The sequence below is a fragment of the Lutra lutra genome, chromosome 5 (assembly GCF_902655055.1).
Source record: "Lutra lutra chromosome 5, mLutLut1.2, whole genome shotgun sequence".
Classification (NCBI taxonomy): Eukaryota; Metazoa; Chordata; class Mammalia; order Carnivora; family Mustelidae; genus Lutra; species Lutra lutra.
In genome coordinates this window covers 15,292,212-16,445,644 of record NC_062282.1, presented here as the reverse complement: position 1 = coordinate 16,445,644, position 1,153,433 = coordinate 15,292,212, and the positions used below count along the sequence as shown (strand labels likewise).

General features: G+C 35.0%; 2 protein-coding genes, 1 long non-coding RNA gene and 3 pseudogenes across 3 annotated transcripts; 2 read left to right on the top strand and 4 right to left on the bottom strand.

The window, feature by feature from the left end:
• Window positions 1–61,787: 61,787 nt before the first annotated feature.
• On the top strand, window positions 61,788–73,752 carry LOC125101111 (F-actin-capping protein subunit alpha-1-like; annotated as a pseudogene).
• On the bottom strand, window positions 63,956–64,053 carry LOC125101333 (uncharacterized; annotated as a pseudogene).
• A 168,475-nt stretch (window positions 73,753–242,227) lies between the features above and the next one.
• Window positions 242,228–724,831, top strand: CDH18 (cadherin 18). Its single transcript, XM_047731353.1, is given in 14 exon segments — window positions 242,228–242,381; window positions 390,134–390,618; window positions 469,050–469,344; window positions 494,891–495,010; window positions 601,754–601,921; window positions 627,105–627,292; window positions 640,554–640,742; window positions 640,745–640,803; window positions 648,943–648,948; window positions 656,307–656,443; window positions 686,477–686,598; window positions 694,833–694,950; window positions 715,406–715,657; window positions 724,133–724,831. Coding segments are annotated over 13 exon segments (2,373 nt in total). The 5' UTR covers window positions 242,228–242,381; window positions 390,134–390,390; the 3' UTR covers window positions 724,624–724,831.
• Window positions 724,832–766,340: 41,509 nt separating this feature from the next.
• Window positions 766,341–795,530, bottom strand: LOC125100575 (uncharacterized). The gene is made up of 3 exons (XR_007127598.1): window positions 795,421–795,530; window positions 779,825–780,126; window positions 766,341–766,753 (listed from the first exon to the last, which is right to left on the bottom strand). It is a non-coding gene; the product is annotated as an uncharacterized LOC125100575 (long non-coding RNA).
• Window positions 795,531–909,395: 113,865 nt separating this feature from the next.
• Window positions 909,396–920,483, bottom strand: LOC125101110 (keratin, type II cytoskeletal 8-like; annotated as a pseudogene).
• Window positions 920,484–1,044,789: 124,306 nt separating this feature from the next.
• On the bottom strand, window positions 1,044,790–1,046,017 carry LOC125100267 (BCL2/adenovirus E1B 19 kDa protein-interacting protein 3-like). Its single transcript, XM_047730351.1, is given in 2 exon segments — window positions 1,044,790–1,045,872; window positions 1,045,875–1,046,017. Coding segments are annotated over 2 exon segments (651 nt in total). The 5' UTR covers window positions 1,045,978–1,046,017; the 3' UTR covers window positions 1,044,790–1,045,324.
• Window positions 1,046,018–1,153,433: the final 107,416 nt, after the last annotated feature.

The following is a 1,153,433-nucleotide window of genomic DNA, read 5'->3' as shown; positions in this document are numbered from 1 at the left end:
ACCATAGAGTTGAGGGTCTATTTCTGGGCTCTCTATTCTGTTCCATTGATCTATGTGTCTGTTTTTGTGCCAGTACCATGCTTTCTTGATGATGACAGCTTTGTAATAGAGCTTGAAGTCTGGAATTGTGATGCCACCATCTTTGGTTTTCTTTTTCAATATTCCTTTGGCTATTCGAGGTCTTTTCTGGTTCCATATAAATTTTAGGATTATTTGTTCCATTTCTTTGAAAAAAACGGATCGTACTTTGATAGGAATTGCATTAAATGTGTAGATTGCTTTAGGTAGCATAGACATTTTCACAATATTTATTCTTCCAATCTAGGAGCCTGGAACATTTTTCCATTTATTTGTGTCTTCCTCTATTTCTTTCATGAGTACTTTATAGTTTTCTGTGCATAGATTCTTAGTCTCTTTGGTTAGGTTTATTCCTAGGTATCTTATAGTTTTGGGTGCAATTGTAAATGGGATGGACTCCTTAATTTCTCTTTCTTCTGTCTTGTTGTTGGTGTAGAGAAATGCAACTGATTTCTGTGCATTGATTTTATATCCTGACACTTTACTAAACTCCTGTACAAGTTCTAGCAGTTTTGGAGTCTTTTGAGTTTTCCACATATAGTATCATATCATTTGCGAAGAGTGATAGTTTGACTTCTTCTTTGCCGATTTGGATGCCTTTAATTTCTTTTTGTTGTCTGATTGCTGAGGCTAGGACTTCTAGTACTATGTTGAATAGCAGTGGTGATAACGGACATCCCTGCCGTGTTCCTGACCTTAGCGGAAAAGCTTTCAGTTTTTCTCCATTGAGAATGATATTTGCGGTGGGTTTTTCATAGATGGCTTTGATAATATTGAGGTATGTGCCCTCTATCCCTACACTTTGAAGAGTTTTGATCAGGAAGGGATGCTGTACTTTGTCAAATGCTTTTTCAGCATCTATTGAGAATATCATATGTTTCTTGTTCTTTCTTTTATTAATGTGTTGTATCACATTGATTGATTTGCGGATGTTGAACCAACCTTGCAGTCCTGGAATAAATCCCACTTGGTCGTGGTGAATAATCCTTTTAATATGCTGTTGAATCCTATTGGCTAGTATTTTGGTGAGAATTTTCGCATCTGTGTTCATCGAGGATATTGGTCTGTAGTTCTCTTTTTGATGGGATCCTTGTCTGGTTTTGGGATCAAGGTGATGCTGGCCTCATAAAATGAGTTTGGAAGTTTTCCTTCCATTTCTATTTTTTGGAACAGTTTCAGGAGAATAGGAATTAGTTCTTCTTTAAATGTTTGGTAGCATTCCCCCGGGAAGCTGTCTGGCCCTGGGCTTTTGTTTGTTTGGAGATTTTTGATGACTATTTCATTCTCCTTACTGGTTATGGGTCTGTTAAGGCTTTCTATTTCTTCCTGGTTCAGTTGTGGTAGTTTATATGTCTCTAGGAATGCATCCATTTCTTCCAGATTGTCAAATTTGTTGGTGTAGAGTTGTTCATAGTATGTTCTTATAATTGTCTGTATTTCTTTGGTGTTCGTTGTGATCTCTCCTCTTTCATTCATGATTTTATTTATTTGGGTCCTTTCTCTTTTCTTTTTGATAAGTCTGGCCAGGGTTTTATCGATCTTATTAATTCTTTCAAAGAACCAGCTCCTAGTTTCGTTGATTTGTTCTATTGTTTTTTTGGTTTCTATTTCATTGATTTCTGCTATGATCTTTATGATTTCTCTTCTCCTGCTGGGTTTAGGCTTTCTTTCTTGTTCTTTCTCCAGCTCCTTTAGGTGTAGAGTTAGGTTGTGTACCTGAGACCTTTCTTGTTTCTTGAGAAAGGCTTGTACCGCTATATACTTTCCTCTCAGGACTGCCTTTGTTGTGTCCCACAGATTTTGAACCATTGTGTTTTCATTATCATTTGTTTCCATGAATTTTTTCAATTCTTTAATTTCCTGGTTGACTCATTCATTCTTTAGAAGGATGCTGTTTAGTCTCCATGTATTTGGGTTCTTTCCAAATTTCCTCTTGTGATTTAGTTCTAGCTTCAGAGCATTGTGGTCTGAAAATATGCAGGGAATGATCCCAATCTTTTGATACCAGTTGAGACCTGATTTAGGACCGAGGATGTGATCTATTCTGGAGAATGTTCCATGTGCACTAGAGAAGAATGTGTATTCTGTTGCTTTGGGATGAAATGTTCTAAATATATCTGTGATGTCCATCTGGTCCAGTGTGTCATTTAAGGCCTTTATTTCCTTGTTGATCTTTTGCTTGGATGATCTGTCCGTTTCAGTGAGGGGAGTATTAACATCCCCTACTATTATTGTATTATTGTTGATGTGTTTCTTTGATTTTGTTATTAATTGGTTTATATAGTTGGCTGCTCCCACTTTAGGGGCATAGATGTTTTAAATTGTTAGATCTTCTTGTTGGACAGATCCTTTGAGTATGATATAGTGTCCTTCCTCATCTCTTATTATAGTCTTTGGCTTAAAATCTAATTGATCTGATATAAGGATTGCCACTCCTGCTTTCTGCTGATGTCCATTAGCATGGTAAGTTCTTTTCCACCCCCTCACCTTAAATCTGGAGGTGTCTTCGGGTCTAAAATGGGTTTCTTGTAGGCAACATATAGATGGGTTTTGTTTTTTTATCCATTCTGATACCCTGTGTCTTTTGATTGGGGCATTTAGCCCATTAACATTCAGGGTAACTATTGAGAGATATGAATTTAGTGCCATTGTATTGCCAGTAAGGTGACTGTTACTGTATATTGTTTCTGTTCCTTTCTGATCTACTACTTTTAGGGTCTCTCTTTGCTTATAGGACCCCTTTCAATATTTCCTGTAGAGCTCGTTTGGTGTTTGCAAATTCTTTCAGTTTTTGTTTGTCCTGGAAGCTTTTAATCTCTCCTTCTATTTTCAATGATAGCCTAGCTGGATATAGTACTTTTGGCTGCATGTTTTTCTCGTTTAGTGCTCTGAATATATCATGCCAGCTCTTTCTGGCCTGCCAGGTCTCTGTGGATAAGTCTGCTGCCAATCTAATATTTTTACCATTATATGTTACAGACTTCTTTTCCCGGGCTGCTTTCAGGATTTTCTCTTTGTCGCTAAGACTTGTAAATTTTACTATTAGGTGACGGGGTGTGGACCTATTTTTATTGATTTTGAAGGGGGTTCTCTGAACCTCCTTGATTTTGATGCTTGTTCCCTTTGCCGTATTGGGGAAACTCTCTCCAATAATTCTCTCCAATATACCTTCTGCTCCCCTCTCTCTTTCTTCTTCTTCTGGAATCCCAATTATTCTAATGTTGTTTCGTCTTATGGTGTCACTTATCTCTCAAATTCTCCCCTCGTGGTTCATGGGCTGTTTGTCCCTCTTTTGCTCAGCTTCTTTGTCCTCTGTCATTTGGTCTTCTATATCGCTAATTCTTTCTTCTGCCTCATTTATCCTAGCAGTGAGAGCCTCCATTTTTGATTGCACCTCATTAATAGCTTTTTTGATTTCAACTTGGTTAGATTTTAGTTCTTTTATTTCTCCAGAAATGGCTTTTATATCTCCCGAGAGGGTTGCTTTAATAATTTCCATGCCTTTTTCAAGCCCGGCTAGAACCTTGAGAATCGTCATTCTGAACTCTAGATCTGACATATTACCAATGTCTGTATTGATTAGGTCCCTAGCCTTTGGTACTGCCTCTTGTTCTTTTTTTTGTGGTGAATTTTTCCGCCTTGTCATTTTGTCCAGATAAGAGTATATGAAGGAGCAAGTAAAATACTAAAGGGTGGCAACAACCCCAGGAAAATATGCTTTAGCCAAATCAGAAGAGATCCGAAATCGTGGGGGTGAGAAAGGCGATAAAAAGAGGTTCAGAAAAAAAAAAAAGGAAAAGAAACAATTAAAAAAAGAAAACCAATAAAGAAAAAATACAAAAAGGGGAAAAAAAAATATATATATATACATATATATATATATATATATATATATATATATTAGATAAACTAGTTAAAAAACGTTAAAAAAGAAAAGGGTAAAATTAAAAAAATTTAGCAGAAGAAGAGAAGAAAAATTGAAAAAGAAAAAAAAATTAAATTAACTGCAGGCTAAAAAATCATGGGGAGAAAGACATGAGTTCCGTGCTTTGCTTTCTCCTCTTCTGGAATTCCACAGCTCTCCTTGGTATTGAACCTGCACTCCTTGATAGGTGAACTTGGTCCTGGCTGGGTTTCTTGTTGATCTTCTGGGGGAGGGGCCTGTTGTAGTGATTCTCAAGTGTCTTTGCCCCCGGCGGAGTTGCACCGCCCTTACCCGGGGCCGGTCTGAGTAATCCTCTCGGGTTTGCTTTCGTGAGCTTTTGTTCCCTGAGCGCTTTCCGTAGAGTTCCGGAGGACGGGAATGAAGATGGCGGCCTCCTGGTCTCCGGCCCGGAGGAGCCGAAAGCCCGGGGCCCCACTCCTCAGTGCGCCCTCAGAGAACAGCGCCCAATTACTCCCGTCACCCTGCCTCCAGCCGCCCTCCGAGCTGACCGAGCCTGCAACTGGTTCAAGGTAACCCCGAGCTGAGAGCTCACTCCTCGGCTCTGTCTCGGTAGCCGGCTTCCCCATTCTAATACCTGTAAGCTCTGTGACACTCTGATACCCCTGATCCTTCTGTGACCCTGTGGGACCTGAGGCCACGCTGACCCCGTGTGGGCTTCACCCCGGTTAAGTCTCTGGAGTGATGTCCCTCAGAGGAACAGACTTTTAAAAGTCCCACTTTTGTGCTCCATTGCTCCGCCGCTTGCCGGGAGCCGGCCCCTCCCCCCGCGGTCTATCTTCCCGTCGCTTTGGATTCCCCTCTCTGCCAGTCCTACCTTTCAGATAGTGGTTGATTTTCTGTTTCTAGAGTTGCTGTTCTTCTTCTCTTCGATCTCCCGTTGGATTTGTAGGTGTTTGCAATCTTTAGATAAGCTATCTAGCTGATCTCTCGCTACCTGAAGTAGTCTGAGCCTGCTACTTCTCTGCCATCTTGACTCCCTCATCTCTACCTTTCTCTTTTAAGGCATCATTTGCAACTAAAAATTAGTTGCTGAATTGACCAAGTAATGATTATGTTAGTATTTATAATTTCTCATCCTTAAGATAATTTTGTTTTTCATTTTTATTTATTTACTTACTTTCTTGAAAGAGAGAGAGAGAGCGTGAACAAAGGGAGAGTAACAGGGAGAAGCAGACTCCCTAGTGAGCAAAGAGCCCAATGCAGGGCTTGATCCAAGGACCCTGAATTCATGACCTGAGGCAAAGGCAAATGCTTAACCAACTGAGCCATCCAGGCACCCCTACTCCCCATTCTTAAGATAATTTTAAAGCACTTTTTCATTAAGAAACTCTGAGGACTCAATGTGCCTACTAGTAAATTGGTCAAAGATATCAATATCCTCATTGGTAACATTCACTATTTCATTGACTACTGATGCTTTAGTTGTAGCATTTGAGCTCCAGGATTATTGTATCCATAATTAGGATTAAGTCTTTTAAATGGTCCAGAAACCTATCAAATCAAAATAATAATGAGACTTTTATAAAGCATTGTTTCAATTGATTGCATTCTAAGTATTTTTGCATTGCTATTCTTTTTTTTTAAATAAATATTTAGACTTAAAAAGATCTCTTTTAATTATTGCTTCTGAATCAGTAAGGTTCATATATAGTTGTTCCACATAATGTTATATGTTTATTTTTATGGTTAGCTAAAGAAAATTAAAAGAATCATGACCTTTCCCTCGGGCAGTAGTAAACAATGACAGAGCTCACTTCCAGTGAAAGTTATCACATCCCCTTCTCCAACATATGGACAAGCAGATGGATAGTTTTTTGATCCCAGTAGAAACATGAACAATGTCCAGAAAAATTATTAACATTCATAGCAAAACAGGGATTAAATTTCAAATCCAACTGGTATATTTACAAAATAACAGAGAATAAGAGAAAGTAATTGAGGGAATAAGGGGTACTTATAACTCTTTAAAATATTTATTTGGGAATAATTCTCTAGACAATTAAAATTTTAACTATAAAGATAACATCTTTATGTTAGGCAATTAATAGAACAAGAAAACAAATATATGAATTCTCTTCTTTGAGGTCATTTATTTTCTTTTTTTTTTTTTTTCCAGTAACAGAGTTCTCATACATGAGGTTCTATTATCTCTAAATGGCTAGGGAGAAAATGTGAACATTGCTTAAATGCGACAGAGAAGGGAAATTTAATGGAGTATTCCCATATTGCTTTCTATGTCCTTCTGTTAGATTCACACAAGAATGGAAAATTATATTAAAAAGTGAATGGTGTGAACATTTCTAGTCTATTTCTCTATGTAATGGCATAAGATATTTCTTATTTTCCCAGTCTTGAAGTTCATTATCTCAATTATCTTATCCCTCCACTGAAAACTGAGTTACTTTGACTGAACTATTTTGGAGTTATAATAGGTTTTAAGACGTGGGGAAATTTCCGCAGAGAACATTGTGAGCTGATTTTGTATACCTATGCCATCCTTCCTGATGATGCAAAAAAATATATGACTTCATGCGTGTTTCTTAGTAGATGGAATTTTGCCTTTATAGATTATAGAAACTCAGGGGAAACAATAGCAACAACAACAAAACAGAAAGGTCCTGGTTGTGCTGTTCTTCCAAGTAGAAAATGGAATCAATCCAGTGTTCTCTGCTAAAGAAGGAACATCCAATTCTGGGGACAAACAGTGGATCACTACAACCCATAATGGCTTGTTACCATTTCTGTGGCATCTTCTACCATCGAGCAAGAGAACTGTGAGCGTATCACATCTAGCGTCATTACACACTGTTCATGCAGAACATACATACCCATAATTAAACTAGATAATCCACTCACTCCTTTTTTTAAACTTTAAAATCTTTAATATCTACAAATGAATGCTTCTGAAAGTGTAATAATTCACTGACCAACTGAATCCCTATTGTTTCCCCTGATTTCATTTCCCGCCCTCTTCCACTGAGTAATCAGTCAGCTGAAATTTGTGCCAATAATTCCTTTACTTTTATTTACAGATTTCCAAAATTGTATCTGCAATCCACATTTTTAAAATTTATATAAGCAAATTGATATAGTATATTTTCTTTATTGATTTTCCCCCAGATCATTATAGTTGATGTATATAGCTGTAATTCATTCATCTTTACTGCTCTGTGGTATTAATTCTGTCACTATGCCACATTAAAACAAAATCAGCAACAGCAAAAACATTCCATGGCATGGACAAATGGGTAATTTCTACCTGACTCCTTCTTGTTCTCATTCTATCTGGACAAAATCATTGATTTTCCTTATGGTATACCAACAGTAATATGATTTTGATAAATTGCTTATATAATATAATTTGTATAATGTAATTTATTAATATCCTCCTTCTGTTCAATTTTTTCCAAAGTTTTTGTAAATATGTTGAGCATTAATTTAAAGCTATTTTTCTTAATTTATTTTAAAATAATTTTTAATTCAATTTAAAATATTGTAGATTGGTCTACTTCTGCCATTAAAGCAGGGTTTTTACAGCCAAATTTGAAGGGACATGTTAAATCACAGTCTTATTCCTACTAAGTGTTACCAACTTTCAGCAAAGAGGCAAATGCAATTTCTTCCATATTGCTAAATAATTACTATGTTTCTAATGACTCATGCCTTTCAGAATTGAACTTATTTAATTTTATGTTCATGTAGACTAAATCATATTTATAATATGCTATTTTACTTTTCAATATTTTTTCATCAAGCTATCAACATGTCTACTGACTTTCAATTATCATGGGCAATACTCCTTAAAGTCTTTTTTTTTTCCCTAACATTTATTCATTTATTTATTTTAGTGAGAGAGAAAGAGAGAGAGAAAGAGAGAGAGAGGAACTGTGTTTGTGTACAGGGGGAGGGATAAAGGGAGAGAATCTTCAAGCAGACTCCCTGCTGAGCATAGCGCTCCATGCAAGGCATGATCCTACCACACATGAGATCATGACCTGAGCTGAAACCAAGAGTCAAATGCCTCACTGACTAGCCACCCAGGCTCCCTTCCTTAAAGTCTTAAGATTGATGTCCCAAAGATCTTTTGTTTATGTGACTGATATAAGTCAATATCTAATATTTTTGAAATTTTTAAAATTAACAATAAATCTGGCATTGTTTGACTTTTTTTAATAAGCTATGTCTGGCTTAATAGAAGGAAGATTGATTATAATATCTGCTTCCTCATTCAATCTATTATGATATGTTGTTCAGTTGAAGTATATGGAAAAAAAACTGGCTTCACTCAGGTATGTGGTTGAGAATGGCATCATTTTATATTTTTTTCAGATAATTGTGACTTTTTGATACTACATCAAAACACAACAATTGAAAAATCCTTTACCTGTGGATTGTACATTATGCATTGGTCATTTGAGAAATTGATTTGCTGACATAGAGAGTTTCCAAATATTCCTTTTCCCTTCCTCCCTCCCTCCCTTCTTTCTTCCCCTTCCTTCCTTCCCTCCTTCCCTCCTTCTTCCTTTCTCTGTTTTTCCTGAAACGGTATAGGGTTGAAGAATATAATAAGTTTTAGTACAGTTGGAAGGTACTTTCCTGATTTATGTTTAGGAGTCATCATTTTTACCTACAATTGTTGTATTCCCACCGCCCCCCCCCCCACTGCCACATCTGTCAACACAGTAAAAACAGTAAATATATTACATTTAATTACTGTGGAAATTGTTAAAACCTCATATATCTCCTGATGGGGCCTCAGGGATCTCCAGGGGGTCTAGGAACCACACTTGAAGAAGTACATCTTTAATGCAATTTTCTCTGTCACATTTTCAGTATCCTAGATTTTATGCAAATAAATCATGGAAGAACAACATGAAGTCTAACATAACTTAGATAGACATTTTTAATGAATAATGTTATACATAACATAATTATGCCTCTTAGTTATGTCTCTTTCAGCATTGTGAAAACACATTGAAGGGGACTGGCCTGGTTACTGCTCTGTGAGCCCTCTTTGCCAGGGCTACTAAATCATTGTCATTTAAGAACATAATTAGCACATCTCATTAGCTAATGAAGATAATGACCATTAAAACTCTTTCCCAATTTATGGTTTCCCCTTTATCACAATTTAACAACAATGTCGTTTCAGGGTAATAACAAAATTGGCTTACAAATGACCCTTATACTAATGAAAGAGCAGCACCTTGTATCAAGGAGCAAAAGATTATTTATACATTGCACTCTTAATTATATTATGTAGTGGAGTCCTGTTGCTGATGACTTTCCAATGTGATTCAGTCAAAATGTTTGGTTTTATTGTTGTTATGTTGGAAGTACAAACTAAACCATACAGAATATGACTATTTTCCTTTAGCAATCTTTACGTATGGAGGAGAGTTAATTTCTCTAGTTAATTCCAAGTGTTAAAATAAGGGATAAGTTATAATGATCAACGTATATGGAGTATAAAAGCACTTCTAAGGAAAATGACCTTGTTTTTAAATACAGAATGCTCTATTTTTTTCAACTTACTTTGTTTTTCTAAACATTTGTTTTTCCTGTTTTTAATGTGAAAAGCACATTTGAAAATATCTGAAATTAAAAACAACATTTCAGTTTTAATTATTAACATTCTGAAAAGGTTAATATAGAAGGAAAAATCTTTTGGAGTTGCTAAAATAAATGCATTTACATTGAACTTTCCAAGTCAAAAAGCTGAATTAGAAATTTACTGATTCCTGTATCACTTTGCAGTAGTTTTTTTTTTTAATTTTATTTATTTATTTGACAAAGAGAGAGATCACAAGTAGGCAGAGAGGCAGGCAGAGAGAGAGGAGGAAGCAGGCTCCCTGTTGAGCAGAGAGCCCTATGCAGGGCTCGATCCCAAGACCCTGAGATCATGACCTGAGCCGAAGGCAAAGGCTTTAACCACTGAGCAACCCAGGTGCCCCCTTTGAAGTAGTTTTATTAGTTTTTCTATTGCCGTGAACAAATTACCACAGACTTAGTGTGTTAAAACATCTATATGTTATCTCATAGTTTCTCTAAGTCAGGCATCTGGGACTGGTTTGGCTGACTTTCACAAGGAGGAAGGAATTGGTTGGGGTTATGTACCATAATGATAATGGATGCATGTCAAACATTAATCCAAACCCATAGAATATATAATACCAAGTGTGAACCATACGCAAATTATGGACTTCGGGTGATTATGAGGTGCCAATGTAGGTTCATAAATTTCAGTAAATGTACCACTATGGTGGGGATGTTGATACTGGGGGAAAGCTATGGATTGTGTGTGGATGGGGGTATATGGGAAATCTCTGTACCTTCCCTTCAATTTTGTTGTGAACCTAAACTGTTCTAAAATAATTTTAACAAGATTTTTAACAAAATTGCATCAAAGGAATATAGTATTGTACTCTGCTGACATTTCTCTCTTTCTGTTATTTTTTGGACAACCTTCAGAGACTTTAGTTTTTGTGAGTATATACTATGCCTGTAATTTGGAGAATAAAGTGAAGTCAAATAGAATGTTACATAATATGAATAGCTTTGATACCATGGCATATATATATATATATATATATATATATATATATAGTGAAAATATATTTTTATGTGACTACATACATGTATTTTAAACATTTTTTAAAGTATACTTTGAAGTATATTTGGAGAGCTAGCAAGTACAAAGAATACTTACTGAAATTATCTTTAAAATGATCATTGCATTTAAAAATATTATTAGCAGGGCGCCTGGGTGGCTCAGTGGGTTAAAGCCTCTGCTTTCGGCTCAGGTCATGATCTCAGGGTCCTGGGATCGAGCCCCGCATCGGGCTCTCTGCACAGTGGGGAGCCTGCTTCCCTTCCTCTCTCTCTGCCTGCCTCTCTGCCTACTTGTGATCTCTGTCTGTCAAATAAATAAATAAAATCTTTAAATATATATATATTATTAGCACACAGGAATAACTAAGTAGAGACAAGACAGTGTGATTTAATTAAAAAGTGAAATATGTTTTTTAATTAAGAGAAAGTTTTATAAATCCTTTCCAGAAAGTATTAAAATAGATTGTTTCATTTTATTTGAATAAATGTATATGACTCAGAAGATGGGGTTGTTATTCACTGGTGAAATCTCCTGGTTGATATAGTAGTTCAGAAGATGCTAAGAACGATTATAAATTAATTTTCTTTTGCCAGATTTTGTTTTATTATTTTTGTTTGTTTCAAGTTTTTATTTAAATTCTAATGAGTTAACATGCAGTATAATATTGGTTTCAGAAGGAGAATTTAGTGATTCATCACTTACATACACCATCCAGTGCTCATCACAGGTGCCCTTCTTAATACTCTTCACCCGTTAAGGCAATCACCTCCCACGTCCACTCCAGCAACCATGTTTGTTCTCTGTAGTTAAGAGCCTCTTACGGTTTACCTCCCTCTTTTTTCTTTTTAATTTATTATCTTCCCCTATATTCATCTGTTTTGTTTCCTAAATTCCAAATATGAGTGAAATCACGTGATATTTGTCTTTGACTGACTGACTTCTCATAGCATAATTCGTTCTAGTTCCATCCACATTGTTGCAAATAGAAAGATCTCAATCTTTTTTATGGCTGAGTAATTTTCCATTATACATATAATTTTATTTATAAAATTTATATATAAATTATGTATAATGGAAATTATTGTATATATCATATATATGTGAAATCACACTACACACACACACACACAAGATACGTATCTTTATATATCTCACATATTCTTTAGCCATTCCTCAGTGGATAGAAATCTTTTGCCAGATTTTAAACAGTAAAATTAGGGGACTGTGTGACAGTGCCAGTGCTGTGCTCTAGGTCATACCCATGGAAGAGAATACTGCTTTTTCTATGCTAGCAATGGAGCTGAGATGAAATGATCAGCCATATGCAATGGGCCTCGTTTCCGACAGGCCTGTGTTAGCCTTAGGAAAACATGTCAGTTCTACATAAATAGGTCCCTGTGTGCTCATATATGAGTTTCTCTTTGGTACAATATTCAAATACCCCAGTTCTTAAAAACTGTTCCTTGGAAATCCTTCTTGCTCCTCTACTCAAATCATGCTCATGTGTGTCGAATGGAGCCATCCATGATGCACTGTTAATGAGTGATTCTAGTTCTTCGTAACAGGGCACCTGGACACTGTAACATAACTGGTTCCTAAAATCAAACCTAGAAATCAGTCACACTGGGTTCTCCTTACTCTTATTTTGGGAAAAGCCATATTGAAAAGTTCATAATTCCAAAATAAAACCATGACAGAATGCATGTGTAGGTAGCTTAGGGAGAATGAAGTTTCTGAGTACCATGTGTTCTATTTTTAAAAATATTTTGTTTATTTATTTGAGAGAGAGAGAGAGAGAGAGAGAAAATGAGAGATCAGGAACAGGGAGGAGGAGCAGAGGGAGAGAGAGAAGCACACTCCCCACTGAGCAGGGAGCCTGCCATGGGGTTCTAAAGAAATTTGAGACCTTCTGCTTTGGTAGAATAGAAGATCTTTATAACCATATTTCATAATCCCTTCCTGCTTATTTTTTAGCACTTCTGATGATAGGACATAGAATATATATTTTTTCATTTCAGTATATATTTTATTCTCCAAAGTATAAACACCGTGAGGTCAGGTGTTTTTGTCTCTTTTGTTTGCCGCTATAACCCCAATATGAATAATAATGTTTGGTACCTAATAGGTACTCAGAAATAATTGTTGAATGAATAATCTATTTCTGTTAACTTATTCCTAAAGTATTTATGGCTTCTGTTTAATCTTTATAAGTGTCATTTTCATCAGTTTTAGAAAATATGGATCATAGCAAACCACATTGATGCCTAAGTACATTGTTAAGTTGATTTTAACTAACTATAATAATAATTCTTAAGCCATTTGCTTTTAGGTTTTGAAAAGCCTCATTACCCTCTGAGATTACATACTCATCTTTTATTTTTCTTATATCAATAGTCTTTTCAAAGTTAATACTTCAGTACAACTGAAATGTTGTTCACCTTATAAAATATGAAAATAGTATCAATTCCATCTAATTGTCACAATTTTATAACAACATACTTCTTTGGACTTTACAAAGTCAAAGTCAAAGTCCGTTGTTAGAAATATTTTAGTTCATATTTGACTATTTTTTGCATTTCTATTCTGATCTATCATATTGTATTAGTTTCAAAGGACACCAATTACTGAATTTATAATACATATTAATAGTTACTATTAATAGAAATAGTATTTTATTGTTTTATTGTTATTTTAAATCACTACTAGTACTTTAAATTTGTAATGAATCATGGAACACTACATCAAAAACTAATCGGGTACTGTAAAGTGACTAACATTACATAATAAAAAATAAATACCACGTATTAAACAAAATGCTAGGTACTTCAAATGGATTATAACACTTAATACTCAGGCCCCTGCAAAGGGCGTGTTACATTTTTCTTAATCAGCTGAAATAATAATGGTTCAGAGAACATAGCTGAATTGTCCAAAATTGTACATCTAACAACTGAGACAGTTGAGATTCTAGCTGGGGTCACTGTCTCAAAGGCTATGCCTTTAAAAAAAAAAAATTAACACTTCAAGCCCTCAAAATTTTACCTTTTAAAAAGTGCATTGGCTATCTTTCCCTGTTCTCTTTTCATGAGTTGGATTCTTGAGTGGTATGGAAAAATGTATAATAACCATGTTTTGTATTATTTATAACTGTGCATGGATTTAGAGGATATGAATATTGAAAAGTTTTTCATATTTATTTTCCTTCAGGACCCAATCACAGCAGAATATAAGAAAATATATCACCACTCATGAAGTGAATTATAAGGTAAAGTTTTTGTATAATTTTTGTTATATTAAAGATGTTATAGAAATGTCAAAATTGTTGTCATACAGTTTCTCTGAAAGATCTTTAGAGCTATCCTGAGATAGTTGGAGGTTTGGCTTAGCAATTCTCTCTGTTTTAAAATCAGTCTTTAAAAAATATTATTTATCTACCCCCTTATTTTCTCCTAGGAATTTTGGAACTCTCTCTCATAGGCATGTTTTTCAAATGTCATAGAGTCAGCGAAGGTGAATTGGCATTAGGCTAACTTTTATTAAGTGTTTCTAAAGCTTCTTTTAAAAAAGTGGAAGTTCAAGAAAGAGCTCTCAATGAATATATTACTACATTTCCATATTTTAAGAAACTACTTTTAAAATGGAATTTCGTATATGTGTGTGCTTAAAATGCATACACATACAGAAATCAGATTAGTTATGTTTAATTATTTGAACTTGTCACTAGATGTAGACCTCTTTCCTAATGAACACTGAATTTGCATTTTTATAACATCTCTAAATGTTAGTTTCTTGAGATATAAATGTTCCTGACTATTAATCATCATTTATCTGTGTGAGTTTGCTTTATAGGTAGTGTTTACTAAAACGATACTTATATTTGAATAATAAGTATAATAGGTATAGCTATTGAAAGAGTTAATAAATAGTAGATAAAAATTCACCACCATTTGGGTGACTAGCTAACAACATCTGATCTGAAACTGTGTGACATTATGACAAACTTCTCTTTAAATACTTGAATTTCTTATGAAAAGATGAAATATAAGGATACAAGCCTTGAGATCAAAAGTATTATATCAATTAATTTTGTATAGAATATACTTCATTATGCATATTCTATACAATTGCCTGACTTGTTAGGTAAGTGTGCATATATCCTATTAAAACCTGTTCTTTTATAACAATAGAAAAGATCAGAAATGCTAAAATATCAAAATATTCAATATTTTCAAAGTCACATTCTATTGATTTATGTAATGTGCTTTTTACTTTGAAAATAAAACTCTAAATACAGATCTGATCTTGTGATAATACATTAAATATAAAAAAACAAGATAAAAACCAAATTGTGTTCCATTCAACTCAAACCAAGATATAAAGCAACACAATTTTCAAGTATCAGATCCCCTACCTCATGCATGTGGCCCCAGTCCTCTCTCAGGAGATCACTAAAACATTGATCATGTTAGAAATTTTACCAAGGGTGAGTTTTCTAATCACATAGATTTGGAATTTATTTGTGTTGCACACAATTTGTTTTTGAAAATGTCTTTTTGGAACCAAGAACATATGGGAATAAAAATAAACAAGATATAAAAGGAATGTTATGAAAGCTTAGTTATTTTAATAATAAATAAATTATTATAAATAAATAAGACTGCCTATCATCATAACTAGACTTCATCATCACAGGAAAAACGCAGTGGACTTGTGTGAGTGTGAGTGTGTAAGTAAAAGTTTACATCATCCATTCCCTAGGGTAGTTAATTAAATATAAATACCTTTGAAAATTGAAATATTATAGCAAAATTTATTAATAAATTATCTATTATGTTTAGATTTTATAATATGTTAAAATTGTAGATACTTGTGAACATAATATATTTATACTGAACCATTTGCATTTAATGTGAGAGCTAAGATCCATAGCACACCTTCAGAAAAGCTTATATATTACAGTGAGTAGGACCTCTTAAATTTTATCATCTTATAAGGTAACTGTTAATTAGATATTTAGTATTAGTCCAAATTTCCATAGCTTTAGGTCAAATTCAGGCACAGATCTGTGCAATGTAAAGAAGGGGAATGTGATTCTATTCACCAAGTGATTTTCACCTAAGTATATTTGTCGGATTCAAACATTTTTGCTACTTATATTTAAAAAAAAAATGAAAGGAGAAAAAAGAGCCAGAAGAAGAGATTTCACACTGATTTTCTGTGTCAATTAAACTCTAATCATGCCTTTATATTGATTCTATGTTAAATCTCAGTTAAACTTTGATTCTTATAAGTTATTCTGGAAACTCTATTGTAAAATATAAGACTTAAGGATTTAAATGTCAAGACAATATTTGTATTTAATGAATCAAGATAGACTTGAGATGAATATCCCTTAAAAAGGAAGTTTTTGCTACAACATAGGTTATGTTTGTAATTTTCTTCTTGAGATACACCTTTTTTTTTTTTTTTTAAATCTGTAGTTTCTAACCAGCAGTGTCCTTCATAAAAAGTTTACATTTTAGGAGATTGTTCATATTTTACTTCTCTCTTATAACTTATAATGAATGGTACATCTTTCCTCAAATTTTTCTGAGAAACAATTTTCAGGAAGGCTGTCCCACTTTAAATTAATGATTGAATTGTCTGTACAGTAGAATTAAAAATATACTTATTGAATGTTTAGTGGAGAAGAACCACAGACTACTTACTAAGTTATAAAATAGTTAATGGGGTGCCTGGGTGGCGCAGGCTGTTGTGCATCTGTCTTTGGGTCAGGTCCCTGGGATTGAGCCCTGTGTTGGTCTCTCTGCTCAGTGGAGGTCCTGCTTCTCCCTCTCCCTCTGATGCTTCCCCTGCTTGTTCTCTCTCACTCTCTCTTTGTCAAAAAAATAAATAAAATCTTGGGGTACCTAGGTGGCTCAGTGGGTTTATGCCTCTGCCTTTGGCTCCGGTCATGATCCCAGGGTCCTGGGATCAAGCCCTGTATCTTGTTCCCTGCTCCAAAAGGAGCCTGCTTCTCACTAACCAGCTCTGCCTGCCACTCACCTGCTTCAGCTCTCTCTCTCTCTCTCTGTCATATTAATAAATAAATCTTTTAAATAATAAATAAATAAATAAAATCTTAAAAACATAAAATAGTTAATAGCTGCTCATAATTTTGAAAAATTATTCACTTGGATAAACAATCAAACAATTTTTATGTTTTTAGGTGAAATAAATGTGAGTACATAATTTATACATATTGATACTCAACATTTACCTCATATGATTTTCAACAGATTATGGTTATTTTTTACAATTTTAGGAAAATTACCTAATACATGTTTACTGGATTAAATTATTTAATATTTACCCTTCCATTTTCTCATCTCAAAAATGTGAGTGCTATTATATTTCTTTCTTATAAATTCCAATAAATACTATTTTATACAATTTATTTTAGAAAAAAATATGGCCCATCTGCTGTACTTACCCAATATCAGTTTTTGCTTTTATATGTCTTTCTTAGTCTAATAAGTATTCTTTATATCGTTTATATAAAAAAATCTGGTAAGTTGTATAAATTTCTACATGACACCATGTATTGGATTATATGTCTTTACTTATTAATATGACTACATATGACATATGACAAATACTGAATGGACTTAGTAAATGTTTGGCATTTGTAAACTCATTTACTCCCCAAAACTGCCCTCTGATATAGATATGATTATTACTTTCCAGAAGAACTGTCAGAATGACATGGTTTTCATAGGACTCTAGGCAGTTATTTTAAAATGTTAACTAAAACAAATATTAAATGTGATTATATGAAGTTCAACATTTGCTTACACTTGTATTCTTTTTTTTTTTAAGATTTTTTATTTATTTATTTTACAGAGAGAGAGAGAGAGAGAGATCACAAGTAGGCAGGCAGGCAGAGAGAGCGGGGAGAAGCAGGCTCCCTGCTGAGCAGAGAGTCTGATGCGGGGCTTAATCCCAGGACCCTGAGATCATGACCTAAGCCCACCTGAGTGGGCTTAACCCACTGAGCCACCCAGGCACCCCTTACACTTGAATTCTTAAGTACAGAGGAGTAAAACATCATCAAAAGATCCCAGGCAATCAACGTGGGGTCTCCCCCTGAACAGGGTCACTGGGATCGACACTTGTCTGTGTTTGGTTTGAACCGGTAAAAACTCTGGTTTCTAGTTGCAATTGCTGAGATGTGTGTATTGTGTTACAAAACAAGTAATTCTGAAAAGGAACATCAGGGACTACGGGCGTTAGAAGAGTGGCCCTCAACAGTTTCATTGTTTCTGCTGCCACTGTTTGGTTATTATAGTTCCTGAGAAGGAACATTTGTGCTCAAGTTTCTAGGATAAACCTTTTCTTGTCCTGTGATTGTGGTAGATTTATTAAGCCTCTTCTGTCCTCTGGTAGAATAGAATCAAGCTGACAGTTTATGAGAAAGAGAATGATTGTGTACTTTCATTTTCTTGTACATTTGTTGATGAATAGCATTATTTATGTTACTTAAAGTCAAATATTTATCTCTTTTGTTACTCAATAATGTCAGCTATTTGAAACATGTCTCGTTGAAGAAATAATCTTCATAAAGTCAGAATTAAATCTATCACTTCAATATTTCAAATCTCACCCAAACCTTCAACTTAGGGGAAAAAGAAACTCATATACATTTTATAATTCCGTGATCATACACTTAAAGTTTACTTAAGTCAAAGAAAAAGTGTTTAATGGGTATTTCTAAATAAATAATTTTATTTTCTAGGAGGACAAAATAAAATAATTATCCACTCAGTAAAAATGAATGAGTCTTTTGAGGTATAATATCCTCTTTGAGTTAAGTGCAAATTTTCACAAACATTTTGTTGTTTTTTTTAAATTTTAATTCAAATTGTTTGTCATTTTTCCTAAGTATCTACCAAATTCTACCTATTATTGTGAAGTCATAATGCATAAATTCTTTGACTTAACTTACTAGAATTTTCCTTTTTCTCCAAAGTGTATCTCTGACCCACCTTTTGCAGAATGCCAATTTCTTCTTACACAGTCTGTTACCTTCACAACTATACTTAACTAACTGTATTGAGGAGCTTGCCCTTAACTTTTTGTAATTATATTCTACTCTGCAGCCTCCAAGATTCAAACTCTCTCCCCCCTTTGGTAAACATTCGCATATTGCTTCACATAAGACAGATTAGTAAGCACTAATTGAACTAAAAAATGAAAGTGAAGAAGAGCTCGTTTAATAGACTATATCTCCTAAAACATACAAAGGAGTATCAGAGAGCAGAAGTTTGATGAGTGGCTGAGAAAGCAACATTTGACTCAACTCATTAGTATGAACTAGTTCGTTGTATTAACAAAATGTTAGGCTGGGTGGTTGGGAAGGGATTGACTGTGGAGTGACTTGTGATTGACATGGCGCCAGTGGATGAGCAGAAAAGGAGTAAGCAGAAAGGGCGTCAGGGGCTCTGCTGAGCTCAGGAAAAAGAGTTAAGCTCCCAGCTCAGAGTTGGTTTGGTTAACCCACCATGGAAATTCCCAAATGTTGGATATTTTCACATTATGCATGTAAATTATTATATGCCTTCTCTAAGCCAGCTACTAAGTGATTGGGACACATAGTTTCATTTGGTATTTAGAATAATATAATTTTATTGTCTCATTATTATTGATGAGGAAGCTAAACCCGGATTGGTTTTGGGTCCTTCTAACACTAAGCCTCTGCTCTTAGCAATCAGGAATGCAGGGGTGTACAGTGTGTAGTTTTATTCACTCAGAGATGTGCCATGGTTGAGTTGGTTTGGTATTTAGCATTATTGGTTTCTTTCTAATTCTGGATTCATGATTATCGCCTTCACATTTTTTTTTAAAGATTTTATTCATTTATTTGACAAACAGAGATCACAAGTAGGCAGAGAGACAGGCAGAGAGAGGAGGAAGCAGGCTCCCTGCTGAGCAGGGAGCCCTATGCAGGGCTCCATCCCAGGACCCTAGAATCATGACCTGAGCCAAAGGCAGAGGCTTTAACCCACCGAGCCACCCAAGCGCCCCTCACCTTCACATTTTTACTTCTGTTTTCCTTCAATTAAAATACTAGAATTCTATTTCCAGTTTTTTTTCAAAAACGTGAACATTTTGTTTCTTTATACATTTTTTTCTGCCTAGAGTTTGCATACCTATCACCAAATTCTTAATAGATCTGTGACTAAGGGTTTTAAGTGAATAAAAACAACAAAGGGATAGTAATAAAATCATACAGAAATATGGATCATTTGGAAAGCACAGCTGTGTTTGTAACCGGTTTCCTAATTACAGTATGTGATAATTGGTATACAAAAATAATGAATGGTCTCCTGAACAAAGTTTGTGAAATGAAGCAGATTTTGAAAACATAATATGGCCTGTGTCCACATCTTCTGACCTAGTTGCTATGTGTTGAATTTGATACTTTATAGAATTAACTCAAGGCTAAAGTATGTGGTAAGCACCGTCCTTTGGCCCTACCACCTTTTATGTTTAGCACCACTGCTATGAATGTATGGATATTTTCCATAATTCCATATACTGCTGTTTCTGCCTTTCTTAAATTTTGTTAGTTATTCTCTGGTGCACCATCAGCTACCCACCCTGTCTTAAAACAACAATCACAGGGGCGCCTGGGTGGCTCAGTGGGTTAAGCCTCTGCCTTAGGCTCAGGTCATGATCTCAGGGTCCTGGGATCAAGCCCCCCATCGAGCCCCACATCGGGCTCTCTGCTCAGCACCGAGCTTGCTTCCCCCTCTCTTTCTGCCTGCCTCTATGCCTACTTGTGATCTCTCTGTCAAATAAATAAATAAAATCTTTAAAAAAAATTGCAAAGATCACATTTAAATATTACTCTGTCCCTTTTTTCTTAAGCTCTTGTCATCTGTGAATCAAAAGTGGTGATCACATTAGCTATTGTAACTTTAATGACCTATTACTCCCTTCTGAACTTTGATTCCATATTCCCATTAAGATGCAGAATCAAGGGACTATTCAAATACTGAGGATTTCTGTTCTACAATAGGCCCATCAGGTTTTCATTGTGCTTTATATGTGATTTTTTTTTTTTTTTAATGTGTGGTATGGCATGTTTAAATAAGGCCCCGTGACCTATCTCAAATCACATGTTTCAACTTCCTCAGTATTTTTTGCATATTTAGAATGTCAGGCATTTTCAACATTCTAAGATAGATAGTAATATCCCCACTTTCTTAAGAGAATAAATTAAACAACTCAATTTAGATCAAATGGACATTCGCAGTTAGGATTTCTGGCTAGAATTTTGGAACTTTCTCTTTTATCACAACTGACCTGTTAGACATCTATTTTTTTTTTTTTTTTTTTACCTTTCCCACTGCTGTGATTTCTGTTTTACCTCAGAAAAATAAATTGCTTTTGGTCACATTTGTTTTGGGATTCAAATCCAGGCATATTTATGGGGATATAAAAATGTTTTAGAACCTCTTTTGATATAGCTGCCCTTGTTTTAAGCTAGAATATACTACAATATAATGCCATCTATTTCAATATTATTGCAAAAATGGTGTATCCAGAATGTTTTGTAAGAAGGTAAAATAAAGTTTGGAACTGATTTTAGTGTGAGTACAGGGTTTATTTATTAAGTCTACTCTGCAAGGACAAGAAAAGCCATCGTGCAGGGCTGGAGACGTATCTTCTAACAAATGAGCATTTAGTTCTGATTTAATGTAACTCCTGGGCACCAGTAAATCAACCAATGCAATACCAAGGAAAAAACATTAAGATCTTTACATTTGAGGCTTCCTGTCAAACTGTTGCTTAACGCAGTTAGACTGAGACTTTAAATCTGTTGTTTAAAGGCTGAATAAATTAAAAAAAAAAAAAGATAAGTTATCTCTTTTTTGGCCTTGATTTGGGACATTAACTAGGTTCTTCATTTGTCCACACTGATGGATGATTTTAAAAGTTGGATGCATAAAAAAGAACCTCACAAGTGACAAGTTTATCTGATAATACCATAGAGCATTGTGTAAAGCCATTACAATTCAAAGAAATTGATTTTTCTTCTGTCAGAAGTTCCGAAAATAATAAAGTGTGAAGAGTCAACATTTGCATCTATTTATCAAAAACGAACTTGATTATTTTTGGTTTTACACATAAAAGCTTATCAAAATTGTATGCTTAATTTCATTTTCTGACTCTTAAAACTATCGATATTGAGATTTTCTGATCATTGTAGAAGTAGACAATTAATTTGACTATCTCCTGGACTGCTCTTCCCCGTAGTACAATATGGACTAGAAATTCTTCTAAGCTGTAAATTTCTTCATGTTTCTTGTAGTTGGTGTATATTAAGATTCTTCATCTGTGGTGTTACAATGTTTACAATGCTTATTAAATTTGCAACACCTCTATCTTTTTTCTTAAAATATTATTTTCTTCGATCCCTTCCTGATTCTATGGAAACAATAATTACATGTACAGTAAGCTGCTTAAAGTTGTTTTACAGTTACTCTTAAAAATTTTTGTTTTCCGGGGCGCCAGGGTGGCTCAGTTGGTTGAGCGACTGCCTTCGGCTCAGGTCATGATCCCGGACTTCCAGGATCGAGTCCCGCATCGGGCTCCCAGCTCCTTGGGGAGTCTGCTTCTCCCTCTGACCTTCTCCTCTCTCGTGCTCTCTCTCTCTCATTTAAAAAAAAAAAAAAAATTGTTTTCCTGTGGTGCCTCACTGACTCAGGTAAGCATCTGACTCTTGATTGCAGCTCAGATCTTGATCTCAGGGTTGTGAGCTCAAGCCTGGCATTTGGTTCCACACTTTTTTTGGTATTTGTTTACTTACTTATTTATTTAGATTTTACTTATTTCTCAGATAGAGGGAGGGAGAGTGAGCATAAGCAGGGCGAGGGGCAGGGAAAGGGTAAAGGAGGATCCCCACTGAGCAAGGAGTCCAATATGGGACTTGATCCCGGGACCCTGGGAACATGATCTGAGCTGAAGGCAGACACTTAACTGACTGGGCCACCCAGGCATCCCACAGTAAGCCTACCTAAAAAAAAAAAAAAAAAAAAAAGTTTCTGTATTTTGTTTAGATAATTTTTTATTACTATATTCTGCTTTTATTATGAAATTTACATTTCATAATAAATATGTATATATTTTTGAACATATAGGACTTTCATTATACTTTATTTTAATTTTTTTCTGCTAATTCTAATATTTGAAAGAGATATGACTCAGTTGATTTATGGCTTATGTTTTCCCGCCTCTTATATTCCTAGTAATCTTTGACTGGATTCCAGAGATTGGAAATTTTACTTTTTTCTGTGTTTAGTATTTTTGTATTCCCATAAATATTCTTGAGCTTTTTTGGTAATGCAGTTAAATTACATGAAAAGTATTTGATTTTTTTTTTTTTTTGGGGGGGGTCTGGTTTTCAAGATATGTTTTGTGGGTCCATACCAGCATTTAGTTGTAAAACTGTTACTTCCAACCACTAGGGCAGCATCTTCATAAGCTTTCAGCTCAATGTTCTTGAAATATGAGGATTTCTGGTGTGGTTGGTAGAAAACAAAAACACTGTTTGGTGTGAATGTCAATGACCATCTCTTCTAATCATAACTGCTGCTTCTGTTCCTGCCCTCTGATAGCTTTCTTATATGCACATGCTTATTAATAATCAAATGATTTTTCCAGGTTTGCCTGGGTGGGTTTCTGGAATTTTTTCTTAATTTTTTAAAAGGTTTTTTATTTATTTATTTGCGAGAAAGAGAGAGAGAGAGAGAGAGAGAGATAATGAGAGAGAGCAGGAGCAGGGAGGAAAGAGAGAAGCGGGTTCCTTGAGATCAGGGAGACCAACCAACGCAGGGTTCAATTGATCCCAGGACCCTGAAATCATGACCTGAGCTGAAGGCAGACATTCAACCAACTGAGCCATCCAGGTGCCCCCTGGAGTTCTGTTTTAGTGGGACTCTCTCTCTGCTAGTACTCTGGTCTGTGATCTTTAGCGGTTTATTCTCGTTGATTTCTCAGTTCTGTCTTCTCAATTGAGGGAGTCTTCCAGGCATCTTCTCGATTTCTACTCCTTGAACAGCTTCTTGGAAACTGTCTCAAGACAATTTTTGTGCTTACCTTATTTTCAGTACTTTAGGGATTGTTGTTGTTCCTTGGTGTTATCTAGTGTTTTGAAAAGTATTGTTTCATACGTTTTATCTATTTTCTGGTTCTTTCCAGGCAGAAGGAAAGTCCAATCCTTATTTCTCCATTTTTCCTGCATCTCAAATATATACATATACCCACACATACATAGTTGAGGAAACATGATAGAACTGAAATATTATGCAATAATGATAAGAAGGATTAGTGTCTTAGTCAACCTGGGCTGCCATAACAAAATACCATAGGCTGGGTGGTCTAAGCAACAGACATTTATTTTCTCACAGTTCTGGAGGCTGGAAGTCAAAATTACGGTGCCAAGATGGTTAGTTTCCAGTGGAGGCTCTCTTCTTGGATCTTTAGATGCCTATCTTTGTGCTGGGTCCTCACATGGCAGAAAAAAGAGAGAGCACGCTCTCTGGTGTAGCTTCTTAAAAAGCTATACTACTCTCATCAGGAAGGCCCCACCCTCATAACCTTACCTAAACCTAGCTCCCAAAGACCCTAGCTCCAAATTTCATCACATTAAGCAAATGAAATTTAGAACAGAGCTACTCATTAAGATGATTTGACATAGGGGTGCCTGGGTGGCTCAGTGGGTTAAGCCGCTGCCTTCGGCTCAGGTCATGATCTCAGGGTCTTGGGATTGAGTCCCGCATTGGGCTCTCTGCTCAGCAGGGAGCCTGCTTCTCTCTCTCATTGCCTGCCTCTCTGCTTATTTGTGATAAATAAATAAAATTCTTAAAAAAAATAAAAAGGTGATTTGACATAAATGCTCTAATTTTCTTAGAGAGGTAGAGATATTATTTAACTTCAGGATTTTTAAAATCTGGTTGGTGAATCCAATTTCATTTTTTTTAATTAAGGTTGGTATCTATAAGGTATATATTAATATCTACTAAGGAATCTGGTTGGTTATTTAATTATCCATAAAATATGGCTTTCCTAAAGTAAAATCAATACTATTTGTCAAAGTCAAAATTATAAATATAATAGTCTTATATTCCCTGACCAAAGTCTTTTGTTTTCCTCAGAGTGAATCTTTTAACTAATGTAGCATATATAGCTGAACACCACTTTTCAATGATTATATACATAAAACAAAACATCTTAAAATAATGGTTTTATTTTTATTAATTTTTTATTCTTAAAATATTTGTCTTTAAAGCCCTATAAAATATAGCAATGTAACATGTGTCATGTCTTGGTCTCAATATAGCACTTACAAATAGATCAGAAGCAAATTACATCCCATTTGGCATAGCGGTTGTTACAAAGGAAAAATAAAATGGAGTCTTGATTGTGAAAGCAGCAATAAGAGCAGAAGTGTTGAAATTGCCTAATGTATAGACAACTTCAAAATAGTTTTGGGTATACATGCTAAACTCACAAAATAAAATAACTTTAATGGCATTTCCACAAAACTCAATAACTGTAATTTAAAGTTAATTAGGTACAGATTCTGTTTCCTTTCTTTCAATATATCATAGTTATATAAAATAGCATAACATAGTTATGTTTATTTCAAATATTTAGGTTTATGTTGTACTCTCTTCATGAACCCATTGCCTGAGGATTTAAGTTCATAAAGTGATAATGAAACCTATAGATCATTTGTGACCGTAAGAAAAATCATCAAACTCAATTCTCAAATTGCCTTCTTCTCCTAGTCCCAGTCAACAAGCAAAAAGTAACAAGAGTTTTCTTTTTTAAATAAAAAAGAAAAAGAAATGAGAGTTGAAATACTCAAATATTTAATAAAATCATTTTAGAATTGCTTTGCTTATTTGACTTTTTTTTTTTGCCATTTAGTCTTAAGGACAGTGACATTTTTATATTCATGTTTGGGAAAACAAGGTCTTTTTTTTTTTTAAGATTTATTTGAGAGAGAGAGTACACTAGATTGAGGGGATGGGCACAGGGAGAAGGAGAGAAAATCTTCAAGCAAAATCCCTGCTGAGCATGGCATCTGACACAGGGCTCAGTCCCAGGATCTTGAGGTAATGATCTGAGCTGAAATCAAGAATCAGACACTTAATCAACTGAGCCACTCAGGCGCCCCAAGGAAAAACAAAATCTTAGAAGAATTCAGGCAAGTGTTTATTTTTATTAAGCTAGAATGTTATTATTTTACTCTTGACATTCCAGTACCCATTCTTTATTAGCAATTTACTTTATTACTTTATTTACTCTATTACTATAACTTTAATTTTTATAATAGAGTAATAAATATATTAAAATTATGATATGAAAACATGTCTTATTTGTTTAATCTGAAATAAATAAGCCAAAATATTTTTTATTTATTCTCAACAAGCATTATCTGAAAATAAGAACAATTCTTTCTGCTGTTATGCAAGTTTTTAATCTTCACAGACTATATGATGTCTCTAGGCCTTGTTTAACAATTTCTAAATTGATGGGGTTATTAAGCGATTCCTCAGGTGACTTGAACCTACTTTTTGAGGCCTTTATGAATTTTACTGAATTCTGATTATTTAGCTACCACTAGGGGGAACTAAACCCCCTAAAGTTCAATTTTGGAATTCTTTTTCATTTATTCAAAAATTTTTTAAAGATTTATTTATTTATTTATTTGACAGGGAGAAAGAGAGAGAGAGAGATTGAAGGAGAACAAGCAGGGGGAGCAGGAGAGGGGGAAGCTGGCTTTCCACTGAGCAGGGAGCCCAACATGGGCCTCGATCCCAGGACCCTGGGATCATGACCCGAGCCAAAGGCAGATGCTTAACAACTGAGCCACCCAGGCACCCCGAAGTTATTCAATTTTAAAATTTTGTACAATGGGGGCGCCTGGGTGGCTCAATTGGTTAAGCAACTGCCTTCAGCTCAGGTCATGATCCTGGAGTCCTGGGATCGAGTCCCACATCGGACTCCCTGCTTGGCAGGGAGTCTGCTTCTCCCGCTGATCTCTCTCTCCTCTCATGCTCTCTCTCTCTCTCTCTCTCTCTCTCTCTCAAATAAAAAATAAAATCATTAAAAAAAATTTTGTACAATGTTAATTATAACTTTTGTATACAGCTTACATTTTGCATATAAGAGGTTTAAACAAAAGACTGTAGTAGTCATGGATGAACAGAACTTACTATCATGCCTACCAATGCTAAGAAACAACCTGAAAAATAATCCAAGTAGTTGTTCTGCCCTGTGTTATGGATTTCTCGCTAAGTGCATTGAACAATCGTTTCACATGAATAAGAGTGTTTTAACACCCACACTTTTTTCACCTCCTTTTTCCTTCTCTGTAGATTTTTATCACATTTGTATCATCAATATAATTTATCAACAAAGCATTAGGCTGCTAGGAGTGTTTTTCTTTTCTGTTGAGAGAAAAGAGACGGATTTTGGAAATTTTGGAAACCTTTGGATTTCAGTTCACAGTGGAAAATAAAGCAACAAATCCCCAGAAGACTTGGAATGATGGAACTCACTTTGTTAAACTGAATAAACCTGAAGGATCATGTAGAACACAATGAAACCATGATCATCTTTTAACATCATCACCATCATAAATAATCCAGATGTATATTAGATGAAGGCATGTGTAGCACATGGGAGCATACCAAAAAAGATCTACTCATAGCTAAGCAGATCACAAGGTTAAACAAGATGGTTTTCAGTCATTAATGGAAAACTAGAGTTTACTTCTGCTTGTAACCAACAAGATGGTTTAGGCAGTAATAAATCCCTACATTAAGGAAGCCCAGCTACTCTAGCCCCTAAAGTAGAGATATCAAATCATTTTGGGTTAAGTGTCAAAGTAATAGGAAACATTGGCTTTGGGAATGTTTTAAAGTGTTGCCAGTATTTTATAGACCTAGAGTCATCAATTCCATTTCTCTAAGTCCTCAGTACCTGTACCTCAGTACCAATGCAGAACTATGATGCCCTGATTTCTAGTGTGATGGATTTCTCCTTGTCCCACACTTAACCACAAAGGGCTTCATGTTATGCACCTCCAATTATTAGCAGAGACTTGAATAGAAAGTATGATTCCTAATGAAGAAATATTGTATGACCTTAATCATAAAGAATTTTAGTGCCTGATGAATTTAGAAAACTCACCAGTTCTGTTTCACTTTCCTAAAAGACATAATTAGTATGACTGACATACTAAAGAAAAAAGAATAGATGCTTATAAGTGCAATGCCTAGAAACTAAACAAACTATATCCTTATTCGGAGTTAAGTACTGTGAATAATATACCTTAATGTGCTGGACACTAAAGAAAATAAATAATGGAAGTAACACTGTAATCATATTATTAATTTATAATGCTCCTCTCAAAACAGAATCTAGGACACTATGCAAGGAACAAACAAAAATTATACCAATCTGGGCTCCTTGCCCAGAAATACAACCACAAAAATATACACATAACTAAGGGAGGAAAACAAAACAAAACAAAACAAAAAAGAAAACAGTCCAAAAAAAGACAGTTGGCTAGAAAGAAGAAAAAGGTCACTAAATTAAAAAATGAAAATGCTATAATTGTAACTGTTGGTAAATCTGATGATCCCATCAGATTTATTAACAACTTTGAATATTATGGATAAGGAATAAGATATGGTTACTGAAACAGAAAAATGTTTTAATAATAAAGACTATTTCTAAGAAAATCTATTAATTGACCAAAATAAAGACATTTCTAGGGTATCAGAAAACATCAACCACGGAATAAACATTGTATAGTTCCTGGCACTGTCTCCCAGCTGAAATATCTCCTGGTCTTAAGTGAAAGAGCTTAGGGAGCAGATCTTCCAATATGCAAATTATAATTAGAATGTATCTTGAGGGTTGTAGGGCTTCATGGTGATTGAGATGATGATGATGATGATGATGATTTTGTGATTGAAAGTATGTAATGACACAAAATGTTAAATCGCCTAGGGGAGGTTTATGTAAAGTCCACAATGAGTTGTAATAAAAAGAACTTTTTTCTGTCTTCAGCAAACAATACATGATTATCTATTCTGGGTTGCCTTTTTAATCAGAAATCTGGTCTTGCATATTTATGCCCAAAATTAAAGCTTTGGGGTCTTGACAGACTTTTTAATATGTACCAGGCTTATTCTCTACCATATTCCCATTGGCATCCTCTTATGGCAAAGAAAATGAAGTATCAAAGGCTTCCATATTTGAGGAAAAAAAGGTTATTGTTCAATTATTCAACTGTCAATCAGACAATTTATCAAGCTATGCTTGGAATCCTACATAAATATGAAATGACCTAACTTAAGCTACTTTAAATATATGTTCTTCATTTATGCATATGTAGACATGTGGCTGCATGACTGATAAGAAAGACTAGGTTCTGCTAGAAGAGGATTTTGAAAGAACCCAAAGCCATTAAACCACCACTGGCCCCGCTGTACTTTTCTTCTATTTTGAAGACAAAAACTTCTAGCCAATTGAAAATGTTTAGGGAGAAGTGGGCAGGTAGTGTGACATTGCTAGAGCTGGAGACAGGGTTAGCAAACCGATGAATTGAAGAGCTCAATGAGAAATAACCAAAAGATAGGAGGAAAACAAGAGTTTTTGAGATTGAAGCCATGAACAGGTAATTTACAATATGAAGATCAGATCAATACTGTCAACTATTGTAGAAAGTAAAAAAACATGTCTTGATACTCCAGATTTAGTGTAAAGAAATTATTTGTTGATTTTAGAAAGGCAATGCCAGCTGAATGGTGAGGATTATTTAGCCCGACTGCAAAGGGTTGAGGACTGAACTGGAAGTAAAATGGAAGAAGTGATTCCTATGGCAAAGAAGGAAAGAAAAGGCTGGAGAGAACAATAGGACTAAAAATATTTTGTGTTTTCTTGTTTGGTTAGATGGAAGAAACCTGAATATGTTTCAAAACTCAGAAGAAGAGGATAGTGGAAGAGGGGTTGACATAGGAAAGGAAGGAAATAATTGTTCTTTCAGTTTTTTGAGATGTGAATGAAAAGGATTCAAAATATAGTAGAATGATCAATGACAGAGAGGACATAGAATGGAAGAAACTAGGTTAGAATAGACATTGCTAAATTTGTGTGAGTTGGGTGAGAATTGATTCTTGCAACCTAATGATTTTAATGTCATGAAATAGCTCAGTCATATGCTAGTCATGTGTGAATATACACTGGGTTAGGACATTGTGGAAAGTAAAATGCTGAAATAAACACTGGGAACAATTGAATTGGTTAGAATGCTGTCTAGAGAAATAAAAGATTTCAGTACAGCTTTAAGAGCTAACTTGATGCTGGAAAAGAGAACTTTGCAAGTGGACACTCTGAATTTGTGGGTTTTTTTTTGTTTGTTTGTTTTATTTTGTTTTGTTTCAGAATTATGATAGAAAGCTAAGATGTAGGAGCCACATAAATAAGACATTGGTTACATCAAGGGTCGTGCAAAGGAGGGGAAGGACAAAATAGAACCAGTAAGTTGACAGTATTGTCAAGAATGGGATTGGATCTTACCAATTATGGGTTTGATTTAGATGGAGACGGAGGACAACATGGGAGGAGCTGGTATATATGGAGAAAATAGTTGGGTCAAGAGAGTAGGAAACGAGTAAGAAAACAGTGGCACTGTGAAGAACACAGTGAGAGATACCATGAAAATTGTTTACATTTAGACAGTGATTCGAATAAAGAAGTTTAAAGATATTAGAGGAAGTTAATGAAGAGGGTGTGTTTGTGTGTGTGTATGGAGAAATGTGGTGGCTGTAATTCAGTGAACATCAGGAAAGTGACTGAGAGTAGATCCATCAGAGAACACTGAAGAGCCGTGGAACAGGGTGGGTGGGAATATGGAGACATCAAGTTTAAAGTGACAGGTTGGTAATTTATGTGGAATAATTTTAGTGGATTCCGAGGACAGGAGTCACAGCAGCTAAAGAGTAAGTGGGGAATTTGAGTTACATATATAAAAGTAAAATATTCTAAAAGAAAAGACAAGATAGATGGTGGTGCCTTTAAAGAAGATACATTCTTCCAAGGAGGTCTCAAGGAAAAGACAATGTTTGAGTGTATTAGAAATATTTACGCTATCTCTTCTTATGATGTATTCACAAATATAATGTCACTACCTTACTTTTGGGACTTCCATATTTTCATATGGCATTCATTGGTATTGTATATTTTTAATTGGTATATGAGTAACTTGTCTCTCTACTAATACTGTAAATTTATTGGAGAAACATCTCAGAATGAATCAATAATTTAATAATATCCAAAGTATTTATAAAGTATGTAGTCTTTACATGCTATCAATTGTAGTCTTTACATACTACTCACTTTATAAATTCATCCTAGATTAATTTATTATCAAAAATAAACATGAAAAATGCATATTCGCTTGGTGAATTTCACTTTGTGTGCATTGAGTATGGAAATTAAATGACTGGTTTAAAAAAATGAAAAAAATATGGAGTTCACTATGTTGGTTTCTTATTGAAATAATTGCCTAAGGACTAATACAATTTAGTATAAATTATGTGATGTTTCTCCTTTCTCATTACTATCAATAGAAGTAAAATCTAATAACAAATCATGAAATGGATAAAAGAATAAAATATATGTGAGGATAAAAAGGCATATAAATAATTTTCTAATAAGTAAACCTGCTAAATATATTCAACACATATTCTTAATATAGTCTAAAAGAAAAAATGTTCCAACTCCATAACATCAGTTTGGTAAAACTCATATTCAACATTTGTCTCCTCTATTGGCATGACCATAATAATCTAGATATTTTCAGTAGCTTTAATGCATTTTTAGATTATGATAGTAAGTAATCCTGCTGCTTTATAACAACATATAATTTGTTGCAGTTGTTTAAAGAGGTAGAAATGGTAATATGTTTGATATTGATTTCTTGGTTTACCAAAGAGTCTAATTTAAGCAATAAGAAAAGATCCATTTTTTAAGAACTGATTCTAGAAGGTCTGTTTTTAGATCTTCATTTTTATGTTTTTAAAATGAAAATTTCCCTTAAAATAATTACTTCACTTTTGAAAAATCTTCCATCAACTCTATCAAGAGCTAAATGTTCTAATTACAGTGTGTCTATGGCATAAGTCACATCAATATAGAAACGACTCATCTGAACAAACAATATATTAGCAAAGTTAACATATTGTTCATTTCCTTTAATTATAATAATCACCCAAGATCACTATGCAGCTAAAACAAGGATTGTGAAATACAATTTTGTTCGTATTCATGACAGTGACAGATAATTCCAACTGCTGTTTTATATACTTTCACTTAAAATAGTTCATTTATTAGTGTGAATAAATATAAAAATACTCTTTTGAGTATCAGATTTTAGCTTTCCAAAGGCCAGTGTATTTGTGTGTATGTATCAGAGGATCTTGCTGTTTTCTTTAACATTTGCTATTAGTTACTTTTTATAAACATATTTTAGACTCAAATGCCTTTTGATGCAAGATATGTAACATGTGTATAAAAAGAGTTTTTTGGGCACCTGGGTGGCTCAGTGGGTTAAAGCCTTGGCCTTTGGCTCAGGTCATGATCTCAGGGTCCTGGGACCGAGCCCCACATCGGGCTCTCTGCTCCTCGGGGAGCCTGCTTCCTCCTCTCTCTCTGCCTGCCTCTCTGCCTACTTGTGATCTCTGTCTGTCAAATAAATAAATAAAATCTTTTAAAAAAATAAAAATAAAAAGAGTTTTTTGAATTTGTTCAATCCAGAAGTTCTCAATGCCTTTATTTTTCTCCCGTCACTTTCTGCAAACATGTTCTGGCATATGATCTTCCTCCAGAGAGGACCATGGACTGATCCCACATTCTTCTCTTCATTTACAATTAAAATATCTCTTTATGGCAATAACAACTTTCAGGTATTTCCAAGTCAACTCTATTCCAATTTAAAACCTTCCACTTTGGGGGCTCCTGGGTGGCTCAGTGGGTTAAAGCCTCTGCCTTCAGCTCAGGTCATGGTCCCGGGGTCCTGGGATCGAGCCCCATATCGGGCTCTCTGCTTGGCAGGGAGCCTGCTTCCTCATCTCTCTCTGCCTGCCTCTCTACCTACTTGTGAACTCTGTCAAATAAGTAAAAACAAAACAAAACAAAAAAACCTTCCACTTTGCATCTAATTCAGACATTTTTGCCCAATTGAGCAAATTCCTTTCACAGTGGTTCATCCATGCCACCCTTTGTGGGTATCCATTTTGCCCACAGGAACTTCACTTACTCTTTCCACACCAAATTCATGCTGTCTTAGAGCTAGTGCTTCTCTGCTACTTGACATCACAGGCAAATCCAGTGAATCCCTATCGCCTCCATAATTCTCCGTGAAAGGAGAAAGGATTCTACTCTAAGTTTCTATCTGCTCACCATTCTGTAAGGAAGAGCCATGTCTTTCTAACATCTTGGCATTCACCACTATTAGGCCTCTAGTGAGTCTATGATTTTCTTCAGGTCAGCAAGTATTCAACGAGTCTTTCTGTGTATATTTGGAATGAGGTGTAGTGATGGTGGTGGTTGTGGAGGTGATATTAATGAATATAGCTGACATATTATATAAATCTTATCTCTTTCATCTACTACTCTCCTCACATACAAAGCACATTTCAGCCATGGATCCATTTATTCAACAAATATTTGTTGAGACAACTCTATACCAGGTATTTTTCCTCAACATGAGAATACAGCAGTGAACGGAACAAAGGCAGTATTATTCTCTTTCAATGGAGATTGTCTTCCAGTTGTGAAAAAGATTGTCAGAGGAGGCGATAAAGGCTGTGAAGGAAAAATAATATAAAGTAAGAAGGTAGACTATAAATTCTTGAGCATGCCTTATAATAGTACTTTCAGGGAAGATTTCACTGACGAGGTGATGTTTGAACAGTGACCTGAAGGAAATGACAAGGAACTATCCCAATAGAGAATTTCTTCTGAATATAAAGCTTTCTTGTCAATACAAAGGATTTACTTCACGTATTTATGAAATAGCTAGAAGGACAGTGTGGGGCTCAGGGCATCAAGCAAGGAGGAGAATGAGAGGCAGTGAAATCGGAAGGAGAGTGTATCACGTTTGAATGTATGTTTACATATTAGAATGGATGTTTGCAACACAACAGAGTATTGAGAAACATTGCCATTTTCCCAGTAAATGCTGTATAATCATTACAAAACAAACTCTTGCGAATTAGAAAAAATTAACTTACAATGGAAAATTTTTGGCAAGCTTTTATATCATAATTTGAAGCATTAATCAAAAAAAAGAAAGCACTGCTTGTTCTTTAATTAAAAAGAATGCTTTTCATTGTGTCAGCAAAGTTTTAACCAAAAGGCATGTGAGTAGAATATATTTAGCCGAAAAAAGCAAATCAATATTAATGATAGCTTATCCAGTACATATGGATTTTATAATAAATGAAAACTTAGAATAAAAAAAAGGGAAAAGAAATCCAGAGTTCTGCCTAGCCCAAATTGAATTTAGTGGTACACACTCTTATATCCATTAGCAACATATTCATGTTATGAATTTGGTTTAACATATAAAAATATTTTTTAAAAAGTGGTCAGATATCAAGGTCCCCTCTAAAACAAGAATTCAAATATTTTGAATACAATAACATGTTACAATAACTTAAACTAGAAATAATATAACCTGTTCTACTATAAAATAACCCTAGAGTTTTCTATTATCATGAAAATATGAGCCTATTAAATACCAGTGGTTGTTTGATCATTAAATACTTGACCTATATTTCTAGAAACAAAAGCGAGGGAACTATCTGCCAAAGTAATTTTATATGTTCAAAATCGGAACTAGATTTTAGAGAATCTGAAAGTCATAAGGACCTGGTTAAAAGACATCTTCATTTATCTCTTGTGATAGTCGAGCTTCTGCAATTTTGAAACAGAAGCAGATACAGAAAATGTGCATTATTTAATAATGACTTAATATAAAAGGAGAAGCAAATCCCTCTCTAGAATAATAATTTTTATCATTCAAATAAAATTTGGTTAACCTTGTAACTTTCTCATCCAGAAATCACAAAAGAAAGGTTTCTAATATTATATAATATATAGCTTTGATTAAATGACCATCAAAGGAGCATGACTAAAAGTTTTTTTTTTTTTTTCAGATGAATTACTTAAATAACTAGGACAAATCTATGGGAAATTATCATCATCATTATCATCATCATTTTGGCATAAGTGGAATCACATTTACTTTTTTATTTTTTATTTTTTTTAATTTGTGATATTTAAACAAAAGTCAGACTTGGGGATAAATGACTCCAGGGAAATCAGACTGGTGAAAGAGATGTCAAAAAAATGCACAATTCTAGTTACTTGTGGGGTACTTTATTAAAGGAATAAACCTGGAGGCTAAGTCATTTTTTTAAAAAAATCATACTCTTAATTATATAGTTGACAGGCTCACTATTGAAAAACAGACTGCCGTAATCCTTGGGAGCCAAGATGGGTAAATTAATCTCAGTTTTAGAAAATGCATTTTTTTATACTTATTCTCTTATAGTGTCTTGTTCCCTTTCCTTAAGTTTGTTTCTTGCTACGTTTCCTTATGTTTCCTTTCTTGCTACTCTATGCTCCAGTCAAATGAGGAAACAGGGATATACACTTCTTTTCTTCTAAGGCTTATTTCTAGAGACCATATTGCTTAGTTATTGCTAGAGAACCGCACTTGCTGAATGAAAATCCATGTATGACTTTGGCAAATTCTATTAAATTTTGCATTTCCATTTTCTCTGAACAATGAGGACAATAACTGTACCTATAGCACAGAGATGTTGTGAAGATTCAATGAATTTATGTAGACGTTATAATGATATCTGTTATCTAATATCTTTCCTTTCTGACGTGTAATTAAATTTTTTGCTTGAACAAAGAGTTCACTGATGTTCTCTTTAGCAAATTCTTGGCCTTGGATATACTCTCGTCCTTTCTTTTATCTTGTTAGCATCTATGTGGTCTAGATGTATCTTACAGACCCATGCTGAATTCATCTCCTGAGGTTTTTGAACTCCTCATCCTATCATGAGAAGTGCTGTCCAGCAGAGAGTCAGAGCTGGTCCCAAGGCAGGGGGTCCAGAGTGGGGCTACTATTGCCCAGTTACAAGGATGGTCCTGGTGACAGGACTTTGATTGGGAATTGATGGATAAGTGGAGCAAATTAGAAATAGCAAACAGTGGAAGTGGCAGTACCACAGAACAACTGAGGCTTGCTTGCATTGAAAAGACAGATACTTCAAGTTGATTTTCAGTTAAAGTTGTCTATATGGTAGACTTGTATAAAAATATATGGGGAAAAATGCTACCAGGGATGTTAGGGAAGACTGTAAAATAAAACTATTGATGTTTGTAATTATTTTATTTTTTATCACTGTTGACAGTTCTGCTATTATTTTTGTTTTCTCCGATGGCAGGAGGGAAAGGTATCTACAGAAAATCATTGCATATATTCTTTGGGAGAAACAGGAAACTCAAAGAGGAAAGTATTTTAAAATGTGATGGATAATCATTGTGAGAACCTGCATTTGGTTAGTCACTTACTAATGGAAATAAAGGGAAATAATGGGGACATATTTCTATACATTATAATGAAGAAGGAATATTTTTTTTTGAAATCTATTCTTGGTTTTTGAAAGGGTGACTGTTTATCCACACCTCCCTACTTTTATTTATGTGGACTTATTTAGAGTCTCTGATTTATCTTGGAATAAATGACTTTTTTTTTTTTTTAGATTTTAGAATTATTTAACCCATGAGATTTTTTAAAAGATGCATGGATCATAACCAAACACCTATTTATTATGTGTATGCTCATTATTAACATAGGAAATGTATTAGAGTTGACCCAGGAATCAAGTAGATCTGATAGTAATATGAAATATGTATATTATTAGAAAACAGTTAACCGGAAAAGTTAAAATACAAACGTAACAATGATACTATTAGAACTGGTCTTTACAAAATGCCAAAAAGACCTGATGGTAGTGAAATAAAATCCATAAAATTCATAAAATTTAGAGACGACTGAATTTGGGCAAAATGTCATTTCCCTAGTCTTCATCATCAAAAACACCAGAAAAAGAGAAAGAAAGAAAGAAAGAAAGAAAGAAAGAAAGAAAGAAAGAAAGAAAGAAAGAAAGACTAACTAGTTTGATACCAGGGCAGCATAAAATAATGGAGACTTACAATTAAAGATTTATTTATTTATTTGAGAGGAATATATATATATATAGAGAGAGAGAGAGACAGAGAGAGAGAGAGAGAGAGAGAGCAGGGGGAGGGACAGTGGGAGAGGACTCAGAAGAGAAGCAGACTCCCTGCTGAGTGTGGAGCTCAAGGTCTGGTTCTGGCTTAATCCCAAGACCCTGAGATCATGACCTGAGCTGAAATCAAGTCGGGCACTTAACCAACTAGCCACCCAGGTGCCCGGGACTTACAATGAAGAATAATCTATCTGAAGAAGCTAAGGAAGATATTGAAGAGTATATGAAATTTTACAGATTAAGAAGTACAGATCAAGAAGTAAGAATACATTTTTAAAAATTTAGTTAATATGCGGGGCGCCTGGGTGGCTCAGCGGGTTAAAGCCTCTGCCTTCGGCTCAGGTCGTGATCCCAGGGTCCTGGGATCGAGCCCCACATCAGGCTCTCTGTGAAGCAGGGAGCCTGCTTCCTTTCCTCTCTCTCTGCCTGCCTCTCTGTCTACTTGTGATCTCTGTCTAATAAATAAAATAAAATCTTAAAAAAAAATTTAGTTAATAGGCTATAGATTTCCAAACTATTGGGTTCATCGCTATATTAGTGTTTAAGTAAATATTTATAGCAGTCCTAAGCTAAAGCATCATAGCTCTGTTCATTAAAGAAATGGCACTATACATTTAAGTGTAGTAGATTGTTGGGTTCCTCTCACATGTCCCTGGGATGCTTCCCTCTGTGAATTCCAGGAAAGGTCAGCACAGAGTTTGCAGGTACCTGCTACCTGCTATCACTAGATAAATGCAGTAGCCTCCTTCTTCCACTTTCTGTGTCTGAGCCTTAACTTCTAACCCACTTATAACCGGGGCCCTCAAAAATATTTTTGCGTCACACTAATGCCCTGTAGTATCATCTCTAACTACTTCCCAAGTACTTTTGGAATCGAGTTCAAGCTTTTTCCCATTTCACTGGATTGTCCTTAACCTGCCTGAATATTCTTCCCAATGCTTGTTTTTAAATACCATCATGAGATATATTGAAGTCTTAATCCCTGAATCTGTGGATATGACCTTAGTTAAAAATAGAATTCTTCATGACACGATCAAATTAAGTTGAGGTCATTACAGCGGACCCTAATCCTTATAATATCCTTTTGAGAAGTGGAAAACACAGTGCAAAGGCACAGACACACAGGGAGAAGAGTGCCTTGTGAGGGCAGAGGCAGAGTCTGGGGTGAGGCCTGTATAAACCAAGAAGAGCCAAAGATTGAAATATCAGAAGCTACTAGAAGCAAAAAAGAATTCTCACCTGCAGGCTTCAGAGGGCATATGGCTCTCCTGACACCTAGATTTCAGATTCTTAGCTTCCAGAATTGTGAGACAATCAATTCTGCTTTTAAGCCACCCGGTTCACGGTATTTTGTTACAACAGCCTTGGAATCTAATACAATTAGGTAGAGGTAAATGATGGTAGTGAATGCACTCCATTTCAAATCATGAGAAAAACAGTGCTTTATAGTCTAATGAGCCCCTTGTACATGTGTATAATTTCATTTTAATATAAAATCCACAAATGGGGAATAATATTCACCTGCATCTGTATAGCACTTACTAGTTTACAAAGCACTTTCAATTACAGTATTTCCTGAGACACTAAATATTGCATGACATGTCCCATAAAGCGAGTATTATCATACCCTTCTGGAATGTGAACAGAGTGCCGGGGAAATTTTAATATCCAGTTGCTGATACATATCATCGAGTCACTTATTATTTCTGAAAATCATAGTTTGTAAGCAAAAGAGATGGCGATTATATTCTGAATGCTGACTCAAAGCTTTATGCTCAATTCATTATGCCTTAAAATCTGATGTTTTTAAAGGATAGATTACATTTTCTTGATTCTTATCATTAACTAAAAATAGGCAAAGGCTGATGTGTTTACATAACAACGGTCCAGAAGGTCTACATGTCTGAAGAAAGTTTTGTAATTGAATGAAATGTTTGGCATTATTTTATAAAAAGAAATTACATATTCTTTTAGATCTTATGAATAAATCATCTGGTTCTAGAATTCTGATGCTTTTCTAATCTTGCATTTAAATATCCCCTTTATACATTTATCCTACATGTGATACATTTTGCTCTCTAAACATTCATACAGTTTTCTGGCTTTAATAGTTGCCAGAGCTAAATGTCATGCCAAAATTCCAGGACTCAGCAATAGCAAATAACAAGCTTGGCTAGATAGATGCCTTAGGACAAAATCATGATCGTTGCCACTGTGAGTGGTATTTGCAGGAGGAGACTTTCTGTTTCTTCCAACTTTAACTTTTGGAGTCTTCATTTTCATGTCAAGGGTATTGGGGAATGTTGAGCTTCTTATGAGTGTTTGTATAACCCTTAAAATTTAAACCAGTGGACAATTCTATAATTTCCTACTTAATTATTTCCTTCAGGTATTTTGATTTATCACCTAGAAAGTTTTATTCATTTTCTGAAAATTCTAAATGTAAAAAGACTATGTAATGCAAGGGAAGTGAAGGAGGGGTAAGTGGATCTCACTTATCATTTTCACTTTGTGTCCAACCATCATTTGCATACACCAACACTGTTCACTTAAAATATACAAAGTGTGGTGCTGCAGAACACTTCTGTGGCTTTCGGGGATAAATTTGGTGAAACTTCAGATGACTTCAAAGTGCTGCAATTCAAGGGCCCCTGGGTGGCTCAGTCCATTGAGCATCTGCCTTTGGCTTGGGTCATGATCTCAGGATCCCGGGATGGAGCCCTGCATAGGATTCCCTGCTCAGTGTGGAGTCGGTTTCTATCTCTGCCCTTTCCTCCTGCTTGTATTCTCTCTCTCTCAAATAAATAAATGAAAATCTTTAGAAAAAAAAATTGAAATTAGTTTTAAAAAGTGCTGCAATTCAAGGATTTTGTGCATGAGGTACCTGTGAATTAAGGAAACAAGTAACCATTCTTTAAATCATGAAAGAATGTAGGATTCAAACCTGTGTTTACATTCAAGTGCTCCACACATATTCCAGCTGGAAATGTTCTTGTAGAAATATTCTCTTTTGTTCAAATTCTGTTTGAGTTGAAACATATAGAGTGTTGAAATCCACCTATTAGTATTTTATTGTTTTTAAGTATATAAAACTCTGATTTCAGTAGAAATTATTTTTCTCTGGGTTGGAACAATTGATGTATTTTTTCCAAAACTACAAATTTAATATCCGTTGAGAGAGTAACATAATGTCTGAGAACAAAGATCCCAGAATCAGATTATCTGTATTTAGTTTCTAGACCAACTCCTCCCCACCCCTTCACCTCCACATATTAGCTATGTGATTATGGGCACTAACTTCACATTTCTGTGCTTCAGTTTCTTGTATGTACAATAGAGACAAAGGCGGTTTCTGTTTAGTAGTTTTTTGTAATTATTGAAGAAATTAATATATGTAAAAAACTCAGAAAATTGTCTGACAAATTATTAAGCACTGTAAGTATGACCTGTTATGGACATATATTCTGGGATCTACCAAAATAATGTTGAAATAAATATTAGGAAGGAAAATTATATAACAAACAGAACAAACCTTAGAAACAACACCCTGCTTGCCTGTCACTTTGTATGTAAACAGATTTGTATTCATCTGTCACTCTGACTTAGAAAATAAACAGATGACCATATCTTCTAGGAAGGAAGCTAAATTTTCATGCTGTCCTATAACAGTATATTATTATGTACTATTTTAGCAGATTTCTAATCATCTGGTTTCAACTGGCTTTTGATTTTGTTTAATTATTGGAAGTTTGAAAACATCTATTTTTCAGTTTCAGGAGCCTCCAAATCTCCCTTTATGTGATTAAGTAAGAGTGATTCAATATTTACAAAAGCCCCATGATAAATTATACGTTAAATATCAAAGGCATAGCTTACATGTGAACTCCTTGAGAATATGTACTCTTTAACTTGTAAAATAATGAGAGTTAGAATATATATATATTTACATGTATATATGTAAATTTACAGTTTTCCTCTATCAGAATTTAAAAGTGTATAATATTTTGGCATTCTTAAGTTTTTGGAGAAAACAAATTATCCTGAAGATAACATATATCTATTTATTGACTAAAATATACTAAAATATGTTAATATATTCAACTATAGATGTTCCAAAGAGTGTATCTATATAGTCAAGGAATTTTGCCATATTCATAATTTTATGTATTTATTTTGCTTGCACTGATTAAATTTAATAAATTCTATTCCCAGGGATATAATGTGTAACTTTACAGATAATTTTCTGAGATCTTTATAGTTAACAAAAGGTTAGAATAGGCTGCAGCTAATTACTCTACAATGAAATTCATCATTGAGAAGAAGAAAAACAGAATCTTTATTAACTAGGTATAGACATCATAGAGATATATTGTAAAGAAATATGGGTAGTATAAATGCATTCCAATAATGCATGTATTTATGGACTCAAAATCTTAAAATGTCTTTTTTCTAATAAGAGTAAACAATGAGGGGTGTCTGGAGGGCTCAGTTGATTAAGTGCCCAACTCTTGATTTCAGTTTAGGTCATGACCTCAAGGCTGTGGGATTGAGCCCCACCCTGGGCTCCGTGCTCAGCACAGAATCTCCTGATCTTTCTCTCTTGGCTCCTCCCCTCCATTCACACTCTCTCTGTGTGTGTCTCTCTCACTATCTCTACAATAAATAAAATCTTAAAAAAAAAAAAAGAGTGAACACTGAATAATTTCAAATAACTGAATTATTTGGTAAACTGAATAGCAGGCTGCTTGCAAGATACAGTTCTCGGGATATAATGATAATTGTATACATGTAAAACTGGGTCCTTTTATATAAGATGTGGGCATCTGTACCCTTCTGTGTGCTATTTATTTTAGACTTTTCTTTCGACATTGCAGTTATACTTTCGTATCCCCTATTTTCTATTACAATATAGTACTTTAAAAATCACAACTATTTGATTTATTAAGCAGAGCAACTACAGACTTTGAAACCTGCCTGACAAAAGTAAACAGCTGAAATTGAATCTGACACTTTTAACTAGGATCACAAGCCTAGAGCGGAAAAAATTAAGTCGGGCTTAAAGTTATGGTGATGAAATGCAAACGTGAAATTGCCTTTTGGTCTCTTACGAGAACAAATCCAGGTAAGGATGGTGAGGGAAGAGGAAATTTCCTCCTAGAAACCCGCATCAGCTAAATCAACTCTGGTATTCAGGGAAGTGTTAAGTGTTGCAGAAAATTTGCTGTTTCATCTATACGGCCAAGAGGCAAACCACTCTTTTTCTTGTTTAACTTTGCTTCAAAGTTTCGGAATGGCATAAATAGAGTGCAAGTGGAAAATCCGACAAAGCATAATAGGTAATGAGTTCCATTCATAGATTTTGGTCACTCACTCTTCTGATCCGCAGCTCACTAATATTCATTATTTTATGTTATGCTCATATATCAGTTCAGAGTCTCTGTGTCTTTAACTAATATATGGACAGGCAACTTTACAGTGCAAATACTGGTTCTTTTTTTACAGACTTATTTCATCTACGGTATTTCATGCTTATAGGATCATTCTGTGAATTTTGACTATTAGTTAACATAATATAACCTACAATTCAAGACAGATAATAGTCACTGAAAAGACATAAAGATGAGAAAGATGTAACAAACCATGAAATTTTATTGGTGTCAGGGTCTTGTATTTATTGTGGCTAAAAGTGCCCCTGAAAGGGAAGCTGAGCTACCTAACGGAAAATATTAGATCAGGTAAAGTTTTGACATTCTCCAGGTATCAGTGGTTACCATTTTTGAGAATGTGTTTAGCTAGATTTAGGTGACTGCTGGAGTATATAAACCAAATCAATGTATTAGAGTTTTCCTCATTTATTCTTTATTTTTTTTTATCCCTGGTTGATTAATAAATAACCATTAGATGTCATTAGCTTATTCACTGAACACATTTTAGTATTTAAAATGTGCTGAAATTTCAGGCTTCCAAAGATTGAAGAACATGGGAGTTATCCCTGCCATAGACAGTAGTGAAATATGGATTAAAAAATACAAAAGTAAAAAGTGCAAAGGTAGACATATGGTTCTGTGGAAGCAGAGAGAATCTTGAAACTTACTCTTTTGATGGGACATTTCTGTTAGATCTCAAAGGATTAGTATATATGCTAGCCAAAAATAGGAGGAGATTTGAGAGAGAATCCTAGTACGGTTGGCATGTACAGTTAAAGGGATAGATATCAGATGCAGTTGGTGAAAGACCTCACATTCCCTATTAAGATTTAAATTTATGCTATGGATCAGGAGACATCAATGGTAATTATGGCTTTTTCATTTTTTCTTTTATTTAGTGATATGGAAGGAAGCATGAAGCATATTCTTAAGTGATATGATGATAATGGTTGAAAATCCTCCAGTTAAAAGATGGACAGAGTCTAGGTGATTGATCAGGTTCTATATGATCAATGATATAAACTAAGGCAGTGACTGAAAAAGTTAGGGGGTGGGGCAAATTGAAGAGATACCATCCAGGTAGAGTTGGTGGGACTTTGAGATCGTGCACAAGTGGGCAGCAGGAATGAGAATCATCCTGAGGCTGTGCCCCTGTTAAGGTGTCAGTCAGGGCTCAGTCAGGAATAGAGAAAACATACGAAACACTTTAAGCTAGAAGAAATTAAGACTTATCACTGGTTACTAGAGGTTGCTAGGCTATAAAAGTAAAAAGAATATGCTGAAATTAGTAATTGGAAGAAATAGTTTACACCTCAGTTGTTAAAGAGTAGAATAATCAGAACCTAGGATTTTGTTGACAAGCCCTACAGGGCTGGCATCCATTATTTTAGGGCAGGCCTCGGCACTATGTGTACTTGGACCTCTGAGGAGGGTTCTCCCTAGTTGTTGCTGGATCATCTGAGGGGACTCAGCAAAACTAATGCAGAGAACGTTCAAAGAAGGTAGGGGCAGAGTCTACTCTCTGATTCTGTTGAAGTGAAGCAAACAGGGACTGAAGGAAGAAGTCTGTCCTGCCTGTTTGACATATTCCACTCCGGCTTCCATTTGACCACACCTGAGAAGAAATCAGGGGATAAAGGAGTGTTAGGAATTCAGTCTTCAGAGGCGCAGGCCCAGCAACCAAGAGCAGTATATCAAGGACGGTTGTGGAGCTGAGAGACAGCAGATAATTAGTCATAGTTAATCATTGATCTTGGCATTTCAGGTAAAGGAAAGCACTGAGGTAAATACGAGAATTTCAGTCCTGGAATGGCTGATTTGAGGTGAAGGGATATGGCAGAAATTGGGTTTAGAACCAGGCAGTCTGTGTCCTTTCATTTGTTTTTGTTTTGTTTTGTTTATAAACCTCTTTGGCATCACCACCTACTAGTGGTGACTTTGCCGGAAACTTATACTCTCTATGCCTCAGATTTCTCATTTATAACATGGAGATAATAGTATCTCCCTTATGTTAAGTTCTACAGGAGAGTTAACTTTGTTATCATTGAGTATCTTCCATTGTATAGGATTATAAAAGTCATGAGAATGGATGAGAGGTCCATGTAGGGCATGCAGAGAATGAGTAGAAGTCCACACTGTCCACCAACATTTAAGCTGTAGATGTTTAAAAAAAGCTCCTATTTAAAATTTTTTTAAAGAAAAAATTAAAGGTAATTACATTAAGGAAAGCAAAGAAGTATTCTTTAAAAGGAGAAAGATGATCATTAAACTGCAATGGTCATGAATAGTGGTGACATACAGAAATAATAGAGATGACATTAAAAACCAGGCAAATGACTTGAAAATTAGGAATATATTTATGATACTTTTCTAAAGTTATTTGAGTGAAACTGAAAGGAAAGTCTTTGCAATGGGCTGTAGAAGAAATCCTGGCAGTGATATATTAATCAGGAAACCCTCTTGAATCCTCTGGAACCAAGGAAGAGACAATAGAGGTAAGCAGCCGAAGACACAAGAAAGAAGTCAAGTGGAGAAATGACCCAAAGGAGGTAGAAAGAAGGTGACTAAGAACTCAGTTCAGGAGATTAGCTTTCTGAAATTGGAAGTACATCTCTTTCATACACTGATTGTGTTTAGCATAGGAAGGAAAGAAATTGGGGCCTTTTTTTTTCCCCAAAAGAAAAAAAAATGTAGAGAAATAAAATGGCTGCAATAGCATCTATTGTAAATTGGTTTTGTAATTAGGTCACACCCATAAGCATGGAAATGAATGAATGGAAGTTTCTAAGGAGGACATTGTAATAAGTCAGTGAGAACTGGGTTTAAAATGTCAATCCTACTATTTACCATCTGCCTAACGTTGAACAAGCTGTTTCAGCTCTCCACAACAGCAAAGAGGAATGATAATTTCCTTCTCAGAGGAGTGTATAAAGTACTTAGTACAGTTCTTTACCCATAGAAAGTGGTTCATTTCGAAAATGAGGATGAGGATGAAGACGATGATGGTGATGATGATGAAAAAAGTGATGATTAAGAAATTGAAATGGTCAACCATGGTGCCAATGTGGCTAGGGAAAATGTAGTTCTGGAATGAGTGTGGTTAACATAAAGAATTGGGAGCAATCCATGGAATGAAGAAATCTTTGATATGTGAATTATCCTGTTACATTTATTTGCCTGGCTGAATTTGAGTCTGATGTTTCAAGTTTTCTAAAACCACATTGGCTCTCTATAGTTTCAACCTGGAGTTTCTGAATTTATTATGACTCCAGAAATGAAGAATATTGTTTGGCTAAGCATAATTACATTTAACTAAGTGGGGATTTTTTAAAAAGATCTATTTAGTTATGTTTTAGGGAGCATGAGAGTGTACATATGTATGCACGTGCTCATTGGAGAGGGGCAGAAAGAGTCTTAAGCACACTCCGTGCTGAACATGGAGCCTGACGCGGGGCTCAATCTCATCACCTAAGATCATGACTTGAGGGGAAACCAAGAGTCATGCACTAAGCCTACCTAGGCATCTGTAATTGGAGTTTTATAATATGCTATATATTATTAGAAAGTTTGAATTACAAAAAGAATAATAGGAATCAGAAAATATAGTACACAAAAGTAAATATTATAGATATTTGTGAGTTACTTCAATATGACATTTCTTAACAGTACATTCTTTCTTTAATGGTTCATGGAGGATTAATCCTTGGCATATCTGCTTTCTCTAACCAAATTGCAGTTCTTAGGACATAACATATCTATATTCTAATTATAGTATCTATTTATATGTTTTAATAAACTTTGGAACTTTTTTTGTGACAATTTTCATTAAAATAATCCCTAACATCTGAGACTGTATGCATTTTATTATAAACATGATTTGGGGTTAATATGAAAAAGTACAATACGCTCAAGTTTCCACTTCTCACACTCTTGATTATACATGTTAATAATTTGTGGTAACAAATTATATAACATTTTTGGGAAATCACTCAAAATTAAAGAAAAAGGTAATACTTCCTTTATTACTTTAAAATCATATAAGAACTGGCAAACACTAGATAGCTACAAAAAAAGAGCTTTCTTGCCTTTTTTTTTTTTTAATGTATTTGCTTACTTGCTCATTTCAGACAAGGAACATAGAATTTGGGGCCAAGATACATCTAGGATGGAATCAGCTTTTCATAACATAAGTGTAACCTGAGAAAATTGCATCTTAGTCCTATCTGTCTCATCCCTTGTCCTTAGGGTTCATCTGTGTTGTAGCAGGTTCCAGAATTCCCTTCCCTTGTAGAGCTGCAGTAGATTCTATTTTATGATTAACCATATTTTGTTTATCCATCTTTCCATTGATAAAACACTTGAATTGCTTTTACCTTTTGGCTATTGCCAATAATGTTGCTATAAAAATGGGGGTACACATATTTGCTTGAGTCCTTTATTTCATTTCTTTGAAATATATATCTAAAAGAGATATGTTAGATGATTTGGTTAAAATGTTTATTCATTAATTTTTTTGAGGAATTGTCTTATGGTTTTCCATCATTTACATTCCCACCAGCAATGCACAAGGATTCCACTTTGTACATCTTTGCCAATACTTGTTAATATCTTTATATATATTTCTTTAAATATGTGCATATTTAGTAATGGCCATTCTAATGGATACAGTGTGGTATCCCTTTGTGATTTTTATTTGTACTTCCTTAATGATTGGTGATATTGACTATCTTTTCATGTACTCTTTGGCCATTTTTCTATCTTCTTTTGAAAAATAACCATTCATGTTCTTCCCTCATTTTTTAAATTTAGTTTTCTGGTTTTCTTTGTTGTTATTGTTGAGCTACAGGAATTTTTTATATGCTCTGGGTAAAAATCCCTTACTAGATAGATTAGATTAGACAAATATTTTATCCATTCTGTAAGCTGTCTGTTTGTTCTGTCAGTAGGGTACTTTAATTTTTTTTTTTTTTTTGATGCACAAAAGCCTTTAATTTTGATGAAATCTATTGTCTATTTTCTCTTATGTTACTTGTTTTTGATCATATTCAAGAAGTCGTTATCAAATACTAATCATATTCTTTTTACCCTGTCTTCCTCTTAAAGTTTTATAGTTTTAACTCTTATTTTCATATCTCTGATCAATTTTTAGTTATTTCTTACATGGTGGAAGGTAAAGGCCCAACCTTATTTTTTTGCATATGGGGATCTAATTTCCCAGCACTGTCTGTTAATACAGATTTCCAACAGATGTGTCTTAGTCACTGAGTATAAAATAGACCAAAACAGATTCATTTACTGCTATAATGGGAGTGGAAGAGAGAGATGGTGACAGAAAACAAATGTGCGTGTAAATGTGTGTAGTATTAAGTCAATGCATGCAATTAAAAAAAAAAAATCTACAGTATAAAAGAATGGTGGGCATTGCTCTAGTTTACCTGAAGTGACAAAGGACATCTTGTCAGATTAAGTAATATTTGAGGGGAGACCTTAAAGAAGTAAAGAATAAACTCTGAGGATATCCACAGAAGCAACTGTTAAGAGTAAAGGTCCTCAAACAAGAATATGACTGAGTATTAATAAAAGGCCCAGTGTGGCTAAAACAAAGTGGACTCAGGCAGAATGATAGGGGATAAGGTAAAAGAGCTAGAGAATGGCATGACATGCAGGGCTTAGTAGTCACAGTATGGATTTTGAGTTCTACTGTGAATTGCAAGGAAAGGCCATGGCATGCTTTGAGCAGAGGAGTCCCATAATGTAATTTGCTTTTCTTTCTTTTTTTTTTTTAAGATTTATTTATTTATTATTTGAGAGAGATAGAGAGAAGTGGGAGAAACTTCAAGTGGACTCCCCTGTGAGCACAGAGCCCAGTACAGGCCCATCCCACAATCTATGAGATCATGACCTGAGCTGAAACCAAGAGCCCATGCTTAACCAACTGAGCCACCCAGGCCCCCTAGTTTGTTTTTTAAAGAACCAGTGTAATTGACCTTCTGTGAATACACTGGAGGGGGCAAGAGTGGATGTAAATTGACCATTTAAATGCCACTATCATACTGCACCCCATATGTTTGAGTGGCAATGGATAATAGGCAGTGGAAGTGGCAAGAGAGGATATGATTCAGTAGATATTTTGAAGATAGAGTTGACAACATTTTCTATTAAGTTGGATATGGAGTGGGAGATGGAGAGGATAATGAAGAGTAACTACAAGATTTTGAGCCTGAGAAGTTGATGAACATTTACCCATAACTGAGAATTTTTGAGTATCTTTCAGAAATTAAGTTGAGGGAGGACTGTAATAAATACATCAGTGATAGAGTAAATTGTGAGTAGTTCTTACTGGAACTATTTCATTGATGCAATTCAAATTCATAGAATTTAAATCTGGTGGTGAACTTGTGCTTTTAAGGTATAGTTCTTTGCTCTCAGGCAAGGGAGGTATTTATTAGTAAGGCGACTTAGGACCAGAAAGCCTAAGTAAGCTGTGTAAAGTCACACACCCAATAGAGAATTGGAAACAAACAAAAAAACCTCCTGATCTGAGACAGTGTCTCCTCCAGGAGAACACAGGGTCAGTCCCTTTTTCTAATTCAAATTACAGTGATTTTCTGATCTTGTGATTTCTCCAAAGAAAAATTATTTTACTGATTGTCTTCAATAAAGGGAAAGGGGAAATGTAAAACATCTTCATTAGACCAACTAATTATTAAGACATAAAATTCTTCAAGTTGTTTGCTGTATATTTAACCTCAGTTCAGTCCTAACAACATTACTCTGAGATGTGAGCTGCTCAGAGAATTAGAGAAAGCCAGACACATGGACTTCCACTCATTTTCATTATTATCACAGGAGGATATTATCTCTGATAATATATGAGATACTAATGACAGTAGTAGCTGCCATAAGCTTATATTAGAAATTTTTTTTTGATTGCTGAAAAAAAGATAAAAAAAACAGAAAAGAAAAGATTGACGGAGCTGCATTATATGAAGAAGATATCATGAATAAGACAAGTATTTGACTTCACATTCGTATCAGATACTTCTTAGAATAAGAATGGTATTGGTGACGGTCTGGATATAAATTAATAATCAAATCTTGACAATTACTTTCTTTGTTTTACCTTTTGTATCAGTGTCTATATACCAAAATTCCCTCATTAAAGCTGTCACATAGGATTGGGAAAATGTTGTACATCTGGATTTTGAAGACTCATGTTGTTAGATGAGTCTTCCCTCATGTTAAAACTATGTTAGAAAGTCAGTAACCTTGAGACCATTCCATCATTACAGTGCCCTGGATTTCTGTCATCATTTGTTCCCAAGGAATTAAGGAAAACTATTTCCAAAAGCCATTAAAAAAAAAAAAAAACAAAATACTTTAAGTTAGTGTATATATATTTATGTAAGTCCATCTTTTATTACCTCCTATAACAACTACTGAAACTGTAGGAAGATTCATTAGATAAAATCAATATTAACCAAAAGGGCCCTATGTTTAAGCAGGAATGAATCCAACAGTTTATAGTTTACTTATTCATTCCTTCAGCAAATAATTACTGAACAGAGACACCCGATGCTCAGGCAGCATCTCAGCACAGAAGTTACAGTATTGAGTAAGCCTTCTCTGGATTTAAAGAATAATTCGATAGTCAAGTTAGAGAGACAAGTGCATGCCAATGGTATATTAAAAGCTCAATTGTATATTAAAGGAAAGCAGAAGGCCTGGGAGAAACGTAGAAAAGGAAATGGCTACTCATGGTGGAAGATGGCTCAAAGTCATCAAAGCTGACTGCAGTCTTTTCTTTTCGTTTCCATTATTACTGTTTTCACTTTTTTATCTTCTTCCATTATGCCCTGGATTAGGATGGACATGAGAGAATGGAAGATAAATATTAATATCAGTTTATTAAATTCATTAAAATTAAATTTTCATTAAAATTATTCTTTTTAAATAAAATAACCCATTATTCTGCCAATCTGTTGTACTCGATACACACAATAGCTGTTCAGAAACTAAACTTCTCACAAAATTTTTAAGAGTGTTTTTGTATGGGGGTGCCTGGGTGGCTCGGTTGGTTCAGCAACTGCCTTTGGCTCAGGTCATGATCCTGGAGTCCTAGGACTAATGTGCAGATAACTAATGTGCATTAATTTTGCTCTCACAAATTGACAGGCCTAATGGCAACGTATGTTCTCATGTCCAGGGATCCTTTTGTAATTTGTAGCAGAGAATTAGGGAAAAGAATATACTTTGAAGCCCGGTAAACATGGATTCAGATTGTGAGTCTGAAAATTACTATGTGGCCTTAGGCTACTTAACCTCTCTGAGGTTCAATTATCCTCAGTTCCAGGATTAGGCGGCAATAGGTTATCTGGAGAACCAACTAAGAATGACACTAATGGTGCATTAAGCAAAGCAGGATCCGGGCAACTGGTGGTACTGTTGGAAGAAGCCTGTATGATTATCACTATTTTGGTGTTTTCTGTTTGAATCAAATGAAGTTCCCATTCCCACAGGTTAAAATTACATTATGTGTTTCTGTGTAACAAAACACAGGGAGTAGCTTGAAGTAAGGATGATTTCTTATATTTTATGATTCTGGAGATTGAGCAATTCTACTTTCCCCTGTCATGAGTTGGGATTGCATTCAGTTGGGATATCAACGGGGACACATTGTTTCTCCTCCTTGAACTCTCTGTCTCTAAATAGTGTCTCATCCCTTAAGGCCTCCCAATGGGTACCACCCCCAGCAAGATACTCTGTGATTTCTCCTAATTTGGCAGCTTGATACCAAGAAGAATTCTTTTAAAGAGACAGGCCCCAATATGAAAATGCTTATCAAGTATCTGTGCATTTGCTAGCTGATATCCATTGACTAAAGCAAATCATAGGGCCACCCCACAGAAAATGTGGAACAGTATAACCCAAGGTGTTTATTTGGGGGCCACCAGGAGAACAGACTGGTACATTTTGACTATTGACTATATATGGTTTGAGCCATTTGGGCTGGAGAAATTCTCTAGAACTCCTACTTTTAACTTAGGAAATTTGCACTGTTGTGGAATTTAAAATGCACCAGGAGAAATCTCCCGTTTCACCTCTATAACTGGCCTCATGATCACTGATACGTGAGTAGAGAAGTCAAGGTTTGGTATAAGTGAAGGAGGCCAGGAAACGAACTACAGATAAGCTCACATGCTTTATATAAAAGCATTAACAAATAATCACCTGAATAATAGGTGTGTCAGTGCTCTGCTCGCATCCTCAGAGTTAATATTTTCATGTCCATGTATATCAGTAACTGGCATCTGGTGACTTTTCCCTCCAATTGCCAACACCTGCATCATTTTTCAGAGATGCCCTCAGGCTGCTGAATCTTCTTGGTCTTCAGTCTAGGAGAACAGGACTCCCCTCTGCCTGCGTACTCTTGTTTTTAATCAGTGAATGAGGGACGCAGGGGAATAAATATTCTCTGATTGAAAAGTGTTGAGATATGACTAACATTTTCTCCAAATCCCTTCCATCAAACTCAGTCAAACTGATCCTTGCTGACCTTGCTAGACTTCCTTGGTTTCTTTCCTTCCTAATTCCATTTTTCATCTCCCTGAACAATTTTAAGCCTATTGGAAATCTTCCTAATAAGTAAACTTTTACATGAGCCCTTGTCTCAGGTTTGGAGAATATCTAAGACAACTAGTGATGGTAGCTCATCATTTAGTTAGTTCCTAATTTTTTTATTTGTTAAGCTCTAAATACTCCATTCATAATAAGTGAGAAAAGGAACTAAGTACTTTGCTATTTATCTAATAATTCTAGACTTCTCAAAAAAGTTTTGCTGGGGCATGCCTGTGTGGCTCAGTTGGTTATGCTTCTGACTCTTGATTTAAGCTCAGGTCATGTTCTCAGGGTCCTGGGAGCACTCTCCATGTCAGGCTTCCTGCTCCGTGGGGAGTCAGCTTGAGGATTTCTCTCCCTCTCCCTCTGTCGCTCCCTCCACCCTGTGTGCAGGCATGTGTGTGCCCCCCCAAATAAATAAATAGATAAATAAATAGATTTGCTGCTTTGTTTTCCTTTCATTTTAGGAATACTTCTTGGTTTTTATGATATCTATCTATCTCTATCTCTATATCTATCCATCTATCTAGTTTGTTTGAGGAGTAGAATTCAGTGATTCTGGTGTACCATATTCTTGATGTCACATTTAAGAGGTTATATAATCTCTCTGCCTCACTCTCACCAGCTATATTAAAATGAAAGAATAACATTTTTGTTGCTAAATCTTTTTTAGAACTACCAAAAATCCTTAGAATAGTCTTCAAATTCAATATGTATTTGGTAATGTTGGCTTTTGCTACCACTATTTTTAAATATTATTGTTTTTTCAATATACTTGCTTAAACTCCCCTTTCTTTATTTATAATATATGTGAGTACCTCTATGCAATGACCTACAATTCACCCTGCCATACATTGTTTTACATAGCCATTAGTTTCTCTAAGTTTAAATCATTACTCTTGCCTTGTGCAGCAGAAATCCACTGGGTCTTATTTGTCCTTTCTCTTTTGAATGACTGTCAACTCCCTCTTGGATGACATAATTAATGCAGACTCTGTCTATAAGCAGAGTCATTCAATTGTAAGAACACTTGATTTATTATCAGAAAATCCAGGTTGAAAATTTAGTTCTGCTGCTTACTTTTCTCTGCTATGCCTCCATTTTCTCATCTGTACAGAATGAAAATATTTACTCTCCCCACCCTCTAGTTATTTTGTGTGACTCAAGTCTATGTGGGAATGCTTTGGGAAATTACAATGCAGGGGAAGGTATTCCTAGTATTATCTGCACACTCCCATTATTTTTATATATTTTCCACTCACTATATTGCTACCTGATGTACAAGAAAAGTGAGATACATTTCTTTAGAGTAAGAGAGACAGAGAGACAGAGAGAGACTCTATTTGCACTGATCATTGAAGCAAGTTTTGTTCTAATGTGGACTACAGGTATTTTAGGACTTTTTTTCTTAATTAGAGCTTAAATGAAGTTACTTCATTTATCTTCAATCAGCTATCAGAGGAATGAAAAATAGGAAAGACTTTTGTGTTAGGGTTTTCCAAAGAAACAGAAACAAGAGGTCCATATATCTTTGGAGATACATCTCTAAAGAGATTTATTATAAAAGGTTGGCTCATGTAAGAATGGAGGCTAAGGAGCCCCAAAGTTTGCAGTAGGTAAACTGGAGACCCAAGAGAGGAAGTTCTAGTCTCAGATCAAAGGCTAAGAGCCAGGAAAAATAATGGTAGAAGTTCCAGTCTGAAAGTTCACAGGTCTATGACCAAAGAAGAACTGACTTTTCAGGGGCTGACTCTGAAGTCAGGAAAAAAAATCATTCCAGACTTCTGGTTTCCACATTAAGGAGCTTGGAATTGCCACTCCATCTTAACAACTGGTAAACAAATGAACAGACAGAAAATCAACTCTTCTTGGATCTCTAAGAAAGGGAAGTACACAAGGTAAGTCACTGCTCCCAAAATTTGAGAGACAGACAAGTGAAAACAGGGAGTCACAGTTTCTTTCAGCATAGACTCGCGCATGGAAAATGCCATGGGAACCAATGCCAGAGTAGTAGAAAAAATTACACATTGCTGGAGGCTCAATGAAAATAAATTTGAGAGTTAAAAATTCCAAGCGAACCCACTCATAAAGGAGCCCACACAGTATTGTGAAATTCACAGGGTTCATAGTATTGGAGAAAAATTCTCTCATGCTTCCAGCAGGGGGAGTGAAAAAGAAATGGTTTTGAGATGTGTCAGAGTACTTTATGCTTCTTTACAAGGCCTGCCCTCGGGGAAAACTAATTAACAAGGGTCTACATATAGGAAAGACCTGAAGCTAATATCCTCAATGGGGAAAACCTGAGGGCTTTTCCTCTACCGTCAGGAATAAGACAGATGTCTACTCTCACGTTTTTATACAACATAGTACTGGAACTTCTAGCCTCAGGAATCAGACAACAAAAAGAAATGAAAGGCATCCAGTTCAGCAAGGAAGAAATCAAACTTCACTATTTGCAGGTGACATGATACTCCATGTAGAAAACCTTCAAGATTCCGCCAAAAAATTGCTAATACTGATACACGATTTTGGTAAACTTGCAGGATACAAAATCAACATAGAGAAATCTCTGGCATTTCTATATATCAATAGAAGCAGCAGCAAGAGATATCAAGGAATTGATCCCATTTATAATTGCACCCCAAAACGTAAGATACACAGGAATAAACCTAACCAAGAAGAAGAAGATTGGTACTCTGAAAACTATAAAACACATATTATAGAACACAGTTTCAGACTTCAAATTACATTACAAATCTATGGTAATCAAGACAATTTGTATTGGCACAAAAACAGACACATAGATCAATGGAACAGGACAGAAAATCCAGAAATGGTCAACTAATCTTTGACAAAGCAGGTAAGAATATCCAATAGAAAAAAGACAGTCTCTTCAACAAATGGTGTTGAATAAACTTGACAGCCACTTGCAAAAGAATGGACCTGGACCACTTTTTAACACCATACACAAAACTAAATTCAAAATGAATGAAAGACCTAAATGTGTGACGGGAAATCATCAAAATCTTAGAGGTAAAGACAGGCAGCAACATTTTTAACATTGACCTTAGCAACTTCTTCCTTTTTTTAAAATTTAATTTAATTTATTTATTTGACAGAGAGAGAGAGAGAAACAGAGAGAGAGATAGCACAAGTAGGCAGAGTATCAGGCAGAGGGAGAATGATAAGCAGGCACCCCACTGAGCATAGAGCCCATGCAGGGCTACATCCTAGGGTGCTGGAATCTTGACCTGACCTGAGCTGAAGGCAGATGCTTAACCAGCTGAGTAACCCAGGCACCCCGGCTTTAGCAACGTCTTACTAGATATGCCTGTGGAAGCAAGGGAAACAAAAGCAAAAATAAACTGTAGGGACTTCATCAGGATAAAAAGTTTCTGCTCAGTGAAGGAAACAATCAACAAACCTGAAAGGCAACCTATAGAATGGGAGATATTTACAAATGACATATCTGATAAAGGGTTAGTATCCAAAATCTATAAAGAACTTATCAAACTAAACACCCAAAAAACAATTAATCCAGTTAAGAAATGGGCAGAAAACATAGACATTTTTTTTTTTCAAGGAAGACATACAGATGGCTGGCAGACCCATGAAAAGATGTTCAACATCACTGATCATCAGAGAAATACAAATCATAACTATAATAAGATAATACCTCATATCTCTCAGAATGGCTCAAATTAACAACACAAGAAATGATAGATGTAAGGGGGAATGTAGAGAAAGGGGAACTCTCTTACAGTTGGTGGGAAGGCAAACTGGTATACCCACTCTGGAAAATAGCATGGAGATTCCTCAATAAGTAAAAAATAGAACTACCCCATGATCCAGCAATTTCACTACTAGGTATTTACCCAAAGGATACAAAAATACTGATTCAAAGGGATGCATGCACCCTGATGTTTGAAGCAGCATTATCAATGATAGCTAAGTTATGGAAAGAGCCCAAATGCCCATTGACTACTGAATGGATAAAAAAAACTTTTCAGCCATAGAAAAGAATAAAATCTTATTATTTGCAATGACATGACGGGAGCCAGCATGTGTTATGCTAAGCAGAACAAGTCAGTCAGAGAAAGAAAAATACCATATGATTTCACTCATATGTGGAATTTAAGAAACAAAACAGATGAATATAAGGGAAGGGGGGAGAAAGAGAGGGTGGCAAACCATAAGAGACACTCAACTGTAGAGAACAAACTGAGGGTTCTTGGAGGGGAGGTGGGTGGAGGATGGGCTAAATGGGTAATGGGTATTAAGGAGGGCCCTCATTGTGATGAGCACTGTGTGTTATATATAATTAATGAATCACTAAATTCTATTCCTGAAACCAATATTACACTATACATTAACTAACTAGAGTTTAAATAAAAACTTGAAACAAACAAACAAACAAACAAACAAAAACAAGGGCCTAATTTGCTGGGGGAAAAACTGATCTGGGAAAGAAAATACCCAATTTTTGCTGGCTCTAGTCATCCTGTTCCACCTAAGGGGAGAGCAAAAGAAAACAAACAAACGAAACTAAGAAATATTTGTGAAGTTTGTACTACGGAGGCAAATTTTAACTGAAAAACAGAGACTGAATCATATGACTATAGAAAACATTGCTCACACTGTAAGGGCCTGCCCCTCCCAGAGGAACTTACTTGTAAATCCCGGATGTAGGAGCGGGGCAGGCTGGATGAAGACATCCAATCAGTGGGGTGCGTGAATATCCACTAGGGTGAATTGAAATTCAATTGGTCACCTGTGTGTGGGCGGGGCTCAACCACCCCCATAAAGGTTGGTCTGCGAGGCTGTCAGGAGCAGAAGAAGGAGAGCTGTCAGAGGAAGAAGAAGGCAGAAGAAGGAAGAAGAAGGAGAGTGGGTGGGAGCAGAAGAAGAAGAGTCGGTGAGAGCAGAAGAAGAGTCAGCGGGAGCAGAAGGAGAGTCGTGGGAGAGAGGAGGAGAGCTGTTAGAGCTGTAGGAGCTGTAAGAGCTCTTGTCAGAGCTGTAAGAGCTGTAACAGCTTTTGTCAGAGCTGTAAGAGCCACCAGCGGCCCTGATGTCAGCGGACCCAAGCCACCAGCGGCCCCTCCACCTGGAACTGCGGCCCTCGGCAGCGGCGCCACGGGGAATGCCTACAGCCTCGACGCCAGCAGCCTTGCCACCACAGAGGAGCAGCCCCGCCATGAATGGCCTCGCGGCCCCACCGCAAACAGCCTTGCAGCCCCAAGCCGTGAGGGGCCTCGCTGCCCCATGCCGCAGCTCCGCCGGAGTGGTGTCATTCCGGGGAGCGGCCTCGTCATCGAGCGGCCTCATCCAGAGCGGCCTTGTCCGGAGCGGTGGCCTCCTCTGGGGAGCAGCCTTGTCAGAGTGGCATCATGGGGAGCAGAGTCTGTGTCATCGGGGTTGTTGTCCTCCTTGTCATCGTCGCTGTCGTCATCGCCTCTTCGTCGTTAGGAGCGGCCTCGTCCTGGGAGTGGATTCCTCCAGAGTGGCCTCTTTCTGGGAGCAGCCTTGTCCGGGGAGCAGCCTTGCCAGAGCAGCCCCTGTCTGGGGAGCGGCCCTGTCTGGGGAGCGACCTCACCAGCAGCGGCCTCATCCTGGGAGCGGCCTCGTCCAGAGTGGCCTCTTCTTGGGAGCGGCTCTGACGAGGGAGCGGCCTCGTCAGGAGTGGCCTCATCTGCAGAGCAGCCTCATCCAGAGTGGCCTCATCCAGAGCGGCCTTCTTGGGAGTGACCTTGTCAGGGTCATCGTCGTCGTCTCTTCGTAAGAAATGGCCCCTACCAGTCAGTTTGATTTTTGATGCTTGGTGTGAAATTTTAAAGCTTTGTTTGATTTTTGCTTTATATCAGTCTTGTTCCTTTGATCACGGACCCTAACAACACTTTAGCATCCTATTACTGAAGGCCTATTCATGAGGAGAACATTTTACCAGGTACATCATGCCCTGCAATCAAGAATATAAATAACAGGGAGTACCAAAAGGCAAAAACTGAAACTAAAAATAAATTGAGGACTCAGAGCAAAAGAGAGAACTATAAATTAGGGATGTTGGAATTATCAGACCAAAAATTTAAAACCACTATGATTAATATCCTAAAGGCTCTAATGGATAAAGTAGAGAACATGCAACAACAGATGGTTGAATGTCTGCAGAGACATGGAGATCCAAAGAAATAACTGAGAAGAAATGCTAGAAATTAAAAACACTGTAACATAAGTGAAGAATGCACCTGGTAGGCTTATTTGCAGATTGTATATGGCTGAGGAAAGAATTCCTGAGCAAGAGAACAGAATAGTCTCCTCAAAAATCAAAAAGCAAAGAGAACAAACACTGAAAACAAAACAAACAAACAAACAAAACTAGAATATCCAAGCACTGTGGGAGGACTACAGAAGGTGTAGCATACAAACAATGTTGCTTTCCAACCAGAAGGAAAAGAAAGAGCGAAAAGAACAGAGGGATATTTGAAACAATAAAGAATAAAAATTTCCCCAGATGAATGTCAGATGCCAAACCATAGATTCAGGAAACTCAGAGAATACTAACTAAAATAAATACCCCCAAATTACTTTTAGGCATATTATATTGAAACTATAGAAAATCAAAGGTAAAAAAAAAAAAAATTCTGAAGAAAGCCAGAGGGAAAAAAACACTTTACCTAGAGAAGAAAGAAATTCTCAGCAAAATATTAATGATTCATATATGGGAATGTATAAAAAGAATTATCCACCATTACTCAGTAGAATTTATCCCAGGCTGGTTCAACATTTGAAAACTGATTAATATTATCCATCACAACAACAGGCTAAAAAAGAAAAATCACATGGTCATAAAATAGATGCTAAAAAAAAAAGTATTTGAGAAAATCTAGGACCCATTTGTGATGAAAACTCTTAACAAACTAGAAATAAAAGGGAACTACCTCCCCTTGATAAGGAATAACTATAGAAGCCCTGCAGGTAATATTGTGCTTGATGAGAAACAGGTATGCCCCCTCTAATCACTCCTTTTTAAGATTGTACTGCAATCTTGAGATAATGCAATAAGACAAGAAAGGGAAATAAAAGCATATAGACTAGGGAGGAAGAAATGAATCCATCTTTGTTCCTAGATGACATGATCATCCACATAGAAAATCCAAAAGAACTGACCATAAAATATCCTAGAACTAACATGAAATTATAATAAGAAGCAGGATACAAGCTTAATATTTAAAAGTCAATTGTTTCCCTATATACAATGACCAAGTGGACTGGAAATTAAAAGAAAAAACAAAAAACGCAGTATCATTTATATCAGTGTCCCCCAAAAATGAAATGTTTAGGTATAAATCTAGGAAAATATATTCAAGTTTATGTGAGGAAAACTACAAAATTCTGATGAACAAAACAAAGAACTAAATAAATGAAGAGGTGTTCCATGTTCATAAATAGGAATACTCAGTATTGTCAAGATACCAGTTCTTCTCAAATTAATCCACAATTTAAATGCACCCTTACTGCCAGTCCTAGCAAGCTATTTTGTGGGTATCAACAAACTGATTTCTAAAGTTTACTTGCAGAGTCAAAAGACCCATAATTCCTAATGAATACTGAAGTAGAACTACCAACCCATGAAAAGAAATGGAAGAACCTTAAATGCATTATTACTAAGTGAAAGAAATCAAACCAGGGACACCTGGGTGGCTCAGTCATTAAGCATCTGCCTTTGGCTCAGGTCTTGATCCCAGCGTCCTGGGATCTAGCTCTCCATTGGGCACCCTCCTCAGCAGGAAGCCTGCTTCTCCCTCTCCTGCTTCCCCTGCTTGTGTCCCCTCTCTCACTGTCTCTCTCTCTGTCAAGTAAATAAGTAAAATAAAACAAAAAAGAAGTCAAACAAAAATGTGTTATTCTGCATGGTACCAACTATATGATATTATGAATAAGGCAAAACTATGGAAGCAGTAAATAGGTCAGTGGTGGCCAAGGGTTGTAAGGAGGCAAGTCAAAACAATTAGGTAGAACCTGTAAGATCTTCAGGACAGTAAGAATACTCTGTATAATGCTTTAAGTATGGATACACATCATTATGGGTTTGTCCAAACCCACTGAATGTACAACACCAAGAGTCAACTGTAATGTAAACTATAATCTTTGGTTATTATTATGTATCAATGTAGGTTCATCAGTTTTATCAAACATACCATCTGATTGGAGATATTAATAATATGGGAAACTATGTATGTGAATGAATAGAAATGTAGAAATAGATTTTCTTGTCAATTCTGCTCTGAAACTAAAACTTCTTTAAAAAAGTCTTAAAAAGAAAAAAAAAAAAAGCAGTGCCAGAGCTGATCAACCAGGCAGAAAGAGTTCCCCTCTATTTGGGGGAAGGTCAGCCATTTTTTTCTATTCAAGTTTCAACTGACTGGATGAGAGTCACACATATTGAGCAAGCTAATCTACTTTACCCACTCTACCCATTTAAATGTTAATTCCATCCAAAAACATGCTCACAGATATACCTAGAGAAACGTTTGATGAAATATCTGGACACCTCAGAGCCCAGTCAAGTTGAAATATAAAATTAATCATCACAACTGGTGAGAAGAAAAAGAAAAACTAGCTATAGAAATTGACAGTTTTCTACATGGAATGGTAGGTGCATATATTTTCAAGTTAACAATTTGCTCTAAATTGAATTTATATAGAAACAAATTGCATGATGACCTCAAGATACAAACACAATTGCCTGGTTCTCCTCTCTTTCCCAGCAGTCTGTTACTCAGATACTGGGCTAATAGTTCTGTGGTCATAGCAGATGCGCTTTATAAATGTTTTTCTTGACCTATTAATATGGTCATTGTATTTCTACCAGTGCTGCCCTGTGAAGGAAAATTGTTTTGATATTAACAAAATTCTGAAACTGGTATAAATGTATTTTAATATTTTTAAGCAAATACAATTTCAGAGCAAAAGGAACTCAAATTATTTGATGCTTCTCACAAGTCCAATATTATCCATCACATGAGGATTTTTTTTTAAGTTCAAAGTGTGTTATTCATTAAAATAAGAAAGGGAGAGAAACCAAAAATTCAAAAACTGAAATATCAAAATAAGTTTATTGTAAAATAATTATTTGGAATGATTCTTGTTATGCTAGCAGAGAAAATACAATATTTATTTTGGTTTTTAATATAAATTGATATTTTCTTAGGACACTGCAAACACTTTGAAAATTAACTTGCCCTCCCTTCTTAGGCTGAAATGTTCATTTGTTTCCAAAAAAAAATAAGACAGTCATATTTAGTAAAAATTTTAGTAAATTTTAGTTATCAGTTCTTCAACTGAAGAACTTTTCAAACTACCATTTTAGTCTCTGAATTAAAATAACCACATGAAGCAAGTTAGCCAAATCTATCTTCTAAATTTATATGAAGCATAAACTATATTTAAATATCTTCCAACACCTTTAACTCAGTATTTTACCCTAGTCCCTTTAAGTTAGAGGTGAAGAATTCGTGCAGAATTTACTGAAAGACTCAAAGGTGCAAATTCACAGTTATATTGTAACCCTATGGGAGAGTAAGAAAAGTAACTTTGAGAAAATGATTTAATCCATGAAAATGTTGTGGAAACCAAACATATATTCTTTCCATTTTCTTTAAAGTATGCGCTACTTAGAAGCAAGTCTTATTAAGGTAAGATAATTAGCTCAATCAATGAAAAACAAATCATTGATTCACATCTTATGCCACTATAGGAATTCTTTTTTAATTAAATACAAGAAAAATGCAACCAGGTATCTGAAAGTGATTTTGAAGATAATATTCTTAATTATGTAGCAGACAAATTCCCAAAACTCAGTGATTTAGATAGTTGTTCTATCTTAGCATAGTCTAGTGAAGAAGCAGGTAGGATTAGCTTCATGGAGTCATTAAGAAATGTGTGTTATGCTGCATGAATACTGTGACTCTTTTATGTTCATCAGAAGACTTTGAGATAGATCCTGCATTAGGTAGGTGGCTGACCAGAAACAGAGCAGGAGGGAATGAGAGAGAGAGAGAAAGAGAGATTATAGAACTTGAGCTTGAACAAGTGACTTATGTTGTCTTCTTTCCCCCTCCTTTTCCGCCTCTTCTCCTTCTTACTCACAATAGGACTGAAATGTATCCGTAGGAAAATAATCCATTCTTGGACTGAAATGTATCCGTAGGAAAATAATCCATTCTTACATATATATTTTTTTATACTTGCTTTTTTTTTGGATACACTCTCTATGTTATCTTGGTCACACATTCATCCTACATAGTTTGTTAGATACGCAAAAGGAATTTTCACTGATTTTCCAATGTCCCTAATCTGTAAAAATAGAGCCTAATTTTAATCTTAAATGTAATGCTGCTTCATTGCAAACAAACAAACAAAAAGCTAGTCAACAAAAATAACAAAATGTTATAAAAACATAATAAAAGTATAAAAAGTCTAATCCCATAATTTAGAAATTATTATCTACTATTTTGGCAAATAGTCATCTTTATTTTCATCCATGTATTTGTTGTTGCTGTTGAAATGAAATCATTCATTATAGTTTTTGGTACAGATTTTGTTTTTCCTTAGAAAAACAGAGTTGACATATTTCTAAGTTAAGAAATCATATTTTATATTTTTATATTGGTTGCATAGTGTTTCATTTCTCTCAATTCTTTCAGTAAAAATTGTTGATATGTTAACTTTTATTCCACTCAAGAGGAGTTTGGCAATATAGCAGTTGGTCAATAATGAATATTACATTAAATTGAAGGCATCTTGGGCTGAGAATAAAGGACTTGTATACGATTTTTTACTAAAAGAAGACTAGCTGCAGAGCCTTACTTAAATGAGCTATTGCATTGCACTTAATTTAAAATTAAAACACTCTTTTAATAAGTTATTCTGGGGAGGCACTATTGATAGTGGTAGATATTGTTAATCTATTAGAATTTCACTTATTAAAAAAATTAGCAAGTAGAATAGCAGAATCAAGTAGGACAATAAGTAGGACAACTCCTGTGCCAAAACTAGGTGACCCATTTTCATTCTCATGCACCCCCAAATATGAATAAGTGGTTTGGAATAAACACCAATAGCTACAAAACACAACTGTTACCAAAAAATCATATGGAAGAAAATCATGTGATAGTTTGAGAAGCAGAGCATTGAAAATCATCATCATGTACATACTAGAAGACTCAGAGGGCAATCCTAACACAGCATGTGAAACTGGTGGTTGTGGAGGTTGGTGGCATTTGAGGTTTCTAACTCCAAATGAGCGCAGTGACGTAAAGGAAGGTCTGGTGCTCAAGTAGTGCAGCTGTTTGTGAGTATGAATCTTGTAGACTAACAAACCACAGTGCTCTCCCAAAGTCAACCTGAGGAGTAGAATATCCCCAAAGAACTGGACTGGATAATGAGCAAAGAATTAGAAGAGTTCAGATGAGAGGGCGGAGACCTCCAGTAGTTGAATCCTGCTGTTTTAATCTGCATGAAAAGAGAAGAAAGGGAGCCTTAGGATAGTGACACTAGAAAAGTGATATTGGTCCATTCCTTTCTCTTTAAAGTGCATGAAAATTCATCTCGCTTCATACTAAACCAGTGAAAAAGATTGTGGTTTTGTCCTCTAAAAGCTACAAAAGAAGAAGAAAGAAGAAAGAAGAAGAAGGGGAAGAGGAAGAAGAAGGAGAAGGTGAAAGAGAGGAAGAAGAGGGAGAAGAGGGAGAAGAAAGAGGAGATTAGCCTCCTACAGATGAAGAAAGTGTGTTGGAAATTTATGTTAGCAAAGCAAATGAAAAATACTGTTTAATATTTTGAAATAAATTAAGAGAAATAAAGGACATGACAGAAGTATAACCCAACAACATACTACACTTGATCTTAGCCAAAAGGCCGAGAAGCGATTAAGCCAACAACATAAATCAAGATTATAAAAGATCAGAAAGAAGTGGTTGGAGAAAAGAAAAATATGGAAACAAATTAATGAACTTCACTAAGAATTACAATGGGGACACATGGGTGGCTTAGTCAGTAGAGCATACCACTCTTGACCTTAGGTCTTGATCTCAGGATTGTGAGTTCAAGCCCTGCATTGGGTGTGGAGACTACTTAAAAAATAATAATAGGGGCACCTGTGTGGCTCAGTGGGTTAAGGCCTCTGCTCAGGTCATGATCCCAGGGTCCTGGGATCGAGCCCCGAATCAGGCTCTCTGCTCGGCAGGGAGCCTGCTTCCCTCTCTCTCTCTGCCTGCTTCTCTGCCTACTTGTGATCTCTGTCTGTCAAATAAATAAATAAAATCTTTAAATAAATAAATAAATAAAGATAAAATAAATGTAATAGACCCCTCTGAAAAAGAAAACCAAATAAATGGAATAGAAAAATACTATAAGTATAATCCCAGAAAATTTCCTGAGCTCAACAAAAATATGGTGTGAAACTACATAATGACAGAACGCTATGAGTTCCTTGGGAAGTTAAGCAAGTATTTCCAACACTAAAACATACTCTGGTAAAATAATTAGACTTGAAGTAAAAGTCCCTGTAAACATCTAGAATAGAATATGGAAGTTTAGGGTTCCAATTCAAACGAAGAGAGACTAACAAAGAAAAGGAACGTTTATGTTTCAACTAGAGATAGAACATGAACGCAACTGGACATGTAATATTACAACAAGGAATTCCTGGTTTGTTGTGTGTGTGTTTGAGCGGTTACGCTTCTATGCTACCTGTGTTGGAAAAGGAGGATTCTTGTAATTTAGAGACACACTGAAATATTCACACATAAATTAATATGCTGTTTGCATTTGCCTCAGATTTACCCAGGAGCATGTGTTGTGTAGAGACAATAATGTTGGTCGTGGTTTGAATATTATTAAAGCCGAGTGGTGGGTCCAGGGAGTTCATTATAGTCTCTTTTTTTCTTTTTGCCTACAGTTTGAAATATTCCATACAAAAAGTGTTCTTCAAAAACGGATTGTTTTTCTTTACTATTTTAAAATCGTTTTCCCATATGCTGTATTTTGATTTAGACTTTCTAATGTATTAAATTTAATTTCTCCACATCATGGGTTATTTTTGCCTGAGTCATGTTCTTAGTCATAATTCTCCACTTCAGTTCTGTTCCCAAAAGTTTTAGGCACTACTACCTAAAGTAATCTCCTTAAACAAAACTATTTTCTCTAAATTCAAACTATTCAAAAATGGATGGAAATATTCTTAAATTAGGTCTATCTATTTAATCCCATACCTCTAGTGAGGAAAATGTGTATTATTTTGAACTGATTGCCTACTTTAAGCACTAGAATCCCAGAAATAATGCCTTTATCTAGATTCCCAAACTGTGATTACAGGTTTTTGTAATAATCTACCATTTTTGTTCAACCTACAGTCACTTTTTTTTTGGTCCCCAGTAATCCGATCTACATCAGTGAGATTTCAAATCAGTGAGATTTCAAAATATAAATCTGACCATGTCACCTTCCTGCTGGAAACTCTTCTAGGGCTTCCGAATTTCCAGCTACCTCCTTTGCACATCCAGGCCCTCTGCCTAGACTGCTTCCTGTAGGCCTTCATTTACCTAATTCTATCAGTTTTATAAGAACTGAGTGCCAATATCACCTCCTAGGAAAATTACTTCTGAAACTCGCTTGATAGGTTCCTTGATGTATACGCTCATAACACCCCATAATTTTACTTTAGAGCAATTATCACAGCTTCTTGTTTTATACGTATTTTTCTACTTACTATTTACAAGTGTCTGTCACTTGCTTTAGGTGATAAACTCCATGAAGGCAGCAGCCATGGGGGTTTTAGAAAATTTAATAATTTTCTACTTTCTAGGACAATATACATATTAGACACTTGCACATTTGTTTATTGGAGAATTTGTGAGTGTTCCCGGTGTTTGTGGCTAGTACTTCCATCAGATAAGGAACATTTCTGAAGAAAATCATTGATATTCTCGCTCTCTATTCTATTTTTAACGTTATAGCATTCTGCTCTTCCTTCTCATTCCCTACCTCCCCTATATTTCCTTTAGAAAGAAGTGGCAAGTTCAGCAGAACTTAACCAAATGAGTGAGTTCATAAGAAAACCACTGTGGTCTCATATGTCAGTGACACCGAAAATTCTGTCATTTAAACTAAATGGATCCCAGGACTCTCTAGAAACATAATCTCAAAGACATTTTAAAATTGCAACCTGTAGAGCCCACAATGGATTTTTTAAGGGAATAATATAAAATCACAAGAGGAAGCAAAAAAAAAAGAATAGTGTAACAATGATAACAGAATAGGAAAAAAGCAAATGTTGAGAAGTATGTACTGCTAATTCAGCCTTTCTTGCAACTAGTAAAAATATGAAATGGCTTAGTGTCTAAGCTCAGAAAGCAGAGATTTGTACAATGTTATTGGTATAAAACCTTGCAGCATACTTAGTTGGCCTTAGGTGAAAGCATATGTAAAAATCTAATGATCACGGTGTGGTAATAAGCAATTGTTATTAAATATTTCAGTTCTCCTGAAAATTGAATCAAAATGTTCAAATAAGTATGAATGTTCCTGTATTTGTTTCTTTATCAAGTCAAGCCATTTTAACTGCATGCTTGATAATATTTTCCACCAAATTGTTAACATGCTATTAAAATATAATTTTGTACATTTATAATAATTCATTTCTTTTACATGTAGAAGTTTACTTTAATAGTTTAATTTGACCAAGATATAGTTTATTTTAAAGAGAAATAAATAAATATATAAGCAAAATTTGATTGAAATAGAATAAAATAATGTATTTTTAAAAATGTTAATTATCAGGGTGCCTGGGTGGCTAAGTAGGTTGAGTGTCTGCCTTTGGCTCAGGTCATGATCCCAGGCTTCTGGGTTGGAGCCACATGTTCAGGCGCTCTGTTCAGCGGTGAGCCTGCTTCTCCCTGTCCCTCTGCCTGCTGCTATAGCTACTTGTGCTCTCTCTACCTCTGTCAAATAAATAAATAAAATCTTTAAAAAAAGATAAAAAAATGTTCATTGTTTAATACTCATGATATCAAACTGTGGGATATAAGCAGCAGAGTATAAGAAATATGCTCTTTAGTTCTTTGGGGTATAAAATCTACTGGCCATTCTGATTTCCTTCGTGATGTATTTTTCTTCTGTAATTAAAAATTAATAAATCTGAAATTAGATATTTTGCCAACATTACTGAATCTGTTACTTAATTGACTTGTATAATATTTAATAATGGAGGATTACCTTTAGAATAGATAAAATGCATGAAGCTAAACAAAATTTGAAAAGGATCAGGAGCTCAATTAATTCAAAATATTCTGAGTAATTTAGAGTGACACTTAGAAAACCTTTCTGCTTTTACAATTGAAAGAATTGACCCATGAGGTAAGACCTGAAGAACAGTCATTATTATTATTATTGCTACTGAAGAAACTACTTCCTTGACTTTGAATGGAACAAACTTTATTGAAAAGTTTTGTTGCACTCCCCAGGCTATAACTCAAATTAATGTTCTCTCTTTGACTTGAGAATCTCTTGTAGATATTTTAAGAATACCTGCCTCTCCTAAGAAAAGTTAAAAAGTACAGTGCAATTTTTCATTTTATTTAATATTTGTGCCATTTAAAAGTAGTCCAGAATATGCTTCTCAAAACCAAAGTATGGTTATATACCATATACCAGACACATACCAGTTTAGTAATTCTATTTTATAATATCATTTCATTTTATATACTCTATCACTTCAGATTAGATGCCATATCTTAGAAAATCATCTGTAGGTATTTGATCATGCACATTAAATTCATCCAATGATATCCGCCTCTCACAAATAGATATGATTTATTTGATGGTGTAATTTACATAGACTTGATAATTTTGTATCGTTTGTAATAATAATTAATTTTTCCATTTTTCATTCAATTACAGTTTGCATTTATTTCCTTGACTGGTTTACCTTAAGCTTTGTTATGATTATAATTAGCTATATATTAAAGTGTGCTATACTTTGGCACGTTGGACCAATATTGACAGACTCAGCAAAAACAAATTGCTACAAATTTTATTTTATTTATTTTTATTTTATTTTTATTTTTTTAAAAGATTTTATTTATTTATTTATTTATTTGACAGAGAGAATATAAGTAGGGGAAGCAGCCGACAGAGGGAGAGGGAGAAGCAGGCTCCTCGCCCAGTAGGGAGCCCAATGCAGTGCTCTATTCCAGGACCCTGGGATCATGACCTGAGTCAAAGGCAGCTGCTTAACCGAATGAGCCACCCAGGTGCCCCTCCTACAAATTTTACACATGTGCAAAATAATTTATTGATTTTTTATTAACATATAATGTATTATTTGTTTCAGGGGTACAGGTCTGTGATTCATCAGTCTTACACGATTCACAGCACTCACTATAGCACATACCCTCCCCAGTGTCCATCACCCAGCCACAACATCCCTCCCACCTCCCTCCCCTCCATCAATCCTGTTTGTTTCCTGAGATTAAGAGCCTTTTATGGTTTGTCTCCCTCTGGTTTCATATTTTTTCATTTTTCCTTCCCCTCCCCTGATTCTCTGTTTTGTTTCTAAAATTCCTTATATCATAACTTATTGATTTTTAAAAAAGATTTATTTATTTGAGAGAGAGAGAGAGAGAACGCGCGTGCATTGGTGGGGGGAGGGGCAGAGAGAGGGAGGGAGAGAAGCAATCTCCTCAAAGAGGGGGGAGCCAGCCATGGGGCTCATCTCACAACCTTGAGATCATCACCTGAGCTAAAATCAAGACTTGGTTGCTTAACCAACTGAGCTACCAGGCACCCCTTCGTTGATTTTTAATGTCGGAAATCACATTGTTCATTGTTTGACATTTAAAAAAATATTATTCCTAATTAGCACTGCCATGATAAGCTTCCTTGTTTTGTGGAGCAGTTTTAGTGTTCGTATTATCTTAAAACAACAGGTGCAGGATCTTGCCAGTTTGTCAAAAGAAATAGAAACAAATATGAGATTAGCTTAGAACTTTAAGAAAATCAAATATATATGTGTGTGTATATACATATATCCCTAAATTTATAAATATAACATTTATTTATAATCCTAAAAATGCTTAAATGTTAATAGTGTTTTAATTCCACTAAAATATTTATCATGATTTCCTATATGAAAATAAAACATCTAATGCATTTATTTCCCTTGAGAGATAAAGGACTAGTTTCCCCACAATATTTGGTAACAAACCCTTAAGAAATGAGAACTTGTCATTTATTATTCATCCCTTATTTGTCCATTCAAAATACACATTTATATCCTGGACTAAGTATTTGTTGTTGGTTCTTCCAGATCCACACCCCACGTTTATGAGCTCAGCTTCCTGGCTCATGATGCTGACCTGTATGGACTATCCCCTTGCTCTGTTTCTGTTGGGCTGTCAGTCAGTGCCCTGGCAGAAGATAACAAGGAGAAAGCACAGTGTTCCTACCCAGCACCACTTGAGGTTGTTTCTTTGAGGCTCTGTTCTCGACTGATTTATCTAGCTCCACTCAAAGCGGGCTTCCTTGTGGGACTTTTTCTACATTATTCCCTTGGGCCTCAGAGCAGTGAAAACTTATTTGTCACACAGACACATGAATCTTTGTAAAAAGTCCTTTGTAAATACATTCTGCCCAAATGATCCCAACTTTGGGTGTCCCATCTGTTTCCTGCTGTGGTCAGCCTAAAACTATTGTCTACCACCCACCAAGTGTGGCGCTTGTTAATGTCAAGATTAACAAATAAATTATTTGTTTCTTTATTTACTCATTATGTATTTATTATTTATTTATTCATCCATTCACTTGTTTATTGTAATTTGAAGTGGAACAGAGACCTCTCAATTTCTTTTCTTGCATCTTTAAGTAAAATTAGTTCTAAAGGTCTCCCCTCTGCCCTTTTCCTGCACCAATCATACCAAACTTCAGAATCCCAATCTATGAAAGCAAAACTACAAGAAGATCCGAGGAGTTGTGAATTTAAAATGTGAGAAGATATTTTGTTAGTATTATCCTTTCCATGTGAGGACAGAACATGTCTTTTGTGTATGAACTCAGTGGTGAAATGCAGAATGTCTTCCCTCATTAAACCCTGTTCAGATATTTTGACTAGAAGTGTATTCTTGAAATGTATTCATTATAATATTAATTTTCTAATAATCAAATAACGTGAATTACCAACGGGGATTGTTAAAAAAAGTTTTTGTCTTTGTGTATGTGGTTCATAATTACAACAATGCAAAGAACATCATTCTTCAAGAATAGTAAAAGACACTATGATTCCATCTCCTTCTTTCTTACATATTTTTAAAAATTCATTTATTTGACAGTGAGAGATAGATCACAAGTAGGCAGAGAGGCAGGTGGAGAGAGAGGAGGAAGCAGGCAACCTGATGAGCAGAGAGCCCCATGCAAGTCTCGATCCCAGGACCCTGAGATCATGACCTGAGCTGATGAGAGAGGCTTAACCCACTGAACCACCCAGGTGCCCCGCATTATTTTTTAAAGTAGGTTATATAATATTTTTAAGGCAATTACAGGATACTTTTTGGATTAAGAAACATTAAAAGCATTTAAAAGCATTTAAACATAAATAACATTAAAGCATTTAAAACATTGGATATAAAAATTCAGTTTTGCTATTTTCAAAAAATTTCTTATTTATTCAGTTTTTTTAAAATAAGTTTTAAGATAACATATTGATTCTAATTCTTGAAACAGACAAATCCATTCACAATATAGGAGATGCTATGGCACAAATGGTTGTGCCATTTAATTGCAGTTTTGTCTGAAAATAGTATCTTATAAGACATTTATTTTCCCTGAAGGAATTCATACTGGGGCTTGCTTTGCTCAAAATGTTGCCTTTGTTATTCAGGGGCTCTTAATAGGCTTTTCCCCTCTCTCTGGATACAGTTGTCAAATATATGGAACTAATTAGTCAATCAACTTCTTTCTCTTTCTCTCTCTCTCACAGACACACACACACACACACACACACACACACACACACACACACGATATGTTTCAAATATAGGCCCGAAATATATTCTGGAAATTTCAGGAGAATGAGTAAAATTACAGTTAAGGAGAATGAGAATGATGAAAACTGAACACAAATATAATAACTGATGTTTTATAAAAGCCATTGGAGCAAATAAAATCAAGATTATTTTTGAGAAATATGTCTCTTCTTCCAAAAATCTGTTACACAAATAAAACTCCACTGCAAATACTAATATTCAACTTAACATTTTTCACTTATCCTTATGTCCTTCAAGCATTTAGTAAATGTTCAAGTAGCCTTCTGTTAAGTCATCGTTGTCCATAAAGTTTATGTGAATTTAAGTAAATTCTGCCATGCCAGACACTTATCTTTTACTCATCCCTCTATCCACAGAGTGGAGCATATTCTGGGGCAAATGTTAGATATTTAGTTAAATGTGTCTATAATTAACTATTGACACATACTATACAATAAGGATAACATTCTTAATCAAGGAGTAAGCAGGAATTCTAAAAGTAAGAAATTCGAGAGCAGCCCAATACCACCAATTTGGAGAATCCGGTGTCACATGAGACGAAGGTACGCAAAGCTGCTGAATTCATCACTCATGCACCCCCCAGGGAATTTAATGACTTGTTCAAGGATGTCTGGCTGCTACTTAATAATGACAGTCTCCTCAGGGAAGGGGCAGTACAGTCATTTGCCCAATTCATACCTGGAAAGATAGAAGGGTGTGAAGATCAGGTCTTAAGTACAGAACACAGTGATCTGGGTAATAGCAGATTTTTAGATCCAAAAATCAATATCTCCCTTAATTGTGATCACTTAGAGAAAGAAGCAAGTGACAGGCAGCCAGCCAGAGGACATGGACAGGATAAAGGTACAGAGAATTCTGTCATGGTGTTTTAAGGGTCTGAATGAAAGATCATTATTCCAACGACCTTTGTACTCTTTATGCTAAGACTGTAGATGGCAAAAGACCATTGTTGCATATATCAGAAGCCACTAGTTTCAGCCTAAAAGCTTCCGGAGTGGTCATTGGAGATGAGAACCACCACACCACCTACAGCCCAGGTTGTTGGAATACTCAAGATTCAGGTTTACTGGTGTGAAAATGGCAATGTTCAGTTGGTTAGTCATGAAGAGGTACAGCGTTCAGTAACTGTTTCAAATGAAGTCCAAACTGCCAAGGAGTTTATTAAAATCATAGAGCGTGCAGAAAATGAGTATCAGGGGGCACCTGGGTGGCTCATTGGGTTAAGCCTCTGCCTTCAGCTCGGGTCATGATCCCAGGGTCCTGGGATCGAGTCCCGCATCCGGCTCTCTGCTCGGCAGGGAGCCTGTTTCCTCCTCTCTCCCTCTACCTGCCTCTCTGCCTACTTGTGATCTCTCTGTCTGTCAAATAAATAAATAAAATCTTAAAAAAAAGAAAGAAAGAAAGAAAGAAAATGAATATCATGCAGCAATTAGTGACAACTATCACACAATGTCAGACACCACATTCAATGCTTTGTGCCAGCTATTGCCAGTTACCTGCACCAAAATTGACTGAAACAAGATCGACAAAAAAAATGCAGAATGCTTAAAGGCTGAACGTAAGAATTCTTCAGTATGTAGGAAGGAAGGATTCAACATGTGGTCATGTGATAAATAGTGATTTATTTATAAACGAGAGTGATGTTTTGTTCAGGCCTTAAAGGTTTTCTAGCCCTCATGGAATATTGTTGAACCTATAGCAACATCTTGATTCTCTTGTGTTATTTGCTTTGCAATTTTCTGTTTTCACTATATCTACTTGTTTGTTTTGTTGTTGTTGTTTGTTTGTTTTAATTCTGTCACATTTAGTGATGAAGAAAGCAATGTGTCCTGCAGTCATTTTCCTGTCAGGATAATTTTCCTAGCCATGAAGTCCTGTTATTAATATAGACAGGTAGTAATGCTCAGTACTTTTCTCCCCCTGACCTTCAAAGCACTTCTAGTACTTCCGTGATTCTTGCTGATCCACCAACAACTAAAGAGGCTATGCTATAAACTAGCTGAATGGAAGACGCATTCGTCCTTCCCACTTCAACTACTTTGATCAGCATTTATAACATCTCATAACTGGGGGCACCTTGGTGACTCAGTGGTTTAGATTCCAACTCTTGATTTCAGCTCAGGTCATGATCTCAGGGCTGTGAGTTGGAGCCTTATGTCAGGCTCCATGCTGGGCAGTGTGGAGCCTGCTTAACATTTTTTTTTTTCCCTCTCCCTTTGCCCCTCTCCTTAAGCATATTCCCTCTCTCTTTTTCTTTTACTCTCTCTCTCTCTTTAAAAAAAAAAAAAAAAAAGTAAACATGTCATAGCTATTGTTTCCAAAAGTTTGGAATTGGGCTTTTCAGGTGCCTTTGCGGAGGCAAAGGAAGTTGTCTGGAAATTCCATTATAGCCAATTCTCTGGGGAAGTTGTATTTTAACCCAGAGTCTTACACCACCGTTCCTGCACACGAATGTGCTTTCTCCTCTTCCCTCATTGTCTCCTTCCCATCTAGTAGCATTATAGTTGTAGACATCGGTCTGCATTTTTAGACGAGTTTTACCCATTTTTTATTATTTTTTATTACAAATGAACTACTGATGTATTAGGAATGCAGTAGAATATAAATTTTGAAAAACACAGAGGTTGAAGGCATAATAGGTATCTTGCGCTTTAATATTATGTGGTGGGATTGTACTATAAGCAAATGAATCTAAGCAACTATGTAAATCTCAAACAAAACCTAAAGATGAACCAGAGTGAAAAGGATACATTCCAGGCAGTATCTTTCTACTGTAACCTGTTATTTGAGGGAATATTGGTGATTTGTTCAAAATAGAATATACAACTTGTTCCAAATGACTCTTCTTCAGTCCTGCCTGCCAAGAACTCAAATGTAACTGTGATGTACCAACTCTTCCCCGGTATATTGGCAGGTATATGTGTGATCTCAGAACACACGGGTGACATAGATATGATATGACAACTGCTAATGGTGTATCCATTATATTGTTTACGCTTCTATGACCAGGCCTTAAGGGAGGGTCATTTTTTCAAAAAACAGGTAGTGTCCTCCTACTTATCTGTGGATTCATGTCAAAAGAGAAGGGGGTTTGTCTTTCAGTTTAATTTTGGCTCAGTAATCCAGTCAAGCTTGTTTGTTTCCAAGTGACCCACTGAGCTGTAGAAGCATTTTTGTTTATTTCAAATAAAATATATTTGCTTTAAAAATAAAAGTAAGAAATGCATTTAATAAGTCAGACTTACATAGAACAAACAATGGAGAGCAGGTCTTTCAAACATTTCTCATGTGCTTCCATTTTCATTGACCTTGATTTTTCCTAAAACAATTTCTCCCTAGTCAAATCACTTATCGAGGATAGATTTAAATTACATGTCAAAAACTCTTTATTCCTCAAATCACTTTTGGTTCAAAGGATGTAAAGGCAGTTACATTTCGAACAAGTTCATTGTTGTATTACATTTTCCTTTCACTGGGGAAGAAGTCAGTAGGAAGAAAGGCAGACCGTAATCGAAAGAATGGAACACATGAGGCTTACATTGAGTTCATAAAGTCATCAACAAAAAGAGATGGGAAGAACAAGGTTCTTATCTCTTAGTTCAATTCAGAAGAGAACTTTGGAAATAGCTAAATGATTCGGACTTAGTTTTTTGTGATATTTAAATTTAATGTTACTGAAGAATCACATCTAAACAAAAATTTTGGGGCATTCTCTCCTTGCTCTTTAAGAATGATTCCTCTCCCAGGCTAGTTTACTCAAATCTAACTAGTTTATTGTATCTGCCAGAATGCAGAGCTGATATCAGAAGATGAAAAACTTTTCTCTTCAGTAACCATTTAAGAAACACTGGCCAAATTAGAAAGGTATTTTGGAAATTAGCTCCTTTTCAAACAAGAAAAAAAAAAATCTATTCTATACTGCAAGGAATTTTTGGTATTTTCTTCTAATTAGAAAGGTTTTTACAAGCTAAATGTCCTCAAAAAGTAATAAGGACATGCTGCAATCCAGCCAGGGTTTAAACGCTCTCTCTTCCATTCAATGCTTGTGTAACCATCTATATATTCATTAACATTTTGACATTGGAAGGAGGAAATAGTTATTACACTGTTGGATTATTCATCAATATGAGTGAATCCATTAGTAGTTTTCAAAAAATGTGACTTCTGTTATCCTCAGTAACTCAGTATTATGTACATAATAAGCCTTTTATATATTGTACAAATAAATTAACCACTACCAATGCCTCACATTTATGTAATATGATATATTTCACACACATTTCACACAAAGTTAAAAAGGTGATTTTCTGAGAAGGTCAGACATATAAGATATGCTTTATTTCATGGGGTATTGTGTGTTTGCAAAGCATTATAGTTAGGTGAGAAAACTTTATTCCTTGTTTTCAATATATCTTCTGCTTTGTGATTTCTGATCTTTATACTCACATCTTGCTTTTCACTCAATATTAAATCACCCTCTGCTGGGGTGATTGTTGACCAGTCTCTACCTAAATGCACATTTGCTGTTGAGAGGTCAGGCAAGACGGGGACTTAAAAATCTCCATTGGATTAGCAAAATGTATTCCATGGTGATTTCTATATGAACAGATATGGAGACCCACAAATGCAGGATTAAAGTTTCTTAAAAGTGCATGAGGAAAAATATTAAAATTTTTATCGAAAAAAAATAACCTACCTTCAACAAGCAAAAGGGAATAAAAACAGAGGATGGAGGCTGTTTTAAATTAAAAGGGACAAAAAGAAATAAATTAAAAGGGACATAAGAGACATAGTACATATAAATGTGAACATTGATTCTGTTTCAAATAAGCTACAAAAAGTCTTTTTTTTTTTTGAGGTAAGGGGGGAAATTTGAAAATGAACATATTAGATGATGCCAAATAGTTAATTTCATATTGTGATGTATAGAAAGGACACTGTGGTCATGCAAGGAAAGATTCATAGTTTTATAAGATGCTTATAAAAATATGTAGGTAGGGATGCCTGGGTTACTCAGTTATGTGTCTGTCTTTAGCTTAGGTCATGATCCCAGGGTCCTGGGATCCAGTACCACATCAGGCTCCTTGCTCAACAGGGAGCCTGCTTCTCCCTCTGCCTGAAGCTCTCCCTGCTTGTGCTCTCCATTTCTCTCTTCCTGGAAAATTATATATATATGGGGAAAGTGATATAACGTCAAGAATTTTCTTTAACATACCACAGTATTGTGAATAGATGAAGTAATGTTGTAAATTCTTTATATAACAATTGAATCTAAGTAAATACTCTATAAAAATTGTATTTATCCTTTTATATAATCCCTTAAAATAAAATTTGATTTAGAAACATTTAAAATAAGTACTCTTAACCTATGTTTCCAGCATAAGGCTGGAATATATACATGGCTATCCTCCTGGTGAAAAGTATTAAAAACACTGTATAAAATTTTTTAAAATAAATAAATGAAAGTAAACCAACTTTGTAATTGCATTAAGAAGTTAGCAAGGAAATAAAGAGTCCTGAGACCGAAAACTAATTTAAAAGCAAGAAAGAAGAGAGGAGAACAAGCTACTTGCCCGGAGGACATTGTAAAATGAAACCTAAGGAAATTGAACTTTATTTCTTATGTATTTCTGGGACTGGCTCTAGGTAGTAAGCCTTTTGTAGAACTTCTAAATAGGTTTGGGACTTCAAATGACTATAACTTCAGGGTAGGCGTGCACTAAATATCAGGTCACTTCCTCTCTCACCCCATGCTAGATCCAAAAACATTATTTTTTTCTCAAAATGAAGAGCTAGATGGGTGAAAAACATTTCCCTGAGAATTAATAATGATGACTTAGCTTTAACAGTTCTTCATACTGAATTCAGATAATCTGGTTGATGGAAAAAATAATAAATCCAAAGTAAATATAAGATATTTGAAGGAAGTCTGCATGCTCAAAGAATTTGCATGAATAGAGTTCCATGGAAAATAAGCTCACAGTTAAAAATCCGAAAATGTACAGGGAAATAAGACATGGGGCTATGTATAATTTTAATTACAGAGCAAAGCATAATTTTACCCACCAATTAAAAAAAAAAAAGATAGTTGATTTACAGGTCCAGCCAATTCTACCATCTTCCTGTTTTCCTAAGAAAGCTATGTGAATCCATATATATCTCATGTTGGTTCAATTTTCCATCCTGGGTAGAATTTTCTTGGCTTAATCTTTGAACTATAGACAGACTTAGACAGATACTGTGCCATACTCTTGGTAGTAGCCATAAAAGTGCAAAATCCTAATCTGACCTTATTAGTAGAATAGTTTATTTTTGTGGAAATAACCAAGGATTTATATCTAAGTGAAAAGGAATAAAATATTTATGTTTGAACTCTATAGGCCTTATTTTATAATCTAAAATGAGAGTTTTCTTTCCATTTTTATATACCAATTTTTCTTTGAAAGATACCTGTGATTGGTTTGTTTGATAGACTTTTTCTTTTGTTGTGCTGTTCAGAATTGAGATCCTTCATGACAGAGCTTAAGGATTTTGTTTTTGGGTGTCTCATCTATAATGGGCTGAACCCTTACTGAAAACTCTCTATCTTGAAGTTATTTTTATCTGTTAATACAATAGGTACAGTTCAAAGGTTAATCTCCAGAGCTTTTCTTACGTTTTTAAATGTGTCTTCTTGTAAAAATTATAAAGCAGAACACTTCAGTTTAAGAGAAGACTTCTTTTTACCCTTTTAAGGTGTTTCCTTAATCAATTGTAACATGAAGGTTTGGTGGCAAATTTAAAAGGAGGAAAAGTATCAAACTTTTTTCCCATGCTGTTTTAGGTTTGCTGTTAAACATAGGTTTAGGGTTACGTCAATAAAACATGCATTTATTATTTCTCTATTTTTTTTAAAGTAAGCATTTCATGGGAAAAGCATAAATAATTTTAGTTGTCTCTACCACTAAGTGATTATGGTTCTTTATAAATGGTAATTAGAATACTGTTGTATTGTTTGACTATCAAATTGAAATAAATTCTTGTTGAGAGGTCAGAATTCAACTGTTATAAGGCTGTCATATAGATAATAGGCAGGGGAAGTGATTTGAGTTATAAATTGGTTTGCTTGACCATAACCAAGTTTTAGGATTTAGAGGCAAAGTGAAGTCATATTACTAGAAGATAACAAAACAACTTGCCAGTTAATAGGATTTGTGCCTATTAGTCCACAAAGTCCAGTAAACCTATCTTTATTACCTGGTTTTCAATCTCTTTAGGTAGAATTAACTTTCTCCACTAACTTGGATGTCAGAAGAAACACTCCTGAGGGATTTTACCTTGAATGATGGGGAACTTTTTTCATAATAACCTTGGTTATAACACAAGAGGATGAGATAATAAAATTACTGGCAGTTACTGTTAGTGAATTCCACATGGATGGAATCCAGAAAAACGACAAAAAACTTCTATTGGTGTGAATTACATTTTCTAATCCATAGATCTTCAAATTAGAGTTAGTGTATTATTAGATTGGTCCCCTGACTTAGTCCAATTTTTCCTGACTCCTGGGTAGGGATTTTTTTTCTCTAAGATTCTCCCTCTCAGGGGATGGCTCTTTCTTTTTTTATTTTTATATATATTTTATTATTATTTTTTTTTAATTTCTTTTCAGCATAACAGAATTCATTGTTTTTGCACCACACCCAGTGCTCCATGCAATCCGTGCCCTCCTTGATACCCACCACCAGGCTCGCCCAACCTCCCACCCCCCGCCCCTTCAAAACCCTCAGATTGTTTTTGAGAGTCCATAATCTCTCATGGTTCACCTCCCCTTCCAATTCCCCTCAACTCCCTTCTCCTCTCTATCTCCCTATGTCCTCCATGCTATTTGTTATGCTCCACAAATAAGTGAAACCATATGATAATTGACTCTCTCTGCTTGACTTATTTCACTCAGCATAATCTCTTATTGGTAGAACACCTATTTGTGTTTTTAGAACCCTGTCTTCTACCCAGTCCTTTAATTATCCTCAATATTTCAATTCTCTAGTATCCCTAGTCTCCTTCCTGGTATTTTTTCTTCAGTCTTTAGTGTGTATTATGTGTATTACCAGTTACTGTATTCTGTCAGGTTCACATTTCAGACAAGCAGTAAAGAGACAAAAAAAAAAAAAAGTTATGTGTGTATATATAAGAATATTATATATGCATATATATTCAGATATATTCCCTGATGTCAAGTAACTATAAGACAATAAAATCTTTTAAGTCTTCAAGATTGATTTCCTCTTGGCAGGTTTTCCATAAAAGATATTTCTATTACTTCATCTGCTTTGAGCTACAACACCAAAAGTTATTCCCCATCTGTTATCTAATCTTTTTTCAACTTTAGGCCCTAATGAGGGAAGGACATGCTACATAATTGTTAGGTGTTAGAGTAGGAAAAAAAATCAGACATAATAATCTGATTAATATAATATGTTCCTTTACTGCAGCTTTCAAAGTGCTATTGGATTAATCAGACATGCAAAATTTTATAGGAAAATTAGCATATAAGATTTTTAAAACTTATCAAAACTTTCAAAACTCATTAAAATGCTGAGCCATTTTCAGCAAACACTATGACATTATTTCCATAATATATATACCTTAATTGGGAAAAATTCATCTAATAGTAATTCTGATTTAATTTTTATAGTTGTTACCATTGTTAACAAGATCAGAATCATTTTCTTCTTTTCCTACCCAGAACTTCTTGCTAAAATGTAGGCTGTCAAATATTAATGGAAGTAATTTTTCATCAATGTTCCTATTCTATCCACTCTAATCCTCTTCTCTTGTACATTGCATAACTCTAAAATTTGGCAAAATCCAAGGTAATCAAAGTTAGTTATAAATAGTTACACAATCTAACATAGCATTCAAAACATATAAATAATAAACAGCAAGTTGGAAAATCCTCCTCCAGAAATCAACTTCCACATAGACATAATTATCTAAGATGCTGAACGGTGCTAAACACATTTGCGTATTGAACAATAACAAAACAAGTGATCAGAGATAAAAAATAGTTGTATTCAACAGACACAAACATGTAAGTGACACTCATTATTACTGGATTATTCAAAAGTCTCTCATACCCTATTGGACTTTCTAATGACAGGGGAATTGTGCTTAAATTCTTCAAGATAAAGATACCATTCTCCACATGCTTTTATCCAGTGAGTATTAGTATGTATGTTAGATTTATTGTCATTTGAGCTTCTATAGTCATGTTTTCCCACATCCTCCATCCCAAAGTTGTTTTATTGCTCATTTTAAGTGGGTTATATTGAAATCAATATATTTCATGACCCCCGTGTTAAAAATAGACGAAAATGTAAAGTAGGCCTAATGAACTTTATTTATTTTTATCGTGTTATGTTAATCACCATAAAATACATCATTAGTTTTTGATATAGTGTTCCAAGTTTCATTGTTTACGTATAACACCCAGAACTCCATGCAATATGTGCCCTCCTTAATAACCACCACCAGGCTCAACCATCCCTCCCCACTAAAATGCTCAGTTTGTTTCTCAGAGTCCACAGTCTCTCATGGTTCATTCCACCCCCCCTTCACTTTTCCTTTCCTTCTCCTAATGTCCTCCGTGTTTTTCCTTATTTTCCACAAGTAAGTGAAACTATATGGTAATTGACTTTCTCTGCTTGACTTATTTCACTCAGCATAATCTCCTCCAGTCCCATCCATGTTGATACAAAAACTGGGTATTCATCCTTTCTGATGACTGAGTAATATTCCATTGTATATATGGACCACATCTTTAGCCATTCATCTGTTGAAGGGCATCTCTGCTCTTTCCACAGTTTGGCTGTTGTGGACATTGCTTCTATGAACGTTGGGATACATATGGCCCTTCTTTTCACTACATCTGTATCTTTGAGTGAAATACCCAGTAGTGCAATTGCAGGGTCATAGGGAAGCTCTATTTTTAAACTTTTGAGTAACCTCCACACTGTTTTCCAAACTGGCTGTACCAACTTGCATTCCCACCAACATTGTAAGAGGGTTCCCCTTTCTCTACATCCTCTCCAACATTTGTTTTTTTCTTGCCTTGTTAATTTTTGCCATTCTAACTGGTGTAAGGTGGTCTCTCAATGTGGTTTTGATTTGAATTTCCCTCATGGCTAATTATGATGAAATTTTTTCATGTGTCTGCAATCATTTTTATGTCTTCATTGTACAAGTATCTGTTCATTTCTTCTGCCCATTTTTGGACTTATCTGTTTTTTTGGGTGTTGAGTTTGAGAAGTTCTTTATAGATTTGAATATCAGCCCTTTGTCTGTAGTGTCATTTGCAAATATCTTCTCCCATTTCATGGGTTGCCTCTTTGTTTTGTCGACTGTTTCCTTTACTGTGCAGAAGCTTTTTATCTTGATGAAGTCCCAAAATTTCATTTTCACTTTTGTATTCCTTGCCTTTAGAGATGTATCTTGAAAGAAGTTGGTCTGACTGATGTCAAAGAGGTTCTTGCCTATGTTTTTCTCTAGGATTTTGATGGATTCCTGTCTCACATTGAGGTCTTTCATCCATTTTGAGTTTATCTTTGTGTATGGTGTAAGAGAATGGTCTGGTTTTATTCTTCTGTACATAGCTGCCCAGCTTTCTCAGCACCATTTATTGAAGAGACTGTCTTTTCCCACTGGATATTCTTTCCTGCTTTGTTAAAGATTATTTGACCATAGAGTTGAGGGTCCATATCTGGGCTGTCTACTTTTGTAGGGCTCTACAAAAGTAGAGAGAGGGCTCTCTCACATTTGTCTATGTGTCTGCTTTTTTGTGAGTACCATGCTGTCTTGTCATCTAATGAACTTTAAAAGAAAAAAAAAAAAAGTAAAACCTTTAACCAAAAAACAAAATCTGAGCTTCATACATTTATGTCAGCTTAGCATAAAGTTATCTAGAAGATAAATGAAAAATAAGTACTAGTTTCCTTGCATAATATTTACTATAGAAACATAACATATTTTGTACAAATGTGGAAGAAAATTAGCATTCAAGTTATCATTTTAGTTATTTAGAATTTTACATAAACAAATGGAGGCAGAGGTATAAATGAACCATCTTAAATAACATTCAAATAATATAAATAATAAACAGGTTGTAAGGAAAATTTTCCTTATAGAATCATCTCTTCCTGGGACAAAGATTATTAAGGAATGATAGCTATTTTTTTAAAGATTTTATTTATTTATTGACAGACAGAGATCACAAGTAGGCAGAGAGACAGGCAGAGAGAGAGAGAGAGAGGAGGAAGCAGGCTCCCCGCCAAGCAGAGAGCCCGATGTGGGGCTCGATCCCCGGACCCTGGGATCATGACCTGAGCCGAAGACAGAGGCTTTAACCTACTGAGCCACCCAGGCGCCCCAGGAATGATAGCTTTTAAACAAAACCCGAAGAACATGAAGCTGCTAGTGAAGTAGATACCTCTAAGTAGTGGAATCAGCAAATGCAGTATCTGTGAGTTGTTTCTAGAAGAATAAGGAGACCTTGATGACTAGGTGGAATGAACAAAAGGTACAGGCAGTAAATCAGGCCGGAGTCGGGGTGTTAATGGGGCCACAGAGGGGAAGGCCTTGGAAAACACAGGAATATGAGTGAGAAAGGAAATTAATGTGGCATTTTTGGAAAGGTGTAACATGTTTGGACTTAATTTTAACAGAATTATTCTTGAAGAAGAAATTAGAAGAGAGCAAAAACGGAATCAGGAAGAGCTTTTTTGGAGGGTGTTATATTAATCAAAGAGAAGGGTATAGGGGCTTAAACAGGGTGGTGGAAATAGAAGTAGTTAGTAGTGATAAATTACAAATATATTTTCAAAGTAGAGCTAGCAAAATTCTCAGGTGGATTAAATGATACTCAAGTTTTGTTTTGTTTTGTCTCCAAAGGCAATTGGAAAGGAGGGATGAGATGTAGTTTGTGGACAGACTGTCAGGTTCTCAAACAAAAAGAAAGAGGCAATGTTAAATTTTGATATCGATCCCACAGGTGCCAATGATAAAAGTGAATCTAATATGATTACTTTATTTTTAAATATGTTGGTACTAAGATGTTGACAGATTATTAAAATGAAGAAAAAGCAAGGCAGCTCTTGAATGGTATGGAAGGAAAACAATTTACATAAGAAGATGAGGATTTTACAATCAATGTTAGCAAATATGTTTGAACATATATTCAATAGTAGGTGTTCTTCTAGGCATCAGAGATTATAGCAGTTGACCACGGAGAGAAAAATAACTATTTCTAATGTCAACGGTACTAACAACAATGACTGTCATTTACAGAAGACGATAAAATGATGGTAAGCGTTCTCTATTCTTGTACGTCTCAGGTTGAGAGAGAGTATGTGTGTGTGCTTAAAATACCATACAGTACCTACCCATGAAACTAATAATATACTATAGGTTAACTAACTTGAATTTAAATTAAAAACAAAACAAGCAAAACAAACAAGCAAAAAACCCTTTCCTTTATTTAGATATGTAGAGCTCCACTCTACATGTTAGATGAGATGCTTCCCAATTCATAAATCATTTAATAAAGACAATTAGGGGCGCCTGGGTGGCTCAGTGGGTTAAAGTCTCTGCCTTCGGCTCCAGTCATGATTCCAGGGTCCTGGGATCGAGCCCCACATGGCTCTCTGCTCAGCAGGGAGCCTGCTTCCCCCTTTCTCTTTCTGCCTGCCTCTCTGCCTACTTGTGATCTCTGTCTGTCAAGTAAATAAATAAAATCTTTAAAAAAAGACAATTAAATCTTCTAATTAAAAAATCATATGGTATATTATATGAAAGTAAGTGTTGAATTGTGCTTCTCCCCCCCAAAATTCATATATATTAAAGCCCTAATCTCCAATGTGACTGTATTTAAAAATAGGGCCTTTATGTTGGTAAATAAAATTCTAAGAAATCGTAAGATGAACCCTAATCTGAAAGTATTGATGTCCTTATAAGAAGAGGAAGAGACATCAGAAATCTCTTTCTACACATGCACAAAGGAAATGTGAGAATATAGATAAAAAGAAGGTTTTTTAAAAAATATTTTATTTACTTATTTATTTGAGAGGAAGAGAGAAAGCATGAGAAGGGGGAGGGATAGAAGAAGAAACAGGCTCCCTGCTAAGCAGAGAGCTGGACTCAGACCCATCCTAGGCCCCTGGGATCATGACCTGAGCCCAAGGTAGAGGATTAACTGCCTAAGTGATTGAGCCACCCAGGTGTCCCCCCAAAAAGGCAGTTTTGCAAGCCAGGAAAAATGTCTCACCAGAAACCAATCCTGCAAGCTCCTTGATCTTGGACTTCCAACTTTCAGAATTATGGGAAAATAAAATGATGTCTAAGCCATACAGTCTGTGGTATTCTGTTATAGCTGCCTGAGAAGACAACTATACAGCCTCAACATTCTGCATTACACTATCACTGGTGTATTTTCTTTTGCTTCTGTGTGATGTGTGTCAGTCAGAGTTTGATGCACATAAGAGAAAATAAACTGGCAAGTTTAGTGGATATGAAGTTAATACAGGGATATAGGTACTGAATGCCTGCATCCTGATTTCCTGATGTCAAGTGATATGAAGCATTTTTTTCATGTATCTGTTGGCCATTTGCATGCCTTCCTTGAAGAAATGTCTGCTCAGGTCTTCTGCCCATTTCTTGACTCCAATATTTTTATTTTTGGGGGGGGGTGTTGAGTTTGAAGAGTTCTTTATAGATCTTGGACACTAGTCCTTTATCTGCTATATCATTTACAAATATCTTCTCCCATTCCATAGGTTGCCTTTTAGTTTTATTAACTGTTTCCTTTGCTGTGCAGATTTTTATCTTGAATAATTCTCAATAGTTCATTGTTGATTTTGTTTCCCTTGCCTTTGGAGATGTGTCTAGCAAGAAGTTGGTTGCCAAGGCCAAAGAGGTTGCTGCTCCTCTAGGATTTTGATGGATTCCTGTCTCACAATTAGGTCTTTCATCCATTTTGAGTTTAATCTTTGTGTATGGTGAAATAAAAAGGTCAAGCTTCATTCTTCAACCCAGTTATGATTGTCCAATTTTCCCAACATGATTACTGAAGAGACTGCTCTTTTTCCATTGGATATTCTTTCCTGTTTTGTCAAAGATTAGTTGACCAAAGAGTTGAGGATCCATTTTTGAGTTCTCTATTCTGTTCCATTGATCTATATCTGTTTTTTGTGCTAGTACCAAACTGTCTTGATGATTAGCTTTGTAACAGAGCTTAAAGTCCAGAATTTTGATGCCACCAGCTTTGCTTTTCTTTTTCAACATTCTTCTGGCCATTCAGGTTCTTTTCTGGTTCCATAAAGACCTTAGAATCATTTGTTCCAGGTCTGTGGAAAATGTTGATGGTATTTTGATAGGGATTGCATTGAATGTTAGATTGTTCTGGGCAGCATATATGTTTTAACAATATTTATTCTTCCAATCCATGAGCATAAAATATTTTTCAACTTATTTGTGTCTTCCTCAATTTCTTTCATAAGTATTCTGTAGTTTTTTAGAGTGCAGATACTTTACCTCTTTGGTCAGGTTTATTCCTAGGTATCTTATGGTTTTGGGTGCAGTTGTAACTGGGATTGATTCCTTAATTTCTTTTTTCAGTCTTATTGTTAGTGTATAGAAGAGCAACTGATTTCTGTGCATTAATTTTATATCCTGTCACTTTACTGAATTCCTGTATGAGTTCTAGCAATTTTGGGGTGGAGTATTTTGGGTTTTCCACATAAAGTGTGATGTCATGTGCAAACAGTGGGAGTTTGACTTCTTTGCCAATTTGAATGCCTTTTATTTCTTTTTGTTGTCTGATTGCTATTTCTAGGACATCTAGTACTATGTTGAACAATAGTGGTGAGAGTGGGTAACCCTGTCATGTTCTTTACCTTCGGGGAAAAGCTCTCACTTTTTACCCATTGAAAATGATACTCACTGTGGGCCTTTTGTAGATGGTTTTTTATGATATAGAGGTATGGTCTCTCTATCCCTACATACACTGTGGAGAGCTTTAATCAAGAAAAGATGCTCTATTTTGTCAAATGTTTTGTCTACATCAATTGAGAGGATCATATGGTTGTTGTCCTTTCTTTTATTAATGCAATGTGTCACAGTGATTGATTTTCAATTGTTGAACCACCCTTACAGCCCAGGAATAAATCCCACTTGGTCCTGGTGAATAATCCTTGTAAAGTACTGTTAGATCCTATTGGCTAATATCTTGGTGAGAATTTTGGCATCCATGTTCATCAGGGATATTGGTCTCTAATTCTCCTTTTTGATCAGATCTTTGTCTAGTTTTGGGATCAAGGTAATGCCTCATACAATGAGATTGGAAGTTTTCCTTCCATTTCTATTTTTTGAAACAGCATCAGAAGAATAGGTATTGGTTCTTTAAATGTTTGGTAGAATTTCCCTAGGAAACCATCTGACCCTGGTTTCTGTAAGATTCTTAGTAGGAATCTGGAGTCCTAGGTGTAAAACACTCTTTAAAGTAGGTTCTAACTCAGAGGTCACACAAATTATCTTGATGGCCCAAATTCATCCAGAACCTGAGTTATAAAGAGGTCATCTAAACTCCAAGTGCAAGAAGGTTTGACAATGAAGCTTATGGATTTCTAGCCTTCATAGTCCATGAAGGTATATTTGGAAGGTGAAATAGATTTTGGTGTGCCATTCTACAATACCTACCTACTAATTAGGAAAGCGAAGTATTAATTATGAAACACAAAATCACTCTAGATTACTAGTTAATTTTATGATAGAATTTTTGCTAGATGACCAAAGGCAAGGTGATGTTTGGATAACAGAACAAATTGCAGACAGGCTTGTTTGTAATAATGCTCCTTATTTTTGTATTAAATACTCTCATGAGAGAAGCAACAGATAGGTCAGGATACTGCATTGTCTGAGGATAGTTGGAGGCTTCATATCACTACTTTGGTTCCAACTGTTTAATATTAAGAAAGTTATTTCTTATTAAAATCTGTTAAAGCCTAAGGGAAATTGCTGAATTAAATAAATCAAAATGAATAAATCACCACCTTGGGTAGCTTTTCAATTGATCTTTAAGAAAGTGTTGCAACTCTTCAACAACCTTTGTGATATTTTTAAAATAAATAATATGAATTAACATGCCCTTTTGTATATATGAAAATAAAACTACTCCAAACTTAATAGATGTTTTAATTTTGTTATCTTTTTTCCCCTCTATTGAGTGGATTTTTTTTCAGGGTATTTTTCTTTGAACCTTAGACATCAGGCAGCCTATGGATGGAATCCAGAGTTCTTTGGATTATATAAAATTGTATACATTATTTAGTGTAAGTTGAATTTCTAGGAAGAAGACCACAACATTTGTCAGATCATATTTTGACCTCTCTAACCCCAAAGACTTAAAAATCACTGACCTATACAAATCTATTAAAATATCTCACCTCTTATTTGCAGTAAATGAGTCATGTTTGTGCAACTATTGACTCTATTGAAGTCAGTTAAGAGGAAACAACTTTTCTCTGAGCAAAATTAATTAGCCTGTGGGGTGCTACAACTGTATGATCATGACCTCATAAATGACATTCTCCAACTGAGTTAACTGAGACATAGTGGTGATCTCAGTTCAGTACTAATCTCTTTAGAGCTATCTTGTATTTATTCGTGCATTTTTACCTTTAATTTAATTTACATGAGAATTTCACTAGAGTATTTTTTTTTTCTTCAGAAACTAAGAATTAGTCCTCACTGAGGTGATAACTTCTTATCTTCTTCTAACAAGCTTTTTATTTTTTCTGGGAATTAAGATTGGGCAATAGATTATAAGGATTAACCAGCTGAAAATGCAATACTCATTCTGCAGCCATAAGAGAGAAATTTAATCTTTAGGTCTACAAGGAAAGTGCTTCAGAATTCAACACAATTTACTTTATTTCTGATATTAGACTTGTAAACCAATGTGCAACATAATAAAGAGAATTATGAAGTTCAAGAAATACTGAAATTGGGAATAGACTGTATTAAAGCAATTTATCTTTTCATAGTGTCTTAATTTGCTTTTGAGCAAATATATAAAGTTCCTCATTTACTCAAAAGGGTCCTCAACATTAAGATTTGGATTGCATGGAGCACTGGGTGTGGTGCAAAAATAATGAATACTGTTATGCTGAAAAAATAAAAATTTAAAAAAAATGAAAAAAAAAAGATTTGATTCTAATTTCTTATTTAACTTCTAGTTTCACATGCAGTGTAATATTTCTTGAATAATTTTTAAGAGTAAATACACTTTAATTACTAGTCTGAATATGTCTCCTAGAGTCAATGACTATTAATAAATTTGCTCATTGCTGACATTTATAAGATATTTCTATTTACTGATATTGAACTCATGTGATAACATATTTCTACTGATGATTCTCCTTATACCATTTCCTTTATTGTTTTATAGATTTTAATGACTTAAAGTATTTTATTTTCATTCAGATATTCATAAATGATTGAAAATATGAAGAAACTTTTAAAATCTTTTTGAGTAGAACCTGTTGACCTTGAAGACAGAATGGGGTCATTAAAAAACAAAAACCTACATCTAAGAAAGTAAAATATATGAAATCACACCCTGACCAGAACTAAAAGCACAATGGAATAACAATTTCAGGGGACCTTCTCACTTTAGTCGATGTGGTTCTTTCAAAGTACAGTACAGGAAACTTTGAAGCATGCATTTTGAACATCAGGATTACAAGATTTGAGTTAGATGTTTTCTTAGAGATGCAGCATGTATCTCTCTACTATAGCTCTTACCAATGGTCATTCAGTCTTTATATAACTATTTTTAATATGCATGCAACCATATAAAACAAATATAAAACTTAAAGAATTATTATAGGGAAAAAGCAAAGATAATTACCCTTGCAACCACTACCTGATCAAGAAATAAAACTATGACAGACATCTCTAAATCTATGCCATGTGCTCCATCCTAATGACAGCCCCTCTGTTCTCTAAATGCAAACAGTGCTTTGATTATAACCACTTTCTTATGTTTCTTTATGTCCATCCTAATTTATTAGCGTTTAAATGTATCTCTATTTTTTAAAGAAACCAGCTTCAATGTTTTATGTCTCTGACCTTGGAAGTCTCTTTCTTATAATAATCTCAAAATATATCTTTCCATTACTACTAAGATTTGTTCCAATATCTGGAAATACATGGTTATACTATTCTTTTCCATATAACACAGTTTCAAGTAACTGAGAAGATATCACAGTGTTCCAATAATTTTCTTCAAGTTAAATGTAAACTTAAGCCCAGATCTTGAACTAGAGTCCTCAAACCATTTTCATAAAAATCACTCATTGAACTGTTTTAAAATATCTGTTCATAGACCTTGTTTCAAATCTGCTCTATAAAAAACTCTAAGACAGAATATAATCATCAACCAATTTTAACCATCCTGCCAGGTAACCGTATATTTACTTTTAGAACATCATGTATGGGCTACTCTGAATTCTAATAAAGATAGTAGAGATGAACGTGAAATCAATTAAGGGACTTAATTATCTTCTTTTTATCCTGAGGTTCTTTTCTCTAATAATGTTTTCTCTTCTTCCTTCCTCTATTCCTTGATTTCCACAGTGATTGCCTAGACAACTCATGCCCTTCTTTTCATTCTCATTTGTGAACATTATTTCACTTGGAATAGGAATGACTAAGAACTGATGCAGTATCAGCAATACCACAGGTCATATAACTTGGGAGTACATCTGCCCTCCCCACCCGCTATCTCTCTACAGAGACAGTCAAGTGAGGAGAAGAGGTAAAACCAATAGAGTAATACTATCAAACAAACCAAGTATTATTAGTGTTTCAAAAAGAAGAACTGCAATTTCAAATGCTGCTGAAAATCAAATAACATAAAAAAGATATGAAAGTCTGTTGGCTTTATTGACATGGACAATATATATACACTCACCAAGAGCTGAATTCATGCACGGATGAGGGAGGCAACCACTCAGGAGTGAGCACATGAAGGTATTTTGAAAAACTTCAGTTTAAACAAGTATCTTTAAAATTGGTCTGTGAAGGTGGAGGGAGATGATATTATTACTAAATGGAGAATAGATATACTAGCAATTTTTTTTACTGTTTTTGCTATTATTCTTACTGCATTTACACTAAGTATTTAATCCTGTTGAGGTTTTTATAGGTAATATCATGTAGCAAATAATCCCTAGAAGGTATGAGAAGGAGTAGTTGATTGTGTAAGGGTCTTTGTAGAAGTACGTGATGGGAAAAGTACATTTTCTTCATTGAAGCTGAAGGAAACTAAGAGAAAATGAATAAAAATTTATATACATATTCATTTGGAAAAACAAAAACAATATTTACACATGATGCTCTATTTTCTGTTAGGTAGAAGATGAAAATGTTAGCTTATAAAAGGATAGTTATAGGAAATGTACAGATATTGAGCAGGTTGGAAAAGTTTTGTAATTGTCATAGCAATGGATAAAACTTTCATACTTTATTTGGAACAGAGTTGAAATTCATAAATTCTTAGTAGCACTAATCTGCCTTTTTGTATGATTGCTATTTGGCAGCTTTACCATAGAGATAGTGGTTAAGTGGATTGATATAGGTTCACAGTTTGAATGGATTGAATAAATCACAAAATGATGAAAAACAATAATATATTAGGCCAGGAAATTTATGCATAAAATTACTATATTTATGTATGTGTGTGTGTGTACACACACACACACACATATACCATGCATATATACATGTATACATATATACTATATATGTATATATACACAATAAATATATGTATGTATAATTTTACATAGAAAGTAAAATTTTACATAGAAACACTCTTGAAGTTCACTGTTGCAAAAAATTGTATATATGTATACATATATACATATACGTACATATATATATAAAATTTTGTATGTATGTATATATACATATAAAAATTTTTTGCAACAGTGAACTCCAAGAGTGTTTTAAAAAAGATTGCTTTTAGGCCACTATACTGTGGGAGGAAAATGAAATGATTGATTGAATGACTTTGTAGGTAAGATGATTTTTTGCTTCAAGATGTATTGGATAAAGCATAAGGATACTTAAACTGAAATAGTCAGAAGAGGCAAAAACCTAGGTTCAAGATGTTAGTTGTAGGGAGTATAATTGAAAGGAAGAAGCCATGTTTTTATAAATTGGACATAGAAAAAATATGGAGAGGAAGATGAGCCAGGTGGTAAGATTCTGGTTAAAAAAAGGCTGCTTTTTCATTTATTGGTATACTATTTGCTCATTTATTGCTTCATTACTTTTACTTTATGCTTTGTTCATTTATTGCTCTCTATCTATAGATGTATATACATTTAGAGAGGTGTGTTTTATTTTATCTTTTGTTATGTTTTGTATTGAAATATAATTAACACAATGTTATACTGGTTTCAGATGTACAATATAACAATTCAACAAATTTATATATTTCTCAGTGCTCACCACAATTAGTGTACTCTTAATCCTATTTCATCTATCCCCGCATCCACCTCTCCTCTGGCAACCACTAGTTTGTTCTCTATTTAACAGTCCATTTTTGTTTGTCTTTTTAAAAATTTGTTTGTTTTGTTTCTTAAGTTCCACATATGTGTGAAAACATATATTTGCCCTTTTTTTTGCTTTATTATACTTAGCATTGTACCCTATAGGTCCATCCTTCTTGCTACAAATGGCAAGATCTCATTCTTTTTTTATGGCTGAGTAATATTCCAGTGCATAAATTTGCCGTATCTTCTTTAGCCATTCAACTGTCAATGAGACACACGGTTGCTTCCGTAGCTTGGCTATTGTAAGGAATGCTGGAATAAACATAGGGAAGCATTTATCTTTTGAAATTAGTGTTTCAATTTTCTTTGATAAATACCCAGTTGTGGAATTACTGGATTATATAAGAATTTTATTTTTAATCTTTTGAGGAAGCACCATAATATTTCCCATAGGGGCTGTACCAATTCGCATTCCCACCAAAAACTGCACGAAGGCTTCTTTTTCTCCACATCTTCACCAACATTTGTTCTTGCTTTTGTTTTTGATTTTAGACATTCTGACAGGTTTAAGGTCATATCTCATTGTGGTTTTAATTTTCATTTCTCTGATGATTGATGTAGAAGATCTTTTCATGTTTCTGTTGGCTATTGTTTTATGTATATTAAAAAAAACCAACTTGGATATGGAATGGGAGTGAGAGTAATATGTCCTTCCAGGCACAGCTTATGGCATTTCCTATGCTTATTTGTCCATGATTTTTTTTTTTCCCCTTTCTGGCAGTCTCAGTGGAGTAGAGGTATTGCCTAGGAAGACCTTACAATCCATATAGTGAACATGACAGCTTTTGTCAGACTGGATCCTTGAATCACTATGTGGAAGGACTACCCCACTGACTTATTTATGTACGCAATACTATTATATGGGCAACAAATAAACATTAGTTATATTATTGCTATTACAAAATTTAGAGTTACCACAGCTAACTTTACCATAAGAGATATGGGGAGCTTGGTTGTGTGTTTCCTTATTTAATAGATTGGTTAACCAGTTAGTTGCTTTCAATGAAGAGTTGATTCCAGATGACAAACCAGAGTGGTTTGGGTTTTAGGGAAGAGGGAAGGACCAGGTCAGAAAAAAAAAAAAAAAAAAAAAAAAAAGTACATACATCAGAGTAATTAGCTTCTATTATGGCTATTTTGTCTAAGTGTTGACTTTATATTGTCCATGTTAATTGGTCAAAATGGAACTAGAACAATAGATAAATTCAGGCACTCAATTTCTTTAAGCTTAGTGATGAAGGAGACATAGTGCTAATGATTTAGTTCGTGTAGTCTGAGCATACACAACCTGGTGAATACAAGGCCCCAAACCAGCTCTTTTACCCAGGGATGCTGTTGGTCCCAGCAACTGTTAGTCATTACATATTTTAGATTGAATTATTTATGATTTGAAAAGTGTTTTTCTCTCCCTTTCCTTTGTAATAATGATATTATTTTTAATAAAAATTAGACACAACCATCTACTTAAACAAGACAAAGTAAGAAGGAAAAAGCAAACACCAACATGTACACACAAAGTTTTTTAAAAATGTGTGTACACCAACACATACACAAACACATAACACTCACATATACCTTACTTTTGTTGCTGCTTTAGCTGATATATTTTAAGTATTATAGTTGGGTGTGGGTCTAAGGACCATAAAACCTCCTTTGCAAGTCCTATGTAGACAGTTAAGCAATCAATACTGGCAAGTAGGAGTTTTTGCCTATTTGTGTTTAGCTGTTATGGCAACAGTGAAAACAAACATAGTTTCCTCATTTTAATATTCTTTTACATCTATTTGCTAGAAAATCCTACTGGACCTTGTTCTAAATAGAGAGGAAAAGTTCTAAGAATAAATGACAAACACAGTTTCTACTCTGGTACTAAATGTAGGAAAAAAGTTTATATAAAGGAAGGGAAAATGAAAATAAAAACAAACAACAGCAAGTATTTTCATAACACACAGTTTTGGTTCTTTCCACAGTTTGGCTATTGTGGACATTGCTCCTATGAACATTGGGCTGCATGTGGCCCTTCTTTTCACTACACCTGTTTCTTTGGGGGAAATACCCAGTAGTGTAATTGCTGGGTCATAGGGAAGCTCTATTTTTAACTTTTTGAACAACCTCCACACTGTTTTCCAAACTGGCTGTGCCAACTTGCATTCCCACCAACAATGTAAGAGGGTTCCCCTTTCTCCACAACCTCTCCAACATTTGTTGTTTCTTGCTTTTTAAATTTTTGCCATTCTAACTGGTTTAAGGTGCTATCTCAATGTGGTTTTGATTTTAATTTCTCCGATGGCTAATGATGAAAGCATGGAGGACATTAGGAGAAGGAAGGGAAAAAAGAAGGGCGGGGGAGAGGAAGGGGAGATGAACCATGAGAGACTATGGACTCCAGGAAACAAACTGAGGATTTTAGAGGGGACGGGGGTGGGGGGATGGATTAGCCCAGTGATGGGTATTAAGGAGAGCACATATTGCATGGAGCACTGGGTGTTATATGCAAACAATGAATCATGGAACACTGCATCAAAAACTAATTATGTACTGAATGGTGACTAACATAATAAATAATAATAAAATAATAATAAAAATATGGTTTTGGAACATTTTGCGAAATGTTCCAAAATTTAAAATGCAAATTTATACATTGATATATCTGGGGCATTTCCAACCTTAGGCTGTTATAATACAGATTGGAAACAAAAAACAATTTACAGAGATCAAATGGTTTGCAATTTTTAAATTCTCTCTTATTCAGTGTTTTCTTCTTTTCTTTTTAAAATTAATCAATTTATCTCATCTTTAACTGCAATCTAATGATATTTCTGGTTGAGCTGGAGGGCATAAAAATGCAATCAATTTATTTCTGCTTAATAACTGTTGCTATGCCTTGGTGTAAACATTGCTTATATTTGTTTGTATACTTCTTTTAAAAATTCTAAGCAGAAAATAAGTAATCTTTGTAATACCAAATCCCTAAGTACTGTTTCTTTGAATCAACTTTATTAAATATAAAACATATGCAAATTAAATTCAAACAATAATAATTTGTAAATATAATGTAATCATTTATGTCTCTTAAAATTGAAAATGAATTAGAAGAATTCTCTCTTTAGCAGTGTTTTCAAAGTCATGATTTTCTTTAACTTGAAAGGTTTAAACTTTGTGACAAACTTCATTATCAGTAATTCTTAGAAGCAGGGCCTATAAAAATGTGTACATAATTTTAGAATTAAATGAATGAGTGAATGAATGAACAAAATGATATCTTTTATTTTTTCTTCAGAGTGGTAAAAAACTGTAGTAGAGCTCTGAAGTAATCAGAAATAATGTCTAAGATATAGAACTAAGAGTCTATATAAAAATTATGAAAAATCATTGCTTCTGATTATATAACTTTCAAAAGTAATGTTATCATTTGTTTGAAAAAAAAGTTAACAAGGAAACTTCTTTCAGAATATGGTATTGTTGGGACACCTGGGTGGCTCAGTGGGTTAAAGCCTCTGTCTTAGGCTCCGGTCATGATCCCAGGATCCTGGGACAGAGCCTGCATCAGGCTCTCTGCTCAGCAGGGAGTCTGCTTCCCTTCCCCTCTCTCTGCCTGCTTACTTGTGATCTCTGTCTGTCAAATAAGTAAGTAAAATCTTAAGTTAAAAAAAAAAAAAGAATATGGTATTAGTTTTTGAAAATTAACATTTTTAATAGCTGTAGTTTAGTGGATTACTTGTTATTTCTACCATTTACTAAAAGTGTATCTGCAGCATTTAAACTTTGGCTTTACTAAATAAAGTGGTAAGTAAAGCAATTTTTATTTGACTGTAATAAATGACATAAATTTTTTTGTTAGACATTCATTTACCTGTTCAACAAGATTTTTATTAAGTATTTAAGACATTCCAAGTGCTATTTAAAGTGTTGAAGACAAAGAAAAGAATATATATGAAGAAGTGTTTTCTTCATGGACTTAACTCCTAGTGATATACATAACAATAAATAAATGGGTCAAGAAATAATCAATATGATATAACACAATATAATAAATTTCAGGTAAGTAAGTAGATCAAGAGCTACTGAGTTGAGGGGAGGGAGTTACTATTTTAAGAAGGAAGTGAAGGAATGCTCTTCATTTGGCAAAATGCAAGCAGAATTCTCCATGGTGAAAAATTCAGTCTCATGAAGATCTGTGGGAGGACTGTTCCAGAGTAAGAGATCTGCTGACTAGATGCTATAAGGTGGTAATAAGGTTGTGAATGAGGAAATGTCAGAAGGTAAGTTTGAGTATAAAGAGTGAGGGAGAATGTGGTCAGATAGAGTTCAGAAGATTATGGAGAAGAATCCTTTATGTCCTTATAGCTCATTGCAAGGTTTTGAGATTTTGCTTTTTGGTGAAAAGAAACCCAAGTTTTAAGTATGAGAATGACATAACTACTTATAGCTAAAGTTTACAGATGATACATGGAGAATGAGTCTAGGGGGAGGGGAAGACAAAAGTGAAAATATGGCAATGAGTTTGAAGGTTACTGAATGGTCCAACTGAAAGATGGTGATCATTTGCACCACCATATTGGATGAGTTTTAGTAAATTGTACGTTATGATTAATACAATGTGTCAACTTGTTAAGGTTATGATGTCCAGTTGTTCAGTCAAACACCAGTCTAAAAGCTGATGTGAAGTATTTTTTAGCTATAAATAACATTTATATCAGCTGACTTTGAGTAAAGCAGATTGCTTTCTATGATGTTGGGGTGCCACATCCAATCAGTTGACAGTCTTAAGGGAAAAGACTGAAGGAAGGGGAGAGAAGGAAGAAGGAATTTTGCTTCCAGAGTGCCTTCAAACTCAGAACAGCACCATGAACTCTGGCTATTATTTACAGATGTTTATCTTCCCTGTAGCTATCAAATATGCGACCCCCACAACTGAATAGACAGTTTCCTAAAATTCCTCTCTCCCTCTCTCTCTATCTTCATCTTATTGATTCTGTTTCTTTTTTCTTATTAATACAAATGTTACTGATTGATATGTGTATAGTTGATGGGGTAAATGTGGACTTTGAGTGAAAGAAGGAAATCAAGGTTTTTTTCTTGATGTTTGAGTTCTGAAAAACACAGTGAATACTGATGCTATTAACTGATCCAGAAAACACCTAGGGGAACTGCTTTATATGGAGGAGAGATCAAGATTTTCATTTTGCACATGTTAAGAGGCCTGTTAGATTCCCATCTCCAACTATAGTCAGACATACACAGCTGGAATGAAAAGGAAAAAAAAAAAGAAGGAAAAAAATAAAAGTGTCAGACCTAGAGGTAGAAGTTCAGAGTCACCACTTTGTAGATTCTATTTAAAGCCATGGACCCAGACAAGTTCATCTAGAAAGACAGTTGATGGAGACCTTAGGACTGAGGTTTCAGTCAGAAATACAGAGAGAGCAAAAGACACTGGGTATAAGTGTCTGGATTGTAGGAAACAATACAAGAAGAAAAGGGTAGTCAGAACAAGGACAGAGAATGGGCCACTTGGGGAGCAAGAGATAAGTCAGATTTCAGATTTCAGAGTAGACCAATATAAAACCTCTAGTACAAATAGGGAAATGTAAGAAAGGATGGGTAGAAAGCAGAGATGGTGACAAAAGTCACCATTCAATATGTTAATATCAATGGTTAAAAGTAAGTTAATAATCTTATAAAATTCTGTTGAATCTACACTAGATTTTATCTTGGAATTTTTATGTGATTTTTAAAATAAACATGTTTAACAGTGACTAAGTTTACATTTTTTTCCTATAAAATTAAGTAAAAAAAAAAACAGACTAGAGAATTATAGTCCATTATTTTACTGTATGATTTAGTAGTTTTGTTTTGTTTTGGAGAAAGGGTCTAAATTGGCATAATTTACTTTTCCTTTTTTTTTTTTTTTAAAGATTTTATTTATTTATTTGACAGACAGAGATCACAAGTAGACAGAGAGGCAGGCAGAGAGAGAGAGGGAAGCAGGCTCCCTGCTGAGCAGAGAGCCCGACGCGGGACTCGATCCCAGGACCCTGAGATCATGACCTGAGCCGAAGGCAGCGGCTTAACCCACTGAGCCACCCAGGCGCCCCATAATTTACTTTTCTTATGGTTCCTATAGATTAGAACTAGCTTAATGCCATGTTCTCTTAAGTACATCAAATTATCAAGAGTGTCAGTGGACATTGGGAGCCATTCCATAATAATGTAGAAAATCAATACATAAAGAGTGTTAGTCTTTTTTTTTTTTAATATTTTATTTATTTGTTAGAGAGAGAGAGAGCAAGCGAGCGAGCTCAGGCAGAGTGGCAGGCAGAGGCAGAGGGAGAAGCAGGCTCCCTGCCAAGCAAGGAGCCCGATGTGGGACTCGATCCCAGGGCGCTGGGATCATGAACTGAGCTGAAGGCAGCTGCTTAACCAACTGAGCCACCCAGGTGTCTCAAGAGTGTTAGTTTTGACTAAGACTTCAGTTGACAATAAGGAACAAAATAAAACTAAGGTAGTATTCAGATAACCAGATGAAATTCTGTGGAAAAGGGGATTTATAACTCCTCTATTGCCTTTATAATAAAGTCAGACAGTTGTTTCAGGAATTAAAATATCTCTACTTTGAATATATTTTAATATTAAAAATAACACAGAGTAAGACGTAAACACATTAAGAATGTTCACTACTCAAATCAAATCAAATCTAATAGATGAGACATCTTCGCCCCCATCAGCCACATTATGATAGCATATAGTTTGTTGTTTTTACCACAAAAAAAAAAAAAAAAAAGAAATAGTAATTATGTGACTGTATGGAAATATTAGCTGACATTATGGTGATCATTTTGCAGTATATAGGCATGTCAAGTCAACTGTGTGGATGCTTTAAACTTAAAATATTTTATGTCAGTTATATCTCATACCAGGGGGAAATTCTTAGTTATAATTAATGGCCCATTTGTGGCCCATTCTCTGTGGTAACAGTCAAATGGGAGAAAGTTTTCAAAAAAACTCAAAACCATCCTTAGTCCAGAGATTGAGAAAAAAATCAATAAAGAAAACAAAAATAAAAGCAAAGTGAAATAAAAAATCTATATCAGTGCTCTTGAGATGTAATACTCTTCCTCATAATAAAAAGAATCACAAAATTTCTACAAAGATTGAAATATATTAGCAATAGTATTTACTATCGACAAATGAGAAAATTTCTCTGGTGAATATACAAAATATTTAATACAAAAATGTTAATAATCCATTTTAAGTGTTCTGAAACATTCATATTTTCACACATTAAAGAAGCACCTATATTTAAAAACAGTATGCCAATAAAATTTCATTAGGATATTTCATGAATTTATAACCATTTCAGATATATGAAAATAAATTAGAAATAAGAGTTAAATTTAATTGTTAAATGCAGATATATTTTTTTTTAATTCTTGAAGAAAGACAAGATTTTTCTTGTTTTGTTTTTCCATGACAATATATTAATTTGATAGGGTGGCTGTAACAGTTCCAATAAACTGAGTGGCTTAAACAACAGAAATATAATGTCTCAGAGTTCTGGAGGGTAGAAGTCCAAGAACAAGGTGTTAACAGAGTCAAACTTCTTCTGAAAACTGTGTGGAAGGATTTTTCCAAAAGGCTGCCTTATCTTCTGGTTGTTCACTGGCATCTTTGGTGTCCCTTGGCTCGTAGACCAACATCTTGATCTCTGTCTTCATATTCACATGGGATTATCCATTTGTTGTTATCTGTGTCCAAATTTCTACCTTTTATAAGAACATCAGTCATACCGGATTAGAGTTCACCTTAATTTTAACTGGATTTCCTCTCTAAAGAAACCATATCTGAATAAGGTCCAATCCTGAGGTACCTGAGGTTAGGACTTCAACATATGAATTTGTAAGGGGATGGGGCACAGTTCAACCCATAACAATCTGCTTTCTGGCTTCCCCAAATTCATGCCCTTCTCACATGCAAGATAAGTTCACCCCAACCTAATACCCCCAAGTTTCTTAACTCGTTCTAGTATCAACTTTAAGTTTAAAATCTAAGTATCATCTAAATCAGGTATGGGTGAATTGGGAGGTGTGGTTCATCCTGAAGCAAAATTGCTATTTATCTGTGAACCTATAAATCCAGAAAAATATGGTGATGTTTCAGGCATAGGTTAGCCCTTCTTCTTTGATAAGAGAGAAACTGGAAGGGGAAAAGAAAGAAAAAAAAAAAAAAGATTGCAGGTATCAAGCAAAACCTGGAAGGGCAGATTGCATTAGATTTTAAGGCTTGAGAATCATCTTTGGCTTTATGATGCCCTGGTTCTTGATCTTCCTGGTAAAGCAGCCCAGTCTTCTAGAAGCTGCATTGCCAACCACCTGTGTGAGTGGTGGTCCTGCTCTGTATACCATAGATGGCAGTTCTCCCTCTGAAACCCAAAGGAGGTGACTGTGTTCTCTGGATCCATGGCTCTACCGTCACAGTAATGTTACTTTAATGACTCTGCTGTCAAAGTCATTTTCTCTTCCTGTCCATATTGGCAGGGTTTCTGCTTTTATAAGGTTCTCAAAAATCTCATCGACCTCCCATGCAATTCACAGAATTCCAAGATGCCCTACAAAAGTATCCTCCACAGATCTTTTTTGAATAATTATATTTCTATTCCTGAATTCTGCTGAGATGGTTGATTGGATTATGTATCACACACCTAATATCTTCAGCTAACCATCATCTGGCTACACTCTGGACTCTGTTTCAAGAAACCCCTATCTGCATACGGAGAAACTTTCTACACCATCAAGTAAAATTTCTTTTCGCTGAGGAGTTCCTTCTTCAAATTGTTTTTCTCCTCTTGCATTTTACTATACACAACGAAGAGAAGCCACTCCATACCTTCAGCATGTTATTTAGAAATTGCATCAGCTAAATATCCAAGCTCATCACATGCAACTTTTACCTTCCAACCAACAGATCCCAATTAAAATAAATTCTCTACCATTTTATATCCAAAGTTTGTCTTTCCTCCAGTTTCTAATAACATGTTCTTCATTTCCTTCTGATATCTACCAGATCATATTTAATATTCATATTTCTAGAAATATTCTGTTCATAATGATAAATGTATTCTCTAAGATGATAGAAGTTTCTCTATAGCTCTCTGCTTTTCTTTTTGAGTTCTCACCAGAATCACTGTTAACATCCGTATTTCCACCAAAAGTCTGTTCAAGGCAATCTAGACCTCTTCAAATGACACCCCTCAAAACTCTTCTAATGTCTACTTATTTTCCAGTTCCACATTTTGTTACAGCAAAAACACCTCTTGGTATGAGTTTGCTAGGACTATCTTAACAACGTACCACAAACTAGGTGACATAAGCAACAGAAATATATTGTCTAATAGTTCACTTCAAGAGGCTAGAAATCCAAGATCAAAGTGTCACCAGGGTTGGTTCATTTTAAGAGCACTGTGGAAGAATCTGCTTCATGCCTTTACTAGTTTCCAGTGGTTTATTATCAATCCTTAGCATGCCCTTGTTGTATACTATGAACTCCAATGTCTGCCTTACTGGTCACATGGCATTCCCTTACTGTGCATGTCTATGTCCCATATTTCCCTTTTTATAAGGATATTAGTCAATTTAAATAAGATTCCAACGTAGTAACCCCATTTTGACTGTGTTACCTTATTTTAATTAGATTACAGTTTAGTCATCCATGAGATTAAAGGAGATAACTAAAATCTGAAGGAGATAGTTTTTCTCTGAAAAAATTTTTTTATTTCTGTAGCATTAAATATTATAATGGTAAAACAGTCCTTGATAACTAACAGAGTTATCCTTACTGCTTATGATGAGAACCCTAATCATTTACTTTCTCTTATCCTGTCCGAACAGAAATTCACCTCGAAAGGGAATTCTCCTTTTACCATATATATATACATGTGTCTATTCTATAGGTTTTTTTGTTTGTCTATTATATGATGCTTCCATATCAAATTTCTAATTGCCTACATAACATTTAAAAATTTACTTTTCACATTTTGCTAAATTTAATATTTAAATAATAATATTCTTTCCTGTAATACTCCCATTCAGAGACTTTAATGACATGAGACTGTATCTTTTTCCTAAGCCCTCTCTTTTCAGTTCCCTGTGTATATTTCAGATGTTGTCTCTCTTTTATTTTTATTATTTCATTTTCCACTATGTCATGTCCCGATATAATTTGTGTCCAATAAACCCTTTGCTGCAATTGCTTTCTAAACCCCAATCTATATTCCAATCTTCAGGCTTCAATAATTCAAAAAGTTGGCTGGATCTTTGTCACAGGATGGCCTCAAATCTATCATCTGCCACAAGCTGAACTTGCACATAACAATTCTTCCTGACCTCACTTTTACTGTTGATGGCACCTGGCTCAACCTTAGAGTCCTATAGACTCTTCCATCTACCATAAGCCGTCGCTTACATGCCATCAAGAATAATGAATTCTCCTTCATGTAGCATCTCGAATCTCAACTTCATTTCTACATCCATGAATAAAGTGCTTTTACAGGTGCCTCTTACTTAGGATTTTATAATATTCTACTCATTTCTCTTCCTTGCTGTGATGTCACTCCACTGAAATCTCTCCTAGCAGCACCATCAAGTCAACTTAATCAGATTTCATAAGCTGGTATTTCAAGATGTCTATTAGATACCCAGATCTAATTTCCTGTTTTCAAGAAACAAATTCTAGTTTGATGGCAGCTGCATAAAAATAGGTTTAATACTAATTATTAAGCGCTGAAATAGAAACATACATACTTAGATTATGAAGGCAGGTAATTCAGAATTTCTTCCTGGAGATTCAGAGTAAATTACATGGTGGTGATGGAAATGGAAGGTGAGTGGGAGTTCTGCTGGCTGATAAGCACATTCCCAGCACTAGAAACCTCAAGTGCAAATGCATTCTGACATCCGAATATGTGGAACTTTAATGAGAAGCAGGTGGTTGACAATGAGAAAAAGAAAGCAAAGCTTGAACTGGAAAATACTCAAAGTTCTCTGAAAGTTTAATGGAAATGTATGTCATAGTTCAAGGAGTGTAGTGGAGAGAAGCTGAAGGTAAAAAAAAAAAAAATGCATTTCAAATGGAGACTCCCAGTGTCAGCTAGGACATGCAAAGAGGCTAAAATTTGTCAGTCTCACTCTTGCAAGAAAAAGCCAAAGAAACTAAGAATTAATAACTTTTGTTGGACACATCAAAGATCTGAGGTTATAGATCACCATTCCTTCAATATCTGTAGAGCAAGTTATATTCAGAGAGACACAGTTGAGATCTACTTATCTGAAACTGAAACTCCTGGAGGTAGAAACTAGTTGGAGTACTTAAACAGTAATGTATTTAATTTGCCAGAAGCTAAATCTGGACAAGCAGGAGAGAAAAACACCTTGGGGCTCCATATTTAGGGAAACTTGGACTTTCATGACATGTACCCCAAGGAACCTCAACACATTTCCATAGTGAAGATGAGAGAACAAGACTCTAGTGGGTATGATGAGAGATAGGGAGAGTCATCATTTTGAAATAACACTTATGGCATTCACCAGGATAAAGGTATAGTCTCTGGGGTAAAAAAATTTTACCAGAAATTTATTCTTGCAGAAGTAAGAAGTTTCCTTTCACTCCAGCCCCTTATCACCTTTCTGTTGACTCAAAGGGGAAAAATAAACATAGTTAACAAGGGCATTGGTCTCAAAGAAATAGAGTGGAAGTGCTTTAGCCAGTGAAGGAGGTAGAAGTTAATGGAAGAAAAAATTAACCCACTGAAGAAACACTGGAGAAGGACACAGACCAAGACACAGGACCAATAAACTACTGAGGTATTACTGGAATATTATAGAACAGTCTCTCCCCTCCTCCACATCTGACTGGCACACCAACTTGGTTCTGCTATAAAAACCAGAGATTGTAGCTGGAAGACCTGTGAGATACAGTCTCTAAAGGAGAATTTTCAGGAAAGCCCACATTAAGAGGAGACAAGGACACTTAAAAAAAAAAAATGGACCTGGCGATTCACAGACCTGTACCCCTGGGGCTAATAATACATTATGTTTATAAAAAAATAAAATAAAATAAAAATAAATTAAAAAGTCAGGAAAAAAATGGAAACTTTGTGTATATATACTTAAACATTTCAACAAAAAAGTTGTCTCATAGCAAGAGGAAAGAAAAATGCAGTCTGAATAGACAAAGCCATCATCAAAAACAGACTCAAAGAGAAAACATCAGTTGGAATCATCAGATTGATCATTTGAAAATAATGGAGATTAACATCTTTAAAGGTTTTAATGGAAAAGTAGAAAAGAGGCAATAACATATGATAATAGAGATGGAAATTCTAAGAGTAAAGAAAGAAAGGCTAGAAATTAAAAACACCATAACAAAAATGAAGACTGCCTGATCAGTAGACCCGACATGACCAAGAAAGCAATCAAGGAGCTTGCCTTATGTCAGTAGAGACTTCAAAGTGAAATGTAATGAGATAAAAAGAATGGGGAAAAAAAAGGAAATTCAAGAAAAGTGAGTCAGTAATATAAGGTGTTACGTATATGTAATCAGAAGTGCAGAAGGAGAAGTAAGAGAGAATAGAAGAAATTGGGGAGGTAGTAATGACTTAGAACTTTCCAAAACTAATGGCAGTCAGGAAAAGGAGTGAAGTATTTAACATGGGAGAAGAAAACAGAAAGCAACAGCCAGAAACCTAAAACCTAGTTTCCATAGCTAGTGAGATTATCCTTCAAAAGTGAATGAGAAACAAGGAGTTTCTCAGACAAATACAATTGGTAGGAATGCATTGCCAGAAAATTCGCCTTACAGAAAATGTTAAAAGTCATTTTCCAGACAGAGGAAAATTATATAGAAAAGAAGATTGGATATACATAAAAGCAGAAGATTGTTAGAGAAGGAATAAATGCAGGTAGAATTTTTTTTTCCATTTTTTATTTAAAAGATAATTGTTAGGTTAAGGCAATAATAGTAACTGATTTTTTAGCATATAGATGAGGGAAATGACAGCAATATCACAATTGATGGGAGGGAAGAACTGGAAGGTCTCTGGTAGGAGGTAAATGTGTGATGCTTGAACATACATAGGGCTCTTCGAAAGTGAACTTAGTTAATTAATATGTATATTTAACATTTTTCAACAATGGATAAAGAACTGAAAACAAATGATCATTTATATGCCAAAATAATATTAAGAATATCATATTATAGCATCAATTTACATAAGAATATTAAGAATAAGAGAATATTGCAACTATAAGAGTTTGTTTAGGGAAGATATAAAATATAATTTATGCTGAAGTTAGACTAAGAAAGAAGATTGGAGGAAAAAGAAGCTAACTGAGGCTTTTTACTACAAATTTCTTGACATTTGCCAATTAATTATTTTTCCAGGATCTCTGAACATGGGCCTACCCATTAAAAAATATTCAGTAGCTCTCAATTATCAAATTGAGTAGAAGTACAGCACAATCTACTTTTGATGGTTAATTTCATGGTTCAGGGAGGCTAAGCCATGGTATACAGATATTTCATTTAGTTGCCACCATGAAGGTTATTTGTTAGATGAAATCAGTTATTTAAATCAGTAGACTTTGAGTAAAGCAGATTAACTTCCAGAATGTGGTGGGGCTATACTAATCAATTGAAAACCTTAAGTGAAACAAAAACGAAAACAACAAAACAACAATAAAAGCTGTGGTCCCTTGAGAAAGAGAAAATTCTGCTTGTAGACTGCCTTTGAACCCTCCCTGGAGTTTGCATCTTGTTAGGCTATCCTATAGATTTCAAACTGGTCATGATCAATTTGTGGTTCATGATCAATTTAATTTTGAATTGCATGATTCAATCCTTTAAAATAATTCTTTCTTTCTCATCCTCTTTCTCTCTCTCCACACACACACACACACACACACACACACACACACACACACATATCCAGACACACATACACTACTGCTTAATATCCAAGTATTTTCACGTGGAAAGCCTCAGATTTTGCCAAAATTTGTTACTTGCATTTTTCCAAACACACTCAATAATAGGAAGGTAATATCCACTGAATCTATTTCCCAATGCGCTTTCCACCGAGACTAGCTCTCTATATTTTTGTGGTTTCTCAAAACCCATCTAAAATATCATTTATTCCTTGGGTGCCTGGCTGAATCAGTCAGAAGAACATGTGATGCTTGATCTCAGGGTTGAGAGTTCAAGCCCCAGTTTTGGTGTGGAGATTACTTAAAAATAAAATCTTAAAAAAATAAAGTGTCATTTGTCCCTGACCTTTTGCAATTCATCCAAAAAAGCCTATATCCTTTACCTAGTATGTAATTATATGGTCCATTATCATTTTAAGGGCCATTATCATTTTAAGGCATTGTGTATTCTGTACGTTTTTATTATTATTTCTTTCTGTCATTATACTTTGGATATCTTGGGGCGCCTGGGTGGCTTAGTGGGTTGGGGCCTCTGCCTTTGGCTTGGGTCATGATCCCAGGATGCTGGGATCGAGCCCCTCGTCGCGCTCTCTGCTCTTCGGGGAGCCTGCCTTCTCCTCTCTCTCTGCCTGCCTCTCGGCCTGCTTGTGATCTCTGTCTGTCAAATAAATAAATAAAATCTTTAAAAAAAAAAACAACTTTGGATATCTTATGCTGCAATCAATAAAAGGATTACTTAAATTAGTGACTTGCATCAGCAGATCTTTTGTATGTTTGTTTAGTTCTCATTATATTTCCTTGAGTTGTCTAGGGCTCTCCTTCTCTGGAAATCAAAGTGGAAGGAGCCATACCCTTCGGGTATATTCTGGGCTTAAGGAAGATTTCAACCACACGATACCATTTCAAGCTTCTGCTCATAAGAGGCACATGTCACATCCACTCACTGTTTCTGACCTCTGACACTTATATGACTAAGCCTTTATTAAACCTCATCCAATATCTCTGGTATATAATGTATAGTTTCCTTATTAGTTTACTCAAATTGGATCAATGAGATTTATGTCAGTTGTTAGTAATAGAATATAATTTGGAACAAACAGTAGTGTGTGTGAAATTGTTGTATGTTTTTTTTGGTTCATAGAACCCAAGAGTAGAAATTAGACAGACCCTGGAAAGAAACTCGAAAGAGTAAATGAACGTCACTAGGTATATTAGTTTCTTGTGGTGACTGTAACAAATTCCCATAAGCATAGTGGCTTAAAATAACGGAAATGTACTCTCTTATAGTTCCAGAGATCAGAAGTCAAATTTTTATTAGTGCTTTGAAACCAAGGTGTTTGCAGAGTCATACTCCCTATGGAAAATCTAGAAAAGAATCTGTTCCTTGACTTGTCTGGCTTCTTGTTGCTGCTAGCATTCCTGGGTTTAGGATGCCCCAGTCTTTAAGCCAGTTTCTTCAAGTCTCTCTGTTGTCATTACCTTCTTCTCTGTAAGTTTATAATCTTGATATCGCTCGCTTTTCTATAGTGACATATGATCACATTTAGGTCCCAAAGAAATTATCCAGAATAATCGATCCCTCTCTATAGATTTAATAATCATACCTGCCAAAGATTTCCCCCTCTTTTTTTTTTTTTTTCCATATGAGATAGCTTTCATGATTTCTAGGGATAAGGATGTAGATGTATTTTGGGAAGAGTTTATTCAGTCTACCACATTGAGACCGTTTCTTTTCTTATTTGTTTGACCTATGCTTCTCTCTGTCCCTCACCATGTGTGTAAATTTGTGTGTAAACCAACCTTTTCTAGTCTTTTATCTATATATTGGAACAATATTGACTAACAGTATTTCGTTTCCATATCACATGCACTTCAAGACACATGCACGGACTGTTTCTGAATCCCAAATTCAGATATTCAGATTTTTAGGATTGAAGATCTTATTTCAGCATTTCATGAGTCCCCTCCTGGCCCAGTCAAATATGAACAAGGTGATTGTCTTCAAACATGACTGCTAGACCTCTTCCCTGATACAAGATCAGTTCTGGAAATAAGGTTAATGGTCATTCGTTGGAAGCATCCTGAAAAGTGCCTACTATATTTGCATTGAATATGGTGGTCCAGGGCAAAAATCCTACTGTGTCAAATCAATCTTTTAAAAAGCCTTAACATTTATTTTCCAAGACTTTATACCTTTTCTTAACTTCTCTTTAAGTCAATATATTGATGCAGTAGCCATCACTAAGAAAATTAGTACTACTATTTCTAATATATCACTACATGAAAACCTGCATTTTGTTTTTAAAAGTTAGTAAGGTGATAAGCTGACTGTAAGCAGAGTTCTGTTCCTGTAAGTAGAGCATTTTGATGTGTATCAGGGATAGAGAAGTGCATGGATTTCCCCTTTAGTTGTTTCACAAGACATGATTCATCAATATATGATGGTCTATATATTGATTCATATGAAGGAGACATGTCAGAGCATCACAGTACTGTAAAAATAAGCTCAGTGGTAGCACAAATTTGGGCGGTTGAAGACTGCAATATTTTACATATCACAGAGAAACTCTATTTTAAACTTCTACCATATATATATATATGCATATATATATCTGTTTTCTGATAGAAAAATTCCTTTGTAGTTCACAGACATTTTAGCCAGGTTTTCTTAAAAATAATAGCACTGTATCTTCATGTATTGTCTTCAGATAACTTTCTGTCATGTTGTATTTTATTTTATTTTATTTTATTTTTTTAGTTTTCACAACATCTTTGTAGATGAATAGGAGAGTTACTATCATTACTGACGAGAGTTATTAACATCAGGACTCAGAAAAATTAAAAGGCTGTTAGAAACAGACCGACAAGTGACTTTACTTGAAGAAGACTTTCATTAGGGTAAATGGAATGATGCTGGAGTGTCCTTCTAGGAATGCCCATTGGGAAGAGTGAGTTGATACTGATCTACAAGGAGCCTCTTGGAAAGTATGATCAGTCAGGGGAGGTGAGGACACTGACCATGGAGCCCTAGGTGGGGCTCGATCTCAAGACCCTGAAACTGTGATGTGAGCCGAAATCAGAAGTCAGACACTTAACTGAGCCATGCACACTCCTCAAATATTTCATTTTTAGTTACATTTACTCTTTGAATTCTTCCTGAACCACAAATTTTCTTCTTCATAGCAGACCGACTTTTCAAAACACCTGTCTGACACACTTCTGGGTTGTATGCCGTATGTTGGAGGCGGAGGATTCTCATTTCTTTTGTGTATAGTCTTTATTTTTATACTTGCTAACACTGATTTCCTAACATCTCCTTTAATAGAATGTAGGTAATAGATAATAGATTCCAAACCTTATTCCTATTTGGTAACCCAGTCTACGCCCCCGGTTTTTCTCTTGAAAACTCCCACAAGCCACCCCAATATGTGTACTAGCACCCATTAATCCAGAGAGTATCGCAAATAGAATTCCCTCTCTAAGATTTTAAAATGAAATAAAACCTTTTCTTTATGTTATGTGCCAGATATTATTAGGCTGGAGGTAGTTATCAACCACACGCTTTTGCTTCAAGGACATACACTTTTGTTTCAAGGACATCTCCTTCTCTTTCTATGAATCCAGTCCATATTTACTGAGCACCATTTCTGTGGCAGGCACTAGCCCCGGGGTCCTTGGGATAGATCAGTAGACAAAACTGACAGAAAACCCTGCCTCCACGAACTTACATTCTACCCCTTTTCACCAAAATACAACTTGAGTTTTCAATTTTTTTTTTCTACCAGACAAATCTACTTTAAATGAAACTTTTTTGTAGAATTGGGGGAGGATAGAAATAGAGCTTAGCAAAGAGTTAAGTGTACGTGTACATCTGAGAAGCTACATAAAAGAGGACAAGGATTGAGGAGTTTTTCTGGATATAATCTCTTTTAATCCTCACAGCAAATGGACTTTTCACTGAGGAGACTGCTATTCAAGGTGATTTTGTGCAGCTTGTCTTAGGGGTCCCTGAGTTAGAGCTCCTATTTTCTTGCTTTAAATTTGGTGTCTTTACATAGAAAGACTTGCTGTGCTCGTTTTAGCACGATTCTTTTCCTTGGAACACAAACAAACATCTGAAAGATATTGATCTACTTTTTTACTCCAATTTAAAACACTCTCTTTTACACATTCCCTACAGGTCAAGTAACAAAAATACAAATTGTCCCTCTCTACAACTAGAAGTTCTTCTTCTTTATCATAACTGGATCTCTTCACTCCTCCCTGCCTTCAAGTACGTTTCTACTACTTCTGTAGAACTGAAGGTTCGCCACACATTTCTTCCCAACACTGGTTTGCCCTCTCAGAAAGATGATATTCTTTATATATTGTATTTCTCCATAAAACAATATTTAAGTACACATTTATATTTAAATGGATGAATGCTATTAATTATGTGCAAATTTTTGTTTCTTCTAATAGTTATTATAAATGTAAGATTAAAGCTGACCTTTTTCTCATTTTCACTATTAGCTTGGAAACTCCATGAGGGAGCACACAGTTAGTATGCATGAAACACACTCACTTGCATGGACTGGGGATGAATGGGAACTCAACATATGACCTCATCATTTCGCCTTTGGAGAGTTCTTCCCATCACACCTGTGTCATCCTAGATTGCTAGATAGCAAAATGGGATTAGTTATGTAAAAGATCAGAAGAGTTTGGGGGAGCTGTAAATGCCTATGAAGGAAAATGCAAGTTGTGTGTGTCGGGGAAGTCATCAGTCTGGGAAATAAGGGGAAACTCTGTGAAAGAGAGAGGAAAGAAAAACCAGACTGTGTTTCATTTTGATGGTCAGGAACTGGAGGTCTCCCCAGGGACAGGTCCGCCTCAGTACTCCTGCTGTCCTCAAGAATTGACTGGAAGTAGCTTCAGGAAATACATCCTCTGGCATGATCATGGGGTGGATTTCAGAGCGTGGTAGCTGAAGTTTGGCCAATTATCTTCCTCACAGAGGACATCTGGGAGGCTCATTGTCCTGACTAATGCAAGGTCCTTGAATCATCTCTGTCCACTCTACCACACCATACATTTTCCTTATGTAAGTATATTCCTTATACGTATTCCATGTGTTATCCTTATACTCACCTATTTTGTGGTGGTACATAGGCTGTTGTATCTATATATTTTGTAAGATAAAATATTTCAAAATATTTAAATATATAAAAAATAAATGTTAAGGGGTGCCTGGGTGGCTCAGTGCGTTAAGCCTCTGCGTTTGGCTCAGGTCATGATCTCAGGGTCCTGGGATCGAGCACCACATCAGGTTCTCTGCTCATCAGGGACCCTGCTTCCCTTTCCCTCTCTCTGCTTGCCTCTCTGCCTACTTGTGATCTCTGTCCAATAAATAAAATCTTTTTTAAAAAATTAAATAAATAAATATTAATACAAAATATAATTTGTATATTTGAATACATAAGCACAGATATAGATTCTATCAAACTGAACTATAGTTAAATTTCAGTAGCTCATAATTTTAAAATATTAAAGAATATATAATACTCTATAATTATTAGACAGTAATATACATAATACTTCCCATAATTAAATACTTTATAGCGCAAGACTAAATCCCTTTCAGACATATTGTAGGAAATAAATACCTTCTATTCTTGTAGGATTGGAGAAATGTGCTAATATTCTCACAAGGTATAAGGTGCTTTTAAAATCATCTAACATTTGCATTTGGTGTATACTTTATATGCAGTACCATTTTATATGTTCAGTAGCATCACCTAGAAGGTGGCAATAAAGACGAATCCTTTATAGAAATTAATTTAGTAAAATTTAATAGAAATCAAGGCATTTAAATGGTAATTTATTATTAAGCAAAGAGCAATTCAGTATAAAGCAGCCACATAGAGAAACTAGCTGTCAAATAAACACATTTCTCAAATGCAAAAATTCTCTTGATTTTAGGAATTAATAGTCTCTCTGTATTTAGGTGAAGTATCTGTTCTCTTTTTTATTGAATACTTGATCATATTCAATGAAATATGACATTTTGTAGACCATTACTAAGGAATCCCTATTATTCCATGAATAGCATTTACATATTATTCTTCGAATTCTTCACAAAGAGCCACAGAGAAACAGCAAAGCAGGCTAAAGAAAAGTGATTTCCGGGGCGCCTGGGTGGCTCAGTGGGTTAAAGCCGCTGCCTTCGGCTCAGGTCATGATCCCAGGTCCTGGGTTCGAGCCCCACATCGGGCTTTCTGCTCAGCAGGGAGCCTGCTTCCTCCTCTCTCTCTGCCTGCCTCTCTGCTTACTTGTGATTTCTCTCTGTCAAATAAATAAATAAAATCTTAAAAAAAAAAAAAGAAAGAAAAGTGATTTCTTAGACTTTCAAAGACATACGTCTAATGACTCAGTTTAAATATAACAAATATATATGTTAAATATAACAAATATATATATATATATATATATATATATAACAAATATATAATGACTCAGTTTAAATATATCAAATATAACAACTCAGCAGAATGTAGTTGTTATATTTGCTGGTGACAAAGCTCCATATTTATGGAGAGTGTTCCCTGAAGCTATAAAACCAGGAACATGTGGAGCAGAATTGCTTAGAGATTCTTATACAATATGGAGAAGAATACAAAAAAAAAAAAATCTATCCCATTTGTACTTTTTCCTGAAGATTTTTTTTTCTTCCCTATGCTTTATTGTGGGAGGGGTAAGGAATAAACCATGATGTTTCTAAGCTTTTTGCTGAGAGTGAAGTTACAGAAATAGCTATGGACCCTCTTTTTGATGTGGATTTTAAGGCTTATAAAAATTAGAGTATACGTCATGATAGTACTGAACTTAGCAAAACATTTTTGAATATTCAGGTTTGTTGTTTTATTTTGAATTTTCAAGCTAATTTCACTTTCCAGAACATTCCACAGCAGCTTACTAGCAGGAGAAAAGTGGAAATTTAGCCTTGCTATTCAGCATGAACTATTCAATGATTTTGTTTTCTGTATGATCATCAAAATTTTTCTCTTTTAGCTAGAGACCTGCTGAGATGTGTATTTAAGTGCAGGAGTGCAATATTAGCCTCATGTAGCAGGAAGAGAAAACTGTAGCTTTTCATGTTTTTGAAGTCTTTTCTTCTAGTATGCTGATTGCAAGCTAATGGAAGATAATTTCCATCTGGTTGTGTCTTGCACCTGCTTAACTCCCCCATTCTCATCTTTCTGTTTGAGGAGGAAACATTTTGCTATTTCCTATAAGACTAGTTAATATCTACTGTACTAATACAAATAGTAACAAATATTGTGGGTTCACACAGTTATCAACAAAAACAACTTTTCATTAAAAAGCAGCTGAAGTTATCAATTTACACTTTAAATAGAAAACATATATGCAGAATTTATGAGTTAATTTTATTTTATTTAATCCCTCCTAAAGCATCAATGACTTTGAAACTCTTGAGAAAATTTCAAGATAGCTTACAAATTAAATCAAATTGTAGTTAATTTTCTTGCAAATAAATGCTTTTGGAAGTATTATAGAAACACCTGGGAGAATAATACAGAATTATCCAAATAAGTGATGTCCCCTTCTTGAATGCACACTGTGCTTTGCAGAAATAAAACATTAAAAATTCCCAATTGACTTTACATTTTAGACTAAATTAGGTTGTGGAGGTGGTGGGAAAATATTTTCAAATTCCCTTTCATGAATGCACAATGTTGCTGTTCAGAAAAATCTTATGGCGATATTCCAACTATTTATTTGTTTGATAGGCATTGACACTCAACAGTAATTCAAAATATTTTTCAAATTTTATGTGAAAATCTAAATTTGCTGTATCAATGGCAATTCAGGAACATAATCAGTATAGTAGGTAAACAATCATTATTGTTTCAATATTGAGTGGTGAAATCCATGGAAAAGCAAGAAGTAGTATTGCAAAAGTGTTAAATAATATTTGCTCTCTTCATTTGAAAACTCTATTTGTTTAAAGTTAGTTAGAGCATATCTAACCATTTTTCAAGAACAATTTACGATTTATTAATACCATCCAGGCTATTCTCTCTTATGGGGAATCATCAGGAGAAACAAACAAACAAACAAACCAAAACCAAAAACAAAAACAGGTCCCACCCAAGAAGACCTGAGTATATTGCATTGGTAGTATGACAATTAGATACTATTATGTTGTGGTAATGAAAAAAATATATTAAAAATACTAGGTATCTACCATATGTATGATTCCATAATCAATAACTATATTTTCCCACATTACATGAACTTCTTGTCCTGCTTTATCTCTGGCATTTGGCTCACTTCATAGCATAGAGGTCACTGTGAAATAAATGGTTAGAGAAGGAATGAATGTGCATTTAAAGAGCAAGCTTTGGCTTACTGCAAATTAACCTAAGTTTACAGATAGATAGATGTGTTAATGTACTTTGCCCTAGAAAATGTCAATATATGCCCCTCTCCTTAAATTTACTATATTTCTCTCTGGTTTTATACACCATTCATTCTTTAATTCATTTATTCTTTGGTTCTTTTAAGAAATGTTGATACATAACAGATAGATTAGGTAGATAGATATAGATATAGTTGGATGATAGATACATAGATAGATAGACAGACTGATTGATTTACTCCTTGAAATACTCGGGAGCTTTGTAAGAGCCCAAAGTAAGACAGATAAGACACACAGTCAGAGAGTTATATTGTAGTTAGAGTTAAAAATATTTTGACTACCTTAATGGTGAGGTCTTAAATTCAGTTGTTGAGTGGAAGGACAATGTGTACGAAAAGCTATCACAGAAGTGTTTAGGGTATGTTTAAGATGGGCCTGGATTTATATAAAGTACATATCTAGCTGTCAAAGGAAGCAGTGGAACAGGATACAAAAAACGTATCTTAAATTTTTTCCAGAGGGAAAAAGAGGTTAAAGTGAAGTGATTTCATCAAAGCAAAGTTCTTCCTAAAAATTAGATTGGTCCAGCAATATAAGCCAGTGCTTCAGATCTTCGTATTCTCTGCCAGAAATGCTTACAGGATCAGAAATGGGGAGCCACGTGTAGTGATGCCTCAGAAAGGGAGAGGATGTGTCTGATCATCTCCAACTTCAAACTGAAAGAGTATGATCTCATATGCAGAGCACAACTGTGAGAAATACTCTTAGATGATATTTTATTTTACTTTTTCTTAGGCAATATTTTATCGTCCTCTACTAATCATTTATTGACTTATTCATTCAAAAATATAAATAGCATGTTTAGTATATGAAAAGAGAAATTACTAATACAACTATCAGATGGTGTACTGGTGAACCTGGTATGTATATTCAGTCCGAGGTGGCACAATGGAGAGAAGAATGAATTCCTTCTGGAATGGCATAGACATATTTGCTCCCAGTATTGAAGGATGGGTCATTAGGCAGTCTGGGCCATTGGACAAAGGAGAACAGAGGAAAGGTCATTTCTGCCAGGGGAAACACATGTGTATAAAGATAGAAAAGCTTTCTATTTTTTTATTTATATTTTTAAACTTTACCTTATTCAATATAATGGTACTATTTGCAAATTGCAAAAGATACATTTTGAGAGACACACAGAGGCCTTGAATGATACACTAAATTATTTGGATTATATCCTAAAGTTGACATGGAATTAGCTTAGGTTTCCAAATATAGTTAAAACTATATAATTAAAACAGATATATTTAGTAAATATTTCACAACTACTATAAAAAGTAAGATTATAGTGAGCAAAAAATAATCTACCTGTGATCATCTTTTCTCTTTATAATTTGTAATAAATTACATTTGAAGAGTAGTTATGAATAGACACTTCTATAGGATTTGAATATAGGATTTGATGTGAACCTTACTGTTCACATCCTATAGATTCACATCCTATAGAATCCTTCTATAGGATTTGATGTGAACCTTTCTGTTCATATTTTTAAAAAGTTATCTCTGGACAAAAATCTGAATACCATCACATAATTGCTCTAGTCTCTTAACATTATTTAAAAAAAAATTACAGTTAAAAAAAAACTTACAAAAGTTTCCTATGACTCAATTTTTAATGTAGTATACTTTTTCAACTTGCTGACATACTACCCTACACTGGTGACATTCACTTATTCTAATTCTTCTTAATAAGTTGATCCTTTCTGGGAATTATTTGCATAAAATAATGAAGTAGGATTACAGAGGAATTATAGCAGTGCTATTAACATACCCCCCCAACATGCACACACATCTCCTGTGACCTCATACTTGACACCAGAGAAGGAACATTTATTTTCATTCACTTGTAATAGCAAATTAAAAAGTAAAAAGTAGCAGAGAAAAAAATGGTGATTTCTGCAGTTATTAAAAAAATTGAAAAACTTATATCTTAGGTATTATGATCTGTTAAACTAAAAATATTTTTATGAATTTCATGAAATACCCTAAAATTATTGTTTGATATATTATCTAGGGCATAATTGCCAATTAATAGAAAGATAGAAATATTTAAAAATCCTTAGTAGCATCCTGTCTTATATTTCTGTTCACTACATTTCTAAAATCTCTACCATTTAATTTGCATTCACTTTTTCTAAGTCAACATGTTTTGATCTTGTGGTAAATGTTGTTTATAACCTGAAGGTGATTATAAAACTGCATCCTACTTATTACTTAATAGATCTTCAATTTAGAATCAGTGCACTCAATTTATCTCCACTAAATCTAAACAAATACTGTATTATAGAGGTCAGATTTGACTTGCACAAGTAAATAAGTAATCTTAAAATCTCAATAAAAAGAAGTACATTTTCTACCTTCAGCTTTTTTTTTTTTTTAAAGATTTTATTTATCTGACAGAGAGAGATCACAAGTGGGCAGACAGGCAAGCAGAGAGAGAGAGAGGAGGAAGCAGGCTCCCCGCAGAGCAGAGAGCCCGATGTGGGACTCGATCCCAGGACCCTGAGATCATGACCTGAGCTGAAGGCAGAGGCTTAACCACTGAGCCACCCAGGTGCCCCCTATCTTCAGCTTTTAAGTGAAATTGCTGTTCAGAAATAATTGAAATTAGTCATATTTCAGTATTGTTGGTATAACATCTTTATCAATGTAAAATAATTTTTGTTTATTTTAAAATAAATAAATGTTTAAAATGAGGTCAAATCAGATTACAATTTTTCCTTCATGTATGGTATATGCATATATGCTTGCTTTGAATTAAGATTATTTGGAAGAAGCATGAACTGATCACTCTAAAGGTAGATAGGAGTATAAAAGAATTATTAGTTATGTTTAAACATTATGAATATAAACTTAAATGTAAAGCACAGTTGACTAAATGATAAAGTAGAAAATAAATCAAATCAAATACCCCTCAAATTTTCCATGCGAAGAAATCAGTCATTTTTTTTTTTTCCCTCCAAGTGAAAATACAACCCTAGTAAAATTTAGGTATGCTTAAAAGGTTTTATTTTCAGGTACAATTTAATGATGGCTAAAATATTCTTTGTCTAGTTTTATAAATTAATCCACAGTTATAAACTTTCACCTGCAAACAATGCTAATTTCTCTGCCAACTATGTTTAGTTTTTAGATCTATAGCAAAAACAGCTTATTCCCTCTACTAAATTTGTTTCCAACTGTAGTTTTTTGAACTGCAGTTTATTTTATTTTATTTTTATTTTTTAGTTTTTAAAATTAATTTTTAAAATTGAATACAGCTGATACACAATTTACATTCGTTTCAGATGTACAAATAATGATTCAACTTCTCTATATATTATGCTATGCTTAGCACAAGGGTAGCTATCATCCATCACCATACAATGCTGTAACAATATCTTTGACTATATTCCATATTCTATGTCTTTTATTCTCATGAATTACTCATTCCATAAGTGAAAGTTTGTATCTTCTGCTCTCCTTCACCCACTTGTCTAACACGCACCTCCCTTCCCTCCGGAAATCACCAGTTTATTCTCTGTATTTATAGTTTCAGACATCATTTTCTTCTTTCATTTGTCACATCATGATGAATATACAGTTTTGTTTTGTTTTTGCTACTTCTCTGCTAAGTTTCAGGCAATCATTAATTTCATGGGATATTAGAGCTGTATTTAGAAAGGTGAAATTGATTAAATGTGCTGCTATTGGCAAAATTCAAAGTCTTTTCCCATTTTCTTGGAAATTCCATTTCAAGTTAACAGTTTAACTGTGGTGCAGAAAGGATGAGAGATGAGGACTCCTGGACTAGCCATCAGGGCAAGGCATATTTCCTGAAATTTCTGGAAGAATTGACTGAGCAAGCTGAAAATGCTGGGTATCTTCACTGAGGCCCAGAATTTATGAAAATAAATCTGTAGTAATTTTTGAAATAGAATCTGTTATGTTCACTTGTAGGGAAGATAGAATAGTACTTAATGGAGTGGGTACTGGGATAGGATAGGAAGGATGGAGGAATTTCCCCACACCCAAGACTTTTTAGGGTTGGAAATCCCATTCCCAATCATTCCCCATAGAATCTATAATGGGATAAACAACATTTGGTCATGACTTAAATAAGAGTCAAGCACTTAATTCAGAACCATCACTTTTCCTGAGATCAACATAAGCATCAATGGAGGTTTCTGAGTGTATGAAGTCTCAACATTTACATATTTATACATTGTGTAACACCTAGATGATTCCTTAACTCTGACTCTGCAATACTCCTCGTTTCCTTTCAATTCTCAGACTCTATAACTTTCTTATTGTAGGGACCCCATAATTCTCCCAATATGTCCTTAACACACCTAGTGGATGTTTCATATTTTTAGGTTTCTGCAGGTTCTAAGATGGTAGGGGTTGGGGGTAGGATTCTGGTGCTGCATGTAAGGACAGGGAAGAAAAGTAGCTATGGATTGGGGCGCCTGGGTGGCTCAGTGGGTTAAAGCCTCTGCCTTCGGCTCAGGTCATGATCCCAGGGTCCTGGGATCGAGCCCCGCGTCGGGCTCTCTGCTCCGCGGGGAGCCTGCTTCCTCCCCTCTCTCTCTCTGCCTGCCTCTCTACCTGCTTGTGATCTCTCTCTGTCAAAAAATAAAAAAAAAAAAAAAAGCAGCTATGGATCCCAGCTTTCTGCTTGGATCCCAGTTCTCCTTCCCAGTGATGACTGCAGTTTCCTCCTGAGTTCCCTAAGGGCTGACACAGCTTACTATCTGGGATGTGAATTTGCTTTGGAAGAACTTAGAATCTATAATCACATGAGAAATCATACTTCACCTGTTAACATTACTTTTGTGCTACTCCTGAAAAGTATTTACTCAAACTTCTTAGGCCTAATCCATGGCATTTAATTTTTTTGTATCTTCCTGAAAAAAAGCAATAATGGCTTGCTTCATCTTTTTGGACCTTCCCATGCTTCCAGAACACAACTTGCTCCTGGTTACTTCTGTTACCTTTGTCAATCCTTCTAAAGGTTGTGTGGTGATTTTTTTTTTCCCCCAGTGTTCCAAAATTCATTGCGTATGCACCACACCAAGTGCTCCATACAATACATGCCCTCCTTAATACCCACCACCAGGCTAACCCATCCCCCTAGCCCCCTCCCCTCCAAAATCCTCAGTTTGTTTTTCAGAGTGTGCTGGTTCTTTTCTCATTTTCTCAGATGTGAACATTATGGGGTCTTGGGTTCAGGATTCTGAATTTGTCTTAATCTTTCACATTTTTGGTGATCTTACATAGACTTATGAAAGATATATATATATACTTTCTTTATTTTGATAATAGCAGATTCTCTTTCTAAAATTAGATTCTTTGTGACATTCCATCCAAACTCTCAAATATAGTGTAAAATAGGAATCTCAAATGTAAAGTGACTGCCTTATAAACACATACATCAGCAATGCTGTAGGCCCTAAAATCAAAACATATACAATCTCATTAACTAGTTGAGACTACCATCATCTCTCAACTTGACCCTTGAAATAGCTTCTACTTATCTCCTGCTTCCAGCTGCCTTCTTCCAGGCTGTTGTAGTCAGAACAGTCCTTCTAAAGTTTAACAACATTCACCTCATTCTTCTCTTTAAAACGCTGAGTCCCTAAGTATGAAAGCCCTGAGTCTGGTGTGTATGGTTTGCCTCCCTTTCCTCACCCTGCATCAGCCTCCCTTTGCTCTCTACAACCCAGTGACCCTGCCCTCCTTGATGTTCTCATCACAGTCTGCTTCTTGCTGTTACTTTCCTCTGCTATGGCCATGTTCTGTGTACCTGCATGGCTCCCTTTCGTATTTCTTTCACTTCTGTAAATTGCATCACTAACTCTGCTATCACTGTTTACCCAGCATCTTACCTCTTTATACCTGCAACATCCAACTCATAAGACACTAATTTATGCATTTGTTTATTGTGTATAATCCTCTAATTGGAAGGAAACATTCATGACAACAAAATTTGGTTTGTTTTATTATCTGCCAAATCCAAGCACCTACTGCATTGGCTGGTGCTCAGTAAACATCTTTATTCTTAATGTTAAATTTAAATGGTTCCCGAATGTTTTTTCTCTTCTTTAGTGGAAAATTCCTCTGGCTTTATCTTTGTCTGAACCTCTAATTGCACAAGGATTTTGCAATGAGTATCTAGTGATTTCAAATCACTAGTGATTTGTTCTTCAAATTCTGTTTTGATAGTGGATTAGGGTGAGAGTAGGGGGTAGAAGACTTGGTTAATCCCACTATAGTACTGTTAAATTATTTGGGCTGCAGGTACAACTCAGGATAATATTCCTTACTTCCAAAAATACTTCCAGGTTATTTTTCAGTTACAAATTTGTTGTCAGAATGGCCACTGCAACATCTATTTCCCCTTGATTTAAATAAGTTTGTTGACTATCTTCAGTATGCTTACACCATCTTGAACCAAAAGCCTTCCATTTAGAGACAGGTACAACCCACAAATGCCTCTAACACAATTAATAGCAACAAAAATTGAACAGCAACAACAAAATGAGAAAATACATTTTCATCATTTCATTTCATCAATGAATAATAATGTAGACTTTAACCAAAGACTCTGAGTGAAAAGAATAAAGATATTACATCATAAAACATGTGGGAAGAATTTATGAAAACCTTATCTACTTTTTTATTTATTTAGAGAGGGACCAATGAGAGAGGAAGAGCGAGAAAGAATCTTAGGCAGGCTCCACCCCTTGAAAATCCTCTTTAAAAATATTGTTTTACCTTAAAGTTAAGCCCATTTTCCATTACCATCTCTCTGCCTCACTGCATCTTCTCTCTCCACATGTTCTCAACTTCTCTCTGCACTGGCTACTCTAATGTCTACTCCATGCTCAATATTTCTCTGATAAATTAACGTTATGTTATTGATATCTTTGCATAAATCCTTACTTCTCTTACTGTATTGATAAGAAACCTTTAGGAAAACTTTAGCATTAAGTTTTCAATTTTTTGGCTAACTCATGAGGTTATCATTGCTCATAACATTTTTGAAATACCTTTAATTGAAATACATTGATCAAGAGCTACCTATGGAAACCATTTGCATTATGTCATTGTCATGCCATGTGTATCACAGCTAAATTCTGAAATCAGACTCTTGGCATCAGAATGCAATCAATCTGCCAGAGACTGAAGTGTGAAGTGGTTTGTTGTTCTTGTTTTTGGGCGGGGAGAGAGATATTACATGGTTTAAATTCAAAATTATTTAAGTAAAGTTGCAGATTGGGAGCACAGTTCATTATAGACCGAGAACAAGAAGAAAAAGACAAGGATTAATAAATTGGCAAAGAATAAGAGGGCCCCAGCTTGGGGAAGAGGAATCTAATTCCTCTTTCAGTAAAAATGACTACTGTGACATTACACCACTGAAAACATATGCCAGCAGTTGAATTCCTGAATGCTGCAGTATGGTGAATTTTAACTCAGTATTTCCCAGACGAAAATAAAATCTTTAAAAATATTATATTTATGGGCGCCTGGGTGGCTCAGTGGGTTAAGCCGCTGCCTTCGGCTCAGGTCATGATCTCAGGGTCCTGGGATCGAGCCCCGCATCGGGTTCTCTGCTCAGCATGGAGCCTGCTTCCTCCTCTCTCTCTGCCTGCCTCTCTGCCTGCTTGTGATCTCTGTCTGTCAAATAAATAAATAAAATCTTTTAAAAAAAATAAAAAAATAAAAAAATAAAAATATTATATTTACTAAAATAATGAATTTGTTAAAATATTATGAGCATATCAGACATGTTTGTGTTCACTTTTGCTGTTAGAACAACAACAACAAAAAAATTATTCTCCAAGAACAGGGAAGAACCAAGTCTTCAATGACTGTATTGTGTCTTATTAAAGCCAAAATACCAGCTTTTCATGTCAGTTGTTTTTTCTTTTTTTAAAGATTTTATTTGTTTATTTGATAGAGAGAGATCACAAGTGGGCAGAGAAGGAAGGCAGAGAGAAAGAGAGAGGGAAGCAGGCTCCCTGCTGAGCAGAGAGCCTGATGCGGGACTCGATCCCAGGACCTTGAGATCATGACCCGAGCCAAAGGCAGAGTCCTAACCCACTGAGCCACCCAGGCACCCTTCATGTCAGTTTTTACAAAAAAATCAGTAGGAAGATTCTAATCATGCTGGGCTCTCAGTTTCAGGGCAAAATTTCAAAGTATGTTGAAAATACTATTTCTAATACCTGCTCCACAATGCAGTTTGAAATTCTCTCGCTAATACAAGTTTATCTTATTAAAAATTTGGTCAAAAACAAAGGCTATACAAAGGCTATATACATGCATATGTACATGTTGGGAGAGAGAATGTGGATAATTTTCATTACGGAGAATGATTATGTTTTTAATATTAACTACTAGTGACATAATTAAACTACATTTATTTATTTACCAATTTACTGTAGATATACTTGTCAGGAAAGCGGTATTAATTCTTCATATATTTGGCTAATTATATGATAGTGTTTGACATATACTACCAAGTCAATAAATAACATCATGCCTTAATATTATAGTTGGGTCAAAATTATAACAAACATAAAAAGAGACTAAAGGCACATTTCTTAAAATTTCAGGTATACATTTCATGTAATATACATTTACTTAACTACAGCAATTTCTTTGTTCCAAATGTATATTTGAAGTCTTTGCTTGGCAGAGCAAGAACTCGGTGTTAGTTAATAATTATCCATGAAATCACAAGTAATCATCTCTTATGTTACATTGTAATGTGAGAAACATCTCTATGTTACAGTGTAATATAATGTAAAACTTTACTATGAAATTTACTATTAATAATTACTGGGAGAGAAAAAAAATCCTGTCTTATGAATCTGCTAGTTATTTACACGGGTTTCATATTTTTAGCAGGAGACAGTGTAGATTTCAGATTCATATATTAGATCACTCTTTGCCATGTATAAATGTAAAGTTCTAGAAAAAGAGCTGGCATACAGCAGGTTCTTTGTTAGAGGAATTCTCACTAGCTATTGAAAAATAATTCCCAATATATCCATACCACAGTGCATTTAAAATATATTCCTTGTTTACCTTGAAAGGTAGTATACATAAATATACATAAACCTACCTTCTGGGACTACTCTCCTCCACAGGGAGACCCAGGCATCCAGGCTTCTTCCATAGGGCTGTTTCTCCATCTTGAACTTCTTTGCCTTCAGTATTTGGATAGACACAGAATGTATAAAATGATTCTAAGAGTCAGAATTAGAAAAATTTTCTATCACTTCTATCACTTCCACAATGCTTTGGCTGTAGTAGTGACATACACCCACCCTAATGGCAAAGAAGGCATGCAAATGTCATTTCCCTATGCTCTTGAAGAAAGAGAACTAGATTGGCAAACATCTATCTAGTTCCATCTAAATAAAAGAAAAAAATTTTGGATAAATTTCACTACTGAGTCTGTTTCAATATAAAATGGCTATCAGGGTGCCTGGGTGGCTCAGTGGGTTAAAGCCTCTGCCTTTGGCTCAGGTCATGATCCCAGGGCCCTGGGATGGAGACTCACATCATCGGGCTCTCTGCTCAGCAGGGAGCCTGCTTTCTCCTCTCTCTCTCTCTCTCTCTCTGCCTGCCTCTCTGCCTACTTGTGATCTGTCTGTCAAATAAATAAATAAAATCTTTAAAAAAAAATAAAATGGCTATCAATTAGCTAGGATTTTCTTTGAAACTTTGATGCAGAGCAGACTTAGAAGGATAAATGATGTTATAAGTAAATAATGAATCATGGAACACAATATCCAAAACTAATGATGTACTGTATGGTGACTAACATAACATAATTTAAAAAAAGGAGGAGGAGAAATGAAAACTTTCTGTATAAAGGTAAAAAATTAGCTCTACTTTGCTGGTTCCCTCCCTTTACTCAAGAAAGGAAGAATGGTATACATGGGTTAATATAATAGAGGAAATTAAAGGGAAAAAATCACTATTGTATAAACTATAGTTGTATAGAAATTGTCTTACTTAACCATTTCCCTAGCATTTGAGTAGTTAAAAGCAATGACCAGAAAAGATTAAAAAAAAAACAAACTCAACTTACCTAGCCCAATTATTAATTGCTCATTAATAAAAATGTGTATCTTTTATCCTAATTATGAGACAGCAAAGTACTAGAAAAAATTGGAAGACAAATCTGCATGCGATTTAGGCTTTTATTCTAAAGGAGATAATTTTCTTTAAACCTCTTTTTGCTTTGCTGTGAACAAATAGATTTCATTAGGGAGAAGTACAAATGCATTTTCAATATTCCAGATTCTCAATTCTTTTTCATTATTCTGTCACTACCTTGGGTATGAAGTTGGTATAAATATTAGCTGCAGTAATTGGTCTTATATTTCACATTCCAAACTTAATCCCTAAGGGCCCTAGAAATAATCCTTGAAAAAAAAAATGGTGTCTTTAAAAGTATAAGTAACATGGTATAATCACCAAAATATAAGCTGAATGGCTGAAAGCATACATTTCTATCATTTGGTAGATTTTACAAAGTGGAAGTTCTGATTAGCAACTATATATCTATAGGTAATCTAAGGTTAACAACAGCAATAAAAAAAAAGCAAGCATTAATTTTGTGTACATTATAAACTCTGGTAGACAAGTATTCAAATGTGGGGTCCATGGAGAAGGAGGTCTGGCAGTTCTCAGGTTCAGTACTGGGAAACACAACATTTTTACATTTTCCAGAGGCATCTGTATGACAATCCCAGATGCAAAAGTCTGAAACTGAGGGATAATTTATATGAGTCTTGTCATGATCTCTCTTTCCTTCCTATCTCTCTCTCTCTTAATGATGACTCCAACCTAATGATCTACATAATTTATTAATAGATGTAAAAGAGGAGAAATAACTTTCCTTCTACCCTCCTAGGTTCTTGACTGACATCCCCTTGTAATCAAAGATCAAAGGAGAAAAAACAAACAGAAGTTTAATAACATGTATAACTCCTGTCTGCATGGGAGATACCCAAGAAAACTGAGTAACTGCCAGAAATGGTTCAGGTTACCACCTGAAATACCATCACCAGCTAAAGACAAAAGATATTGGTGGGAGGCAGTCATAGGAAGTTACAAGATGTTACAAGTTGTTACACAGATTTAAGTCAATGCCTTTCCCATTGATGACTTTCTCACTATTTAATCATCCTTCTCTTCATGGTACAGAAAACACAAGTGTTAATCTCTGCAATGTTACTAGGTTTATAGGGACACATAATGTTAACATTTCTGCACCATGAGGCAAACATTTATAAGGTGAGGGAATGAGAGTATATCACTGAGTTTCCAATGGTTTTCTCTTAAAATTTGAGTGTGCTCAAAATACACTAATAACTTCCCATCACTCTTAGAGTAAAAACAAAGCAAAATAAAAATAATTGTTTTTGGAATGTACTAGAGGTCCCATGTGATCTAGGTTCCTGTTATGTTTCAAACTTCAACACCTTTCCCTTTCAGCTCCAAGTAAATGGCCCTTTTTTATTTCCAGAGCCATTACAAGGGCTACTCCAACACATGGGATAAACTCTCTTCATCTGTTGCAGATCACTGATAGGACATGACCGCAGATCGACCCCAAGATAGATCTAAACAACTAGAGGCTCTTCAGTAGAGCAGGGATTACTACCTATATTTTCTGACTTTTGCTTATACATTATATCCCATATCATTATCACTCAGAGGAATTTGTGCATAGCAGGTGTTCAATAGAGGTGATTTTAATTACCACTATTCTAAGAAGTCAATGAAATTTAACATAGGAAACATGATATTTTAAAAATTTTATTTATTTATTTGACAGAGAGAGATCATAGGCAGAGAGGCAGGCAGAGAGAGGGGAGGAAGCAGACTCCCTGCTGAACAGACAGCCTGTGCGGGGCTCAATCCCAGTACCCCGAGAACATGACTTGAGCCGAAGGCAGAGGCTTAACCCACTGAGCCACCCAGGTGCTCCCGGAAACATGATTTTTACATACATCTATATCTATCCCTCTATCTATACAAATGCATGTGTTTGTACATGTTTATATATATAATGCACATACACATAGTATATATATGTACTTTTATATGCATATAGAATATATATATATATAAAGTTTAAATGCATTTATAGAAAAAATTTTTGGAGGTATGTTTAGTACAATATATTAACACCATATTGATATATATATGCATGTGTGTATTTATTATAGTTATAGACTTATCTGGATATACATTTATGAATTGTATCTAAAAATGCCCATACCCCCTAGGTCTTAGCTGAGACTAGTTGAATTGTAGTAACTGAAAGTAGAATCTAAGGGTTAAGTCTATTTTAGGGTGAGCCAAGTGATTCTAATTTGCCACCAAGTTTGATAAATACTCACTTAGGGGGCACACACAAGAAAGTCTTCAGTCATGTACACACACAGACTGAGGCTTTGGGAACCAAAAAAGGGGTAACTTCATACAACATAATTTCCAGGATACAAAGTAACATCTAATTATGTTAACATTTATTTGTCCAGGTTTTCTTTCTTTTGGTTCATATGTACATAGCTACTATAATAAATTCTGTATTAAAATATGGGAGGCATTTTTCCATAAATGTCTCCTTTGAAGGTGCTATCATTCATTTACTTCCTATTTGTGTGTGTTCTCCTTTCAAAATGCAATCACAAACGTTGCTTTTATAAATCCTTTGGGCCAATGATATGTGAGTCTGAATTACTTTTTAAGAGGATATTTGAAAGCCTTTCAAGCAAATTGTCCGTTTTGAAGAGTACTGTAATCAACTATTGCAAAAACAGAAGACTAAAAAGATAGACATGTTTCAATACATTGCTTAAAAGTCAACAATTTGACAAGAGCTGTTAACAGAGAACTCTTGTTTCTACTGAAAGGACTCATGACACAGCAAAATAGGCGTGGGATTTCTTCAAAAGGATTTGAGTTCCAAGAATGCTCAGTCTGGGCATTAGGATTTTGGCTGGAAATACTACTTTGTAACAATTGGATTGAGACAGTTTTTAGACACATGCTGGATTTTACACTTTTGAATTTATGTGTTTTATTCCAGAAAATTATAAAGCCAAAAAACAAAACAAAACAAAACAAAAGACCTTACTAGTTATGAACCAATGAACTCATGCCCTTCATAGGGAGGAAATATTTAAATTTCTTCTTATCCTAGTCACAGAGGGTTCATAATCTCTTCTTCCAGCTAACTTAAAGAATTTGGACCCTTGTGATTGCTCCCAAAACTTTCCTCATTTTCACTGCCCTCTCCAGGGCCACTCCTTCTCTCCCCTCCATACTCTACTTCTGGCTTTACTAGTTTCTGAACATCCACAAACCAGTGTTTACAGAAGAGTCAAAGGTGAGTGCCATTAAGTGGTTGATCAAAAGGTATGGGAGAGGCAGTCTCAACCTGAATGAAATCCAGGTGCTGGGCAGTTGGTGCCCACCCAAACCTCAGGTAATTAGTCCTGTTTCTTCGTGAGTCTGAAGCTAGTTCTAACTTGTGGAACTTCTGGTCCCCAGCCCCTCAGCTCATCAACCCTTCACTCAACCCATGGCAGACATTACATTTACTCCTGCTCAGCTCCCGTAGGTGATGGTGCCATAATTTCTGCTGAGGGCATCTGCTGGTTTCTGCCCGGAAGCCTCTTCAACACCGGAAAGAAGGTAAGGCTGTAGGAATCACAGGAGACTTTAAGGAGACTTTAGGGAGAAACAGAACACATATTCAGTGTCTTAAAGTACTGACACAAGTACATTCCTAATTAGTAAAAATGTGTTGTGCACGCACCAAAAAGGCCATTCATGGAACCAAAACATGGAATGAGATTCTGGGGCATATTCTTTAAAAGCAGCTTATACAGGGGCACCTGGGTGGCTCAGTGGGTTAAAGCCTCTGCCTTCGGCTCAGGTCATGATCTCAGGGTCCTGGGATCGAGCCCCACATCGGGCTCTCTGCTCAGCGGGGAGCCTGCTTCCTCCTCTTTCTCTCTGCCTGCCTCTCTGCCTACTTGTGATCTTTGTCTGTCAAATAAAAAAAAAAAAAGCAGCTTATACAGTAAGAAAGCAGTGACTTCTTCACCTTGATTGGTTATAATGTCAGAAATTTGTTAAGCCATAGAAAATTTGTCAGTGGTTACTTCATATCAGTTTTGGGAACCAGTTTAGTTTTGCTTGTGATTTCCAGAGGTATAAGCAAGAAATGACCCAGGCCAAGTCAGTCTTGCAAAATAAGCTAAATGAAGCTTTGCATGTATGATTAAGCTGATTTCGTATGCTCAGGGAACTCTCAAGTCTGGTGCCGGCTTTTGATTTAAATAACTTCTAATTCTTTACATTTAAGAAATTGATGTAAAACGTTGGCAGTACCAAATGGAGGTTTAGCTGTTCTGTTGGTAACCTAGCTCTTCTCTCATCCTCTTCGCTTGTTGTCTATCTCCTTCATCGGTCATTTGTGTTTTAAACTGGAGCTAGCTTTTAGATTTAATCTGTTTGGTCACAGGTATACAAACCAGAAACTTCTGAGTCTGTTTTCAGTGATTTAATTCCACATTTGTAATAGTCATTATTGCCTGTATTTCCACAGTTTCAGTTAATAATGTTGCTAGCTTGATGCTCTGAGGATGTTAGCAATAGTGGAAATCAGCAGCATCTCTAATGCCTTGTTCAAGTTGGCCTGTGCCAAATATACCTGAATATACTTGTGAACTCATTCCTTTTTAAAGTTTTAATCTGTTGGTGCTGTGGAAACTTTGTAAGAATTTACTAAATGAGAGTGTCTTTTACATCATACAAAGTAATTGTCCAGGAATCCTTCCGGAATCACTCTGGCAACAATTCTGTTGGTTTCAACAGGCTGAAATTTTATTCTTTAATGACACCAATTGGATCACAGGCAGAAAAAATTCTTAGACTATAGTCAGACTATAATAAGCTGTAATTACATGTGTATGTACTCAATTAGAATAATTGTTTCTAAATGTATTAAAGTATACAGTGAAATCTATACTAACAAGGAAGTAACAGATAAGCAAACTTTTTTTCTTTTAAATACCACTGGGGTATGAGCGGAGTAGAGGATCATGAAGTACATTAGGATGTTAAGTACCTTTGAAAGCTGGGGAGTAAATAGCAACTGGGGAGAAAAGATGAGAAAATGGAACCTGGATGTATGGAACCTAGGGTAAATTTTAGATGCTATGAAATTGCATTCTGACATAAACATCTAAACAAAACTCATTATGTCACATGAAGAAATGGTTTTTACCAAAATCAGTACGTACAATGATGACAAGTAATCAACTTCTAGAGGTAAAATCTTTTGTATGCAGGTTGCAAGAAGAGGAAACTAAGAATGTTGTACAGCTGGCCCTAATTGAACTTAAGAGTTTTAATGACAGCTCTGTAATAATTGGAACTCAATGTAGATTTCTCTTTGACCAAAAACTCTGAAACTCCGTCTCAGGGAAAACAGCAATTCTTAACATAAAAACATAGTATACTAAACAAAAGGCTATAAAGTGACTGAGTGTAAGCTTGTTCTTCTCATCATGCAACAAGCCAATAAGAAGCAAGATGTTGGGGTAAGGAATGCCAGCAAACCAGAGATGGCAGACTGCTGTCCTAAAGAACCCTCTTAACTCAGCATAGAATTTGAGTGTCTCTTAGGAAGAGGGAGAAGCAGGAGGAGATTGCACTCAGGAAATGACTAATGTTTGTAGCTATTCTAGTGCTTGCAAGGGTCCGAGGAAAGTTAGGGAACTTTCTGTCCTTGGCCAGTTGGTCTGTGTACAAAAATCTGGTCCTGTCATTCCAGTAAATCTTAAACATGACATTTGTTATTTCTGTAGGTACTTATCTCTTGGGGGGGGGGGGGGGGGGCAGTCCTGAGTCAAGAGCCGTTTTTACAAATCTTAACTGTAAGCAAAATTCCTTCAATGATTAACATGGCTTTGTGCAGAGCTAAGCAGAAGTTTCCAAACTAGAGGTTAGAGCCCAAGAGAAACTGAAGCATTGTGGAGTCAGACATGCTAACAGTTACACTAACAAACAATAGTTTCAAAATTCTATCCCACTCGTACTACCCAAGGAATATTTTCCTTCTTCATATATGCATTATATATTTAATAAAATTCTCTTTTTTGCGGATTGTGTGGGGGGAATATTTGTTAAGAAATAGACCTAGGAGCACTGGTGTTCTACGTGATGTGATGAATCACTAAACTGTACACCTGAAACTAATATACTAATATTACACTGTACGTTAACTAACTGGAATTTAAATAAAAACTTGAGACTAAAAACAAACAAACAAACAAACAAAACTACTATTTCTTATAAAACCTAAAATGATAATCAGACATCAGTGATAGGAAAGTGTATTTTTCCAGAAAATTAAGAAAAATGAGTCTAATAAATATATGCAAAGTATTCCCTTCTGTTTATGAAGACTTTTCTGTTATTTGATATGTAGTAATAATTGCTTCCATTAGAAAGCACAGAACAAAATTAGATGTCACTCTATAAACCATAATTTTCTCTGATATTAGAAAAAACTTGTCAAAATAAGGCTATTAATACTTCCAAGTAGATAAGTATATGATTTGCATTAATAGAAAAATAAAAATAAAAATAATAGAAAAATAAAAATTTCCTCCTGAAAATAACTTAATAGTAAATTGTAAAAGAGTACTTCCTTATCCGGAGTCAATAAGCCCTCAGTACATCTTGTCTTTATTTTGGGTCATATCAAAATGACAAAAGTGACATGCACAAAACTGCTGAAACTTTCACTGTCCCCAAATTCAGTCTTTGTTTAAATGGACCCCATTGATGGGGTCTGGGTGGCTCAGTATATTAAGTGTCAGACTCTTGATTTCAGTCCAGATCATGATTTCAGGGTCATGAAGATGGAACCCCGTGCCAGCTCGGTGCTTAGCGTGGAGTCTGCTTGAGATTCTCTCTCTCCTTCTACTTAGGCTCTCTCTCTCTAAAATAAATAAATCTAAATCTAAAATAAATAAAATCTTTAAGAAAAGTGGCATGAGCATTGAAATGATTAGTGAATACATTATATTAGTCTGTCCTTAGAAGCCAGGATTGTTAATCTCTACAAACACCGGATATGTGATTATGTTCTCCCTTAGAAAGAAAATTGGAAATTGGTGGAAAAATGGCATTTTGGAGTAATTGAGATTATGTTTATTCACAGAATGTCTTATTTTCCTCATGTGCTGCCAGACATCTGGATAAAGACTAAAAATTTTAGCAAAATATTAACATCTTTCCAAGCAGCTAAGTGTTGATTGCATTTTATGTTTCACTCTAAATATTTGATGAAATTTAGTTTTATCTATAAAATAATGTACTGTTGGGGCGCCTGGGTGGCTCAGTGGGTTAAGCCGCTGCCTTCGGCTCAGGTCATGATCTCGGGGTCCTGGGATGGAGTCCCGCGTCCGGCTCTCTGCTCAGCAGGGAGCCTGCTTCCCTCTCTCTCTCTCTCTCTCTCTCTGCCTGCCTCTCTATTTGTGATTTCTCTCTGTCAAGTAAATAAACTCTTAAAAAAAAAATTTAAAAAAAAATAAAATAAATAAAAATAAAAAAAATAATGTACTGTTGCCCCGTTATCTCTATAGTAATTTCTCTAGCATTCCAAAGTTAAGTTATTATCTGATTTGGGAAGAGACAAATAAATAAGCAATGAAATTTTAGAACTGAAAGAGATAAAATTGTTGACCAAACTTAATATTTGTGGTGAATAATTTTAATTATTTTTCTAAATACTATGTTGGTATTTGTGGCCAATTATAATAAGAATCTCTGGTTGAGCAGTAAATGCCCATTATTTTCCTCTCAATGAAATGACCCTGAGTGCTAAAATCATGGCAATTAAAACTAAGTGTACAAGAAACTACTTGTTAGTCTCATTACTATGAAGGACAGTCTTTGAGGTTCTACTGATTGGAATAATAAAGTAGTTAACTGTAAAATTTGAAAATAGGTGATAACTTTTTCACAAAAATAAGCTGTATCATTGATATCCAATAAAATATTTTAGAAGTATAGAAAAATCAAATGAATAAGCTATATAAAACAATTTTTTCTCTATTCTAACTTATAAATGAAATTGGGAAATATATCCCATTTCCTTTAATGCAGAAATAAAATAGAATTACTAGTTAACAGTTCAGCTTGGAACCCACTTAACTAAATTTTATGATGTAATGGAAAAGAGATAAAACTAGGTCAGCATAAAGGAAAAGTGACTTTAAAACATAAAAATAAAATGCAGTTCTTATTATCATAGAATTCTATCTATCCAAAATTTAATACAGAAGCTAAATACATTTTCAATAAGTTGACAGGAATTTTTGTCACTAGATAAAATCTAAAATATGTGTTAAGGAATAGGTACTTAAAAACAACCAAAAAAGCCTCAAAAAGAAGTGACTATCTAGAGTATTATTTCATTAGTCACTGGAACATACTATAAACTTTATCTTAGTGAAATCAGTACTACATTGGCAAAGAACATAAGCAGTGAAATAGAGGATGCACAAATTGATTACACCATACATAATTGTAGGGTGTGTGTAATCACCATTTTTTTGACAGTGAAAAAAATTATGGATTGTGTATGAGAGCTGGGAAAGGACTTTTGACCTAGAAGTTTGAAGACATACATACAAAAATTAATTGAAAGAAAATTTAGGAGAAACAGTTTGAGTATAATCAACAAGTGGATTAATCTTGAAAAATTAACATTTTCCTCATAGACAGTTTCCTCAAGAAAAAGAAAAAAAAGTGTAAACCTTAAAATTATCTGTATGACCAAATGAATCGAAATATCAATATTACAGCTGTAATATGACCTATTACATAGGACATAAGTATGACAAAGGACTGCTATCTGTACCATACAAAACCACTTCTTACATTTAAAGCAATTTTTATGAGCAGCATATGGTTGATTTTTTAAAAATTACCTGTTATGATGAATTTTGACTTGAACTAATGGACATATGCCATTACCTTGCAAAGTAATCACTGATATTTGAATTTGTGTGTTTTATTGTACTATTTGTCCCATTTGTTTCATTGTCTCGTGTAACATTTTTTTTTCTTATTGCCTCCTTTTGAAATCTATTTCCCCTTAGCATTTTAGTTATAGATCATTTTGAGTAAAAGGTAACATTTTTTCTTGATAGTTAAATTAGAGATTCCAAAATACATAATCAAATTCATATGAATATCATTTGCAAGAAAATGTTAAAACCTTTCTTAATTTAAATTTTATTTTATTTTTTCAGTATTCTAAGATTCGTTGTTTATGCACCACACCCAGTGCTACAGGCAATATGTGCCCTCCTTAATACCCACCCCTGGGCCCTCCCAACTTCCACCCCCTTCTCTCCAAAACTCTCAGTTTGTTTCTCAGAGTCCACAGTCTCTCATGGTTCATCTCCCCCTCTGATTTCCCCCAACTTACTTCTCTCCTCCTTCACCCAATGTCCTTTGTGTTGTTCCATATGCACCACAAGTAAGTGAAACCATATGATAATCGATCTCTGCTTGACTTATTTCACTCAGCATAATCTCCTCCAGTCCAGTCCATGTTGATAGAAAAGTTGGGTATTCATCCTTCCTGATAGAGGCATAATACTCCATTGTATATATGGACCATATCTTCTTTATCCATTCATCTGTTGAAGGGCATTTTGGCTCTTTCCACAGTTTGGCCTCTCAAAAAATAAGAGCCCAAGACCTGACAGATTCTCTGGGGAATACTACCAAACATTCAAAGAAGAAATAATACCTATTCTTCGGAAGGTGTTTCAAAAAATAGAAACAGAAGGAAAACTTCCAGACTCTTTTTATGAAGCCAGCATTACCCTGATCCCCAAACCAGGCAAAGACCCCACCAAAAAGGAGAATTTCAGACCTATGTCCTTGATGAATATGGATGTGATGATTCTCAACAAGATCCTAACTAATAGGATCCAACAGTACATTAGAAAGATTATCCACCATGACTGTGCGATTTATCCATGGGATGCAAGGGTGGTTCAACATTCACAAATCAATCAATGTGATAGAACAAATCAGTAAGAGAAGAGAGAGGAACCACATGGTCCTCTCAATTGATGCAGGAAAAGCATTTGACAAGATACAGGATCCGTTCCTGATTAAAATGCTTCAAAGTACAGGAATAGAGGGAATTTTCCTCAATGTCATAAAATTTATCTATGAAAAACCCACAGCAAATATCATTCTTAATGGAGAAAGTCTTCCCTTTGAGATCAGGAACACGACAAGGATGTCCACTCTGGCCACTGTTGTTCAACATAGGACTAGAAGTCCTAGCAACAGCAATAAAGGTAACAAAAAGAAATAAAAGGTATTCAAATTGGCAAAGAAGAAGTCAAACTCTCTCTCTTCACAGATGACATGATACTTTATATGGAAAACCTGAAATACTCATCCCTCAAATTACTAGAACTCATATAGCAATTCAGTAATGGGACAGGATACAAAATCAATGTATAGAAATCAGTTGCTTTCTTATACATTAACAATGAAAATATAGAAGGGGAAATTAGAGAATTGATTCCATTTACTACAGCATGAAGAACCACAAGATATATGGGAATAAACCTAACTAAAAGGTAAAGTATTTGTACTCGAGGAACTGCAAAACACTCATGAAAGAAATTGAAGAAGACACAAAAAGATGGAAAAGCATTCTATGTTCATGGATCAGAAGAATAAACATTATTGAAATGTCTATACTGCCTAGAGCAATCTATACTTTCAATGCCATCCTGATCAAAATTCCACTGGCATTTATCAAAGTGTTGAAACAAACAATCCTTAAATTTGTATGCAACGAGAAGAGACCCTGAATTGCTAAGGGAATGTTGAAAAAGAAAAACAAAACTGGGGGCATAATGTTGCCTGATTTCAAGCTTTACTACAAAACTGTGATCACCAAGACAGCATGATACTGGCACAAAAACAGACACATAGACCAGTGGAACAGAGTAGAGAGCCCAGATATGGACCTGCAACTCTATGGTCAAATAATCTTCGACAAAGCAGGAAAAAACATTCAGTGGAAAAAAGACAGTCACTTCAATAAATGGTACTGGGAAAATTGGACAGCTATGTATAGAAGAATGAAACTCGACCATTCTCTTACACCATACACAAAGATAAACTTGAAATGGATAAAAGACCTTCAATGTGAGGCAGGAATCTATCAAAATCCTAGAGGAGAACATAGGCAGTAACCTCTTCGACATTGGCCACAGCAACTTCTTTTAAGACATGTCTCCAAAGGCAAAGGAAACAAAAGCAAAAATGAACTTTTGGGACATCATCAAGATCAAAAGCTTCTGCACAGGAAAGGAAACAATCAACAAAACATATAGGCAACCCAGGGAATGGGAGAAGATATTTGCAAATGACACTACCAACAAAGGGCTGATATCCAAGATCTATAAAGAACTCCTCAAACTCAACACACACAAAACAGATAATCATGTCAAAAAATGGGCAGAGGACATGAACAAACACTTCTTCAAAGAAGACATACAAATGGCTAACAGACACATGAAAAAATGTTCATCATCATTAGCCACCAGGGAAATTCAAATCAAAACTTCATTAAGATATCACCTTACACCAGTTAGAATGGTCAAAATTAACTAGACAGTAAATGCTAACCTCTTAAAACTAGTTCTTTTCAGTGTCTTTCATGCTTCTTAATTCTCTCTACATGTTAAACCCATACATATTACTAAAAGTTTATATAATTAAAATTCACTTACATTCTTGAATGTATTTGTTTTCATTTTGTATTTGCACATCTCTCTTTACTTCTGGTATATTTTTTCTTGAGCTAAAGGAGTTCTTTTATAGTTTACATAATTTATATTAATGTATGGCTAATTTTATTTTGAAAAAAACTATATTTTATTTCATAATTAGTATTTGTGATGAGAACAAAAACCCTGGTTGACCATTTATTTTCTCTCAGCAATTTAAGAATATTTTGGTCTGGCATTTTAGTTATCTTGTTTAAAATAACCTTGGGGGGACACCTGGGTGGCTCAGTGGGTTAAGCCGCTGCCTTCGGCTCAGGTCATGATCTCAGGGTCCTGGGATCGAGTCCCACATCGGACTCTCTGCTCAGCAGGGAGCCTGCTTCCCTCTCTCTCTCTGCCTGCCTCTCTGTCTACTTGTGATCTCTGTCTGTCAAATAAATAAAATCTTTAAAAAAAAAAAAAAAAAAAAAAAAAACCTTGGGGGCGCCTGGGTGGCTCAGTGGGTTAAGCCTCTGCCTTCAGCTCAGGTCATGATCTCAGGGTCCTGGGATCAAGCCCCACATCGGGCTCTCTGCTCAGCAGGGAGCCTGCTTCCCTCTCTCTGTCTGCCTGCCTCTCTGCCCACTTGTGATCTCTCTGTCAAATAAATAAAATCTTTAATAAAATAAAATAAAATAACCTTAAAGGAGCAGAAACCTTTGAATATTTTATATTTATATATAAGTCTGTATATACAGATCAAACATATTGTGTACATTTAATAACTTAGATAAATATAAATAAAGATGGGCCAAATGAGGTTTTCTGAGTATCTATGCTTAAGTTTCAACTGTACAGTAAAGGTGTAGCTTGATGGCTTTCAAATTTTGATGACTTGCAGCCATTTTTCTCTTCGATAATTGTTTCCCATTCTCCTTGCCTCTTGGTTCCAATATAATAAGATCCCCTTCTTAAATAACCCTCTTAAAAGTTTTTACTTTTTGCTTTTGTTTTTCAGTGTATGTGTTTTCTAGTCATGTATTTTCAGTTCAGTAACCTTCTCATTCTAGTCTGTCATTAAATAATCCAGTTGTTAATTTAGATTACTTTTTTTTGTTCTAGGATTTTCCATGTAGTAGTTATTTTATATAGACACCAGTTTTCTGGTCAAATTCTACATCTTTTCAACCATTTTTGAACACATCATTCAACTGATTAAAATCTGTTACTGTTAACTTCAATATCAGAGTTATATATAGATCTGTTTCTACTGCCTCTTTTATTTTCTTGGAAATTTTGGAAAAAAAAATGGAAGTCCTAGAAATCATTAATATTTCTAGTGATGATTTATCACCCTATCCTCTAATCTGCTGCTAGACTGGAGACATCACTTTAATCCAATCAGGTATGGGCTAATTTATTTTTAAGATCTTATTTATTTATTTGAGAGAGATAGCAGAGAGGAAGAGAGAGAAAGAGAGAGCGAGCACACAAGTTGGGGGGTGGGGGGAAAGGAGAAAAAGCCTCCATGCCAAGCAGGATTCTAGGATCATGGACTGAGCCAAAGGCAGACACTTAACAAAAAGAGCCTCCCAAACACCCTAATCTTCTATTATTTTATATCTTATTTTGCTGTACGCTGCGGACCTCTGAGTCTGAGAGCATGGTGTATTTACTGAGTCTCTTCCTACTTAGAAAGTCCTGAATTTGTTTCCTTGGCACCGTGGTTTCTTTTTTGTCTCTTAGGCTCTCATCCTGCACAGGTGACACTTGGGTAAATGCCTCTAGGGGATTAGTTTCCTTTCTGTTTAAAATATGACCTCTTTAATCTGGAAGTTTTTACTGCTCTGAGCAAACCTTCTGTCCTAGGAGTTTGGGATGTAGGTGGGTGTATTTAATAAAACCCCTTGCCCTGAAAACTTTTGAGAACTTCACTAGCTTCTTTGCTCCTTCCTATTCTGGGTTTCCTAGTCTTAAGATCCATACCAAGAATTGGTAAGTGCCCTGAGGGGGCACAAAGTAGCTTATTGTATACTGGCTCATTTACATACTGCTAGAATCCTTATTACCTAGGCAGATTTCAGATACTTTCAATGAGATTTTCTTTGTTTTTCTGTGTGTTTCTTTTTTTTTTCTTTCTTCCCCCTTCACCTATTTCTATAATTTGAATAAGAAAATTAACAAGAAATAAAACAAGTAACCATCAGTGTTTGTATTTTGTGTAAAGAATCTGAATTTAATGCATGAACTTGTATAGTTTAACATAATGTCAATATGATCACTATGCCTTCTAAAGCAATGAATTCTATGTTGTGTTCTTTCCCATGTAAGGTAGTTCTAAGAATTTTATATGTTGACATTACTTGCCTACTCAAGTAACTAGAGATCATAAAAAAGAGCACATAGTGAGTTATTTAATGGGTACGGAGTTTCAATTTGGGAAGAAAAAGTTCTGGAAATGCATAATGATGATTGCACAACAATGTAGATGTCCTTATGTCACTAAATTCCATACTTAAAACTCATCATTTTAACTATTTCTGTGCTATATATTTTTATGACAGAAAGTGCAGATTTAAATCAGTAGTCAATAAATCTAAAATTATTTTAAAAACATAATCACTACTGAATTTTGCTTATGGGTTTTCCCACAGTTAATATAATCTCAACCAGGTGTATTCTTCAATATCTGTGAACACATTAAGCTAGACCTTCTTTTTTTTTTTCATTCAATGTCATAAATCTTCATTTACTTTCATTAATCATTTAGACTCTTAAATATTAAAAAGAAATGCTATATGATGCTGTGTGGAGGACCATAAAATCAAATTTTCTTATATATACACATTATATATGTTAAATATATTTATGTATATTTGCTAAAATATGGTAAGAAAAATAAAAATACAAAGTACCTATTATAAGTGCTTGAGAAGAAGGATCTGTGGAGGAGGTCATAGGTGAGGTGGGCCTTGAAAAATATACATAAATATTTCCACAATAATTCAAGTTTTTAATACCAATCAGAGAACAGTTTATCCTCAATAGTGGTATTAAAATGTGAATCATTTTATTAAGTACTCAAACATTTAAACATGTATTTATTAAACACATATATAATTTTTCTCTTTGGGACATTTTTGTCATTTCACAATTTTAGCCAAAATACTGTAAGATTTTCTTCATTTATTGGTCATGAATAGTGATGTCTGTTCTATTTTTCTGGTTCAGCAAGACACAAATTCCAAAATCTTTAATCAGTGTGGGAAACAGACTTTTACATCCATCCCTAGGAAAGTATTTTCTTTTCATTTTAGCAGAGTTTCATAGAATAACAGTCTACAATCCAAGGACAGTTGGGCCCTGTGTTTTTCACGTTGTTGAATTTTGCCAGATACTCTACCATGCCCCCATTGAAACTGAGGTAGGAAAGACGTTATCAGGGTTCAAACCTGATGCCAAGAAGGAGTTCTTGAGACATCTTTGGTGCAAAAAGGTGATTTTATTAAAGCACAGGGACAGGACCCATGGGTAGAAAGATCTGCAATGAGTTCATGAGGGGTGGCCCATTATATACTTTTAAGTTGGGAGGGGTTTAGGGATAGCCTTAACCCTCTAAGGAATTTTGGAAGAAAGGTTTTCAGGACTTCGAGGGAGCTAGCTCTTGTTGGGAAATTTATTAATTTTTAATTTATTAAAAAATAAATTTATTAATTTATTAATTAATTTTTAAATCTAATAAAACCTTAGTCATGGGACCCTTCAGATGTATATCGGTGGGCTTATGTGCTTGGGGGATGATTGCCAAAATGTATCTTTGGAAGAGGTTAGAGATAAAAGAAGTTTCCAAAGGAATTTTTATACATTAAAGTAGACTTACAGGATCCTGGTGTTGCGGGGTGGGGGGGGGACATGGTCAGGAGGCTAGGATTGCCTTTTGCTCTTAGCAAAGTATTAACATGGAGGCAATTGTGTCCCTAGAGGAATGTCACTCTGCCTGTTTCAAGGACTTGTGAATGGGCTGTAGGTAGTAAGGAAATTTAATAATTTTCTTCAGCCTTTGTTTCCCACATCAAAATCATTCTCTCATGTTTTACCTTACATTGGAGGAGAAATGCAGGCACCTTAATGAAATAAATCCCCTTGACCATATTTCAGTCAAGATTGATCAGCAGAAAGAATCAATATTCTACTTTCCTTAGGGTTCAAAATTACATGGTGAGGCAGCAAAATACAGACTCTTAAATTAGCTATATCCTTTCCCCTAATCTTTGTAACTTTACCTCTGGCTTTGCATAATCTGGGGGTCCTTTGCTTAATTTGTCAGGAAGGGACTGTGATACTTGAATGTTGTTTCTATTGAAAAGTTAATTTTTTAAAGTGTGACCATCTCTCTTCCTTTAAAGCAAAAGCAATGTACAAATTTTCCAAAAATAGAAAAGGAAAGATTATTATTGATTTATAAGATAATGTTTAAAAGATGAATCTAACACAAAAGGTAACTACCTGATTTTAATAAATGGATAAACTACCCATAGCCTGCTAATTCAAGGAAATTAACAGTTGTAAACTAAATAAGGAGACCCAGAATTAAGAAAAAAATTAGACTGTTACCTAGACTATAATTATTCTAAATAGTCAGACATAAGTCCTTACTTTAAGAGCTTTTTTTACATATTACAGTAGAACTCTAAAAAATTCAGTTTGCCCTCACTTTTGTATTTACCTTATGATTCCTGAATTATTAAAGATCATAAATATTTTTAATTTTCAATTTTGTAACTGGCTCTATGGCACAGATTCTCAAGTGAGGCAGAAAAGTACATTTATCCTTAGTTTACATATATCTTTTTTGAAGTTGCTTCTCTTAAACAATTTTAAATACTCATTTCTATTGATACACAGACAGTATTCTTTTCTATAACATACCACAATTTTTTGTATCTATGCTCCAAAGACAAGTAAATTAATAAACACAAATAGTTTTCCAAGATTTGAATGAAGTCCACCTTTCTGTTATCACAGATCCTTTTTTATGATCTTTTATTTCCTTTTTTCATTTTATACACCTTTTAAGTTGTCACATTCAGTCACCAACATATATAGTTGTACCAATGAATTATATTTAACCTATTGACACATCAAATACTTTGTGTATTTCAAAGGATTTTTAATCACCAGATACAACACCTTTGACACCATCAAGGTCACTTTGTGGAAATATGAATAGGAACTTTGAAAAAAAATGATCTTTTGGCGATAGTGCTCCAAGTCATGATGAAAATAGTACCAAGTGAACTAATTTTTTTAAGTGAAAATAAAATACTTTGCAGGCAGCAAAGTTTTATTAGTGTGAGTACTTATGATTCAACTAAAGATATTTGGATACTGCTCTAGGGAAGTTTTATAATAATAAAGTTGCCATAAAACAATAGTGAAATAATACTTTTTTGTATAACTTGTGCCAATATCTTGATAACTTTAAAAATAAGAACGAGATTGAAATGAGAAACTCTGGGGTTTTCATTTTTAACACTTTTCTGTGCAAATAGAAATTACCCAAATGTTAACATGAACTATTTAAATCAAATGCAACAATCACAACTAAGTACAATAATTTTCTGGTTTTTTACTATGTTGGTCTTATAAAACATCAGGATTATACAATTATAAATAAGAAATATTTGTAACTAACTTTTAGGATAAGAACCAAACTTAGAAGAAAATATGTAAGAAAATTTTCTAAATCTTCCCATTACAATTAGACTAAAGAATTTTGTTTCTTGCCATTAGATCATATAATTAACATATAGTTTAAAAAAACAGGAAAAGAAAGTCAGCAATATATACAAAGAAAATTAAGATGTTCTGTTTTACCAAGGTATCTATATTTTATTTTATGCCAGACTTAAAACAAACAGAAACTTAGTGTTGAGTTGGTTTTAGCTGACATATTCAGAATTAAATGATTATTTGGTCTCTGCTAAAGAATAGATGCAAAATTTTAGATAAAAAATAAGCATAATGGGTTGGGACTTGTGTTTCAAAACATCTTTATACTCTTTAGAAATATATGGTCTCCTCTTGCCCCCGTATTCTTACATTTCAAGGCTACCAGAAAAACAGCAACTTCAACTGGTTGTCAAGCATTTTTTATTCAAAAGCTAAGAGGGGTGCTGAATCATAAGCTGAATTTTTTTCAGTGTTGGATTCAAGACTCTTTTTAGATCCTTTTTAGAAAGGAATGAAGAGTAGTGAGTCATGCAAGACTGAGATTAAAGACAATAGAACAGCTAGGAGCTTTGTGATCAAGGGCAATTTAACTCACCATTTGAATTTGCTTTATTCATGTATAAAATTGGAATAATTCTATTTGTTAGCATGCTTTCAACTAAAAGTTATGGAAAAGCCAACTGAAAAAGGCCTTAACAATAAAGAACTGTATTAACTTTCAAAAGAAAGCGTTTGGGAATGTTTCAGACTCCTGGTATGAGCTACTCACTCTGTGTTCTGGCCGTATTTTGTTCCTATTGTCTTGTCTGGATGTTCTTCCATATGCTGGCGTGTCCGTGAAGGCCATTTTCCCTCACGGACAGAAAATGCCTGCCAGAAACCTCCAAGACCAAATGCTTCTTTAGTCACATCCAACAGGAAAGAAATAATCTTTATTCCTATGGTTTTTCTCTTTAAGATTGAGAAAACATTCCAAGAAATCTTTAGCAAAACTGTCCTTGGGTGTTCTTGGCTACAAGTGGGTCATATGAGCATTCTGCAAACAATTAGTAAAAAAGAATAGAATGTCATTACATCAATCATATCTTTTACTTTGTCAGTTTCAAATGGTTATTAGAGGGTCAGATGTTACATACTAATATATATTTATATATAGTATAAATATATTAATAAACAATAAATAATATATTAATATTATATAATAAGATATTAAATACTTATATGTATTTGATATATTTCAGAATTATTTCAAGTGAACTAGCATTTATAAATTACCATGTGTAATGCCAGCCATAGAATAGAAGCTCAATAACTGAGTGTTACTATGAATGACAGTAGTAACTGGTGATGATATTTCTTTAGTATTCCAATGTTCTACCTAATCCCTGGATTTTTGCCAACTCTCTTACTTCCTCGACTACATGTTAGGAAAATCTAGTGATATTTGTTACTTGGCTAAATGCAGACTTCACAGTTATTGTGGCAGATTATGAGAAGGAAAGAACATTTTTATATAATTAGGACACCTTGACTCTATGAACTTTATTGAAAAGGACCACCATCCCAGGTGAAGGTATCTGTTCTTCATTCTAAGGTATTCATGGCCTCTAAGGACTTTACTCTTCAGTTGCAGCTTAGTTGACCCTCACATCTATTAGTGATTTTCTCTCAGCGAGTCTATTCCTGCAAATCCCCACCCAAAACTGCAGCAGCATCTAAAATTGGGCCATTCTTTCTCCAAATGCCCATTTTTTTAAGCCCTCAGTCTAAGCCCTTGTTGACACAATGTATGCCATAGCTTTTTCTTCATTAATTGTTTTATAACTGTACTCTCCAGGTTGGAAATCCATGATGTATTTTTATAAGAACAATTCAACTTATTTACCAGATCCTGAGAAAGAAGTTTTATTAGCTTCCTAGAACTACTGCAACGAAGTACCAGAAACTGTGTGGCTTGTAACAACACAAATCTATGGTCTTACATGTCTAGTGGCTAATATATCTGAAAGCAAGGTATTCTTAGGGTTGGTTCCTTCTGAGAGCTGGCTGTGAGGAGAATCTGTTCCATGTTCTTAGCTTCTGGTGGCCTCAGGCATTCCTTGGTTCATAGATGGTGGTCTCCCTGTGTTTTTACATAGTCTGTTCTCTGTATGTATCGCCTTGTGTCCAAATCCTGCCCCCTTTTTTATAAGGCTACTAGTCAATTGGATTAAGGCCCAATTTTAATGACTTAATTTTAACTCAAATACCTCTATAAAGATTTTAATTCCCGATGATATCACACTCTGAGGTACTGGGAGTTAGGCTTCAATCTCTCTCTCTTTTTTTTTTTTTAACAGTTTTTTTTTTTTTTCCTTTAAGAATAGTTTTAGGTTCTCAGCAAAATTAAACAACAACAACAAAAGTACAGAGATTTCTCATATACCCCTGCCTTCATACTTGCATAATCTCCCCACTCCCAGAGTGGCATATTTGCTACCATTGATGAACCTATACTGACACATCATTATCACTCAAAATCCATAGTTTATATTACATTTCTCTCTTGGTGGACATTTTATGGGTTCGGACAAAATTATAATGATGTCTCTATCATTATAGTGTCACGCAGAACATTTCATTGTCAAGAACCAACACTGCCAATACCTTGCTTTCATTTCTAAATCATCCGTGCTCTGCCTATTTATTCCTCCTCCGCACTAGACATCTTTTTTAAAATTTTTAATTCCAGTATAGTTAACATACAGTGTTACATTAGTTTCAGGTATTCAATGTACTGCTTCAACAATTCTATACCGAGTGCTCATCACCACAAGTGTACTCTTAATTCCCTTCACCTAGTTCACCCATCCCCACCAACCAACCTCTGGTAACCTTCAGTTTGTTCTTTATACTTAAGAGTCTTTTTTTTTTTTTTTTTGTCTCTTTCTTTGTCCATTTGTTTTGTTTTTTAAAGTTGACATATGAATGACATTGTATGGTATTTGCCTTCCTCTGACTTATTTCACTTAGCATTATACTCTCTAGCTCTATCTATGTTGTGGCAAATGGCAAGGTTTCATTATTTTAATGGCTGAGTGCCACATCTTTATCCATTCATCTATCGAGGGACACTTGGGCTGCTTCCATGATTTGGCTGTTGTAAAAAAAATCTGTTGCAATAAACATAGGGATGCCTATATATTTTTGAATTAGTGTTTTCATATCCTTTGGGTAAATACCCATGGTGGAATTACTGGATCATAGGATAGTTGTATTTTTAACTTTTTGAGGAAATTCCGTAACATTTTCTACAGTGGCTAAACCAGTTTGCATTCTCACCAACAATACATGAGGATTCTTTTTTCTTGTGTTTTTGATTTTAGCCATTCTGACAGGTGTAAGGTAACATGTTATTGTGGTTTTGATTTGCCTTTCCCTGATGAAAAGAGATGTTGAGCATCTTTTCATGTGTCTATTCACCGTCTGTATGTCTTCTTTGGAAAAATGTCTATTCAGATTCTCTATCCAGTTGGTAATTGGATTATTATTTATTATTTTTGCTGTCAAACTGTATAAGTTCCTTATATATTTTGGACACTAACCCCTTATTGAATATATGATCTACATGTATTTTCTCCCATTCAATAGGTTGTCTTTTAGTTTTGCTGATTGTTTCCTTTGCTCTGCTCAAATACATCTTATTTGAGGAACACAATTCAACTCTTACTGGGGGAAAATATTCAAATCAATGATGAAAAAACTGAACTACTGAAATAGTCTCATAGACTGTTCTCTCATAACATAGGTTTATGCAACTTGCAGAAACGGGTAGCAACATATAGATAACTAGCCTTAAATTGGAGTCAAATATGGTGTTATAAACTGCTGAATATATTTCTTTGTAAAATTAAATTCCATCCTTGGAAAGTCATGTCCAAAATTATTTTTAATAGTATTTCATATAAATTATGAAGTATTAAGTAAATTGAAAGCAAAACCTCCTTTATATGGGGGATTTAGATCAGTTATTTTATGTTTTGTTTAATTCATAAAGCAGAAATCTATTTTCCAAAATTGTTATTTGTGTTCACAGTATACACTGTTTGTCTTGGCAAATACATTGTGCATAGATGGTCTATCAGTTGATTGAATCCAATGATGTCTTTCCCAGAATGCTTTTTGAATCATGGATCATAACTAGAACAAGTAAAATCCGAATGGTGACTTGATCTATCTTTGTAAACAAAAACCACATCTAATAATAAACTATTAATAGTATTAAATGGCTTGAAAACCACTGACCCTATGTCAAATTACAAATCATAGGAAACCTTTTACCATATGTAGGTTAAGATAAAAATCACTAATGTATTCTAAGAAATGAAATAAATGATTTATAAGGTAATTATGTTTCTAATTAGTAAATATTTACTGACCACCTACTTTATAGCAAGTGCAATTTTGGTACTTGTAATAGGAAATTCCTCTTAAATTCATATTCTGGCCTGAAATATTAACATAAATATATTTTAAATTCAGTGTAATCAGTGTAGCCAGTATAATATTAAGGAAGTAGATGTGGTTGAGTCCTATCAAAGAGAAGAAATCTGGTTTACCTGACCTGATTTAGGGAAGATTGCACAACTCTGGGTATTATAAATTTTATTGTTTTCATTATTTTGCATGCCATTACCACAGAAGTGGTGTCTTTGTTTTCTTTATTTTTTTTTTATTTCTCTTGTACCTCCCAGCCTTTTTCTCCTCTCTTCCTTTTCTTTTTATGAAATCTCCTTTCAGTTTATACCCCTGGCTTATATATGCAGTATATTGTTTTTTTTTTTATTTTATTTTACTCCAAAATGCATATGTAATAGGTTTAAGACAGTTTATATGTTGCTTTCAAAGATTTTGAAAACTTTATCGATAACCCGAAGTAGGTGAGATTGCGGCAGGATCACTGTACTCTCAGTGCTTTTGAGCAGTCCCTGTACAACACTTGAATACATGTTGGCATCCTAGTCATGTAATTCAGTCGATGATATCTGTTTATTCTCCAGAGTTATGCCAGTGCACCATTCCTAATGAGTTATCTTAATGGGATTCTGCACACTACTACTAAATCATTTTACTTCACAGTTAATCACATGGTGCTCTGATTACTTAATGAAAAAATACTTTCAATGCACTTTCAACTTTGCTATTTTAAGGAAGTTCAAGGTAATGAAGAGAATACAAGTGACCTGGGTGCCTGGGTGGATCTGTGGGTTAAAGCCTCTGCCTTCGGCTCAGGTCATCATATCACGGTCCTGGGATCAAGCCCCTCATTGGGCTCTCTGCTCGGCGGGGAGCCTGCTTCCTCCTCTCTCTCTGCCTGCCTCTCTGCCTACTTGGGATCTCTGTCAAATAAATAAATAAAATCTTAAAAAAAAAAAGAATATAAATGGCCTAAATATTCATAATGCTCTATGAATAGAATGCTTTATGAAAGAAAAGGAATAAAAACAATGATGCAGGGGAAGTTTTGATAGATGCCTATAATTGTCTCTTGTGTGTATGTGCTTTTTTTAACCATATTTTTTTGACAATATTCGTTCCCTTGCTTTCTTGTTGAACACAAACATTACAAAAGGTCAGACTTAAACATTTTCTAGTCTATTGGTTTCTTTTCCAACTGATAAGCTCCTTTCACATCAAAGTTCTTTATATGTACACAACTTGACTACACAGTCAGCAGCATTTCAGCACAAGGACACTAAATTGTAAATACACACATCAATCTGGCTGCTCTCTTGAATTCCTTCCCTCCTCACCTGCTGCCTTGCCTTTCCTATGGAAACTAGCGAAGCTGATTGAGTAGCAGCGGTAAGAGATCGGGTCAGTCTTTTATTTTTCAAAAGTTTCATAAAATACAAAAAGCAGAAAGGTTTTAAACCATGTTTCTCATAAAATTTTTTTTTTTTAAAAACTATGTACAACTAATAATTCAATCGGAAAAAGACAACTATCATATGATCTCCCTGATATGAGGGAGAGGAGATGCAACATGGGGGGTTAAGGGGGTAGGAGAAGAATAAATGAAACAAGATGGGATTGGGAGGGAGACAAACCATAAGTGACTCTTAATCTCACAAAACAAACTGAGGGTTGATGGGGGAAGGGGGGTTGGGTGAGGGGGGGTGGGGTTATGGACATTGGGGAGGGTATGTGCTATGGTGAGTGCTGTGAAGTGTGTAAACCTGGCGATTCACAAACCTGTACCCCTGGAGATAAAAATATATGTTTATAAAAAATTTTAAAAAAGAAAAAAGAAAACTATGTACAACTAAATCATAGAATAGACTATCATACTTTCTCCATTCACAGCTAACTTTTAATGATGGAGAATAAATCTCACCCTAATGAGCATATACTATTTTAGACTATTGATGCCATTGACATCCATTAAAAATGAAAAATTACTTAGTAGTATGTCATTGTAAGGGAACAGCATAGAACTGTTTATGGTTTTATTTTGGGAGAAGTTCTAAATAAGATATCCAAATGTTTGAAGCTATTAAGTAAAAAAATAAGTAAAATCAGAAGTATAGTGATAATCTCCATTCCCACTAACAAACAGTCACATAAACTATATTCGAAAGAAAAAGTTTATTTTAGACACAGTCTTTCGTGTTTGGAGTTGTATCTTTGGTGTTTCACAGCCCGTAAATCAAAATCCTTGAGGGACTGCTGCCGTCCCAGCCTAGGGAAGTGATTTGGAATGGCCTGAAGTTCTTGAAGGGGCGTATTCTCCTAAGCTCTCCTTTGGCAATTTGTTGTGTCATCAATCTTGTTCAGCTGAACAGCATGACAATTTGTCTGGACAACACTACATAAAGGATACCAAAAGGTTATTGTTGGGTTATGAAATTTTTCTGACAAGTGCAACATGCCAAGGTTTATATAAGTATAAAACAAACCTTAAGTTCCAAAACTGCTTTGTAAAGGAGCCTTCTAGTTCTATTTTGTAGAGAAATTTTGAAACCTAAGTTTATGTACTCTAAGTTTTAGAGATTCAACTTGAACCATAGTGGTTGCCACACAATCTCTTTTATAATTTCCTCTAATACTATTTTAATGGAGTAGTGAACACAAGAGTTAAAGTACTCAGCATCAAGGGCATAGGAACACAGTTTCATTATTCTTAGTGGTAAAGATCAACCACAATTCAAATTAGTTGGAATTTAATATATTTGACATTTTTTGCTCACCATTGCAAATGATTTTTACAAAGATGCATATTTGTCTAACTTATGAGTAAAGACATTTAATTTGTGCCTTTTGTTCTTTATCATAAATTGATACTGAAAAGGTGATAAAGACTTATTTAATATCCTCATCCCAAACTTTTGATATGTAAATATTTTAAATATATTTTCTTTTTTAAAAAATATTTTCTTAATGTGTACCTCTTCCAGAATGTATATAGAAGACAAAAGTGTGAATTTGAGAGGTTTATCGCAATACATTAAAAAAAAAATCAAATACTGAGTCATGTAGTTGAAGTAGTCTGAAACTATGTACAATATTCATACCTATTTTCTATCTTTAATCACAGTACTTAGTTACTGCACTTGCTTTCACAACTGGGTTCTGTTCCTTTTCTTTTGAAATCATTTTAAGTCATTGATTTGTTTTAATACCTATTTAATCTTAAAGAGGTGATTAAAGAGATATTCATCATGAAGTTTATGTTAACTTTTGTTTTTTTATAAACTTCTCAATTGATAAACATGAAAACACATAAAAATATACAACCTAGTGTAGTTTGCCTTTGTATGCTTTGAAACATCTCAATAAGGCAAGGTCAATTATATACAATTCTAACCCCCCCCCAACAACACACATGTGAGAATCCTTTTATAAGTCCTGATACACAAGTGCAAAAATATAATGTGATACAATAGTACATATAACAATATATGTGATATGTTATATGGTATATAATACGTATTAACAAATATGTAATTAATGTATGGCTTAATAATCTAATATAATGGGAAAGTAATAAAGTATGATCTGAGCCTTCTAGAACATGTTTTTGATTCCCCATTGAGAGGAAAAGTGTCAGATATTTTTAAAACATTCAATTATTTATGTCTCTGAAAATGGCACATTATATAATAGATTAATACTTCAATACAAAATAAAAGGATTTTTCCCATTGTGCTTTAACCCAAATTGTCATCCACATGAAGTACTTTTGCATTAGAGAGATCTCAGACTTTGGATGCAGAAACAGAACAGAGCTCTTATGCCGATTGTCTCACCTTTAATTTTGCAAAAAATACTTAGCCTTCTCTTGTGGATAATAAAAGATTGAAAGTACATTCTAATTTTTCTTTTAGTTTTTAAAAATCTGTTGTAACCTAAAATGCTTAGGTCCTACATCATGGTTGCACTGTGTCTCTATGGAGCTATACCAGGTTTTAATGTCCCTTCCAAGGAGTTAATGGGAAACTGGTCATATCTGTGCTTCCTTGGCATGGCCACACAATCCTAAATCATGATGAATATAGTCCTATAGAAACCAAAAAAATTATGTAGATTATGAATTGGTAAACATTGGCATTTGGATCTGGTGTCATTTAATGCATATTGTTATTAGTGTAAGACTTTTTAACTTTTTAGAGCATCCTGAAGTTGATAACTAATGATGAAGTTTTTTGATATATGTTTTTCCTAAAAGCATTAATGAGACAAGAACTGAAAAAATATGAAGAGCTAATGACTCAATTACTGTCATCCTTCTATTAACAAAAATATAAACATCATTTCCTGATTCATCATGTGTAAAACAAGCAGCTAGATGATCTCTAATGTCCTTTCAACCATAACAGTCTACAGATATCTGAAAATATGTTTAATCTTTCTGCCAGCATTTATGGAAATATGTATTATGGCAAAATACTAAATGAAGTTAACTTTTAATAATCATAGATTAACTTGTCAAATTTCTCATTTATCAGAAAATATACTATTCAAAATTTTTAAAATATTTTGATTTCTCTGGATTTGCAGATTTTCTCAAAACAATTGTAAACTGTTAAAATAGTATGTGTATTCTATCATCAGGGTGAAACTTAGGGGGAAAGTTTTCTTTTGGTTAAAGATCATTGATTTGTAGGGGTGCCTGGGTGGCTCAGTCAGTTAATCAATGGACTCTTCATTTAGGCTTAGGTCATGCTCTCTGGGTCATGAGATTGACCCCTGCCTCTGGCTCAACTTGGAAGAGAAATTCATAGAGTGGATCACTTACTGTGCCTGGGGCTTCTTTTCTTACAAGGGTTTCCCTAATACCTTGTAATACCTTCCCTAATACCTAATACCTTGTGTAACTTATCCCAAAGATCTTATTGAGGCTTCATGGTTCCCTGGTTTATATTAAGATCTAAGATGGGACATAGTACTTGAGACAGACAAGTGATTGAGACAACTGTTTGCAAATTGTGAGAATTTGGGAATTTGTTATTTCTTAAATTGTGTATCCTGCATTAGTTTGGTAGAATAGCTGTTTAATAAGGGGCCTATTAGCTGCCAGTTCATTTTCTGACACTCTCAACTACGTTGTAAGCCTCCAAGTTGGCAAATGATTTCTCTAGTTAATAAATACATCTAAATTCTGAGAGTGAGTGGATTGCAGACCTAAAATACTCAGAAGTCTGTTGCACAAGACAGTGTGTAATATTTTAAAATGTTAGTATGTATGAGAGAAAAATGTTAGAGAAATGTATGGCACATGGATATGTGTAATTTCCAAAATCCGTTTACAACAGTTCTATTTTTCAAATAATTAATGAAGATTATAGAAGGTTGACAGATTGTACCTACTTCCAGTTTCTCTATTGTTTAATAGCCACCAGGCTCTCACATTTACTATTTAGTATTAAGAAAGGCCAATACATTTTATTTGGTTGTCTTTCCATGTGCTTGTTGATAATGGAAAACAGCAATTCAGTCATATAGATACTGCTTCAGATTTAAAGAATTCCAGGGTCTGGATAAATAACTCATGGGGGTTATTTGCATTTCCCAGTGCTGTATCCACATACCCTAACTGATAGGCTGCTGAAAAGAATAGGGAGGAAGTTGCAATCATTTTGGGGAGTTGGAAGAACAGAAAGATTTCTGTCTTGATGTCCTTTGTTTAACTTATGTCGTTTTAACATTTCTCTTGCTAATTTGGGCAGAATTATAGTGCTCTCGACCAGCCTTAAGAAGGATATAGCATCACGTTTCTTGGGAATTAAATCTTTAGCTTCTAAATCTTTGTGGGAGTTTTTATTTCTGTAGCAACAGAGAAGAAAAGATAATACTACTGCATGAAGTTTAAAAATATTTTCCAGATCTGAAATTCAAATTTGTCTATAGCTCCTCTTTCTCTCTCAAAGGGCAAATCTCATCTGATATAGTCAAATGACTGAGATGAGTGACTTACATTTTAATTTCAAATCTTCATTTCATTTTGTATGTGTTTACATAGCTCTAAGAAATTATTACACCTTTTTTCTCTAGACAAACCAGGATAAGTGAGTCCATTAAACTTGTTCACCCAAGATTTTAGGGAAAGTGGGAGGAAAGGATCTCTTTAATAGCATTGCACAGCTAGTGATTGATGCTTTATTAGAAATTAGTATTAACTCTTATACCAACATTTGATAAGTTTTCAATTGTATTGTAATTATTATATTTTAATATGCTCTTGCTTGATCTTGTCTAAGGTATTAAATTATGGAATTTTAAAGGGTATCTGGAAATATAATAAAATTTTCCAGTTTATTACTGACTACATTTATTCTCTGCAAACGACTCATACTTCTGAATTTATTACATCAATTGGTGGAACAAGGACTTGGTCATCCATTTAAAAATCTTGGTAAAATCTTTTACTTCTTTATATCATGTCAGATACAATATCCTGACAAATCTTTGCCCATATCCTCATCATTTACTGTTTCATTTTTTAAGATTTTATTTATTCATTTGACAGAAAAAGAGAGAGAGGGCCCAAGCAGGGGGAGTGGCAGGCAGAGGGAGAGGGAGAAGTAGGCTCCCTACTGAACAAGGAGTCCCAACACAAGGCTTAGTCCCAGGACCTTGGGATCATGACCTGAGCTGAAGGCAGACTCTTAACTGGCTGAGCCACCCAGGCGTCCTACTGTTTCACTTTTACATTCACTGATATTACTCTGGTTAAGAGTCATTCAATATTGGGGGCACCTGGGTGGCTCTGTGGGTTAAGCCCCTGCCTTCAGTCCAGGTCATGATCCCAGGGTCCTGGGATCAAGCCCTGCATCGGGCTCTCTGCTCAGTGGGAAGCCTGCTTCCTCCTCTCTCTCTGCCTGCCTCTCTGCCTACTTGAGATCTTTCTCTGCCAAATAAATAAATAAAATCTTAAAAAAAAAAAAAAGAGTCATTCAATTTTCATTTGGTCACCAAAGATGATCTAATTAACTAATTCAACAGGCTCTTGTTAATTTTTCTCTAAGATGGCCAATGTCACATCTTTAAAATAGTCTTTAACTTTGACTACCAGAATGCCAACTTCTTACCTCTCTACTCATCATTTTGTCGTCCTCTCTTCTCATCTATCTAAAATCTCTGTCCTTAACCATCTTCTTTTCTTAGCCATATTCTCCCTGAGTGATCTCATTTATCCCATGACTCGCACTACCTTCTCTCTGTGAAGACTTCAAATGTTTTTATCCCTACTTAACTCCAGGAATACAAACCAATCGTTGTAAATAAATATTTTATAATTTTTCTATTTATTTCTCTGACCTCAAGTCCAGATAAAAACAGTACCTGTTTACCTCTCCAAAGCAGCTCTGGCTGAATACTTGGTATTTTGATGAATGGTATGACATACCCAAGCATTATCAGGAAGCCACATGCATACACAAATCTCTTCCTGACTTATTTCATCAAGATTACCTTTTTCTCAGGGAACTTGGGTAGCTCAGTTGATTAAGCATCTGACTCTTGGGTTCAGCTCAGGTCATGATCTCAAGGTCATGAGATAGAGCCCCATATATGTATCTATGCTCAGCATAGAGTCGACTTGAGAATCTCTGTCTTTACCCCTCCCTTCCATGTGCTTGCTCGTTCACTTTCTCATATAAATAAATCTAAAAAAAAAAAAAAAAGTTTTCCTTTTTTTTTTTTTCCTATGCTCTTTCCATTCTTAAAACAAACCTTGCTTAAAGTTAGTTATTCACATCATGGAACAGATCATTCTTTGAGTCACTGCTATGTCATACATAGATTTAGATGACTGTAATACTTTAGTAAACAAGGAAATTAAATTTCCCTCTCATTGATTTTATTTTCTAATGAGGGAGGTAAAAAGAACAAATATATGAACATATGCATTTCAAATAAAGTCTAGGAAGATGGTGAAACAAGGTAATGGGATAGAGTGTGAGTACGAAAGGGGTGAACTCATCATGAGTAAGAGGCTTTTCTGAGTGAGTGACATGTAAAGTTCAGGTATTAGGAGGAGAAAGCTAATCAAAGAATCTCAAAAAAAAGCTTCTTAGGTAAAAGACATAGCATATACAAAGGTCCTGGGGTGGAGGCAAGGTTGGCCTATGCGGGTAATGGAAATAATATTTTTCATGACCTATTTTTAAATAACAACCAATTAAGAAAGGATTGTCTTATAACCCCTTGCATCAGTGAAATTTTAAAACAATAATGAGCAATATTATGACTAGAACAAGGAAACAAAATTGCCTTTTGTTCTCCACTTACTAGCTCAATCTTATAGCTCAGGAGCTGTTGTGTGGTAAATGACTTTGGTAAGACAATTTGAGTCTAAGTTAATCAGAGTGATGAAATTATCTTAGTGAATTTGGGTTTATTTCTTATGTTTTAGCATGAAGCTATCAAATCAATGAACTACTACTTCTGAGTTACTATAATGACACACATAATCTGTTTGTGGCCTATATATTTTGATTGTTTTAATGATATACTCAATCAAAAATTTTCTGATTTGGGAGGTAATTTTCTAATCAACAATTTGATCAAAGTGAATTCCCTAATACTGTCTTACTTTTGATAATTTTTATTTGAAATATTTTAGTATTTTTTGTACTTTCATATGTTAACGTTGTAAGCATATGTAAAGTTTAAAAATAGCATAGCTAACAACACTTCTCAAAAAGAGGAGATATTAATTTTCTAGATGTCCTTTGGACTTTTCTTTTGAAAAAAATTAATAATACAAAGCTAAATCCTACTCCTTTTCTTTTTGTCTACTATTTTCCTCCTCAGAAGTCACCATTATATGAAAGTTGTGTTTCTTATTGCTGGGCATGCTTTCATATCTCAAAACAGTGTAGAGTTGTTTTTGATATTTGTTTCTTGGTCTTTGCCTTTCTCCATAGTCTTCAATTCCTCATCATTTGAAAAATCTGTATTCTGTTATATTTTACCCATAACTAGAATTAAAACTTTAAAGAAACATTGCTGTAAGGAATGATGCTTTGGGGTGCCTGGGTGGCTCAGTGGGTTAAGCCTCTGCCTTTGGCTTGAGTCATGATCTCAGGGTCCTGGGGTCAAGTCCCATATCAGGCTCTCTGCTTGGTGGGGAGCCTGCTTCCCCCTCTCTCTCTGCCTACTTATGATGTTTCTCTCTCTGTGTCAAGTAAATAAATAAAATCTTAAAAAAAAAATGATGCTTCAAGAAGTAACATTCTTTTAAAGATAAAAACAGTGTTTAGAATAAGGAGATGGGAACCCCGGCTGGCTCAGTTGGTAAAGCATGAGGCTTGTAATCTCAGGGTTGTGAATTCAAGCCCCATATAGAGTAGGGAGATTACTTAAAAATAAAATCCTAAAAAAGTGACTATGTAGGAAGCACTGGGAATATGTTGCCTCACCTAGACAATAGCTGTCCTGGTGGAATGTGTTTGATATAATTATTTTGGGATTCTAGAGTCTTTGAGTGCTTACAATTTCCAAAGGAAGGCTTGAACTCTTAGTTGCAGTTAATTTACATCAATTTCAGCTCTTGGCACACTAGCACCTACCCATCCCCTCACTCCCAGTCTATGGCAGAACAGCTGTGCACATGTTCTTAGAGCAGCTTGCACACAGCTTGTTGGACACAAGTGGATAAAAAGGATCCTGCCCTCCAAATATTGGGGATGAATGTTTCGATACCATAATACTGCTTTAGATCTCAGAGGCAAATGAGGCAGGCAGCCATTGTAGTTGTACCACCGTCCTCCCTCTTGGTTGCAAGCCTAGTACATGTCAGCTAAAGTGAATTCTAGGAGATTTAAAGGACAAACACTCTTTGCACTCCATTTTTCTTATTACTTTGGAAGCAGACAATAAAACATTGAACATTATGGGGGAACATGATGTGGTTAAGTTGGTTAAGCATCTGAGTCTTGATTTTGGCTCAGGGTCATAATCTCAGGGTTGTGAGATTGAGCCCCACCTCAGGCTCTGTGTTCAGCATAGAGTCTACTTGAGATTTTCTCTCTCTCTCTCAAATAAATAAGTAAAATGTTTAAAAACACCTTAAACTATCATGAACATTAAGATACCAAACATAAAACATATACATATGTAGAGGAAATCAGAAAGTCAACATTCGTGCCCAAGAAAACACACATGTTCAAGGAGACCTGAAAAGACTTCAAGTTTATACCTCAAGTTGCTCATCATCAGAGAAACAATCTACACAATAAAATAAAACAATATAAAATAAGATAAATAAAATATAATATAAAATAATGGACAAACCCGAGAGAAGCAGGAGAACCTGATTTCCAAGAGTCACCACATTATATTCAAATGTCCAGTTTTCAACAAAATAATCACACAACATACAAAGAAACAGGAGAACATGACACATTCAATGGAAAAAAATCAACAAAAACCTGTTTGGTAAAAAGACCTGATGGCAAATTTCCTAAGGTAAAGACTTTAAAACAGTTGTCTTAAAACTCATAGAACTAAAAAAAATGTGGAGAAAATTAGGAAAATTATACTCGAACAAATGGAAATATCAATAAAGATGTAAAACCCCCAAAAGGAAATAAAAATGAAATTCTGGAGTTGAACAGTACAATAGCTGAAGGGAAAAAAAAAAAATCAACAGAGGTATCCAAAAGGAAAATTGAACAAGCAGAAGAAATAATCAACAATTTTGAGGTAGGGACATGAGAATCATCATGTCTGAGGAACAAGAGAAAAAAAAATTGAATTAAAGTGAAAGAGAATCGAAGGAACTTGGGACACCATCCAGTGGAACAATACACGCATTGTGATGGTCTCAGAAGAAGAGAAGAAAGAAAGGCAGAAAGAATATCTGAGTAAATAAGGACTGAAAACTTCCCACATCTGATGAACGCTATGAACATAAACATTCAGGAAGCTCAGCAGACCCTGACTAAAGTGACTCAGACTTCCATCAGGACACATTATAATCAAATTTTGAAAAATAAAGCATCTTGAAAGAAGCAAGAGAGAAGCAATTCATTACCTATAAGAGATCCTCAAGAAGACTATAGTCCTGATGAGAAATCTGTAGTGGGTCTATATAATCAAAGTTCTAAAAGGAAAAAAAAATGGCAACCAAGAACTCTGAATCCTCTACTGTCCTTGAACTTTCTTTCAAAAATGAGGAGTATAATTAAGACACTCCTACATAAACAAATACTAAGGGAGTGCCCTTACTATCAGACATGCCCTGCAAGAAATGCAAAAGGGAGCCTTCAAGTTAGTGAGATATAATTTACAAAGCTCTAAGAACTTAAACTATACAATGTCATAATTTGATATACATATATGTTGTAAAATCATTTCCCCCATTGGGTTAATTAACACATCTATCACCTCACACATCTACATTCTTAATTTTCTGTGCCAGCATTGAAGTTCTACTCTTTTGAAATTTTCAACTATACAGTACAATGTTGTCAACTATAGTCATTGTTATACATTAGATTGTCAGAACGTACTCATCTTACAATGGGAAGTCTATTTCCTTTACCAACCTCTCCTTATTTTCCCTTAGCCTCTAGGCCCTGGTGACTACCTTTGTACTCTGTTTCTATAAACTCATTTTTTTTTTTAAAGAAAAAGTTTTCTTTTTTCACATGGAAGTGATACCATGTGATATTTTTCTTTCTCCATCTGGCTTATTTCACTTAGCATAATGTCCTCCAGTTTCATCTATGTTGTTGCAAATGACAGGACTTTTTTCATTTTTAAGGCAGAATAATATTCCTGTGTGTGTGTGTGTGTGTGTGTGTGTGACATTTTCTTTATCCATTCATCTGCCATCAGACACTTTGGTTGTTTCCACACCTTGGCTATTGTGAATAATGCTCCAATGAACATAAGAGTACAGCTATGTCTTTGAGGTACAATTTCATTCCCTTTGATATACACCCAGAAGTTGGATTGCTAGATCATATGGTAGCTCTACTTTTAAATTCTTGAGGAACCTCCATATTATTATTATTTTTTAAAGGTTTTATTTATTCATTTGAAGGAGAGAGAGAGTGAGAGAGAACATAAGAGGGGAGAAGGGCAGAGGGAGAAGCAGACTCCCCATGGAGCTGGGAGCCTGATGCAGGACTCGATCCTGGGACTCCAGGATCATGACCTGAGCCGAAGGCAGTCTCTTAACCAACCGAGCCACCCAGGTGCCCCCTCCATATTATTTTTTATAGTGGATGTACCAATTCATATTCCTACAACCAAGGATTCTATTTTCTCCACACCCTTGAAAACATTTATTTTCTGGGGTTTTTTTGCTTTGTTTTAATAATAGCTATACTAATTGATGTGAGGTGGTATCTCATTGTAGCTTTTTTTGTTTGTTTTCTGTTTGTTTGTTTGCCTTTCCCTGATGATGAATGACATTGAGGACCTTTTTGTGTACTTTGTATACCTGCATTTGCATGTATTTTGGGGAAAAAAATTTTGATTCAGGTCCTTTGCTCATTTTAATTAGGTTATTTATTTTCTGATAGAATATTATTCAGCCATAAAAAGGAAGGGAATTCAAACATATACTGGGACATTATGCTAAGTGAAATAAACAAGTCACTAAAAGGTAAACACCGTATGAAACCACTTATGAAAGTTAGTTAGAATAATCAGAATCATAGGGATAGTACAATAGTGGTTACCAGAAGCTAGAGAGAAGGAAGGAATGGAAGTTACTTCTTAATGGGTAAAGTTTCAGCTTTACAAAGTGATGAATTCTAGAGATGGATGGTAGCACATTATAAATGTACCCAATACCACTGAACTGTACACTTACAAGGGGTTAAGATGGTGATTATGTGTTTTACCTAAATACAAATATTGGGAGGGGTACCTGCGTGGCTCAGTTAGTTAAGTGTCTACGTTCTCCTCAGGTCATGATTCCAGGATCCTGGGATTGAGCCCTGTGTTGGGACCCCTGCTCAGTGAGGAGCCTACTTCTCCTTATCCCTTTGCCTGCTGTTCTCCCTGCTTGTTCTCTCTCTGTGTCAAATAAAAAATAAGTAAAATCTTAAAAAATAAATAAATGAAATAAAATTAAAATATTGGGAGGAGAAAACATTACTTTTATGTCATGGCAGCTTTTCTTGGTTATATTAATCAATAGTTTTTTTAAGTGAATGTAAACAATACTTGGCTTGTAATTCACTTTGAAAGTTTTCATAGGTCAGGGATTTATACTGTAATATATGGTTGTCAAACCAGATAACCAGATAAAAGGAGAGAGTTAAGGCTCCTATTTGGTTAGGACCACAAGGCAGTCCTCTAAATAACATACAATTTATTTTCTTTGGTTTCAAGTACTGGACAAAAGCAGAAGGGAACATAACAAAAAAGTGAGGAAAAAAAAAGAAAAAAAAAAAAAGAACCTGGCAAAATTGTGTTTAGCATCTTTAGTTCATTTCTTATTAGGATTAAATACATAATATAGACAAATATCTATATATTGGTAAAATACAGGATTATTCACAATTAATGAGCGACCTTTCTTTAATTTATAGTCAGACTAAAAATTAATTAGCCCTTGATCACTGGAAGACTTTCATTTAATTAAAATCAACTAATGACCTGAGCACCTACACTATAGTACACTGTGAGTCTGAATCTGTAATTAGTTTAATATTGAAAATAAGTAGATAGTAGTAATACTTTAGCAAGTTGGTTTAGGTGAGGGTTATTAGTAATTAGCTGACTCTTACTATAAAGGCCTCAGATAAGAATGTTCAATATATTACACATGGATATTGTTAGAGAATTGTTTCTGATGGTAAGATTTTTCCATTTTGTTTTTGTTTTTTTAAATAATACATCCAAAACTTAACCAAAAAAGCAAATGAAGACGACAATAAATGTCAGGGGAATTCTAAAATGTCTAAAAGCACCTATTAGTAATTCAGATATTTAGTTAGATATCATATTGCTGCTTTTCTTCTTAAGGAGTTAAAAATAATGTTCAAAATATATTGACATGTTACTGTAACTAAGAATGCTTTTGAATATGTTAGTGCACAATTACATGTAATTACATCATGTTTTCTGATGGCCAATGTTGGTATAACCTGCTGTTAGGAAAAAAAAAAAAGTATAAAGTGCCTGGATGGCTCAGTCAGTTAAGCATCCAACTCTTGATTTTGGCTGAAGTCATGATCTTAGGGTTGTGAGATTGAGTCCCACGTTGGGCTCCATGCTGGGTGGGGAGTCTCTGAAGATTCTCTCCCTCTTCCTCTGTCCTTCTATCCCCTCATCCCCCCCATCTCTCTTAAATAAATAAATAAGTGTCATTTTTTGGGGTAATGTCCAATTTATAATTGTTGTTCATATTTGACTGTTATTACATGTCATATATTCTGCTTCCAGTAAAATGAGAAACTTAAATTCGTTTGAAATATCATCTCTTTTCCTCTATTTGTCATGTTTATTTACTTAAGTTTTGTTGCTGTGGCTTTTAAATAAAAGAAAGCATAAAAATACATTTTCATATTTTCGTTACAAGGCATATTGCTGAAAAAAATTAGATCTTTTAGATCTTACCTTCCATAGAAGAGTGTTTCCTGATATTCTACTCTGAAAATCACCCTGAGTGGATGTGCTTACATAGGTTTGTCTCGGCTCACATCGGAACAGGAGTTGTAATTCTGAGATATAAGTCAGTAACGTTGTACAGAATAACAAATTGAAACTTTCGTATCAGGAATATTTTATTGAAGTAATTAGATAATTCTAAATTTTAAAATTTTCTCAGGTATCTAGATCAGTAGTACTCAAATGAGACAATACATAAGAATCATTGGTAATAGGAAAGAGGGAGACAGAGAGATCCCCAAAGCCCTTCTTCCAAACCTCTTTGAATCTGAGAAAGCAGCAATTCCGAGATTCAGATTTCTAAAAATTTATTCATGTGTTTCAAATCAAGACAGCCAGGATACTGACTCTGGACTCAAACAAAATTATAATTCATGTTCGAGTCTGATGTTATAGAATTTATTCCCACTTGATGCAGTTTTTGTTATTAGATCTATCCTGGCCAGATTTGTAATATTGGTTTTCCAGCATTAATCATCATAATTTTTATACAAGTTATAAAAATACATAAAACTCCTTTGAAAATGCAATCAGTAAAACAGCCCCATTTTAAGGTTGCCTCCAGTAAATTATATTCAGTAATTTGAATATAGTTTGAAAAATAAGTAAATTCATGTTAAGCACTACAGTTGCCTTTATGATATTAAATTTGTTCTTTTTAAAGACTCAAAGAAATTACAATATTATATTCTCTAATATATTTTATCTTTTTCATGTAATAAAATTTTAAGTGTCTAAATTACTATGAAACATGTTTTGGTTACTATGTTTAAGAAAATTACCAGGAAACTATGTATTTTTAATTTTTTAAATTTAAATTTAAATTTTTATTTTTAGTAAATCTCTATATCCAACATTGGGCTCAAACTTACAACCCCAAGATTAAGAGTTGCACATTCCACTGACTGAGCCAGCCAGGAAACTATTTTTAAATTATTGTTAAATTATTTATAATATTATCTTTAATTTTGTGTTTAAATTTCTAGACCTAGTCAATTGTATCTATTTAACATAAACCTCTGGAATGAAAGACCCCAAATAAATGATATGCCTCAAGTAAAATTTTATTATATATATTATTTCCTTATTTTTTTAATGAACAAAGGCCCTTTGGAAAATGTTTTCAAACTCTTTTTAAAATTAGTAGAAGACAAGTATGAAATCAACACAAAAATTAAAGAGGATAAGTTTCTCCAATATTCTGATAAAAATTTGGAGATCCATAGCCTACAGGAAGAGCATCATGGTTATAACTAGGACAATGAACTAATTTTTAGTCATTTTTATAATTTGTATCATTATCAATCATTTCCTTGATAATGGTCAAGATGTTAAAGCAAGGTATTATGATTTTAACAGAATTTCAGTGCAAGGGCATGGATTCAACATGGAGATGGGTTTCAGAATTAATCAGGGGAGCCCATATTTCAAAGTTGCCAAGTAAAATTTAATCGGAAGGACCAACAAATACACAACCATTACATGAAAAAATTATTCCCAGGCAAAAAGTTCAATACCAAAACTGCTAGACAAACATACAAATGTTTTAGTTGTAACAGAATCTATTATATATTATTACACCTTATATTTGAAGATTACATAATTCCTATGAAAGCTTCTGTAAATTATCTCAACTGGTTCTCACAACAATGCGGTACATTAAACTGAGCACATTGGTGTCTTTATTCTACAGAGTTTCTGCCAAAAACTGAGGCAAAGAGTTTAATTTTGTTATTATAAAGTCACATACCTATAGGTTTTGCTGGTCAGCAAAATCTTCACTTAAGTGCTTTTGTGTATATGGACCTAAAACACCAACAGCAGAACTGATATGTACACAATATACATATATATGTATAGTACATATATGTGTGAATATATATATCACTTCTCTTGTATTATATCAATTATATATGCATTATATATATTATCTACTGTATTATATATATTATATATGTATTTTATATATATCCTAGGGAAAATGTATCTGTAAACAGATCAAATCATACAGAAATTAAAAAGGAGATAAGACTTGATTCTGAATCATAACAAAATTGTGGTTGACTCATGTCATTCTGTAAAGAAACAAAAGCTTGGCTTCTAAAATAATAGCTCCCTGGGGGGCACCTGGGTGGCTCAGTGGGTTAAGCCTCTGCCTTCAGCTCAGGTCATGGTCCTGGGGTCCTCGGATCGAGCCCCGCATCGGGCTCTCTGCTCAGCGGGGAGCCTGCTTCCCCCCTCTCTCTGCCTGCTGCTCTGACTACTTGTGAGCTCTCTCTCTCTCTGTCAAATAAATAAATAAAATATAAAAAAAAAACAAAAAAACAAAAAAATAAATAAATAAAATAACAGCTCCCGATTAAGAGCAAAAGACACAAGAATCAAGATAAATAGCGGTGACGAGCCATTTTATTTGCCAATTCTTCTTGATAGAGTCAATTCATCATTTACTCTTCAGTTTGTCTATATATGAAATGGGAAAAAATGTCATCAGGCTTTTGTGTTACATTATAAATCAAATAGCTAACTTTCAACCATGGTGTTTTCGATTTATGAAGTCTAGAGATTATTTGTCACTGTCACCTTTGTGCGGTGCAGTTTCTGAAACTGTAGAAGTTTTCACTGATGGCACATAGTGTTTGTTTTCACAGTAACCCATTAAAGGAACATGTATGTTGTAAATACACTATTCTAGATTATTTTTTATGTACTATAAAACATAGTACATTAAAGTACAACATAAGAACTAGCCCAAACAAATTGTAAATACACTTAAAACATAATTTGTAATTCATGGCAAATATTCCTTTAACTTGTATCTTTGTGCTGGATGCTGGACTTTGTGCTGAATTATAGCCCTACCCACAAGGAGCACAGAATCTAGTTGTGGGGCAGACAGATTTCCAGACAGTTATCCAATGCTGACTCAGGGCAAGCTCCATGCTGGTAGTTAGACACACAGCGGGGCATCATGTAGTGCAAGATATTTAGGAGGCAAAATGTCTAGATCTAGTGTCTAAATCTCTGGAAAGGGAGATTTAGTGTTTTATTTAGTGTGTGACACCAGTACAGTGTCAGTACTCAGAATTAACCCAGGCAATTGCATTATTTGAAAGACAGTAAAAAAAAAAAAAAAAAAAAAAAAAAAAAAAAAAAAAAAAATATCTGAGGTTAAATTTCTTGCTAGGAAAATGTAATATTTGTCAGTGCCCACCATGTTTCTATCAAAATTTTTCCTTAATTGGGGCTCCTATTACAATTTTGGTTCTTTGGAATTGTTTTAATTTTACATTATAATAAGTAAGTGAAGATGAAGCAAATTAATGCTTATTCCATGAAAGCCTGCTACTATTTGTCAACATTGTAGCTAATTCTTTACATGTGGACCATATAAAGTTTACTATTGATAAAACATAGTATTTTTGGAATCTTTTTAAAAATATGAATAACATATAAAACAGTAAAGTACTATGGCTTCTGTTTTTATTTTTGTTAGTGTCATAGCACTGAGAATATTTCATTATGATATGATTGAATAAATATTTTATGAAAAGCTGGTCTACAGTATTAATAACCTGATTAAATGATAAGTTAGTAAAAAGTTCATAAGATAAAATTTAAAAAACTAATACTTTCAATAACTATTAATGAAAGAACATATTCTATTCAATTGTTGAAAACTGATCAAAGGCAAATTTTATTCTATGAAAACCATAAAATTTATTGTGCATTATGATACATAAGTATAAATTTAGAGTGAGATTTAAATAAGAAATAATTTAAAACAATAAATTAAGAACATTGATCAGTTGTGTATTCCACAAAATGTGCTTAGCTACTGGTTTTTTATTTGAAGGGTTTGACCTGAGCATTCTGACCTGATTTCAATCTATTTGAAGGGATTTTTGAATATGTGGATCTGTAAAATACAGTTGATCCTTGGACAGCATGGGGTTAGAGGTGTCGATCCATAGGTACAGTCAAAAATCCATGAATAATGTTTGACTTTCCCAGAACTTAACTACCAGTAACCTCCTGTTGACCAGTAAGCTTACCAATGACATAAACAGTTCATTAATATTTCATATATTTTCTTTGTTATAAACTGTATTCTTAAAAAAGTAAGCTAGAGAAAAGAAAATGTTAGTAAGAAATAATAAGAAAAAATAGGTTTATATTACTGTATTGTATTGAAAAAAAGTGGATATAAGCGAACCTGTACAGTTAAAAATCAGGTTGTTCAAGGGTCAACTGTATTTTTTTTCTGTGATAATTTATTTAAACTTTAATTTCTACTTTTAGTTGAAGTATAGTTGACATAGAAAATTACATTAGCTTTGGGGCACCTGGGTGGCTCAGTGGGTTAAAGCCTCTGCCTTCGGCTCAGGTCATGATCCCAGGGTCCTGGGATTGAGCCCTGCATCAGGCTCTCTGCTCAGTGAGGAGCCTGCTTCCTCCTCTCTCTCTGCCTGCCTCTCTGCCTACTTGTGATCTCTGTCTGTCAAATAAATAAATAAATCTTTAAAAAAAAAAGAAAAAAAGAAAAAAAATTACATCAGCTTCAGTTGTACAACATAGTGATTTCAAAATTACATACATTATGAAATGCTCACTGTGATACCTGTAGTTACCAACTGTCATTATACGAAGTTATTACAATCTTTTTGGCCATGTTTTCTGTGCTATACTTTTCATCTCCTTGACTTATTTTATAACTGGGAGTTTGTACCTCTTAATGTCCTTTACCTATAATACCTATTCCCTCACCCCACTCCCTTCTTCCAACCACCAGTTTGTTCTCTATGTTTGAATCTATTTCTTGTTTTGTTTTATTCATTTTTGTCTTTTAGATTCCACATATAAGTAAAATCATTGTATTTGTCTTTCTCTGATTTATTTCACTTAGCATAATACCCTCTAGATGTATTTATGTTGTCACAAATAGCCAAGATTTCTTTCTTTTTTATAGCCGAGTCATATTCCATTGTGTATATAATACACATATTCTTATCCATTCATATATTGATGGACACTTAGGTTGATTATATATCTTGGCTATCACAAACAATAAACCTAGGGATGCATAATATCTTTTCCAATTAGTGGTTTTCTTTTCTTCAGATAAATATCAAGGAGTGAAATTGATGGCTTGCATCATATTTCTATTTTTAAATTTTTGAGGAAACCCCATTTTGTTTTCTGTAGTGGTTGTACCAATTTACAGTCCCACTAACAGAGCATGAAAGTGACCTTTTCTCTATATCCTTGCCAACACTTATTTCTTGACTTTTTGATCTTAGCTATTCTGACTTGTTTGAGGTAATATCCCTATGTGATTTTGATTTGCATTTCCCTGTTGATTAGTGATGTGGAACATTTTTCACATATCTGTTGGATATCTCTATATCATCTTTGGAAAAATTTTTACTCAGGTGTTCTGCCCACTTTTAAATCAGAGTATTTTTTTGTTTGTTTGTTTTTCAGTTCTAGTTCTTTATATAGTTTGGATATTAAACCCTTATCAGATATATTTTTTGCAAATATCTTCTTCCATTCAGTAGGTTGCCTTTTTGTTGATGGTTTCTACCATTGTACAAAAGCATTGCAGTTTAATGTATTCTCAGTTGTTTATTTCTGACTTTATTTCCCTTGCCCAACAACAAATTTGCACAATAATACTGCTGAAGCTAATGTCCAAGAAATAATTGACCATGATTTCTCTCTCTTTTTTTTTCTTTAAAGATTTTATTTATTTATTTGAGAGTGAGAAAGTGAGAGAGCATGAGAGGGGAGAAGGTCAGAGGGAGAAGCTGACTCCCCATGGAGGTGGAAGCCGGATGCAAGATTTCATCCTGGGATGCCAGGATCATGACCCGAGCCAAAGGCAGTGGCTCAACCAACTGAGCCACCCAGGCACTGTGACCATGATTTCCTTTAGACATTTAATGGCTTCAGGTCTTAGATTGGGATCTTAAATTCATTTTGAGTTTATTTTTGTGTACAGTGTATAAAAGTGTTCCATGTTCCTTCTTTTGCATGTAAGCTGTCCAGTTTTGCCAAAACCATTCATTGAAGAGACTTTCTTTTCCTCACTGTATATTCTTGACTCCTTTGTAGGAGATTAAGTGACCATATAATTTGGGTTTACTACTTGGCTATCCTGTTGTATTGATCTATATGTTTATTTTTCTGTCTACTTCAATTACTATAGCTTTGTACTATACTTTAAAATCTAGACTGTGATACGTCCACCTTTGTTCTTCTTTCTCAAGATTGTTTTGGCTATTTGGGGTATTTTGTGATTTCATACACTTTTAGGATTTTTTTTTTAAGTTCTAGTTCTGTATAAAATGCTATTGGTATTTTTATAGAGATTGCATTGAATTTATAGATTATTTTATGTAGTTGGGACTTTAAACAATGTTCTTTCAATCCATGAGCATGGTATATCTTTCCATTTGTTTGTGTTCAGATTCTTTCATTAATGTCTCAACCATTTTCAGAGTACACTTGTTTCACCTTTGGTTAAATTTATTCCTAGATATTTTATTCTTTCAGTTGCAGTTGTAAATTGAAATGTTTTCTTAATTTCTCTTTCTACTACTTATTATTGTGTAGAAATGCAACAGATTTCTGTATATTGACTTCATATGCTGCAACTGTGGTGAATTTATTCTAATCGTTTTTTTGGTGGACTCTTTAGGGCTTTCTATTTATAGTATAAGGCCACCTGCAAATAGTGACAGTTTTACTCTTCCCTTAGTGCATGCTGGATACTTTTTCTTTTTCCTGTCTGATTACTATGGTTAGGAATGCCAGTACTGTGTAATAAAAGTGGTAAAAATGTGCATCCTTATTTTGTTCCTGATGTTATAAGAATAGCTTTCAGCCTTTTACAATTATGATTTTAACTATGAGTTTGCCATATAAGGCCTTTATTATTTTGAGATGTGTTCCCCTTTACCCACTTTGTTGAGAGATTTTATCATAAATGGATGTTGAATTTTGTCAAGTACTTTTTTCTGAGTCTATTGAGATAATCATATGATTTAATTATTGTTTGTTTTGTTATTGTGGTATATAACATTAGTTATTTGCAGATCCCTGGAATATATCACACTTTATTAGTGGTGAATGATTATTTTACTTTGGGTTTGCTAATATTTTGAGAATTTTTGCATTTATGTTTATCAGGGATGTTGGTGTGTACTGTTTTGTCTTTTGTGATGTTTTTCACCATTTTCTGTATTAGGGTAATTCTGGACTTGTAGAATGCATTTGGAAGCATATCTTCCTCTTCTATATTTTGAGGATACCTTGAAAAGGATAGATATTAACTTTTCTTTTAATGTTTGGTAAAATTCATTTGTGAAGCTATCTGGTGCTAGACTCTGGTTCTTGGGGAGTTTTTAGGGTTTTTGTTTTTGTTTTCTATTTCAATCTCATTACTAGCAATGGGTCTGTTCAGATTTTCTATTTCTTCCTGATTCAGTCTTAGAAGATTGTATGTTTCTTAAAGTTTATCCATTTTTTTTCCTAGGTTGTCTAATTTGTTGGCATAAAATTTTTTACAGTAGTCTCTTATAATCCTTTCTATTTCTGTGGTTTAGGTTGTAACTTCTTTTATTTGTAATTTTGAGTCCCCTCTCTTGATGTCTCAGCAAGGTTTATCAGTTTTGTTTATCTTCTCATAGAAGAGCTCTTAGTTTCCTTGTTTTTTTTTTTTCTATTTCTTTATGTTGATATTTTATTTTCACTGTGATCTTTCTTTCCTTCTGCTAACTTTGAGCTTTCTTTCTTTCACTTTTTCTTGTTTCTTTAGGTGTAAAGTGAGGGTTTTTTTTTTTTTTCTGAGATTTTTATTTTTTCTTGAGGTAGACCTGTATCACTACAAACTACCTTCTTAAAACTGCTTTTGTTGCATCAAAAGGCTTTGAACTATGGTGTTACCATTTTTATTTGTCTCTAGGCACTTTTTTAAAATTTCCTCTTCGATGTTTTTGAGTGACCCATTGGTTGTTTAATATCATGTTGTTTAGCCTCTACATGTTTGTGTGTTTCTCAATTTTTCTCTTATCTTGAGATAAGTTTCATACTGTTGTGGTCAGAAAAAAATGCTTGATATGATAAGTTCAATCTTAAATTTACTGAGACTTGTATTGTGGTCTGACATGTAATCTATCCTGGAGAATGTTTCATGTGCACTTAAGAAGAATGTGTATTTTGTCATTCTTGGATAGATTGTTTGGTTATATTTGTTAATGTCACATAGTCTAATGTTTTGGTCTAAGATCTTCTTCAAAGCTACCGTTTCCTTATTGACTTTCCTTCCAGATGATCTATCTATTGATGTAATTGAGGTGTTAAAATCCCCTACTGTTATTGTATTACTGTCAGTTTCTTCCATTATGTCTCTTAATGTTTGCTAGATACATGTAAGTGCTCCTAAATTGTCTGCATGTTTATAATTATTATAACTTCTTGTTGGATTAATCATTTTATCATGATGTAATACCCTTGTGTCTTGTCACAGTCTTTGTTTTAAAGTCTATTGTGCATGATATAAGTATTGCTGCCACAGATTTTTTCCACTTTCATTGTCATGGAATTTTTTTTTTCATCATTTCATTTTTATTCTGTATATTTTGGTCTGAAGTGGGTATCTTATAGGTAGCATATGAATTTTTTTTTCTTTTAATCTATTAAGTCATCCTAGGTTGTTTTTTGTTTTTGTTTCTGTTTCTGTTTTGTTTTGTTTTGTTTTTTTCCTTTTCTCCTGAAGGAAATTTCTTTAACATTTCTTTTAAGGCCAGTTTAGTTGTAATGAACACTTTCATTTGGGAAAATCTTTATTTCTCCATCAGTTCTTAATGATTACCTTGCCAAATAAAGTATTCTTGGTTCTAGATTTTTGTTTTGTTTTGTTTTTGTTTTTGTTTTTGTTTTTGTTTTTCCCCTCTCTGCACTTTACAGGCCAAAAGAGAGTTCCCTTGGTACGTAATGATTTGTTTTGGTCTCTTCTTTTTAATATTATATTTTTAATTTTTGTTATTCTAATTAGCATGTGTCTTGATATGGACCTTAGATTTATTATATTTGGGACTCTCTGTGCTACCTGGGTCTGGACAGGTTTTCCTTTCCCAGGTTAGGGATGTTTTCAGCTATTATTTCTTCAGATAATTTTCTGGCCTTATTCTGTGTCTTTTTCTCCTGAGGTCCCTATAATATGAATGTCATGCTTGATGTTGTTACAGAGGTCCCTTTACCCTATCCTCATTTAATTTTTTTTTTCTTCTTGTTGCTCAGCTTGGTTGCTTTCACTCTTATCTTCTAGATTGCCCATCTACTCTTTTGCATCCTCTTTTCTGCTATTGATTCCCTCTAATGTAATTTCCCTTTTTAGTTATTGAATCTTCAGCTCTGACTGGTTCTTTTTTCTGTTTTCTAACTCCCTGTCGCAGTACTAAGTATTTACCCAGTGTTCTTACAAGCCTCATGAGTATCCTTATGACTGTTACATTGAACGCTTTAGCAGATAGATTGCTTACCTCTGTTTCATTGAGCTCTTTCCCTTGGATTTTACCTTGTTCTTTCATTTGACTCATATTTCTCTGTCTCTGAATTTTGTTTGGCTCCCTGTGTTTATTAGTAAGTTTTAAGTAGATCAGCAGTATCTTTGGATCTTGAAAGTAGTGGTTTTATACAGAAGGCATCTTGTGCTGCCTGGTAGGGTAATCCCCCCGCCCCCGGTCACCACTAAGAGGTAATCCAGGACTTCTTTTTCTGTGGGCTGTGTGCTCTTTGGTTGCAGCTGGGTTGCAACTGTTGTGGATGTGCTGATGCACAGAGATGGCCCTCAGCCCAGCTATCAATGACTAAACATGACTACTGTGGTTGTGCTGGTGGGCCCGTCTTATCCTCGGTGGGGATGCCTGAGACTTCTGACTGTAAGTACTGTGGAGATACTTATGGGTGGGACTACCTTCCATTGCAGCTGAGTGAGAAGCATAGATGTAGTTACTGCAGGCATGCTGATGGGTTAGGTTGCCTACCTTCCTGGGGTAGGATTCACTCTGAAGCAGTGCTAGTCCCAGCTGGGCTTTCTTGCTGGTTGTGATTGGGTTGTAGGCACACTGGGTGACATCAGTCTAGGCTTAGGTAGCTCACTGGGTCCTGTAGTACAGGATATCATTTGGAGGGCAGGTGAGTTGGGTAGGGAAGGTCTGTAAGGAAACAAGTGGGCAGGGCAAGTGTGTTAGCAAAGTTGAAGAAGAGTGTCAAAATGACTCCTTCAAGTGATCTGTCAGCTACACTGCAGGAGGGCAAGAAAAATGCTACCCACCAAAACTTTTGTTCTCAGAAAAATTCCATGAAGGTCTCTTACCCTCAGGCATATGTTCTAAAATTAACCAAGACTTCATGTTTATTACAGGTCCTTTTTAAACTGCTGCTTCTGTGTTGGGTCTCAAGCAAAGTGATAGAGTCTCCTGGCCCTTTAAGAGTGGAGACATGGTTTTCTGTCTCTTCAGCTCTCCTAAAGTTAAGCCCTTTGATTTTCAAAGCTTCTGGAGCTAAGACCCACCAATTTTTAAAACTGAATATTATAGGTTCTTATTGTTCTCATTATAGGTCCCCAGGGCAATGAGTGCCCTGCGTATGGTTTGATCCTTTTACTCTTCTATGTCTGTGATATATCTCTTGTTTGTGGGTTACCTCACTGAGGGTAGGTTCCTGACCAATCTCTACCCTTCTTACTTTTCTTGATGTGACCTTCTTTTTCTCTATAAGTGTAGAAGGTTCATTCTGCCAGTGTTCAGGTTATGTTTAGAGTGGGTTTCATTATATGTAGCTATTGCCTTAGTGCCTCAATGGAAGATGAGCTCAGAATCCTCCTACTCTGCCATTTCCTCCCAACTGCTCTCTCATATTTATATTTTTAATCATAGCACGTGCCTGTCAACTTCATTCTCTATAATAAATGTATTAAAAATTAAAATAGTGTTAACTTTCTATCTCCCTTTTGATCATTGCTCCCACGTCAATAAAGGCTCATTTGGTTAAATCTTGATAGAAATCAATACTGTATCCATCAGCGTACAAACCAAGAAGCTAAAGACATTTCACATGCATTTATTATACATAATATTTTCATAACCACCCTATTGATATTGCTGTTGAAAGTTAATACTGTGCCATCACACTGATGTCTTGTAAGGCTATACCCAGGCTGCTGCTTTATTTGTATTGGATTGTAATTAAGAACTAGTTTTGTATCTCATTTCTGAGATCAGATGTTGGTTCCACCTCTTTCCAGTTGTATGATGTTGTGGAGTTTGCCTAGCCCCTCTGTTTTTGTTTTCTCATGTGTAGCAAGGAAAATAACATTACCTTCATCATTGGGTTGTGTGAGGATTAAGTTATTAAATCTAATAGATTTAGGACAGTGTTTGACATTATAATTGCCATGGAAGTATTGATAATTATTGTACTTTCCTGACCACCTACAGATCTAAATCTTGAAATAACCTCTCAGATACAGATTTTTCTATAGTTCACATCATACTAAAATCAGAGTAAATGGCATACTAATTCATAAAGCAATATTTTGTTTAGCATCCAGATGAGTATTTACTAAAGCATGCTAATTTACCATTTATATAAAATGGATATGAATAACTCATTTTACCATTTTAATTGCATGCTGATAGTTTTACTAATGTTCTCATTATTTGGTTTTAAGTATAAAATTATTATATATTATTTTTAACAATTTACAATAATATTGTAGCAAATAATTCTACCATTCCCACTCACCAAGTATGGATACTGGTAATATTTGGCAAATATATTTCAAAATATTTTGTTGTATGTACATCCAAATATTTACATGAGCTCATTTAAAAAAGACCATAATTATGGGCACTTTGGTAGTACAGCCAGTCATCTGGCTCTTGGTTTCAAGCTCAGATTGTGGTCTCAGGGTCATGAGATCAAGCTCTGCAATGAGTTCTGCACTCATCTGGAGTCTGCTTCAGGTTCTCTTTCTCCCTCTGCACCTCCTGCTCATGCTCTCTCTTTCTCTATCTCAAATAAATAAATAAATCTTAAAAATGAAGGGCCATAATCATTAATTTTATATTTTAATTATTAAATATAATTATTCATAAATCTAAAATTAAAATAAGCATGCCTTCACCTATGCCATTTTTAGATGGCAGGTTGAGTTGTCACTTTGATTCTTACCTTTGTCAATAGCTCCTCAATGAACATTTTGTAAGTTGAAAGAAATCTATTATTTATATTAATTTTTTACATTTTTAATAAGCTTTTGATATTTTCTTTTATATGGGTTTCTTCAGCTTTATTGAGTTACAATTGACATAACATTGTGTAAGTTTAAGGTGTATAATGTGTTAATTTGACATTTACATATTGCAGAGGGATTATCGCCATAACTTTAGTGAATATTGGCATCATGTCCCATTAATATAATGTGTGTGTGTGTAGTGAGAACATTTAAAAATTTATTTTTAGTAACTTTCCAGTATGTAATACAGTGTTATTAACTGTAATCACCATGCTACATGTTAGATCTCCAGAATTATTCATCTTATAGCTGAAAGTTTGTGATTTTTTGACCAACATATCTGCTTTTCTCCTACCTGCTCATCCCTGGTAACCATCACTCTACATCTGTTTCTAGAAATTTGGCTTATATAGCTTCCACAGAGAAAGTTATATCATACAGTATTTTTCTGTCTGACATATTTCACTTAGCACAAATCCTCAAGGTCTATTTATACTTTTACAAGTAAAAAGATGTCCTTTCTCATAGCTGAACAGAATTCCATTATTGTGCACATGAACATAAGCATACATGCACACACACCTTTCCTATCCATTCATCTGTTGACAGACACTTAGATTATTATCACATCTTGGTTATTGTGATAATGCCTCATTGAATATGGAACTACAGATATCTATTCCAGATCATGATATATTCTTTGGATATATATATTCAAAAGTGGGATTGCTGAAATATATGGTAGTCCTATTTTTAATATTTTGAAGAACCTCTATACTATTTTGAGTAGTGGCTGAACTCATTTCATTTACATTGCCATAAGTAGTACACAATGGTTCTTTTTATCCTACATCATCACCAAAACTTAAATCTTTTTCATAGTAGCCATTCGAAAAGTTGTGAAGTAATACCTCATTGTGGTTTTCATTTGCATTTCCCTGGTGATCAGTGATGTTGAGCATCTTTTCATGTACCTGTTGGCCATTTCTGTGTTGTCTTTGAAAACTTTTCTCTTCAGGTACTTTGCAAACTTTTAAATCAAAATGTTTGCTTTCTTTGCTCTTGAGTTGTAGAAGTATATTTGCATATTTTGGATATAAACCTTTTATCATATTTATGATTGCCAAATATTTTTGTCCATTTCATGAGTTGTCTTTCATTTTTTTGATGGTTTCCTTTGGTATGTAGAGGCTTTTATAAATTTGATGCCCCCCCTTTTTTCATTCTTTCTTGTGTTTCCTTTGTTTTTGATGTCTAATCTAAAATGTCATCACCAAGACCTATGTTAAAGAGCATGGCCCCTGTTTTTTCTAGGACTTTTATGGTTTTATGTCTTACATTCAAATCTTTAATCCATTTTCAGTTTATTTTTGTGTAAGATGTAAGGTAAGAGTCCATTCACCCTTTTGCATGTGGCAGTTTTGTTTATAAAATACCATTTTTTGATGAGACTATTGTTTCTACATTGTATATTCTTGACTCCTTTGGTATAAAGTATTAACCGTATATGGATAGGTTTATTTCTGAGGTTTCTATTCTGTTCATGCCAATATCGTACTATTTTATTTATTGAAGTCTTGAAATGTAGTTTCAAATCAGGGAGTGTGATGCCTCCAGCTTTGTTCCTTTTTCTCAGTTGCTTTGCATATTTGAGTTTTTTTGTGGTTCCACATAAATTTTAGAATATTTCTTCTATTTCTGTGAAAATGCCATTGGAATTTTGAAAGAGATTACATTGGATCTATAGATGACTTTGGGTGATCTTACATTCACAATATTCTTTCAATCCGTGAACATGGAATATCTTTCCATTTGTCTTCCATTTCTGTTATCAATGGTTTATAACTTTTAGTGTACAGATTTTTTATTTCCTTGGTTAAATTTGTTCATAAGCATTTTATACTTTTGATACTATTATAAATTGAATTTAAAAAATATATATATTTCTGATAGTTTATTAGCATATAGAAACAGCTGGTTTTTACATAATTTATATCCTGTACTTAACTAAAATTGCTTAACATTTTTTTATGGAGTCTTTAGGGTTTTCTATATACAATATTATCTGCAAATATAAAAATGTTACTGTTTCCTTTCTGATTTAGATGCTATTTATTTATGCATGCATGCCTAATTGTTCTGGCTAGGACTTCCAGTATGATATTGAGTAAAAATGTAAAGGGTGGGCACTCTTGTCTTTTTAACAATCTTGAGTTTGATGTTAGCTATGGCTTCTTACATATGGTTTTTATTATGTTGAGGAATATTCCCTTCATACATAGTTTGTTGAGACTTTTTATCATGAAATGATGTTGAATTTTGTAAAATGCTTATTCTCCATCTATTGAGACAATCAATGATCACATGGTTTTTGTTGTTAATATGCTGTATCACATTGCTTTATGGGCAAATTTTGTACCATACTTGCATCCCTGGAATAAATCCCATTTTATCATGGTGTATGGCATTTTAATATATTGAAATCAGTTTGCTAATATTTTGTTGAGGATTTTTCTATTTGTGTGCATCAGAGGCATTACTAACCTACAATTTTCTTTTCTTATTATGTCCTTGTCTGGCATGGGGTCTTGGTAATGCTGACCTCATAAGATGAGTTTGGAAGTATTCTCTCCTTTTCTATTTTTTTTTTTTTTTTTTTAGCTCTTCTAAAGGTTTATTTTTAAGGAACCAAATTCTAAATTTTATATCTTCATCCTTTGAACATATGTTTGCTTTATTTACTATATTACCTCTTTTTTTTTCTCCTTTTCTATTCTTGAGAAGACTTTGAGAAAGATTGGTATTCTTTAAATATTTGGTAAAGTCCACCAGTGAGTCATCTGGTCCTAGACTTTTGCTTGGGAGATTTTTGATTACTAATAAAGTCTGTTTAGATTTTTTTAATTTTTCATATTTCAGTCTTGGTAATTTCTCTGTTTCTAGGTATTTCTCTATTTATTCTAGATTGTTCAGGTTTTTTATAGCATATAATTATTCACTGTACTCTATTTTCATCCTTTGCGTTTGTGTGGTGTCAGTTTCATCTTTCATGTACAATTTTACTTGAGTTTTCTTTTTCTAGCTTAGTATAGCTATAGATTTCTCTTTCTCTCTTTTTTTTTTATTTTTTAAGTTTTTAAAAGTTATTTATTTATTTGAGAGAAATAGAGAGAGAGAGCATGAGCAGAGAGAGGGAAAAGCAGACTCCCTGGTGAGCAGAAAGCCTGATGTAGAGCTCAATTCCAGGACCCTGAGATCATGGCCTGAGCCACTCAGGAATCCCATCTCTTTATCTAAAACAAAACAAAACAAAACAAAAATCTCTGAATTGTATATTTTTTAGTCTTTTTAGTCTCTATTCCATTTATTTTCACTCTGATTCTTATTTCCTTCCTTCTCCTAACTGGCTTTAGTTTGTTTTTATTTAAATGGTTCTTTGAGGTATAAAGTTAAGTTGTTTTAAATCTATCCTTTTTACTTAATGTCTTTCTTATTTATCACTATAAACGTCCCTTTTAGAAGTGCTTTTATTGAGTCCCTTAAGCTGTGATATGTTTAGTTTCCGTTTGTCTCAAGATATTTTCACTTTTGATTTCTTCTTTGACCCACCAATTGTTTTACAGTGTATTGATTAATCTTTTTAATCTTTATGTATTTGTGAATTTTTTTAGTTTTCTTCTTGAAATTGATTTCTAATTTAATTAATGTGTGTTCAAAAAAGATGCTTGATGTGATTTAAATCTTTTTTTTTTAATTAAGACTTGTTTTGTGGCCTAACATATGACGAATGTTAGAGAATTATCCATGTGTGTTTAAGCAAAATATATATTCTGCCTCAGTTGGATAGAATGTTCTATAAATGTCTGTAAAGTTGATATGGTCTAAGATATCATTTAAGTCCAATGTTTCCTTACTGATTTTCCTGGATGATCTATCCGTTGTTGAAAGTGGGGTATTGAAGTTCATGGTAGTGTGCTACCATGTGTTTCTCCTTTCTTTTCTGCTAATACTTGCTTCATATATTTAGATGCTCCAAAATTGGGTGCAATTTGTTCTTTTTTAAAAAGATTTTATTTATTTCTTTGACAGAGAGATCGGAAGTAGGCAGAGAGGCAGACAGAGAGAAAGGGGGAAGCAGGCTCCCCGCTGAACAGAGAGCCCAATGACCTGAGCCAATGGCAGAGGCTTTAACCCACTGAGCCACCCAGGAGCCCCTGCAATTTGCTTTTTATCAGAATTTTGATATTATGTAAATTTTCTTGAAATGTTTTAGTGTCTTTTTTTTTTTTTAATGACTCATTTTAGGACTACTTCAGTGCTACTTAAGGCAAGATATTGAGGAAGATTTATAGGTAAATCTTTCCTGAAAGTTCTAATAGTAAATGCTCCTCCACATTTAATAAAAAAACAGAGTAATACTAAATTTAAATTGATGGGAGGAAAACATATTTAACCTCTACTTTTCACTGATAGAGCCTCTTAAGTTACTTCTAAGGCGTCATCCACACGTAATAGTCAAGCACATTATGGATAAGTGTGATAAATATTATTTTCAAAATGGTAGTGATGAAGTTCTAGAACCTAGGTGAGGTTCGGTGGGCTGAGGTCCGGAGCCGATGACCAAGAAAGAATTCTTGAGACATCTTTGGTGCAAAACGGTGGTTTATTAAAGCACGGGGACAGGACCCGTGGGTAGAAAGAGCTGTTGCCCCGGGTTGTGAGAGACGGCAGGTTCTGTACCTTGCGGTTGGGGGAAGGTGAGGGGAAGGGAGGTTTCAATGGAGCTTTCATATGCTAAAGAGGGCCTACAAGGTGCCGGGATACCGGGATACCGGAGGCCTTGGGCTTGATCAATGTTGTCTTTTGGCCAGCCATTAACATCAAGATAGTTGGGAGATTCCTGGTGAGATGTCACAATCCTGCTATCAAGCATCTTTGTTAGTGAGATTTAGGTTCAGAAGAGATTTAACTATTTACATTTCCTTCTACCTCAGCCTCCTTCAGTTTTGTTTATGGAGGGGAGGGTGACATTAGGGCTTGAGGAACTGAGTTATTTGCCTCTGGAAATTGTGCTATTGATAAGGTAACTTCTTTGTCTGTAGATCTATCCCTAGGACATTTGTAAACCAAGGGAGACTCCTGTCTTGTAGATTGTGATTTCTGCAAGTTAACTATTTGTTTCTTGTTTATGGCAGTCAGGGGTGCCTGAGGAATGTCACACATATTACTGAGGGGAGCGGATGGAGAGGGGGTGTAAGGTGCCAGCTTTTGCTTTGTCCTCAGCCAGCCTCCTGCTCCCTCATCAGTAGTGAAGTAAGAGATGTCAAATTTCATGAGAGCAGTCTTTGTTCAAGACTTTGTAACCCCAGTGCTTAGATTAGTGTCTGGCCCAGTGTCTAGAATATGTCTAGCAGAACAAAGGTACTTGTTAAGTGAATTAATAATGAATCATTTAAGATATTCACTCAATAAATAAGGTGTATATCTTACACAAATTTATTTTAGTGCAATAAAATAAAAATCTGTTTAAATTATGGAATATAGTTTTTAAATAAATTATTCCTTATAGGTAATTTAAAAAGTATTCAGAAGAAAATTATTTAGGATATTTCCAATGTTGGAATAAATTCATAATCTTTCTCTTTTGAGTTTTTGAGATTTTATGTGGGCCAGGTGGTCATGATAGAATTTATAAAGGATATAGCCATAAATTATAATTTAATTCACTTGCTGAACAAACAATTTTGTTGCTTTTATTGCCTAATGGACACTCTGTTAAACACTGCGAGTGCTGCAATTAACAAGACAATTGTGTCTTTCTCTTTATGAAATTTTAATCCAATGACTGTTTACTTTTGGGTGGCATCTTTAAGTCTTCACAAAGAAACAAGGAAGTCAACAGTAGCTACTACTGTATTGTTTGTGAATATGAAAATCAACCTCTCTTTATTTTCTAATTTGTCTCAGAGATTCTGGGCAGAGAATATTCTTAGTTTTCTTCAAAAGAGAATAGACAACTTGAAATCTGATACCGTATTTCCTTAAAGTGATCTGTGACCAACAAACAAACCTCCCCTCCCCAAAACCACTTCACCAAAACAAACAAACAAACAAAAAAAATGGAAAACTTCTATCAGAGGAAAGTAGATTTATTTTTTAAAAAGTCTCTCATCCATTCCTGCATATTAAAGTGCATATTTGTAAATTTAGAACATACAGACAGGCACCTTTTGTACTCTAAATTTAGTCATAAACTAAAGGCTTCAGTGTGTGAGCCCTGTTTAATGTCGGCAAAGAGCCAGTTCATTTCTTCCACCAATGGCAGTGGCTATTGCTTATAATGATCTTAGAAGCAGGTGCTTATGCATTCCTGTCATTAGTATAAAAGACCTTCTACTTCAGGTCAGGTGATAAAAATGAAAGTCTAAATTTAGACTCCAATACCACTGGATTCCATCAAAAAAGAACCTGTATGTTAACTCAGTAGGGGATGATTCCACAAAGTTCTCTAGTTCACTTTATTCATTTCTTTCAGTCTTGGGGCTGTATTTCTGAAACACCAGTAGCTAAAATAAAGCTAGCTTTCCTGAAAGTCAATTGTTGGGCTAGTTTATTTACTTATTTTATAAATGCATACCAAGCCAGACTCTTTCTCAGCAAGGGTGCAGAATACAAATAATTGGAGAAAGTAAAATATACCATATGCTTTCCTGCTGTTTCCAAGCATCTTTGCAGAATATATCTCACTTGCCTATTGACAAAAGTCATCCTTGCTAAACAGGTTTATAATTATAAGGTGCTCTCTCTCTCTCTATCTATCTCTCCTTCCCTCCCTACCTCTCTTTCACACACACTCACACACACACACTCTCTCTCTCTCTCTCTCACACACACACACACACACACTCACACACTCACACACACACACTCTCTCTCTCTCTCTCTCACACACACACACACACTCTCTCTCTCTCTCTCTCTCTCTCTCACACACACACACACACACTCACACACACACTCTCTCTCTCTCTCTCTCACACACACACACACACACTCACACACACTCTCTCTCTCTCTCTCTCTCTCACACACACACACACACACTCACACACTCACACACACTCTCTCTCTCTCTCTCTCTCTCTCACACACACACACACACACACAAAACCCAAATGAAAGAATAGGTGTTTTTGGAATACAGATTTGAGAATTTAAAACTTAGTTTGTATGGCTGCCAAACTTGAACATGAGTATATTTCACAAGTGAAGAATATCTTGGGTTTGAGTTTATATGCCAATAACCTTGAATATATCTCAAAAGAGATTTTATATTTGCTACTGATATTAAGTCAGAAATAGGTTTTAAATGTGCCTAAAATAATTATTTTACATTTTATAGTAACTGGCCATGTAAAATAAAACCACAATTTTGTTAAAGGGAACAGTAGAACACATTTTCCTATGCTACTTGTCTTTCCTAGAAGTATAAATGAAAGTGCTGCATTTCAGGGTCTTTTGAAAGCAAGATGTTATTTTACATGCCTAATTCTCAGGCTGTTATATCCGCAAACTCTTTAGAGAGAACCTGTCTTTTCTCTGACCTCAAGGCATAGCCTTAGACCCTCGAGTTTGTACCACCTGACTTTGTTCCAGCTACCCACAGATAATTGGATTCAGCCAAGCACCTAACTCAAAGCATTTAATTCATACAATAATTGATAAAAAATGAAAAAGTTAAAATGAATATACTTTTTTCCCTAAGAGTCTGAGTAATTGAGAATTTAGAGATGATCTGGTTATTATAGTAAGTGCTATCCTGAAAGGACGTACATGGGCAGAGGTAGGTCATGAGAGATGAGGAGTAAACCAAATTATGAATATATCTGAGTCAAGGAATACTGAAGTTATAATGTAGCAAGAACTGTATGGGGCAGGAGAGCTATAAAGTAGAAGAGAAAGATTTTCAATTTGTAGTGTAAAGAGATTCTAAACGTATAAATATACAAGCTCTTAATGTAGATGTTTCTGATAAGGAAATGGATTTTTCTTGGATCCAAATAATCCTCAAGTTTCTGAGAACTTCCTGGTCATACTATTGATCATTACACTTTGAACTCACAAAAAGTAGTTATAAGATAGAAAAAGAAGACATTACTATAAAGTAAATGGCACAGACATGTCATTTTGTGTTGAGGACTCAAATTCTTTATTTAATTTAATCCTTGAGTCAAATCTATCCATTCTTTTCATATTTAGAGCAGTTTTTTTCTATTTTTTTATTTTTTATTAACATATAATGTTTTATTAGCCCCAGGGGTACAGGTCTGTGAATTGCCAGGTTTACATACTTCATAGCACTCCCCGTAGCACATGTGACAACCATTTCTTGAGTGTCTACCATGTGTCTAATATTTGGGGATGAAATATCCTGTTTTTAGGGAGCAGATATTTAGGAAAAAGTAATCTATAATAAATAATTATATATTAAACACACACATTTTATAGTATATTTCTTAGATTCAGTTCTCTGGGGACCAGCCTTTAATTTAGAAAATCATCTGCAGAAAGTTTATTTAGTGTTTTCTTGGTATCACACCTACAGGGGGAAGGAAAAGGATTGGACAAAAAAAGGTGTTGAATTGCACCAGTCTTAACAAGGGGTTTTCCAGGTTTAAGGCTGAAATGCTTCTTGAACATTATTCCACCTTGAAGCAAGTGTGCAAGCTTTGATTTCCTCCCTTGGTTCATGACCAATCATAGAACATGGTTTGCCTTCAGGGAGGAAAAATGAATCTTTTCTTTGGTGAAGCTTCAATATTCACAAATCAATCAGTCTGTGATACATCACATCTATAAGAGAAAGGACAAAAACCACATGATCATTTCAGTAGATTCAGAAAATTCATTTGACAATACGCAATATCCATTCACGATAAAAGGACCCAACAAAGTAGGTTTAGAAGGAAAATACTTCAATATAATAAAGGTTATATATGAAAAACCCACAGCAAACTTCATACTCTATAGGGAAAAGCTGAGGGCTTTCCCTCTATTTGGTCAGAAACAAGATAAGGATGTCTACTATAACCACTTTTATTCAACATAGTACTGGAAGTCATAGCCACAGCAATCATATAACAAAAAGAAATAAAAGGCATCTACATTGGTATGGAAGAAGTAAAACCCACTATTTGCAGAGGACAGGAATCTCTATATAGAAAACCTGAAAGACTCAAACAAACAACTGCTTGAACTGATAAATGAGTTCAGTAAAGTTGCAGGATACAGAATCAATGTACATAAATCTGTTGCATTTCTATACACCAATAATAAAACAGCAGAAAAAGAAATTAAGGAATCAATCCCATTTACAATTGGACCAACAACCATAAGATACCTTGGAATAAACCTAAACAAAGAGGTGAAAGACCTGTGCTCTGAAAACTGTAAAATGCTGATGAAAGAAATTGAAGATGACACAAATAAATGGAATAACATTCCATGCTCATGGATTGGAAGAACAAAGATTCTTAAAAATCTCTATACTGTCCAAATAAATCTACACATTTAAGGCAATCTTTGTTAAAATAACAACAACATTTTTAGCAGAACTAGAACAAGCAATCTTTAAATTCATATGAAACCATAAAAGACTCCAAAGAGCCAAACCAACCTTGAAAAGCAAAGCAAAGCTGGAGGCATCACGATTCTGGACTTCATGTTATATAACAAAGTTGTAGTAATCAAGATAGTATGATACTAACACAAAATAGACACATAGGTCGATAGAACAAAATAGAAAACCCAGATATGAACCCACAACTATATGGTCAGTTAATCTTTTACAAAGCAGGAAAGAATATACCGTGAGAAAAAGACCATCTCTTCAACAAATGGTGTTGTGAAAACTGGGCAGCTATAAGCAAAAGAAAGAAACTGGACCACTCTCTTACAACCATAACACAAAAGTGAATTCAAAAATGGATTAAAGACCTAAATGTGAGAGCTGAACTATAAAAGTCCTAGAAGAGAACACAGGGAGTAAGCTCTTTGACATCAGCCTTAGCAAATTCTTTCTATATATGTCTCTGGGGGCAAGGAAAACAAAGGAAAAATAAACAATTGGGACTACATCAAAATAAGAATCCTCTGCACAACAAAGGAAACTATCAACAAAACTAGAAGACACCCTGCTGAATGGAAGAAGACATTTGCAGATGACATATTCAATAAAGGGTTAGTATCTAAAATGTATAAGAACTTATACAATTCAATACCCGAAAAACAAATAATCCAGTTTAAAAATGGGCAGAAGACATGAACATCCATTTCTTCAAAGAAGACACAAATAGCCAACAGACACAAGAAGATGCTCATAATCAGTATCAGAGAATGCAATCAAAGCTACAATGAGATATCCTTCACACCTATCAGAATGACTAAAATCAATAATACAAGAAAAAAAAAGGATGTTGTGGAGGATGTGCAGAAAAACGAACCTTCTTGCAGTGTTGGTGTGGATACAAACCACTACAGACACTGTGAAAAACAGTATAGAGGTCCTCCTCAAAAAGTTAAAAATAGAAATACCACATGACCCAGTAATCACACTACTGGGTATTTACACACACAAAAATACAAAAATGATAATTCAAAGGGATGCATGCACCCCTATGTTTATGGCAGTATTATTTATAATATTCAAGATACAGAAGCAGCTGAAGTGCCCATTGATAGATGAATGGATAAAGAAGATATGATCTAGATCTATCTGTCTATCACCTATCTATCTATCTGTCTATCTATATCTATCATATATCTATCAATCTTGATCCATCTATAAAAAAAGAATGAGGGGCACCTGGGTGGCTCAGTTAAGCATCTGACTCTTAGTTTCAGTTCAGGTCATGATCTTATGGGTCCTGTAATTGAGCTCCATGGTGGACTTCACACTCAGTGGGGAGTCTGCTTGGAGATCTTTTCCCCCACTCACATTCTCTAAAATGAATAAATAAATCTTTAAAAAATGAAATCTTGTCATTTGCCATAATACTGAGGAGCTAGATAATATAATGCTAAGCAAAATAAGTCAGAGAAAGACAAATACCATGAGTTGACTCATGTGGAATTTAAGAAGGAAAATGAATGAGGAAAGGGGAAAAAGAGAGCAAGAGAGAGAGAAAAAATGGACTCTTAATTATAGAGAACAAACTGATGGTTAACAGAGGGAAGGTGGGTAGGGGGATGGGTGAAATAGATGGAAATAGGTGATGGGGATTAAGAAGGGTACTTGCTGTGATGAGCACCAGGTGGTGGATGGAATGTTGAATCACTATATGGTACACCTAAAACTAATAAAAAATTGCACATTAAAAAAAAATAAATAAATTGTAGCAATAATATCATTTACTCCCTGAGGGACAGGAGACATCTCATCTTGTTCCAGTCTTGAGATACTATTTTTCTAGAGTGCCAGGTGAATCATTGAAGTCAGTAATCCATCTTCATGTTTTTATTCCCTGGAGAACTGAGTCACTACTACACATGCAAGCCCATTTAGCTTCTTTGATTTTCAACCTTTCTCAGAATAGGGCATAGTGCTTTAGAGAAAGTTTCTTCATAACTTAATCCATCTTGACTTGTGGAACTAGTATTTATGAGTACACTAGTCAGAAAACTTTCCATTTTTGATAGTTTATCTAATTGAAAATCCAGGAGTTAGAGCCAGTTCAGGCTATGGTGTATGAGCCTAAATGATATCTAGAATCTTTCAGTGGCCCATTTACTTGGGTTTTCCCTTGCACTGGAGCAATGTTTCTTACCTTACGCATTCCCTACCAGAAGCATCAGTCTTGTCCACAATTTCTACTCTTGTGATAAAGGAATTATATCTAAATCTGTTGATTGCTCCTAAATTTATTTCTCCAATTCTAATTATTTTTCATGTCCACATATTCTTGAATATACCCCCATCTGTATAACTCATCATCACATCATTCTGCATCTCCCCATACCTGGTCTGTAAATACCCTATTTGGGTGATGTGTACAACCACACAACCAGTTGTTTGAGTGGAAAACTTGTTCATTTTAATCAAAATGTCCTATAGATTATTTTTATTGAAAAACACTATTTTTTTAAAGATTTTATTTACTTATTTGAGAGAGAGTGAGAGAGAGAGAGAGCACAAGCTGGAGGGAGAAGCAGACTGATAGGGAGAAGCAGACTCCCCACCAAACAGGAAACTTGATGCTGGGCTCAATCCCAGAACCCTGAGATCATGACCTGAGCCAAAGGCAGCTGCTTAATCAACTGAGCCACCGAGGTGCCTCAACACTAAACTATTTAAAAGAAGTAAAATAAACTTTTAAAAACACTTCAGAATTGCAATTCTTATTTTTCCTTAAAAATATTATCTTTATTGGGGTACCTGGTAAACATCTGCCGTCAGCTCAGGTTATGATCTCTGGGTCAGGGATCAAGCCCATCAACTGGCTTCGTGCTCAGCAAGGAATCTGCTTCTCCTCTTTCCCTTCCCTCTCCCCACTTGTGCTCACTTGTGCTCTCTTTCTCTCTCTCTTTCATGAATAAACAAAATCTTAAAAAATTTTTTTTTAAATTACAGTAAAACCCTAGCTTTAGTAATCTATAATCATCTAGAAATATTACAGTGACAGAAATTTTATAGAAGAAATATTCCATAAAATGAGTCTACTGTCATCACAGTTATACTGAAGAACATCTGCATAACAGTACCCTGTTTAACATTATTGTATAAAAATGAGTAAGAATGTCTTTCAGATTTGTAATTTTCAGCATTCCATATAACCTTTATTAAAAGACTAAATTATGCCTTCAGCATAAGCCACAAAGTAGGAAAATAATTTTATTCCTTATTATATGAGAAAAGGATTTTTATCTTCCTGGAATGAATAATAATCACACTTGTTACAATTAATAGTAGAACATATCCTTTTTTTTTTTTTTTTCCTTTTCTGGATAATAAGCAAGTGTGGTAAAGTCAAAGTGCATTTTTATTACAAAACTGTTGTCAGTTGGGGCGCCTGGGTGTCTCAGGGCCTCTGTCTTTGGCTCATGTCATGATCTCAGTGTCCAGGGATCAAGCCCGCATTGAGCTCTCTGCTTGGCAGGAAGCTGCTTCTCCCTCTCTCTGCCTGCCTCTCTGCCTACTTGTGATCTCTCTCTTTCTCTGTCAAATAAATAAATAAAATCTTTAAAGAAAAAGAAAAAAAGAGAAAAAAAAAACTCTGTTGTCTTTTTTCATTCAAGCTCCTGTAGTAAAATACAGATCACTGTAAATTACAGAAGTTATCTCTAGAGAATGAAAGGCTTGCTTATGATACTTCGACCAAAAAAAAAAGAAAAAAAAGAAATATTAGGCATAGTTTCCAAAGAACTAAATGCTTGACTATGTCCTGACAGTCATAGGTTAAAATTAAGACTGCCTTGGTTAGAATATGTAATTATTTTGTGTTATTTTGGTTAGTAAGGGACTGTCATTATTCTGCTTAACTGGCATTTCACCTATACTCTACTTGAACTGACTATGACTAAACATTAACCTTCTTTTTGACCTTAAGAGAAAAACATAATCTGAAGCATCTTGCAGTATTTTATATCTATGTAAATAATAATAATAATTATAATAATCATCTGTCAGAATGAAACAATATTTTGTATTATAAGATATTTAGCTAATAAAAGTATATGCATGTGTATTTAATGATTCATATAAAGCACTAAAAGTGCCCATTTACATTTCAAAAATAAAATGTGAATTAAAACGTTTGTAAATCACTGAATTCTTATCCTCCCTTAACATGATTATAGTTCTCTGTTCGGAAACTCAGGGCATGTATATAGTTAGGAGAAATTACCACTAATACTCTTTTTGTTGTACAACCGTGTTTTCCAAGTTACTAGGGCTTTATGCATTACCGCTGTTTGGCTTTTGCATAAGGAGACAAAAGAAAGCTGTGCAACAGAATAACCATTTAGCAAATAACATAAAAAATAATAAATGTTAAAGACAAGGAACAATAGAAAGCCTTATAAGGAAAAAATCCCAAGCCCCAATTCACCCAGAGGCAAACTTCTAACATTTTCTCTATCTTAGGGGTGGGTTACCTTCAAGTCCATAAATAAGAGGTTATATACCACTATTTTTTCACTAACCAACTTTATTTATTATTTATTTATTCACTTCTTGTCTTAACAGACAAAGACATAGCTCATACTTCAACTAACTTTCCCTCCATTTCACAATTTTAATCATTGTCATGATTTTTTCTTGTATTTTTAACTTTATATAGTTGAATTTATTTTTCTTATTACTAATGTTTCAACAGTATCTCTACTCTTGATGTCGTGTAAGTTGAACATGGCTGTATTCTTGTCTTCCCAGTTCTGTTCTGTTCCCTGCTTTCAGTAGGCTTGCAAGCTATAGCTTTCCTATTACAATGCAAAGGTTAGTAACATTTCCATTCTTTCCTGAATTAAGTTCATGCATGGTTTTGGGTGTATAGTTACAATCCACTGAGATCCATTAATAGGTAATATACAAATATTACCATGGAGCTGTAAACAGGTGGTACTCAAAGGAGATTTTTTTCAGGGCAACATAGGATATGTGGTTTATTTTTCAGCTTTTACGACTTACTCTAAAATTGGTATTTTAGCATTTCTTGTGTTTGAATCATTAATTTTCTGTAAGGTTTTTTGGTGGTTTCTAGATAATCTTATTACCCTACTGTCTCATTGAAACTCTGGGGAAACTTTTATGGTAATGATAGCTCTAATACCCTAAGTTCTAGCATGCTCTTTGGGAACTCTCCACTCTATGGCATTTTGTGACTGCCTTTTAGGTACATATCTATTATTTTATGTTATTAATGTTTTCACCTTGTAAAATCGTTGCTTAATCATTACCCCATATATTTAATGTCTGCTTACAGTACAGCTACAGTGAAATAAGAAATATTATATTCAGAGACGTTTGGAGGACTTCATACTTTATTAGCAAATAAACTACTTGAGTTATATTCTCTTTAAGCCAATATGAATAGCTTGCATTGAAAAATGCAGACATCGTAGGGAATATTTTATTTTGAAATCAATTTGGCTTTGAAATTTATCCTATTGATAGCCATGTTGTATTTCAAAGGAACTCATGAGAAACAAAACCAATTATAAACAACTGTTAAAAAAACAAAAACAAAAACGGGTGTCTAGAGTACAAGCATGTCACCACTTATGTAGTAAAAGTTGCTGAGCATTATGATAATAACTCTGAAGATTTATTTAACTCATATAGATTAGATCAGCACTAAGGACTAGAAATGTATGACTCTGGATATTCCTTATCAGCTAATCATCTATTAGTAACCAGGGAAATCTCTGTAGATAAAATGAGGCAAATGAAATTCAGATTCTTGCTTAGTCAGTTAATTACCGCTAGAATTGCTTGCTAAGTTTATTAAACTCTAAGACCCCAATTCCACATCAGAAAAATGGGTCTAAGAATACCTATGCTTTGAGATTATACTGAAATCTCAATGTAATAAAAATTGCAAATGACCTCATTAAAGGGTAGCCACATAGTAGGAATTCAACTTTGATATTGAACACTATTATTACTTAAAGAGGGTAGTGTCTATCATCATTCCGATCATTTTTTCAAAACCTATGCATTTTATGAGGCTGCATTCCTCAGACTGGTTTTATGATACACTAAATTGTGTGCAGGCACTTTGAGTATATCAGAAATGTATTAATTCATTTGACAGGTTCCCCCTTTAGCAACTAATGTACTTAATAGCATAATTCATAACTTTAAAAAGAATATAGATTTATACCCTAATTTGTTTTGATCACATCCAATAATTTCAGAAATTGTCTTTAAGAAAAAGATTAAAGCTTTAATGAAAATACAGGTGAGAATTTTTCAGTGACTAGAAAACACTAAAAGTATATGGAAATCCTTTTAATAATAATAAAAACTAAATTATGGTGTAAGCTCTGACTGTCCTTGGTGTTGAAAAATGTTTCATAAATTATACTTTGAAATCACTTAATACTAAAAGAGACCCTGGAACAAAGTCCCAATAAATATTCTTAGATTTAGGTAACTAATGCCCTGAGCTACATTTGGTGATTTTTAAAGCTTAAAAAAATAATATGGCACTGCAGTTTTTTAAAAGAGTATCAAAGAGTTAATAGAATACTTAGGAAGCCATTAAAATCCAATTAGAACTATATGTGGAAACAAGACTTTTCACATCTCTAAGGTTGACAGTAAATATTTATTTTCTGAATACTTGCTAATACTCTGCTTCCTAATTGCTTTTCTCTATTGAGTAGCAAACTCAAGATGAGTTTGAAGAGATTGTGCTTTTCAAACTTTAACAATAGACTATCTGAAAGCAAACATTTGCTCACTTGAGTGCTAGAGTTCTATTTTAACTTACTTTGAATTTAGGTTAATAAGACTGCAAACCTTTGTTTCCGATATGTGTTCCAGTTAGTTGTGCAATTTAAAAGCATATTTCTCTCACCTCTTTCAAGGATTCCCTATCTCTTAATATAGTAATTTCTATTCTTGTACTTAATAATGAAAATAATGCAAGGGTGCTTTAAAATTCAAATAATAATTCCACATGTATTATCCATTGACTATTTATTCTTTCCTATATAAAATACATATATTTCTGGTGAATTATTTTTCCCTTAAGAATTTGTGGCTGTTCATCAGATCCTTTTTACCACAAAATGTACCTGTGTACATGCATTCTTAAATATGGTCCCTCTGCCATTTGTTTGTTTGTTCCACTGCTTGAAGAAAATATTTTCTAATTCCAAGCCTTTCCTACTTTGCTCCCTCTTGTTTTTTAATGTTTCCTTCTAGTATATTATTCTCATCAACATATAAAGATGCCAAACATAGACATTTTAAAACTTTCCCCTTGCATCCATATCCTGCTTTATCTACTCCATTTTCATCCCACTCTTCCTTACAGTAATTTTTTAAAAGATTTTATTTATTTATTTGAGAGAGAGAGAGAGCATGAGAGGAGAGAGGTCAGCTGGAGAAGCAGACTCCCTGCCAAGCAAGGAGTCCAATGTGGGACTCGATCCCAGGACTCCAGGATCATGACCTGAGCCAAAGGCAGTAGCTTAACCAACTAAGCCACCCAGGCACCCCCTTACAGTAAAAGTCTTTGAGAAAATTATTCTCATTGTTTTCTATCTTTATCATCTTCTCTTCCTTTTTGAACAACACTAGCAGGGTTTCTTTCCAAGAAATCTGCCAAAACTGCTCCAGGAAAGCACTGAAATCCAATGGTCCATTCTTCATCATTATGTTCCTGAACCTATTCATGGCATTTGGCAGGCATGTTGATTCCTTATCTTTGACTTTCTTTTGCTTGGACGCTGGGACATTCTCCTTCCATCTCACTGCTAATTCTCTGTCTTCTTTATATATCTTCTTTGAAATCCAGACTTATAAATCTTTTGTTTCCAAATACATGGAGATATTTATCTCTGACCCAACTCTGACCCCTCCCCCCTAAGTTACAGGTTCATGCACCAATCATCTTCGATATTCCCACTGAGAGGTCAAATTAATACATCTAAAACTTAATTCATTTTTGCACCCATGCTTTACACCCTTCTCCTTAAGTGCTCCCCATCTCAGTAGATGCAGTAGCTTTATGACCATATGGATTTAGAAGTATAACATTAAAAAATTATAGCAGCAGGTAGGATAATTCTGATAGAGAAAATTCCATTCTTCCAGTTACTAGGGCTAGAAAACAAGGTGTCATTATGATCTCTCTTTAAAAAGAAAAAAAAAAGATTTTATTTATTTATTTGACAGAGAGACAGTGAGAGAGAGAGTGAGAGGGGAGAAGGTCAGAGGGAGAAGCAGACTTCCCATGGAGCCGGAAGCCTGATGCTGACTCAATCCCAGAATTCTGGGATCATGACCTGAACCTAAGGCAGTTGCTTAACCAACTGAGCCACCCAGGCACCCTTATTATGAACTCTGATGTTTTCTTCAATTCCCACATTAATCTATCAACAAATTTCATGGGCTCTATCTTCAAAATATTCTTAGATTGTTACTGCTGTTTGCTGTTGCCACAGTTATCCGCTAAGCTCAAGTTACTATAATTTCTACCTTGGAATCTTGAAATAGCATCCTAGGCTTGTGACCTTCTCTTCTCTTTATACTGAATGCTCTATTATTTATACAACAACTAGGGTGAAATTTTTGAAATTTAATTAAAGTAATATTTTTTCCTGGTTGAAGATCATCAAAATCCTCATATATCAAGTTGTACAGATATCAAATCCAACGTCTTTAAAGGCCTACAATGGCCAACAACCTTCCTTCTGTCTTATACTCTCACTGCTCAGCATATGTTTCTCTAGGCACCCTGGCCTTCTTGATTTTCCATGAAGATCTTAAGGACATCTCTATCCTAGCACTTCACATTCTCTGTTCCCTCTGGCTTAATTGTTCTTTTCCATAGGACTTCCTTCTCTTTTTACAGGTCTCTGTTCAAATGTCTTCTCCTTAGATAAGATTATCTTGATAGTGTGATCTAAAAAGCATTATCCTGGGCTAACTCTTTCACTACTTCCTTACTGTTGATTTTTTGTCATGATATTGACAGTATTAGGTTTCTTCATTTCATATTTTATATCTATATACATATATATCTCCCGTGGAACTTTCTGGTATTAGAGGCTATCTAACTAATATCTGTTAATTAATTAAAAAGCACTAATTTTTAGTAGTAGTGATTTTTTTTCTAGAGAGAAATTAGAAAAAGGAAGACTTGAACTCCATACAGTGTATAGGTCAAATGGATTCTTCAGTAATTGCCACTACTGCAAAGTATTTTTAGTTTTGAGGAAGACTTTTGGACTCTGTTTGACATTATTTTTAAACATATCTCTAGGCCTGATTAGACAGGAAGTAATTTACTGTCCCTTCTAAAGATATGATTTTGCTAATAGGAACTACTGATATTATTAGAACAGATAAGAAGATCCTAATACAAAATAAATCAATCATCCAGATGAGTATAAGTACAGTGAAGTCTGGATCTTAAGTAATCTGCAGTTATAAATGCTTTGTTTTCTATTTTTACATGACCTTAACTCCTTTCAAATATGAAGTGACTCTATCTTGGGCAAAAGGACTATCTCTTAACCTACAATATAATCTTGTCATAGTGCGTAGTGTACACTTAAATTTGGAATACATAAAGTCATAAGGGCAAATAGGTTATCTGCCCTGGGAAGTCTGTGCTATTACTTTTCTCATGTTGGCTTTCAAATGGTGAAAGTGGTATGTGTCACATGGGCAGACACTGATGTGCCATGAGGAGCATGGAAATAAATGCCCGGTGACCAAAAACAATGACTCTATCAACATCTGAGAATGGTGCCTTGAACTCTCAGACCTAGGGAAAGCAGGGTGAAAAATAGAAGAGGTGAAAGGAAGTAGACCTGGAAGGTAGCAAGATAAGATGGAATGTGGAATCAGATGATATAACTTGAATTCTGGCTCTATAGTTGAACTGCTATTACGAATCTAGCTAAGTGATGACCTTACCTAAAACAGTTTCCTTTTCTGTTAACTGGTATTGTAATAGTTCCCATTCCTAAGTACTGCTATGTAAAGAGACTAAAACATGAATGATGTAAAGAACCTCATTGGTGTTGGCTGGTACCAAGAAAGGAATTTACGGAGGATTCAGTGAATTTAAGTTGTTGTTATTGTCATCATTATTGGGCAGCTTACTCAAGACCTTCTTTATTTCCTTTATACAAGGAATATTATTTTAACTGCATTGAAGAGTTTTGGGGTACAAGAATTGACTTGCCTAAAACAGAAGTTCCACAATTAACATTTACTATTAACATTTAGGCTTTATGAAGCTTGCATTCACATTTATATCAGCATTTTCAGACCAATCAACCTCAGTCACCAAACAAAGGTATACATGTGGCATTAAGAGCCTGCTTCATGACCTATGTGCTTCTCCTACTCTAGAGAAAAAGTTATAGCCTTAAACCAAACGTAATTCCTAGCATTTGAAGGAATTGCTTCCAAAATGCCTGCTTTTCTCATGACTAGCCAAACTGCCTGTGTTATGATTACATGCCACTTGAAATAATGGAAAAAATTCAATGTTTTAAATGGAATCTTTCCTATAAGTAAAAATAGTACAGAATTAATTAGTCCAAAGCTAGTGTGAGCTCCAAAGGTATCCTAGATCTGGTTCCCATTCCCTGCAGACACTTTAACCTGGCCTTGGAATTTAGAAGTTCTAGGCTAGCAATAGTTGATTGTATTCCAACCATCACCTCCCACAAGATGAAGAGAAAGGTTTAAGAGATACACACTTTCTCATTAATAACCACAGCTACATAATTATATATACTATTTAAACTTAAAAACCTTTTTCCGGGAATGTTCACATATCTATACCTAGCTTTAAGAGAGTATGGGGAATATAATCTAAATTCTTAGGAGCTATGTAATCAGCTAAAAAAAAAAAAAAGAAAAAAGAAAAGTAGACAATGGCTCAGTGGCTTTAGGGAGACAATAGCAAACCAACAAGCTCAACCACATATCCTATTTCTTATAAGAAAATAGGGCAAATTAATTTTTCTTAATATTATAGGAAGTACCAGGTTTTGGTGAGTTCAGCAAATTTCATGACATTTCAAATTAAAAAATGAAATAATCGTAATTAGACTTTCTGTAAAATTAAAGGAGAAAAGACCTTAGGTAGTTAGAGAATAGATCCTTAGGGATAGAGACATAACTCCAGTCCAAGGTTTTCTCCTGATGCAACTGCAAGTTTTCAAGGCAGCCATCTCCACCATAATGTAACTATAGGAGAACTTTTTGTACAAAAGGGTTGATAAGTGAATATAATGCTTAAACCTTCGTTTCTCTTTGATTAACTTAATCTTAATTCTGTTTTTGCATAATTAGCATATGAGAGCTAAATATATGGGTGAGTAGTACATAATGAAGCCAGTCACACTTAAGATCTATAGGAGGTGAAAGAGATATGCATAACTATTCAGTCCATTATAATTATCTGTAGGATATATCTTCATTAAGAACCTTCTCCTACTAATGTTATTTTATTCCTGTCATTATTTCTATCAGTCTTTCTCTAAATTTCAAAAATTCCTATGGGCATGAATATGTCTTGACCACCTTTGTGGTCACTGTCATACCAGATATATTGACTTCTATCTAAATAGGCACTTAATATCACTCTGCTTTTCAAAAAAGACACGAGTTGAGATTAAAAAATCATCTCTTTATAATATAATGTACATGATTGTGAACATAGTCAACAAACATATTTATTGATATATTTATTAACTAGTATTATGTATAAGGAATACGAGTCTATATTTGACTCCCTTCACTGGCCAGCTGACATTTCTTTAAATCTCATGTCACTAAGGGAATGTACATTTTCATGTGTGGAGAATAAGCATAGAATAACTTCAGGGAACTTCCATAAATATAAATTTTAAGGAGTTTAATAAGTGGCATAGATATCAAGTCTATTGATTTTATCTTCTATCAAATTGGATCAGAGGAAGGAAAATCCTTTCTGTTTCATGTATTTATTTAAAACATTACTACATGGATTCCTGCTACCTAGTCTTAAAATTGAAGAGATCACTGTTCAGAGATGTCACCTGATTTATAGGTAAATCAACCTTTGAGGACTGGCCTGGGAACACAGCCACCCATTATTATATTGTCACTATGAGATATTAATTTCTAAGTTCTACATGATTCATTTATAAATGGCATGTCATAATATTATAAACCGAGCACCAGAGAAGTTGGTACCTTAGTGCTCTGATAGCTTCACTGTGTCTGGTGGGTGAATGACAGGGGGACTTTAATCTCCAACCTCTCTTAGGCTCTGTGTTCTGATGTGGGACCACAGCAGAAGGAGGAAGAAGTATTCTTACATAATTCCTTCAAATAAATGTTTTTGGTAACTTCCAAAAAGTTGAAGAAACAAGTGTTAAATTATAATGGAGGCAAAAGAAATAGGGAGGAATGCTGGAATTGTCAGCTATCCCTATACCCACAGATGAAAGATTACTCCCAACTTTGCTGTGAAAGACAGGAGAAGGCAAGGGGGTCAGTGCTCAGAGACAAAGAACATTTGCTCTTTACTCTGGCTTTAATTGCTCCTTCAGGATAAGCAAAACTTCTTATCAGTTTCAAGGGGGTCTTACCGAAACTGGGAGGATCTGCTTACAGAAAGATAGGATATGCTAATCTGCATGTTCTACGAGTTCTGGTAAACATAGCCTAAGGGACAATGCATACATCTCTTAGATCACAGAGCAGCTGTTTGGGCTGAGAAAGCTTGAGGAAGGCAACTCCCCACAGCATTACTATGGCAGAGTGGTCACACAGGCCTTGGCGTTCCAAATGTCTACACCCTTCTCAGAAACCTTCCCTGCCCCCAGCAGCCTCCGTGTTACATTTTAGCAAGCCAGATATTATGGCTGATTTCATGCTCTACATTAACCTCAAGTGAGGAATTTCAATGGGGAAGACAAACAGAAGCATAATCTCAGCTACCATGGGGAAGTACAGGTAGCCTTTGGTGGCCTTAAATCCGTGGTTCGTAACCCTGTGGATTTCAGCCCCCAGGGGGACCTCTGACAATGTCTGCAGACAGGAGGGATTGTCATGACTGAGGGGCTGCCATGGCATCTGGGAAGTAAAAACCAGAGGCAATGCTAAATATCCCAGAGTGCATAGGGCAACTTCTCACATCAAAGAATTAGCCAGTTGGAAATGTTAAGAGTGTAGACCATACCCTACATGAACACATACAATATTTCACATTTATTTATTTATTTAGAGCGTAAACGTTAGGAAGAAATGAAGGCTTGCTGAAGGGAAATTGGCACTAAAATCAAATTTTGGCTGATGTATTTTTCCTGAAAATTAAATATTTTATTATTATAGTCATTGTTTCACACTAGTCAATAAGCTGTCATGTAATGTTTTTATGTGAAAGAAAAAAAATTCTCCTGGTTTCAAGCTTTTTCTTTCTCAAAAAATAACAGGTTTTATCTTATTTGACATGTGCCGTTTTCTAAGATTGTGTTACAAAGAAGAAATGTAATTCTTGGGAGAATTTTCTCTTGATATCTTGATCCATTCATTATATATATATATTGTTGTTGTTGTTGTTAGTAGAATCTTCTTTATTCAGAAAAATCCCCCCAAAAAACAAAAAAAATTTTCCACACATGCAGTAGGGTTTTGGATAGGGGGAGATGTCTGTTAATACAGGCCCAGTCCCCAGCCCATGTGGTTTTGGAGGCAATAAAGGGTGTGGGGTAATGTCTCCCAAATAAAAATGGTCTATGTGTGTGTATGGGAAGGAAGACGGTACAAAAAGTGGGGAGTGGTGAGGAGAAGGGATGGATGAGGTCAGTGCTGGGAACATGCATGTGGGAGGTCATTTCATAGCATTTCTTATTGATCATAAAACTGTGGGCACCTTTCCACATCAGCCGGACTAGCGTCTTGGCAGTGACGGTGACAGTGATGTTGAAAGTGGGAGTTTCACCAGTGCTCTTGGTACTAAGATCCATGGTAATTCCCCATTCTACAGCAGTGAGTCCCAGATAACAGAACATTTCTGGGCCCCAAGTGTCAGCCCGTTTATGAAAAAATTTGACCGTTCTTTTATTGGAAACTCTTTACTGAATTTTGGAAGTTCCAAATATAGAAGTCACAGGATACTGCCCAAAGATTTTCAGTCTCAGTTATGTAAGTACAATAAATGTTAAGATAATAATTATGTAGAAAATAATTTTAATTGAGTTTGATTATAAGTTTTATTTATCCATAGTAAGGGGGATGCTTCTCATCCTGGACCAGTAAACACAAAAGGAAACCTTGTCCAGAGAAGACATCATTTTGCTTTAAATAGGGATGCATGAGAAATGCCCATGTGCCTTGAACTCTGGCTGACACTGCTCACAACTTCACTCACATATGAATGCAGGTGATACATCCATGAATGTGCACTCCAGATATTTCTAAATATACTTATACTGGATTTCCATAAAGCATAGAATACTTCTTGCTATTTAAATAGCAAAGGCATGTGATATTAAAGGTTTAGAATTCTAAGTTTTATAAATAATGCAAATGGTCTGTTTCCTAGTATTATATTGCTTACTTGGTTATCTTCAACAGAATTATTATTCTGTCTCTTCTCATCTGCAAAATGCTGTTTAATGTACTGGCAGTGTGACTGCTGATTCATCAGAAAGGATATGACAGTATTATGCCAGCAGTTAAGAAAGATTTGCTGTTTAAAACAAAATAATGAGTTCCTCAAATAATTTTAAGTGCATTTAGATAGTAGGAAAGTGCCAGGTTCATCATTGGAACTATTTAGCAATGATTCTCACACTTTCATCTTACACCTTTCCATTTGAACATTATCTACATTGTTTTGTCACATGAGCCAAGCAACTTGATTTTTTTTCCTCAGAAAAGGGTAAGAAAACCACATCCTGAAGTGTGCAGTCACTTCAAAAGCAGATTTTATAGTGTTGAATCATTTAATTAGAGAAGAGAAATGTAATATGAGATGTTAGCAATCTGAGAGACACAACTCATTCAAGTAACATTCAGATTAAAGTCTCCTGAACCTTAGGTCTGATTTTTTTTTTTTAAAGATTTTATTTATTTGACAGAGATCACAAGTAGGTAGAGAGGCAGGCAGAGAGGAAGGGAAACAGGCTCCCCACTGAGCAGAGAGCCCGATGTGGGGCTCGATCCCACCACCCTGAGATCATGACCTGAGCCAAAGGCAGAGGCTTTAACCCACTGAGCCACCCAGGTGCCCCTAGGTCTGATTTTTTTTAATCAAGTTTTCATATTTACTTTTCATAAAGATGAAAGAATGGTAATTCACCGGTATGAACTAAGCTACACTGAATCAAGATGTGTATTATGTCCCAATACTGTATCATGTACAGATGACTCAAAAATAAAATGCAATGTCATCATGTTATGATTCTACAAAACATACCAGACATCATGAGGAACACGAAGTATTTATATACTGTTTATAGGTTAGGAAGAAATGAGAAACCCAAATTTAGTATCCTGTTGCTTGGGTTCCTACAGGGTAGCTTGTGATCACGCACACATTGTTTAACTTCTCTATCCCTCACTTTCCTAATTGGAAAAGATATTATCTTCTTCGTAAGTTGAATGAGATAATGAACATAAAACATCAGTTCATAGAGCCTTACTCATAGTACATGCTTAATCAATGTTTGGTGAATCTGGGGGTAATGTCTAATGGAAGTATATGGAAAGTTCATCATGTTATTTCATAGTGTAAAGGATATTTAAATATCAACTGACCCAGTATCCCAGTGGATACTCTTCTCTCTTTTTGATCCCACACGAAGGCAGAGTAGCAACTTCTGATCCTGTCTTTAACAAGGAATTTACCATTCTATGAGGCAACATATTTCATGGTGACTATTTCCCTGGGATCTTATTAACTCTAACATTTAAGAAATGTTCCCTTTGGAAAAAAAAAAAAAAAGAAATGTTCCTTTTGAATGAACATTAAACACTACTTCGTGAATTGTTTGTTCACTGAAGCTAAAAAAAGAACCTTTTCTTTAGGATCTCTTTCATATATTGGAAGACCTCATTCATACCCATCCTAAAGCTTTTCTTTATTTTGAAATAAAACATCTTTAGTTTCTTCATGACCAATTTCAGAATGCTATGCATCAGCTTACTTTCTCATTCAAAGCCCTCTTCAAGCACAACACGTTAGTGGACACAATATTTTAGTTGTTCTGTTCTAAGCCCAATGCAAGTTTTTTGGGTTTTTTTGTTTGTTTGTTTGTTTGTTTTTTGCTTTTTGTTTTCTTGTCTTGGGTTCTTTAATGTTTTCTGCTTGTGTCTATTTAGTTCTTGTTTCATTTGGATTCGTTATCCTCTTAACCATACCCCCTTTTGATTCCTGTTACCCTGTATATCTAGAGAAGTGTTTTAACACATTGGACATGTTCATATTTGTGAATTGCCCAAAAATAATGTGTCACACCTTCATGATTCCAGTCATCTAAAAGCTTTGAGTAAGGCAGCCCCAAAGTCTGAGCTTTCACTCCTCCTCTTCCATCTTGTTCTCCTTTGCCTTAAATTTCTTTTTAAGCTATTGTTTAAAAATTATTGAGGTTGTATTATCTGCTATGTTGAATAATTTACCTACATTATCTTTAATCCTTACAACCAACAGACAAGGAAGTTTTCCATTGTGCAAAGAGGCTGATTGAGAGTTTGTCCTTAAAGCTCATGCTCTTCTCTGGGTGGAATCTATGGACCAGTAACTTCAGGGCACACCCGTTGGAAACAGTTGTGCATTTAACTTATTGCACTTGTTGAAGTGTATATTTCTTCATGATATTTATTATAATTTTATGAATGACTTTGTCAAATGCCTTAATGACGTTCTAGTATACTGTCTTGAGGGTTAAAATACTAAAGGTACACTTCACCTCTCAGATCTGAATCAAAAATAACTTCAATTATAACAAAAAATGAAAAAGAGAAAAAATAGTTGACCACAAAACTTTGCGCAGTTATGAAGTGAAACCAGGAGCGATAGCAAAAACAAATGTTATTAGGGCATATTAGAAAGTACATCAGGCAGACTTGAGTTTAGTGACTAACTCTTATCACCTGTCGTGAGTGTCAGTAAGATAATATTTCTTAAAAAAAAAAAAAAAAAAAGCTTTGTATTCTAACACCTGGAAAGTTTCTAGCAATCCCTAGTATTTTTCCAAAAATAAACTGTAATAAAATCCAGCATATAAAAGATTGCATGAATATGCTAGGAACTTAGCAGCCATAGGTTACCCTATGCAATGGTGACAAATTCCAAAAATTCAGTGGCTTGTTCTATACAAGAATGATGTCTAGGTGTGATGAATGCTGTGTGTCTAATGTGACTTGGCAGGGAATTTTACTCATGGTAATTACTGAAGAACTGAGGATGACAGACATTCTTCCTACATATCATCTGATTGCTGAGAAGTTAAGACAAAAACAAAACAACAAAACAATAAAGAAAACAAGGGAAGTGTTTATGCTCAATCATATGGTGAATTTTAAAGTTTCCACATGGAGGCAATTAGTGAACTTGCTTTCATTGGCCTTTTAATAAATTGTATACACCTTATGCAATTTACTACAAAATTTCTGAAAGGAGTACAAGAGTAAATGTTGAACCATGTATTAGAGCTCTTCAGAAAAAGAAAAAAAAGAAAGAGCCAGTAAGTTATGCCTGTGTGTGTGTGTGTATGTGTGCGTGTGTCTGTGTCTGTGTATTATGTGTGTATAGAGACCCATGGGGTGCCTGCGTGGCTCAGATGGTTGGGCATCTGACTCTTCATTTTGGCTCAGGTCATAATCTCAGTGTCCTGAAATCAAGACCCATATTGGGCTCCCCACTCTGCAGGGAGTCTGCTTGATGATTCTCTCTCTCTCCCTCTGACCCTCCCCCTGATAACACACTCTCTCTCTCACTATAATAAGTAAATAAATCTTATTTTTTAAAAAGATTTTATTTATTTATTTGACAGAGAGAGAGAGACAGCGAGAGAGGGAACATAAGCAGGATGAGTGTGGGAGGGTAAAGCAGGCTTCCCACCAAACGGGGACCCCAATGCCGGGCTCAATCCCAGGACCCTGAGATCATGACCCAAGCTGAAGGCAGATGCTTAAGGACTGAGCCACCCAGGCCCCCTAATAAATAAATCTTAAAAGAGGGAGAGAGCGAGGAAGAAAGGGAGATTATAAGAAATAGGCTTATGTGATATGGAAACAGAGAAATCCAGACCCAGGACAGCCAATGGTATAGTCCATTCCAATTCCAAAGACAGGCGAACACAGTGTTCCAGCTTGAAGATAATTAGGCCAAGACAAATAATTCTTTCTTACTCTTCTTTCTATTTAGACCTTCAGCAGATTGAATGAGGCCCACCCACTTTTGGGAGAACAGTCTAACTCCGGGTCTACCAATTCAAATGTTAAACTCATCCAGAAACATCCTCATAGACACATCCAGAAATAATGTTTAAGCCAATATCTGGGTACCCTGTGACCCAGTCAAGTTGACATATACAATTAACCATCATAAACAGTGGCTCCCAAGCACTGTATTTTGGAATACAGGTAGAGATTAAAAAAAAAAAAAAAAAATCCAGACAATAAAATTATTTTAAACAGGAAAGGGAAAGCTGTTACAGTACATTTTTAAAGAAAAGTTTCTGTAAGGGTAACATTTCATCTTCATTTTGTGGTTAGGAAAGTACTTGAAGGTAAATTAATCCCTGGCCCTCATGTTTTAATCTCACCGTAGAAAAGCCAAAACCCCGTCAATTTCTTATTTCCATGTACAGTCACAGTCCTCTCCCCCACACACTCCATATTCCCAGCCACATATGTGTCTAACACACTTCAGAAATGATACCACACAGCTGCTTCTGTAGCCATCTGTTTTATTGTAAGTACTCCTTTTCAATTTTATGTAATTTCTGAGAATTGTGTCATTCTTGTATGATGTTCCTCTTCTTTTATATTATGGCACTGCAAGATCAGAGGATTTTTAAAAATGTATAAAAATTTTAGGCTGCGTTTATGTTTATATTTTCACCAGAATGACGTCTAATCACCATGAAGAGTTTGGAATTACATAGCCAATAATTACTGTTCATGTCTATAAACCAAGGACAACCTACACAACTACATTTCAATTATGTAAGCCTTATTAACATTAGTGGAATAGGTTAGTCATTATGTAAACTAAAATATTCGTATACATAGTTTACCAATGGCATAACAGATCGTAAAGAACCTAATTGTCAATGGAAACTGATATATTGCCTCCCCAAGTATATATACATATATATATATAAGTATATATACTTTCTGACTTGATATTTTGTTCCACCATTCCAAAATAAGGTATTTAATTTTTCAAATTGGAAAGAAAAAAGGAACACTATAACCACGTTAGGCAAAAACAACCCTAGAACCTAAATGTTGAAGTCATTTCATTCTGGGGAGTGAGACACTGAAATGAGAGTTTTCATTAGGAATGATCCATTCCTTCCATCTCTTGCAGTTTTCCCAAGTCTGTTTTGCAGTGGCCTGGAGGTTTCAGTACAACTAAACACAATGTTTATGCTCCAATCTGTTTGATCAGAGACACACCTGTCCTTCAGACACACTCAATATTCTCTGATAGTTGAAGTGTGCAGTACAGATACATTTCAGGTGAAAAAAAAAAGTTTTAGGGATTACCTTATTTAACCTCATCACTTTGTAAAAGAAGAAACAGTTTTTAAAAGAGACAGATGCAGCTTCTTTTCACTAACAGAAGTATCATTAATCGCTTCCTCTTTCTGAACCTCTTACCGAACATGCATTGCATGTAAAATAAAGGTTGCTTTAGAGCTCTGGAAAGGTGACGGCTTGTTCCAAGGTCTTATGCAAGGAAAATATCAAGGGAAAATGTCATTTGTGTTCCTGTTCCTTCCCAACTCTGTTCTTTCCAGAGATCTAATTTTATTTGGTAGATGTCAGCATATAGATACCACAAAATTAAGGGACAACCAAAGGATGACTCAGAGAAGCTGCCTCCTTTATAGATTTACTACTAATGTGTTATTTATTTATTTATTTTTTAAAGATTTTATTTATTTATTTATTTGACAAACAGATCATAAGTAGGCAGAGAGGCAGGCAGAGAGAGAGGGGGGGAAGCAGGCTCCCTGCTGAGCAGAGAGCCCCGACATGGGGCTTGATCCCAGGACCCTGAGATCATGACCTGAGCCGAAAGCAGAGGCTTTAACCCACTGAGCAACCCAGGTGCCCCCTAATATGTTATTTAAATCTAGACAAATTAATCTAGCTTTCTTCTGCTCATCTGATAAAGGAAAACGTGATTTTTTTTTGAAACATGCAAGTCTTTTGAGATTTTGTTGAAATGAGAGAAATATTTTTCAAAGAAAGGGATATTACCCAGGCTTTGTATATGAAATTCGTTTCTCAAATTTAAGAGTATAATTCCCTCAAAGGCTACAGTTAGCCTCTGACAGCAGGTGAATCGTATGTTCCTGGAAATTGCATAACCTGAAACACTCCACATAGTTCAAATGTCTAATACAGGGCCTGGCACATTCAGTTAAAGGCAGTAAGGCAGCAAAGTGGTAAGTGGAGAAACCTAGGTTCAAAGACTGATGTGGGGAACTTTATAGAAAATAAAATCCGAATTTTGATTCCTTATCTACTATTTCCACCCAGCTGGGTTGGTGTAGAAGTAAGCCATTATGTATGTAAACAAATGGAACAGTACCGTGCATTCAACATAAACATTCGATTTATTAACTAGGAGATTAGGACATCTACATGGAAATGGGCATTAGGACATGAGTATCTTTGGGGAGATATTACTTTACTTACCACACTAACCAGTCTTTAAAATTTCTGATTGTTAGAATTTCTAATGCTCTCTTTAAGGCTAGTTATACTCCAACCTTCTCCATAAAACAACTTGTCCATTCCTGCTGAAAAAGTTTTTGCTCTTTTGCGATTTCTAATAGATCCTGTTGTCTGGGTCATTCATTGGATTTTCTTTTTCCTCCAAACTTTGCTCTTACTGTATATATCTAACTAATTTTGATTTATTAGGTTTTATTTGGTACTGAGTCACATGTTTTCCCCTTCTAGAAGTGACTGACTGCTTAAAAAAAAAAACAAAATAAAACAAAAAAGCTTCAAAAAGAGAAAGTACTTATATTTCTAGTTTAACACTAGGAAAATGACTTCCATTGTGTAGATTGATAGGTTGGCCTTGCCTCGTCTTTCTTTCTTGGTATAATCCAACCATACTCCCAGACACCATATTTCCTAATTGCAGATGTTAGACATTCTATTTGCTTTGCAGTAGATGAGCTCTACCTCTCTTGTTTATTGGTGGAAAGTGAACTCACTTCATTTCTTTTTTCTAAAAATCTGCCTTGACAACTCATCTTTAGGTGTCCATCGCTTCCACGTAAGGATATTTAAAATGTCACATTTCACGTAATGTCACATTTGAAATATTTATATTCTGTACTAATTATCCTAATGGTATTTCTTTACACATACCATGTAAAGGTTAAAGATTCTCAGGAGTTGTTGCCCTAGGTTTTTTTTTGTTTTGTTTTGTTTTTTAAACACAGTAGTTTATGCATGAATATCTTGGATTTCTTCCAAAACCAATGTCACTACCTGACTTTCCAATTAAAGAAAATAGAAATTGGAGCAGAGGGATCAGCAGGGTTGAAACTGAGGTCTCACTTTATGAGATGTAAGTGAGGTAGTTAGCCAACTCCCTGGTGCTCTCAGAAATTGCATGAGGTCACTGGAGAATTTTTATGTCTTTGTTACCTGCCATTGTAGATTTGCCAATTTGTTATTCCTAATACTATACCCAGGAATCTGTGACAACATCACCCTCTTCTAAAGCTTGTTAATACATAAATGTTTTGAACCATTAATTTTTCAAGTCCTTCTTTTCTTCTTGTTACAGGTTAAGGGGATCCTCGTTCTTTCTAGTTATTATCATCATAGTAATTCAACTGTAACGACCTTTCTTGTACAGATAAAATGGAGTCCAACATAAACCAGAATTAATAAAGATCAGAGCAGATTACAGGATTCCAGAAGTATTTCATCTATGAATTTCCTTTGAACAAACTCGGGCAGTTCATGCACAGGTAGCAATGATATTGCTGTGGTCCCTTCATGACTCTCTTGGGCTTCTGTGAATTTGAGAAAAAGTAAAAGAAATGTACACAGACACTCATGTCCTCTACATTAAGGAGATGGATGAACCGAGTGTCAGTTTTGAAATTTTCTGTTTAAATAGTTAGTTCTTCTCACTGCAAGCAAAATTCCTTCTGACAGGGCAAACGTGATTATATTAGGTCAGCCCCATCATTTCATATTTGTGCAACTTTCTTATAGCTCGTGTTCTTCCTCTGTCAATGCAGGTGTAGCTGATCCATAAAGCCACATTTGTTTTAGTTGTCTCGGCCACTTTGGAAAGTGCACCTCCTAATTCCCAACATCAGGCATATCTCACTGGGATATGAACAATTTTCTCCATCTCTTCTATTAGCCAATCACATCTCAGTATGTCCGAATTCCTTATGCTCTTAACCAATATCCATAAAGTACACATCTGTATGACATAACTCAACTTTTTTTTTTTTTTTTTTTAAATCCAGGGCTACTTCTTACTTTCTTCACAAGTTAAATGGTCAATCATTGCAATTTATCCTTCATAAAATGCAAGAATGGGTTTTGGCAGATCCTGAAACAGATATTTATTGTTACATGCTAGAAGAACTACAACAATCATAAGTATATATCTTATTATCATGTCACTGTTGGGACAGCCTTCTATGAAGGTAGCTTCAGTGTAAACACTACATATGGAAGCTAGATTATTTGTTTTGTAAGTATGGTACATATTGAGGTGTTCTCTCAGAACTCTTCTCAAGGAGTGAGGTTAGCTCCTGGCTGCCGGCTCTCAATAACTGAAGAGTCCATTTCATCTGTTAAGCTGAAGTCATATCCTGTTTCCATGTCCCTCAGCCAATGACAGAGCAAGGTGGTAATACAAGGACCTACACATTTCTACGGAACACAGGACTTCTTTAATGGTCCCCTATTGGGCTGAAAGAGACTTTGACATAAAGATTCATCATGGCCCTTATTGGAATAAGGGATGATGATGATGATTATTATTATTATTATTAATTATTATTATTATTTCAGGAAATAATGCAGTTCTTAGAGGAAAACAAACAATCATCTTAAAAAACTCACAACAAACCATATCACATATTCTTGGGAGTGAGGGGGGATCTACCAGTGTGAAAACAATAGGAAAAAAGTTATTAGTTTTTTTGTTTTAATTCCATTCAGACACTCACAAGACAAAACAAATGTGCACTTTTGGTTTGGGATTCTTTTGTTTTCTTTTATGCAGTGATTAAAAAGTTGCATAAATGTGTAAGTAGAGTAATGCACATCATCTCCTGGATTTTTTTTTTTTTAAGATTTATTTATTTATTTATTTATTTGACAGAGAGGAATCACAAGAAGGCAGAGAGGCAGGCAGAGAGAGAGGGGGAAGCAGGCTCCCTGCTGAGCAGAGAGCCCAATGCAGGTCTCCATTCCAGGACCCTTAGACCATGACCTGAGCTGAAGGCAGAGGTTTAACCCACTGAGCCACCCAGGCACCCACCTTCTGGAATTTTTTTTTTTTTTTAAGATTTTATTTAATTATTTGACAGAGAGATCACAAGCAGGCAGAGAGGCAGGCAGAGAGAGAGGAGGAAGCAGGCTCCCTGCTGAGCAGAGAGCCCGATGCGGGGCTCGATCCCAGGACTCTGAGATCATGACCTGAGCCGAAGGCAGCGGCTTAACCCACTGAGCCACCCAGGCGCCCCCACCTTCTGGAATTTTTGAAGAGTTCCAAAGCTGATATCTTTTATGAATGACTCTCACTACTGTTTTATATTTAAAGTGGTATTATAAAGCATCACTTTTGAGAAGCTGTATAATTTGAGAAACTCTAGAAGCTCTATTTTTTTTTTTACTCTCAGTGGTAACATTCTAAGATGCCCTGTAAGATTCCCATTACCTTCATTGTACTGCTCCTCCCTGGGACTGTAAAATGATTGGTTTTACTCCCATGATTGGGTTATGTTATAAGGCAGAGTTGGACTCAAGATGGGGAAGTAATCCAGGAAGGCTTGACCTAATTACATGAACCCTTTTAAAATAGATAATTTTCTTCAGTGGGGGAAACAAGAGGAAGTCATAGATTGGAAGCAAGGGAAGTATTCAAAGCACCATTCCTGGCTTGAAGATGGAGAGGGCCATGTGGCAGAACCTATAGACAACTTCCAGGAGCTGATAGTGGCCCCCAACTAACCACTATCAAGGAAAAAGAGACCTTAATCCTATTAACTACAGGGAACTAAATTCTAGTAACAATTAGAAAGAACTAGGGAATGGATTCCCCCATCCCAGTATCCAAACAAAAACTTAGACTATCATACCCCTTGACTTTGGCCTATGGTACACTGAGCAGAGAACAAATCATATGAATTTGCTTCTTACCTACAGAACTGTATTGTTGTACAGTGTTAAATTTGTGGAAACTTGTTACAACATAGCAATAGAAACTAAAACGGTTATGTTCTTTCATGTTTTAGAAGTAATGCAATTAGAAGATATATCTTTCTTGGACTTTCCAAATAATCAACTTTATAATTCACTACTCTGTATCATAGAAAAGTAATTTTTTAAAATGAGTCATTCATAATTTTCCAATACATAGCACTGATAGTCTAATAACCACATGGAAATGTTCTTGTTTTAAGTAAACAGCAAGGCAGAACTTCAGTAATTTTGCTGTAAAATTTGAAATTTGAACATAACATTAAATGAAAAACAAGACCAGCAAGTGTCAGAATTTTTCTGGGAGAATGGCCAACAATTATATGTTCTAATGACAATGCTACAAAGAAAAGAGAATAACTGGTGGAATTATTTTTATTAAATGTTTTTATTTTTTATATTTAAATATAATTAGTCAACATATAGAACATCATTGATTTCAGATGTAGAGTGTGCACATGTACATTCTTGTGAGTGGGGAGAGGGGCAGAGGGCGAGAATCTTCAAGCAGACTCCTTGCCCAGTGCAGAGCCCAACACAGGGCTTGATCTCATGACCCATGACCCATACATATGGGTCATGGGTTTTATATATATATATATATATTCATTCATATATATATATATTAATAATCTGCTCTATTTATATGTATAAAATTAAAGCACTGAAGGTGCTATTTCTTAAAACATCTCAAAACACTTCTAGGTAAACTAATATTCACTAATCATGAATTTGAAATAGATGTCTGTTATTTACACAAATATTTGACAAAATCTAGTGTATGTGTTATGATAAGAGGGAAGATGGCTGATATTAACCCATCCTTTCCCAATGGTAGAAAACAATTATATTCAATTATATTACTGCCTGATGCTTAGCAACCCAATATTAAGTCAGACTGGTCCAATGACTTTTTTTCAAGACAACAACGTGAAAATCAAAAGCAACTTTTTAAGTCATAAATGTTAAACCAAACTCCCCTGTGAGTTTGTGCAGCAGAGTGTAGTAGAGCCCAGCGACTGAAAAGGTCTCAGCCTCAGCACTGACTGCCCTGTTTTGCCAGGGAAAACTCTTCTCAGAGCTTCCTTTGCTCCTGTGTGAAATGCAGGAAAAATACTTTCTCCCTCAGTAGTATTCAAAGAACCAAAAATTAATGTAGGTAAAGGTATCCAGCAGTGGTTGTGATGTGAACTAAGTTCTTAATAAATGCCAAATCCTTTCCCTCTGTTTCCCACTGACCTTTTAATACTTTTTCACTACCATGTATTTTAAATATAAGGTAGCTGAGCGGCTACCTTAGAAAACAGAGTTGAATATTGTAATTTTGAATTGGTACTAACAATGGGAAATGTCTGAACTGACTAAAGGAAACCATTATAAAAATTGATAAAAATTAGATTATGTATTATATTTTATTCAGACTTACTCCTCATTCTGTATTATATTAACCAAACTAAAAGTCTACCATACATATTATGTGTATGTTAGGGAGTTAGTTTATATATTCGAACATATTATTTATTTATTTATTTTTAAGATTTTTATTTATTTATTTGACAGAGACAGTGAGTGCAGGAACACAAGCAGGGGAAGTGGGAGAGGGAGCCCAGTGTGGGGCTGGAGCTCAATGTGGGGCTTGATCTCAAGATCCTGAGATCATGACCTGAGCCAAAGGCAGACGCTTAACTACTTAGCCACCCAGGCACCCCTGAACATATAATTTCATCATACATAAAAAAGTGTGTGGTTTCATTTCTTTTTAAAGTAACAAGATAACAGTACTTTCTCTCTCTCTCTCTCTTTTAAAGATTTTATTTATTTATTAGAATGCAGGAGCAGGGTGGGAAGGGGCAGAGGGAAAAGCAGACTGTCTGCTGAACAGGGAGCCAGACCTGGGGTCAATCCCGGGACCCTGAGATCATGACCTGTGCTGAATGCAGACGCCTAACTGATTGAACCATGCAGTATCTGACCCCACTAGTATCTTCATAAACAAAATTGTGGATCTTTATATTAAGGTCCAACTTCTACTGTGTGAAACTGATTTTTTTTTATGTACAGGGTATATATATGTATTTTTTAATCATTTTTTAAATTTATTTTCAGCGTAACAGTATTCATTGTTTTTGTACCACACCAGTGCTCCATGCAGTCCGCGCCCTCTCCAATACCCACCACCTGGTGCCCCCAGCCTCCCACCCCCCCACCTCTTCAATATTTTTTATAAACATATAATATATTTTTATCCCCAGGGGTACAGGTCTGTGAATCGCCAGGCTTACACACTTCACAGCACTCACCACCATAGCACATACCCTCCCCAATGTCCATAACCCCACCCTCCCTCCCAACCCCCTCCCCCCAGCAACCCTCAGTTTGTTTTGTGAGATTAAGAGTCACTTATGGTTTGTCTCCCTCCCAATCCCATCTTGTTTCATTTATTCTTCTCCTACCCCCTTAACCCCCCATGTTGCCTCTCCTCTCCCTCATATCAGGGAGATCATATGATAGTTGTCTTTCTCTGATTGACTTATTTTTAACAAGTATTTCCTTTTTATATTCAATAGACAGTGTTGACCTTATTTCTAATGTTGATCTGGCATTCACTAATACCAAGTAGGGTTGAACATGTGCTCAGTTTCAACCTAAATATGGCTTTATAAGAATTGCAAGCTGGACAATAAGATGTTTATGTTTTGCTAACTGATGAAAACCTGAAATAGCTATGCTTACATACATAAAGATGCAATTAACATATGTTATCTGGATAGGTTTATGTCAAATATTTTCTAACTGCAGTTTATAGGCTTGGCATATATAACATATATAACTTATTTAACTTAAACCCAAATATATATTTGCTATATATATATTCCTCCAAATTTCACAGAAATTCCATGGGAAATATAGCATCTATTTTTGTTTGTTTACTTTTTGTTCTTACATTTGAGGAAACTGGAGACTGTAAATAATTCATCAGTGGTCAGGAAACAACTAATCTGTAAAGTTATCATTTGAGCAAACATCATATCGGCCTATCCACAAATTCCCTCACAAATTCCCATTCAACAGCTTTCTTCAATACCTCCTTCTGTTACAGAAGTATAAACAATCCCAGGTCAGGTTACCAACATGAAGCAAAATTAAACTACCTAAGATGGAATGGTGCATAAGTACTTTTAATTTGTGTAAGAGATAGAACAGAAAAAACAGTAATGTTTTAGAATATTGTATTTTCTCTCTCTCCTTTATAAGGGAAATGGTTCCAAATAAGATTTTTTTTAATTGGACTTGGTAGTTGGTGGACATATAATAGGACATATTTTGTAGCAGAAGTTACCACTCTGGAAAAGGGATCAAGTGATAAATGGATAGTCATGCATTTCTGCAAAGAAGACATCCAGATGGCCAACAGACACATGAAAAAGTGCTCCATATCACTCGGCATCAGGGAAATACAAATCAAAACCACAATGAGATATCACCTCACACCAGTCAGAATGGCTAAAATTAACAAGTCAGGAAATGACAGATGCTGGCAAGGATGCGGAGAAAGGGGAACCCTCCTACACTGTTGGTGGGAATGCAAGCTGGTGCAACCACTCTGGAAAACAGCATGGAGGTTCCTCAAAATGTTGAAAATAGAACTACCCTATGACCCAGCAATTGCACTACTGGGTATTTACCCTAAAGATACAAACGTAGTGATCCGAAGGGGCACGTGCACCCGAATGTTTATAGCAGCAATGTCTACAATAGCCAAACTATGGAAAGAACCTAGATGTCCATCAACAGATGAATGAATAAAGAAGATGTGGTATATATACACAATGGAATACTATGCAGCCATCAAAAGAAATGAAATCTTGCCATTTGCGATGACGTGGATGGAACTAGAGGGTATCATGCTTAGCGAAATAAGTCAATCGGAGAAAGACAACTATCATATGATCTCCCTGATATGAGGGAGAGGAGATGCAACATGGGGGGTTAAGGGGGTAGGAGAAGAATAAATGAAACATGATAGGATTGGGAGGGAGACAAACCATAAGTGACTCTTAATCTCACAAAACAAACTGAGGGTTGCTGGGGGGAGGGGGCTTGGGAGAGGGGGGGTGGGTTTATGGACACTGGGGAGGGTATGTGCTATGGTGAGTGCTGTGAAGTGTGTAAACCTGGCAATTCACAGACCTGTACCCCTGGGATAAAAATATATTATATGTTTATAAAAAATAAAATAAAATATAATAAAATAAAATAAAATAAAAAAATTTAAAAAAATGGATAGTCTTGGAGGAAGCATGTAATAAAGAATATAAAGAAACAGAACATATAAAACATACATATGAGAAGAATTTGCTGAGTGACTACCTTAGAAAATAGAGTTGATTATAATTTTGAATTGGTATGAGGAATGGGAAATGTCTGAACTGACTAAAGGAAAATGAGGCTGAAGACAAGAAAACTGATTAAGAGAAAAAAATAGTAGTTAAAAATGACCTGGGCCTTCGCCACACATTATTCTGTTGAAAGGAAATAAAAGTCATGTCTGCAAAATATGATAAATGACAGACTGGTGAGGTTTGGCCAAAGACAAAGGTAAATGTTGATTGGCCTTTGCTAATTAACTAAATGACTGAACTTTGGTATTTACATGCTCAATAGTTTGAAAGTATATGAATCCATCTCATACATTTACATCAATATTGCCTAAATGGAAACATCACCAATTAAGTGTAAAAAGAGAATAGAAAAGTTGGAAGTGTTTCAACATATTTATTATCTTAGTATTTTTATTAGGCTATCCTATATATCCCAGAAAACATTTGTATACTTACATTGATTTTTATGAGTTTTCCACATTTCTCTAAATCCACAACATTCCAAAAATTAAGATCTAGCCTCTGTCCTTTAGAAACTCATAGCCAAGTGTGAATGTAGCCCACAAATAAATACTATAGTATAATATGTCTGTGCTTTTATTTAGGAAAGAAGGCAGATTTCTTCATGCAGTGAAGAGGGAATGTCCATCACTGCCAGGGAGTGAAGGAAGATTTACAAAGCAAAGCTCTTTTGTACTAGATCTTGTTAGGTAGAAATCTGAGCAGAAAGGAGTGACAGGCTAGTGCAAGCAGAGGGAAAGAAGTGTACAAAGGCATGAAACAAAAAAGGGTCACAAAAGGCCAGAATTACTGGAGTGTGATCAGGGAAATTCTTAGTAAATAAGCCACACTATCAAAGACCATCCAAGTTTAGTCATGATATTACTACATTCTCATTTGTTTTCAAAGAACTGACTCCTTCTAACACTCAGAACCACTGCCTGAATCTGGATCTGACTCTAGATAATTACTTCTAAGTGTTCCACTTAGTCCCACACTTTCCACTCTAGGAACCATCCTACTCAAAGGAATAATACATCCATCACTGTTCCAACTCCTTCAGTGACTCTCAACCACTTGTACCACAATTAAAACCCTTACTAAAGCTGATGTGATTCTTTTCCATCCACTTATCACCTCATATGTCAACATAAAAAGCCAACTTTTTAGTCATTCCTAAAGACTTACCATTCTCCAACCTTTTCATTCTCTTATTTATTCCGTCTTCTCATATCTTTACACAAGTCTACAGATCCTGCCCATCTTTGTTTCTCTACCGTAGTTTTACATGGTAAGCAGGACAATGCATTCCTGTGGTTCAGAACCTTGCTGAAATACCATTTGACCTTTGAAGAGTTTCCTCACCTCTGCCTTTTTAACCTCCTATTACTCCTTTCAAGTCTCAAGGGACATTTTTATACAACATGATTATATCGTTCTAGCTCACTTTGCCTATTATTTATTTTACATAGCACCCTATCTGCAGTTTAAACACTTTGATAGCAAGAAGGTTTATATTATTTCTTAAAATAAGAGCCTAGAAGAATATTAAACAAATCTGGATTCTATAGGAAGTTTTTTAAGCAAATAAATGTTCATGTAAAGAAAGATCGATAAGAAAATTTGGATTTCAGTCTTTAGACAATGGTTAATTTGATAGTTCCACAGAAAAATAGTAGTATCATGATGAGATTAGATTTTTTTACATATAATTTTGTTTACAGAATGTGATGGATATTGGGAATCTGTTCAACACTCACTCCAACTAGTACTGCTACTTGGATTGCCTTGATCTGAAAACTGAAAATTGCATTTCCCAGACTTTGTAGCATCAATAATTCTAGGTGTAAGTCAAGTTGCTCTTATTAGCGCACTAATGGCAAGCTATGCAGAATTGTGTTGGTTAGGGAGACAGACTGAGCATTTTGTTGACTTAGATGACAAACAGTATGATCCTGGAGTGCTTTATGTCATGGCTAATCTTGCTCATTTTGTGTCCCAGTTTTGTGGTGTAGTCTTGGAGTTCATGGAAGCTCCGGCTTTTAAGCACCGTTAAAGACTCCATGCACTATCTATACAACTTATGAAATCCCTTTCTTCTTTAACTAAAAGGCATTTTTTTATAACTAAGAACATCAGTCAATGAACAGTATAAACAATTAAATGCAGATAGTAAAGAAAGGGTAGCAAGTACAGTTAGAGTTGGGATAGGGTGGGTGTCTTTTAAAGCAAAGTAGAGGACTGTGGATATTAGACTGTGGGAATTGATTTGAGATTTATCTTTAAATCAAGATATAACTAAAAAACAACTGGAAGTGGAAGGAAGATGTAAAAGATGTCATCATCACGGAAACGAATTTCAAGGGGGAGCAGGTATTTGGGACAAAGACACTCTATTACGTTTGTCACATTTTAAAGTAAAAAAACAAATGTGTGGCTAATATTCAAGATAGATTTTATGGAAAAATTTTGAATTTTTTACAAGGGTAAAATTGATTCTTCGCCCATCTGATCTAAATTTAACAACACATATTACTACATTCAGCTCTGTGAAAGATGCTAGAAGGTAGCCATTTTAAACACTGGATGAGAAATACAAACATTGGAAAATTAACTCAATTATATATGCATGACATTTTGCCTTTCTAATTTCGAAATAGCCTCGTATTGAATTCTCTCACATCTATAAACTATAAATATATGAAGCTTTTGGAAATCTTTGATTTTTATTCCTAAATTTCACCTTTAACTTTTGTTTCTTTCAGGATTTGTTATTACTCAGTTAGCTAATTAGGCCTTTATATTAAAGGTGCAGATCTTGTTAAAATATGTAGCAAGTGGAGGAAGATTTGAATGATAAAAATAGAATAGTTGCCTTGTGATTACTCCTTTGCAAAACATAAAGCACAAATTGCCTTGTGATGTTCCTAAAGTGACTATTTTCTTGGGATAAAATCCCCTTAACCACACTTTTTATTAAGCCAGTATTTATCAACTACTCTGTGCTTGGCTTTAGCTTATTGGGGGAAAAATGTGTTTTTGTTGCCAAATTCCTGTGAGTAATCGTTTGTAATTCCCCACTGTTCTCACTCAATTAAAATATTAAAGTCATAAAGTAGCACATGATCTCTGTATTATTACATATCATTAGTAAAGTGTATGTAACTTCTATTCATTTAGAAGATATCCCTCTATGTCAACTTTAAGCAAATATGCCTTAACTTTAGCTACTCTGTTTTGTGCTTCAAATGACATTATCATTCTTATTTTAGTGTCTAGATATAATCAGTACAATATTCATTCCTTGTTTAGTGATATTTTCTTGGTGCTTAATACCATGAAAATACCAAGGCATTGTTTAACTTCTCAAGCTCATTAGCAATGCCTTATTCTCAGGTAACTCGGTGGTCTTATACCTAACATCCTGGGACTTTGTTTTTTCCTGATCTGAATGTTCCAGTTGCTCATTTTCATTTCATGGAAGAAAACTCGGTTCTTCTCACTTTCAGTGTTTTATTAATTGCATCTGTAACCTTAAAATATTGCTTTAGAAATTATATTATACAAAAAAATTAATGTACCATAAATATCTCATCCCTTATATTTTCTTAAGATCCCTCACACTCAAATATTAAACATTCTTTATAATACAAAGTGTTTTATTTCATATGCATGAACTTTTTATTGTACCTACTCATAAGCAAAGCTCAATAAGCAAAAAAATTCTCCAAGTGGCAATGCTTTACCTATTTATTCTATTCAGGGAAACTGACTCTTCTCAGCTTGAGCCTAATAGTTCTATTTTTATTGTATATCGGGCCCAACTTCACTTAAAATTAAGCTTACATCTCTAGACATTCCTAAGTCTATCTCAGTCTATATCTTTATAATATGTGCCCAACAAGAAAGGGGTTAAGTGCATAGACTCTGGATCTGGAACACCTGAATTGGCCACTTGGCCCCACCTCTCTGTGACACTGACAAGTTACTTTACCTCTGAGCCCTCAGTTCCAGCTATGAGACAAGGGTACAAACAATACCTTCCTCATCTTGTTGTTGTTGGATTCAAATGGCAAATACTCCAAAGTGTTCAGTAATATTCTAACACTAACACGTTTTATCTGTTAAGTTTCTCTGTTATGGAAAAAAGCTTGGTTTCCCACCTCCTATATTGGGAAAAACTCACTTCTTTCCTACTATGTTTTTCGTTCACCTGAGCATCTCCTTTACTACTCGAAAAAACACTTCACTCCTGACACTTTGGGTTACCAAATGTGTGGTGGTCATTTTCCCATACCAAGCAATTGTCTGCAACATCAGCTGGGTGTTCTACAACGTAACTCAATTCGACCCAGAGCTAGTGTCAGATTTTATGGGTTAAGCCTTAGTCCTATAAGACTGCCCCCTCCCATGCATGTCAGATGCTAATCACAAGTAGTAGATTACCAGATTACCCACATCTGTTCAATTTGACTACGAATTGGAGATTCCCACAACCCCCTCCTCAGGTTTGATTAATTTGCTGGAGTTGCTCACAAAACTCAGGAAAACTGTTATTAACCAGTTTATTAGAATTTATTGAAGGATTTAATAAACCAGTTTATTAAAGGATCTGAAAAAGGATACAGATGAGTAGTCAGATGAAGAGAGATACATAAGGCAAGATCTGGGAGGTCCAAAGTGCAGGAGCTTCTGTCCCCATGGAACTGGGGTCTATCACTCTCCAGATATGTGTATGTGTTAACCAACTTGGAAGCCATCTGAATCCCATACTACTGGGATTTTTTGAAGATTTCCTCATGTAGGCATGATCAGTAATTAACTCCATTTCTAGCCCCTCTTCCATCTCTGGATGAGGAGGGTTGGAGCTGAAAATTCCAAGCTTCTAATGGTGGCTTAGTCTTTCCGGTGATCAGGCCCCATTCAGAAACCTCAATAGAACAAAAGATGTTTCCCCTGCAGTCTTGTCACTTAGGACTTTACAATATTTTAGAAGCCTTGTGTCAAGGATGGAGTCAAAGACAAATATTAGATGAACTCTTTGCCATAGGGACTCTCATATAACTAACCCTAAAGGACAAGGCAATGGAGTCCAGTTCTGGTTCACTAAGGGTAGTGATAAATCTTAACGATGTGGATAAGAGAAAAATTTCTATCCACTTGCTTTCCTATTCTGCTCTATTTTTCTTACCTACATTGTAAGACCTACCAAGAGATGTCCACTTCTTGCTTTAAGACCCAAGAAACCAAGCTATGGTGGTTTTGCTTATCCACCATCTCCAAACTGTATCTCTTAAATATGGCATCTTTTCCAATATCTTTTTTTTTTAAGATTTTATTTATTTATTTGACAGAGAGAGAGAGATCACAAGTAGGCAGAGAGGCAGGCAGGGGGAGAGGGGAAAGCAGGCTCCCTGCTGAGCAGAGACCCTGCTGCAGGGATGGATCCCAGGACCCTGAAACCATGACCTGAGCTGAAGGCAGAGGCTTAATCCAATGAGCCAACCAGGCACCCCTCCCAATATGTTTCCACGAAGAGAACCTGTTCTAATATATTGCCCCAATTGCTGACCATTAATGTGACACCACAGTTTTCTCTTTCCAGTTGCCAGATGACTTTAATTTAGCGACTCAAATAAATATGTGATATGGGAAGTTTAGTGATTTTTTTTTAGATCTAAAAGACATCTTAATTTTTATATTATGTGGGTTTTGCAAATTTTATATTTTTATGGCTTTTTTTTCTTTTACAAATGAAAGTTCACCTTTTAACACCCTTTAGTGGCTTTTAATTGGCTTTGTCCAATATTATTTATGAAAATGACATTTCTTTCCTCAGTGGCAAAAGAAAGGGAAATAGGCTATCTAACCAAAAATAGAAAATTGTAGGGTTTCTTTTTCTTTTCTTTTCTCTTTTCTTCCTGGAAATGACAGTGTCCTTATAAATAGAATTTGGAGAGGATTTTTATTTCTTTCCCATACTGGCAATGTAAAGACCTGAATTAAAAACAAAACAACAAAACAAAACAAAAAAACAAGAAAACAGACTCTTGATTAGCTAAAGCCAATTTTCCAAGGAAAAATTTCCTTAAATATTTGAGATTTTTCAGTACATATTTAGTCTTTCAGAAGTATATTGATTAGAAAGTTATTCAATATTTTAAGTGAATCTTTTAATTAAAAAAAAGTCTTCAATTGCTTTCTCCAAGGAATCTTGAAAATGCATTTTAAAATTCTTGACAGTGTAGTCATCTTTTGCTATTATGATTTACTTATAAAAAGGCACATGAGACAGGAAAAGAAGAAAAGTCAACTGAGAGGCATTATTATTCTAAAATGTACACTTAAAATACTTGTAACTATTGATGGTAGTTTTCTCTTTACTGGTAGGCAATTCAAATGTGACTTGGAAATTACAGACTATCCCCTGGACCGTGGTGAATACAGGCATACCTGTATTCATGCACCAGTAGAGTTTATGAATTAAAGTAGAACCCTGCAACCCATGCCTAGAAATTTACAAAAAGTCAAAGACAGAATTAATCTCATCTATCCTTCCTGAAAAAGAGGCTAGATAATATAACATTCACTTAAAATGGACAATGGAAATCTGTCTACATCTCTTTTCATGCCTGTTAAAACTAGCACTTGGACTACAAATATGTAGTGTTGAGTTTTTGTAGATGGGAAGAATTTTTATTTTCCAGAGTCTCAGCTGAGCAAGAATAGCTCAGTATACTTTATACTTCTACCACTGATTTCTATCAAGACCAGCAATCCCTTGATTTAATCTTTTCCTCTCATAGCTACACTTCCTATAGAGTAAGGACCTCATTCATCTATAATTTCATTCAGTTTTATGAATGCCAACTTCTTTGCCTTCTTGTCTTTTTATCACATCATACAGTCCAACCACCTACATGTTCATTAGTCAAAGTATTTACCATTCCGCTGGTGGAACACAAACTCATTATCTCCCCTGAATACTGGGCATACTCAATAATCTCTGGGAACCTTTCATGATTTCTCTATTCCGTTGTTACATTATAATTCACTTCTCTATCCTGCTCTCTGTAACAGAGTGGTAACTGATGGAAGTTCTCAGATGGAACTCAGTAGGCACACAAAAATGAATATTCACATATTAGTTACCATTTTAGTGATATTTTATTTAAAAATAAGTCCCCATTTTCTTTTTCCAAATGCATAAACATTTTTATCTTGCCTGAGATCCCAAATTCTGAGAGTTGAACAGGCTTTTGCTTTGATTCTGTTATATGACTTCAGCTCTGAGATATAGCTGTTTGTGCTCCTAACCCTTAGTATGTGCTGTTTGTACCATGTCCTTCTGACGTGTGGTCTGTGTCCAGTCAGCCTCCCTTCTGAGAGTCATGTCAGCTCAGTTTCTCTCATATATAGTTAAGGGCACAGAGTAAATATTAGATCACACTTTTTGTCATTTGGGGGCCTATGGGAAACTTAGGGAAGCCAGCTTATTTTCTCATTGTTAAATATGCCCTATCTCCATTTTTGAGCCAGAGTTTGTAATCACCATGAAGTGCAAGTCTACAATTCACAAAGATTCTAGGAAAATCTGCCAAAAACCCCGGTTTATCTTTCTAATGTCCCCACTATGCTTCTTCCTGTTGACTCTTTTGATCCAGTACATTTCCTTTCCTTTCCTTTCATCTCCGACTCAATGAAGTCCATTGCTCCTTCCTCCACTCCAGAGGGATGTGTGTGTCCTGGGTTGTTGAAGGATAAGCTCTACATGAAAAGAAAATGTCAGAGCTTGGACAAATCTCTCTCCTAACCCAGTGATCAACAATTGAACAGTTCACTGTCATCAAATACTTCTCCATTTGTCAAGAAAACAGATATAATGATCACCTGACTCCCCCTGCTTCCTTGGTGCTGTTGGTGAATGATGATTTATGAAACAGAGGCTACCACTTTCTGGATTCACACTTCTACTCCACTTCCCTATCTACAACGTTGTTAATCTTGTCTAATGTTAGAGAATAATGACTGTAATAAGTTCATCTCTCTGAAGATTCATGACTGGATCTTGCTTTCCTTGTGTTTAGCCTTTGGTTTATTTCTTTTGTTCTGTTTTTTACTTTGGTTTTTAAACTTCATGTACAAATATTGTGTATTTTGCTTTCTTACTACATAGCCAAAAACTTACACCTAGCTGTCTGCTTTGAAAAGCTCTGGCTCGTTCATGCCCTAATTACAATGATTATCTCTCATCCACCTTTCAGGTATCAGCATAGTACATCTTCTCTGGGAAGATTTTTCCATTCCTCTCAGACTGGATTAAGGGCCATTTCTGGAAGAGTTCTTATCCTGACTTCATCCGATCATAGCAATACTTACCACATTGACAGCATTAAACCTCTACCTTCTGTTTCTCTCTTCAATAGACTGTAAGATGGCTTGTAAGCAGACACTGTGGATTTTTCTTCCTTGTATCTTAAAATTGTAGGCAGGACTTAGCACAGAGTCTTCACTTGTAAACATCTTGAAATGCAGTTGAATATTAACTCTTGGACTTGACTGACCTTATTGAACTTGAAAGTGTGGCAGCCCTATGCTTGCCTGGCATATTTGGAAAACCCCTACTCTAACCTTCTCTGAGTATCAGAGAAATGCTGTGAATATTCTGCCATTAGCATTTTGTACATCCACATTCTCTAAAATGACACAATAAACAGCAGGGTATCTGTTGACTGAAATAAGTAATCTAAAAATATTGTGGATCTCACCATAAACAACTTACTCTTAACAACATTTGAGAAAAGCACATTAAAAATATTGTTGGCTGCATCAAAGAAAGGGACAGTCTAATTTTAGGTCTCAAAATGTAGTTACAATAAGTAATTACAAAGGGAATTTTTGGTTCCCTAAAGGTTTGGTTTGTAAAAATAGTTTGATAAGTGTAAATTTAAATGTGTATGTTATACCCTGAACCTTGTTTGCAGTGTCCATGTTGCAATGTGTATACCTAAATTGAGCAAATGATGAAATAGAAGCCTTAACTCTTTTTATATTGATGGTATCTATAAATAAATTTCATCATGATATTAGTCAGTCAATATAAATAAACAGAGTCAGATACCAAGAGGCCTTGGAAATAATCTTTCTCTTCCTTAATGTCCTAGACAAAAAAAATGTTCGCAGACATTCTAAATTGGTTAGTCACCAATTTAATAAGTCCTATTTTCATGCTGTGATGGAGAATATATCAAGGTCATAACTGTCAGCCCATTAGTAGAAGTGGTCCTTAGAATGTCAGTGAGGACCTGGTGAAATGGGAACCCAGTGAGATCCTTCCCTGTATCGAAGAGGGGACCTGAGTGACCATATTCTACAACACTTGAACTATCAGTTGCTTGCCAATCAATCCATGCAGATTGATTTTGCAATAGGAGAAGTATTATTACTTCACAAATTATAAGCAAGTTCCTATGCATACAATGTACATGCTTATATGTAAAGATTAACATGTGAAAGTTGCCAAACCATTAATTTTCCCTTTTCAAATACATTTATAATAATAATGACTTATTAGTAGCAAGCACTTGTAAAGTTCTAGTGTCATTCCCAAATGATTCTAAGAATCCTTTTTGGAAAAAAATCAAGGGCATTGAAGATTTGTGGTCATTTTAGAGAATAGAAAAAAAAAAAAAAGAAAACTAATTTAACCTAGGCTTTAATTGAGGTAGAGGAGGGGATCTATGGTTATTCTTCAGTATTTCTTGCTGCCCCAAAATAGTAAACCTCAACTCCTTACAAAACACTTCCAGAAAAAAACAAAACCTGTAGAAAACACAAGGAACAGCTCATCACCTTAATTCTGGTGACTTTATTTTTAAATTTTCATTATCTCCAGACTTTTCAGTAGTTCAGAATGAGTTCCAGACTTTACTGTATATGCTTACAGAAGTCGTCTTAACTTCTAACAATAAAAAGCAGAATTTGAATAATGTTGAAATCAAATTAGTTTTTTCTTCAAATATGGAAAGTGCCTCAAACACTGAAATTTCAGCACATATATGAGTATCGTAAACACAAAGTCATTTCATAGAGATTCACAATTATTTTTCTTTTGAGGTATTGCCTCACTGACATAGACAGGAAATATTGTGTTTAGTTACATAGAACACTTTTTTTAGAGTATGGGATATTTCTTAAACTGACAGAAATATTTGTCATTTGAAATTGTCTGAAGTGTTTACTCAGCTATCTTTATCTACTTTACTAAGTAATAGAGAAGTAATTATAGATATTATTATGTGACAGCACGTGAATTGGAAGTTCAGAAGTGATTTTAGTCTCCCTAGGAAACCTCTTGATGTGTCTCCCAAGTAAGAGAATGAAACAAAGTCTCATTTTATTTTGCCTGTTCTTCTGGGATCTAAATCGATGACTACAGAAGAGTTTTGTTATATCATTACAAAGCAGTAAAAAGAATTTGCTTCAGGGAGAATCCTTTGGTGACAGGCATGGAAATGGTTACATAAGAATCTTACAAATGTGAATCTTTTGGTAGTTTGCCTAATTTTGATCCCTCCTAGTCCAAACAAAATTTTTGTGATGCTTACTGTACTTTTGCTCATGTTCTTTCTTCTTAGACTAAAATGACCTCTCCAAAATTCTCATCTTTTCTATGCCAACTTTTCTTTGAAGTCAGCTTGGATTCCATTATTTAGAACTAAACACTTTGTTAGGATAGCTAGACAGATTTTCCTTCCAGAATTTATATAATTTAGGCAGATTTTAATGTTTATTGAACAATTATAAATATTTTCTTGACTCTTAATGTCCCATGGGACACCTCGGTGTCTCAGTGGGTTAAAGCCTCTGGCTTCAGCTCAGGTCTTGATCCCGGGTCCTGGGATCAAGCCCTGCATTGGGCTCTCTGCTCAGCGGGGAGCCTGCCTCCACCCCCTCCTGCCTGCCTCTCTGCCTACTTGTGATCTCTGTCTGTCAAATAAATAAATTTAAAAACAAACAAACAAAACCCTCTTAATGTCCCTGTAGCATTTCCAACGAAGAAAAGCAATAACTCAATAACTATGCTTGGCCTTGAATGTCAAAGCAAGGACTTCCTTCTATATTCTGAAAGCAGTTGAATCGATCAAAGGATATTAATGAGATAACCAATAAGCATCAGGTTTACATTTAAAAAATCACTCTAAGCACTTGGTGTTACATATAAGTGATGAATCACTAAATTCTGCTCCTGAAATCAATATTACACTATATGTTAACTAACTAGAATTGAAACAAAAAATGGGAAAAAAAAATCACTCTAATGAAGTGAGTATATTGGTTTGGATAGTAATAACAGTTAATGTGCAGATACCCATTAGGAAATTATTTCTGTAATTTAAGGGAAAGATGAATTGGAAAAGAAGCATATTAGTTGAAGGAGGAGAATGGAATTGAAATGCTATTTGTGGAGCAAAATAATAGTGTGTAATGGCACACTAGATGTGGGTGTAGTGGGGGATGAGATGAAATGAGTTAGTAATAAAAGGTGATCTCCGAGTTCTTGAAAAGTGTGATTGCATCAATAATAGAACCTTTCATTGAAATAGGAAGTTGTAGGGAGAAGGCCAGATTTGGGGGATGATATCATTATTTCAGTTCTAGAATGCTAGGTTTGTGGTGCCTTAAAGATATCCAAAGAAATATTCAAGCAGCTGTTGGATATACAAGTCAGAGAAGAGGCATTGGCTAGAGGTACATATGTGAATCATCTCCAGAGAAAAAGTGTGTGCAGCCTGGTCTCAGAAAAGATTGCCTAGGTTTGAGTACCAAGCAAGAAACACAGGAAATAGTTATGAGGAATTCCAACATTTAAACATGCAGAAGAGCAAGTGTGCAGAGGAGTTTGAGAAGATGCAACAAGAGAGATGGGAGTATAAATAGAAATGTACTTTGTCTCAAAACTTAAGGAAAGAGGAGTTTCATTTGTTTGTTTTGCTTAAGCAAACATAGTTGGTGCTACTGAAAATTCAGGAAAGAATTAAAATATGTCCATTGGAATGAATGATCTAGGACTCTGTGAGAGATTAACGTGGCAGACTGAAGGCAACAGAAGCCAAGTAAAAATTATCTAAGGAGATGGTAGAAAGGTTTAACAAAATTACACATGAGTTTTCAACATGTGTGGTCAAGTGGAGGATAGAGAATATATTCTATCATTTCTTTATGTAACTACTTTGGGGTTCAGTTGATACACACACCAAGAAGAGGAAATAAATAAGATTGTACTCTGATGGTTAAAATTCAGTATCAACATGAGAGACCAAAATAGAGAAAAAACAAACACAAAGAGATGGAATAGGTCTAGTACAGCAAAATAAAATTACAACCTGCCTAAATTTATTAAATTTTTAAATAAATCTTTGAGAATGGGATATCATTAGCCATGGAAACAAAAAAAAAAAAAAAAATGAGAAGCAAGTAATAGCATCATCCATCCATGAAAGAGTTGTCTTGGCCAGGTGTTACCATATTTTGGTTAAGTAGAATTATCTTAGTTTGATGCCATTGAAAATTTGAATGATATTATTAACTGCTTTGCACTCTTTCTGTTCTTACAGAGCTATCTTTTTATAACAATTTGGCTTCTTACTGTATTTCAACGGAGTAAAAATACATTCTTGTATGAACTTGCAATTTTGGTCTCCTTAGCACTTGGAGTTTTCTATATACATTAACCATCGCCATTCTGACTTCATATATCGTTCTTACAGTCTTGGTTAATGGCAAATTGGTCTTGAGAAATGGGCTTGTTCTTAGTTGCAAATGGAATCAGATTTCTGAATAGACCTAAGGACTGATTCCAGAACCCAGGTAATATCCAGAAGCATAGCCTCCAGGAGAGCTGATGGGAAAAAAAACTGATCTAGTCCTCTACACTTAACATCCCTCATTGGATCTAAGGTGTTCCTTATTTCCATTTTCACATTTCCAGGTCTGCAACTGATGTATCATTTTAAGTACTTTGTGGACAGATAGCCTTTATTTTCTAGTGTCTGGCAAATTGCTCTAGACATATTGACTACTGAAAATAAAATAAAAATTTTAAGTGTTTGTATAATTTTATTGTGGTGAATTTGGGCATAGGCGGGCATTATTTGCTTGGTAGCAAACTTTGTATTTGATATGCATTATCCATTCACTTACTGAATTCTCTTTTGCTGGAATTAAAACCCTGAGGGGCAGGATATTATTGTAAATATGATAGACTTTCAAAATCTTGGGCTTTAACGGGTAGATTTTAGCTACAAATTAAAAAGTTCCGTGCTGTAGTTGAATGCTTTAGTGGAATTAACATTCCTGTGAAGCATGGTTGTTATATACCCTCAAAGAACAGATTGCCCATAACATGCTCTGTTTGTGATGGGATATTAAAGACCAGCTCCCATAATTTTTCACTCCACATTTATAGATTTGTTTCTGCTGACAGAATACTGGAAATGTAATTAAATGTTTAGTTTAATTAAAATGTAAAATAAAGCCTTGTTCTCTGAAATTCACCAAAGACCCCCAAAATTGCAAACATGAGTGATTATGTATCTCAAAAGCATGTACACTGATTTTCTGCGTGTATATATTTTTGTAATATTCAAATGTCATTATATTAGTATATTGTACATTTCCCAAAGCAAACTGTGCTTTGTCATTGTAAAAAGAAAAAAGTATATTCAGAATTTATAGAACACATAGAATAATATTTATATATGAAAATTGTCAAGTTTTGACTATAACAATGATTGAGTGTGGTATGTACTGAGAAACTCACAAATAGATATACCTACACTAGGGGTCCGTCTTTTTATTTATTTATTTATTTTGTAAAGAACAAGATAGTAAATGTTTTTGGATTTGTGGGCCATATGGTCTCTGTCAAAACTACTGTATTCTATTGCTGTAGTATGAAAGCAGCCATAGACTATAATCAAATGGGCATGACTGTGTTCTAATAAATCTTTATTTATGGACACAAATTTGAATTTCATATACTCACATTTCATTAAATAGTAAACACTTAAAAAAATGGAAAGCAAGCATTCTAGGCTCACATGCCACGTAAAAATTGGTGGCAGGCCTCATTTGCCCTCCAAGCCTTGCGTCTACACACATGTAAACACATGCTCTTACACACACACAAACACACCACTAGTTCCACTAAAGTGTTTTACTTCAAACTATTCAATAAACCTCTTTGATGTCAGCTTCTGCTGTCCTCTGCCTTGATCTTTCTGGTGTATTCATGCTGTTTTTTTGTTTGTGTTCCTCTTCCACAAACACTTCATTGTTTCTGTATTTTGAGCCAGGCATAAAAATTCCTCCCACCTCAAAAAATTTATAAACATTTTTATAAACATTTAACCATGAATTTTTCGTTAGCATTTTTATGTACTCTTTTTTTCATAAAATCATTTACTTAATAAATAGGTCATACATAGATCAGCTCAGTGCTGTGTTTTATGGAAAATTTTCTAAATTAAAATTCTAATCTTAAGCATTTACTCTTGGAGTGTATTTTCAGTATGTGTCATATCAGAATCAGGATACATTATTTGGTACAAATGGTTAGTCAAAAGACCCTCTATAGTTAATTGAATATTCCATCTTCCCTTTCCTAATTTTTAATGGCTTTTTTGCTATATGTTACATCTTTAATCTTTTGGCATGTATTTCTGAATTGTTTGTAGTTGTATGGAATCATAGAAATATATATATATGTATATGTATATATATATATATATAAAACTATATTTTGAATCTAATTTAAAATATACAAAACTATATATGTGTCTGTGTATATGTATACATATATATATATATATATATATATTTTTTTTTTTTTTAATTAGATTCAAAATATAGTTGATGTTTGGGAGGGCCTGAGTGGCTTGGTTAGTTAAGCTTCTTACTCGATTTTGGCCCAGGTCATAATCTCAGGGTCTGGAGATTGAGCCCTGCATCGGACTCCTCTGAGCATGGAGACTGGTTAAGGTACTCTCTCTCTTCCTCTGGCCCTCCCCCTACTCATGCCTTTACTCTCTCTAAAATTAAATAAATAAAGTATTAACAAATACTTTTTTTCAATTTTGAAAAAAAAACCTGATGCATTTTTATGTTTGTATTTAAATGTACCATATTTATGATATTCATTTATGCAACACATTTATTATGCATATAGTAGCTAAGTACTGTGTTTCAAGGAATATGTCTCCATCAACACTGAATGTTTTAAATCATGGTATAGTAATGTTTATCCAAACAAATAAATAGTTTTTTAAATTATAAAACAGTGTATACTAATTGAGAAATATATGAAAATAAAGTAGAAAATGAAAATTCAAAGAAAACTCATATTTCATCAATCTAAACATTAACACATTTGCTTCCATTATTAATTTTAATTATTGCAATTGCTATTATAGAAATTATAGATATTTTTGTGATTAAAGAAATTCCAACAGTTCAAATGTTTAAATAAGGAAAGTTCTTCCTCTAAGCTCCAACCACAGAAGAATTCCTATTTTAAATTTTTCTGGTAGACCATATTATTACAAATATATTTCTTATACTCACAACTTAAAAAATATTCATCTATTAACCCTCCACTGTTAAAAAATAAGGAGTTTAACTTACTTAAAACATCTATTTCCTCCTGGCTCTGGCTACTTTCTACCATTAGTTCTATTGGTCTGTATTTTTTATGTCTTAAAAAACAATTTAAGTTCTCTTTTTTGATTTCCCAAATTTAGTTACCATTAATTGGTGCCTTGCCTTTTACAAAAGTGAATAAATATGCATACTTACCTACCTTCCATCCCTCCTCCCCAATTTTGTTAGTTATACTATGTTGTTTGTCATAAATTATTTGCTTTTACAATGACTTAACATCTAATTACTTTTCCATGCTTTGTGACTTTATTAAAAAGACAAATCCATCAATAGTTTCAATGTATTTATGGAATTCTATATTTTTGAAATTGTTGCCCAAAGAACAATCTTCTAAGTGCCAGGGTATAATGGTCATTCCCCAAACTTGCCTAATCAGAAGAATAGATTAATGAATTTGTTTTAATATCCATATTTCTAGGGGTGCCTGGGTGGCTCAGTGGGTTAAAGCCTCTGCCTTCAGCTCAGGTCATGATCCCAGGATCCTGGGATCAAGCCCCACATCTGGCTCTCTGCTCAGCAGGGAGCCTGCTTCCCCTCTCTCTCTGCCTGCCTCTCTGCCTACTTGTGATCTCTGCCTGTCAAATAAATAAATAAAATCTTTATTTTAAAAAATCCATATTTCTAGACATCTATACTGAGCAATCTGATTTGAGTGATCTAGTGAGGCCCAAGATTAGTTTTTTAATCAGGAAATTTAACTTAATGATTCCTTTGTTTAGATCTATTCCATGACCAGTATTTCTTGGTTTCCTGTGTCAGTGTCTTTCATTTATTGATTTCTTTTTCATTGTTTTTCATTTGGTTATAATATAATCTCAAAGAATTTTAATATGTGTTTGCTATTATTTTATATTTATACAATTAATGCAATAATGTATATTATATATTTATATAAAATACAAGTATAGACAGAATTTTTGTAATTTCTCATGTTGATATATATTTATCTTGTCATTATCTTGGACTGATATGGCAAGCAATGGAATGCTAGATTCAAGCATCTATCAGATTAGGTTTTGCTCTCTCCTTGTATTTACTGTGAGTGAGAAATCTACTGTCAGGTTTTCATTCTTTAACATATATAATCAACTTATTTTTTTTCTATCTGAAAATCTTGAAAATTTTCTCTTTAGTTCTGACATTTTAAAATTTCACCATAAATTTTCTATATATTTTTAAAAATATATTATAATTTAGAATTTGGTGGACAATTTCAAATTAAAGATTTGTAGTTTCTCCTGAATCATACAGACATTTTACGTACCCTTTAAATTTACTCATTTTTTTTTTCTGTTTTTTTTGGAACTCCTTCTAGATAGTGGAATTAGATACATCATTTATTCACCTTTTACAGTCTCTTTGTAGCCACCCCTTCAATATAATACATTTGTTACCTTTTTATTTCCTTTCTGAATAAACAATATATTCTTTAGTACAGCATTTCTATTATCCAGTCCATCTAGAGAATTTTTTTTAAAGATTTTATTTATTTATTTGACAGAGAGAGAGATCACAAGTAGGCAGAGAGGCAGGCAGAGAGAGAGGGGGAAGCAGATTCCCCACTGAGCCTAGAGCCTGATGCAGGGCTCGATCCCAGGACCCTAGGATCATGACCTGAGCTGAAGGCAGAGGCTTAACCCACTGAGCCACCCAGGTGCCCTGGGGAATTTCTTTTTAAATTTATAAACATTACACCTCATGTACAATGTATATATAGTATATATGTCACCCATTTATTTCCAAAGTTACTACTCCTCCATATTAGATTTGCTCATTTCTACTTTTAGTTTTCCTCAAATACTTGCCGATCCTTGATGATTTCTTCACATTTATGAAAAACAGCATTGGTTAATGAATATAGAAAACATTAGATTTCCATACAATTGGGTAAGTTATTCTTTCCCACGTATTTCTCCCTTTACAGGGAGGGTCAACTACAGTAACTATGTAAGTAGAAGATAGATATGCATGGCCTTCCTTAGTTTTCATGTACAGCAAGCATGAAGACGGGTCAGGAACATGTTCAGTTGCCATTATACAAGGATTTTATTCTGATGTAATAGTAGCTATTTTCTTTGTGAACAATGAGAAGAACTTCAAAAGGCTATTGCTGGAATCCTGGTGAGAGAAGGTGTCGGCTTGGACCACTGAAGATAGCAGAAGGCAGTCCAGCCAGATACAGAACATATTGTGGACATGCTCATGGATTAGAAGATTAGAAGTGAGAAATCCAGGTGACCATCCAGCATTGTGGATTGAGAGCAAAAGTGAAGTGGTGGTTGTAGATGGTGTAGGCTTACTGTTGTAATATGAGGAAAGATGAAAAATATGAGCATACTATATTAGATGTAGGTAGTTTGCCAGACTTTTCTGACAAACAGATCATAGTGATTTTATGATTATTTTTATTTTGTAAATGGAGTTTTTATGAGGTTGCTCACTGACAGTGAGAAATGAAAAGGCCTGGAATAAAAAATAGAAAAGAGACAAGTTTAGAAATGGTCATCTTGGTAAATTAAAAAAAAATATATATATATATATATATAAATTTTCCACTGGGAAATACACTACAATTCCTAGGAAAAGCTTTTTGTCCATTCAAGGTCTGTGTCTTAAAGGAAGAACCATTTATAGAATAGTATGCTATTTCTCTAGCAATTTAAAATTGTAGTAGAAAATCCTTATTTTAATCTTCACTCATGACCCTCCAACACACAGCCACACACTGATATTTAAATATGTAGCAATTTTCATACAATTTTGCAGATTTACATGACTTTTACAGTACTGTGGCACCTTTTCATCTTTCTAAACAAGGAAAAAAAAAGTTTGACTTCTTTAGAATGGTGTGAATGCACATTCATCTTTCTTTCCTTTCAGTTAGTTGTTCTAACTGATTTCAGACAAAATCAGTCAAAATTTGGTAGAGGCAACACTGGTAATGTCCTAAAATAGTTGAATAACTTCTTGATAATGAACTCCAATGCAAATAGTGATGACTTTGCAGGAAACACACCCAACAAGTGAATCCCTTCTCTTTGCTTGAGTTCCTCTTCTGACTTTCTCTGTTTCACATACTCACTGTTGTGCTCTGTGGGTCCTGTGATTGGCAAACCAATCCCCTTTATCTTTGGATTCTGATTTTGTCCTCTGGAACTCTAAAACAAAGAAAATCTCTATCTTCCCTGAACAGATTGTGGATGGCAGCAGATTCCCTACTTTGGGCTTGCCTTTCACTTTTCAGACAAGTAGGTGATCTCAATCGTGCAGGATGTTAACAAATGAACCCCCTTGCTCTCACCTGAAATCCTACCCTCGTTTTCGTTTGCAATGCATTCTCCTGTTTTGCAGTTGCTTATAGCTTTGTAACTTATAGGAAGATGCCCTTTATATGACTATACTTTTGTAGAATCATAATAGTTAACTGAGAGGTTGTGTCTATTTTCATAACTTTTATCTACTGAGCATATATTGCATTCCAGATACTGAATTAGGTAAATTATCTCTAATATATGTAATCACCATAATATTTCCTCTAGAAAGGTGCTTTTATACCATCAAAAGAGGAGCAGACTGAGAGCCAGTGTTTATCAATGTGAACATAGTGAATGAGTGGCAATGCCAGAATTTGACCTAAGCTGGTCTCTATCCAAAATCTAAGCATTTGTTTTCAACTCCCTTGGGGGGAAATAAATATAATGGCACAAGGATTTCATAGTAAAGAACTCTATTACATAATGCAATCACTGAAGTTCTAGGGGAAACTCAGAAAATGATTGATTAAATGGGTCAAGGTTGTTTTAATACAGGAATCATATCATTGGATTCCTGTTACGTGTGGAGTAAAATTCAAAACATTGTAGGCACGTACTAGAAAGATTTAAGGGTGTTTAGAAAGGAGGAATTTTGGATTGAAAAATGTGATGGAAAATTATCAGTGTCAGTAATGACTGCTTAACAATGATAGAGGAACATATGGTTGGGGATACTACGTGTAAAATGCCAGCTATAATAAATGAATATTGGCGGCTTGAGGAATCTTGAGATGGGCAAAGGACAATGACAGTTCCTTTCTGGCAATGGCTTGAGGCCTACATATATGTTTCAGGAGGACTGCAGTATTCTGATAATAACACAAACCTACCTAGAATTTAATATTGCCACTCTAAGGGCCAAACTCAGAGCAGGGCAATAAATTTAAAGCCTGAATTTTCAATGTCGTCCTGGGCCTGTTGTATAATTCTCACAGTTTATGGAAACCTAAAGGATTGGGCTTCTACAATGCCGGAGCCCTATAGAGAAATTGAGCATAGCACACACAATTGACTTGCAGTTAAAAACTTGAAAGAAAGAAAGAAAGAAAGAAAGAAAGAAAGAAAGAAAGAAAGAAAGAAAGAAAGAAAAGGAAAAAGAGAGAGAGTGAGAGTGCCTGGGTGACTTAGTGGGTTAAGCTTTTGCCTTCAGCTCAGGTCATCATCTCAAGGTCCTAGGATCGAGTCCCACAACTGGCTGCCTGTTCAGTGGGGAGTCTGCCTCTCCCTCTGGCCCTCTCCCTTCTCGTGTTCTCTTTCACTCACTCTTTTTCTCTGAAATAAATAAAATCTTGAAAAATTTTTTTTTTTTAAGTATATAAGGCACACTGAGAAAAAGGCGTTCCTTTTGACCTAACCAATCCTCCTGGGGTCCCAAATTAACACTGGCAATATGAAATTCATTTTAGACTCACTTTCTAGACTATAGAGATGCTGTTCTCTGTGTAGCTTGCTCTGTTCTTTATGGGATTGATGGCCTCTATAATTTTTCTCTGAGTTAAAAATAATCAGGCATTACAAGATGACCCAAGTTTTCTTTCAAGGTAGCAATATAAATAACCTTTCATATATGGTAGCTGTCCTTACTATTGTGCACTCAAACACATTGAGGGTAAGAGAAGGTGATACAGTTCACATTTCAAATCCTTGCTCTCAATAAAGTCTTTAATTTCCATTATGAATACACTTGTTTATTGACTCTGAAAGTCTCCTATAAAGCAATTCTGAATAAGCAAGGAAATTATAAAATATAGCTAATCATTTATCTTTGAAAGAAGATCAAGATTTTAATGGATTAGCATAAAAAATAGATCTCATTTCACAATTTTGCATGCTGTAGATTATGTAAATCTCTACTAAGAGTTCATTTGATCTATGTTCAGAATTTTTTTTTCCATAGTGACCAAACTTGTTAATTTCTACATTTTTAAATAGCCAGTTTTTGCAAATATTAGAAAAGTTCTGTTTACTAATCAGTCATATATAGTTTAGTTTACTAAAATGTTCCTTTTAAATCCTATCAACCTAAGACTTAATAGTGTTTCCTGATTATCTCCTCTGACTTCTCTTCCTGTTCTCTCTCATTCCTTCCCCTCTCTCCTTTACATCACCTGGTATGTCTTCATCATTGATCTTACAGAAACTTTTCTCTTGTTTTTTGGAGGTTTATATCATCAATATTATTAGGTAGATGACTCATAAAGTTATGTTTCCCATAACTTTATGGGAACCCTATCCCAATCTGCAGTCTCATATTGCCAGGTGACTCTTCTATATCTCCCCATGATGTCTAGTGAATACCTCAACATCACCATATTCCAATTTGAATATATTTCCCAATCAGATATAATGATTCCCTTCCCTCTGACAGTGCCATTTTTTCTAGGATAATGCTTAAAAACTAGGATTCATTCTTAGCTCCATTTTGTTATGGTTAATTGTTTCTTTAAATATCTGTAATATATGTAACTTTCTTTTTCAACTTTTGTACAAAGTTAAAGACATTTATTATGACTGTCTGGATTTATTATGACTGATTAAATTTACCACAATTTTTTTCATTTTGCAATTAAGTATATAGGAACCCCTTCCTTGGGGTACTTGGGTGGCTCAGTTGGTTAGGCAACTGACTCCTGGTTTTGGCTCAAGTCATGATTTGACAATCCTGAGATTGAGACCCATGTTGGGCTCAGCAGTCAGTGGGGAGTCTGCATGAGATTCTTTCTCTGTCCCTCCAGCTTTCCCTCCCCATCCCCCTACTCACATTCTCTCTCTTTAAATAAATAAATAAATTTTTTAAAAAAGGAAACTTCTTCATATTGGACTTCTTTTCTGATGTCTCTGCTTTTACACCTAAAGTATAAAAGCTATTATAATTTCTCCTCTCATTCTTTCACTATATTTATATATAGTTTGATAACATCACAATGGTATGAAATTTAAGTGCTCATGTTAACTGACAAGACATTTAACCTGCCTATTTGAACAAAAATTGAGGCAGTAGTTGTTGGTGAAATGTGGTAGACTATGGAAATGGAAGAACTTGAGGCAGAGCTCAATGGATGACTAGAGGATTATCAGTATAAATGAGTTGAACCTGATTTATTGGATTGATGGTAGTAGTGAATAGGGCTTCATAAGTATGAAACCTGTATAGCCACACAGGATCCCGTATTCAGAAAGGTCCCATGTTTGCAATGATGCTTGTGTTGGCTGTCTTAAAATTCCTTTTTTAAATATTTTATTCATTTATTTGAGAGAGAGAGCACGAGCAGGGGTGGGGGGCAGGCAGAGAGCAAGAGCAGGAGCAGGGGGAGGGGCAGAGAGAGGGGAAGGGAGCTCAACTCAGGATTGCAGAGCAGGTAGCCTATTTGAGGTGGGTTGGAGGAGGGTTCAATGCCAGGACCCTGAGATTATGAACTGAGTCAAAGCAGATGCTTAACCAACTGAGCCAACCAGGTACCCCTTAAAATTCTTAATTTTGAGCAACAGTCCCCATATTTTTATTTTTCACCCTTTATCCAATTATGCAGTTGTTCCTGGTGGTAAGAATAAGAAAACCATGAAGGCTAATTCCAGGAGTTTGTTCAGATGTGTGTGTGTGTGTGTGTGTGTGTGCGCGCGCGCGCGCGCGCGTGCGCACATGCGCATACCTATGTGTACATGCATGTGTGTACACATGCCTTATCAACTCTGTTCTCCCCCCTCATCTCAGATGAGGTGCTGTTGGAAGTAATTTATCAGTTCTTCATATGTGAGAAACATTTTTCTTGTAAGTTTGTAGAATTTATGGTGGTTGCATTGCATTTTAGTGACACCTTTCTAATTTTGTTTTTGTTGTTGTTTTAGCTTAAGGCCAGAGAGTATCTTCCCTACTTCTCTTTATATCTCTCAAAGGAAACTATATCTGTGCTTTCTCTATGGTAACTTTATTTTCTGAACAAATTTTCTGAACAAATTTCAGTATTTTCTGAACAAATCTGTTCATGAATACATGAACACGTATATACTTATATTCATGTATGTGTGTGTAAATGTATTATATGTACATATAATGTTTACATAAAAAAGTTTTAAATATATATAAACTTATATACACATACAACATTTGCTAAATATGAGAAAGAAGTATAGAAACTTCTTTTGAACTCAATTTTCTAAATATCTTCTGATTGAAAATCACAACAATTTAAGTACATTATAATTCTCAATTCACAATAACATACCATAGGAATGGGTGTGGACAGAAGATTATGAGAGACAAAACAAGGAAACTGTTGATAAACATTCTAGTATTCACATGAATAGAAATTAAAATAATGAGATAATAATTTTCAACTACTGAATAAGGAAATAGCTAAAGAAATGTTCTTGTTCAAGAGTAGTGAGGAACCAATTAATCATTTACTCTTTTATAATTGTCTTGAGAAACAATAAGATAATTCATGTGTTTTAAGAAATGGTCATATATTTCACTTAGTAGTTACACTCTCAGATTCAATCCAAGTACAGTAGTCAGAAATGTAGGTGAAGATTTATAAGAATAGATGTTCCTAAAAGCATTATTTGTAATATCAAAAAGTTAAACACAACATTAATGTTTAGTGATAGGAAAAAAGATTGAACTGTTTGGATAGGTGCTGTGATTTTTTTTGAAAATGTTAGATAGCTGTTTTGAATTACATAGAATATCTTCTATTAAAATTTAAGATGTATGTATCAGTTTTCAGAGTGTCTCATAAGATGTCCTTAGGAGAAGAATTAATTACAGAAAGTTTGAGAGTTACTGTTCTACTACTAACCTCTCTGGGATGGTCACAAACGTACAGTAGCAAATTAAATTTAGTTCTGAAAATGATTTTGTCAACTGGGTGTTCTGACTAATTGAACATTAATTAAATAATTCTTTTTATAAACTGTAGTTTATAGACATTTTAGATAATTCTTTTCTGGTACTTGTAAATATTGTATGTCATGTGCAATATAATATTTACTTGATGGTTAAGAATTTTAGAATGCTTCAGGGTCATCAGAACGTCCATATTCATAGTACAGTACCAAAAAGGTAAATACAGAGGGATGTGGGAGGCTGAACTGAGTGCCATGCCAAGGAAGCTGTATTTTCATATTAACAAAAAGCTTCTAGGGAAGAGTTTGTGATTTGTCTTCTTCTGCTACAGAATGCAGCACAGAAAGCAAATATGACTTATTTAATGAATGCTTACTGAGTACTTAAAATTTGGATTCAACTAACCTTTATTTAAAGCCTTTTATATGCCAAGGACTGCACTAGACACTTCTCTGTGTGTAAAACTCTTTAAGATCTGAGACAGCTCTGTAAAGTGAGCATGGTTCCCCACAGTACAAGTCAGGTACCATGTCCAGAGACTAAAACAATTTCGTTGAGCAGCTTTCCATTAAATATGAATAGTAGACATCGGGCTTGGCCATTACACCATTGGCCATTACACTCCATTACACCAAACTCCTTTAGACAAACCATGTACCAGGTGTTCAGTAGCTTGTATTCAATTAGGAAACCGATATGCAGATGTAATGATAAAGGAGGCAGGTTTGTATACAGATGACTGTATACATAGTAATTTTCTAAGCATGTTATCTAATTTAACATGCTTAATCCTCCTAGGAGGCATAAGAGAATAGTAGTATTGTATTAACATTTTATTGAAGAAGAAAAAAACAAAGCACACATAGTTATGCTAAGTTCTCAAGTTTGTTTGGTTCCAGATTCTGTGTTCTTAACTACTATGCCATGTTGCCTCTAAATATAACATATTTTGTTAAAGTGAGATATCATCAACTTTTAAAAACATTTTATGTTTAAATAAATTAAATTTTAATTTAATTAATTTAATTATTTAATTAATTATTTAATTATTTAAATAATTAAATAAATTAAATTAAATTTTATGTTTAAATAAATTAAACATTTTATGTTTAAATTAAAAAATATTAGGGAGTATGTTTTATGGACTGAAAAAATGCGGGGACTGTGGGGGCAAGGTTCTTTCTCAGAAGAGGTGATCTTTATTCTGACCCCTGAAGGGTAGACAAGGCAGGGACACTACAGAAAGACAGGATGGTGGTCATTCAGGGGTGAGGGAGACAGGATGAGTTAGAGAAGTTATTAGCTTTGTCAGCTTAATAAATATATCATGATGTGGCTCACAAAAATATAAATTCATTAAGAGAAACAGAATTACCTATAGTCTTCTGAAAATCCAATATTTCAGGTAAATTCTTAGTATTGCAGAGCAGAAAAGTCATTACCATCCACATTGTGATGCTTTACTTTTATTCAGGATTCCTGTTTATGTTTACATTTTTGATGACTGTATCACATAATTGACTTACACAGAAACTATTGTCAGTAAAAATCTCTTAAGTTTTATCAAGTTTTGATCCAAAGACTTGCTCCACTACCATATATTTAATATTAATACTTTTGGGTCCAACTGTAGTATGTAATCTTTGTTAGATTTGAGATAATACTTAAGTTTTCAAAAGTCTTAAAAATATTTCTAGTTCTTCATCCAAATATACAGGTTTTTGTACAAAATTTCTATAGATCCCTTTGGTTTTCATAACATTGAAAGCAGTAATTGGAGGAGGCTTGGTGTCAGAACTCTCTGGCTTTTACTACTAGATACCTTCTTGCAGGTAAGTACCTCTACATTTCTAAACATGTGAGATTGGTGCCTTAGCCAATTGTGTACCAAGTAATTGTACTGGAACTTCTTCATGTGTGCGTAATGAAATCATGAGAGATACAATGATGGTATATAGAAAGATCATGTTATATACATCGCCCCTATTCTGGTCTACTGTGTTCATCACAGAAAGCAGTGGGGTCATGCTGGCATGACTTTTATGTGAATGGGATTCAGACTAAGGTGATCCTACCATTTTCTTCCCTTATTGAATTGCTTATCTCTTTAATTAATCACCTTATAGCTTTGCCCAATTCCACATTTAGTTCAATACTTTCTAATTTATAGATTCTATATTTAATCAAGTTGTGGAAGTTGGAAAATTGCGCATCTATACTTTTACTATACTATTTTATTCACATCAAATCTACAAAGTTTGCTGACAGGTTTTCAGATTCTTTAAAACAAACAAACAAACAAACAAACAAACAAACAAACAAACAAACAATCTGGTATGTACTTTGTGTAACCTTTCTCCAAAAATGAATCTTGTGAAACTAGGGTCCAATGGTTAGTAAATCTTCTCTTATTTGGGAACCAGTGCCTTCATTCTATCATTTACAGTGCAACAATTATCTTTTTTTTCTAGAAATCAAAACTATATTCATAGAAGTTGAGTTGCTTTACTTTTTCCTTTGTCAATTATCAATGTTGTTCTTTTAGATCCAAACAAGTTCATTGGTTCTTGATATTTTACATAAACTGAAGAAATTTTTCCTAAAAAATGCATTCATTGGGGCGCCTGGGTAGCATAGTGGGTTAGGCCTCTACCTTCAGCTCAGGTCATGATCTCAGGGTCCTGGGATGGAGCCCCACATTGCATAGGGCTCTCTGCTCAGCAGGGAGCCTGCTTCCCCCCCACACGTGTGATCTCTCTCTCTCTGTGTCAAATAAATAAATGGAATCTTTAAAAAAATGCATTCATTAATTTAACTATTATTATGAGTCAGGGAGGTGCTACTTCTTAAAGTAATTATATATGTAGTTAACCTTGAAATATTTTTGTTAGATCACTCTTCTTCATTGTCCATTCAATATTTTCCCAGTACTCTGCAATTCTTAATCTGAAGTGTGATAGATAACAGCATGAATAAAGGTTACCTTGGTTAGGTCCTCTTTGATCATACAATTAGAGGTAACATTTTTATGAATCGAAGTTTTCTCCTTTCTTTCAAAAAGATACCTACAACCTGGACTATCTGTCACCCCAGGACATAAAATAAATACCTGCAAAGGAAATTGTGTGTGGCTTAAGTTCTCAGCAGCTGTTTCTCTTTACATTAAAATCAGATCCTTTTTAAATATTATTATACTTTTGGTAATTTCAGTTAAAAATCAAACCACAGCACCCTGTTGGAGTAGTTGACTACTCTGAAGGCTGAATTAGAACAAGGGCTATCCCTGCATTTCCTTTATGTTTCTTCTTTATTTAGATTTGCAAACACTGAATTTCCAGGGTAAAATTGAGCATGAGATAACATCTAAAGAGATCATTTCCGGAGTGTGTCTCTCAGAGAATGATCACAGTTTAGCATGACAATTTTATCTTTCCAGTGTCTGTAGTCTGACCAGCATCAATTGCCTGTTGGATGCTTCTCTGTCACCAGCGAAAATGATTCTTATAACTATCCCAAGGTAACTTAAGTGGGGACTCGGGATCAGAAATGCCCATGCTTTCAGTTTCCAAGATTAAGTCTGTAATAAATTCTGCTGACTGATACATTGTTCAGTTTTTTGAAGTAATCGTTGACATAAGGAGAAAATAAACACCTGCCCACCTCCTGGCTTTCCCCAAACAGCATGCTCCGCATTGGTTTACTTACTTTATTCTTCTTAAGCCGAGAATATAAGAGAATCACTAAGTGGCTGACAGGTTCACTTTTCTATGGCTAGGGAAGGTTAGCATGGTTTCAGAATATCAAATTTTGGAAACCATTTAAATCCAGTATACATTGCATCATTGAATTTGTGGAGAATCTAGAGCCCTTAATCTGGATGTGTCTCATAGATACAAATCCTCCCCTGGTGAATTGATTCTTTTTCGAGAAATGGATTGTATTGTTTGGTGATGCTGACAAATCCCTCGGTATGTCATCCCACTCAGGAGCAAGTGCCTGTTGACTTCCATTATGACTGTCCACTAGATGTGCTTATTATGGTCTTATCCAGGGAAAACCACCAAGGAAGACTAGTGAAAACACATTTTGTTTTCAAGTGTGTCCATAGGATGCTCATTGCTGGTGTCTCAGCAAAAGCTTCGGTAGCAAGCTGGCAAACATTTTATTTCCTTCAACTAGAGGCAGTTAAATAAACGGGCTTCTCTAGAGAATGTCATAATGTGAATTTTAAAATGAAATTACATGACCTCTTACAGACCAAAAATTCCTCTTTATATCCCCTTTATTCTTTTTTTTTATAACTCTCCTGTTCCTTTGTTGCCATGAGTTCATAAACACACAAAACATTGAAATGGATTATTGTCAATACTTTCTTCAGTAAACACAAACAAGAACTTATGTTGGGCTACTATGCCAAGAAAATCCATTTAAATTAGGAGGCGCATGCATAAGAAAAGATATACAAAACATGAAACAACATTGGCTCATTATTCTGATGCTATTGTTTCAGTCCCATTTTTCCCTGAGAGTTTAGTTTTTGGCTATTTTCAAATCATAAATGACTTCTAACATCTTATCTAGGAAAAACTTTTCACTTAAATGCATAATTCCTTCACAATTGGAAATGATCCAATGCAACTGTTTTTTTTTTTTTCATTATTTCTGTTAGTTTGTTTTATCATATCAAAACCCCAAAGCAAATGAAATCCCTTCGCATTTCATATCACTCAAGCTAAATAAAAAACAGTAAAATATAACTAGTCGATTCAAAACATCTCAGGTTAAGCCCTACCAATTTCCTGGAAATACCACTTATCTTCTCAACCTGTCTGATCTTTCTGGAAGCAGAAGAAAAGAAGGAGACAATTAGACATTAACTAACTTTTATTAAAAGTTTATCATAGTTTAAACACAATTGCACAGATTTTTGCTTAATCTTCACTAAGAAGTGATGATTGCCTCTAGATTTTAAAGGTAAGCATCCGGAGTCTTGTACACATTCAGATATAGAAGAAAGTCTGAATCAGGATCTGAATCTGTTTTCTGGTTTTTAAAGGGTCTAACCCCTCTATCCCACTGCTTCTCTTAAGTCTTTGTTCCTTTGGATCTCTGAACCTGAGCATTTATAGGACTGGAGTGAGTAAAGCTGCTTTTTTTAGTGGTTGCAATCACTGAGGGTCTTGTGGAATTCTTGATGTATCTGCAAAGTGTCCCCTGGAATAACCATTCAATTTAGATAAACTCCTATGCTTGTTTGCTACACTACTTTAAGTAGGGATCCTTGATGTTCTTAAGGAGTGAATGTGAGTGACTTTGTGCTGGGGGAAAGTGCCTAGGCTATTTCACATCAATTTTGAATTCTGCCCATCGGGCCCCAAATTCCTGTTTATTAATATCTGTGTACATTACAAATCATTTTAATGTACTCTGGAGTGATAAGAGGTGAGAAGTTTGTGTGTGGGGCAACGTTTGCCCGTTACAAGAGAAAGGGGGTAGGCAAGGCATTGCAGTTCCTATTTATCTTTACAAATATAATGCTGACCTCCAAGGGAAAGCTGCGTCTCGTATAAACCCTCCATGCCACGAGTAGTTTGGGGTAAGACATTAAAGGGCATCACTCAAGCTAAGTCTCACAGCTACCACCGGACTATGGCTCACTGATGAATGAGCCAGCAGTTCAATGTTTAGCAGGCTGTGACGACTTTGCACGGAAATAGGAAAATTTATTACCAGCCTGCCACATCAGTGCCTGCCCTTCTGCTTTTTCTCCCATTCCCTCCCGATGTCTACTCCCACTCCATCTGACAGTCAAACCCCTTCTGCCCCCCCCCCCCCCCCCCCCCCCCCCCCCAGTTTCCCTTCCCCGCAGAGAAAGAATGATCTAAACGGTCACGGAGTCCTGTCATTTTCAAGAGCTGGGATGCTAAGGAGGATGCTGTTGATCCAGGGTTTTAATTTAATTTATTATTATTTTTTTAAAATTAATGGCATTGCTTTCCACATGACCTTGCAGGAGAGGCTAAAGGGTGTCCGTTCCGTGTGCTACAGAATTTGTGCAGCCCCAAAGTATGCACGATGGGGGGGCGGGAGCGGGGAGAAGGAAGCAGAAGGGAAAGGCAGCGGCGGGAGAGCCAGGGAGGAGAGGAAGGAGGAGAGACAGGGAGAGGAGAGATCAGGCGGACAGGCTGTGCCAGCCAATCAGAGGCGCGCTCCGGAGCTGCAGAAGACCGAGCCGCGGAGCCCGGGGCTCGCAGGAGCGCGGAGCCGAGTCTGGGGCTCTCCGAGGACGGGAGCAGCTGTGCCGTGAGCACTGGGAAAGTCCCCTCTTTGCTTCTCATAAATTAAGTTCCTTTCCACCAGTTAGGGCAAGTCAGCCAAGGTAAGGCTTCAATAAATGACACTTTACTATGTAGTGACATTAATATTTTTGTGTACAGTGGGGCTGCTTACCCGGTTCTGAGTCAAAGCAGTATTTGGTGAAATCCTCCTCTGGGATTGGTTTCACAGGATCTAAGGTGAATGGGAAAGTTGTAGCTAATGCTTCTGAAGCCTTATGGCTCGAATACCTTATTATTATTTTTAAAAATTGCTTATCCAGGAATGTTGCTGTGGAGCCTATGGAATGTGAGTCTAATAACCCCGCTGGGTGTCTGCTCATGTTTATCTGTTATCTGCCCTGCCCCTGAAGAAGTTGGAAGGATCGTCTGCAAGGCACATTGGAGTAGCGATGGCATCAGATTGAGGTGTCATGTATGTCTAGCTATAAAAGTGAGAGAGAGCATTGTCAGAATAGAAACAGGGACGTTGAAATTGAAATTTTGGTAGTGCTTTTTAATTATTGCCTTTCCAATCTCCTTTAAAATTACATGATAGCTGAGTATTGAAGCTGCAGCTGAGCAAAGCTCATTTTCTCTTTTCTTTCATTCTTTTTTTTTTCTCCCATGAATTGCTTCCATAAGTGCTTATTAAAGCTTAAGATGAAACTTTTACTTCTTTTAAAGGGCACTATAAATGATGCAGAGAAAGGAATTAGGCAGGCTCCTGTGATCAGCAACACACTTTATTTAACATATGCCCTTATGTTTGTTAACTCTGATTCATTTTCCTTTCTTAAATTCTTGAACCTGATTTGTCTCAGTGTAGGAATAACAATTATCCTGTATTAACTTTATGTCTAAAATTCAAGACAAAATTGTGCTTATGCATGTTTGTATGCCTGTGTGTGTGTGTGTGTGTGTGTGTGTGTGTGTGTGTTGTGCGTACAGATGTGGAACTAGGAAAACCTGTCATGTAACAGGTGAAAAAAATACAATTTTATTAGCTAGTTATTACAGTTTTTCCTTATATCAAAGCCAGTCATACTTAATGAACTTTCAGATTAATCAAGAGTAAATGTTCCTGGCTATTTCCCTGCTGGATATCAAGAAATTCTAAAATAAAATTCTTAGCTAAAATTATTATGGTCTTCTGTGCTCAGGTGATGGCATCACTGCTTTGAGCTGAGAGAGACAGATCAGAGAAAGATTTTATTATGCAGCCAAAAAAATAAAAATAAAAAAATAACCACAAGCTCTCACAATGTTTTGGAACCTTTATTTTCCACTCTGGGATCACCCACAGATTTTTCAAAGCAGGGGGCTTTCCTTATGCAGTAATTGCTCTCTTCTATTTTAGTGGACTTGTCTTAGCAGAGAAAGTATTCTAAATCAAGAGTTTGAGGTCCACATTAGATCTCGTGTGTACCTTGTTGGATGTGGGAGGGGAAAGCGGGATATGATACCAGTAGAGAATAAGTTCTGTCGTATAACACTCTGGTCCAAGCACCAATCATCTTTTCCGTTTTTCAAGCCTCCTGTACCGTTTAATTCTGGATTTCTTGATAATGAATTAACCTAGTGTAGGGCAACACATTTATTCACTTAATAAGGCATTCATTTAATGCCTTGCTAGATAAGGATTTTATAAAACATAGTACTGATACTTTTCAGAGATAGCTAACTTAAGGAGGGGAAAAAATGATACCAATGGTCAATTTTGATTTCCTGACAAGAATTAGAGGTAGAAAATAAGGATTTACTGTTTTAGATGCAACAGAAATGCCCAACTGAAGATAATCCAATAGTAAAGGAAAATACAATAGTAGAAGGAAAGTTAAGAGCTGGGAAGCTTTAGCTGTAACTCTGTCTTGTGCATGTTGGATATAATTAGCTATAATAGTAGTGAACATGGCAATAGAAACCAATGCTCATGTAAAATCTATACATTGGCCTATTGGAAATTATTCCTCCCGATGTCCTATTTCAGATGGATATATGGGAATCAGAATGAATGAGTCAGTCCAAGTTCATAAATTCTTTAGATGAAGGGTGCTATATATAGTAAATATACAGTACTTTTTTATTGGCTTATATAAATACCATTACTGTGCTTCATGTTGATTATTGTGGTCTGATGAATGCAGACCCATGTTTACAGGTGTGTGTCCCACTTGTCCTGTATTTGGCTTGTCAGTGATTAGAAATCTGAGGTATGCCTGATGTATTTGAAAATTTCATATAATAATCTTTTAGAATCTGAACATGCATCTTCCTTTCTGTAGGTCTAGGATAAAACATACTGAACTTATTGGCTTGAAAATATTTATTTATCTCAAATCCATGTTTTTGATGCCATGTAGTCAGGTGAAAAGTGAGAGAAATTGAGAGATTAAAGACAACAAGTGTGTAAGAGGTTGTTTTGCTTTTTTTTTTTCCTAATAAGTGGAGGACTTCAAACTTTTCAATTTGCTTAATGTATGCCTTTTGTATAGTTGCATTATACATGCCCGTAGAACTATAGTTTGGATAAGAGCTTTTTAACCTTGGTGCTCTTGATACATCAGGCTGTATAATTCTCATGGGCAAGGGAAGCTGTCCTGTGTTTTGTAGGATGCCTAGCAGCATCCCTGTTTTCTACCCGCAATATGCCAGTAGCAGCATTTGCAAATTGTGACAAGCAAAAATATCTGCAGGCATTGTTAACTATTTCCTTGAGCGGGGGGACAAACTTGTATCCCTCTCCCACTGAAACCATGACTGTAGTAAAAACCAAAGATTGTGTGCAGAAAATGGTCATACAACACATGGTTTGAGTAGACAACTGCTCACATATAGTTCAGTTTGGGTGTTCTGTGATGACCCCCCTTCTCTTGCTTTGGAGTAATTTCAACTGGTGTTTCATTAGGTCCCTAACACAAACTGTGGAAGAGCTTATCAGTATTCTTTTTTTCTGTAAACTGAGAGAATGGCCTGTATTAGCATATGCTATCATTTGTAGGAACAAGAGGAAATTTTTAAAAAATGGAAAAAAGAAAACAGATGTGAAGGCTGAAGACACATTTCACTTTAATTTTTTTTTCAGATCAATCTTTAATATAAGTAATAAGTAAATGAAAGATACTGATTCTATTCTATAATAGCTTTTTCTTTCTTTCTTTTTTTTTTTTTTTTGGAGTATGTATATGTTTGTAATGTAAGCAGTGGGTGTTTACTCTAGTAATTCCAGGTGCTTGGAGTAGTTTATAATGTCCAAAGTCTCCAGAAGTAAAAGGAAAACATTTTGATTTTAAATGCATAGTTCTTAGTTGGTTGGTATTCTTTTGCACAATAAAAAGAAATATTGAGCTTTATGATTTGAACACATGGCAGAACTTGATCCTGACCTGGATTACTTGTGTCAAATGTTACTTGTATATAGGCCATTTTTCTTCCTCTGCAAAAGGGGATAAGAATAGGCAGGAGAACCCAACAATACAAGGTGCTAAAATGAGTTTCAATTTGTAAAGATCTATACCACTGTTGATAAATTATCGTAGAGTCAGTGTCTCTGGTGATTTTTTTAATGAGAATTGACTCAGCATGCTGAATCTTCCAGCTGTAGAGGTTAAAAATTATCTATAAAAAAATGGAAGTATTTTTTGTTTCATTTTTATTTAAATGCCAGTTAATTAGTTCAATTAGTTAATTAGTTAAATTCCAGTTAGTTAATATAAGTGTAATATTAGTTTCAGGTGTACAATACAGAGATTCAACACTTCCATGAAACAACCTGTGCTCATTACTAGGCCCTCCTTAACCCCCATCACCTAATTCACCCATTCCCCCATGACCATCAGTTTGTTCTATATAGCTATGAGTCTGTTTCTTCATTTGTCAATCTCTCTCTCTCTGTTTTAGTTTTTTCATCTTTGCTTGTTTGTACAAATGTCAGTATTATTATATACCATTCATTTAGGTAATCCTCCATTAAATTTTTTTTAAAGTAAAGAGAAGGCCAACACAAATTAAGTAATTTAGTATCTCTATCATTGCTGATAGTGTTTTGACTTTTAAGTGCTGCACATATTCCAGAAAGAGATTTCCAGGATAATAAATGGACTTCAGGGAAACATAGGAACAGGTATAAGAAGAACGCTCACTTTAGTGTATCCTGATATGTGTGGGTGTTGTTTCTTAAATACCAGAAAATTCTGGCATGTAAACTTCCACACTGCATGGCTACATCAATTTAGGAAACTTCTTGGTAATCAGAGAATAAAATGAACAAAGTTCAATCCCTATAAGTATCTGAGTGAGATACTGAATAAAGCAAGTATTTCACTTATCTGAGCTCCCCTAGACTATGCCTTACCCTATGTTTTACTCATACTGCATGGAATATGATAGATAAATTGCCAGGAAAATGAATTTGGACGTTGCAGATGCTTCTATTGAAAAAAGGGGAATTCACTACCATTTCTATTTCACTTGTTTAGATGACCATAGGGGTCTTCAAATAGATACTTACTTTTATTGTATTTATGCCTTTGGGACAATATATATGACTTATTTATAACTATGCACAATCTGATGTGACTGGTAATTTCACTTGATCCAATTATTTTCAGTCACTCTACCTGACAACAAAAGTATTTTAAATAAAAATATCTGTCTAGGTTAAACTCACAGTTATCAATGGGATTTAAATGAAGGCTGGTTGCCATTTTAACCTAGTGAATCATCATATTCATATAAAAAACTCTTGAAACTAGTGTTGGCAAAGGTGTGATAAAACTCTTATTTACAGTTATCCCTTGCGGAAGTGAAAATTAACATACCAGTTTTGAAAAGCAATTTTCAGTCCATGGATAGAGATGGGAGAAAGCAGACTTCCTTACATGCAACTTGTGGGAATAAACCACTAAAATACAGTTCAAAGTATCAAAAAATGAAGAAATAACTCAGGAAGTTAAACATAAGAATTCATATCAATCTAAATAATGGTAAATTGATGGAACTTGAATATTAAACTTCATACAAAATGTTATATAAAATGTGATTTTTAAAAGGACATCAAGAAAATCCATTTAGTTGGATAATGTATTGAGGCAAAAATGTGTATCTCCCAAATTTTCTGTACTGTTTATATATTTAAACATGTGTAATTAGTATCTTCAGCTGCAATGTGATATAATTTAAATGAGCCATGAAAATATAAACAAATTATTTTAGCTTTATGCAATTTTTGCTTTTATAGAGAACCTGCTTATTGGTTGATTGGCTCAGTTTAACTTACCAATAGATGAGAAAGCCCTATATTACTGATTGGAAAGTAAACCAGATCCAAAAGACTATTCAGTAAGATTTCCAATTCTGTGATTACAATTCTACTTTTAGATGATTTATCATATTTTTTAAAGAAAAGTAGTACTATTGAGTAATAGATTATACTTTATTAATTATTAAATTCATTTATGGAGATTACATTCTATTTGGGAAGAGTGATGATAAACAAGGGAAATAATGTATTAGTTGCAGAAGATACTACTATTAAGGGGGGAAATAAAAGTGGGGTAGGGAATAAAAGTTTTGAGGAAATGGGTGAAATTTTATATTTTAGCTATTATGGCTCCTAAGCCCTCTTTGGGAGGTGATTTGAATAAAGACTTGGAGGAAGTTTGGTTAAGTATGGTCATTGATATCTGATAAGTCATATTCCAGAGAGGGTGAACGCAAGTACAGAAGTGGGGAGGAATATGCACAGTTTAAGAATAGCAAGAAGGCCAGCATAGCTGGACTGAAGTGACAGAAATGGACCATGGAAGGAGATACCATTAAGAGATAATGGAAACCAGATCATGTCGAGATCCTGTAGATTAGTGTAAAGACTTTGTATTTTTTCTCAGAGATTTGGGGTAGTCTTAACTGTTTCTGATGAGAGAAATGAGTTAATCTGATGTTGTTATGTTAGGTAGTAAAAGAAGATGAAGGATACTGATGGGATTAAGGTTACTCATCAGCTATATATCAGCAAGGAAGTTTGGCCATGGGGTTGCAGTTAGACTAAAGAGGAGCTAGGACTGAACAGGACAGCTGTGCAATTAGCTCAGTAATTTGGAGGAGAAAACATGGTGACTTGCAGCAGAGTGGAAGCCAAGGAGGTGGGGAAAAGAGGTATATCTTGAAATTAAAGCTGATAGGACTTGACATTACATAGTATATTTGGGGTGCTGGGGGATGGTGAGAGTAAAGGATAAATTTTGTTTGCTGCATCCTGAGCAATTAGAAGGAGGCAGTTGGGGAGCACATGGCTGGCTCAGTCGGAAGAACCTATGGCTCTTGATTTTAGGGTCATGAGTTCGAGTCCCACATTGGGTGTAGAGATCACTTAAATCTAAGAAGAAGAAGAAGGGTAGGAGGAGGAGAAGAAGAGGAGGAGGAAGAAGAGGAAGGGAAAGAAGAAGGAGGGGGAGGAGGTGAAAGGAGGGAGAAAGGGGAGGAAGGGGGAGAGGGAAAGAATTGGGTAGAACAAAGTTTGGCAGGGGAAGGAGATCAGGAGTTAGATATGAAGAACTGAGTTTTGTCTATTTTTTCAGGTGTTTCGTTTTGTTTTGTTTTTAAAATAGGCTCCATGCCCAGCATGGAATCCAGTTGGGGGTGGGCGTGGTAAACCCTCAACCCTAAGATAGAGACCTGAGCTGAGACAGAGTCAGAAACTCTATCATCGAAGCCACCTGGGAGCCCTGTATATTTTTAGATTTAAATGTGTAAGTAGGGATGGCATGGAGTCAGTTGCATACACAAGTGTGGGGTTCAGTGAAGAGCTGTCAGCTGGAGGTAAGAAATCAGAAGCCATTCCTCATAGATAGCATTTAAAATGAAGAGATGGGATGTGAATGAAAAGATAAAAAACACAAGGCCAGGAGCTGGCGCAACCCAGCACAGATAGGTTGGGAAAATAAAACCCAGCACAGTTAGTTTCTTGAGGCTATAAAAACGAATATTGGCACAAAATTATTGGTTTAATCATCTCTAGATTTCGGTGTTCATTAATATAGTTCTACTCTTTTAATATTTTTATTGGCTTTAACTAAAGCATGATGTTACAATTATTGCTTTTTAGATTTGACAAATATGTAATATAAAATATATCTAATTTATGAATGACTGAATATTTTGCCTTTTTCCAACCCCAAATTACTCTACAAGTATTTTAAAAAGTAGATATGAAGTCTTCTGTAGCCAATATTAAAATTAAGGAACTGTATGTTTTTATGTTGCTATCCTGCTCAAGATTTATGCCCAACCTTTGATGTGCAGAAGAAATGTATAAAGGAGCAAAATGTGGATCTCTAGTTTCAACTGCCGGTATGAGGTGACTATAAAATATTTAAATTCACCTTTAAACAAATACGCAGGATTACTACATTAGTAGATTTTATCAACGATACTCACTCTAATGAATGCATTCTTTCAGCAACTATTCCAAGACACATGCACGCACATGCACATGCATTCACACACACAACTTTATGATCACATTCTGTTTCTTAATCTAAACAGACAATAACCAGCTTGATTAACCAGCATTTTATTAACAAAACTTCACTCAGAATATTTTCATCTTAGATGATTTCAGTGCTTTAACTTCTGCAACTCAGTTTTACAAAAGAAGTTACAAGAGTTTGAACAATTTAAGGGTGTGTTTAGTGTTATGTGTGACCACACTGAAGGCTCATGAGTGGGCAGAATAATGGTTCCCAAAGATATTCAGGTCCAAATTCCTGAAACCTCTGAATATATTAGGTGGTAGAGGAAGGTTAATGAATGAAGATGGAATTAAAGTTGCTAATTAGCTACTCTAAAACAGGTTGCTGATCCTGGAGGATCCAGGTGGGCCCATGGTAATCACAGGGTACTAAAAGTGGGAAAAGGAGGCATACAGGAGGTCAGAGTGATGCTGTGTGGGAGGGACTCAACTCTGATGTTCCTGGGTTGAAACATGGAGGAAGAGGGCCAAGCACTAAGTGGTTTAGGAAACTGCTAGAAACTGGGAAAGGCAAGGATTCTCTGCTTATTGCCTTTAGAAAGGAAGGCGGCCATGACAGACACTTGGATTTTAGAGCAGTTGTGACTCATTTCCGATGACTGACTTGACCCTCGTCAGACTCCTGGCCTACAGAACCATAAGATGCCAACTTTGTGTTGTTGGAAACCACCGACTTTATGGTATTTTGTTACAGTAGCATTAGGAAACTGATATAGCTACCTAGAATAAGGAGGTGTTTTAAGTTCTGCCTTTTATAAATCAATCAAGCAATCAATCAATCATGTGAATTTTTTGAGGCTAAAGATCTAGAATATCACTGAATATATAATAATGGAACCATTAACCTGATATCTCTCTATTGTTCAACATTATAAATTATTGAAAAAATCATGATATCAAACCTGAAGGATGTTTTCTAAAGCAGAATGTAAAGTATAATGAAAGAAAAGAATGTGTCTTCCATAATATGTACATTCTCATCCCCACTTATCCCCACAGTGTACTTCTATTAATATGAGTGTATTCGACTTCTGGCTCCTGTGTCCAAATATGATTTACAGAGTGTCAAATTCTTTTCTATAGCTCTTTTAAGCAGATTATTTATTTATGTAACAATGCAAACATCAACTTACAAATCAAGAAATAGAATGTCTTGCAAAATAAACCACATTTCCCCTTTTCACTTTTAAGTAGGAAATATTCAACTTTTGAGCAATAGCATGTTCTAAAAAGCAAATTTCAGTATGATAGGCCATTCAGTAGTTTAGAGGGTATAAAGATTTATAACCTGGTATGGTTAAGAAAGATGGATTTAGAATGAGAATATAGAAAACTGTGTCTTTTCAATGTTCTAAATATATATATATTTTTAAGATTGATTTCTTATTTTAGAGAGAGAAAGAGTATGCAAGCAGGTAAGGGGCAGAGGGACAGGAAGGGATTAAGTAGACTCCCACTGAGCCTGGAGCCCCATGTGGGTCTCAATCTCATGACCCTGAGATCATGACTTGAGCTGAAACCAAGAGTCAGATGCTTAACCAACTGAGCCACCCAGGCACCACTGTGATCTATTTTTAAATAAGTGAATAAGATGAGTCTTGAACAGGAGAAGAGTGATTTAGCCTCACATTCTAAATGACTCTTCCTCATGTTCAAAGCATAACACTCAGGTTACTGTTCATGGAAAAATGTGCATATTTTCAGTGAATAGAAACTTAAAGAATGGAATAAAGCAAACCTTCTAGTAGTATTTGGCTAATGACAATTTTATTTCAGTCTTTGAAATGTCTCAGTTATATCATTTGCTCATACCTGGTTACGAAAGTCCTATTCAGCAGATGGTTCTAATAGTAATAGTGGGCCTGCCCACCTGCACATGAACCATTCCAGGACAGGAGGAGAACCCAAATGAGTAATGCACACCTGTCTTTCTTAATCTGCTGGCTAGTGATATTGGAGGCACGGGAACAAATTGTTCATTTGAGCTTCCATATTCTTGATCCACATTCCATGATCTGCTTCCAAAATCCCTGGCTTGCCACCTAGGGAAGAACCAACTCTGAGTCACACATCTATCCCTGGCTCATAATCAAGTGACATTTCATTTTCTTCTTACATGTTTTGCTTTTCTGATTTATATTCATTCTATCAATCTTTTAAATGGTAGGTGCTTGGTATAACAAGTCAAATGATAAGGTTAACAAACTCCCGTTCCCTTTCTTCAATCCACACTCAGCTGAAATATTCAAAAATTAGAATTTTTATCCATGTATACCTTTCTTTATATACCTATAAACATGTGTGAACATATATATGCATATAGGTATAAAATGGGCAGACTTTTTCTACTTTTTAATGTAAACATATTATTTTAGTGTACAACGCAGTTTTACATAAAATTAGATCACTAATGTCTCTAAACATCAGTAATATCAGTCTGATTCTTCCTCGTCTTTGTCTCTGTATTAATTAGTTTTTATCCCTGCCTCTGTCTTTATGTCCTGCCATATTGCATCCTTTTTCTCTTTTGTGACTCTTCAATCTCATCCTTCCAAATTTTCATGTGCTCCTATGTCAGTTAACTAGCTCGGGCAGCCATAACAAAAACCCAAGGACTGTGTAGCTTAAGCAATAGGAATGTATCTTTCATAGTTGTAGGGGCTAATAAGTCTCAGTTCAAGGTGCTCGCCCATTCAGTTTCCTGGTGAGTGCTCTCTTCTCTCTTCCTGCTTACAGATGGCCACTTGCTGCGTCCTCATATGGCAGAAAGCAAGCTCGCAGATGCATCTTTTGATAAGGGCACTATCCTCATATGCAGGTCTCACCCTCATGACTTCATCTAAACCAAATTGCCTACCCAAAGGCCCTTCTCCAAATACCATCACACTAGGGGTTAGAGTTTCTACATAGGAATTTTGGAGGTACATGGTCCAGTCAACAGCAGCACTTCCTTCTTCTGTTACCCATTTTCAACTCTTTTAAAAATCATTATTATTATTATTAATTTCTAAATATTCTATTTCTTCCCTCTGCCATTCTTTATTCTACCAGTCATTCCAATCTCCTCAGTACGTTCTGGTCCCCATGCACCTCTTTCTCGAAAGTCATCTTATGTGACTTTTAAGAATACACCTGAATATTATAGCCATTTGTTTTTCTGAAACCCTTCAAAATACTAGAAACAAAGTCTGTACTCATTCCCTGTAATGTTTGATGACAATCATCAACTAGGTCCCTTTTCAAGATAGTTTAAAGGTCATGAGTATTGCTTGACTTCTGTACCCACTCTATACTCTAAAATCCTAAAACTAGTTTTTAGCTAATGTAAATTGTATATAAATATGCAGAGAATAATATATAATTGTGCATGCACAAAATGTATTTTTCAGCTCTTTCTCCTAAAATCTCTGACATTTTGCCTTGCCAAGGATATCTCAAGACTCTTCCCCTGGATTTATTGAATGCTATTATATAAAGTGAAATTTAAAATTATTTGTTACAATACTTTTTTTTTTTTTAAAGATTTTATTTATTTATTTGACAGAGAGAGATCACAAGTAGACGGAGAGGCAGGCAGAGAGAGAGAGAGAGAGGGAAGCAGGCTCCCTGCTGAGCAGAGAGCCCGATGCGGGCCTCGATCCCAGGACCCTGAGATCATGACCTGAGCCGAAGGCAGCGGCTTAACCCACTGAGCCACCCAGGCGCACTTGTTACAATACTTTTAAACAGAATTTCTGGACATTTCTTTAAGGAAAAAATGGACTTTAATCCATTTATTATTCACTTGAGTAATAAAAAGAATAAGTCAGGAAATGACAGTCAGTACTGAGTATCACTGATTTGAAATAGTCAAGGCATGAATCACTCTTCTCAGAGGAGATGTTCTCACCAACTTCAAAGGTGGCTCCTGTGTGACTCTGGGAGCAGTTGGGAAGAGCTTGTTTCTCCCTGAGAAAGAATTTCACTCTATTTCCAGTCCAGTGCTAAGGAGGATTTCATGTGTATGCAAAAAGGTATTTTTAACACAAAATTTGGTATTAACATCATGGAATTGCTGACTCTTCTGAGTGTGAAATTGTGGCTTTCAGAAAGAAGTAAACTAGGACACTCTGTCAGCATCCTGGAAATGATACCCATTCTTTACTAAAGGAAATACCAAACATTTAAAATGAAAAAGCAACACATTAACTCAATGAAAAGGCTACATTGTTCTAATCAATAAACTCTACAAGGGTAGTTTATTCTTAGCTAATACGGATTTATGCCTCTAACTTATCACAACAGAAGAGCATTGTTTATAAAATTTTGATTTTTCTAAACAACATGAAATATTTAAAATAACAATTGCTTCACCTCAGTTTGTGTTTAATTGTTATTGATCTTTCTGCTCTATGCAAATACTAACTCAGAGCTTGCTTTTCAGATGTTTATCAAAGTGCACATTTCTCCAGGAAACTCTACAATTTCCTTTTCTGCATATTAATTTTTCACCCAATACAGTACATTTTCTCCAAGGTATTGCATTTCATTAAAAAATTATTGCATTAGAAGATAACAATTTTATAAAATATAAAAGTAGTGCATTCTGCCAAAATATGTTTTACTGGATAAAAATGATGAATTTAGTGTAATTTTTTCATAGAGTGTAGAGACTTGATATACTGAAAAAGTTGAGAGAAATTATCTAATGTGTACTTTGAACTCAGATTTCAATTAACTTATTGATTTATTTACATTTATCATTATATAAGTCATCATTTTAAATTTATTTGTATGTGTATAGTTAACCAGGCTAACTCGAAGTCTTTTCTGGGGCCTCCAGATGCTGGGCAGATATTAGCTTCATTGTTTATATGAGTGAACTGAAGTCATACAAATTCACAGGTTTGCCCAGTGGCGCATACTTCATAGCAGCTGCATCACAATGGAGCATGCTGTGTCTTCTATCTTTTGTACCTCTCCGCTACTCATCCTTCATACCCCCTTGATCAATGGATCTGATGTCCTTGCCTCACGTTACAATTATTAGCATTCTAAAATCAGTGGGACACTTACTAACTCATGTCACTACCAAAGCTACATGTAAACTGATGTCTAAGGTCTAATCCCTTTTCTCTGCTCAAGTTATAGTGAAACATCATTCTTGCTATTTTCTATACCCTGTTCTCAGGATTCCCTCCCTAGTCCTACGCTGACTCTGCCTTTGAATTGGTTGCATCGTCATATTATCCCTTCCTAACTGATCAAATTCTATATATTCATTATACCAGGTTCTATATATTGCAGCCCTAAAATATACTTAAAATGTGTTCACTACTTTCATATTTGCTGGCATCATACTAGTTCAAATCACCATGACCTCTTCTACAAAGGTTTCTTCTCATTTGCTTTCATCAGCAAATGCTGTCCTTAAATCCTTTACGATATGCCAGCTAGCAGAAACTTCTTAAAAATATAAATCAGTAGTGTTGCTGTTCTCTTTTGAAACTCTTCAGTGAATCTCAATTTAATGTACAATATAAGACTTTAAGTTCTTGTCAGGACCTCTAAAATCCTATGTGACTTCACACCGCCTCCTTTTCCAACTTGACCCTCACTTCCACCCACCAAATTATAGTTTAATGCTTTCCCCTCCTCATATTTGTTGAGCCTTCCTTGGGGGCATTTGAACTTGTTACTCTGTTTGTCTGAAATGCCCTTCTCTACTATTTTTCTATGACTGCACCTTTATCTTTCATGTTTAATCCCACCCAATTAAAAATAATGCCCTTTTTCCTAAAGTAGCTGTTATGCTAGCATATTTTTTCATGCTCTTCAATGATACTATTTCTTTTTTTTCAAAATATTTTATTTATTTATTTGACAGAGAGAGAGAGAGAGAGATCACAAGTAGGCAGAGAGGCAGGCAGAGAGAGAGGGGGGAAGCAGGCTCCCTGCTGAGCAGAGAGCCCCATGTGGGGCTCGATCCCAGGACCCTGAGATCATGACCCGAGCCGAAGGCAGAGGCTTAACCCACTGAGCCACCCAGGCGCCCCAATGATACTATTTCTAATGTACTCCTTTTTATCTCACCTCCAACTAAGAAGTATATCATACTTGAACCAAGACCTTGTTTTCTATTCACCTTTCAGTCCCCAATATTTTTAAAATATTGCCTGGCACATAGCCCACAATATGTCCCATAAAATATAAGACAGTTATAAACTATAACTGTAACAAGTCAGGCTTTTAGAAATGGACTTTTTTTTTTTTTTTTTTTAAGATTTTATTTGTTTGTCAGAGAGAGAGAGACAGTGAGGGAGGGACCCCAAGCAGGGGCAGAGGGAGAAGCAGGCTTCCCACCCAGCCCAGAGCCTGATGTTGGGTTTGATCCCAGGACCCCAGGATCTTGACCTGGGCCAAAGGCAGACACTTAACGACTGAACCACCCAGGCGTCCCTATAAGTAAACTTTTAAAAACATTTATTTGAAGTATACATAGAAGATACTGCGTAAGTCATGCACATACACATAAATAACTACTGCAGATCGGACATACTTATACTACATAAAATGGAGTATTACCTAGAATCCAGAAACCTTCCTTATATACCTTCACAATACCTCCTCCTTTCCCAGATATAACCTTTTTTCTTCTGACATCTTACAATACATATCAATTTAATCTGTGTACTTTATATAAATAGAATCATACAGCATGGTTCTATTGTATTTGGCTTCAAACATTACTTTCATATAATTCATTTTGTTGAATCAGTAGTTTTAAATTTTTTTTTTTATTTTTACTGTAGATTATTCTGTTACATGAATATACAACAAGATACATTCTACTGAAGGGCCTTTGGCTGTTTCCAGTTACTAGTAAAAATAATACAACTATGAACATTATTGTATCTGAAATCTGGACGACATATGTGTTCCTTTTACTGGGTATATACTAGGGGTGAAATGCTATGTTATAGGGTAATATTCATCATTAATAGATATACCCTAAAACCTTCCCAAAGTAGTTGTACTAATTTACGCTCCCACATCGTTGTATGAGAGTTAGTTGTTACTGTTAATCTTGTTGATTTTAGTCATCCTGGCAGATAAGTAGAGATACCTCATTGTGTTCTTACCTAACTGTATTTTTCATATTTAAAACCAGAGTAAGTTTCAAGAAATAATGCGATTAGCATTCGTGTTCTGCAGCTGAATTCATCAGTTATTTTTATTTACCCTTTTGCTTTATTGGTAACTAGCTATCTTTATTTTTCTGACCATTTGAATACAGTTTTTAGGCATAATATGCAGGCTTTCTGAACAGTAGAATTGGCACTTTTGACATTCTCTGAATGTATATTTTTTTAATTTTTTATTTACTCTAACAGTTTTCCCAAGTAAAATGGTTTAAGATGCAATATAAATACAATGTAGTAAGTACACTTATTTCAGATGCTAGAGAAACAAATCATGCTTTGTAACTTGTGAGGGTAATACATAAATGAGAAAAACAAAAGCCATGAGAAAAATAAATGAGCTCATCCATTTTGTTCATCATATTTAAAATATGAATCAGGCTGTATCTGATATTTGTAGATAATAACAAAAGAAGACAAAAGAAGAATATTACCTTTTCTTTGTATCTTTCATTAATTAAAGATAGTTATTAACCACGAAAGGCTGTTAGTTTGGATGCCAGGAAGCCAATTTTTGCATTTTTTAAACTTAAACACTTTTCTCATTTTTGTAATGTTTATTGGCATAATGGGGACAGCCAAAGAGTTGCACCATGCTTGTCTATGAAAAGAAGCTCTGATAATGTATTTCAAATCTATTTCCACAAAAATCTTTGTTAAGGGCATTAGAGTTTTTTTTTTTTTCCTTTATCTAATTTAAGTCTATAAAAAATGTGTATCATTAATCCCTTACACCCTATCTCTGAAATGAGTGAGAAAATACAAACCATTTTTGTGAAATACCGATTTCCTATTTATTATTATATGAGATTGTTTTTAAAATATTTACTTACAAACAAGCATTTTGGATATCTGTTGTATTATACTGTCTCATTATTAGAAATTTTACTTCCTTTTTGTCTGTGAGAGTTGCATTTAATCAGTAAACATGTTTTGTTTTAAGTTGATTTATCTTAAAATCAAAATATTAAAATAAATTTTTTGGAATAAAACCTGAAAGTAAAGAAGATATGCCCTAGTAGTTAAAGATGGAATATGAGATCATGCCACAAACTTCAATAAGCTATTTTCTTTTCTTGTAAAACAGATTCATTCCATTTTCAATATTCTTAATTATTTGATGTAAAAAAAAAAAATGCCTGTTTTACCTCTATATACCAGTGTTGTCTTCCTTATACATTCTATTTGGATTGTTTTCACTATTATTTAAAATACCAAACTGATCTTGTAGGGCAGAGCAAATAATTTTTTAATGTCCTGATACACATCTCAAGCTTAAACATGATTTTTAAAGTGTACATAAATGCATTAAAATTTATTTTTCCTAAGAATTTTCAAAGAATATTGTGATGAACTGCATCCCATGAGCCAAGTAAGTTTAGCATTTCCATTTTAGTCAGTTAAATCTTTTGCAGTTAGCATCATTTATCCAGAAGACCACATACCATTTTAAAAGAGAAAGTATTATGGTATTAGTTTCAAAAACTTGAATAAATAAGTTAGAGAGTTTCCTGTATTATATACCAATTAATCTGATTATACTTAAAATTTTTTTATTTTCTTCTTGTGACATTAAATTTAAACAATGCAATGTAGAGGGATAAAATGCTTAATATGTATCTTAGACCAAAGGAAACCTATTTTATTGATAAATTTAATTTCAAATATCCATATTTATATTTATTCTAAATTTAAAAACTAGACATGGCAATATCTGTAAGTTTAGGAAAATACTATTTTATTTTTTATAATATGTACTATAATTTATTCTTGCTTGATTGGTTTGTCTCATTTTTTATCCCTTTTATTCTTGCCATCTTGCATCTGTAGGTATCCCCAATGCTCTTTTATTGGCCATTCATTATTCTCTATGTATTCTTACTCCCTTGTTCAGATCATCAACTTTCATGGTAATCATTCATAATTTTATGACTCTATGTATCTAGCACTGACTCTTAACCTCTGACCTTATCTTTTATTTCCAGCAATGAACAGACCTCTACCACATGGTCATGTTCTTTCCCTCAAAGTTATTCAGTATATTATATGTTAGATTTAGAATACTAGATTCTTACTTATATTACTCAACAAGGTACCAATTTATAAACTATTTGGGAGCTCTCTTTGGAGTCTAAGAATATTCTTTTATAAGTGATACAAGAACAATATGTACTATACCTTCTACCTTATTTTATTTTCCTGAGACCAACAGGATGTAGTATAGAGATTTAGAATCAGGCAGAAATTGTTTTGAAGCTTGGTTACATTAATATGTGTATCACCACAGGCAGATTATTTAATTTTCTATTTATAAAATTGCACAACACTAATGGAAAGGATTAAAATGTTATGTTTCTAGCATGGCACAGTGTCAAGCATAGAGAAAGCACTAAGTAAAATACGGGTCTTCCTAATTTGTCTTCTAGCAATTAATCTTCTGATTTTTCTGTGTATATCATTCACAACACCGTGACTCCATCAAAGTCAGAAAGCTTAAAGTAATAGTTGAATATTACTTCTTTAATCTGATTCCAGTTCCATCATTTTTGTCATTAATGTATCTTGTAGACAACCAAATTTTCTGTATTCCAATGACTATCATTGGTCATTATCCTTAATCTGAACCATTTGGCTTGCATTAGTTCTTACTGCATTTCTTCTCTTTTCCATTTACTATTATTTTTCACTTTTTTTTTCTTTTATGACCTAAGTGTTCTACAAACTGCTTGAGAGCAAATATCACATCATTAGTTTCTCTTATATGTGCCCCTAGCCTGATGGCATGTTATGTGAATGACATATATTTTAATTGGTTGGTTTGGAAGAAATATATCTAATTCCATTTTGACATTTAGGTCTGATGCCTACTCAATATGATTATACTTTTTCGTTACCTGGGTATCCTTTATTTTAAAAATCAACACGATCAAACTGTGAAGATATTCTGAAATGACTTTAAAACAGCTCACCAGAACTATCAATTAAGTGCATTGCCTTAATTTATTTCTTTATTATTGACTACATGAATACATATGCACATAGCTCTGAGAATAATAGCTTGAAGTTTGCTAATGGAAAAGGAAGTTTATCCAAAATGCCAGTCTTTGAACTCATTTCAATGAATAGAATGTTCAACTAGAATGTTTATTTAAAAGTTTTTTTCTGGGGCACCTGGGTGGCTCAGTGGGTTAAAGCCTCTGCCTTCGGCTCAGGTCATGATCCCAGGGTCCTGGGATCGAGCCCCACATCGGGCTCTCTGCTCAGCGGGGAGCCTGCTTCCTCCTCTCTCTGCCTGCCTCTCTGCCTACTTGGGATCTCTGTCAAATAAATAAATAAAATCTTTAAAAATAAATAAATAAAAAATAAAAGTTTTTTTCCTATTTAATGATTAGCAGCTTTTACTTTTTTAAGAGCTTTTGCTTAATATAGATTTGCTATATATATATATATATAATTTTCCATCCTTCAGATATAATATAGAGAAAATAAAAAAATATAATATCCAATTGGAATATAAAGTTATATGTATAGCTAATGCAATATTAAAATGTGATAAACTTTCCCCTTTCTTAGCCAGATTTATGAGCTCTTAATCTTCTCTCAAGGGTCCATATTTTAGTTATTAAAGATTAGAAGCCCAGCTAATATCCATAAAGTTATGCCATATTTTTCTTTCTGAACAAGAGCATTATTGGAGATATTATTTGTGTCTCGTCATAACTGAATTAAATAATCTGAACAAAACAGCTGCCCAGGAATAAGCATATACTGTTTTAATGACAGTAACCTCCACTTGGTGGTTAAAAGTGATCTATTGTCTTTCTTTTCATATAAAAATCCAATTAGAATATAAACTAGTTCAGACACAAAATAAAAATATTTTTTCCCTTCCTGAAAACATGCTGCTTTTTTTTATGACCGCAACATACGATCTGTTCAGTATTTACCATATAGGTGTTGATATTGTAGGAAAGGGAAACACAAGTTTGCGTTCCATTGTAGTACATGCATCCCCCCTCAATCGGGCGAGTATGCTCCCTAGGACAGATTTAGCTATTAATTGACATGGCAGGGCAATACATTAATAATTTCCGTTCTCTGGTAACACTCTTCCCCACAATGTAACAAGCCTAGATCTTTTTTTTTTTTTTTTTTAAGATTTTATTTATTTATTTGACAGGGAGAGATCACAAGCAGGCAGAGAGGCAGGCAGAGAGAGAGGAAGAAGCAGACTCTCCACTGAGCAGAGAGCCTGATGCGGGGCTGGATCCCAGAACCCTGGTATCATGACCTGGGATCATGACCCGGGCTGAAGGCAGAGGCAGAGGCTTTAACCCACTGAGCCACCCAGGCGCCCCACACCTAGCTCTTTAAAGTCCTCTTCTCTTTTCCGTGTTCTTTCCTTGAATCTAACCTCATATGGAAATATAGCCTATAGTTTAGTGAAACTGTACAGCTTTTGTACTCCCCACACTAATCACCAGAGTGAAAAATATCTAAAAAGTCAGTGTCATAACTAGCTCATGAATTAAACTTCAGTAACTACTTTACTAATATATAATGCTATTTATGTAATCTACTCAATAAAATTATTTTGATTATATTTCTTTATATTGGGAAAATTTGCTACAAGATTTTTAAAACATGCTGAAGATAGAAATGGTCTGTCTGAATGCATCAAACCATCTAAACACATTGTGTATACTTCGGGGTTCATAGTTTCTCAGATGTTTGGCAGGATTCACCCATGAAGCCATCTGGTCCCATAGATTACTCTACTGGGAGATTATTGGTTACTGATTCAATGTCTTTACTCAGTATTGGCCAGTTCAGATTTTCTGTTCCTTCCTGATTCAGTTTTGGTAGGTTGTATATTTCTAAGAATGTATCTATTTTTTCTGAGTTTTCCAATTCATTGACTTAGTTGTCTCTTACGATCCTCTGTGTTTCTTTAAAATCAACTCTAACATGTCTTTTTAAATTTTTACTTTTATTTGAATCTTCTTTTTCTCTTTGTCTAACTGAAGGTTTGCCAATTTTAAGCCATCTATTAGTTTTTTTTTTAATCTTTTCTGTTGTTTCTTTGATCTTTATTTTGTTTATTTCTACTCTGATTTTTAATATTTAGGCTTAATTTGTTCTTATTTTTCTAGTTCCTTGATGTGTAAAATTAGGTGATTTATTTGAAATCTTTCTAATTTTTTTATCTTTCTAATTTCTTAATAAAGATTTTCTTTTTCTTACCAGAGTTATGGAGAAAATCTAATATGTTTTTCCTCCCTTATATTCTCACATAGAAATTGTTACACTGTTAACTTACATTCAAATAGGATTTATTATTTGTTGTAAATTTCCAGATAATTGAAGTTTTTATTTTTTTAAAGGCTAGCTAATAGCATTGCTATACTTGCATTGTTCATTTTTATTCAGGTCTACAAAAATGTAATACCAGTTTTTATGCATGTTAGATAAATGCATAAAATACGAAACAAAGACCTCCTACAGTCCCACTATTTAAAGACAATCTCTGTAAACACTGAATATTCTTTAGAGCATAAACACACACACACACGCGCATGTGTGTTCTATATACATATACATATATGTATACATATATGTCATGCAAGTAGGTTAAAGAGAACATGAGTTAAGTTTTTGAATTGTAACATGGAACTATACATTTATAACTTAAAAAAAATCATTTACTTTGGGTAGTTCCATTTAAAGACCTAAGCTAAGAAAATGATCAGAAATTCAAAATCTATGAAGAAAAATGACCATGCAAAAATTTGGGCAGCAGCAATAAAATAAACAGCCAAACACTGGCTTAGCCAAACAATGTTTGTATATGCATTTTGACACATCCATTTGATACTATATTGAAACATTTAAGGCTACTAGAACATCCAAAGTTGTATCATTTGGTGCAAAATTGTTCCAAAATCTACATATGTGCAACATGTAATGTAATAAAGTGATTTTATATATATATATATATATATATATATATATATATATATATGTATATATACATATATATGTGTGTTCTATATACATATACACACATATGTATGCATATATAGGTGTGTATATGTATATACAAATATGTATACATGTATGTCCTATACATATATGTACACACATGTATATGCATATATACATATATGTTTTATGTTGTTTTTCTTTCAGATCTCTTAATAGCAATAATATTGGGTCAATTTTAAACTCCAGATCAAAAAATAAATTTAAATCAAGGAGATACAAAGTGCTCCTTTATCATTACATAGTGTCAGTGAATTATAAAAGAGAAGTGATAATCTCATTAACATCTTTCCTGTCTTGGGGAGTTAGATGGGAAGTCATATCATTTTAAATGGATCATATATAATGAATTCTTTAAATAATATTCTCTGAGACTGAAGCATTAGAGTGAATCTCTTTAAGACTTTCCTGGAAAACATATATATTATCTAGCATAGGGTTTTTGATAGCAGATTTAAGTAAGTCAGATACTCTAAAGATAGTGAATTTTCTGACCTTTTTTTTTTTTTTAAGTTTTTCTAACTTATGGACTCATCATTTATTAATTATGGGTAATTCATCCATTAAATATGGATTTAATCACTGCGTCCTACGACCTTTCCAATTTATTAAATGTTTGTAAATAATAAGTATGACTCACAAATATATATTTCTATCTTTAAAAACTAGAATCTGACACTGATGTAAGACAAGAGAGACAAAAATAAAAAAGAGAAAAATCATGGTAACAGAAAATCCATAAGTAAATAATTTTACACATAAGTGTACATCATGCAATCAAGGAAACTTCATTCTTAAGGTTAAAGAAGGTATCTGATAGTAAATTATACCAATATTGGAGAAGTCAAGTAAAATCTTTTTGAACAAGATAATAATGCATTGAGAATGAATTATAAAAAGTAAGATCTTAGAAAACCAGAAGGCATTATAATGAATATTTATGATACCTTTGGAAGGAAAGGTTAATATAATCTTGAAAATTTTAGGAAAAAAAAAAAACTATTGCAGAAGAAAATGGTTAGGATTGAAAATATATAAACTTAGAACCCTCTGGAATAATAGTAATTAAAAAGATAAATGGGTCTAGTAAATTTACTGCAATCTCAATGAAAGGCCAACAATTTTATTTTGTTATAATAATAAAAACATGGAGAACCTCTTGACTGTAATCATTATTATAAAAGAAAGAATTATATAAATAATGCATATATATATATATATATATAAATAATGCAAACATTGAAATTAAAAGAAGCATAGAGGACAATAGACAATAGACAGGAACCAAGAATATAATCTCAAAGAAAGCATATGAATCCCAGTCTTGCATGTAATTGATGGTATAAAATCATGCCAAAGAAACCATTTTTCCAATATTCCAATATTGCTTGCAGTCTATCAAGTTCCTGGCACATGATGGGCTCTAGGTTCCCAGAGTGAGATGAAACACTTAAACCCTGGACTCAGTCCAGCTTTGAAACTTACCAACAACAGGTCCTAGGTTTTAGGTGTAAGTACAGGGTCTTTTTTGAACAGCTAGCATGGCTCTTGGTCAGGAGTTGACCTGGCGTTGACCTACTGACATCAGTTAGGGATTTAGAGTGCCTTAAGTTCTGCCATTAGCAGTGTATGGCTTTGTTCTCCCTGTAGGTCACTGTCAGTCAGCTGAAGGGGAAACAGGATCGAAGATGGAAAACATAACGGGTTGGCCAGTCATCACCTGATCATTCCCAAGAGCAAAGTAATTAAGTTGTAAGCCCAGAAAGGAAGAAAGAAAAAGAAAAAAAAAAAGACTTATGTCAAAAAGACTTCTCTCAGAGAGACTTATGTGTCTATTACATTTTAAGATGGGCTCATCAATGAAATGCTTAAGCATCGTAATCATTAGCGAAGTGTTTCCCTTTTTTGGTTATCCAAATAGCACATTTTGATAGAAAATATCTCCTTAATAAAAATGCAAATTTGATTTTCTCAGATGGACCCTTTAACTCTGAAAACAAATAGTCCTCTCTTTGCATCAGTTCACAGTTACAATAGATGATGGAAGAAAAGAAAGAAAATTCATGTAATCTTCACATGCACAAAAAGTAATGCCAGTGTTACCTCTTAAATAAATTGCAAACATGTTTTTGCCTAAAAATCCAATATGAGGTTATTGGAGTTTTGTTGGCAATTCCTTCTGTGTGAGCTAGCCTTTTATAGCCATGTAACAAGTTTTAAACAGAAACATTTCGGTCATAGCTGGCTGCAATGCATGCCTTAATTTAAAACGAAAGGGTATGCCAATATTATTTAGATATTTCAAAATAAGCCTTTATATGTACATAACACACATAACCAATTAACAAATTATTCCCTGCTTGGTAAAATACTCTCATATATTTTTATTGTCTATGTTTCATATTTCCAGACATACAGGTTTCCAAACATACACATATATGTTTATGTATGCATATATATTTGTTTGCAGAGATCTGAAATCACTGTGAAAATAGAAAAATGATTCTCAGTGTTTTCTCTTGTTTATTCTTCATCAAATTAAATGCAGATTCCCTAGTGCTTATATCTCCTCAAAATGGTCAATAAAACAGGCAGAGATACTTAATTTCTAAACTATGAGAAACATAAAGGTACTGCTTGATACTTTACCAAACTAAGGAACAGATTTTATTTTTTCCCAGAATATTCTACACACTTATCAGGCTAGAAATAAAACAACTTAATTAAAAAGATTTTATATATATATTTAGAAAGCTATATATAGTTTTATTTTATAAATAATTCAGATTTATATCCACCTTCACTACTTGAGATTTTACTAAGGTATTCTTAGTTCACAGTTTTCTGCTTTTGAGATTCTTATATGAATTATGTATGACAACTGAAAACAAGAAGAGTTGAAGTGTGAAAATCTCTGAGAAGGATTAACACCCATGAATAGTCTAAGGATAAGGCTGCATAAGATTCTCTACTCTACATCAATATTTATCCTATTTGTTGAGGTTATGAAACTCTATGATATTTAATGACAAATGTGCTTCGCTTCAAAATATAGATAGTGTATGGAAAAATGCCCTGAAATCTGGTTGGTGCTGGTCTCGGTTGCACTGGAATGAGGTACAAGGGATCTACAACCTCCTTTTGGGCAGTTCTGAAGATAGACCATAAGCTCCCTGAGTCCAGTGTTGCTCTAACCTGAGTCCCTGCTGCTCTTAGTGCCTAGCATATGCCCCAAACCAAGCAATATGGGCTGAAAGAAAACATAAAATAGCAAAAATGTAAGAGCAAATGGCTCCCTCTATCATGCTAAGAGCCTGTTAGCCTCACCCTAGGGATCCCGGGGTCGCAGCTCTAAATGAGTTTTTTGAGCCAGTTTATATAAGTTTGGTCAACATAATGAGTGAAAATAAGACATGAAGTCATGTGGGATGTTCTGTTTTGCACCATATTCTGTTTATTTTTATGGATAATGTTAAACTTTTAAAACAGTGTGATGTAGTATCATTTTGTCAAGTCAGTTGCAGCAGTGTCCTGACGAATGTTGCTGACCGTTCTGCTATGTGTCCTGACTGCTATGACATCTACCTGTACTAGGAAATAATTTACCCTTGTTTAACTCAACAATGCCTGTGTCTGGTCTTCCTGTTATTCTGAAGCCATTTATTGGCAGTTGTTCAATACATTATGCGGAAGAAATATTTATATTTATGTGTATATACATATGTGAGCATATGTATATAGACATATATATACACATATAAAAATATATGCACCTATATACATATTTTTCTTAATGACACAAATATCCCATCACTAATATATATTTGATATGTTTTAGTTATTTGATGATTTTAAAAGGACAATAATTTAATGTCAACTGGTTTCTTCATATCTGTAGTTTAAAATTCAACCTGTATTGGATATAAACTATCACTAAATATTTCAAGTCACTTTTACAGGAAATTCTGTGCAGTAATAAATAGGGATGCTCACCATGGAATTAAATACTATATTTATTATTAGTACTAGTACTAACTTAATGCCAGATTAATACTAACTACTGATGATTAAAAATTATAATAACCTACTTTTACAGCTAAGAAATGTAGTCAGAGGATTACCTTCAGAGTTCTTTATTATGAATAATTATTTAGAGTAGAGAGATGAAAAAGGTTGAAAATGAGCACATGTTTATTTCATTTTATATATATAAATAGATTTTATTTATAAAAGATTATGGAAAGAGTTACCTGAGGTTCACTTGTTTGGTATCTAAATTATACATAGGTATAACCCTATATAAATATAGAACCCATATAAGTATATATACCCCATATATAAGTATAACCTCAACTAAGAAAAGAAAACCTACATTTCTGATGATATTTTCTGACTTTCCTCTTGATTTGAATAAAGCTTAGTTATGGAAGTTTATTTTCCCTTGTAAGTATGTCACAGTAATATAAATAGTATGATGGAATTAGCATACCGCTCTGAAGTTGGCATTGTTTTTTATTGTAAAATGCCCCTTACTGTGTTCAAAATTTGGTATTTTGAGAAAAAATAAAGTAGTGTATTCATGACTGGATATCTGAAACCTTGTATGTAAATTTGTTTTTTGTGATGAAATATTTCGTAAAAATCGATATTTACAACTGGCATATTTCTCGTGGTCAGCAAGCTTATTTAGTAGATGACTAGATCCATAGATTTATATACACACCCTATGCTGTGTAGCTACTAACCATGAACTTGTGGCCACTTGTGGCTTGTGAATTTTCAAGTTCACTCTTAAATTCTTTCTCATTCTGCTCCAATTTTTTTCAACTGATTCTGCTATCTATATATTCCATTAAATTCTTTCACAGCTGGTAATACTCATTATGTGCTACAAAATTTAAGTGTTTCTGCTTCCTTTGTCTTCAGACTTGCCAGGCCACTCCATTATATTTAAAATTAAGAGCAGTATTACCTCTTAACCGTTCTCTTAAAATATTTTTCAAATAGTATAAAATTTACATAAGCACAGGTTATGATACATGCTTAATACAAAGGTGTGAGGGCACATGGGTGGCTCAGTCGTTTGAGCAGTGCACTCTTGGTTTCAGCTCAGGTCATGATCTCAAGGTCCTAGGATCCAGCCCCTTGAGCTCAGTGGTCAGCCAGGAGTCAACTTGTGGATTCTCTCCTTCTCCCTCTACCCCTTGCCCACCTTGCTTGCTCACTCTCTCTCTCTCTAAAATGAGTGAGTAAATAAATAAATCTTTAAAAAAATACAGAAGTGTGGATCAAAATTAATTAACTTCCCACTTTCACCATAACTGATGAAGATGTTAAAATTATTAAAATAGGCACTATTTTTTTGTATTTTGTTCTTTTTTGTTGCTTATTTCCATAATGCTACAATTGTGAAACTTCTCTTTCTTTACCATCTTGATACTATCATGAAATGATGAGCCCTTGAACCCATTATCCCCCTAAATTTCACTTCTGTGCATTTTACAGTAATGTCCTTAATTCCCAAGCACTCCTTTTTCTGAGATTACTACTTTTCTTAATACATGCTTCTTGTGTTGATATATGCTGTTTTCAAATATGTAGCATATTTGACAAATAAAAAAATTAGGAAATAAATATATATATTTAGAATATTTAGAATAAAATATACATATATTTAGAACATGCTCACTTCATTCTAGAAATCTGTTCAAGTTATCTTGTTTTGTTCTTTCTGCTGTGTTTTGTTTTTTTACTCCAACTGAAGTGGCTTCTTTGGTCTTCCAATGTGTTTATGAATTAAGAATATATTTAATATAAATCTCTGTATAATTTTATCTACAGTTGTGCTGGGCCATATCCCAAAAATGACAACCCAATGTAGTGTGTGTGTGTGTGTGTGTGTGTGTGTGTGTGTATACATATATATATATATATTTTTTTTTTTGCTGTATCTGATGAGAACCTTGTAATCTTCCAAATATGGATCAATGTTTCTAGGTTTTCTCTCAATTTTCATATTGAATATACTTTTTTTTAGCACTTAATCTTGTTGCTTCTCTTCACAGCATTAATGCACACTTCTAAATGCACACACTAAACAACCAAGACAATAAAAGTCAGTTTAATATTGATTCCAGCCTTTTCACCTTTTCTTTTCCTAAGATTAAGATTATCATATTCACAGAAATCAACACGGAGCTAGTAAATGATCAGTAATAGCTTTTTGAAAAGCAACATATATTGTTCATATATATCAGTTAGGAATCCTAAATGATCTGAAAGCTATATATAGGTGATACTTTTAAAGTATTTACTAAGTATAGATAATGTAATAGGGCCTGAAATGAAATGCAAAGGTACAATAGGATGAAATTCTATTAATTCACTGATTATAGTTTCCTTAAAACCGATACTCTAAAATGATCCTATGATTTTCAATTTTCAGCTATAGATTTAGATTTTGTAACTATAGATACAGCATTTCCCCTTTTCTAAAAACAATTAGAGCTGCCATAACTCGATTGATACAATATTTTTTTTTTTACAGCTGACTCCCCAGCCTCACTCTGCCTCCCTTAAATACTCATAAAACAGACAAAAATCAAACCAGACAAACATTCCCATATTTTGACTAGATTCGAATGCGCCAGTTGTGTTTTGGTGGCACGAAAAGCTATGTCAGGATGACATAAAGCAACACACTGATTTTCTGTGCCATTTTCTAGTCTGCAAAATAATCTACACTATTAAATCTACTTCAGGAAACAAGCTATACATCACTTTGTCAAACTAAAGATGAACAGCAGAGTGGATTCATTTTTCTGGCCGAGAAGAATATGTATGATATTCATTAGTGATGGTGTTGTCTGTACTTGTTTTTAAACACTAATCATTTCATACTTTATTCAGATAGAATTTTTCTGCCTACCAATAGTGCCTATCAAGTATAATTAACAAACCAGAGGAACTCTGAAGATTACTTATTGTTGCTATCCATTGTATTGAGACAAAATAATGTAAACCAGGAAAAAGACTATAAACATTACTCCAATGAGTGAATGGATTAATTAATATTTCTGTAGGTATCAGAAACACATTTATGCCTTGGTTTTTTAAGATACTCAGCATTAATTCTGTGCATAGACGTCATATGTTTTTATATACTCTTTCTAAATAATATATAGACTACTATGAATAAGTTTTAATCATAGATATTCTAGGTATTTTGGATACAGCTGAGATCTTATGTTCTTTCAAAGTCATCTGTGAGAATCATGCATACCTTTCTGTCCTAAAGCTCAATGATGGATATTTTGAGCATAGCTGTTTATGAAATTCTTTCCTAGAAGATGAGTCTTTTGAAATAGAACCCAAGTAATTGCTTTATTTAGTTATGTGGTAAATATGTGTTCACCAATCTTATTTCCCTGTTGGATCAATAAAAATGGATAAAATGGCTATTTGTGACAGTTCAGATGGTAAAAATTCCATAGATTCATTTTCTGTTTTTGAGCTTCTAGTTTCAAGCAATTGAACAACCTTATAATACATTTCACTGTTGTGACGGATCTTCATTTCTGTCAGAATTTTTCCTCTCCATTTCTCTCCTGTGGGTAAATATATTATGTGAAGTTTGAATATACACTGAATATTTAGAGGCCGGGAATTGCTAATTTCGCTGTGTCACAGACAGTTTAATCTATTGCAAAAATGCTGATAATTTAAAAATGCAGTGACATAGAATTTCACAAGTGACTTCAGTAACTTTTTATCTTAAAGTATATTAATGTTTGACTAGTCTATGAAATAAACTAGTGACTCCGTATGAGCTAGTGATTACTGAAGAGTCGTATAGAGAGAGCCACATCATTTACTGGTATGATGTATGTGTGTATCTTTATATGTATATGTGTATGTATATGTATATGTACATGTACATGTGTATGTGTATGTATGTGTGCATATGTATTTTGGCTTCAGAGCATCAGCAGGAGACATAGAAGGATCAGTAAGCCGGGAGAAGCCATCAAACAATATTCTGGGAGGTAAAGTCATGAGGTTACACAGTTCAGCCTCTGTTGCAGTTTGAAATAGAAACAGAATAATCGTAGTGAACATTCAGGAAAAGAACAAATGTGTGCGTGGGTGTATGTGTGTGTATATTTATTTATATATTTGTATTTATATAGAATATATATTTTAATTCTAGATTTTCAAATTAAGTGAGTTGAGAATTAGTGAGTTGCTTTTGTGTTAGAATATAACAGATTTCATGACTTTGAAATGCCTCAGATCTCTAAATATTTATGACCATCTGGATGGATACCTCTGAATGGTGAGAAGTCAAAAGCAAAGTAAGATAATGAAAACATCCCCTTCCTCCACTACATAATTGAAAAGCAGAGAGTACATTTAAGATGCAAATGCGTATTCTTATGCAAAATGTCCTTACAATAATTTTAGCACTCCTACCAGAAATGTATTAATCTAGAGTTCTGTACACTATAGAATAAAGTTACTATAATTCAGTTTTTTTTTTTTAATTTTAATTCCAGTATAGTTAACAGTGTTGTGTTAGTTCAGGTGTTCAATCTAGTGATTCAGTACTTCCATACAACCCCCTTGATCCCCATCACCTGTTTCATCCATTCCCCACCCACCTCCCCTCTGATAACCATCAGTTTTTTCTCTATAGTTGAGAGTCTGGTTTTTTTGTTTTGTTTTGTTTTGTTGGTTTTTTTTTTTTCCCTTTGGTTAATTAATTCAGTTTTATGATGTCAGATCCCTGATTAGCTCTGTTTAGGCTTCTCAGGAACAACATAAGCACAACATAACCAAATTAAATAGACTACATTCCAGTAGTTCCTAAATTCTCGAGGCAAATGAAAATGAAGTGTTGATTTCACTGTGTTGTCAATTAATAGTGTAGTTTAAAGGAAAAAAAAAGAATTATTCTAGGAAAAATATAGAGACTCTGGAAAAACAGTCCTTTGAAGATGCACTGGTGGGGTGTGGGGCACCTGGGTGGCTCAGTTAGTTAAACATCTGCCTTCAGCTCAGGTCATCATCCCATGGTCCTGCGATCAAGCCCTTCATTGGGCTCCCTCCCTCCCACCCAAACAGGGAGTCTGCTTCTCCCTCTCCCTCTGCCTTTTCTCCCTTCCCCACTGTCGCTTGTGCTCTCTCTCTTTCTCAAATAAATCAATAAAATCTTAAAAGAATAAAAATATTTTTTTAAAAAAGATGAACAGTTTTATGATTTCTACTTTCAAGTAAAATGAGGTTTACAATGCCACAGATATGCAAACTTTCAACCTTGTTTATATTTACAGCATTTAGATGTTTCACCCAAGGTGAACAATATGTAGCTGAACAATATGACACTACGGGTTTCATACACTTGCAAGATATCTCTGATCTTTCCCACTGAGCCTTGGATTTCTACTCAAAATTGTGTTAAAAAAAAAATACTGTTCCCCAAAAGAAGAAAATTGTGCTCAAGGCTGTTCCAGCCAATTGAAAAGAGTAGACTCTGAAGTTGAAACCTTTCACCCCATATCTAATTAAATATAATTGGTGCACAAAAGCACAAGTTAAACTGAGTCTTAAAATAGTTACTGTCACTGAACCCAAGCAATGAATGACCCAATCCAAGTGAGGCCAAAGTATTCTGCTCATTTATTTAGTATAATTTTGGTAAGGAAGTATGGGTTTAAAAATATTTGTCTGTAGGCTGACAAACTTGTGATAAATAATTTTAAGCCTTATCATAAAAGTAATACTTGTTTTCCATTTATTCATATCTATATGCAATGTAAAATGAAACATTAAATATAAAATATAAACATTTTCAATAGCTGTTTATGGTAATGTTCTTAATTTTATGATTGCATGCAATTTTTTCTTGATATCAACATTGTGTAGTGTACTTGATAATTTAAATTTCAGACAGTAATTAGGAGAGACAATTGGTATTGAGAAAAATTTTGGTCAGAGAAAATTTTCACGATTGTAGTTAACATTTTCCACATGTTATGGAGTAGAATTATCTTGACAGTTACTATTTAATAAATATTATAAACCTAGGCTTTTCTTTTCTTTTGTAACTGGAGGCAGTTGTTAGAACGAAATTGACCAAATGATTTGTAACCATATTTTATCAATTAAGGAAAGCTGATGTATCCTGGCTTAGCCAAAGATTTTAACTTCCCTGCTTCCCAGCAAAATTAAAACAAAGATTTAATTTAAAAAAGCTTAATGTACTTATTTTAAATACTTTTTCTGAGCCTAAATTCTGAAAAGAAAGATATGTTGATTTGCTTAGATTCTCTTTAGAAGTGAGGGGGAATGTTATTTAAATCTAAAACTTACACATAGTTTGCAAATGGACAAGACTGAGCTTGAGGGTGTAGGGCTAGCTTACATAGTGTCTAGCTTATATAGTTCAAAATAGGAGTGAGATCTCACACATAGATGCTTCTATGTCAAAGATTCTGTCAGGAAGCCTGGAAGTGGCTGTAAACTCTAATGTGTCAAATACTTAGATGAGTTTCAGTTACCAAGCGCTGAAAGAGGGAAAAATGCACATACCTCAAAACTTGTTTTCCTTTTTCTAAACAGAAGATTAGGATCGAAGTACAAGACCAAGGAATACTCATTTTAGGGCAGAGTCTTGGGAGATATTAAAAATAGGCTTTGTGTTACTCCTTTTATGACCAGGGAAGAAACATCCTGAGAACATATAATTTCATTATTATGGTTAATATAATATTTGATTCCACTTGTGTAGCTGCACTTGCTTTTATTTGTGAAACATAACTTTCTTATGATTATGAAGTAGGTCAACCATTCAATCATGTATAAAATGGAAAGCTGATTTGTTACTTAGACGTAAGTACTGTGGAGAAGAAGAGTTCTGACCACTTCAATACAGACTAAACTTTACATAATCAGCTAGCTTTCTTTAACTCGCTTGAGTTTTTGAGAAAACTTTGGGCGCATGGAATACATTTCTTTTGTACATTTATTTTAAGGTAATTATAGATTCTTAGAAAGTTGAAATAAGTACAGGGAGGCCCAGTTCTCTTTTCACTTCTCTTCTGCCATTACTATCCTGCATAGATGCATTATACCATGACATTTACATTTGTACAATCCGCAGAACAGATTCAGATTCTGTAAAATATGTACCCATGTGTGTATGTACAGTCCTATGCTATATGTAACAACAACAATCAAAATGCAGAATTGCTTTATCACCCAGATTCCCTAGTGCTACCATCTGTATGCAAACCCATTCAAGTGGTAACCATTAATGTGTTTCTGTCTCTGGAATTACCTTGTTTTAAACATGTTTTATAATTCCCTGGAGGTTTATCCAAGTTATTGCACGTGTTAATGTTTTCATTCCTTTTGATTGCTGAATGGTTTCCTTGGTATGGATAACTCACAGTTTGTTTACTATTCATCCATCAAAGGACATTTTGAGTTGTTTTCCCTTTTTGATTATCATAAAGTTGCAATGAACATTTATGTACAGATTTTTGTATGAACAAAAGTTTCGTTGCTCAAGGATAAATGCCTATGAGTGCAATTGCTCCTTCAAATGGTAAATGTATTTTCCATTACATTTAAAAAGATGTAAAAAGAAACTGCCAATCTATTTTCAAGAGTGGTTGTACCATTTCACATTCACACCAGCAGTTCATGAGTGATCCACTTTCTCCGCATTCTTGTCAGCATGTTTTGTCTCAGGCGTTCTAACAGCTGTTAGTGATATTGCGCTGTGGCTTTAATTCACATTTCCTTAATGACTAATGATGTTGAACATCTTTTCAAGTGCTTATATATCTGTATTTCTTATCTAAAGAGTTCTTCAGTGAAATGTCTGTTCATTTCTTTTGCCCATTTTCTAATTGGACTGCATTTTTGTTTACCGTTGAGATTTGAGAGTTCTTTATGTATTTTAGATACAAGCCCTTTGTCAGATGTGTGGTTTGCAAATAGTTTCCCACAGTTGTATTTTGTCTTTCTAGACTACTAACAAAAACTGTCAAATAGCAATGATTTTTAAATTCCATGAGGTCAAACCTATCAAATTTTTTTCTGTTATTGATTGTGCTTTAGCGTTAAGTTAAAGAACTCTTTATAAATATACATATGCATAGATATAAGATATATAAGACATATGCATATTATATGTGATATATAATATAGAACATTATAAGATATATATATATATATATATATATATATATATATACACATATGTAAATCTCCCAAAGATTTTTTCAAAAATTTTTTCTATTAATTTATGGTCTTAGATTTAGATTTAAGCCTTTGATTCATTGTAAGTTTATTTTTATAAAGGTATGAAGTTTAAGCCATTTTCAGTATGTATATTTTAATTTCTTTTCTCCCCTTATTGGTCTTGCTAGAACATCCAGCAGAATGATGAATAAAAGTTGTGAGAGCAAACACTCTTGCCCTGTTCTTGATCTCAGGGTAAAAGCATTCACTCTTAGAACATCAAATATATTAGTTGTAGATTTTTGTTATTGTACTTTAGCTGTTAGAGAAAGTATCTTCTAATCATAGATTACTAGATATTTTATAATAAATGGGTTTTGGACTTTATCAAGTGCTTTTTTCTGACATGATCACAATTTTTTCTATATCCTATTAACCTGGTGGTTATTATGTTTGATTTTTGATTAACCAGTCTTGCATGTCTTGAATAAGTCCCATTTGATTACTGTATGTAATTTTTTCATGTTTTGCCAGATCAAATTCTTTAGTATTTTGGTATAGATTTTTACATCTCAGTTCATGAGAGACATTATTCTGTAATTTTCTTGTTCTATACTGTCTGTGTCTGGTTTTGATGTCAGGACTACCAGCCTCAGGTTGGGGAGTGTATTCTCACCTTCTATTTTCTGGAAGAGTTTTTATAAAAATTGGTGTTAATTCTTCTTCAAATGTTTGGTAGATACCCTAGTGTAACCATTATGACTTGAGGATTTATTTTATGGGAGAAAGTTAATTACTTAATTTCTTTACTGGTGATTGGCTTATTAGCTGTTGCATCTGGGTCCAGTCAGGCTCTTTCTTACCACCATTTTTGACATATATTGTCATAAGTATTGTTTTTACATACATTGAGCACCACATCTGATGGGGGAATTATTTTGATTCAGCAAAGAAATATGGTTTAAAAAACTCATGAGAAGAAAGATAGTATATTGTATATTGTCCTTTTTTTTTTTACCCATTACATTTTTTTCTTTTTTTCCATTAATGTTTTATTTTGATTTACCTTGATTCCTTTAGCTGTGATTAAAGGAGAGTCCCACTGATGACACAAATGAGTTAACTTCTCTGAAAATGTGTTTTACCCCCATTCTGGAAGGAGAGTCACTGAATAATGATTGAATGCCCAGTTGACATTGCTTTTAGTACTTGAAAAGTGCTGTTCTACTTTCTTCAGTCCTCTATGTTTTCAGATGAGACAACTGCTAGCATTCAAATTGGTATTATCCATAGGTAATGAGTCATTTTTCTTTGGTTGCTTTTAAGACTCTTTTCTTTCACATTGTTTTTTAGTTGTTTAATTTTTGCATGTTGGTATGGATTTCTTGGGTTTATTCTCTGTGGTATTCACTCAATTTCTTGAATCTTTAGGTTTATGTATTACATATTTGGGGAGTTCTCAGCATGATGGATATGAGTAATTTTTATTTCCACACTCTGTCTTTTGCAACTACAATGACATCAATATATAGATTGATGTATGCATGACAATATGACATCTTTTCATTATTTTCCCACAGATTCCTAAGATTCTGCTGTTTTTTAGTCTGTTTTCCTTCTGTTGATAGATTGCAGTAAATTATTTTAACCTGTCCCAGAGTTCACTGATTCTATCTTCTGCCATTTCCCTCTACTATTGCTCCTATCCACATTGTGTTGTTGTTGTTGTTCTTTTTGTGCTTTTCAGTTCTATATTTCCCACTTGATGCTTTTTTATAACTGTTATTTACCTGCTGAAATTTTCTACCATTTCATTTGTTTCAAGATTCATAACTAATTATTGAAACACTTTTATGATTGCTGCTTTAAAATCCTTACCAGATAATTCCAAGATCAGATTCATTTTGATACTGGTATTAGTTGATTGTCTTTTTCGCACCAAATCATGAATGTTTTCATTGTTAATATGGTAAAAGAAGAGGGATTTTATCTTGGACCTTTGGTTATAGTTAGGAAACTTAATCCTGTTTAAATCGACTATGTTACCAGTTGCCCTTTTAGTGTTTTATATATGTTCTGGCCATCCTTTGTAGATGTAATCTACAGGTCCCTTGTAATGTTTTCTTATCTGCTTCATTTTCCCCCCTGGGGCTTCTGGGTTTCTGGCTTGGTCTCCGATGGTGCTGCCTGTGGGATCACATAGTGTTTTCCTGTGCCACCTTCTCCAAGTGGGGGAAAACAGTCTCTTTCACTGGTGGAGAGCTGACAGGTGCTGGGCCTGGGTCTCCACATGCCAGTAAGTAGAGGTTCAGAGATGCCAGCGTCTGCTGGCAATGTGAGAGAATCTGCACTACACTACCTGCTCCCTCCATGTTTGCTTAACTTCTCCTTTCCAAGTGATTTGGACAGAGAGGCAAGTTCTTCTTGTTTCTTATTGATGTTTCTAGGTTGTAGGCTTCTCTGGAGGGCAAACTAAGACTAAGGGTAAATGGGGAAAAAAAAAACAAAACAACAAAAAACACTAGGTAATTCACTATCGTGCCATTTCTTGAATCCTAGCATCCCTATCCAGGCACAGGTTGACTTTGTCACTTTCAGATCCTTTTATAGTTGCCTTTGGATTATTTCCAGAGTCTTTAGTTATATTTAGAAGAGGGGAGAGTGACAAGTAAATCTACACCATCTAATATGGGCATGTATCCTAAATATTGAGGAAATGAATGTAGCATGAGTGTATCTAGATCTCTACCAGCTTATTATATAGTAGTTAATTAGGTGAGTTTTGTTTGTTTGAGTATTTTATTTTTAACAAAGATAGTAAGTGAAATGGGCAGAGGATAAATGTCAACTCTAAAAGCAGAAGGTACCATAATATAGTGCATTCTCTAGGAATAGGCAGTGTTGAAAGCAGAGGGGATTCATATATTTCTATCTTCTAAACAAGTCAAAAGCAGTTGCTGCTGAAAACAAAATCTTAATATTAGGAGCTCTGTACCTTTAATGCATATAGAACATAAGAAGTAGAATTTTCTGAGTTTTATACTTTGTTTATTAAGTACAGAGTTGTTTTTTTTTTCCTCTAATCCTAAATTAAGGTTGAATAGGTGGACTTTGTTCTTTTTTTTTTTTTTTTTTTTTCTGTTTCTGGTCAAATATCATTATATTAATAGATGTAGGGCACTTAGATATTAAAATGAAAGCAAAATAAAGCTTGATAACATTGGAAATTCCATTACTAATTAGAATATTGAATGTTAGACCAGAACAATCATTTGGACAATCATCTATTTTCTATTAAAATAGAAAAGGTGGGCGCCTGGGTGGCTCAGTGGGTTAAGCCGCTGCCTTCGGCTCAGGTCATGATCTCAGGGTCCTGGGATCGAGGCCCGCATCGGGCTCTCTGCTCAGCAGGGAGCCTGCTTCCCTCTCTCTCTCTCTGCCTGCCTCTCCATCTACTTGTGATCTCTCTCTGTCAAATAAATAAATAAAATCTTTAAAAAAAATAAATAAAATAAAATAGAAAAAGGGGGTTCCTGGGTGGCTCAGTCGTTAAGCATCTGCCTACAGCTCATGTCATGATCCCAGGGTCCCAGAGCCCTGCATCAGGCTCTCTGCTCAGTGGGAAGCCTGCTTCTTCCTCTCCATCTCTCCCTGCTTGTGTTCCCTCTCTCATTGTCTCTCTCTCTCCCTGTCAAATAAATAGTCTTTAGGGGAAAAATAAATAAATAAATAATGATTTCTAATTTGTAAAATAATCTGTTGAACCTACCCACTTCCTGTTATAAAAAATAAATAAATAAAAAATAAAATAGAAAAGGAAGAGGGAACAGATGACAAGAGGTGCTTTCATCCCCAGCTCAAATCATATAGATCTTTAAATTGTAAGTGAAATGTTTTGTTTTATTGGCTGAATTAGTTAACCTTGTTTTTATGATAGTGGTAGTTAGAATGTTTGAAATCAGAACAAGTACATGTAACAACTGCTTTTTAGTAGTAAAAAATAACTATTGGAAGAACAAAACAACTTCCCAAATCTCATTCTTATAGAATTTTTTTTCTTTATAAGTTAATGTCTAATAAGTTTCCCACAAATAGCACAGCAATGGGTATGTTTTTCTTTATGGGAAAGTAAATATGTGTTCTGATAGATCTTTTTTGTATTTAATATTTTATTACAAATGGAACATTGTGATGGTCTAAGGGATAAGGGATCAGGGAAATAAATGGTTTTAAAAGTATTCACTGGGGAATAACAAGTATTCATTGGAAACTTTAGATTCTGATTCTCAAGGATTCATAGGATATTATACATTTTTTTACATTGATATGAACAAAAAAGGGTTAACTTGTTTGTTTTTATTTTCTCTAAAATTGGATCATAAAATATAAGGCAGATAATGGATCAGAGGATCAGAGGGCTGTTACTCAAATACGACATTTAAATCACATCTCAGTTTATGGCTTGGAATGGCTTTTATATCTTGACAAGATGGGTTATTTACAATCTGAATTCTACCTCAGGATTCATATGTTTGGATTCATTCTATACCTCCTTGAAATATTACGTTTAACTTCATGTTTCCTTCCAATTCACTTTGAGAACTGAATTACTTAGATTGATATGGTATAGTGGAATGAAATAGCCTTTGGATTCAAGAGACTGCATATGAATTCAGACTTTACCATAAAGCAACTGTATAGGCTTGTCAAAGCTTTTAACTATTCTTAGTCTTACATTCCTTACTGGAAAACAAAGATTATAAACATTTCTGTTTTGTGTACCTCATGGTCTTGTGAAGATCATAATTCAAGATGAGATGAGATGATGTAAACATACTTTATAAATTATTATATCATCATTGTTTCTAAAATTATCAATTTTACATTTACAATTACAATTACAAAAATACATTTACAATTACATCAAACTTAGTTAGCTAAAAATAATCTTGAGATATCATGCTATCACCTAACAGATAGTATGTCATAAGGCAGGTTTTCCATTTGTGATGGAATGTGATGTGTGTATGTGATGTTCACTCAGTCCCATCTCCAAATCCTGAATTTGGTGTGGGCTAGTCATCAGTTCCTATCAGGAGCTAGAGTCTCGTCCCACCACCGCTTTGACTGCTTGTTCCTGAGATTCAGGATAATTCTTGACATTGGCTGTATGCTGGAGGTTTACCTCATGTTTCTGCCTTCACCTCTGTTTTCTGCTCAAATTTGGCTCTGGCTTTTGACCTGATGTCAAGCTAAAGTCATATTCTGTACTCTGTCTCAGCCAGCCTTAAAGGGGGTAGATGAAGAAGGGTGATGTCTGCCAGCCTTGCGGAATCTGTTTGGAAGGATTCAGCCTGTAAGTTGACTTGTTTCAGGAGAATGTTAGTAAAATGGCAAATTGAAAGCCAGAAGTCAAGGATCAAAATTATCTTCAAGAGTTTTAGAATAGGCATATTTTCTGTGACAGATTTGACTATTTGTGGAAATATAGCTCCCTTGATAAGTGAAAATATTTTATTTGTACATAGATCTGGGTCCACACAGTCCCTTCTCAATGGCAGAGTTCTGTATTCATCTGTTAGTGATTCAGTGGCAGAAGTATATTTTACTTAATTTCAAAGGCCAAGGCTTTAAGAAGTCTGAGGATGATTTAAGTTACCCCAGGTAAAGATGAGAATCTGTTGAAATGAAATCATATCTGACTCAATTTAGTTTCAATGAAGTTCTCACATTCTTTCTTAATAAAGGGGTCTGTACACTCCTGAAATTTCAGTAATGGTAGGACATGCATAGGACCTCTGCCTGTGGAACAGGTTTTAATCTCAATCCCTGGCTTATTATACTCTTTGATGCTGAGCAATTATTTAACTGTCTTATATGTCTTATTTACCATTTGAAATCCATTTTCTTGATTGTGTCTTCATGGCTTGACCTAAACACAACTGTCATCTCCAGGCTTACATGAAGTTCTAGGAGTTGAAGGGAACACAGTGTAGTATGATGAATGAGCATGATTGGGAAGACAAGCCATTTATATCAGTCACGGTTTCTCATCTAGCTAGAAATACATTCCTAGGGAGATATGTCAATGAAGCATCCTCTTTCTTCTCTTGTAAAACTAAGGAAAAATAGGATGGTTGATACAGTCTTAATCGTATTTAGGGGACAGGTCAAGGCAAAACGTTAAGGTCATGGACAGTGAAGTCAGACCACCTGAATGCAACCCGGTCTCAAGCAAATGTTTATTGTATGAGTTTTGTCAAGTTATTTGCTCTCTCCAAACTTTTTTTTTTTACATTCACTTTTTTATTAAGGTGATGATAAATTGAAAATATATTGAATCCTATAATAGACATTGGAAATATATAAGTAAAATAAGAAAAAAATGTAGCTCTCGTATTTCTGGGAATTGAATTCTACTTGAGGAAAAATAAGCAAACAAACAATACAAAATCATGGAACAACTTTGTTGTTATTTTTAGCAAATGCTGTGAAGAAAATAAACAGACTTTTGGAGAAAAAGGACTGGGGAAAGAGTCCCATCTAAGCAGCATAGTTGGAGAAACCCTCTCTGAGGCAACGCTATGAAGAATACTATGAAAAGTGAAAAGGAACTAGGGAAAGAATTCCTCTGTATCCAGAGGCCAATAAGTAGAAACGTCAGTGCGGGGTCTGGATTGGTTGGAGCAAGCGGGGGATGGGTGGGGGGAGCTTGCTTGAGTCAAGGTCAACTAACAAAGATTTGGGGATACATTTGGAGATTTATATAGGGATTAGTTTATGCAGAGGAATGAAAACCAAATAATGAGTTAGAAGCTTTTCTAAGTGCAGGTGCAAAGGGGTTTTGACACCATCTGATACACATATTAAAAACAATGGCCCAGTTGATGTGCTAGAGAATGGGTAGAGAGAAGAAGCATCTGAAGATTAAAGATCTGTAGTTAGGAGAATTGTGCAGTGACTTAAGACACAATTCTGGTGTAGGCTAGAAGGATGGCAGAGGACCGGAGACATAAGTCAGCTATATTTTCACAATATTTTAAACATACATAACTCAGTGAGAATATATTTATATATTATTATTACTACCAATGCTCCATGTTTAGTGTTGATTGGCTATCATAAAACAGGAGGTTTTATCTTCAAAAAGTTAAATACAGTAATATCCATCTATTATGGGGATTACTTTTTTCTTTTTCCTTTTTTTCCTCTATTTTTGTGTAGTATTGGGTTGTTAAAGTCTCTCTATAAATAACAAAGTGTCAGGTTGCTAAAGTTGCAAACATTGGTAACTTTCAGCATCTTTTGAACAATCAGCCAACACTTGTCTAAGGTATAGGAGCCATGGCTTTTTCCTGTACAACGGGAGTAAATAATATCGATAGAAGAAAGCATTACTAAAACTAATAAATCTAAATAAATCTTAATTTTTATTTTTATTTACTCTTTCCTAAAATTACAATATAAGAAGTTGAAGTGAAATAAAAGTGCCCTCTAACTAGATGGCATTTTTTTTCAGTCCACACAATAATGGAAACATTATGCTATTGAAAACTTTTTTCTGAGTCCTTAATTTAATAATTTAAAATGATCACTAATAATATACCATCTCATAGGTTGAGATGAAATCTTTGGTCTCCAGTATATAAATTGCATTCCAACCCAAGGATGGAAAGAAGATATCTTAGGTTTAATCACTCTCTAAGAAACAAAATACTTTTCTACCATTATGTTTTAATTAATAATTAGCACACACACAGATATAAATATAATTAGGACAGAAAATTATCTCAAAAAAGTCAGTAAGTAAAGGAATTGGACAGTTTTTTGTCAATGATGCAATGGTAAACTGTAAAGCTAAATAAAGCTGGATTATAATCTGAGAACATGGACATATTTATACAAATTAAATTACTAAGAATATAATCACATGCTAGACAGGCTTTATTATTTACTTATAATTTTAAGAAAGGTAACATTTCATTACTGAATTTCATAAATAACAGAGATGTTTACTTCATGAATTATATTTAAAATGCCACTGAATTAAAAATAACCATAATAACAAACCTTGATATTTAGTACTGGTAGACCTACAGTAGGGACAAGGAAAAAATTAACTTGGATTGTTGTTGAAGAGCTCATCTTAAGTGAATTTTACTGGAAAATATTTTTATCTCTTTAAGGAAAGAAAAAAATGGTTCAATTATGAAAGGCCAGTTATTAAATGAATTACTTTTTCCTGAAATTATTATTAAAATCTATTGCTTTTCTTGGTGTATAAGAAGTAGCATTGAACTAATCTTAACTCCAACTTCAAAAAAATTATAAAGACATACTCAAAATGTGTTTAAGTACATTAAAATTTGCATTAAATTGGTCTTTTAAAAAAATGAAAATATGTCTTTGCATAGAGTATCTTCATAACTTCTGAAGACATACATTAGTCAAGGACATCATTTACTTATTTATTTATTTATTCATTCATTCACTTATTTATTTTTTATTAATTTTTATTTATAAAAATAAAAAATAAAAAATAAAATTTATGAAATTTTATTTATAAAAAATTGTTTATTTGAGAGAGAGAGAGAGAGAGAGACTGAGAGCAGGGGGAGAGGCAGAGAGAGAATTGCAAGCAGACCCCAGCTGAGCAGCAAGCCCATATACACTTTATGTCCTGAGAATTATTTCAGAAACAACTTATTACATGCAAAATCAATTTGTTGAAGGCATTGAATACAATAAACTAGAAAATATATCCTACAAAAATAATAGAAAGGCATATTCTTGAAATTACGGGTGACCTTTGTAATTTATTTTGATTTTATTTACTTTTCTAGTTCTAAAATTGAATTATATAATTATGTATCTTATTGGGATATGAAGTGCTTTATATGATAATGCATCTAAATGTTGAAAGTTGGCATCTCTGTTAAATAATATTTGATCAAAGATATCTGATGTAATAATAATAATTTAAAAATAACTTTGGTTTTTTTTTTTTTTTTAAAGATTTTATTTATTTATTTGACAGAGAGAGATCACAAGTAGACGGAGAGGCAGGCAGGCAGAGAGAGAGAGGGAAGCAGGCTCCCTGCTGAGCAGAGAGCCCGATGCGGGACTCGATCCCAGGACCCTGAGATCATGACCTGAGCCGAAGGCAGCGGCCCAACCCACTGAGCCACCCAGGCGCCCCAATAACTTTGGTTTTTAATCAGGAAAACTGTAAGCCAAAGGATATGAAAAAAAGTAAACCATAACAACAGAGTAAGTTCCCCAAACCTGAAGTCACTGGGCCCCCCATCCCTCAAACTTTGCCCTTCCTTTTGTGTCTATTGTTTAAATAAGAAAAACTTAGGGAACCTTTTTGTTCTTGGAGACATGGTTATTTCAAACAGGAAGTCTCATTCCTCTCAACCCCTCCTTAAAAAATAAAATGGAATAGAATAAGAAACCTGTATGACCCATAATGAGGATAGATACTCCTTAGTTATATTTTTCTTGAAGTTTTATATGTGTATTTCTGTGTATGTGTGAGTATGTGTATTTGGTTTTTATGTTTATGGTCCTGACTTGCTATATAAAATATTTAACCCAAAATAATTGAAGAACATTATTCTGATCTACATTTATATGTATCTATATTCTACCTCTGTCGCTCAAGTTCTCCCTCCATTTCTGGCATTCATTTAACCCTATTTGGCCATTGTGCCTCACCACATCAGTCCTGAAGTTAAATCATAGCTTCACTACCCCCACTTAACACTTCCGTGCTGATTTCTTGCTGAGAATATCAGTCTCTATTACTTGAGTAGTACTCAAGAGAGATTATTATACAAAGGGTATTATTATACAAAATGAAAACTACTGCCTAATCAGATGAATGAATGATAAGTATCCAGAACTGGCACTTTTCCATAATCACAATTATATTGTTATAATAGATCCTTCCTAATTTCATTCTCAAATTTCTGTCCTGCAATAGTCTAACCATAGAAATTTAGAATCTTGATAGATACTGATATTTTTAAACATCTAGGACATTTTAAATAAATAGATAATCAAAAGTGATTAATACTTTATTTTTCAAGGAATTATTTTATTTATAATAATATAAGTATGTATAATAACTTGAAAATAGCATACCTAGTCACTTACAGAGGCATTATTATCCACGAAAAGTATATTTGAAATTAAGATCAAAATATCACAATCTATATACACATATTACTACATCTGTATTCATTCGTGATCCATTTTAACTGAAATATTTGACAGCTTCTATATTTTATTTCTAAATCTTTTCCTAAAAAAAGAATTTTGTATTCACATGCTAAATAAATAAAGCTAGCTCTAGTGCTATTTTATTTAAAATTTCAAGGGATACCTTAAGAATCACGGTTTTCCCCAAAATGTAAACATTTATATTATTCCAGACTATAAAGTTTTTGTTTCTTTTTTTTTTTTTTTTTTTTTTTTTAAAGATATCCAAGAGGCACCTGGGTGGCTCATTTGATTAAGCATTTGTGTTTGGCTCAAGTTATGATCCCAGGATCCTTGGATTGAGCCCTGCATTTGGCTTCCTGCTCAGTGGGGAGCCTGCTTCTCCCTCTCTCCACTGTTAACACACTCTGTCTCTCTTTCAAATAAATAAATAAAATCTTTTAAAAAAATAATGATATCCAAGAAACAAAATTGTAGCATATGTGCAGTGTCCATTAATTTCATTATTTTGAAAGTGTCAGAGTAGCTATTTGATCCCTCTTTTTACAGAAATATAGAGCACAGTGTTTTTTGTTGGTTTTTTTTTTAAGAATTTTTTTTAAAATTTATTTGACAGACCACAAGTAGGCAGAGAGGCAGGCAGAGAGAGAGAGGAGGAAGCACGCTCACTGCTGAGCAGAGAGCCCAATGCGGGGCCCGATCCCAGGACCCTGGGATCATGACCTGAGCCGAAGGCAGAGGCCTTAACCCACTGAGCCACCCAGGTGCCCCAAGCACAGTGTTTTTAATCACTTTTAATCATTTAAAAATTTTTTTCAAATTTTTAAATATGCAGTTTTAAAAACAAGATTCAGAACAATTTAGGTTAAAGGACTTTTTGTATAAACATTCCCATATTTTTCTTAAACATTTTGTACAAATTTTTAGCCAGGAAAACAAATATCATTTTTAATTATTTTTTAAAAAATAGAATAAAATAAAATAAAATAAATAAAATGATGCCTTTTAACTTATTTGTATAGTATTACTTGTTGAAAAACATAACAGACCAAAAAGGATATGTCACTCTTATTTTTTTTTAAAGATTTTATTTATATATTTGACAGGCAGAGATCACAAATAGGCAGAGAGAGAGAGGAGGAAGCAGGCTCCCTGCTGAGCAGAGAGCCTGATGCGGGGCTCTATCTCAGGACCCTGGGATCATGACCTGAACTGAAAGCCAAGGCTTTAACCCACTGAGCCACCCAGGTGCCCTGATATGTCACTCTTATTTTTTTTTTTTTAAAGATTTTATTTATTTATTTGACAGAGAGAGATCACAAGTAGGCAGAGAGGCAGGCAGAGCGAGAGGGGGAAAGCAGGCTCCCCGCTGAGCAGAGAGCCTGACGTGGGGCTCGATCCCAGGACTCGGGGATCACGACCCAAGCCGAAGGCAGAGGCCTCAATCCACTGAGCCACCCAGGTGCTCCTCTGTCACTCTTTTTATGCCTAAGGAGAAATGCTTAAAACTAGCAAGGCCACAAATGTCTGAACAAAACAAAACAATAAAAACATTTAACACTACATTTGATTCAACTGCCTTGACATGGAGAACTAAAGCAACTCTTTGGGATTCTTAGTATAATAGACTATGAAGTGAAAATGTCATAGTGTTAGCATACTATGTGGCATCACATTAAATTCATATAGATTGTCTAACATGAATTTGTGTCACTGTTATCATGTAGTACATCTTATATGTGATCTGCAGAACCTGGAAAATAATCACCACTTCAATTATACCATTTAGAACAATCATCCTAACAAAAGGCGACCAATCAGGAGAAAACACACACACACACACCAGTAGAAACAAGCATGGGGGAGCCATTCAGAAGAGAAACTGAGAGGGGGAAAAGAGATCCTTATTGTCCCTAAAATCTAGTTCAGTGTTTATGAATGACAAATATATTAAGACTCTTCCTTTTTTTTTAGTAAAAAAAAAAAAATTTCTCACGTAATTAAAATTACCTGGCCTAATTAAGGATGCCCATAGAAAATACAATGAAGCGTACTAACACAGGCCATCTAAAGCCTATTATTAGTACTCATCTTTCCAGGTTAGAACAAGTAAATGAAACATTGCTCTCAAAATGCAGTAAGCTAGTCATTAACAAGTGTATTGCCAGTGGTGTGTGAGAGCCCTTAAGAAACTTTGGAAGCCCTTAAGAAATAGCCCTTTTGAAGGACAGTGCAAAATGCAAACAAAAAAAGACCACTCCCTGGAATAACAACTTAATTTCTCTTTCCCCACTTCCAAATTGTGTCTTCTAAAGCTTATGCATAGGAAACGTGCTAAATAAGTTAATGGTATTATGAAACCCATTGTTTTCTTCCCATATTTTTTCTAGGATTATATTAACAGAACAACCCAGGTCTTAAGAAAAAAGGATTGGAAAGGCCCAAACTTACCACTTTGACGGATCTAGACCTTTGGATCCTATCGGTTTTCTTTTCAATTTCAAAAATATATTAATCATATGAAAACCATGGTCTAAGCACTTGCAAAAGAAAAAAAAAGAAGGAAGGAAGAAAAAAGAAAAAACAAATGATGCTTATGTAAATAAAAGCAATTCTATGTGCAGCGGCATGACGTTGTTCAAAGAATCACCTAAGACTCTCCTGTATCCGCAGCCCAAAGCTACATTTTTTTCTAATCAAAGTTCCTCCAGTGTATACTTTCTGTCTATGTGAAAGTTCTTTTTTCTTATGAAATGGAAGTGAAAGTGGACATTTTTAAAAAACATGTTTAAACATTTCTTCTGGCATGCTTCAGGCTTCACTGTTAGTAAGAATTCTTTAGGGAACCATTTGTTTGCAAGTGGCGTCCCCACTTCTGTTAGAAAGAGAAGGCTGGTGCATAAAATATTAAAACATTTAGGAAAGATGAAATAGGAATCCACTGGATTATCTTCATTCCTAAATGAGAGACGTTTAGTTCTCAGAAACTGAAGTGCATCAGAGTATTATAAATAAACTCAGATTTACCTCTTTCCACTGCCCTGAGGTATACAAAAAATAGCCCAGCTCATTAAAACTCTTCCCAGATCTAATGATCCTGAAATTATTCATTCATTAACTTGTTCATTCTTTTATGCAACCTTTTACGCAAAGGGATAATAGCCCTTCTTCTCATAAATTTTATATACATATCAAATTTAGGTGTTTAAAACTTATTACTTAGATGGGGAGGGATTCAAGAGAAATAGGGTTGAGAACTGAGGAATATCAAAATTTAAAATGCTATTAGAGACAGAAATAGATACGATGTGTTGGAAATTGAACCTTTTACTCTATTTCAGCAGATAAAGCCACAATAGAGGTAAAAATTGTCAAGGCAATAATACATGTTTATTATTTGAAACCATGAGAATACATATGATCTCTTTCCTAGAAAATACAAAAATAAAGAGGTACAAAAACTGGTCCTCTTCAAAATTTTAAGGGTCAGGAAGAGCCTCAGAAAATGAGGCTAAGAAGAGATGCCAGTAAGGTAGGAGAAAATCCAGGGGAATCTAATTCTTAGAAGCAAAAGGAAAAATTTGAAGTAGGGCAGAGTGATCACCTATCTAAATGCCCGTTTGGTCTAAGATGACACCAAGAACCAACTATTGGATTTAACCATAGAGAAGTCCCTGGTCATCTTAGCAGTTTGAATGGAGTGATGATAACAAAATGTTGAATAAAATTGGTACAAAGAAGAAAAAAAAAAAAAGGAAACAAAATGGAGACAGTGAATATAAGTAGCCCTTTTCTCAAAGTTTTGCTTTCAAGAAAGTAGAGAAATGGTGGAATAGCTAGAGAGGGAATTGGGGCCAACATTGAGTATACTTCTATACTGGTAGAGGTATCCAAAGAAAGTGAGAAAAATAATTGGTGGAAAAAAAAAAAAGAGGGAATGATTGATAGAATACTTTTCTCAAGAATGTAAGTCTGGGACACCTGGGGGCCTCAATGGGTTAAGCCTCTGCCTTCAGCTCAGGTCATGATCTCAGGGTCCTGGGATTGAGCCCCGAATCGGGCTCTCTGCTCAGCAGGGAGCCTGCTTCCTCCTCTCTCTCTGCCTGCTTCTCTACCTACTTGTGATCTCTGTCAAATAAATAAATAAAATCTTAAAAGAAGAAGAAGAAGAATGTAAGAAGTCTAATGCACATGTAGATTATGTGGAATTTGGTGGTGTCACAAATACATTTATTGATAATTTTAAAAAAGAGAGAAAAACAGATAATATGGGAAAGATCTAAATAGGCAGTTACAGGTGATCATAGGAACTTATGTTTCTTTTGGTTGTTGCTTCTTGTAGAATAAGAACTATGATTATCAGTTGAGTCTTAAAGATGGGGGATAAAATGGCTGAAGCTTAAGATAGAAGAAAGTATGAAAGGATCAGCTAGTAGCAAAGGATATTGAATGGTGCAAGACTGTATGGTTTCTAGAGTATGGGGAGCACATTTTAGAGTAATCATCATAAATTTAGTGAGAAACCAGTGAGCATGGACACAACCATAGAGTAGACAAAAAGTTCAATCTTACCAGTGTTACAATTTAGTCAAATGATGCATTTAAATAAGAGAAGATTAAATGAGTCGAGTATGTATGCAAGAGAATATTTTTAATAATTCTACATGGGATAAATAGGAAAGTGAGGACATGCTGGATGTAGGTAAAGTATTATGAAAGATGATAGAATCACTGGACCATAGGTTCAGGGATGGTTAAAGAATTGTTAAAATTGGGGTATTAAAGGGAATGAGCTGCAAAGATTGGGGATGGTGAGAAAGCAGTGATGCCTATGAATTAAAAGATTAAGTCTAGTGGATGACCATTATAGAAAGGAATTGAGGTGTGGGGCAGAGCAGTATCATTGGAGTAAAGGAGGTCAAGAAATTGAAAAACTCACTATTGGGAGGGCCATCTAAGTAGATTTAGATGGCATTATTGCAGAGTATGAGTGATTCAGGACTTGAAAAAGCAGGGTTGGGGGGACTATATAATATACATTCTTTCGTACATAGAAATTGTATGCTAAATATGCCTTCACATGGCTATCTAACAGAGCCTTTCTTGTGCCAGTGTTTTTGACTGTGATATCTTCAATGTATTCCCAGCAGTCTGGAACTTACATGCTTACTGCTTTCTCATCCTTCAAAAGCCTAACTGCTGGTTTATCAGAGAACCAAGAATCCCGAATATAGGACATACCGTTCGTTCTTACTGGCTTGCAAAGTGATATGGTCTAGCCCTTCTTTAGTCCATAAATTTCAAATTTCAATCCATAAACTCAACTCCCAGAAAAAAAAAAAATATATATATATATATATACACTTTAATTGAATGAAAGGCAGACTAGGTAAAGAGGTCAGAATGGTGCAGTTGGAGTTATCTTTCCTTAGAGTGGAAGAGAGATGGCATAGGAAAGGGGTAGACTGAGAGAAAAAGGGGAAAATGAAACTTAGAAGAAGGTTAGGTATGTTCCTAGAGAGATAAACACTCAGAAAGCAGGTTGGAGAGGTACATAGGCCAAGAAAAGGACATCGGGTGCTAGAGTTAATACAAGAGCAGAGAAACACATGAAAGACTTGAGAGATTTTGAGCAAAATCTCATAGCAACATGGACGGGACTGGAAGAGATTATGCTGAGTGAAATAAGTCAAGCAGAGAGAGTCAATTATCATATGGTTTCACTTATTTGTGGAGCATAAGAAATAGCATGGAGGACAAGGGGAGATGGAGAGGAGAAGGGAGTTGAGGGAAATTGGAAGGGGAGGTGAACCATGAGAGACTATGGACTCTGAAAAACGATCTGAGAATTTTGAAGGGGTGGGGGGTGGGAGGTTGGGGGCACCAGGTGGTGGGTATTGTAGAGGGCACGGATTGCATGGAGCACTGGGTGTGGTGCAAAAATAATGAATACTGTTATGCTGAAAAAAAAATAAAAAAATTTAAAAATTAAAAAAAAATTATTAATTAAAATATATATAGAATATATACTTAATATTTTAATATATATTATATTTTAATTATAACTTAATTTTAAAGTTTCCTAAAAAGCTTTAACTTTATCAAGTTTTGGGCACCTGCACCATATACAAATATTAATAAGAAAACTTTTGTACCTAATCTGTATACAGTCAGAGACCACCAACAGATTTTAGACTTTCTGCTTTAAAATGCCCTGCATCTGAAAGCTTAAAGGAGTCCGTGCTGTATTTAAAGCAGAAAAATATTGTCATTAGGGAATGATATCAATAGCTCTAATATCCAGGTCTCAATTTAAATCACATTTGTTGGGAAAAAAAAAAAAAATACATATCCATCACAATTTTAAAAGGGCATGCTAATTTCAAAAGAAAATAAAAATTCGGGGTGCCTGGGTGCCTCAGTGGGTTAAAGCCTCTGCCTTTGGCTCAGGTCAAGATCCCAGGGTTCTGGGATCGAGCCCCCGCCCCCCCCAGCACATGCATTGGGCTCTCTGCTCAGCGGGGAGCCCGCTTCCCTTCCTATCTCTGCCTGCCTCTCTGTCTACTTGTGATCTCTGTCAAGTAAATGAACAAAATCTTTAAAAAAGAAAATAAAATTTCATTTTGGAGTCAGTGATATTTTTTTTTCCTTTGTAAGACCTATAAAACTGAGAGAAAAAAAATTAGCTACAGATATATGTTAGCATTTTAACTAAGTTGATGTTATCTTGACAGATGAAATCACAACTGAGATTAGATTGAAAAGACAAAATTGTCATTGAAGAATCCTGTGTTTGAACTAACAGGAATCATTTTGTTAATCAAATATGTGAAGGATTATGATACTCAAATAATTCTTAACTATGACAAAATTAGTAATGCAATTTATGTAAGCGGTGTACCTCATGTGAGTTCACTGGCATTGTGTGTCTAATACTATTTGTCTACATGAATATTTCAGTATCTGGGCACCTAGTGCACCAACGCATGAGTGCAGGATCTATTTAAATTATATCCATCAAGATGTAGCACATGACAAGGCTCGATCCCCTTTCCACTCTCAGATTTTCCAAGTTTTGACTTATTTTTCATTTCTCAGATATGTTTTCTGACGTACTTTTCTTACGTGTTTTGAATTGGGTTATTAAACTACAGAAACGTCTTTGATACCTTTTTTTTTTTAGTATTTATTTTTACATGGTTTTATCTTGTGAACGTTGATGACGATGGTCTTCTTTGGACATATGATGGATCTTACATAACACAAACAAGGCCTGTTTTACAAGCTTGGCAAGGTTGGCCTTCATGAAGCTTGTTCCTTAGCATCCTGTCAGACCTCTTGTAATCAAGCTCCTCTGAACTCCTTGCACTTGCTGCCTTACAGTTTCATTGCTTTCTCACACACGTGTCCCTTGGAGCCTTATGGAGCCTCTCAAGTAGTAGCCACCTGGTCAATATTTCCTCCTCAACTGATACAATTATGGAACATGAAATGCCCCTGTGGAAAATGGAAGAAGGACTTCTCTCTCATTTTCATGGGATAGAGGGATTTTTGATTTTTAGTATTTGAAAATTCCTCACAGCCAACATATTTTCCTTTCATTTTTTCCTTTATTCCTACATTTTAACTCTGCTTCTCCAGTGTGTCTATATTGTGTTTGTCTCCTTTCTTTCTCTACATTTAGCTTTTTAACACATTCCATGAGCAGTATTGTACTAAAGAATGCACACTCTGACCCCACATTCCATGAGTTGGAATCCCAGAATTATTAATTATCAGGGATGTATGAAGAAGGTCTTTAGTGTGGCACTTAGCCTATCTGTATTCCATTTTCTGCATCCATATACTGGGGATTCTGGATCTCTTATGACTAAATGAATTAATATTGCAAAGTGCTTTGAATATTGCCTGGCATGGACTAAACCTCATGGTGGATGTCAGTTGCTATTCTTTAATTCTGTCACTCTCGTTATGCATCTGAAACTATTTATCCCATCTCAGTTTCTACTTCCACCACTACTCCTCATTGTGATTGAGTCTTACCAGCATTAGCACTGCCACAGAAAGCCATTGTGTTTTCATTTTTAGTAAATAGTTGGAAATTTGGAGATCCTAAAATATTTATGGATATAATATAAAAATTCAACAAGTATAAATAAGTTGAGCTAAGTCCATTTACCACTAAAAGTGCAAATAAAACATAGTGCCTAGGCTACAAAACTTGGCTTAAGGTAGTCATATTGGTGCATCAAAATGTAAGGCTCTGATTAATCGAGGTCTTTCTTGATTTTAAAGTCCTTGTAAATCATGCATTAAATACCATGCAGGGGCACCTGCGTGGCTCAGTCAGTTAAGGGTCCATCTCTTGACTCTTGCTTTTGGCTGAGGTCATGATCTCAGGGTTGTGAGATTGAACCCCACATCAAGCTAGGGGCTCAGCTTGTCTCTCTCCCTCTGCTACCCCCCATATGTAAATAAAAACATTAACAAATACCATGCAGATGATTCCCAATTTATGGGGTTCAGAATCTGAGGAAAATAATGCTGAGAACTCATTAAAGCATTCACTGATTGCTTCATTCATCCATCCATCCATCCATTTAATAACTAGTGCATGTCTACTCTGGGTTAGAAAATTAGATTAGTGCAACCCAGATGTGTTTGTGTACTAATGGAGACCTAACACATATGCACCAAAATTAAAAAGTTGATTGACAAGGCCAATTATAAGTGCGGGAAGATGCCATGTCCGTAATACTTCCTGTCTGCTCTAGTTTGGTGTCACCTAAATATCCATCCTTATTCCCAACACCTGTTGTTTACTGGTCACCCTACGACCCATTTATGCTACTGTCCCTCCCCTCTGGCTTAGCCCCATTTCCCATAGAGAACATTTGAGCCTGTCTAGTAAGTCAGCCTTTCCCCTGATGCCTGTAATCTGTAGGTGCCATCAGGAGCTATGCCTGATGCCAAACTAAACCTCCATGGTTCAGTAATTAGGTTCAAAGACCTATATTTTAAGTCATCTAGTACTGCTGAATAGAAGAATTGGTGACTCATAACTATTACAAGGTTTGTCACAAAGATGAGTTGGGACTTTTTTTCTTTTCCATTGATCATAGAAAATACGAATGTATGTGTACTTGGCAGGCGTAGTGATTCCCAATGATTATAAAAAGTAGAAAACATGTTTCATAGCCTTGAGTGAACTCCCAAAATATTTTATGGAAGTCTACTTCCGTTATATAATCAAGAATAGAAACCACCGTGTGAGGCTGAAATCTCAGAAACATTGGAAAATGCTCTAGTCCTCTTTCAGCCCTGTTTCTGGAACTGCCTCTGACTAAGGCTCATCAACCATAAAATGAGATAATAATAACAGTGCCTGTATCCACCTGTGTGGTGGGGATTAAACAAGGTCACGTTTTCTTTTTTTTTTTTTTAATTTATAGTGAAGTCACTGTGGAATCAAAGCAAAGTTCGCTTCAATGGTCTTTTTTTTTTTTTTTTAAATCTTATTTATTTATTTGAGAGAGAGACAGTGAGAGAGAGCTTGAGCAAGGAGAAGGTCAGAGGGAGAAGAAGACTCCCCATAGAGCCGGGAGCCCAATGTGGGACTCGATCCTGGAACCCCGGGATCATGACCTGAGCCGAAGACAGTCATCCAACCAACTGAGCCACCCAGGCGTCCCGAACAAGGTCACGTTTTAAAGAGCTTAGCAGAGCTTGACTCTCTCTGAGCGGTCAATAAGTTTATTAACAGACCCTGAGGGTCAGGGCTGCATTCAGCTGACAGATGATTCACGGCAATACTGGCCTTAGGCTCTTATCTTCCCAGGCTCAGCCCTGTGCTTCTTCTCAGTGTCTTGCTTTCTTTTTTTTTTTTTGCTTCTACTCTCGGCCATTTTACATTCCTTTCTTTTAAAAATACTTTGTTCCTCGCATGCAAGTATTGAGTATCGGGTTATCACTTCTCCATGTGAAATCTATATGTTTGGCAATTTCTAAATCAAACGCAAAAGGTAGTAGTCTGGGCCATATCTAGGATTCCTATCTTTTCTATTTTTTAACAAACTCTTCAATAGTTTTTACATAAAGCTTTCTGTGACGGATCCTGCTAAGAGTATTTGCAAACATTAATTCATTTCTATCAATGGTTTTTAGTACTGGGAAACATTAATTCATTGGTGAGCAGCATATTTGGTGGAATCCCATTTTAATATTTGTTTTCAGTATTTGGGTGCAATTTAATTCAGTTAAAGCGTATTTGGACCGCAGCCATTGAGAGCCATGGGGTTTCTTTGCAGGTAATCTGGAAACGCTTTTGTCCTCCTCACAGAGTCTGGGTATTGCTTGAGCTTCTCCATGGCAATAAATCAGGAGGTATAGAACCTGGCATGCTGTGTTGTTAGGATCTCTGCATGATCAAAGAGGAATTTGTGTAAATAAATAGATTTATCTCAAATAAACACAATAAAATAGAATGGATTTAGTAGACATGAAATCTCTTATAGGCTCAGTGGCCAAATTCCGTTTAAAGGCTCAGAATCACAATAAAAAAACAGAATTTAGAAAAGGCATGCCATCTCCTGCGTCAGAGAGCAAACACTTGTAATTTACTTACAAATAAATGTGTACATCATAAATTGTTCAGTATTCTAAAGGTAATTTGAGACTCAATTGCACAAGCATTTCTTAATTCACATCAGATTCGTATTTTTCCCTTAAGTTTTTTATATGTTGTCTTGACAAAATTGCCTTCCCCCATTAGAAAGCAGCTAACCTGCAGTTGCTCTCACCAGAATATGATTTTATTAAAATAACATCACAACAATTTCTTACATCTATCTTTTCATACTGTGTTTCAGAATCTTATATCTTTAGTATTAAAAGAAATACATTGGGACACCTGGGTTGCTCAGTTGGTAAAGCCACTACGTTCAGCTCAGGTCCTGATCCCAGGGTCCTGGGATCGAGTCCCACATTGGGCTCTCTGCTCAGCGGGGAGCCTGCTTCTCCTTCTCCCTCTGCCTGCCACTCCCTGCTTGTGCTCTCTCTCTCTCTCTCTGACAAGTAAATAAATAAAACTCTTAAAAAAAAAAGAAATACATTATTGCTCTTGCTAAGGTACTGGCTTCATTTATGCATTTTAAGAGTCAGGATGGTACATTTGTTAAGAATTAACTGTCTGGAGTTGGGCACTGTCTGAGTTCAATTCAAGGCTTCACCGCAATATAGTTTCTTGACTTTGCAAGTTATATAACCGCCTCTATAAAGTGAATTCAAGAATCACTGTCTCAGTTTTGTGAGAATGAACTGAGTTATTATATGTAAACTATTTAGCATGCCTCCTGGAAGGGAGAACATTTTCTGTGACTCTCTCATGTTTCTGCACATGTTCTGAGCAAAAAGACATTGACATCCCTGTCTAGACCATAGATGAGAGATAGGATAGATAGAGATAGGAAGAACCATAGATCATACAGATTGGATCTCTTTTCATGAAAGAGGGAGAATTTAACTTTTTACCACATATTAAGATAATATCTCCATCCAGGGGAAAGATTGAGTGTGTGAGCTAAGAGCTACCTTTGAAAGATAGGAATTTTCTAAGCCTGGGATTCCTCAGGATATGTATACATGTGCAACATGCATACAAACGATTTCACAGAGTTCCCATGACATTCGTGGGGCAAGGAAAACTAATGTGAACATGAAACTCATCCTGTGTTCTGTGTCCTAAGTAATGATGTCTTTTTTTTTTTGTACAGACAAGTAAGTAATGATGTCTTTTGTGTCTGAGTTTGGAATCCCAGGTTTTATGCTACCATTTATAAAAACCTCATAAGCAGGCTAACTTGGCTTATAAGCAAGGTAAAGGGGCGCCTGGGTGGCTCAGTGGGTTAAGCCGCTGCCTTCAGCTCAGGTCATGATCCCAGGTCCTGGGTTCGAGCCCCACATCGGGCTTTCTGCTCAGCAGGGAGCCTGCTTCCTCCTCTCTCTCTGCCTGCCTCTCTGCCTACTTGTGATTTCTCTCTGTCAAATAAATAAATAAAATCTTTAAAAAAAAAATAAGCAAGGTAAAATCTTAAATCTTTTTTATTGTTATTTGATTACATAATTAGCACTCAGTAAACAATAAGTGTTGTTAGAATAAGTATTAGTAGTATTTACTTTAAAGAAGTCAACGTAGGGGTGCCTGGGTGGCACAGTGGGTTGAACACCAACTCCTGGTTTTGGCTCAGGTCATGATTTCATTGTCGTGGAGTCAAGCCCTAAGTTGGACTCTGTGCTCAGTGTAGAGTCTGCTTGGAATTCTCTTCCTCTCCCTCTGTACCACCCCCCCACTTGTGCTGTCTCTCTAAAAATAATTAAATAAATCTTTAAAAAAAATAAAGAAGTCAATGTAAAATTCCCAGCACTATCAAGACTGATAGAATGCCGCTTGACAAAAACAACCCTGTAGCAATCCATTTAATTTTTGCTTGCTTTTTTTTACAGATGACACAATGTTTAGATTAATCAGGCTATAGTCTAGCTCTTTGGATCCTTCATCTAAACACGGATTTTTTTTTTATTTATGTAGATGATTTCCACATTGAAAATAAAAGTTATTTATGTTTAAAATAATTAATTTGGTTGCTAGCCATTACATTCTGAAATTCCTAGGTATAGCTTATCCAAAAGAAAAAGAAAATAAAAATGGTATGTAAAATTAGGAAATTGGATCAGTGACTCATTTTGGGAGCAAACTGAAGCATTATGCCATATCAAATCTTTCGTAGACTCTCTACACAGAAAATATGTCAAAGCAATATAATCATATTTGAGAGTTAATTTTATTACTTATAATTTGTTTAGAGTTATTCATTTAGAAAAATGAGACAGGTTTGAATGATAGAAAAGTTGAGAACTAGGGCTTATCAGTAAGAGTTGTTAGTGTTAGAGGAGCCTGGGTGGCTCAGTGAGTTAAGCGTCTGCCTTCAGCTCAGGTCCTGATCCTGGACTCATGGGGTTGAGTCCCATGTCAGGCTCCCTGCTCAGCAGGGAGTCAGCTTCTCCCTCTATCCTTTCCCATGCTTGTGCTCTGTCTCTCTCTCAAATAAATAAATATTTTATTTTAAAAGAAGAGATATTAGTGTGATATTAACTTCAGTCTCCAAAGTATCTTTAGCTTTGTTTTGTTTTTTAAAAAAAAATTTTGAAAAAAAAAATCTTGATTACAAAATAACATGTACTAAGCGTTTCAAGACCACACTTAGGAAACTCAGAATATTCTTCAATTCAATAAATTCAGTTCAATTAAACATTCAATAGGAATGATTGAAGCAGCTTTATCCTGAGGTTTCTACAAAAGTTAACTAGATAATACAGTGAATTAATTGTTGCCCATGTGTTAACTTGGTATAAGACTTGTTTGATATTTCATTTTTATTATAGTCTTAAAAATTATTTAAAATACCATACAAATGAAATTAAGAGCAACACTTATTGATTCTCTGAATCTCATAGTTTCAGCAGCATATGATTACAAATCTACTCTGCCACGTCAGGTGTATGGGAAGTATTCAAGTTGTGTTCCATTTGGGGAGGTGTTGGAACTGCATATTTTTAGATTCTGCACAGGTCCCCAGTTCTCTTCAGTCATAACTCTGCTCTCATGCTCACTCAGATTCCTCACCTACATTACTTCTTCGTTTCCTGTACCCCGGTAATTTTAAACTTGTGTTGGAGTAAGATAAAGAAGATGTGGTGTATATATACACAGTGGAATCCTATGCAGCCATCAAAAGAAATGAAATCTTGCCATTTGCAAGGACGTGGATGGAAATAGAGAGTATTATGCTTAGTGAAATAAGTCAATCAGAGAAAGACAATTATCATATGATCTCCCTGATATGAGGAATTTGAGAGACAAAGTGGGGGTTTGGTACGTAGGGAAGGAAAAAATGAAACAAGATGGGATCAGGAGGGAGACAAACCATAAGAGACTCTTAATCTCACAAAACAAACAGGATTGCTGGAGGGGAAGGGGTGTGTGGAGAGGGTGGTTGGGTTACAGACATTGGGGAGGGTATGTGCTATGGTGAGTGCTGTGAAGTGTGTAAGCCTGATGATTCACAGACCTGTACCCCTGGGGCAAATAATACATTATATGTTAATTAAAAAAAAAAAAACATAAAATGCTGTAATGGGGGAATGGAAAAGAAAAATAGTAAACAATATTAAATATTAAAAGACAAAGTAGGAAGTGAAACTGGGCACTGGGTAGGGGAGGAAGGGACAGAATATATCCTGGATTGTTGATTTAGGGGGAAAAAAATCCAGTATCAGAAGACTATACCTTGGGACTTGTCTCTCTCCCCTAATTGTTTCTCTCATCAACTAAATACGACTTATATTTTCCTGTTAATAAGTATTTGTTATAGATTCATGATTGAAGCCCATTACATTTGTAGCTTTTCTCAACATATGGGAAGTCCATAGGATAAGAAGTAAATGCAACTGTGGCAGTGCCCCCAGGGAAATAATTATGTTCTAGTTTTGCCATACAACACAACCTTAACACAACTCCTATAAGTACTGTGTCTCACTGGATGTTCGTAAGGGGCGCGATCCATAGCCACTTTTCTGAAAGGGGTGAACAGCTTTAGGCAGTTGTCGGAGTTTCTCCAGTCTAAATATGAATGTCTTACAAGTTACCCTTTTGAGAAGAATATTTATGATATAATAGCAAATCCTTAAATTATGGTTTCAGATTTTTAAAGAGGTTTGAGCATGATATTTGGGGTTTTCAAAATAACTGCATTGTCCCTTTACATATTCGGTTTAGTCCTTTGGACTGAGTTAGAGATATGGTGATAAAAAGTATAGGGAGGTCAGACTATCCAGCTTTCACTTGACTACTGTTTGAGGACACATGCTTATAATTTCATTAGAGTACAGTCTAGATGGATAGATGTTGCACTTTTCTGCAATATGTGTGAAGTTGAAAGTGTCGTGACAAAGGGAAAGCAAATTCAATCTATATGCAATGACAAAGATATTTAAAGGAAATAATCTCTTCTAGATCTATTGATGTGTAACAAAATCCATATTTATTGGTATAAGGTAACAGCGTTTATTCTTATGTTGACAGTTTCTGTGGATAAGGAAATCAGACAGTGCCCAGAGGTCATGGCCTATCTCTGCTTCATGCTTCTGGATCCCCATAAGGGAAGATATAAAAGGCTTGAAGTTTCCTAACTGGTTGGCTGCCAAAATCATCCAAGGGCTTCTTCACTGATATATTTGGGTTGAGGCTGATACATCTTGAAGGTTGCAGTCAGCTGGGCCTATTAGTAAATGACTAGACATGGCTCCTCCATGTGACCTGGGCTTTCTTACCACGGGGCAGTCCATGGACTTAAATGGTGGCTCGAGTCTCAATGAGCAGAGAGTCGCATAATCTTCTGAGACCTACTCTTGCCAAATCAGAGTGTTACTTCCGTGTGCTCTGTTGCACAAAGCAACCACAAAGCTGCCCAGATCTAAGAGTGGACAGTACAGAGATACCACTTTATTTTATTGCAGGACTATTACAGAATTCATGTCAAAGCTGTCACCCAATCTCAAAAAAAAAAAAAAAAATGCTGTCTTCATAATGACTTAAAAATATAGCAATAATGACTTCATAATGACTTAAAAATATAGCAATCTATAATTAATCTTTTTTGGGGGACAAGTCAGTGTTTTCCTTTCCTCCAAAAAATAGCTCACGATGCAGGAGCATCTTGAGCATTTTAATGCTACTAAGACATATAATGCTTTCTTGGCTCAGTTTTTTGATTACTCAAAATTATTCATATAGGGGCACCTGGGTGGCTCAGTGGGTTAGGCCTCTGCTTTCGGCTCAGGTCATGATCTCAGGGTCCTGGGATCAAGCCCCACATCGGGCTCTCTGCTTGGCAAGGAGCCTGCTTCCTCCTCTCTCCCTCTGCCTGCCTCTCTGCCTACTTATGATCTCTCTCTGTCAAATAAATAAATAAAATCTTAAAAAAAATTATTCATATAGTCTTCAGAAGAATAATAGCAAAGTAAATGTCTCAAAGGCCAGTAAAATTAAACACAGAGAATATACAGGGATGAAAGAATAATTCCCAGGTAGAGAAATAAGATTAAAAGTAAATTAATTAAGTGTGTAGCATCTCAGTAATCATATATATATGCACATATATATGTATATGTATATGCACACACACACACACACACATATATATATTTATTTATTTATTTTTTATTATTTTTTTTTTCCCTATCGCAAGCCAACAAGAATCTTGTTAACAATAGGCAGGGAGGAGGTTTGGGATGATTTTTACATCAAAAACAGGTCTGGCAGTATAATTTAAAATATTAAGCTGCATGGTAGCATTTGATGCTTACTTGGCAGGCTTTATCTACTATAATATACAAACAGTTCTCTTTTCTTAAGGTTTATTTATTTATTTTAGAAAGAGAGAGTGTGTGATTGGGAGGAGGGGCAGAGGGACGAGGAGAGAGAGAAAGAATCTTGAACGAACTCCCGACTGAGTACCAAGCCCATTGTGGTGCTTGATGCCAAGACCCTGAAATCAGGACCTGAGCCAAAATTGAGTCAGATACTTAACTGACTAAGCCGCCCATGTGCCTCTCCACACAATTCTTTACTTAAGGAAAAAAAAAATTGTTTCTGTATTTAACATTTGTGACCATTTTGATCATTTTTTAAAGCACCATTTTGTAGTAATTTCAGGCTCATTTAACCATATCACAACCTGACGGAGAGAAGTATTAATACTGCTTCAGTTGACCGAGCAAAAGTAGAATATACATGAAACGTGAACAGAACAAGAAATGATTTTGTTTATATTCCTTTATTAAAGTATTTCCATTAGTAGTTTGTGTTAGAGGGATGGGATTAGTTACTCTGAATAAAAAACACTTTCCTTGCAAACTGAGATTAGTTGGACAATACTCTGAGAGGAAAAGTTTGCCTGTGAAACTGTTAATTCAGGAATACTCCCCATCTTCAATTCTGATGTTAATATTATCCTCCTTAACAAAAGCCAGAGATAAATGTGAGAGACCTTTACACTAGCCACTGGTTTTCAAACATCTTTGTTTCTAGACCCATTTTTTATAGTTTTAAATATTCTTTTTTTTAAAGATTTTATTTATTTATTTGACAGACAGAGATCACAAGTAGGCAGAGAGGCAGGCAGAGAGAGAGCGAGGAAGCAGGCTCCCTGCTGAGCAGAAAGCCTGATGTGGGGCTCGATCCCAGGACCTCGAGATCGTGACCTGAGCTGAAGGCAGAGGCTTAACTCAAAGAGCCTCCCAGGCACCCCAGTTTTAAATATTCTTGATGGCTTTGAAGAGACTTATTTAAGTTCCTGTTAGCTTTTCATAAAAGACCAACCATAGAGACCTTCATTGGCAACCCTGTTGGAGCCCCTCTCACTCTTGAGAGCCTTTTCTGTATCTTCACTTAATAAATTTCTATTGCTTTACTAAAAATAAATAAATAAGTAAATAAATAAATCTTTAAAATAAAGAGACTTACTTTGTATAGGCTTCATTTATTGATACTAATTGCGTTACCAAAACAAAGGAATTTTTTGAAAATTTCTTTCTTCATATTTTATTAACAGTATACTCTTTAAAATTTTTCTTTCCCATTGTAAGTGAAAAATATCATAAGATTTAATTATGTTATGACTGAGGTTGCCTCTCTTTTCATAAGACTTTACATTTCTTTTGTGGTGAAATCTTTATATTCTTTGCACAGTAGTATATTGAGTTTTGCATTACTCTTTTCAGGAATTTTATATGTTTCAAGATAATTTGTCGCTGAGATGAGTTACAAAGTTTCTATAGTTTGACTTAGACTATGTTGTCATTTTTGTGTATTTTTTATTTATAGAGTTGGATTTGTCAGTACTTTCGTTTGTATTTTCTAGTTTATAATTACAGTGTTCTTGGTGACTTAAAGACACATAAGTTTTTCCTATTGTTTGCTTTTGTTTTTGTTTTAGAGAGAGAGAGTGTGCATAAGCCTGGCATGGGCAGGCAGGGGCAGAAGTTGAGAAAGAACCTCAAGCAGGCTCCAAACTCAGTGCAGAGCCCGACTTAGGGCTGGATCCCATGACTCTGACGTCAAAACCAAAGCCAAAATCAAGAGTCAGACACTTTAACCCACTGTGCCTCTCAGAGGCCCTTCCTATTGTTTTTTCAAGTGCATTATTCCTGTGCATCTAAATTTTTGTGCTTTCTAAAATATATTCTTGTACCATGTTTGAGGTAGTGATCTAATTGTATTTTTTTTCTAAATGATGAAAAAATTGTCACAATATAATCTTGAGATGCTTTATCTTTTCCTTGTTGCTTTGAAAGAGTATTTTTAATGTTGCACTAAATCCCCTCATGTTTGCATGTGCTTGCTTTGTTCTCTGCCTCTTAATTTCAGAGATGAGAAAAATAAGTTTATATGTCTTATCTACTATATATTATTTGATAAAGAGAAATTTATGTGAATATATTTTGGATACATGGTGATTTTAGAGAAGATGGTGGTAGTGACAGCAACAGTATTAACTATACAATTGGGACCCAAACTAGTGCCTCTTACCATCCATTCCACAAGTCATATGCATTTTATACGCAATGAGTTTCCATCTCTTTGTATTATTGTTCATTAAGATAGCTCAAATGAGAGGCTCCTGTGTGGCACAGTTGGTTAAGTGACTTGCCTTTGGTTTTGATCATGATCCCAGAATCTGAGGATCTAGTCCGACATAAGGATCTGCACTGACTCCTTCTCCCTCTGGCCCTCCCCGCTTCTCGTGCATGCTCTCTCTCAAATAAATAAATGAAATAAAAAAAAAAAAAAAAGATAGCTTAAATGATTAGTTTGCTTACAAATTCTTGACATACAAATTATCTAATGGAAAATCAAAGGTAAAATAGCATTTTCTGTTTCAAAATAATAAGTTTCAAAAATAATAAGAATTTAACCAGAGATGTTTATTATGCTATATATTATGGTCTAGAAAAGAGTATTTCCTAATGTTGTGTCTAGAATTCTTCAAAATGGGTTTTGAAAGATAAAATAGAATTATGAAGTGATCTATTAATGCTGAATTTACCATTTATAAGGTATTATTGTTCCCTTATAGTATAGAAATAGCTATCCTCGATGTAACTGAAAAGGGAAGAGAATTAACATAGAGATGATTTAATATGTTTGCTGTTTTATGGACTTATGTCTTCTTTCACTGTTTGTTTCCATTTGTGTATAGGAAAACATAACCCAGAAAGCATATTGGAACTTCATATTGGAATATCAGAACTTCAGTCATATATTCAAAGTAGAAATGAGCATCCTCTCTTCCACCAAACCATTTGACATCTGTGAAAATTTAAATAGGACAACTAGTCTACCACAATAAACAAAAACTTAACCTACATGATACTTTTGAGATCTCTTGCTACTTTTTCAAGGAATGGTCTTATTTTGATAAAACAAACAAACAAACAAAATCACTTCATTTATTTAATCATAAAATTTATTTTTTTTATTTACTCTATTTTTTGGTAGTGGATTTTTTTTTTTTTTGCAGGACACAGAAGACACATTAATTGATGCACTCCTGAACCAACAAATGCGATCTTGCATTAATCTGTGTCTGTGAATCTTGATACATTGAGGCAAGACCCCTAAGCACATGCCATGATGCATTATGTTTACTAATTCACAGACCATGTCCTATGTTGCCTGAATTTTCTCCATGATTCTGTTTAAGATAATAATAATAACTAATTAATAAATAATAAATAATTATAAATTAATTAAATAAATAATAAATAATAAAACCTTATTTTTATATATGAAAAAATTAACTTTGATGACAGTGCAATAAATAAATAAATAACAAATAAAACCTCATTTTTATATATGAATAAAATAAACTTTGATGACACAGTGCAATAAAATCTAATCAGTAATTGCTAAGTTGTTGTTTAAAAATAAATGTGGATTCACATTATCTTGGAGTGTATCAAATTTCAATAGTTGAATTATCATATTAGAATCATTCATTTTCTGAAGTTGTTCTATTTAAAGTCGGAAATTAAGCCTGACAATGTCATATTTTGGCTGTATATTTGTGTCCTGTACATATGCAAATTTTCCTCAGTACATAAAATTCTCTGTATTTTAAAGGATGCTACTAGACTACTAAGAAAAGCATCATTTTAGAGACTTATAATACTTCTCACTTTCGTATAGAGTTGTGAGCTCCTGAAGACAGGATTTCCCTTTCTTCCATATCTTACAATTCTCTTATTCTCTTCAACTGCCCAAGAATTAGTACCTATTAGTACTTGCCCATTTTATTTTTTTATTTTTATTTTTTTTAAGATTTTATTTATTTATTTGACAGAGAGAGAGATCACAAGTAGGCAGAGAGGCAGACAGAGAGAGGGGGAAGCAGGCTTTCTGCTCAACAGGGATGCTGAGGTAGATGCTGGGCTCGATCCCAGGACCCTGAGATCATGACCTGAGCCGAAAGCAGCGGCTTAATCCACTGAGCCACCCAGGCGCCCCAGTACTTGCCCATTTTAGAAGCTCAGTTAAATATATTTTTTTTAAGTTCTATCAAAGAGCTACCTAATAAAATGGAATTTATAGCCACATTTTGTAATGCATTATGGTTCAGCATGTATATATATTTTAAGATTTTTATTTATTTATTTATTTGACAGAGATCACAAGCAGGCAGAGAGGCAGGCAGAGAGAGATGAAGGGAGAGAGGAAAGGGAGCAGGCTCCCCGCTCAGCAGAGAGCCCGATGCAGGGCTCCATCCCAGGACTCCGGGATCATGACCTTGAGCCTAAGGCAGAGGCTTTAACCCACTGAGCCACCGAGGCGCCCCCAGCATGTATTTTTAGTGTATCAACTTGTATATTCTTCTAGGTATTGAGAAACTGTGACAATACATAATGCAGTGTTTTCTTCCTTAAAAGAGCTTGCAAAAATAAGTTCTTGCCTTAATATGATGTGTATTAATATGCATCTGCATCCATTAACTCTTGTTTTCTCATGAGAGGTAAACTGAATGAATATCACTTGGTACCTTTATATAGAATTTGCTCCTCAGAGACATGTAAAGGCATTTTCCAAGTCTCTGGGCTATTACATGGGGACCCAAGAACGTGAAACCTACCTTTTTAAAATCTTATCCTAAAGTCTTGTCTATTCTTCTAGACTGTCTCACAGATAAGAAGCTGAATTCTCCAGCTGCTTTAAGTATTTTAAAACTTCAGGATCATGATTCTAGAAGAACATGAAAATATGATTTTTAAGTTCTCAAAGCCGGGGGGGTGGGAAGAGAGAGAGATTGAGAGAGAGAGAGAGAGAGAGAGAGAAAGGGAGGAAGGGAGAGAGGGAGAAATACAGGAGAATGAGGGAAAAAAGCCCAGAATGGAGTTAACACAAAAGAATCCTCATTTTTTGGAGCTTATAGAGAAGTGGAATCCAATCACTATGTATCAGATTCTTTTTAATCCTCAATTTGCCAAATCTTAAAAAAGGAAATAATTTTTCAAAGTCACCATGAATCAGTTGTTTCAAACTGAAAAAAAACAAATGTTCTCATGTAACTAGTAAAATGAACTTAAAATATAGACATGATATATGTTGATTTCAATCATGAATTTGACAGATTTTTGCAAAATAATTTATAGAGATTCTAAAAGTATGGATTGTATAATCATTAATTTATACTATTTTAATAGAATATTCACAGAGAATTGCTTATAGGAAGTCTGCCATCTTGATTAACATGTGCATGTTGCACAGCTCTATACTTGGCATTGGCTGTGAGAAACAGGATTCTTAGCAGCAAATTCTGTTGAAACCATGTATATAAAATATCCAAGTTTACCAGAGTTGCTAGGTTTAGCTTATATTTTGGATGACAGGATAAAAAAATTAAATGCCCTTCATAGACTTCATAGTTAACTTCATTTTTAACTTCATAGTTAACAAAATAAAATTGTATAAGAATAAATGTGAAATCTTGAATTAAAAGTAATATTGGGTATCTACTAATTTTCAGGCACTATTTCAAGGACTTGGACTACATCTATGACACATAGGGACAGCTACCCCTGCATTAATGGACCATGGATCTTATAGTTTAGCTGGACACACATAAAATAAATAATAAGCGTGGTGTATACCATTTTAAAGGTGATGTGTTTATGTATAGGGGAAATTTAGGGAAGAATGAGGGCAATGGGGGTTGGCTCAAGAGAGACTGGGGAGCTGTGGGTGCAGTATTAAATTACCTGGATTAAGAGTTGTCTCATGAGAAGGGAAGAATTGAGCAAGAACAGGAACAAGAGGAAAGAGTAATCCATGTGGATATTGGAAGGAAATATTTTCCAGCAAAAGAATAGCTAGAGCTGGGCTCAGAGAAGGGATGTAAGTCTAGTACAGTCCAGTACATCAAAGAAGGCGTGTGTAATGGGTGTGGAGTACGTGAGTTCATATTACAAAGTCAGCTACTGCAGCATCCTGTGGGCCAGCATAAAGGACTTTCGCCTTTTGTTCAGCTAAGGAGTGATGTAATCTGACTGATGATTTAAAAGGGTCCCTCCCTGTTGCTGCTATGTTAAGATTAGACTGTAGAAGGGGACACAACGGGAGCAGGAAAATTTCTTAGGAAGCTACTGGGGGGTTGTGAGTGAGGAATCAGAGTTGAGGCTCTCTCCGATAATGTTGACCTGAACGAACTGAAGCATTTAACATGAATGCATCCACAATCATTCAGAAATTTAAAATAAAGGAATGAGTGACTCATGGAGTAAAACCAAGCAGTGGTATTACTTGTAAGCTTAATGGAAGTAAAAAACAAAAGTTCTGTTAAAAGATGAAATAACGAATAGATGTTTATGGAGCCCTAGCTACAATCTGGCCCAGGCCCTTATTAAATATTTATCTCCTCTGATAAAAATATATCCAATGAGGAAATTAGGAGAAAAATTCATAAAAGAAAAATAAAAGATAAAAACGTATGTACATGCATGTGTACAGACATATATAGGTAGATATTAAGGTTTCATGCAGTTACGCTGTCTTAATACAACTGAAGCATTAATATTTCACTTTCTTTGAAAAAGTACTATTTCCTCTGAAATGGTGAGTTTTACAAAAAAGCAGATATGGGATACATATGCGTAAATGCAGTCTCAATGGAAATGTCCCAGACTGCTTTGGGAAACAGTGAAAATTTGAAGAGCCCTATCCAATATTAAATACCAATCTCAGGTATGTTATACAGAGGATAATTTGAGAATTACTACAGTGTCTTAAAGTTAAGTCCATCACTGGTATTCAGTGATTTATTTGTATATTCTATGTCTATAAGAATTTAGAAAATAATCAAGTATCTCATGGTCAGTCTTTTTCAAATTAAAGTTTAATTGTGTGTAGCCTTCACAGATCAACCTTGATCTCTCTTCCACCATTGGCAGAACTTAGCATCTGCTGAGGTCAAAGGCTGAGACCCTCCCTGCTCCCACATGCATTTCACTTTACCAGGAGATGTGTGGCGCATTCTCTTTGCCAGTTTTCCCAGGAAACGACCCATGGATTAAAAAAGACCAAAAACTTCCAACTCCAACTCTGACAAACGGTATCCCATTTTAAAATTGCAGTATTTACCATTTGAGAGTTCCAGCAACCAAGTTTGGAGAACAAAAAAGGCAGGAAATAAAGACAACATTTTAGGCAATTTGAGTTTCAGAAAAGGTCAAATTTAATGAAAAGGCAAGAGGGCAAGTGAAGTAGGTTGCACGTGCAGACACATGAAAGCTATGCAGTCTGCGGTCTCACACTCAGCAAGATGGAAAGTTTAAGATGCTAACCACGGAGCTAGGTAGAGGAAGAAGAGACCACTGAGAAATGAATTGGGGAAGACCATGGGAGAGACGGTATTTCTCAAAAGAAAGGGGCACCTGGGTGGCTCAATCAGTTAAGCATGCATCTCGATTTCCGCTCAGGTCATGATCTCAGGGTCTTAGAAACCAGCCTGGCGGTAGACCCAGCAGGGAGTCTGCTTGAGATTTTTTTTCTCTCCCTCTAATCTTCCTGTCCCCACCCACATGCATGCTCTCTCTCTAAAATAATAAATAAGTATTTTATTATTTTTTAAAAAAATATTTAATTTATTTATTTGACAGACAGAGATCACAAGTAGGCAGAGAGGCAGGCAGAGAGAGAGGGGGAAGCAGGCTCCCCACTGAGCAGAGAGCCCGATGTGGGGCTCGATCCCAGGACCCTGAGACCATGACCTGAGCCAAAGGCAGAGGCTTAACCCACTGAGCCACCCAGGTGCCCCCAAAAAGAAATATTTTAAAAAAAGAAAATTAGTAAAAGATTCTCTAACCAGACTAAGAAATCAAAAGCCAACTCAGGCAAAAATGCTAAATTTTCATTTTTTCCTCAAAATCAAGCAGTTCGTTTTAATGCAACTTCAAAGCTTCCCATTTCTCTGATTTTCTAAGAGGGTACTACTGTCCTTCCTATCACAGATACTTCTTTCCAAATGGGCCTCGATTACACCAGTTATGGAGTAATTTTTGTTAATTTGTTCAGATAGACCAAAAAAAAAAAGCATTAAGACTGTAGGTGGGCACTAACTTCTATATCAGCATGGAAAAAAAAAAAAACCCTTAAGTGACCAACTTCTATCATATGATTTATTTTTAACAGAAAATGTGACTGTGTTTGTGTGAGTATTTCTTTCCAAAGGTGTTGACTCCAGTTACTATGAAATACTGACTTGGGGTTGTGTTTTGTTTCTTGTAGCAAAAAGTGATTCTTGAACCCCATTCTCCAGTAAGCATAATTTCAAGTTGCTTTTATTATTTCTGACATTCTCCTCTCTCACTAGTTACCTATTCATATTTTTAACTATTGTTTGCCAACAATGAAAATATTTAGTAGTGTGTGTGTATATTTAGATGGATGGATATATCCAAATAGAACATATGCAAACATTTGATGACCTCACCTGTCAATGTCATGCTAATTGCATTTTCTTATGGGGCACATAGGGGCCACTTTTTAATTGTACAGGTACACACTCCATATCTCCTTGAACTGCCACTGACTCATTACAGTTCTCTAATTTCAGACCCAGGTTGTAACCATGATAGAAAATTCTTGTTTGTTTAGTTTTGTTTTGTAACCAACAAGTCAAGCAAAGTCAGGGTCGCTGAAAATCCAGGACCCTGGGAACTCATTAGCATTTTTAAGGAAAAATCTCTTTCTAATTTTTTTCTGTTGCAAATCAAATCCCTCTCTCCTCCTTTAAAAATATGGAAGAATAACTATTTCAACAGATACATTCATTTGTATTTTTCTCTTTCTAGAATCAGAAATTTTATAAGAAAAGTGTGACAAGCATTGTATTTTCTTTATTTTCTCAAATTATTCATATTTTAAGATATCCTTGTAACAATGGTTAATATAACAAGAAACTCTTTTTTGGCACAAAATATGAAAGTGTCCTGTACATACACAGAAAACATCAATTTCTGCTTTTAAAAAAATCAGTATCTCTTTTCTGTCATTTTTCTTGATTCCTTCTTTCTTTCCACAGTGATGGGCAAAAGGGATTGATTTTCTTTAAAATACTCATATTCTTCCTGCCACTTTCCTGACCAAATGCTTCAAAGGCTCTTCACTATATCTAAGCAATGTCTAAAACCCTTTGGCTGGCATTCAAGCCCTGTGAAAGTCATCTGGACCGAGCTAATTCCTCAGGCTCACGGTCCAATCTCCCCTTTGAAGTACCCTCATGACTCCCTGTCTTCTCACTCCTGCTCTCCTGTAGTTTGTGACTAGTAACACTGAGCACTTTTAGCCTTCCCTCTTATCCACTGCCTTTCACCTGATCCCATTAATTCTTCAAACTAAGCTCAAACAAATCTCTTTTATGCAGTTTTTCATCATCCTTTCATGCACCCGTTATCTTTCCCATAGCATCTGCAGTGTATAAATTCAGAACACAAAATAAACATCACCAAGATAATTCCACTCGTCTTTCTTCACTTACAAATGAAATAGCATTTCAGGGGTGAAGGGCATTGTTGACAATAGAGGAACTATGAGGTGATCTCTAAAATCTGTTTCAGTCAGAACATTCTTTGATTTTATTCTCTAAGTTTGACATGATTCCCAGCCCACTCCAGTCAAGTGTGTGGCGATACACTGAAATGATTCTGTTTAAGGTGACGGCGTCCTCCAGGTGACTAAATCCATGGGCACTCTTCAGTTTTCATCCCTCTTAATCTTTTAGAGCCTCAGACATAGATGCATTCCTCTGCCTTTTTCAAGAAAACTTCTATATGAACACGGTGAATGTACCTCCTCTTCCTCCCCTTTCTCTGTGGCTGCCCTTTTTCAATTTTCTTTGCTTTTACAAAGCCTTAAAATGCTATAGACTGTTAATAGCCAGACAATCCTGGGTCTCTTTTTTTCTCACTCTGTGCTTTCTTCCTGAGCACTCTTAAACATGCCTTTAATTATTACCTGGAATCGATGACTGCTAAAGTGTATCTCTAACCCGGACACCTTCTCTGATTTGCAGAGCTGTAAATCTAGCTGCTCAGCTGACATAATGACTTAATAGCCTCAGAGACAGCTCAGGTTCCACCACATCTGAAGGTGGTTACCGCCCAGCGCCCACCAACTTAAATATAGGTTCTTCTGTGGTTCCTTTTCCCATACGGCATCTATTACTAAAGCAAGTTATCTAAAAATAATTCTTGGCAACTGCCTCTCTCCTCCTGTATTTGGCCTTCTCTATGGGTATTGTTTTTTGTTTGGATCGCTATCATAAAATACTCTAGCCCAGGTGGCAAGCAGGATCTGTACTTCTCAAAGTTCTTGTAACTGGGAAGTCATCGAGGGGCCGGCAGATTCAGGTCTGGTGAGAGCCCTCTTCCTGACCTGCAGACAACTTCCTGCTCTTGTTCTCAGATGGCAGAGAAAGACTGAACTCTGCTGTGTTCTTAGAAAGATACAGTCTCATCGTCATGGCCCCATCCTCGTGATCTCATCTAAACCTGATGATCTCACCCAAGGTCCCTCTTCCAAATATTATCATATTAGGGGTTAGGTTTTTAACATATGCCTTTTGAAGGTACATTTGGTCCGTAACAGGTGTTGTCTCCTAATGTTCTCCGGGACCTGTTCCCCTCTCTGTATCTTCACCAGCAATACCCTCTTTCAGATCACCGTCCTATTTGATCCAGACTCGTAGCTCCCTCCCCATTTCTCGCTACACCAAAAGAACGAGCTTTAAATGGGAATGTGAGTGTAATCATGACAATGAGCCACCAAAAAATGCCTTTCCACATCTTCTCACTGTTCGGGGATAAGAACATAATCTTAAAAGAGGGGCTGGAGCTAGCACCCAGTTAGGGCTCCAGCTCCTGTCCCCAGCTGACTTCCCCTCTCCCTCTTCTTGCTCTTTCAAGAGTCACCCACAAGAGCTTTCTTCCAGTTGTGAAATGCTTGCAGGCATTTGAAGATGTTCTGCCCTCTGCCCAGAGTGTCCCTCTGCTTGCAGCACGTTTTCCTTCATCACATCAGTTCAGATGTCACTTCGGAATGAACGCCTTCCCCAGGCCAGAGCAAAACCCTCTTTTATATACTTCCACTGTACATCCACCGCTCCCCGAATTTAGAATGTTTTGTGATGATTATTTGCATGATTATTTGGTTGATGTTTATCTGTACCCCACGGCCTGGTCTGCATCATCCAAAAAAGCAGGGTCTTTCTCTACTTGGCCCATGTTTATCTCCCATTCTGGAACACATCGTGCACCTTACTCAAATACTTTCGAAGAGATATTGTATTATGCATTGCCGTCGGACATGTTTGTGGCTTTATTTGACTTTGGTAGTACAATACATTCTTAGAGCACTTATGTCAACTCTGCGTTTCTTTGCCATCATGTCTATAATGTTTATTAATTATTAATATAAGTAAAGGAGTATTGATTGATTGCCTAGAAATCTCTCTGACCATATCCATTTGCGAACCCATAATAAGCAAACTCACATACAAGGGTGCAGCTGTGAGAGTCCAATTCTGAAGATAGAAAAAGCAAATGGATCCCCGCAACCTCAGTTCATAATACAGAGCTTAATGGAGCACAGGCCACTGCTGCTGCATCCTTAAGGAAAATGTGCTTGTTTACACTCTGGGGTAATCCAAACCTGTACAGAGTCATTTCTATTTAGGTAGCTGAGACACTTTTAAAGAGTGATTGTCGTGTTGCTGACTAATTTGGGTTCCAGTTCACTAGGATATATTTCATCGTATATTGTATTTCCTCAATAAATGTAAATAACACCAATTTGCAAGCGGTACTTTTTCTATTTCCCTCTTATTACATCCCATCTTGGCCACAGCTATTGAGCAACATGGAGACTGATTTGTTTCCTGAGAAGAAATAAACTACCCACAGTTTGAAGGTTAACTGATACATTAGCAGAAGAGAAAAATCTATTTAGTGGACTCCTACAGGATGTTTGCCACAGCAAGAATGAACTCACAGGTTGAACGGAAGTCAGTATTCATGTATCAAAGAGAAGGGGAGGCGCACCTGGGTGGCTCAGAGGTTCAGCCTCTGCCTTCAGCTCAGGTCATGATCTCAGGGTCCTGGGATCGAGGCCTGCATCGGTGCTCGATCATCAGCATCAGTGGGGAGCCTGCTTCCCCCCCTCTCTCTGCCTGCCTCTCTGCCTACTTGTGATTTCTCTCTGTCAAGTAAGTAAAATATTAAAAAAAAAAAAAAGAGAGAGAGAGAGAGAGAAGAGGAAAATAACATATGACTCAGTGCATATATTTTAAGTTCTAAACTATAGTAATTATCCTTGAGAGGGGAAGAAAAAGCAGAAGAGGGCACAAGTCATCCTCATGCCATGATTATTGTGTTTTGATTATTGAATCAATTATATATTTGCTGTCACATATTTGATGGGAGGATACGCATCTATTAGGAGTTTTAAGGATGGATGATAGTTGGAAGTAATGTTCTTTATGTTACAATGATCAAATCAGGGAAGGCAGATTTAAAACATGTGCCAAATAGGTTTACAGTTCTTTTGGATTACTATCATTTTTGGCAAATCTGAAGTAAATGATAATTTAAGAGAAGAGTAACTACACCGACAGAATCAGCACTTGTCTATTTTTATCATTTATTTGGTAATTCTTCTTCTTCTTCTTTTTTGCTGTTTCATGTATTGATTATCTTTGGCATCAGATTTCTAATGCAATAATAATTATTAAAATAGTAACATTTACCAAAGAACTTTAGTTTAACAAAAATGCAGGAAGTCACTTTACTTGCATTGTTTCATTTACCCTCCTAACAACTCTGTAGGGTTAGTGTTTAGGTGGCTGAGACACTTTAAAAAAAGATCGTAGAAATTAGAGGGAGAGAAAAACCATGAGAGACTGTGGACTCAGGGAAGCAAACAGAGAGTTTTAGAGGGGAGAGGTGTGGGGGGATGGGTGAGCCCGGTGGTGGCACATATTGCATGGATCACTGGGTGTTATAGGCAAAAAATGAATCATGGAACACTATAACAAGGACTAATGATGTACTGTATGGTGACTAACATAACATAATTAAAAAAAATTATCGTGGAGTTGCTGACTCATTGAGGTTCTAGTTCTCTGAGAAAAATGTAGTGTGTTTTATTTCCTCAAAGAAAGTGGAAAACACCAATTTCTCTTCTTCCCAGTACTGTCATTCTCATTTTGTAGTTAATAAAGCTGATGCTTCTGAGGTGGGGAGAGGTGTCCAACATAACAGCATGGAGACAGTGTGTGACTGAGCCGGGCTACAAACCTGTGTCTGAACAACCCGCACCACAGACCGTGCCCTTACCCGCTGAACTTAGCCATCTCCCTCTTGGCGTGAATTCACAACCTAAGAACCAGACATTATTTTTTTGTTGTTGTATTTCAGATTTTGGGAAGCCTCTCTAGCAAGATTTCAATATTAGATTTTTACATTAGCATTCAGGGCTGATAAAATATAATTAAATTTACTACTGTAAATAATGATCCTTATACCACTGCTTCCTTGGAAGAAATGAAAATCCCAGCTCAGACGAAAATAGGTCGCACGACTGGCCTCTGGTTACCAATGTCTTTGGCATGCACAGACAGTACACTCTATCAGGAAGAGCTGTTGATCACCTGGAAAGGCATGAATAAATTCTAGAATTTTTTTTTTAAATATTTCAATATCCTTTAGCTATAGAAAACAAAGTTCCTAAAATTACACAAGTTCTTTTTAGAATAGAATTTTACAATAGAAAATATTAATGTTCTTTGTAACTACGTTAGACGCAAAATGTGTCTATTTTTTCCTACTATATATAATTAATACATAATAAATACATCTAATTACCCTGTCTTCTCCTTGCACATACATAGCTTTAGGCAAAGGCTATGGAAGATGTTGATACTATAGAAAACTATTTAAAAAAAAAGATTTTTATTTATTTGACAGAGAGATCACAAGAAGGGAGAGAGGCAGACAGAGAGTGAGGGGGAAGCAGGCTCCCCGCTGAGCAGATAGCCTGATGCGGGGCTTGATCCCAGGGCCCTGAGACCATGATCTGAGCCAAAGGCGGAGGCTTAACCCACTGAGCCACCCAGGTGCCCCAATAGAAAACCATTTTTAATTAAAATTTCTATGTATCTTTAAGAAACCTTGTCATTGTCAATATTAGAATTCATCAAAACAGTCATGCTTTGAAATGTATGAGTACTTGAATTTCATTTTTCATTGAACATTTAATTATATTCTGTTGGCTTTTTTCCCTTAAAAAAAAGAAAAAGTAATGCAGGTATTTCTGACAATTTTTATAGTGATAGTAAATAAGCCTTCTGAAATAAGATTTTTATTTCCTTACCAAGAAGAGAAGAAAGTGAAGCAACAACTAATCTTTCATTGTTGCTAGGATACATAATTGAGAAATAATAAAGGCAAATTATATGTTAAACATTTCTGATTAACTCTTCCTTATCTACATTCAAAGAATATAAAGCATACATATCAGGTCACTATAATTATAAGATATTATTTCATTTTGAGTCAGTAATATAAAATATTACTCCTAAATACTGAATGAATGTTGGTTGGAAATTGTGATATTTATAAAGTTCAAAAAAGTATAACAATTTCTGAACTTAGTAAATTTGCTAAGTAAATTAACCAAAGTGTAAATCACAGTGATATAATTTTATATCAGTTTATTTTGTGACTATGGTTTTCCTAATTTTTTAAGACCAAGTAGTCATGGTCAAGAAACAAAGAAAATGATCAGAAACCGTGGAAGACTTTGCAACGACGTGGAGGGAACTAGAGGGTATTACGCTGAGTGAAATAAGTCAACGGGAGAAAGACAACTATCATATGATCTCCCCGATATGAGGAAGTGGAGATGCAACGTAGGGTACTTGGGGGGTAGGAAAAGAATAAATGAAACAAGATGGGATTGGGAGGGAGACAAACCATAAGAGACTCTTAATCTCACAAAACAAACTGAGGGTTGAGGGGGGTGAGGGGTGGTAGGGAAAGGGGGGGTGGGGTTATGGACATTGGGGAGGGTATGTGCTATGGTAAGTGCTGTGAAATGTGTAAACCTGTTGATTCACAGACCTGTACCCCTGGGACTCATAATACATTATATGTTAAAAAAATAAATAAAATAAAATATAAATAAATAAATTACTAGAAATAGGATATTAAACAATTTAAAATCAAATTTTTTCATTACCTAAGATATAAAATTTTGGAAAAGACACCTATCTATCCTAATGCTATATATTTTTTTCTGAATACCGTTTGTTTATGTCATAACTCTCTAAGGACACAAAAGAGATTAAAAGGACATTTTGACATACTCTTGTTACCAACAGCCTTCTGTGGAATGTATTTAGCCCCAATCTGCATTTATAAGTCTATAACACTGTATATACTCTGACTTTATGAAAGATTTTATTCCTAAACTTGGAGTACAAAATACATTTCTATAAATTAAACAACAACAAAAAAGGAAGAAATTGTGGAAGAGAAAAAGAATAGTAAAAACATATCATAAGTTTTTAGCTTATTATAAATTATTATAATACTGTATTTCTAACCAAATCAAAGTATAGTGTTTATCAATTTACAGAACTAGGTTTAGTGGACAGTGTTTGTCAAACATACAACAAGAGATTTTTTTTTTTAATGGAGACATCTTGCAGCACTTGTCTTTTTAGGATACTGAGGGAAAGGTTGCCACGAAGACAAAAAAGTAAGAATTTTTCTTTTGCTTTAGTAGACACTTTTGAGCAATCATCATGTTCTTTTTAAATTTCAGGCTTATTATTCTAGACAAACCACTGTTATTTTACCATTAATCACCAAACATTGGAAATTCCCTTTTCTCATTGGTCTTTATTTCTCTATAAAGTGATAGATGACTGTGTTTTGGTTACCAACTCCTGACGAAGACGTATGTGAAAACTTCGAGAGACACAGACTTGAGCAGGTGCTTGATGCATTTGGGTTGCTTGCTGGTTTTGTCATGTCTTTGGCCTAATCATGAATGTATTTATATTTTCAAACATTTTTTAATAATTGATCTTAAACTAATGCATATTTGACTACATTTTCTATTTGTAAAGTATCCATGCTATTTTGAATAGACTACGGAGCTGGTACATTTTTCTAAATATGCTTCTCAGAATTACACAAGTTTGAATAGTACTTCAGAATGATTTTATATAAAGTCTTGGAATTTTGGATACTGTTAGGAGTTCAGTTTGATAATATTGCAATAAGAGGCTTAGGATAAGAGCTTGCAAATGAGTATGTTGTCAAAGTATAGAACTCAGTGTTAATAACGTTGTTTAGGTTAATAAGAAATATCTTCAATTAGATTAACTAATTTATATAATTTCTAGATACAGCTATAGATATAGATATATTCTATTTTGAAAAGATAAAAATTTCATTAGGTATTTCACATGAAAATTTAAACTTTTTAACATGTATTATACATTTAAACTTAATATCAACAGGAAGGAACAATTGAGGAGTAGATTGATTTTGTTCTTGCTTTTGTTTTGTTTTATAATGAGAATGTGAGAATGATGTAGTTAAAGCCCGTGGGTCACATTTTCTAGTCCTATGAAATCCTTTCTCTTCATAGAATTTGTACCAAGTACCATTAATTACTTTTACCTCTGATATCACTAGATAAAAGAGAAGTATTGACATCTGGTTTTCATTTTTCTAAGGATTACCTCTTCATTAATTAATAGATTCTTCCACTATCTCTAGGGACTATTATATTATTAATTTATAAAAACATACATTGTTGAGGAGTATGTTAATAGCTAGAAAAAGAAAATATTTCATTCATTTTATAGATAAGTGTAGGTTCAGAACGTAATTGTTTTTAAAAAAAAATACAAGTGGTATTAAGGATGGCTAGTGTCGGTGCATACATCTAGGTTTTCCTCACTTGAAAAAAAACGTTTTAATAATACCAATTGCAGTAAACACTATATAAATCTAACTGCTATTTGTCAACTTTTTCTTGGATTCTCTGCTAGCCTTTTCTTTAATGTTACAAGTCCTGTTTATTTTAGTAATTGCTTCATGGCCTGTGATATAATTAGTCTATGCTGACACTTTCATTACCTTTTTAAAGCAGAATAAAAATGCATATAGAAGCAGAGAAATAAGCCATTAGATTTTTTAGCTTACCTATAGCTAATGTTGACCACTGCTTTTTGATGAAGATCAGAAAAATGTTTGAAAAGTGTTTGAAAATTGCAAATCATAAGTGTAGAAACATATAAATCATTCAAATTTAATATAAAGTTGCTATAGTTCTAAATGTGTTCCAACTCATTCCTTATCCCAAGGCCAATATTTTAATGAACTATTAATAAAACAAAAGGATTGCAAGTCATTCCCAAATTGCAAACAGGTTGTGCTCTACAAGTTCATTTGTAAGCCACACTGTTAGAATTTGGAACATATTTCCTCCTAAAACCTATGTGATGAATGTGGTTCGGGCACAAAGCCAACCTGCAAGATTCTACCTAAATCAAAATGTAATTAAAATGTAGCACCACGATTATTATAGAACCTGGCCATTACTTATTCATCTGCTTCTTTAGGAAACAGACTCCAATTTCTAACTTGGAAATTGGACCACTTGAGCTTCATCGTTCTTCTCTATATCTCCCCTGGTTTGCAGAATTCTCCCTGCCCTTCTCCTGCCGTACCTTTCAGAAGCTCCCACTTCAAATAATATAAATTGAGCTCCATTATCAGTGTGGAGAAAGCTCTCTTGTTAAGAAAACGTTTACAGGGGCACCTGGGTGGCTCAGTGAGTTAAGCCTCTGCTTCCGGCTCAGGTCATGATCCCAGGGTCCTGGGATCCAGCCCCACATCGGGCTCTCTGCTCAGCAGGGAGCCTGCTTCCCTTCCTCTCTCTTTGTCTGCGCCTCTGCCTGCTTGTGATCTCTGTCAAATAAATAAATAAATAATTTAAAAAAAAAGAAAACATTTACAGTTGCAAGGTCTTCATAAATCCTATGGTTATCTCTGTGACTTGCCTTTAAGACTGCATTCTGTTCTGTGGTCATCTTTGTATATCTGCATTTTTCAAGAAAGCTGATCCACGTTGTCACTGTATTCTCAGAGGAATTATAAACCTCCTTCCTCAACAAAACAAAGATATTGAAAAGTAAACCATATCTAGTTAGATTATAATCAAAATGGGATTCCTGAGTAGTTCAGTCAGCTAAGCGCCTGCCTTCAGTTCAGGTCATGATCCCAGGTCCTGGGCTTGAGTCCTGTACTGGGCTCCTTGCTCTGTGGGGAGCTGCTTCTCCCTCTGCTTGCCACTCCCCCAGATTGTGCTCTCTCCCCATCTCTCTCTCTGATGAATAAATAAGTAACATCTTTTAAAAAATGTAATCAAATTAACTCTGTGATTAACAATATAGAATAGAAATGATCCCAAGATACTTTAAGATCAAAAACATTTGTTTTTCAAATGAGAAACACAGAAGCCAAAAGTAGTACTCATTTAGCGAAGCTTATGCGTTTAGCTCATTTACAAAGCTTAAGTTGAAGAAAGATTAGTGTTGTATCACATTAACTGAAAACATGTTTAAAGAGGTTTCTGTGGCTTTTTTGTCTCAGATACTATTTTCCTAAAGTCCTAAATATTTATACCCATAAGTGCCTCCCCACATTCTTAGTCCTAACAAGTTTTGACAGCTTGAGGTCACCCATTAATCTCTCTGCTTTCCTATCTGCTAAATTATGTTTATTGGATAAAGACTTTTATAATATGGAACGATTACATTGTCTAACACAGGAGCGCCTGGGTAAGCTCATTTGGTTAAACATCTGACTCTTGATTTCAGCTAAGGTCATGGTCTCAAGGTTGTGAGAAGAAGCCCTGTGTGGGCCTCTGTGCTGGGCATGGAGCCTGCTTAAGATCCTCTCTCTCTAAAATCTAAAAAAAAAAAAAAAAAAAAAAAAAAAAAAACCAACAACAACAAAAACCCTCCCTCTCCCTCTGCCACTCTCCCTGATTGTACTCTCTCTTTCCAAATAAATAAATTAAATCTTTAAAAAATAAATAAATAAATTGTCTAACACAAAAGGAATCTGAGTGTTATGTGTTTCAATGATCTCATTCAGCCAATGACCAAAAGATACTTAGGTAGACTGTGCTTTCCTAAGGCACAGTCCATTTTGTCAGCATGTGCTTGGGGGGAAAAAAAAAACCAAAACCAAAACCAAAAAAACCTCCCTATGTCCTTTGAAGTAATGCAAGGAATATGAGGACAATTTTTTGTTTGTTTCTCTCATAGAAACAAGCAGAATCTTCAGATGCTTGAGTGAGTTTTGTATGCATATTGCAAAATTCTGTTCTGATCCTTTAAATGTACACTCCTTCAGAAAGAAAACAAAAACAAAACCTTTGTTTACATTACTGAAAAAAACTAAAGTGAGGGCCAAAGCTGCTAATTATATCTTTGAATTAATTATATCTTTGAATTATATCTTTGAATATCTTTGATACGTCATTATTTTGAGTTTTAACTACCAAAGTAAGGTTATGTTGCTTTGTTCATAATAAAACACATAACTTTTTTTTTTCCTCTTACCTTTTCAAAACCACTTAGAAGCTAGCAGATAGCAAAGGTCACTCTCAGCACTATTTGCAAAGAAGGGGCGAAATACTGTTCTGGTAAGATTAATCACCTACAAAATTTCTAAATCTGGTATTAGAAATTCTGAGGCAAAGATGTTATGACTTAACACTTTCCCTTTTAACTTTAGACTTAAAATGTCTAATGTTTTATTACTGTATGGGGATGTTTTACATTCTGTGACTAGAATAATAGCTCTTTCTTGACTTGTCTAAGTTTTGTACAGGTTTAGAAGATCTATTAAAATTATTCAAGTTAGACCTTTGTTGGGGAAAGCTGGCATATAGAGATAGAGAGGAGTTATTGCAATTCCTTATTTCTTTTATTTCAAATAGTTCAACATATAAGACATTTTTGAAATAATAGTTAAAAAGAAAAAAGTGGTAACATTATAATACATTTCATTTATTATTTTCTTGATAACCATTTGCTTGGTATAGCACCAGGTGCTTGGTAAGAGTTAAACATTATTTATCTATATCTTGCATCACCCTTCAGTGATGAAGTAACACAGGCAGCCAAATTACATCAGTACATTCTGTGCTCTTCCTGCCTCTCTTAGTTTTTCTAGAATTGGCAGGTTAAAACAACATTTATTATCTCACAGTTTCTGCGGGTTTGGAGCTTGGGAGCGGGTATCTGGGTGATTCTTGCTCAGGGTTTCTCACAAGTTGAGTCTACACTCATCTGAAGGCTCTATTAGGACTGGAGAATCCACTTGGAAGCTCGCTTTCCTGGTTGTCTTAAGGCTTCAGTCCCTTGCTGTTAATGGACTGAGGTCCCCAGCTGTTTACCTCATGCGCTTCTCTGTAAAGCAACTCATAACATGGCAGCTGATTTCCCTGAGAATGAGTGATCCAAGAGGGAGGCAAGAACGCAGGAAGAGAGCCCAAGACGAAAGCTACAGCCTTCTTGTAACAATCCCAGAAATGCTATGCCGTCAGTTCTGCCACACTTTCCTATAGAAGCAGCCACTAAGTCTAGCACAAAATCAAGGAGTGCGAAATGCATCTCCACCATCATATTAGGAGAGGATTCAAAAATTTGTGGATATGTTTTTAAGACTTCCACACTAATGTTACAGGCTGCTTCCATATGTGTTTTGTCACATGTAAAATACCACATTTTTTTTTTCCTCTGAGGACTAGGAACATGTTAAACTTAAAATAAGTATTGCCCTAATATTTTTATAATACTAGAAGCGAATTAACACTGGGATAGCTTAATGTATGTATTTTGGTTGAATCAAGAAAAATTAAGGCTATGCAAAGCCATGATACAGGTGGTAAAAATGTATTTAGGGTGTCATGATATTATTCTGAGGCAGATGAACTAGTTATTCTTCACTATTAAATTAATGTATATGTTATTTGTTTTTTGATTGAGATACTAGGATCTGTATGACACTCATTCTGTGCTTTAAACATCATGTGAAAAAATGTCTATCCAATAACTGAACACATGATATGGCAGTTACATTTATTTCACAAAATGCCATGATATAAACCATAGAAAAGGTCAAAATTGGGTTTGCTTTTGAGTCTAACATTTTGCTCATAGAGTATATTTATCTGATGTTTCAAATTCTACCAAGAAATGTATTCTGAGTTTATGTTTCATTGATTTTTAATGCTTTTTATGTGAACTTTAATATTAAATATATTTCAGAGGCATACCATATTATACTTAAACACTTATTTTTGACAAACTCAGTGAAAAGTCCAGAGCTTCTAATATTTGGAGTATCCATATCAGATTTTTCTTTTGAGCTCGAAATACTCTTTTCTTGTTTGTTGGTTTCAAGTTTTTGTGTAAATTCTAGTTAGTTAACGTACAATGTAATGGTTTCAGGAGTAGAATTTAGTGATTCATCACTTACATATTTCAACAAATGCCCTCCTTCATACCCATCACCCATCTAGCGCATCCCCCACCAACCTCCCCTCCAGTAACTCTCAGTTTGTTCCTTATGGGTAAGAGTCTATTTGTTAGTTTCCCTCTCTATCTCTTTGCTTTTTGTTTGTTTCTTAAATCCCACATATGAGTGAAATCATACGGTATTTGTCTTTCTCTGGCTGACTTATTTCACTTAACATAATATACTCTAGCTCTATCCACATCTTTGCATATGACGAATTTCCATTAATTTTTTATGGCTGAGTAATATTCATGTATATAAAATCCATTCACCAGTTAATGGACATAAGGACCTTTGGTCTCCTTCTGTAATTTGGCTATTGTTGATAATGCTACTATAAACAACAGGGTACATATGTCCCTTCGAATCAGTATTTTTGAATCCTTTAGATAAATATCTAATAGTGTAATGCTGGATTATAGGGCAGTTCTATTTTTAGCTTTTGAGGAAACTCTATAGTATTTTCCAGACTGGTTGCACCAATTGGTATTCCCACCAATGTAAGAGGGTTGGTTCCCCTTTCTCCATATCCTTGCTAACATCTGTTGTTTCCTGTGTTGTTAATTTTAGTCATTCTGATAGGTGTGAGGTGATATCTCATTGTAGTTTTGATTTGTATTTCCCTCATGATGAGTGATGTTAAGTATCTTACCATGTGTCTGTTAGCCATCTGTATTCTTTAGAAAAAGGTCTATTCATGACTTCTGCCCATTTCTTAACTGGATATTTGTTTTTTGGGTATTGAGTTTGATAAGTTCTTTATAGATTTTGGATGCTACTCTTTATCAGAAATGTCATTTTCAAATATCTTCTCCCATTCTGTAGGCTGCCTTTTAGTTTTGTTGATATTTTCCTTCAATGAGCAGAAGTTTTTATCTTGATGAAGTCCCAATAGTTCATTTTTGCTTCTGTTGCCCTTGCCTTTTGAGATGTGTCTAGTAAGAAGTTGCTGTGGCTGAGGTCAAAGAGGTTACTGCCTGTGTTCTCCTCGAGGATTTTGATGGTTTCCATATCAGATTTAAGACTTATTCTCAGAGGCTCATTTTGCTTCCAATGCAATTAATGTCAGGGATTCAAATGTGAGTAGATAAGTTGAAGGATAATTAGTTTGGCTTATTTCAAAATGAAGAAAGATTTCTTGGAAAAAGTGTAACAGAAAACATGCAGTTACTGAAATGAAGGTGCATGATTATATATTTTCTTATAACTATTAAATTTATAAAATTATTATTTTTTAAAGATTTTACTTATTTGAGAGAGTGAGAGCACACTTTGGGGGAAGGGTAGAGGGAGTGGGAGAAGCAGACTGCCCACTGAGCAGAGAGCATGAGGCTGGATCCCAGGACCCTAGGATCATGAGCTGAGCCAAAGGCAGATGCTTGACCAACTGAGCCACCCAGGTGCCCCTATATTTATAAAATTATTGAAACTGATTTTCTTCTTTCTTGAAATGATAGACAACACTTTGAAAAGTAATTATATAAGAGATAAATGACATATCTTAGTGTGTTGATTTGTGGTTATAGGAAATAGTTATCAATATATAAGATATGACTCCCAAAATTTTCTCCATTATATTAATAATGATGTAAAAGTAATAATACAAAATATAAATTTGTTTAAGACAAGACCACTAAGTCTTACGTGATTATTTTATTTCACAAATTTTATAGATGAGGAAATCAAGTATCATAGAAGTAAATTTCTCAAGGCATAAGGTCACAAAAGCCAAACCACAGTTTTTTTTTTAAGATTTTATTTATTTATTTGACAGACAGAGATCACAAGTAGTCAGAGAGGCAGGCAGAGAGAGAGGAGGAAGCAGGCTCCCTGCTGAGCAGAGAGCCTGATGCGGGGCTCGATCCCAGGACCCTGGGATCATGACCTGAGCTGAGGGCAAAAGCTTTAACCCACTGAGCCAGCCAGGCACCCCAGCCAAGCCAGAATTTTAACCTGATCTGTTTGATTTCATTTACGCAGATGATATTTTTGGAAGATCCTTTATCTGCAGAGGCTTTATATTTTTTAAAGTGTATATATTGTTCTTAAAATGGAGGAAAGGCAGATTTCCACTAAAAACATAATAGCTTGTAAAATCTTGGTACTAAACTAAACTATATGTTTAAAACTCAGGAAAATAGATAATTAAAAAGAGGACAAACTGATCTTAACTATGACATTGATATATTACTATTGCCAAAATTACTATGTATCCACTTGGACTTTTTTTGAATTACATATATTTTAAGTGGACTCATACCATATGCGACATTTGTAATATGCTGTTTCACTTAGCAATGATTTCTCATTTCCATATAATGAAGGGTTCACAAAATACATATTTATTAAGGTATTATTTATTTATTTAGACAGTATATAAGCAGAGGGAGGGAGAAAGGGAGAGAAAGAATATCAAGCAGATTCTACACTGAGTGTGGAGCCTGATATGGGGTAGGATCTCATGAACTGAAATGAAATCAAGAGTCGGAAAATTAATCAACTGAGCCAACCAAGAGCCCCATATACTACATTATTTTTATTGACTCATTATTCCTTTATATGACTGTACCTATTTTATTTAAGCAATCTTTTATTAGTAATCATTTTTCCTACATTTTCAATAAGTAGCTTGGGATGAACCTCCATAAAGTTCCGTATTTACATATTGATTAACTTTATATAATTCATTCTGAAATTTTGAATATATTTCCTAACATTATTATTAGTAAATTAGAAAATGTGATATATTGATGTGTTTGGTCATAACAGTAACAATTCCTCATATACATATAAAATTAAGAAAATTATCTAACCAAAATTTTATGTGATCTATAAAAAAAGAAAATATGAGAATTTTCTCTGAAGAAAATAAATACTGAATAAATATGAAGATATAGCATATACCCAGACTTTATAGTCCAAAATAATAAGATAAAAATATTTCTAATTTTATAAATTTGGTGCAATACCTTTCCTATATTTTCTTCATATCATAAACAGAATTGTTCATTATGTACTATTATATACTTTTTTCTGTTTTTTTTCATTTAACAATTTTTGAGTGATTCATCCTTGGCTATACATACACTTATAATTATTTATTATTACTTTATAATATTGCTATGTATGAATATAAGAGTACTTAGTCATTAAGATGTAGACAACATTTGGGTCATTTCCCGTTTAATAGCAGCATGAATATTGTTCTAAGCATATGTATTTGTATTTCTACTTACTTCTGTTGGATATATATGTGATTGAAATTGCTGGAACATAAAGAATGTGTACATGCAACTTTATTAGATAGTACAAAACAGTTTTTCAAAATGGATATATTAATTTAAATTCATTGTCAGTATAAGAAAATTTCAGTTTGTCTACAAACAAACACCTAGTATCGACTTCCTTTTTAAAGATAACCATTTGGATGAGTGTACAGTGGCAACACATGGTCTTTATTCACGTTTCCTTGACTAATCATTGTTTTATGTTTACTGGTCATTTATTTTTATTTTTTTTTAAAGATTTTATTTATTCATTTGACAGAGAGAGATCACAAGTAGGCAGAGAGGCAGGCAGAGAGAGAGGAAGAAGCAGGCTTCTGAGCAGAGAGCCCGATGTGGGGCTCGATCCCAGGACCCTGAGATCATGACCTGAGCCGAAGGCAGCGGCTTAACCCGCTGAGCCACCCAGGCGCCCCAATGTTTACTGGTCATTTAGATATGCTTTCTTGTGAAGACATTCTGTTTAAAATTTTTATCTGTTTCTTTTTTCACAGTGACTTTTTAATTGTTTTGTAGGAACTCTTTACATATGACTAATTTGTCAAAAACCTAAATGGCAAACCTTCTCTCATTTCATCAGTTGCCTTTTCATTTTCTTAACTTTTTTAAAGAAATTACATTTCTTACTGTTAACATATTTTATTTTCTTACAATTAACATGTGTTTTTGTATCATGTTTTGTATTTTCATACATTAGAGTCATGAAGATATTTCCCAGTTCTCCCCCCCACCCCCAATCATTTTTAGTGAAACAACCCTCATCAGTGTTCTTGGCTCTTCCAGCTCTGGTGTCTGGCTTTGTTCCTTGACCTGTAGTCCTATTTCTCTGATCTCTGTATTCATGGTCACATTGCCTCCTTTTCTGTATGCATCATCTCCCCTGCCTTTCTTTTTTAATAGCAACAGTTACAATGGTACTTAGATTCCACCTGAATAGTCTAGGGTTAATTTAATGATCCCCATTTCCAAATTAGGTAACATTTATGAGTTTCAGGGATTGAAGCATGGATACCACTTTGGAGTCCATTTTTCATTCTATTGCAGGCAGGTCTGTGTGCCTACCACCACAGTCAAGATACAAAACAGGTCCCTTACCACACGTGTTCCTCTTGTGACCTTTTTGTAACAATACCTACCTGCTTCTCACCCATATTTTACTTCTTCCTAGTCTACGGCAACTACTCCATCCGTTCTCCTCCCCCATCTCTCCATTTTTATCATTTTGGTAATTTTTTTTTAAAGATTTTATTCGTTTATTTGACAGGCAAGATCACAAGTAGGCAGAGAAGCAGGCAGAGAGAGAGGAGGAAGCAGGCTCCCGGCTGAGCAGAGAGCCCAATATGGGGCTTGATCCCAGGACCCTGAGAGCATGACCTGAGTGGAAGGCAGAGGCTTTAACCCACTGAGCCACCCAGGTGCCCCAATGTTATATAAGTGAATTCATACATAAACTTTTGGGATTTTTTTTTTTTTTGACTTAACATAATTCCCTGGATCTTTCTTTATCCCACCTTTTCCTGACTGCTGTCTTTATCAGTAGTCCCTTCTCCTTAATTCTGAGTAGTTTTCCATGGCATGGATGTATGACAGTTTGTGTAACTATTCATCTCTTGAAAGACATCTGAGTTATTTCCAGTTCTAGGCAATAACAAGTAATGGTGCTATCAGCATGTGTTTACAGGCATTTGTTTGAAAATAAGTAGTCATTTCTCTGGGATCAGTGCCCAGGAGTATAATTGCTGGATCATTTGGAACTGCTAGAGGTTTAGAACTCTATCAATTTTTAAGTCTTGTATCCTTTGCTTTTTGATACTGAAGGTTTTACAGTGGGGACAAATTCAATTATATCTCATGGTTTTCTTCAGATAATCTCCTTTATAAAAATTATGACCTTAATAAGGTTAAGCTCAGCATTTGTGACTTATTCTCTCAGTAGTCTCCATAGGCTCCTTGCAAACATACCTTTATTGGGGGCCATATCAGTTTTTGAGACATATTATGAAAAACTAATACATTGCAAGTAAAATTCCTTTCAAAGGAGAATCTCAGTTCTATTCTCCCACTGACAATTCTCTGTATTTCCCCCAATGTTCACCTGACCTTCCCCTACATAGTCTAGACCAAGACTGAACTATCTACTACCTAGATTGATGTGTAAGTCAACATTTTGATTCAAGGTTCCATTAATAACAAGGATATTCAATAGGTTATCTCAAACCTAAAGGTTGGTGATGAGAACAAAGATTCATGAGCCATCTTCAACAAAGACAGAATTATCTGTGTACATCAAAGAGAAAAATTCACCTTCAGGGATTTTTTGGGCTTAATGATTAACCTCATCGGTCTTTTTGGGCCCCTAAGAAATTCTTCAGGCCACTGTGACACAATGAAAAATTACTTTTTGGTGTTCTCTAATATTGAATGAGTCTGAAAGAAGATAGAAACGTTCAGAAATCAAATGTTACTGACTTTATAGCCCCTAAATATTTGTGCAAAGAGTTTTGAAGATAAATAGGAATTCATTTGAAAACAGTTATATGACAACAGAAAAATATTCCAATTTTCCTACTCCTGACAATACATATATGGTTTATTAATTTTCTCTAATAATGAAAGTATCTACACAGAAAGCATAAAGAAAAAAGGAATTAAAAGGAATATAAAACATGTGTGTTTTAGTAATTTTAAAAGTCAAGTTATAAATTTTTAGATTCTTCTCCCTAATATTTTGGATGTGGCCACTATCTACTTAATTCTAGAGATCTAATATTTTGTCATTTTGTAATGTTACTTAATGTATCTATTTCTCATATTAAATAAGTAATTAAAATACCACAAAGATATATGAAAGCATATTCATATAAAATATCAGTTGTATTTAATTGGTATCAAAATATTCAACTAGTCACTACCTTTTTATGTGTATACACTGAGATCTATATTTTTTTCACTTTAAAGAGGAGGCTAATAAAAGTAAAATAGATCCAGTTTAAAATATTGGTGAATTTTCTTATAGTGATGCATTATTCTTATACTAATGTGTCTTAGGATGATCAGAATTTAGAGAAGCCTTACATCTCTCCCTTTATTAAAAAAAAAAAGGTGAAAATCTTATTCCACGATCAGTACATTCTATTTTAAAGTAAGTATTTTTTTAAATTCAAGGAATTGCAGGCACCTCGGTGACTTAGTCAGTTAAGCATCTTCCTTGGGCTCAGATCATGATTCCAGGATCCTGGGATTGAGCCCCACACTGGGCTACCTGCTGGGGAGTCTGCTTCTCTTTCTGCCCCTCACCCAACTTGTGTTCTTTCTCTCACTCTCTCTTAAAGTCTTTAAAAAAATAAATAAATTCAAGAAATGCAAAATGATGAGTTATTCAAAGCAAAAGTAAAAAGATTCATGATATAAGTTACTGCTATAAAATAAGAGAACATTTTTCCCATCTTTGATCCTCATCACAGTTTTTTTTAGTATTAAACAATGAATTAATACAAAGAGGTTAAATATGTGTTGGTTTTTTTTTTAAAGATTTTATTTTATTTATTTGACAGAGAGAGAGATATCATAAGTAAGTGGAGAGGCAGACAGAGAGAGAGAGGAGGAAGCAGGCTCTCCGCTGAGCAGAGAGCCCGATGCGGGGCTCGATCCCAGGACCCTGGGATCATGACCTGAGCCGAAGGCAGAGGCTTTAACCCACTGAGCCACCCAGGCGCCCCTAAATATGTGTTTTTACCAGAAGTTGTCCCCTACCAAATTTGAACAATAACAACTCCCTACTAGAGAATTTAGCCAAGAAAAAACAAAAATAACACCAAAAACCCAGTATGTGTTGAAAGGTCACATTAATTTCAATAAAACTTCCTTGAATAGTCTCTACTATTCTTTCAATGGAATAAGCAATATAATAAGCTATAATATATAAGCTATAATGTGAAGCTTAAATTATCCTGCATATATATCTGTGTATATGTATAAACGTCCTTTGTTTATAAACCAGGGATCCTTTTTAAAAGTCATTATTGTGTCATTCTGTGTGGACTTGAATGTACACTTTGTTCTTTTTAAAGTTCCCCTGTGAGAGTTAGTAATGTTCTGTATCTAAGAATAATAAGGATATTTGCAAAGGCTGAAGGATTTTTTTCACTTTGATACTGATTCAGTGAACTGATTAACATAATTTGTATAAGTATTATTATATTTATACAAATATATTTTATAATATTGTTTAGTTATGTATTGCTACATAACAAATTACTCCAAAAGTTAATAGCTTAAAAAGTAAATATTTAATATCTTACACAATATTTATGTGTCCAGACATCAGTAGCTAAATTGGATGGTTTTGGCTCAGGTTCTCAGATGAGAGTACCTCTGAAGAGCGTGGACAGGGGACTCCATTTTCTGAAATCTCTGTTTCTGAAAGATGCTTTCCTGGTGGTTGACAGGCCTCCGTTTCTTCCTATCTGGGCTTTCTGCTCTAGTGCTCACATGATATGGTGGCTGGCTTCTCCCAGAGGGAACAGTCCAAGAGAACATAAGGTAGAAGCCTTCCCGAGAGTTACACTCTATAATTTCGACAATATCCTTATAGGTTATACAGCTTGGCTTTACTCAATGTCAGAAGGGACTATATAGGAACATCAATATCAAGAAGCAAGACTCATGGGGGTCACAGATCATTAGTGATGCTATTTTAGCTCAAATGCCTAATTCTAATGTTAAGAATTTTAGGCAATATAATTGATCATTATAAGGGTAATAATTTCACAAAGATTTTCCCTACACAATGCTTGTTTCCAACTTCTTTTCAACATAGTAGATAAAATTTTATTCTATTATTTACGATTTTAGTATGTCAGAAAGAAATGAATATTATATATAACAGTTTTAAGTTTCCTACTAAAGGTAAACTAATATTAACTATAAGACTTTAAAGATACACTTGTTGTTTGTATACCTAAGCCAGTAGATGGTTGTTTTAGCCAAGTCAGGCAGGGTCTTCTAACTTTTGTTTTGAAAAGTGTTTATTATTATTTCTATCATTGATTATTGTATCAAATGTGCAAATTAAATCTAGTTTTTATTTTGCCTTATCCTCTCTGATATTCACCCAGTCGTGCACTTACTACCCATCCTCATTTCTCATAAAGTGCTAGGACTAAGAGAAAAGAGAAGTTGGCTAGAAATACAGCCAAATAAAATGTTGGCAGGACAATGCCCTTGAAGGCATTTTATCTGTGGTAAGTCTTCATTTTGTCTTTCTTTCCTCTTACTAAGAGTCTCTCTCTCCTACTTTGCTCCTAAGAAACACTTTTAAAAATGAAATAAGTAATTACATTCCATTCTCTTGGCGAATGTATGAGTCAGTTAGAAAGCGAGTTTAAATATAACAAGGAGATCAGATCTGCCCAGGCTAGAGTCTGTATCTTTTCCAAACCTGATGGTTCTATTCTGAAAACAGAGCATCTCTGCTTTGGGAGAAATTCAAAGGTTATAGAGACCATGCACCAACTGGATGCTAGAATCTTCTCTCTTTTCCTTCTGCCAAATATAATCCACTTAATATTTGAGGACTTTTAATTATAGGGTCCTTAATTATATCCTGAGGGAAATTGATCAATTTGGGCTAGTACGGTTGTTTTCAGAATTCTTCCTTATACTGAGTCAAAAAATTACATTTTTTAAGGGTGATAATTTTTCTTTTATATGCATAACCTATCTCTAAACCAAGACTCATCCAGAATTAATGTCTCTAGTTCTCACAACTATTTTTCATAAGTCAGGATCGTGCTCATGGCCAGAACTTATGGTTCAGGAAATCTTCCCACTTGTACCTCAGATGCACCTTCATTCCTCTATAACTCCATATAAGAATTCGGAAACAAATGAAATTCTCTTGCCATTAGAAAGTGAAACTATAAAATCAGCACACTATTTAGAGAAGAAATGTCACTTTAGGAAAACAGAAGGGTTCTTAGGCTTCAATATGCTCATCTAACTGATAGACTACTAGTCTATCAGTTAGAAGAGGGATATGTAAAATAGAATGATAACAACGAACCCCAAAGCCAAAAGCTGCTAATGCCCATGTTAGAAGTGCACAGGGAAGAATCTTTGTTAATAAACCTGGATGTTGTAGTCTTAGAAATGTATTCATTGTTGCAGAAATGGAGGGTTCATTATATATTTTCCTATTAATTGTAAAGCTTTCTGGGACGCCTGGGTGGCTTAGTCAGTTGAGTGTCCAGCTCTTGGTTTAGACTCAGGTCATGATCTCAGGGTCATGAGATCTAGCTCTACAACAGGCTCCATGCTGAGTGGGGCATCTGCTTGAGAGTCTCTCCCTCTGCCCCTCCTTCCCTCCCCATCTTTCTTCTCTCTCAAATAAATAAATAAATCTTTTTTTTTTTAAGTAGTAAATCTTTCTGTTATGTAACTAAATCTCTGATTCCATACTCATACAGGAACCATGATTAAATTTATTTCATTTGTAGGTCCATCTATAAGAAATAAGTGTAGTAATTCTAGATAAAGTATTGCAGTCTATATGGCACTTTAAGCGTATAAATTACTGGTCTGAGCTAATATTATCATATTATCTTGAGTTTGGTTAATGTGAGATGGCCATATTTTCTGGGTGATGTCAAAACTATGTTATTTGTCTCCAAGCCAATCCTCTTAGGATGAACTTAACCCACTGAACATTTTGTATGTTCAATGAACTCATTGTGGTAGACTGAATGATGGTCCATTCCCTGCCATCTTGCGCAAGATTTCCAAGTCTAATCTCTGGAATGTGTAAATACATTACTTTAAAAACCAAAAAGGACTTTACAGATGTGTTTAGGGACTTTTAAGATGGGGACAATGTCGTGGATTATCCAGATGACCTAATGTAAATACAAGTGTATATGTAAGAGGGAAGTGGGGGATTCAGAGCTAGAGAGAAGAGAGATGTGACTACAGGTAAAGACTGAGATGGAGGGGAAAGCCACAAGCCAGGGAAGGCTGGCAATTTCTAGAAGGGGGACAGCCACAAGGAACACAGCTCTGTCAATAAATGGAGTTTAGCCTTTAAGACTCGTTTGGGACTTCTGAACTCCACCACTGTAAAATAATAAATTTCTCTTATTTTAAGCCACCAAGTTTGTGGTAACTTGATATAGCAGTAATTGAAAACTAATATAGTAATTCACATTTTAAAAACTCTTAGATGGGACTCAATTGACCTCTTTTTGTTGTTGCTGTTAACAACTCCACCTTGTGTTGCAAAGCTTTTTTTTTTTTTAAGATTTTATTTATTTATTTGACAGACAGAGATCACAAGCAGGCAGAGAGGCAGGCAAAGAGAGAGAGAGGAGAAAGCAGACTCCCCGCTGAGCAGAGAGCCTGATGCGGGGCTCGATCCCAGGACCCTGAGATCATGACCCGAGCCGAAGGCAGCGGCTTAACCCACTGAGCCACCCAGACGCCCCACAAAGCTTTTTTTTTATTTTAAATGTATATACACATCTAGCACACATAATTCTCTTCTGACACAAGCAACAGACACAACCCAACAGCTCACATTTCTTTTTATAAGATCCTGTTTTATATGTGTACTTTAAAATCACGGTAACATGTAGCCATATGATCTGTTACAGCAATTTATTTCATTTGTATTAAGTTTTATCTCTTTGTTCTTGGATATTCTTTCACTTGAAAATTCAAATATCATTACACCGTCTCCCCTCAAAAAAGAAAAACTAAAATAAGCAAACAAAAACTTCAGGCCTGCTTGTATCAGCTGTGAATTCTTCCAAATATTTAAGTTTGAAATAACAGCTTTTTAAGATAAATGTTCCAGGAGAATAGGAAAATAAGAATGGCTTATTAAGTCCAAGTAACACTCCAACAGAAGGAAAAAATAAGCCAGTCTCTAAAAATAAATGCAAAAATCCTAAAAAAATAATACCACAATACCTAAATGTGTGACTTGAAACCACAAAAATTCTAGAGGAGAACACTGGCAGTAATCTCTTTGCTATCAGCTGTAGCAAATTCTTTCTAGATATGTCTCCTGAGGGAAGAGAAACAAACTTAAAAAACAAACTATTAGGGCTTCATCAAAATAAAAAGCTTCTTCCCAGCAAAGGAAACAATTCACAAAACTAAAAGGCAGCCTATGGAATTGGAAAGAATATTTACAATGACATATCCAGTAAAGGGTTAGTATCCAAAATATATAAAGAACTTATACAACTTAACACCTAAAAAATGAATAATCCAGTTAAAAAATGAGCAGAAGACATGAACAGACATTTCTCCAAAGAAGACATATACATGTCCAACAGGCCCATAAAAAGATGCTCAGCCCACTCATCATCGGTGAAATGCAGAGCAAAATTACAATGAGATATCACCTCACACCTGTCAGAGTGGCAAAAATCACCAATACAAGAAAAAGGTGCTGGCAAGGATGTGAGAAAGAGGGCCCTTTTGCACTGTTGGAGGGAATGCAAACTGGTGCAGCCACTATGGAAAATAGTTTGGAGGTTCCTCAAAAAGTTAAAATAGAACTACCCATGGCCCAGCCGTTGCACTACTCAGTATTTACCCAAAGAATATAAAAATGCTAATTCAAAGGGATGCATGCATCTCGATATTTATATAGCAGCATTATCTACAATACCCAAATGATGGAAAGAGCCCAACTGTCCATTAGTTGATGAATGGATGAAGAAGAAATGGTGTGCATGCACACACACACACACACACACAGGAATATTACTCAGCATAAAAAGAATGAAACCTTGCCATTTGCAAAGACATGAATGGAGCTAGAGAATATAATCTAAGTGAAATCTGAGAAAGACAAACACCGTATGATTTCACTCATATGTGGAGTTTAAGAAACAAAGCAAATGGGCATAGGAAAAAAAGAGAGAGAGAGGTAAACCACTAAAAGACTCTTAGTGATAGAGAACAAACTGATGGTTGCCAGAGGGGAAGTAGGCAGGGGGACTGGTGAAATAGGTGATGGGGATGAAGGAGGGCACTTGCTCTGATGAGCCCTGGGTGTTGTATAGAAGTGTTGAATCACTATCTTGTACACCTGAAACTATTATTACACTGCATGTTCACTAACTGGAATTTAAATCAAAACTTTAAAAAGTGCTATGAAATAAAAGCTGATTTACCTGCCCCCCCCAAAAAAAATTGTACCACAATAAATCAAACAGCATATGAGCATAGCAAAATTGAATTGGTCTAACTCTGCAACTCAATATATTTCAAAGTTTTTATAGAATATGGGAGAAAAGTTTCATGTTTCTCAATAGATAAAAATATTAGATAAAATTTATCAATTGTCATAAATTTCTTAGAAAACTACATGAGAGCCTTTTCTTTACCAGATAACCTAAAACAAGCAACATATTTATTGGTAAAATAATATAAACATTTCTGTATTGGTCAGGTCCATCAGAAAAACTAACCAATTGGATAGATGGATGGATGGATGACCAAACAAATAGATAAATAGATAAAAGGAGATTTACAATGGCAGTTGGCTCACACAGTTATGGAGGATGAGACATGATCTTCTCTCTGCAACTAGAGACCTAGGAGTGAATTACCTGTTGTGCTTGCTACGTCTGTGTGTGATTTAAATAAATTGAACACCACAGTGACTCTCAAACCTTTTGTTCTAACACAGTCTTAAATTTATTGACACCACAAGAGCTTTTGTTTATATAGATTATATGTATCAATATTGGCCCTCTAAGAAAGTAAAATTTAGAAATTATGGAAGTATTTCTTTTTTTCCATAAAATGACTCATTGAATATTTGCATGTCATGTGTTTTAAATTTAAAAAATATAGTCTCAAAAATGAAAAAAAAATAGAAAATAGCACTGTTTTTCATTTGTGTAGATCTCTTTAATACCTGACTTCATGAAGGGGAGTCATTTCACATTTGTCTTTATGCTTTCAGTTTGTTGCAATTTCACATGTCCCAGAGGCTCTGGAAAACTCCACTGTGCCTTGGAGAGGGAATGAGGTGAAAAAGGGACATAACAACTTAGCAGTGTTAAGAAAATAGTTTAGAAAAAGAAGAAAAAAGAAAAGGAAGATAGTTTTGATCTCCTAGACCCTGTGATTCCCTGAACAGCCCTGAGATCTGCTGATGTACTAGAAAGAACTTACTTCTGAGATTCAAATTCCAGTTGAATCAGTTATGGTTTTGTCTCTCTGAATCGTATTTTCCTTATTTGCCAAATGGTTCTTTTAATACCTCACAAAATTATTGGGACATGATTTTGAAGATGGCATGAAATTATTGACTGCTACTCATCATTATTACTGCTACTACTAATGACACTGGTAATAGAGCTCCTCTTCCATTGAATCTTCACTCTGCTTCAGGCTTTGCTGTCTTTGACATGAATTAACTCACAGTGATGAATTCAGTTTCAGCTTGAGTTCCATTTTATAGATATAGAAGCTGATACAAAAATGGTGCTTAAGATATCACAGCCAGTCAGTAAAGGAATAGGATACCCACTCTGGCAAACTAGTGAAAGAGCTCTTATTTTTGTGTTTTGTTTTGTTTTGTATTAACATATAATGTATTATGCTTTAGGGGTACAGGTCTGTGAATCATCAGTCTTACACAAATCACAGCATTCACCATAGCACATACCCTCCCCAGTGTCAATCACCCAGCCACCCTATCCCTCCCCCTCCAACCCCCCCCCCCCCCCCCCCCCCCCCCCGCAACCCTCAGTTTGTTTTCTGAGATTAAGAGTCTCTTATGGTTTGTCTCCCTCCCCAGTCCCACCTTGTTTCATTTTTTTTTCCTTTCCTAATCCCTACGACCTCCCACCGTGCCTCTCAAATTGCTCATATCAGAGAGATTATATGACAATTGGAAAGAGCTCTTATTCTTAGCTATCGTATGCTGTCTTTGTTTGACAATTAAGACATAAACAACCGGGGCACCTGGATGGTTCAGTAGGTTAAATGTCTACCATGATCTCAGAGTCATGATCTCAGGGTCCTAGGATGGAGCCCCTTGTTGGGTTCCATGCTCAGTGGGGAGTCTGCTTCTTCCTTTCCCTTTACCCCTTCCCCTTCCCCTGCTTCTACTCTCTCTCTCTCTCTCTCTCAATTCAATAAAATCTTACAAAGAAAAAAAAAAGGGGGACATAACAAATGGTAGCATGGTTTCTTAACTGACACATTTTCCTCTAATATAACCTAACATGTTATTTTTATATGATCTTGTTAAAGATCAATAATGTTTCCAATTTTATATCTTTCTTGGACTCATATGAAAGCACATTACAGATTTACTGTCTCTTTTTAGGAAACATGTCATATGCAGTATTACTTGGCTTGATAACATACTAATACTGCAGCGGGGTTTAAAATGAGCTGGATAGCATGCTAATTTAATGTTCACAACAACCTTCTGAAGAATGTGCTATTTTTATATCCTTTTTACAAGTAAAGATGAAGGAATTGGAAATGAAGACACTTTGTCTTCCCCCATGGAGGTAGTCAGGGATAGAGCAAGAATTCAGGCTGAGGTAGTCTAGCCCTAGAGTTCATTCACTGAACCACTGAATTACAACTACTGCATCTTCTCTGGTCAACTGTAATGTATAGAGTAGGAAAAGGAGGCGGAAATGTGGTAGAAATTTATAGTTCTTTGGTGATACTTAATTATTTGAATAACTACCATGTCTCAAAATGACACAGCAAAAAATGTGTCATATCTTGATAATGTGTGGTATGAACAGTAAATGTTCCCTTTCCCACTTTGTTTTCAATGGTCAGTTGTCTGTAAATGATGTGATTTGATGACATCCTTGTCCTATTTTGGTAAAATTGAGCTGCTTTAGTGGTAAAAAAAAAAGAAAAAAAAAGAGGAAGAAAGAAAGAAAAAAAGAAATATAGAGCTGGAGAGGGGAGAAAAGGAAGGAAGGTAGATAGGTTCGCTGGTAGGGGAAGAGAAAAGTGAAATTTTTAACTGAAAGTTGCTAAGGTCATCCTCTCCTTTCTATTACCAATGGACTAATGAAAGAACATTGAGGTTTACTTACACAGATACAAGTTATTATAGGTATTTTCAAAATTATGTTAATAGCTTAGAGTGTTTATTATTCCTTTCCTTTTTTTTAATTTTACTTATTTGCTTATTTATTTATTTGTTTATTGAGAGAGAGCACAAGCAGGGTGTTGGGAGGGGCAGTGGAAAAGGGAGAAGGTCTTGATCTCAGGACATCATGGCTTGATTAGAACTCAAGACTCAGTCCCTTAACCAGCTGAGCCACCCAGGTGCCTTTCGCATTTGATTTTTAATCTTATGTATCTGTTATCCCTATTAAAGGATAATGATGTGGTATATATTTATTCCTCTTGGAAAATTTGTTTATATTTTTATGATTTTAATACTTTGCCTAGGTATTCCTTTTAGTAAGAAACAAAAGGATCGATTTCAAGTTAAAATAGGAACTAGCCTCGAGGGAAACAGTAGTTGCTCTGTTTTAAAGCAACTTTTAATAACTCTTCTGTATTTCTACTTTCTTTCAGGACTGTTTTCCTTCCTTCATTGTTCTCACTCTGTTCTATTAATAGGTCTTGAGTTGACCTCAGAGGCTCCACTGCCAACATCACCAACCGTTAAGGGAAAATAATTTTGTTAGCAGTCATTTATAGCAAGGGATAATCAGAAGCAGGCAACCCTGCTGCTGAATTTATTTTCAGCCTTTTTAGTAGAACATGGGCTCCAACTGTAGCTATAATTTTAACTTCCCATTGACTGTCAGTTGAAAATATATAGAAAAGATATGCTATTTGTAGAATTCTCCATAAAAGGTTTAAAGATTATACATTTCAACATATTCATCTGACAACCCATGCTTTACTGCACATAAAAATAATCACACATTGAAAAGAAATAAACACTTTATGGACTATAAAACACATAGAACAAATTGTATTCCTTAAGTCATGTTTCAGAAAATCAAATGAAATTTAAACAAAAATGACATGAATAATAGCTTAACATTATATATTATAATGACATAACACTAAGCAATACAATTGTTTTAATATTTTAAACAGTAAGCACATTTCCTCTGTAAACTCTATTCTTGTATATTTAAAAGTGGAGATTTATTTTTGCATGTAGAAGTAAAAACTCAACTACAATACATATATGGCCTTAAAATCTAACATTAAAACCCTCTGTTTTTCAGATTCCAGTTTATACGGTATCTTCAAATTCTAGTTAATATTCAAAATATAATATTCATATGCAGTGTTTGACATTGAACTTATAAAAATCACTTTATTAAACACTATGTAAAATTGTGAAACAAAAAAAATGACCAATTCCAAAACAGTAATTTGAATAAGATGATAACTAGATGTGTCTTAGTATATATAAACTGTGCCTTTCAATTAGATCTATTGAAATAGATGTCCATGATTCTGATAGAAGAGACAAATAGCTTTGAAAATACACTGAACAAAACAGTTGTAACTGTCTAAGTCATTAGAAATATAAGAGCAAAACTCATGCTTAGAAGTCAAATCCCAGGTACCTAAAAGGAAAAAAAAAAAGAAATTAGTGTAATAAATGATCCATGGGTAATTAGTGTAGTGCGATCTTCAATGCCCATTACTTTGTTTTCTAGTATAAACGGCTTATATTTTTTTTATGTTCTTTGAATACTTCTCTCTAATGGTGTAGTGGAGAGTTCCATACTTGTTCTCAATAATAGTTTCAAATAATTGCTTTTCCATTCCTTAAGACCAGTGACTCCAAACATTAGTCTCCAGACATTAATTTCTAAACATTCATAAGAATGTTTGTGTCATATGTGAGGTGCATATATGACTTATTGAATATGTCTCCTATAATTGTTGACATGGATAATCTTGATAAAGTATTGAAAAATTTGATATTCACATATTAGGAAATGGCATCACCTGAATTCAGATATACAAATTGGTAAAGTTTAGTTTCATCATGGAGTTTATTTTTTTTTTTAAAGACTTTATTTATTTATTTGACAGACAGAGATCACAAGTAGGCAGAGAGGCAGGCAGAGAGAGAGAGAGCAAGGGAAACAGGCTCCCTGCTGAGCAGAGAGCCCAATGCGGGCCTCGATCCCAGGACCCTGGGATCATGACCTGAGCCAGAAACAGAGGCTTTAACCCACTGAGCCACCCAGGCACCCGCATCATGGAGTTTTAAAAAAATAGTCACTTTTATCTACTTGCCAGGGTACAGGCTATCTTGATTATCAAATACTGTGAATGGGTATGTATAACATTTGATTAAACCCATCAATGAAGAATATAGCAGAATAATAAAGGTGATTCAAAGACCTTGAAGATCTGAGTATTTATCAGCATTTAGAAAGTGAATGTTGGACTAAAATAAGATTACTTGGTTAACTATGAAACTGATCCATGTCCTTCAGGACAACAAAACCATAACCTTTGATGGTATCTTTTCTAATGGACAGAACCATTTGCATTTGAGGTGACAAAAAATCTACAAGTTATCATGTAACTTTACAGAATATCAATCTTTAATCAAGGGTAAATAGCACAAAAACGAGGAGATAGTCTTCTAGATATCCAGGTAATATTTGAGCACTCCATTAAAATAAAGCATTTAAGGGATGTGTTATCTTTCTTTTGACTTATTTCCATGTTTTGGATAATTTTTCTTAAGCATATTTCTTCTGGCCTCTTCTTTTATACAAATGCCTTCTATAATATTACTGTCTAGTTTATGACACCACTTAATAAACTCTCTCCCCTCTCCTTTTGCCAGAATAACACTTCCCTGGAGAGGAGGAAGTAATTAAGAGTGTGAATTCAAAGGGACTCCCTGCAGGGCTATAGGCATCATGCTAAGTAAGAGTAAATAGAAATTGTTTGAGATGTCAACAATTAGAGCAGACATAGTCAATAAGAATTTAGAGGTGAGATTAGCAATAGATAAGCCACTAAATAGGAAATATTCCTTTTGAGAGTTAATGGAATCTTTATTTGGAAAGTTCTGACATTCTTAGTGTTTCTCTGTGAGCTTACAAATGTTTCAAACAAATTTTCATTCTAATTTTAGATATTTTGGATGTTGCATTAAAAATTCGTTCATGTTTTGAACAGATATAATTAAATGCTATTTAATGTGCCCTTCAAAATGAGACACTTCAATAATTTACTGTACATCATCCCACAGTACTTAAGTCCAGAGCAATGATTGCACCAAATTGATCTCTTGACATTTTTCTCAGCACTTCATTTTCAGAGTACTTGGTCTTGTATACATGCATATGAGCCAAAAATATTCCAATCCAGAGGAGCTCTTCAGAAAACTGTCAAATAAATCTATCGATGCTTAATTCACTTGAAAGCTAAATCCTATAGATATGATGGTTACCTAAATGAGTGTAATTATTCTTCATTTTAGGGCTTCTAAAAATGCTTCTTGTTCAAAACTACTCAGTTTGCATTCACCTCAGTATGAGTGGATGGTATTTGTTGTTTGGAAGGCTAGTTTAAATAAAATCTAATTATTAAGTGCCTAATATAGGTAAGACTGTGCTTGTGATAGATGGACTTTTTTTTTAAATAACTTCTAAATTATTTCATCTCTTGTTTCCACTGAATGTAGAGTGATTATTTGGTTCACCGGTAATTAAAGAGTAGAAAAGAGATAAAATGCCCACAAAGATTAATATGAATATGATGATTTGATTGATCATTTTCTCCAAAATAAACCTTTGCTCATGCCACTCCCCAAAGCAATGTATTAGGATTTGGTCTTGAGTGAATTGCGTTCTTTAACTCACCCAGTAGGTAGGTATAATGAGGTTCCTAGTAAACAATTATGAAGTCACACTTGAAAGATATAAATGTCTTTATTTAAGTATTTATTTAAGATGTAAATAGGCATGAAGTCACATGAAACACTGAGAAGAAACCATTGTAGAGAAATCAAACAAGTTAGACCCAAACTAAGAGCTACAACCATGCTTTTAAAGAAACAACTAATCAGACAAATCAGGTATGTTACTTAAATATCTATGACCTCTGACACACACATGTATTCCATTTCCTTTTAATAGTTTAATATTCTGGTTTAATATTAAGAGTTTTAATATCTAAACACTTCTAACAGTTACTAAATGTTTGCTGAAGCCACAGCATTTCTCCAGCACTTACTTTGTATTTGTTGCTCTGATGACTCACAACAATGACATGTTTCAGATTTAAAGTTGTATCACAACCAAGGAAATAAAGTAGGTACTTCAAGAAATTTACCCAACAACATACAGGTAATACATGGCAGAACTGAGTTTTGATGTAGGAAATGGTTGGGGTTCGGAGCTGATGGTCAAGAAAGAATTCTTGACACATCTTTGCTGCAAAAAGGTGATTTTATTAAAGCATGGGGACAGGACCCATGGACAGAAAGAGATGCACTGGGGTGAGGATGAGTGCCCCACTATATACTTTCAAGTTGGGAAAGTGTTAGGGATAGTATAAGTCTCTAAGGAATTTTGGAAGCAGGATTGCCAGGACCTTAAGGGGGCTAGCGATCATTTATTACTGTCTAATAAAACCGTAGTTGTGAGGGCTTCAGATGTATATCAGTGGATCATATGCTTGGGGGGTCGTGGTTGCTAACATATGTCTTGGATTTAGAGATAAAGGAAGTTTCTAAAGGATTTTTTATGTGATAAAGTAGACTCACAGGATCCTGGGGTTCTAGCTAAAATTGCCTCTTGCCCTTCATAGAGTTTTAACATTGAGGCAGCTGAGTTCCTAGAGGAAGGTCATCCTGCTTGTTTTAAGGACTTGTGAGTGGTTGTAGAGTAGGACCTGTGAGTGGCTGTAGAGTAGGACTTGTGAGTAATTTCTTTTGCCTTTGTTTCCCATATAAGTTTAAATGGTAACCTGGAACTTTTAGGCTCACATTTTATTCTATTTCATCATTTCCTTTACAAATATGGGAATTATTACAAGGTCAGTGTTTGACATATCAATTCTTACTGCCTTACATTAGAACTAAGAAAAATAAGTACTGGCAAAAAATGTTTTTAAAGAGTTATATTTTCATCTTCATTTTAAGAATTCACATTTTTTCAAAAAAAAAATTCACTAAACTTTTCAATTCACTTAGGGCATAATTACCACCCTATAAAAATCTCTCTTTACAATGTTACACTTGCTTTTTTTTTTCTCCCCTTTTTGACTCTGCTTAGATTAAAATATATTTTAAATATAAATATAAATATATATATTTATATATATATTTATATATATAAATATAAATATAAATATAAATATAAATATAAATATAAAACTAAATATATTGAGCCGGTTAAGCTAATTTTATTTAAAAGATTAGACTAGAATATCATTCAGTGGATCCAAAAGTAACATTAATATCACATCCAAGTTTATATTCTTTAGTTTATCAAAGTGAGACTGTGTCTAATGGTAGTTGAATGCATGAACAAATTAATTCATAGTTGTAAGCAAAAGACACACATTTTTCTTTTTATTGGATTTTTTTGGGATGGTATTTATTGTTTAAGAATTTAGAAAATTTGAACATTTTAAATGAGAATTAGTTTCTTTTTATTAAAATATATATTATTATTTTGTGCCACAAGAAAATATTTTCACAAAATTTCTTCTTGATTTGAGGCATTTATCATAGATCCTTAAAATAAATGCTGCTAGTGCCACGTAAAAGAGGTATAATTGTAGTTAAGTTTCTTAATGTTTCTGAGACTAAAATTAACATTTGTTACACCTTCCTCCTTGAACAATTGCAAAGCTGTGTAGGAGAATGGATATAAATTGTCTAATGCAGTAACCCTAATCTAGTAGTTCCTTCCATTGTGGCTCAGCCTTCCGCTAGGGCCTCAGTGTTTTCTGTGTCATCCAGCAGATGGGGTGAGCAAATGGAGAATTAATCACAAGGTATGGGCATGCCTAGAAGTGAGTTAATTGTCCACCTTTTTAAAAAAAAATTTAACTTCAGTATAGTTAACATACAGTATTCTATTAGTTTCAAGTATACAATATAGTGAATGAATGAATAATTCCATACAGCACACAGTTCTCTTCATGGCAAGGGCCCTCCTTAATCACCACCACTTATTTCAGCCATCCACCCTACCTATCTCCCCTCTGGTAACCATCAACTTGTTCTCCATAGTTAAGAGTCTATTTATTGTTTTGCCTCTTTTTAAATTTTCCCTATGCCCAGTTGTTTCTTAAATTCCACATGAATGAAATCATGTGATATTTGTACTTTCCTTATTTATTTCACTTAGTATGATACTCTCTAGCTCCTTCCACGTCATTGGAAATGACAAGATTTCATCCTTTTCATGGCTAATATTCCATTGTATATATAGCACATCTTCTTTACCCTTTCATCTATTGATGGATATTTGGGCTGCTTCCTTAATTTGCCTTTTGTGAATAATCCTGCTGTAAGCAAAAGGATGTATGTATCCTTTTGAATCTGTATTTTGTATCCTTTCAGTAAATACCCAGTAGTATAATTACCTAACTATAGGGGTTCAGTTTTTAACTTTGTGAGGAAGCTACATACTGTTCTCCAGAGTGGCTGCCCCAGTTTGCATTCCCACCAACAGCACAAGAGGATTCTGTTTTCTCCACATCCTTGGCAACATTTGTTGTTCTTGTGTCTCTTATTTTAGCCATTCTGACAGGTGTGAGGTGACATCTCACTGTAGTTCTGATTTACATTTCCCTGATGATAAGTGATGGTAAGCATCTTTGCATGTTTCTGTTGACCATCTATATGTCTTCTTTGGAGAAATGTCTGTTCATGTCTTCTGCCCATTTTTCTTTAAAACTGGATTATTCAGTTTTTGGATGTTGAATTATAAAAAGTCTTGGATATTTTAGGTATTTTGGATATTGGATATGTCATATTGGGTATGTCATTTGCAAATATCTTCTCCCATTTGGTAGGTTGCTTTTTAGTTTTGTTGGTTGTCTTCTATGCTGTTGTCATAAGGTCATTTTTAACTTCAATAGGGAATGAGAAATTAGTCTAGATATGTGTCCAAGAAAAGTGGAACATAGTATAGTAAACAATGAGCCAGTCCCTACCATAGTTTTCCAAATATTTGTCTCAACTTTCACCTTCCACATATAACGTATTCATCTCATCCCAAAGGAGACAATATGCATCCCAGATGCAAGGTGACCCAGATTTTTGGGCAATAGTTGTTTCCAAAAGACCAAGGTCTAAAAGATAATCCTACCCACCAACCCATTACACACATCCAGAGTCCAGGGCAGAACCAGGATAGGATAAACAGAACAAAAAACAAAATTCCTTGTAAAAAGAAGAATGGGGGGCAAGCTGTAGTTCTCACTTCATATTAATTTTGAAATATTCCTGGGTTGAGACTTGCATTCTATCAAATGACAGGACCTCTCGGTTATATAGAATATAAGACACCTCGCTTTGTTTTTTTACTTCCATGGCTACATCTAAAGTTGATACTGGTCCCTCTCTTACCCTGAGGAATCCCTCTCCTTACCTGCTTCCTAGATATACAGCCTCAGAATTCAAACTTGATTTGAGTTTCAAAGTGCCAGAATATTTTTAGTCTGAACTTCTTTTTTTTTTTTTTAAGATTTTTATTTATTTATTTGACAGAGAGAGAGATTGCAAGCAGGCAGAGAGAGGAGGAAGCAGGCTCCCCGCTGAGCAGAGAGCCTGATGCGGGGCTCGATCCCAGGACCCTGGATAATGACCCGAGCTGAAGGCAGAGGCTTTAACCCACTGAGCCACCCAGGCACCCCATAGTCTGAACTTCTTGTTTCTTTGTCAATAAAGTTTCCTCAAAAACTGGTAGGTTTCTGATTGATTTGTTTCTAATTATTTCCATTTGGCAGTAAACACAAAGTATTAGACAAAATGTAAGCTCTCCTTTATTTCTTTACCTCTCCCCTCAATGTCCCTTCCTCTCTCAAATTACTGATGGCTGCCTTGAGGTGATCTAAGTGTGGAGGTAAAACTCTCAACCTGATTGTTTATGTAAAGCCATCATTTTTTTTTAAACACATCCTAACAAGCTTTTTTTTTTTCTTTCTTTCTTTCTTTCTTTTTTTTTTTAATCTCAAAGACACTTTCAAACCTGACATTCATTTGTTGAGGTCTATATTGCACTCAAAGGTTTTACAAACTTTTAAAGCTCTGGACTACCACTATTCTTTTTGTTCTCCTTCTTAAATATAAAGAAATACTGCAGCGCCTGGGTGGCTCAGTCCACTGAGTGCTCAACTGTTGATTTCAGCTCAGTTCGTGATCTCAGGGTCCTGAGATCAAGCTTCATAGTCAGAGGGGTGTCATTCTCTCTCCCTCTTTCTCTGCTTTTCCCCCTGTTCGTGCACACACTCTCTCTCTAAAATAAATAAATATATATATTCTTTTAAATAAAGAAATACCAAGCTAATTTCATTCTTACAATACTTTTGTGATGCAGCCATCGAGAGCCATCACAGTGCAGTTGAGTCTGGTCACTTAGCATGTTGTCATCCTTGTAGATTACTGCAGCTGGTAATTTCACCAAAATGTGCTGCTTCATAACATGGTGACAGGACCCAAGGGCGGGGTACTAATTTTGTTTCCAGCTCAGAAAAAGAAGAGTTAAGCTTAAGAGTAATCCCGCTCCGTTTTGTCATTCACACACAAGGCTTCTTCAGTCTCTTGGGTGTCTTACTCTATTTTAAGAGTGCAGGATCCTGTGGGAGTCTTTCATGGGATGGCCCTTGGTAGAGTTTTTACCACCTTCAGCCATATTCCTTTGGCGAGAACTTAGTGATCATAATTGCAGCTGCAAGAAGGGGAAGGAAAGGTAACACAGCTGAATGTCCAGGAGGAAAGAAATAATTTTGGTAAACATGAGCTGGGTGTTATCTTAACTGCTAAGACAAAATAAACACTTTACAGTTCAACTTTCAGTTAATTTTAGCTGCCTGTTGAAGTTAGGATACAGTCTGAATATAAAGAAGGATAAAGACACAATTTGGCTCTTTAAAAAAAAATTATTTTACCAAAAAATAAGATAAGTTAATATGAAAAACGTATCCATGGGGGCACCTGGGTGGCTCAGTGGGTTAAAGCCTCTGCCTTCAGCTCCTGTCATGATCCCAGGGTCTTGGGATCAGGCCCTGCATCAGGCTCTCTGCTCGGCGGGGAGCCTGCTTCCCCTTCTCTCTCTGCCTGCCTCTCTGCCTACTTGGGATCTCTGTCTGTCAAATAAATAAATAAAATTTTAAAAAAAAGGAAAGAAAAAGAAAAACGTATCCATGAACAGTTTTTTTTTTAAATGAAAGTGGTTAAATTGTCATTTACACTGTTTTAAAAACATAAGGAGTTTAAATATGTTCCTATATAGTACACGAACAGAAATTAAAACTTAAACATAGTCTTCCTCCTAGATTTAACAATTTGACAGATTCAATTCCATTTTGGGTATTTCCATTTAAAAACAGGAAAATTCTGGGTGTGTCTGGGTGGCTCAGTCAGTTAAGCATCTACCTTCAGCTCAGGTCATGATCTCAGGGTCCTGGGAAAGAGCCCCACATTGGGTTCCCTACTCACAGGGTGCCTGCTTCTCCCTCTCCTCCCTGCTCATGCTCTCTCTCTCTCAAATAAATAAAATCTTAAAAAATTAAAAATTAAAAGTAAAAACAAGAAAATTCTGATTACATATATATCCCTCATAGAAGAAAAGACAATGTGTTTTCAAATACAAAGCTGAGATTCCCCAATATACTAGAAAAAGGCAAAATTGACAGTTGAAATGAAGTACTTCTCTTTCAGTAGCTGAACTTCCTGTTAATTGAGGCCCTACAAAAACCCTATTAGCTAAATATTATTATGTAACAATGTCAAACCCTTAATTCCTTCAATAGTTATGTACTATGCAACTCCCATATGGGAAAAGTGTAACTTAATGAGAATTTAAGAATAAATTCTTTGAGTTGGGTTCATGGTTATCTTGTGGTACTTCTGGGATGGGCAGAATCAGCATCACCAGTGAACTCATGAGACAAGCAATCTCAGGCTCCACCAGCCATCTGTTTTTGTTTGTTTGTTTGTTTTGTTTGTTTGTTTTGTTTTGTATTATTTTGTTTTGTTTTAATTTTTATTTATTTCTTTTCAGTGTTCCAGAATTCATTGTTTATGCACCACACCCAGTGCTCCATGCAATATGTGCCCTCCTTAATACCCACCACCAGGCTCACCCAACCTCCTCCCCCGCCAAAACCCTCAGTTTGTTTCTCAGAGTCCACCACCTCTCATGGTCCCTCTCCCCCTCCAATTTCCCCCAACTCACTTCTCCTTTCCATCTCCCCATGTCCTCCGTGTTATTTGCTTCACTTATTTGTGGAGCAAATAAGTGAATCCATGTGATAATTGACTCTCTCTGCTTGACTTACTTCACTCAGCATAATCTCTTCCAGTCCCATCCATGTTGATACAAAAGTTGGGTATTCATCTTTTTTGATGGAGGCATAATACTCCATCAAAAGATGTGGACCATATTTTCTTTTTCCATTCATCCGTTGAAGGTCATCTTGGTTCTTTCCACAGTTTTAACAACCCTTCTGGGTGATTCTGATGCAAGCTAAAGGATAAGTAACACTGGTGTTGTGAGACCCTTTAGGGACAGTTATGATTTGTGAGAGAATATGCTTACTGTCCCACCCCTACCTCATCCTGAACATCTTTCTAAATCACAACAGCAAACAGTAAATTTAACAACTGAGCTTTGGCACTTTTTCTTTCATTTACCTGCTTTATGTCCTATACACATTATAAAAATAAAAATTCCTGTAGATAAGTTACAGCAGAGAAAGTCTTACAGGCATTCAGTAAGGGGATGCATAAAGTAAAATAATGTAAAAAAATTTTAGTTCAACAGACGTGTTTTTACTTCTTTCTTTATATTGAATCTGCCTCCCCCCCCCCCAGAAAGCCTGAAAAGATATAGTTAATGGGGAACAAATCAAAAGTAAAGATCAAGACCATAAAAGGAAGAAAGCAAGTCTGTTCATCATGATGGTAAATATAGATTATATGATTGAGAATTAGATTTTATTCTTATCTTTCTTTGAGCCAAGATTAAAAGGAAAGTATGATTAGTTACATTGAGATTGTTACTATAGAAACATAGGACATGCTTTGTTGTATATTCATAAAGATGTTGTGGAAGATATTATTAAAGACATTAAGAGATCCCAAACTCAGTAGCCTAAAGGAAGCAGGCAGATGACTTAAATAAGCAATTAGGGCTGGATGCAAAGAAATCTGGAGAAGATTGTGTTAACATGAAGATTAGAGGGCATTCTCAAGTGAGTCTGTATTTCTCAGCTCACAGAAATCATTGCCAAACTGAGTACAGACTAAATTTCACCATATCTCCAGGTGTTTTGAGAGAAGGTAGAAATCTGGATTTTTAAGAAAATCTCCAAAGGTTTTAATATTTTAAAATAAGTTATATTTCATATACATGTTGAAGAAGTGACATGTTTCTAAGTGTCCTAGACTACCCGCTAGCATTCAAGTTCTGTATTGTATCCTATTTTTTCCACAAATTCAAAAGAAAATTATTTCTGAGTTTTATATTATCAGGAACAATAACTTGTTCATATTTTGACACTATGAAATACAAAATGTGACATTGCATCCTTTTTAATCTGATGTCCAAAGACTTCAAGTCGTTCTGTCCAATTTTTGTCCACTACTAGGAAATATATAAGCCATTAGGGATTGCATTTTACATAAACTTTCATTTTTCAATTTGTCTTTTTTGTGCCTCCTTTCTTTGATTATTGCATTTTAATTTTATTATATCTTTTATGGTATGTCAACTCAAATATCCCCCTAGTCTCTCAATTTGTTAAGTCCATGTGCAATCATGTTTACTGAGTATGAGTTAGACCACATCCACATTTTGAACAGAGGGTTCAGGTTCTGGAGGGGGTGCATCCATAGGATATTTCTGAGATTGCTTGGTGTGCCAACAGTGGTCTGAATCATCAGCCTGTGGTCCATGATGGCAGATGCCCGAGAGCTGCATCTGTAAGAATGAGCACAAGCATTTTTTGCTGCAGGTAAAGTTGTGACACCCTAAAGTCACACCCAGGTATCTTGTGTTCCTGAGAGTTCTGTGGACATTCTTGGTGTTCCCAGAGAAATCTGTCCCTCACTGACTATGCCTGAAAACTCTAGTGGTGTAATTTTCTTTGCTGTCAGTCCTGATGAATTGTCACTTACACAGACCCAGTGTATACTTTCAGTGATACAGATCTGGACAATGATGGAACTTCAAGATAAGAGGAAATGTTTTCCTTTTCTCAGAGTCATGCTTAGTTGGGGCTCCCCCCCTCCAACATGATAACAGCTGAATTCCAAAGTTAAAATTCTCTGCTTCAATATGAATGATTTTTTTTCCCCCTAAAATTTCCATAGAGTACCATGGTATCTGTCTTGATAATCAAAATCAGCCATGACCTATAGCAAGAATGATGATTTTTTTTTTTCTCCCAGAAACAAACAAAAAAAACTAGTAATACCTTACATCTCCAAGCCTGGTGCTCCCCGACTCCCACCTTGTGTTTTATGTTGTATATTATTGTTTCTGGAAACTTTGTCCTTTTATGAAATTGTTCTGTCATTCACATCCATCCAATTCTTTCAGATATGCACTTATATCTTTGTATTTTCCTTCATTTGGTAGAGAAGTGCTGAAATAAATGGATGTGGATTCTTATCTCCAGAGCTATTCTGGGCCTGTGTACTTGAGGAATGGAGCATGTATTAGTTTTCTATTTCTGCATAATGAATTAGCACACTTTTAGGCACTTGAAAGCAAACCCATTTATTATCTCTTAGTTTCCATGCATTAGAAGTCAGGGACTGCTTAACAAGGTCTCTGCTCAAGGTCTTACAAGGCTGCAGTCAAGTTGCAGACCTTGACTGTGTTCTCACCTGAAATCTTGACTAGTTAAAAAAAAAAAAAATCCTTTTCAGCTCATTTAGGTTATTGGCAGAATTCATTTTCTTCTGGCTATAGAAATCATGGTGGCTTGTTTTTTTCAGTCAGTGAGAGTTTATCTGACTTCCCTCTGTCCTTTTACTTGATTAAGACAGACCCACTCAGGATAATCTCCCTTTAGAACACATCAAGCCGGGGCGCCTGGGTGGCTCAGTGGGTTAAGCCGCTGCCTTCGGCTCAGGTCATGATCCCAGGTCCTGGGTTCGAGCCCCGCATCGGGCTTTCTGCTCAGCAGGGAGCCTGCTTCCTCCTCTCTCTCTGCCTGCCTCTTTGCTTACTTGTGATTTCTTTCTGTCAAATAAATAAAATCTTTAAAAAAAAAAAAAAGAACACATCAAGCCAACCAATTTAGGATCTCGGTTAAATTTGCAAAATCCTTTAACTTTTACCATGTAAATGAACTATAGCCATAATTTATTGACTGGAAGCCATTAACAGATTATGCCTGCACTCAAGGGAAGGAGACAACTCATTAGGTATGTCTGCCACAGGGAGCTTCTTAACTCTACATATATATATATATATATATATATATATATATAATTTTATTTATTTTTTAAGAGAGAGAGCAGAAGCAGTGTGAGGGGCAGAGGGAGAGGAAGCAGACTTCCCGCTGAACAGGGAGCCCAGTGTGGCCCTACCCCAAGACCCTGGAATTATGACCTAAGCAAAAGCAGACTCCCAACCAACAGAGCCACCCAGGCACCCTACATGTATTTTAATACAGATAGTGATTGATTCATCCAACAATAGACTCTTAGCAGTAGAGTCTTACCCTGCTAGATCTATTGTTATATTTGTGTTTGAATAAGATATTTAAATACATTATGGTCTAAATTAAATAATTAATTACTCAAATATAAACTCCAAAAATAATTGTATGAAACCATTTCCAGTTTCCATTAACTGAAAGGGCTTGGGTCTCCAGTTTCCAATGAGACATAAGATTTCCCAAACATGCCCTATCCTTTTATTTTTACAAAAATCCAATGAAGTATCTTCTTATGTTAGTAAATGTAAAGAGGTTATGAAACATGCCCAATTTGAGGAATATCATATGCCCTAGAAGTTTGGAATACAAGTTTCTTTTCTCTGGAGTCTACGTTAGAATGTTAGGCTCTGGTTCCTCTTCTTGGATGATGCTGTCTTTGTGATTAAAAAAAAACTGAAGAGGTCATGAAGAAAGATTAAAAGACAGAAAAAATAATGATGCGATAAATTTATGAACAGATAAAAAGACTTTAGTGTATTGTATCAGTTAAACTACAGAATTTTTAAACTAAAATAAGCATGGGGCTAACTCTTGATTTGCTATTTTACTATTTACTTGTGCTGGTTTTATGCCAGACAGTGTTTAAATTCTGAGAATACAAAGATGATACCCTGATCACCAATAATGAATTAAAAAGAGCAAAAATTAACTGAGGGGTGTGTTATGTTAAGCAAAATAAGTGAGTCAGAGAAAGACAAATACCATATGATTTCACTGATGTGTGGAATTTAAGAAACAAAAAAGATGAACATATGGGAGGGGGAAAAATTAGAGAGAGAGAGAAACAAACATAAGAAACTCTTAACTGTAGAGAACAAACTGAGGCATCATGGAGGGAGGGGGATGGGCTACGTGGGTGAGGGGCATTATGGATGGCACTTGTTATGATGACCACTGGGTGGTATATGTTGATGAAGAACCACTGAATTGTATTCCTGAAACCAATATTGCACAGTATGTTAACTTACTAGAATTTAAATAAAAATTTGAAAAAAAATTAAGAGGACAAAATCAAAACAAAACAAAAATATAATTTAGAAAATTCGATTTTGAATTTTGGAGCCATGTGATACCAGAATAGAATGATTATTCTACTCACAAGTTACCGAGCTGTGATAAGTTATTCAACCTTGCCACAGCTGTGGATGATACATTAGTGCCCACCTCCTAGGATTTTTGTAAAGCTATAAAGAAATAATTCAGAGTGAGTATTTAGTATATATATATATATATATATATATATATACACTATAGTGCATAGTGTATATATATATGTATATATATATACACTGCATATAATATAGTAATAAATACCAGCTAAAGAAAATAACCATAATGATGGTAATTACAAGAATAATAGCAGTAGTGAACTCTAAATAAATACCAGCTAAAGAAAATAACCATGATGATGGTAATTACAAGAATAATAGCAGTAGTGAACTCTAAATAGGAAATTTACTTCTTTAAATTTTTTAAAACATGAAATTTAGTGCTCCGTGAAAGAAGCAAACAAAGGAAAATTGGCTAAAATATAAAATGCTGATAAAGTTGTATGTAGGGGTAAGTCTGGCCCATGGTTGTATATTGTTGGACTAACATTATTTCTACATCTATGATGATTAAAATGGGCTGAGACTTTCAACTGTGAAACATCTGGTTTTCCAGAGTCCACATTCACATTGATTACCTATTTTACTATATATGCCTGGGCATTTAAGCATTTTGAATCATCACCTTTGAAATACAAGTGCTTAATGGTTTTTATTAGTGCCTAGACTTATGGCACAATAAAAACATAAATCGCCCAAGGGAATACATGGCTCTAATTGAAGGAATGTCATTCTATGCAAATATTTGAGGAATTCTGAAAATTTCATAACAATGGCATTACTCCATAGCTGAGCTAACAGAATATCATATAACAAAATCAAAATCTAAATAATCTTGTATTATCAAAAGGAGAGAGTAAAACACTCATAAAAAATATATTATGGAAAAACAACAACAAATCAACCTTTGATTTGGAATATCTAGAAAAATCTTTTCTCACCAAATTGTATTGGGCTAGCACAAAAACAGACCAATTTACAGCAACAAACTGTATCCCCATCAACACCTAATAAAATCTAGGAGAGTGAAAATGTACCACCTTTTAAAACAAGACCTACATGGTCTCTCTCTCTCTCTCTTTTAAGAACTACATGATTTCTAAGTAACTAAAATGATGTTGACATTCCTCACAGAATCATGAAATCAACTCAGAGTTAGGGCATGGTGTATATTGGTTATCAAAAGAGCTATGAATCAACTCATTTTCCTTACCTACATAAGATTTCATATACATCTACAACTAAGACATATTTGTATGTTGCTAATATTAACATGTTCATTTGACTTATCAAATGGTTTATACAAACATACAAACTTTTATTCAGAATACCAGAGTTTAATGTTAAAACATTTTGCGTGCTCCTCAAAATCTGAAGAACAACTTTGCCTCGTGAATAACTAGAAGTAAATAACATTAGCAATTACAATTGTGAGACTGCAATATTAATACATTAATTTTTCTAGCAAATCTCACAGGAAGGAACATCATCAACTGGTAGGAAAAGTTGAGATTTTCCCATTAATAGTTGGGGAAGTGGTAAAACAGGATTATCTTGAAACGTGACTTTAAATAGAATTGCCCATTGATCCTTCCAGATACTTTAGTCCAGATAATGCAAATACAGTATTACCTAATAACTGATTGAGTGAAACCACTAATGCCATATATTTAGATGTAAGCTACCTTTTCGTTTATGAAATGGATTATTTTATTGAATCCTCACTTCTTCCTCTCAGGTATAGCAAGTCATAAATAAGAGCAAAAGTTTTATTGTTAGCAATTCTGGATAGAGTTATTATCATTAAAATCAGAGCAAATATACATGTTACAAAGGAAAATTGTTAGTTTTTTGGAAGAGAATATCAAAAATAACTTGTACATTGCACTTATAATCAAAAGATGCCTATAATATTCCTTTGGGCGGATCACCCCACAGATGACATGACAAGATGTTCAACATTGGCCACTGATGCTCTGGGGTTATATACAATGACATTAACACCAACTAGTCTGGGACTCTGCCTATCACAACTGTATGCTGATTAATGTGCTAAATTCTTAATTGTAGGATGACACTACTAAGTTTCAGTGTCTAAGCAAGGTTAATAAATTAGTAATTCTCTGCTTATTTTTGAAAAATGTCTGAAAGGCACACCAAAGCAGTGTACACAGCATAGTGCAGTAAAGTAAGCAAAGTCACGTTTTAAATTTTTATTTCCTCTATACATGGCCTTGACACCTGCTATGTCACTTCTAAGTTTAGGTTTCTTGTCTTTTTTTCTTTTTCTTTTCTTTTTTCTTTTTTTTTTTGAGAGAGAGAGGGCCTGTTGTGGGGGTTGTGGGAGATGGACAGAGGGACAGAGGGAGAACGAGAATCTTAAGCAAGCTCCACGCTGAACAAGGCACTCCCATCTCAGTACCCTGAGATCATGACCTGAGCCAAAATCAAGAATCAGACACTTAACTGACTGCTCCAAGTTTCTTATTCCTTAATGATGCTTTGGTCATACTCCACAATTTTTCTGACCACTTTTAGTTATACAGTCTTCTCTTTTTTAAGGTCAGTAGAAAACATTAAACTCAAAATCAAATGTAATCTGTTTCTGTCATCTGCTCCCATTTTTTCCCTCTTCTCATCCCATATTCTCCATGTCCATTCTCTATGCCTGCTGTGCAGACATGAGCCGGAACCCTCATTCTTTGACTAACTAGGCTGTAGTATGGGGTTTTATTCTTTTTTTCCCCAGACTCTGTGGCCTCTAGGATTGGGTATTCAGAAAGAATAGCCATGGAGATGGACACACATTTATGTTGGAGGATATTCCAACTTTCCTGAGTTCAGTCTCTTTCCATCAGAAAACCCTAAGGATGTGATGGTCTCGCTTCATATAACATGCATGGTTTTCATGAGGTGATGGGTTTCTTTCTGGCATCACACCCCAACTTATTTTTAAATCAATGTACTTGAAGTGATATAGCCCCAGAATAAAATATAGTAAAATCAGTTGAAAATGTATATAGATATATGTGTAACCTAGTGTGATCTATGCCCTTCTCTGAGGTCTAGATTGTGACACATTTTTATAATATATCTGGATGATGATTCTCTGCTCTTTAAAATATTAATCATGTTGGCTCCTCTAGCTATCTCTACTTGGGCCAGTACCCAAGTCATCATAAATAAAGCCTATGAGTTGGATCTACACAGAAATAGGAGCTGGTGTAGGAGGTGGTGAATTTGGGGAAATAGAGGAAAAGTAGTGGAAAATCATGCATCATTAATTTTTGAACCTGTATTTTATACTAATATTATATTTCACTTGAAATATAATTATTTATATCAGGAAAATAATATGGTATAGTACTAAATATATTTTTAAGTAAACAGATCATTCATAATCAGTAAATATGGGTTAGCTATGTCACCTATATGTATATCGTATTTCATATTTGGTATTTTAAGATAAGACTCTTTATGAATAAACCACATTGGTAGGACATTATGTCATTCATAAAAACAGCAAGTAAGCCACTGTAGAATAAGCTGTATTCCAAGCTTTTGCTTTATACAAAATGTCTGAGATACATTAGAAATGTCACATATATGTCTTCTAAAAATGTACAAAGGATGAGTAGATATTTATGTTGATTTTGAATATTTTTTCCATCACTTTATTGTATGTGTTCCTTTACTTTCTAATTATCTTATGTCTGTACATTTAATTTTATTCAATTCACATAACTTTTTTTTTAAGATTTTATTTATTTATTTGACAGAGATCACAAGTAGGCACAGAGGCAGAGAGAGAGAAGGGGGAAGCAAGCTCCCCGCCTAGCAGAGAGTCCGATGTGGGGCTCGATCCCAGGACCCTGGGATTATGACCTGAGCCGAAGGCTTTAACCCACTGAACCCACTGAGCCACCCGGCGCCCCCCAATTCACAGAACTTTTTGTAAGGTATTTTCTTGGCAGTGTTAGCGACATGAAGTAAAATAGGAATCTGATTTTTTCTATGATATCAATTTCAGTGTTCTTTTAGAATTAAGTATCAAATCATATCATGGAAATGTTTATTTTGAAAGGCTGGAGGAGTGTTGGCTAAGTTCTTTTTCTACATGTTGATCCACTTGCTTGGATTGTCTATTAGATAGAACGGTTCTATAATTTATCGTCCAAACCCAAACACTTTTTTTTTCCAAGTCTTTATTTAAATTCCACTTAACATACAGTATAATACTAGTTTCAGGTATAGAATTTAGTGATTCATCACTTACGTACAATACCCGGTGTTCACCACAAGTGCCCTCCTTAATCCGTATCACCCATTTAACCCATCCCCCACCCCCCCACCAACTTCCCCTCCAGCAACTCTCTGTTGGTTCTCTACAGTGGAGTCTGTTTTCTGGTTTGCTTCTTTCTCTTTTATACCCCTTGTCCATATGCTTTGCTTCTTAAATTCCACGTGTGAGTGAAATCATATACTATTTGTCTTTCTGTGACTGACTTAATTTCACTTAGCATGATACACTCTAGCTCTATCCAAGTCAGTACAAATGGCAAGGTTTCAATCATTTATATGGCCGAGTAATATTCCATTGTATATACATATACCACTTCGTCTTTGTCCATTTATCAGTCAGTGGACATTTGGGTTGTTTCCATAATTTGGTTATTGATGATAAGGCTGCTATAAACATCGGGGTACATGTATTTCTTTGAAGCAGTATTTTTGTATCCTGCGAGTAAATATCTAGTAGTACAATTGCTGGATTGTAAAGTAGTTCTATTTTTAACTTTATGAGGAAGCTACATGCTGTTCTACAGAGTGGCTGCACTAGTTTGCATTCCTACCCACAGCACAAGAGGGTTTCCCTTTCTCTACATCCTCGCCAACACTTGTTTCCTGTGTTGTTTATTTTAGCCGTTCTGACAGGTGTGAGGTGATATCTCATTGTAGTTTTGATTTTCATTTCCCTGATGGTGAGTGATGTTGAGCATCTTTTTATATGTCTGTAAGCTGTCTGTATATCTTCTTTGGAGAAATGTCCATTCATGTCTTCTGCCCATTTTTAAACTGGATTATTTTTTGGCGGGGGGGTGTGTTGTAAGTTATTTATATATTTTAAATACTAACCCTCTATTGAATAAGTCATTAGCAAATAACATCTCCCATTCTGAAGGTTGCCTTTTAGATATGTTGTTCATTTACTTCTCTGTGCAGAAGCATTTTATCTTGATGAAGTGATAATAGTTTATTTTTGCTTTTGTTTCCCTTGCCTCAGGAGACGTATCTAGTCAGAAGATGCTACAGCCAAAGTCAAAGACATTATTCCTTGGACCCTCTTTGGTGTAGGAAAGTGGCCCAGTTTCATTCTTTTGCATGTTACTGTCCAGTTTTCCCAACACCTTTTTTGGAAGAGACTGTCTTTTTTCGGTTTTTATTCTTTGCCGTTTTGTCAAAGATTAGTTAACCATAAAGTTATAGGTTCATTTTGGGGTTCTCTCTTCTGTTCCATTCATCTGTGTGTCAGTACCATGCCGTCTTGAGCACTCTACCTTTGTAATGGAACTTGAAGTCTAGAATTGTGATGCCTCCGGCTTTGCTTTGCTTTTTCAAGATTGATTTTGCTGTTTGCGGTCTTTTGTGGTTCCATATACATTTTAAGATTGTTCTCCTTCTGTGAAAAGTGCTCAAACCCAGACACTTCTAAATGTAAAATGGGGAAATATTAATCATGTTAGGATACCAAGAATGAAATGGGACTGTCCAGGGCAAACTAGGATGTAGTCCCCTACAGAGAAACTCTGAACCAAAAATAGGAAATTCTCTATTGCATTTTTCCCTGATACCTTAAATGCTGTCCTGCTTACCTGGTTCAGGTTCTCTGCACTTTTGTGCTTTACTCATCTTGTCTTTGCAACTGGCATCTCTCTCTCTTTCTTTGAGTATTGGACAAAACTTAGTTAAATGCCTTTCTTCTTCGCAACTCCAAATGGTGTCCAGCAGCACAAGATTGTCTTCTGCTTGCAGGCTGAATTTAGCAGTCACTATATGCCTGCTGGGTTTTCCTAGATGTTGGGTTTTGTAAGGACATGTTTCCTTCTTGACAGGATAATAATTTGATTTTACTGATTATGTGTTCTTCATACACAATCTCCATTCCAAACTGATTGCTCTTGGAGTTTTATTTTAGAAATGCCTCAAGGCATAGTTAGTTTTGTAGCTAGAAAATGCTTTATGTGTTTTAAGAGACTTGATTTTTGTTTTCAAGAGCAATTGTAGAGAACTCTATGCCTTAAAGGGTGAGAAGGTGTTTGTTTATATTTTTGTTTTTTCCATATACCCAGATTTGGCAAAGATGCTGCTGGCTATGGCAGGGAGAAAGCAAAAGAGGAAGCATAAAGTTCAAACTCAAGGTAGGGGTGTCTGAAATAGTCATGGTTGCTATTATCCCTGAACATCGTGTAGAAACACAACTGAAAAAGGGTAGAAACATTTGTTGATTCAGTGGTTCAGGTGTCTTAACCTGTTTCCTACGTGGATCCTATGGAAACAAGTTTTGTCCATTGAATACCGACATGCCTGATAATACATAAGGAGAAGAGGGTGGGAGTCAAACCTTCTTTCTTTATTTTTAGCAGCACATAGGAGCTGTCAGATATGAGCCAATTTCCCACTTCCCCAAAAGGAGTACACGGGTAGCACAAAAATACTGAGGAGCTTTGAGATACGTCAAAGACACCAGGAGTCCTGCAAGGAGGCCCACCCAAAGATACACTAGGGATATGGAATTCTTCTTGGAAATAAGTTGGAATGTTTGCCTCAGCGTGGGGAAGAGATGACTCCCTGAGTACCTGACACTAGGTACTCTTCTGCTGTCCCCACCTGTCACCTTGAAAAGTGTAGAATCCAGAAAATACTATTTTATTTTAAAGATTTTTTATTTTTTTATTTTATTTTTTTATTTTATTTTATTTTTTATTTATTTATTTGACAGAGAGAGAGATCACAAGTAGACGGAGAGGCAGGCAGAGAGAGAGAGAGAGGGAAGCAGGCTTCTTGCTGAGCAGAGAGCCCGATGCGGGACTCGATCCCAGGACCCTGAGATCATGACCTGAGCCGAAGGCAGTGGCTTAACCCACTGAGCCACCCAGGTGCCCCCAGAAAATACTATTTTAATTTGCATAGACAGAATTTATCAGGATTTGAGTCAATTCAATATTGAAATAGATTTTATGGCTTTTTTTAAAGATAAAAGCTACATTTTCTGTACGTCTGGCTATAGATTTTACATCAGACAACTTTTCAAATTGAGAGAAAAAGGATTAAGAATGCAAAGATACTACATAGCTATGATTTGCCAGGTTCTGTGTTTGGTATTTTACATATATTATCTCATTAGTCCTTCAAAATAAGTCACATTTAATATTATTCAGAATTCCCACAAAAAAATGTGGCTTTATTTAAGGACTTGCCAACAGTTTATTTTGTGATGCAGTCCTAAGGAACACGTGTGGGCAGTAGAAAGAATGAACCAGGGCAAAAAGAAAAGCTAAGAGTGTCTTATGGAGCTGGCACTGTGGGAAGCTGTGACTTGATCCAGCTGGGATCCTGAGGAAGTGTGGAGAAAGTACTTCAGATTGTCTGCCCAAGGCCGAGGGCAGGAATGCTGTGTTGTCCATCACATGACATTTCCTCATTGGCTGTGTTCTCCCTCTTCTAAGTTCGTGCCAGAAGGGCTGAGTTGGGTCTCCTGGTGTCCACATGCATGAGTGGCAGAAAATCCTGGAACAGAAAATAAGACATATGCTAAGCAGCTAAGGCAAGGCACTGCTTAGTTTAAATCTGAGCACAGCTGGCTGTTACAAGAGCCAGAATAAAGTTTGGTCTAGAAGGTGGAAGTTAGGACATAAAAGTTGTACTGTGGATCCAGAGCTAGTTTCCTGAGAATGCAACCAGGATATTCACACAAGGTTCTGTGCTCAGAAAGCCCCTGATTTTGAGAATTAATATTCTGTGAAATTCTTATGAATGTTATATTTGAATTTGTATTCTATAAGTGACATTATATGGGTCAATGGAGCGTGCACTGGGATTGGAGTATAAGCTCACACTGGATCCTACTCTCCCCAGAGTCCCCATGTGACTGCCTGATTGGAGGCTGCCCACTCCTTTCCCTCTAGTGCCCTGAGCACCATCAGGCTTTATGCTCCTGCTCTTTTCCATCTTAAGACTCCTGCCGCCTTCTGTCTGGGATGATGACTGGATTGCATTGGTGAGTGGATTAGGGAGGATTCTGTTCTGTCATTGCCCTCTGTCCCAGTGGATGTGTGGTCATGGGCACAGAGAGCTGTCCATATGCCTTGGGGAGGAAGACAGGGAAGTTGCTATTCTATCCCTGGTGCCGTGGATTGAACGTTTGGTAGGAGACTCTGTGAGGTCTCCTGAGCACCCTCTGTATTAACCAGGTTTTCTAGTTTCTGTATCTGATGAAGTGTTATTTTCTAGCCCAGATTGTTGTCTTTTGACAGCTGGAAAATAACACTTCACTCTCAAGCTAGATGAAGCACGTGTCAAGATAGACAAAGCAGGTCGAGAAGGGTGGTATGTACTTCACACTGGTTATTTTGCAAATGAAAATCAGAGTCTCCTTTACTAACTCTAGGAATACATTAACCTTGGTTGGACAGTTCCTCCTTAGTCCACAAGCTGCCAGATATCAAAACTTCCGATACACATCATCAGCCACAGAAACTAGAAAACCTGGTTAATACATGGGGCAAGTCAATCTTTCTTCCCACAGTCTCAAACTACTACAGCCAGGTGAATCTTTTTTTTTAAAGATTTTATTTATTTATTTGACAGACAAAGATCACAAGTAGGCAGACAGGCAGTCAGAGAGAGAGGAGGAAGCAGGCTCCCTACTGAGCAGAGAGCCCGATGCGGGGCTCGATCCCAGGATCCTGGGATCATGACCTGAGCCAAAGGCAGAGGCTTTAACCCACTGAGCCACCCAGGTGGCCCCAACCAGTAAATCTTATGTGAGTCTTACAAACTACGATGTTCTAGTGTCTGGATTGAGGGTGCTCAGGGGAGGACCACCAACAGGAGGCGACACCAGGTGATCATGGGGTTAGTCCTCCCCACACTAGGAGCCCACTGAAATCTTTTCAGCGAACCAATCCTAAACCTATTTAGCCTACTGACCCTACTTTGCCCATTATTTTCCTAGAAAGCCATAATAAAAGCTTTCTAGCAGTTCCCTTTGTAATCTATCTGCCTTATTCTCTCTCACCAACCAACCTCAGTACTCTCTAATGTTGCTCTGCATGGTGTGGCATGTCCCCTACTCTTCGAAATTATGAGTAATAAACTATCTTTTTAATGGGGCACATCTCCCAATCTGTTGGCTTCACCATACCGGAACACAAATTTCCCAAGTACATTTTAAAATATCCACTGGTTAGAGCCTGACAGCATTTTCATTTTATACTGTAGCCCTGCAATTATATAACACACTCTGCAGTCCACGAACTTTAATACAAAAAGCTTTATTTTTTTTTAAGATTTTATTTATTTATTTGACAGACAGAGATCACAAGTAGGCAGAGAGGCAGGCAGAAAGAGGAGGAAACAGGCTCCCTGCTGAGCAGAGAGCCTGATGTCAGGCTTGATCCCAGGACCCTGAGCTGAAGGCAGAGGCTTAACCCACTGAGTCACTCAGGCACCCCTAATACAGATAGCTTTAAAACTCTTGCTTAAAGTCATGCCTGTTAAGTGTCAGGGATCAGATTCTAGTCTAATTCTATTTTCTTTGAAGTTTTCTTCTGCTTGTACCACTTTGCCTGCACTGCTAAAGTCCATTCACTTAAGAGGCAATAAAATAATATGGGTTGAGGGAGTAAAGTTGGTATATAGTGTTAAAATAAAGAACATAGGGGCGCCTGAGTGGCTCAGTGGGTTAAGCCGCTGCCTTCGGCTCCGGTCATGATCCCAGGTCCTGGGTTCGAGCCCCCCATCGGGCTTTCTGCTCAGCAGGGAGCCTGCTTCCTCCTCTCTCTCTGCCTGCCTCTCTGCCTACTTGTGATTTCTCTCTGTCAAAAAAATAAATAAAATCTTTTAAAAAAAAAATAAAGAACATACACACAGATTCCAAAGTGTTAAATGGAAAGAACAAATCTACCATTTGGCTAGTGTCCTCCTACCTCATAAGTGACTTTTGGTAAAAATTACCTTTATCCACTGCATCCAGTGAAATAGTACAATATTTGTAAGGTTTGGTGATTTTTGAATCATATGTATACTAATAGGAACCCCCCCCCCCGCCTTTGATTTGACTTACACTACATCTCTTGGGAGTATAGAGGAGGAAAAATAATTCTCCCACTATTTTCTGAGGTTCTTGGACGAGAACTTGTAATAGAAGAAAAACTGAGGAAAAATAAATAAAAGTTTATCAAAATGTTGGTGACCTTAAAAAAAAAAAAAAAAAAAAAAGGAGAGATAGAGAGAGAGCCAGCTATTTTGCCAGCAAATTTTGTTTTTTTTTTTTTTTTTGGCATCAGCAGAGGAATTGCGATTTAGGATAAGCAAATGATGGCAAACCGTACATAAGTCTGGAGAACAGAGCCTAGGGGCGTGCTTCTCTGGAGGAAGTTGGGAGGGCTGTTTTGGAGAGTTCACAGGGACAGCTTCTCATTGGCTGAGCTGTTTCTGGGGGAGGAGCAATTGGTTCTTCCTCTTGTGCATATAAAGTAAACTTCCTCCTGTTTGGTGGCAGTGTGTGAGAGCGCCCCCTTCAGGGCTTCCTAGCTCAATTTTTAGTAAGGGTTCTTATATTTTCACAATGTATACCACTTGTATATATGAGAGATACCCTGGAAAACTGAGTAAATCCCCATAGTGGTTCAAATCATCACCTAAATATCATTTAACATTGTTATTTAAAAATCTTGATCCTGAATGTTGTTTTTTCCTTTCTATCTTGATTTATATTTGTCATGATGCTCTTAACCAGGCAAACATAAATGGAATATATTCTTTGAGCACTTCTATGTCCCACAAATTACACCACATGCTTTAAAGCCATTATATGTTTTGCATGTTCACAAGACCCAGCTTGTGTCAGCTGCATCTCATCATTTCACACTGAAGAAACTAAAACTCAAAGAAGTCCATTTACAAGTTGAAATTTGCTCCAGTCCTTAAGTGATAGACTGGCTTCACAAACAATAATCTTAAATCACATGGTTTAATTTTAAATTTTATTTATGCTGTCAGTCATGGACAATGGCAGAATTGCCTCAATTTTGTAATCCAGGACTAATTATTTTGCTACATTGAGAAGAACAAAATTTAGTTTGTGGTTATATTACTTTTGTAGGAACATCATAACAAAACGCCATGGGCTGGGTACCTCAAATAACAGAAATATACTTTTTCACATTTTTGGAGGCTGGAAGTCCAAGTCAGGCTTCTGGTAGGAGTTTCTTTCTCCTGAGGTCTCTCTCCTGGGCTTGTAGGTGGTCTCCTTCTCACTGCTTCTTCACAGGAAAAAACAAATTTCATCTTAAAAAGACAGCAGGGCCCATTCCAACCTCTTTTTAACTTAATCATCTTTTTAAAGGGCTTTCCTCCATAAAGTTATATTCTGATATACTGGTTGTTTAGACTTTAACATATGAATCTGGGAGTGGGGCAAAATTTAACCTCTAACAGTGGTCTCTTAAGAAACTTTGGTTCCATAATCCCAACTTTGAACTCACTGTATTTCAGCAGTATCTGGTATTAGGAAGATGTGCAGCTTATCATCATTACAGATGCTAGTGTGTATTTACACATGTGCCCAGCCTTGTAATTTTTTATAGCAAGATTGCTAATGAGTTTTCAACATCATAAATAGGATACACTGTCATTTTAGGTTTATAATATTTAGGGGCAGTATTTCTTAAACACTAGTGAATATCAGAATCACTTTCTGAAATAGACCCTTGGCCCCATCTCCAGAGATATACTAAGTCTGGAGTGGTATCTGAGAATAGAACACAATTTAAATGGCAAAATACTAAGACATACACACTGACTCAAGTAATTTTTTTTAAATTTTTATCCCAAGAAATGTCATGAATTCATTTAGCATATTTGTTGAAACAAAATGAAACCTTGAGATAATTAATAGGAAAAGTCTTTTGTTGTGAGCATTCCCTTGGTTTTAAGCAAACATAATTCCTCTTACTATAGAAAAGAATAACCTTGACTTTTCTACCACTATCCCTAAATTCTTCTCTTTGTCTAAAAACCATCTTGAATATATCATAAGTGAATTATCAGTTTGATTTGTTTTTTCTTCTTTTTTATAATCTGGCTTCCCAAATATAGTAACTTCTTAATCTACATGATAGCTGATAAGCTCTTACTTGTTTTCATGTCATTAAATCAACATGCAATTTTATCTGTTATAGATAAAGAGGATAGTAATTATTAAAACATTACTGCTGAAAAACATACTGTGTTTTGAGGATCAGACACAGCTGGGAGCTGCACACCACCTCAAGCACCAGATGCTCCATTCCTTGTCATTTGTTTAGAATTATTTACACACGTGGATGGGTGAGCAGAAGGGTGGAGAAGCACCAAACACTCTTAATATTTCAAAATTTGTTATTTTTTTTAGATAATTTAAAAAAGGAAAATGAAATACATACCAGAAAATGCCTCCTTTCTTTCCAGTGTGTTCTGCCTAGTTTCCAGTCTTCCTCAAATGGGAGATACCATAAATTTATCATATATTCTTTTGAAGATATTTTGGCATAAAGAAGTAAATATAAATGTATACTTTGTCTCACTTTTAAGAATATTTAATGGCATACTATACTATTCTAAAACTATCGTCTTTTAATGAAATACATTGGAGATTTTTCCTATCCCTATATAAGGTTATGCCTAATGTTTCATTGCATCAACCTCTCATAATCCCTTTTAACAGTTGTATGTAGATAGACTGTAATAGGTAATAATAGATTACATTTGCTGTAAAAAAAAAATCCATGTAACAAGGTGTTAAAATTGTGGTATGTAATTCCTACAGAAAAAGTTCCTCATAGGACTGGAAAAGATTATGCTGACTACCTCCTATTATTGTATTCAATTTTAAATCATATATCTTAGTCTGCAGGACAACTCACTGAAGTAGAATTTATTAGTCAAACAATATAACTTTTATGACTTTTGTAGAAATTGACAAATTGTCCTCAAAGGGATTGACCCATTTTACATAACCATAAGCCTCCCACAGTCTTGCAACTGAGTTAGCAAACCTTTGGATTTTTTATAGTCTATTGGGTGAGAAATTAGATGTCAATGTAGTTTTAATTTCTATGTTTCTTATTAGGAGATTGATGATTTTCTTAATATGTTTAAAACCTTGTTATGTTTTTTTCCCCAGTGATTTGTTCATTATGTATTTTGCCTATTTGGGGAGATGAGTTTACTGAGCACTTTGCTTGCTTTGCTTACCATAATTATGCTATGTAGACATTTTCAGATTTTATGAATTGGTTTTTAACAGGCTTTTCTTTTGATTCCATGGGTTAAAAAAAACTCCCACATTATAGCCTAGTATATTTCTGTGGCTAAGACTATAGTTATCCAGATTAGTTGTTTATGAAATGCAAGGATCTTCATCTCTTTCCAAAGACAGATTGCTTTTAGGAAATCTGTCGTGTGTGTGTGTGGTTCTGGGTGCTGTCGTGTGTGTGTGCGGATCTGGGTGCTGTCGGCTTCTCTGCTTTTTCTGAATCCTACTGAGCTCTGAACGGTTTTTCTATCAACCTGGTACCTTCCTCCCACCCAGTGTACCATTACAGACAAGGTTTTACACCTGGGCGTGTATACTCACCCTCAGTTTATTTTTGCTGAGATTTGTTATTAACGACTCCACTTGCTTTTGACATCTCTTTCAAGGGTTCTTTGCCTCTATTCCCTTTCATGTAGTACACGGAAATTACTTTAGTTCATTTCTATAGTTTTTGGAAGCCCTTACATGCAATTTAATTAATTCTATACATATAATTTAATTAATTAATAGAATAATAATTGATTCTATTCAATTAATTGAGTTCATAAGTATAGGACCCTGATCTGATAGGTTCATTGTCCTTATTAAAATGAACACCCCCCCCCCCCAGGAAACAAACAAACAAACACAAGAAAGATGTTCTCTCTTCCTCTCTCCTGTGCACGTGAAACAAGGGAAGGCCATGTGAGACATATGGAGAAGGCTACAAGCTAGGAAGAGAGCTTTTTACCAGAAACTGAATTAGCTAGATTGAGCTAGCTATTGTTTAAACCTCCTACTCTGTGGTATTTTGTTAGAATAGTCCCAGCTGACTTGCTCATATGCAGCTCATAGTTCTATGGGAAAAGACATCGGTAATTTGTTTGTTGTTTTCCCTTGATCATGTTGTTGCACTTAATGCTTTTTAGTATAATTCAATTGGGTATGGAAGTACTGTTTATATATATGTCGAGTTTTTTATCAGATAATTAATTCTGTGATAATTCTATTTAAAAGTTGAGTTATCAATAGTCTTTGTTGCCATTGATTATTGGACAAAAGCACATGTATTCTGTTTAGCCTAAATGGCTTTATAGGGACCATTGCTAAGATTCTCACGTTTTAAAATCAGCTATTGGATGAGAGATAGGGCATGAGTTTTCACAGACGTGAACAGGACTATTGAGTAAATTTCAATAGGAAAATAAGAGAATATCTTTGACCTCTTTGATTCCTCACCAAAGTAGAAATATTGTGGTATATCATGGCTTACACTGTCCATGATGAATTGGAAATGTTGAATCCTGAGGTAGATAATGGGATATCGAGAATATATGAGGTTAAATATCGGTATTAGAGCAGATATGAAACAAAAAAAATTTTGGACCTCATGATTATCCTATGTGGGTGTATGTACTCAAATGTGAATCCACATGGTATAGCCCTGCAGGCAGATATCTTACAACTATTTGTTTGTCCTCCCCAAAAGATTCCATTCTTATAGAATGCTCATAGTTTTACTGGTAATATTATTATTTTTACTAATTACAATTGAGAAATTTATATAGGCAGGGCTCTTAAGAGACATTATATCATGTAATAATTTTTCCATTCATACTGAATGGTGTTGCCATGTTCATTTCAAGTAGGAAAACTCAGTCCAGCAGAAGTTAGTTCACTCAGATAAACCAATTTATTAATGTTTAGTGACAGAGCCAAGACTCACGCTTAGATCAGCCTAACTCCAAAGCTTTTCTTTTCAAGTTTACCACCTGACTAATCCAGATAGGATTCTTCTCTAGGTTCTTCTCTGGGAAGAACGAGGTATATAATGAAGAATTTGTTCTCTATTTTGATAATTTATAAATTTAACATTATGTGGGTAAAATATTATGAACATTTCTTTTCTCTTCCTATTTAGCTACATCTTAAATGAGCTTAGTTATCTATACATATGAAACCATGCTAATAAAGACACATTACTTTGTACTACTTCTTTAAAAATCATGTTTCACAGAATATTCTGTCAGCCAATAAACCAAAAACCCTTGTTTTCTTTTTGTTTAAACTCACAAATTTTAAGTTAATTGTTTGAAACAAAAGAGGATTGCTGTCTACTAATCTGGATTTCTGCTTTTCAAACATACCATGTCTATTTGTTCACCATTCAATATTGAAATTATTGTACATTCTTAAAATTGTGTGATATGTGGTGGTTAAAAATAATAAGCCAGGTCTATAATAAACATAAAATGCAGTTATTATTATGGCCAAAAACAATTGCAAAATACTAATATGAAATTCAAAAAAGTATCAATTTAGCTTTTTTCCTTTATGCTCTGTTGATATACCTATTACTTATTATAATTTGTCTTCAACATTATAGATGCATATTAATTTTTATATGTGGAAAGTAGAACTGAGCATCAGAGGAAGAAACTTATTATGATTTTTGCTTTTCCCTTTATATGCAATGTATTGTTTTTATTTATTTATTTCCTTACCATGACTAGGTAACACTTTTATAATAAAAGCAAATAATAAAATCATCATCATAATATTTTCAGGATAAAAATCTAGACCTAGAGAATATATTTTTAATTATTTGGAAAGTGAATATAAACAGCTTTTGAATATTCCAGATAAAGATATATTTGCTGAAAAACCTCTATAGGACCACAAAGTAGCTATTATATTAACAGTGTGGCAAATTCCCCATGTAAACATATCAGCATGTTATCTAATAATACTCTGGAGGACCTTATAGGGTTTTGTTGTTTTGCTTTCACATAATGCACCAAAGTTATATTTTAGTAGCCTACAAGAGTTAACTGGAATGTCCACAGGGACTTTAATACAATTGGGAGACCCTTTTATATATCCAGTCTTTTAAATGATTATATTATGCAAACATATTACCTACTTTATTCTCTAATTGCTAAAAGCTATAAAAGCATAAACAGGATAATGTAATAACTGGAAATATATGCAACAAATCACAAATAAAAACTCAATGAGTTTTAGGATATTAAAAGGAAAACCCTTTACTTTCTTAGCTACCTCAAAAATTAGATATTTAATGTCTCATTTTGTTAATATCTTAAAAATCTCAAAGTCTTGAAAATGTTAGGATTAATCTTATTTTTATAGGTCTGAGAGATTGATAGCAAAATAGTTGAAGAAGTTCCTCTACAATTTCCCCATGTACTTTTTTTTTTTAAATAAGTCACCATCACAGAAGAAATTTTCTATTTCATTTAAAAAAACTCTACCTATGTAGTGGTTGTTCCTAGAGTTTAACCTAGTTTACCAGGGTAAGAGAATCAGACTCATTTAAATTGTAGGCTCCTTAGCTCACTGAAACTATTAGAAGACATTTGAATATGTATGACTTTGATTTTTTTCTAAGCTAAGTTGTAAAGAGAGATAATGTGGGAGAAAAATCACATTTATCCTAAATATTATATACCATTGATTATCATAGTATATACATTCAGGTTTTAAATTTTGGTAGTAGTTCACTAGATATACTAAATAAAGGGCCTTTCCTATTTTTATCTTTAACATTTGTGGATAGAAAAAATGTAACATAAAAATAAATATGAATTAAATTCTAAAGTGTGATATTCATATAACAGAATATTACTAACATATTTCAAGAGCTTATCATGAATCAGAAAGAGTACTTTATCTTGTTTTGGACCTCATAATACTAACTACAGTTTATGGGTTAGTTACTATTATCAGATCATCCAACATCTGGGGATGAGAGTTTGCGATATTAAATAACTCACATCTCAAGGACTGATGACAGATAGTTAGAGGCATAATGATTCTAAGCCATGTCTATTTAAATCCAGTGTTGGGGAAAGACACTGAACTCAAATAGAACTGTCTTCATACCTCAGCTTTTAGAAGCTATTTCAATGCCAGAGTCTTAGTATCTTCAAGTAGAAAATGATCATAAAACTATTTAATTAAATAAGAGAATGGCTTTAAGGACATAGCCCATTGTATATCATGTGGTAGATATGTTTAAAATAATTATTTCTATACTTTACTCCATTAATACTTGCAAACATAAATTCAGTGTAAAAAATAGGTTAATGGAATCTTGGCCTTTTATCAATAAACACATTGCTTTAAGTGGTTATGCAATCCTTTCCGTTCTAAACTATTTGTTTTCTAGGCTTCTATGATACCTCACCTGCTTCCTGTCTCCACCACTACCACCAAACCACATATTTCTTCTCTTTCTTTTACAGGTTACTAATTCTTTACTTTTTTTTTTAAATTTATTTATTTGAAAGAGAGATAGAGAGAGAAAGAGAATACATAGTTAGGAGTAGGTGCAGAGGGAGAGGGATAGAAATCATCCAGCAGACTCCCTGCTGAATGAAGAGACTGATTCCAGACTCCAACCCAGGACCTTGAGATAATGACCTGAGCCAAAATCAAAAGTTGGTTCTTTAATTGACTGAGCCATCCAGGCACCCCTCCTAATTCTTTACTTTTAATTCTAAATGGTGAAATCCTAATACTGAGTCTTACACCCTACACTCTTTGCTACTTTAATGTCTTCCAACATGACCTTATTAACCAATAGCCTTAAGTTACCTCAGTATCCTGCTGACATGCTAATATCTTTTCTGATCTCCCCACTGAGCTCTAGACTAGTTTAGGTGATGGCCAACTCACCATCTCCTTTCGGATGCCTTATAGGTAGCATACAATTACTAAGTGAAAATAGACCCTACATTCTCGCCTTGTTATTCTTTAAATCTTATGATTCTATTTAAATTCTCTGCCTTCTAACCCATCCACCTTTAAGACTAACACATAGTCTTAACATAAATGTATATAAATATTCTACTTGTTGAGCTAGCTGGATCTCTTTATCCTTCCTATGATAATGCCTTATATTTAGCTACCATTATCTCCCACTTGCACTTCTGAAATAGTCTTTAGATCTGTTCTTCATTTATTTATTTATTTATTTTAAATTTTATTTTATTTTTTCAGGGTTCCAAGATTCATTGTTTATGCACCACACCCAATGCTCCCTGTAATATGTGCCCTCACATAGGCTCACCTAAACCCCTCCCCCTCCTCCCCCTCAAAACCCTCAGTTTGTTTCTCAGAGTCCACAGTCTCTCATGCTTCATCATCCCCTCTGATTTCCCCCAATTCACTCTTCCTTTCCTTTTCCTCATGTCCTTCATGTTATTCCTTATGCTCCACAAGTAAGTGAAACCATATGATAACTGACTCTCTCTGCTTGACTTATTTCACTCAGCATAATCTCTTCCAGTCCCATCCATGTTGATACAAAAGTTGGGTATTCATCCTTTCTGCTGGAGGCACAATACTCTATTGTATATATGGACCAAATCTTATCCGTTCATCTGTTGAAGGGCATCTTAGCTCTTTTCACAGTTTGGCGGCTGTGGCCATTGCTGCTATGAACATTGGGGTACCTATGGCCCTTCTTTTCACTACATCTGTATCTTTGGGGTAAATACCCAGTAGTGCAATTGCAGGGTCATAGGGTAGCTCTATTTTTAATTTCTTAAGGAATCTCCACACTGTTTTCTGAAGTGGCTGCACCAACTTGCATTTCTACCAACAGTGTAAGAGGGTTTCCCTTTCTCCACATCCTCTCCAACACTTGTTGGAGGTAAGGTGGTATCTCAATGTGGTTTTGATTTGAATTTCCCTGATGGCTAATGATGATGGACACTTTTTCATGTGTCTGTTATCCATTTGTATGTCTTCTTTGGAGACGTGTCTGTTCATGTCTTCTGCCCATTTTCTGATGTGATTATCTGTTTTTTGAGTGTTGAGTTTGAGGAGTTCTTTATAGAATTGGATATCAGCCCTTTGTCTATAGTGTCATTTGCAAATATCTTCTCCCATTCCGTGGGTAGCCTCTGTTTTGTTGACTGTTTCCTTTGTTGTGCTGAGGATTTTTATCTTGATAAAGTCCCAAAAGTCCATTTTTGTTTTTCTTTCCTTTGCCTTTAGAGACATGTCTTGAAAGAAGTTACTGTGGCCAATGTTGAAGAGGTCACTGCCTATGTTCTCCTCTAGGATTTTGATAGATTCCTGCCTCACATTGAAGTCTTTTATCCATTTCAAGTTTATCTTTGTGTATGGCATAAGAGAATGGTCGAGTTTCATTCTTCTATACATAGCTGTCCAATTTTCCCAGCACTATTTATTAAAGAGACTGTCTTTTCTACACTGTATAATTTTTTCCTGGTTTGTCAAAGATTATTTAACCATAGAATTATGGGTCCATATCTGGACTCTCTATTCTGTTCCACTGGTCTATGTGTCTGTTTTTGTACCAGTACCATGCTGTCTTGGTGAACACGGTTTTGTAGTAAAGCTTGAAGGCAGGCAACAAAACAGTTTTGTTTTTCTTTTTCCACATTTCCTTAGCAATTCAGGGTCTTTCCTGGTTCCATACAAATTTTAGGATTGTTTGTTACAGCACTTTGAAAAGTGCCAGTGGAATTTTGATCGGGACGGCATTGAAAATATAGATTGCTCTGGACGGTACAGACATTTTAACAATGTTTATTCTTCTGATCCATGAGCATGGGATGCTCTTCCATCTTTTTGTGACTTCTTCAATTTCTTTCCTAAGTGTTCTGTAGTTCCTCGAGTACAGATCCTTTACCTCGTTGGTTAGGTCTATTCCAAAGTATCTTATGGTTCTCGGTGCTATAGTAAATAGAAACTGTCCTTCAGATATGTTCTTCATTTAATTCTATTGATTGCTCATGTTCCATTATTTCCATGGATATGGGTGTTCCTTTACATCAGTTTATGTTACACACTTTTCAAAACTCTCCAGTGTCTACTCATGTCATTCATGAAAAATTACATGTCTTGAATGACTGTCAGCAAGATGGCAGAGTAGGAAGTCCTAGACCATATTTCCTCACATGGAGACATTCATTCAAATTCCCATTCTGAGAAATCCAGAAACTAGTTATGATGGCTTCTGCACCTTAGGTGAATATGAAACCAAAACACATCAAAGGTAGTAGGAAGATTGTGTTACCTTCTTACCATAACATAATCCTTCCTCCTGGAACAGAGTACCATGCATTTGGGAAGACACTCTAAGCTCCCGGCCTCTCCCTGGGGAGGGGAAGGAAAGACTAGACAATATGTCCAACATTGTGATAATTTTTAGGGCAATGCCCAAATGATAGGCCTCTGACTCTTCTGTCTCAGAATGCTGTCAGGACCCAGCAATAATGCTCACTCTTACCACTTGTATTCAACATATTATTAGAAGTCCTAATCAGAACAACTGGGCAACCAAAAGAGATTAAAGGCAACTAATTGTAGAGGAAAACAAAAGTTATATCTAATCACTGATTACATGATCTTTTATAGAGAAAACCTGAAGATCCCTTCCCCCCCCACACAAATGCTTAGAACTAGTAAACAAATTCATCAAAGTTGCAATATATAAAATGAACATACAAAAATTAGTTGCATCGCCATTCCACTAGCAATCCAGAAAGGGAATTAAGAAAACAATTCCATGCACAATAGGATCAAAAGTAATAACACAAGAATAAATTTAATCCAGGACATAAGACTTGTACACTGAAAATTACCAAATACTGTTAAAAGAAATGAAAGACACAAATGGGAAAGACATGCCATGTTCATGTATTAGAAGACCTAATATTGTTAAAATGTCCATACCATCCAAAGTGAATTACTGATTTAGTGTAAGCAACCCTTATCAAAATCTAAATGACATTTTTACATTAATAGAAAAAAAAATCCTAAAATTCACACAGAACCAAAAAAGGCCCTAATAACCAAACAATCTTGAGAAAGAACAAAGCTGGAAGCATCACACCTCCTAATTTCAAAACATACTACAAATCAGTACTAAACAGCACATTACTCGGATAAAAACAGTCACATAAATCCATGGAACAATATCAAGAGCCAGAAATAAACTCGATGGCTACCCAAGAGTGCCAAGAGTACACAATGGGGAAAATATCCTCCCTTCAGTGAATAATGCTAGGGAAACTGCAAAACAGGGAAATTAGAACTTTGTCTTGCACTAATTACAAATTTAATTCAAAATGGATTAAATACTTCAATGTAAGACTCCAAACTACAAAACCCATGGAATAAAAAATAAGCAGTAAACTCCTTGACATGATCTTGGCAATAATTTCTTGTATTTTACACCAAAAGTAAAGACAGTAAAAGCAAAAAAAAAAAAAAAAATGGCACTACATCAAACTAAAATGTCTCTGCACAGCAAACATTCAACAAAATGAAAAGGCAATAAATGGAATGATGAAAAATATTTGCAAATCATATATCTAAAAAGGGATTAATATCCAAAATGTGTAAAGCACTCATATAACTCTAGTAAAACAAAGAAACAGATTGAAAATGAGCAGAGGATCCATATAGACATACTTGCAAAAAAGGCATACAGATGGCCAACAAGTCCATGAAAAGGTGCTGAATTGCACTAATGAGGGACATGCAAATCAAAACTACAATAAGATATTACCTGATGCCTGCTAAAACAGCTATTATCTTTTTTTTTAAAAAACATTTTATTTATTTATTTGACAGACAGAGATTACAAGCAGGCAGAGAGACAGTCAGAGAGAGGAGGAAGCAGGCTCCCTGCCGAGCAGAGAGCCCGATGCGGGGCTCGATCCCAGGACTCTGGGATCATGACCTGAACTGAAGGCAGAGGCTTTAACCCACTGAGCCACCCAGGCGCCCCAAAACAGCTATTATCTTTTTGTTTGTTTGTTAAATACTCTTTCTACAAGTAATCTATTCTTTTTCTATTAATATATAATGTATTATTTGTTTCAGGGGTACAGGTCTGTGATTCATCAGTCTTACACAATTCACAGCACTCACCATAGCACATACCCTCCCCATGGTCCACCCTCCAGCCACCCCATCCCTCCCACCCCCTCCACTCCGCACTCCTCAGTTTGTTTCCTGAGATTAAGAGTCTCTTATGGTTTGTTTCCCTCTCTGGTTTCATCTTCATTTTTTCCCCTTCCTTCTCCTATGATCCTTTGTCTTGTTTCTCAAATTCCTTATATCAGTGAGATCATATGATAATTGTCTTTCTCTGATTGACTTATTTTGCTTAGCATAATACCCTCTAGTTTCATCCACATCGTTGCAAATGGTAAGATTTCATTTTTGATGGCTGCATAATATTTCATATGATATCTATCAATCTATCTATCTATCTATGTCTTCTTTATCCATTCGTCTGTTGGAGGACATCTTGGCTCTTTCCACAGTTTGGAAACTGTGGCCATTGCTGCTATGAGCATTGGGGTACAGATGGCCCTTCTGTTCACTACATCTGTATCTTTGGGGTAAATATCCAGTAGTGCAATTGCAGGGTCATAGGGTCGCTCTATATTTAATTTCTTAAGGAATCTCCACACTGTTTTCCAAAGTGTCTGCACCAACTTGCATTCCCACCAACAGTGTAAGAGAGTTCCCCTTTCTCCACATGACACGGTATTTTCTCATGAAAATGTTATTTCTCATTTGGACTCATTTTGCATGTTATTCATACATTTCTTATCATCTTATCTCTTTCCAGTTACTTCACAGTATTCTTGTAGAAATCAAATAATAAAAAAATATGAGAAATGCACTTACATGTTGTAATTCAGGATAAATATTTTTATGACAATATTGAATCTTGTTTATATATGTTTTATTTCTCTTAGTCTCCGATTAAACTTACAGGTTTCTTTCATTTCTTTTTTTTTAGTATTGGTATCTTGAGAGATCACAGTGCATTAATTTCCAATGTAATAGAATTTGAAAAATAATTTTTATTGAATGAATAACAGAGAGACAGCAAATTTGCCTATAGTGTTAGATTTGCAATGGTTTGGCTTCTATTACTATTATCAAAAATTATAAATCATTAAGCCATATCAAAATTCAATTTTCATTGAAAACCAAGATTGTATTTTATACCATTGAGGCCCTTATTTTGAACTATTTATTAGATTAAGTTCATGTTTGTTATTAGATGATTCAGAAATTAATTCAAAGGACATTTTCCTTTGTAGGCCCATCCTGCTACTCCAGGTATTTGAGAAGTAACAATGGATATCCATCCTGTTTTTAAGAAGTTCACAGTCTAGTTTGAAAAAAAATAAATAATGTGGTAGAAGTTTATAGTGCAAAATAAAATGTTCTTTACAGTATGCTACAGGTGCAGAGAAGTACCTGACCCATGAGTAGTGGTGGGATTTGCAACTGGGGGACACAGGGAGGGAATGGTGCTCGTGTTTGAAGGACAAGTTGACAGTTTCTAAGGGCCTTTCAGAAGATGTAGAGTATGCAAAGCCCTGTGAACATGCACTGTGTGTTCATACTACTATCACTATTGAGCATGTGGAGTATAGAGTTTCATGAGGCTATGGCCTATGATAAAATGTCTTTAGCCATGTTGTTTAGGTGTAGTTTATGAAAATGGACAAATTTCCTATAATTTTGTGATACCGGAGTTGGCTATATTGGTAAGAGCATGATTCTAACAATAAAGGGTGAATTTGAACCAGAATGGAAATGTGATGTTCTATCAAACATCTGACCATTTGAACATAGTTTTTTAAATATAAATTTATAAAAACATTACATGTGCCTTTTTTTCTGCTTAGGACATTTTATCCAATTTTATCATTAATTGACATTCACAAATATAATACTTAGCATTAAAAATTGTTATGGCTCCTTAGCGATTTTTATTTTCTAAGGAAAACTGTTAACAGTTGGTTTGACTAATGTTTAAAATAAAACTTCAGTGTGTGTATATATATACACACATACATACATGTATATATACATATTATTTATATATGTATGTATATGTATATATGTTTATTATATGCATATACATATACATATGTATGTATATATGTATATGAATATACATATGTATATATATGTATATACACATATTATTTATATGTGTGTATGTGTATATGTGTGTGTGTGTGTGTGTGTATATATATATATATATATATATATATAAATAGCATAAAAATTCTTAACACTCAGGGTGTCTAGGTGGCTCAGTTGGTTAAGTGTCTACCTTTGGTTCAGGTCATGATCCCAGGGTTCTGGGATCCAGCCCCATGTCTGGGTCCTGGGACCCAGCCCCAAGTCAGGTTCCTTGCTCAGTGGGGAGCCTGCTTCTCTGTCTCCCTGTGCCTGCCACTCCCCCCCTACTTGTGCTCTCTCTCTGTCAAATAAATAAAATCTTTTAAAAAATTTTAATTTTAATTTAATTTTCTTACAAATAAGAACCATGATGCTCCATATTACATTTTAATTAAGCCAAGAAGATTCCATATAAACTAAGGAAACTAAAATACCCCAAAAGAGGAAGAATTATATTCCTACTTGTTATAGGAAAGGTGAGCCACTTTACTGTAGAAGTGATTAAAGAGGAGCCTGTGTGGCTCAATCAGTTGAGTGTCCAACTCTTGATTTCATCTTAGGTCATGATCTCAGAGTCATGAGATCAATCAAGCCTCATGTCAGCCTCCACGCTCAGCGGGAAGTCTGCTTCTCTTTTTCTTTCTCCCTCTGCCCATACCCCAGATAGCTCGCTCGCCCTCTCTCTCTTAAAAAAAAAAAAAAAAAAACTACAGAAAAGTTAAATTCTTTCAACTTTTGGAGCTTTATTATACTCATCACTGAGTATCTTTTTGGGTATACTTCAATTCAGGACATTTATTGTAGTTATTTTCTAAAATGCATGTTTTAAAAACATTTTCAAATCTTATATAGGAATTTTTTTCTAAATTATATATAATGTACATCATACAGATAGAAAACGTAGCTCTAAAATAGAAAGCCATAGCTCTAAAAGATATACAAGTATTAAGTATTCATTATCAAGACATTATGTAACAATTCTGTATTTTAATAATGTTTAGCTTTAATTTATTCTAAGAAATATAAAATTCAAATTATAATTAAAACATTTTCTTATATCCAGCTCATGAGTAATAATCCAATAAAACTTTGCAGTGATGCATGGAACATATTTCATGTAAAGAGTAGCCACTCTTAATTTAACAGACATACTTTAACTTTTATTTTCTCAACAGTGTCACTGGCCTTCGAGTCATAGGTATTCTTGACTGTAACCATAACTCTGAATAATTTTTACAGAGACTCATGAAGTTATGACACCTATTTGACTTATGGGAAAATTGGGCCACAGTCACCTGACTACTCAGTGGGTCACTCAAAATTCAAAGAAGCCAAACCCCATTTTATTTGTTCATTTAGCTGAGTCTTGACTGTGAGCCCCAGACTATGCTAATCAGTTTAGAGCATAAATATTAAAGTTAAGTTCTGGGTGGAGGTTATAGTCGGGTTTGGAAGACAAGTAAATTCCTAAGTCATGTGTTCCTGTAATGAAATATCAGTAAGAGCAAAGCATATAAATGTATTTCATGTAAGTTTTACATGACAGGAACCTATCTCAGGAAATAAAAACTGATAAAAAGCATTTAAGCCAGACTCTTCTATAATGAATTGGATGAGGAGTAGTAAACTGTGAAAAATGTCCCAAGGCAAAGGAGCTTGGGCTAGTTAGTTAACTGGGTAGAAGGACATGATTAGAAAGGTAAGAGTTTAGCAAGGTTTTTTTTTTTTTTTTTTTTTCTTTTAACAGATTTGTCTGTTAAAAACTTCTCATCCTTGGTGACAAGAATGTTTGGTTCCTTCTGCTCTAGAGAGGATTTCTTTCACATTGGGATATTATCTCTTGCCTTTGGGAAGATCAGAGTGCCCTTTTACATCTGTTCCGTTTCAAGTAACCTTAACTTAAAATATCCTACATGCCTGAGTGGCATATTCTGGACTCTTTCATGACAACAGAGGGACCAGGGGGTGGTAGAGTGGATGGGCTCTGGAGACTCACTTGGGAGACTGGTGACTCACTGATCATTAAAACAGAAAAATGGGCTTTTCCTTTAGATGAAACAGCTTGCTCAAAGGCACGAAGACTAGCAAGAGCCCAGCATAGTCAGGAGACAGTATGGAAAATATGAGTAGGTGTTTTCTGAGCAGACACTGACGATGACAGGGAAAGTGGGAAGGTGCCACATATTGATAAGTCATGAATCTCATCTGAAAGTGTTTTGATTCTCTCCTGGAGGTGATGCTGAGACATGGGGACAATTTCAAGCAAGGAGTTGAAATTCTATACAGTGAGAGGACAGACTTCAAAGGCAGATGGGTTGAAGGGAACTTTACACATCACACCTTTCATTTGCATTTCATAGTCCTGTATGCTATGAATGACACAGATACAGCATAAGATGTAGTTTGTTACTTCAGAAGAAAAAGAGAAAAACAGGATTTTAATATTTGTGATAAAAGTTGCATTAAAAAAAAAAAACTGTCACCAAAGATAAGTCCTCCGTAAGTTAGGGTAGAGTGTCATCTATCTTCTTGCCATCACAGCCCCCACACACTCCCCCATTTTCCTTTCCCTTTTTTTCTTTCCTCTGTACTTTATTTCCCATGCACCCTCATCCCTGAAATCCAAAGGCTGGAAAACATACAATTTCAGTTTTATGGTTCTTAAATTAGGGTTAAATTCAGCTCTGAGTAACAAACATAAAAAACCTGAAATATTTTCTCTATTAACTGAGCTCAGAGGAAGGCAGCTCAGGGATTTCATGGAGGTTGAACTCTACAGTGTTCTCTGGGATAAAGTTGCTTGCTTTCTCTATCTCCACGCTGTGATGCTCATTGTCATGGTGCCAAAGGGAGTTTTTAACCATCACATTCAGGATTCAAGTGTCAAGATGAAGGGGTAAGAACAGATAAAACACCAATCAATGTCTTCTAGGGAAATTTCCTGGGGTCTTGCAAGATGATACTCTGCTTATATGCCATAGGTTAGAACTTAGTGATGAGGCCATATCCAGCCACAACAGAGGCTAGGAAAAATAGTGTCTATTCTGGGTAAGTGAGGCACAGGGACATAATGCCTGGCAAGATGTATGGAGGGCTCAGTGTTGGAAACCAGATAGTGAGTTAGACCACCAGGAGTTTGTACCAGTAGTGCTTTTGATATTTTAAATCAAACTGAATAACCATTTTAGAAATTTATTTCATGAAACTCTATCATCTTAGATGATATGTGTATGCATACTGTGTGTGTGTGTGTGTGTGTGTGTGTTGTGTACAACAGGAATATACACTAAACATAAAAATAGTGTGATATGTGGGGGGCGTCTGGGTGGCTCAGTGGGTTAAAGCCTCTGCCTTCGGCCCAGGTCATGATCCCAGGGTCCTGGGATCGAGCCCCACATCAGGCTCTCTGCTCAGCGGGGAGCCTGCTTCCTCCTCTCTCTCTGCGTGCCTCACTGCCTACTTGTGATCTCTGTCTGTCGGATAACTAAATAAAAAAACTTAAAAAAATAGTGTGATATGTGGAAATACTTTTAGAAGTCAAAGAAATTCAGAATATCTATTTGTTACTCAGACATGTATGGATAAAGTCAGAAACATTGTTTTTGGTACTACCATTTTCTTCTATTTTTGTTTTCTAATTTTTTGAGCAGTGTTAGCTAGACTTTAGGAAGATTAGAGTCAGCCACATGAAAATTTGGAGTAATTTTATATTAGCTACTGCAGCCAAGTAGAGCAATATTGTGATTATCATCTTATATTCTCATGTATCTTCAGGACATTGTCCTTCCTACTATGTGTATAAGTTCAGGAATACATAAAATATTAAAATAAAACTCCATATAAATATGTTTACATTATTCTAACAGTAATAGAATTTGTCTTGAGACAGAAAAAATAGTGACACCATGAATGATAGTCTCTATTTTATTTCCTTTTATTTATTTATTCTTAGTCAACACAGTAGCAATGTCTGTGCACGTATTTTGATCTATAAATAATAGAATAACTGCAAATTCATGAATGCCTATTTGGCTCAATATTTGAATAGCTTCCTTAATTGCCTCTGTGTAAAGAGGAACTTAATGAAAAAGCAGGATTTTATTGATAAAATATGATTTTCTTATCCAATATTTGTGTCTTTGATTGTGACAATCTTTGAAGTGAAGCCAAGTATAATGTTAACCAAATCAAAGCATGCTTTTAAAAAGTTTTTCTGTAAAACATTTTTTAAGATTAAATATTTGAACTTGAAATTTGGTATCTTCACACTACTCTTGCAGCACACATTCTGAATTAATTTGTCTATTCGTCATTTAGCTTTCATTCAACAAACATTAACTTATTGGCTTCATTATAAGAAGTACTTCACAGGATATAGAAAATACACAGTGTGAGACTAAACACAAAACAAAACAAACAAAATAATAAAACCAAAAAAACCTTACACAAAGGGAAAATTAAATAACATCTATATAAATGATTAGAATGCCGGTCTGCCATAATAAAACAGGTTTGGCTAATGCTATGGTAATTTAGAGGATCAAATGATTCCACTGAGCTTTGGTATCCAGACTTGCAAGTGAAGGGTTTGAGATTTTACCCTACTATCAAGCTAACAAGTTAGCCTGCCGTAGTTTTGGAGATGCGGACAGAACCTATGAGACTCAGAAGCAGAGAAGACCTCCTTACCCATATTATAGTAAGTGGCATGAATTCTCCTTGCTCCTTACATCCCGTTGGGGAATGTGAAGCAGCCATACACATACTACGGGTCATGGCTAAGGAACCCTAAGCTTTGGAATCTTCAGTGTTATATTGGGTCTGCAAACAGACCTCTTTAATCCTTATCCTAAAAGAGGACATCATAATCCAGTCAGAAAATAAATCTGCTTTCTGCCCCAAAGGGAAGTTCTAACTTTCTTCCACAGCTGTTTGCTATACAGGTACCCATGGAAAAATAGCATCAAACAAAGCTGTCAATGCCACTCATTCAGAAGATGTATAGAAACACAAGAGACCCCAAGAGATTTTTTTCTCCAAAACAGAGAGGTCTTTGTGGGGAAACATTTGTTAGACTAGCCCTCAGAGGATAGGTATTACTAAATGGAATTTGGAGAGTAAGGCTCTTAAGGCTAAGAAAGAGGAATGAGCCGTGTGGAGGGAGTAAGGCCTGTATGTACACACATAATGTTTTCATAACCACCTACATGAAACTTAATATCTGTTACACTTACAATATTGATATTTTTTAAAGACTTTATTTGAGAGAGAGAGAGAGAAAGAGAGAGAGAGAGAGCTCAAGCAGGGGGAAGAACAGAGGGACAATCGGATTCCCTGCTGAGCAGGGAGCCTGACATAGGGCTCGATCCCAGGACCCTGAGATCATGACCTGAGCCGAAGTCAGATGCTTAATGACTGAGCCACCCAAGTGCCCCGCAATATTATCTCTAACAGAAAAACACAATATGAAAAAGGTAATGCTTTCTGATTTGTGTTATTTTTATATTATATTTTTGAGAGAGGCATACTTTGAGGTGATTTTAAATATATATGTACATATATATTTATGTGTGTACCTCCTTTAAGCAAATACAATTTGTCAGCTCAAACTTTGGGGCTATAGGAATGTCCTGAAAAGGTCAGACTGTGATTGAAAATATTGATTTGGTGATCAACCTAGTGATGAAACAAATTTAGGCAAAGCCTCCACAGTCTCTGTGGTTTAGGAGTATATGCATTTTGACTGTAAGAGGGTTCCAGTTGACACAGATTGAGAAGAGTAAAATTGCTAAACAGATAAATTACCAATTGAAAGAGAAAAACAACTGTTTTCTCACAGTAAAAATATTGAAGGACAAGAAGGTAAAACAAAACTCAGAAGTCAATATCATTAGAAATTAAACAAGAACTAGATTTAGAAAAAGAGAATGATACCAATATTCTTGATCATTTAATCCAAAAGTGACGGAAACCATAGCTCCAGCATCAGACATATGCCTGAGAACGCATCTTGCCAGCAATGGGAGTTATGCCTGTAACCACAAAATTTTAGAACATCCTGAAGGTAATGCACACACACACACACCTGGCTATATAGATAAGTATTAAATAATTATTTATTAAACTTAAAATGGCTCTTGCTCAGTATTTGTAACTTTCATCTGTATAAGTACACCAGAAATCAAACATAAAATGAATTCCCTTATATTTAAATCTGCCTGACCGTATGACGGCTTTAAATAATTCATCATGGAAAAGTTAAGTTGCTTTATCTTCAAGATGACACAAAGAACAGCTTTCTCATCTGGTGAATATACAGGTTTGACAGTTGGGAAGCCCCGCTTAGGTGTATTGAACATCATGTTCCCATTGACTCATACTTCTCCCCACAGGATGTTTTTCTTATATCTCCCCCTGAAAGTAATTCCAAATAATATGGACTTTCCATTGTGCTTTATCTTCCTGACATTTTATGCTTAAGCTAGGCTTGCTCTGTGTAAAGTCAGATAAATTCCTACTAAGTAACGTGTAATTCTAGAGTTTAGAACTTGGTGGCAATTATAATTCTAGGATTTTTGAATATGTGGAATTTCACATGTCACCTATGGAGACTGGAATGATAAAATCATGAAATAAAGTCTACAGAGTATTTTTTTTTTACAAAGACTTTTTTTTTTTTTTTCAAAATAATAAAGAGGATAGCACTTTCTTAAAAAGAAAGAAAGAAAGAAAGAAAGAATGAATGAATGAACGAACAAAAGACATTCCCTAGACCTCTGTAGAGTTTAAAGCTTAAAAGTTAACCAATTGGTTAAAAAAAAAAAAAAAAAATCCAGTGAAATGCACATAACGTATGGGATAAATGTGAGAATCCATTTCTCTAAGAATATAAGAATATTGTTTCCTCGGAGCCCTCAGAAGGAATGCCTGCACTGGATATCTATAAACACCTATTTAATCTTGGGTCATGTGAGTAACTCAGTGTAAGGAAAATAATTTATAAATAATACTCAGTTATTAAATCATAAATTCAAATAATCAGATTGCTGCACATGCTCAAAGATAATTCATGAGAATCTTTATTCATAAATGAAAAATGTGAAGCTCAGAGAAAAAAATGCTTATAAAAATGTGATTGTGTTCTGCAAGAAGAACATTTGAGGCCATGTCCTTTGACTCATAGTACACTGTTACTAATGCTACTATGGCTGAAGGAGCGAGTAGCTGGAAGCAATGTTTCACCTCTGAAACAATGTAGCTAGAATGACTCTTAGTTCATGCAACTGCCAGTAGACTGCCCACAAGGCTGCTGGAGTCAGGTCTACTACATCTTGACCTTGAGAACCTCACCACCATTGTGAAAAATTTCTCAGTTGTCTCCATTCACCCATCATTTGTTTCAGGGTACTGGAAAATATAATTAACATCCATCTGTCATTGGTATATATTCTAACTAAAAGGCTGTAAGAAGAAAGTGTCAGATCCCTAAGAGTTCAGAGGTGAAAGGGCTCTGAGAGTTCATATATTGGATTGTTCCATGAAAGTAGGGAAGGTGTTTGAGTTCTGCTTAATCAGAAAATGGCAGATGTCTGCAACATATTTCTACTGTGTTAGTCTCAATATTTTATTGTAATTTGTATTTTAATTCTTTCTAACCTATGCAGGGATCAATTTCTTAAAATAGACCATATTTTTATATTTGGAGTTCTCTCTCCTCATCGTAAATGAATTTACTTACATAAGTACAGTAGTAATATTTACATTTGTTCTTTCACTCCACAGAGTCTTATTTATTGTTTTATAATTATCATAGTAGAGATTCTAAAGATAAATTTGCAGATTAAAATGCATTTATATATTTTTGGAATGCCAGACAAGATCAATATTATAAAGAACACATTCATTGTATATATCTGTAATGCACTACAAAAACTACTTTCTTAAACACCTTCACTCATGAATTATGCTTTGTTAAACAACTTAGCATAAAGGGCAAAGATGTTAATTTCATTTAAAAATCACACCAAATGGTGTGAAAGTATTAAGATAGCACCTTTTATATATTCATCAACTTGAGTTCTAAGAAGAACAACTAAAGTTTCTTTTTTGAAATCTGTGACTTGAAAATTGTCTGTTGATACATAAAAAATAAATAAAATTATCCAAATAATTTATTAGACTAAAAAAATATTAAAGTCAATTATTTAAGCCACAAATTTTAGTAGATGAGAAAATTGAGACTCAAAGAAATTAGACGATTCACATGTTTGTACTACAAGTGCATTGTTGGGGGAAAAGAAGGAAAGAAAACTTGCTTTTTTTCTGACTTTCCAGTGCTCTCATCATGTTGGAGCTATAATGGTATTTTAAAAAAATATGTTAGATTGACTTCTTTAATTTAGTTATATGCATTTAAGTTTCTTCCATGTCTTTTCATGATTTGATAGCTCATTCCTTTGTGGTGCTGGATAATATTCCATTGTCTGGCATTCCACAGTTTATCCAGTCACCTATTGAAGGAAATGCTGGTCACTTTAGGCAATTATGAACAAAGATGCCATTAGTATTTGCATGCAGGTTTTTGTGTGGACATATGTTTTCAACTCTTTTGGGTAAATAACAAGAAGCACAATTGCTGGTTGTATGATAAGAGTATGTTTAGTTTTATAAGAAACTGCCAAATTGACTTTCACAGTATTGCTATTTTGGGTCCCACCACTCATGAATGAGAATTCCTGTTGCTTTTCATCCTCATAAGTATTTGGTATTGTCAGTGTTTCAGACAATTACCATTTCTAATTGGTGTGTAGTGGTATCTTATCATTATTTTAATTTGCATTTCCCTGATGGCATAGGTGGATTATCTTTTCATATGCTTATTTGCTATCTGTTTATCTTCTATGGAGAGATGTCTGTTAAGGTCTTTGGCCAATTAAAAAAAAGGTAAAAATAAATTAAAAATAGACTTTTGGGGGCGCCTGGGTGGCTCAGTGGGTTAAGCCGCTGCCTTCGGCTCAGGTCATGATCTCAGGGTCCTGGGATCGAGTCCCGCATCGGGCTCTCTGCTCAGCAGGGAGCCTGCTTCCCTCTCTCTCTCTCTCTCTGCCTGCCTCTCTGTCTGCTTGTGATCTCTCTCTGTCAAATAAATAAATAAAATCTTAAAAAAAAATAGACTTTTGGGTCAACTTTAATTTCAGTCAGTGAAATATTTATCTTTTGCTTCCATAAAAAAATGCAAACTTCAAGTTGTATTTACCAGATAATTAAAATTAAATCCTAGTTTTAGCCCAATACAATTCTTGCACAACTGGTAAAAAAGTATAACCAGTAACCCTCATTATGGGGAGAGATACTGATAGAGAAAACCACCATATTCTAAGTCTCATCTGAGACTTTTTTTTTAAGTTTTTATATATTTATTTGACAGAGAGAGATACAGCGAGAGGGGAACACAAGCAGGGGAAGCAGGAGAGGGAGAAGCAGGCTTCCGGCTGAGCAGGGAGCCTGATGTGGGGCTGGATCCCAGGACCCGGGGATCGTGACCTGAGCCGAAGGCAGACACTTTAACAACAGAACCACCCAGGCGCCCCCCATCTGAGATTTTTTTTAATTCCTTACTTGATATAAATATTTATCTCAGTGTGAAAGAATTATCCTGTGGCTACTGATGTATATTCCGTTTGCTAAATCCTTTTATCATCATGTCATTCACCTTGTAATTCATTCAGATCTACATTTCAGTTTGTGTTGGTGTACAGGGGTGAATTTCATGAAATGAGAAAGTGATTCATCTAATATTTTTACTATCTAGAACAGCTATAATCTTGAATACAATTTTTTTTTTCTAAATATGTATTAAAACCCACATAGAGGGGTGCCTGCTTGTCTGTCAGTTAAGCATCTACTTTCTGCTCAGATCATGATCTTAGTTAGGGTCCTGGGGTCAAGCCCCTCATCAGACTCCCTGCTCAGAGGGGAGCCTCTTCTCCCTCTCTCTCTGTCTCCACTCCCTAATTTGTGCTCTGTCTTTCTCTCTGTAAAATAAATAAAATCTTTAAAAAATAAAGAAAATACACATATAAAAAATATAGCAAAATTTGCTACACAGTTTCATGTTTTTATAAGCTAAAAATTTTAGGGTCAACCTTTTTTTCTCTTCTCCTGTCTCTTCTCTTCCAGAAATGTTTCTAAAGCTTTGCTATATTGTCAATTATACTAAAATCTAAGTCCAATGCCTCAATATTTCTTATTTAAAAACCAGAGCATCTCCTCCTGCTCTTTTTTTTTTTTTAAGATTTTATTTATTTATTTGACAGAGAGAGATCACAAGTAGGCAGAGAGGCAGGCAGAGAGAGAGGAGGAAGCAGGCTCCCTGCTGAGCAGACAGCCCGATGTGGGGCTCGATCCCAGGACCCTGGGACCCTGACCTGAGCTGAAGGCAGAGGCCCTAACCCACTGAGCCACCCACGTGCCCCTCCTCCTGCTCTTTTTGCCACCACTCTTTAGTTCCTTTTACTTTTCTTTACATAGCTGTTACAATTACTTGAATGTCACCCCCAATCTTGAAATCTGTTTTGCCTGTATGTGAAGACCACAGCTCACAGGCTTCTCAAAGTCCAGTCAAGCTATAATTCAGCCTATTGATGCTCTCTCACTCATATTCAGCTGTGCCAATCTGATCCCCATATACGGAGTTATTTTAAATTGCATACATTTCTTTTCAGTTATCTTTTCTGCTGTGTTTTATTTTCTTCTATTATATGTACTAAGAAATTCAAGTACCTGCTTCCTTGATCTATGACAATTTTTCAGCGCTAAAGAATTTTGAGTATTTTGTTGATGTACAGTGAGTCACATGTAGTATGTAATCCAAGCATAGCATGTGTTGTGAATTTGTATCACATTTAACAAAAAAAAAAACAAAATAAACACAAAAGCAAACAAAATTTACACTTACTATGGAGTGCCTAATAGATCACATATTCTAAGAGATCATATTACACATGTGCAAATACTCATGGTCAGTTTCTGAGTGTTTCTGCATTCCCTAGAGCTACGTTTCTGTTTTTTCAAAAGATTTTATATACACACGTATATAAATACACAAATATGCATATATATGTATATATGAACAAATATCTAAATACATAAATTGTTTTAAAATACAAATATATACATATATAGATATAAATAGTAAATATATATATGTATTTATTTAAATTTGTTTTTAAATATTGAAAACAGCACAGATAAGGAGGTCCTTATAAAAATGTTTGCAGTATGTAGGCTTATGCATGACTATGTGTATGCATGTATGCATGTATTTCCAAAAGAATTTGTATAGATTCTTATCAGCCTCATACTATAAAATATTATAATTTGCATTCAGAGTGAATAAAGTGACCATGTTTTTTAATATATATAATTTTCTCTCTTTCCATTAGGTAGAAAATGATTGTCCGTGTTCACTTACTGTGAAGATTTGAAATCAGACAACTACAGCTTTGATTCTCCCAAGTGTTTCAGGATGTAAATGTAGTCTGACCTTTCCCTGATGGGCAGTTAAATCATGGACACGCTAAACAATTTACTTTGGACTGTCCTTTCAAAAGATGCTCTGGCTTCTCTCTTGAATGCGCACTAAGCATTTGTAACTGACAAGGAAAAGAAAGGAGACTGTGAACTGGAAAGCTATCTTACAATGAAAATTACGAGCACATCTTGCATCTGTCCAGTCCTAGTGTGTCTCTGTTTTGTGCAGAGGTGTTATGGAACTGCTCACCACAGCTCCATCAAGGTGACCAGAAACCAGACCAAACATATTGAAGGTGAAACCGAAGTCCACCACCGTCCCAAAAGGGGATGGGTTTGGAATCAGTTCTTTGTTTTAGAAGAACATATGGGACCAGATCCTCAGTATGTTGGAAAAGTAAGTTTTTCTTATTCTTTTTCCTATTCTAAGAAATTATGGGATAAGATAAGAGTAGCGTTGGGTTGGTTTTGGAAAAGACATGGAAAGTAGAATGAAATATACTACAGAATACTATTTCTTGCTAAATACTTGCTAAATACTACTTCTATGCTAAATGGTTTAAAATAATGACTGTAAAAAAAAAAAAAAAGAGAACTTTAGCAGTCATGTCACCTCTCCCTAAACATTAGTTCATCCGTGCTGGACTGGATCTTCGCCGGTATATTACTCTCTACATTCTTTTGTATAAAATGGAAATATTTAATTGAACACACAATTGGGCAATTTTGCCTTTATTACCATAAAGGTATATTAGAATTCACAAAGTCATTTATTGGCACATTGATATTTACAGTTTTTAATCTATTGCTAATGCACATGAGGCAAAAAGAACACACTTTTTCATGACATCTGACTTATTTTTATTAATTGTTACAGAAATCGTATTTGAATTTAAGTCATCTTTTAAAAACACGTGGGTATTTTTTTCAATTCCCCAAATTAATTTCCACTTAAATGCTCATATATTTTAAATACACATTCAATATACACAGCAGGTACAGATTTTCTTAACATTCCAAAAGAATGGAGTTGATGAAATAATCACTAACTTCAGACCAGCTTCCTTTTCTCTCAAAAATACAAGACAATTTAATGGCTCAAAAATACTAGACATTAGGAAATTGTGTGCTCAGCAATAGGGGACAGCTTAACCATGTGTCATATACGCTCCAGGGTAGAGAATAGCATGAGAGGTAGAGAGACCTTCTGATGAATTATGGATCGTGGGAGACAATCACTTAGATTAGTTCAGTACCTCTGGGAGAAACAGTAAGCACGCCAGTAGAATCTCCATGACTTCAGGCTCATTGAATTCCGTCTCCCTGCTTGACTATTTATTTTCACTTTAGTACTGGTAGTACTTAAAAAAAAAAAAGTTCTCCATCCAAGCCACGGTGCTTCCCTCACATGCAGGCAGTTCAGGATCACGAACCATCTGCTTTACCCCTCATCCAACAGGGAGGCACTGGGTTGCAGCTGTGTTTTCCATAGCCAGTAGGAGCTGCAGAGTCAGAATGTGGTACATAAAAAAAGATCTGAAACCATTCAGTCATTTTCTTATATGCATATTAAAAGGAGACAAAGCAACTCATCTTTATCATTTTCTTTTTATTCCCTGCAAAGTATTCCGCAAAGTAAATGAAAACAAATGTGCTGAAATAAAAATGTAATATATGGAATTACTTGAAAGTTTTTTGCTTGTGAACTTCAAAATACTTTTCTGTAATAATTTATTATCCTTGGAAAGGAGAAAAATAAGAAACAAAATATTTCCTCCCTTTAGGGGTATACCAAAAGGAAAACATATTTTATTTTATATATATATATATATGTGTGTGTGTATATATATATATGTGTGTGTGTGTGTGTGTGTGTGTGTGTGTGTGTGTGTGTGTGTATTCTGTTATGTATATTTCTTGTCCGTTAAATCTAAGTGAAAAAAAAATTTGCTCGAAAGGGACAGATTAGACAACCTTCATTTCGTTTTGCATCATCTCATTTGGTAAATGAGGAAGGTAGGTCAATTTCAAACATTCTTTCTGGGCTGGAGTGCTGATGAACATAGGGTTGAAAGCTTGTTACCCACCATGCGTGAGTGGAGGTCTATGAAGCTATTCATATTTGTGAAGGTTCTGAAGAAATTGCTATCTGCTCTGTTGTTTATAGTAACAGTAGACACATATATAATGGTCATACCCAAGGATGTGGCTCTCTTACTCACTCTCTGACCTAATCCACTCACTTGGTCTTTCTCCTCTATTCTAATCTTCCTTTATGAGAAATTCTAACTTGATTATATAGATTCTTTCCACTCACCTCTTACTATATACATACATAAAAACATCACAGATTTTTAAAAGACTGTAAAACTCAATCCATTATTAGGATATAATTTTATATAAGCTATCACAACTAAAATTTATGCCATCCACCAACCATCCATCATTGGAGTAGACTCATTCCCTTCATGAGATACCAATGATTAGTAAGTGAAAAGCTAGGTTTGAGTTATAGCTTCTCTGCTTATTATCTGTATTATAGCGGGAAGTCTCTGTAATTGATTCTCTGTATTTGATTTTGATTCTCTGTATTTCTGTGTCCTTAATGGTAAAACTGGGAAATATTGTTTGGTATTTCTGATACTAATTCAGCTATAACGGTTAGTTTATGGCTTAGATCGTGGGTCAGTTAAATTATAGTTTGTGTGCCAAATTCAGCCCGTGCACATTTTTGGTACTGCCTACATACTAAACAAGTTTTGGGTTGTTTGTTCTCATTTTTAAATTCTTGATTTTTTAAAAAAATAATTTTTGTGGCATATGGAAATTATATGAAATTCAAACTTCAGTTTCCATGACTAATGCGTTTTTTATAATACAGCCACACTTATGCATATATGTATTGTATATGGCTATTTTCAAGCTACATTGGTAGGATGAAGAGGCGGCCAGAGAAAGCAAGGCACTCCAAGTCTAAAATATTTACTAATGGCATTTGCAGGAAATGTTTGTGAGCTCCTAGTTAAGATGCCTGCCTCACCTAGTATACTGTGGATTCTTTAGAAGCAAGTCCTGGGACTACTTCATCTTAACACTTACAGTATCTATCTCAGTGCCTGCTGCAATGATCAAACGGTAATCCAAGAAAAGTGCTCCCTGAGCTATAAACTTTTGTAGCCATGTTAATAGTTGTGATAATTATTTGAAATTATTGAAACCAAATCTCACTAATAATTGCTTTTATGATGTAGAGAATTTTTGAAAATTTTGAAATTTTCAAATGGAGAGATTTTTGACTTCACCATTTTCACTGGGGTACAATTGCCTCATAGATATTTTAATGAATGTTTATTAACTGTGGTGTTTTAATTTTTATTGTTGTTGTTTCATTCCTATTTCATGCAATTATGTAATGAGTGCTCTTCTACACATATTTAACATATATTATGTCTGTGGTAGAAATTTCCAAAAGTGAGATTCTGATTCAGATAAATAAATCTTTAATTTTGGTAGTATTACTTGATCCCCCTCCATAGGTAATGTAGTATTTTGCACTTCTCTGTAAGAGTGACTATCTTTCGACAGCAATGCCAATAATGGGATTGTAAAACTTGGAATTTTGCAAATATAATAGGTAAAAATAGCATCTTTGTGTATTTTTAGTGTATATTTCTCCTATAATGAGTGAAATTCATATTTGAGAGATACAAATTTTTTTTACTAACTGTCCATGTCCTTTGATATTAAATTCTTTTGTTAGACTCTTTGACTTATCAATAATAATAGTTCTTTATATAGTAAGTATAATAATATCTTGCCAATGATAAAAGTAAGTTATGAATAGTTTTTTCACAGGTGACATTTGTCTTTGGACTTTGTTTATAATTTCTGCTTTATAAAAATTTATTATTTTTAACATAGGAATTCCTAGTATTTTTTTGTTGTTTTTTTTTCACCCAGTGTTTTCTTTTTGACATATAACTAACATACAGTGTTATATTAGTTTCAGTTGTAGGGTGTAATGATTCAGTGGTTCTCTGCGTTACTCAGTGCTCATGATGATAAGGAACTGTCAATACCCTCTATTTGACACATCCCCTCATCCACCTCTCCTCTGGCAACTACCAGTCTGTTCTTTGTATTTAATTGTTCCTTGATCTCTTTTTTGTTTGTTTTGTTTTTTAAATTCCATAAATGAGTGAAATCATTTGGTATTTGTCTTTCTCTGTTATATTTATTTCACTTACGTTGTATCATCTAGGTCCACCCAAGTTGTTGTGGATGGCAAGAGCTCATTCTTTTTTATGACTGAATCATATTCCTTCATATGTGTGTGTGCGCGCACACACACACTACATCTTCCTTACCCATTTATCCATCAGCCACTTGAAATGTTTCCATATCCTTGTTATTGTGAATGATGCTGACTAAACGTAAGGGTGCATATATCTCTTTGAATTAGTGTTTTGTTTTCTTTGGGTAATACCCACTTGTGCAATTACTGCATCATATGATAATTCTATTTTTAATTTTTTTAGGAAACTCCATACTCTTTTCTACAGTGACAGCATCAGTTTACACCTCCACCAATAGGGCAAGAAGGTTTCTTTTTCTTCAAATCCTTGCCAAGGCTTGCTATTATTTTTCTTTTTGATTCCAGCCACTCTGACAGAGTTAAGGCAGTATTTCATTTCACCTGGCAGAATGGCTAGGATCAGAAAGACAAGAAAGTCCTAGCATTCTTTGACTAAACCATATTTTTTTAAAAGATTTTATTTATTTATTTGAGATAGTGAGTGAGAGAGCATGCGGGGAATGGGCAGATGGAGGGAGAGAAGCAGACTCCCCACTGAGCAAGAAGCCCGGCATGAGGCTCCATCCTAGAACGCCCGGATCATGATGGGAGCCAAAGGCAGATACTCAACTCACTGAGCCACCCAGGCTCTCCTTGACTGAACCATATTTGTATTTGACCTGGAATCTTTTGAAATGTGAGGCCATTGGTGTTCAGAATTAGTGACAGAAGATAAAAATAACATTCTTCAGGCCTTAACATATATAGTTTATCACATATATTAGGATATATTACTTATCAAATAAAAAATGGTGTGAAAATGGGAATGCTTATGTTAGAGACCATAAATTACAACTTAGAATACAGTTGAATTTCTGTTTTTTAGCTACTTGTTATTGGCTGTTTTCCATGTTTCATGTTTCCTAATAGATTATACCCTAGATGTGCAGGTTGTCATTGCAAAGTATATTGACTCTAACTAGTTCATGTTGCAAATATTTAAACATATGTATTGGTAGAATTTACCTAAAAATATACATTGCAAATAATGTCTGTTAATCCACAACTGCTGGCAATAGGCTTCATATATTTCCAGTGGTAACTCCTTGTGATTAGCTATCTGCTTTGCTCCATAAATATGTATTATTTTCATTTGAATAATATCATAGAAGATTACTTCTTTAACTAGCCAGGCAGTCTTACATAAAAAATAAAGGAAACTGTTTTTCCAGGATATATGTAAGTGGATATTTTTTACGTTGCATTATTTGATAATTAAGGAGAGAGGAATAAAAATCATAAATAAGAGGTAAGATACTAAAACAATGAGCTTCTACTTTGCGGTACATTTTTAGGCAAAGATATTTAGTCTATATTCACAATTTTATGTTTAGGTGTAGGGCTCTATTGACACTGAAGATATATTTGATAATAAAGGTTAATGAAAACTTAAAATTTTTCAGAATAGGCAAATGAATTATATTCTCCATCTTCACTTTTCTACATTTATAGTATATCTTCTCCGTTTGTAACTATTAGAAATATTTCTTGATATAAACCACTTGTAGAAGCTATTGCTTACATCTATTAAGAGTTTAGTTACTAAAATGTTACCACTCTCCCCCCCCCAAATTGCATCCTATCCTGAATAGATGAGTATAGACTATACACAATTATTCTCAAATTGTTTTAGTAAAAACAACAAACATAGAAGATAAGCAAGGAATTTTGGTAAAACAAAGGAGCTAAGAAATCATCTTGCCAAATTTTTCAAGTAATAGGAAGTAACAATGCTCAGAACAGTTAAGCCACCTCTTCTTGTTCATGGGATTAGTTATGGCTCTGCCAAAGAAGGAATTATAAGGTATCTTATTCTTTAATGGGGATCAGTTTCTAATAAACAGTGCATGAAATTCTCTCATCAACACTATTACTGCCATTATTCTATATTTTTTTCTTTCTTTAAAAGAGAACCTTCAAATCTCTTTTAATATGAAGTGCTTTAATTTCTAATTAAATAAATGATTTTGAGGTTAAAAAGAGAATAAATCATATAGAAAGGATAGGGAAGGTTTAAGCTTTCAGAAAAGAATGTATGATATCTTTAATGTCATTATGAGCTCTGAATTAAAAATTAAGTGTGCAGCAGGGAAAGGTCCCAATTGTCATCTAATATTGTCAAGATGATAATTTTATGAACATTTTATCATAACTTCTTTGAAATGAAAAACTTCATGTATCAAAACATGGCATTTGAATTTTATACAGATGACAATGTGATGACATGATGTCATGTGAAATTATGACACATGGTTCTCTATATGGAAATGGAACTTTTCAAATAATCGTCATGGAAATTTAACTATTTAGATCCAGTTCTATAAATTAGATGCATAAAAGAGGACTTTGATTTGGTATGCATTTCATTTAATTTGTAGAGATTTAGAATCTTTTTTTGAAGAAATCAGATTTCATTAAGGTTAATTACATTTTTAGAGAATATGTGATATTTTGTATTTAAATATAACTTTAAAATGTTTAAGTTAATTAATGCATTTCCTAATGCTACACTGACAATTTTTTAAAGTTCATAATACATACGCCATGGCCATGACATTTATATTTATTCACATTGTGAACTTTATATTACTATATAAACATATCCATCTGTGTGTGTGTGTGTGTGTGTGTGTGTGTGTGTGTATCAGCGGTGCTAACCCAGAGATGACACTCATTCCTGCGAGATTTGGCCATGTCTAGAAAAACTTTTGCCGGGGGTAAATTGTCTGTTATAGTTGGCATCATCAGTAGGGTTCATGGTGCTTAAAGGGGCCAGAAAATGTTTTAATACATTTTCAAATCAGAATAAAATATAAAAATAAATATTATTCAGGCTGTATTATATTAGTCTGTATATCAATATAACTATAAACAGATTTTATCATTTTAATTGAAAATGGGACCCAAAAGGAAAATGGCCCATGGAAATTCTAATGTGAATCTGATTTTGGGTTCAGTGTACTTCTTTCTGAAATAAATGTGTCCCATTTCTTTTTAATTCATATACTTGATTTTTAAATTTTAGTTCCAGAGCAGTTAACATACAGTGTTAGTTTCAAGTGTACAATATAGTGATTCAACAATTCCACACATCACCCAGTGCTCATCATGACAAATGAACTCTTTAATCCCTATCATCTATTTCACCAAACCCGCCATCCAACTCCTTCACCAAGAAGAGGTCACTTAATTCTTTTGAGCATCATGGTTTTCTGTTACTTGAAAAATTTAGCAAGGTGATTTCTTACCTCCTTTATTTTACTGAAATTCTTTGCTTATCTTCTATGTGTTTGCTGCTTTTAATAAAGCAGCCATCAGTTTGTTCTCTCTAGTTAAGAGTCTGTTTCTTGGTTTGTCTCTAGCTCTCTTTATTTTCCTTTAATCCTTTGTTTTATTTCTTAAATTCCACACATGGATGAAATCATATGATATTTATCTTTCTCTGACTCATTTATTTCACTTAGCATAGTATTCTCTAGCTCCATCCATGTCTTTGCAAAAGGCAATATTTCATTCTTTTTTATGGCTAAGTAATATTCCATTGTATGTATGTAGAAGGTCGATAGATAGAGATTTATATACCACTTCTTTATCCATTTATCAATCAATGGACATGTGGGCTCCTTCTTTTATTTGGCTACTGTAAATAACACTGCTATAAACATCAGGATGTATGTATTCCTTCAAAATAGTGTTTTTGCATTCTTTGGGTAAATACTCAGTAGTGTGATTATAAGATCATAGTGTAGTTCTGTTTTTAACTTTGAGGCACCTTGATGTTGTTTTCCACAGTGGCTGCACCACTTTGCATTGGTACCAACAGTATAAGAAGGTTCCTTTTTCTCCACATCCTTGCAAACACTTGTCGTTTCTTGTGTGTTTTTTTTTTTTTTATATTAGCCATTCTGAAAGGTATAAGGTGATAAATTACAGTTTTGATTTGCATTTCTCTGATGATGAGGATGTTGAGCATTTTTTTCCTGTGGCTGTTGGCCATCTGTATTTTCTTCTTTGGAGAAATGTCTGTTCATGTCTTCTGCCGATTTTTAATTGGATTATTTGCTTTTAGGATGTTGTGTAAGTTGTTTATATGTTTTGGATACAACCCTTTATTGGATATGTCATTTGAAAATATCTTCTCCCATTCAGTAGGTTGCCTTTTAGTTTTGTTGATTGTTTCCTTTGGTGTGCAGAAGCTTTGTATTTTGATGTAGTCTAAATAGCTTATTTTTGCTTTTACTTCCCTTGCCTGAAAAGACATATCTAGAAAAAATTTTTTTTAGATTTTTATTTATTTATTTATTTATTTGACACACAGAGAGAGAGAGATAATAAGTAGGCAGAGAGACAGGCAGAGAGAGAGAGGGGGAAGCAGGCTCCCTGCTGAGCAGAGAGCCTGATGTGGGGCTTGATCCCAGGACCCTGAGATCATGACCTGAGCCGAAGGCAGAGGCTTAATCCACTGAGCCACCCAGGTGCCCCTAGAAAAATTTTATCAGAAATCTTACCAGCCACCACCTGGGTGGCTCAGTCAGCTAAGCATCTCATTCTTGATTTCAGCTCAGGTTATGATTTCAGCATCATCAGATCAAGCCACGTTGGGCTCTGTGCTGGACGTGAAGCCTGCTTAAGATTCTCCCTTTCTGGGGTGCCTGGGTGGCTCAGTGGGTTAAGCCTCTGCCTTCAGCTCAGGTCAGGTCTCAGGGTCCTGGAATAGAGCCCCTCATCAGGCTCTCTGCTCTGCAGGGAGCCTGTTTCCCTCTCTGTCTCTGCCTGCCTCTCTGCCTACTTGTGATCTCTCTCTCTCTTTCTCTCTCTCTGTCAAATAAATAAATAAAATCTTAAGAAAAAAAAAATGTCTCTCTCCCCCTCACTCCCACCTTTCACTCACTCTCAAAAAAAAAAAAAAAAGAAAAATGTTGCTCTGGAAAATTTCAGAGAAATGACAGTCTGTGCTCTCATCTAGGATTTTTTGGTTAACTGATATGCTTTATAAAGTTTAAAGTAAATACCTTTACACTAATCCTAAACAATACAGATAATTTAGGATATTTAAACCCTCTTTGCTTTCAACTTTTATATTTGTCTAATATCGTATTCCTCATTAGAAAGTACTTTCTAGATTTTTCATGATTCAAATTATTTAAACATTAGATTTTCCTTGGATTTATTCAGATTGACCAATATCTATGTTTTCCATCACTTCTACCCTTCTTTCTTTTGGTTTGATTTTTTTTTTTATTGCTTATATGCAATCATTTATTTAATTTCTATTTTGCAATTTTGCATGTGAGTAGTAAAACCTTTTTTTTTTTAAGTGAATCATATTTTGTGTGTGTGTATGGGATTCTATGATGAGTTTTTCCATTATTGTTTTATTAAAGATATATTGTATGGTGAATTCTATTTTTGATGAAAAATCTGTTGTGATTTCATTTTTAATTTCCTCTTTTGCTTAGGTTGATTTCAGGATTATTGCTGTTTTCTTTATGGCCTGTAGATGTACTAAGGTGTCTAAGCTTTTATTATTTTCCTTTATCAGACATTTAATTTCTTTCAGTCTGTATATTAAGTAAATAGGGTTGCCATTACACAGTACTATAAATTGAGTGGTTTAAACAACAAGAAGTTATTGTCTCACCATCCTAGAGGCTAGAAGTCTGAAATCAAGATGTTGGCAGAGTTGATTCCTCTTGGGGTTTCCAAGGGAAGACTTTTTTAATGGCATTCTCCTTAGCTTGTAGATAGCTATCTTTATGTTCACATGGTATTCTTCATGTATATGCATCTCTGTGTCCAAATTTCCCCTTTTCATAAGAACATCAGTCAGATTAGTGTCCACTTAATGACCTCATTTTTACTTAATTAGCTCTATGAAGAGCTATTTCTAAAAAAAGTACTGGAGGTTAGACCTTTAACCTTTGAATTTTGCTGGTACAAAATTCAACCCATAGCAGTGTAGAATCAGTACCTATATAATTATTGAGATTTTTATATTTAATTACAGAATGTCAGTATATGTTGTTCCTTTGTAATTTTTAATTTCCTCAGTTAATGTTTCATTCTGAAATTTCTATTTGATATAATTTCTGTCAAATTTATTTCCAGCATACAGATCCTCTAAGTTGAATGTTTAGTATGTTCTTTGACTTACACGTGAATATTAATTTGATTATATTTTAAAATTTCTAATTGTATTTGGTTCCATTTTTCCTCTTTATGTAATGACCTGTTCTTTCATTTTTATTTCTGTTTCTTCTCTTAGGATTTTAATTATTGCAAACCACTAATTAACAATCTTGTTCAAATTTTTTAATCTGTGTTTGTGCTTGATGAGTTTTCATAATTCTTTTGTTTAGTCACTATCTGTTATGGAGATATGATCCCAGTATGCCTCTTAAAATTTTACAATTCATTTGTCCTCAATAGTATACATAGTAGGCATAAGGATTTTGGTTGGCTTCCTCCAAAATATAGCTTAAGAAATATCAATGGAAAGCCACTTGTCTTTTTGTCTGCTGGCAACCAATTGGTTTTATTTATCTGAATGAATATCAATTTTTAATTTTTCCTGTAGCTTCTTGGCCATACATTCAATGGAAATAGCAAAAACAGTAATACCACTAACAGTAAAAAAATAAAAATTATACCTTTCATCTGGGCTGGAACTTTTGGTTTCATCTTATTGCAGAACTCTTGTTAGAATCAAGAACTTCTACTAGGCCATTGAGTTCCTCGCACTTTCTGAAGCTGGTGGGTAGATAGTCTAATTTGCATTTCATATAGTTGTTTTTAAGTAGTCTTGCTTTTTCAGATACCTTCATTCTGAAAGTGCTATACCTTCAGGAGCCTGAAAGTTATGATTTCTAATATTCAGGAGATGCAAAACCTAAATTTTTGGTACCTGAGGCTTTCATCCAGTTTAATTTCTCCCAGAGAGATGAGGCTGGCTGCCAATTGGAAAATACCTCCCTGGTATTAAGTTCTCTCTCCTTTCCTTTTCTCCTGGGAATTATCTTTCATTGTTTTTAGCTCACTTGTATATTTCTTCAGTGTTTAATTTCTGTACATCATTTTGACCATTTATAGTAAGATACAAGTCTTCTGGGGCACCTGGGTGGCTCAGTGGGTTAAAGCCTCTGTCTTCAGCTCAGGTCATGATCCCAGCATCCTGGGATCGAGCCCCACATGGGCTCTCTGCTTGGCAGGGAGCTTGCTTCCTTTCCTTTCTCTCTGCCTGGCTCTGCCTACTTGTGATCTCTGTCTGTCAAATAAATAAATAAAATATTAAAAAAAAAAAAAGATACAAGTCTTCTTTAGCTTTGTCTCGCATTTTATTGGTCATATTTTGTCTCTAGTTTTTCTTTATACAGAAACAATATTTGGATTAGGTAATCTTCTTAGTATCTCTTCTGGATATAAATAATAGTATTAGTTTTACCATGCTTCAATATTTTCATGCAAAAGTAGAGATTAATCTAAATGTTTCCAAAATATCAAAGAGTAGAAATATACATTCCGAAAACCTTACCACACTACTTAACTAATTAAAGTCTGATTTAGTTCAACATGTACTTTCCCTAAAGAAATGAATAATTTTTGACATAGGTACTAGATTATTCTCAAGATAACTTTTTCATTAGTTTATTAATTTTAATTCAATGAAATGACTTTGAACAATTGATTTTGAACACTGATTCATCTGAACACTGTTTCAAGTTCAACTGATTTTGAACACTGCATTGCACTGGATCTCACATAATAAAAGTATTTAATTTGAAATTTGAGCCACAGGGTCTTCATCCAGATTTTCATTTTTGTTTTGAAAATTCATAAAGAAGATATTAAGCATTCATTTTAAGAATTAGAATGAAATGTAATCAGTTCCTTTCCTGTAGGATATTTATTTTTCCTATATATGATTTGTCGCTGTATTCATAGAAATTAAAACTATATATGGTATGAAATCATTTTCTACACTAAAAAATACTACAAAATATAAAACAAAACTAAACTATACTAACTTAATCATAGCCTTGGTTTACATCGTTCAGAACTATACTTTGATTACAGGTGAGCTTATTTTAATAAAAATTGAAGACTGCTTAGGATATATTCATTCATTAAAAATTTATTGAGTTCTTTCTTTGCTCTGGTCATTACCCTAGGTATTGTTTATATGATTACAAACAAAGGAGATATATAAGAAGACATTGACATTAAACCGACTTTCACGCAAAGACATATTTAATTAAGAACCATGATGAGGATTGTAGGAAAAAAATGTACTCTCTGTAGTGTAAAACTTAGACTGGTGATAACAGAACTCTCTGAGGAAGGAATAGCCAGGCTGTAATCTAAAAGTGAATAGGAGCTAATTAGTCCACATTAGAGGTATGCTCATGACTACTGGGAATGGAGACAAGTCTATGATGAAGGAATAACACATGTAAAGATCCTGGCATGGAAAGGACTCTTTGGATTTGAGGTTCAAAGAAAGACCCAAGTGCCTATAATTCATATTTAGAGAAATAGGGAGACATTGTTGACTTTTAAGAAGAAAATTACATGGCATCATTGTTTTTATTATTAGGCAATCACTTTGCTCTATGAACAACTGAATTGCAGGGAAGAAGCTCAGGAAAATCAAAAGTAGTTTAATTTCTGTAAAGGAGCTAATATAGAAACTGAAAGAAATAGAGTGTAGTTTGCTTACTTACATTTCCATAATGACTCAAGGGATAATGTATTCATGGACTGTATAATGCGTTATGGACTCAGGAGAAGATTTGAGACATATATATAAGTAACAGTGGTGGAAGTCACACCGGATAGGTAGCCTTGATTTTTCTACTATTTAATTGTTTAACCTTGGTAAGTCCGAATTTCCAAATGGAGTTTTATTATGCACATGAATAAGGCAGATGAAAGAAATGATTGCAGGGATTCTATTCACTTCAAAATTCACTGCTTCAGCATGAGTTCAATGGCTTTAAAAAACCACAGTATGCCACACACTGTACTAGATGTGGAGGTTATACTAATGAAATACACAGTCCCAGTCATTAATGAAACTAATGAAGAGGAGGCAAATTCAAGGACAGATGATCGCATCCCATCGCTAATGGTACAATAACAGTGTTAAGCACAAGGGTTGATAGTACAAGAGGAGATGTGACATACTTAAATAGATTCTCTTAAAGTGGCTTGAACTAGTATTTTGCTTTTAATAGAAAATGAGACAGAGTTTATTGGTTCAGAGAGCTACAATGGAATTTTAGGAGCAACGTAACAAAGGTGCAGAAGTAACATTCAAAAATGTATAAGAACAGTAGCTGGAGCACTTGAGAGAATGTTGAGAAGACAGAGTGAGGTGAAGCTAGAGAGGATGATGGGTCACAGATGATCTGACCCGGCAGGAGATGCAAAGGAGACTATCCAGAAGTGTTCATGAATGAATGGAAGGGTTTGCAAGTGGGAAGTGATATGAGACATTTAGAAGGAGTTTGCAGGTAGAAAAGATGCTTTACCAATGTCCAAATCTACTTAAATTTGATAATAACAATTTCAGAAGAAGAAATCAACCAAACAGTGTGTTAGGATGTAGAATTGGTAGATATCATCTTGACGAAGAGTGAGAAACGGATGCAAAACCTTTTGAAGATAGTTGGCAAACTTAGCATATTGTGGGGCTAAAGAGTAAAGGAGGAGGATCCTGTCTGGTTGTGAAAGTGGTAGAATTAGGTTTGAACTGGCTGTGTCCAGGGTTCTTTGTGGGCCCACAGGTACACAGGCACAGAGTCAATGGATGTAGGATAAATGCAGAAATGGGAGACACTGGAGTTTAAGTTGTGTAAGGAATCATAGTAGATGAGGAAGGAGAATGTCTCAAGGAGGAGAAAGTGGACAATGAACTCCGATGCTTCAGTGATGATAAAATAACACTGTATTATCTACTTAAAAATGTGTTAGGAGGGTAGATTTCATCTTAAATGTTCTTACCACCACCACTACCACCACTGCTACTACTGAAGAGGGCAGGAGGAAACTTTTCATGTTGACTGGATTGTGGTGATGGTTTCACAGATATATACTTATCTCCAGACTCATCAAGTTGTATATATTAAATATGTACATCTTTTTGTATGTCAATTATACCTCAAGGAAGTGGTTTTAAAAACATAACCATAGGGACACCTGGGTGGCTCAGTTGGTTAAGCATCTGACTCTTGATTTTGGCTTAGGCTCAGGTCCTGATCTTAGGGTCATGATCTCAGGGTCCTGGGATTGAGCCCCATACTCAACGGGAAGTCTGCTCAAGGATTCTCTCTCTCTCCCCCTCCTGCTGATCTTATTCTCTCAATAATAAATAAATCTTAAAACAAAACAGGAAAAACAGGAACTATGAAACATTTTTAAACGGAGAAAAAAATAACTGGATTTTTTTTTTTTTTTACTTTTTTAACAGATGAGGTTAGTTTTTCCTTAATAGCATTAGCTGTGCCTAAGGGGCTGACCAGTTCTGTAGAGGCTTGAGCAGTCGTAGAGGAAGAAGGTTATAATTTAAGGGGAATGTATGGATTATTTACTTACTTGTAGTACCTATTGCTGTCTTTCAGCCATTTATCCGTTGCCCTCTAACCATTAGTTGTCTAGAGCAGGTAAAAATTTACATATTCCTTCTCATGCTTCTAATCCTGAACTCTTTGAATCTACCTTACTGATTGACACTATGTTTGTATTGGTCAGTAATTCCCTGCTGGTTGTTGAAGGAAACCAAGTGAAACTAGTTTAACAATGGGAAGTAATTTACTAGTTTGCATATCTGAAGAGCAGAACAGGCTTCAGGCACAGGCAGAATCAGAAATACAAATGATGTGATTAGGATTCTAACCAATTCCCTAAAGCTGCAAACTCATAAAATATGTGAAGTCCAAGACCCAAGATTTGCAAGCGACAGTTCAGTTTTTTTGCTCTGTTTTATAAAAAGGCTTTCGTTGCTTGCAGCTAGATATAGAGAGATTTTAAGTGCCCAAATATTTTTCAATTCCACGTTTTAGGGTCTATCTTTTAAAACCTCCCATTTCTAGGAACAAGTTTCTCTAGCAATCAGAATCCTTTGGTTGAAAAAAATCTACACTGGTTAACAAACAGAAACAAAATCAGATATGAATATAAAATAAGATCAATTCATTTTATGGGAAAATATCCATACTTTCCTTGAGCTTTATTGGCCCCTTGTTCAAGCACCATGCTGGACTAATGACAGCCAACCTCTGCTAAATAACTTAAGTCTGCATTTCTGATTTAGCCATTAAAAAGGTTGAATTGGGGACACTTGGGAGGCAGACTTGGTTGTCTACCTTCTGCTCAGGTCATTATTCTGGGGTCCTGGGATTGAACCCTGCATCAGCAGGGAGCCTGCTCCTTCCTTTCCCTCTCCCTCTGCTGCTCCCCCTGCTTGCGCTCTCTCTCTGTCAAATAAATAAATAAACTCTTTTTAAAAATAAATAAATAAATAAACAAATAAATAAATAAAAAGGTTGAATTATCACGTGTTCATACAAAAATGCTGTCCAGTAGAACTTTCTACAGTTTTTTTTTTTTTAAGATTTTATTTTTTTATTTATTTAACAGAGAGAGAGAGATCACAAGTAAGCGGAGAGGCAGACAGAGAGAGAGAGGAGGAACCAGGCTCTCCGCTGAGCAGAGAGCCTGATGCGGGGCTCCATCCCAGGACCCCGGGATCACGACCTGAGCCGAAGGCAGAGGCTTTAACCCACTGAGCCACCCAGGCGCCCCCTTTCTACAGTTTTGATCGTGTTTTATATCTGTACTGTCCATTATGGTAGCTACTAGCCATATGTGGCTCTCAAACATTTTATATGTGGCTAGTGTAGGGATACCTGGATGGCTCAGTTGGTTAAGTAGCAGACTCTTGATTATGGGTCAGGTCATGATCTCAGGGTCCTGGGATCAAGCCCAGGGTGGGGCTCTGCACTCAGTAGGGAGTTTGCTTCAGGATTCTCCCTGCCCCTTGGTCCCTTCTCCCACTTGTGTGTGCAAGCACTCTCTTCCTCTCTGTCAAATAAATAAATAAATCTTACAAAGAAACAAATGTGGCTAGTGCAATTAGGGGACTGAATGTTTACATTTTATTAATTTAAATTTAAATAGCTACTGGTAGCTATTGGCTACAATATTGAAGATGCAGGTTTAGACTACCCAGAAAGGAAATACAACCTCATACTCAAATGATATACCTACAAAAGTATGAATCTATGAAAGCCACATAAAATTACAGGCATAGAGAATGAAATTAAAAACAATGGATCTAATAGCCTGACTCCAATGCGTAAAAAAAGTTTTGAAGACTGGAAAGGTCAAACCTGATTTTCTTTTTCTTGGTTTCAAGTAGCATACATTTTTACCGTTCAATTGATTTGTGTGTGGTTGCAGTGGGTGCTTGCAGTCAGAGGCATGATTTAGAAAATCACCTTCTTGACTGCAACAAAATCTTACTCTGAGTAATTTAAAGATAAAAGTAATTTTCCAAATGAGTATTGGATAAATCACTAGAATTGGCAGGAAGGCTAGTGAGTCAGTGTTGAAGTAAAGCAGGAACCAAGGGAGGCTGAGTGGTTTTAAATGCAGCCAAGCTGATTCCCAGAAACAACTAAGTCAGAACGTTGCCACTGATGATATTTCTACCTCTAGATTTGCATTGCTATTGTCTCTGTGTTCTTTTTTTTTTAAGATTTTATTTACTTTTAATATTTTATTTACTTATTTTAGAGCAGGAGAGAGAGAGATAGCATGAACAGGGGTGAGGGACATAGGGAGAAGCAGTCCCCCCACGGAGCAGGGAGCCGGATGCAGGACTCCATCCCAGGACCATGGGATCATGACGTGAGCCCAGGGCAGATGCTTAACCAACTGACTGCACCTAGGTGCCCTGTCTCTGTCTTCACAGATAACATCTGATCTGCCCTTTGGTCTTTTTGTCACTTGGTGACGTTTTAAAGCTCTAGATAAGAGCGTGTGTTAGCCCAGTCTAAGTCATGTGCCAGTAGTCTGGCTGCACCAAGTAGAGAGATACAGTCTGGCTCCTGCAGTTTCCATAACTGAAACTGGATTCTCTCTTCCACCAAAAATCTCACAATGGGGTGTCGATTCTTCAAAAATAAGCAGGGTGTCCAAAAAATACACAGTTTAATATAATTCCCAACTGTATAGAAAAATTTAATGTATTTGACCTGTTTTACTTCATTATTTTATGCATTGTGTCTTCAAGATAAAGTCACCTTATTAAAAAAAACTCAGAATAGAGTTCACTATCCTTTTTCTGAACGTATTTTGATGATGTCCACTGACTTTTTTTGAAGAAAGGGATTTTATTTCATTATATATATTGCCTCTATACATGCTCAAAGTAATGATTCATAAACTTGTTCTGGAACATCTTGTCTGCTTGGTAATTGCTTGTTCAGTTCATTAGCTGCTTCGCATGCATGGGTTCTTTGTGTTGTTATATCAAAGTTATGGAAAGTATTAAACACATCCGTAGTATTCAAGGTAATATAAACTACTTTTAATTAAAATAAGGAGACTCTAAGCAGAAAGGAAATGCAGTAAGAGAGACCTATACATATTTTACTTGGAATTACTCTCCTTTCTTTTATATGACTTATGTTATGAGTTTATGCTCTTTTTTTCCTTCCTTCTAGCATTGCCATTGTTAGTCTTGTTCTTTGAACCCCGTTATTGCCGTTCCATTGAATTAAATTGACCGTGAGAAGTTTTCAGATTTATCACTATTTTTTATAAACATTGAGATGAAGAACCGTAAAATAATGTTTAATCACGTATCAATTATCTACACAAGCAACATTAAGTAAATATTTATGTTTCTGGGGGGAGGAGTGCCAATGTGCAGCTATGGGAAACTGAAGACTCTTTCTGAAGAGCTGTTAATTGGCATCTAAGTAATTTCTATTCCATGCTTTGCAGCTCGGTATCTGTAAGAAATGTTGAAAATAATAAGGAGATAAGTATATGCTGTATTTAAGCCATGTATTCAAAACAAAGCTTTGATCTGGTGTGTATTACTAGGCACAAATAGCAGTAAGGTATATAACTCTAATTTTCAACTTTGGATATTCAAATCAGGTGGACATTTTTAAAAATCTTCAAGCCTAGACTGCACATCAGGTTAATTAAGTCAGGGAGTCTGAGAAATAGAACCTGATATCAGTATATTTTAAAGTTACCAAAATGATCCTAAATTTTATATTGTTCAGAATTGCTGGTTTGTAGGCTCAGTTTGCTAATGATACCCAAGGATACCTTGAACAAAATGACAAGAATTTTTATGGTGTTGGAAATTGTTACTTGGATTTACTAACTGACATCTGTAAAATGATGGTTATTGTAATGTAGTATATACATGTTCCATGTCTTAAATAGTCTTGAATAATGCTAGAACATCTATATGAAATTATTTTTCCTCTTTGAAAAACATGTGATTAAATGACATCATGTATTTTTTCTCTGTGTAGATAATTTCATGTCACCTTATTATTTTATTAGGTTGATTTTCATTTTTATTGATATAGTACATGCACCTAGGGAGAAATGTCAAGTAGTACAAAAGCAGTTTTAACAAAATTGATATTTCTTTTTCTTCCTGTTCCCTACTCACAGCCTTCTTTACAGATAAAAACTGATCTGCAATATTTTAGTTCTTATATTTTAACATGACTGGACTTTATTTAATTGCCTTCTGTGTTATATGAAGAATCTACTGGTTTACTAATCCTATCTCTTCCTTCTTCCTACATTGTCTTATCATTAATTTTTAATTTTTTTTCTTTGGTTATCTTTCTAATGTATATAAAAACTGACATGTTTATATCTTCTCTTCTTACCCATAGATAGACTACCATTATTTCCCACTCTTTTAGGATTAGGATATAGAAAATCCTACCATTGGCTTTAGAAGGCATTGAAAGATAAGACAGTCTTTGTCTTATCTTTGTCTTATATTTGGACTCCTTTTATCACTAGCCTCCCTGTTAGTTCTCCAAGACATTGCAATTTACATTTTTCTTATAAATGTTTACTTTCCATTTTCCAAGAATATTCACTATTGTTGAGAGAGGTTTATGAGTGGCTGCTGAGTGTTCTGCATGGAGACATCAAGTACTTTTTCTATAATTTTTCCATTAACCTTTATGATTTAGAACATGTCACTCCCACCCTCCATTATGCTTGGCATTTTAGTCTCCTAGGCTTTTCAGGAAATATGGAAGATAGGCATAGCGCAGTCCTACACATTTTTAAAAATATAGTTTCCTTTGTCCTTAGATGTCAGTCATCATTATTTCATTTGAAATTTACCCTAAGAACGTATGAAATGCCTTTTGTGTTTAGAGAAAACCTCAGAAACTGCTTTGCATAGTGTTTAAATATTTTAAATATTTTTTAGAATTTAATGAGTCTTTAAGGAGAAGAAAAAAAGTTTGCGTTGAAACTACCATCTTGAGCAGAAAGACTTAAGGGAACTTCACATAAAAGAAAATGTGACTTATGTTATAATGTTTCTTAAAAATTATAGACAGTTTGCAAACTTTACATGTGTTAATATGGGGGCTATACAAACATGCGAAAGATACTGTGTGATACTATATGGTATTAGCATTTTGATCAGAATCAACTGCATAGTCACCAATTTTAACCAACATGTTGACTTCATTGTTTTTCATTTTCTTAGATCTTAGACAATAGGAAAAAAAATCTCCTGGCATAGTAATGAAGCAACGAAGGTGTTTTCATACATTTTCACAGCAGTAAATAGTTGTATTCACATATACTATATAATTTTTCTATATTCTATCCCTTTTTCATAATTCCTTAAGATGTTGTATCATATCATATATGCTTTGTAATGTATTTAAACATCCAAATTATAGAATTTAATCAACATCTGTAATTAAAGATTAGAAGAAAAGTATAGCTTTAAAAGACATTAAGATATATCCATTAGTTTTGGAATGAGGGGAAATTAATTAGTATATACTCAATTCTGATAAAAACATGGGACAAATATAATCTCTAGATAGTTCTGGACTGGCTTTAAGATATGTCTTAAGGTGAAGAAATAAATTTTATTTATTCATGCTAGTAAGCAGAGGCTCATTTTGTTTCTGTCCCACCCCCATCCCAGTTAACAAAAAAGATAATTATCTGCTATGAGTATTTCTGAAGTTCTGAGAATTCGTCATAGTATTTTCTTTTTTCAACAAGGTACACTCTTTTAATTAAAAATTTGAGGTAATTATAGCTTTCCATATATTTTTAAGAAACAATACAGAGAGATATAAATTCTGCCCAATATCTCCCAATATTTTGCAAAGCTACAGTGTATTATCACAACCAGGTTATTGACCCTAATACAATCCACCAGTTTTATTCAAACTTCCCCAAACCTCCTTATAATCATTTATTTGCATCTGTTTGTCTTAAGTTCTATAAGAACATTATTCACCAGTGTAGGTCCCTGTGTCCACACTGCCACATTCACCCAGCTGAGCAAACCCAGCACCGCAAGGGTCCATCATGTTGCCCTTCTGTAACCACAGTGATTTTCCTCCTGCCACCTTCCCTATTTCCTCATACCCTCCTACCATCACTAAACCCTGGCAAGCATGAATCTGTTCTTCTTTCCTACAGTATTGCTATTTTAAAAATGCAATGGAAATGGAAGTATATAACATACAACCTTTTGGAATTGACTGTTGTTCACTAGATGTAAGTCTTTGGAGATTCACTCAATTGGCAGGTCTACTGCTTCTCACTGCTGTATAAGCTCCATGCTGGGCTTATAACATGTTATCAGTTCACCAGTCATTTGTCAAAGGACATCTGGACTGATTCTACTTTGGAGCTATTACCAGCAAAGCTGCTATAAACAATCATTTATAGGTGTTTGTATGAACATAAATTTTCATTCTTTGTGGATAAATTCCAGAGTTTGTAATTGATGTGTTACATAGGGATAGCATGTTTATTTGTTTAAGGAACTGTCAAAGTGTTATTTTTAGAGTGGTTGTGATATTTTATATCCTTATTGGCAATATACAAGTGACCCAATTCTTCAAGCCTTCCCCAGTTTTTTTTTTTTTTTTAGCCATTCTGATCCCCTATGTTAAAATTTTCATTTTCCTGATGGCTAGTGATATTTAACAACTTTCTATGTGCTTATTTGCAATCTGTGTCTTTAGTAAAATGGCTGTGTAAGTCTTTTGTTCATTTTCCATATATATATATATATATATATATATATATATATATATATATATATATTTTAACTATTCAGATTTGAGTGTTCTTTATATATTCTAGACACGTTTGTTGGGTAGGTAGTTGGCAAATGCTTCAAGTCTCTAGGGAACAATTACATTATCTTGTAATTCTCCTCACATAGGCTTTCATGGAGAAAAACTTTTTAATTTCAGTAAGATTCAACTACTTAGTTAAAATTTCCTTTTATGCATCATGCTGTTGGGGCCAAATCTAAGAAATCCTCTCCTAGTATTATTAGGTACCAAGAATTTCTCTCTACCCACCCCTGCAAAGTTTCATACTTTTAGGTTTAACATTTATGTCTACAGTGCAATTTGAGATAAATTTTGTATAGAATTTCTCAAAAAGGCTATTCTTCCTCCTCTGAATTGGTTTTGTACCTTTATTAAAATTCAGTTGAGCATACTTGTGTGGGTCTATTTCTGGGTCATCTATTGTATTCCACTGATCTATAGTTTAGTTTAACTAACTTAGGAACTATGTCTTCCAATAGAAATTTTAGAATAAAATTGTTTTTATCTATAAAGTATATTGCTGGAGTTCTGATAGACATTGCATTAAAGTGATAGGTAACTTTTAGAAAAATTGACATTTTACTGTTTCAGTCTTCCAGTTCATGGTATGAACATCATATCTTTATTTATTCTTTGATCTCTTTCATCAGCATTTTGCAGTTTTCAGCATGCATTGTGTAAAACATCCCATACATGTTTTATTACTATACCATTTTTAAATTTATGACTTTCTTTAGGGTGATTGTAAAAGGTGTTTGTTCTGTTTTAATTTTAGTTTCCGCATGTTCATTGTTACTATTAATTTATTTTTATTCACCTCCTATCCTGCCACCTTGTTGAACTCACTTATTAGTTCTAGGAGTTTTTAATTTTTTGATTTGTTTTGTAGGTTTTCTGCCTGGATAATGATGTTCTCTACAAATAGAAGAATTTTAACTCTACCCTTTAACCTGTATGCATTTTTATTTCCTTTGCTTGCCTTCTTGCTGTACTAGCTAGGATTTACAGTACTAGGATGAATAAGAGTGGTGAAAAATTAGGATGCCTGGGTGGCTTAGTTGGTTAAGCATCTGTGTTTGTCTCAGATCACGATCCCAGGGTCTTGGGATCAAGTCCCACATTGGGCTCCTTGCTCAGAGGGGAGCCTGCTTCTCCCTCTGTCTGCCCTTCCCCCTGCTTGTGTGCTCTCTCTTTCTCTCTGACAAGTAAATAAACAAAGTCTTAAAAGAGAGAGAGAGAGTGGTGAGAGATGACATTTTACCATGTTTCTAATCTTATGGGAAAAGAATTCAGCTCTTCACTATTAGGATGATGACATTTGTAGGTTTATTATTGAAGGTCTTCATCACAGGTAGTTAATCCCTCTCTACTTCTAACTTGCTGAGAGTTTTTATCATGAGTAGACATTGTATCTTCCCGGATATTTTTCTGCATTGACTGATATGACCATGCTTTTTTTCTTCTTCTTTAACTGATTAATATGGTAGATTACATTGGGTAAGTTTTATTATTCTGCCCTCGAGTTAACTGACTCTGTCCTCTGTCTTCTCCACTCTACTAGTAAGCCAATCTAGCATTTTTCTTAGTATTGTATTTTTCTATTTTACAATTTTCTTTTGGCTACTTTTTAATAACTTCTTTGCTGAGATTATCTATCTTTCTCTATCTTGTTTCAAGATAATTTTTAATTTATTACTGAAGCATTTTCACAAAAGCTACTTTAAAATCCTTGTCAGATATTTCCAACTATCAGTTAATCTTGGTGTTGGCATCATTTGTTGTCACTCTTCATTCAAGTTGTGATTTTCTTGGATCTTTGTATAGTGGGTTAGTTTCTATTCTTTTCTAGACATTTTTTTTTTCCTTATTATTATAGGAGCCTCCGAGTCCACTTTAGTGTTCTGTTTTAACAGACCATCACCCAGTTTAGGTTTAGCAAGTAGGTCTTAGCTTACTGTTATGGCCCCTGGTTCAAGTGGGTAGTAAATGTTCAGTGCCTTTGTGGTATTCTGTTGGTCTTCTTAGTGTGGAGTCCACAGGGTCCCTATTTATCCTAGATGGCACTGGCTATGAGGGCAAAATGAATTTTCCCTAACCCCCTCTGCTAAGTGTCTCTTGGTGGGGGAGTTTTGTGGTGAAATGCTCCTACTGGTGACCTCTGACTTCCCTAGTGTCCTTGAACAGGGATGGAGAATCTAAAGACCATTAAGTCAGAGAAGCTTCGTGGACTAGACTCGAGGTTGTTGGGTCTCTCCAGCATTGCTCGTCACCTGTCTCAGTGGCTTTTAGTGGAAAAGGGGAATCTTATATTCTGTGAAGAACCAGAGCTCCCATTAGCTGCTCAGTGGGGCTCCCAGCAATCCCCCTTGTCAGGGTTATCTGCTTATCTGAGAGTATCAGAGGGACTTCTGTTTGACTTAGGGGAGAAATCAGCCTTCTCAGGTGCCTTCTGTTATCAGGGTTATATGTCAGAAACAACAGTTCTGGGTGGCATTCTTCTGTGGGGTTGGAAGATGTAAGACACCCTACTGCTGTCCTCTTCCTTCAGACCCAGGATCACAGAGAGTCTTCCTCCTCTTACCACCTTTTAGTATTCACTGATGATTGCCCCTTTTGCCCTTTCCAGGATTTATAATTGTGTTTAAGAGGCAGGAATAAGGGAAAATTGAGTCTGCACTTTTTTGTGCTAGAAGTCTAGCATACATTTCATACACTGAATTACCTTATTTATCAAGATGAATGCCTTATTTATCAATTTAATAATTTATCTTGTGTGTGTGAGTGGGGGGTGTCCTGCCAGTATTTCACGTATGCATATGCCATTTATGTGTTGTTAAATCAAGAGGAATTAATCCTACTTCATGATACAATGCTACATACAGTACTTAATAAGTCCATTTGGATTTTGAGAGAAAATATTTGATTGCTGTATATTTAGATATTCAATGATTTTCCAAGAAGATAAGTATTTTAACTTGGGCCACTTTTCCAGTTTTAACATCCCAGAACTTATTTAAAATAGGGGATATTTTAATACAAAATTTATTTCCTATTTAGGTGATTGTTTTGCACGTGTGCAGAGGTTTCTCTAGTTCTTCTTTCCAAAATATACTGCAGTGGAGCTTTACAATTTTCCGGAATATATTCAAGCCGGGGTTGGATTTTCAAGTGCCTTCCTTCCCTCTCTCGGACTCTCCTGAATGCAGTACTGAGACCCTGTTTTATTTATTTATTTATTTAAAGATATCATTTATTTATTTTTGAGAGAGAGAGACACAGCGAGAGAGGAAACACAAGCAGGGGATGTGGGAGAGGGAGAAGCAGGCGCTCCCTGCTGAGCAGGGAGCCCAATGCAGGGCTGGATCCCAGGACCCCAGGACAATGACCTGAGCTGAAGGCAGACACCATTTTTTATGTATTCATTTATTATTTATTTATTTATAAATTTATTGTTTATAATAAATTTAATAATATCTATATAATATATAATAGATATAATAATATATATTATATTATATTATATTATATTATATTATATATTTATTTACTTGTTAGAGTGAGAAAGAGCACAAGCAAGGAGAGCAGTAGAAGCATGGGGATAGGCAGGCTCCCCACTGAGCAGGGAGGCTGATACAGCCAGATCCCAGGAACCTGGGATTATGACCTTAGGGGAAGGCAAACACTTAACCAACTAGGCCACCCAGGTGCCCCAAGATACTTTTTTTTATTTGTTTTTATTCTCTTTCATTTCTAAGACTGCATTGCAGACAAATTATATGTGTTCTCTTGTCCATATAAACTTAAATTTCTCTTAAAAATGTTTTATTGCCCTCTAACACCAACAAAACCCATAATGAATGCAATAGGATAAAAGATAGTCAAAATGATTTTATTATAGAATTCAACCATGCTTCTGTTTTACCTCAGATGGGCCTGGTTTACAACTACTTCATACCTGGTTTCCCAAAATAAAAGGGAGTGAACATTTGCTGATGAATTTTAAGGGCAATAAATGCTTGCTCTTGGTATAGTACCAAGAATATTGATAAAATGACTTAAAATATCCCTTAACAGATTACAACCAGTTACATAAAATTTAGTATTTCACTTATACTACTTATTTTAAAGTTAGTAAAGTATTAATAATTACTAACTCTTTTAGTCCTAGGCTTAAGGTAGGTAACAAATGGAATCTTTTAACCACAAATAACAGCCCAGATCACTATCTAAAAACTGACTACTTTCCCCAAGGTATATGCTTTGTCTTTAGAAGAAAACAGCAAAGTATGAATAGAAGGTAGGGGAAGAATTATGGAATCATAGAATTTTCTTCCACAGTAAGTGGAACAGTTATAATAGTTGTAGAAGTATGGTAATTATCACTTATTGATTATCCAGAGCCAGACTTTGGGGTGGTTCAGTGGTCTCTTGTTCTGAGTGTCATGCTATAAGGAGACTAAAATAGGAGTGAAATGAATTTAATGTACAATGCCTATAATTTGATATTCACAAGTTCCTCTATGCATAGATATCCAAATGATTTTTCCTTTTGTTAAAGTAGAAGTAAAGTTTTTATTATAGTCGATTCTCATCTACGGAGCAAAATTGTTTGTTCACATTAAAGTAGAGGTTTTTGTATGTCACCTGTAAGTCTGTATTCTACTTCTGTTGTCCTCCTTCTTGTAGATATTTAACAGAATTGTACTTTTTTCATGCACTTGTGATCCAGCTTGCCTTTTGTGTTAACAATACTTCTAAAAAAACCTATCACAGAAAACTTCTGTAGTTCCAGCTAGCCAACATTCAAAAACTCAATAATGCCCAACATATAACTGTTCACTGTCATATGTGATTTTAAAAAGTGTGTGTGTGTGTGTGTGTGTGTGTGTGTGTACAAATATAAAATTCCTTAATATTCATCCAAAAGCAGCCCATGGTGGAACACCACAAAATGCAGTGAGAATGGAACACGAGCTGTGGGGAAGTGGGAAATATCTTGCTGCATTTCTCAGAGTATCGACCCTGCCTGAGCTAGTGTAAATGAATGAGTAAGGAAATCTATTTCTTTGCCTCCTGTTTCTGTCACATTTCTTGTGAGAATCTGATTCACATTCGGAGTTTGAAATGGAAAATAAAAATAGAGTACTGTTTGGCTTCTGCTGTGTCAGATAATTACTTTCAAAATTCTGGAACTGAAAGCCAATTGGGATTGGAACTGTGTTTTTGTTCCTGTGAAACAGAAATTCTGTCATGTGCAGTTGCAGGATTGACTGATACTGCTGGAAGTTAACTTCCTACTTAGTGAGCCTGAGTGTCTGGTTTATCCAGTTACAAGTAATGGGCCAGCTGTTAAGGGGAAGATAATTCCAGAAAGTTAATGCATTTTCACATAATAGAAATATTATATATGCTATACATTTCTTATTTTGAATATAAAGAACAAAGCATACACCTTTAAGTGAAATATTTTTTTTTTCCTTTCTGTTCCTACTAAATACAAGTTGGCTGGTGGATGTCTACTATGCCTGTGTATGTGTATGGGTGTGTAAACAAGTAAATGGTTACTACCACAGAGTGACAACTGCATTTTCAAGTGAGGAAACTGACTTTTCATACATCATTTATATAGTGATGATTTAGAGATTGATATTTCTAACTAAACCCTCCTCTGAGCATCACTCACCTCTAGGTAATAATAAATTTAATATATAGGTTTGAGGGCTTTGCTGCCACCTCAAAATTAACCTTTGTAGACCTGAACCCTAAGTCTCTCTTTGCATCAGCCTGTCACTACCTGGTTCCCCTACAGACTCCTCCTTTCAGTAATCACACCTCCACGCTACTGAGGTGTTCATGCAACACACCTGAGAATCATTCTCAGCACCTCCTTTACACTCCCCTGTCCCTAAACCCAGTCTGTAGTGAGTCCTTGTCAGCTCCTCATCTAAAACACACCTGCCATCAGTCTGGGCTCATCATTTCATCCCACTCCATTCTGATTTATTTTGTCATCGCCTCTTACCTCCAATACAGCAGTAGCTTCGTAAATGATATCCCACTTCTCTTGCACCATCTAAATGCTTCCTTTTCTGGCAGTCAGACTGAGCCTTTATAAGCAGAAATCTGGTCCCATGGTTCTAGGGTGTAAAATCCTGTAGCCTCCAAGTGCATTCAGATTAAATTCCAAATCCACAACACAGACTGAACAGCATGGTCTGGCCTCTGGATGCATTCCCAGTCTTGTCTACTGCTGCTTTACTTGCTTTTTTTCTCCCCTCATAGAAACATCTTGTGTGTGTGTGTGTGTGTGTGTGTGTGTGTGTGTGTGTGTGTTTTAATAGAACTTTCCAAATTAGAATGTTTTCATTATATGTGTTTTAACAGCTGGATTCATCACTAAATCCTAAAATCCTTAAGTACCGGTATGATCCGTCCTCTGTTCACCATGTACTTCTGAACAGTCAGCAGATAGCCAAGCACTGGACCTAGTAGATAGTCTATAATCACTGAAAAAAGGAAAGTTGAAGGAAGTAGAATTTCAGAATTTATACACATAGTAAAGCAAATAACCAAGACTGAAACACATGTCTCCTGGTTTCTATGATTTCTAGTTTCACCATTTATAGTACATTGATTAGGAGAGTTTAAGGTCAGATTTTTGGAAAAATTAAGCATGTTTAGGGAGGAGAATAAAGAGGACTTAAAAGGTAGCAGGGTATTCTGATCACATACTTTGCCCATGAGACACTTGGAAGGTAGTTGAAACCAAAAACCAGAGCAATGTGTCTGGTGATATTGACATTTATGGTGTGTATGTATATATTGTGTAAATAGAAGTGTAATACTAATGGCAATTAGATATAAATGTGTGAAATGCTTTTTCTGCATGTATTGAAAATTACCATTTTTCTATCTTTCATCTTATTAAAATAGTATATCAGATTGATTGATTTGCATATGATGAACCACCTTTGCATCCCAAACTTTTTTTATGAAATGAGCATCAACCTGACACCGATATAAGATGGACAATACAAGAAAAGAAAATTATACACCGATATCATTGATAAACATGGGTGCGAAAGTCCACAATAAAGGGGTATCTGAGTGACTTAGTGGGTTAAGCCTCTGCCTTTGACTCAGGTCATGATCTCAGGGTCCTGGGATTGAGCCCCACATTGGGCTCTCTTCTCAGTAGGGAGCCTGCTTCCCGCCCCCACCCCGCCTGCCTCTCTGCCTATTTGTGATCTCTGTCAAATAAATAAATAAAATCTTAAAAAAAATAAAAAGGAAAATCCATAATGAAATACTACTAATAAGTGAATTCAGTAGTACATTAAAAGGTTCATATACTAAGAGGAACACTTTTTTTTTATAATAGTAAAAAATACAAGAGCAACTATTAAGAATCTGAAAATTGATAAATAGGCAAGAAGAGATGAAAATGTGAACTTCTTTTTTTTTTTTTAAAGATTTTTTTTTTTATTATTTATTTATCAGAGAGAGAGGGAGAGAGAGCAAGCACAGGCAGACAGAATGGCAGGCAGAGGCAGAGGGAGAAGCAGGCTCCCTGCCGAGCAAGGAGCCCGATGTGGGACTCGATCCCAGGACGCTGGGATCATGACTTGAGCCGAAGGCAGCTGCTTAACCAACTGAGCCACCCAGGCGTCCCGAAAATGTGAACTTCTAGACCAAATAAACAAATGGGAAAATTCCAGAAAAACATAAACTGCCTGGACTTCTCCTATCCCTTCCAACTGCTGAACTTATGAGAATTGGTGTTGGCCAGTGTACTAGTTTCAGAATTCTATCTGTGGTTATAAAGTAACAATGTTAGTAAAAATAGTAAACAGTAAGAGTAGTTATGTATGTATGTATCTGTAACATACGCATCTATGTAGAGATTACTATATGATTGTATACATTTTATATACATATTATATTCTTTTTGTTTATATACTATGTTGACAAATGCAAATATTGTATTTAATATTTGCCTTTGTATACATATGAATGTATGTATATATTTATACATATATGGTTATATATACAATAAGATTTCTTTAAATATTTTAAATATTTCTCAGAGATTTTGCTTTTTAGTTTTTATTTTAATTCCAGTTAGTTAACATACAATGTTATATTAGTTAGTTAATATACAATGTTATATTAATTTTATGTATACAATATGGTGATTCAGCAGTTCCATACAACTCCTTATGCTCATACAGACAAGTACCCTCCTTTATCCCCATCACCTACTTATCCCATCCCCCACCACCCTCCCCAGTGGTAACCATCACTTTGTTCTCTCTAATTAAGAATCTGTTTCTTGATTTGTCTTGCTTTTTATTTTTTTCCCTTTTGCTTGTTTGTTTTGTTTCTTCAATTCTACAATTGAGTGAAATTATATGGTTTTTGTCTTTCTCTCACTGACTTATTTCCCTTGGGATTATACTCTCTAGTCTCTAGTTCCATCTCTAGTTCCATGATGTTGCAAATGGCAAGATTTCATTCTTTTTTATGGCTGAATAATTTTCCATTATACATTCATACCTGTACATATATGTATGTATACCACATCTTGTTTATCAATTCTTCAATAAGTGGACACTTGGGCTGCTTCCACTGCTGGGTACTTACCCAAATACCATAACACCAATTCAAAGGGATACATGTACTCTGATGTTTATAGCAGTATTACCTACAATAGCCAAAAAATGGAAACGGCACTTCTCACAAATTTTGAGACGCAGTGCAACCCAAGTATGTTTTCTCTCTCTCCTTCTAATAGCTTTTCTTGGTTCTTATGCTATTTTAAAATTATTTTGTCCACAATAAAAGTTTTAAAAAGATACTAAAAACAATGTTACTGTGTTTTGCATATAAAATGTAGCAAAGTTGTTCTGAATTTTTTTTATTGGCCCTTGTATTTTTACTTTTGAATTGACTATTGAGTTAAACGCTTTGCAATTAATTTATTAATTGGATGCTGAATAACATAAATGAACTGAAATTATTAATATGTTATTACTAATAATCATTAACATTATAGGGTCTTACATCTATTAAGCAATTATTAATGTTAGGCATTATTTTAATACTTCATATGCATCAACTGCAGTCCACCTCATTGTACACTTTGAGGGAGATAGTACTATTTTTACTTTACAGATACAATAACTAAAACCCAGTGAGGTTAAGTAATTTCTACAAGGTTATACAACCAGCAAATGAAATAGCATTTGCTGACATGGTCTGGCCTCAGAACCTTGAGAAATTAATACTTGTAAAGGTAATTGCCTGACAATCAGGGGGACGGAGCAATCATTTTAGAGCAGTCTGATCTCTTAGATACTTGAACTCACTCAGAACACAGGGAGGTGGGGGAAGATAATAGATTCTTGACTCTTGAATGTGAATTTATTGTCACTTTCACAACTCATCCTTATTTGCTAAGCAGGCAAAAAGCAGCTAAAAATCCCAGTTTAGGAAAAAAAAAAAAATCCCATCTTAGGGAAACAGGAGGGACAGGCCATGGTGAATGCTGAGATATAAATATATTTTTAAAATCAATTCAAGGAGTTCAAATTTCTCCATTAACCACAAGTCACTGTTTCAGATCATGACTAAAATATAATGGAAGTCACAGTCATTGCTGCAATGAGAATATAGAATCCCCCATTTATTCCATTGGATGGTGTTGATATTTTGATTACCCAAAACCTTATGTCTTATATCACTTGCATGCTGGACATCAGCCTTATCAATGACAAAGCACTAATATATAACCTGAAATAAAGCCCATTATTTTAAAGCCAAAGCAACAGGTAAGATGAATCTCATAAGTGAAGATGCGAAGTGTAAGTCTGGATGAATATACATTATGGAAAACGAATAACATGAGTTTCACAGCTAAGTGAAATTATGGAAGTATCCCTGGAATATTTTCTTAGATTTATTTAAAGAGCAATACATTTTATTACTTACTGGACTAGAATCCACCCCCTACTTCCTTCCGGCCATACAGAGGCTGGATTCTCTGTGAGTGGGAAGTATACCTCTCTCATGGTAATCCGCTGAGATTTTAAGGTTCGTTGTAGCTCTGCCTTGACTAATAAATCCAGTGGGCAGAGTATGGTTACATGTCATGCTAAGTATCTTTGTGGAGTGCAAGTGAGCTCAGGGGAAGAGTCTGAGTTCAAGTGTGTGATGTCAGGAGTACTGGGGGAGGGATGTTTAGAACTGCTAGGAACCTAGACTGAACTATCTACTTACCTGCACTTTACTTTGATTTTTTTAGGGTGAAAGTATTTATCTAAATGGACTGATAAGAGATGCAGGTCAATAGTTTTTGGGGCTGAATGCTGGCATTTGGATAGTAACCCCAAACCTTATTAGCAAACCAGAAAGTATTACTTTCACTTTAATAGATTGGCTTCATAAAACGTAGGTGCAACAATTACTCTATTCCTCTAAGATCAAATAAAAGTAAACTAATGTATTCTCTGGCCATATGGGGTACTGCAAATAGCACTCAGTGCAGACTAAGAAGTCTGTCATGTTGACATTTTCCATCAGTGGTGACACAGCGGGGCCATCTTCATTTAGAATAATGGAGGGCTGTTTACATTATTTTTAGTGTTCTTCATTGACTTTCTTTTTATTTTCTTTAATTGATTATACTAGTCTAATATAGTCTTAAAAGTGTGCCATGGAGAGAAAGCTGTGGCCTCCAGATTCTTTTCTTAGAATTTTTGTTGTTTATGCAACCTGAAAATCCAAACCAAACCAAATCAAAAATACGCACTATTTTTACAATCTGTGGGTGCTTAAAATTTTCTCTTCTGAGTTTATTCTTGTTCCTAACGTTTTGGAGAGAGCAATACTCTATTTGTGTATGTGCCAAGTGCCCAACACAGGTTTTCTTGGATTTTATACTGCTTTTTGAAATACAAACACAGAATGGAATAACCATTATTGCTGAGTTCCTGAAATTTACTGGAAACAAACAAACAAAGAAAAACAAACAAACAAACCAGGGGTGCCTGGATGGCTCAGTCCATTAAGCCTCTGTCTTTGGCTCAGGTCATGATCCCGGAGTTCCAGGATCTAGTCCTACGTTCTCCTTCTGCCCCTCACCCTGCCTGTGCTCTCAGTCTCTATCAAATAAATAAATAAAATCTTAAGAAAAAGAGAAAAAAATAACAGTATCTACATAAGAATTATGTCAGTTATGGCATATTTTGATATAAAGACTACAGGTATATTTTTTTATATACTTTTTGTTTTTTTTTATATACTTTTTGTTTTTATTTCACAAGTAATGTATTGTTGTAGGGACATTGAAAAATGCAAGAAAAAAAGTAAAAAGTGTTAAATCACCATTTGTAATGTATTAAAAATATTTTCCATTAACATTTTTGGGCCATTGTAGAGCTTTGTCTGTGCCTATATTATATTTATGTTGAAAAATTGAATCATTCCTGCCCAAATTATTTCTAGGGTTTTCTTTAATATTCAAAAACTTACATCATAATCTTTCTATCAATAAATATTTTGAGTCATTATCATCTTCAGTTTCAAGATAATGTTCCATTTTCAGATATCCCATAATTTATCATTTAAATGGTTACCTATTAGTCAACACTTTGTTTGTTTTCAGTGATTCATTGTTATATAGAATATGGCCATGGGGGCGCCTGGGTGGCTCAGTGGGTTAAGCCGCTGCCTTCGGCTCAGGTCATGATCCAGGTCCTGGGTTCAAGCCCCACATCGGGCTTTCCGCTCGGCGTGGAGCCTGCTTCCTCCTCTCTCTCTGCTTGCCTCTCTGCCTACTTGTGATTTCTCTCTGTCAAATAATAAATAAAATCTTTAAACAAAAAAAAAGAATATGGCCATGAACCTCATGTACAACAACATTGTACCCCCCACTTTGGCTTATTTATTTATTCACTTGACACTTCTTATATGGCAAGGAATGTATTATGACCTCAGACAAGTGTCAATGATTTTAAAAGTGCAGATTCAGGAGTCATATCTTCAACACATGAATTATTAGCTAGCTATATGACCTTGGACACGTTCCTTAATTTTTGGCTCATGTTAATTTATCTCTATAATGTGTAGTGATATCAATCTCTCAATAGTGTTGAAAAGATTACATGGCTGCATGCAGAAAAATTACTTACAAGCTTTTGGTTCAAAAACAAAGACAAAAACAAAAAATAGAAACTTTGGATCACAGAAAGTGTAGTTATTGCTTTTTATTAAATTAGTAAAAGAGTGATAGGAATCAATATAGTGCAGTGAGAGGACAGTGACTCCAAGAACTTGAAACTGTTTACAGACAGAGAACAAGCTACACAACAGAAAGGGATCCCAGTTATATCATGGACCAATTTTAATTCACTGTAGTGAATGAAACAGTGGAAATACATATGGTTATTTCCAAAATAACAAAAAAAGATTAAAAAAAAGAACATTTTGTCCTAGATGGGAGGCAAGCATATTTCTGTTCAACAATTCTTTAAATGATTTTGTTAAAGTAAAATTGCTGGCACAGAAGCTATGCTTAATTTGATAGCTTTTCATTCCTATTGCCAAATGTATGTACATTTAATATGGGCTCAGGTATGTACACCAAATACAAAATGGAATGTATTTTGTTTTTCTTTATTTCCTGCTTCTCTCTCTCTCTCTTTCTCTCTCTCTCTCTCTCTCTATATATATATATATATATATGTATATATTATATATATATAATCTATAATATAAAATATATAATATACCTATATATTTATTGAGATATAACATATTAGTTTCAGGTATACAACATGATTTAATAGCTGTATCTATTGTGTAGTGATCACAAGTCTAGTTAACATCAATCACCTCATAGTTACAAATATTTTACTTGTGGTGAAATCTTTTAAGATCTACTGAATCACTTAGCAACTTTCAGATTTACAAGATAGCCTTATTATCTGTGGCCACCATATTGTACATTATATCCCCAAACTTATTTATATTTATTCTTCCTGAATTGTCTATCACTTTTCTGCAGGCTCACATGTCTATTTTTTCCTTTTCAAATTACTAAATATATATAAAATAAACCTATCATTTAAATCTACCAAAATTTTACTACATTTTTACCTTTTTTTTACTCTTTTAGTAACATTTGTTTTTATTGATATAAAATATATTAATAATTTGGGTTCAAATAAATCTTTTTCTCTGCTGTTTTCTTTAACGACTACAAATTACACTTAAAAGACCAATTCTAAACCAATATTTCTTCTAGCTTTTTAATATTTTGTATTTAAAGTTTTAATACAGTGGAATTTATTGTGAGCATTATTTTTTCCAAGAAAGGAACTCTCATTTTTGTATCTTTTTTCAATTACATCATCTTTTTTCTTCCCTGATTGAAGATTTCATCTTCATAATAGTTTAAATTTTTTCATATATGTATATATATGCATATATATATATATTAGACAATTTCCCTTCTCATCTTTCAATAATATCCAGTACTTTATTCACTTATTGATGATTGGTATATATGGTTTAAATATAATAATATTCACACATTTAGTAATACAAGTAAATTACTTTTAATGATGTTTGCAGTCTAGGATCCACTCCCTCAATAAAGGTATGGAAATGCATTGCTCAATACTGTAGTCACCAGTATCTACTGAACAGACAAAGTATTGATTCAACAGATAAAGTATTATATTCAAAATGAGATATTCTATATTATAAAATGTGTATCAGATTTTGAAAACAGTGTATAAAAGTACACCAATTTTTAGATTTTCATTATAGGAAGAGTTGATAATATTTGAGATATAATGGGTTAAATGACAGTATTATTAAAATAAGTTCTCTTGTATGTTTTTTACACCTTTAAATGTGGCTGATAGAAAAATTTAAATTGTGTTTATGGCCTGCACTATGTTTCAGTTGGCCAGCATTGATGGAGATCATTTTTACCTCCCCAGATATTATCTATCCCTATAGATTTTTTTTCTGCCTATTCTAGAATTTCATGTGAATTAAATCATGCTGTGTGTACTTTTTTGTGTCCAGATTATTTTGCTCCGTTTACCTTTGGTTTTTATCCCTGTTGCTGTTTGTATCCGTTTATACATATATTGGCTTTTATGAGTCCATTTGTCGATAAGCTTTTAGATCTGTTCCGTTTTTGAGCTCATATAAATAAAAACTGCTACAGCCAGGGGCACCTCGGTGGCTCAGTCGGTTAGGCGGCTGCCTTCAGCTCACTTCATGATCTCAGTGTCCTGGGATCCAGCCCAGCTGTAGGCCCCCTGTTCAGCACAGAGTCTGCTTCTTCCTCTCCCTTCCCCATCACTTGTGCTCATGCTCTCTCTCCCTCTCAAATAAATCTTAATAAAATCTTAAAAAAAAAAAAAATCTGCGGGGTGCCTAGGTGGCTCAGTGGGTTAAAGCCTCTGCCTTGGGCTCAGGTCATGTTCCCAGGGTCCTGGGATAGAGCCCCACATCGGGCTCTCTGCTCTGCAGGGAGCCTGCTTCCTCCTCTCTCTCTCTCTCTCTGCCTGCCTCTCTGCCTATTTGTGATCTCTGTCTGTCAAATAAATAAGTAAAAATCTTTAAAAAAGATAAAAAATATCTGCTACAGTCATGCATATAAGTCTTTATGCACATATTTTTTCCCCTTTGGGTAAACTGAAATTTCTAGGTCATATGGTAAGCATATGTCTAATTTTATAACCAACTGCCAAACTATTTTCTAGAAGTGTTGTACGTTTCACATTCTCAGAGAATATGTGACAGTTCGTATTGTTTGGCATCCTCACTTGGAATTGTCTCTCTTTTATGTTTGCTATTTTTAGGATGTGTGAGGATTTTTATCATTGTGGTTTTAATTTTACTGCTGACATCATTTCAGGTACATATTGTCTATATATCTTTTTTCATGAAATGTCTATTCAGGTATTTTGCATATCTTTTGTTGGGAAGTTTCTCACTATTGCATTACAAGAATCCTTTCTATATTCTAGATATAAGATCTTTGCAAGATGTATGTGTTAAAAATATTTTCTCCCAGGATGTGGGTTGCATTTTCATCTTCTGAATAGAAGTTTTTGAGTTTGATAAAATTTAACTTATGCTTTTTATGTAGTTAGTGTTTTTTTTCTTGATCCTGTCTCAGAATTGTCTCTGTCTCTCTCTCTCTCGCTCTCTGTATAAATATATATATGAATGAAATGCAACCATCTAATAGAAAATACGCAGGCAAATTTTACTGAGCCTCAAAATTTGCCTGCGTATTTTCTATTAGATGATTGGCATTTCAGCTTTCTTATTTAAGTCTATGGGGATCCATTTTTTAATTCATCTTTGTATCAGGCTGTGTTTATTTTTTTCCCATACAGATACCTAGTTTCGCCACTGCCATTTGTTAAAGGAATATGCTTTTTGTTGACTTTGTCTAAATTAGGTGATCATATATACGTGTGTGTGTCTCCTTATTAACTTTCTTATTCTACTTCATTGACATATATTTGATTATTGTGATTTAAGTCACCCAGTGTAGGGCTGAAACTCATAACCCCAAGATCAAGAAGCACACGCTCTCCTGACTGAGCCAGCCACCAAGGTGCCCACTGGTTTAAGTCTTAAAGTCAGGTGATCCTGGTATCAAGGTCCCCCAAATTCATTTCTTTCTTTTTCACAAAATGTTTTGGTCAATCTACATGTTTTCATATGAAAATTAGGGATTTGATTTTGGATTCATATACATAAATGTAACTATTATATATATTTGGAGAGAAAGGACATTTTACCGTTTACATTTTACCATTACTAAAATGTTGAGTACTCAAATTCTTTAATATGGCATAATGCTTAATTTATTTGGATATTCTGTAATTAATTTATCTCAGCAATATTTTGAAGTTTACAGTGTGGAAGTATTGCACATTTTTCATAAAGTTTATTTCTAATTATATGGCTTTCTTCAAACTATTATAAATAGTATTATTTTGTGTAATATGGTTTGCTAATGTTCTGTTGGTATATAGAAATGTATTTTTTAAAATATTGATTTTTATTCTGTTACTTTACTAAATGTATTTAATTTTAGCAAATCCTTGTAGGTCTTTAGAATTTTCTGAATGGATTCTTATGTTGTTCGGTGGAGTTTTAATAGAAAAGATTGGAGTGAGCATCTTGCCCTTTTCCTTTACTTAAGGAGAAGGCGTTCAGTCTTTTATCAATGAGTTTAGGCTTAGCTGTATATTTCTAGCAGAAACACGTATTTATGATGAAATATTTCCCCTTCTTTTTAATTTTTGACAGTTTCATTATGAGTGTATATTAATTTTTTTCAAGTGCCTTTTCTGCATCTATGGAGTATTATTATGACTTTTATAATTTTATTCATTTAATGGGAGGATCTACGTCTATTGAAATTCAGATACTGAACTGACATTCTGTTCTTGGGATATACCTACCTGTAATAATGTGTTATCCTTTGCATATAATGTGGAATTTTTGTTAAGAATATTGATAGGGAATGCTTGTCTATAATACATTACTCAGATTTGGGGATAAAGCAATCAATTTATTTGAAGTTGTATATGATAATATTAATTGTTCATTACAAGTATGAAAGAACTCACCAAAAACCTTGAAAACCTTTGAGTCTGGTGGTTACGTGATGGTAAGAATTTTGAATCCAAATCAACCTCTTTATTAGTTATATTTCAATTTCTTTTAAAAGCAGGTTTGAGGACACCTGGGTGGCTCAGTGGGTTAACCCTCTGCCTTCAGCTTAGGTCATTATCTCAGGGTCCTAGGATCGAGCCCCCTTCAGACTCTCTGCTCAGCAGGGAGCCTGCTTACCCCTCTCTCTCTGCCTGCCTCTCTGCCTACTTGTGGTCCCTCTCTCTCTGTCAAATAAATAAATAAAATATTTTAAAGAATAAAATAAAATATTAAGAAAAAAATAAAAGCAGGTTTGATATGTGGTCTTATTTTAAATTCATTTCTTGAGTATTGGCATAAAAATCTTCAACTCATACATTTATTATCTTTTTAAAACCACTTTATTGAGATATGCCTGACATACAAAAAATCAGTACATATTTAATGGATACAACTTACAGTATTTGGAGATAAGTAGATACCTATAAAACCCTCACCACAATCAATGTCATAAACCTCATAAACCTGTCCACTAGCTCCAGAAGTTTCCTTCAGACCCTGTTCTTTATTTCTGTGTGTGTGTGATAAGATCACTAAATATAATATCTATCCTCTCAGGAAATTTTTAAGTGTACGATACAGTATTATGAACCATAGACTCTGTGCTACACAGGAGATCTTTTAGGAGTAATGAGTCAGACAATAAATAGGCAAAACAGCAATAACAACAAAATGTGCACACACACACACACACACACACACACGTGAGTGTAAGGATGGGAGTGCTCAGAAATACAGACTGTGGCTATGGAAGTTTTCAAATATGTCTGAAAATCCTCTGATGTTCTTCTCCTTAGAGAAGATTCTAAACTGGCCGCAGTGACTCAGTCTTGATTCTAAGCGGACCTCAGGGACTTACTGCAGTTTCCCATTAGTGGGAAATGGGAATGACTATGACGAAGGGGAAACAATGAGGGTGATGCTGTGTGACTTCTGAGACCAGGTCAGGAGGGACCGTGGACTTGCCTCCCAATCCTATTGGGGTATATTCACTCTGGGACAAGCCAGGGACCATATAAGAAGTCTGACTACTTGCGATCACTGTTTTGGGAAGCTTTTGCCTGCAGAAGGAAGGAGGGGGTAGCAGTCTTTTCCATAATATAAATATGTATATTCCAGGGTCATTTCTTTATGGCAATATAGGATTCTCTTAATTCTTTATTTATACTTATTTTAGTCTCTGGGATATCTTTGGTTTGCTTTTTTGAAGTGCTCTGGGTCATCCTGTTCTGATATAAATTCCTGTGACTCTAAAAACTTGTGCTTTTTATGGCCATTTATTAAACATGGCACGATGCTAATGAGGTAGTAAACTTTCTGTTCCCCAACTTGAAAAATACCATATGTGATTACTCAATCATGAAAGCTAGAGATGTTTTTTCACTTGACAAATATTGATTCATCACATACTCTGTGACAGGACAATATTCTTGCTACTGTGGTTATGGCAGTAAACAAGGTACAGGATGCTTTAACAAAACATACATTCCAATCAGAAGACAGGTGAGAAACTAAAAAGCAACATGTAGTGAGACATATAATGGTAATTGATATAGAGGAAATGAGCAGCTGAGAGAGAGAGGAAGAAGGGAGTCTGTGGCTAGGGATGCTATGTTTTATTAGGATGGTCAGCGAAGAATTCACTGAAAAATGACCTTTACATAATGACCTGAGGGTGAAAGGGAGGGAGCCATGCATAATTATAGCATGAGAGCATCACAGGCATATGGAGCAGAACAGTCAAGAATTCACTAATAAATGAACTTCGCACAAAGACGGGAGATGGAGAGAATGGGCCACCTTGTGAGAGCACAGCAGGTGCTCTCACACGCAAAAGCCCTAAGGCAGGATTCTGGCTAGGAAAGTATGAGCTGATAGAAAATTAGGTTAGAGAAGCTGTGTAGAATTAAATCATGAGTCCCTGTAAGAAATTAGAGAAAGTAGCCTCGGCTACCTGGATTCTGTAACTTAGCTGGGAGCTTGAGATCTTTCAGTTCTCAACCTGTCAGTTTCATAGCCTTACCTAGTATGTAGCAGTTCAAAAATCTCCAATGGCGGGTGGAAAAAAAAAAAAAAGATATTGAAAGAAGGAAAAGATACTGCAGAAGAACAATGATCAGAAAGTTTTAAATACAAACTGAAAAGAAACCATTTTTTATCACATGGATGGTAACCATGAGGAGAAATGATGATAAACTCAGAATGTCTCTAAAGTTCTTGACATTCTTTTTTGTACTTCACATGGAATTATACCATAAATAGTCAATATGGACGAAGGTCCGAAAAATGAATTCTATTTTGCCAGGTTATAAATAAGGAATATACATTGAGAAATCACACTGGTGGGCAATTTGCCAGTTGTTCATAAAATTAAATGTTCTGTACAGTAACCCACTTACAAGGAAGACTGACACATATACAGCTTAAATGTGCAAATAGATTTGAGCATTGTTTTAGTAGCCAGAAATTGAAACAATCTAAAGCAAAAGAGCAGAGGCAAAGGCAAAATATAGCAATCTTATGTGATGAAATGTTATGTAACAGTCCTGTCATATCAAAATTAATATAAAAAGATTATGACTAACATGTCTCAACATGACCAATTGTCAGAAAGAAAATGTTTACTGGAAATTTCTAGCTACAGGAAGTTACTTAGAAAATGATATCTTTTTTTTTTAAGATTTTATTTATTTGAGAGAGAAAGCAAGCAAGAGAGTGAGCCCAAGCATGGGGTGGGATGGAGGGAGAGAGAGAAGCAGACTCCCCACTGAGGGAGCCCGATGCGGGATTTGATTCCAGGACCCTGGAATAATGACCAGGGCCCAAGGCAGATGTTTAACCAACTGAGCCGCCCAGAAGCCCCAAGAATGATATCTTTTTAATAAAAATGTTCAACCACAAGGAAAAAAAAAGGTCTATATTTTGCTTATAAATACATATGTATATAGAAAAAGTATAAACCATTCATGAGAGTGTTTAGCATAGTTACATTAGGGAAATTTAAATGTGAAGATTAAACTATATCTTAATGTTTTAATTTTTCCTTAAAAATGGTATTGGTAATAAATTGTATGTGTCAAAACTGGGCATTGGATTTAAGAGAATACCTTTCTGTGTATCTAGAGTATTTCATAATATAAAATTAAGTTAACATTTTAACTAAACACATTATATAAAATATGTGACATTTAGCTAAACACATTATATAAATATACATAAATTTATATGTTACAGTTTATGCTGAACACGTTTTGAATAAATGAAAAGAAGTTAGATATAAATGTATAATATACATAATGAGTATAATATATGTGTACATAAGTATATAATATACATTATATATTGTATATATACAGTTATTTGTATGTGCACATATATAGAATTGCAAATAGTAGTTTCTCACTGAATTGCAGGAAGAAATAATACAAATTGAAGAGATTTAGTCATTGAGGATATATATATATATATATATATATGATATTTCTGAGTGATCTAAAATAGTTCAAAGAAACACAAAATATGTTTTGAAAAATACTAGTTCTATGACATACTACACACATACAGAACAGGGATTATATCTGCAAATAAGTGAGGGAAATACCACATTGCATTTTATCCTCTTGGTTTTCCAAACACATGAACAAAATTATGTCTTCTGTTGTGTCAAATACGGAAGCACTCTGTCACCCAAGATGGACACATTCATTTATTTACAAATGTATCATCATCACATGCGATATGCCAGATGTTTAGCTCTTCAACATTTGTTGACTTTATATAAACTATTTCCTCAAAACTTATTGATCAAGTGAAAATTGTTCTTTAACTCTTAAATAGTTTAATTCTAATTTAATCCTCCTTTAACCTCAATTAAATAACTACCACTTATAATATGCTGAGATATAAAATATTTTAAATTAGGGGCACCTGGGTGACTCAATGGGTTAAGCCTCTGCCTTTGGCTCAGGTCATGATCTCAGGGTCCTGGGATCGAGCTCCACATCGGGCTCTCTGCTCAGCAGGGAGTCTGCTCTGTCCTCTCTCTCTGCCTGCTTCTCTGCTTACTTGTGATCTCCATCTGTCAAATAAATAAATAAAATCTTAAAAAATATATTTTCAATTAACAACTACATAATTTGTGATGCTGAGTAAAAAAATTAAATCTACAGTGTCTATCAATTACAGTCCACATGATTACCTAAATATTTAATTTGTCATATAATTATGAGTTCCATTGTCAGACATTGTAAGGTGAATTCTTGGCTTCTTTCTTTTTTTTTTTTTTTTTAAAGATTTTATTTATTTATTTGATAGAGAGAGATCACAAGTAGGCGAAGAGGCAGGGAGAGAGAGTGAGAGGGAAGCAGGCTCCCTGCCGAGAAGAGAGCCCGATGTGGGGCTCGATCCCAGGACCCTGGGATCATGACCTGAGCCGAAGGCAGCGGCTTAACCCACTGAGCCACCCAGGCACCCCTCTTGGCTTATTTCTTAAATAACTATAACTTTTGGAAATATTCCTATACTTTATTGAATTTTACACTCTAAAATTGAGTTTTTGTATATATGTTCTCTCTGTTTAACTATTGTAATCTTAAGTAACCACATGCTATGATTTTTAAAAAACATAAATTTGCTTAAAACCTTACACAATGTTATAGACATATCATATAACTAAAATTTATTAATCAATGTTGAATGAATAAATCAATGAACTTTTAGAGGACAAAACCTAGAAATACATTTTTCCTCATCTGTAAAATGAAGAAAATAGTAGCTGTGGTATTATTTTTATATATAAAGGACACAGATTGTATTTTGCAAAGAGTAGGCACTTGATAAATAGCACAGGATATTTAAACATTACTGTATAAATAAATTAAATTCACGAAAGGCCCATTAGTCGCATATAACTCATATCATTTTTCAAATTCCTCTAGTAAATGTTTTCTTGTCTTCTGAATTCAAGAAGGATTTAATTGTGCTCTTTGTAATGACATTGTGTTACTGTCCCAACGTAAGTATAATACATGGACATAAGACTACACAACTCTTATTGGGGTCTAAGAAATGAGACAGAAGTATTCTTAAAAATATGTGAGGAGGGGAAAAGCAAGAGACAGAAAGGGCAGTCTTGCATGTAGCCCATCTGGTAAATGAGCTTTCCTTAACAGAAGACCTCTTCGCCTTTACCATTCAGGAAGAGCAACAGCCAATTGCACAAGGATTTACTATGAGTTGTAGTTATTTAAAATCTAGGCTTTTTTTTTTTTTTTCTTTTTTAACTCTTGCTGCTTTGAAAGTTGAAAGCACCTAATAATATGTAGGTATATGTGTTTTGCAAATGTTAATTCAGGCCTTTTATGATTTTATTCTGTATGATCCATTTTTCCCATATCCAAAGCTTGCTATGGAACTCATTTCAGAGAGGTTAAGAAATTTCGTATCTAAGTGTGCCTTCTTAGTAAATGCTAGAACCAGGATGTGGACAGAAGCCTGCTAGACTTTCATTTTCACATTCTTTCCGTTGCTGAATCCTGCCTTCCTGTCACATATAGGAGTGCAGCAGATTAATTTATGATTCTTTTTTTTTTTAAGATTTTTTTTTATTTATTTATTTGACAGACAGAGATCACAAGTAGGCAGAGAAGCAGGCAGAGAGAGAGGAGGAAGCAGACTCCCCGCTGAGCAGAGGGCCCCATGCGGGGCTCGATCCCATGACCCTGGAATCATGACCTGAGCTGAAAGCAGAGGCTTTAACCCACTGAGCCACCCAGGCACCCCTAATTTATGATTCTGAAACATATATCAGCAAAACCTTTTGAAAGGGTTCTGTCAAGATTTGTCCGTATTTATTAGGCAAAAATGAAGTTAACTCAGCTTAGAGCAAGCAGCAAAGAACTTTCAATCAAACACATTTTGCATTCCTTTTTTTAAAATTAATTATTTTTTTTTCAGTGTTCCAAGATTCACTGTTTATGCCCCACACTGAGGGCACATATTGCATTTCTGAGCCAGGTATCATATACAAAAGTCTCAGACTACCCAAAACACTAAGCTGCTTCCAAGAGTCATGAGGCATTTAGTAGAATTAAATGTTTTACATTCACAGATACAGATATATCCTCTGTATTTGTAGGCAACACAAAGTAAAAGTCTAGTCCTCCTAAGCTTTCCTGATAAACTGAGTAATGCCTAAAGTTATAGGAAGGTTTAGGTTGCCTTCTCCATGCAGAGCTCTTATCAGAACTAGGAGAAAAATAATTCATCATTAGGAATGGAGTTTGCCCCAGCATAGCTAGGAGGTAGGGAGAGTGGGTATCATTTTCATTTTACAGTGGGGAAACTGAGTTACAGAGAAGTTAAGTAACTTATTCCAGATTACAGGGCAAGGAAGTGTAAGTATCCTCATGAAAATTCAGTAAGTCTGCCACCAGAATTAGGGTCTTGACTGTCATTCTGCTGTGTTGCCTCTGCCCTGGTGTTCTACGTCACAGCCCCACTTACTTAGATTACACCACATGCACACCCTTTTTGTCCTTTCTTACTTCCATGGAAAGGTGTGTTTTCATTTTTGCACCAGTATGCGCCATGCTAGTCTAATACTTAAGTTTAAAATAGATCTAGAGGCACCTGGGTGGCTGACAGTTAAGCGTCTGATGCTTGATTTCTGCTCTGGTTATGATTTCAGGGTCCTAAGACTGAGCCCCACGTTGGGCTCCACACTCAGCAGAGAGTCTGCTGGAGGAGTGTCTCCTTCTCTCTCTGCTTCTCCCCCTACTCACTCACTCTCTCTCAGGTAAATAAATCTTTTAAAAAATTAAAATAAAATAGACCTGTAGGCTAGAATATACATTTTCTTTGCAGAAAAACAATCAATTCATTATAAATATGAGAACATGTTGAGTCGCTAGCAGAGAGAGATCTTTGTAGCAAAGAACTACAAAAAGTACCCCAAAAATTACAGATGTGGAAAGTGTAATGCTCCTTCTTGTTTTTCGTGTATAATGAGAGCTGCCGCCGTCCTTCCCTCTCTGCTCCTGTAGCGTTTTCCATTTGCACCCGTAGTTCTCTCCGGACTTCATCTATTTTGAGTGTTTAATTTGTATGCTAGAAACTTTAATGTTGAAACAATATGTGAAGCTGTCAAATTATTAATCATTCTCTCCACTGTAAGGTAATGTATCTTAGAGAAGTTTCACTATAACTCAATTGTATGTGAATAAAAGATAAATAATCCAACATTCAGCTAAAACATACTTAATCCCTTTGGATTTACATAGAGCCCAGTTTTAGAGAACTTGAATACTACTTACATTATTCATCCTTTTGTTATTTCAGTTTTTATGATCATCATTTTGTAAGAAAGTTCTAGCTCATACATATGTTTCCATTTCCCAGTATCTTCTATGGAGTTAATGGTACTTATTTTTGCTGCCATATGTAAATTTTAAATTATTTTTCTAACGTGTGACATGGAATAACACATTTATTTGTGGGGTTTTTTTTCCTTCTGAAAGCATTCTAAATATTTGATTTACTCAACTTGATTTTATTTTACACAATAAGAAAACTCCTAGGCCGACCTGATTTGATCACTGGTAGCATTATTCTCCCTTAGGAAGTCTAAGCACCTCTACTGTGTGCCATAACAGTTCCCATGACCAAACCTTTGCCCAAAGCCAGCATAAAATGTGACTTAAAATTAATTATAATCTAGGGACGCCTGGGTGGCTCAGTTGGTTGGATGACTGCTTTCGGCTCAGGTCATGATCCCAGAGTCCCGGGATCGAGTCCCACATCGGGCTCCCAGCTCCACGGGGAGTCTGCTTCTCCCTCTTACCTTCTCCTCACTCATGCTCTCTCTCACTGCCTCTTTCCCAAATAAATAAATAAAATCTTAAAAAAAAAACTGTAATAACATTTGTCATCTAAAAAAAATTAATTATAATCTATATTTTAGTTTAGGAGTCATTATGAGCAATTTAGAAATTGTGGTCATACAGAAAACATCAGAAGAAGAGATTACAATCATGGTAAGGAAAAAAAAGGTAAATTTTGTCTCGTGAACTTGAAGTTGGTGGTGGAAAATCATTTCACTCTTCAGGGAAGTTATTGAAGCAGAAATGAAAAAAAGAGTCAACATGAACCAGGTTGTTATGTTCTGCTATTTGATAGATTAGATAATCAAGGGGGGAAAATGTCTAGAAGCAGTGTAAAGGATTTCCATGATAAAACTGTTTTCTTGTTTTTTTATTATATATATGTATATTATATATATAGCAAAAAATGATCTAGAAGATAGTAATAGCAAAACTTAACATATTAATAAAATAACAAAAATAACTCATGAAAGTGAGTTTGTTTTAAAAGGAATAGGAGAATTGTGACATGGAAAAATACTGGCATAAGGATTCATTTTTACTTTTTGTTTAGCAAACACTTAGATATTAGTTTTATACAATTAGGCTTAAGACATATGCCAATGAGCATTGGTATCTGTACTGATATTCAGTTAAATGACAAGTGCCTTCTGTATTTCTGAATGTGGATGTGGTACATGAAGACATGGGTGATTTGATTGATGGTTAAAAAAAAACACACAGTTATGTATTGATTAGGAAGCAGAGTATTATTAGTACTACTATTTGGTGAATCTATAGGAATTTGTGGTCTCGTCTCCTTCTCAGTTCATTCATATGCTAGCTTGGTAATTATACCAATGGCTTCAGCTAATTTCTGATTCACATATCCACTACACGAAGCAAGGGTTCCCTGTTGCTGGGAACATAGGAGTTGAAAGGAATCTCAGGTGATCTGGTTAAGGCAGAAGTGAGGAAACAGAATCCTATCCTCCTGATTTTACATTCAAACACTAGGTCCAGTCCAAAAGTTCCTTTGTAGAGGGAGACCACTAAATGGGACTAAACAGATACTGCCCAGTTATCACCCTAAGGGTAAGTAGCTAAGAAGGTTATAATAAAAGGGACATTAAGCTAAGAAGGCTATACAGGAAAAAACATTAACTGTTCCCTCCGACGTCTTTACCAAGAATTCCTGGGGTCTTGCATTATATATAATACATAAATTCCTACTCTTATATGGAAGCATCTATACATTGATTTGTCATGAAGAAAGAAATGGACTAAAATTTTTAGTCTATGTCATGTGAGGGAAAAAGAACTTGAGTTTTGAAATTAAACAAAGCCCTCAAAGCTATGCTATGAACCTTGGACTTATGGGGTCTAAGATGAAGAGAATAGATTGCTAGTTGTACCCCAAAGTCTTACCGCTGTATATTTTAGTGATATAAACACCCCCTTACGTGTCTGTCAGCTTCAATACCTTCTCCAGCGTTCATTAGTCATGCATAGCCATCGTTAAATTTTGGCGAGATGTGGGATGTTAGTGTGAGTCTTACGTGTTGCTTTCATACAAACCTTAAGAAGGAAACTGTATGTAAGATTTCCAGTTTCTAGGGCTCCTGGGTGGCTCAGTGGGTTAAGCCGCTGCCTTCAGCTCAGGTCATGATCTCAGGGTCCTGGGATCGAGTCCCGCATCGGGCTCTCTGCTCAGCAGGGAGCCTGCTTCCTTCTCTCTCTCTCTCTCTCTCTGCCTGCCTCTCCATCTACTTGTGATCTCTCTGTCAAATAAATAAATAAAATCTTAAAAAAAAAAAAAAAGATTTCCAGTTTCTATTACTTTGTCTTCTCCCCTTGGCTCTGACATGCCAAAAGCAAGAATGAAAATCTTGGACGCAGACGTCGAAGTCATTGAAGATGGCAGAGATCCCTTGCTACTAATAGACTGCTTCTATCTGGACTCAGGGAGAGAAAAGATGAAGTTTATATTTTATTTCACCTCTACTTGTTACAGTAATTTATTCTGTATCTAAAACAATGACCTTAGGCAAGTTACTTAATCTCTCTGATATTAGGTTCCCTCATTAAAAAAATGGAAGATAAAACCGGGTTTACACTGGTGTTTTGATAATTCAATAACGAAAGACATTACTCAACTTACATTTAGTGACATTTTCCTATAAAATTTAAGACTATAGATTTTGGTGTTGTAGAATCCTTTTTGCATATCTGCCTTAGCCATCAATTTTCTGTCCCACATGGCTCAGATAACTCTCCATAGATACAGTGTCCCGTTTTTTAAATGATGTAGTACCTAACCAATAAATTTAATAGAAAGATAAAATTGTTAAAATGTGACAATATATTATTAAACTTATTGTAATATAGTAAGTTTTATTTTATTCCTAGCCACAAGTGAGAGCACCTTTTGTGTATGCAGAGACAAAAGTTTTAAGTATGCATCCTGGACAGTAAAATGCAGCCTCAGATCCAATGGAAAGAGGAGGGGTCTTTGAGGAATTTGAGTAGAAATGTAACTGGCTGTTCCTTCACACCTCTGTGGCCAGGGATGAGATGCCAGTAGGAATAGATGAGCCCTTATTAGCTATAGAGTCCGTGAGGGACTTGTAGAGAACAGGGCAAATTTTATTTTGTTTCTGTGTTTTGTAGTGTCCACTGTGTCTTTTGGGTTTCCATCAAAATCACTTGTAAGTTTGATTGTATACACTAATGGAAGGTGATTCATTGTGGAAAGTTTCCTGAGTCCGGTTTTAAGACTGGCACAGATGAAAACTAGAGGTTATCCATACATAGTTTTATATGGTTATAGCTATCAATAGTCATGATTAAATACTACCTATTACAGGTCTGGAAGAGCAGTTACTCAAATATACTTGTTAGTTATGTACTATCTATCCTTAAATATGAATGTCTTATGTGAACCTAGACTTTGTCTCTATGTTCTGTGCCATATGCTCAGAACATAGATGACCATAGCCACACAATGATATTTTTGAATGAATTAATAAATAAAAAATAAAAATCAGTAAATTATTAAATCTATGATTAAATAAAAGAATGAGCAATAATGGATGATTAAATGGATGGATGAATAAATGCTTATCAAGGTTTAAATTATGCAGATTCTTGAATATGAAGAGTTTCATATTCACTTTTGTTGTTGCTTTTGCTTTTTATCAAGGTATAATTGACATATAATCAACTAATTTAAAGCATGAGATTTTATAAGATTTGTCATACATATACACAATCAAGGAGAGCAAGATATCCACCACCCCAAAAGTTTCCTCATACCCCTGGGAATCCTCATCTGTCTCTTTATTTCTATCCCTAGACAACCATTTATTTGGCCACCATTACTAGTAAATAAGGTACATTTCCTAGTGCTTGTTTATAAATGACATCATGCAGTAAGTACTCTGTCTTATCTAGCTTAACAGAATAACCATTTTGAGATTTATTAAGGTTGTGGCACATATAAATGTGTTTTGTGTCTTTTGCTGAATGCTCTTCCACAGAATACATATACCACAATGTGTTTATCTACCCACCTGCTAATGGGGAGAGACTTGATCTGTTTGACGTGTTGAATTAAAGTTATTAACTTTTATAGATATGTGTTTATATGGACACATGCTTTCTTTTCTCTTGAAAAATATCTGAGGGGGTCAACTTTGGATCTATGGTAGCTGTATGTTTATCATTTTGAGAAACAGGCAAACTGTACCATTTTCCATTCCCACTAGCAACATCTGTGAATCCCACTATTCCTTTAGACCCTCGCCAATATTTGATGTGCTTATCCTTTGTAATCACTGTAAAAGTTTTTAGTGGTACCTTGTGATGATTTTAATTGAATTTCCCTAATGACTAATAATCCTGAGCTTTTTTCCTTTGTGCTTGTATTTTGTCTTCTCTGGTAAATTGTTTCATCAAATATTTTACTTATTGTATTGGATTAATTTCTTATTATTGATTTAGTTTCTTACAGATTCTGGAAAAAACTCCTTCATGAATACATACATATAATTTGTGTAGAATTTCACCCAGTATGTGACTTGTCTTTTCATTCTTTTAACAGTATCACCCAAACAACATATTTTTAAAAAATGTTGATGAAGTCTGATTTATCAATATATCGAATGTATAAGCAAGGAACATGTGTGTTAGATCAAACAATTTTTGCCTAACACAAGATCACAAATGTTTTTGCATATTTTTTGGTAAAGTTTTAAAATTCGTTTAGTAAAGTTTTACAGTTGGTTTCACTCTTACTATTATGGTCCATTTGAGTTATTTTGTTTATATATGTGAGTTATGGAGGGAAGTTTATTTAATTGCACATGCATGTTGATAACGATTGCTTCATTTTCCAGAAAGATTATCATTTTGTCCCTGCATTTCCTTTGTACATTTGTTGAAAATCAGTTAGCATATGTATGGGTCTATTTAAGGGCACACTATTTTTCGTTAGTGTATTTGTTTGTGCAAGACCACATTATTTTGATTACTATAACTCTAAAACTAGTCTTGAAGTTAGTCTTAATCCTCAACATTTTTTTTTCCCTCTTTTTCAATATTATCTTGGCTGTTCTTGGTTCTTTGCATTGTCATTTGAAACTTAGGACCAGGTTACTGATTTACAGAAAAAAATCCTACTGGGATTTTGAATGGAATTATGTGAAGCCGATGGGTTAACATAATTGATTTAACATAATTGATTGAGTGTTCTGACCCATGACTTGGGTTTTTTTCTCTATAATAAGATTTTTTTTTTTTTTTGGCCATGTTTAATTTCTCTTAGCCATGTACTAATCTCATATTTTTTCAACATTTGTTCCTAATTACATTATACTCTGATACTTTTTAAAAATATATATTTTGATTTTAATTTTTGTTTGTTGGTTATTTGTTTACAGGGATAAAAATGATTTTTTTGTATCTTGAGCTCATAGTCTTCCATCTGACTAAATTGACTTATAATTTCAAATAGCATGTTTATTGATTCAGTGTTTTTTTTTTAACATAGATAATACGATCATCTGTGAATTCACACAGGTTTACATATCATTTTCTAATACGGAGACATCATATTTGTATTTTCTGTTTTATTTCCTTGTCTAAAATTTTACATAAAATGTTAGATACAGGTGGTGATCACATATACCTTTGTTATGTTCCTGATCTTAGGAGGAAAACGTTCATCTTTCATAATCACAAGGTAGATGAAATTTTTCATAAATTCCCTTTGTCAGGTTGAATATGCTTCCTTCTGTTTCTATTTTGCTGTTTTTATCAAAAATGGACGTTAGATTTTGGCAAATGCTTATGTGTGTCTATTGAAATATTTATATTCTTTCTTAGCTTGTTACACTGAATTACATTTGATTTTCAAATGTTAAATCTGCATCGCATTCCTGAGATATTCTCAACTTGGTCATGATGTATTAGTTTTTTAAGACATTGCTCACTTTGATTCTCTGATATATTATTTAGAATTTGTGCCCACAAATGATATTTACTTATACTTCTATGGTTAATATCTTTGTCTTATTTTCGTATCAGAATAATAGTGGAAATGAGTTGGAAAATAAATTTTAGTTCACCCTTTCAATTTCCTAGAAGAGTTTGGGTAGAATTGTTAATATTTTTATTAATTCATTTATTTTTTTTTGTGTTTGATTGAATTTACTAGTGAAGTCATCTGAGCCTGAAGTTCTTTTCATATGTTATATATCTTTTTAGAAAGTTCAAATTACAAATTCAAGTTTTAGTAGATCAGGGCTATTTGTAGTACGTATCTTCTTGAGTGAAATTTGGTAATTTGTATCTTCAAGGAATTTGTTCATTTCATAAATTGCTGAATTTATTGGAAGAAAGTTGTTCATATATCCTCTTATATTCTTTTACTATTTGTAAAACTTAAATTATGTTCTTTCATTCCTAATACTGAAGAATTTTACCCCTTCTTTCTCATCATGAGCTGGCTAAAGTTCTAATTAATTTTAGAAATTTTAAATATTTTGGGACACCTGGTTGGCTCAGTCATTAAGCATCTGCTTTTGGCTTGGGTCATGATCCTAGGGTCCTAGGATCAAGCCCCTCATTGGGGTCCCTGCTCAGTGGAGAGCCTGCTTCTCCCTCTCCCACTCCCTCTGCTTGTGTTCTCTCTCTCGCTGTGTCTCTCTCTGTCAAATAAGTAAATAAAATCTTAAAATAAAAAGAAATTTTAATTATTTTTTAAGCAACCTTTATAAAAGATCTCTAGTGTTTTAAAGAACTTCACTTCTAATACCTACTTTACTTTAGAAATATAGGAGAGACGAAGGTCAGTCTACATGAAAACTTAGAGCTATATTTACTGGGTGATTTTCTACCTGTTTTTACTTTGATCAAGGAGAAATGGAACTTTCATCTCAATGCTTCTCATAGTGCCAACAACTTAGACCATTAAGTCTTCAAAACACAATGCCCGATTCTTCATGCTGTATGTTTTTGGATGCGCTAGATAAGCAGACGGTGGCCCACACCAACCCATTTGACTCTTCCTTCGGTTGTCTCAGGTCATTATTTAGACACCATCTGTACTGGCATAGCAGTATATTTGAGCTCAATTTGTAATGACTAACCTGTCCAAATTGCATTGCTTTTTAACCTGTGAACATCTATCACTTTTAATATGCATAGTGTAGAAAGAGAAACAAAACAACAGGAACCCATTTATCCATGTAAACCTATTTTTGCATTATATTTGCATTTTCTTTTTCAACATTTGTGTAAAAATATGTGACTGCCAAAGTATTCTGTTATATAATATTTTATTAATATCTACTTTTGAAGCACTGGTATTTTTTTACTGAGCATTATAATATACTGAGCATTTACTGAGCATTATAAAATATATAATGATTTACTGGCATCACAGGTCTTTACCCCAAGACTATCTTGACTATTAATTGCTATTATTTATACATTTTAAGTGAAAGAAATTGAAAGGATAGGATATTTCCATTATTCAATACTGCAGAGATATACTCCAAAGCATGCATTCTAAAGACATATTTTAATATAGTATTAATATAATCATATATTAATATGGTTTCTACATAAGAAAAATCTGTGGCCTTATTTATGTAAATATAACCAGCTGTTGTCTACTAATTTTCTGAATTAGCCCATTGACAGTATGTGAAACTTTTCATTACTCCATGCTTCTTCCTCCATTTTAAGATGACCTTAGTATTATCAATAGTCTGTGCTTGAATTTTTCCCCTTTTCTGTTTTCTCTCTCCTTCTCTTCATCCTTTCCTCTTTCTCTCCCAACCTGCTCTTTTCCTTTTTTCTTCAGTTTTGAGTACCTATGAGTAGATCATGTCAATAAATAACAAATAAACCATTCCTGGTGTTCTGCATCTATCTGTTCCTACAATAGGCAATGATCCCTCCTCCACTTCCTAAGTGACACGTTTCTTGAAGTCCGATACATAATACTGTAGTGTTTGCCAGCAACAGGGATATGTCTGGAAGGTAGAAAAGCAAACTTGCTTTCACTTCTCTTTGATTCTACTCATTATGCCCTTACCTTCCAGTGTACTCTGATTTTCTTCACTGTGTCAAATCCACTGTTCAATTCATCTGTGAGTTTGATTCCTGAATTTTTTTTTTATTTCCAGATGGTATTTTTCAAAAGCCTGTTCATTCCTGATGGTTTCTTGTTATTTGAGCATCTTTGTACTTGCAGCCTGTATTTTTCTAATCATTCTGTGTGCAGTGTAATTTTTCTGTGGTCTGATTGTACATCTGCAATTTAAAAATCAGTTGTTTCTCAACTTCAGTTCCCACTTTTGTTGCTCTGCCTTCCCATGCGTTTCATATGTTTTGGTGTTGTTGTGAAGACATGCTTAGTTTTCATAGATCCTATTCCTATGGGCCCCACCTAGTGAGACTTTCTTCCATAGAGCATATGCGTCTCTTTCAGCTGGTAATAGGGGCACGCCCCTGCCCCTGACTGCCTCAACTCAACTCTCTCCCTCTAATTTCGGCAGAGTGGGAGGGGAGTAAACATTCCACGCATCTTCATACTCACAGCCTGTTGTTCCGGTCTGACTCCTTGTCCCTTCTGGCTACTGGCTTTTCTGATTCATTGCTGCTCCTGCCCTGCTTCCCAGCATCTGCCACCTTGGCTCAGGGTGCCCACCCTGACGCCCACATATTCCTGTCCAGGCTCCAAGAATTTTGAGCCATAGCTGGTGAGCTCTGAAATCCAGGCATCTTTCTGCTTCAGCTTCTCATCACCTCCCACCATCCTGAACTCATATTGTTTTGGAGAGATTCCCAAAGACCAGCAATATCTCCAAGTGATATCCTAGATCTTGTTGAAAAGAGAAAGAGTTTCACAAAACTCTCCAGAAAGTTCTTTTTTTGTGTTTGCTTTTCTGTTTTGTTTTTTTTTTAATGTATGTGTGTGTGTATCTGCTCTGTCTAGAAGTATCCGTGGTTCCAAGTTTTTAGAAGTGTTCTTCGTTCTATTACCTGTTTTCTGAATTTAATTACTATCTATAAAAGCCTTTAAATTTATAAATATCTTTTATTTTTGGTGTCCCACTTACCTGTCAACTATCCAGATCCATTTATGAGTTTCTAGATAGCTCAAAACTCAGTCAGCCCCAACTGTCATATCATCTTCTATATTAAAACTCTCACCTATCCTTCAGTATCTCCTAAATTATTTTTAAACTGTAAAAGGCATAATTACCTCCTTAGTTCCCAAGATAATAAACAGACTGCCACCCTTGACTCTACTTCTTCCTATTTCTTATGTTATAAAATCAATCCACTTCTAATTTTGTAATATGATGCCTATTTAATGTCTCTGTAATGTGTCCCCATGTTGCATCTTGAAACTCCCCCCTCCCAAACACACATGCTTTTTGTTTTAATACAGACTCTTAACTTGTCAGGTTTTCTATAGCCTCGCTTCTTTTAACTCAAATTCCACCTTGTTCTATCTCCCTAGAATTAAATTGTGCTACTGTCTTTGGTGTGTGTTCTCTATAGATCTCTTCCTTTCAAGGTCAGTACATTTTCACAGATTGTTTTTCTTTTTTTCAGCAAAAACTTTAAAGTGTTTGACATGCCATTCAAGGACTTAAGCTGTACTCTACCCCCTTAGACTACTTCTGGTTTGATCTTGTTCTATAGGCTCTGGAACTTAAGCATGAATGCCACTTTTTTTGCTCTTGAATTTATAGTTACTCTTATATAACCTGGTTCTTAATAGTTGTTTAAGTTAGCTGGTGTTTAGTAATTGTTCAGTGTGTATAGCCTCTAAAATATGAAGCAGACCCAAGAATCATTTATATGCCCCTGCAATCATGCATATAGATGAGATCTCTATAAATTATACAAGGTACTTTATGAATATGAGAAGAAAAAATATGGAAATATTGTACAATAATTCATCAGCCTCCAATTGTTAACATTTATTTAAAAGGAGGCATATCATTAATGTTTAATCTTAAGTTTGATTTTTAATGTATGATTATTGCAGAAATATGAAAGTATGTCTACAGTGTTATACATTTAGTCTTTTTTAGATTTTTATTTAAATTCTAGTTAGCTAACATATAGTGTAATATTGGCTTCAGGAGTAGAATTTAGTGATTCATCATTTACATACAACACCCAGTGCTCATTTAGTCTTTTAATAACTATGTATGGGTGCATACAGAAATGTCATTTGTTTAAAGTGTAAGCCTCCAGGTTCTGAAGTTAAAGTATTCAAATCTAAAAATCTCTTAATTAATAGCTTTAGAACTTGGGACAAATTAACAAAAAGCTTCAGCTTGTTAATTTAAACAATATAAGGATAATAATAATGTTTACCTCAAAAGTTACTTAAAATGTGTTAATATTTTGACAGAAAGTATGACATATACAACTTATCATCTTCCTACTGCTGCTATAACAAATTATCATCAACTTAATGGACCAAATAACAAATTTATTATCTTACAGTTCTGGAGGTCATAAGTTCTAAAATAAAGGTATTGACATGGTTGCATTCATTTTGGACACTCTAGGGGAAAATCTGTTTCTCCTCAAGATTTTAAGATGCTGCCTCTTTTCCTCAGATTGTAGCCCATTCTAAAATCTGTAAGCCAAGCAACGTAAGTCTCCAGATGTCTGTTCCTTCCATTGACTCTCTGCTTCTCTAATCATATCTTTTATCTGACTCTCCTTATGTATCTTACTAAAACACTTGTTACATTGGGCACACGGGGATAATCAAGGACAATCTCTCTTTAATTTATTTGCATTAGCAAAATCCATTTTTTAAGTAAAATAATGTAATAGGGCATGGACATTTGGTGGAGTATAGTAAGTGAAAAATAAATGTAGCTTTTAATCTTTTGTAAGAGAAAGACTGACAGTCACGTTCTATTATGCCAAAGTTTGCTTCAGATTACAGTGAATTGATTGAAGTATGCTAGTTTTATAAAGGGATTGGATGGAACATTTTAAAGATGTCTAATTAGATCCAATGAAAATACAGAATAGAAAATAATTTGAGTATTTCTTTATCTAACAAGATATAGAAAAATCATAAAAATTCACTTTTGAAGCTAGACAGTTTATTTTAAAATTTAAAGTTTAAGGTCTTGCAAAGCAATATGATATAATTCATTGTCCTTACTAAATGTACAAATGTTCTTTTTCTTACCAATCCTAATATATTGAGGGAAATGTGTGGGTATAAGTAAAACATTCTTTAGGTCATGTTCAAAGCCTTGTTAACATTGTACCTGAAAGAACAAGTCATTTTACCTCACTCATTTACTAAAGCAATCATCTCAAAATTAAGAAAATTTGAGATAGGCTTACAGCATTCTTGTTGCATTGTATTTTTTATTGTAAGCTCAATGACAAGGAGGCTGTATCGATAATTATGTTTTATATAGCAACCATTGCAGTATACTCTTGGTGCTTAATAAATTTTTATAATTATTAACAATAAAAGAGGTACATTTATGTGACATATAAGGATATATAAAAATGCATGCTTAATGACCTTTGAAACTTTATAAATCACCTCAATAAAGATAATGAAAATATTGCAGTCACTAACTTATACCCTTGATTCCAACAACCAGTGATTTGATTTCTCTAACTGCAGCTTATACTTTGTATGTCTACACATTTATATTCTACGTATTTGGCAAATGGAATCAATATATGTATTTGTTTTCTATTTAGCTGATTTCATTCAGCATTCTGTTTTGATATACATCCTTATGCATCATTAGTGGATTCATTATTGCTCAAAAATTCAGTGACTTAAAAGAACAGGTATTATCCCATCGTTTCTGTGAATCAGGATTCCATGGCCTCTCTGAGTGTGTCTGATTCAGAATCTTTCCTAAGACTGGTCAATTTGTCCAGTGGGACTGGAGCTATCTCAGGGATAAATTATGCAGAGAATTCACATCCAAGTTCACTCACATGTCTGTTAGTAAACTTCAGGTTCACGCTGGCTCCTGGCTGGACACATCAGTTTCTTGTCCTGTGAGCTTCTTTATAAGGATTCCCATACAAGCAGCTTGCCTCTCCCCGAGCACCAAGAGGGAAAGAGAAAGTACAATAGAGTTACAGATGACAAGAATGGACAAGCATTACGGAAGCCAGTGTCTTTTTATAATCTATTTTTCAGAATGACAACCCATCACATATCTAGTTAGGAGTTACTATGTCCCACCCACACTTAAGAAGAAACTATATATGTGTGTAAATTATGTTTGTGTGTAAATGATTGGGGCAGCAACTATCATAGGTAATTCCAGTGGCTACCCACTCTCAGCTGCCCTTGACAACCCAGAGATTCATATTCCTCCTACAAAATACACTCATCCATACCCAAAGTTTTACAAGTATCATTCCATTATAGTTTTAGCTCAAAATACTGGATCTCATTATCTAATCCAAGTCCAAGTGTAGATGAGGCTCTTTGGATATAAGTCCTTAAGTTCATAACCCTAAATATAATTATTTTTGTCTGTAGTTATGTGAAACTATAAAAATGTGTTATTTTCCCATCACACACACAATGATGGGACAGGCACTAAAACCAACAAAACAAAACAAAATAAACTACTATATATTCAAAAACGAAGTTGGAGACACAAAGGATTCACTGCTCCATGGGATTTTGAAATTCAGTCAAGCAGATACTAGATGTTCCTTAACTACTTCTCAAGGTGTAGGAATAATTTTCATGAGTCCAGCCTCTGGTGGCTGGACGACTTTCTCCTCCTCCTCCTTCTTCTTTCTTCTTTTCTAAAACTATGTTGGCTGTTGTAAGTCACTGGTAATTTTCATATAATTTTTTTTTAGAATCAGCCTGTTAATTTGTAAAGTTGATTGGAATTCTATATACTCTGTGGATCAGTTTGGGGGAATATGATAATTTTATGGTCACTTTCAATTTTCAAGTGTGCTATAGCTTTTTCTGTTTTGCTTTTTTAATTTTCTAAGCAGTGGTTTATAGTTTTCAGTAAAGAGATCTTTACACATCTTTCTTCAAATTTATTCCCAATTATTTAGGCTTTTTGATGCCATCAAACATGGTATTGTTCAGTGTCTTAATTTTATTTTTAATTTTTTATTCCTAGTATGTTGAAATGCATTAAGTTTTCAAATACTGTCCTTGAATACTCTGAGTTTGCTAAATTCATCAGAAAAGTAGTTACCCTGTATGTGTGTGTGGGAGTGTGTCTATATATGTAATTCCCTTAGTATTTTCTAGTTAAACAAAATGTATGAATACAAGCAGATTTACTTTTTCTTTTCCAAAGTGTGTGTGTGTGTGTGTATTTGTTTTGTTTTATTGTAGTTTAGAACTTTCAATACAATGTTGAAGTAAGTAACAAAATGGATATACTTCTTTTTTTCTTGGTGTTAGCAGGAGAGATATTTGTATATTTATCTTTCAATGCAAAGTATGATGTTAACTTTAGCTCTTTGTAAATCCTGCTTATCAGTTTGAGAGTTTCCTTCTATTCCTAATGTGCTGAGTGTTTGTGTTCTTAAATGCACATCAATTTCTATTGAAATACCTCTTACGAGTTTATTGAGCTAACCATGTAATTATTTTCCTTAATTGTCTTAACTTGGTTAATTGCATTGTCTGATTTTTTAATGTAAAGCAAACCTGGGATAGATGTCATTTGCTCATGGTGCGCTATTTATTTTATATAATTCTGCATTCTATTTGCTAATTTATTATGAAAAAAATATGACAGGTATTTTTTTTTTTAAGATTTTGTTTATTTATTTGACAGACTGAGAGTGAGTGAGTGCAGACAGGAGGAGGGGTAAGGAGAGGGGCAAGGGCAGAGACAGAGGGAGAAGCAGGCTCTCTGCTGAGTGGGGAGCCCCATGTGGGTCACAATCCCAGGACCCTGGGATCATGACCTGAGCTGAAGGCAAACACTTAGCCAACTGAGCCACCCAGGTGCCCCTATGTCATGCAGTTCTATAAGAGGTTCTGAGCTATAGAATTTTCCTCGCTTAACATCATACTCTGCTAAGTTTTTATTCTTTGGAAATTTATTGAGACTTGTGTTATCAAATATATGCTCTCTCAGTGAACATTCCTTCTGTACTTGACAAGAATGTGTTATATGCAGTTTCCAGGCTTAGTGTTTTGTACAGTCAACTTGGTCAAATTGATGGATAGCCCAAGCTTTTCTCTCTCTTTTTATAAGTTTGTGTATTATATCAGTTACGGAGAGTGTGTTGTTAAATTTACCACCACTGTGTATTTCCTTGTTCTTCTTCTTTTTTTTTTTTTTTAAAGATTTTATTTATTTATTTGACAGAGAGATCACAAGCAGGCAGAGAGGCAGGCAGAGAGAGAGGAGGAAGCAGGCTCCCCGCTGAGCAGAGAGCCGGATGTGGGGCTCGATCCCAGGACTCTGAGATCATGACCTGAGCCGAAGGCAGCGGCTTAACCCACTGAGCCACCCAGGCGCCCCTTCCTTGTTCTACTTATGTCAATTTTCGCTTCATGAATTTTTGTATTCTACAATTAGGTCTATGTGTATTTAGGATTTTTGTATGCTCTTAATAAATCATGAAATTTTCTCCTTTATCTCTTGTCATATACTTGGTATTGAAATATACTTTGATATTCACAAACTTGCTTTTTTATGTTGATAGTTGGCTTGTATCATTTTTCATCCTTTTAGCCTTCTTAAGCATTTCCATTTAAGGTACATTATTTTACTCCCAATCTAACAATTCCTGCTTTTTAATCACTGAGTTTAGGATATTTATGTAGTTTGTTAATTTTTATTGAGCTATAATTTACAACATATACATCCTTTTAAAATGTACAGTTGATCAGCTTTTAAAACATTCTTAAAGGTACACAACCATCACAACTCCCTAGTTCCAGAATGTTTTCATTGCCGTGGAAGAGAAACCCCACGCTCAGTAGTGGTCAGTCTCCATTTCTCCTCCTACCCCAGCCCTTAACAGCTACATTTGTTTGGAGGTTTTGTATCACTTATGTTTTCATATCTCTTGGGTACATCCTTAACATCCCCATTTCCGGGTCATATTGAAGCAGGACAGTGAGGTTCTTGTCTCACAGAGTCAAAGAATGAATCTCACAGATAAAGGAGAGTGAGCAAAGCAATAGAGTTTTGTTAAGCAAGGATACAGAAAAAGCTCTCAAGAGTGAGAGGGGTCCTGACCAGGTTGCCAACGTGGGCCTCCACCGACAGACAGTCTTTTATTTAGAGCTGATCACGGAGCTTGTGGCTTAACAATCTTGTGATGTCTTGGTTTCAGTAAGGACTGGTGATAATATCTTTAAGGGTTTACTTCTTTTGGGGGGTCTGGTTATTCTTTGTTGGTCACAGGGTGACAGTCATAAAAAGATGTCAACTCTGATGCCAGGGCAGGATGGTCTGGTTTTTTCCTTTATCTCTGGTTTCGTTATGCCCCAGCATTTCTGGGATTTCTGTGAGCCTGATCACATAGTCCTCTACATGTGTCTCCTTACCTAGGTCTGCCTACTCCTTACTCAGTGAGACCCTTTGTTGTATATCAATAGATCATACACTTGGGGGATGATTGCCAGCATGTATCTTGGTGCAGGGGGTGGGTAGGGATAAAGGAAGTTTCCAAAGGAATTTTTACATGTTAAAGTAAACTTACAGGATCCTGGGGGTCAGGCTAAGATTGTCTTTTGCCTTAGCAAAGTGTCTGTGTTCAGGCAATTAAGTCCCTAGGGGAATATCACTCTGCCTGTTTCAAGGACTTGTCAGTGGGCTATAAGTAGTAAGGAAATTCTATCATGATGATGACAGCTTTGTAATAAAGCTTGAAGTCTGGAATTGTGATGCCACCAACTATGGCTTTCTTTTTCAACATTCCTCTGGCTATTTGGGGTCTTTTATGCTTCCATATAAAATTTAGGATTATTTGTTCCATTTCTTTGAAAAAATTATGGTATTTTGATAGGGATTGGATTAAACATATAGATTGCTTTAGGTTGCATAGATATTTTAACAGTATTTGTTCTTCCAATCTATGAGCTTGGAACATTTTTCCATTTCCTTGTGTCTTCCTCAATTACTTTCATGAGTACTTTATAGTTTTCTGAGTACAGATTCTTTGCCTATTTGGTTAGGTTTACTTCTAGGTATCTTATAGTTTTGGGTGCAATTGTAAATGGGATTGACTCCTTAATTTCTCTTTCTTCTCTCTTGCTGTTGTTGTATAGAAATGCAACTGTTTGCACTGATTTTATATCCAGACACTTTACTGAGGTCCTGTATGAGTTCTAGCAGTTTTGGACTAGAGTCTTTTGGATTCTCCACATAAAGTATCCTATCATCTGCAAAGAGTGAGAGTTTGACTTCTTTGCTCATTCAAATGCCTTTAATTTCTTTTTGTTGTCTGATGGCTGAGGCTAGGACTTCTAGTACTATGTGGAATAGCAGCAGTGATAGTGGACATCCCTGCCATGTTCCTGACCTTTGGGGAAAAGCTCTCAGTTTTTCCCCTTGAGAATAATATTTGCTGTGGGTTTTTCATAGATGGCATAGATGATATTAAGGTATGTACCCTCTATCCCTACACTTTGAAGAGTTTTGATCAAGAAAGAATACTGTTCTTTGTTAAATGCTTTTCCAGCATCTATTGAGAGCATAGTATGGTTCTTATTCTTTCTTTTATTAATGTGTGGTATCACATTAATTGATTTGTGGATGTTGAACCAACCTTGCAGCCCTGGAATAAATCCCACTTGGTTGTGGTGAATAATCCTTTTAATGTACTGTTGGATCCTATTGACTAGTATTTTGGTGAGAATTTTTGCATCCATGTTCATTAAGGATATTGGTCTGTAATTTTCCTTTTTGATGGGGTCTTTGTCTGGTTTTGAGATTAAGATAACGTTGGCCTCATAAAATGAGTTTGGAAGCTTTCCTTCCATTTCTATTTCTTGGAACAGTTTCAGGAGAACAGGTATTCATTCTTCTTTAAATATATGGTAGAGGGGCGCCTGGGTGGCTCAGTGGGTTAAGCTGCTGCCTTCGGGTGGCTCAGTGGGTTAAGCCGCTGCCTTCGGCTCAGGTCATGATCCCAGGTCCTGGGTTCGAGCCCCACATCGGGCTTTCTGCTCAGCAGGGAGCCTGCTTCCTCCTCTCTCTCTGCCTGCCTCTCTGCTTACTTGTGATTTCTCTCTGTCAAATAAATAAATAAAATCTTTAAATAAATAAATAAATAAATAAATAAATAAATATATGGTAGAATTTCCCTGGGAAGCTGTCTGTCCCTGGGATCTTTTTGGGAGATTTTTGATGACTGCTTCAATCTCCTTACTCATTATGGGTCTTTTCTTCCTGGTTCAGTTTTAGTAGTCTATATGTCTTTAGGAATGCATCCATTTCTTCTAGATTGTCAAATTTGCTGGCGTATAGTTGCTCATAGTATGTTCTTATAATTGTCTGTATTTCTTTGGTGTTGGTTGTGATCTCTCCTCCTTCATTCATGATTTTATTAATTGGGTCCTTTCTCTTTTCTTTTTGATAAGTCTGGCCAGGGGTTTATTGATCTTATTAGTTCTTTCAAAGAACTGGCTCCTAGTTTCATTGATTTGTTCTATGGTTCTTTTGGTTTCTATTTCATTGATTTTTACTCTGATATTTATGATTTCTCTTTTCCTGCTGGGTTTAGGTTTTCTTTGCTGTTCTTTCTCCAGCTCCTTTATGTGTAGGGTTAGGTTGTGTACTTGAGGCCTTTCTTATTTCTTAGAAAGGCTTGTATCCTGATATATTTTCCTCTGAGGACTGCCTTTGCTGTGTCCCAAAAATTTTAAACAGTTGTGTTTTCATTTTCATTTGTTTCCATGAATTTTTAAAATTCTTCATTAATTTCCTGGTTGACCCATTCATTCTTTAGAAGGATCCTCTTTAGCCTCCATGTATTTGGGTTCTTTCCAACTTTCCTCTTGTGATTGAGTTGTAGCTTCAGAGCATTGTGGTCTGAAAATATGCAGGGAATGATCTTATTATTTTGGTATCAGTTGAGACCTGATTTATGACCCAGGTTGTGATCTCTTTTGGAGAATGTTCCATGTGCACTAGAGAAGAATGTGTATTCTGTTGCTTTGGGATGAAATGTTCTGAATATATCTGTGATGTCCATCGGGTCCATCTGGTCCAGTGTGTCATTCAAAACCTTTATTTCCTTGTTAATCTTTTGCTTAGGTGATCTGCCCATTTCATTGGGGGGGTGTTAAAGTCCCCCACTATTATTGTATTATTGTCAATGTGTTTTTATGATTTTGTTATTAATTGGTTTATATAGATGGCTGCTCCCATGTTAGGGGCATATATATTTAAAATTGTTAGATCTTCTTGTTGGACAGACCCTTTGAGTATGATATAGTGTCCTTCCTTATCTCTTATTATAGTCTCTGGCTTAAAATCTAATTTATCTGATAGGAGGATTGCCACCCCAGCTTTCTTTTGGTGTCTATTAGCATGCTAAATTTGTTTTCCACCCCCTCACTTTAAATCTGGACGTATCTTTGGGTCTGTAGACAGCATATTGATGGGTCTTATTTTTCATCCATTCTGATACCCTGTGTCTTTTGATTGGGGCATTTAGCCCATTTACATTCAGTGTTACTATTGAAAGATATGAATTTAGTGCCACTGTATTGCCTATAAGGTGACTGTTACTGTATATTGTCTCTTTCCTTTCTGGTCTACTACTTTTAGGCTCTCTCTTTGCTTAGAGGACCCCTTCCAGTATTCCTGTAGGACTGGTTTGGCATTTGCAAATTCTTTTAATTTTTGTTTGTCCTGGAAGCTTTTTCTCTTTCCTTCTATTTTTAGTGAGTGCCTAGCTGGATATAGTATTCTTGGTTGCATATTTTTCTCATTTAGTGCTCTGAATATATCATGCCAGTTCTTTCTGGCCTGCCAGGTCTCTGTGGATAAGTCTGCTGCCAATCTAATATTTCTACCATTGTATGTTACAGACTTCTTATCCCGAGCTGCTTTCAGAATTTTCTCTTTGTCACTAAGACTTCTAAGTTTTACTATGAGATGATGGGGTGTGGACCTATTTTTATTGGTTTTGAGGGGGTCTTCTGTGCCTCCTGGATTTTGATGCTTTTCCCCTTTGCCATATTAGTGAAATTCTCTAATATAATTTGCTCCAGTATACCTTCTGCCCCCTCACTCTTTCTTATTCTTCTGGAATCCCAATTATTCTAATATTGTTTTGTCTTATGGTATGACTTCTCTCTTGAATTCTCCCCTCATGGTCCAAAAGTTGTTTGCCTTTCTTTTGGTCAGCCTCTTTATTCTCCATCATTTGGTCTTCTATATCACTAATTCTCTCTTCTGCCTCATTTATCCTAGCAGTAAGAGCCTCCATTTTTTATTGCACCTCATTAATAGCTTTTTAAATTTCAACTTGATTAGATTTTAGTTCTTTTATTTCTCCAGAAAGGGATTTTATTTCTCCAGAAAGGGATTCTGTAATATCTTCCATGCCTTTTTTGAGCCCAGCTAGTACCTTGATAATCATCATTCTGAACTCTAGTCCTGACATATTACCAATGTCCTTATTGATTAGGTCCCTAGCCTTCGGTATTGCCTGTTGTTCTTTTTTTCTGTGTGGTGAGTTTTTCCATCTTGTCATTTTATCCTGAAAAGAAGATATGAATGAGAGAATAAAATACTAAAAGGGTGGCAAAGACACCAGGAAAATATACGCTAACCAAATCAGAAGAGATTTGAAACCAGGGTGAGAAGAAATGGGTAAAAATAAATAAAAATGAATATATATATATATATATATATATATATATATATATATATATGACTGATGAATAGAGCAGAGTCACTCTATTGATTTTGGGTGTATTCTGGTCTCTTAGAAGAAACTAACTCCCAAAATTTTAAAGATAGAAAAACTTATACATATGTATACAAAAAAGGGTAAGCAGGATGAAGGGATGGAATATGACTGTAAAGATGAAAATTTAAAAAGATTATAAAAAAGGAATTGATAAGGTAAGTTGATTGGAAAAAGGAAAAAAAAAAGGGGAGAGCACGTGATAGGCTGGAGACTAGAACAAAGCCATGTGCTAGATTTAGGGTATATTTTGATCTATTAGAAAAAAGTTTATCCCAACATTTTAAAGAAGAAAACCTTTATGTATACAAATAATAAAAGATTAAATACAATGAAGGGATAAAATATGACTATAACAATGAAAATTTAAAAATATATATTTTTTAAAAAGGTATTGATAAGATAAAATAGTTAAAAATGTTAACAGAGGAGAGGAAAAGTAAAAAAAAATAGAATAAGAAAAAAATAAAATAAAAAAAAATTAACTTTGCAAAACTAAAGGATCATGGGAAAAAAGCCATGCATTCTATGTGTTGCTTTCTGGTAGCTCTGGAGTTCAGCAGTTCTGGTTGATCGGTTAACTTGGTCTTGGCTGGGTGTTCTTGCTGATCTTCTGGGGGAGGGGCTTGTTGCAGTGATTCTCAAATGTCTTTGCAGGAGGCAGAATTTCACCTCCCTTGCTAGAGGCCAGGCTAAGTAGTCTGCTCAGGTTTGCTCTCAGGAGCTTCTGTTCCCTGAATGCTTTCTGTACAGCTTTGGAGGACGGGAATGAAGATGGCAGCCCCCCAATATCTGGCCCCATATGAGCCAAAAGCTTGGGGCCCCACTCCTTAGTTTGCCCTCAGAGAAAATCAGTCAATCACTCCTGTCTCCCTGGTCTCTGGCCATGCTCCATGCTCACCCTGCCTGTGACCAAGTGTTTCTATCTCTAGCAAACATCCACATTTGGAGTCTCCAAACCCAGCAGATTCCTACTGCATGATCCCACACTGTTTCTCCTGGGGAAGGAAGGAGGGGGGTCTCCCTGGATTTGCCACTTGTGGGGTCACTGCTCAAAGAGCAGTGGCCTAACTGTGCCTTGGATCACAATTTAAGGTAACCCCAAGCTGAGAGCTCACTCCTCGGCTCTGTCTCTATAGCTGGCTTCCCCAGCTCTGATACCTGGGAGCTCTGCCACACTTAGACACCTTGGTCTTTCTGTGACCCCATGGGTCCTGAGAACTTACTGTCCCATGAGGGCTCCATCTCCCCGCTTAGCCTCTGGAGCAATGTCCCTCAGTGGAGCAGACTTCTAAAAGTTCTGATTTTTTGCTCTGCTGATCCACTACTTGCCTGGTGCTGGGCCCTCCCACTGCTGTCTATCTTCCTGTTGCTTTGGATTCACTTCTCCACATGTCCTATCTTCCAGAAAGTGGTCGATTTTCTCAGGATGTTGCTTTTCAAGACTACTGTAGAGTTGTAGAGATCAGAGTATGATGGGAATACGACACATTAAAGTACCACACAGATTACTGTTCACACCAAGACTCTGCTGTTTTTCTTACTTATATTCTCCCTGGAATTCTACAAGTCTTTGGTTAATTTCCACAGATCTGAAAATGTTGATTCTTAGAGTTTTCGCCAGTATTCTCATTGCTTTGATGGAGGAGAACTGTTTAGAGTCCCTAAATCACCTTTTTTGCTGACATCTCCAACACATTTTTTAAATATAATAATTGATCAGGCTAGTAGATATCAGTATTGTTTTTGCTCTTGCTTTGTACTCTTTTTTTTCTCTTTGCTTCTTACCTTATCGTAGTTACTCACATTTTTGAAAGTAATTCTTTTTAACCCTTCTATAAACTTTTTTAGTAATCCATCACTTTGTTAGTTTGTAATGTTTGTCTTAGTCCTAAACAATATGCATCAATAGCATGGCACAGTCTGTTTTGTAATCCATATTTTTCCACAACACATCTGACATTTCACATTTGCTATTCTTTCCTCTGCCTCATGCTGGATACTTTCTAAGTTCCAACTTCCAGTTCACATTCAAACATTCTCCTTCAGGAATGCAGTTCCATTAAGGCAATATAATTTGTTCTTGCCCATTTCATTTTTTTTTCTACTTCTGTCATACCTTTTAGTCAAATTACCTTACAAACCCCTTACAGTGTTATTAATTCTGCTTTAAATATTCAGTTGTCTGTTTAAATTGAAATTTTTGAAACATAGTTTGAAAAATGTTTACCTCTTCACTGACCACTTTGGAATCTCCTCATCCCTTCCAGGTGAGCCAAATTTCCTCCAGGTATTACTTTAATACCCTGACTCTCCTTTTTTTTTTATTTATAACTTTTTAATTTCCTTATTTATTTTTATTTGCTATCTTTTAATATGTCATGAATTATTTATGAAAGTTCAAATCATCATATTTCATTCTTTAATAATATTTATTGAAAACCAGATATGTATCGTATATTGGAGACATGACAGTGAATGAATTTTGGCTGCTGCCCTTAATGAGAACCAAGTAAAGTGGAAGATGTTGGGCATTTCATCCGAAATATACCATGAAATGGTAACTACTGAACAATAAGTTAGCAGTGGGTTCTTCGAAGTCACAAAGGAAAGACAGATTATTTGGATGAAAAATTCAGAGACAACTTCATAGAAGATAAGAAATGACTTAATTCTGGGCAGGTAGAGAGAAAATATCTATTCTGAGGAAATTTAAATTGGACAGTATGCACATGAGGAGCCAGATTATCCAGTTTAGTTTGGCTAAATATTTGGTGTGAATGGTGAAGTGCCCAAAGATCAGGTTAGACACATAGACAGAAGCCAGGTGAAGATGTATTCTGTCTGAAGGCTGTGGGGAGCTCTCAAGTGTTTTATTTAGGAAAGGACAAAATTCACATTTTAGAGATAACACACTAAATGGTGTAAATGGAATGTGCATGGAACAGAAGCAGGAAGACAGGTAATGAGACCACTTAGGGGAAACTGCAATAATGCCAGAAAATACAAGGGCATGAATTAACTCTAGTAACTGTGATGGAGAGAAGGGGTGAGGGTGGGGAGATTTTTTAAAGAGACAGAATCACAAGAATTTAGAAAGCTTTTAGTGAGGAGAAATGGAAAAAGAAAAATCATTATTAGTCCATACAATTTCATACTGAGTTACTGAGAAGGTGGTAGCTTTGGTTATTCAATCTGATAAGGAACACAAGAGAAAGTAAAGAATGAGTTCAGACTTACAGCTGGGTAAATTGGTCTTTATGATTCAAACATTTCAGAATAGCATTTCATTCTGAAAAGCTTAAATGAGAGGAAAAATTGTGCACAATAGCAGACCACAGAATTTTTATTTCAACCTGCAGAGTTATGTGTACTCAATTCTGGGTTGAGTAGCCCCATACATCACAGGAAAGCTTAGCAAAAAAACTTATACTTTGCACTGTATCCTCCTTGAGTTTCAATCCACAGTTTCTCTCCATTGAAAAACTTCAGTATTTCCATGTCTTGCATTTCCAAAGTTAGGATCCAATATTTGAGAGTTTTGCATTCTGCTCCCTTGTGCTGAGGTAGTTTTATTATTTTTTTTAATTAGCTTTTTCCAAAAAACAAGTAAACAAATAAATGAAGTTATCACTAGATGGTGTTTGGTAACCTTAGAACAATTTATGTTGAGTGATACAATTACATCCAGAACACACATGAATAAGGAAAAAGTTTGATGAGAGTTAAATTTTAGCAAGTGCTTAACTTTTATCTTTTTATAGAAATGGAGAAACAGGAATATAGATTGAGACTTTGTGTCCTTTACTCTGGGAGGACGTCCCCAAAAGGGAAAATTAGTTTCACTTTAGGCTTCTGTCAGAACTGTCCCTACTCTGTGGATCTGTTGCTCTTTCTTACTCTCTGCACTAAAAATTTCTTGAGGACAAGGGACCTGATTTTTTTTTAGCACATTGCTTGATACATAGTAGGGATGGATGCAATTTTTTCCTTCCATTCAGTCACATTGAATTCGTTTTAAACCTAGAGTAAACATAACTACCACATTGATACAGACCAAAACAAAACAAAACAACAACAAAAAACTGAATAGAGATGTGGAAATTGCAGGCTTACATGAGGGGCATATGCGATAGGCAGGGATACAGATCCAAAAATGTCAAGACAGGCTTCATCAAGACAAGATAGACAATTAAATAAGCATTACCTAGCAGTACCTGGGCAACTTAAAGCAATAAATAACCGAGATGTGGCTACATTCAGGACAGAATTTAGCAACCTGAGGCATGGCCAAAATAAAAAAGAAAGATCAAATTCTTAAGCATCTCAGAATGAGAATCAAGCAAAGTTTAGAGGCTATGCATGGAAATGAGATGGTACTTGAGATTGTCTAATGATTCCTACTGCTTTGAGAGAGGGTTGCAAGATATTGTGGCTTTTCCCTATAATAAAACCCAGAACTGTTGTTCAATAACAATAAGAACATTTCTATAAAAAAGTAATACTTATTCAATCAATTAAAACTGAAAGATTTATAAAAGGAAATTGACTAGATCATTGCAGTGTTGACTTCTTTCTGCCCTCCCTCAAGCCTCACTGGCTTGGATTATATTCTCTCCTAACTATCCATATGTCCATGTTAATAAATATGGATATTCCACATATGTACCTTTTGTTATTTATATTTTTATCTAAGTAAGATCTCAGCTTCTATATTTTTGCATGACATGGTTTTTTCAGTCCACAACAAATTATAGAGAATTCTTCAGAGCTAACATAGTCATATTATTATTATAATGATAATTCATAACTTACAAAACAATCCCTCTCCAGTTAGATTGTTTGTCTCTAAATAATCAACAAGTATTATTCATATAGAGATATCCTTATACATAGATGTTTAATTTCTCTTGTTTTCCACGACACTGGCATATGTTTGGCTTTCCTTCTACCTAACTGGTTACTCCTTCTCTTTCTGGTCCCTCTGTCTTTTTATTTTGAAGCACTACAGGTTTCAGTCCTCAGTTCTTCTCTTTTCTTCTACATGTATTTCTTTGATAACTTCATACTGTTTCATCACTCTAAATGCCACTTTTGTGCTGGTTGTCTCCCAGATTTATAAAGCCAACCATATTTGTCTTTTGAACTACAGATAGCCTATGAAAATGGCCTCTATATCTCTAAGATCGCCAATAGAAATACCATATTTAACTTGTCAGAATTCAATTCCTGGTCTTCCCCATCCTAGTTCCTATACCTGTAACTTTCTACATCTCATTTAATTACGATTCCAAACTCTTAGTAACCGTGGGAGAGGGATAGACTCTCAAGCAGACTCCACGCTGGTTGCAGAGCCCAATGCGGGCTCCATCTTGCAACAGCAGAGATCATGACCTGAGCCAAAATCAAGAGTTGGATGCTTACGGACTGAGAATGCAGGCGCCCCCATGATTGTACCATTTCTTATCATTTCATCTCCCCTCCTCTGTGCTGTCTTCATCAATCATCATATTACCATGGTGGCAGTCTATCAGTTCTCCCTGTTTTCATTTTTGTTCCTCTATTTTCTGTTCTCAGTAATGAAGTGGACATGATCCTTTTGAGACATAAATCAATTATGATGCTCCACTGCTCAAAATTTTCCAGTCTCCCTTTGTCTCATCCAGGAGTCCTCCATGATCTTGCTTTCAATTACAGTGCCCCTCCATCCATGGAGGATATGCTCCAAGACCCCCAATGGATGCCTGAAATCTTGGATAAAACCCAATCCTGTATATATTGTGATATATTTTATACATGTATATCTATAATAAAGTTTAATTTATAGGTTAAGCACAAGAGATTAAAAGCAATGATAAAAAATTACAACAAATACACTGTAAACAAAGTTATGTGAATGTGGATATGGTCCTTTCTTAATATATCTTATTGTACTCTACTCACTCTTCTTACTATGATGATGTGGGACAATAAAATGACTGCATGATAAGACGGAGTGAGGTGAATGATGTATGTGGGCAGTGTGACACGTGGTTAAGCCACTATTGACCTGCTAGTCAGAAGGAGGATCATCTGCTCTGGCCTCTGGACCACAGCTGACTGTGGGTAACTGAAACCAGGGAAGGCAAAACCACAGACAAGGCGGGGGGACTGCTGAATTTCTCTGATATCTTCTCCTACTGACCTTCTCCATCCATGCAATTCTGGTCACACTTGCTTCCTCACTGTTTCTGGAATCCACTGGCCTTGTCCCTAACTTGATCCTTTTGCTCTTTCTGGTCTCCCTGCCTGCAGTGCTCTTCCCTATAATATGCACTCGGCTGACTCCCTCACCTCCTTCAAGAATTTACTAAAATGTCATTCTTTGAATATGCCTTATCTGACTCCTTTATTATATTTTATTGTTGCTTTAACAAATCACTACAAAATTAGTGCCTTAAAACAACGCAAATTTATTTTTCAACACTTACAGTTCGGAAGTTTAACATAGATCTCACTGGACTAAAATCAAGGTGTGGGCAGGGCTTCATTCTTCTAGGGAAGAATCCATCCCCTTGCTTTTTCCCAGCTTCTAGAGACCTCTTTTAGGTCTTGCATGAAGATTTTTACATTTTAGAACCAGAATGAGGTGCTGAATCCTTCTCACACTTCCGTTTTTCTCTCTCTCTCACCCAGCTGGGATCAGTTCTTCCCTTGTAAGGACCCATGTGATCAGAATTGTCCCATCTAGAGAAACCAAGGTAATTTCCTTGTCTTAAGGACCTTAACCTCCATCACGTGTATGAAGTCCTTTTTCCATATAAAGTAACATATTCACAAGCTTCCAGAGTAAAGATGTAGACATCTTTGAGGGACCTGTGTTCTGCCCACCATACTTCCATATTTAATACTGCAATCTCTCTACATGTTCCCAACCACCTTTGATAGCTCTTCTCCTTTACTTACTTTCTTTTTAAAAGAGAGTGTGGGTCCTGCCATCTTTTACCACGTTATGTATCAGTCATGTTTTCTGGTTACTGTATATTTCTTCCCACTGGGATTGATGTAAGCTCTCCCAGGGTGGGAATCTCTGCATTAGTGATGTGTTTAAATACTGAGCACCAGAACTGAAACACAGTGAGGGCTCCAAAAATATTTGTTGGATATGTACTTCTGAAAGTGATTACTAGATCAAATGATAATCTTACATTTTATTGTCAGTTGAATTTTCTAAATGATTGAAGCCATTCACATTTCTGTCATCTTCTTTCCCTCTCCCTTTGATATGTAATTACTGCTTTTTTATTTGAACAAAGAGCAAAATGAACAGTAATAACAGAGTTTTAATGGAGATAAAATCACAACATATGCAAATATGTGGACAATGGTTTGGGCCAGTACTGTGCTGGAATTGTATAATGTTAGTACACTCAGTTTTTTTTTTTTTTTTCCTTTAAAACCAGCTGCCTGGGCTATCTCTTTCTCAGCTGGATCCTAATTGGCAGATAAAAGAACACAGATTAACTCTGATAGAGAAGAGGTACTCCTATGCCTCATAGATCTCCAACTTTAATCAATGGATTAGTTTTTGAGGCTTTCTAACAATTAATAGTGAAATTCTCACTGACTTGCCTCCTGCAGTGACAAAATATTTGGTACACTACAATGTGGCCCTCTAAAGTAGCTGATTGAAATGGAATTATGACAACTTCAGACTTCAGAGATATTTTATAGTTTTTTTCTTTAATCTTGCACATTAATCCCCCTAACCTGGGATTCAGGGGATATAATAAACACATACTGCCTCTTGTTCCTTTTCCTTCCTCCTCCTCCCTCATTAGTTTCCTTCCCTAAAAATACACATTGATAATTTAAATGATAAAAACTAAAATTCAACAGGAGACATTTTCATGTTTGCAAACTCTGATGTTTCTAGTTAAAAAAAACACATACCTCATTTCGTTACTCACCTAATTTCTTAACATTTTAATCAATTAATGTTCGATTTGTGGTTGAACAAAGTACTTAATCATTACTATTTTTATTTTTATTTTTTTTTAAAGATTTTATTTATTTATTTGACAGAGAGAGATCACAAGTAGACGGAGAGGCAGGCAGAGAGAGAGAGAGAGAGGGAAGCAGGCTCCCTGCTGAGCAGAGAGCCCGATGCGGGCCTCGATCCCAGTACCCTGAGATCATGACCTGAGCCGAAGGCATCGGTTTAACCCACTGAGCCACCCAGGTGCCCAATCATTACTATTTTTAATATAACTTTTTATATATTAGTTGTTGCCTAATTAAAACCAATGGTTACATTTTTTTTTCACAAAACTGATATGTTAATTACCAAGAGACTTATTATGATTTGATATGTGTTTCTTCTTTACATCAATTACTTATTAATAGTTCAATTGAATTTTATTTCATCTGCTTATATTTTAAAATATAAAAGATTCTGCAAAAAATATAACACATTCTGGAATGAAGGATGCATAATAAATTATAATAACATGTATTTCCTATGATCGTCACATTGCATCACTTATATTTTATGTGTTGGGAACATAATAGTAGTGGAATTACTATAAGATATTTCTGACTTTATTCCTGGATTCCACTGGAATATTGTAAATATAAGTTTCCTACTCATAAAAAAATACATAAAACATGTAGTTTAAAATATTACAGTTTTAAGTCAGTGACCTATCTCTTTAACATAGCTTGAAGTCCTCACTAAAAGCAACTTTTGAAATTAATTGCTCTGCCACCATCTTCTTAACCTTTTAAAGTTATTCTTCCCCAAGGGGTAGAATATTATCTTAGTAAGGAACTCTGCATTGGAGTGAAAGCTATAAATTTTTAGGTCCTGATCTTAATGTGGTCCAGGGTGAATAAATAGTTTTCTAGGGGAACTCATGTGAGTCGCATGAGCTTCCTAAGTGCCATACGTTACTACTTAACACTTAGAAAGAAATAATTTATTAAAGTAATGCCAGAGAAGTAATCATTTTGTTTTACTTGGGTGGTTATATTTTCTTTCTTCATTCTCCTCCCCTTTCCTGTTCTCTAAGGAGCAGTTAATTAACCCTGTTTTATCATGTGATCACATAACACGAGCATTCTCTCTTCTTGCTTTAGGACAAAATGACATCTGTCCTTTCACCCAAAAATGTCTCTTACTTTGCAAAATCTCATGACTTCTAAAAGTATATTCCTACCACTCTGTTTTGATAAGACCCTGACACTTTTCTCAGTGGTATTTCTAAAATGTCTGCTACAAAGGTTTCAGTATACATGACTAGAATCAACTTTTTCTCCTAAATATTTTTACGTGTATTGATGTCAGATACAATGAAACTTCTCTTAACTACTACAATAGCTAGCTTAATTTACAAGCATCATATTTTGCCTTTACTAAATCAGTCTCATATCTATACCCAGAGTATTTCTACTGTATGTGCTCTACTCCTGGTTTGATGTCCTTGCTGCCCACACTCAGAGATAGTACATTTCTATTCTGGTTATCTGTTTTACCTGATTATCTGTATCAAAGAGTTTTCTCTCCGTATCTTAAAATTTTTGCCTCTACTGCTGACCGATTTCATTCCTTCATTCACTCATTCATTTACTCATTCACTGTTTCTTGCCTTAAAAAAATCCCAATATACAACATGTGCTCTTCCAGGGTCTTAAAACTCACTCATTAAGCAAAAGAAGACAAAATAGCAGGTGTTTCTCTTGGGAACCACCTCTGTTGCAGATATGTATTCCAAACTAACCTGAACATTTGGAGGTGGTTATATGGTAGACAAAGGATAATCCTGACAGCGGATAGCTGTTGTTTCACAAATGTTTGTCATCATAATCATATAAGCTAAACACCATTGTAATAGTTTCCCATCAGTGTTAAAATAAAAGCTAATCATTCCAAGATTCAACTAGGCCTGCTGAGAGATTTACAAAATCCATTAATGAAATGATTATCTACATTATTTAAACACTCAAGCTAAGCATTATTAACACCTTATATAATTCAGATACATATTTGTAACATTTTAATATAAATTTTATTATGTTCTCCAATAATATAAATACTGCTAAATTATAATTCACTGATTTTATTGCACATCTATTTTCAAATTAGACATAACTTTGGATATATTTAGGCTTAGTTTAATTATAAACACTTTATGAATGTGGAATGAGATTATAAACACTAATTATAAACACTTTATGAATGTGGAATGAGATTCAAGTCTTAAAATCTAAAGCCATAAAATTACTCACATTTTTTTCTTTTATATGAATTGCTTAACAATCTATATAAAGCAAAGAGTGTGTTATGTTTTTAATACATGCTTTAGATTGACAACTTTACTATTTCTTTTACGTACTTCCGTTGCTCGTCTCTCTCTCTCTCTATATATATATAAAATGATTAACTTTTTAATAAAAATCTTTGATCCAAAATAAAGTAACATCAAAATAACCTCACTGACTCAGGTCATGATCTCAGGGTCCTGGAATCAAGCCCCACATCCGGCTCTCTGCTTGGCAGGGAGCCTGCTTCCTCCTCTCTCTCTATCTGCCTGCCTCTCTGCCTACTTGTGATGTCTATCTGTCAAATAAATAAATAAAATCTTAAAAAAAAATAACTTCACTGAGTACATAGAAGAACATGAAAATATACCCTGAAAATAAAAGTCAATTGTCGCCATTGCTATGTCTTTCTGAAATTAGTTGTTAGAAGCATAACACATTTCCCCCAAAAGGGTTTTAAATTAGTTATATAGATTTATAACTTACATATAGTATAACAATAGCTAATAAAACTGCCTCACACTTATTTAATAACGAGGGTGTTTGAGAAAGTGTTTTGAAAAACATTTAATGAATTTGTTGCTTTACATTGCTATGATTTGGTTATGGATTAAAGCAAAGTTGCAGAATAGGAAACAAGCTACCCTCCTGATATTTTGCAGGTGTCTGCTTCATAAATGATAAACCCTTCCTCTAGGTGCTAAAAAGATAGGTTAAGAAACATAAAAAGAGGACTAAATGCATTTCCACCCATGCATACAACTGTCTCCACACAACCCATTCTGCATTCTTCATTCAGTAGTTAATTTTCTAATGAAGTGTGAATCTTTGAAAGCTATGTTTTCATATTTTGCTAATGGATTTCTTACGCCTCTTTATAAAGCTTAAAAAAAAAAGTTTTAGGAAGATGTAATTTGCTGAATCTTGCTAAGTGATTACCATCAGAATTTGTCCCTGTTTATGTCTTAACACATTTTCAAGAAGAGATAGGATTATTTTTGATATACTATAATTTATATTTCGGTTGCCTCCCTTTTACCATAGAAGAGTCCTTTTGTCACAGTTTATTATATTTTTCTATATTTTATCTTCTTAAAAAATGTCTTCTAAGAGTTCAGAGACTTTAATATAATCCTTGAAAAATTTCTCTTTATTATGGCAAGAAACCCAAAAGCTATATGAACAAGGTTATATTTTTCAATGTTTCCAAGTGTCAGAAATGAGCAAAAGGTGAGTAGTTGAGGTTATGTAAACAAAAAGGTTTTACTTCAAGAGTAACTGTTCAGATATCTTGGGAGAAACAATTCTTCAAATGTATGTTAAGATTTAAGAAAATATTGTGTTGTTTCTAGTTAAAAATATAGCATAAACAATGACTTTTGGAAAAAACAAAAAAATAAAATTAAATTAAATTAAAAAATATAACAGAGGCCCTTAGGGAAATATTTAATTAAGATGGCACAATTTGTAATACATTATGAAGTATGAATTAAATGCAGTTTGAAAGCATTTCTTGGGGTGCCTGGATTGCTCAGTTGTTTAAGCATTCGGATCTTGATTTCAGCTCAGGTCATCTCAGGGTCATGAGACTGAGCTCTGTGTCGGACTCCGCACTCAGTGCAGAGTCTGCTTGAGATTCTCTCTTCCTCTCCCTCTGCCCCTCCCCCTGTGTTTCTCTCTCTGTCTTTCTCTTTAAGATAAGTAAGTAAATAAATAAATAAAAACATTTCCTGATGTTTAAATAACAAAAAAGTTTTATAATTATCTTAATATATATTTATCTTTCTTACTAAATACTTCTTTTCTGCTGAAATATTACTTCTACAATATCTATTAAAATGATATTCCATTATTTTCATTTTAATGAGTGAGAATTTGTTACTGTGTTTTAATTAATTATAAAAATAGGCCTATGTACTGATTAAATGGACCACTATGATACAAATTTTGAATTAGAGTTTCATAACTGAAAGAGAAAGGATGCCTGGCTGACCTCAGTCAGTAGAACATGTGACTCTTGATCTCAGGGTCATGAGTTCAAGCCCCACACTGGGAACAGAGGTCACTATAAATAAATAAACAAACAAATAAACAGACAAAGTTAAAAAATAAAATGTTCCATTTTAATCTATTTTAATGTTCTTAATGTTCTAAATCTGAACAATTAATTTGGAAAATATTCTTTGTAAAATTTTTTCAAATTATAAAATTAATATCTCTGTAACAAATAAGTGCCTCTCTTGTGGAAATTTTTAACAATTTGAATTTTCTCCTACCATATATATTTTTCTTTTTAAAATTTAAAATCTTAAATAAAATGCCAAACAATTAATTTTAAAAAATCATTATTCCTGAAAGTATTGAAGGGAAAGTATTTACTGGTGATTTCTTTTTCCAATTCTATTTTCTATAGTTAGTGATGTGGTGATTTAGTAGAATAACATTAAGGGTTATTATTTTTCTTTTAACTAGTATTATCTATTAATTTCCCATAAGTCAATAATTGCCTTTTTTAGGTCATGATAAAAATATCCACATCAGTACCAAGAAGAGAAAAACTGTAGAAAAATAAATGACTGTAGTAATCTATGGGACTCTGTGGAGATAAAAGTGATGATTAAAGTAAATTAAAAATTATATATAGATAATTTTAAGGTAACATGATGTTAGGTTGGAATATAATTGCAAGCTAAATTATTTAATTTTTATTTTTTAGCTGCACTCCAATTCAGACAAAGGTGATGGGTCTGTCAAGTACATTCTTACTGGAGAAGGTGCTGGGACTATATTTATCATTGATGATACCACTGGTGACATCCACTCAACGAAAAGCCTAGACAGAGAGCAGAAGACCCACTATGTGCTTCATGCCCAAGCTATTGACAGACGAACAAACAAGCCTCTTGAACCTGAATCCGAGTTCATAATCAAAGTACAAGACATCAATGACAATGCTCCAAAGTTCACAGATGGACCATATATCGTTACTGTGCCTGAAATGTCGGATATGGGTAAGAATAATCATTGTTTACTTTGGCAGTTAATGTATTTTTGAGAATCAAAAACAAAATCATCATTTAAAGACCAGTTTTTCATTTTCTGTTTGTGTGTGCAGAAATCTGAAGAAATTTCAAAATATTTTAATATTTACATGTGGCTTAAAATGTTAAAGAATATTGGTTCTAGATACAGATATTGGCTCTAGATTATAATATTATTAATGTTAATTTCTGAACTTATAAGTATAGATAATGGTATGCATCAGGGAAAGAAAAAAAAATGTTAATGGAAAACACCAGCAATTCGTGCTTGACACAGGTTTTGACCATACAATTTCCTCATGTATCATGCTACGAAGATACCAACACATTCAAGGGGACAATTTGCAGGAATAAAAATAGACATTATAATGTCTGAAATCTTTTGCTACATGTCTTTTAAGCTTTCAGTTTATGACCAAACTATAACATTAAAAATGCAAGTAATAGCTACCATATTCAATAAAACTTTTTAAATACTCATAAGCTTTTACATACCCTATTTTAAAACATAAAATAATCATTAAAGTACTTTGTATACAATTTTAAAGATGTATAAGCCACCATACCATACTGAGGTGATTTTCCCAAATTTGTGTATTTAGAAAATAGCCAAGAAGAAATTGATACCATGTTCTCCTGAATGTAGAGCTTACCCTGCAGTTGATGGGTTATGATCTAGGTCTCTAGCCACTCTGATGATCTGGGGCTTTCTCTTCACTTAACAGATCTCTGCTGTGTAGCTACTTTATATTTTGTTTTTATCTCCTATGACAAATTTTCTAAATCATTAAATTGAAGTTCAACTATGATACTTTTTTGACTATCTTTGTAAGACTCTAAGCTGGGATTTAGAACACAATTTTTGAGTAAAGATTTTATGTATTTGAGCTTATATGTGAACATTATTATATATGTAAGTCTATTGACTATTAGTTTGAGCTAGGGTTATTATAGTCATTAATCAAATTGTTATGTATTTGAACATATATAAGCTTTTTTAATTTTGATTTTTAAAATGTTTTTGAGATATAACTGACATACAGCTGTGTATATGTTTAAGATGTGCAGCAAAATACCTTCACTTACACTTACACCGTGAAATGGTCTCCACAACAAGTTTAGTTAACATTCTTCATCCTGTATACATATAGGTTATTAATGGAAGATTGTAGTTTCTTCCCTTCCCTGCTCCAGTCCATTTTAGTTCTCATGAGCTAGGCAGATGACTCCTGAAGCTGTTGGAGAAGCAGGTTAGAAAGACACGACTAGTTCTTGATCAGAGTCTCAGAGTAGAAAGCCATTCTACCAGAGTAAAACAGAGGAATCAGAGCCAGAGAACTTGGGGAGAGGCCCTGAAGTCACTCAGGCTTATTGTTCTATAAGGAAAGTTGAAGGGAAACTGAGGAGCTCAACACCATGAAGCCTGGCAGGTGAGAGTTTATGTGGAAACTCTAGAACAGACTTCCTTCTCTCACCTTGTCAAGGAACTGACACCCCATTTGCTAATCTCCTTTTGTCTCACAAGAGAAGAGCTCTGTGACTCCACCATTTGTGAGAATGCCATTGGTAAGGATACTTCTAGAGGCTACATAAGAGTGCCAAGGGGCACAAGCAAAGCCGCTATAACCAGGGGGGCAAAGCAACAAAGAAAAACACAGGCAGAACAGTTATCACCAAGCAAGTGTACTGAGCAGAGGAAACAAGAGCACCGGTGTTGTCGGGGTACTACACAGAGATTTCTGTAACTGAGAGCCATGTTTCTGCAACTCATAAACCACAAAGTGTCAGTATATGATTAGGGTATGAATGATCATTGATATGATCCAAATTATTGTCCTGGAACTTGATAATGTATCAGACTGGAAGAAGTAACTAAAAATCAGAGAGCAAAAAATACCCCCAATTTGGGAATTGTGGTACAAGATGAGATTCATTAGACCTTTCATGTGAATGACATATGTTCCCAGGCAGCAAAACAGTAAATGAAGGAATGGACAATATTTTTTTTTTCCTTGAGGTGAAGAACATCCTGAATTTATGAGTTTAATAGAGTTTTTTTTTTTCTTTTAATAGAGTTTTTGAGGAGGGGTTAGAATAATAATTAAACCTGGGTAAATCCTGGCCAATTACCTAAAACCCAAATAAAGGAAAATTTTACACTTTTAAATATTTTAAAATTACTTACAAATTTATATATCTATATATATAATATTTGTCACTTGAAATATTAGAATCTGATTGACAGTTGAATGTACAACATACAAAGAAAAAACAAAGAAACAAACAAACAAACTCAAGCCCCAAATCCCTTGTTCATCAAAATACGATTCATTTCTCAAGATAAAAGAAATGTATGGGGAAGGATCCAGAAAGAAGATCATCACCTTATCTTACCTAAAAATATATTCGAGAAAATGTTGAAATTGGAAATTGTTGAAATGAATCCAAACAAAGATCCTTAAAGTCAAGGAAAATGACAAGAAGAGGGGAATATATATATATATATATACATATATATATATATATGTATACATACATAGGAAATGTACCCTGAAATACGTGTTTTTGTGTGTACACAATTAAATAAAAATGGGTACATTTGAGGGTGCTAAAGGATACGGTACAATCTAAGAATCATAAAGCTTAAAGGAAATGTTGCAGCACAGGCTATAGTTTGAGGACTTAGGAACAAGCCACAACATTTCTTTGTTCATCCAGGAGGATGGGAGTGGGAAATAATATTCCTGAGTTCTTCTACTGAGATGAGTATGGTTGGAGAGAAATATATAATATGTGAAAGAAATAGAGAAAAAGGGGGCACCTGGATGGCTTAGTCGGTTAAGTGTCTGAGTTCAACTCAGGTCATGATCTCAGGGTCCTGGGATCAAGCCCTGTGTCAGGCTTCCTGCTCAGTGAGGAGTTTGCTTCTCCCTCTCCCTCGGGCCCTCCCTCCCCCCCACCCCTGAGAGAGAGTGCTCTCTCTCATATTAAAAAAAGCATCCATTAAAAAAAAAAAAAGTAGAGAAAAAAGAACAAAACAGAGCAGGTTTTAAGTGTAACTGTATTACTGTGCTTCTAGGCATGATTCCACTGAGAGAGAGAGAACTCACTAAGAAAAAAAATAGATAAAAAAGCGTCATCATAACATCTAATGTACATTTTAATATGTGTTTAGTATAGGAGGTGCTCTGAAAGTTAGTGGAGGGAGGAACTAACCTTACATGTGTACTGTAGAATGGGTGATATTTGCATTGATTCTGATTTTAGAATTAAAAAGTAATTTTATAGAGGAAGGACCAGCCAACAATGGCAGAGGAGACAAACTCAGCTTGCTGTCTGCTTAGTAAATAATGTTTAGCTGGAATATAGCCACACCCATTCATTTAAATATTGTCTCGGGTAGTTTGGGCATTACAGTGGAAAAACTGAGAAGCTGCAGTGGAGACCATTTGGCTCACAGAGCCCAAAGTATTTCCATGTTGACTTTCACAGAAAAAAGTTTGCCAGTCCCCATTGTAAGGGCTTGCAGGGGATAAGCCTGGAGGCGGGGGGAGTATTTGAGGATAGCATCACGGTTCTGATAGATAAGGCATCTGCTGCTCGAGGACAGCTGGTGTTCTGCGAGCCCTGCTTTGAATATACACATGTACACGAACATAAGTTATTTGTTATAAACGGTAAGACTGGGCTTCTTCCCTTTAGGTGGATACTGTTCGTTTTCTAACTGCTCTTCAGCCTGTCTTTTAGTGTTGCCACAAATCAGTTTTGTTCGGGGTGACATGAGGCAGAATCACATATTCATGTCCCACCACTCCCTTTCATCTAGGACGCACGTATTTCACCCCTGGCCCATAGTGCAGATGTGGTACGGAAATGCAGCCCACTGGCACCGTAAGGGTGGAAGCCTCCTGCTAAGTGAGATGGAGCAGAAAGTTAAATGGGTCTGGAAGAATGATTCTATTACAGAGCTGATGTTCTATCCCAGGCCTGCCAATGCCAAAATCATTCTTAACAAAGTAAACCTCTTTTCATTTGAGCTCTTTTGTTGGATCTCAGATACATACAGCTACATGGAATATGAATGGGTACTTGGACAAATTCTAGATTTAACAAGGACCCCAAAAGCAAAAAAATTAAAACCAATACTGAATCCAAAAGAATGGTGAGAATGGTTTCAGCATCAGATCAAAAACAACGATGCCATTTTCCATGAAGTGCCCTGATTTGGGAATGACACATAAGTCAGCATTTATTTCTCTTTCTATGCACTTGTGGTGCCGGTTGATTGTCCTATGACAGCTATGTCCCTTTTTGCCTATGATGCAGCTAACAGTTGATTTCAGATTTTTAAATCTTGCTTGCAATCAGCTGTAGAATCAATTGCATCCATAGAAGTTTTGATCAGCAGGGAAAAGGACATTGAACATTTCAATGTTGACTTTGAGTTCTGCAGAAAATCAAAAGTTGATCACCCCAAAACAACCAGTTAGGTTTGCCAGGGTCTGACTACAGGTTGTCAAAGCAATCATGGTAATGATCACTGAAACAAAAATCAAGGAATATTTATTGAGCACTTACTATGTGCCAGGCATTGGACGTACTTTGTAGTAATTTCGTGCTCACATCATAAGGGCACCATTATGGTTATCCTTGTTTTGCAGAGGATAAAACTGATACATAGAATTAGATAATTTGATGAAGACTACGTGGCTAGTAAGAAGTACAACTGGAAAAGATTGCTAAGCCAGAGAGAGATTCAGCCTTTAAGTTCCCAGTTTTTTTTTTTTAATATAGTTAAAAATATAAAATCTGGGTCAGGCTATTTATGGAACAATTATAACAAAAATACTGGATGTTCCAGAATCTATGCAGTTTATTGAGTCAGAAGTGGGGGTTTCCTTTCTTGACATGTGAGGATAAGTTTGATGTTATTATGATGTTCCTCTTTGTTTTAAAGGATTGGATTTGGGGATGGCTACATACCATGAAGAAGAAAATTAATCTTACACTGCCTGAGAGTAAGGGAATAGACATTTATTTATATTGGAAATCTAATGCCTAGGGAGTCCAATAAGGATATGCTTTAGAAAAAGAATTTTCTAACAACTCCAAAATGTGTACAGTAGATATAGTGTGGATAAAGACAATGGACAGTTTACGCGTATGTGTGCCGACAGCTAAAAAACCTTGTGATTGGAGATACTGCGCACAGTGAAACAAATGGGGCTATCGAGCAGTGGAAAATCGCCTCATTAACTGAGTTCAGGAGTGGGCTCAGGTGGAAGACCTGTGTGCTCCTGATGTTGAGACAATAGAATAGTGTGATTTTTCCCTACACTTAAGGACAGAGTTCATAGTAAATAAATCTGTGATTAAAGCATAAAAACTGAAACTCTGAACCTGCTTATGAAAACACAACCACTAAAAAACAAAACAAACCCGTATATGAAGGGTTTTTCTAATGTAAGATAAGATGCAGTAAGCATTAATCACTAAGACATGAATTTAGATGAAAAAACATTTGAAAATACAGGTGTCAAATAATTATGCCAAACCTAATAAATGAAAGATGAACTAAAATACTGCTTAACATGCCTGGCTGACAGAGAACTAATCTTTATTACATAAGGAGATTTTTTTTAATAACAAAAATATGTCACAATCAAATAAAAGTATGGGGAAATTACTTTAGCAGGAGCGTCACAGAAAAATGATATGTGTTAATTATCCAAAGAAAAACCTCAAATTTCATTAGTAATTTAAGAAACCATGAAAGAGAAGGAGAAACAAACATTCACCTACTGAAGTATACAAGTCTGATAATTCACCAAGTTGTTAATGTACAGAGCCATTAACAGACAGGTGAAGTCCCACAGTTGTTTTGGATAGCAATTTAACAGTATTTTAAATTGAGGATATATCCTTTTGTTACACAATCTAGATTATAGACCGAATGAGCTCATGGTCTCGTGGATTATAGACCACGAGATGCATTCACATGGTCACACAGAGATACATGTGGAAATAGCCAAGGTGGCCTTCAATAGACAAATAGCTAAAGAAGATATGGTCCATGTATACAATGGAATATTACTCAGCCATCAGAAAGGGTGAATACCCAACTTTTGCTTCAGCATGGATGGGACTGGAGGAAATTATGTTGGGTGAAATAAATCAAGCAGAGAAAGTCAGTCATCATATGGTTTCACTTACTTGTGGAGCATAAGGAATAATATGGAGGACATTAGGAGAGGGAAAGAAAAAGTGAAGGGGGAGGTTGGAGGGGGAGACGAACAATAAGAGACTGTGGGCTCTGAGAAACAAACTGAGGGTTTTGGAGGGGAGGGGTTTGGGGGGATGGGTGAGCCTGGAGGTGGGAATTAAGGAGGGCACGTATTGCATGGAGCACTGGGTGTTATATGTAAACAATGAATCTTGGAACACTGCATCAAAAACTAATGATGTATTGTACAGTGACTAACATAAATTAAAAAATAATAATAAAAACAAATTTTAAAAAGATACATGTGAAAGGATGTTCATCACAGTGTTATTCATAATAGTGAAACATTGGAAACACACTGAAAAGTTTACTAGTAAGGAAGTTTTCAAGTAAATGACTCTTCAAACACATACAGGTTATCTATGTAGTCCTAAAATGAATGAATTTGTATGTATATAGTGACGTATGAAGACCTATATTGTTTTAGTGAGAAAAAAGTTTTCAGAAATACATGTGGAATGGATTATTTTAGACAGATAAGTGTGTGTTATACAGTGTATGTGCACATAGGACTTATCTCAAAGAAACACACATACTGAAAAAAAAAGAAACATACTGGTGAAGGCGCTTAGTTCAAAAAATAGGTTGTGGTTTTATCTGTTATCAGAGAAGTGCATTCTTCTTTATTAAAAACTATATATAATATGTAAGTGTGTGTATATATATGTACACACACATATATATATATAGTGATAATAAAAAGTGAAATGCAGGCTTATGATAAAAAGCCACTTTAAATAACAGTAATACTTAAAGATATATAGGTTTCTAATACTAATAATGGCTAGTAGTGTAGACAGGTGACAACAAAAATTTTTCTCAGCATATGGTGTCTGACGAACTCATTAATTGGGTTTTGAATTCCCTAGCCATTAAAAAAACTGTCTTTCTGTATGTTTTTAATTCTTTCTGGAAAGAGAAGTCATTTTTTTTTAAATTTTTTTATTTTTTTCGGCATAACAGTATTCATTATTTTTGCACCACACCCAGTGCTCCATGCAATCCGTGCCCTCTACAATACCCACCACCTGGTGCCCCCAACCTCCCACCCCCAAGAGAAGTCATTTTTATGTGCTGAGAACTAATAGTGGCTAGTGATAAAATGGTAAAAAACAGGAAAGAAAAGAAAAAGAAAAAAAAAAGAAAGAAAGAAAAAGGAAACAAGATCCCTAAACTTGAACAGGCTACAGACGTATAAACAGAAAATCTCAATATAGTGTTTGATAAGCAAATGTAAGGGAACCATAAAGTGGACAATGAATTCACTTGCAAACTTAGAGAAGATGTCCTCAATGAATCTTACATAGTGTGCAGGGATTTTGTCAGACGAGGATTCCACATAGAATATACAATGATGAAAAAAATCTTGTCTTCCTTGTGGGTTTATGGTCTGCTTAGGGATGTTTGTGCGTATGCATGTGTGCGTGTACGTGTGTGTGCGTGTATGTGCATGCATGAGTGTGCGCATGTGTTAAAGGGAAAATAAACAGGATTGTCATGCAAATGGTGAATTCCCTTTACAGTTTAGTTGAATGTGCTATGAGAATGCAGAGAAGACAGTACAAGAGACCTCTGGGTGTGCAAGTGTTTAACATTATTGTTTCTTGTATATCTTTCATGCTAAGTAATAGTCATGGAGCCTCCAAGTAATTGCTGTGTGCTCTATTACCAGTGATTAAAGCAAAATGCGGTTGCATGTTTCTTGTCAGTGAATAATAATAATCAGCAAAGTCTGTGGCATCCTGGATGATTTAATTAAGAAAGGTGCAAAATGAATGAGTGTTTTTAGATGCATGTTTCAATACAATGTTTTTCCTTACCTCTTCGGTTTACATCGTGTAATTTCAATTATTATCTATGAATCATACCCCTCTACAGCAGGCTTTGTCAACCTTGCCACTAAATGACATATTAGAAAGATGATTCTTTGCTGGGGGACTACCCTATGCTTTGTAGGATGTTCAGCAGCATCTCTGGCCTCCTAACATTAGATGTTCCTTTCTATCACCACCATATTACAGTGTCTTCAGACATTGCCAAATGCTCTCTGCGGGGAAGAATTTTTAACGCATTTCAAAGTAGAAACATGAATTGGAGAATATGCTATTTGTTAAATTTATAGTCACTTCCAAAGGAATCTCATAGTCTTAGAATACTCATATATTTTATGACCAAAACCAATTCTATCTGCCCGGGTCACCAATTTTCATGGTTAACATTATCTGCCATATTAAAATATATTATATTATGAAAACAGTGAGGTGCACTATTGGGTAAAGTTAGGTTATTTGTGTGCACAGAACAAAGTGTAACTATATGATTACTAGAGAGTCATTATGACTCTCGTTTTAAAAAAAGAAAATCTGCTTTTTGTTATAGTGTTGGTTTAGAAAAGGACCACTTAATTTATGATGAATGCCTTGTAACTACTGGGTGTCATGTTGCAAATTTTTTTTTTTTTATTTACCTAAAAATACCTCAAATAAAACAAAATGAACATGGGTGGACAGAATGACATAATAATATGGACCTGGATAGGTCCATGAAGACACTTGCACACATTTTATCAATGAATGTTTAACATTTTTTTCTTTCTTTTTATTCTTCTGGTATGCAGTACATTATCATTCCAGTCTTTATGACTTTACCACCTCCTAGCAGTTATTCTATACAAGAATTTTCTTCTTTGTCATTCAAAGAACTTTAAAGAAGTACTTATTTAACTTTTTGGTTTAACATAACTTTATTAAAAGTCTTAAGTTCTTCAGAGATGAATTTTAAGAATATGAAATAAAAAGTAAATAATACTGATTATCATGACACAAAGAAGAAAATAACTATGGGATGAAATTACACCTGCTTTTGGAGCCAGAGGTCTAGTGCATGTGTGGTGTTTAAGAAATGAAAATAGCATAAGGAGAAAGGTACTCGTAAACAGCATTGCCATTCTCAGAAAGGACTTTGTAAGTGTCTCAAGACATTTAGTGATACTGGAATGTCATATTGTTATAAAGAGCTGGTAAAGGTGTTTTATTATGTATATTGAGCAATTCCTTCAAAAAAATAATAGTTTTAAAGGATAATTTTTCCTCTTCCATTTTTTTACAGAAATATACCCCAATTTTTTGCAATTATAGTCTTCCTTTTACCTAGAATCAACAGTTTTTGGTATGTTTTAATTGTTTTTCAGTCAAATTTTAGTTGTTTTTTTAGTCACTCTAAATTTTCAAAAATAATTACTTTATTTCTAGAGTAATTACTTTGTTTCTAGAGTAACTATACTAGATCACAGTGTGATTTGCCTGAAAGTAAATTTCACATCTTTTTTTTTCACAACAGTGTATCTATAAGGAATCATATAAATCTCTACTTCTTTTCTTCTGTGTATTAATAAAAGATACCTATAAGTAAAATTAATTTACTAATATTTAAGATATAATAGATTATAGAAATAATAGATCTCGATTTATGGGAGAGAGAACAAAATATTACATTTTATTAAGACTATAAGTATGTAATTTATAAGCTTCAACTTCAGTGGAGCACTGATTCTTAGTTTGGCATAAAAAAAAAAAAAGATAAAGAGTTTTACTGTATGACCCTCAAGAACCACACGGTGCCTTGCCCTTGGAGATGCATTGAAACATCCTAGTCTTTTTCATGTCTTTGTTCTTCTCCAATCTCTAACTCCCAGGCCTATTTCCATTTGCAGCTGTGTTCTTTGTTGCAGAGCAACAAGAGACACCAGCTGTGCTTACTTTATTGGACTGCTTATTGGGGACTGATTTAGTTCTGGCCAAACATCTTGGGAGCTTCACCCTGGATAGCTTCCAGGATTCTAGTAGCCATTTTAAAATCATTACTCTGGGGCATAACTTCAGAAGCAGATAATTTCAATGAAATGAGGCTGACACTGCTCTGCTACACGGTAAATTAAAAGTGCCTGTGAGGAGTCACATTGGACAACTAATAAGAGTGAAAACTGAACAAAAATTTCTAATTTTCACAACCTTTTTTTTCTCATAACTTATCTCTTGTGTTGGTTAGCTAGTGTTTTGTAACAAATCAACCCACAACCTAGTGGCTCAAAACAGCTTCCATTTTACAGTGAACTACAAGAAAGATACAAATTAAGAAAACAATCCCATTTATAAGATCATCAAAAAGAATAAAATACTAAGGAATAAATTTAGGGAGGTGAAAGATCTGTGAACTGAAATCTGTAGAACATCAATAAAATGAACTGAAGGGGACACAAATAAATGAAAAGGTATTCCATGTTCATGGATTAGAAGAATTACTATTGTTTAAATGTCCATTCTATCTGAAGTGACCTACAGATTCAATGCAACTCCAGTAAAATGTCAGTGGCAGTTTTCACAGAACTAGAACAAACAATACAAATATTTTCATAGAACCTCAAGAGACACCTCATAGCAAAAGCAATCTTCGGTGGGGACGGCCCACAAAGTTGGAGGCCTCACTTCCCGATTCCAAATTATATTACAAAGCTGTAGTAATCAAAACAGTATAGTATTGACAAAAAGCAGATGCCTAGATCGATGGAATAGAGAGATCAGAAGTACTCATGTATATATGGTCAATTGTTGACAAAGGAACCAAGAATATATAATGGGGAAAGGATATTCTCGTCAATAAATGGTGTTGGGAAAACTGGACAGCCACAAGAAAAACAATGAAACTGGATCATTATTTTACATCATAAACAAAAATCAACTCGAATGGGTTAAATACCTGAAGTTGTAAAACTCCTGAAGGAAACATAAGCATAAGTTCTTTGACACTGGTGTTTGTAATGATATTTTGGATTTAACACCAAAGGCAAAAGAACAAAAATAAAAATAAGTGACTGGGATTACATCGAATGAAGAAAGCTTCTACATAGCAAAGGAAACATTGACAAAGTGAAATGAAAACCTATGGACTGGAAGAACATATTTCATATGGACTGCTAGAGCAGCATTTCACTAGTATAAAAGTGCAAGTTTCAAGGGTTCTTGAAGAAGGGGCCCAGAAGTTTTGCTGTCTTACTTTTGTTATATTATTATAACCACATCACTTGAAATCATAGTCTGTCAATCTTTATTGAATAATTACATGTTGACCCTTTTCACCAATACTTCGAAGAAAAGATTTTTTTTGGTTTTTGAGGAAAGATTTTGAAGAAATATTGCCTCTTAATTTTTTGAACAACATTGTTCTTAAACCTGGTAAAAATTTATTACTGCTTCATTGAGTAATGATTAATATTTTCTTATATATATAACAAAGTTAGTTGTAAATGCAAAAAAGACCACTTAAGGCAATCTAGTTTCTCATTTTTATTCAAAGAGGTATATGAATCAGCAGATTACACTTTATGCTACTGCTGATTCCTTAGTTTCTCCATTTACTCCTTATGAAAGTAAACTAGACTTGGAATTCCCCTAAGAAAACTGATCAATTTATAATGGAAAATACTTCACTAGGATTTTTTTTTTCATCATAAGATGGACTCAATTCACAAACCTTATATTTGCTGAATATATTTTAATAAAATATATTCAAAGAATGATTTTCATGTGTATGCCCCTCAGTGTACAAAATTGGAATACAAAACAAAGCAATCAGAGTTTTGGCAGTTCTAAATGCAAGTCATGTGCGTGTAGTTGCAAAAATATGATAAATGAAACTTCCATAGTGGTCAGTGGTGCATTTTGTTATATAAATTGGCCTTGGAGCTTGACATGTCTCTTGATGGAGATAATGTTTTGCTTTGTTTAAATAAACATAGCTTAAATTAATTAAATTAATTAATGTGTGCTATTGACCCTATGTTTTAATGAAAGCACATACGTTGAAATTATTGCAAAGTTTTATAAATCAAAAAAATTTGTGTGTGAAATCACTGTTTTAGGACATATGATGTTGAAATTTCATTCTCAAAACTCAGACATGCAATACTTCACTTTTCACTGAACTTGACTGCTAATTCTACTATTTCAAATTACTTTTTTGAGATACCATTTTGGATGTTTTCTTCATTTTGTCAGAGTCATATACAGAGCAAAGGAAAAATAACCTAGTCTAGAGTAAAGGCATAGCGATCAGGTATGAAGTGGAATGCTCAGTGTTCAGGTATAGAGAGAAGGCTCAGCATGAGGTATGGTAAGCTCAACCGTTAGATACAGAGTAAATTCATAGTGATCAATCATAGGGAAAAGCATGGTGATGAATAATTAAATAAAAACACTGTGATCAGTTCTAATTAGAAGGTACAGTAATGAGGCAGAGATAAAAGGGAGAGTGATCTGGTAAAGATGCACAATTGAGCAAGAGGAATGTTTGTGCTATTGTGGATTCCTGGTGCCATCTACCAGATGTCTCTTTTCCTACTAGTTTTCAGTTATCAGTCTTTGATGGTCATGGCTGCCTGTTCTCTGTTTCATTTGCAAGTCCTCTTGAGATCCCCTGAGTTTCTCTTAGCTAACTTCACTTCCCATCTTAGTAAATGAAAAGATATTTTCTTGTGCCCCTCCACTGGTAAGGAGAGAACTCAGAAGATCAGATCAGACCTTTTTTTTTTGGCCTTCTTAAATGAAATGGTCCTTACATCCATTACCTTGTTCCTCTAAAGCACCATGGAATATTGGAGAAGTTGTGCTCCTTTGGAAGAGGGCACTACTCTGAAAGCTCATCACAGTATTGTGTGTATATAGCAACACACACACACACACACACACACACACACAAATATAAGAAAATTGAATGGCTTTTGTTTTATTCAAGTCTTTATGATAATTTGTTCCACAGCTATAAAAATGCAACAAACTAGAAAAATCTAAATGTGCATCAAAAAGCAATGTAGAATGTCATGTAGATATTGAAATTATATTTGTTTAGTTGAACATGGAAATATCCATAACGTATTATTATGTATAGAAGAAGCTGCAGAGTGTTTTGTGTAGAATATACATAATCACATGATAGACTTTTGAATGAACCAAAATAAAGTTATGGAAAGACATACAAAATACAATAAGATTGCTTTTCTGAAGGGAATGACAGTGGAGTTTACAAAGGAAGACATTTGTTATACTTGTCTCTGGGTGCAATTTACAAAGTGCTTTATGTTTTTTCCCAGTGAGGGAAATTTACTGAAGTATCCCAGCCATTTCCCTCATCCTATAGGCCCTGGAAACTATCATTCTACTCTCTGCTTTATGAGTTTGAATATTTTAGATTCCACATATAAGTAAGATAATATATTTTTCTTTCTGTGCCTGGTTATTTCTTTAGCATGATGACCTCCAGTTTTATCTACATTGTTGCAAATGGCAGGATTTCCCTCTTCTTTAAGGCTGAACAATATCCATATATATATGCCATATATTTTTTTTTTCTTACTATACTTTCTCTAGTCATTTTTCTATTGATGGACATTTAGACATTGAGGTTGTTTCTATATCTTGGCTTTATAAATAATGCTGCAGTGACATGAGAGTATAGATATGTCTTTTAGATAGTGATTTCATTTACTTTGGACTTTTTACATACAAAGAAGTGGGATAACTGGATCATATGATGGTTCTTTTAATTTGAGAAAACTTTATACTACTTTATATAATGGGTATACCAGTTTACATTTCCACTAATAGTGTATAATGGTTCCCTTTTCTGCACACCTTTGCCAACCTTTGCCAACACTTCTTATCTTTTATCTTTCTTAGAACAGCCATTCTAACAGATATAAAGTCATATCTCATTGTGCTTTTCATTTACATTTCCCCGATGATTAATGACATTGAACACCTTTTCATGTACTCATTAGCCATTTGCATGTCTTTTGAAAAATGTCTCTTCAGATCTTTTGCATATTTTTAATCAGACTACTTGTTTTTTTTTGTCTATTGAGTTGTGTGAGTTTCTTTTATATTTTGGATATTAATTCTTTACCAAGTATATAGTTTGCAAATATTTTCTCCTATTTCCAATGTTGTGTTTTCACTCTGTTGACTGTTTTTTATGCTCTGCAGAAGCTTTTTAGCTTGGTGCAATTCCATTTGTCTATTTTTGTTTTGTTTTCCATATTTTGTTGTCATATCCAGAAAATCATTGGCAAGACCCATGTCAAGAAGCTTCCTCTATATTTTCTCCTAGGTTCTTTATTCTGTTTTACTCTACGTATCTGTTTTGATACTGTTTTGATTATTGTGGCTTTGTAATATATCATGAAATCGAAAAGTGAGGTGCTTCCAGTTTTGTTCTTTTTGTTCAAGTTTGCTTTGGCTATTCAGGGTCTTTTCTGTTTCTATATGAATTTAGAGGTTCTGGGAGGTATTGTACTGAATCTGTAAATCATTTTGGTTAGTAAGGGCATTTAAAAATAGTAATTCACCTTAATATTTTAAATAGAAAAAACAGGATTTACAATAAATCAAATAAATATCTGTTACAGATAATAGGAATAATTCAGATAATTTAATTTAAATTAAAAATCTACTTTTCTCAACTGAAATCTGAGATTTTATTGCATTCATTAAATAAGAGTACATTGAAATAAATAGTAAAGTTTTCAGGGAACAAAAAGAAATAGATTTCTAAAATTAAAATAAGATGCTGAAATTAAAACAAATAATAATCAGTGGACTGAATTATGTGATGAACATAGCTGAAGACTAAGTTGGAGATCTCACAAATAAAGCCAGAGACATCAGGCATTGTGTAGCACAAACCAGGCAAAGCAGAACACCTATATGACTCAGTAGTAGACAAGGGTGATCAACTGGAAATATTTTACTTTTGTTGTGGAAGGGAGAATAAAAATATTGGACAAAAGAAAACCTGAGTTTTCAACTTAAAGAAATATAAATAAACATCAAACAGGAAAACTAATTTACTAATTTGAAAACCCACATATCAGATATCCTTGGATAATGAAGAAATTTTAAAATGTAACATAAAAAATATTTTTAAGGACAAATATTTCTCTATATTACAGTTTTCATGAGCAAAGATAGAAATGAAAAGGCAATAGCAAACTATATTAAAAATTCTAGGGGCGCCTGGGTGGCTCGGTTGCTTAAGCATCTGCCTTCACCTCAGGTCATGATCGCAGGGTCCTGGGATCGAGCCCCACATCGAGCTCCCTACTCAAAGGAGAGCCTGCTTTTCCCTTTCCCTCTGCTGCTCCCCCTGACTATGCCCTCACACTCTGTCTGTCAAATAAATAAGTAAAATCTTAAAAAAAAATTCTACTTTAATCCCAGCAGCAAAATTATCAAATATTAGAGAAAATAATTTTTTTAGATATGAAAAGACTCAGAAAATTTCAGGCATGGAAAGATTAGGAAAAATCAGCAGCCACATCTAGTGCCTAAACAGGAATACTCTAAAAATACATATTCTGACCTTTAGCAAATTACTAAACTATACAGGATTTCAAGATAGAAGAATATATTGGGTTTAGAAAAAAGTAGAAATATGCTATATGCACTAAGAATTATGAAAAATCATTTGATCTTGACCCTTGTAACATTCTAATTTTTGTGACAAATCTTAGAAATAAAGGTTTTTGCATCTTTTCAGATTATTAGAGTCACATTAACTGGTTTTGCAGAGAATATTTTTATATAATCAAATAGTGCTTATTTTTGATTTTTTAAAAAATAATTTATGGAAATAAACAAAGACCAACCAAATGCTAAAGAACAGAGTCTATTTATTCAGAGTTTGCTGTAACAAGAGAGTTAACCACAATCACTTGCATTTTGGCAGAGACTCAAAATCAGGCAGAAGAGTGTGAGAGGTTTATAGTGGACAAAAGAGAAAGTTTTGAGTGTGCCATGATTGGAAGCTGTTGTCACAGAGAAGCTATAGGTGAGCTACCTAGAAACAGAACATCTTTTGTGATTGGTTAAGAATGTGAGTCTTGCTTTATCTGATTGCTTTTAAGTTGAAAATGGGGAAAACTGCAGAGAAAGTACAGTTATTGTAAGTTATTGATCAAATCCTGGTCATTTGGGGTTGAACGTTTGACTTCCTAGATTGTTGTTAAGGAGAATCATTTAACCTCCTACATGCATGATTTATGGAAATAAGTAGCCTGTCTCCTGGGTTCTTTATTGTAGATAGCAGGTTGATTTCTTGAACTGCTTGCTACAGATTATGAGTCAGAGTTCTATTTTTATATATGGCCTAGACATTGTCCATTTATATCCAGCCTCTCAAATAAAAACATAGAAAAATCACAAAAATAATTTTTTGTAGAGGAAGTACATGATATAATGTATATTGCAATGACTTAAAACATATAACTAACAAAAATTAAAAGTGAAAAGATGGTAAAGTATTGATAGTTACTCAGAAATCATTAAGGGCATATTTGCTGCCTAAAATTATTGAAGCAAAATATAGGAATTTAATTAACCATTTTATCCATAGTGATAAAAGTTGGTAACATAATTAAAATTAATAATGTAATTAAATCATGTAATGGGAGAGGTATTGGGAGATAACTCTGATGCAATGAATTCTTCATTTTCAGTTATGGTATATCAATGAATACTTTTCAATTGTGATACAATTAAAATTTTAAATTTTAATGAAACAACAAGCAGTAGGCCAAAATTTGGTACACTCAAAAGTGAATCTGGTGAGAGTAGGTATAGGAACTAAGAAGTAAAAAGGCTTCTAATTGTATGTATATATGGTTTAGTTGTAATTTGTTTTGTTTTTCACTATTTTAAAAATACATAGACTGTGCTACTATGCTATTTTAGAAATCCATTTCCCTAGCTAATTGGTTAAAATAAATAAATAAATTACAGTTTTTTACTCAGTGATTAAAGGTAGTGATTGAATATGAATTATCTGTGTAAATATAAATATTAAGACATTATATAAATACGTATATATAATAAACAGTGTATATATTATGAGTATAAGCTATAATCTTTTAGTAAATTCTTCTGAACTTTTATTGACAACTTTGTTATCAAGCAAGGACAAAATATTTTTATCCTTGTATTCCGTTTTGTGTTGTCTTTTTTGTTGTTGTTTTTGGTTTTGTTTCTGGTTTTGTTATTATTGAATGAAAATTCAGCTGAAACAATATTGCATTATTCAGAACAATGCTGAATTTGGTAATTTTTAAAATTTTTCTCATAGAATCCTTTCCAAACAGTGAAAAGTAAAGCTATTTATAGAAACAATTCTAATTTTTGTAAGAAACGTGTTAAATCAGCAATAGTACATGGGCTTAATTACCACACACAGTACATTAAACCAATAATTGGTGAATACTCAGAGAAGTATTAAAGTTTTCAATTATGTGTGTGTGTATATATATGATATTTTCATACATATATGAAAATTTTCTCCACTTCAAAAAGCATTTTCTCTTAAAGATCACATAATTTTATTTTGCATACAATGAACAACTCTCCAAATTATGTTCATCAGATTCTAATATGTTGACTAATTTAAAGCTTGAATATAAAGAACACGTAGATTTTTATTTAAAAGTACTAACTATATTAGAATCAAGTACAGAGCCTAACCTTTTCTTTGGTAAAGTATAGTCATTACTCAAAAGCAATGAAGGATGGTTGGGGAGAAACCTGTTAATACCTTCTATATTACAGAATTTAAGCAGGATAATAAAATCCACCGCCAGTTAGATCAAGAGCAGAAGTTACATAGTGGAATCAGTTACAGAAATGAAAAGAGAGGTGAAAAACAAAGTCGTGGACCATGAGACAACCAGGGAAGGAGTTTAGTATCCCTAGGGCTGGAAGAGTAGTGTTACCTGACCCAGGAGCTGGGCTTGATTGCCTGGACCCATGGAAGAAGGAAGCGAAGAGGGAGCTGGGACTATTGCAGAAAAGCAAGACACTGCCAGAGATACCATCTTAAGCCAAAAGAAGGAGGGAGGGAGGAGGAGAGGTAGACAGAGACAGGGGTAGACACACCTTTCTTTTCTGTATTACAATTTTCCTGTATTGCAATATTGCAATTTTCCTCTAGCATCTGTTTTTATTTGTTGGTGAGGAAGGCTGCAGAAAAGCACAACAGTGTTGTCAGTACCAGGCAAATGCTTCCCCTAACTATTCTACTACACATCTTTATTTTATAAAATGTATATAATGACTTGGCTTTTGAGCACGTAGACAGAGGGGTGAAATACAACACTATCTCTCCCGACATAGATGCACTTGGACTGCCATCACATACCATCAAGGGAACATACATGCACGCCAAAATGTGGAAGACTAAACTGAATGGATCTCTTAAACTCCATCCTGACTGTTTGGAGAGATAGAATACAGAGGAAAGAATGTCATATACCAAAGCAGAGAGGACCAGGCTTGAATTCTGCCTTTTCTAATTGTCAACTACACAACCTTTTGAACCTCTGTACCTCCATCTGTAAAATAGCATTAAATGTAATTTTCTTAATAGATTAATGTCATTATTAAATTGAATGGCATATAAAGGAGTGCTTTTCACATCATTGGTAGTAAATGCATATTACTTCCTTAATGATTTTTTTTTCTATTTCAGGACTATAATATAAAATTTACTTGAATAATGTGCAATTTTACACTAAGCATTTCCATAAAAGGGATCTAATTGAAAATACACAGAACTTAATGATAGCCATGATTTAAAATGCATGGTTACAACAGTGATTTTTGTTTTGGTACCATATGTTTCAGAAGTGTTCTTGCAGAACAATTTTTTTTTTTTAAATCCAATGAGTCCTGGGTGAATACTCAAAGCTTTATCAAATTACACGATGACTGGAATCCTGTGTTATTGCTCTGTTGGTGAAATTACAGTCCTCCTGTGTAGAATGAAATTTAAGCTGTATCTTGGTAACTATTGCTTTTTCCCAATCCCTGGAAAATCCTTCTGAGAATTAAGTCCTATGAGATTCCTTCATAGAGATGCTCTCTGCCTTCATACATCCTCAGCTGATTTTTACTCAAAAGTTCTTGCTCAACATTAATTCACTTGAGATTTTCACAGGGCTGTGAACTCTGACAAGTCATGCATAATGATTTCAATCTCAGAGAATATTTGCTTGTATTAAAATGCTTTATTAAATATTTGAAATTGGTCTTTAGAGACTTTGAAGAAAGTCCACTCTTCTGCTTCTCCATTGATATGTAACTTTCCAAAATACATGCTATTTATAAAGCATAGTATAAAAAGAAACCAAATGAAAAGAGTGACACAGGGCAATTCCCAAAGGAAACAGGGCTTACGTTTTATAGTAGAAAAGATATCTTGAAAGCTTTTTTATGTACTTTAATCTTTTTTTTTTTTTTAGATTTTTTTGTATAGAAAATCAGCTGAAAAGTACTAATCCTTAGCATGGGAACAGCTAAGTGTGTGCCACAGGAAATATTTAACATGAAAATATTGTGTACTAAGTAGCCAATGATACTTTAAAAGGAAATGTTTCTATGATTGTTTTTCATGGGAGATGGTTGTAAAAATTAAGAAAACTTATAAAGCACTTTTAAAGTTTTCTTTGATTAGAAGCTAGTTATATAGGGCTATTGGTTTAATATCTATTGACCAAATGTATATAATAATTTCCAGAAAATTTAGATTACTTTAATATTTTAGTAGACTAACGGACTTTTAGGGATTACTTCATATATTTTTATTTAGAAATCTAGCATTATAAAGAATAATTTTCTCTGTTCTACTATGTATATAATTAGGACACATAGCATGAGTAGAGGAATTGAATTGTCTAATGTGGGATACCCTTCTCAGAATACCTAAATACTGATTTTTTTCTCTTAAACATTAAACCAGGAATAGAAATCCTTCATTAACATAACTAATATATTTCATTAATTTACTTAAAAATGTCAACAGTTATATCACTAGTAGTGCCTAATGTTTAAAATAATCAAATACCAAAAAAAAAATAAAAAAAATAAAAAAAAATTAAAAAAAAATAATCAAATACCACTAATTTCTATCTAATATAATTTATCAACTTGTGAGATTAACTTTTTATTTTATCTCACTTATGATATAGCTGGCATCAAATAGCAAAGGGAATTATCCATCATTTTAATGTGAATTGTAACTTTAGATTGTTATCCAGATTTAGTGAAAGAACACCTATAAATTCTGAGAATAAACGTAATTTCTTTCCACTGTAGCTGTAACATATTTTATTAGTTTGCTAAGGCTCCTGTACCAAAGTACAACTGAGTAGCTTAAACAACAGTTTTTTTTTTTTTTTTAAAGATTTTATTTATTTATTTGACAGAAATCACAAGTAGGCAGAGCGAGGGAGAAGCAGGCTCCCTGCTGAGCAGAGAGCCCGGATGCGGGGCTCCATCCCAGGACCCTGAGATCATGACCTGAGCCGAAGGCAGAGGCTTAACCCTCTGAGCCACCCAGGCGCCCCTTAAACAACAGTTTTTGTCTCACTGTTCCAAAAGCTACAAGTCTGAGGTCAAAAGTGTTAGCAGGGTCATGTTCCCTCCTAAAATGCTAGAATAGGGTCTGTCCCTAGTCTCCCCTTCAGCTTCTAGTGGTTTGTTGGCAATTTTTGAGTGCCCTTGGTTTGTAGAGGAATCACTCCTATTTCTGTCTTAATCTTCACATGAAGTATTCTCTACGTGTGCTTGCGTGTGTTTCCAAATTTCCTATTTGTATAAGGATACCAGGCATATTAGAGTAGGGGTCCACACTACTCCAACTTGACCTTGTCTTAGTTAATTACATCTACAATGATCCTATTCCCAAATAAGATTGCCTTGATGTGCTAGAGTCTAGATGTCCAATTCATGAACTCTGAGGGGAAACAATTCAACCCTTAACATACACCCTAAACCGATCTATTTTTTATTATCTATTTTTAATGAAAAAAAAGGGCACTCTTTTTACCTTTTTTTTTTTTTTTAAGATTTTGTTTATTTATTTGAGAGAAAGAGAGAAAGAGAGGGAGAACACAGAGGAAGAAGCAGACTCCCTGCTGAGCAGGGAGCCTGATTCAGGTCTCAGTCCCAGGACCCTGAGACCATGACCTGAGTCAAGGCAGACCCTTAACCGACTGAGCCCCCCAGCCCCCCAAAGCCTTTTTTCTAATGTAAAAGAACTTCTAAAAGCACTAATGCTTCTTAAAATGTTGCCTTCTAGGTTTCAAGTCAATAAGAATATAAAATATGTATATATATATATATATTCTTTTCTTTTGACCTGAAACCCCCTTACCAATTCTTCTTGGTAAGAAATTCTTAGAACAATTAGCTGAGGGACTTATTTTCCATCCTGGCTCTTTATTTTTACCCTTACTGTGTTTCAAGGGGCAGGCTGACTTTCAGTTGGGCTGTGCTGTACATAAATGTGAGCTCCCTTTGACCAGCAGTCTGTGTACTTACAGTGGTGGTCTGATACCTTCAGATGCCATCAAAGCAAAGTGATAGAGGTCATTTGCTCTACCTTACTTCACACAAGTAATCAGAATTGCCAAACACCTGTGAGACTGACTATATAGAGATGTGTAACAGTTAGTGGCCATACATTCTGACCAGGGTAGAGAGTTAATATATTTTCTTTTTCTCTCCTGGATCCTCTCTCTGCTCACTTCTCTGTACTACTTTTACCATCACTTAGTCAACACTACCAGGCTACCTTTTTTCTTTTCTTTTTTTCTTTACTTGTTGTTTTTCATTTCACCTTTCCCTGCATTCATACTTTTCAGCTTTCACTTAACAAGGCTGGACTTTTATAAACACACTAAGCCAAGCGGAACGAATTTTTTTTTAATTTTATTTTTTGTTTTTTTTTTTGTCATGTGGTGTCCCAGCCAGTTACCACAAAGGAGGTGTGATGTTGGACTATTTGTCTTTCTCAGCTTTCTCTTTGGAATGATTGCTTGGGGACTATTTTTAAGACATTAAATACAATTTAAACCTAAATAACTATTGCAAAGCCAGAGAACATTTTAAAATTGAGGATTTTATAAGTGTGGCTTCTTAAAAGATGGCCTTTATTTTAATGTTTTCTGTCTATACCGTTCTCTCTCTCTCTCTTTTTTTTTTTTTTAAAGATTTTATTTATTTATTTGACAGATAGAAATCACAAGTAGGCAGAGAGGCAGGCAGAGAGAGAGAGGAGGAGGCAGGTTCTCTGCTGAGCAGAGAGCCCGATGTGGGGCTCCATCCCAGGACACTGGGACCATGACCTGAGCCGAAGGCAGAGGCTTAAACCCACTGAGCCACCCAGGCGCCCCCCCGTTCTCTCTTTTGATCTCAGTAATTCTTGTATATGCCCAATATGAATAGCATTTTTCAAATTAAATCAAGGATTTGACTAATATAATTTTGTAACACTGTAGTTACAATATGGACTTTTCATATTTTTTGTAGTTTTTTCTGGGCACTTCCTACAGATTTAATTTTCTTCAATGTGCTATCAACAAAAATTCCTCCTAAACCAATTTCTATTTGTAGATGTCTACCTACTGATACTCTCTGAATACGTTGGAGAGATGAATGTGAGGTATAGAACAACTGTGACATCACAGAAAAAGTCCTTGAAACTTTTTTCCCTTATTTTAGTATTTATTTTATTTTATTTATATTTTTATTAACATATAATGTATTCTTTGCTTCAGGGGTACAGGTCTGTGAATCTTCAGTATTACACAATTCATAGCACTCACATAGCACATACCCTCACAACATCCCTCCCATAACCCAGACACCCCATCCCTCCTATCCCCCCTAACAATCCTCTGTTTCCTGAGATTAAGAGTCTCTTATAGTTTGTTTTCCTCCCTGGTCCCATCTTGTGTCATTTTTCCCTCCCTACCCCCATGACTCCCCACCCTGCCTCTCAAATTCCTCATATCAGGGAGATCCTATGATAATTGTCTTTCTCTGATTGACTTATTTCGCTTACCATAATACCCTCTAGTTACATCCGTGTCATTGCAAATGGCAAGATTTTGTGTGGGTTTTTTTTGATGGTTGCATAGTATTCCAGTGTGTGTGCGTGGGTGGGTGGAATGGAGTACTATGCACCCAAAATATTTTGGCTGCATAGTAGTCCATTCTACACACACACACACACACACACACACATATGTGTTATTATTTAATCTACCAGTCTTGTTTAGATTTCCCTAGTTTTACTTGTATGCGTGTTTAGGTCTATGTGATTTATCACAGGTCTATGTTCATGTATCCCATGCCATAATCAAAATACTGGGTAGTTCTAACATCATGAAGATGCCTCATGTTGCTCTTTTATAACCAGTATCCCCTAAGTCTACCTCCACTTCTTCCACCTGGCAGCTGGAAGTCTGTTAATGATTTCTAAAATGTCATCATTTCAAGAATGTTAAATAAATGAAATCATAGAATATATCACCTTATGGGACTGGCTTTTCTCCACTGGGTATAATTACTTGAAGATTCACCAAATGGCTGCATGTGTCATGCTGCGTGTTTATTTTTCATTGCTGAGTAGTATTCCATAACATCGATTGCCACAGTCTGTTTAACTGTTTTCCCAGTAACGTACATCTGGGTCATTTCTAGTTTGTGGCTACTACAAATAATGCTGCTGTGAATATCTATGAAGATTTGCAAGCACTGTTTTATGTGGACATGTGTTTGCATTACTTCTGCATAAATGCCCAAGACTACAATTTTCAGGGTTGTATGTTAAATGTGTGTTTGATTTTATAGGAATCTGCTAAACGTACATTTCCCCCTGCAATGTACAAGTGACCTAGTTTCTTAGTATTCTTGCCAGCATTTAGTATCATCGTTGTGTTTTATTATTCATTATTAAAGATATCGTTTAGACACCACACAGCCCTCCCCTTCTGAGTATGTATAATTGCTAATCATATTTCTGCTTATAATATCAATGTAAAATACCAGAATCTTAACATACTATTAAAAGTTCATGTACATTTATAATCTGCTAATAAGGATTGTCAGAAGAACAAGGCATACTGATCTTATTAAGTTTTCTAGGATGCCTTGAAGACAAAGAACACGCATTGCTTGAAGTTGACTCTGCATTTCAAAAGAAAAGTAAAATCTTTGTAGTTAAACAGATATTAGGCCCTTAATAATTGTTCCATACCCATAATTGAAGTACTTATTAAAACTAAAGACTGAAAATTGTCAGTGCTTCCATAGTCAAATACCAAGATGAATGCAGAATTTCATACAGAATTACTTGATTGTGAAAATATTTTTGGTTGCTACATAACCTGAATTAGTAGGTGGAATTTTTTTTAGTTAGGCAGAATAAAATATCAAGTATGCACTATTAGATGATTCATCAAGTACATTTCATGAATAAATGAGAGCTCTTAACGCACTAAATCTACAGCAAGTTACATAGGCCCTAATAGATGGTTGTTTGTTATACCTAGATCAATCTTCATTTGAGAATAACTGAAATATGGTATAAATGTACCTAATTATGCAAATAGTATTTGAAATATATAAACAGAAAAGAAATAAGCAGAATACAGCCACTAATTTTACCTCAAAATACAGTATTCTGAAGTTTATAAATTCCTTTAATGTACACTTTAATTTTAAAAAATCCAGTGTAATAGGCATATTCTGATACCCATTGTAGAAAGACGATTATATTGGTACTATATAGAAGAACCCAAAGGAATGAGAACTGAACCTTGAAGACCAGTTTGGGCACTCATTAATAGTCCTAAAATAAAAATGACATAAATCATGGAAAATGGTTTCAATCTGCTATTTTGATGCTACTGATAATTTAATGTCAACTCACCCGCATTGCCCCATAATCACAAACCATCTGACCTGCCATTTTCTGAATAGGTATATAATAGGTAACGTGTGTTCTCACCTTACCTTTAAATTTACCTCACAGTTGAACACCAGTTTGATTCTTGATCATCAGTCCAACCTACCCCTGATTATGTGAGTGTCAAAAGAGGCCTTTCACAGTGTTATTGCCACACACACACACACAAATATTAAAATATTGGAAATCAAATATTTTCTTTTGGCTTCTCATCTGATACAGTTGTTGGCAGAGGACAGATGTTTAACAGATAAACCAAGAATTAAATTTCGTAAGATACATCTATTATAGTGTTCCATAGGTATGTCAGTGTAACCTTTTTCTGTGTATAAGTCATGTGCTCAATATTACCACACACTAAAATTTGTTTTCCTGAATGCACAGGTACCTCTGTTCTACAGGTGACAGCTACTGATGCAGACGACCCTACCTATGGAAACAGTGCCCGTGTGGTGTACAGTATTCTCCAGGGACAGCCCTACTTCTCCGTAGATCCTAAAACAGGTTAGTGCATTTTTGTATAATTTGTGTGCCTGTGTGCTGGAATAAAAGAAAGCAATGTTTTTATTTCTGTGTCTTCTCCTACATCAGACATTGTTGTTTTTGCACATTCTAAAATGCCCTTGCTTTTTCTAACATGATGTGGTTGAATAATTGAAGGTAAATTCACTGTTTTCTTTAGCATTTTGATTATCCAGCAGTTATACCAGTAAAAATTTCTTACTTTTGCATGTCCTTGTATCAGTTACTTTCTGCTTAAAACAAATATGGCGTGTTACATTCAATGAGATCTTCAAGTGTATCATTTGTTATGTTTACATATTAGGTTTAATTCTTTGCCAAAGATAGTAAATAATTTATTGAGAATTTCCATAATTCATTTGAATTTGATTGTCATGTAAGTTGTTATATATTACATTGGGGGAATTGTTATGTCTTGAACTGAGGTTTTTTTCCTAAAGAGAAAATTCTTCAGTCTTTAAATACTGCATTATGTAGGAGAAATTAACTGAAAGTAAAGACAGAAACATGTAAACTTTTTTTTAAGGAAAAAAATAGGAATTCTCTCTTTCCTCTCTTTTTTTTCTGTCCAAAATAATCATATCATACTATGTGATGTCAAAGTGGGAATGAAGGATACTCAAAATTGCATTATAGGATTATGTTCAGCAGCATAATCTAAAAACCATAGAAAGCTGTGGTCCCGTTTGCAAATAATTTGTTAACAAAGAATCGACTGAACATAAACGCATTTTGAAAGTAGCCAAATGTTCAGTAAGAAATGAGTTTTAAGTTTTACTAATAATTTCAAAGATATATATAATCATGAGACACAAAAGAAGAGAGTGATCTAAGATATTCCAGAGGTCCCTAGGTCTTCTCTAGTTACATTAGACTCATCCTGAATCAGATTAACACATGGTATTATCAAGTAATGGGCACAGCCAGATAACACAGAAGAAAGCCATTTTTGGTTATAAAATCCCCTTATATTTCCATGATCACATATCTTACAAAACATTTTTTAAGGAACCCTGTTTCATAACTTTATAGATTCCAGGTTTGTTTACCACTATCATAGACAAGGTACATCCAGATGAAAAGATGCTCACATACTCTCAGTAGTTAATATCATTTGAATGCTAGGAGTATTGTCATTATCATATTTTCAGGAGGAATCCATCAGCTTACTTGTCTTCTTTCTTTTCCTGGTGTGCACCAACACCTAAGTACACTGGACAAGAATAGATCTTAATCATACAGATTGATATACAGATTTTCCTACTATAATAATTTATGAAGAACATATTGAATATGTATAGATAGGTTAATGAAGAATACATACATACATATATATAGTATATGTGTTATAAGATAAATTACATATAATTAAATGAAGTAAAAAATAAAAATCAAGAGATGATAAAAAGTAATATAATGTGAGCTAAAATGGTATCGGATAGGCAAGTCCTTTACCAAGATAATATTAAATACTCAGAAATAAAAATGTTAATATAGTAGTCAGAATTCTAGGATTAAAAAATATACATATATTGTATACATTGTTACTCTGGCAAGAGGGTTTAGATTTTTAAAAAAGTTTTTTATTGAAATATAGTTGACATATTACATTGTGTAAATTTAAGATGCACCATATATTTGATACATTTTAATATGGTAATAATATTGCCATGTGGCCATAAAAAATCTTAAGATAAATAAAAATGATTATTTAATATTGGTGCTGCTCATTTTGTTCTATTTTCCCAATAAACATGACAGTTTTATATGTGAAATATATATTTCTCATTTTATTTATTTATTTTTTTAAAAGAGTTTACTTATTTATTTGACAGAGAGCGAGAGAGAAAGCATGAGCAGGGGAGAGGGGGAAGAGCAGACTCCCCACTGAGCAGGGAGCCCAAAATGGGGCTCAATCCCAGAACCCTGGGATTATGGCTTGAATGAAAGTAGACATTTAACCAACTGAGCCACCCAGGTGGCCCTATATTTCTCATTTTAAAAATGCATCTCCTGGGGGGCACCTGGGTGGCTCAGTGGGTTAAGCCTCTGCCTTCGGCTCAGGTCATGATCCCAGGGTCCTGGGATCGAGCTCTGCATCGGGCTCTCTGCTCAGCGGGGGGCCTGCTTTCTCCTCTCTCTCTCTGCCTGCCTCTCTGCCTGCTTGTGATTTCTATCTGTCAAATAAATAAAATCTTAAAAAAAAAAAATGCGTCTCCTGGGACACCTGCGTGGTACAGTCGGTGAAATGTCTGACTCTTGATTTTGGCTCAGGTCAGGATTTCAGGGTTGTGAGATTAAGCCCTGCACTGGGCTCCAGGCTAAGAATAGAGCCTGATAAAGATTCTCTCCTTCTTCCTCAGCCCCTTGTCCCCCTGCTTTCACACTGTCTCTGTCTATAGATAGATAAACAAACAAACATCTTCTTGCAGGAAAGAAACAAGGATACACTGTGTTTCAGTTACCACACACACACCCACAAATGTGCAAAATCACACATGGTTTCAATCCATTTACTTCCTATGCATAGTCAAATATTTGTAAGTGTTATATTTACTTCACAGCATATTGCCAATATATAGACATCATATACAGATTTTTTTAAATGACCATAAACTTTGAATTTGTTAAAAAAAATACCAATTCTGTATGTATCTGTGTGTCTGAGGGTCTGGGAATGTTTGCATGTGTTTGTTTGAAGACATGCATGCATTTGCATTTGTGTGCGTGGGTACTTTGGGTGGATAAAGCGCGCCACAAGGACAAGATTTGACTAGTGTTGGACTCTGCTCTAGTAGGTGCTTTAGTGAAGAAAGTATATCAGTAACATCATATTCAAATAAAAATTGCACTTGGTTATACATGTTTATCATAAGTTAATTAAGCACTTTATTAAATAAATAGAAATGATCTGAAACATAAATAAGCTGCTATTCAAATATGGCTCTATGATATTGTCACTGCATTCCTTTGCTCCTTTAAGCAAGATGATTTATTAAATGTAAGTATACCTCCATGTTGATATGTTTTAATTTCAACATTATATTGACTAAACCACCATAAGAATCTATGGATACATTTCCTAATATAAGGATTCTTTAGATATGCCACTTTCTTAGATAGCTGTTTGTAGAAAGCATTATAAAACAAAATGTTCATTATTCTATTTAGTAAGACATTTTTGGTAATTTATGCTTAACAGATATATTACTGTGCAATTAAACATCTTCAGAACTAATGGATTTAGAGTAAACTGTGCTTAAAATGACTGGAATAAAATACAAATGTACTGAAAACTAAAGGAACAGTTGCTATGGATAAGATGTTATATCAGAAGTGTTGGGATATCGGTTACTTAGAATAGTACATTTTCATAGTGTCATTTTCATTCTACCCTCTGATTTGGCATGACTCTATTTCAGTATGTCTCTGGTTACTTTCAATGAAGATGAATTATATCAAAGGAACTTTTGTGCCCAAAGAGAGTTGTGAGTACTCATGGTTAAAATCAGGACTTTGGGTTGCCTTGTTTTTATTGTGTTGAAAGATACAGTTGATACTCACCATAGTTGTCCTAAGATGAGTTACCCATAAGATCTTGTCGCTATTATGTAAATCATCCGTGAACTGCTGTGTCCAGAGAAATGAACTATGTTGCTCTTGAGTTGCTCTACTATTCATAATTGGTTTAATAAAGTCTAAATTGTTTTACCTTAAAGAATTTTTTAATCAGTACAATGAACATAAGTCTTGTGAATCATCTATTGTTTTAAATAAGTTTGGTTGAGCTAATGTAGTTAATGTTAACATTGGGTTCATGAGTTAATTGGTTGCTTAATGTATAAAAGCAAAAGAGGAGTCCCCATTAAAAAGTGATATTTTAGGGGTGCCTGGATTGCTCAGTGGGTTGAGCCTCTGCCTTCAGCTTGGGTCATGATCCCGCAGAGAGCCTGCTTCCCCCACTCTCTCTGCCTATTTGTGATCTCTCTCTCTCTGTCAAATAAATAAAATCTTTAAAAAATAAAAGAGTGATATTTTAGCATTGAAGTTTTTTTTTTTTTTTTTAAGATTTTATTTATTGATTGACAGGCAGAGATCACAAGTAGGCAGAGAGGCAGGCAGAGAGAGATTGGTGGAAGCAGGCTCCCTGCTGAGCAGAGAGCCCAACACTGAGCTCAATCCAAGGACCCTGGGACCATGACCTGAGCCAAAGGCAGAGGCTCTAACCCACTGAGCCACCCAGGCACCCCAAGCATTGCAGTTTCAAAGATGCAGAAAACTATGGAGAATAAACTAAAGGAAATGACAAATATAAAAGACATAATATTACACGCTACTGTCCAGATTCATGTAGAAAAACATGTTAATTAAGCTTAATGAGTATAGTTCTATTTGAAGATACTGATTTTAATTAGGCAAGAGAACAGTTTCAGAGTTTAGTAAGTGAAGTAACCACTTTCATGTTCATGAAAACCCTGAACCCTAAGCAATGCATGTTGAGGAAGGCTGATGAGTGAGAAAGCCAGGGGAAATGGTCAGAAAACCAAAGTCAAGAAATCTGGGCGATCCTAATCCAGTTAATAGAGTGTCAACTGCATTAAAAAAAAATCAATATATTCAAGGATTTTATGCCTCGTTAGAGCCTATGAAATTTCTGTCAGGTGGTGACAGCATAAGCTGAATGATTGAGGTGCTTTAAAAAAAAAGAAAAAAGAACCACTTCCCTTGACTTAGTTTGAAGACAAAGCCAGAAAGCAACCACCTATCTTTCCAGGATCTTTAGAACAGAATTGGGGATTATACAAGAAGTGGGTGTGAAGTTTTGAATTAAGAATCCAAATCTCTTAATGGCCATGGCATTTATAGCCATTTGATGATTCTCTCTGCTTTATCAGTCAATAATCCATTAATTATTTTGTGTCATTTTAGCTACTGCATATATGCTATGTTTCTGCCTATTTCACACAAACTGTTGAATCTTCCTGATGGTAAGTTCAGAAAACCTGAAAACCTGAATTATCAGTGTGAGGTCAGGGAAAACAAAGGGATATGCTGGTTTATAAAATCTCAGATGAGCTTTATTTGCAATCATTTATAACATTAATAGTGGTGAATTTGACCATAGTTAATATGAAACATATTAATTAGCAATAGTCAATAATGGCATATTTGTATCTATGTAAATGGTAGTCACAGTGAGTTTTTGCCACTCCTAATAAAGACAATTGGAAGAGTTATTAGTTTAATATAGATGTACTTATATTTTAACTTGAGTCATTTTTCATACAAACTTCATATATTTTTACTCATTAAATAATATTTAAAAGAAAAATATAACAGCTAAAAACATTTCTGTTGATAAATTCTGTATTTAATTTTCAGGTACATAAAAAATAAGTCTAGATAAGGCTACCTTTTAATTATATACAAATAGCATTTTTTATATTCTTTTTTTTTTCCCCCTAACATTCCTAGCGCAGGTTAGCTCTCAAGTGGTTTCTGCTACATGTTGCTAATAAAGGGTAGTCATTGGGTTTCAAATCTTTTGTCAAACACTTCACTAAAAATAGCTATTCCAAAGGAAACAGGACACTTGATATCTAATAAAATATACTATACCTAGTAATGTCTGTGGGTTCTAAAGTCACAACCATTATTATTAATTTTTACAAGGCATTATTGTAAACAAATAAATTGTTTTTTGTCCTTCCAATATAAAGATTAACATATTTAGTTATGTTCTAGTTTAATTAATATAGTATAGTACAGCAATTCATATTTATTATTTTTCCAGAATACTAAGGTTTATTCCATAATGATCTAAAGGATACTTCATGATCAAATCCTAGTATGTTACTTAATATCATACTAAATTGATCAAGTTACTTAAATGTTATGCCACTGTTTACTTGTATGTCAGTTTAGACTAACAGCTAAATTCAAGAGAAAATTAATGCAATGATCTTAGTCCAGTCCTTAGAAAGATATAAGTAATTAGTAAAGTTCTCTTGTTCACCCTCTTTTACTTTAAAACTAAGAATTTCCAAAATTACATAGTGTGCCATGATAAGAGTTTGAAATAACCTTATATAAAATAGAAAAAAATATAATTTTGTTTGAAAGAATTTTTAGTTCACTTAACTATACAAAAGTGCAAGTTCCACATATTAACTGGTACATAACTAAACTACATTTCTTTTAAGGCATTTTTTTTTCTTTTTTTTAGGCATTTAAAGTTTTATAAATATTTTTATTAAGACAAATACACTTGTAGAAAATTTTGAATGACAATTTAAAAGGAAATAAGTTAGACATTAAAATAACCAATCTTTTATCATCAGAATTGACTGTCTCAACTCAAAATAGTGTCTCTGGATGAAATAAAGTGGCATGCTATTCATGAAACAATTGCTATTAATGCACAGGTCTTGACCAACAGTAACTCTGATTCTTGAAAAAGGCCTTTCCTTAACATTTTGTAGCAAAAAGCAGTCAGCTATAAAAATGCACTTAGTGGAAGGCCTCAGTGAGTTTCTTAGAATGCAACTGAAAACAAGGCTTCCAACATTCTTTGTCCAGTGTACATGATGTAATTAAATTCATCAACAACTCTGTCTCTATTTAACCTCTAATTTTAGTTTATTTCAACAGTGAACAAAAAATTGTGGAAGATCACTGTGTATGTTTGGATAAAAGATGAAGAGCATCTCTTTTTAAACATTTTGTGGGTTTTAAATATTAATTTTGCATAATTCCAAATAAAAATCTAATTGAAAATAGTTTTTACCCCAAATCAGTATTTTGTATTTATTAATAGCCAAGCAGTTAAAATATTTAATTTATAGTTCACAAAATCTGCAAAAGGAAAAAAGTCCATAGTAGAATATATTTTGACATTTTTTTCCTTATTCATAATCTATTATAATTATATAACAATAATAATTGCACAAATACTTTTTAAAAATAACTTCCCATAATTAACTGCATAATGGACTTTTAAAAAGAGTTAATTAGTAATCCCAGTGCTAAAGAATTTTCTTCTGTTAGAGAAGAAGTCATGCATTAATTCAGAACTGAGTCATGTTGCCAAATTACTGAAAGAAACATTATCTCACTTTTCTTTTTTTTTTTTTTTCCACTTTATTTTCTTTAGGGAAGAATTCTAAATAGTTCCTGAAATGTAGCAGAGTGTATGGAGATTAACACAAGAATCCCATTTTATATAGCACTTAAGAAATAAACAGTTAATGAACCGTGGAAGACACTAGTGGTTGTCCACTTAATATAAATTCCTAATTTTGCTGTCTTATTAGAACTCTAATTTTGCTAATTTTAACAACATACCCAGTTTAAAAGCTATATTTCTTAGCTTCCCTGTAAATACTATGACATTGTTCTAGCCAGGGAAATATAAAAGAAAGACCATTGGAGGGTTTTTGGTATCTCTATGTAGGTGCCAATGTTTCCTCACTTTGCCCTCCCATCTTCTGGATTTAAACATATGCATAATCATTGGAGGTATAGCTGCTATCTAATCATGTGACAATGAGCACATGAGATGAAAGTCCCATGGAAGAAACTGGTGAGAAAAAGCTGGTAGTGAAGTTACTCTGAGTAATTTTTGTGCCAACACAGTGCTGATACCTGACTTTTGTGAAATGTGCTTTGCAGACCAGTAAATCACCTTCACAGCACAGTGCGCTGCCCACAGAGTTATAGAGCTGGTTCCCCCAGACTACTTTCATTCCTCTCAACCCAAAATCCAGAATCCAGAGAAAATGCACAGTGCTGTCTGTATATCAGTAGGTATTTTACAATTCTAGTACCAGCACTAAACTAGGAAAGGAGATTTTTTTCACACTGACTTGAATATCAAAAGGCATATTAATTGTTGATTATTTGGGGAGATCGGAGAACGAAACTGAAGATAATTTTACCTGACATTCCATTGAAAATGTATATCTTAAAAATAATTTTAGCTTTTATTAAAAGGTAGCAAATACACCGTCAACATTATAGATGTTAGATAACTCTCCTACTCCATCACAAAGAGATACCATGTCCTATTTACATCAACCGAATTAATAATATCTATCAAATTTAATTGCTATGGGTATAGTTCTAATGAAAAAAAATGTAGATTAGCTTTCTATGTTAGGTACACTATTTGTTACAGTTACAGTTATATGGTAGATCCATATAATTGAAATGGTTTGGACACTTAAGTGAATTTAATGGTTTGCAACCTAAACTTAAATAAATCTTAAACAAGCAAATGAAAAAAGGAAACCAGTTGAATCAATTTTCCCCTCAAATATCAACTTCTTATAAGTATATTGACCAACTCTCTCCCTGGAAAGGGAAAAAAGTAATCTCTTTGAACATAAAATAATAGTGATAGGAAGTGATAGGAATCAATGTTGGTTAATGTTAACCTGTTTTGGGGCGCCTGGGTGGCTCAGTGGTTAAAAGCCTCTGCCTTCGGCTCAGGTCATGATCCCAGGGTCCTGGGATCGAGCCTCACATCGGGCTCTCTGCTCAGCAGGGAGCCTGCCTCCTCCTCCTCTCTCTCTCTGCCTGCCTCTTTGCCTACTTGTGATCTGTCAAATAAATAAAAATCTTTAAAAAAAAATAATGTTAACCTGTTTTATACTATTTCTTCCTGGTAAAAAAATAGATTTATCTTATGTATTTTCCGATTGTTGTTACGTTATAGAAATGCAACAAACTTTTGAAAATTGATTTTATGTCCTGTAACTTTACTGAATTCTTTTATTAATTCTAATAGTTTTTGGTGGAGTCTTTAGGGTTTCCTATATGTAACAGCATTTCATCTGCAAATAGTGACAGTTTTACTTCTTTCTTTCCAATTTGTATGCCTTTTATTTCCTTGTCTTGAATAATAGCCCTGGTTAGTACTTCTAAAACTATGTTGAATTAAAGTGGTGAAAGTGGACAATTCTGTTTTGTTCCTAGTATTAGAGGAAAAGTTTGTAGCTTTTCATTGTTGAGTATTGTAGGAGAGCTAACAATGCTGACTTCATCTTTGACCTTCCATCTTGGTTTCCCCTCTGGGGTATAGATGGTGCCATTTTAGATAACCCAAAGAGATCCTCTGGCTCACAGATGGTATAGTCTTAGGTATCTAGCCTGTGACCTCACCACCATCCTCATCACTCCAGAAGGGTTCCAGGTAGGAACAGAGAATAAGGCTGAGAGTAGCTGCCTAGTGTTAGTTCATCCATCTGCCTGATTGCCCCATCAGTAAGTTACCCTGAATAAAATTCTGTATAAATGCTATGGCCAAACCACTTTTGGTTGGATTTTCAGTATGAAAGTGTCTTCTCAGTCTGGACGGTGCATTATTGACCCCCCTTCATCTTGAAATAATTTGCACAGTCAGCAGGATACAGAAAAACTAAACAAGCATGCATAAAGGAATTATGCCAGGAGAAAGCTCCTTGTCCATGGCCAGTGTGGGGAAGGTGGAGCCTGGGAGCCCATTGGAGGTAGGAGAAAAATCATTTGAGCAGCCACCTCCATGTGGGAAGCCTTGGTCTGTTTTTTTGAGCATTTTGGACCATTATAGGAGTACAGGGACACTCCTAAAACAAGGGATGGTTAAATATCCTATTCAAAATAGTAGGGAAAAGGAAGTAGAGAAGGGAAAGTGAACATGCCATTGCAGCAGTGGCTTGGCCACTGATCCCTGCCTTAAGATACATCACAGAAAAGGAATTATGAGTAAGAAGAGAATCTGAACAGGCCCAAGAAGCACTGGCTTTGGAAAAAGATGTACAAACTTCATATTCCCCTTATACAGACATTGTATCCAAAATAATTCAAAAGCAAGAGAAACAGTTAGAAATTATGGCATGTAAGGTGGCAAAGATATATGAACACAGATTACCACACACTAGAGTGACAACTATTAGGTATCAAGAGAATTGGGGCCCAAAGTCATGAGACCCCTGGGGTAGTGATTCCTCTGATGAGGACATCATCATAGAGGAGGAAAATTATTTTCAAACATGACTTTTGATTCAAACAAAGACCCAGGCCACTCATGAGCCCAGGGGTGATGAAGGAGAAATTCCCACTAGTCAGAAAACAGGTCTGAGAGAATGTTCTGCAGCTTGGTGGAGCTAACCAGCTAATTTTAAGCAAAAGGACTGAGAAAGGGTGGCTGCTTAGGGGTTACCACTGTGGGATGATGGGGGAAAGGGTATTCTGTTAAATGAGCTTCAAATGTCAAAAACTGACTCGGTGACTTCTGGACCTGCCTTGTGACAAAAGTATATACCATAGGCATTGGTGAGGGTCACAGGTGCTTAGCTAATTTGATTGATTGGATAAATGCTAGCCTTAAGATTACCTGGCTTAATGAAGGGAATGTTCTATCCCCTCCATTTTGCTGGACTTCTATGGAAGAACCATAAGAAATTATACATGAATTGGGAATGAAACATGTCATTTATACTTAGTATTTTAAAAGCCCACAGAGAATTGTTTTCCTCTGGTGTGGAAGACTGTATCTTAGAGTCAGTCCTGGGACCTTGGTATAGGACTTTAGTGTCTTGCCTCTATGGTTAATGGGCCCACTGTTATAGTAGCAGCTATGGTGGCTGACCTAACTGAAACTAAAAGAATTCATAATGAGGGGAAATATAATGAAAAACAGGAAAAAACAGATGATTCTGCTGATGACAAAATGTCAGTAGGGGGGTCCATCATGGTGTCTTGTAAACTCATGGCAATATCTGATATTATCAGGGACCCCAAGAGAAAATTTAAATAGACAACCCAATTTGTTCTTGCTACTATGGAAGGCATTGCCTAAGGGAAGGCAGTTTACTCTCTTGGAGGAAGGTTCAAAAAGCCAAATGTGTCATCAGAGTGTTCCTCCATAATAGAGGAATTTCAGGGGTAGATACCTCGCATGCCCTAGAGACTAGGGGTTAGGTCAGTGTTCCTCTCTAGTTCATGCAGTAAGGGGCAACCAGAGGCCCCATGTGGAGTTAGCCATTTATTGGTCTTGAACTAACAGACTGTTTTAGCTCTAATAGACACTAGAGATGAAAGCACACATCTGTGGAAACACTTGAAAATTTCAGAGGTAAATAAAGGTTACCCATGGTTGCAGAGGACAAATTATCGAGGTCCCGACAAACTGGGCTTTAGCTACAAATCAGCAGGCTTCCTCCCTGCTGTTTTGTATTGCATATTTCCATTTCTTAGTATATTTTGGGTGTAGATGTTCTGTATGATCTGCATCTAACTACAATGGTGGGTGAATTCAAGTTCCATAATGTGTGATGATTTATCCACCCTGTCTCAAGCAGCGGTGCCATTACAGGCACACTTAAAGTCTCACTGGTGGGAGGTAAATACCAACAAGATCCGTGGTCCAGGTCAACCAGTAAAATATCTGGGTGTCATCTGGTTGGGTAATACAAAAATGATGCCTAAGGCAGTCATTGATTAAAATACAAACTTTCCCATTCCCTTAAACTGTAAAGGAATTACAGGCTTTTGTATGGGGTTACTGGAGACATTATACTCAAGCACAGATATTAACACCTGTCTATGCCTTGGTTAAGAAGGGAACTTCATGGAATTGGGGTGCTAACCAGCTAGATTCTTTCTTAAAAGCAAAATGTGGTAAACCAGGTAAGAGTATTAATGACAGATGTGAAGGTGTTAAGTTTATATCCAGATGGGTTTGGCTGGGCTTGTGGCAATGACAAAATGAGAAATCAGTTACAGCCATAAAAATGTTGGGGGCGGACTGTAGGAGTTCTGACAACACTAACTCTATCTTTGACCCTCCATCTTGTGCTCCCCCTTCCCATAGGTGGTGTCACTTTAGATTTCTAGTAGAGATAGCCTCTTCAGATAACTAGTAGAGATACCCTCTAGCACACAGATAGTACAGCTATAGATAATTACCTTGTGCCCTCACCACCATGACCCTTACTCCATTAAGGCTGGGTATTGAGGTCCAGATAGGAGCTGAGAATGGCTGCATAGTGCTCTGTATCATCAGATACACTTGATTGCCCCATCAGTAAGTTACCTTGAATAAAACCCTGTAAATGGTATGGAGTGGCTTACTTGGTTTTTCAGCTTTAAAGTGCCTTCTCAGTACAGAGGATATATTACTGACCCTTCCTACCTCATAATAAATATGATGTTAGCTGTGGATTTGTCATTTATGGCTTTTATGATGTTGAGGTAAGTTTCCTGTATGTTCACTTTGTGGAGTTTTTAATCATAAATCAATTTTATATCTTGACAAATACTATTTCTGCATCCAGATGATTTTTATCTTTCATTTTGTTAACATAGTGGTATTTAATTGATTTGTGGATGTTGAACCATCCTTGAATTCCTGTAATAAATCACACTGATCATGGTGTATTGTTCTTTTTAATGTATAGCTCAATTTGGTTTGCTAATATTTCCTTGAGTATTTTTTGTATTTATGTTCTTCAAGGTTATTGGCCTTTTTGTTGGTGCTTCTTGTCTGGTTTTGTTGTAAGGGTAATTTTGGCTTAATAAAATGAGTTTGGATGCATTCCCTTTTCTTTCGTTTTTTGGAAGAGTTTGAGAAAGATTGATATTCTTTGAATCATTATAGACTTTACCAATGAAGCCATCTGGTGCTGGATTTTTGCTGGGAGGTTTTTGATTACTGACTCAATTTCCTTAGTAGTAATTGGCCTGTTCACATTTTTTATGGCTTCACGATTCAGTCTTGGTATATTTTGTGTTTCTACACATTTATTCATTTCTTCTAAGTTGTCAATTTTTTGGAATATAATTTGTATAGTAGTCTCTATGATCATTTGTATTTCTGTGATATCAGTTGTAACACCTTTTTCATTTCTCATCTAGTTCTTAGTTTCACTGATTTTTTTTTTCCTTTTGTCTTCATAGTCTCTATTTTGTTTCTGCTCTGACCTTTGTTATTTCCTTCCTTGTACTACCACTGGGCTTTTTTTTTATTCTAGTTCCTTGAAGTGTAAAGTTAGGTTGTTTTCTGAAATTTCTCTTGTTTCTTGAGGTAAGCGTTTATCTCTATGAACTTCTTTAAACTATTTTTGCTGCATCCCATAAATTTCAGTATTTTTTTATTTCCATTTTTGTTATTCTCAACATAATGTTCTCAACATTATCTCAACATGTTCTCAACATAAGTATTGTTCTCAACAATACTTTATATGTTGTTCTCAACATATAAAGTATTTATAAATTTCTGTTTTGATTTCTCCTTTGAGCCATTGGTTATTCAGTAGTATGTTGTTTAATCTCCACATATTTGTAGGGTTTTTTGTTGTGTTTTCTTCTTGTAATTCATTTCTAGTTTCATATCATTAAGGTTAGAAAAGATATTTGATAAGATTTTAATCCTCTTAAATGTATTGGACTTGTTTTTTGGTGTAATAGATTTATCTTGGGAAATGTTCCATGTGCACTTGAGAAAATATATTCTCTGCTGCTTTTGGATGGAATGTTCTGTGTATATCTGTTACATCCATATTTTCTAACACATCATTTAAGGCCAGTATTTTCTTACTGATTTCCTGTCTAAGTGATCCATCAATTGCTTTAAATGGGGTATTGACTACCCCCCTACTATGATTGTATTGCCATTTATTTCTCCCTTTAGATCTGTAGTATATGCTTTATATATTTTGGTGCTCTGTTAGGTGCACAAAATTACAAATGTCACATTCTTCTGTTGGATTGAACCCTTTATCATTATGCAATGCCCTTCTGTGTCACTCATTATGGTCTTTGTTTTAAAGTTCATTTTCTCTTGGGGCACCTGGGTAGCTCAGTTGGTTAAGCATTCAACTCTTGATTTAGGCTCAGGTCATGATCTCAGGATCACGAGATGAAGCCCTACATTGGGCTCTGGACTCTGCAGAGTTTGCTTGTATTTCTCTCTCTCCCTCTCCTTTTTCCCCACTCATGTTTCTGTGTACTCTTATGGTTTCTTTCTCAAATAAATAAAATCTTTAAAAAAATTATATTTTCTCTTATATAAATTACCCCAACTTTCTTTTGGTTTCCATTTGTGTGAAATATCTTTCTCCATTCCTTCACTTTTAGTCTGTGTATATCCTTACATCTGTTTTGAGTCTCTTGTATGCATATAGATGTGTCTTGGTGTGTGTGTGTGTGTGTGTATGTATGTTTATCCATACAAATACATGTCTTTTGATTGAAGAACTTAGTTAATTTATATTTAAAACAGTTATTGAAGGATAGGTAATTTTCCTTCTGTTTATTGTTTTCTAATTGTATCATAGTTCCTTTTTATTCCTTTCTTCTCTTCTACTCTTCCTTTGTAGTTTGGTGACTTTCTCTAGTAATATGCTTTAATTCCTTTCTCACTCTCTCTCTCTCTTTCTCATAAAGATTTTATTTTTAAATTTATTTGAGAGAGAGAGAGAGCATGAGAGAGCACAAGCCAGCGGGAGGAGCAGAGGGAGAGAGAGAAGCAGACTCCCACTGAGCAGGGAGTCCGATGCAGGGCTCAATCCCCAGACCCTGGAATCATGACCTGAAAGGGGAGGGAAGATGCTTAACCACCTGAGGACCCAAGTGCCCCTAATTCCTTTCTCTCTATCTTTTGTCTAACTACTATAGGATTTTGCTTTGTGGCTATAAAAAGGTTTATGTATAATGCCTCATGTCTACTTAAGCTTGATTGAATTCTAAAGCTCTTTATACCCCCACACTGCCATTTTATGTTTTTGTCACATTTTACACCTTTTTTATCTTGTGTGTCCCTTAGGTAATAGTTTTAGTTACAAATAGTTTACTACTTTTGTCTTTTAACCTCAAAAGTAGTTTTATAAATGATTAATCCACTACCTTTATTGTATATTCACCTTTCCAGTGAGATTAAGCCTTTAGTGTGTATGTGTTCATGTGAATCTTTTTGCTAATTTTCATCTTAAAGAAGTCTCTTTTACATTTCTTACAATTTCTACTTTTGTTGAAGATTTTTACTTTTTTAAAACTAGTGTTATTTTTATTATATTATTTAACAGTTTCTCATCTCTGGTCTTCTATAAGCATATTTGTAATTTTCTATTTCTGTCATTTATGTAGCCTTCTAATTTATGATCTTTGTCAAGTGATTGTCACAATATTCTTTTTTTTTTTAAAGATTTTATTTATTTATTTGACAGAGAGAGAGATTACAAGTAAGCAGAGAGGCAGGCAGAGAGAGAGAGAGGAGGAAGCAGGCTCCCTGCCGAGCAGAGAGCCCGATGTGGGGCTCGATCCCAGGACCCTGGGATCATGACCTGAGCCGAAGGCAGAGGCTTTAACCCACTGAGCCACCCAGGCGCCCCTATTGTCACAATATTCTTATTTAACTGCTGTAAGAAAACAAAATGTTTTGGACATCAAAAAAAAGATCATAGAAAGTTGCAAGGTCACCAAGAAAACTATCCCTAAGAAACAAAAACAACATGTTTTCTATGTATATAATTGAGAAACAAATTCCTGGAATGTAAGTTCTTTGAGAACTTCTGTTACTCATGTTTGTATCTTCCATAATGATCAGTGAATTGTGTGACTTCTAGGAGAAAGCACTAGTTCTATAGATATACAATACGGTTTGGAAGGTGGTTTCCAAAGCAACATCAGTTTCTCTCTTTTTTTAAAGATTTTTTAGTTATTTGAGAGAGAGAGAGCAGAATGAGAGAGAGAGAGAGCACAAGCAGGGTGGAGAGTCAGAGTAAGAGGAAGAAGCAGATTCCCCCACTAAGCAGGGAGCCCAAAGTGGAGCTCAGTCCCGGGACCCTGAGGTCATAACCCTAGTCAAAGTCAGGTGCTTAACTGACAGAGCCACCCAAGTGCCCCATAACACCATCTTTTAAAAATAACTTCTATTTTATTTTATGACCAAATTATTTCATGTTTCAGAAAATTTCCCCTTTCATATATTGAATTTAGATAAGTTAAACATCTGAATCAGAAAAGAATAATGAAATTGTGGGTTTAAGAATTTTTTTTTCTATTTTTCTCTCCTTTTTCTTTAGCCTTAGGTGTCTAATTCTTTTAAGTTTTTGACATAAGTCCTTCCTTTAAAATCTAAATAAATGGTCAAGCTCCCATCCCATGCAGTGTGGGAGGAAAAGTGCTCTTCCCAGTATTCTGAGTTCTCCTGATATGAAGGGGGGTTCAAGGAATTTGAGAGAAATCTCCTTTGTTTCACAGGTCATAAGTCTTTCTTTTAGCTGTAAGGGCTACTACCTTCTCTCTACTTCTGCTGGGGAACAGAGTCCCAATTTCTTTGTTGCCCCAGATCCTGCTAATGTAGGAATTTTGGGGGAGACAGAATTTTCTGAAGATTGAGGTTATGTGGAAGATAATTATGATCCATGCAAGTAGAATTAACTTGAAATTAGAAAAGAAATATTACAAAATCTTCATTAAAAACATTGTCACAGGATATTTAAAGTGCGGCTTTCATTTCACAGTGGTCCCATTTTTCTCTTGGGGCCACTTTTTCTTGTTTTCATCTTTTCAACATCTTTCAGAATGTTCTACAGAAACTTGACTGTTATTATATAAAAGAATAAGGACCATTTTTGCCTCACTTTTGTTTATCTGACATATACAAGCAGGCTTCACCCTTCTCCAAAAGACACATGGACTAGGGATTTTTTTTGTCCCTAAGAGGAATTGTCCTTCCAATCGTAAGCTACCTGGTCAACTTCAGCCATCTTTTGGAACATTTCCCACTTTGCTATTTCCCAAAATATGTGTGGCTTAGTATTTTAGACACTTTTAATCCTTTTTTTGTACCTTTAATACTAGTCAGTTTTATTATTAAAATAACTTAAAACAATTGTTCTCACAGTATTTCTTGACCCTTATTTTTCTTCAATTTTTTTTCTTTTTCTCACTGAATATCCCAACTCTAGTCACTCAATTATCATGATTACTTTAAATAAAATATTTCCAAATTTTTCCTCTGAACTTCATAACTAAGGAATTTCACAGAATGAGAATTACTTATAAAAAATGGTTATGTAACAACAAGACACATGGGCTATTCCTATGAGAAAAAAATAAAAGCCCTTCCTAGTGGGAATGCTCAGGTTCACAAATGCATGCACAGGCCCAGGAGTCCACCAAAATGTACTGACAGGAAGGCTTTGCCATTGGCAGATCCATCCATACAAAAGGCCCACGGGAGACTGTCATTCTTAGTTTGTGAAACATTAATCCAAGCAGCAACATAAGTATTAAGAGATGAGGGCTTTATTCTCTAACCCTTCTTGTGCAGAAGTTATCCATGCAAACTTCAGAAAATTAAAATGAATGAAAATCTATCATATAAACAGCTTTTAAAAATGTTCTCATATATATATATATGAACATTTATATATATAATATATATTATATATATACTTAAACACATATATAAATATTCTCATATATAATACATGTATATATCTCTACATTATTAAATTCATATTTTACATGTAATTTTTAATATACATATGTGCCATATACAATTATGGCCCATAATTGATACTCATTTCCTATCCTTGAAGTATATTCATTCATACTGTGAATAAATATCAAATATATTTCCTTATATGTGGCATTTTCTGTTAACTGAGCATTTATGGTTTTACTTCAAGTTTTGCTGGCACAGCCTCTGCACACTCTCAGTGCACTGTTTCCTCTAATATCATCATTTGAAAACGAAGTCACGCTATTATGTCTGTCAAAATGGTTCACTGTTGTTTTCATCCCCTTATTCCTGCCAAACATTGGTGAGCTGCTCTCTCCAGGTGACTGCTTGATTGACTATTAGATGTAGCTGATTGATAGGAGTGGCAACCCAAAGGAACAGTCTTTTGTTTAAGGGACAAGATGATCATGTGTAAATACAGTCAATAATACCGACAGGGGGCACCTGGGGGCCGAGCCAGTTAAGTGTCTGACTTCAGCTCAGGTCATAATCTCAAGGTCCTGAGATCAGCCCCAGGTCGGGGTCTATGCTCAGCAGAGAGTCTGCTTCTATCTCTCCCTCCGCCTCTTCTCCTCCCTGTACTCTCATGCGTGCAAGTTCTCAAATAAGTAAAGTCTTTAAATAATAATAATAATTTCAATACCTTGGGTTCCCCAAGTCTAATTTAAGAACCAGGCAATTTGAACTACTCATGGAAACAGGTTTGATTTTTAGAATTAATTATTCTCTAATCAATATTCCTTAAGTGTATACTATTTTTTATATAGCTGTAGTTCTAAATTTTCATTTTGCCTCACCATTTCCATTTTTCATTATTAGTATTTGTAACATATCTTTTTCAGGAATAATAAAAAGATGATTTTCAAAGTGCAAAACAGAAAATATTTGAGTAGCAAGGAGAATATAATTCTCAACAATGAAATAATGTATTGAAATGTGAAGGCTAAAGCTTTGAATTTTTTAAAAATTTCTTTCATTATCTCTTTCTCAGTGAACCATTCTGGGACATTATTTATGGACTACCTCAATCAAATCATGATTTCCAATAACTATATGTGAGGAAATGAGCATGGCTTAATAGAGTTAATGGTTGTGATTTCAGAAAAGTAATTTATTCTGAGTCTCTTTCATTATCCATAAAATGGGAAAACCAGTGAGTACCTTATATGATTATTTTGCAGATTAGGGCTAATATATTCAAGATACCAGGATGGTTCCTAACATTTGCTTAATAGTCATTAATGACATATATATATATATATATGTATATATATATATACACATATATATATAATATATTAATGTGCATATTAATATATATTTATGTATTTGAGTTATATATATGAAATATATACTTTATATATATTTGAATGATATATATTTGAATAATACAGTCATTATGTATATTTCTATAACTATATAAGGAAAAAAATGTATTCTTGGGAGGAAACATGCCTATTTTCCCTTTGTTTGTCCACACCTTCTAGAGTACAACACTGTATTAGGATGAGTGACTAAAAGCTGTCTGTTGCTACTTTGTGTTATGTGTATTACCACAATTTTCAAAATTGAAAAGAAACAATATTTCCCTTTAATTAATTTTCTCAAATCCTTAAAATGTTTCTTACCTTTATTTGCTTTATTTCTTATATTCCGCTATGAGTGAAATCACATGATATTTGTCTTTCTTCAATTGACCTATTATGTTTAGTGCAATAACTCTTTAGTTCCATCTAAAACACTGCGAATGGCAAGAATCTATTCTTTTTTATGGCTGAGCAATATTCCATTGTATGAATTCCACATCCTCTGTATCCCCTCATAAGTTGACAAACACTTGGGCTGTTTCCGTAGTTTGGCTATTGTAGGTAATGCTGCTCTAAATATTAGGGTGTATGTATCCCTTTTAGGTAACCTTTTTGTATTCTTTGGGTAAATACCAAGCAAAGGGGAAAAAAGAGAGGACAAGGCAAACCAAGAAACTGACTCTTAACTGTAGAGAACAAACTGATGGTTACCAGAGGTGGGATGGCACTTGTGATGAGCACAGGGTGTTGTACAGAAGTATTGAATCACTAGATTAAATACCTGAAACTAATATTGCACTGTATGTTAACTAACTGGAATTTAAATAAAAACTTTAAAAAAAGTTTTGCCTTTGATATAATTTTCCAATTTTTTAGCTATGTGTCATTGAACAACATTGCTGTTGTTTGCTCCATGCAATGTAGCATGGGTATTTTTAGCAAACATTTGAAGTTTAATTCATAATTCTTATTCATAGATAAGTTGTACAGAATCTTAATCACTCAGAAGCTAAATATAATTTTGATAGGTCATATGATAATGACTACTTTAGTAAATAATTGAATCTATCTTTTTTAGAAGGTAAAATAGGACAGGGATATTTCAAGGGAAAATGTTGTAAGAGTACCTTAAAGGATCTAGAATGAATTGAACATAAAGAACACTTTATGTATTAAGACATATCTTCAGAATATGGACTATGTTCATAAAGGAAAGAACACTAGATTTAAACCTTTACATTATGGTGTAGATTCTATATTGGAAACATAATTTGGCAAAACTATTTAGACTTTCACAGATCTAGGGTATTGGGAACATTAAATAAGACACCCAGCGTGCCTGGGTGGCTCAGTCTGTTAAGTGTCTACCAGCAGTTAGGGTCATGATCCCAGCATCCTGGGATCAAGCCAGGCTCCATGCTCAGCAGGAAGTCTGCTTCTCCCTCTGCCTGCCACTTGCCCTACATGCTCTCTTGCTCTCTCTCTCTCTCTCTGTCAAATAAATAAATAAATAAATGGGGCACCTGGGTGCTCAGTCAGTTAGGCCTCTGCCTTTGGCTCAGGTCATGGTCTCAGGGTCCTGGGATCAAGCCCTGCATCAGGGTCTCTGTTCAGTGCGAGCCTGTTTATCCCTCTCTCTCTCTCTCTGCCTCCCTCTCTGCCTACTTGTGATCTCTCTCTCCATCAAATAAATAAATAAAATCTTTCAAAAAATAAATAAAATCTTTCAAAAAATAAAAAAGACACCTAGGGTGAACATACATAGCCCAATGCAAAATGAGTGTGATAAGAGATTATTGATGCACATATAATCAGTGAATATGCCTGTGAATGCATCTGTATTTAAGGCTGAATTAACCTATTAAATGAAAACTGATAACTGGAATGTTTCTATATTAGACAATAAAAAGTATCGTGCTAGAATATAACTCATGTCCTGATTCAGAATTCTGATTAAGGTCCAGCCAGGGCAATACTCTGCTACATTTGGAAAGGAGGGGACTTCATTTATGTTTAGGGTCCTATAAAGAAGCAGACTCCTTATATTTGGGATTGTATAGAGAAGAGAAGCAGACTGGCATGACTACGCTAGGGAATATTCGTGAAGGAAACCAGAATTCTGTCCTATACTGAGTGTGTAGAGTTTTGGCTGTTTTATCTTCAAGTCAAATCTTAGATCATTAAGCATTCCTCTCAAGTCCAAAGGGTGTCATCCCCTATCATGATCTCTTCAGAACACATAAACTTTGAAATGCATATATTTTGAACTTGCTCTTTAACTCTCTATCTCTGCCATTGCCCCTGTTTTTAAAAAATATATATCATTTATATAGATACAGTGTTTTATTTAATTTTACACACAGATAATTGAAGTATTCAACTTTTTGATGGATAGAGATTATGTCTATTTTCAATTTTTATAGTTTCCTATTTTATAACATTCTGTTTATCCCAGGATTATAAATCTGTGGTAATTTTAACTTGTATGCCATAGTTCATTCAAACATATAGCTGTTTTAAAGATAATTAGCAATATTTTAGAAATGTTTTATTAGTCAGATTAGCTTTTGATATAGTCAAGATTCACATTCCATTTAGAAAACCACTTCTTTACTGATCTCTGGATTCCAAAGACTACTATATAGATTTTATTATTTGGTATACTGACTAAATTGTAACACGATGGACTATAAACAAAATAATAGCAAGCCTTTCATCCCAGTGTGCACAATTATAAAATGGTAGTATTGTTCTTAGAAAAATAGATGAAGTAAATAATTAATTTTTTTTAAAGATTTTATTTGCTTATTTGACAGACGCAGATCACAAGTAGGCAGAGAGGCAGGCAGAGAGAGAGGAGGAAGCAGGCTCCCTGCCAAGCAGAGAGCCCGATGTGGGGCTCGATCCCAGGACTCTGGAATCATGACCTGAGCTGAAGGCAGAGGATCTAACCCACTGAGCCACCCAGGTTCTCCATAAATAATTAATTTTAAGAAGACTTCTAGATTTTAAAATTGTCCTCATCAATCATTTCACCAAAATAATCTCATAAGTACAAATGTGACATATTCTGGAATATACGCTAGTGTTTGCGGTTCCCAAGTGAATACAGCTCTTTGCAGAAGTGATAAAAAAAGGCTCTGAGTTTGAGAAGATAGGCATATATAAATGGGCATAGATAGAATTTATCTGAGATGGAATAGCTGAAGCATTTCCAATATTTAAAAATGTTTTCACTGGCCAGGGACAGAAGGGAGATTCCATGTGGATTGCCTTAAGGCATTTCTGACTAAGAGATCTGGAGGGGGGAGACTAGAAACAAGCTTCCCTAGCTGGGGCCCATATTCATCTAAGGAAGGTAGAGGAGGATCACTGAACAGGCACCATAAAGACTTAGATGGATTGACTCTACTTTTTTTCTCTGGGAACTCACAGAATACACTCAAGGCTGGTCAAATCACTTTTTATTTTTGTTTGTTTGTTTTCTAAACTTGATAAAGCCTTTTTATTTTCATGCCCTCATGGACCCATTAGAATGAAAGGCTTTCAATTTTTCTTCTTGTGACCTAATATATATATTCTTTTATTCTAGAAATATTGAACTTTCTTCATATTTTCTTTCTTTGTTCAAAAGCTAGGGCCTTTTTAAAGAAATATTCAATCACACCAATGTGTCAAATTTTAGTCTGATGATTTTCTATAGTATTGTGAGAAGATATGTCAGATTTAAGAATAAATGATTCATGCTTTACAGCTTGCTAGTGCTCTGACAAGTAAAATGGAATTCTCTAAATCATATCTTAAGAATATAAATCACTTTTGATAACTAGTATGTCTACAGCCAAAATGAATACATATTTAATATAAAATTTTGCATTTAGGGGCACCTGGGTGGCTCAGTGGGTTAAAGCCTCTACCTTCGGCTCAGGTCATGATCCCAGGACCCTGGGATCGAGCCACACATAGGGCTCTCTGCTCGGCAGGGAGCCTGCTTCCCTTCCTCCCTCTCTGCCTGCCTCTCTGCCTGCTTGTGATCTCTGTCAAATAAATAAATAAATAAATCTTAAAAAAAATTTTTGCATTTAAAATATAATTTAAATAACATTATCAGTTGTATGTCCTTCTATGAACATAAATAATATGAAATACAAAACCAAGATTTATCTATAGCTAATTATTTCATTACCAGGAAACAAAACCAAAAATTCCAAATTGGCCCTCTCAGATATTCATATCAAGAATGTTCATCACGGGGGCGCCTGGGTGGCTCAGTGGGTTAAGCCGCTGCCTTCAGCTCAGGTCATGATCCCAGGTCCTGGGTTCGAGCCCCACATCGGGCTTTCTGCTCAGCAGGGAGCCTGCTTCCTCCTCTCTCTCTGCCTGCCTCTCTGCTTACTTGTGATTTCTCTCTGTCAAATAAATAAATAAAATCTTTAAAAAAAAAAAAAAAAAAGAATGTTCATCACGGGGCGCCTGGGTGGCTCAGTGGGTTAAGCCGCTGCCTTCGGCTCAGGTCATGATCTCGGAGTCCTGGGATCGAGCCCCGAATCCGGCTCTCTGCTCAGCAGGGAGCCTGCTTCCTCCTCTCTCTCTGCCTGCCTCTCTGCCTGCTTGTGATCTCTCTGTCAAATAAATAAATAAAATCTTTAAAGAAAAAAAAAAAAAGAATGTTCATCACATTTTCCCAGTGCAATAAGACAAACAAGTTCAGTATTTTTTTTAAAGCCACTTCTATAAATAGTGAATGTGTTCAGTTTTATTAAGAACAACTGGGTAGCTCCTGTGATCACTTTATAGATGATAAATCATGTTTAAAACAGAGTTCTTTTGAAAAATATTGTCAGTGTTGACAGCATTTAGACAAATTCAGCCTTCTCTGTCGCTAAAGCTGACATTGATTATGCAATACCTGAGACTCTCAGTAGCATGTCTTTGCCAATAGAGTATACTGACACTTCTAGGTTTATCATGAATACATTTTTAATCTCCAAATTGAGATATACATTTTAAACCTAAGGTTTTTTTTTTAATAATTTATTTACCTGAGAGATTTAGACATGTGAAAATGTCTATACCGAAGCTAATGGTCTTTATTAAAAATTAATTAAGTTCCATGGAATCATGACCACCACAGCCTATTAAACCGTTTTTAGTTCATAGCACAATAGAGTAATGAGACTTCTGTGTCCCATAAGATATTTATATGGTACAAAGAATGTGGTCACCCCAAGAATGGGTCATCTACTATGGTTAACTAAAACACTCATAAATGATCTACGGTTACCTAATTTTCCAAATTTATGAAATGAAACAATTGATTTGCTTTTACTAATTAAAAGTTCTTTTCCATGAGGATACGTAAAATTATGTTAACAGAATTCCCTCAAATTCCAATAAAGATTCTAGGTTCAAATTTGCTTCTAGGAATTCAATTTAAAGAATCAGTTGAATGAGATGTGATATTATACTTTTTTTTTAAGTCCAGCCTTAATCTGTTAAAAGAAAAAAAAAATTACTGCTCAGCTATGTGGGCAGAAGTTTACAGAAAACAGAACATCAGACCCAGATTCAAATGATAGAGGGGAATTTCTTCTCCACTGTGTATTCCCCTTGTGGCTGGATTCAGTCAATTCATGACCTGAGCTTCAGTATTTTCCCTATAAAATGAAAATAAAAATACCCCCTCTAATTATCTGTCGGGATAGCTATGGATATTTTTAAAATAACATAGGGCTCAAAGGCATGTTGGTATACAGCTCTATGCATTTCTTTGGAAAAATGTCTGTTCAAGTCCTCTCCAATTTTTAATTGGATTTTTTTTTTTGGTGTTAAGTTGCATAATTTCTTTATATATTTTGACATTATTCTTACCAGGTATATCATTTGCAATTATCTCCTCCCATTCAGTAGGGTGTTATTAGGTTGTTGCTGTTGTTAGTTTCTCCACGATGCAAAAGCTTTGTATTCTGGTGTAGTTCCAGTAGTTTGTATTTGCTTTAGTGTTTCCTTTTTTTTTTTTTTTTTTGTTTTGTTTTGTTTTCTTTTGACTCAGGAGACCTATCTAGAAAAATATTGCTATGGCTCATGCCAGAGAAATTGCTGCCTGTAAGCCCTTCTAGGAGTTTTATGGTTTTAGGATTCACGTTTAGGTCTCTAATCCATTTATTTTTGCGTATGGTATAAGAAAGTGGTCCAGTTTCATTCTTTTGTCTGTAACTGTCCAGTTTTCCCAGCATCATTTTTGTTGAAGAGACTGTCTCTGCCTTATAGTATATCCTTGCCTCCTCCTCCATAGATTAATTGGCCATATTAGTGTAGATTTATTTCTGGGTTCTTTATTCTGTTCTGTTGATCTATATGTCGATCTTTGTGCTAGAACTATCCTGTTTTGATTACTACGGTTTTGTAGTATATCTTGAAATCTGGAATTGTGATACTTCAGCATTGCTTTGGATATTTGAGTCTTTTGTAGATCCACACAAATTTTAGGATTGTTTGTTCTAGTTCTATGAATGATCTGGTTGGTATTTTGATAGGGATTACATTGAATCTGTAGAATGCTTTGGGTAATACAGACATTTTAACAATATATTTTTTTTCTAAGCCAAGAGCACGGAATATCTTTCCATCTGTTTGTGTTGTCTTGGGGGAGGGGAGAGAAAGCTCTATGCACATCAAGGAATTATCATTATAATAAACTTTAATTGCAATAAACTAATGTTGCAATGTATATTATAATTAAATAAGTGCTAAATTATATGATTCTATCTGGGAGTAAGTAAAGAGAGCAGTGCGATAAACTGGATTTTGACTTCTATGTTTGAGGCTATATTCCAGCTTTTGAGTGGTGAGGTTGAAAGGGAACTCACTTCTGGAAGTTATCTATCCTCCTTATGTGCATAAGAATATTAACTTTGGCTGTAGTTGCAGTCAAAAGTTATTGTACTCAGTTCTCCCAATAAATTGTGACTTTAGCTCTTAGAGTTGAAGTTATCTGAGGTGTCAACTCACAGAGCCCTAACCTATTCCTGATTGCAACACCGAGGATGCTGATTGCTGTGTGGAAACCTGTGTAAAGGACAAGCCCATGCATCATTGTCAGTGAACTTGGGAATAATAATTGCAATTTTGTGACTATTTTTATGTGATCGCATGTCAGGCAAAAAAAAATATGCAATACATTTTTGGGCTTTTAATGTGTTCTAAACTTTACATGAAGTAGACTAGCTATTTCTGTTGTATAAGCAGATCACTAATCCTTCAGTTTGTCTCTCTTTGAGTAGCAAGATGTTATTTAATATTCAAGAGCCTGGCATCCTTAGATTTAACACTGCAGTGATATTTTCAAAATTACCCTTTGTAGCAAAGATACAACATAACCACAATTTATGCCCCTAATTTGTATTTGTTCAATAAACAAATCATTAGTTTGGAGACAGAAGGTCAATGCAGAAAAAAAAAAAATAATTATGAGTGTATCCTTCCAGCAAATTGATGCATTGTTTTCTATGCATACACACAGACTTGAAGCTATAATTCTATTCTTCATCCTTTTCACACACGCATACACAAACATGTGCACACATTCCTGCACCAGAAAACAAGTATTGTTTTGTCTCACAGGAAATGGAATGAATAAAAGGACCGAGTTCTGAGGTCATTCAACACTAATTATCTTAGCCTCAATCTCAGGCACTGTCTGAGCTATTTCTATTCACTGTGTCTAAGCTGTAGCAAGATCTTCTTTCCTCTTACCATCCTTTCTCTTCCTAGATTTCTTTCTTGAACTGTCATCGGAGAGCCTACTTACCTCATTACATTATGTCACCCATCATATATAGTTGCCCTCATCATTTGTTCATTCAACAAATATTCATTTACATTCAATAAACATTCATTAACATTAATCTTCCACAAAGCATTAAAGACTGTAGTAGGCAAGGTGGGTAAAAGAGGAAGATTACTCCTCAACCTCCAGTCCCCACCAAACACAACTTAATTATGACTTAACTTGAGAATCTACCTATCTACTAGGCCCTGCCTCAATATGACTGTAAGTCTACCTAAATGTATATGGACTCAAAACAAGTTTATAGGGGCGCCTGGGTGGCTAAGTGGGTTAAAGCCTCTGCCTTCGGCTCAGGTCATGGTCCCAGGGTCCTGGGATTGAGCCCCACGTCGGGGTCTCTGCTCCACAGGGAGCCTGCTTCCTCCCCTCTCTCTCTCTGCCTACTTGTGATCTCTCTTTCTGTCAAATAAATAAATAAAATCTTTTTAAAAAAAGTTTATATTTTGCCTTATTTAAGACTAAGTGTACTTTAAAATATGTCCAGTTATTTTTTTTTCAATTTTCTTGTCAGATAATCACAAATCCACAATATGTCTGTACATGGAGGAAACCATTTCTTAGTTATAATTTTCTATTAGTTTTCTTTAAAAATATTTTATTCAGTTTTGTAGAAAAGGTTTTGGGTACCTCCTCTGTGTTTTTCCATTATCATTTCTCAAAATAAACTTTAAAACACTAGAGGGTAATGGGGAGAATGTGCAGCTTGAGAAAATAGCCTGGAAACTTAAATATACCCTTGCATTAACCATCAAGGAGACTCACCTAATGGTGGGGTAGAAATGTCTTCACATCTATGGAGGCTGGGTTTGTGTGCCAGTTTTGGACACATATGTGTAAGTACATGCTATGGATATGAAGTGTGCAGAATAGGAAATGGACTATTGACCTTTCTCTGAGACAGATTAGATGAACTTTGGAATGGGACTTGATTCAGATTGTTTGGCTTCAACTTTCCTGGGAACATTTCCTAGTGATATTGTCCAGTTACATCTGGGGATGATTAAAATAAAATGCCAAAGTGAGAAACCAAGAATTTTAAGGACCTGTTACGCAGGGAGTTACAGATTGCTAATTATATAGAAATCATAAAATCCTTCCCAATCAGAAACTCCCAAGAAAGATACTCTTTAATTAGCTTGGATGGTTGTCATAGTTTTATTTTTAACTTTCAAAAGATTAAGTTGATTTCATCTCTTTCACACAATTTCTAGAAATATTTGTTGCTTGAAATTGAAAACTATGGTTTATCTTTTACTAATTCTAGAAGCAGAGATTTAGAGGTAGCACAAATGTAACAGACAATAAGAGGATTGCTGTCAAAATAATTATATGCATTAAATCTTAATTTTTAAGAGTTGACTGTAAACATTATAAATTTCAAAGATGGTTCAAATGTTATTTTTACAATGCCTTTTTTTTTTCTTTGTGTTCTTCATGGTTTTGAAGAATTTTATTTAAATGCTGAATAGAGGCACACCTGGATGGCTCAGTTGATTGTCTGCCTTTGGCTCAGGCTCAGGTCAGGATCCTAGGGTCCTGAGTTGGTGGGATAGAACCCTACATCATTGGGGAGGAGGGTGCCTGTTCAGCATGGAGTCTGCTTCCCTCGCTCCCTCTATTCCTCCCCCTGCTCATGCTCTCTCTCTCTTTCTTTCTCTCTCTCTCTCTCTCAAATAAATAAAATCTTTAAAAACATTTAAAAAGTAAATGCTGGGGGCGCCTGGGTGGCTCAGTGGGTTAAAGCCTCTGCCTTCAGCTCAGGTCATGATCCCAGGGTACTGGGATCGAGCCCCACATTGGGCTCTCTCTGCTCAGCAGGGAGCCTGCTTCCTCCTCTCTCTTTGCCTGCCTTTCTGCCTACTTGTGATCTCTGTCCGTTAGGTAAATAGATAAAGTCTTAATTAAAAAAAAAGTAAATGCTGTAACTCTGTAGCTCAGAAACCTAGATATAAACTTTGAGTTTATAATACTTGAGATCATGTAATCAACTTCCCCTTCAATATTATATGTATAATCTCCCCCTTTATCCAAATTATATTAAAAAATGTTTTTATAGTCACTTCTGTGAACACTGAATCACTTTCCTTCTTAGGTAATTTTGATGAATTTAAATAGGCACCAATTTCCTTTCCTTTTTTAAATAAATTCAAATTATTACAGTCATTTCTACTTTATTTTTTTTAAAGATTTTATTTATTTATTTGACAGAGAGAGATCACAAGTAGAGAGAGAGGCAGGCGGAGAGAGAGGAGGGAGCAGGCTCCCTGCTGAGCAGAGAGCCCGATGTGGGGCTCGATCCCAGGACCCTGAGATCATGACCTGAGCCGAAGGCAGCGGCTTAACCCACTGAGCCACCCAGGCGCCCCTCTACTTTATTTTATATATATTAAAGTACATATACCATAAGGGCTTCATTAAAATTGCATCATTTTCTATATAGTCAAACTATACAATTTGTTTTTCTTCATCCTTTGTTATAACCCACCACACATTTGCTTCCACAAATTCTCATCACTAACCTTAGATGATGTTTGATTGGGTGTTTGTGGTGGGGAAGACACTTGCACTATCTTTAGTTGTAATTACAAGTACAATTACCTATTTCTCTGTGACAATGAAAAATTATTGATTTCATTAATTTTAAAAACAGTGGGTTTTGCTATAAAGCTAGTTTTATAAATACAAATGTGTTCCAACATGATTGATATACTAAGGAACCATTTTTGCACAATGCAAATTTTGTATATGTTTATGTACGATTTCATCCATGAGAAATAGTAGATGAAGACAGAGAGCCTCATCCCACTGAATATATAAAATGTTCACACACACAAGCATACACTTCAAACACCAACTAGCTACATCACTGCATGTGTAATGAGCCATACCTATCCACATCAGCTGTTGCCATTTTCCCATCCAATTTCAGAGAAGCCCCTTCCAGAACCTGACTGGAATTCAAACTACAGCTCTTCCATACCCACTATCACAAGTAAACTTTCAGAAAATGTGATGGCAAAGGAAATGATGATGAAGTTATAAAACACTTCTGTGGATCAGAGTGACTCAATATTCATTTCTCGCTCACTGACCATTTGCCATTTCTTAGTTCTCTAGGAACTCCTGACAACACAGGGATGCAAGCGTTGCATAAATGAAATGCGTGGGAGTTTGAGCAATAGTAATGCAGTGGACAGAGAGTAGGTAATGCATAGAGGGAGAAAATTTGAACCCCCTTGGAAGAAATTTTAAAAAATTTGCCCAAGGAAATTTTAAAGAATGTGTATCAGGAAACTCTTGCTGATGATACTTCAAGTGCAAGGTTGAGGGTCATGGAAGATGAAGCTGAATGAGTTCCAAAAATGACAAATAACTTTAATAGCAACTGCCTGTTGTGCTCTGAATATATGGCCCCTTCACGACTAAACACTCATTTCATTTAATATGTATTAAAACCCTGTATGATAATTATGAGAACATTATTAACAAAGCATGAGTGAGTTAAATGACCCCTTTAAGATAATAAATTTAGCAAGATTGAAAATCATTCTAAAACAGTCTCTGACATTTAAAAGTCCATGCTGCTAACCAGTAAAAAATACTACCCTTTCCTTTCCCATCCCGGCTCTAGTCACATTGCAATCACAAATGCATAATAAAAAAAGAAGGAAAAGCAAAACTACATCACAAGAACAAACCCTATATGGGTATCTGTAGAGCTACAGAAGGGGCCACAAGTGTGAAACTAGTACTCCCATATGTAAAGGACCCACCATATACTAAGAAAATAATATGTGGTAAAAATTACTAGCATCCTACAGTATAATTTCTGATTATATAGAAATAGGAAATAGTTGCTAAGAAGATATGAGAGATTCCTCAAAGCAGCAATGTCAGATGAGGGTTTGTTTCCCATTCCCAAAAATGGATTTGTGATTAACAGCACAATACAAATTCCAGAAGGATTTAAGAGTGAAACATATCTGAAAAAGAACCTTATAAAATGGAAGAAAACGTGTGAATCTTGTTCAAGTATCTAAAATGGCAAGAACTTGCTAAGCAGTAAAGCATTGGAGAATATGGCAAATAATAAACATATAAGGGATGAGCAACCCCAGTAGAGTAACTGGTAGTTGTGATTCTCTTCTCTGCCTACGAAGTGATTTTTTTCACCTATCAATTGAGTTAACACGATGCAGCTCAGAAGGCTTGGTGAAACCAACACCTCATGTCCTGCTTATATAAATTAGATAGTGTCAATGGATATCTTGTCAGGGGAAAAAAAAAAAGTTATTTACCCGTTATTTTAACAGAGAGAAAATGAGATAAGAAATCTGTCAAACGTGTGTTAGAGAATTATAAAGGTTTAAAAAAAGGATATTGAATAACTCCGCATAAATGCGGGAAGCAGCTACCCTCTACTCTTGGCCACTGATGACGCGGCAACAAGGGGGAGAGATTGGAGTAAGGAAACGCAGAACATTAGGGAAGAGGACTCAGCTAACTCTGGCCCCCTGAATGGGGAAACAGCACTCAGAGAAAAGTGCATTCCAGCTGCTTTCTGTATGTCAGAAGCTTACACGAGGGACCTTGAGGAGAACTGGGGATCTCAAAGCAGTGATATGGGCTTATTAGGACTGATACCTTTGAGGAATACAATGAGCTAGTTCTGGAAGTGTCAAACAATAAAAACAATATCAGAAAGGGTGATAGGAACAGACTGATGGAACCACGGTGATAGTTTTGTCTAATGACACGCTAACAGAAATAAGAAACAAGGAGCTTGTCTATCTACTGCCTGCCTCCTTCTTGTGTCCCTGTGGACAGAATCTAAGAGGGAGTAGCTATTAAAGCTGACCTGTGGTTTGCAGAGACTGAGCCTGAACACCTGGAATCAACGTATAAATAAAGATGTAAACAGAAATTTGGAGCTAAGAAACAATAGCTTACAAATTGTCAAATGTATCAAGTATCTAAAATCCTTTCTACTCCCTTCTAGGACTTCGTCTTAAAAAAAAAACAATTAAAAATTGGGGCGCCTGGGTGGCTCAGCGGTTGAGCATCTGCCTTCGGCTCAGGTCACGATCCCAACTCCTGGGATGGAGCCCCGCGTAGAGTCAGGCTCCCTGCTCAGTGGGGAGCCTGTTTCTCCCTGTCCAGATCCCCTGTGCTTGTGTTCCCTCTCTTTCTATCTCTCTCTCTGTCGTAAATGAATAAAATATTTTAAAAAGAAAATTAAAAATATGAAGAAAAGTATATGAACAAAGACATTTTCCATAGTTTTGTGTATAAGATGAAATATTTGCAAACGACCTATATCTTTAAGCATGGGGGAATAATTTTATAGGATAGAATAATTTTATAGGATAGAATACTATGGTCATTAAAAATGACAGCAAAGAATTTTTATGACAGAGAATATTTAAGGAAAAGGTCAATATTCTATATTACGGTAATGTTAGTATGTTGTAGTACAGAGTGAAAATACAGTAGATTACTGAAAATAGATTACTTCCCTCTCCGATAATAGCCCAGCTGTTTTTGTGTTGACAGGTCAACTCAACTTCATGGGGTCATTTAGAGCTTCATATTCTTTTATCTTATTACGCAGCTATTTATGAAGCAATTTTTCCAAAATGCTTTTCAGCTCTCAGGTGCAAGAGGTCAAAGTCCAGCAAATGCACTATTTTTGTTGTTGTTGTTGTTGATGTACTGCCACAATATAAGGACGTTTGTAATGACTACCATAAATACTAACTTAGGAGGAGCTCACTGGCAGTACAAATACTCTGCTCAAGTCTTCAGTGACACCAAAGAGGGATTTGCATGTAAGAAAAATAAGTGGGTAAGAAAGCTAAGTATCCTTCCAAATATGAAGTTCTGTCTAACAAACTACAAAATATTACTATTTTAGAGGCTTTCTGAACTTTCCAAATTAATGATCAAGTTTTATTTACCTGGACCTTTAATAACTGAATTATCAAACAATTTGGTTATATTTAATTCACATTCACGTTTGATACACCTAATATCCTTTTTACCCATATGTTGTATGTACGAAGTCTATGATGATAATTGACTGGGGACCAATATAGTTAATGTAGTTTGGAGACAATAATTAATGACTCATATGGTTAAAGTAGTTAAAGTTAAGACATGCAGGTACAAGTGATAAAAACCTCCATCTGAAGAAAAATTTTTGGAGAGAAAGTCCTAAGCACTATTGAAAAAAATATAACAGGTAGAGGGAAATAAAGCATTTTATTATAGAAAACAAACTTTTATTAGACAAAGTATGGCTAAGCACTACTGATTTTCTTTCCTTTTTACTCCCTTTTTTTGGATTTTTTTTTTTTTTTTGGTAACAATATTTGGATTTTTTTCATTAAATATTTACGTGAAAATTACTTTTTTTAATAGTTTCTTCACTTTACAAAGTCAACATTTTCTGCCCATTGGGTTGTGAACCCTCTGTTCCTGACAAAAACCACCATAATGTAAACTTATAGTATGATCTCTTCTGCCACCTCAGGGGGAAAAAAAAAATAGAAGCGGTAATCTAGAAAACTCTTCCTTTTCTTTCTTCATTTTCTATTTAGTTTGTGAAGATAGTGTGAAATCTGATTTGCATAAATGATTTTGTTAAAAGTGTGATTTGTGTTGAGGTCAGAATGCCTGGACCTGGGTCTGACTTCACACTTTCTGGCCCTGTGAACTTGGGCAAGTAATCTGTTCTGCCAATGGATCCGTTTTCTCTGTGAAATGGAGAAGAGCACCTCGTGCACGGCGTTATTGATACAGGCACGTGTGTCTGTAATTGTGAAGAGCTTACTGCATAGCAAATGATCCTAACATTTTAAACGTTAGTCTGATCACGAGAGGAAGATATTCTTGTGAAATTTAAATAGTGAAAAACTGGAATGCAGAAAGGTGGCTAAAGTTACTTGAATTAAAATAAACATTTCAGTAAAATATTTTATGGAGATATCTAGATTTTAGATCCAAAGACACAACCACAGGAAGAGCCTCTGGGTGGCTCAGTCAGTTAAAACCTGACTCTTGATTTTGGCTCAGGTCATGATCTTAGAGTCCTGGTATGGAGCCCCACATTGGGATCCCCAGTCAGCAGGGAGTCTGCTTGTCCCTGTCTCTCTGCCCTTCTCCCTGCTCAGGCTTTCTCTCTCTCTTTCAAATAAAAAAATAAAATAAGAAGAAATAACCATAAGAAATATCTGATAATTTATATTTATTTTATATTTATATTATATTTATATAAAAAGTATATTTATATTTATTTTAAATTTCTGGTTTATCTTAGTTTATACATGGGTTAAGAAAGATTTAAAATCACAAAATTCTGGATATAAACCAAAACTATACCATTCCTCATTTATAATCATCGGTTATATCAATAAAATATAGCTTTAATTGGGGAGCCTGGCTGGCTTAGTCCATGGAGTGTGAGATTTTTGAACTCAGGGTTGTAGGTTTGAACCCCACGTTGGATGTGGAGATTACTTAAAAAGGATAAAATCTTTAAAAAGCATATAACTTTAATTGCCAAAACAAATAGCTAAAAATACATAGATAACTGTTGGCTTTTTAAGTATTTCATAAAGCTCTGTGCCATTACTCTTTGGTAAATAGTTTATCATGATGTTTAACCTACTCAGATTTAACTTGACAGTTCTTCATAATTCCTAGCATTTTAAGAAGAGGCTAAAGAGAAAAAAAAGTAACACATAAAAAAAGCTTTCATATCCTTAGTGTGTCAAACTGAAAAAAAAATAATTTTTTAATGTAACATAATATTGTTTGCTGTTAAGTGAAATAAATTACTTGCTTTTGGCTGAATGCAAATGGCCATCACATAAAGAAATTTCTCATGTAACTGTATCCCAAACTGTATGTGTCTTTAAAAAGTTATTTCTGAAAATAACTGTTGAGAACTCTTTATTATTCTCTATAATAATGGGGTTTGAATCTAAAAATATCTAAAAATTTTGGTATATAAAATACCCCTTGTCAGTAGATTAACACAGGTATTGACAAAATATTTCTTACAGCTTCTTATCTTTCTGTCAGATAATACTTATGCTGTTACCATATTGTTTTTTTTCAGACATATCATTAATCCTATAGAACTAGTCTTTCTTAAATGGTCTTGAATTTAAAAAGAAACTTAGGGCATTAACACCACCATCCAGTGGGAACTTTGTACTAAATTACCTGGTCCTTCATAAACATTTTTGAGGATTAAAATGCTGATGGGAAAAAAATAAAAATGCTGATGGGAATCATGTAGAGAAAAATTGTGGGGCACCTGGGTGGCTGAGTTGGTTAAGCCTCTGCCTTCCGCTCAGGTCATGATCCCAGGGTCCTGGGATCCAGCCCGTGTTGGGCTCACTGCTCAGTGGGGGTCCTGCTTCTCCCTCCTCCTGCTTGTGCTCTCTCTCTCTCTCTCTCTGTCAAATAAATAAATAAATAAATCTTTAAAAAGAGAGAGAGAGGGAAAGAAAGAAAATTGTGCACACAGGTCAGTTGCCTAGGAGAAAATGAAGAGTTGCACCTTAGTTTTCTCAATGAACATTCTCAATGTCAAAGACCTCTTATCTGTAGGATAACATGAGAGACACGGTTCCATCCCATGAGGAAAGAAGTCATCATGTATTTATTGACTAGGCACTCTTCCAAGTGCTTTAATTTAATGCTCCCGGCAGCCCTATGAATGTTATAACATTATTATATGGATTTTATTGATGAGTAAACTGGAACACAAGCAAGTGAAAATACTAACCCACCGTCACACAGATGAGCCTTAGTGGATAGTGGCTCAAGGTATGCAGGTTGGCCCTTTGCCACTAGGTGATGCTGTTCTATTAGCCTGTGTTGTTCCTGTGTCTAGAAGTAGCAGTCCTCTTAGTCTACAGACTTGTGAATACTGTTCCAACAACCGAGGTCTTAACAACTATTGTATGTTTCTCAATCTTCCCAAAGACAACACATTATTTAATTTTATGAGGGGAGATATGTTAGGAATATGCCATGCAATAATAATAAAAAAAATGTATCTTCTTGTATCTCATTGCAGAATGTCCAGTAATTGTCCCTACCCTCCAGAATTCCTTTCCCCATCACTGGTGTTGACTCTCTGGTGTTATAAAGAAATTATCAGATAGAATGTTTTAGGGTCTGCTCCAGTCATGCTGTTGCCCTGCCTTCTGAATTGAGCTAGACACATATCTCGTTCCATTTATATACATTGGAGTTTCAAAATTACATTTCTCTATTGTACATATAATTCTGCCTTCATTCTCTTCTACAGTTGATGTGTGTTCTCCGTTTTCATGATCTGGTTTATCCATCATATACTTTCCTATTAAAAACTGAATCTAGGGGCACCTGGGTGGCTCAGTGGGTTAAAGCCTCTGCCTTCTGCTTGGGTCCTGATCCCAGGGTCCTGGGATCAAGCCCCATGTCGGGCTCCCTGCTCAGCAGGGAGCCTACTTCCTCCTCTCTCTCTTTCTGCCTGCCTCTCTGCCTACTTGTGATCTCTGTCAAATTAATAGATAAAATCTTTAAAAAAATAAACAACAAAAAACCTGAATCTAGACAAATCTAGAAATTGAGTTATTTAAACTTAAAATGAACTTTTTAAGACTTCTATTTGGCATGTTTCCATGACAAAATTATATAACTTGACACAATGAACATAAGGTTCAGCAGTTTTCACCAGGCAAACTTTGTCTACTTTCATAACTCAAAATGGGACCAACAGAGGAGTCAGATGTGGAAAGTACCAACGAACCTAATGTCAAACCTAGATAATCTATGGAAATATTAGGAAGTTAAAAAGGATGAGCTAAGTAACTATCAATGATATATTTATTTCAAATATTTTATAAGCAATACTTTTAGCCATTATAACTTTCTGTGTTAATTTTTCTTAACTATTTTCTACTTGAATTGGAAGAACTTATTTTATTCAACTTATCTTAGATTTGGTAAAACTGAAACATAACAGATTACAGACTGAGAGTCCATCAGTTCTCATCAGTTTTTTTCTTTGAGTAACTGCTTTGTCCCTGAACTTGACCCCTTTCTTATGCTGATAAATTACTTGAGAAACATAATTTACTTTCTCTTTTAACAAAACCTTATCTCTTTACCTATAAACTTGGAGTGAATTTCAAGCTGGTATATCTAGGTGCTTGTCAGATAAGTCTACCTGGATGTACATCAGGACTACAAACTCTAAATGAACTAAACTGAGAAATAAGGGACTTGCTTTATTACATTTTTTTTTTCCTTTCTCGTCACTCATTCACTTGGCTTAGACATTCTTCTAGACTTTTTCTTTTATTTTACCTCCTTGTAGTTAAGCTATCTTTGTAGAATATTGATCTGTTCTCTACAATGTGTTTTGATTCTTTCCAACTCTTCTTTACTCTCATTAAGAATATAGTGTCCCTTGGGGCGCCTGGGTGGCTCAGTGGGTTAGGCCTCTGCCTTCGGCTCAGGTCATGATCTCAGGGTCCTGGGATCGAGTCCCGCATCGGGCTCTCTGCTCAGCAGGGAGCCTGCTTCTCTCTCTCTCTCTCTCTCTCTCTGCCTGCCTCTCTGTCTACTTGTGATCTCTCTGTCAAACAAACAAATTAAAAAAAAAATTAAAAAAAAAAAAAGAATATAGTGTCCCTTGTCATTTCACTTAAAAGTCCCCTAATTTGTCTCCTGTTTCCCAGGCTGATTTCCCTGAAGCCTCTTACATCTGTTGAGCAGAAGTCCTGAAGTGGGCTTCAAAAGGTGTATGAATCTTTTGAAATTTGTTGTAAACATTGCTATTTCCACCTCCACTCATATACTTCTACATATTCATACAGAGCTAGAATGACCCTTTTAATGTATAGCCTATCATGTCATGTGCCTCTTTACAATTCTTCAAAATTTCCCAATCCTTGAAGATAAAAGTTGAATTTGTCCTAAATGTCACAGAAGCCCCTTCATGTTCTGATATTCAGTCTCTAGCCATACCTTTAAGCATCCTTCAGTAACACAAACCCATAGCTTCCTTTCTTTACTCCCTTATAATAAGTGTTTATGTTTCTTAAAGTTGATGGTCATATAATATACTTTTCCCCTTGACACTAATAAAATTTGCTATTAACTTAAATTTTCTGTATTGAAAGTACAACTCATTTCGCCATTTCTTTAATTACCTTAAGCCATTAAATTCCATATTTTACCTGAAAAAAATTTAGTAATTTTTAATAAAAGGGATTAACTTCATTGAGTTTATCAACATAAGCTTCTTTTTGTCCTTCTTTGCTAGTCCTTTGCACACAATTCTCTCTGTATTATTACCTAGATTTATAGGGGAATATACTCCTCTCCTCTTCCTTTAGTCCACTTATTAATTTTTCAGACACATTTCAAATGTGACTTCCAGATGTTCTCAGGTTCCCATTTCACTACTTTGCAAAGCACTGAACCCTGGACTGGAAGAATCAGCATTGCCTGAGAACTCAGAAAAAAGGCGAATTCTTGGACCCCTATCAGATACTCTTACCCAGACACCCAGATCCAGAAGGTAGAAATTGATTGTTTTTGGTTTTGGTTTTTCATTTTGATTATTTTTAGCTACTATATTTGCAATATTTGTACAGGCCTGGCATAGAGTATATACACACATATCTATACTTATACATACATAATTGAGATATACTGAAGTTTCAGTAATACATATTTTCTTCTCCTTTTCTAAGGCAAAGTAACCATTAGAAGGATTGCACCTCCAATCTTTAAAAAAAAAAATTTAAGATTTTATTTTCAAGTAATGTCTCCACTCAAGGTGGGACAGACTCACAATCCTGAGGTCAAGAGTTGCATGCTCTGTTGACTGAGTTACCCGGGTGCCCCAAGATTGCCTATTTAATCTTGATGTAATTTTTTTTTTTTTTCTGAGAGTTCAGTTACTTTATGAATGTCTGTATAAACCCAGTGTTACAGTCAAGGCATCATGGAAAATTGGCTGAGTGGACAAGGACTCAGAGTTGTTGGTATTTTATTCCTTATTAAAATATAGCCTCAAAAATTATGGTTTGATTCAATAAAACAGATTAGTATGAAACCAACTGATATTAAATTTTATATAAATATGTATATATATATTATTTTTTATTTTTTTATATACAGATATAGCGTTAACGCAAGAAAGTGAGTTCATACTGGTGTAAAGATTTTATGGCTGACATGTCATCCAGTCAGGGAGCATACTGAGAGTGTCCCTTGAATTCACCTTTATTTCATATTTTTGACAATTAGGAAACATCATTCATTACAAGATCATGTTCAATTATTTTAAAAAATTGCTCTCATTCATGCATCTTTTAAACCACATTGAGTTCTTTGACTTTCATTTTTTTTTAAAAAACTGAGCTAAGCTGATAAGTCTTTTATTATTTTATTTAATACTGACTATAATTCTCCGCAGCCATTCTTGTTAGACAGTTATCTCTTATTAATTAAATGGGTAGCATTTACATTTTAAATTACTATAACAGGTCTTTTGATGATAGTGGTCTAGTTCCCTAGAAGAATAAAGAAACTTTTAAAATAAGTGGAAGGTCATTATCATCTTATCTTTTTTAATACTAATGAGAATCATAGAAACTAATAGAATATTAATGAGGATTTTATGTCAATTTAAAAGTCTGGGTGAAAATATTATCACAATATATTCAAACGCTTTCACCAGTGCATTGAAAGACCACACACTCCCAGAGAATATCCTAGTGTTGTCTTATTCAAAACACATAGTGAAAATAAAATGTAATTGTGTATAAAAGTTTTAATTTGTAACTACCCAGGCAGTGATTTCAGGTAATTTGTCCCATTTTAAGTATTTTAACTGATATTTTTATACTGACAAATTCTTTTTCATCATCCTAAATAAGTCAATAAACCAAACATAATTTTGAAGGGAAATGAAAAGTGTTGTATAACTTTTATTAGTATTTTGATCTTATTATTGGTAAAACTGGATATTCTAACTATGTGTTAACTTATTTAATTGTGCATGTAACATGACTAATTAGGGAGTAATCAGTGCAACTAAATTCAACTAAAATAGTGCTCTGGCATAGAAAGTAAATTCCTATTGTAAATGGATTTATAAGTGTACCTGTTAGGTGTATCAGCCACATTAAGGTGAGAACAATTATCCATTGGATTTTAATATAAGGTTAAAATAATTCATCAATATAAGGACATTCAAATATAGAAACTTCATAAAACAGGGCATTTGAGTAAATATATTGGGTAAAATTCGTATATGTATACACAACAGTTATTTTAAACTAGAAAGTAATATATATATATACATATAATCTGAAATATATCATGATATTGAAATAGTTTAATTACTTTTAATATTAGTATTAAAATATTAGTATTAATATTTCTTTTAATATTAGTCCTGTGTTTGTGTCACTCAGGAGTAGCAAACCCATTCATATATATGTTATACACTGTCACTTAACCAACAAACACTGTAGTTATAAGTCTCATGAAATGTATTAGATTTTGAAATCCTGAAAGATACTTATGGTTTTAGGATGAGAAGGATACATAATCTATTTCTATAACTAATTAAATATTAACTGTAGTCATTCATAAATACAAATAATATTAACAATAAAGTATTTAATGTTTAATTCACTGAACAGCTACATAGTATGAAACCATTTGGTCTATTTTGTACAGATGAATTACTTGAATCAGCTTTAATATATATTCTTGCTAATTTTACACTTATAACTTGATCTATATATCATAGTATTTATTTCTGTTACTCGTCAATTTAGTTTTGGGGAAAATAATTTTCTCGGTGAAATCTTAAATCACTAATTTAAAAATTAAGAACATTTTATCCAAACTGAAAGATTAAGAAATCAGGATTTAATTCAAAACTTTATTGAAATTGATGAGTTTGACATTTAGGAAAAATCATATTTGAGTATCAATTCATACTGTAATTTTAAACTTAAAAATTGGTGACTGAATTAATTTTTCTTTGATTCACTTCTCCTTCTCTTTGTATATCTTCCCTTACCATCTGACAGAAACTTAGACAAGGGCACAGATCACTTCCCATTAAATTTAGTTGTCTGCGTGAGCTCGTAACCTCCTCACTCTTTCTTCCTCTCCTCCTTCTTGTATCTCTTTCCCCATCCCTATTACAGGTTTTGTGAAACTGGAATATTCTAGTTCCTTTGGATGCAGAATATTCTGCCAAAAAATCAATTTGCTTTGGGGAGATTCGTTTGAATCAAAATGATTTTTGGAAAATTGACCTAAAGTTATTTCTATCTGCTAACAAAACAAGTTGCTTAATTTTTTTTATTGGTGTTACAAGGTTAGCTTGTTCAAGACAACAGCCATCATTTCTCCTTGAAATTTTTTTTTTAGTCACATGTTCTTCATTGACTGGTATTGTAAAATTCCATCTATTCTCCCAGACCAGACATTGGGAGATATATTTGATTATTTCATTCCATTCGTCCTCTAGAATAGATCATCAAAACTTCTCATTTTTCCTATAAAATATGTGACGGATAAGTTTTGTTTCAGTTCTGTTAAAGGTCAGTATCAAATCTTCCTTAGCTCTTCTTACTAATCTAAATAAGCTCAACTTGAATTTGGACTCATTTTTCTCAAACCATCCTACTTAACAATAAAGGCTTCTCATATGAAATCACTATTTTGTGTTCCTGTCACAGTATCTTATTGCTGGTATTTAAAATCTGAAGTTCTATATATTTCAAGACATTTCTTAATTTCTCACCACCATAATAATAATAATTTTCATTGTATCATTGCCTTATTTTTTCCTTAGGTTAACTTTCTCACTGTTCCCTATTTTAAAACTAATTTCCCTGTGCAAATGATTTCTGTTTTCAGAAGTACCTGTTTTGATATCCTGATCCATTTTCCCTTTCTGCTCATAACTTAAATATTTCCCAAGCTTAGAAAATTTGAAGGTCAAACAGTTTGCCTTTTAAAATAAAAACCTATAATGATGGAATGAGTAACAATTCTATTCCTGTATGCCACTACTGCCTAACCAACATAATTTAAAGGCGCTGATAAAAAGAAGCCCTTATTAAGCTAGCAGGTGTCTTTCAGTCTTCCATCTTAAAAGAATTAACACTGAGCACATAGCAACTATATGAATATTAATACATCATTTTAAAATTTAAAATTTTAGGCAATAAAGTATAAATATATTTTGGTTATTTGATAATTCATTCCCCAGTTTATTACTTACACAGAAAATAATTTTTACCCCAGAGAACAAAAATGAATCTAATAATGAAAGGGATTTAGATTTTTTTTTTTAGACTTTATTTATTTATTTGACAGACAGAGATCACAAGCAGACAGAGGGGCAGGCAGAGAGAGGGGGGGGGAAGCAGGCTCCCCACCAAGCAGAGAGCCCAAGACAGGGCTCGATGCAGGGCTGGATCCCAGGACCCTGGGATCATGACCTGAGCTGAAGGCAGAGGCTTTAACCCACTGAGCCACCCAGGCACCCCTAGATTTTTTTCATTTTACTTTGAGACAGTTTATGTAACTTTATAATTATATTATTTCATACTTCATAACAGGAAGTGATTAGCATTTACCATACTAAAAAATTGTGTAAATTCTTTCTACAACATTCCTGCTTGGTGATAGTATAGTTCTGAGGTTTATTCTCCTTTTTAAAATACTTATCTTTATAAATACTTTGGGAATTCTTTTATGGAAACATTTTACCAATTACTGATGATGTAATTGTTGTCTATCCTGTACAAGTCTTCTTCTTCTTTTTTTTTTAAAGATTTTATTTATTTATTTGACAGAGAGAGATCACAAGTAGACGGAGAGGCAGGCAGAGAGCGAGAGAGAGGGAAGCAGACTCCCTGCTGAGCAGAGAGCCCGATGCGGGCCTCGATCCCAGGACCCTGAGATCATGACCTGAGCCGAAGGCAGCGGCTTAACCCACTGAGCCACCCAGGCGCCCTGTACAAGTCTTCTTGATTATGTCTAGATTTCCTTAAGCCATTCATTTTTTCAAACATGCTTATGAACACTTAACTCTGTGTCATTCATTCGTCTACGTAAGGACATAGACATAAAAAAATAAAATTAGGATGCTCCTTTCCCTCAAGAAAAAAATACAGAAATTCTCCATGCTTTATTTCCCAGAGTTCTAAATTAAAGATCATGGTAACAACCCTATGTTTGTTTTAAGAACTAATTGATTTAATGCAGTGAAGAGTATAGCATTGTGTCTTGTGCATAAGATACACTCAATAAATGTTAGCCTATTTCAGTGCAGCCTGTACGGCATCAATGTTTTTGATGTCCACATCATAGAAGAGACTCACGTTGAACATATACTTTATTAAACATTCTAAATGTCTTTGTATTTGCTCTGGGGCCATTTTGAAATATATGCAGTTGATTTCTTTGTACCTAGGTTTGAAATCTCACATTATTTTTCATCCTTTCAGATATGGTCAGTTTTTCTACTTAGATTAGATTTTGATTTAATGAACCTGGAACGCCTCTCAATTTTACATAGTGTAAATATTTTATCAGCCTTCTACCTATGTCAAGACATTAATCACAAATGCAATAATAAACATCACAAACTGATTAATTCTCAAAAACCTTTCTAAATGCTGCTAGAAATTTATCTTGAGTTTCACACTAATTTTCCCATAAAAAAATTTGATCATGGGAGAGTAATTCGGGATATTTTAAGCATCCCTAAATATAATTTTCTTTGGAACAAAGAACAAACAACTATTATTTTTTTTTTAATTTTTTTTTTAAGATTTTATTTATTTGTCAGAGAGAGAGAGAGAGAGACAGCGCGGGCGAGCACAGGCAGACAGAGCGGCAGGCAGAGGCAGAGGGAGAAGCAGGCTTCCTGCCAAGCTAGGAGCCCGATGTGGGACTCGATCCCAGGACACTGGGATCATGACCTGAGTCGAAGGCAGCTGCTTAACCAACTGAACCACCCAGGAGTCCCCAAACAACTATTATTTAAACAACTATTTGATCATGTCCAATACATTATTGCAATTATGGTTACTATATATTTTTAAGACCCCACGATATAATTAAGTGTTATGCCAGGACTTGGGGCCAAATGCAAGTTACATCACAGGCATTAATGCATTTCTCCAAAATTCTTGCACACTGTATTGTACAGACCCATGTCATGTTTCGCGTTCGTTTTGTAGAACCGGTTTCAGGAAATAAGCTTGTTAAAATACTGATTACAAAGATCATTTAAAATTCTTTTTTTTTACTTTAACATATTTTATTTAACCTACTATATCCAGATTATTATCATTTCAACATGCAATCAATATAAAACAATATTAGTGTGATATTTTGCATTTTTTTTTTTTTTTTTGCACATCTTCAAAATCCAATATGTATTTTATAGCGCATCAGACTTTGGATCTTTTTTCCCCCATTTTATTTTATTTTATTTTATTTCTTTTCAGTGTTCCAAAATTCATTGTTTATGCACCACACCCAGTGCTCCATGCAATGCATACCTTCCTTAATACCCACTAGCAGGCTCACTCATCCCTCCACCTTCCTCCTCTCCAAAACCCTCAGTTTGTTTCTGAGTCCACAGCCTCTCATGGTTTGTCTCCCCCTCTGATTTCCCCCAACTCTCTTCTCTCCGTCTTCCAGTGTGCCTCTGTGTTATTCGTTATGCTCCACCAGTAAGTGAAACCATATGATAATTGACTCTGTCTGTTCACTTATTTCACTCAGCAGAATCTCTTTAGAACGTTAGATACTCCAGTACCTTAACTTTTGTGTATAGTTCATGAAGTTAAACAGAAATTTAAAATTCTTAAATATCCTTTCTTTCTTCTTTTTTCTTTTTTTTTTTTTTTTCCAAACTTCATGAACTATATGCAAAAGTTAAGGTACTGGAGTATCTAATTTTTTTCCCCTCAGTTTTTAAACTTCCTCTTAGGGCTGATGCAAATCTTCTTGAGAAAGAAGTCCATTCTGTGATATAGAATGTCAACTTTCAAAATATTTTGTGTGAAATACTAAATAGATTATTGGAAAATTATAAAGTAAAAAAAATTGTTCACTGGCCAAAAAAATGAGAATTAGAGTAAAACCAGATTTATAGATTCTATATCTATATCTATATATCTATATCTATATTCTATATCTATATCTGTATATCTATATCTATACCGAATAGATTTATTCAGTATAAGACTTATCAATGCCTTAGCATGTAAAATATAGTGAAGTAGTCCAGGGTAGGTATGGAAGCTTCTGTTTCCTTACTCACTGAGCATTACTCATTAAGCAATGTCTCATTTTCTTTCCGTCAGAGATTATCTTTCAAGCTTGATTTTCTCCCAAATTCATTTGGAAAGTTCTGGCTTAGGAGATCTTTAGTTTAGAACTGCTCCCAGGACCACTGAAGCAGGCTAAGAATTTAGGCTGTGAGTGTAGGAGCACTCAAAATCAAATGGCTTTCCTCAAGCAGGGGCTGTGTACTTGGAACGACTTGTTTATTACAAAATTGGAAGGTGAAGAGGATGATCAAGTTTATGCTTATTTGTAAATATTAATTAGCATCAATGTATATTCTGTATATTATAAAGCATTGCAAAAATAAAACTGTAAATTATAATATTGCAGGGGAATAGGACCATTTTATTTCTTCATTAAGGTATTCTCCTCTGATAAAATTCTGTCATTATTTGAAAGTCCCCAAAATGCCCAAATGCTCATTAGCAATATATAGAAAAACAGTTTTTGAAAACATTAATTTTGTTAGCTTTAATGCCCAGTTGCATTATTGTAATATTTAAATATCTGGAAAAAAAATGCAGAACTGTTCGATGAGTACTTTAGTGTAATTTTCAGCTTCTCAGACTTCTGGATGACCTTTTCTCATCAATGTTACAACAAAATAGGGAATTAAAATAGATACATTCACTCCTCTAAATTTTTTTATCAATTTCCCCAAGTCGTCCTTGTTCATTTTGCGTTGTTTATACCAGCTGCATAAGCCTACCTACGTATTATTCTCACATACATAGTATTTTATTTGTTATGGGAACGAAAGCAATACATAAAAGTATGCTATAATTTCACATACAACTATACATTTTCATGGTGTGCATTTTGCATTAATTTCACACACTATGTATGTCATGGATAAAGCAAAAATCTTACAGTTAATGCATAGATAGGAAAAAAAAGTACAAATCCATGTGGCTTATGGCTTATCAAATTTTTATAAATCATATAGGAAAGGTAGAAAAATAGTTAATAGGAAAGTCATTTTAAATATTTTATCAAATGGGATGGAGAGTCCCAAGCTTCTTGAGCTAAAACATGGAGAAAATGCATTCTGTGCAATTGTGTACTTTTCAGGTGATAAACTATATCTCTCTGGCATTGAAGCATAAAGTTACAGAGAGAATTCTTGTATGGTGGTATTTACCTCTATTACACACAGTAAGAAACAGCACACCTGGAGACTAGATGACCCATTTGTTCTTTTTTTCCCCCCTCAAAATATCTATGTGGCATTTCATCAACATTACTGTTCATATGGGTAGCATATGCTAGCTTAAAGTAAATGCCAGCATAGCAAGATAAATTCTAAAGGCGTAATAGCATCTTGAACATTCTGGGTAAGGGCTTATATTTTCATGTGTAAAGAATGGCCATTAAAAAAAAAAGAGCAAACTTTTTTTTTTGTATGATGAGATTTGAAACATCTGTAAAAAATTAAAACATCTGTAAATACGTGGTACATAAAAAAGTCAACTTATCAAAAAAATATAAAAGAGTAAATCAGTGAAAAAAATAAGCCAAAGTGGTGACTGCATTTTATTAGAAACCATCTATTTTGGTCACCCAGTGGGCCTGGTAGTTTCAACACACATGAATTTTAATGTGAACTGAGAAATGCTTATTATGAATTATTTCTTCCCCTGATGTTGAAGTGAATGAAAAGACTGACTGGGTTTTGGCTTCTCACAAATCCAAAAAGTAACCCAGGATTCAGCAAGGGAGCAGGAATATCAAGCATTAGGTGATCCCTCAGTTCAAAGACTGATAATGGAGAATAAACTCATTACTCATTGCCCATCTGAGCTTGAATGTGTGTAACTTAGACTCTTAGAAAGGTCTCATTTCCCCTTGTAAAATCCTTCTCATTTCCAAAATATGACATTCCATTTGCTAAAAGGCTTTTTCTTCCAAACCCCATTCTACAGCTCACTCTGTGCATTTTATTGTAATTTTATTTCATTTTGCAATGTATTTTCAAAATATAACTACTGACATGAGACTTTGCATTTGAACTTCACTTGGCTAATTAAATGAACTTTTACTAAAAATCTCTTCTCTAGTGTTCTGAAAGGGAAAAGTAGAAGAGACTGAAATATTTCATCTTAAAAGAAATAATTTATGGTCTATGAACTACATTGTATGAGTGTAATATATTTCTTTTGATTTTCAAGTAGGCTAAACATTATTATACACTATCATTCAATTTTTTTCTTTTTTTATAAAAGTGTCTTAAGCAATAGAATTTGTCCAGCAACTTCAATCCTTTTATGATGTAAAAATAAGGGTATTTACGTGGAAAACTGAAAAGGTAAAACTAAATTAAAAAAAAAAACTAGAAAATAAGTAGTATTCCTGTTAGATAGCCTACAGGTAATAGTAACTTTTCTTTCGAAGCTTGAAGGATAATTTTATAGTTAATATGCTTGTCCAAATTTCTACTAATTCCTGTTTTAAATTATTTTGTCCTCCCCTAGGAATTGAGTTTTACATCCTCAGTCTCCTTTTTCTTTCCATTATTTCTGTTCCTAGTATTAGTTTTCTGTTGTTGCTTAACAAAATACCACAAGTTAGCAGTCTGGAAAAATAGCATTATATTATCTCACCATTCTGCAGGTCACAGTCCTGGGGCCGGGGGTGGGGTATAGGGGCACACTGCCTTACCTCCTTAGTGTCACAAAGCTGAAATCAAGGTATTAGCTGACTGAGTTCTTATCCTAAGGCTCTGGGGTTCTGCAGAGGAGCTCATTCAAGTTGTGGCAGAATCTGTTTCCAGGGACTGTTGTCCCTGTTTTCCTGCTGGATGAGAGCCAGAGGACACACTCAGCTCTGAGAGGTTGCTCTCAGGTCCCTTCTACCTGAAGATGCTCCCTCACTCTTCAGATTCAACAACAAAATACCTCTCTCTTGCCAGATTATTGCTACTTCAAAACTCTGTGTTTTTATTACAACATTAAGGATCAGCCAAAAACAAAATAGAACACAAACAAAAAACAAACCAATAAAAAAACCTCTCTGCTTTTAAAGGGCTTCAGTGATTTGTTTAGTCCCACCTGGATAATTGTAATATCAGAAGATCAAGTGTTTAGTAACCTTAATTATACCTGTAAAATCTCTTTAAAGTGTAAAATAACATAATCACAGGAATAACACCAGGGAGCTGTGTTGGTCATCTCAGAAAATTAGTTATTTTCCAAGTCAAAACTTTAAGACACTTGGACTTTTTTGTCTTGGATATGTTCCTTTCTCTTCTAATGCAAATATGTGTGATATACACATATTTAATTTACTTCAAGAAAGAAGTACCGGTAGGGGAATTATATTTATAGGGACTCACATGCTGAAAAAATAAGCAGTGATGTGTATGTATCTCAAAATATACTAATTCTTAATAAACACTTAGATATTATGACTTCAAGATTTTAAAATTGATATTGTTTGCATTATTATAACATTTAGAATAATTAAGAATTAATTATTAATTATTAATTAATAATTAAGTTAACAAGTGGTCAAATAACAGAATCATAAAATATCATGCATTTTTCTTCCCTAAAAAGTCAGTCACTTCTTATTTAATGTCTGTTACAAACCGGCACACAGTTTTTGGTAGTGAAATACATCTTATACAACTGAACTACATTAAATTAAGGTCCACAAAAACAAAATTCTGATTATTTGGGGAACATTTATGGATAGCTTAAAGGCTAAAGCAAATTTACAGAATTTTCAAATAGTTAGAGGTCAGAAACTGTGCTGAGTCTTTGTTTTTTTGTGAGTTTTTGTTTTTTGGGCTTTTTTGTTTAAAAGATTAGTATACTGATTATATATTATTTCAACTTATTTATTAAGGATATTCTTCAACAATACTTAATGCACCAGTATTTAATTAATGTATGCCCTTCAGTCAAAAATACATATTCTAGGGGCGCCTGGGTGGCTCAGTGGGTTAAAGCCTCTGCCTTCGGCTCAGGTCATGATCTCAGGGTCCTGGGATCGAGCCCCATGTCTGGCTCTCTGCTCAGCAGGGAGTCTGTTTCCCTTTCTCTCTCTCTGCCTGCCTCTCTGCCTACTTGTGTTCTCTGTCAAATGAATAGATAAAATCTTAAAAAAAATACATATTCTAATCTACATTTTATGTCATCAGAGAAATGCAAATTAAGGCAATGAAATATGATTGCACACTACTATAATGGACAAAATCTAGAACACTGTTATCAAGAGTGTGGTGAGAACGTGGAGCAACAGGAACTTTCTTTCGTTGACGGTGACAATGAAAACTGGTACAACCATTGTGGAAGACTGACAGTTTCTTCTTTTTTTTTTTTTTTCTTTTTTAAGATTTTATTTATTTGAGAGAGAGAGAGAGACAGAGACAGAGACAGAGATAATGAGAAAGAGCACAAGCAGGGAGGAGAAGGAGAAGCAAGCTCCCCGCTGAGCAGGGAGTCCTGCATGCGACTCAGTTTCTGGACCCTGGGATCATGACCCTAGCCAAGGCAGCCACTTAACCAAATGAGCCACCCAGGCACCCCTGTTTGACAGTCGCTAACAAAATTAAACATTTTTCACCATTTGATTCAGCACTTGTGCTTCTTGTTATTTACCCAGAGGAGCTGAAAATTTATAACCACACAAAAATGTGTGCACGGATATTTATAGTGGTTTTATTCATAACTGACAAAATTTTTTTGAAAGCAACCAAGATGTTGTTCAGTAGTAAGTGGGTAAATAAACTGTGATGCATCCATACAATGGAATATTATTCAGTGCTAACAGAAAATAAACCATCAATCCATAAGACCTCGAAGAAGTTAAAATACACAATGCTAAGTGAAAGAAACCAATCAGAGAAGCCAAAATACTTTATGATTCCAATTATATGATGTTCTGGAAAAGGCAAACTATGCATACAATAAAAAGGGGGGGTGGCACCTGGGTGGCTCAGTTGGTTAAACATCTGCTTGTGCTCAGGTCATGATCCCAGGGTCCTGAGATCGAGTCCCACATCAGGCTCCTGGTTCAGCAAGGACCCAACTTCTCCCTCTCCCTCTCCCCCTGCTCATGCTCTTTCTCTGTCTGTCTCAAATGAATAAATAAAATTAAAAAAAAAAAAGGCAAACAAAAACAGTAGGTTCCATAGGCTTGGGGTAGGGAAATAAATTTAAAAAAGGCAAACAAAAACAGTGGCTTCCATAGATAGGGTAGCACAATGAAGCACAAAAGATTTTTAGGACAATGAAACTATTCTGTTTGATACTAATATGGTGGACACATATCATACATTTGTCCAAACCCATAGAATGTACAGCACCAAGATTGAATGCTAATGTGAACTATGGACTTTGAGTGATAATGGTGTGCCAGTGTAGGTTCATCAGTTGTTGAGTTAGTCTTGTATTCCCAATTAAAACTCTGTTTAGTCATGATATATTATTCTTTTTACATATTGTTGTCTATGCTTTGGTAATATTTTAGAGTACATTTGTGCTTATACTTATATGAATAAATGGGTCTCATTTTCTTGTACTATTTGTATTTGATTTGACATCACTTTAATTATACTTAATAAAATGAATTAGAAAGCATTTCTCATTTTATTATCTGGAGAAGTTAGTGTAGACCTACTATATTGTATTTCCTAAAATTTTGACAGAATTTATTCTTTGTTGAAAGACCACTTACATAAGCCGTTGATTTGATAGGATTAGGACTTTCAAGTTTTTGGCATAGTGAAACTTCTGTTTGAGACTAATATGATGGATACAAGTTCTCAAGTTTTGTTTGGGATGAGCTTTGGTAGTGATAGTGAGTTCCATTCAAGAAATGTTTCATTTTTTTTTAAAGATTTTATTTATTTGAGACAGAGAGACAGCGAGAGAGGGAACACGAGCAGGGGGAGTGGGAAAGGAAGAAGTAGGCTTCCCACAGAACAGGGAGCCCAATGTAGGGCTTGAACCCAGGACCCTGGGATCATGACCTGAGCCCAAGGCAGATGCTTAATGACTGAGCCCCCCAGGAGACCAAAGAAATGTTTCTATTTTATCTAAATTTTTGAAATTCTTGTGATAAAGTTGCTCACATATTCCATTATTATTCTTTTTTATTTTTGTAGGATCTTGAGTGATATCGATATTTATTATGTTGTTTGCTTTCCTTTTCATGGCCAATTTTTCTAGAAGTTTATTGATTTTTATCAGTCTTTCAAAAGTATCAGCTTTTTGTCTCCATGATTTTGCTTACTTTTAATTTCCTTGATTTTGCTCTGCATTATTTCTTTCCTTCTGCTTATCTTAGGCTTGGTTTGTTCTTAAACTTCTTATCTCAAGGTGGACTCTTAAATTATTGATTTGAGTTGCTCTTTTCTTTCTAAGGTAATCATTTATTGCTATAACTTTCTCTCTTATGTACTGCTATTGTTGCATTTCCCAAATTTTGAAACATTATGTTTTAATTTTAACTCAATTTAAACTATTTTTAATTTCTCTAGTTCTTCAACCCCTGAGTTACCTAGAAATATATTGTTTAATTTCCAAATACTTTTGAATATTTCAGTATCTGTTATTGATTTCTAATTGAATGTTGCTAGTTTGAGATCACACTCTGTAGGATATCAATTGTTGTAAATGTCCTTAGATTTGTTTTATAGCCTTGTTATATAGTCTGTCTTGTTGACTATTTCATGTGCACTTCATAAGAATGTATGTTTTCTGTAACTGAGTGGAGTGTTTCATAAATATAAAATAGCCCAAGCTGGTTAATAGAATTGTTTGAATCTTCTAAATCCTCACTGACATTTTGCTCCAGTCTTTAGTTTCAAGCTCATAGTTACCCATGTAAACTCAGGTCTCCAAAGTGATCAAAAAAAGTCATTATATTTTTGATTAGCCACTCTTTGTTATCATTGTTATTGTTGTTTTGGTGATGGCAATGTTGTTCTTAACTTCCTTCCTTCCTTCCTTCCTCCCTTCCTTCCTTCCTTCCTTCTTTCCTTCCTTCCTTCCTTCCTTCTTTTTTTCCTTTCTTCTCTTTCTTTCATTTGTTCATCCATTCATTCATTCAGTCCTAACTCTCTTATTCTAAATGAAAACCAGAAAACTCAATTACATTTTCAGAGAAAAAATGGAAAACACTTTGGAGTTCTACCTTCCGTTCTTTGATAGGTTTGCATATGTTGCATTTTGGGAATTCTTACTAACCCATTGTCAGTATTTCACTGCGAAAAATGAGAAATATTCATAATGAAGTAAAAAGTACATATTTTAAAACTACTTATAAGAACTGAAGTATTAATAAATATTCTATTAGAATTCTTATGGAAAAATGTGACATGAAATCCCTTAGAAATTTGCAAACTAGTGTTTTTCTCTATCCATTTTGGTTTCAAGTATACAATCTAATGATTTCATATTTGTGTAATTGCAAGATCATCATCACAGGGGCGCCTGGGTGGCTCAGTGGGTTAAGCCGCTGCCTTCGGCTCAGGTCATGATCTCAGGGTCCTGGGTTCCAGTCCCACATCGGGCTCTCTGCTCAGCAGGGAGCCTGCTTCCCTCTCTCTCTCTGCCTGCCTCTCTGTCTGCTTGTGATCTCTGTCTGTCAGATAAATAAATAAAATCTTTAAAAAAAAAAAGATCATCATCACAATAAATCTAGTAATATTTTGTATGACTTTACAGGGATTAAACAATCTTTTCAATATAATAATAATAATAAATAGTGGAAAGTTATAAATATCAAAATTAAGAAATGAAATTCTCCCATATTAAAAAAAAAAAAAAAAGGTAGGGGTGCCTGGGTGGCTCAGTGCTTTAAGCCTCTGCCTTTGGCTCAGGTCATGATCTCAGGATCCTGGGATCGAGTTCCGCATCAGGCTCTCCGCGTGGCAGGGAGCCTGCATCCTCCTCTCTCTCTCTCTCTGCCTGCTTCCCTGCCTACTTGTGATCTCTCTCTGTCAAATAAATAAATAAAATCTTAAAAAAAAAAGTAACATCTTAGTTTGCCATTTTGCCATATGATTCTCAAATATTTCTAACATGACATTGACATCATCAATGGCTTAAGAAGTAACAAATTTGATAAGAAGCTAGTGTATGTATGGTACTGGATTGTCATACTTTCAACAGTGTTTAAAACATTTGGAATTGATACACTAGATACAGTCCATCTTCTACTGATCAAACTATAAAGTGTTTATTTTTCTCACTCACTATTTAATATGAGATCCATACAGAGTAATTTAACTGTTTTGACAGTTATTTGTTTCAAGGAATTTCTGATACAAAGCTATGTTATAAAAATCCAGAAAGTGTTTATTGTATGGAAATTTAACAAGGCACTGAGAGAGGCTCTCCTGTCTGCCCCTCCTCCCAAATCCTTCTAATGATGTGATCACTCCTGTTATTTTACTATAGAATTTCAAAGAACATTGGATTTGACTTGAAAATACTTACCTGATTTTCTAAAGGACAGATTGTGAAAATATCCTTAAAATATTTTAGAAGTTTATAATTATCAAATACATATACCAGGCAAAAGAAATTTACTTATACTTGGTACTGTTTATTATTAGCAATTTTATCAGCAATCAGCACTTAACTGTTTATTAAAAGCAGTCGGCACTGTTTATTATCAGTATTAATAACGACCACCAGAGGTACCTACTGTATTCCAAACAGCTCCACAAACATTTTGTGTACTTTATATAAGTAAATATAACTAAAGGCTAGGAAAGTAAACACAATTGACCCTTGAACAATACTGGTATGCATGGGTTCATGTATATGAGCAAATTTTTTCAATTAATATAGTATATCACTGTACATGTATTTTTCTTATGATTTTAATAGCATTTTATATCTAGCTCACTTCATTGAAGTAATATAATATATAATACATATAACATATAAAATACATGTTGATCAATTATTTATGTTACCAGTAGGTCTTCCCATCAATAGAAGCTAGTAGTAGTTAAGTTTTAGGGACTCAAAAGTAATACATCAGTTTCAACTACATAGGGAGTTGGTGCCCCTATTCCCTGAGTTGTTCAATGGTCAACAGTGCTGACCTTCCCCTGATAAAACTGAGTATTATTAAGAAAATTGCTGAGACACAGTTTTTAACCTGTTTTGCTTAAAGACCAATGTTGCAGTTAAGTCACCTCTTTGACCAACCATGAAGTGTAATATGAAACATTCCTGTGTATTTTTTTTATTTAAATTCAATTAGCCAACATATAGTATATTGTTAGTTTCATGTGTAGTGTTCAATGATTCATCAATTGCATATAACACCCAGTGCTCATCCTATCATGTGCCCTCCTTAATGCCTGTCACCCATTTACCCCAGGGCATGCTTGATGGGAAGAATAGTCTTTTAAGTTCCTATGCCACATACAAAAATCATCACATTTACATAAACAAAACAAATGTGGATGCTAAGTTGCAGTACAAGACAAGGGAATAAACAGCAAAGAAATGACTTTAATGCAGTACAATAAGCATACATTAGTTTAGAATTATTTGCAACTGTAGCTCCAATTTTGTATGAAGGCAGTATTCTAGTAGTCAGATGGACTAATCTAGATACAAAGCATTCTCAATTCTGGTATTTATCCATGGATAGGGCTTTAACACTAATGATGGCAGTTGTACATTATAAGAGGCCCTCCTGCTTCAAAACTCAGCAGGCTGGTGTGCTGTCTTTCTGGGCAATCTGCAAACTCTTCTGTTAAGAGTTAGAAAGGACAAACTCCTGCAGAGGTAATTGCTATTCCTCACCTCACCCAATGAACACCAGCTTCCCAGAGTGAGAATAATGATATTCAGGTTGTTTCAAAGCCCAATTCTCTTGAACATGGAGAGGATGTTTTATTGAGATGAATGATACTTTGTTTCTCCGGTGGGGGTGGGGCGGGGAAATGCATTTAACGCTGACTCAGCAAAACTGTCTTTTAGATCCATTGTGTGCAACTTTATAATATTTAAAAGAAATGGACAACTTTAAATTTCTTCAGAGACCATGGATTACAAATATCTAAAAATATGTGTTAAAACTAATTGATAAATAGTTCTATTATAGATTCCCAACTGTATTTAAAATAATGTCTTAAAAACAATATTATTTTGAAAGAGTATAAGAGTACATTTTAAGGCTTTTATATGATTACATTAACAAGACCTTGGAGAGTTCATGTTATTGGAACACTGGCATCTTCTTTCTTTCTTCTACACGTAATACAGATTAATTTATTTTTTAAAAGTATGATTTTAAATGATTATTTCTGATTATAGGTTATCAGTCTTTTCTTGTTCAATACATTCTTTTCCAAGTAAAAACCTTATAGATGTACATATAGATTTTGATCTAGTTAGGTAGCAAACTATATTAATGGCACAAGAAAGTACAGGTTTAATTAAATTCTCACCTAGCTTTTATGCATCTCACAAAAAATGGTTATTGCTGTTATAACCTTTTAATACCTTACATATTCTGCAAACCCCAAGACCAATGATACTTTCACCAAACCACAAGATAATTAGTTGTTCTGCCTAGTTATCTTCATACCATGCTGTTGGTATTTCTATTATCACAACCATTTTAGCCCTACTTGCCATTGGCAATTGTATGACTAAGTTGTTATTCTCTGCTGACACACTCAACAACACACACACACTTGCGTGTGCGCACACACACACACACAGAGGTTATAGAGGGATCTATCTTTTGTCCCTACTTACTGGAATATCATTGACATATAGCATAAATTTTAGGGTGCACAATGTAGTGATTTGATGCACATATATATTGAGAAATAATCACCATGGTAGGGTTATTGAATACCTCTGTCATCTCACATAACCATCAATTCTCTTTTGTGGTGAGAACATGCAAAATCTGCTCTCCTGGCAACACTTAAGTATGTAATACCATATTGTTAACTGTAGTCATCATGCTGTACGTGAGATCCCCAGGCTTATTAATCATATAACTGAAGTGCGTACCCTTTGACTGACATCTCCCCATTTCTCTCCTTCCCATCTTCTGGAAACCACTGTTCTACTCTCTGTTTCTATGGCTCTTTTCGTGGATTAATGATGTTGAGCATCTTTTCACATACCTGATGACCATTTTTATGTTGTCTTTGGAAAAAAATGTCTTTTCAGTCCCTCTAGCCATTTTGAACATAATTGTTGGTTTTTGAGGTTTATTTGGCTATTAAATTACATAAATTTCTTAATATCTTGAATAATAATCCCTTATCAAATATATGACCTACAAATATTTTCTCCCATTCTGTAAGTTAGCTTTTCATTTTGTTGACTATTTCTTTCTCTATGTGGAAGCTTTTTTATTTCTATGTAATCGTACTTACTAATTTTTGATGTTGTTGCTTGTGCTTTTGATATCATATCGAAAAAAAAATATGTTGCCAAGATCAATAGGAAAGATATTTTCACTGTATTTTCTTCTAGGAATTTTATGGCTTCAAGTCTTATGCTTAAGTTTTACCCATTTCAAATTAATTGTTGTGAATGGTATAAGCTACGGATGCTATTTTATTATTCTGCATATGATTGTCTTGTTTCCTCAGTGCCATTTATTGAAGAGACTATCCTTTCCCCATTAAGCATTCTTGGTTCTCTTGTCGAATATTAGTTGACCTTCCATGCAAGGACTTATTTCTGGGGTCTTGATTCTGTTCCATTGGTCTGTGTGTCTATTTTTATGACAGTATAATACTGTTTTGATTACTATCACTTTGTAATATAGTTTTATGAGGAAGTGTTGCACTTCCAGCTTTGTTCTTCTTTCTCAGGAATGCTTTGGCTACTAGGGTTTTTGTCAGGTTGATGTGAATTTTAAGATTATTTTTCCTATTTCTATGAAAAATGACACTGGGAATTTGATAATCATTGCATTGCATCTATAGATAGCTTTGGGTAATATGGACATTTTAACAATGTTATTTTTTACAGTATTGAACACAGAATATCTTTCCATTAGTTTGTGTCTTCTTTCATTTCTGTCATCACTATTTAGACTTCTCAGTTTACAGATCTTTCATTTCCTTGGCTAAATTTATTTCTAAGTGCTTTACTATTTTTTATACTATTGTGAATGGGATTATTTTCTTTATGTCCTTTTCAGGTATCTTGGTTTTTGTGTATAGAAATGCAACTGATTTCTGTATGTTAGTTTTGTAGCCTACAACTTGACTGAATTTGTTGGTTAGTTCTAATAGGTTGTTTTTTGTTTGTTTGTTTGTTTTTAGTGAAGGCTTTAGAATTTTCCAATAAAAGATCACATCATCTTTATACAAATATAATTTTATATCTTTCTTATTAAATTTGGTGCATTTTATTTATTTTTCTTGCCTTATGGCTCTGGATAACACTTCCAGTACTATGTTGAATAAAAGTGGCAAAAGTGGGTATCTTCATCTTGTTGCTGATCTTAGAGGAAAAGCATTTACCTTTTAACCATTGAGTATGTGTTACAAGATTATCATATGTGCCTTTTATTGTGTTGAGGTATATTCTTTGCTACCCAGTGTGTTGAGAGTTTTTAACATGAAAGGATGCCATATTTTATAAAGTGCTTTTTCCGCATCTACAAAAATGACTATATCATTTTTAACATCCTATTAATGTGATATGTCACATTTATTGATTTGTATATGTTGAAACATCCTTGTATCACAGGAATAAATCCCATTTGATCATAGTGTATAATCCTTTTAATGTGCTATGAGATTATATTTATTAATACTTTGTTAAAATATTTGTTAAAATATTTTGCATCTACATTTATCAGGGAAGTTGACCTGAGTTGGTTTTTGTTTGTTTGTTTGTTTTCCTGTAGTATTCTCATCTGGCTTTTGTATCAGAATAATACTGGTCTTGTAACATGAGTTTTTGGAGTATTCTCTCCTTTCTAACTATTTGGAAGAGTTTGAGAATGATTGAAATTAATTCTTCACTAAATATTTGATACAATTCACCAGGGAAACCATCTGGAGCTGAACTTTTCTTTGGAGATTTTTGGTTACTGATTCAATCTCCTTACTTGTATTGGTTTATTCAGATTTTCTGTTTCTTCATAATTCAATCTTGGAAACTTGTATGTTCCTAAGAATTTATCCATTTCTTCTAGGTTATCCAATTTGTTGCTGTATAATTCTTCATTGTAGTCTCTGATAATCTTTTTTATTTCTGTGGTATCAATTTTAATGTTTCCACTTTCTTTTTTTTTTTTAATTTTTTTGAGGCTTCTCTCTTTTTTTCCTTATCCTCAGTTGGCTGAAGTTTTATCAATTTTGTGTATCTTTTATTTAAACAACTCTGAGTTTAATTAATATTTTCTATAATTTTCTTGATCTCTGTTTCATTGTTTCCTGTTCTGATCTTTGTTATTTCTGTATAGCTTATTTTGGGGTTAGTTTGTTCTTCTGGTTCTAGTCCTTTGAGGTGTACAGTTGGTTGCTTATTTGTGATGTTGTTTCTTCTCCTTCTCCTCTTCCTTCTCCTCCTCCTCCTCTTTTAAATAGTCTCAACTCTGGTTATGGAGCCCACACAGGGCTCAAACTCATGACTCTGAGATCAAGACCTGAACTGAGATCAAGAGTCAAACCCTTAAATGAACAGAGCCGCCTGGGCGCCCCTGTATTTTCTTAACATAGTTGTTTATCACTACAAACTTCCCTTTTAGAACTACTTTTAATGAATCCACTAGATATTGGTATGGTCATTTTTGTTTGTTTCAAGATTTTTTTCTTTAATTTTAATTTCTCTTTTTATTTCTTCTTTGGCCCATTGGTTTTTTGGGAGTATGTTACTTAGTTTCCACATATTTGTAAATTTTCCTGTTTCTCTCTTGTTATTGATTGCTAATTTTCTACCATTTTGGTAGGGAAAGATACTTGGTATGATTGCCAAGACTTATTTTATGACCTATCATATGACTTATCCTGGAGAATGCTCTATGTGTGCTTGAGAATAAGGTGTATTCTGCTACTCTTGGATAGAATGTTTTTATATATCTGTTAGGTCCATTTGGTCTACAGTATAGTTCAAGTCTAATATTCCCTTATTGATTTCCTGTCTGGATGATTTATCCATTGTTGAAAGTGGGGTATTGAAGTCTGCTTACTATGATCATATCGCATGTTTCTCCTTTACATCTGTTACTATTTTCTAGTATATTCTAGTATGTTTTCTAGTATATTCAGATGTTGGGTGCATACTTATGATTATTACATCTTGATTAAGTGGCCACTTTATAATTATATGAACTTCTTTGTTCTTGTTACCATTTTTAGCTTGAAGTCTGCTGTTTCTGACACAAGTATAGCTATCCCTGCTCTCCCTTGGTTTCTTTCCATCTGCATGAAATCTCTATTTCCATCTTTTCACCTTGAGCCTATGTATGTCCTCAAAGCTGGAGAGTGAGTCTCTTGTAGGTAGCATATAGATTGATCTTTCTCTCTCTCTCTTTTTTCTTTTTTTTTCTTTCTCTCTCTCTTTTCTTTTCTCCCATTTAGCCACTCTATGCCTTTTAATTAGAGAATTTAATTCATTTACATTAAATTGTATTGTTAAATGTAAGAACTGATTAATGCTATCTTATTGTTTTGGGGATGTTTTGTAATTAACCTTTTCCCTTTCTCCCTCTCTGCCTGCCTTTGTGAATTGATGATTTTTTGGTGTTTTGCTTTGATTCCTTTTTCTCTATCTTGTGTGTATTAGTGGAGATTTTTGCTTTGTGGTTATTGTAAAGCTTACATAAAATACCTATTGATATAATGCTGATACAAATTAACTTTGATTATATGCAAAGTCAATACCCTTTTCCCCTTTTTATGTTTTAATGTCACAGTTTACCTGTTTTTGTATTGTGCATTCATCTGTAGTTATAATTATTTTTTTAAGATTTTATTTGTTTATAGCAGATTGAGAGAGAGAGAGCACAAGCAGGGGGAACAGCAGGCAGAGGGAGAAGTAGGTTCCTCTCCAAGCAGAGAGCCCGATGCTGGGCTCAATCCCAGGACCTTGGGATCATGGCCTGAGCTGAAGGCAGATGTTTAACCAACTCAGTTCTATTTTTAAGATATTTGTCTTCTAATCTTTATATTGAAGTTAAGTCTTTTGCACTCTAGCATATTATAGTATTCAAGTGCTCTGAAGCTGGTAGTATAACTTACCTTTATCAATATGCTATTGCCACTAATTAGTGGCCTTTCCTTCCAGTTTGAAGTACGTCTCTCGGCATTTCATGTGAAGCAGGTCTGGTGAAGATGAAATTCCTCATTTTTTTTTTTCCTGGTAAAGTTCCTAGCTTCTCTTCATTTTTGAAGTACAGCTTTACCAGATAGAGTATTCTTGGTTGGCAGGACTTTTTTCTTTCATCACTTTGAATATATCACCCCATTCTCTGAACTGTATCAATCTGCTGAGAAATCTGCTGATAGCCTAAAAAAGATGATCTCTTTATATTTAACTTTTTTCCCTGTCTTTAATTTTTAATAGTTTTATTATAATCTGACTTGGAAGATTTCTCTTTAAGTTACATTTGTTTCATGACCTATCACCTTTATGGACTTGGATATGCAAATCTCTCCATAGATTTGAGAAGTTCTCAGTCATTATTTAAATAGGTTTTCTGTATTTTCTCCCTCTCTTTTTCTACTCCAGTAATTTGATGATTGTTTCTTTTGATGTTACACTATACACCACACAGGGTTTCTTCAATTTCATTCTTTATTTCTGTTGTTCTTCTCTGATGGATAATTTCTAAATTTCTTACTTCTAATTCACAGATTTTTTAAAATTCTTGATACATTCTGCTCTTGATTTTTTTCTGTTGCAGTTTTCATTTGATGTGTTATAGTCTTCCACTCCACAATGTGTTCATTTTCATGATTTCTATGTCTGCTAAATTTCTTATTTTGTTCATGTATTGTTTTCCTGACTTCACTATATTGTTTTTCTACAGTTTCTTATAGCCAATTTAACTTGTTTAAAACAACTATTTTGAGTTCTTTATATTTAAATTGCAGATCTCCTTGTCTTTGGGTGTTGTTATCCTTTGGTAGTATAATATTTCCTTGACTTTCCAAATTTCTTGAAGTCTTGGGATGCTGTCTTTGTATCTGCAATATAATTACCTCCTCCGGTCTTTACCGACTGACCTTAGGAGAGAATTATCCTCTGTTAGCCATGCTAGAGATTCTGAGAATTTCTTGGCCCTTCTGTGGATATGCATGCTTCACACATCTTTGTCCCTTTTATGGTAGATTTCTTGACTTTGTATGCCTTCTCTTGATCCTGCAACATATCAGGCCAAGTGCTGACAGCCAACCTTTGCTTTCCCAAGGGTAAGCTAAAGCTCAAGTTTGTGGTTTCTTTGTGGTCCAGAGATTTAGGCCTGGTTTTATGCATGTTTTCCCTAGTTATTTGCTAAGACTTATTGTCTCTCCACCTCTGTGAACATACATAGAGAGCTGGACAGAGTATGGGGAAGTATTAGGGGGAGACATGTATAGTACTAGGGGTACCTGTGAGTCATTTGAGGGAATTGCAGGTAATGCATCCTAAGTGGCTCATAGGCCAGCTTCTTGATGGAGTCTATGATACATTCAGTCGGATCTGCAGCCCCTTAATGCTCTCCCACAGTCCCACTTGCTGCTCTCCCAGACTCTTCCACGTCCTCACTCACTGTCTGCAGGGAAGCCAGGCACTCACTTCCATGCTCTCGCTTTCCCCGTGGGAAAATCACAGGCTGAGATCTCATTTGAAACTGAATTGCACCATTGTGAAGCAAGGGTGACTTGGATAAATTCAGACTGTTCTTACCTTCTTCAAAGTGTCTACATTCATTGTGTTTGTTTGTTTGTTTTTGTTTTTGTTTTTGTTTCAGTGGTATTGGAGCTTCTCTGCTGGAAATCTGGACTTCCTCAAAGACTCTCTTATCTGTGGGTAATTGTCCAAAACAGTATTCTCCAGGGGCTCCTAGACAGTGGCTGACAGGGGGTGAAGGCACTCATAGGCTACTGCAGGGTTCACACCTGTGACTGAGGATTGCAGGGCAGTCACCCAGTGTATGCATAGATGTCACTGCTCCCACATCCCTTGGTGTATGGTGCTAAGCCTCACAGCTCCCAGAGACACTTTTGCCATGGAGGGAAACCAAACCATTGTTGTTGAGGGGGATTCCTGAAAATGACAACTTTTCAGCCATGTTGCTGATGTCACTCTAGCTTCTATCTTAAATTTAGACATTAGTTTACTTGCAACCTAACCTGTCACTAGATACTCTACAATACTTTACAAAAGTTAATGCTATTTGTTATTCTATGTACAAATGTCAAAGGAGTGGGCAGCATAAATGCTATATATTTGTCAGCAGATACTTAGTGTTTTCCATAATATTTCATCAGTTTCTATTTTTGTATGAGTGCTTATTTCTTTCCTTCTTTGGTAATGTTTGGTCACTCCCATCTGGCATTTTATGTATTTATATATTTTTAACAAGATCTAATTCAGTTAAAATAATCGCTTAAATTCATCTACATGTCTATGCTGCTCAAAAGGAGAAAAAAATGTATTCCTATAGTTGGCCCCGATAAATCTTGTTAAATGGCAATATAATCTCCCTAGGGTTGTTTGGTTGATTGAAAATGATCTTAGTTTGATTTGAAAATATGTTCTTTATTAAGAGTTTCAGTATTTGAAATGTTGATTCTAAATTTGTTCAACTCAACTAAAGAAAAAGACAAAAATGTGGTTATCACTATATTTTGAGAGATACGGTAAAATAAAATTGAAGACAGTTTGATATCCTGAAAGTAATTTCAATTAAAATGTAAGAAAGAGTTGCCTTTTTTTTAAAGGGCTCAGAAAAAATAGTTACCCAGAAATAAATTTCCTGCTTACCTCCATGAAAGGTAACTCTAAGGGAAATTGCATTTATGTTGGTTATGTCTGAGTATACTTCACAGCCAGAATTTCAGTTACTAAGGACCTTGTATTAGTGAGTCAGGAGGAAACTGTCAGTTAGAGGAAAGAAAAAAGAAAAAAGAAGTGAGTCGACTAAAAGTATCTCTTTTCTCATGCTTCCTCTATGTATGGGAAGAATCAATTTGCTTTCATCTTAATCCCAAATAGAAGGAGCAATTGACTTTGGGGAAATCCTGTAAAATTTATTGCTGACAGCATGTTAGAGAGTACTTTCTAAGGATGACAGAACACGTGAATTGATTTTGCTTCCAGTGACACCAGGATAACTGATTCTCTCAATCACATAGCATAGCTCTGAGGTTTGTTGTCACTTCTTCCTGCAGTTTGAAAGGTTTATATCAAACATGTGGGAGGACAGTTTGAAAGGAGATATCCAATCTGGTACTTAATTAGTATGATGTATCCAACTGCCACTGCCTATATTTAGATAATATACAGATAGTCTACTAAATATAGAAGAAAGAACATGTTTGCTTAAATATAATAACAGTATTTAAACATTAGCAAATATGTGAATGGACAAAATAATGTATTTATTCTCCAACTATTAAAGTTAATTTTAATAAAAGATAATTTAGAAAAAATACGCTCTTATTAAAGATATTGTACACCCCTCAATTTTACTTTGTATAACATACAAATGCATTTAATTATTAAATACAGCGGTTGATCTTAGACAACTAAATTTTTCTTGGGTAAACAATATTTATATCTTGTCACTTTCATGGAGTGTGTATATGCAGATATATATGTATATACATTTATATATATATGTATTTATGCACACACACATAGTATGGTTACATATACAGATACATATGTTTTGTGTATTATGTTATATTATTATATGCTGAAATGTATACAAATATACATTCATAGTCATTTAGACAGGTACATATACATATAATCAGTTTTGTATATGCATATAATTTACATATTATAAAGTAATTTCAAATACCTTTGATGAGGCAAGGACATTTTAGCTACATAATACAAGAGAAGGAACAGAATATTATAGATATTTTGCTACTTTTCCTCCTCACTTTTATATCTTCCCACAAATAAAAAGAAAAAGAAAAGAAAACACAACCCCCCCCAAAAACAACAACAACACACACACACACACACAAAATTTACAGGAATCAAAACCAGGATCAAAATACAGACATTTTATTTTTAAAGACCTCTGTAATAGATTGTAAATGAACCTCATCCTATTGTCTCAAAGTTTTCACAGAGGCTACTAAATAAAGGCTGAGGAAAAAACAATAGTGTCCTATTTTATCACTCTCTAATTAGAAGTAAGAGATGTCTATATATTACTTCCAAAAGGAATGATTCAAGAGTCATTTGGTGAAGATCATCCAGTCACAAACCTGCGTCCTCTAAGAGAGGTGATGGTTGAAAATGTGGAAGACAGGACCTTGTTAGAGAAATTCGACAGGCTACTGCCCACCAACCACTTCTCCCCATTCCGTCTTGGGCAAAGGCATGAAATGCTTCTCTTCACCCTTAAGCCAAATAAAGGAGGGTCCAAGGTAGTCACAGCAAGTATGTCATGGGCTCACTGTAGCCTGAGGACCCTGGAGACCAGTAGGAGAAGGTATACAAGCAAAGGCTAAAATGGCAGAGAGAAAAAAAACAAAACTTTACTTACTGCAAAATGAATATACATCAGTGACAGCAAAATACACAACCTTGGGAATCTTGCTTGAGAGTACTGACTAAAAATTTAAAATCAATCTCCATGAGCAAAGTGTTAGGTTCACTGGACCTAAAGGATAAGAGAGAAGTGTTAAATGAGGTGCTGAAGAAGCTGTGGGCATCATCTATGTCAAGGTGGTCACACAAAGATGAAGCCTGGGAAAGATCCAGCAAAGGTGTATCAGTGATGAGAGGGCACCAACCCAAGATTACAGCTAACTCTTCCATGTATGATTGTGTTGCTTTTAGTAAATCCTCCCTTTTATTTGGGTCAGATTCTGAAAGGGTTTAAAATAACAGTTGACTAGGGAGTAGGAAAAAAATGATACAGCAGGAAGAAACCAACTAGTTCATGCCCCACTGGAGGTTTATTGGCCTTGGATTGATCCAGACTTGGGGTCTGCTATCTGGACCAGGTTACTGTTATGTAATTAATACAGGTCTGGAATTTTTATGCCCAAGCAGGGAACTATTTATAAAATATATTACATGGTGTGCCTGAAAAGCTATGTCTGAGGTTTAACCAAGAGCATTAAAAAAAAAAAAAAAAAAAAAAAGAATTAGTCCACAAAACAGATATAAAGGGATGATGGGAATAAAAGTAGTTTGGTTTCTGGTTACAAGCCAAATCTAGATCATTTCAAAATCCATTGTCCAAAAGTATGGAGCCATTTAAATACCTAGCAACTCTCCTTGTAAAAAAATGTATTCTTTTATCAAAACTTAAAGAGAATATATTTCTAATCTTAATTGTAGATGTAATTTCCCCCTGCCATGCCTAATACCTCCTTAGTTCATACACCATTATGCTTCATGGTACTCTGAATAGTTGTGTTACCTGTGGTCTCAGAATTTTCAGTCTGTATTCCACACTTTCTCCAAACTAGTATTTTAAAAAAATCAGAATCCAGTCATTTCAGTTTTGTTTCATAAACTCCAATCTTTACCTCTCCCTGTCCTCCAGCACCTTCAGAATATAAACCATAGTTTTTTATAGCACATATTGGGTGCTTTGTGATCTGTTTCTTATTTACCTTTTGGGGATCATGTTTGGCATCACTGAATAAACTCCAACATTTCCTCCAAAATATCATACCTACGCATCTGTTTTTAAAATGAGAGTTCTACTGCATGATTCTTTCTGCCATATTCTTTACTTGGCTAATCTCTACTTTTCCATTAGAATTTCCATTAGAATTTGTCTAACTGGTGATTTCCTTGAAAGCCCTCCCCAAACATTTTTCGGCCATCACTCTGAACTATATATCCCTGTTAACCTCCTGCCAGTTACTGTCATAGCACTAGGTCTGTCCTAAGGAAGTGATAAATTAAATAGTCACTGGTAATAACATGAAAATTGCCAGTAAAATAAAGCTTCTAAAGAAAATTATATTTTAATCATTTGCTTTCATCAACATGTGAATTTAATGAAAATGTTAAAAGATGAAATAAAATATAAGTAATGAAATTAGTGATAAATCCTAACTACCAAATAAAAGGCCGGTACTTTTACTGTATGAAAAACTGTATAATATGTTAATAGCATGAATAACATGACAGCTAGTATTCATAAAATGACTACTTAAATCTCAGGTAAGTTTTATAAACTTACAAAGAACCTTATATAAATTTTCAAACCTCTTATTTTTATTTTTCCATTCCCTATATGAGGAAACTGCTTTTCTGAGGGGTTAAGTGAATTCACAGAGCTAATAAACGAGCCAGACAAAGAGCTATCCCCATTTCTGTCTGATTCTGAAACTCTTGCAGTTAACTTCTCGATTTTACAAAATAATCTTTATCACCCACAATTCTTGTTTTTATTATATCTTCTTTTCATAGGCTTTTCTCCCCTCAAATAAAAACAGAAATGCAGATGGACGCTTTTAGCTTAGTTCCTAAATGTGCTCACCGTGCTCCTCATCGCAGATTATGGAAGCAAACAAAGTTTTACCTTATAATTTGGATGAGGCTCACACAACATTTCCATTTGGGGCAGATTTTTAGATGAAATTCTGTCTCTGGTTTACGTTTTCTTATTCTCTCTCAACATCCTGACACTTTCTTTGAAAGAAGTTGAGTTTTTGTGCAGCTGCTATTGATGGGGTATTCTGACTTCTAAACAATTACAATGCTGTCACAGGGGACTGGTCTTTCTACTTTATATCCTGGTATTTTTAATGATTTTTTTTTTTTTTAAGAACTGCATATACAACTAGCTATGGGTAAATGTCTTTGACAAGAAATTCTATTGAAATACTTTTTTTTTTTTTTTAAACCAGAGATATTTTCTGGCAACTTTATTCCTCCAATATTTTCTGGAAAATACTGCCTTCACATATTCATTCTTCCTACATTGATTTAGAAAGCATATAATACAAGGATAACATAAAAGGGAGCTTCCATATTTGTTACTGTTAATTTTTAGTTGATCTTGTTGGAAGACTCTTTTTTGTTTTATAATTACAAACATATTGCTAAACAAGGCTTTTCTATGTTGACATGCAAAAATTTCTAAGAAGTGTTAGTGTTAGTATTTACTATGAGGATTTTTTTTTTTTTAATATGTAGGTTAGAACAAGTGGTTTACTGATTTGCTTGTCATAGGTATTTTTTCCTGCCATAATTGAAAACTCTTGAGAAAATTTGTAGATTAAGGAAATATCTGGAGGGTGAATAGTAAATCATTGTGAATTCTTAAGTTAGCTTCTGTCATAAAACTATCTTGCTGAAAAAATATGTAATATATGCAAATGCATCAAGAATATATAACTAAAGTCACAAAATAAGGCAAATCTTTTTATTACATTTAAATATGCATACATTTTTTCTAACTTAAATTAAAAAAGAAATCCCCCATGTACAAAATGTAATTTATTGTGAAGATTAAGAAAGAAGGAGAATATTTGAAGTCATTAAACTAAAAGTGTTATAATGTTGGCTCAAAACCAAGATTTTTTCTTTAGGATCCTATAAGTCCTCTCTAACATACAAAAATCCTTTTGGAGATTTTCTTTATCTCTACTCCCCCACTCCTTCCACCAACTCAAAAGTATGTAATCAATCACTCCTTAAAGTGCAGCTCTTTCTGCCCATAGATCCTGTCCTTGTCCTTTAATAAAAGAACTCTTTTGCATCAATAACAACAACAACCAACACCTTAAGGATTTTTTTTCTTGAATTAATTATTAAAATGATGAAGAAAAGGGACACCTGATTATAAAATAATTTTTCACCAAAGATAGAGATTTCTTTTTTATTATTATTTATAAGAACGTACACCAGATTAAGAGACTTCATGTACAAATGATGTGAGCATCAGTAGAATAGCAAAGGGGTAAAAATGGAAAGAGGAAGATTTAATTAGGAAGGGATGTATTTGGTTCAAAAGCTGAATCTGAAAAGAAACAACAAACCAAACAAAATGTGAAAATTAATTGGTAGTATTTACTTAATAGACCTTCCAGAATGTCTGATCTGACTTCTTCCCTTTATAATTAAGACACTAAATGTACAAGGCATTTAGCTGAGATATGTTTAAATCTGGTTCTAGAATCCAAGACTCTATTCAAATAGATAGTTTGAAAGTTCTGTCAGCAAGTTTCTTTAAACACATCACATCTCCCTCTCTGAACATAATAATAATTAAAAAATAGTAAATAAATACAAATAAATAAAAATAATAAAACACATCACATCATCTTTTTCTGCCTGCACACCTCTATTTTCATCTAACAAAAATAGTTTATTGATTTTCTCAACTTTCTTATACTGATAAGTTAAACTAAGATTTTCAGACATGTTGGATGGACCCCCCAGTCTCCTAATGGTGTATCATCATCAATGGAAATCTAGTAAAAGTGAACACAGGAACAGAGCAAGTCTTGTGTGATCAATCTGCGGCTTGGCTGAGTTGGCCTAGGTTTTCAGGCACACTGACCTCTAATTTCCTGGACCAGTTCCCTGATGAAGTGCTGCTGGAGAGAAGAGATTGCTGCTTCTAAATTGCCTCTGCCTGCTTGGGTCTGGCCTTTGGGACCCACTACAAAGCCATCCTTAAATTACGTCTATCTCTAATTGCCTAAGGGATTCAAAATTTTGCATTTCTTGCTATTAAGTTAGGAATGTCAGAAAGAACCACAACTCCTCTAACTTTATCTTGTGAGACCACATTTCTTTCCTGGGAGGTGCGTTATAAATATACCCAAATCTGCGATTAACTGAAATTAAAAACAAACAAAAACAAAAACAAAAAACTTGCATAAATGTTTTTCAATAACTCCCTTTTATTACTTACTCTCAGCTAAAAGCATTTTTAAATTTTTTATTTAATTTTTATTTTAGTTTTCCTAATCTTGAACTTTTTTATAAGTGTTTATTTTGACTCTAATTGGTTAACATACCGTGTTATATTAGTTCCAAGTGTACAATATAGCAACTCAACAATTTCATACATCACCCAGCTCTCATCAGGACAAGTGCATTCCTTAATTGCTGTCACCTAGTTTACCCACCCCACCACCTACCTCCCCTCTAGTAACCATCAGTTTGTTCTGTATAGTGAAAGAGTCTGTTTTGTGGTTCGCATCTCTCTCTTTTTCTCTATTTGCTCCTTTGTTTTGTTTCTTAAATTCCGGATGTGAGTGAAATTATATGGTATTTTTCTTTTTCTAACTGACTTATTTCACTTAGCGTGATATTCTCTAGCTCCATCCATGTTGTAAATGGCAAGACTTCATTCTTATGACTGAGTGAAATCACACTGTATCTATGTACCACTTCTTTATCCATTCATGTATCCATGGACACTTGGGTGCTTCCGTATCTTGACTATTATAGATAATGCTGCTATAAACATAGGGGTGCATGTATTCCTTTGAATCAGTGCTTTTGTATTCTTTGGGTAAATACCCAGTAGTATGACTCCAGGATCATAGGATAGTTCTTTTTTAAACTTTTGAGGAACCCCCACACTCTTTTCCAGAGTAGCTGCACCAGTTTGCATTCCCACCAACAGTGCATGAGTGTTCTTTCTCCATATCCTCATGAACACTTCTTAAGGAAGAGTATTTTTTTAATCTGCAAATACAGTATTTTCCAGTCAGAAAGTTTTCACCTTTACCTGTTCCTCATCCATCTTTTCCTCTTCTCCTTCCATCTTTGAATGTGGAATGTTCTGTATTTTATCGCCTTTAATGATTTTATTTTCATTTATAAAATACTGGAAAATTTCCCCTATATCAATCTTTCTCTCTTGTTCTGTGCTTTTTAAAACTCTTCTCTGTTTCAACATTTTTTACATCATTTATTTAATTTGGATTTTAATTTGGATTTACAGTACTGATGCAGTAGTTTCTTGCCTTTAGATTTTAAATTTAATGTTTTAATGTATTTATTTATTTTATAAAGAGAGAGAGAGAACATGTGAATAGGGCAGGGTGAGAGGGAGAGACACAATCCCCAAGCAGACTCCCCACTGAACACAAAGCCCAACACAGGCTCCATCCCAAGGCCCCGAGATCATGACCTGAACTGAAGCCAAGAGTTGGATGCTCATTTCACGGAGCCACCCAGGTGCCCCAATTTTTAATTTAGTTCAGATTCAGTAATTAATTCTGTGTTTTTGAAATGTATTTTTCTTCATATAAACCATATATTTTTAAAAGATTTTATTCATTTATTTGACAGTGCAAGTAGGCAGAGAGGCAGTCAGAGAGAGAAGAGGAAGCAGGATCCCTGCTGAGTAGAGAGTCCGATGTAGGGCTCGATCCCAGGACCCTGGGATCATGACCAGAGCCGAGGGCAGAGGCTTTAACCCACTGAGCCACCCAGGTGCCCCTAAACCATATTTTAATTTTTATTCCAGTCTTCTTTATCTTAGCAAATGACAAGTCTGTTCCAGTTCTTCAGGGCAAAAACAAACAAAATAATGAAACAAACAAACAAAAAATAGCAAAACAAACAAATATCATTCTGAGGTTTTCCCTTCTCCTATACCTTGCTGCCAATTCACCAGCAAATCTCACCAACTCCAACTTCATTATACATCCTCATTCCAGTTACTTCATTTTCCCTCTATTTCTTCTATAGGCATACCTCAGAAATATTGCAGGTTTGGTTCTGGACTATTGCAGGAAAGCAAGTTGATGAATTCTTTTTGTTTTGTTTTGTTTCTTAATGCATATATACTGCATCCAGTCTGTTATCTATACAATAGCATTATGTCTTAAAAATGCAATGTATATGCATTAATTAAAAATACTTAATTGCTAAGGGAAATGCTAATAATCACCTGCATTTTCAGGGAATTACAATCTTTTCATTGGTGGAAGGTCTTGACTTTGTTGAGTGCTGACTGACCATGGTGTTGGTTGTTGAAGGTCTGGGTGACTGTGGTAATTTCTTAAAATAAAACAACATTTTATCTTCATATAGCCTATTGCTTACATTTTTAAATGACAGTTGTAGTAGATAACATTTATTGAATAGTTATCACATTCAAGCCCTGTTCAAAGTATTTTCCGTTTCACCTCAATTTAGCATCTCAGTAATATAATGAAGACAATACTGCAGTTAAGTGTCTGCCTTCTGCTCAGGTCATGATCCCAGGGTCCTGGGACTGAGACCCACGTTGCGGGGGCGGGGGGGGGGTTCCCTGCTCCACAGGGAGTCGAATTTTCCCTCTCCCTCTGCCCCTCCCCCTGCTCCTGCTTCCTCTCTCTCACTCTCACATGCCCTCTCTCTCTCTCTCAAATAAATAAATAAAATCTTTTTTTTAAGTATTTTTTTTCCCAAAGAGGTTAAGTAATTTAACCAAGTTCGCAAAGGCTTAAGTAAAAGATCTGATTCTCATTTTAGAGAACAGATTTTTCGTATGCTAAGCCAGCCTGAAATTGTCTTGAGTACACAGATGACTTCTCTTTGGGTCTGTATACTATTCATCTGAAAGCTGTTGAAATTCCTTGCCAAGATCAGAAGTTGAACCTGGTTTGATATAAACTGGCATTACTATGTTAGAGGTTCAGTAGCCTTAGGAAGCAAAGATACTACTGGGACCAGAGCAAATCTGAACAAAGGGAACAGATGTATGATTTTTTTTTCCTGTTTTCCCCCCTTTATTTATTTATTTATTTATTTATATTTTTTGGGTTTGGTTTATTGTATTTTTTTTTTTTTTTGGAAAGGATCCACATACAGAAAAATAACATTTTAGTATATGGCTTATTATAACTTCCATGGGATAATTTTATTGAAACTTTTTCCTAGCTATGACCCCCAATGTCAGAGAAGAACCTTGAACTCCTCTGCCCGGGAAGAAGGAACAACAGTTCTAATGAGTTACCTGCTTTCTGTTTATTGTGGCTTTGCTAGCTCTAGGCTTTCTGACACAGGTGATTCAGAACGATTTAGCAACACAGCACAAACACCTGGTCTTAAAAATATTGCTTTCGGGACGCCTGGGTGGCTCAGTTGGTTAAGCAGCTGCCTTCGGCTCAGGTCATGATCCCAGCGTCCTGGGATCGAGTCCCACATCGGGCTCCTTGCTCGTCAGGGAACCTGCTTCTCCCTCTGCCTCTGCCTGCCATTCTGTCTGCCTGTGCTCGCTCTCTCTCCTCTCTCTCTCTGACAAATAAATAAAATCTTAAAAAAAAAAATATTGCTTTCATCTGTCTTATAGCCCCTACTCATTAGAGTTTGTTGGTGAAGTAAAACTAAGACAGTGTTTGTGTGTTTCCTGTGACACATAGGATTAGGAAAAATGTACACTTTTCCCCTAAGATTTTTCCTATCATTTGGTTTCCAAACTGCATTAAAGATTAACCACTAAAAGCTTATGTTGCTTGGATAGCGGTTTAACAGTATTGAGTTGATTTTCCCCTCTTAGAACATTTCTTCGGTCAATTCAGTTGGACACTAAGTGAGTGGTTTCCTCAATTTGCCCTCTTTTCCAAAAGCCACAGCCAGTTATCACTTGCTCAAAATAGAATTTGGACCTAAATCATGAAGCTGTGTAAAACTTGGTCACTTACCTCTTATCAGTCCAGTTAGAAGGCAAGACACTGTTTCTTTGTTTGTTTTGTTTTTTGTTTTGTTTTATTTTGTTTTTAGGCAAGACACTGTTCTAACATGCATAGTTCATGCAAAATATTCAGTAAATCCTTAAATGCACTAAAGAAATGTTTGATCTACATTCAGTTACCACCCTACTGTAATATTGTCAGGAGAGAGAATAGAGAGGAATATCTTCCTTTAAAATAAGGCAAAGGAGGAATAAATTAACAAATGGCCCACATGAGCTGCAGAGTCGAAGGTTTCTTTTAAATGACATTATGGTTAAGGTAGAGGATTTTATGAAAATGAACAGATTCAGAATTGGCAGGTCTCAGTTTGCATTTCCAGCAAGTTCCCAGGTGCTGCTGTTGCTGTGACTCCGCGCGCCACACTTTGACGATAAAAGGTCTAGAATTTTTGAGAGAAATTATGGTGATTCTTGTTATTTCACTATATGCCACATTAATGATCATCTTGCCATTTATTAAGTTATTGTTTCATGTAACAGGTGTTTACTGACAACCTATTATATACCGGGCATTCCCTACAGCGTTTGGTACATGTCAGCAAGCAAAACAGATCTATATCCATGACCACCTGGCTCACAGGCTAGTTGTTGAGGGTGGTGAAGAGAAGATTAGAGAAGACACAATAACAAACATAATAAAAATAAAATTGCATATAATTCTAGGAAGTGGTGATTCAAAGGAATAAGAGAAGGGATTAGAACAGACGTATGTAATGAACACCGGGTGTTATATACAACTGAGGAATCACTGAATTCTACCTCTGAAAGTAATAATAGACTACATGTTAATTGAATTTAAATAAAATAAAATAAAATTAAAAAAAAAAAGACATACAGATCAGGAAGGAGCATGGAGACTAGGACCAAACAAAGTTTTGCATTATATAAAGCCTTAGGGATATTAATATGGGCATTTATAGTATGCCCAATTTAGCAGGAATAAAAACAATCTCCCTGGGGAAAAAAATCCACCTGCAATTTGTAGATTTCCAAAAGCTCTATTTTAATTTTCCCCAGAGGAGAAAACTCCATTAAGAAAAGAGGCACAGATGGTTTTGATTCAGTCTTTTTCTCTCAGTTTTGCTTGAGAGAAGATGGTATTTATTCTGTCGTTTCTGGCTCAAAGTGAAGAATCACATTGCTTATAAAAGGTAAATCCATGGTCACATAAATAAGATTAAAAAAACCTTCATGCTTGCAAATTGCCAATAGGAGTGGAGATTCAGCTAAGAATACACATTGTCATTATTTTAGCTTTTTTGTTGTTCTTTTTTTAATGAGTCTGGCAATTCCACAAGCTTGTGTGAGTAGTTTTGTCTTTACAAATGAAATAGCTTGAATTTAATGTGTATTGATAACACATTTTGGAGATTGAAGATAGCAGTGTATATGAAAATCGCTAATCAAACTTTTTACAATTAAATAATTAAAATTTAAATTATAAATACATTTCTTTCTCAAGATATATCATGTGAACAATTACAAAATTATAATTTTGTACAAATTACAAACATAGAAATTACAAAACATTGACAAAATTACAATTACAAAACATAAAAAATAAAGTAAAACACTTTCACCAAGAAGATCATTTGAATAATAAAAAATATGCATTCTTGGTTGGTAAAATGTTTGTGCATGGTTTTTGAACCATTAAAGAAGTGATTAATAAAAAAGTGATTAATGTTTATTAATTAAGCCCCAGACCTAGTTGTAAAATCTGCAGCTTATCAGCCTTTTCTGTGGTGTTTATTGCCCTAAGTGAATCAGACTATATAAAAATCAGGGGAAGACTTTTTAACTCAGTAATTGAAAATCATCGATTGAGCCAGGTCTATTTCAGCAAATAGTGGTTTTATGGGTAATATTTCACAATTCATTGGCACTTTACTAAGAGAAAAATTCCCCTTTACTTTTAGGAAGTTTTCCCTTGCTGCCATCACCTGTAATAAATACACATTTTGACTAAAAATTCATGGGAATGTCTATTTTTCCTCTGCCAAAGCGCATAAAGATGATTGTAACTCTTCAAGGCAATTACTTTGGAGAATTATATTCTGTAAAACCATGTTAAGCTTGTTAAACATATCTGTGAACTCCTCTTTCAAAATCATATTCAGAGATAATTTGTAATGCAAAAGAAAAAACTGAAGTGGATAAAAGATGGATAGATACACACACACACACACACACACACACACACACACACACACACACACACACACAGCCTGTTTATAAGAATTTATAACCCGGGACGCCTGGGTGGCTCAGTTGGTTAAGCAGCTGCCTTCGGCTCAGGTCATGATCCCAGCGTCCTGGGATCGAGTCCCACATTGGGCTCCTTGCTCATCAGGGAGCCTGCTTCTCCCTCTGCCTCTGCCTGCCATTCTGTCTGCCTGTGCTTGCTCTCTCTCCCTCTCTCTCTGACAAATAAATAAATAAAATCTTTAAAAAAAAAAAAAGAATTTATAACCTTTCGGGGGCACCTGGGTGGCTCAGTCATTAAGCGTCTGCCTTTGGCTCAGGTCATGATCCCAGGGTCCTGGGATCAAGCCCCACATCGGTATCCCTCCTCCTTGGGAATCCTGCTTCTCCCCCTCCCACTCACCCTGCTTGTGTTCCTCTCTAACTGTGTCTCTATCTCTGTCAAATAAATAAATAAATAAAATCTTCACACACACACACACACACACACACACACACACACACACAGACTTTATAATCCTTTTTTCCTCTTCTTTTTTTTTTTTTGCCCAAAAGTATCATAATTATTCACCTAAATCACTTATTAATTAGATATAGGCTCAAGTTATCACATATGTTTCCAACCATCGAATGCAGCTTCCAAAGATGAAAGACAGTATTATCAAATTTTTGACAAACTCAACTCTCATTTCTTGTAGTCTTCAGGGAGTGATTCCGTAAAACAAATGAATAAATACAAATAAAAATCACGATAGCAACATCTTTGGCATGAAAACTAAAGCAAGAGAAGACAGGTTTTAGAGTTCCCATATGTATCTGCATTTGTAAATTTTATTTTTATGTAATCTAAAGAGAATCACCTAATGACCAGACATCCATATCTGATATACTTAAGTCAAAAGAGTAGCCTACAGTAAAATATAAAGTACTTTGCTTAGGTAGGCCTGCAGATCTATGTAAGGAACATGCTACATTTATCCATTGGCTCTTGGAAAACACATCTGGCATCAGTAATCAGTAGAAAATCACTAAACACTTTTTAGCTAATCCAGATGAGTTATTTGATATTTTGTGCCTTTGTCCTCATCATCAAATTAGGAATGATACATAAATATCCTGTCCTATCATCTCACAGAGCCATTTTGAGTTGAAAATTACTTTATGTTACAAAGCTTGGTAAACTTCAAACTACTAAACAAATCGTAAGAACAGTGTTCATCCAAGCATGTTCTTTGGGAGAATATTTCCTATAAACTGACTGTATTATCTGGTCATCCTGACACATGATAATATAATAAAAGCAGTAAGAATGATGTTAATTTTTGCCTCTGATTTTGCTTATGCTTTTCTGGGCAGTTTTCTAAGTGCTTTGCACATGACTTTTTTTTTTTTAAGATTTATTTATTTATTTGAGAGAGAGAGAGAGAGGAAGCATGAGCAGAGAGAGGAACAGAGGGAAAGGGAGTAGCAGACTCCCTGCTGAGCAGGGAGCTGGATCTGAGGCTCTATCCCAGCACCCTGAGATCATGACCTGAGCCAAAGACAGAGATTTAGCTAACTGAGCCACCCAGTCCCCTGCCCATGTTTTTGTTGTTGTTGTTGTTGTTTTAAGATTTTATTTATTTGGCAGAGAGAGACAGTGAGAGAAGGGATACAAGCAGGGGGAGTGGGAGAGGGAGAAGCAGGCTTCCCACTGAGCAGGGAGCCCAATGTGGGGCTCAATCCTTGGACCCTGGGATCCTAGGTGCTTAACGACTGAGCCACCCAGGCGCCCCATTTTTTCATCATTAGAATAATCTATGGCAAGATAAGCACTCATGACCCACATTTTCTAAAGGAGGAAACTGAGTCAGAGAATTAATTTCCTTAAGACCACACGGTTAATCAGTGAGAATAGGATTTGGACTCTGTTTAGTCTATCTTCAGAGCCCACGTTTATAATTGATACATTATTTTCAATACTGTCTTGGTAGACTTCTAGTGTGGAAATGGAAAGGAAAGGAAGCATTATCTTGTCCTGTTAGAGAGCGGTATTGTTATGTATCAAAATATAGTTAGTTACAAGATCATTCTTTCACACATTATAAATAGTTCTGCACAAATCATGTAATATAATAATTTAGATGAGAGATAACTTTTCCTTTAACTTAAATTCCTGCATACCATTACAAGAATACCTCAGGGAAAAAGGACTTTTCGTGAATTTGACCAATATTTCCAAGTTGCAAGTAAGAAGTTCCTAGAACAGTATAATTATATCCAGGGTCTTCTCCCTCATTTCTATCAGAGCCCACATGTTTTGGTAGCCAGAAAATAAATTAAATATTAATTATTAAATATTAATTAGGAGATAAGCCACTCTTCAACACCTCATTCTCTAAAGAAAATTTTAAAACCATATTTAAAATCCAGATGAAACTCACATGGTTATGTAATGTTAATAAAAAAGCCATGCAATTTAATATGTGCACATCTACTTCAGGACTGTTTTCCATACCCCTTTGTATTCTGAGTACTTAACAGGTGATAATGCAATCAATGCTCACCAAATTGATTACTTCATTGAAGGAATTAACTGAGTTATTTTGATGATTTGTAATTTGTTAGAATTTGGTTGTATTAACATGCAAAATGCAATCGGAGGAAATAGGCTGCATTTAATATCTGTTGACGTATGGAGATGTGGCTGATACCTTTGCTTCATTATTAATTCTTTTTGGTGACAGGACTGCAATGCAACATTTGAAGGTAATATATAATCTTACTCTGGAGTAAAGAGATATCACAGAAACCAGGATATGTAGGAATTTTTTAATTTTCTTTAGAGTGAGGAGCTAGGTAAGTACACAAGAGGCCAATTATTGTAGTATAGAGGAACACACAACTTTGGGCACTATTTAAGACATCACCATGTTCTTTTACTTAGAGGCCTCCAGCAATCAGAGCAATCTTTGCAGCCTGCTGTGAATCAGCCAGTAGTCAAGGGAAGAATGTGTACACAAAGGCCTGGGTGCACTACAGAACGCAGGGAGGGTGGGACACATACAATGAAGTTCGTCTTCTTCCCTAATTGATGGTACCCAAACTGAACTAACCTAAACAGTAGACTTTTAAGTGTTCTATACATCTAAGTTTTGGTAAGTAAGGACCTGGATCACAAGGTGATTAAGTGACATAATTGCCCCCCCCCAAAAGTCATATTTAACAGAATGCGCGATACATGGAAGGTATTCATAATTATGTATATGTGCACAGAATTAGAGATAAATGAGACTCACTACAGTATATAATAAAGGCCTGCCAACGTAGTTAGGATTAAAGGAAACTCTTTAAAGGAAAGAGCCTGGGTTTGGAAGTAGCACAGAGGTTTTCTTCAATCAGCCAGAAGATCAGAAAGAATGAAGGGAAAATAACTGTACCTTTGGGTGAGAACCTGTAGAAAACATGGTTAAGAGATGCATTTCTAATTGGAATTGCAAACAAAAAAAAATGCAAGCCTCTGGAACTATAGATTAAGATATTGCCAATGCTGAGGCAAACAAAACAAATATCTTACTATTCTAAATTCTCTAGGGGAGAAATGCAAATCAGAGAATGCTTCTTGACAGGCGGGGATACTAACCACTATACTAACGAGGAGCCGCTCTGGAGAATGCTTCTTGAACTGTGAAGTTTCCGACTTGCATATTTGTTTTGGAAAAAAAAAGTACATGCTCATCTTTGAACAACTGAAAAGCAGAAATGTGTTGTTTTTTTTAAAGGCGGATGATAACTATATTGAGAATATGCTATGTAATATATATTATTCTAAGTATTTTCATGAATTAAGTAATGCAATTACACGTTAATGAAATAAAATATATATTGGTCTTTCCATGTTATAATTAAAGGAAGTCAGGTGAGTATGGTGAAGCCAAGGTTTGAATGTAGGCAACTGACTTTAGACCCCTAGACCCTCAGTCATACCACCAAAATAAGTACGCCATTTTTGCAAACTAGTCTACAAATATAGCTAAGAGAAAATCCCACTGACTGAAGCATGCAACTGATGATAAAAAATGGAGTTCGAAAGAGACAGTAAATTTTTCAAAATATTAAAGGAGAATAAAAATGATTCTGAATTTATTTTTAGGGAGGTATAATTGACACAGATTTTTAGCTGTATAACATAATGACTCAACATTGTATATATCATGAAATGACAACCTCAAAACGTCTAGTTGACATCTGTCACCATACATAGTCACAATTTTTTTCTTATGATGAGAATTTTTGAGATCTACTCTTACCAACTTTCAGTATGCAACACACAGTATTACTAACTATAGTCACATTACATCTCCTTGACTTATTTTATAATTCCCTTCATTTCATCCACCCCCTGCTTCCCATCTCCAGCAACCAACTGTCTGTTTTATGTATGGACAAGGTTTTTGTTTTTGTTTTATTTTAGATCCTACATATGAATGATATCATACAGTATTTATCTTCCTATGACTTATTTCACTTAGTATAACGCTCTTGAGATCCATCCATATTGTTGCAATGGCAAGATTTCATTCTCCTTTTTTTTTTAAAGATTTTATTTATTTATTTGACAGAGAGAGACACAGCAAGAAAGGGAACACAAGCAGGGGGTGTGGGAGAGGGAGAAGCAGGCCCCCCTCATAGCATGTAGCCTGATGTAGGGCTGGATCCCAGGACCCTGGGATCATGACCTGAGCCGAAGGCAGATGCCCAAGGACTGAGTCACCCAGTTGCCCAGGCAAAACTTCTTCCTTTTCTTATGGCTAAATGAGATATCTTTTAAATAATCAATTATAAATATAAATTTTAATGATATTAACAACATGTGGTACTATCTCTGAGTGGTTTTAAACATAGTATTGAGTGATTATTATTGGTATCTCTTTAATATTTCAAAAAGACAATATTATCTTGTCCTCAATTCTTATAAATTATATTTATATAATTTTAAGACACTTTATAAGCCCTTCAACAAAGCTCTGGATATTTTTGTGGTATATAGCAAAGTTTCTTGGCCCAGTCTATAACTTGAAAATAACCTCAGGGTTTGAGAAATGGCTGGTTCAGTGACCTTGCTAAAGTTACTACAAAGGAAATATTAAGAAGTAAAAAAAATATTTTTTACTTTTTAATTCTTTTAAAGTAAAAAAAATACTTTTAAATCAAGGATTTGAGTAAACACATTTCTGTTACAAAGCAAAGAAAAAAATGACAAATGTAGAATTATTTTGGAACTCAAATGATATAAACGAGTAAAATTGAAAAGAGCTATGCATGTTGCTTCTAAATTAACTGAGACTATGCCAAAAATATCCAATTGATACACCTTCTCAATTATCCATATGCATTAAAGATCTCAGGCTTATGACTTACTAGTGCTTATGTTTGGTGCTCTCTCTTTAGTTAATTCCTTTTGGAATTATTTCTGAAAGGGAAATACTGCCAAGTGAGATGTGTAAACTCTTGTCTAGTGAGCTCATGCAGTAACTTTGATAAATGGTACTTGAATCAGTGGGAAGACATTTATAGGTTCTCTGGAACCCTAAGAGTGAACAGCATTGAAATAAGCAACGAAAGGTGCTAAATCAACAAAAGTGGTACGATTTCTAGGTTTGTTTTAATAGAAAAAGTCTCCAAATAACTAAATCAATGCCTCATTTGGTCTTTCTTCCTCAGCCCTCATTTGCCATGTTAATTTCCTGCCTAGTTCAATCCTTGTTCCATATCCTTCTCTGATTATGTCTTGTTCTCTAATATAAATCACTCTTCAAATTGTAAATAACTCTATACAAAGAATTCCCAAATATTTTCAGGAAACCAATCTTCATATTCAGTCTGCAGTACATTACATTGATTAATGCAGTATTTTTCTACTTACTTCATAGGCTGCCTTAGGTGCTTACTTCCTTTGTCTGCCTTGTTCCCCCACTAAGAAACAAAATGAGAAAGTATTGAATAACAAATTATTGGTTAAAGAAAGGGCTTGCGATGAGAGTTAGAAAGTAACTACTCTCAGACTCTAGGATCCTGGTACACTTTTACAATATATGAACAATCTTAGCTATAGAAACAAAACACATACATATGCACAAGCCAAACAACAAACAAACCAAAAAACAATGGATTTCTACTAACTCTGCATGCTATTTCATGAAATACAGAAATCCATAATAGGACAGGGTTTATATGTATTAGTTCTAGCTGGAAGGAATCATGTAGGATATATCCCGACAGAAGAAGGACCATGTTGACAATTAATACGTGAATGGCAGAGCTGGGATGTAGATAGACTGTTTACATCAGTAATTGAAAACAAAATTAAAAATAATCTACTCCCCCACCTCTAAAATTCGTGTTTTTTTTTTTTCTTCTACAATGTTTTTCTTTCCCTTTGGGGACATGTTGTCTACTTTTCTAAGAGTTTCTAAGTAATCCCTATATTGTGCAAAACATCCTCCAAATGTGGTTGAGAAAACTTTAATGTAGTCCAGCTGTTATCATACTTTAAATCAGGTTTAAACCTGATTTATATCTTGCTAATACAAAGGAGTAAATCTGCTAATTCTGCCCATCCGATAGTTACATTTATGGAAGAAAGAAAGCAATGTTATTTTTAGTCAAAATAGTTTTTTTTTATCTCTTTATATGCATTAAGATTTAATATGTTGATTTTATCACACTTGCCTTTTTTTTTTTTTAAAGATTTTATTTATTTATTTGTCAGAGAGAGAGAGAGAGCACAGGCAGACAGAGTGGCAGGCAGAGGCAGAGGGAGAAGCAGGCTCCCCATAGAACAAGGAGCCCGATGTGGGACTCGATCCCAGGACGCTGGGATCATGACCTGAGCCGAAGGCAGCGGCTTAACCAACTGAGCCACCCAGGCGTCCCCACACTTGCCTTTTTAAAAATATTTATGTATGTATGTATGTATGTATGTATGTATGTATGTATGTATGCATTTGATAGAGAGAGAGCGTAAGTAGACAGAGTGGCAGGCAGAGGGAGAAGGAGAAGCAGGTTCCCTGCTGAGCAGGGAGCTGGATGTGGAACACTAATCCCAGGACCCTGCGATCATGACCTGAGCCGAAGGCAGACACTTAACCAACCAAGCCTCCCAGGTGCCCCTACACTTGCCTTTTTTTTAATAAAAATAATTTCTGTCCTGATTATTAACATTTTAGTGTACAATGCAAAGAATGAAGACTCAATAAAGAGCAATTTAGGACATTAATTGTAGTAAGTGGCACTCTCTTCATTATGTTGGGCAAGAGTGAGTTTATATCCACCCATCTCTTCATAACTATCATTATTATACTGATTTGCCAACCCAGACCTCTCCACTGAATGCCATGTATTCAACTACTCATTAGTCTTTTTCACATAGATAGCCCTTAAGCACATAAAAGTCAATATAGCCACGAATTAACAGTCTCTTCACTGATCTTTATATCGTACTTCTAATCTTGTAGAGGGACCCGTCACTGACCCAAGTCCTTAAGCCAGCTACGCTAGTGACATTTGAATCACTCCATTTCCCTTATACCTCACTTCAGTCAGTAGTCTTGTCCTTAAAAACTTACTCCAAAATGTCTCACATATCATTTTCTTCATTTCATATCTACTCTTAAGTTTAGATCTGACTGCCATGTCTCCCATTAGTATGTCCCTGACATTAATACATTTCCTACACTGCTCAGATCACATCACACTTGACTGAGCAACAACATTTGTCACTTGGATAATTTTCTGTTTCTTGAAATACTCTTCTAGGATGTTATACCCTCTTGATTTTCTTCTTTCCTCAATAATTACTGGTCATGTGTTGCTTCCATATTTTTTTCCCAAACTCATTGGCATATGGCAATGTTCAATACTGAGTTTCTTCTATTCAATAATTCTGTTCCTAATATCATTGTGCTTAATGGCTTTATATATTATCTTTATGCTGACCACATTTTTAAAATTAACATATAATGTATTATTTGCTTCAGGGGAACAGGTCTGTGAATCATCAGTCTTATACAATTCACAGCATTCACCATCATACATACCCTCCCCAGTGTCCACGGAATACACTTAAAATGCTAGTCTGCACTGCTTCTCTAAACACCAGTATACTGTGTGCCAGCTGCACATCTGTGTCTGGTATCTAGGAACTATTACGGTGCCTGTCCAAAGTCAAATTCCTGAACTCAAATCACTCTCCACACACAGTTTTCTATAATCTATATAAGCAATCTATATTAGCAAAACCTTGCTGTTTTGCTTTCATACTACAGATCTATCTTATTAGCAAACACTAGCTTCAAGACATACCCAATGTCCAACTGTATCTCCCCACTTATAGTCTAACTAACTTCATTGTAAATATCTCCTAACCTATCTCCCTAATTCCACCGTTCTTCCACACAGTCTTTTCCCAACCCAGCAGCCAAAACAGTAATGTTAAAACAGATGGGATCATGTCATTCTTTTGCTCAAAACCTGCCAGTGGCTTCCGATCTCATTTATTTGAAAGTCTTACACAATGATGTGCATGTCTATAAATAATCTGGCCAATCATGTCATTCTGATCTCATCTCCTTTTGTTCTTTTTGCTCTAGAAATGCTGGGTTTACAAATTTCCCTCCTATAAGCTAGAGCGCAGTCACATTACAGCATTTGCACATGTGACTCTTTTGACCTAGAGCTCTTTTCTTTTACCTCTTTCACATCTGTATATATACATATATACATCTGTATATATATATATATACATCTGTATAACCCTGGCAGTCAGTGGTGTGCTAGTAAATATTAAACAAGCAGAAATACATATGCATGTGTATAAATACATGTTTATTGTCATTTTTACTGGCATAAAAGACATGTAGCACCCTGCTTACAATTATAAAATATGCATTTCTCCTTTGTAAATTCCACATGGCCTCTTGATTCTAACAGAATGATTACATTGATTTTTGCCAAATTTTTGCATCCATTCACAACCTATTGTTGCAATTCAACAAATATTGACAGAATCCTACAACAAATAATGCTTGATTACTGTCTGATTCAACACGGAATTTGCTCAGGTCATTGACAAATGAGTTTAATCCTGGTGTGGGTATTGGTTAATATTTTTGTTTACATTAACATGTAGATAAAGGATGTTTGTATGGACTTCAGTTTCTTGTCAATTACATGAATGCTTTTCTCTGCTAAGTTTTCATTCAAATGTTTTTTCAACTTTTTGTTGAATGTAATAGTTACACATTTGAGTTTAATCTGCTTTATTTATGCTTTCTCTTTTACTTTCTCAGATCTATACAGTCACTAAATCAGTAAATTAAACCTTGAATTGGTAGCATTTGCTTAATCCCACGGTGAAAATACTTTTACTGTCAATGATTTTCAATTTACTAAGATGACACCACTGAACATGGAACTGGGGAAGGATAAACAAGTATCCCATCATTCTGTAGTATTTCAATCATGTATATAAAATAGACATAAATGACATCAAGAACATAAGTAATAGTAAAATACAGTAATTCAATTAGAAAGTGATGAGATTTCATTTATTATTTTTAAATATATTGAATTATACATTTATGATTTAATTTTAGCAATGGCTATATTTACTAGACAACTTTCCAAATTCTTTAAGTTTTAACAATCTGCTCTTGTGATCTAGTCCTAGCTAAATCCAACACACCACTATTACAGTCCTAGTTAAAACTATAAGCCCAAACCAAATGCTTCATACCTCCCACCCAGCAATCAGTACAACCTAATCTGCTATATATAATATAGGTGATTATCTTGTTTTTAATCTTTTTTTCAGTAATCTGCCTTCTCTAGATTATAAGCTTCATGAGGGCTCCTAGGACAGTCCTGGATTCTAGTAGGCGCTCTATACCTACTAGCTGGAGAAATGAATGGCTTTATAAGTAAAGGGATGAAGGAATCAATCCAAAGACACTCTTGGTTAGTTATATGCTTGTATAATCTCTATCCTCAGATCTGTCAGACTGCTGTCACAAAGGTCCTTCTCCATCTTTGTCTTACTTTCACATTGTGGTTTTTCATGTATATTTTCATACCATGTGCCTTCACAAATCACTTTTTATGATTTCGCTTAAAGAATTTCACTAGTATAAGCTCTAAGAACAGCTTACATATTCAATATATTTATTTTTTCTTGGTGCGTTTTTTTTACCTCCACTCCCAAATTTATATGTTGGAGTCCTAACCCCCAGCACCTCAGAATGTGACCTTATTTGGAGATAGGGTCTTTAGAAGTAATCAAGTTAAAGTGGGGTCATAAGATGGGCTATCAGAGAATATATCCAGTATTCTTATAAAAGGGGGAAATTTGGACATAGAAATGCTCTCAGAGGGAACATGATTTGAAACTGTGGGAAGAATGACATGTGAGCATGCACATGGTCATCTACTATTTAAAAAGAAAGGCCTAGAACAGATCCATCACTCCCAGCCCTCAGAAGGAACTCTATCAATACCTCGATTCCAGACTTTTAGCTTCCAGAAGCATGAAGCAGTAAATTTTTGTTTTTAAGTTTCCCAGTTTGTGACACTTTGTTATAGCCCTGGCAAGCTTATACATTTAATATTCAAAGGAAGTAAATTAAATTTAGTAGCTTTATTTGTTTTATATCTTATCTAGTTTTATTCTAAATTTGAAACTTGATGCTCAGGTGCATTTCTGCACAGTCAGTAGCACTCCCCTCATTCAGCTATGCGTCAGGGATCGTTTTAAGCAATAAGGGTACAGCAAAGAAAACATTACAAATAAAAATCCTCAACCTTGTGGAGCTTTTATTTTGGTGGAAAAGGACAAATAGTTGTCAAAATTAATAAGTAAGTTAGAATAACCGTAAATAGATGAATGTGGTGACAGCACAAACACAAGAGACTAAAACTGAGAAAGATAAGACAAATGAAATCCTTGGGAAATGTAGAAATATTACAGTATGGCTACTTTGCTAATGGAAAGATTAAAGCAAACATTATCCAATGGATTGGGCAATAGGAGAACTATTAATGGGAGATCACATGAGCGTTTTCAATGTACTATAGAACCTCAATAAAGCCCAGAGGGATTCAACTGGCAATCAGTTGAAACATTATAAGATTTGGCAGAAATAGATTCTTGATGCTGAACCTCCTTTGAGGAAGGACTTGGAGCCAGGGTCGGGGATGCATTCAGCATGCTACTCCTAGCTGTCAGCTCCTTTAAGATCTATCTCAGGTGTGGGATGCCTGAGGGCACAGTTGGTTAAGCATCTGACTCTTAGTTGCAGCTCAGATCATGATCTCCTCCTGGGATGGAGTCCCAGGTCAGGTGCCATGCTTAGTGTGGAGTCTGCTTGAGATTCTCTCTTCCTCTCCCTCTGCCCTTCCCACTCATGTGCCCCCATTCTCCCTCTCTCTCTCTTTCTGTCTCTCTCTCTCTCTCACATACATAAATGAATCTTAGGAAAAAAATCTATGCAAGGTGCCTATAGTCACCTTGCTGAAGTCACATCATTTCCAGGATAACCCTCACCTAGAGACTGAGATGTACAAAGTCTGGCTATTTTAGTCCAAGGCTGAACACTCAGGCAATCTATCCCTGCTGCATTAGCCTAAATTTTTTTTTTTAATTTTTTTATTTTTTCAGCATAACAGTATTCATTATTTTTGCACCACACCCAGTGCTCCATGCAATCTGTGCCCTCCACAATACCCACCACCTGGTGCCCCCAACCTCCCACCCCCCACCCCTTCAAAATTCTCAGATCGTTTTTCAGAGTCCATAGTCTCTCATGGTTCACCTCCCCTTCCAATTTCCCTCAACTCCCTTCTCCTCTCCATCTCCCCTTGTCCTCCATGCTATTTGTTATGCTCCACAAATAAGTGAAACCATATGATAATTGACACTCTCTGCTTGACTTATTTCACTCAGCATAATCTCTTCCAGTCCCATCCATGTTGCTACAAAACTTGGGTATTCATCCTTTCTTTTTTTTTTTTTTTTTTTTTTTTTTTACAGCTTTATAAACATATATTTTTATCCCCAGGGGTACAGGTCTGCGAATCGCCAGGTTTACACACTTCACAACACTCACCATAGCACATACCCTCCCCAATATCCATAACCCCACCCCCTCTCCCAACCCCCTCCCCCCATCAACCCTCAGTTTGTTTTGTGAGATTAAGAGTCACTTATGGTTTGTCTCCCTCCCAATCCCATCTTGTTTCATTTACTCTTCTCCTACCCCCTCAACCCCCCATGTTGCATCTCCTCTCCCTCATATCAGGGAGATCATATGATAGTTGTCTTTCTCCGATTGACTTATTTCGCTAAGCATGATACCCTCTAGTTCCATCCATGTCGTCGCAAATGGCAAGATTTCATTTCTTTTGATGGCTGCATAGTATTCCATTGTGTATATATACCACATCTTCTTTATCCATTCGTCTGTAGATGGACATCTAGGTTCTTTCCATAGTTTGGCTATTGTAGACATTGCTGCTATAAACATTCGGGTGCATGTGCCCCTTCGGATCACTATGTTTGTATCTTTAGGGTAAATACCCAGCAGTGCAATTGCAGGGTCATAGGGTAGTTCTATTTTCAACATTTTGAGGAACCTCCATGCTGTTTTCCAGAGTGGTTGCACCAGCTTGCATTCCCACCAACAGTGTAGGAGGGTTCCCCTTTCTCCGCATCCTCGCCAGCATCTGTCATTTCCTGACTTGTTAATTTTAGCCCTTCTGACTGGTGTGAGGTGATATCTCATGGTGGTTTTGATTTGTATTTCCCTGATGCCGAGTGATATGGAGCACTTTTTCATGTGTCTGTTGGCCATCTGGATGTCTTCTTTGCAGAAATGTCTGTTCATGTCCTCTGCCCATTTCTTGATTGGATTCTTTGTTCTTTGGGTGTTGAGTTTGCTAAGTTCTTTATAGATTTTGGACACTAGCCCTTTATCTGATATGTCATTTGCAAATATCTTCTCCCATTCTGTCAGTTGTCTTTTGGTTTTGTTCACTGTTTCCTTTGCTGTGCAAAGGCTTTTGATCTTGATAAAATCCCAAAAGTTCATTTTTGCCCTTGCTTCCCTTGCCTTTGGTGATGTTCCTAGGAAGATGTTGCTGCGGCTGAGGTCGAAGAGGTTGCTGCCTGTGTTCTCCTCGAGGATTTTGATGGATTCCTTTCTCACATTGAGATCCTTCATCCATTTTGAGTCTATTTTCGTGTGTGGTGTAAGGAAATGATCCAATTTCATTTTTCTGCATGTGGCTGTCCAATTTTCCCAACACCATTTATTGAAGAGGCTGTCTTTTTTCCATTGGACATTCTTTCCTGCTTTGTCGAAGATGAGTTGACCATAGAGTTGAGGGTCCATTTCTGGGCTCTCTATTCTGTTCCATTGATCTATGTGTCTGTTTTTGTGCCAGTACCATGCTGTCAACTATAGATCAATATCCTTGATGAACACAGATGCAAAAATTCTCGCCAAAATACTAGCCAATAGGATTCAACAGTACATTAAAAGGATTATTCACCACGACCAAGTGGGATTTATTCCAGGGCTGCAAGGCTGGTTCAACATCCGAAAATCAATCAATGTGATACAACACATTAATAAAAGAAAGAACAAGAACCATATGATACTCTCCATAGATGCTGAAAAAGCATTTGACAAATACAGCATCCCTTCCTGATCAAAACTCTTCAAAGTGTAGGGATAGACGGCACATACCTCAATATTATCAAAGCCATCTATGAAAAACCCACCGCAAATATCATTCTCAATGGAGAAAAACTGAAAGCTTTTCCGCTAAGGTCAGGAACACGGCAGGGATGTCCGTTATCACCACTGCTATTCAACATAGTACTAGAAGTCCTAGCCTCAGCAATCAGACAACAAAAGGAAATTAAAGGCATCCAAATCGGCAAAGAAGAAGTCAAACTATCACTCTTCGCAGATGATATGATACTCTATGTGGAAAACCCAAAAGACTCCACTCCAAAACTGCTAGAACTTGTACAGGAATTCAGTAAAGTGTCAGGATATAAAATCAATGCACAGAAATCAGTTGCATTTCTCTATACCAACAACAAGACAGAAGAAAGAGAAATTAAGGAGTCCATCCCATTTACAATTGCACCCAAAACTATAAGATACCTAGGAATAAACCTAACCAAAGAGACTAAGAATCTATACTCAGAAAACTATAAAGTACTCATGAAAGAAATTGAGGAAGACACAAAGAAATGGAAAAATGTTCCATGCTCCTGGATTGGAAGAATAAATATTGTGAAAATGTCTATGCTACCTAAAGCAATCTACACATTTAATGCAATTCCTATCAAAGTACCAGCCATTTTTCTCAAAGAAATGGAACAAATAATCCTAAAATTTATATGTAACCAGAAAAGACCTCGAATAGCCAAAGGAATATTGAAAAAGAAAGCCAAAGTTGGTGGCATCACAATTCCGGACTTCAAGCTCTATTACAAAGCTGTCAGCATTAGCCTAAATTTTGCTGGATGTGCATCCTGGTCTAATATTTTCTTCTCTCCTTGTGCGTTCCCTCTCTGTACCTTCCATACCCTCTACCCAAATCCTCAGTTCAGTCATTGCTCCTACTGTATATAGAGAACTGTTTTCACAGGTTTGGGTATAAGAATTTGCATAAATTCAGGTTCTGAATGCCTCACATTTTTTTATTTTATTTGAAGTTCTATTTACTTATTTTGAGAGAGAGAGAGAGAACCAGAGAGAGGAGAGAGCACAAGCATGGAGGAGGGAAGGAGAGGGGCAGAGGGAGAGGGAGAAACAGACTCAGCAGGGAGCTTGATGCAGGGCTTGATCTCCGGAACTGGAGATAGTGACCTGAGCCCAAGGCAGAGGCATAACCCACTAGCCACCCAGGTGCCCCCTGCTTCTAGTTTTTTTAGATGACAGATACCAAAGCATATTTATGCAAAGATTAAAGAGGTGTTTTTATTAGTCACAATACATATAGGGAGAGATCTAAGAATCCCAGTGCCTGTTAGCTTTCACTAATCTACCAGTTTATGAGCTTATAATCAGTGGAGAAACAAAGTAAAAGTTAACACTTGGTAGAAACTTTCTATTTCATCTGTCTGGTTTTACTATTTTACGTATGTTGAGCGGTTCATATCCCTACTGGACATATGCAAGATACTCTCCTTCAATTTTTTTTTTCTTCTGCTATGGAGTAGACTCTCAATAAATCTATTTTATTAACAAGTTCCTTTTTCAACAACATGTCGAAGTATCCCATATTCTCAGTAATCAGCAGCAGGACATATTTATCAGTCTTTATTTTTATTTTTTTAAGATTTTTATTTATTTGTTTATTTGACAGAGATCACAAGGAGGCAGAGAGGCAGTCAGAGAGAGAGGGGGAAGCAGGCTCCCTGCTGAGCAGAGAGCCCGATGCGGGGCTGGATCCCAGGACTCTGAGATCATGACCTGAGCCAAAGGCAGAGGGTTAACCCACTGAACCACCCAGGCGCCCCATTTTATCAGTTTTTAACCATTCCTTCCATTTCCTTAGTTGCAGTTTCACTCATCAACAACACATTACTCCCATGAATCCAAATATTAGGAAAACACAGTAAAATTGTATAGCTTAAGAGAATAAAACTAGTTTTTAATGTTTGCTCCTTAGCTATATTTTTATTGTTTAGGAATCCCTTCCTGCAAAAACATTCAGATACTGACCAAAAGCCCCACTCCTCAAATCATATAAGAAAAATGCTTCCAGCCTCATCTTTCATGTGTTCAGGTCTTTCTGTTTAGTCTCTTTATCAAAGGATGAGATATCTGTTCATGTATTGATGGATTCAGCTTTCATGCCTCAAGTTATCAAAAAATAATAAATTCTATATCATTTTTCCATCACACTGTAAAAACAACAGGATTTTGCTCAACACGTACTCAACAAGTACTCAAGTATTTTGGGAATACCATTTAAATTGGAATATAGTACCTATCCTTCTATGTTGTACATTCTATTAATATCATTTAGCTGCTAGTTAAATATGTTTCCAAATTATTAAGTTATTGCATCACTCACATCTGGTAGATGCTAAGAATGTGTCCAGGCTACTATTATTGCTCACTTGAACCATTCAAGAGTGCGAACAGATGTGGCCTTAACACACGAGGAAAATTCTTTCCCAAGAATAAGATTCTCTCTATAAAATATTCATGTTTCTTTGAGTTACTTTATATTCCTATGACTTTCTGTGACCTGCCTCTGTGCCTTTAAGGGGTATTAATAACTTGTGTCCCTATTCACGTGATCTTACTATACTGCCTCTCAGTGATGCTGGAGTCACAATGGGTACTCATTAGTTACTGATTCGTACTAAATTTACCTATAAATTAATGACAATTATACATCCAAAATTGGTTTATCAGTCACGTTTCACAACCACTGTGCTATCTTTCTCCAAATATTGTCAGACATGTTACCCTCTTATCATTCTTAAAGTTTCCAGGAAAATATAGATGGTGTCACAGTTAAATGATTAATTTTGTTACGTTTTCACTTCAGACTTATATTTGAAATATCAAAGACAAGAATGCATGGCCCTGCTTGAAAGCTGAGGGATTACTTTCTATAATTTAAAATTATATTTACTTTTCTTATGTTGCTCCTTGAATGTACTATAATCATCTGACTACATTCTAATTTTATTCTCAAAACTCAGTAATCAGTTGAATTGTCCACAAGTACCTTAAATATTCAATATTAAATTATGTGCCAAAAGAAATAAACATATACATAGGCATACCCTTGAAATAATTTTAAGGATTAGATATATGAGTTTGTTTCAGTATTGCATATTTGTTATATGTGACCTATATAACACATGTTTATAATATATATGCATACATACATATTCATATATATACACATATATAGCATGCATAATGTGATAATAGCTTATTGAAAATGACAGTGTGTTTTTAAATTATTAAGGTATGACATAATGCTGAATAAAATAAAATGATATTCTAAAAGGAAAATAAAACTTTCTTTAAAAAATCAAGAAAATAGATAGCATAATAAATAAATTAGTTCTATAGGAGAAATCATCAATTTTTGGTTACTTATAGACCTATGTTGTCAATTATACCTTTACCAATAGAACTAGACAGTCATATACATAATGAAAGTGAAAAATATATATATACAGCAATGCTTTGGTATTTTTCTTAATTAGTGGGTTTAAATATAGTTGTCTCGACAAATGGTCCAGGTTTTCAGTATATTCATATTAAGTACCCTTTCTTAAATAGTAACTGCAATTTAAAAAAAAATCCTATATAAATTATCTTACTTTTTTAAAATTTGTCTTAAGCATTATAAACACAAATTAAAGAGAAAAAATAAATTGTAGAGGAAGTAAGAAGCAAAGAAAAATGCCAATGTTTAAGCAGGCATAATGTATAAGCATGATAAATTTAATATTTAATATTTGTTACTTGTATTTGCATTTTGAGCCCATCATATTTTTACAAATCATGTGAACAAGCTATTTTGGGATAATCATACTTAATTAGTACTTCCAGATTTCTCTTTTATTATTATTTCCCAAGGAAATGCATTTCTATTTAAGTTAGAGTATTTCTACAAACATTCACTATTTAGTAATAAAATATTTTTGTTTAAAATTTTAAAACTTTGAAATTATATTTCTAATTTCCTTGATTACAAAATCTCATAAATATCATAATCTTATTATTCCCCATAGCATGCAAATTTCCAGATGATAAGAATCTTAAAAGTCCGTTATTTACAGGAACTTAATATTCTATGTGCTCATTGCATATCAATTATATGGAGGTCAGTTCATTTTACCTCTTCTCTTTATTCTACAAATACTATTTTTACCTGGACTGATACACACACTGTAACTGAAATATTTGAAAAGTGTGTGTTTATATATATGTATGTGTATATGCACTTCAGGTCTGGAGAGAAGGGTTGGTGGGTAGGTGAGAGAAAGAGAAAAAGAGAGAGAGAGAAGAAAAAATAGTATTAGGAAATACACAGTCTTGATTTAATGGTGTTGGGATAGATCCAGAAAGCCAACTATGAGTAATGAATGTGTGTATACATGTGTGTATGTGTCCGAATGTTCACATGTATGTATGCATGCGTGCATGTATGTGTATCTCTGTGTGTGCGTATTCCAAAATTGAATGCCATTATTGTATAGGAAACGACCCCAAAACCCAGAGCTTTCAAAACAACAGTAATTTTGAAAGTCAGGAAGTTGAGCAGGGCTTGTCCGGGAAATTCTTTGACCCATGTGGCATTGACCTGGTTATGTGGTAGCATTCAGGTGACACCTGGACTTGTGTGGATGTTTAAAGATGTGTCCATCGATATGCCTGTTGCTTCAGTGGGAAGAGCTGGAGGATGTCAGATGGGTCTCTTGCCCTTTCTCTCTCAGGGCTTTTCTATGTGGTGTCTTTGCTGGGTAGCTAAACTACTTACATGATAGCTTAGGACTTTCAAAGACCAAAGGGAAAGTTCTCAGGTTTCTATGTCCAGGGCCTAAATTGCATATTCATCAAATCAATCATAGTCCAAGCCTGATTAGTATTGATATTTGATTCCCTGCAAAAAGGAAAACATAAAGTTACTGGCCACTTGGAGCAAGATGAGTCTTGGGTTTCTAAGTTTATCAGTCTTTCTTCTGTCGCACCAAATACCAGTTGGTTAAGCATCTGTGTTAGGCTCAAGTCATGATCTCAGGGTCCTGGGATGGAGCTCTTAAGTCAGGCTCCCTGCTCAGTGGCAAGTCTGCTTCTCCCTCTTCTTCTCCTCTGCCTCCACCACTCCCCAAACCCCTTTGTGCTCTTTCTCTCTTACATTAAAAAAAAAAAAAAAGACTCAATCCTTAGCTTTTGGAGTCACATCTTTTAGTTACCCAGAATTATCCACGATTTGTCTGACATCCTGATTTTCCCCAGAACTTGGATTCCAATGCTATTAGAACCCAACCAGACCAAGGCAACCAGAGATTGGTTTTGAAACACAGTGGCAAGATGCAGACATCTTTCCAAAATCCATTTCAGCCTCTTGTAGTATTTTCCCTGAACTCACAAGGAATCAGAAAATCACAGGGAACTGATTGTGACAGCAGAGTCTGAATTCTAATTTTGCAGACTAAATGTTGGCTATCTCATACCTCTCTGTCCTTGGACAGTTTTCTTATCTATAATATATATCTATACCCTATATACTATATATATAGTATATAGAATATATACTATACCCTATATATTTCTTATCTGTAATATATATCTATACCCTATATATATATATCTATATATAACCTATATATAGATATATATATATAATATATATCTATACCCTGTACCCTATTATATATCTATACCTTAATCATAATCTATTCTTGCAAACCCTTTATGATGAAAGCCTGAAAATGTATAGAATGTTTGGTCATCACAAATGCTCTGGCAGCCCTATGATTTTATTTGTATGCTTATTAAAAATATTAACTAACAAGACTGACCTTTTGAAATTATAGCTTACATTGAAATACCAATAACAGATATAAAAATAAGCAAAATGCAAAAAAAAAAAAAAGAAAAGAAAAAAAATCCAAACAAACCACCTAAAGTAAGAAGTATCTTTAACAAGGTATCTACATACCTTTAATTATATAGAATACCTTTAGCAAGGTATTCTATATACAGCAGAATGTAGCTATATTCTGTTTGAATCTGTCTTATTTATGCCTCTAAATCCACAGAGGGGGTAATATCTACTTTTGTGATGATGTTCCCCTCTCCTTCTCTTCTCTGTCTCCCTCACTCCCTTCCCCTACCCTCTCTTCTTGTCTCTCTTTCAAAACGGGCCAACCCTTTCCTATAGACTCTATAAGGTTATATAATATAAGGTTATATAAGGTTAATTCCTTGAGATAATGCCACTGTAGCATTAGGATTGTTTGTTTGTTGTTGTTTGTTTGTTTGTTTGTTTGTTTTTAGCATTAGGATTTTAATGTCAGGAAATTCTGGGTTATATTTCAAGATTTGCAAGTTTCTGGTCTGGGGAGAGTGACTTTAGCTTTGAGCTTTCTCTTCTCATCAAGTATATGGGCAAAATATATGAGATATATAGCTAAAGGGAGTGCCTGAGTCATAGTCCATACTCAAAAAACGTGAATTCTCCTTCCTTTTCTCTCAGGAGAAATAAAATGCTTCACCATCAATTTTAATGGTAGGAAGAGAAAAAATATAGAGGAGGAAAAATTGAATCTTCCTACTAAAGCATAAAAATGTCTTCCTTCATGAATTTATGGTTGTTAATTCCATGAGTCATAGCTTGAAGCTAAATATGTTGAGGGTTTCTATTTGTTCTTTTCATTCTGGGAAACCATGGTTTTATAGAATATTATATATTTTTCTTTAAAAATAAAATCAATTATATAACAAAAACATAAATAAAACCTAAAGTAATCTATTACCCGCTGGAACTTTAGAGTCTCAGATGTGCTAAAGGTAGCTGTAGAGATAACCTCATCTGCTCAGCCACAGTCAGTAATAACATCTGACAAGTAGTGAAGCTTAGTCACACTTTCCACAGGGGCAGCAACAGAGCTATTCAAACTTTCAGTCACTTGAGGAACAAAACAAATATTCAGAGTATTTTAATCACTGAGTACCTAATCTCTACTTTTCTGCTACAATCATTTTCCAATAAATCCAGTTTTCTTTATATAGCTATGCACATTCTGTACCCTCACCTTTGTTCTTATCAGATCCCCTTTGTAGGGATATCCTATTTCTCCATTCATGCTTCCATAATCTACATTCTATTTATAATATAAATACTATACAAAATAAATAATAGCATTCTAATAGTCTATTTTATTCTACCATAACGTATAGTATACTCTTCCATCAGAGTCATCCATTTTTATAACTATGACCTCTGATGTCTGGGTTTTGTTGACCATTTAATAAAATATATTTTCTGTATTACTTAATTTCCCAGATTTTTAAATATACCTCCCTATCAGTAAATACCCTAATCATAAAATTCTAATGCTATAAACTCTGCCCTATATGTTTCTGTATCCCACATTTTATATAGAACAGAAACATGTTCAGCATACATTGAATTGGTGATGAATGAAGAAAATATATTTCTAGAGCTGTGTTGCTGATAAATACCTATAGATTTAATGCCTAAATGTTTTTGCTTTCAATATAGACAAGAGCTTATGGAAACCACATATCCTTACCAAGTCAGTAGGGAAAATTCAGAATATATAGCTGAATAGATATAGTGTATGATACACTAAATATTGAAACAAACAGCTTTTGAATAGCTAACATAATGTATCTTCCAGATACCTAGTACACCACCGTCAGGCAGTTGGAAAGTTGAATTTTTACTGCCAGGATTTTAAGTGTCATCATGTAGAAAATGATTAATGAGACTTCTGAATATTTCTAAATCTCTCAGTGTTCATATTATTTTAAAGAAATATCTTCCAATGAAATATGAGCATCTTGAGGACAGATATCTTGTCTTCTCCACTCTAGGTGGTTATCTCAAGTTTGAGCATTCATGAGAATCACAGAAGGAGCTTGTCACAAAAACTGACACTTTGACCCGCGCCTCCATATTCTCATTCAATAGATCAAAGGTGGCTTCCTTAAATTTGCATGCTAGTTGGCACTCCATGTGATTTTGATATTAGGTGGCTCTTGTGCCCTGTTAGAGAAATACAGGAGATTCCTGTGTATTTTAATATATATTACATACTGATATGCTAGGCTTTGAATGAATGTATGAGTAATTGAGTAAATTAAAAAGGAAACATGAGAAAGAGTCAAACTGTATATAGTAGTTTACACCTGGAAGAAAGCATGCCTGTTTCTCTTCTAAATGCATATGTGGACTTTGCGTGTTTCTGTAGGAAGCTGAATGTGTATGTTTGTTTATTCTTTCTAACCTTTAGGAATTTTATTTTGCTGTCTTGTGTAGTATTATCTAAGGAACTAGATTTGTACATTTCCATCTTAAAATCTTTTTAGTGGCTAAAAATGCAAGAACACATTTTGGAGGATATATTGCTCTATATGGCTATCATCAATCAGGGAAGAAAACATATGGTTAAGCCAGTGAGCCAGGTTCAACAAGTAATGCTTATAACCACAGATGAGGTTTCAACGTTGTGAACTTGTATTCAGCAGAGAGTAATTCCCAGTTACAGGCCCCTACATATCAAGGTGATTGGTAAGCAGTAGTCAGAAGGTAATTTGCAGGCAGTGGGGCACCTGCAATCGTTTATCAGGAAGGTAATAAGAAACAAAACAAAATGATACAAGGGTAATCACATCCTGTTGATTCACCCCAGCTACACAAGAGAATAAGAGGCAACATTTCCAGTTAAAATTTTTGAAGTAAACATTGCTAGTGAAACTTACCCAACAAACATTCAGAATATGACATTACATTACATTACCAGTTACCTAGCGTGTTTTTAATTAAAAAAAAACCAACAAAATAAAACAAACAATGAAATAATTTTAAGTAATTAATTTAACTTATCTGTAGTTTTTTCTTTAAAATTTACCTAGGGGTACTTGGGTGGCTCAAATGTTTGAGTGTCTGCCTTTGGCATGGGTCATGATCCCAGGGTCCTAGGATCCAGCTCTACATGGGTCTTCTGGCTCAGCAGGGAGCCTGCTTCTCCCTCTCCCTCTGTCTCTCTCCCTGCTTATGCTCTCTCTCTCTCTCTCTGTACCTCTGTCTCACATGAATAAATAAAACAGAAATCTTAAAAAAAATTACTTAAAGACCATGTGGTAGGATGTCTTTTTTATCAAGTTTATTTGGAAGGCAAAAATAAGTTATAGTACAATCACTGGGTAGATGGATACATGGCAGAAAGGGTCAAACATCATTTCTTACTTGGACGGTGCAAATGTAGTTTATCCAAGCCTTGTACATGACTTTAGGCTTCACAGTTTGAAAAGTGAACATTACCACTATATATTTGTTGCCTGTGTGCATGTGTGTATCCCCATATGTATACTCAATTATTAGCATGAAAAGATGGATATAAAAAATAAAGAAATGTGTAAATACATAGTGACAGCACTTCCATCTTCTAAGTTTTGTCTTTTCAAACTATGGCCTATACCCACTTGCACTGGACTCGCCTGAAGGAGTTGTTTTGGCTGTTGGAGTGGTCATTAAGAGGATATGACCTCCAGTTGACCTACAAGCTGAACCCAGGCATTAAGAGACTCCTCATCTCCTCCCTTGAGGTTGGAATATGCTTTCTACCCACTGTTCCCATAGTAGAAGCAGTTTTTTTAAGAAAGCAGCCTGAGTGAGCAGTGTGTTGTTGAGACTGTCTAGACTGTATATATGACTGAAACCACTTAAGGCCTCTGTATAAACTTTTAGGGAATATTCTGGTGGGTGGGTATGGAGATATACTCATCTTACAGCTTTCCAAGGCAGTCTTACATGCAAGTTCCTTTGCTTATTAAAACTGCCACCTAACAATCTGGAAGGGTCTGCCTCTTTCTTTGGTCTCCATCTATGCGGGACAATTTTTAAATCATCAATGGACTGAATATTTGTATACCCCCCAAATTTATTATGTTGAAACCCTAGCTCCCAAAGTGACAATATTTTGAGATGGGGCCTTTAAAAGGTAATTAGGGTTAGATTAGTTCATAAGGGTAGAGCCTTCATGACAGGTTTAGTGGATTTTTAAGAACAAGAGAACCATCTTTCTCTTTTATGCCACTTGAAGACGTGGTGAGAAGGCAGCTGCCCACAAACCAGAAAGAGCGCTATCACCAGGAAACTGACATCTCGATCTTCTCAGAGTCTAAAAGGTGTTATACACAACTAATGAATCGTTAAACATGACATCAAAAACTAGTGATGTACTGTATGCCAGCTAATTGAACATAATAATTTAAAAATGTTAAAAAAATAAAGGAACTGACTTTAAAAACAAACAAATAAATAATAAATAAGTGTGTGAAATAAATTTCTGTTGTTTGAGCCACTGAGAATAGGGTATATTTTCATGGCAGCCCTAGCCAACTAATGCAGTAATCAGTTAGAGGTACAAGTAGGCCAGACCCATTCCAAACTACTAAATTAGTTTCTGGTGCCTGGGTCCAAGGAATTTACTTTTCAAGATAATCTCAAGGTAATATTGAATTAGAGTCAAGTTTTAAAGCCACTAGCAATACTGTCAAAATTAGGCTGACTTGGGACTCCTGGGTGGTTTCATCATTTAAGTGCCTGCTTTGGCTTAGGTCATGATCCCAGGGTTCTGGGATAGAGCATTGTGGTAGGCTCCCTGGAGGAAATATGCCTCTCTCTCTCCAACTGCCTTTTTCCAGCTCATCCTCTTGCTCGCTCTCACTCCTTCTCTCTCCCTCAAATAAATAAATACAATATTCTAAAAAATGTTTTAAAAATTAGGCTGACTCAGTAATTGATGATCCAGACTAGAACACTGTTTAGAAAGGGAATGCTTTAATAGTTAAGAAAAGACAGGGATATTCTGAAAATAAATTGGGAAAATCAGAATATAAAGTCACTTTATGTAGACAGCTTCACATTTTACTCATATTTAATTTTTTGAAGTAATTTTGTTTAATATTGTCACTCTTTTCAAATGTAGCTTCCTGGATAAAAGTAAGGGAAAATTCTGTGTGTGCGTGTGAATGCTTATTCAAAATATATAGTTAATTCAGTACAAAATCCATCTATTGTGCTCAGCATTGAAAATGGAAAGTAAGTTACGATTACTTTTTTTACTTGCTTTTTTTTTTATTTCTTTCTCAAACTATTGGGAATATAAGAATGTTTGCCATTGCTTTCCTAGCTTCTTTCAACATTTTTAAAATATTTTCTGATAAATCTATCAAATTGGAATATTTTTAAAAAAACTTAATGATTCAGTATCTATGCAAATGTTCACCAACACAGACAAGTGATTGTCTATCCATGATGATAAAATTATCCAGTAATAGATGGACAGAGCAAGAAGAGGTCATGATAATTTTGGCTACTTGGGAGCATGTACACAAGTGTTCTGCAGAGTAAGAGGGACCAAGGAGCAGGAACATTCAGATTTTTTCCAAAAATCTTGAGATCTTGGACAAGGGATGTTAAAACCTGTTTGACCCAATACTATACATTTGCTTCAAGTAATCGGGTAATACATTAGTATTTTAAACTATAAAATTAGAATGTGTTTTACGTTTTTTTTTATCTTAATAATCAATTCATCTGAAACATATTTGCAAAATTTGCTTAAGAAATAATTCATTCACTGATGCCGTTTATCATTTACTGCTGAAAAATGCATAATCTGAAAGAGGAAAGGCATCCTTCTTTAAAAGTGCTAAGAATCTCTTCTGCAGAAAAGTACATTCCCAGTTTTTAAAAGTTACTGTGTGGCAAACTAAGAATCTAGAGAAATTTCCTCAATTTGGTCAAAATAATCTATAAAAACCCTACAGCTAAAGTCAGGTTTAATGTGAGAAATTCAAAGCTTCCCCACTGAGATCAGAAACAAGGTAAGGATGTCCCTTCCTACCACTATTTTACTTTATTTTATTTTATTTTCATCACTCTTTTATTTTTATTCATTTTTATTTTCATTTTTTTAAGAGACAGAGAGAGAGAGAGATAGCGCCTGTGCCCAACCTGGGGATGAGAGGCAGAGGGAGAGGGAGAGAGAGAATCCCAAGCAGGCTCCCCGCCCAGTGCAGAGCAAAATGTGGGACTCAGTCTCACAACCCTGAGATCATGACCTAGAGTAAAATCAAGAGTTGGTTGCTTAACCAAATGAGTCATGCAAGCACCTCTTCACCACTCTTTCAGAATCTCATACCAGAAATTCTAGTTAATGCAATAAGATATTTCTTAAGAAATAAAAGCTATGCAGATTAGGAAAGAAGAAATAAAATGATCTCTGCTCACAGATGACATAATTGCATCTGTAGAAAATCCCAAAAAATCAGCAATGAAATGTCCTGGAACCAATAAGCATTATAGCAAGATTTTAGGATGTAAGGTTAATATATAAAAATCAATCACTTACCTGTGTACAAAAAATGAACAAGTGGAATTTTATTTAGAAACACAATACCTTTTAGCCTAGCTTCCCCCAAAAAGGAATACTTACGTATAAATCTAACAAAAAGAGTACAATATTTTTATGAGGAAAACTACAAAATTCAGAGGAAAGAAACAACTAAATAAATGGAGAGATATTTCTTATTCCTTGATAGGAAGACTTAACATAATAAAATATTAAGTTTTCCTATCAAGATGTCGGTTCTTGGGATGCCTGGGTGGGTCAGTCGTTAAACATCTGCCTTTGAAAGGAAACAGAAATGAGAATGAACTTTTGGGACTTCATCAAGATCTAAAGCTTCTGCACAGCAGAGGAAACAGTCAACAAAACAAAGAGGCAACCCATGGAATGGGACAAGATATTCGCAAATGACACTACAAAGGGCTGATACCCAAGATCTATAAAGAATTCCTCAAATTCAACACACACAAAACAGATAATCACATCAAAAAATGGGCAGAAGACATGAACAGACACTTCTCCAAAGAAGACATACAAATGGCTAACAGACACATGAAAAAATGTTCATCATCATTAGCCATCAGGGAGATTCAAATCAAAACTACATTGAGATACCACCTTACCCTAGTTAGAATGGCCAAAATCAACAAGACAGTAAACAACAAGTGTTGGAGAGGATGTGGAGAAAGGGGAACCCTCTTACACTGTTGGTGGGAATGCAGGTTGGTGCAGCCACTTTGGAAAACAGTGTGGAGATTCCTTAAGAAATTAAAAATAGAGCTTCCTATGACACTGAAATTGCACTACTGTATATTTACCCCAAAGATACAGATGTAGTGAAAAGAAGGGCTATGTACCCCAATGTTCATAGCACCAATGACCAGAGTTGCTGAACTGTGGAAAGAGCTGAGATGCTCTTCAACAGACAAATAGATAAAGAAGATATGGTCCATATATACAATGGAGTATTATGCCTCCATCAGAAAGGATGAATACCCAACTTTTGTATCAACATGGACAGGACTGGAGGAGATTATGCTGAGTGAAATAAATCAAGCAGAGAGAGTCAATTAGCACATGGTTTCACTTACTTGTGGAGCATAAGGAATAACACGGAGGACATTGGGAAAAGGAGAGAAGTGAGTTGGGGGAAATCAGAGGAGGAGACAAACCGTGAGAGATTGTGAACACTGAGAAACAAACTGAGGGTTTGGGAGGGGAAGGGGGTTGGAGGGTTGCGTAAGCCTGGTGGTGGGTATTAAGGAGGGCACGTATTGCATGGAGCACTGGGTGTGCTGCATAAACAATTAATCTTGGAATACTGAAAAAGAAAAAAAAACACTGAACTATAAATTTACAATAGGTATCTTTCATTATATGTAAATTATACATTTATAAAGTTGATTGGAAAAAAAAAAGAATGCCACATAAACATGGAGGTTAGTTTATGTGGTTCCCAAAGATTTATGTGCAAACTATTTTCTAAATCAAATTCTATTTTTAAAATTTTCAAATAGAGCACATTTTGTAAGCTAATAAATAAATAAATAAGTTTGCTTTTGGCTCAGGTAATGATCCCAGAGTCCTGGGATCTATCCCTCATTGGGCTCCCCACTCAGCAGGAAGCCTGCTTCTCCCTCTCCCCCTACCCCTGCTTATATTCTCTCTCTCACTGTCTCTCCCTCTCTGTCACATAAATAAATGAAATCTTAAAAAAATAAAAAAGTGCCGGTTCTTCCTAATTTTATCTATAGATTTGATGGAATACCAATCAAAATCCAAGCAAGTTATTTCATGAGTAATGAGAAACTGATTCTAAAATTTATATGCAGAGACAAAGACCCAGAACTGCCAACACAATATTTAAGAAGAACAACAAAGTTGGAAGACTGACACCATCTGACCTCAAGACTTATTACATAGCTATAGTAATCAAAACGGTGTGGTATTGATGAAAGGACAGATAAACACATAAATGGAATAGAATAAAGAGCCCAGAAATTGACCCTCATATATACAGGCAACTGATCTTTGACAAAGGAGCAAGCATAACACAATGGGAAAAAAATCTTTTCAACAAATGATGTTAATATGAATTAATATCATATGCAGAAAAAAAGATGACACAAACATTATACCCTTAAAAAGAAAGTAACTCAAAATGGATCAGAGACCTAAATATAAAACATAAATCTCTGAAATTCCTTCAAGGTAACATAGGAGAAAATCTAGATGACCTTGGGTATGGCAATGATGTTTTAAATATAACAGCAAAGACATGAACTGTGAAAGAAATTGTTAATCTGGACTCCAAAAAAAATTTTTTTTTAAATTCTACACTGTGAATGATATTGTCAAGAGCAAAAGAGATAAGTCATATCCTGGCAGAAAACATTTGAAAACGACAAATCTGATAAAGGACTATTATCTAAAATATACAACAACCCTGAAAACTCAAAAATAAGAAAAGAAATAACCCAATTTAAAACTGGACAGGAGACCTAACAGACACCTCACCAAAGAGGACATACAAATGAGGTTCAATGTGGGTTCACCAGTTACAACAAATGTGCCATTCTGATGCAGGGTATCAATAGTGGGGGAGCTGTGTGTGTGTACTGCAGAGAAGGAATAGGGAGAGGGTTCATGGTAACTGTACTTTCTTCTTAGTTTTGCTGTGGACCTAAACTGCTCTAAAAAGGTCTATTTAGAAGGGGAAAAAAAAGTAACTGTGCATAAGCTATGTTCTAGGCTTCCCCACGTACAAGCATCTGGGCAGTGTGTTAGAAGAAGATTATTGTATACTGGGATCATATTCCTATGGCAATTTGACAGGCCATTCTCCACTTACCTGTGTGCCTTCTAAGCACATCCCCGGAACCATCCTGAAGAGAACTGTGAGTTGAAACAGATTCTTAGATAATCATTTCTGAGAAGTACGTGTCAACTCTGGACATACTATTTTCTTTCCATAAGCAAATTTGGCTGACAAGTTTCTTCTCACTTTGTGTCAGATGTAGCTGTATTATAAAAGAAGGGACATAATGGCAATGGAATGAAATTACTGAAATTCATACTATAAAATAGGGCTTGTGCCGATTTCTCTTCTCTGATTCTCTTTAATGAATAACATTCAAATTATATAAATGTATCTATCATTCACTTTGTAATGATTGATTTTACTGTTATATTTTTATATTCGGCAAATAACACATAAATGGTTTCATTGTAAAACATTATCCTGGACAATAACCTCAAACTTCTGCACACCAGAGGCAAGTCCCAATTATAATGTATTCTTTTTAGAACATCTTTATTTTTTTCCAATATAAGAAAGTATATGTTTCTTTCATTAAATATTTTCATAAATTCTTAGCTTGTTCATTTCTGCATCAATTCAATTCCTTCTTTATAAGTATTATATGTGATAAAACATTGTTCTTTTTAATAAGAATGCTTGAGGCTTTCCCATATGCATGAATTAGATGAATCATTTATTACCATATTATTATAATTTCTTTTGATAAGAATAATTTTCATTCTTATTTAGCTTCAGGAAAATTTTCCTGAACTCTTTCAATTAAAAATTCACAAATATTGAAAGTTATGGGATTGCTTTTGCTGGTTGCTGAGGCTCTCATCTCAAAGTCGTTACACATACAATCTATGTGGTAAAACAAAAATACTGCTTCAGTGTTCTGTGTTCAAACTGGTTTACTAATCCTTTCCACTTCTCAAAGACTTTTTTTAACTTGAAAATGCAGCCCTATTTTCTCTCATTATGTCAATATACTGTCTGTAAGAGTGTTTGTTAAAATCTGTAGTTAGCAGTGATTATAATTGGCATTATCCTATGAATTGCACTGCTAACTACTCAATTGTGTAGTTGAAGCCATTGGTGCCTTTCTCAAAAAGTGACATGATACATGGGGACCTGGGTGGTTCAGTAGGTTCAGCCTCTGACTTTGGCTTGGATTATGATCTCAAGGTACTGGAATCTCATGATCTCAGGGTCTTGGGTTAGAGTCCTATGTTAGGCTATGAGCTAACAGTGGAGAGTTTCCTTGTCTCTCTCCTTCTGCCCTTCCCCTACTTGGGCTTGCTCTCTCTCTCTCAAATAAATATATATATATATATATATATTTTTTTAAAGGTGACATGATCCAAATAAAAAAAAAATATATATATATATATATTTTTTTTTAAAGGTGACATGATCCAAATATACATATAATTTTTTAAAGTAAAAAGGTGGACACCTGGGTGGCTCAGTCATTAAGTGTCTGCCTTCAGCTCAGGTCATGATCCCAGGGGACTGGGACTAGTCCCAGCTCAGGCTCCCTGCTCAGTGGGAAGCCTGCTTCTCCTTCTCCCACTCCCCCTGCTTATGTTCCCTCTCTAGCTGTGTCTCTCTCTGTCAAATAAATAAATAAAAATCTTATAAAAAATAAAAAGTGAAAAGGTAGTAACCTATATGTTGACCTATATGTTGACCTATATGTGGAATAGCAAATATGTTTATATTATATATTTATATACATGTATAATATGATTATAAATACATATATACATATATGTATTTATTATAATATAGGTCATCTACAGGAAAACTTTTTTTTTATAACACAGTTAATAGTCCTTGACCCTCTGGAAAATGTGTTTCAGTTTTTAAATTTAAGGCTCTATTGACAAAGCTGTATGATTTATATGTACCTATGTTTGAAACAAATGGGGTATAACACATAACATTTTTTATATCTTTATTGAATCCAAGTACTAGTTCATAGAAAGGTACCTTTAATGTCTCTTTTGGCACTATGAAATCAAGAATGTGACTTTTACATGGGATTTTTGGAATCAATTTCATCACTTTGTTTTGCTTATGTACTTAGATCTAGTTCTTATTGTAACTGTATTTCCTGATAAAAATAGGGACTTTCTTAGTCTTGATAAATGTTAAAGTGACTCTTGCCTACAACATTTGTTCAAGTACACACAATTCTTGAATGTTTTCCATTATCAAACTTTGACAACTCTATGTAGGAAGCTATATGTAAATTGTTCTGTAAGGAGGAAAATTAACCTCTCCTCAAATCATCTCATCTGACACTTGTGAGGAGCACAATTTGTGAAATATTTAGTAATCCAGCAGAGGAACAAGCTTGGGCTGTGCAGCTGCCTTCTGAGGCACCCCAAGAGACACAAAGAAATGGACATCTTAACTGCCATGAGTAGAACGATTTGGGACCTGAGGTTTTAAATAAAGGGTTCCGTGAGATAGTTTTAGTAACATTTTAAAGGTACATTTGTCTCAGAAAACTGGCTTTCTCAAGAAAATATTTCATTTAAAAATGCACTTCTTAAAACAGAAAGAAAAAAGATATATTTGTGCTGTTTCTCATTTAATATGTAATCCATATTGTTTTCTTTAAAATATGTATTACAGGAGTTATTAGAACTGCCTTACATAATATGGACAGAGAAGCCAGAGAACACTATTCAGTGGTCATTCAAGCCAAAGACATGGCTGGGCAAGTTGGAGGGCTTTCTGGATCGACAACGGTCAACATCACCCTGACTGATGTCAACGACAACCCCCCACGGTTTCCTCAGAGTATGTACCGGATTCTTATGATATACATTTATCACTCTTCATTTGAATAAAACAAAATGAAATGCTTAAGTATATGATGTCATGTTACTGTTAAATGAGGATAGTTTGTGTTTGTGCTATATGGTTTCTCTTCTATACATGAGAGTAAAGAAATCACTCAGCTTATGGTCTCCTGAACCTGGTGGATAATTGCCACCATGTTAAAAAATATGTGTTTCAGTTGTCATTACAGTTAAATTTTAAAAATGATAGAGTGGTACTAAGTACCACTAAGTATATCTTATATTTGCTAAAGCAGTTATGTATTACTAAGATATACAGGGAGATACCCAAAATACATTCTGAAGGTAACATTCTTCTCTTGAAAAAAAAAAAAAAAAGAATGCATATGTGTTTTTGGTGACTGAAATTGAAAAAAAAATTCTCATGTTAAGAATGAATGCTCTCCACACCCCCCATACCCACCCCCCACATATACACATGCATACACAAAGCATCCCACAGCAAGGTGCAGCTAATACAATAAAGTGGGAAACCCTTTGAATGGGGGGCAAAAATTTTCAAGCAATACAAGGGGAGAAGATGTCAGTTTTGTGAGTGTGAAAAAAAATGGTGTTTATGGCATCCTCAGAATGGGAAAAATTATATTTCAGGATTTCTAATGTGGCAGAAATTGTGGATGACATTTTATAAAATAACCTTTAATTAAGATAAAAATCTTGTAGGGGTGCTATCCCTTAGGTCCTTTTGACACATGATGTTTAAAAACTGCAATAAAGTAGAAACCTGTATGTCAATACAGGCTCTTCGCAAGTTTGTGTGATATGTCTTCCCCTGCTGTATCTCTTTTAATATTTCTCTTGGTACATTCCAGGGCTATCCATAATGGAATATTACCTGTTCCCAAAACATAATAACCTTTCACATTCTTAATTCAACCAGAATTCTCCATACTCACATTTCTCTGTTTAAAAGTCTTGTTATAATTTTCCCTGAAATTTTGCAGAATTAAAAGCTAATGAATTCTTGTTTTCTGTTACCTGGCACTTTCATGTTATGTTTATTTCCCTAGGTACATATGACTTCTACTACTGTAAGTCTCTCTAAGTATGAATGATACTTAAATTGTCTATGTAACCTTAAGTGTTCAGATCAATAGCCAGCCCTTGATTAATGATTGCTAGATGAATGAATGAATGAGTTAATGAGCTGAATTCAAATACTCTTTCAAACTACCATTGTTAAAAGACATACAAGTCAAGTTCGTAGTTAGGTAGCATCAATTTAAAATATTGTTTCTAGAGATGGGTGCCTAGGTGGCACAGTTGGTTCAACATTCAACTCTTGGTTTCGGCTCAGGTCCTGATCTCAGGGTCATGAGACTGAGCCCTACATTGGGCTCTGCTCTCAGCGTGAACTCTGCTTGAGATTCTCTCTCCTTTTGCCAATCCCCTCCCCTCTAAAATAAATAGATCTTTTAAAAATATATATTTGTTCTAGAGATAGATTATATGACCTGATTTATTCATGTGGCCTTTGCTCTATGAAGAAAGTAGATTTATAATAAATCATAAATAAGTTCACATTACATTAAACCACAAAATTCAATTTTGTGATTTTACACATTACAGGGCATTTTTGTATTTACTTTATCACTTAGTTCACAAAACGTGCATATATACATATACTACTTTACAAGTGCCTTTCTTTAATAGGATAAAGACACTAAAGTTCAAAGATTTTTTAAAATTTAATGAATAATGCTAAGCTCAATTGACATAAACTTTATTACAGTTTACAAAGGGAACTTGTCTACCTTATTTTCAAGTAGATACTATCATGGCTATTTTAAAGATATAGATTAATATCACAGCTCTGAATAGAATGAAGTTTAAGGGATACACTACAAACATTCAATAAATACCTGGTCTTGATGCAGATTGCATATCTCACTCTCTCTGTCCCTCCTCCTCTCTATAAACTACTTTTTAAACTTATGAGTCCATTGAAGTTTATTTTAAAAACCAACCAAAAAAAACTGAGCTTGTGCTAAATATGGAGAAATGATTCCTAATTTTATTTTTTGATTAATAACAGTTTTATTGTTGAAACATCAGTTTATGGTGAAAACTATTGTTTTACCTGACGAAGGAACAGAATAAATGTACATTCTCTGAGTGAACTCCACATATCTAAGGAGACTCCTTTTCTTCAGTCAGGAGCAGTCTACGCAGAATGATGGGCAGATGCCAACCCTGCCACTCTGTGAGATGTGCTTAGAGTTTTGAAACGGAGTCATTACACACTCGGAACCTCACAGTTTGACTTGCTTAAAAGATACTTTATACTCAAATTGCGTTAAGCACAATGAAGTTTTCAGAATAATTAGTGTCACCTTGACAAGAGTGACTTGCAGTATTTTTTAATTTACCTCTAAGCAGCATAACTTATCAAATGGCTACATATATAATGGGAAACTATAACTGCTTGGAGAAAAAAAAAGATATATTATGAGGACTTATGTTCAGGAAGCACCATGAAATGCACGAATCTACACAATTCAACTTATTTAAAGATTATATCCTGTCATCAAATGGATCCAGTAGTTTGTTTCTTTTAAGATGGGATATTTTCACACGCCTCCTTCTGACTTCTTTCTCATTTCACCTGAATCAAAGACTCATTGTTTTTACACCACTACTGTGATCGACTCTAGTATAAACATCTGCACACAACACTTTGCAAAAATATTCCTTCAAAGCATTTTTCCCTTTTTTATTTTTTCTGTTAACCTTCCATGCTCTGAGGAAATGAATCGGTTTGTTATATCTTGTCCTTTAAGATTATGACTGTATTTTTTAATTTGAAATAAATTGACTCGAAGTGTTTGAAAACTAGGGAATGAACTAAACTATAATTTCCTTTATGAAGACTTTACACTAGGTAGTTGCCAACGCAGTGGCTTAGGACGCAATGTTAATAAAGATCCAGGCTGACACAGGCTGCCTGTCACAGTCAGGAAGGCAGAGGGCAGAATAGAGACCAGTTGGTACATGCCCAACTGAGAGGACGGCCACTGCTCAATTACACATAATGCATTCACGTGTCCAGGTAAATGTTAAGAAAGAGAGACCCTTACAAGACGCAGAGTGAAAGAACAAATCAACCCTTCTATGGCTTGAGTATTTACCAAAAGGACACAAGCGATGCCCAGTTCTCCTTAACGGAAAATGCATGGGCTGTAAAATTCCTCAATATTAGCCCTTCGGTTGAAAGGAATGTATCCCACTTCTTAAGATTCTTGCAATGTCCTTTTCTGGTTTTACTATGTTATAGTTACATGGCACTTATTGCTTAATTTATTTTTAGGTAGGTAAAAAGTCACTGACCTCCATTATTTTCTATAAATAATATGCATATAAAATCAATAACTTATATGAAAATTCATAAAGCAGAATTTCTGTACTCTTAAGTGAAAGGATCTGTATTTTTACAATTGCCTTTGACTAAGTAAGAATGAATAATCCAAATTGGGAAAGAAAAAAAAAAAACCTGCATGTCAAATAATCACCATAAAATGGTAAGAACTTGATTATTTAAAAAAACTTTCCTCAAGAACTTGAAGTGATTGCAAAATTGTATGTCATTGAACAGCTTTAGTTCTCTTGTGACTAGAGTTGATATAATGCTGTGGAATATTTGAAGGATCAAGGCCTAAAAGTTCAATAGATGGCAGTATTTTCTATAATACTGAGAGTTAGAGATGTTTACCTGATTTGAGTAAATGTTAATGTTGGTGAAAAGTAAAATATCACTGATGAATATATTGATAATGTTATGATTTTGTTCATAGCAAAATATTTTAGAGGAAAGACCATATTTTCAAATTACTATTTACCTTTTCATGAAAAGAAATCTAAATGGTATATAATATATTCAGCATTAATGTTTTATTTAAAAACAGGAAGTGAAAGAAACCAAACAAGAAAGCTTCTCCTTTGATCAATCAAAATGTGAAGTATATGTTTTAATTATCAGCAAGTTGACATTTCTCTAGTGTACTTCAAAAATGATATCCAGTTCATTTTTTCTTTTTCTTCAAGTGTTTATTTAAATTCCAGTTAGTTAACCTACACTGTAATATTATTTTCATGTGTAGAATTCAGTGATTCATCACTTACACACTCCATCCAGTGCTCATCACAAATGCCCTCCTTAATGACCATACCCATTTAGCTCAACCCCTCACCTCCAGCAACCCTCAATTCTCTATAGTTAAAGTCTGTTTCATGGTTTGCCTTTCTCTCTCTCTCTCTCTATCTCTCTCTCTTTTTTTTCCTATGCTCATCTGTTTTTTTTCCCCCCTTATATTTCACATATGAGTGAAATCTTTATGGTATTTATCTTTCTCTGACTTACTTCACTTAACATAGTACTCTCTACTTCCATCCACATCATTGCAAATGGCAAGATTTCTTTCTCTCTCTTTTTTTTTGGCTGAGTAATATTCCATTGTGTGTGTGTGTGTGTGTGTGTGTGTGTGTGTGTACCACTTTATCCCTACATCAGTCCATCAGGTGATGGACATTTGGGCTCTTTCCATAATTGGCTATTGTTGATAATGCCTCTATAAACATTGGGGTGCATGTGTCTCTTTGAATCTTTATTTTTTATCCTTTGGATAAATACCTAGTAGGACAATTGCTGGATTATAGGGTAGCTCTATTTTTAAATTTTTAGGTACCTCCATACTGTTTTCAAGAGTGGTTGCACTAGTTTGCATTCCCACCAACAGTTTAAGAGGCTTCCCCTTTCTCTGCATCCTCACCAACATCTCTTTTTCCCTGTGTTGTTAATTCTAGCCATTGTGACAGGTAGGTGGTAATATCATTTTAGTCTGGTTACAGGTATATATTTTGAAACTTGCTGGGGGGTTTTCTAAATGTCAGTATGTATTTCATTGAGATAGTGTCCTTATGTACTTTAAGAGAAGATAAATTCTGCAGCTTCATAGTTAGGTTTTGACATATGTAAATTAGTTCAAGTTTATTCATTGTGCCGTTCAACTTTCTATATCTATACAGAATTTTTGTTTGTCAACTATTGAAAGATATATGTTAATGTATCCCAACATTTCTTTGGATTTTTCTATTTATCCTTTTATTTTCTTTAGTTTTGGATTTTCTTAGATATAATTTGAAATCATGTTACTGGATGCACACAGATTTAAGGCAAGATGTATTCATCTTGGATTGAAAATGTTTCATTGTGGAACATCTATCTAATAATCATCTATAACCTAAAGTCCATTTTATCTGTAATATAACTGTACCAATTTCTAAAAAATTTTTGATTAATGGTTAGATGGTATAATGTTTTCCATCATTTTACCTTCAAAGTGTATTCTTTTTATTTTTTAAAAGTTTCATATGAGCCACTAAACTAAGTTTCTGTTATTATTATTATTTTAAATTTTAATCTGGTTTCACAATATCCACTGTTTATTTTGATTTAATGTATTTACAATTTTTTTAATTGTAAATTTTCCTTTTTTTTCTTCTTACATTCTTTGAATTAGCAATGTATTTCACTGTCTTCATTTTATCCCTCAGTAATAATTTATTTCTTTTTTTCTTTAGTATTTGTTTGAGATATTATAATTTATTTTATTTCACTGTAAATTATAATTTTATCATTTGAAACAAATGGAACAACTTTAAAACTGTTTAACCCCATTGCATTGATTTTTTTTTTTGCTATTTTGACATCTTATATATTAAACCCTACATAAAATTGTTATTATTTTTGTAGTGTTAAGTAGTAAATAATAATTTTTAAGTCAATAATTTATCCCTGTTGGTGGTATTTCTTCTTTCTTGCATTGCTGTGTTTCCAAAGGAAATTCTAAATTTTCTTAAAATATCCCTTCCTGCTGTTCTTTTTAGTACTGGTCTGCTGTCATTGAATTCTTTTCTTTTTTCTTTTTTTTTTTTTAACTTGTAATTTTTCTTACTTTTTTTAGAGGGCATTTTCATAGGGAGTAGAATTCTGATTTAAAGACTTCTTATTGGGGCGCCTGGGTGGCTCAGTGGGTTGAAGCCTCTGCCTTCGGCTCAGGTCATGATCCCAGGGTACTGGGATCCAGCCCCGCATTGGGCTGTCTGCTCAGCAGGGAGCCTGCTTCCTCCTCTCTCTCTGCCTGCTTCTCTGCCTACTTGTGATCTCTGTCTGTCAAATAAATAAAACCTAAATATATTTTTTAAAAAGCTATAAAAAATAAATAAAGGGTTCTTTTTTAGGAATAAATGACACAATTTAATTGTCAGCTGACCACCATCTTATCTGTTGAAAATCAGTTATCAGTGTTATTGTTATTGCTTTGCTGTAGATTAGTTTATTCTACTTTAATGGACCTTATTTTAAATATTTTAATTTGTATTTGATATTTAAGAGTTTAACTATGGTGTTCCTAAGAAGTAGATACTTAAAAATCTGCTTTTCAGTTATAAGGAATTTTTAGGCTATCTTTTGTCAGTGCTAGAAAATTTTGGTCATCGTTTAGTCAAATATTTCTTTTGTTTTGTTTTATCACTTCTAGTGGTTGTGCAAAAGCACACATGCTAGGTCTTTTAGCTGTGTACCATAAATCTATTATTCTTTTTTCTGCATGTTTACTTATTATTTTTGTCTCTTTTTTAACCTGGAAATTTAATATTGACTTATATTCTAGTATAATAACCTTCTTTTCCACTGTGTTTATTCTCTAATAACTAGTCTATTAAACCTATTATGTACAAACTTCAGCATTAAAATATTTCAGTTCTATTATTTTCACTTGACTTATTAAATATACATTATTGGTATCTGCTAAAATTCTCTATTTTTTCTATGGTTCTTAAGCATTAGTTATGATCATTTCAAAACTCTTTTCTAACAATTCTAACATCATCTTCATAGCTGGGTATTTTTACTGATCTTGTTTCCTTTTGGTTTTGGTAATTTCCCAATTAGGAGTCTGTTTTGGAATTATTGACTGAAGATTATGTACAAACACAGAAGTCCCTGCCTATGTCATCTTCCTCCAGAGTTATTTTCTTATAGATATATGGAATTTCATTTACTTAAATTAGTTAGATTTTCTTAGAACTGCTTTGTTTCATTTCCCCTTATTCCTGGGAAGTAGCTCTTATTCCTAAACACAAAATTTTCTCTAGTATCAACTGAAGCATTAACTAGTACTGACTCCTAATGTCTCCTGGCTTTTGAAATCTCTGTTAGCTCTTTTGTCTTCCAGCTTTGCTTTGTCTCGGTTTCTTGGAGTCTCCATATATACACATGATGTATATGTATATGCAATTATCACAGGAATATTGCTTCACATTTTTGGGACTATTTCTCTGTTGTTTCTTCTTTCCATGCCTTTGTTCTTTTTTGTGTGACTGTGCCATCCCTGAACCCCAATCTCTGTCTCCACAAAATAATTGTTGCCTGGATTATTTCCCCTAGCACTGAATATTTAAAAAAATACCCTGAGTCATTGTCAATATAAAGACTCATACTGTTGAGGCACCTGGGTGGCCCAGTCATTTAAGTGTCTGCCTTTGGCTCAGGTCATGATCTCAGGGTCCTGGTATCCAACCTGGAGTCTGGCTCCTGACTCAGCAGGAGCCTGCTTTTCCCTGCCTACCCCCACCCCACTCATCTCTCTCTCTCTCTCTCTCAAGTAAATAAATAAAATCTTTTAAAATATATATATTGTTTTTCTTACTTTCTCTGAAGGATCATGTCTTGGGGTGCCTGAGTGGCTCCACTGTTAAGTGTCTGTCTTTGGCTCAGGTCTTGTTCACAAGGTCCTGGGATCCAGCCCTTGTGTCAGTCTCCCTGCTCAGCAGGGTATCTACTTCTCCCACTCTGTCAGCCTGCTGCTCCGCCTCTTGTGCTTTCTCTCTTTATCTCTGTCAAATAAATAAATGAAATCTTTAAAAAAAAAAAAAAAGGATCATATCTCATCCAGGCCTTTTTACATTGAATACTCTCCAGTGACTTGCAGTAGCCATGGTATGTTACTGTCAGCTTCTGTAGCTATCTTCCAAACACCTATCACTTCACCGTCTTGACTGGAATCACCAACCCATTGAAGTTTAAGTTGAAAGAACGTGGATGATACATGAATAGTATGTCAATTTGATATCCAATATGATTAGATTGAAAGTATAAATTCAAAGGAAAGCTGGATTTCTCAAATTAACTGTAAAACTTGCAAGTTTTTGGTCTATTAGAGGTATATTTTCATTCTGCTTTGTAGATACAAAGTGTGTTTATTTAATGTTATGAGATTTAGTATATAAAATAAGAATAATTGAAGATTATTTTATGTTTATCCCATTAAACAGGGTACAGATAATTTTAGAGCATGTTTTTCATATAAGGGAATAGCTATAAATAAATAAGGATGGGACATTCTTTTAATTTTAAAGTGGAGTATTTTGAAATAATTTAAGATTATCTATTTAGTAACTTGCCAGTTATAAAATGTCAATCATTTTATGATTTGTTTTTGATCTATTTGGCTGTATGCTATGTAAAAGATATAGATTGATTCCTTTGCTTACCTGTTTTGTGTGGATATGCATGCTTTGCTAATAAGCATATATTTCTTAGAAATTTTATAATTGTTACTAATTAGTCTGTACAAATTGTCTTTTTCTAAATTCTTCACAAAATGCTGAAGAAAAGTAAGAATGATATTCAATTAGAACTTACAAGTTTACGTAGTTTCTCACATATTTTTGTGTTATGTTTATGAAGAAAGTGAGCAAATGCTAAAAAAAAAAAAAGTAGCCCACTTTACTTGTGCTTTGAAGAAAAATTTCTTAGAGGATAATCAGCTTTGTAGCAATGCAGGTTGACATATTGTAACAGCAAATGTGATAGGGTAAGCAATTTTATTTTATCTTTTTTAATTTTTTAGGTAAGCAATTTTAAATATACTATTCCAGAGTACAGTAGAATACTAATATAGGACAACGGTCCTTTTAATGTGTGACATTGTAATGTGCATTCAGATGACTATAGAATTAGTCATACTATATTTAGATAGTAAAAACATTGCAGACAGGGATTAACATGATGATTAATGATAGATATTTATTACAAGTTTTTTAGATGCAGGAAAATCCCAGATTCCTTGGGATTTTTCCTCTATAATTTGAGATATTTCCAATGTAAACTGCATCTGCTGTGTAAAGCAATTTAAAGCAGAGATGTAGAAACTCTCTGGTTAATCTTATCTGTAATGTCAGACACCCTGGAGAAGTCAGATATCACAGCCTAACCACCTACTTATCAGTCAGCCTTCCCCCAGAATCATCTATAAATAAATATTTATCTTATATCAGTAGTCACTTTTCCAAGTAAATACTATGAATGTAAGGAAAAAATTCGTCAAAATAAATACAATTATCAAATTGATTACAGCTTTTGTAGCTTGGGACCCAAGGGTAATTGTAGGGAATGACTTATTTACTGATCTGGCAAAGTTACTGAAGCAAAGAAACAGGGTCTTTTAAAAAACAATTAGAATCAATATTATCTTTTGGGGGGTAGTGTATTACAAGGAGAAAGCTTCAATAAATCAGATGTCATTGATCTTTCTCACCAAGTCTTCCTTTCTTAAATGTACTTCATCTAATCATTAGTCCATGGATACAGTCTAAGAAATTATGTGAAAGGATCACATTATGATGGCATATGAAATTATAGTTCATTCAGAAAGAGAAACATGAAATAATATCTGTATATTTCTGCCACACAAAATTATGTAGTAGTCTTAAAACCAAAATGGATAATTACAGCACTGTTTAAAGATGTGTTTGAAACTTGATAATAAGGTAAAATACAACTTAGAAATTTCTCATGTACATTGAAGCTAAAAAAGAAAAAAAATACTTTATTGATATACTACAATAACTTGGTACCTAAACTTTTATAATACATATTGTACCACCTCATATCTCAGCAATTCCCAACCTTACATCCAGGCATTTAAATCGTAATTATTTCAATATAGTTAACTTTTCCAGATAAGAGAAAATTCTACCTTGAAATATTTCCAAGCATCAAAATGCTATAGATCCTATAGTAGATGGTTGATATAAAAGACATTTCACTTAGGGGGAAAAAATTCTCTTCCCACATTGTCTAATTTTTTCCATGACAGTTATCTAATTTGGGATGCCTGGGTGGCTCAGTGGGTTAAGCCTCTCCCTTCCGCTCAGGTCATGATCTCAGGGTCCTGGGATCGAGCCCTCTCTGCTCAGCAGGGAGCCTGCTTTCCCCTCTCTCTCTACCTGCCTCTCTGTCTACTTATGATCTCTCTCTCTGTCAAATAAATAAAATATTTTTTTAAAGTTATCTAATTATACAAAAAAAAATTAGGTGTAGAAATTATCAACATTTTGCTTTGACAAAAATTAGCTTCTAATGAAAAAAATGAACTTAAGTTTAGAGAATGAAGAGACAAATTGTGGTGGACCTGAACACTGATTTCTGGGGCACCTGCGTGGCTCAGCTGGTTAAGCAACTGCCTTTGGCTCAGGTCATGATCCTGGAGTCCTAGGATTGAGTCCCACATAGGGCTCCCTGGTCAGCAAAGAGTCTGCTTCTCCTGCTGACCTCTCTCCTCTCATGCTTTCTCTCTCTCATTCTCTCTCTCTGTCTCAAATAAATAAATAAAAATCTTTAAAATAAATAAATAAATAATAAATAAACAAACACTGATTTCTGTATTTTAGAAAATGGTTGGCTTAGTACATATGACTTAGCACTAGAGTATAAAGTGACAGCATCTAATGAACTTCAGAATCTCCTTTTTAACAGTCACCTCTTCAGCTGGTAAGCTTTCACTGTTCCATATTTGTGTAGGTACTGTCTGTGCTCTCAGTCTCCCTGATGCTGAAAATATAGAGAACATTATGGGACTCAGGCTTCTTTCCTATTGGAGCTCTGTTGTAGAGTTCTGTGCATCCTAAGTGTCATAGCCAAGAATAATGAGAGTTTAGGGAATTACATGTATTCTGTTACTGGTATAATTATAAGTCCCCCCCCAATAGGCTTTATATTTCTATGTGATTGTACTGGTGTAGGTGCACTTGCACAAATGGCAAATTGGCAAGCTGATGTTGTGAAAGTCCAGAGGGAGCATAAGGCAGAATATAGGTTCCAGAACCTGACATCATTGGTTGTTATCCCTAGAAAAGGGAGAAAGTGTACAATTACAGGAATTCATTAGGGATGTTACTAGAGTTAGTTGTTCAGCATGAATCCAGGGCTTGCTCTGAAATGAAAAATGGTTAACTCTACCTCTCAGTAAACAAAAGCCACAACATAGACAATGACATTAAGAGTTGACATTGCAATCTGAAACAAACTGGGGGAATAAGAGATTAGATACAACTGAATGCAGAGTAGGTAAACTGGAAGATAAGTCAGAGGAAACTAGCCAGAATGCATCAGAGAGACCAAAGATAAACAAACAAACAAAAAAGAATTAAAATATATAGCAAACAAACAAACAAAAAACACCCAATTTCCAATGTATAATAATTGGAGTTTCAGAGGAAGACAGCAGAATGATGAGGCCGTGTTTAAGAAACAAACAAAAGGGACACCTGGGCGGCTCACTCTGTCAAGCATCTGCCTTTAGCTCAGGCCATGATCCCAGGATCCTGGGATTGAATCTCACATTAGGCTCCTGTTCAGCAGGGTGCCTACTTGTCCCTCTGTCTGCCTCTCTCTCTCTGACAATAAATAAAATCTTAGAAAACAAACAAGCAATAAACTAGTCTAGAGGTTTTCAAGAATAAGTGTAGACATTAAGCCTTAGACAAATAATCATAAGAAATTTCAAATGTGATAGAAAAATATTATCATCTAGATGTGTTATGGTGAAGTTTAGAATTTGAAAAATGAAAAGAAAGGAATTTGACACTCTGTGGGATTCTCATTGACAATAATGGAGTACAGACGACAATAGAAACTTGGCCTCAAATTTGATGAGAAGATGAGATATAACTATAAATTTAGAAATCTTTAACCAGTTAAATTGCATTAAAAATGAGGATGTAATAAAAACATATGATAAAACAAAAATAATGAGTTCACTGTTCAAAGAACATCTTTGGAAAAGTACTTAAGATGTATGTTTTCTATTGCAATAATTCATAACATTCATCCTCATTTGACTTATTTCCCTAGAAAATTCTGTTTGGAATAGACTTTTACTGACTTCTCATCTTGATGTCTCTCTTAACTGCCCTGGTATATTCAATTATTTGTTCACAGTTATCCATTCTCTCTCTGCCTTCGACATACTTTCCTATAAGTAGAAAATATTTTCCCATTAAATTTAGGATAAGCTAGTTAATTTGCTTTGGTCAATGACATGTGAAATGTCATGGTTTGAATCACATCTGAGCAGAAACCTTAATGAGCTTGAAATGCTTTGGCTCTATTTATTTATTTATTTATTTATTTTGTTTTTAAGATTTTATTTATTTACTTGAGAGAGAGAGTGAGAGAGAGAGAGCATGAGATGGGGGAGGGTCAGAGGGAGAAGCAGACTCCCTGCTGAGGAGGGAGCTTGATGCAGGACTTGATCCCATGACTCCAGGATCATGACCTGAGCTGAAGTTGCCTAACCAACTGAGCCACCCAGGTACCCTGGCTCAGTTTCTCTTGTTCTTGGCCTCCAGTCTGAGAAGAACATAAGTTAGAAAAAGGATACTCCTTTAGTCTACTGAGAAAGCATTGGTGCTTAATGGAGATAAGCACACCAGAGCCCAACAGAGCTTCACCAAGCCAGAGTTCTTACATAATGCAAGAAGAAATAATGTTTGTGATTATGAATTATTAAGACGGAATTTATTTCCTAATGCAAAAGAAATTGACTAACAAAATGATTATGCATTCTATGTTATATCCCTAGAAGCAAGTTTCTGTCACCACCACACCAAAACAACAAATTATGTGGAATTATGTTTGGAGAAGAAAATAGTATGAAGTGAACCTTATAGGATGTTAGGAAATGACTGTGTTCTGCTTTGGTAAACATTTTCATGGGATAATTTGGAAGGTAGAAAATATAGCTAATGAACCTCATGGCTTTAAGAGAAGAGGTTTTAGGAAAGAATGTCTGTAGTGTGAGTTGATTGCTATATGCTGCATTTGATAAGACACTACCAAGAGATGAGCTCAGAAAAAAAAATAAAACACACACACACACACACATCTATATGTCTCTTCTCTAACAGACATTAAAGGGAGGAGGAAGAAACCAAAAATTTCATGACTTTCAGGGCCGAAAATACAAATTTAAAGGATTTACAAATAAGTTAGCCTCAGAGCCTTAGGGACAGAAATCCTTATAACGACCGCACGGAACAGTTACTGAATTACCATGAGCCATTAACATTCTTTTCCTTTCAAATAGGGCCTTTATTTTTATTATTTTGTTCTTATTTATCCCTGCTTTTATGTTGAATTTGTGGTGAGCAAATAATTTGTCCTTCTAATTCAGTGGTCTCTGGATCAAACTCTGATATGACTGTATCCATGATTTTGAAATTCAAGCCTGTTTTCATAGTTTAAAGAGATTTGGGGGTGGGAGCAGATAAATGGATTTCATCTATAAGAGTCGGACAGATATTTGTGACTGGAGGATGAACTATGAAAGATTGTATTGTTTGTTCATAATTGTTAGTTCCTTCCCCTCTTTCATCATGTTTTCCTATAGGTAGCAAATATGTCCCTGCTTTAACTTTATGCTTTGACAATGACTTTGGCCTACAGAATATGACATGTTTAAGCAGAAGCTTTCTATTTTCATGATCTTGCCTCCTCCCAATGGTTGCTTTTTCAGGTCATATTCTGGAATGAAAATTCACTTGGAATTGAGCCTATCCCAACAGAGTGATAGTTTAATCATATTTTTCTTCTGGTGTGTGTGTGTGTGTGTGTGTGTGTGTGTGTGTATTGTTTGTATACACACACAAAAAGGTGTTTTTTTATTAAATCACCAGGACAGGACCCTTGGGAAGAAATAGCTACACTGGGATTATGAGGAGTGACTGATTTTGTAATTTTTAGTTAGTGAGGGTTAGGAATGGCTTAGGTCTGTAAGGAATTTGCAAGCAAGGCTTCCAGGACCTTGCAGGGCTAGCTGCTGTTAAGATGAAGTCATTTACTACTATCTAGTAAAACTTTAGTCATTAGACATTCAGATGTATATCAGCGGGCCATATGTTTGGAGAGTGATCACTAACATGTATCTTGCAGGAGTAGCAATAAAGGAAATTTCCAAAGGGATTCTGGTATGTTAAGGAAGACTTACAGGATCCTGGAGGTCAGGTTAATGTCAAACTAAGGTTGCTTTTGCCTCGAGCAAAGTATTAACATGAAGGCAGTTAAGTTCCCTGAGGAAGGTCACTGCCTTCCTCAAGTATCTTTCAGTGGGATGCTTTTTATAAGGAAATTTAATTTTTTTCTACATTTCTTTTGCCTTTGTTCTCCACATCATTCCCCCATGAAGAAATCTGACCCTTAAATCTTCAAGGTTGCTGAGGGTGGGATGTCTTATCTTCTGTAATTTCTTCCTGCTGAATGAGGGGTGTAGCGATGTCTCTATCTATGGGTCAACATAGGTCAGTTGGAGACTTACATACAGAAGTTACAAAAGGCAGAGGCAGCTAAATCCAAAGTAGACCACATGTATGAATCTCCCTACGTAGAAAGAATCATCTGTCAGTTTAAAGTCATGGCATTGAAGGAATCTTAGCACTAGGTAAAGAGACATGGGAGAAAAAAGCAAAACAAGATTAGAATAACAAAAAGAGGGGCACCCGGGTGGCTCAGTTGGTTAAGCTTCTACTTTCAGCTCAGGTCATGATCCTGGGATCTGGGGATTAGCCCCATATTGGGCCCTCTGCCCAGCAGGGGGTATGCTTTTCTCTCTCCCTCTGCCTCTCCCTCTTCTCATGCTCGTTCTCTCTCTTGCTTGCTCTCTCTCTCCTGCTCACTCTCCCTCTCTCTCTCAGATAAATAAATGTTAAAAAAAAAAAAAGAAAAAAAAAAGAGGAAAAAGAAAAAGAAGCCCAAATAAGAGTGCTTTGGTAGTTGACAAAAACGCTCCTCTGGTACAGGAGCTTAATCATTAAAGGAAAGAGAGGGATGGTTTAAGTGCCACTTTGAGCATTTGTGTCTTTTAGTAAGCCTGTCACATTTTTGTGGTATCTGGAGTATAAACAAACGCTCTGTTTTAATAAAGCATAGGTTCCTCCTTGAGCTGTAGTTAGGCTATCAAGGCACCATTCAGTTTTAGAGGTCCACCTTTTGAATTTGTGCATGTCAAGCTTAGTTAAAGATGGTCACTGTATGCTTGGATAAATCCTCTATTTGCAATTTTATATCAATAGAGGCAGCTCCTGGGAACCCCTCCAAAACAAGGCTAAGAGATAAAACCATCATGAAGCCCTCTTTACGTGATATCTAGCCTTAACACTATTCTCATTATGAGGAATCACTGGCAAATATGAGAAGACTGGATATGGGCATCCTTAAGTGCAATATCCAATCCAGTCATGAGGAAAGTGATTCATTATTTTCATAATTCCATAGTTAACCCCATGAAGTGGGGTTACTCCAGCTTTTAAGGAAAAATGTTGTCACCCCAACTATACAAAATTGGTCAGTGATAGCTGAGTTATACAATTGTTGGGGGGAATCCATCCCATTTTCCTGCTATTCAAGTAATCATATGCCCATGGGATCCTCTTATCATCCCCACAGAATAATAAGCATGAATATTATGATGATTGTCTTTACATGAGCTATTGTGGCAATTTCTCTGAAGTTTACCTCAAGTTATCTAATTTAGGCAAATAGCATTCAAAGACAATTAGAAAGAGAATTTAAGATTCACAAAGGTGTGTTACTGAGACATAATTTTTCTCTCTATAACTACCCTCATTTCCAGAGATAGCTAAATCAGGATAATTCTTTGTAAAACAAGTCCAATTTTAACAAAATTGGCTAATTATTTACATAAGCCCAGCAAGAATACTGATTGACCACATATCTTTTAAAATCTTCTTTGTGGGGCACCTGGGTGGCTCAGTGGGTTAAAGCCTCTGCCTTCGGCTCAGGTCATGATCCCAGGGTCCTGGGATCGAGCCCCGCATCGGGCTCTCTGCTCTGCAGGGAGCCTGCTTCCTCCTCTTTCTCTCTGCCTGCCTTTCTGCCTACTTGTGATCTCTGTCTGTCAAATAAATAAATAAAATCTTTGAAAAAAATAAAATAAAATCTGCTTTGTTGGAGCTTTTTATAAGGATTCTCAATGGAACTTTTAGTATCCTCTCTAGGCCAGAAGCCAAGTCAAATACTTATCATCAGACATGCCTTCAATATCTGTAGCTTGGGTGAATTCCTCTTCTTCAGGTCCCCAAATATCCTGAGGTTCCTGCACCTGCCAAAAAGCAACATTCTTTACTTAACTGGCAAGGCTACTTGGAACTCTGTAAGCAAGGAAACAGGCCAACATTTCCAGTGGGGCTTTATGGCTCCATAAATTCAACCTTAGTTCTTTAAATCTATCTGTCTGGTCATATCTGAGTCTATGCATGTCTCCCTCAAATATGGCATCCCAGTCAAAGTCTTTTTAAAACAACCAATGTTTTGGGGTATCTGGGTGGCTCACTTGGTTAGGTGACTGCCTTTGGCTCAGGTCACGATCCTGGAGTCCCAGGATTGAGTCCCACATCAAGCTCCCTGCTCAGCAGGGAGTCTGCTTCTCCTGCTGACCTCTCTCCTCTCATGCGCTCTCTCTCTCTCTCTCTCTCAAATAAATAAATAAAATAAAATAAAACAACCAATGTTTCCAATTGGCTTCCATTATGAGGAGGAGATTTTTATTGAATTTATGCAAATGACTATGACTACCGTGAAAGAAGAAATACTCCCTGAGACTTTGAATTTCAGAGGGTTCAGATAGAGAGAAAAGTTAATGGCGTCAATTAACCCATAATTAAATACTTTACTGCATTTCTGTAAAGCATAGATATTTTAGGAGAAAATTTCCTTAATTTGGAAGAGCAAATACTAGAGAATCAACAAGAGTCACAAAGACTACAATCATTTTCCTGAATTCATTTAGTCCCATGTAACCAAATTTATTCCATTTGAATGCACGTTCTGGAAGTTCCTACCCAGTTTAGTTTTAGGATTTTAAAGATATCAAATACCTGTATTTGTTAAAAGTACTTTTCATGAATCTGTGTTGCTTGGGAGGCTCAGTTGGTTCAGTTTCTGACTCTTTATTTCAGCTCAGGTCATGATCTCAGGGTCTTGAGATCAAACCCTGCATTGGGCTTCATGCTCAGCAAGGATTCCTGCTTAAGATTATCTCCTTCTGTCCCTCTCCCTATTCATACACACTCTCTCTAAAATAAAAAAAATAATAAATAAATAAATATTTAAAAAAAAAAAAGTCCTACTCACGAATCTCCTTGAAGATGAAATACATTTCACAAGAGCATCAGAATAGTAACTATGACAAAAGACTTAAAAATGGACATCATTAAAAATTTGATGAGTTCACTATAATGCATTTATAAGGAAATTCAATTATATAACACTTCAATAATTATACTATCAAGGGATGACCTTAGACCAGAACACAACATACCCAATAAACAAGCCTAACTAGTCAAAGAGGACTTCATTTACAATTTAAATCTTGAGGAAGTCTGTTGAAAATCCCAGAAAATTTATAAAGTACATGTCTAAATAGGATTTCAGATCGTCAAAGATGTGATAAAGACAAAACATAGAGACTAGTTTTTCTGGGCAGATAAAGAAAAGAGAAAACAAATTAGTAAACAAATATTTTTTTTTCTCTTCATCTGCTCATAGTTTTCATATAAAACAAGGTGGAATTAAATATTTGCTGTTGTAAGCTACTGAGATATTTTGGTGATTAATCAATACATAAACAGTTAATAAACATGCTGCATCTGTTATTTTTAGAATTATCACTGTGTCATCTAGTATGTATTTTTTTATCATGTATCTTGCTCATTTTCTCTCTCCTTCATGAGAATGTACACTTGGTAAGAATGAGGACTTATGTCTGTTTTTTTCTGTATTCCCAGTACCTGAAACTATGCCAGCATGAGGTAAGTAACATGTACAGAACAAGCTGACAAAACCTAGGCTGACCCCAAATTTCAAATGGGTGACTGCAAATTCATAAATAAGGATGAACTTTTAAAGAAAAAAAAAATTGGAATGGGGCAGAGAAAAGCAGTTATCAACATCCATTTCACAAATAGAGTGGATTTCACAGAGTACTTAGGAAGCACACACATGTATACCCTGCGGCCTGTTATATTTCCACAATATATTAGAAAATGGGAGACACTGGTACCATTAACCATCAATGTGACCATAGATAAATTGACATCCTGAAGTTTTACAAATTGGTTAAAGATTATATGCTGTTTATGCTTTAAAAGAAAATACAAGATTATTTCATGGCATTAGAAGGGGGAAAGATTAAAGAAACAAATACATTAAACATAAAGTGATTAATATTACTACGTAAATATTATTTTAAACAAAAGGTGTAAACCTCGGGAAATGACAAGTCATATGGTGTTTTAAAAACATAATAGTTATAGGAGCTACAGAGTGGCTTAGTCAGTTAAGCGTTCAACTCTGTTTTGGTTCAGGTCATGATCTCAGGGTCATGAGATCAAGCCCTGTTTGTGGCTTTGTGCTCACCTTGGGAGTCTGCTTGAGATTCTTTACCTCTGCCTCCCCTTACCCCTGTCTTCATTTGCATGCTCTCTCTCTCTCTTTCTCTAAAATAAATAAAATCTTTTAAAAAATAATAGTTATAATAATTATGCATATAATTTATGAGACTTTGCATCAGAATCAGAAAAGTTAGTAACATATGAAACTATTACAATAAAAGAAAAGATCATCTTTACAGAAATCTGGGAATAAACCAACTATAAACACTCAACTTTCGGTCCTTAATTTCAATAGAAAGAATTAAAAATTAAGTTTAAATTTGGTTTAAATTTGTGCATGTTGTTACATATCCAATTATATAATTTGTTTCTGAGACTTGAACACATGATCTCTCTTTCCCTGTCTCTCTTTCTGTCTCCCACTAATACATAAATGGAACGGAGATACGCCTTCATACAACATGTGTTAGTATATATAATCCCACACTGTGTGAGAGCATATATGTGTATATGCCTATATGCCTGGATGAAAGTGCAGTGAGGTTTTTAATCCTTTTTCATCCTCTTGGAAATGTATAATGTTACACAGCATATAACCTTTTTGTGAACTTGAGCAGAGTACTCTAAGGGATATTTTGGCAACTGTAGAAGTGCTGATTAGGCTGTGCTATAAATTATCCAAGATGGGTATTTTTTTTTTCCCCCAGAGAGAGTAATTACAGAGTAAAAATAATATGAAACGCAAAAGGTCATTCACCATGTATTCCAAGATTCTAGGAATTATGGCCTTTGTTAATCTTATTTAGATAAAAGTGGATTTTTTTCCTAAATAGTAAACTGACTCCTTCTATGCAACTGAGCCACATCATGGATAGAAATGGCAAAGCTTCAGGCTACTAGTCAAAGATTTACATTTTGAATCATATCCTTTAAAGTTTCTCCCAAGAGAAACTTGTCCTTCAAGTTGGTAAAGAATGCCAATTCTGATAAATAACAGGTAAATGAAGGTTCAGATGTAATTATTATTATTCAAAAATGAAAATATCTAATTGTTTATGGATTGTTGGTTCTCAGCTTTCAGAATTCTTAAAGGTAATACTATATATTATACATCTTTATAAATGGTATTTGCATTTTTGTTAGAATTAGTATTTAGAATAAGGTTTGTCTGGTATCTTTTCTTATTGTGGGATAATTCAATATATTTCCTCCCATGGTTAATCAAGCTATATTAAAATGTGACACATAATGGTATTTATTGGATTAAAGTTGCAAAGGTACATGTGAATGTTGTCTTTATGTCAGACATAAATAAAATAAAGCACTTAAGCATCAGTTGTATACTAGGCTCTTTAGAAGGAACCCAGTCCCAAAGTTCTTGGTTTCTTCGAAATTAAATTTATAGCAAGTCTATTTTTGATATTCTTTGTGATCTTTATTATCAGAGACATCCAAAGTCATTGACTTAATCTCCTTTTATGATGATATATATCATATATAATATATATAAGTCATATGATATATATTTTTATTATATTTAAAATATTATATCCAATTAATATATGCAATTTAATATATATTATTCTTATATGTTATAATGCATATGATATATAATACATAATAATATTACTATATAGTATTATATGATATAGATTTCCAATTTCCTCTTCTATTAATCTTATATATATGTTACATATACATTTCTAATTTCCTCTTCTATTAATCCTACAATTCTCTCACTAGAATATCCCCTTTACACACACACACACACACACACACACACACACACACACACACTCAGGTTTTATTTTCCTAATTGCTTGTATTTCTTATCTTATTAGAGAGGCTTTTTATTCATTCTCTTTATTGATTCCTCTATTAATGGAGACTTGAGTTGTTCCCATATCTCAGCCATTGTGAATAATGCTACAGTGAACATGGTAATATAGACATTTATTTGAGATTTTAATTTCAGTTTTTTGGGATATGTACCCAGAAGTGGAATTTCTGGATCATATAGTAGTCCTAGTTTTTAATTTTTGAGGAAACTCTATATTGTTTTCCATAGCTGTTGCACCACATTTTACCTTCCCACCAACAGTGTAAGGGTTCCAATTTCTCCATAATGCTACCAACACTTTTTGTCTTTTGTGTTTTGATAATAGTCATTCTACCAGGTGTGAAGTGATCTCTACATGTAGTTTTTATTTTTCATTTCCCTGATAATTAATGATGTTGAATAACTTTTTATATAATTTTTGGCTATTTGAATGTCTTCTTTGGAGAAATGTTTTCTTAAATCCTTTGCCAGTTTTGTAATGGCTTCTTCTTTTATTTTTATTTTAAATTTTTAAATTTTGCTCTTGACTTGAAATTCTTTGTATATTATGGAAATGAACCCCTTATCACATAAATGGTTTACAGGTATTTTCTCCTATTCTGTAGGCCACTTTTTCATTTTGTTGATTGTCTCCTATACTGTGCAGTAGTTTTTAGTTTGGTGTAGCCCCACTCATCCATTTTTTCTTTGATGCCTCAGTTTTTGATATCATATCCAAGAAATAATTGCCAACCCAATACCAAGAAGATTTTCCCTATATTTTCTTTCAGGAATTTAACATCTTCAAGCCTTATATTAAATTGTTGATATGTTTTGAGTTGGTTTTGTGTGTGCTGTAATATAGAGGGCAAATTTTTTTTTTTTTTTTGCATGTGCATATCTAGTTTTCCCAATACCATTTGATGAAGAAACTGTTTTTCCCTGTTGTTTAATGTTGGTACTCTTATCAAAGTTCAGCTGGCCTTCTATGCTTGGGTTTACTTCTGGGATCTCTATTCTGTTTCCTTGGGCTATATGTGTATCTTTACGCTATGTCATATTGTTTCAAATACTGTAGCCTTGTAATATAGTTTGAAATCAGGACATTTGAAGCTTCTAGTTTTGTTCTTTTTTTCTCAATTGCTTCATTCTCCGTATTTTGTAGTTCTGTATTTTCTGTATTCTGAGGATGTTTTGTTTTGTTTTGTTTTTCTATTTCCATGAAAAACATATATGGAATTGTGATTAGAATGGCATAGCACCAATCTGTAGATTGCTTTAGGTAATATGGACCCTTTAACAGTATTAAGTCTTCCAGTGTTTAAATACAAGATGTCTTTCCATTTATTCATATCTCCTTTAATTTCTTTCATCAATGTTTTGTATTTTCTAGTACATAGTCATTTCACCTCATTGGTTAAATTTCTTTTTAAGTATGTTATTATTTTTAATGGTATTGCAAATTGGACTGTTTTCTGAATTTTCTTTTTGGATGGTTTGTTGTTAATATACAGAGACAGCTGATTTTTGTGTTTTGATTTTGTATCCTGCAACTTTACTGAATTTGTTCATTCTAATAGTAATGTGTGTGTGTTGTGTGTGTGTGTGTGTGTTAGTCTTTGGGCTTTCTACCTATAAGATCTTGGTCATCTGGTAACAGAAATATTACTTCTTCCTCTCTAATTGGATTCCTCTTGTTTTTTTTTTCTTTCTAACTTCTCTGGCTAAAACTTCAGTACTGTGTTGGCTAGAAGTAGAAATATTAGGCATTCTTGCTTTTATCCAGATCTGAGAAGGAAGATTTTCAATTTTTCATCAATGAATATGATGTTAAGCTATGAACTTACTGTTACAGGCTTTATGATGTTGATGCACCGTTCTTCTATACATTTTTTTTAAATTTTGGTAAATATATATAAAAATATGTAAACATAAAAATATATATAAACTATATACTATATACATATACAGTATATATTTTCTTAAAGAGCCTCATCATATTTATTCTCCTGGAATTTATAGCATTTTTTAGGTACTTGGCTATTTATTCAGGCCTTAGAAATTAAAAAGAAATACCCTAAACTTCTTTTGATTTATGAATAAATCTTATCAGCTATTTTTGTTAGTCATTAGGAGACATTTTGAATACAGTTTACAGTTCACATATTCTCAATTATATGGAGAGTGCATAAGTGTTTAAATATTAATTTAATATATTCTAATTTGTCTAATGGAGCATGGTGAATGTGGAAGAGTTACTATTCTTGCAATTCCTAGAATGTATCAATAAGTATCAGCTCTTTCCCTGAACATGATTGTCTTCCAAGGAGATGCTTCCTCTTATATGATGTGATCTAAATATTATCTAGGATATGATCTTTTATGACCAACTTAGACAGTTTTTTGCAACTGTCTTTGTAAAAACAACCTGCTTTGTAACACTACCATCGTAATAATTTTGTGATTTGCTTTCTGATTTCTCTGAACTAAGACTTCGTTTGCTTGCAAGTGTATCACCCCAGTTTTAATTAGCTGAGGGTCCTTTGGAAGACTTATAGAACTGTGGAAAGTTAAGCTGTAACTTAGAGACCTTACTTAGCAACCAAGATCTTGACATCCTAGCCTTTCTACCTCAGGGGCTGGAAAATAAGAGATACAGTCTAATTTATTTTTTCCTTTTTTTTTTTTTTTTTAACAGAACAGTGTCCTATTTTATGCATAACTTCCTAGGAACATTATGATATTTACAAAGATCCTGAAAATCATGGCTTCTTTCTGTTACTGAATTTGTGCCCTGAGATTAGGTACTTTAACATGAATATTGGAAACATGACCTCATCAAAGCCCCTTCCAACATTTCATAGCTTTGCCAACAAAGAGAGATCAAAGGTCTTTCCTAGTTCCAGTACCAACATTTTGGGGAATGTACTCTCTTTGGATCATCGTGAATCAAGTGCCTACCCTTTCACAAATCAACTGAGAGCAGAAAGATGGGGTCCTGTAAAATTGGGACCTTATGCTCTTCACAGGTCAATTAAATATATTAAGATGTGTCAATTGACAAATCCTGATAAAAACACATGATTAAGGTTAAGGGATCATGTGTTTCACAGAAGAGGGCAGTCTACCCAGGAAATGTTAAGTTGGTGAGGATTGTTGAACTAAAAAAATGTCAGGTAGCATCTCACATGTTTATAGAGGAGAACTGGGAAAACTCTTTGTTGAATAATGAATAAACACAGATATATAAATCAATCCCTGGAATCCCCATGTAGCACTTTAAAATTATACAATTGTATCTTAGAAGTAAATGAGAGGACTCCACACATTTACCAGATATATTAACTTAAAAAAATATTATCATACCATAGCTAACAAAATATTGGGTTAGGGAAATTATTTTCATATAAGCTCTAAATTCACTTATCTGGATAGCCTAATTATATCCATGTATGATGTTAAATCACCATTCTTTTAGTCTTGGTTGAAACTCTTATACAATTGCATTTTAATTCAAGGTTTCTGCGATTTACATTGATACTTAGATTTGCTAAAGCAAATAAGTTGTTTCAATAGATATATTTCTAATTTGTCAATAAAACAGTTGGTAACGACATGACCATTTATGCTTCTTAATATCTAATTCATAAGTTTCTATAAGGAAAGTTCTATGAGCTCTCTCTGAAGAAATTTAGTATCAGGACAGCCTGAAAAATTTTAAATTGCTCAATGTAAACATTTAATATCAAAATATATTGAAAAATATATTTTTGCATATCAGATCATGAGATTTACATAATCAATAGTGTTTTAAGATATATAGGGTAAAAATTAATTCAATCACAAATACTGTATCATCCTATGTAGTTATATTTATTTTTTCATTCTTTAACTTAGTCATTATTTCTATTAATTTTAATAATTTTGTTTTATTTATGATTTTATTATAAAACCACTCCAAATTCTTTCCAGAAGCTGACCTAGAGTACATGGCAATTAAATACATAAATAAATTTACTATCTCTCTTTGTCATGGCTTATACATTTCACTAAATTAAGCTATTGATCAGAATAATAATCACATTTATAGGTATGCTATATTCTTTTCTTTGTTTTCACTTTGAATTTCAGGTTTTGAATTTCAGGTTTTCACACTCTAATATTTTAATTTCACATGCTGTGGAGAAATGCATTGGGGATTACACTAGAACTTGACTAATTTAGTATTTGCTCAACATAAGAATGCAAATTTGATCTCCCTTGTCCTTTGTTCTGTTGCCTAGGGATGTAGAGTTAATAAAATATTTTATATTAAGATATCTGCAAATTCTTCTTATTTAGGTTATTTTACATATATTTTAAAGTTTATGTAAATCTAGTATTCCATTACTACAGAATTTACTAATATTTAAAATCTGAAAGCATACCCATTTTATATGTTACTTAATACGTTTGTTTGAATATGTGGTCTAACCATATTCATGTCTTTTTCTTGTCAAATATTTTTTGTGAACCGTATTACCAGCAAGTGATTTTAATATAAAATATTTTTCAGAGCACTATCAGCTGTATGTTCCTGAGTCAGCTCAAGTTGGTTCAGCTGTTGGGAAAATCAAAGCAAACGATGCAGACACTGGTTCAAATGCTGACATGACCTATTCTATCATTAACGGTGATGGTATTGGGATATTCTCCATCTCCACTGACAAAGAGACCAGAGAAGGGATCCTTTCTTTAAAGAAGGTAAAAAGAACATACTTTCTCTGATTTAGGTAATTCACCCATTTTTCCATGAATGATCCACATTGGTGTCAATTATCCATATTGTCAGGTCATTAAAAATGTTAAATATTTCCTTTTTAACATGTAATTACATTTTAATTATGACTGTGTCTGCCTCTTTAGAGCCACTCTTAGAAAAAAATATATAGGGGCACCTGGGTGGCTCAGTGGGTTAAGCCGCTGCCTTCGGCTCAGGTCATGATCCCAGGTCCTGGGTTTGAGCCCCGCATCGGGCTTTCTGCTCAGCAGGGAGCCTGCTTCCTCCTCTCTCTCTGCCTGCTTCTCTGCCTACTTGTGATTTCTCTCTGTCAAATAAATAAATAAAATCTTTAAAAAAAAAAAAGAAAAAAAAATATATTTTTAATAGTGGGAAGATCTATTTTGGAATATGCTATGAATGTGTCTGCCATCTTGTTTTCAGATAACAGCTTTATCATGCTTGCCAGTTCTATTAATGCCATTATTCTATGTTGTACTAATCCAAGTAACATTAAGAGACTTTTCTAACCAATGTAAAAATCTCTGTCATGTTAGCTAACACTCACTGGGAGAGGATTTTGTTTGACAGTAATGGATTCATCAAGACAGATCTAGTAGAACCATTAACCTCCTCCTGACTCTTTTATTGCTAAGAATTTGTCAGTGGACTAAATCTATCTATCATCTTTTTGATTTTAGAGTACAATATGTTTATGTCCTTGAAAAAATGAAGTGGAACACAGAAAATTAGCAAAGAATTTAAATATAACTCCTAATGCAGTGTATCTTAAATATTGAATTATTTCAGCTTAGAAATCTAGAAACATTCATATCTCTGGGCTTTACCTTCATATATTTTTATTCAGAAACACTGATGTGGAGCTGAGGAATTGGTCTTTTTAACAAATACTCTCAATGATTCTGCTGTAGAATGTATTCAAAACACAGGCTGAGAAATTGTATCCTGATGTGCTACCATAGACATTGAAGTGAATCCATCATCTACCTGTATCTATCTACCCATCCTTCTATCTACCTATGTATCTATCAATCTATCATTTAGCTATCTACATAATTTTTGTGTGTTTTGTATATATTTTTCTATTTGAACTGTATACAATTTTATTCTTCTAATGAATATCATTTATATTGATTAAAATTAAGGATTAATTTGTTTTCAGTTGCTACAAAAGGGACCTGCAAGGTAGATTTTAGAGTGATTAAATATAGAACAGTAGTCATCTCTAATCTATGTAAAATATTGATGTCTTCACTTAAAATACTTTATCATTGGGGTGCCTGGGTGGCTCAGTGGGTTGAGCCTCTGCCTTAGACTCAAGTCATGATCTCAGGGTCCTGAGATAGAGCCCTGCATTGAGCTCTCTGCTCAAAAGGGAACCTGCTTCTCCCCTCTCCCCCTGCCCGCCTCTCTGCCTACTTGTGATCTCTCTCTCTGTCCAATAAATAAAATCTTTTAAAAAGTACTTTATCATTTTAATCTTTCTTTCCTGAGATTGTAATAAGAAGTCCTGTAAAACAAATAAATGAGAGGGGCATCTGGGAGGCTCACTTAGTTAAGCATCTGACTTTCGCTCAGGTCATCTCAGGGTCCTGGGATTGAGCCCCACTTGGGCTCCCCGCTCAGTGGGGAGTCTTCTTGTCCCTCTCCTTTTGCCTTGCCCCCTGCTAATGCACTCTCTCTCTCTCCATCAAATAAATAAATACAATCTAAAAAAAAAACTTTAAAAAACGAACAACCAAACAAGTGAGAATTTGATAAAATGAGGATTATAGATGTAAATTGAGAGACTGAATGTGTGGTTCTACGCAGATGAGTAAAAGTCAATAGAGACAAGAAACTGAGCATACTAACGAGAGGATAATTGATTTAAAAAGATGGACTGGGGTAAAGATGACCCTGTATAGAATCTTGATCACAGGTAGAAAGAAACAACCTATGATGATACGCCTCCTTTCTTGAGAAAATCCAACAGAAGTGGAAAGTAAATTGTTGCTGATAAGCTTGCAGTGATACAGCCGGTGTGCAGAAGGTGGGGGACGGGAGCAGTTCTCACCTATTGAGCACTATGGTCTTTGTAAAGTGGAAAGTTACAACATGTTTGCAAAAAGTGAGGGTGATGGATGGTTTAATTACATAAAGGATCTGAAATGCATCCCCATATATGTCATGGAATTAAGAATAATGGAAATTTTACCACCCTACATGGTCTCAATTAATTTGACGGTGTTTGTGAAAAACAAAGGTAAAATGGTTTGTGTGCATATGAATGCACATACATCTAATTAACATACAATAGTTATTTTCAAGATGAAATTTGTTTCAATTGTGTAAATGGTAGTGAGAATGTATTCAAAATAACCTCCACAATTAATGAGTTCAAATTTTCCTTCACTGTTTTTCCATGAATTTTTAAAAATATTTTATTTATTTATTTGACAGAGAAAGAGATCACAAGTAGAAAGAAAGTCAGGCAGAGAGAGAGGGGGAAGCAGGCTCCCTGCTGAGCAGAGAGCCCGATGCAAGGCTTGATTCCAGGGCCCTGAGATCATGACTTGAGCCAAAGGCAGAGGCTTAACCTACTGAGCCACCATTTTTTTAATGTAGTCTGCACATCCAAGATACATTCATGCTTGCATTCATCTAATTTTCGAATCCTTCAGATTAAGATTATTAATCTGAGTTACTTTATTGCTATATATTGTATGCTGTAAATATTTGCAATTTGAGAAATAAACTATGTAATTTATTCAGGGGTACTCATTCAGGGGCGCCTGGGTGGCTCAGTCGATAAAACATCTGCCTTTGGCTCAGGTCATGGTCCCAGGGTTCTGGGATCAAGCCCTACCTCGGGCTCCCTGCTAAGTGGGGAGTCTGCTTCTTCCTCTGCCTCTGCCTTCTCCCCTCCCCAGCTCTTGCTTTCTCTCTTGCTCTCCCTCTTACTCTATCTCAAATAAGTAAAATCTTAAAAAAATAAAATAAAATAAAATAAAATAAAATAAAAAAGATACTCATTCAGATGGCAGGAAATAGATCAAACTGTCCTTTAAAATCTGTCCCTTATTTAATCCTCTAAGGCAGCTCACCTTAGCCAGCAAGGCAGAACGGCTAATCTTCCCAAAGATCGAAATCAGCACTGCTTTCTAAATCTGCTTGCAGGAGCCTCTGCCCATTCCTGTCCATATCATTCCTTTATCAGAAAATTGCCAAGTTGAATTCACCGGTCCATGGTGTGGTAGGTTGTAAATACACTTTGATAACTTTCATTCATTGTTTAATGGAGCCTGACTGGGTTGGAAAGGGGAAAAGAAAAGGGCAAATGCAAGTTGATGCACTCTGCTCTGGCAGAAACCCCGTAGCTAGGGATACAAGCTTCTTAGCAGCCGCTCGCAGGCTCTCTTCCTGTGGACTCCATATCAGCTTGCACTCTTTATAGCGCTTGTTCCAATTTCTTTTTTAATTCAAGGATGGATCCAACCCTATGGACTCTCCTGACTTGCAGCAAATACCATCTGTAATATCATTTTCTTTCTTCAGATGTATTTAAATATGTAGACAGTGTCTATTATCTTAAGCGAACATATTTAAACTTGGTGTTCAAGTCAATGAAGAGTGGTGGAAAATATGATCTCTACTGTCAAAGGAAATACAAAATTTGGTCCTGCCATTGAAAGATCTGTGGCGTAATTTCAGGTCTTTGAATCTGCCGTTTTCTTTCTTTTTTTTTTAAAGATTTTATTTATTTATTTGACAGGAAGAGGTCATAAATAGGCAGAGAGGCAGGCAGAGAGAGAGGGGGAAGCAGGCTCCCCGCTGAGCAGAGAGCCTGGTATGGGGCTTAATCCCAGGACCCCGGGATCATGACTGAGCTGAAAGCAGAGGTTTTAATCCACTGAGCCACCCAGGCACCCCTGCTGTTTTCTTATTTAAGCACTTTAACAAGGAGATTACTAAAAACATGGATAAAATAAGGTGAAAGTTGTGATCTAAATTTTGTCTGCCAAAAAATTACAATAATACCTCAATTTCTACTTTTCTCCTTGTCTTCCTTTTCTCTTCTATTTGCACCAAGTTTTAGTTACACTTTTCAGACCACTCCATGTAGTTATTATTGTGTCCTTTATTTAATGTTATCCAATTACCTATAAGAATGCAAAAAAAGTACTCTGTGTATATTATATCGTATATGCATGTTGTCACTCATGTTTTTGGTAATCTACTTCTCTTTCCTTCTTCTCTAAAAGATTTTTTTTTCAAAGTTAAAGTTTAATATTGTCTTTATAGTTCAACATTTGCTGGTATATATCAGTCACAGATATCTCTCTCTGGATTATCTTTTCTATTTTACATATCAGTGTAGGCATTTCACTAACTTCTCGCTATGGAAAATGTAATAATTCTAGATCCCTCTTAACTCTGCTAAATCTTATAAAGTAGGAAGACCTTATTCTAATTCATTCACTGTGAATGCACTGATGATTACCATGGATGTATATCTACGTATGCTATAAGTGCATGTCTGCAACCAATGCTTGTGAAATATTTTGCAACTGAAAACTTTGTATTTTTTAAGCTTCATACTATTCAGTGTGTAATAAGATTGCTATCATTTTATTTTACAAGTGATTTGAAATAGATCATAGATAAACATAAAAGGTTACAGTACTTTTGTAAAGTTTAAGTTAATGCTAGGAGGAAAAAATATGAAATATGTTCAATTATAACCATACTAGATCTTTTCCAAATAACCACATTTTTGGTTGTTTAGTGGATCCTGTTTATTGAATTTTTCTTTAGTATACCTTTGCATTGGCTGATAAAATAAGAATCAGATTATTCTGGTCTTTGGATTGTAAAGTTTTGGGGCTCTGAGTCACAAAGTGCAATGAATAAGACATCCCAATCTATTACAAATCCCCACAAAGACAAACATGGACACACTTTATTTTAAGAAGAAATACATTTCTAGGGCACCTGGGCGGTGTAGTCGGTTAAGCATCTTACTTCATTTTGGCTCAGGTCATGACCTTTGGGTCCTGGAATTGAACCCCAGGTTGGAGCTCCATACTCAGCTCAGAGCCTACATAAGTCTTTCTCTGCCTCTATCCCTCCCCCCTGCACTCACCCCCAGTAAAATCAAGAAAAGAAAATCTTAAAAAAAAAAAAGGGGGAAGAAATAGGTTTCCAATTCTAATGAACTATTTATAAAAATTGAACATTGATTAGGGATTTTATTATCAAAAAATTTGTCCAAGCTGCTATTTTTATATTTATAAGCATTTAACATCTGGAAAGAAATTCTCCTGGTCAACCAGTAGCTAAAGAGAGGAGTCCACATTTTGACTTTTGACAGAGGACTGCTTTGGGGCAACTTTTGTTCTTCCTACTCATATATAGTCATGACCATGAAGTGATAGATATCAGTTGAAACTACTTTGGATGTTAATTAGCTGATTTTTACATATATATATCTATAATATAATTTACTACATTAAATGGAATTTGGTAATCTTTTGATACATCCTGATGAGTTAAGCTATTCACATCCGTAGACTATTAGTAAGTTTTCATATGTGTGGACATATGGAAACACACACACATATATGCTTGTATAAAAGATACATATAATATATAAATGTACTTTATATATTATAATATATATGCATATTTGTTATTTGAGATAAAAATATCCCATTTATTTGTCAAGTCTTCAAATGATAGTAAGGAAACATTTAATATTGATTTATATAAATGTCCTTGGAATTATACACATTGAATGAACATTATACTCTTCTGCACAGAGAAAGTTATAACAAGAAAGCTTATACGTGTATTCTAGTTTCCACAGAACATCTTCCATCCAGGAAACATCTCTGACAAGGACCACCAACCATGACATAATAAGAAAGTCTAATTGAAGAAACATTCAAATCCATGCCATTTTCCTTTTTTTTTTTTTTTTGCAGAGTTATCATTTAAAAGACATTTTTTTCAGAAAGCAAAAATTAATAATAATATCAGTTACTATTCTAGAATTTAACCATTTTGTGGCACGATTGAAGTTACATTTGCATCTATTAAATTATTGCTATCAATTCCATTATTATCCACCCATGCTTGCATTATAAAACCTAGATGAGAGTGGAATATAGAAACTGGACCAAGGTGGGGTCCTAAGGAGTCTCTAATTACAAAAAAAAAAAAAAAAGAAAGAAAGAGAAAGGAAAAAATGAAAAAGATAATTAAGATAATTTTAGGACCTTCTTGAACTCCCAGAAGAATGGATTCATAGAGCAACTTGGCTGAACGCTGTTTTCAGTATCTTTCTACTTCTGTTGGTTATATCAGTCCAGTGGAAGAATATACCAGTGCCATTTAATGAAGAATAGAAGTGATTAATGAGAAACAATTAAAAAGTCCCAAATATGTAGAGCTGGCTGGAAAATGATTGATGGGAATGATAACTATCTACAGTAATGTGAAATGTGTTAATATTAAAGAGGGAAAAAGTATTATTTTATAAGTTAGAGAGAGCAATGATATGTAAAAGTAATTAGTAGGAGTAATAGGATGAAATTAAGAAACTAACATTTAAAATGAAAATTGGCGTCAACTCATTGACAGTGAACTGCATTAGGGTATTCAGCAGTAATTAAGGAAAAGTAAGAGAAGCCCCAGTGGCTGGGGAAGTTAATATTATACCAGAATAAGCACTTCTACCAGGGACAGAAAAGAGAGAGGATTTTGTGTGAAAAGCATTTACGTTTCTTAACTCTGTGAGTCTGTGAATTAAGGAAATTATAAAGGCACTCCGAGTTCTGGTAGCCAGATTAATGAAATTATAGTTAATGAAGTTATCAATTCATTTTCAGTGTTCTAGCAAATACTTGAAAAGATGTGTAAATGCATTTTTTAATGGTGAGGACGTTATATTACCCTTAAAATCTGTTCATCTTTAGTCACCAAATTGGAATGTTATATTACACTGTTTATGTACTAAAGATTTCAGGCAGTGTATACAGCATAGTGCTTCAGGACACAGCAAATAAGAGTCCCACTGCCTGAGGTCAAATCCCAGGCACACCATTTACTGGTTGTTGCTCCTGGAAAAGTTTAACTTTTCCATGCCTCGATTTTCTCATCTGTAAATGGGAAGCAATTATAAATCGCGGAAGTGTGATAATTAAATGTTAGTATATGTTGATTGTTTAGGTCACACATAGGTGTCAGCTATCCATCTTTTAGAAATAATATAAAAATTTTTCAATCTTCAAATATAAACCATGCAGTAGCACCTTTCTGTACTCTAAATATAGCTATGTTTGAGATTGAGGAAGAGCTATTAATCATCCCCCATGTACTAGGAATTACTCCAGATACCTGAAATATGAAGATGAATTAGATAATATTCTTTCTCTTAGAGAAAACTGAGTAGATGTGAAACATTATTATAATACAAGATGTCAAATGTCCATGGTATAGGTTTACTTAAATTGTTATGAGCTCACAGAGAAGAGGTCCAATTTTTCAAAGATAAAGAAGTGTCAGAGAAAACTTTGCATGGGAAATTCCTTTTAGGCATGCGTGGAACAATATGTAGCAGATACAAGCAAAATAAATGTGAATCAAGGGCTTTATATTTAACTGCATTGTCCTTTAAATGTGGGGATCACAGGCAAACAATTTGGAACATTAAAAATGAGGCAATATTATATTGGGGGATGCATCATCTAAGCAGTACGATTGTAGCATGAGCTACCTGAAATCTATGTCTTTCCTGAAGAAATCTTTATGGCCCATGGCTGCAGAGTGGAAATTTCTGAACACCAAACCTGGGGTCTCATCCAACAAGTGGTTGAACTAGAATGTGAATTGAGTTCCCAACCATGCTCAGGTGTCTTCTTCCCCAGGAATGCTAAGGCAGTCACAGAAATTGGGACAGCTAAGGAGTGGGTTATATTCCCTAAAGCCCAGCGAAAGGTCAGCCCAGACAAATTTCAGACTCTGTCCCGAATATCATGAGAGAATAAATTGATGTTGTGTCAAGCCACCTAGTTTGTAGTAATTTACTGTGGCAGTCCTCAGAAACTAATGCATTAACTCAAAAACCCTAACAGACCAATACAATTATTAAGCAACCTCATTTCTGAGCATCTGTGGAATCATTCTAAGCACCATTCCAATAAAAGAGAGCATATCACAGGTGTAATTATTCCAGGAATGTTTGGATAGTTTAATGTTAGAAAAACAAATATCTTACACTGAATCATATAAAATTATTTTTTGTGTGTCATATGTTGTTGACAACAGCAATTTCATATGGTTAATGCTCATTTATTTATTTTTTTATAGTTGAAGGTTGTCAATATATACCATGCTGTATTTGTGGTAATTCTATATTTCTGATATATTTAGTTATTAACTATGATAGTCATGATTTATCATGGTTAACATTGTTCGATAAAACACAGGACACCCAGTTAAGTTCTAATTTCAAATAAATCGTGATTTCTTAACTAAGTATGTCCCATGTGATAATTGACACATACTCTATCAGAAAATAATTTTAATTCACTAAATTTGGCAACACTAAGCAAAGCATTTGTATGAGCTGATGTGGTAGTTTGCGTTTGTAAGTCACAGAGCTTGAATCACAACTGAAGTTGTGCAGAGAATTAAACCTAAAGCAAATTCTGTATAAATGAAAAAGAATTTGGTGATATTCCTGGAATATTTATTCCTGAACATTAGTATTATATTAGTAATCTCCAGTAGAATACCTTTGTCCTATTGTTACCTATTAAACACTAAACCACTAATCTAGACATACAGTTTTCCAAAATAGAAAGTTGAAATAGTTCTGCGGTTTTGTTAAACGAAATAAACTATATTTAAATTATGAACTTCTGTTCTCCACACCAAGTATTTTGGTGAGGCAGAATTTATGGAGTAGATAATGGGTGAGCAAATTATCAACCTCTCTTTCAAAAAATCTCCAGATATGTCTAAAGGGAAGAACTCTTTGCTCATTTTTTTCTTCAGCTTGAGTGTTTTAATAATTTCTTTCTGAATGTTGTCAGTGAACATCCAGAAAGACCTAAAAGCATGAACAGTTGACATTTTAATGTAGAACTGGAAAAAAATTATTTCTTATTCTCATGAACAGTCTCTGGTTATAATATACCCCTTATCATGTTCATAAACAATACCTCATGTGTATGGAGTTATTCTTTATCTGGTTTTGATTCATTATTTTTAAGGCAGGAAAAACATGTTTTGTGTGTGTTTTTTTTTTTTAAAACATGTTTTGTGTTTTAAAAACTTTCAACCAGAGGTACCTTTAAGCAAAGCCAGGCATTGCTTAAAAAATAAAAAATAAAAAAACCAAAGCTATCAACCAGACATTTCATGTTTTTGCTTTCTGTGGTAACTCAGTAATAGCCTGGGCGAATTTTCTTTCTTTTTTAAGATTTTATTTATTTAGTTGAGACAGAGAGAGCATAAATGGGGGAGGGGCTAAAGGAGAGGGAGAAGCAGATTCTTCACCAAGCAGAGAGCCTGACTAGCAGGGAGCGCGCCACAGGACTGGATCCCTGGACCCAGAGATGATGACATGAGCTGAAGGCAGATGCTTAACCGACTGAACTACCCAGGTGCCTCTCAATTTTTTTTCTTTTAATCATTTTCCCTCCACTGTCTTCTTATCAGAATCAGGCTTTAGATGAATAGATTTCACCATTCCTGGTATAAGGTTTTTGATATACTATTTTTAGGTTAAAATAAAAATCTGGTACCTATGGAATGTGTAACCCATAAGCAGAGTTCTAAATAATTTCCCAGGACTAAATGATTAGTAGGGAATTACTGGAAGTTCAATTGAAACTGTGTGGATGATGAGTATTGAACAGTTTTGCCAAAACTACAGAAGTAGCAAAAATAATAATCCTAATCCAATATCTATATACTATTATAGTTTTAATGCAAAACAAAGTTACCATACTTTATATGCTATACATAATCCTACAGTCCAAGAATAAATGGTGGAATTTCTTCCCAGTTTTTCTGCACTTGCAATTTAGCACCGCCAGATTTTCTACATAAATGAAGCTATTAAATATTTCCATTTCCATTAATTCATTCGCTTCTAAAGTCCCTGTCTCCACTTAAATAATCTTCTCATTCCTTGGTGGCTCTAGCTGGATTCCAATCCAACCATCTGCCATCCATCTTGTGGTAAACAAGTCCTACAAAATGATTATCCCTGTCTTGGGGTAGTTAAATATATATTAGATAATCATAAGCATGAAACCATGTGTCTGCATAAACAGGCTGTACCTTAGCAGTAGGTAGGCTAGTGTTAAGATAAATGACATCTATGTTGCCAAGGGACCTGCTTAAACAAACCAAGAGATGCCTGTCATATTGAGACATATTGAGACATATTATCAATATTATCATTGATAATAATATTTGATGGTGTAGAGGTGGCCAAAATTGTCTCTACAAACTTCACTGAGAGTCACAAAGATGTAAAAGCCTACACCAATGAATAAATGGAGATGACTTTTGAAATCCTGTGTTATAATGAAAAAGAGATGTTAAGCATTACTAGTAAACAAATCCTGTTTTGCTTTTTGGGTATTTGTTTTGTTTTATTTTTAAGGTCTCATACATGCAAGTTCAAAGAGAAAAACCTTAATCATTATAAAGTTTCCCAGGTGCAGCTGGTTGACTTTAAAAAATTACATTGATCTAAACATATGGTAAACCTGACAGCAGTGTTGCTTTCCATAAATAAAATACCTGGCTTCTGACAGCCCATGCTCCTCTGCACCTATCAAGGATCATTTCCATCCACCCAATTCCTAATAGGCAGCAAGTGGGTACTGTTTCCAGAATAGGCTATTTAAATTTGGATGAGATTTGGTGAATTAGTCAAAGACATAGCTTCTTTTTCTTTTTTTTTTTTTTAAGATTTTTTATTTATTTGACAGAGAGAGTTCACAAGTAGGCAGAGAGGCAAGCAGAGAGAGAGACAGGAAGAAAAAGGCTCCCTGCCGAGCAGAGAGCTCGATGTGGGACTCGATCCCAGGACCCTGAGATCATGACCTGAGCTGAAGGCAGAAGCTTAACCACTGAGCCACCCAGGTGCCCCAAGACACAGATTCTTATTTACTAATATCAAGGAGAGAAGTCAAGGAAGGAAAAAGGATAATTTTATCCTTTTTTATTTTATATTTTAAATTCCCTCAGAAAGAAATGATTCCCAACTGATGGAGTCATAAACTTCAGAACTAATCAATCCTTCTTTAAAATAAATGTAAAATATACAGTATTTTGTCATATATAAATTTGTATGTGTATATATACATATTCATGTATATGTATGTGTGTGTGTGTGTGTGTGTGTATGAATTTGAGTCTAACTTTTTTTTTTGACATTTTTTTATTTTGTTTTCTAAAAACTTAAAAAAAATTGCAATGGCCTAGACTCATCCATGTCCCTGAGATATATGATAGGTTCTAGGTTCTTAATATTTCATTTGGAAATTAAATAGTTGTTTTTCCTCTTATGCCATCTTCAGTCTCTAGGAAGACCAATTTTCCAAGGTAGTTCAGAAGAAATAAGGGAAGTAATCATCAGTAGGAGTGATCGTTCTGTTTTTAAGGACACTTTTTCTTCTTTTTTAATTTTTTTAAAGATTTTATTATTTATTTACTTGAGAGAGAGAGAGAGCGAGCATGAGAGGGGAGAGGGTCAGAAGGAGAAATAGACTCCCCACTGAGCAGCGAGCCCGATGTGGGACTCAATCCCAGGACTCCAGGATCATGACCTGGGTGGAAGGCAGTTGCTTAACCAACTGAGCCACCCAGGCGCCCAAGGACACTTTTCTAATGAGCTTCTCCTTGGCTCTTAGTGCAAAGGAAACTATCTGAGTTCCTCCTTAGGAAGTAATCATTCTCTGATCTTTCAAGAAAGAAAGCTGCAAGACTGGAGCATTCTAGTGTAAAATTAGTGGCAGATATAGGGATGAAAAAATATTCTGTTTTTCTCATAGATATTAATCAGGAAAGACCAGCATCAATGGATACTTCACCAGGCTCTGAAAAGGCTGATGTCTGGATCCTTTGCACCAACATCACTATGAAAATTTTTGACATTGTTAATCCTAAATCTGAGCTCATTTTAGGTCATAGAGTCTATCATATGCATCAAGTCTAACATATCCATTTGGTTATATGAAAAAGTACTCTCTCTTAGAAATAATACCTAGCTGTTTACAGGTACTCCTATTTCTGATTCTGTATCATTATTTTCATAATATCTAATATTCTTATGGCATTAAGTACAGTGATATAAATGTCTATTTACTGTGTTATATTCTATATTGGATGACTTTATTCATTATTTTAAGTCAAATCCATGACTTCTGACCTATATTGTTAACACACACACAAAAAAAAATTGGTTGGATTACTTTAAAAATTAAGACAAAAACTAAAAGGATTATGAGAAACATTTAATATGGCTCAAAGTTAAAAGCAAATGGTATAAACAAAAAAAAATATAATTTAAAAATAAAATAGTTAAAAACATTATATTAAAGAATATGAAAACAAAACAAATACATAAAATGGTATTACCAGGAAAACAAAATAAAGTAAAACAATAAACATGAGATTCAGAAGTTTGTATATTTTACGAAGTGTTTAAGGAAATGTTGTTGAATTGAAAACGTAAAAGCTTATCAAATTGTAAAATATAATACCAAGTTTAAAACCAGCAAAGTGAAAGTAAGATAATGATAGATTAAAAAAAATCAGTGATAGAACATAAATTGTTTTAATGCAAAACAAAAATCTATTTTTAAAGTTAAAAATTTGTACCAAATATTTTTAAGATTGCTAATGCAAACTGAAGAGAAGACAGAAGTTACTAGAGACTGAGTCTCCAAAAGGCAGTATTTGTTTGTCTATAAGAAATATTTTTGTTCCTAGTTATCATCATATTTATATCTTTGAAAAATTACAGTTGATTCAGACTTGAGTTTTCATGATTTTTGACTTAGATGTTACTGTGAAGACAAACTTCATAGTCTGTTGACAAATGAAATAGATTGACCTAAATCTATCTGCATTTGTTTGTTTTCAAAAATGCAAAAAATTGTTTGAAATGTAATGGCAGTCATAATATTGGAAATCTTATATATTTTTTCCCAACAGCCACTGAACTATGAGAAAAAGAAATCATACACTCTCACCATAGAAGGAGCAAATACACATCTTGATTTCCGCTTTTCTCACTTGGGCCCTTTTAAAGATGCTACCATGCTGAAGATCATTGTTGGAGATGTGGATGAACCACCCCTCTTTTCCATGCCTTCTTATGTCATGGAAGTCTATGAAAATGCCCAAAATCGGGCACTGTCGTTGGCACAGTTTTGGCACAAGATCCTGACAGTGCTAATAGCTAGTAAGGTATGGTATGCCTTACTCTTGTAGACATATAAAGTTTTTATTGCCTCTCACAATAATTCAAAATGAATAAATAAAATGTGAAATAATTATTCCATGTTATTTTTATTAAGGTGATTAAATTAGAATATTAATTAAGTCCTTGGCTGAGTATTGTAGTGATGGGTTTCTGTCAAATTTAGAATGCATGTAGCTATCTCCTTCAATGCCAGTGACGGTCAATAGCATCACCTTGAACTGCACAGGTCTGCTTGTAACACATGGATTTTTCCTTATAATACATGGATTTTTTAATAATAGTACTGCAAATATTTTTTCTCTTCCTTATGACTTTTTAAAAAGATTATTTATTTATTTATTTGACAGACAGAGATAACAAGTAGGCAGAGAGAGAGAGGAGGAAGCAGGCTCTCCGCTGAGCAGAGAGCCCGACATGGGTCTCGATCCCAGGACCCGGGACCATGACCCGAGCCGAAGGCAGAGGCTCCAACCCATTGACCCACCCAGGAGCCCCTCCTTAGACTTTCTTAATAATAATTTCTTTTCCCTAACCTTACTTTAGTGTAATAATATAGTACCTAATATATATGAAATTTGAAATATAATGTAATCAACTATTTATGTTATGGTAAGGCTTCCAATCAACAATAGGCTTAGTATTTAAGTTTTTGGTGAGTCAAAATTTATACGTGGGTTTTCTGCAGTATGTGGTTGAGGAGATCAACACCTCTAAATCCTGTGTTTTTCATGGATCAATTGTATATTGTTGACCACATAGATTACATTTTTTTTTGACTTAATAAATGTGAGTGTAATTGAATGAGAAACTTATGTAGAAATACTAGCTATAAACTAGAGAATTTTGAGTCCTTAGTGATAGGAAATATAGCTATAGTACAAACTAATGATTTCGGAATTATACTCATCTCTGCCTCCTGGTTCTGTTACAGTAGTTATGTGCATTTAGGAAATCATCTACCTTTATCTGTTTAAAAAAAAAAACACCAAAAACAAAAAAAAGTCTATCTCTGAGAGTTATTGTGAGAATGCATGAATCAATGTTCATGAAATGCTAAGTAGAGTTGCCTGCACTTAGTAGTCCCTCTATAAATTCTAACTTGTCCAAGGAAGCAGAGAGGTGCTACTTAGAGCAGTACTTACTTCCTGAAGATGGAAGATCAGGGTGGGAATTCTGGTTTTCTTGACCTACTAACTGTACCATCTTCTAGTTAATCAAGCTTGCTGAATCTCAAATATATGCGCAAGGAATAATGATGTTGTGTAAATACGTTGATAGAATTAATTTAAATTGATATAAAATGCCAAGCACAGTCAGTAAATGCTCAATATTTTTTATCGTGCTATGTCATGCAGTAGTGATAATGAAAGCTTTTCTTGCATGATCAGAAAGGTGTTTTCTTTTTCCTTTTTTCCCTCAATTATGATAAAATCAAAGGTTTGATGCATAGACAAGGCTCTTTATTTACCTTGTGTTTATACCCTTTGATTACCCCAAGGCCCTAGAACAGTTTGAAATCTTCAACAAATTTGCCTGCTTTTTCCTATCAAGTCCTTATTCTCGGATTCTTCATTTATTATTCTTTAAAAAAAAGCAATTATGGCAAATATTCTCCTTGGTATCTATGTTATGTTTATAAAGGGTTTCAATTTTCTTTATATAAGCATTATGATTTTCAGTTAAAAAGAAAATGCCTGCTGTACTTATGCATTGACAGAAACCATTTTCTGTGCACTAATGTGTATATTCAACAATCCTATTCCATCTGTGAGTACAAAAACAACACCTTGTCAATTCGTGATCCCTCTGTCACACAGCAAGATTTAAGCATATTTTGAAGTTTGCAGGATAGGCAAACTATGCAAAATAATATGCAAAACCCACTACAGATATTGTTATCTGATTAAAGGATAGAAATATAAGTCAATATGTTTAGTTATCAAATGAAGGAGAAGCCCTCTATGCTTCATTATTCCCTGAATGCCATATGTCAGCAATATTTTTGACATATAATAATAAGTAAAATTCTTCTAACAATGTTGAAAAACAATAGCATTGTAAAAGAGACATAATGTGGCCATCCTTAATCAAAAGGAGACAATACACTTTGAGAAGAATATTTCATACTCTTAGTTTGATGTGAAATATTTGGTAGATAATGATGAGTTTCTTTTGAAAACTTAAGTTTGATATTAAAGATGTATTCTGCAATATATCTTTATAACACAACACATTCTAAAAGTGTTACTGATCATATTTAGAAATATTTGCCAAAATTTAAAAAAAATTCTAAAATATCTTAAAAAACAAAAAAGATGAAGACTAGTTCATAAAAATGGTGTCTAAAAATACCATTCCAAAATGGTGTAGACCGAAAGGAGGAAAAATTGAGGTCAGACACAAACTTCTTTCCGTGTTATTCTATCTATCCCACTGTACACAAAAAAATTATTCCACAAAGAACAGTGGTTCTTACCCAAGGATACCACCACACCACACCAGAGGATATTTGGCAGTATCTCAAGAGATGTTTGGTTGTCACAACTGAAGGATGGAATATTATCATCTGTGGGTCGAGGCCAGGGATGGTGCTAGAACATCATACAATTTAATGTTTAGACAACAGAGAAGTTCTGGTCCAAAATATCGATAAGCTGAAAATGGGAAACCCTGACAGAGCAAACAGAACTGGGTTGTCCATTGGTAAAACCGGAGGACTAATTATTTTCATGGACAGAAATCCTGAAAATACATTTGTGAGGATTACATACTACTATGTATGTTTCACATTCTTACACAGCCATGTGGATGTTTCAACATCTACCGTTCATTTAATAAAATAAACTATTTAATATAATTGATTGTCCCCTGATATTGATGGCTCCATATTATTAGAAACTTTTATTGAACACTCTGCTATGTTACATACATTCTCCCAGTTTCTGGGATGCAAAGATGATTGGTATATTATCTCCTAAGGCTAATAAAGAGACCTAAAAATCCATTAGCAAATGCATCATCCTTTCTATTTGTTTTGGTTAGAAAACTAAAATGAATCCTTCCAGTGCTGCCTTCAAATAACTATACTCTATAGCTGCTGTTTGGGAGCATAATTTACATAATATTTATTCTTGATTTTAATAAAATGTGTCATTCACAGGGGCCTCTAGGGGTAAACAGTAAATAAAAACAGGAAACATTAACAAACAGAAAAGCAAGCTATACTTCCACCTTCTCAGGGACCAAATGTTTGTACTAATTAAGGAAACGTACTTTGAAAGATGTACCTTGCAATGTGCCCTGAAATACATTAACTGCAAGTTTGCAGAATTGCTAATGAAAGGGAATTTGAGTTTTAACAGGCATTTGTGCAAAGCTTTCTGACTTCAGTCTTTTGTGTTTCAATTTCTAAACTATTAGTAAGATTCCTCAGATTTCTAAGAACATACCAGGTTTAGCTTCTGTCTCTTTTAACTCCAAACAAGAATGTGCAAATTGCAGCAATGTAATCATCACCTTTTATTTTGAAAATAAAGTCAGAACCAGGCTATTTACTAGCATGAAGAAAACCTTGATTTAAACAGACTGCACTCCCTTGCTGTATATTACAAATGGAATTCGGGGATTTCCTGTGTAGCACTGAGGATGAGCAATCCTTATGCTGGGACATGAGAAGCTAGAGGGCTTCTAGAAAGTGACTGTTAAAAATAGTGGTGTTCATGCTTGCTGTCTGTGGGCCAAGGGCTTTATACAGCATGCCAAAAGTCTCTATAAGAACCCTAAAGTGTCTATATTACTCATCCCATTCTACAGATGAAGAATTGAAGGCTCAGAAAATTAAGTAATGTGGCCCAGTTTCCTTAGTGATAAAGTGATTCAGATTGAGATCCATTTTTACTTTTTTCCCCAAAACCCTGTGTTTTTTAGCAATATTCTGCTGCCTCTTGTATATCTCAATTAACAACGACAACAACCATAAAAACTGCATTTACAAAAGTTACATATCATAAAGTAGGAAGCAGATGAACATTTTGCATGTTTAGGAAGCCATTAATTAAATGCCAATCCCCCGGATCTTGTATTCGTGTTGATGTCTTTCATACTCTGCGATGAGGGATCTGAAGACAGTCAGTCTCATTTTAACTCTAGCATCTCAAGAGCAAAACTGTTCTTAATTTAAGAGTCTCTTCATACTGTAAAGTCTAAGACATATACTACTTGATTTAGTACAACAAAAAGAAAATCATTGAAGTCCTCAATATTTCTCATAGGATGAAAGGCTTTACTATAAATTATATTACTAAGTATTTCCCCCGATCTTTACTTCTTTTCTGCTGTGGTTCATAATATGATTTTATCTATACATTTACTTATTGTCAAGATTTTTAATGTTTTCTTTCTATAATAAACTCAAAACAATCAGAGGAAATATTAAATATGTTGGATACTTATGTCAAATGTTCATCATGACACTATTTAGGAACAATAGCCTATTTACATGCTAACATAATATATAAAATTGTGATCAGATTTAGAAATATTTGCCAAAATTAAAAAAAAAAACAAACTTTCTAAAAATCTTTAAAAGAAGAAGAAGAAGAAAGAAGAAAGAAGAAAGGAGAAGAGGAAGAGGAAGAGGAAGAGGAAGAAGAAGAGAAGAAGAAGAAGAAGAAGAAGAAGAAGAAGAGAAGAAGAAGAAGAAGAAGAGAAGAAGAAGAAGAAGAAGAAGAAGAAGGAGAAGAAGGAGAAAGAAGAAGAAGAAGAAGAAGAAGAAGAAGACTAGTTTCAGAGAATTAGAAGTGTTGGTTCAATCTGTTTGGAGTTTAGCTGTAGTTCCAGTGAGTAAACACTTATAGTGTATTCACTACATTTGTCTCAGTATACTTGTTGTTCCTGTGCATTTCTGAATTTTCATGTAGTTCATGATGAGATGGGAGTTAGGCATATTGGGTTAATTTTGAATTAGAAATGTTTCAAAATAATGACAAGGTAATGTTGCAAAGTTGCAAAGTAGTGTAAAAACAAATATTTAAGAAGGTTTGCATGTAAGATTCCTATTCTTGAAAAGAAGATGAAAACTTATCATAAGATATATCTCAAATATATTCATGTAAAAGATATCATCTGATACATAATGAGTTTTTATTCTATAGACAAAATTTGTTTGTAAAAGTTTTTTCATTGTTAGTCAAGAAGATCTCAATTGGATCCGTAATAGCAAGTCTTAATCCACCTTCATCAAAACTATCATAGTCTTCTGGTACAAAGGAGATGACTTGGGACTCCTGGGTGGCTCAGTCAGTTCAGTCACCATCTCAGGGTCCTGGGATGAAGTCCAACATTGGGCTCCTTGCTTGGCAGGGAGCCTGATTCTCCCTCTGCCTGCTGCTCCCGCTGCTTATGCTCTCTCTCGCTCTCTGACAAATAAAAGCTTAAAAAAAAATTCATTAGACACATTTGGTGCAAATGGGGCAGAGATAGAGAAAGCAGGTTCCCGTTTAAAGCCAGAAGTCTTTGTCTATGACTAGTGTTTTGTATCATATTATATACAGTTTGCACATTTACATTGACTAATAATTGTAAAATGTCATGTGAATATGACATTTGAGAATGTGAAGGGACCTAAAGATGATGGAGACAACTCTGTTCTTTTTTGTTTTTTAAGATTTTTTTATTCATTCATTTGAGAGAGAAAGAGAGAGAGAGCACGCATGAGCAGGGGGGAGGGGTAGAGGGAGAGGGAGAAGGCTCAGCAGGGAGCCTGATGCTAGATTTGATCCCAGGATTCTGGGATCATGACCTGAGCCAAAGGCAGACACTTAACTGTCAGAACCACCCAGGTGCCTCTGAGACAGCCCTGTTCTTATAAAGATGCTGATATCTTAGACCAAGAAGGCTGAGTAACTCACACAGCTAACTAATCATAGAGACTGGATTAGAATGTGGTCACTTTATTAAGTGACCTTATTATTAAGGTCACTCAATAATTAAGGTCACTTATTATGACCTTATTATTAAGGCTTCAATAAAGGTACAAAAACTCCGGCAGATTTTTTTTTTTTTTTTTCCATTTGGGGTCATATTTCTCTGACAGCCTCGCGTGTGGTGGTACCCACTCCAAATCACAGTCCTGATCCCAGAAGAAGAATTCATTTTCCGGGTTAACATGCATAACTCATTGAGCCCTGGAATGAATACATAAACTCTGGCTTAGTGACGCTTTGCCAGTCTACTGACTGGAAACTAAACACCCAAATAGCTTCATGTCATTTTTTTTTTTAAATTTTTTATTTTTTTCAGCATAACAGTATTCATTATTTTTGCACCACACCCAGTGCTCCATGCAATCTGTGCCCTCTACAATACCCACCACCTGGTGCCCCCAACCTCCCACCCCCCACCCCTTCAAAATTCTCAGATCGTTTTTCAGAGTCCATAGTCTCTCATGGTTCACCTCCCCTTCCAATTTCCCTCAACTCCCTTCTCCTCTCCATCTCCCCTTGTCCTCCATGCTATTTGTTATGCTCCACAAATAAGTGAAACCATATGATAATTGACTCTCTCTGCTTGACTTATTTCACTCAGCATAATCTCTTCCAGTACCCCCATGTTGCTACAAAACTTGGGTATTCATCCTTTCTTTCTTTCTTTTTTTTTTTTTTTTTTTTTACAGCTTTATAAACATATATTTTTATCCCCAGGGGTACAGGTCTGCGAATCGCCAGGTTTACACACTTCACAACAGTCACCATAGCACATACCCTCCCCAATATCCATAACCCCACCCCCTCTCCCAACCCCCTCCCCCCATCAACCCTCAGTTTGTTTTGTGAGATTAAGAGTCACTTATGGTTTGTCTCCCTCCCAATCCCATCTTGTTTCATTTACTCTTCTCCTACCCCCCTCAACCCCCCATGTTGCATCTCCTCTCCCTCATATCAGGGAGATCATATGATAGTTGTCCTTCTCCGATTGACTTATTTCGCTAAGCATGATACCCTCTAGTTCCATCCATGTCGTCGCAAATGGCAAGATTTCATTTCTTTTGATGGCTGCATAGTATTCCATTGTGTATATATACCACATCTTCTTTATCCATTCGTCTGTAGATGGACATCTAGGTTCTTTCCATAGTTTGGCTATTGTAGACATTGCTGCTATAATATTCGGGTGCATGTGCCCCTTCGTATCACTAACGTTTGTATCTTTAGGGTAAATACCCAGCAGTGCAATTGCAGGGTCATAGGGTAGTTCTATTTTCAACATTTTGAGGAACCTCCATGCTGTTTTCCAGAGTGGTTGCACCAGCTTGCATTCCCACCAACAGTGTAGGAGGGTTCCCCTTACTCCGCATCCTCGCCAGCATCTGTCATTTCCTGACTTGTTAATTTTAGCCATTCTGACTGGTGTAAGTTGATATCTCATGGTGGTTTTGATTTGTATTTCCCTGATGCCGAGTGATATGGAGCACTTTTTCATGTGTCTGTTGGCCATCTGGATGTCTTCTTTGCAGAAATGTCTGTTCATGTCCTCTGCCCATTTCTTGATTGGATTATTCTTTGGGTGTTGAGTTTGCTAAGTTCTTTATAGATTTTGGACACTAGCCCTTTATCTGATATGTCATTTGCAAATATCTTCTCCCATTCTGTCAGTTGTCTTTTGGTTTTGTTAACTGTTTCCTTGCTGTGCAAAAGCTTTGATCTTGATAAAATCCCAAAAGTTCATTTTTGCCCTTGCTTCCCTTGCCTTTGGTGATGTTCCTAGGAAGATGTTGCTGCGGCTGAGTTCGAAGAGGTTGCTGCCTGTGTTCTCCTCGAGGATTTTGATGGATTCCTTTCTCACATTGAGATCCTTCATCCATTTTGAGTCTATTTTCCTGTGTGGTGTAAGGAAATGATCCAATTTCATTTTTCTGCATGTGGCTGTCCAATTTTCCCAACACCATTTATTGAAGAGGCTGTCTTTGTTCCATTGGACATTCTTTCCTGCTTTGTCGAAGATGAGTTGACCATAGAGTTGAGGGTCCATTTCTGGGCTCTCTATTCTGTTCCATTGATCTATGTGTCTGTTTTTGTGCCAGTACCATGCTGTCTTGATGATGACAGCTTTGTAATAGAGCTTGAAGTCCGGAATTGTGATGCCACCAACTTTGGCTTTCTTTTTCAATATTCCTTTGGCTATTCGAGGTCTTTTCTGGTTCCATATAAATTTTAGGATTATTTGTTCGATTTCTTTGAAAAAAATGGATGTTACTTTGATAGGAATTGCATTAAATGTGTAGATTGCTTTAGGTAGCATAGACATTTTCACAATATTTATTCTTCCAATCCAGGAGCATGGAACATTTTTCCATTTCTTTGTGTCTTCCTCAATTCTTTCATGAGTACTTTATAGTTTCTGAGTATAGATTCTAGTCTCTTTGGTTAGGTTTATTCCTAGGTATCTTATAGTTTTGGTTGCAATTGTAAATGGGATGGACTCCTTAATTTCTCTTTCTTCTGTCTTGTTGTTGGTGTAGAGAAGTGCAACTGATTTCTGTGCATTGATTTTATATCCTGACACTTCACTGAATTCCTGTACAAGTTCTAGCAGTTTTGGGGTGGAGTCTTTTGGGTTTTCCACATATAGTATCATATCATCTGTGAAGAGTGATAGTTTGACTTCTTCTTTGCCGATTTGGATGCCTTTAATTTCCTTTAGCTTCATGTCATTTTTGGAAAGAAATGGTAATTGCTCAACGTGGTTCCATAGCATTCTAAAACTCAGGAGCAGTAGCATTTGTGATATCTTAGTTACTTAGAGCCATGGATAACAGGGGAAATAATTTTTTTGTGCATGGAATTTTCTTCTTTAGATATTTTTGTTTCATTGGATCAGGATTTTGGTTCAGGAAGTTAAAACGCTTCTAAAAAAATCTGTGTGATCTATGTGCTGCCCATTTTATTGAGCATAATACATCCTATCAGGTGGTAAGTGGTCCTTATGTTTTTCTGTTTGTTGTTGTTGTTCTTGTTGTTTTCAGAAAGATTATTTTCTGGAGACATGGATTGTGGAGTAAATTGCATTCCCAAAGTAAGCTAAGGGAACATTAAATCATTTAATAAATCTAAGCTATACTGCAGGTGTGTGACTTTTTGTTAAATTAAAGATGAGGCTAAGTTGCTGTAATATTCCACAGGGTGTATATTGATTAAACTTTATTCCATCTATTGATCATAGTCAGTAAAACTTATAAAAGCTGCTGTTTGGGAGGCAAAATCGCAAATAAATTCTCTTTGCCACTCACATTCTATATCTACAAGCATCTGAAGTGTGGCGACTGAAAGAGGCCTCCTATACTTTAAGCCAACTGATGTTTCTCTAGGTAATTCACTGTAAAATAGATTCCATTACATAAGTTCTAAATTAATTTCTTATAGTGAAATGGACAGAGTATAATGAAAATAATAGGTGCCTCAATAACGTCCCAGTGCACTTTAACATGACTAATAATTATCTTGAGTTTCTAGCTACATAGTCAAAGAGAAATTGAATGCCAAATGATGAACCGGGTGATTCATTTAAAGTTTCTTCTGTTAAGGAAAATACTTGAATAAAGGGAATCATTATTAGGATTGACTCTTTGCTCTGGCCATAACCTGACTGCATATTTGTTGATCCATAAATTCTAATTTGAATAATGAATTTTCATCATATTTTAGGGTAATGTATTTTCTCTTTACTTATTGGGTTAATACATATTTACCAGAAATAAGAGATGATGGATATGTTGTATGACAGAAAAGAGAGTAACGTAGGAATAAAAATGATAACCCAGAATTACAAGTTATGATGGCAACATTGCAAGAAGGTGTCCGATGCTAAATGGGCCCATGCATGTGCCAGTGTGAAATTAGGTAATGTTTGCATAGGGAACTGGTCCAGGTAGAGCGCCCTTAAGGACAAATCTGAGCTGGCACAAACTTAATTGCATTTACTCTAGGTAGCCACAAGATTACCAGTTCCTCACAGAGAGCATCTTATTGATCATCGATCATATAATTTCCCAAATAGCATTTAATATAGGTTTTTACCTTGTTGATTATTTCATGTAGAACGCAATGAACATAGAGTGCTGGTAGGGATCTAATGGTGTGTCATACTCATCATATTAGAGTAGCCTTGTATCTGCCTCAACATTTCCTCTGTGATAATAACCATTTTGTCCACATATGCCTGTAGATTGGTCCCAGAAATCAACTAGATATACTATCGAGTATCACTGTATTACATCTTAAAATTATATCCAGAATGATGAGTTCAGTGAAATACCGTGAGAAGTATAAATTAATCTGTCCTTTTTCAATGTTTAGGTATCTCTCAATGACAGAGGAAAGTAAGCTAAGAACTTACTCTAAAAAAAAAAAAAAAGTTTGTTTCCTAAACTAACAAATTTCAATACAATATTCGGAATATGTATGAAGGATATTAGTGACCCATAAAAAACTGTCTCTATCTGAAACATACTGCTCTAAGTGAAATATGATGACTTATTGGCTTGATTATTTCTACCAAAATGGATATAAAAGAAGGAAAAGCTGCTATGGAATGCCTTAATTAATTTCATAGTAGATATCAACAGGTTCTTTATATTTGTTGAATGATTGATTAGTTTATTAATTCACTTATAAGGCAAAGTCATACACCTGTGACATAATGGTGAAAGCACAAGAGCTTTATTCTCATAGAGTTTCCAAATAAAAATGACTTGTATGCACCCAATAAGGAATTACAGATAATTTCATTTCCTGATCGATTTTTTTAGAAACAAACAGTAGTTCATGCTATTTATATGCAGACTCTTGTTCACTCAATAATAATCCTTATTCAGATCCTATTGTGCTTACAACATTTTTCCAGGAAAACAAAATAGAAAAGAACTAGCAAACAAAAAAACAGCACTTACTATTTGTGAACTTTCCTATCAAAATACACTCAAGGTTTCCAAGAGAAAAAAACCTTCCTAAAAGACACTAAAACAAATGATATTTATCCATGAAGGCTCATCATTTGATACTTCATCATAAAATGCTTTCAAATATTACCTCGCTTAATCCTCACAGTAAAATGAGGATGTGGGTCATATCTGCATTTGGCTTACAAAGGAAGTTCAAAGAGGTGATACATTAAGTCATGGAGCTTAGAAGTGGTTTAAACATTTATAAGCATCACATTTACTTGGTTTACAAACCTGTGTTAATTTCTTTATTGCTTAATACCATTTTCACACATATGCTGGATCTTTGTAGAGACAAATTTCCATAGAGTTCATCTTTGCATTCTGAGTCAATCAAGGCCAGGATGTACATCTTGTAGACAGAGAAAAAGAATACAAATGTTTTTCAGTGTCCTTAAGAGGATATTGTCTCTATAGTATCAGAAAATCAGGAATTTTGTTCTTGGTAAAGGCCCCAACACATTCTTCTCTCTTTTCTATGTACGTTCAAGAACCTGTGTATTAGCCTTTGAAAATGCACCTCGAGCCACTGCTGCCACAAAGAGAGTAGTGACAATTTCTCACTGGCTTAGTTGATGATATGATTAAACCAATCTTCATTCCTCACCTAAGTATATTTTATTTTAAAGTAAGCTCTTCGGGCACCTCGGTGGCTCAGTGGGTTAAGCCTCTGCCTTTGGCTCAGGTCATCATCTCAGTGTCCTGGGATCGAGTCCCACATCGGGAGGTTGGGGGGGGGGGTCTCTGCTCAGCGGGGAGCCTGCTTCCTCCCATCTCTCTCTGCCTGCCTCTCTGCCTGCTTGTGATCTCTGTCAAATAAATAAATAAATTCTAAAAATAAATAAAGCAAGCTCTTCTTATTCAAGTGTAACAGTATGTGTAGGGGCAGTCATGTTGACTAGAGCATTAACGTATGGCTGAAGAAAAGAAATTCTTTCTGCATTTTATGTACAGGCTACAACAGGAAGCTTCTCTTTCTCTTTTGCTCTTGCTAGTCTAGTAGCCAATACAAGAACGTGGTCTGAAAATCACCACCCACTTCTACAGCCAGATCTAAGATATCTCACTGTTTCTCTCTCATAAAATTATTAAATTATGTACTTTTTAGATGATTTATAATGCACCTCTCTTTAATGCTGGTATTTCCAGACTGATCAAAACCACTTCTGAAGCCTTGTTTTGTTTAGAGTTTTGCCCTTGCCTCTGATTTTTGTTTTGTTTTTAAGGTTTTATTTATTTATTTATTTATTTATTTATTAGAGAGATTGAGAGGACAGGTGGGATGAGGGGCAGAGGGAGAAGCATCAAGGACTCTGGTAGTACGAGAAGGATTTTTTGTGATATGAACTCAAGTCAAATCAGTTTCAGGGTACCAGGACTTAATGCTTTGGGAAAGCCCAATGACATTGCTCTTTCCCACTTCTCTGCAGTGTCTGGATCTCCTGTCTTTTTTCTGAATCAGATTTGCTTTATACCTCTACCTCTTCCTGTTTAAATTCCTTCTTTGTGTTCAGCTTTCTTCAATTAACATATAGTTATTATTAGAACAATCTACGCAAAATAGTTTGTTTCTTGTTTTGATCACACAGTTGCAAGGGTTATATTTTAGCTCTTTAAGGTGTTCTTTTCACTGAATGGCATTTCCCTGGATGCTCTACAGTTTGGACCTGCATGATGTTACTAATATCTTCTGTCATGTGCATGTGTATCTACAGGTTGTTATAACGTTTCACACCTTAGCACCATGTTCTACATACTCTGTTTAACACATTGCACCCAGGAGAGATATGGCATTGTGTTTCCTGGACTCTTGGGCTTCATACATTCACATTCAATATACTCTTGAATCCACTGTTAAAAACAAAAACAAAAACAAAGACAAACAGTTTATATTTTATTGAAACCATTCTTTTCAAGTTAGCTAATGCTGTCTATCTTCCCAAATCCAATCAACCCTTACTAACCTCACTCAACCTCTTAATAGGATTTACTATAATTGTTCACTTGAAACAGTCTCCTTTCTTGGCTTCTGTGCCACCCATTCCCACGTTGCCTCCTCCCTTGGATCTTACTTTGCCTCCTCCCTTGGATCTTCCTCCCCTTTTGCTACCACCTGGTCTTGTACCTATGCTGACATGCTTTAGGCTCAAAGGGTTGAGTGCTGTAGTACCCAATATTTCACTTTTCTCCTCCAGTTCTCTCCCAGATGAAACCATGCTATCCACACAACCTTAAATTTAGGCTGATGCATCTCAAATACATATTCGCTGTTCTTGAGCTTGAACTCTGCACCCATTTTCAGTTCTCTGCTTTTTATTCCACGTTTATCTAATTGACTTCTAAGGCATAATGTTTCAAAATCATTGATTTCTCCCCATTTTCTTTTCTCCCAAAGGGAGAAAATTTGTTTGTTTTTTTCTTCTACCTCTATCTAGCTCATTAAACATGCTTATCAATTACATGATAGATCAAGGACACATACACACACAAACACACAAAGCACACCAAAATGGAGTCCTTTGTAATCCCCCCCCCTTTACTAATGCCACTTCAATGAAAAGTTCTATAGGTTGTATCCAGTAGATAGCATTATTTTTTTATGGTTCTGTCCATTTTCTTCCTTTTCTCACCTTTATTCAAGATAACATCATTTCTTTTCTGAATTGCTTTAACTTTCTGCAATCTAAGAGTCAAAGTAGCCATGGTAGAGATCCCGGGGTGGTTCAGTTGGTTAAGGGTCCAGCTCTTGGTTTTGGCTCAGGTCATGATCTCAGGTCATGATATTGAGGCCACATCAGCCTCCATGCTGAGCATGGCATCTGCTTGAGACTCTCTCCCTCTCCCTCTGCCCCTATCCCAGCACATGCTCTCTCTCTCTCTCACACATAAATAAAATCTCCAAAGTAGCCACTGTGATTTTTCCAGGATATAATTAAGTATGTTATTTCCTTTGCTTAAAAATTGCTTGTTCTACCCCTGGCTGCATACCACATCCTTTTAGCCTAGCCACATTGAAACATACATTGGTTTCTAGACCAAATCAAGCTCTTTCTTTAATTTGGATATTTTCACTTTGGTTTCCTGGATTTCAAATATTCTTCCCCTAGTACTTTGTGCCAATCAGTTCATTTTTGTTCTGCAGGTCTAGATAAAATGTTACTTACACTGAGGTTAAGGAAGAAGGGAGAAATAATAGAGATTTAAGGAAAGGAGGAAACACTTCCTTCAATAGTTCTGGAAATAGTTTGGAACATTTCTAGAGCATATAATGATTGTTTGCTATATTTTTAATTCATATTTATGTTAATAAACTGTTGGATAATGCTGGATAATGTAAAACCCTAAAACTTAGGGTTAGTGAAGTAAGCAATTAAAGAAAGAAAGAAAAGAAATGAGTAATTTATAAGCATAGTGCATGTTCTGAGTTAGTTGAAGAGCAGCTAAACTAGGCTGGCTTTTGTTTGCCAGCTCTGCTCAACTCCAGTGCATTCCGTCATGCACCTGCTCAGTTTCTAGGTAGCTCTCCTTTAGGATGGGATTCCTAAACTGGGACAACTTTGTCCTTGTGTCTCTCATTTTCCTTCTGGCTCCAGCAGGTTCTTTTTGTGTCAGTGGCAGGGCCTAAGAAAGAATAGGCAAAGTCCTATGAAACCTTGGCCCAAATATGGAACAGGACACCATCATTTCCGATGATGATGATCACTTTCAATTACTTTTCATCTCATCCTGATTTTTAAAGGTTTTTTTTTTTTTTTTAATTCCAGTTAGCTAACTTACAGAGTGATATTAGTTTCAGGTGTACAATTTAGTGGTTTGACACCTACACACACTCAGGGCTCATCTCTTTGCTAAAGAGGGCTGAAGGCAAAATCTGGCGAGAGAAATCCCTGCAATTGGAGAGGGAAGATGATTTGTGGCCAGTAATGCAACCTACCTCTCATTTAGTTATTTTCTCATTTTCTCACTCAACAAGGGGGCTAGGTGATGCACAAACAATGGTAATTAATTAAAATGTTTTGGTTTTTATTTTATATTTATCTTCAAATCTCAGCTATAATGAAATTCCAGGATAAACTAATCTCTGACATCTTCTATTTTCCTAAAAATTTTGCACAAATAGCAATGAGAATTTTCATTTTTTTTTCCAAAATACTATAGACTTCCCAGAGTCCTACTAATATTTAGTTATTAATCCCAATGTTCCTATCGCCTACTGTTCTATTCATGGAATTCAAAAAGGTATTTTTTTTTAAATTTGAATTAATAATTTAATTAAACATTAATTAGGAGTTAACAGATAAAAATAATTTATGTCAGTTCTATGCAAATATAAAGTTGCCAAGCAAATCTTAGGAGGCAAACACAGAAACTAAAAATATACATTTAAATATTTGAATATGTCTGATTTAATATTGCTGTTGTCTTAGTTTCACTTTCTTCATTATATAATCAAGTGAAAAGAAGAGTTATCTGTTTTTTTCCCAAGGTACTTCATTGACTACAGTGCTGAAGATGACAGATGTTTCAACATTGATGCCAATACTGGAACCATTAGGACTACAAAGGTCCTTGATAGAGAAGAAACTCCATGGTACAACATCACAGTGGCTGCCTCAGAAAATGGTAAACTACTTTATGTCTCATAAAAAAAAATGTCACTTGTACATGAAGATTTATACCAAGTTTTTTCTCGGGAGCGGGACTCTCACCCTTTTTATTTGTGGCGCTGGCATCCAGCATCTCACAGAGTATACAGAACATATTAGATGCAGTTACTCATTGTCAGATGCAATGAATAAATCTCATTTTTTTTTAAACTTTAATCCCAGCATACTGGTGGAAAATTGACATCACAGAACACTTCAACCACATCCCTGAGTCTAAAGTATCTGGTTTGCCTCATAATTGTGAAGCTTGCTCTGTGTTTTTTTTTTCCATTGCTTGCCTACCATGAAAAAAAAAAAAAATTCTGTGAGCATTAATATGAAAGCTTTTTGTAGACATGTTTTTATTTCTCCTGGGTATATACCCTGAAGTGAGATAGCTCAGTCACATAGAAACTCTGTATTTAATTATTTGATGAACTGCCACACTGTTTCCAAAGTAGCTACATTTTACATTTGTAAAAGCAGTGGAGGGTTCCAGGTTCTCTGTATGATTACGAGTATTTGTTATATATCTTTTGATTATAATCATTCTAGTGGGTGTGGGATGATAGCTCCTTATAGTTTATGCACTTTCATAATGTCCTCTGTTACCAATCAATAATTAGACTACTCTAGCCTTTTATAACCTGCCTATATTTTTATGTTTTTACATCTGCAAAATTAGCTCAAGTGGCTTCCATTTAGATAATTTTTTCAACATAATATTCTCTTTGAAAATAAGCATACACTAATTACTTTTAAATGACTGTTATAAAGAATACATGAGTGGGTTCATTTATGATCATTCTGGTTAATTTTCATTTTCAAAATAACCAGACTAGGAATAGAATTGCATGCTTTTTGTCACCTAATGACAATTAAATGACTGTCAAATGATAAGTGCTGATTCAATATTAGTTAAAAAAATAAAGGAATTAATAGGTTAATATATCCAAGAAAGGGAAGAGCATTGAAAAGATTGAGAAAAGATTATGCACTATTGGGGAACAGGCTCTGTGTATAGAAGACTGAAGGGAAGAATCCCTGGAGAAAATGAGATTTACGAGAAAAAAAAAACAGAAACTTGCTTTAAAAGAAGCTCAAATGTAATTCCAGAGGTATTTCAACCAGAAACCATACTTTAGATTGCTTCTAAATCTCATCTTAGTCCAAATAATATTTGCATTAAATAGAAACTAATTTGTGACATAACATGAGTTCATATATACAATGAAAATTATATTACTTGCAATGATCACCAAAGGAAATGCTCCTTTTTACTTAAATCACATCTTAAATATATACTTAATAAGTTATTTTTATTTTTTTGTTAGTACTGCATATGGGGAATGGTTAATACCTATCTATTAAGTAAAGCAGTATAGTAGATCGTATTGTACTGGATTATATAGAGGATAATTTAAAAAAATAAAAAAGCCTTAGGGACACCTCAATTAAACATTAGTAAAAATAATGTAAAAATAATGATTTTTACTTTTACTGATTATTAATAGGTATGTAGAAAGAATGAGCAGTAGATAAGGTTTTATAGCCATGCTGGAGACTTGCTTAGGACGTGCGCATTCATACACTGATTGCTTGGCAAAAGTGTCTTATTGAACATCACTGGGGGCCCTTCTAGGTACAGTTGCTTGTAAACATTAATCTCAAATTCAGTCACACTAGCAAAGTATTTACTAATATATCCTGTTTTGGAAATGTACTTGATGTTTTTTATAAATGATTTTTTAAGACCTTATTATTATTATTATTATTTTTTGTAGAGCAATTTTAGGTCTACAGTAAAGTTAAGAAGTAGGCACAGAGAGTTTCCAAATAGCTCCCACAACTACGCGTGCATTACACCACCCTCCATTATCAACACCCTCCACCCGAGTGATGTACTTGTCACACCTTTGACACATCATCATCACCCAATGGTTGTAGGTTAGTTTTGTGGTGTTCTGTGTTTAGATGAAAGTATGGTTGTATGTATTCATTATTATAGTATTATGCATAGTATTTTCCCTGCACTAAAAACCCCATGTGTACTGCTCATCCATTTCTACTTACCCTGACCTCTGGTAACCAGATTTTTTTACTCAAACAATAGTTTTTCCTTTTCTGGAATGTCATTTAGTTTTAATTACATAGTGTATACCCTTTAAGATTGGCCTTTTCCATTAGTAGTAAGCACACTTAAAGTTTTTCCATGTCTTTTTATAGCATACATACTGAAGGACATCTTGGTTGTTTCCAAGTTTTGGCAATTATGAATATACTACTGCAGCAAAAACATTCATGTGTAGGCTTTTATATGGACGGAAGTTTTCAATTCCTTCAGGTAACACCAAGGACTGAAATTAGTGAATCAAACGGTAAGGGTATATTTAGCCACGTAAGAATCTGACAAAGTGTTTTCCAGGGTCGCTATAGCATTTTGCATTCTCCCCAGCAATGAGTGAGAGTTCCTGTTTCTCCACATCCTCCTCAGCCTTTGCTGCTGTTAGCGTTCCCCAGATTTGGGCGACTCTGTGGTATAGAGTGCTATCTCATCGCTTTAGTTTGCTTTCCTCCGATGACACATATATATAGAACATCTTTTCATACACTTATTTGCCATCTGTATGTCTTCTTTGATGAGGTGTCTGTTAAGGTCCTTGGCCCACTCTTTATTTTGGTTTTGTTTTCTCATCAGTAAACTTTAAGAGTTCTTTATATATTTTAGAAAATAGTCCTTCAGATTTGTATTTTATAAGTATTTTCTCCCAGAGTATGTCTTGTTTCTTCATTCATTTGACGTTATCTTTTGCAGAATTGAAATCAGGTTTTTAAAACTCTTCTTAATGTAAGTTTCTGAGGAACTTGGTGTTCTATGGAATGACATTTAGAAGTTAATATTTCAAAGCACTTTTTTTTTTTGCTTACCTAGAGTGTTGTGCAAGTAAGAGAAAGGTGCCCCCTTCTGGGCAGATGAAGCAATGAAGCAGGGTTTAAGAGAAAATAAAAAACAGAGGAGTTCTGTATACAGAAAAACAAACAAAAAAACCCTTCCTCCAAGTAAATGGGCCACATGCTAAGGGACCAATGTGAGAATATGGGGTATCATAAAAAACTGTGTGGGCCTCTGAACATGTAGGTGGGGCCCAAATACAGTGCAGCTCTTATTTACAGGGTGTTTTAAGATTTTAATTTATTTATTTGACAGAGAGAGAGAGATTACAAGTAGGCGGAGAGGCAGGCAGAGAGAGAGGGGGAAGCAGGCTCCCTGATGAGCAGAGAACCCAATGAGGGGCTCTATCCTAGACCCTGAGATCATGACCTGAGCCAAAGGTAGAGGCTTTTCCCAAGGAGCCACCCAGGCACCCCTACATGGTGTTTGACTCTGCTTTCTTTTATCCTTTGGTTCTAAGTCCAAGTGACTATTCAGCTGCCCAGTCATATGGTAAAGGCAGAAAACATGTGTCTGGTCTATGACATCCTTCCTCCTTCCCTGCTACCGGTAAACATAGATGATTGCTATCTTGTTTTTGTATTGTGTGCTTTTACAGAAATATCATCCTAATAAAAATCTCTGAAATAGAGAGGACAAGTATTATTTTAATTTTATAGATAAGGAAATTGAGACTCATACAAAATATGAATCTAAATATTTTGTCTCCTAGATCTATGCTCTTCCTAATACGACTCTTAAGGGAAGCTGATATTCATTGAATCCAGGTTTGGGTCACATTTTAACTAATTGAGGTTTATTTTATTATTAATTCATTCTGTGGCAGAAGATTATTTCTACAATTTTAATGAAGACACTAAGAATCAGATGAATTCAATAAACGACCTTTGATTAGAGAAGTAAAAAGTGTATTCTTATCCATATCACAGTTCTTGATGAAGGAAGTTTTTAAAATAAATACCTGAAATGTTTCTGTTACAGATAGCAATGCCTTCCCTCCATGTAATCAGTAATTTAGCTATTTAGATATTTCTGTTTTTGAGTAACAAATAACCACATGATTTCTGTAGGTCAGAGGTTCAGGTAGGTTCACTTGGATTCCTTGCTTAAGGTCTGGCAAGACTGAGGTCCTGTGTCAGCTGGGCTGGGCTCTTACCTAGAGGCTCTGGGGGAGAAACTGCTTTAATGTGCATTCTTCTTGTTGCCTGAGTCTACTTCCTTTAGATGTAGTTACACTGAGCGAAATAAGTCAATCAGAGAAAAACAATTATCATATGCTCTCCCGGATATGACAAATTTGAGAGACAAGGTGGGGGATTTGGGGGGGTAGGGAAGGAAAACATGAAACAAGATGAAATTGGGAGGGAGACAAACCATAAAAGACTCTTAATCTCACAAAACAAACTGAGGGTTGCTGGGGAGGGGGATTGTGGGTTATGGACATTGGGGAGGGTATGTGCTGCGGTGAGTGCTGTGAAATGTGTAAGTCTGATGAGTCACAGACCTGTACCCCTGGGGTAAATAATACATTATATGTTAGTAAAAATAATTAATAAAAAATTTTTTTTTTTTAAGTTTAGTTTTGAAGTCTCCATTTTCATCCCTTGTCAGCTGGGGCAGCTTTCTCCTCCTAGAGGCTGCCTACATTTCTCCTCATGTGGTTTTACCTCCTTCAAACAAACAATAGTGTGTCAAGTCCTTTTGCTGTTTTGAATCTCTTTGACTTTCTCTTCTGCTACCAGCTGGAAAGTCTTGCTTTCAAATGTATCTACCTGGGCTGCCTGGGTGGCTCAGTTGGTTAAGCATTCACCTCTTGATTTCACTCAGATCATGACCTTAGGGACTGAGCCCCATATCCATTGAGCCTGCTTAGGATTCTCTCTCTCCCTCTCCCTCTCCCTCTGCCCCTCCCCACCCTGCACCTGCTCATGCATGCTCTTTCTCTAAAAAAGTAGAAAAGAAAAAAGAAAAATAAAGGTATCCACCTGATTAGGTCAGGCCCACCCAGATAATCTCTGTATTTTAAAGTGAATGGAATTGGGACTTTAACTACATTAACAAAATCTTTTCACAGCAGTATCTAGATTCATGTTTGGTTGAATAACCAAGGGACAGGAATCTTATTCTGTTGTCTTTAGAATTCTGCCTACTATGACCCTAAAATATCTTAAAAAAAAAAAAAAGAGAGAGAGAGAGAGAGAGAGAGAGAAATGAAAGCTTATTCTTTTTACTGGATAACAAATATTCTTTCAGGATTGTATGCTATGGCTTACTTTTCCTTTTATATGACTCACTAGTACAATAGCGGGACTATCAGGCACTCAATAAGTAGTTATTAATATAGTTTTCCAGAGTAAATAGCTACCATCTCCCTCCATTTCCTTATTTATGCCTAAGGTCAAGATAATGTATAATATTATCCACATTGCTTTTCAGAAGTTTACTTTATGGTCATAATTTACTAATCACTATATCCAATGAGTATTTTTCATTTCTGATCTCTCCCTGATTTCTTCGTGATATTTGACTGTATTAATCACTCTCTTTTCACTTGTTATTTTCTACTTTCTTAGCCACCCTTCTAGTACTTTGGTATGGGTATAATTTATCATTTCTATCCTAAACTACACATTGATAAATTCACTCAAAATGTATTAATAATTGATATTTGCTAGGCTGTGCCATATGTTAGGCACTAGGGATATTGAGGACCCTGTTTCACTTTTGAGGAGTTCAAGAGGCGCATGCCAAAGACCAGGTAAATGGATGATTGCACTATGGATAATTATTGTGCAACATTTTTAGGGGCTAGAGAAACCTAAAATCATGGTAGTTAAGCCTCCCTAAGAGGATCAGTGAAGGTTTCATGGACAGGATAATGAATGGATTCAGTCTTGAGATGAAGGGTGAGGAAAGGTTAGCCTGCATTCTGTTTCCAACTATACCTGTATTAGTCAGGGTTCTACAGAGAAACAGAACCAATAAGATTCAAATATAGAAGGATTTAGAACCAATAAAGAGATTTTTTTTCTTTTTTTAAGAAATTGGTTCATAATGTTATGGAGGTTGGGAAGTCAAAACTCTGCAGAACCAATATCCCAGTGAAGTTCAAAAGCCAAAACCAGAAAGAGCCACTATCTTAATTCAAAGGCAATCAGGCAAAATAATTTTCTCTTATTCAAGGGAGGGCCAGTCTTTTTCTGGTCAGGTCTTCAACTGATTGAATAAGGCCCACTCACATGGTGAAGAACAATCTGCTTCAATTTATAATTTTTTAAAATGATTTATTTATTTATTATTTTAAGTGATCTCTACACCATACATGGGGCTCAAACTCATGACCCCAAGATTGAGAGTCACATGCTTTACCAACTGAGCCAGCCAGATGCCCATTTAGTTCACCAATTTAAATGTTAATTTAATTCAAAACACCCTCACAGAAACAAACACAAAAGTGCCTGACCAGATATCTGGGCACACCATGATTTAGAAAAACTTGTTGTAGTATAGTATCTAGGGTTTTATCATGCTCCCTAGGTGATTTTCATAAATGTTAAAGCTTGAAAACCATGGGCTTAAGTGATTCTAAAGCAAATTATTATTAAGAAACATCACTTCCAATCACAATTTATGTCATAGCTCCATTTAGTACTAATACCAAAGGCAAGAGGTATACACATATGTCCTGAATTTTTCTTTATAAAATTTGGCCTTCTCTGTTCTCAGCTTAATTCTCAGAAAAATGTATGTCATACTTTTAGTCACAGATACTCAGACAGGCCACGTTCTTTGAATAATTGTATAATCCTTTCATCTCTCAATGTCCTCTGCTCATTCTGTTCTGCTTTATAAAACTCTGTTTACTTTTAAGAACTTTTTCACATGTCACAACATCTGTGAAATCCTCCTCAAACTCTCAGGCAAATTTTACAGCTCCTCCCTCTTTATTATAACTTTATGCATGCCTTAAATTGAGCATTTATCACTTATTAGGTTTAAATATGGCACATCACATTTTATTGGAATGTTTTTCCTGTCTACTAGATTGTGAACATCTCAGATCTAAAAATCAGGTCTAGTGTATCTTTATCCTAGTATTCACAAATACTAAGAACATTCCCTGACACATCAAACTGTTAGATACATGAATACTTTTTGTCCTTCATTTCTGTACTTACCTTAACTGCCCCAAAACTTCGTGACTTACTACACAGTTAATGATCACTAAATTATATATATTTCCCATTTTGCCTAAAATATTTTATTTCTCCTTGTTCTGTGCACCATATGTAAGAGCTTATCCTGATCAAAATGGGACCCTCAGTGTTCACTGCTTACCTGATAAACATATTTCCAAAGGAGCCAAATTCAGGGAGCTGCTACTATATTGATACTTCTAATGAATCTGAAAGTTTTTGGCTCTTACCAGAGTTCATGAATTAAACAACACTGCTTGTTTTTTGCATTGGTACAATGCTTGCCTCAGCTCTCCTTTTCACTTCTCTAAACAAATTATATGCATAACTCAGTCCAGAAACCAATGTTTAGTGCTGTTTAGTTGTTGAATCCTTCTTGTTTGTTTGTTTTTTCTCAATTCTTATGCAACATTGCAAACATACTCAAAGATTAGTATCCATAAATTTCAAATTTAATCTAATTGTAACTTTAGAAGATGGAAATTAAATACTTTTATGGAGTATTTATTTGTAATGTATATGTCTGTGTTTTAGTTACCTGTTGCCATGTAACAGATAAGTATAAAATATCTAAAAATAATTCAATCTGTTCTAAGATTTAAAAGAAACTTACTGGTCCACATACCTGTAAAGTTCTCAGGCAAATTAGGTTTCAGGGTTACCTTGATTATGTCCCTATCTCTGTTTCTTTGTGAGTTTTTGTTTTCTGCCTTCCTTGTTATTTCATCTTTTGCTTTAGTGTTGCTATATTATAGTAACAAGCAACAAGAACTGTGCTTACTTGCCACATGGTAACAGAATGAATGGCACCCGAAATTGGGTTACATTCATCCTCATTTACCATCCAGGGTGAGGTTGTCACTTGAGACACTCATTACAGATATTGCTCCAGGGGCATCTGGGTGGCTCAGTGGGTTAAACATTTGCCTTCAGTTCACTTCATGATCCCTGGGTTGATGGAGTCTCACTTCCAGACCCCTGCCCAGCCAGGAGTCTGCTTCTCCCTCTCCTACTGCCCCTCCCCCTACTTGTGCGCGCTCTCTCTCTCTCTCTCTCTCTCGCTTGCTCTCTCTCTCACAAATAAACAAAATGTTAAAATACACACACACAAACACACACACACACACACACATGTATATATCTATATCTATATCTATATCTATATCTATATCTATATCTATCTATATCTATATTTATATATCTCCAATTAGGCCTGAACTAATCTCCATTCACTGTTTTTAAAAATTGTATTGAATACACAATATGTGACCATAGTAGGTAAATGATGGCAAAATGTATAAGGTTATTCACATTGGCTCAGGACCATCAAGGCTTATTTCTTATCTTTACCTGCAGGCCAATTCCATTCAAAGCTATTCAAACCTCTTTTGAGTTCTACCCATGGGGAGAATGTGGGTAAGGTAATTATGATATATACTACGTTCTAATTTTGAATGCTTTTTATATAATATGCCGATACGTTAAGGGTTTGTAAAAATTGCACTATCCCAATTTCAGTATCAAATTCTGGAAGAATTAGAACAAATTATTTCATACATAAGGAACTTGAATAACTGAAACAATTATATGCAGCATTGCTAGATATTTCTTTTATAGTTTTCCTGGCTCCTCAAATTTCCAATATCTTTTCCAATTTCCTTACATATGTCAGGTCATCTTGCTTCTCTGATGTTTATCAAAAAGAACAATCAGAAAGGGGTTTCCATAGTTTCTTGTCATCAGATCTAGCAGCCTCACTAATACTGTGGGCATTAGTTTCCATAAATCTCTGGCTTCCTTCTGTGAATGAGGTCTCCCTACCATGTTTATGCCCACCACTCCATGCAGATCCTAAAGCCTCACCTTTCTTGTTCACTCGGTCACGGAACTGTCAATTAATTCCTCTCCTATCTCTTCATTTCCCCCCTTCGTAATTCCCATGTCCTCAAAAATAGGCTTTAATTCTATCTGAAAACAAAATGTACTCAAGCAAACAAAAACCGAGAATCTTCCACTTACAACTTCATTATCCCATTCCCTTTCCTGATAAACCTCTTGAAAGAGTTGCCTATATTCACACCATGCTCTCTCTGTCTCCATGCTCTTTAAATTTCACTCTCAGGGGCACCTGAGTGGCTCAGTCTGTTAGGCATCTGCCTTTTTTTTTTTTTTAATAAAAATATATTTTTATCCCCAGGGGTACAGGTCTGTGAATCGCCAGGTTTACACACTTCACAGCACTCACCATAGCACATACCCACCCCAATGTCCATAACCCCACCCCCCTCTCTCAACCCCCCTCCCCCCAGCAACCCTCAGTTTGTTTTGTGAGATTAAGAGGCAATTATGGTTTGTCTCCCTCCCAATCCCATCTTGTTTCATTTACTCTTCTCCTACCCCCTTAACCCCCCATGTTGCATCACCACTTCCTCATATCAGGGAGTTGTCTTTCTCCGATTGACTTATTTCGCTAAGCATGATACCATCTAGTTCCATCCACGTCATCGCAAATGGCAAGATTTCATTTATTTTGATGGCTGCATAGTATTCCATTGTGTATATATATCACATCTTCTTTATCCACTCATCTGTGGATGGACATCTAGGTTCTTTCCATAGTTTGGCTATTGTAGACATTGCTACTATAAACATTCAGGTGCACGTGCCCCTTCGGATCACTATGTTTGTATTTTTAGGGTAAATACCCAGTAGTGCAATTGCTGGGTCATAGGGTACTTCTATTTTCAACATTTTGAGGAACCTCCATGCTGTTTTCCAGAGTGGTTGCCCAGCTTCCATTCCCACCAACAGTGTCGGAGGGTTCCCCTTTCTCCGCATCCTCACCAGCATCTGTCATTTCCTGACTTGTTAATTTTAGCCATTCTGACTGGTGTGAGGTGGTATCTCATTGTGGTTTTGATTGGTATTTCCCTCATGCCGAGTGGTGTGGAGCACTTTTTCATGTGTCTGTTGGCCATCTGAATGTTTTCTTTGCAGAAATGTCTGTTCATGTCTTCTGCCCATTTCTTCATTGGATTATTTGTTCTTTGGGTATTGAGTTTGCTAAATTCTTTAAAGATTTTGGACCCTAGCCCTTTATCTGATATGTCGTTTGCAAATATATTCTGTCAGTTGTCTTTTGGTTTTGTTAACTGTTTCCTTTGCTGTGCAAAAGCTTTTGATCTTGATGAAATCCCAATAGTTCATTTTTGCCCTTGCTTCCCTTGCCTTTGGCGATGTTCCTAGGAAGAAGTTGCTGCGGCAGCGGTCGAAGAGGTTGCTGCCTGTATTCTCCTCAAGGATTTTGATGGATTCCTTTCTCACATTGAGGTCCTTCATCCATTTTGAGTATTTTCATGTGTGGTGTAAGGAAATGGTCCAATTTCATTTTTCTGCATGTGGCTGTCCAATTTTCCCAACACCACTTATTGAAGAGGCTGTCTTTTTTCCATTGGACATTCTTTCCTGCTTTGTCAAATATTAGTTGACCATAGAGTTGAGGGTCTATTTCTGGGCTCTCTATTCTGTTCCATTGATCTATGTGTCTGTTTTTGTGCCAGTACCATGCCGTCTTGATGATGACAGCTTTGTAATAGAGCTTGAAGTCTAGAATTGTGATGCCACCAACTTTGGCTTTCTTTTTCAATATTCTTTTGGCTATTCGAGGTCTTTTCTGGTCCCATATAAATTTTAGGATTATTTGTTCCATTTCTTTGAAAAAAAATGGATGGTATTTTGATAGGAATTGCATTAAATGTGTAGATTGCTTTAGGTAGCATAGACATTTTCACAATATTTGTTCTTCCAATCCAGGAGCATGGAACATTTTTCCATATCTTTGTGTCTTCCTCAGTTTCTTTCATGAATACTTTATAGTTTTCTGAGTATAGATTCTTAGCCTCTCTGGTTAGGTTTATTCCTAGGTATCTTATAGTTTTGGGTGCAATTGTAAATGGGATGGACTCCTTAATTTCTCTTTCTTCTGTCTTGTTGTTGGTGTAGAGAAATGCAACTGATTTCTGTGCATTGATTTTATATCCTGACACTTTACTGAATTCCTGTACAAGTTCTAGCAGTTTTGGAGTGGAGTCTTTTGGGTTTTCCACATATACTGTCATATCATCTGTGAAGAAGAGTGATAGTTTGACTTCTTCTCTGCCAATTTGGATGCCTTTAATTTCCTTTTGTTGTCTGATTGCTCAGGCTAGGACTTCTAGTACTATGTTGAATAGCAGTGGTGATAATGGACATCCCTGCCATGTTCCTGACCTTAGCAGAAAAGATTTCAGTTTTTCTCCATCGAGAATGATATTTGCGGTGGGTTTTTCATAGATGGCTTTGATAATATTAAGGTATGTGCCCTCTATCCCTACACTTTGAAGAGTTTTGATCAGGAAGGGATGCTGTACTTTGTCAAATGCTTTTTCAGCATCTATTGAGAGTATCATATGGTTCTTGTTCTTTCTTTTATTAATGTATTATATCACATTGATGTTTTGTGGATGTTGAACCAACTTTGCAGCCCTGGAATAAATTCCACTTGGTCGTGCTGAATAATCTTTTTAATGTACTGTTGAATCCTATTGGCTAGTATTTTGGTGAGAATTTTTGCATCTGTGTTCATCAAGGATATTGGTCTGTAGTTCTCTTTTTTGATGGGATCCTTGTCTGGTTTTGGGATCAAGGTGATGCTGGCCTCATAAAATGAGTTTGGAAGTTTTCCTTCCCTTTCTATTTTTTGGAACAGTTTCAGGAGAATAGGAATTAGTTCTTCCTTAAATGTTAGGTACAATTCCCCTGGGAAGCCGTCTGGCCCTGGAATTTTGTTTGTTTGGAGATTTTTGATGACTGTTTCAATCTCCTTACTGGTTATGGGTCTGTTCAGGCTTTCTATTTCTTCCTGGTTCAGTTGTGGTAGTTATATGGCTCTAGGAATGCATCCATTTCTTCCATATTTTCAAATGTGTTGGTGTAGAGTTGCTCATAGTATGTTCTTATAATTGTCTGTATTTCTTTGGTGTTAGTTGTGATCTCTCCTCTTTCATTCATGATTTTATTTATTTGGGTCCTTTCTCTTTTCTTTTTGATAAGTCTGGCCAGGGGTTTATCAATCTTATTAATTCTTTCAAATAACCAGCTCCTAGTTTCATTGATTTACTCTATTTTTTTTGTTTGTTTGTTTCTATTTCATTGATTTCTGCTCTGATCTTTATGATTTCTCTTCTCCTGCTGGGTTTAGGGTTTCTTTCTTGTTCTTTCTCCAGCTCCTTTAGGTATAGGGTTAGGTTGTGTATTTGAGTCCTTTCTTGTTTCTTGAGAAAGGCTTGTACTGCTATATATTTTCCTCTCAGGACTGCCTTTGCTATGTCCCACAGATTTTGAACCATTGTGTTTTCATTATCATTTGTTTCCATGAATTTTTTCAGTTCTTCTTTAATTTCCTGGTTGACCCATTCATTCTTTAGAAGGATGCTCTTTAGTCTCCATGTATTTGGGTTCTTTCCAAATTTCCTCTTGTGATTGAGTTCTAGCTTCAGAACATTGTGTCCTGAAAATATGCAGGGAATGATCCCAATCTTTTGATACCAGTTGAGACCTGATTTAGGACTGAGGATGTGATCTATTCTGGAGAATGTTCCATGTGCTCTAGAGAAGAATGTGTATTCTGTTGCTTTGGGATGAAATGTTGTGAATATACCTGTGATGTCCATCTGGTCCAGTGTGTCATTTAAGGCCTTTGTTCCTTGTTGATTTTCTGCTTGGATGATCTGTCCATTTCAGTGAGGGGAGTGTTAAAGTCCCCTACTATTATTGTATTATTGTTGATGTGTTTCTTTGATTTTGTTATTAATTGGTTTATATCGTCAGCTGCTCCCATGTTAGGAGCATAGATATTTAAAATTGTTAGATCTTCTTGTTGGACAAATCCTTTGAGTATGATATAGTGTCCTTCCTCATCTCTTATTATAGTCTTTGGCTTAAAATCTAATTGATCTGATATAAGGATTGCCACCCCAGCTTTCTTCTGATGTCCATTAGCATGGTACATTGTTTTCCACCCCCTCACTTTAAATCTGGTGGTGTCTTCGGGTTTAAAATGAGTTTCTAGTAGGCAACGTATAGATGGGTTTTGTTTTTTTATCCATTCTGATACCCTGTGTCTTTTGATTGGGGCATTTAGCCCATTACCATTCAGGGTAACTAATGAGAGATATGAATTTAGTGCCATCGTATTGCCTGTAAGGTGACTGTTACTGTATATTGTCTCTGTTCCTTTCTGATCTACTACTTTTAGGGTCTCTCTTTGCTTAGGGGACCCCTTTCAATATTTCCTGTAGAGCTGGTTTGGTGTTTGCAAATTCTTTCAGTTTTTGTTTGTCCTGCAAGCTTTTTATCTCTCCTTCTACTTTCAATGATAGCCTAGCTGGATATAGTATTCTTGGAAGCATGTTTTTCTCGTTTAGTGCTCTGAATATATCATGCCAGCTCTTTCTGGCCTGCCAGGTCTCTGTGGATAAGTCTGCTGCCAATCTAATATTTTTACCATTGTATGTTACAGATCTCTTTTCCTGGGCTGCTTTTAGGATTTTCTCTTTGTCACTAAGATTGTAAATTTTTTTATTAGGTGACAGCGTGTGGACCTATTCTTATTAATTTTGAGGGGGGTTCTCTGCACCTCCTGGATTTTGATATATGCCATGTTAGGGAAATTCTCTCCAATAATTCCTCCAATATACCTTCTGCTCCCCTCTCTCTTTCTTCTTCTTCTGGAATCCCAATTATTCTAATGTTGTTTCATCTTATGGTGTCACTTATCTCTCGAATTCTCCCCTTGTGGTCCAGTTTCTGTTTGTCCCTCTTTTGCTCGGCTTCTTTATTCTCTGTCATTTGGTCTTCTATATTGCTAATTTATTCTTCTGCCTCATTTATCCTAGCAGTGAGAGCCTGGACTTTTTATTGCACCTCATTAATAGCTTTTTTGATTTCAACTTGGTTAGATTTTACTTCTTTTTTTTCTCCAGAATGGGCTTTTATATCTCCCGAGAGGGTTTCTCTAATATCTTCCATGCCTTTTTCGAGCCCGGCTAGAACCTTGAGAATCATTCAGAACTCTAGATATGACATATTACCAATGTCTGTATTGATTAGGCCCCTAGCCTTTGGTAGTGCCTCTTGTTCTTTTTTTTTTTTTTTTTGTGGTGAATTTTTCCACCTTGTCATTTTGTCCAGATAAGATTATATGAAGGAGCAAGTAGAATAGTAAAAGGGTGGCAAAGACCCCAGGAAAATACGCTTTAACCAAATCAGAAGAGATCCCAAATCGTGGTGGGGGGGAGAAGGGGGATAAAAAGAGGTTCAGGAAAAAAAAAACAATTAAAAAAAGAAAACGAATAAAGAAAAAATATAAAATATATATCTATATAGATATATATTAGATAAACTAGTTAAAAAACGTTAAAAAGGAAAAGGGTAAAAGTTAAAAAAATTTAGCAGAAGAAGAGAAAAAAAAATTGAAAAGAAAAAAAAATTAAATTAACCGCAAGGCTAAAGAATCATGGGGAGAAAGCCATGAGTTCCGTGGTTTGCTTTCTCCTCCTCTGAAATTCCGCTGCTCTCCTTGGTATTGAAACTGCACTCCTTGGTAGGTGAACTTGGTCCTGGCTGGGTTTCTTGTTGATCTTCTGGGGGAGGGGCCTGTTGTAGTGATTCTCAAGTGTCTTTGCCCCAGGCGGAGTTGCGCCGCCCTTACCCGGGGCCGGTCTGAGTAATCCGCTAGGGTTTGCTTTCGGGAGCTTTTGTTCCCTGAGCGCTTTCCGTAGAGTTCTGGAAGACGGGAATGAAGATGGTGGCCTCCCGGTCTCTGGCCTGGAGGAGTCGAGAGCCCGGGGCCCCACTCCTCCGTGTGCCCCCAGAGAACAGCACCCAATTACTCCCGTCACCCTGGCCTCCGGCCTCGCTCTGAGCTGACCGAGCCTGCGACCAGTTCAAGCCAACCCCGAGCTGAGAGTCACTCCTCGGCTCTGTCTCTGTAGCCGGCTTCCCTGTTCTAATACCGGTAAGCTCTGCGACACTCAGACACCCCCGATCCTTCTGTGACCCTGTGGGACCTGAGGCCACGCTGACCCGCGTGGGATTCACCCCAGTTAAGCCTCTGGAGCAATGTCCCTCAGCGGAACAGACTTTTAAAAGTCTCGATTTTGTGCTCCGTTGCTCCGCCGCTCGCCGGGAGCCAGCCCCTCCCCCCGCGGTCTATCTTCCCGTCGCTTTGGATTCACTTCTCCGCCAGGCCTACCTTGCAGAAAGTGGTTGATTTTCTGTTTCTAGAATTGATGTTCTTCTTCTCTTTGATCTCCCGTTGGATTTGTAGGTGTTTGCAATCTTTAGATAAGCTATTTAGCTGATCTCCGCTACCTGAAGTAGTCTCAGCTGCTACTTCTCCGCCATCTTGACTCCTCCCCTCCAGGCGTCTGTCTTTTTGGCTCAGGTCCTGATTCCAGGATGCTGGGAACCTTGCTCAGCTGGGAGCCTGCTTCTCCCTCTCCCTTGGCCTGCAGTTCTGTTTACTTGTGCTTTCTCTCTATCTGTCAAATAAATAAAATCTGTAAAAAGCAAAAAAAAACCCTCCTCAAATAGTTGTCTTTATTACTTCACCAAAATTATACTTGTCCTCCATATTCCAAAATATGAAGTCTAATTCTTTCCTCCATTTGCTCAGCAAAGCAGCAATATTTGGCACAATTGGCAACTCTTTCAAGAAACAGGCTCTTACTTTGGCTTACAGGCGCAGCATTCTCTAAACACTCTTCTTCCTTCATTGGCTCTTCTGTTTCAGGGTGCTTCTTAGTTCCTCCTCATCTCTCCATTCATTGAGTAGTGGGGCATCCTGATTTCCAAACCTTAGACTATCTGGAGTTATTGCCCACATGATCTCATCCAGTCTAATGAGTTTCCATAACATCTACATGTAGATGACTCTCAAATTTACATATGCATCCACTTTTTCCCTGAATTCCATATTAACCACTCCAAAATCTCTTCTCAGAGTTCTCAAACTGCAAATGCTGTATGTAAATAGTTTCCTCAAAATCTAATTTCTCTCTAATTCTACTTCTCCAGAGGCATCCTCTATCTCAATAATGATGGCTATAGTCCAGATGGCTTCTGAAGATCACTCAGTGTCATATTTGGCTCCTCCTTTTCTCTCATGCTACATAGCCAACTTGTCAGAAAGCTCTATTAGCTGTACTTTGAAAAAATATCCATAAGTCAACTACTTCATAACACCATCACTCCCATCCCTGTCCAAATAACCACCATCCTTTCAGCTGGAATGCTGCAGTAGCTTCCAAAATAGTCTTTGCATTTAACCCCAGCTTCTTTTAATCTATTATCCAGACAACTACCAAAATGTTCCTTTTTAAATAAGTAGTACCATGTACTTCTTCCAAGTTTTTATTTAAAGTCCAGTTCATTGCATACAATGCAAATATTATTTCAGTAATAGAATTTAGTGATTCATCACTTTTATACAATACCCAGTGCTCATCACAAGTGCCCTACTTAATACCCATCACATATTTAGCCCATCCCCCCCCACCTCACTTCTGGTAACCATTAGTTTGTTTTCTATAGTTAAGAGTTATTTCTTGGTCTGCTTCCCTCTCTCTTTTTTCCTCTGTGTTCATCTGTTTTCTTACTTAAATTTGACATATGAATGAAATCATATGGCATTTGTCTTTTTCTGGCTGACTTATTTCGCTTAGCATAATACACTCTAGTTCCATCCACATCATTGCAAATGGCAAGATTTCATTCTTTTTAATGGCTGAGTAATATTCCATTGTAAACACACACACACACACACACACACACACACACACACACACCCTACATCTTCTTTATCCATATAGAAGTTGATGGATATTTGAGCTCTTTCCATAATTTGGCTATTTCTGATAATGCTGCTATAAGCATCAAAGTGCATGTATTCCTTTGGAAAAGTATTTTTTTATTCTTTGGGTGAATACCTAGGAGCACAATTGCTGGGTCATAGGGTAGTTCTATTTTTCACCTTTTAAGGAATCTCCATATTGTTTTCCAAAATAGGCTGCACCAGTTTGCATTCCACAACAGTGTAACAGTGTTCCCTTTTCTACACATGCCCTCTAACATCTGTTGTTTCCTGTACTGTTAAGATACGATATCCCCAAATAAATTAAGATTCCAAAACATGATACTTACAACGAATGACTCAAGATAGACATATAGACATATATGAAACATATATACACATATAGACACTGCCAAACAAAGGATAAAGGTAATACATATCTTCTCTTTTTCCTTTATTTCTGAGTAAAGGGAATGAAAATGTGAAAACTTTACTGTCAGAAATTTGACACTTCTTACAAATCATTTTAGATCATGTTGGCCTCAGTAATTTTGTAACAACAGAAACATAAAATATGTGATACAGAAAAACTTTCAAACAACCAAAATTGAGAAAATACATTGTTGTTAAATAATTTAATAAAAAATAAGAAATTTATCATGAAAAGATGGTATAAGCTTCAATAAGGAATAATGAGAAAGTGGTACACATGAGGACACCTTTCTTTGTAATAACAAAACATCAGATTTGACAGATTATCAAACCCATAAGTATCATCATCATCATCATCATCCTCATCCTCATCCTCATCACTTATGGGCATAAATTTGAGAAACTTGATCAAAATTAAAGCACTTAAAAGTTATTACAATGTATAGAAAGAGAGTAAAGATGTTCCAGAGATACCTAAGCATGTTAATTTTTCTGGGTTAAGAAAAGAAAATAAATTTAGTATATAGATTTAAAATTAGAAGACATAACAAGGATAAAGCCTTAAACAAAGTACTGGAAAATAATATTAGAAGGAATAAAAAAATGTTAAGACAAATTGGAAGCACACAATGAAGTGGCAAAAATATATACTAATAACTCAAATAGTATAATTGCAATAAACTCTCCTATTTAAAAAAAAAATGTTACCATACTGAAGCAAAGTAAGGAAAAATAAAATCGTCTCATACTACATGCTACTTATAATAGGTACATATGGGGTATAAAGATATAGAAAGGTTTAAAATAAAAGAATAATAATTTAATTTTAACTGAAATCTGGCAAAAATGGTTAATATAAGACAGAATATATTTTAAAACAAAATGCTATCATAATACAAAGGTCGTGTCCTATTGACATGTAATATATGTCACGAGAGTGATGTAATCATTTGAAACTTATATGAACCTAATAAATTATCTTCAAAATAAAACATAATCTTGGAAGAAACTGCTAATACATCTCTCTCAGAAATGCTTTATGAAAAAGACCAAAAAAGTCAGTAATGACAAAAGTGTTTCATAGAACAAAATAAAAACACTTGATACTTGAATATCTGACAAATACAAATATATATATTTGACTATATATATATTCTATATTTTAATATATAGTGAATACATTTAAAGAATACATAACATTTTCAAAGATTTTTTTTTTTTTTTTTTTTTTTTTTAATTTTAGAGAGTGTGAGCAGGAGAAAGGGCAGAGGGAGAGGGAGAATCCTGGAGCAGACACCATGCTGAGTGTGGAGCCCAACATAGGGCTCCATTCGGAGACCTGAGACCATGACCTGAGACAAAATAAAGATTCAGGTGTCAACTGAATGAACCACCCAGGGCCCCTAATGAATAGGCATACCATTGCCTATTCAAATGAAGACATATCATTTTCAAGCATACAAAGCAAAATATATCGACATTAATGACTTACTAAACCACATAGCAATTTAAAAAAAAGTGTGTTGATGCAAGATATGTTTTCAGAGAACCATACAGTCAAATTGCTACAATACAGAGTTGTTTGGAAGTCAGAAGGGAGAACAGATGGACATCCCAACAAACAGGTGAAGACAGAGCTATGTTATCTGGCTCTGCAAAGAAAGTAAACTTATTTATGTACCTTACAACTATGCAGAATAAGTAATTCCAGCAGTAGAAGATGAACATTAAATCTTAAAAGAAATGTAGGATAACATTACTATGACTTCAGAATAGAGAAAATTTTATGAAGATACAAATTGTGCAACCCATTAAGGAAGACACTGATAAATAAAACAGTGAAATTTGTGTGTAGCTGGAAAATGGACCATGACTTGATATAATGAATGAAGTTGTGTATCCATATATGAGGCCTGTGTATGTTATATAGACATGCATATGGGAGAAACTGAAGTAATTGTACCAATGTTTTCTAATTAGATTATAATATATGTACATTATATTGATATCTTAAGCATATGGTCAGTCCAAATAATAAAATGAACACCAATTTAAGAGACATCACCTCAAAAAAATAAGCTTTAACTATACCTCACTAGGAGGGAGTGGGTGGCTCAGTTGGTTAAGCATCAGACTCTTGGTTTCTGCTCGTGTCATGACCTCAGGGTAGTGAGATCTCAGCATGGAGTCTGCTCGAGATTCTTTCTGTCACCCTCCCTCTCCATTTACCCATCCCTGTGGTGCTCCCTCTCAATCACTCACTCTCAAATAAATAAATAAAAATCCTAAATAAATAAATAAGTAAATACACTTCACTATTACATCTTTCTTCATTCTAACCAGAGCTTATCAATATTGAATTTAGTATTATTTGTCCCTTTCTTCTCTTTATAGGTTTACCAAATACATTTTGGACATTTATATATCTATATTTTGTATATACTGTAGCTTTGGCTCATGGAAATTATATATAGGTGGGTTAATGTTATATACACTTTCTGTAGTTTTTTTCTCAATGCTGTGTTTTTAAGATTCATTCAGGTAAAGAAATACAGCTGCAGGCGCCTGGGTGGCTCAGTGGGTTAAGCCTCTGCCTTCAGCTCAGGTCATGATCTTAGGGTCCTGGGATCAAGGCCCCCATCAGGCTCTCTGATCAGTGGAGCCTGCTTCCCTCTCTCTCTCTGCCTGCCTCTCTCCTTACTTGTGATCTCTCTTTCTCTGTCAAATAAATAAATAAAACCTTAAAAAAAAAAAAAAAGAAATACAGCTGCAGTTTGTTTTTTCTTTCATTTTCACTATGATGAGAAAATAAATTTATTTTATTTCATGCTTGAAAATCCCAATGTATTTCAGTTGTTATACCTTCATATATTATTAATATTGCTGATTCAACATGTCTTGCACATGTTTCCTATTGTAAATATGAAAAACTTCTCCATTTATGTAACTTGGGTACACATACCAAGAGCATATAATATATTCTTAGAAGTATTCTCAAATGTTTTTCAAAAAGGATGTTTAACATATATATATTTTTTTAATAAAGTATTTTTTTAAAGATTTTATTTTGAAAGAGAGAGATCACAAGTAGGCAGAGAGGCAGGCAGAGAGAGAGGAGGAAGCAGGGTCCCTGGTGAGCAGTGAGCCTGATGCAGGGCTCCATCCCAGGACTCTGGGATCATGACCCAAGCCGAGGCAGAGGCTTTAACCCACTGAGCCACCCAGGCGCCCCTTTTCTCTTCTTCTTCTTCTTCTTTTTTTTTTTTTTTAAAGATTCTATTTTGACAGAGATCACAAGTAGGCAGAGAGGCAGGCATGTTTAGATTTTTAATATGTAATTATAATCAATGATTGACCTAGAAATTCGTATGTGTGTTTGAGTTAAAGCTCTCTTAATATATTTCATCTTATGCAGAAAATTTCCACTCTAAAATATGCTTGTTCTAAAATTTCTACAATTTTATTAGCTGTACTAAAGTCTCAGCATTTGTGTTACTTGAAATTATAAGAATTTAACGGTTCCAGAAAGGATGTTTTAATATCTTATATATGAATCTGAACACATTTTAGGGAGTTCTTTACTAAATACAAGGTAGCAAAAGATTTACCCTATCTGTTCTTATATGTTAAAATTCAAGGTTTTATAATTTGTCCTATGCTTTACTTTGAGGAATATTTTATTTATGTTAAAATTCAAGTTCTATTTACTTCACATTTTAATTTCCAGTGAATCCATTATTTGTTAAAAATGCTATTTCTCCATTTAGTAATCATGGCAACTTTGTCCATTAACACTTGACCATTTTTGTTTTGATTAATTTCTGGACTCTCTCTCTCTCTTTTTTTTTTTAATATTTTATTTATTTATTTGACAGAGATCACAAGTAGGCAGAGAGGCAGGCAGAGAGAGAGGAAGAAGCAGGCTCCCCACTGAACAGAGAGCCCGATGTGGGGCTCGATCCCAGGACCCTGGGATCATGACCTGAGCCGAAGGCAGAGGCTTTAACCCACTGATCCACCCAGGTGCCCCAGACTCTCTCTTTTTGTATATAGCATTATCATATAAGCATATATTATATAACACTATACATGCACACATACACACACACACAGAGTCTTATGCCAATACCATTGTCTTGATTATTGTGGATACTTACTTAAAATTAAGTTCAACATCATTCTTTTATCAAAATTGTTCAGACTAATTTAGGACATTTTCAGATAAATTTTAGAATCAGCTTGTCAGATTCCTCAACAATATCAGTTAGAATTTTTTATTGGTATTGCAATTAATCTACAGTTCATGTTTGGGAGAATGGATGTCTCATATATATTGAGTCTTTTATCTATGAACATAATATATGTCTCCACTTAACTAGGCATTTTAGATTTATCTTAGTAGTATTTGTAGGTTTCAGCACACGCATATGGAACATTTTATTTGGTTTCATTTTTTTCATGTTATATAAATTTGATATTTATTTAAATGTTTATTTTTATTGTTGTAGAAATAGATGTTACTATAAGTTTGCATTGGTACAAGTTGCCTACAATATTGGTAACTCTCACAGTAGCGGTAGCAGCCTTTTGTAGATTATTTAATCTTTTCTGCAGGGATGATGCCCTCTGAAGAAATACAGATCTGTTTCTAACTTTGCAATTGGCATAAAATTTATCTCTTTCTCTAATTGCACTGACTATAAGCTTTAATATGATTACCAAGAGAATTGCTACAGGCTCTTTCCCTGCCTTTTGTTTTCTGATCCTAAGGTTGGAATATTCAGTCTTTCACTTGTAAGTACAACAGTTAGAGGTTTTTGTTATACAATTATTCAGGTTGAGGAAGTCTCTTCCATTGTTACTTTACTAGTGCTTTTTTTTTTCATCTTTAAATCAAATATGGTGTTATGTTTTATTATCATTTTCCACATCTCTCAACATAATTGTGTGCATGTGGCGAATTATATTCACTGCTTTTTAAATGTTAAACAACCAGCCTTTCCTTCCTGGAATGTATCACCCAGGGTTATAATGAACGAAATCAAAGCTGGAGGAGATCTTGCACTCAGCGTCTCTTTTCTCTCAAGGAGCATAGTTCTTCAGCGTCTGTTTGCCCAAGTATGAGAAGAGTATCTTCATATAATTTCAGTTTTATAGTCACTTATAACACAGTTTAGTCTGGTATCAGTGGCTATTTCTGGCCCAAACCTGAAGTTTATTTTCTTAAATTCTATTTCAAAACCTGCTAACCTTATCTTTGTAATTATTTAATTTATTTAAATGTTACACCAAAGATGTGTCATAGATGTCAAAGATGTCATAGATGTGCATAATGGAATCAGGATTTATGTAGTTCAAGCTTAAGTTTTCCTAAGACTTGATAGAAGTGATTTTAGCTTAAAAAAAAAAAAAAGTGTTGCAATTTAGGAGAAAAGTAAGATTATTGTTATAATATTTTAGGGAATTTCATTAAAATGCTGCTGCGCTTAAACTGTTGTTCTTCCTTCGCTTGGAATAAATTTGGGGCCCAATGTCAATGCAGTGAGTATGATTTTTTTTTTAATTTAAACTTTTTTTTTTTTTTTTAATTTATTTGACAGAGAGAGATCACAAGTAGGCAGAGAGGCAGTCAGGGAGAGAGGGAAGCAGGCTCCCTGCCTAGCAGAGAGCCCAATGTGGGGCTTGATCCCAGGACCCCGGGATCATGACCTGAGCTGAAGGCAGAGGCTTTAACCCACTGAGCCACCCAGGTGCCCCTGATTTTTTTTTTAAAGAACGGTGATGTTGAACCCCAAGCAGCAGCAGATTCATTCTCAGAAATAAGGCCTTATTTCTACACCAGAGTTGAGATTGCTGAACTATTAAACATTAGGGTATTTCATTAATGATGTCTTATGTTAGTTATTTTTCTGAAATTAACAAAACCACTTTCATATGCTGACTCTATCAGATAAGAAAAAAATTTATTATCCTTACATTGCTTACCACCCCCAAAATGCAAAATGATGGCCCATTCTATTAGTGAGTTTCTGGCAGCATAAAAAGTATGATGGTAAATGTAGTTCGAAGGATAGCATGACAGTTGGTCACAAGCTGAATTTGTGGGGACTCAATAAGGATGAAAACTCGATATCAGAACACTGTAGATGAATAGACTAAGATATAAAATATGTGTAAAAACTCTGGATTATCACAAAAATTAGAAAATAAGTGGTGTGTTTGTTAGGTTCTTTCATGCAATTGAATGGGCCAATTTTAACAGATTTTTAGAACTATTTTTCAATTTTTTTCATAATTATTAGCAAATACATCGTCCTGATGTAATTAATTTCATTTAGAGGTGAATTACTTTGACTTTGTGGTTCTGACTTAAAGAATAAAACAGGGTTTATTCCTAAAATCAAAAGCATGATTTAAACTTTTGAGGCTTCCCACTTATGTTAGTTTCAGGCATAACTACTAAGACATTTGGGGAATTTTGGGAGGATTTATGGGTAAGGAGGAAAAAAAAAATACTGTAAAAGAGTTGAAACTCCTTTTAGGTAATTCACTTCAGAGTGAGTTCTTCATGATGACTGGGCCATTAATAAAATTTTATACAGCAAACTGACAAAAAAAATCACATAAATATATTGAGTTTGGGGTGGTGTGTTTCTAAATACTTGGTAATTTTTGAAAGACCTTCTGGACAACTACCAGGTTTTTTGAACTACTGTAAAATAAGTAGGTGATCTAAAATGTACAGGGTCAGTTCAATGTATCTTACAAATGTCATAGAATGTTTTATTTTCAACCTTTTTATCTGGCAAGAAGAAAGAAATATTTAAGAATTAATCAATTACGTCCAGATATGAATTCTTACTTATCCATTATAACAAATTATTTTGAATACAATATTTGGTTTCTCAACATTTATACAAGACACAAAAGAGAGAGGGGAGAGGAAAAAGAACATTTGCAGCACACCATGCTTGTACAAGGCATTGTGATGGTTTTATCCATAAAACAGTTCTTAAATAGATTAAACACTCATATTAGTAAGGAGTATCAATTATTTATTAGTTATTTTATCTTACTTTTTTGCCTAAAAATAATATATGACTTTTATGTACAAAATTTCAAAATACTAGTTAAAAATAGCAAAACACTCTCATTTCAAAACAAAATATGTCAAATGAAATTTTCAGGGATGCCTTGGTGGCTCAGTCAGTTAAGTGGTTGATCCTTGATTTCTCTTCAGGTCATGATCTCCATGTGGTGAGATCAAGCCGCATACCGGGCCCCACACTCAGTGGGGAGTCTGCTTCAGGATTCTCTCTCTCTCTCTCTGCCCCACCTCTTTTATAAAATAAATAAATAAATCTTTAAAAAATTTCAGTTTCATCTGAGCACTGGTTTGCAAAATTTATTTTTATATATTTATTTATTAAAGGAAATATTAGAAACACATTTGTTAATAAACAAAATATTAGCCTAGCATTTTAAAAAGGTCTAGTTTCAGTTCACAGGAATGATTCACAAAAGTTCTGTTTGGTTTTTTAGAAATCAAAGAAACTTTTAATAGAAATCAAAGAAACACAAACCAGGAAAAAAAAAACAACAACAACAACCAACATAAACACATTTTAACACACAGTTGGAAACATCCTCATATGCATGGACATTTATGAATCATAGACAAATATAAATGTGATTATTTAATTAAATTCACAATCACTGCAATTTACTGTTGTAATATATGAGGTTTTTCATTTTGACTGAATTTTTATAAAGAAAAGAATGGAAGCACATTTTGAGGAAAATAATCTACATTTTATAGATAAGAAAATTTACACTAGTCTAAATTTATATATTTAAAAGTAGTTAATACTAAATTCGGAATATGAATATTTAGATTAGAAATCTACTGCATTCCCTAGTAAACTGTATTACATATACCAATGGTCATGATTTAGAGTTAGGAGGGAAATATTTAAGTCATAACGACTTTGGGATGGAAATAAATTGAACACTTAAGTCACAATTTTGAAGAAAACCAATTGGAAAAACATTAATATTTAATTTGCTTTCTTCATTCTGTATTGATAGTGGGGAACGTACTGCAGTGGTATATTCCGTTCTGTGTTCTCTAGAGCCCATCCCAGTGGCATGCATGTAACAGACTTTTCAAATGAGCTCACTGGATAAAATGGGTTCTTCCTCAGTCATGGAAAATCCTCGAATATCGTAGCAACAAACTTGCAATTGCACAGAATGACATATACCGATACTTTCACTGCATCACTATCTGCATAGAGGGTACTCAGCTAATGTGAGCTGCTTTCACATTGGTATTGGGTAAAACATGGATGATTTTTAAATAGTGTAGCTTCTGCTAGAAATCACATGCATAGGACTGCCAGCACGCTGTGTGTTTTGTTTTTGCTTCTGTTCTGTTTTTGATCTTCAGAAAGGATTCAAACTTACATAATTTCCTTAATTGTTTCTCAAAAACACAATTTGCCAAGTCAAATAACTCATTGCAGAATAAGTAGTGAAGTCATAGAAATAATAAATTACTTTCCAAATTTCATGTTCCTACAGGGCCGGAAAGGGGATTCATATTTAAATTTGTCTAATTGCAATATATTTTATTTACTCTGCCCTCAAAAATATTTAAAATTAAACAAACAAAGAAAAACAGAAACAAGACTCATAAATACAGAGAAAAAAATGACATTTGCCAGAAAGGAAGGAGGTGTGCAGAAGGATGGGTAGGCAATACAGATGAAGGGATTAAGTACAAACTTCCAATTATAAAATAAGTGGTAGGTATGAAAGGTGAAGCCTGAGGAATATAATCAGTAATATTATAATGACCATGATGACACATGGTAACAACACTTACCACGGTGAGCATTTTGTAATGTATGTAATTGCCAAATCACTTTGTTGTTCTTGTACCCCTGAAACCAATATAATATTGTATGTCAGTTATACCCCAATTAAAAAAAAAAAACCTGATTGCTAGAAATAAAGCATAAAGATAAAAGTAACAATAGCAGTAATAGAAATGTTTCATTAAGAACTTCAAGAACAGAAGAAAATGCTTCCAACACACTTGAAAATGTTTACATTTTATAGGTAAAGTTATTGTCATTAGAAGGGTAACATTCTAACCGGATGGTTGTGGGAAAGAAGAGAAACCCAAAGGAACTTGCCAGTTTGCTAATTTAGAATTATCTAGTTATTGAACAGAAAATACCAGAATGCAGGCAGGTTAGACTGCCGGAGGATACAAAGCCATAGTGGGTTTTCAGCTTCTAATTATTGGGAATTAAAGGCACAGTGTTTTTGTTTGTTTGTTTGTTTGTTTTTTGTCAGAGAGAGAGAGCGAGAGAGAGAGCACAGGCAGACAGAGAGGCAGGCAGAGTCAGAGGGAGAAGCAGGCTCCCTGCCGAGCAAGGAGCCCAATGTGGGACTCGATCCCAGGACGCCGGGACCATGACCTGAACCGAAGGCAGCTGCTTAACCAACTGAGCCACCCAGGCGTCCCAAAAAAGGCACAGTTTTTAGACATCATGCTACTATTAGTAAATAGACCGCATGTATTCAGTTTGCATTGGTAATGGCAGTAAGCTTACTCCAACATTCTGTTTTTCCTAACTCTTCATCAGTACCTCCCGCGGTTGTGCCTGGCAGGACATGGCACAAGGATATTTAGTCGCAACCGCACCAAGGTTAAATTCAGTTCAGCTTCCCCCACAGAACACCTAAGGGTAGTAGGTCTATAGACAACCCAGCATTTGTCTGATGCTGAATGCTGTGCTTTTAATCAGTAAGTTATGGAAGAGTAATTATACATTGGAGTAATAAAATAATATTCGATCAACATAGGATCTATTTCCATCTAGAAGAACTGAGTCTCTGTACCCCAGTATGGAATAGTGGAAGGCCATTCCAGTCCAGAGTTCAGCATGAGCAAGACAAGTGGGGACAATGAGAAGGCAAAATGTTGAATGTGGTCAGATGCCTAGCTGTTCTTTTATTCTAGCCTTTCTTCAAGATGTAGTCTTTCCAGAATCTTCTACAAAACAGGTTTTTGCTTTCTTTTCCTTTCTTTCCTAACTTCATTAAGGTTGCTTCTAATTCTGCTTGCTCAGAAAATGAGCAGAGGGAAATTTACTCAGGGACAATTAAGGCTGCTAATACTAATGATTAGAGCCAATAAAATTATTCTTGTCTCAGGATTCTAGAACAGATTACTTTGTCTGCTCTGAAAAGGTGAGCAAGTGCCTAGTTGGGAAACACAGGAATACATGAAAAAAAATCACAGATGACATTTAGAGTAGAAGAGATATGTTTATATTCTGGCAAGAGTAAGGCCACAAATACCATATAATAAGCCTTGGTAAATGGTACAGCAAGTATGCTTTATTGTCATTTTCCATACATGCTAAATAATCTAAGTACTTATAAATTTTAGAATCAACTTTTAATTCTATGGACATTGGGATTTGCAACAGATTACATTGAATATACACATCAATTCAGAAGGGTTGGTTTTATTTGTGATATTGTATCTTTCTAACCACGCACATGATACAGCTCTTAATTTCTTTTTTTTAAATTTTTTTTTTATTTTTCAGCATAACAGTATTCATTATTTTTGCACCACACCCAGTGCTCCATGCAATCCGTGCCCTCTCCAATACCCACCACCTGGATCCCCCAACCTCCCACCCCCCAGCTCTTAATTTCTTTAACGAAGTCTAAAACTCAACTTATACAACATTTCAATAAAATGTTCTGCATATAGGTCTTTCACATCCTTTGGTAGATTTATTTATAGTTTTCTTATAGCTCTCTTAATTAACTTTAGTTAGTTTTTCACCATTAACAATAATGTACACTGTAGTTTTGTTGTTGTTTGTTTGATGTACCCTTAATCAGTTGGAGAAAGCACATTTCTACTTATTTGCTGAGATTTTTTGTTTTTGGTCTTTTTTGTTTGTTTTGCTAGATTTCATTGAGTTTATCATGTATGGCTATTACATCCTATTTCTTGGTTTTTCTGTATGTCCGTCCTTTAATTACTTTTGTTTTTCCATCCTTCAATTCATTAAACATGTGAATAATTTTTACCCTTTTTAAAATGTCCTTCCTCGTTTCTTCCTTTGTATCTTCCTTCCTTCCCTTTATTGCTTCCTTCCTTTAATGCTAAATGAAGCAAGTGTGGAAATAAACTGATAAAGATAGTTTTGGTTTTTTTTTTTTTAACGCAACAGTGGAATGGGTTTGCTATCATTTTGTTTAGGCTATTTACATGTAAAATATCTCGTGAGTGAGAATGTCTGGTATTGATATCAACAGGTCATAAGCCACAGAAAACACACTTTTCAGTATTTCCTCCTTCCTCCATTTTCTGGGAAAAAGATGTTTAGGAATGAAATTACCTGTTTCTTTAACTTTAGGTAAAATAACCCAGACCTGAATTTTTTTTTTTTTTTTTGCTTTAGAAAAATTATGTTTTAAATGAAATTTGATTTTCTTTAATTACTATAGTACTCCTCAGATTTTCTATTCCTTTTGGAGACACCTATGGCATTTTTTATTCCATCCATGTTCTTACTAGTGTTAGTATCATTTATATATGTCTATGTATATCCATACCCCCTTTTTTCGAATATACCTTCTCATGTTCGACTTTGATAAACTGATAAATTTATCTAGAATTTATGTCTTTGGTTTCATTAATCCTTTTAAAAATTAGTCTATTTAACATTAATTTTGGGCTTTTAAAAAATAATGACAAAAGCATCAGTAATAAAAAAATATATATTTAATTTCCTGTTATTAATTCTGCATTTATAGCTTTAACTTGTAAAATAAACTGAACATTTGCCTTTTCCTTACATCTCAGAATTAGCAAAATTACCTTAAAATGAGAAGACTGTGTTTAAGAAATATTTTAAGGTGTTATAATATTTTGAAATCTACCAGAGTTATATATTAATTCTGTGATAAGTTCTGATTTCAATTATTTCTCCCCAAGTATGACTTAACATCCCACACTGCATGAATTTTTCTATAAGAATAAAATTATTCTTTGTGCAAAAATGGCAATTTTTTAATTTCCACCAAATTTATTTAAATTTAAAAACTCAAACTTTGTAAAGATTATGTAATTTTTTTTTGAACCAACTGCTATGCTTTTCTTAGATTAATGATGAAACTAATTGTTCATCCCTTGGACTCTGACAGCATACAATGAATTCTGACAACTTTCTCCCACTCCAGTTCCTGAGTAACATATAATTTCCTTGGTATGACAAAATAATCATTTTAGCATGCAGGTCATGCCTTGGTGTTCATGTTTCATTTTTCTGTAAGTTAATGAATTCTAGCAAAGAGTGCCATCATAAAGTTGCCCTTTGCCAAAAGTCCTGTTGCAGCATATGGAGCTAGTGACAAGCTACAGTATTATGGAGATTTGTTTTAAACCAAACCTCTAAAATGTGCATGGAAATACTAAATAAATTCCTGTGTGTTTTGCAGACAATCCTGGTTTGCTGAGCCATGTCACAGTGGGTATTAGAGTTCTGGATGTCAATGACAATCCACCCGAACTTGCCAGGGAATATGATATTGTTGTCTGTGAAAATTCAAAGCCTGGCCAGGTAAGTTAATTGTTTCCTTCCTATCATTGGACTGGAAGAAAAACAAGCAGCTCTATTTCTATTATTTTTGGGTATAAGCCTCAAAATCCCTCAATGTTATTGTTGTGCTCAGTTGAAATTAATGTTATAAAGCTTTATTCTAAGTTCCAAATAGATTTTTTTGAGAATCGTTGAAAAAAAATTTTCTCCAGAACCCAAATATAACTGTAAAAATGAACTCATTCATGCATACATTCATCATACCAATAAAATTATATTGAATGCTTTGTGTGAAGCACTGTATTAAATGAGGAGGAAATTGTGAACTTTCTTGTACTAATGAAGCTTTGAGACAAGGTTATGGAGAACGGACTGATTGGTCCATTTTGGAAGGCCTGCAGGAGTGACATGTGAGTGACCATTGAGTAATATTGGTACTGAGAGATGATTAGGTTGGAACAACAGAAAGGGTCTATATGTATTAAGAACATGGGGACAGCAGAAGAAGCAGAGAAGACCTTGAATGGGGGTCATGAGTTTGGATGGAGCATGGCAGCTAGCTAAAAGAGCATGGCAGTTCTGAGGGAAGCCCAGTGTGGCTGTGGCACATAAAGAAAGGAGAAGTCTGAAAGGGGACACACATTTGTGTTTTTTTGTTTGTTTTGTTTTTCTGCTTTGTAACAAATTACACAAACTTAGCAGCTTCACACAATACTTATTTGCGATCCCAGAGTTTCTGTAGGTCAGATGTCTGCTCATGGCTTAGTTTGATCTTTGCAGGGGTCTCATAAGACTGCAGTCAAGGTTTCAATAAGGATCAAGTTCTTACCTGAGGCTTGAAATCTCTTCTAAGCACACCTAGTTATTGGTAGCATTACATTTCTTTCAACTATAGACCTCAGAGCTTTAGGATTTTCCTCAGCTCTCCAATGTTTCCTGGAGTTTCGATATCCCACCCACAGTTTCTTGCTAAATGTATGGGTTTCCTCAATAGCCATTTCATCAAACAAGTAAGGAGAGATCTGTAAAGTCTGTTAGAAAATAGTCTTGTAAAATATAATGTCATCAGGTGAAGGATGTATCAAAACTTTTGCCATATACTGTTGGTCAGAAGCAAATCACAGGTCACACCCAGACTCAATGAAGAAGGGACTATGGGGAGGCATGAATTCCATGAGGAGCACTTTAAAGTCTGTCACAGGTAGGGGTGCCTGGGTGGCTCAGTAATTAAGCGTCTGCCTTTGGCTCTGGTCATGATCCCAGGGTCCTGGGATGGAGCCCCACATCAGGGCTCCCTGCTCAGTGGGAAGCCTGCTCCTCTCTCTCTCCCATTCCCCCTGCTTGTGTTCCCTCTCTCGCTGTGTCTCTCTCTGTCATGTAAATAAATAAAATCTTTTTAAAAATTTACAAAAAAACCATAAAAATAAAGTCTGTCACAGGTGGATCTAGAGAGATAGAAAAGGTCTAGGTCCATTGGAGTCAGATGGTCCCTTTTACTGTCTTTGGCAAACCAGAATGACTATTCATCCAAAACTACTTTATTTATTTCAAAAAAATTTGGAGAGGGGAAAGGGCAGAGGGAGAGACAGACACACAGAAACAGAGAGAGAAAATGTTAAGCAAGCTCTACACCTACATAGAGCAGAACATGGGACTTGATCTCACAACCCTGAGATTGTGACCTGAGCCAAAGTCAAGAATCAGAGTCTGAACAGACTGAGCCACCCAGGCACCCCCATCGAAAACCACTTTAATTCATTTTAAAGTTTGTCTTAAATTATAGTACTGAGAAGCACTGCCCATGTATTTTTGTAGAAAGAACAACCAATGATGTGCTAAAGTAATCATTGTTTATGTTTTAATACCTTCTGAGGAGGTATTTGTGTAGATATAAATGGAAAACTGTTTTTTTCATATTCATTGCCCATAAGAGAATTAGAAAAAATATGGAAAAAGTGAATGAGAATTGTATCCAGAAGTAATACAGATTATGTATTGTATTGTATTATATTATGTTATGTTATATTATGTTATGTTATAGTATGTAACAGTTAATATATTATATATCTTATGCAATATATAAGATGATCACTTCAGAAGCTAAGCATTTTTCTGTACCACCATGTCAAAGCAGAAGGGAACTTTTCAGTACAGATATCTAATGATTTATTTTACCAAAGCCTATTTCAGTTGTGCCAGGGCCACAAAGCAAGTTTTAATAATTTGCACAGGATTGGTTGGCTTCATTATTTTCTGTATGACAATAAATAAATAAATAAATAAACAAACGAACAAATAAAGTGAGATACCAATTCAAAAGTATTGCTAGGGAAAAAAAATATTGCAAAAAAAAATCCATTGGCAATAAGGACACCTAAATTAGCTAAGAATCACTTAAGCAATAAAAATGAAAAATATTTAAATGGAATAATAGTGAAAATACATTGTATTGAAAAGGACAAAAAGGGAAATTTGTTTTCTATTCTTTTTATGATAAGACATAACTTTAATATTAGAATCTATCAAGGATATAATCCCTACAGAATCTTGGTTTCTTTGATCCATAGGTTATTCAGAGAATTCAAAATTAGATCATTTGAATGTGATACAAAGACTTAAAAATCCAAACTTAAGCTAATAATTGCATCAACCATTTTTAGATATTCTCTTTTTAGGTAATACATTTCTTTTTCTCTTTCTTTCTTTTTTTTTTTTAACTTCAAGGTAATTTCAAAATTTTTAGGATAGAGTGAGATGCTATATTGGGAACAATACATACTTGCTAGTCCTAGCCACCTTTGCAGGTAAAAGCACTGAAATTTGGGCAAATAACACTCCGTCCTTGTTCTTGGATTGATTTTTCTCCTGTGAATGTTCACATGTGTTTCTAAATCTAAAACACTGGTATTAGTTTTCTAGATTGCATCTCTCCATATTGGCCAGTGACCTTGACCTTTTCCATTGACCTCTTGATCCCAGGAAAGCTTATTCATGCATTCTCTCCAGGTCATCCTCTCCTGTCAGTGCCAACTTGCTAGCCTGGGTCCTTCTGTTTTACCCTCCGCACTGAAGACCTAAGCTTCATAGCATTTCTAAGAAATGATTTATGCGACATCGACAAATGCTTTCTTCATCTCTAAAATAAAGAAAATTGTCAGAATTTTAGGGAGCTTCCAAGCCTGAAATTTTGAGTATATGACTAGATGAGTCTCAAATTCCTTTAAATGTGGATTATTTTATTCTCCTCGGGCATGAGAAGCCATTCCATTTTGTAGAGAAGTCTAAATTTGTGACAAAAATATATCTTTATCTTCTGGCTCCCCTTAGCCATTTAGATAGTATTTTTCTTTCTTTTCTTCAGAGAACTGTTACTGTTTTCAGAAAACAATCACTAGACTTAACACCCTTAAAATCTAATGTATATAGATTTATTTATGTGATTATGGCTATTATCCTTTAAAAACTGTATTCATAGTTAGCATCATTGCTATCTTTAATATTGTATGATTTTAGATGTCACATTAAGATACTTGGGTTCTTTATATTGCTTAAGTATCTGTTTCTCTAAACATTTGTTTCACCAAAATGAATTAAAACTTTTTACTGAGGTAATGAAAAGCCATTTGAAAATATGTTTATTATACCTTTATTTAAACATACCATTGTCAATCTGTGTGGTCAATTTGTATGATTAACCTATTACAAGGGAAATGGTCTGAATCTTTCTATTCTTTAATTTTGCCGCCTTTGGTTCATTTAACCTTATGTTTGTATCATTTCTGGAGAAACTTTGTGTGTTTTGATACAGAGTAGGAATAGGGAACTCTATTTAAATAATGATTTGTTGAAATAGGTTTTCTGAAGCATATTTGAACAGCCCAGCTGTACAATGTCTCCTCTTTCTGTAACAATTGCTTTTAGAATTACAGGCATCTATATTATGGATGCTTTGTGTCTAAATATAACAGCATGTGGCCATGGAAGAGAATGGTGTCTTTTGTGAAGCAGAAGTTTAAACCACCTATAAGAGCAGAGTTCACCTTGAATCGGGTATCAATATACCTGAACTGCAACAATATATTTCTCTGACTTAATAAATTTTCCCATCCTGTAAAAATATATATAGAGATATCTCTCTCTCTCTCTCTCTCTCTCTCTCTCTATATATATATATACATATATATATGTATATATATATACATATATATTTTAACTACCCTGCATGAAAGAAATATTAAGAAGAAAACCATGCATACATGAAATTTGAAGTCAGTTCCCGAAGTAAAGTGAATTCATAATAAATGAGATGGGTCTACCCATAGAAATGGAAATATAAATGACGGGAATTCTTTCTATCTTACTGATACTGACTTTCCTCTGTGTGTGTGTGTGTGTGTGTTTCATTACAAAGTAAACTTAGGAAACATAACATTTATCATAGAAAATTATATTACCTAACACCAACCTACCTCCATCATGTCCACTTATTAACAATAAACTTTGTATGAAAAAAGTACCTTGATCAGTAGAGATTTTACACCAAGATTTTATAAAGATCAGGGATGCCTGAGTGGCTCAGTGGATTAAGCCACTGCCTTCAGCTCAGGTCATGATCTCAGGGTCCTGGGATCAAGCCCCACATAGGGCTTTCTGCTCAGTGCGGAGTCTGCTTCCCCCTCTCTCTCTGCCTGACTCTCTGCATACTTTCTCTCTGTCAAATAAATAAATCTTAAAAAAAAAAAGATTTTACAAAGATCAACTCATTGAACCAACAGAAATTAGTGTTATTATTAAATAAATGTATGATCCCACTTGAGATTATATTATAAAGCAAATTCATTGATTAATTTAAAGAAGATACACCCTGGTGGTGGGTATTATGGAGGGCATGTATTGCATGGAACACTGGGTATGGTGTATAAACAATGAATTTTGGAACACTGAAAAAAAATTAAATTACATTCAAGAAAATAAGATACAATGTGCTCCATAGAATATTCTTTTAATTTAAATGTTTAGTTGCTAGTGCAACTAGTGTGTGACACTGACTACTTTGATGTTTTCCCCCTTTAATAAAGCACTCAAGAAATAACAGACCATAGAAAACACATTTAAAGAGGGTGATACATTTATTTAATAAAAGAAATACAACATTGATTCTAATTAGTTTATGCTAAAAGTGAATCATTATTCATGGGCATTACCAAAAACTGCAGCTTGTAATTATTAATAAATACCAACTATCAATTTGGACTCCCTCCCCCCTTTAGTAGAATAAATTTATGACTGTGTTTCTCTCAGATCTTTCAAAATAATCAAACACTTTATGCACTAATTACATAATATGCACAAGATAGAAAAAAATCCAAGTTCAGTTAAAATGATGAGAGACAGAAAATAAATTGTTATGGATTGTACATCACCCACAAGTTACCACAAATTACACAAATGGAGGGCACATGTAGCACAGTGTAGATAAATCATAACTAACAAAAATGTAGAAAATATTGATGACAGATACATGGCACTTATCTAGATATCTGCCAGAAGCTTACATCTTTTAAAAATCACAGACATGTTCACTTCTGATGTGGTTTTCCTAATAAAAGTCTAAGGAAACAATAAATTGAAATCTATCTTCTCCTGAAAGGAAAGGTGATTAGTAAACAGAAAAATTAAATAGACCTTTCGCCGTCAAGAGGATAAGAGATCGAGTCCCGCATCGGGCTCTCTGCTCAGCAGGGAGCCTGCTTCCTCCTGTCTCTCTGCCTGCCTCTCTGCCTGCTTGTGATCTCTCTCTGTCAAATAAATAAATAAAATCTTAAAAAAAAAAAAAAAAAAGCCAAGCAACATTCTAGGTTTTTGGAAGTATTTTTCAGAAGCATTATAGAAGAATAAGTATGGACGTATGAGGCACATTCTGCAGGAATTCAAGACGAATGGTTCACTCATAAACAAAATGTAGCCATCAGCTCATTATTTGCTATGGAAACAAGAGTAAGAAGTTTTTGAGAAGACAAATTTGCCGTGACTGAGCTTCCTGGTAAATTCAGATTTGAAATTACTTGTACAAAAATGGAAAGTATATTTTACTAAAGATAACAATAAAATAGTAAAGCTACATTATGAATTATATCAGTGTTTAACAAGTAGAATAACTTGTTTGTAAAAATTTAAAATGGGAAGAAAATTGTTGTCCTAAAGAAGTCATAAGAGGAAATATAAAATAATTTAGTTGGTTTAAGTTAATTGTTCTTTGCCAATCTCTTCCAAAAACACATTCCAAAATAATAAGTGAATTTGCAAACATGTTAGTAGGTTATGAGGTATCATCGAGAAAATAGGATTGTGCATTGGAGAATGACAATGAGCAAGGATTAGGGGAGATAGGACATTCATTTTCAAAAAGAAAAACATGTATCTATTTCATTTAACCCCGAAGACAGTCTTGAAAACTTGGTATTTTTATTTCAGTTTAATATTAAGTACCTTAAACGTAGAAAACGTAAGTATGTTTCTCACATTACACGTACTCTGAACTCCATGGAGCTTTCCATGCACTCAAGAAAAATTGTCAAATTGCTTCTCATTATCCATCAATTTATTCTACTATCAAGTCAAAGCCAATAAGAAGGGGGAAAAAAGATTTTATCCAGAGAGCAACTGTAATTTAAACAAAAAAGAAAGCAATAAGGAGATATGTAGATTTTTCATCTTAAAATTAATAGTCTGAAGTGAAGTTAAGAAGAGAAGAATGATAGAGACTTCTTGGGATATGTGGGGGTTGGGGGAAGCTTTTACCTAAATTTCTTGCTGAGAATACATTCTGAGCAATAGAGAGCCTTATGCAGATATGGATAAAATAGATCACTTTCTATATAGCCTAAAGCACTTTCTTCACTTCCCCCTTCATGAAGACACATGCTTTTCTGTTCCTACTGTCACTGATGACTCCTTCTTAGTACTTTTACATTCATCTTCATCTCCCTGACCAACTAATGGACTCAATCCATGGAGGGAATTTAGCTTTTACCTGCTGTACGTATTGGTATACTATTTCACTTGGAAAAGATTGAAATGGGATGAAATTGAGCGAGATGTTTTTAGAAATCATAGCAATTTTTGAAATGAACACAGTATATTTCACATGCAGGAAACACTCTCTTTTTTAAGATTTTATTTATTTATTTGAGAGAGAGAGAACATGAGCAGAGGGGCGGGGTGCAGGGGAGGGGCAGAGAGAGAAGGAGAAGCAGGCTCCCTGCTCCATACAGGGCTTGATCCCAGGACCCTGGAATCATGACCTGAGCCGGAGGCAGACGCCTAACCGCCTGAACCATCCAGGCACCCCAGGAAACATTCTTTTTGCAGCTGCTTCTCCCTCTCTTTCTTTTAGTTTCTCTAAGGAAGGGCTAGAAAAAGGACACCTAAGCATTAGGATTTTTTTTTTTTTTTTTTTTTAGAGAGGAAAATCTTATCTTGCGTATTAGTTTGGATACTTCCTTGCTAAGAGTGTAATGGCTACCGCTATGGAATTTGCATTGTTTTTAAGCCACGTGGAAGAGCCATTTATATATTCTAAATTTCTCTGCTCCATGATGCGCATAGTCCGAATTTTAGAATTGCTTTCTCTCAGCACTGTATATGAGAAGTATTCCATAAAACTGTGAGTGGTCTGGTTTTGCTTCTGCTACCATTTTAACAGTTTTGAGGCACATCACAAACCTTTAGGATCTCACATTCCTTATCTTAACTATGTTAACATAGAGGGGCTAGGTCATGCTCTCAAAGGTCCCCTGAAATGGTAAAAATAATATGGCTCCACTGTTTTTGCATTTACTTACTGAGAACGACATACACTGCAAAGCTGTTCTACAGGAACACTAGGATATTTATATTTGTACAAACAATACTTCCTATTTCCTCAAACAGGTGTTCTTACGAAACCTTGCAGTTAATTGGCCCCAAGATACTGTAGGTGATAAAGGAAAAAAAAAAATTAAGTGTTGGTGCTATGCTAGAAAATAAAGCGTGGATGATTATAAATTGTTCCATAACCTGTTTCCTAAAATCTCATGCAAGTACAGGCCAGTTAGCTGGGACATTTATTACTTGAATTTTAAAAGACTGAGGGTGGATAAAGGGGTTTTTTAAAAATCCTTTTATGATGGCAATTAAAAATGCTATAATATAATTAAAATCAAAGGAATAAGTCAAATTAATTTTCCTATTTAGTCTTTGCTTTTTCTCTTCAGGTGATTCATACCATCAGTGCCACTGATAAAGACGATTTTGCAAATGGACCAAGGTTTAACTTTTTTCTTGATGAACGCCTATCTATAAACCCAAACTTCACTCTGAAGGACAATGAAGGTGAACGTGATTTACATATACTTTCTAACCTATGTGATATCTGTTTTGACTTCGTGTGGAATAGGCCTGAGCAGTTTTGCTTTATGCGTACATACCCATGAACAGCTTGCAAATCAGCATTCAAAGTCAGTTTGATGTTAATGTGTTATGATCTGTGAATAGCTTGTATTTAAAATTGAGCCATATGTACAAATAATTTTCATTGAGTTTATTCAGAAGCATCCCTTTAAACAAGAGATGTACATGTAATATGCTTTTGGGCAAATTTTAAGAGAAATCTTAGCTGACAAACATGTTTATGAGAGTTGCTTGCTATTGCTAGGAGGTAGAAAAATTTTAAATTAGGAAAAATGAAAAATACGTCCTAGGGACAGTTAGGAAAGGAAATGCAATGTTTGAACTCATCTTGCATTAGCAAGGCTATCAAGATGTGGTATACAAATTATATTTCCTCTTGTTATTATGAATATTTTTCAAAATGTGGGTAGAAAATATGCATAATTGCAGAATATTGTGGAAATTTTGAATTGCTTTTGTTTAAACTTCTGTATTGTGTGAAGGAAAAAAGAACACCATCATTTTGTAACTAGAGAAGATTCTCATGTTTTAGGTTCCCTGTTCGGTAGATTTCTCAAGGTTATGTAACTCCACCTTTCTATAAAGGAAGCATTAAATCAGTCAATATGTGCAGTGTTCTGATTTGTATCAACTTTCTTCTTCCCTAAAACTATCTTTGATCATGTTTATCTGAATATGTTATTATTTGGAATTTAACACTGGCCTCAAAATCCTGTGAGAGAAACAATGGCGGATACATTTAGGAGTAAATATTTAATGCCCTTTCTGTACCCTCAGGGAGACATATTATATATATAATATCACTAAATGTCAACTCACTAAAACATTATGTCCATTTTCCTTAGCTTCTTTAAATTATCATAACAAGGATACCAAATTGTACATGTGACCATAACATGGTTTACATGAAAATCCAAAGCTGCTTATTCTTTTCTCTCATTTTAACTTCCTTATGGTCAGCTCTGCCTATGGAAATACTATATTGAATATAGTATTTATGGTATTTAATACTATATGGAATATAATATAATATGAAATATATGGAAATATATATTTGTGCATGTTTTTATATGATAAATTGCAATAATTGATCACTATACATTTATATACATTTGGACATCCCATTCTATGATCCCAAATATATTTAATGTAATGAACTATGGGAAATATGTAAGAAAACTTATGCATATTTCCCATATTTCAGATAATTGTTTAATTTGGGGAGCATTCAACTTTCTGTCTTGGTCAGTTAAAATCATACCTCAATCCCTATATTTATATTTCAGTTGTTTCTTTTGCCATTTTTTTAAAGATTTTATTTATTTATTTGACAGACAGAGATCACAAGTAGGCAGAGAGAGAGGGAGAAGCAGGCTCCCCGCTGAGTAGAGAGCCTGATGCAGGGCTCGATCCCAGGACCCTGAGATCATGACCTAAGCTGAAGGCAGAGGCTTAACCCACTGAGCCACCCATGTTCACCCCTCCCCATCTTTTCCCATCCTGATAAAGTTTTTATTTTACATTTTAAGTAATTTTAATTTGATGATACAATCATGAAGATTTGACTTGGATTTAAAGGTATTTTATATTCAACTTATTTAACCTATGTAAGTATAATTCCAAAAGTATTTTTAAAAGAAACAAGAGAATTTTACTATTGTCGAGACCCACTTAGTGACTGAAAGTTCTTCATAAAAAATTTTATATCTGGGGTGCCTGCATGGCTCAGTTGGTTAAGCAGCTGCCTTCAGCTCAGTCATCGTCTCAGGGTCCTGGGATCAAGCCCCATGTCAGGCTCCCTGCTTGGCAGGAAGCCTATATCTCCCTCTCTTTCTGCCTGCTGCTCTGCCTACTTGTGCTCTCTATCTCTCTGTTAAATAAATAAGTAGATGAAGTCTTAAAAAAATTATATCTAGAATTTATGATCTTAATGCATGGGTATATTCAAAAGGGCTTAATTCAATGATTTGACATCACTAGTGGTGGGAAGTCATTTTAAGGAGGTCCCCTCAAACATATGCACAGTTTTTAAAAGTGTTTATTGTATTGATGTAAATTTTTTAACATTTATTTTAACCATATCAGTGAATGCTTAAGCCAGCTATACTATGTCAAGTATGTGAGGCCTCTAGACAATTGTGTAGGGATAAAGAAGTTTTAATCTATGTGTAAGACTATTTTTAAGAAAATATTGGGAATTGATAAAATTATAAATAACACAGGAAAACTTCTTTTGAATAAGTAACAACAATTTCTAGAAAAGATTCAAAAGCATAGCTGAAAACGTGCGCTTATGAAAGCAGACTTGATTATTCTAGATAAGCCAAGTCACCTAACTTTCCAATCTTCAGTTTTTACATTCACAAATTATGGTTTTTAAAATACCCACTTTAGGAGTGCCTGGTTGGGCTCAGTCAGTTAGGTGTATGACTCTTGGTTTCGGCTCAGGTCATGATCTCAGGGTTGTGAGATTGAACCCCGTGTGGGTCTCCATGCTGGGCGTGGAGTCTGCTTGAGATTCTCTCTCTCCAACTCCCTCTCCTTTTGCCCCTTTCCTCCAAAAATAAATAAATAAATAAATAAATAAATAAATAAATAAATAAATACATGCATACATAAATAAATAGGTAAAAAAATAAAATACTCACTTTGGAACATTGGGAGAATAATGATACCATATAAAAGATGGATTTTTCTCTAAACACAAGGCAGTTACAGATAATACTATATAAATACAAGATTAAAAAAGGAATAGCCATACCAAAATGAATATACTCATATAAGTATATGGACCCTTATGATAAACATAAACACCAAAGCCAAGCACAGAATTAAATCTATGCTAGCATATGAGAGTTTAAAACTATTAAGCCTCAAAGATAAAGAGAAAGAAATTTATACTATCAAAAGGAAATGCAAAATAATAAAAGCAATGATAGTTAGATTTTTAAAAATTTTTAAAGATTTCATTTATTTATTTTAAAGAGAGCCTGGGGTTGGGGGAGCCCAGAGGGAGAGGGAGAGTTTTAAGCAGGCTCTCTTCTGAGTGTGGAGCCTGGGAGGGGCTCATTCCACACCCAGAGATCAGGACCTGAGCCACAACCAAGAGTCATTTGTTTAATTGACTTGCCACGCAGGCACTCCAATAATTAGTAAACTAGATTCCTGGTTAAAAAATAAAATAGCATAAGTTGATAAAAATCACCTGGTTAAAATGCTGATGAAAAATAATTTGCTAATATCAGCCTTCTCTACAGTTAGTTAAAAATAGTAAGCTATTAGGAATGAAGGAGGACTCATTATTAAAGATGTTGTCCGATGTATAAAAATAAGTTTTTTACATTTAACTACTGACATTTTGGCAAATATTGTATTAGTCTTTGCCTTCAGGATCTCTGCAGAATATAACACATAAGAAAAGATCTTATAATTCATGTTTCGTTTCATATGTTAAAACTTGAAGAGTAAACCCTAAAAATGAACAGCATAAAAATCGGTATTTTCCAAAGCAAGAAACGTTTTTCAGAAAACTAAATAATGAAACTTATTTTATCAGTAGAACAGAAGACCAGAAAGGAAAAGAAAAGATGGAAAATAAAAGCATAGAAAACGATAGAAAAAAGTAGATATTAATTCAAATATAGTAGCCATTATCAAACTGAATATAATTTTTAATCAAAGCTATCTCACATTTAAACGTGTGTGTGTGTGTACTGCTTAGATGATATATACCAAATACAAAACGATATAGAAAGTTTGATATAAAATGTTAGAAATAGTTAGCTTATTGCTTCAAAAGAAGCAACTATTGTTAGGAAAACAAAACAAATCCAAAACTTGGTGTCTTAAAACAAGATCTTTATTTAGGTCACATTTCTAACAATGAGCAATTTCTGATAGGTTCATCTAAGCAATTCTTCTGGTTTCAGGATAACTTCAGTCACTACAACTAAGCAGTATTGTACAGAATGTTCTTGATTCAAAAAGAAAGAAAAAAATGGAGAACAATAATAAGTAGAAACAAATTACAAGATTAACCTTGATGATGAAATTGCCTATATGAAAATTTAAGAGAACCTACAAAAACATCTTAAGTAATAATGGGATACTTTGCCAATTTTTTGAAATACTAATAAATACCTCAAAATGCATAGATTTCCTATATTTAAAACATATGGATAAGTAATAAATCAGCTACAATTTAAAATGGCAAAAAAAAATGAAATAAATTAGCCTCAAATCCTTCTGAATCATTATAGAAAAAAATCCAATATATAATGTTCAAGTTTATCCTATGTAAAGAACAATGTTACTGAAAATATAAAATCATGCAAGAAATATATTTACCAATTAATGAATCAGAGTGCTCAGATGTTCATATTAATTTATAAATTAAATATAATTTTAATGACAAACTGAATTTAGTAATCTGTTAATAAAATGCAAATGGCAAACGATTAAAAAAAGCAAGAAAGTGTTGGAAAAAAAGATGAAGGAGATACATAGCTATCAGAAAGAAAAGAAAAAAGGGCATATCATAACAGAAATCAAGACATTATAAAGATGAATGTAGTGCGGGTAAACCCAGACAGCTGGATTTTCTTTTTCTTTTTCTTATTTATTTATTTATTTATTTATTTATTTATTTATTTATTTTTGGTAATGCAAGCGCATGACTTAGGCATCCATTGCGAAGGCATCCACTTCAAAGAGGCATCTACTTCAAAGGGACGTTCACTTCAAAGAGAGCTCGCTGGAATAAACATGTTGCCAGCCACAGGACTAGATGAAGATCCAGGCCTCTTCACCCTGCCTCCTGAGACTCTTTGTTTTAGACATCTTAACTGATTTTGATAACTGATCATTTGGGCCTTCCTCCCTCCCTCTCTCTCTCCCCTTGTTTTTTAAATTCCCCCTCTTATGTGTTAAATTCATGGATAGAGTGAGCCCCCCAAACCATAGGACCTATCCTTGACCCCCAAACAACAGAACTTCAAGCCCCCCACACACACACATCTTCTCTTTCTCTCTACCCTCCACCTCTCTGTGTGGACCCAAGTGTACCATGTAATCTTCGGGACATGTAAGTAATAAGTCTTTTTTCCAAAGTGTCCTGATGTTTATTGCTGAAGAGTGTCTTGCAATCATAAGAATCGTAAGTTCTGGTCCAGCCACAACATTGGTTATTGGTAGGCTGAGACCAGCACCAAACAATGAAGTACTCCTTAAATATAGTAGGAGTACAGAAATAGATAAAGAGAAGAGGAGAACAAATTGAGATAACTGAAATAAAATGAATAGATATCTAAATCTGTATATAGATATATGAAATTGATAGAAGACAAGGTAGCATTTTTAGCCATTGTGGAAAGGGCAATCCAAAAAGTACATAGAAATGGACCAACTGTTTCTATATCTAGAGAAACTAAAATTAGAATATCTCAAATACATGCACAAAAAATAAATTATACATATATTAAAGAACTACTTTTACAAGAAAAATTCTAAGAATTTTAGAGGAAAATGAACTGAACTCATTTCATATAACTGGGATAGGAAAGGATTTCGTATAAAAGACACAAATAGTATATTCATAAAACATTAACAAATGTGATAATGTTAAAATTATTATATTCCTGCATCAAACGATTTCTAAATAAAACTTAAAAACAGGTTCTAGCCTAGGGTAAGATAGCCATACTTACAAATGAGTAAGGATTAGTATCATGAATATATTTACAAAACAAAGTAAGCATTCCAAATAGGAAACAAAATAACAAAAGGATACAAATAATTAACAGAGGAAAAAGAACAAAAAAGTAAATAAACCTATGAACATATGAACATGTGTTCAAAACTATTAATGATCTTACACGTAAACAGAAGACAATAGCGTAAATGTTACATGCATCCCATTAGTCAAAAATAAAAACAAAATCTGGGAATGTCAATCATTCAACAACTAAGTAGTCATTGACAATGTGTCATAAGAGCCCTCACACCATCATGTTAAGATTGTACCTTACCTACATGATAAGCAATGAATCTTGACCCAGTTTCATGGATGCTGGCACAAGGCTCTGTACTCCTGGTTCAAAGAGAAATGCTTCATTTTTCATGGCACGGGAAGTAGTATGAACTTCACATTTTCTCTGATTCCTCTAACCCCAAAGTCTCGGAGAATGACATGGCATAGCCCAGGTGCGTGGTATGCATGCAGTGGGTCTGCTTAACAACAGAGGAACCTTCAATTAGGGAGTTGAAATATTATGTAAGAGGCTGCAAGGAAATTAGGTTTGCCTTGGCCCTAGAGGTTGTCCTCGTATTTATATAATGGGGTGATAAATAAGCCTGCTTCTGTTCTGGAAGGAGGCACTCCTGCTATCTTCCAACGCTGTCTTCTACGTTCTGAATGAGTCTGTCCTAGATACTCTGACATGAGTAATGAAGTCCTTTGTGCCTGACCCAGGAGCCATGTGTCTTCGGGCAGCATCCATAAATCTGTAACAGGCTAACCTGTTAGCACCTGAGTCTGGTAAAATCTCAATCCCTCTTAACACATCATCGAACTAATTCCTACTAAAAACTGTTGTAAAAAAACAAAACAAAACACTTATTTATTTATTTATTATAACTTACTCATATATGTATGCTAAGCTTAGTCCAGAGACAGATAACTCACCCATGTTTATGTCTGTAAGCATATAATACCACTAATGTCCTCACAGCAAGTCAGATCTTGGAGAACAAAGGTCTCTTCACATGTTCCTTCCTATTTACATAAAAATTTCTTTGTTTGGGGCCTATTTTTCAGTATTCTCTGTGACATACACTGTAAGTATATTGGTAGAAAACACCAGCATGCAGCTAATATTCTGCTCAAAGAAACAAGAGTCCTATCAAAGCAAATATGTCCATTCAGAGAAAGCATAGCCCAAACACTGATTGCTTTGGTTGATAGCATTTTTTTTTCCTTTTATACAGATATAAATCTCTAGTGAAATTATCTGTCCTTCCTTTTTTCCTCTATTTCATAAATATATTAATCTTAATGATTTTATAACCATTATCAACTACCTCTTAGTGTCTCAATAAGATAACAGGTTTTGGTTTCTCATCGGGGAGATTGGAGAGACAGTACTGGGACACATGGTCTTGTTTCTTGATACATCTAGTAATTTTTTTTTTTTTTTTTGTTAGATGTCACATGTAGTGTATGGATGTAGGAGTCTCACATGACAATGTGTTTCTTCAGGGATTGTCACCCTTTTCTCTGATACACAAGGAGAGAAGGGGATCATTATGGTAACCCAATCAGAGTTGTGCTAAGTCAATGTTGATTTGTAGTTTTGTTCAGATTCAATCTCTGCCCTGTTGCTAGGACATGGCACTCTAGGACTTTCAACTGGGGGCTTGTTCGTGTACTGGGACCGTTACCCTGGTCCCCAGCTTTGACTATTACCTGTCCAATACAAAGAGAGGGGGCAGAAATCTCTCTTTGTATTCTGGGCCTTTTCCACTTAGACTTTTATGTTTCTGCTCAACTTTCAATTTAACTTCCAATTTAAATTTCAATTTAACAAATGTCTTTAGGGAAAGTCAGCCATGTGTTTAAAGGACTTCAATTTCCAATTTGACTGCAGGCCCAGGAGACTTCAAAAAGTTTTAGTTTCTTTGTCCCCAGGCTGGAATTCCATCCTCCCGTTAGTTTCTAGTACAAACAAACGGGTTTTAATCCGCAGCCCCCCGTTCATGGGCTTCCCCTCTCCAGAATCTTGCCCCGTCTGGTTATCTGGCTTCAGGAGTTCCTGAATGTCCTTAAGCAGACACTTCACTGGGATGTCCAGGCTTTTCTCTTTGTTATCACTAAGAGTATTTGTCAGTCAAACGCCATTTTACCTAGACCTCCATTTTGTAAATGGAGGTCAAGTATTTTTATTTTTCAAATATTTTGACAAATAGTTGGCATATAAAATGGGCTCAGAAGAAATGATGTTGTTCAGCAATAACCTAATTATCACAGAGATGCTGGCTCCCTGGACATTCACTGATATGCTGCAGATATGTATTCCTTAAAATTGAATTGAAACGGGTTCAGAACTCCATCCTATACACTGAGTAAAACCAAGACCCTTTGAAAAAATTCTGAAAGTGGTATTGGGTAACAACATTGTCACTCCATGCCAGGTACCACCTCAACTGATTATTTTGTATTTCTCTGGCTTTCGTTTGCCCTGTTTCTGTGTCCCATGTCTGCTGCAGTCCTTCTCCCACAAGTACCATGTGCTCAAAGCACACACTAGTACCAAAAGTGTGGGTGGACAGAGGACGGTGAAAAAACAGCGGAGCTTAGCAGATATCTGAAAGGAATAATAGGTGAGAGAAATTGTAGCCTAAAAATAGATTTCAAACTCATTCTTCTAAATCTTTAGGGCTAACTATGTGCAGCTAAATAAACTTGGCCTGGGGAGAGATTCAGAAAGTCACCCCCAAAGCAGAGTGACGTTGAGATTCACAAGAAGATATTTAAATACTGGCCCAAATCTGCTCATTACCCCTTATGATGTTGGAGAAATCACTGGGAATCAGAGCTCAAAGATCTTCCCTAAGTGGAATCATTGCAAGGGTCACATAGGTTGAAAGACAGAGGCAGTTAGTATACATTGGGAGGCATTTGCTATTAGAAAGAGAAAACCATACAGACTTTTTGAGTGGACACATGAAAACTTTGCCAATTTAAAATTTCTGGTAAGATAGAAAAACTCAACTAGTGCTGAAAAGTGAATTAGTAATCAGAAAGATGGAAGAAGAAGCAACACTGCCCCAGAGAACAGTGCTTTCACCACACTCTCAAGGGGCATGCGAGGTGGGGCCCATGTCCTTGGGAACCTCCTGCTCTTGAGTCCTGTGGCATTTTGCTACCTCTCCTGGTTTGTCTCCTCTATCAAGCTTCAGTCACTTCCCTCTCTTCACCACAGTCTGGGGAAACCATGACTCCATCCATACTCTGAATCATAACCGGAAAAAGTTAACGCCTTTAAGAGCAAATTGGCCAGCACCTCAGTCACCCAATACCCAGTACCCAAGAGACCTCAACCAGAGCAGATCCACTTTTTTTAAATGACAGATGGTTATATGATAGCTGTCATCTCCCTAATGACAGCCATTGTCACACTGTGGGTTCTCTCCCCATTTAGACTGTAAGATTCAGGAATACAAGGACTTTTGTCTGATTTATTTACCTGCTATATTCCTAAATCCTACCATGATATCTGACACAGAGGAAATTTTAAGTAAGTATCTATCAAGAAAAATAAGAGGGAAAAGCAGCAAAGAAGAATGTTTTAGTAGAGTCTGGAAATAGTTCGCCTCTATTTGAAACCTGGGTTCTCTGCGGATTATGTGTGAAACTACTGCCACGTCCTCATTCTCAGTGTGTTGGTTTCCTCTTTTGTAAAATGGAGATATGGAGACAATCATTACTATTTCACGCTTCTAAAGAGAGATCAAAATATAAAGAATTTGAAATTACATAGGAAGAGTTACAAGTTATAAAGGGTACATTGAAGGTAACTAAAAAAGAATTACATAGATGGAACCATAATATGAAATACCCAAATAAATTACTCTTGTAAAGACATATTTAAGATTGATAGAATATGTGTATACATAAAATGCCAGAGAAATTCCTTAAGTTGACAAATAAGAAAATAACTTTACCAATTTCCAGACAATGAATATAAATTGTAAGGAGTATAAATGGTCCTGAAGTGCTCATTTGCAACATTACAAGCTAATAGTCCATGGGTCTTCTTTTAGTGACGTTTGAACAAAAGAACTACAATAAAATAATCCTCTTCTTATTAGGATATCACTCATATGACAATTAGGGAAGAGTATTTTAAAATGCTGAATGCCTCAGAAAAATCTAAAAAACTATCAAGTGTAATAAAATTCCATGGATAAAATATTTGGAGCTACAGCAGCCCCATGAAAATAAGATAAGAATATCTGAAAAGGCAGAGACAAAGTATAAAATGAACAATATATAATTACACATCAAACAGAAATAATGATTTAAGTGTAGAGTTTAATCACATGTATGAGCAATAATGATAATATAGAAAACATGCTTCTTAAGAAATGTCTGTGAAATGGTCTTTGGATTTTTCCAATAAGAACATACTAATTTATTGTTTTGTTTTTTTTTTTTTAATTTTTTAATTTTTTTTTAAGACTTTATTTATTTATTTGACAGAGAGATCACAAGTAGGCAGAGAGGCAGGCAGAGAGAGAGGAGGAAGCAGGCTCCCTGCCGAGCAGAGAGCCCGATGCGGGGCTCGATCCCAGGACCCTGAGATCATGACCTGAGCCGAAGGCAGCGGCTTAACCCACTGAGCCACCCAAGCGCCCCTTGGTTTTTTTTTTTAAAGATTTTATTTATTTATTTGACAGAAAGAGAGATCACAAGTAGGCAGAGAGGCAGGCAGAGAGAGAGAGAAGGGGAAGCAGGCTCCCCGCTGAGCAGAGAGCCTGATGCAGGGCTCGATCCGAGGACCCTGAGATCATGACCTGAGCCGAAGGCAGAGGCTTAACCCACTGAGCCACCCTGGTGCCTTTATTTATTGTTTTTAATTTAAAAATGAAGCAAAGCACCTGAAATGCACACACACATGCACACACACACACACGGCTTTATTTCATTGTTTGACATTTACACGGCTTCCAGCATTCTATAGAAGACTCACACTATGTTACTATTCATCACCCTTCTTATTCTCTCTTCTTAGAAAGAATGAGCTTTTTTTTTTTTTCCACCTTCTAAAAGAAATTCTGTAGTCAGCTCTTAGATTAACATTGGTTTTCTCCTACCACTTAATCTGTAAAGGGGCGTGCGTTGACTGTGGTGTATAAGGCCCTCAGTGATCTAAGCTGTCCAGAATGTTAGGAGTTAAAACACAAAGCTTGCTTATGGGGGACTTGCCATCTAGTTGGGGAAATGAGGATGTTATGAAATGTAACTTGTGAACTCAGTGACACTTGAGTTCCTTTAAGGAGATCACTAAAGATTGTATTGTTCAAAAGACATAGAACATGATTTGACCTTACAGGATAGAACCTGTTCCACCAGGTAAAGTGAACCTGAGAACACTTTTCAATTAGATGAAGAATTGAGACAGCATAGAGAGGACAGAATGCAACAACAGTTAGAAGATCTAGCCGGGGAGATGTGGCAAAGCAGAGACACAGACATTGGATTCACTCCTGAGAACATAATAAGCATTAAGCACTGTGCTATATTCTACGCTGGAAAATATACCCTTTAGTTAATCCTTTAGTTGCTCTAATACCAAACTGTGGTGGATAGAAAATTTTGTATTCAACCAAAATCTGTAATATTTATTTGGAAAATTAGGACCCTTACCTATTAAATACTAAAGACTTTGATTTGGAAAATAACCAAGTGAAGGATTTCTAATTTTTCTTTTTGCAACATATACAGTATGTTTAATAATGACCTTATTTATCATTAACTAACATATCAATAATAATTTTAAAATAAAAAAGAAAAGTTCAGAAGAAAATATTTAAGTCACAACATTTTTAAATTACATTACTCTAAAACAACAAAAAAAAAGCAAAAAATGCTTTCTGCTTAAAATGAAATTTTTCCAAAGACCACCGAATCTTTGTTTATATTTTTTCAAAGATTTGTTTATTTATTTTAAAGAGAGATTGAGGGGGCCGAGGGGAGGGACAAAGGGAGAGAGAGAATCTCAAGTAAACTCCCCACTAAGCACAGAGCCAGATGCAGGTCTTAATCTCATGACCCTAAGATCATGACACTGAGATCATGACCTGAGCCAAAATCAAGAGTCCAACTTAACAGACCCCAGGCATCCCCAACCACCTAATCTTAAAATTGCGACCAATGAACTTCAATGAACTTTTAGCCTCAAAAACTCCATTGTTTCATTTCCACTTCTTAACCAAACATCTACAGCCATAATGTCACAAAGTCCGTGAGAATAAGTTTATACCAGGGTTCTGTGCACACAATAACTTTGTTCATTCATTTTATAATACAAAAGTGTAATCTAATCCCCCAATCTAAAATTATCATTAGTCTACCAGGTAAATCTGTTCTGCTTCATGGTCTTTATGCTGCCTCTTGAGGGACTAGGTTTTATTTGATGCAAGGAGATTTGCCAGCCTAATTCCTAGGCTTAACTCTAATTGCCAAGTGCATTTGTAAATCTTACAGATTTTGCTAGGGGAAGAGATCATTTATAACTATATGTACACTTGTATCTCTGTTTGCAGGGCCCTAAATCGCATTTAATATGCCTTCCAAATTTGAAATTCCTTATCATAATTTTATTGATAATTTGCTTTCAAGAACATCTACTACTCATATTTGTCTCTCAGTTTTCTTCTTTAGATAATGCATTTTCTACTTTCGTAGATACTCACATTCTTTAAAAAATGATAGAGTCGAAATACCACATTTTTAAATGAATGAGCTGCACTGAAGCTTACCATTTTAATCATACTAAACAAAAGAATCTGTAGACTCTCATTTTCACCTTGTTGCAGCATTTTGAAGATTTTGTTTTTTCCTTCTTTTAATCACCTTGTATTGTTTCTTTGCAATATTCATTTATACTTCTAAAAGTGACAGCAATATTATTTATAAGTTGTTTTATGATTTTTACCAAAATACTTAAAAGGCAATGCTGGAAAATAGTGTTTTTACTTGTGGCTATTTGGGTTTGATTGAAAGGATATCTAAGTTTACACTAACTTTAACATGAGGACTATTTTCAATTTTGACTCTGTTAAAAAGTTAAAAGGGTGTCTTTTGGGGGAGCCTGGGTGGCTCAGTTGGCTAAGTGTCTGCCTTCATCTCAGGTCATGATCTCAGGGTCCTGGAATTGAGCTTCACATCGGGCTCCCTGCTCAGCCAGGAGCCTGCTTCTCCCTCTCCCTCTGCTTTGCTCTCTCTCTTTTTCCCTTTTCAAATGGATGAATAAAGTCTTAAAAAAAAAAAAAAAGTCCTATCTGTAAAAAGTAACAACGACAACAAAAAGGTGTCTTTTGGGAGCCTTTTCTTTCAGATTTCACGGTCCATTAGTAGTGAAATGTGGTTATTTAGTCTGATATATACTGGGAACCACCAGAGGTTTTATGTATATTTTGTACTTCTTTGGCATTATCAGTTTTGTAGTAGTCAATACTCCCATAGTTTATTTTTGTCCTTCAAATGAGAACTCGCAGCTGGTGGTGTATTGTGCTTAATTTCTCTACAGAGTAGAACCATTTAAAATTCTGTTTTTATCCATAGGGCTTCCAGAGACCATTTAGCAGTTTCTCCCATTCCTAAATAAAATAACAGACCCATAGTCGAACTCAGAATATAGTTACTAATGACCCTTCACACAGCCTTAGGGGATGTGATGGCAGCTTTGCCTTGCTCGGACTTACCTGCACTCTGGTGAGGCTGGGACTTGCTGTTTTGGTTCTACTAGGGATCTCCTTTCCCTCCCAGTCGGATCACGGTCCTCCTTACTAACAGGAGGGCTGTCACACCCGATACAATCACACTGTCCTTCATGACAAGGTAGAGACTCAAAACGGGACTTGCTAGAAGGCAAACGGTTCACATACCATCTTGACCCCAAAATGGGGAGGCATGACTTGCAAATGCAGTGACTTGTTTTAGAGGCCCTTTTGCTCTAGTTAGTAAAATATTCTGTTATTTTCTTCTTAGTTATTTTAATCTTTTTTTTTTTACGTCTCTATGTATTTTTTCCTAAAATAATTGACAGACTCCACTGTCTCTCACCTTTTTATACTCCTACTCGTAGTGACAACAAAAGGAGAGCTAACTCATATTCTTTGAGCAAAAACATAAAAGTAGAAAAAATAAAAGTATGACTAGTTCTACCATTCTGTGCCTCTTTGTTTTGATTTCTGTTTGTGAACGGGAAGGCTATTCTCTGCCTGCATGGCAGGAAGGACACAATGTCTCCGACAGGAGTCCTGTATGTACTCCACCCTCTGTCCTGAGGCAGGGGAAACATTAAACAACTTCATAAATAGGATTATGTGTTCACTTTTTAAAGCTGAAGATTTTTCCTTACAATTTCCTTCAGTGTTTATAAATATAGTGACTCGAAACATAGTATCATCTACTTTGATTTATCCATTCCCTGCTAAGAATAATAGTAGTTGTTAAAAGTATGTGATCAGTAATGGGTAAGGGGTTTCTCTTATAGTCCGGATATTTTTTTTATAAACTACTCTTATATCTACCTCTATAAGTATATAAGTATTATATTATTGTGATACGTTCATGAATTATTCTGAATTTGGGGTTGGATTTCTATTTTAAAAGCTTCTTTTTTTCATCACCTTCTCCACTGTTATTAACACTTATACAAATTCATGTGTTATTCATGAGCAGATTTGCTGATATTCTTCAAGATTCATATTTTTGCTTCAGATGTACTTATGTTCTTGTTTAAGTCTTTAATACATAATCTTGTAGATACAGACATAATGAAAATCAAAGAGGAATTGAGCAGTTTCAAATGTGGTTTTAAAATGTTGATAATAGATGGTAGCTTCTTTTGGGGATAGATGTTTTCCTGCTGTGAGTGGAAGATGAGAGCGCAAAAGAAAACGGCAAAAGAAACTCAATAGCTACAGCCAGGAATCTGATAAAGAATGGATAGTAATAGGTTGATTTCTAATCTCCTTTCAGAGCACGGTCAAAGTTTCTCTACACACTTGGAGCCAGTTGAGATGGTCATAACTGTTTTACTAACATACATTTTTTTTTTTTTTTTTTTTTTTATGAATCTGAAAGCAGAAACCTTAGACATTGGATGGTGGTGTTTATCTGGGGTTTAAAGATTAGCAAGAGGGAGTGTGGCAGATGGTCAAAGGCACGACATTTCAGGGTGCAAACTAGGAACATAATGACATATTGGATCATACATTTGTGGCTTGGCAGAAATTCAAGTGAGACCAGGAGGATGTTTACAAACTTAAATGAACAGGCAAAGTCGGAGTCTGAAAATGGCTATTAGGGCAATTCGAGGCTAAAAGAACGGGAAGCCAGGAAGCAGGAGAGAAGGAAAGAACATTAAATTCAGAGCATGAGGAAATAATGCTGCTAAAGTGTTACAGGATATACAAGTTCATTTTCATTTTAATGTCTTAATACATGTCAACATAATAAGGAAACCATAACAGAAGACAAGTTCCTGCTGAATGTAGTTCAAATCATTATTTATCAAGTACTGTTATGTAAGAGGAGCTTTACAGGAAAGCAAAAGAGCATTGTTTCATGCATGGGCTCCAATCACAGTTAAATTATGAATGGATCTTATGGCTGCTAGGCCAGAAAATAAATGAAAACAATATGAAGTCATGTATATTTATTTGTCTGGAAAAATGAAGTTTTTATTTCCTAGCTTTCACTTCAGACATTTTTTTAATAATCAAAAAAAAAAAAAAAAAAGTTTAGTTCAATTAGAGATCCACATCTGGGGAATCTCAAACACTTCTGTTGTTCTGGTGGGTTTGGAAATATTTTAATAGTCTATTGGCTACGGTTGAGATACAGCATATCTTCATACCTGCATTATCAAATAAAGAATCCTATGAAATGGCAGGGAGTGTATAGGTGTCTAATAATTAAAGTGTTTTGAAGAACACATAGTTTTAATACTTACTAAGATATAAGGCAATTTTGGACTTAAATATAGGATCTGTTTTGCTCCAGGAGTATTTTAAAAGCATACCTATTTTAACTTAAATTGTTTTACAGTTTACACAAGTAGCACCAGAGATTAGAATCTTTCAAATCTCTCAAAATAATAAACAAAAAGGGGACCCATGTGGCTTAGTTGGTTAATCATCTGACTCTAGTCATGATCTCTGTGTCATGGGATCAAGCCCTATATTAGGCTCCACGCTCAGAATCTGCGGGAGGTTCTCTCTCCCTCTCCTTGTTCTCCCTCCCCCTGCTCACTCTTTCTCTAAATAAATACATAAATAAATAATCTTTAAAAATGTTAAATAAACAACAAATAAGATACATAGTAGTAATTTCAGAAACTTTTGTATGAATTCCAGAACTAATATGCAACTTACATTGTACTATCATATTCTCTAGCCTTCTGTCCCTGTAGAAAAAGAAAGGTTGCAAGTGTACCTATCTATTCAACAGTATATTTTACTGTAAATATTTTTTGTGACTTACCAATCAGTTGTAAAATCCCTGGAGTTCTTAGAGCTCCAAAATGAATTTTATTTTTGTGATCACTTGTCAAAGGACTCCAAATCTTACCTCTTTCACTACTTTTTTAGTGTCCAGGGGATGCCTGGGTGGTTCAGTGGGTTAAGCCTCTGCCTTTGGCTCAGGTCATGATCTAAGAGTTCTGGGATCAAGCCCCACATCAGGCTCTCTGCTTAGCGGGGAGCCGGATCCCTCCCCCCATCTCTTTGCCTGCCTCTCTGCCTACTTGTGATCTCTGTCAAATAAATAAATGAAATCTTTAAAAAAAAATCAAGTGTCCTCATGAGTCAGAACTTACATATGCACAGCAGTCTCCCTACCTCCTCCTGTATGTGCCCATATCCTTTTAAGAGAAAGAAATAGACTATATATTAAAATAAAAAATTCTTTGTCATCTATATTAAAAGAGTAAATCACATTCAAGGCAATTTCTAAATTACATTGAAGATATAGTTAATGGGAATATCAGGAATGTACTGATTATACTCAGAAAGACATGAATTACTAAGAGACTTTCCCAAAATTTCTGGCCAATTTCTGAGACCATTTGGTCACCTGAGTTCATATGGGACATGTAGAGTTTTCACACTATTGCTTCAAAGACTCTTCTCATGATACATTATTCTAATTTTTTTTTTCTCTTTCCAAAATCTTCTAAAACACCTTTTGGGGTAAAGTAGCACTTTTAAGCTAGTAAACTCAAAAGTACACCCATTATTCCAGTGCAGTCTTCTCAATAAAGAGATGCATAGATATCTCATACCTTTGTTGAATGATTCCAAGACTGTTTTAGTTTTTGTTGTTGTAGTTGTTTTGTTTTGTTTTGTTTTACCTCCCTGTGGCCTTATTCCTGCTTTCAGAGATATATATTGCAGAATAATTGCTGGTACTCAAGATCTCTCTTATACGATATTTTTGCCATCTAATAAGCATCTTTGTTTCACATTGTTTTAGTGTAAGGTCTTTGTGCTAGCTGTTCAGTGTCTTTTTAAATCCTAACCTAATATATTTGCTTGGTTTCTAAGAGTTCTACGAGCTTCTGTCTTCATCCAAAGTATTGAGAATTAAAATTAAGGAACAAACTTAGGTACACATTATTAGAGACTGTCCTTTATTTGGCATCGATAATTAACACTTTTCATTCACAGATGTTCCATCCTACTATAGCTGCCCTTTATTCAGCTCAAATTAATTTTTATCCACTTGGAAGTCAAGATTTTCTATAAAATTTGGTGTATATTGTTTTAATTGTACTTCAAGTTTAGAGATTCGTTGTTGCTCTTGACAACAAATTTTTCAGTTTCAACAAGACAAATTTTGTTCTCTGTGTATAAGTATAAAAGTAAGTAAGATATATATGTATACATATTCATATATATCTTCTCACCTCTCTCATTTTAGTTCAAAGTTTCCTTGTTCAAGTTCAGTGAGCTTTCAGTCAAGTACATTTTTTGCAGTTCCGGTTAGGTACACAATATCCCTTTTCACGAACTCATTATTCTGCTCAGCTAAATCTTTCTAGGTAGGAAGCTCTTTGCTTCATGAATCCTCTTTTCCTTTCAAAAGTCAAAACTTCACCTGGAAAAAAAAAAGAAAGAATATTTTTTAGGTTTCTGTGTCTGAGAGCTTTCTATTTAAGAACTTAAGGTGTAGTAGAAACATTTCCTGGCTTTCTCTTTGTTTCTGATTGCATTTCAAATAATTATTCTGAAACAGAGTATGCTTCCAAATTAAGGATATAAAGTGAACATTAGGTGAGAGCTATAAAAGGGAGTCCATACCCACTGTTGCATGTTAGGTCATTCTACACATTATTAATGATGTTTATTGAAATCAAGGGCCAGTGCCTTACATCTCTTCTTCAGAGGCCAGCAGTGAGATTCTCAAACATGTTTGTGCCTGTGAACACTTAGTTCATACCTTTGCCTTGGACTAGAGAGTTGTACATATAGGCGAGTTTATATTAATCATGATGCAACATCCTATAGCCAAGAAACGTGCTTCCTCAAAGTTCAGGTTTCTGGGAGAGTGCTTGTGACTGTATGGTTATATAACACACATGATGAATTTATGCTATTTTTCTTTCCCTATTCACGACTTGTTTCAGAATAGACAATTGATGGGGTCCCTGGGTGGCTCAGCGGGTTAAGCTTCTGCCTTCAGCTCAGGTCATGATCTCAGGGTCCTGGGATTGAGCCCGCATTGGGCTCTCTGCTCCGTGTGGAGACTGCTTACCCCTCTCTCTCTGCCTGCCTCTCTGCCTACTTGTGATCTCTCTCTCTGTCAAATAAATAAATAAAATCTTAAAAAAAAAAAAAAGAATACACAATTGATACATTATTTTTTTTTCCTTTTCTACTGGGTAAGAAAACCTTTTGTGATTTCTTATTAGCTATTTGTGCTCTATAACAAACCTTCAATTATATGTATAGGCATATGTATATAGTCATATGTGTATGTGTGTATATGATTATGAATACATATATATGATTCATGTGTTTTATTATCTGTATTACATTGAATATTTGAAAAGTTTATCTTTCTATTGCTTTAATTTGGCCATGTAAAATCAAGAAAGCATAGCTGTAAGTTATTGTATCATGACTATCTTAAACATACTCATATGTAACAGAATTCCAATTTTCAGAATAAAACAATCGACGAGATAAAAGAATTCCTAAATGTCATTGTGTAATGATTCCCTTACTTTTTAGTGAAAGATAATTAACTCACAGGTGTTGCTTCAGGTTAGGTTCTCCAGAAGCAAACTCTGAACTGGAATTTAGAGTGCAGGTTGTTTACGGGAGTGTGCCCTTGGGATCAACATCTGTGGGGCAGTGAGAGGAAGAAGGTTGAACAGAGTGAGAAATTGAACTGCTATGCAAATTTAATGCCTCACCGCTGACCCAAGAGTAAAGCTGTGGAACTAAACCTGCCATTCACTATGTCTACATTCAGTAGAAATGGCTAGACCTTTATAACCTTGGAGCAATGAGTCACTAAGGAACTGCTGCTCCGGAAGGATGCAACATAGGGCCAGGTGATAATCTATAGCTAGGTTAACTAGTTATTCCATGCCGGGAATCTGCGCAGCACCTCGAAGTATATACCAAAAGGGTCTTTTGGTCAACAGGCTTGCTGGAATGAGGAATAACAATACTTAGATTACCATATACTATGTGCACTTGAGAACATCAGTATAATGTTAATGAGTAAAAAGGCAGCATGACATTGTGGTTTTGAGCAGGGTTCTAGAATGTATTGAGGTTGTATCCTGATTATTTAGCTCTTTGATTTTGGGCAATTTATGCTCTGGGTTTTAGAATTATTATTTATAGTAAAAATGATTTTTCTTAAAAAATTAGAAATTTAACATCTTCTCCCTTATGAGGTTTTGTGGATAGATCAAAATCTTTAATCCACAGATTTATCATGCAGGCATTTAATGTAATATATAGTATTTTAAAAGTACATAAAAATAGAATTAACTATTTTATTCATCATTAACTTTCCATGTTGCACCTACTATAATGAGAGCGATTCAAATCACAATTAAGTCTGAAAAAGTTTGTCAATTGAGCTGATCTCTGTAATTTATCATCTATACCAGTGGCCCCCTTTTTTTGTACATTAACATCGCCTGAGTAGTTTGCTAATAACAGAGATGTCTGTTCCTATTGCTTACCTTGAGTCACAAAGTTTGGGATGGGGACCACTGTCTCTTCTCAAAGGCCAGGACCCATTGGCTTGAAGCCATCTGTCGTCTTTTAAATCTTTTTGCTATTATGTCCATGTCCGAAATGTTGACTGCTTGTTCACTCCTCTGTCTTCTACTCTTCCCCTTCTCTTTTAGTTTGGGCTCAATTAATTTTTCCAAATCAGTATCTCAGTTTAAGAACATTTATTAGTCATGCTTTAATGATCGCCCCTTCATGTTCCTGTGTCCATTTCATAAGCTAAAATTAAAAAAAAAAAAATCACAGATACCCATTTTATCCATTAAAGGAAATGTGAATCTTGAATGGCGGCTTTACTAAGTACATTTTGTTTTGCTTATGTCTGTCATAGATAACACAGCCAGCATTCTGACAAGGCGGAGGAGATTTAGTCGAACTATTCAGGATGTGTATTATCTCCCCATTATGATCTCTGATGGTGGAATCCCCTCTCTCAGCAGCAGCAGCACCCTCACCGTCAGGGTTTGTGCATGCGAGAGAGATGGGCGAGTGCGGACCTGCCACGCGGAAGCGTTCCTGTCCTCGGCTGGCTTGAGTACAGGGGCCTTAATCGCTATTCTGCTGTGTGTTGTCATTCTCCTAGGTGAGTCCTCCAGCCTCCTAACGTTGTGTGATGATGATTCGGAATGTACCTTACAATGGCCAACAGTGCATTAGAAAAGAGAGAGAAAGAAAGTCGTTTTGACAGAACCCAAGAATTTGGACCACAAAATATAACTGCACAGACTTCCTCTTGTTTAGCTTTCTCAATACCATAGCTGATCTATAAATAATTTGATTCAAATGGGATGAAAGAGTCGAAATAACAGAAGAAAAGATAGACGATAAGAGAAATATTGGGGAAGGATCCATTTTAAAAAGAATTCATACTAAAAATTCTAAATACCATACTAAAACGGCTCTTATAATAGATTTCAAAGAAGATAACTGATATCATTCTAAAATGAATCTAGGAGCGCCTGGGTGGCTCAGTGGGTTAAAGCCTCTTCCTTCCCTGGGGTCATGATCCCAGAGTCCTGGGATCCAGCCCCGCCTCAGGCTCTCTGCTCGGCAGGGAACCTGTTTCCTCCTCTCTCTGCCTGCCTCTCTGCCTACTTGTGATCTGTCTGTCAAATAAGTAAAATCTTTTTTTAAAAAATAAATTAAATAAATAAATATAATGAATCTAAACACCAAATAAAAAATAGATTTCTTGTAGCAATTTCTATTGGTCAAAAATATTACTTAATCATCAATGTTAGCTGAATTTTAAAGTGCTGCTCTAAATAATTTTGGCCTTAGAGGTGTTAAATTTTATTGCTTAATAGGATTTTTACTTGAGATTTGCATTATATTTCATTTTAATAAAAAATAGGGCACTTTCTCTAATTATGGATTATCATTTTCATAGTCTAAGTTATCATAACCACATATGAAGCTATTACTATAAACTCTTTAAAACTGCTATTTCAGCAAGAGCACAAATCCAGATTTTTCTATAACAAGAGAAATAGATGTAAGTCATCTTTCTGTTTCATTGTTCAAAGTGGGTACATACTTACTTACCCAGCATGTTCTCCTAATTCTTTGATGCTTTCTCTTAGCAACCTTCTCTTTTGCTTGTTTCTCAGTACTGTTCACACATGGAAGGAAAATAAAAAAATATATATATGCTTTGTTGAGAAAGACTTTTTCTTTTTTCTTTTTTTTTTTTGCAAGAGATGTTCCTTATTTTGTTCCTGAGGTAAAGACAAATGGCCAGTACAGAAGGAGCAGAAGAAGGTAGAACGAGGCTGAGAAGTGGGATGGTTATTTCAGCAGCGTTAAGACAGTTTGAGGCAAAAAAACAAAACAAACAGACAAACAAACAAACAAAAACCAGTTTGGGGCTTCATTGAACATGGTAGATGTTAGGCTTCATTCTAGAGTATAAAGAGACATTTAAAGCAAGAGAAGCAGTGAGTCCATCATAAGATTTGTATTTTGAAAAAAGATGACTATAAATGAAGTAGAGAACAAGTCTCACAGTGGAGGCAGAGCACGTAGACAATGAAATCAGGATAGCAGTCTCTCTCAGCATAGTTTGGACTAGCAGAGTTAGAACAGAGGTGAAGAGTAGATAATATCAAGATGTCTTAGGTGAAATCAAAAGTGATCTTGGATAATATGATGCAGATGCCGGGGTGAAAATTTTTTATCAAAATTTTAACAAAATATTTACTGGCAGTCCCTGAGATTCCATTTGAAAACTACAGCACTGATAATTTTGTGTCAGTGAACAAATACCTAATGTTTATGACATGGTGTCTCTTTCTTGGAACAAGTTTCCAAGGGATAAAAACAAAATAGCTGAAATTAAAAAAAAAATGATCTTGGATAAATTAGATATTGTTTGAGTTAGCAGAAGATCAAAGAAAACTTTCTATCTCTTGCTGAATGTGGACCCTGTTCCTCATTGAGCTAGGGGCACCAGAGGTGCACTTTGTTGAGATAATAAACTAGGATGAGCTGTGATGAGTTCCAGCATGGTCACCGTGTCAAGAAGGATGTGATGGCAGGACAGAGTGAAGGGGACGTCAGAGAAAAAAGAGGAATTAAAGTAAAGTATGATGTCATCAAAGTCAAAGGGTAAAAAGTATATCAAAGAGGACAGAGCATTCAACAGTTGCAATCAAAAGTTGATCAAAGGTTAAGTAAATTGTATATCTAAATGTACCAGGGGCGTCTGGGTGGCTCAGTAGGTTAAGCATCTGCCTTCTGCTCATGTCATGATCCCAGGGTCAAGCCCTGCTCTGGGTTCCCTGATCAGCTGGGAGTTTGCTTATTCCTCTTCCTCTCCTCCACCTCCCTCCCCCACCCATACATATGCTCTCTCTCTCTCTCTCAAATAAATAAATAATTAAAAAAAATAAAAAACAAACGTATCAATTGCACTTAGCAAAGTGAAGCATGGAGGTTTAGTGCCCCTTCACTGGAAGTATTTCACTGCGGTAAAGTCTTATAGTAGATGCAAGGTGAAGGAAACCAGGAAAATTCGGCTTTCGTAATTTTATTTCTTTATGAATTAATTGGTTACAACTGTTATTTGCTTTAGGCATTTATGTATTACTTTTTTTCTGTTTGAAATTCAAAACAAAAGCTCACATACAAAACAAAAATGGAAAATAAGATAAAATAAAATAAAGCAAGTACAAATATTGATCCCTCCAGGGTTCCTATCCTAAACCACAAAGAATAGAACTTTGTGACTTTAGTATAAGGTCTACCAAAGTCCTGATTTTGAAAGATAGTTCATTTGGAGGCGTCACTTATCTGTGCCTTTTGTTTTCATCTAGCACCATCAAACCATCTTTGTATACTAAGGTAAAGGCTTAAAAATTTAATTAAAAATGTTAATATACAGGTGTATTTAAGGTATATTATGTAAAATAACATTTTATTATAGCAAGAAACAATAGTTCCCTTTAATAGATTTTATAAAAATGTCATTTCTCCTTTGGGGTAAATAAGAGAGCATTCTAAATTTTATGCTCCCCCAGAGGACTAATGAAACAGAGGTGCCATTTAATATGTTTACTCCTTCAATTTTTATTGAATCTCAAATGTATTTTTACAGTTTTATCCAAAGCTTGCAGAATCATTTTGTTACTTCAGGTTTAAACAACCATTATTTATAATGTAATTTTTACTTTTCATGACAGTTGTAAGGATTTTTATTTTTATTCAGAAGATACTTAGACAGTAGACTCAGAATGTAGTCATTTGTCATTTCAAAATAATGTTTGTTACTGTGCAAGCTCATAATTTCCAAGGAAAAGATCAGCAACACCAGAGGTAGCAAAACTTTATTTTAGAACTTTTTGTAATTCTGAAATAACATTAAAAACTAACAGCTAAACAAATTGTGAAATGAATATTTTAATATTGAAAAGTTTTCTGATTATCAGCTGTTTGTGGAAATGACTTATATGAACCCAGCCCTGGTTTTGCCACTAATTAACTGTATGATCTCAGGCGACCTCTACAGTCTCTTGTTTCTATTTACAACTCTATAAAAATAAAGTATCAACTAGTAAAGAACCTTAGAGTCATCTATAAAATTTTGTGGTGCTTATTTATGTTTTCTTATAGATTCCATGCATGTGTGTATATCGATTATCTGAAATTGTGGGCCTCACTTTGAATGGTACATGTGCACATCGTGAGTCAGGTTATGATTTGTCAGAATTACCTTTTTAAGACCCTTTTTTGATGGGATGTAGGGGAGAGACTTTAGGGTGAGCCTTCATGATGCAATCAGAATTTGGTGCTAGAGGAAGGATAATGAGAGTTCTTTTTCCCTTCTGGGGATCTGACATTTCTTTCCCAACCTGCATCCCATCCCTTGTAATGGTCCAGAGCAAACAGAAATCATAGCTTAGCACAATAAACCATTGAGTTAGTCTCTGAATCAGGCCTCTGTCACCTGCCCTTCAGTCTACAAAACAAATATAAGCCGGTAACTTAGATGAGTCTACCATCTGGATTGTTCCTACTCTTGGACATAAATTTCCTGATCAGTGAGGATCAGGGTAAATTTAATGTGAGGAGTGTGAAGGCCTAGGAACAAAGGTGGAATCAATGTGGAGACATGTGCCAACCTGCTTGTCAGCTGAGCTATCTGACATGACTGTATGAGCTCCCCTTGGTCTGCAAAAATAAGTTCCAGTGAGAAGTGTCATCAACTGGTATAACCAATAGCACAACAGGATCTAGTAAAAGTAATCTTCCTGACTTGGGCCACCTCATTTCTGCCAAACTTGGTACCAACATAAGATGGTATAAAAAAGAATGAGGTGATATTTATGGGAAAAAAAAAACTCTACTATGAAAAGTATTTTGGGGAAATATGTTGGGAGTCAGTATATAATGTATTCAAATGCAAGCACTATGACAGTTTATGTTATGAAAATGCAAAACCCCTTAGAAGTCCGAGCACTGTGGAATCATGGATAAATAAATTAATAAATGAGTGGAATGATATGAGAAAGGAAATACAAAAATGTTTCTCTAAATTTGAATTCATTCATGAATAAAATGAATAAAACTCAGTAAATTCATTTTAAGTTTCATAAATAAAGAGAATAAAATGAATTTAAAAATCCTAACCAAACTCAAAGAGAAGGAAAAGGAATATACTAACCAAGAATAAAATAGTCATTAGACTAAAATCCTCCCCAAACACTACAGTTTAATATTTTAATCCAGATTATATAAAACTTCAAAATACTGAAAATCTTATATAATTTTGAACAAAGGGGTAAGCACTCTATCTCATTTATTTTATAATGCCATGGCTCTGTCAAGTTATCTCTTCCCCAAATAACCCACTTTAAGAAGAGGTACCTTGTTTCACATGTATGGGTTGCTAGACTGTGAGGGGGAGGGAAGTCATTTGAAAATACTCATTTGGCTGCCATTTTTAAAAAGAGCTTAACTCTCAAAACTGTGTATGTAATTGTTATCTTCATTCTCTAAAATATATTTGATTTGTGGATTTTTTTTTGGCAAACGTTTAGTTTGGCTTTCAAACATTAAAAATTATTATCAAGCAAAATTAGGTGTTTGGTATTATTAATGACCATAAGCTGACTTAAAACTATATTTAAAAATTATCTTCCTAGTGAGGTTATGCCACATCATCACTCTACAGAGATTATTCTTTTGTTAGTCCACTTAAGAATTATTTACAGAGTCTGTACTGTGTATGATTTGCTCCAGAAACATTGACTGAACAAAAATGAATATAAAGCAATTCCCTGGAAACACACCTAATTATTAGTGCTTCCACATTCTTTTCTGAGTTTCTCTAAAATTATCTTTGACTAGAGGGACCACATGTCCATATTTGCCCTGCTGTCCTAGAGTAATTATAAATGAAATCCCTGTTTCCTCTTAAAAATGTCCCAGATTATATGGTTAATTGTATGTTGATATACTAAATAGATATGGAATAAATCTAGAAATCTCTGGTCACTGGAAAATGACTGTCCATGCTTAGGAAAGAGATAGTGTGAGACCTCAGAGTTCAAACTTAACTAATATCTATATTTTGAATCAAAATATATCAGGAATATTTTTTTAATTTGGGAAAATGAGTAAATATGAGCTGTCATAATAATAATTCCAGCTTTATCCCCTATATTTCATTAGGCAAACAGGGCACTGATATTGGTGAAGGATGCAAATTATATCCATACTTTTTAATAATAATATTGATCACATTCTCCCTGGTATGCATGCACATAAACTCCCTTGAAATCAATCAATCATTTTAACATTAAAAAAGTAACTTGGTTTATTGACAAAAGTAAGACACTTTACTATTAAAAAATTTGTTTGTATAAATAGATGTTTTTATTTAGAACAACCTCCTTAATCATAAAGATGAGCAGAAATATATAATGGGTGATAAATCAAAGCCTCTGAATGGAATGGAATAAGTTATTGGGGATGCTATTTGGGACATTGAATTAGAATGCCCTAAGCAGGTTTTACACTGAAATAAATAGTAAGGTATTGGGGCACCTGGGTGGCTCAGTTGGTTAAGGGTCCACCATTGATTTCTGTTCAGGTCATGATCTCAGGGTCCTGGGATCAAACCCTGTGTCAAGCTCCATGCTCAGCAGGCAGTCTGCTTGGGATTCTCTGTCCCTCATCTCTGCCCCTCCCCCAATCTTTCTTTCTCTCTCTCTCTCAAAATAAGTAAATCTTTAAATAGTAAGGTATTAGATATACATTTGCTACAATCAGCAAAAGTATCAAAATAAGGTGCTGTATTAATAATGTCTTCAAAGTATAAGTAGCAGGTTTGAGAAACTGTTTTTAAATAGCATAATATTTGGGGGTCCCTGGCTGGCTCAGTGAGTAGAGCATGTGATTCTTGATCTCGCAGTTACAAGTCAGAGCCCCACATTGGGTTTAGAGATTATTTATGAATAAAAATCTTAGATAATAAATAAACAAACAAACATAATATTGGTGAAGCAGGGCCACATAATGGCATCTGCATTTCATTTCAGCTTTCTATAATCACTCCAGACGCAGTGACTCACTGTTTCCACTTGTCTACCAGAATCTCCTTTGTTCAATTCTGCCATTACCGAGTCCTTTTATTCCATACACTTCCAGATGATTTTTCTGGCCCTTTCTACAGATGTTTTGTCTTTTTATATATATTTTTTCTTCATTCCTGTAGGTGCTCACTTGCCCTTTCTCTGCAAAATTAGATTCTCCAATTCATTGTGACCATCTCTTTCCATGTGTAGTAAATTCTCTGATATTTTTCTTTGCACTTCTGGCTTGAAAATCTCCTTTTCCACTTTCTATTGTCATCTTCGAAGTTCATATACACTGTGATATCTAGTTTAAAAACAGGCAAGGCTCATTTATTGTAACATTTAGGGATATGCATAAAATGCATTGAATTATAAAGAGAAACAAGGAAACAATAATGATAAAGTAAGAAAAGTTACTTTTTAGAGGTATGAGATAAAAGGTCAATTTCTAGGGAACCAGCTTTTTTCTTTATCAGAGGATAGCTAACCTGGTATTTGTCTGCTTTACAAGTATTTGTTAAAGATACCTATCAGTAAAGTTGCCAGATAAAATACAGTATACAGAAATAAATAGATAAAATACAATATAGAAACCTGAATTTCAGATAAAAATACATGTCTGTAGGTGTATATTTGTATGTGTGTGTGTGTATAGCATAAGTATGTCACATGCTGTATATATCTAAACTGTTTCTATATATGCATATTTATCTATGTTATACATATATGTACACATTATACACACACATATATGTATGCCTTTTGAGTGTACATCTTTGATTATCACATTATAAAGAATGTTTAAAATATCAATGCCCCTAATAACTGTTATCATAAAACCTAGATTTCAGCTGACCGAGAACATTTTGTAAAGCTGAAGTAAAGAATACTGGGCCTAATAGCACAAAGTAGAAGTAAGGTAATTCTTTCTATTTAGTAATGGCTTAGTATCATCAAATAGAAAGATTTGAAAATACTGAGAAACAGCCAAAGCAAACTGCCCAAGATCCATTTACATCATTTCATCTAATGGTTGTGATATTACTGGTAATAATCCACATGCCCAACTCAGTTCCTTGTTCCATATTTTTTAAATAACAAAATGGAATATGATAATGGAAGCATCATCACCTTTGGTGTGAGAAGTTGTAGGTTACAGTCTAAGTTCCTCTATCTGCTATTTGTGTGATCTTAGAGTCAGATCTTAGTTATTCATGGAATTTCTCTTGAGCCTCAGTTTCCTTGAGGAAACCCAAACTTTTCTGTGAGGATTAAATCAAAGTGTTATGTAAAAAACATTTGGTAATCTAAAAAATTCCTCTGAAACTTAAGTACAAATAAAATAACATCTTGTGCAGCTTGAGAGATATATGCAATTATTAATGCCTGATAATATAATTCTAAAAAATACTGAGCAAAAGGGATCAACCATGTAAAATATTCCTGCTTTGGTTTCCTACAAAGCATCAAAAGGAAAGGGTTTAAAGTATGGGCTCCTTCTTATTTGACAGAAACTAAAAATGTCCTTCCTTTAGTGTATCTGCCTAGAATCTATACATAGACCAACACCCACCGTTATTCTCCCAGGGAAAATTCCGTTGTGCTCTTCCATCATCTGTTTCCCTTAGTGTGCAGACTGGATGACAGACCATGGTGAGCCAGGAATCCTGAAATCATAGGTCTGACAAATGAAAATATTGTGTTTTTCTAGAAAAGATCAGTGATTCCCAAGGCCTTGTAGAGAAATCATTTTCACATTCCTTGAGATTTAAAACAAACAAACAAACAAACAAGCAAATGAAAAACCAAAAGAAACAAAACAAACAAACAAAAAGAAACCCCTTCAACTGTTATCCAGAAAGTGCAGAGATCAGGATGGTGTTACAGTGCAAGCCTAAATAGAATGTAGTTGCTGATGTCAAATCTCCAAGAACTTCCATCCTTTTTTCTAACTCTCCATCCTCTTTTCCATTTTTCTTCAGCAATTGTAGTACTTTTTATCACCCTGAGACGCAGCAAAAAAGAGCCGCTGATCATCTCTGAGGAGGACGTGAGGGAGAATGTGGTCACCTATGATGACGAGGGTGGCGGAGAGGAAGACACCGAGGCCTTTGACATCACAGCCTTGAGGAACCCATCTGCCGCTGAGGAGCTCAAGTATCGGAGAGATATCAGACCCGAAGTGAAACTCACCCCCAGACACCAGACATTGTCCACCCTGGAAAGTATAGATGTTCAGGAATTTATTAAGCAAAAACTGGCAGAAGCCGACCTCGACCCCAGTGTCCCCCCTTATGACTCTCTTCAGACTTATGCTTATGAAGGTCAGAGATCAGAGGCTGGGTCCATCAGCTCACTGGATTCAGCGACCACACAGTCAGACCAGGATTATCACTACCTTGGAGACTGGGGACCCGAATTTAAAAAGTTAGCTGAACTCTATGGAGAAATAGAATCTGAAAGAACAACTTAGGGGGTTAATTCTTGCAATCTTGTAGAATTTGCTTCCTGAGCAAGTGGAGATACAGCCTCAACAATGACAAGGAAGAAACGTGGAGACAGTACTTGGAACTGAGCAAGCTGTACACAGCTACTGTAGAAACAAGTGCCCTTTCCATGATCGAAACTGGGTTATTTAATCAGAAGACAGTCAAATTAAAAAAAAAAAATACAGAGAAAAAGCTATTGTTCCTTGTGTATATTTTCAATTGCTCAATAAAGTCTGTGGTACTGTTTAATTAAGAATACCTGAATTAAGCCAAACAATGATATTTGTTTCAATATTTTGTGATTTATTTTCGAAAATCAAAACTAAACAGAAAGATTCAAATTCACTTATGATTAGGGGTGGTACACCACAAAATGAAACTTATGCAGGTAATCGGGTCCTCTTTTTCCACTTCTGTGGACTCTTGAGACCCATACTCTATTACTACGACAGATCTTATTAGCGTTGTCTTGTGTTCAACTGACATGAGGTATATCCAGTATACCAGGTCACTCCATCATGGACTTGTATGTACCATTTTCTTTTGCCCTCCCCACTTCTTTTCTCCATACAAAATTGATGGAGCATGGGGATTTGCTGCTTGCACTATAATGTATGCAACTTCTGCGCACCTGTTGTGCACCGCTCTGAAGCACGGAGACTACCGTCTCTGTCCTGCCTGCCCTCCTTTCTTTTAACAAAAGAACCCCCCCCCTTTTTTTTACTGGATAGAATGAATGGTTTAAGTAAGATATACTCAGATAATCTTCTATGTCAGGGAAAGATTTAATTTAAAATAGAGTCACAAACCTTATCCTGTATAAAACATTGGAAAACTCAATGATTCGTTCCATTCCATTTGTTTTAAGACATTTACATCGGCAGTTTTGATCATGCCAATACCTAAAATTAGTTGTTGGGCATTTTGCTGCTTAGTTTATACTTCAGTCTAATTTGCTTATTTATATAACACAAGTGGTCATTGAAAATATGTACCTCACATGATAACAATGTAATCTGAAAAGTTGATACTCCGATTTACATAAATCTTGTAGACCTTGGATTGATTTACCTTTATTCCTTACACAGGTTCAGATTGTCCTCATCTCACTGACTGCTTAGCCCTTATCTGTTTGGGATCTACAGGAAAATATATAAAACTGAAGCAAAAAAAATAGGAAATTCACCCTTAATATACTTGGAAACGTGCCTCAAAGTCTCTGAGCTTCAGGGTCCCAAACCACAAAATAGAGATGGCAAAGACTTCCCTCCTGTCTCACAGGTTGTGTGAGGATCAAGAAGCATCTGTAAAAGTGCTTTGCCAACTGCAAAGTGTTCTGTCATGTAAAGACTTGCAGACACTATCTAATTTTCTAATTCTGTTAGCTGACAAATAGTTACATACATTTTTGAATAAAATATATTATCATGAGAGAATTTCATAAAACCTTCAACAGTGTAGCAACTGCTAACTAAACATAATACACGTTTAATTATTTTGATATTTTCCCAAATAAACTAATTTTCTTCAAATTTCTTGTTTTTTTTTTTCCCCCTAAAATGGTTTAAATAATATTTTGCTGTTGTCACTATTGGTCTTAAAATAAGCATGATGGTCCTAGTCTCCAAAAATTACCATATTTATGTATTTCAAATAGATTGAAGTTTTAAAACCCACAATTCAAAAATTATCTCAAGAAGGAGTTTTTCCTTAGCTCTTTAAATTTCTCATAATCAAGTGTCCTCAAAAGTTACATGGCATTTTCTGATTCCACCTATGTGCAAAATTTTAAATTTTGCCTCTGTTTGCAATTACCCTGTGCTATCATATTTCAGTTTAGAGGTATGGGAAATAAGTAAGCTTAGTTTGAATAATTCTCAATATGTGTAATAAGCTCAAGGAATAAAATTTAATTTAAGTTTTTTATCACATTTTAGCTTTCCAAATGCTGCTTTATCATTTTTTAATATCATAATGGTGTGCATTTTCGTATAATGCTGTATCAGGAAAACAACACCACCACCACCACCACCACCCAGGGGCCTTGGGGAATGACCTCTGGAGACACATACTCTGATTATACTAATGTTCGACCACATTCACACTGAAAGAAAGATACACTTGTGGAGAATTACTGTGGATGCTGGTGTTAGGACTTTCCTATGCAAAGGGGAGCAGGAAGGTCAGGTTTGGGAATTCCATTACACCACAGTTTGGCTTTGGATTTAGATTTTTCATAAACTATTCACAGATTATTATTTTTTTTTTGTTTGCTTTGTTTTCTTAATATTCACCTGGTAACATTACAGATGAGGTTTGAAAGCTGAAAACGTATCTGTACATTTAACCATTTGCATAAAACCCAAGGTCCTCTGCATGGTTTTTAGTATGAAAATATTTCCCTAATTATATGAAAAAAGCACCTCCGATCCATCTAATTTTAATTATACATTATAATGATAATGGATTGCTTCTAAGCCCCTAATGTTAAGTATACTATGGAGGCAAAATGGACTTCTGTAGTCCTGAAATGCTACGTTTCTGTGTTGATTTATTCTAGAATTTTGTTAATGAAAGCATTCTAAGTGTTATATTTTATATGAACTCTGAAACTAGACAATTACATCATTATTATAAATGTGATTAAATATCATTTTTTAAAAATTCTACTACTTTGAGTCAAGAAAAAAATATAATGATATATAGATGTTCTACAAATAGATTGAAGTCATCTTAGCACTTAGTATCTTGTTTTAAGAACTCCAATTTGTCCATGTCAGAAGAAAATTCTCAAAGACTTGAATGGGCAAAGAGTTTGTATATCAACTCTTGAGTATTTAGTGGGCCATAGGTAATTAGCTATGGAATCATATGTGATTCCATATAGAATCAGCTATGGAATCACTCATGTGTCTTGGACAACACATTTTGTAAGCCTTAGCTGATATTTATAGATCTAAATAAAATATAACTTTGAAATCAATTTCCTTATTTCTAGTAAAATAATTTCCTACAGACAGACCCTATGCAAAATGGTAGCTGCTAGCTAGAGGAAATATAAATAATCATGATAATTTTTTTTATCCAAGTTTTTTTTTTACAAGAATTCCAAGTATTCTTTTTGCAAACACTGGGAAATTAATAGATCTTGCAGGAATCACTGAAGATGTATCATCAGAAAGTTTTTCTATGACAAATCTGTATAAACAGATCTGAAGTGGAGATTGAAGGCAAAGTTATCCTTAAAATAAGGTTCTATAAAAAGTTAACTTACAACTTTCCTATAACCTGCTCTAAAAAGAAAAAATATTCTGAGGAAAATTGCATTCACATAACCACATACACACATACACACATGTAGAAACATATATGTCTTCTTGAAAAAAGTATTTGGAGAATAAAAGAATACTCAAAAGAGTGACTTGAATATTGATATGATCTAAATATGTGGTGTATACAAAATTTTATACCCGACATATAAACAATTCACCTGGAAGCTAATGAACACTTTTTAAATGATATTTTTAAAAAAGATTTTATTTATTTATTTGACAGACAGAAATCACAAGCAGGCAGAGAGAGGGGGAAGCAGGCTCTGTTGAGCAGAGAGCCTAATGAAGGGCTCAATCCCAGGCCCCTGAGATTATGACTGGAGCCGAAGTCAGATCCTTAACCCGCTGAGCCACCCAGGCGCCCCAATGAACAGTTTTTAACCTTTATTTTGCATGCACCTTTCGGCTAAGCTTCAGAACTCTCCATGATGAGAGCTGACTCACAAGTGTGCTTACAAAGAATGGACAAAATTATTAGCTATAAATCCAAATTTTACAAAAGAGGACTTAATGGATACAGTGCAGCTATTAAATACTAACTAGTGCTTTGACTTACTTTGTACACCACAGTACAGTCAGAAATAATGGGTAGAAAGAAGAAGGTGTATTGAGTCCACTGTTTTTAGCCATGTAGAAAGCTAAAGTACACAATTAGTTTAATTTGTGCTTACTGACCTCCAGCCATATGTTTGATTTGTTGTCTCCTTTTTGGTTTGCTGAATATATAGGGAAAGCAAACCAAAATTCAGGTAGACTCATTCATCTCAACAGCCATCCAGAAGTGCCAGTTAACTGAGTACGGTGATAGGTATCCTGAAGCACCTGGAGCATGCCTATATCCAATACTTTTGGGTAAGTCTTCTTTGCTTTTTAGCGTGGACAGTGCTTGATTAGCTATTCAACAAATTGCAACTCTAAAGCTGATTATTCTGGAAAGAGGAAAGAATCCCATATTTCAAACTGAAATTGTACTTAGCTTCAAGGTATGATAACATTCAATTAACTCACTTGGCTTTCAATTTCGAGAATAGAAGAAATCTCAGAATAGTTCTTGGGAGAAATGTGACTTGAATTCAAATTTTCTCCTTTTCTTATCCTTTAGGATTAAAGGCAAATTAAATGTTATCTGAAGGAAACAAATCATTTCAACTTTTAGTTTCTACTTCATCTGCAGAAGGTAAATCTTTTTGCAATGTAAAATTAGAAATCTCATAAACCCTATAGGTAAAAGTAGCTCGCAACCATTTGAAAATAAAATTAGAACAAAGCCCACTCTTTTTCAAAGATCCAAATACAACATTTTAAAGTGAAATTGTGAATAGGAACACTCTTTAATATGTCAAAAGTTGCGTCCTTAAGTTTGACTTATAGCAATGCAAGATGTAGTTTTGTTGTTTTTAAATAAGATAAAGATGAGAGAATAACAGAACACATTCTTCTTTGGGGCACTGATACAGAAAAAAATAAAATAAGTACTCTTAAGCTAGTAAGAAAAGATTACATTTATCCACTTTGCAAGTCTACAGAAATTAAGGTTCTTTACCTTTCAATGCTGCAAAGGCATGAAATCTATTTCAGTAATGATCCGGTTTTAAAGTTTTGGGTGAAAGTGAATGAAGAAAATAGGCATTTAAGGGCTCTCAAAATTATATCCTGTGAGGAATGCATGTGCCATTTATAGATTAAAGTGGGATCACCAAATGGTTTAGTCTTATTGCCCAGCAATATTAGCTTTGAAAGTAGGAAAATGGACCATAATAGTTAGTGTCACCCAAATAATTTCATCAAGGCAATTTTTCATATGTCAAATGCATCAAATTCTTACTCTAAATCATCTGTTCTTTTCAAAGTACTTTTCAAATGCCTTAGTTTCAAACAGAAATTCACTCTAACATTTATTAATCAAGTAAATTCTAATCATGCACTATATCTCAGATATTGTTTCAGGCACTGAAAGAGATGTGAAAAAAATCTTGGTGGTAGGGGTTATCATCAATGAAATTAGAGTCTCACTTCAGAAGTAAGGCCTACATATAAAAAGTTGTAGAGAATATAATACAAAGCAAAGAGTGGCAAGTGTTCTAAAATAGTTTTGGATATAATGTTAGGAAAGATCCTAGGATCCCACTGAAATTGTGTCAATACTGTGTCTACATGGAGCAAAACTGGAGGTACTCTACAGGACAGGGGAATGGTACAGTGCAGAAGGTAGAAGCAGAGAGGACAATGTAGACAAATGTACAAAGGGAGATTATTCTGTATATGGAAAAGAGGATTCATGCAGGGAAATAATTATAATGCAAAACGTTAAGCAAAGTTGGATTTAGATTTAGGGTGATTGAATGAAACTTATTCTTTAACCAATGTCATTGAGTTTATTTTCCCCAAACAAGAAAGCGATGGTGGACAGACTTTCCTTTTAGGTATCTGAATCTTTTATTAATGTCTGTCATTCAGTGAAGATAAGGAAAGATTCTAGAGTTACTTAAACCTACAGAAGAAATAGTAGACTATGTTAGTCATTTCCAAGGTACAACTACTTATTTTAGGAATATATCTTGAGGAAAAAAAAAAAGTCATAGGTGATGTACATTTCAGGTTTGATTGTTGGATTCATTTTATTTTATCAATTTATTCATTATAATAAAAATAAATTAAAATGAGGTCAAGAAATAAACTTTTAAGAACAGAGTTTATTCATGTGAATTTATTCTTAGCTGGATAAATGTGTCCATCTTCTATAGAATATCTTCTATAGAAATGTGTCCATCTTCTATAATCTTTGTTTTAGGTATAACAATATTTTAAAGTAAAAAAAAAAAAATCAACACCAAAGACTCAACTGTGGCCTTATTAAGACTATATCAGTCATTTTTAATAATTATTTTTAATACTTAACACAAAAGATGTCAAGAACTCTAGTGTTTCATTACATATAAATTTACATTTGGATTTATTTTTAAAAAAGTGGCCATGATACAACATAAGATTAAGTAATTTGTTAATATTGCAGGTAGGCTTAGGCTGAAATCCCTATTTTTAGATCTTCTATTTCTCACTTTTTCTTCTTCACATTGACTTCCTTTTTTTTAAGCCCTTGAATAGCTATGTTTGAGCAATTTCTATATTTCATGTATTTTTCAGAACAAATTCAAGAAAATGTTTTTCAGAAATAGAAAGTAGTTATCATGTTATTTTCAGGGTTTTGATTTTCAATGCATTTTCTTTCCCTCTGTCACTAATCATGCTCTTCCTCACCAAAAAGTAATAAAAGAAAATTGCATTCAGAAAAATACTCTGTGAAAGTCACTTTTTGAGCTTGAGGTTTTCTTCCATGATGTGATTTTTGTCTTGTAGTTCTTGAAACACTGTACATTTCTAGACTCTTAAAAGATAGCAGGAGGCGGAGGGAGGTGAGTCATTTTTGTTCATTTTGTTCAAGCAAAATTTATTTCAAATATTTCAAAGGGCTTTGAACATATGTCCTGAAACATTGAAAGTATAAATCAAATTAAAATAATGTTTTATTCTTTGCAAAGTACTTTCAATATCATGCTTTAAATGTTTAGTAATTATCATTTTCAAAAAACAACTATAATTGGATTGATACCCTTTCCTTCATTTAAAAGAAAATCCCCCAAATTTCATCCCTTAAGCTATGTTTTCTTGTTTCCTATTGCTCGTGTTTCATATTGATCAGACAATCACAATATATGACAATTAGCATACCAATAAAACTCCACATTAAAAATTACTTTTAATTGTTTCTAATAGATTAAGCTGAGGTACAGTGCCTAACATTTTTTGAATTTGTATTTCATTAAATTTTCCTCAGAATATTATTTCTGAAGCATGCAAATATATGCACTCCTTCCCCTGCTTCCTGCCAACATTTTTTTTCACCTGGCCAGTCTTAAATAAGTCACCTGTCCCACCTGTCTCAGCTGTGTTAGTTTTGGTTTGAAAGAATCAATGATATAGGACAGTGAAATTATTCACTGGGACAAATTGTCTTGAGAAAACTGGATCACAACTCAAACTTTCTTGATTCCTACTCAGTGCCTTGAGTTAAAATATGAAACTGGACAATATTAGAGGGAAAATAAACCCTCAGGTTTAAGAATCTAGAATTCACAACATAGAGTTAGGAATTTTTTTCTAAACATTTTTTAAAATTTCTTTTCAGCATAACAGTATTCATTGTTTTTGTACCACACCCAGTGCTCCATGCAGTCCGTGCCCTCTCTAATACCCACCACCTGGTTCCCCCAACCTCCCACCCCCCCCCCCCACCTCTTCAAACCCTTCAGATTGTTTTTCAGAGTCCATAGTCTCTCATTGTTCACCTCCCCTATAGTTAGGAATTTTGACTGAAAGTACTTGTATAAGTTTAAATGTCAAACATTGTTTAAATTCTCCTACAGTTTAAAACAGAAATAATAATATCTTTACACTTATCTCACAAAACTGTTAGGTGTACAAGATATGACTTTTGTGTATAAAACAGAAATGCAGGGTGCCTTGGAGACTAAGTTGAGTATCCAACTCCTGGTTTCAGCTCCGGTCACGATTTCGTGGGTCATGTGATCAGCTGGAGATGGGCTCCATGCTCAGCAGGAAGCCAGCTTGAGGTTCTCTCCCTCTCCCTCTGCCCCTCTCTGTGCTTGTGCATGCTCTCTCTCTCTCTCTCTCTATCTTAAGTAAATAAGTCTTTTAAAAAAGATTTTATAAATTTATTTGAGACAGAGTGGGATCAAGATCAAGAGTGGGACATGGGGAGGGGCAATAAGGAGGGAGAAGCGACTCCCTGCTGACCTTGGGATCATGACTGAACCGAAGGCAGGTACTTAACCTACTGAGTCACCCAGGTGCCCCAATAAATAAATCTTTAAAATAAAATAAAAAAGTGGGACGCCTGGGTGGCTCAGTTGGTTAAGCAGCTGCCTTCGGCTCAGGTCATGATCCCGGCGTCCTGGGATCGAGTCCCGCATCGGGCTCCTTGCTTGGCAGGGAGCCTGCTTCTCCCTCTGCCTCTGCCTGCCACTCTGTCTGCCTGTGCTCACTCTCGCTTCTCTCTCTATGACAAATAAATAAAAAAAATCTTTAAAAATAAAATAAAATAAAATAAAATAAAAAAGTAAACAAATGAACAAACAGAAAAACACAGAAATGAGTGCAGTTCTTGGCAAATTGATTAATTTTATTATTATTGTTTCTTTTTCACACCCTCAATCTTCCCCAGTCTCTGGCCTCAGACAATTATGACCTGAGTTATATATTACAGGAATAAATTCTTTGAATATTTTCATGACAGCATAAGCACAGAGATGCAAAATCTCCATCTAAGGAGGTAAAAAAACAGAGCCATTCTGATGTTAGCCCGTTCAGTCCTTCTTTTCACCATGAGGAGGACAAAGGAAATTATCTCTAACTATATGGATTGAATTTCCCTTAATATCTTTCTTTCATAAAAATCTAAATATAAGATCAGACTAATAAATTAAAATTATGTTATAAATTATACATACACTTTATTGACCTATCTGCTTCAGAATATTTTTATAAACACCAGTAACTCTTATTACATAATTATTTCAAAATGTGAAAATTAGTTCTTGTGATTTTTTGAAAAAATATTAAAAATGTTTAGTAAAAAGATATTTGGCAATTTATAAAAACTTTTAAAATTCAAGGGAAACAGGGCGCCTGGGTGGCTCAGTGGGTTAAGCCGCTGCCTTCGGCTCAGGTCATGATCTCAGGGTCCTGGGATCGAGTCCCGCATCGGGCTCTCTGCTCAGCAGGAAGCCTGCTTCCTCCTCTCTCTCTGCCTGCCTCTCCGTCTAGTTGTGATCTCTCTCTGTCAAATAAATAAATAAAATCTTTAAAAAAAAATAAATAAAATAAAATAAAATTCAAGGGAAACAAGACTCATTAGCATAGCCATGGAGTATATTTTGCATGATTAAAGAAACACACTTCTATCATGTCTGGGACCTCTTTGAGGAAAATTGCAGGGACTCTATCATATACAATAACACAATGGTATTATAGAATAATTAATAAACACCCATAATAATGAACAGTCTAATGTCATCAGTGCTTGCAAATTCTTAAATAGGATAGATATGATTTGGAATATAGAAGCAAACCTAACATCTCCTTTAAATTCTATTTTCCTGTCTATCTGACCCACAACTCAAGAAAAACTGGTTGCTGATTATTATTTATACATTATTAATTGTGATATTGTTGTATCTCCAGTAGATAAGAGAATCTATCATCTAATTATAATCAAAGAAGAATGTTCCTAAGGAGGCACTGAATAAAATTAAAAATGATTTATTAAAGGCTGCTTTATTGCCAGACAATAAAACTTCATATTCAATGTAAAGGAAAAGAAACATTTGTTTTCATAAAACATAGCTTTCTGTGGTGCCTCGGTGGCTCAGTGGGTTAAGCCTGTGCCTTCAGCTCAGGTCATGATCTCAGGGTCCTGGAATCGAGCCCCACATCGGGCTCTCTGCTTGGCAGGGAGCCTGCTTCCCCCTCTCTCTCTGCCTGCCTCTTTGCCCACTTGTGATCTCTGTCTGTCAAATTAATAAATAAATTCTTAAAAAAGAAAAGTTAAAAAAACACCTTCCTTTTGAGGAAATTAATATCAGTCAGTATATTTCATTAGCACACAGTAAGTTGAGAATATTAATGTACCAAAATCCAATTTTACCATATATGTTAACTAAATAGAATTTAAATGAAACCCTGAAATTAAAAAAAAGAATATTAGTGCAGGTCTTATTGGAAACAACAGTACATTTTGAGGAAATTTTAGCTTTCCTCTATATCCCAATAATACACCAACCCCTCTTTATTAAATGATAGCCCAATCTCCCTGTTCACTGAAAGGTAGAAGTCAAATAATTCAATCAAATAATGGAAGTCCACATCTTTCTCTTTATCTCTCCCAAATCTTATTTTGTTTCCATAAGGAAATTTGATGTCTAGGACTTTTCAAAAACCCCTCTGAAGTCTTCATCAGTAGTGGCTTACTTTTCTGTCAGTTAAAGAATTTTTCTCTCAAATTTTTATTCTATCTTTACTCCAAGAAAATTATTCAGGAAATTAAAAGAAAAACAAATAAAAATATCAAAATATTAGTGAATTAATACAGTTTTCTGAGAGTGTTACACCATCACACATTTTATCACTGTTTTTTGCTAGTGATTTCTTAAAGAGGACTAACCAACAGACTAACTAGGTTACACTGAATTTTTTGTAGGAAACATTAAATATAAGGGAACTGTATTTTTTAATCACCCAAGTAAAAGTTGTGATAATATTATCATAGAACAGAACCTGACTATAAGGAAAAAGAAGTAAACAAAGAATTGTGTTTGGGGAGGGGAGTTGTTTGTTGGGTGTTTTTTGGAGTATGGTTGACATACAATGCTACATTAGTTTCAGATGTACAACATAGTGTGTGCTCACCACAAGCGTAGCTGCCATTTGTCACCATCCAATGCTATTACAGTATCATTGACTATGTCCCATATGTTGTGCCTTTTATTCCTGTGACTTACTGTTTTATAAAATGCTACTGACCATGCCAAGAAGATTAAAGCCAGAGCTGGATAGAAAGAGGTAGAATATGGAGTCAGAGATGTTTTCCTATTGTACTGGGGAGCTAAGCATCCTTAGGCAGCAGTGTAGAGAGTAAGACAGGGATTTCATTCTGTTCAGTCATACTTTTAAATAAAAAAAATTCCACTACCAGTATGCACAGAGGCTGACAAAGGTCAGTGCGGAAAATCAAATGAAAACAGAGAGCACAAAAAAAAAACCAACCCTCAAATCTTTGAAGAATGAAATGCTTCATATTATCCAAATTATTAAAACAAAAGACTAGCAAATTAGGACAGATAGCTAATGGCTGTCACTCTGTATGACCTTTAGAAAGCACATTTTTGTTAATGGGATAAAGGACTCAGTGTGGGTCTCTCCTTAGGGAAGCTTCCAGTGGTTGAATTTCTGGACAGAAATTGCAAGAATAAATAAAGCTATCCTGAAGAACTCATCTGTAAAATAATCTGGGCCTACATGAGGGAAAGTGAGAGTGAAAAAGAGTGAGATTCTTAATTCTTGGCTCAATTGTTTAATGTTTATAGGAATATTAAGATTTTTCTAATTCTTCAGGCAATTTGGCTAAAATGACACATTTCTAGACTTTTATCTTTTTAAAATATTTTCAATTTTTTAGCCAGAAGATACTCATATATTCTTACTATCCTTTGAATAGTGAATTTGCATCTAGTTCCTTTTTATCATAAAATGTTTTCCTTCCTCTCCCCTCTTCTTTTTTATTAAATTTGAAAGAATTTTGTCAATTTTATCCCTTTTTAATGAATGGTATTCAATTGTATAACATGATTTTTTTTTAATTTCCTAATATCTGCTCTCAGCTTCGTGCTTTTTAAAATTGTTTGCTTTATTTGGCTTTATTAACCTATCTTTATCAAATACTTAAAGTATAAAACCTAACTCACTGAAATTAAGATTCTTGTATTTTTTAATATTAGCCTTCCAAGATACAAATCTCTCCCCAGACTGCTTTATTTGTTATGTCAGGGAAATACCATCTTCTATAACAGACAAAAGTCCAAATCTCAGTGGTTTATCAGGGTTTTATCTCATGATCTAGTAAAGTCTGTGTTCCTGGTCTGTAGTTAGATCTGCCCAGGCATTGATTCATGCAACCAGTCACCTTCCATTTTATATTTCTGGTATCCCATAGGTCTTGGAATCACATGCTGGACCTTCTGCATCTAGTTGCCTTCATGGAAAAGCAGGCAATCCATTCATATCCTATTTGGTCAGATCTCCTATACAGCTTACCTAGATGCAAGAAAAGGTATGAAATGTAATTGCATACAGCTCATTTGGGGACTGGTTATGTATGCATCCTCTGCCTACACATGTCAAAATTCCAGACTCCCAGAAGTAAAGGAGATGTTCAGAATAAATTGCATGTATTTTATTCACAAACAGTTTAGGTACTATTAACCATGCTTATCAGTTAAGGAACAGTGAAATGTCTTCCAAAATCTAAATTCTTAGATGTTATCCAAGGGTCAAATTGCAAGCAGAACTTCGTAGGGAAAGCACTGAGGTAGACAATGTAAATTATTCCTTGAAAACTTGCTTTGGCATTTTTGGGGGGAGAAAGTGTCCAATTTCTCATCATTAAGTATGTTAGAGTTAAGGTTTTTTATAAATGTTCTTTATCAACTTAAGGAAATTCCCAATTATTCCTTGTTTGCTGGGGGTTTTTGCCATAAATATATTAATCAGGGTTCTCTAAAAATGCAGAACCAATAGGATATGTGTGTGAGTGTGTGCGTGTGTGTGTGTGTGCGTGCGCATATGCATATGCATGTGTGTGTGTGTGTGTGTGTGTGGAGATTTATTACTAGAAATTGACTCAAGTGATTATTAGAGGCCGAGAAGTCCAAAATCTCTGAGTGGGCTGGAAACTCAGGAGAACCAATGGGGTACAGATGATGAAGCATACCATTCTGCTGGAGAATTACCTCTTGCTCTAAGAAGTTGGTCTTTGTATTCTAGTCAGGCTTTCAGCGGATTGGATGAAACTGCCCACCTTGTGGAGGGAAATCTATTTGCTTAGAGTTCACAGATTTAAATGCAAAACACCCTCCAAAGGGAGACACAAAAAAACCATAATGGGTATCAGATTTTATCAAATGCTTTTTCTGCATCAATTGATATGGGTACATAACTTGTGTTTTCTTAAGCCTGTTAATATGGAGGATTCCATTGTGATCTCTAAATGTTGAAACAATTCTTGGAAATTAGAAATTATTTCACTAAGTCATAGCATGTAATTTCTTTATACTGTTGTATGATAAAAAAAAAAAAAAAAAGTTGTCCAATCTTTGTCTGGGTTCCTGAGATAGAACTTCTAAAGTTTTGAGATTCTCTGAGTGATAGGAGCCTTGTTATTCATAGGGGGGCCCTGGGATCATGCCTTAGTTAATGCTAATAAAGTAATTTATGAGGGACCTCCAGAAAGTTTCAGCATGAGAAAAGGATAGGAGGTGACATGCTGGTAAGACCAATCATGTGATTTGATGATTCTATCTTTGAACCAGGTGATATCAGTTCAAGCTCTGGGGAATGAAGTGGCACTGGACATTATATATAGTCACTTAGACAATTATTCAACCATACTTATATAATGAGATTCCAATAAAAACTCTGAACACCAAAACTCAATTGACCATTCCGGTTGGTGATCACGTTGATGAGTCAGGAGAATATGTTCCAATTCAACAGGATGAGGACTTGATAGCTCCACATTTAGGATCCTTCTAGACCTCTCCTGTAGGTCTCTTAATCAGAATCCTTAATCTGAATCCTTGATAATAAAATGTCAATTCAAATCATGGGATTTTTCTGAGTTCAGTACATTATTCTACTAAATTATAAAATCTGGCAGGGTTGTGGGAATCCTAGAATGTGTAAGCTATTTAGTCAAAGTGAAAGTGGAATAGGGACCCCTGAACTTTAGGTTGGTGTCTGATTTGAGAGCAGTCTTGTGCTCTGTACCTGTAGAGCCTCGGCTAACTCTGGTAGCTAGTGCAAGAATTGTATTGTGGGATTGCCTATACCATGTTGCACTGATTTGCTAATATCTTATTGAAGATTTTTGCATCTATATTCATGAGACCTATCACTCTGTAGTTTTCCTTTCTTGCAATATCCGGTTTTTGTATTAAGACAATGTAGAACTCATAACATGAGTTCTGAAGTTTTCCCTCTGCTTCTGTTTTCCAAAACAGTCGTCCAAGAATTGCTATATGATTCCCTCTGTGTTCAGTAGAATTCACCAGGAAAACCCATTAGTTCTCATTCTTTCTTTTCTGGAGGACTGTTAATTATTGATTTAAAAAGTTTAATAGATGTCCCTTATTGACATTGACTTTCTCCTTGTGTCAGCTTTAGCAGTTTATATATTTTAAGAAATTGATTCATTTCAGCTAATTTATGAAGAGTTATTTATAGTATTCCTCTGGTATCCTTATAATACCCATGGGGTAATCTCAGCTTACTTTGCCCTTCTTTTCTTACAAGCTGTCGATTTTTCCCTTTTAGTGCCCTTAACATATTACCCATAATTCTTTTATACTCCAAAGTCTTTGTCATATCTGGGTTTGATTCTGATGCTTCCTTGTTCTGTTCAGACTGTGTGTTTGCTTGCCTTTCAATACGTCTGGTAATTTTTGATCAAAGACCAGACATGACCAGTCAGGTATCCAAAACTCAGGTAAGTGGGTCTTTAGTGTGAAGTTTTATATTAATCTGGTCAGAAGTTGGATACGATTTAATATTTGTGTTACCTGCCCAGGCCAGAGAATTCAAAATCTTCTAGTGCCCTTGTTTCTACTTTTCATGTTCTCTTGAACTCCTCCTTCAACAGAATCTGTGTCTTGCAGCTCTTTTAGTTATAATCCACTGTCATTATAGTATAACCCTGTTGATATGGTGGTAAGAAGTAGGGAAGGAGAAGTGTCCTCTAATTTCATGATTAAATCTATGCATTTTAGTCATCCATCCTTGGGCTGTGATTTTTCCCCAAATCCTTAGATTACCCCCTTCTTGAGCCCTAGAGATGAATGGAATCAGGTAAATTATTTCCCCCTAGGTGGAATAATATGATAAAGCCATCCCTGCCCCCTTTTCTTTGTTCACAAAGAAAACTTTGTGCTTATTTGTCAAGGGTTGATTTTCCCCTCACCTTGCTAAAGCCAGAAAGAAATATTTATTGGTCCTTGGGTGATGTAAAACAAACAAACAAACAAACAAACAAAAAAACTAATAAAGTTCCTGTAAATAAAACTCACAAAATTGTGGGCTCCTCAAGACTAAGCCCCCAGGAGTTCTCATGGTTATGCTAGTCACAATCAACCTCTAGCAATTTGTCAAAATTACCATCTGGCTGTCCCTACCAGTTCACACTCCAATGACTTCTCATCCAAACAAGCAAATCTTGGCTGTTATTCTGTGTGTTTGCATGTCTCTTTACATTCCTGTGTGGCAGTTTGTCCTGAAGACACATTCTTCTGCTAGGTCCAAGAAAAGTTATGGATTTTTAGTTTATTCAGCCTTTTTTTTTTTTTTCTTATAAGGATAGGAGTAATGACTCCCCAAATTTGTACATGCCAGAGCTAAAACTAAAAGTGGTTATTCTTAATACACTAATTTTTCGATCATAAATTTAATAAGTCCTTTTATTTATTTAAATATATTGATTGCATCTATTTTCATTAATTGATTTTTTAAAGTTTTAGTTTATTTCTAAAAATAAACACCAGTAACTCTTATTACATAATTATTTCAAAATGTGAAAATTAGTTCTTGTGATTTTTTGAAAAAATATTAAAAATGTTTAGTAAAAAGATATTTGGCAATTTATAAAAACTTTTAAAATTCAAGGGAAACAGGGCGCCTGGGTGGCATTTAGTTTATTTCTAAAATCTTCCAGTCTTTGAGGTGACTTTGCTGATATCTGAGGAAGAGAGACAGGATATCCTCCAAAATGTCACCCATATGCAGATCTGTGAGCAAAAGAAATGATTGTTGTTATTGTGAACCATTAAATTTAAAATGATCCATTATGAGTTAATAAAATACAATACATAGATTAAGGGAAGATTTTTATTGTGGTTGTTTTATACAGTACTAGAGTTACAATCAATCAGGAACAATCTCAAACTAAATAATCTTTGATGACACTTGCATTTTATGTTCTTTTCCAACCTCATTTTATGGCTAGCATATGTTTCCCATTCTTAGGGGAAGTTTGTTGATCTGGATCAAAGATCCAGAACTGGGGTGGCCTATTCTCATTTCTTTCTCCTTCACAGTGTGATCATTGACGATTCACTAATCCTGGTCCTAGATTTATGAGATTTAGAAGATTCATGAGGTTTCTAATCTGAATTTTCAACTTCTTTTTTTTTTTCCTCTTAAAAATAACTTCCAGGTCATCAGTAGGGGACAGACGCCCAAAGGACCACTGCCAGCTAGAGGGCTTGCTTACCTTTATAGATTCATGCATTTTCACTGCTTGGATCCTGATAGGATTTCCTTAATACAATTGTCTGTCAACAGTGCTTTTAAAAAATATGTCTTCAGATTTTATCAAATATTTGAAGTGTTTTTCACAAAGAGGTTTTGGTTTTGTTTTTAAAATAAAACACCATATTCCCTTGTTGTTAGAAAGACAATTAGTTTGCATATCTACACTCTTATTTTAAAACTCTCATTTACAAACAATTCTCTAAAGGCTAATGGCTGATCATGCCAGCTCCATCTCAAAAGAAACCACTTGTTATAATTCCATCAAACCTCAAATTTAAAAAAAAATAAATGAAAGGGTATGATGAACAATATCCAACAAGTTTTAGCTTGAGAATATATTCTTTGTTGTCGCTTGCTTCCTTTTTTGTTGTTGTTGTTTTTTGGAACACTTAGATAGATATGGCAAATAACTAAATAACTAACATTTATGGTGGATTTTCATAGTAGTTGATTACAATCACTTCATAGGGGAAATTCTCAGCACAGCCTGTGCTTATGTTGGGAACATTCTCCTTACTTAATCCATGTAAAAATGTGCTTTTACCAGAAAAGGTATGAAGAACACCTTCTTATCTCATCTGCTTAGTTTCCTCATGTGGTGAATATATATGTGTACATACACACATGCACAAATAAAACTAGTACTCCCTACACTCTTTAATCATAAATCCCTGCTAAACCGTGTAAACAAATACATTACTATATTCATCCATTAAAATAATTCATACAATTACCTTCCACATATTTTTTAAAATTCTAAATATTAAAAAATTTTAGGTCACATTTTCATTCTTATATTCTTGTTTATTATTATATTCTTAAATTCATTGTACTATGATCTGAGAATATGACAATGTGTATTTAATTTTTGAATATTTAAAAAATTGTAGACAATGGCCTGATAAATATTATTTTAAATATTCCACGGTATACAACAAAATGCATTCTAAGTTCAAGGGATGTCATGTTTTAATATTAAAAAATGTCTAGTTATATAATATAATGGGTGCTTTTATTTTTTTTTCCCCCATTAGCAACCTTACATGATGTTCTCCTCAACCAGGTTTTAATGTTTTAGGTGAGAATTCAGATACTAAATAGTTTAGTTTTTATCATAATTTATTATATTTAAATGGCAGCTTGTCAGATTTTCTGAAATTCAAGATATTTATTGGGGAATGCCTAAATTTGCATTGTTTATCACTATTTCAGTTTTTCAATTGGAAAGCATGGGCATTTCTGCATCTCACAAGTGGGTATTGTCTTTCATTATTTATTTTTCTCTTCCATCTGCTCCTTTTATTATCATAACAATATTTCTATTAACATGTGTTATTAAAAGTGTATTACTTCGTATTTATTTTTCTATTCTTTATTTCAGTTTTTAGATATTCCTTCAATTTGGTATCAAATTGGTATTGATGATAACTAACCACCCTCAAATTTGTCTGCTTTTGTTGTGGTTTTTGTTGCTGATTTTAAGTTCTAGAAGGCCTCTGTGTGATTCCTCTTGAATCTTTCTAAATATAGCCAACAACATTAATATGCAAATGTAGTCTCTATGCTTCAGTGACTGCTTTGATTTGGATATCATATTTACTTCTGTATGTCTTAATATGAGTGCTATCCAAGAGAAATATAATGTGAAATGAAGTGGTAAAGTAATACATATATGAACATACCATATATTTACATGAACGTAAAGAATACAATTTTATATATTTTCAGTTTCCATACTGAAAACAAGTTATAGAATAAGGTAAATTTAACTTTGATAACATATTTTATTTACTCAATAGATAAAAGATATCAAATATATCAAAGTATCACTTCAACATGCAATCAATACAAAAAATGCAATTTTTAATTTTTCTATATATATTTTAAGATTTCATTTGTTTAGGGAAAGAGAGCATGCAAACAGTGGGAGGTGCAGAGGGAAAGAGAGAGAGAGAGAGGATCTCAAGCAGACTCCCCACTGAGCATGGAGCCTGTGTGGACTGTATGTCAGGACCTTGATAGCATGACCTGAGCCAAAATGAAGAGTCAGATGCTCAACCAACTAAGCCACACAGGCACCCTCTAATTTTGCTGTATTTCTTAAATGGCTGTGTTTTATACTTAAAGCACATTTCGATTCAGCCATCAAATTTTCATCATTTAAAATGAAATATAATCTTTAGCTGTGCTAATCACATTTCAGGTGTTTAATAGCCATATGTATCCAGTGGCTACTATATTGGACAATTCAATTTTAGTACTTGCCCACTTTAATACATTGTTTCTTAAAGTGCAAGGAGAGAGTTTGCATCCCATCTTTGTTTTTTCTACCAGTATTAGGGCAAGCGAAATCTCAGCTGACTTACTTACTTTCTTTCACTTCAGCTTTTTTAAGGCCAGAAATTTGAGGCAAAACATATAACAGGAGAGGAAATTTAATGAAACCTCATTACTGAAAATAAAGATAGAAGTGATTATTTTTGTTATGAAATCTATTAGAAGCAAGAGTAGGATGCTCATTACTGAATCTGCTATTCAATATATAGAAGGTCTGATCAAAACGAAGGAAGGGAGGAAGGAAAGAGAAAGAAAGAAAGAAAAGGGAAAAGAAAAGAAAAGAAGAGAGGAAAGGAAGAAAGGGGAAAATAAGATATTTTAATGAAAAGAATTGTAGCGGCAGGGGGCGGAACCTGCCTTTATTTGGGATCATTTGACTGTCCAAGTAGAATGCCTGAGAAAATCTAGGAACAATTATTAATGGAAGAAAAAAAAAGATGAATAATCTTGCTAAACACAAGTTATGGGGATAAATGAACTATGTTTTAATTTTTTTAAGAGTTTATTTGACAGAGACAGGGAGAGAGAGAGCACAACTAGGGGGAGCAGAAAGCGGAGGAAGAGGGCTGAGCAAGGAGCCTGCTGTAGGACTTGGTCCCAGGACCTTGGGATCATGACCTGAGCCAAAGGCAGATGCTTAACCTACTGAGCCACCCCCCAATGAACAACTTTCTTAAAAATAAAAATAAACAGTGTTTAGGTGTAGTACAAATGAAAGAAGTTATTTATTCTAAATAAAAATAAGGATTCTCAAGCCTCATTTTTATTACCTAAAGTCTGGATCAGTTCCTTTGCAATTCATATTTGGATTCTACATAAATGTGACCTTCAGCATCTGATTACAGCATTCGATGTTTATGGTCAGACATTTCCATATAATACGTAGAAAGATGACTTTTGGGACACTGTAAGCATGGAGGCAGCCTATCACAAACTGTCAATTTTTGGTGTGTCTTCTAAACAGCTTTTCACAAAATGCATGTAATGCTTTATCCCTTAGCAATATTCCTATTCTTTTTGGGCTTTTGCTATCCACTTTTGGATTCTGCCTTGGTGGAAAGATGGACTCTGTGTCTAATACTTCTGTACTTGGTGGATTGATTAATATGTTTCTCTTTCTTTCTTTCTTTCTTTCTTTCTTTCTTTCTTTCTTTCTTTCTTTCTTTTAAAAAGATTTTATTTATTTATTTGACAGAGAGAGAGATAACAAGTAGGCAGAGGCAGGCAGAGAGAGAATGGGAGGCAAGCTCGTTGCTGAGCAGAGAGCCCGATGCGGGGCTCGATCCCAGGATCCTGAGATCATGACCTGAGCCGAAGGCAGAGGCTTAACCCACTGAGCCACCCAGGTGCCCCTATGTTTCTCTTTCTAATCAACAGCCTCAGATGTTCTACTGACAATGTACTGGAGTAACCAAAAATTGTGACAACTTATCTCTGGATACTATGTCATGGTGCTGTTCAATATAATACTCACTCACCAATAATGGACATTTCTATAATCTACATTTTCCAATATCGTAGCCACAAGCCACATATACCTATCGTGTAACCAAGAAACTGAATTTTTAATTTTATTTAAATTTAATTGGTTTAACTTGGCGTAGTCATGTTCATGGCTCATGGCTACTATATTAAATAGCACAGCTATAGATCAACATAGCCATTAGAAAAAAATGCATCATCTAGTTTTGTATGCCATGTTTAAATATTAACATACGCTTTTTTTTTTTTAAAGATTTTATTTATTTATCTATTTGACAGAAAGAGAGAGATCACAAGTAGGCAGAGAGGCAGGCAGAGAGAGGAGGAAGCAGGCTCACTGCTGAGCAGAGAGCCCGATGCGGGGCTCGATCCTAGGACCCTGAGGTCATGACCTGAGCTGAAGGCAGAGGCTTTAACCCACTGAGCCACCCAGGCGCCCCAATTAACATACGCTTTTAAAATGTGTCCTGTTTTGAACTTTATGGAACTAATATCACCCTTCATAGATCAAAATAAGGAATCATTCTTACACATCTCAATAAATCAATGAGCCAAGAAACTCTTCAAGGACAAAAATAAATATTTATTGGGAAAGCAGAATCTATTTATCCTCACTTAGAGATTTTGTCTTGCTACTGTTAATTCCTACCTAACAACCCACGATGTAGACCTGGTTAATCTCCCAAACCTAAAAATTAGGAAAAATGGTAAGTATAGACCCATTCTTTCCCTTTCTTCATAATCAGCATAAATAATGTGATGCCATGTGTGACATTTCTTTAGTCCTACTAGTTAATTTTGTTTATGTTTTTATCTCCAAATATTCTATGAATTAAAGAAATTATTTAGTTTAAGCAAAATAAGTTACATTAAAAAAAATTTCCCTGGTCGGGGTGCTTGGGTGGCTCAGTGGGTTAAAGCCTCTGCTTTCGGCTCAGGTCATGACCCCAGGGTCCTGGGATTGAGCCCCGCATTGGGCTTTCTGCTTGGTGAGGAACCTTCTTCCTCCTCTCTCTCTGTCTGCCTACTTGTGATCTCTGTCTGTCAAATAAATAAATAAAATCTTAAACAGAAAAAATTTTTCCCTGTCAATAACTACATGAGAACTTAAATTAACTTTTTTTTGAATAGCTATAATTTTTTTTTTAAGTTTTAAAAATGTATCAAGGCATAATTTACATAAAATAAAGTTCACATGTTAAAATGTTCATTTTTATAAGTTTTGACATATACACAATCCTTTAGCAGAAAATTTGGCATTTTGATTATGGGAATGGTTTAAAGTTCAACTGCATATATAACAGGAAAATGAATTAAAATAAAAAGTTGGATTTTACAAAAAGTTTACAAATTTTACTAAGTTGTACAAAAATCATAAATTTTTAAAATATTGCAAGAATTTTACAAATTTTAACAATTTTATGTTCTGCATGGAATAAGGTATTGAGTATCTCCATTATCAATGAAAAGTAATGTCTATAAACAATATCTCCACTGTCATCTTTAGTATCCAACTTGTAGAGTACATATTAAATCACCACAGCATGCTGAGTAGATAGAAAGTAATCCGTTGTCAACCAGTGTTAGTTTCATTTAGATATAACCCATTACAGTTAGCTCATGCTACATAAACATTTGTAGAATGGAATTCAAGGCACTTAAATAACCACAGAATAAGAAACTTGGCTCTCTGCCCAAAGAAGTCAAGCTTATGAGAAACATAATTTTATGTGTCCCTGAGGAACATATTAATTGATAAGTGTTGGGAAATGGCAACTCTGAAGAACATAGGACTTCATTTTAGGAAATGAGAGTGGAAGTATGCAATTAGAAATGATATGTCTTTTGGAATTCTGTGTGGACCCATATATAATTCAATTCATTAGAATTTTCATTAAATAGATGTTTATATATGTATGCATGTGTGTGTGTGTGTGTGTGTGTGTATGCATATTAGAGATTGCTTTCAATACTCTATGATTCACTTGCCTTTCCTGGACTCTAGATATTTCTAGCCATTGTTTTATAATAAGTTAGAGTACATCTAGTCCTATGAAACATCTTATAATCATCAGAGCAAAAACAACCATTACTGTCGAAGGATAACATTTGTCTAGGTTTTTGCAACTTACAAAAATATCATTCCTTAATAGCTTTTAAGGTAGGCAAAAAATATGTTTTTTCTTAATTTTTAATGTGTTCTTTTTAAAAATTTTATTAGAGAGGAAACTGAAAGTCAGGAATGAAAGAAAATTCACAAGGTATGTAAGTGACAAGCTAAAGAAAAATCCCTTTTCTTCCTCATACCATTCACTCCATTCTCTGAATGCTATTTCAAGTTAACTTTAACTTCACTTCCAAATATAAGTAGCAGCCAGCCATATGGTGTAAATCACCAATTATTTACACCAATTTACAATTTACACCAATTATCTTGGCAAACAATCAATTACATGAAAATGTCATGTTGCAATGGAGAGAATATCACAGTTAAAATAAGGAACAAATCTATAGTCCTATTTCCATGACAAGCCATGACTGTTAATACCACTGAGTGTAAGTCTACTCAACTTTAAAGAGGATGGTTAAGGCCTGTGATCCCTATGTTAGTTCATGCCTCAAAAATTCTACACTTTTTAAAAAAAAATTCCTTATCTGATTTCACTCAATTTAAGGTATCTTATTTTAGACATCTAATAATCAGTATCATGAAGGAGAATGGATATTCCTAAGGATGTGCATCTACAAACTTTAGCTTTTTCATTAACATGCTCATTTCCAGATTTCCGGATACTTAATTTCCCAGACAATAGTCTTGGAAATTCAGTGTCTGCATTTTATAGGCAGATGTGAGTATTTTACCTACACATGCTAAAACATGTGAATCTGTTCTGAAATTTTTACTTCATTTTGCCGTAAATGGTTTGTGATTCTTCAATAGCTATGATTACTTATTAGGTTAGGAGAAATATAATTAGTTACTGATTGCCACCTGTGCAATCCAATGTCAAGTATAATACCTTGAAGTGAAGTGATACTCGCCATGTCTCAAATTCAGCTTCTAGAATGGATTATGAGAACATTAAGACACTAAAACTTATGTGCAGGTGGAAATATCCTATATCAGTTTTCTCAGAACTCCTTAATTCCAAAAAGTCTTTCACAAACTTTCCATGATAAAGTCAAGTGAGCATGTTAGGAAAATGTAAGTGCATGAAGAAGAGAGTGTATGAACCTGAAGAAAATTAACAATATTGACAAATTCTTCCATGATAACATCAGACAAAACTATTTATTAGAATGGAATACATAATTTTAATAAGGAAAAAATAACAACAAAAAGCTGGGGGTGCCTGAGTGGCTTAGTTGGTTAAGTGTCTAACACTTGGTTTCAGGTCAGGTCATGATCTCAGGATTGTGAGATTGAGCCCCATATTAGTTTCTGCACTCAGCATGGAGTCTGATTGTGCCTCACCCTCTGGTCCTCCACTTGCACTCTCTCTCTCTCCCCTCTTTCTCTTTATTTATTTGAGAAATAAATAAAACCTTAAAAAAAGACTGAATCAATCTTTCCTTGAATTTATCTCAATTGTAATAATGAAGGGTTTAATATTTGAGATTTGTTGCTCTTGTTTTTGTACATATGTTCCATTTTGTGAGAAGTGAACTCCAGTTTTTCACATACATACCAAAATTTGTGCAGTTTTTAGGTAGGTACAAGTAAGTCAGTTTTGGTATACACAATTGCATGTTGTTTGTTCACACATGTAGTTCACAACTGAATTCCATTGTCAAGTTTGGGGAACTTTAAAATTTCAGACTATATCTTAGAAAACTTAGGTCTAGTCCCAGGTGGATATCTCTAATATTGGTGACAGGGACAGTTTTACATGTCTTAAAGTTAAACATAGTATATTTTATATCTTGAACATTTTGATATTGATTTTATTAAATTTTCTTACCCGATTAATTGAATATTTCTTATACTTGATAGTCCTGCAATGCAAAGAATGTAGCCACACAGCCTACTGACCCCAGTTGAAGGACTCCATGGCATTGTAACTATGGGGTTTCAGACATGGCAGTTCTCGGGATTGGCTGCCTGTGTTTGAAGACAGCTACATTCTTCGAAGGTTTTAAATAGGGCAAAATGCACATGCTTGAAGAGTCAATAGTCTGAGTGCTCTGGTTCCAAAACTTAGTTGCAAATGATATCAGAAGGGACATGTGAAGTATTCTTAAAACTAATTAAGTACTCTACAACGTAGATTTTTTTCACTTCATCTTCATAATGAGTTGATGAGTTAGGTGTTAATGTTTACTATAGGGATTTAGGCAGGTAAACAATATTACCCAAGAACCTACAGCTTTTCCTTGGTAACGCTAAGATTTAAAACCTGGATTTCTGACTCTGGCAGGCTATGATTACCTATGCTCAGCATTTCTTTTAGAAAGAGGATAATAATTAATGTTTACTAACTTGAAATCAAAATATGAATTACAAATCAGCCCATAATTTTTAAACTAGGCAACTTTTCTTCAAAGAATACTTATAGGAGAGTCTTTGTGTGTTACAGATTATAGTATGGGTTTCAGGATCCTATTAAAATACAAAACTATAACCAATTAAGACCACATCTTCTACCATTAGTATGTATTCCCTTTGTCCATAAATAGCAGAAGAGTGAATATTTTTCATCAAATCATTTTTACTGTGTTCTGTTATTTGACAGAAATTATTCCCAGAACTTGACATTTTAAAAATGCAGGTAATTATGTTCTATAATGAGGAACTCTTCAACTGCTATGATGGGCCTCAAAATGCAAATTACCAAACATATTGACTATTAAATTATTAAATTAGCCTTTAAATCATAGATAATTTTGAATATTCCTTCATTATTAAATTTAACCATAAGCAAAATATACACCTTTGTTCCTCTGTTTTCAGAAATATGAGCAAATATATATACTGTCATTATTAAATAATATCCAGCAGAAGAAAAGTAAATCCTTTGGTACTGGTACCAAAAAATAAATGTGAATGTGTCACAAAAATATCCTCACAGTACACAGTGTAGAAGCAATGGGTCACAGAATTCTTTTAGTTACAGTCACCCACAGATATCAATCACTACCATGATGACATTTTCCTTTTGAAGGTGGTGATATGTAGGTATGGTTAAAGATTTAATATAATAAAACATATGCAAATAAATATTCATGTACAAACACAAACTCTGCATGTATCTTCATAGATCCATGTATGTCATAGTGGCATGCCAAAGAATAATATCAGGAAGGAAAAATAATCAGAGCATTTATGAATTAACCTCTAATTACTCAGAAAAGCAGTTAGTTGTTTCTCTAATAATCCATGATTTCAAATAAAAGAGCTTGTACATAAGATAATTGTTCTGGTAAAGATTATCCCATACTTATTTATTTATTTGCTTTTCCAGAGAATATCAAAACTGCTAGCCACTTGAAACCATGATATTCTACTTCTTCTGCTAATTTGAGTATCTTCATTCTTTGATCTTTGTTCAGGCTTTATTATAGGCCCTTTAATCAAGACTTTTTGAGTCCTATTTTAACTGTAGTTGAGAAACAAGCCAAAGAACCATGCTATCATAAAGGGAGTAGTGACTGATAAATGGCAGACATCACAAAGCTATAAAGAAACCATGGTATCACAGCACATTGTATCCAAATAATTACTTTACCTTTTGACATAAGAGTGTATTTTTCAATATAGTATTGGAAGAAAGTGAATATTTTTAATGTACAAACTATAGAGCATACAACTTTCCTAATAAATGACTTCTGCCCACATTAAGTATTTAGTTTTATCATAGACAAGGAGACAGAGTACAAAAAATGGTAAAAATAAAAGGATATTCATTATATAAATTAGGTTCATTTTGACATTTTATGATAAATTTTCACTGCTGAAATACTGATATGGTCTCCATATACCATGAGCACTTAAAGTGGTGTTTTTATGGAAGAAAATCCAGATTTTATTTTATTATTATTATTATTTTAGATAAAAGGCAACATCTTTTTTTTTTTTTTAAGATTTTACTTATTTGACAGAGAGAGAGAATGAGAGTGAGAGAGAGCACAAGTATGCAGAGTGGTAGGCAGAGGGAGAGAGAGAAACAGACTCCCAGATGAGCAGAGAACCCAACATGGGGCTCCATCCCAGGACCCTGAGATCATGACCTGAGAAGAATCTCAGATGCTTAATTGACTAAGGCACCCAGGTGCCCCCCAAAAAACCCAAATTTTAGTATAGAAAAAAAAAAAGATTTATAAGCAATAATGTTCAAAATCAAAGTGTGTGAAATTTGAGTGTGGTTGGTATTAGAAAAAAAGAATGTGTGAAAAGTGTATAGAAATTATCTGCAGTGTCTTTGCAACTTTTCTGTACACCTAAATTATTTCATATTGATTTTTTTATTACAGCATATTGAAGTGTAGCCCCAAGCAGAATATACCCAAGTTCCTCCTCTTGCTTTTTTGCTATTACTAACTCTAGGTTAATGTATGTTTGATATATCCTAGAAAATGGGTAACCACTCTCTTAGTCTTGATCCTCCCCCTCTTTTTACTAGTCCCAGAAAATATTCCTATTTGTAGAGGGCTGCTGGTCCTAGGTGGAGAGGCATTTTCCTTGACCATAAAATCAGCTGAATTTAACCTGATTGAGAAAAGGGGGAAGACTTTGCTTTCACACCCTCCGAAATCTCTTAAGATGTCCTTGCAATGTAATTCTGTTTTGCGTAAGTTGTGTGACGATTCAGTCATTTTCAAAACAAAGAAATAGACAAACAGAAAAATATCAACCAAGTAGCAAATGAGGACCTCAAGTACTCAAAATACTATTTTCCACCAAAAGGCAATGAGGCTACTTGGAAATCTTTTTCTTGGAAAGAAAACTGTTAAAAAAAAATAAAAAATCTACTAAAGATCTATAAAATAGGAATGGGTTCAAATTTGAAAAGGTTAAATAAGTAACCAAATAATGCTGATGAGAAAAACATTTCTACAAAATCTTTCAGCCTAAATCAATGAAAAAATACTATAAGAATGTCAGAGTTATGCAAATTTGAATCACTTCAAAGATCTGTCATTAATCATCAACTGTTACTAACCAAAAGAAAGCTATCTAGCCATCATGTCCCTCCTTTCTGAAATAAAATACCATCTACTGAAGGTGACTTGCTACGAAAATAAATAATGACAAAATTGGATCAAGCCTCTAATTGAGATACAATTTATAGGAAAAAGAGAAGACAGATAACTGTTATTTACATTGCGTGATAATGATACTTTGAGCAATATACTTTTATCTATAAATCTGTGTCTAAATATGTATGTATCTATGGATGTATCTATGTATGTATGTATCTTTTTCTCTCTGGCAATAGCAAGTGGGGTAAGAATCCTAGGTAGTCTGATTTCTAATGCACTTGCAAGATCATCTCTTATTTTTTCTGCTCGTATTAGTAGTATTTTCTTTGTTTGAAAATCATAGTTAGCCGACTTTTATCATTAATAGAAATAAATATACAGAGGTCACAATAGTCATTAAAACATTTACATTCTCTGTAACACACACAAACACACACACATTTTACTATACTGGTGTAATCACTGTACTTATAAATTCTGAATGCATTATTATTTCCAAGATAGATAATGGCTTCTGATATACTGATAGTGTGTATATTTAGCTTGTTATAAAAATAATCTTGTACACTTATCACATTAAATATTTTATTTTTCTACTGATACTTATTTTCAGAACAAGGATATCATATATTGAGCAATAATGTTATGGACTGACTAGTATCTAATGATGAAATACATTTCTATTATTATTGTTTTTAATTCAAAATATCCAATTAAAGAGAGACAACAGGTTTAATATAAATTTTATCTGTGTCTAATACAAAGTATTTTTACCTAGAATTTTATAGGCCAGAGGTAGTAAGGAGTATTTGCAGAATAACAAATGATTCATAGGTAAAGAAAGTTTCAACATGGAATTTCTTATAAGATTATGATGCATTTAGAGGCACCTGGGTGGCTCAGTGGGATAAGGCCTCTGCCTGAAGTTCAGGTCATGATCCCAGGGTCCTGGGATCGAGCCCCAAATCACGCTCTCTGCTCCGCAGGGAGCCTGCTTCCTCCCCTCTCTCTCTCTGCCTGCCTCTCTGCCTACTTGTGATCTCTCTCTGTCAAATAAATAAAATCTTAAAAAAAAAAGATTATGATGCATTTATAAAGGGGATATTGATATAGATATTTATATCCATCTATCAGGTGAAAATGAGAGAATATGATAGGTATGCATGTACATGACCCCCTCTAGTACAAAAACATATATGTATATCAAAATTGTGTGCAGGTTAATGGAAAGACATGGGTTGTTGGATTCTTACTCATCCTATTTCTGCTTCCTGGAAGGTCTGAGATATTTAGACAGTTAAATAATGAGCTTTCCACATCCTTATTAATAGTAAAAAGTGTTAGTATCCTACATTTTACATAGTTATTCTTACTACAAGTAGTATGCAGTGTGGTTCTGATATCAAGTCCATGCTTCAATGTGGAGTATCACATGGAGGGTTTTATTTCAACCTTGTTTGAAATCATTCTTACCCAGTATTTTATGTTCCGTTCTTCCATATGCTAGGCTGCTAGAAAAATTCAAAATGAAACTGATCATTTCCTTGAATCATTCCTTTTCTATTAAAGAAAAATAATTGTCTCTTGAAATTCTTCAACTAATATTGCAAATTGTTTTCTGTTGCTCATTACTTTTAAATGTTTTTGCTCTAGATATGAGTAAACCTATAATGAATTTGCCATCTATCCATCGTGAATGACCTTGCTTGCTCTTCGTGGGTGTGGTCTCTGAGCTCTCACTCCATCAGAATTAACAGAGATACAAGGGTCCTGAATGCTTCAAGACTTCTTCCAGCAAGAAAGCAAATTTAAATTGAGCAAAACCGGAAAAAAGCCATCTCTGTGTATTCCTCACAAATATCCCCCTGGTTGCAGCAACTGGGGATCTTTTGGTTAACCATTCTTTTTTTACCTACCACATGTAGGCAACAGCAGTTCTATAATGATAAAGAGTCTCAAATTATCTTTTCATTGACTATAATTACCTCAATTATAGTAAAGACTATGGACAACTGGAGGTATATAATTACAACACATTTGTACTTAAAAATGGAGTTCCAATACTTAAAGATCAGTATTTAATGGGAACTACTCTAAAATAAACTGCCACAAGTGGATTTATGTTAAATTATCCACAAAACTACCAGATGGTTAAAGATGTTTCAATTTTATTTTACAGAATATCAAGTGTAAAACTCCAAATGGCACAGCCAAATTTGGAAAGAAACAAAATACGTGTTCAAGACTCTCAAAGTAATGCTTAGTCAGTTTTACAATACCTTGAAATTGATGTTATTCAACTGGATGAATTTTATATGAAAATGATATAATCAGTTACATAAATAGTTCATATACATAATGTTGAATTCAAAGGCAGTTTTCCCACCCGCAACCTATTGAATTGATCTAAATTTTCCAACAGACCTGCTTGGAATTCTATAGATTCTGTCTGCAGAGTGCATTTGCTTCACAATTACCTCCATTCTATCAAGTAATTAAAAAAAAAAGAAAAAAAGAACAAGTCAGGCATGGTTTATGGCAGTTTAGTTTAAAAGCAAAAAGATACAGTATGGTTTTGTCATTCCAAAGTGGACAAATCTTTAAAGATTTGTAGTTCCTAGATGACTGAAATACACTGGCCCTTGAAAAATATTGTTTAGAGCCATGTCAGTCTACTTACATGTGGACTTTTTTTTTTTTTCTGTAATGCAGTACAGGACTGTAAATGTATTTTCTCTTTCTTATAATTTTCTTAATAACATTTTCTTTTCTCTAGCTTACCTTATTCTAAGAATACATTATATAATACGTATACAAAATATGTGTTAACTGTTTATGTTATCAATAAGATTTTGGTCAATATAGGCTATTATTTAAGTTTTTGAGGAGGCAAAACTTATACATAGATTTTCAACTGTGCAGAGGATTGATGCCCCAACCCCTGCATTGTTCAAAAGTCAACTGCATTTTCAAGGGAATCAAATGATGGATTTCACATATATCCATTACCTACATTCTCTCAGTGAGGATCATACCAAGTTTCCATGTTTTTGTTGTTGTTGTTTGTTTGTTTCTGCTGTTTGTTTGTTTGTTTTTAAGTAGACTCCACACCCTGCATGGAGCCCACATGGGGCTTGAATTCACAGCCTTGAGATTAAGACTTGGGCTGAAGATTCAGACACTTAACCAACTGAGCCACCCAGGCACCCCCTAAGTTTCTGTATATAGGCAGAAATGATTGTGGCTGCATGGTGACAAGTTATTTTTACTAGTTCTAAGTTTGAAGTTATTTCTGGGTAAAATAGCTTCTTTTCTCTAAGAAATAAGATATCTAGTAATGGTCACTTCATAATTTGACCTATTGCAGCTCACATGCAGAAAGCAACATGGAAAAGAAGGATGTCCACAAAAATACAGAATCAAGAATTTGGGGTTTTACACTTACACCTCTGATAAACTGTATTCACCCTACATCTGACTTACTATCTCTTCCCCATTCCCACACTGCCCTACTACCCATAGCTTGATTCCAATAGGTTTGTCTTTTGTTTCTGCTCTACCCTTTGGCATGAGTCTTTTCCAACAGTGTAATTCCTTGGTTTTCTCCCTTCTGAGTTTGGTGTCCTTTCTTATTTAAGCACAACTTGACTATTTTGGGCTTAGAGATCAAGAACTTGCTTTTAATTACTCCTTCATTTTGCATAAGTAGTATTTATCTTTTTTAAAAAAAAAATTGTATTTAAAAAACTGGCAGTATAGAGCAATCTATACTCTCAATGCCATTCCGATCAAAATTCCACCGGCAATTTTCAAAGATCTGGAGCAAACAATACTAAAATTTCTATGGAATCAGAAGAGACCCTGAATTGCTAAGGAAATGTTGAAAATGAAAATCAAAGCTGGCAGCATCACATTGCCCGATTTCAAGCTTTACTACAAAGCTGTGATCACCAAGACACCATGGTACTGGCATAAAAACAGACACATAGACCAGAGGAACAGAGTAGAGAGCCCAGATATGGACCCTCAACTCTATGGTCAAATAATCTTCGACAGAGGAGGAAAAAATATCCAGTGGAAAAAAAGACAGTCTCTTCAATAAATGGTGCTGGGAAAATTGGACAGCTATATATAGAAGAATGAAACTTGACCATTCTCTTACACCATACACAAAGATAAAATCAAAATGGATAAAAGACCTCAACATGAGGCAGGAATTCATCAGAATCATAGAGGAGAACATAGGCAGTAATCTTTTCGATATCAGCTATAGCAACTTCTTTCAAGATATGTCTCCAAAGGCAAAGGAAACAAAAGTAAAAATGAATTTTGGGGACTTCATCAAGATCAAAACCTTTTGCACAGCAAAGGAAACAGTCAACAAAATAAAGAGGCAACCCAAAGAATGGGAAAAGATATTTGCAAATGACAGTACAGACAAAAGGCTGATATCCAGGATCTATAAAGAAATCCTCAAACTCAATACACACAAAACAGATAATCATGTCAAAAAATGGGCAAAAGACATGAACAGACACTTCTCCAATGAAGACATACAAATGGCTATCAGACACATGAAAAAAATGTTCATCATCGTTAGCCATCAGGGAGATTCAAATCAAAACCACATTGAGATACCACCTTACACCGGTTAGAATGGCCAAAATTAACAAGACAGTAAACCACGTGTGTTGGAGAGGATGTGGAGAAAGGGGAACCCTTTTACACTGTTGGTGGGAATGCAAGTTGGTGCAGCCACTTTGGAGAACAGTGTGGAGATTCATTAAGAGATTAAAAATAGAGCTTCCCTATGATCCTGCAATTGCACTACTGGGTATTTACCCCAAAGATACAGATATAGTGAAAAGAAGGGCCATCTGTACCCCAATGTTCATAGCAGCAATGGCCACAGTCACCAAACTGTGGAAAGAACCAAGATGCCCTTCAACAGATGAATGGATAAGGAAGATGTGGTCCATATACACTATGGAGTATTATGCCTCCATCAGAAAGAATGAATACCCAACTTTTGTATCAACATGGATGGGACTGGAAGAGATTATCCTGAGTGAAATAAGTCAAGCAGAGAGATTCAGTTATCATATGGTTTCACTTATTTGTAGAGCATAAGAAATAACACAGAGCATATGGGGAGATGGAGAGGAGAAGGAAGCTGAGGGAATTGGAGGGGTGGAGACTGAGAGACTATGAACTCTGAAAAACAATCTGAGGGTTTTGAAGGGGCGGTAGGTGGGAAGGTGGGTGGTGGGTATTATGGAGGGCACATATTGCATGGAGCACTGGGTGTGGTGCATAAACAATGAAATCTGGTACACTGAAAAAAATTAAAAAATTAAAAATTAAAAAAATTAAAATTTAAAGAAATTAAAAAAAATAAAAAACTGGAAGTAATTTTATTAACATAGCATGAAATTTCTTAAAACTGCCAAAGAAGGAAAAACTAAATGTGAATTGTTAAAACCCCACTGAAAAAGTCTTGTATAGATAAGAGACCATTTCCCTTCTTAGTAAACCTTCCTATTACAGACTGTCACAAATACTTCTCACCAATACTTACTAATACCAATTTTTTTTTCAGTGTTCCAAGATTCATTGTTTATGTACCACACCCAGTGCTCCATGCAATATGTGCCCTCCTTAATACCCACCACCAGGCTCACCCAACACCCCACTCCCCTCCCCTCCAAAACCCACTTCGGAAAACAGTATTTGTCTTAACCAATCTGCACAGCAGCAGCAAAAGTATATAAGTTTAGACCTAGCTACTTTTTTAGTGCTGCACGAACTAGGGGGGGAAAAAAGTCAAGTTACATGTTAGAGAATAATGTATTTTTCCTTAGTTTGAAACCACAGAGTTAGTTAAGGCAGTGTTTTTCTCCCAATATGCTTGTGGCCATGTTTTGCTTCTATCTGGGATTTTGGCACTGAGGAAAAAAAAAAAAAAGGTGAAGGTGTTAGAATCATCTTATAAAAATGACTACACAGCATTCTGTGCCAAGCATTTATTTAGGAATTTAAGATGTATTAAGAGGTCACTCGGAGTTTTTACTATGTGCATACTTCTGGAATTTAGTTCAGTTCTTGAGTTTCTAAACTGAGAGAAAATCCTCCTACTATCTTTTGAAATGGTTTCATAACTATAAATATACTCTGCACTATAACAGAAGCAAGATGTTTTAAGGCAGAAGCTTCTTAAGGACATGGCTTAAGTTCTTTTCCCTTTCTGGGCATTATTAGAATCTTAACAATGATGATGAATTTGGGGTTATTTGCTACAGAACTTAGCATAGTTCCAAATAGATAATAAATGTTCAATAAGTATTTTTAAACAGAAAAATCTAAGAATTTTGTAATACAAAGAAATGACTACTGAAACAATATCATAAAATGAGAATTATAGAGATGTTATTTACATAAAGGAAACAGTAATTATATACCATATATATATGAAGTGGGTTTAATTTGGGGCATCTGGGTGGTGCAGTTGGTTAAGCTTCCAGCTTTTGGTTTTGGCTCAGGTCATGATCTCAGGGTAGTGAGATTCAGCTGCACATCAGGCTCTGCACTGAGTGAGGAATCTGCTTGAGAATCTCTCTCCTTCTCTCTCTGCTCTTCTCATTCTTGCTCTCTCTGTCTCTGTCTCTCTCTCAAATAAATAAATCTTTAAAAAAAAATAAAGTGGGTTTAATTTTTAACTGTCAAGCAACAATCTAAAAGGGATTATATACTGATTAAGTATGAATGGTATTTTTTCTCATTTTTGGTCATTTTATATAGAATTATTCAATTTCTGCTGCATCTTCTAATTTTCTTGTCCTGTAGCAATCACCATCAAAATGGCCACTGAATGACACTGAATTTAGTGTCAGGGTTTTAGACTTTAGCCACCAAAATTTTTCAATATCCCACTTGCTTCAGCAGTGAATTATCTATCTATCTATCTATCATCTATCTATCTATCTATCTATCTATCTATCTATCTATCTATCTATCTATTTTTAATAAACATATAATGTAGTTTTATCCCCAGGGGTACAGGTTTGTGAATCACCAGGTTTACACATTTCACAGCACTCATCATAGCACATACCCTCCCCAATGTCCATATCCCCACCACTGTCTCCCGTCCCCCCTCCCCCCAGCAACCCTCAGTCTGTTTTTTGAGATTGAGTCTTTCATGGTTTGTCTCCCTCCCAATCCCACCTTCTTTCATTTTTTCTTTTCCTACCCCCTAACCCCCACACATTGCATCTCCACTTCCTCATATCAGGGAGATCATATGATAGTCATCTTTCTCCGATTGACTTATTTCGCTAAGCATAATACCCTCTAGTTCCATCCACGTCGTCGCAAATGGCAAGATTTCATTTCTTTTGATGGCTGCATAGTATTCCATTGTGTATATATACCACATCTTCTTTATCCATTCATCTGTTGATAGACATCTAGGTTCTTTCCATAGTTTGGCTATTGTGGACATTGCTGCTATAAACATTCAGGTGCATGTGCCCCTTCGGAGCACCACATTTGTATCTTTAGGATATATACCCAGTAGTGCAATCGCTGGGTCATAGGGTAGCTCTATTTTCAGTTTTTTGAGGAACCTCCACACTGCTTTCTGGAGTGGTTGCACAAGCTTGCATTCCCACCAACAGTGTAGGAGGGTTCCCCTTTCTCTGCATCCTCGCCAGCATCTGTCATTTCTTGACTTGTTAATTTTAGCCATTCTGACTGGTGTGAGGTGGTATCTCATTGTGGTTTTGATTTGTATTTCCCTGATGCCAAGTGATGTGGAGCATTTTTTCATGTGTCTGTTGGCCACCTGGATGTCTTCTTTGCAGAAATATCTGTTCATGTCCTCTGCCCATTTCTTGATTGGATTATTTGTTCTTTGGGTGTTGAGTTTGCTAAGCTCTTTATAGATTTTGGATACTAGCCCTTTATCTCACATGTCATTTGCAAATATCTTCTCCCATTCTGTCAGTTGTCTTTTAGTTTTGTTAACTGTTTCCTTTGCTGTGCAAAAGCTTTTGATCTTGATGAAATCCCAGTAGTTCATTTTTGCCCTTGCTTCCCTTGCCTTTGGCGATGTTCCTAGGAAGAAGTTGCTGCGGTTGAGGTCAAAGAGGTTGCTGCCTGTGATCTCCTCAAGGATTTTGATGGATTCCTTTCTCACATTGAAGTCCTTTATCCATTTTGAGTCTATTTTCGTGTGTGGTATAAGGAAATAGTCCAATTTCATTTTTCTGCATGTGGCTGTCCAATTTTCCCAGCACCATTTGTTGAAGAAGCTGTCTTTTTTCCATTGGACATTCCTTCCTGCTTTGTCAAAGATTAGTTGACCATAGAGTTGAGGGTCTATTTCTGGGCTCTCTTTTCTGTTCCATTGATCTATGTGTCTGTTTTTGTGCCAGTACCATACTCTCTTGATGATTGCAGTTTTGTAATAAAGCTTGAAGTCTGGAATTGTGATGCCACCAACTTTTTTTTTTTTTTTTTTCAACATTCCTCTGGCTATTCGAGGTCTTTTCTGGTTCCATATAAGTTGTGGGAATATTTGTTCTATTTCTTTGAAAAAAATGGATGGGATTTAGATAGGGATTGCATTAAACGTGTAGATTGCTTTAGGTAGCATAGACATTTTCACAATATTTGTTCTTCCAATCCAGGAGCATGGAATATTTTTCTATTTCTTTGTGACTTCCTCAATTTTTTTCATGAGTACTTTATAGTTTTCTGAGTATATATTCTTTGCCTTTTGGGTTAGGTTTATTCCTAGGTATATTATGGTTTTGGGTGCAATTGTAAATGGGACTGACTCCTTAATTTCTCTTTCTTCTGTCTTGTTGTTAGTGTAAAGAAATGCAACTGATTTCTGTTCATTGACATTATATCCTGACACTTTACTGAATTCCTGTACAAGTTCTAGCAGTTTTGGAGTAGAGCCTTTTGGGTTTTCCACATATAGAACCATATCATCTGCAAAGAGTGATAGTTTGACGTCTTCTTTGCCAATTTGGATGCCTTTAATTTCTTTTGGTTGCCTGATTGCTGAGGCTAGGACTTCTAGTACTATGTTGAACAGCAATGGTTATAATGGACATCCTTGCCATGTTCCTGACCTTAGCAGAAAGGCTTTCAATTTTTCTCCATTGAGAATGATATTTGCAGTGGGTTTTTCATAGATGGCTTTGATAATATTGAGGTATGTGCCTTCTATCCCTACACTTTGAAGAGTTTTGATCAGGAAGGGATGCTGCACTTTGTCAAATGCTTTTTCAGCATCTATTGAGAGTATCATATAGTTCTTATTCTTTCTTTTATTAATGTATTGTATCACATTGATTGATTTGCATATGTTGAACCAGCCTTGCAGCCCTGGAATAAATTCCAGTTGGTCGTGGTGAATAGTTCTTTTAATGTACTTTTGGATCCTATTGGCCAGTATTCTGGTGAGAATTTTCGCATCTGTGTTCATCAAGGATATTGGTCTGTAGTTCTCTTTTTTGATGGGATCCTTGTCTGGTTTTGGGATCAAGGTGACACTGGCCTCATAAAATGAGTTTGGAAGTTTTCCTTCCATTTCTATTCTTTGGAACAGTTTCAGAGAACAGGAATTAGTTCTTCTTTAAATGTTTGTTAGAATTCCTCTGGGAAGCTGTCTGTCCCTGGACTTTTGTTTGTTTGGAGATTTTTGATGACTGTTTCAATCTCTTTGCTGGTTATGGGTCTATTCAGGTTTTCTATTTCTTCCTGGTTCAGTTGTGGTAGTTTATATGTCTCTAGAAATGTATCCATTTCTTCCAGATTGTCGTATTTGTTGGCGTAGAGTTGCTCATAGTATGTTCTTATAATTGTTTGTATTTCTTTGGTGTTGGTTGTGATCTCTCCTCTTTCATTCATGATTTTATTTATTTGGGTCCTTTCTCTTTTCTTTTTATAAGTCTGGCCAGGGGTTTGTCAATCTTATCAATTCTTTCAAAGAACCAGCTCCTAGTTTCGTTGATTAGTTCTATTGTTTTTTTAGTTTCTATTTCATTGATTTCTGCTCTGATCTTTATGATTTCTCTTCTCCTGCTGGATTTAGGCTTTCTTTGTTGTTCTTTCTCTAGCTCCTTTAGGTGTAGGGTTAGGTTGTGTACCTGACACCTTTCTTGTTTCTTGAGAAAGGCTTGTACCGCTATATATTTTCCTCCCAGGACTCCCTTTGTTGTGTCCCACAGATTTTGAATCGTTGTGTTTCCATTATCATTTGTTTCCATGAATTTTTTCAATTATTCTTTAATTTCCTGGTTGACCTATTCATTTTTTAGAAGGATGCGGTTTAGTCTCCATGTATTTGGGTTCTTTCCAAATTTCCTCTTGTGATTGTGTTCTAGCTTCAGAGCATTGTGGTCTGAAAATATGCAGGGAATCGTTCTAATCTTTTGATACCAGTTGAGACCTGATTTATGATGCAAGATGTGGTCTATTCTGGAGAATGTTCCATGTGCACTAGAGAAGAATGTATATTCTGTTGCTTTGGGATGGAATGTTCTGAATATATCCGTGATGTCCATCTGGTCCAGTGTGTCATTTAAGGCCTTTATTTCCTTGTTGATCTTTTGCTTAGATGATCTGTCCATTTCAGTGAGGGGAGTGTTAAAGTCCCCTACTATTATTGTATTATTGTCGATGTATTTCTTTGATTTTGTTATTTATTGGTTTATATAGTTGGCTGCTCCCATGTTAGGGGCATATATATTTAAAATTGTTAGGTCTTCTTGTTGGACAGACCCTTTGAGTATGATATAGTGTCCTTCCTCATCTCTTATTATAGTCTTTGGCTTAAAATCTAATTGATCTGATATAAGGATTGCCACCCCAGCTGTCTTCTGATGTCCATTAGCATGGTACATTGTTTTCGACCCCCTCACTTTAAATCTGGAGGTGTCTTTAGGTCTAAAATGAGTTTCTTGTAGACAACATATTGATGGGTTTTGTTTTTTTATCCATTCTGATACCCTGTGTCTTTTGATTGGGGCATTTAGCCCATTAACATTCAGGGTAACTATTGAAAGATATGAAGTTAGTGCCATTGTATTGCCTGTAAGGTGACTGTTATTGTATATTGTCTCTGTTCCTTTCTGATCTACTACTTTTAGGGTCTCTCTTTGCTTAGAGGACCCCTTTCAATATTTCCTGTAGAGCTGGTTTGGTGTTTGCAAATTCTTTCAGTTTTTGTTTGTCCTGGAAGCTTTTTATCTCTCCTTCTACTTTCAGTGATAGCCTAGCTGGATATAGTATTCTTGGCTACATGTTTTTCTCATTTAGTGCTCTGAATATATCATGCCAGTTCTTTCTGGCCTGCCAGGTCTCTGTGGATAGGTCTGCTGCCAATCTAATGTTTTTACCCTTATATGTTAGACTTCTTTTCCCAGGCTGCTTTCAGGATTTTCTCTTTGTCACTAAGACTTGTAAATTTTACTATCAGGTGATGAGGTGTGGACCTATTTTTATTTATTTTGAGGGGTGTTCTTAGCATCTCCTGGATTTTGGTGTTTGTTCCCTTTGCCATATTAGGAAATTCTCTCCAATAATTCTCTCCAATATACCTTCTGCTCCCCTCTCTCTTTCTTCTTCTTCTGGAATCCCAATTATTCTAATGTTGTGTCATCTTATGGTGTCATTATCTCTCGAATTTTCTCTCTTTTGCTCAGTTTCTTTATTCTCTGTCATTTGGTCTTCTGTGTCACTAATTCTTTCTTCTGCTTCATTTATCCTATAAGTAGGAGCTTCCATTTTTTATTGCACCTTATTAATAGCTTTTTTTATTTCAACTTGGTTAGATTTTAGTTCTTTTATTTCTCCAGAAAGGGTTTTTATCTTTCCAGAGAGGGTTTCTCTAATATCTCCTATGCCTTTTTCAAGTCTGGCTAGAACCTTGAGAATCGTCATTCTGAACTCTAGATCTGTTATATTACCAATGTCTGTATTGATTATGTCCCCAGCCTTCAGTACTGCCTGTTATTCTTTTTTTTTTTTTTAATTTATTTGACAGACAAAGATCACAAGTAGGCAGAGAAGCAGGCAGAGAGAGAGGAGGAGAGAGAGCCCGATGCGGGGCTTGATCTCAGGATCCTGGGATCATGACCTGAGCTGAAGGCAGAGGCTTTAACCCCCTGAGCCACCCAGGCGGCCCCTCTTGTTCTTTTTTTTTTTTTTTGTGGTGAGTTTTTCCACCTTGTCATTTTGTCCAGATAAGATTTGCTTTCTCCTCCTCTGGAATTCCGTTGTTCTACTTGGTGAGTGAAGTTGGTCTTGGCTGGGTTTCTTCTTGATCTTCTGGGTGAGGGGCCTGTTGTAGTGATTCCCAAGTGTCTTTGCCCCGGGCAGAATTGCACCGCCCTTACCAGGGGCCGGGCTGAGTAATCCGCTCGGGTTTGCTTTTGAGAGCTTTTGTTCCCTGAGTGCTTTCCGTAGAGCTCCGGAGGGCGGGAATGAAGATGGCGGCCTCCCGGTCTCCGGCCCAGAGGAGCTGAGAGTTCAGGGTCCCACTCCTCAGTGCGCCCTCAGAGAAAAGCGCCCAACAGCCCCCATATCCCTGGCTTCTGGTCGCGCTTGGAGGAAAGCACTCAATTGCTCGCACTTTGAGAAAAGCGCCCGGTCGCTTCTGTGTCTGTGGCCTCCGGCCGCAGTCCGAGCTCACCTAGCCTGTGACTGGTTCAAGGTAACCCCAAGCTGAAAGCTCACTCCTCGGCTCTGTCTCTGTAGCCGGCTTCCCTGCTCTAATACCTATGAGCTCTGAGACACTCAGACACCCCCGATCCTTCTGTGACCCCATGGGACCTGTCCCCACATGGGCTTCTGTCCCCACATGGGCTTCCCCCCGGTTTAGCCTCTGGAGTGATGTCCCTCAGTGGAACAGACTTTTAAAAGTTAGCGAAATAAGTCAATCGGAGAAAGACAACTATCATTTGATCTCCCTGATATGAGGGAGAGGAGATGCAACATGGGGAGTTAAGGGGGTAGGAGAAGAGTAAATGAAACAAGATGGGATTGGGAGGGAGACAAACCATAAGTGACTCTTAATCTCACAAAACAAACTGAGGGTTGATGGGGGGAGGGAGGTTGGGAGGGGGGGGATTATGGACATTGGGGAGGGTATGTGCTATGGTGAGTGCTGTGAAGTGTGTGGACCTGGCGATTCACAGACCTGTACCCCTGGGGATAAAAATATATTATATGTTTGTAAAAAATAAAATTAAAAAAAAAAAAAGTCCTGATTTTGTGCTCCGTTGCTCCGCCGCTTGCCGGGAGCCGGCCCCTCTCCCCACAGCAGTCTATCTTCCAGTCACTTTGAATTCATTTCTCCGCAGGTCCTACCTTTCAGAAAGTGGTTGATTTTCTGTTTCTAGAATTGCTGTTCTTCTTCTCTTCGATCTCCCATTGGATTTGTAGGTGTTCACAAAGGTTAGATAAGCTATCTAGCTGATTTCCTGGTACCTTCTGTCATCTCAGCCTGCTACTCCTCCGCCATCTTGACCTGTTCTGTCTGCAGTGAGTTTTTATTAACATTTTTTATTACACACCCCATACTGGCATTTAATAATTGGATTCTATAAAATGCATGGCTCTGCTTCTGTGTGTGTGTGGAAAGTACTTTTTCTGTTCTCTTCTGAACTTCTCCTTCACACTCTCATTTTCATCGGTATCCTCAAACTGTCCTGAATTGTAACATAATTTAATTCCTTCTTCAGTAGGGAAAGATACATCACATGGATGAGGGTGAGTTGGTTTGAAAATTTAAAAAAGAAGAAAGAACTTACCTTCTTCTTACCTTCTTCTCAGACACCAGCACTTTCTCCCCCCTAAATCCCAAGTAATGATCCATACCCCAGAGTTCACAATTTTAATCTTTAAATACATCAGTCATTTGTCAAACTACATTACCACTTGAACTGTATGTGTATTTAATTAGTTACGTAAATAGTTATGTGTCAACCTAGATGGTTTTATATACACATATATATGGATATATATGAAATAGGAATAGTAGCATGCCTAACGAAAATGATTATTTATTCAGTCTCGATTACATGTTTTATTGCAGTCTCTTAAAGTTGTATGTGTAGCTGGTAAGATCTGGAGTTTTAATAGCAAGTGTATCGACATGTGAAGTCTTTCAATATGTTCCCCAGCCTCCTTGCCTCAAATCTGTATCATCCATAAAAGACTTTTCCTGAAGAAAGAATGGTGGGCATAGGGGATTACATCCAAGCACCTTTGACATGTTCCCTGATTGAATCCTCTCCTAAGAATGGCTTTGCTTCAGTTTTGAACTCGTTGAGCAGAAAAGGAGCAGAAAACATAGTTTTTCTTTGTCACATTTTTCCTCAAGTGATTCTTCCAGCTGGAGGCAGAGATCCACAGACCTCTCATATTTTGCAATGAGTTGTTTCAAGCAGCTCTTACATTTCATTTGATGTTATACCACATATCGCTACTTTCCTTTAGTTGTAGTATTTTCCCACACTTACAACTATTCAGAAAGCTACTGATCTCACCGGGTAACATGAGAGATTTTCCACCAACTGTTGTCTTTGCTCTGCAGAAAAAATGGAAAGTTAATAACTGTTTGAAACCATATTACCTGACATTGTAGAAGTCAATGTTTATATTAAATGATGCCTTTCCAAAGAGTGAATGCTACTTTGAATACCTGGTATTCTATTTGCCTGCATGACACAGGGCTAGTTTCTAAATAATTCTGAATTTTAGTTTTCTCATCAGGAAAATGGAGTGACAGATCAATTGCAATTAGTGTAAATATTTGAGGGTATTCCTTTGATGGGTCATTGAGAGTAGGGGACATACACATAGTGCTACCTGAAAACGCCTGCTCTTGGCTTCTTTAACCAATTCCAGGTGGAGCCCAGGCTGGGGGTATAGCTGGGGGATATAGAACATGCAGTTGTTCTGCCTGTCTTTCCTCCTCTTACTTCTCTTTATGTTGTTGTGGTTTTGTGTTGTGCATCATAATTTTTCTGGGTAAGGTTTTGTTGACCTTTCCAATTTTCTTGAATACACTTATTTTATTTCTATTATCTTACCCAGATAACCTTTTTCTCGTGTACAATATATTCCCTCATTTTGCTCATTCATAAAAAAAAAAAGCTCTCCCATAAAGATGTTATTTGTGGTATTTTAATATGTCTTAATAAGAAGGACAAAGAAAGATACTTCAAATATGGAAGAATTAAAAAAACGACTTATTGGGAAATAAAAGTATAGTCAGTATAACAATAAATCAAAAAAGATCTTAAAAGAGAGAGGAAAAATAAGGCAAAAAAAAGTGAATAAAAACTATACTATTTATAGTTAAACCTAAAGAAATTATATAATAATTTCAGCTGAAATCTAAGAACTATGAAAAAGAAGACAAATTAAAAACATGATTTTAGCTTACAAATAAAGTCACTAGTTATTCTAACACATGAGAGATTGTGACTTGGAGATTTAGAATTTCATAAAAGTATTTTCTTGACAGCCATGATTAGTATTTATTTTAGCATTTTGATAAAAAAAAAAATCTACCACATACTAGAAATGGAGGAAGTATAGACATTTTAGAATTACTTGCTGGATCAAGAATAAAATAGGGTATGGGGCACCTGGGTGGCTCAGTGGGTTAAGCCGCTGCCTTTGGCTCAGGTCATGATCTCAGGGTCCTGGGATCGAGTCCTACGTCGGGCTCTCTGCTCAGCAGGGAGCCTGCTTCCCTTCCTCTCTCTCTGCCTGCCTCTCTGCCTACTTGTGATCTCTCTCTGTCAAATAAATAAATAAAATCTTAAAAAAAAAAGAATAAAATAGGGTAAAATAATAGTAATAATAAGGAAAGCATATTAAATAGTAAACATACAAAAAATATTGAGTAGAATTGGGTTAAGGGGAATAGATCAGTGATAACCATGGATAGGTTTTGCTTTTGATTAAGTAACAATCAAAAACCTAAAAAACTGGGGTGCCTGGGTGGCTCAGTTGGTTAAGAGTCTGCCTTCAGCTCAGGTTATGATCTCAGGGTCCTGGGATCGAGCCCCACATCAAGCTCTCTGCTCAGTAGTGAGTCTGCTTCCCCCTCTCCCTCTCTGCCTGCCTCTCTGCCTACTTGTGATCTCTGTCTGTCAAATAAATAAATAAAATCTTAAAACAAAAGAAAAAACAAAAACCTAAAAAACAAAAACAAGATAGATGCTGTATAAAGCAAATCTATGTTAAATAAAAATATAGTGAAACTATGCAATAGATGAAAATAAAGTAATAGTTGTATATAAGTATTTTGAAAAGGAATAATCACAAGATATCACATTGCTACTAGAAAGGCAATTAGTAGTTTTGCACTATTAGTATTTTGAAAAAAAATACATATATGTAGATAGACATTCACACATATAGACATTCATATAAAGTTAAATTCCAAGGCATATACATAAAAGAATACAAAAAATAAAAAGTTATATATTGATATATCCTAAACCGTTTGCAGAAATAAAAGAGAGAAAATAATAAGGAGCCCCATTTTTTGTTCTAGACACAACTGTATTCTCATTTTTACAATGAATATGTAGGTGAATGTTACTTTCACATTTTCAAAAGTTTATTAAAAAAAAAAATAGAAAGTTAATTTAAGGGGTGCCTGGGTGGCTCAGTGAGTAAAGCCTCTGCCTTCGGCTCAGGTCATGATCCCAGGGTCCTGGGATCAAGTCCCACATCGGGCTCTTCGCTCAGTGGGGAGCCTGCTTCCTCCTCTCTCTCTGCCTGCCTCTCTGCCTACTTGTGATCTCTGTCTGTCAAATAAATAAATAAAATCTTTAAAAAAAAAAAAAAGAAAGTTAATTTAAACAAAAGAGACCTTTAGGGTATTTGTTAACTCTTAGAATTTATCATTTAGGTTATGACCTTATCTAATAATGCACATTGATGTGATTGTAATATCATTTCAGTTTGGTTTGATATAATTTAAAATGATATGCAGAACAAAAGTAGAAGTTTACTATTCTCTACTTGTCCTTCTTGGTAGTTGTTACTTTTGAGGAATAATCTGTCATGATGTATTTAAACACTTCTGAATTACACAGATAGATGCCTAAAAAATTGAATAGTAGACCCATTCATCTCATTGGTCCCAAATAATATAAATGATGTAGAAGCTATTGGACAAATGACTCCTTGAATGTGCAGGAGGAACTTTCCAATACTTCTCTGATATTGTCCATTGAGATGGGCACATATATATTGTTTTGTCACAGTCCTGAATAAAAACTCATTTGGATTAAATGGAAACAATAGTAAACAAAACCGTTAAAAACTTGGAATGGGGGCACCTGGGTGGCTCAGTGGGTTAAAGCCTCTGCCTTCGGCTCAGGTCATGATCTCAGGGTCCTGGGATCAAGCCCCGCATTGGGCTCTCTGCTCCGCAGGGAGCCTGCTTCCTCCTCTCTCTCTCTCTGCCTGCCTCTCTGCCTACTTGTGATCTGTCTGTCAAATAAATAAATAAAATCTTAAAAGCAAACAAACAAACAAAAAAACTTGGAATGGAAGTTGAACACTTAACCATGAGCAAAACCAGAAATAGAAAAGAAAATAGAAAAGAAAAGAAAATAGAAATAGAGAAGAAGAAATAGAAAAGAAAAAATAGAAAAGAAAAAAATAGAAAAGAAAAATAGAAACGAAAATAGAAAAGAAACAAATAGAAAATAGAAAAGAAAATAGAAAAGAAAAAAAACTGGAATAAAAAGGGTTATAAAATTTTGAAGATGCATCTAATTTACAAACAGAAAATAACTTCCTTCTCATATGTTTACTGAATGAAAACATGATATGTTAGTCATAAAATGTAGGTATAACTATGATTTTATTTAGAATAATATATTATTTACACACCCTGTTTTTTTCCCAAAAAGAGCAATATGCACAATTCATACACTAAATTATGACCAAAAAAAAAAAAATAGTTGAACAAATAGGGATCAATGAAAGGAGACAAAAATAGAATAAAGACAGAAATTTTAGTAAGTAGTCAATATATTGCTATAAAATAGCTCATAGTCAAATCAATTATATAACTGTAGTTTTCAAAAGCCAAAATAAAAGACAGAATCACCATTGGCCATGTGAATTAAATTTTCCTTAATAAAAAAAAAGTCTATGGCCTATCAATTATTTATCTTAAGTTTATAAATATCCTTAACACTGAGACCTCTAATGAGTGTCCTAGGTAGATCCTCACAGCTGTATCAGTAGACACCACTGTATAATTAGTAACTAACCCAGAAACTCCTTGTGGTAAATATGACAAGGATTTGTATGTTTATGTCTAAAATTCCCTCCATGTAGAATAATACCATAAAGTCAAAACACATTCTAGGAAAAGTTGTTTTTATGGCTGGAATGGGAGAGGTGGAGGATGACAGTTTGGCATAGACCATGTTTTAAGTGCACAAGCCTGTGGCTTGACTCGACCCTCATTTAAATATTCTTCTATAAACATTTCCATGAGTTGAATGTGTTTCTGAAAATTCATATGCTGAAGTCTTGACTTAAGTATCTCAGAATGTGAACTTATTTTGAAAGAGGGTCATTGCAAATACAGTCAAATTAAAATGATATCATTGGTGTGGGCCCTAATCCAATATGACTGGTATCCTAAAAAAGAGAAATCTGGGCATGGAGACAGATACACATAGAAGGAAGACAATCTGAGAAGACAAAGAGAGAACACCATGTGATGATAAAGACAGATGAGGTGATGTTTCTACAAGCCAAGAAACCAATCTTGCTAACACCTCAATCTCGTACTTTTAGCCTTCAAAACTATGAGAAAACACAGCTCTATTTAGGCCACCCAGTTTGCAGTAGTTTGTTACAGCAGCCCTAGCAAACTAATACAATCATTTCTCTCTACCACGTTTTTGATAAATATTGTGTTGTTGTATTTTTGAGGTTATCAGCTTTGAGAAATATCTAGAGATGAATGTTGCATGCTGCAAGATAATAGTGTTTTGTTTTCACTTTCTACAACCCTACTGATATGCTTCACAAGGGCAATTATTTTTGTCCTTTCATTTACTGATATAATACAAGAGACCTGAATGGTATGTTTGGCATATGGTCAACACTCAATAGATATTTGTTGCATGAATGATTGAATCCTCTAATGAGAGTTGATGAGTCTAACCATTACTTCTCCCTGAGCAGACTGTTATCCAACCGTATCACAGAAGTAGGCCAAGGGAATACTTATCAGCAAATACAAAAGATTTCCTCAGCAAATAATTATGGGTCAGTGCCATAAGGAAAAATATTAAATTGAGACTCCAGATTCCTATATTAAAGAGAATATCAGAATGCTGTTTCCCAACTTGTGTTTCTAAATATCCATCATTAAACCTCGATGTAAGAAGGAATATTGAGAAATGAAAACAGCAACAGAAGGTACACCTGGAAAATTTCTGCAAGTATCTTTGTCTAATCATTTAGAAGATGACATTAGATAGACATTTTTACCCCTCTGTTTCTCCAGAAGTTATAAAAATGATTGGATCTATACACAGTCTAACAATTTCATCAAGAGGTACATGTAAAATCAACTGCTGTTATGTCATTGCAAAAGAAAGGTTTGAATGCATCTGACTTTGGCACAATTGTTAAGCAGAAAACAATTGGCACAATTGTTAAGCAGAAAAACAATCCACACATTTAGCTTCTACAGTGGCACTGTTGTAATAACATGGGGGCAATAAAAGTATAGATGGTCCTTGGCTTATAACGGTTGGACATAATGATTTTTCAACTTTGCAGGGGTGCAAAAGTGATACTTCTGTAGCAGAAACTGTGCTTCACATTCTGAAATTGGATCTTTTCCCAGACTAGTGATATGTGACCCATTCCTCTCTCATGATGCTGAACAGTGGCAGCCAGTGCAGCTCCCAGTCAGCCATCTGATCAGAAGGGAAAACAACTGGTACACTTATAACCATCTGTACCCATCCCATAAAACCATTCTGTTTTTCTCTTTCAGTACATTATGAAATAAATGACATTAGATAGTCAATACTTATCATAAAATAAGATTTGAGTTAGATGATTTTGCCCAACTGTAGGCTGATGTAAGCATTCTGAGCATGTTCAAGCTTGGCTAGGCTAAGCTATGATGTTTCATAGGTTTACTAAATGCATTTTCCATTTAGGACATTGTCAATTTATGATGGATTTATTAGGATAACCCTATCGTAGCTTAAGGCAGATCTGTGGTGAATTTGATTCAGCATTATATATATATATTAGAAAAGGATCTTGAAGTCTATCCCTTGTTTTTATTTTTATGATATAATTTTCTGATTTCTTAAGACTATTCCTGATAACATTGATTGTAATTTCCTTTATAGAAATTTCTATAAGGAATCTATGCTAAATTTGTACAACTTAATTCCTGTTCCTGGAGATAAGATCAAAGTAGACCAATAGATACTGAAAGTAATATTACATTATTTTTAGTGTGATTCTTAGGTCATAATAAAAAATTAGAGTAGTCTTAGGTGGAATAGACATGCTTAAATCTCATCTATTTCTCAGTTAAAATATCATAGTAGTGATGATATTAGAAATGTATTTGATTTGATTCTGAGTAAAAGTTCCTAATGGTTTCAAAACAGTTCAGAACAAGAAGTAGTTTACTGACAATGAAAATCATCATACAGAATAGTTTTTGTATAATTTGAAAAGATTTTCTCTCTGTGTAGGACAATAGTCTATAACCAGATATTTTTCATATGAAAATACTCTGAAAAATACCCAAACATATTTAAAAATAATAAACATATCTAAAAATAACTGACTATTCCATCTTTATATAGAAAAATAAAAGAGGTATGTAATAATATATGGTTTATGGATGAAAATAAGAGCAAAATATTAGTGATAATTGTTATATGTGAGCATATGATTTAAAATCAAGCAGATATGAGATCAAATATTGACTCTACTCACAAGTAATTTAAAATGTTCATATTATTTCACTTCTTGGAGCCTCAACTTTCTTACATGGATAAGAGAGACAAGTAATGCTTTAATACATAATTTGTGTGTGTGTGAGTATTAGAGAATATATGTAAGGCTCGGTGTCTTCAGGTCTGGCTCTTTAATAAGTAGAAGCTCTTCATTTTAATTAATTATATTAATAACCACAGCCTAAGCCCAAGAGAATTGGAGTTACTAATCTCAGAATGTTCATTCTGGAGTAAGGTCCTTGTAACTGGATATCCAAGCAAGATAGATTAGCTATTCTATGGGAAAATAAGAGTGATATCAATATAGAGGTGGGCCTGGGCCAAGCAAAAATCTTAATTCTTAAAGAAAACACATATTTAAAATGAGTAAAATTACCAGATATAAAGAGTAAAAGAAGTTCTATGTTAACTCTATCCCTAACATACAAATATATATAAGCTGAGAATTGGAAAGATCCAAGGGGAATGGAAAACTGAAACAGGAAGCCTTAGCATAGATTTTAGAAACAAAATAATAGGAAGCTTATGGCTTAAGAAGAAAAACCTGGAGCGCCTGCGTGGCTCAGTTGGTTAAGTGTCTCCTTTCAGCTCAGGTTATGATCCTGGGACCCTGGGATTGAGCCCCATACCAGGCTCCATGCTGAGCAGGGATCCTGCTTCCCCTTCCTCTGCCCACTGTTCCCCCTGCTTGTGCTCTCTCTCTCTTTCTCTGTGTCATATAAATAAAATTTTAAAAATCTTAAAAAAGAAAAAGATGAAAAGCCCAGTCACTATGGCCTGTGTATAATAATCAGAAAATGGAAAATATCCTAAAATGGAGTATCAGGGATTGTTAGTGAACGTCGGAAATGTAGGAAGAAACATATACATGGTTCATAGTTGGATAGGAAAGGGTAATTCATTTTTCGAGTTCCATTAGACTAATGGAAGTACGGTATTCAGTCGCAGGGGAAACCTAATGTTATAAAACCCCACAACCAGCTGTAAGCCCTATTGTTGCTGGGCCTTAATTTTTGGTTCTGACAGAAAGAACTTTACTTTGAATATATGTTTAAGGACCAAAACCTAATTTCACTACAGTTCTGTCCCTAGCATTTCCACTGTGCATTTCCACTGTGCTTCTCCTATTAAGACCAGAAATAGAAGAAATTAAAACATTCCATTTGTGGCAACATTTTGTAAGTCCAGACTCCTTGTATAGTCATCTCTCACCCAGAAGGATGAGTAGCAAATCTTTCCAGTAGGCACATTCCGAAATGAATTGGGTACATTCCTGACATTATTCTGATGTTCTTCGGGCCATGTGTCCTCAGGTGAAGTGCCCAATGGGGTATGGAGTAGAGTTTAGCATTTGTGATCAAAGGGGATAGCCATGATTTACAGCCTCCCTTTGATTCTTACTTCCCCCTCTTTCTCTTACCTTGAAGGTTGATTATTAGTTATTAACAATTTAGACATACGAATAAAGATCATACTAGAATCATCAAGTGAGCTGGCAGCCTTTTCCTTTTTTATGTGCACTAGAATAATTTTATAGGATTGGAACTATCTTTTTCTTGATCATTTCATAAAATTAACTGAGTAGATGGATCTTTCAGTGATTACTAAATTGCTGATTCAGTTTGGTTAGTATTGATAAGGAAATTCAGTTTTTATGTGTTCATTGAGAAGGTTTTATACAGTATACATTACTGGAAATTACCTTGTATTTCTTTTCTTTTTTTTTTTTTTAAGATTTTTATTTATTTGACAGACAGAGATCACTAGAAGACAGAGAGGGGGAAGCAGGCTCCCTGCTGAGCAGAGAGCCTGATGCAGGGCTCGATCCCAAGACCCTGAGATCATGACCTGAGCAGAAGGCAGAGGCTTTAACCCACTGAGCCACCCAGGCGCCCTTATCTTGTATCTATTTTCAATAGGTTTTTCTATTTAATATATATTCAATTTATAGTCCTGTCTATTTCATATTCCCCAAATTATCTATCTCAGTTGTACTTTTTATTTTTTAATGTGTTTTGAGATTTTTTTTTTTAAGATTTTATTTATTTGTTTGACAGAAATCACAAGTAGGCAGAGAGGCAGGCAGAGAGAGAGAGGAGGAAGCAGGCTCCTCGCTAAGCAGATAGCCCGACGCGGGGATCGATCCCAGGACCCTGAGATCATGACCTGAGCTGAAGGCAGAGGCTTAACCCACTGAGGCACCCAGGTGCCCCGAGATCTTAAAAATACTACTAGTCCTGTCAAAAAGTCAAATTCCTATTCCTTTTAGCTCCGCATTTTATTTTCTTCTATTTTTCTTTAATTCTTTTCTAATAACATCACATTTTCTATGTTCTAAGGTTAATTTGTTGCATTTTTTTTTAACTTCAGGACTTTTTATATTCAATATTTTCGTTTTTTTTAAAGATTTTATTTATTTATTTGACACAGAGAGAGAGACAGCAAGAAAGAGAACACAAGCAGTGGGAGTGGGAGAGGGAGAAGCAGGCTTCCCACTGAGCAGGGAGCCTGATGGGGGGCTGGATCCCAGGAGCCTGGGACCATGACCTGAGCCTATATTCTTATTTTTTTAATTTCATATTTAAGAATAAATTATTTCCATCTACTGTTTTATTTACATCAGACTAGTTTTAGATATAGTGTTTTCATTACATTCATTTCAAAATATACTAAATGATATTACATTATTCATTTGTTTGTTGTTTAAAGAAAATTGTTTATTTTTTAATAATACCTTGTACTCTCATGAATACCAGATGTTTCCAGAAATAGCATGTATGCCTCTGATAATGGGCTAAATAATAATTTCAAAATATCATGTAGTTTGTGTAGGGTTTCATGAATCACTTTATAGTGGCATATATTCAGTGATTTTTTTATAAATACAATATAGAAAAATATAGTTATACAATAAAAAGCAAGGTGATATATAGCAACGGCAAGGCAACACAATGTCAGATGATACCATTTGGTAACTTATGTCCCTCTATTGTTTCTATATTTTTTAGTCTCATTGCTTTCTTTTTAAAGATTTTATTTATTTATTTGTCAGAGAGGTAGAGAGAGTACAGGCAGGCAGAGTGGCAGGTAGAGGCAGAGGGAGAAGCATGCTCCCTGAGGAGCAAGGAGCCCGATGTGGGATTCGATCCCAGGACCCTGAGATCATGACCTGAGCCGAAGGCAGCCACTTAACCAACTGAGCCACCCAGGCATCCCAGTCTCATTGCTTTCTTATCAAAACTTGCATTTGACAATATTCCTCAGGTTTTAAGGAAAGATTAAATTAGATATTTTATGTAAAACTTTTTTCCAGCTATAAAGAATTATGAAGTTTTAATATAACAAAATGATGTGTTTCAGAAAGATGAAAAGCTTAAGGTCTTGGTAAATACCATACTTTGGTGATGAATACTGAATTCTTGGTATCATGGCAAAATATAATTCTCCTGTTATATAATGTGGTTCACAAAGTATAGACTGAGACATAAACACAGCACAGGTCTTTACAAGAAGGAATTGCCAAAAACTGTGAAGGGTTTGAGGTTTTATCCAATTTTTAAGCTGACAAGCCAGCTTCCCAGTTTCAAAGTGTTAGTGAAAAACACAAGGCACCTGGATCAGAGACAGAGACCGGTACTACTCACAGAAAGCAGCAGCATCATGTTCCCATCAGCACCCCTTGCCCCAGCTCTCGATTTACTTGGGGCAATGTAGAGGACTCCAGCCGAATGCTATCCACACAATAGGGTTGGGTCACAGCTGAGGAACTCTATGTTCAGGAAAACCCCAATTTAGAGGTGGGCTATATGCAAACCTGCCCCGTATTTCCTGGAAGATAGCCATTATTTTGTATTATCCTCATCAGGAATCAAAAATATGCCCTCTTTTCCAGAAAGAGATGTCAGATCCATGTTCCAATGTTATTTGCTAGACAAACATCCTTGAAATAAATAGTCTGGAACACAGACTATCAAGGCTGCTTCACAATATTTTCAGAAATACTAGAGATCCCTTAAGAATTGTCCCTTAATGAAAGTATTCAGTACACATCTGTGCCCATTAATAACAGTCTGATCATTCTTACTAAAAATCTTATATGTAATTTTTTTAGAAAGCATAAAGATTAATGCAAATTCTGTAAGGAGTATTTGGGAACTAAGATTTTGACATTTATTTCTGTTTATTAGTAAGTAGTAAGTATAACAATCTTGGATATGAATTAAATGACTAGAGAGTCAAGAAATAACCACATGATTCATAACAAACAATGACATTTATTTGTAATTTCTAAATGAAATGACATTCACCATTTCTCTTGCACTACCTTCTCATCTTAGAACAAGCTCGCATCATCTATGACATTTCATCTCACAGAGATGGAATAAAAACAATCTAAGTGAATGTCTTCTACTTGTAAAATCTGATAACAAGTAGTAAGTACCAGATAATATGAGTTACACATTTTCAAAAAAGACTTGATGGTTTAATAAGAGTGTTTTGGACATACTTAGTCCATAAATGATTAATCCATGTTAAAATATAAATCACTGACAAAAGCTTGTCACCAGTCAGTATAATACTGCTAATTGCCCATTTCAAGGAATTACCAAGTACAAGAATTTCCCTGACATTTTCCTCAGGCAAGGCAATTGAGAGAAATCTATTTAGTCTCTTTGCAATCTTCCTTTAATGTAAAAGAATTTCATTTACACCCTCTTTATGTAGTAATCCCACTGATCCTCAAACTGGCTTCCTTCCTTTAATATGCTGTTAGAAGTTCATAATTTCACTTTCAAGACCACTATCTAGTGATTCTATTTATTTTTATTCTGCTTGACTCCTCTATTTTTTTTTTCCCATACGAACAAAGAGATCCAAAGAGAGTTACCCGAAGAAAGAATCTCTGATATGCTTGCGGAGTACAGCCGTGATTTATAGCAGATATGATTCTGAGCTTGACCTTGTGTGATGGCAAGGGTTTTAACTGAAAAGTAAATTAAGTGTTGCTTGCAAATTCAAACTTGAGTGGGTTGTAGACTTAAATTATTAGAAAAGGGGATTCATTTTAGACTAAAAGACTATGAAATGTCCCATGACATGTAGATCACCCAAGGATTTAAGCCATAATTTGAATGACAGTATTAATGGGGGAAAGTTTTGAGAGATGTATCATGGGTGTAAATTGAATACAGATTAACATAATCTCAGATAATTCAATTTTGATGTAAATCTATAGCAAATGTTATTTATTAGGTGTATGTGGTTTGTTGTTGTTGTTGTTTTGGTTTTGTTTTGTTTTTAACAAACCATGTTCAAGAACACCAAAAAAGCTACCTCAGAAGTGATTTATGTAAAACAGACCTGGGATATTTACTTGACAGTAATACTATGAGCCAACAATGTGCTAAGAAACATAGCTTATCTCATTAAAATTTACATATCACTATTAAAAGCATAATGTGATAATTTAAAAATATATATAATCTTTGATAAATCTGCAGGGGTTGCCAACTCTGGAAAGCAGTATTGCCCTCAGTTCCCAAAATTCCAATTTTTCTTGAAGAAAAAGTATGCAAAACCAGTGTTACCTAGCTGAAGCCCAGAGTAAAGAAAAGAGACGAGACTTAGTGTGAACTACCCTCCTGAGTAAAATGAGGAAGTTATAGAGAAGCAGTTTCCAATTAAAACTTAAAGAGACTTTTTATTCTAATGGTGAGAAATCCAAACATTAAAACAAAGGATTGGATTGCTTACTGAGAAGTTATCATCAGCAGAGATATTTAATATACTCTAAATTACTGTTTGCCAGCATCTCGTGACCTCCCTTGCCAAAAATGGCCTTTTCAACACTGATATTCTGTAGTTCTGTGGCAGTTGATATGTAGATTTTAAAAATTTCCTTCTTTTTATTTTTTTTTTCACTTCAACAGGAAAAATATAAAACAATATTTTTTGAAACAAAGCTGAAGATAAATGCAAATGGGAAGAGAAGGATATTACGATCAATAGGATGGTTCAAAATAAGGTTATTAAATTAATTCATTTTTTGCATTTGGATTGATATTCTTATATGACACTAATATTACATTTAAATAGTCAAATTTCAGTCTGCCTTTTTTTTAAGTTATCAAGAGAAAATTAAGTTTATGGAGGATAAGGTATTTTAACAATGAGTTTTATGTTTTGGTGAGTAATATTATTTAGGACTAAGGATACTTTTAAAAGCTGGGATGTGTAAGGCTAAGCAAAGAGGTACGTAATGCTTGAATAGCAAGGTATGTTCTCAGGGAGTGATATCTGCCATAATCCTCTGAGAGCATAAAATCTTCCACCTCTCTTACAGAGGCTAGTATCCTCGTTTCTACATCACTGATTTTCTGTATGCATAGCACCTGTTCCTATCAGATCAGTGCTACTTTGTCCAAATTTTCATAGACAGAACTTGCTATTTTACAGAGAGCTAGGATGTATATACTGAGAAAAAGAGCAAGAAGCTAAATCAGAAGACTTTCTCTTTTATGACACTGGATTGATAAATCAAAAATATACTTGTTTCAATTGATGGTTGTATTACTTATTTACTGCTGTACATAAAAAAAAAAAAAACTCACCTTTTAATGGTTTAAGAAAGCAAACACTTATTATCCCAGTTTCTGAGGGTGAGGAATCCAGGTGTCCCTTGGTTCCCTCTGGCTCAAAGTCTGTTACAGTTTTATAGTTATAGTGTTGGCAGGGGCTATGGACACATCTAAAAGCTCCACTGGAGGGAAATTGTCCACTTTTAAACTCACTTTCAGAACTGTTGGCTGGTTTAGGTCTCTTGTTACCTGGACATCTGCACAGAGCGATTCCATGACATGGAACGATCCTGCAACATGACAATTGGCATCCACCAGGAAGAGAGAAAGAGGATCTGAAAGAGAAAAAGAGAGATAAACCAAGATGAAAACCTGAGTATCAGGAGATAGGGATTACTGGTAGCCATCTGAGTGTCTTCTTACCACAGGCTTCTACTGATCTTTTAATTTCTGGATTCCTACCTAAATTATTCAGGGTCTGCATACAGGAATACACACCTCTCTGTGGAATTTATGTTTTATTAGCAACAGATGAATAGCTATTCATGAGTTCTTTCTCAAGGGGAGCATGACCTTATTACATTGCAATGCTCATTGCATCTCTTATTAAGGATACCCTGTGTTGTCATTGTCTGATAATATTCAACAGAACACCAAAATTTGCATTTGACAAATAAATATTTATTTTTAATAATATTTATTATCATTATTATGCATGGGTGGGTGGCTCAGTGGATTAAACCTCTGCCTTCAGCTCAAGTCATGATCTCAGGGTCCTGGGATTAAGCCCCACATCAGGCTCTATGCTCAGCTCAGCAGAGAACTTCCCCCTCTCTCTGCCTGACTCTCTGCCTACTTGTGATCTCTCTCATTGTCAAATAAATAAATAAATAAATAAATATTTTTTTAAAAAGAATATATTAGGGCCCCTGGGTGGCTCAGTTGGTTAAACAATTGCCTTTGGCTCAGGTCATGATCCCAAGGTCCTGGGATCAAGTCCTGAATCAGGCTCCTAGCTCAGCACAGAGTCTGCTTCTCCCTCTCCCTCTGCCCTTCCCACCCATTTGTGCTCTCTCACACTTGCTCACTTTCTCTCAAATAAATAAATAAAGCTTAAACAAAAAAACAATATATTAATCTACTTTCTTGAGTATCTATTTCTTTTTTTTTTTTTAAAGATTTTATTTATTTATTAGACACAGAGGGATCACAAGTAGGCAGAGAGGCAGGCAGAGAGAGAGGGGGGAAGCAGGCCCCCTGCTGAGCAGAGAGCCCGATGTGGGACTCAATCCCAGGACCCCACGATCATGACCCAAGCTGAAGGCAGAGGCTTAACTCACTGAGCCACCCAGGCGCCCCTTGAGTATCTATTTCTACTTATTTTCTATTTTCACACAACTGAAATACACTTAGTCCCATTTTTATTAATACGTTCACTCTCCTTTTCAGAAAAACTGGGAAATTTAACATTTATCAGAGGAGATCAGCTCTTAATAATAATAATAAATAAATGCATAATAATAATAATATTATTAAAAATAAATATTTATTTGTCAAATGCAAATTCATTTTTAGTTTTGTTCTAATTCTCACTTTAGTTCCAACAAATTTGTCTCTTCATACCTTGTACTTCCTTGTAACCTATGTTCAGTATATGCTAACTTGTATAGTTTGTATTCCAAGTCTCTGACTAGATTTATTACCTGTTATTAATTGTTCAACTATGATTGGACTAAATTCCAATATTTTGCTTTAGAAACTGACATATTTATTATATATTCACCTTAGTAAATAGAATATTGTTGCCTGTTTAATATTGTTATTAACAATATCTGTAAATATTCTCACAATTTGCAAAGCTTTATTTAACACTGTCATATTTACTAATTACAATAACATTTAGAATTACATATTTTCATTTTATGATTAAATTGACATCTGAGGTTAAGTGATATCTGTACTGTGCAGTTTTTTAAATGATAAAGTCAATACTTAAATCTAGATTTTGTCTATTGGATACCTTAAAGTCTATGTAAGTAAATGACTACATTGCATAACATTAGAATGAAAAATTATAAAATAGTAAAGAAAAGTCACTTTCAAATGTTTTTTCTTCTTTTAATAAGCCAGGAACATCTAGGAGATGTTACAGAGAAAATTTGGTTTAAATGGGGTATCCAAAATGATACACCATTATATTAATTTTGGTAGACATAGTTCTTACATTCTGTACTGCCAAATGCAAGGTACATAGTGTTCGTGGATATTCTGCTGAGTTTTGGAATGCTGGATCTCTCCAAGTGTTGGTAGAACTGTTTCTCATCACATTCTGTGCCAGGACTCTTAGTATGATATCTACTTACGATACTGCTAGCAAGACCAAAGCTGAGGCAGGCGTCCCAGGATAAACATGAAGAAAATGCACTTGCCTAGTGAGCAGTAGATGATTTAAATTGCTCTAATCAATTCAATAAAGTGGGTATTAGAATGTGGTATTTAAGCAATAAATAAATATTTTGAAATCGTGTATTATATATACTTCTTAAATGAAATTCTTGGATACAGAGAGATAGTTTTGATTTATTTTATTTAGAACAGAAAAAATCTGTAACACCATTTTCACTTACTGATTTTATTTCTGAGGCTTCTATATACAAAATAACACTACCAAAATTTCAAGGTGCTAATTTCATTTCTTTGATTACATTGCATTAGGGTATTATACTTGGGGGAACATTGCTGAGGGAAATAAGGGATTCATTTATCTTCTAATATTCTCCCTTTCTCTCTCTCCTCTATGTGATTATTTTCAATAATAAAATATTAGAACTAGACAGGATTTCTGAAAAAAAAAAAACAATTTAGCTTAATTTATTTCTATAAAAGAATGAGAAGATTAACTTGTATTTAGGATCCACTCTTTGCCAAGAGTTCTACATGAGTTATCCTACATTTTTTTTTACAGTAGCTTTGCCAAGTAGATATATTTTATAAGTTAGAAAAATAAAATGTGCTTAAATAATTTATTTCTAACAAAGGTAATAATTAGTATAGCTGGGAATTTGGTATCTTCCCTTAATTCTTCCTTACAGTTTTTAAGAGAATACCATAATAAGGAAGTGATGGTTGCCATAAAGTCATGTCCATTGCTTCAGTTTTGTGGGAATTAGCTTGTTTGCTTTTTCCTAGTGAATAATACATCTTTAAATTATGAATTTATCCATAAATTGGGCCATGCCAAAATAACAAATTAAGCAAAATGTTCAGAATGGAAAATTTGAGTTTAAAATTGAAAATGACATTTTTTCCTGCCTTAAAATCTACTTATATGGTTGCTTGTGGCTGGTTGTGGCTAATGAGATAAATAAATTGAGTAGAAGTAAAATACTTACATATTACTAATATTTGAATAATACTTTGAATTCATACATTTATTCATCTCATATGAGATGTTTTATTCAGTCTTCCTTGGTCTCTAATGACCTTCCTCTCTGTTCGCCTGCTTCTTCCACTCTTCCTTAGTTACTCTTACTAATGTGTCAAATCCTTGCATTATCAACTCTGAAAACTTTAATTCTCCTTTGGAGGCAGATCTGTTCTTTTTCTTCCATCTGTTTCATTACCAATAACAGTTATCTTCTCATCACCATGCCTCCAAAAAACAACACCACCAAATAAAAACAACAAACAAAACAATAAAAAACCCAAAAATTAAGAGGAAAAACAAAACAAAACAAAAAAACCTCCACATTTTGGGGCGCCTGGGTGGCTCAGAGGGTTAAGCCTCTGCCTTCGGCTCAGGTCATGATCTCAGGGTCTTGGGATCGAGCCCCGCGTCGGGCTCTCTGCTCAGCAGGGAGCCTGCTTCCTCCTCTCTCTCTGTGTGTCTCTCTGCCTGTCTCTCTGCCTACTTGTGATCTCTGTCTGTCAAATAAATAAATAAAATCTTTAAAAAAAAAAAAAAAACCTCCACATTTTTAGCAACATCCAGACTTGCCTACTTCTGTTTGTGGAAGTAGTCCTATATTGGATTTAGGCTAATCAATTTCTGCTCAATTATACCATCTTCTCTTCTTCCTTATGACTCACCCCCTCCTTTCCTTGAATTGCATCATTCTGGCTCTCTTCTATTGTATCAAAATTGAAAAATATAGTTAAAATGTAATTGATTCAAGTGCATCTCACTATGATCCCATTTTCTCTTCTTTCCTCTAGTACCAAGTTTCCAAAAAGGTGGCAGATCCTCACCACACAGTCATTCCTTCGATTACTCCAATCTGAAGATGATCTCCGCTGCTGCATGAAGGAATTCTAACCTAGATCACCAATAACTTCTTCATTGCTTAATCTTAATGCAACTTTCATTTCTCATATTAATGACAGCCTTTGCAACGTTTGACTTTTTTTTTTTTTTTACTATTTCTCCTTGGTTTTCATGATTTCGTATTATACTTGATTTTTTTTTCTACAGTATTTCTTCTCAATGTTACTGTTTTTGTGGATTATGACCACCCCTATTTGTCAGAGTCTGAGTTCAAATAATGTAACACATTTTATTTAGGTTAAAGAGTTTATAATAGCAAATGTCTGTTTTCTTCTTTCAGTATTTGTAATTTTATTTTTATTTTTCTGCTTATGTGATATGTCCATAATACATTATTTCTTTTAATTTAGATGATTATTCCCATAGATTAAAAATAAGCAAGTATATATTTTATGTTTACCTTCTATTTTTTTAAACCATTTTCAGCACTATTAACTTTAGCATAGTTCAAATTTCCATTTGTTATCCTATTCCTTCTTCCTGAAGAACTATTGATAATATATTTGTAGTTTAGAGCAAGTCTTCTGCTAATGGATTCTCTTAGTCTTCCAAATATTATTTCATCTGAGAAGGCCTTTAATGTTCACTTTTAAAAAATACCATTATTGAGACATAAGTGGCATATAATAAATTACATATATTTAAATTTATAATATAATAACTTGACATGGTATCACCAATGAAACTATCATCACAAAAAAGCAAGCATATCCCTCACCCTCCTTTAATCAGGCAACCACTGTTCTCTTTCAAGGTATTACAGTTTCTTTTTTTAATACTGATAAAGTCCTACAAAGATTTCCATACAAATATATACACACACACACATATAGTAAGATACACATGGAAATATATATACTAATATTTCCCATATATTATATACAATCTTTCCTATAAATATAATCTTCATATATATGTACATACATGAATATAATCTTAGCTTTACATTTAGATCTACAGCCAATTTTAAGCTCATATTTATATGGCATAATCTCTGGATCAAAGCTTTCAGTATGGCATATGTATAGGTCTTTATTCCATCACCATTTGTCGAAATAATTATCCTTTCTCCACAGAATTGCCTTTAAACATTTATCAAAAATCTGATGTGTGTGTATATATATATATATATATACATATATATCCATATCCATATATATATATCCATATATATATATATATGGAGGACTTATTTTGGAGTTCTCCATTCTGTTTCCTTATTCTATTTATATTTGTACTAATACCACATTTTAAAAATAAGTCTAGAATTTTTAATAAGTCAGAGAATGTTATGGGCACTTGGGTGGCTCAGTCTATCAAACGCCTGCCTTTGGCTCAGGTCATGATCCCAGTGTCCAGGGATCAAGTCCCATATCAGGTTCTCTGCTCAGAGGGGAGTCTGCTACCCCTCTCCCCTTGCTCATGATCTCAGTCTATATCTCAAATAAATACATAAAACCTTTTAAAAAATGTCAGAAAATGTTGTTCCTCCAATTTTGTATTTTTCTTCTAAGTTGTTGTGACTATTATAGGTCCTTTAAAACCCACATGGATTTTAAAAATTGTTTGTCAGTTTAGTCCCCCACCAGAACAGTTAAAAGTATTTGATTTTGTATGGCATTGACTTGAATCTAAAGATTAATTAAGGAACAGTTGACATCTTAACAATATTGAATCTCAATATATCTCTCACTATATATATATTTTTTAGGTCACTGATTTCTTTGCCAATAATGTATAATTTCAAAATACAATTTTCCCCATATTTTACCAGAATTTCTCCCAAATACTTCAAACTGTTGTTGCTATTGTAAATTATGTTTTCCAAAATTCAAATTTTGTTTCTTACTGGTATTTATAGTATAGCTGATTTTTGTACTTTGATATTTTACCCAACAACCTTGCCTCATTTACTTATTACTTCTAGTAACTTTTTTTTTCTTGTAAATACAATTAGGTTTCCTACAACGTTTATGTTATCTGTTAGTAAAAACAGTTTTGCTACTTTATTTCCATTATGGTTGCCTTTTACTTCTTTTTCATGTCTTATTCTACTGACTGGAATCTAATGTAATCTAATTAGGAATGGTAAGAAAGAACTTCCTGTCTTATCCCAGAGCATGGGGGGAGATGGGAAGCCTTCCCTCTTTCACCATTATGTGTGATATTATCTGTAGATTGTTTTAGATGTTTTTCATCAGGCTGAGGAAGTTTCTTTCTATTCTTCTTTTGATTTTTTTTTTCAGTGAAGCACGAACGTTGAATATTTTTCAAATGACTTTCTGCATCTGCAGTTAAGTAACCATATGGGTTTTGGAAAAGTTGTTTAAAATGGTGAATTGCATTGATTAATTTTTAGGTATTATATCAACTTTATATTCTCATAATAAACTGTATTCAGGCATGATGTATTATTGTTTTATATGTGATTGGATTTAATTAGATAAGTTTTTTCCAAAAAGCTTTCTTTTTTGTTTTCATGAGGTATCCCTTAGTGCATGTACTGAATACAAAAGTAGAGTGGGAGGAAGATAAATTGAGAGCACTTAAAAGAAGCAAATATTAGACTAAAACAAATATATCCTTGAATTGACAGAATAGGATATTTGGTGTATACCTTGGCTCCATATAAATTATGTAATCAACACAAATATAAGAAAAATAAAATTAACGTTCATTGATTGATTCATCAAAAATATTTTCCTGCTGAAAACCAAGTAATAGAATTATGAAAATATGCAGTATTGTAAAGGCAAAAATGATGTATATACCATAGTTAGAGGAAATGTTTGTTCTTTGCTCATATTAGAGAACTAATATAGAGAGCTTAATACTAATGAATCAAAGTGTTTTATAAAGATAAATTATAAAGTTAACCACTAGAAAACATGTCGCAAACTAAAAGTTAAAAAATGTATAAAAAAGAAAACCGCATAAAAGCTTAAAGTGAGTTAAGATCAAACATACTGTAATAATCAATAAATTTAAAGGTGTTTAAACCATCCATTAAATTCCTGTTCAGGGGGTGTCTGCTTGGCTCATTTTGTTCGTTAATCAACTCTTGATTTTGGCTCAGGTTAAGATTTCAGGGTTGTGAGATCCAGCCCCACAGAAGGCTCTGTGATCTGCATAGAATCTGTTTGTCCCTCTCCCTCTGTTCCTCTTCCTTCCCCTTCTTCTCTTCTCTTTCTCTCCCTTCTTCTCTCTTAAATAAATAAAATCTTAAAAAAAAAAATTCTGTTCAGACTGAATAACATAACTAAACTGAAATTTGTGTCTTACGTAAGGGATGTACCTAAAACAAATTAATTCAGAAAATAATAAAATAAAAGAATGTGCAATGATATATTAAGTATAGACAAAATTATATTGGAAAAGGAGATTTAAAAAAAGGAGGAATAGCAATTTTCATATCAGGTGTCAGGTCAGTGCACCTGAAATGACATACAATGTCAGGTGAATGCAAACCACAAAACATAAATTAAAACAAAGAAGAATTACAACACTGACATTTTGCAGCATATATAAAAAACAAACTACTATGAACTTCTAAAAAGAATAAGGAAGCCCTTTGTGTAAGGTTTTTGAAATAATTCCAATATATGATTTTAAATGGAAAACATGTTTAAAAATGTATAGATAGCAGGCTGTCTTTGGTAAAATTTAGTAAATTCACCACATACACTTATTCTGTGATGGATATAGTTTTTTTTCATAAAGGCTAGCATATTAGATTTAGATTTACACCTGACTATTTTGTTTTTTAAGAATAGATTTTAAATGCATGTAATTTCATTTGGATTGAGGCATAATTTGAAATAATTTAAAGTACATAATCTATGTCCTATATTAAATATGTCCAAATTTGAAGTGAGCTTCAATTCATGAGAATCAGAATTTCCCTCTACAAGTAAATATAATTTTGTAGTTTGATATTTCAAAAAAGAACATTTTTCATTTTGCTTTGAAATACCCATTCACTGTTATAAAAGCCAATATTCTTTCATATTTATCTATTTTTACAGCCATGGCATTTGTTTTTACTCAGTGGTTCTCGTCTGGCAGTTTAGTATATAAAGTATAGTAAGTCTTTATTCCACATTGCTAACTTTTAGTTTTTATGCTGTCATATCTTCTTAAAAGAAAAATGGTGCCTGGGTAGCTCAGTCAGTTGGGCAGCTGCCTTCAGTTTAGGTCATGATCTCAGAGCCCTGGAACTGAGCCCCACATCAGGGTCCCCGCTCAGCCGGGAGTCTGCTTCTCCCTCTGATTCCCCCCTCTTGGGTTTTATCTCTCACTCTCAAATAAATAAATGAATTTTTTTTCAAATAAATGAATAAAAACCCTAAAAAATTTAAAGGAAAATTCATTTTTCAAATGAATTTTCAAATGAATAAAATGAATGAATAAATGAATAAAATGAAAAAAAAATTCATTTTCAAATGAATTTCTCTTTTCAAATGAATAAAAACCCTAAAAAAATTAAAGGAAAATTTATTTTTAGTGTCTTTAAAGTAGCACTAAAGCAAAAAATATATTTGGTATTATTAAATTGTTTGATGTTTAACATCATATATATATTTCTTCAAGTAATTATTTAGTCAGTGTACATTATATTACTATTTTATTATCCAATGTATATTATTTATATTGTTTATGCTACTATAGCTAGAAGCAGAAGATATTGACAGGTTAATCTGTAAAATTAAAAAAAAGTTGGAGGTCAAACATTATAGAATCCAGGAATTGTGCAGGATTTTAATTTTTAATCTTTGCATTTGTTACTTAAATTATGTGAGGCTGAAAGTTGAAAGGGTGACCTTTCCCTAATTTCACTTCTTTCAAAACTTTTGTGAATGTGACTGAATAAAGAAGGATTAAATTGTTTGTAAAATCCAATTTATTCCTCTCTAGCAGGTTCCCAGAAACACTAGGCCTGAGACTTTAAAGTCATTTAAGAGGCTTTGTAATTTGGATATAACTACAGTTGAATAACCTTAAAGAAATTAGTAAAATTCTTAGAAAAAAAGAATATATGTGCCTGTGTGTCAAATGGAATCCGTGCATTCTCAAACTATCTTCCTCCCACCCAGCTTTTGTCTGAATTCTGATTTATTGAATCCAACTAGTTCTTCCTGCCTCCCACCATCTTTCCCTTCTCCCTCTCCCTCTCTCTCTCTTCTTGCTATCTTTCCTTACTTCTTATTCTAGGCCCTAGACAATACATTGCTTTAAATTGTGAACAAGATGGAGATGGTCCTCATCTTATGGTTCCCCTTTTTTGTGAGCAGATTTAGGATCTGATCCACATCAACGTATGTATGAGTACGTATGTCTGTTTATATGTGTGTGTGAGTGTGAGTGTGTGTGTGTGTGTGTTGTGTGTGTATGAAGAGAGAAACAGAAAGAGGAGAGAAAAAAGATTTGAGAATGAGATTTTTTTACTTTGATATTCTTTTTTCATGATATGACATATACTATAAAAAGCAATTTTACAAAACCTTTATCTCCAACTAAAAACAATCTACTTGGAGTGAAGTTAGTATTTTGTTTTCATTAAAAGAAATTAATAGATATGAGTCATTTTAAAAAGCGTGGTGCTACTGATTTCACAAAGCATTTCCAAAGATTCTTCTTTATTTTTTGAGGGCTCTATAAAACATATGTTGAACATGGGGCGCCTGGGTGGCTCAGTGGGTAGAAGCCTCTGCCTTCAGCTCAGGTCATGATCCCAGGGTCCTGGGATTGAGCCCCACATCGGGCTCTCTGCTCAGCAGGGAGCCTGCTTCCCTTCCTTTCTCTCTGCCTGCCTCTCTGCCTACTTGTGATCTCTGTCTGTCAAATAAATAAATTAATTAATTAAAAAAAATATGTTGAAAATATAATCATATCCCATGCCTGTTTTTAAATAAAAACCATGATTCTGTTAAAAAGATTGTGATTGAGATCAGACAAATATGCATATAAGATATGATATTTTCCGAGTTTTAAAATAAATTATATAATTATAAATAAAAATTACATTAATCTATAGTTATAACATAAAACCAAAAAATGCTTTAGCTTGAATTATTCAACATACATTAGGTATTTTACCATAATAAAAAAACTATGCATCTCACTGGATTAAAGAATATCCATTTTTTTCTTGCTCACACACTTCCATCAATATTAGATTGGGGCATCAGGGGAGTGGAGTAGAGTGGAAGGGAGCATTACTCCACCTTTCTTCATGAAGGATCAAGCCTCAGGTGCCTGCCACTCCATGCATCCATGATTTCCTACGCAGGAGAATTAAATTAATGGCAATTCAACAGTGGCTTCTCAAGGTTCCATCTGGGAAATATATTAGCATTTCTGCTGACCTTTCATTTTTCAGGGCAAATCATGTGATCACACCAAACTTCAAAAATTAAGTGAAGTACAATTTGACCATGCACATGGAAGATGGAAAGAAGTATATTTTAAGAACAAAAATGACTATCAGAACAATGATATAATTGTAGACCTTGGAGTATCAAAGTTCAAGTTATGAAGGAGGCACATGTTGATAGCAGTAGATACAGAATTCAGCTGAAGATAGTTCAAGATGACAAATGGGCTGAGAAATTCCCATATATCCTGACTGCATTAGTAGATTTTTGTCCAAATAACAAATCATATCTCATAGTCTCACCACCCTTTCCAAGTTCTAGCAGGTGTGGGGCAGGAGCCTTCAGTTTGGATAAAAATTGATCACCTCAAACTCATGAGTAGATGGCACTGTCTGGGCTTAGTCTTGGATCTTAAAAAATGCATCTGGTGTCAGTACTCATCACATATGTCTTTATGAAGGAGCCTTTGCTATGACGATTATCACCCTGAGAAGCAGAATCATTACTAAATTCTAATCTAGACCAATGAATTCTGTATCTCATAAGCATTTGATACATCTTTTTTCCCAAAACATTTTCCCTGCACCTAAACTTTAGTAACAGGCATGGTTATTACTTCAAATTGCACCCACGCCTGTAAATGTCACCATCTTTCCCAAGGTTTGATTATCAAGAAAATATCTTATTATTGCCACAAAATGAGGTTTGTCCTGTTTGTATCCTGATAAAGTCCAGTGGTTAAACTTGGTATTATTTTAATTAACTAATACTGTGTTGGCTGTCTTCCATGGGACCCATTCCTTCAGGCTTGTATCTCTGAATCAAAGCTATTTCCAATTATTGCCTGAATTTGTTTTTTGTGGCTACTGTAACCAGTTAACATACATGGTTTAAAAGGACAGAAATTTATTCTGTCAGCGGTATGGGGCATCACCGAGCAGAAATCAAGGTGTTGACAAAATTTGGGCACGTTTTCCAGGGCCTATACAAGAAATCCAGTTCCTCACAGACAACCATTTTATTTGCTAATGTCAGTTTTTAGTCTTTACCATGCACACATTTATTTTTATATATTTACAATGTTTTCATAAAATTATTGCACATTTAACATTTAAACATCATAATGATGTGAAATCTATTGTATTATGGTCTTTATTTTTTCTTCCTATGCCACTCAAGCCATTACAATTTTGGTAAATGGCGCTGAGACTTCTCTCTCATTTCCTCTCTCATATGTATATATATGAATTTGGGAGTAAATATAGTATCATTCTATATTATTTTCCTCTCCTCTTATTTCTCACTTAATAAAATACTATGAAAATGCCTGCTGTGTGTAAATATACACCTTGTACACAGAATTTGTACATGTATTTTAATATATTTTCAAATGTATATTTACATATATGTGACTTATTTTTAATAGCAGCATGATATTCTCCATTAAAATGTACCATTTTTTACTTAACCTTTGCCTGTTAATCAATATTCCAGGAGTTCCCAGATTTCTACTATAAAAGATGCCAAAATAATCATTGTATAACTTTATATAGTGATGCTTTCATCTCTATAGATTTCTCATATAAAGTGGGATTTTTGACTGATGGATGTATATTTTAATTTTAATTACTATTATCAGATTGCTTTTAAAAAGTACTTTACCAATGCACATTCATAACAGCAGTGTGTGAGAATGCCACATTTCTTATATTCCTGCAAGCACTGGGTTTTATTATTTGTTTTTCTTAATGATAAGGAAATCCATTTCATTATTATTTTTATTCAATTTTTTTGACAACCTCTAAGATTATCTTTCCTTCAGTTGACAGCCAGCTTTGGGATTCTCTTTGGATATCCTCTTTCATGAATTCAAATCCTTTGACAATTTTTTTTTAATTACACTGTATCTTTTTCTTAATTAGTAGCAGGTGTTTGGACAATATAACTATCAAAACTTTATCTCTGTTAAATACTTGCCATTTGCTTTATTTTGAAGTTGTATAATGGAATAGGTTTAAATTTAGAAGTATAAAACTTTGCATCAGTGTTTTATATTTTTTTACCTCTGGATTACTTATCTCCCTTTGTGTATGCATTTATCCCACTAACATTCTATATTCTTGATTCTTTTTAAATTTTTTTTTTTTTAGATTTTATTTATTTATTTGACAGAGAGAGATCACAAGTAGGTAGACAGGCAGGCAGAGAGAGGAGGAAGCAGGCTCCCTGCCAAGCAGAGAGCCGGATGCGGGACTCGATCCCAGGACCCTGAGATCATGACCTGAGCCAAAGGCAGAGGCTTAACCCACTTAGCCACCCAGGCGCCCCTCTTTTTAAATATTTTATCTTTCATGCAATTTATATTGATCTCTCTATACTCTGAAGCAAAACTACAAATGTATTTGTCTAGATTCATAGCCTATTTTTTCAGCAAAATTACATATCCCATAGAGATGACATACCATCCTGTCATATATTAAATTTCTATACATACTAGAATCTAATTTTGGAAACTTCATTCTGTTTCTGTAAACTATTTTCTGTTATCACTAAAATGTTACACTCTTTTTGCTAAAGTTGCTTAGTGAGTTGGTTTAATATTTGATGACAAAAATCTTTTCTAACTATTCTACCTTTTTGGTACTTTTTAAAAAATATCCTTCACCAGTTTTCTTTTGCCACAAGACTATAAAATAGTTTTATCTAATTAAAAACAGTAAACTTCTAGAGATATACCTTCAAAATACGTGCGCTTATCCCAACTTTACTATCAGCCTACAAATATTTTCTCCACAAAGTAAAATAAAGATATATTTTTTTAAAGATTTTATTTATTTATTTGACAGAGAGAGATCACAAGTAGGCAGAGAGGCAGGCAGAGAGAGAGGAAGGGAAGCAGGCTTCCTGCTGAGCAGCGAGCCCGACGCGGGACTCGATCCCAGGACCCTGGGATCATGACCTGAGCCAAAGGCAGCGGCTTAACCCACTGAGCCACCCAGGCGCCCCCAAAATAAAGATATTTTTAAATAGCTACCAAAATCCCTATACTATATAGCCTTCATCTTCCTCTTTAAAGATTGGGTTAATTTTGTGTGAATTCTTAGAGTGGACCAATACAATTTTTAACCATTACAAGTTAACGAATTTAACCATTATAACATGTTGTAAGAGCTCAGAAATCATTTATAAAACAATCTATTCCAATATTTATTTACTCTCCCATCATTCATTATATCAATGACTGTGAATTAGTTTTGCCATTCTCTATTTTGTGCTGCTTTTTCTATTCTGTTAATTCAGAAATCATCAATTTGTTCTTCCAGTTTACAATTTCTATTATATCTCTCAGATCTTGTAGTGCCTACTATTTTTTCTGGAACAGACCATACTAAGATACCTTGGAATATATTGGAATTGAGATCAGGACACCAAGAGGTACAAAGCAAGCAATGGGTTTCACAAACCTACTGTTCTTTTTCAACAGTAATACTTAACAATAGCCAGATCTTTTTCTGCATTGCTTCAGTCTTTTACCAAATGAAGAAAAGTTTAACTTTTTCTTAATTTTCTGAAAGTCCTTAAAGTTCAGAGCTATCCTTTAACAAATGACCAAGATGATCATAGGAAAGGAGATAAGAGAAGGTAACTTTCAAGTCTAAACTGAATCCTTTTAGGGAACACTGGGTGACAATACCAAAATTTAAGGGAATTTCAGATCAGGTTATTACTTGTAATATGGCATCAGTTTTAAGTTTATAAGATGGACATTCACAAAATCCTTTTGAGAAGCAAAAATGTAATTTTTTCTACAAATTCCCAAATATGAAAAAGAGTGAGCCAAGTGTTTTCCTAAAAAAAAAAAAAAAAAAAAAAAAAGACTTAAAGAAAAAGAAAAAAAGAATCTCCAGAAGTGATCCCTTAGAACAGATATGGAAAGAACAGTGTGCTTGGCATAATTTATTCCAGAACAATTATGACTGACAATAAAATGTAAGAATTTTATTTGACTTCAGGAAGTACATTAATTGATTAGAAATAAGTATATTTTAGGATCTAAAAGAAATCACTTGCCTTCAAATATCAGAAATATTAACCAACATATGGAGCAACTTGCTATCAGCAAACTTTGGCACCAGCATCATGTGTTTCAGTGTCAATTACAAAAACAGAATATGGTTCTTTTCCTGTGAAAGAAAATTCACCAACATTAAGTTTCATAATGCTGTACACAGTTTCTTAGTAAGCCAGACCATTCATCACAGTGTGGTGACATGTTAATATTATACACTGACAATAATTTCTAAAATGGCCCCTTGAAATATGAATTGGAAAGGAACCCCTGTGGAACTCTGAGAGACGGTACTTATGAGTTAACCGTTATTTTAACATTTCACAGTTCTAATCATTTCACCTTTATTGATGCCAGGGAGAAAGGGGACTCCTGAGAGCAGAGGAGCAGGAGACAATTATTAAGAGTCATGATTTACTAGTTCCCCTTGCTCTGCCCAAAGGGGAAAAAAAAAATGGTACAGAGTGTCAGTACACATCTCGGGTCCCATGGATTTTCTACAGCAGATACTTCGAGGTTGGAAAGATGATGTCGTACAGATGGAAGATTAGAACATTTGTGAACAAAGGTTATATTCAACAACTGTATTAACTAGAAAGTTTATTTGCAGATGCTCCCTGTTCAGTGATAACCACCCACACTCAACTACACCAGTCATTCCAAGAGAAGCACACCACGCACAGATACTCCCACACAGGAGACTGTCATAGTTGTGATTTCATCATCTGTGTTGCGTTTCTTCCTTTATGTGGAGAATATAAGTTTTTTTAAACTTATTGATTTAAAAAACTGAGGTAGAAGTCAGAGTTTAGTAGTTCTGATGTGGGAAACAGGCAAAAGAATAAATTTCATTACTACTTACAGCCCACTGACAGTTCATTGAAACAGGCAGAGTGACCTTGCCCCAGGAACTCAGCTCCCTTGATGTTGACACTTCACTAAGAGCAAAAGGCAATCTTAACCAACAGCCCAGGATCCTGTGAGTCTACCTTTAACATATAAAAATTCCTTTGGAATCTTCCTTTATCTCTACCCCTCCCCCAAGATACATGTTGGCAGTCATCCCCCAAGCATATGACCCATCAATGTACATCTGAAGGATCTCGTGGCCAAGGATTTTTAGAGAGTAATACATGACCTTTTCCTAACAATAGCTATTCCCCTCAAGGTCCTGGAAACCTTGTTCCAAAATCCCTTAGAGACTTAGACTATCTCTAATCCCTTCACAACTGGAAAGTATATCATGGGCCAGTCCTGTTGACCCCAGTTCAGTCCTTTCTGCCCACAGGTCCTCTCCCTGTGCTTTAATAAAACCACCTTTTTGCATCAAAGACCTCAAGAATTCTTTCTTGGTGTCAGTTCTGAGCCCTAACATCTTTTCTATCTTTCTACATCAGTTTCATTTTCTGCCAGCTCTGAATTGATCACATCATATATCTTATTATGTGTTTTGTTATCTTCAGAAGACCAATCCTATGCTTAGTTTCACATATACTGTACTGTTTAGACATACTCTTACTACTTTCAATTTCTCCATGTGGACAGAATATACAAAAAAAAAAAAGAATCTTTCTTTCTTTATTTCTTTTCTTAAAGATTTTATTTATTTGCAAGAGAGAGAGAGCACAGTGCGAGAGGGAGAGGGAGAAGCAAACACCCCACTAAGCAGAGATCCTGATGCTGAGCTGGATCCCAGGACCCTGAGATCACACATCAGCGGAAGGCAGACGCTTAACTAAATGAGCCACCCAGACTCCCCAAAAAATGTTTCTTAAACAGAGGTTTTCAAATTTTCTTCATCAACTTTAACCATATATATACATAAGCACACATACACATATATGTTTATATATGTATATGCATGTATGTATATATATGATTTTATTTAAATTTAAGTTAGTTAATATATAGTGAATTATTAGTTTCAGTTGTAGAATTTAGTGACTCATCAGTTGCATATAACACCCAGTGCTCATTACATCACATACCCTCCTTAATGCCCATCACCCACTCACCCCATCTCCCATAATCATCAGTTTGTTTCCTATAGTTAAGAGTCTCTTACGGTTTGCCTCCCTCTCTGTCTTAATCTTCTCTTATTTTTCCTTCCCTTCCCCTACGTTCATCAGTTTTGTTTCTTAAATTTAACAATCTACATGGCAAAATGCCTGAGTTCCTGCGTCAAATGTGTTGCCAGATTGCTTGGTCACAAAGGAAATTGCCAACATTTGCACCAGACAAGGCACAGTGAGACAAGCTGCCCCCTCCTTCCGAGTGCTAAGCCCTTCCCTGCACCTCCTCTGGCTCCTCATTAAGGGGATCTTACACTCAGTACCCTTGTGACTTTTTCTCTTCCTCTTCCCTTTAATAGTTGCTCTAAGGGAACCGAAATGAAAAAGAAGAGATAATTCATTTTCAGTGCAGGCATTTGCCCAAGAGCAGCATTTCATAGAACTCAGAGCCAAAAGTCCAGGTTAAAACATAGATTTGAAGCTGAAAATACTCTGAGGAAGTTAAAAAAAAAAAAAGTTTGCCTTTCCTCAGTTAAATGGAATGGAGGATTTTTTTTTTCTAAATTACAGGAAAATATCAGAATAGAGAATTTTGACATTAATTTTCTCTTCATCGGGTCTTGCATTTTAAAAGGCAACAATTTGTATAATATACGAGAATGGGCCTATTTTTGTGCCTTTTTAATTAGTAGTTTCTTTGATTTACCAAGTATAAAGTATCATAATTATCCTCATAATGACCCCAAACTATGTTGCATTAACTTATTTTGGAACAAGTAAATAAAGCAGAAAATAATAACAAATATGCTCTGGCTTTACATCATGAGCTCCGAGCAGACTTCTCTACTGAGTCATAGACCTTGTCTACACATTTCCACTGACAGTGCCTGTGGGTATTTTCAATGTAACATTTCTAAAATGACTTCCATTGGTCATTTTCCTTTCTTTTCTTTACTTCTAAAGCTCATTCAGAGGCTAGTATTGTCCAATTTTATTTTCTTCTTTCATCAATAGCTAAAAGCTAATCTTTTATAAAGGATCATCGATGTCTTAAGAAGGCAGACAGTTACATCTGCTCAGTAAGGTTAACACTCCTTTAAAGAACGTACAGCCCAGGCAAATAGACCCCACAAATAGATAAAAAAGAAGGGAGGTTATTAAAGGAGTCAAGGCCACGGGGCCCCATGCAGGCCTTTCTCATTTGCTTTTCTCCCTTAGATGTTATTCTCGGACATCAGCGTTTTGAATGTTTTGAAATACGAGAGTTGCTACGTCAAATTTAGTCTTGAATAGTTCCGTCCAACAATACTCTTAGATTTGTAGAGTTCTTAGGTTTAGAATTATTCCATGAGGTTTACAAGGTAGGCCCATTCACATGAATATCAGTGTGAGATCATTTTATGAGAAGTTACAGAGAAGAGAAGGTGCTGTCTCTGTCAGAGCATTTATGTACCTATAAATATTCCTGCAAATGTCCCTTTGAAAGTTCATTCAGTGGGGGTGGTAGCAGCTTGTTTACAAAAATCTTGCCTACATCCTGATAAACAGAATCTGCAGATGAACCAAATGGGGAATCAAATCCTCCTAGAAAGTATTAAATTACAGTGAGGAACTTATTACAGTACATCTAATCTCTATTTTGAAGATCATCATTTCTTTAAAGCATAGCCGTAAACCAAATTAACTTGAACCAATGCTCCAAATGAGAAGCTGTGTGCATGTGCTTAGGCCTAGTAATGTCTTCAGCTCTGGGTGAAAACGCCCACTTAGGCTAACTCATTTCCACCTCTGCCTCCTCATGTAAGTTAATTATGTAACGAGGGTAAAACCTTGCAAGCGATCTGAGAATGTTTATATAAGTAAACACAGCATCTTATAAATTCCTACAGTCTTCTGATTTCCTATCATTTGTGTGCTAATGTAAAGCTTGCTACTCAGATCTTCCAGTTAGTGTGATTTTTAAAAAAAATTTATAGAACTACTCTGATGCATTAGACAAAATTTGCAACTTACATTGTTTTCTGTTTTAAAACTTTTATTATTTGAATTGTAAAATTGAGTCTTTCTTATTAGATTATAAAATTTGTGAGTTCAGAACCTTATTGGGAATAAAATCTAAAACTCTTACCCATCATTTGAGAATTCTTATATTATCAGTTGGTAGAGTCGTAAACTTTGCTTGTGATTTTCTCTTTAGAACTACCTACCCATCTCCTTCCTTCCCTTGATCCCAGTTTCTTTCACACTGTCTTCTTTCCTCCTACCCTCCCCCTCCAATCTCTCTCTCTCTCCTCTCTCTCCCATTCCTCTGTCCTTCTGTCTCTCTCCTCTTGCTCTCTTTCATTTATCCTCATCTTATATATCTTTCTCTCACAGTCTGTTTCTTTCTTGGACGCTGTTTAGTCTTCTATCTCAGACTCATTTGTTAGTCCTCTTTCTCTTTGACTCTACACACATACACGTGCACATACATGCACATGCACAGTTATTTTTTGTATTGAAAAACTGCAGTTGCCTTCATAAGAATCCCTAACATTTCTTATTTGGGTTGTATCTAGATTATTTTTTTTTTCAGTTGTTGCTTTTAAGGGGATATTTCTACCTAATATGTCTTCTGTGTTTTTCTGATATACATGAAAACTACTGTTTCGTATATGCTTGTAGTTCTTAGTTCTGTGTAATGCTCCTTACATTGGGTAAACTTAACAAAAGAAAACTAAGTATGCTGATAGTAAGAAAGTTTATTTGTTCTCAATCTCAAAGAGAGTGTTGGTTAGCAGGGTCACCATGCTGAGGAATATTTGTTGTTAGCTTGGGGCAATTATGAGAAGAGAAGAAAGTAGCTTCTATTATTAATATATTGATTTGTTCACTTTGTTTTTTACTGATGTGGATTTGGGATTTTATTTGATATGTTTCAGAATTAATAAATCCCTTTGGAAATTTTTATTAGCTGTATGATAAACATGTTCTCCTAATTCTAGTAAAAATACCATTTGACTTTAGGTTACAATTCTTTTAGAAAATTCTGTTAAGCTGATTATTGTCCTATATAGGACTTTGCATAAATATTCCAGTTTTATTTGCATTTCTACTTTTTATTTCTGAAAATTTATAGTGTTCTATTTCTATTTGTATTAAATCAGGATTTACTAATATATAAAACATTCTGAAATACTTTTTAAAAAAATATTCTAAACTATGAATTTAAAGTACAAGAGAATTTTTCAGCAGAATACCATTTGAGTTGATACTCCCGTGGTGTTTAAGCCACTCTGTGATTCTCTGTTTAAATTAGGCTAATTAAACACACAAACAGACATGCACACACACATCTAAGGTAAAATGTATTTAAAATAGGTATTGAATGTGTTGTATTGATCGATATATATAATTATTTTTTCTTTTTAAATTTTGCTTTTACCAATGTTTGTTTTTTTCTCCTTCCCTGACTTTTTTTTAGGTTGATCCAATTTCCTTTGTTCCTATTTTCCTTTTCAAAATTAGGCATTTTCCTCCTCCCAACAACTGCAATTCACTAAATGCAATTTCATTAAAATATGTCTAGATACTAATATATTTCCCATCCTACCTAAGATTCATTTCTGTATTAAAATCCGGGAAGTTGTCCAGCATTTGTGTCTTTGAATAGTCCCTCTTGCCCATTCTCTGTTCTATCTTTTCATGTAAGTGAGAGAGTTCCCAAGATGAAAGTTGGTCTTTTCTTTTTTTTTTTTCCTGATTTCAGAAACGTTAGCCCATCATTTCTATGGTGTTCTATTACGTAAAAGTTTGTCAAATAAGTCCAATCCCAACTCAAAGTATGACTATTACACAAGGACATGGATCCAGGGTACAGAAATCACTAGGGATGGTTGGAGAGACTGCCAACAATAACTAAAGTATTTAATGATATGAGTTTATCTCTGAAATAAGTGGCTCACTCACATTTTTTCAAATATAATAAAGTTAATTATTTATAGATTTATCTGATCAAAATTCGTCATGATGTTTATCATAAAAGAAAAAAATAAATTTTAAGTATTTTTATTTATAATATAAGGTTTCGTAGGTGGCAAGTAAACCCTATAGCATAAATCATTCCTGTCGTGTCTTTGTCTTTTAACAAATCTGATCTCTCAAAGGCTGGGAAAGTTTATTATTCTTGGTAAATATCAGATATTCACCAAGGTATACTTGTATTACTAAAAGTATTTGATTTACCTAATATGATATAATGCATTTCACTTGAGGTAGAGTAATTTATTTAGATTTTAGGTTTTTTTTAATCAACTTCCCAGCCACACCCCCTCCTGCTCTCATTTTCAGAAAAAAATAAGAAAAAGAACACAAAGCAGGAGCTGCTTGACAGTAACTTTCAGTTTTCAAAGAAAACCATAGACTAAAACTTTCGAGGGAAGGAATTTAGATGAGTTTAGTGCTATATTTCCAGCACAAAGAATATACAGGACAAGATTTGTTGGGCTATTAACTCAAATACAATATTTGAACGAGCGAAGGAATGGAAAAAGGTTTAGCAGACTCAGGAGGATGAAGAGAAAAGGTGACGTGACCACACACAGTGTGAATACATCTTGGATGTAGAGTGTGGATCCTGGGGCTCTGAGCAATGATCATATCAGCAATAATGTTGTTTGTTTCAGTTAAAAATATTTCAGACTTCAACATTTTCCACAAAAGTTGGATAGAAATAAAACCCACAAAAAACTAACAAAAAACCCCAAAAACCTCATAATGACTGAGATTAAATTTTACTTAAGACTATTGAGACACTGAAGTTGGTTGATTTTGTTTGGTTTATTTGTATGTTTTATTATTACTTTTTGCCACAACCTCTTAGCACTTTTGAGTTTCCGGTCCAAACACCACATATATTACGCACATGGGGTTTTATCCTAAATTGCTATGATTGCAAAGAATTATAGGCAGATGACCCAGTTGGTCATATAATGTTACTATATTTGGGGACAAGATCATGACCTTCTTTGACTTAAAAAAAAAAAAAGTACCATTGTTAATAAATGTGTAGAATACTAAACATGTCCTTTTAAATGTATTTTTTTTCAGATTTTATTTATTTATTTGACAGAGATCACAAGTAGGCAAACAGGCTGGTGGGGCGGGGGTGGGGGGAGCAGGCTCCCTGCTGAGCAGAGAGCCCAATGCGGGGCTCGATCCCAGGACTCTGGGATCATGACCTGAGGCGAAGGCAGAAGCTTAACCCACTGAACCACCCAGGCACCCCTTTTAAATGTATTTGAGCCTATCTTTTGCTTATTCTTAATTGTGGATGGAATAAATACAAAATTAGGAAGGATATCACGAAAAGAGTGTTTTAAGACTGTGAAAACTTAGGTGGTTGGATTAGTTCCCTCTTACTGTTGTCACAAGTTACCACCAGTTTAATAGACCTTAATGTTCTGTGGGTTAGCAACCTCACTGGCCTAAAATCCAGTGCCACCTGGACTTTGTTTATTTTTGGAGGATTAAGGGGAGAAACCTTCTCCTTATCATTCCCAGCCTTCGGAGACAGCCTCCATTCTGTCCTGTAATGCTCTTTCATCTTAAAGGCAACAAGGAGGTTAGAGTCCTTCTCATATGGCATCCCTGTGACATCTGTTTCTGCCTTCATGTCTTTTCTGCCTCCCTCTCCACTATAGACTTTTATGGCAACATTGGGCCCACTTCAATAATCCATGATAATCTCCTTATTTCTTTTTTTTTTAATCCAAAATAGAGTTTACCAGGGCAATGTGACATAATGGCATAAAGCACTAAGCCGTTTGACAGGACATCCTTTTCAAAAGTGGGCACCAGCATACAGTCATGTAGCTTTCCCACTAATCAAATCCTAAAGATTGAGTAAAATATTCTTTCTACAACATGATCATTTTCGTTTATTATAGAAGTTTTCCAAATACACAATTCACCTCCCCTTCACCACCTTCTGGCAGGAAGGACATTATTTGATGGTCAGCACCCCTCAGATATTAGTCTAACATCTGCCCCATGGCCATAGCACCAGATTCACTTACCACACAGGGACACCAACTGCGTACCTGCCTGACAGTGCCTTCCTGGAAAGGCTCTGTTCTCAAGGCTCCCTGCATTTTGTTTTTTTAAGATTTTATTTATTTACTTGAGAGAAAAAGAGAGTGAGAGAGAGAGCATGAGATGGGAGAGGGTCAGAGGAAGAAGCAGACTCCCCGCTGAGAAGGGAGCCTGATGTGGGACTCAATCCAGGGATTCCAGGATCATCACCTGAGCCAAAGGCAGTCGCTTAACCAACTGAACCACCCAGGTGCCCCCTCTGCATTCCCTTTTAAAAAGCCATATAATCCCCCTCCTATGCCTAGAATGTTGAGTGCGAGCTCATCTGGGTCTGCCAGCATAAAATAAACCCGAGTTCTCCTACTACTCTGAGTGTCACTTGGTCTCTTGCTGGTCTGATTTTTATTTTTCTGCAATAATACCACTCTAAACCCTTTGTATAAATTAACCAACTTCCTGTTCAAAATTATAAGGTAGGTATTGTGTTGTGCCCTCATTTAGAATCACAGAAAGATCTGTTAATTTGTCAAAGTTCCTAAGGTTACTAAGCAGTAGATTCAGGATTTGAATCCGAGTCATTTGGACCTAGGAGTTGCACTCAAATATCTATGGGATAAAATCAAGCTTCATGGCCAGCAGAGAAGGCCAAGGCATAGACAGGGTGAGGCAGTTTTCTCTACCCCAGAAGCAGAGTCAAACAGAAAAACCTGTCTCTCCAATTCAAGCCCAAGTTGCATGTTCCAGAAAGGCCCAGGTTTTCCTTCTCCCTGCTTGCATTCTTCCTTGAGCCCATCTCCTGCCTTTATCAACCCTTACTCTGGGCTGCTTTTCACCCCCTAGGCATTTCTACCCTACTCCCTTGAATTAGACAGTCCTGAATCAACCATTTCACAGAGCCTTACCATCTGAAGGCCATCTGAGCCCTGTTGTCCCCAGACAAGGAGCACATCAGCTACCTCTCCCAAGCAATGGGTTCTTTCAGTATGCTGGGTTCTGATAAAGTATTGGCAACCTTCTCTAGCTCCACCTCCTATCATGCTACCACAAAGGCGACACTTCTATCCTCTGGTAGCACCTGCAAGCCATATCACTGTCACCATCCACCTTCCCACCAAAACAGAAGAGCACCTCACTACCTTTGAAGCTGGTTTTTTGCATCTTGAGGGTCAGTCTGGTCCAGCTTTTCCACTCACCAGTCCAGATCCTGGACCAGGTGCTCTGCCTGTGATGAATTGGAAAGAGTGGCCGGGAGAGGAATCCCTACACCCCTATAATATCCTTTTCTTTCTTTGTCTCCACAAATCCAAGACCATCTAATTTCTCTATTTTAAAGTTAGCTGATTAGCCATCTTATTTCCCCTTTGTCATGCAATCTAACATATTCACAGGTGCTGGGGATTACGACATGGACATTTGGGAGAGAGTGTCATTCTGCCTATCAGCGTGGCATTAAGATAACTTTAGGTTAGGAGGCATTAGTCAAATGCTCCCATTTAATGAAAATATGCATTTATCAACATTGAATTTGTATTATTTAAAATGAACATCTTATAATAATGATGTGACTTGAAAAACAACGTGAAGTAGTCATTTAAGGAAAGCTCCCTAAGGAAAGATGGGACTGAGGAAAATATACAAAGACTCAGACTATTGTTAAAGAACAATGCATTTGAATCTCGAATATGTGTGCATGTTTGTGGGTATGTGAGAGAGAACATACAGAGAAAGAAGAAGAGAAAAATAAGAGCAAAGGAGAAAGATGATACACTATTTCATGAAATAATTTTCTATTTAAGATAATATTTGTTCCAGTGAAATCTAAGATTTCTTCAGGGAATATTTGTTTAGACATGCAATCATTTACACCATTCCTTAATGGCCAATTTCCTTTTACTTAAAAGCCACCTTTGCAAATTTCAAACTAAAGATGATGACAGTGCTGAAATTATATAACTCCTTTCTTTCGTGTTGCATTTTCTCTTTCCTGTCTGTGTGACACCAGTGTACCGTCACACTACAACCAATAATTTTCCTTTCCTAAAGTGTTTTCTTTCAAAAGAAAATCAACAGAATTCTTTCATATTCTTACTTTCTTATTCAGATTGGTTTACTGTATTCCCTTTACATCTGTGTGTGCATGTGTGTGTGCGTGTGTGTGTGTTTTAATATAATGTACTTCATGATGCTGACCTAACTTGGAAGAAATTTCATTCACGTTTGTTCATAAGGCTTTGACTTTGATTCCTTCAACATTTATTCCTTTCCTCAGTTTTAGAAAGCTGGTCTATTAGTCATAGTCCTTTTTGAGCTAGAACTAGTGGCAATACTTCTCTGAACTTAACATGACAAGACAGGTTTAATCATCTCTTGCCCTTTGTGTATCATATTTTCCACTTATCATGCTAAGGGAGCTGTACATGTCCTAAAATCCCTACATTATTAACAAGTCCCAGGGGCACTATGAATCAGTGCCGCCTTGACTCAACTTCCTGATACACAGTTTATGAACCCCTATTTGCGATTTTATCCCAATTTTCTACTACAAAACCTTCTAGAGTTCATCCAAGTTAGCTTATTGTGTTGCCTCTTGTATTTTGTATGATAGTTAACATATTTATAACTTATTATGTAATTATTTTTATTAGTATCTTCCCTCCTGCTGAAACTGTGGACTCATAAAAAGACTGCATCTTTTGTCCAACCCTGTCTTCCAGGTTTTAGCCGAGTGGCTGGAATAGAGAAAAGCTCAAAATATTTTGAAGGCTGACTCCTATTTCCCTTTGCCTGCTTACCTAGACTTTGAATAGGCATTATGCAAGTAGAACTCAATAAACCTTTTTGTTTACTCATTATTATGTATTTTCTAGACCCTGTTAGCCAGTATTTTCCAAAAAATATGTGGTGATTCTATGTATAAACTCTAGCCCTATAAATTCAACTTAATTTTATGCCACAAGAAGGTAACAGAACTGGAAATAACACAAGTTTTGGACTCTGTGACACCTGAGTTGGAATCCTATCTCAGGTCAGTCTAATCATATGATGTTGAATACTGCACTTAACTGTTAGTAGCTCAATCTCATCCTCCCGTGTATAAGAAACTGAATTTTGTTTAGATACAAGATGATATAGCCCATATGTTGGATTTCTTTCCAATAAAAATATTTCTTCACATTTTTGGATATGTACCTCTTGATTCAGATCTTTCTGTGTTGCTTAACTTACTGTTCATATTTATAAATGCTATTATTTTACTATTTTTTACATATTCCACACTAAACTTGTGTAAGTCTTTGTCAACATGTTTTAGATTTTTTAACTAAATCATTATCATATTTGTTGATTTTAGGGGCTATTTCTTTTCTTCTTTTGTTTTAGAAAAATGTCATTTACAAGCTCTTTTGAGTGGGAAGTTCCCTTTTGTTTATTTGTTTTTCCTTCCTTTTCCATCTTATGGTTGCCTCCAACAAATCCCATTTTGAAATATATTTATGTTTGGAGATCTTGACCACCATTTCCAGGAACATTGCTGCTTGGCTGAGTTTCCAAGGACAACCGTTCAGCCACCCCAAGTAAAGATGTAGCTTTGTAATTATCAGCTGCAGCTAGGGGAGTGGTCTCAGTTTTGGTCAGTCCCTTCTCAATGAATGGACTGTCACTAGGGTAGGCTTTAATCTGTAAGTTTCCTCTTATTCCATTGCACCTCACATCTTCCTAGAGAATCTAAACTCCTGGGCATATGGATAGATTAATTTCTGGATTCAAAAAGGCCAAAAGGGTATGCCAGCAGGTGCTACTCGTAACCCATAATTTCATTCTATTTAGCCTCTGTAAAGATGTTCAATTTTTAAATATACTTCTACCTATTCTTCTCTTTATAGTAGTGGTGGTGATGCTGTTAGTGGTGGTAGGACACAGCACAATGATCTGAACAAAGAAGTCAATTAATATTATTTATTGAGATCTTCTTTTCCAATCAAACATCATGCAGAAATGTCAAACTCACATTTGCACAAATATGAAAGCAATACATTTCCCCCTAAATTATGCAATTATTAGAGCAATTCATGTATCACTGCCTAGCATTATCATACTGAGTTATGGAGCCTGGAATCTTGAGCTTGCCTTAAACATCTCTTTTTCCTTCTGCAATGCAGCAAAACTGTAACCAAGTACAGAAGATCATAAATCAGTTATTTGTTTTATTTGTTTTTTAAAGATTTATTTATTTATTAGAGAGAGAGAGAGAGAGCATGCATATGAGTGACTGGGGGGAGGGGCAGAGGGAGAGAGACTCCTCAAGCAGATTCCCCGCTGAGCGGGAAGCCCATTTTGGGGCTCTTGCCCAAGATCCTGAGATCATGCCCTGCGATGAAATCAAGAGTCAGATGCTCAACCAACTGAGACACCCAGACATCCCTGTTACTTGTTTTATATCAACACATTTCTTAATTCTCTATTGCTGTTATCTAATTCAGGTTCCCCTCATATCTGATGTCACGCTGCAGGAGTTATCTACAAAGTAAGGCTATATATTGACTTCATGTCAGTATTTTAAAGTAGATAATGTGGATCCACTGAATTTTTTGAGGAAGAAAATATTAGCTAAATCTCCTGGTTTTAGAATAGCATGAAAGATAGACCGCCTCTACTTATAATTCCCTCCAATGTCTACTTGCATGTTGTTTACATGCATTAGCAAGATAAACTTGCAATCCAGGAATGTGTGTTGACAGGCCCTCTAACTGTTCACAATGGAGTGGGCAATAAATCATAACTGATTTTCCTATTACTTATCATTATAAAGATGGCAGACATATTTATTCTTGTGGACATAGGATACAATGGACTCTGTAAATGTTACAGACTACAAAGAGTGGGAAAAGACTGACAATTTTCAAATTGTTGTGAATTGAGTTCATCCTAGTGAGCAATAGATAAGTAAGAGTATTTTTTAATCCAAATGCTGAAGATATACAAATATCAGTTTGGAGATGATATATAATATTCTCCATAATAAATGTGTATACAAGATTTAAACTATGACTTCTATAGCATTTGATACGGAGATGTTTGTCCAACAAAAATGCCACAATATACAGCAGTGCTCTTCAAAATGTCATGTGTCTGTATTTATATCTATATATTTTTATCTGTATCAGTACATGTGCATTGTGTGTGTGACCTTAATTTTCATAACCTTTGCTAAGGACAAAAGCAAATAGATGGAGACATTTTTAGAGATGAAGAGTCTGAAGTAGAGAAGACACTTTCCACAGAAAACCGTGAGAAAATGTATCGTTGTTTCCTAAAACAGCAGCAACAGGATTTAAATTTTGACTGACAAGATATGCATAAACACACTCACACACAAGATTGTTAATATGACTTGGTTTGAAGGAAAGTAGGTCTACATTTTTAGTGGTTAAGCAGCTAACCTTCAGGAACTATGGGTAACAGTCATTTCTTACCTACTACTTATTATACACCTAAAAAATATATTTTAAAATTTTCATGTTAGTATAGCCAGTTTCTAAAATTAAAAACTATCCTCTCAAAAATTTCCCAAATACTGTAAGGTCTCTGAGGGGGTATATGAACTCAATGTGAGTTGAGTAAATCCCAGAGCCTTTACTTCTATTTTTAAAAATTTCTACTGGGTTATATAGTAAAACATAAATAATATTTAATAAGCAATAATCAAATGGTGGTGATTACTGTCAATGTTTCTACTGTTAAGCCAGCAGTATCCAAGTAGATGGAGCCAACTATTATTCAAATTTATATGCCATTTCTGATATAATGCCTCATAACTTATTTTTGAGCAGAATCATATCAAACCATTATAAAATTTGTCCAATTCAGTTGAATATAAAATGTCTCCCTCCAAAATGAGTCATAAAATTATTAAATCTGTTGTAAAACCTATAAGATGGAATTGAGGGAGGAGGTGATACTGAATTTTATGTGTGTGTGTGTGTGTGTATATATTGCATGTATATACATTATATATATGCACAAATATAACATGTACATTATATACAAAGATATATATAGATGTAATATACATGTGTTGAATTTTAGAGTTTTAATATATGCATTCCTTTTCACATGCATACAAAATCTCTAAACTGCTTTTTGTGTATCTGGATTCAGGGAGAAAGGATTTTAATATTCCTTTCACTTGATGAATCTTTGTTCTGGGAAACCAATAAAGATAGTCATAGTGATATATAATTTCAATATAAAGGCCTTTAAAAAACAGAAAAATTTGGGGCACCTGGGTGGCTCAGTGGGTTAAGCCTCTGCCTTTGGCTCAGGTCATGATCCCAGGGTCCTGGGATGGAGCCCCGCATGGGGCTCTCTGCTCAGCAGGGAGCCTGCTTCTCTCTCTCTCTCTGCCTGCCTCCCTGCCTACTTGTGATCTCTGTCTGTCAAATAAATAGATAAAATCTTTAAAAAATAAATAGAGATATTGGGGCACTGCATTCATTTTGGATAGTAATTTTCAAATTACCTAAGTTAAACTATGATCTAAGGTGAAGTATGTTTAGAACTTTTCATATTGGATTATTTTGGGTGAAAATGCACTTATTTCTAGGTAATGGGATAAGATATATAGAGGAAATAGCTATAATTCTGTGTCATGAGTTATATTTCTGAATAGACTTGAGTCCCTAAACAGAATGCATTATTTTTGTTGAGGTTTCTGTACACAGCTACTTCCAGGGAAGATTACATTGTTTGAAAAAGCAGCACAAATGACCACCAGCGTATCTATACATTAAGACTGATTTCTGGGGGTGCCTGGGTGACTCAGTGGGTTAAGCCTCTGCCTTTGGCTCAGGTCATGATCTCAGGGGCCTGGGATCCAGCCCTGCATTGGGCTTTTTGCTCAGCAGGGAGCCTGCTTTACCCTACCCCTCTGCCTGCCTCTCTGCCTACTTGTTGTGATCTCTCTGTGTCAAATAAATAAAATCTTTTAAAAAAGAAAAGGAAAGACTGATTTTCTTTTCTGCCAAGAGGATCACTATCTATTTAAAATGACATCTAATGTTATCCAATTAATTAATACTCATGGACTAGAAACCTAATGGCATTTGCCTGTTGATTTTTTTTTTTTCTATCTCATCCCGCTCAGAAATCTATAGAATTAAAGAACAAATTCAAAAGCTTGTTTTTGCTCTATGATATCTCCTGTGGGTATCCAGGAATTCAACTCATGTGGGGGTAGATGCTTGAAATACCTTGTGGCATTTTCTAAGAGATATTTTGAAAGAGGTCCATTTAGAAATAAATACAGAGGGTGATTTTACTTGAAAGATCACTGGTGATTAAATAGGCCATAATGAGGGGCTCCTGGGTGGCTCACTCCATTAAGCCTCTGCTTTTAGCTCAGGTCATGATCTCAGGGTCCTGGGATTGAGACCCACGTTGGGCTCCCTGTTCAGTCGGGGGTCTGCTTCTTCCTCATCCTTTACCCCTCCCCACTGCTCCTGCTCTCTCTCTCTCAAATAAATAAATACATAAATAAAATCTTTTAAAAATAAGTAAATGAGGGGCGCCTGGGTGGCTCAGTGGGTTAAGCCGCTGCCTTCGGCTCAGGTCATGATCCCAGGTCCTGGGTTCGGGCCCCACATCGGGCTTTCTGCTCAGCAGGGAGCCTGCTTCCTCCTCTCTCTCTGCCTGCCTCTCTGCCTACTTGTGATTTCTCTCTGTCAAATAAATAAATAAAATCTTAAAAAAAAAAAGTAAATGAGTAAATACGCAACAATGAAATGTCAATGTCAGGAAGAACTGTGCATCTGTTTGGGTGGTAAGTGGTGTTCCCAGATGTGAACATGAGTGGATGTACAGTACAGCTTCTATTTCCTACTAGTAGAATATAGCCTCAGATGGTGTGTAACTGTCTGCTGTCTGCCAGTTCTGACTCCATTTCTTTTCAAAATCATCTTCTGGTACCTACTATCTTACTTCATTCCCCTTTCTCTCTAGTGTAACCCAACGTCTCCATCCCTTCACTTTCTTCAGCAAGTTTCTCTTATTTAGCCTTAGTGAGAATGTGGGGGTGCACAGGATTATTCTTTGCTTTACACTTTCTAGTTTTATTGTTAAGGTCTAATCCCTTCTCCTGATATCTCTGAGGACTTTAACTCTCTAGATTCAATGTTGTCAATCAGAGTCTCTTTTCATATCCTCATAATTCATATTTTAATTATTCTGGAGACTATATTTGTGCCTCTGAATGGTTAAGAGAAGATTATCACTAAGAGTTGAAAAGCAAAAAACCCAAAGCTTGATATTTCTAGCTCTATTACTTGTAAATTACGTGTAAATTCTACACATATTTCTCAGAAAACAATCAAACTCCATGCAAATGATGACATTATTCAAGAGTGTATCTGATGGATAATATCTTATGTAGGTTAAAATTTTAATAATGCGATAACTTATTTAAGTGCTTTCTGGCTTATCTATGTGTTACTTTATGTAATTAATATTTATTAAGGACTTATTATATGCTAAGTCTTGTGGATATAGTAATAAAAAGACAATAAAGGAGTCTGTTCCCATGAAGCTTACTTTTGATTAAAGGAGACTTAAAAAATAAGTAAACAAAGATTATAATATAGTAGCTTCATTAGAGATAAGCATAATGGAGAAAATAAAAGAAAGTAATAGAGGGTGACTGGAGGAAGGATCATTTGGATTATGTGATCAAAGAATTGAGGGTAAGCCAACACTTGAGCTAGAATTTGAATGCAAGGGCATTCAATGCAAGGGCCGAGAAAATAGTAACCAAAATATCTTCAAGAAAAAATCAGTTTTGTTTGTGTACTAGCTTGCTACTCCAAAATAAAGTACCACACACTGGTGGGCGTAAATAATAGAAATGTAGTGGTTAACACTGTGAATGCTAGAAGTGTGAGAATGAAGTGCTGATAAGGGTTGCTTCCTTCTGAGAGCTCTGACCAAGAATCCATTCCAGGAATCTCCCTTAACTTCTGGTAATTTGCTAGCAATCTCTTGTGTTCCTTCACTTGTAGAAAACATAACTCATCTCAGCTTTCATCTTCACAGTACATTCTTCACATGTGCATGTCAATGTCCAAATTTTCCCCTTCATATAAGGACACCTGTCATATTGGATTGGGGACCCACCTTATTCCACAATGATTTCATCCTAAGTAGTAATAACTGGAATGATTCTGTTTCCAAATAAGTTAATATTTTGAGGTTCGAGGAGTTGGGATTTCAAGATATGGATTTTATGGAGACACAATTAAACCCACTAAAGATTGTATAAAGTAAGTTTTTGTTGTAAAACAAAACATCCCAAAACATAGTGGCCTTAAACAATAATGATTTATTTCTCCCATGAATTTATTTGTTGGCAGTTAGATCTAGAATCAGTTGGTGGCTAAACTACGTTCTTTCATGGATTTGTGTTCAGCTGATGGTTTAGTGGAGCTGCTCTACTTCTAGAGTTTGGCTGATTATCAGTTGATGTGGCAAGTGAAACTAGGCTGAATGTCTTTTATCATCCATCAGGGTTGCCCAGAGTTATTCACATGTTGACATCAGGTCCCAAGAGTAACAAAAGAGAATGTCCAATGTGCAAGTGCTTTCCAAACCTTTGCTTGTTTTACACTTACTAATGTCTCCTTGGCCAAAGTAAGCCATGCCTAAGTCCAGTGTGTTGGGAACTGGATTTCAAGTCTTGGGGAGACGATCTGCAACATGATATGACAAAGGTCATGATGCAAGAATATGACAAATTTGTGGCCATTTCTGTAATTGACCACAGCTTATCTCAAGACCAGAAATAAAATTTGTAGGAATATCTATATGTTTCAATGGAATCATTTTTAATTTGGTAATATAAAAAGAAATTTAATATTTTCATTGTGTATGTGAAAGAAGTGAAAACAGAAATGACAAAAAAAAAAAAAAAAGCAAAAAATTAATTCCCCTATCCTCACTTCCATAACCCTTTCTCCCTGTGTCCGTGGGAGATGACTTCCATGATCTGTGTACTTTTCTTCATACAATGCACATAATTCATCTGGGGTCAACCATTTTTCCAAGCCAAAAAAGAATCAAAAGTTTAAGATTCTAACTCTCAAGACCATGACAGAATTATAGATTCAATCAATACAGTGTCTCTCAGTACTATGGGCTCACATTGGAACAGGATTTGGATATTGGATATTTATCTTTATCCTCTTTTAACTTCAGTGAATTACCAGGAAAGCTTCTGCTTATAAATTTGCCCCTTTACTCTAAAACTATTACATTAAGAGTTGAGAGTTATTTAATTCACTTAGTCTTTAATTTCAAAAAGAGGATTCAAATTCTTTTCACATGTAATGAAATTTTTTGCTACCAATGACCCAGTACCTACCCATTCCTTCATATTTCTAAGAGTAGCCTGATTCCCTGCTGGAGAATTATATTTTCCCTTTTGAGGAGATTTTTGAATGCCCTCACATAAATAAAGGGTGAGAATTAAATTAGATCAATCTGACTCATTGCCCTGGGATTTTTAATCGTGAGATAAATGATTTAATGATGAAGCAAATAAAACAGAAGTTCATTACTTGTGGAAACTCCCTAATGGGATTATTGAGTAATTTCTTATGCATAGCTTTCAGAGCTTCCCAATGTTGCCTTTTGCTAATCCTGGTTCTCCAGTCTCTTTGATTCTACAAAATACCTGATATTTTTCTAACCAATTGTTTTTTTCTACTCAAGTTAACCAGGGTAAATTTCCATTACCTGTATACTCTTACAAACTAAATGATTAGCGTTTACATATTAAGAAAATATAATGCCTTTGAAAATTCTACTGCTTCTGTCATGTTGAATAATATAAAATTATATTTAAATAGTGATTAATTTTTATTGAAAGCATACTCATTATATAAAATGTAAACATCATCTGGTCTTGATTTTACTTCCAGTTACATGAAAAGCCTACTGATTTCTTTTAAAATTTCAACTATCATGATTAAACATTTCCATAAGAATATAAAATATAATTTAAAACTTATTTCTATTTCTTGTCACATTGTTTATATTGTATAGTCTTTACACTAAATAATGTAGTTAGGTTGAATATTCGAGCAACTAATGGGAATGATTTGAGAATGAGTATGCTGTAGGCAGAGGGAACGGATGCAAATAGAAGAAGTTATATTCTATATGAAAAAGTCTAAGTTATGAAATAGGGGAAAAGTTTTTATTGGAAAGTGATATAGCTGAGAAATAATTTTGATTCAAAGATTTTTTGACATTTAACTAATAGTGACCAGGAAATCAAGTACATATGTTAATACTCTATCACAATGTCAAAATAAATAATTGTAAAAAAAAGTCCTCAATTTAAAAATAATTTTAAGATAACAATAAAGGAAAAATCTACAAATATATTTAATTGTTTTGCTCTGTTATTTTTGTCTACGTTTGACTTCTTGATTTCTCTATTTTTTTTCTTTCTTTCTTTTCTTTTTTTTTTTTTTTTTTTTTTGGATTGAGATTGAGCACAAACTTGTACACAACCTGGAGAGTAAGGGAAGAGGTAGAGGGAGAGGAAAGAGATAATCTTAAACAGGATCCATGCCCAGGGTAGAACCCAATGTAAACTCAATCTCATAGCCCTGAGATCATGTCCTGAGCCAAAATCAAGAGTCCAACACAACCAACTAAGCCTCCCAGGAGCCCCTTGACCTCTCTATTTCTAAAATGTTGTATGTGTAGCAAATAGTTATATGATATGTATTCAATAAACATGCATGTAGCCAGCATTGAAGGGGTACTACTCAGGTGCTGTTGGTCTTTAGCATGTATGTCATTGCACTGATTTCAAATGCTAGCATGTGTGTCTCTTCATTGAAGCCTTCACTTAGTGGCAGAAATCTGCATACAGCAGGTCAGAGCAGAAACCCATGCATACAACAGGTCAGAAATATCAGAAAAAAATTTTTTTGACCATGCCTTAACCTATGATCAGTGGAGAAATATCCTTACTTTCTTCACCCACTGGATGGAGAAACTCCAAGGCACATATTTTGGGTTTTCCACAGGATTAAGCCCTGGTCATTCATGGTGCTAATTTCCTTGGTACCACATTGTTAACTACCTGTACCTCTCTTTTCACTTTATGTGTCCCCTACTTTTTTCTTGGAATGACTTCCAAAATAAACTAATTGTACCTGAATCTTTGTCTCAAGATCTGCTCCTGAGCAAAACTAAATTCAGATGAAAAGAAAATGTTTTGTACTGTTTGATTTAATCTTGCCAATAATTGTTTGCCATACATAATAGAAATATGTAACATTTATTTAGTATATTAAAATTTACCCACAGCATTCCTTATATTGTGACATTTGATACTAATTTCTTCATTACTCCTCTTTGTAATACATACACTCATAAAACTAATTTGCCCTATAATTTTCCAAAATTGCAATTTCATCTTCCTATATTTTTATGATTTGCTGTGATGTGAATATTCATCTCTGTTCTGTTCAGACCCAAACTTCAGTCATCCATTATGATTTTATTCAGGTAGAAGTGGATTACTAATCCATTTTTTCAGTACTTGTTGGTATGTGAATGTAATGAAATACCTTGTAGTTAATTCAAATTAAAGGGAAAGTATAACATATATATATATATATATTCTTTTCTTATTACATCTAGCAGATCCTAAGTCAATAAGTCAATATTTCTAAGGCAATATTCTAAGTCAATAAGTCAATAATTTCAAGTGGGCAACACTTCAGTTCCTGAGTTCACTATTAGAGTTTTGATTTGTGAACTTTATTTATCTGTTTTTTTTTAAAGATTTTATTTATTTATTTGACAGAGAGATTGCAAATAGGCAGAGAGGTAGGCAGAGAGAGAGGGGGAAGCAGGCTCCCTGCTGAGCAGAGAGCCTGATGTGGGGCTCGATCCCAGGACCCCGAGATCATGACCTGAACCAAAGGCAGAGGCTTTAACCCACTGAGCCACCCAGGTGCCCATGAACTTTATTTTTAATACTTTAAGTTTATTCATTTTTATTGTCCATTCTCATAGGATTTTCAGTCCTATCGTAGCACAGATCAGATATTGTTGTAAAGACTGTTTATGTACATTGCATAGTTGGTAGATGATAGCTTCTAAAGAACAAAGACCACAAAAAGTGTAAAAAATAGAAATTAAGAGTTTTGTTGTCTATATGCTTGACTCTAGAAAATCTGGTACAATATATATTTTATAAAGAAGTCGAGGATGTCAAGAAACAGATTGGAATATGTAGCTTGGGAACTTGGAATAAAATTTAGAAGATATAATTTAAAAACAGTGTCTTCTAAATAGTCACAATATAAAATGCCAAACTTTAATGCCAGACTTAGTGACTACAGATTTTTATTAGGCCTCTGGACCAGTTACTATTTCATATATATTTTGAAAATATTTATAATGAACATAAAAACCAGATATTAATACGTAATTCAGGCAACTCTAAATGACTAAAGTAGTTTTCAATGAATTTAATATAATTATATTTTAGAGTTATATATATAAGGACCAGTAACTCAAAATTGAAAGAATACTCTTTCTTTCTGACATTTTCTTAAATGGCCCCTCTTGTTTATACTGGTAGTCAGTTTTACCTGATCACCTTAGCAGTAGTAATAGCTGTTTGCTGAGCAGTGGTAGAAACAGTAAAATTGTCTATTTTAAATCAAAATAATTACTTAGAAGACTGGGTCATTTGTTCATGTGGTTCAGTGCACCTTAATGCCTGGCCAAGGTGTAAAATAATTACGGGTAAATTCCAGTCCAACATTGGCCCTTATATGAGCCATATCAGAAAGGGGTACTCTTTTCAATTAGTGTTAAGTTTTCTTTGTTTTCCATTCTTTCCATAACTCATTCTCTCTCTCTCTATGTATGTATGTGTATTTATATATATATGTGTGTGTATATATACACATATATATATATTTAATTATATATTAAATATATATATAAATATATATATATTTAATTTGCAAGAAGGTATAATAACATAGAAGCAGGGGTCACTTCAGGAGATATTTAAGAATGAGTCAACATTCTGTAAGGAAATCTAAAAATAAAGCTGAAGAGAAATTCTGCCTACTATAATTGTAAGGAAATATGTGGATTTACAATGTCAAATATCTGCAAGGCAGAGAAACTAGGGCTTCAATTATGAATGGAACATATATTATCGAACATCTCTAACAGACAAATATAAGACACTTTAAAAATTACATCAGTTCCTGAAATTAAAGATAAGAGAAACCATAATATAAGAAAATGAAAACATTTTCTAACTAGGTCTAAGCTCCTCATCTTAAGGCCAAGCAAAAAGAAATGAGTGCAATGAAGTGAGACTCTGATGAAAAGTCAGGTTATTACTTCTTTCAAAGCTTCAAGATATTTATAATCAAAAAACACATCTACTTGGAGATTAAAAAAAAGAAAAAAGGTCAGTCAACCATGTACTCAGGAAGAGAGAGAAGTGCTGTTCCATTTAAGATATTCTTAATGATGTGGAAAACTGATATAAAAATTTTCTGATTTGCATGTATTATTAATTTGTTCTAATATGTTCCTTTTTGGTAACCTATAGATGAGTTTATTTTATGTTTAGATCTCCTACAACATTGTTCATATGTTTTTTTTTGTGAGCTATACTTAATTTTTAACTTAATCAAAAACCAATAATATTTTTAAAAAAATATTAAAAAAATACATATAAAATAGGGGCACCTGGCTAGCTCAGTTAGAAGAACATACAATCCTTGATCTTGGGGTCATGGGTTCAAGCCCATGTTGGGTATAGAGATTACTTAAAGTAAAAAAATAAATTAAATTTAAGAAAAAAACCTTTAAAATTTTAAAAAATAATGTAAAATATAAGATGTCTGAAGACATTGCTAAACTGACACTTCTGCTATTTTCTAAGGCTCACTTTTAGGACACTAACTTGAAAAAGTTTCTGCTGAGAACTAAAAGGCATTTTTCAATCACTTCTCATTTAAGTTGCTATTAAACATATGCTAACACTGAAGGAATTTTACATTGGGTTGAAAATTAATAAATGGTGAAACGGATACATCTATTTTTCTTTACTAAGAAGCAAATCATCCTGCATTTAAAAGCTACTTCAAAAAAAAAAAATCTTAGTTTTCCAACTGCATGATAACTACAAATTGAAATAGGAAAAACAGGGACGCCTGGGTGGCTCAGTTGGTTAAGCGGCTGCCTTTGGCTCAGGTCATGATCCCAGTGTCCTGGGATCGAGTCCCACATCGGGCTCCTTGCTTGGCAGGGAAACTGCTTCTCCCTCTGCCTCTGCCTGCCTCTCTGTCTGCCTGTGCTCACTCGCTCTCTCTCCCTCTGTCCCTGACAAATAAATAAATGAAATCTTAAAAAAAAAAAAAAGAAATAGGAAAAACAAAAACCAAAAGAAAACTAGAGATGTGCGTTTTGACCAGCCATTTTTTTTTTTTTAAGATTTTATTTTTTGTCAGAGAGATAGAAAGAACACAAACCAGGAGAGCGGCTGGCAGAGGGAGAAGCAGCAGGGAGAGAAGCAAGCAGAAGCCTGACTCAAACTTGATCCCAGTACCCTGGGATTTTGACCTGAGGTGAAGGCAGATGCTTAACCAACTGACTGAGCTACCCAGGTGTTCTGACCAGCCATTTTTTACTTACTTTTAATATTTAGATACATCTTATCCTTAATAATACCACCTTCCTAAATTTGCCATGTTGAACATTAGAGTCCATTATGTTTTATCTTATAATTGATCATAATTCATAGAAACTAAATATTTAACAAAAAGGTAGAAAAGTTATTAAAAGTCCTTGTAGCAACTCATCACCAAAAATATAACTTTTCTACTGTTAAAAGCAAGACAACAGGTCCAAACTGGAGTCGCTTATGCTAAACCCCATTATCACCAATCCAAAACCACTTAATTGTGGTTTCTATTCTCCCAGAAATGCTATCTTAAACCAGTCAATCTCGGGAATTGCCTGGACTGTACTAATTAGGTCATCTACCTTATAGATCACCGCCAGTCTCTAAAAGAAAATAACCTTGCAACAACCAACCTGCTTTTTTGCATAGTATAAATTCCTCGCCCCAAAGTTTTCTGTTTATGTCTTTCATTTTGTTCAGCCCCTCAGAGCTTCTCTTTATCTACTAGATGGGATGCTGCCTGAATTGAAATGATTTTTGCTCCATAAATTAATATTTTTAATATACCTCAGCTTATCTTTTTTTAAAGATTTTATTTATTTATTTGACAGAGAGAAAGATCACAAGTAAGCAGAGCAACAGGCAGAGAGAGACGGGGGGAGCAGGCTCCCTGCTGAGCAGAGAGCCCAATGCAGGGCTCCATCCCAGGACCCTGAGATCATGACCTAAGCTGAAGGCAGAGCCTTACCCCACTGAGCCACCCAGGTGCTCCTCTCAGTTTATCTTTAAACACAAAATGAAACTGACCTAGATTGAACAATATTTTCCCATTATTTATTAAGAGGTACTATAAAATGAGTACACCATGAGTTAGAATTTAATCAATATGGAGCTGTAGACATTGCCTTTGCGTTTACCTGGGGAGGTAACGCAAAAAATGATACAGGGTGAAACAAAGATCTGTTGCCTACAAATTATTATGATTTTTTAAAGATTTTATTTATTTATTTGACAGAGAGAGATCACAAGTAGGCAGAGAGGCAGGCAGAGAGAGAGGGGGAAGCAGGCTCCCTGCTGAGCAGAAAGCCTGACATGGGGCTCGATCCCAGGACCCTGGGATCATGACCTAAGCCGAAAGCATAGGCTTTAACCCACTGAGCCACCCAGGCGCCCCATGTTGCCTACAAATTAAATCACCACCACCAACAACAAAATGATTGAAAATAAAACTTTTGAGATATAATTTTAAGTGTTGGAAAAATGTTTAATAAATGGATATTAAAACATTGAGAGTAGAAACACAAGTAAAAATAAAAGGTCATGTGCTATAAAAGCTGGAAGAGACCATGCACTTTGAAGGTGTATTGGTAGGAGAGGTTCATACTAGTTGGCATAATCAGAAGAAACTCCATGAAGAAATTGAGATTTGTTTTAAATTTGGAAGAATGGATAACAATAAAGATCTTAGAAAAATAAAAGAAAAAAAGAGGATCTGTGAATTATGAGTCCTGGAATTGGAGTGATTGGGGATTTTGTTTCAGAGTGAGGAGGAGCCATCACAAACAGAAGGTAAGTTATTTACCTTCCTTCCCCTAAAAGTCAACAGCGAAAGACACCCAGAGTCAAATCTAACCACACAGAAGGCCAGAAGCTGCTAGCAAATAAAAAAGAGGAAAGTCCAATTAATAGTAATTCAAAAGTTTAATATGACCAATGCCAAAAAAAAAATAAAATAAGAGTTATTTCAAACTAAATTCAGGGAAAGTGAAACACCCCAAAATTATAGTAAAGGAAATGAAAAAAGAATAATTTAAGTTAAATATAATATCTTAAAAGAGGTAAAAATAAACATAGATACATGAATTAAGTATTTTAAAATGCTATAATTTTTAAAATAAAAAATTACAGATCTTAGACGTGCCCTTGTGGCTTTAGAGCTAGTTTTGTGACTAGGCTTTTCCTGATCTATTAGCCTTTGGAGGTGGTCCTGAAAGTATGGCTGTTAGCCCAAAGGGGTGGCCAGCATCTGCTTTATCCCTCCTCACTCATGCTTAGCTGCCTAACCAATCCACTAAACATAAGACTGTAATCTCATTCTTGAGAATCAAGTTTTCTGATGAATACCATATGTATTGGATTAAGATCCACCCTAGTGATGTCATTTTTAGGGGCACCTGGGTGGCTCAGAGGGTTAAAGCTTCTGGCTTTGGCTCAGGTCATCATCTCAGGATCCTGGGATCGAGCCCCACATCAGGCTCTCTGCTCAGCGGGGGGCCTGCTTCCTCCTCTCTCTCTGCCTGCCTCTCTGCCTACTTATGATCTCTGTCTGTCAAGTAAATAAATAAAATATTTTAAAAAATGATCTCATTTTAACTTGATTACCTCTGCAAATAATCTATCTCAAAAAAAAGGTCACATTCTGACATCCTTGAGGTAAGGACTTCAGCATATCTTTTGGGGAACACACAATTCAGCCTTTAACAATGAGAATATTTACACCAGGGAAATTGGCAAACATTACACATAATGGCTTCTTTCCTATAGCCAACTATATTTACTGGCATGCTACAGCTATATGTGTTATATGTAATAAATAGACTATATGAAGCTTTTGCTTTTCTCTTGGGAAGATAGCATGAGAAACAGAATGAAGTAAGTATTAAGAATTCAAAGCCACTGAACTCCCTGACAATAGTTAAGGGTATTATTATCATCATATTTTTGTGGTATACCTGGGGCATCAGATCTTCCTTACTTAGAAAATTTTCAAACAATTCCTTTGAACCTATGATCTTCTGTTCTAATTTTAAGATAATTGTTTTATTTTTAAATATTAATTGTTCCTGAATTTTAAGAATTTACTTAGCTGTTTTGTTGCTGTTGTTGTCATTTATTTTGTTTTGTTGTTCTAACCATCTTAAGCTTTAGAGACAGAGTCCAGTGAAGTTTATTAAGCTTGGAGTTAATAATGATGGGTTAATGTAATAGAATAAAATAGAATTAGCATAAGTCAGCATAGCAATAAAGTATGCCGTTACTAATTAGATTTATATTTGTATTGCTACTCATTTTGAATTAACATAAATTTTTAACTAAATGCTTACCAAATAAGTTGTTGATATGTTAGAATCAACACAATCCTCCTTTCCCCCAAAAGGCACTATTTCCAGGCCATTACTTGAATAGATGCCATGTTCCTTTACTTCTTTCAAATTTTGTAGCAGTGGAAAAGTTTAAACCTTTTAACATTGATCATACTCAAAAAGATTGCATTTTCTAGACTTCTTTTTGAAATATACATATGAAGTAGTTAAGCTGGAGAGATACTTTATGAAAATATTGCTTATACACTATTTCTAAAGCCTCCAACTAAGGAGTGATTGACACAAAATCCATTGTTTGTTGAACTATAAGAAAGAAGGAAGACAAGGAATAAAATATATATTCTCCTTTGGAGAATGAAATTAAGTATGACTGCCAGTTTCCTAGTGGGCAGAAAATAAAAAGAATTTCCTGGTATGTGTGTGTCTCCTTTTCCATTTCATTTCTTCACACCCATCTTTCAATTGAGAGGATCTTGTTTTTCTTTTATTTGTGGAGAAATCTATATTTTGAAATGAATCCCCTAGAAGTGAGAGTATATAAAAATGTGTTAGCAAATATACAAATAGGACAAATAATTTATTCATCTAATAAATACTGAAAAAGCATCTTCTGTTTGCTAGTCCTTGTGCTAGTTCTGCACATACCAAAATAAATTAGATCATCTTGTCTGTGAGAAACATACATCAATCTATAAAAATAGACAACCAAATAATTATAATATTACATATAAAGAAATAAGTGGAATCAGATACAATAAGTTTTATAATTTTCATATATTAAATGAAACCAAGAATTCAAAAGAAAACAAAGAAATTAAAAACTAGATAAGTCTCTTAACTAATCAAAAACGAAGTCTTAAGGCAATTACCATGGTGTGGGTCATGGTGGCATTCATTCTTCTGAAAAACATTTTAATAAGTGATATCCTATTAAAATTATTTACCCTAAATAACATTTTAATTCACTTGGGCCTCTCAGTTTTGTACTCTAAAAATGCAGACACAATGGAAAATATTTCATAAAATCATGTTTTTCGTTTTTTGTTTTCTAGTAAGACATTTCTTTTCTCAACTGCAAGAAACAAAGATGGACTCAAGGAGTATAAAGTAAAAATGTTTTATAGTAAGTATATCCGTAAAAGGAAACTGGAAAGCCATAATCAGAAGACACCATCTCTGGGAAATAGGTGACTGCTCATTCTTGTTCTCTCCTTTGTCTCTTGCCTTCTCCCTCCTTCTCATTTTTATGAGATTATCAATAGTTCTCTACTGAAATTGCAATTTCTCCCTGCACTCCTACTTAGTTGTCCTTTATTTACTCAGTCTCCCTGATACCCATTGTCTGTTCTTCTTGCTACCTATAGTTTACACACACCTATAAGGGCTGCTCTGGCCTCTCAATCAATCGAGACCATCCATCTCCATCTCACTGCCAGAACATGTCCCCATTATATCATAGGTCAGATTTCAGGAAAGAGAACAGGATTTATCCAGGTTCAAGTTCTCTGACCCTTTTCAGTATTTCAGCATGCTTCCGGACTAAACAGCCTTCATTAGCATGGAACGAAGTTCTGAGAACTAGTAGATACATTCTGAATACATTGCAGTGTGATCTTACCTTAGAAATATGAGAATATTGGGGCGCCTGGGTGGCTCAGTGGGTTAAGCCGCTGCCTTCGGCTCAGGTCATGATCCCAGGTCCTGGGTTCGAGCCCCACATCGGGCTTTCTGCTCAGCGGGGAGCCTGCTTCCTCCTCTCTCTCTGCCTGCCTCTCTGCCTACTTGTGATTTCTCTCTGTCAAATAAATAAATAAAATCTTAAAAAAAAAAAAAAGAAATATGAGAATATCTATAATACTATCAGTATAAACTTAATTTTTTACATTCCAAGGTATGTTTGGGGAACTTCAAAGAAGTCGTATTTGAGAGAGCATGCACTCTTATATATAAAAGTTTCTACTAGACCATAAAATCTGTATGAGTGGACCTAGTTTTATAATTTATCCCAAAACTCACTGAGAACACATGTTCCTTATACTAGTTTAGTTAGCTATAGAGAATATAAAGAAAGCAAAGTGACTCAGAGAAAAAGGATTACACTGGAATGCCCCACAACATATTAAGCATACTTTCCCAGGCACTTTATATCCTACTGGTCCCCTCTCATCAAAAAGACAAACCTGAAGCAAGTGCAGACCTCTTTCAGCTTAGGTATGTCCATTCTAGACTTTTTTACGTACCATGGTTTTCACATGTTCCCTATGGGTCCATGTGCCAAGGCCAAATTTGCCAGCACATGCTGAGTCTGGAGGTCAAACTTCAGACAATAAGTACCTGAACATGTTAAAAAAAAAAAAAAAAAAAGCCAAAATCACTAAATCCAGGACTTCCGTATTGATGCATGGATTTTTTGAACCCCTTAAAAAAATACTTGTACAACGGTCTGAGCATATATCCATTTATCTGGGTTTGAAAAGATAAAAACTTCCATCAAACTTTCATGGTACAAAGAAAAAAAAAAAAAAGCAGAATCTACATTACATGTTGCAGGAGTTGACTTAAGGTTTTGTTTTAGACAGCCCTAAAGGAGCCAAGAATGAATTCAGAAGCCAACAGAGCTTATTAGACATTGCTTTCTGGAAGAAACACAGGCCAAGGTAATAACTAGCCAACACTTCTTATTTCATAGATGCTAGTGATTAAATGGATCAAAATCCATCTAGAGTTAACACTGCTGTGTTCAATTTTAATGTAATTTAATTGTACATTAGAAGTATTTGCCTATGTTGTAGACTTTTTACTTCCATAAATCTGCCTTTTTCCTCTGAAGGTAATGTCTGCTTGACAGTAAATTAATCCCTTATTCACAAAAGGCTCATTAATATTTACTTTTATGCTCATATTGAAGCATCATTTAATAATGATGTTTATATCTTTAGAATTCTCTACTCTCCTGTCAAAAAAAAATAATGTCTATCATGTTGAATTGTTTCTAACATCCATAGGTTAATGATCAGAGGCAACATAGGCGGTACAACTCCTAGTTGAAACTATGAAACTATTTTCATTGAGGACTATTAAGCAACATAGATTTTTTCTGTTTGAGTTGCCTGTAAATATATAACTCATTATTCTTCAATTGATTAAACTCATTTGGGAAAATTTACGAACATGAAGCCTGACAAAAATGATTGATTACATTTTTTCATAGAAGACATGTTGATGCATTTCAAGAAGAGAGGGCATGTGTATTACATTGAGCATGTTTGTTATTTAGGATTATTTTAATTTTTAATGGATTAACATATTTTAATTAAATATAAATTATTAATAGCTATCAAAGCCTTGACAACTACTTATGTATCTAAAGTTCATAACATTTTTGGGGGGCGGGGGGCACCTGGGTAGCTCAGTCATAAAGCATCTGTCTTCAGCTCAGGTCATGATCCCAAGATCCTGGGATTGAGCTCCACATCAGGCTTCCTGCTTAGTGGGGAGTCAGCTTTTCCCTCTCCTTCTGCCCCTCCCCCCATGCTGGTGCTTGCACGCCAGCTCTCTCTCTCTTTCTCTCTCATTTGCTCTCAAATAAATAAAATAAAATAGAATAATTTTAAAGATTTTATTTTATTTATTTGAAAGGGAGGAGAAAGAAAGAGAGAGAGAGAGAACATGAACAGGCAGGGGGAGAAGCAGACTCCTCACTGAGCAGGAAGGTTGACCTGGGGCTCGATCCCATGACCTGGAGATCATGACTGGAACTGAAGACAGACACTTAAAGGACAGAGCCATGCACGTGCCTCAATAAAATCTCCATCTAAACAGACATGTTGAGAGTCTAAATTAGAGCATTCTATATTTTTGGATAAGTTTTATTTCAAATAGGTGTGTATATATGAGTGTTTTAACAAATTATAATTCATTGAGTAATTTCTCCAGAAAGAGTGCTCTTACTATGTCATTTGACCAAAATTTGGAAGTAGAGTTTTCTTAAACTTATAAATGACAAATTAGAAAGCACATTCACAAAAATGTATTCAACATGCATATGGCAGTGTCCTTAGGATGTGATTTGGTTATTTTATAAATCAATGAATTTTTTATTAACATATAATGTATTATTTGCTTCAGGGGTAGAAGTCTGTGATTCATCAGTCTTATACAATTCAGAGCACTCACCATAGCACATACCCTCCCTAAAGTCCATCACCCAGCCACCCCATCCCTCACATCCCCCTCCCTCCAGCAAATCAATGTATTATTTATTTTTTTGAGAGAGAGAGTGAGCAGAGGTAGAGAGTGGGGCAGTGGGAGAGGTAGGGGGAATATCAAGTATCAAGAATTCCTGCTGCGCTCAGAGCTGGATATAGGGCTTGATCCCAGGACCATGAGATCATGACACAAGCCAAAACCAAGAGTCAGACCCTCAACAAACTGAGCCATCCAGATGTCCCTAAATCAATGTATTTTTTAAATTTATTTTTTAAAGATTTTTACTTGAGAGAGAGAGATTATGCACAAGTATGGGGAGGGGTAGAAGGAGAGAGAGAAGCAGACTCCCCGCTGAACAGGGGGACTGATGGGGGGCTTAATCACAGGGCTCTGAGATCATGACCTGACTTGAAGGCAGCTGCTTAACCAACTGAACCACCCAGGTACCCCCATTTTTACAATTCTTAAAATCCATAGCCATTTCCTAAAATTTGATGTTTGTAATATATGCAATACCAGACATTATAGCATAGAATAGTTGATTATATTCAATATAAATAAATTTAAAATTAAATTAATTTTCAATATTTCATGTGCCAAGCACTGTGCTACTGCACAATATAATACCAGGCCCAAGAAGAAACTGTACAATATGGGCTCTCTCCAGACTTAACACACCTTCTTTACAATGGTGCTTTCATATCACTTATTCTGATGACCACAAATTTTACATACATTTAACTTAACTTTAAAAAACAAAACCAAACCAAAACAAAACAAACAAAAAAGTAACTGAACAGGCCAACCAGAGACTCGCCTTATTGGGATCAGCAAGGGTCAAGGCTGAGATTCACTGGAAACACGGGCTTTCATGATCACAGAGGAGGAAGTAAAAGAACACAGTGACCAACAAGCTGATTCATTAAATTTCTGTCCAGCGGGGGTATATTTTATTGACATACATATTGCAATGACTAAGACAAAATAGTCTATTTTGGATAAATTACTTCAGAAAATACTAAAAGTCCTTCTATTTAATTAAAATAACAAGCTTTTCTTTCCCCATTACTGAGAAAAGATATCAGTAGTGATTTCCGTGAATGTCTACCTATAGTAAAGAATATGAACAGAGCCACAAAATGAACTATTAAGAAGATTATTGCATTTCATTCATAATTCTCTAGTTTGGGTCATAATTCATAGATATTACATAATTTTAGAAACCTGACTTAAATTCTATAGTTTTTGGTTTTCTTACCTCTCAAATGGTGCTACTTGTATCTGTCCCATAGCGCTGTTGGGAAAACCCCATGAAACGATGTGTGCAAAGCTGGAAACTCTAAAGATGTAGAAATTTCAGGGATGGTGATAAATATTATGATTCAGATGTTATATGTCTGTTCTTGTAAGAACAAGACCAACTTGAGAAATTTGATAATATTTAGCTGAATCTTACCAGAAAGAAAAAAAAATTCACTTCCAGCTGAAATATATATATATATATATATATATATATATATATATATATATATATATATAAAGATTATTTGGTCTGCAATGTGGAGATGATGTGGCCCATAAATGATTGTGTGATGTCGTAGGAAGGCATAACTAGCCATTATTCTACCAACTTGTTTCTCTACAGAGACTAAAATCCTAGTGAAAGAAGTATTCAGAGTTCCATAATGGAATGATCAAAAACCCAAAAGACTTAGAATGGCACTGAATGATAAAGACCTAAAAAAATGACTGAAGCAATGAAGAAAGTGCTTCTGAGAATAGATGTAATATTTCTTCATGTCACCTGGTAATCACTTCACTGAGATGCACAACTTTCATTCCAGTGGAAATTCTAGGAATGACAATGAGAAAAAATGGATCCTATAAAAACATTTTCAGGCATATAGTATCAGAGAGACTAGCTAGCTTTATTGTCAGAGTCAGAATAATCAATTTTTTTAAACTGTTGCAAAGTTCTTTGGGCATGGAACTAAAGATTATATTAGATGTGTGAGAACCAGTCACTGCCATTAGAGATCTTTAACCCTATAGAGGGAAATAAAGTTTAAATACATCCAATTAGAATTTTTAATACTTGCCAGCTTCTAGTTGAGTTATGTATATTAATAGTACACATTCATATGTGAAAGATATCACTGTGTAAGAGAGGACTTTTCAATCAGGCATTACTTCAACAAATATTTTTGCATATCTACTACCTAAATGTTTTAGACTTTAGGATCACAGTGATAAGAGCAGCCCATGTCTTCACAGAACATGTAGAGTGATGGGTCAGACAGTTAAAATAAGAAATACACAAATACATAAAATAATTATAATTATGGGTAAGAGCTACACCTGAAACAAAAAGATACAAGTTAATATGAAAACAAAACAAAACAAAAAGAATCATTAAATGGAGTGGTCTATAAGAAAGCTTTATCTGCAGTAACAGCCTATGTTGTTGCACTCAGATTTTTCTCTCATGAGCTTGTAAATTGGCAGTTACTTGGTTGGGAGTATAACCCAAAAGACTGAGCCAATCAGGGTTGGATTAGAAGTATAGCCAAGAAGATAGAGCCTATCAGTCTTCTTTAGGATTTTGGCCCTGATCCATTTTGAACAATGGAAATATTTATTGGGGTGCTACACTAAGGTAATCGAGTATCTTAACAAACAGCATAGTAGCCATTCTTTTGAATTCACTTTTTTTCCTGAGTCTTAGTCTTATCCTGAGCCTTATCAGGTCTGTGTAAATAATAGCACTTTTTCAAAAAATTTTTACACATAATTACAAGCAGCAGTTCATTTTTCTAATCCTATAAATTCCATAATTTCCAGGCTCTCTACTTCCCTTTTAATCCTTTCTTGCTCATAGGCCAGTGTTAAGTGTATATGTATGCACTCATATTTTTTGTAGTATTTTATCATAGAAAGCTAATCAACCAACACTCATTGCCAACATTTTATTAATTTCCAGGCTTAGTAGATATAATAGTTTGGATGTTATAGCCAAAGTTGAGTCCCGGTAAAAATTTCTCTTTGGTCAGATTTGGTAAGTCAAAGAAACTACTAATTAAAAGGGAGAACAGTGAAACTAGGAACACCCTAAGCTTAACTAGGATGCCATATTAGGTGAGCCCATGGAAACCAGTCATGTTTAATGAGTACTCATGAAGCACTTATTCCCTTGTTATTCCCTGAGCTGGTGCTAGATTTTACTATGAAAACTGTCTAGTCGACACTGCTTTCCATGTTTCTGACTCTCCTGTATGGCAGTAATGTCTTCATGGAAATGTACTTTATTTGTCCACAAAATATTAATATAAATGGCCTGGAGGTAGCTAGCTTCACTTAGTGGTCTAGAGCTCTTTTGGACAGACAACAGTTGGCCAAATTTTTACCTAAGCCCTTCTACTTCTTAACCTTTTATAAATTCTTTTTTAGGAGCACCTGGGTGGCTCAATGGGTCAAACCTCTGCCTTTAGCTCAGGTCCTGATCTCAGGGTCCTGGAATTGAGCCCTACATCGGGCTCTCTGTTCAGCAGAGAGCCAGCTTCCCCCCTCTCTGCCTGCCTCTCTGCCTACTTGTGATCTTTGTCTGTCAAATAAATAAATAAAAATATTAAAAAAAATAAAATTCCTTTTGTAAAAAAAATATTATTCAAAATACAAAGGAGGACATATGCTTGGGTATTTCAGTCAGTGAAGTGTCTGCCTTCAGCTCAGGTCATGATCCCAGTGTTCTGTGGTCAAGTCTTACATCAGGCTCAGCAGGGAGCCTGATTCTCCCCCTACTGGCTCTCTCTCTCTCTCTGACGAATAAATAAATAAAATCTTAAAAGGAGATTTTAATCTTAAAAGGAGGGGAAGGTAAGGTAAACTTTAATAAAAATTTTAAAAGCAAAATTTTAACCTTATTACTGATAACACAAAGTTGATATTACTAAGAAGTAATTTCATATCATGATAAATGTGGGATATACTGGTTTTTCTTTAAAATATTGACTTTGAAGAATGTTCATTACAATACTGAGAAGTCTGAATTTGACTTTTTTTTTTAAAGATTTTATTTATTTATTTGACAGACAGAGATCACAAGTAGGCAGAGAGGCAGGCAGAGAGAGAGGGAGAAGCAGGCTCCCTGCTAAGCAGAGAGCCCGATGCGGAACTCGATCCCAGGACCCTGGGATCATGACCTGAGCCGAAGGCAGAGGCTTCAACCCACTGAGCCACCCAGGCACCTTGAATTTGACTTTTTAACCATTGAGTAATTCCTGAGAAATATTTAGATCTTACACCTCAAACTGACAGAGACTATGTCTTATATACTTTTGTGTTTATATTTAGTACCACGTACCTACTACAGTGCTCGGCCCTATCAAACAACTGTGGATTGGTTGGACAATAAAGGATTTACTCTGGAAGGAAGACAGCACAGCCATGTGCTTCTGAATGTCTTGAACAACTTTAAAATCCCCTACACCCTTCATCTTGGCAGAGTTATGTTGAAAACTCTCAGGGCCCTTGTACAAAAGACAACAGAGAGGTGCTGTCCAGCCCTTATGCCTTTAGCAATGCTCCTTACATAACTTGTCCTGAGACTTTTACTGCATGCTATTTTGGAGCTGGTGAGCTGGGAAGTTGGGGTGCAGGATTTTCAATGTCATGGCTTTGAGCAAAGTCTTGGGTCCCTGAAAGTCATGTTCACATCCCAGTTTTGTCTCTCATTACCTGAGGGCCTCAGGCCACTCATTCTTAGCTCCCGTATCTCTGACCCTCAGTTTTCCTAACTGTTAAAGGTGGATAATCACATCTACTTCATAGGATTATAAGGATTAAATGCCTCAGACCTTTTATAAGTCTTCTCTTGTGTTTTTCTTGTTCCCATTTACTTATTTATTTATTTAGGGAGGGCAGGAGGAGCAGGAGAGAAAATAAAGATTTTTGAAGTGAGAAAGGAATGAGTTTCTTCATCTGAAGAGGAGTCATTACTGAACAGCCCCCACGGGCTGACTCATCACTTTTCTTGGGGTGCCCACCTTCCAGAGCTGTGAGGAGACTTCAGATACTTGGCAGAGCTAATATCTAGGGAGAGAAAGGCATCCACTGCGGTGTCAGCCACTCCAGCCTTATTTCTAATCCTGCATAGATTTCATAATCCATCATCTCAAAAATGTCTTTCCAAAGGGGCTCACCCCCCTCAGCTACATAATGGTCACTGTGTTCTTCCATTAGATGCTATAGTGAAGCCAGATTGCTTCCTGAAAGAGCAAGCCTGCTGTATGGTCAACTACAGCTGAGGTATACTCTCCGACAGCTCCAGTGCTGATCAGAAACCAAACTAGAAGATCACACCTGTGCCTGCTAGCTGAGGCTGGTTTTCCTTAGGGTATTTTACTTGGTGGCTGGAACTGGCTTGGAGAGTGGTCTGGGGGCAGTGAAGAGTCATTGAGAAGGCTCAGGTAGACTATCAAACTCATATCCTTCCTTTCAGGTGAAGTAGGCACTGCTGATCATGTCCCAAAACTTCAAACATGGTATGCTTGGCTTTGATATAGTCCACAAATGATTCAGTGACTTCCACTGTCATCAGACTTCAGGAATTCAAGATCTTCCATAATCTAGCCAATTTACTTTCATTTTCTATGAAAAATAAAGCTCCTTAAAGGAAGGGGCTTCTTATCTTTTCATCATTGTAACTCAATTGCCTACATTAGTATATGGGATACTATAGGTAATCAATCAGTATTTTTAAAAATGATAAAAAGGAGAAAGGAAAGAAATAAAGAAAAAAACAGAAAGAAAATTTTAAAGAAAAAACAAATACATCATTGAATTAAACCATTTCAAAGTGTATATGGAAAAATAGATTAAAACATTTTAACACTTGAAAATACTATTTTCAAAAAGTAAATCTAGATTGAATTTTCCATGGTTAGTGCATATTACATAAATATAATTGAATTGATATGGAATAAGCTAAAAACTAAACATGTGAACAGCCAAAAAGTTGAGAAATCCCAAAATAACATTGTATAATGCTTATAATAAAAGAAATTATATGAATGTATATAAAAAACATTTCTGTTTTAAATGGACGAGAAGACAAGAATGACTCAAAAAAATAATCAAAAGAACTAAAATTTCTATGCTTGTGTTCTGCCGAATTTCTATCTTAAAGAAGATTGTTTGGGGTGTGGCAGAGAAAATCTTCTGGAATCTCACTGCAGAAGAGTGGAAAAATTTCCCAACGATACAAGCATGGCTATAAAATATATCTTCCTTTTCTGACCAAAACGTTGTATTAGAAAGAAAAAGAATGGGGGGAAAAAACCCAAAGAAGGGGGGAAAAAAATCCAAAACTGAACAAATATAGAAATGCTACCCTGAAACTTTAAGTGTATAAATAATTTTTCATGCTTTCTCTAGTATGATAATTATATATAAAATAAATTACATGCATTGTGGATTTTTTTAGTTTCTATCAATTGAATAATATTTCTACAAATCCAATACATTTTAAAATATATGGCTTTAGATGTTCAATTTAAAAGAAAATATATTTGAAGAATAGTATTTGAATGAATTAAAACCTAAAGAAAAAAGAAACTGATGGAAAGACTAGTAGAGACCTTGTACATAAGACTGTGAATTGACATTCCAGGTTTAATCTTGTTTTGATAGTTTTATCTTCACATTAAAAGTCATTCTAATTTCCTTGGTTGAGAAGACAGCCAAAAGGCAACTGAGCCACAAACTTCCCAATTCGATTGTCTTAATCATTGTTTTTAATTTAAATTAAACTGAATGACTGGAATAGAGATTTGTAATGAAATTTGTCTGATCATGGGCACCGCTCTTTCTAATCCTATAAAAAGAAAGAATGAGACTAATTTCTCTTAATATAGCCATGAGATAAAGACTTATGCTTCTTTTAACTGTATTACTGCACAGAAAGGATTCAAATTTTGACTTAAAACTTGTCTATTGCATACTATTAATTAGGACTTAATGTGTAGGTTCATTAAAGATATGCAGCCACTGGATTTATTTTGGCTTTTATTTTAATTGCAGTAGCTATAATATAAAATCTATTATCCTGCTTTTTTTTTTTAAGTACAATATATCTTTATATAGTTTGAGTTAAAAAATGATCGGGAATGCACGTAATGTTCCGATTGGTCATGACTGGTTATGCAAATCCACTTTTATCTCAAATATTCTTAAAAGTAGGATCATATTTTAGATCTCATTAAATTAAAAATTAAAAGGCACAAAACTATCAACCAAGAAAAATGGTTTTTATTCTCTAGTTTCATCTTGATAATAGACATTTATTATTCACTTTCTGTTTTAAATTATAGCGTGCTGACTTGAATCTGACAATAGGCTTTATTTAATTTGGTATGTGTTTCTGGAGGTAACTATAACATTCTTTAATACCTACTGAGATAGTTTCTCATATGACGAAACCCTTATTCCTAGATCTGTACACTATGAACCAGGTGCTGATGAGGAGATTTTAAAAGTGGAAATTAAAAAACATATCTTGATTGGAATTCAGGTAAAGTCATCCTGCACAATTCTAACAGCATACAAACAGGCAAGATTATAAATGCATTGCAATTGCAGCAAAGTGGGATAATTATATCAAGAAAGACTGTTCTCCTGTTGTATTGATTCCTATCAAATTTGTCACTGGATATTAAACTTTAAGGGGTGGTCATTGTCAGTCACTTTAATTCCCAGTTTAAATAAGTGCCTGCATTATAATTTTCAATTACATTGACATTATTCATTGTCGGGGATATCTTCAGAGGAGAATAAACCTGTATCTCTAATATTCCTTTCCTGGAATTCAGGAAGTGGAGTCAGGTCATAGGAGGTGTTCTACCAATACCACTGGGAATAGGGCACAAACTTGAGGATTACTAATTATAGATGAAATTTCAAGAACTCCTTGGAGTTGAAAAATTTTAATTCTTTTTGCTATTTCATCAGTTGTTTTAACTCAAAACTGAGGAAAAAACAAAATAATAATGAGACCATTAACACTAAGCACAGTGTTCTTAACTGCCAAAATAAAATAAGGGAAATTTTTAAAATATATTAATATAAGAAAATAAACTTGGTGTATGATAGAAAAATGATTATCTAAAATAAACTTTAACAGAAACAAACATCATTTAAAAAGCAATCCTTTTAAAGGGACTTTCAAAGAAAATCTAATTATCTCACTTCCTAAATGGTAAAAGCTCAGAATTTAAGAGGTACCTGGCTGGCTCAGTTTGTTGAGTATGTGGCTCTTGATTTCAGGGTGTGAGTTTGTGCCCTATGTTTAGTCTAGAGATTACTTAAAAATAAAATCTTAAAAAAAAAAGCTGAATACCATCTCCTTGGTAAATGATATCAGCTTACAATGTTTTCTTTGAATGTCTATCAAGTTTGTGTAAATAATTTTGGGCAGATTAAATAATGCATAATAGATTATGGATATATATATATATATATCCATATTTAATATCTCCATCTTTATATGTCTGTTTACAGTAATAAATTCTATTTACTACTTACAAAATTCGTCTGCTGGTTCTTAAGCTTGAAGGAATGGTAATTACTTTTAACTTGTTGTGAAGTAGAATTTTAGATAGATTGACCTGGACAAAAATTTGGTTATTCTTATAACTAAAAATGTAAAAATGACCAAACAAATTCAGAATCTACTCAAGATATATTTAAGAGTTGGGGAAAGAGTAAGACATGGGGCAAATTAGAAGGCAGTGATTAGAGAAAACTAAGCCTGTTTACATATTATCCTGCCCTTGATACATTCTATACACTACTTATATTTCTATAGAAGATCTTAGATAACTGGAAATTAGATTATTTTATGAAAGCTTCCATAATGGTTACTCTTGTTTGGTAAGTTAATGTCTCTAAGGAAGAAATAGACATTTGTCTCAGTTCTCATTTTACAGGGAAGCATTTTCACCTACACTACTATAAGTTATTAACTCTTATAATTACCCATTTTTCTTGAATATTAAAGATTAATATGCAATCTTCTAAGAGAGAAAAAGTGCAAAAAAGTTCAAGATGCCCAGAGTCTAAACTTCCTTTTTAGTTAGAGTCTTGTGAGATGGTATTAAAGAAGGGAAGAAAAGCATTTTTCCTCTCTCTGGTTCCTTCTCCTGTTAAGAAAAATGTTTCTTCTTCTAGGGGCAACTGGGTGGCTCAGCCTGTGAAAGTGGCTGACTCTTGATTTCAGCTCTGGTCATGATCCAGATCTTGATTCAGCTCTGGTCCTGGGACTGAGACCCCATTTGAGCTCCACCTTCAGCTGGGAGTTTGTTTGAGGATTTTCTCTCACTCTTTGTCTGACCCAACCCCACAATGCATACACACGCTCTCTCTCTCAAAAAAAAAAAAAAAAAAAAAAAAGTTTCTTCTTCTGAGGAAGTATCCCTGGAGCATTTTTCCAGTGTGGAAATTGCTGTTTTGATGGCTCAAATTAAATGGTCTTTATTTCATTCAGCTTTGAGTTATCTTTAGCAGGTATAACTCTTCCGTACCAATTGTTCTGATTCCAGTAAGCAAGTCCCTATCTTCATTTGCGTAAGTCATTGCGGAAGCTGTACTCAAAGAATCATATTGTTTGGATTATTTTGGTTTTCAGTTGGTTGCTTCAGGCAAGCTTCTGGAGACTGATACTTTAAGAATCCAGATCACGATAATCTGAGCAATTTCCTTCATGTCAGACTTGTGCTGTTTTCTCAATAAAACCCTACTTTTATGTGGATGAAATAAATAAGTAGATTTTGTGTTAAAAGTATCACTTACAACTTCTATAATTATATATACATTCTATATGGCTTTCTTTGCTAACATGTAGCCAGATCGTGAGTTGAATTTAACTTAATTTAAATTAATGCAAATTTTTTTTTTTAAGCGACTGAGCCACCCAGGTGTGCCTGGATGAGTCTTTTAATAGAAAAACACACGTGAAACAGTAGCAACATAATCTCTTGGCAATCCAGATGGCCAGGGGTTCAGTTCTTCACCTTGGGAGGTGGCCTGTACACACCCACCACCAGGGTGTGGTCTCTCTCATACCTCTCTAAGGTCAGCTGCTCCTGGGGCTTCATGTTCTCCTGCTGCATCTTCTTCACTTCAGAGGCAAACACAGCCTCAGCAGAGGCCGTGGAGTCAATGCAATTTTTTCAAGGTTTGAAATAAGATTTTTTTAATTCATGTGTGACACAATAAAAAATTATCTCAGATAATCAGTCTCAGAAGTTGCAAATGTGTTCTGATGGATAAAATATGTTTATGTTTGAATGCTTTGTGTACTGAAGTGCTGCTTCCAATAATTTCTATGGATTTATACTTTCCTTGATTGTTCAACTTTATATGTGAAAATAACCTCATAAAGACCCTAAATTTTGCAAATTTTGATATAATCCCACTTTATTAACCTATTGGAAAAGATTAACAAAAACGATTCTGTAAACAACTGATCATCTACAATGCCATCCTCTTTACTGTTTCAAATTTTCTATTTTCCTCTGTAGTTAATCTAAGCTAGGCACCCACAAGTTTCCTTTATAATCAATGTCTCTTCCTATGGAGAATTTTTTTTTATCTTTTCTACATACCTGCATTATATTTTTTCCACATAATCCCACTCTTTGCAAAACATATTTAATTGGATGTCTTAAAATCCCAAATTAACATTTTGGGCACCTGGGTGGCTCTGTCGATTGAGTGCCTACCTTAGGCTCAGGTCACAATCCCAGAATCCTGGGATTGAGCCCCACATCAGTCTCCCTGCTGGGCGGGAGTCAGGAGTCTGCTTCTCCCTTTCCTCCCCACTTGTGCTCTCTCTCGCTATCTCTGTGTATGTGTCTGTCTCAAATAAGTAAATACAATCTTAAAAAAATCCCAAATTAACATTAAATAAAAAAAATTTTCTTACTTGTTAATATATTGCTTCATTCAAATTAAAATACAACCTATTGCTTCAGGCAGTGTGCTGGACAACATATCAAAAGGAACCTGACATTATACACTGTGTCAGATTCACTCTGGCTATGGGACTGTTTTACATGTATGGTGATTTTACTTAAAACCACAGACCCATGTGTTGTATAATCACAGCTCCACAGATAATACAATCTGGTCAGTTTGACTCGTCTCCATAATGTATTAATACTGGGTTATGAAGGCCATATCCTATACTTACACCTATAATAATTTAAACAAAGTGCTACATTTACAATTAGAGATTAAGATACACTGTGATCGCTCGTAGCTTTTGCTCTTACATAGAGAAACAAGGAATTTGAAGAAGACAATTTGTATCACAAAATTATAATTAAATCTGCAAAATATATCACATAAATTTTGAAGTATATTAATGTAAGTGTTTTCCTAAGTTTTTTTTTTTCTTTCCTTTTTTACATATAATTAGTGGCTTTGGAAAATTTTTCATTTTTTAATTAATTATTTTTATAAATGTATAATGTATTTTTTGCCCCACGGATACAGGTCTGTGAATCGTCAGGCTTACACACTTCACAGCATTCACCATATCACATACCCTCCCTGATGTCCATAACCCAACCATGCTCTCCATACCCCCTCCCCACAGCAATCTTCAGGTTTTTTTGAGAGATTAAGAGTCTCTTATGGTTTGTCTACCTCCCGAACCCATCTTGTATCATTTTTTCCGTCCAACCCCCCAAATCCCCCACTCTGCCATTCAAATTCCTCATATCAGGGAGATCATATGATAATTGTCTTTCTCTGATTGACTTATTTCACTCAGCATAATATCCTCTAGTTCCATCCACATCATTGCAAATGGCAAGTTTTCATTTCTTTTGATGGCTGTACAGTATTCCATTGTATATATATACCACCTCTTCTTTATCCATTCATCTGTTGATGGACATCTAGGTTCCTTCCATAGTTTGGCTACTGTGGACATTGCTGCTATAAACATTTGGGTCTATGTTCCCCTTCGAATCACTACATCTGTATCTTTGGGATAAAAACCCAGTAGTGTGATTTCTGGGTCATAGGGTAGCTCTATTTTCAACTTTTTGAGGAACCTCCATGCTGTTTTCCAGAGTGGCTTCACCACCTTGTATTCCCACCAACAGTGTAGGAGGGTTCCCCTTTCTCCACATCCTCTCCAACATCTGTGGTCTGGATGTTTTCTCTGCAGAAATATCTGTTCATGCCCTCTGCCTCCTCTCTCTCTGCCTGCCTCTCTGTCTACTTGTGATCTCTGTCTGTTGAATAAATAAATAAAATCTTAAAAAAAAAAGAAAAAGAAAACCTTTTATAATTTCTAAAAAAGGAATTGATAATACAAGATGTTTGGATAAAGAAAGAAGAAAAAAAAGAGAAAAAAGGAGAGAATGTGCTCAGGCTGGAGACTAGAACAAAGCTCCGTGCTAGATTTAGGGTATATTTTGATTTATTAGAAGAAACTGTATCCCAAATTAAAACAAAACAAAACAAAACAAAACCTATATGTATACAAAAAATAAGGTTAAATACAATGAAGGATAAAATATCACTATAATAATGAAGGTTTAAAAAGATTTTTTTAGAAAGGTATTGTTAAGATATATTAGTTAAAAAACGTTAAAAGAGGAAAGAGGAAAAATTTTAAAAAATTAGAATAAGAAAAAAATAAAATTAAAAAATTAATTTAACTTTGCAAGACTAAAGGATCATGGGGAGAAAGCCATGAATTCCATGCATTGCTTTCCCCTAGCTAGTTCCACTGTTCTCCTTGATCGATGAGCTTGGTCTTGGCTGGATGCTCTTGCTGATCTTCTGGGGAGGGGTCTGTTGCAGTGATTCTCAAATGTCTTTGCTGGAGATGGAATTGCACTGTCCTTGTCAGGGAATAGGCTAAGAAATCTGCTTGGATTTGCTCTCAGAGTTTTTGTTCCCTCAGTGCTTTCAATATAGCTTTGGAGGATGGGAATGAAAATGGCAGCCTCCCAATCTCTGGCCTGGAGGAGCCAAGAGCTTGGGGTTCCACTCCTCAGTGCACCCTCAGAGAAAAGGGGTACATCACTCCCATCTCCCTGGTCTCCAGCCATGCTTTGGGCTCACCCAGCCTATGACCAAGCATTTCTGTCTCTGGCACACAGCCCTGTTTGGAGTCTCCAAATCCAGCAGATTTCTGCTGTGCTGCTCCCCCAGAGAAGGAAGATGAGTCTCCCTGGATCTGCCACTTCTGGGTCCCTGCTTAAAGATCAGTGGCCCGAGTGTGCCGTGGATCATGGTTTAAGGTGACCTCAAACTGAGAGCTCACTTCTCAGCTCTGTCTTTGTAGTCACCGTCTCCAGTCTGATACCTAGGTGCTCTGCCACACTCAGACACCTCCGATCTTTCAGTGACCGCGCAGGTCCTGAGACCACACTGTCCCTGCAAGGGCTCACACCCCCACTTAGCCTCTGGAGCAAAATCCATCAGTGGAACAGACTTCTTAAAGTTTTGGTTTTTTTTGCTCTGCTGCTCCACCACTTGTCAGGAGCTGTCCCTTCCCTCTATGTCACTTTGAATTCATTTCGTATGTCCTACCTTTCAGAAAGAGGTTGATTTTCTGTTTCTAGAATTACTGCTCTTCTTCTCTTTAATCTCCTTTTGAGTTTATAGGTGTTTAGAATGGTTTGATAACTACCTAGCTGAACTCCTGAGACTTGGTGTCATTTCAGTCCACAATTCCTCTGCTGTCTTGCCTCTCCGCCATGTTCCACCATTTCTAAACACCTCTCTTTTTTTTTTTTTTTTTTTCAGATTCTATTTAATTTGGCAGAGAGAGTAAGAGAATACAAGAAGGGGGAACAGCAGAGGGAGAGGGAAAGCAGGCTCACCTCTGAGCAGGGAGCCTGATATGGGGCTGGATCCCAAGACCCTAGGATCATGACCTGAGTTGAAGGCAGATGCTTAACCAACAGAGTCACCCTGGCTTCCTGCTTTTGGATTATTTGGAACATTCACAATTATTTTTGGAAGCCAAATTCACATTTTTACACATTTAAAGCATCATTTTATTTTGTTTTATATCATGTTTTTTAATCTCTGTATCTGTGTAAGTTTGTGTCTGGGTGGGTCTGTACTTGTGCTTGCATGTCTGGATATGTGTTTGTGTGTCTGTGTGTGTATTAGAATTACTTAAAATACATACCAGAAAAGGATATACATAGTCAATTACTAAAAGAAAAAAAAACACTTAATGATGAAAGCTAAAATAGTGTTCAAAAATAAATTTTAAAATGTTTACAAAATATTTGTACTCTCAGTTTCCTTTGTAAAAAACATGCCCAGAGTAACTATTTTCCCTTTTCTGTGACTGTTGTATATTTCTTGGCAGAACCAGTAATCTATGTTGAGAGTTGTTTTAATTTAAACTAGAATATGTCAAATAATAATTTCTTCATAATCATTTGGAAAGCCAACATGCAATATAAGTACTTTATGAATATCACCACCCCATTATGCTTTTCCTTCAATCTGAACTTTCTTTCAACTTGAATTTTGTGTGGAAACTAAAAAACTGAAAACTAATGGGATTTGCACTGTGGTTGGTACCTCAGAACACTGCTTTTAGAACTGGCATTCTGTGGAAAATGATGTAAAAACTTATTATGCAACAAATTATACAATTTAAATAAAGTAGCAGCTGGCCATCACAAGGATTTTATATGAGAATCATAGCAAATATTGCATAACTTTAAGGAATCAGATTTCCAATGGATTTGTTATCAGCTGTGGAAGATTCACTGTGGCGACTCAATTACCACTACTTAATATAATTGGCATTATTCAATGATTCATAGATCAGGCAGTATTACATCTAGCAAATAGAAAGGAGCTCCACCAAGCTGTAGAAAAGGAAAAGTTTTTAAAGATAGAAAGAAGGTTAAAAAAAGAGGAAATGATTAGCAAGAAATGCATTGTTTTAAGCATGGTCATTTTCCAAAGGAGAATGGAAGGGTCTATCAGGGGATTACCTGCTAGTATTGACCAGGTAATTCCAGGTTGACTGGTTAAAAATTCCTGGGAGAAGCTGAAACTGAAATTAGGTTAAGCATTAAGCCTTGGTTTGCTGATGTGGGGCTTAGTGCAACTGACTCCATTTTGAGATTGTTATCTGCTTTTTAACATCATGCACAGATGATCAGAAAATGGTCTTGGAGAAGTCAAATAGTGTAATCCTCAGAAAAACTGTGTATTATCAGTTTAGAGCTTGAAAGGGTGACATTCTAAAGAAAAATATTATTAATCCAAAGCCTCAGAAGTAATAAATAATTACTTCAGTCAAAGCAATCTGGACTAACTAAAGTTAAGGTAAAGGAGAAAGACAACACCAGAAAGGAAAGAAGGAAACATAACCTGAAGAGTACTGCACATTGTGGCAAAATGCTTAGATTCTACCCTTACAACTGGGAATTGCAAAGCTTAGTCACTTCTTTAGATTGAGAAGTTTTACAGGATCTTTGTTCCTTTAAAATTTTTCAATCTGATCTCCTACTCTTTAAGGGAGCAAGATAGGCAATAATTCCAGTCTCATAAGGCCTTCCATCTCTGAAAACTATTTTCTTCAATTTTTGCACAGAAACTAGCCAACTCATGTCTGCACTCATCTCTATCTTGTAATAACCAATAATAGTCACTACACTCTATTATTTTCAGGTTTTGAAATCACTTCACCAGTATCCAGAGGCTTCAGTTTTACCTTTTTTTTTTTTTTTTTTTTCCAATTTCCTAACATGAATCTCCAAGTTTTCAAAATTCAATTTCATTTTTTTGGTCTCCCATCTCCCAAATACCATGCCATATATTTTAAGTTTTTGTCAATGGGTGAACCCAATAGTATGCTGGCAAATATTTAACAACCAGATATCCATAAAATTAACATAAAATCCTTGATTTGGGGGCACCTGGGTGGCTCAGTCGTTGAGCATCTGCCTTCAGCTCAGATCATGATCCCAGAGTCCTGGGATCCAGGCTTTTGTCAGACTCCCTGCTAGGTGGAAAGCCTGTTTCTCCCTCTTCCACTCCCCCTGCTTCTGTTCCCTCTCTTGCTGTGTCTCTCTCTGCCAAATAAACAAATAAAATCTTTGGGGGAAAAAAAAAGCCTTGATTTGTAGCACCTGAATATTTCTTTGGTGTTAATGCTTCTATGGATATTTGAGGCTATGATCCATCTACCAATGAATGCAGAGTTGAGTTCTCTTGACTTATCAGTAGAAGGCCCAATATGAGACACACTTTCTGTACATATATATTTATTTTTACAACTTTCTGTATTAACAAAGGTAATAACAATAGATACAATTCTAATCCAGGTTGTATTTGCTGTTTGAAATAGTCCTATTAGTTTTATATCTTTTAAAATTTAACTTTGCAGTTCCTCTGGGTGTATTTCTTAATATTTTAAACTTACTTCTTTGACCAAGAGAATGTGCCAGTTCTCAGCCTCTGTCTCAAGCATCATTGTACACTTTTATTCTCTACTTTATGCTTATGCCTTCACTTTGAGAGCAAGCTCAGACCAGCAAGCTAAGGGATTTTAGAAACATGAGGAAGTCAGTTGAGTCATCAGCCAAGAAGAAGCATGGACCACAGCTCTCAGAACCCACTACCCAGAAACAATAGCAAGCCTAGCTGGGACCAAATTGACCAAATTGAGCCCAGATTAATTGAACTACACTGTCTCTGTATAGACCAACTATTTGACCCATTAAGGATTGCCAACAATCCCAAATATGATATCCACATCACGCACTACAATGGTCTAGAACTGAAGCTTGTTTTTTTTCTCTCTTTCTGTACACACACACATACAGACCTCAAGCACTTTCTTGATAATTTGAGGAAGTTTATATTTGTTAAAAGTTACTATCAGCAAATCTTATTACTTTTTTTTAAGATTTATTTATTTATTTGAAAGACAGAGATGACAAGTAGGCAGAGAGGCAGGCAGAGAGAGAGGGGAAGCAGGCTTCCTACCGAGCAGAGAGCCCGATGTGGGGCTCGATCCCAGGACCCTGGGATCATGACCTGAGCCAAAGGCAGAGGCTTATACCGCTGAGCCACCCAGGCGCCCAGCAAATCTTATTAAAGCATTTGAACAATATTCCTACCAGATTTTTTTTTCTTCTACTGACTATTAACTGAAGTAATAGATTAATTTCTCAGCATCAACTTGGCTCCTTTCATTGTCTTGCCATTTTCTTCTCATAACTTTGTCCTAAACTTATTTGGTGGCATTCAAATGATCTTCCCAAATAAGAAGAAAGTTTATTAATGGAAACGCCTCTTCCCAAGTACCCATTCAGGTTCAGTGTGCAGATACTCAGTGAAGAAACAAACAATAAACAAATTAAAACAAAACAAAACAAAACAAAATAAAAATTCCTTTCCAAAGAAGTTTACCTCTTATAACATAGCTATAGATATACATGGGCTTTTGTCTTTGCAAAATTTCACCAGATTTCCTTGCTCTTTAAAGCAAAGCACATAATTTTCATTAAAAACCACTACAGATATGCCAACAGGTTTGTAAATAAAGACAATGGTAAGAACTACAAAAATTCTTGGCAGGAAAGATTTGGTCAAAACCCCCATTCCTACACTAAGAGACTTGACCAAAGGAGCACAGCTTCTAACAACCCAAGACTGTGTCCCTAGGACAACTCAGCCTCCCTTGAGTTTCTGCTTGGGAAACTTTAAGGCTGCTGAAATAGCTCACTGTTTATTATAGTCAACCCCTGACAATAGTACTCAGACATATTTCTTAGAACATTTACTCTAGAATATCTACACTTGCAATCATTTTTCTCTTCCTTAATGATGTATAAGTATACACAGCAATGCGAGAATGTCTTCCCTAAGGATCTGGAAGCTATCTCTTATAAAGATAATTATCAATAAAGATAGTTTCTTATTTCCCAGTCTCTATGGGAGGGTAGGAACCTAACATGGGAAAAGTGCCAGTTAGACAGCACAGATGGTCTTATTACTTCGAACAACCCTTCTACCTCTTTTTTGTAATCTTCACTTTCTGGACTCATTCTGCTGACTTGATCCCCTCCCTAATCCCTCATCTTCCCTTGAAAACACTCAGTCACCTCTGCACAGGTTAGAGCTGAGCTCAGTTGCACTCAAGTCTCTTCCCTTCTCCAGAAATACTGAGTAAAATCTGTCTTTCATCCTTAACTACTGTCTGGTTTTATTTTTCTTTGAGAGTAAATAGTGAATATATGAAGTCACAAATTGGTAGGAACAGGAAGAAAATGGATACAATAACGTAGCCATAAGATAGTCACACTTGTATCTATCCATGCTCTGTTTACCTATTTTTGTGGATGTTTTCGCTTCTTGTTCTCTTTAAAATATCATTGTTTTTGAATATCTTAATAATATGACAATGACTGTCACAAACCTGGTCATCTCTAAGAATGACTACAGAAAGGTAAATGGAGAACAGAAATGTTGCTGATTCAAGGATTTCAATCAATAGTAAATTTTCAATCCACTTCACTGGGATATTTTAAGTGCAAGTGGATTATTCTTTATATTTAATCAGTCCAGTTTTCCATCTGAGTACCACACAGCTGAGTAAATTAGACGCATTTAGTATCTGAGACCTATTGGTTGCTTAGAAATAATTTTCATATCAAAAACTAAACTTAAAAAAAAAAGTTGTTCTACTAAAGTTCCTTAAATAATAAATAGTTCCCCCAAAATAATCTTATATGGAACACTAATCTTTGAAAATTGTGAAATGTCTCAAGAGTTTGCATTAGGGAATGTGGTGATCAGAACCCCAAGGTGACTCCCAATAATCCTTGCCTTTGGTAGTAGCACTTTTTTGGGATTCCCTCTTGCTGAGTGTGAGCCAGATCTGTGACTTACTTATAACCAACAGTATAAGCAAACAAGATGGCATGACACTGCTTTCACTTCTTGATGGTAAAGGTGGTAGGAAGTAACTCCCATTATTAACTTTTATAAGGCTCAAACTTGCTAGTAATTTATCTATTATATCTATCTATCTCTATCATCTATCTATCTATCCATCTGTCTGTCAGCTGTGGGAGAGTCTGCATTGTATGAATGGAGGTCTTTGTCCTTGGATTCCCCCAACAGAAGATTTACATGGGGATCTGTGCTCCTATGAAGATAGACAGAAGGAAAGTAGTAAGCACAAAGCAGTTTATTAAAGCAAAAGTACACTCTCAATGTGGGAGAGTGGGCAGGTGCTGGCTGATGGAACCAGACCCTTGGTTATTTTGGGATTGGATATTATTGGATCTCTCTGGGCTGGGAGGAGCTCTGACACACAGTAGGGCAGTCTCAAGAGGCGCCTCATCTACTTCTATTTTACTTATTTCCCATGTCTAAAGTCTTGCCAAATGCTGTGATTCATGGTTTGCTTTTGTTCAAAACGGTTCGCACTTTTGTTAATAAAATAAATTTGAGAAAAAAAACCACACAGTAGGGCAGTCTCAAATGGAGGCTGTTTCCAATTATTTGGGAAACTCCCACACATTGGGAAGGGGAGTGTTTGGCCCAACAAGGTTTGTAACCTAACCTTCCTGACAGCCTTTCTCCCTCTGCCTGGGAAGGCTGCGCAGGCAATGCAAATGTATTCAAATGAGTGTAGGGGTTATCCTGGGACAGAGGTGGAAGAGCAGAGCACAAGTTGTGCACCTGGGCTCTTTGGTCTGTCAGCTCCAAGGTCTCTGAAACCACAAGGTCAGGATATTATGCCTGTAAGGACCTATTTAGCAAGAGGCTTTCATTAAAGTTAAACTGTCCCTGCTTCCCTTCCCCCAGGGGAGTCACTTAAAAACAAGTCCCAGAAAGCAGCTTCAGGTAACGGAAGCCCAGACAGAAGGGTGGGTCAGGCCAGGTGGAGACATCTGATCAGTAGGGGGTTGCATACTGTCTCCCTAGCTACCAAGGAGTAGGGGGCCACCACCCTTTGGGAACCCTTTTTGGCACCAATCCTAATCAAGGTGTAATAGGCTGGTTCAAATGTCTATTAGGGTAAATTGTAATTCAATTGGTCACCTAGCATCACTATGGAGTTTCCTGTGTGTGTTACAATCTCATTGGTCATCTGTGCGTGGCCAGGCCCGACAGCATGGTCTTTGCCCTTAAAAGCTAGACTGTGAAACAGAGAAGGGTCTCACTCTCTTGTAAGAGGTGCAGCCCTGAACGTTTGGTTAGATTCTTGATGCTTGGTGCAAATAAAGCTTTGCTTGACCCTCACTTTGTATCAGTCTCGCCCCTTTAATCACGGACCCATTATTGGGGCATAACAATGCCCTCAATCTTTAATAGGAAGCTTATTTATCAACTTTCTTGCCTCTAGTTCACATTTCTGTCATTACCATCCAAAGACTTAGGGCTCCACATCTGGGCATTCTTGCATTCTTTCAACCGTTCTTATCTTTTTTCTTATTTTTCTTCTTATTTCTTATCTTTCTTCTACATGGTTTATCTATCATCTATCTATCTTCTATCTATCTATCTGTCTATCTATTACTTCTCTTAATATCTTTGAAGATATGCCATGAATGTTATAACCACAAGCTACTGAATGTTGCAAAATCATCAGAACAAGAAAGATCATTCACTAGTAGATCTTTAAGACAGAAGCTTCAATTCTGGCTAACACATTCATAGCAGCATAGTGAGACCCTAGCTAATATGCCTGGATTTCTAACCCATTATAAGTTTGAGAAAATAAATGGGATTGTTTGAAACTGCTAAGTTTGAGGTAATTAGTTATGAAGCATAGAGAACTAATTATAGCATGTCTCCTCCCAGAGACAAAGAATATATTTTAGTTAACTTTGAGGATGTCTGGAAAACTATTATCTTACCATCACCCTTTTTAACAAACCCACATCGTCATAACTTTCTGCAGCTTCTTTAATCATATTGATTTAATTAGGTTTTCAAAGACTTTGTTTTTTCTTCATATTTCTGGTATTTCAAATATTTTATTTTGCTTATTAAAAGTTTATACAAGCTTACTATGTTTTTCAGATTCATTTGGTAATAAGATATTTTATGATTGATAGTTTTCCTAATAAATGCATGAAAAGCAAATGGCCATTTATAAATTGTAACTCTAAATTAGATTTCCAATTTAAAAATCAGAAATCGATTGATTCAGTAAAGTTGCCTTTTGCGGGGGTAAACAATATTGTTTCATTTTTAATTTCCTGGTCATATAGTTCATATAAATCTCTTAACTGGCCATTACATTTTAAATGTGTGTGCATATAAATAGCAGAGCTAGAGTGAACCTATGTCTGACTCTAAAACCCATGGTCTTAGACATTAGTACTATTTTATCATCCTTATATTTGTATTCTTTGTCATGAGTATGATAGAATTAATGTTATCTATTAGTATTAATTAAATTTGTATTCAACTATTTTAATTAAAAACAATTATGGTTATTTATTTAAATAATAGTTATTGATCAGTAATATTTATTTATTCTTTTATTTGAGGAGGGGTGAGAGAGAGAGAGAAAGAGCATGTGCAAGTGGCCGGAGGGACAGAGGGAAATAATTTTCAAGCAGAGTCTCTGCTGAGCTGGAAGCCAGATGTGGGGCAAATCCCACAACCCATGAGATAATGACCTGAGCTGAAGCCAAGAGCCAATGCTCAACTGAATAAGCCACTGAGGCTCTGAAGAATTATTATATTTGGGGCGCCTGGGTGGCTCAGTGGGTTAAAGCCTCTGCCTTCGGCTCAGGTCATGGTCCCAGGGTCCTGGGATCGAGCCCCGCATGGGGCTCTCTGCTCGGCAGGGAGCCTGCTTCCTCCTCTCTCTCTGCCTGCCTCTCTGCCTACTTGTGATCTCTGTCTGTCAAATAAATAAATAAAATCTTAAAAAAATTATTATATTTAAAGTGCTATGTTAATACTGTGCTGGGGATGGAAAAATAAGTAAAAAAGATTGGTTTCCTGCTCTTACAAAAGTTAACATTGTATGGGGATCAAAGATAGCCACATTAATCAAATAGTCATTCTAAAAATTGGTTTACAAATTGGGATATAAAAGCTAAAGGGAAACATCTGTGGCTCATTGATAAACTATGCATTGTTTAAACTACATTCCTCTGAGTTCTCTGATTTTGGTTCAAAGAGGATCCTGGGCTTTCTTTGTTTTTGAGCCACTTTGTGGTTACTCAAGTGGTAGATAACTGATGTACTTGCAAGTAAATGTCGGTAGACATGCAAATAAATTCTTCCCAGAGGAGAGACTACACTTTACTCCCCACTCCTCTGTTCTACTTCCTCACCTGAAGGAAAAATGGCAGTCAGCCATTAACAAAATTTTTCCAGTAAACTTTGTTTGGCAACCTGTTTTACTAAGCCCTCCATGTGATTCTGATGAACAGATATGTTTGGGATCCTTTTCATAGGTAATGGAGGCTATTGGTGAATTTCACACTAATTGTTTTGATGGAATTTGAAAATTAGACCCAAATTGTTCTGCAAAGAAGACCTAGTGAGGAATGATAACATGGCTGTCAGGAATAAAAACAGCTGGAACTTTTCTGGGTTAAAAGGAGGGGAGATAAGATAAGGGAAGGGGGGGGATATGTAGTTAAGGATTAGTTGCTTGATGATTGTTGTTGTTTTAAATAAGAGATATTTAAGGATAGTTAAAGGCAATAGGAAATGACCTAGTCTGAAGAAAACGACTGAATATAAAATAAAATAAATGTATTATAACTTAAAATTATTCTTAAGAAGATTGAAGAAGATGAAGTCCAAAGTAAATTTTCAAGTTGACCATTAGGTGAGAATCTCCATTTGCTTTTAGTGAAGATTTGGCAAACTTTTTCTGTAAAGTGTAAATATTTTAGGCCTTGAGGAACAGTCTTTGTTAAAACTAGTCAACTTTGCCATTTCATCATGAAAGCAGACATCAATAGGTAAGAGAATGGACATTGTTGTGCTTTAATAAAACTCTACTTGCCAAAGTAGGTACTCATTTTTGGCCCATGATCTAAGTTACCAGCCATTACTGGAACAAGGAATAGAAGATATTGAGCTATAGGAATGCTCTTGTGTTGGTATATTTGTAGAATAAAGATGGAAAAGGGTTGGTGTTCTCTGATTGTTACTGTAATATCTGTAATTTAGATGACAAAAGCTATTGATCTTTTATTTAGGAGGCATAATTACAGGAGAACCGGACATGTTTTAAAGTAATTTCAAAGCATCAGTTGATCTGGAAAAATCAGTAGAATTTCTTGGTGTGTTAAGGGCAATCTGAAATTTGCAATCAAACCTTCGCCAGCTTTGTTGAAAGTTTCTTTAATAACTATGATCTACAAAAACATAGAAAGTTGAGTTCAGCAGAGTTAGACTATTGCAAGTGAAGTGAAAAAAAAAAAAACAAACAAAAGGTGAAAAGGGGCAAATGGATTTTTGCAGTATTTTCAATGCTGTTATTGAGCTTGTGATCTATAAAGTCTATGTAGACAGGGAAAGAAGGAATTCCAACTGAATTAAGAAGTATAGAATAACAATGGACTTAATGTGTCCATAAAGTAGAAAAACAATTCTAGTGGTATAAAACTGAATTAAAACAAACAAACAACAAACAAAAAACCACCTCATTTACAGTGGAGTCAGAGAAAAAAAAAAATAGTGAAATCAGGAGGAAGAGAGGGGGCTGTCATGCCTTACAAATCCTTATTAACTGCAACCCCGTAAAGGAAGAGACATTGCATTCCCAAAGGCAAAAAGCCTACTTCACTATTCTAGTAAGAAGGAAGAATTTCTTCTAGCTCAGCAACAAATTAGCTCAGCCAATTAGAAAATTAGCAACAAATTAGCTCAGCCAGTTAGAAAATTCCATAACTCAGCCAATGAGAAACCATTACTACCCAGAACTCTCACATTCCCCCATGGACTTTCATTCAAAGCAACCCCTCCCATCCTTCTCCTTTTCTTTATAAAGCAGCAGTTCCTCTCTTTTGATCTCACGGCTCACCTATGGTTTGTGGGAGCATTCATGTCCTAAACTGCAATTCTTCTGCTCTTCCTCAGTAAACATATTCTACTGATAAAATTACTGGCTATCTTACTTTTAAGGTTGACAGTGGTAAACACTGTGAGAAAGTGAGAAAGGTGTGAATTCCGGATAAATAATTCTAGGGAGGCCTGCAACTGGTCTATGAATATTTTAATTTAATTTATTTTTACTTGGAGGATAATTTAAATTTTATTTTTACTGTATTTTACGTGATTTAAGTAAACTTTTTTATTTTATTTATTTTTTAAAAGATCTTATTTATTTATTTGAGAGAAAGAATGAGTGAGAGAGAGCATAAGCTGGCGGTGGGGGAGAGACTCAGGGAGAAGCAGACTCCCTGCTGAGCAGGGAGCCTATACAGGACTTAATTCCAGGACCCTGGGAATGACCTGAGCCAAAGCAGGCACTTAATCTACTGAGCCTCCCATGTGCTCTAGTAACTGTCTTTTAACCAAATATTGCCAAGCTATTTTTGTATCCTTTGATACATGTTTATGATTATGTTGGACACCTTCAAATAGCAGTGCTAATAGGAAAAAAATCAGTCAGACTTAAATCATGAATGAAGCTTTTGTCCTGAGTGAAATATAAGTGGTGAGAGGTCATACTGTACTAATGAAAGTTTCATTAAAGTTTCATTAGAGAAAAGAAGTGAAAAATTAAGAAATCACACATTGACTAGGCTCCATTTACTCAAAATAACCTGAAACTTAATGATTTATCTTTGAGTAAGCAACATAAGCATTATATTAAATTTTAATTTAAAATGCATTATTTTTGTAGATTAGTCTGTATTTGTATGATTATGTGTTAATATGACAATGTTCTGATGGTTATGTGGTTAAAAGTTGTTACTGTTTGGGGGCGCCTGGGTGGCTCAGTGGGTTAAGCCGCTGCCTTCGGCTCAGGTCATGATCCCAGGATCCTGGGATCGAGTCCCGCGTCGGGCTCTCTGCTCAGCAGGAAGCCTGCTTCCCTTCCTCTCTCTCTCTGCCTGCCTCTCTGCCTACTTGTGATCTCTCTCTGTCAAATAAATAAATAAAATCTTTAAAAAAAAAATAGGTTTAAAAAAAAAGTTGTTACTGTTTGGTTATACATATCTCAGTGATGTAATTAAAATGATTTAACTAAAAAAGAGGGTCAAGTTTGAGCAATGATGTTACAGGTGATATAAACATTTTAGGTAATTTAAATATAACAAATATTAGTTCAGATGATAATTATGGGTCATAGGGTGAATATGCACATTTTTATGTAAATTAGAAAAAAATAAACCCTAAAATAATTCAAGCTTGCTTCTTTTGGTACATACCACCATTCTTGGCTACATTCAAATCCCTTTGGAATGCAAAAAGCCCTAATGAAAGCTATGATTAACTAGTTACATAGTTCATAACTGAGGTCTAATTATAAGTTTAGACATTTCCTTGCCTAACAAAGAAAAAGTCATAGCTGCTGACAGCTGCACAAGCTATAAAAGCTGGGAAATGTCTAAGTAAGGGAATTTAAAACAGCTGTGACATTGTCAGGGTAAAACCCTGCCGTTCCTCTTAGGTGAGGTAAGAGAAGATGTATCATTAAGTACACAACAAGACACATCTTTATGTGCGAATTCACCAATTCTCATAGGTTGTAAAATTATAACTGCCAATTTTTGAAACAAAGCCTACAACTCTTGGAGTTTTAAATAGAAAGTAATGTATTGCAATCACAAAACATTCACAAAACTTTTCTGGGGAAAAACTGTCTTCATACTGTTTTTTATTTCTTTGTATGATATAACTAGATTCCTCCAGTTTGCAAAGACACCTACATCAAAGAACAAAATTTAGATGTTTCTCTGTGACAGTTTGATAAGGTAAAAATATTTTACATTAAACATTAGGTGTTAAATTTCCAAACTTTTGATTGAAAGACATAGAGTGAAATTTAATAAAATTTTATGTTTTTATATACAATTATCTATCTATCTATACACACACACACACACACGATGTTATATAGATATAATTGTATATTTTATAGTCAGATATAGCCAGTCAAAATATGTTTTATGATCAAATGTATATATATATATGATAGTACTCATATATAAAACTATATATTATATATAGTAATATATATATTAATATATTATATTTACTATATATATTAATTGACTATTATGTACAATATGTGATTACTTAACAATAATTGACTATACAATATAATCATAAAATTAAATATATGAAGAGAGATAATGAGAACTTTGCTACTTGGTTTTCATGTTAAATTTTTATCACTAAAAAAAAAACAAATTATCTGAGCAGGGAGAAGCCCTAAGATTGAAATGGTTTCACTTTAGAGCTTTTGATAAATTCACTCTGTACAATAAATTAGCAATTTGTAGAGGTTTCCACTATGTGGCTTGATTTATACATCCATTCAAGAAATGAATATGTAACAGTTAATATGCAGTAGGCACTACATTAGGCCTGTTGTTCAAGGTTAGGAACAAAATAGATAAAACCTCATGAGCCTTTCAGTCCAGAGGAAGTGTTCATTGGCCAATGAAAAATGTCAACCAATGATACCCTTTATTTTACTAATCCTAAAATGCATCTTTTTGGTTTTGTTTTGCATTTTAATATCTCTGAACTTAGGATTCATTGTTAGTTTAATAGTACTTTTCTGTTACTATGGTCCAGGAAGCCATTTTTTAGTAGTAGAAATAGAAGTAATTATCACTGTCTACGGGCACCTTTAGTCAGGCAGTTCCTACGGGGCTATGTTAGTGGAGTCATGTTTTGCATGACAAAATTTCTCAGTCCTTAGGGGAAAGGAATTTGCAAACATAGCGGTGCCTCTCATATTAATTAATGTTTTTAATAGGCTAATTAAGTAACATAAAGGAAAGGGGATTTCCTTTCAACTTATAAATATGGTCAAGGGATGCATGCAGGGATCTGGGGAAGACAGCAGGACTGGAATTGGCTTAAGTTGACAGGAAGTAAAAATAATGAGGCAGTCCTTTTTGGTGTAGACACTGGTACCTATAATGAAAGAATAAGCTCATGTAAGAGCATGTGTAGCTGTTATTGCTGGTGGTAGATCTTGAAAGGTAACCCCACAGACATTTCTGTATACAAGATATTCAGGATTATTTAAAGAAGGAATAGGAATCCTGATTATTGATCACTTCCGCTGAAATTAAGAAAGCACCAACACCAAACTTGCAAAATGTGTGCCAGTGGTTTCATTTGAAATCCAGGAAACAATGATTGAAAACAAACAAACAAACAAAAAAACTTTGGAAAAATAAAAAATGTCTTTTTTTCCTCCACATTTGTCAATTCTCTAAAAACATCCCATAGAAAAAATGGACGCCAATAACTGTGAATAAAAAGACAAAAAGTTGGACTGTGAATTCAAAGAAGACTTAGGGATAACTACACCAATTTATTTTGCTTACAGTTACCATTTTTTTTTACGTACAAAAGTCATAAATGTTGAATAAAATTCAAACTGTTCTTTTAGAAAGTTCAAAATTAAAATTATGAGCTATACAAAAACAATAATTCATAGTTTGAAAAAGTTGCTGCTTTCCTAGCAATATATAGAATAATTCCTGGCGTTCCAGTCAGATAGAAACATAATTGGGGTGTCTGGATGGCTCACGGGGTTAAAGCCTCTGCCTTCGGCTCAGGTCATGATCTCAGGGTCCTGGGAACAAGCCCCACATCTCTCTCCTCAGCAGGGATCCTGCTTCCTCCTCTCTCTCTGCCTGCCTCTCTGCCTACTTGTGATCTCTGTCTGTTAAATAAATACAATCTTAAAAAAAAAAGAAAGAAACATAATGAAACACATGATAATTAAAACATCTGCTTAAAGGAAACAAAGTATGGGATAAAACTCTGTAAATAAGGGAATACTTTGTAAAGACTGTCAGGCAACATTTCTGATGAAGTGACATTTAATTTGAGATTTGAGAAATTGAATAGTTTGCTTTGCAAATACATGTTTACTATAGAATTTATCCAAATTGAGCCATTTCTGAAGGAAAAGGGGCACTTTTAGTAATTATGCTGGGATTGTATACACAGAACCAGTGAGTATGGTCACAGTAAACAAAGCAGGAGGAACAGAGGCAAGGCAGAAGAAAATGTAAAATAATAAGGAAAAGGTTGGCATGTAAGAGTACCTTAAGAATATTTTGGGCTGAGCTATAATAGAATTGGAGTACATGCTACTGAGATAAGATATAAATGATAAATGGGACAAAATGAAACAGACCCTATTAACCTAAGGTGGAGTCCATATTTTATTCCAAATGCAGTTACAATGTATTTAAGTTGAGGATAATATTGTCTGATTTAAATATACAAATATATCTGAGGGTATGAATTAGGAGACTACTGTGGTAACCTGTTTATGAGAATGACCAAGGTAGTGACAATGAAAAGAAGGTAAAATGAACATATTGTAGATTAAAAAAATAAAATAACTACTTTTTAAATATGTAGGAAGTATTTTTTTTTTTTAAAGATTTTATTTATTTATTTGACAGAGAGATCACAAGCAGGCAGAGAGGCAGGCAGAGAGAGAGGAGGAAGCAGGCTCCCTGCTGAGCAGAGAGCCCGATGCGGGGCTCGATCCCAGGACTCTGAGATCATGACCTGAGCCGAAGGCAGCGGCTTAACCCACTGAGCCACCCAGGCGCCCCTAAATATGTAGGAAGTATTGAGGCTTGGATATAACGGCTGAGGGAGAGAAAAGTGCGAAGTGGCTCTAACTTTTTCTTGCCTGAATAATTGGATGAATTCAGACATAATTTTCTGATACATGATTAGTTTAAGGAGGAACAGGCTTGGATAGAGAAGTCAGAATTTCTACACAGTTATGTTTGCAATGCATGGGAAACAGCCATGTGGAGAAAGCAAATAGGTTAGATAAAGGGGAATGAAGCTCAAAGAAAAAGTCTAGATGAAAGAGGTAAACTTACAAAACAGCATATTGTGTTGACTAAAGCAATATGATGTTTATTTCGCTTACGGAGATGGTATGAAAAGATAAGAAAACCAAGATCTGAGATATACCGATGAGATATGGAAATGAGGAAAAGGGTCTGGCAAAGTAAGATGAACTGCACCGTCAGTAGCAAACTGAGAAACACCCTGTCAGGGCACCCAACAGAGGTTACTGTAAGAAAGCGTGGTTGAATATGTGAACTGCTGTTGTAACATTTAATAAGATCAGGTGAGAAGAATTGCTGCCAAGGGGGATTTAGCAATAATTATTGAAAAAATAAATATGGTAGAAGCTGCCTCCAGCCAGTTGTGGACAGATAAGTAAAAGGCAGATTCAGAAGTTGAAAGACCGTAGGTCGTGATTCTTCCAAGAAGTATGAAGGGAAGGAGAGAAATAAGGGGGAAGATGGAAAGCAACTCAAGATTCAAGAGGGGGAATTACATTTATTGTTGCTATTATTTTATTTTAATGATAATGTCCCAGGAAGAATCTATATTCTTGTGTAGGAGCTGGAAAGATGCATTAGGGAGAACTTGATTTAACATATAATAGCAAGAAGCAAAGCTCTTGAGAAAGTGACAAAATTCAGGTATAAAAACGGGGATTGAAAGAAGTGGGGACTGCTTTCAGATTGCTGAGATCTTTTGTGGTATCTGAGAGTGAGATATTACCTTGCAGACCTCCAACTGCCAAAACTATGATTGAACAGCTGGGTGGTAAGGACAGGATTAGAAAGCAAAAGGAAAGAGAGAGAGAGAGAGCAAGAAAGAAGAAAGGAAGGAAACAGAAGGAGGGAAAGAATGGAGGGAGGGAGTGAGGGAGGGAGGAAGGGTGTGTGGGGGGTGGGAATTAGGACATAAATGTAAAATTTCAAAAAAAATTGTCAGCATCAATAATACATGAATTCTAGAAACTGGAGGTTGCTGGAGACTGAACATATAAAAGCTTTAAAGTTTTTGAGAAATTAATCAATGAGAGAAATTAATGTTATTAATCAAAACAATAAGATTTCAGGTGTCCCGAAATATTGGAAGACTGATTCTCAAAAGACATGAATGTATGCCTCTACGGGTAGCCATGGTGATGGTGGTGGTGGTGGTGGTGGTGGATGGGAGCTATCGGTAAAAGTCAATCTAAGTAACAGATTGCAACTCAAACTGATTATGCTGGCCTCTGGCTTTTCCAGGGACAGTATAGATTTGTTCTGCATTGACTTACCAATCACCCTACCACTGCCCTCGCCCCTCAGTGAGGGAAGAAGATACAGGAATTAACCATCTATCTTGCTTTTACAAATTGAAGGAATCTCTCCCATAGCTTATCACAGTCATGTTAGGAAAGAAAATGAATATAAAGTATATAGAAGCCAATTAGCATCTAAAACTATTAACATCAGGTGTTGCAATGTACCTGGCCGAACAATCACCCATGGGAACAAGAGGTAAACAAGAGGGTAAGTACTTTAGAATGTTTTCCAAGCAATTCTGTTATAGCCTCACCTCTCATCCATGGAGAACTTACCTCATTTTTAGTAACTGAGCTCATTCATAGAAGGCAATAATGCTTTCTTACAAAGTACCCCTGATTGTTACTATCAAATAAACAATATTCAAATATTGCACTCAAATGGGTTAATAGTATATTCGACCCATTTGTATTTTCTATCTTCCTCTAGGGTGGAAAATCATCGCATTTTCAAATTTTATATTTCTACTACATAGAGAAGCATACTAATCTAGTATGGCACAGCTAAAACTTTTGTTGAATGGTAAAAGTAACCCTTTCTTGAAAGATGCCAAGTTGTTCCTTTAGCTATAGTAATAGCTACCTGTCACAAATTGATTGCATCAATACAGACTGGATCTGATTCAGTGGTTAAGAGTGAAATTACCAGAAAATTACAAAGTCAGTTTAATTATTTTAACAATCTTAGTCACTAAATTGCATTGCACTAAATTATTTAGGTTAAGAATGATCTATTTCAAAACAGTTGCTATTATTTTTGCTTGAGATGGAAATTAATCATTTGTGGAAGCTCATCATACAGCTCTTTTGAATTTAATCTGGTATTGTTCAAAATCAATTAGTGACTTTTCTGATTTAGAAAGTTGAGAGTTGAAGAGTGATAGGCAAACACTATAGGTTTTTAGAAATGTTATTTTTCCCTCTATGGTTAATATTCAGGAAAATATTCAGAGAATCTGGTTATGTAGAAAGGTTCTCGGAGTGTCTATTGTCTGGAAATAAGACAGTAATGCAGAAAGATATCTTTCCTGCTGTTTTAATCAGGATCCTCTCAGTATTGTAAGACAATAAAATAAGACAGTAATGGTTGTTATGTATACAAATAAAACCCCTCAGATTGTAATCATGGAAATGAATATTGACTTGTCAAACCATAGCCCATGCTACCATATATGACAGTGGGAGACTGTAGAGTTTACAATGTACCATGACTTAGTGAAATTCAATTTAATTGGAAATATGTGTAAATTTTATTATATTTTATGAATATTTGAACTGATAATGATGAAACCTTTTGACCTAACCAGAATTAAATTATAACAGCTGTAATATCTCAATCCCATCCCATGTCAGATGAACCGAACACTTAGAACATCTGTTCTGCCATAAAAGAAGGCTAATTGCTGCAATCTCAATGACATTCGAGTAGAATTGCCAGATTCCAACAGAGAGCAAAGAAAGGATAAGCAAGTTGGAAGAATTAGTATTCACTAAAGTAAAAGCCTTCATTTTTTTTTTCTAAAAGAAAAGTGTTCAAGAATTCTGCAGTGAACTACTTTATAATTTTAAGATGTTTAAACATAGCTGGAGTATTTGTTTTCTAAATAAGTATATAAATGAATGAATAAATAAATGACACAGCAGGGCTTCTGGCATTTCTTAAGGAGACTCACAGGGTTGGGGCACAAACCCCCATCTAAATACAAACGTATAGACATTAGGACAAATTCTGCTTTATTTTTGACTCTTGCCACAAATCCCATTTTTGATATGTAGATTTTCACTGGGTCACTCTTCCCCTTGCCACTCACTAGCCTTGAGGAAAAGTGAATAATCCGCAGTTCAGCAGAGAAAATGCTTCACAATCTAACTTAAGCTGTTCATTCCAGACGGTTGGCGTCTCCTCACATTCCAAAGCATGGGCTCTTAGATTTTGGATAGATAGATAATAATGATATATAATAATAATAATAATAATAATAATAATAATGATGATGATGATAGATTCCTATCATTATTCTGTATGCATCGTACTTTCTCTGCCTCGTGACTTCTTCTAGAGTTTGTCTAGTTCCTATCCATAGCTCTCATAACACTTTCTACTAAAATAATTCTCCTCAAACCCTTTCCCCACAGCCTAATTATGGTCATTTATATAGTCTATCCCATGTATATATGCCTAAAGTTCCTATATATGCCTACAACTTTCTATTGTAATTATACACAATAATTACTTCTGTCTCTCCTGGTTGATTTTAATCTTTTCTTGAGCAGAAACTGTGGTATTCCATTGTATATAACCTTAGCACCTAGCACAAAAACATGTATTCAATGGACAAATATGTGTTTATTACATGAATGACTTCAGTTCTGAAGGATCTGTGTGTGCTAGGAAAAGCAGACATAGTTTGGTCATCTTAAATTAAATTTTCCACTCTATCAGTGATCAGTTTGCTACATTAGATAAGAAAGGTAGTTGCTGATTCACAGGTATTGATTCATCTCCAAATCTCCAAACCTGGATAAATAATGAGTGGATCTTTGTAGATGGCTGGAAGTTGGGATAATGTTATTTAATGTAACATACTGACTCAAGCATAAGGAAAATAAGTAAACATTACTTTTCCTCTATTTCCATTATTAATGTCAACTTGGACTACAAATGGAAAAAAAAAAAAAAGAACATTAAAGGGAAATTTGACCTCTCAAAAATGAATGAGAAAATTAGGTGATGAGTATCCCTCTCCAGTTGCCTTAACTTGTGGTTATTCAATCACTACTTTGGAATCTGTTAAAAAGACAGTTATAAAATCCTCATTTAGTAGAAATAAGATATTTATAAAGTAAGACAGTTTTAAAGTTTCCAATAGTAAAAGATTAAAATGCCCTTAAACTTATGGACATTGAAAACAAATCTCTAGGCTCTTTTGGTTTATATACTACTTCAAAAGCCTCTTTAATATATCAATGATAATGTACAAAAAAATAGTATGTGATATAATGAGATTTTTTATTAGAAAAAAATTTAACCTCTACATTGAGTTTGATAAGAACTGATTAATAATGTAAAATTTTTACCACACTAATACTTTTGCAAGACTTTTAAAGTCAGAGGCAACACAGAACTTTGGCCTGGCGTATGATGTGGCTGTTTATAAATAATTTTCCTCACTGTTGGGTGCCAATAGACTCAGGACCACTCAGCCAAAAAATTACAAAATTACTACCTTTTGTGATCATTTTTGTCATTTAGGTTTTTAGAGAACCTGCAGCAAGTACAAATGCTATTTTGACAAAGAATGTGTGTTTGGCAGAAGCCACCATCTTGGATTTGAAATGCAGTTTTTGAATTGATTCTTTAATTTTTTTTTTAATTTCCAAAATTGGTCCTGATTTCTATGGATGATTAAAAAGGTTCTAAAAAGTTTCTTGGAAAAGAAAATATTTTGCAGATTTTTTTGGAAAGTGGTTTTGTTTTTCTGTAATTTTTGTGGAAAGAAAATTCACTGATAAAAATGTATTTCTATGTTAAATATACAGTTACCATATACATCAGCAATTCCACTCCTAGGTATTTACTCAAGAGAAATAAAAATACCTGTCAACATAAAAGTCATACACAAAGGCCCATAGCAGTATTACTCATAATTTTCAAGTAATGGAAACAACCCAAATGTTCATCAGTTGATGAATGTATAAATAGAATGTGATGTATACATACAATAGAATATTATTTGTAATAGAAAGAAATGGAATACTGATACATGCTACAAAATTATGGTATGTGAAGGCAGCCAGTCACAAAAGACTACGTAAAATTCTATTCACATAAAATTCCCCTATTTTGTTTACATAAAATTGACAATTCTATGGAGACAAAATATAAAGTTATAGTTGCCAGGGATTAGAGATTAGTGAGGAGAGAAAGGAATGACTGATAACAGTTATGTAATTTCTTTTTGGTGTGTTGGAAATCTTCTAAATTAGATTGTGTTAATGGCTACACAACTCTAAATATACCAAAAAGCACTGAATTGTGTACTTAAATGAGGTGAATTACATTATGCAAATTACATCTCAATAAAGTTGTTTAATATATATATATATATCTTTCAAAGTGTAAAGGGATTTAGTATACTGAGTAGTAAAACTGTTTTATATTTTAACAAAAATCTTGAAAAATTAATATTAGCTTTGAAAGATAACAGTAAGTCATCGGGTTAGACATCTTTATTCTAAAATATTCAGGTTTTAATATTTTTCATGAGTCTATCCTTATGAATATTAAAATATAACCTCTGCAAATAAAAACTGGTGACTAATTTGAAAGATACAGAAGTTTAAAAGCTTTAAATTTTATTTAAATCTTCCTATAAACTACTTAAGGTTTCTTTTAATACATAATGAGGTTATTTCTAAGTAGGTTTTTGATTCATTGGAGTAATTGTTAAAATAAGAAAATGAAATTCAAAGAAATAAAATTGGCTATCAAAAAAAAAATGTTTGCAGGCCAATAGAATCTATATCCAACCACATTTCTTTAAAGATTTTTTATTTGGTCTGGCCTCACTCTTTTACTCTTTATTCTATGGCAAACTGGCTTCGTTCCTATACATCACTAAAGTTTATGGCTATATAATCATGGACAGTTTACTAGGTCCATTCAAGACCAAATCTTTTCAGTTTTTGCTGGAGACATATTAGCATCATCTCTGTCAGGAACTCTGATGTATTTTATTTTCTAGGAGGTCATTTTTATGGCTTCTGCTAGTCCTAATTGTCAGTTATTTGGAAAAAGCTCAATTTGAAGACCCTGGGTTTATCTGCTCATTCAGTTTGGACCCTGAGTGTGTGGTGTTTCTCTGGTCTTGTAGGTGTTAACCGCATAAGAGAGTCTTTCCTCCCTAATGATGATCATTAACCTGAATTTACTTTACTTTTGTTTCCATACAACCAAATTATGTGTTCCTGTGACATTCTTTCCACTGCTGGCTTCCTACCCAATCACTTTTTTTGTTCCTAACAACTTATCCACCTTTCATCTTTTCTAGTTTAAAATTTATTTTATGAGCAGTCATTCTCACACCAAAATTACTAATGGTTGAAATATCCTGAGACACAGCACATAGGACTCCCAGGTTATGATAACCGATAAACTTGAAAAAGAAAGTTTATTTCAACAGAATCTATGTGTAAATTTTGATCCAATAAAATTCCCCTGAGCTTTCAAGAGAAAGGACTCTGTGGTGTAAAAGTTAACTTATTGTGACTACTCTCTGGCTAAGCTCTCTATGGGTTTTCTCATAGAATGAGTCATTAAGTAAAAATAAACAAATGTATACATATTTGTTTTAAGTATCTTGTCAATAATTTCTGTGGAACTGGTAGCACAGTGTTTTGAAAACTGTCTCACCCAGGCAAGCGAGATGCATTTCTCCCTCTCTTCAGGTTGAGCATGTTAATGATGTTAATGCATCAGTGGGAGAAAAAGAGTGGTCTCTTTAGAGTTTATGCTGCACAGCAAGGAAAGGTTGGTGCATAGCTACAGTGTTTAAACAGGAGCCAGATTAGGGAAAGCCTTAGGTAATAAATGATTAGGCATTCAAGCAAAATAATACTTTCAGAATTTCATAAAGGAATTGAAAGGTAGGTTTTTATTTATTTATTTATTTTTGTTTTTATAAACTTTTTTTTATTTGAGAGAGAAAGAGAGCACACAGCAGGGGTGGAGAAGTAGAGGGAGAGGGAGAAGTAGACCCCCACTGAGAAGGGAGCCAGAGATCATGACCTGAGGTGAAGGAACATTCTTAACCAACCAAGCTACCCAGGCACCCAATGAAGGTGGGTTTTTCAAAAGACCTCAAGACCCAGAGTCAGAAACCTACTCTTCCAAGTGTAATTTTTGTTCTCTGTTTAAACCCGAAGGGTAGTATGAGCAGGGGTTCATAAAGAATCCACAGAAACTCCACTCTCCCCCATGAAAACTGCATTATCTGCTGTAATCTCAAATTGGGAGGCTAACCACTCCCTTGCCCGACACGAGTCAGTGAGTTTTAATAGCATTATTTTAGCCTCTTTCAAAGCACTAAATGTCTCTCTTTCCTTTTTTTTTTTTTTTTAAGATTTTATTTATTTATTTGACAGACAGAGATCACAAGTAGGCAGAGAGGCAGGCAGAGAGAGAGGAGGAAGCAGGCTCCCCGCTGAGCGAAGAGCCCAATATGGGGCTCGATCCCAGGACCCTGGGATCATGACCTGAGCTGAAGGCAGAGGCTTCAACCCACTGAGCCACCCAGGCGCCCCTCTCTTTCCTTTTTTTTATAGCATCTGGTAACAAAACAAAATTCAGGTACTCTTCTTTGGCAAGATTTTATGATCTCTTGGTCACCATGACTCACTTGCTTAGGTTTTGAAAACTGACCTTCTCTCTACCTAAACGACACACAGTCTTGCATTTGTGCTCCAGTGATTATTTGGATGATTTATCTGTTTTAATCATTTCTTAAGGAAGCAACAACCTTCAAATCACAATTACAAAAGCACAGCTTCTTTGGTTTTCTTTGTGGGTTTTGAGATAGCAGGTGAGCTATAGCTTTTCTGCAATCTTCTCCTCTCTAAGGAGTTTTGTACTTTAATGCAGACCAAAAGGCTGCCTACACCTGAGATGTGCTGTTCTTATGGTCCTAGTGCAGGAACAAAATGAAACAGAACCAAATCATGTCAGTTCATTGAATACTTTGGTACGTATCTGGAGAAAATTATGTCTGCTTGCATACCATTGGTCAAACAGTGTATGGATGGTTAAGCACAAGTCAGTACATACACGCAGTCTCCAAGAAAGCATGGCACAGGTTGGAAGAGAACAAAAAAAAAAAACGAACAGTTAATACATTCTACCATAATTCTACCCCTTTGGCCAAAACATCTGCTTTCTCTTAGTGCAATTAAACCATCCTTTCTGAAAGAAGCCAAGTGCCTCATCCAATTATTGTAATCAGACTTAAAATTCGGAGCTGATGATCCGCCTCAGGTCAGGATGCAGTTTTACTTGATCCAACATCTGTGAGCTGAAAAATAAGATACTGCTTTTTCACATCACGCACACGCACACAGGACACACGCTCAAACCACAGAACAGTGAGACAGTAATAAGACAATGACAATAAATTATCACATCTGGAAAAGAGGAAAGAATACATACCTACAATTCACTGGTCAATAGCAGTTCAGAAGACCAGGCAAACGTTGTGAAGTCCCCCTAGTCTTGAAATATGGAATATCCTTTGATGACCTTCTTGTTTACCCTGGGAGGCACTCCCTGAGGCATTGTTCTCCATGGCTCTGCTCTGTGGAAAGGCATTCCTGTCTTATAAGCCTCTGGGGACACTTTTGAAGAGGAAAGAAGACTATTTACTTTTAGGGGATGATGCAGTATTCTAAGCTCGCTTCTTGTACCTAGGAATTTTGGAAGACAAAGGTCATATCTTCTCAAACAGTCACAATTTTCCTTAATCTAGATTGGTAGGATTTTAAGTAATAAAACACACTCAATTTTTTTTTTTTAAATATCTTATTAGTTGATTCCAGTCAGCTCCAAATGTTTATAGATAGATGTCTCTCTGTATTTGATTAGAAGTATCTTGAGTTTCTCAGGCTCCCATGAGATAATATGCTATAGCCATTCTGTCTAACTGAACAGAAATTCCAAGTGCAGGGGTGCCTGGGTGGTTCAGTTGTTAAGCATCTGCCTTTGACTCAAGTCGTGCTCCCAGGGTCCCAGGATTGAGCCCTGCATCAGGCTCCTTGTTCAGCCAAAAGCCTGTCTCCCCTACTCTCCTTGCTTGTGTTCCCTCTCTCCCTGTCTCTTTCTGTCAAATAAGTAAATAAAAGCTTAAAAAAAAAAAGAATTTCCAAGTGCAAAATTATTCTAACTATATATTTTAACAAAGGTTATGATGACTTTATATCCTCGACTTTGTATTTATTTTTAAAAATATTTTTATCAATCCTTCCACTGGCTGGAATTGAGAAGGAGTTGTTTCTTCAAATCCTCATAGTCCGGATATTTTTTCATTTTCTTTTTTAAATTCTGTTTGTAAGCAGATCTTTCTTTTCCTGGGCCAACCTAACTCTTCCAGGGTTTATCTAATGCAGCTAATATTAAGAAATTCATACCAGCCATATTCTCTCTGGGACTAAACTTCATTTCCCAAAGTAATAAATTTATTTGACAATTTTTCTGTCTTGCAAGTTACTATAGGTGATAGTCATACCTAATGTTTTTCTCATGCATAATGTGGTTGCAAACTTCAATGTCATTTTTCTCATGAATTGGTATCTAAAACAAAAGCTTATGTCATCTATTTTAGGTGTTTGCTGTTGCAGCTTGTTGTTATTGTACTTTTTTTTTTTTTTTTTTTTTTTTTTTTTAGCCAGCTCTTACTTTAGAAACAAACAACACTAGTATTTTAGGACTTACAGAGACAAGTATGTTGTTATTGTTTACATTAACTGATGGCTACAGACGAGATGTTCCTTTGCTGGCTTCTGCAGATGATGCGTGGCCTCACTGGCCTTCTCATTCCAGAATTTATGCTGAAGGAGAAATCCTTATTTAGGACCTGTTGGATACATGGCAGAGGGCAAAATTTCAAGATGCACCAGCAAATAGCATGTACCATATCTCATTGTCTACCATCCGCTGGCCAGTGAAGTCTTGTGCTTAAAGTCAACTGGCAATATACTTTACTTATAGGGAAACATGGCATAATGTAGAGAAAAATATTTGTGAATAACAATTTAGTATCCCTCACCATTTCTTATGGGTTGAATTGTGTTCCCCCAAAATTCCTATGTTGAAATCCCCAGTACCTCAGAATGTGATAGTATTTGGAGATAAGGCCTTGAAAGAAAATTAAGTTAAAATGAAATCATTAGGGTGGGCCCAAATCCAATATCACTGATACTCTTATAAGAACAGGGAATTTAAACAGAGACATGCCCACAGGGAGAATGCCATGTATCAGTCTGCTCAAGCTGCTATAACAAAATGCCACAGACCAATGGCTTAAGCAATAAAAATGTGTCCTATCAAAGTTCTGAAGGTGGGGAGACCCAGATCAAGGCACTAGATGATTCAGTCTTTCTGGGTGGCTGTCATCTGCCTTCTTGCTCAGGCCACACGTGATCTTTTTGCTTCTCACCAGCCCTACCTTGTGACCTCATTTAACCTTAAAATTATATCTATAAAGTCCGCATCTGTAATGACAGTCATACTGGTATCTAGGACCTCAATATGAGTGGAGCTGAGGGTCACAGTCCAATCCATATCATTCAGCATAATGATGTACACAGAAGACAGACATCTATAAGCCAGACATTGACATCTACAGACATCTACAGAGAGGCCTCTGTGACAGGTCTCTACCATCTCCATCTCATATGTCGAGCCTCCAAAACTGTGAGAAAATACTTCTGTGTTGTTTAAGCCACCCAGTCTGTGGTACTTTGCTATGGAAGCCGTTGCAGACTCATAAACCACCCAAAGCCACCTCATCCTCCCCTGTCTCAGTCATCGTTTCATAGAGACTGCCCCCTTATGCAAAGACAGGATATTCTCATTGCAGGACCCAGCTCAAATCAGAAATTCCACATTTCAATACACAGCCTCTAACAATATATTTATGTTCCTCCAGCTCTGTTTCTCTGTTACTTTCATCACATGGTACCTGCAGAACATTGATTATTTTGTATCGTATATGAAACACTGAATGTTCATCTATTAACTTTCTTTCCTAATTAAGCAAATTTCTTTAATGCAACATGAATCTCAACACAAGGAAACATCCGGAGCCTTCCTCCCTTGCCCTTCCACTGCACTTTAATATTCTTAATATGACCAACATGGTTTAGTTATAGTGATATTTGTAAGACTAGAATTCTATTAAATTGCTTTAAATAAAGGTAGATGATTAAAAGAAATCTCATTAGAATGTAAGAAGTAAAGTACCACCTTCCTCAGACTGAGTGGAGATCCAGCCACCTGAACTGGAGTTGTCATATGCTCCCCATTAACACATACTTTCCTCCTCTTTTCATTTGTTTTCTCTTAGCCCTGTTAAATTAATTAAACAAGGAACCCATTATACTGAGGTAGTTCTAATGCTGAGGTGGCCTACATCAGCAAACCAAAACCAAAGCCTGTAAGTGCCTCAAGGTCACAAAACCCTTAGAACAACCAATCACAGACAGCCAACTAGACTTTGAGTTACAGCCAATCAATCATTTCCTCACTTTGCTTTCATCTTTTCTCCCTGTCTTTCCCAGGTCCTGTCAGTGGAGCTTGTCGAACCACTTGCAGGTTGGCACTACCCTTGTCAAGTTGTTTTTTGCTCAGATAAGTTCTTAAAATTTTAATATGTCTCAGTTCGTCTTTTAAAAGCCCACATTAGCATAGACGATTCAAATATGAGACTGATCAAGGCATGGTTTTGTCAGTTCCATTTACTGTTGTTTTCCTATTTCTAAAACTCCATGAGGAATTTGTAGATGCTAAATATAAGTGAATACAATACCCAAAGTAGAGTGCAGGGATAGCCACAGGCATGGCCCATGACAAATATAACTGAAAGTTTCCAGTTGAAAGAAAAAGTCAGTGCTGACTATTGACCAAGATCAGACAGCCTAAGGCCATCTTGCTGGCTGACCTACTAGGTAATAGCTTTTTATTTCACTGTATTGTTCCTTGCCCTTGCCTTGAAGTTAAAAACTAAATGAGGAGGACAAATATGAAGGTATAGAGAGAGAACATTTACTCATCTCTCCCTACTACAAGGGGTCATTGCATAGTGTTGGGGAAATATCAATTAAAACAAAATCTCCTCTCCAAGCCAGAAAGCTTTCTCACAAAAATAGCAAAGAAATGAAATGGTTTTATTATTGAAAAATACTTAGACTAGAATACAGTGCATATCATAGTCAAGTTGCCAAAAGATCGCAAAGATCAAATAAAATCATACCCACTTATGCAATTAAGCAGATGTAACACATTACGTACATGTTATAAGGACTTGGCAGACCATTTGTCACACAGAAATCATCCTAAATTCACATATTAGTTGAAGTGATCACCTGTTAGCTATTTGGCATTATACAAAGGAAGCACAAACTTTTCATATTTTAATGACAGGAAGTATGTTTGCAATCTGGAGTTAGTTGCCTACACAATTTAGACTCCTGCTCTTCCACAGAAACTGGGAAATAGGGACACTGTCTTCCTTGATAATGACATTTCAAGGGATTGGCTCCCAGGTCATTTCAAAGACATTCCTGTGTCCCAAAGTTGAGGCTTACTTAGCTTTTTAAAAGATTTTCATATATGTGCCCCTTCGAATCACTATATTTGTATCCTTTGGATAAGTACCTAGGAATGCAATTGCTGTGTCATTGGATAGTTCTCTTTTTAACTTTTTGAGGAACGTCTGTACAGTTTTCCAGAGTGGCTGCATTCCCATCAAGAGTATAAGAGGTTTGCATTCCCACCAACAGTGTTAGGAGGGGTCCACTTTCTCTGCATCCTCATCAACATCTGTTGTTTCCTAACTTGTTAATTTTAGCCATTCTGCCTGGTGTGAGGTCATCTCATTGTGGTTTTGATTTCTATTTCCCTGATGCCAAGAGAAATTGAACATCTTTTCATGTGCCATTTCTATGTCTTCTTTGGAGAAATGTCTATTTATGTCTTCTGCCCATTCCTTCATTAGGTTATTTATTTTTTAGGTGTTGAGTTTGATAAGTTCCTTATAGATTTTGGACACTAGCCCTTTATCTGATAAGACATTTGCAAATATCTTCTCCCATCCTGTAGGTTGCCTTTTAAGTTTTGTCAACTGTTTGCTGTGCAAAAGGTTTTATCTTGATTAACTTCCCATTTCATGTTTGCTTTTGTTTCCTTTGTCTTTTTAATAGTGTAAATCTTGAAGAAGAATCCCTGAGCCAAACCCCAGTGGTTCCTGTTGGCTGCAAACGTTGCTTTGACTCAGAGCAGACCCAGATTTGAGAGATGGTGATAATCCTTGATCTGTTCCATTCTAAATATATGAATTAGGGCATGTCATTTCCCTTTATTCTTTGTTTTTGAATACAAAGATTTTGCTTCTCCAGTTCTGACTAATTTTCAGAATAAAAAAGAACTGGGAGTTAAAAAACAAAAACAAAAACAAAAACAGATTTACATACAATCCCGATAGTTTATTTTTGCTTTTTTATCCCCTTGCCTTGGGGACTTATCTAGTAAGCCATTGCTCTAGCTGATGTCGAAAAGGTTATTGCCTTTGTTCTTTAGGATTTTGATGGTTTTCTATTTCACATTTGCATCTTTTATCCATTTTGTATTTATTTTTGTGTATGGTGTAAGAAAGTGGTTCAGATTCATTCTTTTGCACGTAATATCCTTTTTTCCCCAACACCATTTGTTGAAAACACTGTTTTTTTTTCCCATTGTATACTTTTTCCTGCTTTGTCAAAGATTGATTGCCCATATAGTTGTGAGTTCATTTCTGAATTATCTATTCCATTCATTGATCTATGTGTCTGTTTTTGTGCCAGTACTATACTGTACTGATTATAACAACATTGTGATTTAACTTAAGTCCAGAATTGTGAGACAGGAAGCCATCAAAATCCTAGAGGAGAACATAGGCAGTAACCTTTTTGACATTAACCTTAGCAACTTCTTATCAATAAGATACACACACACACACACACACACACACACACACACACACACACAGGAGTACTACTCAGCCATAAAAAGGAAGGAAATCTTGCCATGTGTAATGATAAGGATGGAGCTAGAGAGGATTATGGTTAGTGAAATAAGTCAGAAAGACAAACACCATGTGATTTCATTCATATGTGGAATTTAAGAAACAAAACATAGGGGAAAAAATACAGAGAAAAATACAGAAAAAAATACAGAGAAACAGACCCAATTATAGAGAACAAACTGAGGGTTGCTGGAAGGGAGGTTGTTGGGAGGAGTGGGTTAAATGGGTGATGGAGATTAAGGAGAGCACTTGCGATGTACTGTATGTTAACTAATTGGAATTTAATAAAAACATGAAAAAAAGAAATGAAATAAAATAAAGTAGGACTGAAAAGAAAAGATTTACATACAATTTAAAGAGGCAAAGAAAGAGCTTACATTACACTTTCCCGAAGAAAAATGCTCCAAAAAAGGGAGGGGAGAAGTGTTTTCCCATACTTTCAACAGGGCTAATTAAGCTTCTTATTTTTAATTTGTATTGACCATTAAGGCTAACAGACTCAAGCTGTAGAAAGGGTTGAGTGGTTATATTAGGGCAAATTTAAAAGGTCACAGCTCTGAATTGATGACGTGGCACTGGTCACTTTTGGTTAATGTGTTTATGACCTAAATTACTACATAACATTTTATTTCTTATTAAAAATTCAGTAGGGAAGGAAAAAATGAAACAAGATGGGATCAGGAGGGAGAAAAACCATAAGATACTCTTCATCTCACAAAACAGAGTGAGGGTTGTGGGGGACACAGAAAGTAGGGGGAGTGTGGTCGGGTTATGAACATTGGGAGGGTATGTGATATGGTGAGTGCTATGAAGTGTGTAAGCCTGATGATTCACAGACGTGTACCCCTGGGGCTAATAAGACATTATATGTTAATAAAAAATTAAAATTAAAAAAATGTGAAAAAAATTTCAGGAAATCATGAAGCTTGCAGGAGTTTTCATATGGGAATAGTGGAAAAAGTATAGCAAAAGAATAGAGTTGAGGGACAGTGAGTAAAAAAAGGATACTTTTAACATTATACCTTTTATATGCTTTTATAATTATATTAACTATAGTACCTATGTGTGCATGTGTACACACACACCACACACACACCCCATTTCAAAACATATTGGCAAGACCTAATGAAGAGTGTGCACCCAGGGCAAACTGGTTTTTATATTTTTAACTGCTTAATGTTTTACCAAATGCAGCCAAATTATGTTATTGAAAAATGGGTTAAGTATGTAAAACTATGAGGACAAAGAAGAAATGATGTGCATTATTAGTAAACCTCATGTTAACTATCTTTTTTCTTCAAAGATAGGGAGAATGAATCTTTTTTTTTTTCTTCTAAAAGGCAGGCACTATATTTGCATCCTATCCTGCTCCCCTTGCTGATGCGACCCTACAGAACAAGACATTTATCCCTACTTAAAGAGAAAAATTAGAGGTTATCAATGTGACAGCCACTCTTCATATCTTCATATTATGGACTCCAATATACTTATTTTAAGGCCCTACGATATTTTTATGCAATTACATGGAAGTGTACACACACACACACACACACACACACACTGAGTTATACTATGATGCTTTTCATCATCATATTGTCTCTATGGGACAAAGTCACATGGATATGAAGTGGTCTCCATTGAGAGGCTCTATAGAGTGACTGTTCATCCAAATAGAAAAGTAGAAACTGATCTTTGGGATTGTAATAATACTTTCCAAAACCACAATACACTGGTGGCTCTGATTGGAAGTCAGATAACTCCATACTTCTTTGCAGTGGAAGTTGGTAATAGGCATGTAAGAAATGCTTAAGGCAAATGAGGAAGTGAGAAACTCCTAGTTCCATTTAATTTTAAAATGTTAATTTACCTTAGAAAGGAGACACAGACTCACTTGACTGAAACAGGGGTCACAGTTATCATTTTTGTCACAAGTCAGCTCCAACATTCAAGCTCAAGAATACGATTCTTGTATTTTATTTCTACATGCAGTTTCCTGATTGTGTTAGTCCTCAAACTCTTAGTTGTTTTGCCCTCCAACTGATTCTGTAACAGTGATAATTCCACATGAAGCAGGTGCATCAATAAGAAAACAACATTTTTGAACACAATTTTCTTTAATTACTAGAATATTATCTCTCCTACCAAGGACAATTTTATTTGCATGAGCATGTCTTGAAATTATCAGAGATGATGGCAATCTCCTTCTACAATGAAGTTCTTCTCCATCTTCTAACTATTCCCAACACAGGAAAAATCTCTAAACCTCAAAACTTCCTTTATCTAGAGATTGCTTTGGGTTTCAGCATAAAGGTGATTTACTTTGGGAAGTTTTCACTGACTCCTCAAGGCTAACTTATGAACCCCTCTTAAGTACTATCTGCTATATTTCTTTAGTAAAATCCTGATTTACAATTGGCTTTTTCTTTCAGTGTTGCCTGCTAGACTGATTTCAGATTTTATAAATAAGAATGTTTGTTGATCTTGCTCTTTATGATAATCTGCTTCCAGAACAATGTCCCCCCTATAATAGATGATTAATAAATATTTTGACTTGGTGAATGAATAGTACTATAACCTCAACTATGACAAATTTTTTTGAAGATAGTGTTTTTATTTAAATTCCAGTTGGTTAACACAGTGCAATTTTAGTTTCAGGTGTACAATATAGTGATTCAACACTTCCATACAATACATGATGCTCATCGCAGTAAGTGTTCTCCTTAATCCCCATCACCTATTTCACCCATCCCCCAACCTACCTCCCTTCTCGTAACTATCAGTTTGTTCTCTAGCTAAGAGTCTGTTTCTTGTTTTGCCTCTCCTTTATTTCTCTATGTTTATTTGTTTTATTTCTTAAATTCCACATATGGGTATAATAATTTGGTACTCGTCTTTGTCTGGCTGACTTACTTCACTTTGCATAATACTCTCTAGCTCCACTCATGTCATTGCAAATAGCAAGATTTTATTATTTTTTATGGCTGGGTAATATTTCTGTGTGTGTGTGTGTGTGTGTGTGTTTACCACATCTTCCTTATTCATTTGTCAGTTTCCATAATTTGGCTTTCACAGATTATGCTGCTATAAACATAGGTGTGCATGTATCCCTTTGAATTAGTAGTTTTGTATCCTTTGGATAAATACCTAGAAGTGCAATTGCTGGGTTGTAGGGGACTTCTATTTTTGACTTTTTGAGGAACCTCCATATTATTTTCCAGAATGGCTGCACCAGTTTGCATTCCCACCAACAGTAAGAGGGTTCCTTTTTCTCCACATCCTCGCCAACATCTCTTATTTCTTGTGTTGTTAATTTAAGCCATTCCTAATGGTGTAAGGGGGTATCTCATTGGTAGTTTTGAAATGCACTTTCCTGAAGATGAGTGATGTTTGGCATCTTTTCATGTGTCTGTTGACCATCTCTATGTCTTCTTTGGAGAAATGTCTGTTCATGATTTCTGTACTTATTTAATTGGATTACTCATATTTTCAGTGTTGAATTTTATAAGTTCTTAATATATTTTTGATACTAACGTTTTTATTGGATATGTCATTTGCAAATATTTTCTCCCATTCTGTAGGTTGCCTTTTAGGTTTTTTGATTGTCCCTTTTGCTGTGTAGAAACCTTTTATTTTGATGAAGTGCCAACAGTTCATTTTTGTTTTTGTTTCCCTTGCCTCAAGGGACATATCTAAAAAAAAAGTTGCTATGGCCGATGTCAAAGAGGTCACCACTTGTGTTCTTTACTAGGATTTATATGGTGTCAGGTCTCACATTTAGGTATTTAATTCATTTTGAATTTACCTATGTGTAAAGTGTAAGAAAGTATTCCAGTTTCATTATTTTGCATTTTGCTGTCTAGTTTTCCCGATATCATTTGTTGAAGAAACTCTTTCCCATTGGATATTCTTCCCAGCTTTGCTGAAGATTAATTGACTGTATAATTGTGGGTTCATTTCTGGGTTTTCTCTTCTAGTCTTTTGATCTATGCGTATGTTTTTGTTCCAGTACCATGCTGTTTTGATTGCTACAGCTTTGTAATAAAACTTGAAGTCAAAGAAGTCTAGAATTGTAATGTTTCTAGCTTTGTTTTCCTTTTTCAGGATTGCTCTGGGGTCTTTTGTGTTTCCATAAAAAGCTTAGGATTGTTTTTCTAGTTCTATAAAAAGTGCTGTTGATATTTTTATAAGGATTGCATTAAATGGGTAGATTGCTTTGAATAGTATAGACATTTTAAAAATATTTTTTTCTTCTAATCTATGAGCATGGAAATTTTTTACATTTCTTTATGTCATCTTCTAGTTCTTTCATCAGTGTTATATAGTTTTCAGATTACAGGTCTTTCACATCTTTAGTGAGGTTTATTCCTAGGTATCTTATGGTTTTTGATGCAATTGTTAATGAGATTGATTCCTTATTTTTTTCTTTCTGTTGCTCAATTGTTGGTGTATAGAAATGCAACAGATTTCTACACTGATTTTGTATCCTACAACTTTACTGTGTTCATGTATCAGATATTATGTCTCCTTAGCCACTAGATTTTGAAAGATAAGTAATCTCCTGGCAAAGTATTTTGTATGACACATAAGAGCTTTAGCAGTTCTCAAAGTAGCCCATATTTCAATGAAGAAAACATACATCATTGATTTTTTTAAAATTTTCTGTGAATTTTTAATAGCTGTTGTTTTATGCATGTTTTAATGTATTTTTTGTGACCATGGAGTGAATTAAGGGATGATAAGGAAAGTCACTTAGAGTTTTTCAGCTTGGAAGTGTTTTGTTCTTTAAAACAACAAATGAAAGTCAAAGAAAGACTTCACATTGCTTAATTACTGTTTATTTATTTTTGTTATTATTACTTTTAGAGAGGGATAGAGAGAAAGAAAGAGACTGGAGGGACAGAGGGAGAGTGTGAGAAGGAATCTTAAGCACACTAGGTATGGAGCCCAATGTGGAGCTGGATCTAACATCTTTGAGATCATGACCTGATGTGAAATCAAGAGTCAGATGTTTAACTCACTGAGCCCCTCAGGTGCTCCACTAAGTTACTATTTAAAACAAAACATTTTTTGTAAAGATTATTTTAAACAGAAAGACAGAGAGAGCATGCTTAAGCAGGGGGAGGGGTAGAGGGAGAAGGAGAGAATCTGAAGCAGACACACTACTGAGTGTGGAGCCCGATGCGGGGCTTTGATCTCTTTGAGCCAAAATCAAGATCTGGATGCTTAACTGACTAAGCCACCAGGCACCCTTAAAACAAAATATTAAAAACCAACTGCATTACACAGTGCCTAGTATGCATTCATTGTAATAGCTCTTTCCTTCATATATCTATCTGTGTTAAGCTAAAATAATCACATAAGTTATTTCTTGTTTTTAATAACATAATAAGAACTTTAAAAAAAAGAAGAGCCCCTGGGTGGCTCAGTCAGTTAGGTTTCTGCCTTTGTCTCAGGCCATGATCTTGGGGTTCTGGAATTGAGCCTGGAGTCAGACTCCCCGCTTGGTGGGAAGTCTGCTTCTCTCCCTGCCCCCTCTCTCCTGGTCATTTTCTTTCTCTCTCTCAAATAAATAAATAAAATCTTAAAAAATAAAGAAATAAAAGTAAATGATGTAGCATTGAGCACACCACATGCCGACATTATGGTTTGCATTACCATTCTTCAATGAAAGGAACTAGTGCTTCTTAGAGTAAGATCTAGTTCTAAGACTGGTGCTAGAATATACGAGACAAAAAAAGATTTTATAATGATTATAAGGAAGTGCTTGAATAAACACACACACACACACACACACACACACACACACACACACACACACATACACACACTAAAGGAGATATGTCAGAAAGACAGAGATACCAACTCAGGATTTCTAGTGGCAAAAGAAGGAAAAATTTGAACAGGAAAACTTATAAATATCATATTGGGTTAAGCTAATGTATAAAATAAACATTCCTAAGTCTGTATTGTTATAAATGGATGAATAGACAAATAGGGGAGAATAGACTAATATCCTGTGCAGAGAGTCACAACCAACTTATGACAATCATCCTCAGGGTGGTGGCACATTACTCCCTACTCTTGAAGTGTGACCTGTGCAAAGTGGTTTCCTTCCTAATAATACAATATGGAAAGGGAGAAAAAAATCTAACTACAGTGGAGAAATCCGACAAGTACCACCTCAGCAAGGCAATAATGGCTAACATTGGTCATGATAATTCTTGTTGATAATATACTACCCTTGAGATGATGTGATAAGAAAGGCATTTTCCTCCCTCCCAAATCCCATAACCACAGTCTAATGATAAAAAGAACATCAGATAAATCCCAATTGAAGGACATTCTACAAAATAACTGACTGGTAGACTTTAAAACATAAAGTTATCAAAAACAAGCAACATCTGAGGAACTATCATAGCCAAGATGGACCTAAGGAGACATGACTAACCATGTTGTGGTATCCTGGATGGGATCCTGGAAGAGAGAATGAACATTAGATTAATGGTAAGAAAACAGGAATAAAGTATGGACTTTAGTTAATAAAAATATATTAATATTGATTCATGAACTGTGATATACATTCCTATTAATGTAAAATGTTAACAATAGAAGAAACTGGGTATGTAGGATCTGGGAACTTTCTATACTATCTTTACCATTTTTGTGTGAATCTAAAATTCTAAAATAAAATGTTTATAAAAATATAAATGATGAGATGACATTTAGAATTATACATTATGTGTTGAGCTGATAAGATTGGTTACTGTGGGCTAAGAAAAATAGGAATGTTCAATATGACATAATATTTTGGGTTTATTTAGATTTAAAATTATTAATAGAACAAAACAAAATGTTCGAAATGATTTATGAGTATACTAAAGATAAAATATGTAATAACAAGAAAAAAATTTAAAATAAAAAAAGAGATTTTTTTTACAGCCATTTTCAAAATGAAGATAGGAGACAGACATGATACACCTGGGCAAAGAGGTATATAACAGATTAAATGGCAAGACCCAAGCTGGATTTAGTAATACTGGTTTGTGAAAAATGTCAATACTTTATCCACCCTGGACTGAAGATGAGACAGAGTACATATAGACCTACTAACATTACAACATCATAAATAGAAGTTTTATAAACTTGGGAAGTAAAAGAAGATCCACATTTCAGCATGAAAATTATGGAAAAGTCATTTTTTTAATTGTCAATTTTTTTTTTTTTTTTTTTTTTTTGACAGAGAGAAATCACAAGTAAGCAGAGAGGCAGGCAGAAAGCCCGATGTGGGGCTCGAACCCAGGACCTGGGATCATGACCTGAGCCGAAGGCAGCGGCTTAACCCACTGAGCCACCCAGGTGCCCCTAATTGTCAATTTTTTAAATGATAATTTATATCACCCTGATGCAACAAATTAACTTGAAATCAAATTGATCTCTTTTTGACAATGAATTCTAACTCTCATATCTAAGCTCTGTCTCCAATAAAAATAGGAAAAGATAGTGTTCCATAGTATTTTGTGAGAATTCATAGTGCCTGACAGTAAGAGTTAATAAACACATACATCCTTGGATGAGACTAATTGAAAAGCAAAGAAGCAGTGCCCGGAAAACTGGGCCCCCTTTAAGGTTTCTGGGCTGAAAACAGTCAGATCCTTATTGCGGTTCAAGACACTCATCCAGGAAGCAAATGCTTGACTTAGGAGAGACATTTATCTTCGGAATTCATGCACTCCACTCTACACACTCTGTCTGCACGCCCATCACAAACACAGCTTGTTCTATTCACAGGATACTGCCTAGACCACTGTCCTGATTATTACAGTTTCATATCCCTTCTTGTTTTTCTTATTCCTCTGTTGTACTGTTAAAATTCACCATAAAGGTGGAGGCAGAGTCTGGCTTGGGACCTTTCACCACTAGAGCCTCTGGGCCCCGGACCCTCCTCTTTCTCCTGCTGGAGTAGGAGTAAGCTTTTCATTCTCCATCTCAGAGTTTGCTGGCCAAACCTGAGAGTATTTGAAGTTGAGAAGAGTAACCACAATCCTTCTGAACCTTGGCACAATTATTGAGTTTACATATGCTCCCTTATGGAGATTTAATGAAGGTCATCATATGTATTTGGAAGGAAACATTATATCATAAAAATTTAGAAATAAAAGCTTATTGCATAGTTACACCTTGTGCTTTGGTTGTGGAAATAGATTGCACTTAGTAAAATTTGACCTTAAGGCTATGTGCTTTACTTGCATGTCCTGCATAAAGTGAGAAGAAAAAAATACACACTCCTGCTACGTAGCTAGTCATTACACCTTGCTATTATAAATGTACTTTTCTCGGGGCACCTGGGTGGCTCAGTGGGTTAAGCCGCTGCCTTCGGCTCGGGTCATGATCTCAGGGTCCTGGGATCGAGTCCCACATCGAGCTCTCTGCTCAGCGGGGAGCCTGCTTTCCTCTCTCTCTCTGCCTGCCTCTCTGCCTGCTTGTGATCTCTGTCTGTCAAATAAATAAATAAAATATTTATAAAAATAAATAAATAAATAAATAAATGTACTTTTCTCTACTTTATTCAGAAGTGTGGGTAACTACTTTACAGAGACTGAGAAAAATCTCAACTGTTTGGTTTTTGCTTTCCTGAGAACTATTTTTCTCTTTTACTGGGATGCTCTTATGGCACAAAGGAAGGTGGGGTTGATTATTTTGTGACAAAGGGAACTAGCATAGTGACCCAATCAAACTGTCAAGGGCTCTTTCTATAGACTATTTCCCACTGTTTATGAGAATACACACACACACACACACAATATACATATACATATATTTATATATATTCACATATATACATTTATATATACATATATGTAAAATGTATTATATATATATATATATTTTTTTTTTTTACAAAGAGATACACGTAAATATATGGCACTAACATAAATGAGTACTTAATGTAGAGGGCTGAACTGGTCTTTATCATTTTCACTTTATGACCCCTTTTATGTCTTATCATTTATTGAACAATTTGTAACATTTGATATGAGTCCCAGGATAACAAAATTAGAAGTAGGTTTAAAGAAACTATAATTGACCTCTGTCTGTGCTAAGAATCAGAGGATAGCAGCCATCTTCCACTCTTTTGAAGGAGACGACAATCAAGGAAGGTAGAAGTGTTCATGTAGAAAATGGAGAAGAACTGTCTTCCTACGAGGTAACATTAAATCAGGACAATTACAAAGGAAAAGCCACTAAACATCCTACGGTATTTGCTCAGTGGGTCCTCAGTTTTTATTGGAAGCCCGGAGATTATTTTTTGTGTACCTCTCCCTGCAGGTCTTAGAGGCTCTCATCATGGTTTCCACTCATCTGGTTTGCATGCATAGAATAATCATTTCCTCTTTTATTTTATTTTTTTAAGATTTTTATTTATTTATTTGAGAGAGAGAGAGAGAGAGCGAGAGCAAGAGAGAGCACAAGCAGGGGACCAGGGAAGAAGGAGAAATAGGCTCCCCACTGAGCAGGTTGCCTGACCTAGGGCTTGATCCCAAGACCCTGGGATCATGACCTGAGCTGAAAGTAGATGCTTAACCAACTGAGCCACCCAGGCACCCAGTCCTTTTCTTTAGTGAAAATTGGGGAAAAAAAAAAAAATATATATATATATGTGTGTGTGTGTGTGTGTGTGTGTGTGTGTGTGTGTATACATATATGTTGCTTCCCTTTTAAGCTTTTGAGCTAAGTGTGAATTTTTTTTTTATTTCTATTTAAACAGCTTTTAGGTGACCTTTGAATAATGTTTGGCTCATTTATGATCTAATAAGTTTCTTGCTAGTTTAGGATTCTAAATATACTGCTTCCACTTTTAAGTTTTTGCCACCTAGACTTACTTTATGGAATAATTTCATTTTTTATCTATTAATTTAAATTGCATGGATTTTTATTATTTAACCAATTTGACCAAATTAGCAATTTCATACAGTCCAGCTAAAATGTCCAATTACTCAAGTGTCCCATTTTTTTTTTTTTCCCAAAGTCTAACATCTGATAGACAGTTAAATACTACCCCATGCATTCTGAGTTAATTAATCTTGGTCTTTATTGAGAGAACCTCAAGAACCTAAACTTTGTTGAATCAACTTGAAAGAGTACTTCTCTCTCAGAAAGTTTTATGGTGACTTTTAGTAATTGAGGGGAGGAGCAGAGGAGGCATGTAGACATCACTTACCTGTCCTTAGTTCCTGACTAGGTATTTTAACTAGAGATAAACACATGTGTTTGAGAACCCATGCAATCTCAAGCTATCCCTTTTATACCATTTTCATTTTTGTAAAAACCTATTTTACAAAGCACGACCATAATAACAGAACACAAACTGAGCAGGATGAGACCCCACTCCTGAAAAGTAAAATATTTGTGTTAAGTTGATCTAGCCTAGGAAAAAGAAAAACAGAACATTAATTCTTTTTACAGAGACGTGTAGTTAAAATATTAATGGCGAAAGAGGGGTAACAGAGAAGTATAGGCAGAACAGCTCAGTTTATGATCCTGATAGAAAGCAGTAGTGTCTTCTGGACTGATTACAGTTCAGGTTCAGAGATAAGTTGTAGTGGTCCACATAGAAGGGAAGTAACATGGAGAAACAGAAGATCAGACAAAAAGCGTGGAACCTTCACACTGTTCTAAAATTCTTCTTGCTCCAAATGTTATCAAGGTCATCCTAAGTTCTTAAGAAATAAATACTGCAATCTCAACATTTAAAACAAACTTCATCTTGTCTAGAATTCTGCATGCAGATGGGAGCTCAGAGTATGGAGATTTCTGCCTGAGGACTGTCTGCTTGTTTTTCTGTTTTCTCTCTTTTCTCTCAATGATATGAGGTAACTGATGAAAGAAGAAAGAAGAGAGAAAGAGAGGAAGGGAGGGAATGAAGGAAGGAAAAAAAGAAAGAAAGAAAGAAAGAAAGAAAGAAAGAAAGAAAGAAAGAAAGAAAGAAAGAAAGAAAGAAAGGACAAAACTGTTGTAAATTTAATTTGAGGTTTATATGGTGACAAGATAATGGGGCACCAGATTCTAATGCTGTTGAAGAAGAAAAGAGTGCATAGTAATGATCAAATATTTTGGGAAGTGCAGCAAGAGTCCAAATGGGCATCAGCTCAATTCTAGACCAGTAGTTCAAAAAAGGGGGGGTATGATGAAATTTTGGGAGAAACAGAAAGTAAGGCACATCTCCATTAATCTCAAGGTGACCATTGGAAAGTGTAGAAGATATAAATAAAGTTATTTAAAAAGTGTTTAAACCCAACAAGGTTTATAAACTTAGAAATATAGAAAGAGTAAATATTTCTCAGAGACTTTCTTGCTTTTTATTAAAATAAGAAAGAGAAGGAAGAATAAGAAACATGACTGAATATGAATAATATTCATAATATTATTATTATATAATATATAATATATAATAATATAATAACAATATGAATAAGAATTTCACTCACTGCCATAAGGAAGAAATTACATTTAATGTATTAGAGTAGTTTATTTCTTGGGTTGAAACTTCTAGAATTAATTCCTGTTAGAATATCTCTTCTGCATAACCTTAATACATTAGTTGAAATTTCTGATACTGGAACTGGAGAAAAGAACAAGCACTAAAAGTACATAGCTCTCCCAAATAGTTATAAAAGAGTTGATATTTCTGTATGCTCATCTGTTTTCTGTACATTGTGTCATTGACTTAATGCACATTTTATTTACTGTTGAACAAATCTTATCTTACCAACTACATGTACACCTTTTAAGAGCAACAACTGAACCTTATATTTCTTCCACAGTTTTTGAACATAAGAGAAACTTGTTAAACTTTTCTGAAAAGCAACTCATTTTATCTCTATAATGCTTTCTATAAATAACAAGTAGGTTACTGCTAAATAATACAATGTTGACATCAATTATAGCAAGAAGTTTACTTTATCTTATTAATAAATAGTTACAAGGTTCTTAAAAATGAAGTACCAGATTGGAGTGCTCTTCAAGGGACTTGAACATTGGTATAAACATTTAGCAAGATTTTTGGAACTCTAATGCTTTCCAGATCATTTATCTTCATCCTTATCCATGAAAATTATGCATCAAGATGATTATAGGTACTAGAGGCAATTACATGTGTCTAACCTATTAAGAGTACTCTAAATTCCACATAAATTAAGTCTCTTTCAAAGTGTTAATTAACTAAATGTATGAAAACTTGATTATAACTTGGCCTCTGGCATTTTGAAAATTATTAATCCCCTTAAATTATCTTCCCTTATTGCTTCCATTTTACTGAAATCCTCTAAATGCAGTAAAATTATAATTCATATCACCAAAAAAAAAGACAGTTTGCTTCTCTTGGATTTGGAAATTACACAGTTACTTTCAACTAACTGTACTTCTCATCGATGAAAATCAGTTAATGCCCAAAGCCAAATTTTAGGAAAACAGTGTATGATACTTTTAAAATGGAACTTCTTTTCACAAAAAGGGAAGCATTTGTTCCCAAATTCACAATTATGAATTTTAGTCATACATTATGCTTTGAAAAAATTTCCCTAGGAAGGAATGTGAGAAGCTTTAACCAATTGCAACTTGTAGGAACATCTTTTCTCTTTTATAAAAGGAGATTCTGGGGAAATAAACCCTACGATTCTCTCCATTACAGCTCTTCAATTTATGAGCAAGTCCATATAATTATCGCCCACTTAAGTAAGGGTATATTAAATAAGGATTATATAAGGGGGGGTTATAGTTTCTTTTCTATTCTTTTTTTTTTTTTTTGAGTACTTGAATGATTTTCACCTGACAATTCAGATTAATTGTATATTTGGTATATCTCTATCTCTATTCATAATTGAAAGCATAATGTAACTTTAACAAGTCAGTTACATATGATTAAAGAATCATTTTCAGGGGTGCCTGGGTGGCTCAGTTGGTTAAGCATCCAACTGTTGGTTTTGGCTCAGGCTGTCACAGTTGTGGGATCAAGCCCAGTATCAGACTTCACACTCAGTGTGGAGTCTGCTTGAGATTCTCTCTCTCCCCCTGCCCCTCCCCTCACTCACATGCTTTCTCTCTCTCTCTCTCAAAATAAATAAACCTTAGAAAATATTATATTCAAATCATATTATATGATCCCTTTAAATTTGCTTCTATTTTTTAAAGATTTTATTTATTTATTTGACACAGACAGAAAGAGAACGAGCAGGGGGAAGAACAGAGGGAGAAACAGACTCCCCACTGAGCCGGAAGCCTGTTGTGGGACTCAGTCCCAGGACCCTGTGATCATGACCTGAGCCAAAGGCAGATGCTTACTCAACTGAGTCACATAGGAGCCCCTTAAATTTGGTTTTAAATGCCCATTTTAATTCTTACATTAATTTATATTCATTGTAGATGTTTGGGAAATCATGTGAGGTCCAAATAAGAATACAGGATACCCATAAACTCCATGACCCAGAAATAACACTTGTAACAACTGTTGTTAGTTAACTGTCTTCCCTGAAAAGAGCTATTGAAGCCTTCACTCTCAGTACCAGTGAGTGTGACCATATTTACACATAGGGTTTTTGCAAGTGTCATTAACATAAGGTCATTTTGGATTATGTGGGTCCCCAGGCACAGAGGAGGGCATCCTCTATGGATGAAGACAGAAATTGGAGTGACACATCTATGAGCCCATGAACTCCCTGAATTACTAGCAACCACCAGAAGCTAGGAAGCGGTCGGGAAGGATTCTTCCTTGGGATTCAGAGGGGTATGGGCCTGTAGACCCTTTAATTTCAGCATTCTAAGCTCCAGAACTATGAGAGAAAAAATTTCTGTTGTCTAAGCCTTCTAGTTTATGGTCCTTTGTAACAAAGCTCTAAGAAGCTAATACTTCGTGCATGTCCTTCTAAACATTTATGGACACTATTATCAATGCTATTTCATACCTTGATGTATTTATACCTTGCTACAGACAGAATGTTTGTGTCCCAAATGTTGAAATATAATCCCAGTGTGATGGCACTTGGTGGTTGGAACTTTATGAGTTATAGGGTCATCATGGTAGAGCCCTCATGAATGGGATTAGTGACTTAAAAAAGGGACCCCAGAGAGCTCCCTTTCCCTTCTTCCATGTGAGGACATCATACCGGGCACCAAATCTGCTAGTGCCTTAACTTGGACTTTTCAGCTTCCAGAATGAGAAAAATAAATTTTTGTTGTTTGTACATCACCCAGCTATGGTACTCTGTTATAGCAGTGGAATAGACTAACACATATGTTTATCATAAATACTAGTTGATGTCATCAAGTATTTTTTATCTAATTATTCATGATGACTAGTTTTAAATAAAGAGCTCAACTTGTAGTTATATGGGCATTATGCATTCATAGAATTTTAAGATTTTTTTTTTCTCTTGCACAGTACTTTATTAAGGGTATGTATGATATTAAAGAATGAATCTCAGGGACACTTGGCTGACTCAGTGAGTTAAGCCTCTGCCTTCAGCTCGGGTCATGGTCTCAGGGTCCTGGAATCGAGCCCTGCATTGGGCTCTCTGCTCAGTGGGGAGCCAGCTTCTCCCTGCCCCCCGCCTGCCTCTCTGCCTACTTGTGGTCTCTGTCTGTCAAATAAATAAATAAAATCTTTAAAAAAAAAATGAGTCTTAATATTTGGAGAACTACTTAAAGCTGAATTAAATTGAAAAATATTTCACTATTGACAAGTACATTCGGCTTTGGAATTAAATTTAGCCATAGTAGCATGGTCATTTTTTTGTAGCTAATTAATTATATGTTTTTTGAATATTTTTATTTATATTTATTTGTATTTATTTATAATATATTTTATATTATATAAAATATATGTATTCATATATATTATATTTATATTTATTTATATTTATTATCCCCTTTTAAGCATTTTCTATGTAGTTTTATGTATATATGATGCAATGCATATCTCCTTTCTAAGTTGTGCTTTATATAATTTTAAGTTATATAACATCTATCTTGGACACACTGTTTCTTTTATTTCTTATGCTTTCTTTAGTATTTCATTTTTAAAATTTCCTGTAAATAATATAAAAATGAGACATTTTACAAACTATTTGACATGGGGGCCCAAGTGGCTCAGTCAGGTAAGTGTGTGCCTTTGGTTCAGGTCATGATCTTGGGGTCCTGGGATCAAGCCCTGCATTGTTCTCTCTGTTCAAGAGGGAACTGGTTCTCCCTCTACCTGCTACTCTGCCTACTTGTACTTAAAATCTTAAAAAAAAAAAAAAAGCCTATCTGACATACTTTTTTAGGCGATTTTAACAAATAGTAATTATATCTTATGTAACTTTATTGTTTTTTTGCTTACTTTAGGTTTATTATTTATTTTATATTGTTGTCTTCTCCTGTTATATCCTATTATTGCGGATTTGATCAACTTGATATTTATCTCATCATATATATGTATATGTATATATATATGTCTATACATACACACACACATAAAGAAATGTATATTTTTCTAATATGCATACTTTCTTTCCCAATGGTCATAATGAAATATGTATTTCTACATTATTATAGGCAAAAAGAGACTTAACATCTTCCCCTAACTTCACTTTCCCCAGCACACCCCAAACCACCACATAAAATGTACTATTTCTTTTTTTTTATATGTACTATTTCAAATGCTTCTCTTCAACACCTATTTACAAAGTGATTTTTAAGTTAATTTTTCTTTCTCTTTTTTCTTTTCCCATATCCTATAACTCTAAGGTTTGGCTACAATACTATGTAACACAATTAGCTCTCAGCCTTAACTAGGCTTTGCCTGAAGATATGTCTCCTCCATTTCATCTGTTAATTTGTTAGTTACACAATTCTTCCTAGCACTGCCCATTTACAATATCTTTATTGTTATGGATTGAATGTTTGTATTCTTCTAGCCAAATTCCTATGTTGAAGCTCTAACCCCCCATGTGACTGTCTTTAGAGATGAGGATAAAGTAGTTAAATGGGGTACTAAGACTGGGACCTTGATTGGACAGATTTAGTGCCCTTATAAAAGAACATACCTGGGGTACCTGGGTGGCTCAGTTGGTTAAACTCTTGATTTCAGTTCCAGTTATGATCTCAGGATTCGGAGATGGACCTGAGATGGAGTCCTGTGTTGGCTTTGTGCTTGGTGTTGCCTATGGAGCCTGCTTAAGATTTTCTCTCTCCCTGTCCCTCCATGCTTCCCCAGAAGACACACCTGACAGTTCTCTTTCCCCAACCGACAGTACACTAAAGAAAGGCAATTTGAAAACAAGCAACAAGGTGGTTGTTTGAACTCAGAAAAAAAGCTCTCATCAGAAACTGGCCTTACTAGACCTAGATCTGAGGCCCAATAACCTTTAGAACTGTGAGAAAATAAGTTTTTGTTGCTTAAGCTACCAAGTCAGTGTATTTATTTTTTTAAATTTTTTTAATTTGTTTTTATTTATTTATTTTTATGGCAGCCGTAGGAAACTAACACATCTATATTACACGTTCTGTTAAAAAAAAAAATGAAAGGACTGCTAGCTAGGCACAGGATTCTTCCCATTCAATTCTTTATCCTTTTTATTTCTAAGGTTTAAGATGTTCTGCTTTCAAATTTCCATTGTTATTAATAAAGCTAATCTGCATATGCAGGCCTATTTTGAGGGAAAATTTTTCTTCTAATATTAGAGCTACCTCAATTCTACTTTCTGGAATACTTTTTATTAAAGTTTCCTGATTCTGGTATCCAAAATTCTAATATTTTGTTTTTTCTTCAGAACTCTTCTGCCTTTAATATATTCACTCCTTGCTCATCTAGTTCAGGATCTGATAATCTACAGCTCAAGGGTCAAATATGGCTCCCTGCCTGTTTGTGTCAATAAAGTTTTATTAGAACATAATCATGCTCATTCATTCTTGTCTTATCTATGGCTTCCTCAGGGTTGTGTAGTCATGAGAGACCTTATCACCAGGAAGTCCTAAAATATTTGTTATTTGTCTTTTTACTGAGACTTTTTCCAACCTCTGATTAAAATCACTAATTAAATTGTGTTCAGTGCAAGCAGATAATCTTTAGGAAATGAATTTCCAAAGCTCTCAGAAAGCTCTTATTATTTTAATTTAAGGTGGTTGTTGTTTTTCATCTGGCCCTGTTTCACCAGGTGCTAATATTATTGGCTGAAGATCCACTTGTAATTTCTTTCTTAGGCGGCTAGCTTCTGAAATGTCTCATCCTTTTTTTTTTTTTTTTTTTTTTTGCCTGCCCATGATTCTAGTCAACCTTAAGGTTCAGGTGAAATTGGTTAGGTAGCTTTACTGGCAATAGACATTGAAGTAGATGGGATATTGCATGCTCCAACTGGTGGTGATATGTTATATGGTCAGACAAAAGGAGGACTTCTAAATGGACCTAAGATAGGTGAAAAATTAGTAGTAGGATATACAGTTTCAGGAATTCATAATTTGTGGTCGTAAAGGGCAATTGTGGAAGTCAAAAGGGGCTTTACTGTCTCTTTCATGAACATGGTGTTAACTGTAGTCCCCTTCCTTCTTTTATTTCTGAAGTTTCTTTGAAAATCTGGAATGTTGTATTGATTTTTTATAGAATATTACATATAAGGCTTTGGACTTTCTTCCTTCATTACAACTGGTCAGATCATTCCTTGATGTATTGCCACAATATATAAGATGGACAGTGTCCATAGAAAACAGTAGCATACATTTTAAATCAAGATATGTTTGGTCAGGTTTTACAGAGTGGAAAACAGGTGTAAGCAGAAGTGGGATATCATTAAAAATATGAGAACTGACACATTGAAGAGGAAGAGGTGATTCTGTAGGGATGATTATCCCACTTTGATGTCTCTCTCCCTAACTTCTGTCTATAAGTCAACTACAGAATTCCTGACTAGTAGAGAAGCTGTTGGGAACAGGTGGAAATAAAGGATTGGTCCACATTGGACTGAGTATTGGACAAAGTGAGTGCATTTTATTTGGTGTGAATGTAGAACTGGACCAGATATCCTTGGTGCAATGATCAGAATCTCACAATTCCTAAAAAGCACTTGACATAAAGAATTCCATGGATCCTAGATAAAGAAGGTACACCAATCTGTGTGTGTGTGTACTTATACATCAACTTCCTCATGATCTCCAGGCTCCCAAAGTATCTTCAGGATCCTGTTAAACCATGGTTCAAATTCCACCTTAACCTTAGCCTGGGTTAGTGTAAGAGTTTGAAAAAAATATTGTATCGTATGTATATATTGTAAAAACGATGTTAAGTTAGCTTTATGCTAAACACCAGGGATCCAAAAGAAAAGTAAAATTTAAAAAGATACAAATGTGACCTACAGAAACCACAGGGAAATTATATACATCTAGAGTCACAATTCAATGTCCTGTGGTATGTGCTGCAGTAAATGTTTGCTTAGGTGTTATCAGAACATCGACTCAGAACTTGATTAAGTCAGTAACTTTGCTGAGAAAAAAAAAAAAGAAAAAGAAAATAAAAATCCAGTGGTTTTGAAGGTGATATTTTATTTTATTATTTTATTTTTTTTGCCTAGGTTTAAACACCATGATAAATTCTCAACTACACAAAGTCTATCTTTCTAATAGAATAGGATTTAAAATCTGTCACCATATATCACCCAAAATTTTATGTATTTTCCTTTTTATTTGATCTTGATAGCAAATTTCTGAGGGAAACGTCATATCCTGCAATCTTTACTATCACCTCCAAAAATGAAGCAGATCAATATATCAATTATAATTCACTAAGTTATTTATAAACCAGTCCTGAATAAAGGATCCAGTAAAGTTAGCTTTGGTAGTATTAGAGTAATTGCGGGCAAATATAAAAAGGAAATTTCTATGACTGTCTGGAAAGCCAGACTTTTATTTAACTTTATGTTAATGGGTGAGACAGATCACATTTACTCTTTTCAGTAAATTAAAGTCTCATGTCTTGATTTGTACAAACTAACAGAAAAAAAGATGGGATTATTTTGATGGCTTTTGTTTTTTTCCTGCCTAGAAGGAATGAATCATTGAAAGTGTGAGATCAAAAAGAAATATTGCAAATAGAATTTGTAAAGAATAAAAATAATAGGGCCATTGTTTCCATAAACTAGTGGAAAACACTCTTTTTGAATGTTGTGAAGTTCTCAGTAGTTTTAAAAATAAAGTGAAAACTAAATCACATTGACTGCATAGCCTGCAGTGGAAACACATTGAGCCTTAAATATTAACATTCTTGTCCTATTAATGTTACAGTGAAGACCAACTTCTTCAACTAATCTGTCTTCACACAGTTCAATTTTACAGTATAATTCCAGACAAATGGGCTAAAATAAACTAAATATCTGTACACCAACTTCTTCTCAGCAATGATTTATTTCTCTAATAAAAAGTAACCAGTATTCTCTATTTTGAACAAATATGATATAAATAACAGAAGGTACAAAAAATGAAAAAAAGGAAAAAGACCAACATATTGTGTATAGGAAATGGTTTTGGTATCATAAGTCTAAGAATCTGAGGGACTGAAGAGTTCATTTCCATCTACACTTGGGTGAATTGGCCCAAGAACCCTGGGGGTAAAACAAAAACTTATTACTGCTAGAAAATGGAATTGGCTTCACTATTTCATTTTAGTGAGAATTTGTTAGACATGATAAAGTATACACCATAAACGATTGTGTTATTCTGATTATCAAGACTGTAGTTCTGGTTGTACTTTAAAATTGTAAAACAACAGAATTGTATGTTCTTTCTATTCAATAATATTTCTATTATAAAAATCATATTAAATTTGGATTATATTTTTTTTCATTCTCATGCATTTTCATTGTCACATAAATATGAGCAAAATAGGAGTAGGATGTTTGTCAGTTTATTTCAGTACCAGTATTCATATTCTAATTAATATTTTTTTCTCTCTACCACTTAGTATAACATATGCAAAACATATTCATACAAATAACCTAATATAGGTGTATTAGTTTTCTATTGTTGCCATAACAAACAGGCTCAAACTTGCCTAAAACAATGTGTATTTTTTACCTCATATTTCTGACACAGTATTAGCAGCTAATATCTAGAATGCAGGGCCGCATTCCTTCTGGAACCCTCTATTTAGATTCTTATTTCCTTGATGGCTGTCAAGTGAGAGTCCTTCTCAGCTTCTAGAAGCCACCAACATTGCTCAACTTGTGACATCCATCTTCATCTTCAAATACACAATGGTGAGTTGAATCCTTCTCTCACTTCAAATATCTCCTGTCTCTTCTTCCATCTTTGTATTTCTTTTATGACTCTTCTCCATCCCTCTTCCACTTTTATGAGCTCATGAGATTACTTATATTAAACCCATGCAAGAAATCCAGGATAATCGCCTGCCTTAATTCTATTTGCAAAGTTAATTGTGTCATTTCAAGTAACATATTCACGGATTCTGGGGATTAGGGTGTGGACATATGAGAGAGGGGCATTATTTTGCATACCACAACAACTTTCTTGATGTTTTTAAGACGTTTTGAGAACCTACTTTAGTTTAAAGAAATGAAAGTTTTTCTTTAAATCACGCTCTTTTAACAAGCAATTTGGGCAAATTACTTACTTTTCCAGAGGCTCAATTTGTATACTGATACAGGTATATAGTCTAACTCATAATGTAGGTTTGGATATCTTAAGTACTTGCAAAGTCCTAAGCACAAAATGGCAGCACAGAAGGAAAAAAATCATTTTCTCCATCCCACTTAGTCTCAATCTCTTTTTTTCTCATTTCTTAATGTGTTTTGTCCCCAGGGGGAAAAAAAAAGAATTTTCCTCTTTTTTTTTTTTATTCTAGCAAATTTTTCTGTCTAAATTCATTAATTCACAAAGCTGGCTGACCTTTACTAAATGGCATGCAATTAGGTGCAATTTGATATCAAGCTGAACACATAATTCAACCTCCATCTTCCACATCTATCTATCTCTTGCATTTGATGCTTAGTGAATGACATTCATCCCATGACCAAAGCTATCCTTGACATTTTCCCTCCATCACCAGCATCAACCAGTTGTTGAATTTCAATAGATGCTACCAAATAAGCTCTTTTTAATCTGTGCATTTTTAGGATTGTTGTCTTCTATTGGACTTTATCCTGGTTGTCTAAACTCTTATTATTACTGCTTACTAAAACAAATAAATTTAAATGATGTTTTTTAGTACTTGAATTGTTTGACTTCTCAGGATTACTCAAAACTTTTGGCCATTCTGTCCTCCAAACACTCACTCTTTGCCTCTATGTACCAAGATATCCTGCTTCTTCATCTATCTTGCTATAATCTTGTGGCGGTTATTTTATATGTCAACTTGGCTACATTATGATGCCAAGATTTTGGTAAAACATCAGTCTAGATGTGCTGTAAAGGCTTTTTTTTAAATGTAATTAACATTGACAACCAGTTGACTTTGAGTAAAGCATATTACTCTCCCCAGTATGAGTGAGCATCCTCCAAAACAAGGAAAGTTTCCCAAAGAAAAAGCAATTCTGTTTTCAGTCTTCAAACTAAGAGTGCAAAATCCACTCTGACCTGAATCTCCAACCTGTTGGCCATAATGCAGATTTTAAACATGCTAACTTGCAAAATTTGCTTGCATCGTTTTTTAATTAGTCACTTTATTTTAGTTTAGTTTAGTTTTATATCAGACTTTTGAATATATTTGCTTGGGTATAGTTTTTTAAATCTATCTATCTATCTACCTATCTATGTCTATCAACCTATCCAAAAGAACCTAAATACAGAAATATATATTGTTATAAATAAGATACATAATTTCTCCAAGTAGGAAAAGATACAAAGCTGACTATACCTTCTAGAGACAAATAAATATAGTCTTGAAAGTTAAAAATATTTTTTTTCTCATTTCTCTATCTCATTTCAATCACCAGTTCCCCTTCCTGTTTATTTGAACACCCAAAATATATAAAAATTCTTTACTTCTTCCATCACTTCTGACATAGTCATTGTTTATCCTAGTCCAAGCTTTTAACAACTTGTTCTACATTCATTCATTTTCTTCTTTAATTTATCTTTCCTTTTATAGTGTCTCTTTGACTTCAGAGAAAATTCTAAATTCTTCCCAGCCTATTTCTCCCAGCTTGTTCCTCACTGTTTCTCCTGTCCCATTCTACTAATTGAGTCATTGTTCTTTGTCCTCTTCTTTGCTTATGCTTTACCCTTTGCCTGCAACAGTCTTTTTCCCCCACTCCACTTACTTCACTTCTACTGAAATTTGTATTTCATTGTACAATTATTTTATATGTTTACATCAATTTTTAGATTATTCTGTCATGCTTATTGTATTAATTTTAGCATTCATCAAACTTCACCTTACTAATTCAGTATTTCTCTGCACTTCTAAACTACAAACCTGACAAGGCCAAGCCTGAGTTTGCCTTATTGTCACCTGTATTCCTGTGGCTAGCACAGATAGCTACATATGTTTGGTGCTCAGTGCATATTTGTTCAAGAATGAGATAACACAGGGCGCCTGGGTGGCTCAGTGGGTTAAGCTGCTGCCTTCAGCTCAGGTCATGATCCCAGGTCCTGGGTTCAAGCCCCACATCGGGCTTTCTGCTCAGCGGGGAGCCTGCTTCCTCCTCTCTCTCTGCCTGCCTCTCTGCCTACTTGTGATTTCTCTCTGTCAAATAGATAAATAAAATATTAAAAAAAAAAAAGAATGAGATAACACATGCATGAATGTGCTTCTCTTTATTTCTACTATGTTGATTCTTTTCAATTCTGTCTTTGCTCTGTTATTAGAATCACTGTCCTTGACTATAAAATTTAACTTACCAACTCCTTTATTATTCTATCATTCTATGACTCTCCATCAATTTATTTTTTAACATTTATGTATTTATTTACTTGGAAGAGAGAGAGAGAGCAAGAGAGAGCATGAGCAGGAAGAGGGGCAGATAGAGAGGGAGAAGCAGGCTCTCCATGGAGCAGGGGGCCTGATGTGTTTGATCCTAGGACCCCATATCATGACCCGAGCTAAAGGCAGACACTTAACTGACTAAGCCACCATGTGCCCCTCTCCATTAATTTGAGAATAAAGTTTGCATAGCTTACTATGGCACATTTGGTCTTCATGATTTAACTTAGGAGAAGAAATACATATTTAAATAATAAGGAGCCCTACAGCTTCATTTAAAAATATAACTTTAAGATTTATTTATTTATTTTAGAGGGGGAGAGAGAGAGAGAGAGAAAGAAAGAGCAGAGGGGCAGAGGAGAGGGAGAAGAAAGGCGGGGCTGAGCAAGGAGCCCAAACTAGGACTTATAAAATAAGATATCCTTCCTAGTTTATAAAACTTGCATTCTAGTATCATGCATAAATATCTTACCTGGACAGTATTTTTTAATAAGATACAATTTTCCCAGTTCTGTATGGGTAACCCAGTACATCTTCAAAACTCAGCTTAAACATCATCTCTCATGGGTATCTTACACATCTGTTCTTTCAATCTGATGCAGAGCATTATTACAATACATAATATGCAGAATTGTGATTACTGAATTACCTTTCCATCCAAGACTATGATCCTTCTGTGTGAAGATTTTGTCATCATCACCATCATATCTATAAGCTCCATGCTTGCCTCAGATGAAGTTTTTTCTTGAAATTATAGACAACACTAAATGATCTTTAAGTTCTACATTTATTCCTGATCATGGTCATGGGGGAAAGAGAGTGGTACCGATAGCTTGGGTAATGAGCTACTAAGGGAAATGTTAAAAGTGTGTGTGTGTGTGTTTGAGGGATAACAGTAATAGAACTGTCATTAATAAGACTGAAGCATGTTTTTTTAATAGACCTAATTTTTTTTAATAGACCTAATTTGAACAGACCTTAATTTGAGACTATAAAGAAGAATGATTTTCCTTTTACCCCTCAGCTCTCTGGTTGGATGTTGTTGTGATCAAAGAATTTTTTTGTTTTTTCTTTCCCCTATGGATGTTTATGTTAGTACTTTTATCATAGACTATTAGTTCTTATTATAGACTTGTAGACATAATAGTTGTGATTTCTTATCGTGTTTGAAGGCTGAATGAAAGACTAACTCCCTAGACATTTCCTAATGAGCAGGGAGATATATACATAAAATTCTCCTTTAGCTGACTCAGTTTTGTAAGTTCACATCTTCATTTTATGGTCTCATCTAGCAGATTAAGGTATAAATCAGCATAACAGAGTAGGCAGAAGGGGATGGGTAATTTCAGGAGGGTTTCACTTTTATCTTCCCCAAGGGTAGAATTAATCCATTCATCACCAGCTAAATTTTCTATGTCTACTATCAAAATATGGTTCAACTGGTCAACCCAAATAATGAGATACATATTTCAGAATATGGCAAAGTTTTGTGGAGTTTAAGTATAAGAACCAACTCAATTTAGCTCAGCAATATCCATGGTTGAGGTCATTTTTTTTCTACCTGTTTTGTGTAAAATAAACAAATATAAATGGTCAACTAGTTTCCCACCACCTAGTGAAAGTAAACTAAAGTCATTAGTGCTTTGCCCTAGTGATTATCCATTTCAAAATAAAAACATAGTTGAGTAACAAAGTTGACATGTTGGTACTAAGAACATATCTACATCACAAAAGTCAAACTGACTGGGTCCAAATCCTGGCTCCACCCCATATAGACTGTGTGATTTTGCATACATCACTGAGTCTCCTTGGGCTTAGTTTTTTCACCTATAAAATTATGAAATTGATGAAAACTCTATGATAGAATAAAGTGAGGATTAAATGAAATAATTGATGGGAAGTTTACAGCACAGTGCTAGTAACAGAACAATGCACAATAAATATAGAACTTTATGGTGTAAGCTATGAATATTAAAACCAAATTGAACTTGTCCATTGGGCCTAATCTAATATATACTGGCGAAGTGACATCTTCTTTAAAATGTCCGTCATTTCCAGGACGCAATAATTTTTGATATTAAATGTCTTTATGACATCCTTTAGAAGAAAAAAAAACAAATCTTATTGATGGTGATATAACCTATTTATATATACTTATACATCCTGGTCTATCAAAAGCAATCTAGATTGATGTCTGTTTCCATGGTAGAATAATTAATTGCATCTTTTTATATTCTAAATATGATTTTATTTGGGTGACAAATTATATGGTCACACTAATTGTAAAAGACATAGAATCATATTAACATTCTCTAAGCTCTCAATTAATTTTCCTTTTGCTCTAGCATCTTTTCCACAGATAGGTTTAAACAAACTGTAAGAAATATCTATTTACTAATGAACAATTCAATTGGTCATGTGACTATTTAGGTGGGATTTCCTACAAATTATGACCTATTACATTATTATTTGTAGTCTAATTTCCATAAGGAGATTCCAATCAGGTATTCAGAGTCAACATATTTCCAACTCATGAGTCCACAACCCACAACAAAAATTTTATTAATGCCATCCCACTAATAGGGGAAGTATTTTTGTTTGTTTGCTTTAATAATAGTGACCTGGATAAAGGGAATCATTTAAGAATTGCATTTCTATGGTAATGAGGCTAACATATTAGTGTCAAAAGCCCCGTATCTAGGATTTTAAATTCATGGATTATGCTGCTATTGTTATTAATGAAATCTTCATGTTTTCTGAAGAAAATCAAATGATTGTATTATGTATTTTTGTACATAAACACACATGGTTCATATTTTAAACTGGAGAGTTAGAAGACTATAATCTATTTTGGGAGGCATTTCTCCATGGTTCTCATGCATTTCTGCATATCATACAACCAAAGACACTAATTGACTTTTTCTAGACTACCTTTTCTTGGATGTTTGTATAATGAATAGCTTTATAAGACAGAGATAGTGTTTTGCTCTAGAGCGGAGAACAAATATGTTAAAGTTTAATAAAGACAATGTCTACCCTCTGGCAAAGTTTAGAAAGATTTGACAGCATTTCATTAAGTTTGGTGTGTCTTAACTTCAGGGTTTCTTGGCTGTGATGCAAATAATATTTGAAGCATCCATCTACACCAACCTGCGTAGCTTCCATGGGATTTGTGGTGCTTGGAGAACAACATGAATATGAAGCTCAGGTTGCCTCCTCTAATATAGTAATACAGTCCTTTGTCTCTGACCAGGAATCTTGAATTTTGGAAACTGCAGCAATTGATTAGCTTATAAATCAGTAAATTTCTCTCCATTGAATCATTATAAGAAACATATTAATATTATGTATGTGATATTTAAATTTTTATGACAGGTGCATTTACGTATTCCTAGGGATACACAGAATACAAACATATGTTGTGTGTATTTACAATACATTCTTTCAAGTAAGTTATATTATTTAAAAATGAGTTTTACTCTATAACTATAGAAAATGGGAATTATGATATTGTACAAATATAATAAGAAAAAATAATTTTGATTAGTTAATAGTGTTTTTTTTTTCTTTAAGGTCTAACACAGATACAATTTACTAACAGCATTCTGAATAATTTCCTGTAATAAGCTTAAAAAAGAAAATCCAGATATCCTTTCCATGAATTTATCACCACTGTTATTAATAGAGAAATTTCATGAAGCTATTTTAAAGAAAATCAGAAAAGTCTATAAACTAAATAATATATATTTGTTAGAGACATTTAAAAAAGAAACATGAAAGTTAAATCTTTAATTTTCCACAAGGATATTTAATTGTCCTTATTAAATTTTCCCTTACATTATATACTTGACACTTGTACTACAAACAGTTGTCATTTCTTTACGAATGCCCGTACCATTAGTCTGTACCAATTATTGAGCTAATATATACCCTAGTATGCTTTTAACTCTGAAATGTTACTTCAAATTTTGGCAGACATACCTCTCTAGTATGTTAATATAAAATTATGATTCCAAAAATTGGGTTTAACCTTTACATTAGATTTAATGAATAAAAGAAAGAAGGAAAAGAAAGAAAGAAAAAAGAAAGAAAGAAAGTTGTTGAAACAAGTTCTTTTGCAAACTCAAAGTACTGGGTTAGCTTTTAATCTTTGTTTAGAACCAGAAAACATTGGAAAAACTTGAGAAACTAGAAATTATTTATATAACACCTTAAAAGTAAAATTACCCTAACATGTTCTGAATCTCCTCATCAAAATTAAATTGATTATTACTGATTAAATTGTATAAAGTTCTCCTGCTTATTCAGGGTTTTCAATAATAGCTTTATTCTAAGAACTATCTGATAATTCCTTCCAACAACTCTGGGTTCTACTTCCTTTCCTAGCAATGTAACAGCCCTCAACCAACAGAAAGGATCTAAAAGGATCCTCTGTACCTTCTGGAGCTGAGTCCTAAGAGATCTGCATTCTCTGATCTCAGCTTTCTTGGAATGCTCCATTTTAAAAACTCCACCATGCTATGAGGAAGCCCAAATAGCAAATAGAGAAGTCTTAAAAGCCCATGGAAAGTGAGGAGTTTAGGTCTACAAGCCTTCTCAATTGAGAGTCACCAGGCCTTTCAGCTGGAAGATCCAGTTGAGGTAAAAAAAACCAAGATTAAGAACTGATTGCTGGTCATGTGATTCAGGCCATTTAGGACTTTCCAGACCCACTGTAGTCACTCCAGCCAAAACCATGTGAAGCAGTGAGGAGCCATCCCTGTCAGGCCCTGTCTGAACTATAAAATAATGACAAATGCTTGTAGACACTTGGGGTCAGTGGTTACCAAATGTTTATGAACAGGTATATACATAAGCCACTTATGACCTTTGTTGCATACTTCCTTTTTTTTTTCTTTTATAATCCTTTAAAAAATGTAAAACTTCTCTTCACTTAGAGGTGAAGAACCTGTAAACAGAGTATGACCCATGGGTCATAGTTTGCCATCCCCTGGTGAGCCACTAAATTTTAGGGTCATTTGTTATGCAGCAATACACAACCCAAACAGACTATACAATGAAATCTTTGAAATATTTATGTTCTAAATGATGCATTTGTTAAAACGTTTCTTGTAGAAAATTGTTTGTATTCACCTGAAGATCTAAATTGAGTTTCATATCAGGTTCAATATTCTCACCCACTTCAATTAAATCACTCCCACTTTTTCCTCATTTCACCCAATAAAAATACTAAAACAATGTAAATACTTTTTTACAAGTTAAAGATGCTTTATCCTTTCAACAAAAAATTGTTGAAATTATTAAATAAGAAAATAAATAAGCATTATATAAATAAGAAAAATAACTTGTTATTCTAATACATTTATTTTAACCCTAATGCTGCATTTCATATAATACAGAATTTTCTCTTTTGATTTCAATCATTTAGATATGAATATTTTTAAACTATTATCAGTAGATGCTCACTACATTTGCTTGTCCTCTTTTGTGTGCTGTCTCTGTTAATGACATTACCATCCCTGATTTTTCTTGATCTAGAAACATAAGGGTTATTTATCCTCAACACTTCCCTCTTACTTCATACAGTCAAGTGATTTTCTTTTAGTTAGATATGGTTTATAATTCTTTATCGTCCCAGCTGCCATGGACTTTCATTTAATCCTTCATTATCTGTGAGCTGAATTTTTGATATATATTATGTCTGGCCACCCATGTAGATGTAACACAGAAATTCATGGGAACTTGCCTTAAAATTCTTTTTTTTTTAAATATATTTTATTTATTTATTCGACAGAGAGAGAGATCACAAGTAGGCAGAGAGGCAGGCAGAGAGAGAGAGAGAGGAGGGGAAGCAGGCTTCCTGCTGAGCAGAGAGCCCGATGCAGGGCTCGATCCCAGGACCCTGGGATCATGACCTGAGCCGAAGGCAGAGGCTTAATCCACTGAGCCACCCAGGCGCCCCTTGCCTTAAAATTCTTAACATTAACTAATGGAAATTCCAGTTCTCATTTATTAGACATGTTTAACACCAACTATGCATTGATTAGACTCAGTATCCCTTGCATGCAGAAAACTCTTCTTCCCTTTCCTTTTTAAAAAAATATTTATTTATTTATTATCTGAGAGAGAGGAAAAAGAGGGAGAGAGATAGAGAGAATGAGTGGGAGGAGAGGCAGGGGGAGAAGTAGTCTCCCTGTGCAGCAGGGAGCCCAGTGTGGGACTTGATCCCAGGTCGCTGGGAACATGACCTGAACCAAAGGCAGATGCTTAACTGACTGAGCCCCAAGGCACGCTTTTCTTCCTTTTTCTTTTCCTTTTTCCTCGTTATAATTTGAGAGTCTGTTTATCAGCTCTTCACTTTTACTCACCATCTCTCTCATATCATCCAGGAAGCCTTAGGTATTAGGCAATGACAACCATTTTTTTTTTTTCTTTACCTAACTTTTTCTAGATAAAATTATAAATACCTACTACTTTTTATTTTCTCCCAATCTGTAAATCCATTACCTTTAAAATAACTCTGATGCTAATTAATCGCCTTTTTAGTGTACAGATGTTATCCAGCCACCACAAATCCCTGTTGCCTAAGGTTAAAATCTTACTCTAGGGGCGCCTGGGTGGCTCAGTGGATTAAGCCTCTGCCTTCGGCTCAGGTCATGATCCCAGAGTCCAGGGATCGAGCCCCACATCGGGCTCTCCGCTCAGCAGGGAGCGTGCTTCTCCCTCTTTCTCTGCCTGCCACTCTGCCTACTTGTGATCTCTGTCTTTCAAATAAATAAATAAAATCTTTAAAAATAAATAAATAAATAAATAAATAAAATCTTACTCTATAGCTCAAACTGCATGCTTTTTTATTGAATTGCCCCCAATGTAGCTTAACAATTAAACCTATTATTAGTCTTTTCTGATTGATTCCTAAACATCAACCATAATTACCTCTTTAATACACCTCAACTAAGACATTTTCTTTCAATCTAATAGCTTTTGCACAAACTGATTCATTTCTCTATACTACTCCCCACACCCCTTTTTCCACTTACCCAATCCTGACAATTCCATCTAAATTTCACCTCCTTTTATAAACCGTAAAGGACACATATGACTGGAATTAGTTGTTCTGTTAGCTTTGTTTCCACAATATTCTTTGCATTTCTTATATAAACTCTATATTCTGATTAGATTTTTATTGCCTCGGGGAAAATGGCAGTGCACTATTTACAGATCTTTGCACTGATATGATTCACAGGTTCTTTTTCTTAGTGGAAGAACCAATATAGGTTTTTTCCCCCTTAAATATTGACTTGCTTTGGTCAAGTTGTTAAAAAAGAACACTGCATTCTTACTGATGTCCTATAAAAGTGGAGATAATAAATAAAATAAACCCCTTTCTACATTAAAGTCAAAAGTAAAATAAAATATTTGGTGAAATAATCACGGGCTCTTTCCTCCTAAAGACTCTGTGTTTATACCAATGAATGTGAGATTTTCCTCAAACCTGATCCAATTTTACCTGACATCACTGGCTACCTCTGTTGTACCTGTTATTATAAGGTAATTTTAAGAAATTACAAAATCACTGCAAATCAGAAATCTCTATGCTGTTGTAGGGAATATCCTAAAATGTTCCCTGGATTTCTTTCCCCTGATGATACACCATATAATCCTCTCCTCTTCAGTGTGGGTGGGAACTGTGACCTGCTTCTAACAATAGAATATGGCAAAGTGTTTGGGTTTCATGCCTATGATTAAGTCTTAACAGTACATAAAACTCTATGTTAGCAGAATAGAGACAGGAGTCTCCTGTTGACCTGGAAGAAGTAATCCAGCATGCTGTGAATTGTCTATGAAGAGGACCACCTAGCAAGGAACGACAGTTGACCTTTACTTTTATTTATTTATTATTTATTTATTTATTAAAAAGCATGTACATGCAAGGAGGGTGGGGGGAGGGGCAGAGAGAGAGGGAGAGAGAGAATCTAAAGCAGGTTCCAGGCTCAATAAGGAGTTTGAGGCAGCGTTGATCCCACGACCCTGAGATCATGACCTGTGTTGTAAATCAAGTTGGACACTTAACCAGCTAAGCCACCCAGGTAACCCCACTTTCGACGGTTAGATGTGGAGGGCCACAGTCTACAGTCACAAGGGAATGAATTTTGCCAACAACCTGAGTGGAACTGGAAACAGATTGTTTTCCAGTTGAGCCTGCAGATGAGAAGGCAGCTCAGTTGGCCACTTTATGACAACCATGTGTGACCTTAAGCAAAAGACCAGCTAAGCTGTTCCTGGATTCCTTACCCACACATAGTGTGAGATGATACATGTATATTGCTTTAGGGCACTGCAGTTATAGAAATTTTTTATGCAGCTTTAGAAAACTAAGAGCAGTAATAGGATTCTAATACATATATTCCTGGATGCTAACATCAAGTGAAATGTCCTCCTTTAGATTTCACCTAAACTAGATTTTTTTTAATGCTGAAGTTTAAGAACTTCAGGATACATAGAATCTCAGAGACTATTCAAGGATTACTTAAATGACCTTTCATTCCCACTCAAAATATTATTTAAATAAATTCATATTTTACTACATTCCTTTCAGTTTCCTGCTTATAAGATTTCTCCATTTTTCTGTGGTCTTATGCTTTTGACTCTACATTGCTGAAGCTTATTTATTCTAAAGCTAAGTGATCTTAGCCATAGATTCACATAAGCATGTTCTTTATACAATACGCAAGAGTAAAGATTTTAGTCACAATTGTTTAAGAATGGTGTCTCCTGTAGCTTTGGCCACTAGACTGAACAGTCCCCTCCTGTGGATGATTTTGAAATGGCCATAGTTATTTTGGGGATCAGCTGTGGGGAGATGATTTGGGGCACAGTTACTCTTTAGCTTGATATATTTATAGTCAGAGTAGCTTCCATATATATTAAAGTTCTTTTCAAATTTCCTTGTGTTGAAATGTCTTCCAGAAACATTTTTATGGCCTGGACTTCTGACTCAGAGAGAGTGGTGAATCCAAAGGTTTGTACAATAGAGGTTTATACCACTCATTCTCTTAATCCTATCAGAGAAGAAGCTGCTTTCACAATACCTAAATGTGTTGGCACTTGCTACCTTGTACTTTTTAATATATTTTTATTTCAAGTTCATGTAGCTGCCAATTTGGATTTTTTAAAAGTGTAATGAGATTATCTGCCCACTGTAAAGCTGTTCAGGGTTTGAAATATGGGAGTAAAACCACTTTAAGCATTCTAAAACGTATTTTCAAAATCTGAGAGGTGAAACCCACACAAATGAAATGCTAAAGTTTACTCCAAACGTTGCTATGACTCAAATACATCTTTCAACTGCAATTCCAAAAGACATCTTGTAATCTTTAATAAAATACATAAGAAATAATAGATGAATGATTTGGACACTTTATAAAAGGTATCTCTTTTGTTGGCTTAATATTTGTTATTGAAGAACAGAAAAATTTAGGTTAAAAAGTGGAATATGAAAAGATAAATATAAGCAGAAAATAGGAAACATTTTGGTATTAAGATGTAAATTATAAAAGAAATAAGTAATATTAAATACAGTAATTCATTAAGAAGAGATGAATTTCAAAACCAATTAATGCATAAGGTCTGGATTTTGAGAATCCATTTATCTAAAATGATTAATCATAAAAACATATAACAAAATTTTAAATGCATTGTTCGCTTGGCATAGGATACCCACACCAATGGCAGTAACATAAAACTTATAAAATGTTATCCCCATAAAGATATTAAAGACAAAGTAGTTAATGAATGAATACTTAAAATTATTCACTGAGGAATAATTTTTAAAATACCCTGAAATCTTACAGTTCATAAATCAAAAATGTTTGATAGTTTTCCCCAAGTTTAACAACTCTAAAAAAAAAAAAATCATAAGAATTATTTGAGACCCAAAGCTACTTTTCTAAGGAATCAATAATATTAACAATAAAAAATATCAAATATACTAAAGGAAAGACTTTTCTCTTTCCTTTAAAAAAATAAAATATTTTCATATTAGGAGGTAATCACAGTGTGTGGCTAACAATATTATAGAAAAAGTAGTATAGAGGCATGTCATGACAGTTAATAAAAATATGCTATTTTTTCTAACTTTTGAATGTATGAGCCTCTTAAAATTTTAATGTGTTTTGATTTTTTTCTCTTATAAAATATATAGTCACTTTCATAATACTTGTGTAGATCTTTCTTAAGATAGTCTTCTTATATACCCTTGAATCGATACCAACTTTGGTGTAGAAAGTGAAACCGAATGTTTTCCTAATAACCACACGTTTTTTTCTGGTAGGAGGCATTGAATGTTTTTACGTTCAGACTTTGAGCAAATACAGTTAGCAGTAAGGACATCCAGTCAGGAATTCATTCCCTCCTTCCAAGGCAGGCCAACTGTTTTCCCGCAATCACATTACACAAACACAGGGACAATTTTTGAATAGAGAGCTCCGAAGGGAACTTCACAAGTTTTTAATGTTCCATCTGTTGCAAGAATGTGAAAGAGAATGGATGACAGGTTGAGACAATGATTTACTTGAGCATAATACTTCACAGTCATTATTGGGGTTATTTTTCTTTCTCTTTCTCTCTCTCTTATCTCTTTCTTCTCTTCTTTCTAAAAGAGGAGAGTAAGTAAACTTCTGGTGAATGCTAGGGAAGCTTCATGTCTCTGAGGTGAATTTTGCAAAAATTCTCTTGAATCATTGATACCCTTAATTTAGTGCTAAGAGATATGCTAGAGAATTCTGTAAAACATGCCATCAGAAAAGTCATCCCAATTTTTGCAGCAGCTATGGATGCATGAATTCTTTTTTTTTTTTTTAAGATTTTTTTTTTTTTTTTGACAGACAGAGATCACAAGCAGGCAGAGAGGCAGGCAGAGAGAGAGAGGAGGAAGCAGGCTTCCTGCTGAGCAGAGAGCCTGATGCGGGGCTCGATCCCAGGACCCTGAGATCATGACCTGAGCCGAAGGCAGTGGCCTAACCCACTGAGCCACCCAGGTGCCCCTGGATGCATGAATTCTTGAAGAAATAGAGAAGGCAACAGTTTTTTTTAGTGTTAACTAATCTCATGATATTCACTAGTTTCAACCAGATTTAGATTTAGAAGGAAACATTTACAATGATTTTTTAGGCATTTTCATTAGTGTATAGTTTACATGCAATAAAGTCTTCTGCTGGCATGTACAGTTCACTGATTTTAAGTAAATTTATGAAATTATGCAAGTGTGATCATAATTAAGCAATACTTCCCCATCACATACACTCCCCCCAACCCCAACGTCTTTACCTTCATCAGCCATAAGTAGCAACTGGTCTATTATATTTCCTGATAGATTTTCCTATTTTGGATATTTCATATATAGAGAGAATCTTCTGTGTATGTCATCTTCTGTGACTATCTTCTTTCGTTTGTCATAATGTTTATCCTCACTGTAGGGTGTATCAGTTCTGTATTTGTTCTATTGCCAAAAAAATATTCTAATGTAGAGATGTATCACAATTTATTGATCAGTTAATGGACATTTGGGCTTTCCAATTTTCAACTATTAAAAATAATGTTAGAAAGTTCCAACAAAAAGTGGATGCAAAAAAAAAAAGAAGAAGAAGAATGCTGCTGTGAACATTTATATACATGTGTTTGTGTGGACATATATTTTCTTATCTATTGGGTACATGCTTAGGATTTGAATTGCTGTATTATATGGTGACTCTATTTTTAAACTGCCAGTTTTCCAAAGTAGCTTGCATCAATTTACTTCTCCACGTGCAATATATGTGGGTTCCAATTTTTCTCCATCCATGTCAACTCTTGTTACTGTCTGTGTTAAGATTCTCTAGATTAACAGAACCAAGAGGATACAAAAGGAGATTTATTATGAGAAATTTGCTCACACAATTTTAGGAGCTGAAAAACCCTACAATCTGCTCTTTGCAAGCTGGAGACAGAGGATAAGCTGTGAAACAATTCAGTTTGAGTTTCAAGATCTGGAAACAAGAGGTCTCATGATGTAAATCCCAGTCCCCGGACAGGGGGAGATAAGATGTCCTAGCTCAACAGTGAGTCAGGAACAAAAAAAAAGAGACCAATTCCAACTTCCTCTGCTTTTTGATCTATTCAAGCCCTCAGTGGATTGGATTATACCCACTTATATTGGAGAGGGCAATCTACTTGACTGAAACTATTGATTCAAATACTAATCTCATCCAGATAGAGAGAAGTGAGTTGGGGGAAATTGGAAGGGGAGACAAACCATGAGAGACTGGGCTCTGAGAAACAAACTGAGGGTTTTGGAGGGGATAAGGGTGAGGGGTTGGGTGAGCCTGGTGGTCGGTATTATGGAGGGTACGATTGCATGGAGCACTGGGTGTGGTGCATAAATGAATGAATGCTGGAACACTGAAAAGAAATAAAATAAAATAAAATGAAAAAAAAAAAAAAAGAAACACTTTTACAGACACAACCAGAATTTAAGTTTAACAGGATAGCTGGGCATCCCTGATCCAGTCAAGTAGACACACAAAAATAACTATAACATTCTCATTTTTATAGCCATCTTTATTATTCCATAATTTAAGACAACAACAGAGAGGTTTAGCATCAAATTTGCCATTGTGCAATAAAGATTTCCAGTTGCCTGTATTTTAACTAGCAGCAAAGGTAAGGGATTCCAATCAAAGAAAGCCCATTGTTTGGGGCTCAAAAAAAAGTTATAGGAAGATATGTCATTTTTGATCATCCGTAAGGGGAAATGCCATATGCTTACGATAAAATGGAGGGCAGGACAGCATCAAATGTACTGTGCTTGTTTGGGTCACTCTGATTCTGTTTGAATATTATCACTCCTTATGATTAATATTAGTCTAAGGAATAAAGGCAGTTCATATTTAATATTCATCAACATATTTTTAATCAGATCATTGTTTCTTACATTATTCATGTCTACTCAAAGACTCTTGTGGGAAATTCTTCCTGAGTCTTAGTTTAAGAAAGTATAATGCTATAGGGCATATAATTTTATTCTTATCTTATGAATATGGTGAACTGTATGAATTATAAAATTTCTGAGATAGTTGCTAGAAAGCCTAGAGCTAAGAAGGAAGATATTCAGCTGCTGACTGTGCTTACATCTATATATCACCTCTTAAACCCCAACTGTCTTAAACCCTTGTTTGCTCATTTTCTCTATCTAGATTTACAAATGTTATTTTATTTCATACGATAATCTTTTCCAAGGCACTTTAAAATATATTTTAGAATATATTGACATGACATAGATAAAAGTGTGATATAAAAAGTATAGATAATAATTAAATAATGAATACAAATGAAATTAAGTCTTGAAATAAACCTAGCTTTAGTCTCACTAGTTTTCTGGCATAGTTTAGAAGCTGAGGATATTTTCTCTAACTCCATTTTGCTATGTAAAACAAAGCTTCTGTTTTAGTTAGAAATTCCATGCTATTTCACATTCTAGCTTTTACCTAAATATTACTTCTATTTCACCCACCAATTTCTAGGACCTTGATTTTGTCTTTATTGATAATTTATGGTTTGCACATATTCAGATATGTTCACTACAACTCAAGACTCACGCCAACACTAGGACTGATCTTGAATCAATCCTGAGGAATACTTAAAGCATTTTGCCCCTAATTTTAATATGTCTTGATTTGTTTATGATTTTAAAAATGTTGCTATATTAGTGTTCACTATTTTCTTCAAGTTTTGCTTGATTTTCTAAGTCATTTAGTTTGTGTGGAAATTGAAGGCATCTCCTTAATTCAACCCTTCTTAGTGCCCTGTCCCACACTTACTAGGCCACTAACTCTAAATAGATTGTTTCCCATACTTTCAGCCAGACATTAGATGGTGTATACAAAGCTTAATCCCAAGAGGTTCCCTACCTAGAATACCTTGTTTGTCCTGTCTGGAAATGAGTTGTTGTCTTGTGTTCATTGAGTCCTTAAAGATTTGCCCCCCAAATAGATTAGTGCTATTCATCCCATCTTTCCCATCTCCATAGAGCCAAGCCACTAGGTTACAATAAACCCAAATAATTATGACACTGTCACCAACTTGTTCTCTTTCTTATGAGGAGAATGAGCAAATATGTAACTTATTCCAAGTGTATAAATTTTTGTTTTGAAACAGTGTTTTCATGTAAGATGGGCAAAGAACATTCACAAGTTTCAGGAAACCTGATGTTTCCTCTCAAAATTCTAGTGAAGGGGCCATCGAGTTCGAGTTACAGAAAACATCCTGATCATCTTTTTGTCATTGTTTTTGTTTTTCCCATTTTTGAGGACAAAAATATGATGAGAAATATTTTTCTGAAAATAAGACTCTTCAAAAAATAAAACTATGACAGTAATGATCTAGTCCAAGTTCTTAACTTTCCTATAAAACATGCACATTTGTTCATGGCATCCCGGCTTCTGCAGAACCTCTGTATCTATTACATAAGAAATTTGGAAATACTCTCACCACCAAATGTTTCCACGATTTAGTCACTTTTAAAATTCTGTATCAAACTTACTGATTTTTCAGAGAGAAAATAACATTGCCAGAGGCTTTCTTATTACTGTCAGATCAGATTTGTATGTTTGTACACTAATGACTAAAAATCAAGAGACCCTGTATTTTAGAGACAACAGTGAGTACTAGGAATAAAAACACTCTTGCCCGTGAAGGCAGATATGCTACAAGTAGTGGATGATAATATTTCAAGACTTAGCAAATACCATGGAGAGGAGATTGATATATACAAAACCTATAATGGGAAGATCCTTTAGATAGTTTATGTATTGAAAATTCCGTGACATTTTTATACTATGGATCATTACAATCATCATATTAGTCTGCTGCTATTATGGAAATCTTTTACGATTAATCATCAGAAACTATGCTAATAAATATAAGAACAGAGAAGGATATTTTATTCAAGGTTGTGAAATATATTATAGCATGTAAATACTGGAATGACCACACACCTGAAAACAATGTCATGTCATCACCATAATTTGTTCTGGGTGTTCCATCATAAACATTGTCCTTTACACTTTGCACAGAATACTTTTAGTAACAAAATTAATACTTGTTGTGATATATTAAATATTAAAAAGTTGAGGACCCAGGAGTGTGCAAAATAAATCCTAAAGCTGAAATAAATAATTTGTTAGTCCAGAGACCAGGTAATATCGCAAAAGCAAGCATCAGTGACCTAATTCAACAGAGGTGTATTTCTTCCTCATAGCAAGTACAGTCTGAGTTTGGTAACTTTTTTTGTAAGTTTTTTTCTAGTAATTCAGCTGCTTCTACCATATTGTTCCTCCATCTCAAAACATGGACTTTTGGACAGCACAGGACACTGAGAACTTAGATGGTCACATGTTTTCCAAAATAAATCCTCCTAAAAATTACACAGATTACTTTTATTTACAGCCTATTGGTGAGTACTGGGCAAGTGCCCCACTAACTACAAGGGGACTGAGAAATATGGACCCCACAGGTGCACAGAAAACGGAGAGCTGAGGTGCCTGAGTGGCTCAGTGGGTTAAGCCTTTGCCTACAGCTCAGGTCATGATCTCAGGGTCCTGGGATTAAGCCCCACATCGGGCTCTCTGCTCAGCGGGAACCTGCTTCCCCCTCTCTCTCTGCCTGTCTCTCTGCCTACTTGTGATCTCTGTCTGTCAAATCAATAAATAAAATCTTAAAAAAAAACAACAACCCGAGAGCTAGAAATATCAATGATACTCCCAGACAAAAGCCTGAGATGGTTTTCTGAGTGAGGTCTTGTTGATAATATGATTCCAATTCTAAGATATTGTTATTTTTGCTATCATGTTTTTATATTTTACTTTGTGTTATAATAACAGTTTTTCTGGTCAATCCTGACAGGGATGGAACTATTCCCTGATTGAAATATATATTAATTTCTAGGTTACTAAGTTTAGAGAAATTGATTTATTTATGCAAGAAATCATAAGATAACCTATGATTGGAATAAATAATATCTGGATGTTGGCATCTTCTGTGTAATTTCTACAGAAACCATGCTTTCTCACTATACTTCCCAACCATTATTACACAGAGATGGGACAGAATTAAGTATATAATAAAAAGGAAGTGATGACCAAGATTCAAAACCAGTCTGAAGCAATAGCTATTTTGCTTTGCAGTATACTTTCCTCTCCTTAACCCCCACCCAAACAAAGGCTGCTAAAATCAGCAATTCTGCAATTTTGTCCAAGAATCAACTACGGACTGTGTTGAGATATATACACTAATTTCCTAGCTGAAGTTCTACTTTCCTGATCACTGGTCATTCGTTCTCTCTGAATATACAATAGAAAGAGATTTAACATTTTTAATCCCATCAAGAAACATATAACTTTCATTCTTCTTAAATTGAAACCTTTCATAGTGTTCCATAACAGGAATCTGCAGGATTACTTAAATTGAATGAGGTTCTTCAGGAGAAAAGTCATGTTATATATATATATATATATATTTTTTTTTTTTTTTTTAGTTTTTTTTTCTCTTATTTTTTCATGACTATAATATCAGGGTTAAATGTATTTAATTAATCCAAGCACACAATTCTTTTTTTCTATTTAATTATGGTGTGAAGCATTTTAGGTTTAATAGTGTTTTAGGATTTAATCTTAGGATTAAGAACTTTACTTTTCAGGGGCACCTGGGTGGCTCAGTGGGTTAAAGCCTCTGCCTTCGGCTTGGGTCATGATCCCAGGGTCCTGGAATCGAGCCCCGCATTGGGCTCTCTGCTCAGCAGGGAGCTTGCTTCTCCCCTCTCTACTCTGCCTGCCTCTCTGCCTACTTATGATCTCTGTCAGTCAAATAAATAAATAAAATCTTAAAAAAAAAAGAACTTTACTTTTCAAAAATCATTAACTATTAATTTAGAAATATCTCTGTATTATGGTGGCTGGGTGGCTCAGTTGCTTAAGTGACTGCCTTTGGTTCAGTTCATGATTCCAGGGTCCTGGAATCCAGCCCCACATCTGGCTCCTTGCTCAGCGGGGAGCCTGCTTCTCCCTCTCCCTCTGCCTGCTACTCTGACTGCTTGTACTCTCTTTTTCTTTCTCTGTCAAATGAATAAATAAAGTCTTTAAAAATAAAAAAACTATACCCAAGGAAATTGTGCTTTTTAAAATTGATGCATAATCAATTTTGCTACAAAAAGCATATCATGATATACTGAACCATGCTCCAGTTTCAATTTGGAAAATAACCTTGGGGGAAAATATGGGGGGATGATATTGGCAGAGCCATCTGAAGCTTTATTTGGGAAAAGACATTTGAATTGGCTTTTAGCTGTGGGCATGGGCAAGAAGGGATAGCCAAGGCAGTAGAGTTCCTCCAAGGGTAGATTAAGCACTGAGGCTGAGCCTCTCAGGTGGGTTTCCTGTTCCCAACTCTCCCCTGCACAGCTCCTTCCCTCAGAGGCTCTATGGCATCTACAGAGGCAGGGAGGCTGAGAGAGACCACAGCGACGATTCACTTGAACAGGACATCAGACGACTGAGAAACAAGCTTCCCTTTGTGGGTGACTATCTTCCTCACAATCATAGTCCGGGAGGAGCTGACATGGGCTGAAGGAACTGGAGCCTCTGCTAGAGAGGAACCTGGACTAGAAAGAGCTCAGGTTATAGGTGAGGCTAGGGCTCATGAGATCCCCATAAGCTGAGCTCAGCCCACTGAGTAGCTGCTGGTGACTTGAGTATGAATACTCATGTTCTGCATCCCAGACTCCAACAGGCTTTCTTCCCTTTCCAGCGGCTTGGAGTAAGTAGCCAATCTCCCCATGTTCAGGACCAGTGTGATGTTCAGAAGCTTCTGGTACTGGTGCAGTTTCTCTGCAGAGTTATGCTTGGCTTGCTGCAGGGTGGCCTCTGTCTCGATCAGCTTGGCATTGGCTTCATTAACACCCGTCTACCAGCTCAGCATCAGCGATGGCTGCCTCCAAGGAAGCCCCCTGGCCTTTGAGGTACTCATCCTCATCCTGGAGTTGGCTGATGTTGTGGTTCATATAAAAATCTCTATCTTTGTGCAACAAAATTCATCCTGGTGCTTCCTAGCCAATGTCTGCAACTTCGAGTACTTGATCTGGTATTTGGTCCCAATCTCAGACCAGCTGAGGTTGGTGAGGTCCTCCTACTGGTCCTTGACATCTGCAATGTTGCAGTCCATGTCCATGTCCATGGAGAGCACCATGGATGTGCCTGAGATCTGTGACTGCATCTCACAGATCTCCTCTTCATATACATATCTTCAGCTGAACTCATTGGTCAGCCCTTCCAGGCGGGATTTGAGTTCTACCTGGTTCATGTAAGCTTCATCCACATCCTTCTTGATGAGGACAAATTCATTCTCCATGTATGCATGCTCTTTGATCTCCTCCTTTTCTTGACGTCCTCCACCAGCCCTTGCAAGTTGCCAAGCTCCACCTCTGGCTTCAGCTTCTCCTGGCCAGTGAAGTGTGTCTAGCTGTAGCCAAAGGCTGTTGGTGGAGCTCTGGAGCATGTTGTCCATGTTGCTCTGAGTTGTTTTCTGCTGCTAAGGAGGCTGCACTTGGTTTCCAGAATTTTGTTCTGCTGTTACAGTTACTGCAGCTTGTCGATGAAGGAGACAAAGATGTTGAGGGTCTAATCTTCTCCTTCTCTTGGGTATGCACAGCCTGGATGTTGGGGTCCACCTCCAGCTTAAGGGGGCTCAGAAGTCTCTGGTTCACTGATATAGTTGTGATGCCCCCCATACCCCTGGCCCCACCATATCTCCCAATCATGTAATGCTGGGGACCAGGATACCCCTGAAGCTGCCACTCCTGGCCATGTGGGAAAAGACTAGGGAGCTGATGTAGGTCCCAGGTGCGTATCTGCACAAGCAGCTACCAAAAGTATGGGGTTGGAGGTGTGCACCGTATAGGATTTTGGGGTTTCCCTGATGGATGTGGTGAAGGCTGGAGTGGAGGCGAGTAAGCTCAGACTAACAGAGGTTTGAGAAAGAGTCAAGAAGCTGCTTCTAGGTCAACCTTGGAAACTTTAAACAATAGATATCAACCTTATATGTGATTCTATTTTAATTTAGTAAAAATTAAAATCAAAATTAAAATATATTCCTTTATAATTGAACTTTACATAGTTAATTTTGGACTTGGAATAATTATATTGCACATCAGTTAGCACATTCTTAAATATTTTTCTGTTCTTTATTGCTTTAGGTGTTCTAGTACCACCTATAAATTTAAAAACAATAAAATCAAGTCTGATATTAATGTTCTGAAATTTTGTTCAGAGTGACCATTGATTTCTCCAATCCTTTGTACTGTAACTTATCTATTTGTAAAAGTTTTCAGAGGACTCGGACTACAAAATACAACACTATATGCACCAAGATTTTTTTTTAAAGATTTTATTTATTTATATGACAGACAGAGATCACAAGTGGCCAGAGAGGCAAGCAGAGAGGGCCGGGGGGAGCAGGCTCCCTGCTGAGCAGAGAGCTTGATTCGGGGCTTGATCCCAGGACCCTGAGATCATGACATGAGCAGAAGGCAGAGGCTTAACCCACTGAGCCACCCAGGCACCATGTACCAAAATTTTTAAAAGTAGTTTATATGTGGGGTGCCTGGGTGGCTCAGTTGGTTAAAGCAACTGCCTTTGGCTCAGGTCATGATCCTAGAGTCCCAGGATTGAATCCTGCATCCGGCTCCCTGCTTGGCAGGGAGTCTGCTTCTCCTTCTAACCTCTCCCCTCTCATGCTCTCTCTCTCTCATTCTCCCTCTCTCTCTCTCAAATAAATAAATAAAATCTTTATTAAAAATAGTAGTTTATGCGTAAAACAATGGTGATGTCAGTTGCTGATTTGGCAAAACTAGTTGCTAATAAATTCATCAATCTCTTTGCAAAAGAAAAAGAAAAGCTGAATTATAAACAGATTGGTGCAATCACTAAATGTTTGTGGTAGTATCCCGTTGGAAAGGCATGTTTCCCCACAAGTCTTTGTGTCCATTTTTTATTAACACCGACTCCTCTTATGCATTTTACCAAGTGAGGAAGCATTTATTTTAATGCTAGATCTGAGAGGCAGAAATAGGAATGCAGATTAATATTAGCAATATCTACCTTCCCGAAGAAAATGAGACCTCTGTTTTAATTCCTTATGTGATAAATAATGTAAGGGCAGGCCTTCTTTGGAGATGTCTGTGTTTGTTCACATCTGTTTATAACTAGGAGCATAATATTAGTATTCATAAATCCAATTACCTCTTACTAACATGGTGTAAATATCAATAAAGGTGACCCATTTCCATGGATCTTGGAAATATCTCTATTGAACTCAAATTTGGATAATGTCTTCTCCTTGAAAAACTGAGATTTATGCTGTAATTTTAGAAGTTTATTTAATTTTTCTTTCTGATATGCTACTATAAATCATTAATTTTAGTAATAGCATTTTTGTAAACATTATCTGAATGATATTTTGAGTGATAATTATTATAGGGTGTTTTTTTTTCAACAGAAAACAGGATTTAAAGAAAACTTAGAAATTTCCTGACTATAACTCAAATTTTATAGAATGATTTTATTTTCAAGGGATTCACTTTATATTCCATATATAATGCTCACTGAAATGTATATTAAGTTCAGCAGTGATTATTAAATGTTATGAAAATCTATAAAATTATTGAAAATTTAATGCATATATTTTCTTATACAAATACACTGATGTATAGATACAGATACAAGCATGTCTTTTTTAAATAAATATGTTTTATTTCTATGCTATTTCCTTATACTGGGTAATTTTAACATAAATATTTTGAGAATGAGAATATTTATCACAAATATTGATGAGCAAATATTTAAAAATCTTTTCCAAAAGTTAAAACCTAAAGTGTACAGCTTTATCCACAAGTTGTACCAGTTATAACAGTGGTAGGTAGTTGTTGTTAAAACCACCATAACGGATACTGAATCAAACTGTGCCAAAATGTACTATACTTAAAGTACATTGTTGGATTTACTTTCTCAATATTTTTAGAGTTTAGTTTCACATTTGTTCATAAGTGTTACTATACTGTAATTATCTTATTTCAAACTGCTTTTTATTAGTATCTGATATAAAAGTTTTTGCTACATTTATAAAATGTCAAGGAGCTTATTTCTCTTTTTCAACTATTTAGAATGATTTATAAAATTTCAGAATTAGTTGCACCTTAAATGGTTGATAAAACCCAGTGGCAAGATCATCTAAGCTGTATGTGTGTGTTTGATTACTAATACAATTTCTTTAATTGTAATAGGCTTATCACATTCAGGTTTTCTATTTCTTTTTTCATCTGTTTTTTAGTTTTTCTTTAATAGATATGTGTCCATTACATCCACATTTTCAAATGTTGGTGCAATTTGTTTATGTCCTCTCTCTCTCTTTTTTTAAAGATTTTCTTCACTTGAGAGAGACAGAGCAAGTGGGAGAGAGAGAGCAGGAGCTGGGGTGGTAGGGGTGGGAGGTGAAGGGAGAAGAGGTAAGGGAGAAGGGGCAGTGGGAGAACAGATTCCCCATTGAGCATAAGCCCTAATCAGAGCTCCATCCCAGGCCCCTGGAATCATGACCTGAGCCAAAGGCAGATGCTTAACCCACTGAGCCACCCAGGCACCCCTATATTCTCTTTTATTATTCCTGACTTAATTTCTGTACCATCGTTCTCTGTCTCTGCCTCTCTCTGTTTCTGTTCTTATCTCATAAAAAGTATGCTTATCTTATAAATTCATCTCAATTTCCCATATTAAAAAATATATGAGGATAATATTAGCTAATACATTTTTATTTTGTGGAAGGTTGTGAGAAAATAGGCTAAAGGGTCAAGCAACATTTGCAAATAAAAGTGAATGCAAACTTCATATAAATTGCTAATCCAATAAATAGATGAATAGATTAGATAGATACAATTTAAAAATATAAAAAACTTAAAGTTAAGTAATGTGGTTTTAAGGTCTTTTAAATCAGAATTTTATGACAATTAGCTTAATAATGTACCTATACTAAGATGATTTTGTAGATTTTACGTGGAACTCACTCCTGTATCATAAAGACTTCAACAAAGATAAACATAGTTTTAAAATAAATTCTAAATTATTAATCTATGGACGTTTATCTTTCCATGAATTAAGTTGGTGATACTTTCACTTAGGTAAATAGCTGCTTCCACCAGCTTCTCAGTAGGAATAGAGTTTAGGACTAAGAGTAAGGACTCTATTTTACTGGAAGATCAGGATTGCACTAGAATTCTTTTGGGTCATGAAGATCATTTAACTCTTAAAGGGGAATGGCTTTGTTATTTTTTAGAGTCTTTATTTTTTGTTTTCTTTTAGAGTCTTTATTTTTATATCTAGCACAAATCAGGAGGGTTGGAGAGGGTGAAAAACATGGGTTTCTGTTTAACAATCAGTTAATCATTCAAAACCATTTTGTTCCATTTTCTTCAGGCAACAATAGGCCTGAAACAAATGTAGGGTTTTCCACCAAACTACCTTTATTGCATAGTTGGAATGATTGACAGCTTAAAAAACATTTTTCAGGGGGTTTGGGTGGCTCAGTGGGTTAAAGCCTCTGCCTTTGGCTCAGGTCATGATCCCAGGGTCCTGGGCCCCGCATCAGGCTCTCTGCTCGGAGGGGATCCTGCTTCCCCACCGCCTCTGCCTGCCTCTCGGCCTACTTGCGATCTCTGTCTGTCAAATCAATAAAAAAAAAAATCTTAAAAAAACAAAACAAAACAAAAACAACTTTTTTCAAATATAGTAATTAACAGCAGCAATCCTTCCACACAGATGATCTGCTGTCAAAAGCTTTACAAAAGGCATCCCAAATTTGAAATGATGGCTTAGGTAAGTAAGGTATGAAAGTCAGAACAAGCCAGGCATTTTATCTCTCAAATTTTAATGATGGAGAAAACACACTTTGAGCTTTCCTTGAGATATAGCAAAACCTTAAAAGAAAATTTTACGAAAAGAAAACTTTGAGATGATTCTCAACAGATATGGGATGGTTATGTGCAAAATATTCTATTTTATCTTATGTGATTAAATATTTCAAAATAAATAATGAAGCAAGTTCCCTTTTGTCTGAAGACTTTATTTGTCCCCATGTTACTGATTTTCCTTTTTTTTTTCCATTTTTTTTTTCTTTGGGATTTGCCAAGATGTTGGTTTGCCCTGATTTTGCTAAGGTTTTCATCATTTTGTTTTTCAATATGCTGTCACGTGGACAAACTATTTTATTACTGTGTGGACCTTACAATCATTAGCGTTTAGGAAATGAATTTACTTTTATTCATGATGAAAAAATAACTTTCTCTTTCTATTAGGCCAACATATTACTGTACTGACTGCTTGCACTTTCAAAATACAAGTTAAACTGTTATTTATTTACACAGCTGTTTAAATGATGCATGGTATTACATATTGAAATTTGTGATGAAAATTAATTGCATGTTTCTAAATATGTGACTGCTCTATCACTTTGGCTCCTGTAAAAATGAGATGTTGATTTTTATGAAATTTCCCTTGATATTAAATCTTTAGCACAAATGAATATAACTGCTTCTCATCTAACAGCTAAACTCCATAATACAGAAGATACTCCTTGGTGTTAAAATAATGTCATCTAGTGAACTTGGTCTGACACCTCTTTTCTTCAGTGAACTCTGACAAATTTAAGTTTTGGTGTAAGTAGGCTATTTCAATTTCTCTTCTTTCAGTATCTTGCTGTAGTTGCTGAATAGTTTCTTAGCAAGGAAAGAAAAAGGATTAACTTGACTAAAACCCAGTTAAAATGCAAATGAAATGAATTTCTGGGCAATAAAGCATGCATTAAGCTGGAACTCTAATGAACATAATAGTAAAAACTCCCTGGAATATTTTATGCACCTCTATCTATTTCATCTTTATGTTCATTTAGATGTAAGTCTTCCGATAATTTTAGAGGTTTTGCATTTCTGCTTGCCACAAACATGATTAACAGCTTTATTGCTCCATTTTCTCCAAAGACGGCTTCAAACCTACTTAATTTCACTCTCCTGAAACCAAACCACGAAACCCAAAAAGATTCTTATTTGACTTCTAAGATTTATGCTTATTTCATAGGGATGACTGAAATTCAGTATTAATGGCAGTATGTAACATAAAATGGCTAAGTGTAGTTAAGAGGCTCTGGTGTTTGTTTTGCAATGAAATATTTAAAACAAAAAGAAAGTTAATGTTTGTGTTATATTGGTGTGTTAATTATTGGGATAGAGATAAGAGGGAAGGATTTCTTTACAGAAACAGAGATACTGGTTCCTCTTATCAGCCTGAAGATAGAGGATAGCCTATCCAGGAGGACTAGAGAGGAGGGGTCATTTTGGTGATGGATTTTGCTGAGTTAGCTATCCCTTTTGTTGAGATAAGCCCAAGTTTAAGCAAATGTAACTAGGTCATTTCTTTTATCTTGTTAGACTTATTCACATTGTGCTCAAAAGCTTTTTAAAAATTCAGAGGATTTTAATATATTATCCTATAAAATAATTGTATAATCTATTATTATAATAGATCATAAAAGAGTGTGGTTATTATAGAGTAAGTACTATTCCAGAATCATAAAATGTTAATAAGTGTTCAAGGTCAAGAAAATATAGGATAGGTTGAGAGTTAAGTCTATAGAAGCTGGTGCATTACGAGTTGAAATAGCTGCAAAAGATTCATGAAGTCTGTTCTATGCCAAGAACAGTATCCCTGAAACTAATTTAAATGATTAGTTTTACTTTTTTCATGTTCATCCGTTAGAAAGCATATGGTATAGCCTCAATGATTATAGCAATAAAAAAGGACCATTTGCTGGTCATGGCAATGTTGTGACTATGAGATGTAAGGTCAAATAGAACAAAAGAAAAGCAGTCTTAAAATGAAAAGCCATAGGAATGTCTTATTTAATGTGTTTTATCCACTTTCCATACAGTATGCTTTTTGATATTTGATATCAAAGGAAAGTAAGTTGGCCTCAACTCTATGTTCCCATATATATAGATATATACCTCTATCTACTTATTTATCTATCACCTCTCTCTCTATATATATACATTGATATATAGATATATATAGAATTCGGTGGGACAAATGAGTTACTGAGTAGGTGGCTCTGTCTTCTTTTTTTTTTTTTTTAAAGATTTTATTATTTATTTGACAGAGAGAGAGAAATCACAAGTAGGCTGAGAGGCAGGCAGAGAGAGAGGGGGAGGAAGCAGGCTCCCTGCAGGGCAGAGAGCCCGACTCGGGGCTCGATCCCAAGACCCCAGGATCATGACCCGAGCCGAAGGCAGAGGATTTAACCCACCCAGCCACCCAGGTGCCCCGTGGCCCTCTCTTCTTATCCTATTTGATCAAACTATTCTGGACTCTTTCTGTCTAAACCCAGAATATTAACTTTGCCACCGACCCCATGAGTGAAAGAGCCTGTATGAAGTATATGCTCTGTCCTCTAGGAAATACAAAATGCAGTGCTGCCTGGTGACTCAGAAAGCACTTTAAATACTGAGGAAACGTAACTCTTTTACTCTCCTATTTAAATTATTCTCTCTACAGTTAAAATTGAGCTGTTACTCTATCATAAAATATGTACCTATATACTCATTTACATTCATAGAGTTGTGGAATTCTTAATCTTCGTTTCCTTGAAACAATTAATTCTATTCCAGTCACACTCTGGGTACTGCTCCCTCCTGCCATCCCTATCTGGCTCCACCTCTGCATTCGTTTTGGGTTCTTCCCTATTATTAAAGAGAATAGACACAACATGAATTGTACTTTGCGTGCTTATCTGAGGCACCAGTGCTCTGTCTCTGTGAAATGATTCTTCTTCTAACTTGTAATGTAGTATTTACTCATTAAGGTAATGTACTATTTCAGTCATTCACGGTGGTGGTGGTCAACAGTCTCTATTCTTGTAGAACTATGTAGATAGACTATTGGTTCTGACACAAGGAGATTAAGTCACTTGACTAAACACCACCATTATCATTTGGCTGTCCAACATTTTTCCCTCTCACATCCGTGTATGTATCAATCACCCTCTATTTATTAGAGCACTTTTACATTCATTGAACAGGTTATTCTCCTGGTAAACTGTCAATCAAGGTGCCAACACCCTGGCCCCCACTGCCCACCTCTATGAACCATTCAAGGATGAGCACATGATCAGATGACTGGATCAAATTCTTCCTAGTAGCTATTCTACTACACAAGGAAGGGATAATTCTCCCTTTGTTTTGATGTATTTTATTGTATAATTCAGTATCAGAGTAAGAAGTCTTTGTTCTCATGGTTTTGTTTTTGTTTTTTGTTTTTTTTTTTCTATCTAGAAAAATAGCATAGGATACACTGTTGATTTGAAAGCTCCTAGGAGGTAATGGGAAATAGGCCCTGTATTCAGAGGAGGAAGAGATGGAGAAAGAGGCGGCCACTCCATGTTGGTAGGCTGCAAGTTTAGCAAGCAAGAAAACTTAAAAACAAGGCTTATCTTGGATGGCAGCAAGACAAATAGATCACTGCACCTGCTTTCCAAACTTAAAAATGTATATAGAAGTCTTAACTGAGTTCAGTCATGTATACTGTCTATATGGCCTTAATACCACAACACTATCACAAGGCTATATCCTTGGAGCACTTTTCTGGGAGCAAGGAAGGCAAGCAGAACCCACATTCCAAGGATAGGGGCAGTGATGAGGAGCCTCCAATTGCCTGGGCCCAGCTCAAGGGTCAGCTGGCTGTCACTTCCTCTTCACAATCTCCTTCAACACTCTATCCCTCATGACTGGCTCTTATAATCCTACATGCCCCCTTTTCCAAAATGTATCTTGAGCAGTCAGCAAGGGGATTTATTAGCATAGAAGTGGCTATCTGGCTGCATTGGAGGCACATGTAAGGGAAAATATGGATTAAGACAATGATTTCCAAAATTAGTGACAACTTTTTCAACCAAGATCTAACATCTGAACCACTGATTTGTTAAATTCCCCAGGCTGAGTGTTGGATCAGTCATGACATTCATAGGTATCCTCATGTGATTTAATAAAGATAATAAATTAGCAGACTCATTAAGGATGAATAGGTTAGGGTGATGGCATATGTGATACCTTGTGAACCCATCCTGTTTTGGGGGACAGCTTTTCTCATTAGAGGCATTTCAGTGTTTCATTAAGGACAGACTTTGTTGGCTATTACTCAAAGCTTGATGAGTAAATCTGGTAAGGGTTTTGTATGTGCTATAACATCCTCTAAGCCAGTGGAGGGAACAAAGGTGGTGGCCAAATGATCATTCCAGTGAAAGACAGAATGTGCCTACCTGGCTTTAAAGAGAGAGTTTGGACAGCCATTGCTGTTACTGTGGAGCAGATTTCATCTCTGCAACAAGGAAAAACCGAGGGTGTGATGGTCTGACCACTCAGATGGAAACCACATTGTGGGCCTCACAAGCATTGGATTCCATTTAGTGCTACCAAATTAATACCTGCGCAGTGCAATCAGTCAATGCCAAATCAGTTAGTCTCCCTTAATGTGACAGTATGACTACAGTGATATCCATCCCATGTTTCCAGTATAATTAGATTGATTCTGTTCAGAGTGATTTTTCTATTCTCAACATAGGAATGCCCAGATGCCCAAATATCAATAACATGTAGTAAGTCATTCCCAAACCTGAACATAGCCACCCATGGCTCCAATGGTGGTATTTCCAGGACCTTTCTAGTCAGCAATTTGATAGACTGCCTTTATAGTTTATCTGGCAGAGGAAGAACACCCATGTCCTGTGTTATTAATACTATGTGCTACAGGCCAGCTTTCTGGATCAGTATTGATAAACCAGATGAACTAATAAGAGTACTAGTCCTAACTTATTTTTCTTTAACATACTACTTAAGGGCCTTCTGGTCCATTCCCTAGAGAGGCGATACCCACCATAGCAATCCTGAGGAGCTAGAGCATGGAAGCAGTTGCCACCATATCCAAAAGTTCAAAAGATCATTTTATCAGTAATATGAGTGGACCCACTGCAGAAAGGTATTTCCATCAGGTGATAGACTATAACAGAAGCAGCAAATGTCTAAGACAGAAAAGACACATGTGATAATGTGATAGAAACTTGTATGCAGAGGTCTTCCTCTTCTACAAGAATTACACTTGTGGCCTGACCTTTAGATGGTGATGTGGCTGGAGATTTAGGAATTTGACCCATCTGTGTATACCAGCATTGTAGGCCGAGGGAGGCAGAACTGCCAGGCTGAAGAGTTGGACTGGAGGCCGGATATGCCAGACCAGGACCCCTATCTTCTCCTTTCTTTTGATGGTGCATGTTTCATTCCAAGCATAGTGTGTTTCAACAGGTCTGTCTGGCAGCAGTACAACAAGATGCCAATGAAGACTAGCTCCCCCTCACCCAGGGGTCAGAAGTGACCCATCCATCCTGGTGGGACATCCCATTGCAAATGCCAGTCGATAATTCCTTTTCCAAGGGTGGTGACACTTCGGTGTTCTCAGTAGCATGTTGATCCATGATGAGAACTGAGGCAATGGCTGTTCTCTGTGCCTTCCACACCTATATGGTGTTGTGTGCCTCAGCAAGGGTCCCCAGGCTGGCATAAGGGGCAAAGGGGCCCTGCTGGTTGGTCATTCAAATGTATTAAAGCCTGATACAGTACTTTCATTTGCCCAGCCAAGGTGGTTTTACCTGTTAACAATTTAATTTACTGCTTTAATATTCCATTTTTCCTTTCCACTAACCCTGCTGCTTGTGGGTCATAGGGGAGATGGAACTTCCATTCAATGGCATGTTATTTTACCTAGTCTTGCACATTATGGCTTTTAAAATGTGATTCCTGATCACTTTGTGTTCAATGAGGGTATCCATACCCAGTGTCAGTTTCTCTAACCCCCTAGTGGTAGCAGACTAGTTAGCATGATGGCAGGGGAAAACTTGGGTTAGGTCTAATGTTAGTGTCCACAACCAAGGCATCTTTAGAAACCTCACTCAGAGGCAAGGGGCCAATATAATTAATTTACCAATCCCACATCAGCTGGGAACTCTAATGGATAGCCCCAGATTCTTTTGGCAATTGTCTTGGGTGTTGTTTAGAGCACACTAGACATGCTGTTACTGCACTAACCAAATTACTATGCCTCAAGAGCAATCCATTGTTGGCAGTATGCCATCTTACATGGGCACTGTGGTGGCCACTGTTTCTATGCATCCAATCTGCCATACCTATTTCAGGGTCAGTAGATACACTCATACTTGAGCTAAAACATCAGCATCCTAAAACCAGGGAGTGTCCAGTTCTCTTATACACTGGGACATGAAAAAGTGAGAATTGCCTTAGTTTCTTATGGATGGACCCAAATGTCTTTCCACATACTTTGCCCATAGGGGTTTATTTATGATCATCTACCCCTTGGCTTTCTATTGCCCAATTGAGGGCTAATCCTTTTAGAGTAGTCTAACTCAGCATATAGGGTTAATAGGCAAGACTCATGAGGAGTCACTAGCCACACTTCTCTGAGCTCAGCCCACTGGCTGCTGCACAGGCCGATATGTGAGAGGCTCTACATAAAGGACTATCATGCACACTGCTAGAAACTGTTACTCTCTGGGGTTGTAGGGTTTCTGTCCCCTTCTTAGTTCCTGGTAATCCACTGTCATCCACCATGAGCCATCTGGCTTTTTATCATCTAGACCAGGCTGTTACAGTTTTTGGATGGCTTCCCTGACTTCTTACATCCTCTAAGCAGTTTGTATTATTTGACAGTAACCATTCTACACAGTTGGTGCTTCCCCTCAGCACTACTTTAACTGCTTACCCCAGAGGGGGAATTCACTGATAGAGGTTTGCAGAATTTGACCTTGTGGGATATCAATGTCCAATACGTTCTCTGGTCTTACATAGATAAAAAACACATTATTGGGTGTATGCCCAATTTTTGGTGTCAAAAGGACCCTCCTGACCATAACTGTTTTTCCTCTGTGACTGTTTGTCTTCTGTAAGCATCAGTGGCACTGAGGGGGCCAGAAAGCTTCTGAGGGTTACTGTGTATTAGACTACATTCAACTCCAGGATCCACCAGAGCTCTCACCCTTGTTTATTTCTGGAGTACCTGTAAATAGAGACCTTGACATGAAGCCTCTGATCATCTCCAATGCCCCTCACCTGGAGACACTCTTGACCTGCATCCTATACTCAGGCTGTGGGAGGCACCCACCCTGAATAGGACTATATCTCTGAGGCCTGTGCTGGAGCATGTGAGGCATTAGGGATGATAGAGGCAGATGGGGAAGATCTGAACTTTTTTTCAGATTTTAAGGCTTGCCACAACTCAACCAGCACAGTATTGGTTTGTTAGTCATCTCTTCACATGGGGTCACTACAGCAATGAGGTCAAACCACATTTTCTTCTGGGTTATTTTTACCAGACCCTTTACAGGTGATTGGGATAGCCTAGATCAGCAATGGATCGCTCAGCATTGTGAATGTCTGTCTCACAACTGGGCTCAGTATGGATACCAGCATCCCATACTGCTTGTTGGGGATTGATAGGAGAATCTTGGTTCTCATTCTTGCTGTAAATACAGCCCAATCAGGGCCTTCGAAGACAAAGGTATAAACATTCTGGTTCATTCTCAGCTCCTTAAAAATGTGTTTTGCTTCCTCTATATGTTTCCAGGCTCCCACATGCTCAGGGAGATTCCCCTCATTGGACCAAGCCCCACAGCAGGCTAAAATAATCCAGTCCATAAGGGAGGTTGAATCCCCCAAGCACCACATAGGTGCTGCCGGAGGGTGGGGTATGTAGAGATGTTTCTCATTTTCTCTGCCTCTCACTTGGTCAGAGAAATACTATCACCTCCAGTATCCCACAGCTGCCCTAAGCAAGTCTGGACACTTCCTCTGGCCTTTGTTCTGGAACTTAGCAGCTATCTGAATAATCAGTGGGAGTATTGTCTCTCATTCTGAATGTTTCTTAAATCGGGGGGTGTCCCACTGCCTGGGGTTGCTATTGCAGTGCTTTTGTTTTCCTTATATATTTGGGGTAGGAGAGCATGGGGCATTTCATCCATTTCACTATTAATTACCACAACATCCTCCTCTTCACTCTCATCACTTTCCCAGAGAATCCATTTCTTAGTGTACCAGTCAGGCTTAGTCACAAGAGCTATGACCCTACTCCCTGGCATATGTGCCCTCCTAACTTTGCAAACTGTACACTAATCTCTGACCTAATTTGTCATCCTGCTCTCTCACCTTGTCTGCCAGCCCTGAATCTAACACAGTAATGGACACCTCCAGGTCCTTCTCTACCATCAGCTTTTCTTCCAGTTTGCTAACTCCAGCTTCAGCCTCTAGTCAGGCACGGGTGGCTGCTGGTGTGCCCATTGTAGAGGCCAGCCCACTGTGGTAGCCATGTACTTCTCTCCTTTGCAGCAGGGTGCTATGTGTAGTTTCCTCCAACAAGAAGATCGAACGGGCCGGTGTCGTCAGGGCATCCCCATACTCACATTGTGGTCCACACACACATCTGGTCACACAGAGGCCAATGGCCAATTCAGGATCTCCCCCACATTCCCAAGGCCCATTTCCTTGGTCTGCTGGCCAGCTTACCAAATGTTGATTCACAAACTCTTCAGAAATTTCCCAGCTGTAATCTGAAACTGACCCTGGAGAGGGCCAGGGAGAGCTAAAGAAAGAGAAAGACCACTCCAGGTTGAAACAAACAAAGAAATTTACATACGAGGCTTGTCTTGGGAGCTGTGAGAAGAGTAGATCCCTACGCACCCATCCACCAGAATCTTTAAAAAGTTTCTGAGGTGGTCTTAACTGGGTTCAGTCACAAATACCATCCAGATAGTCTCAACACTGCTTCACCATCTTGAGGCTACGTCCCTGGGACAGCTTCGGGGAGCAGGGAAGTCCAGCGGTACCCAAATTCTAAGGAGAAGGGTGGGGTGGTGAGGAGCCTCTGATTGCCCAGGTCCAGCTAGCAAGTCAACTAGTGGTCATGTCCTCTCAGTGACCTCCTCTAACACATATTTTTATTTAACAGTGTACCTGTTACACTTCGGAATGTTAATTTAATACGTTATAAGAAGAAGTACAGGTTATGATATAATTATTAACATAAAAATTGATGCAGGCGGTTTGAAACAAAATATATCTCAAGCAGAGTGAAGGAATGCATGAGAGTGAAGGAATATATATGAGGCTTTTCTCATAAACAGATGAAATATTACTTAAAATTAAGATATGGATCATTCTTTCAGTTAATGAAAATAGGATGATAGTTGTAATGGTTTGATAAATTCACTATTTTACTAATAACTTTTTCCTTGCAGCCCACTATTTTCCAGGTATTTGAGATTTTGAATGAACACTATACGTATTTAAGCCAATTATTTTGGACTTGATTATACTGGCTAAAATAAATGTTAGCTGGAAGAGATTCAAAATATTATAACAACAACTTATCATCCTGGTGATTCATAAAAAAATTTTAATCAATATAATTTCTCTATAACTAATGGGAGGAAGCTAAATTTAGTTTAGAGATCCTTTTTCAAATATCTGATACAGCTTATCATGTTAATATATGCTTATTATGCTAATATATGGACTATAAAGCCTAAGAAATGTATTTAACTCAAGATCCCTTTTTTTAAAAAAGATTTATTTATTTGAGAACGAACAAGGACAGGAGTAGAGGGAGGGGCCAGAGGAAGAGGGAGAAGGAGGCTCTTTGCTGAGCAGGGAGCTCATGCAGCTCAATCCCAGGACCCCAGAACCATGACTTGAGCCAAAGGCAGATGCTTAACCAACTGGGTCACCCAGATGCCCCTAACTCAAGACTATTTATTAAGCAATAGTGTGCAGTGAGCATGGAATCACATCACCATTCACAACAGTAAGCTTGCTGGGCTCTGTCTCACAGTGCCAATGATCACAGGGGCTCCAGCATTGTCACCGCTGTCCTTTACCTTCTCTTTTTCAAACTGTCTTTTCTTCCTCAAAGTCTCAGCTCTCTATGCAGAAAAGACCACTGTGTCCTAATTCCTGCCATCTCAAACTTTAGTGCTTCTAGCTGGAATCTTCTCAGATTTGCATCAAGCGGGAAACGGAATCTTTGCTCCTTGAAAACCACAGCATGGGGTGGATGACAACCCTTGACAGCTACTTATCTTCCCCCGAAAGTGCCTGGACTGTGTGAAGGGTCACTCAAATAAGGGAGTGACATGGGAGTGTGGATTGTCAGGGAAGTCACTCATTCTAGCTCCAGGTGACGTAAGCAAATTCTCAGTCCTTTGTGGATAAGGGCAGTGGAGGGCACTGACATATATAACCATGCCCCAAAGGGCAAAATGGTGGGCTGTTTCTCTACCTGGGCTACCACTTCTGAGAGTGAAAATTAGGCTGAAAAAGAGCAGTGGGGAGACTTCAAATGGACAATGTGAGCAAGTGTGAGCTGTATACTAGTGGATGGGAAAGCTAACAGTTAAGACTTAGAAGGAAAGAGAGAAGATAGAGAACTTAAACTTATTGAAAACACATAATTGTCAAATGGAATGCATTTGCTTAAAAAAAAATTTTCAGTATGTGATAACACTCAGGGGACAGAATCCAGGTGTTTCTGTCCCACTTGCCATAGTTGCTCTTCTTGCTTCTTTTCCCTACGCTTCTCACCTGCACCTGCCGCCCTCATTGTTTCCCATGGGACTCGGCCAATACTGGCCAACGCCTTCTCTCTATGAAATGTGTCTTCTTCTAATTTTTTTTTGTTCTTTGTGTTAATATGTCACATGGACATATGAGTAGTGGCAGTCTATATTTTAGATTCTAGCAGAAATATATGTGGTTAGTAGCTAGAAGGTTGACAGGTTAAGTCATCTGACTGAACAACATCATGGCAGTGGGCCATGATAGCCTATTCTTAGATGGATTTCATAGCAATGTGAATTGCTATTTAATGAGAATAAAAGAACAAAAATATTATTCTGATACCACCACGGGAATTTACATTTATTTAGGGAAATCTTACATTGAAAAATATTCCAATTCCAACTGATACTGGGGTCTGAGGTGAATGATAAATGTCCCCACTCTAGCCTCATTATAAACAAGGCTGAAGCAGATTTTTCTCATCTTTATGCTAGAAGGAGAGACGTACTCTTCTTTGCTTGACCTACATAGAATAGTTATGCACTAAAAGACCAAATTAGGTCTGGTGAGAACTTCTCAATAATAAACAATTTTTGAAATTTTAATGGTAAGATATAAATCATGGTTAACAGGATTTTCAAGAGAACAGATTACTTCTGTTAATCATATAATGTTTTGCCTCAAAAGCAGGATGGATTATTTTATTTTATGAGCAAATGCATCAAGGATGGTGCAGCTGCTAAAACTTTGCTCCTTCTCTAAGGCATTTCTCCTTTGCTCATAACTTTACACTGATTAAATTTAAGTGCGTCCTCTCTCACCAGTTGTAAGATCTGATTCTATCTTTTAGTCCTCTGAATACTGAGATGTTTAACTCTTGTCTAACATCATTTGTTCATAAAATGAAAATTCAGATTAGTAGTTTGGCTGGACTCCTCTATCTATTAACATAATATTGTTTGAGAATATACCCTACTCTTAAAAAGTTACTGCCATCATCCAAGGCTTCCCACTCTTCTTTTGTTCTGCCACCCCCCATATTTCTTCTGGAGATCTTGTTCTCATGTTTGTGGAAGATATATATATATAGAAATGAACTCTTCAATGCAGCCATCATTCTCACTTTTCTCCACAAGTGCTTGGAAGATAGCCCTCAAAGAGATCTTTAATGATGCAGGTGTATAACTGGATCACTCCACTCCAACCCAAATAGAGACTGACTCTGGATGAGCTTTACAAATTTTTCAAATTTTACAAAGTGGTGCACATCGATCATAGTCAGCATAGGGTAGCCCAGATTCCACTCTTGGTTCTGCTGTATAGAACTCTCCAACTTGCAGCCCACCTGTAGGAGACCCCTCTTGTGCCATTTCTGGTCCTCTCTTCTTCACTTACCTCTTGTAGCTGATGTTGCCACAGTCGGTAGCTCTCTATGGCTCCAACCTACTGCCCCAGTCACCACCTGGGATTCCGCACTGTGCTTCAGTGGCATAAGCTTTTTGTTCAAGGGATTCTTTCGGCATCATTGTGAGAACTTGCTTCGTGTCCACGCATGCATACTCTGAGACTGTGAGGGCTTCATGCTACGCAGGATGAAACTTGGGTGAATAGGAAATAAGAACCAGAGGACAAATCCTGCTCCTTTCTCTTCTCCTAATGTAAGTCCTGAGATGCTTTTTATGTGTAACTCTGTGTGAAACTCTGGGAACAGCTCAAACTGTATCCTGACCCTTACACCTTTAAATTACACATTCAAGTAAAATAGCATGCATGTCATTTAGTTTAAGTTCTGCTTAGTATGTAACCTATGCAAAGGCAGTATGAGGAATGGTCCTAGAAAGCAGATCCTCAGGGTAAGCGATTTTTTGTACCTGAATTAGTAACAAGCGGAAGAGCAATGAGCATGTCCGTGAAGGAGGTGTGTGGTGATACACCTGGCATTCGATGCCATTACAACTAGTGTGGCTTTTACCTATGCTTAAGTAGGGTGGTATAAGGAGGAAGGAAAGTGAAACATTGTATTCCTGGTTACCATGATATATGTCTGTGGTTGGGACAATCACTCACTTACAGTGGCATCCACTTTGTTAAAGTGCTTTTATATTGGGCTACCCTCCTCTTGTCCTTTAGTACCCTGGTTACACCTTATGTTCTCTAAGATTCTGATGAGTGAAATGACAGCACCAGAGATGTTTGGTTCAGATTCCACTTCCTGAGAAACCTAGAATAAGATATAATTTAATAAATATAATTAAATACACTAAATTAGCAAGTAATACCTCCTGTGTAGAGAATATATTAAATCAAAATTTGTCTGTTTTTTATAATTAAGTTTTTGTAAGCAACTCTGCTGTTTCTGATTTCCTAAAATGCTGCTCCCTTTTCTGAAGAGTAATTGAAAATAATTGTCAAATAACCCTTTGTTGCAATAACTGTACTAGCAAAAAATGTATCCAAAGGATTAACTCTAAAGAGCATACAAACCATTTTATAATTGTGATTTTTATCTGATTATGTATGATAGGAGGGAAATGTCAGAAACATGTATAGAGTCAAGATAAATAATTTAAATTGTGATACATATAAAGGCTGAGATGATATATAATAATTGAAATTCACAATCTGGGAGTATATGTAATTATCTGTAATATGTTCCCAGGAGAAAGCCTGTTAAAACCTATAGGTAATATAGTGTGTGACTTTCATTTTAGAAATATACCAAAATACTAATAATAAGTATTTATGATTTTTGTATGATATTTTATTGTTTCAGAAATGCCTTTTTATGTTTTTCAGTTTTGTATAATGAAATCATTACCTCTAAACCAGATAAGTAAATGCCTTATTACTATAAATCATCTGATCATTATACTTGTGACATTTTATCTTCAAATACTTCAGTATTTTTTCATAATAAATGATAATCTCCTTAAATATTTCACATTAAATAAATGTCCATGACCTTCATTAACCCAGTGGTCTCCGATATATTTTTTTCTCTTCAAAACAGACTGAATCATAGAGCTCAAAAAACATTGGTATGTAGTAAAACCAACATTTCTAGAATCCACAATGGAAAACAAATGGCATATTATAAGACTACAACAATAAAGGAATAGTCCAGAAATATGTTCAGTCCAAACATTATTAAAATATAAGGAATAATATCAAGACATTAATATTACATTTACTCTTCATATATCTATCTCTCTATCTAATCTTCCACATGGCTACTAGGAAATTAGATATGGTATTGTTCAGGGACAAAATGGAAAAATGGAGGTACTTTTTGATTTGGAGCAATCACATAAATAAAACATGAAAACTAGATTTAAAAATATTACTCACTTCATGGCCATATCTTCCATGCCAAGATTATGATAGGGCGATTGCTTTAGCACATGTTTTATTTTCTACTACATAAGGAAATATCTACATGCCTTCAACTACCAAGGATAAAGTCCAGTGATAGAGATCAGATCAGTTTGCAGAAACTATGATTGCATCCAGTTGTGCTTGCTAGCATCTTTCTAGCTTTTTCTCAGCCCATAAGAAAACCACAATTAATAGTTGCATAGATGTTTGATGCATTATTTTTGGAAATGTCATGGTCAACAGCAACCCATTCCAGATAGAACATCTCTGATGCTTCCTGAAGCTCAGGCAATAGGAGAGTTAACAACTGACAACGGGTCTGAAAACCAATTATTACGTGCTCCAAACAGTCAATACAGAAATATGCACCTTCTGTGCAAGCATCTTAAAAAGACAAGCCAACTGAAGAAGTCACCACATTTGGCATTGACTGACATTTCAATACTACCTACTTGATTAGCAGAACCCTAACCACCGCTATCTTTTCTCACAGACTTTTGAAGTTCAGCTGCGTGACCAAGTATGTACTTTAAGATTAGAATCATGAAAAAATAAATAAATAAATAAATAAATAAAGTATCCCTGAGGACTATATTATCAGAACAGAAGAGTGAAATTTCTAACCTTAGTTTCCTAAGTAGGATCACAGGTTGCAATATAATATTCTAACCAATCTGATTAGGAAAGTGCTTTTGTTTTTAAGATCATATTTATTTATTTGAGAGAGAGAGGGAGAGAGAGCCCAAGTGAAGTGAGGGGCAGAAGGAGAAGCAGACATCCCACTGAGCAGGGAACCCAATGGGAGGTGATCCCAGGACTCCAGGATCGTGACCTGAGCTAAAGGCAGACTCTTAACTGGCTGAGGCACCAAGACAGCCTGATTAGGTTTAGTTTAGTTGGAGAGTCACAATTTGGTTGTAGAGAATTGAAGGTTTTTGTTTGTTTGTTTGTTTGTTTGTGTGTTTGCTTGCTTTTCCATTAAAAGAATAAAAGTTCACATACATTTCTGAAATGGGTGCAACACTTTATTTGGAACGTCTATGATTAGAACAATCAGTGACAAATCCCCAGCAATTGTAAATAATAATATTAGAATTAATAATAATAAGCTCCCAGAATTTAGCTAAGTGGTTTTCAATATTTAATAATATTAACAATCTTGTTAAAAATGTTGACTCTCTAAACATAGAGTAGGGCCTAGGAAACTATCTTTTATTCAGGGAAACAGGTATTTTTAATTTTTTTTAATATTGGTAGCTTAAATATATCATAAAGAAAATTAGACCTAAGATATTTTTTGTATATGTTTTTTGTGTATTTTTTGTGACAGTTCCCAATTTACCATGATTGAATTTTTTCTCAACCAGTTTGAAAATATTCATCTCTATTTGCACTCACAGGTTACTTTCAGCATAGTGTTTGGAGCAGTGTGTAGTGCTATATAGCTATTTATCATTATAACTCATCATCTCTGTATTATACTTATAATTACCCCCAAGTAAATGTGTTTTTCCGAAGTAGAGCAAAGCAGAGACAGCATCTCTGTCAGGGTTGTAAGGCAGAGGCCAACCTCCCTTTTCACATAAACATAAAAGTATAGAAACCTTAAATAATATAATTTCACTTGCACTTTTAAAAAAAATATTTTATTTGTTTGACAGAGAGAAATCACAACTAGGCAGAGAGGCAGGAAGAGAGAGAGGAGGAAGCAGGCTCCCTGTGGAGCAGAGAGCCTGATGGAGGGCTCGATCCCAGAACCCTGGGATCATGACCTGAGACGAAGGCAGAGGCTTTAACCCACTGAGCCACCCAGGCGCCCCTCACTTGCACTTTTTATTACAGGAAAATATATTGTTAAAACAAAATCACCTTATGTTACTGTGGTTTTATGTTTCCAATTATTGGATTCACACAAATTTTGGTTATTGGCTGACAGAATAAACACCTCCTAAGGGTGGGTGCTATGTCCCTACCACGTAGAAATAAGCCTGGTGACAACAACAAATAAAAAGAGAGAAAGAATAAAAGTAAGAAAACAGAATTTAAAGGAGAGAAGTGCATTAAATGTGTAATGATAAAAGTAAAATTTTCCTAGGATTTCCCCCCCAACAGGGAAACATATTCAGTGTAGCTCATGTGTGTAAGTATAGCCATATCTCCTTATCCAAAAGTATTTTCCTATACTTAAACACCCTCAGATATCTATTTATTTTCCATTACAATCCATTGTGAAGCACTTTTCTTACCCTACAGTGAATTTGATTTAAGTGCCATATGCTGTTTCGAAGAGCTTGTTTCTAGAGAGTATTTGCTACAATTATGGGAACCCTTTTCAATTTGTGTTTCCACTTCAATAGTAGAATTGGAGGCAAACCACATAAATGTGATTGTGAGTGTGTGTTTATGTGTGTGTTTTTTATTGACCTATATCTGTACCTTTGCATACAATTAATATTTTACCTATATCAAAGATGTGTTACTAAACTCATCAGCTTAATTTTTTTCAAATGATTAATCAAAGTAAAATGAAATAGAAACATAGAAATATTTTAATATCATGTTTATAATTTTAAATCATTAATTCTAAATATGTATAAAATAACTATAAAAATATATGTTTGAAGACATGTAAAATCTGATTTCACTATTCATCTTCTGCAATAACAAATTAAGTTCTATGGGAATTTTTCAAATATTCTTTGGTGTACATGTGTATGTGTTTGTGTGTAAATTAATTTTCCCATTTGATTTTGAACAGACAATATTTTATTGTGATTCATTTGCTACTACATGGTCCCAAATCACCCTGAGTTATTTTCTTCTTTCCTGAATAATTTTAGTAGATGCTCCTCCATAGTAAAAGGTGTTACATTAACATTGTTATGCTTAAAAACTACTTATGAATCTTGGAAAACATTTACTTGGGGTAAAGAGAATGGTTTTTGGGATTTCATCTTATTGAATTCATATATATTTTTAATCCACATAATCCAAATGTTTCACAACTTCATGAATCAAATCTTTTAAAACAAATTCTATGAGTGTTTTTTTTTTCTCAGACAGAGTATAAATATTTTGGTAGAGTGGGTATTAAATGTGCAGTACAGTTTGAATAAATCTGTTTTATCTGTAGACTGTGTTTACCTGTAAATACATTTCTTTTTTTTTTTTAAAGATTTTATTTATTTATTTGACAGAGAGAGATCACAAGTAGGCAGAGAGGCAGGCAGAGAGAGAGGAAGGGAAGCGGGCTTCCTGCTGAGCAGAGAGCCCGATGCGGGGCTCGATCCCAGGACCCTGAGATCATGACCTGAGCCGAAGGCAGCGGCTTAACCCACTGAGCCACCCAGGCGCCCCTGTAAATACATTTCTAGTCATGCACAAATTAAAGAAATTTGGAGCAGGTAGGGAAAAAGAGAAGAATTATATAGACTTGTACTACAGAAGGGTGATCCACTGAATTAATTTCTATATCCTCTTTGAATCCACAGGCTGTCCTCCCAACACTTACTCAGTAGCTAAGGGATTAGGTACTTCCTTACCTCAATATTTGAATGATCCTCTCCTCTCCAGAAACACAGGGGGACTTTTCCTCATTAGGAGTAATCAGGGCTGTCAATCCTGAAGACCTGTGACTTAAACAAGAAGAGAATTGTTATTTTTAAATGAAAGGATATTTATTACATGCTTCCCTGAAAGACAGTTTCCAACTCGTAACCAGACTGACATGACTCCACTCCTCTTTGAGTTACCCATAGAAGCTACAAGACATGGAGTTGTTGCACAAAGTAATCTTTGTTGCAATAAATAAAGAAATGATAGAGAATAATTTCCAAAGTCATGACTCCATGAGCAAGGTGAGTGGGTTCTTTTAATTTAGGGTTTAGGATGAATATTTAGAAAGGGGAACTCTGTCATCACATGTAAAGGTGGGCATAAGTTTATGCAGGCACATTTAGAAAACACACCTATATGTGCATCCTGCGTAGCCTATGTCTTGTTAATAGGGCGTGTAGTCTTCTTAGGGTGGAGACTTGAACATTATAATGAAGCAGAGGTAACTGTCAGACACAACTTGGCTCATGGGTGCAAATGTTGAGTTGGTGACTGGGCCGGAGCTGGTTTAGGCTGGCTTAGGCTGGTAAGTTCTTGGTCTGCCAGTGGATAGTCTGGGGCTATTCTGTGGTCGAAGACCATTCAGACCAAGGAACGTAGGGCCTTGCTTGTTATAGGCTAGAACCATATCAGTTGGCTTTGAGTCCAGGTTTCTACAGAGGCTGCTAGTGTATTTATTAGTGCGGCCTAAAAAGAAACAAGAGCTGGTTAGGGAGAAACAGTTCTCTGGAGAGCAAGCTTTACATTTTCTGCAGTTTTACCTGCATTAATCCTGTCAAGAATGGTTTCAGCGCCTCAACTCTAATAGTACCTTTTTGTGTAATTTTATTGCTTCTAATAAAATAGAAATTTGCTGGTACAAAACAGCCATGACTAAATAGTCAATAGACTACTCTTCCGGTGGATAACAACTAAAAAGCTAGTGGTAAAATGAGCTTTGTAAAAAAATATGAAATACAAGGTAAATTCCTGTATTGGCTGCTGTGTTTTATTGTGAAGTTAAACACTGATTTAAAAAGATGCCCTTCAGCAGACGAATGGATAAAGAAGATATGGTCCATATATACTATGGAGTATTATGCCTCCATCAGAAAGGATGAATACCCAACTTTTGTATCAACATGGACGGGACTGGAAGAGACTATGCTGATTGAAATAAATCAGGCAGAGAGAATCAAGTATCATATGGTTTCACTTACTTGTAGAGCATAAGGAATAACATGGAGGACATTGGGAGATGGAAAGGAGAAGTGAGTTGGGGGAAATTGGAGGGGGAGATGAACCATGAGAGACTGTGGACTATTGGGAAACAAACTGAGGGTTTTGGAGGGGAGAGAGGTTGGGGGGTTGGGTGAGCCCAGTGGTGGGTATTAAGGAGGACATGTATTGCATGGAACACTGGTTGTGGTGCATAAACAATGAATTTTTGGAACACTGAAAAGAAATAAAATAAAATATGGAAAAGTATGGAGTGCCTGGCTGGCTCAGAGCATGCAACTCAATCTCAGGGTTTTAAGTTCAAGTCCCACATTGGGTGTAGAGATTACTTAAAAGTAAAATCTTAAAAAAAATTTAATTAAAAAAAAAAACAAGATAAGAAATAGAAAGGTATTTTCCCCTCCTCCATGTCTCCCTCTGACAGTTATTGAAGTAAAATTATTATAAAACACAGTTAAAAATAACATAGATATTTCAATTAACTAATGTGAATATGAAAGGAAAGTGACATTATTTAAAATTTTTTTATCCCATGCTGCATGGAATATACCATAATATTTAAGACAAGAAAAGGGAAGGGGGTAGTCACCAAGAAGAAAATGTATGAAAACTGTTCAGAAGAACTATTATTTTGAGAAACTAAAAATATTAAGGCAAACAGTTCTTAATTTTTTCCCCAAATCGTAAAAAGCTTCAAAGAGGAGCAAAAGTTTATTCAATATCATGTCTATTGTACTCTTCTGAATTATCTCTGCTTTTCACTGTCTTTAGAAATGAAAATCATGGTCAATGGTATTCAATGGATTATTACCTTGTGAATACTAACACATTTTGTGTTAATTTGTAAATCTATTTTTTTAAAGATTTTATTTATATATTTGAAAAAGAGAAAGAGCATGCGGGTGCATGAGCGGAGGTGGGGGTGGTACAGAAGGAAAAACAGACTGCCCGCTGAGCAGGGAGCCCCACTGCATGGTTCAATCCCAGGACCCTGAGATCATGATCTGAGTCAAAGGCAGACACTTACCCGACTGAGCTACGCAGGTGCCACCATAAATTTATTTTAATGCCACCAATGGCATGTATGTGTATGTGTGTGTGTATGCACGTGTGTTTTGAAATTGCCTTTGAATCAATTGTAATATCTTTCTAGTTCCTTCATTCATAAGTTAAATAAAATATTTGACGTTTATTCAACTTGTATAAAAATATTATTTTACTTTGTCTTTATCAAAGATCATAGACCACATAGGCATTGTAAAGTAATCTTTATTATGATAAAACCACAAAAAAGATATGACAAGTGATCTGGAAGAGTATAGGAAAGAAATTAAATAATATTAAAAAGCAGTAGTGACATAAACTGCAGTAGAAACCCACAGAATTGGGTGCCTGGGTGGCTCAGTGGGTTAAGCCTCTGTCTTTGGCTCAGGTCATAATCTCAGGGTCCTGGGTTTGAGCCCAGTGTCGGGCTTTCTGCTCAGCAGGGAGCCTTCTTCCCCTCTCTCTCTCTTCCTGTCTCTCTGCCTACTTGTGATCTTTGTCTCTCTGTCAAATAAATAAATAAAATCTTAAAAAAAAAAAAAGCCCATAGAATTGAACCAATAACTCTGAAGTCAGAGTCCGTGCCACGGAGAATACCTTGAGAAAGTAATGATGCAGAAAAGGAGTAAAGCATTAAATAGAATAAATGAGATATTTGGAGTGGAAATTTTTTTATAAAATAGAGATACCACTGAATTTTAGAATGGAATTAAGTACATAGGCCAACAATGTTTAAAGAATATTAATAATAAAAAGGAATTTTCCTGGTGTTCAGGGACAGAAATCACATCTCTTTTGTGGGGGGAAAAATCAGAGTGACCTGAGTTTTCACTGGGAAAAAAAAAAAGTGGCAAAAAACAATAAAAGAGAAGTTAAGAGAGAGATATAAACTATGAAGAAATTATTAAATTTCAAAAGAAAATGATAGAAGTTTCAAAATTTTTTTCTTAATTTCAGCTGAAAATGATAACAGTTTCCCCAGTGAAACTATGATTTGAGGATACAGCATACATGACAGTGGTGTCAGCCCAGGGAAGAGGAACTAAGATAATTAAACAAAGTAATTCCATGACAGATGACTGGGTATGCCAAGCAAGACCTTCCTGGTATCAATATCTGTGGTGAAGAAACCAGGCCTAAGCAAATGGGCCACATATACACATGAGGCTGGGAAACAGGTCACGTATACACCCCAAAATGAGCTAAGAGGTACTCACAGGAAGGTGGGGGTGATTAATTTAAGATCAGCAGCTGATAGGATGAAGGCATTTGCAAACTCCAATCCATGGATATGGGTGAAGGAAACATGGGGATGTAGTAAACATGACAACTAGGGGAACTTTCAAGACAGGACTAAAAAGAAAAGAAAATCAAGTTCAACATGAGCAGGACAAGGACCATAAGGCAAAAGAAATGGAACTTTCACATAAAAGGAGAGAAAGAGAAGAGGATCTCTCACAGTGCATGCAGCTCTACCTTTGAGTATTGATGAACACAACAGAGTCAGCTCTAGCATTGTGGAATTGAAAGTCTGTCCTTACCCACCCCACTTCCACCTGCTACAACATATTTCCTCTAAAATTTGGGAACATTAAGTCCTTGTGAAATAAACAACAGAAAAGGATTGCATTCAAATCCCATAAAGATTTTATTTTGTTAGGGAAATGTAATTAAAACAAAATCTCTCCCCAACCCCAAAACCTCTCCAAAGGTAAGAGAAAGAAAATAATTTCATTATTGAATAAGTGTTAAGCCAGAATGTGAAGCGCATCCAGGCAATTTGCTCCGAGAAGGCAAGTCAGAAGGGTATCTCACCCTTTTCTATCATCAAACAGCTGCAACCCATTACATACATGTCCTCAAGATGAACAGTAACTAATCCTAAATTAAAAGAATTTGATAGCACATTTTGCCACCTATAGGTCATCTTAGATTCTGGGTAATCTGGGTTGACCATCTGCATTAAGTAATTGGCTTTATGCAAGGGAAAAATATAAACAAAACACAGTATTGTAAGTTGGAGCAAGGCTCTCACAGAAATCAGGAACTGAGAGATAGGGTCTCTATCTCCCTTGATGGTACACATCCAAGAGGTAATTCTAGATTCTTGAAGAAGACGTTCCTGCATTCTAATGCTGGCAAGAGGTTTATTTAGCTTTTAAAAGATTTACATACATTTCAAAGACACAGAAAATGAACTAGGAAAAAAAGGAAGGGAGTATCTTCCCTTTATTCACTTGGGAGAACGAAGTGTCTTTTCCTGTTGTTTTCTTACAGTTTTCTACTTCCTACTCAATTTTTAAAACCAAACAGCGATCACCAACTTGTAGAGAATCAATGATAAACGGTGTCAACTTGGATTTTTTTTTTTAAATAAACTACATTTTCCAAAACATACAAACAAAAATGAGGAACATAATGTCACTGTTCTACGTTTTTCCAATTCTTTTCAATGCCTGGCTTAAAAGAAAACTGCATTATAGTGCTGAATCATATGAAGAAAAATACATGTGTTGTATATGCTATATATTAGAATGGAGTGGCATATTTGTCTGGCCTTGGATTTTAGCAAATGTCAGATTGGGGACCCAGGCTTCAGGGGCAGAACCCCAAACTGCAGCCCCTGCCCCTGCCCCTGTGGCTTATAGAAGGCTAGATTTGAAGTCCAGGCATACCCCATTCACTCCGACATTCTGGCCTCAGGCATTCCCTACCCTACACAGTCTTTAGGCCAGAGCCCTACCCTAGGAACCAAGTCCAGGTTCTGAGGTGAGTCACCAAAGGGCTGTGAATCTGGTGAGGGGAGTGGTGGCCAAGGAGGATGGGGAAGCAAGGTGTCCAAAGTATTGGGATTCATGGGCGGTAGGAGCCAGATTCCTTACAGGCAAGCAAGTCTTGGGAGGAGGGGCCTTGGAAGAGGCAACCAGGTAGTTCTCATCCCAGGACTGTCCTGCCAGCCCAACAGAGCTCCTGAGCCCATGAGATTGGGCTTTCACTGGGAAGAGGAAAAAAATAAAAACAAAAAAAAGACTATATATTATATTATATATATAATAAAATGCTATGTAATTGATCGTGAAAATAGTTCTCTTGATTACAAAAACAAAACAAAATAAAAACAACACACAGAAGTTATTTAATCCAGAATAGGTGTTGGATCCAGGTTAGGACCATGAGAAAGTAGGGTAAGTGTGTGGGTTTGTGAATAGAAGGAAATAAGGAGAAAATTTGTTTTAGTCGAGGTATTTGAGTGTCTAGAATATTCCTCTAAATTTGTTCAAATGCAAAGAATTGTAAAACTAATTGCAATGTACTACACTGTGGTAGATTTTTTTTTCCCCAGGGTACTGATAAATCCAAGTGTTTAGCCAATCATCAGAATGGCAGTCACATCCAGACACTCTTCTGTTGCTCATGGCCAAGATGATGGGGGAGACATGAAGTGGAAAGATACTGACATTGACCTTAATGCACACTTGGAGGTTTCCAAGCAGATCCAGGATCACATCAGATGGCGGGCAAAGATTAACTATAGAATTTCTTGACTTGGTTTCCAGGTTCTCCAGGGGATGGGCATGGGGGGAGACTTCCTAGCAATAAATCTCCCAACCGATTGATTCTTTCTAAGTTTCTTTCTGCCATTATTCTATCTTCCTTATAAAATCCCAATAATCAGTAACATATATTTCTATTTTCTCTTCAGTATGCTATAAAGAATAAAACTTGAAACAGACTACTAAACACGTTTTGAAGACTAATATTCAAATAATTTTTACATCATAGACTGTGTATCTCTGTGGGTATGCCATGATGTGTGCAGAAATATAATTTTTACACTTTGACATAAAAACACAGCAATCTGAATACCTCCAGAGAGGAAGATGACATCGCTTTAAAGAAAATAATGAAAACAAATGTCTTAAAATTTTCAGGATGAGATATAAAATTACCATTGTCATCCACTAGAAATATTATCCACAGATATAACTAGTTTATTTTGGGAACTAGACAGTGGTTATGGAATTTAATGTAGGGGAAAATATTTCAGAAACAGACAAGAGGCATTAAAGAGTACAATGTTTAACAGATAAATGCTCAATATCTTAACTATATAGTTATTAACACTCCCAAAAATCATCATTGCAAAGTGACATTTCTCATTACATGTTGGCCTCTGTGTGTGTGTGTGTGTGTGTGTGTGTGTGTGTATATTTCACAGAATATGGTATACTAATTCTCCTAGTTAGACTACTCTCAAATTATATTTAGTTTTATATCTATATTTAGCCAACATTTAATAAAATGTTTTAATTTACGTACTTAATTTGAAAATATCACTCCACTCTAAATAAAAAAGCTATATAAAAAATAAAAACTATTTTTAATCCTATCATGCAAATACAACCATTATTAATAGTCTGCTATATGTCCTTTGGGTGAAATTTATATGCAGTGTCAATTGCATTTATGAGAATTGACTTTTGCCAATTCGCATTAGTATATTATAAAATCTCAATCACAACTCTAGGCACAAAATTCAAAATAATGTGAAATCCCCGCAGATTAAAATTTTGTTAAAATTAATTAATTTTGAAGTTGTTGAGTTCAACAAATTTCAAAAGTTTTTAGATGTTGCCACATTACACCACTACTTAAGCTGAAATAGAGAAACACCTGACTTTGTAGTATAAACCTTGAATTAGGGAATTTTTGAATTGAACCCAGTATTCAGGCTTGCATCTCTCACAAACATGTCACATTCCTGAGTATATTTCCATTTCTTTGCTTACATGTATAGACTATGAGATTCCCAGTGGAACCTCAGTCAAATCTCCCTGAAGATCTCCTGAGACTTACCAAGTATTTATTTAAAAAAGAAATTAGAGTGAATAAGAAGATATACTTTAAAACAATGGCTATTATCCAGCTTACACCAAGATTGATTATAGATATTTTAACAAGGGTGGTAGATGTCATGAAGTGTTTAACATAATATCTGTGAAGACTCACTTTTTTCTGGAAATTCTACTTCCTTGTTATTTACTATTTATATCACAGAATACAGGGAGATGTGTCCATTGAACTTGTCTCAAGTGATTTTTGGTTGGCTCCATGATCCACAGTTTACAGTCTCACTGAGGTAATAAATAGTCTCAAAACACCATTTACAAAAACCACCTGTTAGTGAGCAAAGAGCTTGGCTATTGGTCCCTAGTAAATCTGTTAGGAAACCTACCCTCCCCCCCGCCAAAACAGCTAAGCTTTGATGCACTGAATTACTTTGACATGTGAACAAACCCTATCATTAACTGATGCCTGAGAAAAGTATAATGTCAACTGTCATTTGACATTTCCATAGCAAAGGGAAAAAAAAGAAAATGTACGCACAAACCCTCCAGTGGGGTTTGTTTTCTGATATCTGAAGTGATGTTCACGTTATTATGCTTTAAATTAGGTACACATATTTCTCATGCTTTAAAGAAGTATATTCCAAGTGTATTCTAGCTTAAGGAAATAAGTCTTAACTGGAATTTGACAAGGTGCTGATCTGTTCCATCATCTGCTTTTTTCCACTTGACACGATGGTATGAGTGTTTCCTTCGCTCAGTCAGTAGTCTGTGACAACTTGATTTTTGTTAACACCCCCACTGCTGCTATGGCTGGACTCCTACCTATGCCATCACCTTATGGTGAATACTTACCCTTCTCCCTCAGTTCAGGCTATAAAGACACTGAGAAACAGGGGATATATGATGTATCAAGGTAACATTATCTCATAAGTAATGAACCCCAGATTTCAGTTCATGTGAGAACTCTCAGTCATAATTACTAACAGTGTCTCACCAATGACTCCTAAAATTCTCCCATCAAGATGTACCATAATTGATTTGAATGGATATTTAGATATGTTTTCAAATTAACCTTTTGTAGATAATGATATATTATATAATTATACATAACATATCATACATACACATAGTATACAGCCTTTCTTTTGTTTCCCTCCCCTTTTTTTTTAAGTGAAACCAAGTTAATGCAGATTTATATTCCAGGATTTATCTCTATTATAATGTTTATATATTTTATTTCATATATGGTTTCTTTTAAAGAAATAAATGCTGGGACGCCTGGGTGGCTCAGTTGGTTAAGCGGCTGCCTTCGGCTCAGGTCATGATCCCAGCGTCCTGGGATCGAGGCCCACATTGGGCTCCTTGCTCAGCGGGGAGCCTGCTTCTCCCTCTGCCTCTACCTACCACTCTGTCTGCCTGTGCTCATGCTCGCTCCCTCTCTCTCTCTCTCTTTCTAATAAATAAATAAAATCTTTAAAAAAAAAAGAAATAAATGCTTACCCCATGCTGAATGATATTTTTGATGAAATATGTGCAAATGGTTTACTTCATATAACTGTGAAAATAACATTGATTGCAGACTAAGCACTTTAAATATGATGAACATCTTACCTCAAAAACAGGAAATGTGGAGTCAAAATACTTCACAGAGTAAATGCAAGAGAAGAGCTGGAAATTAAATAGGTAGAAAATTCATATTCTTTTTACACACGTGAGACTTTTGAGCCCACGTTAGTGTTAAGCTTTTGATAAAGTACAGCGTCCTTTCTTAATAAGCTTTTTTTTTTTAAGATTTTCTTTGTTTATTTGACAGACAGAGATCACAAGTAGGCAGAGAGGTAGGCAGAGAGAGAGGAGGAAGCAGGCTCCCCGCAGAGCAGAGAGCCTGAGGTGGGGCTCGATCCCAGGACCCTGGGAACATGACCTGAGCTGAAGGCAGAGGCTTTAATCCACTGAGCCACCCAGATGCCCCAGCGTCCTTTCTTGATTAAAGCTTTCCACAGTGTATATACAGAGGTACATACCTCAATATCATTAAAGCAACCTATGAAAAACCCACAGCGAATATTGTATTGTTCTCAATGGAGAAAATCAGAGCTTTCCTTCCCCCTAAGGTCAGGAATTTGGCAGGGTTGTCCACTATGATCACTGCTGTTCACCACAGTACCAGACCTCCTAGCCTCAGCGGACAATGAAAAGAAATAAAAGGCATCTGAATCAGCAAAGAAGTCAAATTCTCACTCTTTGTAGATGACATGATACTTTATGTGGAAAACCCAAAAGACTCTGCCTCAAAATTGCTAGAACTCATACAGGAATTCAATAAAGTGTCAGGATATAAAATCAATGTACAGAAATCAGTTGCATTCCTATACTCCACCAAGACAAAAGAAAGAGAAATTAAGGAGTTGATACCATTTACAATGGCACCCAAAACCATAAGATACCTAGGAATAAATCTAATCAAGAAGGGAAAAGAGCTGTACTCACAAAGCTGTAAAATACTCATGAAATAAAATGAGGAAGACAGAAAAATGGAAAAACATTCCATGCTCATGGATTGAAAGAACAAATATTGTTAAAATATCTATGCTACCTAGGACAATCTATACATTTAATGTAATCTCTATCAAAATACCATCAAGTTTTTTCACAGAAATGGAACAAATAATCCCAAAATTTGTATGGAACTAGAAAAGATCCCAAGTAGCCAAAGGAATGTTGAAAAAGAAAACCAAAGCTAGTGGCATCACAATTCCAGACTTTAAGCTCTATTGAAAAGCTGTGATCATCAAGACAGTATGGTACCCGCACAAAAACAGACACATAGACCTTTATGTCTTAACAAAACATACCTTTGATGTTGTTTTTTGCTGTGTAAAAAAAGAATTTTATTATTAGGAATAAGTTTTAAATAATGCTTTTATTATGTCTGAACCTTCATTATTCAAAAGACAAAATGGTATAAAAGTATACAAAGGTGTAGGCAATTTTATTAAGAACAAAAATGTATAACTGTAAGTTTATAGATTTTAGTAATAATTTAACTTTTTTTCTACACACACACACACACACACACACACACACACACACACAGAGCCAGGTGTAATTTGTACTCTCTAACCTTATTGAATAATTTTCATTATTCACATATTCATTCATTTTGTGCATGCTTCTATTTCTTGCCTCCATCTTATTTTTTTCTGCTCCAATTCTTATCTCTCCAATTTCTGCACATATTTTTTGGTTAATTTTTGTATGAATTTTTGAAGTTTCTCTGAATTCTTACAGAACAGATGGAGTACAAATTAATGTTTAACTCTGATGGGGGTGTCGTCAATCACTGTCTCCATTTGAAAGTCTCAAGTCTAGTTCTGTTGCATCGATTACAGGTGCAGGTGGAGGTATGAGTCACCCATCACCCTTCCATTAGGTTTCCAGGATACAACTCCCTCTTACTTGACAATCAGGGGACCCTGGGGTATTGTGTGAGGAAGCATGTATTCCAATGGTGAGAAAAATGGTAGGACAGGAGGTATTATTAAACTATGTATTCAGATAATGAGCTGCTGATGTTTAGAAAGAAAGCAATAATGGCAGGCACAGCTAGCCCAGTCCTTGAATTTTGACAGTGTCTTTTCTTGTGGGAATAAGATTTGGGAGATTTATGTGTGCTGAGTTAACCTTTGCTTTGCTCCTGGTCTATCAAATATCAGATTCTACATGATTATTTGCAATCCTTTTTTCTTGTGACAATCTTGCTTCTCCCAATATTTGAACCCCAAAAGTCAGCAAGAAGAAATATGTACATTTGTATTTCTACAGAAGTAAATAATGGGGGAAAAGACTGTATAAGTCACTGTAGCAATATAATCTGGAAATACCATATTTCACAGTGCTGTCATTTCTCTCTATAAAACAATCATCTTCTAATCCCACTTCACATTAATTTCTGAGTCAAACTTCAATATTGGGAATTTCAAGAGATATATGGATATTGTCATTTGGGAACTCAAAAAATGAGACATTATTTTTTGAATAATGTTTTTTTTTTCTTGTTCACGTACTGTATGCGCTCTGTAAACTTGAGAAATTTGTTTTTCCCCTGTGCCTTGCCCAAACACAATCTCTTTTACTTTGTGATGAACCAAAACAAATTATAATGCTCTATAAATCCTTTAATCATTATTTCTTCTGGGACCTAAATAAAGGATGCTGGCTGGATATGTGTGTTTTAAGAGATGTAAACACTATAAAAATAGCATTTCATATGCTCGGTGGAATTGACCTGAGAAATCATAGTAAACCAGAAACCTGAAAGAACTTCAAATTTATAATTAAAAAAAATACTTTTGCAAATTGTATTAACTTTTTCTCATGGTTGTGTCATTGATCTCATGATCACAACCTTATCCATCAAAGGACAAGGCAAAGTCACCAACTGCAAATATTACCAACACACACATTTGTCTGCATATGAAAACTTTCCAGTATGTATTTTGTGCAAACAATGGATTTCAGTGGAATTCCCACAGAGCTGCCTTGTGGCAATCCTGGGTCAAATGAAGCCCAAAACAGAACCCATGCTGTAATAACAGGATGGCGCAGATCTTTAGTTAATGTTGAATTCAACTCTCGTCCTGCCCCTAGGTTCCCATATAGATGCATGTGGAGGCAAAGCTGTCAGTTAGATTCATGTTAATAAGAAATCCGAGATGAAACGAACACTGGAGTAACTCTTTCCTTTGCTTCTCTATATCACAACTGAAAAAAACAAACTCTATCACTAAACGGAGAAGTTATGAACTAGCAATCCAAGTGATGAAAAAGAATCAGTTTATAATTTTACATAGAGCATTATAAAATGTATTAAACAGGTATTACTCTTGTTTTTTTTTAATAATATTACGTTTAAAATGTAAAAATGTAACAGTTTTATTTCTTTATGTGAAAAATTTTAAAATCTCTCTGCCCTAATCCATTTATGGGACATTAGATTTGACGAAATTTTTACTAGAACGCTACATAATGACAATACTCTAGCTTCCTATAATAACAATTACACAAAACCCGGTTTTAGCATTATGGTCTTTGTTTAAATGTTAAGAGTCTTGTGACAATTGTCTCCATACGCATCATGACGTGATATTTTTGAAGACACTATCAATTTTGTTGTTTTGGGTCCCTATATGAAAATTTCACTCAGACTTTATTACTCCATGAAAGTGCTGTCTTTCCCTAAAGGTTTGGTAAGCATCTTTTTATAGGATAATTAGACTCCTGAAACACATCATGTTTATGTTCTTGCTTTCCCTGTCATGGAACCCAGAACAAAGATCTCTATGCATTCCCAGTTGCTCCTCTAGGGCTAGGTTCTTTGGAAGAGCTATTTTCTTCTCATTCCATAGTTTTGTTTTTTTGGTGTTTTGTTTGTTTTGTTTTGCTTTGTTTTGTTTTGCTTTGTAGCATCATTGGATTTTTGCCTCAATTGCTCTATGGTTTTATTATAATTGTAACTTTATTACATGTGTCCTCAAACAATTTGATGGTATGCTCCTTCTTTGCTGGTATTATCTCAATTAATCCACAAAGCATTGTTTTGCTACAACTATTATTATTTATGTATTTATATTATACACATTTTAGAGGAAATTGGTAGTAGCAAAGTTAAGTAATTTGAGCAGGATTGCATGGCTAATATTGCTTAGGTTTCTGGGTGGATTCAAAAGCTGGGACCCTAGACATAGTATTCAAACCCTACTGGAAGTCAGGAAAATAGCATGTGTTCTGTTGTAAAGGAGAAACCTGTTCATTTTCTTCCTCCCTCTGACCCTTCCTTTTCTTTTTCTCTTTCTTTTTTTACCTTTTTTATTCTTTCATGTTTTCCTCCTTTCTTTCAAGAAATCTTATGGAGCCACCATTCATACTGTGCGCCATCATGGTAAGTGCTGGGAGAAGAGTAGATGACAGAGAGCGAAGTAGGACACTGGGTGTTTCCCCAAGAGAGAAAGGTCTATTTCACCCTATTCATCCTCATCTTCAAATGGGGAGTTAACATTTAATACACTTCCTCTCATTTCTAAAATATGGCAAACAGCTTTTCTGTTTTACCCTCAAAGGCATTTTGGTATTTATGGAACAATTTTAGAAGATCTAGGTAAAGAAATCAAAGATCCAGCCTTGTAGTGAAAACATTTTCCATGAGGACATGTCTAACTTACAACATAGTAGCCCGTGAATTACGTGGTGGCTAGACTTTTTGTTATCATACGACCCTTGCCATTCTTACCCTTTTACCCCAAGCCTGGACTGTAAAATGTTCAAGTGTTGTGATGACTTATTAACAGGAGAGCTATAGGTTTAATGTTCCTTTTGAAGCCTGTTCCTTCTGCAAAATTCTGACTAATGTGGCTAAAGGACCTTGCCCTACATTAATATCTCTAGTTGAAAATTCACTATCTTCTTGTGATTATGCATAAGCTCTTGGTTGCTGTTTTTTTCTCCCTCTCATTTTCCTTGTTACTTTCTTTCAGAAAGTATCATTTTTCAAAATTGTTCCTTCAGAATTTCATTTAGCCACTGACAGCTCATCTCTAATTTTTAGATTTCTTCTTAGTAGTGATAATGTGTCTTCCTGGCTATTAACAAGAATATTCCATTGAGTGTCATTTCACAATTTAAAAATTAGTGGCCTGCAGCACATGCCTATCTCTTCATTCAGAACATTGACTCAATGCCATGTATTTTTTGGCTCTCTCCAGCCTTTGGCACACTATTTTATATATACATATATTTTAAAGATTTTATTTATTTATTTGACACAGAGAGAGGCAGTGAGAGAGGGAACAGAAGCAGAGGGAGTGGGAGAGGGAGAAGCAAGCTTCCTGCTGAGCAGGAAACACAATGCAGGGCTTGATCCCAGAACCCTGGGATCATTACCCAAGCCAAAAGCAGACACCCAACGACTGAGCCACCCAGGCGCCCCCACTTTATATTTTTAATATGGAATTTTTATCCCACTGAAATTGTACATAACTGACAAAAATGATATCAAATACATTTATATTTATTATAATATATATGATAAAATATGATTATATACATATCAATAAGGTGATCTTTTTTATTGAACTCTGTGTAAGGGTCATAATATCTATGGTTTTAATATTTAATAGGTTTTTATAATTTATTATAAAGTTTTAAATGTTTATGTTTATTAATTCATGTGTTAAGCCTGAGGTGTAGGTCTAACACCTGGTTACACTTTACTGATGCGGACTGAGTCCGAAAGAGATGAAACAGTGGTCAAGTCCCCAAGGTTGGTGTCGGAGACCTGGTTCTAACAACAGGCTCCACCTCACTGCTATACTCTGCTGGGTCCTAAGGCACTGAGTTACCTTGCTCCAAGACATACACTTACTCTATACGGTGTGTTGCCACACGGAGAGAAATCAGTCACTAGCTTAAACCAACTTTTAAAAATGCCATGTTGCAAATTTAGGGAAAGGAAAGAACACTGCTATTCTCATTTCAGAAATGTTAAGTGCTCAGTTTGCTTCCAGATAGCAGATACATAGGATCATATGTAAACATGACTAGATAGAATACTTGCTTAGTTAGATCTTCCTTTGTAATTCTGTAAGATTTTTCCATTGAATCTTTCTTCTTCTCTCTCTCTTTTTTTTTTAATGCTAATGATTTTTTATCTCAGGAAAGGCTTGACGAGATTAAAATAGATAAATGGCTCCGCAGAGGAAGTTTCTATAGTAACAGAAAATACATAAAAGAGAGAAGCCCCAAAATGTAACATTCAATTCACACTGAAAGATGCATTTATTCTATTTATAAATCTAATACCATGTTGGATTTAATGTTAATTCCCCATCTTCAACAACAGTCTCTAGTTTATTTGTCTTAAAAGCCCATATATTGTTGGTTCTTGAAAGATAATTGAAGTGAATATATTTGCATTTTCTACCATGAAAGGGAAATGTGGACAACTAAAAGAAACAATGTTGAGACATGCATTTACGTCTTCATAAGGCTCTTTTAGCACCCCTGCTGAGCCATCTTTCCTCCCTACCCCACCTCCCCCCTACTTCCTCCTCGCCCCTTTCCCCGACTCATACATCAACCTCAGAAGGAGTCTACCTTCCATTCTGTTCTTAAGCACTCCGTCTATGAGGATATTTAATCTCATTTACCACAGTTCCGACCAGATATGCAAGATTCTCTTTTCTGTAGAGCATTTACACATCCTAGTTGACCCAATCTAACACTCCTTTCTTTCCTCAAATAATCCCTCTAATTTCTGGAACATAAAATCTGTCGTAAGTACAATTCTTATAATGAGCTCCATCTGTTTTATAAATCCCCCTCTAACTTTGGCTTTAATTAGAACCTAGTTACGCTCTAAGAGCAACAATTCTCCATTTTGAAGTCTTAGCTGTGTGTGTGTGTGTGTGTGTGTGTGTGTGTGTGTGTGTGTGTGTGAATATATGTGTTTTCATTCTCCATGTGGCTGCATGGGCATAGGTAAATTCCTTACAATGCATTGCTACTTCTAGGCTATTTTTCGTCTTCAAAAACCCCACTTTCTTTAAGACTATACTTGAAACTATATATATGTACTATCTCTCATTGCTATACTAATTAACTATCTTTCCAGGGATTTCTTCACCTTATAAAATATTTGCTCTCTTGATTTACTGTCTTTATTTCTCCTGCACACTTGTATTACAATTAGAATTTCTCAATAATTGGTCCAACATATGATCTTATATACTTAATACTCTTCTCTAAGTTGGTTCTCTTGATCTTCTACATCTCAGTTAATGACCTTATCATTCATCCAGTGAGATCACAATCTGGGAGCCTTCCCTGACTCTTCCTTTACTTACACCTCATTACTTACTCATCAGCAAGTCCTACAACAGGCAAACATGTAGATGCATTAGGCCCATTTTAAGCAATTTGTATTTTATTGTGAATATGATTACAATCCAATGGAAATTTTTGAATAGGGAAAAGGATTTGACTTGAACACACATCTATTGTTAATCCATAGTGAATCAACAGAAGTGCAACACTCATGGAAGCAGGAAGAATTCAGGGAGGTTATTTCAATATCAAAGTGAAATAAAATATCGTTACAGGTTTGGGTAGATTTCAGTAAAATGGATGAGAAGTGGATACCTTACCAGATGTCCATGCCAATCTGGCCATCCAGGTTTTCATGCTGATTCTAAAAGACAAGGAGCTCACCCTTGCTTTCAGGTTTGTCAGTTTGTTGTTCTCTTGACTTTGAGATAGTCCCCAGTTCTTTTGCAGATCATCAATGCACTTTATACTGTCTGTTCAAACATCTCTTCAGAAAAGCCATCTCAATACACCTTTAAATATTTACCAACTGTCACAGTCTGTTTTACCATCTGATTTTTCTTTATCTCATGTATATGATATATGTAACATATACATATAAAATACATCAATCATATGCATGTGTGTATATACACCCTTATGTATTATTATTGTTATGTATTTATTTCTTTCATATTATTTACAATCACATGACTCATAAACTCTGGGCTTTTGATCATCTTTTCAACAACGAATCTTTAGCACCTATAACAATCAAAAAACACATGATATTTCAAGTACTCATTGACTAAATAAATGGAAGTTTTGTCACATTTAGAGCTTGGAGAAAAGTGTAGAATATTTTCAAGTGGGAGCAATTTATACCAACTTCTTTCTTATAAGTAAGAAAGCTTAAACCTAGAGAAAATAACCAAAATATTTAAGACTATCACCAAATCATCTCATAGAGAGGCCTAAAATAAATTTTCAGTTCCTAATCTCTACTCCTTTACAATGCCTTAAACAGATGGACATTTCATATACATTTCAATGGGAAGACAATTGGGTATGAAATGAGATGCCTTTGTCTCAAAACTCTGTCTGTAACCATCTTTTTTTTTTTTTTGAAGACTATGGGATCTTGGGAAGATCATTTAAACATTTTGAGTTTTACTTCTTCAATCTGTTAAATGACAGTAATAGAATTTCCCTTGCAAATTTATGGCAGGATTTATCAACTTTCTATGGGAAGTGCCAAAGAATGGACATACGTCACAACACACCTAAGTAAGTAATAGTTTTATGGAGGTGTTGGTGGGGCTGATTGTGTTGGTCTTGATTATCACTGCTACTTTGAGCTCAACTTGGAATGGTCAAATGTTTTTATTTACAGTAGCCCTCCCCCTCTTATCCACAATTTCAACTTCCTTGTTTTTAGTTATCCACAGTCAACTGTGGTCGAAAAGCAGACAATCCTGTTCTCAGCTTATCTGTGGAAGGCCAGTCTAGCCTAACACTACCCCACAACGCCTACGTTGTACACCGCACTTCATCACATCACATAGGCATTTCATCATCTTGCATTATCACAAAAAGAAGAAAGGAGAGCAATAAGATATTGTGAGAGAGAGAGACCATGGTCACAAAATGTTTTATTACAATATATGGTTATAATAATTCTATTTTACTATTAGTTATGGTTGTTAATCTCTTACTGTGACTATTTTACAAATTGAACTTTATTTATTTATGCATAAGAGATAACATAGCATGTGTAGGGTTCAGTAGTGTCCATAGTTTTCAGGCATCCTCTCGGAGTCTTAGAATGCATCCCTTGCGTATGACGGGGTAACTGTCATTAGCACTCTAATAATGGACCATATTCCTCAGGATGGCTATCTTGTAAAATTATGCTCGGAATGAATGACATATTACTCCTAGAAAAAGCAGTTTGTGTTTTATTATGAATAAAATATGCTTCTATTTATTAAAAAGTTATATCTTTGCTTCTAATTCGAATAATCCTTCTGTCAAGAAATGTATCAAGTCATATTCATCTCTTTGCATTTGAACTTTATGCTACAGATTTATTCAATCATATTAATAGTTACTCTATCATTATCTAATTCCAACTTTTTTTCACTAACAAATTACTTAAGACTGTGCATATATATTTATGTATATGTATATATATTTTTTCACAATTTCAGATGTGGAATTTATTTAAATTAATCTCAGATTATTTTTCCTGGAAGTATCTTCTGTACAATATATTCACGGCATTTGTTTTAGCTTTTGTGGTGCAGAGCTGTCCCCACACAACTCCAGCTGTCAAAAAGCAGGTATTTCATTGTGTGTGGGAGTATTGTCTAACAGCCTAATGGATAAATGACATATTTAAACAATTTTATTATATTAAAGATTTTTGACTAAAGTGTTTTAGGGTTATTTTATTCCCTATAGTAAATGACATATTTTAGAAACTTGAAGCTGATGTTCCTTGTTTAACCTGCCAATTTTAGTTCCAAAATCTACAGTGTTCAGAAGTCAGTGCCATAAGCATAGCTCTTTACATATTTTGTACATTTTTCTTGAATTAATAACTTCCAGGATTTGATCATACACTTGTGCCTAACTTAAAAATATTGATTATTGATAATGGATTTCTCATTAAAGATATCCTTAAGAGGGAGTCAAGTTAAATATAGCCTGTGATTGACATTCCTCATTAAAAAGTCCTATTTCAGGGCACCTGGGTAGCTCAGTCATTAAGCATCTACCTTCAGCTGAGGTCACGATTCTAGGGTCCTGGGATCAAGCCCCGCATGGGCTCCCTCTCCCTCTCTCACTCCCCCTGCTTGTGTTTCCTCTCTTGCTGGTCTCTCCCTGTCAAATTAACAAGTAAAATCTTAAAAAAAAAAAAAAAAGTCATATTTCTTTATACTTTCTGGAACAACATAGCTTTCTTCTCCCTCAAACTTCACAACTAATGCTTCTCCTGATTGGCTTTCTCTTCCTCTTCCTTAAAGTTTCAGTGGGCTTTTTTAATGTTCTTTATTATCTGCATTCCCTCCCACCTCCAGAAATTATATTTGGGCTTGAATGTTTGACAGTCACCTCTCTGTGAATGAAAAACTGTACAATAATAGAAAGACTAGGTTTTACTTTCATCTCAAAGTATTTTCCAATGCTCGATAGATGGATAACTTGTTCTGAAGGGATGAAGTCCAAAGAACATTTTCTGGAGCAAAAACAACTACAACAGCAGCATAAGGAAACTTAACCTGGGGCGCCTAGGTGGCTCAGTGGGTTAAAGCCTCTGCCTTCGGCTCAGGTCATGATCCCAGGGTCCTGGGATCGAGCCCCACCTCAGGCTCTCTGCTCAGCAGGGAACCTGCTTCCCCCCCAACACCTGTCTCTCTGCCTACTTGTGATCTCTGTCTGTCAAATAAATAAATAAAATATTAAAAAAAAAAGAAAACTTACCCTAATCATGCCAGTCCACTGGTGAAGTAGACTGCTGGTAAATTCAGAAAATAGATGCTTTTGTTGTCTGTTATCAATGTGTATGCATTCTTTCAGTAAACTTTCTCTTCTGAGGACACACACATATGTATATATATGCATATATAGACATATATTCTCATGCATGTATTTATTATCCATTATCCATGAAATACACATTCAGACTCATATTGCATTTCATCAAATTTAGGATGCCATTGATTTGAAGCTGTGTCACTGTTTTGTTTATCATTATAAGTATCAATGTATATTAAATAATATTGTTTATTACTAAACAATATTTATTATTATAAGTTGTTATATATTAATTTGTAATATGAATACATAATAATATACTACATTATGTGATATGGTAGGTATACACACTATATATATTACATAAGTACTAAACTACATATATTAATGTATATAAATACTACATATATAAACACTATGTACATATATATTATTGATATATATATAAATACTATATATTCTATTTTCACAGGCTGTTGGGAATCTACAAGCACTGGACATCTTTCTGGCTAGAGTTTTTTGTTTTGTTTTGTTTTGTTTTAATGGGAGCTTGAGAAGATGGGACAATGGAATTAGGTAATAGATAAAAGAGCTATGTAGCAAGTCAAAGTATATATTATTTCATAGAAAGACAGGATTCTATGCAGTGCATTGGGGAGGAGGAGGGAGGGAGAAGCTGGTGTCTTTCAGCAAGATACTGGAAAAATTAATGGATAGTCACAATACACATAAAGTCAGAAATAGAATTAGTACAGACCGATCTTGGACCTTGAAACAATTACTTAGGTTATGGTAAAATTTGACACTAGATGGATATTATATTCATTTTCTATTGCTGATGTAGCCAATTCTCACAAATTTAGTGGCTGAAAGCAACACAAATTAATTATTTCACAGGCCTGATGTTTAGAAATTCCAGGTGAATCCAGGTGGACTCAGCTAGTTCCTCTACTTAAAGCCTCTTAGGATTGAAATCAAGGAATTGTCTGGCCTAGAGTTTATCTGGTACCTCTGAAGAAGAATCTCCTTTTAAGAAAATTTGGGTTGTTGGCAGAATTCAGTTCCAAGCAGTCATAGAACTGAGGTCCTGTTCCTTTGCTGGCTGTCCATCAGAAATTGTTCTCAGCCATCCGCATTCCCTGGTTTATGGACTCCATCTTCCCAGACACTGACAGCAAGTCACTCTCCTCCTGCCTTACATTCTCACCTCCAAGAAGAGAAAGTTCTCTTGTTTCTAAACATCGTGAGATTAGATTGGGCCCAACTCTGTAATCCAAGGGAATGGTCCCTATCTTTTAAGTTCCATAAACCTAATTGCATCTGCAAAATACCCATAGCATATTTGGAAGAACCATTCTGCCTATCATGTATATATACATCATGCCAAAATTGTAAAAGCAGGATTTACTGAAAAATACTAGTCTAGTGTGACATTAACATGATGCATTTGAGTGCTTTATTTCGTCTCATAACTCTGTCATTTGAGTCCCCTCCTCATTCCCTAACTGCTAATATAATTGAAATTATTATAATTTTCTGTCTTCTACACTTCATTCTGTGCTCAGGAAGACTGGAGGTAGCCTCTTGTAGAATATGAATCATGTTTGCATGGTGCCTAAAGGGAAACTGTGCACTCAACCCACATTCTGTTTATGTAACTATTAGAGTTCTGCACTTTGGAGATGTTTGTCATTAAATACCACTAGTGCATTTATAGAATAAATCAGCACCTTTGTTTGCACTTTTGTTTGGTAAGTTCTTATATGCCTGAGTTAAATAAAAAATATATTTTTAAAAATTTGGCATATGTTTATTCATTTTTGAACAAATATTTATATACAGCACCTGTCATGATTTCTACTATGTTCTAGATACAAGAGGTACAGCAGTTAGCCTAGACAATTCATCTGGTCATTTGGAATTTACATTTTAGGTATCAATTTTTGGTAGACCAAAGTGGTATGGGAGAACAGAAAGATTTTTTCCTTTTTTTTTTTAACTTCTTAAAAATTAAATGTTTGATGTAGCAGCCAATAAGGAAAATTAGTTCTAGAAACACCACTTTTTTAAAAGTTCAATTAAAGAAAAAAAAATTTCCAGTTTTCCTTCCACTAGCATTTCAGAGGCTATTGACTTATTGCTTGAGGCTACAGGTAGGAATTTAATGATGCTGAAGATCTTTTGTTATGGCAATTAAGTCATAGCAATCTAATTGGTGTCTATTAAATATTTTCACCCAGGGTTTTTACATATTGGTGGAGGAACCCCCGTCATGAGCCCTAGTGTTATACCACAGGTAAGTCTTTAAAGAAGAACAACGTTGGGTGGTACATGCTACTATATATCAAGTCCTATAATTCAACAATAATTTTAAGAATGTGCATTGCTATAAGGGTAAAGAGATTTTTATTATTTTTTTAAAGATTTTGTGTAATTTATTTGATATAGAGAGAGACTGAGAGAGAGAGCACGAGCAGGGAGGGAAGAAGAGGAAAAAGCAGACTCCCCTGCTTAGCAGGGCCCTGCCATCTGATGCGGGGCCTGATCCCAGGACCCTGGGATCATGACCTGAGCCGATGGCAGACACTTAATCAACTGAGCCACCCAGGGGCCCCAGATTTTTAAAAATTAGAACTATTAGTCCACAAATAGACACATATTTATGTGAGCCCTTGATTTATTAAAAAAAGAAAAAGACGGCACTGCATGGCAGTGGGAAAAAATAGTCTCATCAAAAAGTTGCTTGGGTTCATCTATGTCTATATGAAAGGGGTGAGATACCTTACCCCACACCACACATGCAAACTAACAACAATGAATTCAGTAGATTTTGTGATAGAAATGCAATACAAAATAGTAAATTATGGATATTTGAGGATAACATACATTTCATGACCATAAGACTGGCAAAGAATTCTTGCACCAGACACCAAAAGGAAAAGACTGATAAATTGAATATTAAAGATAAGAACTTCTGTTCATGAATTACACAATTAAGAGAATTAAAAAAAAAAAAGCCACAGGGTGGAAAAATATTTTTTGAATAAGTATTGCCAACAAAATACTAATATCCAGATCATATAGAGAATATAGGCTCAGTGTCTTCAAATAAATTAGAAAATAGAAAACTAAATGGTCTAGAGGTTGGAAATGGCAGTTTACAAAAAAAGAATAGCTAAAATGTCAATGAATGTATGAGAAGAAAAATAAAACTTGTCATGATGCGTCACTACACCATCACTGGAACATGAACACACAGCCTATGTGGGGCAGAAGGGTTGGGGCTGAAAATATTAAGTGTTAGTGAGGAAATGGAGCAATTAAAATTAACGAGCAGTGTTTGTGTAATAAGTCAATAGTTCGACAACTCCACTATAATGAACATATGTATAACCTATGACTCAGAAATTTCACTCTGGATATAATAACAATGCATACAAACACAGACCAACGGATATGTACAGGGATACTCATAAAAGCAGTATCTGTAGCATCTCTCATCTGGAAAAACATACTTATCATAAGTACACTGGGTAAACAAATTTTGGAATATTCATTCAATGTAATACTGAATAGACTTTGAATGGACCACTAATCCAACCATGGCATGGATAAATCTTGTAAAAAATCTTAATACACAATAATAAGTATTGTATTATTTAATTTATATAAAGTTTATCAACAGGCAAAACTAAGGCATGGTGGTTATCCCAAAGGAGAATTTGTGGCAGGCTACAAAAGGACTGCTTTGTGGGGGCTGGAATGTTCTATTTCTTTATAAGGGCAGAGGTTATCTAGGTGTGATTATTCTCTGTTTAGAAATTATTACTGTGTACTCATTTGTGTAAACAAGGCTACATATGATTTGTTGTTTTATATGTACTTATGTCTGTGTGCCTATATTCACACTTTAGTTCAAATTAAAGGAAACAATAATGTACAGATTTGGGGCCTGTATGAGCCAAGTAAATTTTGAATTCCAAACCTCTTATTCATTGTTCTGACATTGAACAAGTTACTTTAACGTCTCTGAGCTTGTTTCCTCATTTGTGAAATTAGGAATATATTACTTAACTAAAAGATCTGTGAATCATAAAATTACTATCATCTTTACATCTTTTTACGTGCCAGTCTTTGTGCGTTAGGTGTGGAATTCCACCTAACCCTGGTGATGATACCAGGAGGAAAAAGCTGATACAGGCTCTACTTTAGGCATGAAGACATGCGGGGTTCAAAGTAATTAATTATCTCGTTTACAAGTCTTAGAGTGAGTGAGTGAAAAAGCCACCATCTTTTTTTCTTATACAGTTTATCATATGACTGAATCTCATATTAAATTTTGCATGTTTTTGTATTATCACAGTGATCAACAATCTTTGGGTGACAGGTAGTAGAAAAACAGCTCAAACTGGTGTAGGCAAATGGGGGAGATTTTATAGCGAGTAAAGAAATTTGCAAAATAAGCTAGTGCCTACCTGGGAATTAGCAATGCCTGGAAAAAAATAATAGCCTGCTAACACATGTCTCCCTGCTTGCTGTTAATCCACAGAGAAGAATTCTAAATACATTGGTTTGGGTCCTAGACCCTCCCCTGTGGCCACAGTATGTAGTATTATGGCTAGCAGTCCCTAGTGAGACAACAGGAGGGAGAAACTACTCCTTAAATGTATACATGTGTGTTCCCTGAGTTGTATTTGTATATTAGGGGTGGGTTCTGGGAATACAAATCATACATGCCCACCACAAGCACTAGCATGGAAATAGCCGAGAGGTGTCAGCTGTTACCATTACTTGCATCATGTTCAGAAGAAGATATCCTTTTCTTTATCTTCCAAGCCTTTCTTCATATTTATTTCATATTTCATATGTCTTTTCTTCCACTGTATTCTTTTTGTCATTTCTCTAAAGATACTGTGGATATTTTTATTTCTAGAATTCCCAGAATTTAAGGGTCTTTTGAGACATTTTCTTTGTGGCCAGCTGTCTTCAACTGAAGAATATAGAGAAGATATAGACAGGAAATTATGTGTCTTAGGTGAGAGGGAAAGTAACACTCATCAGGTAGTAAGGAGCTAAATAGGGCTCATCCCTGATAACATTTTTATAAAAGATCTATGGCTTCCTCACTCTCTTTGTCATCAAAATGTGTTTCAAACTGCTGACAGTAGGGTTAAATCAGGAGTGGAAGTCAGATTGATCATATAATTGCTTTTATATAGGGCTCCTTGCTGTGTCTCTGCTTGAATACTAATCTTGAATTCAAAATCCAAAGACAAATACTCTTTTGTTTACTCATTATCAGAGATTAGGCATGTGGGTTTAGCTAATCTGTAGCTGTCTCTAATGTCACAATGGCCTAAGGAAATTAATGACTTCCTAAATAAGTCAGAACAATAGGGGGATGTGTTAAAGTAATAGTTCTCATCCTTGAGTGAGCAGTAGAAATGCATTGGCAGCTCTTAGAAATAAGATGCCAGTCTTCATAACAGACCAGTTAAAACATCATCTCCGACCACATGTCCTGGAAATAGCATTTTCTAAATTGCTCCCTAAGTGGTTGAAAATTTCCCCAAATATTACCTAAATCTTAAGAGAAATAGGATATCTACTTTTAAACCCCTGCATTAATGCCAGAAAGAATTGAGCTCAATAAATATTACGTTTTTTTTTCCCTGTTTACTTTAACATACTTTGGAAATATTTTTATTTTATAGCATTTGAATTTTTAAGCAGAGAGGAGAAATGGTTTGGATTTCCCTCCCTCCTCTTCGGTTCATAATACTAATGAATCTGAGCACAAATGCTGAGTCAAACCTCTGTCTTTTTTTCATTTGTCTCAGCTGAGTAGAGAGAAAATGTACACCAGTTAGGGAAAGGAAAAAAAAAAAAAAAGAAATCCCAAAATGCTGAACTTGCTTTTGCTAAAAGTAGAACCAATTACTTTCCTGGCTTTTCTACAAGCATAAAAGGTAGCTGATGTTCAAGCAAGTTTCAAATTACAGGCACGAGCTGGTCTTACATGTAAGTCTTAATCACCTGTGGCAGTGTCATTTCTAGGTCATAAACATGCTTTGTCAGCAAATACTTACTTATTTTTTCCGAAGAGCCTGAGTCTATCATTTACAGTATATCTATATATGTGTCCATCAAATTCATAACGCTTTTGTAATAATACAAACATAAATGCATGTCTGTGCATTCCTAGATGCATCTCGTGTTTTTCTTCAAATAGCTAGATCCTTCCTTTTCTATATGCAACTAGTAACAGTTTCATTTTCTTAAAACTTTCTCCTTATAAGAATTTTGCTTTGTTTCTCATACACATGCACACACACGAACATATATACATGGTCCTTCATGAAATAGAGGTCAAATATTTCACTAGTAAACTTTACTTATATTCATTTATATGGACTTATGCCCAGAGTTACTTTTTTAAAAAATTAAATGATATGTATAAAATATATCCTTTAAGAGCAAGAAGGTTAAATAAAGACTCCAGCATTACAATAGGTAGGTGTTATTGTTGTAATGTGTTACATATATGTCTATGATTGTGTTACATACATAGGATGTACTCAGTAAATTACTACATAACAATCAAATGATAAAATAAATAAAGACAAATTAATGAGTGAATCATATTTCTGGATTTTCTGGTGTACACAGAAGTAGGTGTTAGGAAAAAATGGATAATTTTATTTATGCTCATGCTTTCTAAAAAAAAATTCTGGTGGAAATAAAATAATGTGTTTAAGTTGCCTTCTTATAAGTACCATTGAGCCACACAAATATTTGAAGATTTCCACAAATCCAATATAAACAAATATTTAATCAAAACATAATAGAATTCTAGATTCAGAGCTATATATTTCTTATTTTATTTCACTTATTAAACTAGAAGACCAACTGCAAGACTTTAATCAGATAAAATTATACAACTTTATTGAAAGTTACTATAATAGACATAAATTAAGAGAGATGATACTATGCTATGAATAGGAAGAATACATTAAAGCTGTAGATTTTTTCTAAATACATAGTTAATGCATTGTGTAGGCTTCAAAACACAGTAATTCATGGAGCTTACTAAGAAAATTCTCAAGGAGCACCTGGATGGCTCAGTTGGTTAAGTGGCCGACTCTTGATTTCTGCTCAGGTCATGATCTCAGGGTCATGAGATCAAACCCCATGTGAGGCTCTGAAGTGGGCATGGAGCCCACTTGAGATCCTCTCTCTCTCCCTCTTCCCCTCCCTTCCCTGCTCTCTCTCTCTCTTTCAAAAACAAAAATAATAAATATATAAGAAAATTATCAAATATGTAAAGTATTGATATAAAGAGGTAATTTCTGAAAAGGATCAAGAGGGACAACTAGCTATTTATTCATCATACCAGGATTTATTATGAAGCAATATTAAGGTTGATATTGTGGCATTAACTCAGGATTCATCCATGAAGTAAAATCGACATCCCATAAATAGGCAAATTTGGTAGATGACAAAAGGCACTTGTCAGGTTAAGGAAAGATGGGACGTTGAAAAAAAAATTGAAGCTGGAAAAAAATGATATAGAAAAAAATATGGCCTTGATTTAACAATGCATGCACTATTCAGAGATCAACTTCAGATGGAATAAAGTCTTACAGGCAGAAACATCACCAATAACAGAAAAACAAACAAAAAAACCTTAGAAATACTGATTAGTAAATAGAATTGAAATCTTTTATACATTGGGTTCTTGAAAGATTTAATAAGACATAGCAAAGTTAGTCATAAAAAAATATAATGGTGCATGTACCTAGACTTAACTGAGAAAATAATAGAAGAGAGAAGAAAGGAGAAATTCATGGGTTATCTTTGGGTCATAAATTTTAATATTTTAAAAAAATACTGATTTTTCTTATTTAATCTTAGAAGCAGTCACTGATTCCTTGAACTTTCCTTCTGGAATGCAAGCTCCAGGAGAGTGAGAGCCGGGTCTCTGATCACTACCATATCCGGTGCGGATTTGGTGCTTAGTACTTGCCGGTACTGAATGACCACTTAAGATGGTGTGATTTTGTTGTTTGACAATCTAACATTCGCCTAGGAACTAATACCTATGGAATAATTCATTAAGTTTATTTGTCAGACTAATGCACCCTCGAACAAATAATAGATATTCTGTAAGAACATCAAAAAATAACTGGGGTAAATAATGGAAGAAAACTGACAGCTGTAGGTTAAGGAAAAGTTATAAATGTTAGGAATATGTTTAGGGGCAGAAAATATATTTTTTGTATTAAACACTCAATTAAGGATCTATTAAGAGAAATGTACAAATGGGAGAGGGGACCTTACTCTTGCTTAAGAAACCTCAAAGGTTTAAAGGTGTTTTAAAATAATGTAAATTGCAAATCTGGCCTTTCAAAATACCAGACCCACATCCCACATTTATAATTTATATTTCACTTAGGAGTTTATATGCTTATTTTGTCTGACAAAATGTACTGGGAAGGAATAAATGGGGGGGGTTACTTTTTATCATTTGGCTGGCTGAGTAACTCAATTTTCCTTTAAATGCTTTTAAAAATGTGTTATATAAGTATGCATTTATAAAAATATTAAAACATACTATAACATACTGTAATAATGTATATTTTAATAAAAATATATCGTATATTGTATAAATATTGTATAAAAAATATCGGACAGTAGAGTATGATTTTCTAATTATAATGAATATGAAATTTCATATGATTTTTTTTCACCTCAATGCTTCATGGTAATTTAATTATGAGAAACTGGGTATTATCTCTAATTAACAGGGCACGTTTAAATTGATTTAAAGATAAAAATGGATGATATTAATGTTCACCCAGTTCATGCTTTATACTTTGAGTTCAGATACAGATAACATATGAAACATCTTTCAGGGTAGCCATTTGTCTGAGCTTTTAACTGGCCTTGAATTATCTTTCACAGATGGCCTGGTTGTTAAGCAGATGGCTGTTTCCTTGACCTTTAAAATCTTTGTTTTTCTTTTCATAATTACCTGTGGTTTATAACGAATCAAATTCTCCATTTTATGTAACTACCTTTTATATTCCTATCACATGTTTGCTACAAAATATTACTTAAACAAGGAGAAAGAGCACACATATTTGTAAGTAGATGTCAATAAAATGCATTTTCTATTGGGGAGGGAATTTTAGAGGGGAATAACTTTTCGGAATTAAAAAAGATATCCATGTCCTATCACAGTGTGTGGATGGGACAGACACTTTTCTTCTTCCCATTTCCTTAAGCTAAAAATTTACCTCCCGTAAATGTAATATAGAAGGGAGAAAAAGACGGGCAGTAGTGGGAATAAATACTTTATTTTCCCTAATGAAGACAGAGGGCCTTTTATAAAGGATCTATGATTTGATCTGGTTACAGAGGGTTGTTTTGAACACTTATCTAGGCAGTGTGTCCAGGTGTGTCCCTAACATTGCATGGGACACCTGTGTTGGCTCAGGGACTCATTGTGCAATGCTCGGTGACCGTGTCAAGTGAAATCTGAGAAATATAGACTGGTATTTGGTGTCACTTAGGTATTCCTTGTCTACTTGTTGATGGAAGTGTTTGAAATTTCTCTCTAGTGGGTTAACTTTTGCAGATTCTTGAGCGACATCTAAGCAAAGCAAAATGTGACAGCAACTATGACTTTGAGGGATTTGGGAAATTTTCTGTCATTAAGAATCTAAACTAATAAAATGGCTCAGTAATGTCTCCCAGTCCCAGGTCCACCATTTCATACAACACTGTTGAAGCAGCCGTTTCACAGTTTGAGACTGTGAGTGTCATCCGGTCTGCATGAGTCACTTGGCAGCTTGAAAGGACACCGTGGATAGGATCTACCTCACTCAAGTCCATGGGGAATGCAGGAGAAAAATGCAAAATAAACCTGTTAGAACATTGAAAATACACCTGGCAGAGCTTGCCTTGGTCTGGTTTTTACACTGTTTGACTTTTTTTGTGTAATCCTAGGTCAGACATTCGTTACTCATCTTTACATTCTATACCTCGGCATCTTCTCCACATCTCACATCGTCTGTTCCTGGCCTGTTCTGTAGTGGAGACTGGTCCTTATCTCTCATTCCCAGTTCGTATACACTTCTGCTCTGAATCCTGGCTCATAACCCAATACCTGTGTTCTTTCCTTTCCAGTAGCATCCCAAATATGGCACACCAATTGCCTATTTCTCAAGTAGTATGATATAATTGTTTTCTCAAAATTTGACAAGCCAAAACAGTTGGTATTAAGATTTTTTACACTTTGCAAGATACCAAATTATCCCTTTCAACCTTAGTTGCCTTACATTTAACAAAAACCATATAAAAACTTATTACCATTTTAAAAAAATATTTTATTTACTTATTTATTTGACAGAAAGAGAGAGAAAGAACACAGCAGGGGGAGCAGTAGGCAGAGGGAAAGGGACAAGCAGACTCCCTGCTGAGCAGGGAGCCAGATGTGGGGCTCAGTTCCAGGACGCTGAGATCCTGACCTGAGCTGAAGGCAGATGCTTAACCCACTGAGCCAACCAGGCAGCCCATCACCATTTATTTAACTAGATGCTTCCATATAACTTATTTCTTTTTTAGAAGTGAACATTTTGTGGTAAACATCACAAGCACAGTATTTTATCCTGAATGATATTGGATTGCTTAAGTCGACCCATTTAAATGTACTCATTTCTGGGCACCTGGGCGGCTCAGCAGTGAAGCTGCTGCCCTCCTCTCAGGACACCATCTCAGGGTCCTGGGATCAGCCCCACATCGGGCTCCCTGCTTAATAGGGAGTCTGCTTCTTCCTCTCCCTCTGCCTGCCACCACCCCCTTGTCCAAACACACTCTCTCTCAAATAAATTAATAAAATCTTAAATAAATAAATACATGCACGCACTCACCTCCTCCATAAGTAGTATCACAGGGTGGTGAGGGTCGAACTTGGAGTCTGTCTGGGTTTATATACCAATTCTGCCTCTTAGTAGCCAGAAGATTTTTGGCAAAATAGTTAACATTTCTGCTTTAAGTTTCCTCTTCTGTAAACCATGGTCTCTAATAGAGCCTGCTTCATATAGTTCCCGTGATGATTGTGTTGGCACAGGTAAAGCACTCAGAGTGATGCCAACACAAGGGAGGTGCTTGTGTTTACCGTAACCAAAGCCGTCATTTGAATTTCTTTTTGTTTAATGCCTACCGTATACCCACATGATCTCTTCTGATACTACGATCTATCAGATAGATTTGGATTTTCTGATTTACAGACACTCAAGCCAGGGATATTAAGAGATATTAAATGGTGAACTCCGAAGTTTGCCTTTTGTCTTCCCATTTGTATTTGTAAATATTTTTTCGCTTTGAAATAGTTTCCCAGTCTTCAGTACATTGATTTTCTGGCTTTATTAAGTTCATTGCTGAAAGTTTTCAACTTTCTAAGAGTTAGTATTTAACTTGCTGGTGAACCCAGATTGTCTTGCACATTTCATGCCGGAAAAGGAAAGGTACTTTTTTTTTTCCTAAAGCAAGTTAATCCTTACCTTGATCTCAATTTCTTCAATTGTACAATGGGTTACTTTAAATGGATGATTCTTAGATCCTTTCTAAGCCGAATTATTTGTGCTGATATAATCTATATTTGTATGTGTCTTCCCCTATTGTCTTTGGTTAGGCTCTACGTGCAATTTGGGTGGACTCGTATCATATCAATAATCATAGCGTATCAATGTGTGCTAATTGTCAAAACATTTCCACTGGAAAATTATAAGCATTATTTATGCTAGCCTTGATCTCAATGAGACAATCTTTTATATAGATATTAACATATATATTAATACATAAAAATATAATTTTTAAAAAGCTACATATTAAATATACATTCTTGGAATTTGCAGAGAAAAAGGGTAAAATTATTGTAATTACGTTGATTCTCTATATGTGCTTTTTAACTCATTATAGAGTTGTTTTCTCATCACTGAATTATAATTGCCTCATCTAAAATAGTGTAGTATATTATAACGCTTATTTGGAGTTATAATATCGGCTTATTAATATTAACTCATCTCTTATACATTTATAATGTGATCTCTCTCATCTAGTTGAATGGCTCTAACTACATAGATATGGTAATGATTTGTATTGAGAAAAGTATGAATATATATGTATATTTTGTCTATCACATACTTTTGTCTGGCTTATATGTCCTAATGCCTAAATAATATGTCTATTTGGATATAATAGAGCATCCAAACATTACATTCAAAAATTTTTATTCCACCTCAAAACCTGTTTTTTTACATTATTTATCTTTTAAATACTAGCACCATATTCAGCTCAAGTAAAAATCAATGGTTTTTGTTTTCTTCTCCTCCCTTCTCATATGCAAATGATCAGAAATATCTCTCCTCCCTCTCTCTCTCTCTCTCTTTTTTTTTTTTTTTTACAAAACCTACCATATTATTTTTAAATAATGTTTTTGGGTTTAGCTATTTTTTTTTATTTAAATTAAATTAATTAACATGTAGTGTATTACTAGTTTCATAGGTAGAGTTCAGTGATTCACCAGTTTATATACTACCCAGTGCTCATTACCTCACATGACCTCCTTAATGTCCATCTCCCAGAAATCTCTGTTCTCATAGTCTGACAGCATCTGACTCCGTCTTGCTCCCTCTCCTGCTGCTGTGCTGTCTCAAGCCATTATCTCACACTGGCACCATGGCAGTAGTCTTCTCCCAGGCCTTCCTGATACCTCCTTTCTCCATCTCTAGTTCTAAGTTCTCTGCAGAACAGCCAAATCAGCTTACTGAAATTGGGAGTTCTTTGCATCAAGCATGCCAAGTTTCCCCTTTAAAATTAGAATGAAGTTGAAATGAATGACTGTAACCTGCCTATGAAATCACCTAAGATATAGTCTCTTCTTCTTCAACACTTGTCCTTCTCCTCCATCACTCATCCTCATTCATGACACTCACGCATACTAGTCATCCTTCAGCGCTTAATACGACCAGAGAGTTCACACCTCTGAGTCACAGGCATTATCCATTTTTCTAGCACGCAACACTTTGCCTCTGGGTCTCCTCATGGTTGCTTCTCATCACATATTCTCTTAAATGCTCCCCTTCCTAAACCCAGTTTTATTTATGTCCAAGATTTTTCACAATGTGAAGTTCAGTTGGTTTATCTCTTACTTGGGTGTTTGTATCTTCTGCTGGAGAAGGAAAGTTCACTGAGGTCAGTGACTATCTTTGCCTCAACTTTAGCACCTCACTTTCAGCAGTCAGATTAGTGTGTCCCAGAAAACAAGCAGTCAAGAAATATTTATTTAATAAACAACTAGTCTTTCATTTCTGTATATTTATAAGCTACCATTCTTTTTATTTTTCCAGATAACTGTCTTAAGAGTACTTTGAATTTCTAGGTGATTTTGGTCATTTTCTAAATTATTGTGTTCATATGGAATCAAAATTCTGTTATTCTAATATAATAGTTGCACTAATATTTTGATGTATATACTCATGAGAAATAAATTTGCTATTTTATCTCATCACTTAAACATTTTTAGTAGTGCCATTATAAAAAATTAATTCTTAGGTGATATTTGTCTTCTACTTATGATCATCCTCTATATGAGGAAGAATATTCCAAACACCTTATATACACCTAGATTTGTTATTTGCACACACTTACTCTTCTGTTTCAGATGAATTTCATTATGTGCCATAAAGTCAGAGAAAATGAAATCTATTTATACCAGTATATTTCTCATTAACTTAGCCTTTTGATTTTAGGCATAATAAAAATATAATAAAACTATAAATTTTATAATATTCCCTAAAAAATAAGAGTAGCTTTCCTCCACAAAAAGAGGAAGTTGAAAAATATACTAATTGTAACATTATTTTGCACGTTTCATGAAGGTCACCATTAAACATGGGAAATTAAATGGCTTAGACAAATGTTTTTGGCAAATACATGCATACATATCAGGACAATGGCTTATTTGGATCTGAAAGATGGGATCCATTTCTATATCTACCAGTTTCTAACCATGTTGAGCTCATGCAAATCTACTTAGCTTTTCATTGTTGAAATGGTAACAACACAATCTGTAAAGTTCTAGAGAGGATGAATCATGGGCAAAATACATGGGACACTCCCTATCACAGGCATTTAATAAAGATCCAATTTGTATTCTCTATTATCATTAGTTTATTTTTGCTATAGGCATTCTCCGTCATTGGATGTATGCTATTGGTTGCACAAAAATCCCATTAGATTCTCCTGTACAAATGATCAAAGACCAGCAGCACTGACCCCATCTCACACCGTCTACTGCTGTTATGTTGGTTCAATCCATTATCTCATCCTGGGACCATGGAAAATGTTACCTTAAGTAAAGTTCAGATCAAAGGCAAGCCTTATGGAAGCAGTGGTTATTATCACTATGCAGCACATATGATACATGGACATAAACAACATTGGGAAGTGTGTTAGCAATGAACAACTAAAGAAAACAAAATGACAACCTAAAGTAGTTCAATTCTCAACTGAAGTCAGAATCTGAAACCCTGCAATGAAAAATCCTGCCCATAGAGAATTTCTGGTTGTTATCCCTTTACTGAAGCAAAGGAATAGAATTCCTGATACTTGATGTGCAACTTGAGAACACAGGAAGCAATTTAAAATAGGTCACAGTACTCCTGTGCTCTGTGACTTAAGTTGATATCACTTTCCATGTTTTACTAAAGAGAGAAATTGATTATCTTACCTGAACATCACAGAATCCACTTTATAAATGATATTGTGCTTACAGGACCCGATAGGCAAAAATATGAGGTTCTTCAGCTACTTTCCTTGAGTATATGCATGAGAGAAAATGGAAATACCACCCCACCCCCCTGAATGAATGGGCCTGCTACCAAGTTGGAAACTGCTTTATCAAGCCAAAGTAAAAAACTCAATGATACACTTTGTGCTGATTTTCCTATGAAAAAGGAAGAAAGAAGAATATTTGAGGGCCTCACTGATTTTTAGGGGAATGTTTACAATGTTAGGTTGTGCAGCTTTGACCTATTTAAGTCTTTGAATAGGTCCCAGAGTAAGAAAAAATTATTTAACTAGCTTAGGGTGCAATTCAAAGAAATTTTTCACTTTGCCCTCATGACCAATTTGATCCAGTTCTACTCAGATTGCATGTGGCAAAATGCCAGGCAGCATGCAGTGTAGAGTCTGTGGTGAGCTATGATAGAATGTGCTAGGTCAAGTACCTGAGTTTTTGAAGAAAAGCCATGTCCTCTTTGGCAAAAACAACAACATCCTGTTCTTATAAGAAACTTCTGGGGGCTCCTGAAGTGGCTGGGTGGCTCAGTTGGTTAAGCGACTGCCTTCGGCTCGGCTCGGGTCGTGATCCCAGGGTCCTGGGATAAAGACCCACATCATGTTCCCTGCTCGGTGGGGAACCCGCTTCTCCCTCTCCCTCTGCTGCTCTGTCTGCTTGTGTCTCTCACTTTCTCTGTCAAATAAATAAAAATAAAATCTTTAAAAAAAAAAGAAAGAAACTTCTTCTGGCTTACCCTTTAGCTCTGATAAATAATAATCAACTGACCATCAAAAAAAACAAAAAATTCATGCAACCTCAGCTTCCTGTTGGGAACTGGGTTTTAGCTAAAACACAAAGCATGTGTTAAGTGTGTCTAACAGAATTCTATCATTTTGTAGTTGTTAGTCAACCTGTGTCTTCAACCATCTCAATGTTAGCTGAGGGGACTCAAGAACAAAGTTCCATGGTCCCAGGGATAAAGGTGTCAGACATGACACTGAGGTACTGAGGCTTCTCCAGATACTTCCTGAGGTGTTGACTGGTCTTCTAGTATACTCCAGTGTCCAGTAAGGAAAACACAAACTATGTATTTTAAACAGACATGGATTAAATACATGTGCTGAGAGTCAAAATACTCAGTTGACTTCTATGGTTTGCAAAGAGGAAACTTGAGTGGTAAAAATGTGTATTTTAAGTATTTTAAGTGTATATTAGATTTGGTACCATTGGCATATGTTTTGTATCATCTTGTATGCATTTTTAAATTTGTGGTTTGGTAAATATATTTGAATATGTACAAAATATATTTCAGGATCTGTGCTGAATTGTATAAATTCAGGCATGAACATGATAGACACAGATCCTAACTCAATGAAATTTAACTGTATGCCTTTCTGTCAGTTGTATTAATAGTAGTAGATGGAGCTTAGTAAAGCTGGACTAAAAAATACAGATTTGAGGTTATAGAATTCTCACTCATGCTTGATGGCCCAATCTGGGATCAGAGCAACCAGGGAAAAGAGAAATAGACTTCCCCTTACTGAATGAAAGCAGTAGGAAGACTGAGTCCTACAGAACACTAGCATGGTATGGGAAGGAATTTTGGAAAAGTCAGGACATAAACAGGGAGAGGGGTGTCTAACTCCTATTAAAATATATGTATGTATATATATATATATATCAGAATTTTAGTCTCCTGGAAAACATTTCTAATATGTCATATATCAAAAATTTGATTTGACTCAATCTATCCTAGCATATAAATATCTCTGATGGGGAGATGGTATAACATAATGATTAGAACATGGGTTCTGGAACTAGAATTGCTAGCCTTCCCATTAACTCTGTGATCTTGAGCAGGGCATTTTGCTCCTCATATCAGCTTCCTCATCTGTGACACAGGAATGTTAGAATGCCTACATAGTAGTTTCTTTGTAACTGTTACAGTTAATATGCAAAACATGTTAAAAGTCATTTTGATTCCGAGTAGATTCTCAGGATGTGTTAGTCATTAATTTTGCACTTTTACTTACAGGCATTGGCTATAAATATCTACCTTTATATTCATCTTCTGTAGTGTAGTGACTTATTTATGGTACTTGTTCAATAAATCCTTGCAGAATTAGGTGATTTATAATTTTAAAGTTTATTTCACCATGCCATTTAAGATTCATGGAACTAACATTTGGAAGAAGTCATCATGGAAAAGTACGACTAGCTAAATTATCAGGAAAGTGGATTTACGGTTGATCATTATGAATTTGACATAAAGAGGAACTCTATGGACCACGTCATCACCTCTAACTATAGATTTGATTTCCACATCAAATAGTCACAAACCTCCTTGGTTCCTGAAATGTTGACTGACTACAGGCAGAATTTCCAGAGAATGTTGAATGCTTTGCCTTTATTCCTGCTAAATGCCTTACTGTACTTTGACCTTAACATGTTTTCAGTCTAGACAAAAGTTTATATCTGTTACATTTATTTCTGTTACCCTGTCAAATCTAGCTTGTTCCTTATGGCTATAAAGATCATGGGGTATACTAATTCTGTGAGAATATCTTTGAAATAAAATAACTTCATAAGAATTAGCTCTTTTTATCAGGTTTACTTTCTTGACTGCTATATTGAGAAACATTTCTGAGATTGTGGCTCCTTTTCAATATCAGAACATATACAACTGTTACTGATAGGAGGCCTGAAGTCATAATCTTTTTAAAAAGAAGCTGGTATTCTGCAAGTAAAATTTTAAATCAATATTCTGTCATATAATTACATAATTTTTCTTTCCTCTCCCACATTCTTTGTCTTACCTTGTCCATTATGATCCATACCCAATGCCCTGTAGACTGACTTCTATAGACTACATTATCCAGATACCTGTATCTAGCCTCCAGCTAGACAGGGCCAATAAAAGGCAGTGGCAGGACATTGGAGGGAGAGAGAAAGAGAGAATGGCAGAGAGGGAACAAGCCGGTTTTAGGTATTAAGGAAGAAAACAGAGTATTAATCTGCCATGCTTGCTCCTATCAGACCATTATATTCATAGTGACTGTGTCCATCCTTCTCCATCTATATGCAGAGATTCCAGAGCATCCCTTTCTCCTTTAGACCTAGACATATTAATGGTTTCCTCCTATCTCTATCCACGAGTATTTCATCATCTCCTTGCTGGCCTAAAATTCGGTAAATGGTCCCTTTAAAAAGTGTCTTAAGTTACAATTTTGCATGTGCTGCCCTTTTTCTTCTAATAATCTGATTGTTACGAACACCAATTTATGTATATGTGTATAAATGTATGAAGATATTTCTGTTGAGGATTTTGGTATCCTGAATTTAAGCGATATATTATGTGTCCTGTGAAAATGTCTTTATATAGCATTACATTTTTGGAAAGGATAAAAGAACTATTATGTAAATTATATTTTACATAATATCCCATTTTTAGACAGTTTAATAGAAACAAGTTTGTTATTTGTATTTTACATAAGGTCTCATATGGTGTAGTGAGATTTTTTGATTAGCAAATCATTTTTATAGGTTCTCTAATCTGTAGAATTTAAAATCTATAGCTAAAGACATTTCCTACAAAAAATATAGTCTATATGGATGCACTAAGTTAGGAAAAGAGACTTAATATTTTCACAAAACTCAAGAGAAACAGGAAAAATAGAAGTAGATGAAGATAATAAAAGAAAAAAATAACTTCCACCAAGAAGAAGGATAGTTGAGTTGGTTTAGAATGACATCATGTTTCACAGCTGAATCACTGGCAAGAGAATGAGATAGGTCATTACTACTCCTCATTACTCATTCAAATTCACATGACTTAAACGTAGGCTCACACTCCTAATTGGTATGGGATCAAGTTCTCTGCACAATTGCTAATTTATTTTTATTCTAAGATTTACTCTTGGGTTTATCTACTTTTATACTTTTAATAGAAATAAGGAAGATGAAATTCACAGAACTTTTTTATTAATCAAAAGTGGCATATTCCACTTATTGGGAACTGAAATGATCTCTTCACAGTTACATACAATTTTTTTTCAATTCTACCATTAATTAATTGTATAGTTTTCAAGAATATGAGGTAATAAGTACATAGATATGTTATAAAATATATACATTTATTAATCTAAACATATTAACCCCTTGCAATATTCCTCTTTGATCTTTAAAATATGAGAGTTGGGAAGGGATGGAGGAGGCAGAGAGGGAAGGAGAGAGAGAGAAAACTTGAGAAATATTTTATTGAACTAACTTTAACCTCTAAAATAGATTTATATAGATTACATTATTGTTAAAATCAGGAGTATGACTTGTAATTACACATAAACTGTGGGTCCTTTCTAGTATCCTTATGAGTATTTTTCAAATGTGATTTTCTCAAAAATTTAAAAAGGAAAAGATATATAAATTTCATCTTTCATTAGATTTCCTGAAATTTTAGGCATATACAATTTTCTAGTTGATATTTAGATGGGAATAACCCTTTCAGTACAACATAGAGTGTGGGAGATAATTGAAAAAATTTAACACAACATATCTGAAAATATTTGCCTTGCAATTAGATCTTGATACAAGTGCATGAGGGGAAAAATGCCTAATTCTCCTGTATCAAAGATATGGTGATGCTCTTGCAACAGTATGTGAAACCCAAAATTAAATTTAAATACATGTTGAAGGGATTAAGAGTACAGAGATTGACAGTAGTACAGCATCCTTTATTTTGCAGAGATGTTTGAACTTAATAAATTTATTTTTTATGAAGATGGTACAAATTAAATCATATAGGATGACTATTATTATGAAAGGGAGTTACTTTTTTTATTCTATGGGCTTAATGAAATATCTGTTCTTAAAGTAGTTTAATATTTCATGATAGAACATAACAAAACAAAAAAAATGCTGCAATAAAAAATAGACTAAGAAAAATTCTCACAACAAAAGTTCCTGGTAACATTTACTTGCATGAAAAACTATTCATTTGTTATGAAGACCATATCATTATATTAAAAAATATTTTTATATTTTTAACAATTTTAAAACATTATGTTTTTAAGTTTTTGAGTTGCATGGCATGTAATTACATTTATTGAAGCCGTTTTATACTCTATGACTTAAATATATGTAAGACTTTGGCACAAGAAAGCTCACTTTCTAGAAATCTATCTTCATGTTTAAAAGAATGATCATCATACTCTTTTTAAGCTTTTCATTGTCTGCAAATAACTTTAAAATAGAAAGATTCCTAGCAATTAACTTTCCTGTACTCCAGAAACAAGCAATCCAGGAGTTAATTTATTCTAAATGACATGCTGGGCTTGTTCAGTGGAAATTACTACTGATATAATTTGCCAAGTGTAATTATTTTATTAACATGGAATAATGGGGAAAAGCAGTGGCAAGCATTCTTTAAAAAACAATTTAAACAGTGCAGGCTTCTGTATTTATTCTTGGTTTTGAAAAAGCTAACCTTTCAAAAGCTTTAAAATCCCACCAGGGGAGAGAAAGAGAATTCCATGAAGAAGAGTTCCAATTTTGACTGGCTTCAGACTAGCTCAAAATAATGCTCTAAGGCAAGAGCAACAAGAATTCAGCATAAAATATTATGAAAATATGATATATTGGCTCCTTCAGTTTTTTTCTTTTTTCTTTCCATTTTTTAAAATTTAAATATCAGTTAACATGCAGTGTAAATTTAGTTTCACGTGTTGCACTTAGTGATTCAACACTTAGAACACCCACTGTTGGCGCCTTTCAATACCAAGTGATCATAGCAAATCTTTAGGTCTACCTGCTCCTCCCTTGCCTATTAAGTCTTGAATCTTTCCAGAGTTCTGGAGGGTTGAGATTTCTTCCTGTGAATTTCTCCCTCCATGTATATTATTTTGTGATTCTCTTCAATCTGGTAAAATTTGTATTAATATTTAAAATTAATATTTAGATATCATCTATTGGATCCTCTCATTCTTGTTTTGTTCTGTTTTTGTCTTTTAAGTATGAAACTGTTTTCCTTTTCTTTTGGGTTGGTTATCTGGGACTTAGAAGGAATAAGCAATTGTGTTCAGTCTTCCCTTTTTAACTCAAAGGCCAAAAATATACTATAAAACATGTAAATTAAATCTCATTAAATAAAACTTAATTCAAATAACTAAAAGTTATCACTTATTATTTGCTACTCAAAAAATTGCCTCCTCAGTTTTCCCCCATATTTCAACCTAAGTACATATGTGTTTAGTGAGGTAGAAATTACATATTCATACAGTTTTTCTTTAAGATCCTTCCCAATTTCAACACCAAGCTTTACCATGAAGTTAAGACACTGGTCAATAAAAAGACCCTAAAATGAAGCCATTTGCTCTAAAATGATTGCCATCTGATGAGCACTGGAATTAAACACCTCAAGTCTCTCCTACAGACTTAAATCTAATAAAAGAAATTGACACATTAAATAACTATCATCTGTACTTTTCCAATCTTGGTACACATTTAATGTATCACATATGCTATAAACAGAATAATTTTAAAAAAACTTTGCCTTTTCTAATATTTCATATCTAAAAATCAGTTTCTATTCCTTAGAAACATAAAAAATAGTTCAAAATGAATTTACCTTATATATTAGATATAGTATGAAATTGCAACAATAATAATTTTAAAATATTTGCCTTGTATTAGGATAGAATAACTATATAAATAAGATTCATTGCTAGGTCATATATCTACCAAATAAATACTAGAGGTTGAATTTTTATACCTAAGTAGTTTAGAATTATAGCACTTTTTATGTTGAAATTACAAGTGTACAAAGAGGAAATCTTTTTTAATTTGGAGTAAATCAAAGATAAATTGGTTAAATCATATGGGCTTTGAAAACTCTCATTGCCTTGAACCATTTTATCCTTTGAGGGAGACCTTAGCCTAATCCACCCTAGGTGGTTCTCTTTCATTGTTCTTCAAATCAAGCCATCCTATTATAAAATTCAAATGTGTACTTATGTCTCTAATTATTAGTCTTAACTGACTTAATAAGGGTTTTTTTCCATTTGTATCCATGGGATCTATTGGTAAGTACATGGTACCACTTCAGTAAGAATAATTATAATAAAATTTTCCAGCTATCTAGGATTCTAATTGCTAAAGCATTTTGAATAAGCTGTATTTTATATTAATAAGGTCACATCTTATATTAACCAATCAATAACCAGTTGATTAGTTGGCTAGTATTGTGAAGTTAAACAATTTATTCAAAGTACATTCAAATATGGGAGAACATTTAACTTATTCTTCATAATTGGTCTAATCTCCTGTATAGTCTCCATCACCAGAATAAAAAGAGAAGAGAGCATTAAGGTAGTACAAATCACTAATAGTAATTTTGAAAAATTTTTGCTTGGTTAACTTATTGGCTCTCCATTCCCATTATATTATTCAAGATGAAGTATAATACACATGAGGTTGAATATGCTTATGTGATCTGGTGACACAGAAGATAGGTCTTCAGAAGCAAAGGATATGTTCTTGCTCATTCTGGTCTCAGATGATGAATAAATAATTACTCAAGATTTATAGCTGTGGCTGCTAATCATGACTGTGTGCTTGTAGATCTCTGTGTTTGTGGGACTTCTGCTCCCTGTTGCTCTGTGACTTTAGCACATTAGCTATGATCTTGAAGTCCTTACTCAACAAGTCTTCTTCATTCTGATCCTGAATCCTCTTGCTAGATACTGGAACCTTTGGCAACCATTTCATTGTGGTCTTCTATCAGAACCTTTGTTTCTCTTCATACTGAACTCAGGCCATAGGCCAGTCATATTCATATACTGTCAGCCAATAGCACCACATTGCTATTAAACTGCAAAAATAGTCATTTATTATTGGTCACAGGGAGTTTTGCTAAAGTCTCCCAGCCTCCTTCCAGAGACCCCAGGAAGCCACACTCTTAACCATAATGTTTTCATCCCATCCCATTCATATCTGAAGATTCCAAGGTGTCTCTTGAGCCTACAGCTACCTTCCACTGAATAGAAGAAACAAGGAGCTTGGCATCTTGAAATAAAATAAGTATTTTATTTCTTTTTTTCCTTTTCTGTTTATAATACATCAAGAATGGAAGAAGTAGCTTGTCTTCCTTTTTCTTCATTCCTAGTAGAAAACTCTCATATATAGCAGTGTATAGAATATCAGATTTTTAGGGGCTTTCTTATACTAAAATGGGTGGCAGAAGTGATAAAGAGAAGAAGCAAGCATTCAAGTTGTTTTTTGTTTTGTTTTGTTTTGTTTTTTTCTCAATAATGTCTGGATACTATGTCTTCTATATTACTAAGGAAGTCAAGAATGCAAACTTCATCCTGAGCTGTGGAGAAAAGGGTCAGGACAGGAAAGCTGCAAGAAAATGTAGCTTAAATAGAATATTAATATGCAAACATTTAATATTTGCAAAACAGCAGTTTCTTTGTATTTCTTTCCTTAGGATAGTTAGCAGTTCCTTTATTCACTCAATAGCTATTTTGCAGTGTTTACTGTTGTCAGAGCATTCTGCTGGGGTTGTGGAACATATACATTGAATAAGATCCAGTTCACCTTCTCAAAGAGCTTACGTTTTTTTTCATTTAAATTCAATTAGCCAACATATAGTACATCATTAGTTTCAGTTGTAGAGTTCAATAATTCCTCAGTTGCGTGTAACACCCAAGAGAGCTTACATTTAGAATAAATATGCAATCTAGAAAATGCATATATTTGCTTCTCAGAGGAAATTAAATACAAAAATTTGTTTTTCATCAACTTTATATGGTCATATGTTCTATGAATTCCTTTTTATATTCTTATGACAATCAAATTTGTGAGTTATCACCTCTGTAACTTCTGGATGATAAAAGTAATATACTAATAAACCTCATTTTGCACATTTTTCTAAATTATTTTTTATTATTTTCTTAAATTATTTTTCTAAAAAGAGAAGTTAACTTTAGAGTCATTAATTAGAACAGTGATGTGTGTGTGTGTGTGTGTGTGTGTGTGTGTAGAGGGAGAGAGAGAGGAAGAAAGAGAGTTGTTTTGTTCTGTTTTGTTTTTTCCAAATGTAGCAGTGAACTTCAAACACCCCCTTAGGTGTCAGTCTTGGCAATATTTATTTATGTTTCTAATGGTATTTGACTCAGTTTTACTTAGTTATATATAAAACAGGACTAGTAAAGAGCCCCATGAGCAGAAATCTTTTTATGCACAGCAGTGAAAGGTTAGATAAATTAATGTAGAATAGTGCTGATAAATTGAACTTGGTTATGGTTTTGTCTGAAAACCCATGTTCATTCGGTTTTTCAAATACCTGAAGAAAAAACACAGTCCATATGACATTTTAAATATTCTAGTACCTTAATCGAAAGGAATTAACTAAGTACATTTTAGTATGTGTGTGTTTCTAATTACTTTTAAAAGCTCCTATGGATTAACTGTCTATATGACTTTTTTTTTTCCAGAGAGGTTTAGAAGCTTTAAGAATTTATCTACTTTGATTGCAAATGAAGATATTATATTCCATATACACGATAGTATTTCTAAGACAACCATCTTGTGTATTTTATTTTCTTCAGTAAAAACCTAGTGAAGGGGGCAGTCTATGGTGGCTGAGTGGGAGGATCATAAACTCATCTCCTCCCACTTTAATGTTGGATTCTGTGATATTCTTAAGCTTCTTATTTATTATCTTCTACCACTTCCTTCTTACACAAACACATTCTTTACTTAGAAACAATGATATATATAGAAGGCCATAATGTTCAGAAAATAGAATTGATTTCATGTAAGCTACAATTACAAATACACATGCTGAAGGGCCTGTGGGTTCAATTTCATCTGAATACCCTGAGAAGGAAATAAGGTTTTGTTTTAAGCATGAGAGGAGACAGTTAAACTGAGAGCTCTGTCACCTTTCTCTACCATGGATATGAATATTACATTCCTGCCTTTTACTTGGATTTAGGAAAGGGCTATTTTATTTTACACTAAGTTGGGAAATGGTGCCCTCTTGAACAGGGGTGAGTTGACCTGTATTCTCTTTTTGAAGGATAGTCTTATTTCTATACACAACCACGTGAACTGGAAAGAAAAGGAAAAAGAAAAAACGCCATTTGGATTAGCAGTAGTCAAGGGGAAATAGGGAAAAAAAATCCCTCAGTAAATCTAAACATGAATACTCTGAGTTTATGATAATCTACCAACTTTTGTTTGCAAGAGATGTATCTGTACAAATTATGCTAAGTGTTGGATCCAGGAAAAGTGCACAGCAGAAAAGTAATAATAAAATTCTCATTCTGAGTCAGTACAGTATCACATTAATAAATATTAAGTTATACATGAAGACATATATAAATTAGTATATGTAGGTCAAAAAATAAGATAATTAAGTATTCTAAGTTAATTAAGGTATGCAAGATAAAAATTAAATCATTTGTGACAAAGTAATTGCTGATGTCAACATATTTCATGCCTTAGAAAGGTTTGTATACATGTTTGATGTAGCCTGAAATACAATTTTCCTCTTTCTCGCCCAGGTTATTACACAAAAGCAACAAGAAAAATAGAAAGGAGGGAAAAGAGGAAACAGATTTTAAGAAAACCTAGATTCAAGCATGTATAACGGTTCCCGGAATCAACTGAGATTTGTCAGAAACAAGAAATAAATACTCTTTAGGAGAAATAGTTATGTGTTTACATGTATTTTACATGCTGTAACTAGCAAATATATACAGATCTATAGAGATGCTTAACATGAGTCTATAAATTTTTAATATACCAGGGTACTTAATCCCTGTGTCCTCTCTATGAGATAGGTGGCATCTTGCAAATAGGGAAATGGAGGCATAGAGACATTAAGGAACTGGATTAAAACCATATAATTCAATGGTAAGCAGAGAAAGCAGGATCCAAGCTCTAACAGCTTCAGCTCTAAAGGCTACACTGACAACCACTGAACAGACTGTCTTTCCTAAGGTTGATGTCAAAGTTTATCCAATTACTAAATTTTATGATTTTAGCAGCAAAAATTACCAAAAGCATAAATGTTATCCTAGGCAATTTGTTTTAATCATCATGCCACATTGATTCAATGGGAAACTGTGACATAGAACGAGATAGAGTGACATGTACTGATGAGGACTAACCCACAAGGTTTATCATTAACTAAAAAGCAAGGTTCATAACATTGTGAGGTAGCAGGTTTTTGGGCAAAAAAACACATCTGTGTCTGTATGTGTGCATTTTTTTTTTAATGTGAGACATCTCCAGAAGAGTTCAGAAAGGACTCATATCCATGACTGCCTCTGAAGTGGGAAACTATTATGTAGATATAAGAAATTGGAAATACAATTTTCATTGTGAACTTTCAGGAAAGATTTTGAATTCTTCACATGATCAAGTATTAGACCAAATCTTTTTGTTGTTTTAATTAATAGATGTTATTTTTAGAGCAGGTTTCAGTACGTAGAAACAAGGGTCCACATTAAAGGACAAATAGATTTCAATTCTCACAAAAGAAAGCCCAAGTATATGTGATGAATTCTAATAAATATTGTAATAAGAACTAATACCAGCTCATTATGAATCCTTGAAAAAATATCCATGAGGGAACACTTCCCAACTCATTCTCTGAGGCCAATATTATCAAGATATCAAAATTATGCACAGCATTGTAAATATACTAAAATCACTGAATTTAATATTTAAAATAATAAATTTTATGATATGCAAATCATGTCAATTTTTAAAAATAAAATCTATTAGAAGTAACCATAATATTGGAAATAAAAATTTTGTAAGAAAATCTTCATGCTCAAATATGTCTTTAACAAAGGAAAAAATTAGTAAATAGCCCCAATATTGACAGATAAGATAAATCTTTTAATTAACAAGTTCTACAACATATTGATAAAGACTTAAATATTTATTAAGAAATATATAAAGATATAATAGAAAACTACAACTATAAAAATCATTTGCTTAAGCAATAATATCAAGTATTATGAATCAATAAGTAACAGAGATTGGAAAAAAAAATCTAAAAGCTTCCTGCAGAGGAAAATCCAAGCCCAGATAGCTTTACTGGTAAGTTCCGCTATATATTTAAAGAAGAATCAATAACAATTCTTCACAAATTTTTCCAAAATACCAAAGAGGAGGGGAACATTTCCCAGTTCATACTATGTGGCCAGTACAATCCTGAGAACAAAACTAGATAAAGATATCATAAGAAAAGAAAACTAGTTTTTAACAAAGAGCTAACTGATTCCAGCCACATATAGCAAGGTTTATAGACCATGACAGTAGCATTTATTCATCGAATGCAAGCCTGGTTTAATATTTGAGAAACCAGTGGAATCCACCATATCACTTTCTTCTAAAGAAGAAAAATTACATGATTATGTCAAATGTTGCAGAAAAAATTATTTGACAAGATTCACCGAGTGTAAAAAATTCAGCATGTTAGAAATTGAGGGGGATTACTTCAAATTAATAAAGACCATCTACACTAAAACTTGCAGCTAACATCACGTTTAATGTTGGAAGACTGAATACCCTCCCCCTACTAAGATTGGGAACAAAAAATGGATGTCCACTCTTATTATTTATTTTCAAAATAGTACTAGAAATTTTTAGCTTGCAGAAATAAGGCCAAAGAAGGAAATAAAAAGCATACGATTTGGAAAGGAAGAAATTAATGTGTTCTTATTTGCAGATACATGATTGTCTATGTTTAAAAAAAGAGTTCTCTGCCACCATGTTTCGACCCATCCTTGAGCATCTAGACCTGTGTATTTTACTTTCCCTCCTGATACAATGATAAATGCACCTCCTCTTCTCTAGGGCCAACTTATTTCTTGTACACCAAGTCTTACGCCCTGCCACAGTTATGAGGGGCATCACCAGGGTGTTCCGTATTTTGTTTTTAAGTATGTTTCTTTCTACTGATTCATTCACCTCAGCCTAAAATCATGACATTTTTGTTTTAAAATAGCCTTTCTTGTCTCTACTACCTCTCCAGCCACCAGTCCATATTTTGGCTTTCTTTAGCATTCAGATGCCTCAAAAAGTTATTTGTATTTACTGTTTTCCACTCCTCTCCTATTTTCTCTAGAAATCTCTTAATTGCAATATTTTGTTTCTAACATGCTAACAAATATAGTGGTTACCAATGCTCTTGCAATGTCTTGTAACCAGTAGGTCTCAAATTTTTTTTGGACTAACCAGCAGTATTTCTCTAGTTGATGATTTCATTTGACTTGAAGAATTTTCTACATTTGGCTTCCTGGGTATTACACATTCATGATAATTTTAATCACTGTTCACTATTGTTCTCTCTTGTGCTGGTTTTTCCTCATCTTTCCAGTCATTTAATTCTAGAGCCTTCAAAATTCAGACATCAAATTATTTCTTTTCTTTTCTTCTTTTTTCTTCTCTTTTCTTCTCTTTTCTTTTTTCCTTCTTCTTTTTCTTCTCCTTTTTTTTTTTTCTCTCTCTCTCTTTTGGTCCACATTATTGCTTAGCGATTTTATCTCCTCTCCTAGCATTAAACACTATGCACACAATGGGATCTCCTTTGCTTAATATTGGTTCCCCAAAAAGAGATCTTGAGGAATATATTCAAGTACAAGTAGTTTATTTGGGAAAAAATCCTGGTGGTGGTAGGGGGTGGGAACATTAGGCAAATAGAGAAGTTACTCAGGAAACTAATGGAGGCAAATAAACTTGTCATTAAACGAGTTGTTAGTGGAAATAAAAATCCCATTGGGGAAACCATGAGAATCAGAGAAGTGCGTATGCTTAGGTTGTCACACTGGAGGGGTGAGAACATGCAGGAGGATTTATCCACTTTGATCTGTAAGTCTTTGACTGAGGGCTCCTCCAAGAGGATATTAGTTCCTCCAACAGTTTTGACCAATTTGGGCTTCTGCCTCCACCTGTCAAAGAACCTAAGACAAAAAACCATAGCGGCCAACAGTTGGAAATTGCGTGAGTTTGCAACTGTATGAAAAAGGTAATCTCTACTAAGATTTCTAAGGCATCTCAGTAGTATGTTCATCGTGGATTTCCTGATCTCACATATGTCCCACATTTATTTCTCCTGCAATTCTCTCATTTCATGAAATGTTAATTCCAACCTTGCAATTGCTCAAGACAAGAAGATCGGAGTCACTCCTGAGTTTTCTCATTTTCTCACACTACCCTTCCCACCACCATCCAATCTGTCCATACATCCTGGGGGCATTCTCCCCCCTCTGTCTCTCCTTCTCTCCTCTCTCAATCTCTCACCTTTCCTTGGCTACTACCCAATCTGAGCTAGCATCTGGTGACAATCTTTTAACTCATTTAATTGTGCTCTAGCTTCCTGTATAGCATTGAAAATGATTCTAAAAACTAAAACCCATAGTGTAATTCTTCTGCTCAAACCTTCTAGTAGTATTCCATATCACTCATAATAAAAACCAATGTCTGCAAAATGCCTACAAGAACCATAAATGATGTGTCCCCAGGATAAACTCCCTAAATTCACCTACCACTTACCTATTTGCTTGTTCCAATGCAGCCAGGCTGATTTCTATGCTTTGCCTTCTGTTACAGGAGAGCACAATCCCTTTTGGTGCCTTTACACATATCAATCTCTTTTCAGAGTGTTCTTACCCCCTATCCACTGGCTCCTTCACTTCCTACTATTTTGTTATAATATTTTCCCAAAAAAACTACTTAAAAATCCTAAATTTTCATGAGTTCCCAACACCCTTTCTTGTATTTTATTTTCTTAGCACTTAACACTGAATAGACTATAATATTTAAATTAAATACTTTTTGTCCTTCTTCCATCTTAGAATAAATGTTATAGCAAGTAGTTCATTTTTCTGTTTTATTCATATATTTATTCCCCAAACCTAGAACAGTTTTTAGTGTTAATGGGTCCTCAAATAAATATTCATTGTAGAAATGAATTCACTGAATTGTATATTTATTTGAGGATTAACTGGAAGACTCTTGAAAAACAAATAATTTTATTTCATCCACCAGAAGAAAATGCTTTATATTTAAAGGTGTTTATAGAACACACAATAATCTTAATACCAAAAAGGTTACAAAAACAAAAACACTTCTGCAATTCATTTCAAATTCAAAACAGTTTTGCATTTTATTGTAACGCTTTTATATTAGTGTGTCTGGTTTCCTTACACCTTCCATTACTATTATTGTTGTGGTTTTATAAGCATAGATTATGCCTAGAGAGAAATCAACACATAAAAAATAGTATGTGGTAAGGGCGTCTGGGTGACTCAGTCATTAAGCATCTGCTTTTGGCTCAAGTCATGATCCCAAGGTCCTCGGATTGAGCCTTGCATAGGGCTCTCTGCTCTGTGGGGAGGCTGCTTCTCCTTAACCCACTCCTCCTGGTTGTGTTTCCTCTCTCCCTGTGTCTCTCTGCCAAATAAATAAATAAAATATTTTTTAAAAAATAGTATGTAAAGGAAAATTAAGTGAGGTAAAGGAAATTAAGTGAGGGAAATTTCATTCACTGTCATCATCTGATCCTAATGAGGAAACAATTGTAAATTATGTTTAGTGATAGTAGATAAGATATTTAATATATTTGCTTAATAGAAATATTAATCATTATATTACATTTCCTTAAAAATTTCTCTCAGAAGTAAATGTCCATTCCCCCCCTCCATTTTATCTGGATTGTGTTGGATAACTCTGTGTAGTGGAAAGCAAAATATATATATTGATCAATCTCTTTGGATGAGTATATTTTTTTTTTTGAAGATTTATTTATTTGACAGAGAGATCACAAGTAGGCAGAGAGGCAGGCAGAGAGAGAGGAAGGGAAGCAGACTCCCTGCTGTGCAGACAGCCCGATGCGGGGCTCGATCCCAGGACCCTGGGATCATGACCTGAGCCGAAGGCAGCGGCTTAACCCACTGAGCCACCCAGGCGCCCCTAGATGAGTATATTTTTAAAGTAACATTCCTCCAGAAGAACAAATATATACTCACACTAATGGCACTTTTATTGTAGAATAAAAACCAATTTATTCACTAGTAAGTGTTGGTAACCAGGGACTAGAGTGTCTGACCCATGGTAAACTTGATAAATATGCAAATGCATAACCGAACAAGAATTATTAGATGCTAAAGACACTGACAGGGAGAGAGAAAAATGATATTGTCTATTCTATCAAACAAAAATTTATTTAGTTTAACAAAATCTACCTTGAGTGAATGAATTTAATCAAATAATCTGATTCATTTATTTCTGTTCATAGGATGTTGACTTCTCCATTATAAACCTACCAAAATTGCAAATAAACAAAAACATTTGTTCAATTATTTAATATTATTTCTCAGTCCCTAGACTATATGTTTTGTTTTTGGGTTTTTTTTTTTAATCTCTGTTTTTATCTTGGCAACAGGCAGACTATTCTGTACCTGGGAGTAGATACCTGATACAGCTTTGCAAAATTACAACATGAATTAAGCATACAAATTTGTAGAAATGTGAGTTTTGATAAAAGGAAGAGTGGCATGGCTAGAAATAAATTTGGTGTGGTACTAGAGAAGCAATTTTTTAGTTTATGTGAAGTAGACTGCAAGCAACAACCACAAACCCTGGGAATGAGTAAAGGTAAAATTGGGGGCAAAAAGGGAAATTCAGGTCACAAGGAGTAAAGAACAAAAAGGTAGAAGAAGACAAAAATAACCAGAAAGAACTTTGCAAAAATGTCTATGGCTACATTTTCAGCCATCATTAGGAACACTGCTGAGGCTATTTATAATGCTACCCAGAGAATCCTTGAGCACGGTTGTGTGACTACTTCATCTATCATGGGGTAGTCTAGAAGCTCTAGGTGGTGTAGGTCCTCCGAAATCTTATGACCCTATTTTGTTCCTACGTTTGTATTATTTCTGGAAGTATCTAAAGCTATTGAATACTAGTGGGGATGATTTTACTCTTCCCCAAATCACATCACAGTTCTTTTTCTAACTGGACAGATTAATAAAACAAAGCGAATTGCCTATTTACTAGTCCTAGTGATAATAAATCCAAAGGATTTTTTTTTTTTTTTGCAGATTAACTCCATAAAACTGAAAATTCCTTAAAACAAAAAGCTTGTCATTAAATAATCTCTAGATTCATGTTAGACACAATTTATGAAATCAATGACTAGGCTCTTGAAAAACCAGTAAATACCTTCTAAAACCTATTTGCTTTTTCTTCTATATGGTCTCATTATCTTAAGAAAAAAAATGTGTCAAGGGAGGTGTGATAGTGTTGAGTTTGTACACAATATCATCCCACAGAGCACCTACTTGGTTAATAGAAACATTGTTAAAAGTTACAGCAGTGCAGGATTTTCCCTTAGGCTATAAATAATAGATTACTTTGGTGTTTAATCCAATGCTGACAGGAAGAGGAATGAGTTGGTATCCATATGGTGAATATTAACTACATTTCTAGCTATTGTTGCACTTAAATATTTAAGGCCTTATTTATAGATTGCAATAAAATGAAAAAAGGAATTAATATATTGAATATAAAATTGTAAGCAAGATCGTGTGTGGTAAAGGCATTATAAAACATTTCTTCTCTACAAACACTTCCTTGTCTGATTAATAGAGAACCTGCAAAAGCATAGCTTAATTATTGAGAGCCTGAATTTATCTCTTTGCAAACAACTGAGAACCTGTTGTAAATATTGGTTAGGTGAGATTGCATTGCATGATATCATGGAGTCAAAAAGTTGTTTTGATGTTCTCAGTTCTGTCACTCTGTGTTATACATGGAACTCCTTTCACAAAAGCCTCAGTCTTGCTGTATGTACAATAGGGAGAATAATATGTATTCTACATTGATAATACCCTTATAACAACTAAAATAAATATTTTTCTCAAAGAATATGTAGATTATAAAACATTTTAATAGTATTTTTTTTCTGCTTGTTTTCTATGGACTGTAGTTCCTTAGCAAGATATAAATTCTTTCCATCTTTATGTAGCTTCCTTGTGTCTTATATATAATAAATTTTCATTCAATATTTATCAAATGAATAAATGCAAGAATGAATGAATGAATAAACAAACAAACAAACAAACAAATAAATAAATAAATAAATAAATAAAGTGCTACATTTTCCAGTATCTACAGTGGAAAAATTCACTATTGCCAGCATAGCCCATTGAAAATTTTATTCTCCATAATTCCAATCATAGAATTAATTCTGATTTCCAACAGAAACAAAGTTATCTCTGTACATCCTGTGGTGTTTTTGAAGTTGGTTTAATTATATCCTGCTCTATTTGTACTTCATGCTTTTTTGGACATTGTGATGTGTGAGACCGAAGAAAAGTTATAGCTTCACAGATTTTCTCATTTTCATCTCAATTTTCTGGATAAGTAAATCTATATAGTATACTCACTAGAAGGTGTGCTTTACGTGGATTCATATGAATTTGGTTCATATGAACACCTGGACTTGCAACATACTAACTGTGAGGTGTAGGTGACTCATTTTTTTATTCATTTAGTTAGGATACTATCTACTACCTTATTCAACTAGAGAGTGGTAAGTACCAACTGGGCCAATGTTCATAAAGGAACATTGCAAATAACAAATGTTTCCTGAGATAAAACAAATTACTAAAATTAGACATCACATGATATCTAGTTTTAGATTTTTTTTTAGCACACTCTTTATTGTTTTTAGTTATTTCAAACAGTGTATTCTTCCTGCAATGCCCAATACAAAGCTCTACATGAGGCAGTGGTCAATATAAATTATTAGTTTACTACATGAATGATTAAAATATTCTTGACTTCAACACAGATTAAACAAAAATGTCATCATGGAAAGAACAAGTCATCAGATATATGTTTTTTTTTTTTAACTGAAGGACAAAAATGTAACAAATATAAATGTAAAAAATATTATAATGCCATGCCACTCTATTGTAAAAAAGTCACTATCTTGCTTGTGACTTGGAATAAAACTTATAGTGATAGATACTTTTATCTTATTGTATTTTCTGATTATGTTCTAAAAAAAAAAAGTCATTGAGTAGTTTCTCAATGCTCTATTAAAACTATGTTAATTTTTTAGGGGCACCTGGGTGGCTCAGTGGGTTAAAGCCTCTGCCTTCGGCTCAGGTCATGAGCCCCACATCGGGCTCTCTGCTTAGCAAGGAGCCTGCTTCTTCCTCTCTCTCTCTCTCGGCCTCTTTGCCTTGTGATCTCTGCCTGTCAAATAAATAGATAAATAAAATCTTAAAAAAAAACAAACTACGTTAATTTTTAAATTAAAGCAAGGAAGTTCACTTACTCTATCATCTTCTAAATAAAACTCAGTATCTTTGAAATGTTACAGATTTACATATTATTACTATAAAAATTAAGGTATAAAAATTTTATGGTTATTAATATTTTCTTTTTTATTTATTTTACAATACACAAAAATATTCTATTAATTTCTATTATTTATTCTACTTAAAGCCCATAATTTGAAATATAAAAAACACAGTACAAGACTTTTCTACATTTTTGGTTGTTATTTTCATATTACATTCTCAGGACTGTAAAGGATGGGCTATAATGAAAAGTATTTAGGCTTCCAAAATCATCATCACCAAGAAATATCTCATTTATGATGACTGAGGCAGCGCCATCATGAAGAATAAGGCAGGTAATTACATCACAATGGCTTTAGACATTGTTTCTATTCAAGAAATAATGATACCAGAAACAGACTTTGTTCATTATCAATGATATGATGAAGGGTAGGAAAAACAGTGTTACTACACCAAATGGATCAATTTCTGTGGTTCGAAAATATCTCCTGAGCATTTTCCCATTAGACTCACTACTGCACTTCTCTTTCTATGCATTATTCTGCTAGGCAATGTTCATTGGGTGAATTTGTCAGAGCATGATGTCAGACAAATATTCCCATCCTGACATGGTCCATATATTTCAACCTAGAAACAGAAATTGGATCATAATCTTGAATATTTCCCTCATATATGATACTAGCAGACTGTATTGTTCACCCTACAGAGCAAGAAACCCATCACCACAAAATTTGGTTCAGATACCAAGACACATAATACCACACCTGCATTAAGAGGGTATGAAGAGATTTATTACTCACATAATGAGGCTTTCTGAGGAGAGTAGGACAGGTCCTCAAGCAGTCCAAAAATAGCTTCGCAAAACAGGGAGAGAGTAACTGGCTTAGAGTATTAGGGCTTCTAGCAGGTGCGACTAGAGTAAGGATTCCCTTCCATGGATCATGGATTTTGTGGCTTGAGCTTCCTATCAGCACCAAAAGAAGCATCCAGGCTTTCTTATCTGATTGTCCAGACTTGGGGCAGAAGGGAAACAGGAGTGATGGGTCTTAGAAACTTTAAATAGTCAAACATCAATAATAGAGTCAGACAATTCATTAAATTTAACCCCTGATATTTAAAAGAAAACTGAAATGTGTCATGTTTCATTTAATTGAATTTGAACTTGCTTAATTAGACCATTATGGTGCACTATGAGGCCTGTAGCCTGAGCCTGATAAGAGAGATGAATTGTCCATTGAATGACTTATTTAAGAGTCCAGCATTGTGTTTTTTGAGGATTTATTTTTTTTTTTTAAGATTTTATTTATTTATTTGACAGAGAGAAATCACAAGTAGGCAGAGAGGCAGGCAGAGAGAGAGGAGGAGGCAGGCTCCCTGCTGAGCAGAAAGCCCGATGCGGGGCTCGAACCCAGGACCTGGGATCATGACCTGAGCCGAAGGCAGCGGCTTAACCCACTGAGCCACCCAGGCGCCCCTTGTTTTTTGAGGATTTAAATGAGTATATTGGTAACAGTCAGTAATGCCTAGAACTCCAAAAGGCATAAGTAATATCTTGAAGAGGACTTGTATAGGTGTGTTAGAATGTGTAGAGACTTGTATGACTTGGATTCATATTTTGAGTAACTATAAGGCAAGAGACTTTCAGAGTTCCGTACCCCAGAGGTAGCAACCTTGGATAAGGAATTATTGTTGCTGCCATTAGATAGACCACCTAGCCAGGCCATGGGCAATGGTTGAAGACTATGTAAAAATTTGTAATGCATCATGCTTTTTGTTTTGTTTTGTTTTGTTCTGTGTGGGTATTTGGGGCTAAGATAACTGCTGAAATTTGAGGAATTTTGCTGACCAGTGGTTTTTATCATTTATCGGGGACATCTGGTCTGGTTACGGCATGAAAACCAGCAGCTCTTCAACAGACTCCATCACATGTGATTGTGATGCTACTGTCCATTAAGTACACAGATTCCTTTTGCTGTTCATTTAGTTGATCCCAAAGGACTATCAAAGAGTTTGGGAGAGGATTTACATCCACCAACACCATGACATTCACAAGGAACTGAAGGTAGAAGATATGCTCTTCTGGGTGTGGCATTGGCAGAGCACTCAGGTTTGGGTCTATCCTGTAGTTAAAATTTACATGTTAGCAAAGAGGGCTTAATGACTGAATCAGCTTGCAGAGTATTGATTTCTAGTCCTAACGCATAAAGGGAAGTTAAATATGGAAGTTCAGGGTGTCAAGGCCTAGGGAAGTCTCTGTTCCTGGAGAATAAAATATGAGTGCCCTTGTCATCCTCAGGGCATATAGCATATGACCGAGGAAGTCAGTGTTTTGACTAGAAGCTTTTGAGTAACTTATAGCCATCACGGATAGTCAAGAAACTCCTGAGGTATGAGTGCAGGTTGCCAACCCTTGGGTTATGAAGAAGTCTCTGGGGTACCAATAGCAGTGACTATAGTATGGCAATTTGGGGGAGATTCTGGAGCACTTTGTAGGGGGGCGACTTGCAAGTAACAACAAAGATGGGCTTTAGTAAAATTTGTAAAAATAAATATATTATCTGTAAAACAAGCAAACAAAAAGCCTAAAAGATGTTATTTTATTTCAATACCACAAATGTTGAATGGGCCAATAGTCATTTCTTGACAAGTCTTGACAAAGCTGCTAAAGAGCTGGGAGTTTTTTGTATTTCTTAATTTAGAGCTTGAAGAAGACCAGCATAATACATAATATTATTTTGATTCTTCAGGTAAGAAATCTGTAAGTAATAGTTGCATGCTTTTGATTTTTCAGATCAGCACTCTCTCATAGTCAAGAAGACTCTTCCTGAGCCTATGATTTCAGCTTCTAAATTATATCATGTGGAAAATCTTTGATAGATGGGTAAGAAGTGACGAATTCATATACAGGGTAATACAATGTGTAGATTTTAATAATATACACAATTTAGTACAATGCAATTTAATAATGTTAGTAGACTTGATTAATAAAGATTTCTATTCACTTGTCTGAAGTCTACTTGCTTTATTAGAGTTATATATGATTTTGATTAGTATATATTCCCAAATCCATATGGGTCAGCTGCCCTCTTGACGTATAGATATTTTTAAAGATTAATATAATATGTTTTTGTTTCAAGCACAAAAGAAGCTTGGGGTAACCTACAAATCTTATCTCCCTCGGTCTTTTCATCTAGTTTCATTAGGAAATCCTATCAGCACTACTTTTTTTGTTTCTATTATCACTACTTTTAAAATATGTTCATATGGCTTTAAATAAATAACTACAAAAGCTAAACATGAATAAAGTATTATATAAATTCACTGAAGAACTGAAAGTTGAAACTGATTTGCTTATTTGTCATGCAAGGAAACACACACTAACAAAGAAATTCACTGAGTGGATCACTAACAGAAAAAAGCCAAGGATTTTATGAGCAGGAAGATGAGGGTTCATGATCTGTTAATTAGGGTTGAGAAATCTGTAGTCTGGACAAGGTGGAAAATGTGCCAGTCTGCACCTGGTTGGTTCAAATGAGTCAGTCCCCTTGTTCACTGGCCAGAGAAGACTTTGCTTAGGTCCATTGAGGATCTGGTGAATGGGCTAACTAAAAGTACCCAGTCATTACTCAGCCTCATCTGGTAGTTCCCTCAAAGTTCATCCCTGTTTAACAGTTTGAGTATACTAAGACAACGTTCAGTTTCTTTTGTCTCCTGGATAACTGCTACTGTACATGGACATTAATCTTGTTATAAATCTGAATTTCTCCTAATTTACCCTGCTGCTGCCCCGTATAAGATATCATCATTATCACCTGGGTAATTACAATAGTCTCTAACTTGTTTCCAAGCTTTCGTCTTTGTTCCCTCACAAAAGTGATATTGAGAAAAGTAAGTCAGATCTTGTAAATTTTCTGTTAAAAAACCCAGATTTAACTACTCATCTGAGTCACAGTAAAAGCTGGATTTCTTGTAATGGCTTATAATGCTCCAAAGTCTCTATTCTACCACCCCGTACATCTGAATTGCATTCTAACTGCCGCCATCACTTACTTGTCCCCATGCTCATCTTTTTCTCACCTATAATACTGCCACTCTAAGGCTTTAAACTACCTGCTCCTACTGCTTGGAACTCATCCCCTAGATATTTGCCTGGCTTACCCCTTGACATTGCCAAATCCTTGCTTAGGTTTTATCTTCCCTAAGGGAGGTAACTTGGCCATCACACATAAATTTGCAAATTATTCATTGTGCACTCGTTTTTTTTTCTTAAGAAACTCATAATAGTTATCACTTTCTAATATACTATATAATTTATGTATTCATGCATCTACTTACTCTGTATTATACATTTCCCCATGAAGGAACTTAATAAGCAGTATAGACATATGCTTTCTGTTCACAAATATTTCATAAGCATACAGTGATTAACAGATGTTTCATCAAGCTCTCATAATTTAGCAAAACAGCATAGATGAGGTCATACTGTAAATCCCCAAATTTAAACAACTTAAATAAATTAAATTGACAATAAAACTCAAAGTTAAAAAGAGAATACCAAAGCAAACTTCCCCAGATGCAAAATTATTAAATAAAACAAGTCTTACTTAAATGAATAAGAAAAATAAATTAGTTGTATAAACTTAATGTGCATGTTAACTTCTTTTTCCCTTTGAGATAGTTTTGTTCTTTTTGTTGTTGTTCTGTTTTTATATTTAAAATTTATGGGTTTTTTTTGTGAGTAAACTTTAGCTATATCCAATTTCATTTTTTTCCATACATTGTGATATTTTTGATTCACTTTATACTTGACACATGTGTTGCTTTAACAAATTTCTAAAACTTTTTTGTTGGAATATTTTTTAATATTCATCAAGTAATTTCTATAAGTAACGTGCCATGGTTAAATAAATAAATGCTTACTATTTCTGTTTTTTGATAAATATTAAGCCTTTTGTGGCTTGATAACTAGCTATTTTTGAAATAGATATTCTAATGGTCACTTGAGAAGAAACAGTGACTTCTGCATGATAAAACTGTAGAGTGGGCTTATAATGGGACAGCAGTGCTACATCTTATTTGGTGTGTTTGAAAAATACTATTTTGATAACCAAATGACAAATCTTTAAGTACAAATTCTAATTAACATCCAAATTAAGTTAGATTGAGTTAAAAAATTGTTCCATATTAATTATAAAAACTAAGTCAGTAATAGGAACAAACCCCCAAGTCTGTTGAAGATTTGTTGTTGTTCAGCATTATAAAAACCAATACCTGTGATTTATGGAAATATGAATAAAAGGTATTAAACTTAACCTTCAATACCTAGGACCTTTATGCATATCAAAGAAAGTTATCATAATCTCTTCACACTTTTTTGTTTATATAAATATATTTAATAAGCTGATAAAAGCTTTTTACAGTTTTAGAGGAACATGAGAAATTTTTTCTTTAGCTCATTGTTGTTTTCTTCCCAAACTGTATAGTAAATTTAAAAATTCACAGCATGGGGGTGCTTGGGTGGCTCTGTCATTAAGCCTCTGCCTTTGGCTCAGGTCATGATCTCAGGGTCCTGGGATTGAGCCTCACGTGGAGCTTCCTGCTTAGTGGGTAGGCTGCTTCTCCCTCTCCCTCTGCCTGCTGATCCCTGTGGTTGTGCTCAGTCTCTGTCAAATAAAGAAAATCTTTTAAAAAAAATTTTTAAAAATCAGATCATAAAAATGATATGTATAGTTAATAAAAAAAAGTATGAGCAACAGAGTCTCTAGAAATAAAATTCAAATCTTGGGGTGCCTAGCTGGCTCAGTCAGTTGAGCATCTGTGCTTTTGACTCAGGTCATGATCAGGCTCCCTACTCAGTGGGGTGTCTGTTTCTCCCTCTCCCTCTGCCTCTGTCTTCCCACTCATGCTCTCTCTCTCTCTCTCTCTCTGTGTGTCTCTGTTTCTCATATAAATAAATAAAATCTTAAAAAAATAAAATTCAAGTCTTAACTCTTCCATATAAACTGACACTATAAATATAAAATTATGTTTCAAATGGTTGTGTGTCGCATACCGAATTGGAGAAAGAGTAACTAAGGCAAGAGAATCAATTACCATACTCATGATTTTTGTTTTCTGGTTATTGCATATCCCCAGGGCTAAGATCAGCTAAAGAAACTACTGACTCTTGAGTGGGGGGTCATGTTTACTTGTATACAACTCTCATTACGATCGTGTACAGACTCTCATTAAAGGGTGCCGTGAGTGGAAGTATTTGCATATTATTTTATTTCATAGTACATTTGGCCTTTTCTCCTCCACAATTCCAAGATGACATTTTCATCAATTAAAAAAATATGTTGAGGGGCGCCTGGGTGGCTCAGTGGGTTAAGCCGCTGCCTTCGGCTCAGGTCATGTTCTCAGGGTCCTGGGATCGAGTTCCGCATCGGGCTCTCTGCTCAGCAGGGAGCCTGCTTCCCTCTCTCTCTCTCTCTGCCTGCCTCTCTGTCTACTTGTGATCTCTCTCTCTGTCAAATAAATAAATAAAATCTTATAAATATATATGTTGAGAAATACTATCAGGATTTACAAAACAATGTAGTCTGTTAACATTTGGCCTTCAAGCATACGTCATACCTCTGTTACTATAATATAGTCCTAAGTGTATAGATACTGAATCTATTTAATAGAAATCAATTTGTGATTTGCGGACATGGGAAAATAAAGGAGAGGATTAGTTCATCAATGACAGAATCTGAAGGGAAATTACACCAAGAGACACAGTAATTAGCAAGTGCCCCAGTACTAGAACACTACAGATGGGAAAGAATTTTGAATTTAGTGAGTTCTCATGGGAAAATTTTTGAAGGGACCAATAGATTGTAGTATTTACTTATTAACAGTATTATTAGAAAAGATATCAGGGGGAGAAAAAGATAATAAAATCCTAGTTGGTTAGTTTCAAGATTTCTAAGAACTTCCCAGATAATAATCATCCATTTAGTTATGGAAAAATATGCAAACAAATATTTCTTGAGACATGACATAAGTGTCATGCAATATTCAATCAAGTCACTAACTTCAGCCAAGATTCAATTGAATGCAAATTTGCCTCCATCTGTCATTAAGGGTGATTAGCAAAGAGTTTGTGCAGAATGTCTTGTTGTATGCAGACACATCAATTCATAGAGCCGAATGAAGTCTGCATTCTAGACATTCTCACCATGGTCCAGACATGGACCACTTTGGCCCTTCAGACCAGAACAACCACTAAGGGGATAAATTAGGGAACCTGGAGATTGCAAGTAAAAGACATTCTCCTCTCTTACTAATTGTCTTTGAAAATGGGCTGTTTGGATGAGTAGTTTGTTCTGGACAGTGTCTAGACACATCCCTCTTCACTAAAAATCAAGTACGTAAAAGGCATACTGTCATTTAGATGTCTCCTTTCCAGTTTCATTTATTTATGAAAATACAAGCCAAAAATGCTAAAAGAAAGAAAAGACAGCAACCTTGACAATATTCTCTATTCTCACATACTCATAATAACCACTCTCCCTGACTCATCCCCAGGCTTATTTATCTGAAAGTCACACATTTGTCTGCAAAGGAATATCTTCTATGTAACAGGAGTCACATTTCCCACATTTTACATATTACCTTACCAAGATGTGATCACATTATTCATATCAGTTGGCACTTTGCCTTGTATCCCCCAAATTTATCATAAGATATTTTAGATTAATAAATATAAGCTGCCTTGTTTTATTCCATTGGCTGCCTAACATTCAATTGTGTGGATATGATTTGATTTATGAAATTATTCCTCTTCTGAATAACACATAAGCTTTTTGCACAGATTAGCTATTATAAAATACTGTATTGACTCTATTCATATATCTCATGCTCTGTTATACATAAAATAAATATTTCTAAGGGGAATTGCTGAACACTAAGAAATACACATTTAATATCAAAGGAATAATAGAAAGTTATTTTTCAAGGTTGTGATTAATTTGTACTCTCATCAGCAATGAGAGATACTTCCAATCATTTCCCTAATGACTTTCCAGAAGTACATTCTAAGTACCTTTTTGAATTTGCCAGTATTTTCACTTAAAAGCTTTCTCTATGTATTAATTTATATTCTAATGTTTAAGATAGTTGAGAATAATTTCAAATGGTTATTGACCATATGTATATCTTCTTTGACAAATTGCCTTCTGTTTTATTTTTGCTTGTTCTTGGTAGTTCAGGTACAGTATGCAAGAGATTGTCATTAGAAATAACTTTGCTTCTAAACCAGAAAAGAGGCTCTTAACTAGGGAGAACAAACTGATGGTTACAAGAGGGGGGTGGGTTGGGGACAGATGGGTTAAATGGGGGATGGGTATTTAAGGAAGGCACTTGTAATGAGTACTGGATACTGTATGTAAGTGAAGATTCACCAAATTCTATTCCTGAAACTAATATCACACTCTATGTTAACTACTGGGATTTAAATAAAAATTTGGAGGAAAAAAACTAAAAAGTAATGTGAAATTATTCTTGATTCTGAATTAAAGGGAAAGACTTCAGACTTCAGAAATGGGTGGATTGATTTGGACATCCAGTAGAGATACTGACTGTACCTCCAGGTCCATAATCTACATTAATATTTTGGTCTCTCGTGGCACCATACACTCAATCTTCAACCAAACGTTCGGAATTATTATAAAGAAAATAGGTTAGAGAATTGAGCAGGGGTCAAACCAACTAGTACTTTGTAAAGCATATTAAATCCTATTAAGGACTTCAATTATATTATGTGGAATATCAAAATATATTCAGAAAAGACATAAGTAGAAGATTAGTTTTAAAAATTCATACTTAAAAAGTAAATAGATTACGTATGATTTAGAATATACTTACCAGTGAGAAAATTTTACCTATGCAAATGAATAGGCAGGTTGACATGGAGTCAACTAGAGACAATGGAGAGCAAGGAATTGGACTGGGTTTGGACAAATTGAAAAAAAAAATGATCAGCAGAGTTTGACTGAATGTGGGATGGGAGGAAGAAAAAGAATTAGAAATGATACTTTGCTTTATTGTTGTATAAGGGTATTATTTATTAAACAGGGGCAAGTTCAGTAAAGCATAAAAAACAAGTTAAATGGGTAGACATTTGGATAGGTTAATGCAAGATATATATAAAGGCTATTTTAAGGGGCGCCTGGGTGGCTCAGTGGGTTAAGCCACTGCCTTCGGCTCAGGTCATGATCTCAGGGTCCTGGGATCGAGCCCCGCATCGGGCTCTCTGCTCAGCAGGAGCCTGCTTCCTCCTCTCTCTCTGTCTGCCTCTCTGCCTGCTTGTGCTCTCTCTCTGTGAAATAAATAAATAAATAAATCTTAAAAAAAAAATAAAAAAATAAAGGCTATTTTAATATTCTGTAGGGAAATTATTAAATATATCAATACAGGTTATTTCTTAATTTCACAGAGTCACTGATGGTGAATTCATCATATGTCATAAGATACAAGACAATCTAATTAATTAGGTATATTTATAGATTAAATTACATTGCTGCCCTGACTTCAAAAATGATAAGCATTTTCCATTAAATAAATTATATTTTAAATATATGTGTGTGTATATCTATATATACACAGAGATGTATTTATAATGTCACTTTATTTTATCAGATATTCTAATATGGAGGACACAAAAGTGAAAGCCTACAGAATTCCAAGTAAATTATTATCTTTGTAAAAGTTTTACATTTTTTCTGAAGTCTTTTTTTCCTTGGATTTTTTTTTTTGGCAGTTCAGTGACTATATTTACTTGCTAAAACAATTATCTTTCAACAAAGGCATTATGGGTATAATCAAAGTGATTTTCTTCTGTAATTTTACTGAGTATAAAATGTTTACATTACCTTTTAGTCACCAAAAAATATTGTAATAGGAAAGGGAACACATAACATGTCTGCATACCTGGAAAAATAATGGCAAGGCTTACTAAAATATATTAAAGGCAAAGAAGTAAAGATAGGAGGAAGAACAGAAGGAGAGGAAGAAGGGAGGGAAGAAAAGATAGGGATATATATATAGAGAGAGAGAGAGAGAGAGCAAGGGCAATTGTTCTTTGATATTTCTTTAACAGAACTGTGTTTCCTTCTAACTCCTCTTGAACATCAGCTTTATATCCCAGGGTGCAGTTAAATATTTTAAAAGAGGAATATAAAAAAGATCAAAAAGGTTCTTTCTGAAATTAAAATGGAATAGATCAATGAAAAGGATTTCTTCTTGCAAATCCCTTGCATTATAGTTCATCATTTCATTTTGCTCTAAAATTACAGTAGCCTTTGAGAATTTGATGCCATTTATGCCTAGTCTCTCATTTACCCTTGATTTTTAAATTCCACTAATCCTATTTTATGCTGTATTCTACCCTACACATTATTCTATTCTCAGTAAATTTTCTCTGTGTAAAATTATGTATGTGTTTTGTTGTCAGTATCTTTCTGTTTCCTTTTCATTCATGTGTGCTGATAAGTTTTGGTTCCTATTTATTTAAATAATGAATACCTGTAGTGTTTAAATCACTTATCAGACATTAAAAAGATCCATTTACTTATAATTACTTATGATCTGTTTGTACTGATTCACCTTTGGAACAATCTTGGACTGAAGTGATTAAATGAGCTCACAGGATTTTATTCTCAATGGATTGTCATTTAACTGTATTGACATTTTAGTTCATATCTTTTTAATATGTCAAGGTCTTACTATTTAGTGTGATATGACAAGAGGGCTGCCCTAATATGACCATGGATATTTATCTGGGCTGCCTGGACAATGAACTAGCTGGAAACACTTCAGTTCTCTCAGCAAAAAAGGGCTACCCTCGAGCCAGTTTCCAACACAACCAGTGACTTGTTTCCATCGTGTGAACCAAAATCCAACTCCCACAGACTCCTAGCTAGGTGCATAGAAACAGTGCAGCTGTCACCTAAATCAAGACCAGTTGCTTCATTAGTACATTTGTCCTTCCTGACAAAGTCACTATCCTTTTGAATTAAATAAAGAATGGAAAGGAACCAGAGGCTGGGTATCTTTTTCTGGAATGCAAACCCATCCATGCCTTTGACCATCAGCACACCCTGACCCTGGGTTATGTCTTTCTGATTGTAAGGAGACTCTTAGACCTAAGTCATCACTCTTTTGCTAACCCTGATTTGTAAGTTTCTTCAATAAAGCCTTTTTTTCTTTGTGCATACTATATAAAATGTTCAATTGTTCAACGACCCCCATTGTCTATCAGATAGACATTGCAAAGAGACCTATATCACAGGATGCTTACCTGGTTTAATTTCAGTGCCACTTTTTTTTTTTTAATTTTTTATTTTTTCAGCATAACAGTATTCATTATTTTTGCACCACACCCAGTGCTCCATGCAATCCGTGCCCTCTACAATACCCACCACCTGGTGCCCCCAACCTCCCACCCCCCACCCCTTCAAAATTCTCAGATCGTTTTTCAGAGTCCATAGTCTCTCATGGTTCACCTCCCCTTCCAATTTCCCTCAACTCCCTTCTCCTCTCCATTTCCCAGTGCCACTTTTTAAGTTAAAAAAACACCTAAACTTCTGATTCATTTATTTTGTGTTTATTTTATTGTAATCCTCTGGTAAAAATCCCAATCCTAGCTAAATTTATCTCTCAAGATATTCTTTCCATATAGTGGAATCTGACTTGCAAAAAACACAGGACCATAGTAATTGGTGTCACTTGAATGATAATTTATGTAAAGTGAGTCATTACTCATCCTGTTAATCTATTACATTCCTTCCAAGCATCAACACCTCTCCATGCTCAGACCTAGCCTTTGCCTTTCTTTTTATTTTATTGAGTAAACTGATTGATCAGAAAAGAACCACAATCTTCCATCAGCTCATCTGTGCCTGTGAATTTTTTTCATTTCTATTGTGAAAACTTTCATGACTTCCATCTCCATGTAGCAAAATGCGTATGAGTTTCCAATGGCCCGTAGCACCTATGGCATCTGGATCCCGTTACCTAGCTCAACAGTCACAGGATAGATATCTACCATTTTTGTTCACTTGGCTTGGAATACCTTCCATCAGATATCCATATGCTGCACTTTCTCATGTCCTTAAAGCTTTACTCAAATGTCACCTTCTCAGTGACATATTTTACCCCTTCCTATTGAAAATTATACGCTTCAATCTTTCTCTTTCTGTATGTCGTCCTCTCAATTGTTGCATAGCTCTTACAACCCCCCATAAATATATACATTTCTTCTTTCTCTGCTCTTTCTCTTTCTCTCTGCCTAGTTTTCTGTGTAACTTCAAAGGAATCTCTATCAATTTATCCTTGGTCCTTTTATAGAATATTGCCTAATACTTAAAAAAAAGATCCTCAATAAATATTTTTGATTTTAATGTTACTTTTTTCAACAGAATAATTCAGCATTTTTTTAGTGTGATACAAAGTAACAGCAAGCACAAATGTTCACGCTAAATTTTATAACTGTTATCATGTTATGATAATTTCATATATTTGATAATCTCACTTATTTTCAAGTTTTTAAAAATTATTTATATTACCTTATTATTTTTTAAAGATTTATTTATTTATGGGGGGAGAGGGTCAGAGGGGATCTTTAAGCAGACTCCCCACTGAACACAGAGCGCAGCACTGACCTCAGTTGCACCACTCATGATATCATGACCTGAGCCAAAACCAAGAGTCAAATGTTTAACCTACTGAACCACCCAGACACCTACATATTTTCAAGTGTTTAAGAACAATATTAGGACACATGAAAATATATTATTAAAATATGTTTTATAAATTAATACAAAATAAATATATTTAACAATAATAATTGTGTACCCAAATAAAATGAAGTATTCAAATACACGTATAAAACTCACTGATTCCTCATATGCTTAAGCTAATAGGAACCAAGAGACTAGCCAAATGTTGTGAAGATATAGTTACCGAGTAATTTACATTAGTCATATGGAATTTTTCTCTTGTTAATGCAGAATAAAAATATAATTCTTGCATACTTTCCACAATTTTTTTTACTTATTCTTAATTTCCTTATAGCAATAAAGAAACAAGTAATTTCTAAAATTTGCTACATGGATAGATTAATTTTTGGATAGTGAGGATACTTGATCTCACCTCTTAGAATGCCTCATACACACTAGAAAATATTAATTCTATTCTAATCTTTTCCCATGGCAATAGTGTATATACACACACACACACATATATACACATTCAATGTGCATATGAAAACACAAGATTTATAAGTATGTGAAAGACAAGGATTGATTTATATTTGAAGTTCTTTCTGTTGAATTATATAGCTAGACTTCACCTGATACTAAGAAAACTACTGAAAAGTTCTGATGAGAACAAGATTGCTGCTTTCATATCTATGTTGAGTTTTTATTTAGCACACAAATTCCAACTGCTTGTTCATATCCTAGCATGTGTTGAATGGTTATTGGTTTCAAAGACAATTTTGTCAACCCAAGAGCTTCACAGGAGCTCTTGTACGAAGTACGTTAGTTTGTACTTTTTATTTAAAGAAGGGTAAGAACAAAGCTATTTCTTCATAGAAAGTTAACCACTTAGTATGATTATCCATGATATCAATAAAAGTACCCAGTATAAAACACTGGAGAATAATTATATGAATAAAAAATTAAATAGTAAACTTCTTCATTATTCAATATGTATGCATAGTCTATTTAACAGTAATATAATTAAAAGGATATAGTGATTCTGCTATTTCTGGATAATAATATTTTCCCTTTGGGGTTTAAACAATTAACTATTTGGAAATCTGTCTTTGGACACTTTATACTTAGCTACTATTTTAAGACTTCAGTTGCTTTAACAACTTGGCCATATACTGAAGACATTTTCTTTTTTCCATTTGTTTAATATTAAACATCAATTGTTTAAAAACAAGTAATTTCTTAAAAAAATTAAACTATTTAAAATAATTGATCAGTTCACTCATTAATCCAACTAGATTTTCTTAACACAATCATATCTGTCTGCTAAGGAAAATAACAGTACAAAACTGAATAAGACATCGATACTTTCCTTTGAAATCTTCAACGTCATCAGTTATTTGAAAGAGACATTTTTCAAGGAGGAGCTATTACCTGATATAAATGGCCAGGAAGAAGCTTTGCAAGATGGCATTAAACTTAGTCAATTTGACATAGTATCAAGTTAAACTTTCTGCCTTGGAAATTGATTGTTTGCTTGTTTGTTTGTTTGTTTGTTTTTAAGTGCCCTCAAATTGACTGGATTTGAGAATCAGACTTAACACTAAACATCTACAAGAGATGTTGTATGTAGTCCATATGTCACACTTATTGTCTGAACTATGTCAGCCTGATGGTTGGAAATTCGCAGTGGCTTGAAAAACATAATATATTCCTGAAAGTAAGTTATCTGGTAAGGTAAAAAACAACAAAAAAAAGTCTTTTTTTTTTTTTTAATTGTGTTATGTTAGTCACCATAAAATACATCATTGTATTGTATTTTATGCAGTGCTAAGATACATTGTTAATTACAACATCCAGTGTTCCATGCAATATGTGCCCTCCTTAATACCCACCACCAGGCTCACCCATTCTCTCATCCTCCTCCTCTCTAAAACCTGTTTGTTTCTCGGAGTCCACAGTCTCTCATTGTCCATCTCCCTCTCCAATTTCCCACAATTCACTTTTTCTTTCCTTCTTCTAATGTCCTCCATGTTATCCCTTATGTTCCACAAGTAAGTGAAACTATATGATAATTTACTTTCTCTGCTTGATTTATTTCATTCAGCATAGTCTCCAGTCCCATCCATGTTGATGCAAAAGTTGGGTATTCATCTTTTCTATGGCTGAGTAATATTCCATTGTATAGATGGATTACATCTTTTTTATCCATTCAACTGTTGAAGGACATCTTGGCTCTTTTCATAGTTTGGCGATTGTGGCTATTGCTGCTATGAACATTGGGGTACATATGGCCCTTCTTTTCACTACCTTTGGGGTAAATACCCAGTAGTGCAATTGCCAGGTCATAGGATAGCTCTATTTTTAATTTTTTGAGAAATTTCCACACTGTTTTCCAAAGTGGCTGCACCAACTAATAATGATGAACATTTTTTCACGTGTCTGCTAGCCACCTGTATGTCTTCATTGGAGAAGTGTCTGTTCATGACTTTGGCCCATTTTTTAACATGATTATCTGTTTATGGGTGTTCAGTTTGAGAAGTCCTTTATAGATCTTGGATATCAGCCCTTTGTCTGTAGTGTTATTTGTGAATATCTCATCCCATTCCATGGGTTGCCTCTTTGTTTTGTTGGCTGTTTCCTTTGCTGTGCAGAAGTGTTTTTTGTTTTGTTTTGTTTTTTGTTTTTTGTTTTATCTTGATGAAGTCCTGAAAGTTCATTTTTGCTTTTGTTTCCTTTGCCTTTGGAGATGTGTCTTAAAAGAAGTTGCTGTGGTCGATTTCAAAGAGGTTATTGCCTATGTTCTCTTCTAGGATTTTGATGGATTCCTGTCTCACATTGAGGTTTTTTGTTTGTCTGTTTGTTTGTTTTTAAGTAATCTCTATGCCCAACACAGGGCTCAGTCTCAAAACCCTGAGATCAAGAGTCACATGGCCTAGGGACTGAGCCAGCCAGGCACACAAAGAGACTTTAACTTTCCATCTGGATAATACTTTCAAACAAACAAACAAAAATGAATACCCACCTGTCAAATTCACCTAATTTTGCAAGGAAATAGAATGAAAATGAAAGGAAATAATTACAATTATTTTTAATGCAAATAAGCAAGGTTTTCAATGTAAAAATGAGAATTTAGCTTTTGCACTGTATTCTATAGCAATTATTTGAACTATTTTACCTAAAATGGTGAAAGAAAGTAAATGTGAGAATTTTGTTTGTAATAGTTTCCTATTGTGACATAACATTTTTCAACAACTTAGTGGGTTCAAAAAACACCCATTTTTATCTCACAAGTTCTATAGGTCAGAAGTCTGAGCACAGCTTCAGTGGGTTCTCTGTTTATATCTTGTAAGACTGAAATCAAATTATCAGCTTGGTTGTTAGTTCTAACCTGAGGCTAGTGGTCTTTTTCTATGATCATTCAAGTTATTAGCAGAACTCAGTTACTGTATTTGTAGGACCAGAGTACTTGTTTTCTTGCTATCAGAGGGCCAGGGATGCTATCAGCTCCTAAAGACCCTCTCAGAGATTTTTGTCCTTCATAGCTCATCACATGGAATTTAGTTGCCTTCTTCAAGGCCAGCCAGAGAGAATCTCCCTGATTTCTTCTTGTCAGAGTCTTATATAACAGTTGTGAAAAAGTCTCCCTTACCATTTTTAACAAGGATCAGAATAACTTTTTTTCTTTACTAGATGAAATCCCTCATCATCTAATAAAATGTCTATAAATTATGGTAAGTCTGTGAAAGGAAATGAACATTAAATATAATGTGAAAATGACAGAGGAGGTGGTGGGGCAAACGTTGGATACAAGAGTGAAGGGGGTATTCTCTATACAGTTCAAGATCTCAAGTGAGATCTGATGGATGGAAAGGAGCAAAATATCTAAAGCCTCCCAAGGAAAACATTCTAGGGAACAGAAGACTAAATTCAAAATATCAGAGACAGAAAGTGTTTAAGGCCTTAAAAAGGGGAGGAGTAGATGGGGGAAAAGAGGCCTTTGTAGCTAGAGTCAAATTAGTAAGGGAGAACTCATGGAGATTGACATTGAAAATGACAATGAGATTGATATTACTTTATCAGTTAAAGAAGTAAATTTTTTGTTTTTTTGTTTGTTTGTTTTTTCCCTTTCTATGTTAGTAAGTAAGCTGAAGGAATATTTGGACATCATGTATGCACAGATTTGAATCAGGGAAGTAGCATTATGGAATGAGAAATTTATAAAAATTATAAAAATCATACATTCATTGCCAATTTTGTGGAGAAGCTGGAGAAGTAGGTCCAGAAAAGGGATTTGGAAGACTGGGGAAAGTCACAAATCAGTTTTTCAGAAGTATCAAGATATATGGGACAAAACCTAAGTTAGCTTAAATCCCTTATTACTGACATTTAGAACACAATCAGCATTTATGTCAAAGAATGTAAAGAGGTGGTCATTTTAAATTTACTCATATAATTTTAAAAACAATGTCCTTCTTCTTTATTTAACTGTAGGATTCATATGGCCAGAAGACATAATCATTTTTTTTCAAAATATATCCCTGAGTTTTAGCACAATATCCAGAACTTATGTTGTACATTGAATAAATTAAAATATTTAAAAATTTTTAAGCTTCATTTCATGCAAATGTAAATCAAAAAATAGTTAAGCCATTTTTTTAATTAAGTCTCACTTCTAAGTGTTGATATAAGAAAAATACAATAAATATTAAGTAACAACACTGTTTGGTTCATCATAAGTACTGAATATTGTGAAATCAGTGAAGATCTCATAATGATTACTTTTTAAGACAGACATTTAGTCAGCATGTATTTAATGACTACCATGTCACTGCACTGTGCTAAACATTGAAAAATGAAATCTTTTAAGATTTCCAAAGCACATACTGTTATTATCATGTGGAGCTGTGAAAATCGCATGGGATTGGATTTAAGGACAGGGTTTTTAATTTTCCCTCCCTGACTTCACAGGCATCTGGACTTAGTAAGTTACATCTACTGTCTGAATGTCAGTGTTTATATAAGTATTTTTAAGGGGTGACAATAACATGTATTTATAAGAGTTGTGAGGATTAAATGACTTAATATTTATAAAGCCCTTTGTCAAAGGAAGACACTCACAAGTATTATTTTTATATGCTATTGAGGATAAGATGAATCTTCAATGAACACAGACTTAATGGCATTCAGTACGTTTCATATTTTATGTTTCCTCAGAAGCTAATTGGTTACCAAGATAATTCAAATTTAATCTCTATATTACCCGCACATCATTTTCTAAAGTGCCCCCAAAAAACCTATTTCTCAAATCCTGTGCCCATAGGCTGACACTGACATAGTAGCTTGAAACTAAAATAAAAATAAATCCAAGAACAGTTTATATATATATAAGCAGATCTATTTTATCAACTAAGAAGCAAGTAAAAAACTACAACACATCAAATATTACCACCCCAGGAAGCAGAGTCTGGATATTCCAATTAATTTTAATGGAAAAGTTGAATACTTGAAAGATTGCACAAAACTTTGTGTGCAAATGATGACATTTCACAACTCATTCGTAAATACTTCTTGAAGAAGGGTCCATGTATCATTTGAAAGTATATGTCAGTGCAATCTCATCTAAACCAAATGGCATTTTCAAAAACTTTTATATCTTTATTTAATGGTTTCTTCCAGCACTGTAAGTATTAATAGATTATCAAATTGAAAGATGTTTTTTCTGACCTTCACATAGCTCCATTTCTCTGGTGGTTTAATGTCTCTTACGAAGTACCAGAAGTGCATTAAGTAATTTCTCATATCTCTATGATTCCATGATGTCAATGTCACAAGACAAATGCTGAATCGATTGATGGGTAAAAGCCCAAATAAAAACACACAATAAAATATTTCTTTTTTTTCCTCTGACACCTTAATTCACAATCTTACAACAGAAAAGCATCTAGATATCTCAAATTTACACTGTTTTCCTGAGAAGTTTTGTTTGGTTGATTGTTAGACACTTGGTAGAGAAGATTAAGCTATATACTTGTATACTATTTGTGTATATTATTTTAGAAAATGAAAACAAGATATTTTTAAAAAATGATAAGGGAACAGAGGTTTGACACATAAGAAAACAAGCATGGGGTATCTTTGAAGTATATACCAGAAAGTTATATTTGTAAAGCAAACCATAGCTCATAATCTTGGAGGAATTTTTAATTAAGGAGAACATGGAGTCTGTGCTCCCACAAAATGAGGAAACTGTAAAAAAAGAAGTAGCTATGTTAAGAGGATAAAGAAGTTCAGCCCAGCAGAGTAGTCATGGTAAGTACTCTGAAGTTAAGTTTGCACTCAACCAGGGAGTCAAGAGTTTAGATAAAATCAGAAAGGGGTAGGGCTATGAGAGGTCTACAAAAGAAAGAAATCATGTTAAGTAAATTTTTAAAGAAATCTATTAGGACATAAGGTGAGAATTAATATAGGAATAAGCATACAGGAAACTAACAAATTGGAAAAGAGAGAGCAAGTATTAACTTCAGCAACATAAAGAGCAAGAGGGACAGAAGTCAATAATGTAGTAAAACTCAGCAGTGGACAAATGTTTACACACAGGCAACATGCCAGAGTACATATGAGCACAAGTTGTGGAGCTAGACTGCTAGACAAATCTGCAACTTAAAAGCTCTGTGACCTTGGATATATTCTCTGGGCCTTGGTTTCCATATATGTACATAAACAGTACCTTCATCATTAAGTGATTTCCTAGATATGCTTAAAGCAGTGCTTGACACTTCTTTTTTCTGATGACACCTAAAGGATTAACTAAATTTATAAGATAACTCATACAAAGAAGATAAAATAAAAGGCATATTTCTATAGAAGCAGTTTCAGAATTAAATAATTACAAACAGGCAATGGATTATTCCTTAAAATTGTGAATTGATAATTAAAAAATTATCAGTATTAAACCAATTTTAAAATAAAAGGGGATAGTTTGATATTAGAAGGCTTGCCACGAGGAACACGTGTGGGTCAGTTAGTTAAGCATCTGATACTTGATTTTTCAGCTCAAGCCATGATCTCAGGGTCCTAGGATCCAGCTCTGCTATGGGCTCTCTGCTTGAGGATTCTCTCTCTTCCCTCTCTCTCTGCCTCTCCCCTCACTCTCCCTCTTTCATCTCTCTAAAATAAATAAATAAACCTTAAAAAAAAAAACTTCCTACGACTTTAAAGTTTTTTATAAGCAGCAGGGCTAGAAGTTATGGAGGACCGTGTTTTTATTAGAGACCTGTAACTTATCTGATAATTATTAACTTATGTCCATGAGTTATATTTTAAAAAAAAAAAAGACATACTTCTGGAAACATATTTTTTGTAAATATATTTTTGAATCATCATTTGTAAAGAATTTTTAGGTCAGATTGATTCCCAAACACATGATGAGATGAAGTAGAAAAAGTAGATGAGGAGAAATACTGTACCTTTATTCTTGGAATAATTCTCCATGAGATTTCCACACATCTTTTAAGAACATTTGTTCCAGACTATCTTTTCAAGGATACTTCTGTAACAAAGAGCCTTGAAATCTTTCTAGGGCAAAAGACAGATTCATTTTTGGACTAGGATAGCAAAGATAACATATCCCTCCAAGGGTAAAAGTTGGGCAGGTTTCTAGCTACCTTCTTTCAAAATTGGGTTTTTTTCTGAGTTTGGGATTCTTTAGCCACAGTACAAACCTATTATTTGTACAAAATAAATCATAAAACTTAGGTTTCTCTGTGGGAAAAATTCCTGTGGGAATTGGGAACAGGGCAAAGGGATGCAAATATGAATGGCACACAGCAACAGAGCATGCTGTCTTGTGAGGAATAAATTATATTGTTTCTGACCCCAAGATTTCTTCTAATAGTATCTGTGAAATTGTGTCAGGCTTACCTGTTAGCTTACTCACAGGGTAAAATCTCATTCTCTTCTCTTCACAATTCTTGACTTTTTTTCTCTTTTTCTTTCTTTCTTTCTTTCTTTCTTTCTTTCTTTCTTTCTTTCTTTCTTTCTTTTTCTTTCTTCCTTCCTTCCTTCCTTCCTTCCTTCCTTCCTTCCTTCCTTCCTTCCTTTCTTTCTTTCTTTCTTTCTTTCTTTCTTTCTTTCTTTCTTTCTTTCTTTCTTTTTTTCTTTCTTTCTTTCTTTTTTGTAGAAGAGAGACTGATTAAAAGATTAACTGTATGTACCTAACTGAAACAATGAACCAGTTACTTTGCTTGGCGGACAGTAACTTGACTTCATTGGGCTTAATTCCTGAAGTAGTTTCAAGCCATCCTGAGTTAAGCACAAACTCTTACTTTTTTTAAAGATTTTATTTATTTATTTGACAGACAGAGATCACAAGTAGGCAGAGAGGCAGGCAGAGAGAGAGGAGGAAGCAGGCTCCCCGCTGAGCAGGGAGCCCGATGCGGGGCTCAATCCCAGGACCCTGGGACCATGACCGGAGCCGAAGGCAGAGGCTTTAACCCACTGAGCCATCCAGGCGCCCCACAAACTCTTATTTTAATTCTGATATAATCCATCCTGTTTGTGATAGGATGCATGAGATTTAGAGTAGTTTTTAAAAAGCACAAGAATATTTGGATAGTGTATTAAAATAAAGAGAAAAGGGGAATAGAAAAGAAAAGAAAAAAAGAAAGAAAAAGGAAAATATTTGCAACCTACTGCTTGGGTCTGTGGGAGTTGGCCTGGAGCCTCAGAAGCCAGCCTGTAGGTGTGATCTGCCAGTAGGGTGGGTGGGGAGCCTGGGACTGAAGGAAACAGTCTGGGGCTGGGGCTGTAGAGACTGCCCAGACATTGGGGTACACAAGGGGCCTTGGGCCTACAGGAGTCAGCTCAGTCTGGGGTGGACAAAAAGCCTAGTTTTGCTCTTCAGCCTTGCACTGGGCCTGTCTGGAAACCTGGGTTTGTAGGAGCCTGGGGTCACAGGAGACACCTAGGCTATGCGTTGGCCAGTGTTGGGGTGAGCCATGAGCATTGTGTCACCAGAGCCAGGTTTTTTATAGTACCAGGAGCCTGGTGTCTCAGGAGCTGCCTGGAGTTGTGAAAGTCTTCAGGCACTTGGGGGCCAGTTTCATGGGAGCTCTACAGTAGTCATTTAAGGCTAGGGGATAGGCCTCGTCCTGGGGTCCATGGTGAGACCAGATTCTCATTTTATTCTCTCTTTACTCTCTTTATCCTCATTTGGCATTTTTCTCTCATTTTACTTACTTGGGGGCAAGGGTCTTGCTCTGCATCAGGCTGCCTGGGCTTGGGTGAGGGGTGATAGGGTAATGTGGATTTATCTTTCCTACCATGTTTAATGTGTCTTTTTTTTTTTTTTTTTAATATTTGTGCTTTACCCAGGTATTACAATTCCTCACTTGGAATTTTGAGATCCAGTGATGCTATTTTCATGTGCAGATGATTGTTCAAATTAATGTTTCTGGGAAAGACAGGCATCAGAAATCCCTATACTACAATTTTGCCCTACCCTTTTGTTTTAAAATTTCAAAAGCAAAGTAGCATTGCCCCACAATGGACAGACAATGTTCTATCAGTGCTTCCTAAAGTATATTTTACTTTTAAAAGAAGAGTCTTTTATAAAAAGTCAGCATCCCACTGCTTCACTCCAGGCTTGCTGTTCACCAATGTTTGACATATGTTAAAAATGAGAAGTTAATAGGTTATAATAATGCTCTAACTGTTTCTGTGAGTAAGAAAGTGGTATATAGAAAGTGATATAACTGACAATTCTCAGGCATATGCAAAAACAATTTTATAAGATGAAATTTGGAAACAAGATTTAGTAAGGGAAATTCACTAAAGTGTATCAGTAAGCTGAGGAAAAACACTGAATAGCTAGCTTAATTCAGGGCCAATTCTCATGAACTTACATTGCCAAACTTCATAGCCTTATTAAAGATGAACACGTACTGCTTTAAGGAAAAACTCCATTTAGGAAAATTGTCTCTTTTTCTCCTCTTCTTAAAAAATTAATTTCTGCAAATCATGGAGTAATGTTTAAAACATTTCAAAATTGGTGTTTGCATTACAGATGTAATCAGAATGCCTCACTCTTGGACATTTTTTCTTTGTTTTCTAGGTCAGATCTCTTTCCTGGGTTTTATACTTTCTCTAAACTACATGTTCTATATGACTTCTAGATGTTTAGATGACATAGTTACACATTAACTCATCCTCCTCTGCTGGACTCTCTCTTCTTCCAGAATTTTCCTCTTCCCATTAATGATATCCTCTTGAACCTGAATCCATGACTAAGGACTCAAGGGGATCCCTTCAGAGTGTGCTCTTGTGAGTACTCTCCCTCCCCTTTTCTTCCTCCACAGTTTCCAGATTTCTAGTAGTCTCTCCCACAAATGCTAACCTTGTTGAGCTCTCCAACCTTCAAATTTGATGTCTTTCACTCAGCATCACAGTCTGGTTCTGATGGAGAACGTCTCCCTGTAATAATCACATCCCAAAATGTTCCAGACATTGAAATGGATACTAGTAGAATTCGTCCCATGTGTTTCCCTCCTCCTTCAAATTATTATCCTTTGCTCCTTGTTATTTCAAACCTGAAAACACTTGTGTGTGTGGTTCATGTGTGTGGTTTTCTAGTTGTCCAAGGTTGGGCGGTAAATCTGTTTCCTGTTATTCCATCATAGCCAGAAATGTTTATTACTGAGATTTGAACATATAGAGATCTTATTGTTTCTTTTAGAAAAGCAATAAACATCTTAAAACAAAAGTCCATTCCACTATAACAAGAACTTGCATTTACTTATTTCCTTTAGCTAAGTGACAACTATAAAGATACAGGAGGAAAAAGCAGTAAAAAGCACATATTGAAGGTTCCTGTCCAGGGATTTAAGATTGTTAAGCCGCAGCACATGCAATGATCTCTGCTCTCATATGTCATTGATATGGTCTTCAGCAGGATAGGAATCATCATATGATCTCTATGCTAATGGTCATCGACAAGCTTGGCATAATTTGGAAAGATGGAAGGAATTGCTCCCTATCATAGTCTGGTTGATGAATCCCATGTACTAACTGAAGGGCCTGGATACTCCTAACATGCCTTCTTTTTCTTGGCTTCCAGTTCTATCAGACTTATTTTGAATGCTTAAACTCAATATCACATAAATTGTTATTATATAAACCGCATAACAGCATATCAATACATTTCAGAACTTTATCCTACTTTCCAAAACTTGATAACAATTTTGGGGTATATAAAGGATTTATTTCCTTTGAGAGAGTTAGACATATGCTTAACTTCCAGGGGGTAAATATAATTACAATATTAACTATATTTGAGAAAAACATGTTCATAAGGAAACACACTTTCTTGGTGGAAAAGATTATTTAACTTCCTTCAGTGCAAGACAGCTCTATACTCACTGGCATGTACATGGAGAATGAGGTATCCTTAGGAAAATTTCATTTCACACATTAGAGTATGAAGCAAAGTGCTAGAACTGAAAGGGGAAATAGGCACACAATTATAGTTGGAAATTTTAATACCTCGTTCTGTGCAACTGATATTGAAAGTAGATGATGAGCAAGGATATAGATAGAACCCTATCAGACTGTTAGCCTCATGGACTTTTAGTCAATATTTTGCCTAAAAACAGCAGAATTCATGTTTTGCTATACAACCTTGAAAAAAAGGTTAAACAAGATAGACCATATTATGGGCCGTAAAGCAATTCCCAGTAAATTCTTTTTTTAGACTGGAATTACTAGAAGTATATTCTTCAAAGAAGAAAGAAGATAAATACAAATTTCAGAATAAAAACTGAAATATATCTGAGGAATCAACAAACATTTCTAAATAGCAGATTTCAAGGAATAAATTACATAGAAAATCAAGTATATTTTGAAGAGAATAATTTTTTAAATATATACAGTTATCTGGAATGCAGTGAGAGCACTGTATTGGGGAGAATTATAGCATTAAATACTTGTATTAAAAAAGAATACATATATCAAATGCTTTAGATTCTACCTTAAGAAAAAAAGAATATTTTAAAATAAATCAGAATAAAAGAAATAATAGCAGACATCAACAATTTTAAACAGAAAAAAATAAAGAATTACCAATATCCAGAATGATGTATAAAACATCACCTCATTTCCTACACATGGCAAATTGTGACCAAATTTTTAAAGATTATTTATTTATTTATTTATTTGACAGACAGAGATCACAAGTAGGCTAAGAGGCAGGCAGAGAGAGAGGGGGAAGCAGGCTCCCTGCTAAGCAGAGAGCCTGATGTGGGGCTTGATCCCAGGATCCTGAGATCATGACCTAAGCCAAAGGCTCAGGCTTTAACCCACTGAGCCACTCGAGAGCACCCAATTTAATGCCAAAAATTTTTTTAAATAAATAAAATGGAAAAATGCCTTGAAAGACACAAACTATCATATCCAATTTGAGAATAAATAGATAATATATTTTCCTATATCTATTAAATTGAACTCATAATTAGATTTTTTTCAATAGCAAGCACAATAACAAAAAATTGATTTATTGATAGATTCACTAATGGTTCTCCAAAATGTTTAAGGAAGGAAAAGTACAACTTTATACAAATTGGTTAGAAAATAGAACATGAGGAAAATCCTTACAAATTATTCCGCTATCAAGATTACACTGACCCTAAAACCAGACTTCAAAAGGAAACTCCCAACCAATATTCCTAATCAACATAGACACAAAATTCCTTAAGGTTCTAGAATATAAGATGCAATGTTACACATCATGACCATGAGGAGTTTATTCAGATAAGGAATACAAAGTTGACTCATCATTTGAAAATCAAGCAATGTAATTAACCATTTTACCATAATACATATATTATCTACATAATAAAAAACAGAGTCATCTTAAAGCGGAAGAACAAGCATTTGACAATATTCAACATTCATTCATTAGGAAATCTCTTAGCATAAAATGACAATGAGGAAATCTTTTTTTAACGTTATAAATTGTATCAACAAAATTCAACATCCAAGACCATACTTGATGGTGATTATTGAATGCTTCCTCACTAAGAATAGAGGAGAAGCTAGAATACCCAATTTCTCCTCTTCAGTCTTATCCTGAAGTTCCTATCCTATGCAGTAAGACATTAAAAAGAAAGTTCATGCAGACTGGAAAGGGAAAGTAAAACTACTGTTACTCACAGAGGACATGAGCACGTATGTAGAAATTCCTTCTTTTTTTAAGATTTTATTTAGTTAGTTAATTAGAGGGCATATGCAGAGGGAAGGGCAGAGAAAGAGAATCTTAAGCAGACTCCAAGCTGAGTGAGGACCCCAATGCAGGGCTTGATCTCATGAATGTGAGATCACGACCTACTCTGAAATCAAGAGCTGTATGCTTAATCAACTGAGCCACCTAAGCACCCAGAAAACTCTAAGGAAAATATAACTTATGAGTTTTGTAAGATCAAGAAATGAAAAATCAATAAACAACAAAAAAATCAGTTTTATCTTTATATACTAGCATTGGATAATCTATTGAATGAGTGAATAATAAATATTTAAAAATTGGGTTTTCAATAGCATCAAAAAGAATAAAATAGGAGTAAATTTAACAAAGAGCAAGCATTATACAATGAAAACTAAAAAAATGATGAAAAAGCACCAAAATGTAAATAAATGGAGATATACTCCATGTGAATGAACTGAAAGACAATATTACATTAATTCTCAAATTAAGCTGTAGATTCAATTTAATCCCATCTAAAATTACAGCATTGTGTGGTGTGTGTGTGTGTGTGTATACATGTGTGGGCACATGCATGTATATGTGTATATCTATGTATAGAAATTGAATGGTGATTTTAAAATTTACATGTAATTCAAAGCCCTGGAATAGCCAAAACAATCAGAAAAAGAACAAATTTGCTCTAGTAGTTAGGTCTCAGATTTTCTAACCAGTGCTTAACCCGGTCTTCATGGATTTGCATCCATCTCCCCTTACAAGGGTTTTACTTCTCAAACTTTTTAATGTTGATATTGATTTTATTGAAGAAACAGAAACAATTAGAAGAAAATATGGATACACTCTCACCATCAGAGCTACTAATATACTTGAGTCTACCCTTTTTTTCTTTTTCTTTTCCTATTTCAATGCATGGACTATCCATACCCAAAGTCACCTCCACTTGTCCAATGGATCCTGTCTCCTCTTCTACCTAAGCAGTGATACCTTTCCTAATCACCTTATATAAACAAGCAAACCTGCACCATTTCAAATTATCTCCTCTACATTTTTATAGCAATTTAAACCAAGATAATGTGTACTTAGAATGTTGGTTATTTATTTTTATTGAACTTTATCTTCAATTTATCCTTCCATTAAGTGGGAACTTTGTCTTTTTACTATTATGTCTTCACTGTCTAGACAGTTCCCAGGATCTTGTAGGCTCTTAATATTGTTTTCAAGGTTATCACTCCATTAATTGTTCAGTTTTTCATTTACATCATTAACATTACCCTCTCCACTAATCATCATCATCTGCATACACCCATGTTATACTATAACTAATTTTAAGCAAGAAATACAGAACAAAACACAGCATTAATTCCATATTACAGATACTACCCCATTTCTCAGATTCATTTTTTTCATCTGAACTCTCTTAAATTGTTTTTGAATACCCTACAAATTCTACCATCTCAAAAATTAAAACTATTTTATGCTTCTTTCACTGCTTCTACTCTTGTCCAAGAGGTAATATTCTATTATCTGGATTACTGTAATAAATTTTTTTTTCTGTAATAAATTTTTAACTAGTCTCTGGCTTCTACACCTGGACACACTTAAGTGTCAGATTGATCTTTTTAAAATATAGTAAGTCACTCACTTGCTTGAAATCTTTTGATGTGTTTTCATTTTACATGTAGTAAAGGCCAACACCTTCATCAAAGCCTCCTAAAGCCATATGCCGTCTATCACCCCATTGGTTTACTGACTTCTCTTTCAGTCTTACCTTTTGTGCAATAGCAAACAAACAGCAGCAGTGTTGGCCCTCAAGGATGACATAATAGTTTCAGTTTCAGGGCTATCTGTTGTAAAGAAATCCCAGTGCATTAGCCTATAAAATAAATAATTAACATTATTTTTAATAGACATTGTGTTACGGCAGACACCAGAATTTTTGTAAATTAACAAAAATTGGAGATACTACTGACATTGAGAAATTGTTGTTGCACATGTCCTTTTAAAAAAAAAATCCCATACCTTCAATAACAATGATTTCTTTTAAAGGTCATGGGAGGAAAACCTAAAAATTGGGAAGTGATCAGTTTCGGTAAGTTTTTGATGAAGATGAGAAATAATTTCTGCTGCTTTGGCACTAATGAGAATAATGTGGACAGTTGGGTAGAGGTTATTTATTTTAAAAGGTTAATTAAAAGAATTGTAATGTTTCTGAAGGAAATTTATTTGTTATAAGAGGAACAGCCAAGTCATCTTTAAATAAATGACAAGAAACTAAGATTTAGGGGATTGCTGTAGCAGTATTTGAAAATAGGAAGAGTAGTTCTGAAAATGATAGGCATGGCAACAAGTAAAAAATTTGAAGACAAACACAACCCAAAATAAGGAAAATCTTCTATTAATGGGACCTGTCCAAAGTTGACATGACATCACAAGGAAATGGTTTTATTTTACTGGTTATATACCCTAGATGACTACTGAGGGTAGGGAAACATGTAATAATCAGTTGAGTAGTCAAAATAGAACATCTTTAAGGATAATGCCAAACTTGACGTTATTTTATTTTCAGCATTTCAAGTATCTTTAGCCCTAAAGCGTTTAGTGATGTATCCTCACCCTTGCCTTACCATTAAGTCCTTATAAATCATACTGAATAGGTTTCTCTTTGAGATAATAAAACTACTGACTTCTTGAGCTCTTATTTAATTAACTTACACATAGCACAATTTTAAAACACATAGGCCAAATGAATATCATCAAATAATGTTTAATAAGCAAAATTTAAGTGGAACTAAAGTGCAGGTGTTAATTATGCTAGCCTAAAGCAAGGTAAGCAATAACAGTTAATATATTTAAAGCTTGTAAATATTTAATAAAATATTAGAACTGTAAGGGAGGTCTAACTTAAGAGCAATTAAACTTGTCCCATGTACATGAACTAAAAGTGCTTTATGGGGTACATAAAGGAACTATTTATCCTTACTTGTAGGATATTGCTTCTCCCTTTTTAATAATTGTTAGTAAACTCAATTATTTCATACACAGTTGTGAATATATTTCTTGAGAGAGAAATGCTATGTATATTTCAAGGTATGTCAATGATAGCCTCCTACTGTTTGAAATTTTCTAAGTCCTAAAATCCTATAGAAATTTATGAAACCTGAAAAGATTATCTTTTTATCTTAACATCTAGATTTTGGTTGGGAAAATGAGCTTCCCCTTCTCTCTTTTTTTTTTTTTTTAAAGATTTTATTTATTTATTTGACAGACAGAGATCACAAGTAGGCAGAGAGGCAGGCAGAGAGAGAGAGAGAGAGAGAGAAGATGAAGCAGGCTCCCTGCGGAGCAGACAGCCCGACGCGGGGCTTGATCCCAAGACCCCGGGATCATGACCCGGGCGGAAGGCAGAGGCTTTAACCCACTGAGCCACCGAGGCGCCCCGAGCTTCACCTTCTCAAATAATTTTATCAAATGAATATTTTAGCATAAATCATTTCATTTTAATAAGTTTGGATTTAAATGATGATGTATGCTTTGAAGTGAAGTCCAGTATCTCTATTTTACTTCTGAAACTATCTTGCATAAAGAGATTGGGACCATGTCCAGTGGTTTTAATTACATGGCATCGTTAACCACCCGCACTGGATTCACACAATCTGATTTCAAATATAGATCAATCACCTATAGCTCTGTGGCCCTAAATAAATTTCTATACCTAAAGAGTTAAGGTTCTTTATTTGTAAAATGAAAATAAAAATGGAATGTAACTTTCCCAGATTATATATCTCAAAATATTTTTGAAAATTAAATAAGAGTACAGGCCAAAAAAAAAAAAAAAAGGAATAAAAAACTAACAATGTCTTTGAATTAATTTTGGCCAATTTTATAAATTTTATGAATTCTAAGTCTTTTTCTATCAGTCCCTTTTCCTGCTACAATTCCATGTAGATAATCTAGATCATGATTCATAAAACTATGCAGAGGAACTTTATGTAACACTGTCCATTTTTGTACATAAAACTGAATGTAACACAGTTAGGCTCATTCATTTATTTTTTAAATTCCTATGGTTGCTTTCATGCAGAATACGGCCCACAAAGACAAACCTATTTATTATCTAGTTCTTTAAAGTAAAGGATTTCTGATCCCTGATCTATAACTCTAGAGAAATCCATGAATATGTGAATATGTTTTTATTTTACCAAAACTTTTGATGAATTCATGCACAGTATTTTTATCATAACTTCATTTACTCTGTTTGTAATGGTTTTGGAAACAAGTGCATTTACAGTTTCTGATTTATTATTACTATAGTTATTAAAACTTCTAAGACTTCAATGAATCAGTAGTCTACAATTGATTTTAAGTGTATAGTATAGATTTATGATTTTCTAAGATTTAAATTGTATAGATATAGTAACAGTTTTACAGCATTCTTAGTTTTAAAATGTTTCAGAATTTTGACTGTCATCCACTTTCAGCTGTTAACCTACCCACCCTTCTTTCAAAGTTATTTAACATTTAACTATGGCAATTGATCTGCTTCAATTTTAGATCTCTTATAGATCAAAAAGAAGACTGAAGCCAGATCATCCTTTTACAAATATAGAAAATTACTCTCCTCCCCTGGATGTGTGGGAACCCTACACAGCAGACATGAAGAGACTCAAGGCTGGGGGGAGGATGTAATTTACATAGATCTATACAGTAATTCTGTATAACATTAGTATTATTATTACTATTATTATATTCACTTTTTCTCTCAAGTTTCAGCCAACATAGTGAGGTCGTTAAATTTGTTTTCATGTGGTTAAGAATAGTATTGCTTTATAATTACTCTATTATCTTCTGTATTATTGCAGCTTCATCCTTATTATTATTCTAAATAATTTTAAAATTTTACTAGTACGGGATGCCTACTACTACGGGTGGCTCAGCGGATTAAACCTCTGCCTTTGGCTCAGGTCATGATCTCAGGGTCCTAGGAGGGAGCCCAGCATCTGGCTTTCTGGTCAAGGGGGAGCCTGCTTCTCTCTCTCGGTAGGCTCTCTGCCTACTTTTGATCTCTCTCTCTCTCTATCTCTGTCAAATAAATAAATAAATAAATAAATAAAAATCTTTAAAAATTTTACTACTAGGTCTTTTCAATTAATTTTGCTAATTTGTTTTGAGAGTTGTTTTTTTTTTCCCTGAAACTCAAGATCCTCTTTTCTTTAGTTTTATATTTTCATTTATTTTATAATTAATCTCTTTCTACATAGTTTTTGCATATTGCTCTATTTCCTTTTTATCTTAATGCTTAGTTTCCTTTTCTAAAAAAATACAGTAATTTCTTGTTTTATATAACATTAGAAATTGATTCTATGAATTTTATTCTGACCATCATTTTAACTAAATCCTTTTGGGTTTAACACATAATACTCATTTCAGTGTTATATTCCTGAAAGTGTTTGTTTTGATTATAGATTCATTTTTTTAAAATATTTTATTTATTTACTTGACATAGAGAGACACAGCAAGAGAGTGAACGCAAGCAGGGTGAGTGGGAGAGGAGGAAGCAGGCTTCCTGCTGAGCAGGGAGCCTGATGCAGAGCTCCATCCCAGGGCACTGGGATCATGACCTGAGCCAAAGGCAGATGCTTCATGACTGAGCCACGCAGGCACCCCTATAAAAGATTTCTATTGATGTATATTGATTTACAGGTGAGAGGTTTATTTCTGTTATGAATTGCAAGTTTATTTTTTTTTATCAGACTATGAAATTGTCTATATATATGTGATATATATTATATATAACATGTATAATATTCATATATTTATTCATCAAATCATATGGAGATATCCCACATATCTGTGAGATATAGGTATGTGATACGCTCCATTTTTTTTTAACTTTTTTCTGGTTTTTCCTTGAGATCTGAGAAAATTCCCAGAGTTTGCAGTCTAGACTAGTAATATTTTTAAACAGTCTTTGTTCTGTTTTTCACTGTTAAATAACTTATTTTATATTTTTTTAGATTTTATTAGCCTTTTTTATTCACACATAATTTTCATTAACTGCTTAAATGCATTAAACTTTATATTATGTAGTTTTTAATTTGTTTTGTTTTGTTTTGTTTCTACCATTAGGCCTATTCAAGAGATAAGAATGTGCTGTGTATTTTTTCTTTTGCTTTATTTCCTTCAAGTTCTTGAATCACATTAAACAATAACTTTATCTGCAGGAATGACTCTGAATATACTCAGATCCACTAGTCCCATATAAGACAATTGTTTTCCCTGGGCTGTTGTCAGAGGACAATTCTTGAGTTTCCCGTGGTGGGCTGCCAAGCCATGAGAGAGATCTGAGGTGGAAACACTGGCTGTGGTCAATAAATGTCCAGATTTATCTTCTATCTCCACCAGAGAAGAACACAGTGAATATATCCTCAAAAGGACTTCTTCCCTGAGTTGTCTCTGTTAGTAGTACATGAGGGAGCTGCGGATATAGGTAAAGTACTATACTATGAACTGGCTGTTAGTGGGATAGATGAATCACCCTCGCAGAAATATAGAAGATACATACAAAGTTCTGTGGGTTAGACTAAGTTAATATCTTCCACAGAAATACTATCAGTGGCTTTTGATCAGTTGGTTGTCCATTGTCAAGATAGAAATATAATGGAAATCAGATTGCATTTTCAAGTAAGGAGAAAGATAAGATTAAGACCATATGAACTAAAATCAATCTGTATATTATTCTATCACTTCTGGAATTCCTTGTATTTCATATTATAATCTTTATAACTTTCTGGTCTTACTTGGAATAATAGTTTTACTGTAAGATATACAAGAAGGCTTGAATAAATGATGGCACACGCCATTTTCCTAAGTAGACTCGTTAGTGTTAAGATGTCACTTTCTTCCCATACTATGTGTACACTTCAGAAAATGTAAACAAAATATAAATTGTACTTTTGTAAACCTGAAGTTAATAATTTAAATGAAAACTTAAAAGAAAATAACAAGAAAATTCATATGGAATAATAACCAGGTAGTAATCCTTTTTAAAGAGTGTTTTGTGTTAAAAACAGATCCTTGGATTAGAACAGTGAATTTTTAAAAACTACTCACTCCCTATAGACAGACAGATAAATAGATATAGTTAGTAGATAGATAGAGATTAGATATAGACAGAACAACTAAATTATGTAGATATCTATCTATCTATATATCTATCTACTTGTCAGTTTATACCAGCATAAGCAGTTTATTCAGTAATTTGTTAGGTCAAATGGAGCAGTTTGTTAAAAGAAAAAAGAGAACTATATCCTTAACTTTTTTCCTATTCAAAAGTTCACTAGTCAAATACTGAAATGCAAAAATTCAAAGCATAGAAATTCTTAAAAAGATAGTTGAACATTTTTAGAATATTGAAGGAAATGTAGAATTTCTAAGTATGAATCCTAAAGATATACTCAGAGAATAAACACTTAGATACACCCATATATTGTTATAACTGAATCACACTACTAACAACAAAAAATTTCAATATGGAAAGATTATATTAAAAAACCATAAAAGGCAAATTGTAAAACAATTAATGAACAGATATATTGTGGATAAATACTTTTAATACAAAATCTCTATGAGAAGTTAGCATTTGAATTACAAGATGTTTAAGATGATGTAATATCCCTTAAGCTTTAGCTCAGCATAAGAACATAAGCTGGAGTCTATTTTTTTCATCCTGTCCTCTGCGTGTGGTAGTATAACTAATAACTAGATGATTAAAAACAAGCAGAAGTGATGTCTGTGGGTCATGATCTGATAAATTAATGTTCTTCCTCTTCACTTCCTTTCCCTTCCTTTTAGGTACTGGGAAAATGGGAGGAAATGGAAGAGCATCTTGAGTTTCAAGGGGAAGCCATATATTGGGGACAGCAATACCAACCCCATCAACTCTGGACAGTCCATTCATCTCTTACATGAGAGAAAAATAAACTCTACCTTATTTAAGCTATGGCATTTTGAAACCTATTTATTTACTTATTTATTTTGAAACCTCTTTTATTTATCTTACACTGAACCCTAACACATAGAAATAATAGAACCATGGGGACACAGTTTTGAAATGATGAGAAGGGATGCCTGGGTGGCTCAGTTGGTTAAGTGGTGGCCCTTGGCTCAGGTCATGATCCCAGGGTCCTGGGATTGAGTTCCACATTGGGCTCCTTGCTCAGCAGGGAGCTAGCTTCTCCCTCTGTGTGCTGCTTCCTCTGCTTGTAGTCTCTCCCTCTCTCTCTGACAAATAAATAAATAATCTTAAAAAAAAAAAGAAGAAGAAATGATGAGAAAATATTTCACCATTTGTGGAAGGAAATTTTATAATATACACAAAAAAATCTTAAAATATTAATTCTATTTGTATTAGCAATTTGAGTTTTAGAAAGTAATGCAAAAGACAAAACACAAACAAACAAAAACCCCATAAGTACCCAAAGATGGTTGTGTATAATAAGAAAAAGAAAAGGGAAAAGTATCCGTCAGTAGAGAATTGATTGAAAAGATTTTGTGGCATTTCCTAAGGTGTAGTGGACAGTTGGTATTTCTGCCTTAATAGCCTCAATCTCTCTTCTGGTAGAAATCCTTTTCTCTGGGGATTCATTTTTCTGTTATTGAGTTCCAAGCCTCCTGTTTCTAGAGTATTTGGGGAATATAAACAGCTTATAAATTCCTTAGGAACAAAGTTAGAGAATCACTGCTTAATTAGAATATAGGACACACATACACTATTTTATACTCTAAAACATATTTATTTCTTTGGTGGGCTTTTAGAAAAACAACTATAAAAGCTAACACTTCAGGATTATTAGTTCAGTCTTTTCTCTATTCAGTAATTAAGTAATTCAGTACAAATGAGAGCAACTGAAATTTCTTCTGACATACAGTCTTTTGAATGCCATCTGAATAACCAGAGGAGTTATTTTGCCCTTTTTCTACAGATTATTTTAAAATTTCCTATTTCAAAATGTGATATTGTCAAAGGATAATAGGTATGTGCTAAAAACAGATATACTTTTCCCCTTTTGTGTACTTTTGTTTCAACTTTGTGCCTAACTAAAAAATCATTAAAAATAATAATAACCCTACTTCAGTTTGTCATAGTCTCAGAAGAATGTTTCATACCTATTTAAAAAGGAGGCTTTCAGATTCTTCAGGAACTTTAATTTTCACAGGACTTGAGTTTTTGGTAAATACAAGTGATTCTAACTTACAAACAAAAGAGATAAATTAAATGATGGGAACTGGTAGAATTATTATACTCCATTCACTGAAAGATATTTTCAAGAGAAATACAGGAAAAACTTCTTACAATTATTTCATTTTTCAATACAACTTATTTGATCAATGCATAAAGACTACTTTTTTTTTTCCATTTGAAAACTTTTGAACTAGGGAAAAGTCTTAGAACATACCCCATCTTATCTCTGCCAACCATGAGGCAGTCATGACAAAGATATCATTTACTAGATACATACAGATGTGGTTATAGCTGTTCAAGTTGTTGTCTTTACAGCTAACTCTTTTATATTATTGGCACTGCATATATGGAATTAATTACCTCTAAATGTCTTCAAAAAGATTACAATATGACTTGGAAATAAAAGTAACAGTGACTTTTTTTTTTTTTAATCTCTAACAGGAAACTAGAGGAGAGGGTCATTGCATTCAAAGATAGTAGCATAAATTTGACATTACTGGAATAAATATTTATGGCTAGAGGAAAGACTGCAGTTTTTATATTGCAAAGTACAAACTGGGTATTTAGTGGACTGAAAATGGGAAATAGACTCATATGAAAGAAGCTGGGTCACAAAAGGATTGTTTATCACGTGATGTGAAATATAAATGAGGGCTTACAAAGTTGTAAGATCTTTCATATGAACACAGTTCACACCCCTGATAGGATGGGAAGATAACAATAGAGAAACCTTGTGTTGCAATTTCATTGTCAATATGTTTTCTTACTAGGAAAATAAGAAGTGGTGTAATTTATAATAATGCTATCATATTTTGTAAAATATGCCATTCAAACCACAACACATAAAAAATAAAGACAAGAAGAAAAATTTAGAGTGGCCTCAAAATTATCCCCAATGCCTCTCCAGCTTCAAATTTATTTCTGGGAACTCAGGCATACAATTTAAAAATTAGATTTTTAAAAAATGCAATACAGATATGTACGTATACTCTATATAGTACACATATACATACACACGTTTATATTTCTAGGCACACATGTACATATGCATATACACATAAAGTATATCTCCACACACACATACATTATATTTTATTTTCCCAGATGATCATTTCTTTGATTTAAGAATGAATTTCCCATCACTCTTGCTGGTTGGAAATTTTTGAAGCACAAAACGAAAATATTCAATATTTCAAGGCAGAAGACTATGGCAAACCATTTTATTTAGAAAAGTTTATCAGAGGATGACACATTTCATTGTATAGTAATCATAAATTTTATATTTCCACATTTGTGTGAGGAAAAATGAATGAAATTTAATAGCTTGCTAAGTACATGCAGTAAGAGTGCTTATGAATTTATTTCCTGCACATCATGTACTATGACATGTAGATGCACCTGAATGCTCCCAAGCTGAACACAGAGTCAGTTCAATATTCTTAACATCTTAGAAGTGATAGGTCCATAGCAGGGCTACTGCTTTCATGAGCTGATGAATAATATGCTGCTGTGAAATAGACAGGAGTCCAGCACTGAATCTGTCTCAGGAACATATGCTCAATTTTTAAAATTAATGTTATGTTCATCTCTGTTATCATTTAACATTTTTCTTAGTTTTAAATATTAATCCTTTTTTATCATCTTAATTCAGCAATGTTTCAAAAGCTCTGAAGAAATTATTTTAATGAGTCATAAGATAGTTTGTTCTGATTCTTCTTAACATTATTTTTAAATGGCTGATATAATGGATATTTTCTATTCTGTGTTTAATTACAAAGAAAAATGAACCAAAGGAGGAGGAAAGGGAGAGAAGTTAAACTAGAGTATGAGCAAAGAAAGGTCAAAATGAGAATAAGTAGTAAATATATTAATCAGTGTCTGTCAGTTTAGGATGGTCATGATGAAGCTACAAATGATCTCCTAAATTTCAGTGGTTTACAACAATTTATTTCTCTCATACTACATTTTAGTCATGGATTTGTCTCATAATGTTTCCCAGTTTGAAGCTGATAAAATTGTTTCTATCTGGAGCACAGCCAGTATGGAGAAAAAGAAAAAAAAAAGAGCATGGCTCTACACACAACTCAACCACTGGTTTGAGATTCTCTTAAAACTTCTGACAGAGTGTGACTATGGTTCTCATATCCAGTATCACTAGCAAGTTATATGGCCAGCATGATTCCCCCTGAAGAATTAATGGATATTTGTGGACCCTTGTATAATCTATCACACTCAGCCAAAACAGAAGATGGGACTGGTAAAGAGTAGTAACAGTGAAAAATGCTTTCATTCATTCATTTAGCAAATAATTACTGACTTGCTATTATAGTAAGACAATATGATCAGTTCTGATTATAGATTGGTGAAGGTAGTCATGCACCCTACCCTAATATATATATATTATATATATAATATATATATATATACCCTAATATATATATATATATATATTCTTTGTGAATATTCACAAAGAATATATATATTAAATAAAAATTATAGTAATGCATGATGAATGTAATGATAGACTTCATTGTACAGATGGGATGGAGTTAAGTAGTGGATTCAAAAGACATTCAAAAATAGAATGTTGATGCCTAATGATTGGCTGGATTTTTCATATAAATGATAATGTTCACAGCTACCCTAAGGTTTCCAGCTTAGAAATCGGTTACACCATGACACTTTTTAGTTAATAGAACACAGGGAAGTATAATTATTGTAGACAAAAAGTGGAAATATGTTTGAAACACCAAGTGGTAATGGAGATTACATATCAGAATGAAACTATCTTATTATGATGGAATTGATACTTTGATATTCTAATTGAATATTTTAAATGCTAAATTTGAGATTGTTAGCCTGAAATATTTAAATGATTGCAGTATACCTGACAGAATTGGGGATTTTTAGGGCACAGTGGTTTGATAGGTAAATACTCAATCTTGATTTTATGATAGCTTTCCAATTGTACAAATTTGGAGTACTCCAGTTAGAGTTACATAGTTGAAATAAAATAGGAAGATTTAAAATTTGAAACCACGAATTTAGAAGCAATATCTCATGAAAGGAGAACAGAATGCTCTAAGAACAAAAGGTTTGAATCTTGAGTGACACAGAAGAAGAAAATGACTAAGTCAGTATCAGAAAACATTCAAAAATTTAAAATGCAAGGCGAGAAGGGCCAGAATAATAGAACTGGAGGGTTAATACAGATGATGAATGATATAAAATATGAAAATTCCTTTTTATTCTCCCTAAATCCCATAAAACCTAAAATAAAATAAAAAATGTCATCACAGGATCAAATAATTTCAAATAATTTGAAATATTTAAAGTTGTGCTAAAAAAATCTGCACAAATAATCCCTGGATTCTTAATATTTTAATATAATAAAAATATTTTTCCCACATGGCCTCATGCAGGAATTTCTTTTTTTAATCAATTTTTTATTATGTTCAATTAGCCAACATATAGTAAATAATTAGTGTTTGATGTAGTGTTCAACAATCCATCTGTTGCATATACCACACAGTGTTCATTACATCACATACCCTTAATACCCATCACCCAGTTACCCCATTGCCCACCACCCTCCCTTCTGTAACCCACAGTTTGTTTCCTGGTGTCTGGAGTCTCTCATTGTTTGTCTCCCTGTCTGATTTCTTCCTATTCAGTTTTCCCTCCCATCGCTTAGGGTCTTCTGTGATATTCCTTATATTCCACATATGTGTGAAACCATATGATAATTGTCTCTCTCACCAAGCAGGAATTTCTATCCTGAAGTTTTCAATGGGACTGTTCAGGAACCCAGATTCTTCTATGTTATGAATATGATTTTATCTGGATTATCACGGATGTCTGTATCCAGTGCATAGATGGAAGAAGAGATAAATGGAGAATATAAGGAATATTTTATTGGAAAAATAAAATGAATAATTCTGTCACATTTTATTGTCCAGTATTCTATCCTGTGGCCTCACCTAGATGCCATAATAGCTTGGAAATGCAGTCATAATTCAGGAAACCAATTCCCAACAGACACTGTACATCATGGAAAGAATGTCCAAATCTTTGGTGACAACTGCCCTCCCTTTCATAGGAAATAATAAATTAGTGTAAAGGAGGAGCAAGATGGCAAAGGAGTAGGAGACCTAAATTTCATCTGGTCCCAGAAATTCAGCTAGATAGTTATCCAACCATTCTGAACACCTACACATTAAATAGGAGCTTGAAGAAAAGAATAGCAGCAATTCTATGAAAAGAAAAGTAACCACTTTCTGGAAAGTAGGATGTGCAGAGAAGTGAATCCTAGGTGATATTTGGAAATATAGACCACGGTGGGGAGGGAGTCTCCATCAGCCAGCTACCAGATATGATAGAGCAGTGGAACACAAAATCAGAACTTTTAGAAGTCTGCTCTGATGAGGGACATCGCTAAGCAGGGGGTGAAACCATTGCTGAGATAGTGTTGTCTCAGAACTCTTGGGGTTACAGAAAGACCAAGGGTGACTGAGTGTGGCAGAGTTCCCAAGAGCAGGGAAGCCAGCAGCAAAGACAGAGCTATAAACCATGATTCGTGGCACAGTTGGACCACTATTCTTTGAGCAGGGACACAATAAGTGGCAGATATGGAGAGACTTCCCCTGGGAGGAGTGGCACAGGAGCACACTGCAGGAATGTGCCAATTTTGGAAACTGTGTCCAGGGACCAGGGAGAAAGGAGTGATTGATTGCTTTTCTCTGAGGGCTTACTGAGGAGTGGGGCCCTGGGTTCTCTACTCCTCTGGGGCCAGATATATTGGGATGCCACCATTTCCATTTTCATCCTCCAAAGCTATATGGAAAGATTTCAGGGAACAAAAGCTATTAAGAGCAAACCAAGCAGATTATTTAGCCTGGCCCCTGGCAAAGCAGTACAAATCCACCTCAGGCAAAGACATTTGAGAATCACTCTAACAGGCCCCTCCCCAAGAAGATCAGCAAGAATATCCAGCAAAGACCAAGCTTATCAATCAATGAGAACTGCAAAACACCAGCACTAGGGTAACACAGCACATCAAATTCATGGTTTTTTTCCCCAAAATTCTTTGGTCTTTCAAAGTTAATTTTTTTTTAAATTTTCTTTATTTTTTTCTTTTTCTATTTTAAAAAAAATTTCTTTCCTTTTAACCAACATTTTATCAAATTTTTTAAATCTTTTTTTTTTTAATTTTCATGTTTACAATCATATTCTATCCCTTCATTGTATTTAACCTTATTTTTGAATATATATACACATATATATGTATATATGTATATACCCTAAATGTAGTGTATGGCTTTGTTCTAGTCACCCACTTGATCACATTCTTTCTTTTTTTTTTTCTCTTTTTCAACCAAATTCTTAACTTACCAATTCCTTTTTTAAAGTCTTTTTTAGGGGCACCTGGGTGGCTCAGTGGATTAAGCCTCTGCCTTTGACTCAGGTCATGATCTCAAGGTCCTGGGATCAAGCCCCAGACTGGGCTCTCTGCTCAGAGGGGAGCCTGCTTCCCCCTCTCTCTGCCTGCCTCTCTGCCTACTTGTGATCTCTCTCTCTGTCAAATAAATAATAAAATCTTTAAAAAAAGTTTTTTTTTTTTAATTTTCATCTTTACAGTCATATTCCCTTCCATTATTGTATTTACCCTTATTTTTGTATATATGTAAGTTTTTCTTTCATTAAAATTTTGGGAGGCAGTTTCTTTTAACAGACCAAAACACACCAAAATTCTAGTGCATGACTCTCTTATATTCACCAGCCTGAGATATATATTTCCCCCTCCCTTTTTTCCCTTTCTTTTCCACCCGGTTTCAGAACTCTTCTGATTCATTCAGTGTATGTATTTCTGGGTCATTGTTACTCTTTTAACATTTTGTTCTCTCATTTATCTATTCTTCTCTGGACAAAATGGAAAAACTCTCCTCAAAAAAAAAAAAAAAAAGAATAAGAGGCAATACCAACTGCCAGGGTCCTAATCAATACAGACAGTAGTAGGATGTCAGAACTAGAGTTCAGAATGATGATTATAAAGATACCAGATGGGCTTGAAAAAAGCATAGAAGATACTAGAGAATCCCTTTCAGGAGAAATAAAAGAACTAAAACCTAACCAAGTTGAAATAAAAAAAGGCTATTAATGAAGTGCAATAAAAAATAGAGGTTCTACCATGAGAGACTATGGACTCTGAAAAACGATCTGAGAATTTTGAAGGGGTGGGGGGTGGGAGGTTGGGGGCACCAGGTGGTGGGTATTGTAGAGGGCACGGATTGCATGGAGCACTGGGTGTGGTGCAAAAATAATGAATACTGTTATGCTGAAAAAATAAAAAATTAATAAAAAAAAAATAGAGGTTCTAACTGCTAGGATAAATTAGGCAGAAGAGAGAATTAGTGATATAGTAGAACAAATGATGGGGAATAAAGAAATCAAGAAAAAGAAAGATAAACAACTACTGGATTGTGAGGGGACAATTTGAGAGATAAGAGATACCTTAAGACAAAACAATATTAGAATAATTGGGATACCAGAAGAAGAAGAAAAAGAGAAAGGGGAGAAGGTATATTGGAGAAAATTATAGTAGAGAATTTTCTTAACTTAGAGAAGGAAACAAACATCAAAATCCAGAAGGCACAGAGCACCACCTCTAAATCAATAAAAATAGAACAGCACCCCATCATCTAGTAGTAAAACTTAACAAGTCTCAGAAAAAAAAGAAAATCCTGAAAACATCTCCAGACAAAAGGTGTGTAACTTACAATGGTAGAAACATTAGATTGGCAGCAGAGCTATCCACAGGGACCTGTCAGGACAGAAAGGACTGGCATGATATAGTCAGAGCACTAAATGAGAAAAATATCCAGTCAAGAATATTATATCCAGCTAGGCTGGCATTGAAAATGAAGAGCTAAAAAGCTTCCAGGACCAAAAAAAAAAAAAAAAAAAAAAGGTAAAAGAATTTGAGAACACTAAGCCAGCTCTACAGGAAATATTGAAAGGAGCCCTCTAAGCAAAAAGACAGCCTAAAAGTAACAAAGACCAGAAAGGAACAGAGATAATATACAGTAACAGTCTCTTCACACGTAACACAATGGCACTAAATATCTTACCATACTTACCCTAAATGTAAACAGGCCAAATGCCCCAATCAAAAGACACAGTGTATCAGACAGGAAAACAAAAACAAAACAAACAAACAAACAAAAAACAAGACCCATTGATATGCTGTCTACAAGAGACTCATTTTAGACACGAAGACACCTCTGGATTTAAAATGAGGTTGAAAACCATTCACCGTGCTAATAGACATCAAAAGAAAGCTGGGGTGGCAATCCTTATATCAGACAAATTAGATTTTAAACCAAAGACTATAATAAGCGATGAAGAAGGACACTATATCATACTTAAAGGGTTTACCCAACAAGAAGATCTAATAATTTTAAATATCTGTGTGCCTAATATGGGAGCAGCAAATTATATAAGCCAATCAATAACAAAATCAAAGAAACACATTGACAATAATACAGTAATACTAGGGGACTTTAACACCCCCTCCTCACTGAAATGGACAGATCATCTAAGCAAGAGATCAACAACGAAATAAAGGTTTTCAATGACACACTGGACCACATGGACATCACAGATATATTCAGAACATTCCATCCCAAAGTAACAGAATATACATTCTCCTCTAGTGCACATGGAACATTCTCCAGAATAGATCACATCCTGGATCACAAATCAGGTCTCAACCAGTACCAAAAGATTGGGATCATTCCCTGCATATTTTCAGATCACAATGCTTTGAAACTAGAACTCAATCACATGAAGAAATTTGGAAAGAACTCAAATACATGGAGGCTAAATAGCATCCTACTAAAGAACAAATGGGTCAGCCAGGAAATTAAAGAAGAATTGAAAAAGTTCATGGAAATAAATGAAAATGAAAGCACAACTGTTTAAATTCTTTGAGACATAGCAAAGGTGGTCCTAAGAGAAAAGTGTATGATAATACAAGCCTTTTTCAAGAAACAAGAAATGTCTCAGGTACACAACCTAACCCTACACTTAAGGCAAACAAATAAAGCCTAAACCCAGCAGTAAAAGAGAAATAATAAAGATCAGAGCAGAAAACAATGAGATAGAAACCAAAAGAATAGTAGTACAGGTTAAAGAAACTAGGAGTCAGTTCTTTGAAAGATTAATAAGATTTATAAACCCCTGGCCAGACTTATCAAAAAGGATGAATGAATGAAAGAGGAGAGATCACACCCAACACCAAAGAAATACAAATAATTATAGAATATATTATGAGCAACTATATGCCAGCAAATTAGACCATCTGGAAGAAATGGATGCATTCCTAGAGTCATACAAACTACCAAAGCTGAACCAGGAAGAAACAGAAAACCTGAACAGATGCATAACCAATAAGGAGATTGGAGCACTAATCAAAAATCTCTCAAAAAAAAAAGCCCAGGGCCACAAGGCTTCCCAGGGTAATTTTACTAAACATTTAAAGAAGAATTAAAACTTATACTTCTGAATAAGTTCCAAAGAATAGAAATGGAAAGAAAATGTCCAAACTCATTTTATGAGACCACAATTACCTAGACCCCCCAAACCAGACAAAGACCTCATCGAAAGGGAGAATTACAGACCAATATCCCTGATGAACATGGATGCCAAAATTCTCAACAAAATACTAGCCAATAGGATCCAACAGTATGTTAAAACGATTATTCACCACAACCAAGTGAGATTTATTACTGGGCTACAAATTTGGTTCAACATCCACAAATCAATCAATGTGATACAACACACAAATAAAAAAAAAAAAGAAAAAGAAAAAGAATGAAAACCACATGATACTCTCAATAGATACAGAAAAAGCATTTGACAAAATACAGCATCTTTTCGATTAAAACTCTTTACAGTGTAGGGAAAGAAGGTACATACCTCAATGTCATAAAAGCCATCTATGAAAAACCCACAGCAAATATCATTCTCAATGGGGAAAAACTGAAAGCTTTTACCCTAAGATCAGGAACATGGCATGGATGTCCACTATCAACATGGTTATTCAACATAGTACTAGAAGTCTTAGTCTCAGCAATCAGACAACATAAAGAAATAAAAGGCATCTGAATCAGTAAAGAAGAAGTCACTCACTCTTTACAGATAATATAATACTTTACATGGAAAACACAAAAGACTCTACTCCAAAACTGCTAGAACTCATACAGGAACTCAGTAAAGTGTCAGGATATAAAATCAATGCACAGAAATCAGTTGCATTTCTATACACCAACAACAAGACAGAAGAAAGAGATTAAGGAGTTGATCCCACATGCAATTGCACCCAAAACCATAAAATACGTAGGAATAAATCTAACCATAGAGGCAAAGAATCTGTACTCTGAAAACTATAGAATACTCATGAAAGAAATTGAGGAAGAGACAAAGAAATGAAAACGTTTCATGCTTATGGATCAGAAGAACAAATATTGTGAAAATGTCTATGCTACCTAGAGCAGTCTACACATTTACTGCAATCCCTATTAAAATACCATCAACTTTTTTCAAAGAAATAGAATAAATAGTCCTAAAATTTGCATGGAACCAGAAAAGACCTGAATAGCCAGAGGAACATTGAAAAAGAAAAGAAAAGCTGGTGGCATCAAAACTCCAGACTTCAAGCTCTATTACAAAGCTGTAATCATCAAGACAGCACGGCGCTGGCACAAAAACAGAAACATAGATAACGAAATAGAATAGAGAGCCCAGAAATGGACCCTCAACTCTATGGTCAACTAATCTTTGACAAAGCAGGAAAAAATATCCATTGGAAATAAGACAGTCTCTTCAACAAATTGTATCGGTAAAATTGGACAGCCACATCTAAAAGAATGAAACTGGACCATTTTCTTACAGCACACACAAAAATAGACTCAAAATTGATGAAAGAGGGGCGCCTGGGTGGCTCAGTGGGTTAAGCCGCTGCCTTCGGCTCAGGTCATGATCTCAGGGTCCTGGGATCGAGCCCCGCATCGGGCTCTCTGCTCAGCAGGGAGCCTGCTTCCTCCTCTCTCTCTGCCTGCCTCTCTGCCTGCTTATGATCTCTGTCTGTCAAATAAATAAATAAATGAAATCTTTAAAAAAAAAAGTTGATGAAAGACCTGAATGTGAGATAGCTATCTATCAAAATCCTTGAGGAGAACACAGTCAGCAACCTCTTTGACCTCAGCCTCAGGAACTTCTTCCTAGAAACACTGCCAAAGGCAAGGAAAGCAAGGGCAAAAATGAACTACTGAAACTTCATCAAGATAAAAAACTTTTGTACAGCAATGGAAATAATCAACAAAACCAAACAACGACCAACAGAATGAGAGAAGATATTTGCAAATGACATATCAGATAAAAGGCTAGAATCCAAAACCTATAAAGAACTTATCAAACTCAACACCCAAAGAACAAACGATCCAATCAAGAAATGGGCAGAAGACATGAACAGATATTTCTATAAATACGACATCCAAGTGGCCAACAGACACATGAAAAAGTGCTCAACATCACTCGGCATCAGAGAAATACAAATCAAAACCACAATGAGATACCACCTCACTCCAGTCAGAATGGCTAAAATTAAGAAGTGAGGAAATGACAGGTATTGGCAAGGATGCAGAGAAAGGGGAGTTCTACACTGCTGGTGGGAATGCAAGTTGGTGCAGCCACTCTGGAAAACAGTATGGAGGTTCCTCAAAAAGTTGAAAATAGAGATACCTTGTGACCCAGCAATCGTACTACTGAGTATTTACCCCAAAGATACAAATGTAGTGATCCTAAGGGTCATGTGCACCCGAATGCTTATAGCAGGAATAGCCACAATAGTCAAACTATGAAAAGAGCCTAGATGTCTATCAACAGGTAAATGGATAAAGAAGATGTGAAAAAAAAAAAAAAATATATATATATATATATATATAATGGAATATTATGCAGCCATCAAAAAATGAAATCTTGCCATTTGCAATGACGTGGATGGAACTAGAGGGTATTATGCTAAGCAAAATAAGTCAATCAGAGAAAGACAACTATCATATGATCTCACTAATATGAGGAATTTGAGAAACAAGACAGAAGATCATAGAGGAAGGGAAAATGAAACAAGATGACATCAGAGAGGGAGATAAACCTTAAGACACTCTTAATCTCAGGAAATAAACTGAGGGTTGCTGGAACGGAGGGGAGTGAGGGAAGGGATGGGTGGCTGGGTATTGGACATTGGGGAGGAAATGTGCTATGGTGAGTGCTGTGAATTGTGTAAGACTGATGAATCACAGACCTGTACCCCTGAAATAAGTAATGTATGTTAATAAAAAATAAATAAATAAATAAATTACTGTAAATGCAAGTATAATGAAGTCACATTTCAAAACAGAGTAAAGAAAATATTATATATTTCTTTCAAAAATAACCTGGGCCAAACACAAAGTCAATGTATATCCCTGCATTGAAGAACAGTGAGTAAAAGGACTCACAGATTAATGTGGAAATATGTATAGTGGTAACAGAGATAATCACACACACCCACATAGGCACATACACATGCATACACATACATATAAATGCAAGTATAAATAAACTGGAAACAAAGAAAGGAAACTAAATATTTGGTAAAAATGAAGAGAAAAAATATACAGCCAGAACAGTAAGTCAACCAAACATGTATGCAGTTGCCAAAGTAGCCAGGAGGAGATCTTAGCTGAATACAGTTTCTGAAGGCTACAGAACTGGAATTTAATGGCTATTTGGAAAAAGAGATGTAGTCTTCTACCAACAGCAAGGAGGGAGTTGGAACTGAGAACCTAGAATGTTGGGGCTTCTGAATGGGGTTGGCATTCTATGTAAGAATTAATTGTGAAGCTTTGCAAACCAGTTTATACTGTGAAAGAAAAGGGTGATATGTGGGAAATATTATCTTATCACTGGATATGAGATGAAATTGAACTAACAGAATAGCAAATAGAAACATGTAACTAATCATTGTTCAATAAGGCATTGGAGGCAGAAGTGATACCAAAGATTGATCTTAAGGAATATAACCATATGTCACAAGAATGCCACTAGGAGGTAAACTGAATTCATTTGGCCACTGATGAGATGACAATAAAAAGTTATCAACTCTTAAAATAAATAATGTACCAGGGAGATATAATAAATATCTAAATCTCATAATAATAAAAAATAATTTCTTTTAAAGATTTGAACTTTTAGAGAAGACACATAATGTACAACAATAGTTGTAGACAGAAATTTGCATGCATTTCAGAATTAACCACATCTGGCTAACCCTTTATAGAATGAAAGAGAGCGTTAAATATACACTGTATTCTGAAGTTTAGTTCCACTAATCAGTTTTCTACCACATTCTAAAGCTTATTCTAGAAACATTTGCAAACAATAATAATAATTGTAACAACAACAACAATAAAATGTGCCTTTGAGTCAGGCAGACCTGGCTACAAATTTTACCTTCACATTTTCCCAGCTACAGGATGTAGGGTGAACTACAACAAACATAGTTTATTATTACATAAAATTGTATTAATAGTAAATATTATGCAGGACAGTTGTGAGAATTGATGAGAGGCAAAGAACTCCATCTCTGTTTAACGAATAATAGACCACTTGAAAACAAGTCGTTAAAGCTGATTCATAGAATTTGCTTTTTGGATATACTCTTTTTTTTTTTTTTTTAAAGAATTTTTATTTATTCATTTATTTATTTATTTTTATTTGACAGAGAGATCACAAGCAGGCAGAGAGGCAGGCAGAGAGAGAGGAGGAAGCAGGCTCCCCGAGAGAGCAGAGAGCCCGATGCGGGGCTCGATCCCAGGACTCCGAGATCATGACCTGAGCCGAAGGCAGCGGCTTAACCCACTGAGCCACCCAGGCGCCCTATGGATATACTCTTATAAAATTAACATTCTTATAAAATTAACACAATTCCTTTCAAATGTTTTTGTAATATGGAACAATGATTGTTTTCTCTGGAATTAAAATTCTACTGTGTTTGGTCTATTCAAAACTTTTATGTATATACAACTTCTCTGTGTAAGTGTTCATTGGATGACAATTTATACATTATTAAAATTGCCACATTTATTATTAGTGCATTCTACAGGATAGAGTAGCCAAAACTGTTCAAGTTTTATTTGTTACCAGTCAACAGAACTACTACATGCTTTTTTTTTTCCCTTAGGTTAAAAAAAAAAAAAATTAGTCTCTACTTAGGCTGTGGAGTGGAGGAGTAGGGCCACAATTATATGATGCTGAGCAAATATACAGTTCATCTTTCTGCCTCTTGGTTTCCATATCTGTAGAAATAAGGTCCTGGAGAGCCTTCTAATTAGACATTTAGAAAAAAAAATTGTGTTGATTTTTACCATTGAATAGTTGGGGGACTTCTATGCATTCTCTGACAGAAAGGTTAGCATGAAGTCCATTAGGAAATGGAATATTCATATTGTGTATAATAGCGAAAAAGAACTAAACTAAATAATGTTCTCATAGATGTTTGTCTTCTAAATTGTTCATGAGAATAAAGGCTATTTATTCATCTTTAAGTACAGAGCAGTATGTGTAAAGAATGGGCAACAGCTCCTCAAACGCATGCAAAATGCATGACTAACTTTTTCACTAACAGTATATAGCTACGTACTCGTAAGGTGAGGGAAACTTAGCCTCATTTAGCTAATGAGAGCTGTAGCTGCATATTTCATATGAAACAATGTAGGTGCGTTCTCATCGAGGTTACATAAAAGAACTGATGCACAAAAATATAGAACACAAATTACCCTTGCTGACCCAGGAATGACTAAAATATCAAGAGAATGACTTTACATCTAATATACTACTTACTCATCTGAGCGTTTAATTGTATTTTAAGATGCTAATTAATTCAACATAACTCACTTTTACATTATAAAATCACCATTAGTTTGCCTTCCAAAAAGAAAATTATTTTGAAAATTCTCAGCATTTACCTGATTTTGATTTTTTAAAAGTAGTTGGCTTTCTAGCTTAAGGAAAAAAAAAAAAAAGGTTTTATACTTAAGATCAAGGTACTTTATGTAGAACCACATCATAAAAAATATAATTTTAAAACCCTCTGCACTCTCTTATATAATAAAGTAGATAAATTCAAGTAATGTATTTCCATTCAAAATATTTTCTCTTTCAGCCTCCTTGGGGCACGTAAAACACATGTAAACATGTTCAATCTTACAGCTACTGTACCGAGACAGAATAGAAACAAAATGTAAATTCTCTGTGGACCTAAGTTTTCCTGAAAAAGAACAAAAATGCACAAAGTTTCAGTTTTGCAAGAGGAATAAGTCCTACTTACACTTAAAATTAAATTGTATGCTTAAAAAAATTTATTGTAAGTATAGATTATATTGAATATAATAAGAAGAAGAAGAGGGAAGGGAAGAAGGAGGCAGGGGAGGAGGAGAAGAAGAAGAGTGAAGAAAAAAGGAGAAGAAGAAAAACGAAACAAGATGGGATCAGGAGGGAGACAAACTGTAAGGGACTCTCACAAAACAGAGGATTGCTGGGAGGAGGGAGCGTATGGAAAGGGTGGTTGGGTTATGGACCTTGGGAGGGTATGTGATATGGTGAGTGCTGTGAAGTGTGTAAGCCTGGCAATTCACAGACCTGTACCCCTGTGGCAAATAACACATTATATGTCAATAAAAATAATTAACCATAAAAAAAAAAAAAACAAAGAAAAGAAAGAAAGAAAGAGGGTGGGGAGAAAGTTTTAGAGGCAATAGATGTTTATGGCATAGATTGAGGTGATAGAAATAAGGTGTTTACTTATCCCCGACTTGTCAATGTATGTATTATATATTTACAACTTTTTGCATATCAATTATACCTCAATAAAGTGGTTTTTGTTTTGTTTTATTTTGGTTTTGTTTGTTTGTTTTGTTTTTTTAAGTAAAAGAATTCTAAAATCTCTGTAGCTTAATTCACTTAGTTTACTGACCTGGAGTAAAAACTACTCAAGAACTGTGTTTCTAAATATGGTCCCTGGAATATCAGTATTGCCTGAGAACTTGTTATAAATGGAAGTTTTCAGGTTCAATCCAGAAATGCTGAATCAGAAGCTCTGGGCATGTCCACAAAACTCTCCAAATGACAGAGATGCATGCCAGAGTGAGAACCACTATTCACAGAATGAGAAATAGATCTCTATATAAGAAGGGTAGCTCTATCATTCAAATAATGAAGGACTAAGGAGTTAAGGAGTTTTCAAACTTGTAAAAATAAACTAATAATTAAATTCATTATTCCTCACTCTATTTTTCAGAAATATGTTTTTGGACCAACTTGCAGTAAGGAAGTTCTAGGTCCCTCTGATACGACTTGAGCTCCTTGTGTCCGTTACTTAGAAAAATTAAAACTGGATAATTGGAAGAATGCTGTCCTGGGAAATTGGACAGAAAAGAACTTGTAAACATGTGTGGTCACCATTAGTTCAAACCTTTATTAAAAATATTTAATGAGAAGAAGATGAGAAGAGCTCAAAATGACAGTTTTGGGGAGCAGAAAGCCAGAAGCACCAACATGGTGGACTGGGGAGCTATAGTTGAAGTTTATTTTATCTGTTTAGATTTCAAAAGGAACAGAGAATATGAGAGTTCCTCATTATACAGGACCTGCTAGACCAAGGCTGTGGTTTCAGCATTAGTTGGTCAAACTCAGCTTAGCAAAGAGTAGAGGAGAAACAGTTAAAGGCCAAGAATCTTATTAAGGTTTTCAGTCCTTCACCATCTTTCACACTTACATAAAATCTAATGTGGAAACGTTGTAGGAATAAGTCATCATTATTTTTAATCCCCTTAGGGTTAATATTAAGAATTTTATATCATTATTATTGGTTTCTTGAAATTTTAAATATAAGGTAATACCATTATGTGTTGGGGGTAGATCAGCACATTTGATATTCCAAGTATTTATAGTATGATTTCTCATTGTATATTTTACAAACATGGAATGATTAGTGACAAGGGCAGTTTCAAACTGAAGTCTTGAGTTAAAGAATTTCCTCTTCGCAGCTCATCTAAACATCTTTTTAATAAATTGAAAAAAAGATAATTTTAAACATTCTTAGAAATGCTTTATACCAAAGGTAGGAATTAAATAACACTTATTTTATTAATGTAATTATCTTGTTATGTTTCCATTCCTACTAATGATACAAACAAAAATGATCAAATAAAAATCAGTAAAGCCAGACAAACCAACTACAGTCCATTAAAAATATTATGTGACAGGAAAAAAAAAATCCTCTGGCTTTCTAGAATGGGAATTTATTCAGAAAATACCATGTGTCCAACCTTTTCTAATCATACAGGACATATAATATTGAAAATAAGCTATTCTTTTCATTTTAATTTTAGAAATGTATGTACACACACAGAGAGAGAACTAATTTAAGTACTTTTTCTCAAGATATTTCTTAAAATGTTATGTTGAACTGGATTAAAGATGACCAGGAACTAGGATAGAATGTTATAAATTGCTGTACCTAATCTGGCAAGGGCAAATGCTTTGTACATAATTACTTGATTCAAAGAATGTGATGAGCACTGGGTATTATACATAACTAATGAATCATTGAACACTACATCAAAAACTAATGATGTACTATACAATGGCTAACGATTTAACAATAAATAAATTAAATAAATAAATAAATAATGTGAAGAATGTGATTTGATATGGACAAAGAGCAAGGTTAATAATAATAGTAATAATAATAAGATCTTAAATACATATAAAAATACTGTATTGCTTCTTTTCCAGGTGAGTATAAATGAATATAATACTTAGATGGCTACTAATTTGAGAATGTTTGTGGATGGAGTAGCTTGAAATAGGACTTTCTCAGTCATATTTTCCCTGGGCAGCTGGAAAGCAAGAGTCACTAAAGTGATTTAGCAGTCAAGCTCTCCATTCTCCCAGCCTTTCACTAGCAAAGGTAACAAGATGTAAACCCCTCTTCTTAGAGAGCTCAAGTGAAACTATTTCTTTCTGTCACTCTTCCAAGTTCACAGGAGAGAGCATGGTTTACTCTGGGGTTAAATCAGAATGTTACTGGCCAAACACGAGAACAAAAGTTTAAATACTGCTAAAAAATTCACTGCAATATGGTCTCATGCATCAACCTATGGCAGGTAATATTTTCAGGTTTCTTGACTAGTTAAAATTCTTCAATGCTACTTGCAATTCTCCTAATAATTAATAATACTACAGAAGAGAGAATGAAATTGTTATTTTTTTATCATTGTCCATTCATTTTAAAAATTACCCATTTACTCACGTGTATGTTAGATGATTCCATTGTTTCTTTTCCATCTCTCCTTATAACTCCTTAGTCAAGGTATGTATCAATTGTCATTATGTAGGAAAAATCTCCTCCATGTCTCTCTCCTGAATTCATTTTGGAATAATGTCCAATCTCCTTATTGTGAACTTTCAAATACTCAGGATTTTTGCACTGTCATGAATTTGCATAAAGACTGTTTTAATAAAAAAAACGTATCCTTCTTTTCCTTAACTATATTGCATGTTCTTTATTTGCACATGGTTGGGAACCTCAAGTTAACATAATAAGATTCTTTATTCAGAGTTGGAAAGTCTAATATATGTATGTTCCATCAAACACTTCTGTTTTTTTTCTTCTGTTTCTTCCTCCTCTGATTAATATTATAATAACCAATAATATCTATGGATCTCCTAAATTATATGTAATGAACCAACAAATTTATATGTACAATATAACATAATGAAAGATGAACAATTGTTATTAGGTGTGTGTGGGGGGGAGCAATGAGATTTCTAGGACCTCTTCTTGTATTAATGGGAAAAGTGATCATTTCTTTGATAATGAGTAAGTCTTTAGTTGTTATCTTATCAACATTTAATCAACTTGGGTAAATAAAAAGCTACAAATAACTACAAACACAAACAAAGAAATTTTAAAGAGCTTAATTAGTTTAAAAATATAAATGAAGGGCGCCTGGGTGGCTCAGTGGGTTAAGCCTCTGCCTTCGGCTCAGGTCATGATCTCAGGGTCCTGGGATCGAGTCCCGCATCAGGTTCTCTGCTCGGCAGAGATCCTGCTTCCCTCTCTCTCTCTGCCTGCCTCTCCATCTACTTGTGATCTCTCTCTGTCAAATAAATAAATAAAAAATCTTTTAAAAAAAATATAAATGAATAATTCAAAATTTTCAGTAAATTTTGAAGCATATGATTTGTTTTGTTATGCATAGTTACTTTGTGGTATAGATGGGTCATTCTTAAATTAAAAAATTTATTTAACTAACATGGAAGGAGTTGAAAACTGAATCCAACTTATCTAAAATTTGATTAAGAGAACAACAATTATGCTCTGTCAGGCAAATTCGAGGACAATAATGCTGTAATATATATTTCCTAAAATTCACTGTGAATTTTTTTTTAAGATTTTATTTATTTATTTGTCAGGGAGAGAGAGAGGGAGAGAGAGCGAGCACAGGCAGACAGAATGGCAGGCAGAGGCAGAGGGAGAAGCAGGCTCCCGGATGAGCAAGGAGCCCGATGTGGGACTCCATCCCAGGACGCTGGGATCATGACCTGCTTAACCAGCTGAGCCACCCAGGCGTCCTTCACTGTGAATTTAATTACTGAGCACAAACATGAGCTCACAATGATACTTAAAAAGAATTTATTTATTTATTTATTTATTTTTTAAGATTTTATTTATTTATTTGACAGATGGAGATCACAAGTAGGCAGAGAGGCAGGCAGAGAGAGAGAGAAGCAGGCTGCCTGCTGAGCAGCGAGCCCGATGGGGGGCTTGATCCCATGTCCCTGAGATCATGACCTAGGCCAAAAGCAGAGGCTTAACCCACTGAGCCACCCAGGAGCCCCCAAAAGAATTTATCTTTGAAGGACCTTATAAAATCTTAAACCTCTTCTACCTCACTGACAGCATTAGGATAATAATAAAAAGGGGATGTACAGTTTCAGTCCTCACATTAATTCTGTAAATTAATATTCCTTATAACATTGAGAAAGCAACCCAGCTGTCCTATACCTTTGTTTTTCCATCTGTGTAACAGAACAGTTGATGATTCTCAAGGAATGAAATACTGAGTATTCCATTAGGCTGAAGGGACACGGTATTATGAGTTGGCAATGGCAAAAGACTTGAAGCAAAAACCTCTGGCTTTACATGATGAGCTTAAGGTCATAAAGTCAGAGAAAACTTGATATACTGAAGCTACTCTTCTTCTTTGTGCAAAATATTAAAGCCACCCTGAGAGACTCATAGCTATGCTGCCTTTAGGAATTTCTTTTCATTTTTTTTCCATTATGGGAGTTAAAAATCACACTGTTGAATAATGATAATTAAAATTAGCATAAAATCAAAGCAATGTACAAAATCTGGTGAGGAATAATGAAATAAGCTCAGAGTTACTAAGAGTCACAAATTTTCCTTTTTGCAAAAGATAGTATATTATTTGAGTGTAAATCCTTACGTGGCCCCATTGAGAACAGGGAGAAACTGCTTCTAAATGAATTACTCAACCTCTGCAAATATTTCTTTTTAATTTTAACATCAGATAGATAATAAGTATTGTTATCTTTTATTCTTATCTTTCTTTATAAATGTCTGATTTTGAAATATAGTGAATATTTTCAATAAATATGAATAAATTTACATATATTTTAAAACATTGTAAAGACCTGCATTGTCATATTTAAATTAATTGTATTTAATTATAATTATGTAATAAATCCTAGAAATACTTAAAAATCTTATACCTGTAATCTGATTTGCATACTTCTCTAATAAACAAACACATAACATAGAGCTCCCTTGATAATGATAATTTTGGTGATGCATGCATATCTGGGGAAGAAATTGGCACTAAAGATTTAATGATTTTCCAAAATAAATTCCAAACTAAAAGAGCATATAACATTTCTTGGAATACCTGTTAGATTTGGTTAAATGTAAGAGGCATATGATAATATATCCTATTTTCCTTGGTTTTTACCTAGTAAGGAAAAGCATCAGAAGACCAAATTAACACAACTAAAAAAACAAACAAACAAAAAAAACTATTTTGATATCCGTCAGTATAAGTAAGAATGAAAATGTCATGTAAAAGATTAGCTTCAAATAATAGTGTTAAGTAGAATAATATAAGATGTTTTTAGGTCTTGTTTTATTGATGATTGTATTTCCAAAACATTAGCCATACTGATGCAATTAAATAATGGAATCATCTTACAGTACCCACACATATTAAGCTCAACGTTTAAAAAAAGAAAAAAGAAAGAAAAATCAGGGCAAGATTGAGAAATAATTTAGAACAGAAAGTCCCATCAAGGAGATGATAATTTCTTCTAAGATCTGATCTTTGATTAAAATGAAAACCTCCATTCTGAAAGGAAGACGAATCATTTACTTTCCTTTTTCTTTTATTTCAATCCACCCAACTATGGTTATAATGCAAAGGAAAAGTGCCTAAAATAAAGATAGTTTAGCTAAAATAGTAACTTAGAGAAATTGCATAGCAAACGTATGTCATTTTATAGACAAGGAAACATAGCCCTAAAGAATTTATTCATTTATATAAGATTGCACAGCAAACCTCCGAATCAAAGCTAGCATCTCGTTCTGGAGACTAGTGTTTCTACTATATTAGGTTGCTTTCTGTACAAGTTAATTAAAAGAAATTTAAATAGAGACTCTTTCATACTAATGACAACAGGTCTTAGAGCTGTGGCTATAAATCCTGGCTCTGAGTTAACTACACAAGAGTTAGTTGGAAATGGGAGTGGATTTTGTGCAATGAGTTTTTGAGCCTACTTAACATCTAATACACAGCACAGGAATCATCACCTTTAACACCCTCCCAGGTCCTCGCTCTCAGACATGATGAGAGCCATTATTTAAACTTCTAGTAGAGACGTTTAAAACCAACCATAATAAAGTTTGTGTGTGTGTGTGTGTTTTAATTAGCAAAATTGGTTTAGGTTTTCCCAGAAAAAATCCTGAAGTGAGGATTTGAATGCAAATTTTGAGTGCAGAACTTTGAATGGGGTTATTTGTTCCTGAAAGTTCAGAAAGAAAGAATTAGATTAAGTATGGGGGTGGGGGAGGAAAACAGAATAGTGGTACAGAGGCCAACGTGCAAAACTTTGAATGGAGTTATTTGTTCCTGAAAGTTCAGAGAGAAAGAATTAGATCAGTAAGGGTGGGGCGGGGAGGAAAACGTAATAGTGGTACAGAGGTCAATGTGGACAAAGGGAGCAAGGGAGCAAGGATACTGGGTTACTGGTCTATCAATTCTTTGTCATTGATTAAGAGCTCTTTCCAGGGCTATTACTAATATTTCCCCCCCCCACCTCTCTCTCTCTGCCTCTCACTCTCTCACACACACACTTCTCACTCTCCCTGAACTAAGAGGGTTACTGTGGTCACAAAGAAAAGCCCTTTGTTGCAGCCATCAGCTTTTGAAGTAAAAAGCTTTTGTCATGCAGAGGGATTTGTTGAAGGTGAGTAGGGGGAGCATCTACAGCGTTTGTCACAGAGAACTCAGTCAGTAAAGTGATGATTCACATAAAAGAACAACTGCAATTGCGTATGTGTGTGTTGATCCACTGAAAACCGATGTAAATAATCTGTAGTATAATATGTCTTTGGTATACTATTCACAAATATAGCAAAATAACACTCCAGCACTCAGTTAAATTTGCAATTTGGATAAGCAATGTATCCTTTTTTAGTAAAAGTATGATCCAAATAGTCTATGAGGCATAAAATTTATTGTTTATGGATCATTCATTGTTTATGGATCCTCTATTTTATCTGACAGTGCTACTTTGGCTTTAGTAAGGAAGTGACTTTGCAGGATTATTAGAGCTTACTGTTTTTTTTATTTAAGACCATTCTGAGAATTCTTTGACCCCAAATCCATTTTTACCAAAAACAGTTTAAGTGAAGATTATGTAAAGCTATTGGATATATTACAAAAATTAAAAGAAGCTTTCTTTCAGTGCTGACTACCTCCACAGTAGACGTGAATGCAGAAATGCACTTAAAATTTTTAAACATGTTGAAAATATTTGAATTATAGTTATTTGTTCAATTGCTTTCTGGTATTGCTCTGGTAGACTTTTGCCAATTTGGAGGTGGCTGATTCCTTTTATTGCATCAATAGTAAGGAAGACTGGCCTGTGAAGTACCCATGAGTTGCAAATTTACATCTGCCTGCTGTGAATATGCATGCTCCTTCAGGAAATAAAAATAGTCAACATTCAAAAATGTGGAAGAATTATGCAAATAACTCACTTCACATAGATTTCTATGTATGCCATTATTTTCTTTCAAAAATTGGTCAACATTTTGTATGTAAACCAGAAACATAATCCAGGTACAATAACATAGCATATTAGTCCATCTTTCAATTTGATGGAAATATATGTTTTGCACCAAAATTGCTAAGAGCAGTAGCAAAATAAAATAAAATAAAATAATAAAATAAAAAACAAATCCAGGGAACAAATTAAAATCATTATTATTTATGGTGGATAATCCTGACTGAGCATCCATTTCTGCTCCCTGGACTAACTCCATTTCTCCAACCAATTTATCTCTCCGTTAGGTACAAAAATATCTTGAAATCTATTATAGTCTCCTTAGAACTCTGCATGCTCCAATTTTCCAAATCCTCTCAACTAAGTAGATGAATTTGACTCTTATTAAAAAAGAAAAAAAAATTGAAATGGAAATTTCCACAGGTTCCCATCACCAGATCTATATAAATAAATCTACATTCACATCTGTGTTCTTCCTTCCCAATACCTCCACTTTCTAAATCTGATCACATCCTTCCTTACCAAGAACATTGCCTAAGAATTGTCCTTTCCTCTGTGTTAACATCTCTTTCTGTACTGGATCAATTATATTTATATTGGATCAATCATACTGGGTCACTTATATTTATATTGACACTCAAACTTGTTACCCTATCTTTAAAAAATATATATATATTTTTGGTTTAAAATAATTTTTTATTGCCCAGGATATTTTTTTCCTGTGTCTTGTTTTTTTGTTTGTTTGTTTTCTTTTTTAATAACTATAAATTCAAGCTTAGTGAAGCTTGCTTTGTCTTGAAAAAAATAAAACAAAACAAAACAACAAAGCTGTTCTATCATTTGCTAATCTGATCTCATTTGAAGAAAGAGATGGTAGTTATCTTGCAAATGTAAAATTATACCATGAATGATGCAGGTCTAAGTCTGGTGGCACTAAAAGGAGATGATAGCATTGTTGACAAAATTATAATCTGCTGGTGGCATTTGCGGAAAAGAAGCCCTTGCAAATTTCTAAATAACAGTAAACTCTATTAGGAAATTCTAAAGAGTCTTACAGGCCAAAAAGGGAATGAGGTTAGTAAAATGCCTCAACAGAGTTTGAATAAAATACTGGATTTGAGAGTTACTGGAACTTGGATATGTAAAAATAGGGTGGCAGATTGGGTCATGCTTACAATGGTCTCAAGTTCAAATAAACTACTGTGACAATACACCACTTCACAGGTCACACGCTTTTCTGGGGCTGTTCTTTCCTTCAGTAGGTGCTGGCAGAAGGTGTGCTGAGTCGCTTTCCAATATTGATGCGTAGGCCCAAAGCCAAAACATGAGAGAGGAAGACAGATGGAATGAACACCTTAAGGGATTCTGTGGAGAAAATACCCCCTTTCTTCATGGCCCCACTTTTCCTCATGCTTAAAGAGACAGAGCATTTGGGGTGTCTGACGTGGAACTCTTTAGGTGGAATGTTTTCAGGTCTACTGGACCAGTCAGACACCCAGTCAATGCTTTTCTTCAACGCATCAACTTCTTTCTCTCCTTCTGCAACTTCTTCTGACTGAGAGCTATGGTCTCTGCTGTTGTGCATCTCCACATCAAACATAATCTGCCCATCTTCTTGTGGGGAAGGGCTGTCACAGTGAGAACTGGCTCTTGAACTACTCTGTCCTGATTCATGTTGTGCATCCAAAAGAATCTTCTCCATGTCTCCATTGTGGATAGAGGATGAGGACGGTACATGTTCCAGCCCCCCATTTTTCCCATTGCCATTACCATTGCTATTGCTGCTGTTCATGGGTCGCTCCCCCAGGAACTATTGAGGCCGGCTGGCAGGGGCAAAGGTTGTTCACCTTCCTCGCAGTTGTTGTTGTTGTGTGAGGACGGCGGCTGCGCTACTAAATGAGACGACATTGTCAGGTAGCTGGAAGGGCTTGCGGCCGCAGCAGGACCGTCTCTGGTTTTCCTGCAGCAACACAACAAGCTGAGTCCCCTAACATATTTTTAAAAATAAATATTTCTCCTTTGGTTCTTCATTTTCATTCAATGACTGTCTTAATTCTTTCCTGTTCATTGTCTATAGTCTCCTGACTTTTCTGTACTTACACTATCCATGTCTTAATTTATTTCTCATTTATATTCCCTTTTAATCTTTCTTTGTTACTATGCCATGGTTCCTATTTTATTTTATTTTACAATTATATTTTATTTTTACTAATCTCTGGTGGCCTCTATTTGATTAAATCCAGTAAATACCTCTCATACTTTATTTATCAGTCACTATACTGTTGATGGCACTTTGGTTTTTTGTTTGCTTGTTTCCTTGTTTGGTTGGTTGGTTGGTTGGTTGGTATTAACTTTCTATGCTTGGTTTCCATGATAACATACAAATCTCAATTTCCTTTTACTTTCTGAATCCTAGTTAAACACTCTTTCTAGAAACATGTGTTTTCTACCATGTTTCTAACTTACATTATTATGCTGACAGGAACCAAAAATATATGTCCAGCAAAGACTGTCTTCTAGGCTTCAAGCTTCAATTTCAATATGCGAATGTTACAGATTTGTTTTGATGTCTTGTTGGCAGATCAGTGTCAGTGTAGTCATCCATCCACCCATCCATTAAACAAATATATATTGAATGATTACTATACATAAAGGGGATAAGACAATGAGCAAAACAGAAAGAAAAACAACTGAACAAAATTTTGCCTTATGTGTAGTCAAGGCGTTATTTTGAAGAGTGGAACAAACCAAAAATTAATATGTTTATTAATTTTTCAAGTAACATAATATTAGTTGGGGAAGGGTTGATGATATTTGGGTAATGATTGAAATTTTAGATGAAGTGTCCATTGTGAAAAGTAAAACATTTGGTGTTGGAGTTTCCTGGGGGTAAGGACAGTCCAGTCAAAAAATACAAGTGCAAAGACCCTGAGACAGACATATGATGGTTTGTTTGAGAAATTGCTGGGAAACCAATGTGCCTGTGTTAGCATTATAAATATGAAGGATGAGAAAGGAAGATAGAAGAAAATGAAATAATAAAGTTAAAAGAGTAATGGGAGGTCTGACTAGTGGGCCTTATACATCATTTTAAGTTTGGGTACTATATAAGCTGAGAATCTATCAGCATGGCTGAACAGAAGAATAGTAAGAATTGATTATATTTTAACAAGATAAATTTCTGGTTGATCTTTAGGATTGAAGAGGTCAAGGGAGAAAGTAGCCCGAATAGTTAGAATGCTATTGAAATAAATTATTTGAAGAATGAAGTTCCCCAAATGTTAGCAATGGAGGTGCTGATAAGTATTAGGATGTTAATATTTCTGAAGGTTGAGGTATTAATTCTGATGTAGGTATAAGAAAAAAGAAGAGTCAAGGACAACTTCAAGATTCTGCATGTATGCCTGAAAAATTGGAAGACTTTGACACTTACTAACTAGATTAAAACTGGAAACTGACATGAAATATTCAAATTATTCACCAAAACTTAATTATTGTCTAGTGTTTCTTTTCTTAGTACATTGTATAAATCAGTTACTCAATCCAGGAAAATTAAATCATGCTGATATCCCTCTTCCTGAGAAAAATATTTATAAATTCATATATATCAATATTCAAATGAGAATATGTAACTATTAAAAGATATACTTTTTATATAAATGTATATTGATATGTTAAATATATTAGATACCTGATCTCTATATCTCATCAATCTATATCAATATGTAAAATACATTTGAATATATAATATAAATAATACATATTTTATTTGAATGCAGAGCCCAAACACTGACAACATGAAATCAATCCCCTTATTATTCTCCTTAATCCAGGCTATTACAGAACAGACTTAATCAGATTTTCCATGCCCATTTTGCCTTCTTCAAATTTATTTTTTAAATCAAATAAAGAAAATGTTTTAAAGTAGAAAATTTAGATCCTTAACCGAAAACCTTGTGATTATTTTCCCAGCTTCCCTAAAAATTCTTAAATTGACCATTAGAACACTGAATATTCTCATTCTGTTGCCTCTCCAGCTTGACTGTGAACCAAACTATGCTTTTGTTTATCTATTCCAACCATGACAATTTCCTTCTAGCTCCTTACATACAGTCTACTTTCTTCTGCACAGTAGGCTTTTCACATGTGCTATTTCCCAATATAGTTAATATACTAATTTCTATGCTTCCTTTCAGTCTCCAATATGGTGTTTTCTTTGTCTGAAAATGTAATTTCTGAACCGACAGAACAAGTTAAGTCCAATAGTCAAGTGTGTTCGTAACATACTATGCTATAGTTATTTATTTACCAACTTGCCATATAGATTATAAGCTTTATGAGGACAGAAGCCCAAAAGTCTTAATAAGATATAGCTCTGTACTTATAATATGTAATTTGTTTATTAAATTAATGAAGGGATAGATTTTACATTGGTTTTATTTTTGTTTCTCCCATAATATCAATTATAAGTGTTTTTATGTGATTATATATAAAAATGTACATATGTCTTAGTTTAATGTATTATTGAATATATACATTAATTCATAACACATTCATTAAAATATCTACATTTTTATATGTGTATTAATTTAGTGATTACTTCTTAAAATTATATAGTTTGTTTTGCTGTAAGGTAGCAACATTTCCCAAGTTGTGTTTGGAAAACTTTAGAGGATTACATAATATGTTTACCAATGCAAATAATTTAAGAAACACTGAATAAAATAAGTTTTTTTTTTTAAAGATTTTATTTATTTATTTGACAGAGAGATCACAAGTAGATGGAGAGGCAGGCAGAGAGAGAGAGAGAGAGAGAGGGAAGCAGGCTCCCTGCTGAGCAGAGAGCCCGATGCGGGACTCGATCCCAGGACCCTGAGATCATGACCTGAGCTGAAGGCAGTGGCCTAACCCACTGAGCCACCCAGGTGCCCTGAATAAAATAAGTTTTAAAATATGTATATTTTAAGACAAAGTTTATCACTGGTCTGGTATAATAAAATGCATTATGAATCTCCAAGAGGGAAACAAAACGTGAAAAATGTCCCCAGCTAAATGCCCATGGAATTTCTGCTAAGATCTTGTTTGATAAGAACTTACAGTAAACTGTAGACTGGCTAATATATGAACATAGACCATCAGAAAAATTTGTTAATTCATTTATTTCAAGGCCTAAATCAAAATAATGAGGATACATTCAGTCACAGGTGCTCATTTAATGGTATATATACCTATTTTGATATAATCTAGAAGGAAAAAAATGGAAAATTGGAGTAAAGAGTTGTAGAACCAAGACATAAGAGCTAGGACAGTAATGAAGTCTCCTTTTAATTATCCATACGACTAGTTCACTATGAAATTTCCTAGTAACCCATAATTTTGATAGATGATGAATTTATCTGATTTTTTAAATGTCATATTCCTTTACAGCAATGTAAACCAGAAAGGACTGGATAATTCCTTCAGATATTGTGTATGTCGTTAAAGAGAAGGTAATTTCAAGGAACATATAGTCTATGATTATGAACTGAATTCAAAAATAAGTACCCCAAGAAAATAAAAAAACAAAAGCATTGTAAATTTACTGTATACTATACTCAGCATCAGATAACATACCTGAAAAATTCAAACTTACATCCTTTTAAATGAATCCTTTTGAATCTTTTAAATCACTGTGTGAACTACCTTTGAAACTTACAGAAATGGATTGATCCTAGAGGAACTAAGAGCAGAACCTTGAACGAGAGCCAACAGATGCTCTTCATATATCCATAGACAAGGTTAAGTCTGAATATTATTTCTTTTAAAAAAAGAAACAAAAGTGGGGCCCCTGGGTGGCTCAGTGGGTTAAGCCTCTGCCTTCGGCTCGGGTCGTGATCTCAGGGTCCTGGGATCAAGCCCTGCATCGGGCTCTCTGCTCAGCGGGGAGCCTGTTTTCCCCTCCCCCTCTACCTGCCTCTCCGCCTACTTGTGATCTCTCTCTGTCAAATAAGTAAATAAAATCTTAAAAAAAAAAAAAAGAAAAGAAACAAAAGTTACAAGAATCCCTACCTGTTAAAATATTTTCCTTGTTATCTGTTCATCTTTGCCCTAATTTATAAGTAGGATTAATTTTGCTTTATGAATACCTAAATACATATAACTTGCACATACAGCTTAAATGCTATATTTACTGAAAGCACCTCTCCAGAGAAACAATTGTGTATTATTTTGCATTTCTGTGGCTTTCTTAAGGTTATTTTATAAACCTGTCTTTCCTGTGCTTTAAAATGTCAATTAGGATCAGTCTTGCCTCTCCTACTGACAGTTTTTGACTTCTTTCTGCACGAGTTTTCCCTGGAGATTGTCCATTTTCAAGGAGCTCCTCAATCTCACCATTTCATCTGGGCTTTGGCTTGCTTTATGTAAGCAAAATATACAACACTGATACATTATTTTTAATTGAGTTTTTCTTAAGAGGCTATGTTTTATAAAATCTATTTAGAAATGCTTTTAATATATTTAAAACATGATTCTAGAATGCTAATTATTGCTTTTTATGGTATTCTTTGAGTCAGTAACTTTACAGTTGTTCCCAGTCCCCAAGGAAGATTTGATGATCAGTTCAAAACCATACCTTGTAATTTATGTGATTTGTTGATTCTTTTTCTTAAGTACTCAACACACTGGACACCTAAGTTTATACGATTTTTTTTCGCAAGAATAGGATTATGAACATTAAAGTTGATTTCAAATTTGAAGGCATTTCATTTTTACAAAAACAAAGATAATAAGACACCCAATATTATAACTTAGTGGGATAAAATTAAGCCTTCACATATAAAAAAAAAAAAAAGAAACATTTATACTCTACCATGGAACAGGAGGTCTCTCATGGTATTTAAGCAAATGACAGATAATTACCTGGCAGCTGCATTATAGGACAAACTCTATCACTAAAAGAAAACTAATTCCAACTAATTTTTGAGGAACTTTGACTCTGATAGCTTATAATTATTTCAATATTCTATGTTAGAAAATGAATAGTGAAAATTCTGTTTCTAGAAATCCCACATATAAAAAGCAAAAAATTCTCATCATAATATTAACCAGAAATCACTGTAAATACAAAAATATTCTAATTATTTTCTTACATTAAAAATAAGAGCAACAGAGGCGCCTGGGTGGCTCAGTGGGTTAAAGCCTCTGCCTTCAACTCAGGTCATGATCCCAGGGTCCTGGGATCGAGCCCCACATCAGGCTCTCTGGGCAGCGGGGAGCCTGCTTCCACTTCTCTCTCTCTCTGCCTGCCTCTCTGCCTACTTGTGATCTCTGTCTGTCAAATAAATAAATAAAGTCTTTAAAAAAAAATAAGAGCAACAATCAAGATTCAGAGACAAAGAGGCAGAAGGAAACGGGACTTGCAAGCTAAAATAAAACTTCAAACTCTTAAAGGAATTTGCTAATTTCAGTAGACTAGATGATAACATTTTTAAAGTTTATCCCAGGGGAAATGAAAGAAGTCATGAACTGTAACAATGTTAGTATTTGGAAAGAAAAAATCCACTATTAGCAGCCATAGAGCCAAAAGGACAATCCTGTTAAGAATCAGGTGCAGGGTGCCTGGGTGGCTCAGTGTTTAAAGCCTCTGCCTTCAGCTCAGGGTCCTGGGATCGAGTCCCGCATCGGGCTCTCTACTCAGCGGGGAGCCTGCTTCCTCCTCTCTCTCTGCCTGCCTCTCTGCCTACTTGTGATCTGTCTCTGTCAAATAAATAAATTAAATTAAAAAAAAAAAAGAATTAGGTACAAAAACCAGGATGAGAGCAAAGAAACGAGTTCTACAGAGCTACACAATGTCTAACAAAAAGGCACCCTGAGAATTTCAATCACAGAATTACTTGCTAACACATCTAATTTTTGGATTTTTATTACTCATTACCCCAGACTTAGAAAAGCATGTGTAATTGAAGATAGTCCAGAGTATATAGCAAACTTAGTACTTGTCATTAAAAAAAAAAAAAAAAAGCAGTACTCTCTGAGGAATAAACTCAACTCAACTTTACAGGTTCCACTAACTGAGCTCAATTGAACATGAGCTCACAGTAGAAAATTACCAAACCAAAGTAGAGGAGCCAACAAAAATACCACTGGTGCAATTAAGTCCTTGGGCTCCAGATAGTAAAATTATAGAAAGTAAAATAAATGATAATATGTATGTTTAAAAAACTAAGATCTTTTTAAAGATTTTATTTATTTATCTGAGAGAGAGAGTGAGCGAGCGCATAAGCAGGGGTAGGGGCAGAGGGAGAGGAAGAAACAGACTCCTCTCTGAGCAGGAGGCCTAATGTGGAGCTCCATCCCAGGACCTTGAGATCATGACCTGAGCCAAAGGCAGACACTTAACTGACAGACACCCAGGCACCACCAAAAAGTAAAGGATTTAAATAGGAACAAGAAGAAATCATTTTAATAAAGACAGGAAGACTCTTTAATCCACTGAGCCACCCAGGCACCCCGAGACAGGAAGACTCTTAAAAGTGACAAATTTTGTCTTTATGTGAAAAATAGTCTTACTACAAATCAAACTTCAGTGTTTGTGTAAAAAAAAAAAAAATACAACGAAAACGGATAAGTTAACTTGTAAATTAATATGAGAAGACTGCCAACGATACATGTTGGGGTTAATGTAGAGCATGAAATCAGCCATAATTCCTGGCTTGCTAAAATGTAACACAGAGGACACTGGGGGTGACGGAAGGCTTCAGAGAAGCGTATAGGTCTTTGGAATGCTGAGATCAAGGCCTGCATGACCACTCTACTGTTGGAATGCCATGGGGAGTTGCCTTCCCAGAACTATCTTAGCCCAAACTGTCGCCCTGTGATCTAAGAGATGTATGTATTGTCTCTTGGGCTATGTTTAGCAGAACTTGTAGAACACACAGATTAGCATATCCCATCTCTCCCATAAACAGATCCTCCTGGTTCTCATAACCACTTGTCACACATCATGAGCTTGAGAAACAGTGATAAGAATTTGTGATTATCCTGAAAGACCAATAAAAGCAGGAGCAAAGAAGAGCAAAGGGTGTTCCTCTCTGAGCGTTGACGCCTGGCCTCGTCCCTCTTCCTTTTCCTTTCTTTCACAGCAAAGTTTGGAGTAATCTTTCATCCATCAGTACAGGGATTATTGGCCATTCCTGGCAAGTATATATTGAAAATAAAATATAGCTATAGAGAGCAATATTTAATGTATAATATGAATCAAAATAAATTTTGCTTAGATAAGAATAACAGAAAAAATATATTTGAGGCAAATGGTATTATCAAAGCTATTGATCCTATTTGTGGATTTTCCTTATGAACCCATCTTAATCTAGCCCCATTAAAGGAAATAAATGTTTATCATCCTAAGGGGCTTTTTTTGTTTGTTTTTACTAAAGTAAAAGAAATAGGTAATCATATGTGTGGATTTTCTACAATGTGCAGAAATATATGACATTGGTTTCTAGGATAGGCAGTCAAAGTTTAAAAGGTGGTCACTTACAACATTGAGTGGTGACACATTTGGCCAAATAGTGCCTATCATGGTATGGAGGGCATGGAACATACCTAACAGACCCTGACTTTAGACAACTTGTTTAGATAATTATAATTGCGGGTGTGCCTTGGCTATCATTGGTTGTTATTGACTCAGGAGATGAGCTCACAATAATGAGCCAGTATATAAGCAAGAATAAAAGGAAATCAAGAGAAACCTGAAATGTCTACAGTTATAACTTTTTCTCATTTCCATCTGGTAAATGAGTAAATTGACAGGAATTTGGGTCTCTGGGGGATATAAAGACATATAGTAATTTTTTTGAAAATACACAATTTTGAAATTGTTAATTTATTATTAAGATTATTTGCTACTTAGAAGTGGCAAGTGTAAGAGACATAAACACAACAGGACACTGACTGGACCTGAACTGTAATGTAATATTTTACTTTTTTAGATTTGACGGTACTTAGTTGATTTTAATATTTATTACATGTTTTATGCATAAAATATTTAAAATCCTTTTCACATACATAACATTTTTTAACATTTTCTAGAGCAGAGAAAGATAAAAATGAGCAGGAAAAATTACTGTATCAAAATGACAAAGGATATATTCTGTAAGGAATCATAATATAGCTTCTAAAATTCCCTAAGACCAGGGGGATATCAAAGTAACCTCTTCGTATTTGACTAAGTAAATTACAAGTGGAATATTTGGGGGGAAAAAAAAAGAACTGCAGAATTAAAGGTGAAAAGACAACATATTATTAAGTTTTTGAAGAAATATCTCTTTTTGAGCAAACCTAACATGGAAACTGCCATATGAGTAGACATAAATGAATTATGGTCATTTGGAAAATCAGTAATTTAAAGAGAGTCTGTGTGTTAAAATAGAAATACCATTAGTCATGGACTTAGTGACTTAAAGTAGAATCCTCATTACATTGTTTTTTTGGTTTGTTTTGTTTTGTTTCTTTTGTTGTTGTTGTTTTTTTTAAAGATTTTATTTATTTGAGAGACAGAGATCATAAGTAGGCAGAGAGGCAGGCAGAGAGAAGAGGAAGCAGGCTCCCCGCTGAGCAGAGAGCCCGATGTGTGGCTGGATCCCAGGACCCTGAGATCATGACCTGAGCTGAAGGCAGAGGCTTTAACCCACTGAGCTACCCAGGTGCCCCCATTACATTGTTTAGTAGCTTCATGAACTGGTACTATTAATTCATACTATTAATTTATACATGTAATAATAGCTTTTTTATTATATATGCAACTAACATTTATTGAAAACTACTTTGTGATAAATACTATAGTAAGTACCACATTTAAAGGACTTAGTAAAAAAGCCATGATCCTTGCTCCCCTGTAATGTTGAGATTTAGAGAAGATGATGACCTTTCCTAAACCCCTAACACATAAGTACAAGTAAACAAGTAAGTAATTGTTATTTGAATGCAATTTCAAGATTAACCAGTAGAGCTTGTCTAATGAAAAGTGCTCTTCATGGAAGGGCTTTCTGAAAACATTACCTTTAAATAGAAATCTGGGGGCGCCTGGGTGGCTCAGTGGGTTAAGCCGCTGCCTTCAGCTCAGGTCATGATCTCAGGGTCCTGGGATCGAGTCCCGCATCGGGCTCTCTGCTCAGCAGGGAGCCTGCTTCTCTCTCTCAATCTCTCTCTCTCTCTGCCTGCCTCTCTGTCTACTTGTGATCTCTCTGTCAAATAAACAAATAAAATCTTTAAAAAAAAAAATAGAAATCTGAAAAGGGAAAGACATCAGCCATTAGAAGTTGGTGCAGTGGTATGAAGAGGGCTTCCAGGGCAGATCAAGCCAGGGAAGGACATAGAAAAATGCAATCAATATTTAAGAGTTTGGCATTTTCTAGGAATTGAAAGGAGAGCCCTAGGGCTGAAGCACAGAAATGAATAAGAAGAATGCCTGAAGGGAGCTTGCACAGGTCGGCAAACTCTAGGTAATCAGGGCCTGCCCATGGTCTACTTAAAGAGTAGCGGGTTTTAGTTTTAGTAAGATGAAGGCATTGAATACAGTAAGCATAAAAGTGACATTTGATTATCTAGTTTATAAGCCTCTGCTGTACACGGAGTTGAGAAATAGAGGCTTCGAAGAGGGTAGAATCAGTGGCCATTGGAAAGGTGAAGAATTTGAGATTTATTTTGGAGTTAGACATGACAGATGTTTTGATAAAATGCCCATTAGAATGAAGAAAATAGGGCACCTGGGTGGCTCAGTTGGTTAAGCTTCTGCCTTTGGCTCAGGTCATGATTCCAGAGTCCTGGGATCAAGTCTGGCATTGGGCTTCCCTGCTCAGCAGGGAGCCTGCTTCTCCCTCTCCTTCTCCCTCTGCCTGCTGCTCCCTTTCTTGTGTGCTCTCTCTCTGTCAAATAAATAAAATCTTTAAAAAAAAAGAATGAAGAAAATAATCAAACACTAGAAAAATGTTATGTTTCTAAAAATTCAGTGGATAGTAGTACTGTTTATGAAAGAGAGAAAGAATGAGGATATCAGATTTGTAGAGATCGGTATTGTGGGTTTTTGTTTTGTTTTGTTTTGTCTTTTCTTTTTTTTTTTTTTTGAAAAGTATTTAAATGTGAAAAGTCCTTATGATACCCACATGGAGATTTAAAATAACAAGCTGAAAACTGGGCCCACTGAGAAGTAGGTTGTGACTTGGGGAATGGGAAAACAATTAAGAAAGAAATCATAACTTACAGAATGTTTTCTGACTCACAAGATAGATGCATTCTTCCAGACAGACCGTTACGGTACATCACAATTAAGTTCAAACACATTTAAGACTTTTGTTTGTTCAGACCCCTCCTTTCCAAGACCTAAGACATCCAAATTGAAGAGGAGCATTTCAGACTTGAAAAATAAAATTGCTGAATGTTCCAGCAACTCCAGTCTACAATTTCTTTTTTTTTCATTTATTCATTTGACAAACAGAGATTACAAGTAGGCAGACAGGCAGAGAGAGAAGAGGAGGCAGGATCCCTGCTGATCAGAGAGCCTGATGCAGGGCTCGATCTCAGGACCCTGGGATCATGTCCTGAGCCAAAGGCAGAGGCTTTAACCCACTGAGCCACCCAGGTGCCCCTCTAGTCTACAAATTCTGACCATTCTCTGCTTGGACAGGCCTGTGACAAACTCTAATAATCCTGGTTCTTTGGAGTACTCTTCCCTAACCCCCCCCCCCATTTTTTTAAAGATTTTATTTATTTATTTGACAGGCAGAGATCACAAGTAGGCAGAGAGGCAGGCAGAGAGAGAGGAGGAAGCAGGCTCCCTGCTGAGCAGAAGAGCCTGATGTGGGGCTCGATCCTAGGACCCTGGGATCATGACCTGAGCTGAAGGCAGAGGTTTAACCCATTGAGCCACCCAGGCACCCCTAACTCCCCACTTTTTGAGAGGCTTCATGGTTTTCCATTGTGTAGGTCATCCCTTGCTTCTGCAAGTGAATAAACCTAACTCTGTTTCATTATAGATGTGTTTCTGTATGTCTCTGGGCAATGGGCTTTATCAATGATCAGTTTTGGGAACTATCAGGTAAGTTCATAAGGCTGGAGCTTGAAGAAGGGTTTAACCTGGTGGTTATTCATAACATTATCACACAGGTGGGAAGTAAGGCCTTCAAGAAGGAAATCCCTGGGGGTGCCTGTGAGGCTCAGTGGGTTAAGTCTCTGTTTGCCTAAGGTTGTGATTTCAGGGTCCTGGGATCAAGCCCCATATAGGGGGGGGGGTCTCTGCTCAGCAGGGAGCCTGCTTACCCCTCCCCCTCTGCCTGCCTTTCTGCTTACTTGTGACCTCTCTCTGTCAAGTAAATAAACAAAATCTTAAAAAAAAAAAAAAAGAAAGAAAGAAATCCCCATATGGCACAATAGACAATAGACAAGTGAAGAATGTTGAGTTGTAGCGATGAAAAGGAAGTAATTTCAAGAAGGAGGAAGCCATCCACAGTGTCACATGCTAAGGAAAGAGTGACAAATATGAAGGAAGGGAAATACTCAAAACCAGGTTTGATTGAGTATATGTATGGGGACCAAACTGGAAGGGTAGACAGTGAAGGTGGTTGAGGGAGTATAGACAGAGCAAGTAGACAATATTTTAAAGTTGCTTTGTTGAGAAATAAGAGAACAGCTTTATAGGAATGAAGAGCCATATGGATAAGGATCTGAGTGTTTTGTAGGCTGAAGGGGTACCTCAAAATTTAGGAAATTAAAGGGATTATACAAGGAGCCATGTTTCCATTAAAAGTAAGAGTTGATTCAATCCAGGGCACAAAGCAGGGGTTATCTCCTTGTGATGAGGGAAGTGGTTTAGGTGTAAGAGAAGGTAAAGGGTGAGTCAGTGTAATTGTAGAAAGTTTAGAGGTGAAGAGAGGGCATGTGGTTGATGCAGTCTTACCTGTTTCTTTCTTATTTTCTTTTTTTAACACATTAATTGTGTGTACAGAAGGGTAGAAGTTAAAAGGCAGAAGAAGTTTGAAGAAAAATATGGAAGAATTGAGCTTCCTATTGAAAGTAAACAATAATTCCAGGCAATGTAAAAAGGAATATTTGAGATTTGAGATTATAATATTAAAATGAGATCAGTACAATCAACTTATTTTTTCATGAAGATCATTTAACTATTTTTACCTATTTCCAGGGAAGGATGACAGGAAATTCCTAAATGACAGTTTAGGAAGAAAATATCTTAGAGCTTAATTCAGTAGCCCAGGTGATGGAGGATATACTGTAGTGACTGCAACAGATATGGGAGAAGTGAAAGATTTGAAAACTTGTGGCAAATTTAGCAAGACTTACATATTATAGAGGAAGGCATATGTCACTAGACTTTCAGCTAAAGCTGCTTCTTGGATGGTTGTGCTATTTATATTGATGGTGAATTAGATAAATGAAGGATGTCAGTATTTGGTGAGTTCAGTTTTAGAGATATCAACTTTATCAGAATGTGTTTCCTAGGCACACATATGTTTTGCTTGAGGGTTTATTGATTCAACAAATACTTCCTGAATATATACTAAAGCTAAATTGTGTCATCTGCTCTGAGGACATAGTAGATAACAAAACAAGTAACTATATAAGCATATATACTAACAAAACAAGCCTATATTCTGGTGACTTTGCATTTTAAAAAAGAAGTCTGGGTTACAAATAAAAATATACGTGATACCAGAACAAAATCATGGAAAATTTCCATGAGAAGGAAGGTAATATCCAAGGAAGAAGTTGTGGAATCCAGAGAGAAGAAGACCCCAAATAGAATCTTAAAAATTCCCAATACTTAAGAGAGAGGGAGATGAAGAGAAGCCTCAGAATAGTTTGGAAGAGATGTCCAGAGATAGGGAATAAAAATTGAGAGTGTTTAGTACTCACAGACTCCATTATAAGTAGGTATTTCAAGATCAAGAAATACTGCTTATGGGATAAAACAATTATAATCTGAATATATTATATGAATTAATATGATGATTATTAATAATTTTTCTGAGAGCAAGTTTAAAGTCATAGAAAGAGATGTCACATTAGGAGGAGTGTAGAAGCAATTTAGTCATAATTGAGGTTGAACTAATTGTTTTGGGAGGATAATTTAAGTAAAACAAACAGAAAATGCTAGAGTACGTCTAAATGTTAATGATAGTGCATGAGCTGAAGGACTGGCAAAAAAAAATGCTATCCTTGAATGGTACCCCCAAAATTTGAAGGAGATGAAATTCATACTAAATAACCACCACGCTTGGAAAGAGGTGGAGACAAGTCCTTTCAATTTAACAGAAGCACTGAGGAAAACACACACAGATGTAGAGGTTCTGCAAGAAAGAAGAGGAGGGAGTTCATATCTAGTGGCTTTGGAAATATTTGGATATTATAGAACAAAACAATATTCTGAAGGAAAGGAAAGTGTGGGTTGGGGATTTGGGGAAAATGAGACTTTAATTATTGAGAAAATGGGACCATGCACAGAACTAGAGATACATGATAATATAGCAGTATACAGACAAAATTAGCCATTTTTTGGATTGTTATAACACTCAAGATGTGTGATCTCTTTATTATGAGAGTTTTGAAAGATTTTATTTATTTATTTGAGAGGGAGAGTGAATGAGAGACACACACAGAGAAAGAATGAGCTGAGGGAGGAATGGAGGGAGAGAGAGAAGCAGACTTTCTGCTGAGCACAGAACCTGCCCCATGGGGCTCTATTCATGGACTCAAGTATCATGACCTGAGCCAAAGGCAGATGTTTAAACAACTGAACAACCCAGGCATCCCACAAGGTAATTTTTTTAAAGATATTGATTAAAATGGTTGACTATAAGGGTAGCTCATTTGATTAAGTGTCAGACTCTTGGTTTTGGCTCAGTTCATGATCTCAAGGTTGTGAAATCAAGCCCTATGTCAAGCTCCATGCTTAGCGTGGAGTCTGCTCAACATTCTTTCTCCTCCTCCTCCCTCCCTCTCTGCTCCCCCCACCCCACTCACACTGGCACACATGCTCGCTCTCTCTCTCTCAAATGAATAAATAAAATCTTAAAGAATAAAATAAAATAAAATGGTTGACTATGGTGCCCATGGAGATGAGAATGAAATGTAAATAAAGAAGGAAGGTACAGGGGTGCCCGGGTGGCTCGGTCAGTTAAGCATCTGTCTTTGCCTCAGGTCATGATCCCAATGTCCTGAGATTGAGTCCAGCATTGGGCTCCTTGCTCAGCAGAGAGCCTGCAAGAAAAAGAAGGAGGAGGAGGAGGAAAAGGAGGAGGAGGAGAATGAGGAGGAGGAGACGAAGAAAGAGACAGATGGGTGCCAGTTAAAATCCTCTTTTAAAATCCAAAGATCCTCATAAGAAAGAAAGAAAGAAAGAAAGAAAGAAAGAAAGAAAGAAAGAAAGAAAGAAAGAGAAAGAAAGAAAGAAAAGAAAGAAAGAAAGAAAGAAAGAAAGAAAGAAAGAGAAAGAAAGAAAGGAAGAAAGAAGAAAGAAAGGAAGAAAGGAGAAAGAAAGAAAGGAAGAAAGGAGAAAGAAAAGAAAGAAAGAAAGAAAGAAAGAAAGAAAGAAAGAAAGAAAGAGGAAAAAAATAAGAAAATGTTCTAACATGGGATTTATCATGTATATACTATCAGGACAGGATAGTTTCTGCTTCAGTGCTAAAACCAGGCACACACAAAAAATCTCCAAAATCTTAGCAGCTTAAGAAATCAAGGTTAAGTTCTTCCTCCTTTCATAGTCTGATTGGTGTTTAATGAGTAGTCATCCACACAGCAATTAAAGAAGCAAAGGCTTTTCCAGTTGGTGACTCTCCTGCCCCAAAGGGCCTACTCGAGTCCTCCACTGGATCCCACATGCAGCAATCATTTTTAAAGGAAGAGTGAGCCATGGGTCTTATGTGAGAACCAAGGATAGAAATTTGTATACATCAATTCTGATCACATTCCATCAGCCAGAGCAAACCTTAGAGCCGTAACCCAACTAAGTTCTCCCGGATACCCAAGATGAACATGCAGCCAGTCCCTACCATGGTAGAGTAAATTGAAACCACCTTGTCTATCATTACCTCGGCATTAAAATTCATAAGGTCAATAACCATATCTATTTATCTTTAAGGTGATCACCAAATCAGAAGTAAATGGGAGGAAATGACTTTTCAACTCTATTGACAGTGATATTGGCATAACAAAGGTACAAATTGCTAACGCAACAAATAAAGTAAGAAGTTAGCCAACATATTCCACCGGCAATACAGCTCAAGTTAAAGGGGAACTTTGATAAAAGGTGGCCTCAAAGAATAGGGAGTCTATTAAGGAAAGATAGATCGGCTTTAAAAAGAAAAAAGAAAAAAGATAATTGGGCACCTGGGTGGCTGCCTGCAGCTTGGATCCTGATACCATTGTCCTGGGATCCAGTCCTGCACTGGCCTCCCTGCTCAGCAGGAAGTCTGCTTCTCCCTCTACCCTTCTGTTTGTCCAAGCTTGCATGCTCTCTTTCTCTCTCCCTCTCTCAAATGAAAAAAACAAAAGATCTTGAAGAAAAAAAAAGATTATCTTAAATAATAGTTCATGCATAACAATAAAAATCCTCCAAGTATTATTTGACTTAAGAGGTACAGGATCAGGTAAAGAAAATATTTACATGTATGGCTTTAAATCATAAGAACTGTCAAATTAAAATAACATATTAATTCTTTATAAAATTCACAAATAAAATTTACACCTTCCCTGAAAATACAATTTATCTAGAAAAAAAAAAAAGAAATCATGTCACAGGAGAAAAGAAGACCTTGTGTTAGCTATTAATCCTGTACTAGACTCCTGTGGTATAAAATCTGTTGCCCTAACTTTGAAGACTTGAACTTAAAAATATACTAGCATTAACATTGACAAATTACAGAATATATGTGTGTGTCCATAGCTCTATGCTCCTGAAAGGATAGTTTTAGGTTCCATTCATTTGCTTTAGGCATGCTGACTTTATGCACTATGATAAAAAAAAAAAATGCTAAATAATGTATGGGATAGAATCAGCATACAGCACTTCATCCTTAGTCTTCAAAGTATTGCTCTGAGTTATGCTGCTTATTAGAGTATCAAGGGAAGCCAATTTTCAAAAGTGTCCGCATAAATGTGTACACAAATCCTAAACTGGTGTTTATAATGGGTCCTTAGGAGCACAAAATGGATAATGGCACCACGGATGCCTATATACATATGTGAATGTTTGATTTAAAAACCACTGTCAACTATTACTTCTAAAATCTAGCTGTATGGTGTTATTGGTTAATCACACTTAGAACTGACTCAATGTATACAACATTTTAGACTATATATATGAGATAAAAATTTTTTTCTTCCTTAATTATTATATTAGATCTTATGTGATTGATATTTGATATCAAAGGACATTATTATTAACATTGCAAACTTAGATATGGCTTACAGATTATTATTTTTGTGACTGTGTACATTGAATCAAGTTAGACATTAATTTCAGTTAAAAAGACTATGTTACATTGTCATTTTGCAGACTATGAGAGCAAAGATGTGGCAAAATTTTCCACTGGGATTTTTCTTTAGTTTTGTTTTGCTTTTAAAGGCTTCTATCATAAAGTAACGTATGTAAAACCATCAAACAACTTCAAAACTGACATACTATTTGATGTATCATAAAATGTTACGATATCCAGAAAATTTAAGAACGTGATGTATTTTATGATCTTGGAGTATGAAAAAGCTACATCTAATATTTCTATAAAAGCTATAGAATTATAACTTCATAATAGTAACTTCAAGACATATAATTTTTCTTGCATAGTCAAAGGAGTAGAATTATCTTTGATGAAATGAAAATATATTTATTTTCATGAAACACTGAATTTAGTGTTCATATCTCACGATGTTCTCTCATGTAGATAACAACAAAAAACATTCTGTAAAGAGCAAGAACACCCAGTCCTGTGATGTTGAGCTGTTAGTCACAGTGGTTTCCTCAAAAACGCAAATTCTGAGTGGAAAATATATTTATATCTCTCGTGACTATATTTCAATTACATTTGAAAGCTTACTAATTGACCATGGAAGATAACTTAAATATAGAATTGATATAACTAGATATGTGGAGGTTCACATCATGGATCATTGGGGGCTGTTTCCAATTAAAAATGTACTAAACTAGGCTCTCTGATATTTGACAAATATTTCCAGCTACCTTCACAGTGCTGCTCTTAAATTATAACAGCTAACAGATGCAAATCATTTAGAGACCTCCAAAGGAAACAAAATTATTTTAACCATCTCAGGTCCACTGATTCATCCATACCTACAAAGCATGAGTCTATCTGCTTCATCCCTGTCTATGCATGGTCTTACTTAAGATTCTAAAAGTGCTGTACATTCTGATGCCAATTTTATAGGTGCAAAACTGAGACTCAGGCTTAGATAGCCACATGATTTACTCAATACTAAAAAGCAAGAAATAAGGCGTGCTGAGTATTTGAATCAGAGCTCTATATTAAAAAACAAACAAACAAACAAAAACAAGGGCTCCTTAGTGGCTCGGTTGTTAAGCATCTGCCTTCGGCTCAGGTCATGATCCCAGGTGGGATGGAGCCCAGCATCAGGCTCCCTGCTCTGCGGGAAGCCTGATTCTTCCTCTCCTACTCCCCCTGCTTGTGTTCTCTTTCTCACTGTGTCTCTCTCTGTCAATAAGTAAATAAAATCTTAAAAAAACAAAAACAAACAACAAAAAAAAACCACAACACTTTATGCTTCCAAGCCAAGCACATTTTTTCTTCTACCGCAATCTCTTGGATTCCTTTCTTGAGTTCTGCACACTCATACCTCAGTTCTGGATGCAATATTTCAGGAACTTCATCCTGAATCCCTTCAGAGGGCTGCTCTTGGGCTTTTGGAGCTGCCTCACTAAGAATTCAAAGACCACAAATAGTGCCCAGGTACGTGTGAAGGGTCACGCCTTGTAGGAAAGCTGAGAAGAATTACCCATAAAGTGTAATTCCTCCTCGAGGCTTGTCCAGAGTCACGCTAAGGCTGACACTTCACATAAAACTGGGCTCTTGCCTCTGTCTTCGTCTTTTTGACTCTGTCTACCACACTTCATTGATTTCCCTTGATGGAGCTTCCTTTAAAATTCACTTGCACATGCATCTTTATCCCACAGTCTACTTTCAGAGGATAAGAGACTGTTAAACTCAGGTTCTTGGGTCCCAGGTTCCTGGCCCCGTATTCAGGTGTGGAAGGGAAATTGGAGAATTTGGTCTTCTAACAAGCTCTGAGTTGATGATGATTCTAATAGTCTATCACTCACAGTAATATAACTTCTTTGTAGACAATTTAACCCATGATAATGTCCTAACAAAGTGGTTTCCTACTACTTTGGGATTTGTGAATCCCAATTCCTGGAGGGCTTGTTAACACACCCTGTGAAGGCCCTCCCCCACAGTTTTTATGTGTCACTAAGCACATTGAATTTTTTAGCAAGAGTATCATGTTTTCAATTCCAAAGAAATTCAACTTCAATTATTGAGATGAAAGAATTACCATTTCATTGCTGATAGTAGAAAATGAAAAGTGTTTTATGATATTTAAAATGTTTTCCTATTGGGGCACCTAGGTGGCTCAGTCAGTTAAGTGACCAAATCTTGATTTTGGCTCAGGTCTTGGGATCAAGTCCTGTGTCAAGCTCAGTGGGGAGTCTGCTTGAGATTCTCTCCCTCTCCCCCTCCTGCTCACATGCTTGCTCTCTTTCATTCTCTCTCTCTAAAATAAATAAATAGATCTTTAAAAAAATATAAAATAAAATATTTTCCTATTAAATTTTGTTCAAGGTAATTGTTTTTCTATTCTAATTTTTATTGCTCGGTTACTCCAAAGAAGAATACCTTACTTCTCACTAGAAGGATTTTATATTATCATGAATTCTCCAGTGGTGTTGGCCTAACTATAGGTTGTATGAAGGGGAGGAAGGACAGAAGGGAACTTGAGAACTGAGGTGCACATAAATGTCAGGATTTGACAAAAATATGTTCAGCCATCAACAGGATGATAGCATTTTTGTTGCACCGTATATCTTATTATATTCATTCACATCACTATAAAAATTAATAGTGCATTTTTGTGTGCGTTGTTCATTATATGGTATTATTTTTTTATTGCTAAAATAATAGCCCTTTAGAAAGGCACAAGGAAAGACTAAACACACACCCATGTATATACACACAACAAAAACAAAAATCAGTGATTTTTGCTAATAGAAAACAGACTTCATTTTACACATTCCAAGTTAAAATGTTCAGTTCAACTTATTGAAATAAAAATGTTTACTAAAATGCCTAAGACAAATAATTATTCATCATTTTAATAAATTAATATCATATTATAAATGTATTTATATAGAAAGCTGTCAAATGCTCATGGTTATCTCTGCTTAAAGATATTTTTTTAAAAGATTTTATTTATTTGTTTGACAGAGAGAGATCACAAGTAGGCAGAGAGGCAGGCAGAGAGAGAGGGGGAAGCAGGCTCCCTGAGGAGCAGAGAGCCCGATGTGGGGCTTGATCCCAGGACCCTGAGATCATGACCTGAGCTGAAGGCAGAGGCTTTAACCCACTGAGCCACCGAGGCATCCCTAAAGACATTTTCTTTAAAAAAAAGACCTGTTTAGGGGCCCCTGTGTGGCAGCAGTGAGCCTGCTTCCTCCTCCTCTCTCTCTCTCTCTGCCTGCCTCTCTGCCTACTTATGATCTCTGTCTGTCAAATAAATAAATAAAATCTTTAAAAAAATAAAAAAAGATCTGTTTAGTTAGATTAAGAGAGAGACAGAAAGAGAGCATGAGTGGAAAGAGGGGAAGAGGGAGAGAAAATCCTCAAGGCAATGCTGTGCTGAGCATGGAGCCCGATGCAGGGCTTGATCTCAGGACACTGAGATCATGACCTGAGCCAAAATCAAGAGTCAGTTAGTCACTTAGTTGACAGCCACCCAGGTGCCACTCCTTAAAGCATTTTTAATACACAAAGCATTTCATTGTCGTTTACTTTCACCCTCTCTGTCTGTATAGAATCACTGCTATGACAACATGCCATGACCACAAAATAGTTTTTTAAAAAGTAGTGACTATGAAATTTTCATGAAGAAACCTATTAGCTAAAAGCCCTAGCATAGCAGTGATATGAGTTTTATTTGAATAGGTACAGAAATTTATGATCCAGGGATTATAAATTTAACATCAAGTATATTAATATACTTGAGACTGCCAATGTCAAGGATCATATAAATGCTATCATTTGTTTAGGATAAGTAGAGTCAGTGTATCAACATTCTTTTTATCCATCTAGTATAATATCTCTACATATGACATATTGGCAAAATCCACTTCAGATTTCCATACACACACAAATAACTTGCAAGAAATGAGGCAAATGAAAAAAAAAAAACAGAAAAACTGTAAAAACTTTTCCCTAGAATTTCAATTTTTGTACAAGTTGTGCCATATGACTCCTTTTCTGCTTCATTTAGACATTCAAATGTGACATTGACATTTTATATCCTAAGAAGCAATATTTCATTTTTATTACAGGTCAAGGGATAGGAATGATAGATTTATGGTTGTGCCAAGATCATTATATGGATAAAAATAAAGCAGAATCTCAAGAAATCCTTAGTCAGCTCTTCACATAGCCTGAACCTTATGTCTTTGGAGGTGACTTTGATCTTAATTCCTGTCCAGGGCATCTCACATCATGACTACATTTGTCTTATTTCTTAGATAACATTTCAGCTTTGGGGAATTTTTGAAAACTCTTTTTCAAAACAACTGCTTTGAACACCAGGGACAAATGAACCAATTGTTTCCATGTCCCATTCAGAGCCAAAGACCATGCCGAATTCATCAGAGACATGAAAAGCTGGAATGGTCCAAGCTAGGAAGTACTATGCTACAAAGCAGTGGTTGAAACACGTTTTCCCCCAAAACTATTTATTTTTAATCATCTTGCACTTATGAACCAGTCTTGATGAATAAGTATATTTTTATTTGTAATATATATAATTTTGAAGTTATCCATAAATATTAAATAACAACTTTGTATTTTCTAAATGAGCATTGTATAAGTGGGAATATTTTCTGGAAAATACAATATAAATATATTGATCTGTTAGAATGAGGTACAATGATCAATAAATTAAATTAGATATTCACACAAATTCACAAAGGAAAGCATTTCTGCTTACTTACGGGCTATTTTTTCTTGCATCACTAAACACTATCCAAATTTATGAAATGAACACATTATTAGGAAAATATTTATTCATATCATATTTGTGGAGAAGTGTATTTATTTATCCATGTGATGCAATCCTGGTAGGTATATGTGTCACATAAACACAGGTTCATTATGGATTTTCTACTTGAGGAGCTTATCAGTTAGCAAATGTAATAGAGCATGGTGATAAAAAGACATTAAATAGAAGAGTGATAATTGTCCTAAGATTTTCAAAAATAAGCAGGTATAAATCTTACTCTATTATTATCTAGTGTTGATTTTCCTTATTTCTCTTCAGTATCCTACATACAGTAAAAATTTTATACCAGTGGTAATCAAATAGTTGTAAAATATATACTTGTCAAGATACATTTGTTGTTTGAAAGAAAGAAAAATCACAGGCAGTTAACTTTCAAAAGGAGGAGCTTACTTGTTGTTGGAGGAGAAGGGGTCTCAGCACCAGGGAGGTGGGGCTTCTTGCTCTGCAAAAGAGCTAGAGTCTGGGACTGAATTGCTGATGGCTGGGGTTTAGCCCTCCCTCACCATTCTATTTCTCCCCTGAATCTCCACTGTATCTCTCTCTCTCTCTCTCCTTTCTTTGGGCCCCTTGCCTCCATAGTATTCTGCAATTAATACAGTAATTCCCTTTTATCCATGGAGAGTACATTCCAAACACTTAGGGAATGCCTGACACCAGATACTAAGACAGATGATAGATAGATTGATGATAGATAGATAAATAGATAGATAGATGATAGATTTTTTTATAAACATATATATGTGTTTTTCTAAATATACATACCTATGATAAACTTTGTAAGTAGGCACAGTAAGAGATTAAAAATATAATGTTTATTATATAATGTAATAAAATATGTTATAATAAAAGTTTTGTGAAAGTGTCCTCTGTATCTCAAAATATCTTAGTGTACTGTATTTGCTCTCCTTATGATGATGTGAGACAATAAAATAAGATGAGATCTCATCTCACTTGTTGAGATGAAGCGAGGTGAATGACATAGCGATTCTGATATAGGGTTAGGCTACTGGTGACTTTCTGACTATTTGTCAGAAGAAGGATCATTGGCTTCTGGACCGTGGTTGAGGACTTTAACTGAAACTGTGGGAAGAGAAATCATGGATAAGGGGGTATTACTATATTGGAAAATGTACCTATTGAAACATTTTGAGAGAACATCATAAATCTGTTTGTCCACCTGGTTGGGCTGGGATCAGGTGCTCATATCAAGGCTGAGCACTTGTACTTGAGATGGCTAAGAATTTAAAATAATATTTTAGTTAAATGGTTGCATTCATGAACTTTTAGAAGTTTGTCTTCTTTTGATTCTTTTAATTTGCATCATTTTGAACTTATTATTGCTATTATTATTTTAGCATTAATAATAATATTTTATATAGTATGGTATAAACATTGTACGTAATTCGAGTTATACGGAAGAATATATATGAGCCATAGATTCTTCTCCCATGACCACTGTCAACCACTAAGTTCACTTGGATGGGAGCAAACACTGTTAACTTTTATGAATATCTTTCAACTATGCTATAGATTATTACAGACTGAATGTGTCTGCCCCAAATTCACATGGTGAAGATTTTATCTGCACTGCAATGATATTTGGAGGTGAGATCTTTGGGAGATACTTAGGATGTGATGAGGTTGTGGAAGTGGGGCTCCGAAGATAGGATTAGCAACCATATAACTCTCTCTTTGGTTTTTGCATAAAGAGCAGTGAACCATTTATATCATCCCAACCCTTGATACTTTTTAGCCATTTACAATCAAGGTTTAGAAATGTATCTTATCAATGCATAAGATATTGACTTACTCTGTTTTTAATGCCTTTTGTGTTTCATTTTATGGATAAATGATAATTTAGAAAAATCACCTATCCACTGACTTCTATTTTAACTAATACCATTATCACCAACAACATTAAAATTAATGCTGCATACTTAGGAGTCTTCATATATCTGAATATGTCTTTAGGATACATGAATTGAAATGTTATGATTAATGGTAAGCAATTTAAATTGGTATATTCTGTCAAATTGCCCTTGACAGAGATTTTACTTTCATGAGAGATTATATTTCCTCAAACCTCCCAGGACTGTATGCTTTTAGACATTTACTAACAACTGAAAAACACTCATTACATTTATTTTATTGTGACTGAGGCTGAGAATCTTTTCATATGTTTAAGAAGATGTTTTCTCTCTTGATAACTGTTTGCTTATATTGTCTTTTTTCTGTCATGTATTACATTATTGTTTTGTACTATTTCTAGCTTAAAGATACTAGTTTTTCTCCTGTTAAACATATGCATTTATTTTCCCCCTCACTTGACAATTTTGTTTTGGGTTTGTTAGTGCTAAGTTTGAACTTGGTTATGCAAAATATTTTGTATTTATTTATTTATTTATTTATTTTTATGATTTTATTTATTTATTTGACAGAGATCACAAGTAGACAGAGAGGCAGGCAGATAGAGAGAGAGAGAGAGAGAGGGAAGCAGGCTCACTGCTGAGCAGAGAGCCCGATGCGGGACTCGATCCCAGGACCCTGAGATCATGACCTGAGCTGAAGGCAGTGGCTCAACCCACTGAGCCACCCAGGCGCCCATATTTTGTATTTAGATAGGAGATGTAGATGCTCTTATTTTTTAAGACTTCTGGAATTTTTGTTATAAAATTCTTCAGAACTCTAAAAATATGTATATGCATTTTTAAACACAATCACACATTTCTTCCATTATTTCTAATTTTGATCTTCAATAATTTCATTTAGATGTTAGTCCAAATAGTCCAAAATAAGACAGGAGGAAGGGTTTCAAGATTTTATTTTTTTAATTAGTGAGGTCTGTTACAAAATCATCTTATCTTTATTGATTGGAAGTCATATATTTCCATCTGTAGCTATGCCTATTTTAGAGTTTTTATGTTCTTCTAAAACTCTCTAGAGTTTTATGTCAAGATTGCACGTTTAAATACACAATTTGTAGTGTGAGGTGATATCTTTTGGAGCCAATGCCCCTCGTGACATTCTTCATCTTCCTCTACTTCCTCCATTCTTTCTGTTTCTTTTCCTATATAGTGTAATTATTATTACTTTTCCTCATTATATTTAGTTTTTTTGTAGTTCCATAAAATCTTCAGAAGCAGTTGCCATTTTTCCCGGACCCAGATGTGTATTTATCAGGAAAGATTATATTCATACAGGATGCTTTTTCAAGCATAAAAATTCATTTCTTGCTCACAGCAATATTTTTTTCTTTGTACTATTGCTGAACATTATTGTTTAATTTATCCTTCAAAATTTAAAAACTTATCTTCAATTATATTGTCAGTATCTTGTGCTTTATATATTTGGTAGCTCAACTTTTTGGTCTGAGTTGTGGAAATATTTATAAACATAAACTATGAGAGTAGTAAATTTGTTGTGTCCATATTTTGTGGCAATTGGTTTATATGTATTATTTCTTATCCTCACACCAGTCAAGAATGCATGGCTTTACTTGGATTTGGTCTCTGGACACCTTCTTGGGGAATTAATTGGAAGTGGTAATTGCTACTGGACTAGTCCTTGAGATAATCTTATGCCTTGGTCTAATATATTTGCAAAGGATTCTCAGACCCACATTCCAAGGGGTCTTTATTTTCTGGCAACTACATAGCCTTAAACCATACCTATGAAATTCTCCCCTAAAAAAAAAAATCATGGGGGCACCTAGGTGGCTCAGTTGTTAAGCGTCTGCCTTTGGCTCAGGTCATGATCCCAGTGCCCTGGGTTGGAGCTCTGCATCAGGCTCCCTGCTCAGCAGGAAGCCTGCTTCTCCCTCTCCCACTCTCCCTGCTTGTGTTCCCTTTCTCACTGTGTCTCTGTTGAATAAATAACATATTTTTAAAAAATTCATGGATTCTACCTATTTCAATTAATTTGTAGACCCTGTTTCATTAATATATTTTATACAAACAAACAAAACACACACGTGCGCACGCGCACACACACACACACACACACACACAATAAAGATGGGGTGGAGGATGATAAAATATTATCTTACCAATTAATAATGGGGAAAATTTTATACTTGTCATCCAATCTGTGTATTCAAATAGAAGCAGTACTCTCCAAAAAGGTTAGTTTCTGTTCAAATATTTCTGTTCAAAAATTTTATAATGATTACTACATATAGAATATATTCAGCAATAAAACATCTTTTGCTAATGAATTTTTACCACTAAAATAACCTCAAACAAAATGCTTCTTTTGTTTGCATGCTTTTTGAGATTTTGACTTAATTTTCCAATAAACAAATTATATTCATGCTCAACCAATCTGTCTTATTTTATTCATGGGTTAAATGAGCTAATTAAACCATACATTTCCAAAATGACACTGATTGCTGCTCCTTCCCAAGATACCATGTTGAGAAGAGTCTATACATTAGCTGATATGAACAATATGGCTGGGAGAATTTCAAGGAAAAAGAGTAACACAAAACCTGCTTATACTTGAGATATTTCTGATTTACATGTATATCTTGGCATGGAATGTTAATATATAAAAACTGATAATTAAAAATGAATAAACATAACTATCATCTTGCAGGTTTTTTTTGTATCTATTCACTACAAAAGTCAAATTGTGGTCAAATAATGACATTAGTGAATCAAAGAAGAATGTCATGCTTTAACTTTAAGAATACAAGATTATGGGGCGCCTGGGTGGCTCAGTGGGTTAAGCCGCTGCCTTCGGCTCAGGTCATGATCTCAGGGTCCTGGGATCGAGTCCCACATCGGGCTCTCTGCTCAGCAAGAAGCCTGCTTCCCTCTCTCTCTCTCTCTCTGCCTTCCTCTCCGTCTACTTGTGATCTCTCTCTGTCAAATAAATAAATAAAATCTTTAAAAAAAAAAAATACAAGATTATAAGATTCTCTCTGGCATATGAATATGTGCCATACAGAAATAGAAACACTAGCAATACACATAGGTAATTGTGTATACATTGGGAAAAAAACTTATTTTCCTCATTTTTTATTCAGATTATAGCAAAAAAGAAACATAAAAACTACATATTATATTTGGTAAGAATAAAATTTGGAGACATTTTAAAATAAAGTTTTAATAAATTCTTTTAAATTGAGCTTGTAACTATTCTTCTTAATATCAGTTTGTTTCACAAAATATAAATTGACAAGCTGATGGCTGACAGAAGTTACACATTAAATTTAACTTGAAGACCAAATATTACAGCAAGAGAGAGCCTATCAATTGGGGGAGAACATGTGAATAAATTATGTTTCTGACGAGGTCTCACAAGGATGAAAACACATGAACCACGGTCAAGAGAATAATGCGTGCTTAGAATGGATCGTGACATGAGGAAAATGAATTCAGTTTTTCAATTATAGTCTACTTTACTTATTTATTTTTTTATTAAAGTTGGTGATCCAAAACTTTAAAATATAAACCAGCGTGTTCTCAGAAATGATTTTGCTGTATCACTGTAAAATTTGCTCTGGAAACTCTTTTTTTGTTTTTCCCTGGGAAAATTCAATTTAAATAAGACAGTACTCAGTTCTGGGATAAAGTTGAACCCCTTAGTATTTAATAAAATGAGGAGGAGAACAAATATATATTAAAAATACTTTTTAAAAGGAAAGAAAAAAAAAAGCTTCACTGAGAAAACCAAACAAGAAAAATGGAAGAACCCCATTTTCAAAATGTAGGAAGGAGAAAAATAAGATTTTGTGGATTTGAGAGAATTAGCACAAGTTTGGAAGCATCTAACTCTGGCACCTTTTACCAAGATTGAAATTAATAACCTGCAACTTTCTGAGAATTTCCACTGATATTCTCAAATATTATTCTCAGCGGGGAGAAGTAAGGTAAAACAAAAGTGAGCTGTATAATTATACCTACCTTTTCCTCTCCTGGTAAGTAAAATAATAGACATATTTTGTTGGGGACAATTAAGTGAAACAAGGTATATATACACACAAAAACGAGCCAGAAATTTTATGCCCAATGCTATAGCTATAGATTATATACCATGAATGTCCCTCTAAGTGAGGAAGCATTGGGTTTTTAGCGAAGATGGGTTAATTAGTGTCAGTGAACCAGCAAAATTCCTCATCCTTCCACCTCCTTGTCACAAGAAACAAACAAAAACAAAGGCATTGTGTCAGGGAAATATTACTTTCTCAACGAAACAAGCTAGTCTCTGCATGTCAAAGGGTCACCAACACAGTATTGGAGCAAGAGGCAGTGTCCAAAGACAGTGCCGGATCATGAGTGAGCTTAAATCTAAAAGAAGGTAACGATGATACACAAACAGAACCAGCAAAATACAAAGCACAATACATCCAGAGAGCATGCCAAAGATGGCCAAAAACCTGTCCTAGAATAAAGAAGTTTCCCATGGCAGCACCCACATCTGGATCCAGTGAATAACAAGAAGGGTCAGTTGAGAGGAGAGATGAGAGCTAATCATGAATAGAATGGCAAAAATGGTCAGCAGCAGGCTTTAAGAAACAAGTTCAATAACCACGAGTATTTCTTCCACAAATCATAAAAACTTAAGAAACTTAAGTAACAGGATAGATACAGTTAAAACATGGAGAAAAGGCTTGATATAAAAACAATTAATTCTTAAAGAAAAGGAAAACATGACAGTATGTAAATACATACATGATTATGAAAAAAGATGATAAAAAAGACGATTGCTAAAAAAGATAAATAGTGCCCCTAAATTAGAAAAAGAAAAATACTAAGGAACAGTATGCTGCATTTAGGAGAGTTTGGTTAGCAATGTTTCTTTTCTCTAATATACACTGGCAAAATATGAAAACTCAAAGATAACTTTTAAAAAAAATGAGGTAATTTTGACTGTGTATTTAACTACCAAAAAAATAAAAAATGTATCATAGCCAAGTGATGAAAAATCAGTCACACATCAGAATTTTCTCTATATTATAAACACAGGAGAAAATAGTGCAACACCAAAAAACTTTAAAGAGGGGCACCTGGGTGGCTCAGTGGGTTAAAGCCTCTGCCTTCGGCTCAGGTCATGATCCCAGGGTTCTGGGATTGATCCCAGGGTTCTGGGATCGAGCCCTGAATCGGGCTCTCTGCTCAGCGGGAAGCCTGCTTCCCCCTCTCTCTCTCTGCCTGCCTCTCTGCCTACTTGTGATCTCTGTCTGTCAAATAAATAAATAAAATCTTTAAAAAAAAACTTTAAAGAAAACACATTTTTTAAACATTAAGGTCATATGTCTTCAGAGCAGAATATGTATGTGTCTGGAGATGGGCTAGAAGGATGGAGAAACTCAAGATGTAAGACCCGCAGTTAATGGTGGTACAGAACACTCTGCGGAAACCCAGAGCTCTTCCTTAAAGGCCTATTGGTGAAGTGAAAGGCCGTATCAAAAAATAATACATTAAATCTGTTATGGCAACTATGTGTTATCCTCTATTGATTATAAAATTACATATAAAAATAGCAATTCTAAGGACCTTGTTCTGTTGCTGGGAAGACTGCTGTCAGACTTTCAATTCAGAAAGAAAATTACATTTGATGGGTGTGTGGGATATGTACAGAAAGTATATTTTCCTGCAGTGGTTAAGTCAAGAAAAAAGATGTGTTAAAAAGGGCCATGTCCTCTAACTTGAACTTTTTCTTCCCTTGGCTGACACTGGCTATAATTTTTTCTTCATATTTCTATTAGATTTTTTTTTTTTTGGTCTAGTAGCTAAAACCACAGATTTCTAGTAACATTTGGGGTCTATTTTTTTGTTTTTCCTGCTCCAGATGCTTCAGGAAGGAAATACTTCTTAAGTATGATTCCCTATAATTTAATTTTTTTTACACAATAGTAAATAATTATATATATCTTTAAACATTCAAAACAAAACCCCTATTGATTACAATGAAAAGCATTTTTTAATAAGAAATAGATTAGACAGTGGGCAGAAAAAAATTATATAAGCAATGCTTCCAAAATTTGTTGCAAGGACACCAAACTGATGATTGTTTGTTTCTTTATTTTCCATTTTTTTTTTTTTAGATTTTATTTGTTTTTTTTTTTAAGATTTTATTTATTTGACAGACAGAAACCACAAGTAGGCAGAGAGGCAGGCAGAGAAAGACGTGGAGGCAGGCTCCCTGCCGAGCAGAGAGCCCGATGCGGGGTTCGATCCCAGGACCTTGGGATCATGACCTGAACCAAAGGCAGAGGCTTTAACCCACTGAGCCAACCAGGTGTCCCTTGATGATTTTGTTTATTTGTCAGAGAGCTAGAGATATCATAAGCAGGGGAATTGGCAGACAGAGCAGCCAGAGGGACAAGCAGGCTCCCGGCTGAGCAAGGAGCCTATATGGGACTCCATCCCAGGACAGAGGGATCATGACCTGAGCCGAAGGCAGACGCTTAACCAACTGAGCCACCCAGGTGTCCCTTGATGATTTTTCTATTCCTACACATGTGAAGTATATTAGGAGCATTGTAAAATACACACACACACACACACACACACACACGCACACGCACACATATATATATGTATACATACACACACATATATATGTATAATACACACACACACATTATATATATATACCAGTGATTTTAAATCACTGGTAAAACCAGTATGAGGTCATAAACAAAATCAACCTCTATCATTAATCAAAGTTATACTTAATTCCATGCCCATGAACCACTCAAAATAATTTTGTAAACAGTTACTCATCTCATAGTAAGGAAAATTTACCTTAAGGAATTGGGGTAGAATTCTACTTAAGGGATACCTAGCAGGTCTCTTCATGGAAGGAATGAAACAGGATTAATCTATGAATCTTTCCATTCTATATTTCCTTGAAGGATAAACATAAACTGAACAGTAAAAGCTAATAGGATGAGATTTTACCTTATCACGAAAATCCCAAAAGCTACCAAAAATGGAAGCAATTTTTTTTTCATGTAACCGTCTATAAGAACTACAAAGTACAGCTAATACCATACATTACAGGTGAAGAAATCAGAGTTAAAAATTACTATTTGCCTAGAGCTGAAAGTTTAAACTGATAAAATTTACAACTGAGTCTAAATTGGACTAATAGCAAAATCTAAGTTTTTGTTTGTTTATTTCCTTCCTTCCTCTGCCAGAGGTGCCCCATCATGTCTAGGCACTTAAGAAGGACAGACAGAAACCATTACAAGGAGACTAGTTCAAAGAACCTTCCCAGATGCCTTCCAAACTGAAGATTCTCTAGAAGAGTCACTGATCAGGATCAACTCTGTAATAGTTTTTAAAAGGAGCCGAAAAGATTGAAAACTTAAAGAAATAGCCAGAGACAGAAGAAGTATTAATTTATTTGATAGACATTAGATAGGCAAATATGGCCAACAACTGATTTTCTCTACTTAGAGTCTGGGTTTTCAGTTGAGGCTCCTGATGACCAGCCATGCAACTCTCCAATGATGACTCCATGATTACAACAGAAAATATGAGCAACGACAGTACATTTTTTGCACACGACCAGTACTTTCATCGTTTTCATGCCATGTGCCATAAAATTCCTGAAGCCGATGTGCAACATTTACTTTTTTTACTTGTTCTCATAATTAATGTTGGTCATCAATATCGGCCCCTTGAACTCTTTCTGTAGCTATTATCAGTGCTTCTACGTTTCTACCAATACTTATTATTATTAATTTTTTTAATGATGAATCTTTTTCTTTCTTTCTTTCTTTCCTTCTTTTTTTTTTTTTTAAAGATTTCACCTATTTATTGAGAGAGAGAGTGCATGCATGTGATTTGGTGGCACGGAGGGAAGAATCTCAAGCAGACTCCATGTTGAGCAGAGAGCTTGACAACAGGATCATGACCTGAGTGGAACCCAAGAGTCCAATGCCAAATTGACAGAGCCACCTAGACACCCCTAAACCACTTATTTTTTGACACATTCATTTGATTGGTGTCAGATTAATTTATTAGGTCTCCTTTTAACAACCCTAAAATTTATGAGAGTTCTGATAATCAATGCTACCTCTTTAAACAGTGCTCTCCACATGCAAATATAAAATTGACTTGAAGAAGTCTACTGACATTTCAGGCAATAGCTTCAAAGTCTGTAATTTTACAACAAATGCTAACTTTTTTCAAACATTCCCAATTATTTTTGCTTCTTTTAAATACCAGTTTATATACACGAGTCTGGGGTACTAACAATGAAGAAAGGACAAATTGTGAGGTAATGTCACAGGGGATAGTCTTGCATATATAGAAACATAAATGAATTTGTTGAGTGACTTGACTTAAAGGTGAAGCTAAAAAAAAAAAAGTGAAATTGAACAGTGAATTTCAACACGACCTTAATGTTTCCAGCTCCATCTAATATCATTTTTCTAGTCAATAAATAAAGATGCATTTAGTATACAGTGTGATGAGAGGCATTCGCCATTCATCTGACACCAAAGAAGTAAAATCTGAATAAAAACAATTGAGTAAAAGGGTACACAAGTGATTCAGTTGGGAAGACATCAGACTCTTGATTTCAGCTCAGGTCGTGATCTGAGGGCCTTGGGATAAAGTCCTGTGTGGGGCTCCACGCTTAGTGGGGAGTCTGCTTGAGAATTCTCTCCCTCTCCATCTGCCCCTCCTCCCACATGCACTCTCTTTCTCTCTCTAAAAATAATAAGTACATAAATCTTAAAAAAAAAAAATCAAGTACCTTAAAAAAATACCCAAACCAGGTTGACTAAGCCATGTTAGGTTTATTACATTTAAGTTTGCATTTGTAATTTTTTAAAAAAAGGTCAGTGTTCAAAAATATGTTATGATGGGAGTACAATTTGGACAAAAGATAAGTATAAAGGTAACTGAATTTATTGAGTGCTTTCATATTGTGTTATTGTTATGTTACATTTTAAATATTTTACTGTTTTTCAACTAGAAAACTATGAAGCTGCTTATTTAATTTTTTTTCTTGATACAGCCTGAAAATATCTATATCTGTATCTATAATTTTAAGTTTATTACAAACAAAATAAAACTACCATTTTTATATTTGAGGGGAGCTGAATAAGCTCTTAGATAAAAAGTCTGTCCACATATCTTTAATTAAAGTGGATTCTAGCTATCTTTACTTTTGTTCTCTTGCAATCTCGTGCATTTGAAAGAGCCTTATTATTATGTTTTCCTGACACTTGAGAGTAGACTATGTGACACCAGATTTTGAGCAAAAGTAGAATATTCTATCTTCTATCATTCTCAGTATGAAATTGTATATCATTAGAACATTATTAAAAAAGATCTGAGTTTTCCTGTCCAAACATGGAATGCTTTTCTAATCATTGTCTTCTTTTAGGTCTTTCACAAAAATTTTATAATTTCATGTCGTAAGAATTGAACAGTGTTTGCTAGATGTACTCCTAGGTGTTGAGTATTTTCTATCTCTTGTTTTGTAAAAATACAATGGGTTTTTGTATGTTCATCTTATTTAGTTGACAAACATATTTTTTGTTAATTTTCAAATATTTTCTTTAACTTTCAGCCTTATAATTTATGTGACAAAGTACCAATCAATATAGTTTATCAACTTAAGGATTTTTTTAATCCAATTATGTGCTTGTTAAGGGTTATTAACATAAATGATTATTTAATTTTATTTTTAATTTATGGAAATTATAGTATATGATTTCAGATTAAAATGGATTGAAAGATTTTCTGTTGTAAAGAAAACTTGTATTCCTCAAATATCTAACAATTAGGATTAGTTAACTTCTTATCTGTTTACGATTACTGCATCAATGTTTATGAGCCAGGAATTAAGTAACTCTGACAGGGATCAGAAGACCATGTTCTTTTTTTTTTTTTTTTTAAGATTTTATTTATTAATTTGAGAGAGAGAGAGAGTGCATGTGAGCAAGAGGAGGAACAGAGAAGACAAACCCCAGTAGACTCTGCAGAGCCAATGTCTGGCCCCATATCAAGACCCCAAGATTATGACCCAAGCGGAAACCAAGAGTTGGCCACCCAGGCACCCCCAGAAGTCCATGTTCTTTGTCACAGTCTCATGGTGCCTCTCCATTACCCAGGAATCACACTAGTAAATGTGTACCAGGAGATACTTGTCTGGTTTATGTATGGATATGTATATATAATATAACATAATATAATATAATATAATATACTTATATTTATAATATACAATTATATATAACATTACATTAATTATATAATATATAATATATTAATGACATAATATACAATAATATATCATATAATATAAATATTTAATTTCCATTTTATATTATTGGAATTAATACAACTATAAATCAAGAGAAAATAAATAAATCAAATGCTTATCATAAATAAATTTCATAATATTGGACACATTAAAAAAGCACATCCCTGGGTGCCTGGGTGGCTCAGTTGGTTGGGCAATTACCTTCGGCTCAGCTCATGATCCTGGAGTCCCAGGATTGGGTCCCACGTTGTGCTCCCAGCTCCATGGGGAGTCTGCTTCTCCCTCTAACCTTCTCCACTCTCACACTCTCTCTCACTGTCTCTCACTCTCAAATAAATAAAATCTTAAAAAAGGAAAAACACATCCCCATATATCTACATATATGCATACATTTACCTCTACACCTATGCCTACATCTTCATGTATCTGTATGCATATCCATTTATCTGTATATATGTATATTAGCATGGGTATAATTTAAACACATAATACTGAAATCTGCAGAGAAAAATAAATACATAGATAATCAGACCAATGGAAATTTAAACAATCATGCATTCATGTATAAATATGTTTTTTAAATATACATATATGAATGCACATTAAAAAACAGAATTCTGCTGTGCCCCTGGAGAACAGATTAATGGAGTGAAACAGTAAAAGCTGACAAAAAGAACTGTGATTAGCATAATTACCCTCTAGCTCCATCTACATCGTTGCAAATGGCAAGACTTCATTTTTTTTTTTTTTATGGCTGCATGGTATCCCAGTGTGTGTGTGTATGTGTGTGTGTATCTCATATCTTCTTTATCCATTCAACTGTTGATGGACATCAAGGCTCTTTCCATAGTTTGGCTGTTATGGACATTTCTGCTATAAGCATTCAGATGCACATGCCCCTTCGGATCACTACATTTGTATCTTTAGGGTAAATACCCAGTAGTGTGATTGCTGGGACATAGGGTAGCTCTATTTTCAACTTTTTGAGGAACCCCCCATACTGTTTTCCAGAGTGGCTACACCAGCTTGCATTCCCACCAACAACGTAGGAGGGGTCCCCTTTCTCTGCATCCTTGCCAACATCTGTCATTTCCTGACTTGCTAATTTTTAGCTGTTCTGACTGGTGTGAGGTGGTATCTCCTTGTGGTTTTGATTTGTATTTCTCTGATGCTGATTGATGGTGAGCACTTTTTCATGTGTCTGTGGCTCATTTCGAAGAATGAAACTGGACCATTTCCTTTTTTTTTTTTTTTTTTTTTAAAGATTTTATTTATTTATTTGACAGAGATAGATCACAAGTAGGCAGAGAGGCAGGCAGAGAGAGAGAGAGAGGGAAGCAGGCTCCCTGCTGAGCAGAGAGCCTGATGTGGGGCTCGATCCCAGGAAACCTGAGATCATGACCTGAGCCGAAGGCAGCAGCTTAACCCACTGAGCCACCCAGGCGCCCCGAAACTGGACCATTTCCTTATATCACACACAAAAATAGACTCAAAATGGATGAAAGACCTCAATGTGAGACAGGAATCCATCAAAATCTTTGAGGAGAACACAGGCAGCAACCTCTTTGACCTCAGCCACAGCAACTTCTTCCTTGATACATTGCCAAAGGCAAGGGAAGCAAGGGGAAAAAATGAACTATTGGGATTTCATCAAGATCAAAAGGTTTTGCACAGCAAAGAAAACAATCAACAAAACCAAAAGACAACTGGCAGAATGGGAGAAGATATTTGCAAATGACAATTATCAGATAAAGGGCTAGTATCTAAAATCTCTAAAGAACTTATCAAACTCAACACCCAAAGAACAAATAATCCAGTCAAGAAATGGGCAGAAGACATGAACAGATATTTCTGCAATCCAAGAAAGACAATTATCATATGCTCTCTCTGATATGAGGAATTTGAGAGGCAGGGCTGAGGGTCGTGGGGGGCAGGGAGGAAAAACAAGAAACAAGATGGAACTGGGGAGGGAGACAAACCATAAGAGACTCTTAATCTCAGGAAACAAACAGGGTTGCTTGGGGTAGGGTGGGGGAGAGGGTGGCTGGGTTATGGAAATTGGGAGGGTATGTGCTATGGTGAATGCTGTGAATTGTGTTAAGACTGGTGATTCACAGACCTGTACCCCTGAAGTAAATAATACATTATATGTTAAAAAAAAAAAATGAACCGTGATTTGGTATGTACTTCCTAACTATATGTGTGTGTGTATACGAAGTGAGAAGATGATTGATTCTTCTTGGAAAGAAGATGTGGAAAGAGCCTAGATGTCCATCAAAAGATGAATGGATAAAGAAGATAATGACAATTATGGGTAAATGATGAATGTGTGGGTGTATTCGCTTAAGTATCAAAAGTTTCTATTTTAAATACAGCTACAAAATAAGAATATGAATATGAACTTTTGAGACAATTGGTATAGTTTTGTCCTCCATTCTTTAATAACCTCTGAATTGTGATTTAATCTCAGTGTCAGGAATAAAAATGTTAATAATGTAGACGTCTGAAAAATTAATGACACCAATTATTTAATTGTCTGAAGATAACTGTGTAAATTATCAAAACTGTGTCATGTTTCAGTTTAATACATTTTCTATTTCCTGGCTTCTTGTACACCAGTTTAAACACTGAAAAAAATGCTCTAAAATTATGTAATCATAGTTTTTTCCCTGACTCAATATATTCTCCCTTCTCATGGATACAATGCAGTTTTTTCCTAGATTTCATTTAACTTAACTTAAACATAATTTAAATTTAGATTGGACTTTTAATTTGTGAGGTACCTGCATGGCTCAGTTGGTTAAGCATCTGCCTTTGGCTCAGGTCATGATCCCAGGGTCCTGAGATCAAGCCCTGTGTGGGGCTCTGAGCTCAGCAGGAAGCTGGCATGAGATTCTCTCTCTCCCCTCCTCTGCCTTCCCACCCAATCTCCCCGCCCCGACTTGTGTGTGTGCATAGGCTCTCCCCGCCACAAATAAACAAATCTTTTGTAAAAAGTGTTTTTTGTTTGTTTGTTTGTTTGTTTTAAACACATGCAGATGTTCTTATTTTGTACATTAGTAATCTCGACACCTTTAGCAAAAACTCTACCAGCCTCCAAGAAAAAATTAGTTCAGACTATCTCTCTACCTTCCAGTGAAGGAGAGCTGGGAGGAATTTAAAGGAAAAAGAAGCAAGGAGGGGTCACTGCAGGTGAGTCTCAGGATAAATGGCTGAGTCACTGCAACTGAGATAATTGATGAATTCTTTGCCTCACAGCATTTCCATTTTAATCTGCCTGAATACAAATAAAACACTGAAATAGAACATGCTCTGGAGAATGTATATTTGGATATTTTATTTCTAGTCAGTTGAATTTAATTCTATTTATGGTTTAAAAATTCCAACTGAAATATGAGGAGTGGTGATCAGAGCGAAGTGGTCACTAACTTGCTGATGAGGTACATTCTCGCATTCTTCTGCTTCATTTGCAAACTCTGTGAAATGAATTCGGTTCTCTGACAGGTCACTTGTCATTCTTTCCCATTTTATTAGAATCAAACACTTCAGCTCAGCACTGGGAATAATGCAGCTATCTTATTTTACGTTACCTCTTGGTAGTTTATATGACAAAGATCTAATCTACAATACATTTCAATATGTCACTATTTTAATGAAAAAGGGCTACCTCAAGAGCATTAATATAGTTGCAGCTAGTAATCGTGGGGCGCTGGGTTTAAATAGGGAGCCAAGAAATGTGACCTGAAATTGTAATATTACCACAGATCAGTAATCATATGTGGTATACGCCGTTCATCCTCAGATTTAATTTAAATCAGCAAGAATGGAGCTTCATAAAATATCACTTTAGAGATAGGTGAGCTCTTATAATAACATAATATAATCCTTTCATTTAATAAATGGGAATGCTAAGATGTTCATAAAAGGTTATTAACCCTCTCAGGACCATTTATACAGCCATCCGTGGTAAAATATTATAATGCATAATATATTTTTATTTTATAATATCTGTATTCACATACAGTACACTTAACAATAAAGTAAATTTAGCCATATAATGCATTATTTTTCTTAGGCCTTGAAAAGACATTTCCCATTGGGTGGGCTTTTTATCATTCTCAAAACCAATTTGAGAAGTAAAATTTCCATTTAAAGCAGAGCACACCCAGTAAATTCAAATGTCAGATAATCAATGACTTATTAGAGTAAGTGTAACCCATATAATATTGGTAAGATACTTTAGGAAAAAAAAACAAAAACCAAAACCCAAAAAAACTAACCTTATATCTAAAATTCAAATGTAGGGGTGCCTGGATGACTCAGTTGGTTAAGTGTCTGACTCTTGATTTTAGTTCAGATGATCTCATGGTCCAGAGATAAAACCCTAAGTTAGGCTCTACACTGAGTGGGGAGCGTGCTTGAGATTCCTTCTCTCCTTCTCCTTCTGCCCCTCCCTACTTACACACACACACACACACACACACACACACACGCTCTCTCTCTCTCTAAAAAATAAAATGAAATGAAATACAGTAAAATAAAATAAAATTAAAATTTAACTGAATATTTTTATTTTCTTAATCTGGAAACCCTATCCCCAATCTCCATCTACCTTTAGATCCTCCAGACAAGGGCCCCTGGGTGGCTCAGTCAGTTAAGCTTCTGTCTTCAGCTCAGGTCACCATCCCAGGATCCTAGAATTGAGTCCTGCATTGGATTCCCTGCTCAATGGGGAGTCTGCTTTTCCCTCTGCCCCTCCTACTCATTCTCTTAATCTCTCTATCTTTCTCAAATAAATAAATAAATAAAATTAAAAAAAAGAACAAGAATGAAAATTTAATTCACAAGATAGTTGTTAGGTTTTTATTATAGTTCCTCCTATTTTATACCCACTAATACTTTGTTGGTTTTTGTATCATGAATATATCCATCTACATTATAACTTTTCTTCTATTTCCTTTAAGTTATGCTTGATGAAAAGAATTTCATATTTGAATAGTGAAATTTTATGAATCATTTATTTTATACTTAATATTTTTGTCTCATCCTTCCCTTTTCCAAAATCTAAATAATTTACATATATTTTCTACCAAAAGTTTGAAGGTTTAGTTTTTAAGTCATAATCCACATGACACTGATTCCTGTATAAAGTGTGAGATAGAAATTTAATTTTTCATTTTGCATAAAATAATATTTTTTCCTAGCTCAGCTCTCCACTCAGGTGGCATGTCATTTCTCTCACAGACTCATATATGCACCAGGGTGGGTGTAAACTCTGTTTTGGGCAAATTTAGTTCTCCCATAGAGAAATGTCATACTCCTAGATTTAGGCAAGACCTGAGATTGCAAATAATTACTTCCATCAAAAACCTTCACATAAACTGAGACCTTTATCCAAAACAAACAGTGTAGCAAGAGGGAGGAAATGTTTCCTGATACAAGGTAACAAATGCAGTCAGACCTGGCTGAAGACTTCAGAAGAACAGGAAATAGATGAGATAAATCTGCTGTGTTGAAATATAGTTATTTGGTCATGTGAGTGTAAACAGCAGGTAGTGGACAAAATCATACCTTGCAGGCAGTTTAATATTATTCTCCATAGCTACTGGGGTATCCATCAGCACTGGAAGTTTCTGATCTGGGGTGGGAAACAGTCACTTTGAGTGATAAATTAGAAGAGGTATTATTGCTTCAATTTTGAGGAAAAAGTAGATCCTAGTAGACCAAAGACTGATTATTCATAACAACCAGGTTGAACATGAGAGGAGATGTTAGAAATCTACACAATGAAATGTATGATATGTCTATAGAAAAAGCAACCACTGGAAAAAAGTGCAGGAAAAGTTCAGCTTCCAACAATGTAGTGAAGGTATTCCAAAATGTCTGTTGCTGACGGGTGTTGTGTCTGGAAGCAGCTGTTTTCTCGTCTTCTTATCTTGCAATAACCCATGTCCTGGTGGGGCAGATTGAGTGACTCAGCAAAATCAGTCATGTTGGAAGAGAGGAGCCACAGCCTTGATCTTTCATATAAAACAAGGTTAAGAAACAAGTATTCACTATGTGAAAAAAAAAAAAAAAAGGAGAAACCATAATATACTAAAAAATAAAATCTATAAATGGGGGGAGAAATCAGAGATTTCATAAAATAATCTAGCTGTGGCAGATGACAGATTAAGCTGCCTTAATGGATATTATGCTTAAAGAAGAAAATTACTATTTACTTCTGGCATGAGAAATAAATCACAGATATCTTGCACTATTTTCCTTTGCTAACTAGTTTTAAATTTGCCTTCAGATTTCAGGTAAAACTGATGCTCAGAAAGAAGGTGTGCATGTTTAGACTCTCAAATGCCTAACATACAAATAAAGAAAGGCATCATGAACAGATACTGAACACTGAATTTAGCCTTTTATTTATTTCAACTATTTCAGGATTGCTTTTAATTGGAGATTAACACTGAGGCAAAAAAGGTAGAATAAAATCCCTTAGTCATGATCAAGAATCACTATGAACACCAATAGCACAAGCAACAAAAAAGAAAAGAAAAAAGGAATAGATAAATTGGATTTAGCCAGATTTAAACTTTTGTCTCTAAAAAAAAAAGCCATAAAACCCCCCAAAATGGAAGGAAATATGTACACATGTCTTGTAAAAGACTTGTATCTAGAACATATTTTAAAAAACATGATTCAATGATAATAATAAAATCCAGTTGAAAAATAGATGAAGGATTTGATCACAGTTCTTCCAATAAGGTATACAAATAACCAGGGAGCACATGAAAAGATGTTCAGCATCACTAGTCATTAGACAAACACAAATCAAAACCATAATCAGTTACCCCTTGACACTCACTGGGACGGTTATAATAAAAAACACAGATAATAAATGTTGATAATGATGTGGAGAAATGAGGACCTTCATGCACTGCTAATAAAATGTGAAATGGAGAAGCTACTTTGGTATTTCTCAAATACCAAAATTTTGGTCAGACAATTTCTCAATAGTTAAATAAAGAGTTATCAATATAAACCAATTAATAACAAAATCAAAGAAACACATCAACAATAATATAATAATAGTAGGTAATAATAGTAGGGGACTTTAACACTCCCCTCACTGAAATGGACAGATCATCCAAGCAAAAGCTCAACAAGGAAATAAAGGCCTTAAATGACATACTGGACCAGATGGACATCACAGATATATTCAGAACATTTCATCCCAAAGCAACAAAATACACATTTTTCTCTAGTGCACATGGAACATTCTCCAGAATAGATCACATCCTCGGTCCTAAATCAGGTCTCAACCGGTATCAAAAGATTGGAATCATTCCCTGCATATTTTCAGACCACAATGCTCTGAAGCTAGAACTCAATCACAAGAGGAAATTTGGAAAGAACCCAAATATATGGAGACTAAACAGCATCCTTCTAAAGAATGAATGGGTCAACCAGGAAATTAAAGAAGAATTGAAAAAATTCATGGACACAAATGATAATGAAAACACAATGGTTCAGAATCTGTGGGACACAACAAAGGCAGTCCTGAGAGGAAAATATATAGCGGTACAAGCCTTTCTCAAGAAACAAGAAAGGTCTCAGGTACACAAGCTAAGCCTACACCTAAAGGAGCTGGAGAAAGAACAAGAAAGAAACCCTAAACCCAGCAGGAGAAGAGAAATCATAAAGATCAGAGCAGAAATCAATGAACTAGAAACCAAAAAAACAATAGAACAAATCAACAAAACTAGGAGCTGGCTCTTTGAGAGAATTAATAAGATTGATAAACCCCTGGCCAGACTTATCAAAAAGAAAAGAGAAAGGACCCAAATCAATAAAATCATGAATGAAAGAGGAGAGATCAGAACGAACACCAAAGAAATACAGACAATTATAAGAACATACTATGAGCAACTCTACGCCAACAAATTTGACAATCTGGAAGAAATGGATGCATTCCTAGAGACATATAAACTATCACAACTGAACCAGGAAGAAATAGAAAGCCTGAACAGACCCATAACCAGTAAGGAGATTGAAACAGTCATCAAAAATCTCCAAACAGGGGCACCTGGGTGGCTCAGTGGTTTAAGTCTCTGCCTTCAGCTCAGGTCATGATCTCGGGGTCCTGGGATCTAGCCCCATGTTGGGCTCTCTGCTTAGCGGGGAGCCTTCTTTCACTCTCCTCCTTTCTCTCTCTCTCTCTCTGCCTGTCTCTCTCCCTACTTGTGATCTCTGTCTGTTAAATAAATAAATAAAATGTTAAAAAAAAAAATCTCCAAACAAACAAAAGCCCAGCGCCAGATGGCTTCCCGGGGGAATTCTACCAAACATTTAAAGAAGAACTAATTCCTATTCTCCTGAAACTGTTCCAAAAAATAGAAATGGAAGGAAAACTTCCAAATTCATTTTATGAGGCCAACATCACCTTGATCCCAAAACCAGACAAGGATCCCATCAAAAAAGAGAACTACAGACCAATATCCTTGATGAACACAGATGCAAAAATTCTCACCAAAATACTAGCCAATAGGATTCAACAGTACATTAAAAGGATTATTCACCACGACCAAGTGGGATTTTTTCCAGGGCTGCAAGGTTGGTTCAACATCTGCAAATCAATCAATATGATACAACACATTAATAAAAGAAAGAACAAGAACCATATGATATTCTCAATAGATGCTGAAAAAAGCATTTGACAACGTACAGCATCCCTTCCTGATCAAAACTCTTCAAAGTGTAGGGATAGAGGGCACATACCTCAATATCATCAAAGCCATCTATGAAAAACCCACTGCAAATATCATTCTCAATGGAGAAAAACTGAAAGCTTTTCTGCTAAGGTCAGGAACACGGCAGGAATGTCCATAATCACCACTGCTATTCAACATAGTACTAGAAGTCCTAGCCTCAGCAATCAGACAACAAAAGGAAATTGAAGGTATCCAAATAGGCAAAGAAGAAGTCAAACTATCACTCTACACAGATGATATGATACTATATGTGGAAAACCCAAAAGACTCCACTCCAAAACTGTTAGAACTTGTACCAGAATTCAGTAAAGTGTCAGGATATAAGATCAATGCACAGAAATCAGTTGCATTTCTCTACACCAACAACAAGACAGAAGAAGGAGAAATTAAGGAGTCCATCCCATTTACAATTGCACCCAAAACTATAAGATACCTAGGAATAAACCTAACCAAAGAGGCTAAGAATCTATACTCAGAAAACTATAAAGTACTCATGAAAGAAATTGAGGAAGACACAAAGAAATGGAAAAATGTTCCATGCTCCTGGATTGGAAGAATAAATATTGTGAAAATGTCTATGCTACCTAAAGCAATCTACACATTTAAAGCAATTCCTATCAAAGTACCATCCATTTTTTTCAAAGAAATGGAACAAATAATCCTAAAATTTATATGGAACCAGAAAAGACCTTGAATAGCCAAAGGAATATTGAAAAAGAAAGCCAAAGTTGGTGGCATCACAATTCCGGACTTCAAGCTCTATTACAAAGCTGTCATCATCAAGACAGCCTGGTACTGGCACAAAAACAGACACATAGATCAATGGAACAGAATAGAGAGCCCAGAAATAGACCCTCAACTCTATGGTCAACTCATCTTCGACAAAGCAGGAAAGAATGTCCAATGGAAAAAAGACAGCCTCTTCAATAAATGGTGTTGGGAAAATTGGACAGCCACATGCAGAAAAATGAAATTGGATCATTTCCTTATACCACACACGAAAATAGACTCAAAATGGATGAAGGACCTCAATGTGAGAAAGGAATCCATCAAAATCCTTGAGGAGAACACAGGCAGCAACCTCTTCGACCTCAGCCACAGCAACATCTTCCTAGGAACATCGCCAAAGGCAAGGGAAGCAAGGGCAAAAATGAACTATTGGGATTTCATCAAGATCAAAAGCTTTTGCACAGCAAAGGAAACAGTGAACAAAACCAAAAGACAACTGACAGAATGGGAGAAGATATTTGCAAATGACATATCAGATAAAGGGCTAGTGTCCAAAATCTATAAAGAACTTAGCAAACTCAACACCCAAAGAACAAATAATCCAATCAAGAAATGGGCAGAAGAGGGGGCGCCTGGGTGGCTCAGTGTGTTAAAGCCTCTGCCTTTCCGCTGGGGTCATGATCCCAGGGTCCTGGGATCGAGCCTCATATCGGGCTCTCTGCTCAGTGGGAAGCCTGCCTCCTCCTCTCTCTCTCTCTCTCTCTCTCTCTGCCTGCTTGTGATCTTTGTCTGTCAAATAAATAAAATCTTAAAAAAAAAAAAAAAAAGAAATAGGCAGAAGACATGAACAGACATTTCTGCAAAGACGTCCAGATGGCCAACAGACACATGAAAAAGTGTTCCATATCACTCGGCATCAGGGAAATACAAATCAAAACCACAATGAGATATCACCTCACGCCAGTCAGAATGGCTAAAATTAACAAGTCAGGAAATGACCGATGCTGGTGAGGATGCGGAGAAAGAGGAACCCTCCTACACTGTTGGTGGGAATGCAAGCTGGTGCAACCACTCTGGAAAACAGCATGGAGGTTCTTCAAAATGTTGAAAATAGAACTACCCTATGACCCAGCAATTGCACTAGTGGGTATTTACCCTAAAGATACAAACATAGTGATCTGAAGGGGCACGTGCACCTGAATGTTTATAGCAGCAATGTCTACAATAGCCAAACTATGGAAAGAACCTAGATGTCCATCAACAGATGAATGGATAAAGAAGAGGTGGTATATATACACAATGGAATACTATGCAGCCATCAAAAGAAATGAAGTCTTGCCATTTGCGATGACATGGATGGAACTAGAGGGTATCATGCTTAGTGAAATAAGTCTATCAGAGAAAGAGAACTATCATATGATCTCCCTGATATGAGGAAGTGGAGATGCAACCTGGGGGGTTAAGGGGGTAGGAGAAGAATAAATGAAACAAGATGGGATTGTGAGGGAGACAAACCATAAGTGACTCTATATCTCACAAAACAAACTGAGGGCTGCTGGGGGGAGGGGGTTGGGAGGAGGAGTGTGGGGTTATGGACATTGGGGAGGGTATGTGCTATGGTGAGTGTTGTGAAGTGTGTAAACCTGGCGATTCACAGACCTGTACCCCTGGAGATAAAAATATATTATATGTTTATAAAAAAATATAAAGTGTTATCAGATAATGAAGAGAAATGAAAACATACATCTACATAAAAACTTGTACACAAATATTCACATCAGCATTGTTCAAAATAGTTAAAAAAATTGAAATAATCTAAACGCCCATCAGCGGAGGACTGAATAAATGGAGTGTGATCTGTCCATACAGTGGAAAGTTATGTAGCAATAAAAAGGAAGATGGTATGAAACACACTACGACACGGTTGAACCTGGAAAACACGGCACCAAATTAAAGAACCTAATGTTACGAAGAAGATCACAAACCTAAGGTAGAGTCCAGGACAGCAAACCAAGACTTAATGGCAGTTTCAAACTCTTCCAGGAGTGGAATCAGACCACAGTCACCAGGTGTGAATACAGGAAAAGTTCAGCAAAGGGATGACAAAGACAAAGCACCACCAGATATACGAGATATTAAACACAAGGATCATGTATGGAATGTATGGGACTTTGGTTCTGGATTGAAACAAAACTTATTAAATAAGATACTAAAAGTCAAAAGTCCATGAAAAACAAACAAACAGGAAATCCACAAAAAGTATAGAATTAGCACGTGAATTTGTTCAAGATTGAAACAAAGCGCTCACAAGATCTGCAGAAAGGAACAAGACAAGGTCAAAACCAGTCTGAACACCAATGCACCTTCACCAGCTGCAAAAAAGCGAGCCCCAGACTCTGGCATGGGTTTTATCCCAGGCATAGTTCCAACCCTGGAGGTACACATGAGCAGCCCAGTCCCGGGGCCTACGGCTGTTGATCACTGATAACAACAGCCTGGGTTATTATTGAAGTGGAGAAACAGCAACAATTCTGTTATCAAGCTGAAGCATTTCTCTGACCACAGTCAATAAAAATTTCCATAGTTAATTTGGCTTTCAGGTGTTTTTCTTCTGTTCGATATCTTGCAGTAATAAAAGATTTTTTACTATAGCAAAATAAATAGGCATTGAATGCTAACTATGCTTCTCAAGTGAAAATATTTCACGTGCTGAAGGCTTACCACTTTGAATAGGTTCAGCCTGCTAGTGTAAGAGCAGTGTTCTCAAGATCTGTAGGAACCCAACTGGTTTTGTCTGAGTCTATTGATTAATTCATTTTTTTAAAAATTTTAAATTGTTTTTAAAAATGGAGTGTTTTACTTCTGATACATTCCACACAGTTAAGAAAAAAAATCTTTTTGGTTTAAATATTTACTGGTGGGTTAAATTATTCTTACAATGGCTATATAAACTGAAATATATCATTAACTGTTTTTTTAATAAGTTTATAGGATGAGCGCCAAGAAAGGAACACATATTGGAATTTTAAATAATAATGTATATTTGCACTTTTTTATTTCCAAATTTATGAATATTTGTGAATCAGAACTTGAGCAGGAAAATGTCTGCCTCTCTTTTTCTTTAATGGCAACAATATAATTTTCCTTGTGTTAGCTAAACGCCACTTCAGATGTAAGGATGAAAAGGGATAAGGAAGGGGAAGGAAGATAAAAGAAAGCAGGCAACAATAAATAAATGAAAGCAACGTTTCATACAGCTTTAAAGAGACTCATAAAGAAACTCTATAGCACTTTTCTGCATTTCTTTCTCTCAGATCCTTGCTCCTATTTTACCTTGAATATAAGAAACCATATTGCAATGAAAGTCATCTCGAATAGAAGCCTCCTTACTTCTATTATCATTCTATGAGCTTACAAATGTTGGAAATATGCAGAAAAGCTTCTATATTACCAAAGAAAAATTTCTGATTCTTTCTGAACATAATTACAAGCACTTTAGAGCATGTGTAATCAGGTTTCTCAGAATAGCCAGGCTACTTTATTTGTACTCACAGATTAGATAAGCAGAACATTCATAAACCTCAAGGAAAAGGGTCCTCTAACATTTAAAGAGTCTACTCAAATTAAACATCCTAAGTAAACAACATTTATTAACAGAGAATGTGAAAATTTTTTTTTTTTTTTGAGAGAATGAGCTTGAGGGCAGAGACAGAGGGAGAGAGAGAATCCTAAGCAGGATCCACGCTCAGAGCAGAGTGAATGCCAGTCTCTATCCCATGACTCTGAGATCACGACCTGAGCTGAAATCAATAATCAGACCCCCAACTAACTGAGCCACCCAAGTGCCCTGAAATATTTCTCTATTCTTAAATAACTTGCCACTTTTTTTAAGTCAAAACTTATAGTCAGGATCTAAAATAGTTTTATAAGAGGGATTTTCAGCTTTCCCTGTGTATCAACAGTTTATCATTATAAGACTCCATACCAGTATTGTTCCTGGAACATGAATTTCAAGAGAAAAATATCATTAAAAAAATTTACTATACTTCTCCTGAGGGAAACAACTGTTTCTATATTCAGAAAGCAAAACAAAATAAAAAAAAAACAACCAAAAAACCTAAACAAAACCATAACACTATAGTGAATCTCCACTGTGTATACATAGTAAAGAGAGGTATGAACCAATGGCTGTTAAATTTGTTGTTGTTGTTGTTGTTGTTGTTGTTGTTGTTGTTTTCAAAATAAAATAATAGGAGTGCCTGAGTGTTTCAGTTGGTTAAGCATCCAACTCTTGATCTCATCTCAGTTCTTTATCACAGGGTGGTGAGTTCAAGCCCTCCACTGGGCTTCACACTGGGTTATGGAGCCTACTTTAAAGCATGTAATAATAATAATAAAGTAAAAAAATCTGAAGTATCCTACTGATACCACCTGTAAGGTGGTACAAAGATCCATCTAGAGAAGAAGATCAGGAGAAAGATGACCAAAAACAAACAAACAAACAAACAAACAAAAACAAAACAAAACAAAAAACCCTCCAAAAAACAAAAAGCAACCCATCACCAACAAAAAAACAAAATAGCATTTTGTAATATTATAACTACTATGGGCATGAAGCGGTAACTGGTTGTGGAAAATGGCGAGTGAATTTCTAAAAACAATCACAATCTGGTAAGTCAAAATCTCAAGTAAATGAACGTTTTGTGCAAAATGTCATGATACAAGAGTTGAGGTAGAGAGTGGAATGATAAGGCAGTGCCCTCAGCTTAGATAGGAGGCCTTTGTTTCCTGGTGTCATCATTTCCAAGGTGAGTTCAAGCATGTACCCAACAGGCTGGAGAAGAAATGAAGACAAAGCATTCTGGGACACTTGATTAATTCTAGAAGCTTCCCTCCAAGTTTGGCTCTTTTTTTATTGGACCTGTATATAAATAACGTAAAGATTAAGCATGTGATATAGTTATTGTATTTGTTTCCAGAAAATGTTGTTCAAGATATATGTGTCTTTAATATTCCAGTATAGGTAACATGATAGGCTTATAATAAACTAGGCTCTTAGCAACAGTCCATGAACTAAAATAAAGATTGTGGTCAAGTTAAGACAGATTTCTCTCTCCACTGAAACAGTACCTGAATTCTTCAATTCATGGCCAGTAGCATAAACTGTCTACAGTTCATTGTTGTTATGAAGATGGCTACATCCTGAGTTAACTATCATTCCTTCATTACTAGATGCCAAATCACATATGCAGCACCCAAGGGGAGCCAGTGGTTTAGGTAAAAAGCTGATGGGGCCAGAGTGTGGGTTGCCACAGCTTTTGGTGAAATTATTTCAGGTCTTAGGGTCAGAGTTCTGCACTTTACTAGACAATGTATTTCAATTCTGTGATGAAAGTTTCTGGGTCTTTCCACAACTCAGAAAACATGGATTCCATTGCAGAATACACATTTCAGCATGAACAAGCAAGCACATCCTTGTTAAGATACTCTGTCTGTGCAAGGGATCAGTAATAATCTAGAAGTGGCTACAAACTGTTTATGTATATATTTAGTACCTGCATAAAGTCTTAGTCCAAAGCCTAGAGACCATAAATGACTAGCAGAATCTTATTACCAAAGTTTCACACTTGATATTAAGATACCTGTTACTTCATAGCACCTGAGAGTAAAGCAAACTAAATTTAAACATTTCCTTCTGGCTACTTAAACTGTATTCAGACTTTCTTATTACAGAAAACCTCATTTAAGTTCGCTAAATATTAGTTTTATATAGGTACGTTCATACAGCTCCCTGGTGTAGAATACACTTCTTCCAATATCCAAGGTGCCCAGAGTAGTGATAGAGCCAACACTTTATCCTTTAAGACTGTTGAATGTCTTTGGGCCTGCTAATATGTAGCTTCCAAGAAAATCACTAAAGTACTAGGAACCTGAATTCTGTCCTCATTCAATGCCTTTTAAACTTGAAGACCCAAGTTTGGATGAGGGAAAATAAAACAAAACAACAAAAAACAACAACAGCAACAACAAAAACATCGAATGGAAAAATTCTAAAGGCAACTTGGAAGACATAATCTAAAGGTATAATTGCCCCCTCTTCATGTTTTTGTTTTGTTCTTTGGCCTTTTTTTTCCTATGAAATTCATTCAGTTGGTAAGACACTCCTGGCCTTTATCTCCTCTGTCACATTGTTTCCTGGAAAACCAACTGGTTTGTTTGATTGGAAAGTGTTAGAAAAGTGAACTGAGTGTTCCTGACTCAACAGTTTCAAAGAACAAGAAGGTTATTGGAACACTTTAGGTGGGAGATAATACTTATCATCTTAAGATAATTATTGAAAATTTAATAATAACCATTATAATTATATCTCTTATTAATGTAATTAGAGTTACAATTAAAAAAAGAGTTGAGAGAAGTCAAGCATGTATAACCAACTAAAATTTGTCAGAATTATGACTACAACAAGAAAAATAATCGGCGATTCCTTCACTCAAGAAATTTTTATCTATGACCTATTGTATGCTAAACTTTATTCACACCACTGGGAAGACAGCTGCACTAATATAATGGTAGTAATGGACAGTAAAGAAAAGAAACCAACATATTATAACATGCTAGGCAGTAATAAGCATTATCTGTAAGTATAAAATGGTAAGGAGGAAAATTTCAGGGTAAAGATGTTAGAGCAAAAACCAAAGAAGTAGTGAAGATGAAGCCATGTATTAGGGTAAGGAGTAATGCTGAGTGAAGGAACATTAGCAAAAACATACTTTTCCTGTGTAGGGAGTAGCCCAGAGGCCCATGTAGCTACAGTACAGTAAGTAGAAGAAGGTGACCAGAGCTATGTCCATCAGCAAGGTGACTGGGGCAACACGAAATAGAGTCGTGTGGACCCAATTCACTATTTATTAAATGACTTATGTTTTCTTATATTGTGTTATTTGTTGCTGGGCATTGGTTGAAACCAGAATAATCCATTCTATATCAAAGGTGGGTTTTTGTTTTTTGTTTTTAAGATTTTTTTGATTTATTTGAGAGAGAGAGAGAGAGCACACAAGTAGAGGGGAGGGGCAAGGGAAGGGAAGAGGGAGGAGCAGACTCCCCTGTTGAGCAAGGAGCTAGATGCGGGGCTCAATCCCAGGATCCTGGAATCATGACCTGAGCTGAAGTCAGATGCTTAACCAACTGAGCCACCCAGGTGTCCCTCAAAGGTGTTTTTATATTGTTTGTTTTGAAGCTCTCTAAAGTAGTTCCTTCTACAATATTCTTCTGGCCACTTAAGTAATTTTAAAACATGTGTGGAAATACTGCAACGGAGCAAAGTTTTTACTGGGATAAACTGTGACATGTTGGCACTGAACAGTATATTTTAAATAATTTGGTAAAACATCTCTTAGGCTATCTCTTGGCCAACTGGAATTACCTCGCATCTTCCAGTCTTTCTCTGAACAACACTCAGATGGCAGTGCAGGTATCTCTTTAAGATCCTGATTTCACTTGGCAGCATTATTCACAGTGACCAAGGTATGGAAACAACATAGGTGTCCATCAGAGGAAAAATGGATAAATAAAATATGGTATACACACACACAATGTATTTAACCTTAAAAATGATGAAAATCTTGCCATGTGAGACAACATGAATGAAACTGGCAGATATTATGCTAAGTGAAATAGGCAGGTACAGAAGGACAAATACATCATGATTTCATTTATATGAAGTACCTAAAATAGTCAAACTTATAGAAACAGAGAATGGAATGGTGATTGCTAGGTACTGGTGGTGGTGGTGGGGGGTATGTGAGATGAGGAGCTGCTATTCAAAGGGTGTAAAGATATAGTTATGCAGAATGAATAAATTCTAGAGATCCACTGTACAACATTGTGCTTATAGTTTGTTAACTAGAATACTGTACTGTGCACTTAAAATTTTGTTAAGAAGTAGATTCATAGTTTTTTTTTTTAATAGTAATAAAATGTAAAAAAAGAAAGAAAAACAAGAAAAATCTTCAAAAATGCCATGGTTCACTGGACACTTGCTCTGGTAGCCTACTATCTGTGACCATCTGCATACCTTTGTTTTCACCAACTGAGCTGTTGGCTTACCAAAAGTCAGTTGTGTTATTCTCACACCTGTTCATGTCAATTGTATTTTTTATTATAATTATTTAATGTCATTTTTTACAGACTATTCCAGAGGAAGGGCTTTGACTCCATGTAAAATTGTTACTGAATAGGGGAGCCTAGGTGGCTCAGTGGGTTAAGCCTCTACCTTCATCTCAGGTCATGATCCTGGGGTCCTGGGATTGAGCCCCTCGTCAGGCTCTCTGCTCAGCGGGGAGCCTGCTTCCCCCTCTCTCTCTGCCTGCCACTCTGCCTACTTATGATCTCTCTGCCAAATAAATAAATAAAATCTTAAAAAAAATTGTTACTGAATAAATGTACAATTATAAGTTGAAGCCTTAAATGAAATGTTTAAAGTATCTAAGTATTATTTTAATTTTCCATTTTATTTAACTTTTGAAATTAAATTAGTATTTATTGGTCTCAAAGAAAAGGGCTTCCATCCCAAAGGGTCACTGCTTGTCATTTCCCCCTGATTATTCACCACTAATGATTCCTCCTTTGGATCTTCAGAACTGTGTTTATTTCTAATGTTCCATTCAATCAGTACAGTTGCTGAGAGTATGAATATCTTAAGGAGTATCTTAGGAATGACAAGCCTTCCCAAACTGACCTCACCTAGAGAGCTAGACCCTGATAAGAGGGGCCATGCCGCAGATGCCCAGAATGGAAATGGGGAAGAAAAATATTATATCACCATTTCTCCTAAGGCCTGGTGTTGAAAGAGCAAAATACTTACATTTATGAAAAAGAAATAAGGCTTCTTAGTAGGATGTTAAGAGGGATGCTTTATTTCTGACTTAAGTGTATTTCAGGTTTGGGAAAAAAAAAGAGTGGGTGAGAGAGAAAAAGCTGGAGGACAAAGAGGGAATCGAGCCAAGAAAAGTCAGGTCCAATTAAATTATGTGACCTAACAGCTAACTTTGTGTGTGGCAGCTGCTGCTGGAGGGCTCTGAGGTCACTAGGTATTCCCTCCTGCTCAGGCACAGGCATCGACAAAAGGCAACTCCAGGAAGGATAGAGTTTGAAAATATTTGAGTACCTGAAAGAAGGTTGTTTATTGGTCAGAAAAAGTATTTTCTATTAGTTTCCTAGGAAAGGAATTTCTAAATTAAAAGTAGGCACCTCAGGCTTATATAGGGTAGTCATTTAAGTTTTAAAATAAAACTTTTCTGAAGTCTAATGAACATGTACAACTTTGTCACATCAATAAATTAATTGCAGGGTCCTCTACACTTCATCTTATTCAAGTATTATCATTTCAGATATTAATTTTTAAAAACCTTATTCTTGATGCCAAACCAAGCGTATAGAATCAATGTGTTTTTTTGGAAACACAACATTTGAAGAGTGTCACATGATTTCTAAAAGTAAAGCAAACAATGCAAGTGGTAGCATGACATGACATCCAGGAAACAGAAGATTCAAGCAAATTATAAATGTCATGGGTGTATATTGCCAAAATAAATATTAAGGAAAATTGCACTATTCAATGGGAACAAAGTTTTCATTTTGAGGCATTATAAATTTATTAAGAATAAAATTCTACTTACTCTTGGTGGATAGATAATCAGAAAAGGAATTTAAAGAAAGGAACATAAGTTTTAAATATCTGTGTGAATTCTGATGTGATATTAGAGAGAAAGAAAATGTTTAAGGGTTTTCAAGTGTCGGCATTTTGAAACATTTATGGTTGTAGTGTGATATATCCTTTGTTAGCAGAGGAAATGAAGAAGCAGCAGCAGCAATACTGATGACAAAACCTCTGATTAAGAAAGAAAACAATTATACTTATTGAACCCACAAAACTTTGGGAAGAATGGCACACTTTGGATTTATGCTCACATATATGGGGCAGTTAGATTTTCAGCTTGTCTGTGGAGCCTATAAAAGACCCATATGTTTAACACAGAAGATAAACATCCTTAAAGAAATCATAGAGAAGGAAGAGAGTAAGAATAATATAACAAATAAAGTAAATAAATAAAATAGCAGAGATCAGTCTCACAGAGACAGTAATAGCCAGAGCTTCAGGCTGTGATTTTTGGAAATAACTAGAAAACAAATCTCAGAGTTTTAGAAAGCTATTTTAGCTTAAGATGAAACCATGATTCAATTCAAAATGCTAGATAACACACATCTCCTTTATCTCTGGTTCTAGATCCATAACATTCCTAGTCTTGAGTACAAGTTACAATTACAATTTACTCACCAAAATATTACTATACTGAAAAAAGAGTTTGTTGAATGTCTGCAACCTTGGTTTCTTGATTGCCTCCCTCTTAGAAATAGCTGATGTTCAGGGTACACTTGGGTATTATAGAGTATGCATAGTTCAGTTGAAAATTTCATTCACAGTGAAATAAAGTCTTTTGTCCAGTATTCAACTTAATAGTAGCAAAATTTAATTTCCCATTTGGAATTGATTTTTCACCTACTAAATATAGACTTGGAACATATACATATAAATATTCACATATGTATATAAGTATCTTTATGGTGTCTGTTATGTGTTATTGTGCATTCATTTATGATTTTTTAACCTGTTACAAATAGGTCTTTGCATTTCTGGCATTAGGACCCCCTAGTATTTGTACATACAGCATATATGTAGGGAAAGGATATTATTGTATATAACTATTATATAGATAATCACTTCTCTATGTATAATATTAGGTTATCATTTTATCTATACTCTTATTTTTATATAGATCTGTACTTCCCCTTTCTTGACGCAGTACACAGCTGTCCCTTCTCTTCTCTTTATATTGGTCTCTAGAACACCCATTCACTGTATTCAAGAAAAGTCATCTTCAAATCATTTATCATTTTTCATATTCTACAGTAAATTTAGAAAAAGACAAAGAAAGAGGAGATGATGTATCGATCAAGTACCATCATGTTAGAAATATTCAGTGATTTTTCCTAGATCTCTCACATTTCTATTTCTATTTCTACTATTTCTATTTCTACTCACATTTCTACTGACTGCCCTTTGCCTTTCACTCTTTACAAAACTATTTGTAGAGTGAAGAACCTTGGTAGCTGGAGACCATGTCTCCTTTTGAAGCAAATGGCAGGGGTGCTTCCCGTCTGGTCCAATAAAGAGAACGTCTTCCTCCAGAGCAAAAGCAGGAAAGCTGACTGCTCGATGTAAAACATGTTGGCTTCCTAAATGCCCCGTTTCTTTCCTGCAATTCAACACACTACAGTAGTTAGGCAGTAGTTTGGGGGACTTCTAAACATAGACCTGTGAGAATTCATTCTCAGGGAACCAGCCTAGAAATTCTGATAACTCTGGTGACTCTCAGTGCTATGAATGTTAAGCAGTCATTTATGTCTGTCCCAGAAATCTCGTGTTCTCTTCTAGAGGCATCCATGAGACTTGATGGTTCACAGGTGAGGTAAAATCTCAGACATCTCATAGTTCTTGGTATCTTCATCGCCTTGAGTCCATTTCTGTAACAAGACTCATAAAGCCCTTCCTGATGTAGCTGTTGCTTGCTTATCCAGCCTGATTCTTTGTTCTTGTTCACCTCCCCCAATCTGACTTGCCATAATTAGACCTTTATACGACTATATTCCTAATATTCTGATACTTTTATTTTGTCTCTTCTTATATACCATTCCCTTTTTCCTTATTCATGCTCCCTGATATCCTACTTATCTATTGATGAGTTTCATAGGATACATTCATCTTTTTTTTTTTTTTAGATTTTATTTATTTATTTGACAGAGATCACAAGTAGGCAGAGAGGCAGGCAGAGAGAGAGGAGGAAGCAGGCTCCCCGCTGAGCAGAAAGCCCGATGCGGGGCTTGATCCCAGGACCCTGAGATCATGACCTGAGCTGAAGGCAGAGGCTTTAACCCACTGAGCCACCCAGGTACCCCAGGATACATTCATCTTTTAGGTACTTCTAATGCTGATTAGATTTTTAGCATATTGGCCATTTGTCATGCTCTTTGGTCAGTGAAACATTTTGAACACTTTCGCCACATTTTGGAGAATTTCAAATTATGAGTGCATAGTTCTGCAAGGTTGGGACCTATAATTCAGTTTTCCAGTCTCTTTTATAACTATGCCAATTAGATATACCTAATTCAGAAGTTAGCAAACCTGCAAAATTAGGCCACATACAGGTTCCATCCTGACAGAGAAGCAACAGGGGTATTCAGCTCTTAGATTCAATAGTGGCAACGATATTAGAGGCCAGGTCCAGAGTGTAGTATCAGTAATGGGGTTTTAATGTCCATGCTCCCTGATAATAGAAATAGAAGTGTGTCTCATGTGTCACCAATATAACAACCTCTGGATACTTTGGGATATATACTATATATATATATATATATATATATATATATATATATATACACATAGACACACACACAATATGTGTGCAGTATATACACTATATATGCATATATTACATTGGGAGATTTTATATATATAAATAACTATATTTATATATTATAAATTTTTGATTTTCAAAAAATAATCTGTTTTTATTTTCCAGATAACCTCGAACTTCAGTAAAGAAGCATTTTTTTTAAAGATTTTATTTATTTATTTGACAGAGAGAGATCACAAGTAGGCAGAGAGGCAGGCAGAGAGAGAGGAAGGGAAGCAGGCTTCCTGCTGAGCAGCGAGCCGGACGCGGGACTCAATCCCAGGACCCTGGGATCATGACCTGAGCCGAAGGCAGCGGCTTAACCCACTGAGCCACCCAGGCGCCCCGTAAAGAAGCATTTTTAAAGAAAATAATTTTCTGGTTAATTTTTACAGAATTATTTCCACTTTCAGTACCTTATAGTGACAGAAAAAAAAAAAAATTAGTACCAAGAGTGTTGTAGGTGAAAGACTTTCACAAAAAATGGGAACGAAGAATTGGTTATCAGACCTGCTTAGATGTGGTGATGACGAAAGCATGCTTTTATTACAAAAGGGAATGGTATGGCCTGATCTCATACAGAATTAAGCAGTGAAATTACCACCTGTGCCATTTAGAAAGATGTGCAAAATGAAGACAAGACAGGGAAATTAGATCTAGATTTAGATCTAGATCTATAATGAACGAAAAAGGAATATTATCAAGGACATGACGAATTAAAAACAAAACAAAACTGAGGAGTTGTTCTGGTTGTTTCTTTTTTTTTTTTTTTAAGATTTTATTTATTTGATAGACAGAGATCACAAGTAGGCAGAGAGAGAGAGGAGGAAGCAGGCTCCCTGCCTAGCAGAGAACCGGATGTGGGGCTCTATCCCAAGACCCTGAGATCATGACCTGAGCCAAAGGCAGAGGCTTAACCCACTGAGCCACCCAGGCGCCCCTGTTCTGGTTGTTTCTAAACATAGGGAGGAGCTAAATAAAAAAGAATGGAAAGACTTGAATTTTGAGTTCAAAACAAAGGCTAAGAGATTACCACTCTCCTGAAAGAATCTTATCTCTTTTAGATATAATATTCATACAACCTAAATTCACACTAAGGATTTCCTCCTTTGGGTTGCCAAGTTAGATCAGTTCAATTCCTAGCCTCACCGCGTTCACTACAGGAGCATTCAGTCATTGTCAGGAAAGATAAGACTAAAATGTTGTAAAGTGGTCATAAGGAAAGATTCATGGGACTCAAACCCGAAAACCCCACTGATCATATTTTGCCAGACAAAGCAGTTTCTGTGAGTACATCCTTTTAACCATTTGATGGAGCCATTTCTGCATTGCTTTGGAATGCTGAACTAACTCATTACAGCCACTGTAGGTAACTTGCAAGGAGAATCCAAATATCTTCATTTTTCCACCACCAAGGTCTCATTTTTTTTTTTTTTTTCTGATCCTATAATAAGAATTAGATCAGCATTTACCTTTAGGGTCCAAATTCAAAGTCAAACCTAGGAAAAGACAGCTTATTTACAAAAAAGAAGAATTGGAAGGTTTCTTTTTCTATATTTATAGGTGTGTGTATCTGTGTGTGTGTACTAAAAAAAAACAAAACAGAAAATGTGTGTGTGAAATTTATAAATTCCAAATAAGCCTAACCAGGAAGAAAAATGTAATTTTATATTAGATGAGATATTGATTTTAGTGCAATAGGAAACAGCCTATGCGGATGGCTGACATCTTCAAAATTCTCTGAAAGATTACCCTTCAACGGTGCAAGCCTTGCTGTTCAGCTCTCCTGGGAGTTAAATATTTTACCCCTCAGTCCTTAGCCATGACATACTATGGACAGGGAAGAAAGTTCTGGCCACCTGTGTCAAGTTGGAACAGAATATGATGACATTTTCACTCCAAAGCTTGCTGCAGAAGTTAACCAAAACTGTATCTCACCCAATACCCCATCCTTGCCTATCCCTTCCACCTTCCTATTTCACTTTTCTCCCTTGAACATTCTGTCAATAAATTACACATGCAGAAATCTCAACTCAAGTTCTGCTTCTAAAGAACCCAACCTAAATCAACGTATATGAGGAGAGGCCCTAGGAAAAAAGACAAGTTTTGGGTTTCTAGAACTTGGTCATCTTACAAGTGGTTGCAAATAAGGATACCATCACTGATGGTCAAGAACATATTGATAATTCTAAGTATATGATTTCAACGCAATTGCTAGAGTTTTCAACTATGACCAGGAAGGGGAGACAAGTGCAAAAACTGCCTGCAATGACTTATGTAATGGTGTGGCATTTGAAAGATAGAGTGGAGCTAACAATTTGGAGACTGTGGAATCATGTGGATGATGGAGATTACTAATGTTACACTGAAGAGAGACACTGACAGGCTTCATTCAATTCATCATGAATTTAAGGCAAAATACTAATACTAAAGTCAATGGAATATTACTCAGCCATCAGAAAGGTTGAATACTTACCAATTTCATAGACTTGGTTGGAACTGGAGGATATTATGCTGAGCGAAATAAGTCAATCATAGAAAGACAAGTATCATATGGCTTCACTCATATGTGGAATATAAGAAACAGTGCAGAGGATAATATGGGAAGGGAGGGAAAACAGAATGGGAAGTCATCAGAGAGGGAGAAAACCATGAGAGACTCTTAACTACAGGAAACAAAGTGAGGGTTGCTGGAGGGGAGAGGGGTGGAGGCATGGGGTAATTGGGTGATGGGCATTAAGAAGGCACATGATATAATGCACACTGGGTGTTATATACAACTGATGAGTTATTGAACTCTACATCTGAAACTAATGATTACTATATGTAGGCTAATTGAATTTAAAAAAAAACTGCCTTCAGATTTTTCATTTGTCATAAATGATAATTTATTTGCAGTGAATATATCTGATTTTAAAAAGAAAAAAAAAATTATTAAAGTCAGAGTCCCTCATTGGCAGTGTTTAAAATGACCCTCCCAGCTCTTGCAATCAGATGTTGAAAAATCAAGCTCAGGATGTAATAATAACATGGATTTTTAGTCCAGATGAAGTTTCTATGCCAAAGTCAGGGTTTTAAGAAAAAAAAAAAAAAGGTGGAATTAACAGATACACTGGTATGGGGAAATCTGTGTAGAAAAACTTTAGAACTTTGAACCTGAAACTCCTGGGCAGGCAGAAATGAACCTCCCACCCCAACACACACACTTTATATGAGGACTATACTTTTCTCCCTTGCTTAGAGATAATGCAGAAGCTTTAAATGAGGCAATGATTGACATGGCAGTGATTGACATGCCACTTCTCCTTCCACTTATATTAACAACTAAGGTTTTTCTTTTCCAGCCTTAGTCAGGTGTAATTGACAGTTAACATCATGTAAGCTTAAGGTGTATAATGTAATGGTTTGATACACGTATATGTTGCAAAATGATTACCAAAATAAGGTGAGTTAACATCTCCATCAGCTCACAAAACTGCCACTTTCATTTTTTTTGGTGAGAATGTTCAAGATGCATTCTTTTATCAACTTTCAAGTATGTAATACAGTATAGTTAACTATGATCATCATGTGGGACATTAGATCCCCAGAACTATTTCACCTTATTATTTGAGGTTTATACCCTTTTACAGTATCTCCCCATTTCCTCCACTTCCCAACCACTGAAAACCACCATTCTACTCTGTTTCAATTACTTGACTTCTATAGATATCATATATATGTGAGGTCATAGAATATTTGTCTGACTTATTTCACTTGGCATAAAGCCCTCAGTACAAATGGCAGGTTTTATTTTATTTTTTTAATTTTATGGCTGCATAATATTCCATTTTGTTGCTGGAGGTATATAGATTAGATAGGAGAATGATAGATAATCTTATATTTTCTTCATCTGTTAACTAACAATTAAGTTGTTTTCATATCTTGGCCACCATGATATCTTGGCTAATGCTGCAATCACAATGGAAATGTATGGATGTCTCTTTGAGGTTGTGATTTTTATCTTCTGGATATATAGTCAGGAGTGGGTTTGTTGGATTATATGGTAGTCCTATTATTATATTTTTAAAGCAACTCCATGTTATTTTCCATAGTACTTGTTCTGATTTTTATTCCCACCAACAGTGCCCAGGCATTCCCTTTCTCCACATCCCTGGCAACACTTGTTATCTCTTGACATTTTTTATAACTATTTTAACAGGATAGAAATGACATCTCATTGTGGTTTTGGTTTGCATTTCCCTGGTGATTAGTGATATTGAGCATATTTTCATGTACGTCTTCTTTTCATGTGTTTCAGGTCCTCTGACCATTTAAAAAATTATATTATTTTATTATTATTATTATTACTATTACTAATATTATTTATAATTGTTATTGAGCTGCATGAGTTATTTACATATTTTGGATCTTGACCCCTTATCAGACATATAGTTTTCAAATGTTTTCTCCTATTCCATAGATTACCTTTTTATTGTGCTATTTCTTTTGCTGAGCAGAAGTTTTTTAGTCTGGTGTAGTCTCATTTATTTGTTCTTGCCTTTGTTACCATTGCTTTTGATGTCATATTCAAAATTAAAAAAAATCATTGCCAGTGTCACTAATGTCAAGAAGCTTCTAGCTTCTGCCCTATGTTTTCTCTAGGAATTTTATAGTTTACCAATAAGTTAAGTTTTTGTTCGTTTCCCCACAGAGATCTAATTGAGGAAGAGCTGGGCTTTATCAAGGCAGGAGTGTTATTATGAATACAGGTACGGAACCTGACAAAGAGGTATTAGCAGAAACAAAGAAAACATGCCTAAGAGTGGATCCTGAGGAAGCTGGATAAGGAAGATGAAATATAAAGCTGGAAAAGAAAAATTTTGTTAAAATAAAGCACTCTCCAAAGATACAGCATTTGATGTTCCAGCAAACACTTGGGAGGCAGTGTGGATAAAGTGCTGGAATGGTTCTTGGGAGTTTGACAAAAAATGAGGGCTACATTAGAATATAAAAGAAGAAATACAAAGGTTCAGATAATTGAGAATCCTCTAAAAGATCCATTAGTTAAGGTCTGCAAAGTCACTGGCCCATAGTGGTCCTTAGGAACCCCAGAGCACAGCCTATTTTGCAAGTAATAAGAAATGCGCAGTACAGCTTGTTCCTTTTGAGCCTGAGCTGACGGAGTAAATAAGAAACTATGTTGGGGCACCTGGGTGGCTCAGTGGGTTAAGTCTCTGCCTTTGGCTCAGGTCATGATCCCAGGGTCTTGGGATTGAGCCCAGCATCAGGCTCCCTGCTCGGCGGGGAGCCTGCATCCCCCTCTCTCTCTGCCTGCCTCTCTGCCTACTTGTGATCCCTCTCTGTCAAATAAATGAATAAAATCTAAAAAAAAAAAGAAAAGAAAGAAAGAAAGAAAGAAAGAAAGAAAGAAAGAAAGAAAGAAAAAAGGAAGGAAGGAAGGAAGGAAGGAAGGAAGGAAGGAAGGAAGGAAGAAACTATGTCAAATCATCCCAGGTGAAATCCCAGAAGAAACGTGCCCTCTTCAAGGACTTCAGAGATGGTGTTTCGCCTCAACCTCCCCTCAACATGGAAAGTGACAGTGGTCTTCCATAACTTAGGAAAGTAGCAGCTCCAATTGCAGCTATTATGCCAGATGTGGCATTTTTACTGAAACAGATCATCATGGCATTTGATGCATTGTATGCTGTTTTTGACCTCATCTGTGCATTCTTTTCCATTTCTGAGAAGAAAGAGGGCAAAAAGCAGTTCAGTCATTTCGTTTGGATGGTGGTATATATTTAAATGTTGCCCTGGAACTCTGCTCTTTATCTAGCTTTCTGTCACAACATAGTCTAAAGAAAGCTGAAATCTGGAAGTTCTGCAAAATATCACCACTGGCCTATTCTAGTGATTCTGGTGTGTTAATCATACCTCGTGCTCTGAAGCCCTTTGGAAGACATGCGCTCTGTAGACAATAAGAGATGTCTTACAAAGTTTTAAAGGCTTGCCATATTGGTGAACATCTTAGCATTTTAGTGTTCTTGGGCATACTTAGGACATCACCTCCATGATGAAGTACCAGTTATTAAACTCCTTACCAAGAAAAATGTGAGTACAAACATATCAGCTCCTGCAGTTTGGAGGCAATGTATTCTACACTTGGACATACTCTTAGATATGTTCATCAAGTGACATGAATGTCTGTCGGTTTTGAGTAGAGTCCGATGCAAATGCAGGCAGAACGTCACTTTGGCCATATGACCCATATAGACATATCCATAGTAGAAAATAATTTTGTGTAGTGTTCTCAGCAAGGCATGGAAAAAGAGTTTTAGTGAAAAGCCATAGAATTCTGTTGCCACCTGCAACAGAAAACTATGCATCATTCAAAATCAGCCTGTGGCATGTTAATAAGAGTTTGTAGAGACTGAGCAAATGACCATGTAACTTGAGCTTCCTAACAAGACCTATTGGTTTCCAGATTCACTGCATTTTTGAGTTATTGAGTAAGCATGATAGCATCCATCCTAAGATGGTAATTGTACATTCGGTACTAGGTATATGTGATCTCTATAAATATGTGGTCCAAATACTCATGTTAATCATCACTATCATACCAATACTGTTGCCATAACTATGGACTCACGGAATATTCCTTATGTGAGCTAAGGGTAGAATAAAATTACTAGATTTGGTTCCTCAATAAGTGAGCCTGTATGTTGGTGTGAACTAAAAATGGTCAGGGACTTGCTATATACATGCACAGATAAGGTGTTAGAGCCACAGAGAAGTGGATTATTCTCCAGAGGCTGGGCTTTGAGCACTGCATCTGGCCATCCACTTGACATGGAGGGAAAGTATCCTCAGCTAAGGATTCATGTGCATTTTTAAATGGCTTGGCTGGCTGGTCAAGGGGTCAAGGAAGAAGCAAGATTTACAATTGTGGACCAGATGTTTGGAAAAGAGTCATATAGACCGACCTTTGGCACAATATACCAATTGTGGGTGTCTTTGTTCAACATATTCCAGAAAGCATCTACTTCAGAAAATGCAATGGGAAAAAAAATAAAGTGGGCAGGATTATTTGGCCAAGATATATGAAGCTCAAAATGTATGAGCCTCTTTCCTCAGCTACCTCACAGGTTGTGCAATGGAGGATACACCTGGCAGAGATCAAGCCCATGCCAACCCTATGAGTGTGGATTCCCTCTCACCAAGGCTGATCCAGCTATTTCTGCTCTTGAATGTCTGACCTGCTTGCAAAACAAAACAAAATAAAATCAAACACACACACACAAAAACACAAACAACACAAACCGAAAAAAAAAAAAAAAAGAAAGAACCCAAACAAAAATACCTGACCTCCCAACAACCTGTACACTTGTAGAGACCCACAAGACACTCGTTGGCAAGTTGATTACATCAGAACAGTTCTAAATTTTACTTAAAACTTATAAAACTGCGTTTTTATAGCTTCTTGCCCTTTCTTATCTTACCTCATTCTATTATCATTTTTCTTAAAGTACTCCTTTAATAAATAAAATATTCATAAATTCCCATCTGAGACCCTGCTTCTAGGGTATCTGACCTAAAACAAACACATTTAACAGAGATTAAGATTACAATCTGCTAATTTAATACACAGGCAGATGTTCTCATTGTTTGCTTGGTAATTAACTGAAATCTCTACTCAACTGTGGCCTTCTATAAATGAATTTGAAAGACAGAAATTAGTTGCTGAGAGGAAAAAAAGGAATCTAAAGACAGGAAATTGTAATGTTATGAAATCCCTAAATATATCTCTTAAATCCAGGAGATCCTATTTTCACCTTAAGATTGATAAATATATTGATGAGAAGAGTGATGGCATCTTTATGATTGACCACCATGTTTTCTGTAAAATATGTTGCAGCTGGAACAAGATTCCTTATTTCAGTACGGACAGAGAATTTTTGAGTAGTTGAATCAAAGTGATAGCAGTTAACCTTCAAAGGCAAGATGAGCATGGCATCCATAATCACGTTGACCACTGCTAGTATCTTTGGTGGTGGATAATAGATCATTAGGTTCCTAATTTATAAATGTGTAAATGACCCACAAAGTAATACTTGATCTATTTAGCAAGGGAAACAACCCTGGCCCAGATTTGAGTTGCCTTGAAGAACGACAATAATCATTCACTTATTTCCCAGACCTACTTCATTCTCAAAGTCAGAGTCATTTGAAGAAAGGGAGAACTGGAAACCATTGGAGAAATATACTCTAACAGAAATAAAACTGTGTGCTGAGTATCTACTCCATAGATGATATACTTTCAGGATATTCCTGGGGTGGAGGCGGAATTCATCAGAGAAAGAAAACATGCAGATACTATACAGATCACTTTACAAAGACCATGACCTAAAGGTAATCCCTTGGGGTACAAAACACCACAGTAGTTGAATGATTGGGGTGGGTATTTAGGGAATTTAAGTGGAAATGATTATGCAATTCAATTTGAACTGAATATGCAATAAATTAGGTCCATTGGAAAACAAAGCTCATGCCAAGATGATTTCCCCATTAATCCATTATACTCACAGTTAGGTTGTTGTAAAAGGATTAACCATAAGGCTTGGATAAAGGGGAACCAAGGAGTGGATGATCATGAATAAACCTCACAATCCCAAAGCTGATGCCCTAAGCTTAGTTATAAACCCTAGCAATTTAGTCTTCAAGTGATACAGCATATTGGATGCTTAGGTAGGGTGGCCTCTGTAGCACTTGGGTGAAATGGAGTATTACCAAGGAAGCAGGATTGTTCTTAATATACAGTGACTTGGTTAATGCAGTAACAACATGTCCTGTGTATTCTAAACAAAGTTGAAGGCAACTGCCTAAGTAGTCTGGGCCACCCACAGAATTCCCAACTGGTGAGGAATTGGGAAATTGATTATATTGGCCCCTTCCCTCCACATGAAGTTTCGAAATATGCTTTTTTTATGCATATGGTGCTACTGACCTAAGCCCAAGCATTTCTGTACCATTACACAAACCAGGCTGCCACCATTAGGGGATTAGAGAAGGATACGCTCATTGAGTAGACAGTGATTAGGGGTCACTTTTCAAAGATCATTATGTGCAAGACTGGGCAAAAGAACATGCCATTGGATGGAAGTTCCATCTTTCCTATAACTCACAAGCAGCAGGGTTGATAGGAAGAATGGAATAAAAAAGCAACAGATGAAATTACTAATTCATAAAATCACCCTGGCTGAGTTTATATACATGTAAATGATCAACCAGGAGGGCTTTTACCCCACATGGCAGACTAGGGATCCCTGTTGAAATGCTAAAAACACTAAGCACCATCACACCTGGGAAATGCATTATTTACTGGAATTTGCAATGGAATGTCCTCTGGGATGGGTGAATTACTTCATACTACAGGTAAGGGAGAACTTCTCAATGTTTTTGTGGAGTAAAGCTAGTTACCTGAAGGCAAAAATTAATTTACCTGAACATGTAGTTTAACCTTTCTCATGTACTTAACTCCTTCCAGGATGTCGCCATTGCCAAAGCTTACATCTTTAGCTTCTTGGAAATTTTCTATGATCATTTAACTGAGAAGTAACATTTAAAAAAAATATATGGTTACAAGTATAAGATAATTTTGCATTATTTGATGATATAGTTGAAAGTGAATCTTGGGGTATAATAATTACAGTAGAGGTAATTATGCTTAGAGAGGTGAAGATAGTAGGGGAGGATGATTTCATTTTGCATTGAATAAAACTTAGCTGTCCTTTTCATCTGGAAGAAAAGACAATCCAAGATAAAGATTTATGGAAGTTCATAGAGGAAGGTTATTGGAATTTTTATTTTTTTAATTTTTTTTAAGATTTTATTTAATTATTTGACAGACAGAGATCACAAGTAGGCAGAGAGAGAGAGAGGGAGAAGCAGGCTCCCCGCTGAGCAGAGAGCCCCATGTGGGGCTCAATCCCAGGACTCTGAGATCATGACCCGAGCCGAAGGCAGAGGCTTTAAGCCACTGAGCCACCCAGGCACCCCTGGAATTTTAATAAAAGCTGTTATGGGATTAGTTAAAAGGACATTTTTAGAAAAAAAATGGTGTCTGTCCAAAGCTTTCTTTCACACATGAAGCTTTCAAAAATTAAATCAGTAAAGTAATCTACTCTGTTGAAATCAGTCTTTTTCCCCATCCTTATTGCTTTTGAAATGGATGTACAAACCCAATGACCTTGATGTCACATGTTCATCAATATAATTTTCCTGTCAGCAATTACTGATCTAGCTACTAGTCCTGTTGAGTGCTCAATATTGCCAACACCAAAAAAGAAACTAGCCACTATAATGGTACAAAGGAATAATGGGGCCAGTTGATTCCATTGGACCTTGTCCTTCATGGAAAGTAAAACAGATACTTATTATATTGTATCATAATTTGATTTTTGTTTACCTTGCTCTGACACATTCTTATAATGTCATTCATTAAGCTACCAAATGTCATATTGACCACACATTTTTATGCCTAATTTTTAATATTTCTAAAATATTTATTTTTTGGTGGAAATGATGGAAATAGGTAATTTCCTTGAGATTTGCTGATCTTAGTGTATACTGTATCACCTATAGGAAGCTGGGTTTATGAAATAGATATTTTTTTGAAAACTTATAAGTTTGAAATCATGTCCTACATGATATAGCACATACTCTGAACCAGAAAGTAATGTCAAAATATATGGATGATTCCCCCAAATATTAAGCTAATGAAAGATATATATACATATATGTATATATATATCCTTTGTTTGTTTTACTTCATATTTGCCCCATTGTGGTCTCTACTGGATTAGAAATCTTAAGTTTTCTTTTTTTTTTTTTTAAGATTTTTATTTATTTATTTGACAGAGAGAAATTACAAGTAAGCAGAGAGGCAGACAGAGAGAGAGGAGGAAGCAGGCTCCCCGCTGAGCAGAAAGCCCGATGTGGGGCTCAAACCCAGGACCTGGGATCATGACCTGAGCCGAAGGCAGTGGCTTAACCCACTGAGCCACCCAGGTGCCCAGAAATCTTAAGTTTAAAAAAAAAAAAAAAAAATTCCACAAAAGGAACAGCAAAGCATGTTATTGAATAAGAAGTTCAGACTGATATTTGTGTATCTTTGCCACTAAAAAAATAAGACTTTATGTACTTCTATTACTCATCCATCTACTATTTCCATCTACCTTACTGTCTGTTCAAGCTGCTATAACAAAATATTATGGACTGGTTAGCTTATAAATAAGACAAATTTATTTTTCATAGTTTTGGAGCTTGGAAATTCCAAGAATAAATCCAGAGCCCTCTTCTTGGTTCATAACTGGTGCCTTCTCACTGTATCCTCTCATGGTAGAAGGGACTAGAAAGGTCTGTAGAGGTCTCTTTTTTAAGGTACTAACCTCATTCATGAGGGCTCCATCTTCATGACTTAATTACCTCCCAAGACTCCATCACAGAGGGGAATTAAGATTGTAACATCTGAATTTTGAGAGATGCAAACATTGAGCCCAAGCACAATCTGTCCATATAGATATAGATACTAAATGATTGTTCTACATGTGGGTTTTATAGGGTGTACATGAACCCAGGATCCCTAGAATGTTTCACAAACTCTTATATTCACTATGAGTTCGAAGTTAAAGGAGTTGTACCGCAACACTGTGGAGGGAGATAAAAGTATACAAGGGTAGAAATGTGTTATCAGGGCGCCTGGGTGGCTCAGTGGGTTAAGCCGCTGCCTTTGGCTCAGGTCTTTCAGGGTCCTGGGATCGAGTCCCGCTTCGGGCTCTCTGCACAGCAGGGAGCCTGCTTCCCTCTCTCTCTCTCTCTCTCTCTCTCTCTGCCTGCCTCTCCGTCTACTTGTGATCTCTCTCTGTCAAATAAATAAATAAAATCTTTAAAAAAAAAAAAAAAAAGAAATGTGTTATCATATCCTGAGATAAGGATGCTGAGATAGTCACTGAAGATATTATTTCCTTGCCTATATTTTATACATATATATAATATGTATATCTAATATATAAAATAAATATATGAGTATATAGAATATGTATGTACACATGAAAATATATACATATATAGGAATATATAAATATGTATATAATATGTAAATGTGTGTGTGTGTGTGTGTGTGTATATATATATATATATTGAAACTGACTTCCCCCTCTTTCCAGTATTGTTGGGACACAATACAAGCATGCTTTCATTTTTTCAGAACTAGTTAACTCTCAGTTAATTAAGAACATTCTAACTATGTTGTTCTCATGGCTTTGCTGTCATTGCTCCTGTCTTGGGTCAGTTTAGATTAATTATGTTGGCAAGCTAAGAGGTAGGCAGTATTGGATACTTGTCCATATGATCGGTTGACCAGCATTACCTACACTTTTCCTCTGGGCAAAATTAAACTTATGGGATTCTATGACTTTCAAAAGGAAAAACCAGAATCTTACTTTTCTACTATTTGGGTGTTCTCAGGCCTGTCATGTCAAATACTTTACAGTTAGGCACTTCTTCAGAGAACCTCCATTCTGAAGCTACTGCCATGTAGAAACAAGTCTCTCACTAAGTTTCTTTGGAGGAATGTAGCAGCGGTGGCCTCATATTCTCAGCCCGCCTTGAATGATGAAAGTGATGGTGTCTATGCTCAGAAGAAACAGCAAAGATTCTTACAGTAATAGTCCTATGATTCAATTTAGACAACATTCTTGGCCGAGCACCTGCCTAACTGACTCTTTAGGATTTCCTTGAAAATTTGCCAATGCCATTTAATAAATCTCTTTTCTAATAAAATTAGCTAGTGTGGGTTTCCTATATTCAATTCAGAAATGATAACAGTGTTACTCTCTTATGTCCCGTCAAACACTTTGTACCACTCCTAAGGTCCCCTTGTTGTATTGTACTATAGCTTTCTATCTTTGTCTCTGTCTCCCCAGCTGGAATACAAATTAAAGAAAGGTAGGGAATGAATTGAACTTCTTTTTTAAAAAAATTAATCTTAGCACTTAATACAGAGACTAGACACTTAATACAGAGATCATCTGATTTTACATTATTGTTGGAGACTGGCATAGATTAGGCTCTGAAAAACATTTGTTAAGTGACATAGATTGATTATAAAGTTGCTAACTTGCATATAAATATTAAATATTCACATGTTTGATTTTTATTTCTCCATCATAATGTCACATTAGGTTTTCTACTGGATAATTATCTTTTTTTCTTTTTTTTAAGAATTTATTTATTTGACAGAGAAAGATAGAGGAGAGAGGGAACACAAGCAGGGAGAGTGGGAGAGGGAAAAGCAGTGAGGGGCCCAATGTGCGGCTCAATCCCAGGACCCTAGGATCATGGCCTGAGCTAAGGCAGATGTTTAACAACTGAGCCACCCAGGCACCCCTTTACTGGCTAATTATATTATCCAATATAACAGGACTTTAAATAAAAAGAATGTCATGTAAATGTTTTTGTAAGTGTTGGATTCAGCAAAATTTACTCTAAAAAGAAGAGGGTTTGTGGAGGAAATTTGACTTAGGGGAAGATCATTATAGAATAAATGCAAATTTGTGACAAGTACACTAAGAAAAATAAAACAACCCTAATAAAATTAATCAAAAAAACATGTTAATTTCCCAATAATAAATAATAATGCATAAAGGACGTAACCTTTAAAGAATGGGTGACACTACTTGAGATTTCTGAATAATGGAGAACAAAAAGCACAAAATACACAACGATGGTACAGATTCATGCAAAGCTTGAGGTCAATGTAGGCACAGCAGCAGGAATACAAGGGGAATGGACATGTAAATGACAGGATTCTACTGTGGCTATTTGCATTTTGCTATTTGATGAACTCTGAATGCATCTGATGTAACTTAATTATGTTAAACATTAGTAACTTGGGAAAAATAATACATGAATCAAGACAAATTTTGCATTATATTGACATCTTCTTTATGTTTACCAGTCACCTTCAACTCCTTTTCAATACTACAAAATAATGTGTAAGTTTTATGACAAATGAAAGAAATATCTGAAAAGTCTTAAACATCCTATAATGGATACAATTTTAATTTACTAAAATGACTTTCACTTAGGGGGTACTTACCATGTTCCAGGTACTTTTGCTAGACACATTCTGTATATGACTGTAACCATAAGAAATAAACGTGTATATTTACTCTTACCAATAGAAGCTATTCTCAGACTTGAGGCTATCTCTAATTCTACAAATTACTCAGCATCTTATACTCACACCTTGAAAAGTAAAAGGCAGGAAATAGTCAGCAAGACACTCCAGAATTTCGCTCCAGACTCCCACAATTCCAAACTGCAAGTGCTCTTATATACCCTTTATACGACAGCAGCAACATTCTGGAATCTGACTATTTGGTGGCAATAAAGACATATACCCAAATCTAAGTGTTTTCTAAATTGAAGGAAAAACAGAATACTTAATTTTGCAGGATAATTGCCATCTTTACATACAAATGCCATGGAGATACCATCTCAGTTTGTGTAGAATTTGAATTTATAAATTCTGCAGTGATACTTCTGAAACTTAAATATCAACCAGTCGATGAGTTTACAGCTATTTTCATTTCCCTGTTACACACTCTGAAACATGAAAGGCTATATTTCCTGAAACATAAAATGCAATATTTTCTGAAAATATAAAATGTTATATTTTCTGAAATATTAAAAATTTACATCTTCTGCTTTCCATTCATGAACTCAGACTGATTTAAATTCATATTCCAAACACATCATTTCATTAATACTATAAAGTCCACAGCAGAAAAGTAAAATTAGTTTTTCTCCCCATAAAATTGTACCTAGTGATAGAAACAGGGCAGGAAAATAGAAACTTTGTATCAAAGTGTTGGGCAAGACTGGAAAGGAATTTTCTGTAGAATGTATTGTTAATGAAGGGGCTCGTTTGAGCATTGGTAACCCAGGGCTTTGCAACAGAAAAGACTTTTAGATTGACTACCCCTCTACACTTTATTAGTCACAAGGTCATAGCAATATATTTAATTTCTCAAAATTCCATTGCCTTCATCTATTAACACTAGTAATTCATCATTTAATTGTTTTGATTTTACATTATTGTTGGATAGGCTCAATATTATAATATATGCACATAGGCGCGCGCGCGCGCGCGCGCACACACACACACACACACACACACACTCTTAAATCATTTTATTTGCCTCCTTCTCTTTTTCCTCCATTGGTTTATACTACATGCTAATGCCTTCCCATAAATTAAGTAATATCCTTTTACTATTTATCCAACAAATATATAATTCATTCTTAAAATACACCAGGCTTTGTACTAATTTTCTATTGAAATTAATAATTTTCCTTAGATAAGTTACTTTTAAATTACAGATAGGTAATAGCTTAAATATCATGTGATTTTACTCATAGGTGGAATTTAATTCTATGGGTGGAATTTAAACAGGAAGAAAATTTAAACAGGAAATAGAAAGAAGGAGACCATGAGACTCTAAACCATAGAAAACAAACTGAGGGGGTGCCTGGGTGGCTCAGTGGGTTAAAGCCTCTGCCTTTGGCTCAGGTCATGATCCCAGGGTCCTGGGGTAGAGGCCCGCATTGGGCTCTCTACTCAGCAGCGTGTCTGCTTCCTCCTCTCTCCCTGCCTTTCTGCCTACTTGTGATCTCTCTCTGTCAAATAAATAAATAAAATCTTTAGAAAAAAAACTGAGGGTTGCAAAAGGAGTGGGTGGGTGGAGAGATGGACTAAATGGCTGATAGGTATTAAGGAGGGCAATTGTGATGAGCATTGGGTGCTCTGTGTAAGTGACGAATTGCTACATTCTACTCCTGAAACCAATATTACACTATCTATTAACTAACTGGGATTTAAATAAAAACTAAAGAAGAAGAAGAAGAGGAAGAGGAAGAAAAGGTAGATGCATTAAAAAAAAAAAGCAAACCCAGGACTCATAAGAATATATAAGCTATATTAACACAGATGCTCATTCTTTTTGTATGTAAGGAAGTGGGTTTTGACCCTGGTTGCCTTTTAGAATCTCTTGAAAAATACTAAATACATTATATTCTGGCTGCATTATCAGAATGTCTACTTTAATTGGCAGTATTGGAAGTTAATGATTCCTATATTTTGAAGCTTAATATTTGATTTGAATAGATACCAGGTTTGAGAATTACTGAGGCCATTAATAGAGTATTAATACAGTTCTTAATTACTGAAATACTGTTGACATTCAGATATGTTTGTTGAATTCTGCTAGACAAATTTCTAAGGTGGCTCCTCGAAGACTTCCTATGCCCTAGTATAAAGGTTCTGTATATTCCCCTGTCCTTGAGTGTGGACAGAACTTGTGGATCTTATGGGATTTTCACTCTCTTAGTTTACATTATATGAGACTCCAATTTAGGAGATTAGGTGGAGAGATTTGAAGCAAGTGGGATTCTCCTTCTAAGTACAAAAACACAAGCTGTCATGTTTTGAGAGAGACTTATGATTAGGATTGAAGGCAGCTTGTAGGAGCTGAGAGCAAACCCTTGCCAAAAGCCCACAAACCAACAGAACCTCAGTCTTACAGCTTTAAAGAATTGAATTCAGCCAACAACTTGAAAGAGCTTGAAAGAGACACCTCAGGCTCAAAGAAGAACTCAGGTATAACCAACATATTCACTTCTTCCTGGTAAGATCTGGAGCAGAAAACCCAGTGAATCTCTGCCTAACTACCTCACTCAAGGCAATTCTTGGATAACACATTTGAGCTGGATAAGCTGCTAAGTGTGTAGAAATTTGTTAAGCTCTAATAGAAAATGCATGGATCAACAAATACCCACTTTTTTTTATTGTGATGACAACCAAGTGATTTCGCTGTCATCTTTTTTATTCAGATTGAGATCTTTATCCTATAAATCCCTTATTTTTTGTTCAACTCCTAATCTCCCAGTAGTTATTAGTCAAGAAATGGTGATGAAAGAGAATGCGATGACAGAAGTTATTTTGAATAAAATGAGTGGGTAATTTTCAATTCAATGATGATGAAGACATCCAGAGGATGTAGACGTTTCCTAATCTGGTGTAGGTACAGAATACTTTGAATTTTAAAAGGGGGAGAAAATGCTTGTTAAGAACTTTAGTCCTACAAGGACAATTTTCTTCCAAGCCATCTCCAGTTGCACTAGAATATTGCAAGAAGTAACATGATTACATGGAAACAAAGCTGAGCAAGCCCGGCTTAATAGTAGCTATCATTAGACTAGTTTTGATAAATGATCAACATGTATTGAAGCAACCAGAAATGTTTCTGTTTTCTGATATGCTTTAGAAATATGAATATATATGAATCTGAATATCCCATTAAACATAAAATTGCTTCATCCCATTATAAATACACTCGTGACCTTCCACTATTATGCACTAATGTGTGTGAGAAGTGAGGTCACTCACCTCAGGGGTCTTCTCTAAACAATGTATATGAGAAGCGTGCACCATTTTAATGACTTTTTTTTTCTTACGGCATTGATGCTAGAAATGTTTTATGTTGTTTTGTCGTTGTTATTTTCCTCCTAAGCACTTAAAAATAATAGCCTTTGATGTCTTAAAGGTCAGAAAGTCATAGGTTAACAATATAAATACTTCCACTCAGTGCTCTTTACCCGTTTTCCCTTTATAATCTGCTTGCTTTCTTCCAATGTTTCAAAACAGTGTGAACAGAGGCATTTATATTAAAGGCCAAGGTAAGTTAACAAGGTCATTTTATATTTTAGTTATTGTTCATATCACTTGCATTTCCTCCCCATATTTTGTGAGACTAAAACAAACAGTACCGTGGTAAATTTCTTTGACTAATGAGCTCATATTAGAACTTTCCTCTGTTCTCTAGTAATGAAAGTATATTCAATACATAATAACTTTAAACACAACCTTTATTCTCTAAACATGTTTCCACTTGAAATGTTTTATAAATTGAAAACTGAAATATCATTCACATAGTGTTTTTTTTCAATAATGTCCTTAGTATTAGTATCCACATGACTTAAAGAAACAAGGCAACTTCCTCTCTACCCGGCCTTCCATTTTTGTCAAGCCCTTATTGCCTCTAATTTCCTCCCAGGTGAGCTGGTTACTATTCATTAAGGCCAGTGTCATGGAGGGCCTAGTGGGGCTTCCCTCATCTGCTTTCTCAGGCTGACTCCACCTATTCTGAACATTTCTCTTCCTTAAGTTATTCTTTCATTTTCCTGGAACAAATCAGTCCTCATGAAAGGAAATCTAGGAAGGACACTGTTTGAGTCCCTTCATCAATGCAAATATTTTCACAATGCTCTTGTAATCAATTAATAGTCTAGGAATCCTATTCTACCTTAAAAATATTTATTCTTCAAAAATCTAAAGGCACTGTCTTATTGTTTTCTAGCATCCAGTGTTTCCATTGAGGAGTCTGCTGCCATTTTGACTTTTACTCCTTTGTTCGCTGGTGGTGGTAGAGGTGTTCTTAACACTCTTGATAATTACCTTGATATTATATGACGATGCTTAAAATGGATTTGTAAAATTTCAATAAAGCCTCAATTTCTAAGATCTCCTAATTGTTCTCAGATTGTTTTGTCTCAAAATGTCCAACTCTAATTTATGTAAGAGTATTTTTGTATACACTAAATATAATAATGGAAGTTTTGTTTCTTTTAGTTCCCTAAAGTATCTAGATTCCTCAAATTCTGTTCGCTTGCTCAAAAAAATGGTATGGAACAGAAGTATTCTAGCTGTGAGTACGGGTTTAGTGCTTCTAGATCAGCAACCTTTTCTTTAGGTTAAGAACAGACAGGAAGGGGCGCCTAGGTGGCTCAGTGGGTTAAAGCCTCTGCCTTCAGCTTGGGTCATGATCCCAGGGTCCTGGGATTGGCCCTGCATCTGGCTGTCTGCTCTGCAGGGAGCCTGCTTCCTCCTCCTCTCTCTCTCTGTCTGCCTCTCTGCCTACTTGTGATCTCTCTTTCTGTCAAGTAAATGAATAGAATCTTTAAAAAAAAAAAGAACAGACAGGAAGAAAATGGTATGCTAGGGGCAAATGGAAATTGTAGCTGTTGTTTCTTTCTCCTTATCTTTCTGTCTTGCAATGGTACTACATGAGGACCCTTGTTTGCCTTAATTGGTCCATAAACACAATAACCTGTCCCTTCACAATTTTTGATTTTTTTTTCTTTTCAAAGTTTCATTTATTCATTGGTACCTCCATTTGCTTTGTAATTGTGGATTTTCAATCTGCTGTATTTAACTAAAACTGTAAAATAGAAGAGTTTTGTTTTTTTTTTTCCGGAGTGGGTGATACATTGAAAAGCCCTAATTAACACTTAAACTGTGTTTTCTATCTTTTCAATTTAAAATTCCATATTTATCTTCAAATTGGCTTTTACATAAATTGACATTTATTAATTGCAACTCTATTTTTGTGAAATATTGCCTTTTATTCTTAATACATGTCACTCTTATTTTTTTTATTAAGTTCTATTCCCTTTCTGTAGAGTCATATAATGGTACATTGATTTTTATATGATTCAATTTGAAAAAAAATGACAGTGTTACATTTTTGTTCTTGATATTAAAAAAAAATTAGTCCATGAAGTGATGCGTTAAATAGTATTGGAGAGATCAGGTTGATATAGCAATTATTGGAATGTTATTTGTTTTTATGCCTCAGTATTGAATAGATTTTATAAAAACTCTTGAATGTTAGCTCTTTAAAACCATAGACCATGTCTTTAATAATCATTTCTCTATCCCTGGTACAAATATTGGATAGGGTATCAGTAAATATCTATGAAATGAGTAACTTTATAGATGTTTCAGGTTTAAAAGTCTGTCTGTCTCCCCCGCTCTCTCCATGCCCCCTCTATCTCATAGGTAGAAAGGAAATTAAATAGTACCCCCAAAAGAAAAAATACTCAGGTCTCCCACCTCTAAATATAGGAGATTTTATATATAAATGACATGATTAGAGATGAAATTCTAGTTCAAGAAAAAGGATAAGCAGAGGAGTTGGGGAAAAAAATGGAATCCCATAAAATTATATGGTTGGCATAATGGAAAAACTTCAGTTTCTTAAGTACCCACAAGAAATAAAATGGACAATTTTTTCATATTTAATAATTACACAATAATGCCTACTGTGAGTCTGTCACTGATCTTACGTATGTTGCTGATACTAACTCACTTAGATCTCATAACACTATGAGATTGTCAGCTTCATTTTACATATGAAAAAAACTGAAGCACAGACTAAGTATCTTGTTCATGATCATACAGCTAGGGAGTAATGGAACCATTACTGAATTTAGGTAATTAGACTTAGTTTTCATGAGTTTAACCACTAATCCACACCAACCCATGTAAATATCTAAACACAAGAATATTAATGTGAAAAAAAAAAAAAACAGTAGTGTTGACTGCTTTTATGTTATAGCATGGACATCAGTAAAATTTAACAAAATAAGTATCCAGTATATTAACTAGTGAATTGGTATAACATCTCTGAGTAAACCTGCCATGAGGATGGTTGTAAAGTGAATTAATAGGTGTATTTTATTGTGCATTGTTTCAGAATGATGGCTCCTTGGTCAGCATTAACAGCTGCTATGAAATTGTGCATATAGATAAATATCTATGCATATATACAAACATATGGGTATATGTCACTATATACCTAAGTGATATAAAAATAAAACTTCAATAAGCAAATTAAAAAAAAACATAAATGGGGAAATATTTAGCATTTAGCTTAATCAAAATATCTTAACTACATACATTTGCCCCTGTTTATATTTATATTCACAACCAATCAGTAAACTTATTCAGAGCAAGAATCTTTTATTTTAACACACAGACGCACTTGCATATGAACATTTATAATTTTGCATGGAGCTATGGAAATTATTAGAGAAGACATAGCTCTTTCTAAATTAAGTATTTTTATTCACTTGAATTATGCCTACATTTATTCTTTCAAAATATGGTTCATCATCTATATGTTCTTTAGTTTCAGAATAATATCTAGGCTTTTTCCATTCAATGACTATGAAATTGATTATATGATAAATGTTATAGGTTAAGGGTTTCGCGATTTCAAGAGCTGTAGTTTGAGGACTCAGCACAATATTTTGAGTATTTTTGAGCAAATGTCACCACAACAATATAAAAACAATTGTATTATGTCAGTATTTTTAACATCTTACATGTTCACTCTCTCTCCATACACACACACACACACACACACATATCCATACATATAATATATATTCATACATACATATGTATACATACATATATATGTACACACACATTTTTTCAATAAAATTAGAGTATTTTGAGTATTTTGTGAATCCACAATGCATATGTAGATGATTAAAATCTTAACACAACCTCCAATCCCATCTACAAAATTTTCATATATGTGAATTTTTGTGTATGAACTAGTGTGTATGAGGGAGAAAAGAGGTTCCTTAGATTTCATTTTTTAAAAATTATCATTGTAGAGGAATTTTTAGTAACAGTTTTGCCTAGATTTTACAATTTAGACTTTATTAACTGTCACAAATATTCTTTGCATAACTTACCTAATTTCCAATTTCCCTCTAATTTTTAAGTAAATTTTGAAACATTCATGGTCACAGAGAATTTTTTACAATTTATTGTTAAAATGATTATTATTTACATTTAGTTCATTAAATAATGACATTTAGGGGCACCTGGGTGGCTCAGTGGGTTAAGCCTCTGCCTTCCGCTCAGGTCATGATCCCAGGGTCCTGGAATCAAGCCTTGCTTCGGGCTCTCTGTGCAGCGGGGAGCCTGCTTCCCCCTCTCTCTCTGCCTACCTCTCTGCCTACTTGTGATCTCTGTCTGTCAAATAAATAAATAAAATCTTTAAAAATAAACAAATAAATAAATAATGACATTTATAATATTGTAATTATTGTTATAATAATCACTTACCAAACACAACTCTCACATACAAGAAATGCCTCATAAAATGAACTCTAATCTAAATGCGATTTATAATAGCTAAATAAAAATAATAGTAATTATAATAATAGTATAGTTATTATCTACTTATTTCTTAACTCAAAAACCTCTCAAAATTGTAGTTTGATATTGCCTACTTCTCTTCTTGGTGAGTTAATGGAAACTACTATTTATTTTGCATTACAAATGTGCCAGAATCTTCCAAATGAAGACAAAGTTAGTTTGGGTTCATTCTACAAATAGCACAAAATGCAGTATAATGAGAGCATAAGGATATGTAGGGATGAAATGGAAAGATAAAACAAAGAATTTTTTTTAGAACTATCTTGCAGAGGTTTTAAGTGACAGGATAAGAAATCTGGGTTTAGTTAGGTCAGTGGTGAGAAACTATCAAGAAAAATTTAGCAGGGCAATAATAGGATTAGAACTGTGTTTTAAAAAGATAAAACTAAGAGCTAGGCAAGGAATGAATTTGGAGCACAGGAAGATTAGAAGATTCAACCAGTCAGGAAACTTTCAGCAGAACAATGGAGACTTAGAATAGTGGCAGAGAAAATGATACTTTATAATTGCAGAATGATTCCTAATTTGACTTATTTCTTGTTGTATCATTTGACTTACTGAGCAATCTCATTAAGCAGAAAAGCACAGATTCCAAAGCAAATGTGTTTTTATTTTATTTCCATAGTGTGAGAAAACAAGTGAATTATTTGTCAGTAAGGAATTAATGAGTAGAAACCCGTCTTTGGAAATCTAGATACTTTTTTTTCCTCGAAAGAAATGATATATAAACAAATATTTAATGAAAAACAAAATATTGGTCATAAAAGAGACAAATGTCAGTGTTAATCAAAAGAAAAAAAAGGCCAGGTCTGTGACTTGGGAAGAATGCTTCTACTGAAACCAGAAATCACAGTGAGGAGTTGATCTGTGGGGGGTGGGGATGGGGGAATAGAGGAGATCACTGAGTGTTTGTTCGCTTGTTTGCATATATATATATATATATATATATATATATTAAAAATGTACATTCATCATACTTATGTCTCTACAGCAGATATTTTAGTCATGGTTGCTAAATCACACGAGAAAGGACTATGTACAAGGAAGCCATGTGGAACAAGATAACTACTCATGACAAAAAGGCAAATGTCACCACAACAATATAAAAACAATTGTAATATGTTAGTATTTTTAGCACTTTACCTGTTCACACTCTCTCTCTTTCTACACATATATATACACACTCATATATGTGTGTGTGTGTGCGCGCACACACACATTTTTTCAAGAAAATTAGAGAATTCCGAATCCACCTGGAAGTTCAAAAGAGAATCAGAATATCAAATATAATATTATAAATAATATGAATATCAAATATAATCTACATACTATCTGATTCCTTTTATATGACATACTAAAATGTAAAACCGTGAGAACTATTTTCAGGTTCATGGTTACAGGGTAGGTGTTGGAGGAAGAAATTGAACAAAAGTGACACAAAGTACCTTGGGATGATGGAGATACGCTATATCTTTTTTTTTTTTAAGATTTTACTTATTTATTTGACAGACAGAGATCACAAGTAGGCAGAGAGGCAAGCAGAGAGAGAGGAGGAAGCAGGGTCCCTGCTGAGCAGAAAGCCCGATGTGGGGCTTGATCCCAGGACCCTGGGATCATGACCCGAGCTGAAGGCAGAGGCTTTAACCCACTGAGCCACCCAGGCACCCCTAAATGTCAATATCTGATGATACTTAGCCGCCCAGGTACCTCAAGATATGCTATATCTTAATTATGGTGGTGGTTCCCCAATTTTATACATCTGTCAAAACTGTACATCTAAAAAAGTTTCATTTTACTGTGTGTGTATTTTACCTTCTACGAACCTAATTTTAAAGAAAAAATATATAATTTTTATTACCCATTCCCCTTGGGGGGAAAACAAATTAAACTCAGTAGTAAACAATTATGTTTAGAAATTCAACCAAAAGTAAATTATCTGTACCTCCAGCTTCTTCTCTTCTTGAAAATATAATTGGCATCAGTGGCAATCATCACTTAAGAAGAAGGAAAAATTATAATCACTAAAAGTTAAACAGTCTGATAAATTGTTGGAAATTCTCAAGTCAAACAAATTTTTACAGGTAGAATCTTTACTGGAAGGTTGTCTCTATTAAAAAGCTGAAAAGTAGAAAGAGTAATTCACTCACTGATTCATGAATTTAGAAATATGGTTAACATATATATGTGAGATGGTATTCTAGATACCGGCACAGAGAAGAAGAGAAGATAAAAGTCCTGACCTCTTGGGGCTTATATTCCATTGGGGAGATACGCAATAAATTAGAAGTTTATTTATTATGTAATTAATATATGTAATGTAAAACAAGCTAGTGAGAAAATTGATTCGGACCACAATTAAATACTGCTGATAGATTAGGAACATTTCGTCCTCAAAAGAAATGTTCAGGGTAACAACAGAATCTCTGGGAAGTTTTCAAGTTTTACTGGTGATTAACAACAACTCTTTCCAGTTCCTCACCCCTAAGTTCAATGGAATGTTTGTTGTTGTTGTTGTTGTTGTTGTTTAAATATTTTATTTATTTATCTGACAGAAATCACAAGTAGGCAGAGAGGCAGGCAGAGAGAGAGGAGGAAGCAGGCTCCCTGCTGAGCAGAGAGCCCGATGTGGGGCCCGAACCCAGGACCCCGAGATCATGACCCGAGCCGAAGGCAGCGGCTTTAACCCACTGAGCCACCCAGGCGCCCCTGTTGTTGTTGTTTTTTTATGGTAAGGTTGAAGGGGAAGTGACAAAGGCTCCTGTTTATCTTATTTATGGATGAGAAGTGTCATATTTTACATATTCATCTGTCATGCCCAAATACTCACAGGGAGATTTAATGATCCATATGCCAGTCACTGCTCTTTCACATGTATTAGACCATGTAGACCAGGCTTCACTCATATCATCAGCCACAAGTGCCAGTTACCAAAGCCAGAGATTGGTAAAGTGACTTGCCAAAGGTCTCCCAACTTGCAGTAGTTGTGTCTGTACTTGATCCCAGGTAGCTTGGTCCTGGAGCTGATGTTTGCCTCCTCTGGATCTTCTTTCTATGTCGTTAGCAGGAAGGCTGTCTCTCTGTAGGTCCCAACTTAGTGAGCCCATCTGGGATGTGGTTATAAAGAAAATTAGAGAACAGAGTTTTGGATACACCCCTTATCATTTTATTCACAAGAAAATTCTCATGGAATTAGTTGGGGATGCCACTTCCATATCAGAAAAAGTCAGATTCTTTTTTTTCTTTTGATATTAAATAAAATAACCAACATTAACAAATGATCTGTAATGTGAGAAGTACTTGGGCTTTGTGTCTGTCTTATTCACTACCATCTCTAAGCCATGCTAGGACAATGTCTGACATATATTAATTGTTCCATAAATATTTTTAATTGGTCTCTTTGAGCTTCAGTGTCAAATACTCATTTTTCAGGTTGCTGTTTGATCACCGGATTAGGCTCAAGATGGAGTCGCTCATGCTAAGCCCCATGTCAGCAAACCAAAACTTCATTGTTTCTGTGCTTGGCTTTCAGAAGAGGAAGGCATAGGTCAATGAATCAGTGCTTACTAGCTCAGCACAAGTTATCTGATCCAGCCCCAAGACTTCCTTTTGCTCCATATACGGAAAGTAAGTCTGCTTTAAGCAATCAGCAAATGCCCGAGTATAACTTCCTTATTCCTGCTCACTTCGGTGCATACAAATCTGTCATTCTGTACAGCTTTTCTGGAGCTCCTTTCTATATGATAAACTGGATGTTGCCCAATTCCAAATCGCTGAATAAGTGCCTACTAGATCAGTAAATTGTCTGTGGAGATTTTTATTTTCATCATGTAGATGTACTTATTTCTGGTCAGATCTCCCGATGGATTGACATGAAGTTAGAGAAATATCAGTGCATTTCACACATTTCACCAAGTTGTCATTGCTACATTCTTGCAAATCCCACTGCATTATTTTGACTTCAACATTTTCCCAATTTATATTTAGGATTTGATTAGTGAAAAATCCTTTCCAATTGCTAGGTCCTTTACGCATACGCTTGGAAATAATTATGAAAGCATTATACAAATATTCTTGTTCTCTCCCTGAAATGTGATAAAATTACACTTTCTGATGCACTTTGAACTTGGGAACGCTCTCAGTGATGTGCAGGCCAATAAATTAAGATGGGGAGTAATATGAATAATTTTAACATGGAGATTTCAAAGTCCAGAAAACAAGACACCATATTCTTACCATCATGCTTCAAATGACCTCTGAGTGGTGTTGAGTTTCAACTTCCAACTAGCTGGGTCCCTGCGGCCCTAGAGTGACCTGTCTGAGCAAAAGCCATCTTGGTACTCCACATCAGGCTTGTAACATGAAAAAAAAAGAAATGCCTTTATTTTGCTATGTGCCTGAGACTTGGGCATTGTTACCATAGTCTGGCATGACATAATGAAGAATATTTTATCCCATAGCTATCAAAATAATAGTTACTGTTAAAAAAAAAAAGAAAGAAAAGAAAAGAAAAAAAAAAAGAAAAAGAAAAAGAAAAAATCTTTCTCATCTAATTCCCCTACTCCCCACCCCTGAATGAAGGTGATCAAAGGTACAAGCTCTTATATAAGTTAAAAAGAGAAATAAATACTGGGAGTATAATGTATAACATGATGACCATATTTAACACTGCTCTATGAATATAGTAGTTATTTGAAAGTTGTTAAGATCATAGATCCTAAGCGTTCTCACCACAAGGAAAAAACACCTTTTTCTTCTCTTTTTAAAAATTTTCCCCTGTCCTTATGAGATGATGGATGTTAACTAAACATATTGTGGTCCATCATTTCACAATATAAGTATGTCATTATCCTATATGCCTTAAACTTAAACAGCACCATATGTCAATTATATCTTAGTAACACTAGAAATTTAAAATAAAATAAAATAAATAAAATAAAACCTCATGCCAGACCTTGTGCTATTTATACACCTGAGCTCAATAATATTAAATAACCAACATTAACACATGAATGTGGATTGTGATCACCTTTATAGACCACCATGTGTATTGCCTGGATAATTACACTCATTTTCCAGTTCTGGAAATTGAACCTCGTGGGAGTTCTGTGTATGCCCAAGGGTCCATCGCTAATGGTCTGTCTAACTTCAAAGCCTGTGCTCTTTTACTCTGCCATCTTGCCCCCTGGCTCACCTCACACTTTTAAAGCATCCTTTCGCCCTTTGCCTTCAACTTGTGACATAGTTTTGGCTTCTTTTAGAATGAACATTTCAAAGAAAAATAAATTGCTTGCACTGTGCCTCTGGGAAGTGACAAAATGTTACATGGAGAAGAGTATCAGATATGGAGAAGAAGCAGGCAGTTCTTTAAGGCAGGAGCAATACCTTTGTAAGTAGTAAGGAATTACTGCTGAAAGTGAAAAAAAAAAAAAGGTGACTGTAAATATTAAATATTTTCAGCTCCTGGAAGAGCACAGAGGGAAATCATTGAATTTCATAATAAAGTCAAAATTAAATAATAATTACCCAAACTGATAACAAAATGTTGATGTTGGCATTGCTTCAATTATTCAAAATCCAGCACAATGTATTGCATAACTATAGCTTCATTTCTAAAAATTAACCTGCAACAGAATGAGGAAAGATGTATAACAATACGTTAGGATTATGGATTCATTGCAAAAAGCTAATCATATTCATTAGTTTTCATTTACCGTTGTGTAAATATACATAGCATGGTAGGCTGAACTGTAGCCCAAAGATAGGTTAGCATCCAAATCCTCAAAATGGATGAATATTGTCTGATGTGGAATAAGTAAATATTATTTTATGGGGGAAAAATGGGACTAAGCTAAAGGCCTCTAGAAGAGGATTATCATGCACATTCTGGGTTACTGACACTCACAGAGGAGAAAGCTTTGTAAAGATGAAGGCAGGGATTTGAATGATAGGACCACAGGCCCAGGGATGCCAGCAGCCTCCAAAACCTGGAAGAAACAGGCCAGGAACAGAATCTCCCCTAGAGCTTCCAGAAGGAGTACATCCTTGCAACAGTTTGGTGTAGGATCTGGTTTCCAGAAACACAAAAGAAAATATTTCTGCTGTTCTTAAACCAAATCTGTGGTAATTCATCTCAGTAGCCATAGGAAACTAATACAGATTTCGGTAGCAGGAAGGAGGGTGCTGCTATAAAATATGGAAGTAGTTTTAGACTTGGTAAGGAGGAGCCTAAAAGAATTCTGCAGTACGTGATAGCCACAAGAAGTTAATACACCTATTTAGATCTCATTAACCAAAAGATTTATATGTTTCCATCAACATCCACTGTATTTACCACTGCCCATAAGAGACTTTGCTGAGAATATTATAACTTAAACAATAAAAACAGAAACAAGCACCTAGAAAAAATTGGGGGACAGGAAAAGCAACAAAATATAAGACCTACATGAAAGGAAATTAATAATCAAACCATTTATTCATATTAACTACTGTCCTAATATGACTACTTTCAAATGCTGATTAGTATACAACCTTGTCCTACTAATATAATACTTACATAAAGATGTATGTGTTTTGAAGATTTCCTAATAGCTTTCTTTTCTTTTTCTAATTTATTCCAGATGTGTTAAGGTATAATTGAAAAATAAAAATTATATAGATAGATAGATAGATAGATAGATATGGAGGTGGGAGAGATGGGATGGCTGGGTGACAGACACTGGGGAGGGTGTGTGCTATGGTGAGTGCTGTGAATCGTAAGACTGATGATTCACAGACCTGTACCCCTGAAACAAATAATACATTATATGTTAATTAAAAAAAAATGAAAGCCACACAGTGTGAATAAATATTACTTTTCTGAAAAAAAATTATATACAGTTAAAGTCTATAATGTAATTCAGCAATCCTACTTTTGGGTATATATCCAAAGGAAATAAAATCAGATATCTTCAAGAGATATCTGCATTTCTATGTCCATTGTGGCACTATTCACATAATAATAAAGACTAGAATAAAGAAAGAAAGAAACTAAGTATCTAGTGATAGATGAATAAACACAGAAAAAGTGGTATAGATATAGATATAAAAATATAGATACATAGATGTACTTTTCTTGATTTCAACTTCCAAGTTGATTATCTGCCTCAAAGATGTTATCCATTTGTTTAATTGGGATGTGGTTATATTTTAAGAGTATTTTATATATTCTAGATATAACTCCTCTATTAGCTGTGTGTTTAGAAAATAATTTCTCCCAACATGTATGTTGTATTTCACTCCACTGATAGTGTATTCCTCAGAATAAAAGTTTTTACTTTTGTAAAGTCCAACTTAACACTTTTTTCATAGATCGTGCTTTTGGTGTTCTATTTCAAAACTCACTATTAACCCAAAGGTCATATAGATTTTCTCCCATATATACTTTTAGGATTTTACATTGTATGTTTAATTATGTGACTTCAGTTAATTTTATCAGGTATAAGGTATGCTGCAAAGTTTCTATTTTTCCATATGACATCTAATTGTACCACTATCCTGGAGCCCAGCTGTCACCTGTAGATTTTGCATAGATGTCTTCTATAAGATTGAGGAACACCCCTTTTATACTTAGGTTGCTGGTGCATCTGATCATGAGTAGTTGTTGAATTTTGTAAATTTTCTGCCTCTATCAATAAGACTTATTTTTTCTAAATCAATATGATTAATTTATATTCCCTAATATTCAAATACTGAACAAGACTTGCATTTCTATGATGAATTACAGTTAGTTATTATGTATTACCTTTTCAAATGTTTTTCATTTTTCATAAAATATACTACCCTAACTATTTTTAAGTGTATATTTCAAGGACATTAAGTATATACATTTATACTATTTTATAACTATCATTATCATCCATTTCCAGAACTCTTCATCTTACAAAACTCAAACTCTGTACCCATTTAACAATAACCCCCATGACCCCTTACTCCAAGTGACAACCACCATTCCATTTCTTTCTTTCTTTCTTTCTTTCTTTCTTTCTTTCTTTCTTTCTTTCTTTCTCTCTTTCTTTCTTTCTTTCTTTCTCTTCCTTCCTTCTTCCTTTCCTTTCTATCCTTTCCTTTCCTTTCCTTTCCTTTCCTTCCCTTCCCTTTCCTTTTCTTCCTCCTTTTTTTCTTTCTTCTAAATCTCCCCTTTACATATATTGCTAGGTCCAAATAGCTAATATTTCATAAGGATTATTATGTGCTTTTTTCTAAGAATTATTAGTCCATAGTTTTATTTACTTGTCATTTTCTGCTTTCTGTACTGGGAAAATCCTACTATAAAATGAGTAAAGAAGTACTGCCTTATCTTTTATTACCTGGAGGTGATTCTGTGGAATTGATGTTATTTCTTCTTTAAATGTTAGATTTGACCAATGAAACCCCTGTCCTCAGTGTTTTTTTTTTGTTTTGTTTTGTTTTTTTCTTTGTTTTATAGTCTTTCTGGAAAGAAAATTGAAAGTGGCCCAGTGAGTGAGGCTTCAAACTTAGGCTGTCTGATTTCATAGTTCATGTTCTTAGCCATTTTACTTTTCCTTAATGTGAAAAATAAATTCTTATTTATGTTGAACATAATCAGAAAACAAATACTGAAAGTTTTCAATTACTCTTTAAAATTCTCAAATACAACTGTAGGAAAGGTAACTGATTTTTTTTTTTAAAGGAAAGAAATAAAGTTTTCCCCATTCCATTTTATATATATGTGATTTTGGAAGTGGCATTCCTGTAAGACACTACATTTCCTAGAACATGGATGGGACCATCTGACTCTTCCTTGCCAATGGAATGTGAGTGAAAGGAATGGCTTTCATTTCAAGGCAGAAGTGGTTAATATCTAGTGTGTTTTGTTTTGTTTTGTTTTGTTTTCCATTTTGTGTTATCTTTTTTGGAAGCTGAATACTAATGTCAAGTTATTGTGAAAATCATGTACAAAGATGAAAGAGAATCCCTCAGATGGGTCCCTACCTGAATTTTGTAAAACGGAATTTATTCATGCTCAAATTGGCCCCAAACTTCTATTTTGAACTTTTAAGAACGTAAGAAATAAACTTCTACCTTTGAATCCACTAAAGTTTGGAGTTTGTTAGAGTTGCTTGTGTTATCTTTCCTATTACAAACATTGTTACAAGAAGTGCTTACCAATTCACACAGCTGGTGGCAAAGAAATATTTATCAAAGGCTTAGGAGATGGATACTCTTGTGCATTTGGTAAAACTGTTTCTTCAGATAATGCAGAAGACAGATCTAGCCTTCATAGCCTGCAGCTAGAGTGAAACAATGAATGTACAATGTTATTATATCCTGATAGTTACTTGCTGCATTCTGAAAGCTTTTGCATTCTGTTCTTTTAAAACACGTATCTCTGTTATGCAAATTCTTTCATATATAAATGATGAATAGGGGAGTGATGTCAATATAATGCAGAAGACACATTGGATAATGATTTTTATTGTCTAGCATATTAATATTTTGAACCACCTAGTGATAGCAACTGACTGCGCATACATTAGCAATGCTGAGCCCAGCCCAGATGCAGTTACTCATTATACCCCTTCAGCTCACTTTTTTCCTTTCACTTAGTTTAGCCACATGTCCTGTATGGAAAGTGCTCATCACCTTGAATGTAGGATCTTTGTGTATTTGTCACATTCCACTTACTCAACCTTTCCTTACATACATTTTCATCAAGCTATCTTTATGAAAAGCTTAAAGATGAACTTAATATATCTACCAGAGAAAGTGTAAATTTTTATTAGTACTTTGTATCATTTTAAATTTTGTTGTTCTTTTCTTAAGGAATATATATATATACATATGTATATATATATATTGTTGTTGTTGTTGTTATAACTGCTTTGTTTACAAAGCCATGAAGATTTTGACTGGGCTACCTGTCGTGTCAGAGTTCATTTGTGGCTTACTCTTTTGAAAAATATAAAATTTTTCAGGACTATATTATGTTGCATCATAACATAAATTCCTGTATAAGAAAAAAAAAAAAAAACCACCCTCACAAAATATTTGTCTTATTGACAGGCAGAATTGAAGCAAGTAGAGAGATATTCAAAGCTTAAAATGCAAAAGTTTGGAAAGGCAAATTCCCTGTAGATCCCAAACTGTCTGAGACAAGGTTCTACAAAAACATTTTGAACAACAGAGGTCTATTTAGACCTCTCAGTCATATATAAAAACTCAAACCAAATCCCAAATCCATATATCCCTATAGATTATATAATTCAGACATATATTTTCAAAATGGAGATTTCATAATTTTACATTTTTTACATAATTTTACATTTCATAATTTTACATAATCCTACATTACATTAGTTAAAATACACCCCCCCCAAGGACAAAGAATGATGGTGTGTTAATTTTCTAGGGCCCACACAACAAAATATCACAGATCAGGTGGCTTAAACAATAGAAATACATTTCTCACAGTTTTACACTCTGGAAGTTCAAGATCCAGGTGTCAACAGGATGGGTTTCTCCTGAGGTCTCTTTTTGTAGCTGGTAGATGACTGTCTTTTTGCTGTGACCTTAGATGGTCTTTTGCCTATGTGCATGCAGACCTCATATATTCTCTCCTTCTTATAAGGAAACCAGTCATTTCAGATGTGGGTCTGCACACATGACCCCATTCATCCCTAATTATTTTTTAAAAGACGCTAATCCTAAATGAAATCACATTTCAAGGTTCTAGGGACCAGAATTTCAATGTAAAAAATTTACAGCGTGGTGGTGGAGATATACAATTCAGTTCACAACAGATGGATATGTATGTTTTTGTTATAATATCTTTAAATGTGATGATAAAGTAGAGAGAAAATAAGAATTTCTCAAAGACTAAGAACTAAGGGGGATCAATAACACAAGAAAGCAAAAAGAACATTAAGTAAAGGCAGTTTTCACCATAAGAAAATTTGAGTTGGCTTTTCATGGCTTTACAAGAAACAGGGAACATTAAACAAACTGTAGAGTACATCCAAGTTCTGCTATCAAGTAGAAACTACCTCCCACATAAATATGATTACCAAATTCTAACTTTTCAATAAAAAACATGCTAAGAATATAAGTTTCTCCCCTTATGGGAGACATGGACGTTTCAATTAACTCATTTAGTGATAGAGAATAGGTAACTGGAATAAGAAAGAGGATATAAAGATATTAGGCACATTTGAGAAACTATTTTTTAAAAATATCTGGATTAACAATTGCATTTATACACAGTATGGTGTAAAGATTATATAGTTTGATGAATTTTTATGTAGTTATACACCCAACAATCAATACTCGTAATAATTATATAGTACTCAAAGGCTCCTTGGTTCTTATTCCTAATCAATGTCATCTTCCTGAAAAGTAACCAGTATTTTTTTTTTTTTTTTGGTCAATTTAGTTAACATACAGTGTATTATTAGTTTCAGGGGTATAATTTAGTGATTCATCAATTGTAAAAAACACCTAGTGCTCATTACATCAAATGCCTTCCTTAATGACCATCACCCAATTACCCCAACACACAACCTTTCCCCTCTGTCAACCCTACTTGTTTCCTAGAGTTAAGAGTCTCTTCTGATTTGCCCCCCTCTCTCTCTCTTTTTTTTTTTTTTTATCTTATGTTAGCCCAGATGCCCATCAACTACTGAATGGATAAAGAAGATCGAGAGCTCGATCCCAGGACCCTGAGATCATGACCTGAGCCAAAGGCAGAGGCTTTAACCCACTGAGCCACCCAGGAGCCCCACACACAATATTTCTAAGAAGCAAAACTAATGAAAAACTCTGTGGTGAACAAATGTTAAAAATATGGAAGATCCCCCCCTATGTGCACAAATATGGAAGTTCCAGATTGTGTATTGACAATCAAATACCTAAATTTTAGCTAAATTTGTGTATATATAATGTTATCTCAATATGGAGTTGTATTTCCCTGATGTCTAATAATGTTGAGTAATTTTTATTTGTTTATTTCTGATTTTAAAATATTCTTTTATGAAAGATTTATCTGTGACTTTGGCCATTTTTAAATATTAAATATTTTTATTTACTTTATGATGCATTTGATTATAGAAATTCTTAATTTAATGAAGTTGAATGTATCTGTCTTCTCTAGCTCATAATAATTTTAATAATTAGACTATGTTATAGCCAGAATAATGTCCTCTCTATTAAAACAATAAAAAACAAACAAATACAACCAAATCCTAATCCCTGGGAACAAAAAATGTTTTACTAAATTAACAAAAAAATCTCACCAGATTAATTTAAGCCTTTTTTTTTTTTTAAACTATGTTAGTTTAGGTTATGTTAGTCACCATACAGTACATCATTAGATTTTGATGCAGTGTTCCAAGATTCATTGTTTACATATAACATCAGTGCTCCATGCAATACGTGCCCTCCTTAATACCCACCACCAGGCTCACCCATCCTCCATCCCCCTTCCCTCTAAACCCTCTGTTTGTTTCTCAGAGTCCACAGTCTCTCATAGTTCATCTCCCCCTTTGATTTACCCCTCTTCACTTTTCCTTTCCTTCTCCAAATGTCCTCCATTATCCCTTATGTTCCACAAGTAAGTGAAACCATATGATAATTGACTCTCTCTGCTTGACTTATTTCACTCAGTATAATCTTCTCCAGTCCCATCCATGTTGATGCAAAAGTTGGGTATTCATCCTTTCCAATGGCCAAGTAATATTCCACTGTATTAACAAGGCAAGAAACAAGAAATGTTGGAGAGGATGTGGAGAAGTGGGAAACCTCGTACACTGTTGGTGGGAATGCAAGTCGGTGCAGCCACTTCAGAAAACAATGTGGAGATTCCTCAAAAAATTAAAAATAGAGCTACCCTATGGCCCAGCAATTTTACTACTCTGTATTTTCTCCAAACATATAAATGTAGTGAAAAGAAGGGCCATATGTACCCCGAAGTTCATAGCAGCAATGTCCACAATAGCTAAACTATGGAAATAGCCAAGATGCCCTTCAACAGATGAATGGATAATTTAAAAGTCTTGAGATGTGAAGATTATCTTGGGTTATTTAAATAGGTCCACTGTAATCACAAATGTCCTTATAATTATAATTATAATTATACATAATATGAGTCAGAAAAGATTGATACAGTAGAAGTGACAGTCCTGAAGAAGTTATGTTGCTGTCTTTGTAGAAGCAAGAAGGGGGCATGAGTCAAATTTGCAGGAAGCCTGTAAAAACTGGAAAATGCTAAGTAACTGATTCTCCCTGGTGCCTCTAGAAAGAAAGAAATCTGCTCATAGACTTATTTTAGAACTTCTGACTTCCAGAAGGGTAAACAATAAATTTGTGTATTTTAAGCTATTGCATTTGCAGTTATTTGTTAAGCAGGAGAAAGAAACTAATACAGATTTTGGTATCAGGAAGTGAGGAGCTATTGTAACAAACACCTACAAAATAACAATTTGCTTTAAGACTGAGTAAAGAGTAGGGCAAGCAGAATTGGAGAAGCATAAGGAGAGAAGCTAGTTTATCTAGAACACAGTGTTAGTAAATTATGGATATGAAGAACTTTGCTAATGAGAACTCAGAAAATGAGAAGCATGGTAGAGAAAACCTACATTGTCTAAGAGAATAATTACATCATCATAAACTGGCATTTGGTAGGAATATGGACATTAAAAGAACAGTTGGGGGGGCACCTTGGTGGCACAGTCAGTTAAGCATCTGACTCTTGGTTTCAGCTTGGGTCGTGATCTCAGGGTCGCGAGATTGAGCCCCGCTTATATTCGGACTCTGTGCTCAGTGTGAAGTCTGCTTCAGATTCTCTCTCTCTCTCCTGCCCTTCCTGCCTGTGTGCTCTCTTTCTCTAAAAATAAACAAATCTTAAAAAAAAAAAAAACAAAAAACAGTTGGAGAAGGCTCAGAAAGAAATGAAGAACATGTTATAGGAAACTGATTGAGAGGGGATCTTTATACCGTGAAGAAATCTTACACAGCTATATTACATCCTGTAGCTATTAAGAGGTGGAATGTGTAAGTGGTAGACTTTGATATCTAGCTGAGATTTCCAAACAACGGTTGAAGGTCTGACCTAGTTTCTTCTTGCTGCTTATAGTGAAATGTTGCTTATACAGGAAAGGAGGGAAGAACAGTACAGCAAAAAATAGCCTGACTTGATGATTATGAAAATTCTGTTTATCCAAATAGTAAAAAATGCTAAAATTAAGAGATTCATTGTTAGAAAGCATGTTCTATAGAGAAAGCTGGGGATGTAGTTAGATAAACTGTGGTTAGTGCCCTGGAAGGATCTGATTATTCAGTCATAAAACATCTTTTTGAATAGATTGAACATAGGATTTATGGATCCCCTTAGCCATATCAGCACAGGAACGAGAAATGGAGAGAGGATTCTCCAGGAAATATTAATAAAGGAAACTATAGTCTAAACTAATGAATTCTTCTGAAATACACCAGAAACCCAGAAAGTTATTGCAAATGTTTCACCAGCAGAGATACTGCCATCATGGACTAAAAGGGACAGAAGGAACATAAAATAAAAGGTTGTCTAACAGTCCCAAAATTTTATAGAAAGGAAATTGCTGCATAACTTTTATCAGCTATAAACACATAATACTCTTCGTGAAAAAGGACGGATGATTCCTAGGGTAGAACTATGACCCAGATGATGGGACTACGAACCACAGAGAATTATTCCTAGACCTTGAAACATAATGCTGTTTGTTTAACCTGATTTTAAAGTTGTTTGATAAGTGAATCCTTTATCCCTTCTATTATTTTCCCTTTTCAAAGGGCATCATCTATAACTGTTACACTTTGCCTGTCCCACGTATTTTGGGAGCCAGATGGCATATTTTCAAGTTTCACAGCCACAGGTGGAGTAGAATTTTGCTCCAGGGACAATCATATCAGACTATCCATACCTGATTTAGATGACAAGACTTGAGGCTTTTGAGCTGCTAGAAATTAAGTGAAATCTTGAACTATGAATTGATGCTATAACAGGTTAAAACTTTTCAGAATGTCGGAATGGGTGAATGCATATGTGTGGATGGACATGCATCTCTCAGGACCAGAAGTCACTCCCAAAAATGCCCACAGCCAAATTTCCTGAATATATGAATTTGCCACCATATGGGGCCAAAAAGAATTTACAGGTGTGATTAAGTTGATTAAGTGAGGGATCTTGAGATGCAGAGATTATTCTGGATTGTGCAAAGGGTCCAATGTATTCATAAGTGCCCTTAGAAGAGGGAATCAAGAGGACTTAGAAGAGAGAGAGATTTAATAATTCTGTAGTATTGGCTTTGAAGATGGAGGAAGCTGTCTTTACTCAAGTAAAGCATGTGACCTCTAGAACTGGAAAAATTCAAGAAAACAAATATTTCCCTAATGTATCCAGAAATGCAGTCCTCCCTATATCTTGATTTTAGGACTTGTGTCCTCCAGATTTGTGAGATAATGTATTTGTGTTGTTTTGAGACTTTATATTTATAGTCATTTTTGCAGAGAACTAGGAAATAATACTACCATGTTTAAGAGACCGTTATTTTCTCTGGAAGGTATATTGTTTTATGTTTTACATTTACATATATAATCTACCTCAAGTTACATGGATAATCAAATAACCCAGAACTATATATTTATTTTCCCCCATTTAATTGCAATGGTATCTTTGCTAGAAACAGGTTATTGTACATTGTTGATGTTTCTGGACTCTCTATTTTGTTTTATTGATCCATATTTCTTTCTTACACTGTATTAATTATTGTTACCTTATCTCAGATAGGAATTGTTTTTAATTTCTATTTTATATTAATAATTTCCTTATTTATTCTAAGTCCTTTGCATTTTCATATAAATTATATATAAATGGTCAGGGAAAAAATGAACAGTGTTTTCTTAAAATCGAGCTTAATCAAAAACATTTCAAAATACTCTTCCTCAAGCATAAAGTTCTGAGCTCCAAAGAAATAATGAACAAAGAAGTGGTAAATATGTCACTAATTCTTAGCAAACATTGCTGTATTAAACAACATATAAAGACAAAATACAAATAAATGCATCAATATAGTACAATACAATGGCAACATATTATGGGAAAATAACTAGGATAAAGTATTCTAAGTCAAGTGATGTGATCTACATATGGTGTAAATGAAGATTCATTTTATTTGGTATGCTAAGTATGCCTATTAAAATATATGGGCTAAAACTGTGGAAGGAGCCTAGATGTCCTTTAGCAGATGAATGAATAAAGATCTGGTTCACATATACAACGGGTTATTATTCAGCCATCAGAAAGGATGAATACCCACCATTTACATCAACCTAGATGGAACTGGAGGGTCTTGTGCTAAGTGAAATAAGTCAATCAGAGAAAGACAATTATCATATGGTTTCACTCATATGTAGAATATAAGAAATAACAGAGGCTTATAGGGGAAGGAGGGAAAACTGAATGGAAAGAAATCAGAGACACAAACCCTGAGAGACTTGACTCTGGGACACAGACTGAAGGTTGTGGAAAGGAAGGTAGGTAGGGGTATGGGAAACTAGGTGATGGACATTAAGGAGGATATGTGATGGGATGAGCACTGTGTGTGATATAGTACTAATGAATCATTGAACATTACATGTAGTATATGTTGGCTAATTGAATTTTAATTTAAAAATTAAGTAAAATGAATATAATTATGGGCTAATTAAATTATTAATAATAAAATTATTAATAATTAATAAGGCATAACTTTTTTGCAAGTTAATAATAATCCCAATAAAGGGAATAAAACAATCAGACAAACAGAAAGATGAAATAAGATAAAAGCCCAAAATAATGGGATATTAAAAACAAACAAACAAGCAAACTCTAAGATGGATGACTAAATCAATGCATGGCCGGTTGGTATCTGAGGAACATAGACCTTGGCTCCACAAGGTAACTTCCTCCTTAACCTTTACATGTTTTCAATGATGTGGCCTCTGACTACCATACTGTTCATTCTCTAAACCTCAGCTTTAATTAAGCTTCCTAAACATTTAACCTCTTAAACTTGTGGATTAATTTTAAATATCGGTCCATATTTTACTTTTGCCAAATAGCACATAAATGTGAAGACTAGAAAGCAGATATCTGTAGTATGCCAATATTATGCTCCTTAAAAACAATAACAACAACAACAAAACAATATGACACTTCTTGAAGTTAAATAAACAATTGAGCAATATTAACAACCATTTAGCATGCATTTAGTTTTAAAGTCTCTACCACTACTTTTACCAATTTGTTTTGTATAAATTTTGCAAGAATAACCAAAACAGAGTTGATGTAAAACTCTTGATTATAAGGAGTTGTGAGTTTCAATTTATGTCCCTCTTGATACTCACATTTTGTTCTACCATCAAGGGAAATGTTCTGTACTTGCATGTGTGAAACACCCACAAATGTTAATGCCTATAAAATTAATTTCAGCCTCAGTCATCAGAACGTCCCATTTGGATTTTTCTACAGAGAAAACAACATATGCTCTAGCACTATTTTCCTTGATTAGTCTGGCATCACCATGCATTAGTTTCCTTTCTTAACACACTTGTGGCTTCTTCTGAAATATTCTGTTGAGTTATTCAAAACCCCAGTAGGACAAAGTGTATGTATTTTAAATTTGTTTCCACAGAACTACTTACTATGGAAACAGTTTAGTTTTCCCTAAGGTTTGATCATCAACATTTTTTTTTCCAATGGAATTTATAAGGATGTGTTTTCAACAGTCACTTAATGATATTTTTATATTACTCTGAGATTAAATTATTTTCAGCCATATTCTTCACTGTCATTAACCCTTGAATCATCACTATCAAAATGTCATTTAAAACTAATAACATTTATATTTCAAATATAAGGTAGATCAAACAAATGTCACAGTGACATAAAATATTTGCTTACACATAATTTTTAATGCACAACTACAAAAAAAAACCCATAAAAACAAAGTACACATTAGTCTTCATTATCAAATAGACTAGAGGGACAATAATTGCCCATCTGGGGTAAGCCCATTGATTATGAAAGGCATTTTTCAAGGCTACTTGCTGTGAGAGTCTCAGTTTGTTCTCAGGATGTATTAGGATTACTGAGAAATGCCATGAAGGAAATGTCTTTACAAACTTCACAAAGAAAGAAATACACAAATTATCTTATTTAAGATCCGAGGCACACAGATACTGTTTCTGTTTTGGCAGTGTATCTCTAGGATGATACACAGTGAATAAGGAAAGAAATAACAACATATAAGATATGTGAAACAAAGTATTTTCATTGTCACCAACCTTTAATCAACTTGAAATGCCTTATTTGACGTTGACATATATCTAAATTCTATTTGTATATTTATTTATTCATTTATTTATAAAGACTTTATTTATTTGAGAGAGAGGAAGAGAGAGAGCACAAGAAGTGAGCAAGGGGTAGAGAGAGAGGAAAAAGTCGTGGGTATGTTATAGAAATGAAGATTTGGTCTAGGTTACTTAAGTGGGACCCTCCAGCCCTACCACTATGCAAAGGCAAAACATTATTTAAATAGAAAACTCTCAGGCTGGAATTGACCTCAGTTCTCTCTATGGCATCCATGGAATATGTCACGATTTAGAACTGTCAGAATAAAGTGTTTCTTAAGACTGATTTAAAATAATTCTATAAAACTTATAAAATACCCCTGGGCCTCAAGCCATGTAAGTGGCATTGGTAACTTCCTATTAAAATGTGCATGGCAAAGTTGAAAAGGTAAAAAGAATTCAAAACTACCAAAATCTAAAAGAAAACTGAAATGATAAATAACACAAAAGAGTAATGACTTGGCAGTGCTTGATAGTTGATAAATATGTGGATAGAGGTGAGGGATGTGGAAGGGGCTGGCGTAAAAGGGCAGTCCTTTCCTTTGAATGTACTGTCCACAGAAATTAAGAGGAGGCATATTGTTGAATGGGAATAAAAATAGTATGGCCATCCACTGATAAATATTATATACTATAATATGGATAATCCAATAATATATACATATATAATATTAAATATATACTCCAATATCATAAATAGATATTGATATAGATACTAAAGGTATTGGGTTAATTATACAGTCTTAATTAACCTTATTCAGAACATTTATTGTCTAGGAAAATAATCAACAAATAATGTAGTCATCCCCAGTGTGGGACTATACTCTAAATCAAAGTTCTGACCTTCTCTATCATTATCTACTTGGATACTTTAAATAATAATATTTAAGAAAATCACAAAAAATAACAGATCGAGAATGTCTATAAGTAGTCCATGTTGGGGTCAGAGCAATGGGAATGCAGCCTGTATATTTTGACCCTTACCCTTTCTGAATCTCTAAGGAAGCTGGAAGACCATTGAGTCTAAGGGGAGATAATCCACCAGCAGACAATCAGGTCCATGGAATAGCACTTTTCCTACAGAGAAGAATTCCTAAGTGTGTCCTCTGAAAGATGAAAGCTGGATGACAATGTAGAAGCAAAGGACACTTCATCCACACTGTCATTGCCAAGGTAGACTCTGCATTAAGAATGATAGATTTAGGGGCACCTGGGTGTCTCAGTGGGTTAAGCATCTGACTCTTGATTTTGGCTTAGGTCATGATCTCAGGGTTGTGAGACTGAGCCCCGTATTGGGCTCTGCACTGTGCATGGAGCCTGCTTAAGATTCTCTCTCTGCCTTTCCCTCTGCCCCTGCCTTGTCTTCTCGCATGCTCACTGTCTTTCTCGCTCTTTCAAAACAAACAAACAAACAAACAAAAACCAAAAAAAATACAAATCTAAGGTACAAAAAAAAGAACAAGCTTTTTAAAAATAATTTCGGTGTATGAAAAATAATCAATGCATGTGAGTGGAACAATGTAGAGTTCTACTCTGAAAAGTTCTTATCTCCCTCAAAAACAAACAAACAAAAAACAACGAGGGAATTTTTGTTCTGTAATTTTTCTAAAAGCAAAGGGGGGGAAAAGTATATTTTGGATATGAGCTCTACACAAAATATGCTTTACCAAACCATTTTGTACACATGTAAAGTATTGTTCATGTACAAAGACCACAAAACCATTTTGGCATATTGTCAGTTAATGTGGCCATACAGCTCAGTGGTGGCAAAAAACGGACTCTGGGGGCCCAGAGCCAGTGTTCAAATCCTGACTCTGCCCCTTTTCAGCTGCATGAAGATGTCTGCTAAGCCTCTTTATGAGTAGCTTGAAGATAATTAATGAATACGTCAGTAAGAAAAACATATTATGAAAATCACACCATTCACTAATAATAAATACAAGTAATTAAAATGGTAAACTTGGGATAAATAGAAACTGGTGTGAATTAAAATCAATGGATGTTAAATGTAAAAGAACATTGCAAATACGGGGGGGGGGGAACAAGTTACCTACCCTGAGGGGTGACTTATTGTTAAAATATGATACATACATTGAGTGGCTCAATTCACCCAAGGAAATGAATATAGACTAGAAAGGTGAAAAAACAGGAAGTTGGAGAACAAAGAGAAATTACAAAAATATATCAGATTCTATATTACATAAGAAATCATAGTACTTTGCTTTGCTATATAACATAGCGAGAAATACAAAAATGAAAAAACCATTAGCATTTTAAAAGTAGAGATAAATTTAAACAAAAATAGGCTTTTTGTTAAAAATATGAATCTAAAATATGAAAATGGCTACTGAACCATAAGATAAACTGAAATAAAATGGAAATATGTTAAATAAAACAGAAATAGTAACAATATATATAATAAATTACATGGTCTTAGTAAAGGAAAGGACAAAAAAATAGAGCTTAATTTAATCTATATGGTGATTAGATGAGGCACACAAAAATACAGTGGCAAAAATGTTTGAAGGTAAACATATAAGATAAAATGAATTGAAATACATCAAACAAATACAAAGAGCATTAAATCTGAGTGGCAAAATTCATAGCGAAATCACATCTAATTAAATATGAGACTAACTGAATAATTCTTATTATTTTATGAACTATATTTAAATAATCAACAATGATTTTAAGAAGCTTTATACACACTATAGCATTAGCATCAGAATATATGATGTAACATCTGCTATTAATGTAAATAATGAACAGGTATAAAAATTGGACGGCTTTATAGCATTTTAATATAAAAGACTAATAATACTATTTGACAGATGAAGTAGAAAAAGTAAATGATATGGAATTTCAATAATAAAAGCAACATATTTGAAACACTGAACTTTAAACTGTAAAACTGAGACTATCCCCTTTTTCACAAATCATGGTAAGGTTGACCAGATTTAATCACTAACATATCTTAAAAAAAAGTGAATGAATTCCCCAAGTTAGAAATGTTAACAGCAAATGCTATTATGATGTTTTAAGAAAGTCAGCTGTATCTAATAGCAAATGTTCAAACAAAACCAAAGGGAAGTCGAGGTTAAATGTTTTCTTCTAAACAACTTTATTGTTAAACATAAACTTTAAAATAGTACTGGAACCTATTTAGAAGATGTGAGTATGTTTCAGTAACATCTGATTTCCTTTAGTTCTGGGCAGTCAGGTAGACTACATGACCTTTCAACCCTGGCAACAGAGTGTGACCTTGTAACTGAGTTCTGGCCATTGAAATATGGATCTAAACGATGTAGCTACTTCTAGGTTTCACCTACAAAAACCTCCTAAGTGCTGTCCTTTCTTTCTGCATCCATCACCTGAGATATACACGGGAAGAGAGCCACAAGAATGAAGTCTCAGTCTCCATAAGTGAGTTCCTCAAATGTTTTAACAATAATACTGTGATAGTCATTCTTTACTTGTCTTTTCCCAAAGTAAATCAATTTTATTCACACTAAATGTTTGTTTCACTCTTTGTCCCACAATAACCTCTTTGATAAAGTCTCTAATCCTTCTGGGACACCTTAATGATAATGGTATTTGCCTTTACCACCAAAACAGGGAATGTGTGTGGAACACAATTAAGTTTTATACTTATAAAGCCATCTGGAACAAGTTTGCAATGTTATGTCTCCTTTTGCTTCTTTGTTTTAATGGGTAACTAAGATTTTGTTTTGCTTTGTTTGATAAAAGTCTAGGGCTCACACCTAGTTATAGAACATTCCTTCCCCTCCCCTTATTTTATGTCTTCCTTTTTATCATCTATTTGTCTTGATAATCATTGTCAGTGGCATACTCATAGCACTTTCTACATTCGGTATTATTTATGCCTTGTCCTTCAGCATCTTTCCTACTCTATAATTTGTTTCATTCACATGGGTACATTTAATCATTTTTTTCATCAGTTTAATTTATTTTACTTTCAATACAATCATATTCCTCAGCTTCTTAGTAGCACTTTCATCTTTGTCATAGCATCTGCACTTTTCAGCAATGATGGAGTAAATAATTTTGGTGAAATCTCTCAAAACTCAGAAAAACATATCAAGTACTTGAAGGGATAATAACTAGATGGCTGAGACAAAAGTGACAATAAAACATCACTAATATTTGTCAGTAGTAGATGGAATTGACAAGATTTTGTTCTGAAATTTAGCTTGGTTTGTAGAGGAGTCAGTGAACTAAATGTTTAGAAATCGTGGAGTATACCAGCCCTGTTATTTATGTTTATATCTGCAGCCTGTGAACTCTTTCTCCCTCCCTCCTTTTAATCATCCATCCATCCATCCATCCATCCATCCATCCATCCATCCACTTGCTTATTTACCTGCCTATGTAACTGAAATGCTTCATTTCTCCAAATTAGATACAAACGTAGGCTGTATTTTAGTTAATGGTCAAACTGTAATAGCTCTGACCTTGCATTACTTGTAACACATGAAATTCATGTCTTCATCTCTGTCCAAATTAGCATCGTGAGGTTCTCTCCAGTGCATGTGCACATCAATTCTGTGTATATCAATTTGCCTTTCCTTATCTTTCCATGTAGTCCAGTGACGTACACTACTCTCTTTATCATCTTTCTCCATCTCATGATTGCATGCCCATGGCACTACACTGTTATTACTTCACAGTGCCCTTCCAGTGGTGGTCTCTCCAAAAGGCTCCCTTCCTGCAGAACTTAGATGCTTCCTCCAGAATTATAGGTGTTTTGCCAATGCTCTCTTTTTCTGAGTGCATAGTCCGCTGGCTCCTGTTTTATATCCTGTCCGAATAAATAATCTACTTAATATCACAATATTTCATACTGATGTTTTCCCTATCAATAATGGCCACATTGTATATAAAGCATAAATAAGCAAATAGAGAATTACATACATATATACATACCTACATATATACATACCTAAATATGTGGGTATAAATATATAAACACACAATTAGTAGTTTTTTTTTGTATGATAAGCACAGTGACCGTACACCTTTCTTTTGGCAAAATTGGGACACTTTTGAAATTAAAGGGATGGTATTCATAATTACGCTAGTATTATGTTCAAATAAAGGCTGACCAGGATGCATGGAAACATGGTCATCTTAGTTATAGATAGATACTTATTTTATATGAGCTGAACTAACAGCCTCCTGGTTTCCATGGGGACACAACTCATACTCTTACATAAAAACACTGCTTAAAATTCAAAAAATATTACTGTTCTTATTTCAAATATTTTAAATTCCAGCCTCAAAGTTAAATAATAGAGGAAAAATAACTTTTGTAGATATTTTTTCTCAAAATATGCGTGATCATATTTGAGGACACTAACATTTTATTAAAAATGTTGGGACATAATGATATATGTATCTGAAATTGTTTCACACATGCCATACTCTTTTCCATTCATTTAAATTATGTGATAAACATGATGCCAAAGCAATATAAATCTTAACATCAAGAGGCTCAAATTTTTGTGCTCTATTATCTCTGATTTCCCTTTGGCCCTGCTTCGAAAGGCATATATCAGTCAGGGTCTTTCAGAAAAACTTACATTACATTACATTACATCACATTAAATTGCAGTATATTGTTATGTTACCTTATGTTATGTTATATTGTTATGTTATATTGTTATGTCATGTTGTTATGTTATGCTATATATTATATTATATTATATTATATTATATTATATTATATTATATTATATTAAAAGGAAAAAAGAGAGGGGGGGGATTTTAAGGAATTGGCTCACAGGGACATGATTATGAGGTCCCAAATCTGTAGAACTGGCTGGCAGGCTAGAAACTCAGTGAAAATTGAGCTGCACTCTTAAGTCTAATATTTGTAGGTCAGGCCAGCAAACTGGACCCTCAGGCAGGATTTCTATATTACAGCCTTGAGAAAAAATTACTTCTTTTCTGGGAAACTTGTAATCTTAAAGCCTTCAACCAGTTAAATAAGGCTCACCAACATTAGCAAGAGTATTATTCTTTACTTAAAGTCAACTGATTTTTTATATTACCCATATAATATAACTTTTTAAAAAAATTTTCAAGTTTTTATTTGAATTCTAGTTAGTTGGCATATAGTGAATATTAGCTTCAGGAGTAGAATTTAGTGATTCACCACTACTGATATATAACACCCAGTGCTCATCACAGTAAGTGTCCTCCCTAATACTCATCACCCAGTTATCCTATCAACTTACCGACTTCCCCTCCAGCAATCCTGTTTGTTTTCTATGGTTTATAGTTTCTTTGCCTCCCTCTCTCTTTTTTTTTCTTTTCTCTATGCATATCTGTTTTGTTTCTTACATTCTACATGTGAGTGAAATCATATAGTATTTGTCTTTCTCTGACTGAGTCAACCGATTACATCTACAAAATTCCTTCACAGCACATCTACACTACCAAACATCTGGCATCATAGACTACCCAAGTCGACACACAAAATTAATCACCACAGGATTCATATGATTACATTAGGACTACTCAAATAATCCAGGATAATTTCTCTGTTTTAATGCCAACTACTTAGTAATTTCAATTTCATGTTCCAAGTTCCTTGTGCCTTAAGTGGCTTTGGAAGCCATGCTTATGCTAAATAGGATATAGTACTTAACATAGTGTCGGCCCCTTTAAGGAAGATCAACACACACAGCACTGAAATAGGATAGAAACATGCTTCGTAGCATGTTAGGGTCAGAGGATAAAAGGGTCAAAGGAAGTTGTGATCCGTAGGATCAGGCTCCAAAATATAAAGATGTTTTATAAGATTTAAAGTATCTTTTGATGTGGGAAACAACACAGTGACATTTGATTAGATGAAAGTCAGAATTCTTTCCTACTCACAACTTTAAATAAGAGGTCGGCCAGGGTGGGCCACACAGAGTGTTGAGTGCAGGGGCAAGGTGGCACTCCCGGAGCTGGGATGGAGAGCTTCTACATGGCACATGGGGTAATGTTAGCTAAGTATCAAGGGATCTCTGTGGATTGGGAACTCAGCCGATTCAATTCAGAATCACTTCAGTGAGTTCTGAGATATAGAGATTGTCTCTAGGAGTCTGGTACCTGGTCCTGGGACAATTAGGCAAGTGCCTAGTGACCCTGGAATGTGAGAGCTCCAGAGAGGGAATAGTTGGGAATATGGACTTAATCATCTGCTCAAGAAGGGGGACTGACCAACATCTGTGTCTAAACAGTATAATAAAAATAGAAAATTAAAAATACCTATATTAAACAAGGATGCAGAGCTCTGTGTCTATGTCTTTTCTAAGATGTTCTTGTCTGTGCTGCCCAAAGTGATTCATCACTGTTATCTTCTTCCCAGGAAGCCAAACATAGGCAAGGGAAGAAGGGGCATGAGAATTTTTTGGTAGACATGACCTATGTGTTATACATATCACTTTTTCTTGTAATATACTGAACAAATTTTAATCACATGTCCGGATCAAACTGTAAGAGATATTAGGAGCTCATGGTCTCATTATGAACATTTATATGGACAGCTAAAAATTCTATCACTATCAAAAATTCAAATAACATAGCAGAGGACAAATAACAGCCTCAGCTAGAGTCATTTAAGAGTGGTGATAAAGACAAGTAAGTAGATTAAAGAAATGTATTTTTGTGGTAAAAATCACTGGGCATCAAAACTTGATTGGGTAAAGGGTAAAAGAATGTGCCTCAGTATTCTGAGTCATGTGATGGGATAGGTGGTAGAGACATTGAAATGGGACATCTTGAAGAGAAACAAATCTGTTCATTAGACTTGAGAAACAGTATTTAGATAAGGAGTAGCACAAAGGGACCTTACAACAGAGGTTGAGAAAGCCCTGCCAAAGACAATTTACAACACCAAGAAATTCTGATGTCAGAGAATCTATGAATTTTTTCTAATATGAAATAGAAGTCAATGATATTGAAATTTGAAGAAGTATAATCAAGTAAGTGGAAATTATTGATGTGTAGAAATTACAAGGAAGCAATGGGACTACAATGATTATTATAATCTTCCTCACAAGTAAGAAGTTTAAGCTGATTTTGTGATGACCACCAAGGCTCCATTACAAGCAAAAAGCAAATGAATAGTTGCTTCCATCACTGAACAGTGGTGGCACTCTGGAATCTAATCAGAACAGGCTCGAAGGGTCTTCCCTTTTAATCATTAATAAGAGTGTTCATAAAAAAAAAGAATAGAGGCAATTTTAGATTTCCACCTATTGTCAAACTATGAAAATAATAATAAAAATATTCTTTTTTTTTTTTTAATATTTTATTTATTTGACAGAGAGAGAGAGATCACAAGCAGGCAGAGAGGCAGGCAGAGAGGGAGAAGCAGGCTCCCCGCCAAGCAGAGAGCCCGATGCGGGGCTCGATCCCAGGACCCTGAGATCATGACCTGAGCCGAAGGCAGAGGCTCAACCCACTGAGTCACCCAGGTGCCCCAATAATAAAAATATTCTAAGAAGCATAGAAGTAGGCTTTTGAAGTATCTTGTTTTCTAATGAACCCCAATAATCAAAGGATAAAACTAGGTGAACCACTAAGTAACCTCTGAATGAATTTTAGTATTTTCTTCACTTATACAGTGAAATCACAGTAATGGCAGAACCTTTGGCTTTGAAACAAATAGAAAACACAAATATTTTCATATTAGATACCTATAGATTACAATATTCCATATATGTAATCTCTGCTTTGAGATTATGCTGTTATTATACTTGCCACTATTTCTACTAAATTTATAATTACTTATACTATGACATCATATGTAAACATTTTGACACCTGTAATTCCATATAATTATTTTCCTTTGTAATCTTCTATATTTTGTTTGATAGATTTAAAATGAACTCATACACTTTGAGAAGTCCATTCCACTCTAGCAGATTGCCGAAGGGATCCATGTCGCAGAAAACAATTAAAGACTCTTGATTTAAAGGAATCTACAAACTAAAAAGAGCCTGTTAGGCCAAGAGTGAACTAAGTGTTTATATCTTTAAAAAGAAGTTGTGTCTTTTACCTGCCTATTTTTTTTTAATAAAGAATTTGACAGACTCTATGATGGATATTTTGTGGAAAACATCACTTGTAAATGTTATATATCTACTCACTCTGAATTCTTTATTTCTTCCAAAGTACTACTTTAAGGGCTATAATCTCCTTTCCTCCAAATTATACTGGAGAGTCTCATTTCCATAGTTAACATTAAATTCCATAAGGTAGTTTCCATTTCTCACCCCATGCTTTTCCCAAGGCTGTATACATAACTTGAACGCTAACCTCTAAATTAGGTTTCTCAGAGGATGACTGTAGTTTCCACACCGTAAAAATGTTTTAAAGTGAGTTGCAGGCTATAACTAATATAAAGTACCATGGTAACTTTCAAAAATATTTCACTTCATTAGAATGCAGGTATTAAAACATACCTAAATAAGATATACATTAAAATCTATGCTCCTTTCTTGTTTAGAGACCAATTAAAAGTAAACCATATTCAGAATTGCATTTTAAAGGTAGAAAACTCTGTTAGAAATTTTGTTTTGAAAATTATTCTTTCGTTTAGGTCAGTGGTTCCCAAATAGGGTCTCTATGCCCTCACTCAGGGTAGATTTGCAATGTCTGGAGATGTTTTTTGTTGTCACAACTGGGAGAACGTGCTCTTAGCCTCTAGTGTGTAGAAATCAGAGATGCTGCTAAACATTCCAGGACACACAGGAACAACATCCAATACCAAGACATTGTCTGGCCCCCAAACTCAATAATACTGAGATTGAGAAACTCTGGTTCATATGTTTGAATCAACATAATGAGGGAAAAAATCAGAGAATTCCCAATGAATTAACACACGTTTGCTTATATGGCAATTCTATGCCCCCTGTTAATGTATTATTCTCCCTCATGTCAAAAGAGCATTTAAGGTGCACCTGGGTGGCTCAGTGGGTTAAAACCTCTGCCTTGGGCTCGGGTCGTGATCCCGGGGTGCTGGGATCGAGCCCCGCATCAGGCTCTCTGCGTGGCAGGGAGTCTGCTTCCCTTCCTCTCTCTCTGACTGCCTCTCTTGCCTACTTGTGATCTCTGTCTGTCAAATAAATAAATAAAATCTTAAAAAAAATTTAAATATATGAATGTGCTTGTGTGTCTCCCCTAAAGAAAGCTTCTCATCCATCATATCTTTCCTTCAAATTACCACCCTATGCGATACCCAGTGTATTCTTAAGACAGCCTAGTGTCCTGCTGTCTGTCTATTCTTAAGACCCTTTTATTCCCTTTGAAATTGTATATAATTCTGGAATAAGCCTCAACCTGCCAAGAAAATCTCTTTTGCTGATATTAGTGAGATTCTTTTACTAAACTGGAGGGGCATGTTTTCAATACTTTTTTCTTACTTAACCACTTAGCATATTGGTTTTATTTTTATTTTTTGAACATGGCCACACTATGTTTCTACTATTTTCAATGTTCTTCTACTCTACCTTTCCTGGGAGAGCAACCTCCTACAAACTCTTCTGCTTGTGTGTATGCTTCTTCTCTGACTCCGCACCTATGTCCTCTTTCTTACTGAGCAAGTATATTATTGACTTCTGCAGAAACGAGACGTATGTCCCCATTTTTCATACTCTGCCAGTAGCTAGAGTCAGTATCACTTTGTCGATTTCACATACCTTCGCCAGAAGAATGAGTCCCAAATCCTGCTGAGCTACATTTGCTGCTTTAAGAACCAGACCTGATTATTCAATCACCTACGATACTGTCATATTTATTAACTGTCTCATGATTAACATGTCCACAGGGGACCCTTGACTTTCCACCCCAAACACACAACACTGCCTGTGTTTTATATATTAATAAAAGCCATTAAGATCTGATCAGTGATTTAAAGCAAACACCGGGGGGCTCCTGGTTAGCTCAGTGGGTTAAGCCTCTGCTTTTAGCTCAGGTCATGATCTCAGGGTCCTGGGATCAAGCCACAAGTTGGGCTCTCTGCTCAGCGGGGAGCCTGCTTCCCCCTCTCTCTCTGCCTGCCTCTGCCTACTTGTGATCTCTCTCTCTCTCTCTGTGTCAAATAAATAAATAAAATCTAAAAATAAATAAATAAATAAATAAATAAAACAAACACCTGGGAGTTCCTATTGAAACGTTCTCAATTTACAACTCTCTCAACCCCATACCTAACCAAGTACTACCAATTAGATGTCCTTT